The sequence below is a fragment of the Schistocerca serialis genome, chromosome 2 (assembly GCF_023864345.2).
Source record: "Schistocerca serialis cubense isolate TAMUIC-IGC-003099 chromosome 2, iqSchSeri2.2, whole genome shotgun sequence".
Lineage (NCBI taxonomy): Eukaryota > Metazoa > Arthropoda > Insecta > Orthoptera > Acrididae > Schistocerca > Schistocerca serialis.
In genome coordinates, this window is record NC_064639.1 from 284,214,476 (window position 1) to 285,367,908 (window position 1,153,433).

At 43.5% G+C, this 1,153,433-nt stretch overlaps 3 protein-coding genes, 1 long non-coding RNA gene and 3 other non-coding genes across 8 annotated transcripts; 4 read left to right on the plus strand and 3 right to left on the minus strand.

The window, feature by feature from the left end:
- Positions 1-603: 603 nt before the first annotated feature.
- On the minus strand, positions 604-51,704 carry LOC126457047 (mitochondrial import inner membrane translocase subunit TIM14). Of its 2 annotated transcripts, none has more exons than XM_050093036.1 (4): positions 8,740-8,874; positions 7,659-7,790; positions 2,607-2,717; positions 604-1,103 (listed from the first exon to the last, which is right to left on the minus strand). In XM_050093036.1, exons 1-4 carry the CDS (start codon positions 8,752-8,754, stop codon positions 993-995), a joined length of 369 nt encoding a protein of 122 aa, XP_049948993.1. In that variant the 5' UTR covers positions 8,755-8,874; the 3' UTR covers positions 604-992. The 2 variants fall into 2 exon arrangements, with proteins under 2 accessions (XP_049948993.1, XP_049948994.1); XM_050093037.1 differs by lacking the exon at positions 8,740-8,874 and adding an exon at positions 51,609-51,704 and having other exon boundaries at positions 616-1,103.
- A 227-nt stretch (positions 51,705-51,931) lies between these two features.
- On the plus strand, positions 51,932-114,988 carry LOC126457048 (DNA replication licensing factor Mcm7). The gene is made up of 14 exons (XM_050093038.1): positions 51,932-52,079; positions 52,157-52,260; positions 52,339-52,479; positions 62,593-62,717; positions 65,990-66,170; positions 67,705-67,842; positions 81,514-81,696; positions 86,805-87,018; positions 87,193-87,488; positions 93,376-93,557; positions 94,251-94,402; positions 97,126-97,226; positions 106,295-106,404; positions 114,507-114,988. Exons 1-14 carry the CDS (start codon positions 52,049-52,051, stop codon positions 114,706-114,708), a joined length of 2,160 nt encoding a protein of 719 aa, XP_049948995.1. The 5' UTR covers positions 51,932-52,048; the 3' UTR covers positions 114,709-114,988.
- A 61,256-nt stretch (positions 114,989-176,244) lies between these two features.
- LOC126457049 (division abnormally delayed protein-like) lies at positions 176,245-808,901 on the plus strand. The gene is made up of 9 exons (XM_050093039.1): positions 176,245-176,769; positions 516,663-516,821; positions 649,807-650,268; positions 666,857-667,164; positions 696,966-697,119; positions 701,660-701,822; positions 784,510-784,636; positions 802,268-802,430; positions 806,949-808,901. The coding sequence occupies exons 1-9, from the start codon at positions 176,727-176,729 to the stop codon at positions 807,119-807,121; spliced, it is 1,752 nt and encodes a 583-aa protein (XP_049948996.1). The 5' UTR covers positions 176,245-176,726; the 3' UTR covers positions 807,122-808,901.
- On the plus strand, positions 369,250-369,324 carry Trnap-cgg (transfer RNA proline (anticodon CGG)). Its single transcript has one exon. It is a non-coding gene; the product is annotated as a tRNA-Pro (tRNA).
- Trnat-ugu (transfer RNA threonine (anticodon UGU)) lies at positions 404,694-404,767 on the minus strand. The gene has a single exon. It is a non-coding gene; the product is annotated as a tRNA-Thr (tRNA).
- Positions 460,943-461,808, plus strand: LOC126457051 (uncharacterized). The gene is made up of 3 exons (XR_007585428.1): positions 460,943-461,040; positions 461,350-461,460; positions 461,639-461,808. It is a non-coding gene; the product is annotated as an uncharacterized LOC126457051 (long non-coding RNA).
- Trnat-ugu (transfer RNA threonine (anticodon UGU)) lies at positions 704,002-704,076 on the minus strand. Its single transcript has one exon. It is a non-coding gene; the product is annotated as a tRNA-Thr (tRNA).
- Positions 808,902-1,153,433: the final 344,532 nt, after the last annotated feature.

Sequence of the window (1,153,433 nt, forward strand, 5' to 3'; positions counted from 1 at the left end):
GCAGGCAGCCATGAATACTTTAAAGAAGCTTTATTTTACTGCCAATGTCAGTTATGGAGTATCATGCCCACCTTAAAATCTCTACATTTGTTTTACTGGCAGCATTAGAATGACCAGCAGGATGGCATTTGGTATTGTTCTCCATTACAATACTTGATCAGTTAGTGGCACTTTACACACTGTGTGGATACCTTGTAGAATATATCAAAATATACTTATGTGATTAGAACTGAAAACACACAAAGTTAAGATGGCATGATAGCCCAAAAAAGTCATAACAGTAAAATAAAACTCCTTAACAGCATCTGTGAGTAGCTGCATTCTCCGTCAACACTACTTAATTGAATATAACTACAATGTTCAATAAGATCAAGCACTGATACATTATTTTACAATTAATTGTCTGTCACTGCCGACAAGTTTCCTGGGAATGGCATGTTGTTAGTTGAAAAATAACACTATAACTACAAAAGCTACTAATGATTACATGTTTTTACTGCAATCTTAAGAACAATATGACATCTGGAAATAATAGCACAAAATAAAATTCCTGTTTTTAAGAATTCACACTTTATTTATACTATTAAAACATGTAAGGAGCTGTGTCTGTAAAGGACATCAAGTATCATCAAAGAAAGACAAATTTCAATACTTTGATAATTCATGATTTGGTACTAGCACAAGTTCTCTTCATGAAGATTTTTGACTATTAATCTTTGATAACGTGTGTTGCAGACAAATAAAAAATTCCAAATTATGTCTATTATCTTAGAAAGGTATTATACAAAATTGCACTGTGATATGGTTATAAAAATGTAAAATTAGATCTCTTTCTATTTATATATACATCAATATCACACACCATAATTTATCTACATATATACAAGAAAGCATTTATATAAATAAAATAGAAATATTAAAGAAGTTGTGGGGCAGGATTTCACAGTTACTTAGGCAACTATAACATGTCCAAGAACAAAGACTAATCTTTTTTATGACTTTCCACTCTCTAGTAAATCTTTGGCTTCATTTATTTTAGCTGCTATAAGCGGAGAACCACCACGATCTGGATGATTTAAAGCCATAATTCTCTTGTGAGCTTCCTGAAAATAATACGTCCAGAATTTTATTTTACACATCAATGAAGAGTGACAAAAGGAGTATTACATATGTGGTACACACACTTTATATGCAAGTACATAAAATACATATCAGTCCCAGTACTCAGTGTTCATAGCTTCAGGATCTTCTCATAATGTTGGGCAATATGGTAAACAATAATCCACTGTTACAAGAAGTGTTATCCTCACACTACTACAGTGGCCTGGTTGTAGTCTGATGACTCTCTCAACCATTACAGATCAATATATTAATGAAAAGTCCTTGATGGACTATAAATACACTACCTACAAACATTATGAAGTATCCAGAACACATGCTGGGATGCCAACGTAACATCGTACACATAAACACTTCATTATCGAGCATGTAAATTATTAGAGTTGTGATTCTCTGTGATAGTAGAATGGCCACCAGAGTTTATTACAGTTGCTCATGTTTAGTGTTGTTACCATATCTGGCAGTGCGTAAAAAAGGGGGGGGGGTGAAAAGTGTCTGATGTTGAGTGATCACAGGAAGGGCAATGAGATGTCTCATACGTGGACGAGAATGCCACCTGTCAGTGTTTGAAAGGGGCCTCATGATGGGGCACCATATAGCTGGCTGGTCAAATCATACAATATCCAGAGCTGTGGGGGATTCAGATGAGACAGTTGTCCAATGTTGGACTGTACGTAATGTGAGGACAGGCACACTCGTAATCAAGGTTCTGGTTGACTATGTCTGATCACTACCTATTGCCATATTCTGCACCCATGTTTCCTTCTATTGTTCGCATGGTACCCCACTTGTTTAAATTTTATTAGTTTCTCTTTTTCTTTACACTGAAAGAATTGTTTATCGAGTTCCACAAGTTCAAAACTGAATCTTTCTTTCTTCAATCATAAACTGCCAGACCTACCACAGTCACCCCTCAACAATTCCTAGGTAGGTGCTATTTTTGCATTTTAAATTTACATATTTTAAAAAAAATATTTACACAGAAGATCAAGCATCTAGAGACTCATTAAGAGAGGTAGAAAACAACTTGAACAGTGATAATGTTTGCATTTTGTGATGTAAAACAGTAGAATAACAAAAAAAGTAAGAAACCTACAACGATTCCCTCAAAAGAGGAGAAGCATGGTTACTGCAGCATATCTCTGTAACATCAAGATTGTTTAAGGTGGAATACCAACTGAGTTGCAAACAAAAAATCGAGAGTACCAACATCAGTCATCTGCCAATAACCTGAAGCTCTAGACTGTTACAATCTCCATGTGAAAATTCAGATGTATGCAGACAAAGAACATGTGTTAGCATACATAACAATCAAAACTACTATATCTGGCAATGCCTTGCTGCTAAAATTCAACATTCTAGTGAGAGCATTCACATGCAAATATTTTAGTACTGTTCAGACTATATTATAATATTATTAGTGCAGATGTGTGTAAATACCATACTACTACTGCTTCACTAAAATTCTCTGATACTGTCCTACCAACCTTTATCTTTAGCTTGCTTGCATTTGGTGATACTCCTAGAATGAGAGCAGCTTCTCTTCTTGTCATTTTTGGATCAAAGCCACCTTTATAATATTTACTGTTAGCAAAGGTCTGAAAAAGAAAGTTGAAGGTTGATTACACATACAGACAGTACAGTTACTTTCTAAAAACACATTCATATACAAAACCTAAATGTTAAACATAAAAATAAAAGGTGCAAATGTGAATGTAAACTGCTCCTGCATACAGTGTTGTTGAAAAGCTATCAGGTTTCCAGCCAGGATGTACTGCTGAAGCTTTACCAGAAAAAAAAGAGTAAGAAAAACATTGAAATAACATGAAATTTCAATGCTGTCACAAATTGGAAACTTGAAAGTCGATATTAACTAAAAGTTACATGTTCTGGGAGATATTTCAAAAGCCACTGTGAAGGCTTGAAACAGTGTTGGCCCACAAGGCACAGCAGAGATTTTAGTGCACTCAAAAGCATGGTTCGGTTGTTTTTGTTTAAATTTATAGCCATGATACAGGCAAAACAATATTTTATAGTGCTTAACTGTTTTATATGAACCCCTACGCCAACCTATTTATGGGTCGCTTAGAGGAAGCCTTCTTGGTTACCCAGGCCTGCCAACCCACAGTTTTGTACAGATTTATTGATGACATCTTCATGATCTGGACTCACAGTGAAGAAGAACTCCAGAATTTCCTCTCCAGCCTCAACTCCTTTGGTTCCATCAGATTCACCTGGTCCTACTCCAAATCTCATGCCACTTTTCTCGATGTTGACCTCCATCTGTCCAATGGCCAGCTTCACACATCCGTCCACATCAAACCCACCAACAAGCAACAGTACCTCCATGATAACAGCTGCCAACCCTTCCATATAAAATGGTCCCTTCCCTACAGCTTAGGTCTTCGTGGCAAACGAATCTGCTCCAGTCCTGAATCCCTGAACCATTACACCAATAACCTGAAAACAGCTTTCGCATCCCGCAACTACCCTCCCCATTTGGTACAGAAGCAAATAACCAGAGCCACTTCCTCATCTCCTCAAACCCAAAACCTCCCACAGAAGAACCCCAAAAGTGCCCCACTTGTGACAGGATACTTTCCGAGACTGGATCAGACTCTGAATGTGGCTCTCCAGCAGGGATACGACTTCCTCAAATCCTGCCCTGAAATGAGATCCATCCTTCATGAAATCCTCCCCACTCCACCAAGAGTGTCTTTCCACGATCCACCTAACCTTCGTAACCTCTTGGTTCATCCCTATGAAATCCCCAAACCACCTCCCTTTCCTCTGGCTCCTACCCTTGTAACCGCCCCTGGGGGAAAAAAATGTCCCATGCACCCTCCCACCACCACCTACTCCAGTCCTGTAACCCGGAACGTGTACACGATCAAAGGCAGAACCACGTGTGAAAGCACCCACGTGATATACCAATTGACATGCCTACACTGTGAAGCGTCCTAAGTGCAAATGACCAGCAACAAACTGTCCATTCGCATGAACGGACACAGGCAGACAGTGTTTGTTGGTAATGAGGATCACCCTGTGGCTAAACATGCCTTGGTGCACGGCCAGCACATCTTGGCACAGTGTTACACCGTCCGGGTTATCTGGATACTTCCCACTGACACCAACCTATAAGAACTCCAGAGATGGGAACTTGCCCTTCAATATATTGTCTCTTCCCGTTACCCACCAGGCCTCAACCTCCGCTAAGTTAAAGTTGCCACCCCTAGTACATCACTTGTCATTCAACAACATCTTTGCCTCTGTACTTCCGCTTCGACTGACATCTCTGCCCAACCTCTTTACCTTTACATATGTCTGCCTTTGTGTGTGTGTGTGTGTGTGTGTGTGTGTGTGTGTGTGTGTGTGTGTGTGTGTGTGTGTGTGTGCGTGCGTGCGTGCGTGCGTGCGTACGTGCACGCGTGGAACGACTCCTGACCCTGTCCCTTAAAACCCACATCCTTTCGTCTTCCCCTCCCCTTCCCTCTTTCCTGATGAAGCAACTTTGGGTTGCGAAAGCTTGAAATTAGTGTATGTGTTTGTGTGTTTTTTATTGTGTCTATCTACCAGCGCTTTCTCGTTTGGTGTGTGTGTGTGTGTGTGTGTGTGTGTGTGTGTGTGTGTGTGTGTGTAGCCGCGCATGCCTCCGAAAGTTCCGTGAAATTCACCATCTTCAATAATTGTCTAACTATATTATAGCAAATAAAAAGCAAGTCCTAAGACTGGCTTGATGCAGCTCTCCACACTAGGCTATAATGTGCAAGCTTGTTTCTCTCTGCATAGCTATTGCAGCCTGCTTACTGTACTTGAATGTTGGTCTCGTTCTACAGTCTTTAACCATCATACTGCTCTCTATTTCCAAACTGATGATTCCTTAATGCATCAGGGTGTATCTTATCAATCGGACCCTTGCTATTCTAAAGTGTGCTCAGTCGACTGCCAGGTCTTTCCTGGCCCACAGTGAGTGCACTGGGGTGAGGTGGGGGTGTGGTGGGGTGGGGTGGGGTAAGGTGGGGAGAGGGATGGATAGAGGTGGCACGCAGGCAGGGGGTTGGGGGGAAGTATCTAGCAGCTTGTGGGAGAGTCAGGAGCCGTCTGTGGGCTAGCTGGGAGTGTAGGTAGAGGGGCAAGTGGCAGACGGCTGGGCACGCCATACTGTGGTTTCTGTACTAGTTGTATATAACTTTTTGCTATCTGTATTTTATCCCTGGCACCTTCAGAATTTCAGAGTGTATTCCAGTCAACACTGTCAAAAGTTTTCTTTAAATCTACAAACTCTATAAATGCCTGTTTGCTTTTCCTCAATCTATCTTCTAAGATAAGATGTAGTGTCAGTGTTCAAATCCAAGCACCTGCTAGCAGAATAATGTGTTCTTTAAACATACTATATGTGAAAAAAGTTTTGGTGTTTTTCAAGATGCTCAAAAGGGCAACTTAGGACGACTTGAAATAGACATTTAATTGTGAAATGACAGCTTGCAGAGCTAAGCCTTCACCATAGATTAGGAGATGAAGTGTTTCCATAAAGAAGATTGTGACGAGTCAGCACTGCCTCACTTGTTCCTACATTTTTGCAAAACCCAAACTGATCTTTACTGAGATTGGCTTCTACTAGTCTTTCCATTTTTCTGTAAATAATCCCAGTAAGTATTCACATGTGTTGGTACCTGCTTTCTTTGAAATAGTAATTATTATATTCTTCTTTAAGTCTGAGAGTATTTTACTTGTTTCGTGTATCTTGCATACCAGGTGGAATAGTTCCGTCATGGTTGGCTCTCCCAACGATCTCAATGGTTCTGAGGTAATGTCATCTACTACAAGTGTTGTCTGCGTCTTCATACACAATTGTAAGAAGAGGTGCGCTACAGAGTGGTGTGGCAACTGTTGTCGAAGGAAAGCTGGACACGTGCAGAAATCATCATCAAACAAACAGAAGATTTATTTAACTTTTTTTTCTCCAAAGAATGAAGACTCATTACAAATGATCCAACGAGAAATAGGGTCCACCTATCGGTGTCAACTAGGATGAGGATTTCTACACTACAGCACGAGCTATGGTGTCGAGAGAGAGGCTCCAAGTGCATGTGAGCTGAGCCACTGCTGCCGGCCCTCCTATATTGCAGCGACAGAAGGCACTCAAGGCATATTCTTTCCAGCATTACTTTCTTTGCTTAGTACAGGCTTGCCATATAAGCTGTTAATATTTGTACAGTTGCCCTTTAAATTTCCCTTTAGCAGCATCCAATGGAAACTTGAAAATTCCGTTGTTATGAAGCCCTTGGGGTGGTATCAATACATGATACCACAACATGGGCCTTATTTCGACTTAGGATACTGCAAGAATAACTTAATAAAGCATAAAAGACCTATCTCCCATCTCATCATCATGTACTTCCTCTTCTCTTTCTATGATATTGTCTTCTAGATTGCTTCCCTTATATAGAACCTCTACATATTCTTTCCAGCATTACTTTCTTTGCTTAGTACAGGCTTGCCATATGAGTAGTCAATATTTGTACAGTTGCCCATTAAATTTCCCTTTGGCAGCATCTATCTTTCCAAAGGTCAAAGAATGCTTTTACAGCCTTGGATTTCTTGTCTAGCAATTCCTGATTTGCCATTTTCCATTTCATTTTCTAGAAGTATGTATTTTGCCTACATAATCTGCTACATACCTGACATGTACAGAGAATCTGTGATGTTTAATACATTCAAATTAAAATGTGATCCAAAGTTAAAAGAAGAACGTTACTTTTACTATTCCTTGTCATGGGTAAAGAATTTATATTCAACTCTAATGCCTTTATGAAAAAAATCTAAAGTTAAATACTGGAGAATACAGTGAATGACAACCTACTTAATTTCATGAACTTAACAAGAGATCAAGCCCAACTCTGAATCAGTGTATGGACTCTGGGAATTTTAATGACATATGAAAACCGTTACCATATTCCATATCTGGAATAAATGTGCGAAATAGCGAATGTAGTAATCTGTTGTGTATAGTTTACCTTGAATTTCAAGATAAGAAGAAGCAGTAGTCTTGCACCACACTTAATGTGTGCATGACACGTGGTCCTGAATTTTCTATACGATCAAATGTTTATTTTGTCTTCTTCTTTCTGACTTCAGGTCCTTGGAAACAATTTCTCTTTTTTACAATAAATGATGATCACCCTTTTTTCAGGTTACCTGTCACAGAATATCCTAACATTTCTAACAAGTCCAAAACTTGATTGAAAAATTTTCATGACAGAGAATAACTATGGGGCACATTAGACCTTTTACTTTCAAGGCACCATTCAATCAACTAAACATTTCAAGCACATCCCGATACTCAACACAAATTTTTACATAGGTAGTACATTCAAACTTCATATGATCCCTCCAGAAGGCAATCTCATACTCACATGCTACACCTGAACAAACACAGCACTCACAGCCTTATGAAACTACCACAGTATCTGAAGAAGCTGAACATCCGTCTTACAAACGAAGATAATGTAGATGGCAATTAAAATAGTATGACTTACAGATTCCATTGTTGGAAATGACTTCAGTGCTTCATTAACTTTCTTTGTCATTCCTGGCATAGTCCTCAGCAAGTGACGTCCAAGAAAACCTACAGCAGCTGCTCCAAGGCCCACAACAATAACGGTGGAAGCCTGTAAAATAGATGCTTTGAGCTGCTAGTTTATTTTACTTAAAAGAGTTTAACAACATCGCCATTTGACATTGCACACTTATGTCTAAATGAGTGTAACTTTCTGGATAAGTACAAGCAACAAATCCCAAGGTCCAGATTCAATACTCAGTTGATCTTAGTCTATTTTGTAAGCCGAATACAAAGTTTCCAACCAAAATCTGTTAACAGATCTACCCTCCTGCAGAATGGAAATAATATCCAACTGTCCAGAAATTATACTCCTGTACTATGACAGAAGAGCGACTAGTAAATTCAGAGCACAAAGGGGATAATGAAAATGGGGTTTGAATTACTATAGGTTCAGTGACAGTGAATATGCAACAAAACACGAATATTTTTACAGTGAAAAGAACAGTATATTTTTTTGACATTTTAAGTCAGCCAAGACATAGCCAGACTACCCCACTGCTATCATATTGACACATGTGGCGCAACCCACTTATCACCTTCTTCACAGAGCATTTAAATTTTTGTGAAACCCTTAACAACAAACTACAAAACAGCGTAGTCTGTGTGTGAACAGTGGCGGCGGCGGCAGCAGCAGCAGCAGCAGCAGCAGCAGGACTAGTTGTAACTTATTCAACTAAGGATCATTTTACAATGACACAGGATCTGTTAACTAAATACAAGGAAAACTTAAGTCACATATACAGACATATGATTACACACATGTGTTTAATGATGGGAGGACAGGTGGCTGGATGTGGCCTTGTTGGAAGTACCATCCTGTCATGAGGCTGATGTCATATGTTTTGGCAAAGACTCTATTTTTTTTTTTTTTCACCATCAATTATGTGCTTGAAGTATCTATTGTAACACTAGCACTCACAGGTTTTTTTTATGGGTTATAGAAGAGCAAACTGGTACACTCCAATCTACTCTACATGTAAGAACAGTGTCATACTCACCAGCTTTTCAATCATTGTTGTTTTCAGTTGCTATTCTTAAGCAAAACTGAAGTGAAGTTCACCAGAACACAACATAACCTGCTTGTTGTGTGCAGGTTTGTGGCCATCTCTTAGGCAGCTATTTGGTGGGGGCAGTTAATATGAGATTTTTAGCACTCAAATTAGCAGACTGCATGCATGATTCCCCTTCCCCCTTTTCTTCTGAAAGAGGCACTTGCTAATGGGTGATGTGGAAAGTAGGCAGTGAAGTGTTAAATTTCTCACAGCTACAGCTACCACTAAACAACTGACATCAAGCATGTCACATATAGTAACTTGACCCTCATCCACAAATGAATAGAAAAACAGCAACTAAAAAATAAAAATTATAAAAACTGAAATCCCCTGGTGATAGCTGAAGCAACCACACGATATAAATATGAGAAAATTAAACAGAAAATCAACTATAAAAATGATAGTTACATCTATTAGGAACAACATGCTAATGTTTTTATTTTAAGTACTGGTGCTGGTGATTATGCAATAGTGATATGGAAAAATAATTATAGTAAACCACCTTGAAGTTAAAGTATTAGTGGTTTTTTCCATCATGGTGCTCTTCAGTAACAGGGAAAAATATCACTTCATGTATGGAAAAGCAGGAAAAAAAGATTATGTGGATCGCCTAAAATGGTTAGAATGCAGCAAATTTTGCTCAGCAGTTACCAGTATACAAAACTGCAAAAGATCTCATTCTTACTGGGTTTAGGTTTGTAACAGTTTTCTCAAATATTTATCATCCCATACTTTGTAAAACAATGGAGCTACAAGGAGGAGTGTAAGCTGTTTTTAAGTCCATATTCCCAGGCAAAGTCCAATCCATACCATATCAGATTTCCATCTATTCCAAATGGAGTCCACCAGAATAACACCATAGGCAATATAACAACACTTAAAGAGTGTGCACTCCACTGCTTCCATCAGTGCTGGCTTAACCAGCCATGGGCCAGCTTATATGCCAGAGTCCGGCACGATTCAATCTGAGGTTCTAGATCATCTGAGCAGTGGCACCAGCTACTCTGCTTCCATGATAACTTCGGGCGGAGGCACTACACAGTATAACACTTTCTTTGTTTCCTTGACTTTTTTTGTTTTTTTTTTTGTTTTTTTAAATTTCTCTCAACGAGTCTCTACTATTCTCCCTGACATTTTCTTTTCTCTTCTGCTATCATAGTTTTTAATTCCTTTTTTAGGGGTCTATATTCTTCGGAAACTCCCAGAAAGTTTTGTTTTTCTTTCCCATCATTTTCTTTGTTTCCACAATGGTATCTTCTTCCAAGTCTTCTTATTTACCACTGCACACATCGAAATGTGGTGCTACAGAAGAATGCTGAGGATAAGGTGGGTAGATCACGTAACTAATGAGGAGGTATTGAATAGGATTGGGGAGAAGAGAAGTTTGTGGCACAACTTGATTAGAAGAAGGGATCGGTTGGTAGGACATGTTTTGAGCCATCAAGGGATCACAAATTTAGCATTGGAGGGCAGCGTGGAGGGTAAAAATCGTAGAGGGAGACCAAGAGATGAATACACTAAGCAGATTCAGAAGGATGTAGGTTGCGTAGGTACTGGGAGATGAAGAAGCTTGCACAGGATAGAATAGCATGGAGAGCTGCATCAAACCAGTCTCAGGACTGAAGACCACAACAACAACAACATTTATCTTCTGCTTCTATCATTACACTTCTGAATTGGTGTCATTCCTTTCCCCTTGTCAAGATAGCTATCAATATTTCCTGCTATTCATTTCTGCTCCTCTATCTTTCAGCTACCGTACTTTTATTTTAATTTTGTATTTTCTTCATTCTCTGCTCTCACCAGGAGCCAGTGCAGCCTCTGACATCATTCACTTGATATCTCGAACACTCCCCTTTAATCTACACTGGTGAGCAAAAGTTAAGGACAAAAGGAACTATCAGACAGTATGTCAGTGTCAAGTAACAAAGCTTGATAAAACTTGGACCATACATAGAAAGAACTGCCACAGCACAACACCAAAGGTACCTGAAAGAAATACACAGCAAGACAAACAGAAATGACATATTCAAAGACAAAAATTACACTGCAGTCACTTATACATTACAACATGTGCCGCAGGGTTCTTAATAGAGTGTGTGATCCCAATGGACAGCAACGCATGCTCTGCAACATGCTCATATGCTCATATTATTATTATTATTATTATTATTATTAAGCATTACAATCCATGAAGGCTTTTTGCTGCAGAATGGACAATGTTGAACCACTTTGCTCTGTCTTTACAAGTAATTTGCCACTGTCTGTCATGTCCTAGTTTTCTGAGATCGTCTTGAATATTGTCCAAGTATCTCATGCGTGGGCGTCCAAGAGGTCGTCTTCCGGTGGGAATCTCTTCAGTCACTTTCTTGATGGTCCTGTTTGGTGGTGCTCTGATGACATGCCCTATCCATTTCAGTCTTTTGGCTTTAATTTTGGCCACTATATCGGAGTCTTTATATAATTTGTAAATTTCATTGTTATTTAGCAATCTCCATTCATCACTGATCCTATCTCTTATGGGTCCAAATATTTTTCTCAAAATTTTTCGTTCAAATACTCTTAATCTGTTTTCCTCTTTTTTTGTGAGAGTCCAGGTTTCAGATCCATAGGTGAGTACTGGTATGATCAATGATTTGTATACTTGTAGTTTGGTGTTCCTAGAAATTAACTTGCTTTTGAAAACTGTCAAGAGACTATAGTAGCATTTGTTAGCCTTCTGAATTCGTGATTCTATTTCAATTTTTATGGAGTTGTCAGAGGTTACTATTGTACCAAGGTAATTAAATTCATTTGTCTTTGTGAAAGCTGTGTTATTAATTTGCAGTACATTATTATTTGATGGATAGCGGGATAAGATAAAGTACATTGTTTTGTCTGTATTCAGCTGGAGGCCTGTGCCATTTGTGGCTTTAATTAATTGTGCAGTAAGAAGCTTCAAATCATTCTCACTGTCAGATAATAATGCAATGTCATCAGCGTATGCTACAATGTTAATTTTGCTTTCCAGTTGTGCTCCAATTTGTAGTAGCTTTACTTTTTGGATTATTCTATTGATTACTATGTTAAAAAGAACTGGTGAGAGTGAATCCCCTTGTTTGACTCCAGTTTTAACCTCAAAGTCTTCAGAAAGTTTGCTAGCTACTTTTATTTTGTATTTTGAGTTTAAAGTGCAAGATTTTATTAAATTTATCAATTTGTTAGGGATGCCAATCTGCCTCATGCACTTCCATAAATATTCCCTGTTGATACTGTCAAAAGCTTTTTTAAAATCAATGAAAAGCATATGTACATTTTGATTGAATTCATATTTCTTTTCACCCAACATCCTTAGGACATATATATTGTCAATAGTCGATCTGTTAGGTCTAAATCCACATTGGGCATCATCTAGGGAGTCTTCAACGTAAGGGCTTATCCTTGCTAACAGTATATTTGTCAGAATTTTATATGTTGTGTTTAGTAACGCAATTCCTCTGTAGTTTGAACAATTTGTTGGGTCCCCCTTCTTGTATATAGGGCACACAACTACTTCTTTCCAATCATGTGGGACCTGTTCCTGCTTCCAGATGTTGGTGATGATTTTGTGTAAGCAGTTTACAAAAGGAAATTTACTGAGCTTCCATATATCTGTGTCTATACCATCACTTCCAGGAGCTTTATGTCTCTTCAGCTTCTTGATGCTTTCTTTAATTTCTGCTAAGCTGGGCTCTTCGTCCGATGGGTCAGCAGTAAGATATTCATTGTCATCTTCCTGAGAGACGCTTATAGTTGGAGCATTTAGTAACTCATTAAAATATTCCTTCCATCTGTTAGCAATGTCACTTCTTTCTGTTAGCAAGGAGCCATCTGGGTCTGTTATGAACTGACCATAATTTTTTATATTCCCACTTTTAAACATATTTATGCTCTTGAAAAATCCTCTGGAGTCTGTGGTACGGTCATTCTCAGCTCTTTTTAATTTGTAATTCATAAAATCCCTTTTCTTTTTCCTAATGAGTTTCCTGGCAAGTTTCTGTTTCTCTTCAAAAATAAGTTTGTTTTGTGTTATTGGTTTTTGTAGGAATTTTTCCCTTGCTAATTTTCTATCTTCGATAGCGTTCGAGCACTCGGCATCAAACCAGGGGTTCTTAGTTGTAGTAAAATGTCCCAAAACTGAGGTAGTTGCTCGTGTGATACTTTCTTTCAGAGCGTTCCAGGCTTGATTAGTATCATCATTGTTAATTTTACTTTCCACTTCAGGTTTGTGTGTTTCTAATTCTCTAATGTACTGGTTGAGAATGTTTGGGTTTTTCAGTTTCATTGTATTAAACCTAGGAACACCATTTAATTTAGACCATTTATGTCTTGAGAGTGAGATCTTGAACTTGGCTTTTACAAGAAAGTGATCCGAATCACAGTCTGCTCCCCTTTGACTTCTGATATCATGTATGCATTTATGATGTTGTTTTTCGATTAATACATGATCAATTTGATTTTTTGTGATGCCATCTCTTGAAGCCCATGTTTGTTTATGTATATCTTTATGTGCAAAATATGTACTTTTGATCAACATGTTTTTGGAAGTGGCAAAGCTAATAAGTTTTGTTCCGTTTTCATTACTCTGCTGATGTAGACTATGAGGTCCAATTGTAGGTTTATAATGATTTTCATGTCCTAACTTGGCATTGAAATCTCCTAGAATTATTTTAATTGAATTTTTCGAGAATGTATCATATACCTGTTCCAATTTGTTGTAAAATTCTTCTTTAATATTGTCCTCTTTATCCTCTGTTGGAGCATGGCAATTTATAACATTTAAAGTCTTATATTTGCATTGAATCGTAATGTGAGATATCCTTTCATTCACTGCCTCAAATTTCCTAATAAAAGGTAACAATTTGTTGTTTATTATAAATCCTGTCCCTAGTGCATGTATTTGTGTATATGCTCATATGCTGGCCACAAAAGGAGGTCTTGGGATAGTGCATTTCAATTCCTCCACCAGCACAGTTGGCAACTACCAGATAGTCATGCATGTGAACGTGCTGCAATATTTCTCCTCCACACAACCCACATGTGCTTAATGGGATTTACTTTGGCGAATGAGCAGGCCAGTTCATTTAACAAATATCCTCTAGTTCCAAGAACTCTTCCACATGTGCTGTTCAGTGGGGTCACACATAGTCATCCATAAAACTGAGTTTGGGCCAAATACACCTCTGGTAAGATGCACGTGAGGAATAAGTATAGTGTCACAATAATGTTGACCAGTTGAGTGCACTTTGTTAAAACATTTGGAGGTCAATATGCCCTTGCATCATTATGCCTCCCCACAACATAATACCTGGACCACCAAAACAATCTTGTTCAAAAATGCTGGATGTGGTGAAAGGGCAGAACACATAATGCACCCAGGAACATTGATGAACATGATGGTTTTGGTGGTTCAGATGTTATAGTGTAGGGAGGCATAATGTTGCACAGGTGTGCTGACCACCAAGTCTTTGAACACACTGCACTCACCATTCCATATCATTGTGACACTGTACCCCTTCCTCATGTGTATTGTGTTTCAGTGGTACATTCGGCCCTGACTTCATTTTTATTCATGGCAATGCACGACTGCAGCAAACTGCACAGATGAAGTAGCCCCTGGAATGAGACGATATTCAAGGACTGGACTGGCCTGCCCATTCACGCAACTAAATCCCATTTAGCATGTGTGGGATGCATTGGGGAGACACATACACATGTACCAATGACCACCCAGCAGTTATCAATCACGCTTGTTAAAGTATGGAATGCCTTACCACAAGAGTTTCTTACCAACCTCAAGGGCAGCATGGGAACATATTGCTGAGTACGCATTGCCATCAGTGGTAATCATACTCCCAATTAAGAAACATATACTGTCATTTGTAATGTGCAGGAGACCATCACGGTGAGTTCAGTCTAATTATTATCTCTGAATAAGTGTCACTTCTATTCATACATTGTTTATTTCTTTCAACTACCATTTGTACCACACTGCATGAACTCTGTATATGTACGGTCCAAATTTCATCGAGCTATGTTACCTGGCACCCGTGTGGAGTTGCTAGTCTCCCATCGGGCGTCTCCCCAGGTGGCGGATAGGGGAATGCCCACCAGATATGGAGGGTACCGGGGAAATAAAATACCCGGGGTGGACCAAAACTAGCAACTACTGCCTTGTAGTTTAGGTATTGGATTACCAAAGGCTAAAGGAAGAAAACCTTGAGCAAAAATTACCTGGTCCTCCAGGTTGGGGGTTAATGCGATGGGCCAACTCCCCATTCATTGGAAAAACCTCACTGGTTAAAAAGCCTATAAGATTACAGCAGGACGGATATAATAGGAGACGAAAAAGGCTAAGAAAATGGACTGTCTTAATTGGTGTATGGAATATACAAGGATTACAAAATAAAGTAGAAGAAGTGATTAAAGAAATGGAGGCTAGAAATCAAGATATTATTATACTCCCAGAAACTAAGAAAAAAGGACGAGGTATTGAAAGAATAGGATCATATACACATTTCTATAGTGGTGTCCCAAAAAATCAAAGAGCAAAACGGGGGATATCGATATTGATGAAAAACAAATTCAAAAGAATGGTCACAAACTGGGAACCTATTGATGAAAATCTGATTAAAATTAATATTGATATTCATGGATACAAAATTACTATTATAGGAGTATATGGAATAAGTGAAGATGAACCAATTTGTAAAAAGGATGATTTCTATAATAATTTAAATGGAATCATAGAGGATATCGGGAAAACCAGGGAGATTATTATTGCAGGGGATTTTAACAGTAGAACTGGAAATAAAATTGGAAATAAAATTATAGGACCATTTGGAGAAAATGTTATAAATGATAATGGTAATAGACTTATTGATATCTGTGAACAAAATTCATTGAAAATATTAAATGGCTTTTATCAACATAAAGAAATACATAAATACACATGGCATAAAGATACATTGAATCAAAAATCAATAATAGACTATATTATAATTAGACAGCAAACGAGGATAAAAATACATGACATAAGAGTATATAGAGGGATAACTCTTAGCGATCATTATTTGGTAAATTCCAAATTTTTATTCCCCTTCAGAGGAAAAAGCACTGAAGAAAATCGAAATTGTCCTATAGAAAATATACAAACAGAAATCAAAATTCCTAAATATAATTTGAATAGTTTTGAGAATGAAAGCACAATATTTTTATATCAAAAGAGATTAGATGAAAAACTGGTAGAAACAGAGTTTGATAATACAGAAGATCAATATCATTATATTGTAAATAAACTACATGAAGCCGCCAAGGAAGCTTTAGGAGAAACAGAAGAAACACGTACAAACCATCCATTATACTACTGGAATGAAGAAATTAAAAAGGAAGTGAAATTAAAGAAAGAAAAATATTTAAAATGGTTAAATACCAGAAATCTTCAAGATAAAATAGAGCTTAATGCACAACAAGCGAAAATCCGGAAAAAGGTTGCAGAAGCAAAAAACAAAGTTTGGGAACAGTCATGTCAAAAAATTGAATCCTATATTGGTAGTAAAAGAAACACAGAAGCATGGAAAACTATAAAAAATTTAAGAAGGAATTCCAAAGAAACAACAAATATTAAATATATTACTCATGACTCTTGGGAAAAATATTTTAAAAGTTTATTAACAGAAAACAGGGAAGAATACTTGGGAAACCCTGAATATAATGAAATGATAGATCTACAAGCAGAGAATTACATCCGTTTGGAAATAGAGACAGTAAAAACTGCAATAAAATCTTTAAAGAATGGAAGGGTTACAGGCATTGGAGGTATTCCTGCACAATTATTAAAATTAGGAACAAAGAAATTAATGGAATTGTTAAGAAACCTTTTCGAAAGATGTTTAAATGGGGAAGATGTCCCAAATGATTTGAAAGTAGGATATATTTCAGTGATACATAAAAAAGGAGCGAAAGATGAGTGTAAAAATTACAGGGGAATAACAGTGACCAATACCTTCAGTAGATTATATGGAAGAATTATTAAATATTTGTTAGAACAAGAATACAAAGAAAAGGAGGCTGAAGAACAAGCAGGTTTTAGAGCTGGAAGATCAACAATTGATCATATCTTTTGCCTACAACAAATTATTGAAAAAAAATGGTTCGGGCACAACCTATACATTTAGTATTCATAGATATAGAAAAAGCCTATGATAGTGTGCCTTTATCCAGTTTATGGAAAGCTTTAATATCAATAGGAATAAATCCAAGAATAATTAAAGCAATTCAAAATTTATATAAAAATTCTATTTCAAAAATAAAAATTGGTAAATATCTATCACATGGATTCCAAGTCACAAAAGGATTACGTTAAGGATGTAGCATCTCACCTACATTGTATAAAATATATACAAAAGTAACTTTACAGAATTGGAAGAAAAAATGTCACGCTATGGGAATACCAATAAATGATAGAACAATATACTCGTTACAATTTGCAGATGACCAACTGATTGTAGCCCACGACTATGAGGACATAGAGTATATGACCAGGAAATTGATTCAAGAATATAAAAAATCAGGTCTAAATGTAAACATGAATAAAACAAAGTACATGGTAATTGGTGGAGTGAATGGAGACTTAATATTAGAAGAAGGGATGGGAACAAGAACAGCTACTGAGGAATATAAATATTTAGGTGTGAAAATTACAAATGATGGGAAACAGGACAAAGAAATTAGATCAAGAATAAATTCTGGAAAGACGACAATCTCTTTATTGAATGGAATTCTCTGGGACAAACACATAACAACTGATAACAAAATAAGGATTTTTAAAACAATAGTTAGGAGCATTATTACATATGGTTCAGAAGTGTGGACAACAAAATGGCAACTGAAATCAAAATTATTAGCCACAGAAATGGATTTCTGGAGACGTTCAGCAAGAATATCAAGACGAGAAAGAATAAGAAATGAAGTAATCAGAGACAAGATGAAATGTAAAAATTCAATTATTGATTTCATCGAGCACAAACAACTTAAATGGTATGGACACATAAGACGAATGGAACAGGAAAGACTACCAAAATGCATAATCGACTGGGTACCAATTGGAAGAAGAAAAAGGGGACGACCACCTGATACATGGATACAGGGAGTTCAGTCAGCAATGAGGAAGAAGAACATTCCTGAAGATTTATGGACAAATAGAGAAGAGTGGAGAACAATAATTAGTGACTTACTGTAATCTAGAATAGGTGCTGGAAAAATGTACTCACATTGTAAATCCAGAATAATAATAATAATATGTTACCTGGCAACACTGACATACCATGCAAAAGTCAATTTTGTCTTTAAGTTTCAGACACAAGTGTGCTACTGATGAGCACATAGCCTGCCACAGATCTACTTATCCACTCACCATCATCTTATGGGTGTCCTTTAACCACAAGCTGACAAATCAGGTACCTATTTCATTACGTTATTTTATTAACTCCTTTCTCTCCTCATTTTTACTTCCAAACCATGGGTCCCCAATGCCTTGTCATACATCTGCCTCCTTGTGCCAGTATGTGCATTTACATTTTTCATAATTATTATTTTGTCAGCCTAGGTGTTTTCCTATTTCTTCCACTATTCTTTTTCTTACTATTCTTTTTCTTCTAAGAAACATCTGGCCTGTGGGGGCTTATACATGCATTACATCTAAGTTTCTTATTTTTGTTGTGCCCATTACTCACAAAATCCCCTTTTCTTCACCACTTAGTCAATTTATGAAACCCCTTCAACATTACTTCATTCTCTGATAATGGCTGTGAAGATTGCAACAATCTGTGATGTGAAAGGGACCACGAGATCAGCAATACACCTCACAGTGCGGATCAACAGACCTCTCTATTCATGTTTGTTCACCATGCAGAAATACAGCAGTTCTCCAGTATTCACATTTGGCAGAAATCAAGGAGACTGGTACAGCAACTGAGATGCTATCTGCAGGTACTGTCATGACAACATTAAGGCTGTACAACTGTGGTGTGAAAGGCAATGTGAAACCACCACAATTCTTTACCTAGTACATGCTGTTCTCTTCTAAAATGTCTTGATAGCCATCTCCTCCAGGGCTAAAACTGTGCTTCATTCAGATCACCAAGCAAGGGCAACTGGGGAGAAGCTATCACATAAAATAATAATCATAGTTATGATAGGCACAAGGAATGTAAAATGCTGAGGCAGTGTGAGAAACTAGAAAACCAAAAGCTACAGTTGGAAATGATACAGACAGAAACTTTACAACTCTGTGAGATGCAATGGGGAGAAAAGGGAAATTTTTTTTCAGAGTAATTTGCAGCTGTTAGGTAAGGGACAGAAAATAATGAAAGAGTTTCACTCTGGGCAAGCACAATGGGAGTGCAAACTATTGGAATTCTGTGTTGGGAATGAATTAAGTCACTGCAAATGCACTTTTCAAGAACCCTTTGAGAAAGAAGTATATCTGGCAGATGCCAGGGGATCCCAGATGTCAGATTGGCTATTTTTGGTAAAGCAAAGATTCATGTATAACGTTAAGAACAGCAAGAGCTATTCACTGAAGAAACAAAAAACTCAAAATAACCCCTTAAAGCTTGTGACAGAAGAAAAAAATTACACTTCAAGGCACTACTGGTGTGGAAAACTGAGGAAATAGTCTGAAAGATATATGGTAAGTAGGGTAAAAAGGTATGTGATTGAAAAAGGCAGCCATCGATAACATATGAGATACCAGCACTACTGAGGAAATGAAAAAAATTGTAAAAGTTTTGAAAGTGAACAGCAACAGTGCAGATCATCACCAATCATTATCATCATGCAGGCTACCTATTGGTAGGTTCTTGACACTATTACTGTCTTTATTTAATTCTGTTCTCAGCCAATTGCTTTGCAGTCTGCTATCTTCTTCTTTTCACTTCATCCAATATTTATATTCTTCTCCTTCCTATTTTCTTCTGTCCTTCCACTGTACCTTTGGTACCTGTCATAAGAATTACTTTTCTGTGCTCTATATGTTCCGTTCAGTCCACTTTCCTTCTCTAAACCAGGTCTAAGGGAGTAACTGTTCCTTTATTCTTTCCAGCAACTACTCCATAACTCTTAACTTTATCCACCCATTTAATATGGTTCAAATGGCTCTGAGCACTATTGGACTTAACATCTGAGGTCATCAGTCCCCTAGAACTTAGAACTACTTAAACCTAACCAACCTAAGGACACCACACACGTCCATACCCGAGGCAGGATTCGAACCTGCGACCGTAGCGGTCTTGCGGTTCCAGACTGACGCGGCTAGAACCGCTTGGCCACTCCGGCCGGCTCCCATTTAATACTCCCCATTCTCAATCACAAACTAATTCAACTTTATGAACTTTCAGCAAGCTGGAATAGCTGCGGGTCAGCAACTTCTGTTAATCAGTAGAACGAAAAACCAGTCCAAAGTTGCAAATTATACCTTTTTTATTTACTGGATGACTAGTTTCGGGCTGAGACCCATTTTCAAACCATCATAACACAATCAAAATAGTATTTCCAAAGATGTGAAAACTATGTCAAAATGTGCAATGAACAGTTACAGTGCATATAGTTATCTATTTGGTATCAGTTATCTGTTTGGTATCTCGCCTGCTCTCACTATTCATCACATTTTCAAGTCCATGAGACAAAACAGTCCACTGTAATGATGGTAATGTATTCTTACCACTTTTTATAATCAATGTACAGTATGACAACTGCCAAGATGACAGAGAGGACAAACATTTCAATGACCGGATGGACAGTTCATAATTTTGTGAAAAAAATAAATTAAAAAATAAATGACACGGATGAGTTTTGAACACAGGTAATCCCAATAGCAGCCTAACAATGTGACCACTTGACCACAACATCACAACTTGTAGGTTGCACTCGTTCTTGCACATTTTGACCTTTGACCGTTCATTATTACTATTTTGCTTTTTTTTTTCACACTTCACCACAACTTCTTCCTGTTTTCAAGCTAGATCTGTGTTCAGTTTTTGACAGGCTACCCACTGGGCAATCTTATCACTAAATCTGAGGAGGGTGTGATGGGGAGTTTCCCTTGTTAGACATACTATAACGTAGTAGCAGTATTTTTCTGTGAAAGGTGAATTCCTCCACCAAGAGTGCTGCTAGCTTTTCAGTTTACAGACAGACTAAATCTCCCAGCACATCCATCCAGTTCTCTTATCTAACTAGTCACAATAATTTCATTATTGTCAGTTTATTAAGGGAGTACTTATCTGCAGTTGTAAAGTCATCTTTAATGGAAAATAAGTATCTATAAATAATGGCTGAGAAGTGCTTAATTTGTAAGTTTAATGTTGTAAGTGACCTATTGGGAATTGTAAACAGGTAAGGGATTGGATTGGTAAATGTGACATACTGTTACTGTCTGTCATTGACAGCATATTGTAAAGCCATGTAACCATGTTGTAATCACCTGCTGGTGAATTAACAGATTTATTTATTGTGTCAAAAGTACAGAAACAATACTTCTGGTGTGAAAGGATCAGCTGCCAGGTCATTCTGAGTTGGACTCTGATGTTGTCTAGGGTATGCCTGACTGCAATTAATTAACAGATGACCAGAAAGTTGCTGCACTTGCATCACTTACTGGTGATAAGCCTCAGGGCCTCCTCAGATGTTGGGAAAGCTGAAGCTGGAGTGATGCATTTGATACCTTCAAGCCTGAAAAAGTATTCCAGCCACTGATAATGGAGACCGACATTGTCACATACATATTGACAGCACGTTACACTTGGGTAAGCTCTTCACTGTGGTCAGCAGTACACAGCTGCAGCTGCTGAGCTTTTTTACATAATATCTCACTTAACAAATGCATATGAATATTACTTAATAAACTGAAAATAACTTCACTATTTAAACACAAGTTCACTGAAGTAATTTTCTCTACTTACATAAGAGAACTGGACAGAAAATGCTGGAGGGGTATCATCTGTCTGCAAAATGAAAAGTGAGCAGCACTCGTGGCGGAAGTTACTTTTCCAGAAGAATGCTATAGTGGCTGTATGGGAAGACAAGAATTAATTTCCCTTCTAGAAGTGTAAAGGTTCACGTAAATTCTGCCCAGATGTGTTTCTTGTGTTAGTATTAATAGTAACTCAAATCTGTATTCCATTTAGTGTTAAAACACTGTGGAAAATGAACACCCCCTAGGCATTTCTGCGCAGTCACCAGTGATTCATAAGGTGTGCAGCGGATGGTTGGTCTAACTTTGTTTAACACCCTGTAGTTGCTTCTTTTGACAAAATGGGGTAAGTACAGAAGGGAATTGCCTGCTCACTCTTCATTTTGCAGATCTATGAAGGAGGGAAGTGCATGACCACAATCTAGTGACCTACTTTTCCTTGTACTTCTAACCTCCATTGCTCCTTTTCACCCAGTAAAACCCCAGAGTACAATTTATCCCTTAATATGGTTCCACTGCTCTCACATGTGGTACAAAGGTCTAATGTTTGTTCTCAACCCAAAATATCTAACAACATACATAGAATTTATAACATTAAAACACTGTTTTTAATATCCTAAAATTTTTCACCCCATCATGAGGAACTATGACTCCTAGTGAAGAAATTAACAGTGCCTTTTTTGTGGAAATTTAATGCAGGTTTATTTTGTACTAGAAAATATTTTCATTATAAGATGCGGTTTTCGATACAATGAAAAAAAAATTAAAAACTGACCTTTAAATGACCCCTCCCCCCCCTTCCCCATGCTTACACCTCACTGGTCAAGATTTTAATTATGTTATTCATTACACTCTACCCTACCATTGTACAAAAATTTGTGAGTACACAATTTTTCCCCTAATTTTCCTTTGTTGACTGGAATACTAAACAAATATCCTATTAGATCTCCTCAACATTTCAATTTTGTGCAGTACACTAGTCAGATTTTCACATTACAGGATGTCGATCACTTAAATTCAGATCAAAACAAAAAACAGTGTACAACACAAAAATAATCAATGAGTCTCTCATGGTGTTTCGAGAAAACTTAATTAAAACACTAGGAACACATTCATAAAGCAGATCAGAAATAATTTTTTGCACGGAGGGTTGTGAGTTCAAAACTCACCTGGACTGTAAAATTTTAATTTCTATATTCAGTTCGGGTACATTCTAGAAGTATCCACAAATGTCAATAATCATTGTACTGGAATGTTCTGTAGCTGTATATATACTGTATCCCATGTGTTCTGGCTGGAAGCAGTTCGTTCCGTACGTGTGAAACAAGATTTTCGCCAATATGAACAAATATTAATGAGCATTGAGCATTTATCATTACAGGGTGCCCCAGAGAGCATCCCAGGGTGCCCCAGAGAGCTAAAACACCAAGAATAATTGCTTCTCGGCTTTTGACAAGATCAATGTGTAGTTTTTTTAATAGATAAGGATTAGGGATAAAGAAGGGAACTTTATTTAATTTCTATAATAATGAGTCAGTCACTAACATGTGCAATCTTTTTACAGTTGTCAACACCTTTCACTCACACGGAGACAGATTCTGATTCATTTATTTTACGATAACAAGGCGGCTGCGGAGCTAAATTCAAAACTTCCAGTCAACGCCCTTCTGCTTCCGCTGCCACTGCGTCACAGCCCTGAAGTTGTGGTTTGAAAACTAGCAGCTATATAAGTAATGAATCTGGAAAGACTACATCAGTCATCGAGCAGCCGCACGTGCAGCAACATCGAGATAGATTAGTTATGCCGTGTTATTTTAGGAGTAGTAGGCGTTAGCATCTTACAGTTTTTAAAGTAATAGACAACATTTCTATTACTACCAATAATTATGTAGGCACCCAAGTCATCTTGCATGGGCCATCGGTGTTTTGCAGTGCAGTTTTGAACTTCACTCTCGCTAACAAGGATACGAAGGAACATGGTAACGGCTGGGTCGCCGTTGTCCTTGTACGTGGACCAAAAGTCGATAAAGTAAAAGGGCCAGATAATTTCAACGCACGTGATGTCATCACTTATCAGGCATTTCATATTTGTGAAGTTTACAACAGAGATACGGGTTCAACGCACGTGATGTCATCGCTTATCTGACATTTCAGATTTGTGAAGTTTACAACAGAGATAAGGGTTCATCGTATTACATGTCGACTATGCCTTTGGTTCTCAGGACCAGGAATCATCGTAAAATAAATGAATCAGAATCTGTCTCAGTGTGGGTGAAAGGTGTTGACAATTGTAAAAACATCGCACTTGTTGGTGATCTGAATCATTATTACAAAAATTAAATAAAGTTCCCTTCCTTATCCTTAATCCTTGTCTATTAAAAAAACTACACATTGATCTTGCCGAAAGCTGAGAAGCAATTCTTCTTGGTGTTTTAGCTCTTTGGGGCACCCTGGGATGCTAAATGCTCATTAATATTTGTTCATATGGGCGAAAATCTTGTCTCGAAAGTGTTGTAGCTGTTTGCCTATCTGCTGCGCCAGGCCGCCTCTAGTTATAACAACGTGGCCGCGGGGATAAATTCAAAACTTCCGGTCAATGCCCTTCCGCTTCTGCTGCCACTGCGCCGCAGCCCGGAAGTTGTGGTTTGATAACTGGCAGCTATGTAAGTAATGAATCTGGAAAGACAGGGTCAGTCGTCGAGCAGCCACACATGCAGCAGCATCAAGATAGATTAGTTATGCAGCGTTATTTTAGAAGGAGTAGGCATTCACGTCTTGTATGTGCAAGTGCTGAATAAACCTTCGTTAAGTGAAGTTCGTGTTTGTCATTCAGGTAAGTACACCTTCTTCTTCATGACATTATTCTGGTGGAGGCACCGGGTATTGGAACTTGTGATAGCGCACATTATCAACGACACAGTGGCTCCCATCAGGCCACGACAGAGCCACCGTTTACGTGGCGAGAACGCAGAGTTCGAGCCATATTCAACAGATTGCAATCTAGAAGAAGAAGAGGACGTTACGGTGACAGCAACTGTGTGCCACCACATGAGGCATCCTTCCAGGTTCTCTGGTGATGTTGGCCAAGATCCAAACAAGTGGCTGAAAGTATATGAGCGTATGGCCAAATTTAACAAATGGGATGACAGCGTGACTTTGGCTAACGTATTTTTCTACTTGGAGGGCACTGCCAAGCAATGGTATGAGAACAACAAGGAGAAGTTCACAAGCTGGGGAGTATTCTAGGCAGAACTGCGCAAGTATTTCGGCAACACACGACAGAAGTGCAAGGCTGAAGATTAATTAAAGTACAGGGCACAGCATCCAGCAGAAACTACAGCAGCCTACATTCAAGACATCTTGGAGCTGTGTAAAATAGTGGATCCTAAAATGAAGGAGAGAGATAAGGTTGCACATCTCATGAAGGGTGTTGCTGAGGATATGTATCAAGCCCTACTCCTGAAGGAGGTTTCGACAGCAGACGCCTTCATAAAATAGAGCCAGTTTATCGAGACAATGCATCAAAAAAGAATTACATGCAAGAAGTTTGAATGACTTGCAAACGTCGAATCGATGTCTGTGATGAAGGAAGCAACTGATTTCACAAGTGTTCGTCAGATAGTGAAAGAGGACGGCACTTGGATTGCACAGTGAGCAAAAAACCGAGATGCTTCAAGAGGTCATAATGGAGGAAATGGAACAGACATTCAACCCAATCTCTCGTCCTTCATTTTCCTCTAAATGATGAACAAGTCCAGACCCAGGTGGAGTTACGTTCCTACAAGGAACCTGTTTGGGCACCACGGAAGACTGACGTCTGGAGGACCCAGGATAACCAACCAGTATTTTTCCACTGCAGATGAGTGGGACATGTGGTGCACTATTGTCGAGAAAGGCGGCGGATATTTGATGACGCCCGCGCCAGAAGGCAGCAGACTGATCTTAGTCGACGCCAACTCCGGGACGACGAAGATGAACAAGAAGATGTGGGTGCAGGATGACGTAGGTCACCATCGCCGCAAGCTAGCCACTGAAGAGGATGCTCCCCAACATGCAGATCAAGGTCTCCATTGCGGTTTAGAAGCTCCAGCCGATCACCTAGACACCGCAACCTGGAAAACTAAAGGGTGCGACCTTCCTTGGAGGTGAGGCCACCGAAGAGAAAAATCCTCCACAGTCCGTCACTACAAAAATACGTTGATATTCTCATGGATGGCCGATCAGCCCAAGCTCTTGTGGACTCTGGAGCATCATATTTAGTCAATTCGGAGAAGTACCATCGCCAGTTGCAGAAAACTGTATTCGTCAACAACAAAACATTTCTGCTGAAGGTGGCTAATGGGAAATATGTAAAACCTACAGGAAGATGTACCATTCATGTGGGTATAAGTGGCCATACACAGCCCTTAGAATTCATCATCTTACAAGAGTGTAGTCATGACGTCCTTCTCAGATGGGACTTTTTGAAAGCTTCTCAGGCAATTATAGATTGTGGCCACTCAAAGATTATGATAGATGAGATGAGATGAGATACTGTGGACAAGAAGATGCACATCCGAGTGTGTGGAGACTACGTAAGCTGGATGAAGTGATCATTCCTGCGGTCAGCACTAGAAAGGTAACTATCATGTGCCATGCCATGCATCAACCCATGGACCTTGTAGGGAAATGTAAGAGAAGCATACCAATGGAGAATAACTTGGTCATCCAAGCCTCTGTCGTCTCATTTAAGAACAGATTCGGTTAATTGTTTATAGTTAACTGTTGCCGAGAACCGCAGATCCTTCCAAGATGCATGTGAATAGCAAACGCTGAGCTGTTAAATGCAGAACAGCTGAGCGCCATAGAAACCTCCGATGTCGAGTGTGTGGGCGAAATTAGCGCTACCACTACGAGACAAGATCTTCTAGCTCAAATATCACCAAATCTCACTAAGGAACAACAGAAGGAGCTACTTGCCATTCTTCAAGAGTTCTCTGAATGCTTCGATCCATAGGTGAAGACCAAATTAGGCAAATCAATGGTGAAGCACCAGATTAGCATGGGAGACCATCAACCAATAAGCCAGAGAGCATACCATGTGTCAGCAACGGAACGTCAAATAATTCGAGACGAGGTAGAGAAAATGATGAAGAATGACATCATTCAGACTTCGCAGAGCCCATGGTCATCACCAGTGGTCCTAGTCAAGAAGAAGGATGGCAGGTGGCGCTTTTGTGTTGATTACAGTAAGCTTAATAAGATAACTAAAAAGGACGTTTACCCTCTTCCACGAATTGATGATACACTAGATTGTCTGAAGGGGGCTAAGATTTTCTCAACCATGGACATGTACTCGGGATACTAGCAAATCGAAGTAGGTGAGGCTGATCGTGAGAGAACTGCATTCATCACCCTGAGGGCCTGTATGGGTTTAAGGTAATGCTGTTTGGTTTGCGTAATGCACCAGCAACTTTTGAACGTATGATGAACAATCTTCAACATCACCTGAAGTGGACAATGTGTCTTTGTTATTTAGACAACATTATAGTGTTCTCAGAGACATTTGATGAACATATAAAAAGACTGAAGGCCATTCTTAAGTGTCTCCAACAAGGCGGACTGAAACTTAATCCAAGAATACTTGGACACATTGTGTCAAACGAAGGGGTTTGGCCAGACCCAGAAAAGGTGACAGCTATAACAGAATTTCCTATTCCTAAAAGTATTAGAGATGTGAGAAGCTTCCTCAGATTATGTACTTACTACCATCGTTTTATCAAAGACTTTTGCATCAAAGCCTGGCCACTCCAAAAGTTATTAAAAGCTGATGCTTAATTTATCTGGGGTGGTGCTCAACAAGATGCTTTTGATGTGCTGTGAAAAGCTCTGATGACTGACCCTGTACTTGGTCTGTATGATGAGAGAGCACCTACAGAACTACACACAAATGGCAATGGGTATGCAATCAGTGCTGTTCCGGTGCAAATTTCGGATGGAAAAGAGAAGGTTATAACTTATGCTTCTAGGACACTTACAAAAGCAGAGAGAAACTACTCAACTACAGAAAGAGAATGTCTTGCTGTGATCTGGACCATGTGCAGATTTCGACAGTATCTCTATGGAAGGCCATTCACAGTTGTTACAGACCATCACTCACTTTGTTGGTTGACAGGTCTTAAGGATCCAACAGGACAACTTGTCAGGTGGGCACTATGTCTTCAAGAGTATGACATTACAATAGTGTACAAAAGTGGAAGAAAACACCAAGATGTCGACTGTCTCTCAAAAAACCCTGTGCAAGACCATCATGACTTTGATGAAGATAGTGACTGTCTCGCTGCACTCCGGATCTCTCTGCTGAGCAGAAGAAGGACGCCAAGATATCTCAAATTATGCTTGCCTTAAATCGGTCAGAGGCTGTGAAAGGACAATTTAGGGTAGTTAATGGATTACTTTGCAAGAAAAACTCTGATCCGTTTGGAAAGAGGTGGCTGCCAGTGATTCCTAAACACATGCGCTTATATGTTCTACAGAAATCCCATGACACACCTGAGGCCGGACATTTAGCAATTATTAAGACATATGATAGGATCCGCAATAGATTTTTCTGGCCAGATTTATTTAGGAGTGTCCGTCACTATGTGTCGCACTGTCGAGAGTGCCAGAGGAGAAAGGCAGTTCCTCAGAAACCACCTGGCTGACTCATACCAATTCCACCAGCCGAAACGCCTTTCCAGCATGTTGGGATTGACCACCTCAGACGATTTCCAACGTCTGCTAGTGGCAATATATGGATTATTGTTTGCACTAATTATCTGAGACGCTGTTGTTGTTGTGGTCTTCAGTTCAGAGACTGGTTTGATGCAGCTCTCTATGCTAATCTATCCTGTGTAAGCTTCTTCATCTCCCAGTACCTACTGCAACCTACATCGTTCTGAATCTGTTTAGCATATTCATCTCTTGGTCTCCCTCTACGATTTTTACCCTCCACGCTGCCCTCCAATGCTAAATTTGTGATCTCTTGATGCCTCAGAACATGTCCTACCAACTAGTCCCTTCTTCTTCGAAAGCTTCTATTCTCTTTTCGTCTAAACTGTTTATCGTCCACTTTTCACTTCCATCCATGGCTACATTCCATACAAATACTTTCAGAAACGACTTTCTGACTCTTATATCTATACTCGATGTTAACAAATTTCTCTTCTTCAGAAACGCTTTCCTTGCCGTTGCCAGTCTACATTTTATATCCTCTCTGACACACTATGCCATTACAAAAGCCGTGAAAACAGCCGAAGCATCTGAGGTAGCCAAATTCATCGAGGAAGACATTGTATTAAAACACAGTGCCCCAAGGTCGTCAATTACGGATCGAGTGAAAGTTTTTCAATTGAATCTTGTAACAGTGATTAACTGTCGGTGCAACATTACTCATCACATGACGACTGCCTACCATCCACAAACTAAAGGGGTTACTGAATGCCTTAATAAGACCTTGGCCGACATGCTATTAATGTTCGTCAATGTTGAGCAGAGCAACTGGGATGAGGTGCTACCTTCTGTGACATTTGCCTACAACACTGCCACACAAGACACTACAAGATTTACGCCAATTTTCCTGGTGCATGGGCGTGAGACGACTACGACGATGGATACTGTGTTTCCGTTACATCCTGATGACGCAGACAACGACTACATCGGCCAGGTGTCAACCAGAGCTGAGGCAGCTCAGCAGTTAGCTCGACTCTGCACGCTGCAGGCTCAAGAAAACAACCGCCGAAGGTATGATGCGAGCACTGCCCTGTTGTCTACCAGCCAGGCGACCTCGTCTGGATCTTCACTCCTGTTTGGAAGGTTGGTGTCTCTGAGAAGCTCCTCAGGTGCTACTTTGGACCTTATAAGGTTGTAAGATAGTTGTCTGATGTTACTTAATAAGTTGAAGATTTCGACCCCGACACAAGACGAAGAAAGATCAGAGATACGGTCCACGTCCTTCGAATGAAGCCCTACAAGGATCCTGCAACCCAGGGTAAATTCAAAGTTCCAGCAACAGACAACAAGCAGAAAGGCGAGGAAGAGTGTAGCAGCAAAAGAAGTTCTAAGAAGATCACTGCCAGGGCGAGAATCAGTCATCGAGAGTCGGAGTATGCAGGACCGATTACTCGTTCCCAGACTTGGATGATGTAACACTGAGATGCTGTTCCCTTAAGGAGGGAGCAATGTCACAGAAGAAGCTGAGTAGCACCGTGGTGTAGTGGTTATGATACTAAACTGTTGCATGGAGGGTTGCGAGTTCAAAACTCACCTGGACCGTACAATTTTAATTTCTACATTCGGTTCAAGTACATTACAGAAGTATCCACAAATATCAAGAATCATTGTACTGGAATGTTCTGTAGCTGTATATACACTGTATGTGTTCTGGCCAGAGGCTGTTCACTCTGCACTCTTATATGTGCAAGTGCTGAATAAACCTCCATTAATTGAAGTTAGTGTTCATCATTCAGCTAATTACACCTTCTTCTACATGACAATATAACTGCAGGCGCATTTAAATCCTCACTAGCTGATAAAGTGTCCTACAACAGAAATACTGGATTATTTTTCACTGTAGAACACATTAACCTCATCTCAGTTTGGATTTTGTACGAAATTATCTACAGAAAGCTGCCAGAAATGGCAGCAATGTTTACATGAGGTGTGTGTGTGTGTGTGTGTGTGTGTGTGTGTGTGTGTGTGTGTGTGTGTGCGTGTGTGTGTGCGTGTGCGTGTGCGCGCGCGGGCGCGCGCGCGCGCGCGTGTGCGTGTGCATGAGTGCACATGCACACATTTTCTTTTCTGAAGAAGGCGTTTGCCAAAAGCTAAATGTGCCTGTCTGTAAATCCACATGTCATCTTTACGCTGGGTGGCAATCTATCCTTTTCCTAATATTCTCGAAATCTAAACAGAAAGTCATATAATATCTCACAAATCAATTCCTATGAAAGCTATGCAAGAGAAAACTATTCCTTTTGTTATATTCTGTAAACTAACCAAGGCCTCTGATCATTTCAACTGTAAAATTATGCTTGTAAAATTAGAATTTGTATCACCTTTCTTATACGGACGGGGTCTTACTGTCATCACTGTAATGGGAGAATAAAACTAAACTGAGCAACTTCACAAGGTTCAAAATGGCTACAATCCTGTTCCTTGCCATGTAAATAGAGTTCCAATGGCATGAAGAATTGCTCAAAAACTTTAATCTTAATTGATGACATTAGCACACTAATCAATGATCCAAACTCAACAATACCAGACATGGCCACGTCCCAGTCCAACACATTTTTAATCTGCTAGGAAGCTTCAAATCAGCATACATTATGCTTCAGAGTGAGAATACATTCTGGAAATGGCCCAGCTGATAATTAAAAGGACCTACAATTAGTTCACAGCAAACAGTTTAACTCTTAATCTGGCTGCAACACATATAATACAATTATAAATAAGTAAAAAGGCCAGCCAAAGACATTAATTTTTTTTTTGCTTATTCTTTAGTTTACAACTTGAACGTACTGTTCCTGGCAGATTAACATTAAGGTACGAGTCTTCTCAGAAGCTGCTATATTGCTTCGCCATTTCTCCTGTGATTGCATTCAATAAATTTTGTCACTGGATGCACAAGTGAGTTTTCTGTGTAGTCCAGATCCATCGTGCTGACATATAAACAAGATTAAATTGTCGAACAACAGCTGCTCAGATAGTAAGGACAAATTGGTGTCCCCCAATGTAGTCACCTGCCTAATATCACCAAATTAATGAATGCCCATGGAGGAGATTTATGAAATGATTGATGTACCAACTGTGACTAATCCCAACACGCCACGACTGGCTGTACAGCTACCACTTTCTGGCCACACAATCCAACTCCGTAGTTTGTGCAGGAGGTGGGCAGTTTTTCCTATTCTGGAATTTTGGCAGGTGCTACCAAGTTTGCACTGGTAGTAAATCAATTACATCACTAGTAAACCGCAGAGCTACAAAATGTGATTATCTCACCGCCAGAGTTTAACTCCTATGATTGGCTTAAAGCAGAATTGATCCAGTGAGTGTCAGCATAACAGGAAGAGCGAATTCTAGAGGTTCTCACCCAAGAAGATATCAGAGACAGAAAGCCTTTGCGGTACTTGCAGCATCTGCATATCAAAATGAACATGGGAACAGTACCAGACAACTTACTGTGGACAATATGTAGCAGTCATTTACTACCACCCGTCAAAGCAATTATAGTGTCCAAGACTGACAATACTGGACGTGGTAGTGGATTTGGCAGACAAAATCTGGAACATGATGATGCTGGCTCCTGTCAGCAAAATCACCATGCGATGCCAACTGTTTCATGCACAGATTACTACACCTCAGCAGCCAAGATAGATATAGTGATGCAGCAAACACGCAAACAATTATCTCGCTGCAATTCTAGTGATGACAGAGGCCGGGATTGATACCGCCAATGCTCACACAGCAGATCATTAATGACCTCTTCTACAACTGGGTTGAGCAGCAAGCTATCTGTTGGTATTAGCGAAAATTTGGCAACCAAGCATACAGATGCACAAATTCCTATGTTTATCCAACTGTCGGCAGTAGTTGGAAGTAGGTGCCTCCTCCAATTTTTGGTCAGTGTCTCTGCACTTGTTTATTAGTGATCAGCGATCTGGCTGGAAATATTTAATAGACACCAGATCCAATTTACGTATTTATCCATTGACCACGTTGCACAGAAGACAACCACCCATATCATTCTGTCTGATCACAGTAAACAACTTGGTCATAACGATGTATGGCACTTTGTGGTTAGATCTGGGTTTGCATCGAGCTTTCATGTGAGATTTCACCATCGTGGACATTGACGTACCCATTATCGGAGCAGACTTTCCGCCTATTATAAGATACTGCCGAAAATGAAGAACACGCACCTGGTTGATAACACAACCGGCCTCACAGCATTTGGGTTTTGACAAGACGCAGCCATACACACTGCCAAACTCATTCAAGTAGTGGACAGAGAGTACACCGAACTGTTGTGCGGATTTCCAGCCTTGACATAACCACTGGCACACCTAAAAATGTGATGCACAACATTGATCATTGTATCCTGACAACCAAAGAGCCTCTCACATCCTACAGACCACAATGTTTGGCTCCGGAACTGCTGGCGACCACAAAGGCAGAATTTGATGGTACAATCCGTGAGGCAGTTATGCACCTGTCCAACAGTCCATGGTATCTGCCATTACTTCTAGTTCAGAAGAAATGTGCTGCATGGCATCCACATGGTGACTATACAGCTGTTAATGTCAGAACAATACCAGACAGATACCCTGCGCCATTGTTGCGTGATTATAATTATGCACTGAATGGTGCCAATACCTTCAGTGTACTAGGCTGCGCCAAATCACACACACAAACACCTGTGGCAAATACAATATCCTGAACACAGATATAATAACTTCTTCTGGACTGTTTGAAAGTATGTTTACAACATTTGGTCTCCTGAATGCTACACAAACCTGGCAGGGATTTACTGGCTTGGTGTTAAAAGGTCTGTCTTTTTTCTTTAGTGGATTTCCTGAGACACACAATATCATTAGTAGGATTGCTACCGCTACCTGAGAGGATGGAAGCTATGTTACAAACTGCACAGCCAAAACCACCAAGAAATTGTGCTGGTTTCTAGGCACATTAAATTTCTACTGCCACTGCCTGTCATTCTCAACTGAGTGACAAGAGCCATTATCTGCAGCACTCTCAGGCCCAATAAATAAGGGCAACTTGCCCATAATGTAGACTGATAGTCTGACCTTGGCATTTGGAGCAGCCAGAAAGAGCATCATGGACATTGCAGTGCTTGCACACCCCTACCGAAATGTGCCCTTGGCACTGGTAGTTGATGCTGGTCAGTCAGTGATTAGTGCAGTGCTACAGCAATGGTGTGACAATGCATGGCAACCACTAGCGTCCTTATGTAAGATGTTGATTGGTTGGTTTAAAAAAAGGGGGGGGGGGGAGGGGGGGAAGGACCAAACTGCTAAGTCATCGGTCCCTTGCTCCAAACAAAACAATGCCACAAGAGTGAGAAGAAAACAACCAAGACTGACAACACAACACAGAGAGAAAGGAAAAAACCACAACAAGAATGGGAAGGCAACAAACATTTAAATGGACAAAATAGGAGAAGAAAACCACAGAAACACACGAAACAAGTAGAAGAGATTAAAATGACAAAACAGATAACAGATTACCATGGCTGGCTGACCATGAGAATAAAGAGGAGAAGCCAGCCACTCTGCAACACATTAAAACCTCCTCCCTAAAAGCACATGGAGGACACAGAGGGACAAAGGACACACACTAAAACTAAGATCAAACAATAAAACCCACCCTCGTGAATAAAACAAAAGAACTAAATCAGCCAATGAGGCACTGTCAGATAAAATTAGCAGCAACGAGTCCGGTAACCGAGGATTTCATCGCAGGGCAATCAAAGTGGGACAGTGCACCAGAATGTGGGCCACTGACAACCGGGCGCCGCATTGACACTGAGGCAGGTCTTCACGGTGCAGGAGGTAGCCGTGGGTTGCCCCAGCATGGCAAATGCGGAGCCGACAGAGAACCAAAGAGTCCTTGCAAGAGGCCTGCATGGAGGACTGCCACACATTTGTAGTCTCCTTAATGGCATGCAGTTTGTTGTACATACTGAGACTGTGCCATTCCATCTCCCAAAGCCTTACCTGGCGGCGTTAAAACAAACGCAGGTCAGTTAGTGGAATGCCGATCTCCATAAGCGGTTTCCGTGTAGCCTGTCGGCAAGTTCGTTACCTGGGATTCAGATGTGACCTGGGGTCCAGACAAACACCACTGAACGACTGGACAATTCCAGGATACAGATGGACTCCTGGATGGTCGCAACCAAAGGATGACGAGGGTAGCACTGGTCGATAGCTTGTAGGCTGCTCAAGGAGTCAGTACGCAGAAGAAATGACTTCCCAGGGCATGAACAAATGTGCTCAAGAGCATGAGATGTAGCCACCAGCTCAGCAGTGAAAACACTGCAGCCATTCGGCAAGGCCTGCTGTTCAATATGTCCTCCATGAACATATGCAAAGCCGATGCGATCATCAGCCATCGAGCCATCTGTGTAAACCTCTTCATGACCTCAGTACATGTCAAGAATCAAGAGGAAGTGGCAGCGGAGAGCCAGGGGTTAACTGAGTCCTTAGGGCCATGTGAAACGTCCATGGTGAAGCCGCGGCCTAGGTGTACACCATGACGGTGTACATGAATGGACCTCAAGGATATGTGGTAAAGACAAGGACTCCAGTTCGGAAAGAAGGGATCAGACACGAACTGCAATTGGAAGCCCTGATCTGGGCCACCGATGTGGGAGATGAACTGTCGTGGGTGGGAAAAGGAGACAGTAATTCGGATGCGCAGGAGATCTACGAATGTGTGCAACGTAATTGGCCAGGAGTTGTGCACGCCTAACCTGCAATGGAGGGGCTTTGGCCTCCACCAGGACGCTGGTCACCGGACTCGTCCTAGAAGGACGAGTCGTTAGGCGAACGCCACAATGGAGCACTGGGTCAAGTAAACGCAACGCTGAGGGTGATGCCGAACCATAAACCAGACTCCCATAGTCAAGGCAGGATTGAACAAGGGCTCTGTAGAGATGCAGCAGCGTAGAGCGATCTGTACCCCTGTTGGTGTTATTCAGGCAACGGAGGGCATTGAGGTGCTGCCAGCACTTCCGCTTAAGCTGACGAAGATGCGGAAGCCAAGTCAATCGCGTGTCGAAAACCAGTCCTAAGAATCGATATGTCTCCACTACAGTGAGTGGATCGTCATTAAGGTAAAGTTCTGGTTCCAGGTGAACGGTATGACACTGACAGAGGTGCATAACACATGACTTTGTGGCTGAAAACTGCAAACCGTGGGCTAGAGCCCATGACTGCACCTTGAGGCTGGTTCCCTGTACATGCTGCTCAGCAATACCAGTACTGGTGGAGCAGTATGAAATGCAGACGTCGTCTGCATACAGAGAAGGTGAGACGGATGGCTCTGCAGCTGCTGCTAGACCATTAATGGCCAATAAAAATAGAGATACACTCAATACAGAGCCCTGCAGGACCCCATTCTCATGGATAGGGGGGGGAGGGGGGGGGGCTATGGGAGGTACCAACTTGTACACAGAAAGTAAGAAGTGACAGGAAATTCTCGATAAAAATCAGGAGTGGGCCTTGGAGACCTCATTCGTATAATGTGGCAAGGTATTATGTCGCCAGGTTGTGTCATACGCTTTTCATAAATCAAAAAAGATGCTAACCAGATGTTGGTGTCTGGAAAAGGCCATTCGGATGGCAGACTCGAGAGACACAAGATTATCAGTGGTAGAGCGCCCTGGCAGAAGCCGCCCTGACACTGAGACAGTAGGCCGCATGACTCCAGGACCCAACCCAACTGCCAACACACCATACGTCCCAACAGCTTACAAGGAACGTTGGTAAGGCTGATGGGCCAACAGCTATCCACATTAAGCGGTTTCTTACAGGGGTTTAGCACCGGAATGATGGTGCTCAGGTTTAGGGAGTTGATCAATCAGTGCAGCTAATACATTCAGGGATACTGCACCATCTGGAGGAAGATATACATTGCAGACGTTATTTCCTGCGTCGTCCTTATTCTGACAGCCACAGTTTCAAGAGGGGTTTGAAGGGGCACAGTTTCACTACAGACTGAGTTTAGAACATAACCGCAAACTCCACCCGACACTCGATTATAGTCGCTACAGTTCCTGTAATATCCCTTATAGCCACAGAGGGCAGGGGTCTGATTTGCTGGAAACCAGGTCCCCTGGAGGGCACTGCAGAAAGCAGGTGTGAAGGTTAACATCTACCGTAGCTCAGCCAGGCAGTGGAAAAAACCACCGCAATTCCACTGGAGGATGACATCGTGAGACTGGGAAGGCATGGAACATTCAATGAGGCAGTTTACACCTCAGAGTCACCTGCTGCCACAGACTTATTGCCTGAGCAGTCTATATCCATTGTATCTGAGGGTCTGGCAAGATTTAAGTCCTCAGCGGGTGCCTGAATCTCCAACTCATCCACAGATGCAGAGCTTGTAGGGAGCGGTGGTGCGGGTGCCACAGCAACTCCCTTGGTCTTGGGAATCTTCTTATTGGATTTCTCTCGCTGCCCCTTGGGTTTCCCTGGCTGGGAGGACTTCACTGATTCAGTCTCCGGGATGGAGGATGAGTGTGAAGCCCTGTGACCATCTGCTTTTGGGCCCTTCAGCCACTGGCGGGTGTCATCTTTCCCGCTAGCAGAAACCTGGGAATGTAGTGACCCAAGGGACCCTTTCCTAGTGAGAGGAGCCGAAGAAGAATTACGCTTCTCCGGCCAGAAGTGGGGACTGATATCCCTGATGGTTGGGGGGCTGTTGCTCCCGAAGTAGGTGGTGCAGGAGCAACAGGGAGGGAGGAGCCCCACCCCCCCCCCCCCCCACCACCAAGAGGGAAGGTGTAGTCTTCTGGCTCTGAGAGGTGACTGGGGTTGGCGGAGCTGATGGGGCTAGAACTACTGTAGCAGCGGCGTAAGACAATGTCATACGTACAGGATGTAGGCGTTCAAATTTCCTCTTAGGCTCAGGGTAGGTCAGTCTGTCCAGGGTCTTGTACTTCATGATTTTCCTTTCTTTCTGGAGAATCCTGCAGTCACGTGAGCAATGCGAATGATGCTCTCTGCAGTTGGCACAGATATGCGATGGGCGTTCACAATCTCTAGATGTGATGCTGGAAGTACAACGAGAAGACATATTGCCAAACTTCCAGCATTTAAAGCACCACATTGGGGGAGGGATACAGGACTTTACATCACAGTGGTAGACCATCACCTTGACATTCTCGGGTAATGTATCACTCTCGAAGGATAAAATGAAGGCACCTGTTGTAACCGCGACAGGAAAGTTCGTGGGGTTGCCGCAAACGAAAATGCGGCGGGACCGAATGGGAGCGGCCTGCGAACAAACAAGACGGACGAACAGGAATGGAAGGTCGAAGGACAAGCACGATGACTGACAAGACACCAAGATCAACAACAAAGTATTAAGCAATGGGGTCACAAGAGATAACCTAATGAAATCAAAACAACATCCACTCGTAAACAGGAAGTAAGTACACACAATGTAAACATGACGTCTATAAGCGAGATATCAACAGACTCAACACGACTACCAGACTGCCTCGCTGAGTGAGAGGCAGCCATCTAAATATACGACAGGGTATGTCGCTATTGGCCACTGAGACCACGTGCTCCACAGTGGCGCCCTCACGTTAGACTCGGGGCCAGGAGCCCGTGCAGCCACGGCGTACAGCACGACTGCTGCAGAGACCTCTAGTGGTCGCAGAGTCAAAACTCGTAGCGCTTGGTACCAGAGCACCAGTGGCAACCTGATTATCCTTCAGACCCTGGTGGACACAGCAAACAACATGTACACCTGGCCGCTCTAAACTGGCACGCAGCTCATTATCAGACTGCAAAAGAAGGTCTTATGGGGTGTGATGGTTACAGAAACATCCCCCAGCTTGTCACAAGCAAGTAACGCCTGTGACTGGGCAGAGGATGCTGTTTTGATCAAGACTGACCCAGATCTCATTTTCGACAAGCCCTTCACCTCCCCAAACTTGTCCTCTAAATGCTCAACAAAAAACTGAGGCTTCATCATCATGAAAGATTCCCCATCAGGTATCTAACACACAAGGTACTGGAGCATATAAGACCCGCTGCCATCCTTAGCCTGACATTCCTCCCATGGTGTGGCCAGGGAGGTGAATGATTTGGTGTTGTACTTCTGTGCATTGAATTGAGCCTGTGTGAACACTTAGAGACTGCTGGTGTTTGACCACCACCAAGAGATGATGTACTACGCTTCATCGCGTGTCATCCGCCCTGATGCCACCCACTCTGACCAGAGGCCCTCCCCATGGGCGCCACCCACCCGCAGCAAAGGCCACCTGGCACAATGGCAATCGCGCCCCATGGTGACAGGCATCTACTCCTCAGCATACATGGGAAGTTAACGGCGCAGGCATCAGCGGAGCTGTGTGGTCAGGAAGCTACAACCAACAGGGTACATGGCGGCCCCACCACAACAGACTGGCTACCGTGCTGGATATCAGGTGCAACCAAGCAAACAAGTCCATTATCATCATCAGCGTAGAAAACAGTGCTGCACAGCTGATAGAAAAATACACACCCAAGAGGGCGACCTCACCCAACAGTTGGAGAATGAGCAGAAGTGCAGAGCCACGTCGATGAAGGATGCGATGGGTCTCAGTGCATGATGGACATGATACACCATGTAAGGTGCCCTTTCCCAATTGGCTCACTCTTTGGGAAAATTTTGAAAAATGGAGGTCAAACCCTACAGGGGACCATCACATAAAGGCCAAAATGTGTGAGACTCCTTTTAGTCACCTCCTATGACATGCAGGAATACCTCAGGCCTACTCTAACCCCCGGACCCGCAGGGGGAAAACTGCTGATGTATGCCATTTGTCAGAACAACATGAACTGTTCACCAAGGCAGCACAACCAGGTTGTGTTCATCTCATAGTTTAGCACCAATGTTCAACACATTTCTGGTATCAACAATATGGTAGCCAATTGCCTCTCTTGTGCCATCAGGATCTCCAGCACAATCGCTTACAGTAAGCTTGCCGAAGCACAAAGTATAGCCCAGGAACTACTACAGCAGCACGATCAACATTAGACCTCGAGCTAATCGAGATTTCCAGAACTGATGTTAAACTGTATTGTGACATGTCCACCTCAAAACCTCATCCTTTCTTACCAGTCACATTCAGAAAGGGCACGTTCATGACTTCACATGAATTGAGTCACCTTGTTGTATGATCAATGACCCATCTGGGGACAAATTGTTATGTAAGGCCAGAGATGCAAAAAGACTGCTATGAATGGGTGAGGTGTTGCATTAAATGTCAGTGCGGCAAGATTTACATACTCTTGCATGCACCTATAGGGAACTTTCGGAGTACAACCGCCTGCTTTGCCGTTGCCTACATCGACACTGTTCGGCCACACCACTGTCCAGTGGCTAACATTATCTACTCATAATGATAGACTGTTTTGCAAGCTGGGCAGAAGCTGCACTGGTAAACAATATGCCAGTGGAAACCTTAGCCTCTGCTTTTGTGTTGCACTGTGTACTGCTATTCGGCTGTCAGCAGCACATCGCAATAATATGAGTCTGAGCTATTTGCCAACTCGCTAAATTTTGTGGCACGGTCTACCACAAAATGACAAGCTATCATCTGGCTCAGCTATCACTGAGGGATTGCACCAATCACTTGCAGCAACACTGATGCGACATGACACTGAGTGGACTAAGGCCCTTCTCGTGGTGCTACTGGGCCTAGAAACACATACAAACAAGACGTAGATGCATCATCGGCAAAGCCAGTATACAGCAAGATGTGTCTACCTGGTGAATTTAAGGACTCTTAAAACTCTTACCACCACCGGATCAAGATCAGACCGACTTTGTAAATCAACTCAGAGAGCATGTAACCTGGATCTGCCCCAAGAGCCTTTCAGGCACAGAACAGCCTCTACCTCTGTGCATCAGGAGCTTAATACCTGTTCCTAATTCATGCTATGCACAGAGGGCTGCAGCTGTCTCTATGGCATCCATACAAAGGCCCATATCATGTACTTACAAGGGGAGACAAAAACACCAGACATTTTGATTCGATTAACAGGAAATCGACCACAGTTTCCACTGACAGAGTCAAGTGGCACACACACTTCAAGGAGCACTCTCATCAGAAGTGCCAAGTCTCCACCCTTGTTCAACGGCTGCAACATCCTCAACACCACCATCACCAGCACCGACTCAGCAACAGTGAACCCGCCACCAGAACGCACCCCAAGATCTGGACAACACATCCATTTTCTGCTTCCACCAAGGGGGCTGATGTAGCAACTATATACCATTACGTGGTGTTGTGTTGCAAATGCTCTGTGTGTGTGGCTGTCTCCCCCCCCCCCCCACCCCCCCTCCCCCTGTCAAACATTGCGTGCCAGACACCAGAGGCACTGTGCTTTAAATATGTGTTTTGGTCTTGTTTATTCTTTGATTTACACTTTTTATGTGTTTCTATCTTCTGTGCCTTGTTATTAGCGCATAAGTTACAGGATAACTTGAATGTACTGCTCCTGGTGGACTAACTTTAACTTGTGAGTTGTATTCTCAGAAGCTCTTATATTTCTGAGCTGTTTCTCCTGTGACCACATTCAATAAAGATGCACAAGTGACTTTTTTGTGTAGTACAGATCTTCCATGCTCAGATACATTCAGGAGTTTATCGTCAAACAACAGCCTGCCCAGTTTGTACCAACACTACATATTAATTTCCTTGGGGTCCAGTTGAACAACAAGCTAAAATAGAGGTAACACATATACGTGAATTCATTAAAAAGGGAGAAGAACAGAGAAAGAAAGAAACTGTGAAGAGAAAAGTACATGTGTAAGCTAATGGGGTGAAGCAGGGTGTCTGGGGACATAGGCTAGCACAGATTGAGGCCAGAAGGATTGCAGAACTGAAGGATGAATTATAAGAGTAATTCAAGCATAAGTAATTCAGAGCAGCTGATATCTGATGTGGTAGGGGAGATCTCGTAACAGGTTGCAAAGCAGACACTGAAGTCAAATATCTTGTGCCCAGCAATGTGTTCTCCCGTGAGTGGTCAACTTTTTAAGTGGCCACAGTTTAGCATTTGCCACACATTCAGCTGTACGCCTGGGCAGAGGTCACACCAACATTGAAGGCTACGCAGAAATTTCAGCAGATCTGGTAAGTGATTGTACTCCTTTCATAGGTAGCTTACTGAGTAGGATATGCCTGTGATGGGATTGGGTTCTTCATTTCTAAGCACAGTGGTAGGTAGTTGAAGCCCTGACAAAGCACATGGTTTAGTTGCTCAAATCCAAGTTGATAATGGGTAGTGAGGAAGATGTTCCTTTGTGGCTGAATTGTGGAAGTGGTTGTACAATTAGAGGTAACAGAGATATTTGCAGACTAGGTTTGGTGGGTTGTGCTGGCCTGTTAAGGCTTTAGGAAGACTTTGGGATACTGGATAAAGAAGAGCTGTCATTGAAAATGCACCAACCACATGTGGCCAGGCTGTATAGATGAGACTTTTAGCATGTAAGAGGTGGCAGCTATCAAAATGGAAGTGCATACTACTGACGGGTGATGGACCTGATATTAACACATGTCTTTGTGGAGTCATTGGAGAGGTCAAGGCCAATGCCTGGAAATGCCACACGCAGAGTTGAGGACCAGGAGAAGTAGATAAGTGAAATGTTGAGACAGTAGGGGAATGAAGACAGTGTCCTGGTTCTGGAGCCTTTGCTGGAAGATATCGTCAGTGTACCTCAACCAGTCAAGACATTAGGATCTTGAGTAATTAGGAAGATTTCCCCTCAACAATCCATGAACATGTTGGGTCATACTGAACCAAATGTTGGGTTTCATCCAATGACATAATAGTGTTGTGGCATATGACTTTATAAACGTACAAGCAAAAAGCAAACACTGACAGTATTTGTTTTTGCACCAATATGATTTTTTGGAATGTAGGTTGTAGTCATTGGCTGATCTGTTGCATACCCTGAAACAAAGGATACATTCAAATGTGACAATTTGATTGTAGTTGGTGAACCCAACAACTGTGACTTTAGTCGCAGTGACATACTGATTTGTAGTGTTGTACAAAGTATAGGTTAGGCTGACAGATGACAGTTTGGCTGAGAGTTTGTGAAGCAGTATTGAAGGCAACAGGACGACATACATGGGTGCTGATGGCCATGTTGCTTATTTGTTTATATACTGGTCCATGTAAGCAAAAGTAGTCATGAGTCAGCATATAGTTGGTCAAATGTACGAGGAATTAGGTGGTAGGTGTAAATTCAGTGAACATTGAGAGGGATAGTGTTCAATAACAGTAAGGCTGTGATCAATTAAGGAAATGATTCATGTCCTTCAGATGGGAATCTAGGCTGCTGGGTTGGAGGTGATAGCTAACATAAGCCAAAATTCTTTTTGTGGGGCCACAGCAATAATGGGCAATATGAGAATGGAGAACCACGAACTTCTCGATTCCACCAACTTTTTGATGTTCACAAGTTTTAAGTTCTTTTCAGTTCCTACTTCCCAAATGTGTATTAATTGCCACTGACTGAAATGAAACAAAATTTCTCAATTCTTGGATTTGCATTCTTTACTGTTTCATACCTGTCGTCTCTTACTATAGGAAGTTAAGCAACATCAATGATTTTTTCACTTGTTATTAATGTAGAATGTTGCATTGAAAGATTTATTTTAAATATATAATATTTTCAACAACTGGAACATAAGGAATGTGCTCCATTAACTTTCAAAAAGGATTATGAAAAATGCAAGAGGGTGGACCTACAATATTTAATAAGTTCTGGTGAAAATGAAAAAGTTGTTTAAAGACTAGTAATATGGGACGCAGCAAGCTTTTTGAGTGCTCCAAAAAGACAGATAAATGTCACTGGAGAATGTCACGATGGTTGGCATGGTTCACTGTTAGGGCAGCTAGTCTACATGGATTTTGGATATAGTGCATGACAAGTATTGTACTCGATCATGGGCTGGAGTCCTGCATGGATTGAATTTCAATATATGCCATTGCTGAGTACATCATTTATGTAAATTAGAATGATATTGTCAACCAATGCCTGGTTTCAATTTGATGTGTTGTTCATACACTAAATCAAGTTCTGACAAAAATAATGCCTAATACAGTGGTGCTTCACAATGATTAACAGATTGAAATTAAAGTCTCCATGTATATTTCAAGATCTGAGCAATACCAATCAGTGTTGTTACACATAGTACTTACTATCTGGAACGCTTATGAGCGGGGGTAGTAGCAGAAAGAGGGTTGCATGTATAAGAAATGGCCTATAATAGGGTAGAACCACAGTTTTTGGTGTCTCTAGGCCAATGCACAACCTGTCCAATTACATTTATTTGAGGTATAGTTGAACAGAATTCTGTACAACATTACTGAAGTTTTTTGAAGTGAACAGAACTCTTTACAATCTTTTATAGAAATTGAACTACACAATATTTTTTGACCCTGTTATGATGTGAAAAATCATTCATCTTCCTACACAAAATCATTTATGCATGTTGGTTGGAGGTGCCAAAAACTTCAAAGGACGCAAGTGGATTCTTGTTACAAAATTAAATGAAAAAAGAAGGAGGAGGCCTCTGTACAATAAGTTCTTGATTCTCAGATACATGTTTAATTGCTTTCAGTTCTCAAGAACTGAGTTCTCAATTCCATTAGATTAGATTAGATTCCGTTTCATTCCATACATCCAAAAATGAGATGATTCTGTGAGTGTGGAACACATCATAAAGTATAATATAAAAAACATAAAACATCTAAATATAATACTTTACTTCCCTGATCACTTGTGAGGAGTGTGTCAAAGTGTGTGAATACATTACAAGTAAACTGGAACTGCTAATGTTTACGGAATACACTGTCAGAATCAAACATAGATGTGCACTTTTAATAAATTTATCACACACAAAATACCAAATCTTGACTACTGTGAACAAGTGCTGCTGAAACGAAATCTAACAGACATTTTTATTTAAGCGTGTCTAACAGTCACTGTTAAAATATTCATCAATAGAGTAGGAGTTGCCTATGAAAAAGTCTTTCAAACTCTCTTTAAACTGTGCTTTATCTGAAACCAAGTTTTTAATGGTTGCTGGCAGTTTATTGAAAATGTGTATTCCTGAATAATGGACCCCTTTTTTCCCCCCATGAACCATGGACCTTGCCGTTGGTGGGGAGGCTTGCGTGCCTCAGCGATACAGATAGCCGTACCGTAGGTGCAACCACAACGGAGGGGTATCTGTTGAGAGGCCAGACAAACTTGTGGTTCCTGAAGAGGAGCAGCAGCCTTTTCAGTAGTTGCAAGGGCAACAGTCTGGATGATTGACTGATCTGGCCTTGTAACAATAACCAAAACGGCCTTGCTGTGCTGGTACTGCGAACGGCTGAAAGCAAGGGGAAACTACAGCCGTAATTTTTCCCGAGGGCATGCAGCTTTACTGTATGATTACATGATGATGGCGTCCTCTTGGGTAAAATATTCCGGAGGTAAAATAGTCCCCCATTCGGATCTCCGGGCGGGGACTACTCAAGAGGATGTCGTTATCAGTCTCTTGAGAAAAAAAACTGGCGTTCTACGGATCGGAGCGTGGAATGTCAGATCCCTTAATCGGGCAGGTAGGTTAGAAAATTTAAAAAGGGAAATGGATAGGTTGAAGTTAGATATAGTGGGAATTAGTGAAGTTCGGTGGCAGGAGGAACAAGACTTCTGGTCAGGTGACTACAGGGTTATAAACACAAAATCAAATAGGGGTAATGCAGGAGTAGGTTTAATAATGAATAGGAATGCGGGTAAGCTACTACAAACAGCAGAGTGAACGCATTATTGTGGCCAAGATAGATACGAAGCCCACGCCTACTACAGTAGTACAAGTTTATATGCCAACTAGCTCTGCAGATGACGAAGAAATTGAAGAAATGTATGATGAAATAAAAGAAATTATTCAGACTGTGAAGGGAGACGAAAATTTAATAGTCATGGGTGACTGGAATTCGAGTGTAGGAAAAGGGAGAGAAGGAAACATAGTAGGTGAATACGGATTGGGGGACAGAAATGAAAGAGGAAGCCGCCTGGTCGAATTTTGCACAGAGCACAACATAATCATAACTAACACTTGGTTTAAGAATCATGAAAGAAGGTTGTATACATGGAAGAACCCTGGAGATACTAAAAGGTATCAGATAGATTATATAATGGTAAGACAGAGATTTAGGAACCAGGTTTTAAATTGTAAGACATTTCCAGGGGCAGATGTGGACTCTGATCACAATCTATTGGTTATGACCTGTAGATTAAAACTGAAGAAACTGCAAAAAGGTGGGAATTTAAGGAGATGGGACCTGGATAAACTAAAAGAACCAGAGGTTGTACAGAGATTCAGGGAGAGCATAAGGGAGCAATTGACAGGAATGGGGGAAATAAATACAGTAGAAGAAGAATGGGTAGCTTTGAGGGATGAAATAGTGAAGGCAGCAGAGGATCAAGTAGGTAAAAAGACGAGGGCTAGTAGAAATCCTTGGGTAACAGAAGAAATATTGAATTTAATTGATGAAAGGAGAAAATATAAAAATGCAGTAAGTGAAACAGGCAAAAAGGAATACAAACGTCTCAAAAATGAGATCGACAGGAAGTGCAAAATGGCTAAGCAGGTATGGCTAGGGGACAAATGTAAGGATGTAGAGGCCTATCTCACTAGGGGTAAGATAGATACCGCCTACAGGAAAATTAAAGAGACCTTTGGAGATAAGAGAACGACTTGTATGAATATCAAGAGCTCAGATGGAAACCCAGTTCTAAGCAAAGAAGGGAAAGCAGAAAGGTGGAAGGAGTATATAGAGGGTCTATACAAGGGCGATGTACTTGAGGACAATATTATGGAAATGGAAGAGGATGTAGATGAAGATGAAATGGGAGATATGATACTGCGTGAAGAGTTTGACAGAGCACTGAAAGACCTGAGTCGAAACAAGGCCCCCGGAGTAGACAATATTCCATTGGAACTACTGACGGCCGTGGGAGAGCCAGTCCTGACAAAACTCTACCATCTGGTGAGCAAGATGTATGAAACAGGCGAAATACCCTCAGACTTCAAGAAGAATATAATAATTCTAATCCCAAAGAAAGCAGGTGTTGACAGATGTGAAAATTACCGAACTATCAGCTTAATAAGTCACAGCTGCAAAATACTAACACGAATTCTTTACAGACGAATGGAAAAACTAGTAGAAGCCAACCTCGGGGAAGATCAGTTTGGATTCCGTAAAAACACTGGAACACGTGAGGCAATACTGACCTTACGACTTATCTTAGAAGAAAGATTAAGGAAAGGCAAACCTACGTTTCTAGCATTTGTAGACTTAGAGAAAGCTTTTGACAATGTTGACTGGAATACTCTCTTTCAAATTCTAAAGGTGGCAGGGGTAAAATACAGGGAGCAAAAGGCTATTTACAATTTGTACAGAAACCAGATGGCAGTTATAAGAGTCGAGGGACATGAAAGGGAAGCAGTGGTTGGGAAGGGAGTAAGACAGGGTTGTAGCCTCTCTCCGATGTTGTTCAATCTGTATATTGAGCAAGCAGTAAAGGAAACAAAAGAAAAATTCGGAGTAGGTATTAAAATTTATGGAGAAGAAATAAAAACTTTGAGGTTCGCCGATGACATTGTAATTCTGTCAGAGACAGCAAAGGACTTGGAAGAGCAGTTGAATGGAATGGACAGTGTCTTGAAAGGAGGATATAAGATGAACATCAACAAAAGCAAAACAAGGATAATGGAATGTAGTCTAATTAAGTCGGGTGATGCTGAGGGAATTAGATTAGGAAATGAGGCACTTAAAGTAGTAAAGGAGTTTTACTATTTGGGGAGCAAAATAACTGATGATGGTCGAAGTAGAGAGGATATAAAATGTAGGCTGGCAATGGCAAGGAAAGCGTTTCTGAAGAAGAGAAATTTGTTAACATCCAGTATTGATTTAAGTGTCAGGAAGTCATTTCTGAAAGTATTCGTATGGAGTGTAGCCATGTATGGAAGTGAAACATGGACGGTAAATAGTTTGGACAAGAAGAGAATAGAAGCTTTCGAAATGTGGTGCTACAGAAGAATGCTGAAGATTAGATGGGTAGATCACATAACTAATGAGGAAGTATTGAATAGGATTGGGGAGAAGAGAAGTTTGTGGCACAACTTGACCAGAAGAAGGGATCGGTTGGTGGGACATGTTCTGAGGCATCAAGGGATCACCAATTTAGTATTGGAGGGCAGCGTGGAGGGTAAAAATCGTAGAGGGAGACCAAGAGATGAATACACTAAGCAGATTCAGAAGGATGTAGGTTGCAGTAGGTACTGGGAGATGAAAAAGCTTGCACAGGATAGAGTAGCATGGAGAGCTGCATCAAACTAGTCTCAGGACTGAAGACCACAACAACAACAACAACAACAACAACAACGGACCCCTTTTTAGACCAAGGTACGAGATTTTAGGTCTCTATGTGGATTCTTCTTATTCCTAGCATTGATACTCTGTATTGAGCTATTGGATGGAAATAGACACATATCATTTGCAAAAAATTTCATTAAGAAACAAATTTACTGAGAAGCATTGGTTAGAATACCCATTTCCTTGAACATGTTTCTGTGTGATGTTGTTGAATTTACACCACAAATGAGTCTTATTACATACGTTTGCACTCTAAAAATTTTTGCTCAGTTTGACGAGTTACCCCAGAATATGGTCCCGTATGACAAAATAGAATGAAAGTGAGCGAAGTATGCAAATTTTTTTTATATTTATATATTCTGTATCTGACAGCATTTTGCACTGCAAATACAGACTTGTTTAGGCACTTCAGCAATTCTGTGGTAAGCACTTCCCAACTGAATTTATTATCGAGTAGTAATCCCAGAAATTTAACACTTTCAACCTCTTTGATCTGCACGTCTTCGTGTGTTATACCCCATATGCTGGAAGAAAATCTCTTACAGGTCCTGAACAGCATAAAGTGGGTGTTTTCAAAGTTTAATGACAGTGAATTAGCTTTAAACCATTTATAATTTCTAAATCTGTACTTGACCTGCTATTTATTGCAATGTTTGTATCATCTGCAAACAAACCTAGCATCTGGCACTGTAACAGATGAGAGGTCATTAATGTACACAAGAAAAAGCAATGGCCCAAGATGAACGTTGAGGAACACCACATGTAGTTAATTCCCAGTCAGATAAAGACAGATTGCTTACTCCACAGGTATTTCGTAATGACATCCTTTGTTTCCTGTTAGTGAGGTATTACTCAAACCATTTCAAAGCACTGCCAGGGACACCAGAACATTTAAACTTACTTAAAAGAATGCTGTGATTCAGGCAGTCAAAGACTTTTGACAGGTCACAGAATATGCCAGTAGCCCATCTAATGAATTAAGTATGTTCTCAAACATCTCTATATCAGAACCCTTAAAGAACCCAAACTGTGACTTGGAAAGAACATCATTTAAAGTCATCAGCTTAAGAAGGTGCTTGAACACAATCTTTTCAAATAGTTTTGAAGAAGACTGCAAAAGTGAAATTGGTCAATAGTTCAACGGTGTCTCTTTATCTCTATTCTTGTAAAAAGAGACTTAACTTCAGCACAATTTAGTCTGCCTGGAAATTTTCTGCTGATAAGAAATTGATTACAGAAAAAACTTGAGACAGAACTCGGCTCACATGAGCACTCTAACTTCATTGATATATCTCAACCACTAGAATACTTTGATTTTAAGGATTTTATGATAGACTTGACTTCTTTGGGAGATGAGTCATTTCCATTTTACTGAAGTTATTTGTAAGGACTGCTATCAGATATTCCATTATGTTGTTCACTAAACCTGATAACTGTAAGCTGTCAATAATAGAAACAAAGTACTTGTTTAAGAGGTTTGCAACACAACATGCACTTGTTCTCATTGTCTTATTTATTTTTAGAACTATCTGTTCTTCTTCCTTTTTGTCCTCACCTGTCTCTGGCTTCACTATATCCCACAGAGTTTTTATTTTGTTGCTGGGCGTAATTATCTTTTTCTCATAATAAAGCTGCTTAGGTATTGCTTCAATATTTTGCAGTATTCTCTGTAATTCATTGCAATGCTAACATCAGTGTTGTTCCTAGATAGTACATACAATCTCTTTTTGTCCCACATGATATCTTTATTCTCTGTGTAATACATGGTTTATTTTTAAACTTCCGTTTGATTTGCATTACCTTTAGGGAAAAATAATTTTCAAATGAGGAAGCAACTTTATTAATGAATGCTTTGTATTTTTCATTTGAGTCAGAAATATAGTAAACATCTGATCAGTTCATGTTTTTGAGTAATCTCCTAAAATTCTCAATTTTTGACCAATTTATTACCCTCCTGTACTTAGATTTAATAGATTTCAGATTCTCATCTTTGTCTATTGCTAAAGCACAACACTCAGCTACAATGTGACAGCCACAGTGGTTGGTGTTATAGGTTTATGGAAGCATTAGAGAATAGATGTGTAATGTGGCATGTTGGGGGAGGGGGGGGGGGATACTTGGGGTGAGAAAAGAGATGGAATTGACCTAGAGACTTGAGTAGGGATTGTGGTTAAGGCTGAAATCTGGGATGGGATTATTATAGCAGGACTTACAAATGGATGGGTTAGAAAGGTGAGTGACAGGCCTACATTCTATCAGGCAGCCGCTGTGGTTCATCACAACAATGGTGGAACCTCTGTCTGTATGGAAGATGTTAAATTCATGCATGTTTTGGGGTAATAGATGGCTCTTCATTCAAGTGTCGAAAGATTTGTGTTCTTGTACGGGACTTGGGAAAGTATCACATCTGGTTAGAGGAAAGAAATTCTTGAAAGATAACCAGGGGTGGTTGGGAGGATGGGTCAGGCATGAATACAGGTATGAGCTGGGACTGGGAAAGTTCTGTGGTGACGTATGGACGGCTTTGGACACAAGGACTGTTTGCAGAAAAAAGTGTTTTTACCATAGAAGGCAGGTGAAGAGTAATAGGTGTTTGATCAGTTTGCAGCGCTACTGAACTTGACTGACCTTTTATAATAACAAACTAGATTTTGGGCGGAGGTCAGTTGACAATATGATAGATATTGTTAAAATTGTGTCACAAGTAAGACAACAGTAAACTGGAAAACATTTTAAGGTGATGTTTAGATTGCTCTTCCAGTTGGTGGAGAGAAAGAACTTCAGTTTGCACTTTGGGGTGTAGGAAAGTGGAAATGCCCAATACAAATGTCTTATGGAGGGGACAGAGGTGGTTCAGAGATGTCTGTGCAATGGAGATTTTTTTTTTCCCCTACAACCGAGCAAGACACTAAGAATCCTTTTAAGTACAAATGAAAATAGAAAATGTTCATTACTTTCAATTTCTTCTAAAAATTGGTGGCATCCCTGGTGGTCCTTCATGATGGGCTTTACTGAACATGATGATAGAGTGTAGCTGTATTTTATTTTTGGCTAAGATAATACAAATTCCGTAAGGTTTGTTCAACTTATCCAAGAGAATCGTGAAATCTGAAGCAGTGAATTTTCATATCCGTCCATTACCATAGAAAAATTACGAGGGTGATGCATATTCGCCGGCCTCACACTCCCGGTGTGATTAAAGAAATTATCTAAACGGCTTTACTCGCAAACCATTCCTCATGAGCGACAAGATTCAAGGGAAACAATAAGAAATGATGCTCTGTCATGTACTTATTCTAACCAGAAGAGCGCACACGTGAATGATGAAAGCTACGCCGGCGATATCTTCATCCTTGCACAACCCTAGCAAGACAACACTTTAGCTTTCAAATATTTGGAAACCACCACCTACAAGGAGTAAATAAAGTGCTACAAGTGTAACAGCCTTATGTCATAGCAAAAATCACGCAGAAAACACGCCTAGCATTATCATTGCATAAAAACACGCACTTCTGCTGTAGGCTCTCAGAAATCACTCACACCTTACATATGAAACCACGCCTGTCACAAAATAACATTAACTCAATAAATTAATTTTGTACTTAGTTCGCAAGAAAACATACCATAACAGACAAATAATTCCTTCAAACCGTGATTTCACTTAATACTTCTTGATTTACGAAACACCATCATGCACGGATAGCGAAAGTCACTTGTCCCTTGTCACGCAACACTAAATTTACCAAAATGTGTAGTCAAACTTCAATTTTTCAATCGAGTTACATAGCTGACTGATAATTAAGTATCACATTCAGATGAAATTACGAACATTTTTAGCTATGTAAATGGTAGATGTACAACATGTTACACAGTTCATGTAATCTTCGGGAATTTTTAAATGCAGATGTTGCTGTGCTTGTTAGGTTTACCGCCAAAATTTGCGTGTTGTCGAAAGGCGGGATAAGCTCGAACTTGTCGTGTTGAAGATTTATCTGTTATTGTTTCCTTTAATAAGGTTTCTAAGTGTGCAATAATTATAAAATAAGGACAAATAGCCTTCAGCATGGCAGGGAAGGATTATGCCAGTGATAAAGGTATAAATAATGGAAATATGTGTGTTCTGCTTTACGTATTCCTCATTGCTTTCTTCTATTGGCATATTTATTTTTAGAAAAGGCAAGGCAGTTTCTCGTCGAATTTGCATCAGTTGACGAGGATGGAATGAAAGATTTTAAGTACGCCCAACAATTGACAAAATTAGCTCACCGAGATCAGGTGAGAATGTGCTGTTGCAGCTTTTTATATGCTATAGTATATCTCAGTTTGTACATAATGTTTGACCGTCTGTTGTAGGTTGCAATGTTCATAGAACTGGACGATTTGTACGAGTTCGACTCAACATTTATGGAATCAGTTATAATGAATACTCGAAGATATGTGAACATATTCTCTGAAGTAGTGGAAGAATTATTACCGGACTATAAAGAGCATGAGGTGGGTTCAAAACATACGTTTAATAAGGATGCTACAGCTTTGCAGCTCGTAAATTACACCAATTTCCCTCGAATTGGTTAAGCTACTAAGTTATGTGCTGATCGATTAGTAAGAGATGTTACATTGGAAATTAATAAGTGATTTGATGAGTTAGAGTAACCAATTCTCAAAAAATCTTGTCAAGTGGTACTGGGACTTTTTTCTTGTCCGATATTCACTTTGTGAATTCTCCTACATTGTAGCAGTATTCAAAATAAATGTAGGTGATGGTAAATAAAGAGAGATAAATATGGAAGTGGCAAATAACACACTGAGATTGGCGAATTTTCAGTATTGCATGTATGTTTATAGAAGAGACTACCACTGTGAAGTTGCCATTTAAGATTAAATGGCTTTCAGAATACAGCTTTGTTAGCCATTCCAATTTCACTAGAAGCAGTTACAAAATTATCCAAGTATAATAGTAAAGATCTCTTTGCTAAGGTAGAGCTGCCATCAACCAAAGGCTGGTTTGAAGACTACAATGCCCTACAGGCCTAGTCATATTGATGGTGGTAACGAGATTGTTGAAATTTGCAATATTGCTGTTCTGTTGTGCACTTATTTTTATGACAGTTGTGTTGACGTTAATATGTAGTGTAGCTTGAGCCTTGGAAGGTGACTGTTTGGTTGTGAAATAGTGAGACCAACCAATTTGTCATAACAGTATTTTTTTATTCCTTGAATATTCCTAGTTACAATTATGTGCCTGGTAACAAGCTCTTCTATTTCATTGTTATTTAATGTTTTTACTATGTTTCAAGAACATCCTTTTCTAAAATGCCTTATTCCTATGGAGGTTCTCATAGTTTCTATTGTTGCCTTATTAGCGTTTTCTCATTGTTAGTGACCTCATCCATTGCCCATTTACTGAAACTCATACCTGTCATGTTGGTGTCATCAGTCTGTTGGTGATGTATTGTGCCTTTAGCTAATCTTATTGTTCTGAGGCATGACATATGTCTGCTACTGTAGGTATACTGCAAATATGGTGTTTCGAATCAGTTTTTGTGACCAAGGTTTTGAAAAAATGTTTATCAGTATCAGTCACAAACTGAGGGATATAACTGGCAAGTCGCTCTGGTTTCTGAGACTATCAAGGTGTTATATTTTATTATTATCATTTTTGGATTGACTGTCGTAGATCCTAGCATAAGAGCCCCAGCACAACCCTACAGGTCCTTCTTCATAGCATTACATTGTGTATGCCCTTCCTACTAAATTTGCATTTTGCTGATGGGAGTGACAAACTCATTGTTCAGTTCCATCATTTTGTTTGTGAAAGACTGCACATGCATCAGAGATAAATGATAGCACTCTCCCAGTGGTGAGCTCCAGCCCAGCAGGGGCTGAAGTTTATTTTGATACTCAGACCTGTGGTAGACGTTGTATTGCTGTTTGAAAATCCCACCGAGGATGATAAAAGGGCAGAACTGATTCCATACAATCCCCAGTATATTCATCAACTGAATAAAAACAATTTTTATGTTTTTGAATGGCCACTCCATTTTGTTATGAAGTATGCTGCCCTAATGTCTAACACTGACATGCCGTTTATTCATTTCCTAGCTTGTTAGGTAACCTTACCACTAGTACGGTAGTACTGTGTATGTATTCAGGGCTGTTTAAGGTACCGCTCTTTGCTCCAGCTCCATTGAAGCTCTGTGAGTGGCACTGTGGAGCACTTGACTGTTCGCTTCACAGTGACGGCCAAGTGGCGCTGTGCAAAGGTGGCTTATTCTCTTTTTGTTTAAGACTGTGGTGTTGTAAATAGAAGACAGGGTTTGAAATTGTTCAGTCACAAGTAAATCAATACTCGGGTTGGCAATTAGGGATATGCATACCAAAGGAACCACAATTCTAATTAAACATCTTGTACATTTAATGAAGATTCTTATTACAATAGTCTTACTGCCAAACAGATTTTTAAATTCAAGAAAAACCATGCCAGTAAACAAAAGGACTAAACGAATGTAAATACATACTATATACAAAAATTAATAGATGATGGCAAACTGGTAGGCAAAAACTAGGAGTGTGAAAAACAAGGAAAATGTGCAAAATTAAGCCATCTCATTTTTCTATTACTGCTTTCTACATTTATTTACTTTTCTTTGCGTAAGAGCTTCTATGTTGGGGATGATTGATTCAGCACAGCCCTATCTCAAAACGTAGTTGAGACAATAATCTGGTATGGAGCATTTTGGTTGTGTTTTACACAGTTTCATTAGGGAAAAGATTTGCTCACAATTATACATTGCTCCGAACAGGCTCAGCATCCGTGCTGCAGGTCTATGAAGTTCTGGGTAATGCTTCTGTGATAGATGTTTGTAAGAGTCACTTAGCCTTTCTGCTATGGTAGCTATCTTTCAACTCTGAATTGCACTGAAGATCTATGATTTCCATTTGGAGTGGGTGGCTTACAGAATTGCCGTTCACAAAGTATGGAGCACCAAAAATTCTTAATCTGTTTCCAAGTGTGTAAAATCAGTGAATCCTGTTTCAAATTCAGTATGTAGTAATGACTGTACCAGATTAGTATATTTATGCTATTTTCAGTCCATTGCATCCTACAGGATAGTATTCTGGGGAAAAACAAATTGTCGTCTAAATGAGATTTTCAAATTACAAAAACGTGCTATTCGGATAATGACCAACAGCCCACCTCAAACACATTGTAGGCCAATTCCATCATTATGCATTCTGAAATGTCTGTTGGTGATCAAAAGAAATCAGGACAAAATGAAAGCCAATACAGACTTCCACAATTACAATACACGGCAATGTAAAGATCTCCGCATACAAGCTGTAACAAGGACCCGAAGCCAGAAACATGCATGTAATCAAGGCATCAAACTTTTTAATGCACTACCAAAACATATCAAAGAGCTGGAAAATGAGGATAAATTTAAAACTGTTCTAAAGAAACACATGCTTGACAAATGCTATTACAGCATAAGCGAATATCTCTGCGCAACTGTATAAAATATATGTTTAAGTTAATGTGACAAATGAAATTACATCAGTGCATAATAAATTATGTTATAAAAACACTTGTTAGTTGTATATTGTACTAAACATAAGATAAATTAATATGAATTCAGCACAGATACAAATTTTGTAAAGATATTATATAGTTGTTAAAATGTACCCTGACAAATCCTATATCACAAATGTGATCATTGGGATGATAATAAATAAATAAAGTATGCGGTTTTCTTAAAAAATTTGTATACTCTTCAAAATGTGCAGCAGTGACAACATTTGCTTGATTTTTCTCTGGACACAACCTATTAATCCACTGATTTTGCCAGTCAGAGCTGGTGTATCGTCTGTAGCTATGGAAGTTGTAATTCGCACAGCAGACATAACTTTTCCATAACCGTTTCAAGTGCATCAAACATGTCTTTTCGACGTGTTGTTGTGTCCTTCAGTGGGATGAGACCTGATGTGTCCTTGTGAACTTCTAGCATTTTCTTTACTGTCGTAGTGAAAATATGCGCGACACTGTGTCTGAAAAGTCAAGAGTCATCTAAAGACAAAGAAAATGCAATGCTATCTATAATATTCATTGTCAGCTGAACCTCCAAATCTTCTAGTTCTTCAGTTCCGCACATTGCACTCAGCCGAGAAAATGACATGTACTGTAGCTGCGGACAAAGGTGGGCACAGCTCTTCTCCCGTGGCTTCAAGGCATTCTTTAATAAATTCACCTTCATAATTGTGTCTTAAATTGAATTTCTTTATATGGGTTAATACCCTGTGACAAACTAATTTTCTTACACAAGCATCATGTTCAGTGAGAAGGTATAGGTCTTCCCATACAGCATTAAAACAAGGTGGTGCTGGGGGCCTGCTATTAGAGCTGCTTGCTGCTTCTGTCATGTCTAAATGTGCTGATGGCTGGGACTCGCTGACATCGCCCGCATTCTTTCACTTGCTTTCACCTGTCTCTGTTTACTTTTCACTGTTCTGCGCTCCCGATCAGCTATGCTGAACGGCACTGGTTGTAGATATCATCATTTATTTCATAAAGATGGAGGTTCTGCTTCATAAATGAAAGATCTCTAAAGCCCCTGTTCCGTGACTGGCTTTCTTGTTCCAGTTTTACTACTTGAGAAAAGTTAGTCTACTGTTCTGCCACTGGTTTTTTCCTCCTGTACTGAGTCTTTGTCTGCCTCAAGTTTTCATTTTCACAACAATGACAGGGTTGTATGTGTTGTGAAAGCTGTCTACTGTGCAGTTTTGCGCCTGAACAAAGGAAAATTAAGTTATGAGGAGCTTTTGTTGTTAAGCAAAAACTGAAATATGGTAACAAAATGTAGGAACAAGTTATAATAGTTTATTAATGGCCAAAGAAAAATTTGTAGCAGATGTTCTTGTCAAATGTCATATGGCAAAATCCCTATTTTCCTGATGAGAACTGAAAGAATAGGAAAAGTGTCATCTAAGCGTGGGAAAAATATATCTAAAAACAAAGATGATGTGACTTACCAAACGAAAGCACTGACAGGTTGATGGACACACAAACATACACACAAAATTCAAGCGTTCGCAACCAACGGTTGCTTCATCAGGAAAGAGGGAAGGAGAGGGAAAGACGAAAGGATGTGGGTTTTAAGGGAGAGGGTAAGGAGTCATTCCAATCCCGGGAGCAGAAAGACTTACCTTAGGAGGAAAAAAGGACAGGTATACACCCGCACGCGCACACACATACACACACGCACACATCCGCAGACACAAGCAGACATTTGTAAAGGCAAAGAGTTTGGGCAGAGATCCTTTACAAATGTCTGCTTGTGTCTGTGTATGTGCAGATGGATATGTGTGTGTGTGTGCGCGCGAGTGTATACCTGTCCTTTTTACCCCTAAGGTAAGTCTTTCTGCTCCCGGGATTGGAATGACTCCTTACCCTCTCCCTTAAAACCCACATCCTTTCGTCTTTTCCCTCTCCTTCCCTCTTTCCTGATGAGGCAACAGTTTGTTGCGAAAGCTTGAATTTTGTGTGTATGTTTGTGTGTCTGTCGACCTGCCAGCACTTTCATTTGGTAAGTCACATCATCTTTGTTTATATATATATAGACACACACACACACACACACACACACACACACACACACACACACACACACACTTTCTGTAACTTACCAAATGAGAGCGTTGGTACGTTGATAGAAACAATAACAAAATAAAACCCACACCCTTTTGTCTTTCCCTCTCCTTCACTCTTTCCTGATGAAGCAACCATGGGTTGCGATAGCTTGAACTTCTCTCTCTCTCTCTCTCTCTCTCTCTCTCTCTCTCTCTCTGTGTGTGTGTGTGTGTGTGTGTGTGTGTGTGTGTGTGTGTGTGTGTGTGTGTGTGTACTCGAGAAAACATTACTTGCAAATACACCATACGATATCTAAATATGCCAAATAACTTCGAAAAATATTTTTCTTGTCAGATAATTCTGACACTTTTCACCCTTGAAATAATTTTTGTTCAGACAATTTTATCTATTGACTTTCTTATTTATGTGTAGTATGGCCTTTCCTCCATAAAGCATAAAAACATTTTGTGCTTTCAGATATTTTGTCTTTCTTGTAGTAAAATGCTATTATGAAAAATATCGGGATGTCAAGAACATTTTCATTGTCATGAAAACAAAACAAGCAACACAATAAAGATAAACGAGACTTGAAAGCACAGTGTCCACTTCTGTAATAGGAGTGAGCTCGGCCAGTGTTAGCAGGTGCTGTGACAGTCACCTATTTCTGTACTTTTGCAGTGCGCAGCATATTTGGAAATTTAGAATTCCGCCCTCTTCACAGTCCGTAGATCATTAACATCACACACACTCGTTGGGTGGTGATTTACTTGGAGGCACAAAAGACACTCATGGATTTTTAATAGAAAGTTGCTTTCTCTAATGCTTGTAAGAGCGATAAGCAGTAACATCATGGAGATATTGTATCATGATCTTCACTATTCATATTTACATGTGAAATATTGTTTTGTGTGTTAACCTCCAGAAAGTGGTACTTTCTTTGATTCAGAATTTATCTTAAATTGTAGGTGCCATAGAATTTTCAAGGTTATTAGTTTCCAACTTAGAGGAAGGCAAAGACATAGGATGAAACAAGTTCTGAGTCTACATCTACACTCCATAGTCCACTATAAGGCTTGCGGTGGAAGGTACATCTGAGACCATTATCATTTTTCTCCTTTTTAGCTCTTTTTTGCAAATGATGCATGTGAACTTCCATATACACTCTAACTTCTCTGGTTATCATCTCCCCCTCCACCCCCCACCATTCCATGATCATTTTGCGAGACATGACCGGAGGGGGGTACACTCATGCAGTCTTGGAATTTCAACAGTAACCTCTATGACATGCAACACCTATCTTGCAGGAACATCCACTGGAGTGTGTTGAGCATCTGTATAACGCTACTGCGCTTGCTAAACGATTGTGAAATGAAATGTTCTTTGTTGCATCTTCTCTCTCTCTCTCTCTCTCTCTCTCTCTCTCTCTCTCTCTCTCTCTCTCCTGTTAATCCTACTTGCTAAGGGTCGTAGATCGATTAACAGTATTGAATAATCATATTTCCTCAAGCATTTTCCAATGAATCTCAGCCAGGCATCTGCTTTTCCTTCAGTCTTGCTTTATGTGGTTATTTCACTTTCATTTGCTCCAGATAGTTAATTGTAAGCGTTTTACAGTTATGTTTCCAGTGATTTTACACCAACAGCATAATTGAATAGTAATGGATCTCTTTGGCCATTTTAGCACATTTTTACAGTCATTTACGTTCAGTGCCAATTGCCAGTCCCTGCACCAACCATTGATGCTGTGCAGGCCTTTCTGCATTTTGCCAGTCTTCTGGCTTTGCAATTGTCCTGTGGACACCAGCATTGCCTACCCAAAAAAAAAAAAAAAAAAAAAAAAAGGGCCTCATAGAGCTTCTGATGTTATCCACTAGACCATTTGTATACTGGGTACTTCAAAAATAGTTTACAAACTTTGGGGATGGGTCCCATACACCAAAACAAGAAAAAAGTCCATGTAAACGTATGTCCAAAAATCCTTCATTTTTCTGATTATTATGGAAAGTTGAGTTGAATGGCTTTGCAGTACAACCCAACTACTTCATTTACCTACGCTTCCATTTGAATTTTATACCTAGATGGTGTTGTGCTACCAGGGAGACTTGTTTACATTCATAGTTTGCCTATCTCCAGTGTGTCCATTGTGTCCAAGTACTACAGGTAGTCTTACCTGGAAGAGCTCCCTTCAAACATGGCAGGACATACATTTTGTAAGTACGCATCCATGATTTTTAGTTACAACCAAGTTAGTGGCCCTTGTATGAGGCACCTATCCAAGTTCAATATGGAGGATACTTCATGAACAACTCATGTATCCATACCATCTTCAACATGTGAAGTACCTTACGCCTACCAATGGCATACCATTGGAGAACTTTTGCCAATCTGTTGTTTGTTTCTTTAGTTTTGTTTGTAGAAGAGGCAGAGTTTGGAAGTGATGGTGTAATAAATTTCCACAACCAACACATATGGGCTGATAGAGATCTTTATGGTGCAGCACAGGCTAGACATCGGCATCAGTTTAAATGTTCATGATTCGATGAGTATATGCATGTTTAGAAGGTAGACAAGTGCATTTTGAGCATTTGTTATGAGTTCTCGTGTTGATGAACTCTAGTTACCTGAATTGTGGACTTTCATCAACAACTAAAAAATGAAGGGTTTTTGGACATGTTTATATTAACTTTTTTGTTGTTTTGGTGTAAGGAACCTGTCCCCAAAGTTTGTAAAAGTATTTTTGAGGTGCCCGTATATTGTAATCAGTAATAGTCCTATAATACACCTTGGGGTATTCCAGAAATTTCCTTTACACCTGTCTATTTCATCCCGTTAACAATAACATGTTGAGTTCTGTTTCTTAGGAACTCTTGAATCAAATCATAAATCTGTCCGATACTCAGTGAGCTAGTATTTTGTTCACTGAAAAACAGTGCAGACCTGTCAGAAACCCTTCCAGAAGGCAAGGAACTCGTTATCAACCAGTGCTTCATAGAGGAGCAGATGAAGCTGTGTTTCCCAACATCTCCATTTATAGAATCCATAATGGCTTTTACAGAGGAGATTTTTTAATTTTCCATAAACATCATAAAGCGTGGTCACAGAACATGTTCCATAATTCCACAACAAATTGACATCAGCAATAAAAAGTAAAGCAGTCACCAAGCCGAAGATTGTTTTGGACACCACACTGCTTTACAGTTAGAGGGGGTTTGTCGTTGACTTACTTCCAACCTTTGTACTTGCTTACCCAGCCAATTGTAGGAGGACCGACAGTTTAACATGGATTCCGAACCACAGAGCAACTCGGCATTTTTCAAATCAACAGACATTGCCTGAGGTGGTAAGTGAGAGATAAAAATCCTAGGATTGACACGGAATCAAACCCAAGACCTTTGGATTCGTAGCCTGACACTGAGTCACACAACGTCAGCAATACAGGCCTATAATTATGGGAATGAGTTCAATGGCCCTTCTAAAAAGTGGGAATGGTGTGCTTTTTTCCTAATTGCTTGCCTTTCTTCCAGCGACCCATGATATACTACTGCTAGCAAATTCTCAACCTCATGGGTCTCTCATGTAGTCCAGATTAACAAGCATTTTCAGTTGATTTTCTATTCCACAGTCATGTATCTGAATATCCGCCGTTTTGGCATTGGCACAATGATTGAAAGGAGAAACTACATCATACTCTTCCAGTGTGAAACAATTTCAGAGTACTGAATCCAGTATTTTGGAGTTCTCTCTACAGTCTTCTGTTCTTGTGTCATTAAGGTGCCTGAGCAACCACATAGATGATTTTGATCTGCTTACTGATTTTATGTAAGTCCAAAGCTTCTTAGATTTTTAGTAGAACAGTTTGCAACATTTTTACTTTCTAATTCATTGAATGCTTCTCACATTGCTTTTCTGGTTCTCATTTTGGCTTCAGTCAGCTTTTGCTTGTGAACTTGACTTTGACTTCACTTCAATCTATGGTGAAGCTATCCTTGCTGCCATGGCAACTTTGTCACAGCTATTGTACCGCAGTTGGTTATAGCCTCTCTCATAAACTTGCCCTGCAAATACTTGTGAAAGGCATATTATACATTGCTTGTGAATTTTGTTCAGTTTTTCTTCACATCTTAGTCCTTCACAGCTGAATATTTTATAGATTTTAGTTTGTCATCATATAAAGTAATTTTGTGATAAGGAATTCAAAACAATCTCAGATGAATGCGTGTCCCTGGCACCAGTTATAATTGCATTTCACTCTCATTGTATAGCTGACAAATTGAAATTTCCCCTTATCACAATAGCATATTTGAAAACTTAACAATATTCTCCAAGATCTCTCTAGAGCACTCTGCCACTACAACTCGTGAGGCATTTTGCCTATAAAAGCATCAGATCATCCAGTTTGACCCAACTTTGATTCCCCCATATATCGTGATCTGTAAATGCCTTCAAGAACAACTTAAGGAATATGGAACAAATCAAGGTTTACGTTGACACAAGACTAAGAAGTAATAATAACGTAATCTTCATAATGAATTAATTCATGCTTTTGCTAAATTAGAGTTAATCAATAACAAAGCTGATATTTTCAGAAATGCTGCTGCTTCCTATTTTTTGCTGTATAACTGTTGTTTTTCTAATAGTAGTACCCGTGGGTGTCAGTGATTTTTATTAACAAGCTTTGTCTGTGTACCACATTTTGGCAGTCATTTTTTGTTCCTCATATTATAATGTAATTGTGTTGATAAGAGATTTAAAAATTTTACAGTGCTTTTTTTGTATAAATAAGACATTTCCACAGTGGAGCAGCAGTAAAAATAGAAGTAAGAGTAACATTGCCTGTAGATATTTTTTTTATAACTTGTTCAATCATTTGTCTTTGCGTGTTACTATTTAGTGGAGCACTAATATTTCCTTCCTACAGATTTGTTTCTCCTCCTGTGTGTAAAACTTGTATAGAATTTTGTTTTCTCTCTTGGTTTTTAAAGGTAACAGCCAAAGACTCATTAGATGTTTACATTGAGCATCGGCAAATGTTAGAACAACGCTTACGACAAACAGGTGAACAACGGAATCCACAAAACAAGTATCCTCCTGAACTAATGAGGAGATTGTAAGTATTGGGAATTTGACCAGCTATATACCCTTTCATTGTCGTCATATGTGAAAGTTATATTCGAGTATCAAACAGTGCCGCTCTTATTCATTCTTATTGAAACAGATAAATGCCATAAGTCATGTAAGTTACAATAGTAGTATTGTTACATTACATTTGGTGTTACAGTCTGTGTAAGAGGAAACTGATTCCAACAATTTTGGCACATTGTTCTTATTTCTAAACTTCTTCCTATTGTTAGAGTACGTATGGTTTGATTTTAAGCTTGTAGGATAGTACTTAAGCCCGTACCAAATCAACTACTCATCCAGCAGGGGCCAAAGTTAGGTGCTGACCTTATGCTGCACTCAATGCAACAGAGGATAGATGTCGCCATTTTGTCATACTTTCATATTGGAGATAACCAATGGCAGGATGACAAGGGGTATCAAATGATAAGCTTTTAATCAGGTGTTTGTCTGCCAGAAAATGAATTATTCGTGTTCTGTTGATGGCACTCCCTTTGCTCCAAGAATTTCTCGTATTCCTTTTTCCGTGCCCACCGTTGCCCATGCCTGCCACTTCATTTCATTAACACTTTGAGGACTGGACAGCTAGAGAGTAGTCCAGCTGGCAGGTAATGTTTTTATACCACACAGAACTGATGTCAGTTTATTGCATTTAAAAGGGGCTCATTTTTGTGTGAAATACTGCAAAGAAATTTACAGTTACATTAATGAACATGTTGTGTATTGAAATGAATGTGGATTGTTTCCACAATGGCAATGAATTAATTTTCATCCATTGTTTCCTAAATGGTGATGAATTTAGAAGTTGTTGGTACTAAAAATAAAACTACTTGAAAATTGTGTAGTTACATTTACCTTAGTATGAAAGGTCAGCTAGATCTTTAGCTAGCATTTTTCTATTTTTCATTACTATGTTGTAATGCCATCTTGAAAATAAATGTGAAGCATGTAGCAAATGACAATCGATGCTCTCTGCACAGTGAGTGGCACTTGCCAGTAAGGGAAATGTGAACACTGCAAAGCAAGTAACATACAATGTTGTCTGTATTCCTTTTCCACCAATTCAAGTGACAAGTGTTGCTGTCTGTGTTTCCTCATGGTAGTAAGAACATCATAAAGTATCTTTGTACAGGTGACAGACAGAATACGAACTTTAAAAAACATTACAGAACTGAGAAATGGCCGATGTCGTTCCTATATTGCTTGTTGTTTTGGAGTGTAATCCATGCAATGCAGGAACTATGCCGCTCCTTTCCAAAAGTGTTAAACAACACCCAGACTGTCCTCTCTGCAGTTTCTTCTCCTATCCTGTTTTTGTACTGCTAAACCACTCTGTGTGACACTTGCAGTTTCCCGTGCCTTTGACCGTGTAAGCTAACCATCCTGTTTCTCTCACCCACCTGACCCAACAATCAGACTGCAGCACCAGAACACTGTGTGTGTGTGTGTGTGTGTGTGTGTGTGTGTGTGTGTGTGTGTGTTTGGGGGAGGGGGGTTGGTGCGCATTCTTGTTGCTATCTGATTTAAATTAGTTTCCATCTGTCATTAGAGTCTGAAATTGTTATGTTGCTTCAACAAGTGCTATCTTCAGGCAGGCACGCACTGCACCACTGTCTCCGGTGATAGAAAAGCTCTTTAAAGTCTTTGTCTCCTACAAAAGTTAAGTGCCACGCGGGATTAGCCGAGCAGTCTAAGGCACTGCAGTCATGGACTGTGCGGCTGGTCCCGGCGGAGGTTCAAGTCCTCCCTCATGTGTGTGTGTGTGTGTGTGTGTGTGTGTGTGTGTGTGTCCGTGTCCTTAGGATAAGTTAGGTTCATACATACAATTGCATCTGGGCAGAGGGCACGTTTCCTAGATGCTGGTAGGAAGTAGCTGTCATACCCGTACCTAAGCCCGGCTGGGGCAAAAACCTTCCTTCTAGTTATCACCCCATTTCTCTCACCAGCTGTGTTTGCAAGGTGATGAAACGTATGATTCATGCCTGGCTGGTATGAGGGCTCGAGTCTCACAATTTACTAACCACTGCAGTGTGGATTTCGAGCGCGGCATTCTGCAGTTGACGATCTCATCACTGTCAACCCAAGTCATGAAAGGTTTCCTGCAGAAATACAAAACTGTGGCCGCTTTTTTTTTTTTTTTTTTTTTTTTTTTTTTTTTTTTTTTTTTTTTTTTTTTTTTTCTCAATTTGGAGGAAGCCTACAACATCTGCTGGAGTAGTGCTATCCTCCACACACTCTACATACGGGTCTTCTGTGGTCACATGCCCCGTTTCCTTCTGGAATTCTTAAAAGGTCAACTTTTCAAGGTACGTATGAGTTCTGCCTTGTCAGACACCTTTACCTGGAAAAACAGTGTGTCTCAAGGTTACATCCTGAGTGTTGTCCTCTTTGCTGTCGCCATTACCCTACTATGGCATGTCTCACACCAGGCACCTCTGGCTCCCTTTTCATTGACGATTTTGCCATCTATTGCAGTTCTCCATGGACTTGTCTCGTTGGAAGGTGTCTTCAGCGATGTCTCGATTGTCTTTACTCTTGGAGCACCGACAGCCAAATTTACTCATACCTTGATTCCAAATCAATTCAACACGGTTTCTAACTGCCCTCGCACTACATATGCATATCCTTATCATTCATGGTATAAAATAAGGTGGGCATTGCCATTCTGTTCCTGTACAGCCACCTTTACAGTATTAAATGTTTCATAATCCTAAAATTGATATTTTTAACACAGTGTCTGCGCTGGCTTCCTCGTGATGGCTGAGTGCGACTGACTCACTGCCTCCCGTCAACCGATCTCTAGGCACTAATTTGCACCGTTCACAACTATGGGGGATCACCGTAGTGATGCTGCTGTGCCTTAGCAAAGAGACACACAGTGCTACAGTAAAAAGCATAAGAGAAAGATTCGATCCATCGAATGCCAGATCAACATCTGTACTCTTACAGCTTCTGTAGTTATCTGGATAGCAAAAGTTTCTTGTAAAATGGAGACAGTTTGACTGATGAAGAAATTCTGGAGCTGCTCCAAAATTGACGATGATGGTTTTGAAATTGATGATAGCACACCTGAAAAGGCGGACTCTGCTTTTCTCCTTCGTCTTATGAGCAGGAGCTACAGAAAGAAGTCAAAAAAGTTTTAAGATTTCTAGGGTTTGCAGCATTCACTGTGGCCCGACTGGAATGGGTTAACATTGCATATATACAATACAAAATTTGGAAACTGTAATGCTTGTTATTTTAGAAAACATTTATTTTCAGTGAAATATATTTCAAGGACCTATCTGCAACCAAGCCCACTCCAATAAGAGATGTAAAGGCAGATCACATAGGAAAACTTGTAACAGTTCGTGGAATTGTTACAAGGAGTACGGAAGTGAAGCCAGTTATGACAGTTGCTACTTACAGTTGTGATCAATGTGGTGCTGAAACTTACCAACCTGTAAGTATATATATGCCTTCTCTTTCTAATGTTTATTTGTATAATGTAATTGATATAAAGCTCTCTTCATTAAAATTAAAAAAAGAAACGTTCTTAGTAGATGCTAGCATAAAAAATGTGTAAATTTCAATGATATAATAAATTTCAGAGAGGTAAAAAGTTATTAGGAACAAGTAGAAGTAGTAAAGGATACAGCAGTACTTTACTCCTCAAAATTAATATAGTCATTAAGCACTTCTGCTTCCATATGAAATCAGATCAGACAAATAGAAATAATCGAACGTACCCATGTACAGCACAAGGTTGACTAATCATCTGTGCTTTCTGATGATCAATTAGTTTTACATCTAAAGCATTGATGGGAATTCATTAATGGAAAAATATGTAAAATAAGGGAAAATTAACCATTCACCTACAGTAGACTGATGTGTGCCACATAGACAAATGTGACAAAAGCTGTTTTCGTTAAAGTGTTCACTCTTTTCTGTTATACGTCTGTATGTGCAACATGTCAGTCTGCTACAATATTAGAGAAGAAAATTTGCCACTCACCATGTAGTGGAGATGTGAGTCGCAGATAGGCACGACAAAAAGATTCTCACAATTACAGCTTTCGGCCATTAAGACCTTTGTCAACAATAGACACTCAAACGCAACTTGCACACACGACTTCAGTCTTGGGCAACTGAAACCACACTGCGAGCAGCAGCACCAGTGCTTGATGGTAGTGACGATTGGGTGGGGGTAAGGAGGAGGCTGGGGTGGGGAGGGGGAGGGATAGTATGGTGGGGGTGGCAGACAGTGAAGTGCTGCAGTTTAGTTGGAGGGCAGGGGTGGGGGAGTAGTGGAAAGGAGATAAATAAAAAGACTGGGTGAGTTGGTGAAATGACGGCTGGTTAGTTCTGGAATGGGAACAGGGAGGAGGCTGGATGAGTGAGGACAGTGACAGTCTGCTATGTATAAGTGTTTTGCCTCTCCCATAGTTTATATATAGTTTTACACAAAGGATATTTTAATTAAAATTTGTTGTGTATGGAGTAAAATTAAAATTAAAAAGGCACTAGTTTGCTTTTGTTCTACAGAACCAAGAACTGACAGAAGATTCAGGTAACAAGTAAAATTAGAGTTTGGGAACTGTCAAAGTATTGCTATTAACTGTAAAGAACCAATTAACTTTACAGAATAAATACCTTTTTAGGATGTATTGTACCTCTGCAAAATATTTGCAGCCCATATAGAAGTGCTATTGGTATAATTGCAATTACTTGTTTTTGGCAGGGTCAGATTTTTCAGGCATAAGAAAGGTATCTAAAAATGAATATAGAAACTATTCAGAAGTTATGGATTCATTGCCTTATATAAAAGTAACAGTAACTGGAGAGTCAAATACATCTCAGGGTTTTACTGCCAGTGGTTTCTTTTTTTCATAAACAGAGAAAGAATGTAAGAAGGACAAAATTTAATTAAGCTGTGAAAGTCTTTTTCTTGTTCTATCAAAATATCATGTGATTAATAACATGTTTTTAATTTACAGGTGGCAGGAATGAGCTTCATGCCAGCTAGTTTGTGCCCCAGTGATGACTGCCGTGTCAATAAGTCTGGTGGGAGGTTGTACCTACAAACCAGAGGATCAAAATTTGTGAAGTTTCAGGAACTAAAGATTCAAGAGCAGGTAAATTCTTTAATTTCATACTGTGCACTCTCCAAAGCTGCCTGTTTGGAAATAGTTTCTATTTTTACCATATTTTCTGTCTTATTCTTTCACATCCTTGCTTTCACAATCTCTATAATCAGCCATTGATTGGTGATAAATCTACAGTGAGCATCAACAGAGGCTAAGGAGTGCAAAGAAAATAACTTGCAGTGCAATGTAATTGGATAGATAAAAAATCTACTCACCAAGCAACAGCAGTGGAACACACACACAAAAAAAGGTTTTACTTTGCAAGCTTTCGGAGCTCTGTCTTCGAGCAGAAGGGTTGAAGGGGAAGGAAGAAAGGTAAAGCAAAAGAACTGGAGACGTTTAGGAATAGGGAAAGAGTTTGGAAAAGTCACCCAGAACCTAGGTCACGGGAGGCATATCAGACAGGATGAGAAGGAAGGAGCCTTTCCTTCTCATCCCATCTGGTGAGTCTCCCCAGACCCAGGTTGTGACTGTTTCCAAACTCTATCCCTTTTCCTAAACCTCTCTAATGTTTTTCCTTCACCCCTCTTCCTTCTCTTTCAACCTTTTTGCCAGAAGGTGGAGCATCTTGCTCTGAAAGCTTGCAAAGAAAAACTTTTTTTTTATGTGTGTGTTCTGCTGCCTTCGCTGGGTGAGTAGGTTTTTTTATCTGTCGAGTTACATTATACTGCCACAGATAATAAAATTGTTTTAACATTAGCAACCTATTGAAGGTCAGTCAGAAATAATTAGGTGTGAGAGAGTCTGGGTATAGGAGGAGGGGAATGATGGAGGGATTACCTTTTAAAAATACTGGCAACAGGTGATGAACAGTTGGCTGAAGCATTCCTTTAACCATTTGACTGCTACAAAAGTACTTGCGCCATTCTGTGGTGAGTGCGACTTTGCTATTGCCCTACGCAGTTATCTCAGTTATCTGTGTACGTGTCCTGCCACACAGTGTGACTCCACTGTCATGAATACTCATGGAGTGCTGGACTTGACAACTTTGTCTGCTGCTCTGGGTTTCACCATCCCCCAATAAAGAATAAATGCAATTACTCTAAAAACAACAGTTTTTGACTTTAAAACTCCTCTAGAAGCCTGTGACGAAAAATGTTTCACTTTGGATTCATCTCAGTAACTGAGTGTTCTTTCATAGTAGTAATCTTCCATAAATCTGCTGTCCTGCATGTATTCGTAACTGTAATAACTCGAGGAAAGGATGAATATATAGGTGACACACTCCAATACATTAGCGGTCTTTGGGAACTGCAGTAATAACTTTTTGGCTCCACATTTGTTCATTGCGTTTGTGAATTGTCACCACCGTGGCTGAGCAGTCATTTGGGCTCTGATTTTTAGGAAAACTACCTGTCAAAAGAATATGATTATTTCACATCGTACAGTTTGGTATCTTCACTCGATAAAGGACTGCATTCCCCCCCTCCCTAGTTACTGTGCTACATCCAATTAAATAAAACATTGAACAAAATTTTAAGATTTTGCTGAGGTAAAAACACATTGCTCAGATTTTGTGTAAAGTTCGTTTCACATAATTTATTGCTGTGTAAGAGATATAACTAACATATCGAAATTGTATTTAAAGTTGAGAGCTGAACAATGTGTGCAACCATTGTCAAGATATTGGCTTTTATATTTAAGGTCGTTTGTGCAGATTGCACAAACAGGTGCATAAATTGCTGCATGATTAATACTAAAAACTTCGTATATATCAAGATACAGATGCAACGATAACTTTTAATATCCCATGAAAAAAGAATATTGTGGCATTGCACACATTAATATTTACAATATTGCGTATGGGATATTAAGATTTAATTGAAAGCTCTTTGTTGTTATCTTACAAGATGTAATTGCTAAATAACTGAAAATTTCATTTATTTAACTTTCGATCTAGATCTTTTGTCTGTTTACAACCTTTAGAATGCAATATAACCTACATGTAATGATATCACCTTGGCAACTAGTCTCTCTAGCAACACTATTTCAATGGTTTTTATATTGATGTGTCTAATGCTCTGCTGTAGTTACTTTTATCCTGTGATGCCAAGCTCCAGGTGTGATTGCCTGCCACCAGCCTCATGATTTCTTTCTCTGTACAATAACACAAATAAGATCACAGCACCAGGTGCACACAGGCCAAACAATGGAAATCTGCTGAACACTCAGGGTGGAAAAGCGGCTAGTTGGCTATTCTAACTGACTGCTGTAGATGTTAATGTCTGTGGAGCACACAGAGACCCGAGTCGCAGGCCAATGTTATAACATCGGGAGCACAAAGACAGCAGCAAGGGAACATGTATACACACGTCTAGTCTAGAGCACCTGATGGAAGGATCAAAGGCACATGTAAAGGCATCGAGAGCACCCGAGGACAGTAGCTGTGGCGTGCATTAACACAGTCAGAGCAGTCAAAGGTTTAAGGTGCTTCCACACAGTACCTTCTTTCTGCTCACCTTTGCGCATGTCTGTTGACTCCAAAGAAAGAAGGCTGAAATATATAGATCAGAAAGAGAAGTAACATAGAATGCTACTTCTAAAGATTATTTGAATAAATATTTGAGATGTGGTGCCCTAAACATTAGGTCTTAGATAAAACATCGCTGATCATTAGTACAGTAAAAAATAAGATAATATATGTCTCCAAGTAGGAAAAAGTGAAGAAGTTGCAGCCTACAAATTCATGAAAACTGTGGACAGATATTCATTCTGTGATTTGTTTTTTTAATAGCACAACATCTGAGGAGCTTGACATCTGAACAAGAGATATTGTGGGGTAACTTTTGTGTAGCTCCTCAAAAAATTACTAAAATTTTAAGTTAAGAACTGTGATAATGCAAAAAAAAAAATACAAAATTGGAAAACACAACCTTCGTTCTAGTGGATTCTGGCATCTGTGACGTTCCCAAATTTGTCATGTCCGAGGATGTTAATCTAAATCATCATTAAAGTTGTGTAAACTTCCTTATAAAATAAAATTCAAATGACATATTGAAAGTTAATTAACTGCCACATAATGACTAAGAACATCCCTCAGGTATTTCTGTTGTAGGAGTAATTACTGAAATGTTCTGTTTTGAAATTCTTAATAAATAGTTCAGACTGATATGTAAGTCGCCAATTACCAGCTAACAAAATGTTATTGCCAACATTATCATTGCAGTTTCCCAAGCAGAAAATCTTAAAATCTAGCTGTTACCTTCTCCTGAAATTTGCAAACAAAAAGTCGTCACATTGTTTTTCTTGTTCCTTTGTTGTTTAGATAATGTTTTACATTGTTTTTCTTGTTCCTTTGTTGTTTAGATAATGTTTTACTCATTGTCCCTGAGAGAGAGAGAGAGACTGACTGTGTGTGTGTGTGTGTGTGTGTGTGTGTGTGTGTGTGTGTGTGTCACCACAGTAAACACAAACTCCCAAGCAAAGATGAAGATCCACAGCAGACTGCTTATGCATTGAGGCAATATGTGGACATGAGAATGCCTATATATATAGTTGCATTCTTTCCACAAATTTTTGTGCATGCACTTTCATTTCTGTGCATCTGCAATTGCACGCAAGGAAAGGGGCATCATATGAACACTCCATTATGGATGGTTGAATATGGAGCATCAAATGAAGTAATTGAAAAGAAATCTTGGGCAGCGTGTGCGTAGTATTTTGTTCCTTGAGAGTGATTTACGAATGGTAATGAAAAACCACAAAATAAAACCTTTAATAGGCACAACTTCCACTACTGCTGATAGGAACATTATAAACACCACGGCACCATTAGTTTCCTTAACAATAGGTTACTTCAGCAGAGAGGAAATAGCAATTGATTGTGGCAGGTTGGAAGGAGGAGGGAGGGGGCCAGATCACTCAACCCTTAGAACAGCTTTAAAACAGTCAGGAAGCATAATACAAATACTTTGTTACAAATTTAGAACAACAAAGGGGAAAATATTGTAAAGGTTATGTTGTAATGGGAGTGGCAGACTAATACAAGTTTACTCTAGGAAGGTGACAAGATCTGTATTTCATATTCATTCAGCAACCACTGGTCATATAGAAAGTATAGGTTTTGACAACTGCTCCCTTGTAGACGTACAATAACAAGATTTTATATTAAAAATTACATGTCCGGTTTAGGATATACCACACTATTATAGCATTCTTCTTCCTTAGAACTACTTCTGAAAATTAGTCTCTGACTGCTTTTTTTCCCATATAGAAGACACAGGCCTTAACTCTGTGACTTATGTAGATGAATTAATTTATTCTGCTCCACTACTTCTCAGATGCTGAGGATGTGTTTAAACACGGCCTATGGGCTTTCCTTAAGCGGTGTTGAAGTGTTTACATGTCACTTCTGTGGACGAGTTACTTCCATATCTTAGTGAATAAGAAAGTTTTGAGTATTTATCATATAACAGGAGTGCATTTTTGGATGCTATCATTTTCAGAAAATCCCCGTTACAGAATTAGGAATGCAGCTTGTGACCATATGCTAGGTATAAAAGCTGGTAACAGAATAACACCCCCAAATGAGATATCACTCTGCTCTACATTTTAAATAAAAATTCAACATCTCATCTACATTTCATATGCAGCAACATATGAACTAAAATCAACCATATGCAAATTTTATGCAATGTGTTTTTACCTCTGCAAGCTCCTTAAAATTTCATGCAATGCTTTACTTAATTTGATGCAGCACAGTAACTTTGATGCATAACGAACAGAAATTCAGACCTTTATTGAGTGAAGATGTCTGATTGTAAGATGTACAAACATAAATTTTTTTCATTGAATGGTTTTCTTAAAATCAGCTAGTATGTACCCCCTAGAGGCTGGAACACCCTCTCTCAGCTCAGGCAGCAGCATTAGGCAAGCAGTACTGCGACAACAAAGCCACACTTAGCACGGAATGCAGAGAGCATGTCTGTAGCAGTCAAAGGTTTAATATAGAGGGAATGTACATTTAGTATTTTTAGTCCTTGAAACTATGGGCGGTATGAGGATATGTTGAAAAGCATGAGTCCATTTCTGGTGTTTATGGGAACTAGTGCTGGACAGAAGGATGCAAATGTCCATCTTGTACAACAAGCTCTTAGGTTTTGTGAGCATACATATATACATCTATACTCTGCAAACCATAGTGAAGTACGTGTCAGAGAGTACATCCCGTTGTACTAGTTATTATTATTATTATTATTATTATTATTATTATTATTACTATTCCCTTTCAATTCTGGTATGGTGCACGGGGAGAGTGATTGTTTGAATGCCTCTGTGTGTGCAGTAGTTATTCTAATCTTATCCTCACTATCTCTATGAGATAGTGTGGGGTCTTGAAACTGTTCTTGGGAATGTGACCATTTGTGCTGCCCTTCTCTGTATACATTCAATACACCACGTTAGTCCCAGTTGATACAGGTCCCACACACTTAAGCAATAATCTGGAACTGGTCACACACATTTTATGTAAGCAATTTCCTTTGTAGATTGATTGCAATTCCCCAGTGTTCTACCAATAAACTGAAGTCTACCACCTGCTTTATCGACAACTGGGCCTATGTGATCATTCTATTTCATATCACTACAAAGTGTTACATCCAGGTATTTGTATGAGTTGGTCGATTCCAACAGTGACTCACTGATATGGTAGTCATAGGATACTATCTTGGTGTTTTTTGTGAAGTGCACAATTTTAAATTTATGAACATTTAAAGCATGTAGGCAATCTTTGAACTGCTTTGAAATCTTATCAAGATCTGACTGAATATTTATGCAGCTTCTTTCAGACTGTACTTCATCATAGATAACTGCAAAATGTCTGAAGTTACAGTTAATATTGTCTGCAAGGTCATTGATACACAACATGAACAGCAAGGGTCCCAACACATTTTCGTGGGGCACACCTGAACTTACTTGTACATCAGACAATGAGTCCTCGGTCCAATTACAAATTTCACTTGTTATCCGACATGTTCATACTTTTGACAATAAGCATAGGTATGGTACTGAGTCTAATGCTTTTTGGAAATCGAGAAGTAATGCATCTAGATGATTGACTTGATCCAAAGCTTTCAGTATGTCTTGTGAGAGAAGTGTGTTGAGTTTCACATGATCGATATTTTTGGAAACCACGCTGGTTGGCATTGAGGAGGTTATATTGTACAAAAGACGTCATTTTTGAGCTCAGAATATGTTCTAAGATTCTACAACAAACCAATATCAAGGATATTCAATGTTTGTGGATCACTTCTACTACCCTTCTCGTAGGTGGGTGTGACCTGTGCTTTTTCCAAGGAATGGGAATGATTTTTTGTTCAAGGGATCTACCATACATGATAGTTACTAGAGGGGCTAAATCAGCCACAAATTCAGTACACAATCTGATAAGGATTGCATCGGGTCCTGGAGCTTTGTTCAAATTTAACAATTTCAGCTGCTTCTCAACATCACTGTCACAAATACTTCTTTTCAGTGGTACAAGGACTAAATTGGGGCATTTCTCCTGCATTTTCTTTTGTAAGGGAACATTTGAATATGGAGTTAAGCATTACAGGTTTTGCTTTGCTACCCTAAGTTTCACTTGCTGTTTTATTCACGAGGGACTGGACACTAACTTTGGTGCTGCTAACAGCCTTTACATATGACCAGAATTTCTTTGGGTTCTGTGAATTATAATTTGACAGTATTCTGCTATGGTAGTCACAGAAGGCATCACGCATTTCTCTCTTGACAGCCAAATGCGTTTCATTCAGCATGTCTCTATCTATAGCCCCGCACTTGATTTTACGTCTATTATGCAATAATCTCCCATTCTTCAGAAGTTTCTTTACTGTAACTGTATACCCTGGATGGTCCTTCCAATTACGGACTATTAGTCTGGGTACATATCTATCCAGTATGTGGTAAACTATTCTTTAAAACTTGAGTCGTAGTTCCCCTACATTCTCTTGTCCTGTGCTGAAAGTTTCAAGTTCCTCATCTGAGGTATGACCCAACTGACTTTCCATTTAGTTTGCTGAACATATATATCTTTATGCTTGTTTTAGTTGTTCTTTGTGCTTTGATAATCACTGTTGCCACAACCGCATCATGGTCACTGATACCAGTTTCGATGTGGACATCCTCAAAGAGCTCAAGTCGTGCCATTAGATCCAATATATTTTCATGTGTGAGGTTCCTAACTGTCTGTTCTAGGTGGTCTCCAGAGAAGGCATTTAGTAAAGCTTCACCAGATATCTTATCACCCCCACCACCAACAAAACTGCAAGTTTCCCAATTAATTGTTAGATGATTAAAGTCTTCACCGATGATTACAGTATGATCGCAGAACTTAATAATGAACTTAGGTTTTCTCTAAAGTTTTCGGTTACATCAGAGGATGAGTCTGGTGGGCGATAACAAAGATCCCATTATTTTATACCTACCCCTGATACTGAGTCTTGCCCAAACAATCTCACACGCAGCTTCAATTTCTATCTTGGTGATTTGAGTTTCTTGTCTACTGTGCCAAATACGCCATCTCCATTTCACATTTGCCTGTTCTTTCCGTATACACTCATTTATGACATTCCCAGTGACTGGATATTGGATGTCTCAAAGCTGGTAGTTTGTATATGTTCTCCCAGTTTCATAGTGAAAACTCCCCTGGAGAAAACATGGCTGCTTTTGCATCAACCATCTATTGGGTACTGTACAATTTGCTATGCAGCATGATTCAAGACCTGAGTATCTGCTGTATGGCAAGAACCATTTCGATTCTACCAACCACTACCATTTCCTCCAAATTCCAGAGGTGGGCACTTGATCACTAAAATACTCTCTCAGCCCACTGTCGCCCCCCTTACAATGGCACCACCTGAGTAGGCGTAGCTGATTTTGAGGTATCTTCTGGTTTTACAATTTATTGATCGGGTCCCAGTTGAATAAAGGATGTGCTGTGTGTGGCTTTGTGACACCATTGTTGTGAGGCTAATGTATGGAGCTATTCGTATGAGTCTTGCTCACAATTATATGGCTGTGGTTTATAGTGTCCCATCACTAAGCCTGAAAACAGTTATTCGTAAACTACACAGTAACACTCGCTTAGATGCCAAGCCAACCGTGTCACAAATTTCTTTCTTAAAACAGAACAATATAAACCATTTATGAACTAGCCCAGGGTCAGCAGACTGGCTTAGTTGGGGGATATTAAAAATGACCTTCCAACTTCTTCTTCAGCTGTACTCTGCATGCTCCCTCTCTGTTGTCTCCATGGCATGTAGGTCACGTCCACACATTTCAAGGGCCAAATGGGAATACAGATCCAACAGTTTGCTGACAACTTTTCTCGCCCCACCCACCCACCCACCCACCCAGAAGCACTGAAGATTGAAAAATATCTGTATTGGTGGCTCCTGGACCAACAACTTAATTGGCTTTGCATTGTAACAATGAACTCTACTGAATTTATTTAGCATGTTCTTTGCAGAGCTTTGGACCATTGCCAAGGTCCAGTACCACATTAGAACTCAGAACAGTAAGAACTTCCTATTGTTTTACAATGCATTGAACAGCCTCCTTACAATTGGCCATTGTTACCCACAGGATGCACTGCCATTTAACATCAAAGATCTGTTGACAGAGATTCATGGCGCTGACATCTCCATCAAGTTTGTTTGAAATCCAGGCCATTTGGACATCCTAGGAAAGGAGCCTGTTTTTCAGTAGGCCAAGATAGTTGCAACACAAGAACCACTTGACCTCAGAACACCAGTTACCAATGACCAATTTTCAATAAATTATTTATTCATGAGGGTCTGCAGCGTCAAATAGATAACAAAAATGCTAACAAATTCAAACTGATCAGTGAAACCCCTGATGATGCATGGAAAAAGTCCCTACAAGCCTCTCAAAGAATCTGTCAAACTATGCAGACTGCACATTAGTCACACCAGGCCCACCCAAGGTTTTATCTTGAAGTTCTAAGTTGGTATTGGAAATGGAAGTTCTTGTAGTTTCAGTCCAAAGCTGCTGTCATAGAGCTCCTTTCCCTGCACTGACGCGCTCAACAAAGTCAGGTAACCCTCTGTAGTGTTCATCACTTGCTCTTTCTCCACCCTTCTTTATTTTAAGTGTCACTACAAATAGGTGGACAATTTTCTCTGATGCTTGGATTAGCAATGCCTGTGCCTCTCCGCATAGACTCAGCCTAGATGTGCATCCAGCCGTGACTTCCCCATACTTCCAAACAGAATGACGTCACTCTTAGTAGCGGAGAGCATAAAAATGTTGTCCTACTTCTCACCTTACTCACTGAAACTCTTTAATATTGTCCCATTGGAATGGTTATTTGGAAACGAGAGACTATTCTGCCTTCACTTGATTGACATTAGTAGCAGCTAAACTTCAACACTTTGAACATTACTGTCTGGTCTTTTATAACCTCACCACCATTCTCGATTTGTGCTAGTTTAAGCCCCTCACTTTTCTTTGTCCATAGGTCTTTGGTAGAATTTTTATTAACCTGTTTATCTCTCCCTATGGAGCCACTCTGTTGCTCTTTTTATTACAAATCATTTTTATTATTCTTTTCGCTTGCTGTTTTCCTTATGTCTTTTATTTCATATTTAAGATCTCACTTTATCTGTCCATTCTGTAATCTTTGAACTGAAACTGGAATAGTGCTTAGGCCCTTATTACACTGTAAAAGATCTTTGTCAAAAATTTTGTCATACATCTTTGGCCAATCTACTTCACTTGGGGTTTATACAGGGTGGCGCAGGGAAACAGGAAATTTCGAAATAACGTTATTTCCGTGAATAAATTCATAAAACTAGTAATTTATTAACGAAAGTGAATGTATTCAGTATGCCATTATTAAGTATGTCTTTACAATCAAAATGTCTAAAAGTGTCTCTTTACTTTTTAAAGATGACATCGGAAAGATGTGCTCCCATTCGCCGTTCACACTCTAACAGCCTGTTATGAAAACTCTGGAATACGCGGTGTAGCAAATCTTGGGGAATGGCAGTGATTTCGTTTTCAATGTTCTCCTTCAGTTCATGGATTGTTGCAGGACGTGTACGGTACACCTTGCCTTTAAGATATCCCCTCAGGAAGTCGCACACACTAAGATCAGGGGATCTCGCAGGCCATGCAATGTCACCGTTACGTGAAATAATGCGTCTTCCAAACAATTGACGAACTGCTGCCATTGATTGTCGAGCAGTGTGTGACGTGGCTCCGTCTTGCTGAAACCACATGTTTTCGATGTTAAGACTAATCTCGTACAGTCTCGGTGTAAAGAATGTTTGAAGCATTTCAACATATCGAGCGGATGTTACTGTCACTGCACTACCATCCTCACGTTCAAAAAAATAAGGGCCGATAACACCATGACATGATACAGCACACTATATTGTGGCCTTGGCGCTATGTAGTGGTCGCTGGTGAAACTCACAAGGATTATCCTGTGCCCAATAATGAAAATTCTGTTTGTTCACGAATCCGTTCAGGTGGAAATGGGCTTCGTCTGATATCCATAAGTTACCAAGGAAATTCACGTCCTCATTGATTTTAGCCAATATCTGGCTACTAAACTCCATATGTGACGCTGGGTCTCGTTCATGTAAGTGTTGCACAATCTGCAACTTATAGGGATGGAAGTCTAATTCATGCAGTATTCTTTGTAAGCTTCGTCGCTTAATCCCTAGCGAAGATGCATGCTGTCGAACGGAGCGGCGAGGACTTCTCTCAATTGCAGCTCTAGCAGCTGCAATGTTCTCTGGGGTACGTACCGTTGGAATGCCACCTGGAGGTTTCTTTTTCGAGGCAGATCCTGTTTCTTCAAAATTACGCCCCCACGTTGTAATCGCATGCGCAGATGGGACACGTCCATGACCTCCAAGCTGGTCGTGCTGTCGAAATGTTCTCTGCGCGGCAGTCGCACTATCACCATTTTTGTAAAACGCTCTCACAGCTACTGCACGTTCCGAACCAGTCCAATTCTCCATGATTACTAAATGGCAATGCGTTCACATCAATTGTGCAAAGTTTCGAACATCTGCCGGCGCTACAGTGCTGCCAACTGCAATGTTCAAAATTTCCCATTCCCTTGCGCCACCCTGTACTATTGTAAAAGTTTTCCTCATAGTGGGTCAGGAATGGATGCTGTACAGTTAATTGCCTGTACAGCAGCATTCGTTGATAGCAAGCGCATTGCTTGAAAAGAAAAATGAAAACGATTGTGTGTGATATCGGGGGTAGCAGGAAGAGAAGCTCAAGGTGTTCAGCAGAATTTGCTCCGTACTCGAAGTGGAGGACATAAAGAACGACAAAAATTGTTTGAGAATGGACGAACAAACATTTCACTTTGTCCTCGTGAAAGTAGTCCCTCATATTTGCAGATATGATACTCATTCTTAATTTAATTCATCATCATCAATGTTTTTGGAAAGCCTGCATCTGTGTCATTCATGATTTAAATAATGAAACATTACACCAGTTATGTACATTCTCATGCTTAATGTGTTGCATTTTGAGAATTTATTCTCATTATCAAGAGGAAATATTACATAGGTAATTTATGTGGTGACTGTATGTGTGTTGTACTTTCTTGTCCTGCAGTTATGTTTTTGTGGCTTATTGCAGTCAGGCAGATATTACCTTTTGTTAATTTAATTATTTGTCCGATTTTCCAAAACATCACATATAATACCTTTGTACATATTTACACTTGATAATGAGAATAAAGTCTTGCAAAAAATATGTAACTGGTGCAGTCTTGCATTATTTAAACCATGCATTCCACTTCTGCTCGAGATTGTCTCATGGTGAGGTTAAGATTTGTAGCAACAGATGAAAGCTGTTCCTGCTTGCAATATAGTACTCATATCCCACAATGTACCATTTTACGTATTATTCCAGGAATGTAAACAAATACATAAATCACTTAAGTATTACTTTATGAAGGTTAGTTTACTGTACAGATAAATACATTTATTTTACTTATGTACATTTAGACGACACTTGGATTCCACATATCGTCTTGTTCCAAATCCTTTCTTTCTATATGTCAGCTTAACATCATCCACAGTGCAGCCACTTTGTATGCAACTGATTTCTGTAGCTATTTTTTAAAAGATTCTAATCACACATTGCAGTTTTTCTAGACAGAATGCTTTGTGTTATTAAGAATTTCCTATTCTTCCTACTTTGTAAAGATCACTGTGCCGGTAGCCACACACCAGATGTACTTCGACATCATTTTGTAGGTTAAAGGCACTGAAACAAGTGAAGCAACATGCATACAATGACAAACTTTGATCAAAGCTATGTCCTCGCTATAACTTTTAAAGATCTTTGATAAATGCTTGCCTAGTTCTCTATCAAGTATTTGACCAAAGGACTTTGATAAAAGATCTGGTCAGTGATCTTTTAAAGTCTAATGTGGGCGTTAGTGATATTCTATATTTTACTACCTGCTCCTTCATCTAAGCTTCTCTTCGCCCTTATTCAGGGTGGGGTCCCTCAGAACTGCTGGAGTTTGAGTTCCCTGTAATGCCTGTGCCATTTCCCCAACTGTGTCATCTTTTCTTCCCTGAACAAGGAGCCTGTTGTTCTGAATGTTTGGAGTGCTTCGTTTTATCTTATGTATTTTTGCTTGCGGGGCTGGAAGTTGCACCTTGTGTAGTTATGTGCTGCCAGCCTTTTCATCTCTTTATTATTTCAACAATTTTCTTAAATGAATTTTCGTTCTTGCACTAAGCAAGGTAGTTATTAATAGTACATACTTCCGCTGTGTGAAATATTCGGGAGAATGGTATTTATCATACACGTGCTTCTAAAATGTGTGAAGTCTTCAGGTTATTAATACTTCCGTTGTTTATAGGACAATAACCATATGCTATTACTTCATTGTTAATAGGAAAGTAATTTATTAACTGTGAATGACCAGTTACAGTTGCCAAGAGATATTGTGCTTATATTTATTTGTATTCCCTGTTTAGCCAGTCAGATTTCAGTTTCCATAATTCACATAAATTCCAGTACTTGGTAGTGGCCAATTTCCTTCCTTGTACTTAAAACAATTGAACGGCAGCTCAGTCTCCTATGACTATGAGATACACAGACGTTAAACTGTAACGTTCCTCCTTTGTGTAAAAACAAACTGCTGTTCTAATTTCTACTCTAGTTATTTATATACCAGTGCAAGCTGCCACATAAGCATGTAACGATCAGTATTTATAAAAGAAAATTATTCTATTTTGTAAATGGTAATATGATGATGCTAACATCATATAACTTAAGCAAAATAATCCTACGAAGTATACCTGGAAAGAGGTCCAGACATATAGGGAACACAGTAGAAAGAAAAATAAGGTAGATCAAGGAAAACTAGTAGGACGCAAAGTTGAGAGGAGTGGGTGTGTGCTCTCCAAGTGGAAGAGAGAGAGAGAGAGAGAGAGAATGTTAGCCAAGTGACAGTCTTCAACTTAGATACATGTCTGTACACTGCTCTGCACTTACTATCATACAGTGTGCTTGTCTGCTCATCAAATTCTTTAATGCAAATGAATTGACTCAGGTGATGGATACCGTTGAAGGTGGTGATTAGTGCAGTGCTTGTGTTGCTGCTCTACGAGATGACTATATCAAGTACTGAAAATCCTTCTGTTTCAGAGTGACCAAGTTCCAGTGGGCAATATTCCTCGCAGTTTAACTGTTTTCTGTAGAGGAGAAATTACACGACAAGCCATGCCTGGTGATCATGTCACTGTGACAGGCATATTCCTTCCACTCCATCGCACAGGCTTTAAGCAAATCGTACAAGGGTTGTTGTCGGAGACATACTTGGATGCACATGTAAGTAATAAATTATTCATAATGTATTTTAAAATTTTTGTTAATGATTCAGTGGTATTCACACTTAGTTTTGGTGGCTCCATTGGAAAGATACCTCGTACACAACCTCTTAGCTTATATTGCTTTAATACTGTGAAATACTGTTGTACAGATTCAGGCTTGTCCTGATTTTACTATAAAGTGTATTTCAATCAATCTTACATAAGTTGCTAAACAATTTTTGTGTGTGCAGTGACCAAAATAAAGTTTATAGTTTAATGTAATGTGCTCCCTAATACTTTCTGCCCGTAACAAGGAAAATATGAAAAGGGATCTTCCCAGCTTCATTTCAAAGGGCTGTGTTTATTCTCTAGCTTGTAATTATATTGTCATTTTATAATGACACTCAAATCCTAACCGAAAGTAGTGTCTTTAGTGAGATACAAGACTTAGTATTGAGAACATTTTTATCATGAACACCAGTGTACAGCCAGAGCAGAATTGCTGCTGTTTATACAAACGTTGCAGTTCCAGAATATATAAACTTTAGAAATTTTGAGTAACTTCCAGAAATTATAAATACTAAATAACAGAATAATTTCTGACAGGTGGGTTTGAACTGGCGACCTACAGGACACTAGCTAGTGACACTAACCACTACATCACACTGCACGCTCAACAGTTAACAATATCAGTATATTATCATCACCCTTGTTCAGCCATACGACATTCCTATACCATTATGCCAAGGTTTCCACTGTTGTAATCGCTCCTGTTTCACAATCTGCCCCGTGCATCCACATAGTGCCATTTATTCCATCCATGCACAGGTAAACTGTGCAGCATAAAAGACAGAGTGACATGTGAAACCACATGTTGTTTACCAACTCGTGTGTTCACTGCTCGTTGTTTTTTGTAAGAATGACCACTGTCAAACTGGCTGAGAGCATGAGTGGACATACAATAATGGTCTATATTTGGCACACTTAATACGCGGTTGGTAATTATTTTCTGCAGTATGACTCAAGGAACCAAACTGCCTGCTACTCCACGTAGGATATTTGGATTCTCCCACCTGATAATTATTTCTCTGACCTCCAGACATAGGAACTCTTAAGCATATGGTCGCATCCTGCCACCCTCCTGGACTTAACTTATGTTAATATACAATTCTTCACTCATTTTTCTAATTATATATTGTATTTATTCCTTGTTATCAACATTACACCTTCCCTCCCTCCCTCCTTCCTTTCTTCCTTCCTTCCTTCCCTCCCTTCCTCTATCCCTTCTCCCCTTTACCAAAGTAACACCTTCGATTTCCTAGTTTCTCTGACACCTCCTTCTTCATCTTGTTTTTCCTTGCCCTCGTAGCAAGTGGGTCACACTCATCTTTGGGCTTGGATCATTAACTACTCCTTTCTAGCCTTCCCAAACCTACCCCTCTTTATTCCCTCAGAAAGAAACTAGTAACTCTGAAAGCCATTGATATTTTTTCTCTTTGAAATGTGCTTATTGGCAATAATGGAATTTCACTTCTTGAAGATAAGTACTGGCCAACCATTCTGTGGCTTTGTAATTTTATAGTCTTTTTTTATTTATTTATTTATTTATTTTTAAGTGAATTTTCCTTTTGATACAGCCGATTGCATTGATCACTTTTTTGTCTTTTCTGTATATCTGTAATTCTTGCCTATCAGCGTTTTTTCATTATCCCCCTCCCCGGCGTTCTTCCATCGGTGCTGAGCAGTCTATTGTTATTGTTGGGCGAACTAAAAACTTTGTTTGATGATTTACTTTCATCATTGAACAATGTTCTCTCTCTGTTCAACAATCATTTTCCAGTGTTGGGTATCAACAGTTTTGTCTTGTTTGGCCACTTTTTTTCTCTATTTCCGTGCTGTTATTTGCTTTCACTAGTCTAATGACTGTTTTGTGTGTCTTATTTTCTGCACAGACTTTTCAGTGTCCAATTTGCCTGACATAGAGACTTCATCTTGTCTTTTTTCCTCTTTCAAGTGGTCCTTCACTAGTCTGTCATCTCATATTTTTCACCAATCTTTTAATCTTCCCATACCCAAATTCAGTGGTAAATGCCCTAGTCAGAATGTCTCCTTATTCACCCTTAACCTTAATTGTAAATATCACATCACCATTCAATCACGACTTACAACCAACAGAGTGAACACCAAACCCTGCGTAGAACAGTTCTAACTCAAATCCCAAAGGTATCCTTCTCCTCTTCCCAAAAAATCATCTGCTTAAGGTAATCCATCCCTATCTCCCAATCTTTCCTGAAAAATATCACCGAAACCTCAAATCAGACCTGTCCAAGAACTGAAGGAAGACCAGTCCGTCGTCATACTCTCTGCAGGCAAAATCTCCACTTCACCACAATGAGTATATGGTCCAGGGGCTTCAGAGCTCTTGAACACCTCAACATACAAAAACTGCTCTTCATGACCACATTGCTTCCATACAGACAGAGCTGCAGTAAATCCTTACAATCCTAGGCTACTCACAAGGGTTCACAGTCACACATGTAGAAGTCGTTCCCTCTCGTAACCCTCACACCTTGACCTTCTGCCTTCTTCCCAAATTACACTAAAAAACCATACCACTGTAGCTGGCATCAAAGCCCGTATTCAATGTGTCTCAGGCCTTGTAGACCAACATCTGTAACCAATCTCCCTCAGCCTCTCATCCTACAGAGAAAACCACAATCACATCAAATATTGTCTTAAATCCATTTCCTTCCACCTGGAACCCTCCTTGTCACTTCTGATGTGATCCTATTCTACACAAACATCCCACATGCATACAGCCACTTAGCCATAGAATGCTCTCTCTTCCAAAAAGCATCTGAGAGTCTCCCTAAAACCTCATTTATTGTAATTCTAGCTAAATTCATCCTTATCCTAAAGTACTTCCCATTTTCAAGGGCCAAAGCTACAAACAACAAGGGGCCAAAATAGGAGTCAAGACGACCAAGTCCTGCACTAACCTTTTAATAGTTCGCATGGAAGAGGCATTCCTCGAAACACGGTAGCTGGGTTCCTGGCTTTGTGTAGACTTGTGGAGGACATCTTTGTGATCAGTTTGCAGAATAAGAGAACTTTCAGTGAAGAAAAACTGGTTTGCTTTTGTTCTACAATATTACTTTCATTGTGTTAACCAGTTTTCGGCTTACAAGGCCATCTTCAGACATTTACTGAGTATTGTCACCAAAGAAGTTATGTAACTTCTTTGGTGACAATACGCAGTAAATGTCTGAAGAGGGCCTTGTAAGCCAAAAACTGGTTAACACAATAAAAGTAATATTGTAGAACGAAAGCAAACTGGTGCTTTTCATTTAATATAATGTTGTTCTACCAAGAACAGACGGAAGATTCTATTAACATTAAGAAAAAACCCCCAGTTCCTTGACTCATTTTTACCAACTCAAATTTACCTGGTCCTTTTTAGGATTCTGAACCTCAATCAGTGAAAACGGAACCCTTATGGTATCACTTTCATTGTTCATCTGTCTTGTCTGTCTGTCTGAATGTTAAAAACCCTTTTTCTAAGGAATGAGTGGACAAGGTATGTTGAAATTTCTCAGTTACTAAGATCTGTGTCTTCTTGGTGAAGTAAAAGTTGCTCAAAAGATATGGCCATGTAGGTCCCATATTTTGGTACTCGCAAACTCACTCATCAAACCTGTAGGGTACTTCCTGTTGATCTAGAATTATATCACACACAAAAAATTTTGCTATCCAATGTCAAATTTTAGATTATAACATTCTCGAAAGCCTTGGAATTCCAGGGACCGATATCATGCCAGTATCAGTTTCAATAACAGGCATAAATTGTCGATTTTCAATTGCCAGAATGGATTCACTGTCTATATACATACTTGAGTTTATACGGAACTCTCAGTTAGTGAGGCCTACTAGCATTTGGCTAATTTTTTAAAATATAAAGCCACCTTCCTGAATGGGACCTTCATCACATTGAAGCCTACATCCAAACCTCAGTCACTCTAAAACCTACAAATAAGCAAAAATATCTGCACTTTTAACAGCTACCATACTTTCCACATCAAACGCTCACCTCCCCACAAGCTAGGTGTCTGGCAGATGTATCTGCTTCACTGTTAAGTCCCCCAGTACTTAAACCAACAACTACTCTCAGGCTTTCCTCACTCACAACCACCACACAGATCGTATCCACAAACAAATCTCCTGAGCAGTATCCTCCACTCACCCTCTTCAACTTTTATATTAAACTTAGTGTTTTTTTATTGTTAAATCATGTGCTGTGAATAAGGATGGAGAACATGAATAGTTGCTCCAGTGCCCAATTTTCTGAGGCATTTTCATCTTTCGTGGCCTTATTAATAGCCGTAATTCAATTTGGGGTTCAGATATCCATCCATGTTGTCATTTCACTCTCTTCTTCATTCTAGCTTACAATCGTGTAATTGGGACCTTATTTATTATTAGGATATGCGCACATCACATAATCCATTGGGTATATTTGAACTGTATTCTATGCTACAAGTAATGTACTCATTACTCATATGCAGTTTTCCAACTGAGTGCCCTGCTATGGTATTGAAGGTTATCCTACTGAACTTTACATAAAAAGGACATTGTGTAACCTGTTCACACCAGCATGCGCAGTCAGTGGCTCACACTTGACTCTATCAATTATGTTACTGGCAATACTTCAACATATGCTGTATTAAAACTTTTACGCAGCATGGATGTGGAATACTTTGGCTGTGATGACAAAATGTGTCATGGTGTATTTCCTATCAGCCAGGTGCAATGAATAGTTGAGAATACAATTTTGTATAACCCTTCAATAAGAGAGCTTTCTGAGCAAATGGTACATCACATAATAAGTGCTTTAGTGAAAAATTATTTTGTGAGACCCTAGTATTCATGGTGAGTAACTTCTAGCTGTTTCTTTGACTATGAAGATCCTGTTTTGTAGACGTAGTTGTGCTACTCGCACTCACCATTTTTACAGTTTTAATTGTTGAATGTGGTTGTATGTGACCTTCATAGATTCATAATGCTTTCTAAGTTTTCTGATATTTTAACAAATAATACTGTTCATATGGGTGATTAATTTTCCTTTTCTAGAGAGTTGTTTGTGTGAATAAAGCTGAGGACAATGAAGTACCAGATGGTGATCTGACTGAAGAAGAAATTCAGCAACTGACGGAAGAGGAATTCTATAGCAAGTTAGCAGGAAGCATTGCACCTGAGATTTACGGCCATGAGGATGTTAAGAAGGCTTTGTTATTGCTTCTTGTTGGTGGTGTAGACCGCTGTCCAAATGGCATGAAGATTAGAGGTTAGTTTTATGCGAGTTCTGTTGCTTTGTGTCACTGCACATTACTCTTGTCTCTGTGCAGGGAAAGTTTACAGGAAATCTCAAATTAGTGTTCGTAATTTTACTTAAAATTAAATGTTGATATCCAAAATTTGTCTTCATTTTGATTAGTAAACAAGCATTTGTTTTTCTCAGGCAATATCAATATATGCTTAATGGGAGATCCTGGTGTGGCCAAATCACAGCTACTATCATACATAGATCGATTAGCTCCAAGAAGTCAGTATACAACTGGCCGTGGATCATCAGGTGTTGGTCTCACTGCCTCTGTCACCAAAGACCCTTTGACTGGCGAAATGATGTTAGAAGGTGGAGCCCTTGTGTTGGCAGACCAGGGAATATGCTGTATAGATGAATTTGATAAGATGGCTGAATATGATCGTACTGCCATTCATGAAGTCATGGAACAGCAGACAATTTCTATCGCAAAGGTGAGTGTAAAGAAGAATGGACTTAACATTTCTTTTTGTGTGTTCCTGAAGGTTTCAAAACTTAAATTTTGCTCAAAACAACTTGTTCCCTGGATGAATAGGGCAGAATTAATATCAGCAAAAACCTCTACATGAAAAGATTAGGCTTACTTCTGGGATCATAAAATGGAGATGTTTAAAATGAAATGGGCTCAGGTGTAAGGTAACTGGTAAGTTGAAGATGGGCCTCAGAAAGATATCAAAGAAACATCAGTCTAGTTAATAGTGTTTGCTAACAGAATAAAGTACTGAAGCAGGAGTCACTTCATTCTTAATTGATGAAGGAAACAAAAAGGGTTACTGGGTTGTGGTCTTTGCCCCAAAAACAGGTATTTAATAAAAGGATGATTACAGTTTCTACATGTGGAGCAATAAACAAGTTGCTGAAATTAAATATGTTCATTTGCATGATCCTCAGCAGCAGAAGCTGTTATCATAAATTATCATTGGTTTCTCTCTCTTAAGCTTACTGCAATTAGAGATAATTTTATACCAGACGCTTTTTGATTTTATTTACAACTCATCTTCTGTGCCCATTCTGGAAATATGAATATACAGGGCTATTACAAATGATTGAAGCGATTTCATAAATTCACTGTAGCTCCATTCATTGACATATGGTCACGACACACTACAGATATGTAGAAAAACTCATAAAGTTTTGTTCGGCTGAAGCCGCACTTCAGGTTTCTACCGCCAGAGCGCTCGAGAGCGCAGTGAGACAAAATGGCGACAGGAGCCGAGAAAGCGTATGTCGTGCTTGAAATGCACTCACATCAGTCAGTCATAACAGTGAAACGACACTTCAGGACGAAGTTCAACAAAGATCCACCAACTGCTAACACCATTCGACGATGGTATGCGTAGTTTAAAGCTTCTGGATGCCTCTGTAAGAGGAAATCAACGGGTCGGCCTGCAGTGAGTGAAGAAACGGTTGAACGCGTGCGGGCAAGTTTCACGCGTAGCCCGCGGAAGTCGACGAATAGATCAAGCAGGGAGCTAAACGTACCACAGCCGACGGTTTGGAAAACCTTACAGAAAAGGCTAAAGCTGAAGCCTTACCGTTTAAATTGCTACAAGCCCTGACACCCGATGACAAAGTCAAACGCTTTGAATTTTCGGCGCGGTTGCAACAGCTCATGGAAGAGGATGCGTTCAGTGCGAAACTTGTTTTCAGTGATAAAGCAACATTTTTTCTTAATGGTGAAGTGAACAGACACAGTGTGCGAATCTGGGCGGTAGAGAATCCTCACGCATTCGTGCAGCAAATTCGCAATTCACCGAAAGTTAACACGTTTTGTGCAATCTCACGGTTTAAAGTTTACGGCCCCTTTTTCTTCTGCGAAAAAAACGTTACAGGACACGTGTATCTGGACATGCTGGAAAATTGGCTCATGCCACAACTGGAGACCGACAGCGCCGACTTCATCTTTCAACAGGATGGTGCTCCACCGCACTTCCATCATGATGTTCGGCATTTCTTAAACAGGAGATTGGAAAACCAATGGATCGGTCGTGGTGGAGATCATGATCAGCAATTCATGTCATGGCCTCCACACTCTCCCGACTTAACCCCATGCGATTTCTTTCTGTGGGGTTATGTGAAAGATTCAGTGTTTAAACCACCTCTACCAAGAAACGCGCCAGAACTGCGAGCTCGCATCAACGATGCTTTCGAACTCATTGATGGGGACATGCTGCGCCGAGTGTGGGAGGAACTTGATTATCGGCTTGATGTCTGCCGAATCACTAAAGGGGCACATATCGAACATTTGCGAATGCCTAAAAAAACTTTTTGAGTTTTTGTATGTGTGTGCAAAGCATTGTGAAAATATCTCAAATAATAAAGTTATTGTAGAGCTGTGAAATCGCTTCAATCATTTGTAATAACCCTGTATAATATGTTGGTATATTTTGGTTTGTATAGATTAAAAACCGCATTTCTTTATAAATCCATCGTGCATCTTACAGTGTTTAGATAGTTCACATATTCTGCAAACCACTCCCTTTCTTCGTTGCACACTCGGCACATTATTATTACATTTTATGCCTTTTCATTAGTTTTTCCTGTAGGTTGTGAGTGTTGCCAACCTTCGAAATTATTATTATTAGATTGGTGGGGAGCAGAGACAAAAGTTTGTGTGCATGTGTGTAAATTAGCATTTATGTATTACATGCTCTGCAGAGATAAGAATAGGAGAGAGGGGGTTGATTATAGAGAAAGTAACGCGGAGGAGATCTTAAGTGTGACTTGTTCAACATGGTTCCACCAGTGGGATTCCTAGTAGTATGTGGAACCATAGCAAACATATTTATGGGCCATGCAAAACAAGTCATTTTTAACAAAATATTGTCAGATAGGTTTAACATCATATACTGGATCAGGTATATGGGTAATATCTTGTGCCTGATATGAGGCAGTCAAAAAGTTTCTGTTTGAAGAATATTTATACCTATCAGGCAAAATCACCGTGGGCTGAGCCAATCAGTCCACCGACACTTCAGGTTGAAGATACTGATTGCGTAAAACACCGTGTCCTTCTGTGTGAAGAGGTCCATAACTGCATGCTGCCCATCCTACAGGAATTGTCGGCCCATCAAAGTGTGATAATCATATGGGGAGAGATCAGGACTATGGGGCAGGTGCTAGAGTATCTCCCGCTTGTCCATAATGGATGTGGCTAGCCTCCCAGATTGACCAACTTCTTGTGTTGAATTGCAACCAACACAGAATTTGATGCACCATTTCACAATGGTGGTTTTCAACAGGCATGCAGCCCCCAACACATTCTTCAGTGGATGTCTAGTGCCGTTTGTCTGTTTGGATACATTTAGTAATGAAGTAGCCTTAGTTCAAATTTCCGCATTTGCTGCACACGTTGGAAAGACACAAATGCCACACTAATCCCGTGCGTACATGTCAGTGTTTATATATCAGCAGCACATTCACACTGTTGCATATACGCTGCAACAGTGCTCTGAAACTGAAACTTTCATGATCATCCCTTATGGGTAAAACAAACACTAAAATTGACCAGTAACATACAGAAATAAATTCTGTTCATGGTGGATACATTTTGCAATAGAAAAAGAGCGACTTAGGCAGTTAAATTTCTTGGACATTACCACAAAGGATCAGAAAAGCCTACACACATTTGAGACAAATGCATTAATACACCAGGCATCAAATTGCCCAAACTCTCACAAACAAGGAGCACTCACATGCACCACTGAGCAAACATAGTACCATTAGACACAGGCAGCTATAAAAAATTAATACCATAGTACATATAACCACAAGCAAGGGGTGAAAAGAACATTTAGTAAAAAGCTGAATAATAAAATCAAGAACAGGAAAGTGCAAACATCCAGCCATCACCAATGCAAGTACAGAATTCCACACGAACATACATACGAGACACAAGAACAGGAATGACACAAAAGGAGAAAGAAAGAGAAAACAAAAGATGGTGTACAGTGATGTACAACCACAAATACAGAATATCCAGTATTTTCAAAAAACAAGGCAAAAAATACCCCACCAAACTAACAATTCAATTCAAAGGTACGTCCAAAAAAAAGATGGGGGAAAAGATATCTATATCAGAAATCAGGAGTATACCAACTGAAATGTAATACATGTGGTGGAAGATACATAGTCAAATCAAGAGAACATTTGACACCAGATATAAAGAGTATGGAAGCTTAGGACAAATCATTCAACTTTTGCAGAACACTTGCACCGCCATAAAATTACCATCAAAGTCATGCACGGAACACCTTCCTACACTACAACAAAACAACCGCATTTTGAAAACCGTAACAGAAAAAAAAAAAAATCATAAATAATAACATCGTCAGTGGAAGCAGGAGGCCATCTTATATCTTTGAGAGCCTAGTATTCTTTCAGAACCCTTCATTGCTGAACTGGCTGAAATTGGTTATCTGTGAAACGAACTTACGATCTAGGCAGTACAGTGTTCTAAAAGGATACTTGACTTTCGGCACTCAACATGACATTAAATATAGATGTTCACCACCCCCTACACAATGTCACCCACTCACTGCGTCCCACCCACACCACCTTCCACACACACATTCAAATACATAAAAAAAACTTTCATGCATTGGCAAAGCTCACAACCTACATGAAAAACAACATGAACATTTTAATATGGTGCTGAGTGTGGAACACATGCAACTGCAGTTCTATTCACAAAGTGAGTTGAAGTGGAAGTAATGAAAATGCAATGTAAGAAAAAGTGCCTTCAAAAAAAGCAAACTTTGCCACCAAGTGTGAATGCACAAGCAAGTTTCTTTCAACCTCAAACACCCCCCCCCCACACACACACACACACACACACACACACACACACACACACACACACAGTGAAGGAAGAATCATGGGTTTGCAGAATATGTAAACAAGAGGCAGGAACATCGTAAGCTTAAGACAGAGAAACCAGTGATACTTGCTGAAGTTTATTTGTGTTTCCTAATATTTTGTTTTTTGTCCTACTTCAGTATGTGCCAAACATTTTCTACAGGACGATTGCTCTTCTTCAGTTGCATATGTCTAAATAAACCCTTTGAGGCAGACAAGTGGTTGCTTTCTTCTTTAAGTGTAAGTAAGGATAGTACCGCCGGTGAACACATAGCAATTTGTGTGCGCATGGGGGGGGGGGGGGGGGCAGATAAAAAGCCTAAAGGATTCATATACTATACAAGCACAAGCACTTTCACATTTCCAGTTTGCTTTTCATGAATCCAACTCTCTTCTTTTTCTCAACAGAAAAAATTTTCTTTGGATAGAAATTTAATTTTGATTCTTAACCCCTTAACAGCTGAAGACAAGTAAACTTTACATACTCTGCCCTTCCACAGGTGCTGAAGGAGTGTTTAAATGCAGTACCTGTGTTTTCGTGAAGTGCCATTGACGTGTTTACTGGTCGTGTTCCATTGACCCCTCACTGCTGCGGACAAGTTACTTCCGTATCTCGGCAAATAAAAACATTTTGAGTATTTTTCATACAATATACATGCCTCATTGCATGCTGTCAAGTGCAGAAAATCTTGTTTCACTATTATGAACCATTTATGAAACATGTTATGACAACATGATTTGCAATGCACAAGGACAGAAATTGGCACAATAAATGGGACTGGCCTCCTGATGTAAAACTCGATAACTTACAGAACGAAATAAGATACTGTTCTGCTCTCAGTTTTAAATAAAATTTCATTATCTTATCTACATTTGATACACTGTAATATATGAGCTAAAATCAGTGCGTTTCTAATTCTGCAAACTCATTACAAATTTTTTGAGTGAGTGATAAGTGTCTCACAGTAGTGGCAACCCCAGATTGCAGCAGTCGACGATCCTACTGCCATAACAAACCCACTTCCAGCATGGAATGCAGAGATCATGTTGGTAGCAGAAAAAGGGTTAACTTAAATGAGTGTCAGGGGAACTTTGCTTTTGAATGTAAGAAATGATTATGTAATCACATTGACAAATGTGTTGAGGTTAAATATCTGCTGTGTCTGTTGGACATTTAATTATATATGTATTATAATTACTGTCTCAATTTTTTTTAATTAACATGTAGCATGTTTGCCTTTTTGCCGGCCGCGGTGGCCATGCTGTTCTAGGCGCCTCAGTCCGGAACCGCGTGACTGCTATGGTCGCAGGTTCGAATCCTGCCTCGGGCATGGATGTGTGTGATGTGCTTACGTTACTTAGGTTTAAGTAGTTCTAAGTTTTAGGGGACTGATCACTTAAGATGTTAAGTCCCATAGTGCTCAGAGCCATTTGAACCATTTTTGCCTTTTTTTCCTTTTTCAGGCTGGTATAATGACAAGTCTGAATGCACGTGTGAGTATTCTTGCTGCAGCAAATCCAGCATATGGTCGTTACAATCCTAAACGCTCTGTGGAACAAAATATCCAGCTACCTGCAGCCCTTTTGTCACGATTTGACCTACTCTGGTTAATTCAGGACAAGCCGGACAGGGATAATGATCTCAGGTACATGTAGAAACAAAATATTAATTGCTTAAAAGTATCATTTTTAGGTCCTTACATATCTGGATAGATTTTCTTGGTTAAGAAATAATTAAAATGTAATTACTGACAATCAATATGCAATTAATTTTAAGGTTTTGCACAATAACCAGACAAGTGACATTTTTTTGGGAAGCTCGTTCATGGCCTGAGGTTGTACTATCTGATGCCAACGTATCATTCTGTGCAAGATGCAGCCAAAATAGTTTATTATTTCTCTGGTACGGCAAACTGGAAGTTAGCTGTTACCTCATTGATACATTTGTTTTGGAATTTCCTTAATAGATTAGTTCAGCATGTGTCCAGATAATAAAGGCAATAATAATGTATCTGAACAACTGTGGAATTCCTGGTTTAGGACCAAAAGATAGGTTGTACTGAGATGACAAGTTACATAGTATTCATCTTAGTGCAGCCAACACTGTAGATTTAGTTAGAAAATTATGTGGAGAAGAAAGTTTGACCAGTTGTATGTCTGTCACATGTTGGTAGTTACAGACTTGATCAGATGAAAGCTATGGGAAGCTTCTCTAGTGTTGTGTTTGTGTGTGTGGGTGCGTGGGGAGTGGGAGATTTTCATTTCTTATAGGCAAAAAGTAATAAAGATGTCAACATGGCAAGTAATATAAAGTTTCCTTTGTTTTGTTTCTTACACAGGCTGGCTCATCACATTGCTTATGTTCACCAACATTGCAAACAACCACCGATGACATTCAAATCAATGGACATGCAGTTAATGCGGCGTTACATTGCATTATGCAAGAAAAAGAATCCTGTTATTCCTGAAGAACTGTCAGATTACATTGTTGGTAAGTTGGACTGTTACTGCTAATTCTATTTCTAGTTACAAGTATAATGAAGAAATGTCTTTTGCTTCTTCTGGAGCTTATCTGTAATTGTGGTTGTTGGCGCCCTCTTTTTCCACGAGCTCTCTCTGATGTAAATATACATATACTTATATAACGCGATTATGATTACTTGTATACGACGATGTCAAGTAAATGGGTTGGTTGTTGTTCATTAAGTGCAGTGTAGTAAACCAGAATTTCACCAAAAATTTTCCCTTGTGTATAATGTGACTTCCACTTCTGATAAAATGAATATGTATGAAAAATATACAGATGTCACTGTTTTGAATTCAATAGCACATTGTAGATTCTCCTGCAGCTGGCTAGGATAAGTCAGGGGGAGGGGAAGGACCATGTCAGGCATAACATTCCATAGCAAGCTGCAGGTTAATTATTTTCTTATTTTGCTCTGGTTTGAAGAAGCAATTTAAGTGAAGGTTTCCAATTTCATTTAGTTGCCTGTACTCTATTTAGTATATAATTCGGAGACTGTTGTTCAGAATTGTTGGAATAGGTCATGTTGAAATAATTTTAAAAAATTAATGCTTGACAAAATGTTTATTAATGAAGTTTTGCAGGTCTACCTAGTTTCACCAGTCAAAAGTTCTGGATGGAATACAAAGAATGGAAGGTGTAAAAAAAATGCCTCTCACCATTCAATTGAGCAGTCAAAAGGAATGAAAACAAAATTAAATTGTCAGTAAACGTTTGGACAATTTCCTCCTCTCAAGCTAACAGACAGACAAAACAAATACACACTGCTACATTGTCCTGGTGTGGTAGCTGTACTGGGTAGAGAAGTGGGCAAGAGGAGCAAGGAGAACGCTCCTAGTGATGTTACTTTTACCCAATTATTTTCAGGAAGCTTTTGCCATCAATGAGTTACTTCTATAATGTATTACAATATTGTCAGTGATGTGTTTCATAATGCAGCATGTAGTTTGATTTATTTTGCTTGACTGTCAGGCCCACAACACGTAGTTTCACTTGCTTTGGTTGTTTGCAAGGCCCGTAAACCCTGCCTTATTTTCTGCAGTTGCAAACGAATGAGGAGTGTGGAATACAAAGATTTATCATTAACAAGAAAACAGAGCCTCAAAGGGAAAAATAATTAAGATTAAACTCCTCATACATAACATGTTAAGAAAGAAAAAGTCTCTGAAATCTGGTGGAGCTAAGCTATGCTGAATAATGTCACTAGTCATTTTTTCATGCCACAGCTGACCTCTCCATCTGACTGGTTTCTACTTGTCATAGAGGGTTTTAAACACTCGAATCTACCTGGATAATGCTACACAGGTTTAGCTGGGATACAGTGTTTCGGACATCTTGAAGGAAGTTCGAAGTTCTTGGGTGAGCAGTAGGTTGTTGAAATATAGTCTGCTTCACTGCATTAAGGATGCTAACAGAACAGTTGTCACTTTGAAGTACTATTCTGTGAGGAAGACACACAGTTTTCGTAAACTAAAATTGCCCTGGAATACACAATCATGTGATGAGGTGGACATTATTGGTATTAAACTGCTGTTCTACCTGCTGTATGTTCTGAGTACAGTGCCAAGTATTACTTAACCTGGAAAATAAATCAGACAAATGTTTATATTGGTAAGAGAAATATGGCAAAACACCTGGTATTGCCCGCAACATATTGTGGAGAGCTGCTTGCTGCTGCTATTACTGCGATAGGAGCATCACAGTGATGACCCATCCAGATAACCAAGCACTTTGAAACATCTGCTTCTGGGACACAGGGAGGCAGACTGGTCTAATATCGAAATCTGCCTCACAGATAAAACGGTTGCTGGTATGCCATCCATCATGTCTGTTGTTTAGACAGTTTTCCACATCCACTTAGGTAAATACCAGGATGGTTCCCGCATCCCACTTCACATTCACAATGTGCAAACACATCTAGACACAGACAGAAGGGATAAATGGATTTAACTTTTTAACATGTCACATGTCTGTAGGAAACAGTGATTTCTCGACTTAATTCTTTGAAGTAGTTGCCACAGGTGAAACTTGTTATAGGAGGACACTCCCAATAGGTCCTGTGTATTGGAGTTCCGTGAATCCTTGGCTGGATCCTGCCTTTGCTACTGCTGTGTGATTAAAAAGATCTGTGAGCCTGAGTTACCAGAACATGCTAATCATTGTCAATCCTGAGATAAGGTTGATGACATGGACTAGGAAGTGGGGGGGGGGGGGGGGGGCATTTCTGGCCAGAGTGCAGAGACTTTCCTTCTGTAGGCAGTGTCTCATGATGCAGCTTTTGCACTAATTACATGTAACACCACTTTATGCTTCAGTTACTAGTCATGACTTAAGCAAATGGGCCATTTGCAGTCAGAGCAAAGGAGCAACTGTAAAACTTTGTGTGTAGTGACCTGTACTGCTAAATATTACATGTTGTAATCATTTAAAATAGAATACTATGAGTTACCCTCATCTGAACAGGGGTATCACTATTATAGCAGTTGTTTTTCTTTATTTTGAATTTTTAATTAACATCCAAATTGAAATTGTAATCTTTGGTTTAAGAATGTATGTGATCCTGAGTATCTTGCTGCTGAGATTGTTTGAGTGACATACAGATCATAACACAACAGAATGTGTGTCAACCATAGTTGGTAATATTGCCATATCTGGAACTGCCTAATATGTAATAATCATTTTTCTTTCAGGTTCATACGTGGAAATGAGAAGAGAAGCACGCAACAGCAAGGATGTCACGTTTACATCTGCAAGAAATCTGTTGGCGATTCTTCGCTTGTCAACAGCTTTGGTAAGCTGAACATAAGACATTGCACTATTACCACTATTGTCCCACAGCAAACTGAACTTGTCATGAGGTTGTTTCCTGCGCAATTGTTCTGATTTATGCTGTCATTAAATCAGTAATGCTGACTGTGTGCTTAAACTTAAAATTATGTTTAAATAGATTTTTCTCTTTGGTCATCAGAACAAAGAACTACAATAGAATTATTCAATCTTGTGCCGCAAGACAACTTTTTACTAGGACAATGCAGTAATTTCAGTTTATATGTGGGTTGGTTTCTTACAAAAAACTAGGTTATTGAAAGCAAATTGTTGGCAAATAGAATAAATTTCAACTTGCATGTGAGTTTTTGAACAATTAAGTGCTGTGTGTGGATTGTGCTGTTTTGCAATCAAATATTTCTGTGTGGATACAAATGAGTAGGAACCTTAAAATATTGCCTCTGTTTTTGGCGAAATCGGTATGTGCCTGCTTGAGCAGCTACTGGTGGTACAAATTTGAAAGGTTGCCATGCTGTGTGCCCAATAACAAAGTATTGGTGCTTTGAAATTGTCATAAAAAGAGAGTGGTGGTGGTGGTGGTGGTGGTGGTGGTGGTGGTGGTGGTGATAACAATGATGATGTAACAAGAGCTTCTTGACTGGAGTGTTGCTTGTGCAAAAACTTCAACAGTTTTTTCCTTCCTGAAATAGTCTATGCTTGTTTTCTTCTTTTGACTTTATTTGAGCTTTAAACAAAGGAGTTTCTGTGCTGTGGAAGAGTTACTCGAAGCCTCTGATGGACCGTGATTGGTCTTTTCACTCATTCAAAAATAAGAAAATAAAATAATGAGCTATGCACAATGCAAAAGAAAGTGGAGTACATAAAGCATATGGAAACAGCTACTGCTCAGTTGAGTGCCGAGACTTATCACCCAGCCATAATACAAAATGGCTCCCCACTTCAAACTGCCATATTAAAATGCCCATGTAACACCGACTTCAGCTACAGACAGATGAACGTGTTTCTTCGTCCTAAGATGCTAGGTCCCATGGCAAAGTCGTACATTGCAATAAATGGTGTGTATACTATACAAGGTGGGTAATGCAACCAATTTCTTTCTTATGCAGTAATACACTGCAGCACATGCTAAGCTGCTGGATTAGGTGGAGGGAGGTGTTAGATTTAAAACATGGCTGTGTTGTTACATAAAATGGCACAATGGGTTGTTCTGTGAAGCAACAGTATGCTATCAAATTTTGTGTTAAATTTAGGAAGTCCACAACCGTAATATTTCCGTTAATTCAGCAAGCCTTTTTGGGAGCGATTGCTTGTCCACATCTCAAGTTCTCTCGTGGCACAAGTCGTTCAAGGAGGGCCAAGAGGTGGCCACCAATGAACCTCACAACGGACATCCATCAACCTGCTGAACTGATGAAAATGTCAGAGACATTGTCCACTAAGAATTTGTGCCTACCGGGACCACAGTACCTACCGGGACCACTGTGAATGCAGCTTTCTGTTTGGGAGTGCTAAAAAAAACTGAAAAGGACAATTGCACCTTGCCTAAGCAATATTAAGGACTAATGGAACCTGCCTTGTGACAACCCTCCCAAGCCACAGTGTCTTCATTGACAACGAATTCCTGGAGAGGACCCACACTCCATTGCTTCTGTATTCTCCATGCAGTCCTGACCTGGCTCCCCCAGACTTGTTTTGTTTCCTTGCTTAAAAGGAAGTCTGAAGGGGAAACATTGAGATATGATTGAAAACATCCAGGCTCATGTTACATCAGCTCTGAGGACATCAAGGATAAGGCTTTCCAGATCTGGAAACACTGCCTCTAGAATTGTGTTGAAACAGGTGAGTGCTATTTCAATAAAATTTGACTAATCGTACGATTTTTATTGTCAACAACTGAGTTGCCTTACAAATGCAGTCCAAGAAAGAGACCAGGAATGCTGCGTGAAATGGTGCCAATCCATGGTAACGCCTGCCCACATTCTGATAGACTGACAAAAAACGCTATTCAGGAGTTGGGTTCAGAAATCGTTCCGCAACCACCTTATTCACCTATCTTGCACCCTCAGATTTTCACGTTTTCTGCTCTCTGTCGAACATATTTCAAGGAACTTGCTTTCCAGATGATAATGTGCTCCAAATATGGTTCAGTGAGTGCTTTGCCTCAAAACCACGTGATTTCTACAGTCATGAAATCGAAAAATTACCGCAGCATTGGCAGAATGTTGTAAATAGTGAAGGAGAATATATTACTGATGATTAAAGTCTCTGTTATTTGTACCTGTTGTGTTTATTAAACTTGTGGAAAAACACTACGAACTTAGGCATCAACATAACGGTAAGGATTGTACTGACAAATTCACCCATGGGAGTGTGTAGTGAATTGTGTGGTAGGAAATGGTGTCAGTATCGTGAGTATGTAATTTAGATTATTTTTTATATTTTCCAATACATTAGGACCCAGGGAGATGTCTGATTATGTAAGACTCTAGAGAAATCAAAGGTAACGACAATTGATAAACCTGCCTAGGTAACTCACAAGATGTACTGTAGAATTGTTCAACCTGTGTGCTTCACATCACTATCATACAGAAGACCCCTTTGTTGTTTAGAAACAAGGAGGACAGACATGACAAAAGTCTGAAAAAAAAAAAAAAAAAAACTTTAAAAGAGCCAGCTACAAAGATATGTGTGGCAAACTGAATCTCTGAACAGAATAATTTCTTGTCCAGCATATGGAGCAGTTTTCTGCAACTGTATTATTGATTTTGAATAAAATGCCAGCACCACCAGCACTTTTTATTTTAAAAAACCACAACCAGTTTTGGCCCTCAAGGCCATTATCCAGTGGTGTCTACATGGTCCTGAACAACGAAGTACAACAGAATTACTCAAATGGAGCAGTAGGTACCATCAACAAAAAGATGTAGTACGTAAATGTTCAAAACCACTTGTCCACACACTTCATAGAAGCAGCAAATTAAAAAGTAGTGTGATGTGTACTCGTATTAAAATATATGTGATGTAAAAAAAAATGGAATGCCTACAAACATCTTAAAATATCATAACAACATAAATATTGTATGAAATTGTTATGTTATAGAAAATTGATATGTTACATGTACTTCACAGAGGTGTGTAAAAAAAGTAATGAGACTGACAACACTGCAACTGATGAGGCAACAGCCCCCCGTGATTTTTGAGAGCTCTATCAGTGAAGTTGTGTTTTTATTGTGTGTTATGAACATGTAAAAGTGGAATGTAAAGCAGTGTTGTGTCATCAAGTTTTATGTTAAACTTGGAGGATATGCGAGTGTGACCTTTGAAAAGTTGGAACAGGCCTATGGGAATCATTCCTGACCAAGAGCACAAGTTTTTCTGTGGCACAAATCATTTTTGGAAGGCCGAGAACACACTGGAGATGTAGCTCGCTCAGGGAGACCTTCAACTTCAAAAATCAATGAAAATGTTGAATGTTTGCTTGCTCTTGTGAGATCAGATCGACATTTAACAATATGGATTATGGATGACCTGTTAAACACTTTGACCATAAATCAAATTTTGACTTAAATTTAGCACATGCAGAAGGTTTGTGCCAAAAAAACTCTACTGAGCAGAAGGACAATTGAAGAAACGTGCATTGATCTTCTTTAGAGGATTGTCAATTACCACAAATGTCTCACTCATGTGAACACAGGTGATGAATCCTGGTTTTTTGACTATGATCCTGAGACAAAGTGGTAAAGTGAGAAGAGATACCTCCTCGAATGAGCAAATCAAAGATCAAAATATGCTGATTTGCTTTTTTACAGTAAGAGTATTGTGCATAAAGACTTTGTTCCTTCAGAACAAACTGTCAACCAAGTGTTTTACAAAGATATCTTTGAAATGCTCAGGAAAAAGTGAATGGAGTGAGATGGGTCATTGCAGACAAGTGGATGTTGCATCATGACAATGACCCATGTCACACAGCCACTTCCATCACAAATTTTTTTACCTGGTAACATATTCCCGTTGTTCCACAGCCCCACTATTCACCTGATCCGAGTCCTTGTGACTTTTTTCTTTTCCCGCCATTGAAAAATGTCTTGAAAGGAAATCGTTTTGGGACTCTGGAGAACAATCAAAAGAATGTGACTACCATATTAAAGGCCCAACCAGTTGAAGCTTTTCAGCGCTGCCACCTTGATAGGGAACGACAACTCCACCAGTGTATACCTGTTGAAGCGAAATACATACTTTGAAGGATATGGTACTGTTGTTTGAAACAAATAAAAGCTTTGGTAGATGAAAAAATCAATCTCGTTACTATTCTTGCACGCATCACACATCTAAATCATTCTGAGAGATACAAAACAACTGCTGATACATGCCAGGACGTGGCACTTAAACAGGGAGGTCCTGCAGGTGGCCAGGTATGTAAGCACGTGACTAGATAAGAGTTGATGAACTTCTTTAAAAGTAAAACAAAGTAAAGTACAGAATGATATCCAAACATAGGTTAACATGGAGCCATTAAAAAAGATAGTAAAGAGTATTATTACAAAAAGAGAAAGGATAACGCCTGACACTCAGAGACCATACAATGAGCGAAAAGTCCAACTACAAAACCAACAAAATGTTAATATGACAGATAGCCATGAGTATTTGGGCGTGATCTGTTGTTCATAATAAATGGTCCTACCATACTACATAATGAAATACATGCTGAAATTACATTACATCCCAGATCACACAAGAAACAGATTGGCCAAGCACTTGCTCTGACAGGCAACCCTCATCAGGAAACAGCTACCAGGCAGTGGAAGCGTCACACCCTTACTTGCAGCATCAACCATTAGGTGACACTCCCTTCGGCAACATTTATGGCAACCTTGCCTGACTGCTAAGCAGTCACAAGCCACTTTCCACCAGCTGGCAGCTGTGAAGTACAGTTGTTTCTGAGATATTGTTGCTAGAGGACCGAGTCATCTTGACGAGTGCGTGTGAGTACATTAACTGTGGAAGGAGCAGACAGACAATTCCTGAACAAACAATGTTCAGATTTCCCATCAAAGATGAAGAAAGGCAGTGGATTTTGAATTCAGATGAATGAATTAATAGTTACAAGTACGAACTAATGAGAGTCCCAAGCACTTGATACTGTCCAAATTTTAAAATTTACGTGTTTACATAATGCGGCAACTGAGCCTCCCACACAGAAGCCATATGGTACTTTTAAATGAAATCATTATCACTATTTGGCATGTATTTATTTATTTCACTATCGTGATTTCGGCTGTAGAGCCATTTTCAACTGCAAGGTAATTGAAGCCTGTAAAACACATGGATAAAAAAGTGCAAGGCATAATGTGATATTATTTCATAAGCAACGCAACTTGAGAATCAGTACTTAGTTGTGGCCTCGCACTTGAAAATAAGTCCACATCTGAAACTGCGATAATGAAATAAACGAATAATAGAATCTGACAGTCTAATGACAGCAGTGATTTCATTTGAAAAGCATATTATGACTAGAAACCAGATTATACGTATTTGCATGTTGCATATGCATTTTCATATTTGGCTCCTTTTCACCGGTTATTGCACACTTTAACAAAAAACTAGTGATGTTGCATATTTTCACCCTATGTTTACAGTATTTTAAAAATTTAGATGGGCGGTCTCTAACTCGATCTAGTTTTGATGTCTCGTAGATTAACCATGACCTAGAACCAGAACACTAACCGAGAGGCCACTGCTAGTGAAATCATTACAGAAGAGGAAAAGGAACAGGAACAGGCAGGCAGAGTCAATGCTCCTGTGCCCGTGATCCCTGTTAATCCTCTCTGCTGTCATTCCGTACGCGTTGGCAACAATTAAATTAAACTACACAAGCTTTTAGTTACACGTCCATTGTTTCAGTTTAGCTTTCTATTTACTTGTTCACAGTTGAACATGTTTACGACGTGTAATGTGTAACATGTTGCGCGCCATACCGCACGAAAAAAGAAATGTCGTTTTGTGGATAGCTGACCATCCTGGAGCATTTACATATGATGCAATTGTTTTATATTTTTGAGCATGTGAGAAAAACATTTCATGCAAAAAAAAAAAAATGTTTCAAATAGACCAGTGTGTCAAGAGAAATCTTCATATTGCAGGAATGCAGAAGAAAGGATCTTGACGACAACTTTTGACAACAGCAAGTTGCAGTAGCAGGGATTTGTCAAAAAAATTGGTTTAACATGGACCTATGTGAAGCATTCATTGCAAGCAATATTCCTCTTCACAAACTTACAAACCCTTTCCTCAGAGTCTTCCTGAGCAAATATTACTTAAATCAAAATACACCAGATGAATCAACATTGCGTAAAAACTACATACCGACAATTTACGTAAATGTTCTGAAAGAAATACACAATGAACTCAAGGACAGCGTTATCTGGATTTCAGTTGACAAAACTACAGACACTTGTGGCCGTTACATTGCAAATTTAATTGTTAGTGCTTTAAAAGAAGAGCCATCTTCTTCATATTTAGTGGGACGCAAAGAAGTTGAAAATCATTCTACGATTGCCAGATTTGTGAATGAGGGTATTGAAATATTTCCAGAATCTTCTGCTGATGAAAGATTGTTTGTGTTTATTTGAGATGCTGCTCCCTATATGTCAAAGCAGGAAAAGCCCTCCGAGTGTTTTATCCCAATTAGATTCATGTGACGTGCTTTGCTCGTGGAGTACATTGCCTTGCTGAAGAAGTATGTTCCTTATTGTTGATTATAAATAAACTGATTTCATTCACAGAGATAGTGTTTCTAAAGGCTCCTGCTCGCATCAAGACCCATAAAGAAAAACTACAAATGTGCCTTTACCTACAAATGTGCAGTGGTAACTCATTGGGGTATGTGTGTCGAAGCTGTGTTGTTTTACAATGTGTTCAAGCTATGTTATTTTACAATGAACATTTCGAGGCCATTAGAGGGGTAGTAAATGACTTTGATAGTGCAGAGATTTTGGCAGTTTGCCAATGCAAGGAAGCTTTTAATGATTCCAGTATTAAAAAAGACATTGCTATGATCAGCACTCATTTTTCCCATATACCTGCAAGTACTAAAAAGTTTGAAACTCGAGGTTTGGCGTTGAATGAATCTATTCAGTTAATGAATAAAATTATTCTAGTGAATTCCTGATTGCTGGAGGTATTACCAAGAAAACTTAAAGAAAAGTTTGAAAACATTTTAAACAATAACTCAAGCTTTGAACCCTTGTGCCAAATTCATAGTTTTATTAATGGGATGGGTGAAGTTTTACCAGAAACAATAAGTGGCAACATAGCACCCAAATTCAATTACTGCCCAGTTATGTCAGCTGAAGAAGAATGGTCCTTTTCTGCTTATAAAAATGTTTTGAATGATCGAAGACACTCAACTTACTACCAAACATTTGGAACCGTACTTGGTCATTTATGTTTACAACAGTAGAAAAATGTGAAATAAATTGTAAATGATGCTTTGGTCCAATAGTGTTAATTAAAAGTTAATGCTGTTCAAAAAATTCAGGATTGTATGCTTTTCTAAATATTACGGAGCTTTTGAGCGTGCCCCTCTGCATGCGATATTTCTTGAAGTTGATCCTGTACATATTGATTATTTCGCTGTGACTCACTCGCTATCCACTTGTTACCAACAACAGCAGCAAAGAAGGAACAATTCTTGAAATAGGATATGTGTCCCCATTTTGCAAATTTTTAGAAAATAATCCCAGAAAGGACCCCTTCCTAACCTCTACCTGCAAGTATTCAGGAAATGATATCAGCATTCTAAATGTACCAATTTTTCACGTGGCCAGCACTCATCCTCATAACTGATATGCACAGGTTTGACTTCCAGATACAATTCACGCAATAGCTACAACGTTTTTTTATTATTTCATCTTACATATTTCGACACTTTTGATGCATTTTTAAACATTTTTCGTGCATATTTTAATATTTTTATAATGGATATAATCCCGTCTCTAATTATGACTATAGACCCCAACCAAGTAAAAATAATCGTACAATATCATTTCCATGTTCTAAAGCCTTGTACACACTGCATCGAACTTGAGTGAACTAGTGTAACGCCTTGTATACACCACAGCAAATTGAAGTGAACACAAGCGAAAAAGCATTCAAAATATTTACCAGTGATCACTACAGTTTGTTTGTACCTGTCAACAAACGGTTGGAGAGAACACGAAAGAACGAGCATAGTGAGCCAGCTCTGCTAACACTATATGATCTTAGGGTTCCATACCACATTCAGTAAAAACGAAACCCTTTTAAGATCAGTTTGTTGTCTGTCTGCCTGCCTGTTTGTCTGTTTAAAACTGTTTTTCTCATAAATGTATTGTCGTATCTAGTTGAAATTTATGTCACATACTGAAATCTATGGTCCTTGGCGGTGTAAAACATTAAAGTTTCTACATCAATGCAATCAAAAGTTACAGCCAATTAGGTCACATATTTTGATAGTCGCAGACTCACACATCTAAACTTATAGGGTACTTCCAGTAGGCCTAGAATCATGAAAGTTAGCAAGAAGAAAGGTTTCACAGTACAAGTACAGAAAAAAACTAAAACCACTAATTTATAATAATATCACATGAAAAAAATTGTTCTTTTTTCTGCATTCAGGCTGTCTGGGTCACAATGGTTTGTCAGACATCAAGCTAGGGATGATTTTAATGCTCATATGACACATTTCAGAATTTATCAATCGTCAGATAAGTTTGGACAAGATAACAACCACTGTGGATGAGGTAAATTTTATGATTCCTAATGCTGGAAAATCTTCTTTAAGTGCTGAGACAGAGGTTAGTTGTTAATGATGATGATGATGATGATATGGAAAGCATGATGTTTGATGCTTCCAGATGCTGAGACTAAGAAGTAGGTTACGATTTTGCTCATTTTGAAATTGTACCTGTCAGTTTGTGGAGGGGAGAGGGGATTTTTAGTTTTGCTGTTTAGTACATTCCTCTGAATAATAAAACTGAATTAACTTTTATTACTGAATGAACTTCACTTTTATGTTTTCTCTTTATGTTGTAGGCTCGTCTGAGACTGGCTGATGTTGTTGTTAAGGAAGATGTTGCTGAAGCTATGAGGCTTATGGAAATGTCAAAGGATTCTCTAAATCACACAGAGGAGAGACTAGGGAGGTTAGTTTTCTATAGAAGTAATATGTATTATTATTATTATTATTATTATGCTGGGCATGTGAGGAAGGAAGCAACAGAGGAACACCAGTAGAGGTCTACAAATTATACTTCAGTTAGTTACATCAACAGTGCAGTTTATCCTTGTAAGAGTTACCTGAAGAAATTCATTATCAGTGTGTAACATCTTGAGCAAACATCATTTCTGCACATAGTTCAAGTAACGCTGTTTATCTTCTTGCCCTGATTTTAACTGTTAAAACTGTGGTTGACCACACGTGTTACCAAGGTCATGTCAACTTTACTGCAGAAGTTTTGCTGGGAAGCCCTTACACATCCTCCATGAAATCCCACTCTCCTCCCATGCAATTTCCAAATTTTTCGACTCCTGAAGAAAGATGTGTTCATGGCCATTGATTTGCTTTGCACCAAGAGGTGCATGCCCAGGTACAATCACAACTTCATAGGTAACCATAGACATTTTTCTATGAAGGAATTGACTGTCATGTATTACAGTGAAGTAAATATATTAACATTTACGATGATTACTTTTGAAATAATAAACAGTTTACTTACTTTGATCTGTCTGACTTGTGTACATTTGACTGCTCACTATAGATAAAAAATAAAGACGAACTCAATATAGGTAAAAATCAAGTACTGCATCAAAGGAGGAGAAGCGGTTTCCTGTTCCATCTCATAGATGTGACCTGTTGAGCAATAGCAATGAATATAAGAATTTGAGTTGCTACCACAATGTCAGCAAATAAACAACCACATAATGATATAGATACGAGCATAACAAAGCACATGGTTTCATTACTAGAGCAAAAAAATACATAAAATAAAACATTTGACGATATCCAATATCGCAAAAACAATATAGCACATAGTTTACAAAATAAACAGTAACTGACATTGTAACTTCTCACGCCACATTTTATAATGACAATGATCATGACAGTGATGCAATAAATAACAGATATTTGTAGCCTTGTACTCACCAGTTTACTGGACAACAGCGCAATTCCATTCAGCTCCCCTTCGTCACTGTTAGAATCAGCACCAAAAGCATCTTTGTCATCACCAAGACAAATCGTTAGTTATTCATGTTATACCTTCCATTTTCTGTGCTGCTCAGACAAGTTTTTTGACATGCTCGGCCGTTCTCCTCCACAAGGCTGCGTCCAAAATCGCAAAAGCTTCATGCAACAGCCTTTCCAATTCTGTTATTGTTCCTTATGTGTGTCTTCACATTACTCCATACGAAACCAATAGGGTCGAAAAGGCAGTGATACGGTGGCAGCCTTATTCCAGTATTATGCTGCTCCTCAGCAACTTAGTCTGCTACATATGTAGCCGTCATAGGCTTATTTTCTTTAACAAGTGAGTATAACAGGAGCTCCATGATACTCATATCAGCAGTAATATTTTGCGACTGTAAACATTGCACCTTAATTTCTTTATGATTGTTTGTGGTTGAGCTTTACTCAGTATCACTGAATGATATGGAGCATTGTCCCTCAACAAATCATGTATGGTACATGTCTTCATGGTAATCAACTGTCTTTTTGGATTGAAAAACTAAAAGTGCATCAGAAGCAGAACCACTGGAAGAGCCTACAAGGACCGCAATTAATCTAGCTCTTCTAGCTGTCTACTGATGACTGCTGCTGCTTAGAGTGTCATGCATCCAACATTCACTCATGCATCCAACATTCACTGACACCTTACTCAGCATTAACCCGTGTTTTTTCTAGCCATATTAGTGAATGTATGTCTTTGCCAACCCAATTTTTTGCAAGAACTGGCTTTCCCCCATGACAATAGATACTTTTTCTAACAGGCTTTTGCATCCATCTAGCACTTTGTAACGGAAACGCATACTTTTCAGCACAATTTTTAGTGGCTTTTTCCCATCTTCAAAAGTTCAGTTTCTTTTAGCGCACTAGTAACTTTGCTAAGATAGGATACTCTTTCTTGCTTTAGTAAGCATAAATTTGCCTGCAAATTGCACCAGTTTGGGAACAATTTAAGTCAGTGACAAGGTAAAGCTGCCTTTTCCAATTTCCTGAGGTTGCTATAAATATTTTACTTGATCCATGTGGATCAGAATTGTTACAGTTCACATCTACTTTTTTCAACTTTTGCAATAATGCTCTCCTTCGTATTACTGTTCTCGCATTAATTCCAAGAGTTTTTGATGTTCATTCCACAACTTTATCAGCAAGAATTTTTGGCTGACCAATGAATACTTACATATACTTTCTTCTTCTCATAAAGCCCACGAGTTCTCTGTAGTAACTCGTACCTGGAGTTTAGCAGCACACCTCATTGCAAAGGATTGTCACTAGGTGAACAGTGTCTTTCATTGGCTTTTTCCAAGTATTAGTGAAACAAAGCCCAGTACAATGCAAACACACGGTAGTAACCACACACAACACACACTGTTTATATCCATTCAGACAAAACTGGCAATGAGGGAGCTTCGACATCATGATCGGCATTGATTACTATGCTGGGATTGGTTTGCGTGCCACATGTAGTTTATTTACACGGCAGGTTCTGTAGGACCAAATTGAGGAGCAAATCTCAAAGGTTGTGGAACGTGTCAGCACATGAAATTACAACATAAAAGTAATAACAGATAAAAATAAAATGTTTATGAACCCAGAAAAAGTCAAGCCAATCACAGTGTAACTTAAGAATAAGCTTAGTATTTCAAGGAACTCCTTAACAGTATAGAAGGAGTGACCCATGATGGCCGGCCAGAGTGGCCGAACGGTTCTAGGCGCTTCAGTCTGGAACCGCGCGACCGCTACGGTCCCAGGTTCAAATCCTGCCTTGGGCATGGATGTGTGCAATGTCCTTAGGTTAGTTAGGTTTAAGTAGTTCTGAGTTCTAGGGGACTGATGACTTCAGATGTTAAGTCCCATAGTGCTCAGAGCCATTTGAACCAGTTTTTGACCCATGATGAAACTCCGATTTCGATTTGAAAGCGCATGGATTACTGCTAAGATTTTTTAATTCCTGTAGTAGCTTACTGAAAATGGATGCAGCAGTATACTGTACACCTTTCTGCACAAGAGTTAAGGAAGTCCGATCCAAATGCAGGTTGGATTTCTGCCGAGTATTAACTGAGTGAAAGCTGCTTGTTCTTGTAAATAAGCTGGTATGACAGTAAAGAATATATATATTGAGAGGCCAATGTCAAAATACCCAGGCTCGCGAACAGGGGTTGACTAGAGGTTCATGAACATTCACCAATTATTGCTTTAACTGCCTGTTTCTGAGTCAAAACTATCATTTTAGAATTGGAAGAGTTACCCCAAAATATAATACCATACAACATAAGCAAATGAAAATAAGCAAACTTCTGATACCATTCGAATAGTAAAAATCACAGCATTAAGTCTTTAAACAAGATCCTGAATGTGGGCTTTCCACAACAGTTTACTGTCTGTCTGAACATCTAGAAATTTGAATTGTTCAGTTGCAATAATCATTTGCCCATTCTGTGAAAATGAAAAGTCGGGTTTTGTCGAATTGTGTGTTACAAAATGTAAACACTTAGATCATGAACTATTTGAAACCAAACCAGTGTTGCACACCACATCCTTTATTACCAAGCTAGTGTCATCAGCAAACAGAAATATTTTAGAGTTACCCCTAATACTAGAGGGGGTATCATTTGTATAAATAAGGAACAGGAGTGGCCCCAACACTGATCCCTGGGGCAACCCCATTTGACCGTACCTCCCACATAACAGTCATTCTCAACACTGTGAATAAAGACCTTTTGCTGTCTTTTGTTAAAGTAAGAGGTGAACCAATTGTGAGCTACTCCTCATATTTCGTAATAGTCCAACTTCTGGAGCAATATTTTGTGATCAACATTATCAAACGCCTTAGTTAAATTAAAAAATGTGCCTAACACTCAAAGCCTTATGTTTAACCCATCCAGTACCTCACAGAGAAAAGAAAATGTTGCATTTTTAGTTGTTAAATGACTTCTAAAGCCGAACTGTACATGTGATAGCAAATTATGTGATATAATATGATCAATTTTCCTTACAAACACAGCCTTTTCAATAACTTTAGCAAACATTGATGGCATAGAAATAGGTTTAAAATTGTCTAAATTAGCTCTTCCTCCCATTTTATAAAGTGTCTTCACTACTGAGTGAGAGCCTCGCACTTCTCATTCTTCACATGTTAAAATGTTAGGCTACCAACCTGAAACACACATGTCAAGTGCAAAGTTTAAGCAGCCTGGATACAGGTGTGGTTGATATCTTTCTGCAGCTTTATCGCACTGGCGCCATCATAGAAGTAGCCGCTTGGTGGCTTGTTTTTGTGTGGCTCATGTAATAGAAAATTCTTTAAAGCCTCTTACGTCATGTTTACTGAACACATCTTTGTCGAAATGTAGAACACAAAATAAGAGCTTATGGCAACTGTGTTGTCGTAGAGAATCTTTCCAGAGTAAGCTGTTCCACCCGGCACACATGCCTGAAAGCTGCCAGCCAGGTGCACAGCCTGTTTTGTAGCTGTAGTGTGCATGATCATAGTCCACTTTCCGAGCTGAGGTGACCAAGCAGGCAGCGTGTGCACAGAAACACAAGCAATCAGACTGTCCGTCTGGTTGCCCACACCAGCTGTGACTACCTCCGTGTGAGCTGAATGGTGCTTGCGGGTGCCATGCCCAATGGGACATCCTGCCCTAGAATATCTGGAAACAGGCTGCATACGTAGCAAAAATTGTCAACTTCTTATTTGCCCAACAGTGCAGAAAGTCCAAGTTGCTGTATCATTAGGGAGAGAGTAACAAGGCAGTATGTTGTTGTGGTCTTCAGTCCTGAGACTGGTTTGATGCAGCTCTCCATGCTACTCTATCCTGTGCAAGCTTCTTCATCTCCCAATACCTACTGCAACCTACATCCTTCTGAATCAGCTTAGTGTATTCATCTCTTGGTCTCCCTCTACGATTTTAACCCTACACGCTGCCCTCCAATACTAAATTGGTGATCCCGTGATGCCTCAGAACATGTCCTACCAACCGATCCCTTCTTCTAGTCAAGTTGTGCCACAGACTTCTCTTCTCCCCAATCCTATTCAACACCTCCTCATTAGTTATGTGATCTAACCGTCTAATCTTCAGCATTTTTCTGTTGCACCACATTTCGAAAGCTTATATTCTCTTCTTGTCCAAACTATTTATCGACCATGTTTCACTTCCATACATGGCTACAGTCCATACAAATATTTTCAGAAACAACTTCCTAACACTTAAATCAATACTCCATGTTAACAAATTTCTCTTCTTCAGAAACGCTTTACTTGCCATTGCCAGTCTACATTTTATATCCTCTCTACTTCAACCATCATCAGTTATTTTGCTACCCAAATAGCAAAACTCCTTTACTACTTTAAGTGTCTCATTTCCTAATCTAATACCCTCAACATCACCCGACTTAATTCGACTACATTCCATGATCCTCGTTTTGCTTTTGTTGATGTTCATCTTATATCCTCCCTTCAAGACACCATCCATTCCGTTCAACTGTGTCTCCAAGTCCTTTGCTGTCTCTGACAGAATTACAATATCATCGGCAAACCTCAAAGTTTCCATGGATTTTAATACCTACACCGAATTTTTCTTTTGTTTCCTTCACTGCTTGCTCAATATACAGATTGAACAACATCGGGGAGAGGCTACAACCTAGTCTCACTCCCTTCCCAACCACTGCTTCCCTTACATGCCCCTCAACTCTTATAACTGCCATTTGGTTTCTATACAAATTGTAAATAGCCTTTCGCTCCCTATATTTTACCCCTGCCACCTTCAGAATTTGAAAGAGAGTATTCCAGTCAACATTGTCAAAAGCTTTCTCTAAGTCTACAAATGCTAGAAATGTAGGTTTGCCTTTTCTTAATCTAGCTTCTAAAATAAGCCGTAGGGTCAGTATTGCCTCACGTGTTCCAATATTTCTACGGAATCCAAACTGATCTTCCCCAAGGTCGGCTTCTACTAGTTTTTCCATTCGTCTGTAAAGAATTCGCGTTAGTATTTTGCAGACGTGACTTATTAAACTGATAGTTTGGTAATTTTCACATCTGTCAACAGCTGCTTTCTATGGGATTGGGATTATTATATTCTTCTTGAAGTCTGAGGTATTTCGCCTGTCTCATACATTTTGCTCACCAGATGGTAGAGTTTTGTCAGGACTGGCTCTTCCAAGGCCATCAGTAGTTCTAATGGAATGTTGTCTACTCCGGGGGCCTTGTTTCGACTCAGCTCTTTCAGTGCTCTGTCGAACTCTTCATGCAGTATCATATCTCCCATTTCATCTTCATCTATATCCTCTTCCGTTTCCATAATGTTGCTCTCAAGTACATCGCCCTTGTATAGACCCTCTATATACTCCTTCCACCTTTCTGCTTTCCCTTCTTTGCTTGGAACTGGGTTTCCATCTGAACTCTAAAGGCAGTATACAGTCTTTAAATTGATGGCCACAATAAGAAGTGTGGCTAATGACTGTCCTAATTCTACAAGATTGGCTCTGATTATGAGTGTGGTACAGTGATGCTCTCTAAAGGGTAGTATCCATTGATTCTGTAGTCCTGTCTTCATCAGTATCCAGAGCTACTGCATATTTTGTCCAGAGGATGGCAGTTTTTTGTGTAGAGATAAGTTACGTTGATTGAGGAAGATGAAAAAGTATATCATCTTGTTCATCCAGTTCTCTTGTGGGTATTCAGAAAACAGTAGAGGTTTATGTGTGGGATTAATTTAAAAATAAAAATGTTCTGTTATTCATGGTGCCTAGAAGTTGTGCGTAAATTTATTTATTACTAATTTTTCTTGTAGTGTGATGGGGTTGTTTCACCAATGAAATGGGTACTTCAGTTTTGTCACTGTTTAAATCAGTTGCCGGTTACAAAAAAAATGTTAAATTCAACATTTTCAGCTACTGAAAGTAATTTTTTCTGTAATATATTAGTGAACGCTGTGATTAGATTGTAAATTGCGGAGGAAGGGTTTCCAGCAAATCGTCGCCGTTGTGGTTATGAAATAAGTTTATTTCCCTTTATCAGTTTTGGGAGTTTTCACACCCATCTATAGAAGGTGCACAACTAGTTTTATTACATAAAACAAATAGCAGGTCTGATATTTGTTCTGAACACACATTATTCTTTCATTTCGTAAATGTTACTACTTAAATATTTTAACACAGTGAACTGTAAATACAGTTTGAAGGTCTCTCTCACACACATGTTTATGACATAACAACATACAAGTTATCTGACAGGGATTGGAGATTACAATCAATTTTCTTAGGGCTTCAATGTGCACAGTTTATAAATAGATCCTGTTTCTTTAAGTACAGTACTATGTCTCACATTCACTAACATTACAGATTATCTAAAATTAATATCCACATTTATATTGCACATTAATCAGGTAATGGCAAATACTAATTTTGAAGATCTATTATGCCGGCCGCTGTGGCCGAGTGGTTATAGGCGCTTCAGTCTATAACCGCGCGACTGCTACGGTCACAGGTTCGAATCCTGTGTCAGGCATGGATGTGTGTGATGTCCTTAGGTTAGTTAGGTTTAACTAGTTCTAAGTTCTAGGGGACTGATGACCACAGATGTTAAGTCCCATAGTGCTCAGAGCCATTTGAACCATTTTAAAATCTATTATGACATTATTGACATGCACATTATGGATCCACAATTTTTTTCTGCAGACAGCAGCAAATATTATATTTTATATCAGGTATTATGAAATCAATTCAACATTTACTTATTTTGTATCCTGTTTTGAGGCAGGAGTAATAGTTGTATTTATTTGCAATGGTCATTTTATGAGCCAGTCTGGGCATTCTTTCTTGCAGGTGTTGAAAGAAAGGTGTAGTAGATATCTCTTCATTATTATAAATTGTAATTATTTTGATCACAATAAAATACAATTATAACTAGATGATAATCAGTTTGCTGTTGACTAGTAACAGTCCTCAGGTCATGTTTTCTTTATCAACAATAGATATCAGTACATATAATAGTGCTAAAGTCTAAAACAAATTGTTCCTTTTCAGGGCACAAACTGTTGTTGACAGAATATTTTCAGTTATTCGTGAACTTGCTGGTGACTCTAAAACGGTAAAATTATCTGAAATAAGAGAGCATTGTACTGGCAAGGGCTTCAAGCCAGACCAAATAGATGAATGCATTGAAGAGTATGAAGAATTAAACGTTTGGCACGTAAATCAGGCACGAACAAAGATAACATTTGTGTGAAGTTGGACTTCATTACAATTACATGTTGGTAGATATACTTTTTAAAATATTCTGCAGTAAAAACTGATAGAATTTAATTTCACAATAAACAACACTGTTTTTGTTGTTGGTTTTTGTAAATATATTGCTAAGCACGTGAAACTAAATCTCTTAATTGTGTATGTGTGTGAAATCTCTTAACGATGTTTATCACTGCTGGGATACTATATTTTTATACAGATTTTAATGTATGAAGATGATAAATAAAGTTGAGAGCATAAATAGCTCTCTTGTACTAAAATGTGCTGGCTATTATTTTCAGCCCCTTCCACAACCTAGTTTTACCTGTCCTGTGCGTCATTATCACCACAGTACTTAGATATGTTTTTTCTCTATAAAAAACACTTCCTCATGGGTCATAGCTTCACTGCTATAACACAACACTCATTACCAATTTCACAAACACCATATATCCAAAAATTAGTAACTCTGACATAATAAATATATGTAATTAATATTATGTTGTATATAGTTCTCCAACATGAACTCTTTCACTGCTGTGAGCGTGTATACACATCCTGCTATACCATTCCCCGAGTGATGTGGATGTCTATATATGCGCCACTGACCTCTCACTGCTGTGGACAAGTTACTTCCATATGTTGGTGAATAAAAAAGTTCTAGAGTATTTATGGTACACTGTACACACCTCATTGCATGCTATCATCTGTAAAAAAAAAAGAAAAGGGCGTGTCGCATGCAATCATCCTTCAAATATAAAACCCATATTTATATTAAATTTTGATGTCTTATCTACATTTCTTTCGCTGCAAAGCATCAGCTTAGATCAACCTTACGCAATGTATTTTTGCCTCTGCCAAATTATTAAAATTGCTGCAACCCAGTAAGTATGACGGATATTGAAAAGAAATTCAGTTAACTCTAGCTACCCAAACACACACGTCAGCATGGTGTGTGCTTAGTCAATAACAGCACAGGACACACGACTGAAGGCAAACAGCACTGTCATCACATATGAGAGACAAAAGAATTTAAATCATGCTGCATAAGTAGAATGATAGATTCTTATTTAATTGGTTCATCCAATCCATTATCTTTTAACCTAACTTACAACTCTGACTACGCAAACTTTATTCACAATTTAAGGTGTGCAAAAATAAAATTTTTTAACCTAATAGTTTTTCAAAAATCTGATAAGTATTTCATATCGACCAGAATGCTGTCTCAGCACAGGCATCAGCATTTGGCAAGCAGTTCAGCCGTAACAAAAACCACCTCAACACAGAATGCAGAGAGCACATCCGTAACAGCAAATGAGTTAAGGTACAGTAACAATATACCAGTCATACAACCATTACAATATATTTGAAAATAATTTAAATAAAATCTCAATGAATCTACCATATTTGTTTAGTATGGATAGGAAAAATGGTTTTATTTTTTGGCCATTTTCGATATTAGATTCTTGAGGGCTTATTTTTTAAATACTGTGGTTTTTTTGCCTTATTTCATTGTTTTACAGTGTTACATTGAAAACCGAAATATGTCTTATCAGTAACATTATATTTATTGACATTAACAATACATTTACTTACATTATAAAAAATTATTAAATCTAATAATATTATGAAAAGGAAAGTTGCTACTTACCATATAGTGGAGATGCTGAGGCACTGATAGGCACTACAAAAGACTGTCACACAAAAAGCTTTCGGCCAGTAAGGCTTTCGTCAAAATTAGATCACACACACACTCATGCAAATGCAACTCACACACTCGACTCAAGTGTCGTGTATGTGAGTTGCGTTTGCATGAGAGTGAGTCCTCCACCCATACTTTGCTCTTCCTGCCCCATCTCCTCCTTTTTCACACGATCCAGATTGCTTCTCCCATTATTCACAGTTGCTCACAGTCTGGCCTAGGTAGCCAGAGACAGTGGCTGTGGGTGTATTCATTTGAATGTGTGTGTGTATGTTGTCAATTTCAGAAGGTCTTCTGGCCAAAAGCTTACGTGTTTAGTAGTCTTTGTGTTGTGCCTGTCTCAGCAAATATGTTATATTGTGAGTAGCAATCTATCCTTTTCATAATATTGTCATAAACTGAATATATTAGTTTTACGTACATAAATTGAACTAATGGTATTTAAATTTTATAATTAATTGCTTAGCAATGGAATGTAACAATTTTCACCTAAGAGATTACAATGCAATCACTCTTGACAGTTAATCATTTGTGGCGTGCATTGTGAAATGCAGGTTTTAGTATACATTTCATACCCAATGAAATAAATTTTTTAAAAATTATAGTAGCAGCAGGAAGTGAAAATGAGCTGACAAATTACCAGTTGGTGCATTTGACCAATTGGCTATTGTGCCAATTTGTGAAGTGCTACTCAAAAATCCCTCATCTCTATGCATAAATCTTAAGTGTGTGTTCTACCTTTCCTACGGCCTACTCAGGTGAAAAATTCTAGAAACAAAGGGGCATCTACCTGGTTCCAATCACATAGTTTGAGCCTCATCCCATGCCCTTCTGTTATCAATTTGCATTTTGGAGTAGATTATCTAATTTTTATAAATCTCACTTTCTTCTCCAGACATCTGCTGGAAAAGGACCTCATTAGCAGGTCACCTACAGAAACACTTTCACACTAAATTTCTTTGTATACGCACCTTTCTTACCACCATATCTAGTCTTTAGACTTTTTGTTGGTATCCAGCAGGACTTCCTCAAACATTCTGATTTTTCTTTCTCTTTCATATTTATAATTTTCAGTTTCAAAGTAACATTATTGGAGTACGACTAAATTATTTTTGTGAATATTTTCAATCTGTATTTCATTTTTGTCGTATACCCTGGATTTAATCATGTGAGCATATAATTTCTGAATGTTGAATCAAAAAGATGGCAACCATATTCATATTAATACGTAAAAGGATGTGCCTTACATGTCTTTGAAATATGCTTACTGGTAAGGTACGAAAGTAATCAGCCTAAAAAATACAGAGTAGGTAAGTATCAATCTTTTGACAAATAGTAAGTGTTGTGTACTTCTTGTCAAATTTAGTTACTGGGGCATGGCAGGTTTTCAAACTCACCAAATCAGTTGTAATAAAACTAGCAAGTTTTGAATCTTTAACCTCTTAGGAAAATTCCTGTGAACATCCATTATTCATTCTACTCGCTTAATTTTTCAGGTCCTTGCTGGCTGTGACAGAATTAATGTCATCAGCAAACCTTAAAAGTTGTTATTTCTTCTCCCTGACTTAATTCACTTTCCAAATTGCTCCTTGGCTGCCTTCAGAGCTTGCTCAATGAACGTATAAAATATCATCGGGAATAGGAGACAACCCTGACTCATTCACTTGTCAGTTACTGCTTCTCTGTCATCTCCTTCAACTCTTATAATTATAGTCCTGTTTCGTCAAGTTAAAGATAGCCTTTCTCTCCACGCATTTTATCTCTGCTATTTTCTTTAAGTTCAGAGACTGTAGTCTAGACAACAGTTTCAACCTCTCAGGATACTCGTAAAGTTAGTCTTGCCTCAAGTGCTCTTTTTTTTTTTTCCCCTCAATGTTGTTCTTCACCAGCTTTTCCGTTGTTCTGAAAATATTTGTGTCAGTATTTTGCAACCATGACATTAAAACTGAATGTGATATTCACTCTTATCAACATCTGCCTTTTTTTTTAAATTTGAGTTGTTATAGTCTTCTTGAAGTTTGATGGTATTTCACCTGTCTGATATGTTAGTATCTTCTTCACCAGGTGGAATAATTCTGTCAAAGATGGTCGTAACAAAAACCTCAGTAATCCGACAATGTCATCTATGCCAGGAGCCTTGTTTTGACTTAGGTCTTCAGTTCTGCGTCAAATTAATCACATGGTATCATATCTCCCATCTTATCTTCATTTACTTCTGTTTCTATCTTTGTCTTCTTTCAAAAGGCAAATCCTTGCCTCTACAGCCACAGCTTCCTCTCTTCAGCAGCCCTGATCTTTGCCGTGTATGAAGAACATCCCATCTCACTCTATCATTTAGTTTGAATAGAATGTTCTCAGTGATCCCTTTGTTTTCTTCCCTATGATCTTTCCTTTTAAAAATTTTTGTAAAAGTATTTTTAAGGCTTCAATGAGTTCCGCTTTGTTGGCCTTTCGCTTTCCGTAGTTCTCTCTTCTCTCCTATTTTTTTTAGAACCACATCATTAGTTTTTCTAACAGTCCAGCTGCTACTTGTAATTCTCCTGCAGAATCACATTCTGATAGCTTCGAGGTGAGCTTCCTCCTGCTGTGCAAACATTCAGGTTCCAACTCCGTGTGTTAGGACACTCTATACAAAGGTACTTACAAATCTTTTTCTTACTACAGAAGCTGATGTGCTTGTGCAACAGACGGTTCTTCTTATTTTTCTAAAACACTTTCGGCCAGATCTATCTGTCTCTTGATTTCCTTGAGAAATGTATTGTTTCTTCCATGTTGCTACCAAGATAGCAAAGTTCAGTTACTTTCTCTCACTATAATGTTGTCTTAAAGTTCTTTTCTACACATTCCTTCCACCTTTCAGCCTTCCTTCCTTTAATACTGGCTTGACATCTGAGATCTTGATATTCAAATAGCTGCTTCTCTTTGATGTTCCTGCAGGCACTATTTATCTTCCCCTACTCATTAATGTTGCTGTAACTTTTCATTTGTTCTATAACCATAACTTCTTAGCCATTTTGCCCTTTGTCTCAATTAAATTTTTTGCCCTCTGTATACCATTTTGCCTGTTTCATTTTCTGCATTTTTGTATTTTCTCCTTTACCCAACTAAATTCTGTAGCTCATGTGTTATCAAAGACTTTCTACAGGGTTTTGTCTTTCTCCCTGTTTTATCCTCCGGTGGTCTTACCATTTCGTCTGTCAGAGCTACTCATTCTTCTTCAGTTGCATTTATTACTTCTTTTTCTATCAATCAGTGCCTAACACTACCTGGGAATTTCCCAATGGCTTCTGGTTCCTTGAGTTTATCCAGGTCCTATGTCCTTAATTTCCTACCATAAGTCGGTGGTTCATTACTGGTAAATTATGGTCAGAGTTCGCATCTACATATGGAAATGTTTTGCAGTTTTAAATCTGATTTTGAAATCTCCAACTTAACATTACACAATGTATTATTACATTATATTATTATATCTGAAACCTTCTTATGCCTCCAACTCTCTTCCACGTAAATAACGATCCTTCATCATTCTTGAACCACATGTTAGCAATGACTAAATTAGGCTCTGTGCAAAATTCTACCAGCTGGAATGTCAGATCCCTTAAGCGGGCAGGTAGGTTAGAAAATGTAAAAAGGGAAATGGATAGGTTAAAGTTGGATATAGTGGGAATTAGTGAAGTTCGGTGGCAGGAGGAGCAAGACTTTTGGTCAGGTGAATACAGGGTTACAAATACAAAATCAAATAGGGGTAATGCAGGAGTAGGTTTAATAATGAATAAAACAATAGGAATGCGGGTAAGCTACTACAAACAGCACAGCGAACGCATTGTTGTGGCCAAGATAGACACGAAGCCTACACCTTTCATTCCTTTAACTCAGTCCCATGTTCTCGTACTATTTTTGTTTTTTGTCCTGTTCCTACTGTCTAGTTCCAGGCTCACAAGCCAAATTTTCATTTCCCTTAATTATCTGAGGAATTTCTTTTACCCCAACTTACATTGTTTCAGTCTCTTCATCTGTGAAGGTAGTAGACATGTGAACTTCTACTACTGTAGTCAGTGTTGATGTAATGTCTACCTTGGCTACCATAATGTGTTCACTATGCTATTCATGTTAGTTTAGCCGTATTCCTGTTTTCTTATTCATTATTAAGACCTGCTCCTGCAATACCCCTCTATGTTTTTGTATTTATAACCCTGTCGTTATCAGGAGAAAGAAAACTGGCGTTCTACGGATCGGAGCGTGGAATGTCAGATCCCTTAAGCGGGCAGGTAGGTTAGAAAATGTAAAAAGGGAAATGGATAGGTTAAAGTTGGATATAGTGGGAATTAGTGAAGTTCGGTGGCAGGAGGAGCAAGACTTTTGGTCAGGTGAATACAGGGTTACAAATACAAAATCAAATAGGGGTAATGCAGGAGTAGGTTTAATAATGAATAAAACAATAGGAATGCGGGTAAGCTACTACAAACAGCACAGCGAACGCATTGTTGTGGCCAAGATAGACACGAAGCCTACACCTACAACAGTAGTACAAGTCAATATGCCAACTAGCTCTGCAGATGACGAAGAAATTGAAGAAATGTATGATGAAATAAAAGAAATTACTCATAGTGAAGAGAGACGAAAATTTAAGTCATGGGTGACTGGAATTCGGTAGTAGGAAAAGGGAGAGAAGGAAATGTAGTAGGTGAATATGGCTTGGGGGTAAGAAATGAAACAGGAAGCCGCCTGGTGGAATTTTGCACGGAGCACAAATTAATCATAGCTAGCACTTGGTTCAAGAATCATAAAAGAAGGTTGTATACATGGAAGAAGCCTGGAGATACTGACAGGTTTCAGATAGATTATATAATGGTAAGACAGAGATTTAGGAACCAGGTTTTAAATTGTAAGACATTTCCAGAGGCAGATGTGGACTCTGACCACAATCTATTGGTTATGAACTGTAGATTAAAACTGAATAAACTGCAAAAAGGTGGGAATTTACGGAGATGGGACCTGGATAAACTGACTAAACCAGAGGTTGTACAGAGTTTCAGGGAGAGCATAAGGGAACAATTGACAAGAATGGGGGAAAGAAATACAGTAGAAGAAGAATGGGTAGCTTTGAGGGATGAAGTAGTGAAGGCAGCAGAGGATCAAGTAGGTAAAAATACGAGGGCTAGTAGAAATCCTTGGGTGACAGAAGAAATATTGAATTTAATTGATGAAAGGAGAAAATATAATAATGCAGTAAATGAAGCAGGCAAAAAGGAATACAAACGTCTCAAAAATGAGATCGACAGGAAGTGCAAAATGGCTAAGCAGGCATGGCTAGAGGACAAATGTAAGGATGTAGAAGCTTATCTCACTAGAGGTAAGATAGATACTGCCTACAGGAAAATTAAAGAGACCTTTGGAGAAAAGAGAACGACTTGTATGAATATCAAGAGCTCAGATGGAAACCCAGTTCTAAGCAAAGAAGGAAAAGCAGAAAGGTGGAAGGAGTATATAGAGGGTCTATACAAGGGCGATGTACTTGAGGACAATATTATGGAAATGGAAGAGGATGCAGATGAAGAGAAAATGGGAGATATGATACTGCGTGAAGAGTTTGACGGAGCACTGAAAGACCTGAGTCTGGGAGTAGACAACATACCATTAGAACTACTGACAGCCTTGGGAGAGCTAGTCCCGACAAAACTCTACCATCTGGTGAGCAAAATGTATGATACAGGCGAAATACCCTCAGACTTCAAGAAGAATATAATAATTCCAATCCCAAAGAAAGCAGGCGTTGACAGATGTGAAAATTACCGAACTATCAGTTTAATAAGTCACAGCTGCAAAATACTAACACGAATTCTTTACAGACGAATGGAAAAACTGGTAGAAGCCGGCCTTGGGGAAGATCAGTTTGGATTCCGTAGAAATATGGGAACACGTGAGGCAATACTGGCCTTACGACTTATTTTAGGAGCTAGATTAAGAAAAGGCAAACCTACGTTTCTAGCTTTTGTAGACTTAGAGAAAGCTTTTGACAATGTTGACTGGAATACTCTCTTTCAAATTCTGTAGGTGGCAGGGGTAAAATACAGGGAGCAAAAGGCTATTTACAATTTGTACAGAAACCAGATGGCAGTTACAAGAGCCGAGGGACATGATAGGGAAGCTGTGGTTGGGAAGGGAGTGAGTCAGGGTTGTAGCCTCTCCCCGATGTTGTTCAATCTGTATATTGAGCAAGCAGTGAAGGAAACAAAAGAAAAATTCGATGTAGGTATTAAAATCTATGGAGAAGAAATAAAAATTTTGAGGTTCGCCGATGACATTGTAATTCTGTCAGAGACAGCAAAGGATTTGGAAAAACAGTTGAACGGAATGGGTGGTGTCTTGAAGGGAGGATATAAGATGAACATCAACAAAAGCAAAACGAGGATCATGGAATGTAGTCGAATTAAGTTGGGTGACGTTGAGGGTATTAGATTAGGAAATGAGACACTTAAAGTAGTAAAGGAGTTTTGCTATTTGGGGAGCAAAATAACTGATGATGGTTGAAGTAGAGAGGATATAAAATGTAGACTGGCAATGGCAAGGAAAGCGTTTCTGAAGAAGAGAAATTTCTTAACATCGAGTATTGATTTAAGTGTTAGGAAGTCGTTTCTGAAAGTATTTGTATGGAAGTGAAACATGGACGATAAATAGTTTAGGCAAGAAGAGAATAGAAGCTTTCGAAATGTGGTGCTACAGAAGAATGCTGAAGATTAGATGGGTAGATCACATAACTAATGAGGAGATATTGGATAGAATTAGGGAGAAGAGGAGATTGTGGCCCAACCTGACTAGAAGAAGGGATCGGTTGGTAGGACATGTTCTGAGGCATCAAAGGATCACCAATTTAGTATTGGAGGAAAGCGTGGAGGGTAAAAATCGTAGAGGAAGACCAAGAGATGAATACACTAAGCTGATACAGAAGGATATAGGTTGCAGTAGGTACTGGGAGATGAAGAAGCTTGCACTGGATAGAGTAGTGTGGAGAGCTGCATCAAACCAGTCTCAGGACTGAAGACCACAACAACCACCACCACTACATTTAACTTCAACCGACTCCATTTCCCTTTTTGAATTCTCTAACCTACTGCTCATTAGAAATGTAACAATCCGAACCATAGAATACTAGTTATTCTATAATGATAATTTCCTGAGTGTTTCCTGCCTGGAGATCTGAGTAGAAGTCAATTTTCATCCAGAGGATGCCATCATCATTAAGCCATGACCGTAGTGCTGCATGTCCTTATGAAGAATAACGGCTTTTGTTTCCACTTTCTTTCAGCCATTTACAACTTAACAGATAGGGTATCGATTAAAAGGGACCCTAAACAGGGGAACACATTGAAAAGTTTGGGACCTAAAACAACCTTTTGGAGCATTCTGGATGTCTCGGACCACATATTTCATTGCTACTTGAAAAAACTCCTAAAGCGTGCCAATTTAAGCATGGACTAAAACATATTTTGTGATTATCATTGTATAAATTTATCAGCAGTGAAGTATGATTATTATGTATTATATCATAACCTTTTTGTAGGGAAGAATCAGGGAAAAATAATATGTATAGAACATAAGAAGTTATATACTATATTTATACTATATTTAGATCAGTTTAAAAACAGTTGATAAATTCCAGTAACTGACATTGCAATAGTAAAATTGAGTAAATTGGAATACATTTTGTAATAAACATTTACTTACTATTGCCTTGAACTCTCTTCATAGTAAATCTTCTTGACTCATGCACTGACTACAAGTTTATTATTATACCAACACCAGACTAAGTGATTGTTGTGTGATATTCAGTTGTTAGCCATCTATCTCCTGGCCACTCCTCCTACGAACTTATAGCAAAACCAAGCAGATTTTGGCTCCCTTCATCACTCTTACTTGTAGCAACACACTTCATTAAAACTTGGAATATTGTCTTTTTAGTGAAAATGTAAGTGGTTTGATTTACTGGGACATTAATCAAACCACCAATTCTCACTGCACAATAGCTTTTAGTATGTGTAATTAGTTGAGATTGGATATGTTCTTTCAGTGCTGTCATTTTTTGTCAACTAAGACCCAAAAACTTGAAATTACTTTTCAAAATATATTGGGGGAGGGGGGTCATATACCTCCCTGCCCATGCTCCCCTAGCAGTGACACCCATGCACTGTACCAACATAGCTAAGTGTTACAAGGCCAGATCAGTAAATCATCCAGGCTGCTGCTCCTGCAACTACTGAAAAGTTGCGGCATCTCTACAGAAACAACTGTTTTTCCTGGCCTCTTCACAGATAGCCCTCTGCTGAGATTGCACCTGCAGTTACAGCACTAAGGCACACAAGCCACCCTACCTCTGTCAGGTCCATTGTTTAAAAAGCTCAGATACTTGTGAACAGAGTTGACCAACAGTTTTCATTAGTCTGCACATTTGTGTGATTGTTTCAATGTTTTTAAAACTATTAATGGATAATGATCCAGACGTGCTAAAAGGATTATTTATTCTTACCTTTGATTGTAACAGTGAAATATAATTACTGGTTTTAGTCAGTCATTATCTGTAGACTTGTACTCATGGTAGCAAAATGCAGAAGCAGCAATCAGTGCCATTGTATATGATAAACAGTCACATAGGACCAATACATACATTGTTACTTGCACTCAGAAACTAGAATTAAGACGACTGTGCAGCATGAAAAGGTTGGAGATAAAAATTAGAGCCAGTTCAGTAACCGAAATTCAGCTGTGCATAAGTGAAACAATGTTTATATCCATCCTCCCCATTTGCAGTAATTTTTGAAGGAACAAAAGTTGACAATTCTAGGAGCACATTGAAAGTGATAATCAGAATTTATTATATCACCAGTTAAGATTTTTCTAGGAACAATTATAAGGAAGTACTCGGACTCATAAAACATTCATTGAAATTATTTGTTACTTTATTCATGTAAGTAGTGTGCATTATACACGCACAACTACTAAACTCCTAGTTACTTCAACAATTTGTTCCTTCCTCAAGCAGGAAAGAAGGATAACTTGGGGAAGGTTAGAAAGGATGAAGAGAAACTCTCCTATTGTAAGCACCTGGGGAGAAAAGGAGAGACCAATTGACTGACATGACAACATCCAGCATAAACCACTGTTCCTAGAAACACGAAATTTGATGGGGGCATTATTATTTAGTTTCAGGTGATGACAGCTGGTACAATCTAAGAACCAATTCTTAACGTGAACCATTGGTTCTAGAGACCTGACATTTGCTTGGGCTGTTCCTTGTATGAAATAGAAAGGATTTGCCAAACTTCAGAACCCAGGAGAGGCATATTAATGATTATTTTAAACTATTGTACTAAAATATGAAATTGCTAAGAAACATCCTTTTTGTAATGTAGGCACCCAGTAAGAAAGGGAGGTTATTGCCAAGTTTAGCATCAAGGGAAAGAAAATGGTATGAATTTTTTTGCAGTTGGACAGCCAGTCTAAACCATTCTTTCTAGATGTTTATTATTTGTAGGTAACTTATATTGTACGCTTAGAACTTTTTTTTTTTTTCAAAATTCAGCTTTTAAGAAGAAAATTGGATATGAAATGCATACTAAAACTTCATGCCACAAATCATTAACTGACAATAACAGTTGCATTGTAGTCTCTTAGATGAAAATTGGTTACATCCAGTGAATGCGAACAGTGGTGGTCAGTTAACATGTGCTACAGCACACAGTAAACATCAGGCTAAAAATTTTGCAACTTCTCATCGAATGTGAGCCGGAAATCACTAAAATTACACCGTTTCTCTTTGCACGTGGGCTGGTATGCAAATAAAACAAACAAAAACATGCATTATAGCATTTTTTCCACAAAAACTAGAAATTAGTGTTGAGTGCTGGAAGGATGGTCAGCCATGCTACAATCAACTCACAGAAGGGATGCAGGTGCCTATTTTTGACTGCGCATGCTCTGATGTGACGTCATTCCTTCCAGCACTGTGAGTGTTATGTTGCTCACAGCATGAGGTCAACATTTTTCTTTGAAAGTGCGTGTAACATGTGTAGGTGTTGAGTATGAGGGATTTTTGTGGAGCCATTGCAGTAAAAGTGTAATGGCGGAGTGATCAGATGCACTGACTGTCATTTTATTGGCTTAGGTTCAGTTTCCATTGCTACCATCCTTTTTTTTCATTCTGTACAATGTTAAACTGTTAATTATTAAATTTAAATGGTTCAGTTTATATATATAAAATTAATATGTAAAACACTGTAAAACCCGAGGATGGGATGTAACAATATTATGAAAAGGATTGTTGTACTCACCATATAGTGGAAACGATGAGTCACAGGTAGCAAAAAGGCTATCAGAAAGTGAGCTTTCGGCCAACAAGGTGTTTGTTGAAAATTGACAACAGACACACTCACTCAAATGCAACTCTCACACACATGACTGCAGTCTCTGGCAGTCGCAGTAAGACTAACTGAAGTAGTCAATTTAGTTACATTTACTACAGCTTGTAAGTTGAAAGACTAGAAATGGTGGTAAAAAAGGTGTGTATACTAAGAAATTTAGTGTGAAAGTGTTTCTGTAGATGATTTGCTAATGAGGTCCTTTTCCAGCAGATGTTTGGAGGAGAAAGTGAGATTTATAAAAATTAGATAATCTACTCCAAAATGCAAATCTGATAACAGAAAAGCATGGGATGAGGCTCAATGATTTGGCTCAAACTACGTGAATGGAACCAGGTAGATGGCCCCCTTTGTTCCTATAATATTTCACCTGAGTGCGCTGTGGGAAAGGTAGACACACACGAAAGATTTATGCATAGAGGGTGATGTATTTTTGAGCAGCACTTCACACATCGGCACAATAGCCAAGTGGTCAAGTGCACCAACTGGCAATTCGTCAGCTCATTTTCACTTCCCACTGCTACTATAATTTTATTTTATTTATTTATTTTATTTCATTGGGTATGAAATGCATACTAAAACTTGCATTCCACAACACAACAAATGATTAACTGACAACAGTTGTTGTAGTCTCTTAGATGAAAATTAGTTACAGTGCTAAACAATTAATTTAAATTGAACTTTGAAAAGGCATTTCCAAAAGACTGCATGTCTGTATAAGCATCTCTCAAAAACAGCAGGTATTAAGAAGTCCTCCCAAACACTTAAACACCTCAGTTCCATGAAAAAAATTTGCAATGATCCAGAATTCTTAAATTTCTATCTTCTATAGGAAGATGCTGCAAAAAAGTCATTTAATGACAAAAACATTTATAATGCAGAGAATAAAGGCAAAGCAGTCTGGGATGTTATAAAAAAGGAAACGGGAAGAGGCAAACAAACACAGAATAACATACTGCTAAGGGAGGAGGATAAGGTAATAATTGATCCACAACACTTATCAAACTGTGTAAACGAGCATTTTTCAAGTATTGCAGAGAAGTTACAGCAAAAATTCCCCGAAACAAATATAACACCTGTAAATAATGTTGCACTAAATACAATGATGTTACTTCCAACCACAGAGAATGAAGTCAATAAAACTGGTCAAAAACTAAAAAATAAAAAGTCGATAGGCTTAAATGAAGTACCAGTGTGTGTACTGAAACAATGCAGAGGGATTATACAAGGTCCCTTAACAAATATAATAAATGAATCCTTCACATCAGAGACATTTCCAGAGCAGCTAAAACAGGCAAGAGTTGTACCTTTTCTTAAGAAAGGTAACGTAGAAGACATAGGAAATTACTGGCCCATTTCCCTGCTGTCAGCATTCTCAAAAATAACAGAAGTAATTATGAAAGACAGATTAATGAATTGCCTGAGTAAATACAATATTTTAAGCGAATCACAGTTTGGTTTCCGAAGTGGCAAACATACGAAGTCAGTCATAGTTGAATTCACAAAAGTTGTACTTGATGCTCTTGATAAAGATGAGTGTGTCACAGACATATTTTTGGATCTTTCTAAGTCGTTTGATACAATCGACCACAAGATTCTATAAAATAAATTAGAAGCATTAGGAATAAGCGGGGTAGCTAATGACTGATTTCGATCATACCTAGCAGATAGGGTACAAAGAGTAGAGATAACAAACACTTCCAATAGATTCAAACATTTGGTAAAACACTTATCTGAACCAAAATACTTTAATATAGGGGTTCCGCAAGGTAGGATATTAGGACCAATACTATTCCTGATATACATCAATGACTTTTCCAGTAGTGTTATTCATGGTGGAAAAATTCTCTTTGCTGATGACAGCAATATTATAGTCAATGAGAAAACAAGAGAACTCCTTGCCGAGAAAGCAAATGAAACTCTCAAGGAAGTTTACGATTGGTCAATAAACAATAAGGTGACATCGAACATTAAGAAAACTAATGCCATGAATTTCAGTTTGAAGAGGAAAAATGGCAATGTTAAATTAAATGTAGATGGCATCTCTATAGACTGTGTAACAAGTGCAAAATTTCCAGGAATGAAAATTGATTCTCAGTTGAAGTGGTGTGAACACACAAAGGTACTTGCAAACAGAATGTCATCAGCATGTTATGCCCTTAGAAACCTATCATCAATGTGTAACATTCAGTGTCTTTCAGTTACATATTATTCATACATACACTCAATTCTTAGCTATGGCATTCTTTTTTGGGGAATAAACACACAAAACATGAACACAATTTTTAAGCTCCAGAAAAGAGCCATAAGAATAATAACCAAAAATATTAGTTGAGCTCGTTGTAAAGATCTGTTCAAAACACGGGATTTTAACTGCTCTGTGTGAATACATTTACCAGTCAGTTGTACACATCAAAAATAACATTGGTTACTGCACAAACAGCTTTGCCCATGACCATGCAACAAGAGATTGACTCAACTTACACTTACCAAGAAAAAATAAGTATAAAACTCAAAACAGCATTTTTTACCAAGGAATAAAACTGTACAATAAATTACCAAAAGAAATTGCAAAAATACACTTATTTAAAAAGACAGCTAAAAAGTATCTGTTACACAACACATTTTATACATTGAAGGATTACTTAGATAAAATAGAGTAGGGGTTTGGTTTAAAAAAATGTTATACAAATAAATAAATACTAATAATGATTACAAAACACCCAACATTCCGCGTAACACCTTCACTTTATATTTTTTTCCTTTCTAGAAACACTCTCCCCTCAAGCAATGCATAACACAATACTAACACCTCTTTGTCTTTCTGAGCTCAACATCTCACTCATTATGGAGGGATACTGACTCAGTTTTTCAGGATAGCAAATGGGAAGTTGCGGTACAGAAAATGACTCACTGACAGTGAGTTACTTGTAAAAAAAGTATTGTATACCAGGAGTGAAATCTAATGATTGTCTCTAACTAGAAGTCTGTAAACATTTGTGTGTACGAATTATCTTATTTTAAATTGGTCCAAATTTGTAAATACTTCGACATGTCCTATACCCTTGTAAAAAGATATCTATGGATGAATAAAGCTACTACTACTACTACTACTACTACTACTAATTATAAAATTTAAATAGCAGTAGTTCAATTTATGTACGTAAAACTAATACATTCAGTTTATGACAATATTATGAAAAGGATAGATTGCTACTCACAATATAACAGATATGCCGAGACAGGCACAACAAAAAGACTACTAAACATTTAAGCTTTTGGCCAGAAGGCCTTCTTCTAAATAGACAACATACACTCACACATTCACATGAATACACACACACAGCCACTGTCTCTGGCTGCCTAGGCCAGAATGTGAGCAACTGTGAATAATGGGAGAAGCAATCTGGATGGCGGGGATAAGGAGGAAACAGGGGCAGGGAGAGCAAGGTACGGGTGGAGGACGGTAAAGTGCTGTTTGTGGAAGCATACAGGGACGAGCTCGAAAGAGGGTAGGGCAGCTAGCTGCAGTCAGGAGGTTAGACAGAGGGTGGGGGGTATTGTTATTATTACACCAGGATTTTCCATTGTTTGGTATATTCAGTTTAGTTGTGATTACTAGCCAAAAGGTTGTAGGCCATCACAGTGTAACACGTCAGAAAAATTTATACAAACTACAAGAAATAACAGAATAAAGAGAAAAAACTCTTTCAAAAAGTAAGGAACATTTTCACAATGAAATATTGCAAAAAGTCTAACATATGAAGTAGTACTTAGATATGCTAATGTGTGTGTGTTGTAGTTTGATTTACATTCAGCACCTTCTGCTTTATCTCCCTTCTGATAAGAAAACTTTAGCCCTCTGATGCAGGTAGGACTAATTAGAGGAGATAGAGAAGATCCAACAAAGAGCGGTGCATTTTGTCACGGGATCGTTTAGATGGCGAGAGAGTGTTACGGAGATGCTAAACAAACTCCACTGGCAGACATTACAAGAAAAACGTTTTATATCACGGAGAGATTTACTATTGAAATTTCAGGACAGCACTTTTCAGGAGGAGTCAGACAACATATTATTAAACTTCCTGGCAGATTAAAACTGTGTGCCCGACCGAGACTCGAACTCGGGACCTTTGCCTTTCACGGGCAAGTGCTCTACCATCTGAGCTACCGAAGCACAAGTCATGCCCGGTACTCACAGCTTTACTTCTGCCAGTACCTCGTCTCCTACCTTCCAAACTTATCCTTTTTTTCAGGAGTGCTAGTTCTGCAAGGTTCGCAGGTGAGCTTCTGTAGGATTCGATCTACCACACAAGACCTAGACTACCCTCAACAGAATCCGTACTGGCCATGCCAATGCAGGGATTCTCTCTTTAAGTGGAATAAGCTGCCTAATCCAGCCTGTGACTGGGGGGCTCCATACCAGACTGTTTACCACATTGTCAGTGAATGCAAGATTCAAGCCTATCATGGTGCTGAAGAGGACTTCCTGTTAGCAATTGTGTCATTATCACAGCACTGGGGCACTGCCGTTTTGGGCAGAGGAACAAGATTCATAACGAAACAAAGGCAAATCCTAGTAAAGATAAGAAGAATGCAAAGTTCAACATTAAGCTCCTCAGACAGATAACCATGCTAGAGTTAGAGTTAATAGACCATCACTGACAGACTGGGCAGAGGCTTCTCCTGCAAGCAAGTAAGTGACAAATGAAGGGAGAAGACTTATGCAAAGCTCTTGGAGGAGAAGATCAAGGGGCAAGGAAGAGAGGCGAGATGAGCATAAGGAAAGTAACTTGGAGGATCCAGAGCCACATCCAGCTGTAGAGGCACCATCTGTACAATCAGTTACAGACTGTGAAAAGTTCTTCTATTGACACTCAAGCACTCCCCAAGAGCCTCAACCAGAAGGCTCCCCCTTAAATGTATATATAACTTTCCTTAATCCTCTTTTAATGAGCCACTAGAGTTGTAACACTGCTGTACGCTTTGGCAGACTATCACAAGTAAGTGTCGACCACTGCAGTTTTCCTAACGGCTTTGGTCAGTCAAGATCGCAACTGCATTACCTGTACATGAAGTGTGTTGCATACCTATCGGGTATTACTTTATTTTGATGACTTTGTGTGTGTGTGCAATCAGTGTCTTACTAGATTCCCCTGGAAACGAGAAGTGGTGAATGATCTAGAAACAGAATAATTGTATATAAAGGGCCACATATCCTTTGGAACATCTACGTTGTTATCCTCCTGTGTGTTGTTTATAAATAAACAGTATTTATAGCAAAATTGAAATTGTCAATATTTAATTCCGGTTTTATTCATAAATTGTTCATTTGTAATGTGAAATAGAGGGATGTTGTAGCAAAAATAAAAAAAACTATACAGATTTAGCATACAGCGCTGTAAAATGAAATTTGCTCAAAAAGAAAGTAGTATTAAAAAAACACAAAACAAAAGCATGTCAAAACTGCTTCAGTACTTCATCAAGCTTATACAGGACATGTTTCTGTTCTTCATAAACAACTTCCACACTTATCAATAATAACAAGAGACTTTTGACTTTGATCGTGGTGAAGAATATACTGTTGAGTAAAAATTAATAACAATAATTACAAGGGAGAATAAAATAAATTAGTTATGCTTCCAAGTAATGGCCATTTATTAAACAACATACACATAGGCAACACAGCTCTGACAATGTACAATTTAAATTCACGTTTCCACATAGCCTCCAAGAGACTGTAAACATTTCTTGGAACGGGTAAGCAGCTTTTTGTTTATGGATGCATAGAAATCACCTGCAGCACTGTGCAACCACCTGGATAAAGCTGCTTTCACCTCCTCATTGTTTCAGAATTGTCATTCACTTGCAACCACCTGGATAAAGCTGCTTTCACCACCTCATTGTTTCAGAATTGTCATTCACTGAAATCCTCTTTCATCTTGTCGAACACATGATAATCGCGTGATGTTAGGTCTGGACTGTATGGAGGGTGTTGCCATACTTCCCACTTGAATCACTGCAGCAGTTCTGATGTTTGATGGGACAAATGCAGTGTTGCATTATTATGCAACAAAATCACACCGGCACTCTATTGTCCCTGACTCTTTTCTGTAACGGACTTATGCAACCAGTGCAACATTGGACAATATGAAGCAGAGTTGACTGTCGTGCCTTTTGGCATAAATTCCATATGCATCATACCCTCCTTGTCAAAAAACACGGTCACCATCACCTTTCATGCTGAAAGTTGAACCTGGGCCTTCTTTCATAGTGGTGATGTGGTGTGCACCATTTCATCGATGTTCTCTTTGTTTTAGGGATGAAGCAGGTGGACTCACATTTCATCATCTGTGATGATTCACTGCAGTAACTTGTTGTCCTCCACAGAATACCGTTCCAAAAATGCCAGTGACGATTGGATACATTGCCCTATTGAACATTGATGAGCAGCCATGGGACCCATGTGGCACACAGTTTATGATATCTGAGGTGCCGGTAAACAGTGGATAACACACTGCCATACAAAAAGTTCAGCATTGTGGCACTTTCCTCTCTAATCTTCACATCCACAGGGTCAACATTTGCAGTTGTACTGAACATTTGCCCTCATACATGAACTTTTTGCATGTAAACTGTACTTGCATCAGAAGTAATTGCATTGGTTACATAACAATGCAGAAGTTTCATGGATAACTTTTTTACAAAATGGATTTTATATTTTGTAAGAATATAAAACACACGAAGGACTAATAGTGAATGATGTCCAGTGTGCAAAACAAACAAAGAGAAAACATTGGCTCCCAGTTTTTTCCCACAGATTTATTTATGTTCCTTTCCCTACCAATGCCACCAATACTACCAGTAATTCTACCATTTACTGTTTCATTTATGTACTGTACCAAAAATACGAAACATAGCTGTGGCAGACTACAATGTACAAGCCACAGATGGCAAAGATATTAAAAATATTGACAATACAATATTATTAATATATTAAAATGTTTTATATAATTTTTTACAATCATGCTTTGCACTTCACTTCAACATAATTTCTAAGAAATTGCAATTGAGCACTCCAGTTGCAAAATGCATAATTTTCAAAAATATGAAAAATGAGATTGTGGTAACCATTTCTTCAGTTCTCTATTGGCTACAGAAGGAACAACACTTCCTTTTCCAAAACCAGCTCTAACACTTTTGAAATTAAAGCAGAAATTTGTAGACTGTTGCAAAACTTGCTAGATGTTAGATGGTCAAGGATACAAGACTTTGTAAGTGCACAAAGCCATTTTTACTTTTGCAATACCTGCTAAAACCATTAAGGCAATATGGTCCACCTTACAGTTATAGATGCAAAAGCTGCTATTTCAAGCTCCATAAGGAATACTTTCGGCATACAAAAAAAAATTATGTAAATGGATAGATAAAAAATCAACTCACCAAGCAGTGGCAGGGGAACATACACACAGAAGCATTTAACTTTTACAAGCTTTTCAAGTCAGTGGCTCCTTCTTCTGGCAGAAGAGTTGAATGGGAAGGTCAGAAGGGTGAAGGAAAAGGACTGGAGAGGTTTAGGGAAAGGGGTACAGTTCATGAAAGTCATCCAGAGCCCCGAGTCAGGGGAGACTTACCAGACAGGATGAGAAGGAAAGACTGATTGTTGGGGACTGCACTGGATGGGATTCGAAAACCTGAGAGCTTAAAGATGGAAGACAGGGTAATATGCAAGGCAGGGATTACTACTAAAACGTCATGCATGAGTTAATAAGTGCGCAGAGTTAAGTGCATTTTGTGTAATAGGGGTGGGAGGAACAACGGCAAAAAATAGACAGGTCAGAAAATGAAAAACATAGAAAACTAAAACTGAGTGAAGAAAGGAGTACTTACTGTGAATAATGCTGAGTCAGAAGGAATTAACATAAATTAAGACTAAGTGGATGGCAAGGACCAAGGACATGTTGTAGTGCTAGTTCCCACCTGCGGAGTTCTGAGAAACTGGTGTCTTGGGGGAAGAATCCAGATGGCACATGTGGTGAAACAGGCACCAAGATCATGACTGTCATGTTGTGCAGCATGCTCTGCAACAGAATATTGTATGTTGCCTGTATATACCCTCTACCTATGCCCATTCATCCTGACTGATAACTGATTAGTAGTCATACCAATGTAAAAGGCCAAGCAGTGTTTACATAACAGCTGGTATATGACATGTCATTTCACAGGTAGCTCTCCCTTTGATGATAGTATATGTTTTGCCAGAGACAGGGCTGGAATAGGTGGTGGCAGGAGGGTGCATAGGGCAAGTCTTGCAGCAGGAACAGTCACAGTAGTAGGAGCCATGGAGTAGGGAGATGGGTGCAGAAGGTGCATAGGGTCTGACAAGGATATTGCGGAGATCAGGAAGGTGATGAAATGCTGTTCTAGGTGTGGTCAGCAAAATCTCAGACAGAATGGATCTCATTTCAGGGCATGATTTTAGAAAGTCATGGCCTTGTCAGAGTAGCCGACTTCCTAAAATCATGCCCTGAAATGAGATACATTCTGTCTGCACCCTCCTACCACCACCTATTCCAGCCCTGTAACTACTACTTTCTTCACTCGGTTTTAGTTTTCTACAGTTTTCAATTTTCTAACCTGTCTATTTTTTGCCATCCCCACTCCCACCTCTGTTACACACAAAGCACTTAGCTTTTCACACTTATTAACTCATGCACGATGTTGTAGTAGTAATCTCTGTCTCGCGTATTACCATATCTTCCACCTTTAAGCTCTCAACTGGTGCAGCCCACAACAGTCTTTCCTTCTCATCCCATCAGGTAAGTCTCCCCTGACCGGGGGTTCTGGGCGATTTTTCTGAACTTTATCCCTTTCCCTAAACCTCTCCAGTCCTCTTCTTTCACCCCTCTTCCTTCCCCTTCAACTCCTCTGCCAAAAGGAGGAGCCACTGACTCCAGAAGCTTGTACAAGTTAAAGCTTTTTGTATGTGTGTGTGTCCCCCTGCCGCCACCTGGTGAGTAGAGTTTTTATCTACTTGTTTACGTTAGATAGTCAATAATTGATTCTTTTCATTGTTATGTAAAAACAATACATGGTACATTACTGCATGTGGTATTTACTCATGGACTTGAGTTAGTCACACTGCTTCCTTTGGGAAATAAGTGGATCAATTTTTCCTGCTATTTATCAAGGAATTCTATCCTTTTAGTTGGGAATGTTGCCATCTGGAAGTGGTTACTATGTGTCTCCTTCAGTTTTTGTGAATTCCACTGAAATGTATGAAAATGAATATGGTGAATCCAGTGGGCATAACAAAAGTGTTGTGAGGGAAGGTACAATTAATCAAGAGAGTGGCCTCAGAAAAAAAAGAAGTTATTCTTGATAGGGTTGTTGATAAAATATTGATGTATCAATATTTTTTGGAAAATAAAGTGTGATATTTTTTTCTGCACTGTATTGATAAATCGATATTGAAATGGCATTATTGAGTGCCAATATTTTTATTTTACACAATATTTTTTTGGAATTTTAGGTAAATATTTGAAATTGTTTCTCTGAAATTGCAGTAGAAGATAATTTTACTTTCACTGTGTGAAGGAGTTGTACTGCTTTTTGAACTATCATCACATCCAGTCCTACTCTTTGACTGTGTGAAGCATAGATCTGTACAGTGGCAATATTCCAAAATTCTAACGTATGTTAATGGGGAGCACTGCAGCGACATTTTAAACAGATGAATATTGAATAAAGAATGCAGCTTCTTGAATTTGTATAGCCTTCTCTCCTGTCAACAATATTCCTTAACAAAGAGTTGGCCAACTCGAACAATGGGATTTTAGTCTTGTAGACGAGGGCATTGCCACAGCTAGAATTACACTTGCTTGTATTTTTCTTAATTCAGTGGTATATGTGCTCCTAACTCAATAAATTTTGCCCTGCAGTTCAGATACTGTCAAACCATCTATGTTATGATCGCTCATGAAGGTCTCAACGGCAGCATTATGTTGCTTACTTTTGTAATCAGCATCACTGAAATCCCACAAACACCTATGCAAAGCTTAGATATCCAAAAAGCGAACACTACTCTCCGTTCCCCACTTCATATTTCAGTTTGTCTACACTCTGCGAACACACATAAAGAGCCTACTAGCCAAGTTTACCTGACGACACTAGATTGCTGGCAACTGCGCTACCGGCCACTGCGCATGCACAACTCATCGGTGAAACTAAACGCTTTCAGCGTGTCCCAACTTAGGCGACACTAGTTGCATGAGTTTTGAGGTTATATGTGTTCGCAGAGTGTAGACAAACTGAAATATGAAGTGGGGAACGGAGAATAAGGTTCACTTTTTGGATATCTATACTTTGCATAGGTATTTGTGGGATTTCAGTGATGCTGATTACAAAAATAAGCAACATATTGCTGCTCCTGAGACCATCATGTGCAATCAGAACACAGATAGTTTGACAATATCTGAGCTGCAGGGCAAAATTTACTGAATTAGGAGCACATATACAACTGAATTAAGAAAAATACAGGCAAGTGTAATTATAGATGTGGAAATGCTCTCATCTACAAGACTAAAATCCAATCATTCAAACCATGAACCATGGACCTTGCCGTTGGTGGGGAGGCTTGCGTGCCTCAGCGATACAGATGGCCGTACCGTAGGTGCAACCACAACGGAGGGGTATCTGTTGAGAGGCCAGACAAATGTGTGGTTTCTGAAGAGGGGTAGCAGCCTTTTCAGTAGTTGCAGGGGCAACAGTCTGGATGATTGACTGACCTGGCCTTGCAAAATTAACCAAAACAGCCTTGCTGTGCTGCTACTGCAAACGGCTGAAAGCAAGGGGAAACTACGGCCGTAATTTTTCCCTAGGGCATTCAGCTTTATTGTATGGATAAATGATGATGGCGTCCTCTTGGGTAAAATATTCCGGAGGTATAATAGTCCCCCATTCAGATCTCCGGGCGGGGACTACTCAAGAGGACATCATTATCAGGAAAAAGAAAACTGGCATTCTACAGATCGGAGCGTGGAATGTCAGATCTCTTAACCGGGCAGGTAAGTTAGAAAATTTAAAAAGGGAAATGGATAGGTCAAAGTTAGATATAGTGGGAATTAGTGAAGTTCGGTGGCAGAAGGAACAAGACTTTTGGTCAGGTGAATACAGGGTTATAAACACAAAATCAAATAGGGGTAATGCAGGAGTAGGTTTAATAATGAATAAAAAAATAGGAGTGTGGGTAAGCTACTACAAACAGCATAGTGAACGCATTATTGTGGCCAAGATAGACATGAAGCCCATGCCTACTGCAGTAGCACAAGTTTATATGCCAACTAGCTCTGCAGATGATGAAGAAATTGAAAAAATGTATGATGAGATAAAAGAAATTATTCAGATAGTGAAGGGCGACGAAAATTTAATAGTCACGGGTGACTGGAATTCGAGAGTAGGAAAAGGGAGAGAAGGAAACATAGTAGGTGAATATGGATTGGGGCTAAGAAATGAAAGAGGAAGCCGCCTGGTAGAGTTTTGCACAGAGCATAACTTAATCATAGCTAACACTTGGTTCAAGAATCATTAAAGGAGGTTGTATACATGGAAGAATCCTGGAGATACTAGAAGGTATCAGATAGATTATATAATGGTAAGACAGAGATTTAGGAACCAGGTTTTAAATTGTAAGACATTTCCAGGGGCAGATGTGGACTCTGACCACAATCTATTGGTTATGAACTGTAGATTAAAACTGAAGAAACTGGAAAAAGGTGGGAATTTAAGGAGATGGGACCTGGATAAACTGAAAGAACCAGAGGTTGTACAGAGTTTCAGGGAAAGCATAAGGGAACAATTGACAGGAATGGGGGAAAGAAGTACACTAGAAGAAGAATGGGTAGCTCTGAGGGATGAAGTAGTGAAGGCGGCAGAGGATCAAGTAGGTAAAAAGACGAGGGCTAGTAGAACTCCTTGGGTAACAGAAGAAATATTTAACTTAATTGACGAAAGGAGAAAATATAAAAATGCAGTAAATGATGCAGGCAAAAAGGAATACAGACGTCTCAAAAATTAGATCGACAGGAAGTGCAAAATGACTAAGCAGGGATGGCTAGAGGATAAATGTAAGCATGTAGAGGCTAATCTCACTAGGGGTAAGATAGATACTGCCTACAGGAAAATTAAAGAGACCTTTGGAGAAAAGAGAACCACTTGTATGAATATCAAGAGCTCAGATGGAAACCCAGTTCTAAGCAAAGAAGGGAAAGCAGAAAGGTGGAAGGAGTATATAGAGGGTCTATACAAGGGTGATGTACTTGAGGACAATATTATGGAAGAGGATGTAGATGAAGATGAAATGGGAGATACGATACTGCGTGAAGAGTTTGACAGAGCACTGAAAGACCTGAGTCGAAACAAGGCCCCGGGAGTAGACAACATTCCATTAGAACTACTGTTGGCCTTGGGAGAGCCAGTCCCGACAAAACTCTACCATCTGGTGAGCAAGATGTATGAGACAGGCGAAATACCCTCGACTTCAAGAAGAATATAATAATTCCAATCCCAAAGAAAGCAAGCGTTGACAGATGTGAAAATTACCGAACTCTCAGTTTAATAAGTCACAGCTGCAAAATACTAATGCGAATTCTTTACAGACGAATGGAAAAACTAGTAGAAGACGACCTCGGGGAAGATCAGTTTGGATTCCGAAGAAATATTGGAACATGTGAGGCAGTACTGACCTTATGACTTATCTTAGAAGAAAGATTAAGGAAAGGCAAACCTACGTTTCTAGCAATTGTAGACTTAGAGAAAGCTTTTGACAGTGTTGACTGGAATACTCTCTTTCAAATTCTGAAGGTGGCAGGGGTAAAATACAGGGAGCAAAAGGCTATTTACAATTTGTACAGAAACCAGATGGCAATTATAAGAGTCAAGGGGCATGAAAGGGAAGCAGTGGTTGGGAAGGGAGTGAGACTAGGTTGTAGCCTCTCCCCGATGTTGTTCAATTTGTATATTGAGCAAGCAGTGAAGGAAACAAAAGAAAAATTCGGAGTAGGTATTAAAATCCATGGAGAAGAAATAAAATCTTTAAGGTTCACCGATGACATTGTAATTGTGTCAGAGACAGCAAAGGACTTGGAAGAGCAGTTGAATGGAATGGACAGTGTCTTGAAAGGGGGATATAAGATGAACATCAACAAAAGCAAAACGAGGGTAATGGAATGTAGTTGAATTAAGTTGGGTGATGCTGAAGGAATTAGATTAGGAAATGAGACACTTAAAGTAGTAAAGGAGTTTTGCTATTTGGGTAGCAAAATAACTGATGATGGTCGAAGTAGAGAGGATATAAAATGTAGACTGGCAATGGGAAGGAAAGCGTTACTAAAGAAGAGAAATTTATTAACATCGAGAATACATTTAAGTGTCAGGAGGTTGTTTCTGAAAGTATTTGTATGGAGTGTACATGTGACTCGCTGTATCATAATACGATACGTCGGCAATCGTTTCTTTCTGAGTACTATGCATATAACGCCACACGGTGGTTTTCGATTTGTATCGTAATGTCTTAGCTTACGAAAGTTCATGTTTGTTTTGATTGCATCTCTTGTTTATTTCAGCATGTCAGAAAAGAGAATTTTCTTATTAATAGGAACCTTGAGCTCACAGAAATAATTTGAATGTATGATGTTCCAGTATATCATACAGTCGCACTTGAGTTGCGCGCGGTACAACGAACGACTTTACAAGACATCAGAGAGTTCTATTTTCTTTTAGCGCGTATCGTCTGCTGCTACGCATGCGCGCTAGGTATCTCCCGCGTGGATGGTGTAATAGGTGGGAAGTGAACCAGTCAGTAGTTACAGGTATGCACGTTAGGGGCGCTGGTGCATAGGTGTTCGGGTTAGGCGCATCGTGTAATAAGTGGTTTAATATGTGAGTGAACTCCACAGATGGCATGCGCAACATGCTTACATACTGGCCACAAGGTTGGTAGAGAGTTCTTATAGTTAGGCGTTCCATACTTCCACCAGCGCGGCTGAAAACAGCTAGATTGTCGTTGGTGCATGTGAACTTGCTGTAATACGTCTCCCCAGTGCATGCTACAAGTGCTCTATGAGATTTAAATCGGAAGAATGGGGAAGGCCAGTCCGTTGGTCGAATATTTTCTCTATACCTACTTGTGTATTAGTAACGAAGAATCTCGTTCTTACAGGTGAAACAACAGAAGGTGAAAGGCAGTTGGTTGATGGTAGTCTTTAGATTTGAACGGCCTCCCTTCTTTTTCGGACAAATAATCGTTCTAAGAAGTAATTTCAGTGTCCTGTATGTCATTTACAACTTTATCTAGGAAAAAGTCTGAAGGGGGATATGTCTCCATAAACTTGTGATCTTATATGTCCTCCAGGATTACAGTACCAGTTTCATAAATTGAGATACATTCCTCTTTGTTGGTCTTTGCTTCTGGCCACTTACCATGTATCAGATAAGATGGAATAGCTTGTATTTTGAAAGCTTATCATGGTTTTCTTGTACTGCTTTATTTTTCCAACGAATTACAAATCTTCATTGCACTTGTAGAACAGCCGTTTTGGTTTCGTCTCGGCCTTTGTTAAATACTCATTATAGTTTCCAGAATGAGATTTTCACTCTGCAGCGGAGTGTGCGCTGATATGACACTTCCTGGCAGATTAAAACTGTGGCCAGATCGAGACTCGCACTCGGGACCTTTGCCTTGGTGCTTGGGTAGCTCAGATGGTAGAGCACATGCCCGCAAAAGGCAGAGGTCCCGAGTTCGAGTCTCGGTCCAGCACACAGTTTAAATCTGCCAGGAAGTTTCATATCAGCACACACTCCGCTGCAGAGTGAAAATCTCATTCTGGAAACATCCCCCAGGCCTCGGCTAAGCCATGTCTCCGGAATATCCTTCCTTCCAGGAGCACTAGTTCTGGAAGGTCCGCAGAAGAGCTTCTGTGAAGTTTGGAAGGTAGGAGACGAGGTACTGGCAGAAGTAAAGCTGTGAGGACGGGGCATGAGTCGTGCTTGGGTAGCTTAGATGGTAGAGCACTTGCCCGCAAAAGGCAAAGGCCCCGAGGTCGAGTCTCGGTCCGGCACACAGTTTTGATCTGCCAGGAAGTTTCACTCATTATAGTTCTTCAGAGTGTTTCAGGGTGTGAAATGTCATCATCTCCATTTGCTTTCAAATGCCCTTCAATGAAATTCACCCTTGCAGATACCTCATCATAATTTGGTCATTCAGTGCTACTGTGAATTGCAACATCAGATTTGAAAAACATTTCGCTCAGTTACCATGGTACCTACCTTCAGTAACAAGAACATCATCATTGTGCCCTACTCGAAATTTTACTTGAGTACCCCAATAATTATTCCATTTTGTCACCATTCCCATTATACATTTTGAAAATGTCTTGGTAACGTCACAACCAACATGAAACAATATCGGTTTCTGCACTTAGTTTCCCGTGTAATTCTGTGATACTTCTTTACCACAAAAAAAACTTGTAACACCACACCCACCACTTAGCTGGTTTTGGCGTGTGTTCACCCCACATAATTGACTAACAGATCAACAGAGAGTGCAAAACTGCCGCATTGTCAGATAACGCAAAGAAAGTAATAAGGCCCTGTGACTCCTGATTGAACTGCGGTGGCAGTGTTGACATTGATTGATTCAGAATTGATCCCTTTTAACTAAAAAGGGGTGGACATTGATGTTATATTCAGCTATTGAACACCAGATGCAAATGTTGAACATAAAATTAATTAAGAAAGTGACTTGGGATTTCAACTACTTGATTGAAAACAGATGCAGTCGATTAGCACAGATTTATTTTAACTCACGACCTTCAATCATCACATTACATGACTCTCCTAACAGACAGTGGTAATAAATTGCGTTTGCGTGGAGTAAAGCACGATAAATCAAAAGTAATTCCTATCGACTGACCCAGGCGTAATGCGAAGTGCGAGAAGAATTCTATAATACACGGCCCATGAAACCCTCGTGGAAACTTTGCCGATGTGATCCAACAAATTAATCAGTGGCCGGAGCGGGCGCAATATCACCGAATTCAGCGTGGCGGAGCGGCGTTGTTGTGTGGACGTCGGCGGACCTCATGGTGCTGCAAGGCTGTGGTCGTCTTTTCACTCCTAGCTATCTTGCTCAGCACATAGCTGAACCAAAACTTCCTACCTCCAAGCTCAATCGTTCCCTTTGCTAAGTCCTAAACTGCAGAGATGCTCACTCTTTCTCAGGCAAGCTGAGTCAAGAACGCCACGTCTGCACTCTAGGCAAGCTGGGAACAGAAGACTGCTACAGAGACTTCTCACAGTCGGCTCTTCGCCTCGGTTTCCCCTCCAGCAAAATCACTTATGCCAATTGCAGCGCAAGTCCCGTTAATTATGCGTCGCTTCCCAGTGCTGACCAATGCCTGCTCTGGGAAGTGAACAAATTCCCACAAAATTTCCCTTCCTCTCAACTTCTATTTTGCTCCTCCCAGGCCACCCATCAAGGTTAGCATCTGCACAAACACCAAGTTTTCCGGAATTCTGACTCCCAGGAGAGTACTTCAAATTTCTTGGTCCTACGTTCCCATCAGAGGCCAGCGTATTTCATTCTGTCGCTCTTCACCTGATTTTCTTCAGACTCTGCGGACCGTGAATTCAGCGTGAAGTTGCTATAGTCACGAACATGCATATTTTGACCTCTGTTGACCGCTCCACCGCAGCTTTGTGCAGCTTTCTCGTTCTCTGTCTGTTTCCCAGTACACCAGCATGGAGTCGGGGTCAACCACCCACTCACTGTCACTCATCTTAAGGCGGCTGGAGGCCGCGCCACATTACCGCTTTCTCAGAGCTTGAGCCGCCATAAGCTGCCTATTGTCGCTTGCCTTTGCTGTTCCCCAGCCGGCCACGGTCAACTCTAAATGCTTCCCAGGGGTAAACTAGCGTCCAGTAAATCGACTCATTTCCACAAAGTTTTCATGTCGTGTGAATTACTTTAAAACCATCACCCGACATTATTAATTCCAATACGTCCATACTATACCCTCTACAAGATGCAGTGTGCCTTGTCAATCATTTTGTTCAGCCCTACTGTTCACTCAATGTGAGTTAGGTGATCTTTAATGACTTCATGTAAGGGGCATAGTTCTTGCCATCTTACAAACTGTTTCTTTTAAGATAAAATTTTTGAACTGATGGTCAATAAATGTGGGACTCATTTTCCACTGTACCCGTTCTAGCACAACAATGCTTTTAATAAAGTTTCCTGCACTTTTCATGAACAGCACCGCTGTAGTTCACTGTAATAACATGTTTACCTCCTTTCTTCTCTTAATCCCTTAATATATTTTTGTATGCCTTTTTCCTTCACTATCAGATCCACCCCGTCCACCACAAATAAAATTTTGAGACCTTGTGCCGACTTTCACTGACATACGTAATCAAACAATGTCAGTTGACAACTGATGCCTCCTCCAGAGCCAAAATTCAGCAGTGGTTAATAAAATACTTGGCAGATAGCATATGTTTTCGTCAGCAGAGCAATAAATAAAGAGAATAACTGTACCGATAAACAAAAGAAAAAACAAAAGTGAACATTGCAAAAAGCCACTGAATACACAGGAAAAAATTGACGGTCATTAACCACGCTATTTCCATAAAACTAATAAATGGCGATATTTATTAACCAATGAAGTTTTTCGAAGCTTTCTTTGACTTTTTGGAAAGATATTTTAATGCTCTACAACTTTTCTCCTAGAAATGTTTTCGTCAAATTGACCATTTCTCAGATATTGCACGTTTTATGGCTACGAAACAGGTGCTCATCGAAAGGTGAAGAACCATTGCGCCACCTCGCTCGGCCTCACATTCGGAAGACCCGAGTTCAATCCCAGAGCTGCCATCAAGATTTGGGTTTTCCTTGGCTTCGCTGTTCACTCTATGCGAATGCCGGGATGATACCTTGAAATGACCACGTCGTTTCCTTCACCACCAGTATTTGAAAATCGGAGTAATGCTCCAGTGACCATAGCTGCTGACGAGACCTAAAACACTGATCTTACTTTCTTATTTCATCCATAGCAGACGAAGAGGAAATCGTGCGTGTGTTGTCAGCACTGAGCAAGATGGAAATTCTTTTCCACATACTTCTCCTCTCTTCGTGGCGGTATGCTGCTACCCCTACTCACTAAGTCGTTATTGTTTGAAACCGTACCACTCGTTGAAAAGACGTGGAATGCCGATATGTACGCGCAAATGTTCACCGCCATCTCTAAACATTTACTGCCATACAGAAACACATCTCCATGGAGATACCATCGACAAAAGAATTTTACTGACTGATTTCCGCTTGATAACAAATTTTATAATTTGCTAGCTAAATGACCCACAATCACTTAAATTTTGTACATACATTATATTGTACCGTTTGTTTTCTTTTACAGTTCTACTTTATAACGATGACCATTTGTTGAAAACCTTCCATGGAAATCAAACCCCGGCTACGCCTACATGCCACACAATATAATAAGCTTTTTTCGGGAAAGGAATAAATTCAGAAAACGGAACACTGTAGAATATCTATAAAGGTTTAGTATCTTACAGAACCTCTACTTGGAAAATATGATTGACCAATGCTCATTAGATGACAAAGGCGTAGAAATTGGAGGAAGAAGAGTAGGGTGTTTGAGGTTTGCTGATGACATGGTCCTTCTAGCCACAAGGGAAAAAGAATTACAGGATTTGGTGGACACCATTGAAACTAACGGAAAAAATATGAAATGAAAATTAACACAAATAAAACAAAAGTATTGGCACTAGGAGGAAATAAGGAAATAAAAATTATGCTGAATGGAGAAATACTAGAACAGGTGCAAAATTTTAAGTATCTTGGAAGCAGGATAGACACCGACTGGATGTGCACCACAGAAATTGAAACAAGGACAGCAATGGCAAAAGAGCCGTTTTATAAGAAAAGGAGAATTTTCTGCAGCGGTCTGGACAGAGAATTCAGGAAGAGACTCATAAAATGTCTTGTATGGAGTGTTCTTCTATATGGCGCTGAAGCATGGACTATGAGGAAGAAAGACAGAGAGAGGCTGGAGGCTTTTGGGATCTGGACATGGCGGAGGATGGAAAGAATAAGTTGGATGGACAGAGTAAAAAATGAAGAGGTACTGAGAAGAGTGGGAGAGAAAAGACAGTTACTAGATGTAATAAAGAGAATAAAAAGAAATTGGGTTGGGCATATATTAAGAAAGAATGACGGACTAATAAAAACAGTTTTAGAAGGTTATATAGAAGGGAAAAGGAAGCGAAGAAGGAAGAGATTCCAGATACTGGATGACATGATGGACGGTACAACATACAGCAGCCTTAAGAAGGAAGCAATGGATCGCAGAAAATGGAGAGGCAAAGGACCTGCTAATATAGCAGGTCCATCATGATGATGATGATCTTACAGAACACCATCACATGATATGTGTACAAATGCAGAAAAATACCTATAAAGTGTAATGAGAGATAAAGCATACGAAATTATTCGTAAATTTTAGTTCAACACAAGGACTGATTATCTGTGCTATGAAATAAGAAACGACATCTATTGCTGGTTGTCTATGAAGTAGCCAACGGATGGAAGATATATTTTCAGCAACTGTTCAGAGAAAAAGGCGTATTATAGAGGGAGAATCATCAAAGAAGCAGAAGAAATGTAACCAAATGAAATAGTTCCTGCAATCATGAAAACGAAATTTGCACCAGCACTCAAAGAACTGAGACCAAAGAAAGCCCCAGAAGCTGATGAGCAGACAGCTGATACGAGAACTACTTTTCTTTTCAACCCCCGATCGGCCTGAAAAATTAAAATCACAATGAAAAAATTCCGTGAAGCTTTGCGCAAATGTGTCGCGTTGTGTCTCTAGTATGCCCGTGTCACGCCACACACAGCGCAAGTGAGCGCGTAAAGATGCCTAGAAAAGAATATCTCCCGCCAAGTGTGACGTGTCTTCTCACAGATTTCACCTAATTTCATGCAGCTCACATAACTGTCACAAGTCTTCCATGACAATTCTCGGTCGCACACTGCAAACGGCCCGGAATTGGCTCCCTCTGACTTTCATCTCTTCGATCACACGAACCACTGGCCATGACAGCATTTTGGCACAGACAACGGATTAGAGACCAGCATAGGGAATTGGCGTTAATCATTAGCCTCCTATGAAGAGGATATTGGAAAACTGGTACCACTTTACAAAAAATGTCTAAGTCAGAGCAATGACTGCGTCGAGAAGTACACTTATGCTCATAAATTAAGAATAATTGCAGAATGTGGTGCCACACAACGTGGCACTACACAAAACTGGCGCTAATAGCATAGGCACATAGGGAACACACATGACACAGATCTGTAAGTCCACGGTATTGGTCATAAGTTGAAAAAACCGTCTCGAAACACAGGTGCTACAAAAGACAGTTTCCTGCGCATGTACCCCGACATCAACATGGGATATGATCACCATGCACACGTACACAGGCCGCACAACGGGTTGGCATACCCTGGATCAGGTGGCCTAGCAGCTGCTGGGGTGTAGCCTCCCATTCTTGCACCAGTGCCTGTCGGATCTCTTGAAGTGTCGTAGGGGTTTGAAGACGTGCAGCGATACGTTGACCTAGAGCATCCCAGACGTGCTCGATGGGGTTTAGGTCTGGAGAATAGGCAGGCCACTCCATTCGCCTGGTATCTTCTGTTTCAAGGTACTCCTCCGCGGACGCAGCTCGGTGGGGCCGTGAGTTATCGTCCATCAGGAGGAAGGTGGGACCCACTGCACCCCTGAAAAGGCGGACATAGTGGTTCAAAATGACGTCCTGATACGCCTGACCTGTTACAGTTCCTCTGCCAAAGACATGGACCAATCATAATCCCACCCCACACCATCAAACCACGACCTCCATACAGGTCCCTTTCAAGGACATTAAGGGTTTGGTTTCTGGTTCCTGGTTCACACCAGATGAAAACCCGGCGAGAATCACTGTTCAGACTATACCTGGACTATTCTGTGAACATAACCTGGAACCACAGTTCCAATGACCATGTATCGTGTTCTTGACACCAGGCTTTACAGGTTATCCTGTGACCAGGGGTCAGTGGAATGCACCTTGCAGGTCTCCAGGAGAATAAACCATGTCTGTTCAGTCTTCTGTAGACTGTGTGTCTGGAGACAACTGTTCCAGTGGCTGCGGTAAGGTCCTAAGCAAGGCTACATGCAGTACTCCTTGGCCCGTCTGCGGGCACGGATGGTGAGATATTGGTCTTCTTGTGGTGTTGTACACTGTGGACGTCCCGTACTGTAGCGCTTGGACACATTTTCTGTCTGCTAGAATCGTTGTCATAATCGTGAAATCACACTTTGTGGCACACGGAGGGCCCGTGCTACGACCTGATGTGTTTGACTAGCCTCCAGTCGCCCTAGTGTTCTACCCCTCATAACGTCATCAATATGTGTTCTTTGAGTCATTTTGAACACACAGTCACCTTTAGCACGTCTGAAAACGTCTGCACACTTACTCGCTGCACCGTACTCTGACATGCACCGACACATCTCTGCGTATGTGGACTGCTGCCGGGGCCACCGTGCGACGACCGCAGGTCAGATGCACCGCATGTTCATGCACCGAGGTGATTTAAACCCGCAATCCGCCCACCAGTGCGTCGTTTCACCATGTATCAGCACTATCCTTAATTTATGAGCATGAGTGTAGATAGAAGGTGTATACGTAACCCACACGGGAAGAGGTCAGGACTGTGTGGAGGATGTATAAGGGCTTCTCAGAGAAACTTCTGCAGCGTAGTCGAAACAACCTTGGCAACAGGCAGGCCCGCCCACTAATTAGACTCCATAATTTGATATCATTCAGGTTTTTTTGCCAATTACAATCAAGAATCCACATCCTGTTATCTGCACTGTAAGCACCCAGCTGATGACAAGAATACAGCCGTGTCTTTCTTCTGTGCCATTTCCCCTCTTCTTTGTTTCAATCAGCCCCACACTTTCCATATCAACCTTTTCTATTCCCTTGCACCCTTCCTCAACTTTTGTGATGGTTCGTTGGATGGCCCATTGCAAGCGGTCTGCTAAAGTGCCGAAATGCTATCTAACTGAGAATATTGTTCTGAAATACACTTACGTCAAGTCTTGGTATCTGTTGCGCCGCCTATGCTGGTTGATGCCTGTTGAGATAATTACATGAAGCTGATTTCACTGACATACGTAACGTTCACAATTTCCAAAGAAAGCACCGCGAAACTCGGGCATTTCTATACGGCCAATCACCTAAAACACACACCCCTTTTATTTCGTGATTAATGCAAGATATCTAAACGAAACGAACTCTTGTTAAGCAATGATTTTAGGCAGAGGACCCAAATTTTTGTTGACTGTGTATACTATTAACCATTGTATCAACGAAGATACTGAGGCAAATATGCTCACGGTGAGCCTACACCATGGGGTCAACTGTGTTTGTTTACCACAGCTTTATTGAATATTTACGTCTTTTGTCGACGCCTGTCTTGGTTGAAAGTTTTTTTTATGTTTCATATACTACTTCAAAGTGACAGACTTATCTGACTATGGTCATGTAGATCGAAACTGGCCATAAAATAAAGGAAAAAAATACGCGACCAAAGGCTGTTTTCTATTTGCTTCTATATCTCGGTTGGTACAAGAATTACGAGGATTACCCATGTAACAAAATTATCTGCCCCTCTGTCTACTACCATCTATCAAAAATGTGATTTCGTTATCTTGAACCGTTGACGAGATAAAAGGGATGCATGTTTCAGGTATGCGCTCTGGCTTTATTTAAGCATCCGCGCCATAGATTGAAACGTGACACTGTATAAATGAATAATAGTTGTTGCATCATCTCCAGCATTCCCTAGCGCGTCAATGCGTAAAAAAAAAAGAAAAAATGCATTCCCACCAGATAGTGTCTCGACCCACAGGCATTTCCACGCTCAAACCCACGCTGGCCAAGAGCTTCCATACTTCGACGCAGGGATGCGTTCCCGAGTCTTTGGCGCCAGAGATCGTGTACAAAATTCCTCTTCATTCTATGGAGTAATGGTTCCATGATCAGGCGATGAAAGGTGACAAACACTGTAAAAATACAAAAAAAAAAGCCGTCCAGCATGCCAAAATAGACAGCTTTTACGCTGTACCAATATGCATTGTAATTTTCCCATACCATTTTCTGGTTACCACATGATCCGTCTCGTTCCGAGGCTGCTACGGGAAATTTTGTAGTGGGTGAGCTTTTCATGGTGACTGAGTGTAGGCCGGAAGCTCCAACCCCTAACTTGGAGAACCAAGAAAATTTTACATCATGATTGTCTTGTGTTAGACAGATTGCGTTATCGGGATGTGGAATTCTGTCGAATGTTTAAGCTTGGACTGGAACAAGAATGGGAATCGGAGAATGAGGGTCACTACGAGACATACTTTGTCTGGCCTTACCGCCAAGGACTAACCACTAGGTGTGGCTCTGATTCTGATGGTGGCTACACTACCGCTGCCGTAGCCCTTGGCTTCACTGAAGCACAAAGCTCCTTGCATATGAGAGGTACAATGAAGTTTGCACGATCAAGACTGAGTGTGTAAACATGGAGTTAAATAATTATCAGCTGGTCCACTAAAAAGAGATTTAAATGCACTGATAACACACGTTGAGCATGAAGTCTGTCCCTTATTATAGAATTTTATTTCTAAGGACCTATACTAGATACAGCAATGCGATTTGTTTCAAATGGTACCTTAACGCATCACGTTTTTCATGGATACCCTTCCACATGTTCTCCGTTCGTCACCAACACTCCCACATTCTAATCCTTTCATCGGCAATGGGAAGATTCCTTCCCACATACTTTAACGTTCTCCATGGATCAAGGTAGTCAACATTGCCACGTTTAGATGGTATTGCCACCTGTACATTAGAATTTCTTTTTGTATATCTGCCTATAGAGGCATTTGTAATTAACTCTATGATACTTATTTGATACTTAATGCAATGTTCTTGATATTAAAGCAGGAAAGAAAAATTTTAATCCATCCTAACACATCAAAAACAATTACAAATATGTGGAAATATTTACTCACACTGTCCAAGTTGGCCATGCGTCTAGCACTCTTCCCCACTTCTAGTGCAGACAACAAGCCTGTTTATAGAGGTGTTATTAGGCATATTCACTTAATTTAGGTATTTCACACTACAGAATTACTTTCCCACAGAGGAAGACGTGCTAGAGTATCTCTTCTCACTTACTGAGGATGAGGCAGTTTCCGACGTTGATGTTTCAACAGATGAGGAACATAATATTCTGAACATCCACCCACTTTCTTCTGCTTCTTTTCAACAAAAATTGCGCTCAGTAGTAGACAATATTACAGCCCGTGGAACAAGTTCAGTCTCTGCAGATTCTCCCACAGAGTCGACAAGAATTCTAGTCTCGAATGATAATGATGAGGTCTCTGAAATTGATTGGGGTGAAACATTGCCTCACTGTTTAGACATATATTCTGTTACAGGTAGTTGAGCATTGTCAAAGAAAGCATTCTCTAAAATGAACCGTTCGTACGAGTACTTTCTAGATAATTTCAATGAAAAGATCATTCGGAATAGTGTTGAACAAACAAACTTTTATGCCTTTCAAGAGCAACAAAATTTTCAATCTAGCCTTGAAACTCCTGTGGCAACGAAGAAGTGGGTGGACACAAAAATGAAATCAAAGGATTTATTGGTTTGCTCATCGTTAAGGGCATCCACAAATTGTCACATTTATCAAATTACTGGACTTCAGACGCTTTTTTGCATTTCATTCACTTTTTTGCATGTTAAATCAGTGTCGAAAGTGACGACGCTAAAAAGTGTCAAAGAAATTTAGAAAGCATTCATCGCAACGATAATGCAAAAGCTGTGGGAAACGGTGTTCTTGGATATGATAAATTAGCTTAACGCCCGCTCCTTCGCCCGCGTAGTCCACACAGATACTCTTTTTTTTTCTTTTCTTTAATCGAATTTTTGTGTTGTGCACTTCTTGCAATACCTTCTAAATTTTTCACGCTAATTAAGACATTATAAGCATGGTCTTTTCCAAATGTACTTCTGACCAAAAAATGTGATTCTAGTAGCTAGAGTCCAAGGTTTTTGCTAATCATGCCTTTTTGCGTTCTTGTGGTGATATTTTCATAGAAAATTCCTTCCCCTAACACATGTATGATATGTAACTGTGAAGTGAAATCCAATTTTCGTAGAATTAGTTTTAAATTTTTTATTGAAACGAAATATTTTCTTAACAATTATCATCCTCTATTTCACCCCTTTGGTGTCTAATTTTAAAAAATCGTGAAACTAGTATTTTTTATATCTAACCGAAATGTCAATTTTCATTTGTATAGCTATAAAAAGGCTTTAGTAGGTCTTTGATAATGACTTAATTTTTTAAAAAGTTCACCCAGTATTTTACCCCTTTAGTGGCTGAATTTCCAGAAATGATGAAACACATATTTTTGCCTTTCTAAAGAGAAACGAAATACCAATTTTCATGGTTCTAGCTTCAAAATACTGACCCTACAGCTTCTCATAGAAGATAGGTTAAGGAAAGGAAATCTACGTTTATAGCATTTGTAGGCTTAGAGAAAGCTTTTGACAATGTTGACCGGAGTACTGTCTTTCAAATTCTAATGTAGCAGGAGTAAAATACAGGGAGCAAAAGGCTATCTACAATTTGTACAGAAAACAGATGTCAGCTATAAGAGTCGAAAGGCAAGAAAGGGAAGCAGTGATTGAGAAAGGAATGAGAGAGGATTGTAGCCTATCCCCGATGTTATCCAATCTGTATATTCACCAAGCAGTGTAGGTAGGAAACAAAAGAAAAATTTAGAATAGGAATTAAAATCTATGGACAAGAAATAAAAACTTTGAGATTTGCTGATGACATTGCAGTTCTGTCAGACACACCAAAGGACTTGGAAGAGCGGTTGAACCGAATGGACAGTGCCTTGAAAAGAGGATACAAGATGAACATCAATAAAAGCAAAACGAGGATGATGTTGCTGAGGGAATTAGATAAGGAAATGAGACACCTAAAGTAGTAAATGAGTTTTTCTATTTGGGCAGCAAAATAGCTGACGATGGTCGAAGAAGGGAGGATATAAAATGTGAACTGGCAATGACAAGAAAAACTTTTCTGAAGAAGATAAATTTGCTAACGTCGAGTATAGATCTAACTGTCAGGAAGTCCTTTCTGAAAGTATTTGTATGCAGTGTAGCCATTTACGGAAGTGAAACATGGACGATAAACAGTTTAGACAAGAAGTGATGAGGAGCTTTCGAAATGTGGTGCTACATAAGAATTCTGAAGATTAGATGAGTAGATCATGTAACTATTGAGGATGTACTGAATAGAATTGGGGAGAAGACGAAAGCAGTTTCTCGGATATGAAGAGGCTTGCACAGGACAAAGTAGCAGGGAGAGCTGGATCAAACCAGTCTTTGGACTGAAGACCACAACAACAAAAGCTTCAAAATTGTCTTAATGGCGACATATTTCCAAAGCCTTTCATTCCCTTCGAACAGTCTCTTAAGGACGCCTGCAGTAGAAGATCAATACCCTCTGCAACTTTGAAGTTTTTATTCTTGGCGGTTGGGCTGAGCGATGATGACTCAGTGAATCAGTGTGGCCCTATTTCACCCCCTTAAGGGTTGAATTTCCAGAAACAGTGAAATGCGAATTTTTTTTTTAATTTGTGACAGGGAAGCCAAATATGAATTTACGTTGATTTAACTTAAAAAATGCTTGCATAATGAAATATTTCCATATAAAGTTTAATCCCCTATTTCGCCCCCATAGGGGTTGAATTTCCAAAAACAGTGAAATACTATTTCTTTTATTACTAGCCGAGAAGCCAGATACAAATATTCATAGATTTAGCTTTAAAAATGCTTTCATTAGCAAATATTTTCCTAAAATATTTCATCCCCTGTTTCACTCTACTTAAAAAAATGGTTCAAATGGCTCTGAGCACTATGGGACTTAACATCTGTGGTCATCAGTCCCCTAGAACTTAGAACTACTTAAACCTAACTAACCTAAGGACATCACACACATCCATGCCCGAGGCAGGATTCGAACCTGCGACCGTAGCAGTCGCGCGGCTCCGGACTGAGCGCCTAGAACCGCGAGACCACCGCGGCCGGCCACCCTACTTAGAGGTTGAATTTCAAAAACATTAAAAGCATGTATTTTTTATTTCTAACCGTGAAGTCAAGTGCCAATTTTCATAGATGTAGCTTTAAAATTACCTTGGTAGTTTTTTAATAAAGATTTATTTAAGAAAAAAGTTTGCACCCACTATTGCAGCCCAGTTAGGTTAATTTCCAAAAATTGTGATACACTTATTTCTTAATTTGTGATCAAGAAACTAAATACCAATTTTCGTAGGTCTAGCTTCAAGATTACCTTAATAATGACCTATTTTCACAAAGCCATTCATCCCCTGTTTCAGCCCCTTACGTATGGGCTATCGGAAAATCCCGTCTTAAATGACGTCTACATTATAAGGGCGACGCCCTGTGCAATTTTAGGTGTATATCCTTAGTGTTTTGGGCTGGGCGATGATGAGTCAGTGAGAGAGTCAGTCGGTTGGGACATTGCCTTTATATAAAGAGGTTATAAAAAGTGAGGCCACTAACTGACATCCTAAATGCTAATTTCTTAGATGCGTGTAATACTATCCATTCACGAAGCTGTGGCGCCTTTCAAGGAAAGATCGAGAAAAAAGCACTACATGTCCATGAGGCCCATAAAAAGAGCAAACGAATAGAAGGTCTGGTGTCTGGCTGATGCTAAGACCTGCTATTTACTGAAGTTCCAGATCTGTTGTGGATAGTGGGAAAACAATAATGCTAATACTCTCTTGTCGAAAGGATTGTGAATGAATCGTGTTCACCTCTGAAAAACTATTACATTTGGAAAAATGACGTTTTGCCATTCGTGCACCCAGGTTCGTCGTCCAGTACACCATCGCAGGCGCTCCTGTCTGTGATGCAGCGTCAAGGGTAACCGCAGCCATGGTCTCCGAGCCGATAGTCCATGCTGCTGCAAACGTCGTCGAACTGTTCGTGCAGATGGTTGTTGTCTTGCAAACGTCCCCATCTGTTGACTCAGGGATCGAGATGTAGCTGCACGATCCGTTACAGCCATGCGGATAAGATGACTGTCATCTCAACTGCTAGTGATACGAGGCCGTTGGGATCCAGCACTGCGTTCCGTATTACCCTCCTGAACCCACCGATTCCATATTCTGCTGAAGTCATTGGATCACGACCAACGCGAACAGCAATGTAGCGATACGATAAACCGCAATCCGATAGGCTACAATCTGACCTTTATCAAAGTCGGAAACGTGATGGTACGCATTTCTCCTCCTCACACGAGGCATCACAACAACGTTTCACCAGGCAACGTCGGTCAACTGCTGTTTGTGTATGAGAAATCGGTTGGAAACTTTCCCAATGCCAGCACTTTGTAGGTGTCGTCACCGGCGCCAATCTTGTGTGAATGCTCTGAAAAGCTAATGATTTACATATCACAGCATCTTCTTCCTGTCGGTTAAATTTCGCCTCTGTAGCACGTCATCTTCGTGGTGTAGCAATTTTAATGGCCAGTAGTGTATTTCACTTCGTACACTCTAATGAAAACGCTTCTTGATAATGGAATATATCCTTTGTAGGTACTATCTGAGCCAACATAAAAAGTCTTTTGGAATGATGAAAAAAACGACAAATTTTCGCTGGCGAGTTCAAGGCGCAGATAAGAGATTCAGTCGCTGCGATAAAGAGCCAAGACACACGGACAGTAACACTTCTGTTTCAAGCAACACCTTCTAAAGACGTAATATTTGTTTCCAGAAAAGGAAGAGATGGTGGTATGTGCAGCAAAGCTTGACCAAGTGCCAAAAGTTTATACAGTAGTGCAATAGTTGGAGTAGAACTCTGATGAGGAGTGGAACGGTATGTAATTGGAGGGCGATCTACAAAAAGGCAGCACCGAATTTTTTGTTTTTCACTAATAGTTGATACTGAGACGGAGAATGTATTTATAACGGACGCGTCAGCCACAGGACGTGGGGAGAGCAGCTAACTTTACGTTTAAGCTCAGAAAGATTCTCATCGTTCATTAAGGGAATGACGTAGTCATCCACAAGTATCCATTTCAGTAAAATACAGTAGACAGCTTTGGCGTTCCCGGTGAACTCAGACTATCAAATGTGTCTGAACACCTACCAAAGACAACTGAAATACAAACGTTGTCATGCGTTCAGCACAAGAAAAGATAAAAAAGAACAAGAAAAATTTGCTCAGATTGCAATGGCGCTTTGTGTGTAGACACATGTTTCAGACTGTTCCATAAAATCCAGTAATTAAATTATTGTTAAGATTTTGTGACTGAAAGATCATCTACCAATCACTTACATTTCTTAATTCGTTTTGCGGTGTCAGTTTTTGTAAGAATAAACTCCTAAAAAGTTTTGTTACAATCATCTCCCATTGCGTAGAAGCCATCTTCTCACATAAATTTTTCAAACAAATGGGTATTCAATAATTTTTTCTTTCTGCATAGTATGGCGTAGACGGTTCTTAGCAAGTTGTTGAATCCCCAACTGCTACTTGTAATTAAACTATGAAAAATGTTGCCTCGAATCAAACTTTTCGTAAAATCCTTTTATGTACTTCACACCTGGCGCGTCTCGACCATTGGCAGTTCGGAAATGTCGCTGAACTGTTAACAGGCGACCGCATTCACGAAACCACAAGACACATTGCGCTTTCTCCTGCTTAGAGACCATTGGGAGACAGCATTCCTGTAACAAGAGGGAGTGAGAAAGGAAATCAATTACTGTCAGAGCACATGTAGACATGTATCCATAAAAACTTTAAAAGTTGAGCTAAAATTTTCAAAAAACAGCATAGACAAATAGAAGTGTATCCATAACAAACTGTATGATGTAAGCTATCATTTGCAACAAACCACATGGTTGTATATAGTATAATTCCTTAGAAATAAATTTTTGTAGTCAGGGGAAGGATACATGCCCCACATGGTCACCTTGTATGTCTATTAAGGGGTTATGCGCTGGCTGAAGAACACTATACTGCAAACAAACTGCACTTATCCTGTTCCTTCTTTTTCAACTATAAGACGGCGTTAGTTGAGTAATTCCCTCCGACCAGTCAGTTTTGCCGGAGCAAAATTTGAAAGCCTTGCGTAATTACGTAATGAGAACGGCAGATGGAAGCCCATACTTGTTAAAAAAAAAAAAAAAAGGAAAAAAACTGCTTAAAATGTAAGCTCCTGCACTGCTAATGTTGTTATCTGAAGATTACAAATAGCCACATTTACTTCAGTGAATAAAGTAATATTTATATATACATAAAAATATTAGCCTCTTGCCGTGACCAGGACTCGAACCTGGGTTCTTGTGGCCACAACACAATGTCCTAACCACTTTCTTTTTTTTTCTTTTTTTTTATCTCATTTTGTTCGCTTTTGTACGTTGCATGTGCTCGGGGCGGACGTCGTAAGACGTCCATTGAGGTTCGTTGTTGATCGATTAACTCAGTTTTTTTATTGCAGAGGGCACCTAACCCTCTGACCGAACACGCTGAGCTACCGTGCCGGCTGATAACGGTCTGAACTTAAATGTGTGAACAAACAATGAATCGAAACTTCCTGGCAGATTAAAACTGTGTGCCCGACCGGGACTCGAACTCGGGACCTGATCAGGACAACACAACACCCAGTCCCTGAGCGGAGAAAATCTCCGACCCAGCCGGGAATCGAACCCGTGCCCTTTGGAACCACTAGACTATCACGGCTGGTTGCTAAGCAGCCGCCAAGCTGTAATCTGTTGTTCGCGGCCCAGAAACCGCTGACGTGCTGCCTACGTCACACAGTACCGCTGAGGCGTCGCTCCAGCTTTCTCTATCGCCACGTCGGAGACGAAAGTAAGTTCTCATCGCTAGACAACGTCGTTACAAGGTTTTATATTGCAGCCTGTGTTATTGATGTTGTCTTCTGTCAAGAGGCTGGTTCGATGCACCTCTACATCCCAGCCTATCCTGTGGTAATGTGTTAATCTCCGCATAAACACTGCAGCCTCCATCCATCTGAACATACTTGCCGTAGCCGAGACTTAGTCTATCTCTACAACTTTTAACCCCGCACACCTCTCTTGATAACCAAACAAGACTTCCTTGTCGCCTCGCGAAGTATCCTGTTAATCTACCCCTTCTTTTCATTAAATCATCCCATAAAGATATTTTCTCCCTGACTCTATTCAGTATCTCTTCATTCGTCATCTGATCTCTTATCTAATTTTCAACGTTCTTCTCTAACACCAAATTTTAACTAGTTTCTTACTCTTCGTGTCTGCACTACTTAAAATCCACGTATTACTTCCAAATAAGCTCCCACTACAAAGAAATAATTTCAGAAAAGGCTTCCCAATACTTAAAATTTATATTCGATGTTAGTAAATTCCCATTTTTCCAGAAGAGCATATCCTGTTATTACTAGTTTACATTTTACATTCTTTTTATTCTACAGCAACAGTTATTTTGATGCCCAAATCGCAAAATCTTCGCCTACTTTTAGCGTCTCATTTTCTAATCTAATTTTCTCATCATTGTCCCATACCTACATGAAGGAAAGACGAAGTTTGGTGCAGACATAGCAATTTTTCATTTTCTGTACAATGTAATTTCATTATTCATGTTTTCTCATTTCACCATAAACAGATTTCATGAGTTGGGTTGATTTGGGGGAGGAGACCAAACCGCTAGGTCATCGGTCTCATCGGGTTAGGGAAGGATGGGGAAGGAAGTCGGCCGTGCCCTTTCGAAGGAACCATCCCGGCATTTGCCTGAAGCGATTTAGGGAAATCACGGAAAACCTAAACTAGGATGGTTGGACGCGGGATTGAACCGTCGTCATCCCGAATGCGAGTACAGTGTGCTAACCACTGCGTCCCCTCGCTCGGTAGATTTCATGACCACCGTTCATAATTGTTCACCATCTCCTAACACACTGAAACAATATACGGTAAAAGAGATTATTCAGATAGTTTAAGCGAGACAAAAATTTAATATGCGATACGGTAGCAGGTACAGGAAAACAGTAAGAACACAAAGGCTTGGGGGAAGGGATGAAAGTGGAAGCCACCTGATAGAATTTCGCACAGAGCATGATGTAATCATCGCCAACACCTTGCTTAAGAATCATGAAAGAATAATACATATTTGGAACAGAGGTTTCGAAACCAGATTTTAAATTGTAAGACATTTCCCGGTGCAAACGCAAACCGACAATAATTTATTGGTTACGAGCTGCAGTTTACAACTAAAGAGACAGTAAACGGTAGCAAATTAAGGAGATGGAACTTGAATAAGTCAAGACCCACAGTTTTTCGATAATCTTAAAGTTACCGTAATGCAACGACTGACGGAAACAGAGGAAGTAATCCGCTACAATAGGAATAGATATCTTTGAGAGAAGAAATGGTGAATTCAGCAGAATATGTGAACGGCAAAAAGGTACAGTAGAAATCGTTGGATAAAACGTTATATATTAAATTTAATTGACAAGAGAGAAAAATATAAAAATTCAGCAAATAAAGTAGGCCTTGGAAAACAGAAATGTCTAAACATGACGTTGAGAGGGAGTCCAAAAACTCGTTGGAGAATGAAAATGAGAAAGAAGAAAGAAATCTTTGCTCAAAGGAGAAGCAACTGTCAAGAACTCCTTTGGCAAGCCAGAATTAAGCAAATAGGATAAGGCTAGAAAGTGGAACGAATATGTAGAGAGGAGAGGGGAAGGGTTTATACAAACTAACATAAGTACAATGTTAGATTCCTGTGAAATGTCTGAACACGCAAAGCAATACTGATCCTACCACTTAGCTAAGTAGACAGACTGAAGAACTGCAAAACTGTGTTTAGAGCATTTGTATGTTTAGAGAAACGTTTTGACAATCTTAATTGCAAACCACCTTTGAACCTCTGGAGATGTCATCCGTAAAACACAGGGACACGATATTATCTACAACTTGAACAGAAACCAAACTGCATTTCTAAGACTTCAATGACTCGAAAGGGAAGCAATAATTGAGAAGGCAGAAGTGGAGAGGATATAAAATGAAGACTGTCAATAGCAAGAAAAGCGTTCTGAAAAAGAAAATTTGTTCACATCGAATATAAATTTTAATGGTTGGGTACTATTTTACAAAGGTATTTGTGTAGAATGTAGCGTTGTATGCACGAGTGAAACGTGGACGATGAACAGTTCTGTCAAAAAGACAATGGACGCTTTCAAAACGTGGTGATAGATAAAAATGCTGAAGATTAGATACGAAGATCGTGTAACTAAAGAAGAGGTACTAAATTAAATAGAGGAGGAAGAGGAAATTATGGCACAACTTGACTACAAGAGGAGTTAATTGACAGCACGTATTATGAGGCATCAAAGAATCGTCAGTTTGGTATTGAAGGCTAAATGGTAGAGTGAGATCAAGGCTTACCAACGGTAAGCAGATTAGAATGGATGTAGGATGCAGTAGTTAGGTAGATATGAAGAGGCCTGCAGAGGATAGACTACTGTGGAACACTGTATCAACATACAGACGAATTGTATTTCTTGTTAATGCAACCCAAAAGCAAATAACATCACTTTTCATTAGGTAGGTCAGTTGCGAATTTGTTGCCAGAATATTTGTTTAATGTAGCTTCTAGCCCATATATTTGTGAAGTATTTGTATATACATCTCTATTAGTCTCTGCAAACAGCCTTATGTTAGGGAAAAGTTACAACTTGAATGCAGTTTTCTTATGGCGAATGTCAGCAAATGATGAAGTTTAATTACTGTTATGGCCGCTCTGCCATTTGTAGCATTTTCCATAAGACATTTATTCCTTCATGAAACAACAACCAATGACAGGTTACGTGTTATCCATGACTTTCGAATGCAATGGCAGTTCTCAAACTGTGTAGAAGTCATCAGTGGCAAATGTATCGTAGTGCACTTTTACATATGCTGCCACACGTTTTTTGTGCAGTGGAGGCTTTTCCGCTGACTTCAGATATCATGTGACCATTCTCAGGCATATTAAAGAAAGCATGAACGTCATATGAAATTATTTTGAATTGCCGTTTTCGTCGGGGAAAGCAGGTTAATCAAAAAATAAATACGGTATTTTGGTCACCAAATATGGTTCGGCAATTGGATTATAAAGTGGTAACTGTGAAAGCAATTATTATGACTGGTCCTTCGTAACTACTTGCAACACTGTGATCAGTGAGACTTAATGGATATTGAAAACGATTCACATACACTCCTGGAAATTGAAATAAGAACACCGTGAATTCATTGTCCCAGGAAGGGGAAACTTTATTGACACATTCCTGGGGTCAGATACATCACATGATCACACTGACAGAACCACAGGCACATAGACACAGGCAACAGAGCATGCACAATGTCGGCACTAGTACAGTGTGTATCCACCTTTCGCAGCAATGCAGGCTGCTATTCTCCCATGGAGACGATCGTAGAGATGCTGGATGTAGTCCTGTGGAACGGCTTGCCATGCCATTTCCACCTGGTTGGACCAGCGTTCGTGCTGGACGTGCAGACCGCGTGAGACGACGCTTCATCCAGTCCCAAACATGCTCAATGGGGGACAGATCCGGAGATCTTGCTGGCCAGGGTAGTTGACTTACACCTTCTAGAGCACGGTGAGTGGCACGTGATACATGCGGACGTGCATTGTCCTGTTGGAAAAGCAAGTTCCCTTGCCGGTCTAGGAATGGTAGAACGATGGGTTCGATGACGGTTTGGATGTACCGTGCACTATTCAGTGTCCCCTCGACGATCACCAGTGGTGTACGGCCAGTGTAGGAGATCGCTCCCCACACCATGATTCCGGGTGTTGGCCCTGTGTGCCTCGGTCGTATGCAGTCCTGATTGTGGCGCTCACCTGCACGGCGCCAAACACGCATACGACCATCATTGGCACCAAGGCAGAAGCGACTCTCATCGCTGAAGACGACACGTCTCAATTCGTCCCTCCATTCACGCCTGTCGCGACACCACTGGAGGCGGGCTGCACGATGTTGGGGCGTGAGCGGAAGACGGCCTAACGGTGTGCGGGACCGTAGCCCAGCTTCATGGAGACGGTTGCGAATGGTCCTCGCCGATACCCCAGGAGCAACAGTGTCCCTAATTTGCTGGGAAGTGGCGGTGCGGTCCCCTACGGCACTGCGTAGGATCCTACGGTCTTGGCGTGCATCCGTGCGTCGCTGCGGTCCGGTCCCAGGTCGACGGGCACGTGCACCTTCCGCCGACCACTGGCGACAACATCGATGAACTGTGGAGACCTCACGCCCCACGTGTTGAGCAATTCGGCGGTACGTCCACCCGGCCTCCCGCATGCCCACTATACGCCCTCGCTCAAAGTCCGTCAACTGCACATACGGTTCACGTCCACGCTGTCGCGGCATGCTACCAGTGTTAGAGACTGCGATGGTGCTCCGTATGCCACGGCAAACTGGCTGACACTGACGGCGGCGGTGCACAAATGCTGCACAGCTAGCGCCATTCGACGGCCAACACCGCGGTTCCTGGTGTGTCCGCTGTGCCGTGCGTGTGATCATTGCTTGTACAGCCCTCTCGCAGTGTCCGGATCAAGTATGGTGGGTCTGACACACCGGTGTCAATGTGTTCTTTTTTCCATTTCCAGGAGTGTATTATATTAAATTGGTACTTTATGCCAAGGTGTTTGACACAAAGATTCTATCAGGGACGTAAAATCTTTCGGTAAAAGAAATCTACTTATCAAAGACTATACATTTGATTGTAAAGACTGTTTTAGCGATGCTGGAAAGAGTAATTGGCAATCAGGTGTTATTGCATGTAATTATAAAGTATTCTAAACGTTGTAAATAAACAAAATGTCTTAAGGCAAAATGAAATAAGAAATCTGTCTACGTGGCCATCACCTGCAGCAAGCACAGAAATATACGTTTTGTAAGTAACAAACGCCATTTTCTTCCTGTGATGTATTTTATTTGTTCTATACGCTTTTCGCCTTTTACTTTAAGGCACTTCCAGTGGAACCTTTGTGTTATTTGTAGATTATGAAACACTTCAGATCTTTTTTTACGTGAATAAGTGGTTACTGACAGTTAATCGAATTTTTGGCTGGTGTCTGCGTTTTACTCTCATTTGGTCGCAGGCTGTAGATCACACTATAAAATCACTTACGAGATGTAAGCACATTAATTTCACGTTGCAGAATTTTTCCTTCACAATTTTATGTTGTTTGGGGTAATTGGTGTGGAGCACAATTATTTTTCTGTCACTAGCTGCGAATATTTTATCAAAAACTGATTTAGAGTCGTAACTACAGTGTGTTCAATTTCTGTCTCTTCTTATTTGGTTTATGTACACGTTGCCAACCTAACGAAGCATATGCTGAAAACTAAAGTATGGTCATTTTGTTTTCTTTATGTCTGTTTATGTGTGCGTGTAGTTAGGCTGAGCTGAAGATTTGAATGTGAATGTAATATATGACAGAACGTAGTTGAAAGTTTTCGTGTTCAGCTGATTCGAGTGTTGATTTAATTATCTTGTGGAGGAGTTCATGTAAGAGAGGACAAAGGGGTTGGGTGCTAGTATCCTGACAATAATCATCTGTTGAAATGCTATTCTACTATTTTATCTATTAATGTAAGCAGTGAATTTACTCTTACATGAACTCCTCCACAAAACATTTAAACCAAAACTGAAATCAGCTGAACACCAAACCTTTGAATCACTGTCTGACAAATACTGCATTCACTCTCAACTTTCTATAACTGTCACTGGCTAGCCACACACACACATGCAGATGTAATGAGAACAGAAATAAACAAACGTTAGCTTTCAGCATATAATTCTTTAGGTTGGCAACATGTACATAAACAAACCAAACAGGGAGGGACATTAGGTGAACATACTGTAGTTACGACTTGAAATCAGACTTTCCGGTAAAATTTGTACAGCTAGTGACAGAAGAAAAAAGAGCGAACATGAAACTGTGCTTATGTTCCATAAGCTAAGTTTTAGTCCAAACTCCAGCATGTGACTACGTGAGGCGAACCGCAGATGTCCGCCAAAAACTCGATTAACTGTAAGTAATCATTTATTCACGCAAAAAAAGATGTGAACTGTTTTATAATCTGCAACTATCACATATCAAAACAGAACTGAAACATTCTAGATTCCACCGAAGATGCCTTAAAGCAAAAGGCGAAAAGCATATAGAACAAATAAAATACGTCACAGGAAGGAAATGGCTTTTGTTACTTACAAAACGTTTATTTCTCTTTCTTGAACAAATAAAGTACACTGGAGCAAGAAAAAAAAAAGTTTGTTACTTACCAAAGAAAATAATCAATAGCTGTAGATACTTAGCAAATTACATTTTATATATACCAGCAAATTAGTTACGGTTTAATTTCAGAGGACAAATGTAAGGATGTAGAGGCTTATCTCACTAGGGGTAAGATAGATACTGCCTACAGGAAAATTAAAGAGACCTTTGGAGAAAGGAGAAACACTTGCATGAATATCAAGAGCTTTGATGGAAACCCAGTTCTAAGCACAGAAGAGAAAGCAGAAAGGTGGAAGGAGTATAAAGAGGGGCTATACAAGGGCGATGTACTTGAGGACAATATTATGGAAATGGTAGAGGATGTAGATGAAGATGAAATGGGAGATATGATACTGCGTGAAGAGTTTGACAGAGCACTGAAAGACCTGAGTCGAAAAAAGGCTCCCGGAGTAGACAACATTCCATTAGAACTACTGACAGCCTTGGGAGAGCCAGCTCTGACAAAACTCTACCATCTGGTGAGCAAGATGTATGAGACAGGCGAAATACCCTCAGACTTCAAGAAGAATATAATAATTCCAATCCCAAAGAAAGCAGGTGTTGACAGATGTGAAAATTACCGAACTATCAGTTAAATAAGTCACAGCTGCAAAATACTAATGCGAATTCTTTACAGAAGAATGGAAAAACTGATAGAAGCCGACCTCGGGGAAGAACAGTTTGGTTCCGTAGAAATGTTGGAACACGTGAGGCGGTACTGACCCTACGACTTATCTTAGAAGAAAGGTTAAGGAAAGGCAAATCTACGTTTCTAGCATTTGTAGACATAGAGAGAGCTTTTGACGACTTTGAGTGGAATACTCTCTTTCAAATTCTGAAGGTGGCAGGTGTAAAATACGGGGAGCGAAACGCTATTTGCAATTTGTACAGAAAGCAGATGGCAGTTATAATAGTCGATGGGTATGAAAGGGAGGCAGTGGTTGGGAAGGGAGTGAGACAGGGTTGTAGCCTCTCCCCGATGTTACTCAATCTGCATATTGAGCAAGCAATAAAGGAAACAAAAGAAAAGTTCGGAGTAGGTATTAAAATCCATGGAGAAGAAATAAAAACTTTGAGGTTCGCCGATGACATTGTAATTCTGTCAGAGACAGCAAAGGACCTGGAAGAGCAGCTGAACGGAATGGACAGTGTCTTGAAACTAGGGTATAAGATGAACATCAACAAAAGCAAAACGAGGATAATGGAATGTAGTCGAATTAAGTCGGGTGATGCTGAGGGAATTAGATTAAGAAATGAGACACTTAAAGTAGTAAAGGAGTTTTGCTATTTGGGTAGCAAAATAACTGATGATGGTCGAAGTAGAGAGGATATAAAATGTAGACTGGCAATGGCAAGGTAAGCGTTACTGAAGAAGAAAAATTTGTTAACATCGAGTATAGATGTAAATGTTAGGAAGTCGTTTCTGAAAGTATTTGTATGGATTCGGTGTAGCCAGGTATGGAAGTGAAACGTGGACAATAAATAGTTTAGACAAGAAGAGAATAGAAGCTTTCGAAATGTGGTGCTACAGAAGAATGCTGAAGATTAGATGGGTAGATCACGTATCTAATGAGGAGGTATTGAATAGAATTGGGGAGAAGAGGAGCTTGTGGCACAACTTGACTAGAAGAAGGGATCGGTTGGTAGGACATGTTCTGAGACATCGAGGGATCACCAATTTAGGTTCAAATGGCTCTGTGCACTATGGGACTCAACTGCTGTGGTCATAAGTCCCCTAGAACTTAGAACTACTTAAATCTAACTTAAAGACATCACACACATCCATGCCCGAGGCAGGATTCGAACCTGCCAACGTAGCGACCAATTTAGTATTGGAGGGCAGCGTGGAGGGTAAAAATCGTAGAGGGAGACCAAGAGATGAATACACTAAGCAGATTCAGAAGGATGTAGGCTGCAGTAGGTACTGGGAGATGAAGAAGCTTGCACAGGATAGAGTAGCATGGAGAGCTGCATCAAACCAGTCTCAGGACTGAAGACCACAACAACAACAACAACAAGCCTATATAGAATATTGTAAATATTAAGGTGGTCCATGTCACTGTAATTCTCATTCCACTTGCTATTAAATACCGTTTCAAAAAAATTCATCGATCAATTCTGAAAAACTGTAATTACTTTCATATCTCGGTAGTTATATAGATTTTGGTTATTTATCATAAGACGAAATACAAGTTATCATTTGCAAAAAAAAACACGTTTCGATTTCTTGAACCGTTTACGAATTTTGCGGCTGATACAACCACATGGTTTACGACGAGCAGGACGAAGCATCGGTCGCATCGCGAGCGACCCGCGCCCGACCAACGCACAGCTCGTCCGCCAACATATCATTCAATATTTTGAGAACGGTGATACCTATCGTTCTGCTCTCAGCTTTAAAAACTATTTCGATATATTGACTAAATTTCATACGCGATAATGTATTACCTAAAATGAACTGTACGCAAATTCCACGCAATGCGTTTTTACTTCTGCACACTCATTAAAATTTCGTGTAATGGTTTACGTAAATGCGATACAGCAAGTAACCACGACGAATAACGAAAATAAATTTGGTCCTTTATCGAGAGAAGATATCAGGCTGTAACATGCACAAGAATCAAATTTTTATATCGAATAGTTTCCTTGAAATCGGATGATAAGTATTTCATAACTGCCGCCGGGTCCGTTCCAGCGGTACGGCCAGAGTTCGTGTGGCTCTGGTTTCAGTACCTGACGTCACGCTCAGCGCGTTCTGTGATTGGCGGCGCGGACCTGCAGCGCGGCGCGCGGCAGCGGCTGCGGTTCGACATGGGCAAACGGCGACGGAGAGGCCGCTATGCCGCGCCGCTGACGGCGTTTCCATGGCAACGGGCCTTTATGCACACGACAGCAGCCTCTGAACGACCGCTTTCTCGGACGCACAATCTTTAATAACAAAGTTATGAATTAATTTAGAATCTGCATAATTTTTGCCTGCATTCTGGTAATTATTTGAAATCACAGAAAAAGTTTCAGCTCGCTTGAATAAAAACTTTACTTTCTAGAATTTTTAAAGTGGAACTAACGGCAGATTGTTACCACTGAACTATAACTTTAATAGATCTTATATTGTTTGTTATTAACACTACAATTCTAAAATTTGTTATGGATCTATTATTTAGTAGATTTTATCATAAACTGAAACCAACATTTTCTATCATTAAAATTACAGGTACTTAATTTACTACAAATGGGTATATTTTAGTTACAAATTTATTTTTTACTAAATTGATCAAAAACTATAAGAGGTAGCCTAACTTGGTCTCTTAGTTATTATTTTTAGGTTGACCTGAAGCATAATAGAAATTTTTACGTTTTTATGTCTAATATTTAGTGTCTCTAATTTTTCTTTAAAATGTGGATTCTGGCTGTAATTTTAAATCTATAATTTTGAAACTTGCATCACTTATTTATTACCTCCATAGGCCCATTCTGACCAAATTCTGGCTTTCTAGCTTTATTACTTAGCACTACTTATTTTTTTCTTAAAATGTGGTTTTACGTAAACTATTGATTTAATTACTTTTAAGACTTGACTTTTAAAACGTTATTACATTAAAGCATATGTTAACAAAGTTTGAATATAAAATTTTGACTTTTAATTTTATACTTAATTATGGTGCAATACTTGTGCACTACATGCAGGCGCGTCAACGCGACACGGCGCTACTAACATTGAACTGGGGTAAGTCCCAGCACACTTGCTCGCCTCTGTAACTCACACACAAAACAGCGCTTGTTTCACTTCACGATGAGCTTCACTTCTCTTTGTTTCCTTTTTGAAGTCCTTCTCAAGGTGGTTCCACTGCTGTTGTTCTTCATGTACGCGTACATCCCAAACCTCTTTTATCTTGCGCCATTTGGTTAATAGGAATATTGTCCCATACTTGGGCATCGATATCCCTACGTTTTCTATTGTAAAAATGATAATTCAGTGCCCCTGACAATCTACTGGCAGCAGAGTTAAGTGAAATGTGTGTATGGCAATGTTGGCTGTGACTCACCTAGTGGGGACTTCGGCAGCCTGGAGAAAGTCTCTTTTTTTTAAAATATGATGCGGCTTTGGCTATTTGTGTGTCCATGATTGTGAAACAATGAGGACAACACACACACACACACACAGTCCCGAGCGGAGAAAATTCCCGAGCCTGCTGGGAATCGAAACCTGGCCCCGTCATCAACTCAGCATCGCTAACCACAAGACCATGAACTGCAGACAGAGTTGAATGACTTTCATCCTTCGGTATCTTTTCCAGCTCTGCCCTGTTCAAGTTATGCAGCCCTTCCCTTTCTGTTCGGTTAACTTGCAATGAAGCACTGCAGTCACAGATAGCATGTCTCCCTGTTCAGTAGGAGGAGTAATGACCATTCCCTTAACCTGTCTGCTCACGGGACATGAAAACGCAAGTGTGGGAGGAGCTGGTGACGTCATAGCGTGGAATTCCACGTTGCACTACACTGCAGAGCGTTAAATAAAGGATCCGAGCCTCGTGTAGAGGAACGTGGCCAATAGGATGTGACAGTCTTTTACGCCACAAGCGGAACACACGAGCCACCATATTGTATGGCTTTAAGCATCATATTTGGTAGGTTTTGTTTCTAATATTGAATGCAATATGAATATAAAATGTCCCAGAGTATCAGTAGATTGAGGATCTCTCGAAAACGCGTCCTTCTAGCAACTATTTGTTACAACCAACGACAGGAAACTACAGGGTTATTACAAATGATTGAAGCGATTTCACAGCTCTACAATAACTTTATTATTTGAGATATTTTCAGAATGCTTTGCACACACGTACAAAAACTCAAAAAGTTTTTTAGGCATTCACAAATGTGATTCGGCAGACATCAAGCCGATAATCAAGTTCCTGCCACACTCGGCGCAGCATGTCCCCATCAATGAGTTCGAAAGCATCGTTGATGCGAGCTCGCAGTTCTGGCACGTTTCTTGGTAGAGGAGGTTTAAACACTGAATCTTTCACATAACCCCGCGGAAAGAAATCGCATGGCGTTAACTCGGGAGAGCGTGGAGGCCATAACATGAATTGCTGATCATGATCTCCACCACGACCGTCCATCGGTTTTCCAATCTCTTTGTCATCGGGTGTCAGGGCTTGTAGCAATTGTAAACGGTAAGGCTTCTGCTTTAGCCTTTTCCGTAAGATTTTCCAAACCGTCGGCTGTGGTACATTTAGCTCCCTGCTTGCTTTATTTGTCGACTTCCGCGGGCTACGCGTGAAACTTGCCCGCACGCGTTCAACCGTTTCTTCACTCACTGCAGGCCGACCCGTTGATTTCCCCTTACAGAGGCATTCAGAAGCTTTAAACTGCGCATACCATCGCCGAATGGAGTTAGCAGTTGGTGGATCTTTGTTAAACTTCGTCCTGAAGTGTCGTTGCACTATTATGACCAACGAGTTAAAATTTCATAGAGTAGCTGAGATACTAGTTACAGCGCTCCTAGCGGCAACCAACGCTAACTCGGCCGCCATGTTCTCCTTAGTCAAAACATTAGGAAAGCGTTACTGTTGTTTGTGTTGGAAGTGTGTCAGCTGTTGTGATATTACTGCAATATTTAACTTTTCTAGTTGACTTTTTTGTTACGAAATATGAAGTCAACATGCCTGCAGTGTGTTCAGCGTTCAACTGCACAAATCGCAGCGATAAAACAACAAATATTTCTTATTACAAGTAAGTATATTAGTACCGAAATACGACACACGTTTTTTAATGTTTATTACAGAGTCATTTGCATTGGAACTGTAATTATGCTTAAGACAAATGCAGGAAGTAATTTATTTATCGTTGATTACAGATTTCCTTTAAAAGATAAGGAAATTACGAAAAGATGGGTTATAAATATGAAGCGAGAAAACTGGTTTCCTACTACAGCCAGTTACCTCTGTTCAGCTCATTTTGAAGAGAAATATATGTACCACACAAATGTCCAGAGGCGCCTTTTGTCAAAACCAGTACCTACTATCTTTAACTTTCCACCACATTTACAAATGCAAGATAAAGTATTACGACCACAAACCAGAAAGCGATCTTTCGACAATTTGCAAGATAGTGCTATTACAGTGACATCATTAGCACAAAGTAAGTCAATAATTTAATTTTACTCCGTGTTCTTATTACTTTGAATTACATACTTTAAATTATAATCTTATGGTGTAACTCTGTTACAAACTTATGATGTAACTACATTCTTTCAGTGCCTGTATGACCCACATCTGTTTCTGCTGACCACAATTACTGTCTACCAAGCCCTAAGAAGTTGAAAACACAATATAACAGAGTACAAGCAGAGAATGTGCGACTAAAGAAGCGGATAAAGCAAATGAAGCAACTTAGTGTACAACACAAAAGAAGAATAGTGCAGTTACAGACTTTAGTTGCTGGTTTGAGAAGAAGGCTATGTAGTTCAGTTTCTGATATGTTAAACAGTGAACATGTAGTTGGTTTGTTGAAGGAGCTATTGGAACTTCAGTGCAGTGCTAAAGTATGCCATTATTCTCAGCAAATAAGGAAATTTGCCCTGACCCTACACTTTTATTCTGCCAAGGCATAGCGACAGAAATATCGCATTTCTGCGCCCGTTACTGTTTCTAATAGTTAACCACAGCATGTTTAGAAGTTTCACCGTAATATTCTGGTGGTACCTGCTCTAATTGCATTAATTTATGGGCAACAAGTAACGTTATAGTGGATGGACAGACTTATTTGAGTTGTCTTGTAGTGTTATCTACATCGAAAAGTTTAGCCATATTTCGACAAAAACATCCCTTTTTGCTGTCAGTGTACACTGAAATCACTGCTGTCTATTGCTTTTTTTAGAAAAAATAAAGCTAGTATGGGCTATTTCAAGTAAGTCAAACGCAGTTACAAGGGGGCGGGACACAGCAGACGAATGCCTTGACTAAAGAAAACATGGCGGCCAGAACTTCAATTTGCTTCAAACATGGCGGACCTATAGCCACTCTATGAAATTTTAACTCGTTGATTATGACAGACTGATGTGAGTGCATTTCAAACCCAACATACGCTTTCTCGGCTCCTGTCGCCATTTTGTCTCACTGCGCTCTCAGAGCGCTCTGGCGGCAGAAACCTGAAGTGCGGCTTCAGCCGAACAAAACTTTTATGAGTTTTTCTACGTATCTGTAGTGTGTCGTAACCATATGTCAATGAATGGAGCTACAGTGAATTTATGAAATCGCTTCAATCATTTGTAATAGCCCTGTACATATCGGTAAGTACAGACTTCCTGTAGTTAAATGATTTTACTGTTATAACTTGTATGGTGCGAAAGTATACCGTTTCAATGCTATGGCGCATCGTTGATCTGTAAAAAGCGCATGTTTTGGGTAGTGCTCTCATTTAAATACCAAATAATGGCATTTGTGGGTACTCTTTACATAGTGTATGTCGTATAAAGAAAGTTGGATGCTATGTTGTAACAGGGGTATAGTTAGCCAGCCGGAGTGGCCGTGCGGTTCTAGGCGCTACAGTCTGGAGCCGGGCGACCGCTACGGTCGCAGGTTCGAATCCTGCTTCGGGCATGGATGTGTCTGATGTCCTTAGGTTCGTTGGGTTTAATTAGTTTTAAGTTCTAGGTGACTGATGACCTGAGAAGTTAAGTCATATAGTGCTCAGAGCCATTTGAGCCATTTTTTTTGGGTACAGTTGATAGTGTTGTAGACTGTGTTGTAGAGTAATAGATAGCAAGATAATATTTTTTCACCTTTTGTTTTCTAAAATATTCTGAGTCTTTATTATTCATTTAATAGAAGTATTACGTGAAAAGTCGATGTTATTTATTATACATAATGTATTTGCAGCAATTCTCGTTGCGAAGGCCAACGACTCGAATATCTTCCCAGTGGCCAGAAAGCTTGACAGCCAGTCTATGTTTGAAGTCTGAAAATAAACACAAGTTATACTCTGGGAATTTAGGGACCGATGACCGTAGCAGCCTGGTCCCTTTAATCCCACAAACCAACCAACAAACTCTGAGAATTTATGCTATTACGGAAACTTTGTGTAAAATATGTTTATGGACTGGCTCATGTTTGCATATTGCCGCTAAATACCAGTATCTTTTATAACAATTGCGAGCAGTTTGAAAACAAACTCCTCTTCCATTCGAATGAGTTTACGAAACAAATCTCGATCTTGAAGTCTTTTTGATGAAGTACATTATTTTAGGTGGTTGGTAGGCCATGCCGCATCGAGAACATGGTTTACGCACGCACAGACTGATGTTAGATACTATACCCAATTTAAAATTAAAAATGAGATGAAAATTTAATTGAGTTAACGAATAACTCCTGCCAGTGTGTATCTCAGATCGTTGTACAGCGTTATACACTGGTCCTCTACCAGAAATTCGCTGTTCAAGCCATCGTCGTGTCCAGAATCTTCTTCGCAATTTTCTCCGTTCTTGTCCAACAATCGCAGAGTGGACGCATCCATTTTCGTAAAGAAACTGCGTGGTTTTCAAGGCGAATAAAGCCGACAACGGCTGCTGGAGAGCGCGAAGAGCGCAAATCACCTTAACCAACTGTGCCGTATGCCGGCGGCACTGTGCCTCGTCGCAGGTCGAGGTCGAATGTCCCGCCCGCGTCCACGTTAAAGTTAGATGATTCGTCGCATATGGGAACAGCTTTAAGATGGGTCATCCAGGGGCGATCCCAGTCTCTCTTTGGCTCCCCGCAGATGCCGGCACCGTAGCTCAGCGTGTTCGGGCAGAGGGTTAGCTACTCTCTATAACAAAAAACTGAGTGAACGGATCAACAAAGAACCTAAACGGGTGTCATCGGACGTCCGTCCCGAAAAAATTCCACGAATAATATTGAACAAAATGAGATCAACCAAAAAAAAAAAAAAGAGAGAGAGTGGTCAACGCGGCGGAATGCCACGCCAAGGAGCCCGGGTTCGATTCCCGGCTGGGGCAGAAGATTTTCTACGCTCAGGGACTGGGTGTTGTGTTGTACTCATCATTATTTCATCTCCATCTCCGACGTGCAAGTCACCCAGTGTGGCGTCGAATGCAGTAAGTACTTGCCCTCGGCGTCTGAACTTCCCCGAATGGGGGACTCCCGGCCCACAATGCCGCACGGTCATTTCCGCTACCAGTCATCTATTCTCCGAGTCCCGGGATCGAATGCTGTTACTGATATTTAACAATGTAATCACTTGCGATCAGTCGAGTGTACTTCAAAATGGTTCAAATGGCTCTGAGCACTATGGGACTTAACATCTAAGGTCATCAGTCCCCTAGAACTTAGAACTACTTAAACCTAACTAACATAAGGACATCACACACATCCATGCCCGAGGTATCCGACCGTAGCAGTCACGCAGTTCCAGACCGTAGCGCCTAGAAACGCTCGGCCACTCCGGCCGGCCGAGTCTACTTCGATTTAACCACTAGCCCCCTACTCTATATGGGCCTGATCCGCAGTATTTCTAGTATAACCTCTGCAGGTGTTGTACCGAAGACGCCAGTAAGCCTGAGGAGTACGCTCCTCTGCGCTCGTCCAAAGAAGGACCTGCAGTTCTCGAACCGCAGCCGATGCTGCGATATGCTACGGCGAGAAACTTAACATAAGGATTGATGGGCAGGAAGTAGATGAAGTTAAGGAATTTTGCTACCTCGACTGTAAAATAACCAATGATGGACGGAGCATCTCTGCGCTCGTCCAAAGAAGGACCTGCAGTTCTCGAACCGCAGCCGATGCTGCGATATGCTACGGCGAGAAACTTAACATAAGGATTGATGGGCAGGAAGTAGATGAAGTTAAGGAATTTTGCTACCTCGACTGTAAAATAACCAATGATGGACGGAGCATCAAAAGCAGATTAGCATTGGCAAAAAGGGCATTCCTAGCCAAGAGAAGTTTATGAGTGTCAAACATAGACCGCCTGAGGAATAACTTCCTGAGAAAATACGTCTGGAGCACAGCATTGTATGGTAGTGAAACATGGACTGTGGGGAAACCGGAACAGAAGAGAATCGAAGCATTTGAGATGTGCTGCTACAGACAAATGTTGAAAATTAGGTGGACTGTTAAGGTAAGGAATGAGGAGGTTCCACGCAGAATCGGAGAGGAGAGGAATATGTGGAAAACACTTGATGATAGGTCATCTGTTAAGACATCAGGGACTGACTTCAAGAGGGAGCTGCACAGGGCAAAAACTGAGAGGAAGGTAGAGATTGCAATACATCCAGCGTTTGAAAAGTCCGTGCGAAGTCCGAGAGATGGCACCACCGGCGTGTATCGAAATCATGTTTAGTTAGTAGCATCTTTGGAAAGAACGCACACCAAGTTTCATCCATATTGGTCTATTTCTTCGTGTTTGGCGTTCGTGTGAATCAAGGAAGTCGAGCGATTGTCAAAAAACGGACGAACAAGAATTTCGTGTGGTGATTAAACATTACTTTATGAAAGGCAAAACGCCTCAGAAGACTAAAGAGAAGCTTGATAAACATTACGGTGACTCTGCACGTTCGATTAGAACAATTTATAAGCGGTGTCAAAATTTTCGGAGTGGCAATATGGGCACAAGTGATGCTGAACGTTCTGGACTACCTGTAGAGGTTATGACTCCAGAAATCATTGATAAAATCCATGATATAGTGATGGATGACAGAAGAGTTAAGGTGCGTGAGATTGCTAGTGCTGTGGACATTTCGAATTAACTGGTTCATAATATTTTGCATAAACATTTGGACATGGTTCAAATGGCTCTGAGCACTATGGGACTTAACATCTGAGGTCATCAGTTCCCTAGAATTTAGAACTACTTCAACCTAACTAACCTAAGGACATCACACACACTCTTGCCGGAGGCAGGATTCGAACCTGCGACCATAGTGGTCTCGCGGTTCCAGACTTAAGCGCCTACAACCGCTCGGCCACACCGAGCATCCGGGAAATATCATTGTTATTGACCGTCTAGAGTCCGCTTCAGATAATTGGCCTTTGAGTAGCGTGTAAGTAGTTCTGTATGTTGCTATGGCTAATTTACTGCTCGAACATCGCTGTCGCATGTGTTGGAGGTCATCACTAACGCTTTCCTCCAGCTTTGTTCAAGAGCCCGCAGATTTAATACCAGTGCAGAAAAACCACGAAACAGGCACACCTTTTATGATTTATTTCACCGTAACACATCAGACGGCAGTAAAGATGTTCCGTGCAAATTTCACGTTTTTGTCTTGACACATTACAGCACAGATGTCTGCTTCGTTGATATGTCACATATTGAAACCTGTGGTAGATTTATTCTGTTGTTGTTGTCCCTCGACTCTTATAACTGCCATGTGCTTTCTGTACAAATTGTAAATAGCCTTTCGCTCCCTGTATTTTACTTCTGCCACCTTTATTCTATGGTTATGAAATATTGAAATTTACGAAAACAGTCGCGACTTTCTCGAATCATCATGGATAAAATAATGTGATCGTGTAAAAACTGGCTCACTGGGGGGAGTACGATGATATGCAAGTCCGTGACGAATAAAATTCAATATTGAGATGTTTCTGTGGGTGGCGGTGATCGGATGACATTCAGAAACGTTATAGCCTTCCTTTATTCTCCACGGCGTCGCATTCCACTCGCGGCTCGGAAGTAACCGAATTCTATTTTGATGCAAATGATGGAACTCGTGCCGCAAGTAGTTGAAATTCGTGCCGCCAGGTGGCCGCAGCAGCGCGCGGCTCGAATGCCGCGCAGCAGATGCCAATGTTGGTCGGTAGATGTCGCTCGCGACGCGGCCAGCGTCCCATGAATGTGTGTATCGGCGTAGTGGGGGTGGGTAGGCGGGCAGAGAGCGTGCTTGGGAGACGTGCAAGCATGCGGTAGGTCGCATCAGCTGAGTAGTTTGCCAGCGTCCGTGCCGGCATCAGCTAGTAACTTACTGTGTGGCAGTGTGCTAGTGCGCGCTGCGAGCTGAACGGAGCGTGTGGCGCGGAATAAAGCGCATGTCCGCGCACGTGTGAATACCGCCAGATTCGTATTTAGTTCCAGCCTTCGCGCGTAGCTGTGAATGCGCATTCCAGCTACCGGTCGTCTCCAGTGAATGCTCCGTTTTCTCCCGCCGGCATTGTCGTGTAGTGTTTCTTCCCGAGTTTTTATTTCGGTAGACACCGGCCGGAGAAAATGGCGAAAAGAGAGTTGTGTTCCGTGACAGTGTTGTCATTTCTGTGCATGTGTACCTATGTCGTGTTTGGGAACGCACTCGCGGGTACTGGACAAACGCCCGAAAATGTGGTGACGTCTTGCGCGGCTGTGAAACCGCTCTTCGAAATGAAGAATATATCGGTTGACATACCGGACAAGCCCATAAATGGTAAGTTTCTGCACTGCATTCTTTTGCCTTTTTCGCAACAAGCGCTGACAGTAACGGACAAATTAGCGAAATGCGTCTCATTCCTGACCAGCTGTAGTTCGCAAAGCCGTTAGCATCCCAACAATGAACTAAAGGTGGAGGATTGTTCAAGTACCGGATTTGTATATCCCACTTAGTTCATATATTTTTAATTACATCTTTTTCTGTCAGAGATTATGAAAGAATTCTAACGTCTGTGTATGGACCATTATGTCTTCCATTTCGCCTAAAAGCCACCGTTACCGGCGTTTTGAAGTACGTATATGATGGACGCTTCACGTTGTCTGGAAAACGAAGTGTGTCAGCTTTATTAATATTTATACTGTTGAAATATTTTTGTAAACTCACAGTCATAGCGAAACTACGCAGTCAAGAGACATAGCTGGCTAAAGTTTTAGCAGCGTCTGTCGAAGATTTTTCGTATAAATTACAGTAGTTCAAAGGAAAATGCCCTTTGCATGCTGCTCCTTAAGTTTTTTTTTTTTTATTTTTCTCGTGCAGCCAATTGCGTACAACCATAGTTACTAGGCATCTTCAGTGGATCAGGCGAAACGTGTCTGGGTGCACCAAAAAAAAAAAAAACACTGAATGTGCAACATGCAAAATGCGTTTTCTTTCGCTCTGGTGTAATTTACATACAGCTGCTGCGAAATTGGCCAACGCTTGTTATTTTTCGTTTTTTGTAGACGACGACAGCTTTGCACACATTTTGACAGGTTGTCAAGAAATGCGCTACAAGCTTTGTACGGTTGTTCGCTCTGTAGGAAATGCCATTTGTAGCCTTATTTTTTTGTCCAGTTGCGCACGAGTTGTATCTGATTTTACCAAAGTTTTGTAATCTGGCAAAAATTGCCTTTAACAGAGTGAAACAAGGTTTTAAGCGCCCTTCAAGGTGAGATGTCAGATTTAGTGCTGTATTTAGCATTTTTGTGGTTTATGTCACTGCGATGTTACCAGGAGGTAAACAGAATCTGCTGTTTTGCTGAGAAAATTGCAAAGGACATATGAATTTCATCAGCCTTTCGCGCCTAATGTTCACCGTAAATCGTTCTACACTACGGTTTCCTTTGCAATCTCTTGCAGGTGTCCCCGTGCATTAAGCAGCAGACGGCGTGTCTTCTGTAGCAGGCACACCTGCTCATTCATACAGCAGCAGCTGTCGATGCAACGCACGCAGCGGCTGTGCGAATGCCGCTCTCAGAGCATACCGGCGACCGCACGAGTTAAGCAAGCGGCCATCTGCTAACTCTGAACTGAACTGCTAACCTCGGCTATTTCTTGACCTCGCCCAGCCCGCCGGCCTTCGGCGTTGATTAGCGGAACTTTGGTCTCGCTCGTTTGACCGATATGGATGAAAGACCACCGTCGCCTCGGTTAACGGAAAATGCTTCGACGGGCCGTGCTTCAAACGCGCTATTCAGTTACTGCCTGCACAGGGCACGAACGTTCGTTAACTGTTTGGCAACACGACACCGGCAATTTTGAATGATGCTGTAAAATGTCATTGGAATTGTACAACAACACCATAAAAACTACAAGTTTTTCTGGCTGCCATGACCTACTTCTATGAGTTTGAAAATTAAAAGCAGGTAGAATATTTTATGGCATACGATCTTTTTGATGTAATGGCACGAACTTCAATGCTTGCACCTCGCGTAAACCTTTTCACCTCTTTTAGCGAACTTGTTTGCTTGATCATGGTGCCTTAAACAGTAGAGATAAATTGCTATTCTAGACCAGTCGCCCGGTTTCAAATATTTTATACTCGTCTTCACCGACACATTATTTTCAAGCTCGTAAAAATCTTCTCACTATTCTCAGTCATTTTTTAGGCCGCATAGTAATTTTAATGTAACTGCTAAGTGAAATTAGTTTTAAATGCTTTTGCCGCCTGTAAGCAACAAACGAAATCAGCAGTCTTTTGCGGGGCAAGGCTACATAAAACAAGCGTGTTTCGCAACATTTAGCATCCAATGCGCAGATATTTACGTTAATGTACGTGGAAGGTGAAAGACTAACCTACAACATGCAATGATAAAGGAACTACAAGGCAGAGTTGCAACTGTTCGTGAAAGGGACTTTTCTATTTTACATATCTCCAGTTTTAATTTTTTCTCCCTTTTTTTTGTGTGCTTACGTGCGAAATCGAAAATCCTGTAAGCTATTTTCGATATATTTACCGATAGGAAACTTTTATCATTCATTCAGTGTCTCTTCGTTTTCTCTGAGCAGTATCTACAAGAAGGGTCCACACGATCGAAGATAGCTCGCAGTTACTGTAGCATTACAAAGAAGCGGACGTAGCAGCTGTGACAATTTTTTTTTTTTAATATAAGAGCCTGTTATGGCGAGCAAATTCCGTAAGTATAAGATTAAAGTTAGTGATAAATGAAGTTCTTGTGTTTATTTTTCATCTGAAAAAACATACACCCAGGATCGTGTCAATTTTCATAGAGGGAAAAGAAAAAGTTGAAGAAATTAGTTTTGCCGTTCAGGGTGTAATAACACCTTACACTTGTTACAGTTATCTCAAACCGAGACACCCGCGTATTGCATGGTCCTTCGGTACACCTTACACTTCTTAGTACATCTCAAACCGAGACACCCGAGTGTCGAATGGTCCTACGGTATATTCGTTTTGGATAACCATGAAAAGTAAGTTTCCCACTTAAATAGAGCTAAATTATTGTATCTTCCTCATGTTTCGCAGAGATTAATTGTAAGGAAAACATTTCTAGCATGCCCTTAAGAGCCGCTCATGGACGGCTGGAACAAAGTTAGGTGCACACTTTCAATCAGGCACTGCCAGCCACTATCGACAGTGACACCTTTAGATTAAATTTTTTCAGTTTTCTTGTGGCGATGGTTAAGTGAGAACGGCGTCGAAAACTTTAAGTTCGCAGTGAAGCACGTCAGGACAAGAAAATGGAGAAAATTTTATCCAAGTATGCTGTCGCCAGAAACTGCTTTTCCATTGACAGCCACAGCACTGTTGACAAAATAAACTTTACGCTGAATATGACGCGGAGTTAGCCCCGTTTCCTTGCTCTCTTGCGTGACTAACTGGCCCTATGTGACTATAAGACAAAAAAATGGCTCTGAGCACAATGGGACTTAACTTCTGAGGTCATCAGTCCCCTAGAACTTAGAACTACTTAAACCTAACTAACCTCAGGACATCACACACATCCATGCCCGAGGCAGGATTCGAACCTGCGACCGTAGCGGTCGCGCGGTTCCAGACTGTAGCGCGTAGAACCGCTCGGCCACACCGGTCGGTGCTATCCCACGCACCCTGACCGCAATTTTGTACGTCAATCTGGTGATTCAACCTGCTGTGCTGCCATTCATGAGCAGCATTCCAGGAATGTTTTCCAACAGGATAACGCTCGTCCACATGCCGTTGATGTAACGCAACATGCACACATAGTGTTGACATTGAGCCTTGGCTTGCTCGATCAGCATATCTGCCGTCAGTCGAGCACGCATGGGACAGCGTTAACCGTCCCTGTATTGACAAAGTGCAACAGGCATAGAATTCCATCCCACAAACTGACATCCAACACCTGCATTACACAAAGCATACATATTTACATGCGTGCGTTCATCATTCTGGCGGTTATACCACTCATTAATGTACAAGCATTTCACGTTTGCAATGCCTTATGTTGCGCTTACATTAAACTGTGATCTTGCAATATTAATCACTTCAGAATATTACCTAGACAAATGTATTCCCGAAATTTCTTCACTCTACTTTAATTTTTTTGGTGTTGCGATTTTTTCTCGCCAGTGTATATAGAAAACTGGGAGCATGGAACAGGCAACCTGCGGTGCGAACAGAACAACTGAACGTATACCGTTCCGTACCAACCGTATACCACACATTTTCGCATTAAAAAAAAGGAAAAGGAAAGAAAAAAAATGGCGAAGAGCAAGTAGGACTCGCCCTCTGAGGGTTGCATACAGACTTGATTATATATACTGATAGTTCCTCAGTCCTGGTAATCGAAAAGCTCGACAATTTTTGCCTGCTATCACTATCGATACTGGCAACATACCGGTCCCCGGAACTCCAACACTATATGAAAATCTCTACAGTAGTTCCTGAGACTAGCCAGGAAATACCAAAAGAAGCTAGTGGGGTCTTAAGTTTATACATATGAACAGACAAGACCTAATGACTTATATTTATTTACATTCTAAAACGTGACTACAACTTATATTTTATGTTTGCATGCAGTAATAATTTGCTATTATGTTTTTGACGGAAGATGAATAAAATGTAAGTTCTAAAGGCAAAAATACACTCCTGGAAATGGAAAAAAGAACACATTGACACCGGTGTGTCAGACCCACCATACTTGCTCTGGACACTGCGAGAGGGCTGTACAAGCAATGATCACACGCACGGCACAGCGGACACACCAGGAACCGCGGTGTTGGCCGTCGAATGGCGCTAGCTGCGCAGCATTTGTGCACCGCCGCCGTCGGTGTCAGCCAGTTTGCCGTGGCATACGGAGCTCCATCGCAGTCTTTAACACTGGTAGCATGCCGCGACAGCGTGGACGTGAACCGTATGTGCAGTTGACGGACTTTGAGCGAGGGCGTATAGTGGGCATGCGGGAGGCCGGGTGGACGTACCGCCGAACTGCTCAACACGTGGGGCGTGAGGTCACCACAGTACATCGATGTTGTCGCCAGTGGTCGGCGGAAGGTGCACGTGCCCGTCGACCTGGGACCGGACCGCAGCGACGCACGGATGCACGCCAAGACCGTAGGATCCTACGCAGTGCCGTAGGGGACCGCACCGCCACTTCCCAGCAAATTAGGGACACTGTTGCTCCTGGGGTATCGGCGAGGACCATTCGCAACCGTCTCCATGAAGCTGGGCTTCGGTCCCGCACACCGTTAGGCCGTCTTCCTCTCACGCCCCAACATCGTGCAGCCCGCCTCCAGTGGTGTCGCGACAGGCGTGAATGGAGGGACGAATGGAGACGTGTTGTCTTCAGCGATGAGAGTCGCTTCTGCCTTGGTGCCAATGATGGTCGTATGCGTGTTTGGCGCCGTGCAGATGAGCGCCACAATCAGGACTGCATACGACCGAGGCACACAGGGCCAACACCCGGCATCATGGTGTGGGGAGCGATCTCCTACACTGGCCGTACACCACTGGTGATCGTCGAGGGGACACTGAATAGTGCACGGTACATCCAAACCGTCATCGAACCCATCGTTCTACCATTCCTAGACCGGCAAGGGAACTTGCTGTTCCAACAGGACAATGCACGTCCGCATGTATCCCGTGCCACCCAACGTGCTTTAGAAGGTGTAAGTCAACTACCCTGGCCAGCAAGATCTCCGGATCTGTCCCCCATTGAGCATGTTTGGGACTGGATGAAGCGTCGTCTCACGCGGTCTGCACGTCCAGCACGAACGCTGGTCCAACTGAGGCGCCAGGTGGAAATGGCATGGCAAGCCGTTCCACAGGACTACATCCGGCATCTCTACGATCGTCTCCATGGGAGAATAGCAGCTTGCATTGCTGCGAAAGGTGGATATACACTGTACTAGTGCCGACATTGTGCATGCTCTGTTGCCTGTGTCTATGTGCCTATGTGCCTGTGGTTCTGTCAGTGTGATCATGTGATGTATCTGACCCCAGGAATGTGTCAATAAAGTTTCCCCTTCCTGGGACAATGAATTCACGGTGTTCTTATTTCAATTTCCAGGAGTGTATATTTTTATGTGAAATAATTAACAATTTTTCCCTTACTTTTTCCCCTACTTGCACTGAGCTTCTTACCAAATTTCATGATTTTACGTGAGCGGGACATACGTAAAGGTTTTAATGAGTGAGTTGGCGAGTATCGATATATGTGACGTAAATGGCTCGTATGTTTTACACCGCCAAGGGACCGTGACATAAATTTGAACTTGATACGCATACCCGTTCTCGAGAAAAAAGAGCTCTTAATAGAGGGACAGACAGACAGGCGGATGAGAAACGACAAAAAATAATTTTCGGATTTCTTCGTGTACGTATGCTGTGAAACCTTGCTTCTTACCAAATTTCATGTGTCGAGTTCAACGGGAAGTACCCTATAGGTTTTGATGAGTGAGTTTGCGAGTGTCAAAAGATATCTTTTGATTGCATTGACTTAGAAGCTACCGTTTCTTATACCGCCAAGGGATCATAGGCCTTAGTTTGTGACGTAAATTTCAACTTGATACATCTACCCGTTTGTGAGACAAAGGGTTTTAACAGTCGGACAGACAGATAGACAACAACAAAGCAATCCTAAAGGGTCCCATTTTTATCGATTGAGGTACGGAACCCTAAAATTGAAATCTGAGTTAATGAGGGCCGGACAAAGGAGGTCCTGGTATATCTTCGCTTTGACAGTATTCACTTCCAGTTGCCTGTCGTTATGATTCTCACAAGCAAAAACTTACCCACCAGAAGGGACAAGTTTAGCAGTATCGGCAGACGCTAACATTCGGTAGCTGTGCCCAGACAGAGGATTTCGAGTTGTAAACAACACATTCACAGAACAGTAGTGGAAGCTGACACATCTGTTTGCTGAAGAAAGATACAGGCGATTTGACGCATCAGGATGCTGAGTGTCTGCAGATAAGATGCTGCGGATGCCGCGACACTGAGCTCACATCCTGATGGACTGCGGCGGCGAGTTTTGAAGTGCGATGAGCCAGCCACGAACGGTTGGCACCGCTGAGCAACCAGCAACCTTCAGGCAGACACCGTCTCCATTCAGTAATCTTCTAGCAACGTAGCGAATGCTTGCTGTTTCGCCAAGAAAATTGTTACACAGATACAATAGTACGGTAGTACACAATAGTTAAAAGTTTCTTCCACTTCATCTACATCCACATCTGTGCTCTACAAAATACCTTACGGTGTGTGGTTGAGGATGCTTACAGTACAATTTCCATTTCGCCCATACCTTGTTACATTCGAGTATGGTGCGTGGGAAGAATTATGGCTAGCAAGATTCCACGTGCGCTCTACTTTCTCTGATTTTCTCGCCGCTGTTCGTTCGCGAGACATATGTGGACTTCCTGGAACGTGCGCTCTGGCAATTTTAACAGTAGTGCTCTCCGTGATTGCAAAGCGCCTCTCTTGTAATGTCTGCCACCGTGATGAACATCTCCGCCAGACTGTCGCGCCTACTAAACGTGTTGCTCTTCGGGCATTTCTCTGTTTCATCTGTTAAAGGTCCTTTGGTGATGAGCAGTCGTGACATTGCGCTTGATAGTGGAGGCAAGACAAGAAAAATCAAGAAACGCTCAAAGGGTTTGTCAACCTAGAAGAAGCGTTCGACAATGTAAAATACTGTAAGATGTTCAAAATCCTGAGAAAAATAGGAGTAAGCTATAGGGAAAGACGGGTAATATGCTATATGTACAAGAACCAAGAGAGAACAAGAAGAAAGTATTCGGATTAAAAACGGTTTAAGACAGGTATGCAGTATTTCACAGCTATTGTTTAATGTACACATCGAAGAACCCGTGATGGAAATAAAATTCAAGGTGGAAGGATGACATTGCTATCCTCAGTGAAAGTGGAGAAGAATTACGGAATGTATTGAGTGGAATGAACAGTCTAATGAGTACAAAGTATGGATTGAGAGTAAACCGGAAGAAAACAAAAGTAACGAGAACAGCAAAAAATTGATCATCAAAATTGCTGATCACTATGTAGACAAGTTCATTCTTCTACCTCAAAGCAAAATAACCCATGACGAACGAAGCAAGGAGGACATAAAAAGCAGACCAACAGAGACAAAGAGATTATTAAAGACCAAGAGAAATCTACCGGTGACAAACATAGGCCTCTATTTGAGGAATAAATTTTTCAGAAAGTATGTTTAGAACACAGCATTTTATGGTACTGGATTATGGACTGTGATAAAATCAGAACATAAGAAAAAGGAAGCGTTTGAGACTGGGTGCTGCAGAAGAATATTGAAAACTAAGTGGGATGATAAGGTAAGAGTAGGTATGTAGGAAGTATTCAGGCACACAAAGTGTGTCATCGATGACATAGTAGGATTTCCTCACCCACCATCCCCTCCTCTGTCTGACAAAGGCCAATTACTCGGTGCATAAAATGGCGTGAAATTCAGATTTCGGTGGCAAATTAAAAATAGCTCAGCTGTGCTAATGATGTTCCTATGGAAGCAGGACTGATGTCCTAGGTATGAATTGGTGGAAATGCAAGATGGTGCATTGTCGTGCTGGCTGACTTGGAGAACTGGATCTGGCTCTATGATGTCAAATCCAAGGCTTGTAGTACTGGCACAGTCCTAGTATGACATCAGATCCAAGGTGGTGGACCTGGAATACAAGACGGTGATCGAATTTCGCAACCAGGGCGTAATGACACTGCTTTATGATGTCAGAATCCAAGACTTGGAATATTGGCACTACCTCTATGACGTCACTATCCAGCTCAGACCTACAGAGGTATTTATGACAATGTAAGATTCTGGCATTCTGGCCCAGTCTTGACATAATGGGACAGGTTCTCTGACACCAGAATCTAAGTTCTGAAATCCTGGCACTATGCCATCAGAGACAAGGAATGTCTTTGCTGGTCCACTTGAGGTAATTTGCAAAGCTATTATTCAGTGAGAGGTGTATCATCACTGCTTCTCCTGTCTCTAAGTTCAGATCTCTCCACTTTAAGCAAACATCTGTGAAGGTACCCTACGGACACGTTGTCGCCCGAGGTAGCTGACCGTGTCCGAGCTAACACTTAACTGGACGCCGACGGACCGTGGCGGCAATGAGCTAACCCCATTTTCGTGATGGCGAAGTTCTTGACCGCCATACCGTTTGAGAATTCCGCTATACCCACTTTTTGTAGAGGAAGGCAATGTAATAGTTCTGACATTGCATAGCTGGAACAGTCTTGATGGTGCCGCACCGCATGACCTAAGTTAAAGTGACAGGAAACGTGAAACCTGCACGTATGTTCCGCTTAGAAATTGAAAATCAAGAGATATGCATTACTTATTTAATGTATCCGTTGCAGACAGATGTGTCTACCTATTGTAAAAAAAAAATCGAACGCTTTATGTAGATGTGTGTGTCTGCACGAATGTGTCCATAGTGTGACCTGAGGTAAAATGGAAGGGAAATTTCAAATGCAAACACCGCACGTAATTAGACGCTTTACATGCAAAATTCATCACAAAAAACGAGTGTTCGGGATGGATGACTCGCTGTTAAAACAAGCAGTAAGATATATTGCTCACGGCAAAGCTCCAGTTTTGGCATGGAATCCTCATTCTTCCGTTTGAGAAGTCTGCTGTAGCACGCTAAAATAACCTATAACCCACGTGTGACTGACTTCCATAGTTGGAGCAGCCCTGAAGGCTGCAGCACACGACTTAATTTAAAATGATGGGAACCACGAAACCTGCCACATACGGAAATAGAAATATCAAGAGGTGTGCAGTACTCATCCTAGCGTTGGACACTTGTGAGGTGGTTCAGAGGCCATAAAGTTAGGTTCAGGTACTATGCTTGTAAAATTCATTACAAAAAAATTTGTGGAATGGGTAGCGGCTATTTCATCGGCAGGAAAATAGTCATCCGCCACAGAACCATGAATTACAAGAACTTGTACTTACCAGACATGTAGAAATAAAATTTGAGAGCTAATCACGTTTATATGAAGTAACAATCAAAATTGCAAAATCGCGGTAAATACATAAGACAGAGAAGAATGGTACTTTTTACGAGAGTATCGGTCTCTAACCATTTTGCGCGACATATTTCATGACGAAAAAACTCAACTACCTTTAGAACAGACTCCACCGCCAACTGACGGTAGATGACTGTAGCTATCGACGACGACACAGCACAGACCACCACCACCATCAGGTAGAGGGAATATGAGAAACAGGATAGGAACAGTTCCACCTTTATTTAAACAAACGTCACTGCAACCGCAGCTGTAGCTGTCGTCAGTTGATCGACGTGTCGCCCGACGCTGGGATGACGCCGCCACCCCCAGAGGCCATACCGCACTATCACACCATCTCCATCATCAAAATGTTGACAAACACCTTCATTTGAATGTCGTGGGGCGCCGCTTTCTCCTGCGAGAGACTGTTCTGCAGCATCCAGCGCCACTTCGCAGAACTAAGAATGCAGACTGGTGTTTGCCAGTGTCTTGTTGCCTGTACGGACTGGTACCTTGACACATCACGCTACATTATTTGTCACTTAAGAACTGTACGACGTCCAATTTCGCTTCACGGTCTTTACGACCTGCAGGCTACCACCTTGAGTGCCTTCAATGCTCTGCGGTCCCGTCTCGGCACGCTTTCACCATCAACATTACCACACAGTGCATCTATGTGAGATTCTTGAGCGTTTGAGGCATCCACTGTTTACCGTTGCCCGCAGTCCAGATGTGTGTGGCTAGTGTAAAAATTAATCATTTTATGCAGATGTCGATCTGCGTCATACTGCTGGAGATGGCAGTTCACCTCCCGCGTCCCCTCCTCCAGGTGACGTTTCATCAGTTCAGTGAAGTGTAATTGCGTCCATTCTTGTAGAGAGAACATGTCAATGCACAAGTCTCAGCCTATTGTAAAAAATGAACACTTTATGCGGATGTACGCGCTTCTGTAGAGTAAAACTGAAGTGAGAAAGCCTCTCACCGATTTGTGCAATCCAGATATACATGGCTTCTGTAAAAACTGATGACTTTATGCAGATATGTGTCTACGTTGTATAGGGCTGAAGATGAACGTTCACACCTCATAAAGCCTACAAGAGATGCACAACCTGACGTCATCCTTACAGCAAACACGTATTTAAATAGCATCACCCATTCACCTTTACTTTAAAAGACTTTGTAACGCACATACGCTACTTAAACATGTAAGCTATAATGGTAGTATAGTATTGCAACAGTTAATATGTTATCACAATGTATGGTGTACAAAACATAACCCTACAACGACGTAAAACATGAAGAGCCGCTAACATTAATCATACAATAGAAAAAAAGTTAATCTTCGATGTAAATGTGGTGATATCATTATAGAGATTGAATACGGAAACTAAGTACAACAGATGTAAAAATAACATAGATTTATTGTTAAATAGTTTACAGTTACATTCCAAATCTTACTACATCTTTTGCAGTCCGCAGCTCGTGGTCTCGCGGTCGCTTTCTCGCTCCCCAAGCACGGGTTCCCGGGCCGGAGATTTTCACCTGCCTCAGGATGACTGGGTGTTTGTGTTGTCCTCATCATTTCATCATTCATGAAAGTGGCGAGATTGGGCGGAGCAAAGGTTGGGAATTTGTTCGGGCGTTGATAACCCCGCAGGTGAGCGTCCCACAAACCAAACATCATCATCATCATCATCATACAACTTTTGCATCTAAAACTGATGTATCGTCTTCATCATTAGAATGTGCAACAACATGTGAAATGATTAGATCAAACCTAGAGCCAACTAGTTACTCAGATAATAACATTGCACGAAAACATCTACAAATCGGCAGCAGTGCGCATAATGACGTGCTTAACAAACCAGGGTGTGAATGCTTACACAGCACTTAAAAATACACACCTCTGGCAGAATATTTCACTCTATACTCACAGTGTCGTGCTGCATCATCCTCATCGGACGATATGGTGGTGATGTTTCCATCATCATAACGGTTCTCATCAGATGATCTCTAGATGAGGTGTCCATCATCGTAATCGTCTGCAGCTGTGTTCAAAATGGTTCAAATGGCTCTGAGAACTATGGGACTTAACTGCTGAGGTCATCAGTCCCCTAGAACTTAGAACTACTTAAACCTAACTAACCTAAGGACATCACACACATCCATGCCCGAGGCAGGATTCGAACCTGCTATCGAAGCGGTGGCGCGGTTCCAGACCGTAGCGCCTAGAACCGCTCGGCCACCCCGGCCGGCCTGCAACTGTGTGGATACATTTAAAAAATGAACAGTAACACCCACTTCGTCACCAATTGCACATATAAATAAATACACACTTTAACAACTGCGATATCAAATGTATATATACACACTGCTCACTAAAAACATACTTACCTTGTGGTGGTGGCATGTAAGCTTATCATTTCAGCATCCTCTAATGTTGCACTCTCCGCTCACCGTCACTCTTCAAATGATATCCCGCTCACAAATGCACTTACATCAGTTATGGAGATAACGAAACGATATCTCATCAAAAATTCACATGTAACTTCATCATAATTAACAGCAACGACGTAGGTAAATAAATAATAAACATAAACACTCCTGATATCAAGCAAACTCAACACTCACGATGCATTTCCTGATCATAGTCTGACATGTCAAAAAAATGATCCAAGTCCCCAAGTACCTCAGCCGCGCGGGCTTTGCAACGCCTGCCTCCAGCGGCCGCGCTGTTGGGTCTCAGCATTGTCTTCATTTTTCAAAGACGACTGAATGAACAGAGCTTGAGCTCGAGACTTATATACATGCACAACTAAGGGGTGAGACGTAATCTTACGATCCATAACACTCAGCTCAGGTCATGCTGTCCGATACACTCCCAAAACCTTTTTGACATAATATTTCTAACCAACGGACACAATACTTCCACATCGCACTAGGCCCACTTTACCATACTTTGGCACAACGCTACACTCTTACACAATGATAAAATCAGAAAGCTCTCCACGACAGGTGATGTCGAACAAATCTTCCAAACCCCGTACACTAACGTAAGCAACAAAAGGATACCTAAACATTCTTCAGGCACTGGTTACTAGGTTCACGTAAGCTTCACACCCCATTGGGAGCCACTGACCCTCTTAACACGGTGATAAATTCACAAAGCCACACGTTCAACACGCCAGGTAATGCTGCAGAAACTTTCCAAACAACGTTACGCTATCGTACAGAGCATAATCAGATATCCCTCTTAGAACAGAGGTTTCCTGAGAACCCTCCAATACTATCGTAGTAACGCTACGTAGAGAAATTCCGAAACAGACTTTTATCAATAAGTATATGAAACCAAACGTCTAAGTGATAGATTTCTGGTACAACTTCATCCAACACCTCACTCATAAATGCTAGAAAGGCTACAATATTTCTGCATGAAGCTTACGATGGCAGGCAGGAAGGTCACATGTGTAGGCGAATCAATTTTGCAGCGCCTCCTTCTGATTTATCTGGCATGGTATTAGCGGTTCTTGTAGCAGTACACTGATTGCATAGATTCAAATAGCAGGTCCCATCGCGAATCCGGAGAGCAGATTCTTACTAGAGGTTGCAATAGGTTTCCAAAAAGCTGTTGCAGAAGAACATTCATAACCATGGATACTGAGCTACACTATCACACCCTCTTTTGACGGGTGTGAGTATTGTTCTTTAACTAATACTGATTTTCACTGTAGGTGATCTAGGGTGTCTTTGACTAGTAATCAAAACGTCCTCGGGCCCAGGTTCGACCCTCGCAATGCTTAAATTTTGAATAAAAATTATTAGTAACGGCGGCCGAAGACTTCTGGCATAAGAAATCACCCTCATTCTGCCAACGGTCTTGTCAAAGAGGGGAGGAGCGGACAGAGGTTGGGGGCACTCTCTTGCCATTAGTGGGGGAAACTGCCTCTAAAGGCGGAAGAATCTACAATGATCAACGGCATGGGGATACAGCAGGCAATGGAAGCAATGCGTTAAAAACACATCGTGTGTATGCACAGGACTCGTGGCCTGTATTTGAAAAAGTGTGAAGATGATTTCTCTACAGGCAAAAGATTCCGAAATAATCCCTCATTCGAATCTCTTCGGAGGGGACTGCCAAGAGGGAGATGACCATGAGAAAAAGACTGAATAACCAACGAAAGTATAACATTCTGCAAGTCGGGGCGTGGAATTTCAGAATGTGGCAGGGAAGGTAGAAAATACGAAAAGGAAATGCAAAGGCTCAATTTGAAGACGAAAAGGTAAAAAAGTATATAAGGATACTGAACGGGGAATTCAGCACGTAAAGGGAAATGTAAATCTAGTAGCTATGGGGGCTGGAATGCGGTTGTAGGGGAAGGAGTAAAAGAAACGGTTACGAGAGAATATGGGCTTATGACTAGGAATGAGAGAGGAGAGAGACTGATTGAGTTATGCAATAAATTTCAGCTAGTAATAGCGAATACCCTGTTCAAGAATCACAAGAGGAAGAGAGATATTTGTAAAAGGAGAAGTTGGAAAGGAAAATTTAGGTACAAAGAAGGCAACTGCGAAGAAACCACGAGTAACAGAAGAAATATTTCAGCTGATCGATGAAAGAAGGAAGTACAAAAATGTTCAGTGAAACTGAGAATGCAGAAATACAAGTAGCTTAATAATGAAATGAATAGGAAATACATGGAAGCCGGCCGGAGTGGCCGAGCGGTTCTGGGCGCTACAGTCTGGAGCCGAGCGACCGCTACGGTCGCAGATTCGAATCCTGCCTCGGGCATGGATGTGTGTGATGTCCTTAGGTTAGTTAGGTTTAAGTAGCTCTAAGTTCTAGGCGACTGATGACCTTAGAAGTTAAGTCGCATAGTGCTCAGAGCCAGCCAAATACATGGAAGCTAAGGTGAAATGGCCTCATAAAAAATGTGAAGAAATCGAAAAAGAAATGATTGTTGGAAGGACTTACTCATCATATAGGTAAGGCAAAACAGTCTTCAGTGAAATTAAAAGCAAAGATGGTAATATTAAGAGTGCAATGGGAATTCCACTGTCAAATGCAGAGGAGAGAGCGGGAAGTGGGAAGAGTACACTGAAGGCCTCCATGATGGGAAAGATTTGTTTGATGTGGTATAAGAAATGGAGTCGACTCAGAAGAGATAGGAGATCCAGTATTAGAATCAGAATTTAGAGAGCTTTGGAAGACTTAAGATGGAATAGGGCAGAAGGGGTAGATAACATTCCATCTGAATTTCTAAAATCATTGGGGGAAATGGCAACGAAACGACTATTCACTTGGTGTGTAGAACGTATAAGTCTGGCGATGTACCATCTGACTTTCGGAAAAGTATCATCCAAACAATTCCTAAGACTGCAAGAACTGACAAGTGCGAGAATGATCTCACAATCTTCTTAACAGCTCTACATCCAAGTTGTTGGCAAGAATAATATGCAGAAGAATGGGGAAAAAATGAGGATGTGTTAGTTGACGATCAGTTTGACGTTAGGAAAGGTAAAGGCAGCAGAGAGGCAGTTCTGACGTTGCGGTTGATAATGGAAGCAAGACTAAAGATCTGACGACGTGGGAAAAGCGTTCGACAGTATCAAATGATGCGAGATGTTCGAAATTATGGGAAAATAGAGGTAAGCAATAGGGAAAGACGGGTAATACACAACATGTATAAGAACCAAGAGGGAATAATAAGAGTGGAAGACCGAGAACGAAATGCTCGTATTAAAAAGGGTATAATCATCTGTTCGCCGCGCGGTTTGAGGCGCCGTGTAACGGACTGCGCGGCCCCTCCCGTCGGAGGTTCGAGTGCTCCCTCGGGCATGAGTGTGTGTGTTATTCTTAGCATAAGTTAGTTTAAGTAGTGTGTAAGTCTAGGGACCGATGACCTCAGCAGTTAGGTCCCTTAAAAAGATAAAATAATCTGTTGAATGTAAACACCGAAAAAGCAGTGATGGAAATAAAAGGAAGAGAGGCTCAAAAATGAAACTAAAATTCAAGGTGAATGAATGTCAATGATAAGATTCGCTTATGACATTGCTATCCTCAATGAAAGTGAAGAAGTCCTTATTTTGAAGAAGAAATTTCTGAGAGTGTACCTTTGGAGCATAGCATTGTATGGTAATGAAGCAACGACAGTTGGAAAACTGGAACAGAAGAGAATCGAAGCATTTGAGATGTGGTGCTACAGAAGAATGTTGAAAAGTAGGTGGACTGATAAGGTAAGGAATGAGGAGATTTTGCACAGAATCAGAGAGGAAAGGAATATATGGAAAACACTTGCAAGATGAAGGAATATGATGATACGATGTCTGTTAAGACATCCGGGAATAACTTTGATGGTACTAGATACTGTTATAGACGGTAAAAACTGTAGAGGAAGACAGATTGGAATACATCCAGCAAATAACTGAAGACATAGATTGCAAGTGGTACTATGAAATGAAGAGGCTGCTCAGGAGAGGAATATATGACAGGCTGCATCAAACCACTCAAAAGGCTGGTGACTCAAAATAAAAATAATAACATACGTATCGTGTATTCGTAAGTGTTGTGTAAACATTCATGCTCTGGTATGTTAATACGTCGTTATCTACACTGCTGCCGCGCGGTATTAGCCGAGCGGTCTCAGGGCGCTGCAGCCATGGACTGTGCGACTGGTCTCGGCGGAGGTTCGAGTCCTGCCTCGAGCATGGGTGTGTGTGTTTCTCCTTAGGATAATTTAGGTTAAGTAGTGTGTAAGCTTAGGGACTGATGACCTTCGCAGTTCAGTCCCATAAGATTTCACACATATTTTTCTACGCTGCTGCTGGTGTTTTTGATGTGTCCCTGCTGTGTTATTGTGAATGAATGGTTGGATATAGGTTCGATGTAATCATTTTACACGTTGCAGGTTACAGTGATAATGATGACGATGACGATATATCAGCTTTAGATGCATAAGCTGTAGTAAGCTATGAAATTTAAATTTATTTAACAATAAAAGTGTGCTATATTTTACATCTCTTGTATTTAGTTTCCATATCCATTTACTATGCAGATACTACGTTTACATCGAAGCTTAACTTTTTTTTATTAGGATATGTGTGAGTATGATTGACGTTAGGGGCTTCTCAGGTGACGTTTGGTGGCCTTGCACCATTCATTGTGGTGCGATGTTATACCGCCGTTATAGCGTAAATGTTTAAACAGCGCATGTGAGTTACAGAATTTGTAAAGTAAAGGTGTCTGGATGATACTATTTGAACGTGTGTTGGCTTGTGAGGTTGAGGTCATACTTAGTGTCTCTTGTAGATTTGTGACGGGTAATTGTCATCTCCAGCCCTATACAATATAGACACACATCTGCAAAAAATGATCGATTTTGACAGTAGCTAGACACACCTGGAATGCACGCAGCGGTGAGTACCGCTTGCCTCAACGTCTCGAGAGCCAGAAATAGACGCGTTGTTATGGTACTGCTTACGGTGAAAGCGTGCCGAGATGGGAGCGCAGAGCACTGAATGAACTTGCGGTGGTAGTCTGCAGCTTGTAACGGTCGTGAAACGAAACTGAACGTCGTGCAGTTCTTAAGTGGGAAATAATTGAGCATGCAGTGGCAATGAGAGACTGGCAAACATCAGTGTGCATTCTTAACTCTGTCACATGGCTCTGGCTACTGCAGACATGTCTCCCACCGGAGAAAGCAGTGCGGACGAGCAAGATTTAAGAACTGCTCTAATAAGTGCTTTGTAAGCCACTTGTTTCGTGAATGAATTGCGTTTCCTCAAGACTGTTCTAATGACTCTCCGCCTGGCATCTGCTTTTCCTACTGATTCTTTTATACGGTCATTCCATTTTAGATCGCCCCAGACGACTCCTAGGGATTACACGGCTGCCACTGTTCCCAGTGATTTATCAGCAACTGCAGTTATAATAGTCGAAGGACATAAAAGGAAAGCAGCAAATGTGAGTGGGAGCGAGACTGTGTTTGTTGGCTCTCCCTCATATTTTTGAAGCTGTACAGTCAGCAGGAGAAAATATAAAAATGCAGTAAATGAAGCAGGCAAAAAGGAATACAAACGTCTCAAAAATGAGATCGACAGGAAGTGCAAAATGACTAAGCAGGCATGGCTAGAGGACAAATTTAAGGATGTAGAGGCCTCTCTCACAAGGCGTAAGATAGATACTGCCTACAGGAAAATTGAAGAGACGTTTGGAGAAAAGACAACCACTTGTATGAATATCAAATCTCAGATGGAAACCCAGTTCTAAGCAAAGAAGAGAAAGCAGAAAGGTGGAAGGAGTATATAGAGGGTCTATACAAGGGCGATGTACTTGAGAACAATATTATGGAAATGGAAGAGGATGTAGATCAAGATGAAATGGTAGATACGATACTGCGTGAAGAGTTTGACAGAGCACTGAAAGACCTGAATCGAAACGAGGCCCTGGGAATAGACAGCATTCCATTAGAACTACTGACGGCCTTGGGAGAGCCATTCCTGACAAAACTCTACCATCTGATGAGCAAGATGTATGAGACAGGCGAAATACCCTCAGACTTCAAGAAGAATATAATAATTTCAATCCCAAAGAAAGCAGGTGTTGACAGATGTGAAAATTACCGAACTATCAGTTTAATAAGTCACAGCTGCAAAATACTAAGGCTAATCCTTTACAGACGAATGGAAAAACTGGTAGAAGCCGACCTCGGGGAAGATCAGTTTGGATTCCGTAGAAATACTGGAACACGTGAGGCAATACTGACCTTACGACTTATCTTAGAAGAAAGATTAAGGAAGGCAAACCTACGTTTCTAGCATTTGTAGACTTAGAGAAAACTTTTGACAATGTTGACTGGAATACTCTCTTTCAAATTCTAAAGGTGGCAGGGGTGAAATACAGGGAGCGAAAGGCTATTTACAATTTGTACAGAAACCAGATGTCAGTTATAAGAGTCGAGGGGCATGAAAGGGAAGCAGTGGTTGGGAAGGGAGTGAGACATGGTTGTAGCCTCTCCCGAATTCTATTCAATCTGTATATTGAGCAAGCAGTAAAGGAAACAAAAGAAAAATTCGGAGCAGGAATTAAAATCCATGGAAAAGAAATAAAAACTTTGAGGTTCGCCGATGACATTGCAATTCTGTCAGAGACAGCAAAGGACCTGGAAGAGCAGCTGAACGGAATGGACAGTGTCTTGAAAGGAGGATATAAGATGAACATTAACAAAAGCAAAACAAGGATAATGGAATGTAGTCGAATTAAGTCGGGTGATGCTGAGGGAATTAGATTAGGAAATGAGACACTTTAAGAAGTAAAGGAGTTTTGCTATTTGGGGAGCAAAATAACTGATGATGGTCGAAGTAGAGAGGATATAAAATGTAGACTGGCAATGGCAAGGAAAGCGTTTCTGAAGAAGAGAAATTCGTTAACATCGAGTATAGATTTAAGTATCAGGAAGTCGTTTCTGAAAGTATTTGTAAGGAGTGTAGCCATGTATGGAAGTGAAACGTGGACGATAAACAGTTTGGACAAGAAGAGAATAGAAGCTTTCGTAATGTGGTGCTACAGAAAAATGCTGAACATTAGATGGGTAGATCACATAACTAATGAGGGGGTATTGAATAGAATTGGGGAGAAGAGGAGTTTGTGGCACAACTTGACAAGAAGAAAGGACCGGTTGGTAGGACATGTTCTGAAGCATCAAGGGATTACTAATTTAGCATTGGAGGGCAGCGTGGAGGGTAAAAATCGTAGAGGGAGACCAAGAGATGAATACACTAAGCAGATTCAGAAGGATGTAGGTTGTAGTAAGTACTGGGAGATGAAGTTTGCACAGGATATGGTAGCATGGAGAGCTGCATCAAACCAGTGTCAGGACTGAAGACCACAACAACAACAACAGTGAGCAAGCTGAGAAGCAAACCAATGATAAATTTGGGGAGGGTTTAAAGATCATGGAGAAGAAATGAAAATTTGGAGGTTTGATGATGACATTGTATAAAGGGCTAACAGAAATATTCCGTTTGAGGGCGTTGCCGCAGAATATATGCCACCCAGCGCGATTCCGAAACTGGTGTACAAAAATAGACATATAGGCAGGGGGTTAGTGTGGCCTTGGAAAATTCTCGTTCGCCACCCTTATAATTGTGTCAGTGACGGAGAAGGACTTGAAAGGGCAGATGAATTGTATGGGTAGTACCTTGAAAAGTGCTTAGAAGGTGAACGTCAACAAAAGCAAAACAAGATTAATGGAACGTAGTCGAATTAATTCAAAGTATGCCGAGGGAACTAAATTAAAAAATGGGACACTAAGACCAGCAGATGAGTTGTGCTATTTCACCAACAAAATAAGTGACGGTGGCCGAGGAAGAGAATGTTGAAGATTAGATGGGTATATCGAATTCTTACGAGGAAGTACTGAAACGAATCGAGGAGAAAATAAATTTGAGAGTACAAGTAAACCAAGAGAAGGGATCAGTTGATAGGACACAGTCCGCCCCAATAGCTGACCGGTCAGCGCGTTGGAATCCCACGCACGGGGCCCCGGGATCGATTCCCGGCTGGGGTGGGAGATTTTCTCCCATCAGGGACTGGGTGTTGTGCTGTCCTCATCATCATATTATCCCCGCTGTCGATAGGCAAGTCGCCCAGTGTGGCGTCGCACTCAATAAGTCTTGGCGGCCGAACTTCCCGCCTGGGAACTCCCAGCCACTGACGCCATACGATCATTTCCATTTTTTCCGATAGGACACACCGTGAGGCATCATGGACCACCTTGAGTGATGTATCATCGATGCATTCCTGGCTCGGTTGAATACATATTTTTTCTGATAAAATTCACTCGAGTTTCCAGCCGAGTCAAGTGGTTTAAGATCCACGATCTTTCGGCCAAGAACTCCCCGGCCATTGTCAAGTGATCTTTTGATTGCTGCTACGCCGCGCGGGATTAGCCGAGCGGTCTATGGCGCTGCAGTAATGGATTGTGCAGTTGGTCCCGGCGGAGGTTCGAGTCCTCCCTTGGGCATGGGTGTGTGTGTTTGTCCTTAGGATAATTTAGGTTAAGTAGTGTGTAAGCTTAGGGACTGATGGCCTTAGCAGTTAAGTCCCATAAGATTTCATACACATTTGAACATTTTTTTGACTGCTGCTACCGTCCTTATATAGCCGCACTGCCTTTTGTGACATTACTGGTGTTCGCTCCAGCGCAATATAAGGCAATGTTTTCCTTGTGCCCCCGATGGCCGGGTCGCAAGCTATGCTTAGCTGCAGGCCACCGTTTTTATTGAGGGTGTAGCCACATTTTTAAAAATCTTGATCGCTTCTTTAATTATGCTGCCCCACAAACTATTAGTCCGTGTAATAGCATATGTTTCTTCGAATGCAGTACGATGTCCGTTTTGTAGAGCTACCGCCCAACGAGTGAGCACCAGTGACGTCACAGAAGACGTGGCTATATAAGGACGACAGCAACAACCAAAAGACAGTCACCGCTTGAAAATAGCCGAGGAGTACTCGGCCGAAATATCGTGGATTTTAAGCCATTTGACACGGCTGGAAGCTCGAGAGAATTTTATCAGTACATTTCGTATATATTTTTTCTGTCTGATAAAATTACGAAAAAAAAGTCAGATTTCGTTTCTGGTTGTATCGCATGAGTGCCACTATATACTGATGAGCCAAAACGTTACGGCGACTGCTCACCCCGCGAGGGGCCTCCCGGCCAATGACGCCAAACGCTCATTTCCATTACCGCGAGACACAAGGGAAGTAAGAAAACTGCTGATATAAGCGACTTTTGGTAAATGCCGGACAGTGTTCGATTTGTGCTTTTACCAGTGGGGGGGATGTCTTAGGGGGTTAGTATAATTATATATGTTACTAGCTTGGACCGTTGCATTATCCATGGTTAAACAGTTATTTATAAATAGATGTTAATGCCGAAACTCACTATTCAGGCGTAAGCACTATCAGAAAAGCCATCCCTTGTTATATCTTTAAAAGTACATTATAGGTAAAGCTTATTTACAAAATGATCTACATACAGGTATACGAGGAGAATTCAAAAAGTAAAGGCACATTTGTGAAAAGCTGTACTTATTCTGATGATAGAAAACTGAAACATGCGTTATTTTTCTACGTAACCTCCCTGGGCTTCAATGCAGTTTTCCCGACATTTTACGAGTTTTTTTTTTATTTCATCAGAAAATACGTTTATCGGTGCATCTGTAAACAATTTTGCGCCGCAGCAATGACGTCATCATCACTTTCAAATCTTCTTCCCTGTACTGCTTCCGTTAAGGGGCCAAACATGTGAAAATCGCTTGGAGCCAGGTCTGGACTGTATGGTGGATGTTCCAGCACCTCGAATCTCAACTCCTTTATTGCGTCGGCTGTCCGTTTGGCAGAATGTGGGCGAGTGTTATCTTGCTGCAGGATGACACCTCTTCACAGTTTTCCACGACGTTTGGATCTGATTGCAGGTTTTAGTTTCGTACGCAACACATCACATCCACCATACAATACAGACCTGGCTCTAAAGCCTCGTTTACGCTGGGGCGACGTCTTGCAACATTGTGGCATGCTATGGAAATGTGGCGTGCGTCGTCTTGTCGTTTAGTTCTAAATGTTTTGAAATGCTTACCTACTACATAACACTTTTTCAAAATTAATAAGCAAACATATTAATAGTATTAATAGTAAGACTGTATTAACAACTTTCAGTGTTCGGCTCCACAAATTTAAATTATATGTAAAGTTTTACTCCAGTGCGTGGGAAATAAACATCCCAGGTTGGGATGCATAAACTAAAACCAGAGGAGGGGATGGTCTGATACAGAGGGGGGGAAATCCCCCCCCCCATCCCCCCATGCAAATCGCGCACTGATGTCAGAATGTTATGTTCGGTGCCTGGGAACGTTAATCTCGCAAATGACGAAGCTGGTCGGCTGTTTTGCTACTGTCATGAGCATCTATGGAAGTGAATGAAAGGCAGTGAAATCACGAAAGGGTGAGAAGGAGTTTGAACGTCCACTTCTCACTACACAGTATGGAAGTTGGACGTTTTCCTACTCTGCAAAGCGAAATGGGTGCTGGTGCGGGCAGAATAAGTTCTGAGCACTCCGCTAAGCGCACACTGTTGAATATGGGATTCCGCAGCAGACCGCTGCTACGTGTTCCCATGGTGACCTAAGGACATCGCCACTTACCACTGCAATGAGCACGGGGTCATCGAAATTGGAGAATAGATCAATGGGAACTTGTCACATGGTTGGTTTCTTGTTCCACTCGTCTTCATGTGAAGGAATAATTTTGCCCTATAGATGTAAAAGTTAAAATGCCGTACACGGCGGTGACGTTCTGTGGTGGCGTGTAGCAAACAAAAGCGTTTCCAGAATGAGATTTTCACTCTGCAGCGGAATGTGCGCTGATATGAAACTTCCTGGCAGATTAAAACTGTGTGCCCGACCGAGACTCGAACTCGGGACCTTTGCCTTTCGCGGGCGAGTGCTCTACCATCCATTTTTTTTTTTTTTTTTTTTTTTAAATGAACCGCTGCAGGAGCAGGACGACGGGTAGGGCAGGGGTCGACACCCGAAGCCTGGCCATCCCGCCGCCACGCCCAAGCAACGTGTTCGAGGTCGAGGATCGAAGGATCAGGAAGAGGATGTAGTGGGTTTGTCGATGTTGTTTTATTTATTTATTTCTTTAAATTTTAGAATATTTTTAATTTTTTTTTAAATTTTCATTTTGTATTGTATTTATAGATTTATTTTTGTTTCATTACAAAGAAAGATCCTACAACTGCCGTAGGCGAGCGTCCGAGTCGTCTTCTCGTCTGTTGGGAGGGGTTCCCTCCTATTCCGTCCGTAGAGGATCAATATGCTCCAGGATTCTTCTTCATTTTCAGCGTCTCATATCCGGAACGCCCCAGTGAGCAGGAGGATCCGCAAATAATGAACCTAAATTATTTGCGAAACGAGTTCCATACTTCGGGTGGCGGCTGAAAGCTGCATGTGTCGTCATCAATAGGGACCAAAAGTCGAGTGTGCCTTTGGGAGCATCGCAAAATATGTAGTAAACGGCCATGCCTTTTAGCCAGTTTACGGCGTTCGTTCTGGTTGATGGAAAGTATACGCCGTCGGGGCGCAATACCTCATCAGGGGAGATAGACTCCGGCAATCGCCGCAAGAGTAACGCCAGCATGCGCTGCGTCAGTAGCCAGCACTCGCTTGTCGCGGCACAAGTCAGACGGTGTGCATCCGAGTCAACGACTGAGCATGTCGGACACAAGGGGGTCGTCCGTCAGATGTATGGAATGTAGCCTCTGACGAGTAGCGAACTTCCCATTCACAACCACGTACCACAATGAACGCAACGTCGTAGGTAGAAAAGGCGTGTGTACCGCTCGCCACACCGTGTTCCAGGCAACTTCAGAATGTCTGTGGGCGACCGTATTTACAGGTTGCCGCTGTTGATAGAGGCGATAATAGTCTTTTGTGCTGGGTTTCCGTGTCGTCGGAAGTTCTGACCGTAAGTAGCTGAAGTCAATCAAGAACTCTCTGATGTGGGTGAGTGCCGGTGAAATGTGTCCTACAGAAACCGGGGGATGCAGAGAGTGTAGTGCCACTTCCGCTATCAGGGTGCCCGTCAGAATGACGTGGGCAGAGGTCCATGTGTGACGCATAGTGTTGAGATAAAGCGATCGCGCACGGTTATATACATGAATTAAACCGATACCGCCCGCCCGCTGCGGCAGTGTCAGGGGGGCGTATCGGACTTTAAAAACCAGACCGGTGCTTACGAAATGTCCATATGCTGCTTGAAATCTGTCGGCCATCGTAGCCGTCAAGGGAAGGATATGCGCAAAATAGTTCAGTTTTGAGACAAGATAGGTGTTGACATAACGTGTTCTGAGGAGCATATCCAAGCGACGCAGTTTGTTGTCCTGCAGCAGAGCACGTGTCTGGTGTAGGGGTCGGCGGTACGTAGCCGCCGCCGTGCGGCGGACATTGCTATAGAATTGCACTCCTAAACACTTGAGTACGGGCACCTTGTCAAAGGGCACCGCCGTTGTGTGGGAAAGTCCCCCCTCCGACATCCATGTATTTTGTCTTCTTCACGTTGATGACGCTCCCAGCGACCGCCCCGTACTGGCGTAGCCACTGTAGCGCCATATGCATTTCATCCTCTGACCTGGCCAGGAACACCACGTCATCGGCGAATGCACCACAACGAAAGGTCACGTCCCGCAAGGAGATACCAGTTAATCGCTGTCGTAGACCATGTAAAGCTGGTTCAAGCGCTGCAGCAAATAATATACCCGACAGGGGGCACCCTTGTCGCACTGACCGTCCAACAACAATGTGACCAGACTGATAGCCGTTGACCATCATGCGGGAGCGCGCTCCGTGGACCAGTCGAAGGACCACCTGTACAGACTCCGGAGAGAGGCCCATGTGTTGCAAAACTGCCCGTAAGAAGCCGTGGTCGACGCGGTCGAATGCGTGGTCAAAATCTACGGCGACAAGGGCGCCTCGTATTTTGCAGGTCGTCGTCAAAGCAATTACGTCGCGGTATGCTCCTAACGCCGTATGAATGTTGCTGACACCACCTAAACATGTCTGATCGGTGTGGATGGCTTTCCCGATATCGGTGTGGAGACGCGCGCGGAGGATACGGGCGAAGATCTTGTAGTCGTTGTTGAGGAGTGAGAGTGGGCGAAAGTCCTACCACCTACAACCACCATTCGGTTTCGGTACTGGGATCAAGATGCCTTCTGTGAATTCTGTGGGGACAGTGAAATCAGGTCTTGAAACATTAGGAGCCACTTGTCGCCCATAAGGTCGTAAAAAGTGCGGTAGAATTCCAGGGGTAAACCGTCCGGTCCAGGCGACTTGTTCGGTGCTCCACGTGCCAAGGCCGATGTCAGCTCGTTTTCTGGGCCACCAAATTTAGGAGAGTGTTCCTTGTCTTCAGGCACCTTCTGGTGAATGATGCCACTGGGGTCCGTTGCAATTGTGGACGAGTCAACGAAGTCGATGTCTTCCGCCGGCTTCACATCCCTGTCCTGTTCTTCAACTGACAATCGCCTCTTCTTGTGTCGCTTGGATGATTTTTGCTTTCGGGTCCGAGATTCGACATCCACTGGAGGGCGGGGCTCGACACAGTCTCGGTCGCTAGGAATCCCTGTGTCCAATCCCGACAGTGACGGTGGCTGGGTGCCCACGACGCTGCGGTGGGCAGGGGCTGTAGGAACCTCTGCACCTTTGGGCTGCGGCGTCGTCGACGGCGCTGACTCTCCAATGGAGCTGGCAGCGGCTTGAGGAGGTAGCAGGTTTTGATCATCCATCACATCATGTCGTGCCGCCTCCACATATGTTAGTGGGAGAGAGGTCATATTGGATCGTTGGGGAAATTCATTGCGGGGCACCTGAACGAGGCGGCGCTGCAGACACTCTGTTCTAACGTGGCCCTCCTGGCCGCAGCCCGAGCAGGTCCTCGGTTGTCCATCATATATAACAATTGCGCGGCAGCCACCAACGAAAATATATGATGGAACGTGCTTCTTAAGTTCTATGCGCACTTGTCGTACCCCGTTAAGGACAGGGTACGTTTCGAATGTGTTCCATTTCTCCTCTGTGTGGCTCAGAACTGTGCCGTATGGCCGCAGCGCATCAACGACTAGGTTGGCAGGAACTTCGAACGGTAGTTCAAAGATGCGCACGGTACGCACCCCCAGACCAGCATGGTCAACTCCTACCACGCTCACATTACCGTCTGCGTGACAGAAGCGAAAGCCGTTTGCAGATCGTTGGAGTAATCTGTCGCAGGCCGCTTCGTCAATCAGTTTGAGGTACACTGTGCTGGTTACAGTAGACAGATGAATGCCTATCAGTTCTTGTGGTTCTATGTGCATGATGTCTCGTAGAAACCGTTCAATTTCATGGGCCTTCGGTCTCGTGTAAGATGCGTTGAACGTTAGTTTGATTGTAGCTCTTCGATCCCTGGCGGGTCAGTACAGGTACTACAAGGCAATACAACGACGCGACCGCGCGCTAGCGGGTAAACCACACCTGCGGAGCACTGCCCGGCGCGCCGAGCCCGTCCGCACGGTATCACGGCTGAGAGCCGGCTGTCCTCACAGCTTTACTTCTGCCAGTATCTCGTCTCCTACCTTCCAAACTTTACTACAGAAGCTCTCCTGCGAACCTTGCAGAACTAGCACTCCTGACGAGATACTGGCAGAAGTAAAGCTGTGGGGACCGGGCGTGAGTCGTGCTTCGGTAGCTCAGATGGACAGCCGGCACGGTAACTCAGCGTGTTCGGTCAGAGGGTTAGCTGCCCTCTGTAATAAAAAAACTGAGTTAATGGACCAAAGACGAACTAAAACGAACAAAATGAGATTACAAAAAAAAAGATGGTAGAGCACTTGCCCGCGAAAGGCAAAGGTCCCGAGTTCGAGTCTCGGTCGGGCATACAGTTTAAATCTGCCAGGAAGTTTCATATCAGCGCACACTCCGCTGCAGAGTGAAAATCTCATCCTGGAAACATCCCCCAGGCTGTGGCTAAGCCATGTCTCCGCAATATCCTTTCTTTCAGGAGTGCTAGTTCTGCAAGGTTCGCAGGAGAGCTTCTGTAAAATTCGGAAGGTAGGAGACGAGATACTGGCAGAAGTGAAGCTGTGAGGACCGGGCGTGAGTCGTGCTTCGGTAGCTCAGATGGTAGAGCACTTCGCCGCGAAAGGCAAAGGTCCCGAGTTCGAGTCTCGGTCGGGCACACAGTTTTAATCTGCCAGGAAGTTTCAAACAAAAGCGTGTTTCACATACCGACCGAAAATTTTCCAGTACACAGGCAGTGACCGGCGTATCAAATTAATGCCAGAACCACTACAGGTACTGGCTTCTGTGGTCACTTTGTGGCTAACTTTTTTTTTTACTGGTCATTAGTATGGATGTTTACTATTGGGAGAGGTTTCCCGAATTTTTCCCTTTATTTTTATTGGAAAAGGGAAGGGGGGAAGCGTTCATATCGATTTCGTAATTGGGGAAGAGGTGGAGCAGTTAAGCATGATTTGTTACAAAATATTTGTTTTTATTTCCGTCTTTATACTCAATGTCTGGCTTTATTTGGTACATTATATTAATTATCGAACGCCTCTCGTTTGTGTATCTATACATAGGATAGAGTGCATCACAAATTCGCTTCATTTTCTAACGTTCACCGTAAATCTCGCGTTTGGTTGACCCTTCCCTGTTTATGCAATACATTTCATTGACAAGATTATCTTATTACGTGACTATTACAATATTTCGTTATACTTCCCTCGGAACGGCGTGTAGGGCACGTTAGGCCCTCTGGCTGTTTAAATTCCTCCGACGTCTCGCCTGTGCTGCATTCTTCTAGCCGTGCCACTAGATGTCGCTGATTACTTACTATTGTTTTCATACTTCTCGTTTATTTCTGTAATTATTCTATCAACAGTATATTAATTTATTTGCTCCACGTGCTTGTTCTTTTGTATATTATTATTTTTATCTAAAGTGACCACAAAATCTTCTAAGAATCATATTATCACTTAACCATTTCCTTTGAACAATTTAAAACTCGTTATAGTAACTTATACGTTTGGCAAGCGCACTGTAGACTTTACCTGTTCTACTCTTCATATATTCTCTACAATTTTATTATTTACGAATGTGTGTAGATTTGCAGTAGCAACATCAAACGAACTTAACGTCACAAACACACATTGTTGTTACTGTACTGCAGTTTGTTATGAACGGTAGTGCTATTGATAGTACGACTCCATCGGCAGGGTGGCCTACGTTACCCCATATTTTAAATATGTGGGGTGATGCTTAGCTGATTTGTGTGTATTTTGTGATGATGACACCATGGCTTCATTATATTAGGACGTGTTATGCCTCGTCACATTTTAAGCCCATGTTTCCTCATCCATGAAAGTAATAATTTTTCGTTATGACATATTTTACTGTTTTATGATGTAACCTTTCCAGTAGTTGTATTTAATTTCCCATGTTTTCCTGCATATCTGAAGATGATTGTTGCTGGCCGAAACTGGTAGCCTTAAAGAACAAACGTTTTGTGTTCATTGACGGAAATTAAAGAAATATTTCTGCACTTTCTGGATTACTGTTTTAATCTGATACAATGTCGCAGCTTACAAAAAAAAAATAAAAATGTAAAAAAATATGTTTATTAAGTACCAAACATACTAGTGCTGCCGTTTTATAATAGGTACCTATTATTTATAATGTTCTTAACTGGGAGAGTATATTCAGAACGAATTTTCTACGCAGCTCATCTTCTACCTTCAGAACTACATAGAAGTTCTCCTGCATAACTTGCGGGACTAGCACCATGGGAGGTAGGACATTGCGGAAGTTTTGAGGGTGGGAGAAAAGAAACTAGGAATGAAGCTATGAGGACGGATGGTGACTCATGCTTGGAGAGCTTAGTCGGAAGAGCATTAGCCCGCGAAAGGCAAAGGTCACAGGTTCGAGTCCCTGTCCGACACCCAGTTTTAAACTGTGAGTGTATGATTTGTGTGAGATTCGTAGATGTCATTTTAATGCCAGATAGGTGATGCTCAGATATTAGGTTGATTTATAAGTTCGTAGCGTTTGCATGTTGGTGTTCCACTTGCTATGGGTTTATTTATCGATTGTCATTTTTTATTTGTAGTTCACTGCTGCTATTTGAGTGTACATATTGTCATTTTGTCATTTGGAGATTACGAGTGGAGCTGTGGACGCTAGAAAATGGAGTGTCAAGTGGAGAAATCGGAATATTTCCGACATATACTTCTATTTGAGTACAATAGAGGGGTGACAGCAGGGGCAGAAACATTTACACCATATATGGGGCTTATGCCACTGGACAGAGCACGGCAAAAAAATGGTTTTCTCGTTTTAAGGAGGATCGTTCAGACATTAGTGAGGCTCAAAGCTCAGGAAGATCTTTGGGATTTGATAGATCGTGTAATTGCATTAATCCACAACGATTCACCCAGTGGACTCGAAACTGGCAAAGGTGATGAACTGTTATCATTCCACCATCCCGCGACATTTGCAAGCAATGGAAAACGTTCAAAAATGTGTGCTCTAAGCCAAAATCACAAAAATCAGCGAGTGGCCATATGTGCGTCTCCCCTCGCTTGTTATCAGTTGGCTCGTGAACAACACCGACCATTCCTAACTGGCGACGAGAAGCGGTATCTTTATTCTAACATAAGGAAAGCGAAACAATGGTTGACCCCCAATCAAAGTAGTAACTCCCTGTACAAAAACCTGCGCGCATCGAGAAAAGATAATGTTCTGCATCAGATGGAACAGCGACGGTATGGTATACTACGAATTGCTGCTCACATTTATGGTCAACACCTGAGACATCTTGCAGAAGCAATCCAAGAACAACGACCAGGAATACTGAATGAAGTGATGCTACTCCACGATAAAGCCCGCTCGCATTCTGCTATGTAGGAGATGGGTTAGAAAGCCAGTTCGCACCCACTTTATTCAGCTGATCTTGCACCCTCAGATTTTCACCTTTTCCGCTCTTTATCGAACAACCTTGAAGAAACTTCCTTTCCGGATGAAAATGCATTCCGAACATGGCTCGATGCGTTCTTCGCTTCAAAAACCACGTGATTTCTACAGTTGCGGAATCGAAAAGTTAACCCAGCGTTGGCAGCCTGGTAATAGTGAAGGAGAATATGTTATTGACGGCTAAAGTATCTGTTATGTTTATCTGTTGTGTTTATTAATCGTATGGAAAAATGCTAGGAATTTATGGTTCAAATGATTCAAATGGCTCTGAGCACTATGGGACTTGACAGCTGTGGTCATCAGTCCCCTAGAACTTAGAACTACTTAAACCTAACTAACCTAAGGACATCACACACATCCATGCCCGAGGCAGGATTCGAACCTGCGACCGTAGCAGCCGCGCGGTTCCGGACTGCGCGCCTAGAACCGCGAGACCACCGCGGCCGGCTAGGAATTTATGCACCAATCTAATACATACCAATACTTTCTATAATTACATGTTAGCGGGTTTTGACATTGGCTGGTGGTTGTTGTTGTTGTTGTGGAAATCAGTCCGAAAACTGCTATGATTTATCTCTCCACGGTAATCCATCCCCTACAAGCGCCTTCATCTCCGAATCACTACTGCAACCTGAGACATCCATTTGAAACTGTTTACTATAGTCAAGTATTGTCTCCCCCTTTACTCTGTGCCTCCCATGCCCTTGCTCGGTATTCCCTTTGGGAGATCCCCGTTTCCCGAGTGCTGGTCGCCATTTCCCTTTCGACTGGAAAAGCCATTGTTCCTATCGGTCTACAGATGCTGTTGACAACCTGAAGATGGAATGAATATGTATCATTTTTTCCCCATGCATCGCACGGAACTCTTAAGGGACTATACTGCTACGTATATAATGTGTTTTACCGGTATATTGTAAGACAGTTCTGAGTAGTGTCAAATCCACTCTGAAAACGTCTCAGTCTAGAAGTGGACTCGCGGACGTTATCCGAGCGGGTATTTGCTGATAGCCTGTGTTGGTAAATGCGGCGTCCATCACAGTTCGTTATCTTGACAACAGTGTACTTTCCTCCTACTCCCCCGCGGTCTATATCTCGAAGCATTTGCCTCAAATAGATTGCTGCAATCGAGTTCTGAAGGGCCAACGACCTTTATTTCTCTCCAACGCTCCGATCCCCATCCCTCCCGCCCCTTCGTTTCTTTCACACTCACCGAGCTATATACCACGTATCATTACACACGTATCGACAGACAAGAAACGCAAATGTAGATAATATATCTATTTTCTGTAGGCGAAGAAAGAAAAAAGAATTATTTTACGCACTGCGGTAGTATGGACGGGTTTGTAGCTAGTGTCCACTTGGAAGCTTCCATTTTTTAAAATCATGGCTGTCATGTCATTGAAACCTATGATAAAACACTGGTCATGAAAAGAACTAACTGTCGTCCCAGAAGCGTAGTCTGTGTTTTTTACAGTTTTAGAAGAATATTGTTAAAGCGAGACAGTCGGATTCTTGGCGCAGCTCAACCCATTGAGCAGGCTGGATTCTGTAGGAGCTTCAGCACACTAGACCATCTTTTTGTCCTCTCGGAAGTGACAAGCACAGCAAACGAATACCATATGCCTCTATGTATAGCTTTTGTAGATTTTGAAAAGGCCTTTGACTCAATTAGCCATCCTGCTGTCGTGCAACCCTTAGCTGACCAAGGGACAGAGATAGCCTACATTAAAATCTTTGCCACATATACGAAACTGGATCCAGCTCATGAGTTTTTAATTCACAGAGGAGTGAAACAAGGGGATCCCATCTCTCCCAAGCTGTTCCCTGTCCTCCCGGAAATTGAAATGTTAGAACTGAACGGCGAACAAAAAGGAATTACAATCAGTCAGAAGATAGTTAACAACTTGAGAGATTTGTCGGCGGCATTTTGCTATTGGTAAACGAATTTGAAGGACATTGGTATCGGACCTCTCTTCGGGTTGTCAGGCAATGGCACTGAACATAAACTTTTCCAAGAATTGATTTATGCCTACTATATGGGGTACGGTGGTAAATTTGCAACTCAAAAATACACTAATGGACTCTATCAGAGAATGCATTTGTCCTGGACAACTTGTAAGTATGTCTGCAGACACAAGATCGGAGATTTTTCTACGCACCAAGATAGGCTAGCAAGCATTTTGAAGAATTCAACTATCTCCAGAAGAAACATGACAGTGAAACTGGAAGAAAATTATTTTTGGTCATTTAATACTTCTGATGTTGACAACATATTACTACCGCCCACATATATCTCGCGTAATGATCACAACGAAAAGATCCGAGAAATTAGAGCAAATGCGGAGACTTACAAGCAGTCGTTCTTTCCACGCACAATTCGTGAATGGAACAGGGAAGGGGGGATCAGATAGTGGTACAATAAGTACCCTCCGCCACACACCGTAAGGTGGCTCGCGGAGTATAGATGTAGATGTAGATGTAGACCTACGATTGTGAAACCTGAACACTTCGTGCATGTGCAAGTCGGACACTTGGAACTGCACAGCATGGCTTGAAAAGGTATGTTGGGCAGAAGACACCAGATCAGTTACCGATGTCAGAGACGACTGAAAAAAGGCACTGTGAAATGGCAATAGGCCGGCTGTGTTGGCAGAAGAAATGATGGTCCGATGAGCAAAGGCGGTACTGGAAACGGAGGCCAAGAGAAAGACCGCCAGACCGATGGGACAAAGACCTGCGGCAGATCGCCAGACTTAAATGGTTCAGTACCGCCCAAGACCGTCGCTCAATCGCACTGCTCGTGTAAACATGTAACTTCCATGTGCCCCATCTCTAGATGAGCCTAAAAAGAATCAAAAATTACTCTATCGTAATACACAAATATTTCAAAAAGTGACTGGTTACAGTTTTGTCGTTTATATTTTGTTATATCCTAGCCAGTAATGCCACCCGAGGTTTCTTAAGCGCTGGAGTCGCGAGCGCTAGGACAGTTCTGTATTCGCCGCTCAGTTGTATACTCGCCACCGAATTGTGTACTTGCTAGTCAGTTGTGTGTTCATCGCAGCAGAGTTGTTGTTTGTCGTCAGCCGACGCTGACCTAGCCGCTCCGACTCGAACTAGACAGATTTCTGTAGACACGGAGTTCACTACTGTGTTTCTGTATCTTCGTTAATAAAGATAAGTACCGACTTTTATTTAATCAGAGTGTTTGGGTTTTCATCTTTCTGTTCACTGTTCCAGCGGACCGGTCGGCCCGCTATTAAAAGTGTGGCGGTGACTTCGAAGCCGTTTCTACAGCGAATTGCTTGTCGCTACGAACGCCGCCACAAAATATTTAATACACAGTCACAAGTTATAGAACATCCATAATGCATAAGCTTAATGTGTTACGCTCAATGTTCTGGAATTCTACCACCTTCACTTCAGAATAGGAACGACAAAACAGTGAGCACAGCGTTGCTTTGCAACTGCGCAGTCCGCCAGATATTTGTATACAACAGCACAAACTGATATGATAAAGCCGTTATCAGGGTATAGGTAAGTGAACAGGAGACATCAAAAACTTATCGGAACAGCACAATTGTGCAAATTTAGCGCATCAGGTCTCGGTTGACGCAGTATCAACTGTCAGTTTTATGAGGCCATCGAATGTGATGTGTCGAACCTCGAAGTCGTGGCGCACACTCACTGCACCAATGTGGTTCAAAAGAGGTACAACATTAACTTTCGTATGCAAAAAGAACCTGATACTTGATAACGTGTCACGAAAAATGAGAGTTTCCTTCTTCAGAAAAAAGTGTTTATGTACGCCTCCCCTAATATTGTTCGCCTCCCCTAATATTGATATAGTAGGCTTTGGTAATGTGAAATTTCGTAAAATGCTTTATGTTTTTATCCGGAATTGAGTCAGTTACAGACGAAAAAAAGAGTGATCCATTCTCATATGCGAAGCTGACTGGAATAGTCAGCAATGCCTGAACCATAACACATGCTAAAACCTGGAGAGATGCAGGGCAGGGTTTCTGATTGTTGCAATTGATTTTTCATGTGTGAAGTAAAGGATTACTCAAGTGTGTATGTTGTTTATTGTGGACAGAACATCTCCATTATTGTCATGTCAATTCATCTAAATACCTCGGAATTATTTAGCTCAAACAGTCCACGGGTGTACTGCAGGTCCATAGTGTCCAACGGGCACAATATTTCGGCGATCAGACATGTCGCCATCGTCGCTGACGAACTGAGCTCCTGAGGGCGGGCGTCAGTCTTAAATAGCCTCCCTCTGCGAGGCGTTCTCTCCGCGGTCCGCGCCCGCGGCCGCGCGTCGGCGGTCGCTGAGAGGCTGGCGTCGGTGTAGTTGCCTCGTCCGCCCTGGTCGCTCGTTCGTTTTCTTTGCTGAGCCTCTTTTTAATTAGACTCAGTGCTGGTTCCCATGCCTTGCTGAGGTTATAAGACGGCCGCCTGCCAGCGGGAGCTCAGTTCGTCAGCGCACCTGACGATGGCGACATGCCTGATCGGCGAAATATTGTGCCCGTTGGACACTATGGACCGGCAGTACACCCGTGGACTTTTCGAGCAAGAAATACGCTGGGAGAAACTGAAGAATAACCTAGTAATTATAGTTAAAAAACTTAAGCTGGAACCATCATATAAGGTTATGGGGGAAGGCAAACCAAAGACTGTGTTTTACTGACCAAACTCTTAGAAGATGCAACAGGTGTATGAAAGAGTCTACCTACAATACACTGGTCCTCTGCTAGAGTACTGCTATGCAGTATGGGATCCTTACCAGCTAGGATTGGTGGAAGACATCGAAAAAGTTCAAAGAATAGCAGCTCATTTTGTATCATCGCTAAATAGGGAAGAGACAGCATCGGTGGCAATCATTAAAACAAAGGCGTTTTTCGTTGCGGCGAAATCTTTCACGAAATTTCAGTACCCAACGTTCTCCTCCGAACGAGAGAATATTTTGTTGTCACCCACCTACATAGGAGGAAATGATTATCTTTGTAAAAAATGAGAGAAATCGGAGTTGGCATGGAAAGATGCCGGGCACTTAAATGTGAATTACCGAGTAGTCATGTGATGTCGATGTAGATATAGATATAGTTTGCTGAAAACGTAGCAATACTCCCAAAAGAAGAACATAGATGGAGTCACATACTTAATAGGGAAGGAGCGCCTGGTCCCCGGCACGAATCCGCCCGGCGGATTTGTGTCGATGTCCGGTGAACCGACCAGTCTGTGGATGGTTTTTAGGCGGTTTTCCATCTGCCTCGGCGAATGCAGGCTGGTTCCCCTTACTCCGCCTCAGCAACACTATGTTTGCGCAAACAAGTTCTCCACGTACGTGTACACCACCATTACTCTACCACGCAAACATAGGGGTTACACTCGTCTGGTGTGTGCCGTTCCCTGGGGGGTACACCGGGAGCCGAACCGCACAATAACCCTGGGTTCGGTGTGGGGCGGCGGAGGGGTGAAGTGGACTACGGTAGTCGTCATGGGGTTGTGGACCACTGCGGCTGCGGCGGGGACAGAGCCTCTCCGTCGTTTCTAGGTCCTCGGTCAACATACAATGCAATACAATAGAATGCACAAACTTAATGAAAAGAAATATTTGCTAGCTGACGGCTATAATATACATGTACACAACAAAGGTGTACAGCTTCGCTGAGCAACTTTGTTGGGTCGCGTTGTGTGAATAGTTACTAGTATTCTCGTGTGCTGGTGCAAGTGTGGACACAAAATACACTCCTGGAAATTGAAATAAGAACACCGTGAATTCATTGTCCCAGGGAGGGGAAACTTTATTGACACATTCCTGGGGTCAGATACATCACATGATCACACTGACAGAACCACAGGCACATAGACACAGGCAACAGAGCATGCACAATGTCGGCACTAGTACAGTGAATATCCACCTTTCGCAGCAATGCAGGCTGCTATTCTCCCATGGAGACGATCGTAGAGATGCTGGATGTAGTCCTGTGGAACGGCTTGCCATGCCATTTCCACCTGGCGCCTCAGTTGGACCAGCGTTCGTGCTGGACCTGCAGACCGCGTGAGACGACGCTTCATCCAGTCCCAAACATGCTCAATGGGGGACAGATCCGGAGATCTTGCTGGCCAGGGTAGTTGACTTACACCTTCTAGAGTACGTTGGGTGGCACGGGATACATGCGGACGTGCATTGTCCTGTTGGAACAGCAAGTTCCCTTGCCGGTCTAGGAATGGTAGAACGATGGGTTCGATGACGGTTTGGATGTACCGTGCACTATTCAGTGTCCCCTCGACGATCACCAGTGGTGTACGGCCAGTGTAGGAGAACGCCCCCCACACCATGATGCCGGGTGTTGGCCCTGTGTGCCTCGGTCGTATGCAGTCCTGATTGTGGCGCTCACCTGCACGGCGCCAAACACGCATACGACCATCATTGGCACCAAGGCAGAAGCGACTCTCATCGCTGAAGACGACACGTCTCCATTCGTCCCTCCATTCACGCCTGTCGCGACACCACTGGAGGCGGGCTGCACGATGTTGGGGCGTGAGCGGAAGACGGCCTAACGGTGTGCGGGACCGTATCCCAGCTTCATGGAGACGGTTGCGAATGGTCCTCTCCGATACCCCAGGAGCAACAGTGTCCCTAATTTGCTGGGAAGTGGCGGTGCGGTCTCCTACGGCACTGCGTAGGATCCTGCGGTCTTGGCGTGCATCCGTGCGTCGCTGCGGTCCGGTCCCAGGTCGACGGGCACGTGCACCTTCCGCCGACCACTGGCGACAACATCGATGTACTGTGGAGACCTCACGCCCCACGTGTTGAGCAATTCGGCGGTACGTCCACCCGGCCTCCCGCATGCCCACTATACGCCCTCGCTCAAAGTCCGTCAACTGCACATACGGTTCACGTCCACGCTGTCGCGGCATGCTACCAGTGTTAAAGACTGCGATGGAGCTCCGTATGCCACGGCAAACTGGCTGACACTGACGGCGGCGGTGCACAAATGCTGCGCAGCTAGCGCCATTCGACGGCCACACACCGCGGTTCCTGGTGTGTCCGCTGTGCCGTGCGTGTGATCATTGCTTGTACAGCCCTCTCGCAGTGTCCAGAGCAAGTATGGTGGGTCTGACACACCGGTGTCAATGTGTTCTTTTTTCCATTTCCAGGAGTGTATCTTGGCCCCTACCTGCGCAGATGACGTGGTAGCAGAGGGGTCAGCGGAAGTGTTGGGCGGCTCCATTGTGAACGGCTATCGCGCACTAGGAGAGATGCAGTTCCACAGCTGAAGTGTATACTCAAACGTAAATCTTGCATAATTTATAAGCTGCAGCTAACTAGTGCGCGACCGGCCGGGGTGGCCGAGCGGTTCTAGACGCTACAGTCTGGAACCGCGCTACCGCTACGGTCGCAGGATCGAATCCTGCCTCAGGCATGGATGTGTGTGATGTCCTTAGGTTAGTTAGGTTTAAGTAGTTCTAAATTCTAGGGGGCTGATGACCTCAGAAGTTAAGTCCCATAGTGCTCAGAGCCATTTTTAACTAGTGCGCAAACAGTTGTTTTTCCAGGTTATGTCAGTGAAACTAATAATTCGATATACACTCGTAACACAAAAAATACATGGCGCGTCATGAAGAAATTATCCGAATGGGACAGAAGTCGGATGTGATTTGCATGTACAAACAGATGATTTCAGAAAAACTGGATAATTTACTCAAGAGAAAGAGCTTCTCAAATCGAGCAAGTCAATAGCGTGTCTGGCCGTTCGCAAGCATTTATTTGGCTTGGCACTCATTTATAGAGTTGTTGGATGTCGTTCTGAGGAATTGTGCCCCATTGGCGTGTTAGATCGTCAAAATCAAATGGCTCTGAGCACTATCCGACTTAACTTCTGAGGTCATCAATCGCCTAGCACTTAGAACTAATTAAACCTAACTAACCTAAGGACATCACACATATCCATGCCCGAGGCAGGATTCGAACTTTTGGCTCCCGACTGTAGCGCCTAGAACCGCACGGCCACTTCGGCCGGCTCGTCAAAATCCCAAGCTGCTTGGAGGGTATTGTCTGTAATACTACAAACGTTCCCAGTTGGGGAGACATTCGGCGACCTTACTGGCCAAGGTGGGGCTTAGAAACCACGAAGCAAGGAGCAGAAACTGTCGCCGTGCGCGGGCGGGCAGTATCTTGCTGAAATGTAAGTCCAGCGTGGTTTGCCATGAAGGGCAACAAAACGGGGCGTAGAATATCGCCGACGTCTCGCAGTGCTGTATGGGTACCACAGATGACTACCAAAGAAATGGTTTACCAGACCATCACGCCCGGTTGTTGGACTGTATGGCGGGCGACAGTTAGCTTGGTATCCTACCGCTGTCCGGGGCATTTCCAGACATGTCTTCACCCTGGACTCTCATTACTGGAGTAGAATTGTCTTCAGTGATGAGTTTCGCTTAGAACTGAATCGCAATGACTTGCTCAGTTTGTAAAACTCTGTCTCTTGAATCAGTCATCAATTTTTTTCTGTAATCGTAATCATTAACCGAGCGAGGTGGCGCAGTGGTTAGCACACTCGACTCGCATTCGGAAGGATGGCACTTCAAACCCGTCTCCGGCCATCCTGATTTAGGTGTTCCATGATTTCCCTAAATCGTTTCAGGCAGATGCCGGGATGGTTCCTTTGAAAGGACACGGCCGGTTTCCTTCGCCATCCTTTCCTAATCCGAGCTTGTGTTCCGTCTCTAATGACGTCGTTGTCGACGGGACGTTAAACGCTAATCTCCTCCTGCAATCATTAATTTGTCTGCACATGTACACCACATCTACCGATTTCCATCCCATTTGATAATTCCTTGGCAATTGCTTGTTGGGACCCTACGTCCTTCCACGAAGGCTTACTGGTCAGAATTACACAGATTTCTTGCGTACCGCATTGCCTGAGTACTTAGAAGACATGCCACTTGCATCCCGTCGATATCTGCATTTCATGCACGCATATTTCAGTCTCTCTGCCCGGAGGTACCTGGATGCGCATTTTGCTGAGTACTGCTTGCTCGGCCACCCCGTTCGTCTGACTTAAATCCTGTGGACTTTCACCTGTCAGGACACAGAAAGTCTGTCCTGTATTCAGTTACTGTTGTGGATGAACCTACTCTCCATGCGCACGGTGTGACAGCCTTTCTGACAGTACAAACTACTCGTAAATAAGGCATTTTGATTGTGTGCAAAATCAATGGGGAGATGAACAGAGGCAGAGGCCTGTGTTAAGGCAGTAGGAGATTAGTTTGAACATTTCCTCTGATACATAAGCAGAGTGTATCAGCTGGCAATACAAAGGTACAGTGCAGTTTGCAGGAGCTGAAGGTCGAATAGGTGGTGTATTTCCAGACCCATGTTGACATAACCTCATTATCTTCTTGTTTATGAGAAATCCATTCTTGAAGTCTTGTCGTATTTTGAAACACCCTGTAGAGTACTAGAAACGTAATAGTGACATAAAAAATAGATACAGCTGCTGCTACGGTATGGGGTTGTTTTACGTGATTAATGTGGCGTCCTGTTTTCGTGGTTAAGAAACCGCCAAACGTAGAAGAATATGAACAGATTCTACAACGGAGAAACAGACAGGAGACGGTGGTATGTTTGAGCATGGCAGGGCACCCTGCCTGTGAGGCAGTGGTTTGTGGACAATAACAGTCTTGAAATTGACCGGCCTGCGCAGAGTCCCGACTTGAACCGGATGGAATACCTTAGGGATGAGCTAGATCATCGGCTTCGCTCCACCCCCAAGCGTCCAACATCACTGCCTTCTCTGATTTTTGCTCTTGAGGACGAATGGGATGCCATTTCTCTACAGACAGTCAGATATCTCATTGAAAGTGTCTGCAGCAGATTTCAAGCCGTCATCAAAGCGAAGGATGTACTCCACCAGTAGTCCACCAGTAGGTGCGTTGGTACTATTGACTAGATCGTGCGTTACCACTTAAAACTGCGTATAAGATTTGTATTATATTGCTCATGCCAGAAGGCACTGCAAGTATATACGCAATCTGCAGGTGGTTTCCATCACACGTGGGAGCGATGAGACGCGAAAACTGCCCGGTTTCCGTGGACACAGGTGCAGCCAGCCTACGGCGAGGGGCGAGCAGGTTTCTGCCGGGGCGGTGCAAAACAAGACAAACAAGGATTTCCGGTGCGGCGTGGGCGCAGGTCCCAGCCTGCGGAAAGGTGGAAAGGTGGGCGCGCATTCCGCGGCGGGGCGACAAAGGCGGCCGGACCGCGCTCTGCGACAATGGATCTGCCTGCCCCTGTGCTGCGCTGAGCTGCCAGCTTCCTGCGCGAACTGCCACCTCAACGCGACGCACTGCTTCCCCATCACTGATAGCGCACTGGCGGTTCGTCAGTCGATTAACACTAACACGGGGAGGCCACAACGTTTGGAACGCGAATTTACTGCAAACTTCGTACACGAGTAGTACTCCATGAGGACAACAAAATGTGTAAGCAGTAGCGCGTACTTCTCAAGCGTTATTGAGAAAAATCGCAAGATAATTCGGTCGTCAAATATATACATGTCCGTGGCCATTTCTGCCAGGAAGCGGCGGCAGCCGAGTGATTAGCGTTCAAGCCCCGTAATCGTTGGATCTCTGGATCGAGTCCTGTTCGTCAGTTTTTTTTTTTGTTTGTTTTGTTTCTAACACGGTCATTTTCTTAACTGTTTATATTACAATTGATCTAATGGGAAAAATACGTGTAATCGGATGAACTTTTATTAAATTATCAATGCTATTTGGCAGTCTACAAATTTTTATTATCACAAATAATATAATTTCATAACTATCGACTAGTATGTAACTGACTAAACCGGTATCCTCGCCGTATCCCTCTCCGTCGCGCCTGGTTTAATTCGAGTACATTCCATTACGTTTGTTGATGTTCATCTTATAAATTCTGCCCATCCCGTTCAACTACTTTTTCAAGGCCTTTGTCGTCTCTTCAGAATTGGAATGTCGTAAGCAAACAATAAACTTTTTATTTCGTTTCCCTAAAAGTAGAGATATGTTGTCCGAACACGTCGTGAGGTTGATGTATTTAATTTGATATCGAAGAAAAATTACAAAAAGGTACGGCCAAACTTTCAGGAAACATTCCTCACACACAAAGAAAGAAAATATGTTATGTCTACATGTGTCCGGAAACGCTTACTTTCCATGTTAGAGCTCATTTTATTACTTCTCTTCAAATCACATTAATCATAAAATGGAAACACACAACAACAGAACGTACCAGCGTGACTTCAAACACTTTGTTACAGGAAATGTTCAAAATGTCCTCCGTTAGCGAGGATACATGCATCCACCCTCCGTCGCATGGAATCCCTGATGCGCTGATGCAGCCCTGGAGAATGGCGTATTGTATCACAGCCGTCCACAATACGAGCACGAAGAGTCTCTACATTTGGTACCGGGGTTCCGTAGACACGAGCTTTCAAATGCCCCCATAAATGAAAGTCAAGAGGGTTGAGATCAGGAGAGCGTAGAGGCCATGGAATTGGTCCGCCTCTACCAATCCATCGGTCACCGAATCTGTTGTTGAGAAGCGTACGAATACCTCGACTGAAATGTGCAGGAGCTCCATCGTGCATGAACCACATGTTGTGTCGTACTTGTAAAGGCACATGTTCTAGCAGCACAGGTAGAGTATCCCGTATGAAATCATGATAACGTGCTCCATTGAGCGTAGGTGGAAGAACAAGGGGGCCCAATCAAGACATCACCAACAATGCCTGCCCAAACGTTCACAGAAAATCTGTGTTGATGACGTGATTGCACAACTGCGTGTGGATTCTCGTCAGCCCACACATGTTTATTGTGAAAATTTACAATTTGATCACGTTGGAATGAAGCCTCATCCGTAAAGAGAACATTTGCACTGAAATGAGGATTGACACATTGTCGGATGAACCATTCGCACAAGTGTACCCATGGAGGCCAATCAGCTGCTGATAGTGCCTGCAAACGCTGTACATGGTACGGAAACAACTGATTCTCCCGTAGCACTCTCCATACAGTGACGTGGTCAACGTTACCTTGTACAGCACAACTTCTCTGACGCTGACATTAGGGTTATCGTCAACTGCACGAAGAATTACCTCGTCCATTGCAGGTGTCCTCGTCGTTCTAGGTCTTCCCCAGTCGCGAGTCATAGGCTGGAATGTTCCGTGCTCCCTAAGACGCCGATCAATTGCTTCGAACGTCTTCCTGTCCGGACACCTTCGTTCTGGAAATCTGTCTCGATACAAACGTACCTCGCCACAGCTATTGCCCCGTGCTAATCCACACATCAAATGGGCATCTGCCAACTCCGCATTTGTAAACATTGCACTGACTGCAAAACCACGTTCGTGATGAACACTAACCTGTTGATGCTACGTACTGATGTGCTTGATGCTAGTACTGTAGAGCAATGAGTCGCATGTCAACACAAGCACCGAAGTCAACATTACCTTCCTTCAATTGGGCCAACTGGCGGGGAATCGAGGTAGTACAGTACATACTGACGAAACTAAAATGAGCTCTAACATGGAAATTAAGCGTTTCCGGACACGTGTCCACATAACATCTTTTCTTTATTTGTGTGTGAGGAATATTTCCCGAAAGTTTGGCCGTACCTTTTTGTAACACCCTGTATATCTGTTGCCATGTGTCGGTTTGTTTACGGTTCGAAGTGACGAACCAATGTTTCATCGCCTGTGAGGATACTTGACAAGGAAGCGGCACGATCAGCCTCGTAACGCACAACCAGTCCCGCACCAATGGTCCTTCGTTGATCGTTACGAGGAACTTAGTGGGCACACTCCTGGTGGACGAGTGTGTCAGGACTACCAACAGTTGTGCAGCGAGGTGTTTGGTTGTGATCCGTCGACCGCCTTGAGAGTGTCCGCACGTTCCAACATTGCAGGAGTCACAGCCGTGTGCGGCCAGTCGGCACGCGGGGATCGAGCGGGTTTGCGCGACCTTGTTGCGATGACGACATACGTCTCGTGATGACTGGGTGTTGTGTGATATCCTTCGGTTAGTTAGGTTTAAGTAGTTCTAAGGTCTAGGGGACTGATGACCATAGATGTTAAGTACCATAGTGCTCAGAGCCATTTGAACCATTTTTGAACGACATACGTCTCGCCGTGCTTTTGTTCACTGCCACGTCTCCGTAGACATTCTGCAAGCGCCTATGAATATTGACGATGGTCTGGATTTCCGCATGGTTCGCGCGGTTCCCCCCGTCGGACGTTCGAGTCCTCCCTCGGACATAGGTGTGTGTGTTGTCCTTAGTGTAAGTTAGATTAAGTAATGTGTAAGCCCAGGACCGATGACCTCAGCAGTTTAGTCCCATAGGAACTACCCACACACATTTCCGTTACAGACGCCATTTTAAAGGCTTTGTATAGTGCCGCCACCTATTGGTACTTTGTGAAACTATAGCGGCTGAAACGGAAATATTCCACGACGTCTCACTGCAAATTCCGCATTTTTTTCAACCGAAACTGGGCGAGAAAATAATGTGTTGTATTACTTAATGAACGGCCCTCGTAGTTTCAGCGTGACCCGTTTAGCCCGATGTGATGTGTAACATCACCAACCGTAACTTTCCGAGAACTGTCGGAGGATATCTTGCAAGTCCTCGGCTTTCAAATTGCATCGGAAGACGACACAGTTGCCGCAGTATCGAAACAGAGTTAACTGCGCGTTCGAGGCAGAATTAGGTGATTCGGCCAGCTGGAACGCACCCCGACAAGCGCCCCTGTGCAGTTTGTTACTGCGACTGGCTTTTATTTATAGCGGGAATTAATGCCTGTTCGCTGTTAGCTTCGACAATCGATTTGAACGGCAGCCCGTGTGCTTGCTGGGCACAGGCGGTGTCGGTCCAGTGTCTGATTCGGTGTTATCAGGCCCGCATCGTCGACTGCAACCTGCACGCTCTACTTTATTTCCCGACATCGTCTAGCAACGCATTAATAAAGTCGATAAGTTGGGAACGATAGATTAACAATATCGAATATTCTGTACAAAATTAGCCCTTGGACAATGCTACACCTTACTGATAATGAAACTACAAGTATCATCTGTTAATCCTTGGTCCTCTTTATTTTTATTTAATTATTGCTATTATATTATGATCTGCTTTCTAGCATTTTTGTTCTAGGTCGTTTGATAAGCACGTGGCAGGCACTAAATGGTTCAAATGGCTCTTAGCACTATGCGGCTCAACATCTGAGGTCATCAGTCACCTAGAACTTAGACCAACTAAAACCTAACTAACCTAAGAACATCACACACATCCATGCCCGAGGCAGGTCGAACCTGCGACCATAGCAGCCGCGTGATTGCTGACTGAAGCAGGCAGGCACTATGCGACAATGTATTATTGTTCAAGGTACGAGCATATAGTTGTTTTTAGAGGCACAAAATGTTTAACGAACATATGAGTTCTTTAAAATGGCGTGAAATTGGCTGCTAGAAGTGGTACATTAATCTGAAAAACGACGCCATTTGCACCAGGCTGTCAGTTTAAACACGTGTACATACTGTCTAAAGTATTATTGCCAAGTTTCCATTCTGTGTTAATACTAAAGTACACAAATGGAGGTGGACATATCATACGTCTATGTATCTTTCTCGCAGGTATATAAGAAAAGTTACCTGGCATGGACAATTACGCATGACATAATCGCCGCTCGACACGACCTCAGAATAACTATTCACAAACAACACATATACGATATGTGAAAATAACCGGACTATTGCTGCGGAACTTTTTTTTCCAAAAACATACATATTTATTGTCAGTCTCAGTTTACTCCTCTCATCTGTATCTACAACGCTCCATGCTAATTTGCCATTGAGGGAAAGAATGGTCCGAGCGGTTCTAGACGCGGCGGTCCGTAAGCGCGCTGCTGCTACGGTCGCAGGTTCGAATCTTGTCTCGGACTTGGATGTGTTAGTCGCCGCAGTTAGGTTTAAGTAGTTCTAAGTCTAGGGGACCGATGACCTCGGATGTTAAGTCCCATAGTACTTAGAGCCATTTGAACCATTTTTGAAAGAATGGTGGAAGTCTTCCTCTGTGAACTTCTTGATGATGCATACATCTTTTTGTTTCACTACTTCCACGGACTGAAACCTTGTTGCTTTCAATGCAGATATGACCTTGGGGAATAAAGTCACATGGCGCTAGGTCAGGCGAATAAGGTGGGTCTCTAACACTGGGATACTGTACTTTGCTAGAAACGTCTTGACAGAAAATGTGGTATGAGTTGCTGGGTGCGCTGTGTTGATACAGAACCCATGGCTTGTTCTTCCACAATTCGGCTCGTTTTTTTCTCATTTTCCTACGGATTTGAGCATCAACCTTAGGAAAGTAATGTTGATTCAATAGTTTGACATTGAGGAACCGAGTAAAAGTGCACAATTCCATGAATACCGGAAAATCAAACAATCGTCATCGCTTTGAATCTTGATTTGCTGATTCGTGCTTTCTTCGCTCTCGGTAACGGCCCTTCCAGTGCGTGAATTGGGGCTTAGTTTCTCGATCATATGTGAAATACCAAGATTCGTTTCATGTTATCATTTTTTCTAAGCAATTAGTATTATTTTTGATGGTATTCAAACTGTAAGTACAAACATTTTCACGAGCTTCTTTTTGTTCGATCGCGAGAATTTTCGGCACCAATTTCGCGCGCAGGTTTTTCATGTTAAATAGGTCATGTAAAATTTGCCTTACGCATCTTTGTCAATTCCTACAGTTTCAGCAATCGATCGAATACTCAACCGACGGTCAGACTAGTATTTTTTCAATATTTGCATCCGTTTTTGATGTTGAAGGACGTCCCGGGCATCAGTCATCTTCAACGTCTTCTCGGCCATCTTGGAAACGCTTGAATCGCTCGGAAACTGGCATACATAATAAACAGTCTTCTCCGTACATTTCTTTTAATAAAAGATTTCAGTAGCAGTTTCCACAAGTTTTATGTGAAACATCACGACAGTTCCTTACTCTATATATTTGCACTTACAATTTTTCAAGCAAAACAAAACAGCAATTGTTATACAAACGAAGGCCACGGCCACACTCATTTCTCTACAGGTACTAGAGATGTCTCATTCAACTGAGAAAGCTTCGCGGCTGTAGGTCGATCTTAGGCGCATGTGTACTTACGTTAATACAGCATCGGTCACGTCACTGTATTGCCACACCTCGTGCAAAAGCTCCCGTGCATTGCTACTGCATGCAGTGCGACTAATTACCATAGGAAAACAATGAATCGTTTAAAACGGCCTATACCTAGGCAGCAAAATAATCAGTGACGGACAAAGCAAAGAGACAACAAAAGTAGAACAGAACTGGCAGAAGGACAACCCTGGCTAAGAGAAGTCTACTAGTATCAGACATAGGCCATAATTTCAGGAAGAAATTCTTGAGAACGTACGTCAGAGGTACAGCATTGTATGGTAGTGAAACATGGACATTGGGGAAACCGGAACAGAAGAGAATTGAAGCATTTGAGATGTGGTGCTGTAGACGAATGTTGAAAATTAGGTCGACTGATAAGGTAAGGAACTAGGAGGTTCTGCGCAGAATAGGAGGTGAAAGAAATATAGGGAAAACACTGACAAGGAGAAGGGACAGGATGATAGGACATCTGTTAAGACGACAAGGTACGTCTTCTATGGTACTAGAGGGAGCTCTAGAGGGCAAAAACTGTAGAGGAAGACAGAGCCTGGAATACATCCAGCAGATAATTGAGGACGTAGGTTGCCAGTGCTACTCTGAGATGAAGAGGTTGGCGCAGGAGAGGAATTCGTCGCGGGCCGTATCAAACCAGTCAGAAGGCAAATGACTCAAAAAAACAGTGAGAGACGCAGTTCCACCAAGTCAGCGCCCACGGTATCCATTTCGTTACGATACCTTGCTACTGGTAGTTCTTTCGAAGACCTGAAATTTCGAAGAAGTGATGGAAACTTGTCATGCAGAGGTAAATATCTATATACAGGGTGAGTCACGTAAGATGTAACATCCCTTTTATTTCCTGAACAATTCCAGATTTTCTGCAGTTGATTGCACGTTGAGGGCACGTAATGTCTCGTGTAAATAATGTTCTGCGCTCTGGTGTCAGCCGATATAATGAAACAAGTATATTTTTACGGAACCCTATACTATTCATAACTTCATTCAGTAGCTCTTGGAAAGACAATTACGGTAATATAACGCTTGTTAGTAGTCTACGAGAAATGCGTTAAAATTGGAAAGCAATGTGGCCAGACTCTGGAATACATCCAACAAATAATTGAGGACGTAGGTTGCAAGTGTTAATCTGAGATGAAGAGGTTGGTACAGGAGAGGAATTCATGGCGGGTCGCATCAAACGAGTCAGGAGACTGATGACTAAAAAAAAAGAAAAAAAGAAAAAGTGCAGAAATTGCAATAGTATACTAAAGGAAGTAAAAGAAGAGTCACACGGCGGCACGGCGAAAGGTTTTCATTTATTCATTTATGCCTGGCAGAGCCTCTCTTACATCTAAACAGACATCTTTATTGAGTAAACTTTACAATATGCATAGTACGTGATTAGTAGATAATGATACGCTACTGGCCATTGAAATTGCTACACCACGAAGATGACGTGCTACAGACGTGAAATTTAACCGACAGGAAGAAGATACTGTGATATGCAAATTACTAGCTTTTCAGAGCATTCACACAAGGTTGGCGCCGGTGGCGACACCTACAACGTGCTGACATGAGGAAAGTTTCCAACCGATTTCTCATACACAAACAGTAGTTGACTGGCGTTGCCTGGTGAAACGTTGTTGTAATGCCTCGTGTAAGGAAGGGAAATGCGTACCATCACGTTTCCGACTTTGATAAAGGTCGAATTGTAGCCTATTGCGATTGCGGTGTATCGTATAGCGACATTGCTGATCGCGTTGATCGAGATCCAGTGACTGTTAGCAGAATATGCAAACGGTGGGTTCAGGAGGGTAATACGGAACTTCGTGCTGGATCCCAACGGCCTCGTATCACAAACAGTCGAGAAGACAAGCATCTTATCCGCATGGCTGCAACGGATCCTGAAGCCACGTCACGATCCCTGAGTAAACAGATGGGGACGTTTGCAAGACAACAACCATCTGCACGAATAGTTCGACGACGTTTGCAGCAGCATGGACTATCAGCTCGGAGACCATGGCTGCGGTTACCCTTGACGCTGCATCACTGACAGGAGCGCCTACGATGGTGTACTCAACGACGAACCTGGGTGCACGAATGGCAAAACGTCATTTTTTCGGATGATTCCAGGTTCTGTTTACAGCATCATGACTGTCGCATCCGTGTTAGGCGACATCGCGGTGAACGCACATTGGAAGCGTGTATTCGTCATCGCCATACTGACATATCACCCGGCGTGATGGCATGGGGTGCCATTGGTTACACGTCTCTGTCACCTCTTGTTCGCAATGACGGCACTTTGAACAGTGGACGTTACATTTCAGATGTTTCATTCGATCCCTGCGAAACCCTACATTTCAGCAGGATAATGCACGACCGCATGTTGCAGGTCCTGTACGGGCCTTTCTGAATGCAGAAAATGTTCGACTGCTGCCCTGGCTAGCACATTCTTCAGATCTCTCACCAATTGAAAACGCCTGGTCAATGGTGGTCGACCAACTGGCTCGTCACAATACGCCAGTCACTACTCTTGGTGAACTGTGGTATCGCCATCCAAGCTCTGTTTGACTCAATGCCCAGGCGTATCAAGGCCGTTATTACGGCCAGAGCCCGCATCTCGTGGTCGTGCGGTAGCGTTCTCGCTTCCCACGCCCGGGTTCCCGGGTTCGATTCCCGGCGGGGTCAGGGATTTTCTCTGCCTCGTGATGGCTGGGTGTTGTGTGCTGTCCTTAGGTTAGTTAGGTTTAAGTAGTTCTAAGTTCTAGGGGACTGATGACCATAGATGTTAAGTCCCATAGTGCTCAGAGCCATTTGAACCATTACGGCCAGAGTTGGTTGTTCTGGGTACTGGTTTCTCAGGATCTAACCACCCAAATTGCGTGAAAATATAATCACATGTCAGTTCTAGTATAATATATTTGTCCAATGAATACCCGTTTATCATCTGCATTTCCTCTTGGTGTAGTAATTTTAATGGCCAATAGTGTAATACCAACAGTTATAAAAATAAATATGTGAAACTTACGAAAAGTGAGTTTATTGACTTTACGTTAAGCAATTTCCTCTACCTTGTCGAATGGGTGGTACAACATCTAATAGATATGTACGCCAGAAGTTTAGAGGGACTCAAATGTAGAGAAGTAATTGACCTGTCAGAGGAAGAGCGAGAAACAATAGGGTAAGGTTAACAGATGCGATGGGAGGAAGGAAACAGGGAACAGATACGGATGTGAAAAGCTCGGATGTTGTTGACAGTGTGACAGAGATATGGGTTCTGTGTTAGACAGGAGGAAAGCTGCTGGGGTATCCTAAATAGGAGGAGGAGGAGGAGGAGATTAGTGCCTAACGTCCCGTCGACATCGATTTCATTACAAACGAAGCGTAAGCTCGGATTAGGGAAGGATGGGGAAGGAAATCGGCCCTGCCTTTTCAAAGGAACTATCCCGTCATTTACTTGAAGCGATTCAGGGAAATCACGGAAAACCTAAATCAGGATGGCCGGACGCGGGTTTTAACTGTCGTCCTCCCGAATGCGAGTCCAGTGTGCTAACCACTGCGCCATCTCGCTCGGTATATGCCAATAGGCAAGCTACGAATGTGGTAACAGACAAAACTTTTTCCTCCTTGTTTTCATGGTTAGACTTACTTGTAGAATGACCGAATCAGCGGATAGAAATTGGATACCGATCAGAAAAGTGCAAAAGGTTTCAAAAATGTGTAGTAAGTTAAAATTATTTACTAAACGAGATAACATGAGAGTGAATAGAGAGTTCCAAATTTGTTAGTATAAATAAATAAATAATGACATGGGTGGAAAAAGGGCGTAAATTAAGAAATGGCGTTTTGAGATAATCTAATTTCAAATATTAGAGGATGAAAAACCTGTCATATTTCAGCAATATGATCTGCCACGAGGACTTGATTTGTCATTAGAATTCTCTTTAAATAGTTTTATAAATCTGGTAGTTGAGCTAACTAAACGCTGCCCGTACAGGCCTCGGAAGGCCCTACGGTACCGACCGACCGCCGTGACCTTAGTCGATAGGCGAGACTGGCATGCGGGTATGCTGGGGCGTGTGGTCATCATACCGCTGTCCCGGCCGTTGTCAGTTTTCGTAGCCGGAGCCGTACTTCTAAATCATGTAGCTCCTTCACCGGTCTCGCAAGGGCTGAGTGCAACCCTCTTGACAACAGCGCTCGGCAGACCTGGACGGCCACCTATCGAAGTGCTAGCCAAGCCCGACAGCGCTTAACTTCAGTGATGTGACGGGAACCGGTGTTACCACTGCGATAATGCCACTGGCATAAATTTGATAATTGTCAGCTGCTTTATGAGTTTTATTACACGTTTCTATGGGCGCATTTTGTACCAGTTTCCAAAGATGGAGCACCGCTGGAAAAAGTTCGTATAGTGCGTTAACTTTAAATTGACCGGCGAGCTCCCTAGTCGTGAATTGTGCAGTCGGAAGGCTTCGGCTGGTAGTTTTTTTGTGTTTGCTTGCTGCCGACGTCACCCAGCTGACATTACTGTGTAGCTACGATGGCTACTTGAGCCATTTTTGTCTACTATGTTACTGTTTTGTACTTCACTCTATTTCGTGAGTTCATTTCCTTTATTAAATTGTCAGTACATATGACGATATCTGTTTTAGGTTACTAATAACATTTAAAGAATTTTTACCTTCGTGCGTGACTCCTACTTTCGTGGAAGCTTGAAGCACTCATTAAAGTGGCTACACTTCTGGAGGCAAATAGTCATACTCGCCCCACACACCTCTCACCCTGAGGCTATGTGGGTAGGGGGGCTCGCTTCCTCCGCTCCCCACAACCCCCTTTGACGGTCACCAACTTCCAGTTATCACGCCGTGTGACTATTGAATCTTTTGACTGGTTTGATACAGCCCGCCACTAATTCCTCTCCTGTGTTAACCTTTTCATCTCAGAGCAGCTAGTGCAACCTACGTCCTCAATTATTTGCTGAATTATTCCAGTCTCCCTCTTCGGTTGTTACTCTCTACAGCTCACTCTACAGCTCCTAAAATATCGACATGATCCAAATGATTTCTCTCTCTCTCTCTCTCTCTCTCTCTCTCTCTCTCTCTCTCTCTTTCTCTCCCTCTCTCTCCCTCTCTCTTTCTCTCACTCCCTCCCTCCCTCTCTCTCGCTCCCTCCCTCTCTCTCCCCCCCCCCCCTCTCTCTCTCTATCTCTCTCTCTCTCTCCCACTTTTTTTAAGATATTGCCGCCGAAGGACAGCTCATCGTTGCAATTTCCGTTTTCTGCTACTTCAAGGTATCGATATTTTTGTTGCTCCGCGGAATAATATATTAGTGCAGCCGATTAATAATTAAGACGCCTTCCTTGCTTTCTCAAAAAGCATTGAAATAGAGGAGTGTTGAACAAACAAAATGGTTCAAATGGCTCTGAGCACTATGGGACTTAACATCTGACGTCATCAGTCCCCCAGAACTTAGAACTACTTAAACCTAACTAACCTAAGGAGCCGGCCGGGGTGGCCGAGCGGTTCTCGGCGCTACAGTCTGGAACCGCACGACCGCTACGGTCGCAGGTTCGAATCCTGCCTCGGGCATGGATGTGTGTGATGTCTTTAGGTTAGTTAGGTTTAAGTAGTTGAAGGCTCTGAGCACTATGGGACTTAACATCTGTGGTCATCAGTCCCCTAGAACTTAGAACTACTTAAACCTAACTAACCTAAGGACAGCACACAACACCCAGCCATCACGAGGCAGAGAAAATCCCTGACCCCGCCGGGAATCGAACCCGGGAACCCGGGCATGGGAAGCGAGAACGCTACCGCACGACCACGAGATGCGGGCGTTTAAGTAGTTCTAAGTTCTAGGGGACTGATGACCTTAGAAGATAAGTCCCATAGTGCTCAGAGCCATTTGAACCATAACCTAAGGACATCACACACATCGATGCCCGAGGCAGGGTTCAGTGTTGAACAACGCCTGTGTCTAGGGCACTGAACCATCTGATGCTAATACAGCGAAAAGGCTTCGTACGAATAATATTTCCTTCATTTTGACGATCATGCACGACTGAGCAAGAATGCCGTAGGATGGGTGCAAGAGTAGCTATCCGGTACACAGGATACACCAGCCAGAGCGCCTGAAACGTAAAGTTGGGACATCAAGTGGCATTAAGGGACGATGATCTGATGGGAAAAGAAGGCCAAGTGATGTCATTGTTGCCTTACGGTAGCATGACCAACGCAGGCGAATACCACATAAACGTTGCTCATTTCCAGTCTTTCAGTCTGCAGCCGACCAGCCTGGAGGAGGGACCTATGTCACTCTGCCGTCTGCTGGTGTAGCTGTGTACGCGCTTCTATGGAACAGAAAGTCCCATCCTGGGGAATTCGACGCTGTTAGCCTCAGCGCCGTCATGCGTGCTGAGTCCGTTGGGAAGAACTTGGGCGACTTCGACCAGTGGGCAGACTTCGGTGCCGGTAACCGACTTACCTGTGTGCAATCTGCAGCGTGATAACGTGCGCTGGTCACCTACTTCCCCAAGCTGGTAGCCGTCTTAGCGCGGACACCGCCCACGCTGTGTGGAGCCGACGGCCTTGTGTCTTCGCTGAAGCCTACACCGCCGCTGCGGATGCGACTCACATCTTGATCAGCATATACCGGACGGGCGCCTTCTGCTGGGGCATTCACCAACGCTAGCTGCCTGGAATGTCGATACTGCATTTTTTTATGAACAGTAAACGGGCGTATCCAGGAGCATATATAAACGCAGGAATACAATTTAGTGATGATGAACAGTAGCCTAAAATTTGAGACTAATAAGAAAGAATCAGTGCACAAAGACGTGGATACGGAAGTACTAAGGAATGAAGAGGCGCGCTTTAAGTTCTCGGAGCCTATAGAAACTGCGATAATGAATAGCTCACTAGGCAGTTCAGTCGAACAGGAATTATATATTTTTGACATTGTGTCACCTGCTGGAGGATCAGACTACACGAGAGAGTTAAGTGAACGAGTTCGCTAGGACATCAACACATGACCTATGTTTTATATTTGTGGAATTTTGTCTTTGACATGCTAAGGTTCTTTGCTACCTTTTATTGTAAAACGACACATCATCATTATGTCACTTGCAAGTTTGTAAAGATCATGAACTTCTGTTAATGTTTTGCAAGATCCGATGACGACAGCACGGATCTGTGTAAACCGATAATCACTAAAAAAGATTTACAATTTATCTTAAAAAAGTGTACCTGATATTTTAGAATAATATGAAGAGGAATTGACATCTCTGAAAAGGACAATCATAGAAGTCGGAAAGAAAAACATAGGTACAAATAACGTAACTGCAAAGAAACCATGGGTAACACAAGAAATACTTTAGTTGATCGACAAAAGAACGAAGTAAAAATATGTTCCGGGGAATTCAGGAATACAGAAATAGACAGGAAGTGCAAGGAGGCTGAGGCGAAGTGGCTACATGAAAAATGTGAACAGATAGAAAAAGAAGTGATCGTCCGAAAGACGGAGTCAGCATGTAGAAAAGTCATAAGAATATCTGGTGAAATTAAGAGCAAGGGTGGTAACACTATGAGCGCAATGGGAATTCCACTGATAAATGCAGAGGAGAGAGCTGATAGGTGGAAAGAATACACTGAAGGCCACTATGAGGTGGAAGACGTGTCTGATGACGTGATAGTCGAAGAAACACGAGTCGACAGGGAAGAGATAGGGGAGTCAGTATTAGTCAGAATTTAAAAGAGCTTTGCACTACTTAAGACGGAATAAGGCAGAAGGGATGGAAAATATTTCATCAGAATTACCAAATTTGTTGCCGGCCGGGGTGGCCGAGCGGTTCTAGGCGCTACAGTCTGGAACCGAGCGACCGCTACGGTCGCAGATTCGAATCCTGCCTCGGGCATGGGTGAGTTATGTTCTTAGGTTAGTTAGGTTTAAGTAGTTCTAAGTTCTAGGGGACTGATGACCTCAGCAGTTAAGTCCCATGGTGCTCAGAGCCAACCAAAATTGTTGGCGCAAGAGGCAACAGTACGACTATTCAAGTTAGTCCATAAAATGTATGAGACGGCGATATACCATGACTGTCGGAAAAGATCATCCACACTGTTCCGAAGATAGCAAGAGCCGACAAGTGCGAGAATTATTCCACAATTAGCTTGAGGCTTGTGCATCCAAGTTGCTGACAAGGATGGACAATAAAATAGAGGATCTGTTAGATGAGGATAAGTTTGGCTTTAGGAAAGGCAAAAGCACCAGAGAGGCAACTGCGACGCTGCAGTTGATAACGGAAGCAGACATGAAGAAAAATCAAGACACGTTTATAAGACTGTTGATCTGGAAAAAGCGTTCGACAATGTCAAATTGTGCATAATGTTCGAAATTCTGAGAAAAACACAGGTAAGCTATGGAGAACATGTATTAGAACCAGCCGGTCGCTGTGACCGAGCTGTTCTAGGCGCTTCAGTCCGGAACCGCGCTGCTGCTACGGTCGCAGGTTCGAATCCTGCCTCGGGCATGGATGTGTGTGATGTCCTTAGGTTAGTTAGGTTTAGGTAGTTCTAAGTGTAGAGTACTGATGACCGCAGATGTTAAGTCCAATGGTGCTTAGAGCCATTTGAACTATTTTATTAGAACCGAAAGGGATCAATAAGACTGGAAGACCAATGATATGAGACCGGGATATAGCCTTTTAGCCCCAACTGTTCAATGTGTACATCGAAGAAAAAATGGGTGTGAAATCTTACGGGACTCAACTGCTAAGGTCATCAGTCCATAAGCTTACACACTACTTAACCTAAATTATCCTAAGGACAAACACGCACACCCATGTCCGAGGGAGGACTCGAACCTCCGCCAGGACCAGCTGAACAGGCCATGACTGCAGCGCCCTTACACCGCTCGGCTAATCCCGCGCGGCTGTACATCGAAGAAGGAGTGATAGAAATTAAAGAAAGGTTTAAGAGTGGGATTGAAATTCATTGTGAAAGAATATCAGTGATAAGATTCGGTGATGACTTTGGTATCCTCAGTGAAAGAGAAGGAGAGTTACAAGATCCGTTGAATCGAATGAACAGCCGAATGAGTACAGAATATGGACTGAGGGTAAATCGAAGAAATACGAAAGTAATGAGTAGTAACAGAAATGTGAAATACGAGAAGCTTAACATCAAAATTGATGATGACGAAGTAGATGAAGCTAGGGAATTCTGCTGCTACGTAAGGCAATAAAATAGCTCGTGATGAGTGGAGCAAGGAGGACATAAACACTAGAATCCGCAAAAAGGGCGTCCATTGCCGAGAGAAGTCTACTAGTATCAAAGATCAGGCCTTATTTTGAGGAAGAAATTTCTGAGAATGTACCTTTGGAGCACGGCATTATATGGCAGTGAAACATGGTGCGTGGGAAAACTGGAGTAGAAGAGAATCGAAGCCTCCGAGATGTGCTACTACAGATGAATGTTGAAAATTAGGTGGGCTTTAAGATAAGGAATGAGGAGGTGTTTCAAATGGTTCAAATGGCTCTGAGCACTATGGGACTTAACATCTGATGTCATCAGTCTCCTAGAACTCAGAACTATTTAAACCTAACTAACCTAAGAACATCACACACATCCATGCCCGAGGCAGGATTCGAACCTGCGACTGTAGCGGTCGCGCGGTTCCAGACTGTAGCGCTTAGAACCGCTCGGCCACTCCGGCCGGCGGAGGTTTTTCCACAGAATCGCTGAGGAACGGAATATATAGATAACAGTGTCAAGAAGAATGAACTGGGTGACAGGACATCTATTAAGACATGTGGGAATCACTTCCATGTTTTTTGTTTTTTTTTCATTGGGGACGACAGAGGCTGGAGCGAATTCAGCAAATAACTGAGGTTGTAGGTTGCTGTTGTTACTCTGAGGAGAAAAGTTTGTGCACAGAAGAGGAACTCGTGGCTGGCCGCATAAAACCACTGACAAGGCTGATGACGTAAAAAACAGAAATTGAGGTCTTATTTGATGTTTTAATAGTGTTTTACTAGCACCTTGCACTGGGTATTCAACAGGCGTCAACCCATTCCACACTGCAGCAGTGCAGCCCGCAACAGTAGATGTCACAAACCCGGCCTCTACTCTTTAATGAGTACAATACTTTCATTGTCATACTGCGTATAAGTATCGATATCTCTCGTTCCATACAGCGAGTCTCGGTATAGTTATGAATAAGCAGGCGCGCTGTACTAGACTCACGAACACGAGCAGTCGATTGAGACAAGAAAGTCGCTCGCGCCAAAGGGCCCTACGACACGCCAGCCAGTGACACCGAAGCAGAGAATAGCGAGGACAGAGTTGAGAGGGACAGACGCAGTGGCAGATCGACCAGCAACTCCGGCGCCAGACGATGTCGCGTCAAAGCTGGCAGGCCGCCAGGTCCCTGCTGGCAGCGAGGGCCGTGGCCCAGCGCGCGAATCCCGCTTCCACCCTCTGTCGTGTTTGGCGCGTCTCCTGTCTGAATCCATTGGCTGTAGGACAGGCGTTGATCAGAAAATACACACTGATGAGTCAAAACATTATAACTACTGCCACTGCGATATTAAGTGCTGGTTTTTGGGGTTGCGGGCGCAAGACGCGGTAAGGAAACCGGACATGTAAAACCTAAATCTGTGGTGCACTTGTGAACTGCAGTGGACAACTGTTAATGGTTGCTTCTTTGGCGTTTTCAGTCAGTCCTGAGGCTGCAAATGCAGTGCATTTGAGCTTCACAACTGACTGAAAACGCCAAAGAAGCTATCATTAACAAAAAATGGTTCAAATGGCTCTGAGCACTATGGGACTCAACTGCTGAGGTCACAAGTCCCCTAGAACTTAGAACTACTTAAACCTAACTAACCTAAGGACATCACACACATCCATGCCCGAGGCAGGATTCGAACCTGCGACCGTAGCGGTCGCGCGGTTCCAGAATGTAGCGCCCAGAACCGCTCGGCCACTCCGGCCGGCTAACATTAACAGTTGTCCACTGGTGTGGACAAGTCTACCAAAGGGTTGAGAGTGTAATAACTTTCGCATGATCTGTCACTGCCCAGTAACATAGTTCGAAGAAACTTGGACAGTACATAGAAAGAACTGCTATAGTATGGAACACAAGTTAACTGAAAGAAATATGCAATGAGATGAACAGAAATGACATTTTTATTCAAATACAATAATTACACTGAAGTTAGTGCGATATATGATGGTCACCTGTACATTACAAGAGGCAGGACATGGTTCTTAATAGGGTGTGTGAGCCGCGCGGGATTAGCCGAGCGGTCTAAGGTGCTGCAGTCATGGACTGTGCGGCTAGTCCCGGCGGAGGTTCGAGTCCTCCCTCGGGCATGGATGTGTGTGTTTATCCTTAGGATAATTTAGGTTAAGTAGTGTGTAAGCTCGGGGACTGATGACCTTAGCAGTTAAGTCCCATAAGATTACAACAGGGTGTGTGATCACAGACAGCAATGCATGCTGAAACTTCCTGGCAGACTCGAACTCGGGACGTTTGCCTTTCGCGAGCAAGTGCTCTACCAGCTGAGCTACCCAAGCACGATTTTCGCCCCGTCCTCACAGCTTTACTTCTGCCAATATCTCGTCTCCTACCTTCCAGACGTCATTGCAGCTCTCCTGCTAACCTTGCAGAACTAGCACTCCTGGAAGAAAGGATATTGCGGAGACATGGCTTAGCCACAGCCTGGAGGATGTTCCCAGTGTGAAATTTTCATTCTGCAGCGGAGTGTGCGCTGATATGAAACTTCCTGGCAGATTATAACTGTGTGCTGGACCGAGATTCGAACCCGGGACCTTTGCGAAAGGCTTCTTGGAGGAAACAACACCCACGTGTGTTGCCCTAGTGTATCCGTTAACATTTGTCCTTTACTGGGGTGCGAATGTTGTTGGCGTTAAGGTACAGGGTGTTTAAAAAAGTGCCGGTATATTTGAAACGGCAGTAAAAACTAAACGAGCAGCGATAGAAATACACCGTTTGTTGCAATATGCTTGGGACAACAGTACATTTTCAGGCAGACAAACTTTCGAAATTACAGTAGTTACAATTTTCAACAACAGATGGCGCTGCGGTCTGGGAAACTCTATTGTACTATATTTTCCACATATCTACCATGCGTAGCAATAATATGGCGTAGTCTCTGAATGAAATTACCCGAAACCTTTGACAACGTGTCTGGCGGAATGGCTTCACATGCAGATGAGATGTACTGCTTCAGCTGTTCAATTGTTTTTGGATTCTGGCGGTACACCTAGTCTTTCAAGTGTCCCCACAGAAAGAAGTCACAGGGGTTCATGTCTGGCGAATAGGGAGGCCAATCCACGCCGCCTCCTGTATGTTTCGGATAGCCCAAAGCAATCACACGATCATCGAAATATTCATTCAGGAAATTAAAGACGTCGGCCGTGCGATGTGGCCGGGCACCATCTTGCATAAACCACGAGGTGTTCGCAGTGTCGTCTAAGGCAGTTTGTACCGCCACAAATTCACGAAGAATGTCCAGATAGCGTGATGCAGTAATCGTTTCGGATCTGAAAAATGGGCCAATGATTCCTTTGGAAGAAATGGCGGCCCAGACCAGTACTTTTTGAGGATGCAGGGACGATGGGACTGCAACATGGGGCTTTTCGGTTCCCCATATGCGCCAGTTCTGTTTATTGACGAAGCTGTCCAGGTAAAAATAAGCTACCAAATGCTGCCCACATGCATATCGCCGTCATCAATCCTGTGCACTATATCGTTAGCGAATGTCTCTCGTGCAGCAATGGTAGCAGCGCTGAGGGGTTGCCGCGTTTGAATTTTGTATGGATAGAGGTGTAAACTCTGGCGCATGAGACGATACGTGGACGTTGGCGTCATTTGGACCGCAGCTGCAACACGGCGAACGGAAACCCGAGGCCGCTGTTGGACCACCTGCTGCACTAGCTGCGCGTTGCCCTCTGTGGTTGCCGTACGCGGTCGCCCTACCTTTCCAGCACGTTCATCCGTCACGTTCCCAGTCCGTTGAAATTTTTCAAACAGATCCTTTATTGTATCGCTTTTCGGTCCTTTGGTTACATTAAACCTCCGTTGAAAACTTCGTCCTGTTGCAACAACACTGTGTTCTAGGCGGTGGAATTCCAACACCAGAAAAATCCTCTGTTCTAAGGAATAAACCATGTTGTCTACAGCACACTTGCACGTTGTGAACAGCACACGCTTACAGCAGAAAGACGACGTACAGAATGGCGCACCCACAGACTGCGTTGTCTTCTATATCTTTCACATCACTTGCAGCGCCATCTGTTGTTGAAAATTGTAACTACTGTAATTTCGAAAGTTTGTCCGCCTGAAAATGTACTGTTGTCCCAAGCATATTGCAACAAACGGTGTATTTCTATCGCTGCTCGTTTAGTTTTTATTGCCGTTTCAAATATACCGGTCAGTTTTGAAACACCCTGTACCTGTGCAGTCCACTTGTGACATCGCAGTTCACTAGGTGTGCTAGGAATGGCCACGGCATCACTGTGACAGTGGACTGATTGCCGTCCAGTCACCGGGGCGGCGACACGCAAGATCACCTAGCGATCTGGGCCCGTCCGCCGCAGTGTCAGCGAGGGGCATCGGTTGGTCCTGCAACTCTCGCAACGAGTATTGTGGGACAGGTAACGCCGGTTGGCGTGCGGTAGTCCCCGCGAACGTGGGTTCATCCTGCTGCATATAGTAGCCTCTGTCTCACCTCCATGCGTTTTGTGCTTCAAGTCGACCAGTGGCAGCAGCGTGACAGGATTGGTTGCATCTAATATAGCTGAGAGTGGCTTGTTGGGGCCGACCTAGTCTTCCGGCTGCACACCTCTCTTGTGCAGCCCCAACACAGCAAAGCAGGAGGAGATGAGTGGTGGTGTGCAAACGTGTGGTGAGAATTGCCCAAACATTGGACATACCCGTGAGCACGGTGCTTAAAATAGTACTTCTTTGTTATCCATTCAAAATTAGCCATGTGCACAAGATGCTTCCTGCTGATCTGGCAGCAAGAGAGCTTTGCTTTAGAATTTCTCGCTCACGTGGAAGTGGCCACTGATAGGCCATGGAAAATTTTGTGAACAGAGAAAGCCCACTTTCATCTGACAGGATATGTCAAGGCACAGAATTGTCGAATATGGGCAATGGAAAATTCACACGCAAATCAACCATTATCACTTCATCCCGAAAAGGTCACTGTGTGGTACGGGTTTATGGCAGCATTTATCATAGGGCAGCCCTTCTTCTGTGGACAGCCACGCCTTCTTACACCATTTCGGGGACTTGTGTTTGCCTTAGCACGTCTCCGCTCGGGTCGGTATTATCCTCTTGAAGCCTCGCTTTCACGTCAAAAGAATGAATCGTCATTTTTCCTAACTCCGTTGTAATTGTGGCGTGACGGAACGGAGATGTGCTAGATCAAATATGACTGCTGTAATATAGGATCTGGGTCAGAACTTAGGCTCACCTGAGATGAGGGCCGGTTGTGGTTCAAATGGCTCTCAGCACTATGGGACTTAACTACTGTGGTCATCAGTCCCGTAGAACTTAGAACTACTTAAACCTAAGTAACGTAAGGACATCACACACATCCATGCCCGAGGCAGGATTCGAACCTGCGACCGTAGCGGTCACGCGGTTCCAGACTGTAGCGCCTATAACCGCACGGCCACTCCGGCCGGCGGCCGGTTGTGGTCAACATCTACATCATTCCTCAGCGCCTTCACATATGTGAGAGGGATACAGTCCGGGCGAGCATATGCTTCTTGTCCACAACTGGAGCAGGTCCTCGTTTGTCTGTCATAAATAACGATTGAGCGACATCCATCGTTGGACAAATATAAAGGTATATGAAGTCAAAATCTTCTGGGTTATTAGGCCGCATCATGTTTCTTCTAAAATGTTTGACGTTTCGACCCCTCTGTTGGGATCTTCCTCACGATCTTTTGGTGTCCACTACTGCTAGAACACAGATCCTGAGGATGATCCCAGCAGAGGGGTCGAAACGTCGAACATTTTAGAAGAAACATGACGCGGCCTAATAACCCGACGGATACGTCTCAAAAGTTATCTATTTTTCCTCCACATGGCTAAGAACTGTGCCATGCAGCCGTAAAGCGTTCATGACCAGAGCGGCGTTGACTTAAAGGGGAGTTCGAAAACGCGCACCATTCGAATTCACAGACCAGCATGATCAACCGCTGTCACACTCACGTTCCCATCAGAATGGAAAAAGCGTAATCCGTCGGCGGATCTGCGAAGCAACGTGTCACAAGCCGCTTCGTATATGTGCTTGAGGTAAACCGTTTTGAAGACAATGGACAGATGAGTTCCTGGCAGACCTTGTGGTTACAAATGCATCATGTCACGCAAAAAATGTTCAGTTTCATGAACTTTGGGTCGGGTGTATTGTGCGTTGAACATAAGCTTGATCATCGCCATCATGCTTCGAGTCGATCTATATAACGCTACTACATAACACCGTGCACAAGTAAACAAACAATTGCTAGCGGAGTGCGGCTCAGGGTGCTGAACGCGTCCGCCCCGCCACGCAGCCGAAGGCCTACTTCGGCGACTTGCGCGTCGATGATGATGATGATGGTGAAATTATGATGAGAACACACATCCAGTCCCCGAGCGGATAAAATCTCCACTCCAGCCGGAAGTCGAACCTGGCTCCCTGCATAGTAGTCAGCCGCGCTGACCACTCGGCTACAGAGGCGGACTAATATATTGGTTGTCTTTATTTTCTGAAATGCTTGCTACTCAATCACCTGTGACATGGAATGCTGAACTTTGTTTTTCGTCTACTTGCCCAGAGCTTTTGTTCTGACTAGAGATGGGCAAACTCGTTCATCCTTGGGAACTGGTTCCCTGGGGATCGCTCCTTTTTGGGAATCCTTCATTTTTACTCTTTCACCGTTCATAAGGGCATGGTATATGGTTCTTACGCAAAACTGAAAATTAGTAGTATAGGTGACTGAAGGTGGAGGGTGCCAAGAGGGGGCACTTGCCTCCCCTCTCGAGTACAGAGTTTTTTTTCATTACAGAATTCTCACGCACTTGTAGAAGTAATTTTCTTGATTCTGCAAAACCTCTCGTTTAGCCAACTGTAGCGTTATGTTGTTGATCGCAGTGAAGTGATATAAGGTGGCGCACGAAAAACCGGCCTCGAGTCCAGACTGCTCGCCAATTACGTACGATTTGTTGACCGCTCCGAGCAGAATAGATAAATATGTAACAATTACGCAGTAAAGAAATAACAGATAAGCTAATGCAAACAACTACTTCGAAACAATAGATGATGATTGCTAGGCAACAATGAGCAGCCTAGTACTCGGGGCAGATTTTTCGTGCGCCACCCTCTACCACTGAAATAATATTGTAGAAGTTATATTATTCTCATTACAAAATGTGACACCCGACAGTCGATTATGGAGCGCGGGCTTCATCCGGTTGTATGTCGGTATGCCTTCTATAACAATGGACATGCTGTTTTATCTTGGATCAAAAAAAGACGGAGAATGGCCATTCGTATGTGCCGTGCCGACTTCCTTTGCATGTGTAATAACAAAAAAAACTTGCTTTTTATAAGTATGTCTTCTGCTGTTTATCTAAATAGTGAAGTAAGCTGATTTGCCCTTTTGTTACCTAAAAAGATGTATGTATTACATACCACGTAATTTTTATGTAATTTACTTAATTATAAAATACATTTTAATTACCGGTCGTGGACGCTGAATAGATTACGAAAAGAACCAGAAGCCCAGAGTTTTAAAGAAAGGTTTGGAACAGGTCTAGAATTGGCGTGCGCAGCGAACGAAACGAAAACTCGATACTGAACTAGCTAGGAGCAGCGACGAGTGGTCTCGCGAAGGACGAGTCTGGCCGAGGGAGACCGAGACCGAGACAGGCGGGAACGGGTTCAAATGGCTCTGAGCACTATGGGACTTCACATCTATGGTCATCAGTCCCCTAGAACTTAGAACTACTTAAACCTAACTAACCTAACGACATCATACAACACCCAGTCATCACGAGGCAGAGAAAATCCCTGACCCCGCCGGGAATCGAACCCGGGAACCCGGGTGGGAACGGGACTGAGGCTGGAACGAGACCGGCCGACGTGCCGTTGGGGAACGAGACCGACTATTACCCGTTCCCGGGAACTAAAAGTAGAAAGCCGCGACCGAAGTGAACTATGAAAGACCGTTCCTTAGAACTCGTTCCTCGATCCTTCTTTTCATCTCGGTGAACCGTTCCTTTGGACCCGTTAGTTCGCGAACGACCCATCTCTAGTTCTGACAAGTATTGTGCAGAAATATGACGCCGCCCATGCTTCTCATTTTGTCAGTTATCCAGCCCGCTATGATAAAGGTTTGGTAAACTCTCGTCTAGGTGTACTCTGTCTATCCTGAAAAGTTGCAACCGCTGTGCTGAAACACCGTGTATATGAGGAAAAAAGTGGACCCAACTTCGATCCCTGTGGGACACCGTACAAGGTTTCTCCCCGTAGAGAACAATGCAGTGGTTGAATTACATGGGAAGGCATCAGAGTGGATAGGCTTCCGAAACCCGATTTTCGTCTTTTGCAAGGTGTACCCCATGTAATCGTGGTGTTAAGACACCAAAAATATTTGTGCCGTAAGCCTGATTTCCGTATCTGGTGACTCCACACTAGCGATCTCGGCTGCGGAAGTGGGTTCCATTCAGAGGTAGCAGCTTGGAAGTAAGTATCCAGCCAGCAGAAAGTTGCTTTCATAGACGGCAGGGCGCACCCAGGCGGTCACGGCCGTCGTTTCAAGTGACGGGCGTAGGGGTACAGGTAGGGATAAACGTCTGGCGAAGCGCCGGTGCGTTATCAATGGGCCGGGAGGTGCGCGTTAATCCTCTCGCAGGGCTGAAGAACGCCCGCAGCGCCGCGCCGCTTCCTTTTGTCGGTCCTGGCTCTTTGGCCGTTTGCCGTGGAACGCGCGTCTTGCGACAGGCGCAGACCTGCTCGCTGCCCGGCCCGAACCAAAATCCTCGGCCTCTTATTTTGTGTTCCCACCAATGATGTGCAATATTTGGCAGGTCAATGCCTGTAGCGATTCAAGTTTTGATGGCTACCTAAACATCGAGGCTATCGAATACATGCAGTGGCCAACTCTTGCTAATTCTTGCATCTACATACTCCGCTAACCACTGTGAAATGCATGGCGTAGGGTACTCCCATTGAAGCAATTATTGCGGCGTCTTTCCACTACGATCACGCATTGAGCGGGAGAAGAATGACTACTTAAGCGCCTCTGTGCACCCTGTAATTAGCCTCGTCTCGTTCTCGCGATATTTACGGGAGCAATACGGAGGGACTTGTACTATATTCTGGACCTGCAACATGCGGTCGTGCTTTATCCTGCTGAAATGTAGGCTTTCGCAGGGATCGAATGAAGGGTAGAGCCACGGGTCGTAACACATCTGAAATGTAACGTCCACTGTTCACAGTGTCGTCAATTCGAACAAGAGGTGACCAAGACGTGTAACCAATGACATCCCACACCATCACGCCGGGTGATACGCCAGTATGGCGATGACGAATACACGCTTCCAATGTGCGTTCACCGCGATGTCGCCAAACACGGACGCGACCATCCTGATGCTGTAAACAGAACCTGGATTCATCCGAAAAAATGACGTTTAGCTATTCGTGCACCCAGGGTCGTCGTTGAGCAGACCATCGCAGGCGCTCCTGTCTGTGATGCAGCCTCAAGGGTAACCGCAGCCATGGTCTCGGAGCTGATAGTCCATGCTGCTGCAAACGTCGTCGAACTGTTCGTGCTGATGTTGTTGTCTTGTAAACGTTCCCATCTGTTGACTCAGGGATCGAGATGAAATGAAATGCCGTGTGACTAGGGCCTCCCGTCGGGTAGACCGTTCGCCTGGTGCAAGTCTTTCGAGTTGACGCCACTTCGGCTACTTGCGTGTCGATGGGGATGAAATGATGATGAAAGACACACAACACCCAGTCATCACGAGGCAGAGAAAATCCCTGGCCCCGCCGGGAATCGAACCAGGGACCCCGAGCGCGGGAAGCGAGAACGCTACCGCAAGACCACGAGCTGCGGACTAGGGATCGAGATGTGGCTGCACGATCCGTTACAGCCATGCGGATAAGATGCCTGTCAGCTCGACTGCTAGTGATTCGAGGCCGTTGGGATCCAGCACGGCGTTCCGTATTACCCTCCTGAACCCACCGATTCCATATTCTGCTAACAGTCATTGGATCTCTACCAACGCGAGCAGCAATGTCGCGATACGATAAACCGCAATCGCGATAGGCTACAATCCGACCTTTATCAAAGTCGGAAACGTGATGGTACGCATTTCTCCTCCTTACACGAGGCATCACAACAACGTTTCACGAGGCAACGCCGGTCAACTGCTGTTTGTGTATGACAAATCTGTTGGAAACTTTCCTCATGTCAGTACGTTGTAGGTGTCGCCACCGGCGCCAACCTTTTGTGAATGGTCTGAAAAGCTAATCATTTGCAAATCACAGCATCTTCTTCCTGTCGGTTAAATTTCGCGTCTGTAGCACGTCATCTTCGTGGTGTAGCGCTTTTAATAACCAGTAGTGTACTTAAAATGAACACTTTTCATAACAAGCTGATTTTTTAGGACCTCAAGATGTCAGCGAAGTCTGTTGAAACTGGTTGTTTTTAATAAAGAAATGTTTTAAAATGATTTGAGGACTGTTTAGGAAGTGATGTTGGATTAGGTAGTGACAACGAAACTGAAAGTGAACATAATTGAGAGGAGGAACAGTGTGAAAGTGCAAAAGAATTTGTTTTGAGACCCGTTAATTCCTTGAAAGAAGCAGGTGACCAAGCTGATGAAGATAGAAGCGTAGAGACTAAATCTTTTGCTAAAGATTCTACCATAAAGATGTTTACTTCAAACAAATATGGCTGGTCGTCAAAGCCTCTTCCAACGATCGCCAATGGTATTATTTCTCCGCATGTTGGACATAAGTGGGGTGAATGTCTTTGTCCTTCCAGTTCCTGCGAAGACGATACTCAGGCGAACCGTTTTAATTTTTTGTAGACGCTTGCAAACTCGTTAGTGTCACCACAGATAAAAAGCGAGTAAACAAATATCGCATCCGCTGTGAACTTCGTGCAATCATTCAACGTGTTTTGGGTGTAGCACAACCAAGAGTAAAAGACGTAGAAAAATTGGAAAAACGCAAAACAGCGAAGCATGCTCCACTTGTGACCTAAAAGAGAAGAGAAAGATGCCTTATATTTCCTTTGTTGCAAGAAGCCAATCTAACTTGGTTACTCTGCAAAAATTTCCAGTGTGTGCAAAGAAAACTTCTGGGAAGGAAACTAAAAACCTGAGAAACGTTTTTTGAAGTTTTATGGGAGGTTTTTTATGTTCTTGTTATTGCATGTACATTAAACAATAAAAATAAAGCAAGAAGTACAATGTAGAGTGCAGGGTATTTGAGTTTGCATTGCATTAACGTTATCATGTAATATTACGTTCATTATGTGCAATTTTTTGTTTAAATACATTTTTTCGTAAAAATAAAGTTTAAAATTTATTTGGATATATCATTTGTGTGGTATTAATGTACCCAACCTTTCTCATAAAAACTCAACTGTTTCACTGTAATTGCTCAATGCAGTTTTTATGGCTATTTAAATATAGCGATGTGTGAGACAGCACCTGGGACAGTGTTTGACGAAGAAACGACTAGGAACCCGGTTAAGTTTTTTTTTTATTACTGTTATCATAATTTCCTACCTCCATTATTATATCATACAAATGGCAGACAAATATCTAATATTTTAAAGCAAACGAAGCATTTACTTCATTGGTATGTCACTTTGTAAAAAATATTTGCAGACGGGTTGGTGCCATTCCGCAATAGAACGAATGTCCTGCGACGACAGCGAGAACCTACCGTATAGACCGGATGGCGACAAGTCTCGCACACTGCACGTACACTCGTACACCAAGCCGCGACAGATGTAAACGAGGACATTGTTGTCTCAGCAATGCTGTATACCATGTGTTTGTTGCTCGTTTCTGCCGACATTGTTATTAAGACAGCATTGATCGGCTTTCCTACACACATAAAAAAAGTTTTACATCATTCCGGTTCCCAGAACTCCTGAAGATAGACGTTGGCTGTGGATATTGTATCAGAGACACAGTCGCTTTGACCGTTTCGAGATGTCACTAAAGCCGCCCAAAAATGTAAACAACCATGCATGAGCAGCGTCTTTTAGACGGAGGAGGTCCGACAGCCGATCAGTTCCAGTCATTCCACCAGGAAGGAGGTACACGGCTCGTGTTGTCCGTAGTTCAACCATGCCTAGACCGTCAATACTGCGGTTCGATAGCGTCCGAATTGTTACTTTGTGCCAAGAAGGGCTCTCAACAAGGGAAGTGTCCAGGCGTCTCGGAGTGAACCAAAGCGCTGTTGTTCGGACATGGAGGAGATACAGAGAGAGACAGGAACTGTCGATGACATGCCTCGCTCAGACGGCCCAAGGGCTACCACTGCAGTGGATGACCGCTACCTGCGGATTATGGCTCGAAGGAACCCTGACAGCAACGCCACCATGTTGAATAATGCTTTTCGCGCAGCCACAGGACGTCTGTTACGACTCAAACTGTGCGCAATAGGCTGCATGATGCGCAACTCCACTCCCGACGCCGGCTGGAATGGCCGAGCGGTTCTAAGCGCTACAGTCTGAAACCGAGCGACAGCTACGGTCGCGGGTTCGAATCCTGCCTCGGGCTTGGATGTGTGTGATATCCTTAGGTTAGTTAGGTTTAAGTAGTTCTAAGTTCTAGGGGACTGATGACCTCAGAAGTTAAGTCCCATAGTGCTCAGAGCCATTTGAACTACTCCCGACGTCCATGACGAGGTCTATCTCTGCAACCACGACACCATGCAGCGGAGTACAGATGGGCCCAACAACATGCCGAATGCACCGTTCCGGGTTGGCATCACGTTTTCTTCACCGATGAGTGTCTCATATGCTCTTCAACCAGGCAATCGTCGGACACGTGTTTGGAGGTAAGCGGTCAGGCTGAGCGAACGCCTTAGACACATTGTCCAGCGAGTGCAACAAGGTGAAGGTTCCCTGCTGTTTTGGGGTGGCATTACGTGAGGCCGACGTACGCCGCTGGTGGACATGGAAGGCGCCGTAACGGCTGTACGATACGTGAATACCATTCTCCGACCGATGGTGCAACCATATCGGCAGCATATTGGCGAAGCGATCGTCTTCATAGACGACAATTCGCGCCCCCATCGTGCACGTCTTGTGAATAACTTCCTTCTGAGTAACTATATCGCTCGACTATAATGGCCAGCATGTTATATAGACATGAACCCTATCAAACATGCCTGGGATAGACTGAAAAGGGCTGTTTATGAACGACGTGACCCACCAACCTCTCTGAGGGATCTACGCCGAATCGCCGTTGAGGAGTGGGACAATCTGGACCAAGAGTGCCTTGATGAACTTGTAGACAGTATGCCATGACGAATACAGGCATGCATCAATGCAAGAAGATGCGCTACTGGGTATTAGAAGTACCGGTGTGAACAGCAATCTGGACCACCACCTCTGAAGGGCTTGCTGTATGGTGGTACAACATATGATGTGTGGTTTTTGTGAGCAATAAAAGGGCGGAAATCATGTTTATGTTGCTCTCTATTCCAGTTTTCTGTATAGGTTCGGGAACTCTCGGAACCGAGGTAATGCAAAACTTTTTTTGGTGTGTAATTTTGTATAACAACGCGTTTCAAACTAATACAAATTTTACTCACTGGTCATATCGGACTCGTGAGTCCATTACCGCAGCGTATTTTCGCCATCTGTCCCTGTCTTGGGCTATTTCCTTCGATTCACCTTCAATACCTAGGCTCCTCAAATCAGCCTTCACATTGTCCTCCCATCTACGCCCCGGTCTCCCCACAGGACGTTTTCCCTCTAGGTGCCCTACCAGTACTCTGCCCGCTGCCCTGCCCTCATCCATTCGAGCTACGTGACCCGCCCATCGCAACCTACGTGATTTAATAATACTGATTATGTCAGGGCTTGAATAGAGTTCGTGAATCTCTTCGTTATGCAGTTTTCGCCACTCTCTGCTATCCCTTTTTGCTCCGAAAATTTTCCTCAAAATTTTGTTTTCTAATACTCGAAACGGCTTTTCATTTTGCACAGTGCAGTGCTAGTCTCACACCCATACAGCATAACTGGTAGAATAATAGTTTTGTATATTCTAATCTTTAAATTCTTAGACAATATCCGTAATGAAAGTAATCTATTCAGTGAGAAGTAGCACGCATTTCCCGCCCGTAATCTCTTCTTCAGTTCGGATTCAATCTCATTTCTCGAAGTGATGTCCACGCCTAGATACTTAAATGTGTTCAATTTGTGCAAATTTTACGAATAAAAATTACTCCTTTCTTATTAAAGTTTTATTTGCAAAAAAAAAAAATGTAGCTATGCTAATCGGTATTGCAGTTTATTACTCGCTTATTAGTAAAAATTATAAAGTAGCTGTTATAAGCGTGATCAAACAAATACCGAAAAATACCGGTTATTCAGAACTAAAATACCGGTTTCCTTTTTAACCGGTCGGTTTTTCCCGTCTTTGCTGCTGGATAAGAGAGTAATTCCGTTCATTGTGATACGTCACGATCCCACTTGCTAGGTCTCGTGAGTCACCTGGGGGAAGTGCAGTGGGCGGTAAACAGGCGGCGCTCAGAGTGTCGGAGGCGGAGGAGCCCTTTGTGTGGGGCAGGGCGGGGCGTGGCGGGGCCGGCAGGTAGACGGGTTAGCCGAGGAATGCAGCGCCGCCGCTGATGAAGGCCGAGTCTGCGAGCCGGTCCGCCGCCACAGGTCGCTGCCTGTCGCGGCATTCCTGCCGGTCCCGCCCCCACCCCCACCCCCGCCGGACACTGGCGCAGCCCGCAGCAGCCGCGCACGCGCCGGCAGGTCGCTGCTGTAATGTGTCCACACGTGCACGATGGCCTCCGGCGAGTGCGAGCAGTAATGACCAGCCACCTGTCTTCTTCTGACAAAGGGACCTAATCGACCGGTCCTCAGCTTTCTTCAGCCTATTTTTGCTCGATTCAGAGCCCGTGCAAAAGTACATCACATACCTGTTCATTATTACGGGATAGTGCTAAAAAAAAACCCGTACACTTAATTACAATTTCGGGAAAAATGCAACGTCCGCAATATGGGGACCTACAAGGTTCCATTTTAGGGCCCTTATTTTTTCTCGTGTATAGACTTTTGGAGAAAACCACTTGTATGAATATCAAGAGCTCAGATGGAAACCCAGTTCTGAACAAACAAGGGAAGGTAGAAAGGTGGAAGGAGTATATGGAGGCTCTATACAAGGGCGATGTACTTGAGGACAATATTATGGAAATGGTAGAGGATGTAGATGAAATGGGAGATATGATACTGTGTGAAGAGTTTCACAGAGCACTGAAAGACCTGAGTCGAAACAAGGCCCTGGCAATAGACAGCATTCCATTAGAACTACAGACGGCCTTGGGAGAGCCATTCCTGACAAAACTCTACCATCTGATGAGCAAGATGTATGAGACAGGCGAAATACCCTCAGACTTCAAGAAGAATATAATAAATCCAATCCCAAGGAAAGCAGGTGTTGACAGATGTGAAAATTACCGAACTATCAGTTTAATAAGTCACAGCTGCAAAATACTGACGCGAATTGTTTACAGACGAATGGGGAAACTGGTAGAAGCCGACCTCGGGGAAGATCAGTGTGGATTCCGTAGAAACGTTGGAACACGTGGGGCAATACTGACCTTACGACTTATCTTAGAAGAAAGATTAAGACAAGGCAAACGTACGTTTCTAGCATTTGTAGACTTAGAGAAAGCTTTTGACAATGTTGACTGGAATACTCTCTTTAAAATTCTGAAGGTGGCAGGGGTAAAATACAGGGAGCGTAAGGCTATTTACAATTTGTACAGAAACCAGATGCCAGTTATAAGAGTCGAGGGGCATGAAAGGGAAACAGTGGTTGGGAAGGGAGTGAGACAGGGGTGTAGCCTCTCCCCCATGTTATTCAATCTGTATATTGAGCAAGCAGTAAAGGAAACAAAAGAAAAGTTCGGAGTAGGTATTAATATCCATGGAGAAGAAATAAAAACTTTGAAGTTCGCCGTTGACATTGTAATTGTGTCAGAGACAGCAAAGGACTTGGAAGAGCAGTTGAACGGAATGGACAGTGTCGTGAAAGGAGGGTATAAGATGAACATCAACAAAAGCAAAACGAGGATAATGGAATGTAGTCGAATTATGTTGGGTGATGCTGCGGGAATTAGATTAGGAAATGAGGCACTTAAAGTAGTAAAGGAGTTTTGCTATTTGGGGAGCAAAATAACTGATGATGGTCGAAGTAGAGAGGATATAAAATGTAGACTGGCAATGGCAAGGGAAGCGTTTCTGAAGAAGAGAAATTTGTTAACATCGAGCATTGATTTAATTGTCAGGAAGTCGTTTCTGAAAGTATTTGTATGGAGTGTAGCCATGTATGGAAGTGGAACATGGACGATAAATAGTTTAGACAAGAAGAGAATAGAAGCTTTCGAGATGTGGTGCTACAGAAGAATGCTGAAGATTCTGGGTAAATCACATAACTAATGAGGAGGTATTGAATAAAATTGGGTAGAAGAGGAGTTTGTGGCACAACTTGACTAGAAGAAGGGATCGGTTGGTAGGACATGTTCTGAGGCATTAAGGGATCACAAATTTAGTATTGGACGGCAGCGTGGAGGGTAAAAATCGTAGAGGGAGACCAAGAGATGAATACACTAAGCAGATTCAGAAGAATGTAGGCTGCAGTACGTACTGGGAGATGAAGAGGCTTGCACAGGATGGAGTAGGATGGAGAGCTGCATCAAACCGGCCTCAGGACTGAAGACCACGACAACAACTGCTAAAAAACAGTATACGTAATTATACTTTCGGGAAAAATGCGAAGTCAGCAATGTGGGATCCAACAAGGTTCCATTTTAGGGCCCTTACTTTTTCTTGTGTATAACAATGACCTTTCATCAGCAACATTACCAGAAGCCAAATTCGTTTTGTTTGCCGACGATACAAACATTGCAATAAATAGAAAATCAAGTGTAGTCTTACAAAGGTCAGCTAATAAAATATTTGTGCACATTAATCACTGGTTCCTAGCCAATTCTTTGTCACTAGACTTGTCACTAAAAACACACTACATGCAGTTCAGAACTTGTAAGGGGTGTCCCACGAGTATATGCCTAACATACGATGACTAGCAGATAAAAGAAGTGGACAGTGTTAAATTCTTGGGATTACAGCTTGATAATAAATTAAACTGGGAGGAGCACACCACAGAACTGCTGAAGCGTCTTAACTAATCTCTATTTGCAGTACGAATTGAGTCAGACACAGGGGATATAAAAATGCTTACTTTCATTCCATAATGCTTACTTTCATTCCATAATGTCATATGGGATTATTTTTTGGGGCAATTCATCAAGCCAAGCTAAAGTTTTCCGGGCACAAAAACGTGCAGTAAGAGTTATTATATGTGGTGTGAACTCAAGAACATCCTGGAGAAGCCTGTTTAGGAAACTAGGGATACTAACTACTGCTTCCCAATATATTTATCACTTAATGAAATTTGTCATTAAAAATATATAATTTTTTTCAAACCAATAGCTCAATTCATGAAATTAACACTAGAAATAAGAATAATCTTCATAAGGATTTAAAGTCACTTAGTCCTGTACAAAAAGGTATGCATTATTCAGGAACACACATTTTCAATAACTTGCCAGTAGCCATAAAAAGCTTAACAACCAATGAAATTCAGTTTAAGAGAAGCCTAAAAGATTTATTGGTGGACAACTCTTTCTACTCCATTGATGAATTTCTCAGTAGAACCAACTGATTTGTGTATATAAGTACAATATAACTTCTGCACAATTTCAGTGCAGTAATGTGTTCATTGTAAATACGAGGTGTGGCTAGAAAAAAACCGGACTAGTACTGGTGAAACAATAAAACGAATGCAATAAGGCTGAAAGTCGCGTGGCCTGTCACGTGACTCTCGCTCCGCCTACTGCTCGAGTTTCATCTGCCTCCTACACTCAGTCTGCCCGTGGCGTCTGTTTTAAGTAGTTGACGTTTTGTCTGTGCGTCGGAAAATGTTGAGTGTACAGAAAGAAAAGCGTGTTAACATCAAATTTTGTTTCAAACTAGGAAAATCTGCAAGTGAAACGTTTGTAATGATACAACAAGTGTACGGGGATGATTGTTTATCGCGAACACAAGTGTTTGAGTGGTTTAAACGATTTAAAGATGGCCGCGAAGACACCAGTGATGACACTCGCACTGGCAGACCATTGTCAGCAAAAACTGATGCAAACATTGAAAAAATCGGTAAACTTTTTCGACAAGATCGCCGTTTAACAATCAGAGCAGTGTCTGAGTTAACAGGAGTTGACAAGGAAAGTGTTAGGCAGATTCTTCATGAAAGTTTCAACATGAACAAAGTGTGTTCAGAAATGGTTCCAAAGTGGCTCACAATTGAACAGAAGGAACGCCGAAGAATGATTTGTTCTGACATCCTGGAAAACATTGAAAGTGATCCCACCTTCTTACAAAATGTTATTACTTGCGATGAATCGTGGTGTTTTACTTACGATCCCGAAACTAAACGCCAATCGATGCATTGGAAAACTCCTGGTTCTCCACGACAAAAAAAAAGCACGAATGTCAAAATCGAAATTCAAGGCAATGATGATTGTTTTTTTTGACATGAAAGGGATTGTGCACATTGATTGGGTACCAGAGGGACAAACAGTGAATCAGCATTACTACATTAGCGTCCTGGCTACCCTACGTGAGCGAGTACGGAGAAAACGGAACGATTTGTGGAGAAAAAAGTCATGGATCCTTCACCAAGACAATGCCCCAGCTCACAGTGCGTTGTCAGTGAAGACGTTTTTGGCAAAACACAACATTCCCATCTTAGATCATCCACCCTACTCACCTGATTTGGCCCCCTGTGACTTTTTTCTTTTCCCTAAAGTCAAGTCAGCTTTGAAAGGAACTAGATTTGAGACTGTTGAAGCAGTAAAAGAAAAAGCGACGGAAGTAATGTATGGACTTACCGAAAATGATCTGCAGCATTGCTATGAACAGTGTAAAATTCGTATGGAGCGGTGTAGAGACCGAGGAGGAGAGTACATTGAAGGAGATAACATGAAATTGTAAATAATTGTAAATAAATGTTTTTTCCAGCATCAGTCCGGTTTTTTTCTAGCCGCACCTCGTAAGTGTGTGTGAGAGAGTACAATCTAGCTTCTGCACCAGTTCAGTGCAGTTATGTTTTCATTGTAAATAAGTATTTAGTAGTTTTATTACACGTTTATTACCTTATAAATAAATTTAAAAAAATTATTTTACATTGAGTGCATTTGTATTTGTAAAATGATTCTTTCAGATAGCGTTCATTTAAAAATGACGACCATGCCACTTGGGACCTGTGGAATGGTACATTAGCTTATTTGTTTAAGTTGTAAATATTTGTCATGTATTGTTGTTTTTCTGACATGTTCTACATCCTGGAGGACCTCCCCACTACGGATGAATTGGAATGAAAGTAAATCTAATCTAATCTAATCAACGACCGTGTTCAGTGGCACCAGGGTGTGATACTCCGAGATGACAGCGGTCACGGGATACCTCATAATACCGTGCCGGACCTTCTTTTGCACGGCGTAGTCCAACGACTCGACGCGGCGTCGGCTCCACAAAGTGTTGGAAGTCCCCTGCGGAAATGTTGAACCAAGCTGCCTCTATAGCCGTCCATAATTGCGAAAGTGTTGCCGGTGCAGATTTCATGAACGAATTGACCTCTCGATTATGTCCCATAAATGTTCGTTGGGATTCAGGTCAGGCGATCTGGGTGGCCAAACCATTCGTTCGAATTGTGGAGAATGTTCTTCAAACCAATCGCGAAAAATTGTGGCCCAGTGACATGGGACATTTTCATCCATAAAAATTCCATCGTTGTTTGGGAACATGAAGTGCGTGAATGGCTGCAAATGGCCTCCAAGTAACCGAACATAACAACTTTCAGTCAATGATCGGCTCAGTTTGACCACAGGACCCAGTCAATTCCATGTAAACACAGGGCACACCGTTATGGAGCCACCCCATCTTGCTCAGTGCCTTGTCGGAAACCTGCGTGCACGGCTTCATGGGGTCTGCGCCACACTCGAACCCTATCATCAGCTTTTATCAACTGAATTCGGGGCTCATCCGTACAGCTTACGGTTTTTCAGTCATCTTGGGCCCAACCTATTTGGTCACGATCGCAGAAGAGGTTCAAAAAGTGTTCAAATGTGTGTGAAATCTTATGGGACTTAACTGCTAAGGTCATCAGTCCCTAAGCTTACACACTACTTAATCTAAATTATGCTAAGGACAAACACACACACCCATGCCCGAGGGAGGACTCGAACCTCCGCCGGGACCAGCCGCACAGTCCATGACTGCAGCGCCTTGGACCGTTCAGCTAATCCCGCGCGGCGCAGAAGAGGTGCTGCAGCCGATGTCGTGCACAAAGGCACTCGCATCGGTCGTCTGCTGCCATAGCCCATTAACGCCCGATTTAACCGCATTGTCCCAACGGATACGTTCATCATACGTCCCAAATTCATTTTTCCAGTAGTTTACGTAGTTTTGCATGTCTGTTAGCAGTGACAACTCATCGCAAACACCTCTGCTCTCGGACGTTAAGTGAAAGCCATCGGTCACTGTGTTGTCCGTGTGAGAGATAATGCCTGATGGTATTCTCGGCACACTCTTGACACTGTGTATTTCGGAATAATGACTGTGCTCCAACTACCGTCCCACGTTCAAAGTTTGGTAATTCCCGTCGTGCAGCCATCATGACGTCAGATACCTTTTCATGTGATCTACCTGAGTACAAATGATAGCTCTGCCAATGCCCTGCCCTTTTATACCTTGTGTACGCGATAGTACCACCATCTGTATATGTGCATTTCCTTATCCCATGTTTTTTTGTCACCTCAGTTCTGAGGAGCTGTAGTGTTAGTGATTCGTCGCGGTTATCGGGGTCAGATGGCTCTAAGGAAACCTGTCTGTGCACTCTGTGTTTTGACTCTGCAGGCAGTAACTGTACTGAGATTAGAGTTGAACACTGTTCTTAACATTCATTCGTGGGTGCAACCATCCCCCACCGGGGAGTACGTACTCCAGTTGGATAGCTTCAGCCATTTGTACGGATTCACGTTTTGGGCCTGCGGGGAATTGGGTGGACGTATCGACGGACTGCTGCAGATAGGGACATATTGGGCACAATGTATCGGTGGTTTTTTGCTGCTTTCAACGGCGGTCGGTGGAACGTTCTCACACCTGTAGACCAGGTTGTGGCCGTCCACATACTAAAGACGCACGTCATGACCGACGAGGAGCGGTGGCCGATCGAACGTCATCCAGGGACAAAATCCGATCAATGTTGCACCTGCTGTGTCATCAGGGGCTACGAGGAACCGTCTGCTTGCAGCAAGATTAAGATTACGTGTGCCTCTGACCAGGCTATGACGGACACCAGGACACCGCCAAGCACGGTTACTCCGACGTCGTGAAAGGGTTGACAGCAGACTAGATGGCGCTCTGTTGGCTTCAGTGATGAGAGTAGGTTCTGTCGGTATACGAGTAATAGATGTATACAGGGTGGTCCATTGATAGTGACCGGGCCAAATATCTCACGAAATAAGCATCAAACGAAAAAACTACAAAGAACGAAACTCGTCTTGCTTGAAGGGGGAAACCAGATGGCGCTGCCATAGGCCAAATGGATATCAACTGCGTTTTTTTTAATAGGAGCCCCCATTTTTTATTACATATTCGTGTAGTACGTAAAGAAATATGAATGTTTTAGTTGGACCACTTTTTTCGCTTTGTGATAGATGGCGCTGCAATAGTCACAAACGTATAAGTACATGGTATCACGTAACATCCCGCCAGTGCGGACGGTATTTGCTTCGTGATACATTACCTGTGTTAAAATGGACCGTTTACCAATTGCAGGAAAGGTCGATATCGTGTTATGTATGGCTACTGTGATCAAAATTCCCAACGGGCGTGTGCTATGTGTGCTGCTCGGTATCCTGGACGACATCATCCAAGTGTCCGGACCGTTCGCCGGATAGTTACGTTATTTAAGGAAACAGCAAGTGTTCAGCCACATGTGAAACGTCAGCCACGACCTGCAACAAATGATGATGCCCAAGTAGGTGTTTTAGCTGCTGTCGCGGCTAATCCGCACATCAGCAGCAGACAAATTGCGCGAGAATCGGGAATCTCAAAAACGTCGGAGTTGAGAATGCTACATCAACATCGATTGCACCCGTACCATATTTCTATGCACCAGGAATTGCATGGCGACGACTTTGAACGTCGTGTACAGTTCTGCCATTGGGCACAAGAGAAATTACGGGACGATGACAGGTTTTTTGCACGCGTTCTATTTACCGACGAAGCGTCATTCACCAACAGCGGTAACGTAAAGCGGCATAATATGCACTATTGGGCAACGGAAAATCCACGATGGCTGCAAGTGGAACATCAGCGACCTTGGTGGGTTAATGTATGATGCGGCATTATGGGAGGAAGGATAATTGGCCCTCATTTTATCGATGGCAATCTGAATGGTGCAATGTATGCTGATTTCCTACGTAATATTCTACTGATGTTACTACAAGATGTTTCACTGCATGACAGAATGGTGATGTACTTCCAACATGATGGATGTCCGGCACATATATCGCGTGCGGTTGAAGCGGTATTGAATAGCATATTTCATGACAGGTGGATTGGTCATCGAAGCACGTTCACCGGATCTGACGTCCTCGGATTTCTTTCTGTGGGAAAGTTGAAGGATATTTGCCATCGTGATCCACCGACAACGCCTGACAACATGCGTCAGCGTATTGTCAATGCATGTACGAACATTACGGAAGGCGAACTACTCGCTGTTGAGAGGAATGTCGTTATACGTATTGCCAAATGCATTGAGGTTGACGGACATAATTTTGAGCATTTATTGCATTAATGTGCTTTTTCCAGGTAATCACGTTGTAACAGCATGCGTTGTCAGAAATGATAAGTTCACAAAGGTACATGTATCACATTGGAACAACCGAAATAAAATGTTCAAACGTACCTACGTTCTGTATTTTAATTTAAAAAACCTACCTGTTACCAAGTGTTCGTCTAAAATTGTGAGCCATATGATTGTTTCTTTACGTACTACACGAATATGTAATAAAAATGGGGGTTCCTATTTAAAAAAAAAACGCAGTTGATATCTGTTTGACCTATGGCAGCGTCATCTAGCGGACCAACCATAGCTCCATCTGGTTTCCGCCTTCAAGCTAGACAATTTTCGTTCTTTGTAGTTTTTTGTTTGACGCTTATTTCGTGAGATATTTGGCCCGCTCACGATCTATGGACCACCCCGTATACGTGTATGTTGTCGAACTGGTGAGCTGCCTATTCCAAAGTGCATTCGTTCACGACACACAGGTTCCATCGCAGGCTTCATGGTGTGGGTTTCAGCTCGCGGTCGCATCAGGTGTTTCTCCAGGATAAAATAACCATTACCCGCTACAGTGCACAGGCTGTGATCCCCGAGCTACTGTCATTTCCTCGACACGAGGGTGATGTGCTTTTACAGAGGGACAGTGACCGTCCACACAACGGCTGCTGCGACTCAACATGCTTTCCGTGATGTACAACAACCGCCTTGGCCAGCGAGAGCACCAAATCTCTCACCAGCTGAACATGGAACCCGTTCTCCAGGGCCGGCAAGAACCATTGCCGAATTGCATGTGCCATTCAGCACCTTTATGATAGTTTTCATGCGACGATAGACGCCTGTGTTGTCGCGGGAGGGGGGGGGGGGGTGGCTGTACACCGAGTACTGATGCGACTGTTATACACCCTTTACTGGGACATGTATTCTTCATTTGGTCTGAATTTTTTTTTATCAAATGGTTCAAATGGCTCTGAGCACTATGGGACTTAACATCTTAGGTCATCAGTCCCCTAGAACTTAGAACTGCTTAAACCTAACTAACCTAAGGACATCACATACATCCATGCCCGGGGCAGGATTCGAACCTGCGACCGTAGCAGTCCCGCGGTTCCGGACTGCAGCGCCTAGAACCGCACGGCCACCGCGGCCGGCATTTTTTTTTTTATCATGTAGTCCCACTATGAAGGACTGTCTGCCATCTCACTTGTGAATAAGATGCCGTTTCCCTTGAGGGTGTTGCAATTTTTTTGTCTGGCAGTGTAAAAAAGACTACTTAAATTTCTTATAATTAAATTTTCCCATAGACATTTAAGTCACATCTTTATCTACGATGAAGCAATGAATTAAAATTTGTGCCACAGCCGGAACTCGAACCCGGCCGGGTTTTCTTGATTATTTTTTATTTTTATTTTATTTATTTTATTTTTTCTTATTTTTTTATACAAATGGATAAAGGAAAGCTGTTCCTCTTCGGCTACATAAACAGAATAATAGAAAGTCGTCCCGTTACAACATAAGAATGCTCTATACTATAGCCCGCTGCGAACTTTTCGATGACTGTCGTCTCGTTGCTGTGTTGTTTCCGTTGTTTGTTCAATCTCATAAAAAAAAGAAAAGAAACTGGAAAGAGGTGCGATGGTTATCTTCTCATGTCATCGATAATCCAGCAGCGAGGCGATTTTTGGGATGACCTCCAAAGAAAATTAGAAAAATATTGCCTGTATTCAGGGTTCTTGACTATAGCACAATGTCGTTCGTTGAGGTAATACCAAAAATCGGGTACTGTCTATTCGCCAGTCCGAATAAGTAGTGAACAGCGTGGCCGCTAATCCACGTCACAGAGTTTGTTTTCGCTCTTGGGAAATACATCTCATCGGAGAAAAGAAGTGATCGGGCAGTTATCCTGTCGGGAGTCTTGCGTGTGAGAAAAGCCAATATCTGACGCACCAAATACCAAACGTCCTTAGTCGACCCGCATTCGAAACGATGTTCATCCGTGTCAATCACTTGGCATATGGCACACAAGGGTGAATCGGCGAGGTGGATGTGATGTAGGTGGGATTGGCACAACTGTTTCCCATTAACAGTTACGTACCATGGCAGATTGCACGTCAGTTTAAAGGGTGGTGGAATTCACTGCCTGCCACACAGCACGCCACTTTGTAGTGTGGTGTTTGCTTTCAATCACATTCGGAACTCTATCCACTGCACCAACTGTACAGCATTATTACTAGGCAGTAATGTTGACCATTACACCATCGTAGCACTACGGTCAACGTTGCAGAACGAATTATCCAAGTGGATTGCCCTCCCCCAATGTTGATCATTGTGGTGCGGTGGTATAATGGTTAGCACTTCTGCCTAGTAAGCAAGAAGAACCGGGTCCGAGTCCCGCCGGCACGGTAGCTCAGCGTGTTCGGTCAGAGAGCTGTTTGGTCCCTGTAGTAAAAACAGAGTCGAAGGATCAACAAACGAACTTGTACGGATGTCATGTGACGTCCGCAACGACCAAATACATCGATCAACAACGAACAAAATGAAAGAAAAAAAAAAGTCCCGACTGTGCCGTAAATTTTAATTTAGTTCTTCAGCTTCCACCATTATAGTAGACTATTTACATAGTATATGTAATTGAACAAAACAGGAGAAAACTAAATGATTTTCGAGCAGAATTGGGCAGCAGCAGTAGTTGGATAGTGTTTTCTTTCGCGCTCCAGTGTTATTTCGTGTCAGCCATGGCCTACATAGGCCACAAACGAAGTGCCTCAGGCATCTACAGTTCGGCATGCACGTAAACTGTAAGTTGTACGATAGGCCCCCTAGTCCTGAAACAGTAAGAGTTGGGAGGCCTCACCCTGCCGTCATTTGTTTCTGGTTGCAGCCAACATTACCTGGCCGATAGTAATGGGTCAGATGGCCATTGCTGTGTTAAAGCTTTGTGTTTCGGTCTATTTTGCGTTGTTTCCTTTTTTCTGTGTATTGTGGATCTTTTGAAACGCGTTAATTAATAATATGATTTCCGTTTCGCTTTAAAATGATGTTATCTCCTTGCATGACATCTGCTTTCGTGAAAGAGTGAAACACATGTTAAGAACCCGCGGTGCGGGAAGCAGTTGGAGCTTGTTCTTCGAGCACCGCTGCTCACCCCGTGGGAGTCTGTGTGGGGGTTGGGGTTTGTTTTCTCCTCTCCTCACAACCCTCTCTCTCAATCGGCCATCGTACAGTTAAGATATCAATGCACCTCAGGCAGTATCCTATGCAAATATGATGTTTCCACATCAGCCGACGGCTAGTAAGAATGGAGTGATTTCCGTGGAAAAATTAATGATTTTTGGGTCAGAGATCTCGTCATTTGCCTTCTCCACTCACTTGGTTTTTGGTCCAGAAAGTATAATGATGCACAAAAATTTTAGATGGAAAGCGGAGACATTGCACAAGAAAGAACGAAGTTTTGTGTAAATTGCACTTACTGCGTGCTGAGGACAGTAGTCTTGTAGTATTCCTTGATAAAATCTGGGTGCGACAAAACAACATGCAAAAATATCTTTTTGATCGACTTCAACGCTAATGTTGACCTGAAAGTACCTACAGATGACCTGAAAGTAAGTACAGGTACTTTTGTGCAGCGTAAATCGGCGATTTGGGGAATGGGTGCTGTGAAGAAGGATCAGTAAGAGATGCAAATAAATTTTCGAGACTTACGGAATATTCTCGATCCTATCAAGCTGACACACAAGTACTCAAACGCTGTCGTGTACGAAGTCTCTTGAAATATGATGTTTCCACATCACATTTCTGCAATTGCTTTTTTTCTGTTAGTGTAGTAGTTAGTCGTTCTCTGAATGTGTGTGTGTTTTGTGTTCCAGGTGAGTGCCGCCTCTGTGATAAGCAGCATGGTAGCAGACACGAAATACCTTTAAGGGTCTGCCCTAGGTGACCGCGTTAAATACAAAGAAGGGAAGTCTGAAAAAAAAATTATATTTCGAAGTGGATCAAGGCAAGTCTGAAAAAAAATTTATATTTCGAAGTGGATCAAGGCAAGTCTGAAAAAAATATTATATTTCGAAGTGGATAATACATACGTAGTTGTGTGACTATTAGTAAATAACTATTGATGGTATTTCAAGTGTTGTATATATTGTTGCCTTAAGTTACGAAAAAGCATCGAGACTTGTTTTAGCATAAATGAAAACTCACAGTTAACGAAGCAAAATACTCTCAAATCTTTTCCTATCTACCCCCGTATTACAAAGCAGGCTAGTGGTTTAATAGGAAACGTTCTGGTGACTGAAGCGAACTGTTGGACTGTCGTGTTACGTTTGATGAAATCCAGGTCAGATGCCCAAAATACTGTCTTTTTAATCCAAGCCACATTCTGTAATCCCATATCTCGCCTCCTGCGTAGATTGGTGTATACTCACTTAAGCAATTACTTACAACAGCGGTGTAACAAAATGTTCAGGAGGAATCAGAATGTCAGAAATGTTGCCATAATATCCAGAAACCACATCAGTGGCGCAAAAATGTCTAGTGCAAATCTGGAATCTCTAAGGTCGTGGCAAATATTATTAAACGTTTCTGTAATGAGAAAAAAATCGTGCGTTATGAGAGAAAAAATGTTGCGAGCCACTTGAAAGATAAAGCTGTAGTTATTGAAGAGTGAAGTGTGTTTGCTATTAATGAGTCTGGTATAATAAACCTGCTGGTTGTTGCGTAGTTTTGTAGGAACCGTACATATTTCAATATCGCGTTTTGAAATATAAATACCAAACTACCTGAAATTTCTTCATACGTATTTCGTTCAAACCACAATCTTTGTATAGATCACACACATATTTTAAGTCATTTTGACTGAAAGAAAACCTTACTGTAATTTTAGTTTACTGCTTGTTTCACGTCCGCGAATCTCTGTATATACGCTTTTCGTTCTTCGAACAGGAATTACACCTATCTGATTCTATTGATTTAGATGTCGTCAGGGTTTTCAATTAAACCTCCCTTCGAACGTCTGTTTGTTAGGTTATGCACGAATCAGGGCGCCTGTATGAAGGTTACAACAGTTATTTGTATGTGTATCTTGGTTCCATTCTACTTGTAAGAAATTTAGCGGAGACAGTAATTTCTTCTTCTCCCAACAGTTTACAAGAGCAAGCAAGCAAGCAGGGACTCAAAATATGAAATGTATTTCAGATCCAAAACAACGGGCGATTTTCATTACTGCAATATTTGTATATGGTCATTTTTTTCATCGGTTTACGTTTAACACATAACATGCTACGTACAGTGTATTCTGTTCTTACTAAGGAACGCAAATGTCTGTGGCTTTCGCTGTAGGGTATGAATGTCTACGGAGTGAGCATTGTGTACTCCGGATGTCGCAAACATTAAACCGTGCTTGCTGCGTGGCTTTTTTGTAATTCTGTTTTGGTTACGTTTTATGCTAAGAGCTAAACTGTAATGTTACACATATTTGCCCAATTTTTACACATTTATTTATTAGTAACAGTAGGGCGAAAAATGGTTACTGCTATTGAAGTAAATCTAATATGTCAAAGGAGGGAAACTTACTGTCTGTAACCTCCCCACCGCAATTATTATAAGAAAATATAGCAATACTTAATAGAAATGGCAACCAAGTGTAACCTCCCTACAAAAATTTTAAAAGAAAAAGGACGATACTAATTAGAAATGCTAATGGACATTGCTCTATGCGTAACCTGCCCACAATGAAATGTACTGACAATGGCAACAAATGTGAAATTCGCAATCTGACTCAATTATAAATCCTTCAAAAAATTAAAGTCCATTCAGTGACAAGAAAATTCAATTAAACCGAAATATCGGTCTTTGGCCCTGTGTAAAAACAATCAGAATTAAAGTCTTACCTCAGAATAAATGGATGTCACATATCTGCTCTTGTTGTTGCGCACCACTTGGAGGAACTGCATTGCAAATAATAATATTCTCCTTTTTTTTTTGTAATTCTAGTGAAATTTTTTTTCAAAAAGAAGTGGAATGAAATGGGAAGTGCAACGAGATCTTTAGTTCAAAAAAAATTAAACTTTTGAGAAAATGCTTTTGAAATAAAAAATTATTATTGAGAGACTTGTTGGAGAATAATTACAATAAATAAAATTTTTCATTATCTAATGATTATATTAATTAACAGTATACCTTATTCCTCATCTTGACCATTGTTGCCGACCGCGTACATCACACAACCGCACTGGGCTGCTACTACTGACCGACCGCTCTGCATGACGACTACAGACTGAGTACTGCTCTCAACTAGACAGAGCTACAGACTCGCAACGACTGACTGACTGCTACTCTGCATAGCGACAACTAACTCGCAAAGACTACTACTGACTGAGAACCGCTCGCAACACTCGCGCGGTCAAGCGCATACTCTCTGGTCACAGATGCTACAATGCCTCGCCATCGCTGCTGCGTTACATACGTGTTTCATAACCCTCCACTCGGGGGGCAAAAATTTGGCAGCGATGGTGAGTCATTTGGACTTGCCAAGCGCGGCAAAATTTTTCTTTAATTAACAAAATCCTACAACTTACAGAATATTTAAATGTTGTGCACACGCACTAAGTACAAAATATATCAGACAAGGACAAAAATGTGAATACTAAACATAGTAGCAAATCAGAAAAAAGTATATACAAACTTTTTGACAGATAAAGTGCACAGGCACTGAAAAAATTCTTTAGCATATGCAGAACAAATAAACAGACTGGCAAGAATAATTAGATGTAGTACATAAAGTAAATGTTGTGCACACGCACTAAGTACAAAATATATCAGACAAAGACAAAATGTGAGTACAAAACATAGTAGCAAATCAGAAAAGTATATACAAATTATTTGACAGATAACAAAGTGCACAGGCACTGAAAAAATTCTTTAGCATATTCAGAACAAATAAACAGACTGGCAAAAAATATTATGTTGACAAGTGTACATGCACTGAAAAATGTCTTTAGCATTTTCACAACAAATAGACATAATGGCAAAAAAAAATTCATGTCCAAAGTGCACATGCACTGAAAAATGTCTTTAGTATTTTCACAACAAATAAACATAATGGCAAAAAAAAAATTCATGTCCAAAGTGCACATGCACTGAAAAATGTCTTTAGTATTTTCACAACAAATAAACATAATGGCAAACATCATGTCGACCAGTGACATAAGTGTACTCACACTGGAGTTTAGCGAATCGAAAAATGTATAACCTATGAACATAAATGATGTTACCAAAAAAATTTTTTCTTTATGTGACAAGAATCAGGATAGGAAAGGGAAGGATTGCATCATGGTTGTAGCACTTTAGATTGCACACAGCTGCTCTGAAAGTCCATATCTTTCCACAGTAGTACAACACCAAGTGACACAACTTGAAGTTCTTTTCCCATCAGAATTTATCAGTGTAGCCAAGACACTGAACTGTCGTAGTAATGTTCCATGTTTTCATTTTGGCAGTACATTAGGTACACCAAACAGTGGGACCATAATAATGTCTTCTTCGCTCATGGTGGTGGACAGCATGTCGTGTCAACACCACACTCTTACAAGGCACACCAACGTAGAATTAGTGCAAAACCAAATATAGTGCTCCATGATCACTGGGATAAACAGGACAAATGGACATTGCAGTAATTCAGGGTAGTCAGCTTATGAGGTGAAGGACATCAAGTCACATAATATTGACAATTACAGTCTTCATTGATAGTTCGTGGCATTCATAGCCCAGTTATTGAACATTTCTGTACCAAGTATGTAGTATTACAGAAAAATGTTCATTAATTGTTTTACATAGAATCAGTAGCCTTCTTTTCCTGGTTACAAAATATTATGAAATAATCGCATTCTTTTCAGTTACAGAGTATAATTAAGAATCATTAACCTTTTCCTAATTACAGTTAATTAATCATTTGTCTTTAATTAATCATTTGTCTAATTACAGTTAATTAATCATTTGTATAATTACAGTTAATTAATCATTTGTCGTTAATTAATCATTTGTCTAATTACAGTTAATTAATTAATCATTTGTAGCCTTAATTAATTACAAAGCATTATTAAACAGTACCATAGTTAATTAATTATGTATCATTCCAATCTATTAAGAATCATTAGTCTTTTCCTAATTACAAAGCATTATGAAACAGTCACATTCATTTCCAACAACAAAGTATGAACATTGGAAACAAGAGTTAATTAATGGCATAATTAATAACAATTTCGTTGATTGACATTAATTATTGGCACTCAGTGGCCATCAAGTATTGAATAGAATAAAACATAGTTCATCATTCAGTATTATTCAGATCATTACAAAGTCATTATTAAAAATCAGTTAATTACAGTCAAATCATTAGTAATCACAGGCATTACAATAAACAGTGGCAGTTATTAGCTAGTGACAAAGCATTATTTTGAATATAGTCTCATTAAGAGGTCATTACTCGAGTGACATGCTATTCAGAGTTGATCAGTATTATTCAGAATTATCATAAACTAGTGACATTATGTGGGACTGGTAATACATTTTTTTGGTAGCAATGCATTGCGTTGGGATCGATAATTAATTGCTGAGGCATAATACTTTTTGCTTTTGACCTATTGCTGCAAATGAGGATAGGTAACGTCATTCGTCATGAGTCAGCTGTAGCAAGATTATGTAACAAGGCAGTACATGTGATCACATTTATAAATGATAAACACAAATGGGTAAAAAATATAAAAATGCAAGTACTAGAACAGGTATAATAAGTAACAGGTTTAGTAAGTGTCATGAAAAACTTCTCCTGGAAAAAATACAAAAACGGATTATTGACCTGAAAGAAGAAACGCACACTATGCTGAAAAGTAGTGAACTTCGAATTAACAAGTAGTGAAATGTGTATAAAATGTGTTCCATAGCTGTCCTTTCCAAAACTTTCCGTCATCCTACTATGCAATGTAACACCTGCTGTCAAAGCAAACCGCAACAAATACTTAAATAACTACGTAGCATAAAGAAAAAAAACTTCATTATCCATATCATCATAACTTCACTATTATCATCACCTGTAAAGAAAAACTTCATTATTCATAACATCATATCCTTCATCATTATTCATCAGTATTCATTATCATCTGCAAAAAATCACTTCATTACTTATTACACAACTATTCCTTATCACTAGCATATTTCATCACTAAAACTAAGATGTGTAGTTCAGTCTGACAGCCTGCATCAATCACCTTGTATTCTGAAAGAAAAAATTAGTTAAGACTGCTATTCTGTGATGAGTATAGTATAGTCTTGTTAATGCTTGTTAATCCTGATCCCTTTACTCTTCCTCATAAAGTTATTGCATCTCCTTTCGTTTATTCCGTAGGTGAAATTCCCATTTATGTTAAATTTATTTCTTAGAATCATCATTCCTTTCTGAAATTGATGAACAAAGATTAATGTCTTGCATTTAAATCCTATACCCACTAAATAATGACTGGTTTATGGTGACACAATTAACCATACAGCATAACATGACAGAAAACGTAATATGTCCAAGACATTGACAGTGTTCGGATGCGAAAAAATGTACACAGAATAATACAATGCAGTAGCAAAAAAAAAATGTGAAACAGTCACGATGTTGAGATGTCATAAGGCAAAAAAAAATGTCAAAGTCGACTGGTGTGTGTTATATCTTAACTATTTCACAGTCTATACAAACAAAACTGGAGCACAGTCATATACACAAAAAAATGGAAAATGTGCACGGTCTGATGTGTAACGACAAGAAAAGCGACCTGCTAACCTTACCTTGCCGGGCACTTGCCAAGAAAAAATACGATAATCATCAATAAGTAGTCACATAAATATAATTGCTGAAATAGTCGTAAATGTGTAAATTCATCTGGAAAATTATGCACGGTCTGATGTGTAACGACAAGAAAAGCGACCTGCTAACCTTACCTTGCCGGGCACTTGCCAAGAAAAAAAATACGATAATCATCAATAATTAGTCAGGTGAATTAATTGCATTAGTAAATGGCATCATAGTGTGTTGAATCATACAGTGGTTTCACTCAATAAACGGTTTAATGTTTGAGATATGGTGATTGCCTTTCGATTTTCTGGTTCTCAAAGTTTCGACGTGTACAACATTGGGGTGAGGGATGCTGCGAATCCGATACGGACCTGCGTATAGAAGTTCAAATTTACTGCACTTACCTTTTAATTTGCTGGATAAATAGTGTGTACGTACTAATATCTTCTGTCCAACGTGAAAGTCGCGGCGTGTACAAACCTGTTTTTGCTGTCTTCTCCGGCGCTCTGCGGCACGTTTGATGTTGTTCAGCGCAATGTCAATTATTTCGTGGTGTCGTAGGCGACGATTTTTGGGGAATTCTATTAATTCTTTAATTTTGTTCGGTGGTTCAACGTTTTTCAGTATAACAGTCGGAGATAGCATAGTGGATTCATTTGGAATGGAATTAATTACATCTTGGAATGAGAGTATGTGTGTATCCCAATCAATATGTCTTTTGTGGCAGTATATTCTGCACAGCTTACCAATTTCCTTCATTAATCTTTCACAAGGGTTCGAAGAAGCGTGGTACTTGGATATATAGATCGGAGAAATGTTTCTAGCTCGTAACATGCGTGTCCATACACTACTACGAAATTGAGATCCATTATCAGAAATTACTTTCATTACATGCCCTACATGAAATAGAAAATGTTTTACAAATGCTTTCGAAACAGTTTTAGCAGTAGCTTTGCGTAACGGAGTGAAAGTAACAAATTTTGAAGTGAGCTCAACAGCGACAAAAATGTAGCAAAAACCTCTGTTAGTTCTCGGAATCGGACCAAAAATATCTACTGCGGCCATGTGTCTTAATTTCACAGGTATAATGGGATATAAAGGAGGAATATGTGAAGTGGTGTCTGATTTAGCTTTCTGGCAAATTTTACAAGACGCTAAAACTCGTCGTATACGTTTTTCCATGTTGGTAAAATAACAGTTCTGTCTCAGTATAAGAAAACATTTTCGTGCTCCGTAATGTGCGTAACTTAAATGAGTGTACCAAATTAGTTTGTTAACCAGTTCGTCAGGAATGCATAATAACCAAATGTTGCTGTCAGGATGAGAGCGGCGAAACAGAATGTCATTGCGTACAGTGTAGTGGTTCCTAATCGTAACATTTTTCCTATCTTGCCAAAGGTGTTTAATTTCTTTCCACACATTGTCCTTATTTTGTTCTTGTGCTATGTCCTGTAGTGACGATGAAATAAAATTTTCAAAAGCAACTTGCTGAATGTACATGACACTGAAATTTGTTTTGCAAAAGTTGGTTGCTACGTCTTGCTGATTGTTGCTGAGAGAACGCGATAGTGCGTCTGCTATAACATTTTGCGTGCCGGGAATGTGAACTATTGTAAAATTAAATTCCTGCAAATACAGTTTCCATCTACTTAATCTATCGTGAGTGAATTTGGCCGAAAGTAAAAATTGTATGGCTCTATGGTCTGTGTAGACGGTGGTATGTCTGCCGTAAAGAAAGTGCCTAAATCTCGTGAAAGCCCATACAACACATAATGTTTCAAGTTCTGTGACGGAATAATTTCGTTCAGCAGGTGACAAAATGCGACTTGCAAATGCGATGTTTTTAATTACTGTAGAACCATCTTCTTCTATTTCCTGAAAAATATGTACACCTAAAGCGGTGTTAGAGCTGTCAGTGGCAATGGAAAAATTTCTGGTGAGATCTGGGTGCGATAAAAGTAGAGCATTCAATAAAGCATGTTTCAAATAACATTCTCGTGAACAAAATTCTGCGTGTCAAAAGTAATGTTTGCGTTACTGTAGTATGCAATCTGTGCTGTATCTGGTTAAATTCTATCGTACGTGTTATTATTTACGGGAGAATGTTGTGGCATATCCACTGTATGAACTGTTCTGTTATTTCATACTGACGTGTTACGCTATGGATGACACCTATTGTCTGGATCATTCATGATAATGTGTTGTTGCTAATGTTCTTGCTGCTGAAAAGATCGACTGTTATTAAATGTACGCTGAAAATTGTGCTCATCATTTTTACGTCTGTCATGATAGTAATTTCTATACGGCGCATAGCGATGCGAGTTGAAATAGAGTGTTGTCTGTACGTAGTTATTTCTTTGCTGCTGTGCGTTACTATTTGTTGGATCTGTGACTATACATGCACGCGGCGAAACATTAAAGTTTGGTTGACCTTGTAGACTGCATTGTTGGTTAGGTATGCTAAGCGGCTGACTTTCATGCTATTGTGGTGAAAAACATCTATTGTTACAAAAATATGGTTCCGACTGCTCAAAATTTTATACATACTGATGATTACGATTTTATCTGTAATTAAAATTACGGCGGTACTGGAGTGCCTACTGAAAATTGTCACATTCGGTAAAAGATTTGTCGTATCCGGTTTTCATTACATATTCTTAATCCTACGTAGAGCAATAGTTAAAGAGCAGTTTTGATAGATATAAAGGATAGTAGAAGAGAAGGCAGCAGTGCAGAAAACTAAAGATGAAACAGCACTACTACAGCTCGGGGCCCTATGCTCGCTACGGCACATATTCATTAAAGCGTAATGAATCCCCTGAGGTCTATTACGCACTGCAAATAAATTTTAGCTTTTGTGTTACAGGCAATAGCGGTAAAATTTCAAAGGCAAATTGTTGTATTCGTGCTAATTCAAATTTCTTCATTACAGGCAATGCTGTTGTAAATACAAAAATAAATTGTCGCATCTGGTTCAAAGCTAGTTTCTCCATTACCGATAATAGCGGTGAATGTACAAAGATAAATTGTCGTATACAGTGCAAATCGTGTATCTGTGTTCTGTCATTATTAAATTCTTTACATTTGCTTACAAATGCAAATTGCTCGAAATCTACGTTCTCGTCACTCAGTTTGATAGCACGTTCAGGTTTGTGTGTGAATCTGTTCGTCTGTGTCATTTCGGATTTCAAGTTGCGTAGCTTTTCAGATTTTAAGTCGCGTGGCTTTTCGGATTTTAAGTCGCGTAGTTGCTGTAAATTGCTCACATTATACACGCTGCGTGAGTCTGACACATGTTCATAAAGTGGCGTCTGTTGTGGTATGTTATTAACTGACATGTTTTTCATCTCTGTTACTTCTTGTTGTAAATTTGATAACTTCCGACGTAACGTGTTGTTAGATGAATCGATTTCATTAATTGTCAGCTGTAAATTTTGAAATTCAGGCGTTTGGATAAATGAAACCGGTGCAGTATCGTCTGATTTATTGTCATTAGTATTTTCGATGACATCAATACGGCTGGCCAATTCATCACATTTTTCAGACAGCATTTTAACCTGATCATCGGTTTTAGAATCAGACGCATTAATCTGTTTTTGCAACTTGCGCGTAGTTTCGCTCAGTTTTTTAACATCACCTTTGATAACATCACAATCCTGTGTTAGATCTAATTGTTCGAATCTATCTGTCACTGTTTGAATATTTACTGTGTGTGTATCTGTTTTTGATTTCAGGTCAGAAATTTCATCCCGTAATTCCGCGTTCAATTGTTCTATGGTATTAATTTTGTCGGACACTGTAGTAATATTATTGTCTACATACGTCTTCGCTTTCGCGAATATTTTACGTTTGTCCTCTTGTCTTTGTGCAGTGATTGTTTCCATAACCTGACGTTTGACTTTATTTTGATCTTGAATAAATTTGCGGAAACGCGTATCACTGTTCTGTATGTGCTGACTAAAGCGCTCGTTAATCTGAGTGTTCTGCTGTTCGAATTTCGCGTCTATCTTTGCGTCCATAGTGCGCGAGAGTTCTACCGTCATTGCTTTAAACTCGTCCCGTAATTGTGCAGCTTTTTCAGAGCATTGTTTAGCGACTCCGCTAATTTCGTCTCTGAGTGTTTCTGTTGCGACTGTTTGCATTTCTCTTAATTCTTGCGCAACAGATTTAATTTCTTCGCTATTTTTTTGTGAACACGCCTCAATTTCCGCGCGCAACTGTTCCTTAGTGTCATGACACTGCGCGGCAACAGCTTTAATTTGTTCACTAAGCTGCCTCGAATTGTCGTCAAATTTTTCTTTTTGTTGTCTGACCTGTTCACTAAGTTGCTTGAGGTTTTCATTCTGTTGTTTGTTATCTTCCCTAAGTTGTTTGACCTCTTCATTAAGTTTGTCTTGTTTTTCGTCATTTTTATCAAATCTTTCATTAAACTGTTTGAAATTTTGCCGCAAAAATGCCATAATTGTATCCGATTCAAAATTAGCATTTCTATTCTCAGTGCTGTTTAATGGTGGATCTGGAATTGTTTCGCTTTCTGTAACCATTTGGTTATTTTTTAGTTTACAAAAAGGTTTGCCAGTTAAACATACACTGTCAGACCCTATTTCGGAATTAAATAAATCCGTCGTACTTTCACTACACTGACCATTTTCATTCGAAAAATTTGTTTGTATGTTACTTGAATTTTCCAAATCGGGTGTGTTAAGCTGGGAAGCGCTCATTACAATAGAGTGTCCCGCGTCATCAATTGTCATCAAGTTAACAGACGAGACAATTGAGTTCGTTTGTTCATCATTAAGGTGAAAGTCATCATTAGTGGTTGGAATGCACTGATTGTTAGTGAACGCAGGATTGTCATCATTACGTTGCGTATCACAGTTACTATCGGTCACGTTGTTTAAGTCGGTAATTTCATTCACAATACTTCGCGATACACTATTCATAGTCTTTCGCGGCATTTTTACAATAGTCAAAATTTTTCACAAAACAAATCAACACAATGCAAAAGCAACACACAAATACAACAAAGCAACAAATTGCCGTTGACCTGTAGAGAGAAAGTCACAATATTATTAAAAGCGTTGCGCTAAATCCTAATTATATCTAAGCAAACAAGAGCAGATATCTGACTGTTGCTCAAAAGACTCTCAACGAAATACGATCCTGGACTGGGTGTCGCCAAGTGTAACCTCCCCACCGAAATTTTAGTAGAAATTGACAATACTTAATAGAAATGGGGGCCAAGTGTAACCTCCCTACAAAAATTTTAAAAGAAAAAGGACGATACTAATTAGAAATGCTAATGGACATTGCTCTATGCGTAACCTGCCCACAATGAAATGTACTGACAATGGCAACAAATGTGAAATTCGCAATCTGACTCAATTATAAATCCTTCAAAAAATTAAAGTCCATTCAGTGACAAGAAAATTCAATTAAACCGAAATATCGGTCTTTGGCCCTGTGTAAAAACAATCAGAATTAAAGTCTTACCTCAGAATAAATGGATGTCACATATCTGCTCTTGTTGTTGCGCACCACTTGGAGGAACTGCATTGCAAATAATAATATTCTCCTTTTTTTTTTTGTAATTCTAGTGAAATTTTTTTTCAAAAAGAAGTGGAATGAAATGGGAAGTGCAACGAGATCTTTAGTTCAAAAAAAATTAAACTTTTGAGAAAATGCTTTTGAAATAAAAAATTATTATTGAGAGACTTGTTGGAGAATAATTACAATAAATAAAATTTTTCATTATCTAATGATTATATTAATTAACAGTATACCTTATTCCTCATCTTGACCATTGTTGCCGACCGCGTACATCACACAACCGCACTGGGCTGCTACTACTGACCGACCGCTCTGCATGACGACTACAGACTGAGTACTGCTCTCAACTAGACAGAGCTACAGACTCGCAACGACTGACTGACTGCTACTCTGCATAGCGACAACTAACTCGCAAAGACTACTACTGACTGAGAACCGCTCGCAACACTCGCGCGGTCAAGCGCATACTCTCTGGTCACAGATGCTACAATGCCTCGCCATCGCTGCTGCGTTACATACGTGTTTCATGTCGTAGATACCTTCTGAGGAAATATACATCGGCGACAAAAATTCCTTTACTATGCACCTCAATGCTCACCCCATCAATATTTATACTCTGTGCCACTTGACAAATTCTAATGGAAAATTTCGCTGGGATAATATTGAAATCTCACAAAACATTAACTGTCTATTTTTGTTGCATTGTTACTGGGACAATAAGTTGAAAGGAGCAACTTTTCCATTACTTGATGGGTCCGTAAAACGAGAAGTTCTGTTAGGTACGACGACTACAGAATGAAGGTGGTCGATAACAAAGCCTTGTCGACAAGAGTGGCGGTCACGAAATTAGACGCCTCAAGGTCACAACCGCTCCTTTGAGTCCTCTGGCGCAAAGCGCTGTGATTTGCCCATCTCATAGCTTTGTTGCTGCGTGTACGATGTTAACAGCGCATTGTCACTTTCAGCTGAATGTTCTGAGCTCCGTGCGATATCGTGTGTTCACGTATGGTTTCCGTCTTCCGTGGAACTGTGCACTGTCGTGTGTTTCGTAGTGAGCGAAATGCAGGAGGATGGACCCACGAGTAGCGTTAAAAAAATGAACTTAATCTAAAACTGTCGTATCGAGTATATTGGAGATTTTTTTTTTGTTACTGATGTGGCCAGCAGCGAAGAAACCAGGAATAATATAAATTTCCTACAAGTTCATAAAATGACAACAAAACCTTGTGGTATTTTCGTATGAACAGTGTAGTAACATCAGAATCTCGAGATGTGATTCTCTAAGATGGGGATATAAATGAAAACGGAAATTGCGGAATCTGACGATTTGACAAAAAGTTCGTGCATAGAACTGTACTCCAATATCATGGCAGAGGACAATAGCCGACGGCTAGTAAGAATGGAGTGATTTCCGTGGAAAAATTAATGATTTTTGGGTCAGAGATCTCGTCATTTGCCTTCTCCACTCACCTGGTTTTTGGTCCAGAAAGTATAATGATGCACAAAAATTTTAGATGGAAAGCGGAGACATTGCACAAGAAAGAACGAAGTTTTGTGTAAATTGCACTTACTGCGTGCTGAGGACAATAGTCTTGTAGTATTCCTTGATAAAATCTGGGTGCGACAAAACAACATGCAAAAATATCTTTTTGATCGACTTCAACGCTAATGTTGACCTGAAAGTACCTACAGATGACCTGAAAGTAAGTACAGGTACTTTTGTGCAGCGTAAATCGGCGATTTGGGGAATGGGTGCTGTGAAGAAGGATCAGTAAGAGATGCAAATAAATTTTCGAGACTTACGGAATATTCTCGATCCTATCAAGCTGACACACAAGTACTCAAACGCTGTCGTGTACGAAGTCTCTTTTTTTAAAAGGAATTTCACAGGTGAAAATATACACTATGTGATCAAAAGTATCCGGACACCGCCATAAACATACGTTTTTCATATTTGGTGCACTGTGCTGCCACCTGCTGCCAGGTACTCCGTATCAGCGACCTCAGTAGTCATTAGACATCGTGAGAGAGCAGAATGGGGCGCTCCGCGAAACTCACGGGCTTCGAACGTGGTCAGGTGATTGGGTGTCACTTGTGTCATACGTCTGTACGCGAGATTTCCACGCTCCTAAACATCCCTAGGTCCACTGTTTCCGATGTGATAGTGAAGTGGAATCGTGAAGGGACACGTCCAGCACATAAGCGTACAGGCCGACCTCGTCTGTTGACAGACAGACCGCCGACATTTGAAGAGGGTCGTACTGTGTAATAGGCAGGCATCTAGCCAGACCATAACACAGGAATTCCCAACTGCATCAGGACCACTGCAAGTACTATGACACTTCGGCGGGAGATGAGAAAACTTGGATTTCATGGTCAAGTGGCTGCTCATAAGCCACACATCACGTCCGTAAATTTCCAAACGACGCCTCGCTTGGCGTAAGAAGCGTAAACATTGGACGATTGGACAGTGGAAAAACGTTGTGTGGAGTGACGAATCACGGTACACAATGTGGCGATCGGATGGCGGGGTGTGGGTATGGCGATGCCCGGTGAACGTCTTCTGCCAGCGTGTGTAGTGCCAACAGTAAAATTCGGAGGTGGTATTGTTACGGTATATCGTGTTTTTAATGGAGGGGGCTTGCACCCCTTGTTGTTTTGCGTGGCACTATCACAGCACAGGCCTACATTGATGTTTTAAGCACCTTCTTGCTTCCCGCGGTTGAAGAGCAATTCGGGGATGGCGTTTGCGTCTTTCATCACGTTCGAGCACCTGTTCACAATGCACAGCCTGTGGCGGAGTGGTTACACGACAATAACATCCCTTTAATGGACTGACCTGCACAGAGTCCTGACTTGAATCCTATAGTACTCCTCTGGGATGTTTTCGATTGTCGAATTCGTTCCAGGCCTCATCGACCGACATCGATACCTCACCTCAGTGCAGCACTGCGGGGAGAATGGGCTGCTATTCCCTAAGAAACCTTCCAGCACTTGATTGAACGTATGCTTTCGAGAGTGGAAGCTGTTATCAAGGCTAAAGGTGGGCCAACACCATAATGAATTACAGCTTTACCAATGGAGGGTGCCACCAACTTGTAAGTAATTTTCAACCAGGTGTCCGCATGGTCAATCTTTATGACGTCTCAGATGTTAGCTAAATTAATCTTACAGCCTACTTAAAATCTCTCTCACTGGAAGTTTATACAAGACTCAATAGAGCGCAAATTCATCAGTGTCAACCTTTTTCGTTACACAGACGGAACAATTTCGCTCTTGTTATGGTATTTAATTTTTTACGTTGAAATGTTTTTATGCTTTCACAATGAAATATGTGTCACATGCTTTTATAAACTTTGAGAATATTCATATATTATTTTCAGTCCAAATACTTCACTGGTTCTGTTATTGCCCACAGATTGAATAAAAAAATATTTTTCTCAAAATTTTTTATAACGTTGGTCAGCATTTTTTGTTTTTCATAGTAGCAGACAAGAATTTCCTCCATCATGTTCCAGACTAAAAATGTATATCACTAATATTTTTTTTCGTAATTTGTACTAGCATTTGAAATTATCACTAGCTGGCAGTGATGTAGGACGGTGAGATGACCTTGAGGTGCTTATTTCCCTGACGGCCGGTGCAGCGATTTCTGTTGCATCAGAAGAGACTCTCTTTGCTTAGCATGATCTTTGCGTCTGCTGCGCCGCGCCACGGCGGAACTGCTGCTTCACTTCTCGTTTTTCTCCCCTCTCTGCCGCTCCCCCTCCCACCCTCTCCCGCGGTCGAGCGTCTTCGCCGAGTTAACTTCTGCGGAATGTGCGGGTGTAGCTAATGGCCGCCCATTCACGAGGATGGCACGCCAATAAAATTCGCGTCTGGGGAAGCAGTCCTTTACGGTGCGTGCTTTCATATTCACGGTTTTGGCAACGGACAATTATACGGCGAAGAGCGTCTGGCACTAGTGTCTGGTCCGCAGATGCGTGGTAAATTATTACACACGACCGCTGCTGCGTGCTGTTGCTGCTTTCCTTTATCCACCACTTACTATTGTTGTCTTTTCTCTAAACTCTGCCGCCAACATCTGTTTATTCATTCCGTAGGTTCTACCAAGGAGGTCGACTTTCAAGGATGCTGAATGAGCCAAGGTATACATTAACAAAAGGGAAAAGTTCTGCTTGCCTATGATTGGACTCGCGGAGCGTTATCTTCCTTCCGTACAACTTGAATACTGAATGCCTATGTTGTGTTGGCAGAAGTACCAACACCGTGTTACTAGAGGAGGCCGAAATGCACGCGTTTTAGCTCACGCAGGCTGGCGTGAGGAGAGAAGGACTATAGTGACGTGAGGTCTGAAACATGACAAGGAATTAGAATTCAGAAAGCGGACGTAATTAGTTTGATACTTAACTTTAATCCATTAATGATGAACGTCGCTCTTGACCGTTCATGAGTCACAATATTACCTGTACTTATAGTAACTGAATATGGCGCCTTGCTAGGTCGAAGCAAATGACGTAGCTAAAGGCTATGCGAAACTATCGTCTCTGCAAATGAGAGCGTATGTAGTCAGTGAACCATCGCTAGCAAAGTCGGCTGTACAACTGGGGCGAGTGCTAGGGAGTCTACACTAGACCTGTCGTGTGGCGGCGCTCGGTCTGCTATCACTGATAGTGGCGACACGCGGGTCCGACGTATACTAACGAACCGCGGCCGATTTAAAGGCTACCACCTAGCAAGTGTGGTGTATGGCGGTGACACCACAGCCTACGCACACAACACGGAGTCACAACCACTATGTCAGGATTTACAGATGACATTTTTTCAAATATACCATTATACTAGGTGCAAATTATTTATTAACTGACTGGTGTTCGTGGCTATCCCATTGTCAGGAATCTTACACTGGTACTAACCACATCCAAGTTGGGAACACACAAGTATGGAGAGGGTGAACCAAACTTCTTTCACTTGGACACCATAGTGCTATTTCCTTGTATACATATATACAGTGTGTTAGCGATATAAATGCACATATTTTTATTGGTAACTGAGGACAGCGTACTGAACAGCATTATGCCAGTATTACTATGTTTGCAGACTAATAATTATAGCCATTAGGAGTAGTATGTTTTTAGATAGTTTAGTGCCCAAGCACATGTGGCGACAGCAAGCCATTAATGCTTATTTTCCGCTGAACAGTATATCACCTGTTAAAGTGTGGATCCAAATGATTAGTCTATACTGATAGGCGTAGTTCAGTTAATGGTGCAATTACGATCGTGCAGAAAACATTAGGTAGTAAATTATATTGTGTGTTTGTGGGAAGCCCGTTAGACGCAGAGAAAAAAAAAACTAACACATTTAAGTGGGCACGTAGTTTTGTATGAGTCCTGTTGTAATTGCTATTTAATGTTTAAGAAACCAGATCACGCAGTCTGAGAATATAAGAAATACACCTACACGTCTCAGACGCCAGTACTCTAATGCAAACTCTGTCCACTTTTTTTTAAATAAATCTTTTACTGAACTGAAATAAAAAGGATTGCAAGGTCCTACAAATGTTGATGCACAGCTTAACCAACACCGTGTATCCTTCAAATTATTTTCATTAAACAAGGAGTTACGCATAATAATATGTCGACGACAGTGAGAAAAGTGCTGAGTACAGCAGTGAGTATTTTGTAGCCACAGGAAAATATTTTTTAAACAAACTAAATTGTTTTTAGTTCTGTTTACAGAACATTTTCTGTATAATATATATTGTGTCATTTCGTTTACATGTGAATTAGAGAAAGTAAACGGCATGATTGTAACAATTGCTGCCGGCCGGAGTGGCCGTGCGGTTCTAGGCGCTACATGGATGTGTGTGATGTTCTGAGGTTAGTTAGTTTTAAGTAGTTCTAAGTTCTAGGGGACTGATGACCTCAGAAGTTGAGTCCCATAGTGCTCAGAGCCATTTGAACCATTTTGAACCAACAATTGCTGCAGGATGTACGTTGTTCCTAAAAGAATTCCAAAGGTATTGCAAGGAAACGCATAAGCGATATTTATGTTAACGATATGAATTGTTCGTTAAAATAATTCTGTGAATTAAAGCCATTCATTCAATTTTTGTTAGTGAAACTGACGCACTGATCGGAGATAGGAACAGACATGTTCTAAAACAATAAAGAATGGTAACACAATATTAAGAAAAATATATTCATTATCTATTACAATGAACTTGCAAGGAGGGTGCGGCCAATGAGTGGCTCGTTACATCTATAGACTGTACAAAGGATATAACGTTGAGGTCTACATCTACATCTACATCCATACTCCACAAGCCACCTGACGGTGTGTGGCGGAGGGTACCTTGAGTACTCTATCGGTTCTCCCTTCTATTCCAGTCTCGTATTGTTCGTGGAAAGAAGGATTGTCGGTATGCCTCTGTGTGGGCTCTAATCTCTCTGATTTTATCCTCATGGTCTCTTCGCGAGATATACGTAGGAGGGAGCAATATACTGCTTGACTCTTCGGTGAAGGTATGTTCTCGAAACTTTGACAAAAGCCCGTACCGAGTTACTGAGCGTCTCTCCTGCAGAGTCTTCCACTGGAGTTTATCTATCATCTCCGTAACGCTTTCGCGATTACTAAATGATCGTGTAACGAAGCGCGCTGCTCTCCGTTGGATCTTCTCTATATCTTCTATCAACCCTATCTGGTACGGATCCCACACTGCTGAGCAGTATTCAAGCAGTGGGCGAACAAGCGTACTGTAACCTACTTCCTTTGTTTTCGGATTGCATTTCCTTAGGATTCTTCCAATGAATCTCAGTCTGGCATCTGCTTTACCGACGATCAATATTATATGATCATTCCATTTTAAATCACTCCTAATGCGTACTCCCAGATAATTTATGGTATTAACTGCTTCCAGTTGCTGACCTGCTATTTTGTAGCTAAATGATAAAGGATCTATCTTTCTGTGTATTCGCAGCACATTGTATTCGCAGCACATTACACTTGTCTACATTGAGATTCAATTGCCATTCCCTGCACCATGCGTCAATTCGCTGCAGATCCTCCTGCATTTCAGTACAATTTTCCATTGTTACAACCTCTCGATACACCACAGCATCATCTGCAAAAAGCCTCAGTGAACTTCCGATGTCATCCACAAGGTCATTTATGTATATTGTGAATAGCAACGGTCCTATGACACTCCCCTGCGGCACACCTGAAATCACTCTTACTTCGGAAGACTTCTCTCCATTGAGAATGACATGCTGCGTCCTGTTATCTAGGAACTCCTCAATCCAATCACACAATTGGTCTGATAGTCCATATGCTCTTACTTTGTTCATTAAACGACTGTGGGGAACTGTATCGAACGCCTTGCGGAAGTCAAGAAACACGGCATCTACCTGGGAACCCGTGTCTATGGCCCTCTGAATCTCGTGGACGAATAGCGCGAGCTGGGTTTCACATGACTGTCTTTTTCGAAACCCATGCTGATTCCTACAGAGTAGATTTCTAGTCTCCAGAAAAGTCATTATACTTGAACACAATCCGTGTTCCAAAATTCTACAACTGATCGACGTTAGAGATATAGTTCTGCACATCTGCTCGACGTCCCTTCTTGAAAACGGGGATGACCTGTGCCCTTTTCCAATCCTTTGGAACGCTACGCTCTTCTAGAGACCTACGGTACACCGCTGCAAGATGGGGGGCAAGTTCCTTCACGTACTCTGTGTAAAATTGAACTGGTATCCCATCAGGTCCAGAGGCCTTTCCTCTTTTGAGCGATTTTAATTGTTTCTCTATACGCAGAGTTCCCTATACGCAGAGTTCTCCTGCGTGGAACACATGACAGTACTGAGTCCACTGGCCGGCCGAAGTGGCCGTGCGGTTAAAGGCGCTGCAGTCTGGAACCGCAAGACCGCTACGGTCGCAGGTTCGAATCCTGCCTCGGGCATGGATGTTTGTGATGTCCTTAGGTTAGTTAGGTTTAACTAGTTCTAAGTTCTAGGGGACTAATGACCTCAGCAGTTGAGTCCCATAGTGCTCAGAGCCATTTGAACCATTTGAACTGAGTCCACTGCAGCCTGTTGACATCTCCGTAGCGGAGAAGATAAGCTCCACAGCAATCAGACTCTCGGCTGAAGACACGGTGGCCATTCAGCTCTACGTGCGGAAGGAAACACTCGCCGGCAGCGGTGGCGCACAGATTGCTCGAAGGTGTGGTCGTGAGCGTGTCATGGTATGTCGCTCCGGCAGGCAGAGACCTTCCTCTTAGTGGTGTTGGTGGTGGCCCTTTGATATCGATGACACCACACACATGAAATTAGACGTTAGATGCAAAGCGTATCATTTCCTCTCTTACACTTAAAATAAAATTGATACTAATAATAAAACAAGCATCAAAAAAACCTATACAAATACAAAAAGTAACTCTAAACAATGATTTGTCTTGGTTGCAATGTGAATGTTATCTCGAAATAGTCTGCATTTTAAGACTGTTTTCTTTGTAAGTTAATATGATTTTTCCATCTGTCTTGTTCCATCAGTACACTTCTGACTAACGTCTAACTCTCATTGTCATTTTTGTTTCTTAACTATCTCGAGAATCATTTTCAGATAATTGTGTACCGTCAGTCCATATGTGTCTTCTGGGTGAGATTTAAGACTCCAATGTTGCAAATGACAAATTGTCGATATACTCCAACACATCAGTGTCCAACAAACCAGGCAAATGCATTGTGTTTAGCGTCAGGGAAAATTATTTTCCAATCTCATCGCAAAACTTCGTATGGGCATCACAGCCACATAGTACTGAATGAAGGTACACTATGTGATCGAAAGTATTCGGACACCTCCGTTTTTCATATTAGGTGCACTGTGCTGCCACCTACTACCAGGTACTCCATATCAGCGACCTCAGTAGTCATTAGACATCGTGGGAGAGCAGAACGGGGCGCTCCTCGGAACTCACGGACTTCGAACGTGGTCAGGTGATTGGGTTGGGTGTCACTTGTGTCACACATCTGTAAGCGAGATTTCCACACTAATAAACACCCCTATGTCCACTGTTTCCGATGTGATAGTGAAGTGGAAACGCGAAGGTTCAGATACAGCAGAAAAGCGTACAGGCCGATCTCGTCTGTTGACTGACAGAGACCGCCGGCATTTGAAGAGAGTCGTTATGTGTAATAGGCAGACATCTGTCCAGACCATCATACAGGAATTCCAAACTGCATCAGGATCCAATGCAAGTACTATGACTGGCGGGAGATGAGAAAACTTGGATTTCATGGTCGAGTGGCTGCTCATAGGCCACACAACACGCCGGTAAATGACAAACGACGCCTCGCTTGGTTAAGGAGCGTAAACATTGGTCGGTTGAACAGTGGTAAAATGCTGTATAGAGTGCTGAATCACGGTATACAATGTGACGATCCGATGGCAGGGTGTGGGTATGGCGAATGCCCGGTGAACATCATCTACCAGCGTGTGTAGTGCCAACAGTAAAATTCGGAGGCGGTGGTGTTATGGTGTAGTCATGTCTTTCATGGAGGGGGCTTGTACCCCTTGTTGTTTTGCGTGGCACTATTACAGCACAGGCTTACACTGATGTTTTAAGCACCTTGGAGCAAGGAGGACATCAAAAGCGGACTAGCACTGGAAAAAAGGGCATTCGAGGCCAAGAGAAGTCTACTAGTATCAAACGTAGGCCTTAATTTGAGGAAGAAATTTCTGAGAATGTACGTTTTGAGCACAGCATTGCATGGTAGTGAAATAGGGACTGTGGGAAAACCGCAACAGAAGAGAATCGAAGCATGTGAGATGTGGTGCTACAGACGAATGTTGAAAATTAGGTAGACTGATAGGGTAAGGAATGGGGAGGTTCTGCGCAGAATCGGAGAACATGGGGAAAACACTAACAAGGGGAAGGGACAGGATGATAGGACATCTGTTAACGCATCAAGGAATAACTTCCATGGTGCTAGAGGAAGCTGTAGGGGGCAAAAACTGTAGAGGAAGACAAAGCTTGGAATACATTCAGCAAATAATTGAGGACGAAGGTCGCAAGTGCTACTCTGAGATGAAGAGGTTAGCACAGGAGAGGAATTCGTGGCGGGCCGCTTCAAAAGTTCCTGTATTTCTAAACGACTGCAGTCGCTATAGCGCCTGTTCCTTCAGGCATGCATTGCATCTTACTTCTTAGTAACACAAGCACTGCTATTTCGCATGTTGAGAGACTGAAGTCTACACAAGCTGCCTTGGGCCGTTCGTGACTGGAGACACTCACTGCTGCTTGTCTGAGAATGCAGGTTGACTTTCACCTTCATGACACAGCAGACTGTACGTAGCATTTTCCTGTGGTCAGACGAGTATTGAGAAACAGGTTCAAAAGACTGTAAGTGAAAAAAGGAACGGACGATTATTCGACAAAGCCAACCGTAGACCAGGCCGTAACGGCAAGTAACTTGCTCACGTGGCTAGATTCAGCCATGTCCCAGTAGAAATTAGTCCGCATTGCTGAGTCACAGTACAAGCATTGAATATGGTCACGGAAGATGGCTTCACTGGCAGCGCCGCCGGTGGCATGCTGTTAACATCGCTAAATTTATGGACGATGAGAAATGGAGACCAGTGACACTGCTGAAGGAGGAGGTGACGGAACGTGCAAGATAATTGTTGAATGAGTAAACCGAAGGTGTGGAAATTACAAATTACGGCAGGAGGGACACGGTGCTAAGTGGAATGGGATTGAAGTAACTACACCGAAGAAGAAACGAAGGGCATGCAATAAATATGCCATTGATGATATGAACAGTGTATTCTTAGGCAGCAGTTTCTCAGTTATTGTGAACAATACAAGGAAATATCAACTCTGCGATAATTCGAAAGGTTACGTCGCATACCCAGCAGTCCAGAAAGTTTCGAGACGGTTGTTAAAAAACAGAGAAGTTAAGATGGTGTTTTTAATGCTTTATGGCTTCTAGACAATCTCCCCTCCTCCCCTCTTCCCCCCGTGCACGAGTATAAGGCACGGAACTGTCAACAAAGTTCATCTTCGGCGTCGCCTTCGCACCGTCAGAGACCCGTTCTGTACTGTGTAGTTTTGTGGTAGGTTCGTATTGGCAATACCAAGTCTCGTCACCCGTAATAATTTTTTCCAGAAAAGAACTGTCTGCGTTTTTCATTGCAATCATGTCGTGACTGACGTCCACGCGGCGCGTCGTTGTATTTTGTTCGGGAACGAGGTGTGCGCGGCAAACTCCGCATACGTTTTTCTTGTCTTCAGAACATTCTGGAGAATGTCTTGAACGCTTGATTCAGAAATGTTCAGTTCATTGCCCCATTGCGGTTTGTGAGCAACAACACTGACACACCATAGTTGCACGTCCTCTACCTAAAACTGCCTGCTCGGAACTGCCTGGTCTAATACACGTCTGTTGTTTGCAGTTGTTAGTAGAAGCTGCCACTCTAATTACTGCGCCGACGTCGCTTGTACGCCAGGAATAAAGTCAGCCTCTGATCTTCTTGGACGGACGGTATTTCAAAGCTAGCAAATAAACTCTGACAACAATTTGTCTGTCAACGGGCTAGATTTTAAAATGTGCCAGGACAAACCAGTCACCACATGCGGACGAATTGGCGTGGTTAAAAAAAATGATCGTTACGAAGGGTGAAGACTCAGAATTAAACCGAGCAATATTTTTTTCACGCGAAACGTGAATTCATGCTGTTCACACCGAATGAATGTTTTCAAAGGGACGTTGTGTGACTGTTGTGAATCTAACGTCCTGGTCAATTTAATTGTTGTGTTGTACAGGGTAGTGGGATGTATCTGGAAAGAAATTTCCACTCTGTAGAGGAGTGTGCGCTGAAATGAAACTTCCTGGCAATCAAAACTGTGTGCCGGACTGAGACTCGAACTCGGGACCTTTGCCTTTCGTGTGCAAGTGCTTTATCGACTAAACTACGCAAGCAGGACCCACGACCCGTTCTCACAGCTTTACTTCTGCCAATGCTTCATCTTCTACCTTCCAAACTTCACAGAAGCCGTCAAATGGTTCAAATGGCTCTGAGCACTATGCGACTTAACTTCTGAGGTCATCAGTCGCCTAGAACTTAGAACTAATTAAACCTAACTAACCTAAGGACATCACACACATCCATGCCCGAGGCAGGATTCGAACCTGCGACCGTAGCGGTCGCTCGGTTCCTGACTGCAGCGCCTAGAACCTCACGACCACTGTGGCCGGCCAGAAGCACTCCTGCGGAACTTGGAATACTAGCGCTTCTTGAAGAAGGGATAGTGCAGATATATGGCTTAGCCACAGCTTGCGGGATGTTTCCAGAATAAAATTTTCACCCTCCAGCGGAGTCTCGGTCCGGTACAAAGTTTTAATCTGCCGGGAAGTTCACACCCCGCTGCAGGATGAAAAATTCATCCTGGAAACATCCCCCAGGCTGTGGCTAAGCCATGTCTCCGCCATGTCCTTTCTTCCAGGAGTGTTGTTAGTATGCGAGTTTCGCAGGAGCATTGTTCAAATGGCTCTGAGCACTATGGGACTCAACATCTGAGGTCATCAGTCCCCTAGAACTTAGAACTACTTAAACCTAACTAACCTAAGGACATCATTCCAGACGGAAGCGCCTAGAACCGCTCGACCACTCCGGCCGGCCGTTTCGTTTCGCAGGAGAGCTTCTGTGAAGTTTGGAAGATAGCAGACGAAGTACTGACGGGAAGTAAAACTGTGAGGACGGTCGTGAGTCGTACTGGAGTAGCGTAGCCGATACAGCACTTACCTGCAAAAGGCAAAGGTCCCGAGTTCGAGTCTCGGTCCGGCACATTTTTAATGTGCCAGGAAGTTTCAGTGCGATATAGTTCATATGTACTTGTAAGAACAGTGGGAGTGTGCGCCTATAGTGCCTCCCTCCATGTTTACTGGGCGTAAACACGACGAGGCTGCTATCCACAGACTCAAAGTTTTAACGTATCCATAGTTGGAAGATCATGCCACAGAGCTGACAGATTTAAATCACCAACTTCTCACAATAGTTCACGCTCGCCAAGGAGCAGGCCAAATTCTATAAGGCAGTCGTCAAACTGGGAATTCCCCTAGCCGCAAGTTTCACGAACGGTGCCAGACATTCAGAAATCTGTGTCCATATCACAAGATATTTTCAAGCGACGGACATTCCTCTGTGAATTCCAAGTTGTGAAGGTTCACCACAGGTGCACACATCAGTCAACTGATTCCATAACATGAAACCACCTGCACTTATTTATTCATTAACGTGTTATTTGTTCAGAGTTTGTTATGCCTTAGATATGTGGTTTTTTATCTCCAGTCATGAACTCCATATAAGTATGAGCGAAAATAATCGTGAATTATAACATCCTCAGCACAAAACATATCTCACGATAAGGAAAATATAAGAATAAGAAAGTCTGTATGTTTATATGTTATTCGAAATTATTATATGTAACTAAAAAAGAGTGACATTATTCTAAACTCGACTGTAAACTTAACAAAAGAATCTGTAATTTCTAAACATATTAATCAACAATATAATTGCCTAAATAGCTGTGCTGCTATAATTCGAGTCACGGACGATGGCGGGCGAGTTCAGGATTGTTCTGCGCACCTACGTCACGTATTCTCCGACAAGCAATGAGCGTTGAGTAGCGTCGTGAGAGCTCTGCAGTAATTGTCGTAACCAGTGAGAGAATTAAACGTGATCATAGAAAGTTATTTAGTGAATTTTTATTCCACTTGTCGCCAGCTGTCATTGCTGATAGTGGTGGTAAGCCACAGATTCTACATAAGCAAACGAGAGACATAATTTTCAGGATATACGCTGTGCAAAGCGTATGAATGCTCGTACAGCAAATGTCGCTTGCAATGCCCGTCCGCGCCCCGAACTGCGCGAACCGCCATTGTTCATCACTCGGAGTTTAGTGACCAAGTAGGAGCACAAGTTATTAATTTTCCGAACAAGACTCAATGACAGCTCTCTGCTTGGAACGCACTTCCGTTATAGACGCCATTTTGTAGGCTACGACAGCGTCCACCACTTATCGGAACTCCAAGAAACTATAAGGGCTGAAGCGAGAATATTCCGTGATGTCCTACACATTTTTTCAGCGGAAATTGGCCGAGAAAAAAATCTGTTGTGTTAGTTATTGAACCCCCTCGCAATATGCAAGGCAGGAAGGTGGATCGAAACTGCTTCTGAACAGTTTAAGTACCGCACCCACAGTTTGTGCGCCCTGGGAATCATGATAGGAAAGATTATAGGCGGTTTCTCCACTTGTTGCGCAGCACGCAGCGTCGTATGCGTACCGAAAAATCCAGCTCCTCGTTAGTATTTGAGCGATGCGGTAGCAGCGTTTCCTGGCGAATGGAACATGTGTGAACGGAGGAGTGGGTTACGTGCGGCAGCTGTGCCTGGCTGTGGCATTGTGTGTGTGCTAATGAGCCAAACAAGGCCGGTAGCGGCTGCGGCGCCAGGCACGCACGTCTGTGCCATTTCTGCCAGCCAGGGCAGGCCCGGGGCAGAGTGTTCTGTTCCGGCTCAATACACAGTCCAGTAGCGGTAGGCTGCGTCCACGGTGGCACGGGCAACTGTTGCCATAGGTCGCCCGATCTCCTCCGTCAGTTTTTGGCGGGATCAAATAGGTTAGAATCTTATTTTAACCTTCACGGCCGAGATCAATGCCACGACACCTCTGTGTTTGGACACGAGTGCTGCAGTGCGGCTTTTGCTGTTAAAACGACACCGAATGCTTGTGAATAAGCAGCATCTCACGCAAAGCACGCACTGAGTACTGCACAATCATGTCTTAGTTTTTGGAATGACCAGAAAAGTCATATGAATACCTCAGACGAGCTGAGTACTCGGCGTTGCCTGGGTATGTGCACATAAGTGCCAGAGAAACTGATAGAAGCATGCGTTTTGAAATACAGAGATATGTAGACAGGCAGAATACGACGCTGCGGTCGGCAACTACTATACAGGGTGAGTCACCTAACGTTACCGCTGGATATATTTCGTAAACCACATCAAATACTGACGAACCGATTCCACAGACCGAACGTGAGGAGAGGGGCTAGTGTATTTGTTTAATACAAACCATAAAAAAACGCACGGAAGTATGTTTTTTAACACAAACCTACGTTTTTTTAAATGGAACCCCGTTAGTTTTGTTAGCACATCTGAACATATAAACAAATACGTAATCAGTGCCGTTTGTTGCATTGTAAAATGTTAATTATATCCGGAGATATTGTAACCTAAAGTTGACGCTTGAGCACCACTCCTCCGCTGTTCGATCGTGTGTATCGGAGAACACCGAATTACGTAGGGATCCAAAGGGAACGGTGATGGACCTTAGGCACAGAAGAGACTGGAACAGCACATTACGTCCTCATGCTAACACCTTTTTATTGGTCTTTTTCACTGACGCACATGTACATTACCATGAGGGGTGAGGTACATGTACACACGTGGTTTCCGTTTTCAATTACGGAGTGGAATAGAGTGTGTCCCGACATGTCAGGCCAATAGATGTTCAATGTGGTGGCCATCACTTGCTGCAGACAATTGCAATCTCTGGCGTAATGAATGTCGTACACGCCGCAGTACATCTGGTGTAATGTCGCCGCAGGCTGCCACAATACGTCGTTTCATATCCTCTGGGGTTGTAGGCACATCACGGTACACATTCTCCTTTAACGTACCCCACAGAAAGAAGTCCAGAGGTGTAAGATAAGGAGAACGGGCTGGCCAATTTATGCGTCCTCCACGTCCTATGAAACGCCCGTCGAACATCCTGTCAAGGGCCAGCCTAGTGTTAATTGCGGTATGTGCAGGTGCACCATCATGCTGATACCACATACGTCGACGCGTTTCCAGTGGGACATTTTCGAGCAACGTCGGCAGATCATTCTGTAGAAACGCGATGTGTGTTGCAGTGCTCTCCGATACACACGATCGAACAGCGGAGGAGTGGTGCTCAAGCGTCAACTTTAGGTTACAATATCTCCGGATGTAATTAACATTTTACAATGCAATAAACGGCACTGATTACGTATTTGTTTATATGTTCAGATGTGCTAACAAAACTAACGGGGTTCCATTTAAAAAAAAAGTAGGTTTGTATTAAAAAACATACTTCCGTGCATTTTTGTATGGTTTGTATTAAACAATTACACTAGCCCCTCTCCTCACGTTGGGTCTGTGGAATCGGTTCGTCAGTATTTGGTGTGGTTTACGAAATATATCCAGCGGTAACGTTAGCTGACTCACCCTGTATAAGACAACAAGTATCGGGCGCAGTTGTTAGGTCGGTTACTGCTGCTACAATTGTAGGTTATCAAGATTTAAGTGAGTTTAAACGTGGTGTTTGCGCACAAGCGATGAGACAGAGCATCTCCAAGGTAGCGACAAAGTGGGACTTACCAAGTACGACTATTTCACGAGTGTACCGTGAGTATCAGGAATGTGGTAAAGCATCAAGTCTCAGACATCACTGCGGCCGGAGAAAGATCCTGCAAGAACGGGACCAATGACGACTGAAGAGAATCGTTCAACGTGATAGAATTTCAAGACTTCCGCAAATTGCTGCAGATTTCAGTGCTGGGCCATCAAAAAGTGTCAGCGTGCGAACCATTCAACGAAATATCATCGGTATGGGCTTTCGGAGCCGAAGGTTCACTCGTGTACCCTTGATGACTGCACGACACAAAGCTTTACGCCGCGCCTGGGCCCGTCAACACCGACATTGGACTGTTGATGACTGGAAACATGTTGCCTGGTCGGACGAGTCTCGTTTCGAATTGTATCGCGCGGATGGACGTGTACGGGAATGGAGACAACCTCATGAAAGCACGAACGCTGCTTGTCAGCATGGAACTGTTCAAGCTGGTGGATGCTCTGTAATAGTGCGGGGAGCGTGCCGTTGGAGTGATATGAGACCCTTGATACGTCTAGAAACGACTCTGACAGTTGGCACGTACGTAAGCATCCTGACTGATCACCTGCATCCATTCATGTCCATTGTACATTCCGACTGACTTGGGCAGTTACAGCAGGACAATGTGACAACCCACACGTCCAGAATTGCTACAGACTGGCTCCAGGAACACTCTCCTGAACCGAAGTGGCCGCGCGGTTCTTGCGCTGCAGTCTGGAACCGCGAGACCGCTACGGTCGCAGGTTCGAATCCTGCCTCGGGCATGGATGTGTGTGATGTCCTTAGGTTAGTTAGGTTTAACTAGTTCTAAGTTCTAGGGGACTAATGACCTCTGCAGTTGAGTTCCATAGTGCTCAGAGCCATTTGAACTCTCCTGAATTTAAATACTTCCACTGGCCATCAAACTCTCCAGACATTATTGGGCATATCTGGAATGCCCTGCAACATGCTGTTCAGAAGAGATCTCCACCCCCTCGTACTCTTGCGCATTTATGACAGCCCTGCAGGATTCATGGTGTCAAATCGCTCCAGCACTACTTTAGACATTAGTCGAGTCCATATCACGTCGTGTTGCTGCACTTCTGCGTGCTGGCGGGGCCCCTGCACGATATTAGGCATGTGTGCCACTTTCTTTGGCTCTTCAGTGTATTTATTTCAGTTCTGGTAGCGTGCTCCTCCTCCCCCTCCCTGTCCACCTCACCTGTCCCCCTTTGTGTCCATCTCTTCCAACCCAAATATCTATGGTTCCGACAAGATTCAGTAACAGGTCTCTGCTTGGAACGCACCCCCTCCCCCTCTCTGTCCATCTTCCCTTTCTCTGTTCATATGGCCCTCCTTCTCTCCGTGCCCTACAATGACATAATTTTGTAGGTACATTCAGCGGCATACGTGCATACTGTCTGCTAAATGTGTTGCTCATAGAGTTGGTATCAAGGAAGTAATAAATTCAAATGATGCGGCAGTTTTTCACGCATCTCGGTGATTATGACATCATATATGCTGCTCAGCAAAAGTTTGGAATACTGTCGTAAAATATAATCTAAGATACTGCGAACCTGCGACCGTAGCAATCGCGCGGTTCCAGACTGAAGCGCCTAGAACCGCTCGGCCACCACGGCCGGCCGGACCCACTCAAAACACATGTTATTAATAACACTGACAAATTGCAGGGACTGTTTCCTGACTGGTAATGGAGGGGAGAAAAGGTCCTGTGAACATATGTCCGGAAATGGACAGTGTGTGTGTAAAGACAACAAATCGTGCAGGAGCACAGTGCAGAGCTGCATCGCATTCACTGCACATCATATGTTCGAAGTGACCTCCTTGGTTTCAAATGGCTCTGAGCACTATGGGACTTAACATCTGATGTCATCAGTCTCCTAGAACTCAGAACTACTTAAACCTAACTAACCTAAGGACATCACACACATCCATACCCGGGGCAGGATTCGAACCTGCGACCGTAGGGGTCGCGCGGTTCCAGACTTAAGCGCCTAGAAACGCTCGGCACCTCTTTGGGATGCAGTACACGCGGTCACACTAACGCACTCTTTTGCACTTTCCGGCCTCTCTCCGAATACCTCACAGGCGCCGTGAACACGCTGTTGGAGGGCCTGCACATCGGGAACTGGTTCGGCACACACAATACTTTTCAGATGCAACCAGAGGTAAAAATCCGGGGGTTAAATCCAGTGATCTAGGAGAGCCTGTCTGGGGAAGATCTTGTTTAGGTGTCGGCGAAATGTAACGCGGAAGTGGGGTGATGCCCCGACACTCAGAGACCACATAACCTGTCGTATTACCAAAGGCATATTTTCATGCAGCCCTGGCAGATTATTTCGCAGGAAGTCCAGTTACTTTCCTCTGCTGAGACGTTGTGGAATAATGGCCGGTCGAAGTGTATGGTCGCCAAGAATCCCTGCCCAATGCCGCGCGGGGTAGCCGTGCGATCTTAGGCGCGGCTGCCCCCGTCGGAGGTTCGAGTCCTCCCTTGGGCATGGGTGTGTGTGTTGTCCTTAGCGTAAATTAGTTTAAGTTAGATTAAGTAGTGTGTAAGCCTAGGGACCGATGACCTCAGCAGTTTGGTCCCATAGAACTTACCACAAATTTCCAAATTTTTCAAAATCCCTGCCCACACATTGGTGCTGAACCGATGCTGATGAGGTGCCTCAATCAATCTGCGAGGATTTCTGTAGCTCACATATGACGATTATACGTATTAATGATCCAATTCTGGTGAAGGTTGCTTCGTTGCTAAAGAGGGCTGATGTCAGAAATCCCGTAATTGTGATAGTCTGAGCAGAAACCATCTACGAAATCCTTCGCGTAAAGAGAAATCTGCTGATGATGATCTTTGCACTTATTGCAGGTGCAGGATACACATAGTCGTACTGTGGCTTACACAATGTTGGAGGGCCACTTGCCTGGAGCTTATACACTAGGGTTCGTCTCAATATCCTGCAGAAACTGGTCCTCCAAACCTGGTGTACGCACAGTCTGTCGCCTCCCTACGCGTTCGTCTCTCTGAAAGGACCCACGATCACACAAACGCCCAAAAAGTGCTTGAAATTTCTGCTAATGCGCTTGGTCTCTCTTGAGGGTATTTGTTTTCTTATAGCCATCTTGCCTTTCGACCTTTGTATCCATCTGCTTGGGTGTACACAGCCACCACCTCTCCTTGTTCCTGAATTGAGTACCAGACCAATTTGGTGTTTACAATACGCTGTGTCAATCACACAACTTGCAACACACATGGAATACACGGCACGTGGTCAGAGGAACTAACATTCGTTAGCGCCATCTACTATGGCAACGACGCGTTCCCGGAAACATGTTCATAGGACCTTTTTTCCTCCATTTCCAATCAGGAATCCGTTGCTGCAGTTTGTCGGTTTTATTAATGTTCACCCTGTATACATTTCTGCGAGAGCGCGACGGTTCCTTGACGTCTGTTGGGGGGGGGGGGGGGGGGGAGGCGGATACAGTGGTGTTCCCCGAACTCTACGGGAATCAATAATTGGAGAGTATGGGGTTAATGGACTAGGTAAGCTGTATTGCAGCGTGCGGTAAGTTGAGAATTTGGGTCAGATGGCAAGCGGGTTCGGATGGCCGAGGCGGCGGTTAAAGCAACCGTTCTAGAAAAGCGGAGGATCCGTGTCAGAGTCCCGGTCCAGAAACAATTTTTAACTTTAGCCATTACATTACCGCAATGCCCTGTCCGGCTGGAAGTCATGATTTCCCACCCATCGTTTCCCTTTATTTTCCCATTCTCTATTTCATATACCTACCAAAGTGTGTAAGATAAAATGAGACTGCGAGAGCTAATTTGCTGTAGCATGAGCAGTCACACTTTTATCATTTTTTTTAAAAGGTCTTAAGTCAACCGACACAAATTTGTGGGTAACTGAGAAAAACTGTTCAAATTGCACGATAACAGGCATCTTTATTGTCATTTATTAGCATTGCTATCCTATATGATGCAAATGTGATTGCCAGACATGAGACTAAAGCTATATTATTATATTTTGGTAGTGTAATTAATCATTAAAAGCTGGAAACTGACGAATTTAAAAAAAAATATGCGTAAAAGATGCTGAAGTCGCACACTTCTTTTTATTAACATTGACATTATCTTGATTGTATACAAAGCAGTATGTACATAAGTCCCTCAGTGCTTAGAGCCATTTGAGCCAATACGTACAGTTCTTCGTTTCTCAATAATAATGAATCATTCTACAACAATAGTTAAGTGTTTGACAGTCTATTCAGGCATCGTCTTGGCTGTCGTTCTTTACAGGCCATTTCAGAATTCCTTCATAGAAAGGTAGGTGTTCGTCAGGTACGTAGCGTTGGAGTCTTCTCAAGTGCTAGATACCACAGGGCTTAACTGGAACCTTCCCAGATGGATAAGATAGTTTTTCTTGCGCAGTCAGTGAATCACGTCGGAGGCCCAGACAAGTGTGAGTAATCACTCCATTGATCGTTGTATAAGCTGTAATACCACCCTTTCTTTTGTTATCAGAAACGAAACGTGAAAAAAGTCTGTGTTTTTTCAAAAATTCTGGTCCTGCTGTAGTACGGCTGCCACCATAACATGAAGTGTAGTATTTAATTAGCAGCAGTCTCTTTAACAAGACATTTACTTTATATGAAGATGTCCGAAAGAACAGATACCATCGGTGACGATGCAGCTCTCTTAGAATGAAATGATAATTAACTCAAGGTCTTAAGCTGTCGACAGGGATTGATATACATCAACGGGGAGAGTTCAAAATGTGTGCCCCGACCGGGACTCGAACCCAGGATCTCATCCTTGCATGGCAGACGCTCTATCCATCCTTTTTTTTCCGCTTTTAGTTCGCTGCATCTGCTCGGGGCGGACGCCGTAAGACATCCATTTAAGTTCGTTGTTGATCTGTTAACTCAGTTTTTTTTTTATTACAGAGGGCACATTACCCTCTGACCGAACACGCTGAGCTACCGTGCCGGCTGATCCATCTGAGCCACCGAGGGCACAGAGGATAGTGCTGTCCGAAAAAACAGATGCCATCTTCATATATACACTCCTGGAAATGGAAAAAAGAACACATTGACACTGGTGTGTCAGACCCACCATACTTGCTCCGTACACTGCGAGAGGGCTGTACAAGCAATGATCACACGCACGGCACAGCGGACACACCAGGAACCGCGGTGTTGGCCGTCGAATGGCGCTAGCTGCGCAGCATTTCTGTACCGCCGCCGTCAGTGTCAGCCAGTTTGCCGTGGCATACGGAGCTCCATCGCAGTCTTTAACACTGGTAGCATGCCGCGACAGCGTGGACGTGAACCGTATGTGCAGTTGACGGACTTTGAGCGAGGGCGTATAGTGGGCATGCGGAAGGCCGGGTGGACGTACCGCCGAATTGCTCAACACGTGGGGCGTGAGGTCTCCACAGTACATCGATGTTGTCGCCAGTGGTCGGCGGAAGGTGCACGTGCCCGTCGACCTGGGACCGGACCGCAGCGACGCACGGATGCACGCCAAGACCGTAGGATCCTACGCAGTGCCGTAGGGGACCGCACCGCCACTTCCCAGCAAATTAGGGACACTGTTGCTCCTGGGGTATCGGCGAGGACCATTCGCAACCGTCTCCATGAAGCTGGGCTACGGTCCCGCACACCGTTAGGCCGTCTTCCGCTCACGCCCCAACTTCGTGCAGCCCGCCTCCAGTGGTGTCGCGACAGGCGTGAATGGAGGGACGAATGGAGACGTGTCGTCTTCAGCGATGAGAGTCGCTTCTGCCTTGGTGCCAATGATGGTCGTATGCGTGTTTGGCGCCGTGCAGGTGAGCGCCACAATCAGGACTGCATACGACCGAGGCACACAGGGCCAATACCTGGCATCATGGTGTGGGGAGCGATCTCCTACACTGGCCGTACACCACTGGTGATCGTCGAGGGGACACTGAATAGTGCACGGTACATCCAAACCGTCATCGAACCCATCGTTCTACCATTCCTAGACCGGCAAGGGAACTTGCTGTTCCAACAGGACAATGCACGTCCGCATGTATCCCGTGCCACCCAACGTGCTCTAGAAGGTGTAAGTCAACTACCCTGGCCAGCAAGATCTCCGGATCTGTCCCCCATTGAGCATGTTTGGGACTGGATGAAGCGTCGTCTCACGCGGTCTGCACGTCCAGCGCGAACGCTGGACCAACTGAGGCGCCAGGTGGAAATGGCATGGCAAGCCGTTCCACGGGACTACATCCAGCATCTCTACGATCGTCTCCATGGGAGAATAGCAGCCTGCATTGCTGCGAAAGGTGGATATACACTGTACTAGTGCCGACATTGTGCATGCTCTGTTGCCTGTGTCTATGTGCCTGTGGTTCTGTCAGTGTGATCATGTGATGTATCTGACCCCAGGAATGTGTCAATAAAGTTTCCCCTTCCTGGGACAATGAATTCACGGTGTTCTTATTTCAATTTCCAGGAGTGTAGTTAAGGCTAACAGGCCATTAACCTTCTTCTTCTGTTCTGGATGCACACGTATTGCCCGAACTCTTACGGGGCTCGGTAAGATTGTCTGCCGCGGGTGAGTCTAATGGGCAGGGGCACTACGAATGTAGTGTGTGGACATTAAGTTGGGAATGTGGGTCTCACGGGGAGCGTGCAATGGATAAATCCCTGCAGTCGCACTGTCCTCTGTGCCCTCCGTGGCTCAGATGGTTAGACGGTCTGCCATGTTAAGCAGGAGATCCCGGGTTCGAGTGCCGGAAGGGGTACACATTTTCAACTGTCCCCGTTTGTGTATATCAACGCCTCTCGACAGCTTAAGGTCTTGATTTAATTATCATTTCAGACATTTACTTGGCTTCTAACCCTTAAGAATCACCTCTGTGACATCGTGCAGAGTAAAAAATTGTCCTGTTTACTTAGTTTTCTTTTTTGCAATGCCGAAATCCCTATCACAGAGCAGAAAACTGTGTCCTATTACTGGAAAATAACGCTGAAGATTGTTAAATCTTCCGGAATCGGTTCGTCACAACAAAAATCTGCTAGGAGTGTGATTCTTATCCTGAACGTAGCGAACTTAGCAGCTGTCTGAAAATAGGTGATAGTCGGTGTATTCCTGCGGTGTATCTTTGATATAATCGTATATAAATGAGCGCACTTCGTTTGGACTCCAGTGGTCTGGTGGGTGAAGGCTGTGCAGGAGGGCGCATGCAGTGATGTCTTTCAGACGGCAGCGCCGCCATGCCGCAGCCGATGACGGCGAATCTTTCCCAAGGAGGAGACATCGGCGTGCGACCTCGAGACACGCTGTCATTGTTAGGCACCGGGTCCCGCCGGAAGACGAGCGTCTGCATGCATAAACACGCTGCTTACCGGCCGTGGCGGCGCGCGCCCCGGGTCTCTAATCGTGGCCGACTAATTAGTATTGCCAGTTTTTCGCTGTGTTTGTCCGCCCTCTTGATATACTACAGCAACAACCTGTTCTCTGGGTAGATGTAGCGAGTCGTGAGGTATCTACGGTGGTGAGTGACTACTGAGTCTACACCGATGAGCCAAAACTTTATGACCCACCTGTTCAGTGGCATATTGGCCCTCTAACGCAATATGGCAGCGACCATGGCATGGTTTCGACGTGCCCTTGGTAGCTTTCCGGAAGTATGCGCTACCAGTGGACGAATTTCCCATAAGTTACACGCCGATGGTTTGTGGGTGTTGTGTACATACAGAGTGTTTCAAAAATGACCGGTATATTTGAAACGGCAATAACAACTAAACGAGCAGCGATAGAAATACACCGTTTGTTGCAATATGCTTGGGACAACAGTACATTTTCAGGCAGACAAACTTTCGAAATTACAGTAGTTACAATTTTCAACAACAGATGGCGCTGCGGTCTGGGAAACTCTATAGTACGATATTTTCCACATATCCACCATGCGTAGCAATAATATGGCGTAGTCTCTGAATGAAATTACCCGAAACCTTTGACAACGTGTCTGGCGGAATGGCTTCACATGCAGATGAGATGTACTGCTTCAGCTGTTCAATTGTTTCTGGATTCTGGCGGTACACCTGATCTTTCAAGTGTCCCCACAGAAAGAAGTCACAGGGGTTCATGTCTAGCGAATAGGGAGGCCAATCCACGCCGCCTCCTGTATGTTTCGGATAGCCCAAAGCAATCACACGATCATCGAAATATTCATTCAGGAAATTAAAGACGTCGGCCGTGCGATGTGGCCGGGCACCATCTTGCATAAACCACGAGGTGTTCGCAGTGTCGTCTAAGGCAGTTTGTACCGCCACAAATTCACGAAGAATGTCCAGATAGCGTGATGCAGTAATCGTTTCGGATCTGAAAAATGGGCCAATGATTCCTTTGGAAGAAATGGCGGCCCAGATCAGTACTTTTTGAGGATGCAGGGACGATGGGACTGCAACATGGGGCTTTTCGGTTCCCCATATGCGCCAGTTCTGTTTATTGACGAATCCGTCCAGGTAAAAATAAGCTACCAAATGCTGCCCACATGCATATCGCCCTCATCAATCCTGTGCACTATATCGTTAGCGAATGTCTCTCGTGCAGCAATGGTAGCGGCGCTGAGGGGTTGCCGCGTTTGAATTTTGTATGGATAGAGGTGTAAACTCTGGCGCATGAGACGATACGTGGACGTTGGCGTCATTTGGACCGCAGCTGCAACACGGCGAACGGAAACCCGAGGCCGCTGTTGGATCACCTGCTGCACTAGCTGCGCGTTGCCCTCTGTGGTTGCCGTACGCGGTCGCCCTACCTTTCCAGCACGTTCATCCGTCACGTTCCCAGTCCGTTGAAATTTTTCAAACAGATGCTTTATTGTATCGCTTTTCGGTCCTTTGGTTACATTAAACCTCCGTTGAAAACTTTGTCATGTTGCAACAACACTGTGTTCTAGGCGGTGGAATTCCAACACCAGAAAAATCCTCTGTTCTAAGGAATAAACCATGTTGTCTACAGCACACTTGCACGTTGTGAACAGCACACGCTTACAGCAGAAAGACGACGTACAGAATGGCGCACCCACAGACTGCGTTGTCTTCTATATCTTTCACATCACTTGCAGCGAGCGCCATCTGTTGTTGAAAATTGTAACTACTGTAATTTCGAAAGTTTGTCCGCCTGAAAATGTACTGTTGTCCCAAGCATATTGCAACAAACGGTGTATTTCTATCGCTGCTCGTTTAGTTTTTATTGCCGTTTCAAATATACCGGTCATTTTTGAAACACCCTGTAGTTCCGCGTAGTCAGCGCGTACACAACTTTCCCACTAGAGCGCGCCCCACTAAGCACAACAGCGCAGGCGCAGCGCTCGTCCGTCTCCGCACAGCGAGATGGCGCTGTCTTAGAAACGGACCAAATTCTGCTTCCGCCGATCCGCGTATTAATATGTCACGCAGCCAATGAGATTGCTGCTAACGTAGAACCTTTTCTCCTCGCGGATCACACTGGCGCAGTGATACCTGAACGCTCGAGATATTATAACGAGTGTACAGACCTCCGATTAACCAGTCTGCATTTGTCTGCACCAGTATGCATTAGTCTGTACCAGTCTATAGTCAAGTTTCAGTCTGCGGCTAATAAGATTACCATATTCCTGTACATAGCCATGAAGATAAATGTATAGACACTTTTGTCAAGTATCAGAGATATGTGAGAATAAGATTAACGTACCAATACCAAAGAAACTTCACATTGTCAATTGTAAATAGCATCCAGAATCAAGTTAAGTAATTTTATGTTGTTATTATTGTATTAAATGTGTGTGAAAATTAATCAAGTTGTGTTTAAAGTTGGTCACCGTCAATCTGCCACTCTAAGCGTGCAAGTGGCATTTCTATCGACTGACCTAACGGCAGAAGATAAACACGCCACGATAAGACCACGAGACATATTGCTGACACTCGCCTACTTCGTTAGAGCCACAAGTCAAATAATCTGATGGTGTGTGTACCGAAGGTCTTATAGTACGCACACCACAGTGGGCGTGTGTGAGTTTATCGGATCCAGACCAGGCGAATTTGGTGTTAAAACATCAACGTGAGTTGACTACCTTGCTCATGAGAACCACTGCAGCAGGTTTCTGTCGTTGTGACACACACACCCCTGGTGGGCGGTACCAGCGCCGTCGGGGTAGACGTCATTCATGAAGGGATGTAAGTGATCTGCAATAACGTTCACAGATGGCGTGATGCATTAGATTAATGGTACAGGTCCCATGCAAGACCAGCTGAACGTTCCCCGTAGCGTAAAATTGCCCCCATCGGCCTGTGTCCGTGGCGCGGTTTCGAGCAGCCGTATCCGGACGTGACTATCGACCTGGAGAAGAAATAAATCGCGCTGCTGCTACGGTCGCAGGTTCCAATCCTGGCTCCGGCATGGATGTGTGTGATGACCTTTGGTTAGTTAGATTTAAGTAGTTCTAAGTCTAGGGGACTGATGACCTCAGATGTTAAGTCCCATAGTGCTCAGAGCACCTGATGTAGCCTAGCAAGCAACACGTTTGATAGATGCACGGGCCAAACTCAATGATTCCGTGCCCACTGCAATCGTATGACGTTATCGTAGGTGGAAATGAAAAATTTTGGTCCGAGGAAGCCATGGGTATAATAAGTTGTATTTTATCTTGTTAAAATTTTGTCGTCATTACTTTTCATTTTATTTTAAGATTGGTCTCTAGTATTTTCTAAAATTAATTCACAGGTCTGAAGATGGTTATATAAATATAACCGAAACCAGTGGTTGGTAGAGGTAGCACCTTTGCTTGGGGTTGACTCAGTACTGGTCCGCACCACCCCAGGGATGAGCTGAGGAGGTATGCAAGACCTTTGCCTCTGAGGAAGCTACGTCCAAGACCGTCCGTGCGTGGTGAAGAGCCACATCCTACACGAGGTGACCCTGTTAACGCAGAACACGGCGGATCTATAGGAGAAAACCTTGAAAAAAAATCTCACATTCCAAATCCTCAATGCGTTTGTACTCGAGTCGAGCGGCAGCGAGGTCAGCGTCTGTCCATCTAGTAGGTGCGGCTGTATTATATGCTCCAGGAACTGACAATCCCTGGTTCTAAACACCCAGTGGAAACACTGGACCAAAACTTACAAGCTATCATGATTCGTGAGAGTAATGACAGAATTACCCCAGGTGGTAACCAATCCACTCGTCGACAGACGACAACTGGGTTTTCGGATTCTGGGGAACCCGGGCCATCACGATCAGAGTTCTCAAGCAAACTTCGTCCCAAGGTTCCCATGTACATTGCTACCTTTAACATTCAGACCCTAATTCAACCTGGAAAATTACACAACTTAGTAACAGAGCTAGACCAACAAAAAATTAAGATCTTAGCGTTACAAGAAACTAGATTCACGGATGAAAATACAATAGACTATGGAAACTATCGCATCTTCAAGAGCAAGACTGACAAACGAATTGCCAATGGTACGCCACTCCTGGGCATGGCATTTGCGGTGCACAGAAATATATTAGGCTCAATTAGAGAGGTCTCTTCCATAAATAATCGCCTCATGACCATGCGTATCCAGTGCGCCAACAAGAAATACACATTGATAAATGTTCATGCACCCACAAACATAGACAACAAAAAACGCCAACTACAAACTGAAAAATTCTGGACTAAACTTGAAGATGTCATGGCCAAAATTCCCCGGGATGATATCAAAATCTTAATGGGAGATTTCAATGCACAAATTGGCAGAGAGAAAGAACACCAAAAAACTGTAGGAAAATATCCAGCACACAGATTCATCAACAGAAACGGACTGAGATTTATTGAACTATGCCAACAAAATAATCTAAAAATAATGTCTATATCTTTGAGAAAAAAACCTAGAAAACAAAAGACCTGGAGGTCCCCCATACAAGAGATCGGCGAATATCAGATTGACCACATTGCCATCTCCTATTTCGTACAGAAAGAGATCCATGATGTCCAAGTCCGCAGAGGGGCGAACATTGACTCAGACCACTACTTAACACGCATTAAAGTGAAATTCACCCCAAAAAAATTCTATCCGAAGAAAACACATGATGAAATTTGACACACGAACAATCAAAGAAACCAATCTGAAGGAGGAGTGGGAAAAGGAACCAGCTGACTCTTGGGAAAAATTTCGAACAAAAATTACAAAGAAGGCAAAAGAACTGATCCCATTGAAAAAGAACACAAAACACCCCTGGTGGGACTCTGGATGTGAAAAAGCGCTGGAAGAAAGAAAGAAAGCCTTTCTGAAGTATAACAGTAAAAAATCCCCAGAAAATCTAGATCACTTCCACAACACCAGAAGACAAGTGGCAAAAAGAATCAGACAAGTCAAGAGGAAGTACCTCAAGGAACAGTGTGAGTCTATTGAAGAAAATTTCCGTAACTATAATGTACGAGACTTCTATAAGACCTTTGCTGGGAGAATCAATGGATACGGCTCACGAAATCTATGTTTCAGAAAACCAGATGGAAAACTAGCGCTCACAAATCGGGAAAATTGTGAGAAGCTGGCAAGATACTTTTCCGGACTCCTCAATTGCCCTGAACCTTCTTCAAGATTCCCTCAAGAAACTGCTATCTACACAAATCCAGAATCCCCACCACCTACACTAGAGGAGATCCAAAGACATATTCATAGACTGAAAAACAACAAGGCATCCGGAGAAGATAATATCACTGCAGAACTACTTAAAAATCTTGGACCAAATTCCCTCAAAGAACTCACTCAAATCATCACAGACATTTGGCAGACAGAAAAACTACCAGAAGATTGGAAATGCGCCCTAATTCATCCACTGCATAAAAAGGGAGACATGGCAGATATAAACAACTATCGAGGAATCTCCCTTCTCCAAGTCACTTATAAAATCCTCTCAGCTTGTCTTCTTCAACGAACACAAGAACAACTCGAACACAGTATTGGTGAATACCAAGCTGGCTTTCGCCCTCACCGATCCTGTGCAGAACAAATTTTCAATTTGAAGACAACACTAAAATACAAAGCAGTCAGAAACAGTCCGATCATTTGTTCCTTTGTTGATTTCGCAAAGGCTTATGATTCAATCGATAGGCAATCTCTCTTTATTATCCTTGAGGAGCTAGGACTCGATCCGAAAACCCTAAACCTTATCAAAGAAACGCTCACAAACACAACTTCTAAGATAAAATTCCTGGGTGAAATATCAGAGCCCTTCCTGATCAAAACCGGCGTCAGACAAGGTGACGGCTTGTCTCCACTCCTCTTCAACCTTGTCTTAGACAAAGTCATCCGAGAATGGGTAAAAGAACTGAAGAATCAAAATTACTGGAAGCCTATATAACTAGGAAGATCTAAAGATGGTATTAAAATTTCATGCTTGGCATTTGCAGATGACGTGGCCATTCTAGCAGAAAACGAGACCACAGCAATTAAACAGATAGACATTCTCAAAGAATGCGCCGAAAAAGTTGGGCTACAAATTTCCTTCCAAAAAACCAAATTCATCTGCTCAAAATTTGAAACTCAAAAACTGACTACAAAATATGGACAAATTGAGAGAGTTCCATTCTTTAAATACTTAGGCGAGGTCCTAGAACCCACAGGGGGAGAGAAAACGGCACAAAAAGTTCGACTGCAAAAACTGAAAAGAGCATACTGGAAAACCCACAACATCTACAATAAAAAGTGTCTCTCCATTCACTCAAAAATACGACACTACAATACAGTAATCAAGCCCGAAGCACTATATGCCAGCGAAACACTCACACTCCATAGAAAAGGCGACCTGGAAGGCATCCTGAAAGAGGAACGCAAAATTATCAGAAAGATTCTTGGCCCAAAAAGAACGGAAGATGGATACAGGTTACAGTCTCGGAAAACTACAGAAAAATTATCTAACCTCGCCGCAGACATCCGGAAAAGAAGACTAAAATTTTACGGTCATATCCACAGACTCCCAACACCCAGACTCTCCCACAAAATTTTAATATACATTGAAAAATTGAAAACCATACCCTGGATACAAGAAACCAAAACAGATCTAGCAAATGCACAAATAAATTCTTCAGAAGTTATAAACAGAAATGTATACAGGCAAAAAATCAATAGTTGGAAAGTACAACCCGAGAATGAAGTTTGCAGGAGACAGGGGACAAAATGGACAGAGGAAAGAAAGAGAATTCATGGGGAAAGAATGAGAGAAGTTTGGAGAATTAAAAAATTGAATCGGAAAAGCTTTGCGTGATCCGTATGGGTCCAATCGCACATAATAATAATAAATAACTGAAACCAGTCACCTATGTTATTGAGACATAAGTGTTGTGATCAAGACTGAACTTTAGTTGAAATATAGGAAATGGAGAAGGTTCCGAGCTGATTTTATTCCTTGCGTCATGTCCGACAGAACAGACATCACTCAGATATATAAATTTCTGAAAAAGAAGGTGACCGCTCCTCTACGTTTGTTTCAGTGCGGAAGCACAAATATCGTCCGAACTCCTAAGGGAATCAGTATTTGCAAGCAGAGAGTTTACTGGACAAGGGACGCTGCATTGCACTCAAGCGACAGTTTGGAAATTTGAGTCAGTCAAGGACTGTGTCAGCATGGCCGGAGCAGTTAAGGCAACCGTTCATGAGAAGCGCTAAAATCTGGGTTCATGTACCGGACCGGCGCAAAGTTTCAACTCTGCATTTTCACAATACCTTGTGCGGCTAGCTGTCACTATTTCTCACCCATCCTTTCCCTTTCCTTCCCCTTCCTACATTTCGTGTTTACATACAGGCAATTCTGTTTTGGAAAAAATCATCACAGGTATCGAGACTTGGTGTTATCAATACGGAACTATCACAAAACGACAGAGTGCAGAAACACAGATGTTGATCAACGCTTTCGTGACATAACCGTCGTTCAAGACCATGTGACGCGTCAAATGAACAACATTCCAATGAAAGATTGACCTTCTGTGCGTTGTACTCAATGGGGCGGGGGCGGGGGGAGGGGGGGGGGGGGGAAGAAGAAGACTACACACAACTTATTTTAACGCTTCTATCTCATTTTTATTAATCCGGTCTCGAAACTTTTTGGACTGACGGAGTACTTACGGTTCGTCTGCTGCGAAGCAACAATTGATGCCGAAGAGAGTGCTCAGAAACTTTTGTACATGCACCATCATTGTACAGGGTGTTTCAAAAATGACCGGTATATTTGAAACGGCAATAAAAACTAAACGAGCAGCGATAGAAATACACCGTTTGTTGCAATATGCTTGGGACAACAGTACATTTTCAGGCAGACAAACTTTCGAAATTACAGTAGTTACAATTTTCAACAACAGATGGTGCTGCGGTCTGGGAAACTCTATAGTACGATATTTTCCACATATCCACCATGCGTAGCAATAATATGGCGTAGTCTCTGAATGAAATTACCCGAAACCTTTGACAACGTGTCTGGCGGAATGGCTTCACATGCAGATGAGATGTACTGCTTCAGCTGTTCAATTGTTTCTGGATTCTGGCGGTACACCTGGTCTTTCAAGTGTCCCCACAGAAGGAAGTCACAGGGGTTCATGTCTGGCGAATAGGGAGGCCAATCCACGCCGCCTCCTGTATGTTTCGGATAGCCCAAAGCAATCACACGATCATCGAAATATTCATTCAGGAAATTAAAGACGTCGGCCGTGCGATGTGGCCGGGCACCATCTTGCATAAACCACGAGGTGTTCGCAGTGTCGTCTAAGGCAGTTTGTACCGCCACAAATTCACGAAGAATGTCCAGATAGCGTGATGCAGTAATCGTTTCGGTTCTGAAAAATGGGCCAATGATTCCTTTGGAAGAAATGGCGGCCCAGACCAGTACTTTTTGAGGATGCAGGGGCGATGGGACTGCAACATGGGGCTTTTCGGTTCCCCATATGCGCCAGTTCTGTTTATTGACGAAGCCGTCCAGGTACAAATAAGCTTCGTCAGTAAACCAAATGCTGCCCACATGCATATCGCCGCCAGCAATCCTGTGCACTATATCGTTAGCGAATGTCTCGTGCAGCAATGGTAGTGGCGCCGAGGGGTTGCCGCGTTTGACTTTTGTATGGATAGAGGTGTAAACTCTGGCGCATGAGACGATACGTGGACGTTGGCGTCATTTGGACCGCAGCTGCAACACGGCGAACGGAAACCCGAGGCCGCTGTTGGATCACCTGCTGCACTAGCTGTGCGTTGCCCTCTGTGGTTGCCGTACGCGGTCGCCCTACCTTTCCAGCACGTTCATCCGTCACGTTCCCAGTCCGTTGAAATTTTTCAAACAGATCCTTTATTGTATCGCTTTTCGGTCCTTTGGTTACATTAAACCTCCGTTGAAAACTTCGTCTTTTTGCAACAACACTGTGTTCTAGGCGGTGGAATTCCAACACCAGAAAAATCCTCTGTTGTAAGGAATAAACCATGTTGTCTACAGCACACTTGCATGTTGTGAACAGCACGCGCTTACAGCAGAAAGACGACGTACAGAATGGCGCACCAACAGACTGCGTTGTCTTCTATATCTTTCACATCACTTGCAGCGCCATCTGTTGTTGAAAATTGTAACTACTGTAATTTCGAAAGTTTGTCTGCCTGAAAATGTACTGTTGTCCCAAGCATATTGCAACAAACGGTGTATTTCTATCGCTGCTCGTTTAGTTTTTATTGCCATTTCAAATATACCGGTCCTTTTTTAAACACCCTGTACTTTGTCGTCATATCTGCCGCAGACTGCCATCTACCCTGGCTTACAGAGTGGGCAAGCTTCCAACCTCCGCGTTCTATCGTAGGCGTAAAGTCCGGCGTCTTTTCCCCCACTCATGGTTTCCCCGTACTTCAACCAGTTTCCATGGATGCCCACGACAGTAGCAAGCGAACCGCCGATCAGCTTCGCCGTTTGCGAGGTACTCGTTCCCAGGCGCCGGGATGTAACAACCTGTCCTTGATCAACGCCGCTTACGTCATTACATTAGTCGTTTGCAGCCTGTGTCGTCAATATTATCATCTCCCATTCGTCTATACTCCGCTTATATACTGGATGGTTATAATTAAACTGACGGTGTTCCGAGCACTGCAGTGCGGTCTGTATACATTGCTAGACGCTGAAACATCACAGATATGTTCATTAATCGGTATACCCGGGAAGCAAGCTGAAAAAAATATAGTTCCATTCGTGCCGCCAGGTGAAAATAGGCGCTATAGGCGGTCAGAGCGTGGTGTGGGTGCAGGAAAAGGAGAGGAACAATCAAAAACATGATAACGGCGATTCTGTCACAAGTCACAAGTTACATCATGTGTTCGATTTGGTCTCCCGAGTCAGCAACATGCTGCATCCGGAACACGGCATGGTCGATAGTTGCTCGCAGTGTATCCGGTGTAATCAGCGAGATATGTTGTCGTATGCTGTCCTTCATAGCAGGAAGACTCCGGATACATCTCTGATAGACACAATCTTTCAGATATCCCCACAACCAGAAGACACATGGATTTAAGTCTGGAGATCGGAAGGACAGACGTCATTAAATCGCCTAGAGATGATGCGGTCGTTAACGAAGGTTCTCATGGCAATTCTTTCACCTGGCAAATGTTGTAGCTCTATTTAGCATGAAAACAGTGGTGTGGATACAGATGCGTTCTTGTAAAGCTAGGATCACGTGTTACACAAGGAGTTCCTTATATGGTGCAGATATCACTGTAGTACACCTAAGAGGTCAGCGAGGTGACACCTCCTCGAAGAAAAACAGATCGAGGATGAAGGAGCTTGTGAAACTACACCACACAGTCCATCAGCTGAGTGCAGTGGATGTTCCTGCACAGCATGTGGCGGAATAGGACCCCATATGAGACAGTTCTGTGTATTCACGGCACCGTGCAAAGTAAGATATGCTTCCTCAGTCCAAAGAATACTACGCAGCCATATGTCATCCATTTCCGTGCGTGCCAAAAAGCGGAAGGCAAAGTGACGGCATGGTGGTCTATCTTGGGGCTTTATCTGCCGCACATTCTGAATCTTATAGGGATACCAGTGTAAAACGCGCTGCAACATCAGGGGAGAGACAATTCCGCGACACATCTCGACCACTGGCTGCAGAGTTTGAGGCACGTGCTGCACAGTAGGCTATAGCTACAGCAACTTCATCAACAACTGTCTTGGGAGTGGACCTCCTCCCTCTCTCTGCTGCACCATGTAATTCACATGTTTCTTCAGATTTATTCTTCGTGTTCTTAAGCCCATTTATCGACAAGGGGCCTCTTCGCAGCTGTTTATGTTGGAGAAATTCCCGCAGTGCAGCGCTTCTGTTGCTGCCGTACTGATAATAAAACAATATTACGAGCAGTGCATGGTCTTTCTTCTCAATAGCCATTGTGCTTCTTACGGAAAACTTCAACCTTATTGAACACTTTACATCAACAGTCACTTCATAAAAGAAAGCAACTCGCATCGCCAAGCGACAAATAAAACAGGAAGCATTTCACGTTCTGACGGCTTACAGCGCCATATTTTCGTCTGGTGGCAAGAAATGGAGCTATTACTTTTTCGGTATACACAGCGAGCGCGCCGATTAAGGGGAGGTTTACTATCTTAGGCCCGAAAAAAGCATGTTTTTTGCGAATTTTTTTCTCGGGATGTGTTATAGTTATCAGTGTCAAATTTGGTCAAAATGTTTATTGACATTTTTTCTACAAACTGGAATTTTTTCGACCGGAAATGTCGAAGAGCAAAGGCAGAAGTGCCGTCGGAACGAAACAAAATGTCGATGTAGACCTCCACGCGCGGTATGTCACAGGTCAGCCGGCTCATCTGCAATCAAAATTGAGTTGACGTTAGCGAAGTATATAAGATTCTTTAGGAGTTGCACCTCGCTTAAGTTATTTGGACTATAGGAAACAAAATGACGGCCATTTGAAAAAAATAGGGTTTTTTCATCGATATTTCGACTTCGTCGGCCAAGTAAAAATATTTATAGTTGTTAGATCGGAATAAAAGTGATACAACTCCTAGATAATTTAGTCAGCTTTGTCGGAAACAAAGAATCATGCCAATCGGTTCAGTAGATTTGAAGTTACCATACCGCGCGATAAAAAAAAGTCATTTAGAGAAAAACGCGTTTGAAGTTTTGACTACATATAAATGCAATATTAAGCAACGTACGGTCAGTCTGCTATTTCGGGTCCATAAACTAGTCCTTCCTCTTCCTCATAGAGGGCGTTCTGCTCGATCTGGGCCATCCTGCGCTGCTCCAGAGCCGCTAGTACGGCCGGTGACAAGCGGTTTTCGGCCGCTTGAATCCGGTGTTCGTCCGAATGCTTGGCGAACTGCGTAGAATAGAGTCCCAGGGTGACGTCCATCGTTGTCATGGTCTTCATAACTGCTGAATTCCCTTCGTTGCAGCTGCTCACTGCCAGGAAAGTCGCAATCTTCACAGTCTTCGCACCAGAATGCAAATGCTTGGGGGCTAACTTCCAAACACATGCGTTCAAACTTTCATTTGAATTTTGTGTGTTCCTCCCAAGCGCCGGTACAATAACTCGTCCTCCGAAAGAAAAAAACTGGTGCGTGAAAAAGGCCAATTTCAGGCAGATGCATTTTTTTGTTCAACCGCGAATAACAAACAGTTCCGTTCCGTATTCGGAAAAACAGTTTCAGGGGTGGATTCTAAACACTTTTATGGATCCAAAAGTTCAGTTTTAAAAAAATCGATTGTTTTGAACCAAAAGATAGTAAACCTCCCCTTAATGAAGTGACCTACGAAGTTTCGGCGTCCTGAGACGTATACAGCCTGCACTGCAGCAGTCGGAACACGGTCAGTTTAATTATAACCACCCGGTACTTAACCGCGCCACTTGCCTGCATCGCCAACAGGCGACTGTCAGTCTTAGGGCGGCCAGTGGTCACGGTGTTTTGACTCATCATTATACAGCCATTCCGTGCGGATCACTGTCAGATCCATTGCAGTGAGTATTTATTCTTGAACCTTGTACACTGCTGGTCGTTAACATTGGTTTCACGAGGAGGATGGTGTGCACAAAAGTGATGATTGGTTGGTTGAGGGAGCGGGCCAAACAGCGAAGTCATCGTCCCATCTGTTTAGGAAAGGATGGTGAAGGAAGTCGGCCGTACCTTTCCAAAGGAACCATCCCAGCATTTTCCTGAAGCGATTTAGGGAAATCACAGGAAACATAAATCAGGATGGCCGCACGCGGTTTGAACCGTCGTCCACCCTAATGCGAATCCGGCGTGCTAATCGCTGCGCCGTCTCGCTCGGTGCACACACATTCTCAGAGGAACCTGACCATGTAGGCAGGAGTAACGCGATCTGCAGTTTGCATATAAGAAAAGGCAGCGTGAGATGCACTCGGACTTCGTACACCTGTGGTCTATCACATTCTGTACGAATGTGGAAGGTCCTGAATCGGACAAACGTAGCACCGTGTCTCCCTACGTTGCACTGAACGTAGATGCAACGTAAGATTCGAGCGGGAAAATAATCTCCACTGGCGGAGCACAGCGTAAAGGAAAAGCGTGTTCGATTTCGAAAAGACGTCAGCAAATTGTTTGTGGGACAGCATGAGGAAATCAAGATACGAGCGTTGACGTACGTTGTTAATCGAGGTAAGGGTTTCGCACTCTGCGCGCCTTGGCAACAAGCCTTCGTAGCATTAAGCGGCCTGCGTCGCGTAGCGCACAGGTGGACGACCGACACCAGTTGCCGGCTACGTAAACAACCGGCCGGACCGCTGTTATAACTGTAGTGGAGCGACCTATGCCAGATAAGTATATACCGCTGATGCAGACCGGGTGCTTATAAAGTGCAGCTCCTCACAGAGGTCCAGTGCGGGCTGCAATTATCGTATGGCAGCGAACTTGGGAGATAGTCTAATGCGTTAATGCGGAACTGATTTACAATGGGGAAATTTGGTGCAAAATTGGCGCTGTGAAGGCAAGAAGGATGTACAAAAATGGTTCCATATGTAATGACATAGGAACAGGACATGGGCAGAAAAGGTCAAACAATTGATAAGGGCATAATTTTGATTGTATTCTTAAACGCCGCGTACTCAATTTGTTCAATACTCCACTGGAGACGTCGATGAGAGGCTGTACAGCGCCAGATTTGCAACTGGCAGCCAGAATTGGAACTAATTTTTATCCAGCTTAATTGGTTCTCATTAACACATTAGCGTATCCACCAAGTTTCGCTGCCATACGATAATTACGGCGCACAGTGAACCTCTGTAAGTAGCTGCACTTTAATTATAAGCCCCCGAAATACAAGGGGATGGACTGTGATACACCGGCACTTCGCCAGAAGATGGAATAAGAGAGTAGCCTGTCAGGAACGTCGCGCTCACACTGCGATCTTACGCCACAAGAAACCCTTGAAGATTTTATTCCGTGGCTTAACAAGTCTGCGGGAACACCAGTGACGAAATATGGCAGTAATACAGTTTCAGTGCATCAAATGAGATATCATTTTTGTCACATCAGTGCAGAACTGACAAGCCTACGGAAATCAGACAGGCTGCAACTAGAAATGAAATGTCAGAATAACAGCCACGCTATTAAAAGTAAACATAACTTTAAGTACAACGTCAATCAAAATTTTAAAAAAAAATGTATCATCCCGATGCGTAAAAACATTTTACTCCCGTTCTACGAACATAAAAGTAAACAATATCGTTACAGCAGAATGCAAAACACAACACGCCACAGAAATAACATACTACAATATTTTGGGCGCGAGTTGTTCGATATGCTTTGATATTACAGAGGATGTAACATTAGCGTGACTCAGCCGACGGTTGCTTGCTTGATCATGTAGATCGAGACGTAAAGAAAGGGTCGTGTAAGGCGAACCTTGGTGGAACAAAATCGTACGTCGGCCAAAGCCACCTAAATCTGGTAGAATGATATCGTATGCAGCAAGATTAAAGTGCTCTTCGTGTTTCAACCATGTTTCGGATATTGCTGCTATAGGTATACGACGCTCTTGCGGTTTTCCCCCACTGTATAAACTGTTTCGATGTACTGACGCTAGTACAAGCCTTTGTATAGTGTTGCTATCGTGTAACTAAGCTATCAGGCCGAGTGTGTTCATAATCATCATCACTGCTTTTTGAAGTAGCGCTCACTAACTAGGGAATGGACGGCAATTGGATTTTTTTTTTTTTTAACGTGAAGTTGAGAACTCAAATATACCTCTCGCGAAGCATTTCGATGAAGATCTCAAAAATTCTTAAGAAAATCGACTTTAAAGTTTTCCGAACGCGTTTAACTTACTAAAATCAGGCAGATTTATTTTTTCGGCGAGCAGTGTGGCTCTGTTTTAGTGTTCTTTCTCGCTGTGTTCGATTCGAGGTGGAATCAAATTTTTAAACAAAGGTGCATGTATTATTTAAATAATGAAAACTCCACCAATTACTTATTTTTTTATGCTTAGCGCAACGCATTTCGATAATTTATTTTCATTTTCAAATGCATTTGTGCCATGAATTTTTTTGCGATGTTCGCATGTGCTTTCTGCCCCTCTTGCGTCATTTTGAGGTTCAATTGTGTGATTTTCTGTCTCTTATAACCTCAAAAAGTCGTAAAAGACCCAGAAAATCACCTGTTATAACCTGAAAAAGACATAAGAGAGGCAGAAAATCACACATGCAAACCTCAAAAAGATGCAAGAGTGGCAGAAAAATCGTACTTGCGAACATCACCAAAAACATTCATGTAAACATATGCACTTGAAAATGAGAATAAATTCTCGAAACGCGTTGTGCCAAGCATAAAAAAAATGAGTAAGTGGTGCAGTTTTCATTATTTAAATCATGAATGACAGAACTGCAGGCTCTCTTGAAACATTGAGTATGATGAACGAAATAAAGTTAATAAAGGTGCATGTCGTACGAGCATTTCCATGAAACGTCGGATGGATAAGGCGCATGAGACTGGTAATCGTTGGATCGAGTCTCGTTGCGGTCATTATTTCCTTTCGTCTTTTTCCGTTCAGTTTGAATTTCTACGTCATTTAAATATATAACTTGTCGAATGTGTGCTAACTAACACATGTAGTTGTCAGTTATATGAAAAATGCGTGTCTTCTTATTTCTGATTATAAGTTACACACAAAAATCCAGTTTTCATTGCAAACGACGCCTCACGTAAATACTCATAGACCATGCACCTTTGCTTAAAAAATTGATTCCACTTGGAATTCACCTGCGACGGTGCATTCCTATGTCGCCTTTTCTTTGTGTTGTGGTGACGTAAGCACTGCAGTTGTTAATTAACGCATAGTGTTAGCGGTTACCTATCGTTGTTGGTGTGATAGTAAACCGTTCACACTTTATCAAAGTCACACACTTTTGCGTTGATTCACGATTTAGTTCAGAGATTCCCAAATTTTTACCCTGATTTTGGTTACAATCGTCCTTGGAATTTTTTTTTTTTTTTGCACTTACTTAATGTAAAATCGACGTTTGTATAAATTTTAGTACAGAATATTGTGAGCTTTTAACAACATGAAATTAACAAATCGTTTTGTTTCCGTGGCCGTCTTGCAACCAAACTATTGTGCTTGTAAGCGTTAAGTTAAAAAAAAATGGCTCTGAGCACTAGGGGACTTAACATCTGTGGTCATCAGTCCCCTGGAACTTAGAACTACTTAAACCTAACTAACCTAAGGATATCACAGACATCCATGCCCGGGTCAGGATTCGAACCTGCGACCGTGGCGGTCGCGCGGTTCTAGACTGTAGCGCCCAGAACCGCTCGGCCACTCCAGACGACCCCTCGTTCGCACTTGTGCGTTCCACACCATTAGGAGTGACTTTCTAGCGAGGCAGGTTGGCCTCTGCTTAGGACACAAACATAAGAATAGCATTGGTTGGTTTATCTATGGTACTATTCCTTATACTTAGTCTTCTTGCATATGTCACTAAGTTGGAACGGAGTTTTCGTTGCGCGTTTTCTATTTGTCGTTGAAATGGTTCAAATGGCTCTAAGCACTATGGGACTTAACATCTGAAGTCATCAGTCCCCTAGATTTAGAACTATTTAAACCTAACTAACCTAAGGACATCACACACCCATGCCCGAGGCAGGATTCGAACCTGCGACCGCCGGCCGGTGTGGCCACGCGGTTAAAGGCGCTTCAGTCTGGAACCGCGCGACCGCTACGGTCGCAGGTTCGAATCCTGCCTCGGGCATGGATGTGTGTGATGTCCTTAGGTTTAAGTAGTTCTAAGTCTAGGGGACTGATGGCCTAAGATGTTAAGTCCCATAGTGCTCAGAGCCATTTGAACCATTTTTGAACCTGCGACCGTAGCAGTCACGCGGTTTCGGACTGAAGCGCCTAGCCGCTTTTCCACAGCGGCCGGCTATTTCGTCGTTAAAAAGCCTAACAGAAGTTGGAGAAGCCGGCCTTCGTCTGTACTTTTGGTCGGACGCGACGGTAAAAGACCTGACACCTGGTAACTCTACGGGCGGCGTACATGCGCTTTTGTACGCAGTTTAAGGTCATTTTCCGGCTTGATAGACCACAAGTGTTCCATGTCAAATGTTCGTCTCGACTTCCTCCACGTTATAAAAAGTTATCGTTTACACCCTGTATAGGATGCTTTACTAGTGGCCAGAGCAGACAGTTATTGGAGTTACAAGCATATATTCTCTGCAGTCGTTATACAAGTATCAGTTTTTATTATCGAATCATATTGTCACTAATTGAGTGCCAACGTGGATTCAATAGGTTTGTCTGATTATATTAAGAGAATATTCGAGACTTGGTTGCCCTGTCTGCATCTCATGAGTGTGTGCATTTTCCTATCGTCAGTGATTTAACTCTTCACAAAATTTTATTGAGCCCGCTTTTCGAAATGAAGACCCATGATTATATCAACGCCATGGTGCTTTTATACTGCCGCCGCCCATCGGTACGAAGTACACTGATGAGCCGAAACATTGTGATCACTACGCAATGCGAGACTGAAGGCCGTCTGGTGGCGCTTTAGGCACTTGGCGCGCTGAGGAAAGTATGTTTATTTCATTTAATCGTATGGCTAGGGCCCCCCGTCGGGCAGGCCGTTCGCCGGGTGCCGGTCTTTCAATTTGACGCCACTTCGGCGACCTGCAGTCGATGAGAATGATAGGATGATGATGAGACAGCACAACACCCAGTTCCTGGGCGAAGAAAATTCCCCGACCCAGCCGGGAATCGAACCCGGGCCCAGAGGATTGACAATCCGTCACGCTGACCATTCAGCTATCGGCGGCGGACAGGAAAGAATGTAAGCAGAGCAGAGACGAGTGGAGAATGATTCTAGCGACGATACGGGCCGCGAATGGGGAAATCCACTGCCATAAGCCGCTCTGACAAAGGGCATATTGTTATTTCCTGGGGTCTGGGAACGAGCACCTCGGAAACGGAGAAGCTGGTCGGCTGTTCGCATGCTGCTGTCGTAGCATCTGTGGTTGAAGGATGGTGAAACTACGAGCAGGCGAAAAGGTGTTGGATGTCCTTTTCTCACCACTGAACATGGAGGGCATAGGCTTTTCCTCTCTACAAGCAGGACAGACGGCGATCGGTGGTAGATCCGACGACAGAGTACAACGCTGGTGCAGGCACCATGTGCACTCTAAGGGAAAAAAGAGACACCGCGAAGGAATTATCCGACTGGGACGGAAATCGGTTGATGGGATGCACACAAACAAGTGATTACAATTTCAGAAAAATTGGATGCTTTATTCAAGAGAAAGAGCTTCACAAACTCAGCTAGTCACCAAGCGATCGGTCCACCTCTGGCTCGCATGCAAGTAGTTATTCGGCTGGACATTGACTGATAAAAGTTTTTGGTTGTCCTCCTAACGGATATCGTGCCAAATTATGTCCAATTGGCGTATTAGATCGTCAGAATCCTCAGCTAGTTGAAAGGCCCTGCTCATAATGCTGCGAACTTTCTCAGTTGGGGAGAGATGCGGCGATCTAGCTGGCCAACGTAGGGTTTGGCAAGCGCGAAAACAAGCAGTAGAAACTCTCGCCGTGTGTGGACGGAGCTGAAATGTAAGCCAAGGATGGCTTGTCATGAAGGACAATAAGACGGGGCGTAGAATATCGTCGACGTACCGCTCTGCTGTGATAGTGCCGCAGATGACAACTAAAGAGGTTCTGTTATGAAAAGAAATGGCACCCCAGACTATCACTCAAGGCTGTCGGGCCGTATGGCCGGCGACTGTCAGGTTTCTATCTCACCGCTCTCCGGGGCGGCTCCAGACACGTCACTGGGGCTCAGTTCGAAGCGGGTCGCGTCACTGAAGACAATTCTACTCCAATCAATGAGATTCCAGCCCGAAAGTGTACATGGGCTTGTTGGGGTCGGCGCAAGGGGCGTCGTGAGTTCATTTCCTTTCTGTAAGCCGCCTATTAATGATCCTCGTGGTCACTGAAGCATCAGTTGGAGGTCGGATCGATGATAATGATGAATCCGGGACTCGAAGTACCTCTCTGACGTTTGCTCGGTCCTCGCGTTCTGTCGTCTCTCAAGGTCGACCGCTTCTTTCTTGGCGCTGTGTTCGGCCATGATACACCCACTCCTGCCAATATCGTCCAACTGGGCATCGCTTCTATTCAAATGTCGAGCGATTCGCCGGTTACTCCAATCGGTGTCTTTGTGGTCAACTGAACGTCCTGTCTAAAATGCTATCATCTGCGTGTGTTGTTCACGCTCGTGTTTGCGAGGTATAGTTACTGTCTAGGTTACTGCACGGAATGAAATTCGGTGAGACTTCAAGCACTGGTATCGAAGCGTCCCTTGTTTACTATCCTTGCCCGCTGCGCGGTGAAGCTGCGCTGCAGCGTGACACATTCATCCATGGTTGCCAAAATTTACAGTTTTGCATTTTCCGTCGATACCTCCATGAATATAAATTTGTTCAAATGTGTGTGAAATCCTATGGGACTTAACTACTAAGGTCATCAGTCCCGAAGCTTACACACTAGTTAACCTAAATTATCCTAAGGACAAACACACACACACCCATGGCCGAGGGAGGACTCGAACCTCCGCCGGGACCAGCTGCTATAAATCTGTAACCAAGCTCCATCGTGGTGCGTTTTTTTTTTCTTTCTTAGATTGTATTTTGGAGTACAGCGTTCAGCTTACATGTAGAACATGGGTTCAGCAGCAGTCGACCCCCACGTTTTCCCACATTGATTCAACGACATCGTCAGCTACGATTGCAGTGGGCGAGTGATCGTCGAGAGTGGACCGTGGATCAGTGAAACGTGTCGCCTGATGGGATGAATCACGTATCATGTGCCACCAGGCCGACGACTATGTCCGGAAACGCCGACATCCCGGCGAACAGCTACTCGAAACATGCATCGCGCCATTTAAATTTTTATGGAAATTCATAAGTGAGGCTAGTAAGACTGAAAAGTTATCCCCTTTTTATTACACCTTTTATTACAAATGTGTTAATGGAAATTAAATAATTCGCAAGGATGGTTCTACACCCAGAAAGGGTACTTTATCTACATACCGATTTTAAAGAAATAAGAAGAAAGAAATGTCAATAACGTTGTTGTTATACAGGATGCCAGATTTAAATGTTATTTCCATGCTAGTACAACATCTTGTGTTCTATCTTCCCTACAGTTTTCTTATCTTCTGTCTTATGATGACACATAGGGCTAGATCTTTAATATAAAAGTTGTTGTTGTGGTTTTCAGTCTAGAGACTGGTTTGATGCAGCTCTTCATGCTATTATATCCTGTGCAAGCTTCTTCATCTCCCAGTACCTATTGCAACCTACATCCTTCTGAATCTGTTTAGTGTATTCCTCTCTTGGTCTCTCTCTACGATTTTTACCCTCCACGCTGCCCTCCAGTACTAAATTGATGATCCCTTGATGCCTCAGAATATGCCCTACCAACCGATCCCTTCTTCTAGTCAAGTGCTACGGTCGCAGGTTCGAATCCTGCCTCGGGCATGGATGTTTGTGATGTCCTTAGGTTAGTTAGGTTTAACTAGTTCTAAGTTCTAGGGGACTAATGACCTCAGCAGTTGAGTCCCATAGTGCTCAGAGCCATTTGAACCATTTTTCTAGTCAAGTTGTGCCACAAATTTCTCTTCTCTCCAATTCTATTCAATACCTCCTCATTAGTTAAGTGATCTACCCATCTAATCTTCAGCATTCTTCTGTAGCACCACATTTCGAAAGCTTCTATTCTCTTCTTGTCTAAACTATTTATCGTCCGTGTTTCACTTCCATACATGGCTACACTCCATACAAATACTTTTAGAAACGACTTCCTGACACTTAAATGTATACTCGATGTTAACAAATTTCTCTTCTTCAGAAACTCTTTCCTTGCCGTTGCCAGTCTACATTTTATATCCTCTCTTCTTTGACCATCATCAGTTATTTTGCTCCCCAACGTCCTAGATAGACTACTGATGTTAGCTGTGTCAGCAATCTTCCTATTTTACATCCAGAAGATTACAATTTGTACTTCTAACTTACCATATTGTGCATATTAGCTACAATAGTTATATCTATGTCACACATTTGGTATATTATTATAACAATTGTTGTTTGTTTTATAGTCCATTTTCTTGTCTTACTTAACACTTTACCCTGCAGTGGCGTAACAGCTGTACCCTAATTTACTGTATGTTCATATGACATTCGTTGTTAATTCTAAGTTGTATTGTCCAGACCACACCCTCACACGCACCTCTCTCCGTTTGTATACTGCTAAAAGAACCTGACTTCCATTTTAATCTTTTACGTATTTCACATAAGATGCATTATAGTATTTTGTCTTGTAGGTACATGTGTTTTACATTTTGACCTTGTAATCTTTGATGTATTCAAGTGTGTTCAATGGTTGTGTTATCTTTGTACTCCATGTTGCTTGGCCATGATATTGTGCTCATATTTGATTATGTTGATAACTACCCTGAGCTAGTTTATTGTCTTCACTGGTAGTGATTCTGCCTGAATTTCACACGGTTATTGTGTTCAGAATTGTTCTGCTTGACTTTAATTATGTGTCCTGGATTTAGAAAAATGTGTGGTATGTAACGATGGTTCTGCAATTACATATTTGACGTACCTTCTTGTGAATGTTTTTATCGTAATTTTCGAACTGGCAGATAGTGTTGGCCACTGCATTTTACTGCAACTTTTGTTTTGTTTTTGTACAGTACCGTGGACGTGGTCCTGGACAGAAACCGATTCGTAAATAAAATACATTAATGTTAACGTTCGTGTTACGGATTTCCTGCATCCTGATATCTACCTGGACAATATGTTTTTATAATGTAACCATCACATACATGTCAAAGAAGCAAGAATAATATGACATGCTGAAAAGTAATTTCTCTAAATTTTTTTATGTAGAATCTCTTAAAGCTTTTTAATTAAAACAAACTTTATTAACACTCTACATATTTATTCTTCATATCTACTTTTTTTTCTCGACATACTTACCCTGGGAATGAACACATTTCTCCCAATGAGAGACCGGTTTGTTGATACCGTCACTATAAAATGTTTGACTTTGTTGAGTGTCACAGTCTCACCTCTGCATGCGCCATTTCATCACCATCAAAGTGAAGTCCTCGAAGGTGTTCTTTAGGTTTTGGAAACATATGAACATAGGATGAAGCCAAGTCGGTACTGTGTATGATCGATAACAGTGAACCCAAGGCGTCATATTGTTGCAATTTTTTTAATGAACACACCGCCATTTGACAGTATTATTATTTATTTAATTACGATGCAGGTTTCGGCCTTTTATGCAGTTTTCAAATGATTGAGTTTATGTCATTAAAATACAGGGCTATTACAAATGATTGAAGCGATTTCATAAATTCACTGTAGCTCCATTCATTGACATATGTTCACGACACTCTACAGATACGTAGAAAAACTTATAAAGTTTTGTTCGGCTGAAGCCGCACTTCAGGTTTCTGCCGCCAGAGCGCTCGAGAGCGCAGTGAGACAAAATGGCGACAGGAGCCGAGAAAGCGTATGTCGTGCTTGAAATGCACTCACGTCAGTCAGTCATAACAGTGCAACGACACTTCAGGACGAAGTTCAAAAAAGAACCACCAACTGCTAACTCCATTCGGCGATGGTATGCGCAGTTTAAAGCTTCTGGATGCCTCTGTAAGGGGAAATCAACGGGTCGGCCTGCAGTGAGCGAAGAAACGGTTGAAAGCGTGCGGGCAAGTTTCACGCGTAGCCCGCGGAAGTCGACGAATAAAGCAAGCAGGGAGCTAAATGTACCACAGCCGACGGTTTGGAAAATCTTACGGAAAAGGCTAAAGCAGAAGCCTTACCGTTTACAATTGCTACAAGCCCTGAAACCCGATGACAAAGTCAAACGCTTTGAATTTTCGGCGCGGTTGCAACAGCTCATGGAAGAGGATGCGTTCAGTGTGAAACTTGTTTTCAGTGATAAAGCAACATTTTTTTCTTAATGGTGAAGTGAACAGACACAATGTGCGAATCTGGGCGGTAGAGAATTCTCACGTATTCGTGCAGCAAATTCGCAATCCACCAAAAGTTAACGTGTTTTGTGCAATCTCACGGTTTAAATTTTACGGCCCCTTTTTCTTCTGCGAAAAAAACGTTACAGGACACGTGTGTCTGGACATGCTGGAAAATTGCCTCATGCCACAACTGGAGACCGACAGCGCCGACTTCATCTTTCAACAGGATGGTGCTCCACCGCACTTCCATCATGATGTTCGGCATTTCTTAAACAGGAGATTGGAAAACCGATGGATCGGTCGTAGTGGAGATCATGATCAGCAATTCATGTCATGGCCTCCACACTCTCCCGACTTAACCCCATGCGATTTCTTTCTGTGGGGTTATGTGAAAGATTCAGTGTTTAAACCTCCTCTACCAAGAAACGCGCCAGAACTGCGAGCTCGCATCAACGATGCTTTCGAACTCATTGATGGGGACATGCTGCGCCGAGTGTGGGAGGAACTTGATTATCGGCTTGATGTCTGCCGAATCACTAAAGGGGCACATATCGAACATTTGTGAATGCCTAAAAAAACTTTGAGTTTTTGTATGTGTGTGCAAAGCATTGTGAAAATATCTCAAATAATAAAGTTATTGTAGAGCTGTGAAATCGCTTCAATCATTTGTAATAACCCTGTATATTGCAGGACATCAATCTCAAAATTGGCCAATATTTTTCTTAATTTATGGCCAATTTTGAGTTTGATGTCCTGCAATATATGTTAATGACGTAAACTCAATGACTTGAAAATGGCATAAAGGCTGAAACCTGGGTCGCAATTAAACAACCAATAATACAATCAAATGGCGGTGTGTTCATTTCAAAATTAATGTGAGACTGTTGCTCAGCACCATAAACAACTGTTTGTTGCACATGTCTCGGCCCTCGTGTGTGGTCTGGTATCGTCAAGCTGTAGGAGGGGGGGCTCGGTGTGTGGATCAACTCTTCGAATTCGAAATTCGATTACAGCTTGCTCTTTCTCACCCACCGACATCGTTACGTTAGACACCGACATGTTATCGCTACAGTTTGGATCCGTCTGGAAAATTTGGAAATTTGTGGTTAGGTCCTATGCTGAGGTCATCGGTCCCTAGGCTTATGCACTACTACTTAATCTAACTTAAACTAACTTACGCTAAGGACAACCCAACATCCATGCCCGAGGGAGGACTCGAACCTCCGACGGGGAGAGCCATGATGCGTCTGGGGGTAGAAGTCTGCAAATATGTAGAATGTTAATAACCTTTGTTTTATTTAAAACCCGTTAAGAGTTTTAATATTAAAAATTCGAAGGTGTTAGGTTTCAGGATGGCCTCATACATTCATGTGACTGAAGACGATTCAAAAATTAAAGAAATGAAACGCATAGGGTAATCAAACAATCAACGTACACTGAAGCACCAAGGAAAGTGGTATAGGCATGCGTATTCAAATATGTGTAAACAGGCAGAATATGGCGGTGCGGTCTGCAACGCTAATATAAGGTAACAAGTGTCTGACGGTTACTGCTGCTACAATGGCAGGTTTCAAGAGTTTGAACGTGGTGTTATAATCGGCCAACGAGCGGTGGGACACAGCCTCTCCGAGATATCGATGAAGTGGGGATTTTCCTGGACGACCATTTCACGAGTGTACCGTGCATATCAGGAGACGGTTAAACATAAGATCTCCGACATCGCTGCGGCCGGAAAAATCTCCGTCATCGCTGTGGCCGGCAAAAGATCCTGCAAGAACGGGACCAACGACAACTGAAGAGAATCGTTCAACGTGACAGAAGTGCAACCCTTCCGCAAACTGTTGCAGATTTCAATGCTGGATCATCAACAAGTGTCAGAGTGCGAACCACATTCAACGAAACATCATCAATATCGGCTTGCGGAGCCAAAGGCCCACTCGTGTACCCAGGAAGACTGCACGCCTCGCCTGAGCCCTTGAACGCCGATTTTGGACTGTTGCTGACTGGAAACATGTTGCCTGATCGGACGAGTCTCTTTTCAAATTGCATCGAGCGGACGGACGTGTGCTGCTATGGAGACGACGTCATGAATCCATGGACCCTGCATGTCAGCATGGACTTTTCAAGCTATTGGAGGCGCTGTAATGTTGAGGGGCGTTGCAGTTGGAGTGATATGGGACCTCTGATACGTCTAGATACGACTTTGACAAATGACGCATAGGTAAACATCATGTCTGATCGCCTGCATCCATTCATGTCCATTGTGCATTCCCTCGGACTCGGACAATTCCAGCAGGACAATGTGACACCCCACTCGTCCAGAATTGCGATATAGTGGCTCCAGGAACACTCTTCTGAGTTTAAACACTTCAGCTGGCCGCCAAAGTCTCCAGACGTGAACATTATTGAGCATATCTGGGATGCCCTGCAACGTGCTGTTCAGAAGAGATCTCCACCTCCTCGTACTCTAATGGATTTAGGGGCAACCTTGCAGGATTCACGGTGTCTGTTCCCCCCAGCACTACTTCAGACATCAGTCGAGGCCATGCCAGGTCGTGTTGCTGCACTTCTCGCGGGGGCCCTACACGGTATTAGACAGGTGTACCAGTTGCTTTGGCTCTTCTGTGTGTCATGTGATCACATCGATAGACCTTATGTTCTAAGATGACGGACTGGACTCCGCAGCACATTGAGCCCTATGCAGTGTGAGACGATGATGTACTTCTCAACATAACAAGAAATGTTTCAATAATTTATTTCTTTGACGAGCACACCACTTATGTGTTTTCACGTCAAGGTCACAAACGCCCATAACATTACTTGACTGACAGTGCGTGGCCTGATGTTTTCTGGTAATCCCGCCTGCTCTGTTTGTCCTTCAGCAGGTGTTATCTGTCCAGATAAGCGGTACACGTGCAGCGGCCAGCGTTTGCTGGCGTCAATCGGAGCCTGAAGAGCTGGCCGAGTTGGTTCCAGATTTGTCCAAAGAAGTCTTTTGGCAGTGTAAAGTGCAGCAAGCTGTTAGCAGTACTACATAGCGTGCCACAGCAAAGAAGTCATGGGCCATAAGAAACCTTTTGGCAAAGTAAAACACAACAAGCTGCTAACAGTACTCTACAAGATTGCGTGTCACAGTAAAGAATTCACTAGGTTTGCAATATGGACAGGTAGGCGGCAATTGCAGCTAGAACTGAGGAGAAATTATCGAGCTGGAAACAGATTTTTACAGAAGACGGACGAAGTTGCGGACTACCTTCCTTCCTCTATGACATGTATATTAATTCAGTAAAAAGATATTTCAGGTGTTTTTAACAACAGCTACTGCAAATCATAATTAAGGCTTCCTCTGAAGACTCAAAAAAAGTCCTGTGCAAAATACCGCAAATCGAACAAATTTATTATAAATAAGAGAATCTTAGAAAACGTTTACATATCTTGGGTTTAAACCATTAGTCCTGGCAAATAACGATATCTGAATGAAAAAATATAAAATATTGTGAAAATATAAGAATTACAAACAAGATAAAATGTACTCGCTCCCGCCTGTACAAAATCTTAATATGACCTGTTATTTGTTATGGTAGAGAGACATGTATTTCATGCACAATGGATTGAGTGCAGTATAAAGAGATGCTCATTGAGCTCAGCTACGGGCTATTCAGAAAGGGAACAGAAAAAGAAAAGGAGAGCTCCTATATGAACGTACATCAGTACCAATAAAGACGGCTACGAAATGTCAACCGGATACCCATTACAAGAAACACAAATCAGTCCTAAGCTACTGACCTGACGATTGGGAAGGAAGACTAATTTTACTTCGTACCAGTCCTCCTAGAACTTAAATGTGAAGATAATCTTTTGCTATACTGATAAAAAAAAAAAGAACTGTTCTGTATGTTGGACTGATCTGTCAACACGCAAGTCGTGTCGTTCACAGGCAGTTAACAATAAATGCATGTCTCTTGATTTCGTCGTGTTTCGGAAGGAAATGTAAACCAAGTTTCTAGTACAGCTGAGGGCGTACGATGAACTTTCATTTGCGTTTTTGCGAACCCCTCTTCATTCAGAAAGTTCCTGTAAACCCACCCAATAAAGAAAAGAAGACTGATTAACTTGATATGAAGTACAGACCAGTATAACGCCTTTTGATCGGTTTACGATCTTTCACGAACACAAGATGTGTACGTGACTACTATCAACAGTAAGTCGCACATTCGTGATAAGAGAATGTAGAAATGCTTGACATTTCTAGGAAACTTTGAGCGAGGTTTTGTTTTTGATAGGTACGCCTCACGTACCGGTTAATCACCTCTAGTAGAATCGCTTGTAAAGTGGCAACGAATGTTCAAATGTGTGTGAATTCCTAAGGGACCAAACTGCTGACGTCGTCGGTCCCTAGAGTTACACACTACTTAAACTAAATTATGCTAAGAACAACACACGCACCCATGCCCGAGGGAGGACTCGAACCTTCGGCGGGAGGGGCCGCGTAATTCATGACGCCGCGCCTCAAACCGCGCGGCCAATCCGCGCGGCTGGCAACACTGTTTCGAAAGTTGGCTACAATGCATTTTATCGGAAAGCTGAGTGCATCTGAGTGTTCGTGCGTCGTTTGTTGTGGGAAACTCGTATTGTGGAGATGTTACAGAAATAGAGCAGTTTGCATTAGAACAGCGTATTGATATTGTGGAGTGTTACGTAAAGACAGGCTCCATCAAGGAATTTAAAAAAAGTTTCGGGCGAAGTATCCTGGTAGGAAACTCACCACGACCAGCACTATTCAAGATCTGTACAAGAAATGGGCGGCTATATGATCCGTTCAGAACGTGCAGAGGAATAGGAGACCGACAGTAAGGACCCCGGAAACTTTAGACAGAATTGGCATGAACATTATAAGTCACCGAAATTCGAAAACGAGGTTATCGCCGCAGGTTGATGTGTCTTATACGTCGTATCGTCGTGTACTAAAAGATATGAAATTAAAACTCTATCGTGTGAGTGTGGTGCAGGAGTAGAAATACATGTATTAGGAAAAAAGTGGCTGTTAACATCAACTGCTGACGGTTACTTGGATCCTTTGCTTTACTTCGTCAGAAGAGGCCTGGTCTCATTTGTTTGGTTATGTAAACTCCCAGAATTACAGATACTAGTGTCGCAGGTTCAAATGGCTCTGAGCACTATGGGACTTAACATCTGAGGTCATCAGTCCCCTAGAACTTAGAACTACTTAAACCTAACTAACCTAAGGACATCACACACATCCATGCCCGAGGCAGGATTCGAACCTGCGACCGTAGTGGTCGCGCGGTTCCAGACTGTAGCGCCTAGAACCGCTCGGCCACTCCGGCCGGCTGTCGCAGGACAACCCACATATTCAGCATGAAGAGCCTCTCCACTCAGAGAAGATGTGCATTGTCCGGCATGTGCATCACAAGCCTCATATTTTTCAATTACACCTTGAACGGGCCAGATAGCTAGAGATCTTTGGTTCTTACTGTGCACTTAACAGACGAAGAGAAGCTGTATGTAGTATTTCTGCAAAATGTCGGACATGTCCGAAAGAACAGACACCATATGCATATAAGTATATACACTACTGGCCATTAAAATTGCTACACCAAGAAGAAATGCAGGTGCTAAATGGGTATTCATTGGACAAATATATTATACTGGAACTGATATGTGATTACATTTTCACGCAATTTGGGCGCATAGATCCTGAGAAATCAGTACCCAGAACAACCACATCTGGCCGTAATAACGGCGTTGATTCGCCTGGGCATTGAGTCAAACAGAGCTTGGATAGCGTGTACAGGTACAGCTGCTCATGCAGCTTCAACACGATACCACAGTTCATCAAGAGTAGTGACTGGCGTATAGTGACGAGCCAGTTGCTCGGCCACCATTGACCAGACGTTTTCAATTCGTGAGAGATCTGGAGAATGTGCTGGCCAAGGCAGCAGTCGTACATTTTCTGTAATGTTCGTCAGGATAGAGGTCAGGAGCGGAGGGCGTTGTAAAATGAAAAGTAATGTAGTGGAATGGACACAGTTTATTCCTGTAACGATGATCATTGGTGCCTACATAGGGCTGAGCAGCCCCAAGAGGGGTTGCCGTCTGCTCATCGGAGAGGCAGAGGCTAGAGGAGCGACTACTCGGGGCCGAGGTCTGAAGCTAAGAGAGCGCGGAGCTGTTTCCAAGCCGCCCTCGCCGCTCCCGGCCGCGTCCCCACGTGATCACACGATTAGTCTCTGATGGAGGATTGATTCCGCCAACGCGCCTTGCTAGTAGCGTACCCCCGTCAGCGCAACCAACCCGTGGGACTTGAGTCTCACCGAGGAGCACGTGGCAGGAATGTGCCGACCATGGTCTTCCGGCCAGCACCTTCCATCACAGTATGCCCAAGCCGGCTACGGCCGAACATTATGCATGGAAAATTTACTTAATAAAATTTTGTCGGCAATGATCCCTCTTGGGGGGTCTCCTCCCTGCACAGTAACCAGAAAGGCCCGTACAGGGCCTGCACCATGCGGTCGTGCACTATCCTGCTGAAATGTAGGGTTTCGCAGGGATCGAATGAGGGGTAGAGACACGGGTCGTTACACGTGTGAAATGTAACGTCCACTGTTCAAAGTGCCGTCAATGCGAACAAGAGTGACCGAGACGTGTAACCAATGGCACCCCATACCATCACGCCGAGTGATACGCGAGTATGGCGATGACGAATACACGTTTCCACTGTGCGTTCACGCGATGTCGCCTAACACGGACCTTCATGATGCTGTAGACAGAACCTGGATTCATCCGAAAAAATGACGTTTCGCCATTCGTGCACCCAGGTTCGTCGTTGAGTAAACCATCGCAGGCGCTCATGTCTGTGATGCAGCCTCAAGGGTAACCGCAGCCAAGGTCTCCGAGCTGATAGTCCATGCTGCTGCAAACGTCGTCGAACTGTTCGTCCAGATGGTTGTTGTCTTGCAAACGTCCCCATCTATTGACTCAGGGTTCGAGACGTGGCTGCACAATCCGTTACAGCCATGCTGATAAGATGCCTGTCTTCTCGACTGCTAGTGATACGAGGTCGTTGGGATCCAGCACGGCGTTCCGTATTACCCTCCTGAACCCACAGATTCCATATTCTGCTAACAGTCGTTGGATCTCGACCAACGCGAGCAGCAGTGTCGCGATACGATAAACCGCAATCAAGATAGGCTACACTCTGACCTTTATCAAAGTCGGAAACGCGATGGTACACATTTCTTCTCCTTACATGAGGCATCACAACAACGTTTCACTAGGCAACGCCGGTCAACTGCTGTTTCTGTATGAGAAATCGGTGAGAAACTTTCCTCTTGTCAGCACCTTGTAGGTGTCGCCACCGGCGCCAACCTTTTGTGAATGGTCTGAAAAGCTAATCATTTGCATTCACAGCATCTTCTTCCTGTCGGATAAGTTTCGCGTCTGTAGCGCGCCATCTTCGTGGTGTAGCAATTTTAATGGGCGGTAGTGTAGTTCTGGCAATACCGGGCATGGCCTTCTTCATCTGTGCGGATGTACACTTCTTCCCCGAACTCTTACTGGACTTGGTAAGAAAGTCTTCCACGAGTATTGAGTGCGTTGGGGTGGGGCACTAGGAATGTAGTGAGTAGGCGTACGAGGTGAGAATGTAGGTCTAGCGGGAGGCGTGCGCGAGATACCTGTAGACCCTGCAGTCGCGCTATCCTCGGTGACTCAGATGGATAGAGCGTCTGCCATGTAAGCAGGAGGTCCCGGTCGGGGCACACATTTTCACCTGTCTCCGTTAACAGCTGAAGGTATTAATATAATTCTAATTTCGTTCTAGATGGCTGCAGGTCATCAGTGGTGTCTGTTCTTTCGGACATGACCGAAAGAACATACGTCATATCCATATAAGTATATTTTCTTTATTTCGCCCTCGCCCCTCGCTCTCTTTTCCTCAATTCACTACGACGCTAGAAATGAACCACGAGGAAAACTCGTTGTAGCGCATGTTATCACTGTGGATATCTGTTGACTTCTGTGCCGTCGCTTCCTAGATGTGCTGCTGAAAACAGGCGCAGCATGAAAATTGGCACAAACATGGGAAACGCCTGCTGAAATCGTTTACTTATATAAGCATCAGCGAGTATATTTATAAGAAGCGATTGTTTTCTCCACGGTTTTAACGTTCTATTGACGGCGAAATCGTCAGAGATGGAGCACAAGCAGGAAACCTTTCCTGATGCGAAAGTTTCGCCTGCTTCAAGAAAAACATAACTCCACCACTAATTAAAATTAAGAACAGATTTTTGACTTTTTTGGAGACGTTATGGAGAATAACATCTACATGATTACTGTGCAGTTCACAGTTGAGTGCCTAGTAGAGCCTTCATCGAACCAACTTTAAGCTGCTTCCTTACCGTTTCACTCTAGAAAATCGCGCGGAAAAAACGAACCTTTAATCATTCCGTGCGAGTTGTTCTCCTGTTTTATTGTGATGATCATTTCTCTCTGTGGGCGCCAACAAAATATTTTCACACTCATGACGAGAAAGTTGGTGATTGAAATTTCATGAGGACGACTTGTTGCAGAGAAAAACGCCTTTGTTTTAATGATTGCCACCCCATTCAGTGTATCACACATGTGCCACCCTCTCCAATATTTCGCGATAATACAAAATGAGCTGCCCTTCTTCGAACTTTTTTTGATTTCCTCCATCAATCCTATCTGATGCAGACCCCAAACCGCACAGCAATACTCCAGAAGAGGGCGAACAAGCGTAGTGTAATCAGTCTATGTCCTAGACGTTTTACATTTTCTAAGTGTTCTGCCAATAAATTGCACTCTTTGGTTTGCTTTCCCCACAACATTATCTCTGTGATCGTTCCAATTTAAGTTATTCGTAATTGTAATCACTAAGTATTTTGTTGAGTGTACAGCCTTGTGATTTGTAGTGTAACCGAAATTTAGTGGTTTCCTTTTAGTTCTCATGTTGATGACTTCACACTTTTCATTATTTAAAACCAGTTGCCACTCTTAGCACCATACAGAGATATCTTACTTTGCAATTCGTTTTGGTCATCTGATGGCTTTCCAAGACAGCAAATGATAGCATCTGCGAACAATCTAAGAGGGCTGCTCAGATTGTCTCCTAAATCGTTTGTGTAGATGAAGAAAAGAAGAGGGCCTATAACATTGCCTGCGGAAACGCCAGTTATTATTTGTTTTGCTCGATGACTTTCCGTCAGTTGCTACGAAATGTGACCTTTCTGACAGCAAATCACGAATCCAGTCACGCAACTGAGACGATACTCCATAGTCACGCAGTTTGATTAGAAGCCGCTTGTGATGAACGGTGTCAAAAGCTTTCTGGTATCAATTTGAGGTCTTCTATCGGTAGCACTTATTACTTCGTGAGATCTATATCGTAAGGGAATTAACATTTAAAGCGATTTTCTGTTCCTAAAGAGAACTGATAAACTGTCGTGGCTACCTACGGATTCTGCGCACTGCTGGGTTTAAAGGCTTAAATGCTGATCTAGCTGTTTGAATCGACGCAACTCGCTGGCGACACAGTAGTGTTGGTTCTCTGTGCTGCGGTCAGCGATGTGTGAATCCATTGTCCGCGTGTGATGTCATTCTGTTGTAGATACAACAGCCAGCCGCCTTGTCACAAACAAATTTACGAGTTGATTGTTGTCTGCTGGCAGAGTATACGCACCGTGGCTGTAGGCCTATGCTTAAACTCTCTCGGGATTGCAGTCGGCTGGTAATGCATACTCACCTCCTGGTGAGTATGACACTATTCGAAATGTCGCAATTTTTTAATATTCCCACCCTCCTTCAAAACCTAGAGTTTTTCATAAGGATCATACGCCGAGAAAGTCAGCATTCACCACAATGGCTATATCCTTTTTTTATTTTTTACACGTTTCTACCGTGGCCACCGATAAATACAGGCCTGAGCGCATGTATGTGTGACGTCCGCAACGTATTGTTCGTGGCCAACGATAAATGCTTATCAAAGCCCTTTTGTAATCTTTGACAGTGTAGTAGGGAAGCTTTCAAAAGTTAGTGAGAGGGCTATTGTTCACATGTCACTTCGTTTGCTTTAGTGTATTTAGGCTGCAAAATGATGAAGCGTATTTGGTGTGTGGCTACGACCGCAGTGATCATTACTAAGTACGAAGAATACGAAATTCTTCAAACACAAAATACATTGACTACACCGAGCGAGGTGGCGCAGTGGCACACTGGACTCGCATTCGGGCGGACGACGGTTCAATCCCGCGTTCGGCCATCCTGAGTTAGGTTTTCCACGATTTCCCTAAATCGCTCCAGGAAAATGCTGGCATGGTTCCTTTGAAAGGGCACGGCCGGCTTCCTTCCCCGTCCTTCCCTAATCCGATGAGACCGATGACCTCGCAGTTTGGTCTCTTGCCCCAAACAACCCAACCCACATTGACTACAAAAACTGTGATACGCGGTTTCTTACAAAGAAACATCTGCATTCGAAGTTCTTGCGCCGTGGATGACGTTAAGCTTACATATAAAAAGAAAAGATGTGGAAGCAGATGGAGGTGTGGAAAGTCAAATGTGTTCATAGTGTACGTAAGTGAAATAAATGTATTTATTTATGTTCTAAATAAACTAACTTAACCTTCATAAACTTCTTATTAGGTGCTTTATATATTGCTCACGTTTCTGTAATAATACGTAAAATAGTACACTGTGGGATTTGAGTACTATATTGAAAGCTGGAATAGCTTTTGCCTGTTGCTAAAAATCTTAACTTAGCCGTAAGACGATATTTAGTAGAAATAACGTTCATGATTTAAATAATGAAACACTGCACCAGTTAGTATTTTTCACGATTTGCACAACGCTTTGCGAGAATTCTTTTTATAACCAAGAACAAATATCTATATAGGTATTTTATGTGATGTTTCAGAAAATAGGATAAAAGAAATTTCTCCGAGTGCAGTAAACCGTAAAAATACAACTCAGGGCAACCGAGATTGAACAATAGACATACAGAAAAAATGGCTCTGAGCACTATGGGACTTAACTTCTAAGGTCATCAGTCCCCTAGAACTTAGAAATACTTAAACCTAACTAACCTAAGGACGTCACACACATCCATGCCCGAAGCAGGATTCGAACCTGCGACCGTAGCGGTTGCGCGGCTCCAGATCGTAGTGCCTAGAACCGCTCGGCCACCCCGGCCGGCAGACATACAGACACCACATTAAATACCTGTATGAATAATAATGATAAATTCTCGAAAAGCATTCCATTAAACATGAAAAAATACGCGTAACTACTGCAATGTTTCATTATTTAAATCGTGAATGACACAGTTTTAGGCTTTCCAAAAGCATAGATTATGAGGAATGAAGGTAAGAAAGACATTTCTTCAATGAGCATCGTGTATACAAATATGAGGGGCCACTTACATGTGGGAAAACTGAAATATCTGTTCGCCCATTCTTAAACAATTTTCGTTGTTGTTTTGTGTCCTTGCCCTGTAGCTCACGAAGCCAATTCTGATGAACACACTTCGAGCTCCTCCTCTTGCTATCAGCACTGCCACCCACAATCGTTTCCATGTCTCTTTCTTTTCAAGCAGTGTGCTCGTCGCCACCCATATTCTGTTCTTCATTGTTTGGCATCCAGTCCTGAACAACTACGACGAAAAATTTTACGATCGTGTAATAGCTCCAGTGAAGTACTTTTCTCAAGGGCGTTTGACGAAATCTTTGACACAGTATGCATTTGTGTCGGCTGGCTATTGACACTACATTGATGACGTCACACAGACGTGCTCTGAGGCTTGTATTTATCGTAGGCCACGGTTTGTACCCTCTGAGCAGGCTCCGCTAAAGATCGGTAATTGCCGACCGGCCTGTGAATAGTATAGTCGTATTCTCTGGGTACTGTCACTTTAACCGTTGGTGCAAGGCAGGAAGGTGATATATGTCTAGACAAGTGTGGAAAACCGCGTAAAAACACACTCTTGGGTCGGCCGGCATACCGACCCAAGGTCATTAGTTAAGCGCGTAGGATACATTTGTTTCTCGGTCACCTCACTGTCTCGTAAAGTATCGCATTACTCTTTCAGCTGCACTAGCAAATCGGGAAATGGTTCGAGAGTATACGAGGTGAATTTAGATTTAGTCCTTTGGAGTTCACAAGTCCGCGCAACGACTGAGTCGAAATTCTATAAGTAAAGTCACAGTGGAGCGTTCCGTCATACAAAGAAACGCTGACCATTCAGAACATTATGTCCACCTGTGGCTCCGTATTATGACCACCTACGTAATAGCCATGTCCGCCTTTGGTATAGGTAACAGCGGCGACGCGTCGTGGCATGGAAGCAGTGAGGCCGTGGTATGTTTCGGGGGTGGCACCACGTCTGCACATACAAGTCACCTGACTGCCGTAATTTCCGGGGAAGGGGTCGATGATCTCTAACGCCACGTTCGATCACATCCCAGATGTGTTCGATCGGGTTGAGATGTGGCGAGTGGGGGCGGGGGAGGGGGCAGCACACCAATCTGAACTCGCCACTGTGTTCCTTGAAACGCTCCATCACACCCATGGCCTTGTGACATGGCGCGTTATCTTGTTGAAAAATGTCACTGCCGTCGGGATACGTGATCGTCATGAAGGAGTGTGCATGGTTTGCAACCATTATACAATACTTCTTGGCTGTCACAGCGCCTTGCACGAGGATCCGTGGATGCCCACGTGAATGTTCCCCAGAGCATAATGCAGTCGCCGCCAGTTTGTCGCCGTACCGTACTACACGTGTCAAGGAGCTGTTCCCCTGGAAGATGACAGATTCGCACCCTACCATCGGCATGATGAAGAAGATATCGGGATTCATCATTCCATGCAACGGTCTCCCAGTCCAGTGCCAATGTTCACGTGCCCATTTCAGTCGTAGTTGCCGATGTCGTGGTGGTAACATTGGCACATGCATGGATTCCATCTTTAGGAGTGTTCAGTGCACTTTGTATTCAGACACACTTGTGCTCTGCCCAGCATTAAAGTTGCCGCTTGTCCTGCTTTACCAATCTGCCCAGCCTACGAAGTCCGACATTTTTAATGAGCCGGGGCCACCCAACATTACGACATCTCTACGTGATTTCACCTTGGTTCCGCCACGTGATGAAGACACTCACCACAGCACTCCTCGAACATCCGACGAGTCGTGCAGTTTCCAAAATGCTCGTGCCGAGCCTCTGGGCAATCACAATCTTCCCTCGATCAAACTAAGATAGGTCGTGCGTTTTCCCCATTCGACTCACGGACAGCACGCTCACTGATAAGTTCATGCACCGTGCGTGTGTCTGACTAGCAGTCATTCCTAGCCAGGTGAGGCTGCTATCGCCTGGACGGGTTTACATCGATATTACATCGGTGGTCATGATGTTCTGGCTGATCAGTGTATCTCCCGTTAATACTGTGAAGTCGTCGACTATTGCGGCGTTGAGAAATAAACGTAGCTTTTGACATTAACAGTGTTGTAACGTTGGCATGACTGTACTTGGGCCTACGTCGTACCAGAGAAAACATTAGTTTCCGTACCCAGGTTCGTTAATATTATTTGGATGTTCCATTGCCCTTTATTCACCCCTTTCGCCAGTACCTAGTCACAGTCAAACACCCTGTATATAAACAAGCCTTCTCACGTACCCGCACATAGTCACTTTAAAAACTAAAGCTATACCTCGATAACAGTTTCAGTAGTTCTGCCTCACAACTCAGAGTCACCCAATGATTCATCTTGGCAATCGTCATAATCTTCATCATCAGCAAAGTGTTTATCAGCAAGACGTGCCTCCAGGTTTAGTACAGATGGAATCTGTGTAAACGTCACCCAGACGCCGGTCAACTGCTTTTTGTGTATGAGAAATCGGTTGGAAACGTTCCTCATGTCAGCACGTTGTAGGTGTCGCCACCGGCGCCAACCTTGTGTTAATGCTCTGTGAAGCTGTTCATTTGCATATCACAGCATCTTCCTGTCGGTTAGATTTCGCGTCTGTAGCACGTCATCTTCGTGGTGTAGCAAATTTAATGGCCAGTAGTGTATAACACGCAGCGTCAGTGTTGAGGAATCTTGGAATACGTGAGATGATTGGTGGCACCGGGAAAAATGAAATACTGAAGCAAGAAATGTGTCGCATGTTTGTGTATGTACAAAAGGAAACTTCAGAAACTGAGTACTGCAAACGATTGGCGAACACAGTCTGTCAAAACAAACATCTGTGCCAACTTGTTATTGATAAGGTTCTACAAACCGTTGAGATAGCGCCGCCGCCCTATCTCTCAAGCGCGCCTCGTTGCCAAGCAGTCTGTGCTCTCGCAGATATTTGGTGCCGTATCGGCAGTGCTGGAATAAAACTAAGATAGAGCGGCACAGATTAAGAAAACGAGCTCGTGTGCATGCGCACGTTTCACATTGTTGTCGTGCTAACTCTTTTAAATTCTAGGTTCACTTCGAAACTTTTGAGAACGTTATCAGAAATTCCTGCTTATCAAAAGCACGTATCGTTTCAGGAAGTACACCCACAGAACGTATAAGAGCACAGTAAACGGAATGTCTTTAGATGGATTAACAACTGCGTGTTTTCGTTTCTTAGAGGAAACTTAACGTCTGGTTCAACATAGTCTTTCTTTCGTAACACGTATTTCAGATATTTAGTGAGGACACACGAAAAATTTATCTTATTTTATGACTAGCTTAGAAGATTACTATATGCTACACCAGATAGAAGACAGTGTGGCTTCGTGGAATTTACAACATTCCTTGTGTGTCCGGCAGCTAGCCCACACGTACAGTGTACGGTTTGAACTTGCCGTATTGTAGCACCTAGTGGCCAATACCTGGGTTACGAGAGGATGAACGTTTCCGCTGTGAAGAACAGACGTGCAAGTGTAGTAAATCGGGGCACTCCGAGCAAGCATAGTGCACGGGCAACGTGACCCGCATTCACAGCGGTCGAACTGAGTCACGAACCAGGCTTCGGCGCGTCTGTGAAATGTTGCGGCAACGCCAGATATGGGCGGCGTTGGCGCAGAGCCCATCAGTCTGGTCTAGTCCAAACACAGGCACACTTTATTGTGGACTGCACCATCTGCGCTAGAGGGATCACATGTACTGTACATACACTGAAGCGCCAAAGGAACTGGTATAGGCATGAGCATTCAAATACTGAGATAAGTAAACGGGCAGAATATGGCGCTTTGGTCGACAATGCCTGTATAAGACAACAAGTGTCTGGCGCAGTTGTTAGATCGGTTACAGCAGCTACAATTGCAGGTTATCAAGATTTAAGTAAGTTTGAACGTGGCATTATAGTCAGCGCATCTCCGAGGAAGCGATGAAGTGGGGATTTTCCCTACGAGCATTTCACGAGTGTACCATGAATATCAGGAACATCAAATCTCCGACATCGCTGCGGCTGGAAAAAGATCCTGCAAAAACGGGACCAACGACGACTGAAGAGAATCGTTGAACGTCACACAACTGCAAGCTTCCCGCAAATTGCTGCAGATTTCAAAGCTATACCATCAACAAGTGTCAGCGTGCGAACCATTCAACGAAACATCATCGAAATGGGCTTTCGGAGCTACCGGAGGCCCACTCGTGTACCCCAGATGACTGCACGACACAACACCGTCATTGGACTGTTGATGACTGGAAACATGTTGCCTAGTCAGACGAGTTACGTTTCAAATTGTGTCGAGCGGATGGACGTGTAAGGGTATGGAGACAACCTCATGAATCCATGGACCCTGCATGTCAAAAGGGGACTATTCAACATCGTGGAGGCTCTGTAATGATGTGGAGCGTCTGCAGTTGGAGTAATATGGGCCCCCTGATACGTCTAGATGCGACTCTGACAAAGGACGCGTACGTAAGCAACCTGTCTGATCACCTGCATCCATTTATGTACATAATGCATTCCGACGGACTTTGGCAATTGCAGCAGGACACTGCGATACCCCATACGACCAGAATTGCTACAGAGTGGCTCCAGAAACACTGTTACGAGTTTAAACACTTCCGCTGGCCACCATACCCCCAGACATGAACATTATTGGGAATATCTGGGATGCCTTCCAACATGCTGCTCAGAAGAGATCTCCACCCCCTCGTACTCTTATGGATTTATGGACAGACCTGCAGGATTCATGGTGTGAATTCCCTCCAGCACTACTTCAGACATCAGTCGAGTCCATGCCATTGCGGCACTTCCGCGTGCTTGTGGGATCCTTATACGATATTAGGCAGGTGTACAAGTTTCTTTGGCTCTTCGGTGTATTACTATGCACATAATGAAAGTGAGTCACGTTTCGTTCTCGTGTGGACCTTTCTAATTGTTGTCCTCCATGAACAGAGGCGTATCTTCCGCTCTCTTTGTGTAGCAGCTGAATTTAAAAACTAAAGCGCCTAGAAGGAGAGGAGGAAACTAAGTGAAACTTCACGCGTGGAGAGGGCGTCTGACGTTATTTCAGTGATTACAAAAAGGAGTTAAATTAAAAAAAAAAAAGAGGAAGCATGAGCCCACTTATCGATATGACCTTACACCCACTCTGGCCTTAATGCTTACACTGATTCGGTTGTGAACGGTGTCATATTGTAAAACTGACTCACAACTGTTGTAATTGGCTGTTTATTTCGTGGAGACTGGCACTGAGAGGTATTCGATGTCCGAGCTGGTCTCACACATTTGCTATCGGGGATAGTGCTGGGGCCGTGCTGGTTACAGGAGTGCCAACACGAGCATTGTCCTGTTGAAAAATGGCATCACGATACTGTCGCGTGAGAGGAAAAACGTGGAATCGCGGGATGCCCGTGATATACCGTTGTACCTTCAAAGTTCCCTCAGCCGCAACAGACGTTACCTGAAGTCATAGCCAGCGGCCCCCAAACCATGACGCCAGCACTAACGCCACTGTGTTATAAAAACATATTCTTTAAGAGAAAATAGTGAACTGAGTTTTTAAATGTTGCGTCAGCATACGTGCTTCCATCAAATTCACCCATTATTCATCAAAATTAAGTCTTTTATCACTATCTAACGGAAGAATACATGTTACTAACGTGTTACAAGTTAAACATTTCTGAACTCATGATATAATCTGCCTTACTCGCATATGATCGAGCTTTGCCGCTTGCTTCCTGACGCCTTGCCGTTTGACTTAGCACTGGCTATTAAAAAAAAATTGACTTGAGTTACTTTGCTGGTCGGTCATTCGTTGCAGCGGCGATGATGCACGAATTGATTTGTGTTCCTTAGTATATCAATTGTTTCACCAAAATTAAGCATAAAATTATGTTCCAATTATGTCATGGTAGTAGAGTACTGTGATGGGTCTCCCATGCTATTTTGAACTACCGTAGTGGAAATCACTTAAAAACAGTGTGCGATTTGCAGGGGGGCGATGGGGGGGATTTCCCCCCCCCCCCCTGCATCAGACTATCCCCTCCTCTGGTTTTAGTTTATGCATCCCAACCTGGGATGTTTATTTCTCACGCACTGGAGTAAAACTTCACATATAATTTAAATTTGTGGAGCCGAACACTGAAAGTTTACTATTAATACTATTAATATGTTTGCTTATTAATTTTGAAAAAGTGTTATGTAGTAGTTAAGCATTTCAAAACATTTAGAACTAAATAAAAGACGACGGACGCCACATTTCCGTAGCATGCCACAATGTTGCAAGACGTCGCCCCAGCGTAAACGAGGCTTCAGAGCCGGGTCTGTATTGTATGGTGGATGTGATGTGTTGCGTACGAAACTAAAACCTGCAATCAGATCCAAATGTCGTGGAAAACTGTGAAGAGGTGTCATCCTGCAGCAAGATAACGCTCGCCCACATTCTGCCAAACGGACAGCCGACGGAATAAAGGAGTTGAGATTCGAGGTGCTGGAACATCCACTATACAGTCCAGACCTGGCTCCAAGCGATTTTCACATGTTTGGCCCCTTAACGGAAGCACTACAGGGAAGAAGATTTCAAAGTGAAGAAGACGTCATTGCTGCGGTACAAAATTGGTTACAGGTGCAACCGATAAACGTATTTTCTGATGAAATAAAAAAAAAACCGTAAAACGTCGGGAAAACTGCATTGAAGTCCAGGGTGGTTACGTAGAAAAATAACGCATGTTTCAGTTTCCTATCATCAGAATAAGTACAGCTTTTCACAAATGTGCCTTTACTTTTTAAATACCCCTCGTATACCTGTATGTAGATGATTTTGTAAATAAGCTTTACCTATAATGTACTTTTAAAGATATAATAAGGAATGGCTTTTCTGATAGTGCATACGCGTGAATAGTGAGTTTCGGCATTAACATCTATTTATAAATAACTAACCATGGGTAGCACCATGGTCCAAGCTAGTAACATATATAATTATACTAACCCCCTAAGACATCCCCCCTACTGGTAAAAGCACAAATCGCACACTAGTTAAAAATAGCAGGGTTCCTACAAGAAAACAAAAATGTTCAAATGTGTGTGAAATCTTATGGGACTTAACTGTTAAGGTCATAAGTCCCTAAGCTTATACGCTACTTAACCTACAGTATCCCAAGGACAAACACACACAACCATGCTCGAGGGAGGACTCGAACCTCCCCCGGGACCAGCCGCACAGTCCACGACTGCAGCGCCTTAGACCGCTAGACTAATCCTGCGCGGCGATTCCTACAAGAGTAATTGTATAATGTCTGTAGCATACTGCATCAAATTTATAACGAAAGTAATAGATACGTATGAGACATGAGTAGTCATGACAGAATTTCTTTCGGACGACGAATAACAAAATAAGGCGTTTGCATTTCCTGGGTGAAAACTTGTCTAAAGGCACTCACTTCACTGATGTGTTATTGCATTGGTAGTACATCCTAAATACCTCAAGAATTCTTTTCGGCATTGATTTTGTTAGGGTTTGTATTTCTTCCAGCGAAACTGTCGCCCACGCTTCTAGTATCGCACTTTACAGATCACATACGGCCTCAAATTGTCGTCCATTACCTTTAGCTTCAAACTACTGTTGGTTGTAGCGGAAACATGTACAGAAGCATTATCTTGTCGAAATATTAGACTTTAGTTCCCTAAGTCCTCATCCATTTATATTTAGACCACTTTTTGACCTGTCAAGCATGTCAGTGTACAAGTTAGACCTCACTGTAGTAATTATTCAAGCAACGCATTATTTACATTTAGCGCAGGAGGATACCCAAATCAGAACATTTCTACCATCAAAATTTCTGCTCATTCTTACCTGCTGCTCTATCCTCAGATCATGCCAATATTATTGAAATCTATCTGCCCTATCGTAAGCCTCTTCTCATCACTGAAGGTCACTTTATCCCGTTCTTAACTCCATATGTTTTTCAGCAAATTCCCATTCAGTCTGGTTATGTTTGGATTTTACAGCAGATTTCTGCAGTCCTCTACCGAATGCTGTCATTTGACAAAATTTGTCGTACACCTGTGACAGTTACTGGCAATTGTAAATCAGCAACAAGTTGAGAAGTATGTCGTTTGTGGCCCTTGCTTTGCGCAAAAGGAACCGTTTCGATGCCTCAGATAATTTTCTACCTTCGCCATATTTTAAGTTCAGTCCGTATCGTGCACCCAATCGAACGAAATCATCGCCGGACACGGTGGCCGAGCGGTTCTAGGCGCTTCAGTCCGGAATTGCGCGACTGCTACGGTCGCAGGTTCGAATCCTGCCTCGGGCATGGGTGTGTGTGATGTCCTTAGGTTAGTTAGGTTTAAGTAGTTCGAAGTTCTAGGGGACTGATGACCTCAGCAGTTAAGTCCCATAGTGCTCAGAGCCACTTGACCCATTTTAACGAAATCATCAATCACTGTGCTTGAACATTTCATCTTGTTGACGATGTGACGATTAGTGTGTCCCGTTTTCATGTAAGCACGGATTTTTGCTTTTTGATCACGTGATAACTTTTTTTCGTGTGGCTGTGTCACAGTCGTGGTTTATGCACACAATACGCAGTGTCGCCTATGTTTTCTGTTGCCTATTTGCTGTAGGGCAGGGACACACACACTAACACCACAAAGAGCCGAGTGTCTTTGTAATGAGTTCCACCCTCTACCACCTGAATCGTTTATGTCTTGTTATATATTGTGTTACTGACATCAAATGCGATAACATTTGACTACATTTATCAGATACTGGATCTCATACTATTGCATATACACTGTGCACAACTATTCCAGCCGACAATGATAATTTTCGTACAAATATCAGTACCTTTATACTGATTTCCTCTCCTGTATACACAAAGAGTAATTTAGTTACTATAATTAAATGAAAATAGCGGTTTTGTGCAAAGAGAAGAGGATAGTCAGTTCTAACTTTCGTTGCAGCAGCCTGTAAGAACGCAAGTAGTCTCTGTTGGCGGGATTTCTCACGAGCGCTACTTCAAGGTAGCAGCATTTATCGGAGTCGCTTCATCGCACCTTGTGACGCCTTACGTCTACTGTTATTGCCTCTCTCATGTCAGGTGTAATCTGTAGGAATAAAATAAGGATCCAAGAGCTAGAAATGCTACACAACGTAAGCATATTTGCGCTCTGATTGGGAAAACTGGTGGAATATTCGCCCTTCATTGCGACACATTTTTCCCTGGGATGGATATGTCTCAACATTTTGGTTACTCAGGAAGCGTCACTGGAAATTCCTTCCACACAACAGTTTCTTCGGCCAGAAAGAGGAGGAAGTCACTGACTGCCTTGTCAGATAAATACGGACGCAATGGGGGAGCAAAGTTTGACAGCCCAAAGAAACCGCATGTGTGACTGTGTCCTACATAGAACAAGCTGTGGCCTTCTCATGGAATCTCATGACAGTCTCCCATAACTTCGTCAGGAGATTTCGGTAGTGAACGCACATGTACACACATAAAAAAAAGTTTTGCATCACGCCGGTTCACAGAACTCCTGAAGATAGACGCTGACTGTGGATATTGTATCACAGACACAGTCCCTTTGAATGTTCAGAGATGTCACTAAACCCGCCCAAAGATCTAAACAACCATACATGAGCAGCGCCTATTAGACGGAGGGGGTCTGACAGCCGATCAGTTCCAGTTATTCCACCAGGAAGGAGGTAGACGGCTCGTGTTGTCTGTAGTTCAACCATGCCTAGACGGTCAATACCGCGGTTCGATCGCGTCCGAATTGTTACTTTGTGCCAGGAAGGGCTTTCAACAAGGGGGCCGTCAGGAGTCTCGGAGGGAACCAAAGCGATGTAGCTCGGACCTGAAGGAGATACAGAGAGACCGGAACTGTCGATGACATGCCTCGCACAGCCCGCCCAAGCGCTACTACTGCAGTAGATGATAGTTACCTAGGAATTATGGCTCGGAGGAACCCTAACAGCAACGCCACCATGTTGAATAATGCTTTTCGTGCAGCCACAGGACGTCGTGTTATGCCTCAAACTGTGCGCAATAGGATGCATGATGCGCAACTTCACTCCCATCGTCCATGGCGAGGTCCATCTTTCCAATGACAACACCATGCAGCGCAGTACAGATGGGCCCAACAACATGCCGAATGTACCGCTCAGCATTGGCATCACATTCTCTTCACCGATGAGTGTCGCATGTGCCTTCAACCAGACAATCGTGAGAGACGTGCTTGGAGGCTTCCCGGTCAGGCTGAACGCCTTAGACACACTGTCCAGCGAGTGCAGCAAGGTGGAGATTCCCTGCTGTTTTCTGGTGCCATTATGTGGGGCTCATGTACGCCGCCGGTGGTCATGGAAGGCGCCGTAACGGCTGTACGATACGTGAATGCCATCCTCGGACCGACAGTGCAACCATATCGGCAGCATATTGGCGAGGCAATCGTTTTCATGGACGACAGTTCGCGCCTCCATAATGAATGACTTCCTTCAGGATAACGACATCGCTCGACTAGAGTAGCCAGCATGTTTTCCAGACATGAACCCTACCGAACATGCCTGGGATGGATTGAAAAGGGCTGTTTATGGACAACGTGACCCACCAACCAGTCTGAGGGATCTACACCGAATCGCCGTTGAGGATTTGGTTCAAATGGCTCTGAGCACTACGGGACTTATCTGAGGTCATCAGTCCCCTAGAACTTAGAACTACTTAAACCTAACTAACCTAAGGACATCACACACATCCATGCCCGAGGCAGGATTCGAACCTGCGACCGTAGCGGTCGCGCGGTTCCAGACTGAAGCGCCTAGAACCGCTCGGCCACATCGGCCGGCTCGTTGAGGAGTGAGACTATCTGGACCAACAGTGCCTTGATGAACGTGTGGAAAATATGCCACAACGAATACAGGTATTCATTGATGCGAGAGGACGTGCTACTAGGTATTAGCGTCACCGGTGTGTATAGCAATCTGGACCACCACCTCTGAAGGTCTCGCTGTATGGTGGTACAACATGCAATGTGTGGTTTTCATAAGCAATAAAAAGGGCAGAAATGATATTTATGTTGATCTCTCAGTTTTCTGTACAGGTTCCGGAAATCTCGGAATCGAGGTGATGCAGAACTTTTTGATTCGTGTATTTACTGCTTGATTTGTTCCTTTGCCTCGTATCAAAGCGACACAGTTGTGAAATTTCCGCTGCTGCCTCTGACCGCCGGTTGTGTGTCTAAAATGTTTTCCTCGGCCACGTGTAAGAAAACCGCATAATTTCAACTTGGGCGTCACGGTTCTGACCTCCGCCGTATAGGCGTCAAAAGAAGGGGTGAAACGTGGGTAAGAGCGACTGTGACTTCCATCCCATCGTGTGACGCGTCCACGATGGCGCAGGCCAGAATTGTTGTGAAATTTGGTGCCCCCTTATATCTCACATGAAATTCTGAGCTGTGGCCTTTTTGTCGTTTGTGTCGACACCTTCCTGTTTGAAGTGTCGCAGAGCCCGAGGGTGACGTTGCAGGGTGCCACGCTTACGCACCATTACAGGAGAAGGTTATAGACACCTTTGAGCCAAATTTTCAATGGAAGGCAACACCGGGGCTTCGACAAAGTGACCCTTTTTTCCGCAGCGTATTTCATTTGACTTTGATAGGCATTTTCGCGTCGCAGGTTATACGAGTATATCCTGCCGCACTACACGTCTGCAATCAGCTACTGTCTATTCTCCGAGTTGTTTGATTCACTGAAGGAGTGCAGCGGTATGTGTCGCCGTGAGAGCAATGGCGTTTTGCGAGTTGGCTGAGTGAAATTTGGTGCCCCCTTATACCTCACATGAAATTCTGAGCTGTGCTTTTTTTTCGTTTGTGTCGACACCGTGCGTAGTTGCATTCGTAATGTTCGCTCGATAATTCGATGACATGGTCTTGCACACACCAACAGCAGAGCAGTTCCTATCGGGTTTGAAATCGAATATCATTGACAAGGCATGACGCTGGTCTTCGGTCGCTGTCGGTTTGGATCTCGTTCATAGGCGAACAAATCGGACAAATTAATTCACGGTGTGGCCATCGGCACGTCTAAACGCCATAGCTCCTTTCTGTCGCGTCTCCACGTGAATCCAATCTTACTGCGGTGATTCCTTTCAACCAAATGGTAGAGACACTCCACTTCACCGCCCTGAGTTAGGTCAGCAGTTGATTGCCATTCAGTTGTATGACATTCGGAGCGCTCCAAAGCGGCCAGCGTGCTGTTTTTAGGGGGTGACTAGTGATTTCTCCATGAGCTTGTGTTTCAGCTTAGTATTTGCGCAGAATGAGTGTTGAATCTTTTATCAGCATAGATTTACAGCGACTCCTGATAACGAGCGAAGCTCCACCTTGAAAGACGTCGCGGTTGTGGTAGTTCAAAGGATTCTCGCGGTGGTCGCCTAAATTAACCGCTGCGTACTGTTGCCCGCACACCGTACGCTGTTTGTGAACGTCACCTCAGAGGTTTTTCCGCCTCTTTCTCACAGATGTTAGAAGTTCTTTGAAAGCGGACAGAAATATTATGTCCAGCGTTGCGGGGCGCGCCACTACGCTTTGAGGCAGCACGGAAGATAAATGCGCCAGGGTATAAATAAAGGCAACTATAATCTGTTGTTCGTAAGCTCTTCTCAAACAGTTCAACGTGGCAGCTGCGAGAGCCTAGAGTGAGCGGTGACAGCAAAGTACCGCAGTAAACTTGATTTATTGCAAGAAATAAAGGATAGCTTAAAGAGACAAAGGGACATAACTAAAGCATGCAAACGTCAACGTTAGCTGCATAAAAACCGTACGAAACGAGACACAAAAATGTTATGGCTGTGCACCGCCGACTTTCGTTGACTTACCTCTTCAACTGTTCCATGTATTACAGTATACTTCGTTAAGTAATTATGTTATCCACTTATGTAATGGGCGGAGATATTGGAATAAGCGTCATTTTTTGTAGGATGTCTGAACCATCACTGACCTCAGTAGAGGAGTCGTAGGAAAATCAGATGCCAGATTTAGAGTCATTGGCAAAATCTTGAGGAAACGCAATTCGCCCACGGAAAAAGTGGCCTCCAAAACACCCGTTCGATTGATTCTTGAATACTACTCATGAGTGTGGGGCCCTTATCACGTAGGATTAATAGAAGAGGTAGAGAAGACGGAACGAAGAGCTGCAGGTTTCGTCACGGAGCGTCTACTCGGCGCAAGAGCGTTACAGATATGCTCAACAAACTCCAGTAGCAAACGCTACAGCTGTGGCGTTGTGCATCATGTAGACGTTTACTGTTGAAATTTCGAGAGCGTAAGTTGCAGGGAGTAATCACGACCGGAGAATCTGAGAAATCGGATGTCATACGGAGCTTTACTAGTACTCATTCTTCCAACGCGCCATTCGTGGATGGAACAGTAAAAGGGGTAAACTTAGGTATCAGAAACACCTCGGCCACATACCCGTAGATGTACACTATCTGATCAAAAGTATCTGGACACCTATCACTGTCCGCCCTTCGCCTTATTACGGCTTGAATTCTGCTTAGGACACTTTCGTGAGCTTCCTCAATATCTGTGGAGGACTTGTAGCACATTCTTCCTCTCAAGAACCGAAATTAGACATTCTAACTGATCCCAAAGGTCTTTCATTGTATTCAGGTTGCGACTCTGGGCAGGCCAGTCCATTTCAGGAATTGTATTCTCCACTAATCGAGGCCTCACAGGGGGAGGCTGCCAATTGCGAAATTCAGATTCGATTCATACTGCGCATAATAAAAGCTCATGGCCAGAGGTGTAATGTGGCAAAGCACCAAGATGCACTTCTCAGCCGTTGTCGAGAAAATCGGCAGTTAAAAGAAACCGTTGCGGTGAAATACTCTCTACGATTAATAATTCTCTACAGCGTCGTGGCGCAGTGGTAAGCGCTCTGGTTCGTAATCCGAAGGTCGCCGGATCGAATCTCGCGCTATGCAACCTTCTTTTTTTTTTAGTATTTGTTTTTTATAATTCATATATATATATATATATATATATATATATATATATATATATATATATATATATATATAATTCTCGGCAATCAGTTGCAACAATTATGCATATAATAAGTTGTTGAAAGTCGTTTATCGTGGAAAAACTGGCGACTTCGAACATCACTATGTTTTCCGCAAACAAAGTTGTATTTTACAAATGTTATTAATTGTCTTCACAATGTTGACCACGCATAGTTAACGGAAGACGTAGAAACGATATTCCGAAACGAATACGTATAGCGTAAGTCAAACGTTCGAATTAGAATAGAGGCCCCACGAACACAAATTTGCTGTGGCAGGTATGAAATATAAACTCCGTTACTCGCTCGTTACACTTGAATGACAGATGTTGAATGGGCCGAAACGAGCCGCCGCATAACAGCGTAGTTGCCTGCTAACTTCGAAAGAAGGTAGATGCGGTCCCTAGCGCAACTTATAACATTGTCGAAAATCAGTGCGGACGTCCCTGTTAAAAAAAAAAAAAAAAGAAAACGGAAAAATGGAGGCGGTACAATTGGAGAGCGATCCGCCTTCACCAACATGCATAAGCAATTCAATTTGAATTACAAAAAACTAATAATTAAAAAAATATTGCATGGCGCGAGATTCGATCCGGCGACCTTCGGATTACGAACCCGAGCGCTTACCGCTGCGCCACGACGCTGTAGAATATCACTAATCGTCGAGAGTATTTCACCGCAACGGTTTCTTTTAACTGTCGATTTTCTCGACAACGGCTGAGAAGTGCATCTTGGTGCTTTGCTACATTACACCTCTGGCCATGAGCTTTTATTATGCGCAGTATGAATCGAATCTGAATTTCACAATTGGCGGCCTCCCCTTGTCAGATCATGCCATTCGACGGGGTCCATTGTCGTGCAGATGCAAACAGTCAGCAACTACGAATTGTTCGCCTACTGTACGCTGCACAAAAGCTGCACAAAATGCGTTAATATCCTTCCGTTTGACACGTCGCACAGATATCTGGCTTGTGTACCCCATTCTTTTTAATTCCCCCCGTATAGTCACTGTGCTAGCTGGATTGCTGGTAGAACTTCTTAACCCACGAATGATCCCTTCCACTGATTGCATGAGGGATTTTTTTTTTTTTCTCCAACCAACCTCTTCAACTCTCGGCGGACACTGTCCGTCAGCACATTAGGTGCCCCTGGTCTTGGTGTAGTTTTGGTTGTTCCTTGGCGTTTGCACTTTATTTTAAGATCACCAACAGTCGACATGGGCAGCTTTAGAAGGACTGAAACGTCCCTGATGGATTTATTACTCAAGGGACATCCAATGACCAGACCACGTTCGATGTCACTTATCTCTGCTGACAGCCCCATTCTGCTGTTATTGCATCTCTACTGACCACGAATTAACGTTGGCGGGTCTGTCTGTTGTGAAATCTAGTGGTCAGTTCCGCATTACATAAGGATGTCCTGATATTTTGATCAGATGTTGTTGAGGTCTTCAGTCCAAATACTCGTTTCATGCAGCTCTCCATGCTACTCTATCCTGTGCAAGCCTCTTCATCTCCCAGTAACTACTTCTATCTACATCCTTCTGAATCTGCTTAGTGTATTCATCTCTTGGTCTCCCTCTACGATTCTTAACCGTTTCATGCAGCTCTCCATGCTACTCTATCCTGTGCAAGCCTCTTCATCTCCCAGTAACTACTTCTATCTACATCCTTCTGAATCTGCTTAGTGTATTCATCTCTTGGTCTCCCTCTACGATTCTTAACCTCCGCAATTACCTCCAGTATTAAATTGGTGATCCTTTGGTGCCTAAGAACGTATCCTAGCAACCGCTCCCTTCTTCTAGTCTAGTTGTGCCACAAATTGCTCTTCTCCCCAATTCTGTTTAGTACCTCCTCATTAGTTAGGTGATCTGCTTATCTAATCTTCAGCATTCTTCTGTAACACCACATTTCAAAAGCTTCTATTCTCTTCTTGTCTAACTGTTTATCGCCCATGTTTCACAAATATACAGTGCTACACTCCATGCAAACACTTACAGAAAAGACTTTCTGACACGTTTATACTCGATGTTAACAAACTTCTCTTCTTTAGAAACGCTTTCCCTGTCATCGCCATTATACATTTTATGTCCTCTCTGCTTCGACCATCCCCATTTATTTGCTGCCCAAATAGCAAAACTGATCTACTACTTTAAGTGTCTCATTTCCTAATCTAATTCCCTCAGCATCACCCGATTTAATTCGACTACATTCCATTATCCTCGTTTTGCTTTTGTTGTGGTTCATCTTATATCCTCCTTTCAAGGCACCGTCCATTGCGTTCAACTGTTCTTCCAAGTCCTTTGCTGTCTCTGACAGAATTACAGTCTCATGGGCAAACCTCAAGATTTTTATTTCTTCTCCTTGGATTTTAATTCCTACTTCAAATTCTTCTCAGGTTTCCTTTATTCCTTGTTTAAAGGATAGGCCACAACCCTGTCTCACTCCCTTCTCATCCATTGCTTTCCTATCTCCTACCTTGCCCCTCGACTCTTATGACTGCCACCTGGTTTCTGTACAAATTGTAAATAGCCTTTCGCTCCCTTTATTTTACCCCTGCCACTTTTAGAATTTGGAAGAGAGTATTCTAGTGAATATTGTGAAAAGCTTTCTCTAAGTCCACACGTACTATAAACTTAGGTTTACCTTATATTATCCTATCTTCTATATGAAGTCGTAGGGTCACTATTGCCTCGAATATCATATGATTAGGCTCAGTTAGAGTCCTGAATTCTGAAGAAAAATGTATGTGGTATAGACCGTCCAAGATGTCTTACAGCAAATCGAAAACAAGGAAAAGAGGTGATATTCTGCTGGTTGGTGATACATGTCGCGATACGGGCAAATGACAGCCAGCAAAGCAACCAAAGATGCGTGTAGACGATGTGCTGTTACTGATGCGCCGTCCTCACAGCGAGGCGGGTGGCTCAGGCATCATTGCAAAGGCGGTAAACGACAAACTGCTGTCAATAAAATGGACCACCCAGGCGTGGCGAACTTCATAGCAACCACACCGATTGAAAGCAGTGATGCTCGCCATGTTATAAATAGTTCATTGAGACACCGTTCCCGGTTATGACAGGATGATCCATCAACATGAGGAGCCTGCGGAATAACTCGTTCAGTACGTGATATTTTAACGTGTGTTTCATATCCTGACATTAAGGCAACCCTCAGCTTTGCTTAGAACTATTCACCATCCTAGCCGGCAGCGACAACAGTGTAACGAGCATTTTATAATTTTGTGTAGTGTCGCATCTACTACCTAAAGTGTCAGCGAGAAAGTTAACGTACTCTCGGTGGATGGTTAGGTCCCTGTTTTTTTGTGTAAGTTATTGACAGATATTTCGTCGTGCGCGGTGCGTGCCTGTAAGTTCTAGGTTGGGGATGTATTTTGTTAATGATATTCCGTCTTCAATCACAATTTTTTTACTTTCAAGTTACTGTCCAACGCGTTTCGGTGCTACAGCTCCGTTTACAAGGACTGTGTAGACGTAATAGCGGTTACCCGTGCTTCAGTTTTTCACCTAAAACAGTAACAAGACGGCACTGGCCCCGGATCGAATCCGCCCAGCGGATTAACGACGAGGGCCGGTGTGCCGGCCAGCCTGGATGTGGTTTTTAGGCAGTTTTCCACATCCCGCTGGGTGAATACCGTGCTGGTCCCCACGTTCCGCCGCAGTTACACGCGTCGCAGACATTTGAAACACGTCCGCACTGTTTCACGATTTACACCAGACGCAGACAGTTGGGGTACACTGATTCCGTCCTGGGGGGTACGGGGTGGCGGCAGGAAGGGCATCCGGCCATCCCTAACAGTAACACTGCCAAATCCGCTGTAACCACACCGACACTGCGATCGCTGCGGGACTACGGCGAAAGCGATAGAATAGCAACAGGACGGCACTCTGCCTAGTTTTAACAGTATCTCAGGCGGGATTAATAAGGGAAATGCTAGAGAAATTAGAGAAATGATGTGAAGGGTAAGTAGAGTGAAAGATGACGACCATGTTGAGTGCCCTAAATCGAAAATAATTATCGTCTCCGGAGGTTCCGATTGGAATGGCGCGTAAGCTCGGCCTCTGGTGCCTTGGCCAACATACTCGTCGTACTCTGCGCTGCAGCAGACACCCAGCAAAGGTATGGAATGCCCTGTACAGGGTATACGTACGTTGCTATTACCTGTGTAATTTGAGAATTTCCCGCGGGGATAGTGATGGACGAACAGGCGCAATGGACGCTGAGTGTCGTGTGCATTGCAGCGGGAGACGCGGCGAGCAGACGGCGCGGCCGCGGGCGCTGCTAAATATACTCTCACTCGCCCGTCTGGCCCGGGCTGGCCACCGGCACAGCACACCAGACACCACGGCATAGCTGTAGCGTAGCGTCTGCCGTCCGCCTGCGAGGCGGGCAACTCGCCGTGCTCCGGCGCAGCCTCTGCACATTTTACCGCCAGGCACGCAAGGTCAGCCGGCGACTGCCCTGTGCAGCGACTAAGCAGCAACGACACTCCCACGCGGTTCCCCGGCCCTCATCACGACTGTCTGGAGTGTTGTATCGGTGAAGGAAAGGAAAAGCGGGAAAGCAGAAACTAGGTACCTCTGCAATTATACAGGATGTCCATAAATTACCTTTACAACTGAAGACTTTGATACCTTTAAAACTGTGCTAGATACTAACGAATGGTTTTCAACGCACCGAGAGTACGTTAACTTTCTCACTGACACTTCAGGTAGTAGACACGACACTCCATCAGAAGAATTTGAGATCAAGACTGGTGTTAAACATTGAGATGGATTGTCACCATTGTTGTTCAATATAGCACTGGACGAAGTGATCAGGCAGTGGAGAGCAATAAACGAGGAAATGGGAATACCAAAGACCCATGCGGGGTACAAAAAGGACAACTGGACTCAAGAGGACTACCTAGCCTTTGTAGATGACATAGCAATAGTAAGTGAGACGAAAGACGCAAAGACACAACTCTACAACTTAAGTAAGGTAGCCAGAAAGGTGGGACTGAGGATCGCCTATAACAAGACAAAGACATTAAACACCACTGCAGACTGGGAAACACCGGAAGGCACGGTGCAAATGGTGTACAAATTTAAATACGTGGGAGAATTTATAACAGGAAGTAACAGGGGCAAGGAGGGAATAATAGAGAGGATAAAGAAGATGAGGTCAGCCTTCTGCGTGACGAGAGAGATATACAATAAAAAGAATATATCCACAGAGACAAAGATAAGCCGCTACAAGGCAACAGTGAGGAATGCAGTATTATATGCTGCTGAGACGATGACACTAGGAAGAAATGGGGCAGAACAACTAGAGAAAGAAGAGAGAAAAATACTGAGAAAAATTCTAGGTCCGAAAAGATGTGGGGAGAGGTGGATGCGAAGACCTAGGGAAGAATTGTACCGGAACATGATAACAATATCCGGGGAAATCAGACTCAAAAGGGCAAAGTTTGCTGGGCATGTAGTTAGGATGAGTGTGGACAGAATGACGAAGAGAGTGTGGAAAGCAACAGGGAGGATAAGGGGAAAGACAGGGACCAAGTGGGTTGTTGAACTTCGGAAGGAGTGGTTGGAATTGTGGATCAAGGTCGAAGGAAAGGAAAATTGAATGAACAAATATACACCGACAATTATGCCGGAGATCAATGAGAAGAATACAGGAAAAGATTAGAATGTCACCAGTGGAGCCGCCAGGAGAAACGGAAACTGAAGATCTCGGAAGAAGAGCGGGAGAGAAGAAGAGAAAGAATGAAGAGGTTCTGGGAGAAGAAGAGGAAAATGCAGTCCACGAAGGGGCTACCCGTGGTCCTACAGAGGCCGTAACGCAAGAAGAAGAAGAATGGTTTTCAACATGGGATAATTCATAAAGTTTTGTCTCCTCATTCATATACATCAATGTGTGTACCCTTAATGGCACGGACAATGTCTGGTCGGAATTCCATTTCTCTCGACGTACGATTCAATATCCGCACGGTGACATGTTCAAATGCACTGCGAATGCGTGCTGTAGGTCTCTAACTTTGGTACGCTACATCAGATCTTTTACGGAATCCCACGGTAAGAAAAGTGGTGTGAGATCAGTGGATCGTGGCTGCCATCGATCTGAACAATCTCGTCCAACCACCTGTTCGGAAACTTTTCATTTAGAAATTGGACCAATGGGGTGGTGGTCCATTCTGCTGGAATATGACATCAGATTGCAGGTGTTCCAATTATGGCGCAGCAAAATCTTGTAACATGTCCCCAAAAACCACCTTTGGCGAACCAACAACGCGCCAAGCACTGAGTATCGGAGTGTCTCTTTCCATTCTACGTGTAACATGAGGATGCTGTGAAGGCCGTATACGAACGTTATGACGATTCAGGTTGCCAGATACATAAAATGTTGCCTCATCGGGGAAACAAATCTTTTCGAGTTACCGTTAAGTGTCTAGCATATCCACTGCAAAGTGTTCGCGTTGATGTTTATCCATAGTCTGTAATGCCAGAAGTAGCCGCACCTTGTAGGGATACAGCCGTAAGGTGTTATGCAAGACATTGGCACTGTTGATCGTCTCATTTCCAATTCAAAAAAGGACTCTAAGCACTATGGGACTTAACATCTGAGGTCATCAGTCCCCTCGAACTTAGAACTACTTAAACCTAACTAACCTAAGGACATCACACACATCCATGCCCGAGGCAGGAATAGAATCTGCGACCGTAGCAGCAGCGCGGTTCCGGACTGTAGCGCCTAGAACCGCTCGGCCACACCTGCCGGCGGTGAAGAGATATGAATGATAAGATGCACTGATGACATTGCTATGCTCAGTAAAAGCGAAGAAGAGTTACAGGTTATGTTGAATGGAATAAACATTCTAGTACTGACTGAAGCGCCTAGAACAGCTCGGCCATAGCGGCCGACATTTCCAATTCTCTGGTTGCTGTACGCACCTATTTTGTCGGCCTTGCAAATACATGGGGTACAACGTCCACGTTCGCGTGTGAAACAGATGGATGACACGTCCCCTTTCTTATGGAGAACACTACCTGTTTCCATAAATGACGTATGCAAAGCGCGAATAGTGGGTCGGGACGGTGGTTGCTTTCCATACCTCGTTCGAAAGTTTTTGTTGCAATTGGGTATCGGACATCGTCTGTGTGCCCTAGGACACACACTGAGTTTCTCCTATGGCTTCCACATTTTATTAGGTTTTGAAGTTCAATTTTACGTCAAAATTGCGTCACCTGGAAGGTAAAAAATGCTTTATGAGTTATCGCATCAAACTTTGAAAACCATTTGTTAATATCTAGTATAGTTTTAAAATTAATAAAATTGACGTTGTTAAGATAATTTATGGACACCTTGTTTAACACGCTACAGTGGCGCAATGAGTGGAATCTGGCTCATAATGGCCCCATTTGCACGCACGCTCCGAACTGCTGTTTCTGGAGCGGCACTCACGTGCTTGGAGCCATGCAGAAAAGAGAGAAGCGCACACCGAGCGCCAAAACTGTGCCTGTGGAGTAGTAACAGGTTTCCGTGTGGAGTGTAAAGTTTCCGCCGAGGCGGAAAGTTTTCTTCACGCACAAAGTTAACATACACCGTTCTCACAAGGGAACATCGGCAAATTGGCGTCATATTTTAACGAGAAAAAGGCACACTTCGAAGATATCAGCCTCAGCAATCGACCCTGCGCGAAAAATTTAGCCCAAAATTCTGATAGCACTGTGTTACGATCTTTTGAATGTACTGTTTTTAAACTTCCGCGTGCGCCAGTTGTGTCACTCTCTCCGCCCCACTGCACCTGCCTAATGCCCGATCACCAAGTACTGTACTGCGAAGTGACAACCAGCGCCCTCCAATTCGCAGGATGTTGGAGAGGGAAGATTATGGCGGGGGGGGGGGGGAGGGGGGGAGACACATCTGCGTAATATGTTGTGAAACCTAGTTAGAGAACACATTGTTTCGTTGATTTACGTAATACACTCCTGGAAATTGAAATAAGAACACCGTGAATTCATTGTCCCAGGAAGGGGAAACTTTATTGACACATTCCTGGGGTCAGATACATCACATGATCACACTGACAGAACCACAGGCACATAGACACAGGCAACAGAGCATGCACAATGTCGGCACTAGTACAGTGTATATCCACCTTTCGCAGCAATGCAGGCTGCTATTCTCCCATGGAGACGATCGTAGAGATGCTGGATGTAGTCCCGTGGAACGGCTTGCCATGCCATTTCCACCTGGCGCCTCAGTTGGACCAGCGTTCGCGCTGGACGTGCAGACCGCGTGAGACGACGTTTCATCCAGTCCCAAACATGCTCAATGGGGGACAGATCCGGAGATCTTGCTGGCCAGGGTAGTTGACTTACACCTTCTAGAGCACGTTGGGTGGCACGGGATACATGCGGACGTGCATTGTCCTGTTGGAACAGCAAGTTCCCTTGCCGGTCTAGGAATGGTAGAACGATGGGTTCGATGACGGTTTGGATGTACCGTGCACTATTCAGTGTCCCCTCGACGATCACCAGTGGTGTACGGCCAGTGTAGGAGATCGCTCCCCACACCATGATGCCGGGTGTTGGCCCTGTGTGCCTCGGTCGTATGCAGTCCTGATTGTGGCGCTCACCTGCACGGCGCCAAACACGCATACGACCATCATTGGCACCAAGGCAGAAGCGACTCTCATCGCTGAAGACGACACGTCTCCATTCGTCCCTCCATTCGCGCCTGTCGCGACACCACTGGACGCGGGCTGCACGATGTTGGGGCGTGAGCGGAAGACGGCCTAACGGTGTGCAGGACCGTAGCCCAGCTTCATGGAGACGGTTGCGAATGGTCCTCGCCGATACCCCAGGAGCAACAGTGTCCCTAATTTGCTGGGAAGTGGCGGTGCGGTCCCCTACGGCACTGCGTAGGATCCTACGGTCTTGGCGTGCATCCGTGCGTCGCTGCGGTCCGGTCCCAGGTCGACCGGCACGTGCACCTTCCGCCGACCACTGGCGACAACATCGATGTACTGTGGAGACCTCACGCCCCACGTGTTGAGCAATTCGGCGGTACGTCCACCCGGCCTCCCGCATGCCCACTATACGCCCTCGCTCAAAGTCCGTCAACTGCACATACGGTTCACGTCCAAGCTGTCGCGGCATGCTACCAGTGTTAAAGACTGCGATGGAGCTCCGTATGCCACGGCAAACTGGCTGACACTGACGGCGGCGGTGCACAAATGCTGCGCAGCTAGCGCCATTCGACGGCCAACACCGCGGTTCCTGGTGTGTCCGCTGTGCCGTGCGTGTGATCATTGCTTGTACAGCCCTCTCGCAGTGTCCGGAGCAAGTATGGTGGGTCTGACACACCGGTGTCAATATGTTCTTTTGTCCATTTCCAGGAGTGTATTTCAGTTTGAAAAGTGTACATTCAGAACGTCATAACTGTGTATTATCCGAATCAGGGCCCAAATTTTCGCACGCTGTTGCCGACTTTTCAACTGCGAAGCGCTAACGGCCGCACGTGCCAATATTAGCAGTCTACAGGGCTGTGACAACACTATCCACCAGGGTAGCCGAGAGCGCTAACGCGCCGCTTCCTGGACTCGGGTAGGCGCGCCAGCCCCGGATGGAATCCGCCTGGCGGATTAACGTCGAGGGCCAATGTGCCGGCCAACCTGGATGTGGTTTTTAGGGGTTTTTCCACATTCCGCTAGGTGAATACCGGGCTGGTCCCCATGTTCCGCCTCAGTTACACGGCTCACAGACATCTGTACACTTTCGCACTATTCCGTGTATTACACTCGACGCAGACAGTTGTGATACACTAATTCCGTCCCGGAGGGGTACGGGGTGACAGCAGGAAGGGCATCCGGCCACCCCTTAAACGTTAACATGCCAAATCCGATTAACGATGGCTGACCCTGCGTAACTGTAGGACAAGGCTCAAGCGATAGAATACAAATAGAGCTGTGACAACACTGGGGTGTTGCCATAGCGACGTTTACACAATAGCGTTGCGCTATTGGTTGAGATGGGCTCGCGAAGCTGTGGCGCCCAACCGACTGCAACTGTCTAGGACCAGCTTAGTGTGTTGTTTCGAACATCATGTCGTTAAGAAAGTTAAAAACTCGTGCAGTTGCTTGTTTTGTATCACATTCATTGTATTTCAACACAGAAAAATGTCACTTAAAAGCTGTCTCGAGGACAGATATCGCTCTGGTCATGTAGTTCTATTATGGAACTGTGATGATCCTGATGATTTTAAAAATTGTTTACGGATGGGCTGACACATCCACACTAATGTTATAATTGCAAAAGTGTTTTTGTCTTTTCGGTTTTCACAACTAAAGCGCTCAAACAATTTTGATGAAATTTGGTATGGAGATAGCTTGAAACTCAAGGAACAACATAGACTACTTTAGGAAGTGTGCAGTAAAAGATATTTATTTATTTGAAGAATAGTATGCGAATTAGGGAAAGGCTTTTGTATGTTTCTATGTTCTACGTAATACGACTCTATGTAATGAATACAATGCTTATATAATTCGCAACGTGTTTAATCCATACTGCCATATAAATATTATTTTGATTTCTCAATTCTAAGAATTCTGTGTTCTAGAGAAGTACATTAAACTTATACTGAAGAGCCAAAGAAACTGGTACACCTGCCTAATATCGTGTAAGGGCCCCGCAAGCATGCAGAAGTGCCCCACAACTACGTGGCATGGATTCAACTAACGTCTGAAGTAGTGCTGGAGGGAATTGACACCGTGAATCCTGCAGGGCTGACCGTAAATCCGTAAGAGGCGAAGGGGTGGAGTTCCCTTCTGAACAGCACGTTGCAAGGCATCCCAGATATGCTCAATAATGTTAATGTCTGGGGAATGTGGTAGCCAGCGGAATTGTTTAAACTCAGAAGAGCGTTCTTGGAGGCACTCGGTAGCAATGCTGGACGTTTAGGGTGTCGCATTGTCCTGCTGGAATTGTCCAAGTCCATCGGAATGCACAAGGGACATGAATGGATACAGGTGATCAGACAGGATGCTTACTTTCTTGTCACCTGTCAGAGTCGTATCTAGACGTATCAGGGACACATATCACTCCAATTGCACACTCCCGACACCGTTACGGAGCCTGCATCAGCTTGAACAGTCCCCTGCTGACATGCAGGGTTCGTGGATTCATGAGATTGTCTCCATACCCGTTCATGTCCATCCGCTCGATACAATTTGAAACGAGACTCGTCCGACAAGGCAACATGTTTCCAGTCATCAACAGTCCAGCGGCTGTGTTGACGGGCCCAGGCGAGGCGTAAAGATTTGTGTCGTGCAGTCATAAAGGGTACACGACTGAGCCTTCGGTGACTCCGAAAGCCCATTTCGATGATGTTTCGTTGAATGTTTCGCTCGCTGCCACTTGTTGATGGCCCAGCATTGGAATCTGCAGCAATTTGCGAAAGCTCACATTTCTGTCACGTTGGACGATTCTCTCCCGGTCTTGCAGGATCTTTTTCCGGACGCAGCGATGTCGGAGATTTGATGTTTTACCGGATTCCTGATATTCACGGGCACTCGGGAAATGGTCATACGGGAAGATTCCCACTTCATTATTACCTCGGAGATGCTGTGTCCCATCGCTCGTGCGCCGACTATAACACTACTTCAAACTCACTTAAATAGTGATAATCTGCCATTGTAATAGTAGTAATCAATCTAACAACTGCGCCAGACACTTTTTGTCTTATATAGGCGTTGCAGACCGCAGCGCCGTTTTCTACCTGTGTATATATCTCTGTATTTGAATACGCATACCTATACTAGTTTCTTTGGCGCTTCAGTGTAGATAACTTCGTGATCCTGGAGCAAGTATAATATTAACATTTATCTGTACCGACCATTAAGAGGTCTTTTGAGAAATAAATCTTTGTAGAAATAGTATGACTCGTTGCTATTCGTCTAAAATTATTCTCACACGAATAAAATTTCAAGGATTTATTTTACTCTAAGGAAAATGAATGGTGTTGTGCACTTTAGTTCATAGAAAATTAGGTGTACTTGCAGAAGAACTAATGTTGCTTTCTTTTGTTCCAGGTGAGTGGTCGATCACTGCAACCTTTCCGGTAAGAGATATCCTTACCCATATGCGTTTATTCTCTCAGAAGTTTCACTTACAAAATTTTTGTTCTTTACTTTTTCGCATTCGGATACCTTATCCATCGGGTGTTCTGGCATAGAGATCTGCAGCTGTAAATGCTATACAGCATGAAATATTCTCGAAGCAAGGTTTCAGGCAGTTTGCGACTTATCGTTTCCAGACAAAGTGTCGAGAATGATTTACGTGAAAGAACGGTGATTGCTACATAGCGTAGCAAATGCATACCTCCCGCAGTGATACAATCCTCTTTATTTATGCATAACTACAACCTACATCTGTTTGACCCTGCTTACCGTATTCATACCCCCACACTTTCCTCCATTAACAAATTATTGAATCCGCCATGCCTTAGGCCGTATTCTATCAAATGATCCCTTCTTGTAGTTTAGTTGGATCATGAATTTCTTTTTTTTCCCCTTTTCTGTTCAGCGCATCCACGCTAGTACTTCAACCTACCCATATAATCTCCACCATTCTTCTGTAGCACCAGATTTCAAACGCCTCTGTTCTCTACTTGTCTGAATTTCCTATAATCCAAGTTTCACTTCTGTACAAAATTATAATCAACAAAAATACTTAATAATTAATTTATGTTATATGTTAACAAATTGTTCTTTATTCAGAATGTTGCCGGCCGTGGTTGGCCGATCGGTTCTAGGCGCTACAGTCTGGCACCGCGCGACCACTACGGTCGCAGGCTCGAATCCTGCCTCGGGCGTGGATGTGTGTGATGTCCTTAGGTTAGTTAGGTTTAAGTAGTTCTAAGTTCTAGGGGACTGATGACCTCAGAAGTGAAGTCCCATAGTGCTCAGAGCCACTTGAACTTTTTTTTTTTGCTTTGGTTGATGTTTATCTAACTGCTTTTCAAGATATCAATTCCGATCAACAACACTCCGAAGACCTTTGTGGTTTTACAATCTCATCGGCAAACAGCAAAGTTTTTATTTTTCCTACGTGAATTTCAGTTCTATTTCCATTTCGCGTTGGTTTCCTTTGTTATATGCACAAGGTACTGATGCAAGAAGATTGGGGAGAAGCTACAGTCATGTCTCGCTCTGTTCTCAACTCCTGATCCATTTTTATGCCCTTCGATTATAAAAAGCTGCAGTCCGACTTCCGTGCAAGTTATAGTAACTTTTCGCTGTCTTTTGCCTCGTCTTAAATAATTACTAGTAGAAAAGGAAAGTTTTTAACTAGAAGGAAGGTCAGCGTTGGCCAACGCTCACCTTCCTTCTAATTTCACACACAGCACTCCACGGAGTAGCCAATCAAGAAAGTTTTTAACTTTTTATTCCGGAGACATCTGATTTTTCAGTCTTAAGTTGTGCCGTTTCTGCATCTTCTTTTTCTTACTCCACGTCACGATGTTCATATTCTCGAGTATCCAAGCTCTAATTTTTTGGTCTATAGTAGATGCGCTCCTCACTGATATGTGACAGGAAATGCAGACTATAGAAAAACTGTTATTTTCAATCTCGCTCATATTAATTACTTCAGCCTTTGACATAATCCATTACAAATTTGACTTCTTACTTTATTTTCAACGAAATATTTTTATTTCAAGTCATCAATTTGCTTCCTTCATATGCTCTCTATTATAATAAGTGTGTGAGAAACCTAATGAGACTACCAACAGTGTGAGCGATATGGCAACGCTGTGTTTCTCTGCTTGTGTAGACTGATGTGTTCATCCCTTCCAGATTCTCCGTCAGATGGTCGAAGTAGAGAGGATATAAAATGTAGACTGGCAATGGCAAGCAAAGCGTTCCTGAAGAAGAGAAATTTGTTAACATTGAGTATAGATTTAAATGTCAGGAACTCGTTTCTGAAAGTATTTGTATGGAGTGTAGCCGTGTATGGAAGTGAAACATGGACGATAAATAGTTTGGACAAGAAGAGAATAGAAGCTTTCGAAATGTGGTGCTACAGAAGAATGCTGAAGATTAGATGGGTAGATCACATAACTAATGAGGAGGTATTGAATAGAATTGGGGAGAAGAGAAATTTGTGGCACAACTTGTCTAGAAGAAGGGATCGGTTGGTAGGACATGTTCTGAGGCATCAAGGGATCACCAATTTAGTATTGGAGGGCAGCATGGAGGGTAAAAATCGTACAGGGAGACCAAGAGATGAATACACTAAGCAGATTTAGAAGGATGTAGGCTGCAGTAGCTACTGGGAGATGAAGAAGCTTGCACAGGATAGAGTAGCATGGAGAGCTGCATCAAACCAGTCTCAGAACTGAAGACCAGAACATCATCAACAACAACATATAGCGTTCACGTGATTTCTGAGGGCACCATCAGTGAAACAAAACACATTCGCTGCACATCAAATTTTGAGCGGAGATTTGCACATGTGAAAGGTTCGTGCCAAGTGGATGCTGCATCAGGAGAATGCCCAATGTCATACGGACACTTCCATACCGGAATTTTTGACCTCAAAATCCACTCCTGGTGTTGCACAGCCAATATGAGTCCTTCGTTCTTTCTTTCCCGACATCGAAAAATATCTTAAAAGGGCGTCATTTTGGGACTCTGGAGAACATTCAAAAGAATATGAGCGACATGTTAAAGGCCCTGCCAGCTGAAGCCTTTTAGCGCTGTTGCCAAGACTGGGAACTAGGATTCCGCCAGTGTGTGGCTGCCGAAGGGAAGTACTATACTTCGAAGGGGACAGTACTGTTGTTCGACAAAAAACAAAAAAAAATTTAAAAAATAAAAAAATTTTGGTAAATAAAATATCAGTCTCATTACTTTTCTTACACATCTCGTACACTATTAAGCGACGTATTTCCCGACACCCGAGGGGTTTCCCTCCTAAATAAAAGAAAGCCTCTATTTTGAGGCACACATTGAAGATATTTGAGTATAACTTTGTGGTTAACGTTTCAGCACATTGTGTGGCAGGGGCCAGCCAACTGAAGTTCCTTCTCCAGCGCCACGTCCACGAAGTGTTGCCTGTTCTCCATGTGCATGCAGAACCTTGGCGAGCGTGAATGAGTATACGCCCCAAGCAGTGACCCGCCCACTACAAATCTGTCAATCACAAAGTCATTTCATTCGAGGTATAGGGACGTTGTTTCTGCTGGTAGGAACCGATGCAGTGTAGGCCATCATCCGCGTAAGTCGAGACGGAGGTGGGTAGCTCCCTACACTGCCCCTCCTATATAGCTGTAGCAGTCAGCTAGCTAGCGCAGCGCGCATGTTCCGGGCCGTTTGGCGGCTTAGCGGTCGTAATCCGCTAACCGCCGCTCAGACAATGGACGGCGCGCGCACGCAGCGCTCCTAGCGGCGCCAGCCGGCACTTGGGTCATCGTCGTTGCAACATTATCTGCCCGGCGGACATAGGGCGTGCTTCCGTTAGTACTGTGACGGCGTCAGCAGCAAGGTATTCCTGAATGTGGGACACCTTTTTTTCAGGGGCATTGTCTGTGAAACTGGCGTGCGCTCTGAAGGTACAAATTTTATTTTGCGGAGGATGCAACGGGAAGGAGCAGCTTTAACCAACAATCTCAGCTCACGTTGCTACCCCCGCTTTTAAAAACATCTGCTGCGTGTGTACGAACCTTTCCACCAATTCCCCAAAAAGTTAGGCAATAATCATAGATTAAACCGTACGAGCTTTCCGTCTCAGAGACCGCTACCTCACAGTCCTCAACCGCCAACTCATACTAACCAAAACACTAAAATATCTCGGACTAACACTCGATCATAAGCGGATGTGGGAACTCCACCTACTAACCATCCAGAAGAAAGCCCACAATACACTAAGAGTGCCTAACAGACCGAACATAGGGAATAAAGCTCCGTATCATTCTCAGTGCTATCCTTACCTTCGTCAATGTTCCATGAATTCCTGCCCCTTATAAATTCTTCCACTCCCCCCCCCCCCCCCAAAAGAAAACCTCCCATAGTGTCATGCACTCCATTTTCCATTCTGTATCTGTCTACCCTTCTCCACCCACCATCATTACCATTTAGTCGAATTTCCACATCTCGAACACTCAGAACACCGCCTCTCCTGCGTCTCCCATAAACTTGAGTCCCGACGCCCTACAGTCTCCTCCATCCTTGAGAACGCTCCAGCGCCTCTGTTAACATGTCCAAGCTTCCGTCCATCTCCATGCACTCCATACCTCTTCGCGACGGAATTTCAATCGCCTTCCCCGCCTAATCTGTGAACTCATCCCCGAGAACTGCCCCTCCTTACAACCAAACTTACCCTACCCACCCCATCCCAAATGAATATTCCAACCCAACCTTTCCTCTTCCAGTTGTATCCCACTCCTATGCTAACTACTACATCCCAACTATCAGCTGCTTCCCACAAAGACATCTATCATCCTTTTCCATTCAACATACTCTTCAGTAACTTCCACACCCCAGACCCAAATCACAGTTATAAATGGCGTACGGTAGTGGAAACTATGCAGGCAGGGTTACTACGAAATTAAAAGTGCAATATCTGAAGCATACATGTATCCGATTTATTATGAAAGTAGTAGATACATATAAGACATTAACACTTACGACAGAATTACAAAATTTCTTTCATACTATGAGTAACAAAATAAGGCATTTGGGTTTCCTGGATGGAAACTGGCGTAAAGGTACTCACTGTCGTGTTGTGTTATTGCATTGTTAGTACTTTCTCCAACCTCCGTTCTTCGTAATTATCTCGAAAATTCTCTTCGGCGTCAATTTTTTTTTCAGTGAAGCTGTCGCCCTCTTTACTCTCAGATGGCCTTTCATTGCGATAAACACTGATTGCAAGTGTTCCCCAAAGGTTTTCCGTGGGGTTCAAATCCGAGCTACGCGCACGCCAAGGCAAGTCACCAATATCTTTAAATTCAAGTCATTTTTTGGACGTAGCAGAAACATGCACAAATGCATTATCTTGTTGAAACATTTGACTTTCGTCCCCTACGTACTTGTATAGAGTAATCAATTCTGTCACTAGCAACTCAGTGTAGATGTTAGAGTTCATTCTAGTGTTCGACCAAGCAATGTGTGAATTACATTTACCGCAGAAATTTAGCCCAAATCATAATACTTCCACCACCAAAGCTTCTGCTAATTCTTACCTTCTACTCTGTTCTCAGATCATGCTAGTAATAATGATATTCATCTGGCTCATGTAAATTAAAGTTCTTCTCATCCGTGAAGGTCACCTTATCCCATTCTGAAGTCCATGACATACGTTTTTGAGTAAACTCCAATATATGCTATTTATGTTTGCGTGTTTGAGCAGGTTTCTGCAGTTGTTTCTTCCATGCAATATGTCATTTGTTAAAAATTTTTCGTACACATCTGGCAGTTACTAGCAACTGGAAATCACCAATAATTTGAGAAGAATAAGAGTCTGAGACCCTTGCTTTGCGCAAAAATAACAGCTTTAATGCCTCAGATAATTTTCCACTTAGCCCATTTTTTCCGTTCTGTCCATATCGTGCGGCCAGTCTAGCGAAACTGTCAGTCATTGTACTTGAACGGCCCAACTTCTTGGCGATTAAACTGTCAGAGAGACGTGTTTCCTTGAACAGACCAATTTTTGCTTTTTCATCGCATGATTACTGTTTTCCGTGTGGCTACGCCACAATTGTGGTTTATGTACTCAACACATGGTACCTGTTTCTTACCTGCAGTGAAGGCATGTACGCACACACTATAACACCGCACAGAGCTGACTGCCTTTATACCGAGTTTGACCCTCTACCACCTGAATCGTTGATGTCTTGATGTCTTGTTACACGCTGCATTGCTGACATCAAATGCGATACCATTTGACTGCATTTGTCGGAATACAGGTTCTCTTACTGCTGGATATACACTGTGCACAACTACGTATTCCAAACGACAAAGTTAATTTTCCTACAGATATACGGTATGTGATCAAAAGTATCCGGACACCTGGCAGAAAATGACTTAAAAGTTCGTGGCGCCCTCCATCGGTAATGCTGGAATTCAATATCGTGTTGGCCCACTCTTAGCCTTGATGACAGCTTCCACTCTCGCAGGCATACGTTCAGTCGGGTGCTGGAAGGTTGCTTGGGTAATGGCAGACCATTCTTCACGAAGTTCTGCAGTGAGGAGAGGTATCGATGTCAGTCGGTGAGGCCTGGCACGAAGTCGGCGTTCCAAAACATCACAAAGGTGTTCCATAGTATTCAGGTCAGGACTCTGTGCAGGCCAGTCCATTACAGGGATGTTATTGTCGTGTAACCACTCCGCCACCGGCCGTGCATTATGAACAGGTGCTCGATCGTGTCGATAGATGCAATCGCCATCCCCGAATTTCTATTCTCCAGTGGGAAGCAAGAAGGTGCTTAAAACATCAATGTAGACCTGTACTGTGATAGTGCCATGGCCGGCCGCGGTGGTCTCGCGGTTCTAGGCGCTCAGTCCGGAACCGCACGATTGCTACGGTCACAGGTTCGAATCCTGCCTCGGGCATGGATGTGTGTGATGTCCTTAGGTTAGTTATGTTTAAGTAGTTCTAAGTTCTAGGGGACTGATGACAACAGATGTTAAGTCCCATAGTGCTCAGAGCCATTTGAACCATTTTTTTGATAGTGCCATGCAAAACAACAAGGGGTGCAAGCCCCCTCCATGAGAAACACGACCACACCATAACACTACCGCCTCCGAATTTTACTATTGGTACTACACACGCTGGCAGATGACGTTCACCGGGCATTCGCCATACACACACCCTGTCATCGGATCGCCACGTTGTGTACCGTGATTCGTCACTCCACACAATGTTTTTCCACTGTGGAATCGTCCAATGTTTACGCTCCTTACACCAAGCGAGGCGTCGTTTTGCATTTACCATCGTGATGTGTGGCTTATGAGCGGTCGCTCGACCATGAAATCCAAGTTTTCTCACATCCCGCCTAACTGTCACAGTACTTGTAGTGGATCTTGATGCAGTTTGTAATTCCTGTGTGATGGTCGGGGTAGATGTCTGCGTATTACACACTACGACCCTCTTCAACTGTCGGCGGTCTCGTCAGTCAACAGATGACGTCGGCCTGTACGCTTTTGTGCTGCCGGCCGCTGTGGCCGAGCGGTTCTAGGCGCTTCGGTCCGGAAACGCGCGACTGCTACGGTCGCAGGTTCGAATCCTGCCTCGGGCATTGATGTGTGTGATGTCCTTAGGTTAGTTAGGTTTAAGTAGTTCTAAGCTCTAGGGGACTGATGACCTCAGATGTTAAGTCCCATCGTGCTCAGAGCCATATGAACCAACCATTTGAAGCCTTTGTGCTGTACATGCCCCTTCACGTTTCCACTTCACTATCACATTTGAAACGGTGGACCTAGGGATGTTTAGGAGTGTGGAAATCTCTCGTACAGACGTATGACACAAGTGACACCCAATCTTCTGACCACGTTAAAAGTCCGTGAGTTCCGCGGAGTGCCCCATTCTGCTCTCTCACGATGTCTAATGACTACTGAGGTCGCTGATATGAAGTATCTGGCAGTAGGTAGCAGCACAATGGGCCTAAAATCAAAAACGTATGTTTTTCGGGGTGTCCGGATACTTTTGATTACATAGTGTACATGTCTTTAACTGATTCCACAACTATGAAGACTGCTGTGTGGTGCGTTCTGTGCCGAGTAACAAGGTGAATATCTTGTGGCGTCTGCAGGGCACTCTCCGGACATTGTCTACCCTAGTACTGTCAACGCAGGGCTAAAAGGCATACCGGGCCACTGTTTCTGCTTCTGACTCTCCCTGTAAACATACTCGTACGTATCCTCGGAGAGCTATCGCCATAGCTTCTTATGGTAATACTTTTTTTGTTTGCTTTATGCGACCCATAATGAACACTAACATGGCAGTTTCCTTTACAATCCGTAAACTACTATGAAAATTAACGCTAAATGTTCACCACGCGCTCTGGAGCGCACGCCACAATGGACGGGGTAGAATGGCGCTCGCTGTTGGCTGGACCGTCACGTGGTGCACTGCTTTTTACCATCGCGCATCGCCCCATCACACACCTTCTTATGTGCACGCCACTGTACCACGCGCCCACATTACAGTGTCCTCATTATGATGTAGAACATACATCAAATATCCGTCGTCTTGTCATAGACATCATCTTTATTTTAGGCTCATTAATTGTTTTATTTTAATCCGAACTACTTTAATTACATGGTCGCTACTAGCCCATTCCCCATCTATTCGGAAGAGGGAATGCGAAAAACTCTTAAACAAAAAAGTCTACTGCTTTCCGCATCCGATTGCCCTTCTCTACACAAATCCTTCATCACTGTTCCCTCCCCTTGCCTTGAACACCTAACATCCTTCATTTCCGCAAACTCAATTCCAACAGTTCCATTGTTTCCCCTCTGACTTCCAACGCTATACCAACATATCCCGTCAGTCTTTCACCTACAAACTCTCTAAATGTAAGGTAATGCCTATAACGAAGAGACAGAACACGATGGTATCCGCTTACAAGACTAGTGGTGTATATCTTGAGCACATCACATACATGTTTAGGTGTAACACTAAGAAGCGATATGAAATGGAATAATGTAAAATCAGTATTAGTAAGGCAAATGGACGATATAGATTTTTTAAAGTATCCTGGAAAGTGAACGGCATCCGTAAACGAAATTGCATACAAGACACTAGTTCCAGTTACACTCCTGGAAATGGAAAAAAGAACACATTGACACCGGTGTGTCAGACCCACCATACTTGCTCCGGACACTGCGAGAGGGCTGTACAAGCAATGATCACACGCACGGCACAGCGGACACACCAGGAACCGCGGTGTTGGCCGTCGAATGGCGCTAGCTGCGCAGCATTTGTGCACCGCCGCCGTCAGTGTCAGCCAGTTTGCCGTGGCATACGGAGCTCCATCGCAGTCTTTAACACTGGTAGCATGCCGCGACAGCGTGGACGTGAACCGTATGTGCAGTTGACGGACTTTGAGCGAGGGCGTATAGTGGGCATGCGGGAGGCCGGGTGGACGTACCGCCGAATTGCTCAACACGTGGGGCGTGAGGTCTCCACAGTACATCGATGTTGTCGCCAGTGGTCGGCGGAAGGTGCACGTGCCCGTCGACCTGGGACCGGACCGCAGCGACGCACGGATGCACGCCAAGACCGTAGGATCCTACGCAGTGCCGTAGGGGACCGCACCGCCACTTCCCAGCAAATTAGGGACACTGTTGCTCCTGGGGTATCGGCGAGGACCATTCGCAACCGTCTCCATGAAGCTGGGCTACGGTCCCGCACACCGTTAGGCCGTCTTCCGCTCACGCCCCAACATCGTGCAGCCCGCCTCCAGTGGTGTCGCGACAGGCGTGAATGGAGGGACGAATGGAGACGTGTCGTCTTCAGCGATGAGAGTCGCTTCTGCCTTGGTGCCAATGATGGTCGTATGCGTGTTTGGCGCCGTGCAGGTGAGCGCCACAATCAGGACTGCATACGACCGAGGCACACAGGGCCAACACCCGGCATCATGGTGTGGGGAGCGATCTCCTACACTGGCCGTACACCACTGGTGATCGTCGAGGGGACACTGAATAGTGCACGGTACATCCAAACCGCCATCGAACCCATCGTTCTACCATTCCTAGACCGACAAGGGAACTTGCTGTTCCAACAGGACAATGCACGTCCGCATGTATCCCGTGCCACCCAACGTGCTCTAGAAGGTGTAAGTCAACTACCCTGGCCAGCAAGATCTCCGGATCTGTCCCCCATTGAGCATGTTTGGGACTGGATGAAGCGTCGTCTCACGCGGTCTGCACGTCTAGCACGAACGCTGGTCCAACTGAGGCGCCAGGTGGAAATGGCATGGCAAGCCGTTCCACAGGACTACATCCAGCATCTCTACGATCGTCTCCATGGGAGAATAGCAGCCTGCATTGCTGCGAAAGGTGGATATACACTGTACTAGTGCCGACATTGTGCATGCTCTGTTGCCTGTGTCTATGTGCCTGTGGTTCTGTCAGTGTGATCATGTGATGTATCTGACCCCAGGAATGTGTCAATAAAGTTTCCCCTTCCTGGGACAATGAATTCACGGTGTTCTTATTTCAATTTCCAGGAGTGTAGAAGCGTGGGATATGGGACAGGCGCTGTCGCGGCATGCTACCAGTGTTAAAGACTGCGATGGAGCTCCGTATGCCACGGCAAACTGGCTGACACTGACGGCGGCGGTGCACAAATGCTGCGCAGCTAGCGCCATTCGACGGCCAACACCGCGCTTCCTGGTGTGTCCGCTGTGCCGTGCGTGTGATCATTGCTTGTACAGCCCTCTCGCAGTGTCCGGAGCAAGTATGGTGGGTCTGACACACCGGTGTCAATGTGTTCTTTTTTCCATTTCCAGGAGTGTATATCGTCCATCGTCCCATATTACAACCGTACCCAAACACCAGCCCTGTTGCTCCATTAAAGCCTCGCACTTTATACCACCAGACCCACTCACCCTGTTCGCTCCCAAATTACTCACCCACGGTGCAAATACTATCAGTTTAAGTGCAGCGAAGTGCTTCGTAAGGCTTTTTGTTGTCCTTTCGAACAAACTGTCTTTTTTTTTTTACTGTTTGTTTTTATTTCGAAGTAAGGTTTTTTTTGTTACATTAGGGTTATTCTTTCACTTCGAACTTCCATTGGCTATGCTCATACATTCGTAGGTATATGTTGTTGTTGTGGTGTGTAGTCCAAGGACTGGTTTGATGCTGCCCGGAATGCTACTCTATCCTGTTCACTCTTTTTCATTTTCGAATAACTACTGCAACCTAAATCCTTCTGAACCTGCTTAGTGTATTCAGCTCTTGGTCCCCTCCTTATGATATCCCCTCCCCCCCAAACACACACACACGCACTTCCCTCCAGAACTAAACTGGCGATCCCTTGATGTCTCAGAATATCTCCTGTCAACCGATCCCATCTTTCAGTCAAATTGTATTACGTATGTCTGGTCTCCCCAGTTCTGTTCAGTACCTCCACATTAGTTATGTGATCCACCCATCGTGTGTTTATCAGTCTTCTGTAGTGCCCCATTTTAAAATCTTCTATTTTCTTCTTGTCCAACCTGTTTATCGTATATGTTTCACTTCCATACGTAGCTACACTCCAGACAAATATCTTCAGAAAAGAGTTCCTAACAATTACGTGTGTATTCGATTTCAAGAAATTTCTGTTCTTAGGAAACGCTTGTCTTGGCATTGCCAGTGTGCATTTCATATCCTCTCTGTTTCGACCGTCATCAGTTGTTTTGCTGCCTAAATAGCAAAACACATCTACTACTTTAAGTGTCTCATTTCCTAATTGAAATCTCTCAGTATCACCTGGTTTAATTCGAGTATATTCCATTGTCCTTGTTTCGCTTTTGTTGATGTTCATCTTATATCCTCCTTTCAAGACGCTGCCCATTCCGTTCAACTGCTATTCCAAGTGCTTTACTGTCTCTAACAGAACTACAATGCCGTCAAATCACCGCGAAGTTTTTATCTCTTCTTCTTGAACTTCAATTCCTACTCCAAATCTCTCTCTGGTTTCCTTTACTGCTTACTCAATATACAAATTGAATAACATCTGGGATAGGCTACAAACCTGTCTCACTCTCTTCTCAACCACTGCTTCTCTTTCATGTCTCCCGGCTCTTAAATATGCCGTCTGGTTTCTGTGCAAGTTGTAAATAGCCTTTCGCTCCCTGCATATTAACCCTGCTACCTTCAGAATTTGAAAGGGAGTGTTCTAATCAGGATTGTCAAAAGCTTTCTGTAACTCTACATTTGCTATAAACATAGGTTTGCTTTTCCTTAACGTATCTTCTATGATGAGGCGTAGGGTTAGTATTGACTTGCGTCTTCGTACATTTCGATCTTCCCCAAGGCAGCTTCTACCAGCTTTTCCACTCTTCTGTAAAGAACTTGTGTTAGTATTTTGCAACAATGAATTATTAAACGTAGTTCGGTTGTATTCACGTATATCAGCAAAAACTTGCTTTACAATTGGATTGATTATATTCTTCTTTAAGTATAAGAGTATGTCGCTAGTCTCTTAGATCTCGCACACCAGGGGAAGAGTTTTGTCATGGCTAGCTCCCCCAAGACTATCAGCAGTTCTTACGGAATGTCGTCTACTCCAAGGCCTTGTTTCGACTTAGATCTTTCAGTGCTCTGTCAAATTCTTCTCGCATTATCATTTCACCCATCTCACGTTCATGTACGTCCTCTTCCTTTTTGTAATATTGCCTTCAAGTTCAACTCCCTTGTAGAGACCCTCAGTATACTCCCAACTTCCAGCTTTCCCTTCTTTGTTTAGAATTGGTTTTCCATGTGCGCCCAACAGCAGTGGCATTTGTGAACGAGATAACGCGCCACGTCACAAGGCCAGGAGTGTGATGACGTGGTTTGAGGGACACAGTGGAGAATTCCAATCGATGTGCTGCCCCTCAACTCGCCAGATTTGAAGCCGATCGAACACGTCTGGGATATTATTGAACGCGGCGCCAGAGCTCATCGTCCACCTCCCCGGAATTTACGGGAGTTGGGTGACTTGTGTGCGCAGATGTGGAGCGAACTCCCTCCAGCGACCTACCAAGCCTCACTGCTTCCATGTGACGACACGTCGCCGCTGTCACCCTACCGAAGGTGGACATGCCGGCTATTACGTAGGTGGTCGTAATGTTCTGGCTGATCAGTGTATAAAGTATTAGGTGTTATAGTGGTACTAGTTCTAGCCTGCTGCTATTACACCTTTTATGTGTCTAAGTGTGGCTAGCACAAACAGAATTTTTACGCTCTCCATCAGCAGTGTATACGTTACTCCCCTTATGTTGTCGCGTAATTCTGACAGTGAAACGACTTCTGCAGCATCACGCACTGTCAGCACAGCGATCATTGTTGTGGCTCCTCTTGGCGCTGCAGGAGAGAGAGGCGCTGCAGTAGCAGCAGGTCATCTTATCAGGCGAGCCTCTGTTCAGTGTACAGTGTCGTGGTGGACTTAAGCCAAGTATGGAGGCTCCAAGCAGAACGAACGCTGCCATTTACCATCGTCGTAAGGACCGAGCACCGAGCGTGATAGCATGGGGCGCCATTGAGTACAGAACATGATGTAAATCACATCGTATTTCAGTCCAAGCTCTTTGAGAAAAACAGAATCAAATTTTTAAACGAGCTCTCCAGACTTGACCATCGCTTGCCGCTTACCCCTATTCCACTGGTGGGAGATAGCGGATGGTTGTAATTATACTAACGGTGTTCTGAGTTCCGCAGTGCAAGGACTATGCTGAAAAAGTAATAGTTCCACTTTTTGCCACCGGGTGAAAATATGGCGGTGTAAGCAGTCAGAATGCGATGTGGGTGCAGTAAAAGGGGAAGAACGATCAAAAACATGACAACGGTAGCCAGAATGAGATTTTCGCTCTGCAGCGGAGTGTGCGCTGATATGAAACTTCCTGGCAGATTAAAACTGTGTGCCCGACCGAGACTCGAACTCGGGACCTTTGCCTTTCGCGAGCAAGTGCTCTACCAACTGAGCTACCGAAGCACGACTCACGCCCGGTACTCACAGCTTTACTTCCGACAGTACCTCGTCTCCTACCTTCCAAACTTTACAGAAGCTCTCCTGCGAACCTTGCAGAACTAGCACTCCTGAAAGAAAGAGACGAGGTACTGGCAGAAGTAAAGCTGTGAGTACCGGGCGTGAGTCGTGCTTCGGTAGCTCAGTTGGTAGAGCACTTGCCCGCGGAAGGCAAAGGTCCCGAGTTCGAGTCTCGGTCGGGCACACAGTTTTAATCTGCCAGGAAGTTTCATATCAGCGCACACTCCGCTGCAGAGTGAAAATCTCATTCTGGAAACATCCCCCAGGCTCTGGCTAAGCCATGTCTCCGCAATATCCTTTCTTTCAGGAGTGCTAGTTCTGCAAGGTTCGCAGGAGAGCTTCTGTAAAGTTTGGAAGGTAGGAGACGAGGTACTGGCAGAAGTAAAGCTGTGAGTACTGGGCGTGAGTCGTGCTTCGGTAGCTCAGTTGGTAGAGCACTTGCCCGCGAAAGGCAAAGGTCCCGAGTTCGAGTCTCGGTCGGGCACACAGTTTTAATCTGCCAGGAAGTTTCATATCAGCGCACACTCCGCTGCAGAGTGAAAATCTCATTCTGGAAACATCCTCCAGGCTGTGGCCTAGCCATGTCTCCGCAATATCCTTTCTTTCAGGAGTGCTAGTTCTGCAAGGTTCGCAGGAGAGCTTCTGTAAAGTTTGGAAGGTAGGAGACGAGGTACTGGCAGAAGTAAAGCTGTGAGTACCGGGCGTGAGTCGTGCTTCGGAAGCTCAGTTGGTAGAGCACTTGCCCGCGGAAGGCAAAGGTCCCGAGTTCGAGTCTCGGTCGGGCACACAGTTTTAATCTGCCAGGAAGTTTCATATCAGCGCACACTCCGCTGCAGAGTGAAAATCTCATTCTGGAAACATCCCCCAGGGTGTGGCCAAGCCAAGTCTCCGCAATATCCTTTCTTTCAGGAGTGCTAGTTCTGCAAGGTTCGCAGGGGAGCTTCTGTAAAGTTTGGAAGGTAGGAGACGAGGTACTGGCAGAAGTAAAGCTGTGAGTACCGGGCTTGAGTCGTGCTTCGGTAGCTCAGTTGGTAGAGCACTTGCCCGCGAAAGGCAAAGGTCCCGATTTCGATTCTCGGTCGGGCACACAGTTTTAATCTGCCGGGAAGTTTCATATCAGCGCACACTCCGCTGCAGAGTGAAAATCTCATTCTGGAAACATCCCCCAGGCTGTGGCTAAGCCATGTCTCCGCAATATCCTTTCTTTCAGGAGTGCTAGTTCTGCAAGGTTCGCAGGAGAGCTTCTGTAAAGTTTGGAAGGTAGGAGACGAGGTACTGGCAGAAGTAAAGCTGTGAGTACTGGGCGTGTGTCGTGCTTCGGTAGCTCAGTTGGGGGCGCGTCCGACAAGAAGTGCGTTTCACATCGCCGCCAGAGTTCTTCGGTTACGAGGCACATTATTCAGTGCACGATGAAAGTGGATGCGGTGTGGCGATTCTCACCAGGGAAGGAATAGGAGTGGAGGACGTCAGGTCTCTCCCTTCGGCACGCGGCATAGCGATCACTGTCGACGGCATTCGTTTCATCAATTTATACGCACCATCTGGCTCCACAAAACGAAGAGAAAGGGCGGCTTTTTACACCGAAGAGATAGCACCGTTGTTCGCAAGACGCTTTGATAACTATATAGTGGGCGGCGACTTTAATTGTGTCGTCGACAAAAAGGACCAAGTACCTCATTATGTGCCATGCATGGAACTGCGTGCGTTGATTACCGAAATGGCGCTTCTGGATACCTGGGAACTGCAGCATGGTGACAGACCGGGTTATACGTTTGTCACGGGACACTCGGCGAGTAGACTTGATAGAGTGTACGTGACACGAGCTCTACGGACGACGATACTGGATGCCGAAATCTGGCCAGCGGCTTTTACGGATCATATGGCGTACGTCTGTACGATTTCACTAACGCGTCAGAAGATATGGCGGAGTAAAGGTCACTGGAAAATGAATTGTGCACTTTTACGTGACACTGAATGTCACCGGTCGATAGAGGCGGCCTGGGAGACCTGCGTTCGCCGCCAACGAGCATACACCTCGGTTCTCCATTGGTGGGTTAAATGCGCAAAGCCAGCGTTACGACGAACGTTGATACGATAAGGGCAGGACAAATCGCAGTGGAACCGCACAACGGCTGATTTTTATTTTACAGCCCTGAGGGAGCTGATGACCCAACAACCATCGCCGGAAAGGCACACGGCCATGCGCAGGATAAAAGCCAAGTTATTACAGCTGACGAGACTAAGAATGGAAGGTATAATGGTCCGGGCGAGATTGGCGGACACAGTTGCTGCCGAAACCCCCTCCATGCACCACGTGGTACGTGAACGCCAACGACGACGCAGGACATTGATCAGGGAACTAATCTCTGAAACTGGCCAGCAAGTTGTGCACCAGCGTGATATTGCGCATGTGTTTACCGACTATTTCCGCCAGTTATATCGACCTGTACATGTGAACCACGAGACACTACATGATGTCATCTCGGAAATGCCAGACAGAGGACCACCACTGGATGCGGAGACTTTCATCACAGCGATAACAGAGGACGAGCTGACAGACGCAATTGCCAGGGGGGCTCCGAACAAGTCCCCAGGACAGGACGGCTTCCCAATTGAATTTTACCGCGCCTTTGCATACCTCATGGGACGGACCTGGATTCAGATGTACAACGAACTCCTGTTACCGCAGACTGAGATACCTGCCGAATTCATGGAGCGTATCATCATCCCAATACCCAAACCACGCGGTGGCAGAAATCCAGGAGATTATAGACCACTCACTCTCTTGAACTGCGACTATAAGATTTTCGCGCGCATCCTTGGGGCTCGCCTGCGGTCTTCACTTTCTGATAGACTCCTCATAGATCAAACTTGCCTCGGCGGTAAGAGCACCGTACATACGGCGCTCAGTGACTACCGAGATATCATCGCATTAGCAGCGGCATGCCGAGTGCGTGGGGCACTCGTCGCTATTGACTTCGATCATGCGTTCGACAGAGTGGATCATACCTTTTTGCATGCGGTGATGGGCAGATTGGGAATCCCACAGGCCTTCATCCTAGTGATCATGCGACTGTTACACGGCGTACGATCAAAGGTCTCGGTGAATGGGCGGGGCACTGACTACATTGTTATTTCAAGGTCAGTTCGCCAAGGTTGCCCCCTTTCGATATTTTTGTATGCAATGGCTTTGGAACCCTGTCTATATGGTCTCCGAAGACGGTTGGAGGGAGTGCCGTTGCCACAACTGACCTTTCATTGCCGCGCTTATGCTGACGATGTGATGCTGGTGGCACGGACCGGCGAAGAAGTACGTACGGCGTTGGCATGGATACAGCGATACGGGATGGCGGCAGGAAGCGTGCTTAATCTACAAAAATCACGTTGCATGAATGTCGGTCGAGGATTACAACCGGGGGAGGAAGGCCCGCCATCTTAGTTAAGGCCATAAAATGCCTAGGTATTACGTTCCACACGGATGTGCAGCGGACAGCAGCGGATAACTACCGACGCATATTGAAGCTGATGTGGACAATGGAGCTGTTACAGAAATTACGAGCGTTGGATATGATTCAGAGGGTGACCTATGTTAACGTATACCTAACACCGAGACTCACTCACGTAGCGCATGTCCTGCCTGTAACGCGCACAATGGCATCACGGATACAAGCAACTTTCGGAACCTACGTGAGTGTGGGACACCTGTTTAAGATCCGATACACAACGCTTACGCTACCACCTGGAGAGGGTGGACTTGGTCTAGTTAACGTATATGAAAAGGCACGGGCGTTATTCGTCAGTACGATGTTCCGACAGTGGCGCGGTCAATTTCGCAATATCTCGGGTGCGTTGGCCGATGTACTAGCGCCCACTTCAATGCTGCCCCCAGTCGATGTGGGCCATATTTCACCGAAGCTGTCACATTTCAAGTCTTTTTTTTTGGAGCTTAGCTATGTCAGAGATTCCTTCCCAACAACACGACTACCGACGACGCGAGACGTATACCAACTCTTACTGCGCCGGTGCCCCAGGAATACCCTGGAAAAGAAGTACCCAGACAAGAACTGGCGACAGATATGGCGCGTTATACGGAACGTTTTCCTCCCAACGTCGGTACGCTCAACATGGTATGTGGTGATAAATAGGAAGTTCGCAACGAATCAACGGCGGCACGCGATTCATTTGGCAGACACTCCACTATGTTTAGGCTGCGCAACAGTGGACACTGATGAACATCGTTTAGCATGTAGTGGGACGGCTCCAGTGTGGCACTTGACACAACAGATATTGGCGTTCCTGTTACGCTCCGCCCCTCACACAATTTCATCAGACACACTTTTTTTCCCCCAAAAATCTTATTTCCCGGTCCAACATGACATGGGTGCGGGGAATGGTGGTGGGCTACGTGTATAACGAATCGGAAAAGGACAAAATTGATTTTTGGCATTTGCTCCTAGATGGACACACGAAGCTGCAACAGCATAAGAAATATAGGCAAGACTTCGCTAATTACTTGCGACTTACATTTACCGACCCGCCGGCCAGATGGGGTGTGACGGGTGAGAGATGAGATAGACGAAGAAGCCGAGATAGACATCGATCACACTTACGGACCCTTAGTTAATTTCTAGAAGACGACCCAGTCTTACACCAACGTCTGGAGAACGAGTCGATAGATGGCTCTCTTGCTCTATCGAACGTCGGGTCGTGAGCAGGTGTCGGCCCCGACACGAATTTCATTTCATTGCTACAGGAGAATGTTTCTTTTGTATTTGTACTATCCGCAATGTCTTCATGTCTTTCATTTGGGCATTTTCAGTTTTATTCATTTCCTTAATTAATTCATTTTCTAATTAGCCACTATTTGTCAACATATGGACTTTGTAGACACTCTTTATGCGATAGTACAACAACATGTATGTCAGCAAAGGTGGTAAGCCTGACATTGGATAAAAAAAAAAAAAGTAGCGGAACGGATAAGATGTTGGGCTGTAAAAAAAAAAGGGTAGCGTCTTAAAAAAAAAAGTTGGTAGAACACTTGCCCGCGAAAGGCAAAGGTCCCGAGTTCTAGTCTCGGTCGGGCACACAGTTTTAATCTGCCAGGAAGTTTCATGACAACGGTAGTTTTGGCACTTTCATTAGGATATGGTCACAAGTTATGAAATGTGTTCGGGGAGTTTGCTCTCCCAACTCAGCATCATTCTGCATCCGTAACACGGCATGGTCGATATTTGTTCGCAGGATATCCTGTGTAACCAGAGCCATATATCTTCGTATGCTGTCTTTCAGATCAGAAAGAGTATGGATAAATCCCTGACTGACACGATCTTTCAGATAACCCAACAACCAGAAGTTACACGCATTTAGGCCAGGGGATCTGGAGGACCATACATCTTGAAATTGACTAGAGATGATACAGTTGCTACCGAAGGTTTCTTGAAGGAAATGTTTTACCTCGTAAGCGACATGTTGTGTTGCCCCACCTTGCTTGAAAACAGTGGTGTGGGCACAGTTGCTGGAATCACATGCAGATGTCACTGTACACCCTGCACACCTAACAGGCTCGTTAGGTTTCCTCTCCTTGGAAAAAAAACCGGACTGAGAATGAAGGAGCTTATGAAACCCCACCAGACAGTCACATACGCTGAGTGCAATCCATGTTACTGCATAACGTGTGGCGGAGTAGAACCGCATGTGCGACAGTTCTGTGCGTTCACAGCACTGTGAAAATATGCCACGTCCATCCATTTCCAGGCGTGCCAAATAACGAAGGGCAAAGTCACAGTTTTGTAGGTTATCTTAGGGCTTCATCTGGTGTACATCCTAAATCTTCTAGGAATACTAGTGTAAAACGCCTTGTAAAAACTCTTGAACTATTGACATGCGAAGAAGCATGTGCTGCACGGTTGGCTATAGCTACATCAACTTCATAAACAACTGCAATGGGAATGGTCTGCCTCTCTCTGCCTACTGCACCACCGAACTCACCTGTTTCTTTAAATTTTTTAAATATTTTTCAGCCCGTTTATCGACATGGAACGTCCTCGCAACTGTGACTATCGGCGCTATTCCCGCAATGCACTCTGATAATGCTGTCGTTTTAATAAAACAATTTTATCAGCAGTGCACAGCCTTTCTTCTCAATGGCAATTGCTTTTCGTGTGGAAAACTAAAACGTTCTTAACCTTTACACCAACAGTTACGTCACAAAAGAAATCATCATGCATCATAGGGCGACATAGACCAGACTGACGTCAAAACAGGAAACATTTCACAGTTTCAGCGACATATTTTCACCTTGTGGCACAAAGTTCTGCGATGTATACAGCCCACACTGCAGCTCTCGTAGCACGATCAAGATATTATAACGTTCCGGTGCAACTAGGAATGCTCATTTCACAAGAAGACATAAAAATCTGCAAGAAATGGCGAGCCTTGAAATTAATTAATGAGCTGAATTAAATCTTTTGATACAGATAAGTGGTTAGGAGTCAACTTGTATCTAGTGGCATCATGGAATATGTGTAACAATTTCAATCTCAACGCGGATTTAAGAATATTTTCTCTGAATTGTGTGTAAGAAGGGCAAGTGCTACTGTGATGTATTTGCAACTATTTTAATTCCTGATGGCAAAGAAGTATGTGTGCTTGAAACCAAAAGTAATAAATTAAATCCGATCGCCACTGGTTCGCACAGCGGGTAAATTTGTGCAGCAACCGTTGCATTTTGGACTTGTTATGTCTGGTGACTGTACAATGGCTTCGAAGTACCCGTGATGTAATCTTTTAGTAAGGTAACACAAGGCCGCCTGGTTAGCCGTGCGGTGTAACATACGGCTTTCCGGATTGGGAAGGAGCGCCTGGTCCCCGGCACGAATCCGCCCGGCGGACTTGTGTCGAGGTCCGGCGAGCCGGCCAGTCTGTGGATGGTTTTTAGGCGGTTTTCCATCTGCCTCGGAGAATGCGGGCTGGTTCCTCTTATTCTGCCTCAGCTACACTATGTCAGCGATTGCTGCACAAACAAGTTCTCCACTCACGCGTTCACCACCACTATTCTACCACCCAAACATAGGGGTTACACTCGTCTGCTGTGAGAGGTTCCCGGGAGGGGGGAGGGGGGGGGGGTCCACCGGAAGCCGAACCGCACAATAACCCTGAAAGAGTGGTTCGGTGTGGGGCAGCGGAGGGGTGAAGTGGACTGCGGTAGTCGTCGTGGCGGGGACGGAGCCTGGCCGGCGTTTCTAGGCCCCCGATTTACATACAATACAATACAATAGAAGGTAACACAAGGTCACATGTTCCCCATGCTACCTGGCCTACCTGGATATAGAGGGTTTTTGGATTAACCGGAAAATTCGACATCGTTACATCAACTCACAATCAATGTTTGTACGGTGCCTGTTTTCTGTAAGTAGTATAGAAGCACGTATTATGCATCTTTAAAAACAGTTAATGAAAATGTGTTCCTGATGACAGTTCGGAAGCAGAAAAATGGGCACACCTTCACAATGATTTCTTTTTTAATGACATGCCTTTCCAAATCACTTCAGAAACCGCTAGACGTCATGATCCAAAGTGGAAATATTTCATTGATTTTTCGGTAACGACTACCACAGAAAGATCTTTTCCGTTACGATTTTAAGTCTGAGTTTTTACCAAGAATACAGACACATTATATTAACGATTTTGCAAGCGTCGTTTAGTGGTACAGAGGCGCACCCTGCTAATGGAAATGGAGAGTTCGCGATTGATGTCTCTGGATTTCTCATCGCTAGATTGCATGGGAAGTTCCATCAGTAAAAGCGACTCATTCCTGAATTGTAATTAGTCGTACCTGCGTATTTTGCCCTGTAGAATTTTCGGGACGTAATATGAGGCTGCCTCGGTTGATGGTTGGACTGTGGAAGCTACTAAGTAGAAGAAGCATTTTTATTTATCCCGACGGTACTAAGCACTCTTCTGGTGACAAATATTCACAGATGGTGCCTCGATGTAATCCAGGATTGCTGATGTCATTCCTGGCAACGCTACAGACAAATTCACTCAACCTGCCTGTCGTTCGATCCTCGAGTAGCCTCTCAGCACCAGGACGCACTCTCATTGCTGAACCACCATGAAATGCGGGAGCAGTGACGTCACCTAACGTCCCAGGTACGGCACACTGTACAAGTATTTGCAAACACTGAGAGTGCACTTCAGAACTAACCATCTGTAACTGCCTGACTCCTTTCGGCGAAAGCGAGAACCGTTCCGTCCGCTTTGATGAGAATTTTCTTAAGTCGAATGTGATTGATATTTCTGGTTGACGCACCCATTTGTGAAACTGTCTACTCTGCTTCTCTAGCGATATGCACATATACAGATGGCGGTAGTCTCGCGTACACAAGGTATAATTGGGCAAGGCATAGGCGGAGCTGTCAAATCGTTCAAATGGCTCTAAGCACTATTGGACTTAACATCTGAGGTCATCAGTCCCATAGACTAAGAACTACTTAAACCTAAATATCCTAAGGACATCACACACAGCCATGTCCGAGGCAGGATTCGAACCTGCGACCGTAGCAGCCGCGTGGTTCCGGACTGAAGCGCCTAGAACCGCTCGATCATAGCGGCGGGCGACGGAACTGTCATCTCTGCTTAGGTGATACATGTGAAAAGATTTCTGAGGTTCACGATTGGAAGTAACAGATTTTGGACTTAGAATGGTAGCTGTACGTATTTGTGTGGGACAGTCGATTACGGAATTCGTTAGGGAATTCAGTATTTCGAGATGCACAGTGTCAAAATTTTGCCGAGAACACCAAATTTCAGGCATGGCCTGTCACGACGGACAACGCAGAGGCCTACGGCCTTCAGTTAACAACCGAAAGCAGCGGTATTGTGTAGAGTTGCCCTTGCTAACAGACTACAAATCATTGTGAGATGTACGACGGACGTATCTGTTAGGATAGTGCAACGAAATTTGGCATTAATGGGCTATGGCAGCAGACGACCGATGCGAGTGCGTACGCTAACAGCACAGCATCGCTTGCAGCGCCCATCCTGGACTCGTGATCATATCAGTTGGGCCCTAAACGACTGGAAAACTGAGACTGGCCAGATGACTCCGGATTTAAGTTGGGAAGAGCTGATGGTATGGTTTCAGTGTGGCGCAGACCCCACGAAACCGTGCATCCAAGTTGTCAGCAAGGCAGTGTTCAAGCTGGTGGGGGCTACATAATGGTGTGGGCTGTGTTTACTTGGAATGGACTAGGTCCTCTGGCAAAAGTGGAACGAACGTTGACTGAAAATGGATATGTCCGGCTACTTGGAGACCATTTACAGCTAGTCGTGGACTTCGGATTTTCAAACAACGATGGAATTTTTGTGGGTGAGAATGCGCCACGTCACGGTTCACTGTTCGCAGTTGGTTTGAGGAACATTCTGGACAATTCGAGTGAATGTTATTGCCACGCAGACCGTCCGACATGAATCCCATCGAATATTTGTTGGACACAATCGAGAGGTCAATGGGTGCACAAACTCCTGCACCGACAACACTTTCGCAATTATGGACGGCTATAGAGGCAGAGTCGGTAAGTATTTCTACAGGGGTCTTCCAGCGATCTGTTGAGGTAATGCCACGTCGAGTTGCTGTACTACTCTGGTCAAAAGGAGGTTCCACAAGATACTAAGAGGTATCCTGCGACATATGTCAGCTAAGTATATACCACCAGTTCGATTACAGTGAGATGCTGCTATCAGCTATGAAGGCATCTAATTCGACCATACTAGCAGGACTGATTTAGCGGACACCTCTAAAGAAAATGTGTCATTCTTGGACGTGATGCGCACAGACAGGAACTATTCTTAACAGTAACAAGCAGTGAATATGTACCAAATTGAAAGCCAGAAGCTTCGCTTTTGCGTGCCTGGTCCCGCACATACGCCGGGTCGACATGGTTAGTATTGGATTTGTCATGGTTTATCAAGGGGTGGCCAGGTGCCTTTCTTGTCGCCACTCAGTATTACCCAGGTGAAAGGGTGCGAACGTTTTCTAAATGTTTGCGAATTATTTAGCTGATACGGGACGTGGGTAGCAGCCTAATATTCACCTAGTCGGCTGTGGGAAGCCGCCCGTCCCCAAAGCGCCGCCTAAGCACACACAGCTACACGGCTGGATGAAATTTAAAATAAAAATGGCACGTATAAAAGTAATGAATAATACCGAAACTGTGACGAAGAATAAAAATAGAATGGCGGAGTATAAATGTAATAAACCGTCTTCCTCTTCTTCTTCAGTAGCTCTACAGCCCTTGGTGAGCCTTGGCTTCTTCAACAATCTTCCTCCACACTTCTCGGTTATTTGCTGCTCTTTTCCACCCCCGGACTCCCATATTGCTGATATCCATTATTACCTCATCGATCCATCTTCTTCTAGGTCTCCCTTTTCGCCTAACTGAATGGATCATACCTTTCATCATTTTCTTTGGAATTCTATCCTCTGCCATTCTCTCCAAGTGTCCTAGCCATCGTATTCGCTGTGATTTAACAAATTTTGCTATGTCCCTGCCTTGTATTAACTCTTGTAATTCAGCATTGTAGCGTATTCTCCAGCCTTCTTCCTCCCTTATTGCCCCATAGATTTTGCGTAGTATTTTCCGCTCAATGCTTCTTAGAGCATTTTTATCGTGTTCTGTCAACGTCCATACCTCTGAGCCGTATGTGATAACTGGGCGGACTAGGGAATTATATATTAGCAATTTAGTTTTTCTTGTAACAAGGCTACTTTTGAAAAGCTGCATATTTGCAAAGTAAGCTCTGTTTCCAGCTTGTATTCTTTCCCTTAAACCGTCTCATCATCAATTATTTCTTTGAAAAAGTCGCAGGGAGGCGTAAGCAAAAAGAAATTGTGATTTTTTTTTGTTATTTAATTGCTTTGTCCTATGTCGATTTGGACGATGACTCCATGTCAGTCCTTGTATTTTTTCCCCCATGTGTAGTTTTGTTGCTACGTCATTTCCTTCTAAAGTAGAAAGTTGTCAAAACACTTGTAACTGGGATTGAAATGTTATTTTTTAATGTGGAAAAAGATTGAAGTACAAACATGAAAAAATCTGATTATTACATGAGAATTGTGTGTGTTAGCTGATATTTCTCTCTTATCTTTATGGTGGTTTAATGTTTATTATTTTGAATGAGAAACCTTTCTCCCTGCAAGTGTTACCATGGTGTCTGTTTCTCCCTGCAAGTGTTACCATGGTGTCCACGGTACTGACCTCATCTGCATTGAGACTGCAGTCCGTAAGGGGATCGCAGTTGGATCTTAACTGAACGGAAAAGCTCGCAGAACTCAGTAAGTTATGTTGACCTGGCGTCTTTTCTCCAAACAGTTTTTCGAGTGCAGTGATAAGCGAGGCGTCGCTTGTTTGATAAGCTACTTCTGTCTGAAATGGGTAGCTACTATATGTGATACAGAGACTCAAGCTTAGGAAGACCGGTAAGTGAAGTAGTCGAAATTTCACAAGGGATGCCAGTTATTTTATTCACAACGTTGACGTGGCTTAAAACAATAAAACCGTGGAAAATGATATTCGGGTCCTGCAGAAAATGTCATCACTTCTGTCTCTAGGCTGGTCGTAGGTTGTGTGCCAAAAATGACAGCATAGAGAAAGATGTGATGACACTTTCTGCAGGACCCGACCATCATTTTGCAGGACAATGCTCAAGCACGTACAGTGCAAGCTGTTACTGATTTGTTTGACTGATGGAGCTGCTAAGTGCTATACCACCTAGTGTACCCCTTTGACTTAAGCCGTCGTGAGTTCAACTCGATTTCTGAACTGAAAGAAACACTTCACGGCATTCGCCTCAGAACTGCTACAGATTCTTCGGGCAATAGACCGCGCCGCTCGAACTGTCAACACAACTGGCACTGCTAAGAGTATCCTACGACTTCCACATCGCTGTCAACGGGTTATACACAATGCTGGTGACTACTTTGACGGTCAGTAAAACTTTGAAACACGTATCTATTTTGTACGAGCTGTAAATAAATAGTTGTCACTATTAAAGTTCCAACCCTCGTAGATAGTAGCTTTTTCCCCTCGCTCCATTTGCGATTGGAGCAGGAAAGGTAGTGACGAGCAGTAGTACGAAGTACCCCCGCCCCCAAACGTGGTGACTTGCGGAGTTCGTATGTACGAGGGCAGTTCAATAAGTAATGCAACACATTTTTTTTCTGAAACAGGGTTGTTTTATTCAGCATTGAAATACACCAGGTTATTCCCCAATCTTTTAGCTACACAACACTATTTTTCAACGTAGTCTCCATTCAATGCTACGGCCTTACGCCACCTTGAAATGAGGGCCTGTATGCCTGCACGGTACCATTCCACTGGTCGATGTCGGAGCCAACGTCGTACTGCATCAATAACTTCTTCATCATCCGCGTAGTGCCTCCCACGGATTGCGTTCTTCATTGGGCCAAACATATGGAAATCCGACGGTGCGAGATCGGGGCTGTAGGGTGCATGAGGAAGAACAGTCCACTGAAGTTTTGTGAGCTCCTCTCGGGTGCGAAGACTTGTGTGAGGTCTTGCGTTGTCATGAAGAAGGAGAAGTTCGTTCAGATTTTTGTGCCTACGAACACGCTGAAGTCGTTTCTTCAATTTCTGAAGAGTAGCACAATACACTTCAGAGTTGATCGTTTGACCATGGGGAAGGACATCGAACAGAATAACCCCTTCAGCGTCCCAGAAGACTGTAACCATGACTTTACCGGCTGAGGGTATGGCTTTAAACTTTTTCTTGGTAGGGGAGTGGGTGTGGCGCCACTCCATTGATTGCCGTTTTGTTTCAGGTTCGAAGTGATGAACCCATGTTTCATCGCCTGTAACAATCTTTGACAAGAAATTGTCACCCTCAGCCACATGACGAGCAAGCAATTCCGCACAGATGGTTCTCCTTTGCTCTTTATGGTGTTCGGTTGGACAACGAGGGACCCAGCGGGAACAAACCTTTGAATATCCCAACTGGTGAACAATTGTAACAGCACTACCAACAGAGATGTTAAGTTGAGCACTGAGTTGTTTGATGGTGATCCGTCGATCATCTCGAACGAGTGTGTTCGCACGCTCCGCCATTGCAGGAGTCACAGCTGTGCACGGCCGGCCCGCACGCGGGAGATCAGACAGTCTTGCTTGACCTTGCGGCGATGATGACACACGCTTTGCCCAACGACTCACCGTGCTTTTGTCCACTGCCAGATCACCGTAGACATTCTGCAAGCGCCTATGAATATCTGAGATGCCCTGGTTTTCCGCCAAAAGAAACTCGATCACTGCCCGTTGTTTGCAACGCACATCCGTTACAGACGCCATTTTAACAGCTCCGTACAGCGCTGCCACCTGTCGGAAGTCAATGAAACTATACGAGACGAAGCGGGAATGTTTGAAAATATTCCACAAGAAATTTCCGGTGTTTTCAACCAAAATTGGCCGAGAAAAAAAAGTGTTGCATTACTTATTGAACTGTCCTCGTAGCTGTAGATTGACCTCACGCTTTGCGCACTTCAAGCAGAGTTGGTACTTTTTGAAGATGACAAAAGTGCTAAAAATAATGTGAGTAGAGAGGTATTAAAAGAAGTAATTGTTGATAATATTTTTCAAAAAGGAAATAGCTGTGTTTTAGTGGCCAGTACTGATAGGAGATGACGCGGCTGACTGCACAGTTGATTCGCTCTGTGTCGCTCGGCCCCGGCTGGCTGGAGGCACTTTTCCGGCCAGCCGGCGCTGCAGAGTGCTGTTTGCCCGCTGCTCTCTTCACGGAAGCGACCGGACAAGTCAATATTTGCTGTCGGCACTCGAGACCTTGACCGAGACAGACGCAGGTTGACAGCCAAGGGCAACAGTCGCCCGCTTCACGCACGTGTGCGCTTCTTTAAGACCATTACGTGCCCTCGCACCCTTATTCTTCCCTTGAGATGCGTAATTCTTCGGCCGGCCGGAGTGGCCGCGCGGTTCTAGGCGCTACAGTTTGGAACCGCGCGACCGCAACGGTCGCAGGTTCGAATCCTGCCTCGGGCATGAATGTGTGTAATGTCCATTTTTTGGATCCGGTTCACAGATGTTCCTTGCTCTATCCACCAACGTTTTTATGCTGCCTCGTTGGAAAAAAGCAGGATGTGGGGAGGCGTACCTGAGTACTACAAACAGAACGGTCAGAAAAAAAAGACTGGAAGAGCACAACTGTAGAAGGAGAGATATTGACAGATCAGCTGTTGCGGAACATGCTTTGCAGCCAGGAGACAACCACATTCGCTTTGATGGGACTCAAATATTAGCAGCCACAAGCGGATAGCATTTGACGTCACGCCACGGCACGGCAGCACACGTAAATGGAACACTGCTGTAGTCAGTAGCAAGCCAGGGTGTGAATGGGACACTCAAAGGAGCTACGATCCCCGCTGAGAACGTCCTCTGCAGATAGGAACGAAACGTTAGGTTTTAATGTGAAAACCACTCGAGTGGATAAAACCGCGGAATATTTTGGTGACAGTGACATTTCCGGCCTGTCATCAGATCTATAATTAAGGTTAAGGCAGCATAAGAAGTTTTTTTATACAATTTCAGGCGACAAAATATTTAAATAAAATTGAAAATTTAATAAGAAATATGAAAAAAAGTCAAATGTTTCGTGAACGATTTGTAGGAAATAAATTAGATTAGAGAAATATTTGACGCACCTCATTTACTCCACATGATTTCGAACATCATTCAAAGGTGTATCAGATGCTCCTATATCGTGTTGCATTTCTTTTTTTAAACAAAACATTTGACCGATATTGATTTCAAACTTTCGTTTATTTTCAAGTAGTGTCCAGAAAGCATGAACTCATTGACCCCTCATTTGTCTTCCTAGTGTATGCTGCTCTCTAAATGTCCTAAATTTAATACTTGATTCCAGAGAAGCCGTTTTTAAAATAAAATAACACACCAATGCAACTTCTTTTTACGCAAAACAGCTACGTGTTGAAGAGATAAATCTTTTTCTCTCCTCATTTTCCTTCCTGCCGTCCTCTGTTCTCTAAATATAAATTTAGCACTTGATTCGAAGGAAACCTTTTTGATAGTTAAATATTTCAATACAGATTTTTATGCACAAAGTTGCTATGCCTTGAACAGATGAAATGTTTGACACTTCTTTTGGATACCTAGCAGCAGCTGTTCGTGGAATTTTCACTTTTCCCTGAAATCAATAATTTATTACTTGACGATAAAGATGAAATAAGTCATACTACAATGTAAGAATTTACTTATGTTCCAGTTCATGTAATTAAATTTGAAGTGGTTTACTTCCATTGAGGTGTATATGTAGTTCACATAGATGGCGCCATATAACCAACCGATGTGTTCTCCACACAGCCCGCCTTCCGCAAAAATTAATATTCCATGAACTGTGTACAAAGCCAGACCAACAGGCATTATATGCATTGACCAAAAAAGAATATTGGTATGTAATATACAAACCATATGTGTTATGCCATTAATTGCAACTTTTTTATGACATCATCTAACTATGTACCTGTTGTATTCTTAGCACTGAGAATGGCTAGTTGCTAGCTGTAATCTAGATCTGCCAATAAAAATGACAAAGGACGACTGATAGCTGAAATCTATTATTTACAAATCAAAATAACGGGCGCTGCGTGCAACAGCCTCTGAATGGAGGGTAACCTGATCAGTAATTAAGTTTCTTAATTACGTTGATTATTTTCAAGCAATTAATTTTTTTTTTGAATCTAGACCTCAATCTGGTCAGTTAGGTACCCTGTGGGACGAAAATCGGTAGATGCTATGTACATGTACAGACAAATGATAAGTTGTATGATTTATTCAAGAGAACAGCTTCACAAATTGAGCAAGTCAGTAAGCGTTGGTCAACCTCTGGTCACCATGCAAAAAGTTATGCTTTGATTGATACAGTTGTTGAATGATCTCCTGAGGGATATCGTGTCAAATTCTCTCTAATTGACCCGTTAGGTCGTCTAAATCCGGAGCTGGTTAGTGGGCCCTATCCATAGTGGTCCAAGCGTTCTCAGTTGGAGAGAGATCCGGCGATCTTGCTGGCCAAAGAGGGGTTTGGCAAGCGCGAAAACAAGCAGTAGAAACTCTCGCTGTGTGCAGGAGGGAATTATTTTGCTGGAATGTAAGCCCAGGATGGCTTGCCATTAAGGGCAACAAAGCGGGGCTTAGAATATCGTCGACTTTCCGCTGTGCAGTAAGGGTGCTGCAGACGACAACCAAAGGGATCCTGCTGTAAAATGATGTGGCACCCCAGTCTGTCTCTCCAGTATCACTCCCGTATGGCGGGCAACACTCACATTGGTATCCCAGCGCTCTCCTGGGAGTCTCCAGAACCGCCGTCGGGGCTCAGCTGGAAGCGGGACTCATCACTGAAGACAATTAGACTCCGGTCAATGAGGTTCCAGGCTAGATGTGCCGGACACCACTTTAAACGGACTTGTTGGTGTACAGAGATGGATGGTATCAGCGGAAGGGTCGCCGTGAGCTCGCCCCCCTTCTGTGGGCCACTTCTTAATGGTCTTTGTGATCGCTGAAGCATCAGTTGCACGTCGGACCGATGATAAAGATGAATCCGGGGCTCTGAGTGCCTCTGTAACTATTGCTCGGTCCTCACGTGCTGTTATCTTTCTAGTTACACCGCTTCCTTCTTGGTGCTGTGTTCGCCCATGGTACACCCATTCCTGCCAACATTATGGAACAGTAGCATCGCCGCTGTTAAAATATCAAGTGTTTTGGCGATTACTCCAACCGGTTTCTTTGAGCGCAACTTGCGTACTCTCTCAAATGTTGGGATATCCACGTTTGGTTCACGTGCATGTTGCGAGGCAAAGGTACTGTCCAACTGTGTACACGGAATGAAATTCGCAAAGACTTTATGCCCTGCTATCGACATGGCCCCACTTTATTATCCTCGCCATGTGCGCGATGAAGTTGCGCTGCAGCGTCATTCATTCATCTTTCGGCCGTCAAAGTTTATAATTTTGTATTCTCCATAGATACCTGTATGAATATTTTTTCTAACCAATTTTCATGTCTCCTTCGTGGTGCGTCGTGCTTTTTTTGTTTTTATTTTTTTTCAGTATATCAGAACGAATCTATAAAGCAATGGCTAACTCAATTGGAGTTATGAAATCGTGTGAATGCGAAAGTTGTGTGTGGATGACAGACAACGTAAGGATATTTTCCATGATCCTGAAGTATGATAAATTCAGTGTATCATAAAAATTGTTTCTTGTTTCAAGAGACCTTACTCATCGATTTAATCAGTTTAGCGACTTAATTATGTGTACGGCACATGTCACTTAGGCACACGGTTAGAAACTTTATTACTGTGTTAGATGTACCTTGGAAGTAAACCCACTCGTCTAAATCAATAGGCCGATGCCAAACGAATACGACAGCAATCTACAAAGTAAATACTGTAAAACCAAAATTTAATCCAAATAATAGGGTGGCGCCATACATCTGTCATACAATTTGCAAGCATTTCTTGTCGCTTTGTGTAAAGCGAACTTTGGACTTATAATGCAGTAAGACAGAGCGCCGCGAAAATGTTTTTGGTTGAAGAATCTCGTGTGGACTCTTTTGTGTGCCGGTGCATTATTGGAGAACACTGCCAACACTCCCACGCACCAGATATTTGGACCATCTCTTCCAAACGGTGGCTCACAAGCAATTCAAAACCAAAACTACTACCTAGCATTCATTCAGCTTTTGAAATACAAGAGAACTGTTCCTTTTGTGCCCAAAGAGACTGCAAGACGGCTATCGACTCTAATTTGTGCGTGTGTACATATTTTTAATCCTTCTTTTTCCGAAGTCTCTGCAGTTTTATCCATACCACGCGCTGGCCCGTCATGAATGCTAACATCACTCCATTCATCTTCCGTCGCAATGTTTGTTGACATATAGTCTGTATTCATATCCGCCCTCTTTTGTGTTCCTGCGTACAACAAAGAAGCCTAACACAAATGTTTGCCGACATTTGTCGTTACTATGAGGTGACAGCCGTAGTAGGAGGGATTCCAGCGATCTCCCTCAATGAGACTGGTAGTCGCACAATGGTCACTGCACTGAAATTAAGGCGCTTTCAGAACCTTACGTTCAGTTCCGACTTTTCGTGGGTTATATACGAATTTTTGTCTACCTTGAAGAAAACTCCGGCATTATACCACGTGTTCTTTCAGACGGTTAGGGAGCCTTCGGTCCGCAAAGTAATATCACAATATTTAAAGATTGTGTCCCTTTTGAATAAGTATTTGAGTTAACGTTCTCAATGAGTAAGTGTTTGAGTTGACGTTCTCAATAGTCGTCATCGTTCAACTGTAACTCACTTCCCTCAATACAGTTTTCCGCCGCGCGGGATTAGCCGAGAGGTCTAGGGCGCTGCAGTCATGGACTGTGCGGCTGGTCCCGGCGTAGGTTTGAGTCCTCCCTCGGGCATCGGCGAGTGTGTTTATGTTTAGGATGGTTTAGGTTAAGTAGTGTGTAAGCTTAGGGATTGATGACCTTAGCAGTTAAGTCCCATAAGATTTGACACACATGTGGCATTTTTGAGCACAGTTTTCGAGTGCTCTGGAGGATGCTGTTTTGTGGGCGTATGTTTAGAGGTATTTATTTAAAAATATTGGTGTCTTAATGTTACAGCTGTATGAAACATGAGCGCGTTTTAGCGCGTGCCATCAGCACGTCCGCCTTCGGGCAACCAGAGCACAGCAGCATTTGTTCACATTTTGGATATTCTTTCTGAATCCATCCTCTACGACTTTTCAGTTAATGCACAGGCTGGGCTAGAAGTCCCCGTACCCCTGAAACCCCTGTTTAGTATCAAATGTGCAGGTTGATGGCTATGTTACTTCTTATCAATTGTTGGAATTCATGTTTACATGTTTCCGCAGTGGCAGACGAGTTTTTAATTTGTAACCATGGCAGATGTGAGCGGTCATAGTTACACTGTTGAGGAAGGCTTAATGGCAAGTGTGTGGGTGCACGAACGACAACACACAGGGCAGACAATGATTATACAGAGTGAGTTCCGTAAGTAATGCGAGCAATTTTTTTCTGATGCAACGGTACACCACAGCGTGTTGTAACCGGCTGGGCTAAGTGGAGGGGGGTGTTAGCTTCCAAACACTCTTTGTCTTAATCGGCTCGGAGCTGCCGGAGAGTCAGGACGTGCGTTTCCGTCAACCCCGTTTTGAGTTTATGTAACACGGCACAATGGATCATTCTGTAGAGCAACGGTACGCTATCAAATTTTGCGTTAAACTTGGGAAGTCCGCCACCGAAACGTTTCCATTACTTCAGCATGCCTTTGGGACTGATTGCTTGTCCAAATCACAAGTTTTCCGATGGCACAAGTCGTTCATGGAGAGCCGAGAGGAGATCACCGACGAAGGCCATCAACCGTACGAGTCGACTAAAATGTGACGCGTGTGCGCGAATGTTTGAATTCTGACAGACGGCTGAGCCTGCAATTGATAGCACAAACTCTAAACATGTCAAAAACAACCGTTTTCCGCATTGTGACCGAAGATTTGAACATGAAAAAGGTGTGTGGCAAACTCGTCCCAAAAGTGTTGACCGACGAACACAAGCACATGCAAGTGCTTCGGTGCCGAGAAATGTTGGAAATGTGTGAAAACGATCCTCATTTTTTAAACTCAGTTATCACTGGTGATTAGTCGTGGATTTTTGAGTACTACCCTCAGACAAAAAGGCAAAGTTCAGGCACGCATGAGCAAGTCCAGGATCGAAACCCTGCTCATTGTCTTCTTTGACGTCAAAGGCATTGTCCACCACGAATTCGTACCTCCCGGGACTACAGTGAACTCAGCTTTCTACTTGGAAGTGCTCAAAAGTCTGGAAAGGAGGTTCTCGCGCTGCCGAAGCGACATCAAGGACACGTGAAAAGCTCACCACGACAACGCGCCGACTCACAGCGCCTTCAATGTCAACGACTTCCTGGTCAGGACCAAGAACCCATTGGTTCCCCAGCCTCCCTACTGTCCTGACCTGGCTCCCGCTGACTTTTTTTTGTTTCCTCGGTTAAAAGGAGTCATGAAAGGAAAACATTGGGACAATCCAGGCGCTTGTTACATCAGCTCTAAAGGACATTCCGGAGAAGGCATTCCAGGAAGCCTTCCAGGGATGGAAACACCGCCTCCAGAAGTGTATCGACGCAAGAGGGTGCTATTTTGAAAATTTTTGATTATTGATACGAATATATTCAATAAATGATTTTTTTATGAATTTGGTCGCATTACTTATGGAACGCACCTTGTAGGAGCTTTCCAGAAAATATTTAATAAGATACAACCGCGAAAAACAACACTTTTGGATTGGGAAAGGCGTGATTTTGCTTTTGGCAGTGTTAAAGATAGGCCGCGAATTGGAAGCGAGAAGACACGAGAAGAAACATATGCCGGAGTCTCTCCTACGAAATCGACACGCACACGTGCTTCAGGACTGCGTATGCTGAGGACAACAATGCGAGATCACTTGAAATAAAGACCTTCAGGTCAGACCTTTTGGGCGGACGCTCGTAAACGAGTTATGGGATGCAGGCTGGCACGAACGCGTTTTAGCATGCCGTGCATTAACAGAATTTCCAAGTACAGTGAACTGTGCCAAGGTTATGTTTTACAGATGAACATGCCACTTATCGCAGCTTACGTGCTACAAATATTGTCATTTGGGCCAAAGAGAATCCTCACTACATAGTCGAGCTAGAAAGGAACCCACCTCACGTAATGATATGGGCAGCGACGAGATCACGACATCTGCTCTAACCGTACTTTTTTGAAGGGACTGTGAATGGCACAAATTATTTACACACGTTACAAACATGGCTAATACCTCAGCTTGAGGAAAGGCGCATATGGTTGAGGCAAGACTGAGCGCCTCCTCCGTCGTGGATAGGTCGTGGTTCATCAGCAACACCAGCCCCTTTTAAATGGCCACCAGGAACTCCTGACCTCACCGTACCTAACGACTCGTTATGGAGAATCATTAAGGCACATTTATCTGCACCTTGTTATGCTGTAAACGAAGAACTGCGCTATGCTTTGGAGGATGCATTTCGCACTATAACACTGGACATGCAAAAGAAAGTCATGTCAAGAAAAACATGGAGGCGTATGGAAATGTGTTAATAGCATGATAGGGAACATACCGAAGTTTTAAATGCGAACATTTTAGGTTAGGCTTTACCGTGACTGTTACTGATATCGAATGAAACAAAAAGTTTACAGATACCAGTTACCTGTTATTGTGGAATTTGAAATAGTTGTGTGAGAGTGTGAATTCCAGCAGGTCCATTAGCTCTGTAATGTCAGTGGAAGGGATTTTTTTGTGCTTTTGCAGGTTGCCATCAATTTTTTATAGTGTCTGATCTATTGATACTGAAGAATAAAGATGTTGTATGTCAAATGAGACAAGTGTGGCTGCATCAGGAACTGTCATGTTTCTGGCATGTTGTGTAAAATCTGCCGTGTTTTTAAGTGTTCTATTATTACGGAGTTTGTTGAGAATGTTGAAGAGCTTTGTATTGAGTCAGAATGTTGGGCTGTCCCTACAGTTCTGTATAGGCCTGATGGGGGTCTCATTTTTGGGCACCTTCTGTTGAGTCTAAGACAAGATGCATGTGGGCAGCTTAGTGGGAGCTTCTTGGATCATAAGTAGGAAGTTTACGTTGTTTGAGATGTGTTTGATCTCTTATTTATATGTTTTTGCTGTTGGGTATTTAGATACTTGTGTTATGCTATTGACTCGAAAGAAATCTAAAGTTTTTTCTACGTGTGCTGCTCTGTTCATCACAATAGCTATATTGCCCTTGTCAGCTATTACAATATTGCACTATTCGTATCTAATTTAGTCTTAATGGTACGTGCGAGGGCTTCATATCTTTTCTTGTTTGCTGGGAATGGTTTAAGTACTTTATATCCGTTACTGATAGAATGAGATTGTCAGGATCAGTAAATAATGCCCTTGAATATCTGAAACTAGCCTTTACAAATAGCTTCAGGTACATGAATATGTCACTCACTTCACCAAAAGAAATAACTTCCATTATAAAATCTTTAAAAACAAAGCATTCTAGTGGTTACGATGAAATATCAACAAAGTTAATTAAGGCATGTTCTCGTGAGTTTAGTACAATTCTAAGTTACTTGTGTAACCAGTCAATTGTACCTGGGACATTTCCTGAGTGGCTGAAATATACAGATGTCAAGCCTCTATTCAAGAAAGGGGATAAAGAGATGCTATCAAACTACAGACCGATTTCACTTTTGCCAGCATTCTCAAAAATTTTAGAAAAAGTAATTTACAGGCAGCTTCTCAACCATCTGACCACAAATAACATATTATCAAGAACACAGTTTGGATTTCTGAAGGGTTCTGATATCGAAAAGGCTATTTATACCTACAGTGAAAATGTACTTAATTCATTAAATAACAAGTTACAAGCAGCAGGTATTTTCTGTGATTTGTTAAAGGCATTCGATTGTGTAATCCACAACATCCTTTTAAATAAATTAGAATTCTATGGTGTCACGGGCAGTGCTGCAAAATGGTTCAAGTCATACCTCGCTAACAGGAAACAAAGGGTGTCAGTGCAAGGGACTAGTGAATTAAATCATCAGTCATCATGAGAATGGGAAGAAATTACATGTGGTGTCCCACAAGGATCCATCTTAGGGCCATTGCTTTTTCTTCTGTACATTAATGATCTCTCATTAGTTACACTGCCAGAAGCAGAGTTCGTTTTGTTTGCAGATGACACAAGTATTGCAATAAATAGTATGTCGAGTGTAGTTCTAGAAAGATCTGCTAATGATATTTTCATGGATATTAATAAATGGTTTAAAGCCAACTCACTGACATTAAACTTCGAAAAGACTCACTATATGCAATTCAGAACCTGTAAGAGGTTTCCACCCAGCATATGCATAAAGTACGAAGAAGAGCAGATAGACGAGGTTGACAGTCTTAAATTCCTGGGATTACAACTTGATAATAAATTCAGTTGGGAGGAGCACACCACAGAACTGCAGAAACGCCTTAACAAATCTGTATTTGCAATTCGAGTGTTAGCAGACATAGGCGACATAAAAGTGAAAAAGCTTGCATACTTTGCCTATCTTCATTCCATACTGTCATATGGTATAATATTTTGGGGTAACTCTTCAAGTCAAACAAAAGTTTTCAGAGTCCAAAAGCGTGTAATACGTATTATTTGTGGAGTAAACTCACGGACGTCTTGTAGAAACCTCTTCAATGAACTGGGTATACTAACTACTGCCTCTCAGTATATTTACTCCTTAATGAAATTTGTCCTAAATAATATATCTCTTTTTCCAACAAACAGCTCAGTTCATACATACAATACCAGGAACAAAAATGATCTGCACAAGGACTTAAAAGCACTTACTTTAGTTCACAAAGGGTACCACTACTCAGGTACACTCATCTTCAATAATTTGCTAGCAAACATAAAAAATTTAGTTACAAATAAAGATCAGTTAAAAAGGAGCCTGAAAGATTTACTAGTGGCCAACTCCTTCTACTCCATTGACGAATTTTTTAATAGAAACAAATGATGTGTTGTATATATTCATAGTATTAGTATTGTTATTTCAGCTTAATAAAAAAGTTACATGTTCCACATCCACGAGGATCTCCTCAACACGGATCTATGGAACGAAAAACTGATCTAATCTAATCTAAGTCACCTTCTCAATAATTTCGTTGATTTCATGGCAGGCTGATATCTGTCATTTCGCTTCTTAAAGGCTGTGGTTGAAATCTGTGTGACACATTGATGGGCTTACCTCTGTTCTTTCGGTCCAGTGGAGCTTGAACGTTATCTTTTAATGTTTGCTGAGTACTGCCTCTTCTTATGCAGTGAATGTTATGTCGGTGTCGTTGAGGAAAGATGTGTAGAATGTGTTCCTTTCGGCTCATTTGGTTCAATTTGGGAGGGGGGGGGGGGGGGGTAACTGCTGTTTCTTCGTTTTCTGTACAATGAATTCGATGTATTTTCTGAGCCTTTAAGTTATGGAAACATAGTCTATGAAGCAACTTTCCCAACTGTAACTCTGCACTATTTTTTTCTTTTCTTTTGCTGTCCGGGTCAAGGAATTCTGAAGCAACTACTCTAATAGTGATGGGTTAGGTTTCCCAATTTTAAAAACGATTGTCTTGTTTTTGGTACTTTAAAAATTTTTTACACTGTGAAACTTACGATAAGTGTAAATTAGGGGTGACTTGATTGCATTACAAAGGTCGTGTAAAGGGTCAGATGGAGTGAATAGTATTATTCATTTGGCACAGTGCTCTGCGCTTGTATTACTGCTCGACGCTGTAAGGGACGTACACTTGAGAAGTTAAGCGCATGATGCATTCTTTACAGCAGAGTATTTTTCAGTTTTAAATGTGCATAGCAGAGCCTAAATGGAGATTTTTTTAAAAAAAGAGTAAGCTGTTGGGAATCATTGGCGCGTACGAAAGCTGCATTTATCACAAGTGCTGTGCACAGGTTTTTTAACGCGAGGTGGCGCACCTCCGAGGGGGCGAAATCGTCGCTGCGATGGAACAACACTCAGTTAGCGAACACGAAATAAAAGCAAAGCGCGCGCTGTTTTTTTTTTTTTTTTTTCCTATCAGGCGGCCGTGGGTAGTATTGCTGGCACCGCGCCGCTCCACCCGGGCCGTGAGCGCAGAGGGGCTGTGTGTGTGTGTGTGTGTGTGTGTGTGTGTGTGTAGGGATAGCGGTCGAAACAGCGAGGGTGGAATGAGCCAGCATTGTGACTCGCCAGGTTATTTCATTTGTACGTGGAGAGACAGTGCGAATGTGTGTGTGTGTGTCCGCCCATTTTTAGCGCCTCGTTGATGCCGTTGTTTATCTGGCGACTTTACAGTTAAAAAACTTTTGCCTCAAGCGCAGATTTGCGTGGCACTCCCTCAGGGCCAGCAAACGTGCGTGAAAATGTAATGTTGATCATTTTCAGGTTAGGTCCATGTAAGCGCAGCTAGATAAAATCGATTTTATCGTGCCATACTCGTTTCGCCTTTATCCGTTGAAAGGTGTCATCATTTAAGGTCTTCCGTTCCTCTGCTTCATTAGAATTGACACTAGCACAGCACGACCGTCCAATTTATTCTGCCACTGTTGTAATACGTGGCGAAATGAATGGAGCACTTAAGGCGCAGGCAGCAAAGTATGTATACACTGATGGAAAAAGAACCGCAACACCGATTAGGAGTTGTGTAACATAAACGAAAGTTGGTAGGCGTGTTTCTACATCTGAAAGATGATGTCTATTCAAATTTCACGCCAGTCACATAGGAGTGGCGCTCGTAGTGCGACTATGAGAATGCAAATTATCTTTGCATTAAATAAACGCTGTAACGATTGTGATTGTTAGTTACACTACTGGCCATTAAAATTGCTACACCAAGAAGATATGCAGATGATAAACGGGTATTCATTGGACAAACATATTATACTAGAACTGACATGTGGTTACATTTTAACGCAATTTGAGTGCATCGATCCTGAGAAATCAGTACCCAGAACAACCACCTCTGGCCGTAATAACAGCCTTGATACGCCTGGGCATTGAGTCAAACAGAGCTTGGATGGCGTGTACAGGTACAGCTGCCCATGCAGCTTCAACACGATACCACATTTCATCAAGAGTAGTGACTGGCGAATTGCGACGAGCCAGTTGCTCGGCCACCATTGACCAGACGTTTTCAATTGGTGAGAGGTCTGGAGAATGTGCTTGCCAGGGCAGCAGATGAACATTTTTTGTATCCAGAAAGGCCCGTACAGGACCTGCAACATGCGGTCGTGCATTATCCTGCTGAAATGTAGGGTTTCGCAAGGATCGAATGAAGGGTAGAGCCACGGATCGTAACACATCTGAAATGTAACGTCCACTGTTGGAAGTACCGTCAATGCGAACAAGAGGTGACCGAGACGTGTAACCAATGGCACCCCATGCCTTCACGCCGGGTAATACGCCAGTATGGCGATGACAAATACACGCTTCCAATGTGCGATCACCGCGATGTCGCCAAACACGGATGCGACCATCATGATGCTGTAAACAGGACCTGGATTCATCCGAAAAAATGACGTTTTTTCATTCGTGCACCCAGATTCGTCGTTGAGTGTTCGGCGTATGGCGGTGGGTCATCGCAGCAGGAATTTGAGCGGCAGTTGGCACCACAGTGTCACAACGAACTGTTACGAATCGATTACTTCAAGGACAGCTGCGAGACAGACACTCTGTAGCGTGCATTCGACTGACCCCAGACCACCGATATTTGCGACTTCAGTGGTGTCGCACGAGTGCTCTTTGGGGGGGGGGGGGGCAGGTGGAGGTCTGTTGTAGTTTCTGATGATATGTGGTTCTGCTGCAGTGCCAGTGATGGTCTTATATTGGTTAGGAGGAGGCCAGTTGACAGCCTGCGACCGACCTGTCTGCATGCTAGACACACTGGACCTACACCAGGAGTTATGGTCGGTGGTGCGATTTCTTACGACAGTAGGAGCTCTCTCGTGGTTATCCCACGCCACGCACGCTGACTGCAAATTTGTACGTCAGTCTGGTGATTCGATCTCTTGTGCTGCCATTCATGAACAGCATTCCTGCCCAATAGACGTGGAACGCCATCCCACAAACTGAAACCCAGTACCTGTACAACATATTGCATGCAAGTCGGCATGCTTGCGTTCAACATTCTGACGGTTACTCCGGTTATTAATGTACTAGGGTAATTCCAAAAGTAAGGTCTCCTATTTCTTATAGGTACATAGACCTGTTTTTTTCTACAATGGTTTACATCAGTTTACAGCTTGAACATTTAGCTATTTTTCGACATAATCACCTTTTCTGTCGATGCATTTTTGTAGATGCTGTGGCAGTTTCTGTATGCCCATGCCGCCATACTGTTCAGAAAGTTATGAACCTCTTCTTTCGCCTCGTCGTCGGGGCTGAATCGCTTTCTCTCCAAATGTTCTTTTAACTTAGGGAGCAGGTTATAGTTACTGGACGCCAAGTCAGGACTATAGGGTGGGTGGGTGATTATGTTGCACTGTAACTGTTGCGGAAGAGCAACGGTTTGCCGAGCGATGTGTGGGCGAGTGTTGTCATTGAGAATATGTACGCCCTTGCTCAACATTCTTCTTCTCCGGTTCTCAATCGCCCGTTTGAGTTTTGTCAGTCTCACAGTACCTGTCAGCGTTAATTGTGGTACCGGAGGCCATAAAGTCGACCAACAATACCCCTTACCGATTCCAAAAAACGGTTGGCGTGACATTACCGGCAGACTGTGTTTGTCTGAATTTACGCGGCTTTGGCGAAGAAGGATGCCTCCACTGGAATGACTGTTGCTTGGTCTCAGGTGTAGCGTGGTATGCCCAGGTTTAGTCACCCGTGCCAATTGAGTCCAGAAAGTTGTCCCGTTCGGCTGCAAGGCGGTGAAGAAATGCGCGGGAAGCATCAACTCGTTACCGTATGTGGTCCTCAGTCAGCATGCGTGGCACCCATCTTGCGCACACCTTCCGGTAGTTCAATGTTTCTGTTAAAATTCTGTGAGCGGTGCTTCGGGAAACCTCAGGAACCAACGTGCAGAGATCATCCAGGGTGATCCGCCGATCTTCACGCATGCTTTGCTCAACCTTCAACCCTGTCTCCTCAGAAATTGACGGTCTCCCGCTGCTTTGTTCGTCGTGAATTTCGGTCCGACCAGCTGCAAACTCTCTACACCACTTACGAACATTTTTGACATCCGTGCACGACTCACCACACACTTCCGTCAATTGGCGATGGATTTCGATCAGCGGCGTGCCCTTTGCGTTCAAAAACCGAGTAACTGCGCGCAATTCGCACTTGACGGTAACATCCAACGGGAGCTCCATTCTCAACGGCTGCCAAGCCAAGACAGCGCCTCAGCGCGGCGTGCGGATGTTTACACAGAGCGCGTGAAGCACTCTTCATAACCTGTGGTCTTGTAATATTAATCACTTAAATATCTTACCCAGTCAAATGTATTCCCGAAATTTCATTACTCGACATGAATTATTTTTGTTACTGCGACTTTTTCTCGTCAGTGATTGTTTTCCTAACATCAGGGAGAGTGTAAAAACGATATGTTTTCATTCGCCGAGTGGACCGGTACATTGCTTGACTGGCTATAGGCCCTATGCTACGTATCTGTTCAAAGTCAAAAGTTCCGCTGGGCAGAGCACACATTGTGGGGCTATGCACTCAACGGATATGCAGCGGGTAGTGGTCGTCAGGCATTAAGCCGGGTTTCCACAGGCATGAATTTCTCACATGTACATCCCCCACAACTACCCTTACATGCTGATTAGCGTTTCCAGATGCCGAAGAAGTTGGAAACGTTAATTGCGCGATTTTCAAGATGGCGACAAGTGAAATTATTCGTACGGGATTTGCGCAGCTTTTAGCCGAAGAGCTTCTAGTGACGTTAAAGAAGAAAAAACGCACCGACAAATGTTGGGTATGCAAATGGGCATCTTGTAGGAATCGTTTGGGAACATCAAATACGCTAACAGGCCAGTTATCTACCGAAGACGACGTATCGTTAAAAATTATTGACGAAAGAGTGAAATAATTTTCAGTCATGTTTCTGACTCTGTATGAAAGTTTGCGAGGTGCCATGCCGGTTCACATTAAATTACAAGTAACGTGAAATGTCTGATAACTGGAGTCATTGCAGTGTGTGTATTTAATTCCGATGGGCAATGTTTCTCAAATTTTGTATCTACAAATACTCAGAAGGTACATCAGAAAGTAAGGTTTCTGATCGCCGATTGCGTAGAAAGTAAGGTTTTTGATCGCCGATTGCGCACGCCGTAATGGTGTGGCTCCAGGTGTTCTGCCGAGTTTTGTTTCCCTTCTATACACGATATTTCGACGATCCGTCTTCTTCAGGTGTTACGAGCTGTGTGCTGTTACGTGACTCGGTGCCTAGACTCCAACCAGACTGTCAACTGTTGTTGTTCAGGAGCCGTATTTTACAGCCGAGTTCGACTCCCGATGTCCACTATGCCGTTTGATGCTCTTTTGTGTTTCAGAACCTACACTGATATTCCGTGAAACGCATAATCTCTCCGCGTTTACATCTCTGATCCATGGTGAATGTGATGTCCTGAGTGCCAGACCGCTAGCCGTTTTTAAATTGAAACCTGCGCCCCTGTTTATTAGGTTTTCCGACATCTTTATTTTGATATACACCCTAATTATGCTATCTGAGACACTTGCCGTTTACACCGCTATACTGATCTTCTCTTATTTCAATTTCATCATAATATTCGAAACAGCTGATTTGCTTGGCTGTTTTAGTCGGGAGTTTGACCGATGTTCCTTGCATCTCTCCTCGACTGTTCTGATAGTCTGTTCAACGTAAGACAAACCACAGTCCCATGAAATGCGGTTACACATCCGGCTTCCAGAGACCTAGGTCATCTTTAACATTTCGGAGACAAAATGAGATTTTCACTCTGCAGCGGAGTGTGCGCTGATATGAAACTTCCTGGCAGATTAAAACTGTGTGCCGGACGGAGACCCGAACTCGGGACCTGACCTTTGCCTTTCGCGGGCAAGTGCTCAGTTGGTAGAGCACTAGCAAAGGTCCCGAGTTCGAGTCTCGGTCCGGCACACAGTTTTAATCTGCCAGGAAGTTTCATATCAGCGCACACTCTGCTGCAGAGTGAAAATCTCATTCTGGGAACATCCCCCAGGCTGTGGCTAAGCCATGTCTCCGCAATATCCTTTCTTTCAGGAGTGCTAGTTCTGTAAGGTTCGCAAGAGAGCTTCTGTAAAGTTTGGAAGGTAGGAGGCGAGGTACTGGCGGAAGTAAAGCTGTGAGGACGGGGCGTGAGTCGTGCTTGGGTAGCTCAGTTGGTAGAGCACTTGCCCGCGAAAGGCAAAGGTCCCGAGTTCGAGTCTCGGTCCGGCACACAGTTTTAATCTGCCAGGAAGTTTCATTTCGGAGACAACTTTTTATTTTTGTGGTCGTGAGCGAAATACACGGGAAGCCACGTTCCCGTACGAGTATTCTGATCCTTTCGTATACTGGATCAGCATAAAGCAGTTAAGCTCCTTTTCCTTGGTCTCTGTCTCAACCTCTTTCTTAGGCGTTTTTGATTCTCACTGCATCGCCCGTGCAGCTTGATGATGTGAGTCCCATTCCTTCGGAACACTATTCGTAGGTGGTGTAATTTTTCGGCTGCGCTCTTTTCTCTGACGTCAAAGAAGAACAAACAGGAGTCGATAGGGAAGATATAGGTGATCCAGTATTAGAATCAGACTAAAGGAGCTTTAGAAGACTTAATATCAAATAAGGCAGGAGCTTAACTGCTAGATAACATGCCACCAGAATTTTTAAAATCACTGGGGGAAGTGGCACAAAACGACTATTCACGTTGGTGTGTAGAATATATGAGCCTGGCGATAACCATCTGATGTCCGAAAAAATATCATCCACATAATTCCTAAGACTGCAACAACTGACAAGTGCGAGAATTATCGCACAATCAGCTTAACGAATCATGCATCGGAGGTGCTGACAAGTGTAATATACGGAAGAACGGAAAAGGAAACTGAGATCAGTTAGGTGACCATAAGTTTGACTTTAGGAAAGGCAAAGGCAGAAGAGAGGCAATTCTGACGCAGTTGATAATGGAAACAAGACTGAAGAAAAATCAATACACTCCTGGAAATTGAAATAAGAACACCGTGAATTCATTGTCCCAGGAAGGGGAAACTTTATTGACACATTCCTGGGGTCAGATACATCACATGATCACACTGACAGAACCACAGGCACATAGACACAGGCAACAGAGCATGCACAATGTCGGCACTAGTACAGTGTATATCCACCTTTCGCAGCAATGCAGGCTGCTGTTCTCCCATGGAGACGATCGTAGAGATGCTGGATGTAGTCCTGTGGAACGGCTTGCCATGCCATTTCCACCTGGCGCCTCAGTTGGACCAGCGTTCGTGCTGGACGTGCAGACCGCGTGAGACGACGCTTCATCCAGTCCCAAACATGCTCAATGGGGGACAGATCCGGAGATCTTGCTGGCCAGGGTAGTTGACTTACACCTTCTAGAGCACGTTGGGTGGCACGGGATACATGCGGACGTGCATTGTCCTGTTGGAACAGCAAGTTCCCTTGCCGGTCTAGGAATGGTAGAACGATGGGTTCGATGACGGTTTGGATGTACCGTGCACTATTCAGTGTCCCCTCGACGATCACCAGTGGCGTACGGCCAGTGTAGGAGATCGCTCCCCACACCATGATGCCGGGTGTTGGCCCTGTGTGCCTCGGTCGTATGCAGTCCTGATTGTGGCGCTCACCTGCACGGCGCCAAACACGCATACGACCATCATTGGCACCAAGGCAGAAGCGACTCTCATCGCTGAAGACGACACGTCTCCATTCGTCCCTCCATTCACGCCTGTCGCGACACCACTGGAGGCGGGCTGCACGATGTTGGGGCGTGAGCGGAAGACGGCCTAACGGTGTGCGGGACCGTAGCCCAGCTTCATGGAGACGGTTGCGAATGGTCCTCGCCGATACCCCAGGAGCAACAGTGTCCCTAATTTGCTGGGAAGTGGCGGTGCGGTCCCCTACGGCACTGCGTAGGATCCTACGGTCTTGGCGTGCATCCGTGCGTCGCTGCGGTCCGGTCCCAGGTCGACGGGCACGTGCACCTTCCGCCGACCACTGGCGACAAAATCGATGTACTGTGGAGACCTCACGCCCCACGTGTTGAGCAATTCGGCGGTACGTCCACCCGGCCTCCCGCATGCCCACTATACGCCCTCGCTCAAAGTCCGTCAACTGCACATACGGTTCACGTCCACGCTGTCGCGGCATGCTACCAGTGTTAAAGACTGCGATGGCGCTCCGTATGCCACGGCAAACTGGCTGACACTGACGGCGGCGGTGCACAAATGCTGCGCAGCTAGCGCCATTCGACGGCCAACACCGCGGTTCCTGGTGTGTCCGCTGTGCCGTGCGTGTGATCATTGCTTGTACAGCCCTCTCGCAGTGTCCGGAGCAAGTATGGTGGGTCTGACACACCGGTGTCAATGTGTTCTTTTTTCCATTTCCAGGAGTGTATTTCCCGTAGGATTTGTCAACTTGGAAAATGCGTTCGATAGTGTAAAACGGTGCAAGATGTTCGAAATTCTGAGAGAAATAGCGTAAGGTATGGAGAGAGACAGGCAATATATGACATTTGCAAGAGTCAAGAGGGAATAAAAGTAGTGGAAGACCAAGAAAGAAATGCTCGGATTTAAAAAGGGTTTAAGAGCGGGATGTAATCTTTTGCCCTTACTGTTCAATCTGTACATCGAAGACGCAAAGATGGAAATAAAAGAAAGGTTCTAGAGTGGAATTAAAATTCAAGGTAAAGAGATATCAATGATAAGATTCGCTGATGACATTGCTATGCTAAGGAAAAAGAGAAGAAGAATTACAGGTTCTGTTGAATGGAATAAACACTCTAATTAGTACAGAATATGGATTGAGAGTAAATCGGAGAAAGATGAAAGTAATGAGAAGTAGTAAAAATGAGAACAGCTAGAAACTTAACATCAAGTTTCTTGCTCACGAATTAAGGAATTCTGCTAACTAGGCAGCAAAATAACGTGTCACGGACGAAGCAAGGATGATATCAAAAGTGGACTAGCACTGACCAAGAGAAGTCTACTAGTATCAAATATAGCCCTTAATTTGAGGTAGAAATTTCTGAAAATGTACGTTTAGAGCACAGCATGGTATCATGTAGCTACAATATAGCAGGTCAGCAACTGGAAGCAGTTAATTCCATAAATTATCTGGGAGTAGGCATTAGGAGTGATTTAAAATGGAATGATCATATAAAGTTGATCGTCGGTAAAGCAGACGCTGTTTTTAAAAACGTGCTGTCCTTTTTATTCGTAATACATTACATTTGTTTATACTGAGGGTCTGCTGCCAATCCTTGCAACGAGCGGTGATCGTATGCCGGTCTCCCGCATTTGTGTGTAATTGTTTAGTTTTGCGGCCGGGAACCAAGGGAAGCTATAAAGGCACTAGCAATGATCTTAGAATTACTGATATATGAGAATTTGTGCCGGACAGGGATCCGAACCCTGATATTACGCTTCCCGACCCAAACATCCGTACGTTACACTGGCTACATTTCTATGCCCTAGTCCCCTGTTTTCATCACTTAACACTCGCAGATTTACTCCCTGTATTCCCGCACCAGTGGTAATGAGACTATGGGTACTCGAGTCCCGTGATATTATAGTCTTATGCCCGCTTAATCATGTGAGCCTGACTTGCATGTCTGAGTGAACAGACATTAGTGACGACTGACAGCCGTCCGAAATTCCTTCGACATTCGCAGTGAGTGGATTTATTTTGAAATAAGAAGAGGCGTCCGCCGAGGCTATCCTCTCTCTCTCTCTCTCCATGTTTATTTATTTTATTTATAGATAATAATATAATGGAAGTTTGCAGAAAACGAGCATCAAAGGATCAAAATTAATTGTAAACAAATACACTGAATTGGATTTGCTGATGAAATTCTGAAATGAACGTGGGTTACGTGTAAAGATTTTTCTATTAAACACAAAATAAAACACAAATAAATGGTTCAAATGGCTCTAAGCACTATGGGACTTAACATCTGAGGTCAGCAGTGCCCTAGACTTAGAACTACTTAAAGCTAACTAACCTAAGGACATCACACACATCCATGGCCGAGGAAAGATTCGAACCTGCGACCGTAGCAGTAGCGCGGCTCCGTACTAAAGCGCCTAGAGCCGCTCGGCCACAGCGGCCGGCCACACCTAAACCTAAAATAATAGTGATTGATAAACTGAACAGGTAAAGGGAAACATTAAGACAGGAAATAAAATACTAAAATACGTAAATGAAGTTTGCTACTTGGGAAGTACGATAGCAGATAACAACAGAACTGTATAATCGATGCTGAAAGAAGGATTACAATGACTTTGCAAGCCTTCAGAAATAAGTGTAATGTAGCAGCAAAAAAGACCTTAATATAGGAACGAGAAAGAAATTTATCAACACATTTATTTTGAGTATTTTCAGGCACGGTGAGAAGGGCGGACACTGCGTAAATAAGAAAACAAACGATGAACAAGTACTAAAAGAAATTAAACAGAAACGTGCGTTGAATAACATGATACAGAAAAGTAAAACTAAGTTAACTGGGCACTCAATTCGACATAACAATTCCATAAAAAAAGTCGCGGTAGATGTGTGTATGGAGAAGAGCCACAAAACCCTCCTGGCCTGAAAGAAAATCTAATGTAAAAATGCTAAAAGAAATTAAACAGGAAAGTGCGTTGAGTAACATGGTACAGAGAAAAAAATTAATTGATTGGACACGCAAGTCGACGTGACGGCTCCATAAAAACGTCTTAGAGGGAAACAACCTGAGCAAAAAGTCGAGAGGCAGTGTCAGGACGTCCGTATTCCAACGTATTAACCAGTGAAATGAGCTGCAGCGACTATAAGCATATGGTAGGGATGGCGAGGGACGGAGCGGGATGGCTACATCAACAAGGCGTTGTTTTTAGTGTTTGACGATGATGACGACTTCTGTATATTGGATGGCATCATCCGCGTACAACCTCATGGAGCTTCCGACGTTACGCACTACTTCATTCATGTAGTAATAGTTTCTTGGGGTTCTCCCGTAGATACGACGTGATTATAATTGAAGTGAAGCTACTCACTTTAACTATCGTAGGCCAGCGAAACTTGGTAGATATTGTAATGCGTTAATGCAGAACTGAGTTTCTGTGGAAACCAAGGTAGTTACAGTTCTGGCTACCAGGTGCAAATCTGGTGCTGTGCGCTGTTTGTATCCACAACGTGAGGGAAAAGTATGGCTGTCGAGAAGAGAGACTGTGCGCTTTTAATGACACTGTTCTACGTGAGCGGCAGCAGTTACAGAGGCGCATTAGGAAAGTATCGGCGACTGAAATGTCTAAGGAGGGGCCCGCTCTCATTACATGGTTTAATCAAGATGATAAGGAAATTTAAAACGCGGGTGAACTTAATGTGGTACTTAGATGAGAAAGGAGTCCTATCCCGGCGGGAAGTTATTGACGATTTGCTGCTCTGTAATTGACCATGCGGCACATGCCCGAGTAGTTGTACTATCCATCTCATGGTGAATAGTAAGGGAAGTTTTGCTGTCTATTTTCACTGGTACCCGTACAAGATCCAGACGGTGCAGCAACTGATACCTCAAGAGCCTCAGCAATGTTCTGAATTTGCTCTTCGGTTTCTGGCATGGATCGAAGTTGATGAATGTGGCCGGGCAATATTCTATGGAATTACAATGAAATGAATTCCCCCAGATGCATACAGGCGTTGATATAAGTCAACGGGTACAGTTGAAAATGTGTGCCCCGGCCGGGACTCGAACCCGGGATCTCCTGCTTACATGGCAGACGCTCTATCCATCTGAGCCACCGAGGATAGTGCGACTGCGCGTACTTATCTCTGGCACGCCCCCCATGAGACCCAAATTCCCAACTTATTGTCCCGCACAATAGATTCATCGTGTCCCTGCCCATTATACTCATTACTCGCGGCTTTTTGCCGATTCCGGTAAGAGTTTGGGCACTGTTTGTGCATCCGCAGAGAAGAAGATGGTCAAATGGCCGGCCGGTGAGCCTTAAGACGGCATCTGTTCTTTCGGACATGTCCAGAAGAACAGATACCATCTTCATACATATAAATATTCTATGGAGTGACGAGACACATTTTACGCTACAGGCTGCAGTGAATACACGGAACTTCCGAACTTGGGGTATGGTTAGACCGCGAGTTGCGCGCGAAGAGCCATTGCTTCCGTCGTATGTGGCTATGTGGTGTGGTTTCACAAGCACCTATCGTCGCCCCTTATAGGTGAGTAGTCAGCGCGACATCATGTCAATCCTAAGGGTTCGATTCCCGGCTGGGTCGTAGATTTTCTCCGCTCAGGGACTGGGTGTTGTGTTGTCCTAATCATCATCATTTTATCCCCATCGACGCGCAAGTCGCCGAAGTGGCGTCACATCGAAAGACTTGCACCTGGCGAACGGTCTACCTGATGGGAGGCCCTAGTCATACGACATTTACATTTTACAAGCACCTATACTCTCGGTCCGTTCTTCTCTGAAGAGAATACACCCAGAGGGACTGTCAGGTGTATCGTGACGTCAGCACGTTGTCGAAACCTCCTTGTACAGCATATGATTCCTGCGCTGGAAGAGCGCAACTGTGTGGAAACTCCTGTTTTCATGCTAGATGCGGGAACACCTCATGCCGCTCGCCCAATGAAAGATCTGCTTGATGCAACCTTCTACGAAATCGTTATCTCCAGAGATTTCCCAGATGTATGGCCTGCAACATCACCTGATCTGAATCCGTGTAACTGTTGTCTCTGGGGATATCTAAAACAACGTGTTTACCAGGGAAACATTCGGCCTCTGCCTGATCTAAAGGGCAGTATACAGGCACACGTTGTTCAGATTCCACCGAAACTGCTGCGAGAAACTGTTGATCACGTCGTTTTACGGATGCAGCATCTCGTCAATGTCTCTGGTGCTCTCACAAATTGTGTAAGCGGAGGTTAATAATAAAATCAACATTATACCTTTCTCACTTGTTTGACATTTCCTGCCCACGTCCTCTTCCTAGTCCATTACATGTAGCAACATTTCTATAAGTCTGTCTCGGATTCACAGCTTTAGATTCGCTCCTGGTGACCAAATATTGGAACTAATTGTTTTTTCAGCATAAATCGGTTCTGCATAACGCATTAGAATATTTCCCAGCTTCCGCTGCCATACGATAACTGCAGCCAAGATTGGGCCTCTGTGATTAGCTGCAGTTTAATTACACTACTGGCCATTAAAATTGCTTCACCAAGAAGAAATGCAGATGATCAACGGGTGTTCATTGGACAAATATATTATACTAGAACTGACATGTGATTACATTTTCACGCAATTTGGGTGCATAGATCCTGAGAAATCAGTACCCAGAACAACCACCTCTACCCGTAATAACGGCCTTGATACGCCTGGGCATTGAGTCAAACAGAACTTGGATGGCGTTTACAGGTACAGCTACCCATGCAGCTTCAACACGATACCACAGTTCACCCAGAATAATGACTGGCGTATTGTGACGAGCCAGTTGCTCGACTACCATTGACCAGACGTTTTCAATTGGTGGGAGATCTGGAGAATGTGATGGCCAGGGCAGCAGTAAAACATATTGTGTATCCAGAAAGGCCCGTACAGGACCTGCAACATGCGGTCGTGCATTATCCTGCTGAAATGTAGGGTTTCGCAGGGATCGAATGAAGGGTAGACCCACAGGTCATAAAACATCTGAAATGTAACGTCCACTGTTCAAAGTGCCGTCATTGCGAACAAGAGGTGACCGAGCCGTGTAACCAATGGCACCCCGTACCATCACGCCGGGTGATACGCCAATATGGCGATGACGAATACACGCTTCCGATGTGCGTTCACCGCGATGTCGCCAAACACGGATGCGACCATCATGATGCTGTACACAGAACCTGGATTTATCGAAAAAAAATGACGTTTTGCCATTCGTGCACCTAGGCTCGTCGTTGAGTACACCATCGCAGGCGCTCCTGTCTGTCATGCAGCGACGAGGGTAACCGCAGCCACGGTCTCCGACCTGATAGTCAGTGCTGCTGCAAACGTCGTCGAAGTATTCATGCAGATGGTTGTTGTCTAGAAAACGTCCCCATCTGTTGAGTCAGGAGTCGAGACGTGGGCTGTACGATCCATTACAGCCTTGAGGATAAGATGGCTGTCATCTCGACTGCTAGTGATACGAGGCCGTTGGGATCAAGCACGGCGTTCCGTATTACCCTCCTTAACCCACCGATTCCATATTCTGCTAACAGTAATTGGATCTCGACCAACGCGAGTAGCAATGTCGCGATACGATAAACTGCAATCGCGATAGGCTACAATCCGACCTTCATCAAAGTCGGAAAGGTGATAGTACGCATTTCTCCTCCTTACACGAGGCATCACAACAACGTTTCACCAGGCAACGCCGCTCAACTGCTGTTTGTGCATGAGAAATCGGTCGGAAACTTTCCTCATGTCAGCACGTTTAGGTGTCGCTACCGGCGCCAACCTTGTGTGAAAGCTCTGAAAAGCTAATCATTTGCATATCACAGCATCTTCTTCCTGTCGGTTAAATATCGCGTCTGTTGCACGTCATCTTCGCGGTGTAGCAATTTTAATGGCTAGTAGTGTATAACCACCCGGTACCTGTACGTCCGAAGATTTTCTCTTTCAGTAATGACATGGTGTGTTCCACTTGCTAGGAACTGTTCAGCGTAATAAAAAAATCTGGCTTGATATTCCGTAAGCTTGTATTTTGCTCATTGTGTGTGACAGTGCGGATAGCGAGTATACAGTAATTGTCAGACCGTTTTGGGAGGACGCGTGGTGTAGCGGCTCGGCTGGACAGACCGGCTGCAAGCGGCTCCGCCGTCCCACCGTGCGCGGTGCGCGCCGCCTACGCAGCCTGGGCGCCTCTCGGGGGCCGGACAGGTTTCCGTGGCCCCCATTGCGTCACCTCGCCGTCTCCGCGTCACGTACACGCGCCGTGCCCTGCCGCCTGGACACCGGCCTCGCCGAAATAACCCGCGCCGAAACTAGCTGGGGACGCAAACGAGGAAATTACGTTGAGCCAAATTTGTGCAGAACGGCTTCGATATTGCACTTTTCGCCGAAGACACTGCGACTTACACTAGCTGTCGCAACCTCCTTTTTATTCGCAGATTTTAATTATACGCGGGTCACTCCAAAAGAAATGCAGACTATTTTTTGTAAAATCCATCTTTTATTCTACAAGTTTGAAAGTTTTGCACTGTGTACATACAGGGTGTTTAAAAAAGACCGGTATATTTGAAACGGCAATAAAAACTAAACGAGCAGCGATAGAAATACACCGTTTGTTGCAATATGCTTGGGACAACACTACATTTTCAGGCGGACAAACTTTCGAAATTACAGTAGTTACAATTTTCAACAACAGATGGCGCTGCAAGTGATGTGAAAGATATAGAAGACAACGCAGTCTGTGGGTGCGCCATTCTGTACGTCGTCTTTCTGCTGTAAGCGTGTGCTGTTCACAACGTGCAAGTGTGCTGTAGACAATATGGTTTATTCCTTAGAACAGAGGATTTTTCTGGTGTTGGAATTCCACCGCCTAGAACACAGTGTTGTTGCAACAAGACGAAGTTTTCAACGGAGGTTTAATGTAACCAAAGGACCGAAAAGCGATACAATAAAGGATCTGTTTGAAAAATTTCAACGGACTGGGAATGTGACGGATGAACGTGCCGGAAAGGTAGGGCGACCGCGTACGGCAACCACAGAGGGCAACGCGCAGCTAGTGCAGCAGGTGATCCAACAGCGGCCTCGGGTTTTCGTTCGCCGTGTTGCAGCTGCGGTCCAAATGACGCCAACGTCCACGTATCGTCTCATGCGCCAGAGTTTACACCTCTATCCATACAAAATTCAAATGCGGCAACCCCTCAGCGCCGTTACCATTGCTGCACGAGAGACATTCGCTAACGATATAGTGCACAGGATTGATGACGGCGATATGCATGTGGGCAGCATTTGGTTTACTGACGAAGCTTATTTTTACCTGGACGGCTTCGTCAATAAACAGAACTGGCGCATATGGGGAACCGAAAAGCCCCATGTTGCAGTCCCATCGTCCCTGCATCCTCAAAAAGTACTGGTCTGGGCCGCCATTTCTTCCAAAGGAATCATTGGCCCATTTTTCAGATCCGAAACGATTACTGCATCACGCTATCTGGACATTCTTCGTGAATTTGTGGCGGTACAAACTGCCTTAGACGACACTGCGAACACCTCGTGGTTTATGCAAGATGGTGCCCGGCCACATCGCCCGGCCGACGTCTTTAATTTCCTGAATGAATATTTCGATGATCGTGTGATTGCTTTGGGCTATCCGAAACATACAGGAGGCGGCGTGGATTGGCCTCCCTATTCGCCAGACATGAACCCCTGTGACTTCTTTCTGTGGGGACACTTGAAAGACCAGGTGTACCGCCAGAATCCAGAAACAATTGAACAGCTGAAGCAGTACATCTCATCTGCATGTGAAGCCATTCCGCCAGACACGTTGTCAAAGGTTTCGGGTAATTTCATTCAGAGACTACGCCATATTATTGCGACGCATGGTGGATATGTGGAAAATATCGTACTATAGAGTTTCCCAGACCGCAGCGCCATCTGTTGTTGAAAATTGTAACTAATGTAATTTCGAAAGTTTGTCTGCCTGAAAATGTACTGTTGTCCCAAGCATATTGCAACAAACGGTGTATTTCTATCGCTGCTCGTTTAGTTTTTATTGCCGTTTCAAATATACCGGTCATTTTTGAAACACCCTGTACATCCTTTAGGAACAATATTTTCATTTCTCTACATAATTTCCATCCCTCTCAACTGCATTACGCCATCTTGGAACCAGCGTTTGTATACCCGCACAAAAATTTCTGGACCAACCTGTTGGAGCCACTGTTTGGCAGCGTGCACAAGGGAGTCATCATCTTCAAACCTTGTTCCACGAAGAGAGTCTTTCAGTTTCCCAAAGAGATGGTAGTCACATGGAGTCAGGTCAGGACTGCAAGGCGGGTCTTTCAGTGTTGTCCATCCGAGTTTTGTGATCGCTTCCATGGTTTTTTGACTGACATGTCGCCGTGCATTGTCGTGCAACAGCAAAACAGCTTTTGCCGATGTGATCGAACGCGACTCAGTCGAGCTTGAAGGTTCTTCAGTGTCGTCACATATGCAATATGCATCAGAATTTATGGTGGTTCCACTTGCATCTCCACCATTCTCGTACTGTTCCAAAAGATCTCTGCATACCGTTGTTCTTGTTTCTTTGTGAGCCACTGTCAACATCCTGGGAACCCACCTGGCACAAACCTTTTTTAACGCCAACACATTCAGTATTCTGCAAACACTTCCTTCCCCTATCTCAACGTAGCGTGACAATTCGTTCACTGTGATGCGTCTGTCAGCAGTCACCAATTCGTTAACTCTCTGCTCACTGTCTGGAGTGTGTGCAGTACGAGGCCTGCCGCTGCGAGGACAATCCTCAATATTGCTGTGCCTGCTTTCATCACGTAACCTGCTTGCCCACCGACTAACTGTATTGCGATCGACAGCAGCATCTCCATACACCTTTTTCAACCTCTTGTGCATGTTTTCCACTGTCTCGTTTTCACAGCACAGGAATTCTATGACAGCACGTTGCTTCTGACGAACGTCAAGTGTAGCAGCTATCTTGAAGACATGCTGTGACGCCGCCACTCTGGGAACAGGTTGAACTAAGTTGGAAAACATGCGGGAAGGATGTATCTACACACTGTAAAACTTTCACACGTGTAGAATGAAAACTGTATTTTTACAAAAATAGTGTGCATTTCTTTTCGAGTGACCCTCGTATTTACACTGTGTATCGTAATTAATAATGAAATCTGAAACGAGTGAATCCTGTCACAAAGGATACAGAGTGCTGCAAAGCGAAACTCAGGAATATTGGGTCATACTGGGTCCGTTCTTGTTCTTAGTATACATAAACTAGCTTAGCGCCTCCTGCTTCACTCGCGTAGATTTTATGGTCAGCACAGATTTTGTTTGTTTTTGTTTTTCTTTAATCAAATTTTTATATTGTTCACAAATTATAGATTTTTCACACTGAGTAAGGCCAATAAAAGCATGGTCTTTTCCGATGGTACTTCTGATCGAGAAGCGGTTCTGGTAGCTGCAGTCCAAGGTTTTTGTTAATCATGATTTGTGCGTTATTGTGGTGATTTTTCCGTAGAAACATCCAGCCCCTAAAACATATTTCTTTCTACCTAACCCAGAAGTGAAATGCCAGTTATCACAGATTTAGCCTTAAATTCTTATAATATAACGACATAATTTCTTAAAAACTTTCATCCCCTATTTCATCCTCTTAGCGGCTGAATTTCCTAAAACAGCGAAACACTTATTTTTTTTGCTTCCAACCGAGAAGCCAAATTCTAAATTCATAGATTTAGCTTCAGAAATGGTTTCATAATGAAATATTTTCTCTAAACCCCTCATTTCCTTTATCATCCCATTAGGAGCGGAATTTCGAACAATCCCTTCTCAGATGATGCCTACAGTAGAAGATCCACAACCTGTCAAAATTTTAAGTTTGTATCCTTAGCGGTTTGGCCTGCGCGTTAATGAGTCTGTACATCAGTTTGACCCTGTTTCACCACCTCGGGGGTTGAATTTCCAAAAACTCTGAAACACACATTTTTTTTTAAACTTCCTGACAGATTAAAACTGTGTGCCGGACCGAGACTCGAAGCCGGCCGCGGTGGTCTAGCGGTTCTGGCGCTGCGGTCCGGAACCGCGGGGCTGCTACTGTCGCAGGTTCGAATCCTGCCTCGGGCATGGGTGTGTGTGATGTCCTTAGGTTAGTTAGGTTTAAGTAGTTCTAAGTTCTAGGGGACTTACGACCTAAGATGTTGAGTCCCATAGTGCTCAGAGCCATTTTTGAACCGAGACTCGAACTCGGGACCTTTTCATTTCGCGGGCGAATGCTCTACCATCTGATCAACCCAAGCACAACTCGCGACCCGTCCTCACAGATTCAATTCTGCCAGTACCTCGTCTCCTACCTTCCAATCTTCACAGAAGCTCTTCTGCGAACCTTGCAGAACTAGCACTCCTGGAAGAACGGATACTGCGGAGACAGAGATGGTAGAGCACTTGCCCGCGAAAGGCAAAGGTCTCGAGTTCGAGTCTCGGTCCGGCACACAGTTTTAATCTGTTAGGAAGTTTCATATCAGCGCACACTCCGTTGCAGAGTGAAGATCTCATTGTGGAAACATCCCCTAGACTGTGACTAAGCCATGTTTCCGCAATATCCTTTCTTCCAGGAGTGCTAGTTCTGCAAGGTTCGCAGAAGAGCTTCTGTGAAATTTGGAAGGTAGGAGACGAGGTACTGGCAGAATTGAATTTGTGAGGACAGGTCGTGAGTCGTGCTTGGGTAGCTCAGATGGTAGAGCACTTGCCCGCGAAAGGCAAAGCTCCCGAGTTCGAGTCTCTGTCCGGCACACAGTTTTAATTTGTCAGGAAGTTTCATATCTGCGCACACTCCGCTGCAGAGTGAAAATCTTATTCTGAGACATATTGTTTTATTTGTAACCGAGAAGTCGAATACCAATTTTCATACACTACTGGCCATTCAAATTGCTACACCACGAAGATGACGTGCTACAGACGCGATATTTAACCGACAGGAAGAAGATGCTGTGATATGCAAATGATTAGCTTTTCAGAGCATTCACACAAGGTTGGCGCCGGTGGCGACACCTACAACGTGCTGACATGAGGAAAGTTTCCAATCGATTTCTCATACACAAACAGCAGTTGACCGGCGTTGCCTGGTGAAACGTTGTTGTGATGTAAGGAGGAGAAATGCGTACCATCACGTTTCCAACTTTGATAAAGGTCGGATTGTAGCCTATCGCGATTGCGGTTTACCGTATCACGACATTGCTGCTCGCGTTGGTCGAGATCCAATGACTGTTAGCAGGATCTGGAATCGCTGGGTTGAGGAGGGTAATACGGAACACCGTGCTGGATCCCAACGGCGTCAAATCACTAGCAGTCGACATGACAGCCATCTTACCCGCATGGCTGTAACGGATCGTGCAACCACGTCTCGATCCCTGAGTCAACAGATGGGGACGTTTGCAAGACAACAACCATCTGCACGAACAGTTCGACGATGTTTGCAGCAGCGTGGACTATCAGCTCGGAGACCATGGCTGCGGTTACCCTTGACCTTGCGTCACAGACAGGAGCGCCTGTGATGGTGTATCCAACGACGAACCTGCGTGCACGAATGGCAAAACGTCATTTTTTTCGGATGAATTTAGGTTTTGTGTACAGCATCATGATGGTCACATCCGTATTTGGCGATATCGCGGTGAACGCACATTGGAAGCGTGTATTCGTCAGCGCCGTACTGGCGTATCACCCGGCGTGATGGGATCGGGTGCCATTGATTACATGTTTCGGTCACCTCTTGTTCGCATTGCCGGCACTTTTAACAGTGGACGTTACATTTCAGATGTATTACGACCCTTGGCTCTACCCTTCATTCGATCCCTGCGAAACCCTACATTTCAGGAGGATAATGCACGGCTGCATGTTGCAGGTCCTGTACGGGCCTTTCTGGATACAGAAAATGTTCAACTGCTGCCCTGGCCAGCACATTCTCTAGATCTCTCGCCAATTGAAAACGTCTGGTCAATGGTGGCCGCGCAACTGGCTCGTCACAATACGGCAGTCATTACTCTTGATGATCTGTGGTATCTTGTTGTAGCTGCATGGGCAGCTGTACCTGTACACGCCATCCAAGCTCTGTTTGACTCAATGCCCAGGCGTATCAAGGCCGTTATTACGGCTAGAGGTGGTTGTTCTGGGTACTGATTTCTCAGGATCTATGCACCCAAATTGCGTGAAAATGTAATCACATGTCAGTTCTAGTATAATATATTTGTCCAATGAATAACCGTTTATCATCTGCATTTCTTCTTGGTGTAGCAATTTTAATGGCCAGTAGTGTAGATATAGTAGTGTAGATAGATATAGCTTAAAAATAGCTTAAAAATATTTTATTGGCTCTTTTGATTCATTTTTTAGAAAAACTTCAACCACTTTTTTCACCATCATAGGGATTAAATTTCTAAAAAATTCTGAAACACGTATTTGGTCATTTCTGTCCGTGAAACGAAATACAAATTTTCGTAGGTCTTCAGAATTGTCCTAATAGCGACATGTTCAAAAACCCTCTCATTCCCTGTTTTACCCTCTTAGGGGTGGAATTTCGAAAACTCCCTTCTTAAACGACGCCTGTAGTGTAAGATCTACACATTCTGCGAATTTCAAGTTTGTATCGCTAGTGGTTTGGACTGGGCGATAACGAGTCAGTGAGGGAATCAGTCAGTTGGGACATTGCCTTTTATGTATACAGATGATCTTCTATCATATGTCCAAAAAGCTCTTTGCAAATGATAAGTCATAATTCAGCAGTTGAATATGTACGGTAATAATTTTTTGAAAATTACTAATTGGTTTTGTGCAAATGGACTGACACTGAATCTAGATAAAATTCAGCGATGTACTTTAGTACAATCTTGGCGTGAAATACGACACCACTGTTATTTGCTTGCCTTCTTATGGCAAAACATGTCTCTGTACGTTTTTGTGTGAGCAGTGTAACCAACTTAACTGCTAGTTTCGGTGGTCTAAAAATGTTCTATCCATCTGTGATTTGTCATACGTGCATTAGATCGTGTTAATGATGTCAATATTTATGAAATTAAGTAGTAGTGTAGGCGTTGAAGATCCAAGTGGAGCGTGGGGAAGGGCCAAATATGAGCAAAGGTAACGAACAGTGAATGTGTAATGAGTGAATGTATAATGAGAATGAGTTAGTAATGAGATAGAGAAAAAAGCGGGAGAGAGACAATGGAGGTGAAATGGAGGGGTTTATTTTTTATGTAATTTCTTCATCGAAATTGTATAGTGTCTGGAGTCTTGAGAAATGAGAGATGTCCGTTTTTACTAATTTTTTTAATACTAATATCTTATTCTATTGTCCTTGGCTTGTGATATTCCAGTTTCAGATGATCTACAAATGTTGAATGGTTTGCACTGAATAAGTTTGTAGCCGCGCGGAATTAGCCGAGCGGTCTGGGCGCTGCAGTCATGGGCTGTGCGGCTGGTCCCGGCGGAGGTGCGAGTCCTTCCTCGGGAATGGGTGTGTGCGTTTGTCCTTAGGATAATTTAGGTTAAGTAGTGTGTACGCTTAGGGACTGATGACCTTAGCAGTTAAGTCCCATAGATATCACACACATTTAAATAAATAATTACTCTTTGTAGGTGAACAGACTGATTAAAATATCATTAGTAACGGACACTATGCCACACAAATGAAGAAATTAATTGCTCAACTTTTGCAGTATGGTTGCAATCCAGAAGTAAACGGGTCGTAACTGTGCTAAGACATACAATATCATACCGTCCACCGCGCAACCTCTTGTCCTCCGTAATCTCTCGTGCCTATGCGTTTTCGCCACTTCGATTACAAACCGTCGTACAGTAATTTTCGTGTGTCGCGTCCCGCTGTGAATGACTGTTGTAAAGAACAGCACGTCTCGCCCGGTCCCATTTGTAACAAGAGGGACATTTCGTAAGCGATAATTCCGCCATCGGTAGGCAGCGGACACCTGAGACAACAAGGCGCTGTTACGTCAGTGGCGGTGCGTGCGAAATGCGCGGTTTGTCGGCCACACAGGCAGACAATGCAGTCCGCTCGATCGCCATGTGCAGCACGTCGCGACGACAACGTGACCGCCCAGCCGCGGGGCCGAGAACAGGTGGATACACAAGCGTTAGAGGTTGTACACGGCATCTCTCTCAGTTTCACTACATGAAACACGCGAGACGAACCAGTGATAGCGCATCAAGTAGTTGGGTGATTGCCGCTTCTGACAGTGTTTATGCTGGACAGATTGTCCTAAACTGTCGTCGTCGTCATCGTTGTTGTTGTTGTCGTCGTCGTCAATTAGAAGATTCTTTTGATGCAGCACTTTACGCTAGTCTATCCTGTGCAAGCCTCTTTATCTCTACATCCATTTCCACCTCCTTAGCCGGCCGGTGTGGCCGAGCGGTTGTAGGCGCTTCAGTCTGGAACCGCGCGACCGCTACGGTCGAGATTCGAATCCTGCCTCGGGCAGGGATGCGTGTGATGTCCTTAGGTTAGTTAGGTTTAAGTAGTTCTAAGTTATAGGGGACTGATGACCTCAGATGTTAAGTCCCACAGTGCTCAGAGCGATTTTTGAACCACCTTCCTACTGTATTCAAGCCGTCCGCCCCGATATCGCCGACACGGTAGCTCAGCGTGTTCGGTCAGAGGGTTAGCAGCCCTCTGTAATAAAAAAAACTGAGTTAAACGTTCAAAGACGAACTTAAACGGATGTCTTACGACGTCCGCCCAGAGCACATACAACGAACGAAAACAAACAAAATGAGAATTAAGACTAAAAAAATAAAATAAAAAAGTGCTCTGAGTGTCGGATTGCCGTCCTACGGGCCCGGGTTCGATTCCCGGCTAGGTTGTAGATTTTCTCCGATCAGGGACTGTGTGTTGTGTTGTCTTCATCATCATTTCATCCCCATCCGGCGCGCACGTCGCCCAATGTGACGTTGAATGCAATAAGACCTGCACCAAGGCGGCCAGACCTGACCTGCAAGGGGCCTCCCGGCCAATGACGCCAAACGCTCATTTCCATTTAAAACAAAAACTGTATTCAAGCCATAGTTCTCTCTACAATTTGTACCCTCTCGACTTCACAATACTGCCAAATTCATGACTTCTTCACGTCTCAGATTACTTCTTATCAAATGATTCTCCCTTTCAGTCAAGTTGTGCCATAAACTTCTTTTCTCCTCAATTCGATTCAGTGGCCCCACATTATTTATTCCATCTGGCAGTTGAATCTTCAGCATTCTCCTGTAGCATTCCTGTGTAAGAAGCCGGGGGAATCATTGTAATTTGTTTCAAGAAAACGATACGGATAATTCTACTGACATACGGACAGATGCTATCGCTTTCCTAGCCTAAAGCTTGTTCCAGGTCTATCAGTTTTAAGTGTTTACAGAGCACAGTACTGATATGAACAGGGCAATTACCAAAAATTTTTGTCGTTCTTCCTCGAATCTGAACTACAGTAACACTCTCTGCTGTTGGAAACTCGGTGACGGCGCTTGTTTTCGTTCGCAGTGGTGAGTTCATTTCACACAGTTCCATTTTGGCCACAATAATTAGGCAATAAACCACAGTAACAGCTTGTGGCTAACAGAGGCTCTAGCGACAAACCAGTTACGAGCCAGTGCTGCCGGTCGTTGAGAATGCGCTTGGTGGAGGCAGTTCTTATCATTCAACTCACGGAGTGCCATAGTGCGCGTTTACAAGCTCGTTTTACCGCACAGCAATAGTCCTCAGAATGCGCAGACTGCCTAAACTCATGCTGCGTAACGAATGTGCAAGGGCTAGTAAGCTACGATTTCGTAAGGTTTCTACCTACATAACGCGTTGTGGAAGTTGTTCTTGTAAGCTGATTGGTATGTGCAAGACCGTATCTGTAACATTCGACATGTGCATTTGTGGGGACGTTTCTGTCACCACATAATGCGAAACAAACATTTTTACCTGTGATACACACATCACCAATACCATACATTTGATAAGGCCTAAGGGCGAAACTGGCCAATAATGTAATTTATGTGCGTGGTCCATTAAAGGAACAAAACTGACGGTTTGCGGCGGTTAAAATGGTTCCATCGTGTAGACGACGCATTGACGTTGTGGATCCGTACACGAAAAAATTATAGGGACAATTGTGCTACAGAATCAAGCTAAATAAACTGTACTTACATTAAAAGACAACAGTGAAGGAAATTGTCGGCCGTTGTGGCCGAGCGGTTCCAGGCACTTCAGTCTGGAACCGCGCGACCGCTACGGTCGCAGGTTCGAATCCTGCCTCGGGCATGGATGTGTGTGATGTCCTTAGGTTAGGTAGGTTTAAGTAGTTCTAAGTTCTAGGGGACTGATGACCTCAGCAGTTAAGTCCCATAGTGCTCACAGTCATTTGAACCATTTTTTTTGTCTCTGAACTGTAGTAGAGGATTTGGATTCATGAAATCACAAAAACACTGCACTCATCCTGCACCATTATGCAATCCATGATGAATATTGAAATAGTTCTTTCGCGCGTGCTATCTAGCGGGAACGTCGGAAACTAAGTGTTAGGCAGGAGTAGAACTTGAAGCTTACTTCTTTCAATGATGTGAGAAACGTTTCTGTTAAGTTATTTGGCCTTTCTCAGTTAAAGATGAACTTTTGTATAACTAATTTATAAACATCCCGCGGTTGCTATCCCGCCACAGCGTCCTGCTTCGTTAATTTCTTCTGCACAAAGTCTAGTATAAGTAACTTATTCTACTCGCTCATCCTCAATTAGTAAACTAGTATTCGTTCTCGGAAAGACGTTATTTTTGAAGAAATGGCAAGCTTCCCCTCTCATATCGTGTGCTCGTTCATTTTGTCACCCATAAAGACTGTTTTCTTCTTTTCTTGTTGTTACTGCCACAGAATATAATACAGCTGCCACAGAGAAAGCAAGAACGACTTATTTCCTTTTGGCACTCGAAGCCACTATAGCTCTCTCTGCCTGCAGTAATGATGTGCGCTTTGTGGGGCGTCTAAGCGCACGCGACTTCCCCATTCGCTTGGTCTCACTTTGTTACGTCCTTTAAGGATCGTCTGAATGGTCACTTAGTCTTCTCGAATTTCACAAAGAGCTTTGATCGTTGACTGGTGACGTGCTGCATGCAGATGGTGCTAGGGTCACAGTGACAGAATGCGCGGACGCTGTGAATGGAATAGGGGGTGAGGATGGGAAATTGTGGAGGTACGTTCCGGTAATTATATTAGGCGCTCTCTGCCACCGTTATGCAGGGCAGTTCAAAATGAATATAGATGTTAGAAACAGCTTCAGCTTTTTGCCTCATGTTACACAGAACGTACGTGTAAAAGAGAGAGCTCGATTTTTCTTATTTTACTTTTTTAATTTTTATTTTTCATTTCATTTCATTTATTTATTTATTTATTTATTTATTTTTACTTTATATCTGTTCTGCATGACTCCCCTTGGTCATGCGGGGACAACATCTAAGCAGCAATCCATTAACGGCATACATTCTGAAGCATATGTGGAGCCACTGTCGTGAGGAGGATGCTAAGTTCACCGGACTTGGATACGATGTGACGTCATTATGACGTATACACGCTACATCGAAAACGATAGAAACCGTATATCGACTATTCGACTTTTGTGAACTTTCGAGAGGTTGTGACAGGGTAGCGCTGTGCTCTGCACCATTCGTTGAAATGTGTTTTGCGTTCCTTGCGTTTAAATCGTGTATTGTACTGTGTTTATGTCCTGTGCGTTGTTTTTCGTTTGCTCGTCTCTAATTATGTGTTCAGCATTCGAGAGACTAACGAGAGAAAATCTGAAAGAGTTCAGCATCGATGACGACAGGCAATTGCGTGGTTATTGTGAATCTCAAGCAGAAATTGATGTACTTCTGACCCAGCTGAAGTGCGTCGGTTATTTGTACTCGGAGAGAAGAAGCACTCAGCAGCCAAAATCTTTAGATAAGTCAAGACACTAACCTTTCGTTAAGATTACATTGAGAAATCCACTTCCCCTCGTATTTCATCTCCGGTCGACGATTTTTCTTCAACAATGCCTCATATTTTTCTTTTTAAGTTCGAAATTCAATCATTCTACACACCAGTCATTACTGGACACTAAGGTACCTGTCTCTGCGGTCCGAGTGTAAAATTACTTGGAATTATGGTTGATAAAAGACTATCTTGAGATGGACGTATAAATTACTTAGCTAACAAACTTGCACGAGTTCTCTTTCAGCTATATAAATTAAGAAAAAAAAGTCAGCAAGAGTATGCTGCTACAATCTAATATGTACTGACAAGACCAATTGTATGAAACCATACTAAAATATTGATAATAAATAAATATTATTTTCGGCGTAAGCGTTCAATACAACAATCACACAATCTAATATGGTCAGGACACAAGAAGACTTCACTTTTTTGCGAAACATGTTGTCCGGGGTGTTTTCAAGGCCACGGTCAGGAATATTTCTATTAATATCCAGCTCTTTTACTTTTATTTTTGCGAAATACATATACGCTGCCACACTGAGCTGTTATCAGAATCGCACGTGTCAAAACAAACCACTAGCTGACGACAGTTTAGAATCTCGAACGTTCGTAAAAGTCGATAGGTGTGTTAATCGACTAAATCGTGTTACGTCATAATGACGTCACATCATATCCAGGTTGGGTGAACTTAGCATCCTCCCTGTCGTGAGCGCTTTTTGACTTCTGGAATTGTTTGCAGCAAACGAGGTACTTACACAAGGTCTTTCACATAACCCCATAGAATGTAGTCCATAGGTCGCATTGTCTAGGTTTCTTCCACCATTGTCGAAGTACAATTTGGACGTTTGGGGTAGTCTTCCTGTTTAAGTTGCAACAAAATTTGAGTTATGTACTGTTTCACTGTTACCTTCGTTTTAAAAACGCGTCAAATCGTTGTTTGATTGCTACTGACTTTGTACGTTGATTTCCGTGGACTACGTCCGAACAAAAGGCCAATTCTTTCAACGTCTGGTGCTAATTCGCGTTGCCGGCCGGTACTATTTTCATTTGCACAGACATCGTGTTGCTTCAAACTGCCGAACCACCTGCAAATTTTTTGGCACTTGGAGGCGCTTAATTGTATCACTGACGAAATCTTCTCCGCACTGTGAATACAGAACGACAAGTGTTAAATTCTAACCTGCTGCACAGGATCTGGCATTTTCATTTATGAGTCAGAACTTCTCACTTACACGTAACCTTGCACGCGCCAGCTTCAGATACTCAGCGCTTGCTCAATGATCGAAATTTTGGAATTTCTTTTATATCATCATCATCATCATCATCATCTTACAGAGTTTGCAGCTCCCGCCTGGGTCTGTTTGGAACATGCGCTCTCTGCTTTTCCCTGTCCCCCCCCCCCCCCTCGACTCTTCTTCACACATTCCTTCCCTCCAACGATCCATCTGGGTCTCTTGCCTTCCATTATTTCGTGGGCCTGTCTCGGTATACTGCCAACTTCCATTAATAAGGACATGCCGTCCTAATCTTGTCTTTTATATGGTCTTCTGCGTGGGTTTCTCTTTCATTATTTCTCCCAGCGTCTCATTCCTTACTTTCTCCTTCTAATTAGTCGTATCCTGCTTATTAGAAAGTTCATATCGCAAGCCTACCTTTTCTTTATTACCCACGTTTCCGATACGTGAGTATTGAAGGATGATATGCTCTGATAATTATTTGTTTTTTGGATGTACGTCCTCGCTATAGACCAGACTTCTTACACTATGCACGAATCCATATGTGTAGCTTCCCTTTTCACTGATCTTCTCACTCCTCCTCCTGTCTTCTATTACGTTCGCCAGTTACTTATAACTTTCCGTAATTTGTAGTACATGCCTCTTTTTCTCCACGTCCCCTCACAATTAACTTAGCAGAAAACAGAGACGCTAGCTGACTAGCCAGTGCGCTCTCTAGCTTAAGTTCATTTTTCTATTCTAACCAGTTTGTTTTCTCCGACTTCTACATTCATCGCACTTCCTTAGTACATTTCCTTCTTCCTTTTCATAGTCAGCCTTACAATTCCCCTTATCTGAAAAGTTTTCCAGGACCTGCTCTCTTTTCGCACTGTCAGACACTTTGTTAGTGTCCGCTGACAACCATGCCGTTTAGCACCCGCCAAGTCAAAACATCCACACAAAACTTGTCAGTGTCCAGGAATACCATTACTAAATCTTTACTATATTCGCAGTGTCTGTCTTGAGGCTGCCTTACGCAAAAATTAGATCCACTTTCGATCTTCCTTGTCTGAGTCCATATTGTTTCTCATCTCAGTCTCCAAACTAATGTCTTCCGTACTCTGTTTTCGACAATCTTCTCAGATACCTTGGCACCGTGACACAACAGAGTAACTCCTCTGTACTTATGATATAGATTCCTGGAAGATTCTGTAAAATTCTTTTACGCTCTTTATAATTCCTATCGTTGCGCTGCTATTCGTTAGTTAGCTACAGCTGTTTCTAATCTCTATATTCATTTTGATGTGGCGTGTACGGTACCTCTTGAAGAAGAAACAAAGCTGCATATATAAATACATTGCCTCACAATAAAAATTCACCCAGAAGAAGAAGAGGAATGAACTAAAATTTCATGGGTTGAGAGTGTATATGTCATGATATAACAAAATCGAGTCAAATTTACAAAGAAATTGGCAGTATCAGCACATGTTATCAGTATGACGTTGCACCCCGTCTGACCTGAATGTGAATGCACGGACTCTCTTGGGAAAGAAGTCGTAAGACCGTCATATGAAGGGCTTATTTGAATAGTGGTGCAAGTCCATTACCTCCACTTCTCTGTCTATAATGCATCTGAAATTAATGAGTCAAAAGACAGAAAGAAAGGTTCATCTCTAGCAAGAAGCCAAATGCTTGAATATTTCTGGTATCTCAACTGCAGATTTTTCAGCGCTCATTTAACTTTAGGACTCTGTATCTCAATATGGACAAAAGTGGACTTGTACCACTATTGAAATAAGCCCTTCATATCCTCTCCTGGCAGGTTGGCCCACAACTATCGTAACTGGTCCATGATATCGTGGGTACTGTCACTGGGCCGGATTTTATGTCCGTGTTCGTGCCACTTATGTTCAGTCGGCGTCAGATCTGGGGATCTTGTTGACCAGGAGAGTACCTCAGCATCACGCAGACAGTTTATAGATACGCGTACCATACGTGGAAGAGCACTGTCCTGTTCAAGAATAGCACAACGATGCTGTAACATGAAACACATGAGGACGCAGGATGTCCGTGACGTACGAGGGGCATTTGAAAAGTCTGTGCAAAAATAAAAACTACTGACGTGTTTAGGGTAAACATTTTTTATTTTTCGACATAGTCTCCTTTTAGACTTTTACACTTCGTCCAACGCTGTTCTAATTTGTTGATCCCGCCCGAATAATAGGAATTGTCCTAGTCTGCAAAATAGCTATTAGTTGCTGCAATCACCTCCTCGTTTCAATAAAATCTTTCTCCCACCAGCCATTTCTTCAAATTGGGAAACAAATAGTAGTCCGAGGGAGCCAAGTCTGGAGAACAGGGGGGGGAGGGGGGGAGGGGTAAACTAGTTGGAATCCTATTTCCATTAATTTTGCGACCACAAATGCTGAGGTGTGTGCTGGTCCAATCGCCGGCGTTTTTCTTGCAGCTCGGTTTTCAAACGGTCCAATAACGATTAATATACACCTGTAATAGTTTTCCCCTTTTCCAGATAGTCGATGAGGATTATCCCTCACGAATCCAAAAAGACAGTCGCCATAACCTTTCCGGCCGAAGTAATGGTCTTCGCCTTTTCTGGTGCAGATTCTCCCGTGGTAACACATTTTCTGGCCTCAGGACTATTGTAATGTATCCATGTTTCATCCACAGTGACGAAACGACGCTTAAAGTCCTGCGGATTCTTCCTGAACAGCTGCAAACCATCCTTGCAACACTTCACACGATTCCGTTTTTGGTCAAGCGTGAGCAATGAAGGAACCCATCTTGCGGATAGCTTTATCACGTCCAAATGTTTACGCAAAATATTATGCACCCGTTCATTGGATATGCCCACAGCACTAGCAAACTGACTCACCTTAACTCTTCTGTCATCCATCACCATATCTTGGATATTATCAATGATTTCAGGAGTTGTAACCTCCACAGGACGTCCAGAACGTTTAGCAGCACTTGTGTCCATATGGCCTCTCCGAAAATTTTGAAATCACTTATAAACTCATAGCGTGTAGGCTTTCACGGCCGGCGTCTTCAGTAATTAAAACTTCCGGGCTAAGAGGCCGTGGTCCAATAGTAGAAATACTTCTCCCTGACGTTTCGTTGCCAGCTGCGGGCAACATCATCTGAGGTGCCCGCAGCTGGCAACGAAACGTCAGGGAGAAGTATTTCTACTATTGGACCACGGCCTCTTAGCCCGGAAGTTTTAATCATTTATAAACTGTTCTAATCGAAGGTGCAGAGTCACCGTAATGTTTATCAAGCTTCTCTTTAGTCTCCTGAGACGTTTTGCCTATCATAAAGTAATGTTTAATCACAACACGAAATTCTTTTTCGTCAATTTTTTGACAATCACTCGACTTCCTTGATTCACGCGAATGCCAAACACAACGAAATAGACCAATATGGCTGAAACTTGGTGTGCATTCTTTCCAAAGATGCTACTAACTAAACATGACCTCGATACGCGCCAGTGGTGGCATCTCTCGGACGTTGCACGGACTTTTCAAACGCCCCTTGTACAGTTGTGCCGTCGGAGTTCCCTCAGTCATTACCAGCGGTGACGTGAAGGCATACCCGATAGCTCCTTACACCATGACCAGATGTGACATCGCTGTGCCTCTCCAAAATATTGGGTGTGTGGGACCTACCCTCAGGTCGCCGCCATACTCGTCCACGATGGTCATACGGGGCGGTGAAGAAACGCCATTTATCCCTGAACACCATGTAACGCCATTCCTCAGCAGTCCATGCTTCCCGGTCACGGCACCCCTCAAAAGGCATCCGTGATTTTGACAGCAGTCTCGCATGGGATGGTAATCCACCAGCCTGCCTGTTGCTAGTCCCCAAACAATCGTGCGGGGTGGTATAGATAGTTGGAAGTAGTTAGTTAGTTGTTCTCAGATGGCAGGCGCTTGGTACACGGCGGTTCTCCCTTTTAGTTGTCAGACATGGTCAGTCGGAGCGTTGACGACGAGTATGCCTGCCCTCATGTTCCCTTACAGTCCGACATCGGGCCACTGTCACATCTGAATGCCCCACAAATCTGGATACTGCACAATGTGACCACACAGTCAAGTGGAGATCCACGTTGAGGCCTCGTTCTGACTCTGTCAGTTGCTGATAACGCTGTCTCACACGAGAACGTGGCATGTTCCATTCCTGCATGGTGATCACTCGGCATCTGACGCTGTTCACGTCTGTTACGTATCCAGGCCTCATACCAGCCTGACGTCTCGCCAGAAGTGCGTCATATTCGGCATCATAAAGTCACAGTGGAAGCAGATAGTATCAGTGCTCCCCCATGGTTCGGTATCACATCCAAACTACTTTGTAGTCTTCTCCTATTGCAAATACCACACGACCTCCAGTTGTATCTAAGTGCGAAACATATAAACATAAAGACTGTTACCGAGAATCTCGATACTGACCTATATGCACTGTCAAAATAGGCGAAGGATACAGGGTTATCGATTAACCCTCCCACAACCCAAGTGGTACTGGGTGGTCACTCGAGGCTCATTAGTCCGAAATATCGGGAATGTCTATTATCTAAATGGGACAAATATCAACTTCTCTCCTTCAGTGAAGAGCCTAGGAGTAATAAAGGGTGAAATTCTAAATTGGAGTGAACACGTAACTGCAATGTTCGAGAGGCATCAACATCTCTCCAAGCCCTATAATAATATAAAAAGGTCTGCCCTGTTGTCCTGTAAAGGAAACTTGTACGAACACTCACAGTTAGTCATTACACTGTAGTTATCCTGCAAGGCATTTCTCAGAAAAACTCACTGCAGCTGGAAATGGTTACGAATGCCTGTATTCATTATATCTGTATGTTCGACTCTTCGATCACATTTTACCACCATATGCACAGCTGCCCTGGCTGCGTGCAAACAAGCGCAGATATTTTCACACCCTCTACCTTCTTCACTGTCTTATCAATGAACACTGTCCCTCAGTTCTCTCCTCGATCTTAGCGCCCGTGTCTGAACAACACGGCTGAAACATCCGTTCCCATCAGAACAAAATCCTTTCTGTCCCATTTCATCCTTCAGCCACTTTCTCGTAGTCCTAAATAGCAGGAAGTCGACTCTGCAACAACCTCCCGCTTTATATGAGAGAACTAAATAACATCTCCAGCTTCAGAACACAGTTAATTACGTATACTAAAACAACAATTAGGTTACCATTGTTCCCCTACGCGTTCGTTATCCTTGAACATCCCTCTTTCCAAATTGGTCTTCCTCGCTTCTCACTATTATTAGCCGACGCAGTCTCGTTAAATTTCCTTTTCCCAGAACTCACTGTATCAGAAAACATCTATTTTGTAGAGCTATAAGTATCTGCCACTATCGTTATTAAAATCACATTTATTGTCAATATTATTTTAGTATTATTATCCCTATTAGTGGCTGGAGCTGCAATAGTAAAAGTAATGCCAGTAATAATTTTATTAGTTCATAGTCAGTAAAATTTACTCACGTGCCACTTCAGAGACACACATAATTTTAACACTAGTTATCATATTAAGACTGTTATTTGTTAGGTAACTACGATGTAATACATACTGTATTTCTGAAATCCTGGGTTCGATGTTAGAAAGGGCCTGCTGGCCGTAATCAGATCAGGTTAAATAAATAAACATTAAACACTAACAATATTAATGCATTCTCGCGGTGATTCTATATCTCACACGGAACGAAATCTTTTATCATTTATACTTGCTCATGGTGTGCACGTATGCGAAGTCACATGGACATCCGACCGTGTCTTCATTTTTATTTATTCATTTTTGTCGCACAGTGTATTTACTGTCATCATATTTTTGGGGAGTGAATCTTGGAGCAAAGCGTCACGTGCGTACTTCAGCTCAGCCAGGGCGGATGGGATAAGTCGATAGAGCAAATAAAATCCCCGCGAGGGCAAACAGCCGACGGCTCTCGAGAAGACGCGATTCGCTGACGCCGTGTCGCAATTAAAGCAGCGCGCCAGAGCGACTCATCCGGATCGCAAACAGCACGTCGCCAATGCAGCGCCTCGCGCCGCCATGGAAATGAGGAATCCAGTCTAAGCTGCTCCCACCGTCCCACCTGGGCGATCACATTGAACGTCACAAATAGCAGCAGAAACGTCACAGCCTTCATATCCGACAAGAGAAACAGAGTAGTAGAGTGATATACTTCATCGTCTGAACAGCAGAATCAACATAAAACGAACAACAAGAGAACGGTGACTGTACCTGGTGGGACACCTATGTGATTCCTTATAGGTTTATGCGAAGACCTCCTTCCCCGTCTATTAGCAATTTCACGGTAGTATGGTGGAACAATGGAGCGTTTAAAGTGTTTGGAAAAAGCCCACAGATCATTTCAGTTTTCGATATTTATCGTTTTTGGACCTATTTCCTTGACGTTGATCGCTTACAAAATTATGGGAGAGGCTAACAATTAACTAAATTTCACTTATTGTGCTTACACAGTGTAAGGGGTCAACCGCCCCTTACGTATTGAGTACGATATATCTTTGCCTCATGCAGCTCGCAGTAGGTGCTATCGATGGTCGAACGCCGAGTGCACCAGAGAGTAATCAGTGTTGATACTCCGAGCAAGCAAGTTGTTGACTGCTAAACATGCAGGGGGTGGTGATGGTGGAAGGGGGGGGGGGGTGTTCGGCAGGACTGCCGACCGCATTTACAAGTGTTTAACGGCTGTGCATGCCCCCCAACGGTGTGGGCCTGACCTCCAGCAAATACGGAAATTTCATTAATTGAGTGATTTGTTTAAATGTTCGTTGGTGCACCGTGATTACGCGACAACGGTGCCGGGCACCCACGATTTGGATTGCAGTGAGAATTGTGCTTTCAGTACCACGTGGAGAATATTGGCGTGTGACGAGATTAATAGGTGACCTGTGTGATGAGTTAACCGTTATTACTTGTCAGACGAAGGGAGTAACTGCCTCATTCATGCTGTTTAGACAATATGTACAGAACCTTAACAACAAAGTATGTACCTATTATTGCTATCTGAAATCCTGATTAGCTTTGTTGAATTTGATATGAAACAACTCCTGCGCAAATATTAACCGATCAGCCTTTATCAGTTGCACACGGTCGAACAATTCTAAACTGTTAGGCTGTAATCCACTAGACAATTACGGTGGATAGCTAAGGGAGTGTTTCAACAGTGTATAAAATTAATGGAAGAAAGTCTAAAACGCGATGGTTAATTTATTTAAAATGTCCGGTTTCGGCCTTATTCTAGCCCATCCACAGAATAGCACCATCATCTGAAGTTTGTGATATCCAGAATAGTCAGTAGATCTCAGTCGCTGAAACTGCGAGCAGTTCTATTTGAACAGGAGCACTGTCGTCTTGAAACACAGTGAACAGGTCGACTAACTGTTATGGACATCGTCAACTACAGCTGATGGTGCTATTCTGATGACGGCCTAGGACTAGGCCGAAACTGGTCATTTTAAATAAAGTAACCACCGCGATCTAGATATTTTTCTTTAATTTTATATTGCTTACAAGGTCGCTGTTCCTCAAAAATGCTACGAATTTTTTTGACGTTATAGTTGGAAGAATATGTGATTAAATTTGTAGGGGTACGAAATTTAGTACGCTTGTGGCAGCAACAGTGGTTCTAAGCCAACTGGGCATCGAGTCGAACTGAACTCAGGAGTTCGCATTACCATGCTGCTCTAGCGGTATGTCGGAGTTAATCAGTCGTAGTGGCAAGTCAGTCTCTCTGGAAGCCACGACCAGACATTTTCAGTGAGTGAGAGAACTGGAGAAACGTACTGGCGACGGCAACAGTCGAACACCCTCTGCTTCGATGTGCGCCAGGAAAGCATGGACAACATGCGATCCTGAATCATCTTTTTGAAATACAGTGTCCCAGAGATCGCGAACATTATGCACACCGGCCTTAATTCTGTAGTTACCGCTGGGTCGTGCAGGGGTTGGATAAAAGTATGGAAACGCCAAAAACACAACACATTACTGTATCTAATACGGTTTAGGAAACCCATTGGCACTCAAAGCGGATTCCAGCTGTATCGGAATGAGTAAATACTGGTTATGTATTGTTTTCACTGCAGTCTTATACCATTTTTCCTGCAAAATAATAGCAAATACAGGCAACGATGATGGAGGTGGATAGCGGTCGCACACCGTTCTCTTCAAAGTAGTACACAAAGGATCAGAATTATTGCCATCAGGGAAAATGCGACAGTTCACCCTCGTGCTCACAAAACCGGTCCCGGGCGATGCGAGCTTTCTGAACAGGAATCCTGTCGCCTTAAAATACAGTATCACCCCTGGGGAACAAATACTGTACCATGGGATGGACCTGATCAGCCAAAATGGTCACGTAATCCTTGGCAGTAATTCGATCTCGCAGAGTAACCATGGAGTCCACGGAATACTAACATATACCTGCCCAAATCATCACCGAACCTCCGCCGTGGTTCACTCTTGCGACGTAAATTCGATAGGGGTTGGAAATAGTGTGAAACAAGACTCATCCAACCAAATGACTTTCTTCGATTGTTCACTACTTCAGATTTTATGACCTCGGCACCGTGTTTTCCTGTTACGGGCAGTTGCGTAACTGATGAGTGCTTTCAGAATTTCAGGTCGCCCTGAAATTCCCTACTTTGGCGCACCGTTCGTGTTGTTTTGGTGCTGGAAGGGTTCGCGAGTGGGACATTCAAATTTTTCGGTGATCTTCCTCTTATTTTCGTCACAATCGTCTTCAATGACCATCCGTTACGATTATTCAACATACACTTTCGTCTGCTTTACAGCTAACGGGTAATGTTTTCCCCTCTTTCCCTGAATGCGGTATAAATCTTTGGCATGCTTCCTCTTCGGCTCCCTTGGTCACAGAAGCACCCACCACACAAGTGCCAACAATATGCACACGTTCGAATTCGCTTGGCTCCGACACCTGTCCTCTCAACTACGCGGAACACTGTTCTGACCGTGAGTGACACTTGAAGCTTATTGAGTACTTTGCAGAGGTGCCGTTCGTGGTCAAGTACAACAGCTCAGGCCGCCCGGAGTGGCCGTGCGGTTCTAGGCGCTACAGTTTGGAACCGCGAGACCGCTACGGTCGCAGGTTCGAATCCTGCCTCGGGCATGGATGTGTGTGATGTCCTTAGGTTAGTTATGTTTAAATAGTTCTAAGTTCTAGGGGACTGATGGCCTCGGAAGTTGAGTCCCATTGTGCTCAGAGCCATTTGAACCATTTTACAACAGCCCAACCTGCACACTTGGCTAGCATCTGCATTTATGTTCGTGCAAGCATTTCTCTTGGTCTTTCCATAATTTTGTCGAACCCCTGTACGTGTTCCACGAGAGACTGTTAGGGCACCAGCAGAATTTGCTGCATCGTGCTACGTATCGGTGTCTCATGGGTAAATAGAAACTTGATAATGGTTTGCAGAATTGTTATAATTACAGCTATAGGTTGTGCTGTCTCCAGCCTCTGCTCCACTCTGCTCAGTATTGTCGCATCAAATTAGGCCACGCGCGGAAATAGGAAACCCAATGAACAGATTTGCATAGCGGGTTGGTGTCACGGCTTCCCGGACGTTTGGTGCGAATGAACTGCACAAAGTTAACGCCGTTTGCCGCGTCACAAAAAGTGCGCATAATAAACGCCTATAATTTGAGTGAAGAACTTGGAGAGGTCTTCTGACTGGTTTGATGCGGCCCGCCACGAATTCCTCTTCTATGCCAAGAATAGCACATGCAACCTACAACCTACGTCCTCAATTATTTTCTGGATGTATTCCAATCACTGTCTTCCTCTACAGTTTTTTCCCTCTACAACTCCCTCCCAGGAACGTCATACATAAACACAATGCACAACCTTAACATAATGAAGTGGACAACTAAACTTTACAAGATGGCTTTCACAGTTTTTAGGCGGAACTCCACAGCCGAAGACATACCCTCATACTCTTCAAAGATCTTAAAAACAAACTTCTAAAAACATTCCTTCAAAACAGTCACATGAGTTGTATTGTTGCAAGTACATTAACGCCTTAAAATCGAATTTAATGGTTGATAGTAACAGTCCCACACTACAAGAAATATACACTGCCCAGTCGCAATGTGACGACCGCCTATGTTCCACGTCAACGTAGTGTTATCACCCACAGACGGTAGGTGGCAGCAATAGCAACGGAGGTTATAGAACGCGGAAAACAGTGCAGTCGTTGTCATAATGCGGAAAGGGAGCGATTTACCTGACGCCCTAAAGGGGATGATCATTGTCTTTAGGGCCGGAGTAAATTTCCGAAAATGCTAATTTTATTAGCTGTTCGCGTGCCGCCTTGGTTAAAGTACAGGGTGATTCAAAAAGAATACCACAACTTTAAAAATGTGTATTTAATGAAAGAAACATAATATAACCTTCTGTTATACATCATTACAAAGAGTATTTAAAAAGGTTTTTTTTTCACTCAAAAACAAGTTCAGAGATGTTCAATATGGCCCCCTCCAGACACTCGAGCAATATCAACCCGATACTCCAACTCGTTCCACACTCTCTGTAGCATATCAGGCGTAACAGTTTGGATAGCTGCTGTTATTTCCCGTTTCAAATCATCAATGGTGGCTGGGAGAGGTGGCCGAAACACCATATCCTTAACATACCCCCATAAGAAAAAATCGCAGGGGGTAAGATCAGGGCTTCTTGGAGGCCAGTGATGAAGTGCTCTGTCACGGGCTGCCTGGCGGCCGATCCATCGCCTCGGGTAGTTGACGTTCAGGTAGTTACAGACAGATAAGTGCCAATCTGGTGGCGCTCCATCCTGCTGAAATATGAATTGTTGTGCTTCTTGTTCTAGCTGAGGGAACAGCCAATTCCTGGGCTGCGAACGAATGCTTGCTGGATGCGTGCTACATTTTCATCACTCGTTCTCGGCCGTCCAGAACCTTTCCCTTTGCACAAACACCCATTCTCTGTAAACTGTTTGTACCAACGTTTAATACACCACCTATCAGGAGGTTTAACACCATATTTCGTTCGAAATGCACGCTGAACAACTGTCGTCGATTCACTTCTGCCGTACTCAATAACACAAAAAGCTTTCTGTTGAGCGGTCGCCATCGTAGCATCAACTGACGCTGACGCCTAGTCAACAGCGCCTCAAGCGAACAAATGTACAACTAAATGAAACTTTATAGCTCCCTTAATTCGCCGACAGATAGTGCTTAGCTCTGCCTTTTGTCGTTGCAGAGTTTTAAATTCCTAAAGTTGTGGTATTCTTTTTGAATCACCCTGTATATCGTGCATGGCAAAATGGCGCAGTCCAGTTTAATTTGTGGTAAGGTCTTATGGGACCAAACTGCTGAGGTCGTCGGTCCCTAAACCTACACACTACTTAATCTAACTTACAATAAGGACAACATGCACACCCATGCCGGAGGGAGGATTCGAAGCTCCGACGGGAGCAGCCATGCGGACCGTGACAAGACGCCCTAGACCGCGCGGCTACCCCGGGCGGCTGTGCAATCCAAATCTGTCTTCGAGGCAACTGTGGTGCACCACGGGCCACAGATGAGTGGGGTGAACGACGGCTGCGGAAATGTGTACGGGAGAACAGACGTGCAACTGTTGAACAACTGACCACCCAAATGAACCAAGAGGCTGCCAACAGTGTCTGCTCAACGACCGTTCAGAGAGCGTTGCCTAGTTTGGGCATTCCCAGGAGGCTCCAGGTTCATGCACCCATGCTGACTGCTTCTCGTCGGCGGCGAAGGCTGCAATTTCTTGCCATTACTGGAATTGGACGTCCACTGAGTGGCCTTTTTAGATGGATCGTGGTTAATGCTCCATCGGACAGATGGCCGTTGGTGCGTATGGCGTGAAACGGGCGAAAGGAAACACCATACAACAATCGTCGAAACGTTCAAAAATGCTTCAAATGACTCTAAGCAGTATGGGACTTAACATCTGAGGTCATCAGTCCCCTACGCTTAGAACTACTTAAACCTAACTAACCTATGGACATCACACACATCCATGCCCGAGGCAGGATTCGAACCTGCGACCGTAGCAGCAGCGAGGTTCCGGACTGAAGCGCCTAGAACCGCTCGGCCACAGCGGCCAGCCTCGTCGAAAGGTCCACGCTGGAAGCATTACGGTCTGCGGAATGTTTTCGTGGCATTCCTTGGGTGTTTCCGTCATTCTGGAAGGCACAGTGGACTAGTATCCATCTATCTTTGAACATATCCACCCCTAGATGCAATTTGTTTTTCTTCGGCACGATGGCATCTACCAGCAGGACACTGCAACGTGTCACATAGCTTGCAGTGTACGTGCGTGGTTCGAAGGGCACCAGAGTGAGTTTACCGTACTCTCCTGGCTACCAGACTCCGCGGATTTAAATCCTATCAATATTCTGTAGGGCCACCTCGATCGGGCTGTTCTCACTGTGGATCCTCAACCGCGAAACCTAGCGCAGCTGGCCTTGACACTGGAGTCATCATGGCCCCACATCCCTGTGTGCACCTTCCAGAACCTCACTGATTCTCTTTCTGCACTTCTCGCGGCGTCGGTTCTCGCTGCAAAAGGTGGTTTTTCGGGCTTTTGGCAGGTGGTCATGTTAATGTTACTGGACAGTGTAGTTTAGATGAAGTACAGGGTAACCAACACAGATCTTAAAACAAAATTTATACAAATAAAAAAATACAACTACATTTATCTTGATTGCAAGAAACAATCCCGCCCAGTAATAATGGTAACCCTGCAAAAACTTTTTAAAGCATGAAGTGAATCCAAAATATACAATAAACATCTGAAGACAATCACCACTGAATTTAACTTAGTAAGAATAATCTCTTGGCATTCTCAACAAGTCTCTATGGCGCCAAAACATACAGGAACTCTTTTATTCTATAAGTGCTTCCTTCACACAAACCAAGGAAGATGGGACCGACCAGTCCAACTCATGGGGCCCAGTCCAGCGGCCGATCGAGGCAACATCGCGTATCGCCATGATGATCACAGTTGATGTTTTCTCGTACCTAGATCGAGAGGAAGGAATTCTCAAAAATGGTTCAAATGGATCTGAGCACTATGGGACTTAACATCTGAGGTCATCAGTCCCCTAGACTTAGAACTACTTAAACCTAACTAACCTAAGGACATCACACACATGCATGCCAGAGGCAGGATTCGAACCTGCGACCGTAGCGGTCGCGCGGTTCCAGACTGAAGCGCCTAGAACCACTCGGCCACTCCGACCGGCGAAGGAATTCTTCACCGGTCGTGCCGGCCGAATCTAGGAAGGTGGAATCCCCCCTCTCCCGCCCCCCTGCCACAAACCCCTGTTTCCCCCACACCCCCAGTAGTTGCGGCCATCAAGTACTTCTGACAGCGCTTGCCGGGAAGTTGAAACGATTGCACAGTGTGATGGAATTGAACCGTAACATTCTTATTTTCGTACTAAGCAGTATACTATAATCCACTGCCTTTAACTTAACTGATTAGCAGTTCAATTAAACATTGAATTATTTCACGCGATCAACTTTCGTATCATCTGTAGGCGAACCACGTCAGAGTCTGGCGACCGACCCATGCAATCATATACTGTGACCTCTCGCCGAGCGAGGTGGCGCAGTGGTTAGACACTGGACTCGCATTCGGGAGGACGACGGTTCAATCCCGCGTCCGGCCATCCTGATTTAGGTTTTCCGTGATTTCCCTAAATCGCTCCAGGCAAATGCCGGGATGGTTCCTTTAAAAGGGCACGGCCGACTTCCTTCCCCGTCCTTCCCTAATCCGTTGAGACCGATGACCTCGCTGTCTGGTCTCCTTCCCCAAAACAACCCAACCCAACCACTCGCCAACGACTGTGCCGACCGACTGGCAGTGCTCATGGCACTAAACACGGGGCAAAACCCACCCACTCTAGAGATCGTAGGTTCAGTTTTACTTATTCTTTCAACACGCCGACGCTATTGCCTGCTAGGTTCATATGCGCACACATATATTCCGTCCGGTCGTGAGAACAATACCGTTAGAAATTTTAAGGGCACGTAGTTTGTTTTTATGTGCTCGCTGAAGGTACGGGGTAGACAAAGTGCAACTGGTCCAGAAAAAAACTTCATGCATCTTAAGACAGACAACCCAACTTCTACATGCCTAGGTCATAGATGTAAGTTGGATTGCCTATTTGAAGGCGCATGAATTCTTTTTCCGGGCTAGTTGCACTTTGCCCACCCTGTATGAAAGGCTATTTCGGAAGGAGAACCCTTTTGCAATCCAAAGCATAACCGGATTTGTGTCACACCATCTGAAGGAAAGTGGGCATTTTAAATACGAGGTCTAATCAAAAAATTCGTTCGTAATTTCGCGCCAATGATGAAATGCAGTTGGCATCCCTGCACGGGCCTGTGTTTAATGTGTAACTGCCATAAGTTTCATTGTTGTGTGTCTGTTAGTTCCCGTTCAGCGCTGTAGTGAGTAGAACATTTTGTCGCACAATTTGCGAATTTCGAGATGGCAGAGTTAGAGGAGCAACACATCTACATTAAATTTTACGTGAAATTCGAGGAATCCTTTACACAGATACACCAAATGATGCAGGAAGCCTACGGTGATGAGTGCTTAAGCCGTACTCCATGTTGCGAAGGTTCGCACGATGTAAAAATGGCTGGGCAGAAGTTAAACATGACCCTCGTTCAGGACGCTCAAATGGTTCAAATGGCTCTGAGCACTAAGGGACTTAACATGTGAGGTCATCAGTCCCCTACAACTTAGAACTACTGAAATCTAACTAACCTAAGGACATCACACACATCCATGCCCGAGGCAGGATTCGAACCTGCGACCGTAGCGGTCGCGCGGTTCCTCGTTCAGGACGCCCTTCGACGTTTACCGAAGACGCTCGTGTCACAAACATCAACGAAACTGTGCGTGCCAATCGAAGTCTGACTGTCCGAGAGATTGCAGAAGAATGTAACATTTCATTTGGATCATGTCATGAAATTCTGACAGAGCATCTTGGAATGTATCGTGTCGCCGCCAAGTTCTACATCTACATCTACATCTACATTGATACTCCGCAAGCCACCCAACGGTGTGTGGCGGAGGGCACTTTACGTGCCACTGTCATTACCTCCCTTTCCTGTTCCAGTCGCGTATGGTTCGCGGGAAGAACGACTGTCTGAAAGCCTCCGTGCGCGCTCTGATCTCTCTAATTTTACATTCGTGATCTCCTCGGGAGGTATAAGTAGGGGGAAGCAATACATTCGATACCTCATCCAGAAACGTACCCTCTCGAAACCTGGCGAGCAAGCTACACCGCGATGCAGAGCGCCTCTCTTGCAGAGTCTGCCACTTGAGTTTATTAAACATCTCCGTAACGCTATCACGGTTACCAAATAACCCTGTGACGAAACGCGCCGCTCTTCTTTGGATCTTCTCTATCTCCTCCGTCAGACCGATCTGGTACGGATCCCACACTGATGAGCAATACTCAAGTATAGGTCGAACGAGTGTTTTGTAAGCCACCTCCTTTGTTGATGGACTACATTTTCTAAGCACTCTCCCAATGAATCTCAACCTGGTACCCGCCTTACCAACAATTAATTTTATATGATCATTCCACTTCAAATCGTTCCGCACGCATACTCCCAGATATTTTACAGAAGTAACTGCTACCAGTGTTTGTTCCGCTACCATATAATCATACAATAAAGGATCCTTCTTTCTATGTATTCGCAATACATTACATTTGTCTATGTTAAGGGTCAGTTGCCACTCCCTGCACCAAGTGCCTATCCGCTGCAGATCTTCCTGCATTTCGCTACAATTTTCTAATGCTGCAACTTCTCTGTATACTACAGCATCATCCGCGAAAAGCCGCATGGAACTTCCGACACTATCTACTAGGTCATTTATATATATTGTGAAAAGCAATGGTCCCATAACACTCCCCTGTGGCACGCCAGAGGTTACTTTAACGTCTATAGACGTCTCTCCATTGATAACAACATGCTGTGTTCTGTTTGCTAAAAACTCTTCAATCCAGCCACACAGCTGGTCTGATATTCCGTAGGCTCTTACTTTGTTTATCAGCCGACAGTGCGGAACTGTATCGAACGCCTTCCGGAAGTCAAGAAAAATAGCATCTACCTGGGAGCCTGTATCTAATATTTTCTGGGTCTCTTGAACAAATAAAGCGAGTTGGGTCTCACACGATCGCTGTTTCCGGAATCCATGTTGATTCCTACATAGTAGATTCTGGGTTTCCAGAAATGACATGATACGCGAGCAAAAAACATGTTCTAAAATTCTACAAGAGATCGACGTCAGAGATATAGGTCTATAGTTTTGCGCATCTGCTCGACGACCCTTCTTGAAGACTGGGACTATCTGTGCTCTTTTCCAATCATTTGGAACCCTCCGTTCCTCTAGAGACTTGCGGTACACGGCTGTTAGAAGGGGGGCAAGTTCTTTCGCGTACTCTGTTCGTCGCACGCTCATGAGTGAAGACCAGAAAGATCTAGATCAAATGTCAAAGCCATGCTGATAGTTTTCTTTGACTTTCAAGGGTTAGTTCATCATGAATTCGTGCCTCAGGAACCAACTGTTAATCGATGGTAGTATCGGGACATAATGCGACGCCTGCAACAAAATGTGAGACGGAAACGGCGAGACAATTCATGGCTCTTGCACCACGACAACGCACCCGGACATTCATCCCTTTTGGTGCGTGACTATTGCACAAAAAACGAAATGGCTGTTCTGCCTCGTCCTTCATGCTCTCCAGACGTGGCCCCTGCGGACTTTTTTTTTTATTTCCAAAGTTGAAAACCCCACTGAAAGGACGAAGATTTGCAACGATAGCAGAGATAAAAGAAAATTCGAAGACGGCTCTTCGCTCGATGCAGCAATAGGCGTTCCAAGACTGCTTTCGGAAGCGGAAACGGTGTTGGAAGGGGTGTATCAATTGTGGAGTAGAGTATTTCCAAGGAGACCATGCACAATAAGTAAAAGGTAAGCGTAGAAAAATTTTGTGGACAAAGTTCCGGAATTTTTTAAACTGGTCTCGTATGTAAACGTTTGGGATATGCCGAGAGAAGTTATGTGCAAATGCGTGGGAGGCTGTACTAGCTTCCCGTGCACGTGGTAGCGATGCGTGGCGTCAGGGGGCGCTCGTTGGTGGCGGTAAGCGGGGTCGCAGGTGGGAAACGGCGAGCAAACGGCTGCAGGGGCGGCTGCGACACGTCAGCACATGGCGCCCCGCCTGCTCCCCAGGGGCGGATTCCGGCCCGGGGGCGCCGTCGCCTTCGCCAGGTACCAGCCGCCACGTCGCTTCTCTACCCACCGTCTTTGTACTACTGTTATAAGGCCTCAGGAGGCCAAAGGACCTCCTGGCTTTACGGACTCTAATGACGCTAATATTTTACACACACTCCCGTTAGAGCTCGAAGTCTCGTCTGGGTTCGCACGATGAGCCACAGCAAGAGCGAAAAAAGAAGGAATTTATTTAGCAAGCGTAGTTTTGAAACACACTCATCATCTACACAAATATAGGACGTAGTCCATAGGTGTGGAAACACCGCTCAGAACCAGATCTTGTGAGATGGGAGAGGGAGGCAAACCCATTAGGTTATGTTACCGAAATGGCGACCATTTTGGGTGCCTCCGTCTTGTATGCAACTCGTAGTTTTTAAAGGGAAACGCTGTCATGTGTCGTATCATACGCACGGGGACTTACACGAGAAAAAACAATAGTTCCTCTCATTTGAGCGTAGCTTTATTCACTCTTGATTTGCATCGCATTTTGTACGGCATGTGATAAAACACTGGTGATATCACAGAAAGGGCGCAGCACATGTTAGACATGTTTTCGCGCTTGTTGTACGGTTGTTGTAGTTATCCCTTCATCCATTACCCATGGACTTCAACCACGTACCGTGATGCGAGCAAAAGCATCAACTCCCTCCCTGCGGTGTGCAAGTTTTCAGATCTTGTGTCCTCACAGCGAGAAATCTACCAAAAATTGTCATGTCTTGTGACCCGTTTCTGCTACCTTTGCTTCAGGTTACTAATTTTAGTGTATTTTTCGTAATATTTGAAAGAAATGTGATTGCAATTATTAATGCAGTTTACCAGGTCTGTGATTACATTTGAAAATGACTACTCAGTGGGTCCAAACCAGTTATGTAACCTTTTAAAAATTTCATTGTTTTTGTGACTGTGGCTTGACCTCCGTTTGTGGTGTCAAACATTGTAGAAATCTAATGGACTTAAATCCGGGAGAAATGCCGACCACTCCATCTGACCTCTAACACCTATCCAACTCCAGGGAAGTTGTATATACACTATGCCAGAAAAGCTGGTAATGAGCTGGGGGGCCGGCCGCTGTGGCCGAGCGGTTCTAGGCGCTTCAGTGCGGAATCGCGCTGCTATTACGGTCGCAGGTTCGAATCCTGCCTCGGGCATGGATGTGTGTGATGTCCATAGGTTAGTTAGGTTTAAGTAGTTCTAAGTCTAGGGCACTGATGACCTGATGTTAAGTCCCATAATGCCTAGAGCCATTTGTACCATTTTTGAGCTGGGGCAGCACCGTCGTGAAAGTAAGCTGGAAAAATTCCGTCTTTAGACAGCAGCGACGGAAGCGCGTGCTCGTCCATCAATTGCAGATAACGGGCTGGAAAATTCATTACTCCACACCACAATCACTTTTGATGCGCCAGGTACTTTCGATGCATCAATCCAGTGAGGTTGACTCCTAGCCAGTATCTCTGATTCTGTTTACTTCACCATTTCGCGACCGTTTTGTGTGTCTGGATAACGGTGGACACGTGTACTACCCTCTCCTGGTATCAGAACGACCTCAATGCGCTCGTTTTGTGTTGACGCCATCAGTTTGCAAGTCAGCTGTAAGAAAAAAAAAGGACAGTTACCGTTGTTTTCCTCATGTTATTCTCTATCTGTGTGATACTTCGTATGACTATCTTCCCATTTGAGAATTAAAAGTTGTATCATGAAAAAGCTTCCAAAATAGCCGCCATATTGGTGACACAGCCTCCTTGGTTTTTCCCCGTCTCCCAGTTCATACTACTTGACTTTAAATTTGTGTTTATCGACATCTTTTTGTTTCAAAAGTTTGTTTCCGCATCTAATGAGCACACTTCCACATTACATATTTAAAAAACCGGAAGAACAAAAGACCACCTTCCCAAGCACCCATTGTTCAGCTAGTTTTTTAAATACTGACCGCACTTGGACACTCACAGTATATGCAGGACGTCCGCAGGTGCTCAAGGTCATGATGAGTGAAAACTCCGCTGACAGCTGGTAAGACATGGTTTTAATTAACCACACTACTGATTTCATGGCTTACAGCTGCATCTTCAGGTGCAACAAAAATTATTACACTAATCCATCATAGGTGAACCCAACGTTCTTAGTCAAGGTAATGCCATTCAGAGAATACTGTCATTATTAAAGAAACTGGGCGAATAAACGACCACCTTCCAGAAGCTTTCGTTCGATCGAGTTTTTTAAATACTTACAATATTCTTTGAATGGCAGTACCCTGACTAAGAATGTCGGGTTCACGTGTAATAGATTAACGCAATAATTTCAGTTGCGCCTGAACATGCGGCTGTTAAGTCGTGAAACCGGTTGTGTGGTCAATTAAAACCAAGTTTTACCGGCTGTCTGCGGTGTTTTCATCCATCATTTTTGAAATATGTTCAAAACGAGTTCTAACCACGAAATGATAAACTGTCGTACTAATGGGTCGTGTGGTACTTTCGTAGGTAGTGCCGATACTAGGCTGATTTACAGAAATGCTGCGGAACTTCTGAGTTATGTTTCATGCGCAATACTAATCGCGTTCATTTCTCAAGCCGACGCTAGGCTTGCACCGGTGGTTCCCCTTCTTATGCCCCGATAAGCGTCAGATAACACAGGGAGTCACCAACTTGACACGTGACACCTGATAGAATAGGATATCAGTACCGCTAAGTGGCTGAACAAGATATCGTCGTACAGAAGCTCAGAATGCTGCCTGCCTATGGGGGAAGTCTGACCGCTATCGAATAACGCGCCGCTGGAGTACTTGCCCGCGACATTGATATTTGTACGAGTGGAATTAAGAAATCGCAAGTCACACAGGAAACGGGATGCAGGCCTAGTCCCGTGTGTAGACAGCATTGCTTGCCGGTGCTACTCTGCGAACAGTGGCTAAGCTGACTTGTATGAACAACGAAATGTTTCCTAACTTACTGTTAGAGCTCTGTAAAAATGAAATGATCGGGTGGCATCGTTGGGCGGGAGGCCCCGTCCGGGGAAGTTCGGCAGCCTGGTGCAAGTCTTATTTCATGTGACGCCATATTGAGCGAGTTGCGTGTCGGTAACGATGAAATAATGATAACACAACACCAAGTTCACGAGCAGAGCAAATCGCGAACCCGGACGGGAATCGGCCCCGGTCCCGCTACATGGTAGAAAAACACGTTACCACTCAGCTAAGTAGGCGGACTAGAGCTCTGTTTTACTCTATGACAAAAGACGGCATACGCACTTTAACAGCCAACTGGTTGTTTTGAGACGCAGACAGCTAATCTGGAAAAGAGTACAGGAACTGGAATAAGCACGACTAAAACTCCGACGACAAACGTTGCAGCTAGCAATGAAAAATAACTACGAATTACGATATAAGTCGCGGAGACCTGGGAACCATTCCTAAACGACACATAACAAGGAAAGCAAGGGATGCAATTGGATTAATACCAACGACATATGATTATACACCTATTTGATTAATATGACGGAAAAACTAGGCACGCGGGAAATCGCAAGTCCAAATGGAAAAAAAAAGTTCGTAGCACTCCTACTATGAGGGTTGAATGAAAAGTAATGCCTCCACCTTCGTTAATTGGGTTTGGATGTGAATATCTTAATAAATCAAACGCAGAAATAATCCTTAGAAAGTGATCTTCTATTACCAATAGTCACTTTTCCATATAATCACCAGCCATTGCGATACATTTCTGCCAACGATGAACAAGTTTTCTGAAGCCGTCACGGAAGAAGTCGACACTCTGTTTCCGCAACCACAGTCCCACAGTTCTCTCAATGTCTTCACCAGAAGCATAATCATGTCCCCAAAGATCGTCTTTCATTATCGAGAACAGATGGAAGGCAGACGGCCCAAAAAAATGGTTCAAATGGCTCTGAGCACTATGGGACTTAACATCTGAGGTCAAGAGTCCCCTAGAACTTAGAACTACTTAAACCTAACTAACCTAAGGACATCACACACATCCATGCCCAAGGCAGGTTTCGAACCTGCGACCGTAGCGGTTATCTTAATCTAGACTGTATATGGATGCCGTACGGTGGTGAGCGTCAGTCTCTGAAGTTCTTCTGTGGTGGCACTTGAAGTGTGTGGTTTGGCATTGTCATGATGCAGGAAAACATTTCCCTTTTCCTTTCGGACCCTTGTTAGCCGTCGTTTCAGAGTTCGCGGCATTGTGATGTAACGCTCTGAATTTATTGTTGTTCCACGATCAAGGAAATCAACATGGATAACACCATCTGCGTCCCAAAACACTTTGGCCATGATTTTTCCAGTTGAGGGCTGCGTCTTGAATTTCTTTTTCCGGGGCGAGTCTTTTTGTCGATATTCCATAGACTGACGTTTCGTCTCCGGGTCCTAATGGTGTACCCACGTTTCGTCTCCTGTCACAATTCAGTATAGAAAGGCGTCACCTTCATTCTCGTAACGCGAGAGGAGTTCCTGACAAATTTCAAGTCTGTGCGCTTTCATTCCAGGAGTCAGCATCCGGGGTACTCATCGTGCACGTATCAAATGGTTCAAATGGCTCTGAGCACTATGGGACTTAACATCTTAGGTCATTAGTCCCCTAGAACTTAGAACTACTTAAACCTAACTAACCTAAAGACATCACACACATCCATGCCCGAGGCAGGATTCGAACCTGCGACCGTAGCAGTTCCGCCGTTCCGGACTGCAGCGCCTAGAACCGCAAGACCACCGCGGCCGGCGAGCACATATCTTCTGGTAGCCAAGCAAAGCAATAATGTGACCCACACGTTCTTGTGAAATGCCGATTGTGCTTGCAGTTTCTCTCTGAGTGATACAACAATCGTCCTGAATCAATCTGTCAACATTTTGCTTGTGAAACTCGGTCTTTGCTGTCACAGGGCGTCCTGTGAACGTGTACGCGTTATGCAGGTCTTGAAGTCACTCATATCCATCTAGAAAGTATTTACTGAGGTTAACGAAGGCGATGTTGGCCTGACGCACTCGACGATGCCCTTTAGCTACACTGTCTGAAGGATCGCCTTAAGAATTACCAAAATAATATCAACCTGGAGATGCCTAAATAAGGTGAAACGCGTAGTTGATAAATAAATAAAAAAAAATAAAATTGCAATCAAGACTGTTTTTAACTAATCAGTCAAGACTGATGTTAGAAGGAACTTTATGATACAGCATTACACACATAATGACAACTTCCTACAATCTGAAAATCAATTATCTCACCAATGGTCCCTGTTAAGATATGTATCCGCTGTGTGAAGGGAGTTGCCTATTGGAGGGAGGGGGGGGGGGGGGGGAGAGCTCTGTTTGGACTATGCCTTGTCTGAGGCCAGGTTTTTGATGGTTGCTGGCGGTTTGTTGAAGGTGTATATTCCTGAAGGTTGGGCCCCTTTTGAACCAGGGTAAGTGATTTTAGCTCTTTAAGAAGAACAATCTACATAAAGACCTAAAATCACTTACCTTGATAAAACTGGGGCTCCAGTGTTCAGAGCGCGCATTTTCAATGTGTTGCCAGCAACCATTGGGCACTTGGTTTCAGATGGAGCACAGTTTGGGCAGAGTTTGGGAGACTTTTTGATAGGCAACTCCTCCTATTCTGTGGATGAGTATCTTAACAAGGACTGTCACCCTGGCTTAAGTAAAAATGTCATATTTAAATTTTTAGAGCGCTCGTTTACAACAGTCAAGATTAGGTATTTTGTGTATGATAAAAAAAGTGCATAACTGTGTTTCATTCTGACAGTGTATTACTTCTGTGAATATTAATAGTTCCAGTTTACTGTAAAGTATTGACATATTTTGACAATCTCCTGACAGATGGACGGGGTAGTATTGTATTCAAACATTTTCTGTTTTTAATGTTATACTTTCTGACCTGTTCCACACCCATGAGAATCATCTCATTTTTGGGTCCATGGAACGAAAACTGAATCTAAACTAGTCTAATCAAACGTGAAGGGAAGCAGATGGCCCGCAATGATATCCACGTAGTACCACGTGTAATGGTTTCTTCGATTACTGCGACAGGTTCCATGGAAGCCCAACTGAACGTTCCACATAGCATAATATTGCCCTCTCCGACCTGTGTCCTTGGCGCGATGCACGTTTCGAGAAGCCGTTCTCCTGGATGATTGCGTATCTGGGTAGGTCCTCGACCTGATCTAACAAGGAATCAGATTCTACCTAACAGGCGACACGTTTCCAACTACCCACGGTCCATTCTCGATGATCCTTTGTCCACTGCAATCGTAATTGACGATTTCATTGGGTCAACAAGGGAACACATAAGGATCGTGTTCTGAGGAGCGCCGTTTTCAAGAATGTGCACCCAAGAGTGTCCTCCGAAACGTACCAGCATTGTAATCTGTCGTGAGATCTGTCATAGATGGCCACCTATCCTGCTTTAGAGAGTGGGCGAGCCTCCGACCGGCACGTTCTATGATGAGGTGTGGACGTCCAACACGTTATCGCCTTCTCGTGGTTTCATCGTCTTCCGACGACTTTCCACAGAGGTCGACCAATTTCTCTGTTCCCGCGATGCTCGTTCCCAGGCGCCGGGCAACAACGATCTATCGTTTGTCAAAGTGAATTGTGGCACTGGATTTCCCCATTGCGGCCCGTATAGTTGCTAGAATGATTCTCCATTCGTCTCAGCTACGCTTATGCTCTTTTCCCTACCGCGTCTCGTGCCCGCATCGGAACTAGCCGGCTTTCAGTCTCGCTGTGAGCAATAGAGAGGGACGGAAAAAACCGACTGGTTAAAACCGATACCGGTATATTAGTTCTGCATAACCGAAATTTTTCGTTATTTATTTGGTCTCGGTTATAATAGCTGTTTATTATCTGCTGATAATCGCGTAAAAACCGAAACATCGACTAGCCACAGTAGCACAGCAAAATTTTTTCATTTTTCAATAACACTTTTTATAAAACGAGTAATTTTTATTCGTAAAATTTGCTTTGCTTTGATTTGTATTTTTAAAGAAAATGGGAAAAACAACAGTGGTATTTTAATAAAAATGCTGACAGAAAGGAGCAACAAGCACATGACATAAGAACTGGTACAGCATGGTTGAGACAATAATGTACTTGTTACCGTGTGGCGTGGCCTATTAGATGGTATGCGTGTATATGCAGAGTGGAAGACTTGCCCCCTTATGGTCTATACGGTAGTTTCTCAATGTCGTCGCTGGACATCCATCGTATATCAGATGGGATATCGAATGAGAATATTTTACGAATGAAATACAAAGAAAGAAAGGAAGGAAATAATGGCAACAGCAATAAATTAAAAACTTAACAGCAATTCGTTCATAGTTTACAGTAAAAACAGAAAACAGCTGATCTGTCGCTTGTCTACATAATATGCTTATAAATGTTCGTCGCCCTGGAAAACGGACAAATTAACACGAAAAACAGGATTCTTAAACACCAGTTTTCACCGTTTAGCACTGACTATTCGTAATGCTCAGGTAGTAACACCATCACCGATAACAACATGATTTTTGAGCAGAGTTTCAAAAAATCAATATCAATAGGAGAATACTGGTGTTTTCAACCACCTCTCACTGTTCGAGAAAAGCAGAGAACGGACGACGGACTAAGTTTTCTCTTATGTCCTTATAGAATTCAATATTTTGGTTCTATGCATTTTGAAACTGAGGGAGTCAAAAGTTTTGAGTCTTTGTTCGATTTCAAAGATTTTTTACAGGAAATAATAGGGATAAAATGCCGAAAATAGGTTATTTGACGAACCGGTTATTTTGAGCAGTTTTAACAGTCAGGTTAAACTGGCGTGGCAAAACAGTCAGGTTAAACTGGCGTGGCAAAAATGGATATAGCCGAAAACCGGTTGTTTCAGCGACAACGACACTGCTTCCCGGCCATGTGTTCCATTTATCAAATGGTTCTGATCACTATGGGACTCAACATCGGAGGTCCTCAGTCCCCTAGAACTTAGAACTACTTAAACCTAACTAACCTAAGGACTTCACACACATCCATGCGCGCGGCAGGATTCGAACCTGCGACCGTAGCGGTCGCGCGGTTCCAGTCTGAAGCGCCTGGAACCGATCGGTCACAGCGGCCGGCGTTCCATTTATCAGTGTCGCCAATATCCACATTAGCTGCGTACTTCTCGCAGCTATCGAGCGTCCAGTGTGTCCTAGGTTACTTGAGCCGCTAGCGTCCACTCACAAGCCAGTAGGGTTCTGCTGTAAAGCCCACTGCTCTGACTGTCGATGGAGCGCGTGTCGCACTTCCTTTTAGCAGGCGGCCATTAGCGTAGCGGCTTCCTTTCAGAGAGGCCTGCTGCTTAAGCCCCTCTGCAGCGTACAGCGTTCCTCTCAGCAGCCGCTTTCCTCAGCGGGCACCCGCCGCATTTGTCAGTAGTAGGGCCACTGCCCTACTACTCTGCTCAGCCTTTGTCGCCCTATAACGTCCATCTCTACAGGTTTTTCTGTTACGGTGCACTCAACCCTTTGTTCACACTTCTTTGTCACTGACGCCAGCCGACAGGGGTAGAAGTATTTCTCTGAGATTAACATTCTTTGAGTGCATGGAAATGTGATTATGAGGCAGCATGTAATAAGAAGATTGTGTCGCACTTCCAGAACGTCAGTGATGTTTAAGAGACAGCGAAGTCCGTTTTTAATGATTTTGAGTGAAACGAAATACATTTAAGTGACATTAATTAAGTTCTCCATCGATGCTTGGCGGAACTTGATAACCACATCAAAAAAGACACCTTGCAGATGGGGTTAATTTATGCGATTGCGACTGTAAACTGTACCAGGTATACTGCATTTTCCTACACTCATGCTCATAAATTAGGGATAATTGCAGAATGTGGTGCCACACAACGTGGCACTACACAAAACTGACGCTAATAGCATAGGCACATAGGCAACACACACGACACTGATCTGTAAGTCCACGGTATTGGTGATAAGTTGAGAAGACCGTCCCTAAACACATATGCTACAAAACGCCACTGTTTCCTGTGCATGTACCACGACATCAATATGGGATATGATCGCCATACACACGGGTAGTGGTTAGCACCCTGGACTCACATTCGGGAGGATGACGGTTCAATCCTGTGCCCGGTTTTCCGTGATTTCGCTAAATCGCTTCAAGCAGATACCGGGATGCTTCCTTTGAAAGGGCACGGCCGATTTCCTTCCCCATCCTTCCGTAACCCGAGCTTGTGCTCCGTCTCTAATGACGGCGGGATGTTAAACACTGCACCACCATCAAACTGCATGTGCCGCCCGCGGTGGCCGAGCGGTTCTAGGCGCTTGAGTCCGGAACCGTGCTGCTGCTACAGTCACAGGTTCGAAACCTGCTTGGGGCATGGATGTGTGTGATGTCCATAGGTTGGTTAGGCTTCAGTAGTTCTAAGTCTAGGGGACTTATGACCTCAGATGTTAAGTCCCATAGTGCTTAGAGCCATTTGAACCATTTTTTGAAACTGCAGGTAGTGGTGGACCCCAAGGATGGATGCATAGTTGTGTTGAATCATGATGAGACCACCCAGGGAACGTCCTCTGACCTGGACGACGATTGTGACACGGCGTTTGCTTTCAGGCGTTCCGCGCCCTGACCGTCTGTCCGATGGAGTATAAAACGCGATTGATCAGATAAGACCACCTGTCGCCACTCTGTGGACGTCCAGTTGGTGTACTGACGTGCAAATTCCAGCCTGAACAGCAGTCAGATGGGTCCATGAGGAGGCCTATACGCTGAATGGTCGTTGAGGAGACGTTGTTGGTAGCCCCATGGTTCATGTGGGTGGTCAGTTGCCCAACAGCTGGACGTGTATTCGCCGTACACATCTCTACAGCCGTCGTTCACCCTTGCCATCTAGGGCTCGAGGTGTACCACAGTTGCCGCGCCACCGGTTTTGGAAAGCACCAGTTTGCCATACATCGGTATACTTCAAGCACGGCGGCAGGCCAACAGTTTACAAAAACTGCCATTTTGCAAATGCTTCCACGCTTGCCTCGAAAGTGAATGTAACGACCTTCTGGACGTCAGATAAATCACTCGCTTTGCGCATTAGACAACGACTGCACTGGTTTCCGCGTCCCCCCCAACACGCTTCATATACCCTCCTAGTGCTGCCACCTGCCGTCTGTGGGTGGTTATTGCGCGTTGACGTCGAAACTTGGTGGTGGTCACATTAATGTGACTTTACCGTACAGAACTGTGATTTCTCTCTCTCTCTCTCTCTCTCCGTCTGTCTCTCTCTTCCCCTCCTTTAAACACGCACCACTTCAATGTTATATCGTAAATGTAATGTAATAATAATGAACGGCATGAATCAGATTAGCTAGACATGTTGGGAAATTCTGCGAAAGTTGCATTAAAACTAAAATTGAAACTATAAAATGGACCTGTGCACTAAAAGAAGTCCTGAAGGAAGCAGGGGAGCAACACAACTTGATACGCCAGACAAATTTAGGCGGATTATTCACCACTGGACACCTGGCCTGGCAGAAAAACCCAAAAAAGATTGGGAGACCTTTGTTTGACTAACGGAAAAGAGCTCGTACTGACAGAATGAAAGTAAAATGGTCACATAGGAAAACTAAAAGAAAACTCTGAAAATGGCCGTTGTATATGTAGGTACAGTTGGACGTAAACGTGAACAACAGTAATGAAGCTGTTGTATAAATTTGTCACCTTCGGCAATATTTTTTTTTCTGAACTTAGTATCTTCTAATACACCATCTTTGTTCCCTTTTATGCACACAAAGTGTATGTGATGTAATCAAGAGAAGAAAAGTAGCCTGTGATCACTGGAGGTATTTACATTTTTATTTCCATTGATCTTTGCAATCACAGACCCTCACAAAACATAGAGCCTTGTAGTAAAGTAGTGTTTTGTTTTTGGCTTCTGCAAGAAGACAGTGCCACATGTTACTCAGCTCCTGATGGAGGTTTAAACCTGTGAAACCCGTAGTGGGAACAGAGTTAGTAACTGGTAATAGTAAAACTAGCAGTTGCAGTTGACCTCCTCATATCCACTCGTACGGAGCTGGAGCACCGCGGGAGTCAAGATTTCACTCGACCGGCTACGCTGCAGAGAGGCGTCTCCGAACCACCGAAGCGTTTGCAGCCAGTGCAGCCTCGCGACCTCCCACTGGCGCAAGGTATTTGCGGAGGAGCGGCGTGGGCGGCAGCCGTGACGTCATCAAAGAATACCGCCGCCATGGCGAGACACCGGCCAGACAAGAAGAGGGAGAAGGAAAGCGCCGGTGTTGGCGGGAGCGCTTGGGAGGGGGAGTGGGGGGGGGGGGGGGGGGAGAGGCTGTGTGAGGGCTCCGTGTATTCGCCTCGCCACCTGCTGAATACCACTGCTCAATAGCACTGTGAAGGTGCCATCCTACATAGCGGGCATGGGTGGTAGTGGTGATTGTGACGACGACGACAACGACGATGATGGTGTATATTACAGACATTCCGATCAGGGCAGATTGTATCAGTTGAAGAAGTACTGCTGAGCTAAGATTCCATGTAAATTTTTATTTTGAGTTGATAACCGGTTTCAACTGTACTTTGCTGTCATCTTCGGATCTCATTTTCTTTTCAAAATTATGGTATATTTTTTGATACAAATGATGATGGTGACTTCAGTATTTTCCAGTCCTAGTTTTCCACCACCCTTTCCGTAGCTGCATATGACAAATTTATCTTGATGTCGTCTTTTAGCTGGTATAATTTTCTTCCTTTGGCCCTTTTCCCATTCACTATTCCTTCTAGTGCGTCATATATTTTGTAGTCTCTTCTCATCCTGCGTCTTAGCCAATTTCTCTTTCTATTCTTGTTTCCAGTATTCTTCTTTTCTCATTCACACTGCGTAACGTAAGCTCATTTCTTTACTTTATCTCCGGCCGGAGTGGCCTAGCGGTTCTAGGCGGTTCAGTCTGGAATCGCGCGACCACTACGGCCGCAGGTTCGAATCCTGCCTCGGGCATGGATGTGTGTGATGTCCTTAGGTTAGTTAGGTTTAAGTAGTTCCAAGTTCTAGGGGACTGATGACCTCAGATGTTAAGTCCCATAGTGCTCAAAGCCATTTGAACCATTTTGAAATCAGAACCGGAGTCGCCTTGGTTGTGGCTGAACTGGTAAAATCACTCTTACAGGCAAAAAAACAAGCTCTCTTACAGGCAAAATTGAGGCTCTCTCACGGTTTCTAGTTTTGAGACGTTATTATCATAAAGAAAAGTCATAAAACTACGTTGTCCTTTCAATATGCCGCACTGCTTATTTGAAAGCATATTGGCCCAAGATAATTTATTGTGTCTACGACTACGTGAGTATGAATGTTGCGTGTCTTTTAGCTGCTTACTGAAGAAGATGGGCCTCAGCGCCATCAGCTCTGTGACTTTTCTTGGGATGTGGTTCGTCTAATGCAACTAAATGAATTACTGTTTCGATTGTGCAAAACGCTTTTGGCTTCTTTTTACTTAAGAAGCATCGTCAGTGATGTGTAATACATGTTTGTTTTTTATTATTATTTTCGATCATTCCCTTTTAAAAGAGCGATTGAACTTCAATAGTCATGATTTCTTCTTCTTTCTTCGTTCTTCCCAAATTCTCTTCACAGGTTCACTGTGTTCTCTCTCGCATTCTTCTGACCATCTTTTTCCCGTTCTGTTCTCTGTGTGTTCTTGTTTAAATTGTATTTCTTTATGATCTTTCTAAAACTGTTCTATATTGTTTATGTTGTCTTGTGTGATCCCTAGTTCTTTAATATATTGTTCTGGTTCAGTGATCCACTTTGTCTTGTTTTTGCCCTTGTTTACTATCTCAAAGATTTGCCTTGTGAGCCTGCTTTTATTCATCCTGCTGATATGTCCATAAAATTTCATCCTTCTCCTTCTAATGGTGTTTGTTAATGTTTCTATGTCTTTGTAGATCTCTCTAGTTGGTTTTTATATACAGGGTGTTACAAAAAGGTACTGCCAAACTTTCGGGAAACATTCCTCACACACAAAGAAAGAAAATATGTTATGTGGACATGTGTCCGGAAACGCTTACTTTCCATGTTAGAGCTCATTTTATTACTTCTCTTCAAATCACATTAATCATGGAATGGAAACACACAGCAACAGAACGTACCAGCGTGACTTCAAACACTTTGTTACAGGAAATGTTCAAAATGTCCTCCGTTAGCGAGGATACATGCATCCACCCTCAATCGCATGGAATCTCTGATGCGCTGATGCAGCTCTGGAGAAAGCGTATTGTATCACAGCCGTCCACAATACGAGCACGAAGAGTCTCTACATTTGGTACCGGGGTTGCGTAGACAAGAGCTTTCAAATGCCCCCATAAATGAAAGTCAAGAGGGTTGAGGTCAGGAGAGCGTGGAGGCCATGGAATGGGTCCGCCTCTACCAATCCATCGGTCACCGAATCTGTTGTTGAGAAGCGTACGAACACTTCGACTGAAATGTGCAGGAGCTCCATCGTGCATGAACCACATGTTGTGTCGTACTTGTAAAGGCACATGTTCTAGCAGCATGAAATCATGATGACGTGCTCCATTGAGCGTAGGTGGAAGAACAAGGGGCCCAATCAAGACATCACCAACAACGCCTGCCCAAACGTTCACAGAAAATCTGTGTTGATGACGTGATTGCACAATTGCGTGCGGATTTTCGTCAGCCCACACGTGTTCATTGCGAAAATTTACGATCACGTTGGAATGAAGCCTCATGCGTAACTAAAATGAGCTCTAACACGGAAATTAAGCGTTTCCAGACACATGTCCACATAACATCTTTTCTTTATTTGTGTGTGAGGAATGTTTCCTGAAAGTTTGACCGTACCTTTTTTGTAACACCCTGTATAGTATTTGTGTTATATAATAATTACAGATTTGTAAGTACATTAAAGTTTTTCGTTATTCTTTTGTTGATAGGTGGGAAACATCTGTTTTGCAGCACAAGTTTCGTGAGGTTAAATTAATGTTTGTTTCCTCTTAGGATTTGTTGTTTGTTTGTGCATATGTGACGGCCTGGATATGTACTTAGATCGTTTGCGTACCCAGGCTCTCCGATTTTTGGCGTTTTACGAAGACGATTCGACATAGCACGTCATTTCCGCTGTTCACTGTGTGTTGGTTTTCTTTGTTTATGTTTGTAATGGTGCTAACTGTCGCTCTGCATTCTTCGGTCGTCTATTGTTTGTGTTGTGTTGTGTGTGTATGTAGTTCAGCAGTGTTTTCCGTGTGTGTGTGTGTGTGTGTGTGTGTGTGTATGTGTGTGGCTTATTTATTTGTTAGTTAGCCGGGATATGTTCTACATCTACATGGATACTCTGCAAATCACCTTTAAGTGCCTGGCAGAGGGTTCATCGAACCACCTTCACAATTCTCTATTATTCTTCTACATCTGTGTTATTGTAATAATGGTTAACGTGACCGATTAGTTGTTCCTTATACTGATTTGGTCATTTTATTACTTTCTTGTTCATTTAAGAGCTCTTTGTGTATGAAAGTTTTCCTACAATGTTAGGAATTTTTTTTTCTGATTGCTTTTGCCACAGTTGTATTTGTCGTGGCTATACAACGCTCAGTGATCGAAATCGGTGCCTCTTTTCAAATTTATGGAAACATAATGGGTTAAAGAAATGACAGAGAGAGCTAAGGTCTGTGTCGTTTATCATTCTAATCTGTAACATGGTAGGGAAGTCTAGAAATAATAATTATATATATATGACTCATAAGCGTGTCTACAAAGAAAATCCTAAATTTAAAAAACGGCGCAATGAAGGGTTAAATACGAAGAAACACGCACAGTAAAGAGCTGTATGCTTTGCGCTTCTTAAGAAAAATATTGAAATTTTAAAAGTAAGACAGTTTGATGTTTAAGCTTGTTAGCTGCTTCCCCGCTTAGGTACGTGAACGGTACCGACACGGTAACTCAGCGTCTCTCTATAATATATCTATATAGTGGCTCTAAGCACTATGGGACTTAACATCTGAGGTCATCGGTCCCCTAGACTTAGAACTACTTAAACCAAACTAACCTAAGAACATCACACACATCCATGCCCGAAGCAGGATTCAAACGTGCGACCGTAGCAGAAACGCATGTCCTTAGGTTAGTTTGGTTTAATTGTGTATATATATATATATATATATATATATATATATATATATATATATATATATATATATATATGCGCCTCAGCGCATGCCCGAACTGTACGTTTCGTAAACGCTCAGCATTGTGGCTTCCATTATTGTACGAGGGTAATCGCAAAAGCAAAGTCTCCAATTTTTTTTATAAGTACAGAACTCTGTTTGTATGACAGTTGGTGACATTTTATGAAGAGTGCTTCACGCGCTGTGTAGAACATGCGCACGCCGCGCTGAGGCGCTCAGTCTTGTCTTGCAGCCGTTAAGAAAGGAGCTCCCGTTCGATGTTAGCGCGAAGTGCGAATTGCGCGCAGTTATTCGGTTTTTGAGCGCAAAGGGCACTGCGCCGATTGAAATCTATCGCCAATAGACGGAAGTGTATGGTGAGTCGTGCACGGATGTCCAAATTGTTCGTAAGTGGTGTAGAGAGTTTGCAGCCGGTCGGACCAAAATTCACGACGAACAAAGGAGCGGGAGACCGTCAATTTCTGAGGAGACAGTGCTGAAGGTTGAGCAAAGCATGCGTGAAGATCGGCGGATCGCACGTTGGTTCCTGAGGTTCCCCGAAGCACCGATCACAGAATTTTAACGGAAACATTGAACTACCGGAAGATGTGCTCAAGATGGGTGCCACGCATGCTGACTGAGGACCAAATGCGGCAACGAGTTGATGCTTCCCGCGGATTTCTTCACCGCCTTGCAGCCGAACAGGACAACTAGACTCAATTGTCACGGGTGATGAAACCTGGGCATACCACTTTACACCTGAGACCAAGCAACAATCACGCCAGTGGAAATTAAAACAAACACAGTCTGCCGGTAAAGTCATGTCAACTGTTTTTTGGGATCGGAAAGGGGTATTGTTGCTCGACTTTATGCCCACTGGGACCACAATTAATTCTGGCAGGTACTGTGAGACTCTGAAAAAACGCAAACGGGCAACTCAGAACCGGAGAAGAGGAATGTTGAGCAAGGTCGTACACCTTCTCCATGACAACGCTAGCCCACACATCGCTCGGGAAACCGTTGCTCTCCTGCAACAGTTTCAGTGGGACATAATCACCCACCCACCCTATGGTCCTGACTTGGTGCCCAGTGACTGTCACCTGTTCCCTAGGTTAAAAGAACATTTGGCCGGAAAGCGATTCAGCTCCGACGATGAAGTGAAAGAAGAGGCTTATAACTTTCTGAACAGCAAGGCGGCGAGCTGGTATGACATGGGCATACAAAAACTGCCACAGCGTCTACAAAAATCCGTCGTCAGAAATGGTGATGATGTCGAAAATAGCTAAATGTTCAAGCTGTAAACTGATGTAAACCATTGTACAAATAAATAGGTCTATGGACTCATAAAAAAAATAGGAAACCTCACTTTTGGGATTACCCTCGTATTTACCCCTAAGCCACATTGTTTCACCATCTCTCCCATTCCCCCTCCATTCCGCCACTTGTATATATATATATATATATATATATATATATATATATATATATATATATAAAGGGAAAACTGAGTGGAGTTTCTCATGGATGGAATCTGAAAGACGTCAGTATCCGCGCAGAACCGCTGACGAAAAACGACAAAGAAGCAGACCGAAAGACAGAAGACAAAAGCATGTGGTCAGCGGATCTGACTCCCACGCGGGCGATCTTGCTTCAATTCCTGGTACTGCCAGGGTCTTTTTTTTTTTTTTGTGCGCTCAGCCTCAAACATGGTGCCAGCTGAAGAGCTACTTGGATGAATAGGGCCGGCTGCAACGTTTCGAAAGTCGACAACGCCCGGCGGAGCGGTATGCTGACACAACGCCTCTTCATACAGCATCCGTATTAGGCCACAAGGCACAGGATGACACGGCAGTCGGTGGATATTGCCCTGTGTTCAGGGCCTGACTGGTAAGTTTAGTTTTTTCATGTAGTTACTTAATAATATGTGCCATTCAAATTGTTTTTCTAAACACGTATATCTTACATTCTATAAATTACCAGTCGTATTTCCAGTGATTGGATCAACAGAGAGTGTCTACGGGCGCTGTGCACACACCTTAAACTCACCTGGTTCCTGCAGTTTACTTTGCATTACGAACGAAATTACGAAACGAACAAGTGAGAGGGCACGAGGTGCGGACGCCGCCATGGAGTGGAAGTACAGTATCTCAAGATTTTAAACATGGCTGAAGCAGCAACTGTTGAAATTCTTCAGGGTAAATGATGAGAGCTAAAACAGTTGCATGATAAAGATTTATTAAAATTCTTGACCACCGTTTCGGTATATCTAAATATACCTTCATCAGAAATAAAATACACTAAAATTACATCTTGCAGTGGAGATTCATAAAACAATTGTGCCAAAAGCGTCGTCAGTAGTTAAAAAATGGAGATGACGTTTTAACTACTGACGACCCCTTTGGCACAATTGTTTTATGAATCTCCATCGTAAGATGTAATTTTAGTTTATTTTACTTCTGATGAAGGTATATTTAGATATACCGAAACCGTGATCCAGAATTTTAATAAATCTTTATCCTGCAGCTCTTTTGGCTGTCATCATTTACCGTGAAGGAAGTACAGTACAACGGCCGAAGTGGCCGTGCGGATAAAGGCGCTGCAGTCTGGAACCGCAAGACCGCTACGGTCGCAGGTTCGAATCCTGCCTCGGGCATGGATGTTTTTGATGTCCTTAGGTTAGTTAGGTTTAACTAGTTCTAAGTTCTAGGGGACTAATAACCTCAGCAGTTGAGTCCCATTGTGCTCAGAGCCATTTGAACCATTTTTGAAGTACAGTTCTAATTGGAGCGCCAAGTGGAGTGGCGGAATGGAGAGAGACGGGGGGAGGGATGGTGAAACACTGTGGCTTAGGTGTAAATACAATAATGGAAGCCACGCTGCTGAGCGTTTACGAAGCGTACATTTCGGGCGTGATCCGAGGCGTCTCTTCAGTTGATCGGCTGACCGTGTTACGACGCCCCAAAAATTAGGGAGACCCCGCAAAAATCGGGACACCTGGTAACGCTAGCAGGTAAAAAGAAGGAAGCCACGAGGCGCAGCGGCGAAGGGTAACGGGTGTGGACCCTTTGTGGGCCAACAGCAGAGTCCGCGAAAAGCAAGGTCGCGACAAAGCGCGGTCTGCACACACAACAGGACGCGGACGAGCCGCCATTGTGCCGACTGGGAGATTTATGACGGGCGGCATTCTGCGAGGCCCGCCAGGAAGGGGGTAGGGCAAGGGCTGCGAAGGGTCGTGAAGGGTGCGGAAGGGAAGGGAAAGGGTCAGGGGGAGGAGTGGAGGGCCGCGTCATCACGGCGGCACGGTGCGAATAACGAAGCGAGGCGGCAGCCGCCGCACCGCCACAGCAAACCGCCCCTGTCTGAGGGGCAGACCACAGCCACAGCCACGAGGGGCAGGGGGCAGGCCAGCTGTCTGTCTCCGGAAGTGCAACACTGCCGCTCCCCGACGCTGTTACTTTTCAGGCAGAGAGTATGGGAATTCGGATCCGCCTATTATGCAAACAACTATTCCTTCTAATGGCCAAACGTGTTCCAGCACATCTATGCCATCGTAGTATCCTACGCTTTTAATTTGCCGGAATGTACTGGAAATGCTTGCAAACCGTCGAGGCGTATTTATTTCACTGGTCCCAAAGTGGTCATTATGTAGAGAAATTCCTTTCTGTTGCCGTCCATCACAATTATATTTGTGACCTGTTGTCTCCATCCATCATTAACATTCCTATCAGGCTGTCATGTAATTAAGCTGATGGGGAGAGACAAGGTCTTGTCATTAGTTTCATCATATTCCGTTTACTGTGTGTATTCCGTTTCCTGTGTGTGTGCTACTCTCTGACTTCACTGCTCCAGATGGTTCAAATGGGACTTAACATGGGACTTAACATCTGAGGTCATCAGTCCCCTAGAACTTAGAACTACTTAAACCTAACTAACCTAAAGACATCACATACATCCATGTCCGAGGTAGGATTCGAACCTGCGACCGTAGTGGTCGCGCGGCTCCAGACTGTAGCGCCTAGAACCACTCGGCCACCCCGGCCGGCTCTGCTCCAGAGATATCCCATATATCATCCGACACTTTATTAAGATGTGGCCTGTAAATGCGATCTTGGGTTGGAGCACCACCACCTGGATGGGAAGGCCGTACAATCGCGAGAACTGCAAGTTGTGACGTCAACAAGAAGCGGCGAAAGTCAATAGATATCTTGTGTTGAATCAGTTGTGCACTGGGTATATATTATGTGTTACAGGTATTAAGTTTTGTTTTTGTGAGTTTAATACTATACAGGGTGGTCCATTGATAGTGACCGGGCCAAATATCTCACGAAATAAGCATCAAACGAAAAAACTATAAAGAACGAAACTCGTCTAGCTTGAAGGGGGAAACCAGATGGCGCTATGGTTGGCCCGCTAGATGACGCTGCCATAGGTCAAACGGATATCAACTGCGTTTTTTTAATAGGAACACCCATTTTTTTATTACATATTCGTGTAGTACGTAAAGAAATATGAATGTTTTAATTGGACCACTTTTGTCGCTTTGTGATAGATGGCGCTGTAATAGTCACAAACATATGGCCCACAATTTTAGACGAACAGTTGGTAACAGGTGGGTTTTTAAATTAAAATACAGAACGTACATACGTTTGAACATTTTATTTCTGTTGTTCCAATGTGATACATGTACCTTTACATGCGTTACAGCGTGATTACCTGTAAATACCACATTAATGCAATAAATGCTCAAAATGATGTCCGTCAACCTCTTTATAATAATAATCAACGTATAATATACGTTTATTCAGTTTCGTCTTCATTATTGCTATGAAGCACTGCGTACTGAAAGGTAACAGAAATTGCATAGCAGGAAACAGGGTTCATGTATTCAAGTTTCCTAAATATGGGATAATGAGACTAATGGCTCCATTCAGTTCCAAGGCAGGATTTCACTGTTATCAATTATTCAGTGGTAATGTACTAATGTATGTTTTAAATTATGGTATACTGTTCGGATCACGTGACTTTAATGTATTATTACTGTACTTCACTGCTCCTTTTTCAGATGCGTCACACACATTTCAAAGCTAATGACGTTATCTAGGAAGTATCTGTCGCAGATAGATATACCATAACTGCTCCACTTTCAAAACCACGGTTTGTTTCAAATGCCGTGCCATGCGTTTTTTCGATCTGTCCAGCGCACCTGTCTTCAGCTGCTGGACTATCCAGAGAGAGAGACCAGAAGAAAAAAATGAGGACGTTGGGGGCAGCAGCATCGCAGGAAACCATCAAGATTAGTGTAGCGGGCCGTAATGAATATTCTAATAAACAGCCTTCAGTAACTGCATCTTTACAGAAAAATTGGGTGAAATAATGAAAGAAGAGTGTACTATTTTTATATCGATGTATCTGTGTAGTTCCAATACTGAGTGTGATGTATATTGTGACAGATAATCATCTGAAAGTGTAGGTCTTTTGAAAGAAGTTTCATTAAACAATATTCTAGTCACTCAGATTTTTCATTGTACTCTTACAGAAAATGGTATGAATACAAACGACTGTAATGCACATGCCTCACTGTTTTTGTATAAAAATCTTATTTGAAAATATGTGACAGCTTTACTAAATGACTATTGCTCAATTAAAAATGCTGCAGATATTCCTAACAGTTCATACCCTCAAAATAATGCATTTTTTTCAAAGACGTGAGCAGCTTTTTTTTTTACAAATGTGTTATGTTGTACATGCTACGTGCCAAATGAAACGTGTTCTTCATTGTTTTCGTCTTTTTACCACTTCAGGAACTATATGTGACTTCTCTATTAATTACTCATTTAAGTAACAACTCAGAAATTGCTAATTTTACGAGCCACACAATTCTTTTGGCGTTGTCTGCCTAACATTACGTTCGCTCATGGGTGTGGCGTTACAACACTATCGTTTGGCCTTGGTGGTGTTGGTAAGAGAGGTTTAATCAGTTTAGCCTTGGTCACAGCTGTGGGTTCTTATAGTTCTACTTGCTGTACATTTCTGCAGTACTTTGAACTAATTTGTATTTCTTGGTTGAGTTGACGCCGGTGTACAGGAAATCGGGTGCAGTGTCTTGTTCGACGTTCTGTACGATCCAACAAAGATTACCACATCTCATGGTCCAATAAGAGGAAATACAAAAGGCTTTGCCCGATAGCTACACAAGATAAAGATAACAGCGGCAGGAAAGTGTGAAAGTGATGCCAGGAGTGTTGCTTGAAGATTTATGAAACTCATGGAAGGACTGAAACCTTAAAATGAGTCAAGGGGGTAGTCACACTCCGTGACACCTCTTGCCACCTGGTTTTTACCGACGCACTGATTGCTATGTACCTGCACCCTCAGTTCTGCAGGCCTACGCTATAAATTTTACATTGCATAGTGATCGTTTCCTTTCTTTGTGTTTATCTTGTACGTATTGTATACAACTCGTTTTTGTTTCTAATTCTCATTACGAGATAACCAAGCCATAGCTGTCAGCACTGAGCTCACACGTCGCACTGAGACGTGACGTATCTGCAGGTATCCTTGATTTTTCTTTTTTTTCAGAATTTTGTCCTATAAAGGACGCGTGTAAATAAGGGCGAACTAAAATAATTTTATTTGATTTCCAAATTCTTTGTTAACGTGAAGTGGTGCTGGTCTGGCAGTGTGGGCGCCAGCAAGCACATTGCGTTCCCCGTCGTTTCTCTGCAAGTAGCGTCTGGAAAACACGTCCTACCGAAGCTTGACGTTGATTGGTAGCTGGCTGCCAGTTGCCAGCAAGCCGTGCAACCTACAAATAGCATGCCACACAGCCCCTTCTCCTCTCCTAACATCGACCAGTGGCGTTATAGGGCATATGAAATTCTAAGATACGTGACGATGGTCTTTACAATGCATTGAAGCATCCAATCCCAACCTGATTATTCTATATCCAGATGAACGCCGGTTGTTTTAGTATTTTAGCAATTCAAGAATTTTATAAAATAACGTCGCAGCGCACCCAGACGGTTATTTTCTTCGGGAATACTCTAGGTAATCAGTTAGAAGATGTGCCTTTATCAGTACGGAACATTTACTTGATACATGGTGGAGCTCATCCTCATGTGTCGCCTACCTGTAAACTGGACAACTGGCAACGCTTGTGGGAGGAGGGGGAGGGGGGGTGGCATTTCCCGGCAGAACGCTACAGCTGATCAAGAATCAGTTTCCCGTAGTGATGGGCTAAACTGCGATTTTCCGGTATCAGTGATTTCTGTGAATGCTACTTTTCAGTATCTGTTATTCTTAACTGTGATTTGTCGCAGTTAAGAGTCGCAGTTAAGGTACCTAGGTCGTGTATCCCTCCGCCACTGCTATTTCTGCGATTTCTGCTACTTCCGCGATTTCTGCGACTTCTGCTACTTCTGCGACTTCTGTGATTTCTGCTACTTCCGCGATTTCTGCGGCTTCTGCTACTTCTGCGACTTCTGTGATTTCTGCTACTTCTGCGATTTCTGCGACTTCTGCGATTTCTGTGACTCCTGCGATTTCTGCGACTTACCACCGTATGAAAAAGTTACATCTGTCCACACAGAAAATTGCATCTCAACAAACCTGTCATTGGTAAGTATGTTTTACGTTTGTTCTTCCGTTGGCTTTACTTTGTATTGAAGAAACAACTGTGAAAATATTAATAGTGTAATTAATATGTAAGTAGCCATACAGTAGCGTAATAGTTCGTGCCGGTGGGGTCAGGGATTTTCTCTGCCTCGTGATGGCTGGGTGTTGTGTGATGTCCTTAGGTTAGTTAGGTTTAAGTAGTTCTAAATTCTAGGGGACTGATGACCATAGATGTTAAGTCCCATAGTGCTCAGAGCCATTTGAATAGTTCGTGTTTATAAAATGAATTCTAACATATTGTTATGTTCACAGGTACGCGAACTACATTTTAGTCACTCAGTAAAGTGATAACTCAAAATATCATTGTCAACAGATCTGGAGCAATTGCCACTGCGTCTTTAGACCGTTTTCGTCAGACGAGAGGTTAGTTTCTAAGTGTTTCGATGGACTTAATTACTTCAGTGAGATCGTTCTTGCAAATGTGAAATATACCCCATTGAGTGGCTTTCATTAGAGCAAATTTTAGCAATCTACTCTGTCAATTATATTACTTGTAATTAGTGACAGCAAAAATTGTTTAATAATCCTTGTGATTTTGCAGACACAGTTCTGACTCTGATTACTGGTTGCTGTACGTATCTATCCACATCAAGGCTGTTGAGAGAGACTCGTGAAGATTCAAGACAGCTCTTAGAAGATTTTGCAGTTTAAAAGTGACATAATTGTGAAATAAGTGTGCAGATGAGTGATTAAACTGTGTTTTATTGAAGTTGTACGATTTTAAAGGAATAATAAATGTTAAATACAGTGAGTGAATAATGAAAATCTCATTTTCCACATGTTTAAGCCGTCCTATACCCGTAATTTTCCGCCACTTATTTACTGGTAAACACTAGTTGGAGAGTGACACCCCCCCCCCCCCCCCCCCCCCCAGTTAGACTCGATATCGTATCGCAGAGATGGACGTAGTACGAACTTTGGCCAACAGATGGCACTGTTAACTGCGCTTTTTAGTTGCTACTTGCGACTCTTAGTCGCGACTTGTCACGGAAATCGCAAGTGGACTCGACTGCGAATCGCAGAGACGAGCGTAGTACAAACTTTGGCCAACAGATGCCACTGTTAACCGCGCTTTTTAGTTGCTACTTGCGACTCTTAGTTGCGACTTGTCACTGAAATCACAGAAAGCAGTGCTAAATTAGACCAATAGATGGCTCACGTCTTTGAATGTGAAATACTACTTGCGACTGCTAACTGTGACTGAAATCGCAGTTAGATTCTGTAAAGTTGTTATTGTGATATCTGCGACTTCTCAGTCACTGTGATTTCTAACAGATACGCGATTTCCTGCCCATCACTAGTTTCCCGTGTAGCTGTGCAGTGCAGCGTGTTGTTAATGTTGTGATTTCGTATAGTATTGACACATTTAGTGGAAATAAACACTCGCTGATCGTGTCTGCGCCCCGCGTCGCCACTGATTCAAAAGTCGCACTGCGGAAGGACTTGCTCCCTCGCCCTTCAGACGTTTTATAATACCCGTCTTCTGGGCAACAAACCCCCACGGCACTTTGATAGGAAGAGGTTCACAAATTGCCTAACTTCCACTTTCTCACACCTAAATACACTAAACCTTTATGTGGTGAAGTTCTTCTCTGTCAAACGGCAGTACAAGAAACAGAGACCTTGTTTTGTGGAAGGCTGCAATATCGTAAGCAGTATTCGAGGGGCTTACTTCATGTGGGATCAGTGCGATGGTGGGTGGATGGATGTGCTGTACCGGATGGTTACAATGAAACTGACGGTGTTGTGGGTGCTGCAGTGTGGGCTGTATGCATCGCAGGGTGCTGAAACATTGTAGGTATTAATCACTGCACTCACGGAGTATGCTGAAAAAACTGATAGTTCCACTTTCTGCCACGAGGTAAAAATATGGCGCTGTAAGCAGTCAGAATGTGGTGTGGGTGCAGGAAAAGGAGAGGAACGATCAAACACATGATAACGGTGGTTCTGGCACATTCATTAGGATACGATAGTAAGTTACAACATGTGTTCAGTATGGTCTCAAAAACATGCTGCATCTGTACCACGGTATGGTCGGCAATTTCTCACAGTATATTCGGTGCAATCGGAACGATATGTCGTCATATTCTATATTTCATAACAGGAGCAGTGAGGACACATCTCCGACAGACACGATCTTTCAGAAGTCCCCACAACTAGAAGTCACATGGCTCTAGGTCAGGGGATCTGGAAGGCCACACATCTTCAAACTGCCTAGAGATGGAAACGTCGTTACTGAAGGTTTCTCGAAGCAAGTCTTTCACCTGTCAAGCAACATGCATTGTCGTCCCGTCTTGGATTAGAAATAGTAGTGTGGACATAGTTGCGTTCTTGCAAAGCTGGATTCACGTATACACAAGGAGGTCCTTATGCAGATGTAACTATGCACCTAACAGGGCCGCGAGGTGTCATGTCCTGGAAGAAAAACGGACCGAGATTGGAGCTTGTGAAACCACACTATACAGTCACATAAGCCGAGTGCAGCGGATATTCCTGTACAACAGGTGGAGCAGTTCTGTGCATTCACGGCACCGTGCCGTGCAGAATGTGCAACGTCCGTCCAAAGACTATTCTCAGGCCACACGCATCCATTTACATGCGTGCCAAAAAACGAATGGCAAAGTCACTGCCTTGTAGCCTGCCTTGGGGCTTCATTTGGAGCATATTCCGAATCTTGTTGGGATACCAGTCAGTGGGTCAGTGGAACATTTTTCTGATCATAGCGTGTATAAATATAGGATGGTTCATAGCTATATCTACGTTATCAACCATAATAATATTCCTCGATATGTATATCCTAATTTCTTCCACATACGGAGGGGAAACAGCGCTTCAGAACAGCTTCGTGTTTGATTGGGAGGTGTCACTGTACTTTGTGCCCTAACGTCGTACGCACTTGTCGAAAATGCTTTAATGTCTTACTTCATGGAAATGTCCTACTTTATGGAGTTAACGCCGTCCTGTAAGGCCCAATGCTGAAATATGTCTCAGAGAAATGTATCTTCCCCTGACTACTTCGTTCTCTTTTTACGTTTCGTTGTACTGTAGTCGCCGCCGATTCCAAGTGAATATCCAAAAAATGAACCACTTCCCATTCTTACTATAAATCTTAGTTATGGATTGTGTACAACAAATTGTAATAATAAATTATCTGTTCTGTTACAGGTAAGCCATCCTCTGTGCACTCTACAATGCAACGGCAGTGCAGCCATTCGAGACGGTTACTCTGATGCCGCCGACAGTCAGCGCGGGATGCAGGCACGCTGAGTTCAATTTTCACTACAAAGTATTCTTATAACAAGAAGCGTGCAGTGTCCTGTTATTATAAATAGAATGACAAGTCAGTAATTAAAGTTTGAAATTATTTTGACAGAAACTGTAGCCCATTTTGGGTTGATAGCTTCCCTATACCCGGATTCACTTTTCACCCTGCATTACGATATCTGTACGCATTACTCGTGAATACTACTCTCGGGAACTGTATACCCCACTGTCAAAATAATTGTCAGTATTGTAATGAGTGAAATTAATGTTTTATTGCTGTGAAATCATCGTTAACAGTGCAGCGAATAGTGAAATTATTTTTCGCTTGATAATTTACATTCAGCCAAGGAATAAAGACACCGCGTGTGCTGCAATCTGCTACATTCTTCACATTTAACGGTTGTTATTCTGTTGTTCTTCCCGCCACAAACGCAATAGCGTCCTGTTTTAGCATTATTTTCTTTTGTGCTTGTTTGTACATGTGTAACTTGAGGTTCTTATCCAGTTCACCATCGACTATCACTTTCTCTTGAACATGATCATGGTTGCATTCGTGTTCGTCTATTTCACTGCGTCCTATTAGTCTCCTCCTTCAACATGACTTTCATCTTGACAGTAAAGTATCCTGAGAATCTACTCGTCTGTCAATTTTTTCGTGCCATTTCCAGCAAATGTGACTGATAAAACAAAAAGACACTCTTACCACTTGGACCTGTAAAATGTACGATTATAAGGCCTGTTATTAGTATTTTTGTTGTTGTTGTTGTTGTTGTTGTTTTTGTTGCAATACTATGACAGTTTTGTATCGGTATTTAAAACTTCATAAAAACGCTATTGGGGAAAGATGTACTTACAGTAACAACATACTGGTGTCCCAACAATACTGTTCATGAAAAACACAATCACTTCGAATACGTTTGAACCTGCTATTCGACATATCTCTACTTGCTTAAAGATTAACTGGAATCTCAAATAACGAAGTGCTGCCATATCTGAGAAATATTTAAAAGAATAATAAATGAGGAGTACAGTATCTCACCATAGTTCCCAAGATTAAAGACGTTTTAGTACCTGACAGTACAGCAATAAACGGTGGAGGTAGACCCATCAGACTTCCTTTTGTGATAACATTAGAAAGGTATTCTTTATCGAAAAGTTCGAGCGAAATGCGTTCGCGAAAGGACATCATGGTGTGCGCACGCCAACGAGATACAAACCCAGGTGAAATATGTCATAATATCTCAAGAAATCGTATGTAGAACCAATCAGTGATTTAACCCTAGGAAAGTTGCGTCCGAAAACGTTGTTACTTATCTAACAGTAAGAGAAGAAGGAAAAAAACTGTAATATAGTAACGGATCTGGAAACATTATGCAACATGCATTACGGGAGGCAGAGGAGTTAAGCGCTCATAGCATAAAACAAGCAGCATTTTATATAGTTGCATAGGCGCTTAACGTCTCCAAGAAGATAGTAATAATCACCGCCTTGTCCGCTCCTAGTAGCTGAGTGGTCAGCGCAACGGAATGTCATACCTAACGGCCCGGGTTCGATGCCCGGCTAGGTCGGAGATTTTCTCCGCTCAGGGACTGCGTGTTGTGTAGTCCTTATCATTTCATCCCCATCGACACGCAAGTCACCAAAGTGGCGTCAACTCGAAAGACTTGCATCAGGCGAACGGTCTACCCGACTGGAGGCCCTAGCCACACTGCATTTCCATTTACCACCACCTTTTTGCTGGCTGTATGGTAACACCGGTTCCCATCAGGTCACTGAAGTTAAGCGCTGTCGGGCTGGGCTAGCACTTGGATGGGTGCCCATCCCGTTTGCCGAGCGCCGTTGGCGAGTGAGGTGCACTCAGCCATTGTACGGCAAACTGAGGAGCTACTTGATTGAGAAGTAGCGGCTACAGTCTCGGAAACTGGTATATGGCCGGGAGAGCGGTATGCTGACCACATGCCCCTCCATATCCGCATCCATTGACGCCTATGAGGTGATGATGACACGGCGGCCGGTCGGTACCGTTGGGCCTTCATGCCCTGTTCGGGAGGAATTTTTTTGCTGGCGGTAACCCGTGGATTCAGATGGTCGGCATGTTATTCTGGATACGGCATTGTTAGTGGTACAAGGTGGCTATATGGCCTTCATGTTACTGAGGCCCCCCCCTCTCCCGCGCACACACCCACACCCAAACCCACGCAAGGAGACGGAATTCGCCTACCCCGTCTGTCTGCGTCTAATTTTATGCGTGTGGAAGTGTGAGAACGTTTTCGAAATGTCTGCTAATCGTGTAAATGAGACAGGAATTGGGAACCAGCCCATTATTTTCCTAGTCGGATGTGGGAAACCACCTAAAAAAACCACATCCAGCCTGACTGGCACACTGGGCGTCGACATTAATCCCGCGGGTGGGTTCGATAAGAGGCCAGCACGCCTCACCGATCCCGAAAGCAACGTGCTAACGCTCGCTGCCATCCGGGTGTGTGAGAATATTATGATGATGATAATTATTATTATTATTTCTCCTTTAGTGTGTGAGCAATGTGACCTGAACGTAGCTGTTTCTTACACCCTTTTTTCCGTTCGTGTATGTAGGTTAAAATGCAAGTACAGGGTGAAAATTACTTAAACAGACAAACTCTGGGAGGTTGTAGGGGACATCAAAACAAATATTTTTCCCTAATGTCATTTTTTCCCATGAGGTGTATTTAAACCGGTAGAGGAAGATTTCTCTGGGGCAAATTAATTAAACCAACAAACACTTTTTTATTTTTTTATGACCAAGAGACAACACATTAACACAACCCAATTTCAATTACAGTAGAGTTTCAAAAATGCCTCCATTAACACGTAATCATAGGTTACACCGTCAGATCATGTTCTGTCTGACATGGGAAAAAACCCCAGGAGTATCCTGAATTGTTCCTGTTGCTGCTACTATCCGGGCAACCAGATCCTCTTCTGATGCAACAGGAGTTGCGCAAACAAGGTTGCGCATCTCTCCCCACACAAAAAAGTCCAGAGGAGACATACCTGGGGATCGAGCGGGCTATGGTACAGGACCACCTCTGCCAAGCCACGTTTCTGGGAACCGTCGGTCCAGGAATCGATGTACACGACTACTGAAATGTGCCGGCGCCCCGTCATGTTGGAACCTCATGCGTTGTCTTGTAGCGAGCCGGACGTCTTCCAGCAATTCTGGCAGCGCTCTGGTGAGAAAATTGTAATAGTGCCTGTCATTTAATGGCTTAGGTAGCAGATGCGTCCCAATTAAACTGTCCCCAACAACACCGACCCACACATTAACGAAGAACCGCACTGGATGAGCGCTAGTAACTGTGGCATTTGGGTTATCCTCACTCCAAACATGCGAATTGTGCATGTTGAAGACTCCATCACGCCCGAACGTTGTTTCATCGGTAAAGAACACAGAGGATGGAAATGTAGGATGCATTTCACACTGTTCCAGGTACCACTGCGAAAGCTGTGCTCTGGGTGGATAATCAACTGGTTCCAGGTCGTGGACACGCTGTAAGTGAAATGGACGTAACAATTGCTCTAGAAGGGCTGTTCTTACATTCGTCTGATTCGTCCCCATGTTACGTGCAACTGCACGAGTTCTGATTGAAGGATCCCGCTCCACATGCTGCAAGACAGCTTCTTCAAATTGCAGCGTTCTTACCGTGCGAAGGCGTCCCTGTCCAGGTAATCTGCTAAATGACGCGGTTCTAGGCGCTCAATCCGGAACCGCGCGACTGCTACGGTCGCAGGTTCGAATCTTGCCTCGGGCATGGATGTGTGTGGTGTCCTTAGGTTAGTTAGGTTTAAGTAGTTCTAAGTTCTAGGGGACGGATGACCATAGATGTTAAGCCCCATAGTGCTCAGAGCCATTTGAACCATTTGCTAAATGACCCGGTCTCACGCAGACATTGGTACACAGCAGCAAAGGTCGTATGATGCGGGACACGAAGATTAGGATATTGTTGCTGATAAACCCGCTGTGCAGGTCGTCCGTTGTGGTGCGCTACGTAGTTACGCACCGACCATATCAGTGTGCTCACTCCAGGTGTATCGCTCCGCCGGCCGGAGTGGCCGTGCGGTTCTAGGCGCTACAGTCTGGACCCGAGCGACCGCTACGGTCGAAGGTTCGAATCCTGCCTCGGGCATGGATGAGTGTGATGTCCTTAGGTTAGTTAGGTTTAATTAGTTCTAAGTTGTAGGCGACTGGTGACCTCAGAAGTTAAGTCGCATAGTGCTCAGAGGCATTTTTGTATCGCTGCATTAGTAAACAGAGACAATGCACTACTACCCTGGTGGACAGCAGTAGCCTACAACTGAAGAGCGTAATAAGCCCTCTAACAACTGAAGATCGTAATATGGCCTCTAACAACTGAAGAGCGTAATACAGCCTCCAGTGGTTTAAATAATCCTCATAGGAAAAAATGACATTAGGGAAAAATATTTGTTTTGATGCCCCCTACAACCTCCCAGAGTTTGTCGGTTTAAATACTTTTCACGCTGTATAGCTGCTTTCTACTGTTGAGAAGCACGTACCTTCTTGGCAAACCGCCAGTGGGCGCGGAGCTGAATGTATCATTGTGTACGCTGGCAGGCTTCAACCGTGCGAGGTAAGTGGTTCAGTCGTCAGAAGGCGGGCGCATTAGCGAGCGAGGCGCCGCTAAAAATAGCGCGCGCACTTCATTAGCGGAATGGATGCGGCGGTGCATCGCTGCTGCTGCTCTATCGCGTGGAGGAGCGGCCGTAATTTTAGCCCGCCGTCTTCATTAGCTGACGTCATCGACGCGTGCACACCAGCACTCGCTGCGCTGTCTCCAGTATAAGTGCAGTCGCGAACGCGCTAGACGAGCACTAGTTCATCCCGTGTGTAATGGGACACAAGTGAGTGATGCGGCGTGGCTTGCTATGAAGGCGCAGCTGACGGATAAGCAGCGCACTTTCGTACAGCACTTTCGGCTCTATGCACAGTGCGAGTAACAGGCGCTTGTGTTCGCAGCGAGCTAGCAGCGTCAAAAATAGTCTCAGTAGCCTACACACACTACGGCATCGCGGCGCTAATCACGCAGCGGTACTAGATCGGAAGGCAAACAGTATGGACGTACGCAGATGAAAGCGGACAATGTGGCTGCTTTACAATAAAGCAGTGATTGTTGAACGCCGGAATAACAGAGCATACACTGAAGTGACAAAATCATGGAATACCTCCTAATATCGTGTCGGACCTCCTCTTGCCCTGCGTAATGCAGCAACTCGATGTGATATGCACTCAAGAACTCGATGGATTTGAAATTTTAAATCTGTCTTTTGGAATCAAACTGCTGAGGTCATCGGTCCCTAGGCGTACACACCAATTAATTTAACTTAAACTATGCAATTTTGTCATATGATGACATGATGGAGACCGTGGCTGTTATTTGAAGACAAATGTTGATGGTGTTAGGACAGCAACCAGCCACAAATTTACTTTTAGTTCCTTTATTCAAAGGGTACCGTTACCGGTTTCGAATCGTTGTGATTCATCTTCAGACGGTTTACACACTTTCCTTATGACATGTGGTGTGTTTTTTACAGATTAATTGTCGTGAAATGTCGGTTTGGAGTGTTTGTTTTCATAACATCTACATCTACATCCATACTCCGCAAGCCACCTGACGGTGTGTGGCGGAGGGTACCTTGAGTACCTCTATCGGTTCTCCCTTCTATTCCAGTCTCGTATTGTTTGTGGAAAGAAGGATTGTCGGTATGCCTCTGTGTGGGCTCCAATATCTCTGATTTTATCCTCATGGTCTCTTCGCGAGATATACGTAGGAGGGAGGAATATACTGCTTGACTCTTCGGTGAAAGTATGTTGTCGAAACTTCAACAAAAGCCCGTACTGAGCTACTGAGCGTCTCTCCTGCAGAGTCTTCCACTGGAGTTTATCTATCAACTCCGTAACGCTTTCGCGATTACTAAATGATCCTGTAACGAAGCGCGCTGCTCTCCGTTGGATCTTCTCTATCTCTTCTATCAACCCTATCTGGTACGGATCCCACACTGCTGAGCAGTATTCAAGCAGTGGGCGAACAAGCGTACTGTAACCTACTTCCTTTGTTTTCGGATTGCATTTCCTTAGGATTCTTCCAATGAATCTCAGTCTGGTATCTGCTTTACCGACGATCAACATTATATGATCATTCCATTTTAAATCACTCCTTAAGCGTACTCCGAGGTAATTTATGGCATTAACTGCTTCCAGTTGGTGACCTGCTGTATTGTAGCTAAATGAAAAGGGATCTTTCTTTCTATGTATTCGCAGCACATTACACTTGTCTACATTGAGATTCAATTGCCATTCCCTGCACCATGCGTCAATTCGCTGCAAATCCTCCTGCATTTCAGTACAATTTCCCATTGTTACAACCTCTCGATATACCACAGAATCATCCGCAAAAAGCCTCAGTGAACTTCCGATGTCATCCACAAGGTCATTTATGTATATTGTGAATAACAACGGTCCTACGACACTCCCCTTCGGCACACCTGAAATCACTCTTACTTCGGAAGACTTCTCTCCATTGAGAATGACATGCTGCGTTCTAACAGACATTCGTCCAACAGATGTGAATACATTCCCATTGCATTCTTATTGTTGCACACGTAAATGTTTCTGTCATTGAACACTTCAGATTTGTCACCGATAAAATTTCTACCACGCACCACATGTTTTGATACATACAATGAGCTCTTTGTATGTATCATAGGTGGTTCTGCTTTGTACCTGAAGTTAATTAAAATGTGTCCCGTATTTCAGGGTATTTCTTCGCCTCTATAATAAACGGTTTCACGTCCAAATCGACTGCATCCATTGAAGACTGATGGCAGGTGTTGCTCCAGCTACAAACACGTGTGCAATTCTGGAATAACGACTGCTGTACCGCGCCGACCGTCCTGATCCCTGATAGGTAGCAGTAGTGATCAGCGAGCACAATTATTTCGCCGTGTCTTCACAGGGAATCGGCAGCTTCACAGCCATACTGTAAATTGGTCCACTGTTTCACATGTGTTGCTCAAACGCGCGAGATAACGCCATTAGTTCGTGTGCATCAAGTCTTAGCCCCAGATCATTGTGCTGCGCCGGTATAGTGCAGAGCAGTGTCGACAAGCCGTCAGATAAGTTCTTGCCCCGAAAACAACAACCGAGCCTGAGAAGTAGAGCTATAAATGTAACGACTAAATTTTGCACTATATGTATTCAGTATAGTCGGGACTCTGGTTACAAACTGTTCATTATCCATTGTATGGTATCGTCCAGAGATTGCGATGCCACACCAAAATCGTTAATGAGAATGGACACTACAGACATTAGCGAGGGCTCGCTACGGTCCTCAGCAACCAATGGGAGGCGCTCCAGAAGACCATGTCTCCCTCTCAGCATAGCAGCGCCCTCACGCTGAGGTCAATACAGTGTCAAGCATGCAAGAGCACAGCTCCAGTTCGATACCTCATCTGGAGTTAGCATCATAGTGGAGGATGTGAACATGTATTTTGGGAACGACTGAAAGTTATATCTCAGGAGAACAGCTTGTTAATAAGTGATGCTTTTCTAGTCAATGGCAGTTCTAAACTATCCAGTACTACCGTGGCAAAGAAGTGTGTCAATTTAAGTAAACTTTTATTCATTAATGTATTAAAGTGAACTAATATTTCATGAGTTAGTTCGTATGTACCACCTCACTGAGCAGTCAAGGAACCCACAGTTATGGCCTGGCAAAAGTAGTTTTGTCTGGTCACAACACGTTGCTTTCATTATTGAACGTCATTGCTTGTGAAGCCTGTATAACATGTCCTTAACGCTCAGCAATGAGCGCGCTACAAGGAGCGAGAACAGCATTTAGTTACAGGCCAAATGGTTATTTTGAGATACAAGAAATTATTTTTCCATGTCGAATTTGATTTCATTGTTCTGAAGGCTACTAAATGATGCTCCTCGGGTGACACTTCTAGTTTTGCATCACATAATCCGGACGCACCGACAACAATAGTTCAGGTATACATGCCGATGAAGCAATCAGAAGATGAAGATGTAGTGTGAAGTATATGAGGATATTGAGCGAGTAATTCACAACGTCAAGGACAGAAAATGGTTCAAATGGCTCTGAGCACTATGGCACTTAACATCTTAGGTCATCAGTACCCTAGAACTTAGAACTACTTAAACCTAACTAACCTAAGGACATCACACACATCCATACCCGAGTCAGGATTAGAACCTGCGACTGTAGTAGTCCCGCGGTTCCGGACTGCAGCGCCTAGAACCGCACGGCCACCGAGGCCGGCCGTCAGGGACATGAAAACTTAATAGTCATGGAATACGGTAATAGGGGAAGGAGTACAAGAAGGGGTTAGGCAGAATATGGATTTGGTATTAGGTATGAGAGAGAAGGGAAAGACTAATTGAGTTCTGCGATAAATTTCAGCTAGCAATAGCGAATACTTGTTCACGAATCGCAAGAGGAGGAGGCATACTTTGAAAAGGCCTGGAGATCTGGGAAGATTTCAATTAGAGTACATCATAGTCAGGAAGAGATTCCGAAGTTAGATACTGGATTGTAAGACGTACCGAGGAGTAGATATAGACTCAGATCACAATTTAGTAGCGATGAAGAGTAGCCTGAAGTTTCAGACTGGTCAGGAAGAAACAATGCGCAAAGAAGTGGGATACAGAAGTACTAAGGAATGAAGAGATGTACTTGAAGTTCTCCGAGGCAATAGGTACTGCGATAATGAATAGCTCAGCATGCAGCTCAGTTGAAGAGGAATGGACGTTTCTAAAACGGGCAATCGCAGAAGTTGGAATGGGAACTATATGTATAAGGAAGGTAGCTGCGAAGAAACCATGGGTAACAGGTTCAAAATGGTTCAAATGGCTCTGAGCACTATGGGACTCAACTGCTGAGGTCATTAGTCCCCTAGAACTTAGAACTAGTTAAACCTAATTAACCTAAGTACATCACAAACATCCATGCCCGAGGCAGGATTCGAACCTGCGACCGTAGTGGTCTTGCGGTTCCAGACTGTAGCGCCTTTAACCGCACGGCCACTTCGGCCGGCTGGGTAACAGGAAAAATACTTCAGTTGTAGTACAAAACTTTTCAGGGAAATATAGGAATACAGAGATACTAGTCACTTAGGAATGAAATAAAAAGGGAGTGTAGCGGAGGTTATGTGTAATGGCTACACGAAAAATGTGAAGATCGAAAAAGAATAGATTGTCGGAAGCACTGACTCAGCATATGGGAAAGTCTAAACAACCTTCGGTGAAATTAAAAGCAAAGACAGGATAATTAAGAATGAAATGTAAATTCCACTGTTATGTGCAAATGAAAGAGCGGATAGGTGGAAAGAGAGCAATGAATACCTCTGTGAGGAGGAGAACTTGTCTGATGACGTGATAGAAGAAAAAACAGGAATCGATAGGGAAGAGACAGGGATCCAATATTAGAGTCAGATGTTAAAAGAGCTTTGGAGGACTTAAGATAAAATAAGGGCGGAGGGACAGATAACATTCCATCGGAATTTATGAAATAATTGGGGAGGTTTACAACAGAACGACTATTCGTCTGATTAGCAGTGTTGGGGTTCAGGCGTTGTCCTGAAACAGGATGATTCCATCAAACAACATTCCTTACCGTTTTGGCTTTATGACGTGTCGCATTTTCAATAAAGTATGTTCTTAGTGCCGAGCATTGATTGTGGTCCCACGGTCGAGGACATTACGTGGTGCCATAATATCGAACTCAAGGGGAAACGGCGGAGTCAACAGAAGAAATACCAAGCTGTTCATACAAGGTCCAGTAACGTCATGATGGCCGCCTTAGACTGCAGGGGCCCACTGTTTGTCGAGTTCCGCGAATGTGGAACCAAAATAAATGTGCAGCACTGTGAAGACACTGCAGAAACTGTGAGTGCGTCATAAAATCAAAACGTCCTGGAATGCTATCAGACGGGATCATTCGGTTGCACGATAAATCCCGTCCCCCTCACTGCAAATGGTACGAAGGAAATGCTTCAGCAGTTTGGTTGGGAAACACTGTAACGTCCTCTGTTCAGCCTGGTACATTCACCGTGTGACTTTCACGGCTTTAGCGATCCCAAGAAAGACATGCCTAGACGCCGGTTTCAGTTGGACGAGGAAGTGCAAGAGTGGGTGCGGTTGTGGATCCATCAGCAACCGACCGCGTTCTACGGAACAGAAATTGATCGTCTTGTTTTCCACTGGGATAAATCTCTTAAGGGTGTGGTGATTACTTTTGAATGGAACCTTTCCATGCTCCCATTGTGGCGGGGGTTCGATTTTCATTTTAACTGCCTCTTATTCATACTACTTCGTTGGCATGACGTCGGCCGTGGATGGTCTGTGACTACCTTTCACCAGAGCTAGACAATGTACAGGGCTCCAATGCGATCAGTGCGATCTACATCCACATCTACATACATACTCCGCAATGCACCATACGGTGCGTGGCGGAGGGTACCTCGTACCACAACTAGCATCTTCTCTCCCTGTTCCACTCCCAAACAGAACGAGAGAAAAATGACTGCCTATATGCCTCTGTACGAGCCCTAATCTCTCTTATCTTATCTTTGTGGTCTTTCCGCGAAATGTAAGTTGGCGGCAGTAAAATTGTACTGCAGTCAGCCTCAAATGCTGGTTCTCTAAATTTCCTCAATAGCGATTCACGAAAAGAACGCCTCCCACCCGAGTTCCTGAAGCATTTCCGTAACACTCGCGTGATGCTCAAACCTACCAGTAACAAATCTAGCAGCCCGCCTCTGAATTGGTTCTATGTCCTCCCTCAATCCGACCTGATAGGGATCCCAAACGCTCGTATTAGTGTTTTATAAGCGGTCTCCATTACAGACGAACCACATCTTCCCAAAATTCTACCAATGAACCGAAGACGACTATCTGCCTTCCCCACAACTGCCATTACATGCTTGTCCCACTTCATTACGCTCTGCAATGTTACGCCCAAATATTTAATCGACGCGACTGTGTCAAGCGCTACACTACTAATGGAGTATTCAAACATTACAGGATTCTTTTTCGTATTCATCTGCATTAATTTACATTTATCTATATTTAGAGTTAGCTGCCATTATTTACACCAGTCACAAATCGTGTCCAAGTCATCTTGTACCCTCCTACAGTCACTCAACGACGACACCTTCCCGTAGACCACAGCATCATCAGCAGGCAGCCGCACATTGCTATCCTCCCTATCCAAAAGATCATTTATGTAGATAGAAAACAACAGCGGTCCTACCACACTTCCCTGGGGCACTCCAGATGATACCCTCACCTCCGATGATCACTCACCATGGAGGATAACGCACTGGGTTCTATTACTTAAGAAGTGACTAATATTTTGTCCAGAGCCCTCATCTTGTTAGATCTTCACTTATCACTAAAATTTTATTTCGGTAGGGGAAGTTCAAGGACGCGTTGTGGATGTCGAACAAAAGCAACGGAGCTCCTAACGTCGTCACACCACAGAGGGCAGCACCACTTCACACGGTCCGAAACAAGCTGGTAGGCTAGGTGAAGAGCTTCGTGTGTTCCACGAAGTTGGCAACTCGGCCGGCTAACTTCAGGACAAGGCCCGCGCGAAAAGAAAGGACGAGGCGTAAAAGAGAGGCGGAAAGTTTGTCCTGAGATACGACTGGACTCCCTGGCTGGAATGGCAATGGTGGGGGAGAGGAGGAGGGGGGAGAACTTACGCATCTGCCTAACGAATGCCACGGAGGCGGCTGCGTCCTCTTGGCCGAGTTCGACTTCCGAACGCCAAGGCGCGACATTCGGCCGCGTGTTCGCTCGTGGGAATATCGCTAATTTGACTTCTTCGAGGGATGAAGTTAGACGGTTGGCTGTTTCCTTGCCCTTTGAAGTTTCGCCGCTCGTAGAAAGTTCCTTGCAAGTTTTAATGAAAGTGAATTTTTCATCTCTGCCTGAGAACGAAGGTGCGAAACTTCAGACGCGTGTCAGAATTCTGTATCGGCAATACGAGCGACGTGAATATTTCAGTCGTGTTCTCGTATTTGGTAGCGAATCTTTCTCGGCACGTGTGTGCACGGAGAAAGGAATGTGGGTGAACGAGAAGTAAGCAGTTAATTTCATTGCTACTGAACGCGTGATCACAGTCCACACAAGAAAAAGGTAAGGTAGTAATTGCAGCCGGCCGATGTGGCCGAGCGGTTCTCGGCGCTTCAGTCTGGAACCGCGCGACCGCTACGGTTGCAGGTTCGAATCCTGCCTCGGGCATGGATGTGTGTGATGTCCTTAGGTTAGTTAGGTTTAAGTAGTTCTAAGTTCTAGGGGACTGATGATCTCAGCTGTTAAGTCCCATAGTGCTCAGAGCCATTTGAACCATTTTTTTTAGTAATTGCAGGTTATAGTATGTATTCTGAAACTCTTCAAAGGAAAGAAGAGAAATGGCCAAGCGCGGGCAGTCATGCGATTTTGGATCATTATAACAACATGCATGCGTGAACAATCTGCTCACAGTTGTATATTGTGGGAACTTCGCCAGGCGTTTTGGCGGTATGAATGGGGCTGCCATACGCCCAGGTCTCCCCAGGTTTTTTCATAGTTTAAGAGGACGAACGGAGGTATTCTGGTTTCTTTTTTTATGCAGCTGTCCGGGGTAACCCCAACATTTTTTGCGTATGGAGAATTTCGGTTGATTGGAAGTAAATAAATTTTAATATAATCTCTCAGGTTTTCTCGGCGCGATTGATAAATAATATGCTTCCGTGTGTGCTGCCGAGTTGTTGTTCCATTTTAAGCCCAATATATCTTGGAGCGACCCAGCCGTCTATTTGAGGCGCTGCGAGGTTTGCTCTTAATGTGTACTATCTGCCTGGACTCCACCCAGGCAGCGAGTACACGTAACTCGCAGCACCGCAAGATAACGGATGTATTGTTCGTTGATATATTCTGCTTAAAATGGTAACAACTACCTGGCAGAACACCGGGACGCACACTATTTAGATTTTAATAGACCTTGTATTATATTGTGTGTTAACCGGGGGCCTAGAAATGACGGAGAGGTTCCGTCCCCGCCGCAGCCGCAGTGGTCCACAACCCCATGACGACTACCGCAGCCCACTTCACCCCTCCGCTTCCCACAAGGAACCACTCTTTCAGGGTTATTGTGCGGTTCGGTCCCCGGTAATTTTTTTGAAAGACAAAATTTATGTTATGTGACTTGGGTTAGTAAATTGTTTATTTCATTTACGCTTGTATGAAATTGCATTGCGATGTCAATTAAGTCGACGACGTGTATTGCACGTAGCCGTTAACAGGCGCTTCACTTAAGCGTGAAACGATGTTTTGTTAAGAAGAATACCTGCATTTATTTTGCGGTGTACAGGTGGTCACAAATATATTTTTAATAAAATGTTTAGTTCAACCTGAATATAATCGCCTACGTACATGTGTACAATGACTAATTAAACAGTAACTCAATTTCTTGTTTTAGGCTCTTAGCCCATTTGATAATCCAGGGTTTCGGTTACGCACAACTTCTTGCCCGGGCCACGTGTAAAAGATTTATTCTATTTATCCAAAGCGATGTTACTGCGACAGCATTACAGCGATGGAACTCTAGATGTGTCAGGTTATTAGTAGGGCTCTGAGTCTCAGGAACAGGTCGCATTTCTAAAAAAACGTGCTGAGATATACATCTCTAAGGCGGAACTGACTGCACCAGACGTCATGTATTTCGCAAAGCAGGAGGGTAATGCTGTGATGTGACACTATACGACCATTTTGTTACTTATGCGATCTTTAACGAAGGCTTAGACTCAATCGAGGATTAGAAATGTGGTATCGTATCCGATTTCTATAAAGAATATACTAGACGTGGTCACAATAGAAACTTTGGCAATTTGTTAAAATTTGTATTTTATAAGTAGTGGTACTAGGAGGAGCCGTAGAGAGTAAAAACTGTTAGGTATAATATAGAATAGAATATTTCCAACAAATAATTGTGGACATTTGGTGTAAGTGCTACTCTGAGATGAGGAGTTTGGATCACGAAAGGAATTAGTGGCGGGCCGCATCAAACCAGTCACAAAAAGTATTTTTTTTAAGAAATTGGTATAAATTTTAATAAAATTCAAACGGGACAACAATCTGTCACCGGAACTACAGTATTGACCACTGATGAAAATCACATGGTCACTAAATTGATGTATATTCTGTTCGGCTTACGGCAGTCATGTAAGTGAATTTCACCAAAATCCATAAATAACGTTATATCTAAAAATATTGTAATAAACGTCGGTAAAGCATGAGACCCTTAATCTCAGTCTCATGGGTCCGGGCTCCACGTTGGACGAATATTTTTAGTTTTGTGGTCCCAGCGCAGGTTCGAGTCCTCCCTCGGGCATGGGTGTGTGTGTTTGCCCTTAGGATAATTTAGGTTAAGTAGTGTGTAAGCTTAGGTACTGATGACCTTATCAGTTAAGGCCCATAAGATTTCACACTTTTTTTTGACATTTTTTTGTTTTGTCTTTCCCTTAGTGCATCCTCAACATCAACGCCAAATATCCCATGTCAACGAAAAGCTAACCACAAAGAAAGAAGATACATTACTTTTACTAGAAAACCAATTCTTTCTTTCTTTCGCTTACGCCATAGTTCTGCAGCGATCGCAGGGTCGGTGTGGTTACAGCAGATTTGGCAGTGTTAGTGTTAGGGATGGCCGGATGCCCTTCCTGCCGCCACCCCGTACCCCCCAGGACGGAATCAGTGTACCCCAACTGTTTGCGTCTAGTGTAAATCGTGAAAAAGTGCGTACGTGTTGCAAATATCTGTGACGCATGTAACTGGGGCGGAACGTGGGGACCAGCCCGGTATTCACCTAGCGGGATGTGGAAAACCGCCTAAAAACCACATCTGGGCTGGCCAGCACACCGGCCCTCGTCGTTAATCCACCGGGCGGATTCGATCTGGGACCGGAACGCCTACCCGAGTGCAGGAAGCAGCGCGTTAGGGCGCTCGGCTACCCTGGCGGGTTTTACTAGGAAACCAATGTCGAAACAAAAAGAAACATAAATAAAGAATTCTGTTGAAAAGAAGACAGCAAACCGGACTCGTACATGTACCGGCGAGATGACGATACGGGCTGAAGCAAATCAAAAAAAGAGAAAAGAAAATTGTTTTTCAAACTTTTTCTGCAGTCAGCATCTACTCCGGAACGTCACGGGGAAACGTCTCCGTAACTAGAGATTGTTAAATGAAGGCTAGGATACTCATAAAGAGGAATCTCAGGATGCGCAAGAAAACAGATGTGCTACCACTTTTAAGACTGAATGTGAAGATGATTCCCAGTCTTTACGCTATGAATGCTGCAGTTGCCAATTGCAGCTAGGAATTTACTTACACATGCATTCTCACAGTAAGGGAAACATTCTTTTTCAGTTTTTTGTATAATGTAAAAAACACTTTATCAATTTTAATTCTGATACTCTTTATACAGTCACTCATACATACTGAATCGTATGAAATGAAACTGTTGCGCAAAAAAATAATTAACTTGCTCTTTGACTTTTGTTTTCGGCAAAGATAAGACAGATACTGCATTAAAAGTACTCTCTTGTGAATTTTTTTTTGCCTGGATGCATGGATTATAAAATTTTTACCTGCCTAATACAAACAATTTGTGAAAAAAATTGTTTATAGATTAATGTTTTTCTTCGTGGCTGCTGTAAAGAGAGAACTGGTTAGATACAGGATGAGTTGGCGGTCGGAGGTTTCTGCTTCTCTGGTTCTCAGAGAACGTCAGGCAAAGTCGGAAAAAACTGCTCCAACTCGCAATGAAGACGCCGTCTCCCTTAGCAGCTACAATATTCATAGTCGCCGTAAGATTTTCTTTGCCGGAAACACTTTCAGAATGATAAAATTCAACAACAGTGGCAGTATGATACTTTCTGACTAACAAACTGATCGCTTAGGGAACGTCTTGAACACACAAGCTGACGGCGAAATATCGCGCGTCGTTCGGACCGTGATAGCAGCAGATTCGCCCAGTATCGCTAATTCGCGAAAAAATCACTATGCACTATATTGCTAAACACACTTATAGTTTTTATGAAGGTCCGAGGGTCTAACATCGAATAAAGGTTCGTAAAGATATTTACCTTCCTTTTTTCCACAAATTCAGTTGTTATTCTTGATAATCGCGATTACATGTTGATCTCTGCACTTCAAATTACTTCTATATGCAAACTTATCTGACCTCAAAAAGGCACAATGTCCAATCGGCATTTCTTATCTCCAACAATTCCAGAGAAACACAGTTGCTCCTCTTTTTTTTTTCAGCAAAGAGCGTTGTCGTCGGAGCAAAGAGTGTTGTCGTATCAAATTACGATAGCGCATCATCGCTGGTACAGCCGGAATATTACAATCTTATTACATTACGTTGGGACATTACACCTATTAGAATTGGAATTCCGTGTTCAAATACAAGAACAAGAGCTAATTAAATGGTATATTAAAAAGTGCATCCATACTTGGTTTTAAATACAAAGATCTGAGGTTCGACCCTCACATTGTTTTGTGTCAGTTGCTGCTGTTTTATTTCTGGCAAAGATTTGTTAACGCGAAAAAGATGCTAGATTGCACCATGATTCGGGATCCAGTTCAGACAGTAGGAAGGGAATTCCGACTACTGTTGAAAGTAGTGGTAATCTTCAGACGGATTACTCTAAAGGTAACAAACTGTAAGTACAGCACGGACTTTTTAAGGAGTGAACATTAGTAATGGTGAATAACTGCGTGACTGGAAATCAATAGGAGCGTGTCGTGTTAACCGTCAATAAAAGCAGTGTAGTCAGTAGTCATGTTCACATTTAAATACCCTCACCAATTAGATTAAAACCGAGTTGTAGTTTATCACAGGTGCGTTCCTGTTTAAGTGAAGCGCACGGTGAATCTTTATTGAATTAAGTACTTCGCCTGATAGTAAACTGCTCCTTTTGTGTTAATGCTACCGATGCCTTTCCTGCATAAGTAGCCACAAAGTGTGTGTGTGAGAAGTCCCTTGGGACCAAACTGCTGAGGTCATCGGTCGCTAGACTTACACACTACTTAAACTAACTTACGCTAAGGACAACACTCACACCCATGCCCGAGGGAGGACTCGAAACTCCGGCGGGAGGGGCCGCACGATTAGTGACATGGCGCCTCTAACCGCGCGGCCACTCCGCGCGGAATGAGCCACAGTACAGCAGATAAAAGAGGGTGAAGATTATAGCTTTATATATGCAACCAATATAAATCGCAAGAAATAATCTCCACCAGACCTTAAACATTTATTAATTTCAGCACGTGTGTATCTCTGCATTTACGACGTTCAGAAATGTACTCTCCGTCGTCGAATAACTTGGTACAAACATGATAACGTGACTTTAAAACATCGGTAAGGTATATGTGACTAATGTAGTCTTGACACTGAGCAATTATGTCCACCAACGTCGTCATTATTGATAACAATATTGTACATTCATCCTCTGAAACCCGATACTGTGTTAACGTACAACCCTCGAAAGCTGCAACAAACTACGATATTAATTCTTTCCATGGAACACCCTAACCAAGTGTTAGGATATAAGAGAGAAGTTCTGTGAATTTGTAGGCTTCGGTTGAAGTACGAGGGCAGTTCAATAAGTAATGCAACACATTTTTTTTCTCGGCCAATTTTGGTTGAAAAAACCGGAAATTTCTTGTGGAATATTTTCAAACATTCCCGCTTCGTCTCGTATAGTTTCATTGACTTCCGACAGGTGACAGCGCTGTACGGAGCTGTTAAAATGGCGTCTGTAACGGATGTGCGTTGCAAACAATGGGCAGTGATCGAGTTTCTTTTGGCGGAAAACCAGGGCATCTCAGATATTCATAGGCGCTTGCAGAATGTCTACGGTGATCTGGCAGTGGACAAAAGCACGGTGAGTCGTTGGGCAAAGCGTGTGTCATCATCGCCGCAAGGTCAAGCAAGACTGTCTGATCGCCCGCGTGCGGGCCGGCCGTGCACAGCTGTGACTCCTGCAATGGCGGAGCGTGCGAACACACTCGTTCGAGATGATCGACGGATCACCATCAAACAACTCAGTGCTCAACTTGACATCTCTGTTGGTAGTGCTGTCACAATTGTTCACCAGTTGGGATATTCAAAGGTTTGTTCCCGCTGCGTCCCTCGTTGTCTAACCGAACACCATAAAGAGCAAAGGAGAACCATCTGTGCGAGGGTAACAATTTCTTGTCAAAGATTGTTACAGGCGATGAAACATGGGTTCATCACTTCGAACCTGAAACAAAAAGGCAATCAATGGAGTGGGGCCACACCCACTCCCCTACCAAGAAAAAGTTTAAAGCCATACCCTCAGCCGGTAAAGTCATGGTTACAGTCTTCTGGGACGCTGAAGGGGTTATTCTGTTCTATGTCCTTCCCCATGGTCAAACGATCAACTCTGAAGTGTATTGTGCTACTCTTCAGAAATTGAAGAAACGACTTCAGCGTGTTCGTAGGCACAAAAATCTGAACGAACTTCTCCTTCTTCATGACAACGCAAGACCTCACACAAGTCTTCGCACCCGAGAGGAGCTCACAAAACTTCAGTGGACTGTTCTTCCTCATGCACCCTACAGCCCCGATCTCGCACCGTCGGATTTCCATATGTTTGGCCCAATGAAGGACGCAATCCGTGGGACGCACTACGCGGATGATGAAGAAGTTATTGATGCAGTACGACGTTGGCTCCGACATCGACCAGTGGAATGGTACCGTGCAGGCATACAGGCCCTCATTTCAAGGTGGCGTAAGGCCGTAGCATTGAATGGAGATTACGGTGAAAAATAGTGTTGTGTAGCTAAAAGATTGGGGAATAACCTGGTGTATTTCAATGCTGAATAAAACAACCCCTGTTTCAGAAAAAAAAATGTGTTGCATTACTTATTGAACTGCCCTCGTATAGTAAATATCCAGTCCTTCCAAAATGTATCTTTCGATTTAAATCAGAAGGTGCGAGATATACAATTATATTATAGTGTAATCGTGTTTTTCATGCACAGCGAGAAGAACAAGACAGACAGATTGTAATAGTACCAGATGTAGATGAGTTCTTGGCAGTACGCACGTTTCTCTGCTCTACCTGATGAATTAAGGTCGGATTTAAAATCATGCATTTCTAGGAACCGTTGCGCACTCCACGAGCAAACATCAAAGTTACACGTTTCTTTACTGTGTAGAAAGGCACGAGACTTATATTTGAGAGAATCTGCCGAAACCGAGAAACTTTGCTGGACGTGTTTGCGCTTCATACGGCTTAACGTTTTTAGAAGGTAGTGCTTTCTGATGTTGAAGGAACTTATGAGAAGTAGAAGGAATATCTGTAGCATATGAGCGGAAAGTTTACGTAAAGAGGAAGTCGCCCACATAGTGCGAGGAAAGGAAAAGCAAAGAATGTCTCACAAGAGGAGAGGGAAAGGGAAAAGAAAGATGGCGTAAAAACGTGCTGCCTCGCCGTGTGCTCTTACGAGGCATAACGCGTTTAGACGCGAATTAAATATTGGCGTAAAATGGGCTGCGCAGAAAAGCCGTAAATATCTGGGAAGGCAGGAAGATTAGGTCTTAGTTTATCGCGGCAACGAGGCCATTACAGGCTGCGGCGGTTTGGAACGGGACGTCTAAGGAACTGGGACACGTCCTTTTCAAAGAAACCACAGTGGCATTTGACTGAAGCCATTTCGGGAAACGGCGAGAAGCCGCACCGATACGAAGGCGCATAGAGTGTGACAGACAGACAGTAGAGTGAAGTATGCACACACGAAAAAAGCAGCTGAAAGCTGTTAACCCACTGTAGCTTCCAGCTTGCTAACGGGCCTCATCATGTCTTAGTTTAGTGCGGACGAGGCAGCAGAAGAGTTTGTAAATATTCCGCTGATTTTACTACTGTCTATTAAAGGCTGCTTATTTTTATTTTGATTAATTGTGGGATGTACCTCACGCGCCCAATGAAATACTCTTTCATAAGCGACAAATTAGACCATGTTATTTATCGCCTCTATAAGTGATCTCTGTATCATTTCTGTTAATTAACATGAAAAGGCAATCAATCGCACTCAACAGTGTTTAACTAATTATGTGTTTTTTATATAAAATTAATTTTAAATGTTCTCGATAATGTTTCCTTTCTTAGCAAAGCCAGCTCGCATTCCACATTCGTCTTACCGCGTTTTTCTCATATTACGTTTGACATGTTTCAGAAACGATCGTCGTTATATTCTTCAGTCCGGAAACTGTATTTCTGGAGCTCTCCACACGAGTCCGCCATGTGCAACCCTCTTGATTTATGTATAACTAATTCAACCAACATCCGTTTGAAAATGCCTACTTTATTCTAGCCTTGCTCATTCGATTTTTTTTCTTTGTTGTAATTTCATTCCTCTGCCCCATGGGTAGGGGAGGGCTGGCAATGGCACAGTCCACCACTCTTCAGCCAAACGTTTGTACGAGGGGCGTTTGGAAAGTCCGTGCAAAGTCCGAGAGATGGCACCACTGGCACTTATCGAGATCATGTTTAGTTAGTAGCATCTTTGGAAAGAACGCACACCAAGTTTCAGTCATATTGGTCCATTTCTTTGTGTTTGGCATTCGTGTGAATCGAGGAAGTCGAGAGACTGTCAAAAAATGGACGAAAAAGCATTTCGAGTGGTGATTAAACATTACTTCATGAAATGCAAAACGCCTCAGGAGACTAAAAACGAACCTTGATAAACATTATGGTGACTCTGCACCGTCCATTAGAACAGTTTGTAATTGGTTTCAAAATTTTCGGAGTGGCCGTATGGGCACAAGTGATGCTGAACGTTCTGGACGCCCTGTAGAGGTTACAACCCCAGAAATCATTGATAAAACACATGATATGGTGATGGATGACAAAAGAGTTAAGGCATAAACATTTGGGCATCCGCAAGATGTGTTCCGCTATTGCTCACCCTTGACCAAAAACGGAATCGTGTGAAGAGTTGCAAGGATGTTTGCAGCTGTTCAGGAAGAACCCACAGGACTTATAGCGTTGTTTCGTCACTGTGGATGAAACATGGATACATTACTATACTCCTGAGACCAAACAACAGTCTAAACAATGGGTTACCAAGGGAGAATCTGCACCAAAAAAGGCGAAGACCATTCCTTCGGCCAGAAAGGTTATGGCGACTGTCTTTTGGGATTCACAAGGGATAATCGTCATCGACTATCTGGAAAAGGGTAAAACTATTACAAGTGCATATTATTCATCGTTATTGGATCGTTTGAAAACCGATCCGCAAGAAAAACGCCGGCACTTTGACTGCAAAAAAGTCCTTTTCCATAACGACAACGCACCAGCACACACCTCAGCAGTTGTGGTCGCAAAATTAATGGAAATAGAATTCCATCTCGTTTCACATCCCCCCTATTCTCCAGACTTGGCTCCCTCGCACTGCTATTTGTTCCTCAATTTGAAGAAATGGCTGGCAGGATGGAGATTTTATTCAAACAAGGAGGTGAGTGCAGCAACTAACAGCTATTATACAGACTTGGACAATTCCTATAATTCGGAAGGAACAAAAAATTAGAACGGCGTTGGACGAAGTGTATAAGTGTAAAAAGAGACTATGTCGAAAAATAAAAAAGGTTTACCCCAAACATGTAAGTAGTTTTTATTTTTGCATGGGCTTTTCAAACGCCCCTCGTACAACATACACGAAGGGGGAAACGCCTACAAAAAAAGGGGTGACAGAAGGGGGACATAAAAAAACACAACAAATGGAGATGATGGGGGTTAAAATATGAACTAATACGGTGACATGCACAGGGGGGACAGGCAAAATGTCGACATAAAGTTAAAAGAACACCACTGGCAATTCGTTGCGGATTTAAAATCACAAAAGTAAAACACAAGTTAAAAGTCGGCCACAGTATAAGAACCACACAGAGTGAGACACTTAAAAAACAAAAGCACTGAAAACGACAGAACACTCACAAAGAATAAAAACTGCTTGTAGGGACCTGCTGAGGGACTGGAGGTTGGAGGGGAGGGAAAAAGAGGGGAAGGGGATGGGGGTGGGAGGAAGATGAAAAAGGGGGGGGCAGGGGACGCACCAAGAGGAAGAAGACGGGCAGGGCGGGAGATGGAGAGGGAAGACAAGGCAGGAGGGAATGCAGAGACACAGAAGGGGAATGCAGGAGAGGGAGGGGGTGTAGGAGGGGGAAAGCCGCTCAAGGCAAGGGAGGGGGGTACGGAGCCCTGAGGAGGAGGGAAGAGAAAGGTGGGGTTGGAGTATGTACGAGGGGTATAACTCAAGGCGAAGCTCATTCATCCGGGAAGGGTAGGTGCTGGAAGTTGCATTGGGAAAGGAGGTGGAGGATGTGGAATGGAGAGAGAGCAGGGCACAATGGCAAAAGCACAGCAACAGGCTGGGCGTGGAGAGAAAGGGGGACACCGGGGGGTGGGGGTGGGGGTGGGGGATCGAGTCAGCAGACAATATACAGGATGCAGATGTGGTCAAGGAAAAGGAGAAGGTGGGGGAAGGGGATGAGGTCATAGAAGATGTGCATGGGGGACTGAAGGCAGATAGAGAAGGTGAGGTGGAGTGCATGACGTTCGAGGATTTGGAGGGCTTTATAGAACATAGGAGGGGCAGAAATCCAAGCAACGCTGCATAACTAAGTATGGGGCAGGTCAAAGATTTGTAGGGATGAAGGATGGTGGAAGAATGCAGTCCCCATGTCCGGCCAGATAGGAGTTTCAGGAGGCAGAGTCTGTTGTGGGCTTTGTGTTGGATTGTGAGGAGATGGAGAGTCCAGGTGAGGTGGCGGTCGAGTGTGAGGCCAAGGTATTTGGGGGTAGGAGTGAGGTGGATAGGACGGCCGTTAATGGTTAGGTAGAAATCATGGGGACAGAAGGAGAGGGTGGTGCGGCCTATGATGATCGCCTGGGTCTTGGAGGGGTTGATAATAAGAAGTCACTGGTTGCACCAATTGGTGAATTGGTAAAGGTGGGTTTGGAGGGTACGTTGGGACCGTTGAAGGGGAGGATGCTCTTTCGACTGCACCGGCTGTTTTAAAAGCCTGCTTGGTGTGCACAATTTACGACCTAGACTCCTAGCTTACCTCGTTTCAGTTTACTAAAGAACTGGCCCTTGGACCACAGCAGTAGGGGAGCTCAATAAGTAATACAGCATTTTTTTTTTCTCGGTCAATCGCGGATGAAAAATGCGGAATTTGATGCGGGACATCGTGGAAAATTCTCGCTTCAGCCCCTGTAGTTACACAAAGTTCCGATAGGTGGCGGCGCTATACGTAGCGTTCAGAATGGCGTCTGCAACGGAGATGAGTTCCAAGCAGAGAGCTGTCATTGAGTTTCTTTGGATCGACGGATCACAATCGAAACACCTCGCTGGTCAACTGGACGTTTCTTTTGGTAGTGCTGACACACTCATCCACCAGTTGGGATACTCGAAAGAAGTGTGAGCACTGGGTTCCTCATCGCCTAACAGGAAACTATAAAGAGGAACCAAGTAGCACATGTGCAAAATTGTTTGCACGTTACGGGGCTGATTGCGACAATTTTTTGTCGAGCATCGTCACAGGCACGACTTCAGCGTGTTCGTCACCACAAAAATGCAAACGAACTTCTCCTTCTCCATGGCAAAGCAAGGTCTCACCCAAGTTTGCGCAGTCGGGAGGGCCTCACAAAATTCATTAGAGTGTTCTACCTCACCTCGTACCTTCCGACTTCCAGCTGTTAAAAATGGCCCAATGAAGGCTGCACTCCGCGGGAAGCAGAGGCCACTGATGCAGCAAAAGGCTGATTCCGACGTTGGCCAGTAGAGTGGTACCATGCGGGCATACAGGTCCTGCCAGTAAGGTGATGTGAGGCCGTCGAATTGAACGGAAATTATATTGAAAAATAGGGCTCTGTAGTCGTACTGGAATCCTGAATAAAACCAAGCTGCTTACAGAAAAATGTGTTGCATTTCTTACTGTACGCTCCTCGTAATTTAGTATGCAGTTTCATTAATGAATTTAAACTGCTTAGCTAAATCCCATGGGGTTAATAAACTTGTCGAAACAGGTTAATTATCGTTTAAATCAAATAAATGTTTACTGATAAAAATCTGAATATTTGCGAATGGTGGCCTTACACATTTGCGGATTCAGATGAAAACAAAGATGGTTGGTTGGTTGTTTTGGGGAAGGAGACCAGACAGCGTGGTCATCGGTCTCATCGGATTAGGGAAGGATGGGGAAGGAAGTCGGCCGTGCCCTTTCAGAGGAACCATCCCGGCATTTGCCTGGAGTGATTTAGGGAAATCACGGAAAACCTAAATCAGGATGGCCGGACGCGGGATTGAACCGTCGTCTTTCCGAATGCGAGTCCAGTGTCTAACCACTGCGCAACATCGCTCGGTGAAAACAAAGACAAATAATAATTATCGGAGTGCAACAGAGCAACGTAAACATAACATATGCGTGGAAAGTTCGTTCACCAGCCCATTAGTTACGAAATTAGAAAAAAAAAAATTCAAAGTTCGATAGCTCAGTTTCTCATTAGTAATCATGCTACAAAACTGTCATTCGTTATTCTTAATAATCACTACAAAAACAAGCAAACAAGTTCGTCACACGCGAGTCTCAGTATTAAGTGCAGCAGCCTGTTAGAGTTCTCATATATGTAAAGTCCCACAAATAAAATTGAAGCTCTTATAGGTGTTACACTCAATTATCAAAATCAGTTTATTCACCTAAGCTCAGTGAAAACTTAAACAGTGAGCCTGTGCTATGTAAGTTACTAGCAAAATTCATAAACATACTTACATCCAGTACTATAACACGAAACAATTACGTTAAAACTACAAAGAACATTTGACCCGCTTCAAGAAAGTGAGTCCTGCCATCCGGATACCTTTCCTATTATTATTGTTTTACTTTTTATTGTTCGCACTTCCATGGTGGTATACTATAGTTTTTATTAATGGCCACATACATAAATAATCATTCAAAGTATATCTAATAATTAACTGTAGTTAGTCTATATCTGGGATGAAAACTGAGGAACTACGTAACTCATGTCGTCTCCAAATGACATGTAACTTGTGAAGTAGTAATGGCTGTGGCACATTTACATATTAATATTTTATAACGTCGTCTGTAACTTTTGATATACACGCATATTTGAAATGTAGCCTATTTGGGTGTTTTCTGATGCTGTCAATTTTCACTTGATATGACGTGATCGCTCCGGTGGTTTATTATTATTAATTTTTTAATGTGCAGTGTAATATATATAATTAAACGAAGTTGTAGCTTTCTTAATACTTATCGTAGAATCATGTTTAAAGTTGCCGTAAGTTTGTCTCATCACCGCGATTTTTATGGTGTATTTCATTTTATTGTCTCGTGTTCATAAGATCTGTTTTACGTTTTAGTATCTCATTTCGTAACATAATACTCTCGACATAAAGTAATTTACTTCGGCTATACTCCACTACACGTGTGCGGTTTTTGTGGCGCCTTCCGTGCTCTACCCTTCCAACCAACACAAGTGTCCCACCGCACTATTTGCCCCGTTGTCCAGTTTTGTTTATTTTGACGACTTCCCCTCCTCAAGGGTTTGATTTTTTACTACAAACGTTGGGGGCGTCTTGGTGCGCTAATGTGACACTGTTTTCACCTGAGGATGCTCTTTTAATGCAGCGAAACTGTTTGTGACAATAAGGAAATCACCAATTACAGCTATTCTTGCGGTTCATTTTATTTCCATTCAGTAATGGATGAAATCTTTAATCTCATTTTAATTTTGTGTTGGAGAGAAGAGTTGTAGTTCTCAGTGAACTAGTCATATTATCCGTTCATTAACTGGGGGCAGTTTGCTAATGTCGCAAACGTTTCTGTAGTTTAAAAAAAATTAAACATAATGCTACAGTACTAAAAAACATTATTTATTTATGTACTGTTTTCAAGCTTACCAGAAATGCGTGTTTTTAAGGACCCGCCATAGGACCCGTGTTTTGTTCACATGTACGTAACGATTATTGGTTTCGTTTTTGGCGCAATGTTTAGGGAAGTTCCCTTCAAAAATGGTTCAAATGGCTCTGAGCACTATGGGACTTAACATCTGAGGTCATCAGTCCCCTAGAACTTAGAACCACTTAAGCCTAACTAACCTAAGGACATCACACACATCCATGCACGAGGCAGGATTCGAACCTGCGACCGTAGCGGTCGCGTGGTTCCAGACTGAAGCGCCTAGGGAAGTTCCGTAACAATCGTCTAAGTTATTTATAGGGGAGGATATTACGATGGCTATCTAGTTATTTTGTTTTTCAGTAATTACAAGCTACGAGCTTCGACGTGCACTCTGGTTAGAGACCTGAAAACCCAAGGAGGAGTGAGTTTGCTACAAAATCGGTGTTATTCGTGCGCAGAGGCACTTTTTCTTGCGAAGTGTGAGCGTTCTGTCTCAGAAGCAATTCTCAACCTGAAATATAATCCAGAATAACTCTGTTATTGGATACTATTTTAAGAACATTGCGTGTGAACGGAAGTTAAGGAACTAACTAACGTTGCCACACTTTGAGTACAGAACTTAACGACATAGTGTGTCTAGGAATATACACTGGCGCGCCAAAGAAACTGGTGTAGGCATGCGTGTTCAAATACAGAGACATATAAACAGGCAGAATACAGCACTGCGGTCGGCAAAGCCTATATAAGACAAGTGACTGTCGCAGTAGTTAGATCGGTTACTGCTGCTACAATGGCAGGTTACCAAGATTTAAGTGAGTTTGAACGTGGTGTTACAGTCGGCACACGAGCGATGGGGCACAGCATCTCTGAGGTAGCGATGAAGTGGGCATTTTCCCGTACGATAATTTCACGAGAGTCCCTTGAATATTAGCAATACGGTAAAACATCAAATCTCCGACGAAGCTGCGGTCGGAAATAGATACTGCAAGAACGGGACCAACGACGACTGAAGAAAATCGTTCAACGTGACAGTAGTGCAACCCTTCCGCAAATTGCTGCAGAATTCAGTGCTGGGCCATCAACAAGTGTCAGCGCGCGAGGCCGCACGGGGTAGTCGCGCGGTCTCAACCGCCTTGTCACTGTCCGTGCGGCTCCCCCCCCCCCCCCTCCCCCCTCGGAGGTTCGAGTCCTCCCTTGGGCATAGGTGTGTGTATTGTCCTTAGCGTAAGTTAGACTAAGTAGTGTGCAAGAATAGGGACCGATGACCTCAGCAGTTTGGTCCCATAAGACCTTACCACAAATTTCCAATTCAGCTTGCGAACCATTCAACGGAACATCATGGATACGGGCTTTGGGAGGCGAAGGCCTACTCGTGTAACCTTGATTACTGCACGACACAAAGCTTTACGCCCCGCCTGGGTCCCTCAACACCGACATTGGACTGTTGATGACTGGAAACATGTTGCCAGGGCGGACGAGTCTCGTTTTAAATTGTATCGAGCGGATGGACGTGTTCGGGTATGGAGACAACCTCATCAATCCATGGATACTCATGTCAGCAGGGGACTTCTCAAGCTGGTGGAGGCTCTCTAATGGTGTGGGGCGTGTGCAGTTGGAGTGATATGGGACCCGTGATACACGTACGAGTATATACGACTCTGACAGGTGACGCCTACGTCAGCGTACTGTCTGATCACTTGCATCCATTCATGTCCATTCTCCGTTCCGACGGACTTGGGCAATTTCAGCATGACAATGCGACACCCCACACGTCTAGAATTGCTACAGAGTGGCTGCAGAAACACTCTTCTGAGTTTAAACACTTCCGCTGGCCGCCAAACTCCTCAGACATGAACATCACTGAGCGTATCTGGGATGCATTGAAACGTGCTGTTCAGATGAAATCTCCACTCCATCGTACTCTTACGGATTTATGGACAGTCCTGCAGGATTCATGGTGTCAGTTCCCTCCAGCACTACTTCAGACATTAATCGAGTCCATGCCGCGTTGTGTTGCGGCAGTTCTGCGTGCTCGAGGGAGCCCTACACGATATTAAGCAGGTATACCAGTTTTTTTTTCAGCTTATGTTAGCCGAATAACTTCAGATTTGATTTTGATGTCTCATAGACATCAGGATCATTGGACATGGAAAGTAGGCCCAGTTAGACACGGATGAAGAAGGTCTGTGACGTTGCGGAATATTTTGTCGCGTTGTTCGCAGGTTGGTGAATTTTTTTTACTAGTATCTGACCAGAAACTCTTACAACCATCTCTACATCCGATTAGTATGTAATTGAAAATACTTTTGTTTTCCGTGTGTCGATCATCGCTGTTTTATTATCTCAAACTGGCCGGTTTCGGGCACTATCGTCTATCTTCACACCATTTGACATAGTGACCGTGTTACGAGTCGTAATTTTGTACCCTATATGCTTCACTGTCCCACACTCAAACTGAAGTGTCCCATTACGACTGGTTAAAGTACGACACATGATCCGAAAATGGGCGACACTGCACGAAACCGATCAGTTTGAAGCAATAAAAAATGCAATCGGCAAGCAGAAAACGAGTGTATTTCCTACAAATAAGGATCGCGGGTAACTCCCCGTCGACAAGCATGACCAGTTCTGAATATTTCTTTTTCTTCTCGCCGGTCTTGTTTTCTCCCGCGATAGAAAAAGCGGATCCTCGCTGTATACTGGCGCCACTGACAGCATCCTCCTCCCACATGTGTCTCGTGCAGCTGGCTGCGTCTTCTCTGTTAACAAGACTGCCGTCACGGGAGACCTCTCGCCACCAGGCCGTCCCGCTCTAGTAAACAGCGGCAGATTCACAGGACGGCGCCTCAGGCTCCAAGCGCCATCTCGCCTCGTCCTCGTCCTGCACTCCAGCCTCTCTGTCTCTACTTACGCGCCCTCGGACTGCCACCAACATTAAACATGCTCGATCTTTGACGAGTACAGCCCTGGGCGGAACAGTGGTTAGCGGACTTGAGTGGGGCTCGGACACCCGTCAAGCATCGTGGCTTACAAGGGGACTGCGCCTACTCGTCTTCACAGATTTCGTCCAGATTAGTGGTATATGCAGGGTTTGCCCAGATATGAAAGTGACAGAGGGGGGGGAGCACCAAAAAGTCAAACGAGCTTTTTTTATTTAAAAAAAAATTGTGTCGCTTGGTCGAGACATGATACATTTATTGCGTAGTTTGCAGGCAGCGGTTGGCGCAGTTGAAAAGGTTACAGAACCGTAATAGGAATGTCGTGGGTCGAGTCCCCTTTTTTTATTTTCATGTTTTGTGTTATTTAAACTGTAAATGAATCAAAATACTTTTCCAGAATGAGATTTTTACTCTGCAGCGGAGTGTGAACTGATATGAAACTTCCTGGTAGATTAAAACTGTGTGCCGGACCGAGACTCGAACTCGGGACCTTTGCCTTTCGCGGGCAAGCGCTCTACCAACTGAGCTTCCCAGACACGACTCACGCCCCGTCCTTACAGCTTTACTTCTGCCAGTACCCCGTCTCCTACCTTCCAAACTTTGCAGAAGCTTAGTTGGTGGAGCACTTGCCTGCGAAAGGCAAAGGTCTCGAGTTCGAGTCTCGGTCCGGCACACAGTTTTAATCTGGCAGGAAGTTACAAAATACTTTTCAATTTGTCGATTTTAATAATATCTTCATAAAAGACGTGGAAAGGTACAACGAAAGAAAATTTGGGATTGCAAATAGCCGGCCGTAGTGACCGAGCAATTCTAGGCGCTTCAGTCTGGAGCCGTGCGAACGCTACGGTCGCAGGTTAGAATCCTGCCTTGGGCATGGATGTGTGTGATGTCCTTAGGTTAGTTGGGTTTAAGTAATTCTATGTTCTAGGGGACGGATGATCTCAGATGTTAACTCTCATAGTGCTCAGAGCCATTTGAACCATTTTTTGATTGCAAATAATATCCAAGAGAAGACTACTTACACTGCCCAACCCTCCAGGGTGGCCGAGAGCGCTAACGCACTGCTTCCTGGATTCGGGTAGGTGCGCCGGCCCCGGATCGAAACCACCCTGCGGATTAGCGACGAGGGCCGGTTTGCCGGCCAGCCTAAATGTGGTTTTCAGGCGGTTTTCCACATCCTACTAGGTGAATACCGGGCTGGCGTTCCGCTTCAGTTCCACGACTCGCAGAAATTTGAAACACGTTCACACTATTCCATGGCTTACACTATACACAGACAGGTGGGGTACACTAATTCCATCCTTGGGGGTTCGGGGTGGCGGCAGGAAGGCCATCCGGCCATTCTCTGCAACTGACACTGCCAAATCGATAGTAACAAGGCCGACCCCGCATTGCAGCGGGAATACGGCCTCAAATCAATGATGATGATGATGATGACTTTATGTACACTGCCCACAAGGACTCTGCAAATAACATTCCAAGAACAGATAGTAATTAAGGTGAACAGGACTTCTGTTTGCTTTCATTTAGGCGTTCATTCAGGCCTCAGTTGCTCGATGCGAACTACAGGCTCCCTCTGTTTTTACCATGAATACCCCAGCACCTGTAAATCATTATCTGTAAAATAATTTAAAAAAATGTAAATGTATATACGAATTTCTCGTGTATACCGTACAATCCCTTCCTGGGAATTTATTTGCAGTTCCATTCCTTCTCTTTCCTTGTGTGAAGATATTAAGAAATACAATAAAATGGTTCAAATGGCTCTGAGCACTATGGGACTCAACTGCTGAGGTCATTAGTCCCCTAGAACTTAGAACTAGTTAAACGTAACTAACCTAAGGACATCACAAACATCCATGCCCGAGGCAGGATTCGAACCTGCGACCGTAGCGGTCTTGCGGTTCCAGACTGCAGCGCCTTTAACCGCACGGCCACTTCGGCCGGCAAGAAATACAATATATTTAGCATTATTTCCAGTTTATTTGCAATGGTAACAATGTAAAAGTTGAAAATAAAACAATGTTTCCGCATTGGGGCTCGACCCCACAATCCTCGGATTAGTGTTATGCACTCTTTCAATTGCGCCAACCGCTTCCTAGGAATTACGCTAACATAAATGGCTCACCTCTCGCCCGAACCGCGCCGAAAATGCAATTTTTCTCTAGACGCTTGGTCATCTGGAGTTCCTACTTCAGTCACTTTCTTTTCTGACCACGCTCTGCATATACCATAAATCTGGACGAAATCGGTGATTACGACTGCAAGTGATCTGGTGGTATACATTTCTTACTACCGACCGGAAGATGTTAGGCTCGATTCCTGCCGACAAAACAGACGTGTTTTGTGCTGAATTGTTGTAGAACGGAGACTACTCATCAAGGCGCAGCCGAACGAGAAATTGCCCGAGTTTAATCATTATAGCTGAAGGGACATCTGCTCGAAAACTTGGCAGATCCGTAGCAATGAAATGGCAAATAAGTTGGCGAAAGAGGTAGTTCGTGATGGAACAAGTGCTAACGGAGGTATTCCAGTTGCAGTTACCTCTCAAATGGCTCTGAGCACTATGGGACTTAACATCTTAGGTCATCAGTCCCCTAGAACTTAGAACTACTTAAACCTAACTAACCTAAGGACATCACACACATCCATGCCCGAGGCAGGATTCGAACCTGCGACCGTAGCAGTCCCGCGGTTCCGGACTGCAGCGCCTAGAACCGCACGGCCACGCGACCGGCAGTTACCTCTCAATTTTGGGATGTATAGAGAGGCTTGAGAAAAGCGTTCGGCAATGTAAAATGGTGCAAAAGGATCGAAATTCTGAGAAAAATAGGGGTAAGCTATAAGGAAAGACGGTAATATACGATAGGTACAAGAGCTAAGAGGGAATAATAAGACTGGAAGACCAAGAACGAAGTGCGCGGATTAAAAGGGGTGTAAGACGGGGATGTAGTCTTTCGCACTCACTGTTCGATCTTTACATCGAAGAAGCAGTGATAGAAATAAAAGAAAAGTTCAAGGGTGAATTAAAATTGAAGGTGAAAGGATATCAGCGATAAGATTCGCTGATGACATTGCTATCCTCAGTGAAAGTGAGGATCGGCTGAAGGGAATGAACAGTCTAGTGGGTACAAAATATGGATTGAGAGTAAATCGAAGAAAGAAGAAAGTAATGAGGAGTAGCAAAATGAGAACAGTGAGAAACTAAACAAGGATTGGTGATCACAAAGTAGATGAAGTTATGGAATTCTTCTACCTAGGTAGCTACGCAACCGACGACGAACAGAGCAAGGAGGACATAAAAAGCAGACTAACACTGGCAAAAAGGGCATTCCTAGCCAAGAGAAATGTGCTAGTATATCATAGACTATAATTTGAGGAAGAAATTTCTGGGAATGTACGTTTGGAGCACAGCGTTGCAGTTGCATGGTAGTGAAACATGGACTGGGAAATCCGGAAAAGAAGAGATTCGAAGCATTTGAGATGTAACGCCACAGACGGATGTTGAAAATTAGGTGGACTGATAAAGTAAGGAATGAGAAGGTTCTCTGCAGAATCGTTGGGGAAAGGAATATATGGAAAACACTGACAAGAAGAAGGGATGGTATGGTAGTACCATCAGTTAAGACATCAGGGAATAACTTCCGTGGTACTAGAGGGAGCTGTAGAGGGTAAAAGTTGAAGAGGGAGACAGAGATTGGAATACATCCAGCACATAATTGATGCCGTAGGTTGCAAATCTTACTTCGAGATGAAGAGGTTCCACAGGAAACGAATTCGTGGCTGGCCGAATCAAACCACTCAGAAGACTGATGACAGAGAGAGAGACAGAGAGACACTTGGCTCAAGGAGTGACAAATATCATCCCGGACTTGAGAACAAGCTCAAAATAGTTCAAGTGCTTCTAAGCACTATTGGACTTAACATTTGTCGTCATCAGTTCCCTAGACTTAGAACTACTTAAACCTAACTAACCTAAGAACATCACATACATCCGTGCCCGAGGCAGGATTCGAACTAGCGACCGTAGCAGTAGCGCGGTGCCGGACTGAAGCGCCTAGAAACGCTCGGTCACAGGGGCCGGCTGAGAACATGCTTATGTAGCAATATACCCGTCGATTGCCTGACGCTTACGACATTTTTAGCAATAATAGGAAATATCGGCTTATCTACATCAAAACGGTCTTACGGTGTGTGGCATTGGTTACATCTGGAACGATGATTTTTTTCCCCCTTCTCCGTTCCATCCGCGAATGAAGTGTGAGAAGAACGACTGTATGTAAACTTCCATAATAGCAACAAGTTCTCCGATTTTTCTGGTCGTGATCATTTGGAGAGACATATATGGAAGGAACCTGCTCAAGTCGTCTTCGAAAGTACGCTCTCGGAATTTGAAGAGTAACCCTCTTCGTGATACAAAACGCCTCTCTTGTTGCGACTGCCACAGTTTGTTGATCATCTCCATAACGCTCTCGCGCTGGCTAAACGATCCCGTGACGAACCGTGCCACACTTCATTGGATCCTCTGCACCGCTTTTGTTGATCCTTCTTGGTAAGGGTCCCAGTTCGATGGAGAATAGGGGAGCCCGCCCGTTTGGAGCAAATTTTTGTCGTCTCAGCGATAAAAAGCTTTTAAAAACTTTGGAACCATTTATTTAGACATTTTTGTAATACGATTTCCAAATGAAGATAACAGAATATAACATATTTCGTTTGTTATATCGGTAAACTAAGAAAGTGTCTTCAAGTCCGTTCCTGTATGCGGGACTGAATGGGCGCCCATTCCTTTTTTAATTTTTTCAGTGACTCATCGTTTTCACCATCTATGCCAGTACATGAATTACGAGCACACTGCGTGTACGAGGGCAGTTCAATAAGTAATGCAACACATTTTTTTTTCTGAAACAGGGGTTGTTTTATTCAGCATTGAAATACACCAGGTTATTCCTCAATCCTTTAGCTACACAACACTATTTTTCAACGTAATCTCCATTCAATGCTACGGCCTTACGCCACCTTGAAATAAGGGCCTGTATGCCTGCACGGTACCATTCCACTGGTCGATGTCGGAGCCAACGTCGTACTGCATCAATAACTTCTTCATCATCCGCGTAGTGCCTCCCACGGATTGCGTCCTTCATTGGGCCAAACATATGGAAATCCAATGGTGCGAGATCGGGGTGCATGAGGAAGAACAGTCCACTGAAGTTTTGTGAGCTCCTCTCGGGTGCGAAGACTTGTGTGAGGTCTTGCGTTGTCATGAAGAAGGAGAAGTTCGTTCAGATTTTTGTGCCTACGAACACGCTGAAGTCGTTTCTTCAATTTCTGAAGAATAGCACAATACACTTCAGAGTTGATCGTTTGACCATGGGGAAGGACATCAAACAGAATAACCCCTTCAGCGTCCCAGAAGACTGTAACCATGACTTTACCGGCTGAGGGTAGGGGAGTGGGTGTGGCGCCACTCCATTGATTGCCGTTTTGTTTCAGGTTCGAAGTGATGAACCCATGTTTCATCGCCTGTAACAATCTTTGACAAGAAATTGTCACCCTCAGCCACATGACGAGCAAGCAATTCCGCACAGATGGTTCTCCTTTGCTCTTTATGGTGTTCGGTTAGACAACGAGGGACCCAGCGGGAACAAACCTTTGAATATCCCAACTGGTGAACAATTGTGACAGCACTACCAACAGAGATGTCAAGTCGAGCACTGAGTTGTTTGATGGTGATCCGTCGATCATCTCGAACGAGTGTGTTCGCACGCTCCGCCATTGCAGGAGTCACAGCTGTGCACGGCCGGCCCGCACGCGGGAGATCAGACAGTCTTGCTTGACCTTGCGGCGATGATGACACACGCTTTGCCCAACGACTCACCGTGCTTTTGTCCACTGCCAGATCACCGTAGACATTCTGCAAGCGCCTATGAATATCTGAGATGCCCTGGTTTTCCGCCAAAAGAAACTCGATCACTGCCCGTTGTTTACAACGCACATCCGTTACAGACGCCATTTTAGCAGCTCCGTACAGCGCTGCCACCTGTCGGAAGTCAATGAAACTATACGAGACGAAGCGGGAATGTTTGAAAATATTCCGCAAGAAATTTCCGGTTTTTTCAACCAAAATTGGCCGAGAAAAAAAATGTGTTGCATTACTTATTGAACTGCCCTCGTACTTGGGACATGCAATCCAATCCTCAGCTGAAGTGGAATATAATTTCTTGCGATATATACATGCCGCATCTTTGTAGTTTTCTTTTCCGCAAAGTCAGTTACTTTTTCTTTTGTTTTTCTATTCTTTCACTGAATACCTATTCCTTTCACTTTCGTCGTTTCTTATCGAGTTAGCAGTGTGACATTCTTTTGCGTCCAGGGAATTTTTGACCGCTTCTTGTATCTGATTTTCCTATGTGAGAAAAGCGGTTCCACCTTTCTTGCCACTCATTTCAGCCCTGGTGTAGCTGTGGGTATTGGTGTAACACTTTCCGAGCTAAAGGTAATGAAGCTTGACCCAGTGGAGTCACTGATGGATGCATATTTTTCGTGGACCACTTTTGTCTCTCCGTTTTCCGTACATAATGACGTACAATCTGCAAACATGAAAGACAAAACGTGCCGTAGAATCCGTCAAATGAAGAGCAAAAAAGCGACTGGGCGGGAACGCACTATATCAGTAGACCAAACACATATCTGTTGTGAAAATAATCTGTGTCTGCCATAAATAAAGTTTTGCCAACTGAACTGTATAGAAAAACAGCTAAGAGCAAGCTGATTTAAGTGGACTAAACGTTGATTGTGAAGGAAGAAGCATAACAGACCTAGTTGGAAACATTCCAGTAAGTTATAACTGAACAGCGAACTGGCTCGCTTTTATAGGCAGACTATGTAACGGGCGCCCGATAACAGTAGCAACCTCAGTAAACTATAACAGACATTGGTTTGGTAAACTCTTGTCAGTCTGAGCGCACTCTAGCTCCTCTAGACGAAATTAGACTACCGAGACTGTTTTACCCCGGTAGTCCTTTGGATGAATCCCATTTTCTGAAGATTATCCATACGAATGTGAGCCTGGCAACGGCTGTGCTCGTGATAAGCCCACGTGTTAGGAGACCGGCATAGCCGATGCGAGATTAGAGAGACTCGTCCACAAGTCGCTGCAGCGTAACTCAGAATCAGAGTTCATCCTTTAAAGCATTCGGTATACAACACTGCGAAAGTTTCATTATTTACCATAACCGTTAATGGTTCTGGTAGCGAATGGCTCCGTTTCGTGAACATTGATGCAAGTCTGTCCAACATAATGACTGCCTTTTTTTTGTCACCGATTAATAACTATTACCTCTTGGAGGATATGACAGATAGAGTAGGCTTCTCTTACCCAGACAAACACGTGCTATAGTTGCGGATTTTGAGGGTTACGTGGGGTTAGCACGAACCTCTAGTGGCCTGCTTACGGGACAGCTGTTTCGAAGTCGCGTCGTTAAGGGGCGCCGCGTCCTCTCTCTCCCCCTCCCCCCCCCCTCTCTCTCTCTCTCTGTGTGTGTGTGTGTGTGTGTGTGTGTGTGTGTGTGTGTGCGGCCGGCTCCGTAATGAGCGTCGGCCGCCCACGCACGCACATACGCAGCAAGTTCTGCGTCGCGGACGAACTCTGCCTACCGCGTGCGCGGGCGGCGTTTGTTTGGGGGCTCCTGTAGGCTACGCCAACTGCCGTGCCCGCAGATACGAGCCGACCACAAAGCCCCCAACAGCTCCGTCTCGTTAATGCGTCCTAAGCTGGCGCTCTTGGCGGCTGTAGGATTCAAATTTAATTCTTCTTACAGAGAATAAAGGCTCTTTTCTTGCTGTTTTTCCTCTAGTCAGCTGTGTTTTTCGTTTTTATCTCAATCGGTAAAAACGGAAACATTATAGTATCACTTCGTTGTCCTTCTGTCTGTCTGTCCGACAGACTGTTAAAACTTTTTTTCCTCGGGAAAGGATATCCATTTCAATTTGGAACTTATATCACATGACGAATTCTAATGTATGTTATGATATAAAACAGGAAGCTTCCAAGTCAATGGATCAAAAGATACTGCCACTAATGTCACAGATTTTGATACTGGCAAACTCACTTGTCAAAACCTGAATGGTACTTCCCTTTGGCCTAAAATCATAAAATTTGGCTTGGAGCAAGGGTTGACTGTACAAATGAAGGAAAATATTCCTAGAAGTGTTAATTTATAATTATAATAGAAGATTTTCTTTTGTCATTTCACGTACCTTTGAACTTAAAATTAAATCATTCTCGAAAGTCTTGGAATTTTCGTGTCCGTTATCTTGTCAGTATCGATGTCGATAACAGGCAACAATTGTCGAGATTCTCGATTCCGGGGTTTGATGAACTGTCTATTTACATTACTAATTGTTAAAATTCATGGTGAGACCTTCAGCCGTCATTTATTTTGTACAATTCGCTACTAGTTTCGGTCAATGACCATTATCATTTTTAGCTAGCATAAACGACAGGAATATTATACCATAATTAGTTCAAATTATTGTATAACGGCTGTCTAACCCCCTCCGTCTAATAGGCGCTGCTCATGCATGGTTGTTTATATCTTTGGGCGGGCTTGGTGACATCTCTGAACTGTTAAAGGGGCTGCGTCTGTGGTACAGTATCCACAGTCAACGTCTGTCGTCAGGAGTTCTGGGAACCGGGATGATGCAAAACTTCTTTTGATGTGTGTACATTATTAAGTTTGTACGGACCCTCTGGCACGGGCCCTACTCGCAGCTGGCCAATTTTTTTGTACAGTCCACGAGGCCAAAAAGTTTGGAGACGGGATCAATAAAAGAGAGAGAAAAATTAAGATGGCGGTTTTAATGCTTCATGTCTTCTACTTAGTCTCCCCCCCTCTTGAGTCAATGCACAGAACTTTCATACACCCATCTGGAACTGACAGAAAAGTCCTCCTTTCGCACTGTGTTCAACTTGCTTGCCATATTTAGTTGAATGTCGGTTATGACGTGAAAGCGTTGACTCATCACGTAAATTTTTGCACATATTTATTGTGTGGTACGTACATACTGATAATAACAAGTCACCCATAACGATTTTTTTCCCACGAAAGAATTGTCCACGTTTGGCATTTCAGTCAACCCGTGTCACGAGTCGTCGTTTTTGTTCGGGGGTCAACGTGTGCGGGTCAAATTTTGCACACACTTTCCTCTTCTTGAAAACATTTTGGAAAAGGCTTGTGCATTTGGTTTAGAGATGTTCCTCCATTTCGATTTGTGACACAACAACGCTGACTCTCTGCGGCAGCACGTCCGCTGCGTAACAAAATGGCTCTGAGCACTATGCGACTTAACGTCTGAGGTCATCAATCGCCTAGAACTTAGAACTAATTAAACCTAACTAACCTAAGGACATCACACACATCCATGCCCGAGGCGGGATTCGAACCGGCGACCATAGCGGTCGCTCGGTTCCAGACTGTAGCGCCTAGAATCGCACGGCCACTCCGACCGGCGCTACGTAACACTACCTGGACACAACAGTTAGTTCGAATGCACATGTGTTATTTACAATTGTCGATTCGAGCTGCCACCGTAGTTAGAGACGTCGCTTATACCTCAGGAATAAAATCGATCTGTAAACTTTTTGTATGGACGGTGTACAGGTATTAACACGCAAGTTCCATCGCAGAGAAAGACTGGAAAATCATGTACAGGTTTAGCGGGTAGCAGTGACATAATTTCAAGGAGTGACAGCTACGACGCGGAGAAATTTTTATATCGAGGCTAACTAGCTCGTTAAGGAATCATTCCGTATCGAACATATAAGGAGTTGCTTTAATGTAGCTCACATTACATAAAAAGCTTACAAAATCGGAAAGAGGTTTAGGGCCGCATCTCGTTGAGACGAGCGATTACTCACGAATAAAACCCTCTCTGTCATGTAACTTGAAACATGGCTCTCAACTGTCCAAGAGGACATGAAAAAAAGAATTCGACTTTTCCAACAAGATGTATGGCAGCGACGTAAAACCACTTTAAAATAATGAAAACTGATATAAACGAGGATAGGCAATTTAATAAACTTCATCACATTTCCAGCCTCGTCTCACTGTCAGGTAACCAACGTACAGTCACTCTGTATTAAATTTGAAAGCTGTGTTAGAATTACGTGTCAACGGCCGTGCCGCGGTGGATACACCGGTTCCCGACAGATCACCGAAGTGATTGGCACATGAATGGATGACGATCAGAACCGCCGTGCGTTGTTGACCTACTGGGATGCACTACACTAGGATCAGAAGAACAAAGTGATTGACGTCTAGCTGTTTAGAGGACTGCTATAATAGCAACAGCCAACCAGAGAACGCGCGAAGCCGCACCACCTGTTCTGTTGATCGTTGCCAACTCACTCTGCTCCTGCAGGTATAGCCAGTTGCAGACGACGCTCGTACCAGGTAACGTAAACAGTTGTGGCCCGTATTGTTATCTGCTTTGTTTCTCTGTGCGGCGAGTTTATTTTGCGGTACAGAATGTCTGAAGCTTGCGCTGGAAGTGTGCAAAAAAGTGTGGCGGCTAAACGGAAAGTTCAGTGATGTGCTCATGTTTTGCGTGGTCAAACACGTGAGTTTGTGTGCTCGATGGGGGAATATTTGGAGAAGGGGAGAGACATTGATGCAACAGTATTGCTTGTAACAAAGGTAGTCGAAAGAACTGCAGACGCTGTAAGGATTTTACTATATACTGTCATAAAAATTTCGGAGGAGAAATACTGTGCAGAAGGGGAAGAACCTGGTTCATCCCAACTGGGAACACGCAGCAAAGAGAGAAGAACAGAAACGCGAGGAAAAAACGTGGACTCTTATTAACAAGATGCTGTTCATCGCTACATGTATGGTTATTGCGAGAAAAAAGAACATCCAACTATAAAAAGGCTGTGCGTTACTTTTCGCGAGGCAGAGTTATTCAGAGGCAGCAAGATGACCTTCTTAACGGTTGCCAGAGCCCTCGGTTCCAGTACACGAAAGTTAACGTACAGAAAATTACAATGGAGAGAGGTGACATAGTAGCGTGGCGTTGTCCATTTTTAAGAAATATCGTTAAAGTGCCGTTTGAAGACGTTTTGTGGCTCGACGAAACATTGATACAAGCCGGTCATTCCGTCAGAAAAGACTGGACAGATGATAGCACATGTAGAAGTTCTGCTGGTCGCGTGGGAAAGCGCGCGAGAATTGTTGAGTTTCTTGCCGCGCGGGATTAGCCGAGCGGTCAGGGGCGCTGCAATCACGGACTCTGCGCTGGTCCCGGCGGGGGTTCGAGTCCTCCCTCGGGCATGGGTGTGTGTGTTTGTCCTTAGGATCATTTAGGTTAAGTAGTGTGTAAGCTTAGGGACTGATGACCTTAGCAGTTAAGTCCCATAAGATTTCACACACATTTGATGAACAATTGTTGACTTGCGTATTGGAACTGCATCTGGTTTCGTGCCTAACCGTCTTCTCGTTTACAAATCGAGGAAAAGAAGTGACTGCTGCGAGGAGATGAACCACGACAGTTTTGTGAGGTTGTTAAAAGCGCCACAATGTTAAAATTCAGGACGATTTATGTAAGTTGGAGCTTACGGAAATAGCGTGTATGTTATGGACGAGGTAGCTAAAAGACGTGGCCACAGGGGCTCAGACTTCCACCATGCCGCTGGTACTTCAACGCCATCGAAATGATTTGGGCGCATATTAAGCATCACGCGGCAACAAACGACAAAGGCCAGAGCTCAGATAATAGCAGTGTCAAGGAAGAAAGAGGAAATGGCTCTGAGCACTATCGACTGAACATCTGAGGTCATCAGTCCCCTAGAACTTAGAACTGCTTAAACCTAACTTACCTAAGGACGAAACACACATCCACGCCCGAGGCAGGATTCGAACCTGCGATCGTAGCGGTCGCGCGGTTCCAGACTGAAGCGCCTAGAGCTGATCGGCCACTCTGGCCGGCGAAGAAAGTGATTCTGAACTAACAAGGGGAGGCCGCCAATTGTGAAATTCAGATTCGATTCATACTGCGCATAATAAAAGCTCATGGCCAGAGGTGTAATGTGGCAAAGCACCAAGATGCACTTCTCAGCCGTTGTCGAGAAAATCGACAGTTAAAAGAAACCGTTGCGGTGAAATACTCTCGACGATTAATAATTCTCTACAGCGTCGTGGCGCAGCGGTAAGCGCTCGAGTTCGTAATCCGAAGGTCGCCGGATCGAATCTCGCGCTATGCAACCTTTTTTTTTTTTTTTTTTAGTATTTGTTTTTCATAATTCAAATATATTGGCGGCCTCCCCTTGTAAGTGGAATCTACCCTTTACCTTAATTCGCCTTTATTTTCGCGTTTGTGTCGTATTTTTGACTGAACGATGTATACTGCATTTGTAGAACAAGTCTCACGTCATTTTTAAGGAATACTCCTCTGCACAAATATGACACTATACATACATACATACTACAGTAATTCGTGAGTACTCATGCAGTTTATATTACTTTAATGTTGTTAGTTAATGTATTTACATGAACGATTCAGATCCGTTTTAACAGCCCTGTCGTATGGAATATGATAACTAAGCGTGATTCATTCTGATTACTGTAAAAATGTGCTTCCTGTTGATTTTGTTGCGATATGTAAATAATAGAAACATGATACTATTTTATACACGGGAGTGTGTCTGTTAAGCCACAACGGTATTGCGATATTGTAAAGCGAACTTAGTACCGCACATTAAAAGGCAGCGTGAGAAGGCAGTAAGGGACTGCACAGCTGCTGCTGCTATAATCATGCTACGCATGCACGCACCGGCGAACCGACAACATGGCCCCCTTCCATGTTCAGCTGTGTTTCGCTATCAATCACTTAATATTTTGATCCGGGTATCGGCCTCGTGTTACCCGCTGAGGAGCTAGCTGATGGTAGACGAGTAGTAGTGGCCTGACGTCACGATAACTGCCAACGCCCGGTAGTGCGGTGTGCTGATTCCGCGCCACTCATATTCTCATCCGATGACTCTTAGCCACCTGAAGATGATGATGGTGATGATGATGATTGATTTGTGGGGCGCTCAACTGCGCGGTCGTCAACGCCCGTACAAATTCCCAATATGTACACAGTCCAATCTAGCCGGTGTGACCGAGCGGTTCTTGGCGCTTCAGTTTGGATCCGCGCGACCGCTACGGTCGCAGGTTCGAATCCTGTCTCGGGCGTGGATGTGTGTGATCTCCTTAGGTTAGTTACGTTTAAGTAGTTCTAAGTTCTAGGGGACTGATGACCTCAGATGTTAAGTCCCATAGTGCTCAGAGCCATTTCAATGATGGGGACAACACAAACACCCATCCCCGGGCAGAGAAATCATCGAACCCGGGATCCCATGATCCAGAGCTAGCCACTAGACCACGAACTGCCGACTCATCTGACGATGACACGACGGTAGGTCGGTACCGTTGGGCCTCTTCGCTTGGAGTTAGAATAGGCGTTGTTCTAAATACACATAAACGATTTATAATGTACGTTCTGCACCGCCATCATATTGTTCGCAAACAAGCGGATGTCTCTAGAGAAAAGTGTCGTTACTGAACGATAGTAAGGAACAGCTGAGACTTTGACAAAATTCCCGCTTGTTGGCAGCTCTTTTTAAATGTGGATAAACGCGACACAACGTTCATAACGAAGAGAGAGTAACCAATAACGCCCGATTACATGATATATATAACGCGTTACATAGTACAAATTTTTAGTACTATTGTAAGAAAGGAGACTGGAATGTTTAGATTTGTTGGACAGTTTCTGAGTTTGGACCTGGAAAGGCACTCCCTTACAAGACGTTAGTGCGACTGATTCTGGTTGCTACAGTATTTAGAGTCGTTATCCTGTAGATGTGAAGGGAGAAGTAGAGCGAATACAGAGAGCAGGAACGTAGCGGCTCTTCTGAAAGTATAACAGCAATGCTATAGCGGAATAAAAGGGGCATGGAAGCCGTAGTGTTGGGCTAGGAGGCGAGCAACGCTCACATTCGTGAGGGTAGCAATTCAAATCCGCAACCGGCCAGACGGATTTAAATTCTCCGTGCTTCCCCTAAATCGCCCAAGGCAAATGATGGGATAATTCCGTTCAAAAATATACTTCAGCCTTCTTTCCGCAACCTTCCCCTAACCGACCTGATATCAATCTTCAGTGGCGTTGTGAACGATGCTTGACTACTAATCTTCTTTCATTGGTTACATGGCAATCTTAAGAAGTGAGCTGTAGTCATCGAATAACCTAGTTTCGTGAAATTTGATCCCGGTATTGGTGGAAGGTAGTGCGACAGTTACGCTGCCAGCACTGTAAATATCGTACAGGGAACATAAAAAGATTTGGGCGCGTACAGAGATATTAAGGGTGCCCCAGGAGGAAGGATCAGTATTCTGGTACACGACAGGAACGCTCATTTGAGCCAAAATTTCATTTTTATATATGCCCTATTCCGAGTGGTATCCGAGAGAGAACGTATTTAATGTCACCTTTGTGCGTTTTTCTGGGAATAATTCGAAAACCGCGGCCACTAGTCAAAACATGACGCAGTACAAAATTAAACTACATTAAATTTCCCACAAAAAGGTTCCATTCATTTTATTTTGTAGGAGTAATAGCTTGTGCGAAGTGGGCGAAAGGATAATAAAAAACTCTTCGCGCCATCCGCTTGCGCTGTAGTTTGGATTCTGTGGGCCAGTTTGAAGTAGTTTCCCGACGTTATAGCCACAACTGTTCGTCTCGACGTCCTCTACACTGCTGCGGTACGTTGTAAACAATAACGATGTGCTGAATAATACGGGAAATAAATAACAATGTACATCAAATATATTGTGTCTCGGAAACCATTCGGAATAGGACATATGTCCGTATGAAGTTTTCTTTGCTTCAAATGATCTTTCTTATCCCTGAATATTGACAATTTAACCTGGAACACCATGTTTAATATTTTTTCTCCGTGTCTTCTGACAGGTTTGATATCCCCCATCACGATTTATTCTCCATTGCCAACATCTCAGCGTAGCACGTTAACACCCAATGTCGTCAGTTATTTGTTGGCACCTATTCCAGTCTCTGTCTTCCCACACTGCTTTTACCCTCTTGTACATTGGAAGTTACTCCACGATGTCTTAACACATATCGTATCACCGTGTCCGTGCCTGTAATCAGTTTTACGTAAATTTTCCTTTCCTCGCCGATTCTGCAGAGAACTTCTTCATTTCTTATATTATCCGTCCACGTTTTCAGCTCTTCATTAGTTATCCGTTCAGCTCGTCTGATCGTCAGCGGCATCATAATTCAAACGGTTCTCTTCTCTCTTTTATGTACTCGTTTTTCCGTGCACGTTTCAGTTCCGTACAAGGGCAAACGCCAGACAACAACCTCCAGAAAAGACTTCGTATCACTTCAATTTATATTCATTGTTAGTAAGTTTCTCTTGTTCAAAAATTTCTTTTATGCTATCGCCAGCCAGCACTTTACATACTCTGCCCTTCGGCCGTCGTCAGGTACCTCTTCAAACAGCAAACCCTTTTAACAAATCCAGTTCCCTCAGCCTTAGTTGATTTAATTCGGCTACTTTCCATTACCCTTGTTTTACTATTGTTGATGTTCATCTTGTAACCTCTTTTTAGGAGACTATTTCCTTCAAGTGGTCTACCAAGTGCTTTAGCACCTCTGATAGAACCATCGCCAGACATCAAAATTTTCATTTATTCCCCCTGAACAGTAACTCTCTTTCCAAATTTTCCCTCAGTTTCCCTTACTGCTAGCTCAGTGAACAGATTGAATAACACGGAGGACAGGCAACAACCCTCTATTAGCCATTTTTCAACTATTGCCTCTTTATTGTCTTTCAATCTAATTGTTGCCTGGGTTATTAAATGAACGTTCGTTCCCCGTATTTTATCTCTCCTACCTTCGAAGTTTCAAAGAGTGCAGTGCAGTCAACATTGTCCAGCTTTCTGTAAACCTACAAATGCTATATACGTGGACATATAGGAAGTTATTTTTCTCTCGCACGCCGGTGGAACAGGACAGAAAATCGGTCATAATGGTACGAAGCACCAGTTGTACGAGATCTCCTCGCAAGCAGGAAAGTAGTTAGCTGACACAGAGTGGCTATGTTCGACTGCAGCGCCAGGCAGATTGGTACGCAGCTCTCACTGCAGAGGACTGCAGCAAAATTATCTACAGGTTTGTCGGGAGGCTGTGACATAATTCAGTTTTGGAGCGACTGCGGCAACGCGGAATACGTTTTTGCGGCGAGACAAGTTGGCTGGTTTCTCCTTTTGCGGCCAGTGCTGCAGCTGACTAGGAGACTGATGGCTGCGTATCGGCAGAGAAGGCGTGTAGTGCATGTACCGGTCTAGTTAATTGGTTTCCCCCCGACACCGCCTGTCACCGACTTGACGTTCTCATTTCCACGTCAGCGATGTAGCGCACAGCCTACATCGTTATTCATCCCGTTCTAGCGCAGTTTTTTTATTGCTTCGTGAGAGCTGACCTCCGCGCAGTTCATCGAGCTGCCGAGAGAAGTGTATTTACTCTATCGCTTAACCGGTCTTCCGTGTGTGTGGAGTGACCGCGAGTGCTGTCACCGACCTCCGGGTACCAGCTCATTCGCCGCCAACCACTGTAGAGTCAGAGCCCTATTTAGCATCTTCAGACGGCTGGGCCGAACCCGTAGTGCCGGCCCCACAGGGGGAAATTTTGTGATAACTGAGCATTTTAGACCAATTTTCGATTTAATAGCCTATATAGAGGGTCTATACAAGGGCGATGTTCTTGAGGACAATATTATGGAAATGGAAGGGAATGTAGATCAAGATGAAATAGGAGATATTATACTGCGTGAAGAGTTTGACAGATCACTGAAAGACCTAAGTCGAAACAAGGCCCTGGGTGTAGACAACATTCCATTAGAAGTACTGACAGCCTTGGGAGAGCCAGGCCTAACAAAGCTCTACCATCTAGTGAGCAAGATGTATGAGACAGGCGAAATACCCTCCGACTTCAAGAAGAACATGATAATTCCAATCCCAAAGAAAGCAGGTGCTGACAGATGTGAAAATTACCGACCTATCAGTTTAATAAGCCACGGCTGAAAAATACTAATGCGAATTTTTACAGACGAATGGAAAAACTGGTAGAAGCCGACCTCGGGGAAGATCAGTTTGGATTCCGTAGAAATATTGGAACACGTGAGGCAATACTGACCTTACGACTTATCTTAGAAGAAAGAGCAAGGAAAGGCAAACCTACGTTTCTAGCATTAGTAGACTCAGAGAAAGATTTTGACAATGTTGATTGGAATACTCTCTTTCAAATTCTGAAGGTGGCAGGTGTAAAATACAGGGAGCGAAAGGCTATTTACAATTTGTACAGAAACCAGATGGCAGTTATAAGAGTCGTGGGGCATGAAAGGGAAGCACTGGTTGGGAAGGGAGTGAGACATGTTATTCAATCTGTATATTGAGCAAGCAGTAAAGGAAACAAAAGAAAAATTCGGAGTAGGTCTTAAAATCCATGGAGAAGAAATAAGAACTTTGAGGTTCGCCGATGACATTGTAATTCTGCCAGAGACAGCAAAGGACTTGGAAGAGTAGTTGAACGGAATGGACAGTGTCTTGAAAGGAGGATATAAGATGAACATCAACAAAATCAAATCGAGGATAATGGAATTTAGTCGAATTAAATCGGGTGATGCTGCGGGAATTAGATTAGGAAATGAGACACTTAATATGTAAATGAGTTTTGCTATTTAGAGAGCAAAATAACTGATGATGGTCGAAGCAGAGACGATACAAAATGTAGACTGGCAATGGCAAAGAAAGCGTTTCTGAGGAAGAGAAATTTGTTAACATCGAGTATAGATTTAAGTGTCAGGAAGTCGTTTCTGAAAATATTTGTATGGAGTGCAGCCACGTATAGAAGTGAAACATGGACAATAAATAGTTTAGACAAGAAGAGAATAGAAGCTTTCGAGATGTGGTGCTACAGAAGAATGCTGAAGATTAGATGGGTAGATCACATAACTAATGAGGAGGTATTGAATAGAATTGGAGAGAACAGAAATTTGTGGCATATTCTGAGGCATCAAGGGATCATCAATTTAGTATTGGAGGGCAGCGTGGTCGGTAAAAATCGTAGAGGGAGACCAAGAGATGAATACACTAAACAGATTCAGAAGGTTGTAGGTTGCAGTAGGTACTGGGAGATGAAGAACCTTGCACAAGATAGAATAGCATGGAGAGCTGCATCAAACCAGTCTCTGAACTGAAGACCACAACAAAAACAGCCTAAAACGCAGCATTTAAGGTTTATCATTCAGTTCTATAAAATTTTGCTATAAAATTATTTGAATTCATGAGCTTATAAAACCAAATTGTATTCGTTTTGCACCTCCATATTTATAGTTTTCTTTCTTTTCATCGTCATTAGTTAGTTCTAATCATGGTTGTTATGATTAAATATCCTCTACTGGCCGTGAAAACGACTGATCGTAGGACAATGAAATTTGGTTGAAATATTAGTAAGGGCATGGAGAAGAATAAGTCATTGAAGAAATGTGTGTGAATTCCTAAAGGACCAAACTGGTGAGGTCATCGGTCCCTAGACTTATACACCACTTAAACTAAGTTATGCTAAGAACAAGGGAGGACTCGAACCTCCTATGATGTGTCACTTCTTGATAGAAATCTGCCAATGATAGTACTTCTGCTTATGGCATGAAACGGTTAGAAAAATGCACCGACGATGAATAATATCAGTCGACATCGATTTGCAACAAGATAAATAAATTATGTTTTCGCGACTGGTTGCTACATTCTTTATAATTTTACACTCCTGGAAATGGAAAAAAGAACACATTGACACCGGTGTGTCAGACCCACCATACTTGCTCCGGACACTGCGAGAGGGCTGTACAAGCAATGATCACACGCACGGCACAGCGGACACACCAGGAACCGCGGTGTTGGCTTTCGAATGGCGCTAGCTGCGCAGCATTTGTGCACCGCCGCCGTCAGTGTCAGCCAGTTTGCCGTGGCATACGGAGCTCCATCGCAGTCTTTAACACTGGTAGCATGCCGCGACAGCGTGGACGTGAACCGTATGTGCAGTTGACGGACTTTGAGCGAGGGCGTATAGTGGGCATGCGGGAGGCCGGGTGGACGTACCGCCGAATTGCTCAACACGTGGGCCGTGAGGTCTCCACAGTACATCGATGTTGTCGCCAGTGGTCGGCGGAAGGTGCACGTGCCCGTCGACCTGGGACCGGACCGCAGCGACGCACGGATGCACGCCAAGACCGTAGGATCCTACGCAGTGCCGTAGGGGACCGCACCGCCACTTCCCAGCAAATTAGGGACACTGTTACTCCTGGGGTATCGGCGAGGACCATTCGCAACCGTCTCCATGAAGCTGGGCTACGGTCCCGCACACCGTTAGGCCGTCTTCCGCTCACGCCCCAACATCGTGCAGCCCGCCTCCAGTGGTGTCGCGACAGGCGTGAATGGAGGGACGAATGGAGACGTGTCGTCTTCAGCGATGAGAGTCGCTTCTGCCTTGGTGCCAATGATGGTCGTATGCGTGTTTGGCGTCGTGCAGGTGAGCGCCACAATCAGGACTGCATACGACCGAGGCACACAGGGCCAACACCTGGCATCATGGTGTGGGGAGCGATCTCCTACACTGGCCGTACACCACTGGTGATCGTCGAGGGGACACTGAATAGTGCACGGTACATCCAAACCGTCATCGAACCCATCGTTCTACCATTCCTAGACCGGCAAGGGAACTTGCTGTTCCAACAGGACAATGCACGTCCGCATGTATCCCGTGCCACCCAACGTGCTCTAGAAGGTGTAAGTCAACTACCCTGGCCAGCAAGATCTCCGGATCTGTCCCCCATTGAGCATGTTTGGGACTGGATGAAGCGTCGTCTCACGCGGTCTGCACGTCCAGCACGAACGCTGGTCCAACTGAGGCGCCAGGTGGAAATGGCATGGCAAGCCGTTCCACAGGACTACATCCAGCATCTCTACGATCGTCTCCATGGGAGAATAGCAGCCTGCATTGCTGCGAAAGGTGGATATACACTGTACTAGTGCCGACATTGTGCATGCTCTGTTGCCTGTGTCTATGTGCCTGTGGTTCTGTCAGTGTGATCATGTGATGTATCTGACCCCAGGAATGTGTCAATAAAGTTTCCCCTTCCTGGGACAATGAATTCACGGTGTTCTTATTTCAATTTCCAGGAGTGTATATTCCACGGTCACTGCACAGAAAGGAAACCTTATGGAGCCCAACATTCATATAGGATTAACGGAATACACCAATAAAGTTCAAAGAAGACCAGCACGTTTTATGTTATCGAGAAATAGGGGAGTGAGTGTCACGGACATGATGCAGATATGGGATGGACATCATTAAGAAAATGGTGTATCTCGTTGCAGCGGGATCTTCTAACAGAATTTCAATTACCACATTTCTCCTCCGAATGCGAATATATTTTGCTAACGCCGATCTACATAGGGAGAAACGATATCATAATAAAATATTGGAAATCAGAGCTCACACGGAAAAATGTAGGCGTTCAGTTTGGCTGCAGTACATTAGGACTTTGTTCTTATGAAACAGATCTGATGATGGTCATTAAAGACCGAAACCGGTAATCTGTTAACAAAACATTTGTGACCATAGACGTAAATTAAAGGAAACTTACTGGGGAATTATTGTGAAGGTGGTTCGATGAACCTTCTGCCAGGCACTGAAGTGTGATCTGCAGAGTATACATGTAGATGTAGATGACATTGGACGTTTTCAAATTATTGTCTGATTTTCTTGCGGCGGTGGAAGTGGAACTCCGAGAGTATGTAGCTCTTCCATAGCAAAGGAACAAGGCCTTATCAAGGTGCCCTTTCGCAGACGGCAAGGGACTTTGTAGAGAAGTTGAACGGAATAGATAGTGTCTACAAAGAATATTACAGGAGGGGCACCAACTTTTCCGAGAAAGAAAAATCTGTTAACATCTAACATAAATTTAAATGTTAGGAGGTCTTTTATGAAGGTAGTTGTCTGGAGTGTACTGTTATACTGTCCTAAACTGTGGATGATGAACAGTTCGGATAAGAAGAGAATATAGGCTTTCGAAATTTTGGCTACTGAAGGATGCTGACGATTAGATGAGTAGATCGGATAACTAATTAGCAGGTACTGAGTCGAATTAGGGAGAAAAGAAATTTATGCCCAACTGGAATAAAAGAAGCGATCTGTTGATATAACACATCTTGACGCACCAACGACTCGTCAGCTTGGTAGTTGGAGCGGTATGGAAGGGGGAGGAGTAAAATTGTAGGAGAAGACAACAACAATATGGTGTTGTTTGTGTATATGATTTTGAATATTTTTAACTCTGTATGTTTTATGATGACTGTGCGACATGATCAGGAACTTAGCCTATGTTCCTGAAGTATGTCACGGCAAACTAACGGTGCGAATTTGTGAAAGGAATGATGGGCGCAAGTCGAACATGTGATATAGCGTTTGTGTCAGTGATTAAGAGTGCAGTTGGATACACCCTTTGTTTTACTTTATCGGGAAAATACGCACACAAAAGCACAGTCTAAAAGTGTGATTGCAGTTTTTCCAAAACGAATTGTCGCCTATAGCCCATTCCGTCTGCTCAGCGACTGTCTTGCGAATTTGCCATGTAACTTCCTGTTGATGATTCTGGAAAGTGGATGTCTAGCCAGGTCCCTATGGAGCGACTGAAAAAAAGTGGTATCCGGTGGGAAAATTCCCCAGGAACTCCAAAACCACGGGTATCGCTGCGCCTCACAAGGAAGCCGCAATTCTTTAAGTGCTGCCAATATGCGAAGAACAGAAAAGAAAAACAAGAAAAATGTTTCTTTTGCGTGTTAAAAAAAATACTGCGTTTTGGGAGCTTGGAGAGCCAAGAGTTTAATGAATAACTGCACCCAATGACCGAATTAACTCTTACAGCAAAATATTTTCCTGCCATAAATATTCATAGCAAGCTAATGAATATTTGGGAAAACTGGCGGTTCCTAGTAATTTAGCGGAGCGGTTGATGTCACTCGCTAGGAGGTGCGGCAAACTTTTTTAATTTTCCTTGCTTAACTCTTCCATTACTCGGCGTGACATCGGGAGCCAGAGTTCTCATGAATGCGCGCGGCACCTCCATAATTAATTTTTAGCTCCTAAAGCCTTACTAGAAAAATATAGTCGGGATGCCGCTCATAAAGGGCATAGCATTCTCGATCCCATATACGTTCTGTGAATGTGCAGTGGGTACTTCTTCCCTTGGACGTCTTGCCATGTACTCTGTGATCCTTGGTTAGCTCACATATAGGTTTGGGTGCGGTCTAATATCGACATTTTATTTATTAACGACTATGTTGTGGAGGACAGCGCTTTCTAATGTGAATGAAAATATTACAATACCTGGGTCATTTACAAGGATTCTACGTAACTCATACGCGTTTCTACGCTTACATGTCATCAGGTGGAACGCCACTTTTAAGTTTTATTTTATTTGATTTCTCATTTATCTGACTTATGTGCGGCGGTCAGCCCCGATTTCCTTTTCAGTGCCATGCTATTCATCTCAGAGAAGCACCTAATTCTCACGTCCTCGGTCGTTTGTTGAACATATTCCAATCTCTGGCTTTTGCAGCAAATTTTGCCCTCTACGGTTCCCTGTAGTAACTCGGGAAGTTGCTGTGTGCTGCAGACATATGTCCTCGGAAAATTCTTCCTGAAATTAAGGCGGTGTGGAACAGTCAGAAATCCATACATATTATAAGAATATGTGGAAATATCTCTGTGTGTGTGTGTGTGTGTATTTCTGTACATATTTTTACATTTGTACGTAAACTAATTATACATTAACACTTGTTTGGTTGTAACCGAAAATAAAAAATTAATGTTGTGCGAAAAATGTTACTGGGTCGGGATATGAATTTATTTATATGTATCGTGTTGTATACTAGAATGTGCCGCTGACCAATTCCAGCATAAGCTGCAGAACGGCAGTCATCAAAGACAGTTTCGGGTAAGGTTACGTGTCCGATACTACCGGACCTTATCGTCCGGAAGTCAGGCCCGCTAACATTAGTGCAGTACAAGTGTTTAAGGTGTGAGAGCTGGCTTATGCAGTGTGCTTTGTGAGAAGAGACGGTGAGTGGGAGGGGTCCTAACCCCGCTTGTGCATTGTCGGTTGCAGGTATGGCGCTGAACGTGTGCACCGCCGAACGGTCGTGCTGCTCGGCGCAGATGGAGCAGGAACTGCTGCGGCTCGTGCGCAAGGACTTCGAGGCGCTGCTGCACCACAACTCCAGGTCGCTGCAGGGGCTGCTCGTCTCCGCCGCCGACACCATCAGAGGTACTGTATGGGTCTCCACCAACACTGCCACTAATCTCAGGCTTGTCTCACTCGCTCCAGTTTGCGCCGTGCGTCAAATCGCCGGCTTCTCGATAGCCCACAGCGTTAAACGGGCGTATCCACACGTTACGGCAATGGGCTCGGACGCACCAACTGCACTGGTGAATTTTGTTTCGTAGGCATTAGGCCGTGGCCGATATCGTGCTTCTGCGCCTCACATTTCGTTTAATACAGCTGGAGCCATTATGAGAGGCTGGTAAGTCTCTCATGGGGTGGACAGAAACATGCAAACACCACAAACACTACACCATAGGATGCCTAACACTCAAAACAGCTTCCAGCCATCTCGAAGTGGATAAATACAGATCCAGCATATTTCTCAAGGGAAATGACAAAGTCTGCTTGATGTCATTACAGTTATTTGATTCCACATCACATTGAACGTACGTAATGTTCGCCGGTGATGTTATTTACACAACATTCCTCACACTTTGCCTCAGGCAACAACTATCCTTTATGGGATATAAACAGAACAAAAAGTGTGACTCAAGCTACTGTTCAAAGAATTTGCGTTCGAGCAGAGGTTTTCTTTGTCATCCCTCGTATTTTGCGGAAGTTCTAATTGATCTTGAATGATACTAAGTACGACAAAATTAACAAACCTTTTGAACAAAGCGTTCAAAATGGCATTTTTTCTTCATTTCCGGTTATTGATATTATTTTTTTCGGTCATCAGTCTACTGACTGGTTTGATGCGGCCCGCCACGAATTCCTTTCCTGTGCTAACCTACATACATCAAAAAAAGTTTTGCATCACCCCGGTTCTCAGAATTTCTGAAGATAGACATTGACTGTGGGTATTGTATCACAAAGACAGTCCTTTGGACTGTTCAGAAATGTCACTAAACCCGCCCAAAGATGTAAATAACCAGGCGTGAGCAGCGCCTATTAGACGGAGGGGACCGACAGCCGATCAGTTCCAGTCATTCCACCAGGAAGGGGGTACACTGCTCGTGTTGTCTGTAGTTGAACCATGCATAGACGTTCAATACCGCGGTTAGATCGCGTCCGCATTGTTACTTTGTGCCAGGAAGGGCTCTCAACAAGGGAAGAGTGCAGGCGTCTCGGAATGAACCAAAACGATGTTGTACGGACATGGAGCAGATAGAGAGAGACAGGAACTGTCGATGACATGCCTCGCTCAGGCCGCTCAAGGGCTACTACTGCAGTGAATGAACCCTGACAGCAAAGCCACCATGTTGAATAATGCTTTCCGTGCAGCCACAGGACGTCGTGTTATGACTCAAACTGTGCGCAATAGGCTGCACGATGCATAACGTCACTCTCGACGTCCATGGCGAGGTCCATCTTTGCGACCACGACACCGTGCAGCGCGGTATATATGGGCCCTAACAACATGCCGAATGGACCGCTCAGCATTGGCATCACGTTCTTTTCACCAATGAGTGTCGCATGTGCCTTCAACCAGACAATCGTCGGAGACGTGTTTGGAGGCAACCCGGTCAGGCTGAACGCCTTAGACACAGTAAATTCGCGCCCCTATCGTGCACATCGCTCGACTAACGTGGCCAGCATGTTCTCCAGATATGAACGCTATCGATCATGCTTGGAATGGATTGAAAAGGGCTGTTTCTGGACGACGTGACTCACCAACCACTCTGAGGGAGGAGCGGGACAGTCTGGACCAACAGTGCCTCGATGAACTTGCGGATAGTATGGCACGACGAATACAGGCATGCATCAATGCAAGAGGACGTGCTGCTGGGTATTAAGAAGTACCGGTGTGTACAGCAGTCTGGACCACCGCCTCTGAAGGTCCCGCTGTATGGTGGTACAAAATGCAATGTGTGGTTTTCGGGAGCAATAAAAAGGGCAGAAATGATGTTTTTGTTGATATCCATTCCAATATTCTGTACAGGTTCCGGAACTTTTTTTATTGTTTGTATTTAGCAGGTTTATTCTTGTTTATTCCGCATTGGTTATGAACTACGAAGACATGTGAGCTTAGCATGTTGGTGGCAACATGAATATGTCAAGTTACCTGCACGTTTGGGAAGGAGGTGTTGGAGGATTTGTGTGAGAGAAAGAGAGATGATAATTGAGCGGGCGATGGGGTTGGGTTGGGTTGCTTTGGGAGTGGAGACCAAACAGCGAGATTATCGGTGTCATCGGATTAGGGAAGGATGGGGAAGGAAGTCGGCCGTGCTCTTTCAAAGGAACCATCCCAGAATTTGGCTGAAGCGATTTAGGGAAATCACGGAAAAACTAAATCAGGATGGCCGGACGCGGGATTGAATTGGCGCCCTCCCGAATGCGAGTCCAGTGTGGTAACCACTGCGCCACCTGTCTCGATATGAGCGGGCGTGTGAGGGGCGCTCGTGCGTGTATGTGTCTGTTATACAGAAGATGCGTATTTTGCAAGATTAAAGATTGTTTAAAATTCCGAAAAAAATGGTTTGTTTTATTAAGTCAGTTTCTTCATTTAAGATGGTGTAGCTTGAGTTATGGTTATTGGTGAAAATCTCTAACTGTTCCAGAAGGCCTATCTTTATCCGGTTGCCTAAATGTGTAGAACATGGAGGTGGTTTTTTATATCCGTATCGGAATGATTAATTCGTGCTAGGTGGCCAGCACTACAGGTTAATGTGGCTGACTGATCACTTGATAAAAAAATGGACGAGCTAATTGCTCTGTTACACATGAAGTCATCAATCTGACAACCTAGGGACGAGGTCCGATTCAGTACAAGATTTTTAAATTTTTATAACATTTGTGCTGGCGTCAGATGTACTGAAGTTAAAATCCAAGGGCCACTGTCTCAGCTGCATAAACTGGTTCCATACGTGCATTTTATTTCAAGTCAAGTAGCAACGTGCACAAAAGCGCTCTCTGTTGGGAAATTCGTGTTGGAAGTATAAGCAAAGCCAGTCGACCTTACTTAATCGTAATAAGTTGCGCCCGCCGTGTCCATTACTGAACTAGGATGTGCCTGCTGGTAACCTGTTTTTAGCGAACTGCAGTAAAGAGTCACAACAACAGCAAAAACAAGACAACTGGTTCCGTACAGGTAGCCTGCGTTATTTAGATAATATCGCGTGTAATGAGTTCCCTAAACAGACGAGAGACGAGCGATGCGATGAAGGCACGTTCCGCCCGTGTCACGAAGCGGTTCAACGCTGGGAAGCCCGCCCATCGAAAGCAAACGACTGTCTGGTCCGTGGGCACGTCCACGAGTCCCTACTAAATACTCGCTGCCGGTTAATATTTTCAACGGCTGTATTATTTAGTGGTCGCCACGACCGGTTTCGTGTGTGAAGCGCTCGCGAGGAGGCGGCACCCAGCCCACTAATCGCAGAATGCGAGGAACAGGATGTCAGCAGCTGGCGCGTAGAAACGTCACTTTAAACTGATGACTGTCTAGCGTTCACGCAATGCACAACACGACCGGCTACGACTGGAATCTACTGTGTACCGTGGAATTCTGGACAGGTCGTGACGGGTAGCACACACGAAGCTCAGTCGTCCACTTGTTAGGATTAGAAGTGGTGACGTACAAAATTCTCTTATGGGGAAAAACAGAAGTATCAGTGGTCACAGATGATGACAAATCTAATTATCTACAGTACACATCGTTATTTTTTTAGTATAAACTAATACGTAAAAGGAGCGTATTGTGGTAATCAACAACAGCTGCCAGCGTGAGTAGCTTAGAAGTAGGTATCTTTGCTGTAGCGAAGCAACTAAAAGCACTTAATAAAGGCAAGTCTTCCGGTCCAGAAAGCACGGCATTTAGGTTCTTTTCAGAGTATGCTATTAAATAGCTCCAAATTTAGCAGTAATAGTAGTGTTCTGCTGTTGTTTTCTATCTACGTAAACGATCTTTTGGATAGGGTGGATAGCAATGTGCGGCTGTTTGCTGATGATGCTGTGGTCTACGGGAAGGTGTCGTCGTTGAGTGACTGTAGGAAGATACAAGATGACTTGGACACGATTTGTGATTGGTGTAAAGAGTGGCAGCTAACTCTAAATAGAGATAAATGTAAATTAATGCAGATTAATAGGAAAAAGAATCCTGTAATGTTAGTAGTGTAGCGCTTGACACAGTCACGTCGATTAAATATTTGGGCGTAACATTGCAGAGCGATATGAAGTGGGACAAGCATGTATTGGCAGTTGTGGGGAAGGCGGATAGTCGTCTTCGGTTCATTGGTAGAATTTTGGGAAGATGTGGTTCATCTGTAATGGAGACCGCTTATAAAACACTAATACGACCTATTCTTGAGTACTGCTCGAGCGTTTGGGATCCCTATCAGGTCGGATTGAGGGAGGACATAGAAGCAATTCAGAGGCAGGCTGCTAGATTTGCAACTGGTAGGTTTGATCATCACGCGAGTGTTACGGAAATGCTTCAGGAAGTCGGTTGGGAGTCTCTAGAGAAAAGGAGGCGTTCTTTTCGTGAATCGCTACAGAGGAAATTTAGAGAACCAGCATTTGAGGCTGACTGCAGTAAAATTTTACTGCCGCCAACTTACATTTCGCGGAGAAAAGATAAGAGAGATTAGGGCTCGTACAGAGGTATATAGGCGGTCATTTTTCCCTCGTTCTGTTTGGGAGTGGAACAGGGAGAGAAGATGCTAGTTGTGGTACGAGGTACCCTCCGCCACGCACCGTATGGTGGATTTCGGGGTATGTATGTAGATGTAGAATATACAATCGCTCCCTCGACAGAAGATCCGTACGTAAAGACGGAAAAGTTGCTCCGGCCACAAGGGAGGAAATAGTGTTCCGCTGAATTACAGACGCATGTCACTGATGTCGTTATGGAGTAGAATTGTGGAACATTTACTGTTTTCGAACATTATGAAATACCTCGAAGGAAACGATCTATTGACGCAAAGCACGGATTCAGAAAATATTGCACGTGTGCAACAAAACTAGCTCTTTACTCTCGTGAAGTAATGAGTGCTATCGACAGGGAATCTCGAATTGATTCCATATTTCTAGATTCCTGAAACACTCTTGATATCGTTCCTCAGAAGTAAATTGCGTGCCTATGGAGTATCGTCTCAGCTGTGCAACTGGATTCATGATTTTCTGTTAGAAAGGTCACAGTTCGTAGTCATTGAAGGGAAGTCATCGAGTAAAACTGAAGTGACATCTGGGGTTCCCTAAGGAAGTGTTACAGCCCCTCTGATAGTCCTTATCATTGTTGGCAGATGATGCTGTCATTTACCGTCTCGTAAGGTCATCAGAAGACCAAAACGGATTGGAAAATGATTTAGGTAAGGTACTGTACGAAAATTGACAGTTGACTCTAAATAACCAAATACGTAAACTCATCCGCATGAATACCAAAATAAATCCGTTAAATTTCGGGTACACGATAAATCACATAAGTATAAAGACTGTCAGTTAATCTAAATACCTAGGAATTACAATTACGAAAACCAAAGAAGCACTTAAAAGACGCAACAGATCATCTAAAGCGACTATCAACACAATGCTTGTTCGACCTGTGCTAGAGTATTGCTGTGAGGTGTACTATCCTTACCGGATATGAATGATGGAGGATATCGAAAACGTTTAAACAGGAGCAGTTCATTTTGTTCTGTCGCGAAGGAGGGGAGGGAGTGTCACGGATACGATACGGGAGCTGGGGTGGCAATCATTAAAACAAAAGCATTTTTGGTTGCGGCGAGATCTTTTCACAGAATGTCAATCTCCAACATTCTCCGCCGAATCGAAAATATCATGTTGACGCCCTTCTACGTAGGGAGAATTCATTATCGTAATAAAATAAGAGAAATGAGAACTCGCGCAGAAAGGTTTTAAGACATCGTTTTATCCGCGCGCTCTTGGGTATTGGGGCGGTGGAAAAATAGTGTGAATGTAGCTGGATATGGTCTCGCGGTTCTAGGCGCGCAGCCCGGAACCGTGCGACTGCTACGGTCGCAGGTTCGAATCCTGCCTCGGGCATGGATGTGTGTGATGTCCTTAGGTTAGTTAGGTTTAAGTAGTTCTAAGTTCTAGGGGACTGATAACCACAGCAGTTGAGTCCCATAGTGCTCAGAGCCATTTGAACCATTTGTAGCTGGATAAAACCTCTGCCAGACTCTGTAACGGGCTTTACCTCATATCGAACGCTTATTTACGTGTGCGATCAGTGCCTTGCTAGATTCCCCTAGAAACCGGTGAACCGTCCAGAAACAGAGTGAGGATATATAACGGGCCGCGTAACCTACGGAACATTTATGTTCTGCATAGTTATTCACCTGTCTGTTGTTTAAAAATAAACAGTATTTATAGCAAAACTGAAAATGTCAATGTTGTTTAATTCAAGTTTTATTCGAAAATTGTTGATTTGTAATGTGAAACAGAGGGCTGTTGCAGTAAAAATAAAAAATACAGGTTGTCATATAGCGCTAGAAAACGCTATTTCATTAAAATAATTAAAAATAAAATAAAATTATAGCAAAACAAAAATATATCAAACATCACTTCAATACTTCGTGGTGCTTATACAAAACGTGTTTCTGTTATTCATAAACATCTTTCTCGTTTATCAGTAATAGCAGGATACTCTTTCCTTTGATCATGATGAAGAACGTTCTTTTTATACAAAATATCAACAATAGTTACATAGATTGTTTTATGCTTGGCATGTAAACTCAACTCGCATCAAAAGTAATTCCTTTCGTTGCACGAAAACGCAGTAGTTACGAAATCAACTAATTTTTATTACTTATAAAATTAAATTTTTACTCTGTGAGGATATAAAATACCCAGTGAACTAAAATTTAACAATGACTGTTCTAATTATATGCACAATTGGGAGTCGTCACCTCGAAGTTCCTCTCTTATAAATTCATTTGTCTCTTTCCCTTCCAATGCTACCAGTACTACCTGTAAACCTACCGTTTACTACATCATTTATGTCGAGTAACAAAACTAACGAACCGAAGTTTCTCAACGATTTAAGTTTGCGCAATTGAATGGTACTTACAGATCGCCAAAAACATAAGAAGTACGTACTAACTATGTTGGTACACCATATTTCCTCAACCTGTGTATACTTACCATATGTTTTGGATAATATATTAGTGGACTGAAGAATTTACATTTCTGACCAAATTTTGATATATTTAAAATATTTCCGTTTTCGGCTTTAGAACTCTTTAAAAACAAATCTAGAATTAGTGAAATAAAATACTCGGATCTATGACATACACACGAAACTACGTACAGTAATTGCCTTACATAGAGCAGCACGCCAATGACGTATAGTGTTAAACAGATCTGATTAACATGGTGCGTGATTTTTAAGTAACTGGTGAAATGCTACAAACTAAGCTCTAGTGCAGCTCGTGAAAGGAACGACGACACACATTTAATAAGCAAATATTTACTAAGGGGGAGTAAATGTCAGAAAGTGCAGTCGAAGACAAGGTTCAAACATCTGCCAGTTACATATGACAATCATGTGGCTGGGCAATATTATATGCAATGAGGAGGCACATTCTGCACTACAGAGTGCAATGAATACACAGAACTGCCGACTCTGGGGTACTGCTAAAGTACTGCTAAACCACTTGTTGTGCACGAAGAGCCATTGCACTCACCGTATGAGACTGTGTGGTGTCCATTCACAAGCTCCTTTACTATCGGTCCGTTCTTCTTTGAAAAGAATACACCGAGAGAGCCTGTCAGGTTTACCGAGACTTCCATATACAGCATGTGATTACTGCTTTGGAAGAGCGCAACTGTGTGGAAACCACTGTTCTCATGCAAGATGGGGCAACCTCTCATGTCGCTCGCTCAGTGAAAGATTGTCCCCCACCCCCCACCCCCCCGGAACTGAGTGGTCAGCGCGACAGACTGTCAATCCTGAGGGCCCGGGTTCGATTCCCGGCTGGGTCGGAGATTTTTCTCTGCTCAGGGACTGGGTGTTGTGTTGTCCTAATGATCATCAATTCATCCCCATCGACGCGCAAGTCGCCGAAGTGGCGTCACATCGAAAGACTTGCACCAGGCGAGCGGTCTACCCGACGGGAGGCCCTCGTCACACGCCATTATTATTAGTGAAAGATCTGCTCAATGCTACCTTCTACGAACATGTTAAGTCCAGACGTTTCCCATATGCATGGCCTGCAAGATCATCTGATCTGAATCCATGCGACTTTTGGCTCTAGCGGTGACTAAAAGAACGCGTTTACCAAGGACGCGCTCGGTTTCTACCTGATCTGAAGGCAAGTATGCAGGAACACATTACTCAGATTCCACCGGAAATGTTGATCAACTGCTCACGACTGGTTCGTAATCCGTTACTTATGGAAACGTTTCATTACGTCTTTCTTGCATTCACAGCGCCAGATTTGCATCCGGTGGCCAAAATTGGAACTAATTTTTTCTCGTCGTATAACGGTTCCGCTACCAACGCACTACAGTATCTACCAGTTTTTAGTGTCATATGATAATTACAGCCCACAATGGAACTCTGTGAACAGCTGAACTTTTAATTACAACCACTCGTTAGGTTGCAGTAGTTATGTAGAGATGAAGCGGCTTGCACATGATAGACTAGCGTGGACAGCTACTCCAAGCCAGTCTTCGGACGGAAGATCACAACTACAGTTTGCAATTAAATAAGACAACGTGTTCTGTGAAGGTTCAGCTGAGTAGCTGCTAGTCGCTGCGATCAGACAGCCGACATCGGTCAGCCGAGCGCCTTCTGGGCGAACCGGCTGTCAGCTGGTTTTTGCGTCAGTTGCCATCCGGTGTGCATAATTGGCCATTGGAACGCCTCCTGGCGTTGTGGCGTGTAATTAATTCACCAGCTACCGTTCGCCTACTCCTTGCTGCGCCCTCGACATGTTAATGAGGCAGAACAGAGCCACCTCCTACGAGTACTACTGCTTTTTGCTGGAACTCCACACACCGTGCTGGAAATATTTACTGCCGCGCGTACACGCGTTGTGCGCTGGTGATTTATTTTCTTTCATTCAGCGGAGCGGAGGGAGAGGAAAATGCAGCTACTGGATAGCGTCTTGCGTGCACATCAACATCTACACGATTTTGAAGCCATTTTAAGTATTTTCTGACCGTGACTGTCTCAAGAAATATGTAAAGTTTTTTTCTTAAAATTACCGCTACCAGTCACAAACTTTGTCAATTGTATTACTTATTTATTTTCACAAACTGCGACATCGTCGCGAAAAAAAAACAGTGACCCGTGTATGTAATAAGTTTCGTTTAATTTACGTCTACTGTCACAAACTGTTTGATAACAGATTACCGGTGTCGGTCTTTAATGACCATCATCAGATCTGTTTCAAAAAACTAAAACATTAGGACTTAGTTTTTTTGAAACAGATCTGATGATGGTCATTAAAGACCGAAACCGGTAATCTGTTATCAAACAGTTTGTGACCATAGACGTAAATTAAAGGAACTTATTTATTTGGCGACATGTTTCGAGGTAAACCCCATCTTCAGGCTAAATGACATTACAAAAACAACTTTAAAATAAGGCCCTATTGATGTTACATAGTCTTTTCGTAAATGCATCTACGAAAAGATGACCCCAGCATATACGAAAAGAGTATGTAACATCAGTATGGCCTTATTTTAAAGTTGGTTTTGTAATGCCATTTACCCTGAAGATGAGGTTTACCTCGAAACATGTCGCTAAATAAATAAGTAAAACAATAGTTGACAAAGTTGGTGACTGGTAGCGCTAATTTTAAAAAACCTTTACATATACACACGATTACTATGCAGTTGAAGTTTGTTTGGCAGAGAGTGCAAGACAACATTTTCAATCTTACCTCGCTGGACAAAATAGTCGTCAATGTTGTGGTCTTGAGTCCTGAGACTGGTTTGATAGCTCTCCGTGCTACCCTATCCTGTGCAAGCTTCTTCATCTCCCAGTACTTACTACATACTACATCCTTCTGAGTCTGCTTAGTGTATTCATCCCTTGATCTCCCTCTACGGTTTTTACCCTCCACGCTGCCCTCTAATGCTAAATTTGTGATCCCTTGATGTCTCAGAACATGTCCTACCAACCGGTCCCTTCTTCTTGTCAAGTTGTGCCACAAACTCCTCCCCAATTCTGTTCAATACTTCCTCATTAGTTGTGTGATCTACCCATCTAATCTTCAGCATTCTTCTGTAGCACCATATTTCGAAAGCTTCCATTCTCTTCTTGTCCAAACTATTTATCGTCCATGTTTCACTTCCATACATGGCTACACTCCATACAAATACTTTCAGAAACTACTTCCTGATACTTAAATCTATACTAGGTGTTAATAAATTTCTCTTCTTCAGAAACGTTTTCCTTGCCATTGCAAGTCTACATTTTATATCTTATCTACTTTGACCATCATCAGTTATTCTGCTCCCCAAATAGCAAAACTCCTTTACTACTTTAAGTGTCTCATTTCCTAATCTAATTCCCTCAGCATCACCCGACTTAATTCGACTACATTCCATGATCCTCGTTTTGCTTTTGTTGATGTTCATCTTATATCCTCCTTTCAAGACACTGTCCATTGCGTTCAACTGCTCTTCCAAGTCCTTTGCTGTCTCTGGCAGAATTACAACGTCATCGACGAACCTCAAAGTTTTTATTTCTTCTCCATGGATTTTAATACCTACACCGAATTTTTCTTTTGTTTCCTTTACTGCTTGCTCAATATACAGATTGAATAACATCGAGGAGGGGCTACAACCCTGTCTCACTCTCTTCCCAATCACTGCTTCCCTTTCATGTCCCTCGACTCTTATAACTGCCATCTGGTTTCTCTCCCTTAAAAGAGGAAACTATTCGCTTTGGGCCGCTGTGTATCATTGTAAAACATGTACCAAGCGGTCCTGTTGCCTTCCACCAAACGTTTAAAAAATAACTGCCATAATTCAGACCTGTATGTCTAACCTCAGGAACAATCAAGCAGCTTAAACGCATCATAACGTCTGGGAAGGAATTGCTCTTGGTTACTGTCCGACTCTGAAGTATCTGGGAGTGACTCTGGACCATACGCTTACGTACAGGAAACACTGCCTAAACATGAAACAGAAAGCGTCTGCCAGAAATAACGTATTGCGGGAACTGACAGGTGCCAGATGGGGAGCTCACCCATGCGGCGTGAGACCTAGCGCATTAGTGCTGAGTTATTTCGGTGCTGAATATGCATGTCCAGCGTGGTACAAGTCCAGCCGTGCCAGAAACGTAGATATGGCGCTTAATGAGACCTGTCGTATTATCACGAGTTGTTTAAGACCTTCACCCGTAATAAACTCCACTGCCTTATTGGCATAGCCCCTCCTGAAATTAGATAGCTGCTAGACACGATAAAAGCAAGGTTATAACTACAGAAGCCAGCCTTTATATGGCCTGCAGCCAGCACATCTTCGGATGAAATCAAGAAACAGCTTCTTGGCAAGCTGTTACAGGTACACCACTGTAAGAAGAATCTCAAAGTGGCGGAGAAAAAGTCAACAGTTTGAGAAACGCGTTTTTCCTAAGGAAGAGCTCCCTCCTGGTCATTCCGAGAGTGGACAACATGGAAGGCTCTCAACAGAGTGTGCTGTAGTACTCTGCGGAGTCCGTTTTTTTGCATGTGTGATGCTGTGCAGTCTATCAGCCACCTGCTACAGTGTTCTTCAGCTCCAACCACACACACCATGTGAGGCCTGATGAGGTCGACACGTGGCCAGTTTCTGGTCAGCCAAAATCACCACGAGAGGTCAGCGCTAGCGCAACGAGTTGGTCACGTGATATTCATTGGACTGTTGCCTGTATACACGTGCCACGTCAGTGATCTTGGAAGAGAGCTGTGGCGGTGACGCGGCTCTGTTGTTGTCCCCGCGTAGTGATTTCCGAAGATGAAGAAAAAATCGAGATTCGACCAGGGATTAAGTACTTCGTAAAGAAAGGTATGAAATAAAGGACATTAATGCCGTTTTGTAGAATATACTGGGGGACTCTGCTCCTTCATATTCAACTGTTGCCAAGTGGACAAATGAATTTAAATTTGGTCGGGAGAGCTTAGACGATGATTCGCGCAGTAGTCGGCCAAGATGTGTCACTATTCCAGAAATCATTACAAAAGTGCACAAAATGGTCATGGAAGATCGCCGATTGAAAGTGCGTGAAATTGCTCATGATTGCCAGATGTCGTCTGAAAGGGTATATCCCATTTCAACTGAAGAATTAGAAATGAAAAAATTATCTGCAAGATGGGTGCCGCGACTCTTGACGCCGGGTAAAGAACATGTGCCGTCACCACGGCAAAATTACACGAACTAAGGTATGAATTGTTGCCACACCCGCCTTATTCACCTGATATGGCTCCGTCAGATTTTCATCTCTTCTCAAAACTGAAAAGTTTTCTTGGTGGACGAAGATTCACTTCAAACGAAGAACTGATAGCCAGAGTTGACAACTATTTTGCAGGACTGGAGGAAACTCATTTTCGAGATGGGATCAAAGGACTGGAACATCGTTGGACCAAGTGCATTAATCTACAAGGAGAGTGCATTGAAAAATAAAAAAGTTTCAGTGACGTAAGCACTTTTTCTTCTATTCCGTTCCGAGAACTTTTCAAACCATCCTCGTACAAACTGGTGTCAAAATGCTTTGTACCTCAAGACACGATAGTAAATAAATACTAACAGGGAGATCTTTACCGAATAACAGAGTGCAAACTCGACGGAAGGATGAGAAATTGCTGTAGTGGAAGTGTGATAAATAAATAAACAAAAAGAACACCTACAGAAAGAAAAAAATCATGAGTGTTACTTTTTCCAGGTTAAATCCAATACTTCTTACACATGTTCTTACATTAATAGAAATCGCTTAAAATTTACTATTTCTAAATTATAAAATTAAGAACTGCGACAGAAATTGCTAACGGATAAAGCTGAAGAATTTAGTAGCGGAACTGCCTAGATAAGCAAGGAAACTGTAAACTTTGAGGGGGAACGCCACTGGAGTGGCAGAGAATGTACTAGGAAAAAGAAAGCTCCAGCTAAGGATATCGTAGACAACACTAGACATACTAGATCTAGCAACGTAACGGAACAGATTAAAAAAGACTGATTCTTCTCGATACAGGGGACTCCAAACTCAAATAACCATTAGTGACGAAAAGAAAAATAAAGGCAAACAAGCTAATAGTGGACAGGATTCGGATCAAGAACTGTTATGTTCGACTTCGCCCACAATTGTAACGAGAGGTGGGTTACAAAGTGGCGCAGCAGCTGTCGTAGAAAACCAGGACAGTAGTAATATGATTATTGTACAAGATAAAAGAGTAAGCGAAAGATTTACTTGACTTGTATTTTTCCAAGCACACAAACACTCATTACAAGTAATGCAGCAAGAAACAGAATCCAGCAGTCACAATATCAGCAAGGATGGTGCCGGAGTCGCGACTAGGCGGCGTCTGATTAGTCAAGTGGCTCCTAGAGCGAGTAAGCCGTCAAGCTTCCGCCGGCCCGATGGCAGAGGGCGCTCGCAACGAGAGCCCTTGTGGGTGTGACTCAGCGGGTGCGCACCATTGGCTCCGACAGATCCCGCGCGACCACTATCAGCGGAAACTTGAAGTTCCATTGCCAACTCGAAGACGCTGGTAGGGTGATATCGATAAGTGGTAACACAAGAAGAATATGCGGCTATAAATTGTTGGAAGACTTCATGAAGCTACGTTTTCATCGACTGTGAACATAAATGCAAGATCTTATCACCACCTCAAAGAGACAAGTTTGGTGTGTTGACCATAACTGAATGTGCAATTCAGCGTGAATCATGTAGGATGTTGTTGTTGGGAAAGTGACACATTTAATCTCCCTTCGGTGGTAGCTGGTGTGTGGTACAGTATCAGTCTGTTACAGCAATGTTCTCAAACTGCCGCACGACGTGTGGTAACTAGTAGCTTTTATGAGAGTTTGTGAGAAACGTCTGTCAAACCTTCCTCTTGAGTGTTCATGAAATAGGGATTGGAAAAGTTACATGTACACATCGAAGAAACAAAATTAGCCGTGGGCGGCAGCCATTTTGCAACTTACTGCACTTTGTTTGTCAGCAGCTCGTGGTCTTGTGGTTAATCTTGTTGACTCTCGATCATGGGGTTCAAATGGCTCTGAGCACTATGCGACTTAACTTCTGAGGTCATCAATCGCCTAGAACTTAGAAGTAATTAAACCTAACTAACCTAAGGACATCACACACATCCATGCCTGAGGCAGGATTCGAACCTGCGACCGCAGCGGTCGCTCGGCTCCAGACTGTAGCGCCTAGAACCGCACGGCCAATCAGGCCGGCCGATCAGGGGGTCTCGGGCTCGGTTCCCAGCCTAGTAGAGGATTTTCTACAGTCTGGGCCGGGTGTGTGTGTTGTCTTCATCATTATTTCTTTAGTACTGACGCGCAAGCCGCTGAAGTGGCGTCAAATGAAAAACTTGCACCAGGAGGATGAACGCGCCTGAAAAGGATTCCCGGCGAAATATGCAATATTAAATTTATTGTACTTTCTTTGCTTTCAGGCGAAGAAATTTTGTCAGAGACGTGTTGAAAGTAAGGCATTTAGAGAGAGGATATTGTAAGACGGTTGTTAAAGAACGAAAGTAATCTGCTCTCTGCGACAAAACGTTTTTTAGGAAGTCAAAGATACACCAAAAGTTACTGAGGCATGCGCACCTACGAGTATTATTTGCCCAAATAGTCACCAAGGCCGTCTAAGCATTTGTTCCATCGGCATACCGTTCAGTCGAAACCAGCATTAAAAAAAATCTGGATCCAACGAGTTGTGCACGATATCCCCTACTCTGTCGATGGAGACGTTGAGTCCTTATGCGGTCTACCTCGCATGAATGCGACGATAGGTTTGAATCAAATCAACCTTTCGACACGGCACACGTTCGCATCTGAGGTGGAAGTTCTTGGCCGCCCTACGCTTCGACCGTCTCGCACATCTGCTCTATTTTTGTATAATTCCTGACACCAAGAGCTGATCTTTTTTCCGTGACACTGCACTTGCTCCGTAAACTGCCACTAGTTGGCGATCAATATCAGCTGGAGACGTTGTATTTAAAAGGGGAAACCTTATTACTTACCGCACTATCATCGCCGACCATGTATCCCCCAACGATACTGTCTTAACTGCATTTCGAAGAACAGCAGCACTCCTACCTGTAACTGGCGGCGGCATTTGAAAGCTTTGATTGTCTCTTATATCTAGGTTTGGATTTTAATTCACACGGGTTATTTATACATCTGTGAGAGCTCTTGTTGCCGGCCGGAGTGGCCGAGCGGTTCTAGGCGCTACAGTCTGGAGCCGCGCTACCGCAACGGTCGCAGGTTCGAATCCTGCCTCGGACATGGATGTGCGTGATGTCCTTAGGTTAGTTAGGTTTCATTAGTTCTAAGTTCTAGGGGACTGATGACCTCAGAAGTTAAGTCCCATAGTGCTCAGAGCCATTTGAACCATTTTTAGAGCTCTTGTTGTCTAACCTACTGACTCTCACTTGTTTTTCGAACCATACCCTCATGATCATAATTTTATTTTTTGTATTCTGAGAGTACTGTTATTAATTGAGTCATTTGAAATTTCTGTGTAATTTATTCGCTGTTTGTTCGCTAGTTTCAGTTGACATAACAATTTTGTGTAATGCAAGCTGTATTAAAAATGTGCTGTTAACAATCTAATTTCATTATTTTGTAATTAATCGTGATTGAATGTTGTGGCTGCTTTTAACTGAGCAACGGTCACCCTCAAGCCACAAGGGCATCACGTTCGTACAGCTGAGAGAAGCATTGTGACAGAATGACAGCTGGAGACGTTACATATTTCTCACTCGCAGCTCGTAATATTTTACAGAAGAATAAAATAATGATAAATATGCAGTACAATTGTCGCCAGTAATTGACAACGAAGTTGAGTAAGTGTGACATTTGAAATATCTGGTCTACGGCACGAGTCACTATTATGATAGTGTAACTGCTAAGAAGGTGCACAAATTTCAAGCAATATGTGGAACTATAAACAGAACTCTACAAATCCCAGGAAGATGCAAACATAAAATTTTATAAAAATGTGGCAATACCATTACCCATGTTTGGAAACAAGGGTTGGATAAATAAAAAGACAGATGTCAAAAAATACAAGCAGCAGGGATGAGAATCTTGAGGAGAGTGAAGAGCCGCACAGGATGAGATTTAAGTAAAAATGAATCGCCCATTATGAGTTGAGTAAATGAATGAGGAAATTCGCCACAATATTTGCTATGTGATGGTTCCAACTTAAGTTGTTCGTTATTGTCATCCTTAGATATTTAACTGAATCGACAACCTTTAAGTGTGTGTGATTTATCCTGTAACAGAAATCTAACGAAATTTTCTTTTTGGTACTGATGTGGACGATCTCAAAACTTTTTATTGTTTTTGGTCAATTGCCAATTTTCCCTCCAAACATCTATCTCGCCTAATCATTTTGCAATTCGTTTTAATCATCTTGCCATCTCCATCCGGTTCTTATCAGTCGCTATCTGTTAATCAGTCTACGTTACTAAACGGATAACCCGGTGCACGGTGCACTGTTCTAGCTGCAGGATGCGTATCTAACTTTGCGTCCACGGGCAACAAAAATGTGATTTTCAATATTTCAGTTAATTGTTAATCGAATTTAAAAGTTTAAAATGCTGTCAGTCTACTGATGAAGAGGTGTTATATTAGAGTAAATATGTATAATAGTTAGTACTTTGTAGGCCTGTATCTCTTCGGGCAGCGCAAACTCAATGCGCGCAAATTACCCAGACTACATTTATCCAATATTTGAGAATGAGACTACTTAGCGATTTCCAATGAACTTTACACTTAATTTAAAATTTTTCGAAACTTGTTCTCGCTGACACCCCCCACAACGTGATGAAAGGTAAATGATATTTTCTTGCTCTTGTTGTTAGTCAAAGACAACTGTAATGATTTTTAACTCATTTTATCTCGGAATTAAGCCAACGGAGATGATTATGCTTTGTCCTTATTTAACAAGAAAGTATTCGTTGGTTTTATTACTTCGCCGATTCTCGGTTAAGCGTCTATCGACTGTAGGCGTATATGAAGTATCATTCTTCTATCCGAAGCTGTTTTCGAGGTAACTGTTTTTTTTCCGGGGTCCAAACTCTTCATTTAATACTGAAGGACAAATTACGTCATAAGGATTAGCAATTCTTTGTAGTTTAGAAGCGATGTAATTTCGTTGCTGTGACAGTCATAGATAATGGTCTGTATACCTGCATGTTATCTTGGAGGCATAATAAGGAGAGTTCTCATGACGTCACAAACTTGAAGCCTACGTCCGCTATGTCAGTTACCCCAAACGATAGCTTCTGGTGAAAGTGTTTTATCAAAAAATGACACTTTGCATCATTTACGGGTGTATTAGTCGTTCTGATAATAGTCTTAAGTGTACATTTTATTCGTATGTGGACTTGTTCCAGCGATATTTCTTTGACGTACATGAATTTTGGTTGCACTATTTACATTCACTATAGTGTTTTTGTCTCTGTCATTTGATTTTATATTTCCTAGTAGTCCAACTTGAAAAACTCTTTAGACGAACGCTGTGAGAAGGAAGATTGAAAACTGAGCATACATATGGTCTCGCATTATCTGGAACAGAATATAGACCGAAGATCAGTTTTAATAGTCCATATTCAGGGACATGTTGGATTACACGCGTCTTTCTCTTCATGGTTTTTCGAAACGTACAATAAAAAGAAGTCACATTAACGAGATGAAACACGCATGTAAGGCAAGAAAAGTGTCTGAAAATGCATACCTAACACTGCCTTATGCACGAAAGCACTGTAATATTTATTGTTTAATGCGACTGTTACGTGCACACGAATCAAGAACAAGAAGCAGTCGTAAATGTTTTGGGGCATCTAACATGGAGACGCGGGCTTCAAAGCAAGTTCAGCGTAGGTCTGCAGCATCAGCTCTCGTTATTTATACCTCCAGGCATATTGTAGAACGTAAACGTCTGTCGTTATATCTTTGGTTCAGATAGAAACTGACTTCGTACATTACGTAGCCTACTGAAAATATTTATGACTCAGACTATGTTACTTTCAGTATAAGGTTATCTATAGTATAAAAATTCAGTTATCGCAGTTTATAGGCGGTCAGAAATATAATGCTTCATAATTTTCCAAAAATGGTTCAAATGGCTCTGAGCGCTATGGGACTCAACTTCTGAGGTCATCAGTCCCCTAGAACTTAGAACTACTTAAACCTAACTAACCTAAGAACATCACACACAACCATGCCCGAGGCAGGATTCGAACCTGCGACCGTAGCGGTCGTGCGGTTCCGGACTGTAGCGCCTAGAACCGCTCGGCCACTCCGGCCGGGCATAATTTTCCGTCTCTTGTAATTATCAAAGAAGTATTGTGTATAATATTCTTGATAGCACTAAGAAAAGCAACTTTCTCTCATAACAGGTACCTCTTAAGTAAATACTCACAACACAGCTACAGTGTGTTCGTTGTAAATCAAGATCCCTTGACACTGGTTTATTATCTCCAGTGAACGCACATAACAGTCTGCTACGTACAGAAAGTACACAGCGTCGTATGAATTCAAGTAATTGTAGATAATAAGTGAACTGAATCTTATTACAAGACGTTGTTTCTTCATTTCAACAAATTATGATATAAGCGAATAGTGAGCGCAGGAAACACCCATAATGACGGCGGTTTATTCTTCCGAGGCGTGGCTTCGGTCGAGCGGCAATGTTGTCTTGATCTATCGAAAGCAACACTGGGTGTGAAATCGGCATCATCCTTATGTCTCCTCCCGATCGCACACGAAACAATCAAAGGAAAACAAAACAGACTGTAATATTTCACATTATATAGCAAAAGTTCAACTTCATTAACATGTATAGAATGAATATTGTTTTATCATATATCTTAATCACGTCTCTGATGTAAGACGTGCTGTAATCTCAAGATTTCAGTAAAAACAAGAACTTTTTCGATTACTACATTTTTGCTATTCACGCAGTCAAATTTCTGGTTCAGGCACGACGTTTTAACTTATTACTTCTTAAGGATTAGCTCTATTTGGAACACATTTTACAAACAGTGTCCACATATATCGTTGAAATTATATCCTTCAATAACACGTAGTCGAGGAGTACGGCGTCATAAACATTGAAATGCGTGGAAAACTAGCTTTCCTTAACCCTGTATGTGGCACCGTAGCTCTCAAGCAACATCAAAATTGTACACTGTTTTCTACAACGTGTTTCAGCCTCATCCTTGGATGTGTGATGATTCTTGCAAGCAACATTTAAGCTCTCGTATACTGAGCTGTTCTGTTGTTTCTAGTGAAAAGTTTTTGTAGTTTACATCTTTAGCAGACATCTTGCAATGTTATATGAGCTTCAGTTACCGATGTAGCAGTTTCATTCAATTTTGTAGCGCTGTTTTTTTTTTTATTCGGCAATGAAAACTGCTTATAAACGGATAGAGGAGATCTTGAAGGTGAGTTGGTATACATATGTGTTAGCGAATTCTTATCTGGGATATTGCAAACGGGCTTACCGTTTCTGAGAAGAGAGAGCCTGGCTTTGCGTATTGGATGGACAACGAATCCAGAAGAAGAAGAAAACAGCAGTGAGTGATATACGGTAATTTTGGTCAATGGCCAGAGTATGGGCCAAAAGCGATTATGTTAACTTTGCCCTCAGGGATAGTCGACTATAAACTGCGAAAAATGTCGAATTGTTCTGAGCTTTGTAGCAAAAAGCAGTTCTTTTGACACTTCACGTGCAATAGTCCAAAATGCAACCAGTTATTTCAGCCAGAGGAACAACATTCTAGTACGTATATTGAAGCACCCATGCACTACCTTTCGTGGCAGTGATACAGTTAACGTTGAAACAAAGCGTTTAAAATTATTCACAATCTATATACATCTGATTTCAGTAACTTACTACGTTTTCTCCGCAATATTTCTGTGTGTGCCAAATAACGATTAAAACGTATTGCCATTTTTTAATGATTCGTGGGTGGGTGGGGATGTTAGAGATGTATACAGAAAATGCACCACCAGTGTGGCTAGATTTCTTTCGCTTTCCACCTGTCCATATCCTGGAGCCTTGCTACTTATGGTTTGCAACCATCGCCCGCTCGACGTTCCCCCCTCCCTCCCCCTCCACCACCACCGCCATCTCACTGACGCCAGACTGTGTTCACACGAGATTTCGAGCAAAAGCGAAAACTTCTCGTCAGCCTTCCGCACACATCCATCGCGCGTTGTTGGAACTATGCGAAGGCAATCTTCATCTCCGACGACGGAATGGATTCCTTCGAGGCTGAGCTACGAAACTGATGGAGCCGATATATGCACGAGGCAGAATGGGAGTGGCGTTCAGCCGTCGCCGTGTATCAACGCGGAGTCATCTTTCCTGCTTGCCTGCACGCCAGCGCCTCTTATACTCAGAGCCGGCATTGTCCTCGAGATAAAACGCGCCCGCCGAGATGGAAATGTACCGTCACGTGTCGCTTCTCTCATCTGCGTGCGGCATAAAGCGATCTCCAAAGGAACGGCGAGACAATGGCGCGCGGGCCGCGTCCGACGCGAAATACCACTGAGGGCGCAAGTGCGGCGCTGCACACGACAGTGGCGCGCTCTTCAAAGCCGCAACACGGGACAGCCCGCTCCTCTGCTTCCTTCCTCCTCGCTGGCGCAAGTCCCGCTCTCTCTCTCTCTCCCACCCCCCCCCCCCCTCTCCCCCCTCTCACTCCGATCTTTTTTCGACGCTACTACTCGGATGACTACAGCTTTGATGACAGAAGGTAAGGCTGTTGGGCGAAACAGTACAGTAAATGTGCGCCGTATCTGAAATCAGCGTCCATTGTGGACACCTTGCATTTTCGCGAATACGGATATCTGCTATGTTACTACTTTTTGATCAATGGTTAAAGGAAGGTGTAAACATTGCCATTTTTGTCAGTGTACACAGCATGCGATCTCATGATAACAACAGGAGTAATCATTTTAAGTCACTATTATTACCCATTCGGGACGTAGATCCGGGGGATCCTGCAGCTGTCGCCGCACGCATCTCTGTCGCCAAACGCCTCGATCTCGCCATTTTTCCACATCCTCTTGTATTCATCTTCTTTCCATCCTTTCTTGGAACCTCCTTAGCCACCCTTTTCGTGGTCTTCGTCTTCTTCTCATTCCAGTAGGTTGCCGTGAAACTACTTGGGACATCTATCTTCTTCCTTTCTTGAGACATGTCCTTGTAAGGTAACGGGGGATAATATGGAGCCCTTTCAAGTAGTTCGTAATTTAAATTTAAAGCACAGCAGCAGGAATAATACACTACTGGCTACACCACGAAGTTGACGTGCTACAGACGCGAAATTTAACCGACAGGAAGAAGTTGTTGTGATATGCAAATGATTAGCTTTTCAGACCATTCACACAAGGATGGCGCCGGTGGCGACACCTACAACGCGCTGACATGTGGAAAGTTTCCAACCGATTTCTCATACACAAACAGTAGCTGCCCGATGTTGCCTGGTGAAACGTTGTTGTGATGCCTCATGTAAGGAGGAGAAATGCATACCATCACGTTTCCGACTTTGATAAAGGTCGGATTGTAGCCTATCGCGATTGCGGTTTATCGTATCGCAACATTGCTGCTCGCGTTGGTCGAGATCCAATGACTGGTAGCAGAATATGGAATCGGTGGGTCCAGCAGACTCGCTATGGCAAAAAAGGCGTTTCTGGCCAAGAGAAGTCTACTAATTTCAAATAACGGCCTTAATTTGAGGAAGAAACTTCTGAGGATGTACGTCTGGAGTACAGCATTGTATGGTAGTAAAACATGGACTGTGGGAAAACCGGAACAGAAGAGAATCGAAGTATTTGAGATGTGGTGCTATAGACGAATGTTGAAAATTAGGTAAGGAATGAGGAGGTTCTACGCAGAATCGGAGAGGAAAGGAATATGTGGAAAACACTGATAAGGAGAAGGGACAGGATGATAGGACATCTGCTAAGACATGAGGGAATGACGTCCATGGTACTAGAGGGAGCTGTAGAGGGCAAAAACTGTAGAGGAAGATAGAGATTGGAATACGTCAAGCAAATAATTGAGGACGTAGGTTGCAAGTGCTACTCTGTAACGGATCGTGCAGCCACGTCTCGATCCCTAACAGATGGGGACGTTTGCAAGACAACAACCATCTGCACGAATAGTTCGACGACGTTTGCAGCAGCATGGACTATAAGCGCGGAGACCACGGCTTCGGTTACCCTTGACGCTGCATCACAGACAGGAGCGTCTGCGATGGTGTACGCAAAGACGAACCTGGGTGCACGAATGGCTGTAACCTTCATTCGCTCCCTGCGAAACCCTACATTTCAGCAGGATAATGCACGGCCGCATGTTGCAGGTCCTGTACGGGCCTTTCTGGATACAGAAAATGCCAGCACATTCTCCAGATCTCTCACCAACTGAAAAAGTCTGGTCAATGGTGGCCGAGCAACTGGATCGCCACAATACGCCAGTCACTACTCTTGATGAGCTGTGGTATCGTGTTGAAGCTGCATCGGCATCTGTACCTCTACACGCCATCCAAGCTCTGTTTGACTCAATGCCCAGGCATATCAAGGCCGATATTTCGGCCAGAGGTGGTTTTTCTGGGTACTGATTTCTCAGCATCTATGCAGCCAAATTGCGTGAAAATGTAATCACATGACAGTTCTAGTATAATATATTTGTCCTATGAATACCCGTTTATCATCTGCATTTCTTCTTGGTGTAGCAATTTTAATGGCCAGTATTGTTTGTTGGGCAAAATAGACCGGAAAACACCTGTTTTGTGTTTATATGAGCGTTGTAGTTCCGTTGCATAGTGTTTTGTTTTTCTTTTAGTTGCAACGAATTATAAAATTGTGGTGATAAATGTATTAGTTAAATCTTATAAAAATTGTAACCGAGTTGTGGCCATGTTTGGAGATTATTTTGACTTATGTAGTGTCCCGTGAACCGACTCAGGACTGTGGATATAAGCGGGAAAATCGGGTCTTTAGTCGTTGTCCGTTGTGGTGGTAAGTTGGGAGCCATTATTATTTGTACAGATCGGATTTATTTGTGAACTTAAAAATGCATGGCCACGAAGTGAAAGTGTTTCTTTGAATAGATAAGTTTCAGTCTGAACGTGTATAGTGTACCTCATTTTCGCTAGGTTGTGGTATAGACAATTTGTGTATTCAATTCACTGCTGTTCAAAAGCTAGCTAATATATGACTCAGTAGTATGGGCGCAAATGCAACCGTTCACCACCATGCCCCTTTGCAGATGAGCCACGTGAAAAATAGGCAGTGAACGTGCCCAAGTACAGTTGCACCCTAGCCATCCTAGCTGCATTTCTTCTATTTGTAATGCTGTTAGGGTCTGTATCTTCTCTCGTATTTCCTCGTTTCTTACGTTCTCACGTCGGGAAATTCAACAAGCCATTCCCGAGTCAAAGGTCTGAGTCTCTTTCCTTCCTTTCTGTGAGTTCCCAGCACTCACTTCCGTAGGTTGTTATTGGTTCCGCAGTGGATTTGTATAAACGCATTTTAACCTTTAAACTTTTCTTAGGTTAAAAGTACAGGATTTAATGTTTGGATAGCCGCCCTTCCCTATCTGATTTTTTGTTGGATATCTCTGCCCCATCTTCCATCACGTGACAGGATACTTAAACGCTTTACATACTCTAATACGATGTACGCTAATATCCAAGTTACTTCCCTCTTCTCTACAACACAGATACTGTGTCTTGCCAAAATTAATTTTCAGAGCCTATGTTCTATATTCTTCCAAGAGCTTCCTAAGCGTCTAAAATATGTCCTCTTCATTGTTTGCTGCAACGACCTGATCATCAGCATAGAAAAGTGTGTACAATAAGCACTGTCCGGGAGAGAAAAAATGCATTATTGGCATCTGCACGGGGTAAAGATGTCAACATGGCGTTCTTCCTCGTTTTTCACGTGTAATTACACGTACGTCCTGTTTCCGTCGCACCAGCAGCTCCCTTAAATCTGTATAATTCGGCTGCCAGAAAGCGACGTGATGGTTAAGTTATTGTATTCATGCTTGATGTTGAACTCCAGATTTGTTATTCAACTAAAGATTGTAGAGGGAGACTGCAACCAGCCACAGAATGTTTTATTACCACGATCAATTTTCGGCTATTATCCACATCTTGGGATGGCTAAACAGGAGCAGAAGACATACTACTAATGATACGGACATTGTACTAAAACAGGAGTAGCAATTTGAAGATGTGCTCGATGGCTCGAAACCGGTCGTGCCAATAAAACCACGCTTTTTCAGAAGTATTTGTCGCTTGTCCGATATGAAGGCTATTCTAGGACATTCTATCCATTGAAATCTCGTCAGAGCTTCGACAATCCGAACAGGTTGCAGTAGCTATCTCACAGAGGTGAACTTCTAACCCAAGATCACTTTTGATCAACCTTTATTGTCGATTACCGGTTTCGGTAAGCATGATTACCATCTTCAGATACCGATAAAAGGTTATTACACATCTCCTATACCAGCTGTACAAGTGCAGCTAGTACAGGTATTGATGGTATAGGTACAGCTACACCAGCTGTATTTTCTACAAGTACTGCTGGTACAGGAGACTTGTAATAACCTTTTATCGGGATCTGAAGATGGTAAGCACGATTCCCGAAACCGGTAATGTATAGTAAAGGTTGTTTACAAGCGAACTTGCCTAAGAAGTTCATCTTCTCTGAAGTAATTGTTACCACTCAAGATGAGGGAACTCGAGGTTAATGTGGTTCACAATGTTTTAATATCCGCGGATATAAATAAGACTGGCGGATGCGGACGAAGACTCACGCTTGTGGATAGTGCTGTTATCTGCACTGACCTCTAGCTAAGGAAACATTATGTCCATTGAGTGACAACGTACTAGTTGTTTATTTTATCTGTAGCTTTTGGCTACCTAGGTCTTATTCTGTATGGAACGGTGTTCATTTGAGTTAGACTCACAACTGTGCAAATGGATGACCGTTATCTATTACTGCAATTTTTGTATTTTCTCCTTTTGTGAGTTAAATTAAGTATCTCGTGTGTTATCCTATGAATTCTGTTGGGCCTTGTCTTTTTGCCTAGTGAAATTACTATTACCTTCGTAATTGCATCCACCTTCAACACTATTTCTTTTATCTATTTGCACAGAAGTTCAAATGGCTCTGAGCATTATGGGACTTAACATGTGAGGTCATCAGTCCTGTAGAACTAAGAACTACTTAAACCTAACCAACCTAAGGACATCACACACATCCATGCCAGAGGAAGATTCGAACCTGCGACCGTAGCAGTCGCGCGGTCCCGGACTGAAGCGCCTAGAACCGCTCGGCCACCACGGCCGGCAAGTGTGGTCACACTCAGAAGTGTGATGTAGCTAAAGGTGATAGCTTTGGAGGCCAGTAAAGTTATCTTATTTGTAACTCCGGTTTCCTTTATTATCTGAGACCATTCACCGAACTTTTCAGTTGCATCTTCGAGGATTTCGCAATTACCGGGTAACCACTGGAAGTAATCACATAAATTAAATGTATGGGAATATGCAGACGCAGCGATTTAACGTGGAATGATCCCATACAGCGTTGGGGTACTTCTTATAGTTATCTTTAGTATCAAATTTTTCATTTATGTCTGACAAATGACCAATGTGACTTCCACCGGAGATACTACAAACATGCAGACTAATCCCATGCTTCTGCGAGCTTGTCCGGAGTTCGTGCCGTTGTTATGCGATGTCGTAGTTCACTCACACCTGTACATGCCTCCGCAGCCGTAGTTCATTCTCGTCATTATGGTCCTCGGTGCACAACAATTGTCTCGGCGCCGGTTTTGAATAAGACCATTTTGTTATTCACAGTATGCTTTAACCACGGCGGCGCGGAACACTTTACAAACTTAGCCTTCTCAGAGATGCTTCACCCTTGACCTGAAAGCCACTGATCTTGCACTTTTGGACGTCAGGTAAGTCGCTCCATTTGTGCATTACGACAACGACTGCACTGTTTTCCACGTCCCGCTGAGGCAGTTTTAATACCCTCCACTGCTAGTGCTGCCACCTGTCGTCTCTGAGTGGTTATTGCACGTTGACACTGAACTTAGGCAGTGATCACATTACTGTGACTGGACCGTGTAGTATCCAGTGATTACAGCTGGATGCGGTCAAGTGCTTGATATGAGGGGATTTGAAACCGAACTATCGCATAAGGTCAGTCATACCTAAAGCAGATGGTAGATTTCGATTTATTGATAGAAGACTAGGGAACTGCAGTCAGTCAGACGACCGACCGAACGACCAACCAAAGTCGTCCCGAGTCAAGTTATGAGTGTTGGCAACGGTCGGGCGAGTCGTGGCTGTCCGGAGCTGACTGCGGCTCCAGCCCGACTCAACTCGATGTCCGTTCGGAACTCGGAGACACGGCGACCCGGGCACCCTGGTTCGGACCCATCCACGCAGAGGTAACTCTTGCCCATTGGCCACGACATTTCTGTACAAGGAAGGAACCGACCCACGTCCGGTAAGATGACGAACCGACGAGGCCCAGAAACGGTCAAAAGACCAAATAAACGTCGCCCGGTGAGACGACCAGCCAACGGTCGTCTCGCTCCAATCTCCTTCCGTCGGACAGTTCATGTGTGTCGCCAGCGGTCGGCGAGCACTGGCTGTCCGCACCTCACTGGCGCTCCGTCCCCGACTCCACTGCTGGTCCGTCCGCGACTTCACTGCTGCTGCGTCCGCCCTGAACTCCCAACAGAACTGATGACAGATGACGACCCGGAAATACTAGCGGTCGCTCCAGAGATGGTACGACAGTGCACTCATCGATAAGCGCTGCTGCTGCCACTGACGGGCAAGCAAACTAGCAACCTAGTGACGCCAGTAAATCGAATTAAAGAAAAAACGTGGCGACAGAACCACAAAAACAAGATGACGAGCAATAAACGGCATGAGCGTGAGCCGCGCACGGCTCAGTCAATCTAGAAAGGATCTATCCTAGAATATTGCTCAAGTGTGTGGCACTGGTACCAAATAGAACTAAACGGGGTTATCGAACGTATACAGTGAAGGGTAGCATGAATGATCAGAGGTGTGTTTGGCCTGTTTGAGTTTGTCATAGAGATGAACTGGCAGACACTTGTAGGCAGACGCAAATTATCCCAAACAAGCCCACTTACAGTTTCAAGAACCAACTTTAACTGAAGAAGCTAGGAATATGCTGCAACCCCTTACATAATGCTCCCCTGCAGATCGTGAATACGAGAATAATTACAGCGGGCGCAGTGGCTTGTGAATCTCACGCTCTATACTTGAATGCAACGGGAGGAAGCCCTAGTAACTGGCGCATTGGTAGGCACCCTCACCATACCTTCCACAATGGTTTTGCGGAGTACAGATGTAGGTATTCATGACTTTTGGGGCATAACGAAGACTGAACTGACCGCTATCCGCATAGGCATCAGTCGTTTAGTTTCTTGGTTTCAGTGACAGTGTTAGAGCCGAGTTGATGACAGCCCCCCCCCCCCCCCAGACAGCGCCGCTAGAGTGGCTGGGTCTTGCGGCGGAGCCTGTGCAGTGTAATATTAGCCCAGGCCGGCACCGCCCCTGCTGTGGATACGTCGTGTCCGGCCGCCGCTGTTTACTCTCGCGGTAAACACGACGCGTGCGGCTCCACGGCTGGCCGTCACGTGTTCCCCCAGGTCGCTCTCGTGGGCTCCCGCGCCAGGCCTGTGTGATATCTCTGAAAATCATCAGCCGCCGTGAGGCCGTACTCGACAGTTCAAGCGTTACGGAAATACCGATGTGCGTCTTGATAAATGTTGTGACCAGACGAATGTACAATCGTCCGACCATAACTGATGATTCTTTGACTGCTCTGATAGAAGGTTCATTTTTAACCACAACAGATGAAATATTACTTCACTTTATTACATAAATAAATAAATACTTCGACATTTTTCTTTGCACAGGATTACTGGATAATTTACAACTGTCATTGACTGTCAAAGCATTACTTAACTATTATTATTTTGAAGTACAGCGTTCGACATTAACGCAACTGCATGTTCCACCGAGACTTCGACTAACACTGTCCTACTAGATGGTGCTGACTGCTGCAGCTGAGGCCTCTCAGCTCTTGCATTCTCGACACTATATAGACCTCAGTATGAGCGCTGAGGGAGGAGGTTTGGTCTTCGTTAGCGCCTCCGATTCGTCGTGGTCGTTTGCAGCGCTACCTCACCAGTGTCTGTGGTATCGATATGCGTTGCCAACTTTGGTGTGTCACCACAATCACTAAACGATACCGCAACAACTAACTTGCATATATACGAAAAAGTGGAAAGAGTGGTACACGATTAACTTTGGGGAGTATCAGTTTCGAGTCTGGAGAAATGTAGGAACACGCAGGGCGATACTGATCCTACGACTTACCTTAGAAGATAGGTTATTGAAAAGCAAACTTACGTTTGTACACTACTAGCCATTAAAATTGCTACACCAAGAAGAAATGCAGATGATAAACGGGTATTCTTTGGACAAATATATTATACTAGAACTGACATGTGATTATATTTTCACGCAATTTGAGTGCATACATCCTGAGAAATCAGTACCCAGAACAACCACCTCTGGCCGTAATAACGGCCTTGATACGCCTCGGCATTGAGTCAAACAGAGCTTGGATGCTGTGTGCAGGTACAGTTACCCATGCAGCTTCAATACGATACCACAGTTCATCAAGAGTAGTGACTGGCGTATTGTGACGAGCAAGTTGCTCGGCCACCATTGACCAGACGTTTTCAATTGGTGAGAGATCTGGAGAATGTGTTGGCCAGGGCAGCAGTAGAACATTTTCTGTATCCATAAAGGCCCGTACAGCACCTTCAACATGCGGTCGTGCATTATACTGCTGAAATGTAGAGTTTCGCAGGGATCGAATGAAGGGTAGAACCGCCGGCCGGAGTGGCCGAGCGGTTCTAGGCGCTACGGTGTGGAACCGCGCGACCGCTACGGTCGCAGGTTCGAATCCTGCCTCGGGCATGTGTGTGTGTGGTGTCCTTAGCTTAGTTAGGTTTAAGTAGTTCTAAGTTCTAGGGGATTGATGACCTCAGCAGTTAAGTCCCATAGTGCTCAGAGCCATTTGAACCATTGAAGGGTAGAACCATGTGTCGTAACACATCTGAAATGTAACGTCCTGTGTTCAAAGTGCCGTCAATGCGAACAAGACGTGACCGAGCCGTGTAACCAATGGCACCCCATAGCATCACACAGGGTGACACGCCAGTATGGCGATGACGAATACACGCTTCCAATGTGCGTTCACAGTGATGTCGCCAAACACGGATGCGACCATCATGATGCTGTAAACAGAACCTGGATTCATCCGAAAAAATGATGATTTGCCATTCGTGCACCCAGCTTCGTCGTTGAGTACACGATCGCAGGCGCTCCTGTCTGTGATGCAGCGTCAAGGGTAACCGCACCCATGGTCTCCGAGCTGATGGTCCATGCTGCTGCAAACGTCGGCGAACTGTTCGTGCAGATGGTTGTTGTCTTGCAAACGTCCCCATCTGTTGACTCAGGGATCGAGACGTGGCTGCACGATCCGTTACAGCCATGCGATTAAGATGCCTGTCATTTCGACTGCTAGTGATACGAGGCCGTTGGGATCCAGCACTGCGTTCCGTATTACCCTCCTGAACCCACCGATTCCATATTCTTCTAACGGTCATTGGATCTCGACCAACGCGAGCAGCAATGTCGAGATACGATAAACCGTAATCGCGATAGGCTACAATCCGACCTTTATCAAAGTCGGAAACGTGATGGTACGCATTTCCCTTCCTTACACGAGGCATCACAACAACGTTTCACCAGGCAACGCGGGTCAACTGCTGTTTGCGAATGAGAAATCAGTTGGAAACTTTCCACATGTCAACACGTTATAGGTGTCGCCACTGGCGCCAACCTTGTATGAATGCTCTGGAAAGCTGATCATTTGCATATCACAGCATCTTCTACCTGTCGGTTAAATTTCGCATCTGTAGCACGTCATTTTCGTGATGCAGCAGTTTTAATGGCCAGTAGTGTAGTTTTTGTAGATTTAGATAAAGCTTTTGACATTTTTGATTGGAATACAGACATTGCTATTATGAAGGTAGCAGGTGTAAAATGGAGGGAGCGAAAGGCTATTTACAGCTTGTACAACAGCCAAGGACATGAAAGGGAGGAAGCAGTTCTATCCACTTGTTATTCTCTTTGAGCGCCAAGTAGGCAGTGAAGCAAACCAGCAAACCGCAGAGGATTTGGAAACGAGAACAACATTCAGGAAGAAGAAATTATAACTATAGGGTTTACCTGTGACAGTGAAATTTCTTGGAAGATGGCAAACGATATATTTAAGGTGAGTAACGGAGTGGGCCTGTCTTGAAAAGAGGTTACAAGATGAAAATCAACAAAAGTAAAAACAAAAAAGAGTATAGTATAACTAAACGATCTGAAGGGAGACAGATTAGAAAATGAAACAATAATAGTAGAAGCCAAGTTTTGTAATTTGAGCAGCAAGGTACGTGACGATGGTCGAAGTGGAGAGAATATAAAATGCAGACTTGCGAGAGCAACAATAGCCTTTCTGAAAAAACGGGTAACATTTTAGCATCTAACGTAAATTGAAAAATAGCTAGAGAAGCGTGTCAGGATTGGAGAATGTTTCGTATTCACGGTGCCCTGAAGCCTTCGTGGAGTTGACAAACGCTTTTATTTGTATATACAGACAAGGGCAAGGCTGCTTATTTCATGTTTTTATTTTTCCAAACCGGTATGGAGCTTCACGCTCATCGTCAGCGGTCCTACTGAAGATACATAAGAATAGAAAATGTCCCTAATTCTGAACACTTACTGCATAGGATATAATATATCATGTATTCTATTATAACGTATCTTGTATAGGACCGCTGACGAAGAGCGTGTAACTCGATACCGGTGTGGGAAAATAAAAATATAAATATACAAACTGTAACAATAATGTTTACAGAATGAATTTTCACTCTGCAGCTAAGTGTGCACTGATATGAAACTTCCTGGCACACCAGGCGTTTTTAATGTAATTTTGTTTATCATGAAAGGACAAATATTTTACCATTTAACGTAAATTGGTATGCTAAGGAAGTATTTTCCGAATATTTATGTTTGCAGTGTAGTCTTTGTATGGAAGTAAATCGGGAACAATGAGCAATACATACAAGAAGAAAATAGAAGTTTTTGCTGTGTGGTGCTACAGAAGTATTTCGAGTCAGTGTTGAAGGGCTAATGAATGGAATAGGGGAAGATAGAAACTTATGGTACAAGTTGACCAAAAGAAGTGATTGGTTGATAGGACACGTCCTAGGCCGGCTGTTGTGACCGAGCGGTTCTAGGCGCTACAGTCTGGAACCGCGAGACCGCGAAGGTCGCAGGTTCGAATCCTGGATGAATGTGTGTGACCGGCCGGAGTGGCCGAGCGGTTCTAGGCGCTACAGTCTGGAACCGCGCGACCGCTACGGTCGCAGGTTCGAATTCTGTGTGATGTCCGTAGGTTAGTTAGGTTTAAGTAGTTCTAAGTTCTACGGGACTGATGACTTCAGAAGTTAAGCCCCATAGTGCTCAGAGCCATTGGAATTGGATGTGTGTGATGTTCTTAGGTTAGTTAGGTTTAAGTAGTTCTAAGTTCTAGGGGCCTGATGACCACAGCAGTTAAGTCCCATAGTGCTCAGAGCCATTTGAACCATTTTTTGAGGGAAGTGTTTGTGTTTGTGTGTGTGCGTGTGTGTGCGCGGGGGGGGGGGGGGGGGAGGGGGGGTGCAAAAATTGTGGAGGGAGATCCAGGCTTGAGTACAATAAGCACTTTGAAACAGATGTAGGTTGCAGCAGTTCTGCATAGGCTTGCTTATGATAGGCTAGCATGATGTGCTACATGAAACCAATCTTCCGACCAAAGATACAACAGATGCAGTACTATAATACGTTCTCATAACAGTACGAATGTGGGTAGATAAACCTAACGGTTGAAGTAAATACTTATATCTACTGAATAATTCTCCAGTACGACGCTGTTCTCAATGCTTTTCGAGATGTCGAGGTTCACATGTTTGGTAGCTCGTTGAATACAATGATGGAACGTCAGCCGTCGAACAGTGGCCTTTGCGTGACTGGCTAATGCTGTGAAGTCATATCGGGCTATACCTGCTTCAAATCATGTAAACTGAATGCAGGCTGATTCCGTAATGACGTTACAAACTTCTAGGGGCACTCGAGAAGCGTAATGCATCAATTTGAGGTTCTTTACTCTGGTCCGGAAACGACAGAGTAGAAAGTTATAAGTGAAAATTTGCTGTGATACCCCTGACACTGGAATACATGTAGCGGTTCTGTTGCTGTAGGGTAGGCGATCCCGTCGAGCACTTAGGTTCCAAGGCTATGGAGCCTCTCCTCACTTTGGACTGAGGGCCTTGAGGCATTCCCTGGAAAGTGGATAGACAAAGAACGTCCTGTTTCGTGGCCAGCGCGTTCACCTGATCTCTCCCCCCTCCCCCGTTTTTCTTGTTGTATGACCATGTGAAAAATAAAGTGCACGAGACGCCTGTAGGGACTGAAGAGGATGCCCTAGCAAGAATTCTCGCAGCCTGCGACACTGCTCAAACGACACTGGGGTTATTAGAACGTGGACGACAGAACTTTGTGCAACGATGCCCTGCCGGCAATGTCGCTAGGGGACGCCATTTTGAACAAGTGTTGCGCCGGCCAGAGTGGCCGAGCGGTTCTAGGCGGTACGGTCTGGAACCGCGCGACCGCTACGGTCGCAGGTTCGAATCCTGCCTCGGGCATGGATATGTGTGATGTCCTTAGGTTAGTTAGGTTTAAGTAGTTCTAAGTTCTAGGGGACTGATGAGCTCATAAGTTGAGTCCCATAGTGCTCAGAGCCATTTGAACAAGTGTTGTAAATGTAACAGCTTGTGAAGGCTGTGCAGGTAAATGGAATTCATTATTACTGTACCGTACAGTTAGGATTTTCGGCCTCTGTGACACCAAGTTAGATGCGCCGTTGCGAGTCCATCAACAGGGGAAATTATCTGAGGTTAGTGGGGAGCATTCAGCGAGAATTCTGTACGTCATGACCAGGGTTCGGAAGTTGTGACGTTTAGTCTGAGCGCTGCGAGATGCTAAGCCGTAACTTGAACAGTTATTCGCTTATATCTTTCGAGTCGCCCGTTTCTGGACTACGGTTCCTGACTTCAAATTGATACATTTAACCTTCTCCATCACCCCTAAAAGTCTGTAACATCATCACGGAATTACCCTGTCTCTGCTGCTTTTGGAGCAAAAACAGAAAGCAGTTGTGTTCACTATTCGTGAAATGAACCGGAGTAGCCAGCTTCTCTACCTACTGTGTTGTAGATCGATACCAGAAGTGGCTGATCATTTAGTCAACAGTCCTTACTCGCACAGGACACTCTTTCGTTAGTGTGCATGATATGTTTACTGTGCTTTCTGAATGGAGCCGTTGTTAGGACCTTCAAAGGCAATGTTAAGAAACATCATACGAATTGATAATAATCACTTTCAGTCCATCTAATTATAACTGAACAAAACGAATTAATCGCACCATATGCGTTTCGTCTTTGTTACTTTAAAGGCGTCATCAGTGACCTGAATACATACATATTTGTGTTTAAACGGTTTTGATTTGCGTATTGGACATTCTACACTGATGAGCAAAACCATTATGACCACTGGCCACCACGAGATTGAATGCCTCCTGGTGGTGTTGCGGGCACTTGACACAGTAAGGACAGAATGTAATCGGATGAGAGACGAACGGGGAGTCATTATAGCGAAGATATGGGTCGCAAATGCGCAAATCCACTGATATAATCGGTTATGACAAAGAGCACATTGTTGAGGCGCTGCGGGTGGAAACGAGAATGTCTGAAACGGCGAACCTGGTCGCCTGTTGGCGTACTGCTGTCTTGAGTACCTATGGGAGGGATGGTGAAATAGCCGGCCGCTGTGGCCGCATGGTTGTAGGCGCTTCAGTCGGGAACCGCGCTGCTGTTGCGGCCGCAGGTTCGAATCCTGCCTCGGTCATGGATTTGTGTGATGTCCTTAGGTTAGTTACGTTTAAGTAGTTCTAAGTCTAGGGGACTGGTGACCTCAGATGTTAAGTCCCATAGTGCTCAGAGCCATGGTGAGATAACGAGTATGCCATATGGTATTGGACGCTCAAGTCTCATCACAAATCGTGGAGGTCGGAGGAGCCCCCACTGTGTAACCCAGTATAGGCAGCGATCTGTGGCAGATCTGACAACAGAGTACAGTGCTGGTGCAGGCAGAAGTGTTTTCGGAGCGCACCGTTCAAAGGCCACTGTTGAACATGGAGCTCCACATCACACGACTCCTGTGTGTTCCTGTGTTGACCCAGCGACATCGTCAATTATGTCTGCAGTGGCCACAGCATCACTGGGCTTTCACCGTGGATCAGTATAAACGTCTCGCCTGTCGATTGAGTCGCATTTCTTGTTACACCAGCTCGATGGCTGAGTCCTTACACGTCGTCATCCAGTTGAATGGCTACACGAAACGTGCATCGCCCCACAGATGCAGGCCAGTGAGGGCAGAATTATGCTGTGGTGGCCATTGAGTTGGGCTTCCATGAGATCTGTGCTGGTAATCGAAGGCATCATGATATCAGCGAACTTCTTGAACATTATTGCGGACCATCTGCATCGCTTTATGGTTGAAGTCTCCCCCTACGGTGATGACGTCTTCCAGCAGGATAACTGTCCGTGTTGCAAGGTTAGAATCGTGCTACAGTGGTTTGAGGAACGTTATAGTGAACTGAAATTGATGTTTTGGCCAGCAAATGTGCCTGATCTGTACGTATTGGAATACATATCGGACGCCAGCTGCGTACACGTAAACCATCATTTGCGGGACTTGCTTGACCTGTGCGTCGGCGTCTGCGGCCACATAGTTGTGGAATCCTGTCAAGGACTTGTAGAATCTCTGTGTGTGGCAAATGGAACAACACGCTGTTAAACAATGGTCATAACCAGAATGAGATTTTCACTCTGCAGCGGAGTGTGCGCTGATATGAAACTTCCTGGCAGAATAAAACTGTGTGCCCGACCGAGACTCGAACTGGGGACCTTTGCCTTTCGCGGGCAAGTGCTCAGTTGATAGAGCACTTGCCCGCGAAAGGCAAAGGTCCCGAATTCGAGTCTCGGTCGGGCACACAGTTTTAATCTGCCAGGAAGTTTTAATGGTCATAACGTTTTGGCTCAACGGTGAAACAGTCTGGCACTTTCTGATCCTCTATGACCAAATAATAGTGCACATGAAACTGAACGAACATTTGAAAATAGGCAGTAGTGTGGAACGAAACACTTCGCTTCAAATAAATTGACTGTCTTCGCGGAAAATGTTGATAAAAGCCACGTTTTTTAGCAAACCGACAAAAATAACTTCATTGTTCTGCAAGAAGCTTTCTTGCTGATATCCTATAACTAAAATAAAATCAGAAAACTGAAACTAATATTTCAATCTTCCGTGATTATGTAAATGTATTTTAATTTACTTGATGGCTCCAAGCCACAGATAGCCGTTATGTTTTCATTTGAGGCGAGAGCTGCAAACGAAAACAGCAAAATCACGAAACGTTGAAACTGCTCACGTGGTGATTCCCCCCCCCTCCCCACCCCCCCACCATATTAACTTAGACTGCTCTGCGCTAATGTGGCAGCTTCGGCGTGCCAGAAAAATTTTTCCGAGTAGCGATTGGCTACGTGCTGCTACTGTTCATATAGCGAACAGCGAATGGTCACATTTCAGGTAACCGGAAGGGGGAGAAGGCGCTGCTCATATGCGGCTTCAGCTTTGCGCGTGCGCATGAACCCGCTGGCAACTGCTCATCGCACCTCTTGTAGGTGGAACGGAGCAAAATCTGTGTGCTCGAGAGCGTTGAGGTAGTGGTGCTTTGGGAGCAGGACGTGTTAACGGTTCGCGTCTGGTGATCTTTTAGGAGAGTGCCCGCTCTGGGTTTTCCGCGCGGCCAATTGTGTCCGGTAGGCTCCTGAATGGAGCAGCGAGCAGGTAGAAGAAGAAAGGCGCTAATGGCGAGGGACAAAACCCGCGCCCGGGGGCGGTCTGCTGCGTCTGCAGAAGCCCACCAGGGAGCCAGAGGCCTGTCCTCTGCCGCCCATTCAGGGCGGGCTCTGCTGTCCCACCGGCGTCCGTCTGTAACGGGAAACGTGTGTCCCCAGTCTGCAACCACTCCGCGTCTCATTATACGAGGGTCACTCCAAAAGAAATGCACACTATTTTTGTAAAAATACAGTTTTCATTCTACATGTGTGAAAGTTTTACAGTGTGTAGATACATCCTTCCCGCTTGTTTCCAAACTTAGTTCAACCTGTTCCCGTGAGTGGCGCCGTCACAGCATGTCTTCAAGGTGGCTGCTACACTTGACGTTCGTCAGAACCAACATGCTGTCATAGAACGCCTGTGCTGTGAAAACGAGACAGTCGGAAACATCCACAAGAGGTTGAAAAAGGTGTATGGAGATGCTGCTGTCGAACGCAGTACAGTTAGTCGGTGGGCAAGCAGGTTACGTGATGAAAGCGGGCGCGCCAATATTGAAGATTGTCTTCGCAGCGGCCTCGTACTGCACACACTCCAGACAATGTGCAGAGAGTTAACAAAATGGTGACTACTGACAGACGCATCACAGTGGACGAACTGTCACGCTAAGTTGGGATAGGGGATGGAAATGTTTGCAGAATACTGAAAGTGTTGGCGTTAAAAAAGGTTAGGTTAGGTGGGTGTCAGGTGGGTTCCCAGGATGTTCACGGTGGCTCACAAAGAAACAAGAAAAACGGTATGCAGCGAACTTTTGGAACAGTACGAGAATGGTGGACATGAATTTCTTGGAAGAATTGTGACAGGTGATGAAACATGGCTCCATCATTTTTCACCAGAGACGAAGAGGCAATCAATGAAGCGGCATCATGCAAATTCACCCAATAAAAAAAATTCAAAACCACACCTTCTGCTGGAAAAGTTATGATTACGGTGTTTTTCGATTCCGAAGGACTCTTGCTTGTGGACATCGTGCCAAGTGGAACCACCATAAATTCTGATGCATATGTGACGACACTGAAAAAACTTCAAGCTCGACTGAGTCGTGTTCGACCGCATCGGCAGAAGCAGGATGTTTTGCTGTTGCATGACAATGCACGACCACATGTCAGTCAAAAAACCATGGAAGCGACCACAAAACTCGGATGGACAACACCGAAACACCCACCTTACAGTCCTGACCTGGCTCCATGTGACCATCATCTCTTTGGGAAACCGAAAGACTCTATTTTGGAACAAGGTTTGAAGATGATGACTCCCTTGTGCACGCTGCCAAACAATGGCTCCAACAGGTTGGTCCAGAATTTTACCGTGCTGGTATACAGGCGCTGGTTCCAAGATGGCGTAAGCCAGTTGAAAGGGATGGAAATTATGTTGAGAAATGAAAATATTGCTCCTAAAGGATGTATCTGCACACTGTAAAACTTTCAAACATGTAGAATAAAAGATGGATTTAAAAAAAATAGTGGGCATTTCTTTTGGAGTGACCCTCGTACTATGTACAAAGGGCACTGAAAAAGTTTTGCACAGTCGTCTCTAATTCTTTAATTTTTTTCAAGAGGAGAATGAATTTTTTTTAACATACTTCGAACATTTAGCTATACATTGAGCCTACTCAATGTCGCCTCCGTCGGCTGTGACGCATCTGGCCCAACGTTCTTTCCATGATGTAAATGCACTTTGGTAAAATTCTGGGGATTGACTTTTACACCATCGCTTGACACAGGAAATAAGGTCTTTCTCATCATCAAATGTTTTACCGCGCAGGTGGGCCCTCAGACCACCAAAGAGGTAAAAATCAGACGGAGCCAAGTCCGGACTGTAGGGAGGATGAGGAACAATTTTCCAACCCATTTTCCTGATTTTTTTCCTGCATCATAAGGGCTGTATGGGGTTTGGCATTGTCATGGTGTAGTCTGATGAGCTGACCCTGAAGCTGTGGTCTGCGGGCCTTGATGGCACGTCGCAGCTTGTCTAATGACCGACAGCAACAGTCCCGGTTAATTGTGGAGGCAGGATCCAAAAAGTCGATGAAAAGGACACCACACTGATCCCAGAAGAAGGAGACCATTACCTATCGGCCTGCTGTTCGTGAGAGTCTTGGTTTCTTCTTCCGAGGGGCACTTGGATGACGCCACTCCATGGATTGGGTTTTGCTCTCAGGTTCGGACAAAAAGAACCATGTTTCATTCTGGATAATGACACCTTCAAAGCAGTGTTTCCACTCTTCAGTAAAGGTATTCATGAGACCCTCACACACATTCTTTCTCTTGTCAATAATCTAGGCACCCAACGTGCACAGATTTTTCTGTACCCTACTGACTGCACCAGTGATACCACACTACCCAATGACAAACGCGTCATTTCAGCAAGCTCTCATGTCGTCCCACATCTGTCCTTATTCGCATCACTCACTGCCGTCGATGGTCTACCGCATCGTGGATTATCCAGTAGAGAGAAATCACGTTCTTTAAACCTCTACAACCACCGCTGGATACTGCTGCGACCCACTGTGTACTCCCCATAAACAGGGAGCAACTTCCTGTGAATTGATGTGGTAGAGTCATCGCCGGTCTTGAAGAGGAACTCCATCACCGACCGTTGTCGCAACCTGACATCTACTTCACCGTCCATTATCGCTCACCTGTAAATAAAAGAAAATACTTTTATATACCAACTTATAGCTAAATATTCCAAGTACGTTCACAAAAATATCAATCTCCTCCTGCAAAAAATAAAAAGAATTAGAGACGACTGTGCAAAACTTTTTGAACGCCATTTGTGCCTATGCGCGTCACCTGTTACCTCACAAAACCACTGAGGATTCTCTGTAATCATCAGTCATTTTGTCAGATTCGTTCTGGATGAATGTGTTATAGTAAAGGCAAAGGATTATTGATCTTATGACATCAACTGAGCCGGCTATGTGACCGAGCGGTTCTAGGCGCTACAATCTGGATCCGCGCGACCTCTACGGTCGCAGGTTCGAATCCTGCTTCGGGCATGGATGTGTGTGATGTCCTTAGGTTAGTTACGTTTAAGTAGTTCTAAGTTCTGGGGGACTGATGACCTCAGAAGTTAAGTTCCATAGTGCTCAGAGCCATTTGAACATCAACTGACTGGCGAAGCGTTTTGGCCTGCCGTGGTGGCCGAGCGGTTCTAGGCACTTCAGTCCGGAACCGCGCGACTGCTACGGTCGCAGGTTCGAATCCTGCCTCGGGCATGGATGTGTGTGATGTCCTTGGGTTAGTTAGGTTTAAGTAGTTCTAAGTTCTAGGGGACTGATGACCTCAGCTGTTGTCCCACAGTGCTCAGAGCAATTTGAACCATTTTTGAAGCGTTTCGGGCCACTGGTGCTAATCGTCAGGCATCAAACCATGCATACATTCTGAGACAAAGAAATTATCCGAGTGGGGCGGAAATCAGTAGGTGTGATGTACATGTATAGACACACAAGTGATTACATTTTCAGAAAAAACTGAATGATTTACTCAAAAGAAAGAGCTTCACCAACTGAGCAAGTCAATAACGCGTTGGTCCACCTTTGGCTGGATGTCCTCCTGAGGAATATGTTGCCAAATTCTGTCCACTTGGCGCGTTAGATCGTCAAAATCCCAAGATGGTTCGAGGGCTCTTCCCATAATGCTCCAAACGTTCTTAATTGGGGACAAATCCGACAGCCTTTCTTGCCTAGGTAGGGTTTGGGAAGTACGAAGACAAGCGGTAGAAACTCCGACCGTCTGCGGGCGGGCATTGTCTTTCTGAAATGTAAGCTCAGTATGGCTTACCATTAAGGAAAACAAAACGTACCGCTGTGTTGTAAGTGTGCCGCGGACTACTGCCAAAGTGGTGCTACTGTGAAAAGAAATGACACTCCAAACCATCAGTCTTATTTGTGGCGGGCGACAGTCTGGTTATCGTTCCACAGCCGCCATGGGCGTCTTCAGACACGTCTTCGGCCTAGAATCGTATTAACTGGAGTTGAACTGTCGTCATTGAGGGGTATTGCTTTGAACTGCGCCTGGATAAACGGCGAAGATGTGTCTGGAGACGTCCCAGACAGCGATGGGATACTGTCATCTGTCCTACGACTCGACAACCAGGAGTGAAGGTCTATGATGTCATTTCTTTTCCTAGCAGGACTCCATTGGTTGTCATCCGCGGCACCCTTACAGCACAGCGGTTTGTCGACCATGTTCTACGCCCTGTTTTGTTGTCCTTTTTATAGCGAGCCACTCTGGGCTTACATGTCAGCACTGCAGTTTCTGCCCGCGCACGGCGAGAGGTCTACTGCTTGTCTTCTTGCTTACCAAACCCTGCTTTGCCAACTAGGTCGCCGGATTTCTCCCCAGTTGGGAACGTTCTGAGCATTATGAACCGGTTGCTCCAACCACTACGGGATTTTGGGAATCTAGCGCGTCACTTGGGCAGAATATGGCATGGTACCATGAGGAGGACACACAAAAACTCTGTCAATTAATGCCAAGGCGAATAACTGCTTGTTTAAAGGCCAGAGGTGGACCAACGCGTTACTGATTAGCTCAATTTGCGAAGCTCTTTCTGAGCCGTGCTCTCTCCCAATATGCGTTTTCGTGAACTTCGCTGTCTATCTGTGTTTGGTTTCCCGCCCTTGTGACGGTTACGTCGTGGTTCTTCTTCCTTCTACGTGTGGCAACAGTGATTTGTATCAATATTTGCGCCGTGTACCATCTTTGGTTTGGTGCATATAGTTTCCAGCAAGGGGGTGTGGAGTCAGTCGGTCAGTTGTTGCGGACGAGGGAAGCTATCACCGCGCAGTGCAGTGGGGCCGCTGGCAGCCCCTGCGCAGTGTCGGAGCTTTTGTGGAGCTGTCCGATTACTACAAGCTTCGTGGTTCACCGACCTAGGACGCCAAAGTTGAGTAGTGGTTTCAACTACCCAAGCCACGTCTATTCATGTTGTGGTGGTTCGCTTCGGTGGTTTGCTGTTGGGAAAGTTTTCCAGTGAGCAACACCGAGTGGTTCTACTGCTGAGTTTTAGCCGCCATGCGGTGCAGTTAACTATTTTAGTCGACTACGATTTGAGTACACCAGTGGAATTTTCTGTCTTGTGGCCGTTAGTGTTCCGGTTACCTGCCCTGGCCACTAACGTAATTTCAGGCAGTGTCCTTTCCTCACCTGTTGTCGCTGTCCAGCATGGTGTGTAATTTTGACAGCTAATACATACTCCATTGTGGATTATCACGTTTGTAACATTGCTGGTTTGCGTTCTCATGTACTGATTGACGGGAAGCAAGTCGTTGTGTCGGTCGGTCCGTGGCTGTCGCCTGGTTGGGTTCCGACGGATCAAGCATAGTTGGGCTCACCACCTGTCTCACCTAAGTGAACAAGGGCAGACCGACCTTCGTGGAGGCTTCTGAGTGCCACTGGTATTTAATTATGTGTTGTCAGCTATTTTAAATTTTAGGCGTATGGTTATTTGTTTCGTTTTCCTAAAATTTGCAAAATTATTTTTTAAATTTATCTTTCAAGCTTAAACACTGCAGCCTTCTGCCTTTGAAGATTATGGTAATATATTTTAAAATTTTGAAGTTTAATTGTGGCCCTGAGTCATTGGTATTGCACCTTGTATATGTTGCTTCTTTAAATTATTTTATTGCTATCTTAATTGGACTTTTATCTTGTTGATTTTTAAGATTTCGTGTTGTTAAACATGCTGGCCTTCTGCCTTTAAAGGTCTATGGTAATATAGTCTAAAATTTTGGAATTTAATTGTGACCCTCAGCCATTTGTATTGCACTTTGCGTATGCTGTCTTTTTGAATTATGTTATTGCTATCTTAATTGGATTGTTATCTTGTTAAGATTTCTTGTTGGAGACCTTCAGCCGTGAAAGAGTTGTATTAGGTAAAGATTCGGCTATGTGCCGCTTTGGTTGTTATTAAATTACAGTAAATGACAATTAGAAGCAGAAAGTGACCTCAACCCTTGGCCTTTTCCACAATCCTATTACCTCTTCTGCTCAACGGGTTTAGCGGGCGTATCACTTTCTCTTTAATAAAGATGCAATTTTGCTGGAACTGTAATCATTTCTTTGTATATGTACAACGCATCTATCGATTTCCGTCCCATTCGTATAATTTCTTCGTGGTGCGTCGTTCTTTTTTGTCTTGGAGCGTATATCAAACAAATATTATCCACTTTGCTGATACTATTAACAAGACCATCGCGAGTTTCTGAGTCGCCTGGGTGTACATTAGGTCCAGTACACGTGCCGCCCTACACAGAAATGAAGGTACCTGCATGTAGCTAACATTAGATAAGGTACTCACCCCACTAGCTTTTTAACTGTCCTGAAACAAGTAGTTCCTGACATAACAGCTTTTCACTGGCACAGTAACTACAGCGATAACAGGAGTTGCAGGACTGTTACTGTAGTTCTTCCTCACTCTTTTAACTCTCTCTTTACGTTTTCTCCCCCCCCCCCCCCCCTCTCTCTCTCTCTCTCTCTCTCTCTCTCTCTCACACACACACACACACACACACACACACACCGAGTAGTGCAGTACCATCTTTCCTGGCGGTACACCCAGATATCTCCTAGTCAGTATATTGCCACGTCCACTGCATGACCTTACCACGTGTCTCTCAAAATTCCCTATAAAAATGTTCCTGATTGGTTGCAGTGAAGTTGATAGCTGCACTCGGCTGGGATTAGCGGTCTCTCCTTACTTCTCTGCGTCGTCATGTCTCACGTGCGTTGGAGCACCTAACTGCAAGTTATTTTTGTTTCGGCCGTGATAAATCGTTCCCAGCGTTCGCCTGCAGACTCGCGTTCCTAGCAAAGCCGAGAGTCACCTGCCACGGTGTACCTGAATTTCTTGGACTTCTTTCAATGCCTCATAATGCCGACCAGAGCACCACCTTGCTCTAGCATTAGCTTAACTACCTGTCCATCGGGCCACACGCACGTCTTCGTTTGCAGCATTCAGGACTTTGCCGACTATCCTAAGCAGCTTAGTTTTCCTGTGGCGCCCTCTATTACATGACAGCCACTTAAGCATCTACATTTGTAAATATATATATATATATATATATATATATATATATATATATATATATTATTGACGACTAAAGTCTCTGTTATGTGTATCTGTTGTAGAATGAGATTTTCACTCTGCAGCGGAGTGTGCACTGATATGAAACTTCCTGGCGGATTAAAGCTGTGTGCCGAACACACGAGTCACTGGCAGAAGTGAAGCTGTGAGGACGGGGCGTGAGTCGTGCTTGGGTAGCTCAGATGGAAGCCGGCACGATAACTCAGCGTGTTCGGTCAGAGAGCTGATTGGCCTCTGTAATAAAAAAAACTGAGTGGAAGGATCAACAACCGAACTTTAACGGATGTCATGTGACGTCCGCAACGACCAAATACAACGATCAACAACGAACAAAATGCAAATAATAATAATACTAATAATAATAATAATAATATGGTAGAGCACTTGCCCGCGAAAGGCAAAGGTGCCGACTTCGAGTCTCGATCCGGCACACAGTTTTAATCCGCCAGGAAGTTTTGTATCTGTTGTGTTTATTAAACTTTTGGAAAAACTCTACGAACTTATGCAGCAGCCTAGTATTTTCTACTTTGATGTTTGACGAATGTGTCTTGAAACCGCTGGCCGGAGTGGCCGAGCGGTTCTAGGCGCTACAGTCTGGAACCGCGTGACCGCTACGGTTGCAGGTTCGAATCCTGCCTCGGGCATGGATGTGTATGATGTCCTTAAGTTAGTTAGGTCTAATTAGTTCTGAGTTCTAGGGGACTGATGACCTCAGAAGTTAAATCCCATAGTGCTCAGAGCCATTTGAACCATTTTTGTCTTGAAATCTCTACCTCCGTTGTGGTAGAAACCGTACCCTATGTCCAAGCGCTTTGCATATCATTGGGTAAAAGGAGGGGAACTATGTGTACCATTACTGAGAGGGATTGGAAATAAAGCGTAATGCTCTAGTTTGGAGATTTATTGTGGACCCGGACACGGCGTTGGTCTTGCTTCGGACGTGAAGTATTTCCTGGGCGAGTAGATTAATCGCTAGCCGCAGTTTGCCGTTAGGAAGGAACACACAGCGCGATGACACGGCACTTTATTGCTTCATTATTGGCTGCCAGACTTTAATTGCTGCTAATGGCCGCAGTGCGACCGACATACGAGATAATTACCCCGCGCCGCGGCGGTCGCGCCACCAATTACCAGCTCACAGATAAGCTCCCACGCACGTAATCCTCTCCACTGGGTCATAAAAACCAAAGCAATCGTCACCACTCTCTCGTCTTGTCAACCTCACAGCTCCCTGTTTTTAAGAAAGTTTCTTGACAATTATTATAAATATCTCTGAAATAGAATGAGGTACTCTGAGTGACCGTTGCGATCTATCCCATGCAGTAACGTCTTGCTCCATTCCTCTACGGCTGACCCTACTTTTAATTCTCCTTAGTTCCGCAGACTTCCGAGCAAACAACTCAGGAACGGTAGATAACATTGCTTGTATATCATCCGTACCGGGGGTAGTCAACCTTTTTCTGCCTGCCGCCACTTTTGTGTGTCTCTTAGTAGTAAAGTCACCCAGCGGCTTCACAATAACGAGGGTTTATAAAGTAGAGAAGTAAATTTACTTTATAAAATTTGTAAATCGGAGTTACAGCAAGTTAAAGCAAACATTAACAATTACTTATCGAATATTTTATGTCAAAGTTTTATGAAAACCTAATGAAACCTCTTTAAAACCCCCACTGTCTACCCCTTACCACTAGTGGGCGCTAGAGTCCAGAGTGGCTACCACTGATCCACACAATCCGGAAGATGGACAGATAATTGTAAGATCATATAATATGACCAACAGCTCATACATCCAAGTTATTGAATAATGTACAAAAGATGGAAATGAGAACTGTGGGTGTATTCAATGATAACCAATTTGGTGTCAGGAAAGGTAAAGTCACCAGAGAGGAAGACCGGTCGTTATGTTTCATTATGGATGCAATACTTAAAATCAACACTTTCACTGATTTTATTGACCTAGCAAAAGTGTTCGACAATGCAAAATGGTATAAGGTGTTTGAAATCCTCAGAGAAATAGGTACATGCTGCGCTGAAAAATGGTGCAAATGGCTCTGAGCACTAAGGGACTTACAGTCTGAGGTCATCAGTCCCATAGACTTAGAACTACTTAAACCTACCTGACCTAAGGACAGCACACACTTCCATGCCCGAGGCAGGATTCGAACCTGCGACCGTAGCAGCCGCGTGGTTCTGGACTGAAGCGCTTACAACCGCTCGGACACAGCAGCCAGCATGCTGCGCAAAAAGACGTATAATATACAATGGTGTTAGGGGGGGAGGAACAGATGTTTTGATCATTAGTACCTTAATTGTACCCACTTCAGTGTGTCAGTCGTTTTTTCTCTGCATTTGACAGTCTTCCTGCAAACACATCAGATAATTTACTACTTGATGTTTTATGCATTGTCTTAACTGCACCGACAAATGGACTACGCCTGTCTGTGTAGACTAACCGTTTAGCGTCCGTTTATCCACACTCCAACACCTGACCACTCAGGGGAAAAATAAATATTAATGCTTTGCATGTAAAACTGCTGTAGGCTACTATAGTCTATCGTATGTAAGCGTATACTACGGTATTTTTCCGAGTAGCTTTGGTCAGTTAACTGCGTCACCTGTACGGTAGGTGTGTTGCATACCTAGCGGGCGTGACCTCATTTCGATCGCTTTGGCTTTGTCGGCGTGTGCGTTCAGTCACTACTAGGTTCCCCTAGAAACCGCAAGTGGTGAACCGTGTAGAAATTGAGGATGTGTAAAGGATCACATAACCTACAGAACATTTTTATTCTACATAGTCATCCTTCTGTCACTTAAAGAATAAACAGCACTTATAGCAAAATTAACGCAGTCACTATTTAGTTCTGGTTTTATCCGAAAATTGGTTATTTGTAACGTGAACTGAGGGATGTTGTAGAAGTAAAAACAAAGAAAATACAGCTTTATCAATAGCGCTGGAAACTGCCACTTCCTAAAAGAAGTGTAAGACTGGAAAAAACTACAACAAACATATGTCAAACATCGCTTCAGTACTTCGTCGGGCTTATATAAAATTTACGTGTGTCATTCATAAACAATTTTCGGACTTGTCAATTATAACAGGAAACTCATGCCTTTGATCATGATCAAGAACGTTCTATTAGTTACAAAATAACAATAGTTGCGTTTGTGCATGTAAACTGTACTTGCATCAAGAATAATTTCTTTGGTTACTTAAAAGCGCAGAAATTACGTGATCAACAAATTTTTATTACTTATAAAATGCAGTTTTTATTTTTATGGATATAAAATATTCAATGGACTAACACTGAACGATATTCGGCTCTGATTATGTGCAAAACAAACAAAGAACGAAGAGGAGTTGTCGGCTCCCAGTTTCTCTCTCAAAGATTCTTTTATGTTTCTTTCTCTACCAGAGCTGCCAATACTACTGGTAATCCTACCACTGCTGACAATACTGCGGGTAATCCTACTCTTTACGACGTCATTTATGTACTGTACTAAAACTACCAAACCGTAATACCGATGTAATGTTCTGTTCACTGTCCTCAGTAATAGATAGAAATATCTCCACTTATACCCCTAAAACTCTGTACGTAAAGCAGCCAAGAGAGAACAATAAGAATGGAAAACCATGAGATGAGAGCTCGTATTAAAACGAGCATAAGGCACGGTTGCGGTCTTCCTCTTGTACTATCCAACATGTTTATCAATGAAGTAACAAAAAAAAAGAAGAAACAGTTGAGAAGTGGGATTAAAATTCAGGTTGAGAGCATATGGACAGGGAGTAAACGGAAGAAAGATGAAAGTATTGAGGAATAGCAGAAGTGAGGTTGGCGATAAACGTAACATAAAAATTGGGAGCCATGTTGTAGATGAAATGTAGCAATTCTGGTATTTGTTGGACGAATCAAGGATAATATAAAAAGCAAACTAGCACAGGCAAAGAGGACAATCCTCTCCAAAATTACGAGGGTTGGACCTTTAATAGAGGCAGCTATCTATGTGTAACTTATACAGAATAGATACACGTTTCAGAGTTCTGTAGTGTCATTGAAAGCACTCCCAGAATTGTGTCTGCTTCGTTGTCAGCGATGAGGAAGTCGTAGGTTACCTCTAGCAGCGCCAGTTGTGTTCATACACTCCTGGAAATGGAAAAAAGAACACATTGACACCGGTGTGTCAGACCCACCATACTTGCTCCGGACACTGCGAGAGGGCTGTACAAGCAATGATCACACGCACGGCACAGCGGACACACCAGGAACCGTGGTGTTGGCCGTCGAATGGCGCTAGCTGCGCAGCATTTGTGCACCGCCGCCGTCAGTGTCAGCCAGTTTGCCGTGGCATACGGAGCTCCATCGCAGTCTTTAACACTGGTAGCATGCCGCGACAGCGTGGACGTGAACCGTATGTGCAGTTGACGGACTTTGAGCGAGGGCGTATAGTGGGCATGCGGGAGGCCGGGTGGACGTACCGCCGAATTGCTCAACACGTGGGGCGTGAGGTCTCCACAGTACATCGATGTTGTCGCCAGTGGTCGGCGGAAGGTGCACGTGCCCGTCGACCTGGGACCGGACCGCAGCGACGCACGGATGCACGCCAAGACCGTAGGATCCTACGCAGTGCCGTAGGGGACCGCACCGCCACTTCCCAGCAAATTAGGGACACTGTTGCTCCTGGGGTATCGGCGAGGACCATTCGCAACCGTCTCCATGAAGCTGGGCTACGGTCCCGCACACCGTTAGGCCGTCTTCCGCTCACGCCCCAACATCGTGCAGCCCGCCTCCAGTGGTGTCGCGACAGGCGTGAATGGAGGGACGAATGGAGACGTGTCGTCTTCAGCGATGAGAGTCGCTTCTGCCTTGGTGCCAATGATGGTCGTATGCGTGTTTGGCGCCGTGCAGGTGAGCGCCACAATCAGGACTGCATACGACCGAGGCACACAGGGCCAACACCCGGCATCATGGTGTGGGGAGCGATCTCCTACACTGGCCGTACACCACTGGTGATCGTCGAGGGGACACTGAATAGTGCACGGTACATCCAAACCGTCATCGAACCCATCGTTCTACCATTCCTAGACCGGCAAGGGAACTTGCTGTTCCAACAGGACAATGCACGTCCGCATGTATCCCGTGCCACCCAACGTGCTCTAGAAGGTGTAAGTCAACTACCCTGGCCAGCAAGATCTCCGGATCTGTCCCCCATTGAGCATGTTTGGGACTGGATGAAGCGTCGTCTCACGCGGTCTGCACGTCCAGCACGAACGCTGGTCCAACTGAGGCGCCAGGTGGAAATGGCATGGCAAGCCGTTCCACAGGACTACATCCAGCATCTCTACGATCGTCTCCATGGGAGAATAGCAGCCTGCATTGCTGCGAAAGGTGGATATACACTGTACTAGTGCCGACATTGTGCATGCTCTGTTGCCTGTGTCTATGTGCCTGTGGTTCTGTCAGTGTTATTTCAATTTCCAGGAGTGTAGTTTGAGTGAACCGGTCTTCAAATGGTTCAAATGGCTCTGAGCACTATGGGACTTAACATTTGAGGTCATCAGTCCCCTAGAACTTAGAACTACTTAAACCTAACTAACCTAAGGACATCACACACATCCATGCCCGAGGCACGATTCGAGCCTGCGACCGTAGCGGTCGCGCGGTTCCAATCTAAAGTGCCTAGAACCGCTCGGCCACAACGGCCGGCAGAACCGTTCTCTTTCCCGACAAACTCTGTAACAGCTCTGGAACGAATGCCATGAAGGGCTCCTTCAAGTTGAAATCACAAAGGTTTAAATCTGGAAGTGTGGTGGATGGTACAGCACTTCCCATCGCCGTCTGTCGAACAAACCAGTCACAACTCGCACCATATGAGCTCGAGCATTGTCCTGCTGAATGTTGGGTGGGTCGTGCGAGAAGTTCCGCCACTTCTTCCTCTAAGTTGTTCATTTTATGAACACAGCATGCGACGACCGGAGAGCAAGAAGCGGCGTCACTTTCTCCTGCATGGTGCACGTTGTGACTGATCTGTCCGACGGTGAGGATAGGAAGTGCTATACCACCCACCACATTCCCGGACTTAGGCCCTTGTGACTTCATCTTCGTTCCTAAACTGAAGTAAGCAATTCATGGCATTGGCTTGAGGCTGTTACAGAGACTGTTGGGAAAGAGACCGCTCCACTCGACCTATCAACACAACTGGCGCTGCTACAGGTATCGTACGACTTCCATATCGTTGCCAACGGATTACGAACACAATGCTGGTGACTACTTCGAAGAACAGTGAAACTCTGAGACACGTATCTACTGTATTTTGTGTAAGTTACAAATAAATAGTTTCCACTGTTAAAGTTCCAACCCTAGTAGTATACTAGTATCAAATATAGGGCTTTAACCGAGGAAGACACTGCTGAGAATGTTCGTTATGACATGAGGAATTCGTCTGCAATATCGAAAAAGAAAGAAATGCGCGGAAAACAGTAACCAGAAGAATGAACAAGATGGAATATGTGTTAATGAGAGTAACTTCCATGGTACTAGAGGGTGCCGTAAAAGGCGAGAAAGAGTTTCAAACATCTTGCTCCACCTCACGTTGACGAATACTGTTTCTAAATCGAATAAGACCTCAACACTGTCTTGATTTCTGTTTTAAAGTTTTGCATCTGTTATTAACCGCGACGTCAGTGCCTTTAACTTTATTGAAATCAAACTCATCGTTTGCTAACATAGCCTTTATATTCTTTTCCTTGAATGTTATTTAGGAAACTTGTACTCATCAACCGTGAAGATGATTCTGCGGTAAATCTCTGGTTAATCTGCGCCTGTCTGGCCGCAGTGGCCGAGCGGTTCTAGGCGCTTCAGTCCGGACCCCGCGATTGCTACGGTCGCAGGTTGGAATCCTGTCTCGGGCATGGATGTGTGTAATGTCCTTAGGTGAGTTAGGTTTAAGTAGTTCTAAGTTCTAGGGGACTGATGGCCTCAGATGTTAAATCCCATAGTGCTCAGAGCCATTTGAGCCATTTCTGCGCTTGCTCTGTTTGGGATCGTGTCTAAACGTTTGGGTGTGTGTCTTCGGTTGCATAGTTTCGGCACACTTGAATAATCGTTTGGTTGCCACATAGGCCTACTCCTATGATTTTAGAAATTAGGAAGGAATGTTATTTATCCCTTTTCAATTGTTTAATCGCAAATCTTCGAAAGTTCTGTCAATCTGCGACTTTAACACTATGTGCCCAACGTTTTCAAAAACAAAACACATTTCTTCTTCTACCACGATAACACACAATCACTCACTCTCATACATGTGCCCAATGTACCCTTTTCGACGATCTGCATCACAACTATCAGCTGTTCCAATTATTCTTTATGCTTTACCGGTCTCGGTCGTAGCGACCATCGCCACAGGAACATAAAGCAGTACACCAGATGGAAAGCAATTCATCTTTCCTTTAGACAGTCCTCGAAGTTACAATATGAATACTCCACGACTATAAGTAGCACAAAATTGGCCTCACAACCGAGTATGAAAGAAATACCGCGACGACTGATCACAATTAAACAAAAAGATTTAACGAATAAAAGTATTTTAAAAAGCTCCACTGAGGTCTCACAAGTCAACTGACTAGTTTTCTGACAAACACGAACAAACGGCGATTATTTCCTCCATCAGAAATCATATCGTAGCCAGCGTCATTGTCCTTTCGCGGCCATTCATTTGAGTCTATAAGACCTATGTCTGAGCATTCTGCAATGTTTGTGAAGTCTCCAACACCAAATTCAGAAGCTTTGTTCAGTCAGTTTTCAATTTTCCATTCTATGCAGTGCATTTAACTTTTTCCCATGGGCACAAGTATCTTCTTTCTCTCTGATGTCATTATACACTCGCAACATACGGGTTACTACAGTAAATCTTTCCGGATAGAATCCGTGTATGGTGACTGGCTGAATACACATTATAATTCATCTTCACAGATGAAATTATACGAGTAGTATGGCATTCATGGCCGGGAGTCCCACCCTGGAGAAGTTCGGCCTCCGAGTTGAAGTCCTTTCAGTTGATGCCAAAATGGGTGATGTGCATCTCAATGGCGATGAAATGATGATGAAGACAACACAATATCCAGTCCCTCGGCGGAGAAAATCTCTGACCTGGCAGGAAAGCGAGTCCAGGCCCGCTGAATGGCAGCCGAAGACGCGAAAGGGGCGGTCATTCTTGTCACACTTTGTTGCCAATATTAGATCCAGAGTATATACTGTGACGAGATAATATATACATACACTGAAGAGCCAAGGAAACTGGTACACGTGCCTAATATCGTGTAGGGCCACCGCGAGCACCCAAAAGTGCCACAAAACGACTAATGTCTGAAGTAGTGCTGGAGAGCATTGACACCATGAATCCTGCAGGGCTGTCAATAAATCCTTAAGAGTACGAGGGGGCGGAGATCTCTTCTGAACAGCACGTTGCAACGCATCCCAGATATGCTAAGTAATGTTCATGTCTTCGAGTCTGGTGACCAGCGGAAGTAAATTCTGGACGTATGGGGTGTCGCATGGTCCTGCTGGAATTGCCAAAGTCCCATGGACAAGAATGGATGCAGGGGATGAGACAGGATGCTTACGTACGTGTCACCTGTGAGAGTCCTATGTAGATGTATCAGGGGTCCCATATCACTCCACCTGCACACGCGGCACCCCATTACATAGCCTCCACCAGCTTGGACAGCCCCTGCTGACATGTAGGTTCGATGGATTCGTGAGTTTTTGTACCCGTCCATCCGTTCGATACAATTTTAAACGACACTCGTCCCATGAGGCAAAACGTTTCCAGTCATCAACAGTCCAATGTCGGTGTTGACGGGCCCAGGCGCGGCGTAAAGCTTTGTGCCGTACCGTAATCAAGGGCACACGAGTTGGGGGGGGGGGGGGGGGAGTTCTTTGGCGGAGGAGACCAGACAGCGAGGTCATCGGATTATGGAAGGACGGGGAAGGAAGTCGGCCGTGCCCTTTCAAAGGAACCATCCCAGCATTTGCCTGGAGCGATTTAGGGAAATCACGGAAAACCTAAATCAGGATGGCCGGACGCGGGATTGAACCGTCGTCCTCCCGAATGCGAGTCCAGTGTGCTAGCCACTGCGCCACCTCGCTCGGTCACACGAGTGGGCCCCCGGCTCCGAAAGCCCATATTAATGATGTTTCGTTGAATGATTCGCACACTGAAACTTGTTGATGGCCCAGCATTGAAATCTGCAGCAATTTGCGGACGGGTTGCACTTCTGTCACGTTGAACGCTTCTCTTCAGTCGTCGTTGGTCCCGTTCTTGCAGGATATTTTTCCGGCCGCAGCGATGTCGGAGATTTGATGTTTTACCGAATTCCTGATATTCACGGCACACTCGTGAAATGGTCGTACGGGAAAATCCCCACTTCATCGCTACCTCGGAGATGCTGTGTCCCGCTCTTTCAGACACACTTAAATCTTGATAACTTGCCATTGTAGCAGCAGTAAACGATCTAACAACTGCGCCATACACTTGTCTCCTTTTATAGACGTGGCCGACCGTAGCGCCGTATTCTGCCTGTTTACAAATCTCTGTATTTGAATACGCATGCCTATAGCAGTTCCTTTGGGCGTCTGTGTGTGTGTGTGTGTGTGTGTGTGTGTGTGTGTGTGTGTGTGAATCACAAGCAATCACTGACTGGATAAATCCGTTCTTACGGAGCTGTGGCAGGCGTAGTGAGGGCAGACGCTCCTTGGGCCTGTTGTCGGACGGGAGGCGGATACCGTTTGCCTAAAGCAGGCACCCTTGTTTGTGTTGGGCCGAAGGTAAGCTGTTAGCCGCAGCTGCCTTTCCCACGGTGTGGCGCGCTCTCTGTCCAGACCACAGACCATTACTTCTATGCATTGTGGTGCGGGCAGGCAGCAGTGCACACTTTACATCAGTTTTCTAAGCCGAGGATGTGATTCCCCTAATGCGCTTCCATCCCACTATTCCTGAACCACTTGCGCTTGCAAGCAAAATGCAGCGATACGATTAATCATTGATTCGTTTTCAGAAGCGGTCGGCAAGTACTTTTCCGTTTACAGAGACACCCATGTCCCCAAACTGTCGATCATGATGCACAATGCGCTGTTTACATGGCGTTCTTCTCCATATTTCCGTGTTAATGCTCGCTCACTGTTGTAACGGATACGGACAAACATCTGGCATAGTGGAAACACACAAAAACTCTTTTTTTCTTTGTAACCATTTTGTTAAGGTAGTGCACTCGTAACACCAAATGGTTACGCAATGCAGACTCTGTGAGTTTATGGTTGTATTCATGCATCAGTCAAATTTGTACATATAATGCTTTGGAAAATATAGAACTGCAGCACCACGATAGCAGCATGCAACAAATGCCAAATTGTTGGATGTGAGGTCTGACAGTTATGCAAAACACCCTTTTTTCTCAGTACCCAAATATGTTTCGGCACCACTGTGCCTTCATCAGTGGGTTTTCGTTTTTATTTATTCTTTACATTTGAGTGCATAAATAAATAATAAAAACGAAAACCCACTGATGATGGGACAGTGGTGCCGAAATATGTACACAGCCAACACAAGGAGCTTCAAATCAAAATGATGAAATGCCAAATTGGCGAAAGGTGACTAAGAGCTTGGATATGCAGATGGTTGGCATTTCACCATGAAAGCACGAAGTAGTTAAGAGTAACGCCATGTACATCTCTACTGCAATATAAAGACAAGTTGTAGTTTAACACCGATTTACTTCAGACTTTTACACGACAGTCTAATAAACGTTCGGACGGCCATAGGATATATGAAAGGTTTTAGTAAAAATCTTGGGAAGTTCTCAACTGATTTATTTCATAGTTTTACACAATACTGTAATAAACATTGAGACAGATATAAGCTACATATATTTTAATATTTACAGTGTACAAATCTGTACTACTGTATAACCACAAGTCGTTGCTTAACGCTGTTACCAGAAGTTCTCGATCGATTTACTTCAATTTATTACACGCTGCTCTATAAAAATGTATAGCCTATGTCCGTCCGAATTTTATAGAGCAGCGTGTAATAAATTGAAGTAAATCGATCGAGAACTTCTGGTAACAGCGTTAAGCAACGACTTGTGGTTATACAGTAGTACAGATTTGTACACCGTAAATATTAATACATTATATATAATACATAATACATTATATATATATAAAATGTATTATGGGGAAACATTGTTACAGTAAGTCCCGATTTACGTAATTGTTCACACGATACACACCGGGTACGGCACGTGAAATCGGGCCCGTAAAGTCAACACACGAGTATAAAATTAAATGTAATCTATTGCATATGATGAGCCTTAGAGGGTCCAAGACACCACTGGCAACTTTGTTCATTGGCCATGAACAGAAGTGCATTGTGGTGCGGGCAGGCAGCAGTGCACACTTTACATCAGTTTTCTAAGCCGAGGATGTGATTCCCCTAATGCGCTTCCATCCCACTATTCCTGAACCACTTGTGCTGCAGGTGAGGCTCCTTCAGTTTTTGCACAACACATATCCGGTACGGTTTTAACTTCATTCCCCTTAAAACGCGTCTGAAACTTCCGTCACTCGCATGAACCTGTTGACTAAATCTTCTGGTTGACTTACGGAGACTTGTTGCCATTATCTCCTGCACCAGCCTCTTTAATTCAGGTGTGTTGGCAGGTGGTGGTCTGTTCCTGGGAGAATTTTGAACCGATCCTATACGTCGCCATTTTTCAATCAGTTCCTGTATGGTGCCATTTGCTGCCACAGAACGTCCTGGAAATTTCTCTTGAACCAAATTCTTTGTTTTCACAAAAGATCCAGTGTGAATGAACGCTTCGACAGTGGCAACACGCTCAGCTAACGAATACGGCACTATCACACACTCACACTAACCCAGCTTCACACAACGAGGCCTTTTTCTCAACTGGTGTCGGCGAGTTTCACTGGCTGCGGCTGCAGCTGCCTTACGCAACAACATAGTTCCGCGCAGTGTCGGTACATCAGAGTGAATAGTTAGTTCGTGCGCGACTGTTTAGACGGCGTTTCTCGTTTTCCATTATAATTGACACGCGAGCACGCACTGGAACATTAAGGTTGCGTGCGACGGGCCGGTTTTACGTGCCGCACTCTGTATGTATATTCTTACTGTATAAAGACAAGCCGTTAATTAAAGTTGTTACCAAGAATCGTGAAAGACGATTTACGTCAATTGTTTCACTATGCTCTAACAAACTTTCAGACGGACATAGAGTGATATATTTTAAATATATATACCAAATCAGTATATGTCTAATACACAAAGCGGAAACGTTGTTATTAAAGTTTTCTTGTAATAGCAGGTAGTTCCCACAATGGACCAGCACAACGCAACAGTATTGACTATTACACTGTGTCATTATTGTCGTTATTATTATTATTATTATTATTATTATTATTATTATTAGTGGTACTTGTCAGACTCAACGTATTGGCAGCCTAAACTCTTCCAGTTTCTGTCAGTTCAGAAATAATGACCACTTTACAAAAAACAGGTATAATGCGCACATTTTAACTTTCTAGATGGGGATACTGGGTATGGATGAAGCAAGTGTCGTTGTGGAGAGGAGTGCCACAGAGGAATCATGTTTTCTGACAAGTGCCTACCATGAGTGTGGATAGTTAGTTTTCTTCAATGAAAAGGAGCTTAGGTGGCATTCGTAATGCACTGATAAGTGCTTCATCATTCTATAAAAGAAAGGTTATTAGGAGTAAGCTGTCTCGTTAGTTGGTGTGGTTTAATGAAATATCTTAAAAAACTAAATAACATTTATCTTTCGTCATTTTAAAATGTGTTCGAAGAGAATTCTTTTTCATTGTAAACTTTAGTTAAGCACTAATGTTGATGATGGTGGCCAGGTAGGTACTAGCTAACACCTCATTTTGTTACAGGATGTATACTTAGCCACATCAGTTTCCGTGCAATTGATGTGGCTATATATACATCCTGTAACAAAATAACGTACAGTTGCTAGATCTCAGCCAATTAAAAATATCTCATTTTACTCAGCGGTAATGGTCTCAAAAAGATTGGGAAACACTGATCTACTGTGTTCCAAACCGACTAGTTTGCTCCTTTAACCGCCGATCAGTGTTTTATCGGTGAGCTTTCAATTACAAGGGGTTTCAAAAAGCACTTTACAACTTTGGAAATTCATATTAATTAATTCATAGTACCTAAAGAGTTGATTGTAGTGTCAATTTGTAGGGAAATACGTCAAGTTTTCTCTCGCGTTGTTCGCTAGTGCCGAATCGCACCGTAAGGAGCGCTAGCGGCAGTTGCGTTGAAGATGGCTGCCTTCACTGGACCTGAGTGTGCTAGCTGTGTGTTTTGGTTTGAAGAATCGAAGACGGCGACAACAGTTAAGTGTAATTACCGTACCAAGTACGCTAAAGGTCCTCTTAGTAGGCCTACAATTTAGGAGTGACATAAAAGTTTTGTACTCGGTAAGACATGGAAAGTCATCAGGTCGTCCAAGCACATCTGACGACGTCGTTAAGCGAGTGGGACAACGTTTTGTCAACAGCCCTACGAAATCGACTGGGGACAGTGAAAATCCACATCAAACATTGAAACATGTTTGTGATAGCCCTAGGCGCTTCAGTCTGGAACCGCGCGACCGCTACGGTCGCAGGTTCGAATCCTGCCTCGGGCATGGATGTGTGTGATGTCCTTAGGTTAGTTAGGTTTAAGTAGTTCTAAGTTCTAGGGGACTGATGACCTCAGAAGTTAAGTCCCATAGTCCTCAGAGCCATTTGAACCATTTGATAGCCCTAAACTGAACGTTTTTTGTGCACTGAGCAAGGACAAAGTGTACAGCCCCTCTTTTATCCGTGAGACAACCATCAACAGGATAGTGTACCTGGATATGTTACAACAATTTTTGATACCACAGATCGATTTGGATGACCAGGAGCGAAATGGTTCAAATGGCTCTGAGCACTATGGGACTTAACATCTATGGTCATCAGTCCCCTAGAACTTAGAACTACTTAAACCTAACTAACCTAAGGACACCACACAACACCCAGCCATCACGAGCCAGAGAAAATCCCTGACCCCACCGGGAATCGAACCCGGGAACCTGGGCGTGGGAAGCGAGAACGCTACCGCACGACCACGAGATGCGGGCAGAACGAAATGTTTACTTCTTGTAAGATGGTGCACCAGCCCACTACCTGGCTGACTTTCTCAGTTCAATGGATTGGTCGTGAGGCGCCAGTTGTATGACACCCCCTCCCCCACGTTTCCCAGACCTGACACCACTCGATTATTTTGTGGGGATTCATGAAGGATATCGTGTTTGTACCTGCTGTGCTGGCTTCTCTACCTGAACCTAGAGGAAGAATTTACGGCGCCACTGAGCAAGTTTCACTTGCAATGCTACAGCAAGTTTGGAAAGAAATTGAATTCCGATGGGATGTGTGCAGGATAAACACCGGAAGCTGCATACATCTCTAGTGTAAGGTAAAAAAAAGTTGATGTGTTTCCGTACAAAATAACACTAAACCCAGCTCTATATCTTCTTTCAATAAATTTGTATGGATTTTTAAAGTTGTGAAGTCCTTTTTGAAACACCCTGTATAATTGATGAAATTTGATGCCATGTTCGGCCAGTTAATAGTTTTAGTAATTAGTTTCCGAATTACACGTGTGGTACCTTTTTCTTTCCTGTAGTCAAACTGATCTGCATCGAGTACGCCCTCATTTTTTCTTTCTGGTCTTCGGTATGTTAATCTGCTAAGCAGTTACCGAGTGTGATCTGTCATCCACTAGTTTCCATGTTTAACAGCATGCGCCGCTACGTTATAGTGCTTTGTTCTCAGTGCCGAGTGACTTGACGCCTCCTGTTTGCGTGTTCCAGGTGAGTGCGCGCCGTTTGCTGGAGTCGGTGTCAGGTGGCGCTGGAAGCGGCTGCAGCAGCGTGGGCGGTGAGAAGCGAGCCGCGCGCTTTTGGCGGGCACACCGCCTACTCGAGGTCACCTGCCGCTCTGCAACTCCTACCAGGATCTGCGCGCACCTTGCCGAGCACTGTCTGCGCGTCGGCAGGAGTTTTACTAGACGGGTAGCCGAACAGACGCAGACAAATGAAGACCTGCCGTGCTGATGTCAGTCTGTTGTTGAATGTTAGAGCGCGTTTTATGCTCACATATTACTACATTTCTGGAGTCAACATGGGTGCCGAAAGAAACTATCGCGTGAATTCTAGCTCACTCTCTTCGTCCACGAGACCCTGAAGGCACTAGATAGCAGTGCCCAGGTTGATGCCGTGTTTCGTGATTTCCGGAAGCGTTATATACAGTTCCACACTAATCCCTAATGAACGAAATGCGACTTTATGGAATACCAGACCATCTTTGTAATTTGTTTGAAGAATTCCTAACAGAAGAAGTTCTTCAGTAGTGCTACAGCCCTTGGTGAGCCATGGCTTCTTCAACGATCTTCCTCACATTTCTCGGTTATTTACTGCTTTTTTCCATCCCCGGACTCCCATAATAGTGAGATTCACTACTATGTCGTCAAACCGTCTTCTTCTACGTCTCCCTTTTCACCTAGCCGAATGGATCACACCTTTCACCATTTTCTTTGGAATTACATCCTCTGCCATTCTCTCCACGTGTCATAGCCATCGTATTCGCTGTGATTTCACAAATATTACTATGTCCCTACGTTGTATTAACGCTTGTAATTCGGCGTTGTAGCGTATTCTCCAGCCTTCTTCCTCCCTTATTTGAACACAGGTTTTGCGTAGTATTTTCCGCTCAAGGATTCTCAGTGCATTTTTATCACGTTCTGTAAACGTCCATACCACTGACCTGTATATGATAACTGGGCGGAATGGGGAGTTAAGATATTAGGAGTTTTGTTTTTCTTGTAACAAGATGGTTCAAATGGCTCTGAGCACTATGGGACTTAACATCTATGGTCATCAGTCCCCTATAACTTAGAACTACTTAAACCTAACTAACCTAAGGACATCACACAACACCCAGTCATCACGAGGCTTGTAACAAGACTATTTCTGAAAAGTTGCATATTCCTAGGGAATACTACAAAGAATATCATTGTTAACGGACAGAAATCTTCAGACGTAACAGTAACTTGAAAGTGTACGCCAATAGAATGTCACAGAAGTATTAAGCAAAGTACAGATCTAACACGTGTTGACGCACGCTAAAGCACGATCGAATTTCAAATGAATTCAGATAACAAAGCGGTAGAGCATGAAGTCACTCTCTCGCAGTCTGTTCGGTTTCAGATTATCTTGCAAGTGGATGCTTAAAGGGGAACTCCTACATATAGTGGATTATCGAGTTTTATATGAATAGTAAAATAATTCGTCAAGTATGCAAAATTATCTCGATGAAGATGTCCAATACCAGGTGAATAAAAATAGATTGAAATTTCTCAAGGGTTTAAACAGTACGCAAACCATCCTCATTGTGTCGGAGCTCTGTATGGTAATCATATCAGAATACAAAATCCACAACACTCAAGTTTCTTGTACTTCACTTACAAACACTTTTTCCTCTAGTTCAAATGGTTCAAATGGCTCTGAGCACTATGGGACTTAACATCTATGGTCATCAGTCCCCTAGAACTTAGAACTACTTAAACCTAACTAACCTAAAGACATCACACAACACCCAGCCATCACGAGGCAGAGAAAATCCCTGACCCCCCGGGAATCGAACCCGGGAACCCGGGCGTGGGAAGCGAGAACGCTACCGCACGACCACGAGATGCGGGCTTTTCGTCTAGTACTGTCGGCGCTGTATCACTCTATCGGTTTATGTCGGTAGACATTAGCGCTTATGAAAAAGACAGCAACTGAGATTCTGTTCGATACGAAAAAATCACTGAAAAATATTTGAATATACTGACACCAAGACGTTTAACAAAAAGAAAAAAGAAACTACATGGCACTTCCTTACATGACAGTACTCGTGGATGAAGAAGGGTTAAGGCTGATGAAAAATTTGATGAGACATTACGACGGAAAGCAGCTGGCTAGTGAAAAAAAAGATATTTAATTAATTACCAACTTCAGCACTCAGATATCTTGAAAGAATTCTGGTATAGCGTGAACGTCGGGTATAGAGTGTAATAAATGGAAATTATTACATCGTCCATTAGATATCAGCCTGGGTTGTGCCGAGGACATTGGAAAAGCGATTGCTTCCCAGCTATATTCAGATGAGAGATGCATTTAAGAACTAAGACACCTTAGACGAAAATTTCGACAATATAAATGCTACCCACAATGACGACGCACTCCATCAATGGATAGCGTTCAGGCTTAATGTAACAACTGTTTTGTTGGTGGAGGTAGACTTGAACACGCAAACTATATGGTTTCCGTCATCTGAACTTAACCTCACCGTTCACAGTATATACATGGACTTCAACAATTCCTATTACAGGCTTTTAGGGATTATATTGTAGGTAGGAGTTATTAGTTTTGATACGGAACCGATGTCCGTAAATGTTCCGCGTGGATCTAAAATAAGTTTGAAGTTCGGATCACTTTCCAAGCTGCCGCTTTACGGCAAGAACACGAGCTGGAAAGAAGGCACTGCCGTCACCCCCTGTTGTAATTGTAACGCCACACACCCTTTTCGGCTGACTGCAATCACAGTTGCGACAGACTGGTTACGTTCGCAACTAGGATTGTTGACTGTAAAGTTCCACGGACGCGCCTCACCCTCGATTTTGAACAAGACTTCCTCAGTTATGTAGAAGACAACCCTACGACGAGTGCTCCAAACATTGGCTATGCCATAGGCTTCTTTAGAGTATACATATCAGAGTTCATTATTTCCGCCGCGTGCGTATCATCAAGCGGGAGATTTGAAAGTGATCCGATCTTCTAACATCCAAACTGCACATTTCCGGACGTGGGTTCCTTATTAAAACTTAATCTACTAAGTCCCTCTACAACGACTAAAAGCTTGCAATAGAAATTGTAAAACACCATGTGTAAAAGACCTAGTAGATAATGTGGGAAAGACGGAGGCTTTCGAGGATGATGTCGAATAAACAACAGTCATAACGACCGAAAATTGCAGCGAAATGTCTGGAAAGCTGCAAAGGATCGACACTTGTTGCAGGGGGCGGCAGTTTACCCTCAACATGAACGATTGTAACGTTTTGCCCATAAATAAGTCGAAAGAGCCATTACTGTTTTATTACACGAATATAGAAAAAATATGGAAACAGCTACATCCATTAAGTAGTGGGAGCATACGTAGGGAGCTATTTAAAGTGGGAACGACGATATAAAACTAATCGTAGGAAATGAAGATGCCAAACTGAGATTCAATGGATAGGTCTTCAGGATAATTAGCCCACGCCCGAAGGAAGTAGCGTACGAAACTCTCGTTCGACCAATACTTGAAGACTGTTCGTCAGTCAGAGACTTGTATCGAGTAGAATTGATAGATGAAATAGAGAAGATCTAAAGAAGAGCAGCAGTTTTTCGTTACGTGTTCATTCACTAACCGCGAACGCGTCACGGGTATGATCATCCAACTGCAGTGGCAGACGTTACAAGTGAGGCATTTTGCGTCATGGTGTGGTTTGCTAATAAAATTTCGAGACCATACGTTCCAAGAAAAGGACTCGGATAGCTGAGTCGGTAGAGCACTTGCCCGCGAAAAGCAAAGGTCCCGAGTTCGAGTCTCGGTCCAGCACACAGTCTTAATCTACCAGGAAGTTTCACCTCATTGTACACTCCGCTGCAGAGTGAAAATTTCATTTTGATAAATGCACGTGTTAGCGACCTCGAATACAGATCAGGTAAATTCCGCATATACTTCTGTATCTCCCTATTAACACAAAATTCAGCAATACCAGTGCATATTCGGTACAGAGAAAAAGTATTCTCTCTGTCTTCTCTTCATCTTATCGTCGTGACAGTCACGGCGAAAAACCAAACGCTTTCATTTTAAGCGCTAGAATGGAATATTCTGCCGCCCGCTGTGGCCGATCGGTTCTAGGCGCTTCAGTCCGGAACCTCGCTGCTGCTACGGTCGCAGGTTCGAATCCTGCCTCGGGCATGGATGTGTGTGATGTCCTTAGGTTAGTTAGGTTTCAGTAGTTCTAAGTCTAGGGGACTGATGACCTCAGGTGTTAAGTCCCATAGTGCTTAGAGCCATTTCCCATTTTTGGAATATTTTAATAACAAAATAGGCAAGGGCCGCAGGTATGAAGCTATGGAGACATCTTAATAATTCCCTGTATTAATTCGGCGTGTAATTACATTTAAAGTAAAAGTTTTATAAAATAATTGTTGGCGTGTTGCCGCGCGGGGTAGCCGTGCGGTCTAAGGTGTCTTGTCACAGTCCGCGTGGCTCCCCCCGTCGGAGGTTCGAGTCCTCCCTCGGGCATGGGTGTATGTGTCGTCTTTAGCGTAAGTTAGTTTGAGTCAGATTAAGTAGCGTGTAATGTTAGGCACCGATGACCTGAGTGGTTTGGTCCCATAAGAACAAATTTCCAAATTTTTGTTGGCTTGTTATCGAGCCAGAAACAGCTGAAGATGTCACGAATGTTGCCGAAAATCTAATACTCAAATTCAGTGCTCTAAGAAGTCAGCAGTTTTGACTCGGGTATCCGCTGGGACACATTACGAATCGTAATAAATCATGATTGCCTGGGGGTTTAGTGCTATTACGAGTATGTTCAGAAAAAACAACGAAGTTTACTTTTTTAAAACTTTAAACTCCTCCCCCCCCCCTCCCAATTCACACAATTTTCCCATGCTATCTTTTTATTTCGCGAAGCAGTCAGGATAGCTTAATTTCAGATGGCATTTAAGGCTGTGACGAATTTCGTTTGATGTTATTAATGCTCTGAAAACGTTGTTCTTTCAGCATTGATTTTAATTTCGAAAATAAGAAGAAAGCGCAAGGAGACAAGTATGGCGGGTAAGGGGACAGTGGAAGAACGGGCATCTGATGTCTGCCACAAAACTGACGAATCGAGAGACCCGAGCGTGCAGGCGTTCTGTGGTGCTGCGAGAAACGAGCAGTTGTTTCGTCATCTCTGGTCTCTTTCCGTTGCAAAACGGTCAGTCGGCGATCTGCACGCACCAGTTCTTTGATTTATTGACCGTGTGACTCGCCAATCGAAGTGGGAGGCCCTCATAGTCGATGATACTCTTCAGTCGACATGCGACCACTTTTCAGTTGTGGAATCCATTTGAAACATTGCATACAATTCAGAACATCATCTAAATAAGCTTGTTTCAGAAGCTGAAACGTTTGTTTAAAAGTTTTCGCCAGTTTCACGCAAAATTTTACTCTGCCTCATTGCTTGTCAAAATCGCATATTTCAGAAATCACCATTACCAAAATCACCACTAGCACTTCAACACACGTAGCACACAAATAACAACATCACAAAAAGTAAACGAGCTGTCAACACTCCGGGAACACGTGATTACAAAGAGGTAATGCGCGTGGCAGTGCTGCCAACCGCATGCGAATAATATCTCCGTTGGCTAGTACGTAACAAAAGGTCGGTTTATTTACTAAACTGTCCTGCTAAATAGTTTATACAAATAGCTGCTACCTACGAGATGTGTCACCTGAGTAATTTTATGGTGGCTACAGTACACCCAATGGGTAAAATGGTAGGGCGGATTCATGATCGACCACGGAGGTTGCTCGCAGTCTCTACACTTTATGGTGAATGACGGACGGTACTACAGGTACCATCTTTTTCCCCCTCTCCAGCTTGAACTCTGAACCTTTGCCTTTCTGGGGAAAGTGCTCTACCGACAGAGTTATCAGAGTCCTTTTCTTGGAACGTATGCTCTCGGAATTTTATTAGTACTACTCACGATCCGTCCTCACAGCTGTACTTCCGGCATTACGTCGCCTAATACCTCCAAAATTCACAGAAGTTCTCCTGCGAAAAGGGATACAAAAATAAATAAATAAAATAAAAAAATAAAAAATAATTTAAAAGAAAGATGTTTTTACTTATTTCAAGCAACACGAGTTAGCTAGTCAGAATTCTAGTGTTAGAAGAAATTTTCCTCTCCAGTGTTAGGCAGACCAAACCTCTGCTCAGCGTCTCCACCGGATTTAGACATTAAGCTAGGCGGCCACCATCTTTTTCTTCTGTAGGTGTGGGCGATGTGACAGTACGAGCACATCGCTATATACGCAGCATGAGAAAAGTGGTCAAATGTTTTGTGAAATGATTTGTCCAAAAGTAAGAAACGAAACTGGATAGAGAAACATTTGATGCACCTTTGAATGTTGCTCGAAATCATGTTCAGCAAATTAGGCGCGCCAGGTGTTTGTCTAATTTATTTTACTTCTTGCTTTTAGATAAATCATTGCACAAAACATTGTACCATCTTTCGATTTTATTGAGGGGTGTTCAGTAAGCAATCGAACATTTTTTCTGGAAGCAGGTTGGTTTTGTTGAGTATTTCAATACACCAAATTATTTCGCACCCTTTTGGCTACAAAATGCTATTTTGCAACATAACCTCCATTCCGTGCGTCGCTCTTACGCCACCTTACTGCGAGAGCCTGTATGCCCACGTGGTACCACTCTACTGGCCGACGTCGGATCACGCCTTGTTGCATCAGAACCTTCCCTGTAACGCGCAAGCAATTGCCACACAGAAGGGCCTTCGTTGCTCGTTATGAGCGACGAAGAATCTAGCGGGCACACATCTTTGACTACCTCAACTGGTGGACGAGTGCGCCAGCACTACCAGCAGAGACGTCCAGTTGTGCAGAGAGGTGTCTGATAGTGATCTGTCAATTCCCTCGAATGAGAGTGTCCGCACGTTCCAAGATTGCAGGGGTCACAGCTCTGTGCGGGCGACCGGCACACGGAAGATCGGACAGGTCTGCGCGGCCTTGTTGGTGTGGTGACAGACGCCTCGCCCAAAATCTCACCGTGCTTTTGTTCACAGCCAGCTCTCCGTAGACATTCAGCAAGCTCTGGTTTTCCGCCAAAAGAAGCTCAATAATAGCTCTCTGCTTGGAAAGCACCTTTGCTACAGATGCCATTATGGAGGCTACGTATAGTGCCGTTACCTATCGGAGCTACATGAAACTGTAGGGTCTGAGGCGGGAATATTGCACAATGTCCGCATTTATTCATCCGAAATTGGCCCAGAAAAAATGTGTTGCATTAATTATTGGACGCTCCTCGCATAAATAAATCTCGATCGGTATTCTGTTATTGTTAAGAATGTGTAAATGAAGCGAAAGCAGAGAAGTTTAAATTTATGCAGTAATTTGAATTTTTTTAACATGAAATAATTTCAAAATTTCTGCACCAATCCAACTTTTTATGCGCAAAATAGATAGGCCTTTAAAATATCAACTTTTTGGCAGTTTACTTACATCTAGCAGCTACGAAATATTTCAGGTTTCCCTCAGATTACTAATTAAGTTTTTTAATTATCCTGATTCCATTGAAGTCGGTTTTTTTAAACTGGGTTCCACGCTGGTTGTTTCATACCCCATTCGTTCATTTTCTACTTTGTCTATGAAAATTCGGCCAAAAATCTTTTGTGTAATTTCTTGAGAGCTTTGTTTTCGCTCTACTCAAGCAATTGGCGAAAAAACATGGCACAGCACTATACATAGTTTCATTACAGTCGTTTACACTCAGTAGGTATGACGAATATCTCACGCAACGGGACCATTAGTTACGACTGAAGTGTATGCTATTGTTATATAAAACAATTCAATTCTGCTATTATGCTTCGACTGAATTTGTACAGTTACTGATTTAATTTTTAACAGAGTTATAATTCATGAATGAGGCGTCCAACGTTACTTGTAATGATATAATTATGGACGCTGCCATTAAGCCACAGATTTATTTATATATGATTTACTGTTAAAATACTGAAAACCCCGAGCACATTGCTCCGCTTACATTAAAAATGTTACTGGCAATACGTCGTGGTGTGTTGTTCGACAACAGAAGCACTCTTTGTAGTACTTAGAGGTAAATGTTTCCAGTGAGCGATGGTCCTTGCCGCGAGAAAAAAATCTTCGTACTCCGCAGCTGAATGTGGTCTGTGTAAATTGCTTACGTTTGAAAATGTTTATTTACCTCTGGCAAGCATAAACTTAGCTCTGCGAAGCCGACGAAGTCTACACACGGCAGGCGGGGCCAGCAGGCGGAAAGAGGCCTTGAGCTACAGAATATTACCCTTTCACCTTCTTACGAAAAATAGTAGTTATGTACGGCGATGAGTTTATTTTTTGTTCTCCTCAACGAATGATAACCTTCCACAGAAGAATCATACGATGTATAAGGATATATGTTTTCAGTGCACGGGAAAACAGTTGGTAGAGCGCTTGCCCGCAAAAGGCAAAGGTCCCGAGTTCGAGTCTCGGTCCGGCACACAGTTTTAATCTGTCAGGAAGTTTCATATCAGCGCACACTATACTGCAGAGTGAAAATCTCATTCTGCAAACATCCCCCAGGCTTTGGCTTAGCAATGTCTCCACAATATCCTTTCTTGCAGGAGTGCTAGTTCTGCGAGGTTCGCAGAAGAGCTTCTGTGAAGTTTGGAAGGTAGGAGACGAAGTACTGGCAGAACTGAAGCTGTGAGGACGGGGCGTGAGTCGTGCTTGGGTAGCTCAGATGGTAGAGCAGCTGCCCGCGAAAGGCACAGGTCCCGAGTTCGAGTCTCGGTCCGGCACACAGTTTTAATCTGTCAGGAAGTTTCATATCAGCGCACACTATACTGCAGAGTGAAAATCTCATTCTGCAAACAACCCCCGGCCCTTGGGTAAGCCATGTCTCCGCAATATTCTTTCTTCCAGGACTGCTAGTTCTGCAAGGTTCGCAGGAGAGCTTCTGTGAAGTATGGAAGGTAGGAGTCGAGGTACTGGCAGAATTGAAGTTGTGGGGACGGGTCGTGAGTCGTGCTTGGGTAGCTCAGATGGTAGAGCAGCTGCCCGCGAAAGGCACAGGTCCCGAGTTCGAGTCTCGGTCCGGCACACAGTTCTGATCTGTCAAGAAGTTTCATATCAGCGCACACTACGCTGCAGAGTGAAAATATCATTCTGTAAACATCCCCCAGGCTTTGGCTTAGCAATGTCTCCACAATATCCTTTCTTGCAGGAGTGCTAGTTCTGCGAGGTTCGCAGAAGAGCTTCTGTGAAGTTTGGAAGGTAGGAGACGAAGTACTGGCAGAACTGAAGCTGTGAGGACGGGGCGTGAGTCGTGCTTGGGTAGCTCAGATGGTAGAGCAGCTGCCCGCGAAAGGCACAGGTCCCGAGTTCGAGTCTCGGTCCGGCACACAGTTCTGAACTGTCAAGAAGTTTCATATCAGCGCACACTACGCTGCAGAGTGAAAATATCATTCTGTAAACATCCCCCAGGCTTTGGCTTAGCAATGTCTCCACAATATCCTTTCTTGCAGGAGTGCTAGTTCTGCGAGGTTCGCAGAAGAGCTTCTGTGAAGTTTGGAAGGTAGGAGACGAAGTACTGGCAGAACTGAAGCTGTGAGGACGGGTCGTGAGTCTTGCTTGGGTAGCTCAGATGGTAGAGCGCTTGCCCACGAAAGGCAAAGGTCCCGAGTTCGAGTCTCGGTCCGGCACACAGTTTTAATCTGTCAGGAAGTTTCATATCAGCGCACACTATACTGCAGAGTGAAAATCTCATTCTGCAAACAACCCCCAGCCCTTGGGTAAGCCATGTCTCCGCAATATTCTTTCTTCCAGGACTGCCAGTTCTGCAAGGTTCGCAGGAGAGCTTCTGTGAAGTATGGAAGGTAGGAGTCGAGGTACTGGCAGAATTGAAGTTGTGGGGACGGGTCGTGAGTCGTGCTTGGGTAGCTCAGATGGTAGAGCAGCTGCCCGCGAAAGGCACAGGTCCCGAGTTCGAGTCTCGGTCCGGCACACAGTTCTGAACTGTCAAGAAGTTTCATATCAGCGCACACTACGCTGCAGAGTGAAAATATCATTCTGTAAACATCCCCCAGGCTTTGGCTTAGCAATGTCTCCACAATATCCTTTCTTGCAGGAGTGCTAGTTCTGCGAGGTTCGCAGAAGAGCTTCTGTGAAGTTTGGAAGGTAGGAGACGAAGTACTGGCAGAACTGAAGCTGTGAGGACGGGGCGTGAGTCGTGCTTGGGTAGCTCAGATGGTAGAGCAGCTGCCCGCGAAAGGCACAGGTCCCGAGTTCGAGTCTCGGTCCGGCACACAGTTCTGATCTGTCAAGAAGTTTCATATCAGCGCACACTACGCTGCAGAGTGAAAATATCATTCTGTAAACATCCCCCAGGCTTTGGCTTAGCAATGTCTCCACAATATCCTTTCTTGCAGGAGTGCTAGTTCTGCGAGGTTCGCAGAAGAGCTTCTGTGAAGTTTGGAAGGTAGGAGACGAAGTACTGGCAGAACTGAAGCTGTGAGGACGGGTCGTGAGTCTTGCTTGGGTAGCTCAGATGGTAGAGCGCTTGCCCACGAAAGGCAAAGGTCCCGAGTTCGAGTCTCGGTCCGGCACACAGTTTTAATCTGTCAGGAAGTTTCATATCAGCGCACACTATACTGCAGAGTGAAAATCTCATTCTGCAAACAACCCCCGGCCCTTGGGTAAGCCATGTCTCCGCAATATTCTTTCTTCCAGGACTGCTAGTTCTGCAAGGTTCGCAGGAGAGCTTCTGTGAAGTATGGAAGGTAGGAGTCGAGGTACTGGCAGAATTGAAGTTGTGGGGACGGGTCGTGAGTCGTGCTTGGGTAGCTCAGATGGTAGAGCAGCTGCCCGCGAAAGGCACAGGTCCCGAGTTCGAGTCTCGGTCCGGCACACAGTTCTGATCTGTCAAGAAGTTTCATATCAGCGCACACTACGCTGCAGAGTGAAAATATCATTCTGTAAACATCCCCCAGGCTTTGGCTTAGCAATGTCTCCACAATATCCTTTCTTGCAGGAGTGCTAGTTCTGCGAGGTTCGCAGAAGAGCTTCTGTGAAGTTTGGAAGGTAGGAGACGAAGTACTGGCAGAACTGAAGCTGTGAGGACGGGGCGTGAGTCGTGCTTGGGTAGCTCAGATGGTAGAGCAGCTGCCCGCGAAAGGCACAGGTCCCGAGTTCGAGTCTCGGTCCGGCACACAGTTCTGATCTGTCAAGAAGTTTCATATCAGCGCACACTACGCTGCAGAGTGAAAATATCATTCTGTAAACATCCCCCAGGCTTTGGCTTAGCAATGTCTCCACAATATCCTTTCTTGCAGGAGTGCTAGTTCTGCGAGGTTCGCAGAAGAGCTTCTGTGAAGTTTGGAAGGTAGGAGACGAAGTACTGGCAGAACTGAAGCTGTGAGGACGGGGCGTGAGTCGTGCTTGGGTAGCTCAGATGGTAGAGCAGCTGCCCGCGAAAGGCACAGGTCCCGAGTTCGAGTCTCGGTCCGGCACACAGTTTTAATCTGTCAGGAAGTTTCATATCAGCGCACATTCTGCTGCAGAGTGAAAATCTCATCCTGCAAACAGAGTGTTGTCAGATTAATCTTGTGTGGTAGCATATTAAACCGATTGCAATGAGATATAGCTTCTAAAGGTTTGGGAGTAGGCGCCGAACTGACCGACGTACAGGGTAAGGCTCAGTTAATTTCTGTCTTGTGCCAAAGGTTAACTAACCCATCACTAGTCACTTCCGTGTCATGCTGTGTAGGGGGCGCTGTGCTTGCTGGTACTATGCTCGAGTTCAGTTACTTATTTATTTACAGTATCACTGAGTTCATTTCTGTCCGGAACCCTCCCCAAAGTAAACGCTTTTGTTCCAGTCCCATGGTTTTTTTTGTCGCGTGTCTGGTATGACTGACTGGCCCGACCGCCAGACTTTCATGTTTTCATAATTACGTGAGTGCACCATTTTCTATAACTGTAGTCTTCCTTTTTGGTATGCCAGCTCCACAGTACTTGTACGTTAGTACCCCCTTGTCTTGTTTGCAGTTGGTGTCAGCTGAAGATGAAGCTTTAAGCTTCGAAACCGGTCGTGGAATAAATTAAGAAAATTACTAGCCACTGAAGCGGATCGTTATTCTGCAAACATCTCGTTTTTTTAAAAAAAAGGAATATGCATAATACTACGGAAATACCGCACGTTATTGGCCTATCATTTGCTGATCTATGCGAGAAGCGCGTGAGAAGCTGCGGAATTCTTTAGCATATTATAAGTTCGAATATAATAAATCTCCTTTAGAGAAAAAAACGTCTATTCAAGTCAACAGGGATGTAGGAAACAGCTATTGCGAAACACAGCTTGCACTTCTGTCGCACGGTATCTTGCGAAACATAGATGAACGGCAACAGTCAAATTCGATATTGCTCTTGAAAGCTCCTTGAGACTGTCTGCAGTCGATATTGTTGCCTATAACCAAGTTGCACATAAATAAGCGCCGGCCTCGGTGGCCGAGCCGTTCTAGGCGCTTCAGTCCGGAACCGCGCGACTGCTACGGTCGCAGGTTCGAATCCTGTCTCGGGCGTGGATATGTGTGATGCCCTTAGGTTAGTTAGGTTTTAGTAGTTCTAGGTTCTAGGGTACCGATGACCTCAGATGTTAAAAATGGTTCAAATGGCTCTGAGCACTATGGGACTTAACATCTATGGTCATCAGTGCCCTAGAACTTAGAACTACTTAAACCTAACTAACCTAAGGACATCACACAACACCCAGTCATCGCGAGGCAGAGAAAAACCCTGACCCGGCAGAGAAAATCCCTGACCCCGCCGGGAATCGAACCCGGGAACCCGGGCGCGGGATCAGATGTTAAGTCCCATACTGCTCAGAGCCATTTGAACCATAAATAGGCGAAGAGAACCACTTCTGTTCGTTTACGCCATTGGAGATAAAACACTGTAAACAGTGACAACCGAAAGAAACCTGGGAATTATCACATAAAACGAACTGTAAGAAAAGCAGACGCCAGCCTGAGATGCATTGGAAGAATCTTGAGGAAATGTAATTCATCTATGTAGGAAGCGGCTTACAAAACACACGTTCGTTCGATTGTTGAGTAATGTGCATCAGTCTGTGACCCTCACTAGTAGGACTAGCGGAAGAGACAGAGATGATACAACGAAGAACGGCCCGTTTCGTCACGGTATCGTTTAGTAAGAGCGAGAATGTTGCGGAGATGTTCAACAGACTCCCGTGGCAGTCGATAAAAGAGGGACGTTTTGTATCACAGATTACGTTGCTTTTGAAACGCCGAGATCGTACGGTCCAAGAAGAGTAGGGAAACATAGCTGCTACTTCCTTCTACAAATATCTCGTGAAACGACCACGTCGAAGAAATTTGAGGTCACGCAGTGTTTTATCGACTGTCGCTCTCCCCACGCACCACTCCCCAACGGAGCAGACAACAGGTAATCAGATAGTGGTACCAGAGTACCCTCCTCCATACACGGCAAGGTGACTTCCTCAGCATGGATACACCCGCGGAAAAACGCTCCTATCCGAGTACAAAAAATGCGAATATGCCCTTGTGCATTTAAAAGACTGTGACGGATAAGGTGAGGTACCAGCTACCTCTTCAAAAATTGCCCTAAATTTTTGGCATGCGAATATATTCGCGCTTTTTCTAAAATATACTTCAAACTACTAAAAGTTCCTGTTAGGGGAACTCTCATACCCACTTGTCCATCGCTGTAAGTCTCTCATAACCATCTAGTCCCAGTTGCCCCTTCTGTCTCACTTATTCAACCCAACCTCAATGTCATTCTGTCTTTGTATCTCTCTGTCATTGTCTCCTTTGTCACAGCCACAGCTCCCTTCGCGCTGTCCTACTACTATAGTCTTCTCTCCCTGTCACTGTCTCCCTCTCGCTCCTTCTTACGGCTGATATTCCCTCCTTCCCACCTGCTGTCTCTTTTCCCTGTCACTACCTCTCTCCTCCTCGTTGACATTGTCTTAAACTCTTGTCTCTCATGATCACTGGCTCTCGTCCACTTCCATTTTCTCTTTATTCCTGTCCCCCTCCCCCTGGCACTTCCTCCTACACTATCTCCTAGCACTGCTGTATTACTGTCAGCTATGTTCCACTGACACTGTGTCCCTCTCTTTCTCTCGTACTGCCACTGTTCGCTTCTGTTTTCCTATAACACAACCACTGTTTACTATATTCGAGTATTTATTTCTTTTCCGTCTCCTTCCCACTGCCACTGTCTTCCTCCCTCTGAGCATAGAAAACGGCGAATATGTTAGCATGCCAAAATTTTTGGGAACATTTCTAAAGGTGCCGAGTACGTAGAATGAGGCAGTTGGTACCCCACTTCTCAGTCGGAGTGTTATACACTACTGGCCATTAAAATTGCTACACCAAGAAGAAATGCAGATGATAAACGGGTATTCATTAGACAAATATATTACACTAGAACTGACATGTGATTACATTTTCAAGCAATTTTGGTACATAGACCCTGAGAAATCAGTACGCGGAACAACAACCTCTGGCCGTAATAACGGCCTTGATACGCCTGGGCATTGAGTCAAACAGAGCTTGGATGGCGTGTATAGTTACAGCTGCCCATGCAGCTTCAACACGATAACACAGTTCATCAAGAGTAGTGACTGGCATATTGTGACGAGCCAGTTGCTCGGCCACCATTGACCAGACGTTTTCAGTTGGTGAGAGATCTGGAGAATGTGCTGGCCAGGGCAGCGGTCGAACGTTTTCTGTATCCAGAATGGCCTGTACAGGACCTGCAACATGCGGGCGTGCATTACCCTGCTGAAATGTAGGATTTCGCAGGAATCAAATGAAGGGTAGAGCCACGGGTCGTAACACATCTGAAATGTAACGTCCACCGTTCACAGTGTCGTCAATTCGAACAAGAGGTGACCAAGACTTGTAACCAATGGCACCCCATACCATCACGCCGGGTGATACGCCAGTATGGCTATGACGAATACACGCTTCCAATGTGCATTCACCGCGATGTCGCCAAACACGGATGCGGCCATCATGATGCTGTAAACAGAACCTGGATTCATCCGAAAAAATGACATTTTGCCATTCGTGCACCCAAGTTCGTCGTTGAGTACGCCGTCGCTCCTGTCTGTGATGCAGCGTCAAGGGTAACCGCAGCCATGGTCTCCGAGCTGATAGTCCATGCTGCTGCAAACGTCGTCGAACTGTTCTTGCAGATGGTTGTTGTCTTGCAAACGTCCCCATCTGCTGACTCAGGGATCGAGACGTGGCTGCATGATCCGTTACAGCCATGCGGATAAGATGCCTGTCATCTCGACTGCTAGTGATACGAGGCCGTTGGGATCCAGCACGGCATTCCGTATTACCCTCCTGAACCCACCGATTCCATATTCTGCAAACAGTCATTGGATCTCGACCAACGCGAGCAGCAATGTCGCGATACGATAAACCGGAATCGCTATAGGCTACAATCCGACCTTTAGCAAAGTCAGAAACGTGATGGTACGCATTGCTCCTCCTTGCACGAGGCATCACAACAGCGTTTCACCAGGCAACGCCGGTCAACTGCTGTTTGTGTATGAGAAATCGGTTGGAAACTTTCCTCATGTCAATACGTCGTAGGTGTCTCCACCGGCGCCAACCTTGTGTGAATGGTCTGAAAAGCTAATCATTTGCATATCACAGCATCATCTTCCTGTCGGTTAAATTTCGCTTCTGTAGCACGTCATCTTCGTAGTGTAGCAATTTTAATGGTCAGTAGTGTAAATAAACAGGAAAAAATTCGCATTTTCTGTGCTCCGATAGGAGAACATTGCCCCAAACCCTTTTTGTGGGGTTTTCGGTGGAATTGCCATGAACGAATGGTGCCCCCGTAAGTCCGATCACCGTAGACTACATGAAATGCTAAAAGAACCAACAAATTTGCTCCAGTTGCCTAAGCAGGTGGAAGTGTGTAATACTCATGCTAAGACGACCCTTATGTTGAGTATACAAATGAAATGGTCTCTAGCCCAAGGGCTATCCAAAATACTTGCCGTACCTCTTTATCATTAACAGAACCCAAGGTCTAGGCGCTTCAGTCTGGAACCGCGCCACCGCTACGGTCGCAGGTTCGAATCCTGCCTCGGGCATGGATGTGTGTGATGTCCTTCGGTTAGTTAGGTTTAAGTAGTTCTAAGTTCTAGGGGACTGATGACGTCAGATGTTAAGTGCCATAGTGCTCAGACCCATTTGAACCATTTTTTTGAAGACGTTTTGGAACATTGTAGGTACGCATGCTATCTCTTGCATACAGATTATAGGGAATAGTTCATGATGTAACAACTGTGCAGTCGGAAAAAACAGGTTCTAGTTTCTTTGATCTACTGACCACGCATCGTCCATAGATCACTGCTGATGTACCAGATTAAGTCGAGTTGAATGTGGTCAACTTGTTTCAATTATAAAAATAAAGAATGCTCACAGACAACTGAAGCACGCAATGTAAAGTTCTGACTTCTGAAGGCATTATGTTACTACTAAATACTTGAATAACTTGGCAGAAAAGGAGCTTTCTGAAATTGCCTCAGAGGGTAAGTAGCGCTTATTTTACAGGGACTGGAAGGGTAAAATTAAAAAAAAATTAAAATAAAGTGGATTGTTAATTTACGGGGGAAGGCAAGCGCATACTTTTGGGGAGAAAACAGTTAACTTTAGAGATGTCTATTGCTTAGAAAAAGGTTACCACTAAAGACGAATGCGGGCGCTGCAGCGCACAAACAATTGAGTGGTTGCCGCACTGATAAACTGCTGGGCATCGTTCACCTCCGGCTGAGAGGGGCGAGGTGCTGCTTGGAAAGTCTAGCGCTGCTGCCAACCACAGCACCGCAAAAACAGCGCCGCTCTTCAAGATAAAGCTCAGTTCCACATTTCATTCGAGCTAGATAAACCAGAGGTGCTTGTACATTTATTTACTGTTTATGACCAACCCTTGTTGTATAGCCTAGGTACTTTCTCTTGAACCAAATCATTATGGAATAAAACATCGAACTTCTCATCCCTCTCTCTCTCTCGTTACTTCCATTTCCATATTCTTCAGGAGTGAAGTTGTACTGTGTTGTTGTGGTCTTCAGTCCAAAGACTGGTTTGATGCAGATCTCCATTCTCCTCTATCCTGTGCAAGCCTCTTCGTCTCCGAATAACTACTGTAACCTACATCCTTCTGAATCTGCTTACTGTGTTCATCTCTTGTTCTCCCTCTGTGATTTTTATCCCTCACACTTCCCTCCAATACTAAATTGTTGAGCCATTCATGTCTCAGAATGTGTCCTACCAGCCAATCCCTTCTTCTAGCCAGAATGTACCACAAATTTCCTTTCTCCCCAATTCTGTTCAGTAGGCCTATCTCGTCATTAGTTTCGTAATCTACCCATCTAATCTTCAGCAATGTTCTGTAGCACCACATATCAAGAGCTTCTAGTCTCTTCTTGCCTAGCCTGTTTATTGTCCACGTTTTACTTCCACACAAAAATACTTTCAGAAAATTTTTCCGAATTCGTAAATCCGTATTTCATGTTAACAAATTTCTCTTTTTCAGAAACGCTTTTCTTTTCATTGCCAGTATGCATTTTATATCCTTTCTACTTCGGCCAGTTATTTTACTGGTCAAATAACGACACTCAGCTACTTCAAGTGCCTCGTTTCCTTATCTATTCCTTCAGCATCCTTTGATTTAATTCGACCACTATCCTTGTTTTGTTTTAGTTGATCTTACATCGTCCTTTCAAGGCACTCCCCATTCCGTTCAACTGCTCTTCCAAGTCCTTTACTGTCTCTGACAGAATCACAATATCATTGAAAACCTCAACAGCATTTATTTCTTTCCCATAAACTCTACTCTCTACCTCAAATTTTTCTTTGGTTTTATTTACTGCTTGCTCAATTACCGATAGAATAACATCGGGATAGGCTACAGCTCTGTATGAGTCCCTTCTCAGTCACTGCTTCTCTTTCATACCCCTCGACTCGTATACTGCCGTCTGGTTTTTGTAAAAGTCTTAAATAGCCTTTCTATTCCTGTTTTTTACCTCTGCTACCTTCAGAATTTCAAAGAAAGCATTCCAGTCAACACTGTCATAGTACTGTCAGTGGCTAAGAACTCTGCGCTTCAGACTAAACACGCTCAGAAGTAATTTCAGTTCAGTTTTATCCCTTACGGTTTATGTCACCGTGAAATATGTATGTATTTATGTAGCAGTAGTGGGAACTACCATGTACAATCAGTGACAACGTAATCATACTAAGCCATGATGGTGAGCATACAGAAATCGAAATCCGTAGTGTATTTTAATAGAAGCATTTCTGACTGATGGTGAAAGTTTTATCTTCTATTATTCAAGTATCAGTTACTATAAAAGAGATAAATATTTGCATTTTTAAAACGTATTACGATGAAATTAAGCGTGTAATGTGTTAAAACTTGATGCATGTTGACTGTCTTGTTGCTCTTGAAGAATCGTGATAGAGGACTAAAGTGAAGATGGAAGCGGAGCTCGTTAATGATTGGAAGGAAACGTAATGGGAAAAATAAGTAGGTTTATAGGGGGTTGCACAATTTTTTTAAGTGTTGGATGTGGGGCAGCAGTGAAAGGGAGAAGGGATGTTGTGATATGGATCAGGACTAATAGTCTGTGAAGCCTAGGATTCATTGCTAAGAAAACATTGGATTTGGGAGCTTGGAAGTCAGGCCACGGTTATGGAGAGGATAAAGGGAAAGTAGAATAGGATATGAGGGAGAAAACGACAATACATAAGGAAGGAAAGGACAGCGTGTAGCGAGGCAAAGGAAAGGACGGAGAAAGCGTGAAAAGTGTGTGGAGAAAGAGAGGAAGGGGTATGAAAGAAGGAAAAGTAAGATTACTGTTTATCGTCCCGTCGACTACGTGTGGTCATGGAGCCACAGTAAAAGCTCCGACTGGGAGAAGGAAATCGGCTATGCCCTTCTCAAACGATGCCTCGTGAAGTTTGTCTTTAGCAATTTGAAGAGGATACGGAAAAACAGTATTCATATTGCCGAACGGGGTTTGGACCGCTGTCCGGCCCGATCCGAGTTCAGTGTGTTACTGTTATGTCATATCGCTCGGTGAACGGGTGTGGGGAAGGAAATGACTCTGAGGATGCACGTTAAGGGTGGGATGTAGTTTTTGTTGTCCGAGAGCACGATTCAGTAAAAGTTGCGTTGAGAAATGGATTGGAGTGAGAGGGGGGGATTAATTTATGGTGTGTATGGTAAAAGTGTATATTGAGCAAGTTGTAAAGGAAACAAAAGAAAAATTCGGAGTAGGTATTAAAATCCATGGAGAAGAAATAAAAACTTTGAGGTTCGCCGATGACATTTTAATTCTGTCAGAGACAGCAAAGGACTTGGAAGAGCAGTTGAACGGAATGGACTTGTCTTGAATGGAGGGTATAAGATGAACATCAACAAAAGAAAAACGAGGATGATGGAATGTAGTCGAATTAAATCGGGTGATGCTGAGGGAATTAGATTAGGAAATGAGACGCTTAAAGTAGTAAATGCGTTTTGCTATTTGGGGAGCTAAATAACTGATGATGGTCGAAATAGAGAGGATATAAAATGTAGACTGACAATGGCAAGGAAAGCGATTCTGAAGAAGAGAAATTTGTTAACATCGAGTATAGATTTAAGTGTCAGGAAGTCGTTTCTGAAAGTATTTGTATGGAGTGTAGCCATGTTGGTAGGACATATTCTGAGGCATCAAGGAATCACTAATTTAGTAGTGATAGCCATGGAGGAGCCAGTCACGACAAAACTCTTCCCTTCCGTCTGCTGTGCAAGATTCGTGAGACAGGCGAAATACCCTCAAACTTCAAGAAGAATGTAATAATTCCAATAAAAAAAAAACATGCTGTCAGGTGTGAATATTACCATACTAACAGTTTAATAAGTCATGGTTGCAAAATAACAACATTAATTCTTTACAGAAGAGTGAAAAAAGCGGCGGAAGTCGATCTCAAGGAAGATCAGTTTGGATTCCAGAGAAATGTAGGAACACGTGAGGGAATAGTGACTCTGTGACTTCTCAGATGATAGAGAAGGAAAGGCAAACCCACGTTTACAGCATTTGTAGACTTATAGAAAGCTTTTAACAATGTTGTCTGGAATTCTCTGTTTGAAATTCTGCAGGTAGCGGGGATAAAACACAGGAAGCGAAAAGCTATTTACAACTTGTACAGAAAGCAGGCGGCAATTATAAAAGTCGAAGGGCATGAAGGGGAAGCGGTGGTTGACAATGGACTGAGGCACAGTTGTAGCCTGTTGCCGATGTTATTCACTCCGTACATTGACCAAGTTACAAAGGAAACAAAAGAAAAATTTGGAGAAGGTATTTAAGTTCACGGAGAAGAAATGAAAATTTTGTGGTTTGCCGATGGCATTGTAATTCTGTCAGAGACAGCAAAGCATTTGGAAGAGCAGTTGAAGGGAAAGGAGGATGTAAGATGAACATCAACAAAAGCAAAACAAGGATAACTGAGTGTAGTTGAATTAAGTCGGTGATGTTGAGAGAACTAGTTTAGAAAACGAGAGACCTAAAGCAGTACCCAAGTTTTGTTATTTGGGCAGCAAAATAACTGATTAGGGCCGAAGTAGAGATGATATAAAATGTAGGCTAGTAATGGCAAGGAAAGCGTTTCAGAAGAACAGAAATTTGTTAACATCGGATATCGATTTAAATGTTTGAAATCTTTTCTGAAAGTATTTGTATGAAGTTTACCCATCTATGGAAGTGAAACATAGACAAGAAGAGAATGGAAACTTTTGAAATGTGGTGCTGCAGAAGATTGCTGAAGAATAGATGGGTAGATAACTAATGAAGATTTACTGAACAGAATTGGGAGAAAAACAAATTTGTGGCACAATCCGGCTAGAAGAAGGGATCGTGTTATAGGACACATTCTGAGACGTCAAGGAATCAACGATTTAGTATTGGAGGGAAGTATGTGTGTGAGGAGGGGGAGGGGGGAGGTAAAAATAGAAAAGGGAGACTAAGAGATGAATTTAGCAAGCAGATTCAGAAGGATATAAGTTACAGTAGTTACTCGGAGATGAAGCATCTTGCACAGGGGAGAGTAATATGGAAACCAGGGTACTAGCACAAACAGGCAGCCTGGGTGGCTGACTAGAGGGATAAGAATATCTTGTAGAACAAAGTGGCAATTATATCAAAACGTTAGAAACAGTCAAAATCTAAATGCAGCAGCCCATTACAAACAGTATTGTAAGGTGCTTAAAAATGTTATTAAGTAGGCAAAAAGTATGTGGTATGCAGGTAGAATAGCTAAGTCTCAGGATAAAATTAAAACCATGTGGTCAGTCGTAAAGGAAGTGGCTGGTCTGCAGAGACAGGTCGAGGATATAGAATCAGTGCGTAATGGGAATGTCCGTGTTACTGATAAGTCGCATATATGTACAGTATTTAATGATCACTTTCTGAATATAGCAGGTGAACTAAATAGAAACCTAGTCCCAACAGGGAATCATATAGCGCTCTTAGAAAAAAGTGTTCCGAGACTGGTACCTGAAATGCTCCTCCATGATACTGACAAGAGGGAGATCGAGTTAATAATTAAATCACTAAAGACCAAGAACTCTCATGGATATGAAGGGTTATCTAGCAGAATACTGAAGTATTGTTCTATGTATGTTAGCCCAGTACTTAGCCATATCTGTAACTTTTCCTTTAGGAGGGGTCGGTTTCCTGACCGATTAAAGTACTCGGTAGTGAAGCCACTTTATAAAAAGGGAGACATTGATAATGTTGACAATTTTAGACCTATTTCTATGCCATCGGTGTTTGCTAAAGTTATCGAGAAGGTTGTATATACAAGGATACTGGAGCATTTAAATTCACATAATTTGATGTCAAATGTTCAGTTTGGTTTTAGAAATGGTTTAACAACTGAAAATGCTATAGTCTCTTTTCTCTGTGAGGTTTTGGACGGATCAAATAAAAGATTGCGAACGCTAGGTGTTTTCTTTGATTTAACAAAGGCTTTTGACTGTGTTGACCACAAAATATTACTGCAGAAGTTGGACCATTATGGAGTAAGGGGAGTAGCTTACAATTGGTTCGCCTCTTACTTTAAGAACAGAAAGCAGAAGGTAATTCTCCGCAATATTGAGAGTGGTAGTGAGGTTCAGTCCCAATGGGGCACTGTTAAGTGGGGCGTTCCCCAAGGGTCGGTGCTGGGGCCACTGCTGTTTCTTATTTATATAAATGATATGCCTTCTAGTATTACAGGTGATTCAAAAATATTTCTGTATGCTGATGACACCAGCTTGATAGTGAAGGATCTTGTGTGTAATATTGAAACAGTATCAAATAATGTAGTTCATGAAATAAGTTCGTGGCTTGTGGAAAATAATTTGATGCTAAATCACAGTGAGACTCAGTTTTTACAGTTTCCAACTCACAATTTAACAAGAACCGATATTTTGATCAGACAGACTGGGCATATTATAAGCGAGACGGAACAGTTCAAGTTCCTAGGCGTTCGGATAGATAGTAAGCTGTTGTGGAAAGCCCATGTCCAGGATCTTGTTCAGAAACTAAATGCTGCTTTATTTACCATTAGAACAGTATCTGAAATAAGTGACAGTTCAACACGAAAAGTAGTCTACTTAGCATATTTTCATACGCTTATGTCGTATGGTATTATTTTTTGGGGTAATTCTTCTGATTCAAAAAGGGTATTTTTGGTTCGAGCTATATGTGGTGTAAATTCGAGAACCTCTTGTCGACCCCTATTCAATAGTCTGGGAATTCTGACATTGCCCTCACAGTATATATTTTCTTTAATGTCGTTTGTTGTTAGCAATATTAGCCTATTCCCAAGAGTTAGCAGCTTTCACTCAGTTAATACTAGGCAGAAATCCAATCTGCATGTGGAATGCACTTCCTTGACTCTTGTGCAGAAAGGAGTGCAGTATTCTGCTGCATCCATTTTCAATAAGCTACCACAAGAACTCAAAAATCTTAGCAGTAGCCCAAACTCTTTTAAGTCCAAACTGAAGAGTTTCCTCATGGCTTACTCCTTCTATTCTGTCGAGGAGCTCCTGGAAGAGCTAAAAAATTAAGCAAATTCCAGTGTTATATTGTTGATTTTTTTAATTTAAACTTACGACTTGTCACCTGAATATGTTTTTTTTTTTTTTTGTATTTCATTTTATCTGTTTCTAATATCGTGTTATAATTTCATGTATTGACTCGTTCCATGACCATGGAGACTTCTCCTTAATTTGGTCCCACGAACAATAAATAAATAAATAAATAAAAAATCTTTGGATTGAAGACCACATGAGCAACAGTTATCGGACGAGTCTAGCCATCCCATTTTAAATAGTTCTTCGTACGCCCATGCTGGGCATCTATACCCTAACGATAAGTGGACAAAACACACTAATTCAGTTTTTTGCGACAGAGCCGGTTCAACAACTGACGTAGCTCATGAACATGAGTCCGAGTAGAATGCTCTAAATTTTTGGGTGTACGTATCCCTGAAAGGAGCATGTTAGTGAACTGCTGAAACAGGTAAGTTCAGCTAAATTTGGTCTTCGTATAATTCCTAGTCTTGGAGACAAACGAATCAACTTTCTAACATATTTATTGTATTTTCGAGGCCTAATTGCTTACAGAACAATTTTAACGGGGAATACACAACTTAGGAAGAAAGTAGTGACTGCAGAAAAGTGAGCAGTAAGAAAAACAGGTTGTGTTCACCTGCACGGAAGCTTCGTGATGCAGCCTCTTTAGTACATTTGTTGCATCTTCAAAGTGTTCAGCCAATAAAACGCAGTCTGTGATTCACCTTCCCCATAACATTTTCTACGTTATGATTCCAGTTTGATGAGAAACTGCTTGTGCAAAAATATCTCTTAATGCCTTCCGTAGGTTAGTAATATGGAATTAACTTGATTCTCTGTTGATAGATCTCATTGCTTCGTGTGAATAAAGAGCCACTAGTGTACTACATGAACGCTGTTTTCTGAATCTGTGCTGATTGTGTGTCAGTATATCGTCGTCTTCGAGGTATATCATAATGTTTGAACACAGTGCATGTTTCAAAATCCTGCTGTAGATCGATGTCGATGATACGGGTCTATTGGGTGTCCCAGCTGCCCCTACCGCTTTGGTTTTATGCAATCTGCAATATAGATTTTCATCGTAGGAAACTTAATGTAGTTAATTTTGTACTAAGGTATGCTTTCGCCAAGGTCTGTAGTTTTCGAGTTATTCGCGAAAAACATACTCGTACAAAGGTAACCTTCGAACGCGCTTCCACTACCACACTCATACCCAACCGATCAGGATTTCTAGTATGTTGTTCATGTCACTCCCTCTCATCACTGTACAAATATTTGCAACTGCACGAATTATTTCCCACAGGCGACCTTGCTTGGCCTTCACTGACTCGCTCTATTACGCCACCGGCTTCGTTGAGCGCTTACAAATTGTAAAACTGAAGTTCCTGAAAATTGTTCCCAACTATTTTGTAAATTTTAACAGCAAAAATAAAGTAGTTGTATTCTTCAGACATTCTGACTACGAAACTACTGTGCTTGTAAGGGTTAAGTTTGGATCGAACTGTTAATGTAAATAATTTTAGTGTACCGCTTACAAAAGTCATTTTTCATTCATTACCCTCACGGATACGTTTAAATTAATAACGTTAACGAAGTAACCTACTACATTGGTGGAGTAATAGCCCAATCAAAAAAGAATAAATAATAGTCGAATATCGGGATAGTTCGTGTAGTCGGTAATCTTTGTACACTGGAGAAGGAAGTGCGGCGAAGAACGAACTAGAAATCCTGAGGTGACTGTGGAGGTGAGTTTGAAGGTCAGTTTTCTACTTCTTCCCGAAAACTGCGGCGACCATTTCGTCGTTGCAGAATGATTGTTTCACATCAGAGTACAATGATTTTTATAAAGTTCTGAATGATTGTTCTATTCGCAAGCAGCCGTATCTGTTGTAAGACGATACTGTTGTCGTAAGCGATGATTACGAATGGTCACTGATGACGGTGTGTGGCGGAGGGTACCTTGAGTACATCTATCGGTTCTCCCTTCTATTCCAGTCTCGTATTGTTCGTGGAAAGAAGGATTGTCGGTATGCCTCTGTGTGGGCTCGAATCTCTCTGATTTTATCCTCATGGTCTCTTCGCGAGATATACATAGAGAGTGGACTGAACGGCACTGTGCTCGGACGTAAATAACTTTCGGCGGCTGCGGCGATGTAAGGAAACACTTGGGCCGTGTCGACGCCGACTTCTCCAATTCGTTGGTGCGAGTGGTAGCGTTTCTTTACTTTTGGTACCTTTATAAGAGACCTCATTCTGCGGACGGCACCACACCTAGCATTCTGGCTGTGTCAGTAGGAATAAAAAATAGTTTAGGAGTTGACAGTATAGACTAATTCAGGTGAACCATTCCATATAACATTTTTTTATTTGTTACAAAGGCACAGCTGTTAGAATGTAGTCCAAACAATAGGAGACGTGAAGAAAAGCAAATGATTAAATTCAGAGTAGCTCAGATGGTAGAGCACTTGCCCGCGAAAGGCAAAGGTCCCGAGTTCGAGTCTCGGTCGGGCACACAGTTTTAATCTGCCAGGAAGTTTCATATCAGCGCACACTCCGCTGCAGAGTGAAAATCTCATTCTGGAAACATCCCCCAGGGTGTGGCTAAGCCATGTCTCCGTAATATCCTTTCTTTCAGGAGTGCTAGTTCTGCAAGGTTCGCAGGAGAGCTTCTGTAAAGTTTGGAAGGTAGGAGACGAGGTACTGGCAGAAGTAAAGCTGTGAGTACCGGGCGTGGGTCGTTGTTCGGTAGCTCAGATGGTAGAGCACTTGCCCGCGAAAGGCAAAGGTCTCGAGTTCGAGTCTCGGTCGGGCACACAGTTTTAATCTGCCAGGAAGTTTCAAATTCAGAGTTAATTTTCATGAATTCTAGCTCCGACTTCTATACAGTTTCCAGTGCTGTTGACAGCACAACGTGTTTCTCTCCTGAGGTTGCATGGAGCAGGTGGCGCAGTGGTTAGCACACCGTACTCGCATTCGGGAGGACGACATTCATTCGCCCCAGGAAAATGCCTTTGAAAGGGCACGGCCATGTTCCTTCCCCATCCTTGACACATCCCGGGCCTGTGCTCCGTCACTATTGACCTTGACGTCGACGGGACGTTAAACCCAGTCTTCCTTCCTTTCCTTCTTCCGAGGTCGCCTTGGCATTCACTTATAAGGGTACTACCATCCGTAATCCGAACACTCACTTATTCATCTATAAACACTTCGGACATGGGGGCGATCTGTAGTGCTGTGAACACTAAATATATCTTCAACTGTCTAGATCCCTAACATCATTTACTCATATAGATAGCCAGTTTCGGCAATTCTCTGTTGCTATCTTCGGATTAATGTTTACATCAGTGCACGATCTTCTTCTTCAGTACAGTAAGTGGTGCTATACAATTTATGACCATGTTGATAGCCTGAGGTATACACATAGTATTGCGTCAACTACAAGTGCTGACTTTCACCACCACTTTACAACCGACTGATCCCAGCGTAAACATTCTTAGTGATACATAGACCTAAGTACATCAGATGGCGCAGCAGTAGTACAAATCAATACTATTATGTTACATTAGATTAAGGTACGCACCTGTTATTCCATACAATCACGTATCATAACATATAAGCCAACTCAGGAGCCTACATTTTAAAAAAAAGGGCTGCAAAATCATGTACAACATTCATAAAATATAATTTACACATAAAGATTTTATATCATTTTAAAAAATTTAAATAAAAAAATTAACAAACGTTCTTAATGGTTATTTACCAAATTATTCAGTATACGTAATCACAAACAATACTACAACATATTACTACTTAAAAGCTCTCTATGTACAGCTAATGGTATCATTGATTTTAATACACCCAGGAATAGCTCGACATCTACAAGCACAGATATGATATTTCATGAAGAATACGTATATGTACCAACAACGGAGCTATTTAATGTTTGTGATTAGATTCCACATTGAGGTCAGATGACGAGATTCCACCTAGACCTCGAGTGACGTGTTGTCTTGGATAAGATCGTGTACACATCGTAATTGAAAACAGAAGCACGTACGTTAAATAGCTCCATTGTTAGAACACAGACCTTGAATGTATGCTTGATGAAATGTCATATCTGTGTCTGTAGATACTGAGCTCTTCCTGGGTGCGTTGAAACGAACCTACATTTACACCATTAGCTTTACATAGAGAGCTTTTAAGTGGTTATATCTTTTCGTATTGGTTGTAATTTTGTGTATTGTAAAATTTGGTAGAGGATTATTAAGAATGTTTATAATTTTTTGTCATTTTCTGAAATGACACAAAAAGGTTTATGTATAAATTACGTTTTATGGATGTTGCACATGATTTTGCAGACAAGTTTTTTAAATGTAGAATACTGACTTGGCTTATATGTTATGATAAAAAGTTAGGCGTATATGGTTATATGGAATAATAGATCCATGCGTTAATTTAATGTAAGATGATGGTATTGATTTGTACTACTACTGCACCATCTGATGTACTTAGGTGTATGCATCACGAGGAATGTGTCAGTTGTAAAGCAGTGACGAGTGTGAGCACTTGTAGCTGACGCAATAATATGTGTGTTCATAGCTATTGTTTTAAAACTGATATTCCGACTTCTAATATAGCTCCCGATACCAACATGGACATACATTACATAGCACCACTTCCTGTACTGATGGAGAAGATTGTGTAATGATGTAAACGTGGATCCCAAGATGGCAACAGAGAATTGTCGAAACCGATCATCTATACGAATAAATGATTTTAGCAATCTTGGCAGGTGAAAATTTGTTCATTGTTCAATTAATCATCTCTCGTGTTCACTTTTTCTTTGTAGACTTCGCCTTTCAACCACATCAACAGGCAAAAATATAAAGGGGCAAGGTCAGGGTCCTTGGTGGCCAGGAAACGAGACCATTACTGTTGATCCATCTATCGGAAAATGCCAGGTTTCGATGATGTGTCACCTGACGAGTTGAATGTGCAGGGGTCTCGTCATGCTGGATGAACATACCCTTCCTTGTAGCCAAAGGAACGTCTTCCTGTAATGCTGGAAGCTCGTTTTCGAAAAAGCCTAGATAACGGGATACCGCAAGACGATGTAATAACACAACATGCCTAGTCAATCGATTGTCTGTCTTACCACATCACACATTTAGGGCTTTAGAGAAGCGTTCCTGAAAGTGTCTCTACAGAGGCATGTGGGTTCTCGTCAGACCATTGACGTGAGTTACGAATGTTATTGATAACGTCACGAATGAAAGTGACTTCATGAAGAAAATATATTAATGGGATTAATTAGCCACCGACAAATTACAATCGTCTAACTTTGAAGGTGTTGAATGAACATGATAAGGATAGAGGCCCTGGATGCGTTATGTCCGCCATTTTGTTGTATGTGGAGCATCGGTACATGTACAAATTCTCTGCGTGCTTATTGGAAGACTACGCTTTACCAACCAAATAATTGCTTCGGCTTCATCCACTCCGTTCGTCTGGAATGTCTAATAAGATATAACTGCTGGGCACGGGAGAATTCTCACGCAGTTTAACGAGAGCATGAGTAAAGCACTCTTGAATCTGATACTCTGCAGTTAGGAAACCGTGTGCCGTATTTTGCACAGGTATCAGTAGCATTTCCTTTACAAAATCCGTACACATGTACCATATCAGCATATGCGGCATGCGTACAGGATTCAGTACAATCAAACCACAGTAGAAAAATTCAGTTACTCAAACTCAAACACAACTGCACGCCTAGAAGTTAAAAAGTTTCTGTGTGTGCAATTTGGGCACGAGCAGTAGATTTTTGTGGACACGTCGGGATAAAATCATAACAATTGTTTCGTACATATATGTAATTTGTCACTCTCTTTAATACGAGGGTTACGCAGAGTTGCATGATTGTTACAGAACACATAAATCACAGGTTTGGACTGTCACTGACCGCTATGTGCCCGTTGGGCCAGCTACATAATCTCTTTGCGTCGTGATTTCATTTCCTTTTCGATGCTTCCCGTAGCTCTCCCATTTCCTTTGCACTGGACTTTCCAGGTATTTTTTGGATTCTTTTCGACTCGAGCCTTCCTCTGACTTTTGTTTTCTATTATTTCGAGCACAATACGAATCATGTGCGACGACACCTTTCATTATCTTGTAGCTTCAAATTTAATACCGATTTTCACTTATATTCTGGCGGATATTTTTATTATCTCACTTTGGGTACTGGTAGTGCTCCGCACGCTCTTCGTGATGGCGCCGAATTTAGTGTCCAAACAAAACGCATTTCGACGGTGCTCTGATTTATAACTTTACACAAAATTAACTCGTAATAGTCACGCTCATGTGCCTACCCTGGTACGATGGCCTCACATGCAAAACACATACTACGCGAGAAACACGTGCAGACCTGATCTATCCTTTGTGAGATCACCAACTGTTTGCGCGTTATTAGTCTCGCAGTTATTTGTGATTCAAATCTGGCGGTAATATGTCGCACAAGAAAGTTCGACGGGCGAACGGGTAGATGCTTTCATGTCGAAAAATGACTATCAGAGATATAGGGTGTCTCTCTCAAAGTCGTCAGGTGAATTTTATATGGCGCTTGAGCAGATATTTGGAATTTCATTTATGCATCATGTAATTGTAGCCAGTGCTCTTGTCTTTCATTACATTATATTACCTTTCATTAATACTTGTTCCACAGAATGTGAATGCGACACTTCGTAATAATGTGGAATGCGGTCATGCGATGCCAGTCTTGACGGAAAGCGTCAGTTTGCTCCCATTGCAAACAAAATGACTTTCATAGCGGAATTTTACGTGCCCTTTCGATAGCTAGGTCCCAGATTGGTTCAAAATGGTTCTGAGCACTATGCGACTTAACGTCTGAGGTCAACACTCGCCTAGAACTAATTAAACCTAACTAACCTAAGGACATCACACACATCCATGCCCGAGGCAGGATTCGAACCTGCGACCGTAGCGGTCGCTCGGCTCCACGCTGCAGCGCCTAGAACCGCACGGCCACTCCGGCCGGCCCCAGATTGGTCTAGTGCGATATTTGTTTTATCGATATGTATTAACAGAGACAGTAAAATACGAAATATAAACAGCATTCCAACAGAGAGTACCGAGGAGAAGGCCTCAGACACGGCCAACCGATCCGGCTCAAATTTGGCAGTTCGCCTGTGTACAACCTAAAACGAAGGACTCTTAAGATATTTTGGCTCAACACCCTCCCGTTTTTGAGAAAAGCACCCCTAAAGGTTATGATGAACCATCGACTCAAAATTGGCGGGATCGATAGATAATTATAAATAGAGCATTTTTCATCATCAGATGTGGGGTCCGCAAACTCGTACTTTTCCAGAAATCGTGGAAAGAATCTTTTACAAGTGCCTCTTATGCACCCACATAGTAAACGCTTTTTCGCCAAGCTCGCCGATAGCGCAACGGCCAAGGTAACAAGCTGGGAAGCGGAGAACCCGTGATCGAACCTCGAGGAAGCCTAGCGGATGTAGTTCTCCTCGTTTGTATTTTTCCGTATCTCAATTTATAGGGATAGGAGAGTTAATAAGGTAAGTATATCAACAAAGAATGATAAAAAGGTAGCCAAATAAATTTCTCAAACCTCTTGGGATAGTAAACAACTAAAATGTTACTCCTGGTCACTTTACAATGGCTCTTCCAATCACTGTTATGTGTCCTCACTTCTTCGAACAACTAGATGGATGATTCTCGTCATATGAACATTCGAAACAAATATACTCGCGACACCAAGAACATCTAATGAATGCAATCTTTCGACAGCTACACTGTTGCTTCCAAAGAGTCGTCGTAAAAGGAACTTGGTTTACATTGAAAATATGTCTTTTCTGGGAATTAATTCTGACGCGTACCAGGGATACGATATAATTGCCTGAAAAATCGGTGCTGAAAGTTGCTTATGAATTATGCTGTGAATAGTTGTTGCATCCGTGGGGTTGTGCAGTTCCCCCTGGGTTTCAGAAGCACATAGCAATTGTGAAGCCCCGAAATAAGTTTTTAACCTGGTGATAGAAATAAACATCTCACACTGGCACACAGGTGTGCAGTTTGGTGGTATTACTTTTACCGTGCTCGTCGGTTGACCCTCGTCGCCTGCAAACACGGTATCATACATTAGAGTATTAGTTTGTTTACCCCAGGAATCCAATATTAGACAAAACTTGTTACCAGCAACGTATGGTTTTAATACATTCTCAAGAAATGTTCTGTAAGTCGCATTAGTCAGTTTCCCGGATTTGGAGCAAGTAATGTAAACATTTTTCAACGAGTCGGTTAAGCGATTGACCTATTATATAACCCGAGGACCAAATGTAAGGTTCGTCTCTTGTAAACACAAGAAAACCTCAGACAACACTTTTCCAGAGGCTGTGACGGCATATTGTGTCTTGTACGAATGGATTGTTTTTTTTTACTACCAAATGCGACAAGGGTTCGTTTTTCTCCCTTATGAGCTAACATGCGTCGAATGTTCACCCGATACTCGCATTCTGTTTGATCGGTGTTGATCACTTAATCACGATTACAGCCGGTCATAAGTGACGCCGTTTGCGTGCTGAAAAGAGCTGCCACTTTCTGCCTCCTTGTGGGAGACGTATTTAGTGACGTGTCGTTGACGAATTTTATATTCAGATTTGAAATTCCTTGCCCAAGAAAATGATGCAGCAAACGTAAAGTCCTTGTTGGTCGTATATTGAAGCGCTGCACCTGCAGCCCACTACTGGAGTATTCTCGTTGTTACATTCTCGTCACGATGACGAGATCGACAAATCTCTCGCATGTCCACTTATTTACGGCCTGGTATTTGTCGTATCTTGCCCCTCATTTAACGATATCATTTTCCCACAATTTTAGGTCCTCCTTCCTTTTCAGAGCTGTTGCTGCTCCATTCTTTTGCAGTGTTTGTAGGTTGCAATTTGGATGATTCCTGGCTAATGCTACAGCCTTTACTTTTACTTCCAAGGATATAGCACCGTAGTTCAGTCGTTTAGTAACTGGTTCAGATTGCCTGCGACCTGGACATTTCCAGAGTATTATGACCGTTGTGCGATTGACTAGTCGTGATATCTTCCACTCAATCACCTGCTACGCCTTCATGGTATAGGTTTTCGTATCAACAAAAGTAATTTCGTTCGTCAGCTCCAAAAATCGCTCGAAGATAACCGCTCCTATGAATCTGGAACGCCGATAAACAGAACTGCCTGCTTCCGGTAGTGCATTGATAATACATCTGTCTTGCAACACTTTTACAAACCAAAACACAGTGTCGGTAACTTCCCGCTTGCCGTCGTCTCCTAACAGGTTCCTGACTACGAGATAATTACTTCAAACTACATACAGTACAAGTCATATGTTACTTACGGAAGATCACTGTATTCTTTCACAAAACACATTTTATTCGGCGAATTAACGACGAAAAATCGTTACGCGTATCCTCGAGGTTCGCGCAGCTTAATGATGGAAAACAACTCTTTCCGACTGCCTTCTTTAAGGTTCGTGCTGGACACCCCCAGTCTTCGAGGTTCACGACTATGATATGACGAAGAGGCAACCGGGGCAACATAACTCTCCCCGCGTGCGTTCTGTTCCGCGCCTCGCTGTAAACAAGCGTCGCGCGGTTCGCTATCTGTGGTCCCTCGTGCGGAATTCGCAACACTCTTACTCGGAGTTGTTTTCATGTGAAAAGGTTTAAAACTTTAATTCTTTACTAATTCACGTCGTTTGGGAAATTAGTTGCCTACCTTATTACTATTATTATTCCGTGTTGAGTTGCGCACCTTATTAACCCTCCGATCCCTACGAATTCTGATAGGAAAAACTACAATGTAAAAAAAAATGAAAATCGTACAGTTTCCTGGAGATTCGAACCCGGATCTTTTTGTTGTTGTTGGTCTCGTTTTGTTCGTTATCGGTCGTTGTATTTGTTCGGGACAGACATCGCATGATGCTTGTTCAAGTTCATCGTGGATCCATTCACTCTTATATATATAGAGGGCAGCTAATCCTCTGATCGAACACGCTGAGCCACCATGCCGGCTGCTATTGGCGCTCTCACCGAAAAGCGTTTACCATGTGGGTACGTAAGCGACAGTTGTAAAAGGTTCTTTTCTCGAATTCTGGAAAAGTATGTGTTTGGAGATCCCACACCTGTTGATGGAAAATGCTCTATTTCCAAGTATCTATAGATACCGCCAGTTTTGAGTCGATTGTTCATCATAACCTTTAGGGGTGATTTTCTCAAAAACGGGAGGATGTTGAGCCAAAATATCTTGGAGTCCTTCGTTTTAGGTTGTACACAAGCGACCTGCCAAATTTGAGCCGAATCGGTTGTCCGTGTCTGAGGCCTCCCCCCTTGTCAGTAGCGCTGCATGCTTGACTAATCTGGGACCGCTTTATCCACTGGGTATGTAAAATTCCGCTATTAAAATCTTTTTGTTTTTAACGGGGAACAAAACCGACGCTAACCCGGGAACACTGGGCGCCACTTGAGAGACATGGTGAGCACTGTTTGTTTGAGCTGACTCCAGCTACACGTTGCAAAAACGAAATTGCAAATTTTCGCTGAAGCGCTATAGAAAATGCACCTGACGACTCTTACAAGGGAACCTCCCCATCGCACCCCCCTCAGATTAAGTTATGAGTTGGTACAGTGGATAGGCCTTGAAAAACTGAACACAGATCAATCGAGAAAACAGGAAGAAGTTGTGTGGAACTATGAAAAAAATAAGCAAAATATACAGACTGAGTAGTCCATGTGGAAGATAGGCAACATCAAGGAGAGAATGAGCTCAGGAGCGCCGTGGTGCCGTGGTTAGCGTGAGCAGCTGTGGAATGAGAGGTCCTTGGTTCACGTCTTCCCTCGAGTGAAAAGTTTTACTTTCTTTATTTTCTCGAGCTATATTTGCGGGATTCATATTGCCCACGGAATACATCTCACCTATTTAATGCACTCCCGTCCAAAGTAGCGAACAGTCACCTGCCAGCCAGGGAGCCTCGTTAGCAGGAATACTCTCTCTTCCGTGCGCTGTAGTGGACTGACGTCGTGTGTTTCGATGTTTGTTTAGGTGTAGCGTCTCCATACTACGGCGCAGTTACCTCGCATCGGACGAACGGACAGATAATAATTGTTTGAAAACAAAAAATTAAACTTTTCACTCGAGGGAAGACTTGAACCAAGGACCTCTTGTTCGACAGCTGCTCACGCTAACCACGGGACCACTGCGCTTCTGAGCTCACACTATCCTTGATGTTGCCTATCTTGCACATGGACTACTAAGTTTGTATATTTTGCTTATTTTTTCATAGTTCCACACAACTTCTTCCTGTTTTCTCGATTGATCTGTGTTCAGTTTTTCAAGGCCTATCCACTGTGCCAACTTATAACTAAATCTGAAGGGGAGTGCGATGGGGAGGTTCCCTTGTTAGGAGAGACACCCTGAATAAACCTAAAGGAAATGGAGTAGCGACACGGGGAATGAAAACTTATCTCCGTAACCAGTAAAAACTGAACACACGTTGTACGGAATGTGTTATTCGAAGTAGTCTATATGTTCACCTCCTACAGTGTTAACTATTCCTCGTGAGACAGTCAACACAGTGAACGCAGCTGGCAGGGGGCCACTGCCGTACCTGTCCGCTGCGGTCGGCCGGTAATTAGTTGTGCTGGGCAGGCAGCGATAAGCCGGCCGGCGGCTCAGTCCTCAGTGTCTTATCTGGCGCGCTGAGTGCTGCCCTCTGTCCGCTCCGCCCCTCCCCCCCCCCCCCCCCCCACCTCGCGGGGATTCCCCTCTCCAGACCCGAGCGCTGCTGCTGCTGCAGCGCCGCCGCCGCCTCTGCTTGTCCCCCCGGCTACCGGCAGCTTTCGTTTGTTTATGGCTTGCGGCCCCAAGTAAACTCTCTGCCCTGTGACAAGGCTGTACGTATTTTTACACCGCAACACCCTGCCACAAGTTGAAGACGTGCCTTGAGGGCGTCACAGAGCTGAGTTACAAGCTGAGGATTTGGAACGGGGTTTCCCCCCAACTGTAAGAAGAATGCCGGGGTTGCGTACATCGTCCCATCAAAAAGCAAAATAACATTAAACAAAGAAAGCAAAAGAATATGTTTACACTATAATTGAAGGAAAAAGTAGGATATGTACCCCCTTTCCTTAAAAACAAAACAAAAAAGAATCGTAAGGCAAGAGAAGATCCAGACAATTAAAAATGGGCTTGGCGTTGCTTGTTTCGCGTGTATGTCACGAATAATCGCGAAACGCGGTTTTGTTTACATTTCTACGGCAAGACCTCACAAGGGATGAAATCGCCAGTATGAATGTTCTTTTTCATTTTACATGTCAAGTTCAGGAGGACCAAATTGAGGAGCAAATCTCCAAGGTCATAGAAATTACGACCTAAAAGCAATAACATATAAAAAATGATTATGAACCCAAAAAGACAGGCCATAAGCCGGCCGGGGTGGCCGAGCGGTTCTAGGCGCTACAGTCTCGAACCGCGCGACCGCTAGGGTCGCAGGTTCGAATCCTGCCTCGGGCATGGATGTGTGTGATGTCCTTAGGTTAGTTAGGTTTAAGTAGTTCTAAGTTCTAGGGGACTGATGACCTATGAAGTCCCATAGTGCTCAGAGCCATTTTTAGACAGGCCATAAGTTTATGTAAACGCAATAAACAATATTACATGGGAATCGGCTTAATTTTTCAAGGAACTCCTCGACAGAACAGAAGGAGCGACCCATGAGGAAACTCTTCAGTTTCCATTTGAAAGCGCGTGGATTACTGCTAAGGGTTTTGAATTCTTGTGGTAGCTTATTGTAAATTGATGTAGCGCTATACTGCACATCTTTTTGCATAAGAGTCAAGAAAGTGCGATCCAAATGCAGTTTGGATTTCTGCCTAGCATTATCTGAGTAAAAGCTGCAAATTCTTCGGAATAAGCTGATATTGTTAACAAAAAACGACAGTAAAGAATGTATATATTGAGAGGCCAATGTCAAAATATCCACACGACTGAACAGGGTCGACAAGAGGTTCGAGAACTTCCATCCCTTATTGCCCAAACTGCCCTTTTCTGAGCCAAAAATATTCATTGAGACTGGGAAGAGTTACCCCAAAATATAATACCATACTACAAATGCGAATGAAAATAAGCAAAGTGGACTACTTTTCGTGTCGAACTATCACTCACTTCAGATACCGTTCCAATAGTAAAATGGCAGCATTAAGGGGTTCCGGAACGCCCTATACTTGCAATGTTAAAATAACGCTTATAAATTACATCTTTCCTCACAAAGTATTTGAGGTAGGAAGTTGAACTTTTTACAGATTATTTATTGGAATATGGGCTACAACTTAACACAGGGATTTTACAAAATTTTAGTTCAGTTATTAAAGATGATTTTTTTTCAATTGTAATGAAAATTCACAACATTTTTTTGCAATTTTTTATTTATATATTCAAAAATATACAGGTTTTTGGAAAAAGGCTGTGTTAAATTATGCAGAAGGTACTGTGTAACATTTACTGAAAGTTTGAAACAAATATGTTTGGAACATCCTTAGAAAACATGTAATTAGTATGAGAAAATAAAAGTTTTGGGAATCGAGCGACAAAGATTGGATTAACTTTTTAGTGCATTCCAGGTCCATAGGATGGATTATCTTCATCCTCTGCAAACTCCTCCTCCAACATCCTCTTGTTCCTCCTCCTGTTTACTCTTGCTTGTATTTCTAGACTCTGTACAGCCCTGTCTGCAGCCCGAAGGCGTTCCTTGTCTAAAGCAAGCATCGCTCGTTGTTGTGTTCGTAGATTTTGCTACCATTTTCTTCAGTTGCAGTTCCTGCAACACTGTTCCAAAAGATGGTCATGTATGAACACTTATCACATTTCAGTTGTATTTCACTAGCAAGTCTTACGTGCTTTATTATGGAGAGTTCCAGACCAACTTCACTACAATGAATACATCTTACACAGTTTGAAAAAATTCCTTTGAGAACCGACATATCAAATATTTCATTCACATCCGATTCGTCCATAAAACATTGATAGTTTTCACTCATTGAACCAAGCTTCTTCTGTGAAGTATTTTCTTTCCCACTTGGACTGCTATGGGCAGGTGTACTTGAGAGGTTAGGTTCACTCACTTGGTTATCGTCTTTATTGTTTACAGTAATAACACATACCTTTGGCTTTCCAACATTTCTCCTTTTCTTAAAAGCCTTCAGAGGATTTCTAATAACTTTACTTTTACTCATTATTATACTTCAACAAAACAGAGACTCAAGAAACATAATTAATTACGAATATTTTCGAGATAACGACAGAGTAAATAAACATGAAACAATCGACAATATATTGAACCATCACAGGTTAGCCACAACACATACTTTATCTCACATCACCAAAATGTACCTGATGAACACGGACGTTAATAATAACACCATTTGACAGCAGTTTAACAGCGCCACAGTGGGTCACGTCCATGTAGAACACATTTCAAAAAAAATTTAAAAATAGTTGTAGTCTTCGGAATTGAATATATTATATATCTATTAAAAGGTAATAGTCTGCAGATTCAGAAAACGCAAAAAAGTAAAAATTGAACTTTTCATGATTTTGAGCCTTTCCGGAGCCCCTTAAGTCTTTGAACAAGATCCTGAACGTGTGCTTTCCACGACTATGTATCTGAATTCCTAGAAGTTTGAACTGTTCAGTTTCACTAATCATATGCCCATTGTGTGAAATTAAAACGTAGGGTTTTGTTGAACTGTGTATTAGAAACTTTAAAAACAGAGCCTTACTGTGGTTTAGCGTTAGTTTATTTTCTACAAGCCATGAACTTATGTCATGATCTGCACCATTTGAAACAGAGCCAATGTTGCACACAACATCCTTTACTACCAAATCATGTATTAACCTGTAAGGAGTGTTCTAATGAAAAGGTACGAAGCATAGTAACAATAAAACCGGTTGCATTTTGCATATCCTGCTTTGCGATGGCGCAGTGAGACATCTAGGCAATGGACGGAAGCGGCGTCGCCTGCCTCCAAAATATTTAAAGCTGTCCGCACAGGTCCGCAGCTCGTGGTCGTGCGGTAGCGTTCTCGCTTCCCGCGCCCGGGTTCCCGGGTTCGATTCCCGGCGGGGTCAGGGATTTTCTCTGCCTCGTGATGACTGGGTGTTGTGTGCTGTCCTTAGGTTAGTTAGGTTTAACTAGTTCTAAGTTCTAGGGGACTGATGACCATAGCTGTTAAGTCCCATAGTGCTCAGAGCCATTTGAACCATTTTTTTGTCCGCACAGCAGGCGAGTTGATGCTGACCGTGCTTTTCCATGTCCGAGTACGGTACTCATTGAATTCGTCGAGCACCGAAAAACCATTAACAGAGACGCGTACTTCAAGATACCCCGTAGCCTGCGCAAGTCCTTCAAGGGCAAACAGGCTGGGCCGCTCACGGAGGAAGTGTTTCTGGTCCACGATAATGCGCGTACACACGTGTCCCACATCACACAAACAGTAATGGCCAACTTCAGGTGTGAGCTGCTTGAGAATCCGGCCCACATCGCAGGCATGTCGCTATGCGACTTTTCTATGTTTCGTCCGCGGAAAAAAAAAGGAAGTCTCAAAGGGAAACGCTTCAACTCGGACGACGAATTGAAAGACACAATGGAGGACTGGCTCCTGCCTGTCACGGGAATTCTGGGAGCAGGGAATCCTTCAACTAGTGAAACAGTGCGATAGCTTTGCTCGGCAGTGGATTACTTTTGAATAAAGAGTTCAATTTTACCCACAGGGTTGTTTCCTAATTTGTCATCTGAACACTTCTCGAATTAGTCGTGAAGTCGGTAGTTCGATTCTCGCTAGTAGCAACGTTTCTTTTAATTATATTCATTTTTTATTTATTATCGAAAGGAAATATTAATTAGCAGATATGGAATCATAATTTTTAGTAATACTAAGCTCCTTGATACAAGCGTAAGAATGGCCTAGTGTTAACTGAAAAAAGTGTATGTCCAGAGTATACAGGGTGATCCATTGATCGTAACCGGGCCAAATATCTCACGAAATAACCGTCAAACCAAAAAACTACAAAGAACGAAACTTGTTTAGCTTGAAGGGGGAAAGCAGATGGCGCTATGGTTGGCCCGCTAGATGGCGCTTCCATAGGTCTAACGGATATCAACTGCGTTTTTTTAAAAATAGGAACGCCCATTTTTTATTACATATTCGTGTAGTACGTAAACAAATATGAATGTTTTAGTTGGAGCACTTATTTCGCTCTGTGATAGATGGCGATGTAATAGTCACCAACATATGGCTCACAATTTTAGACGAACGGTTGGTAACAGGTAGGTTTTTTAAATTGAAATACAGAACGTAGGTACGTTTGAACATTTTATTTCTGTTGTTCCAATGTGATACATGTACCTTTGTGAACTTATCATTTCTGACAAAGCATGCTGTTACAGCGTGATTACCTGTAAATACCACATTAATGCAATAAATGCTTAAAATGATGTCCGTCAACCTCAATGCATTTGGCAATACGTGTAACGACATTCCTCTCAACAGCGAGTAGTTCGCCTTCCGTAATGTTCGCAAATGCATTGACAATGCGCTGACGCATGTTGTCAGGCGTTGTCGGTGTATCACGATAGCAAATATCCTTCAACTTTCCGCACAGAAATAAATCCGGAGACGTCAGATCCGGTGAACGTGCGGGCCATGGTATGGTGCTTCGATGACCAATCCACCTGTCATGAAATATGCTATTCAATACCACTTCAACCGCACGCGATCTATGTGCCGGACATCCATCATGTTGGAAGTACATCACCATTCTGTCATGCAGTGAAACATCTTGTAGTAACTTCGGTAGAACATTACGTAGGAAATCAGCATGCATTGCACCATTTAGATTGCCATCGATAAAATGGGAGCCAATTATCCTTCCTCCCATAATGCCGCACCATACATTAACCCGCCAAGGTCGCTGATGTTCCACTTGTCGCAGCCATCGTGGATTTTCCGTTGCCCAATAGTGCATATTATGCCGGTTTACGTTACCGCTGTTGGTGAATGACGCTTCGTCGGTAAATAGAACGCGTGCAAAAAACCTGTCATCGTCCCGTAGTTTCTCTTGTGCCCAGTGGCGGAACTGTACACGACGTTCAAAGTCGTCGCCATGCAATTCCTGGTGCATAGAAATAAGGCACGGGTGCAATCGATGTTGATGTAGCATTCTCAACACCGACGTTTCTGAGATTCCCGATACTCACGCAATTTGTCTGCTACTGACGTGCGGATTAGCTGTGACAGCAGCTAAAACACCTACTTGGTCATCATCATTTGTTGCAGGTCGTGGTTGACTTTTCACATGTGACTGAACATTTCCTGTTTCCTTAAATAACGTAACTATCCGGCGAACAGTCCGGACATCTGGATGGTGTCGTCCAGGATACCGAGCAGCACACATAGCACACGTCCGTTGGGCATTTGGATCACAATAGCCATACATCAACACGATATCGACCTTTTCTGCTATTGGTAAACGGTCCATTTTAACACGGGTAATGTATCACGAAGCAAATACCGTCCGCACTGGCGGAATGTTACGTGATACCACGTACTTATACGTTTGTGACTACTACAGCGCCGTCTATCACAAAGCGAAAAAAGTGGTCCAACTAAAACGTTCATATTTCTTTGCGTACTATACGAATATGTAATAAAAATGGGGGTTCCTATTTTAAAAAAAAAAAAAAAAAAAGAAACGCAGTTGATGTCCGTTTGACGTATGGCAGCGCCATCTAGCTGGCCAACCATAGCGCCATCTGGTTTCCCCCTTCAAGCTAGACGAGTTTCTTTCTTTGTAGTTTTTTCGTTTGATGCTTATTCCGTGAGAGATTTCGCCCGGTCCCTATCAATGTACCACCCTGTACATGCCGTCTCGCTGGCAATCATTCATTGCATACTTAACTCTTCGCGCTAGGACCATGTATGCAGAAAAATGATATGTCGTTTAAGGGTCCGTATTGATACAGACACTTCGTTTGGTCTTATCCAAAGACGTCGATGTTAATCCCGAAAACACAAGAAATGTGCAGTATATTTTCAGTTTAAACAGTATATTTTCAGTATTAGTAGCAAAGATGGTTCTAACCCACCGAACAGTCGCTTTAGGAAGCAAAGAAAAGGGTTAGCGATACGTAAACACAAGTTGTACAGCACATACGGCAACGCTGGCGGCTTTCTGATGGTCTGTTTATTTACTTTTTATCGTCTGTCGTGTGAGAACTTTGATGCGGGCCTCCACGTCTTCCTCTCCTGTTCCAACCACTTCATCCCACACATCACAAGACGATCTCAATTGTTTCTCGAGTATTCCAGTCTCCGTCTTTCCCTACAGGTCCCATTTCTGCTGGTTCCTCTAGTTCTATGGAAATTGTATCCTGATGCTTTATACATGTCCTATCATCTTGTCTTTCTTGTCAGCGTTTTCCATATTTTCCTATTCCTCGTCAGTTCTGCGGAGAACGTTCTCCTTTCAACATTCATCTCTAGCACCACGTCTCAAACTCTTCGACTCTCTTCATTTGTGATTTTTCCACAGTCCATGATCCACTTCCATACAATCCTCTGCTTCAAACGTACATTCTCCATAATTTCATCCTGGAATTGAGACATACGCTTGATACCACTGCAGTCCTTTTGCCTGCAATGCCCATTTTACCTGTATAAGTCTGCATTTAGTCTTCCTTGCCAGGTGTGCACTTCCTGTCTTATATCCTTTTCAAACCGAGCACTTCGTTCCTGGCCTCCCATTCTTATTGCTCCCGTTTCCTTCTTGCACGCTGCATATTACTCGTCTACCTTGTAGCTTATGGCTGTTTCACCGAGAATTTCAATCATGTATTACCATTTTACGTCGTTGTCAAGTCCTGTAAAAGTGTCTTGGTATATCTTAACTCTTGCCTCCATTATCAAACGCCACGTCAGAACTGCCACTCACTTGTCTTTACCTTTCCTAAAGCGAAACTGATCGCGTCCATCAAATCCTCATACTTACTAGAATCTGCTATCGTAGAAAGTCATACGGGTCGTTGAAACACTGCGATATTTCAGTATTGCTACCGGGCTGAAAATTCGAGAGCTTTTCAACACAAGTGTCTACCTTGAGCGTGTATATTCACACGTGCTCTACCATGTGTTCTGTGAAAATGACAACGGTATGTGGTTTTCCTTTCTTGCCCACTAATATTCTTAGTGATATGACGGCGCTAATTTACAATCACAGGGCATAAAGAAATCTACGCACTACGGAAAATACGTCTTTCATTGGTTACTTTTGTAGATCAGTGTCCGACAAACAGACCTGCGCACAAAGAATAAATGTCCTGTTAGTGCGCATTCACACGCTGCTCGGCGGTAATATTACTGCGTCTCCGTTCTGAGGAAAGTGTTGGCTTTTTAGTTTGTGTTATATTGATCAGTATCCGGTCTGTGTCGCGCACGTCACGTTCGGAATATTGCATCAGTGGTACGAGCACGTCAGAAGACTGTTTGTATTACGACTAAGTATGGTTGTTACTAGGGCGTAGCTACCTCCATGAAGCTCATGTCAATCACGTTGTCATTTGCGGATGGGTGGAGCAGGAAAACTTAGATCGTATCTGAAAGCGGCGAATGTCATCTCCCTAAACACATTATAATGTTTTTAAATTTCGGTATTTGCGTAAGTGTCTTGTAAAGGCTGAAGACAGGCGGAGACATTGGGCGACAAACTCGTTAGCACCGACAAACGTTTACTTGCTTTCTCACAACCATCTTCTTGGGATTCCATCAGAATATATGGAGGGCTTTCACTGAACGAAAATTCGGAGAGCATTTTGTCAGACTGACAGTGTAAGAAGACACCTTGCACAAGAGATATGTTTCTGAAAATAAACTAGGGGGTATAGAAGTCATCGGAAGAAACTGGATGTTATGTTGGTAGGGAGCAGTTCCTCCACGAGTCCTCTAAACTGCAGTAACATGTAGAGGCTTGGAATCGACGAGGTTCTGTTTAGTCGTTTCACAAGCATGTCGATAGTATACAGAGTGACAAGTATTGAACTATATGATATAAAATCGTCATAACTTCTGAACGTTTTGCGTTAGGACGTTCAAACTGCACGGTTGGCCGCGTGGCATGATGGGAATTAGTATGGTTTGCTTTAGCGACGAAGACCACTTCCATTTTAATGAGATCGTCAATAAGCAAAATTAGCGCATTTGGGGGACGGAGAATCCGCATTTCGCGATCGAGAAGTCTTCACCCTCAGCATTTGACTGTGTGGCGCGCAATGCACGGTGATTACCGAACGGCACGTCAAGGTTTTGAAAGACGAGATGAAATATCGTGTGGTGAGGGCCTCCCGGCGGATAGACCTGACCGCCTGGTGCAAGTCTTTTGAAGTGACGCCACTTCGGCGACATGCGCGTAAAGGCTGCGAAAGCAAAGAGAGCTTCACTCCAAGTTTAAACGCAGCCAAAACCTCTCAGACAAACAGAAGCTAAACGATGTCAAAGTTAGCGTAAGGAGGGCTATTCGTGAAGCGTTCAGTGAATTCGAAAGTAAAATTCTATGTACCGACTTGATAGAAAATCCTAGGAAGTTCTGGTCTTACGTTAAATCAGTAAGTGGCTCGAAACAGCATATCCAGACACTCCGGGATGATGATGGCATTGAAACAGAGGATGACACGCGTAAAGCTGAAATACTAAACACCTTTTTCCAAAGCTGTTTCCCAGAGCAAGACCGCACTGCAGTTCCTTCTCTGAATCCTCGCACAAACGAAAAAATGGCTGACATCGAAATAAGTGTCCAAGGAATAGAAAAGCAACTGAAATCACTCAACAGAGGAAAGTCCACTGGACCTGACGGGATACCAATTCGATTCTACACAGAGTACGCGAAAGAACTTGCCCCCCTTCTAACAGCCGTGTACCGCAAGTCTCTAGAGGAACGGAAGGTTCCAAATGATTGGAAAAGAGCACAGGTAGTCCCAGTCTTCAAGAAGGGTCGTCGAGCAGATGCGCAAAACTATAGACCTATATCTCTGACGTCGATCTGTTGTAGAATTTTAGAACATGTTTTTTGCTCGAGTATCATGTCGTTTTTGGAAACCCAGAATCTACTATGTAGGAATCAACATGGATTCCGGAAACAGCGATCGTTTGAGACCCAACTCGCTTTATTTGTTCATGAGACCCAGAAAATATTAGATACAGGCTCCCAGGTTGATGCTATTTTTCTTGACTTCCGGAAGGCGTTCGATACAGTTCCGCACTGTCGCCTGATAAACAAAGTAAGAGCCTACGGAATATCAGACCAGCTGTGCGGCTGGATTGAAGAGTTTTTAGCAAACAGAACACAGCATGTTGTTATCAATGGAGAGACGTCTACAGACGTTAAAGTAACCTCTGGCGTGCCACAGGGGAGCGTTATGGGATCATTGCTTTTCACAATATGTATAAATGACCAAGTAGATAGAGTCAGAAGTCCCATGCGGCTTTTCGCGGATGATGCTGTAGTATACAGAGAAGTTGCAGCATTAGAAAATTGCAGCGAAATGCAGGAGGATCTGCAGAGGATAGGTACTTGGTGCAGGGAGTGGCAACTGACCCTTAACATAGACAAATGTAATGTATTGCGAATACATAGAAAGAAGGATCCTCTATTGTATGATTGTATGATAGCGGAACAAACACTGGTAGCAGTTACTTCTGTAAAATATCTGGGAGTATGCGTGCGGAACGATTTGAAGTGGAATGATCATATAAAATTAATTGTTGGTAAGGCGGGTACCAGGTTGAGATTCATTGGGAGAGTGCTTAGAAAAATGTAGTCCATCAACAAAGGAGGTGGCTTACAAAACACTCGTTCGACCTATACTTGAGTATTGCTCATCAGTGTGGGATCCGTACCAGATCGGGTTGGCGGAGGAGATAGAGAAGATCCAAAGAAGAGCGGAGCGTTTCGTCACAGGGTTATTTGGTAACCGTGATAGCGTTACGGAGATGTTTAACAAACTCAAGTGGCAGACTCTGCAAGAGAGGCGCTTTGCATCGCGGTGTAGCTTGCTGTCCAGGTTTCGAGAGGGTGCGTTTCTGGATGAGGTATCGAATATATTGCTTCCCCCTACTTATACCTCCCGAGGAGATCACGAATGTAAAATTAGAGAGATTAGAGCGCGCACGGAGGCTTTCAGACAGTCGTTCTTCCTGCGAACCATACGCGACTGGAACAGGAAAGGGAGGTAATGACAGTGGCACCTAAAGTGCCCTCCGCCACACACCGTTGGGTGGCTTGCGGAGTATAAATGTAGATGTAGATGATGAGGATGAAATGATGATAATCATGAAGACGACACAAACACCCAGTCCCTGAGCGGAGAAAACCAACCCAGCCGGGAATCGAACCCGGGCTCCCCGGCATGACAAGCCGGTGTGCTGTCCACTCAGCTACGGTGGAAGATGATTTCATCCCTATTATCCAAAGTGACCCTGATTTCGGCAAGACTTGGTTCATACTAGTCAGAGCTCGAACCTATCGAAGCAGGAGAGTGTTTGATGTCCTGGAGGAGCACTTCGGGGGCCACATTCTGGCTCTAGAATATGCAGGCGTGGTCCTCGATTGGCCGCCATATTCTCCTGATCTGAACACATGAGACTCCTTTTTTAGAGCTATATTAAAGACAAGGTGTACAGCAGTGGCCCCAAAACCATTGCTGAGCTGAAAACAGCCGTTCAGGTCACCGACAACATCGATGTTCCGGCACTTCAGCGGGTCATTCTTAATTTCGCTATTCTTCTGCGCCATATCATCACCAATGACGTCTGGCATATCGCACATGTATAACATAAATCCAAATATCTGTAGTGACGTTTACATGTTGGATAAAGTCTGTGCACGCCGCAGTTCCTAAGTAATTTACGTTTTTTTCATATAGTTCGATAATTGTCACCCTGTATGACACCTCGGCTGTTTAATGTTTAGTGCTCCCGTAATATTCAGTCAAGCGCGATATTTAGGGCGTCACGACCATTTTCAAACACATTTGACGGCCCAGGATGAACTATGTAACGTGGTGATTAGAAGAGCAACTTCATGCACAGATGTGCCGTATGTGAAGACCTGGGTAACTGCCTTATTACATCTGCACTACATGATCATTGTGCAGCTCACACATAAGTCTTTGGTAGAGGGTTCATAGAACCACTTTCAACTTCTCAACCGTTCCACTGTCGGATAGCTACTGGGAAAACCAACGCCTGAATCTTTCCGAGCTACCTCTGATTTCTGTTGTATTATTACGATGGACATTTCTTCCTGTGTAGGCGTGTGTCAACAAAGTATTTCCTCATTTGGGGGAGAAAGTCGGAGATTGAAATTTCATGGAAGATCTGACTGCATCGTAAAACGCCTTTGTTTTAATGATTGCCAGCCAAAAACGCGTATCATAGCCGTGACGCTGTCTCTCCTATTTGACGATAGTCTAAAACGGGCTGCCGGCCGCTGTGGCCGAGTGGTTCTAGGCGCTTTAATCTGGAACCGCACCTGTTACCAAGTGCAACGTCTGAATTTCCTCTCTGGTGTCTTTATCTTTCCTAAAGCCAAACTGGTCGACATCTAACAGATACTCACTTTTATTTTTGTCAGCAACTTGGATGCATTAGCTAAGCTGATTGTGCGATAATTCTCGCGCTTTTGTTCTCTTGACATCTTTGAATGTGTTGTGAGGATGAAGTTTTTTCGAAAGTACGATAATCGCCAGTCTCATTCATACTACACATCAACATGAACAGCCTTTTTGTTGCCACTCCCCGTTTGTTTTTATTCAGTAACAATCAGTTTGGCGGTTAGTTTTGTCGAATGCAGATCGTTTTTAATCGTTCTTGGCGTTTTGCGATTTGTATATCTGTCAGCATGGACAATTTTTTAAACATAAGTATCGAACTTGATATTTTAAATGTATATGCAGTTGTAATGACGTGAGAAACGAAAATGCAGGAAGTATGACGACAGTTACTTGACTTTTGGATTACGTGTACTCTTACTACTGTTGTAAATGAAGAACGACCAAATGTGTCATTTGTTTCAAAGTCCTAGGTGCTGAAAGCATGCTTCCTAATAAAATTAAACGACTTTCTGATAAACGAGAATACCTTAACTCACAAGTTAAAGGAAAAATAGAAGACTTCACCCAAACAAGCTACGATACCCAGAAAGGCTCTTCTTTCATTCCACAAAGTTGGCTAACGTGTATCAAAGAACAAGTCCTTACTTTACTATCTATCTCTTTGTGGACGGAACGTTAAACAGTAGTTGTCCTTCATTTCTTTACCAGCTGGTTTGAACATGGTATCCATTGTGATAGGTGCGGTAGCTGCCAAGCAAATGGCAAGAGTGCCTTTGTCAGATAGCACTATTAGTCGTGTAATACACGTTACGGCTGACTACATTAATGATCATATGGTTGATAACCTCAAAGAGAATGGTGATTTCGATATTCAATTGAAGCTACATATAACCACAGCTACGCGCATCTAATTGTAACGTACGGTTTTTATATGATAACATATTTCATGAAAATCTTTTCTGCAGGAAGATGACTGTTGGAACACAAAGAAAAAAACAGATATCCACGAAATACCACACTTTTTTATGGAAGAAATCATTATGTAGGAAAACTGTCTAGGCGTGTTTGTAGATAGAAGTTTCAGTACACCGGATTGCAATCTCTGATCCGGAAAGAGGCTCCTCGTGCTATTTTGATACAATGTTTATTCACCGAAACACTGCCATGAAAGATCACGAGCCTTGTCCTTCGTGAGGATTTTCAATCAGTGATCGAAATGATACACTTCGTCAAAAGTCTGTCACTGAAGTCGAGATGTTTTCAACAGATGTGCGTTCAAAAAATGATTCAAATGGCTCTGAGAACTATGGGAATTAACATCTGAGGTCATCAGTCCCCTTGACTTAGAACTACTTAAACCTAAGAAACCTAAGGACATCACACACATCCATGCCCGAGGCAGGATTGGAACTGCGAGCGTGGCAGCAGCGCGGTTCCGGACTGAAGCGCCTAGAACCACTCGGCCACAACGGCCGGCTACATGTGCGTTGATAAGAGAAATGGGCACATTAGAGTAACTCTCGTTGTCTGTTACACTGAATATTTTGAAAAGAATGTTGTTCAAGAGAAGTGTTCGAGTTCCGAGAGGATAGTAGACATCAACTTCGACTCGAAACGGACGTATCTTTGTGACATCATTGAATGGCTCAATTCATCCAATGTATCCATTCGTGGTAATGAGACTAACGCCTGGCAACTGTCAGATAAAATTTCACCCTTCAGAAAGAAACTTACTATTATTGAAGAAAAAAAGTGCATGATGAAGATATATACTCTAAGACGTTGGCCTCCATCTGGCCCTAATGGGAGCTGTTATTCGGCTTGGCATTGATCAGTAGGGTTGATGGATGTCCTCCTGAGGGATATCGTGCCAAATACTTTCTAATTCGCACGTTAGATGGGCAGAATGATGAGATGGTTGGAAGGCTCTCCGCGTAGTGCTCCAAACGAACTCAGTTGGGGAGTGATCCGGCAAACTTGCTGCGAAGGCAGCATTTGGCAAACACGAAGACAAGTAGTAGAAACTCGCGCCGTGTGTGGGCAGGCATTAGCTTGCTGAAATGTAAGCCCAGGACGACTTGTCATGAAAGGCAACAAAATGGGTAATCGGGGCTCATTTCGAAGCGGGACTGAATTCTATTCCAGTCAATGAGATTCCAGGCCGAAGACGTGTCTGGAGATGCCCCGGACAGCAGTGGGATGCCAACCCGTTTGTCGCCAGCCTTAAGATCCGACAACGAGGAGTGATGGTCAGGGGTGCCATTTGTTTTTGTAGCAGGACGCCTGTCGTTGTCATACGCGGCACCCTTACAACACAGCGGCATATCGACGACATTCTACGACCCGTTTTCTTGCCCTTCGTGGCAAGCCACATTGACATTACATTTCAGCAAGTTAATCCCCGCCCAAAGACGGCGAGAATTTCTACTGCTTGTCTTCGTGCTTACCAAACCTACCTTCCAGAATGAGATTTTCACTCTGCAGCGGAGAGTGCGCTGATAGTTTGGAAGGTAGGAGACGAGGTACTGGCAGAAGTAAAGCTGTGAGTACCGGGAGAGAGTCGTGCTTCGGTAGCTCAGTTGCTCGAGCACTTGTCCGCGAAAGGCAAAGGTCCCGAGTTCGAGTCTCGGTCGGGCACACAGTTTTAATCTGCCAGGAAGTTTCAAACCTACCTTGGTCAGCAAGGTAGCCGGATCTCACCCGATCCTCCAACCGAGATTTTGACGATCTAACGTGCCAGTTCGACAGTTCGGCACAATATCCACAGGAGAACATCCAACAACTTCATCAATCAATGGCAAGCTGAATATCTCCTTGCATAAGGGCCAGAGCTGGACCAACACGATATAAATCATCCAATTTTTCTGAAATTGTAATCATTTGTTTGTCTGTACATCACATCTACTGATTTACGTCTCATTCGGGTATATTTTTTTTCTTTTTTTTGTTTCTTTTTTTCTTTGAGTGTACAATACGTTTTCACACGGTTTGAGAATAGGGCGACTCGCAATGGAGTAAAAGTTGAACTATACGCTGTGAATGTTTAACTGATCAGCTTAGCTGGATCAGAGATCTTTCAGTACACAACTTCCGTCAACACTTACCGCTGAAGAACAAGAGCCATTTTTTGCTATTTTTTCAGACTCCACACTGAAATAGACGTTAGTTCCCTCTCACTGTTTGAGTTTTGGATCTTAACGAAGCAAGAGTATCCGCCTTTAGGTAACAAGGCCCTAAGTGTTTTGATACCATATTTTTGATGCCACATCAACATTCTTCTTATGTGGTGTAGGTTTTCCACCATTGTCAATCACCAGCAGGAAGTATAGATCGCGAATGAGTATGGAGAAAGAGATGCGAGTCGCATATCTAATCTTATGCCGAGATTTGAAGAGCTAATGATGAACAAGTTTATCCTTCCTACTCATTTCGTCGTAAGAATAAGTTGTAATAAGATTAAAAGTTGATTGAACTCGAGTCTCCTGGCCAATAATACCATAGGATCATTTCATTTATTTAATAAAGAAATAACTACTCTTACTCATTTTTTTCGAAACTTTGGATTATTTACGCCACACGTCGCGTCGGAAGTCTTGTGCGAAAGGAGTTTATGTTCGGGTCAAGGGAGCCTTGGGCCCAAAAAGCTTGTAAACCGATTGGAGTACCGTGGCTGCACGTAAGCATGCAATGCCATCTTCCACTGGTTACATGCAACAAGGAATTGTTAGATCGACGCCACGACAACTATCTTGCGATTAGAAGATCCATGGTCGTAGGTCTGACATACCTGTGTAGAACTGAAGCGAGGAGCCTTTCGTGTTTCAGGTTTTAAGTAAACCGAAAGAAACTGTTGCACACACATCAAAAAAAGTTTTGCATCACCCCAGTTCCCAGAACTCCTGAAGATGGACGTTGACTGTGGGTATTGCATCACAGACACAGTCCCTTTGACTGTTCAGAGGTGTCACTAAACCCGCCCAAAGATGTGAACAACCATGCATGAGCAGCGCCTATTAGACAGAGGGGGTCCGACAGCCGATCAGTTCCAGTCATTCCACAGGGAAGGAGGTCCACGGCTCGTGTTGTCTGTAGTTCAATCGTGCCAATACCGCGTTCGAACGCGTCCGCATTGTTACTTTGTGCCAGGAAGGGCTCTCAATAAAAGAAGTGTCCAGGCGTCTCGGAGTGAACCAAAGCGGTGTTGTTCGGACGTGGAGGAGATACAGAGAGACAGGAACTGTGGATGGCATGCCTCACCACTGGGGCTACTACTGCAGTGGACTGCAATTCGACGGAACTAGGAGTTGACGTCTTTCTTGTAACAAGCTAACAGATTGGAACTCTTGTCTGTCTGTCTGTCTCTCTCTCTTTTTTTCTCTTGAACGGAAAGATAGAGCTTTTTCTTAAATACAAGATAAGTTTAACGAATAACACATATAAAGATCAAATTCTGTTTAGAAAGGGTCGTTCATGCATAGACGACATATTTTCCTTGACAATACTAATTTCACCGTGAGACATACCTTGCATTCATGGATCATGCAAAGGCTTTTAATAGACTCAAAGGATCACGCTTATGGAACATGATGATTAAACGAGGATATGCTCCCATGTTATGAATGTATGGCTTTCAGAGCTCTGTACATTAACTTCAGCAGCTCTGCTTGGTGTACAACACGGGAATCCCTGCGCAAAATACTAAGGCAGCTTTTAGAAGCAAATATCCAGTCCGATCAAAAATAGCCCCAGATACTTGACTTCTTCAGCAAGTACACGAAATGTATTCGCAATTGCGAATATGAACCACGTATGCTGTATGTTGGAATGACGACAGTGAAAATTTGTGCCGGACCGGGACTCGAACCTCTATTTGACGATTTTCGCGAGTGGGCGCCTTAACCGCTTTGGCTATCCGTGCACGAATCACGCCTAGACCCAAACTTCATGTGCCGTCGACCATGTGTCACAACCTCTACGCGTACCTTACTTATATCCCTGTCCAGGAAAGACACAATTATTCGAAGTCGAGGCCCTTGTATCGGCGAATACATCGAAATAGCAGAGCCTGTCTTATTTGGATGCACGTCAGAAGGAAGAGCGCATCGTACTTCTGAGTAAAGCAGGCAGTGCCGTTTTGTACTCTTCAGCAAGTGCCTCTCTTCCAAAATCTTGGTTGTGATTTAACTTACGACACTAATCTTGATAACGATCGCCAGCTGAATAACTGCCGAGCCATATGCGCAACAATCAGAAAAAAAAACGTTGTCTATGGAAGCGAGAAAAAGACGACTGAAATTATATAAAGTGATGGCTGTGTCAGTTTTGCTTTACAGCTAAGAAACACGGTAGAGCGGTCAGAAATGAGGCAGCCGTGGTCCGTGGATGGCTGGACAGAACTGGACAGATTTAAAAATGACTATGTGGGAGGAGAACCGTATGTTTTTAAAATAGAGGGTAGCATCAGTGACAATAAAGAAAGATGGCTCTCACACCTAAACAGAATGCAAGAACGAAGAACACTAAAAAATAAGGAATAATACGAAAAAACGTTTTATCATGTAAACCTAATGATAGAAGAGACATTGCAAGACTAAGCACGGTTTGGGAAGAAGTTCCTGTGTGACTGAACAGGCGAATCGCCCGCTGCTTGGAACAAGAAGAATTAGTGCATATACTCTTAGGATGAAGCTACCTACCTTTTCCAGCCAACTTTCAGTTGGCAGTGAGCATTAAAACTTTCACTAAAAGCTGTATGACGTTAATAGCAACGACTGTTAACGAAAAATTGCTCGTTTCAGATTATGGCTCTCAATCTTACATGTCCCCCACCCCCCTTTTTTTCGTCAAACGTCTCTCCAGCATTGTATCGCGTGCTCGTTCCTGTCCCCTCTTGTACCTACTCTCACCGTCGGTGAAATCAGAGGGGCCACGAACTCTCGCTGCGTCGTTTAGCTGTTATCACTTCCGGAAAAATATGTTACCGTATGTTAGGGACAAATGGAGCCGTGAACATTTAGCATTTAGTTCTACGGGCTGTGATTGGATACCATCCCTCCCTGCAATGTCTGGATCGCGTGAGTTTCCTTCCCCCCCTGTGTTTGCTGTCCGATGCTTTGTAGTATTGCGGTTACGGCAGACAATGTGCGTCTAACGACTGCTTTATGTATGCGTAATAGGGGATGCGGGTCTGGCCCGTCAAACTGCTTTAGTCACGGAACGATTGGTGCATATGATTTCTTTTTTTCCTGATGCTAATTCAGTCTTTGTTGCTCTGGAAGTAAAATGTTCTCCAGAGGGGTGCGCTGTGCGTTGCTGATAACGCGTTATTCTGCGCCGTTCTTGTCTTCTTTATTACAAGACCACAAGAAATTACTCAACCACGGAACCATCAAGCTAATACCACAGTCTAACACAAAACAGTCACGAGACTCCTGCTAATTTTTGTTGTGCGCTACGACAGGGGCGCCCCAAGCGGACAGAAAGCTACACTTTAGGATACGATATCGGATGAGTGGGAATAGTATGGTTTATATTGATTTGTAACCTAGTGTTTACAATAGGGGGCGTATGTAGAGCCGTAAAAATCAGCTCTGACAAAAATGTTCGCATATTTATCTTTATTTAGCTTCCGAAGGATCATGGGAGATATGAAACCGTACAGTACAGGGCAGTTTATGTACCATTCTCTTGTAACATACAAACATTTAATGAAAAATGTCATTTCCATCTAAGAACAAAAAACGGCCAGTAAACAGCAGAAGACACGAGGGTTTGCAGAAAGAGGTTGTGCATCTACTCAACAACGAGAAGTTTTCTTCACTACTCTGCCGGCCGAAGTGGCCGTGCGGTTAAAGGCGTTGCAGTCTGGAACCGCAGGACCGCTACGGTCGCAGGTTCGAATCCTGCCTCGGGCATGGATGTTTGTGATGTCCTTAGGTTAGTTAGGTTTAACTAGTTCTGAGTTCTAGGGGACTAATGACCTCAGCAGTTGAGTCCCATAGTGCTCAGAGCCATTTGAACCATTTTCACTACTCTTCTGCTCAAACCAGTGAAACGAAATACACCACCATAACTGTAGCTGGAGGGAAAACCATACAGTCGTGGTAATAAAACAACAAAACCAATAAAACTGTTTCCTTGCACAGAAGACACCAATTCGTCAGTTGTTGCTACATCTGAGCCATACACATCAAGAATCTCCAACACATTCGCTTTTGAAGCGAAAGTAATTACGTCTACAAAAATGTTCGTCTTTTGAAGGGCGAGTGAAGTCCAAGAATGTGGGAATCATTAGATTCCATACAAAGTTGTTACTTGTCAAGGAAAGTGCGTTTCGTAATTAAGGACGGCAACAACATACAGTGTGGTGACAAAATTCATGGGATACCCCCTAACATCGTGTCAGATCTCCTTTTACCCTTGTGTAGTGCAGCAACTCGACGTCGCATGAACTCCCTTGCAGGAATTATGTGGCACGCTGCCTCAGCACCCGTCCATCATTGCGAAAGTGTTGCCGGTGCTGGATTTTGTGCACGAGCTGACCTGTCGATTATGTCCCATAAATTCGATGGGATTTATGCCTGGCGATCTTGCTGGCGAAATCATTCGCTCGAATTTCCCAGAATGTTCTTCAAACGAATCGCGAACAACTGAGGCCCGGTAACATGACGCATTGTCATCCATAACAGTTCCGTTATACTTTGGTAACGTGAAATCGATAAAAGACTGCAAATGGTCTCCAAGTAGCTGAACATAACCATTTTCAATCGCACTAGTGAACCCAGTACATTCCATGTAAACACAGCCCACACTATTATGGAGCCACCGACAACTTGCACAGTGCCTAGTTGACAACTTGGGACCATGGCTTCGTGTGGTTTACGCCACAATGGAACCCTAGCATCAGCTTTTACCCACTGAAATCGTGTTTGACATGGCCACGGTTTTCCAGTCGTCTCGGTTCCAACTGATATGGTCACGAGCTCAGGAGATGCGTTGCAGGCGGTGTCCTGCTGTTAGCAAAGGCAGTCGGGTCGGTCGGCTGCTGCCATAGCCAATTAATGTCAAATTTCTCCATGCTGTCGGAAAGGATACCTTCGTCGTACGTCCCAAATTCATTTCTGCGGTTATTTCAAGCAGTATTACTTGTCTAACAGCACTGACAGCCCTGCGCAATCGCCGCTGCGCTTTTAGTGAAGGCCGTCAGTCACTGCCTTGTCCATGGTGAGAAGTAGTCTTGGTACTGTGGATCTTGGAACATTGAATTCGCTAAAGATTTCCGAGATGGAATGTCCCATGCGTCTGGCTCCCCCTACCATTCAGCGTTCAAAGTGTGTTAATTCCTGTCGTGTATCCCTAGTAGCCGGCCCCGGTGGTCTAGCGGTTCTAGGCGCTCAGTCTGGAACCGCGGGACTGCTACGGTCGCAGGTTCGAATCCTGCCTCGGGCATGGATGTGTGTGATGTCCTTAGGTTAGATAGGTTTAAGTAGTTCTACGTTCTAGGGGACTGATGACCACAGATGTTAAGTCCCATAGTGCTCGGAGCCATTTTTTTATCCCTAATAACGTCGCAAAACTTTTCACGTGAATCACCTAAGTACAAATGACAGCTCCGCCAATGCAATGCCCTTTTGTTTATACCTTGTGTATGCGATACTAGTGCCATTTGTGTATGTGCGTATCGCTACCCCATGACTTTCGTCACCTCAGTGTAAACATATGCTACTCACGCGTGAAATACACTCCTGGAAATTGAAATAAGAACACCGTGAATTCATTGTCCCAGGAAGGGGAAACTTTATTGACACATTCCTGGGGTCAGGTACATCACATGATCACACTGACAGAACCACAGGCACATAGACACAGGCAACAGAGCATGCACAATGTCGGCACTAGTACAGTGTATATCCACCTTTCGCAGCAATGCAGGCTGCTATTCTCCCATGGAGACGATCGTAGAGATGCTGGATGTAGTCCTGTGGAACGGCTTGCCATGCCATTTCCACCTGGCGCCTCAGTTGGACCAGCGTTCGTGCTGGACGTGCAGACCGCGTGAGACGACGCTTCATCCAGTCCCAAACATGCTCAATGGGGGACAGATCCGGAGATCTTGCTGGCCAGGGTAGTTGACTTACACCTTCTAGAGCACGTTGGGTGGCACGGGATACATGCGGACGTGCATTGTCCTGTTGGAACAGCAAGTTCCCTTGCCGGTCTAGGAATGGTAGAACGATGGGTTCGATGACGGTTTGGATGTACCGTGCACTATTCAGTGTCCCCTCGACGATCACCAGTGGTGTACGGCCAGTGTAGGAGATCGCTTCCTACACCATGATGCCAGGTGTTGGCCTTGTGTGCCTCGGTCGTATGCAGTCCTGATTGTGGCGCTCACCTGCACGGCGCCAAACACGCATACGACCATCATTGGCACCAAGGCAGAAGCGACTCTCATCGCTGAAGACGACACGTCTCCATTCGTCCCTCCATTCACGCCTGTCGCGACACCACTGGAGGCGGGCTGCACGATGTTGGGGCGTGAGCGGAAGACGGCCTAACGGTGTGCGGGACCGTAGCCCAGCTTCATGGAGACGGTTGCGAATGGTCCTCGCCGATACCCCAGGAGCAACAGTGTCCCTAATTTGCTGGGAAGTGGCGGTGCGGTCCCCTACGGCACTGCGAAGGATCCTACGGTCTTGGCGTGCATCCGTGCGTCGCTGCGGTCCGGTCCCAGGTCGACGGGCACGTGCACCTTCCGCCGACCACTGGCGACAACATCGATGTACTGTGGAGACCTCACGCCCCACGTGTTGAGCAATTCGGCGGTACGTCCACCCGGCCTCCCGCATGCCCACTATACGCCCTCGCTCAAAGTCCGTCAACTGCACATACGGTTCACGTCCACGCTGTCGCGGCATGCTACCAGTGTTAAAGACTGCGATGGAGCTCCGTATGCCACGGCAAACTGGCTGACACTGACGGCGGCGGTGCACAAATGCTGCGCAGCTAGCGCCATTCGACGGCCAACACCGCGGTTCCTGGTGTGTCCGCTGTGCCGTGCGTGTGATCATTGCTTGTACAGCCCTCTCGCAGTGTCCGGAGCAAGTATGGTGGGTCTGACACACCGGTGTCAATGTGTTCTTTTTTCCATTTCCAGGAGTGTATGTATTTATATTTTTTTTTTCAGCTGCAGCTATAAACATATACAAAAGTATTTCTTCATGGATAGTTGTAACTTACGTAACTGAATCAGTTAGATTCCTCTGTTTTTAGATGTACTTTACGGTTATTCATGCTTCTTGAAGCATGGAACGCTTGGAACGCAAAAATGTAGCAACTGCTTCGTTAATTAAATAGAAAAATAATAAAAAATAAACATTAATCTTACGACCTGGTTTCGCGTCGCTAGGGGTTCTAGTGTCATTCCAAATGCCAGACGGTAACAGTTTTCAGAGTAGTGAGTGTCGCGACTGCATATTTTAGGGCACCTTGCGGCTGTGCTCGCCAAGAAGCAAGTAGAGAGGCACGTGTCTCCCCCTCTGGTATGGGGAGACTTCTGTGCCTGTGTACGGTGGTCTGTGCGCGCAACGCAGAGGCACGCGTGGCTTCGCACTGGTGCACCCGCTTCCTTGCCTCTTCGTGCAACGGCTGCATGCGCCTAGTACGCACAGAAAGTCGCAGAGTTGTAAATGCGCCTTTAGGCTGTGCTAATACTGTTTAACACCATGTGCAGCCTTTACAATCGCCACAGTACGGCGAGGAAGAGAGTCCGTATGTACTTTAAGATGTGCCATATCCAGCTGAAGCTATTCGTTGATCATTAGATCACCTGGAGTTACTGTGCGGATGTTGATTTCTATGTATCATCCGCTGTTCTAAATAGTTCCACATATTTTCTGTGGGATTAAGGCAGGGTGCTTTAGCTGGCTAGAAGAGGTGCCTGACCGTCAAAGCAGATCGTATACGTGTATCACTGCAAATACGGCCGTTATCGTTTTGGAAGATCCGTAGCATACTCATCATTAAGTTGTAAAAGGGAGGTTACCGAGAATGTCGAAATAAATAGCTTGGTCATGTACATGGCAACCTGAATGGGTGAGCACAAGTCATGATGTAAAAAACACCTCCACTCGTCACAGAACTACCTCCGTCCTGAACTACACCCTCTGCACACTGTGGGTGGAACACTTGAACGGGCCATCGTAGGATCCGATGCACAGCATCATTTCAAAGGTAAAACAGTCACTCATCGTATCACGCTACAAGCCTCCAGTCGGGTAATGTCCTGTTTCTGTCTTGTTTAACCACCTGAAGACGTGCAGCTTTATGTGAAAGTGGTCCAGATTTCGGCTAGGGTCTGAATGTAAAATGCAAAACAGCGCTTCAAGCCACTTCAGATCATCAGTAATCCACTACGGCGCTTCTTGTCACATACGATTGTAGTCAACCTAAACTCACTTTCGACCATCTTAAAACTTGAGCAGGTACGCATTCATTATTTTTTCATACACGAATAATTGCCTCTCTAGCATATCGGGTTAAGCGTAATCTTGGCGTTTAGATTGTCTTTAGTTTCGATAACTACTATTTTTCGTTATTTTGTAAATATGCTAGAAATTATGCAGTAATAATGGCCTAATTTCGGTCTATTACAAATGGTCTAAATTTTGGCTAGAGCCAGCTTGTGAACTATTTTATCTGTGTGACTATCTTGAGCGGTTTTCGTTCTAGAACTCCGAGAATAAAGCCGAAATATATCCCGCAGGGAAAGAGGAAGAAATGCAACGAAACAGATTTGACCAAGGCGATTCGTTCAGGGTGGGATAAAACTGTTTGGATGACCTTTTCAAGACCTCCCATCCACTTCGGATAGCCCTATTCTGGGAGCAGCTGATCTGTCAGCCCCTTTAATTCACCAGCCTCAGCCGAACAAATTTACCTCTTCAGCTGTTGGTCCTTATGACGCTGCTCCTGTTTTTACGACAAAGAAAGTAAAAAGCAACAAAGGACGTAAAGTCCTAGGATCCGTCCTGACAACTGGCACCCCTAACGAAACAATGTTAAAAGATGTTACTATCCTCACAAACGCCGCGAAAAGCAAACTGCAGCTTGAAAACGGCTGTGGAATCTTATCCAAAGAGATAAAGGTTGAGAATTCTAAAAAAAAAAAAACCGAAGTGTACAAGAAAAGAAGAAAAGTTCTCGATTCCCGGGGTGAATGAACTGTCTGTATACGTAATTAAGTTCTTGCGGAACCCTCGGTGCGTGAGTCATACTTGTACTTATCTGATATTTTTTCAAGTTTGGTCCAGCCAGATTTTTCTTCGATATCTAGCTGGTCTTTGTCCAGCATTCGCTTAGTCTGCACCAAACCGCTTCAGGCTTGCTACAATCAGCCGTTACGCTATGGTCACTGTCATTTGCAGGTATCCCCTTATGTGCCCTTTCTGAACTTCTTGTCTTCTGTGGGGTGGGGGGGGGGGGGGGGGAGGGGATCAAAGTTATTCATTTTATGTACAGACAATTGACTTATGTGCTCTCCAGGCTACAGGACATGACAGGCAGAAGAAAATTTTTGAACATGGTGTGTTTAGCTCTCGGAGGAACTTCCTTATCTCAGAAAGTCTTCGTACTAGATTGTAGATGGATCTTTCGGTTACCCTGTTAGAGCCCCAAGACCCTAATCACTTGCCACAGTACTTCCAATGTTCGTAAAATTATTCTCATTTCCAATCCTCTTCCCCTCCAAAAACAAGTTACATGGAACGGGCGTTGTACATATTCACATTGCCGCTGTCTTGTTGCTCACCGTTCACGCGCACATCCAATTTTTTTTGTACTTCCATTTCCGTTAGATTTATGATGTTAACGGTAAATACATGAGCATTTTGGTCCTATTTTTCGGCGTCTTTGATGTGATGAGAGTCATGCAGCATTGAAACTGCCCAGTTAAACACTCTCCCGATACTGTTATTCTCGTGAAATATTTAAGCCAGTCTTAGCCATTGTACGCTTTCCAAATATGTGTAAGGGATCTTAATTATGTGGTAAGATAAGATGACCGGCAGACGAACAGCGGAAGTTCACACGCCTGTGGCTGCGCTGACGACTGATTTCAGTCACGTAGGCACTTTGGATTTAGTTCGACGGAGGACGATAAAGGATATCTACTAACGGTTTCTTGCGGGGACAGAGATCGTTCTACATGACGTCGTATGTTAGCTGCGACTTGATACGGAACAACTCGTTGAAAACAGCATCGATGAGGCTGTTCAAGTGATGAAGGATGTTATATTCAGACAGTGCCCCAGAGCCTCCTAATATTTTTTAAAAAATCATACGAAGATCCGTAATGGACGAAAACGATATTCCTGTAAACGCACCTGATTCGAACAGACATGTCATAATCAGGATCCTACAATGTCAGTACAACTTACTTAACCTAAATAATACTATTTCGTTAATAATAAATATAATCTGTGTTGTTTCGTCATAGCTACCATAATCGACACCTATAAGTTGTGCGGAATGGAAATGATATTCTTTAAGAATTCTTCCGAAAATACTACCCTGTAACAAATGCAAGATGTAAAACTACGCCACCCAACCTACAATCAAGAAGCTGTCAAACTTCACGCCTCACTGGACAGTGGCTGCGAGCCGAGGAAATGTACACTGCCATTACATATCCTAAACCCAGGGCAGGTAACTGGGGCGTTAGCGGCCACAAGACAGAAATATACCGCTGGTTGAACTTAACAATGTAAGAAGCTGAAAATAGTAAATAGTAATTAGAAGCTTGGGAATGCTAATCAGATCCGCCCTCCCCAGGTATTCCACTCGATGCTTTTAGCCTTGGCGACACTACGAGCAGCAACAAGAACCCAAATCTCTGGAGAAATGCGAGATTTCATAATGGCGGAGGTTTCTTTACGCGGATTTCACTCAACTTAAAATACAGGGTCCGGTTTCGGCGTGCTCGTGCACCCTCGTGACCACTGCCCTTCGATCCGGCAGTCCATTCACGCCTCCAGCGGTCCCGGCTCTGCGCGGACCTCGCTGCTCCTCGTCCCCAACCTAACTCCACTCTCGCACTATACGGAAGAAGCACGAGGCATCCACAAAGACAGGGCAGCAGAGCTACATATCGATAAGCGCCGCTGCTGCCACTAGCGGACCGGCAACGCTTACGAAACCGAGTGGCGCCAGTGAAGAAGAAAAGAAGACAAACAACGCAACCATACCAACTAAACGATACGGTCTGGCAGAAACCTACACACGGCATCAACGTGAACCGCAGCACGGCTCAAATATATAATCATACAGTAATGGATGTTTCTGCCTATTTATGCGCAATGGGTTATTTTCTTTTTGTTTAGTGTCAACTGCCAATTCCTGCAGCACGCGTCGATCCTTTGCATCTATTTTTATAGTTTCGCTACAGTTTTCTACCGTTGCAGCTCTTTCTGACATTATCCAGCCATATACAATATGGTGATAATCCTATAACACTCGTCTGAGTAAGCCCTAAGTTACTTTCACGTTTGCAAATTCCTTCCGTTAAGAATGATATGCTGAGCACTGTTTTCTAGGAACCCTTCAGTGCAATCACAAGCTGGCCTGATATTCCGTATACTCATGTTTTATTCATTAGGCGACAGCGCCAAACTGCATCGAACGCCTTCCGGAGGTCATATAGGACGGTGCAAAGCTGGGCGTCATTTCCGCCAGGTTCTCGTGGACGAACAGAGGGCACGTACCATTGTTGTTTTCGGAATCCATGTTGATTCCTACAGACGACACACACCTTTTAACCAAAAAATTACTATTGCGGATATCCACACGCATATAGGCCGATATTCATGATCACGGAGGTGATATCAGCTGTCTGTAGCTGGTGGTCTAGTGTTTGCTTGCACGTTAGTTCTGATGACTGGGCACCCGCCCCTCCCCCCCCCCCCCTCGACTCCCCCCCCTCCCCGCCCCCCCCCCAAAAGCTACCTCCGCACAGAAGAAAAACGACGAGGAAATAGATAGAAAGGAAAACGGTTGGTACTTCTAGATTGTGGGTCCCGGGTTCGATTCCTGGCCTGGTTGGAATTTTTCGTCGGTCGGGAACTGGGTTGGCATTATTTCATCTCATCTTCATCGGCGTGCAAGTCGTCCAAGTGGCGTCAGAAAGAGAGTTTCGCCAGGCGGCCGAACAACCCCAGTGGGGGTGGTGTGTTCCAGCCAATAATGTCATATGATTTTATGTATTTATTTATTTTTCAGCTGTGTAATCACTACCGCGAATAACCATAGCCGCGCTTATATTATCTAGCTGTGATTGTGGGTAGCGTCGATCACATCTTGTGAATAGAGGGGCTCAATGCGCACCGTACCCATCGGCCCTTGCTGCCGGGAGACCCAATATATTCCGGCGCGGTTCTGACGCGACAGCTAGAAGCGCCGCCTTATCGCTGGTGACGTCACGGAGCGAGACGAGTTGGCAAGTTGCGCGGAGCGGCGCAGCTGGTGCTAGAGCAGATAAGATAGCCGAGGGCAGGAGGCTGCACTGAGCGGCGCCACGCCAGACGTGCTGTCTGCCTGGGGCCCGGACCGGGAGATAGCGGCTCACGCAGGTGGCGGGCAGACCGGCCGGCGCCCCGTGTGTTTTGTTTAGTAGGTGACGGTGCAGCCTGCAGCGAACCCGCCAGGATAGCTGAGAGCGCTGCTTCCTGGACTCGGGTAGGCGCGCCGGTCCCGGATCGAATCCGCCCGGCGGATTAACGACGGCGGCCGGTGTGCCGGCCAGCCTGGATGTGGTTTTTAGGAGGTTTTCCACATGCCACTAGGTGAATACCGGGCTGGTCCCCACTTCCCGCCTCAGTTACACGACTCACAGACATTTGAATCAGATTCACACTATTTCACGATCTACATTCGACGCAGACTGCTGGGGTACACTAATTCCGTCCTGGGGGGACGGGGTGGCGGCAAGAAGGGCATCTGGCCACCCCTTAAAATTAACATACCAAATCCGGTTAACCATGTCCGACCCTGCGCAACAGTGGGACAAGGCGCAAGCGATAGATAGAATAGATAGGCGCAGAGTGCAGTGAAGGCTTTCTGGAAGTCAGCCTGTGCTCCGTTGTCTGCTGCCTTTGAAACGTCCCCTTAGAAAAATTAATGAATTTCTGTGCTGGTAACTGTGGTGTCACCGCCAGACACCACACTTGCTAGGTGGTAGCTTAAATCGGCCGCGGTCCATTTAGTACATGTCGGACCCGCGTGTCGTCACTGTGTGATCGCAGACCGAGCGCCACCACAAGACAGGTCTCGAGATACGGACTAGCACTCGCCCCAGTTGTACGGACGACATTGCTAGCGACTACACGGACGAAGCATCGCTCATTAGCCGAGCAGTTAGTTAGAATGCATCGCTCATTAGCCGAGCAGACAGTTAGAATAGCCTTCAGCTAAGTCAATGGCTACGACCTAGCAAGGCGCCATTAACCATTTTAAGATAGAGTCTCACTTGTATCATCAAGGAATGCTGTATTCACATGAAGGATTAAAAGTTAAGTATTAACGCAGCTACGTACTTTTCTTGCTACCATTCATTACGTATCCTATTTCAGACCTCTATCTAGCCTACGTGAGATTACGCGTGCCTTTCGGCTACTTCAGTGTGGCGTAGCTGTCTTGTTACGCCACAACAGTAACCCCCTGACGTTATTTGATTTTCAAACAGCTGAGCAAAACTGAACGTACTCAGACATTTCTCTCTTTACTTATTCTAACCATCACTAAACTGACATACAATATTTTTAGCGCAACGCACTCTGACTTTCAGTAATCCCTACAAAAGAATGGGCTTGACTAACAATACCCTATACCTTTCATGAATCACTTACCTCACAAAAATCTTCGTTACTCGTACTACTGCAATACAGCGAGCGCCAATGCTGCCATCTAAATAAAAGATTCAAACTACTGAAGGCACTAACTACTGATAGGCATAGATAGCAAATGAAAGATTTTGATATAGAACAATGTATTTACCTTAATAGTGTTCAAAAGTCATATATATATATATATATATATATATATATATATATATATATATATATATATCAGTTCATGACATCCAGTCTTACAAATTTACTCTCTCTGATGGACACACGTCCAGATCATCTGCACTCAAAACTCCGCCATCTCACTCCCCACATCCACCACTGCTGGCGGCTCACCTCCAACTGCGCAACGCTACGCGCTGTTCACATCGAACTGCCCAACACTACAATAGCAAATTCCAACAGTATAAACCAGCCACAGACTGCACACAGCACAGTCACTGATTTTCATATAGAGCGCTACGTGGCGTTACCAACATAAAAAACCTAAACAGCCTACTTACACCTTGTAGGCTTTGTGAACGAGCAGAGCGCACGGCATTCCACACGATCGGTGTTTGCAGAAAGCACATGAGTAGGTAGGAGTTGCTCGGTTTCTAGAAACGTCATCATGCTCGACGACAATGTTTGTTTCGTAGTTACCTGCTGGTCCATTGACGAAAGGATAAAATATGAAAGTACAACAAATGAAGCAGAGTATACAGAACTGGAAGATCGATTGATCGGAATAAATAGTGTCTTGTACTTTCTTGAAGTTGCCATAGGTGGTGGCACTGTACGTAGCCTTCAAAATGGCGTCTGTAACTGAGGTGCGTTTCATGGTGAGTTACTTTTGGCGGAAAACCAGAACATTGCAGATATTCGTAGGAGCTTGCAGAATTTCTGCGGAGACCTGGTAGCCAACAAAAGCACGGTGACTCGTTGGGCGAGGCGTATGTCATCATCGCAACAAGCTCGCGCAAACGTGTACGAACTCCTTCGTGCCGGCCGGCCGCACATAGCAGCCCTCAGGAAACTGAAGAAACCACTTCTGCATCTTGTTCGGCATAAAAATGCAGACGAACGTCTGCTTCTCCGTAACAACACGAAGCTTCAAGCAAGTCTGCGCACCTGAGAAGAGCTCACAAAACTTCATTCGACTGTTCTTCCTCTTTCGTCCTACGCCCCGGATCTCGGACCTTCCGACTTCCATCTGTTTTGCCCAATGAAGGATGCACCCTGCTGGAAGCAGTACGTCGACGATGGGGGTTAGTGATGCAGCGAGGCGTTGGATCCGACGTCGACCAAGAAGTGGTACAGGGTCTCCCTAGGTGGCGTAACGTCGTCTCATTGAACGGAGATTATGTTGAGAAATATGGTTTTGTAGCAGAAAAAGTGAGAAATAATGTGGTGTATTGGAAAGCTGAATAAAACCAACCTGCTCCCAGAAAACAAATGGTTGCTTCACTTATTGAACGCCCCTCGTAATATGAATATCAAGAAAACTTAAACGAGGCTGGTGGAATGTGTTCCAGTTAAGTCAGACGATAGAGAGAGAATATGTTTAGGAAAAGTAACGAATGGGTAGCAAAATAACTTATGATTCCAGAATGAGATTTTCACTCTGCAGCGGAGTGTGCGCTGATATGAAACTTCCTGGCAGATTAAAACTGTGTGCCCGACCTAGACTCGAACTCGGGACCTTTGCCTTTCGCGGGCAAGTGCTCTACCATCTGAGCTACCGAAACACGACTCACGCCCGGTACTCACAGCTTTACTTCTGCCAGTATCTCGTCTCCTACCTTCGCAGGAGAGCTTCTGTAAAGTAAAGCACTTGCCCGCGAAAGGCAAAGGTCCCGAGTTCGAGTCTCGGTCGGGCACACAGTTTTAATCTGCCAGGAATTTTCATAACTGATGATTGCCGATGAAGGGAGGATATAAAATGCAAACTGACAATAGGAACATTACCGGAAAAAAGGAATTTGTTACTATATAAAATGAAGTGTCAGGAAGCCTTTCCTGAAGGTTTTTGGACTGTAGTCTTGTACGGAAGTGAAACGTGGACTGTAAGCAGTTGAGGCAAGAAGAGAACTAAGAGTTTTTAAAACGTGATACTACAGAAGAATGCTGAAGTGCATAGCTAATGAGGAGATACTGAATCGAACTGCGGAGAACAGAAATTTGTGGCACAACTCGACTGAAGGAAACCATCGGTTGACAGGACACATTCTGAATCATGAAGGAATCATCAGTTTGGTAATGGAGGGAAGCTGAAGGTTCAAAACTATAGAGGGAGGCAAAGGGGCGAATACAGTAAGCATGTTCAAATGCATGTAGATTGCAATAGTTACGCACATATGAGGAGGTCTGCATGAGACTAGCATGGAGAACTGCATCAAACCAGGTCTTCGGACGGAAATCCACAAGAACAGTGGAGTGTTGATAAATAACGCGGTAGTGTTGATTGTGCGTAGTGGTGGTCGCTGTCTGTAATTGCACCAAGTGTACCAGTGAATAGACTGCACGCAGTGTAGTTGCTTGTCCTTATGGTATGCTGTGGCGCTGTGGGAAGCTGTCATGCAAGCCATCGTCGCACAGTAGCCGCAGAGACATACAACCGTTACGCAGTTACTTGTTACTCGGGCTGCGGGGTGCGGCAAACCAACGTGATTTCCGACTCAGCTCATCCGAAGCAGCCTCTGTAATGCGGATGGCGATGTTGGTAGTGTGGTGTCACCGCCAGACACCACACTTGCTAGGTGGTAGCCTTTAAATCGGCCGCGTCGGACCCGCATGTCGCCACTATCAGTGATTGCAGACCGAGCGCCGCCACACGGCAGGTCTAGAGAGACGTCCTAGCACTCGCCCCAGTTGTTCAGCCGACTTTGCTAGCGATGGTTCACTGACAAATTACGATCTCATTTGCCGAGACGATAGTTAGCATAGCCTTCAGCTACGTCATTTGCTACGACCTAGCAAGGCGCCATTATCATTTGCTATTTATCTTGTGATGCATGTACCGTCCGACCGATGTTCACCAATTATGGATTAAAGTTAAGTATTCCAGAAGCTCCGTACTTTTTTTACTAGACTCAACTCCTTCAACTGTTCTAGACCTCACGCCAGCCTGCGTGAGCTTAGACGCGTGCCTTTCGGCTATCTCATAGTGGCTTGGCTGTCTTGCCAAGTCACAACAGGTAGGACGGCCAGAAGAGCTATGTGTTATTCCAGCAACATAATTGTGAAATAATTTCTTTTTTGTGGCAAATAGATTATATTTTTCGTCACGCTCCCTTATAGATAGCGTTACCTTAGGCCAAAGGTTCAATAACTTTGGTGCCACCCCTTTTCTCTTGCTCCGGGATATTAAAAATTACCTTAATGATCATAACAGAAGTTTTTGTACGGTAGAGGCATTAATTTGTTGCGGCGTTGTGATGAGTATGGTTGATTCCTTAAAAGTACTACGATATAGTGGTGTCTGAACAGCACAGTCGGAGCAGAATCCTGTCGGTCCTACTCAGTTATAGCCGTCTTCTCTAACTCCTTTTCGGTACGAGGATGATACCTCTCCCTGTATCAGACACGTGAGTTACATGTGCAGCCTCTGAACACAGCTAATACCCCATCTCCTAAATGACTGTTAGTGCATGCTATTGTTCTTGAACCATTTTATACCCCTTTACAATTAGGTGCCCTTCCTTCCTACCGGAACTTTCTCATTTTCGTAAGGCGATAGCAGGAACAGTGAACTGAATTGCTCTCTTACATCGCGCTGTACCATAATTTCTAGCTTTTGCATATCCAGGAACGCAATTTGTGTCCTCTTCTGTCACTTTTACTGATGTTAGTAATAGTAGCAGAAGTAGTGACAATAATATTACTGTTACTGCTATTATTTCTGTTAATTAGTAGTACTGTTATTCAAAATAGGCTTACATGTATGTGAATGCTGTGTTTTCCGGGTTTCAGCTGAATCGTTGGTCGTGTTGTGGCAATGTTCCATACACGTGATCTCCAGGCGCAGTGTCGAATTTAAGTCCACTTCGTTCCTTTATGGTATCAGTCACCGTCTTTTTCTGTTCTTTTGCTTTGGACTACTTAAAATAGCCGTGAAGACAGAATTATGCCTCACGACCTGGTAATAATGTTTGCCCTCTGCTGCTTTTATATGAGGGGAGAACAAAACATTTTCGTTTGAGGTCGTTGCTGGAGTGTTAATGTAATGTAGCGCGGCTCCGATGCTGGAGTAGAAGCACCGATACGAATGCAAGGGATTTGTGTGGCATTTCCGACGTGCGTGCGATAAATGGCGGAAACGTGAAGTATGGCGACCAAATGCGTCCAAACAGGAACAATGTGTTGCTGTTCTTTTCTTGGTTCGAAAATGGTTCAAATGGCTCTGAGCACTATGGGACTTAACATCTGTGGTCATCAGTCCCCTCGAACTTAGAACTACTTAAACCTAACTAACCTAAGGACATCACACACATCCATAGCTGAGGCAGGATTTGAACCTGCGACCGTAGCAGTCGCGAGGTGCCGGACTGAGCGCCTAGAACCGCGAGACCACCGCGGCCGGCTCTTTCCTTGGTTCTCAAAGGAATAACACCGGTAGACACCGGACAAAGAATGAAGAATGTATATGGGGCAGTACGTCCGTCTGAAACTACCGTTGTGGAATGGTGCGCCAAGAGGTGCTGCCACTTCTTGATAACGCACGTTCTCACACCTCAAATGTCGTAGCCAGAAGCACCCGCCTATAGTCTGCGACTATCACCCCTTCGGTTCCTGGAGAAAAAAAAAAAAAAAAAAAAAAAAAAGTGTTCAACGGCCGTCGATTCCTGCCGGATGAGGATGTGCGACGGACAGTTACTGACTCCTTCACGAAGCAGGGCACGGTGTTTTGGCGAAGGTATGTCTTCAAGGTGGTGCGTCGGTGGGATGACTACTTCAGTGCTCACGGCGAATTGGCCTGGCTGGCATACTGACGCTAGACTGTATGGCCTTCGAACGGAAACTTTTTGATCGTTTCTCATACATCGGTATCTGATGCGCTGTAGGAATAATTACAACTGTAGCCGGATCAATATAACTTTTTGAAAACAACTTCTTCACATATTGATAGTTTTATGGTGCTATAGATTTCTCTTGCGAGCTGCGCCACATGCACTGCGTTCTCATTAACACATTTGATGGTGATGAGACCCCATACTCCGAGAGTGGGGGATGAATGATGATGATGATGATGATGATGAAGAAGACTACACAACACCACCCAGTCACCTCGAGGCAAGAAAAATCCCTGACCCCACCGGGAATCGAACCCGGGACCCCAAGCTGCGGACATTAACACGTTGGGCAACTATTACTTTATAAAAAGAAACCGCTACTTTTCCTCCATACAAATTAGGAAACGCGAATACCTTTATTCGGTCCACAGCCATTGACCGATTGGCATGGTGTTGGGTGAATATCATCTTAACTGTCCCACAACTTCTTTACTATCGACCCCCTAAGCTTGATGCTCAAAAAAACGTTATGTTGTCCTACTGGGCACCGCCACTTTCCATAGTTAAAATAAAGAGCTTTTCCTCTTCAGGCGTTGCAGACTAACTATAACATCTAATATGATACTATCCAAGATTCTGTTAATCATACACACACACACACCAGGTCTTAGGTGAGAATTAAAATACACTTCGTTTAATATCTTCTCCCGTATTTACATGGAAGGATGTAATCTTGTGCTGTATTGAATTCACAAGTCTGGCTCCGACTTCATACACAAGACAAAAGTTCGCATACATAATTTTTCTAGACCGCTGCCTCATCTTCCACGTCTCAAACATCACGGAAGTTCTCCAGCAAAACTTGCGCTACTAGTACTTTTGGAAGAAAGGAATGTGAGATTCGGCCCGCCGCACAGTTTTAATCTGGCAGGAAATTTCTTATCAGCGTACACTCCGCTGCAAAGTGAAAACTCATCATATAAATTCATTCTTTTCTTAAGGCTTCCGAAAAAGAAAGTATTTAGCTGTTCGACATTCTGAGTGGTGGAAATGTACTGAGATCAGCCTTACAAAGTGGTATTTTACAATAGCCGCTGGACCGCAGACTCCTCTGCGAGTGGGGCAGTCGATTGCTTCCAGAAATATCGGCGACGGCTGTGGGACTCCCCGGCGGGTAGACCGGGGGGGGGGGGGGGGGGGGGGTCCGGGCCCCGTGTCATGGCTCTGCCTGTGTCTCGGCCGCTGCCTCCCCCGCTTTCACATCAGAGCGTTCCTGATGAATTTTTGCTAACGCCACATCCCACGTGGAGCTCAGTTGGATACCGTGGTCCCAAGCGACAAGATCGTCATGTACTTGTATTTCCACTGCCTCTTTGTGGTGACCGAATCCCAGAAACATTGACGCGGCAAAGCATTTCTGTGTGTCCAAAAATGAAGGTGCCCTTAGTTGATGCTGTGTTCATAGATTTGTAGGTGTGGCCCAGCGAACGCTTCTCACACGTTATGAACATTGTCCGCACTAATGGTCTTGGCGCTAGCGTTGTTGCCTCTGGATCAGGGGATCCCGGGTTCGAATCCCTGCCGGGTGGGGATTTTCTCTGCCTGGGGACTGGGTTTTTGTGTTGTCCTCATCATTTCATCATCATCATTCGTGACAGTGGCAGTATTGGACTGAGTCAAGAAGTGGACTGTGTGAACATTGGGACTTCGTATGGGCGCTGATGACAGCGCAGTTGAGCACCCTACAAACCAAACCAAACATCATGTTCTGAACAGCACTGTGAGATGCATCGTTGCGTGTGCCTGATATTCTGCTTGCCACACTGGCAACTGGTATAGTTGGAGCCAGGTGCCCGTAGTCCCAGTTGGACTGACGCCAGAGTATTCTTGAACTTAACCGTAGAGCGGAAAATGGTTTTTACGTTGTGCGTCTCCATTGTCATTGCAGTCTTGGCTGCGGGTGGCCCTGTGTGTGGAAGCAACGCGAGGTGTTTCTTTTATTCTTTTGGATTGTTTTACTTCCTTCTTCTCGTTCGGATGGACAGCGCGTCTTATTTGTGTCTTCGAGTAGCCATTTTTTGCGAAAGGTTTCGCTCAGTAGCAGACTTTTTTCCCGTATGGCTCGTGCCGCTTGTACCGAGGTGGCGAGCACAGATCTGCGTTGCGCTGAATAGATGGACTGTCCCGGCCTCTCATCAGGGTTCTTCTTTATGAGAATGTCTAGGAGTGGTATGCATTACATTTCGTTCCATCTCCGGAGTGAAACTGACGCTGTCGTGTATGCTGTTAAGGTGGCAGAGAATTCTTGTAGGTGTTCCTGAACACACGGAGAAACCACGAATGTGTCGTCCACATGAGTGTAGAACGTCTTTAGTTTCGGACGCGCGGATCCGCTCGAAGTGTTCCAGGAAGTTGCCGTAGTGAATCCGTCTATCTGAACATAGAACTTTCCACCACATTGGAAATTGGTGGTGGTGAGAGCGTGTAAAGACAGTTTCACTATGTCGCCGTTGAAGTGACACTTTGCCTGAAGATGACGAGTAGAAAACGCGTCGAAGCGTCTCTACAACACGCCCATACGAATAGAATAGGCTGATAACCTGAGATTTCATGTATGCAAAATCTTTTGAAATATTGTTCTAGGAAAAACAGCATTATTTATAATACAGGGTGTATCAAAAAGAATCATTCGATTTAAATAAAATCATAACTATTATGTTATTTGAGATACACTATGTGATAAAAAGTATCCGGACACCAGGCTGAAAATGACTTTCAAGTTCGAGGCGCCCTCCATCGGTAATGCTGGAATTCAACGTGGTATTGGCCCACCCTTAGCCTTGATGACAGCTTCCACTCTCGCAGGCATACGTTGAATCAGGTGCTGGAAGGTTTCTTGGGGAATGGCAGCCCATTCTTCACGGAGTGCTGCACTGAGGAGAGGTATCGATGTTGACAAGTGAGGCCTGGTACGAAGATGGAGCTCCAAAACATCCCAAAGGTGTTCTATAGGATTCAGGTCAGGACTGTGCAGACTAGTCCATTACAGAGATGTTATTGTCGTGTAACCACTCCGCCACAGGTCGTGCATTACGAACAGGTGCTCGACCGTGTTGAAAGATGCAATGGCCATCAGCGAATTGCTCTTCAACAGTGGGAAGCGAGAAGGTGCTTAAAACATCAGTGTAGGCCTGTACTGTGATAGTGCCACGCAAAACAAGAACGGTTGCAAGACCCCTCCATGAAAAACACGACCACACCATAACACCACCGCCTCCGAATTTTACTGTTGGCACTACACACGCTAGCAGACGACGTTCACCGGGCATTCGCCATACCCACATGTTGCCATAGGATCGCCAAATTGTGAACCGTGATTCGTCACTTCTCACAACCATTTTCCACTGTTCAGTCGTCCAATGCTTACTCTCCTTACACCAAGCGAGACGTAGGTTTGGCATCTATATGCGTGATGTGTGGCTTATGAATAGCCGCTCGATCATGAAATCCTAAGTTTCCTCACCTTCCACCTAAATGTCATAGTACTTGCAATGGACCCTGACGCAGTCTGGAATTCCCGTGTGATGGTCTGGATAGACGTCTGCGTATTACACATTACGACCCTCTTGAACTGTCGCCAGTCTCTGTCAGTCAACAGACGAGGTCGGCCTGTACGCTTTTGTGCTGTACGTGTCTCTTCACGTTTCCACTTCACTATCACATCGGAAACAGTGGACCTAGGGATGTTTAGCAGTGTGAAAATCTCGTGTACAGATGTATGACACAGGTGACACCCAATCACTTGTCCACGTTCGAAGTCCGTGAATTCCGCGGAGCGCCCCATTTTGCTTTCTCACGATGTCTAATAACTACTAATGTCGCTGAATGGAGTACCTCGTAGTAGGTGGCAACGCAATGCACTTAATATGAAAAACGTGTGTTTTAGGGGGTGTCCGATACTTTTGATCACATAGTGTATGTGCGTGGGCAATGTTTTTCATGGATCCCGCTAGATAGCAGCAGTGTGCGTCCACTTCAGTTACAGTAAAAATGATGTCAGGACAACAGAAAGCGTTTTGTGTTCTGCGTTTTACGCAGTACGGGTCAGTAATAGCTGTTTAGCGTGACTTTCGTACTAGGTATGGCGTGGATCCTCCTACAGCACAGAGCATTTGACGATGGCATGAACAATTCCGAGAAACAGGTTGTTTGTGTAAAGGCAAATGCCGGCCAGAGTGGCCGAGCGGTTTAGGCGCTAAAGTCTGGAACCGCGCGACCGCTACGGTCGCAGGTTCGAATCCTGCTTCGGGCATGGATGTGTGTGATGTCCTCAGGTTAGTTAGGTTCAAGTAGTTCTAAGTTCTATGGGACTGATGACCACAGCAGTTAAGTCCCATAGTGCTCAGAGCCATTTGAACCATTTGTAAAGGCAAATCGCTGCGCAACTCGACAGGTCAACATGCCCCTAATGTCTGTCTGGCGTGTGTTGCGTTGACGTTTGCATAAGAAACCATATAAAATTTTTAAATTAAAGGATTACTGAATGATGGATCGGTCGCACTGGACCAGATGATTCAGCATTACATTACTGGCCTCCAAGGTTACCGTATCTGACTATAACTTATTGTTTCTTGTGGGGGTTTATAAAAGACTCAGTTTAAGTCCAGTGTGGGAACAATTTGAATACCGCATTGACATATGCTGTGCGTCTCAAGGGGCGTAGTGAACACCTTTGAAAAGGTATGAAAAAAAAAGTTTTGAGTTCCCCGTTCATCAAAAAACAAAATTCATTGTATACGTTTATTAGTTTCAGAAATATAGACGTACCAAATCGGCTGATTCCTTTTGATACGCCCTGTATTATAACTTATTTCAGTACATACAGTCGTGACCTCATTCAATTTTTTTTAAAATTTCAGATGACCAGTTTCGATCTTCTAAGAGATCATCTTCAAATCTTACATTCCTTGATGACAACAGGAACAGTTGGCGTGGGACAGGCCAATCAGTGCAGGCGTGGAATACGGTAATCAAGGAATGTAAGACCTGATGATGACCTCTTAGAAGATCGAAACCAGCCATCTGAAAATAAAAGTAAACAACTTAAATGTGAACATGATGTGTGTATTGAAATAGGTTATACAAATGTTGTTACAGAACATCCCGTCACTCCTAATACTGCCGCGTTATTACTGTTATATTATCTTTATTTTGAAAGTGGTGGCGTAAGCATTTAGGTCCACGGTTAAATGTAAGAGTCATGCTGAAGCCCTTAATCGTATCAGCTTAAACAAGTATGTAAAAATCAGAAAATTGACTGCTCTCAACCATTTCGCTAAACTAGTCCTTTAAGATTCAATGCACACAGTTTTGGTTGCCGCTGTTTTTAATACGTTGGATGCATGTGTTCCTGTGACATGTGGACGACAGCCGGCCGCGGTGGCCGTGCGGTTCTAGGCGCTCCAGTCCGGAGCCGCGCTGCTGTTACGGTCGCAGGTTCGAATCCTGCCTCGGGCATGGGTGTGTGTGATGTCCTTAGGTTAGTTAGGTTTAAGTAGTTCTAAGTTCTAGGGGACTAATGACCACAGCAGTTGAGTCCCATAGTGCTCAGAGCCATTTGAACCATTTTGAACATGTGGACGATACATTCGCGGTCTTGCAGTGTGTTCTAGAAAAGTTTGAAGAATCCTCTGCCACCTGAACAGCATACACAATAATGTCAGCTTCACTACGGAGGTGGAAGGAAATGAATGCCTACATGTAGCTGACGCAGGCGGTGACGAAGCACGGTGCGGCGGTGTGTGTTGCAGAGCACGTGTCGGAGCTGCTGCGGCAGTCGGAGAACCGGACGCTGTCCCTGCTGGCGGTGGTGCTGCCGCGGTCGCCGTCCGCCGCCCGTGAGCCGGTGTCTCGGCTGTACGCGCGCCTCGCCGCGCAGCTGGAGCAGCCGCTGCTGCCCCCGGGGGCGGCGGCGGCGGGGCAGGACGAGCCGGAGGACCTGGAGGACGTGGTGGGCGACGCCTTCTGGCGGCTCTTCCCGCTCGTCTACCGCCAGACGCTGTCGGGGCGCAAGGCGCAGCGCGACTTGTCGGCCGACTACGCGGCGTGCCTGAGCGCCTCGGCGCCCGAGCTGGAGCCGTTCGGCGGCGCGCCGCGCCGGCTGGCCAGGGCTCTGCGCGGCGCGCTGGGGGCCGCCCGGCTGCTGCGCCAGGCGCTGCTGCTCGGCGCCGCCGTGCTCGCGGACGCCGACCGCCTGCTCACCGCCAACCCAGGTAAGTACTCCCCTCCCCTCCCCTGCTCTGGCTGCCTGCCTGCTTCTGGTCTCTCCACGGGTACTGGAATACCGTGGGGTGTCTGACAACCCAACAAACAGATCGTCCTATTTGCGATCGGACTGACAAATAGTCATCTTTCTAGAGTCACTGTGTTTTCAGTCTCCTAGCAATCAACCGAAGTTTACAACTTGACTGAACCTTCGTGAAAGATTTCTTAAATTCCACGTTTAAGATATCGTTCGCGCATGGGAATCGTACCAGTATTAACGTACCAACGTTTGACCATCGCTCAGAGTCCCGTATGGATGACATAGTAATAAGCATCCCTGACATAGCGAAACAACTGAAAGAGCTCAAAACAAGTAAATCACCAGGTCCGGATGGAATCCCAGTTCGGGTTTATGAAGAGTACTCTGCGGCATTTATTGCGAATCTCTCGCCCAGCGCAAAGTCCCAAGTGAGTTGAAAGAAAACCGCAGCTGACTCCTGTACAGTGCTTGCTCCTGTATAAGAGCACAAGTGCATGTGAACACTCTGACTCTCGACACGTCGCAGATTTATAGGTTATTTTCCTTTTAATGTTGTTAAACGTAAGATAATTGCTGCAGACTGAAGGATACGGCACGTAACTCTACTGCGCTACTTCTTCTCCAGACTCCGCGAAACTTGGCAACAGGTCCGCGAGCACACCTTCAGTTGTGCACGTTTTAAGGAGGTTTTGCGCATGCGAAACTCGCGAAACATCATTGCCTTACGGGTCAAATATATACAGATTCGATAAACAACGTGCACTGTTCACGATGAGCACAGCTAGCCCTTGCCACTCAACTAGAAGTTTACGTCAGTGCGACCAGGTGATAGCACATTATGGCAGACTTTTATTCCCTTTCGCTCAACATAAATCCTGCTAGATGATAGCACACTTCTCAGATACGCTAATTCACTCACTGTATACTACAGTAAAATTAGATCGGACGTCAGTACATGTTATAGGTGTACTGACAGTAAACGTACTTTGGGGAATTGTGAATGAGATACAATATATTAAGTTTTGTTGACAGTGAACCTATTTTGGGGGAATGTGAATGAGACACAATATAATAAGTTTTGTATTTTATCATACAGTAACACATTTGAGGCGCTGACAATCATAAGGATATAAAGCACATCAGCCTCGACTATGAGATTGTAGCATTTATTCACGCTTCTGAAATCTGTTGATCTTATGATGATTCAGGTGCACTGTAGACCCGCAATGTACAGGGTGATCAAAAAGTCAGTATAAATTTGAAAACTGAATAAATCACGAAATAGTGTAGATAGAGAGGTACAAATCGACACACATGCTTGGAATGACATGGGGTTTTATTACAACCAAAAAAATACAAAAGTTAAAAAGATGTCCGACAGATGGCGCTTCATCCGATCAGAATAGCAATAATTAGCATAACAAAGTAAGAAAAAGCAAAGATGATGTTCTTTACAGGAAATCCTCAATATGGCCACCATCATTCGTCAACAATAGCTGTAGTCGAGGAATAATGTTGTGAACAGCACTGTAAAGCACGTCCGGAGTTATGGTGAGGCATTTGCGTCGGATGTTGTCTTTCAGCATCCCTAGAGATGTCGGTCGATCACGATACACTTGCGACTTCAGGTAACGCCAAAGCCAATAATCGCATGGACTGTGGGGGAGACCTGGGAGGCCAAGCATGACGAAAGTGGCGTCTGAGCACACGATCATCACGAAACGACGCGCGCAAGGGATCTTTCACGCATCTAGCAATATGGGGTGGTTCTAATAAAACCCCATGTCATTCCAAGCATGTGTGTCAATTTTTACCCCTCTATCTACATTATTCGTGGTTTATTCAGTTTTCAAATTTATACTGGCGTTTTGATCACCCGGTATATATGAAAATTTACAAAAAGCTGTATCACTGTTTACTCTGATATACACTTAAAAGTGGGATCTACGGCGGTGTGCTTTAGGCCCTTATGGAACTCAGCGCCTCATTTGTATATTGGTCAAATGACCATGTTGGTAAACATTAATACTTTAATCATTTCCACCAACGGCATTTTGTGTTCGGAGTTGATTATTTACTGTGCGGGAATCGGCTTTCGTGTGATGTGTAAACATGAACTATGCTGAATCTGTTTTAAATGCTAACAGAAATGTTAGCTGTGAGGACGGGTCGGCCGGCCGGAGTGGCTGAGCGGTTCTAGGCGCTACAGTCTGGAACCGCGCGACCGCTACGGTCGCAGGTTCGAATCCTGCCTCGGGCATGGATGTGTGTGATGTCCTTAGGTTAGTTAGGTGTAAGTAGTTCTATGTTCTAGGGGACTGATGACCACAGCAGTTAAGTCCCATGGTGCTGAGAGCCATTTGAACCATTTTGAACCATTATTACTGTTGCTATTGTTATTGGCAGTGGCTGTAGTTGTATAAACTTATTGATTAGTATAACTGTTAAACAGCAGACACCATTAATTTCACTCTCTCAAATTTGTTCGAATCTAAAAATATGTGAAAACCCAGAATGCTTACTCACGATCCGCCACTGCTCCTGTATACTGGAACGATAAAAGAACGGCTCAAAATGGCTCTGAGTACTATGGGACTCAACTGCTGAGGTCATTAGTCCCCTAGAACTTAGAACTAGTTAAACCTAAGGACATCACAAACATCCATGCCCGAGGCAGGATTCGAACCTGCGACCGTAGCGGTCTTGCGGTTCCAGACTGCAGCGCCTTTAACCGCACGGCCACTTCGGCCGGCTTAAAAGAACGGACTCGCAGAATTACAGACCAATATCCTTAAAATTGGTTTGTTGCAGAATTCTAGAACATATTCTGAATTCCATTATAATATATTTTCTAGAGACCTAAAAGCTTATAGACCGAAAAGCTTATGTAAACGAATTAGCACGGTTTCACAAAGCATCGCTCGTGTGATACTTAGCTTTCCCTTTTCTCACATGATATACTGCGAACATTAGATGAAGCCAACAGGCATATTCCACATTCCTGAATTTCGGAAAAGCATTTCACACGGTGCCCCACTGCAGACTGTTAACGAAGGAACGACCATATGAAACAGGTTCCCAGAGAAGTGACACGAAGACTTCTTAAAGAATACAATTCAGTATGATGTCCTCGGCGGCGTGTGTTCATTAGTGACGAGAGTATCTTCAGGACTGCCCCAAGGAATTGTGACAGCACCGCTATTATTTTCTTTATGTATAAATGATCTGACGGACAGTGTGGGCAGCAACCTGCGCTTGTTTACTGATGATGCTTTGGTGTACGGTAAGAGGTCGAAGATGACTGGCTGTAAGATGTTACAAGATGAAGCACACAAAATTTCTAGCTGGTGTGATGAATTATTAGTGTTCTGCTTGACACAGCCACGTCGTTTAAATACCTGGGCTTAAGATTGCAGAGCGATATGAAATGGAAGGAACAGTCGAAGACTGTGCTAGAGAAGACGAATAGTTGACTTCGGTTTATCGGAAGAATCTTTAGGAAGGTCTGGCTCGTCTGTAAAGGAAACCACAAGCGGGACGCGATTGCGACGTACTGTATTCTTGAGTACTGTTCGAGTGCTTGGAATCCACACCAGGTCGGATAAAAGGTAGGCACAGAAGGAATTCAGAGGCAGGCTGCCACATTTGTTAGCGGTAGGTGCGAAACGTACGCGAGTCTGACTGAGATGCTTCGGAAACTCAAATGGGAATCCCTGGAGAGAACACTACGTTCTTTTCGGGGAACACTGTTGATAAAATTTAGAGAATCGACATTTAGAGCTGACTGAAAAACGATCGTACTGCCCCCCCCCCCCCCACCCCCATACATTTCGTATAAGGGCCACCTAGATAACATACGAGAAATCAGTGCTCATACAGCGGGATACAGATGGCCGTTTTTCCCTCGCTGTGCTTGCAAATTGAACGGGAAAGGAAATGACTAGTAGTGGTACCATACAGTGTCTTGAAGAATGCACGTAGATGTAGATATGTGATAATGCAATTTCATATCCTTACTATTAGTTATAATAGCTATCTGTACGATTTGATTAATTTTAGTTGTGCGTCATTGACGCTAAATGTATATGTCGTGTGACTAGGGCCTCCCATCGGGTACACCGTTCGCCGGGCGCAAGTCTTTCGATTTGACGCCACTTCCGCGACTTGCGCGTCGATGGGGATGAGATGATGATGATGATCAGAACAAAACACAACACCCAGTCCCTGAGCGGAGAAATTCTGCGACCCAGCCGGGAATCGAAACCGGGCCCTTAGGATTGACATTCTGTCGCGCTGACCACTCAACTACCGTGGGCGGACGTCATTGACACTGTAGTCGTGGGGCACTACGTTTTTGCCTCTCGGGAAGTGCAAAAGTTTACTTTTCTGAAACTTTAAAGCAAGTTGCCGATCTTTGCACAACTTCCAAATTTTAACAGGATCGGGCTACACATTTTTGCAGACAGTAATTCGTTACAGATAACTGTTTGAATTGCAAACATTCTGAGATTATCATTAATATTGTGTGCCAGGTCGTTAATGTACGGCATGACTTGCAAGGATGCCAACACAGTTTCCTGGGCTCGCCTGAAGTCACTTCATCTGTCGACGACTCTACATCCAAGGTAACACTCTGCGTTCTTTCCATCACGAAATCGTCAGTCTAGACACAAATTTCGCTTCATACACCATACGAATGTACGTTAAACATTGGTGTTGTACAGAGTCATATATTTTGCGGGAGTCAAGAAATGCGGTAGCCACCTGTGTGGCTTGATCCTTGGCCTTGAATGTGAATGCAGAGAGAGCTGTGATAGTGCGTCAGCGGTTCATTTGTGTCGTGTAGTCCCTCGCCGTCTTCATGGCGAGAGAGGAATTCCGCACTGGCGTGTAATAGATATGAAATACAAGGTGCGAATGTAAAGTTCGATGAATAGTCACAGATAATAATGGAAGCAGGAGTTACAGACAAAAAACTGTTATTAGTGTTCCAAGTGAGCACCACTAGCTACAATGTACTTCTGACATCGGTTGTAAAACTGTTGCACACTGTCAGCAAACGTTTCTTGTGGAATCGTTAGAAGCACCGCGGTCACGCTTGCTTGATAGCCGCACCATTACGGGAGACGAGACCGGGTGCTGCGAATACAAGGCAGAGACCAAGCGACAGTCATTGGCATGTTGTTAATCGTCTTCCCCGCATCCCTGCGGTAAACAAGCCTTTGCTGTCGAAAAAGGCGATGAACCATGGATTTTGTGAGCTGACTTTTTTTGGGAGGCGACGCAGACGATGGTCACTATGCCATTGGCTGTTACTTGGTCTCCGGGTCGTATTGCTAGCACCACGCCTGACCTCTCGTAATGATGCGATGTCCATCAACAATGACCGCAGTGCTTCAAGAGATTCCAGAAGAAACCTTTGCCAAAGCTGTTTTGTTTGCAGCTCTTGTTTCCATTGTTTTCTGAGACCATTCAACGAACTTTTCAGGCGCACCTTGCATTTAAGCACTAGAGCCTGGGGACTAATGTCGAGCGTCCTCGTTCCAAAAACAATAACAACAACAACAATGTACACCTGCTAATAGGCCGGCCGGAGTGGCCGAGCGGTTAAAGGCGCTACAGTCTGGAACCGCACGACCGCTGCGGTCGCAGGTTCGAATCCTGCCTCGGGCATGGATATGTGTGACGTCCTTAGGTTAGTTAGGTTTAAGTAGTTCTAAGTTCTGGGGGACTTATGACCACAGCAGTTGAGTCCCATAGTGCTCAGAGCCATTGAACCATTTGAACCTGCTAATAGGCACGCATGTTGTGTAAATTGAAGGTGTAGAGCGGAAGGAAGGAAAGGTATGGGGGAACACTTCTGTCAGCTGTATCTGGACATTACGCGGGATCAGCGGCAACGAGTGAAAATGCGTACCCGGACCGGGCTTCGAACCCGGGATTTCTTAGTTAGTAGGCAGGTGCGTTAACCACTGCGCCATCCGGAACACAGCGTTACCACACCTGCGCGGACTATCTCGGCACACGTGACGACCTATTTACATACACATCGAGCGCTATCTATACGCAGGCACGCATATTATGGTTAGAGTTTGCGTGCCTGTTATCCAGTCTTTTGAAAATGACTTGATACGATCTTGGGTAGGAACATTGGGAGGCACGGGGGAGAAATTTCATGTCTCGCTCAGAACACACACTTAAGCGTGCATTTAATCCAACTTACTGAAATTCGCAAAATACAAGACGAACAGAAATGGAACTGGCGTCAGTGTCTTCTGGAAGAACTGCACTATGTCCACACTTTAGTTTTATTTGCCATATAATATTTGTAAGATGATATATTGAAAGTTTACGAAAATGCATTTCCTAACGGTTTTAGCGAACTTTCGACACGCGGGAAACATTTTTGTTATTGAATGAAGGAGAACTTATTTTGTGGACAAAATCTTAAGATACATCGAATTTTTAATTTTTATTTGCTTGCTACGGAACAGAACTCTGTCGTAGATCTTCAACACGAGATAATTTATCTTAAACTGACGCACAATAATTCGCTTGTGCCTCAAAAGATGAGCAGTCACCTGTTCGGTCTGATTTGGAAAACAGACCAATTTTTATAATTAACCCGTTATTATGTTTTGTGAAATAAATTCATCCTTATTTGTAACATAAAAAATAAGATAGTGGTTGTTAATCGAAGTCAGGAAGCTTATAGGTTTGAAAGAAAAGACAGTAGTGATACACAATATATTTGACCAGTATTTAAACTGTTGTTGTATAAATAGTGAGAGAGATCTCTTTTGCGGAATTATGATTGTGTTCCTGAAATAAACTTCATTCGGACTCAGTTGTCGATAGCAGCCTTCTTAGTAAGAACTTAACAAAATATTCTTTTGGTGTGCAGGTACTTAAAACTACACACACCAAAAAATGCAGTTCAATCCACCTATGCATCGTTTCTCTGATGACAATGGAAAATCTATGCTGAAATTACTCTTGTAGCTATTACACATACTAGAAATGATACTGTTACCACGGTTATTTAATGACTTGATCATTTTCGTTACCGAATTTTCAACAATAACATTATCCTCCCATGCTTTTCCCAGGAAGCGGTGCGGATGACTGAAGGCTTCCTTCCACTCTTTATTAGAGATTAATTTCCTGACAGCTTCGTTGCTGAGAGCCTCGACTGCAGAGTACGTTTTTGATTATTGCAAACAACGTAACCTTTAGTTTGGGTCCATTTCAATTCTGTTGGGTTGAAGTGACAGTGATAAGGTGACATTCTAATGTCCTCATGCTCTCGTCAGCTCATCGATTCCGTATATGGAGAGCTGTTGTTTATGGAGAAATATTGCACCATAATCTTCGGCCTTAGCTTTATCACTTAATTCGACGCTGAAGCGAATCACCTCCCCGTTTCGATTTGCCACGTTAGGCGTTTTGTCAAGGACCTTGGAATCAAGAGTAATCGATGACAGTGTAGATGCGTAAGCCCAAACTGACACAGTTACCCAATACCCTGGGCGAGAGAGCGATGTCGAGCTTTTCTGCTCAACAAAATCTCCGCGCAACGATCGGTTCCGCAGGACGAGGCTTCCTGAAGCTTGTTGTAGGCGGTAAGTGTTTCAGTGGTGGGTAAAAGCGTGGTAGCTTCTGTCGTGTGAGAATAGCCGGATGCGTGCCATGTCTTTCTCAGAGCCTCTCCCCACTACTTTCTTCATACATGTCAATCTTAAAGTAACCTTGAACATAGTGGATTGTTCACGAGTTCTTTCGTAGTATAACATGTCCTGAAAGTGTATCAGTATGGACGTCTTTTGCAGGGAAATCGGAGATGATGCGGACAGTTGAGCGCCACGTATCGTCGCGCTTGTTTTCAGGTGTTTCCCGTACAGTGTGTAAACTTTTAGATGGCAGACCTCTCCCTAGTCCTGAATCGGTAGGAGTCGGTAAACGTCGGGAGGCTTCGGTAGGCACGCAGTTTCGACTGCTGCCAACATTACGTAGCTGACTGTGTTGTACAAGGTAGCCATTGTCGTCTGCTTCGTTATTGTTTTGCGCTGCACTGTTCTGCGTGTTTTTATTGTGCAGTCGTGCTAAACATTATCAAAATGAGTGAAGAGGCAGTTGCTGGCCCATCTCAGGAGTCGCCAACAACACCTACCGGTAGGCCTACGGTTAGAAGGAAACCAGTATTACGTAGCGATGCTCGCAAAATTATCGGATGAATGGTTTGTGAGCGCATAGTAGACAAACATGCATACATTCATTCATATACACTCCTGGAAATTGAAATAAGAACACCGTGAATTCATTGTCCCAGGAAGGGGAAACTTTATTGACACATTCCTGGGGTCAGATACATCACATGATCACACTGACAGAACCACAGGCACATAGACACAGGCAACAGTGCATGCACAATGTCGGCACTAGTACAGTGTATATCCACCTTTCGCAGCAATGCAGGCTGCTATTCTCCCATGGAGACGATCGTAGAGATGCTGGATGTAGTCCTGTGGAACGGCTTGCCATGCCATTTCCACCTGGCGCCTCAGTTGGACCAGCGTTCGTGCTGGACGTGCAGACCGCGTGAGACAACGCTTCATCCAGTCCCAAACATGCTCAATGGGGGACAGATCCGGAGATCTTGCTGGCCAGGGTAGTTGACTTACATCTTCTAGAGCACGTTGGGTGGCACGGGATACATGCGGACGTGCATTGTCCTGTTGGAACAGCAAGTTCCCTTGCCGGTCTAGGAATGGTTGAACGATGGGTTCGATGACGGTTTGGATGTACCGTGCACTATTCAGTGTCCCCTCGACGATCACCAGTGGTGTACGGCCAGTGTAGGAGATCGCTCCCCACACCATGATGCCGGGTGTTGGCCCTGTGTGCCTCGGTCGTATGCAGTCCTGATTGTGGCGCTCACCTGCACGGCGCCAAACACGCATACGACCATCATTGGCACCAAGGCAGAAGCGACTCTCATCGCTGAAGACGACACGTCTCCATTCGTCCCTCCATTCACGCCTGTCGCGACACCACTGGAGGCGGGCTGCACGATGTTGGGGCGTGAACGGAAGACGGCCTAACGGTGTGCGGGACCGTAGCCCAGCTTCATGGAGACGGTTGCGAATGGTCCTCGCCGATACCCCAGGAGCAACAGTGTCCCTAATTTGCTGGGAAGTGGCGGTGCGGTCCCCTACGGCACTGCGTAGGATCCTACGGTCTTGGCGTGCATCCGTGCGTCGCTGCGGTCCGGTCCCAGGTCGACGGGCACGTGCACCTTCCGCCGACCACTGGCGACAACATCGATGTACTGTGGAGACCTCACGCCCCACGTGTTGAGCAATTCGGCGGTACGTCCACCCGGCCTCCCGCATGCCCACTACACGCCCTCGCTCAAAGTCCGTCAGCTGCACATACGGTTCACGTCCACGCTGTCGCGGCATGCTACCAGTGTTAAAGACTGCGATGGAGCTCCGTATGCCACGGCAAACTGGCTGACACTGACGGCGGCGGTGCACAAATGCTGCGCAGCTAGCGCCATTCGACGGCCAACACCGCGGTTCCTGGTGTGTCCGCTGTGCCGTGCGTGTGATCATTGCTTGTACAGCCCTCTCGCAGTGTCCGGAGCAAGTATGGTGGGTCTGACACACCGGTGTCAATGTGTTCTTTTTTCCATTTCCAGGAGTGTATATATATAGATTTTAATGTACATGACGATTTCAGTTTCGTTTACGAACAACATTTAAAGCGAGTTTTACTTCCAAGCCATTCGTCTGCTTTCGTGTAAGCATGACGCGCGATTTGCAATTTGTAGTGCCAGCACTGCAACTGGTAGGCGTGCCTTGTCCCCCCCCCCCTCCCCGGCGGGGTTAGGGATTTTCTCTGCCTCGTGATGGCTGGGTGTTGTGTGATGTCCTTAGGTTAGTTAGCTTTATGTAGTTCTAAGTTCTAGGGGACTGATGAACATAGATGTTAAGTCCCATAGTGCTCATATCCATTTGAACCATTTGTCCCCCCTCCCCCCCCCCCCCCCCCCCCAACGGCTCCACTCCCCTCGCCAGCCGATGCTTACTTTTTCCTCTCCCCGCACTCCCCTCACAACTTTGCCGTCTTACATTTAACACACTGTACGTTGAATCTCATGACACGGGAAAGAGGTTTCCACTACACGCTGCCTGCTGCGGGACGGGCAGCGCCGTATTTGTAGGCTGCCCGCAACACAAACCCGATGTCCGGGAAGTCGGCTTTAGCTGCGCGTGCCTGCAACTGATCCTACAAGTGAATGGCATTCCATCATTCCATTCTGGTGCAAGACCTCACTGTCTATAGAAAGGGCAGTGCAGACAAGACATATGCTATCGCCATTGGAAAGTCTTTTATCCACAAATTCGTATTTACTTTCCGTCCATTAAGAACGTTCAGACCGATAGTAAAGCACATCTTAATAAGACTGGCGTGTACTGCATCTACCAACTTCAAATGATGTTACATGGTGAGTGCAGCTTTGAAATACAGGTATAGAAATTGGCAGTCACCTACAGTATGTAACATATATCGGCAGACGCGTCATTACACCTTGAGAATAAGTTCCTTGAAATGTACCCTATCTGACTGGTTGCACAGCTGAAGGCTTCGCCCAAGCTTTCACAACACGCCTTAACATATCCTGCGGAATGGCGCTCATTTCACGGCGAATGACAGTCTAAAATTCGTCAGCTGCAGTAAACGATTGGCAGAAAGCCTTTCCTTCACGTAACTCTCAAGAAACTAATCCGAAGCTGGTCACCCACGGGAACGGGATGACTGCATTATATTGTTAAACCGAAATATCGCACGATTTGGAAACGTTTGTCAAAGTGTGGCTGTACCTTGGCGTGTCCGCCTGGTCAGCTGAGTGGTAACGTGCTCGCTTCCCCTGCAAGCGGGCCCGAGTTCGATTGCCGGCCTGGTAGGAGATTTTCTCCGCTAGGAGACTGGGTGTTGTGTTGTCCTCATCATCGTTTCATCCTCATCACCGACGCGCAAGTCGCCCAATGTGGCGTCGAATGAAATAAGACTTGCACTTCGCGGCCGAAATTCGCCGAGTAGGAGCCTCCCGGCTAACGATGCCATACGCTCATTTCTATTTTTTGTGCCTAGGCGTGCTATGTGAGGCGTTGTATCATCCTGCTAAAAGCAAGTCGCTTATTCAAGAGCCCTCCTCTTACAAAACAAAAATAAGAAAATTATGCAACTTTTGCTGTAGCGGTTTGCATTCACTGTTGCTACAAGTCTGGCGTTATCGTCACAAAAGAATTAACATATCCATTTACGAGAAAATTTTGGTTCATCGGAGATGATCAGTGGTTAGACAACAGTGATTCTCGGTTAACCATTGTAAGAATGTGAGTGCATTGGAGAGTCTGTTTTTACTGTCAGTGTTCCCAGCTCTTGAATCAGCTGCAATTTATATGGATGAAACTTTGTAAGGTAATGACGAGTCGTGGATATTCAAAACATCTAATAAACGCGATAAGAAGTATGTATCGAACACGATTATCGTTGTAGATGTCAACTGAAAAATGATTAAGATACTACTAACAAAGGAGTACGAGAAGGCTGCTGTATATCCCCAAGTACGTTTAACATTCACATACATAAAATAATGCACATATGGAAAACAGGACTTCAAAAAGGTTTATACCTAGGCAGGACGATTCTTTTAAGTAACTTACTATATGCTGACGACGCAGTGATCCCAACACATTAAGAAGAGTATGTTCAGAAACGAATTTACATTCTGAAACAAATAAGTGGGAAATTTGACATGGAGATATCGACAGAAAAGACTTATACAGTGGCCATCATGGGGAAAGAACGCATTAGACCCAAAATGATGGTAGGTCAACAGATTTTAGAGCAAGTAAACCACTTCACTACCTAGGACGTGAGTTGACATATGGCTACAGCAAAGATATACAAATTAAGCTTAATAAATTTAGGCAGGTTTGCGGAACAGTTAACAGAAACCTTAAAAACAAAACTAGGGAAGATACTCAAATTAAATTCTACAAAACAACTGCAGTCCCCACACTGCCCTCTGGCAGCGAGAGCTGGGTGGTTAGCAAAAAGCAAGAAAGCCATATTCAGGCACAAGAAACGAAATTCATGAGTTAAAGGCTGCACAGTAGAAGACAGACTAAAGAATCAAGATAGTAGAGAAAAACTAAAAATTAAAAAAAATGTTCAAATGGCTCTGAGCACTATGAGACTTAACATCTGAGGTCATCAGTCCCCTAGAACTTCAGAACTACGTAAATATAACTACCCTAAGGACATCACACACATCCATGCCCGAGGCAGGATTCGAACCTGCGACCGTAGCGGTCGTGCGGTTCCAGACTGTAGCGCCTAGAACCGCTCGGCCACTCCGGCCGGCTAAAAATTTTTAGTCTACATGATAAAATTGTAGAGTATAGGAGAAAATAGAACGAACACCTGGAACGAATGGAGAGTGACAGATTCCCCTTAAAGGCTAGAAAATAGAGGTGCCAAGGAAGAAGCGATAGAGGAAGATCCCGGCAACGAACGTCGAATTGGCTTTCTGGATTAAAGGAAGACTTAGCCTCCGTGACAAACATGCGGAGTCAGGGTAACAGCAGACCAATAAACCCAGCAGTTCAACTCGTCCCTATATTTTAATTTGAGCGTTTCTTCCAGTATGTATAATTATTTTAGCTGTGGGTGCCCCATTTGTAAGACTGTTTGACATTTCTGCTTTTAAACCTTTCGGGATGCGAGATCGTGGTCCAAGAAACTCTTCTGTTCCTGAAGTTTCGTCCAGGACTACGCTGGACATCCTCAGAGGCGCTCCTCCGCTGAGTCTTGCCGACTGACCGGTCGGACGTCCGAGAGCGACATAAATAAAAGTAGTGTAGGAAAGGGGGCGTGGTCAAAGTAACATGTGATGAGCAGAGATAATGGGAAGGTTTACCAGCAGCTATGTCATCCGATCGTGAAAGCCTTCATTCTATGTTTGCCGTTTATTTAACATAAAATAGGACATATAAATAGGACTTACCTGCAATTTTGTCTAGACGCGTAGGATTTGCGCTGGCCGAGAGATTCACGATAAATGCAAGTAAATAAGGAGCCAATGCCGAAGAGTTAACTTAAACTCTGTCCACAGATTCTAAAGGGCCCATTGGTACCGACCGACCGCCGTGTCATTATCTACCTATGGCATTAAGGGGCGCGGAGCTAGCACACCGCTCTCTCAGCCGTTGTCGGTTTTCGTGACCTGGAACCGCTATTATTTGGTCAAGTAGTTCCTCAGTTGGCTTCACGAGGCTGACGAGAACAACACGGGAAGTGCCGCAAATCGATTTCCCAGAAACTTGGCTCAGTGGAAAAAAAGAGTCCAAATAAGGGACACGTGTCTCGGGTTATCTGTATACAGGGTGGTCCATTGATAATCACCGGGCCAAATATCTCACGGAATAAGCATCAAACGAAAAAAGCTACAAAGGACGAAAATCGTATAGCTTGAAGGGGGAAACCAGATGGCGCTATGGTTGGCCCGCTAGATGGCGCTGCCATACGTCAAACGGACACCAACTACGTTTTTTAAAATAGGAACCCCCATTTTTTATTACATATTCATATGGTACGTAAAGAAATGTGAATGTTTTAGTTGGACCAATTTTTTCGATTTGTGATAGATGGCGCTGTAATAGTCACAAACGTATAAGAACGTGGTATCACGTAACATTCCGCCAGTGCGGATGGTATTTGCTTCGTGAGACATTAGCCGTGTTGAAATCGACCGTTTACCAATTGCGGAAAAGGTCGATATCGTGTTGATGTATGGCTGTTGTGATCAAAATGCCCAACGGGCGTGTGCTATGTATGCTGCCCGGTATCCTGGACGACATCATCCAAGTGTCCGGACCGTTCGCCGCATAGTTACGTTATTTAAGGAAATAGGAAGTGTTGAGCCACATGTGAATCGTCAACCACGATCTGCAACAAATGATGATATCCAAGTAGGTGTTCTAGCTGCTGTCGCGGCTAATCCGCACATCAGTAGCAGACAAATTGCGCGAGAATCGGGAATCTCAAAAACGTCGGTGTTGAGAATGCTACATCAACATCGATTGTACCCGTACCATATTTATATGCACCAAGACTTGCTTGGCGACGACTTTGAACGTCGTGTACAGTTCTGCCACTGGGCACGAGAGAAATTACGGTATGATGACAGATTTTTTTGCAGCGCCATGTATCGGACCAAACATAGCGCCATCTGGTTTCCCCCTTCAGGGTAGGCAAGTTTCGTTCTTTGTAGTTTTTTCGTTTGACGCTTATTTGTTGAGACATTTGGCTCTGTCACGGTCAGTGCACCAGCCTGTATACTTGGCCGTTTCTGAGAAAACGACCATAAACGTTTTCGAAGTGTCTTAGAAGCCTTTTAAGGAGCGGTAATGTCGGCCCAACTGCTTGTGGCTAGCGTCACGACCTCGCACTTTTGCATCCGGTGTTCCAAATCCGATTATTGCTTTCATTTATTTTATTTTATTCAATAATCGAGCAATGTCTGTAGTAGGTTACTACACGATTGTTTCGTATCATATAAGGGATACAAGGGCGTCATGTTAATTGTAAAATTACAATTGGGTTTTAAAATCTCATACATTTATTATATAATATGTGTAACGGTGTTTTTAAATCCTCATATTCTTATATTTCATTCTGATATCAGTTCTTAATTCCTATATATTTTCTTCATGAAGATTTGGTTCAGTCCCGTGGATGATACCGATCGTAGAAACATTTGGAACATAGAAATTCCAAACACGAAGATCACACGAAGGCCGGTTTTGTGTGGCCGAGCGGTTCTAGGCGCTTCAGTCTGGAACCGCGCGACCGCTACGGTCGCAGGTTCGAATCCTGCCTCGGGCATGGATGTGTGTGATCTCCTTAAGTTAGTTAGGTTTAAGTGGTTCTAAGTTCTAGCGGACTGATGACCTCAGATGTTAAGTCCCATAGTGCTCAGAGCCATTTGAAACATTTTGAAGGCCGGTTTTGCACAGCAACATTTCTTCGTATGTATCTCACTCGGTAAATAAACGTCGATAATAGTGCTGGAGATTTCACTCTTTGGCAATAATTTCGCTGTAAACAACGGATTACTTTTCGGAAACTGGCGCTTGCAACTGAATCTGGATCATTCACCTTTTTTTCCAGTCACCAGATATAAAATTAGTGCACGAATAAGGGCAACGTCTTTTCGATTTACATTGTAAAAATTCGTGTAGTGATTTTCTATGGGCAAGGGCAAATAAATGAAAAAAATAAAAAAAGTAATCGGGTTTCGTACACGGGGCGCAAACGTGTGACGCTGTGTCACTGGCCACTGTGGCACCGCTTCGGTTGAACTGCTTACTCGCTGAAAGGCACATGAAGTACCTCGAAAACTTTGACCGTCGTTTTCTCAGAAACGGTCGAGTGTTTACGGATAACCCGAGACTAGTTTTCGCTTGCAACTTCCTGGCAGATTAAAACTGCGTGCCCGACTGAGACTCGAACTCGGGACCTTTGCCTTTTGCGGGCAAGTGCTCTACCAACTGAGCTACCCAAGCACGACTTACGCCCCGTCCTCACAGCTTTACTTCTGCCAGTACCTCGTCTCCTACCTTCCAAAGTTTACAGAAGCTCTCCTGCGAACCTTGCAGAACTAGCACTCTTGAAAGAAAGGATATTGCGGAGACATGGCTTAGCCACAGCCTGGGGGATGTTGCCAGAATGTGATTTTCAGTCTGCAGCGGAGTGTGCGCTGATATGAAACTTCCTGGCAGATTAAAACTGTGTACCGGACCGAAACTCTAACTGGGGACCTTTGCCTTTCGCGGGTAAGTGCTCAGTTGATAGAACACTTGCCCGCGAAAGGCAAAGGTCCCGAGTTCGAGTCTCGGTCCGGCACACAGTTTTATTCTGCCAGGAAGTTTCTTATCAGCGCACACTCCGCTACGAAGTGAAAAATCTCATTCTAGTTTTCGGTTATTTTGGCCCCTCTTTCCCCTGAGTGAAGATTCTGGGAAATCGAGCTATGGCACCTGCTGTGTTCTCCTGGTGAGTGCAGCCCGTTTCAGTCCTCCATGGCTGTAACCGGAATTGCCGGCCGCGGTGGTCTCGCGGTTCTAGGCGCTCAGTCCGGAACCACGCGACTGCTACGGTCGCAGGTTCGAATCCTGCCTCGGGCATGGATGTGTGTGATGTCCTTAGGTTAGTTAGGTTTAAGTAGTTCTAAGTTCTAGGGGACTGATGACCAGAGATGTTAAGTCCCATAGTGCTCAGAGCCATTTGAACCATTTTTTTGTAACCAGGGTTGTCCACATGAATGCCAAAGAGTAATCTCTGTAGAACCGAACTGGGATTCCATCCGCACCTGGCGACTTATTTCTTTCCAACTCTTTCGGCTGCCATTCAACGTCAGTGATGCTTGTTTTAACCAGCCTGTAGCGCTGTACTACAGAGCGGTGTGTGTCGGTGCTCGGCAGGCGGGGCGGAGTCGTGGTCGCGGTGCCAGTCGGCGCTGCTGCGGATGTCGTACTGCTCGCGCTGCAGCGGGCTGTCGGCGCAGGCGAAGCCGTGCTCGGGCCTCTGCCTGAACGTGGTGCGCGGCTGCCTGACGCAGCACGCCGCCGAGCTGGACCTGCCGTGGAACGGATACGTGGAGGCCGCGGAGCGCCTCGCGGCCGCCGTGCAGGGACACGCCGCCCTGGAGGACGCGCTGCGCTCCATAGACGCGCACGTCGCCGAGGCCATCATCATCGCCATGGAGACCCGCCCGGGGCTCGACAGAAAGGTGAGCTCCACCACACCCCGTCCCGTCTCTACGTACACTCTCTAGCTCGTTTTCGTGTTGGTCTTCGTTGCTCACTTCTCATTCCCAGTGCTTGACTCTTTACTTGCTCTTATTCTTGCCGCTGTCAGATGTAACACTTCCTGATCTCCTCCGTTCGTTTTGGCGGTTTTAAAATCAATAATGACAGAAAGTCATTTGCAGATATTCAGTGTCGGGCATTGCAGTAAACTACGTATGACAAAGAACAAACGGGGAGGCGATTCCATTAACTTTCGGGCATGCGGCCGCGGAAATAAAATTTCCTCCACTGATATTTCGGCCGCTTATCTTCCGGCCATCCTCAGAGTGCGTCACAAGACTGACGACAAAATGCCAAGCTCTGCCTTATATGCTCCACCGCGGCGGTATTGCGCATGCGGGTCACAGATGCTGGTCGGCGGCAGAGACATACGCTTACACATGTGCCGCCTGTGGCGAAGGCGTACAGACATTCGATTCGCTTATCGATGTATGATCGGCGGCGGTGACACGATGACGACTTCTATGCAGTTGTATTGCTCCAAGAGCCGGAGTCCATGCTTTGTTCAAATAAAATAAAATAAAATAAAATAAAATGAATAAAATAAAATAAAAAAAATTGCAAGGTTGGTTCACTTTGTTACATCCACCTTTCTGGGAATCTGTCTTCAAGGAAGCTATAGAAATTATATTAGCTAACAATTTAATAAATAGAGATAATGGTTTTAATTTGGACAAAGCATGGAATGCGGCTCTTGGAGTAATTAAACTGCAGAGAAGTCGTCATCGTGTCACCGCCGCCGATCATACATCGATAAGCGAATCGAATGTCTGTACGACTTCGCCACAGGCGGCGCATGTGTAAGCGTATGTCTCTGCCGCCGACCACCATCTGTGACCCGCATGCGCAGTACCGCCGCCGAGGAGCATGTAAGGCCGCGCTTGGCATCTTGTCGTACCCCACCATAACGTCCACACTTCGCCCTACCTCCTTCATCGCTCCGATAATCCCCTCCCGATTGCTCGTGGTGGAGTTGCCATTGGTCACCACCGCCAGATCCCAGTTCGGCTCCAACCTCTTCTTCCGGACCCCACCGAACACCTGATCCTTAGTCTCTTCTTCCCCGGCCTTACCGTCACCTGCGCCACCATCTATGTCCGCCCTAACGCCCCTCTTCCCTTCGACTTCCTCTCCCACATGACCGTACCTTCTCCTCCTACGTGATCGCCGCAGACCTCAATATCCATACTCGTTCCGCCGCCCAGTTATGGCGGTGGCATCGGTTCCTCTCCTCCCTTCAAGGCGACCTCATTCCCATTCCCCAGCACACCCGTCTCGAATCCAACTCCACTACCGATGTTCTCCTTTCCTCCCCTAACCTCCTTGGCCGCATAACGGTGGATGTCCTGGAGCCTGTTGGTAGCGACCATCTCCCTGTCCTCCTCACCGTTTCAGACGGTCGTCGCCCCCTCCCCGACTCTTGTAATGACCCTCCCCCAAAGTACGTCCATGACTATTCCCGTGCCAACTGGAATGCCTACCGGGACACCCTCTCCTCCCAGGTCGATAGCCACCCCTTCACCTACCACCACCCTGACGGTGTAACCCATGCCGCCTCCTTTCTCCAGCAGACCTTGTCTGCGGCCGTGGAGGCCCACGTCCCTACTGTCGCCATCCACCCCCACCGTCCTACCTTACCCCCACAGGCCGTCCTCCTCCTCCGTGAATCCCGCCGTCTCTACCGTGCATTCCTCCACACGCGTGACCCGGACACACTACGACGCCACCGGCAACTCCAGCGACACATTCGTAATTTGCTCGCGGCTAAGAAACGCCGGGACTGGCGACAGACATGCACCCGTTTAAATGCTACCCTACCTATCAACTCGCCCAAGTTCTGGTCAGCCTTCCGTCGCCTTACCGGAACTAAACCCTCCCCCTACTATCCTCCTCTCCATGATGATCACCCCTTCCCTGACACCCTTAGTAAGGCCAATCACTTTACCTCCTACCTCTCCGATGTTTTTCCATCCCCGACGATCCCCAGTTCGATTACTCCCTCTTCCCAGATGTCCGCGATCAAACTGACATCTCTGTCCCTCCCCTCGCACCTGGTTTCCAGTACTTGGACAACATTGGACACACAGAACTCAATGCCCCTATCACTACACAGGATCTCATTGCTACACTCCGCACAAAACGCAACACTGCTCCTGGTCACGATCGTGTCACCTACCGTCACCTTCGTGAAGCTCCTGTCTCTTTCCTCTCCACCCTGGCCAGGCTCTACAATGTAGTCCTGTCCACCGGTTACTACTCCGACCTGTGGAAAACCTCCCGTATCCTGATGTTCCTTAAACCTGGTAAACCGCCGTCCGCCTTCTCCTCCTACCGTCCCATCAGCCTTACCTCGGTCTTCAGCAAGGTCAGCACCGCCTCCTTCCCGTTACCCAGTGTGGCTTTCGGCCGTCCTTTTCTTCCGACGACCTTCTCCTTCACCTCACACATCTCCTTTCCGAACAGCTTAATTCCCGTCGCTCTGCCGGCCGGTGTGGCCGTGCGGTTCTAGGCCCTTCAGTCTGGAACCACGTGACCGCTACGGTCGCAGGTTCGAATCCTGCCTTGGGCATGGATGTGTGTGATGTCCTTAGGTTAGTTAGGTTTAAGTAGTTCTAAGTTCTAGGGGACTGATGACCATAGATGTTAAGTCCCATAGTTCTGAGAGCCATTTGAACCCGTCGCTCCGCAATCTTCCTCTCCCTGGACCTCGAACGTGCTTATGACTGCGTATGGCATTCCGGTCTCCTCTTCAAGCTCCAAACCTTCGCCCTTCCCATTACCTACGTCCATCTGATCGGCTCCTTTCTCTCCCACCGTCCTTCCTATGTCACCATCCATAACACGGATTCCTGCACCTTTTTTCTCTCCGTCGGTGTGCCCCAAGGCTCCGTCCTCTCCCCCCTTCTGTACCTTTTGTATACAGCGGACGTGCCGCCGCCGTCACCACCCGTCCACCTTCTCCAGTTTGCCGATGACACCGCCTTCCTTGCCCTTGCCCCCACCCTGCAGCGCTCCCAACACCTTCTCTAGTCCCATCTTGACCGGTTTACCGCTTGGTGTAACCAGTGGTTGCTCAAGGTCAATCCCTCCAAAACCCAGGCGATCATCGTAGGCAAAACCACCCCTTCCTTCCGCCTCCTTGATTTCTATCACACCATCTATGGCCGTCCTATCGCCCTCACCCCCACCCTGAAGTACCTTGGCGTCACCCTCGACCGTCGCCTCTCCTGGACCCCCCATCTATGGACAATCCAAGCCAAGGCACGCTCCCAACTCCGTCTCCTCAAGCTCCTTTCCAGCCATACGTGGGATCTGGACCCCTCCACCATCCTCCACACCTATAAATCCCTCATCCGCCCTATCCTTTGTTACACCCATCCGGCCTGGATCTCCGCCCCCCCCCCCCTACCTTTTATAAATCCCTTCAAATCCTTGAACGCCATGCTCTCCGCCTCGCGTATCGCATCCGTCTCCCCTCCTCCACACGGATCCTGTACGATCTCATTCCGTTCCCCCAGCTCCTCTTTTTCCTTGAAAGGATACGGATCCTGTACACTTCCCGTAAACTCGATCCTCCTCACCCGCTTGTCTCGCCCATTCTCTCCCACCCCCGCCCGCTGCCCCGCCCTTATTCCCATGCCCCACCTGGTCTCCATCTCTCCACCCTCCTTACCCTCTCCCAAGGTGGCTTTCGCCAGCTCCTCCTCCCTGATGATGTCCTCCTCCCCTCTATCTACCCCTCCTATCAACTTTAATCCTCCCCCTCCCACTTCCTGTGTCTTTTCCTTTAGGCACCGTTACTCCCATCTCTCTCCTTTTGCCCCCATCCCCCTTCCTCCACTCCTCTTCCCCGGGCTTCCCCTCCCCCTTCCTCCCTTCCCCCTATCTCCCCTGCCCGTGGCATCTCTGCTCTCCCCTCTCCCTCTCCCCCGCCCCCCCTCCTCCTCTCTTGGCAGGTCCCCGGACTCGCACACGCTCAGTGAACATTCGCGCGCCGGAGATCATCGCCATCAGTGTCTCGTGTGTGTGCCTTCGTTTTTGTGTTTAGTGTTCTTTCGCCGTCACGCCACCATTGTTCACGTGTGCCGTTGCCGTCATCCATGTTATGTGCGCCGTGACAACTAGTGTAAGTGATTTTTCTCGTCCAGCGTGAACGGCTCCATGTTTGTTGTTTTTCGTGTCTACAGTTTTTGCCCGCCGTTTTTATTGTATTATCTTTGCCACCTATATGTAATACTTACTGTACCACTCAAGGCTGAAGAGCGGCGTACTATGCTGCTGACAGCCCGCCTTTGTATAAGGTGATCAAAATAACAATAAAGGGAAAAAAAAATCTTGTCGTCAGTCTTGTGACTCACTCTGAGGATGGCCGCACGATACGCGGCCGAAATATCAGTGGAGGAAATTTTATTTGCGCGGCTGCATGCCCGAAATTTAATGGATCATGCATTACGCCGCGAGAAGTTGAAAATGCATGGGGAGGCGAATTTTTATAAAGTTGCAAACATCATTATAACTGATAAATAATTTTGCTTAGCTTGTCTCTGCTATGCAGTCCTCTTGAAGATTCTTTTCTTTGGCCGTTCACAGCCCATTTGTGTAAGTTCCCGTTTTGTAAGAACAAATCTATTTTTTAAAGTTTTGGAATTAAGTTTTGTAATAAAACGTTGTGGAAATTTTGTTGTCTTCCGTATTTATTGCTTCTGCCAGCAAATATCAACACGTTGCTCTTAAATATAATAAAAAAGAACATCACTTTTCTACACGATAGCATTTGCACACGCCAAAAAAGACAAAGACTGACCAAAGATGCAAGTGTCGCAGTACAATGATATTCATGTTTAGCAATTCTCAACACACTACGCTTCAACATATAATAAAACAGGACTGATCTTACAAAATGTCACTTCTCTCCAAAACAACACCATTAACACGCGCTAAACGTTAGATAACGAGTGACAAATATGCCAATCTCGCAGTAGAAAGATATTCATTTTTAAGTATCGATTTTACATTCAAAGGTCAAAGCTACGTATGATTAATATTTTTTAAGATTTACATTACAAATGTTTTCAAATTATTCTCCAAAAGCTATAAAAATAAGATTAATAATAATAATTTCATGTTTCTTTCCAAACTTTGGGAAAATATAATTATAACATCCTTGTAGTATTTTCTTTTTCAGTTTGAAATAATTCCTCATCACATGTTTTTATAACTGAACAGGTCTGAAATCATACTTTACTGTTCTTTTACTCAAAAATATAAAAAAGAATTTGTCTTGTGTGATCGGAGGTTTGAGTCCTCCCTCGGGCATCGGTGTGTGTGTTGTCTTTAGCGTAGGTTAGTTTAAGTTAGGTTAAGTAGTGTGTAGGCTTAGGTACCAATGGCCTCCGCAGTTTGGTCCCATAGTCCTTACTAAAAATTTTGTAATGCATTTCTTTGACTATATCGAGTTATCCTATTATCTGAGTATATGGACAGTACACTATGTAGCGAAACTAAGCCATTGGTCTGTTCCTTACAACTTTCAACTCTCCCATGCATCGGCCGGCCTTAGTGGCCGAGCGGTTCTAGGCGGTACAGTCTGGAACCGCGCGACCGCTACGGTCGCAGGTTCGAATCCTGCTTCGGGCTTGGATGTGTGTGATGTCCTTAGGTTAGTTAGGTTTAAGCAGTTCTACGTTCTAGGGGACTGATGACCTCAGATGTTAAGTCCCATAGTGCTCAGAGCCATTTGAGCCGTTTCTCCCATACATCAGTCATTTCGAAGTTACTGTTTTGAACCTAACGTAACCTCACCTAACGTGGGGCTGTCATCAGGCCCTGGGACGTGTTAGAGAGAGGTGTTGTTCTGTAACAACTATCATGTTTTATTGTATGTTTAAGAGCAGTTGTACAGTTTCTTCCCGTACTTGGAGACGTAATTAACTTTCGCCTGCTGCTGCTTAATCATGTTTATGATCTAGCTACTAATGGAAATTAATGTCGGATGGGGAGTTCACAACGCTGTGCAAGTAAGAGTCGTCGGCAGACTCAGATAAACGGGTGCGGTGAATAGAGTCCTATGTTACAGATGTAAGAATCTCACTTATTCATTTGGTGTGATAGCGCAGAAATGAATGGCGAAGTGTGCGTAAACTGTTCAACTGTTACAGCTTATTGGACCGGCTATCACTACTCAGTAAACAGGAAAAATTAAAAGACAAGAAATATTGAAATACACGATAAGAAAACTAAGGCGAGCGAGATAGAGATTCCGTGAAATGATGACGCTACGGCAGCATAACATTGAGCGTCAGTTGAATGGCAGAATGGATGGCTTCGTGCTTTGGTTTTAGTGTATTTTCGATGTGTCATTGTACACTACTAGCCATTAAAATTGCTACACCAACAAGAAATGCAGATGATAAACGGGTATTCATTGGACAAATATATTATACTAGAACTAACATGTGATTACATTTTCACGCGATTTGGGTGCATAGATCCTGAGAAATCAGTACCCAGAAAAATCACCTCTGGCCGTAATAACGCCCTTGATACGCCTGGGCATTGAGTCAAACACAGCTTGGCTCGCTTGTACAGGTACAGATGCCCTTGCAGCTTCAACACGATACCACATTTCATCAAGAGTAGTGACTGGCGTATTGTGACGAGCCAGTTGCTCGGCCACCATTGACCAGCTGTTTTCAGTTGGTGAGAGATCTGGAGGATGTGCTGGTCAGGGCAGCAGTCGAACATTTTCTGTATCCAGAAAGGCACGTACAGGAGCTACAACATGCGGTCGTGCATTATCCTGCTGAAATGTAGGGTTTCGCAGGGATCGAATGGAGGGAAGAGCCACGGGTCGTGACCGAGATGTGTAACCAATGGCACCCCATACAATCACGACGGGTGATACGCCAGTATGGCGATGACGAATACACGCTTCCAATGTGCGTTCACCGCGATGTCGCTAAACACGGATGCGACCATCGTGATGCAGTTAACCTGGATTCATCCGAAAAAATGACTTTTTGCCATTCGTCCACCCAGGTTTGTAGTCGAGTACACCATCGCAGGCGCTCTTATCTGTGATGCAGCTTCAAGGGTAACCGCAGCCATGGTCTCCGAGCTGATTGTTCATGCTGCTGCAAACGTTGTCGAATTGTTCGTGCAGATGGTTGTCGTCTTGCAAATATCCGCATCTGTTGACTCAGGGATCGAACCGTGCCTTCACGATCCGTTACAGCCATGCGGATAACACTTCTAGTGATACGAGTCCGTTGGGATCCAGCACGCCGTTCCGTATTCCGTATTACCACCGATTCCATATTCTGCTAACAGTCATTGGATTTCGGTCAACGCGAGCAGCAATGTCGCGATACGATAAACTGCAATCGGGATAGGCTACATTCCGACCTTTATCAAAGTCGGAAACGTGATGATACGCATTCCTCCTCCTTACACGAGGCATCACAACAACGTTTCACCAGGCAACGCCGGTCAACTGCTGTTTGTGTATGAGAAATTGGTTGGAAACGTTCCTCATGTCAGCACGTTGTAGGTGTCGCCACCGGCGCCAACCTTGTGTTAATGCTCTGTGAAGATGTTCACGTGCATATCACAGCATCTTCTTCCTGTCGGTTAAATTTCGCGTCTGTAGCACGTCATCTTCGTGGTGTAGCAATTTCAATGGCCATTAGTGTATTACCTATTACTCGAATTGTCACCACTAGTGAGCAACAAGATGGTTGAATGGTTTGCCGGAAGGGATCCGGCAGCCTTTCTAAACCAGAAGCGTCAGTACTCAGGAACGTTGCTGCAACGTTCCAATGTAGTTCCAAGTCGTCTAAAGACAGAACGTGCGTATCGTGGGGTCATGTGCTGAACTGTCTAGCACGCTTTAAAAAGAGAGAGCCACTGCTAGCCTTTGGTGCTGTTTAAACCTCCTGCTGTAAAGGGAACCAGTCGACAGACCAATTTGGCACCACTTCTTGGGTTTAAAGTAACTGTGTCTTTTGTTCAGATGGTTCAAATGTCTCTGATCACTATGGGACTTAACATCGGAGGTCATCAGTCTCCTAGACTTAGAACTACTTAAACCTAACCAAACTAAGGACATCACACACATCCATGCCCGAGGCAGGATTCGAACTTGCGACCGTAGCGGTCGCGCGGTTCCAGACTGAAGCGCCAAGAACCGCTCGGCTAGAAAGGCCGGTGTGTCTTTTGTAGCAGTTCAAGATCGACCACTCTGGAATGTTAAGTAGCCAGGAACTGGCGTCTTCAAATGGCCAACTTCACATTTCAGGTATATTCCTGGGCGTGAAACATTTAAGTTCGTACAAAGACTCAGTTTTAAGAGAAATCCGAATCTTTGCGAAAATTAGTAGCTTTTTAATGTCACTACATAGGTATCGATTTGCAACACTCATCCAAAAATCGCTCTAAGCCTATATTTCATCATTATCTATCTATGGTCTCAAGGCCGCACTCGCAACGTACGTAAAGTGGATATGCAAATTATAATATTCATTAATTAAAATAGTTTCTGAATTAATTTTCAGCTCCAGGCGCTACAATTTCTTTAAGTATGTAATTATAACGTCAGGCGCAGCAGTTGAGTCGTACGTGAAACAGCCTGTAGTTTAAGACTCTACCACAAAGCTATTTGGAATACTTGGAAGGAGAGACAGCATTGGTCGTATTTTTTGTTTTATTAACCGCAAAATCGATTTTCGGTCACTTAGTGACCATCTTCAGTGCTGTAATATATAATTTAAATTGATAGGCACTGGTGTCAACAAGCTTACAGCGATCACAGTTTATGGGGAAGCTTGTTGACACCAGTGCCTACCAATTTAAATTATATATTACAACACTGAAGATGGTCACTAAGTGACCGAAAATCGATTTTGCGGTTATTAAAACAAAAAAATACGACAAATGCTGTCTCTCCTTCCAAGTATACCCATTATCTTGTCGTGGTGCACAGGACACTCCATGGAGTCGCCAATCAATATAAACCTATTTCCCTTGCACGACGACAGTAACGCACGTTACTGGGCTTATATTGCGTCATATAATACGCTTACATATTAAACAGAATGCAAATATTCTACTCCTCTCGAATGTGTTTCAGATCCATTACCAGAGAATAACCAACTGTCACGCGCAGTGTTTCGGTTACACCGCGTTAAAACTGTGTTACGTACGCGACGCTGTTGGCATGCTCACGCGAGATTAGCGTGCCAACTTTTCCATCTGGGCGGAGCTCTGTTTTTGTAGCCGGGACTCGCAGCCACCGTGTACGAGCTTATTCCGGAGGCGGCGCCTCTGAGTGGAAGTTGGAGAAACTGGAATTACAGAGACGGGCACGATGGTTGGTGGCGAGTGCGACAGAATGAAGTAGCAGGTAGCTACTTAAGAGAACACTCATGATTCATTTGTGATCGATTTCTGTCTGTTAGTATCCAAAACTCTTACGTTGGGTGTTTTAGTTATCGTCATCATAAGCAGCAGCTGCTTGACACCCACTGCTAGATGATGTTCTTTTAACACTACCGCTGATATTCAGTCCTTGTTCATTGGACGCGGTATTTGAAGTTTCTGCTAACTAGCGAGATTACTAGTTGCTTCTATCATGACCTAATACATTGTCCCTCGATGACATTGACTTATTTCATCTCCACCGACCGATGTACGAGGGTAAGTCACTTATTGTCCGCAAAGTAGTTATAAAATTTTATTGTGATCAAATAGGAAACTTACAAGAACATCACTTTTCGACATAATCTCCTTGCGTTTCAACGCATTTGGCCCATCGTTGTACAAGCTTCCTGATGCACTCGTAAAAGAACGTTATCGGTTGAGCTGCGAGCCAGGAATGCACCGCTTCTTACACTGCTTCATCAGAGGCAAATCGACGGCCCCTTAATGCCTGTTTGAGTGGACCAAACAAGTGATAGTCAGAAGGGGCAAGATCGGGACTATATGGAGGATGATCCAGTGCTACAAAAATGAGTTTCTGGAGCGTTTCAGCAGTGTGTGCAGCACTATGCGGACAAGCATTGTCGTGCTACAACTGAACACCTTTTGACAACAATCCCCCATGTTTGCTTCGAATTGCAGGTTTTAATCTGGCAGTAAACATCTCACTGTAACGTACACTGTTTATTTTTGTGCCCCTTTTCCCATAATGTTCCAGTACTGGACCTTGTGCGTCCCAAAAAAACCGAAGGAACTGTTTCCATGCGGTTGGTCTTGCCCTCGTATGAAACAATATGGCAGTCTATATTTTACGTATCTCAAATCCTGCAGCGTTGCACTGTTTCTTGGTACTCACGGTGCAATGCCCCTGTCTCGGGATTCTGTGACCTGCTGCGACTGTGAATGAGAATGAGTTTGGTACAGCCTTATCTCAAGTGCGGAAGTAAGTTTATTACTGACGAACAATCACAGCATACACGGTATCGGGAGCGTCATACCACGCAAATAACATACATATTTCTTCGCCTGACATTACTGCTACGTATATTACACTCTGATTTGGCTGAAGTTTAATAATTAATATCGTTATAAGGTTGGCCTGAACTAGGAGATCTTCGGAAACTCCTTTGGGTGATCGGTTTCACAATACAATCATCATTTATTATTACTAAACTGCGTTTATAATGCATTTGGATATCTTTGTGGAAACTTTTTATGTTTACTTGTTACTTTCCCTGAGTTTTGGGCTTCTGAATTGGTAACGTGTTTAAATATGATAATATTCGCATCATTAGCTATTCGGAGGTAGTCCTTGCTTCTCTCAGCAAGCTTTCCCACGCGGGGGATGTCTGTTTTCCCTGGTGTCGCCACTTTTCTTTAGCAAAAAAAGTATATTGATTTTCAAAGCTGGGAAATAAAAGTACGCTGTATCAAAATAAAGTATCATTTATTTTACTTAATTATTTCGTTTAAAATGTATTTTTTGTTGCTTTTAGCAATAACAAATAAGAGTCACTGCTAAATCGCTTCACAGTACATTTGCGTATTACATTTAAGTTAAATAAATAATTCATTTTTATCGAATTCGGTGATGCTGTGTTTCTTTCGTCCCATCACAGAAAAAATCCCTCTGTGAATGATGAAGTAATGGGAATTGACAATAGAAATGAAACTGATTTTTACATATTTGTAAAATCATCAGTTGTCTCATTAAATATGTTGCCATTTATGAGAAAAACCTCCAGAAATTATACTTGATCATATAATTTATTTAATAATGCAATTTCTCCATATAGATCATCCATATTTAAAATGAGTTTTTGCTGTTGTAAAGTTTGCTGCTCGTTTACTGCCATTGATTGGCTATCATACAACGAATGGCGCGCAGATTGTTAGTCTGTTACCGTGTAGTATCAGAGAATCTGTGTGAATAATTCCCACGTAATATGTCAGGTAGAGGTAGTAAACTTCATTTTCGGCTCCAGGGAGGTCATTCTTCACCAGAAGTGAGTCTCACTGATTTATAGCCAAACTTCATCGTATCTTGTGTGGGAAATTAGTTGCGTATCCTCGAAATGTGCTTCATATAATAGAATGGAGGGCTCCTTAAACAGCAAATTGTAAAGCCAGAAGAATGTCTCTCTTTTGTTGGAACAAGGGAAAAATGCAAAACAAAAATTCACATGGATTCGAAAGTGAGGCACCTTACATATAAAGCCCACACGTTGTTTATTCAGCAACAGTGACCGTTTACGAACTCATATCTATTCAGTTAGCATGTACTATATATAACATATAGCTAATAATAGAGTATTGTATGTGAAAATTTGTGCTTTCTTGGAACAGATATGGAATTCGCACCTCATGATGGGCAGAATGCTGCCGAAAAGCGTCGTACTAATAAAATATTAGCAACAAGTGACTGTTGCAGTATACATTATTTCATTAAAATCTTGCAGTACAGCCGCAGCCCTGAAATAACATCCGTACACCAGGGATAAATGAAAGTTTAATATTAATTGCAATGTAAAAGTGACTGTGAATGCACCTGATGGTGACAGCATGCTGCCGTAACGCCTCGTGCTAATAAAAATACTGACAAGATCAGTTTCCTGTAATTTTTGAAGTGCTATTTCCTTGGCTGCACGGTTTGATGCGTTATGTCACGGACTGCGCGGCCCCTCCCGCCGGAGGTTTGAGTCCTCCCTCGGGCATGGCTGTCTGTGTTGTTCTTAGCATAAGTTAGTTTAAGTAGTGTGTAAGTCTAGGGACCGATGACGTAAGCAGTTTGGTCCTTTAGGAATTTACACATATTTGAACATTTTTTTTCTATTTCCTTGTCTGCACATTCCCAAGGTAAACAGAAAAGTATACGATGTTGCATGCCATTCATGTCAGTGTCGTACCGCACTGAAACTCCGGCTGCCATTTCCGCCGGCCAGTTTTTTTGCTGTCAAATGTACAATAATAGTCATAGGAAGACACTGGGTAAGTTACTGAGTCATTTCTTCTTGAGGCCACAAAATTACAGTGCAACATTTCGAGGCAATGATTTTACAAGGTTTTGAATCGTTCTGGAAGGACATTAATCTAAACGTCGTGCCGTGCTTCTCCACAATGTTGTTTTATACAGTTGTGTCGAGTTCATTGAGCGTATATGAGTGTCGTCAGCATCCCAAAATACTGGATTGGCTGAAGAGTGTATCGTGAATGCACTGGAGTATTCATCATGCTACCAATGTGCTACTAAAGAGCTGTGACGTGACTCTGTGTCCCTTTCCATCAGGGTATTCTGGTGCCAGAACGGTATGCAGATGGTTTCTCCACATAACGCGGATTGGTCATTGATCACTGCCGGACAGTGGGATCCATTTGCGATTCTTTGAATACAGCCCAGACGATAACTGAACCACTTCCTCTCTTGACGTGACCCCTTTGACCTGTAGCATTCGTAGCGCCATCGGGCATACGAGACATTCTCGCGCTTCCAACAACACCATACAGCTGAAATGGAGATTCGTCGTGCTATGCTGCATAACGCCACTGGTCCATGGTCCAGAAGCCCATGCAGCGCATTTCGCTCCGCACAGCCACTGTAGAAATGGCCTTCTGAAGCTCCACTTTCAAGTTGGCGGCGATATGGCAGAGCAGACATTCGATCACCCCGCATGGATCTGCGGAGGCGACGTGACGTCCGTTTATCAACGCCTGTGGTCATCTTCTGCGGTTGTTTACGCGTGTAGAAATACTGCGATATTCACAAGTTCCAATCTAGATCCCATTGACCCCGTAACCCAATCTTTTATAATCTCCGATGTGCTATGACCCATGCATCTTGCACCGATTATCATCCCCTTTGAAACTGACAAGCGATGAGAGCTGCGTCAAACCAGTCCTCGGACTGAAGACAACAACAACGACCATGAGTCACGGTTAACTAGTACCAATGCGACAATACAGGGTGATCTTTGCCGCCGTGCACAAACTCTAGGAGTTGATACGGAACACAGAAGGTCTAATTAAGTCAAGTCGGGAAATGCATGGTTTCCACGCTAGAGACCATTTATTCAATCATACATTGTTACAGAGGCTGAGTTCTAATATGCGCTGTACCATGCAGCCACAGTTAAAATATGTGTTGAAAATGGTTTCCATGTGCCTCAACGTATGCGTATGTGCGCAGTAGCATGTTCTGTCTCACACATTCACATCGGTCAGGCTGCATCCGAACGCTGTCTGAGGCAACATGAATACGCTGGTCCAGTGTCTCCACGTCTGGAGTGAGCTCTACATACACGATACTTTCGAGATGGCACCATAATCAGAAATCGCACGGGTTAAGATTCGGCGAACAGCAGGTCATCCAACTGGACCCCCTCGTCCAATTCATTGACGAGGGAAGACATGACTGAGATGCGTCCAGACTTAACGTTGAAGTGGGCTTGAGCACCATCAGGTAGCCGCCACATAACCCTTCGAATCATCAATGGCACTTCTTCCAGCAGGGGAGGCAAAGTCACACGCAAGAAACGCCAATAGTTCCGGCCTGTTCTGTATCCTCCCATCGATCAATCTCAGGAGTTTGAACACGGTGGAAAAAATCACCCTGTATATTGCATTATGTTCCAAAACACCGCACGTGGAAACGGGAGTTTTCCGTCGCTCATAGCTCGGGTTCTGTTGGTGACAGAAAGATAGGGTCAAATGTCTTGCATAGTCCTTTGGCTAAGGACCATTTATATACCAACAGAAGGGTAGTCTTTAGTGACGATCGTACAGTATAGGTTCAAAGTTTGAATATTACATACTTCCTCCAGCTTAGGTAAATGGAGCAATTGATTCTTTTTGCGTTAGATATGGTGTACGGTGCACCTTAAGGGGCTTATAGAGGCACCATTTAGTTCATGGGCGGTTCATGAGAAAACGGGAAAAAAGTTTTCTTCACCACGTTTCACCTTCATCAGCGCTAAATAACTAACGAGAGCAAATTGCTCAAGTTTCAACTGTATATTCTCTAGCCATTTATCTAGAAGTTCCGTGCAACTATTTTCAGAAATCTTTACCCATGATCGAGAAACACCCCAAAACATGGTTTTTGGATACAAAATCAGAGCCACAGATTCGAAGACGGCTGTGCACAGCAAATGGTTATAATCCTAAGATCCCGATCTGGAACAACCCTGAAAATTGTCTTGATCTCTATACCCATTCCGAGATACAGAAGTTCCAAGTTACCGTACTTGTACATGTAAAATACGTATGTAAAATCCAGTGTGAGGCGAAAACTTAATTTATAAAGCGACGCAGCAAGGAGAAATATGCTACAAAGTGTCTGCATTGTCATCAGTTGTAGTACAGAAGTACTTTTTTTTGCACATAAAATACGGTCTAATGTGTAAAATTAGTCTTTCATGATTTCTAGTTAACAAAAGTAAACAAACGAAATGTTACTGACACGTAAAGTTCTTTTCATATTAGTGACATTTCCTGCTGTAGGGAACTACCGGGAAAATGCTCCTATCAGAGCACAAAAAGGCGAATCTTCTCCTGTTTAAAAGGGTGATTGAAAAGTGGGGTACCAGCTGTCTCATTCTACCTTCCGTAGCACATTCACAATTATTCCCAGTAGTTTTGGCATACGAACATACTCGACCTTGGCAGTGGCAAAGAGATGGAAAAGTAACAAATACGGAAAGATGGTGGACAGTGGTTGTGTTATGCGAGAGTTGGAACTTAAATAGTGGCAACTATTTATTCACAACGGATACGAACGAATTACATGTTTGCACCTGTTACTGTTCTTCAAAGTAGTCTCCAGCGTTGTGTACAACCCGTTGCCAGAGATGTGGAAGGCATAGAATACCGTAAGCAGAGCCTGTTCTGTTGATGGTGCGAATGGAGCGGTCTACTGCCTGTCGAATCTCTGGAACAGTTCTGAAGGGAATGCGAAGAGGTGGTTCCTTCATCTTCGGAATCAAATCAAAGTCACAAGGACATAAGTTTGGGGAGTATGGTGAATGGTACAGTACTTCCCAGTCCCATCGACCGAACATAGCAGCCACAGCTTGCGCTGTATACGCCCGCCAATTTTCGTGCAAAATGATGGATGGGTTGCGCAGAAAGTGTCACCGCTTTTTTCGCAAAGCTGGTCACAGGTGATGCTCCAAAAACGAACAGTAATACTGTGCACTGACGGTCTGCGGTGGAGGAACGTAATGCCTTAGGATAACACCATCACAGTCGTACACGAGAATCATCATAACTTTCACTATACTGGGGCTCTGACGCACTTTCGACTTTCGCGGCGACTCCTAATTACGCCATTCGTTGGATTGGCGTTTCAGTTGTGGCTTCGTGGCATTCGCTTCAGAACTGTTCTAGAGATTAGACAGGCAATAGACCGCTTCATTCGCACCATCAACAGAACAGGCTCTGCTAACGGTATACTACGCCTTCCACATCGCTGGCAACGGGTTCTATACAATGCTGGTGACTACTTTGAAGGACAGTAACAGGTGCAAACATGTAACTCTTTTGTATCGGTTGTGAATAAATAGTTGCCACTATTTAAGTTCCAACTCTCGTAAAAAGAGCGAAGGAAACAATGGTAGTGTGAGAGAAAGAGATGGACATAGTGGTAGTGGAACGTAGTTGACAATGATAGAACATTGCTGGGAAAAGAGTGAAGGAGACTGCGCCACTGGGAGAGGAATAAAGAGACGGAAAAATTGAGTGTGGAAGAGAGACGGTGATAATGGGAGACAGTCTGTATGGCAGTGACAACGAGGAAGAGAGAGATAGCCGCACTGAGAAGAGACAGCAGCAGTGGGAAGAAAGTAATGAGATATTAGCAGTAAGAGAAAGCAAGAGAGGAGGCATTATTAGTTGGACAGAACGAAGGAGACTGTGGCTGTGAGACAGGACACTGTGACAGAGAGACGGAAAGAGATATGACAGTTTGTTGGGCTGAATGAGTGAATGAGAATGGGCAAGTGGGAGCGGATGGGTTACATTTATGGGGGTTGTAGGAGAGAGAGGTGAGTTGCTTGTTTAAAAGAACGAATGTGTTCGCGTGTCAAAATTTTTGGGGAAAAGTTCTTAAAGGTGCTGAGGAAGGTAAAATGAGGCAGCTGGTACGCCACTTTACAGCCAGAGATTTTTAAGGAGGAGTATGCCTTTTTGTGCATCGATAGGAGCATTTTTCCGCTGGTAACTTTTTCCCTGATTTCAGGGGATTGTGTCGTGCTGGAGTCCCGGAAGCTAATGGTCGGTGTCAACACCTCGTTTGCTGGAAATTCATGGAGAGTCTTCTAATTTTCGTCTGTAACAGCACTGCGATGTAAGAACTTGTTCCTTCATCTGTTTATTTATTTTGATTCCACCCGTCCGTTACTGTACGAAATGAAAAGCCATCCCGGCCGGCGCTCGTTAGGGGCTTATCTTTTGAGGGGGCGGCGGAATTCTCGTGTCTCGCCGGGCTGTCGGCATTTTCGCAGACGCGGAAGCTGGAAGCAGCCGCTGGGCGGGTAATGGAGCTCATCTGTGCCGGCTCAGTGGAGCGCTACTCTGAAATCTGTAGCAGGCGCTTTAAGGAGGGCCGAGCGGGAAATGAGTTTTATCGGCTTCTGTTGGGAGTACAATTGGAACGTCGGGACCAGATTACTCGCAGTCGGCGAGACATCGGATGTTAATAGGGGGAGTATGAAAATAGCACGGCGATTCCTCCGTCCGTGTGCTTTGATTACAGCGGTAGTGGAGATCACTTCCAACGTCGCGCGGTAGCAGACTGTATGCGCTGTAAAACTACTTAAATACAGGGTGTACATAAAGTCCGTTAACACTTTCAATTATTTGTTGCACAAGAACCAAAAATTGCACAGATATCATACGTCTGTCATTTTGAAGAGAAACCCTGAATTTTTTTTCCATGTATACCGCCACAGCGTAGTTTGGTAATTTGCCGATAGTCAGCGCTATTTGCAAACTTGGCGAGTTCATGTGCGCAGCGAGCTTTCTGTGTGTTGGAGTTCTACAAAGCAAGTGTGCTACAGCTGTTCAAAAGATGTTTAGAACCAAGTACGGTAAGAAGCCACCAACAAGGAAGTCCATTTACCACTGGCACAACAATTCGTTACTTGCTTGTGTCCGGCAAAGAGAAGCGGACGTCGCAGTGTGAGTGAAGTGAATGTGGAGCGCACACGAGAGATATTCATGAGTCCAAAGAAATCGTTGCGTCGTGCCTCCCGTGAACTCGAAATGGCTACAATGACAGTGTAGAAAGACCTGCGACAGAAGCTGTGTATGAAATCATTCAAATTGGAGCTAGTGCAGAAGTTCAATGCCGACGACAAAGACAAGCGTTTTGAGATTCGTTCGCAGTTGCAACAATTGAATGAGGATGGCATTGTTGATCGCTTAATTTTTAGCGACGAAGCCACTTTTTGCACTAATGGGAAAGTGAGCAGGCATAATTTTCAAATCTGGGGTACAAAGCATTCACACGAATGTACTGAATTGGAGTGTGATTTGCCAAAGGTAAACGTTTTTTAACGTCGAAAACTGTATGGGCCATTCTCCTTCGCCGAGAGCACTATCACTTGATATTCCTACTTGGACATGTTGCAGCAATGGCTGATGCTTCAAATGCAATCGGACTCTCCGTTCGTCTTTCAGCAGGATGGGGCTGCATCCCATATTCATCGTGAAGTTCATGGGTACCCGAACACGGAGCTGCCGCATCGATGGATCAGCCGTGCTACAGAAGCGGACAGCTGTTTCACGAAATGTCCTCCCCGATCACCAGATCTCACTCCGTGCGACATTTTTCTGTGGGGACACAGAGATCCGGTGTATGTACCGCGTCTACCACGTGATGTAGCAGAGCCCTGGGAGAGAAAACGGGAAGCGACTGCCACAGTCGACCATACCATGCTCGGACGGGTATGGCAAGAGTTCGATTACCGTATTGACCTCTGCCGGGTCACTCATGGTTCGCATATCGAAAACCAACTTTCAGAGTTTCACTTCAAAATGTTTAGTTCTTGTGCGATAAATAATTGAAAGTGTCCGCGGACTTGTTGTACACACTCTATATAGGTGTCCATCTGGGAACACGCTGTCGAACTTAAAGTACCAATACATGAGTAGTATAGCAAGGAAAATATCGTACTCATCAAGCTATCGATACTTGTCTAATGTAAAGAGATTAGAGTAGATATAAAAATTTCCCCCTATTCTACCTGCACATTCTCCCTGATTAAGTAGACTCGCCGCTGGAACTCGGGGGAGGGGATTCTTGCAAATCATTGGCAGCGGCGTAAGCGTTCGTGGCAGCGCCCGGATGCCGCGGTGGCGACTGCAGAGAACTCGGCGGCGCGTGACTGGCGGCGAGTGTACACTTCTGGCCATTAAAATTGCTACACCACGAAGATGAAGTGCTACAGACGCGAAATTTAACCCACAGGAAGAAGGTGCTGTGATATGCAAATGATTAGCTTTTTAGAGCATTCACACAAGGTTGGCGACGGTAGCGACACCTACTACGTGCAGACACGAGGAAAGTTTCCAACCGATTTCTCATACACAAACAGCATTTAACTGGCGTTGCATGGTGAAACGTTGTTGTGATGCCTCGTGTAAGGAGGAGAAATGCGTACCATCACGTTTCCGACTTTGATAAAGGTCGGATTGTAGCCTATCCCGATTGCGGTTTATCGTATCGCGACATTGCTGCTCGCGTTGGTCGAGATCCAATGACTGTTAGCAGAATATGGAATCGGTGGGTTCAGGAGGATAATACGGAACGCGTGCTGGATCCCAACGACCTAGTATCACTAGCAGTCGAGATGACAGGCACCTCATCCGCATGGCTCTAACGGATCGTGCAGCCACGTCTCGATCCCTGAGTCAACAGATGGGGACGTTTGCAAGATAACAACCGCCCGCACGAACAATTCGACGACGTTTGCAGCAGCATGGACTATCAGCTTGGAGACCATGGCTGCGGTTACCCTTGACGCTGCATCACAAACAGGAGCGCCTGCGATGGTGTACTCAACGACGAACCTGGGTGCAGGAATGGCAAAACGTATTTTTCTCGGATGAATCCAGGTTCTGTTTACAGCATCATGATGATCGCATCCGTGTTTGGCGACATCGCGGTGAACGCACATTGGAAGCGTGTATTCGTCATTGCCATAATGGCGTATCAGCTGGCGTGATGGTATGGGGTGCTATTGGTTACACGTCTCGGTCACCTCTTGTTCGCATTGACGGCACTTTGAACAGTGGACGTTACATTTCAGATGTGTTAGGACCCGTGGCTCTACCCTTCATGCGATCCCTGCGAAACCCACATTTCAGCAGGATAATACACGACCGCATGTTGCAGGTCCTGTACGGGCGTTTGTGGATACAGAAAATGTTCGACTGCTGCCCTGGCCAGCACATTCTCAAGATCTCTCCCCAATTGAAAACGTCTGGTCAATAGGGGCCGAGCAACTGGCTCGTCACAACACGCCAGTCACTACTCTTGATGAAATGTGGTATCGTGTTGAAGCTACATGGGCAGCTGTACCTGTACACACCATCCAAGCTCTGTTTGACTCAGTGCCCTGGCGTATCAAGGCCGTTATTACGGCCAGATGTGGTTGTTCTGGGTACTGATTTCTCAGGATCTATACACCCAAACGGCGTGCAAATGTAACCACATGTCAGTTATAGTATAATATATTTGTCCAATGAATACCCGTTTATCATCTGCATTTCTTCTTGGTGTAGCAATTTTAATGGCCACTAGTGTATTTTAAACTGCGGCCGATGGGATTCCGGCCGATACCGCAAAAGATGTTTACCTCTTTCTTTGAACGGAAGTCTGGATTCAGCACAATAGTCTTTTACGAAGGCTTCCTTACTACTCCTGAGCATATTCATTCGCCATATACGTTATATAAGTTACAATCAGAAATAATTCAGAACTGCATGATAAACGTCTAACACTGATAACAGACACCAGAAGAACGAATAAACTATAAGAGTTACCGCTAGACAAAATAGGCATTAAACTGTTTCAGCGAGTCCCGCTCACTAATTACATTTCAGAAAATTACATCTCAATCTCCCGAAAATCTCAATGTTAGTTACATAAAATGCTATTTGAGTTTTGAAGCGCCGGTAACTCAATCCGGGACCTCCGTATGGGAGTCAGCCACGCTAACCGCTCAGCCTGGGAGGGGGACGGAGTACGCTACCATTTCGTTTTCCGTCCTTCCTGCTGTGTTCACGCTTGGTACGAGAGAAGAAATTTTGTCGACCCTGCGTGGTTCGAATTTAGGGATGAGAAAAGTCCTGAAAAAAAAAAAGACTGAGCACTATGGGACTTAACATCTGTGGTCATCAGTTCCCTAGAACTTAGAACTACTTAAACCTAACTAACCTAAGGACTTCACACACATCCATGCCCGAGGGAGGATTCGAACCTGCGACCGTAGCGGTCACGCAGTTCCAGACTGAAGCGCCTAGAACCGCACGGCCACACCGGCCGGCAAATTCCTGAAAATATCAATGTGTACTCTATGTGATCAAAAGTATTCGGACACCCCTAAAATATACGTTTGCGAGGTACTCCATACCAGCGACCTCAGCAGTCATAGTCATCGTGAGAGAGCAGAATGGGGCGCTCGGCGTAACTCACGGACTTCGAACGTGGTCAGGTGATTGGGTGTCACTTGTGTCATACAGTGCAGCACTCCGTGAAGAATGGGCTGCAATTCACCAAGAAACCTTCTAGCACCTGATTGAACGTATGCCTGCGAGAGTGGAAGCTGTCATCAAGGCTAGAGTGGGCCAACACTATACATTTTCAGCAAGGTGTCCGGATACTTTTGATCACGTTGTGTATTATATCGACATTTATCAAAGATAAAGATGTATTATCAAAATTACCGATACTTTGATCGATATTTTCAATACATACAGAAATTTTAAAAAAATGATCTTAGCCGCAGAAATAATTAACAAACATTTAAAAATTGAGGAATATTTTATTTTATTCAAGATTAACCACAAAAAGACACACGGTGTACTATACAAACACTTATTTACAAAAAAAAAAACTAATTAATGAATCATAAATAACCGCTGATAGATACTAATGGAACTCTTTGTTTAATATGTTCCCCTGTCAACCTGCTTCGGTTATCTAGCACAAGGAAGTTTACTAAGGAAGCTACTCTTTTGGACGAAACAGAAGAGACTTGGCGCATTAAGTATTTATGAGCAATTTGTGACAAAACAGGTGTGAAATTACGACTAAACATTTCAGACAACAGAATTCGTTTTCCATTAAATATCAGTGCAGTAATGTGTGTGATTTTTGCGCCGATTGTACGTTACTTCTACAGTGTGCATATCTTTTCTTGATTCAGGCAATCGGGGAGTAAGAGATGCACACATTATGTCGCGTAGTTGCTAATTTTCACTTTTCTCATACAGTGCTGCCAACAAGTGTGTGCATTTTACACCTTGTACCTCGCATTTGCAGAGGTGGAAGTGACACACAGAAGTAACAAGCTTTCATGATTATGCAGTTGTAGATGCACTGATATTCAAGTCTGGTGCTCATTTGTAGTACCGAGTAAGAAATAAAGTTAAGGCCTTGTAAGATATTTACTGTCAAATTGGAATGATTGGTAGTTGCTGGAATGGGCAAAATATCTGCTGATGAGAGAAAACAGGCAATAAAAATATCGCTTCCGATATTTAATACCAAATACCGATTGAACGATAGTAATGATTTAAAGATCGCCCTATATATCGATGTTATTTTGAAGTTATGCCGATATTTTGATACATCGATATCCCTTGCCCATCCCTAATCGAATTCAAAGAAATAACGTTGATGGTAGTTGCGAGTTTTATTCAAATGGTTCAAATGGCTCTGAGCTCTATGTAACTCAATCCGGGACCTCCGTATGGGAGTCAGCCACGCTAACCGCTCAGCCTGGGAGGGGGACGGAGTACGCTACCATTTCGTTTTCCGTCCTTCCTGCTGTGTTCACGCTTGGTACGAGATAAGAAATTTTGTCGACCCTACGTGGTTCGAATTTAGGGATGAGAAAAGTCCTGAAAAAAAAAATGGCTCTGAGCACTATGGGACTTAACATCTGTGGTCATCAGTTCCCTAGAACTTAGAACTACTTAAACCTAACTAACCTAAGGACATCACACACATCCATGCCCGAGGCAGGATTCGAGCCTGCGACCGTAGCAGTTGCGGTTCCGGACTGAGCGCCTAGAACCGCGAGACCACCGCGGCCGGCGAGTTTTAGTCCCCTTAAATTAATGAGAGACCGAGCAGTTACCACGTGGTACATGAAACAGGCCTGAGCACAGTTGCAGAAGCAACTAAAAAAGCATACCAGATTAACAAGATCGCAAATCTCCAAGATTGGCGAATCTTACTGCGGACTGCAGTGCGGGTTGTTTTTAATAGTTTTCGAAACAAAACACTATCTCGGAACAGACTAGAAAATCGAAAGAGCTTCTGGTCGTATGTAAAGTACACCAGTGGCAAAATACAATAAATACCTTCACTAAGTGATGGCAGTGGCAATGTTACCGAGGACAGCGACACAACATCGGAGCTATTAAACACGGTTTTCCGTAAGTCTTACACAATAGTAATTGCACTAAATACTGCAGAATTAGCTTCAAGAACAGCTGCCAACATGATTAATTTAGAAATAGATACCCTCGTTTTAGCAAAGCGTCTCAAGTCGCTTAGCAAAAACAAGCCTTACCGTCCAGACTGTATATACCAGTTCGGTTCCTTTCAGAATATGCTGTTATAACAGGACGGGCCCACATGTTGGCAATGTTGTTTCGACTACGCTGCAGAAGTTTCTCTGAGAGGCCCTTACACGTCCTCCGTACAATCCCGATCTCTCCCTATGCGGTTTTCATATTTTTGTAGTCCGAAGAAAGATATTCGTGGCCGTCGATTTGCTTCGTACTAAGACGTGTATGTCTGCGTACAATCACGGTCGCGTAGACAACCACAAAGCCATTGATTGTCTTACCTCACGGTCTAGAAAATGTATTAACAGTTGTGGCGATTACTTTAGAAGTAATAAAAAGTTTAGTCACTGTTTTCATGGGACTAACCCTTATATTATCATTCCATCCCTTCTTCTAGTCAGTGTTTTCCACATATTCCTGTTCTCGCTCCTCGTTAATTATGTTATTAGTCCACTTAATTTTAAGCAGTCGTCGGTATCACCACATTTCATATGTTTCGATTCTCTTCTTCTCTCATTTTTCCACAGTCCTTGTTTCCGTTCCATAGACCGTTGTGGGTCAAATGTGCATTCTCAGAAATTTTTTCTTCAAATTAAGATATGTGTTTGATACAAGTAGACTTGTCTTGGCCAGAAAAACGCCCTCTTTGCCTGTGCGACTCTGCTTTTTATGTCCCCATTGTTTTGTCCGTCTTCTGTTATTTTGCCGCTAATGTGGCAGAGTTCCTTCATTTCGTCAAATTCCTGATCTCCAGTTGTGATGTTACCATTTAACATCCTTAACACAATTCGCTTTAAATCAGTGTTCAACACACTATTTACGTGTGAACTTAACAGTTCACGTAATTGATATAATTTAACGATCTACAGAACTTCGCGCACGTTTGGTGTTACTGTACTCCTACTGTGAAAACGCTTAGTTCTGTCGATGACATGTCTGCATGTCGGAGGAGTTTCAAATCTGACATGTGCTGAAGCAAAATCTTTTTGCAGTACCACTTGGTCATGGCCTAAATGCTGAAACTGCAGTTAACTGTAAACATAATATGATTTAAAAAATTCTGCATGAGTCGGAATCCCGACCATTAGAAGTTAATGCGATGAATGGGTTGTTAAGCTGATTATGATAGTTCTCGCACTTATCTGTGATTGCTGTCTTTCGGGACTGTGTGGAGTGTTTTCCGAAAGTCCGATGGCATGTCTCCAGTCTGATAGACTTTGCACTCCAACGTGTATTCGTCTGATTGCCATTTCTCACAATGAACTGAGAAATTTGGAAGGAATTTTATTATGCGTAGCGCCTTATTGATCCAAGGGAGGTCCCATGTTTCACACCCTGCAACCATTCATCCTATTGGGCTCTTGTTTGCGAGTAATCGACGAAAAAAACTTCGGAATTTCGCTTGATGCTCTTCAGCTTTGAAAAAAGGGGCGTTTAACAGACAGGTTAGGCAGTGTAACGGTTAAGTTCGAAAGTCGTCAGGTTGTTAGAACTGTTTTATTTTTAAATGTTTACTAAATTACTTTGATTGTTATTTTTATTCAAAGACTAGAGTTGAATTTATTTATTTATTGGTTTCTATTTCTTCGTCACATGATTTTAATCAACTTATTAACTTTTTCAAATTGGTCTGATTTTTTCGCCCTATCATTCTTTTTCCACTTGGAATCTTTGTCCATTTGATTTTAATTACTTTTTATGTATTAACTCCGATTTAATTTTTCCTTTTGTATCATCCTAAATTTTTATCCATGTTACTGCATTCGTTATTTCCAATCTTTATTTTGCGTGAGTTTCATGTTATTTATTATTCATTCTTTCGCTTAAATCTGCATATGCGCTAATTTGTCCACAGTGTAGTAAGAGTTCCTGTTTTAAACGTTTTTTCATGATCTTAACCATCCAAAAGAATGTACATATTGTAACAAAAAATACATTTTTGACACAATTGCAAAGTCAACGTTAAATAGATTATTTCACCTTTTGTTTTTTAACCGATACATCGGCAGTTTCAGGTGTTTAAATACTTTGATAGATAAATACAAATAAATTTACATACACAAAGACCCCATGTGAAAAAAGAAAGGAAGGAAAACATGAGAGCAAAGTTAATATGTTGATTAAAATGTGACAAAGGAATAGAGATAAAAATTACATTTAATCTAGTTTACTGAATAAAAATAATGATCGAAGTAATTTCGATAAAGATATAAAAATAAAAAATTCAAAGCAACCGACAAAATCCGAACCCACGACTTCATGCACGTGAGGCCTGTGGTATAACGGTCACGCTGTGTAAACAGTCTGTTAAACGTCCTTTTTTTAGAGTTGAAGAGCATCACGCGAAATTCCGATTTTTTTCTTCGTCGATTACTGGCAAATGATGGCCCAGCAGGGTGAACGTCAGTAGGGTATCAAATCTGGGTCCTTAACCTATATCATAGTATAGATGATTTAAAAAAGTCGATATCACTGCTGGGAACCTCTCTTTGTGAGTGATTCTCACGTCGTGGGTTACGTACGCAGAATTTCTAATTATACTACTTGTCTTACTGTTGTGAACCTTTAACTTAAGGTACAGTTGTCTGCGAGAAGATTATGACAACATTTTAAATTTTTAAATTCGCTCAGTGGTTCTATGAACTACTGAGAATCAAATTTTTGCCATCCCTGGCAGCTGTAAGACAGGCACCACTATGATCGCGACTCCTGTTAGCCTTTAGTAATATTCACTGTGCAAAAGTATTAAAGGACCACATTTTCCAAACGCAGTTATTGTCTCCGATTGCAACACAGAAGCTTGAAATTTGACTCAAACGTGCCTACAACCCTCCTCTGTAATTATGTAAAAGCGTGGCACCCTGCGACGTCACTCTCGGGCTCTGCGACGCTTGAGGTAGCACATTGACACATGCGGAAAAGAAGCCCGGAGCTCAGATGTTTATGTTAGGTCGTTGATGCCACATTGGCACAAAATTTCACCACAGTTCTACATCTACATCTACATTTATACTCCGCAAGCCACCCAACGGTGTGTGGCGGAGGGCACTTTACGTGCCACTGTCATTACCTCCCTTTCCTGTTCCAGTCGCGTATGGTTCGCGGGAAGAACGACTGTCTGAAAGCCTCCGTGCGCGCTCTAATCTCTCTAATTTTACATTCGTGATCTCCTCGGGAGGTATAAGTTGGGGGAAGCAATATATTCGATACCTCATCCAGAAACGCACTCTCTCGAAACCTGGCGAGCAAGCTACTCCGCGATGCAGAGCGCCTCCTTTGCAGAGTCTGCCACTTGAGTTTATTAAACATCTCCGTAACGCTATCACGGTTACCAAATAACCCTGTGACGAAACGCGCCGCTCTTCTTTGGATCTTCTCTATCTCCTCCGTCAGACGGATCTGGTACGGATCCCATACTGATGAGCAATACTCAAGTATAGGTCGAACGAGTGTTTTGTAAGCCACCTCCTTTGTTGATGGACTACATTTTCTAAGCACTCTCCCAATGAATCTCAACCTGGTACCCGCCTTACCAACAACTAATTTTATATGATCATTCCACTTCAAATCGCTCCGCACGCATACTCCCAGATATTATACAGAAGTAACTGCTACCAGTGTTTGTTCCGCTATCATATAATCATACAATAAAGGATCCTTCTTTCTATGTATTCGCAATACATTACATTTGTCTATGTTAAGGGTCGGTTGCCACGCCCTGCACCAAATGCCTATCCGCTGCAGATCTTCCTGGACTTCGCTACAATTTTCTAATGCTGCAACTTCTCTGTATACTACAGCATCATCCGCGAAAAGCCGCATGGAACTTCCGACACTATCTACTAGGTGATTTATATATATTGTGAAAAGCAATGGTCCCATAACACTCCCCTGTGGCACGCCTGATGTTACTTTAACGTCTGTAGACGTCTCTCCATTGATAACAACATGCTGTGTTCTGTTTGCTAAAAACTCTTCAATCCAGCCACACAGCTGGTCTGATATTCCGTAGGCTCTTACTTTGTTTATCAGGCGACAGTGCGGAACTGTATCGAACGCCTTCCGGAAGTCAAGAAAAATAGCATCTACCTGGGAGCCTGTATCTAATATTTTCTGGGTCTCATGAACAAATAAATCGAATTGGGTCTCACACGATCGCCGTTTCCGGAATCCATGTTGATTCCTACATAGTAGATTCTGGGTTTCCAATGTCACCGTATACGTGTCACACGATGAGAGGGTCGTCACATCCCCTCTTATCCATATTCCAGCCTTTCTTTTGACGCCTCTGCGATTGACATGAGCAACGTGACGCCTAGCTTTGAAATCATGCAATTTTCTTTTGAGTGTCCAGGAAACCATTTCAGACACACTACCGCTCAGAATCTGCACGAAAAGATCTCAGGGGCTGGTACAAGGGTGCCAATGAAACCATCTCTTTCCTTGGGGCATTTATTCCCACACATTTCAGTAGAAAACTACAGTTGACAGTATGGCGAGCAACAGGATGACGTTCTTTGACACTGTTGAAACCCCCTGGACGATTGGACCCTTTTCTGAGATCTTTGTGCACAGCAACCCCAATGGACGTTATAGCACACCTTTGCAGTGCAGTTTTTGCTGTGGTGTATAGGGTAGAACCACTGGGGACCGTTCAAAACCATGCAACGAAATTTGGACGCGGTCTACAGCAGCAAACAGTGTTAACGTTTTTTAGTGATTACGGGGAACTGCGACACTGACACATCTTAGATGGCCAAGTTCGGCAACACCCTCGCTGCCATTCTCCGACCTATGTTGAGCACTTTAGAAACGTACCTGTATAGAGACAAACTGTGACTGAGTCCTAGGCGCGTGCAGACAGTCAATATATTGACGGCTCTCTGTTTTCGCATGACTACTGGCAGTCGCAAGAGGAGCAGCGTAGCCTGCCTGCAGGAGCCTAGGACTCCCGTCACAGTTAAGCCGTTGGCACATGGACCGTGCATCCGAACGTTGAGCGTTGAGCGTGCCGACTTTCTGACATCATAGCGTGGAAAAGCACGTTTCGAGAGTCTTTCCGGACGTGCAGAGCAATATCTGGCATGTCAGATATTCTGAGCGTGCGTCTGAGCGTTGACCAGTGAGATGGTATAACGACTCTACGTCACAAGCACGCCGTCTCCCTTCAGTACAGAGTTGTGAGTCGCCATATTGGCATTCATTTCAAGCCTATATGTTTATATGCCGTTTCTGAGCAGCAGCAAATTCAGAATCACTGGAAAACCCGTTGTTAACTGTGTGACTCGTTCCAATAAAATAATGAGAAACATGATATTCGTGGCAAAAGAATTATTGTATCATGCGTATTATGAGAGTAGGCTATTTGAAGGCAGCGACACACTGAAGATCCACCCAAAACGCATTGTTCTTGGTATAATTTGTTATGATTAAATTTCAATTAATAACATAATTATGTACGATTTACGTTTTTAGCAGTGGTTAACATAATATTATATTAGACATCAAGAGTCTATTGTTGGTTTAGCGTAACGAGTAGTGTCGCTGTCAATTGATTAATTTTTAATTGGGGCGGTGTTTCGCATCCATACACTACCAATTTGTTTCCCCTAACATTCGCGTTTTGTTAGGTTCTGATACTTTATTATTAGTTTAATATAAGTATATGCTGTAATATTTGATGTTATGTAAAAATAAGTTCACCTTTTTTGAGGGGTGACTGTTTGATTGGCTTAATTTACAGGACAGCTTGCGCTATTTGTATAAAGATATTTTGCTCCTTTTTCTTTTACGCTTCGTAATTCACATGTTGCAAAGATTCTGTTACTGGGTAGAAACAGTGATCACGTAAGACTGACCTTGGGGTTTTACTAAATTGTGGGAATGATGAAATAATGTTTATCTTATGCGGAGAAGTAACCCAGATTTGTACCGCACTGTTTGTAATGGATCTTTTATAAGCCTGTGTCCTTATTGATTGGACATGGTACTTTCCTTTTCGTGGACGGTGGAGGAAATGTGCGTTTTAATAGAGCTAACATGGGAATTTTACGCGCGCCCGTTGAGTAAACAGTGTGATTTAAGACTAGAAACATCCCTCAACTGCCGCTGGAGTGCGTTGCGATCGCGTATACCACGTTGGGGCCCACGTACCGCATGCACAAGTGGCATCGTTCCTGAGCGTTCAGCAGCACGTTGAACTTGGCACGCTCAACGTTAACGTTCGACACCACGGCCCGTGTGCCGACAGCTTTAGTTGTGTTGAGTTGTTCTTCTGTCACATCAGCAGAAACTTTCTTGCTCTCGAGGTCCTCAGTGTACCCTTTCCACCTATCCGTTCGATCATTTATTCTGCACTTTTAATGTTGACAGCTGTACTGTGCAGCTGGTGCCTGTCAGAGCATTTTTTGCGGCGGCCTAACATTTTTGTGTATGGCGTACACTTGTGCAGGTGAAGCTGTCGTGTGGGCCGTACCGGTGGGCGGCTGTCCCAGAGGAGCTCCAGGTGGGTGGCGGTGGTGGCGGCAGCGCGGAGGAGGCGGCCGCCGGCAGCGGGGGCGGCGGGGGCGGAGACGCGCCGCAGCGGGAGCAGGGCGCGGCCCACGGTGAGCACGCAGCCTCCGCCTACACCTGATTGTCGCGACTACTCTCCTTCCTCTGTGGGGGTTGCCGAGGCACTCCCACACGCAGGGCTACTGCTAGGCGGTACCTACTCGAATAATGATGGTGGAAGAAATTTTCACCGGCAGTATTCGACCGATGAGGTGGAGAGGTCGTGGCATTAAATTCCTTATCACCAGAGATTGCTATAGTGTGCAACGGCCAATTCTGAACCTCTCTGTAGTGTGTAATGTATGAAGTAAATAAGGTAAATTGTCATGATGACCTCTCCATTGGCAAAAGAGTAGTCCCCATTCGGATATCCGTGAGGGGACTGCCAACGGGAAGGTGCCCATGAGAAAAAAACTGAATAATCAACGAAAGGATAATGTTTACGAGTCTGGGAATGGAAATGGAAGACCCAATCTAGATAGAGTGGGGTCAGTGAAGTGCAGTGGAAAGAAGACAAAGATTTCTGGTCAGATCAGTATAGATATCAACAGCAGCAGAAAATATTACGGGAGTACAATTCGTTATGAACAGCAAGATAGGACAGAGAGTGAGTTACTGTGAATAGCTCAGTGATAGTTAAGGTATACATGTCCACGCCGCAAGCCAAAGATGAAGAAAGAGAGAAAGTATGTAAGGATATTTATCGGGTAATTCAGTACTTAACGGGAGATCAAAATCTAATAGCCATTGGGGACTGTAGTGCGATTGTAGGGGAAGAGTACAAGAAAGAGTTAGAGACGTTATGGACTTGGTATTAGTAATGAGAGAGGATAAGTCTTGTATAGTTCCGCAATAAATCTCAGACGGTTATAGCGAATACTCTGTGCAAGAATCACAAGAGGAGGGAGCTATATTTGGTTCAAATGGCTCTGAGAACTATGGGACTTAACTTCTGAGTTCATCAGTCTGTTAGAACTTAAAACTACTGAAACCTAACTAACCTAAGGACATCACACACATCCATGCCCGAGGCAGGATTCGAACCTGCGACCGTAGTGGTCGCGCGGTTCCAGAGTGTAGCGCCTAGAACCGCTCGGCCACCCCGGCCGGCAGCTATACTTGTAAAAGGCCGGCAGATACGGGAGGATTCCAGTAAAATTACATTGCGAAATCAGATACTGGATTGTAAGGCGTACCCAGGAGCAAGTATAGACCCAGGTCACACTTTAGAAATCATGATGAGTGGCCTGAAGTTTAAGAGACTAGTCAAGAAGAATCAATACGCAAAGAAACGGGGTACGGAAGGGCGAAGGAATGAAGATATACGTTTGAAGTTATCCAAGACTATAGATACTAGACAATGAATAGCATAGTAGACAGTTCAGTTGAAGAGGAATAGACATCACTAAAATGGCCAATCACAGAAGTTCGAAAGAAAAACGTAGGGTCAAAGAAAGTAACTGCGAAGAAGCCACAGGTAACAGATGAAATACTTCAGTTGATCGATGAAAAATGGTCAGGGAAATTTAGAAATACAAGTCTCTTAGGAATGAAATGAACAGGAATTGCAGGAAAGCTGAAGCGAAATGGATACATGAAAAATGTGAAGAAATCGAAAAAGAAATAATGATCAGATGGACTGACTCAGCATATAGAAAAGTCAAAACAAACCTTCCGTGAATTTAAAAGCATGGGTGGTAACATTAAGAGTGTAGTGCGAATTCCACTGTTAAAAACAGAGGAGAGACTTGAGCAATGCAAAGAGTACAATGAAGGCTAAAGAAAAATCAAGGCGCGTTCACAGGGTTTGTCGATCTGGGAATAGCGTTCGACAATGTCAAATGGTGCAAGATGTTCGAAATTCTGAGAAAAATAGGGGTAAGCTGTAGGGAAAGACGGGGAATATATAATTTGTACAAGAACCAAGAGGGAGCAATTAAAGTGGAAAACCAAGAACCAAGTGCTCGGATTAAAAAGTGTGTAAGAGAGGGATGTAGCCTTTCGCCCCTACTGTTCAACCTATACATCGAATAAGCAATAGCCGAAATAAAAGAGAGGTTCAAGAGTGGAATTAAAATTCAGAGTGAAAGGATGTCGATGATACGATTCGCTGAAGACATTGTTATCCTCAGTGGAAGTGAAAAAGAATTACATGATATGTTGAATGAATGAACAGAACGTTATTTTCTAATGCCTTAACAGATGTCTTACTATCCTGTCCCTTCTGCTTGTCAGTGTTTTCCATATATTCCTTTCCTCGACGATTCTCCGGGAAACCTCCTCATTCCTTGCCTTATCAGAACGTGGATTGACACTAAACGAAAAAACACGAAAGAGATGAGAAGTAGCAGAAATGAGAACAGCGAGAAAACATCAGGGTTGGTGATGACGAAGTAAAAAAATGGTTCAAATGGCTCTGAGTACTATGGGACTTAACTGCTGAGGTCATCAGTCCCCTAGAATTTAGAACTACTTAAACCTTACCAACCTAAGGACATCACACACATCCATGCCCGAGGCAGTATTCGAACCTGCGACCGTAGCGGTCGCGCGGTTACAGACTGTAGCGCCTAGAACCGCTCGGCCACTACGGTCGGCGATGACGAAGTAGATGAAGTTAAAGAAATCTGGTACCTAGGCAGCAAAATAACTCATGTGTTTCTGAGAATGTACGTATGGACCACAGCATTGTATGGTAGTGAGACGCGGACTTTTGGAAAACCGTAACAGAAGAGAATCGAAGCATTTGAAATATGGTGTCATAGAAGAATGTTGAAAATTAGGTGGACTGATAAGGCAAAGAATGAGGAGGTTTTCCGGAAAACCGGCGAGGAAAGGAATATATGAAAAACATTGATAAGGAGAAGGGACAGGATGGTAGGACTAATGTTAAGACGTTAGGAAATAACTTCCGTAGTACTAGAGGGAGCTGTAGAGGGTAAAAACTGTAGAGAAAGACAGCAAATAGATATAAGAGTCTTGAGATTGTTGCCGCTTCCACTTCGGGCATGATCAGACGTCTATAAGCTAAGTCATCTCTTAAATATATTAAACTTGATTATATAATGGATTTGTCCTGTATCCAAGTCTAATATTTTCTCTAGTGTAAGTATGTAGACAATTGCTTTGCAATATATTGTTACATTATAGTGTCGAATGTTTGTATAGTAAACATTGATAGGCTCTTTCATAGAACGTTCCTATAATATCCATTGGTCCTCTTCATAATACACTGACAGATGGTTACATAATTTGCTTTAGAACTGACATGTGATTTACTAGGGTAAGCTTATATTTCATGTTGTATAAGATGTGTAACAGTCCCCTACTGCCACTGTTAAATTTTCTGGCATACGTGTTTACATTACGTATTTACAACGTAGAACGACCGTCCAAAGATATATGAGAGTTTTGAGTTTATGTAACTCTAGTTTAAGAACCTTCAACATCGCAGCGCGTGAGCAATCGTTGGTTAATATATTAAAAAACTAGAAACCCGCCTCGATTGCGAAAAAAGCACCTAGTGTTAACCTAGGTTTCGGCGTAGATAACTACACCTTCTTCAGAACAATAAAACCCACAAGTGCCTAAGAAAACCTTTGTCATGATTAAAAGAACACCATAGCTATACATTTATAAACGAAAAAAGGAAAACACAAACAGTACATATGTACAAAGTCAAAACCACTACTAAACTTAATGGTGTACGCTCCACCTCACATCGGCCTATGTTCGATGGGCCATGACTCGCCATAAACTGCAGCTACAAATGGTCGCTCACTTACAAGCTCGACCCGCTACCTTTGCACATGCGCAAGACAAGGGAAGTTACTTGAATGCGCATGCGCATACGAATACGAGAAAGTTTATACGTGGGTCGGGGCTAAATAGCCCATATATTCCCAACCGTGGATCAACGTATATCAAAAAATGGAATGGATAGAATAAGTGACGAGCTAAATAGGAGATGAAACCTAAATTAACCGCACACGGTTGCTTATGCTAGGAAAGAAACATATATGAAGCCACCTATGACAACGGGAGGAACTCTTAAAAACTATTCCTAAAGCCAATAGTTAGCCTGGGGGGGGGGGGGGGGGCGAGGGGGACGTAATCTAAAGACGTCGTGGGTTTCATTTTTCTGAAGAAGGTGTAGTTATCTACGCCGAAACCTAGGTTAACACTAGGTGCTTTTTTCGCAATCGATGCGGGTTTCTAGTTTTTTAACTCTAGTTTAGTTCCTTCATCACTTCTCTGGAGTCAGCCACAGAATACGCCAAAGAGACTGATAGCCTACAATGTTCATCTTTGTTCGTTCACATTAGTAAATTCGACAGTGTGCTTTGAGATAACAGTGCCTGCAAATTTAACGACTGTTTTTGGTGACCATTTATTACACAGTAATTCAGTGTATGTCCCACATGTTTGTTTTATTTTTGCTAGACACTTTGTGAATATGTTCTCGTTTTTATGCTGTGACACCTGCTTTACAAAACCATCAAAACAGTTGTAAGATCGCAAGCGTCCATTTGACAATATGTCGATTGTTTAAAAGAAGCACGGATAGAATTGAGTGGCGGCCTGTGTTTTCAGCCCCTGCGACGGACACCCTGTCGTCCAGGCTGCAGCCGTTCCTGGCCAGCCTGAGCAAGAGCCGCGGCTTCTACGCCAACCTGGCAGAATCGCTCTGCTCCGACGAGAGCTTCGCCGAGACCCGCGACACGGCCGACTGCTGGAACGGCCAGCGCATCGGAGAGTGAGTACACCTCTCACTATACTCTTCAACAGCATCGGTGCATCGCAGGCGTGTGCGAGGTCTTTGTCTTCCTTAGGCAGAGCTCTCTGCCTTTTCAATCGCCCTATTGCATCTCATCTGCCGAAGTGTATCTCTTTGTCACTTCTCCAGACTCCGACTTCGACATGTCGAAACCTACCCTGAAATTTTTTATAGAGGAGGAATACACCGAAAGAAACACAGTGTCAGAATATTATCTGCTCGCACCCCAAGTATTTAAAAAAATGTTGCGAATTGCCAAATTCGTTGCTCGCCAATTGTACACCACTACCGTGACTGTAGCAGACAGCGCACCCGCAACACGGCAGGCGCCCAGCTCTTGTTTACAGCGCATCTGTAAACAGGTAACATGGCGCTACGCGATCACAGTTTGTAAAGCGAATTTCAGTTTCTGTCGATAGTTTCTCTGACATAATTGTTAACAGTTGCTGTTCGCTCGAATCTGCAACTCATTAAATATCCATAATAATTTACAGTCGCGTTTGGAACTCATTCTTTCATGTACGCTTGTTAATACACTACTGGCCCTTAAAATTGCTACACCAAGAAGAAATGCAGATGATAAACAGGTATTCATTGGAAAAAAATATATTATACTAGAACTAACATGTGATTACATTTTCACGCAATTTGGGCGCATAGATCCTGAGAAATCAGTACCCAGAACAACCACTTCTGGCCGTAATAACAGCCTTGATACGCCTGGGCATTGAGTCAAACAGAGCTTGGATGGCTTGTACAGGTACAGCTGCCCATGCAGCTTCAACACGATACCACAGTTCACCTAGAGTAGTGACTGCCGTATTGTGACAAGCCAGTTGCTAGGCCGCCACTGACCAGACGTTTTCAATTGGTGAGAGACCTGGAGAATGCGCTGGCCAGGGCAGCAGTCGAACATTTTCTGTATCCAGAAAGGCCCGTACAGTACCTGCAACATGCGGTCGTGCATTATCGTGTTGAAATGTAGGGTTTCGCAGGGATCGAATGAAGGGTAGAGCTACGGGTCGTAACACATCTGAAATGTAACGTCCTCTGTTCAAAGTGCCGTCAATGCGAACAGGAGGTGACCGAGACGTGTAACCAATGGCACCCCATACCATCATGCCGGGTGATACGCCATTATGGCGATAACGAATACACGCTTCCAATGTGCGCTCACCGAGATGTCGCCAAACACGGATGCGACCATCGTGATGCTGTAAACAGAACCTGGATTCATCCGAAAAAATGACGTTTTGCCATTCGTGCACCCAGGTTAGTCGTTGAGTACACCATCCCAGGCGCTCCTGTCTGTGATGCAGCGTCAAGGGTAACCGCAACCATGGTCTCCGAGCTAAGAGTCCATGCTGCTGCAAACGTCGTCGAACTGTTGGTGCAGATGGTTGTTGTCTTGCAAACGTCCCCATCTGTTGACTCAGAGATCGAGACGTGGCTGCACGATCCGTTACAGCCCTGCGGATAAGATACCTGTCATCTCGACTGCTAGTGATACGAGTCCGTTTGGATCCAGCATGGCGTTCCGTATTACGCACCTGAACACACCGATTCCAAATTCTGCTAAACAGTCATTGGATCTCGACCAACGCGAGCAGCATTGTCGCGATACGATAAACCGCAATCGCGATAGGCTACAATCCGACCTTTATCAAAGTCGGACACGTGATGGTACGCATTTCTCCTCCTTACAAGAGGCATCACAACAACGTTTCACCAGACAACGCCGGTCAACTGCTGTTTGTGTATGAGAAATCGGTTGGAAACTTTCCTCATGTCAGCACGTTGTAGGTGTCGCCATCGGCGCCAGCCTTGTGTGGATGCTCTGAAAAGCTAATCATTTACATATCACAGCATCTTCTTCCTGTCGATTGAATTTCGCGTCTGTAGCACGTCAACTACGTGGTGTAGCAATTTCAATGGCCAGTAGTGTAGTATCTGTCTTAGTGCAGGTTCCAGAGTCTCACAGTAATGTGGAATCCAGTTAATGATTTTAACCTTGTAAAGATGGAATACGAAGAATGTGGTATGCAGTCGAAATCACCTACTTCTCCTGAAGATCTACATATGTGAAATGATAATTAAATGCACACCCTAGCTGCAAACAGGCGTTGATGTACTTCATTGGGGACATGTTGAAAATGTGTGCCCCGACCGGGACTCGAACCCGGGATCTCCTGCTTACATGGCAGACGCCCTATCCATCTGAGCCACCGCGGGCACAGAGGATAGTGCGTCTGCAGGGACTTATCCCTTGCACGCTTCCCGTGAGATGCACATTCCCGACATGTCCACACCACTACATTCGTAGTGCGCCTAATACACTCCTGGAAATGGAAAAAAGAACACATTGACACCGGTGTGTCAGACCCACCATACTTGCTCCGGACACTGCGAGAGGGCTGTACAAGCAATGATCACACGCACGGCACAGCGGACACACCAGGAACCGCGGTGTTGGCCGTCGAATGGCGCTAGCTGCGCAGCATTTGTGCACCGCCGCCGTCAGTGTCAGCCAGTTTGCCGTGGCATACGGAGCTCCATCGCAGTCTTTAACACTGGTAGCATGCCGCGACAGCATGGACGTGAACCGTATGTGCAGTTGACGGACTTTGAGCGAGGGCGTATAGTGGGCATGCGGGAGGCCGGGTGGACGCACCGCCGAATTGCTCAACACGTGGGGCGTGAGGTCTCCACAGTACATCGATGTTGTCGCCAGTGGTCGGCGGAAGGTGCACGTGCCCGTCGACCTGGGACCGGACCGCAGCGACGCACGGATGCACGCCAAGACCGTAGGATCCTACGCAGTGCCGTAGGGGACCGCACCGCCACTTCCCAGCAAATTAGGGACACTGTTGCTCCTGGGGTATCGGCGAGAACCATTCGCAACCGTCTCCATGAAGCTGGGCTACGGTCCCGCACACCGTTAGGCCGTCTTCCGCTCACGCCCCAACGTCGTGCAGCCCGCCTCCAGTGGTGTCGCGACAGGCGTGAATGGAGGGACGAATGGAGACGTGTCGTCTTCAGCGATGAGAGTCGCTTCTGCCTTGGTGCCAATGATGGTCGTATGCGTGTTTGGCGCCGTGCAGGTGAGCGCCACAATCAGGACTGCATACGACCGAGGCACACAGGGCCACCACCCGGCATCATGGTGCGGGGAGCGATCTCCTACACTGGCCGTACACCACTGGTGATCGTCGAGGGGACACTGAATAGTGCACGGTACATCCAAACCGTCATCGAACCCATCGTTCTACCATTCCTAGACCGGCAAGGGAACATGCTGTTCCAACAGGACAATGCACGTCCGCATGTATCCCGTGCCACCCAACGTGCTCTAGAAGGTGTAAGTCAACTACCCTGGCCAGCAAGATCTCCGGATCTGTCCCCCATTGAGCATGTTTGGGACTGGATGAAGCGTCGTCTCACGCGGTCTGCACGTCCAGCACGAACGCTGGTCCAACTGAGGCGCCAGGTGGAAATGGCATGGCAAGCCGTTCCACAGGACTACATCCAGCATCTCTACGATCCTCTCCATGGGAGAATATCAGCCTGCATTGCTGCGAAAGGTGGATATACACTGTACTAGTGCCGACATTGTGCATGCTCTGTTGCCTGTGTCTATGTGCCTGTGGTTCTGTCAGTGTGATCATGTGATGTATGTGACCCCAGGAATGTGTCAATAAAGTTTCCCCTTCCTGGGACAATGAATTCACGGTGTTCTTATTTCAATTTCCAGGGGTGTAGATGTTTGCCCATCATACTCTTACTCATTTAATTATCATTTCATTTCTAGCGAAGCTGCATGGTCATCCACGGTAACTGTTCTTTCGGGAACAGATACTACCGTCATATATAGCTACATATGTGTTATTTGTTTGTTAATTTCTTTGACATTCATTCGAATGATGTCGACATTTTGTTACAAATTGTGGGAGAATAATTAGAAGAACCAGAAAATGCCTCTGAAAATGTCGTGAATTGTGGTTTGAATGACGATACTTGTGCTAGCTAATTACAGTCCAGAACAAAACTGTAGTACCTTCCCAGCCGCCGGCCGCTGTGACCGGGCGGTTCTAGGCGCTTCAGTCGGGAACCGTGCTGCCTCTACGGTCGTAGGTTCGAATCCTGCCTCGGGCATGGATGTGTGAGTTGTAGTTCTAAGTCTAGGGGACTGATGACCTCCGATGTTAAGTCTCATAGTGCCTAGAGCCGTTTGTAACCTTCCCAGCCCAAACAAAACATGTACAATATTAGCTTTAAGTGGCAAAGAAAAGGCTGCAGTTGTTTTGGTTAAACGAAGCAGAGAGAGAAAACTTAAAGTTTAGCAGTGTGCAAAGCCAGTTTAGTTCCGTAAAATCTGAATGTAAATTGCATAAATGGAACAAAGATATACACAAAGTATGAAATATGCGCCAAAATGTAGATCGCAAAAGTGTGAATCAGAAACTATTCTGAACTACTTGTGAGTGTCAGTGCAGCATTACTGTGGGAGATCTACGAGACTGGGACCTCTGAATTGTGAATGAGATGAATGCTGCTGATTTCCATGTTTCTTCAACCTGGTTAAACGGATTCAGGAAATTACACGAAAGGAAGACATAGAATTACGAAGGTTGCTTCAAGTAATCTTGTACAGCACAGAACGTGTGACTAATAGGTAATATTATAGAGAAATTTGTAGCTAATGTGAAGACAAAGGTTCTTGCTATCCTCTAAAATGTCGTTCACCAAGTCAGTCAGGCAGGTTTTGTGCAAGAACTACGTGCGAGCCGCACTTTATCATTTCGAGTGAAGTTTGTTGCGCACTTTTGAAGCATTAGCGAGCTTTAATCTGTTTTCGGGGACCTCTAGGCAAAATAGGAAAAAAATTGAAAAAAAAACTGTTTAGTTACATAAATCTTATAATCAATGTAGCAAAACCTGGAAAAAATAGGAGAGAATAATTTTCAATACTACATCCGGAACGTCTTTTTACCAGTTGAAGAAATAATTAATTGCTTTTGTTGGACTCTTGTTGTGGACATAACGACGCCTCTGTCTTTAGGAGAGCGACGAATGACTGTTAATATATTTCGGGTACCATCCGGAACTAATAGTGTGATTCAGCCTCTCGAGGAAATTTTTCATCAGCGCAAAGTATTTTTCAGAAAATTGGAAAATATAAGTTCTGATAGCTGTTTGTCATTTCAGGTTTATCAGCGCAACAGTATCGTTAAACTAAAGTCATTTGTGCATTGTCAATTCGCATCAACACTTTTTTTGAATTTGATCAAATATGCCTAGTATGCAGCTCAATATGTAGAACAACGGCCACAACCATTTCTTATACCATCTCAATTCTGTCTAAATAGAACTAGTAATTACTGTGAAATGCCTGAATGGAGTAATATTTCTTTTAATAGGTGTGAATGGTGTAAGGAAGATGTTCTTTTTAGTCATCTAGTAGTTACTTTCCATTTTTGTGACGATCACGGAATAAAGAAGTTCGCAAAATCTACTTTACCTAAAATTATCATAAGAACCGTGTTACAGGAGTTGTTATAAAATAATTACTGTCAACAATTTAAAAACCCGATTGACGGAAGTCGTCTGTAATGTAATATCATACACTGCCTACATTTCCTTTCCTCTGGTAGTCGCTTTTGTAACAATTACACATAAAAGTGCTTAAAATTCGCGTGTGTGAACTGCGGATTTCGCGCTAAGCAGCACTGCGTTCTCTTGTCACGGCTGCATCTGCTTATTCGCCGGTTCCGCACAAGGCAGGAAAGGCTGTACAAACCCCTGCTCTAAGTGGTTCTTCGTGCGGCAAAGAGTAACTTCAACGTTTTTTAAAAAATATATTTACAGTGCGCCTTTGCACCTTTTGGTGTGTTCTTCGCACGTGAAAAATTTCTGGATAGATTTCGACATATCGGACTGGACCATAGGCTTGTGAGCTTTAAGCAAAGAGTAGCAATGATCATTTCACTCTACAGCAAAGTGCGCGCGTTTTGAAACTTTCTAACTTTATTAATCAGAAGACCAGGAACGAAGACCTGGGGTTAGAAAGGTGGGGGAGGATTAAAATTCTGAATGAAAGGGTATTGGTATCTTTGATTCATTGATGACATTACTACCCTCAGTGAAAGTGAGAAAGAATTACAGGAGATGCTGAATGGAATGAACAGTCTAATGAGCACACACTGTGACTCGAGAGTAAACTGAAGAAAGACGAAAGTAGAGAGTAGCAAAAATCAGATCAGCGATAAAATTAAGTTCGAAGTTGGTGACCACGAAGTACAGTGGAGGAATTATACTATATTTGAGCAAATGAAGGACGAATTCGGGCGGACTGCATCAAACCAGACAAGAAAACCATGTTTGGACAAGAATTGGAACCCGGACCTTGTCTTACTCTGGCAATACCTCTACAAAACTGACCTAGCCGAGTGCGACTCACAACTTACCCTCACAGTTTTAATCTGCTTAGCAAGTTTCTAAACGGCGCACACTCCGGCACAGAACGAAAGATTCATTTTAAATGCAGTTTCATAGGGCCTAGGCCGTGTCCAAGCCTTTCACTGCAATATCCTCTAATCCAGGAGCGCCAGTCCTGTAACCTGTGTGAGAGAAACTTCTGTGTATCTTGTAAAGAACGAGAGGTACTGACAGAAGTCAAAGTTCCAAGGGTGGGTCGCGAGTCGCCCCGGGGTAGCACAGCCAGTAAAGAGCATAGACTGTGAAAGGGAAGGTTTCTGGCTCGGGTCCCTGTACGATACCATCTTCTAATGTTCTGAGAAATTTTAAAGAGTAATGTATTCTCCATTACACGTGTGTAAATTGCTTTTTCATGTATATGAATCAACAACATTACGAGACAACTGTTGGCGGTATAATATCAATATTCCCGAACGGTTCTAGGCTCTTCAGTCTGGAACCGCGCTGCCGCTACGGTCACAGGTTCGAATAATGATTCGGCCATGGATGTGTGTGATGTCCGTAGGTTAGTTAGGTTTAAGTAGTTCTAATTCTAGGGGACTGATGACCTCAGATGTTAAGTCCCATACTGCTTAGAGCCATTTGAACCGTTTGAATGTCAAGGTTCTAACAACCCTACCACAACAAAGGTCAAAATTTTAATAACGATTGTGGTGTTGCTCACGCTGCTAAATACTGCATTATCGGGCAACAACAGTCATATTATGTGGCAGGTGTCATTAGAGCACAGTTAATAGTCATTTCATGTAATAATGAAAAAACTAGGCACTCATCTGTTTGTGTTTCCCACGCTAGTCTCGTCGTAAAATCATGGCTCAAACGTTGAAAATCTAGGTGGTTATGATTCCAAGCTCGGATGCAAAGAGGCCCAGTTTTTATCCTGCTTTATTCAAAAGTTTTGTAGATACGCTTCACAAACCATTCTTGAAGCTTATACTTTTACTGGACAATGGTGATGTAAAAAAATAATCAGCACTCCAAATTTAAATTGCACTTTTTTTTACTTGCATTTTATTGCAATATCACGTAAACACAAAACATCACTTCACATTACAAAACATACTTAAAAACATCTCTCTCACAGTCACTGTTAAAGTTCACATTTTATAAGCGGACTACGTTATGCGTCTTTCCAACATGACGTCCAACACTTGACCTTTTCAAGGTCCGACTCTCTAACAAGTTAACAACTAACTAATATTCGCTTACGCGACCAAAAATCAGAGTTACAAGTACATCAAAGATCATAGTGACAAAAGAAAGAATACACATAAGAATAATATCATTGCAATATAAACATATCGATGTATCACAAATGAAATCAAATCTGAATGTTGTCTCAGAAATATGTCAACTACTTTACAGAAACACAGTAGAATATTACTGGTATCGAGAGGTTCAGGTGAGGTGCCGTAATGGTTACGTAATTCAAGTACCATTACAAGGTCCAACACTGAGAAAAAAATATGTTTAATGAAAATTGCTCCGTTTTGTGGTTTTTAGTGTTCTGAATCCTAATATGAAAACGAAGAGCTGTATCATCCACAGCTGTTTCACATTCAACGCTGAATAATTAAGAAAACGCAAATTTTGTAATTTTTAATGGTATACGGAACAGTGGCGGATAGAGAAAAACCTCAAGGAGGGGGCACTAAAGATATTTTGAGCTACCTTTACTTTTACCGTAATAAAAAAATAATCAAGCCACATGCAAAGCTGAAGGAAGTTCTGTGGTGTCACCGCCAGACACCACACTTGCTAGATGGTAGCCTTTAAATCGGCCGCGGTCCGTTAGTATACGTCGGACCCACGTGTCGCCACTATCAGTGATTGCAGACCGAGCGCCGCCACACGGCAGGTCTAGAGAGACTTCCTAGCACTCGCCCCAGTTGTACAGCCGACTTTGCTAGCGATGGTTCACTGACAAATTACGCTCTCATTTGCCGAGACGATAGTTAGCATAGCCTTCAGCTACGTCATTTGCTACGACCTAGCAAGGCGCCATTACCAGTTACTATTGATGCTGTAAAACATGTACCGTCACGAGCGATGTTCACCAATTGTGGATTAAAGTTAAGTATTCCAGCAGCTACGTACGTTATTGGCTATATTAATTACCTTGTCCTGTTCCAGACCTCACGCCAGCCTGCGTGAGCTTAAACGCGTGCCTTTCGGCTTCCTCATAGTGGCTTGGCTGTCTTGCCAAGCCACAACAGTTCTATTTAAACTGCTTATACACATATACAAGACAATGCCATCTTACGATATAAAAAAGTTGCAACTGTGGTTCCTTAAATGTGCGCCTATTCTTTCTGGCAAATTGCTTAAATACATCGTCAATAGGAAAATCAATGTCGGGGTGAGTGTTCAACAGAGCTAAGCCATTAAGTCGGCGGCGACCGAGGGGTTCTAGGCGCTACAGTCTGGAACCGCACGACCGCTACAGTCGCAGGTTCGAATCCTGACTCGGCAATGGATGTGTGTGATGTCCTTAGGTTAGTTAGGTTTAAGTAGTTTTAAGTTCTAGGGGACTGATGATCTCAGAAGTTGAAGTCCCATAGTGCTGAGAGCCGTTTGAACCATTAAGTCAAACCTCCTTTACTGTCAACCTCAGCCATGTCTTTGTACGCCGCAATGTTGAAAAACTTCTTTGTACTGTTGCAATAGATGCAGGTAGAAAAGCAAATATTTTGTACAGCGTGTGCAAAGTAGGATAGTCAGATCTAGGACAAACAGACAACGCTTGCATAACAGATTGAAGATCATTAAGGGCGGTTATGCTCGTTTGCTTGTACTGAAGAATCTCTCCCATTAAAATACGATGACGCGGACTCCCGCGCTACATAGGAAAGTCGACTGACGAAAAAAACGAACGAATAGCGTGCGGGCTGGCTGGCGCGGGTGGTGGCCCCGAAGAATCTCTAGTATGCCCGTAGATCACGTCACGTTGCACTTCTCAGTTCTGAGTGCACAGTAATCACGTAGAGATGCCTAGAGCGATAGAAACTCCCGTCAAAGGCTGTGATTCGATTTCTTCATGCCAGAGGGCTACGCCTGATTTCATTCAACCCACATAATATAACTGTCAAGCGTCTCTGTCATGGCAATGCTCGATCGCACACTGCATGTACAACAAAGACGCTCCTACAGTGTTTTCGATGGGAAGTGTTTGATCACCCACCTCACATCCCGGAGTTGGCTCTCTTTGATTTCCATCTCCTCGCTCACATGAACCGCTGTCTGTGAGACGGCGGAAAGCATTGGTGGCTGCTTTGTATGACGAAGGTATGGAAAGCTGGTACCACGCTACGACAAATGTCTAAGTCGGAGTGACGATTATATGGAGAAGTAGCTGGAATGCGTAGGTAAATGTTACGAATAAAATATTTCACTGTGGTTTCCATTTAGCGACCGATCAGAAGTTGAAAAAAAAGTAGCCTTTGTAAGTCTCATATGCTAATTCAGTTATTCATCATCATCATCATCATTTAAGACTGATAATGCCTTTCAGCGTTCAGTCTGGAGCATAGCCCCCCTTATAAAATTCCTCCATGATCCCCTATTCAGTGCTAACATTGGTGCCTCTTCTGATGTTAAACCTATTACTTCAAAATCATTCTTAACCGAATCCAGGTACCTTCTCCTTGGTCTGCCCCGACTCCTCCTACCCTCTACTGCTGAACCCATGAGTCTCTTGGGTAACCTTGCTTCTCCCATGCGTGTAACATGACCCCAACATCTAAGCCTGTTCGCCCTGACTGCTACATCTATAGAGTTCATTCCCAGTTTTTCTTTGATTTCCTCATTGTGGACACCCTCCTGCCATTGTTCTCATCTACTAGTACCTGCAATCATCCTAGCTACTTTCGTATCCGTAACCTCAACCTTATTGATAAGGTAACCTGAATCCACCCAGCTTTCGCTCCCATATAACAAAGTTGGTCGAAAGATTGAACGGTGCACAGATAACTTAGTCTTGGTACCGACTTCCTTCTTGCAGAGGAGAGTAGATCGTAGCTGAGCGCTCACTGCATTAGCCTTGCTACACCTCGCTTCCAGTTCTTTCACTATGTTGCCATCCCGTGAGAATATGCATCCTAAGTACTTGAAACAGTCCACCTGTTCTAACTTTGTTCCTCCTATTTGGCACTCAATCAGTTTATATTTCTTTCCCACTGACATTACTTTCGTTTCGGAGATGCTAATCTTCATACCATAGTCCTTACATTTCTGATATAGCTCTGAAATATTACTCTGCAAACATTCAATTGAATCTGCCATCACAACTAAGTCATCCGCATATGCAAGACTGCTTATTTTGTGTTCACATATCTTAATCTCACCCAGCCAGTCTATTGTTTTCAACATATGATCCATAAATAATATGAACAACAGTGGAGACAGGTTTCAGCCTTGTCTTACCCCTGAAACTACTCTGAACCATGAACTCAGTTTACCGTCAACTCTAACTGCTGCCTGACTATCCATGTAAAGACCTTTAATTGCTTGCAAAAGTTTGCCTCCTATTCCATAACCTCGTAGAACAGACAATAACTTCCTCCTAGGAACCCGGTCATATGCCTTTTCTAGATCTATAAAGCATAGATACAATTCCCTGTTCCACTCATAACAATTCTCCATTATTTGTCGTAAGCTAAAGATCTGGTCCTGACAACCTCTAAGAGGCCTAAACCCACACTGATTTTCATCCAATTGCTCCTCAACTAATACTCGTACTTTCCTTTCAACAATACCTGAGAAGACTTTACCCACATCGCTGATTAAAGAGATACCTCTGTAGTTGTTACAATCTTTTCTGTTTGCATGTTTAAAGATTGGTGTGATTACTGCTTTGGTCCAGTCTGATGGAACCTGTCCCGACTCCCAGGCCATTTCAGTTATCCTGTGTAGCCATTTAAGACCTGACATTCCACTGTACTTGATGAGTTCCGACTTACTTTCATCCACCCCAGCCGCTTTATTGCACTGCAATATATTGACCATTTTCTCCACTTCCTCAAACGTGATCCTATTTCCATCATCATTCCTATCCCATTCTACCTCGAAATCTGAAACATTACTGATCGTATTTTCACCTACATTGAGCAACTCTTCAAAATATTCCCTCCATCTGCCCAAGGCATCCACAGGATTCACCAGCAGTTTTCCTGACCTGTCCAAAATACTTGTCATTTCCTTCTTACCTCCCTTTCGAAGACTGCTAATTACACTCCAGAATGGTTTTCCAGCAGCTTGACCCAATGTCTCCAACCTGTTTCCAAAGTCTTCCCAAGATTTCTTCTTGGATGCTGCAATTATCTGTTTGGCTTTGTTTCTTTCTTCAACATAACTTTCTCTGTCTACCTGAGTTCTAGTATGTAGCCATTTTTTATACGCCTTCTTTTTCCTTTTACAGGCTGCCTTGACTGTGTCATTCCACCAAGCTGTTTGCTTCCTCCTACTTTTACACACTACTGTTCCAAGACATTCTTTAGCCACTTCTAGTACTGTGTCCCTGTACCTTGTCCATTCCTTTTCCAATTATTAATATGTTGAAATTTAAGTGGAACTGGGTGCACTGGTTAATATATCGTACCCACTACGATAAGCTCTTTGATTCTTCTTCCTTTTGGACAAGAACCTAGTCGATACAAAAACATTCTATTGTCACCTCTACACATTAAGTTGAGCGTTGTGAGATCTTTTAATCGGTTAGGTAGGTTAGAGTATTTGAAAACAAAACTGTATATGTTCAAGTTAGATATGAGAATTAATGAAATGTGGTGACAGGAAGGACGTGTGATCAGCTCAGTACAGGGTTATCAGCGCAGAATCTGATAGGGGTAATGCAGGAGTAGGACTAATAATAAATAAGAAAATAGGAGTGCGGGTCAGCTAGAATCACGAGCATTGTGAACGCATTACTACAGCCAAGATAGACACAAAGCCAGTGCAGTAGTACAAGTTTAAGTGCCAACTAGCTTCACAGGCGATGAAGAGATTGGAAGAATGTGTGATGAAAAGGAAAGGTAAAGTTCTGCGTTCTGGCCCTGACGTTCCACTCGGAACCGACCGACCGCCATGTCATGCTATGCGAATGGCGTCACTGGCTGCGGTACGGAAGAGCATGGCGTCAGCACACCGCTTTTTGGGTCGTTGTCGTGTTACTTCACCCTGGAACCGCAACTAATCTGTCGCGTAGCTTCTCAGTTGGCCTGAAGAAGCTAAGTGAACCCAATACCAGACCTCCCACCAAAGAAAAACACCTGGCAGTATCGGGTATAGAACCCGGGTCTCCCGTCTAGCAGTCAGCCGGACTGATTGCTGAGCTGCCGAGGCGGACACACAAGTTATTGTGAGCTAAAGTAAATTATTCAGATATTTAAAAACAGATCAATGTAAAGTTTTTTTTAAATTACCGCTACCAGTTACAAACTTTGTCAACTATTGTATTACTTATTTATTTAGCGACATGTTTCGAGGGTTAAACCTCATCTTCAGGCTAAATGGCATTACAAAAACAACTTTACAATAAGGTCAGATTGATACTAAATAGTCTTTCCGTAAATACTGTGGTCATCCTGTGGGAGAGGAGTAAACTTAGTAAGAGGCGATGTCACTTAGGAAGCTGGACTGATGTTTGCACGAAAATGGTGTGTAACGTCACTCGCTTTGTTCTTCTGGCGTGGCAGTCTCGTTGTTCAAAAATGGTTCAAATGGCTCTGAGCACTATGGGACTCAACTGCTGTGGTCATAAGTCCCCTAGAACTTAGAACTACTTAAACCTAACTAACCTAAGGACAGCACACAACACCCAGCCATCACGAGGCAGAGAAAATCCCTGACCCGCCGGGAATCGAACCCGGGAACCCGGGCGTGGGAAGCGAGAACGCTACCGCACGACCACGAGATGCGGGCGCAGTCTCGTTGTGATGTGTTGCGGTGTATCCATTTCCGTCTCTCACTTGGTCACTGTTCACAAATTTTCAGCAATATAACAGTAACTGGTAAACACTATCACAAACAGTTCTGTAGTGCAGTGAACAAGAACAGTTTGTGATCGTGTTCACAAGTTACTGCTATATTAGTCCTGCTTGTTTACATGTCTCTGTATTTGAATACGCATGCCTATACCAGCTTGTTTGGCGCTTCAGTATATATTAGGCGCTTGAAGGAAGAGAAATAGAGGGGGGGGGGGGGGGGAGGGAGAGAGAGAGAGAGAGAGAGAGGGAGAGAGAGAGAGAGAGAGAGGAAATGTATGCCAATAGATGTAATCCATATGTGGTAGAGAGGTATGTACGCGTTTATTTCTCAATAACACCGTTTTTATTATTAAAAAGTTAAATCACTTTCATTACAAATACATGCGTTTTGCCAGTTATTTAGTTGTAAAAAAGTTACGTAATACCAGAATCATCATAGGATTTATGCGTATAGTGTTTCCAAAAACATGAAATGAACCAAAATCCACAAAAAGTAATAAAAATATTTTTTCGCTAGGCTGTCTATTCAGTTTAGTATTCTATTCCAGGTATTTCTCTGCCACGATTTTCAAGTGGTTTTCAAGAGCATTGACGCACCGCACAGACTAAAACGGAGTAAGCGAGGTGCGAAATATTTGAGCTCATCAACAATCATGGCTGATAATGTAGTGGTAATCAGGCCGCCATTTAAAATTGCTTGTGACACGTGATTCGGATAAAAGTGTGAATCTCTTAATTTCTCACGTAATTTGAAATAAATATATAAATGTTTTAGAAACATAAATAAATTAGAAATTTCTTTAATGCAAACGCACATTGATCGAAACAGTCACCTGACTTAAAGAAAAACTTGTGAAAGTTCACTCATTACTCTGAAGTCACTGCCACATGAGAAGTTCCGAAAGTAAACTGTCTTCACAGTCTGACAAGCTGTCAGATCCAACTTTTTATATCTTCTGCCAGTAGGAGACAACCAAATGCTTCCGCGCACTAGTTGATTGAAGGCTAGCTACGTTAATGGCGTAAGTACAGTTGCTGGTGTTTCGAAATAATGTAATATTATAGCACATAAAATACAGATACATTTACCAAAAACATACTTTCGCACGCAGGAAGCTACCTTCAAAAGCACTGGAAAGAGACATTGTGTGATTGTCTTGGTATAGTGAGAAGACAATGAATAATATGAAGAAAGAATTTGGCACACCACAATAAATATGAAATGAGCGTGTGGCATCGGTGGCCGGGGGGCCCCTAATCGGGGAAGTTCGGCCGCCAAGTGCAAGTCATATTTCATTCGACGCCACGTTGGGCGGTTTGTGCGCCGGTGATGAGGACGAACTGATGACGAGGACAACAGAACACCCAGTCCCTGAGCGGAGAAAATCTCCAACCCAGCCGGGAACCGAACCCGGGCCCCGCTTGCATGGGAGGCGAGCACGTTACCACTCAGCTAAACACAATATATGACATATGAAAAAAGAAACGAATATAGATTTTGTTTGCTGTGAACTTAAGGCCACTTCCTAGTGAATCTGCTTGAAAAATTCGAATTTCCTTTTTCCATCTTAAATCAATACTCAGCGTTTTGTGAACAAAATGGTAGTTAAATGAATCGATTCGGTCATCGGGAACATCTTCAAAAACAAATTTAAATGTGTGTCGGTATGCGGCAACGATCGTGTTTCCGCTGCTGTCGGATGTCAAATGGCGTCATTAGTCAAATGGCGTCATTATTATTTGCGTTCACCTAGAAGCGTGAGACGCGGAAAGAAACAAGGTTTCACAATATAGTTGAAGGAAAGTAACGGAAAGTGTTCGATTTGCAATTATATAAGACGAAAAAACAGTTGTTCTCTGGGTTCCTTTAATCCGTTTTTCGGTTTGTATTTACGTCTTTGAGAGCGTTTTTCCCAGGGAAAGTAAGCGTGTATCAAGTTGAAATTGATATCAAGTACTAAGGTCGGTGGTCGCTTGGCGGTGTCATAAGTTTGAAGCGTGTAGGTGAAGGCAGCGAGGAGTTAGGGTAATTTATGCGTTCGCGATGTGTCTAATTTATGCGATTCTCTCACCGTCACTTGTTTGGACTTGTCCCGTTGTAACGGGACAGCTAGCAAGCGGAGCGCAGCGGAGTCGCATGCAATGAAAAGTCACTGGCCAAGTTGGAAAGTAAACAGGGAAGACGTGAAACGAAAAATTCCGCACGAAAAATGGGCCCCTGGGGCAACCAAAGAGGGCAGAATAGCACAGAGGAGCCAGAAAAGGAAGAGAGAAGATGAGGAACACACAAACCACGAATATTATGTAACTGGAGGGCTTTAAGAACAACAGAGGTGAGTAACAACTGACTTTCCCAAGAGTCAAAATGGAAAGTCACTCACCAAGTCGGGAAGCAAACAGGGAAGCAGTGAAACGAAAAATTCCGCACGAAAAATGGGCCCTTGAGGCAACCAAAGAGGGCAGAATAGCACAGAGAAGCAAGAAAAGGAAGAGAGAAGAGATGTGGAACACACAAACCACGAATATTATGTAACTGGTGGGCTTTAAGAACAAGAGACGTGTACCATTAAACTGAATTTCCCAAGAATAAAATTTTATGACAAGCTTATTTTATGAAAAAAAAAAACCTGTTTGAGCTAGAGATCTGAAATTTTTTTGTGATCTTTCAGTCTACCATTTGGAGAAAAGTAGACTACAGACACCAGCCTACTATCACCAGGAGGAAAAATATACCCGTATTAATTATAAAAAATTATCTTAATTTTGAGTGTCTAATTTATGTGTTTATAGTATAAAAACTATTGATTTAAATCCGTTGGTTGTAGTGTACTTTTTAGATAACCATGTCATAAATGTGTGCACAAAGTTTTAAGCATCTAGGAAAAGTAGTTAATAAGTGTATAGACTTCAAACGTAGACTGGCAGGAAAAATTATAAATTACTCACCGCCGGCCGAAGTGGCCGTGCGGTTAAAGGCGCTGCAGTCTGGAACCGCAAGACCGCTACGGTCGCAGGTTCGAATCCTGCCTCGGGCATGGATGTTTGTGATGTCTTTAGGTTAGTAAGGTTTAACTAGTTCTAAGTTCTAGGGGACTAATGACCACAGCAGTTGAGTCCCATAGTGCTCAGAGCCATTTGAACTTTGAAATTACTTGGATTGGATTGTTTTGGGGAAGAGACCAAACAGCGAGGTCATCGGTCTCATCAGATTAGGGAAGGACGGGGAAGGAAGTCGGCCGTGCCCTTTCAAAGGAACCATCCCAGCATTTGCCTGGACCGATTTAGGGAAATCACGGAAAACCTAAATCTGGATGGCCGGAGACGGGATTGAACCGTCGTCCTCCCAAATGCGAGTCCAGTGTGCTAACCACTGCGCTACCTCGCTCGGTTTGAAATTACTCACCGACATAAATGTTTATGTAATAAAGTATACATGGAAGCTATACTGAATATTATTACACCAAAATCTTCATCCTCAAAACACTTTCATTCTCGTAAAATTTCTTTGTATTCAAAGTTCACATTATGTTGTTAGACCCTCATAAACTTCATGAAAGTTATTACTGTTTTTACAGCCACTCACTGGCAAGTAACCTTAATGCATCAGTTACAGCTTTTAATACTTAAATGCTTGGGCCTGTAGAAAAGTAATGCCTCCAAAATTTTATGTGCGAACTCTTAAAGCTTTTAAATAAAATAAACGTCATTAACAATATACATCCTTATTCTTCATGTTTACATATTCACAGCTGTCTGCCGCTTCAGGGCTCAAAACTATCGCGTGTTGCATGGCGGCGTATAACATACACTACTGGCCATTAAAATTGCTACACCACGGAGATGACGTGCTACAGACGTGAAATTTAACCGACAGGAAGAAGATGCTGTGATATGAAAATGATTAGCTTTTCAGAGCATTCACACAAGGTTGGCGCCGGTGGCGAACCCTACAACGTGCTGACATGATGAAAGTTTCCAACCAATTTCTCATACACAAACAGCAGTTGACCGGCGTTGCCTGGTGAAACGTTGTTGTGATGCCTCGTGTAACGAGGAGAAATGCGTACCATCACGTTTCCGACTTTGATAAAGGTCGGATTGTAGCCTATCGCGATTACTTCCGCAGCTCGTGGTCGTGCGGTAGCGTTCTCGCTTCCCGCACCCGGGTTCCCGGGTTCGATTCCCGGCGGGGTCAGGGATTTTCTCTGCCTCGTGATGACTGGGTGTTGTGTGATGTCCTTAGGTTAGTTAGGTTTAAGTAGTTCTAAGTGCTAGGGGACTGATGACCATAGCTGTTAAGTCCCATAGTGCTCAGAGCCATTTGAACCTATCGCGATTACGGTTTATCGTATCGCGACGTTGCTGCTCGAGTTGGCCGAGATCCAATGACTGTTAGCAGAATATGGAATCGGTGAGTTCAGGAGGGTAATACGGAACGCCGTGCTGGATCCCAACGGCCTCTTATCACTAGCAGTCGAGATGACAGGCATCTTATCCGCATGGCTGTAACGGATCGTGCAGCCACGTCTCGATCCCTGAGTCAACAGATGGGAACGTTTGTAAGACAACAACCACCTGCACGAACAGTTCGACGACGTTTGCAGCAGCATGGACTATCAGCTCGGAGACCATGGCTGTGGTTACCCTTGACGCTGCATCACAGACAGGAGCGCCTGCAATGGTGTACTCAACGACGAACCTGGGTGCACGAATGGCAAAACGTCATTTTTTCGGATGAATCCAGGTTCTGTTTACAGCATCACGATGGTCGCATCCGTGTTTGGCGACATCGCGGTGAACGCACATTGGAAGCGTGTATTCGTCATCGCCATACTGGTGTATCACCCGGCGTTATGGTATGGGGTGGCATTGGTTACACGTCTCGGTCACCTCTTGTTCGCATTGATGGCACTTTGAACAGTGGACGTTACGTTTCAGATGTGTTACGACCCGTGGCTCTACCCTTCATTCGATCCCTGCGAAATCCTACGTTTCAACAGGATAATACACGACCGCATGTTGCAGGTCCTGTACGGGCCTTTCTGGATACAGAAAATGTTCTCCAGATCTCTCACCAATTGAAAACGTCTGATCAATGGTGGCCGAGCAACTGGCTCGTCACAATACGCCAGTCACTACTCTTGATGAACTGTGGTATCGTGTTGAAGCTGCATGGGCAGCTGTACCTGCACACGCCATCCAAGCTCTGTTTGACTCAGTGCCCAGGCGTATCAGAGGTGGTTGTTCTGGGTACTGATTTCTCAGGATCTATGCACCTAAATTGCGTGGAAATGTAATCACATGTCAGTTCCAGTACAATATATTTGTCCAATGGATACCCGTTTATCATTTGCATTTCTTCTTGGTGTAGCAATTTTAATTGTCAGTAGTGTAACTACACAGGTGTTCAAAATTAAACAACAAACCACGATTTCTTTGTTTTGTGTCTAATTCACGATATATTCATAGAAACTGCTAACAGATGTCCGTACGAACGTGTTCTGCACGGAAGATTGCATTCCTGTCAGTGGACAACGGACAACCACGGCAGGCCACCAGTCAAACGGGGTAGTGTTCGCCTGGTAGTCCCACGTTTACAATCGCTGTGTACACACTCACAGACGGTGCATTATGGCACAGAAAAGACGCTTCCAGACACTCTGCGGTGGAGGGCAATAGGAAGAATGGAAGCAGGATAGTCACAAACTTACGTGGCCCTATTGTTTAATGTGAATCGTTCTGTTGTTTCTCCGATATGGCGACAGTTTAGAGAGACCGAAACTGCATCCGGACACCAAGGCAGGGCCGATCACGTGTGACATCAGGAAGAGATGACCGTTATTTGACTTGGTATTGTACAGCAACTGGCATCTGACTTGTATCGAGGCAAACGATGTACAGAAGGCTTCAGCAGAGTGGCCTTTATTGTTGGAGACATGCTGTGTTTGTACCTCTGATGCGTCTTCCAGAAGGGAACTCTAGCGTGGAGTCGTCAACGTGCCAACGTGGTGCAGAGTCAAGGGTAACCACAGCCATGGTCTCCGAGCTGATAGTCCATGCTGCTGCAAACGTCGTCGAACTGTTCGTGCAGGTGGTTGTTGTCTTGCAAACGTCCCCATCTGTTGACTCAGAGATGGAGACGTGACTGCACGATCCGTTACAGCCATGCGGATAAGATGCCTGTCATCTCGACTGCTAGTGATACGAGGCAGTTGGGATCCAGCACGGCGTTCCGTATTACCCCCCTGAACCCACCGATTCCGTATTCTGCTAACAGTCATTGGATCTCGACTAACGCGCGCAGCAGTGTCGCGATACGATAAATCACAACCTCCTTACACGAGGCATCACAACAACGTTTCACCAGGGAACGCCGGTCAACTGCTGTTTTTGTATGAGAAATCAGTTGGAAACTTTCCTCATTTCAGCATGTTGTAGGTTGCATGGGGGCTTAATTAAATAAAATGCAAATTTTTTTTTTTAGTAGCTGTATGTCCGGTTACGAAGTCTCGTAACCGGTTGGCCCTTAGTAGTATTAGTACGCAATCTGACTGCATAGAATAACAACAAGGAATGAAAGGAAATTTACGTTAACACAATTAATTCATTAAGTCCCCAGCAACTATAAAAGCTACGAAACAACAAAGCACAAGTGTAATTGTTCTGTATGTGGAAGTGTGATTCAACGTACACATCTGGCACGGTTCCTCCTCAATACGACAAGATATTTTAAACACCATTTACAATGAAGTAATTTAGAAAAAAAAACCAGAAATACTATAATTGCCCATAGAAACCAGAATTACAGTCTAATACATGAACACAAGCCAGATGCTTTGTTGACTGAATCTGTGACCAAGAGGCATTGTTATTCAGGAAATCTGAAATAAAATTTTTTTTTGTTACCTTCATATATACTGACGAAAAATACACGAAAAATACACTGTGATCATTGCAACATCCCCAATCGAACGACATCTGCTGTCTCACCCAACAGAACAACTGCACATGACATACCTGCAGCTAGTACTGCTAGCGACATCCTCTCAACAAGCACTGCCCACGGCAACCTCTGAACTACAACTGCCCAGTGGAGGCGGCGGAATAATAGTCTTTGGCGCAATCTCTGGCGCTGTGACTCAGTGTAGCCACCTTTCAAGGTGTCGCCACCGGCGCCAACCTTGTGTGAATTCTCTGAAAAGCTAATCATTTGCATATCACAGCATCTTCTTCCTGTCGGTTAAATTTCGCGTCTGTAGCACGTCATCTTCGTGGTGTAGCAATTTTAATGGCCATTAGTGTATTTTTTGGCAAAATAAACGCAACCTCGCAAAGTTTCAGATTGTTGCTTTGCTTTTTGGCACCAATGTATGTCGATGCATGAGAAACAGCATGTTGTAATCGAGTTTCGTACTCCAAGAGTTCGTCCGCCCATTGAGGCCCCCCCCCCCCACCTCTTTTAGCTTGACAATGCCAGAGTACACACGAGCGCTGCGACGTATGCAGAAATCCACGCCTTTGATTCACTGTCACCGATCATTCTACATTAATTTCCGACTTGGCACCATCCACCTCAGAGAGCTTCACTTTGGTGGTAATGAAGCGGTGGAAGCAGAGGTGAGGATGTGGCCCGGTCATCAAAATCAAACATACTACCGTGACGGTATCAACCAACTCGTTGGCAGCAGCGTCCTCGTCGCCAGGGTGACTATGTTGAGAAAGAAATGGGTATAGACATGAAGAATAAAGATGAAAAAACTTAATAACGTTGGTATTATTTAAAAAGCGTTAAGTGTTTTCACATAAAAATTTCGGAGGGGTTACCTCTCAGTACGCCCTCATATAGTAATGGCTTTGTACACCGATGTCGCACTTCACTAAAGGACAACAAACCGTACTTTCAACATACTTAATACGCAAGTGCAAATACGAAAGCTGCAAACTGCGGCAGCACTGAAATCAAGATGGCGGCAGCTTGATTTGCTTTTATACGTCAGCACAGGTCACGTGATCTCGTCAGCAAACTACAGCACAGGATCACCTCACAAGAGATGTTATCTAGTCAGCCAGTCACATCACGTTTTCGTCGCGTGAACACACAAACGCCGGGAAACGCTATATGCATGCAGCTGGAATAGAATAGGTGTGATGTATCAAATTAATATAGAAACAATATAATGACAAGCAAACGCATGCCTTCACGTATAATATTGATAGTTATAAATATTTGGCCATTATCTTTTCGAATATATTGCGATTTCCGAGCGACTAATTAGCCGTGAACCTGATAACAATTTCATGATTGCGCCTGCGATTTGTCAGGAACCAGAAACATAGTTTCCATTTGACGCTTGTTCTTTACCATCATCGTTAATATTATAGGAAGCAACGTTGAGCACAGAGCTGTCTCGTGCTGGCCATTTTCGCAGCAGCTGTATATAAATTAAAGTAGTTCAAAAGAAAAACGACTTCTGCAAGCTGCAAAGTAAGTGTTTTGTTTCATCTGATACACCCAGACGCGTTTCACCGTAATTACAAGGCATCTTCAGCGGGTGTCTTGAAATATTACACGATTTTTTCGTTTGCAAAAATAGGATGTCGCTTGCACGTATAGGTTATGGATTCCAAACAGTATACTGAGTTTTTATCATAAAATAGAGAAGCACTTACAGATCAGCGTTAATTCATTATTTGTATTCCAGTCATTTTTCTCTCATGTGCCAAATTGGTTGAAAGTCTGCAGTTTTCTTTGTGATCACTGTTTTCGAAATATAGCAATTTAACTGCCGTATTCAGAATGAGATTTTCACTCTGCAGCGGAGTGTGCGCTGATATGAAACTTCCTGGAAGGTTAAAACTGTGTGCGGGAAGGAGACTCGAACTCGGGACCTTTGCCTTTCGCGGGCAAGTGCTCTACCGACTGAGCTTCCCAAGCACGACTCACGCCCCGTCCTCACAGCTACTGGCAGAACACAGGTACAGCACACAGGTACTGGCAGAAGTAAAGTTGTGAGGACGGGGCGTCAGTCGTGCTTGGGTAGCTCAGTCGGTAGAGCACTTGCCCGCGAAAGGCAAAGGTCCCGAGTTCGAGTCCCGGTCCGGCACACAGTTTTAATCTGCCAGGGAGTTTCATAACTGCCGTATTCTTTGTCTAGAAAGCCATTCGTTTCTGTATTTGCTGCCAGCTTTCTCAGGTTTTGCTTTCAGTTTTTTTTTCCCCCTGTGACTATGTGTGCTGGTGTCAGTTCTGTCTGCCTGTGTGTTTGTGCGGATATATGCATGCAGAAGTGGAAATTGTATTCGTGTAATGGGCTCACTGTCTTTTTTTCCCTTTTTTTATTCTATGAGATTTCCTTGAGGCACCCGGGTTCCCGGGTTCGATTCCCGGCGGGGTCAGGGATTTTCTCTGCCTCGTGATGACTGGGTGTTGTGTGCTGTCCTTAGGTTAGTTAGGTTTAAGTAGTTCTAAGTTCTAGGGGACTGATGACCATAGATGTTAAGTCCCATAGTGCTCAGAGCCATTACACTTCTGTCTTCTGTCCTTGAGGCAGTTCGCAATCGATCTTGTTTTGCCATGATTGAATCTTTGTTTATATAACTTTAGTGAGAAAGTATTAACTTCGAAAGCGTGTATGTGTGGAATTATTTGGCTAGCGTCATAACCTGCTAATACAATCATTTGCGGACTCACTAGCAGTAGCTTACAAATTATGAAAGATAAACACTGATGCACAGACTTCAGCTGTCCGGATGGTCCGTGTTTATAGAAGTATTCGTTTTCCTGATGCATGTTTGCAGTACCTTGTTTAATTTCGAGCATTTCAGTCTCCTGTAAGAAGAAGGGACATTGTGTCATTGCGTAGTCTGCAAACGATGTCCACGGTGCTTACATGCAGTATGTTCCACGAGGGAATACAGCAGTTCGCTTTCTGCGCAGGAAGGCGTTGAAAGTAGCCTCACAATCAGACGAGAGGAGAGGACAATTAGGCTGAAAGCACTCATCACGCAGCTTTGTCGCAGCCCAGACCTCAGGATGCAAATTAATTAAGACGCTCGTCGCTGATGCGTTGTTGCCGCCCGCTGTTCCAAACACTCGCGCGAATTACGACGAGCTTTCGTCCTTTATTCGAAGCGTGCTCTACAGAGAGCCACTATCGCGGGCAGGCAGTGGCTCCATTTTAATTAAAACGCGCCGCTCTTCTCATCTTCATTTCGGCGATCATACCTGTGATCGACGACCTGTGCTGCGAAGTTGCTTTTGCCTCCCGAAGAGTAGTGCTTGAAAAAGTTTTTCGCTGCATAGTCAGGGGAGGCAGAAAGGAGATATTTAATTGCAGCAGATTGCGATAACTGACCTTCTGTACGCACATAAATTCGTTTCGTGACGGAGTGATTTTTGCTAAATGCGGTTTCTTAGGACTAGATAATTTCTGTTGAAGACGTTCGGCTTTCAGTAAGAAGAAAGTTACTAAAGAAGCAGTTCTGACCCTGTGCTTGTTAATAGACTACAAAATGGACATCACATCACGGCTGAAGAAACTATGTCCTCAAATTATTTAACATTTTTGGCTTTTATAAAAGCTTATTCCTTAGCTTGGAATTGAGTACCGGTAGTCATGCAATATCCAGCAGTAAAATAATCTTTGCATGTTGACAATATTTTTTTAAATTATCGTTCTTGCGTTGTGCGTGATGGGCGCAGTGTGTGAATCAGTCCCAGTTGGTCGGCAACGCTCTTGAAATGCAGGTGCGTAGAAGTGTGTGTGTTTCAATACAACCGGGATGAAACTGCACGGTCAGTTTTAGCATTCGTGCCGCGGATACATCACATCCGAAGTTTCAGTGCGAAGAAATCCATTATGTCTTGTCATACGGGAGTTTTCTAAATGAAGGTGTAGCTTGAATTTGCTTTTGAAGAAGCAACAATTCCAACAACCAAAAGTATACTTCGTGATCCGTCATTTAAACTGTATATTTAATCTTTTATTTCTCGCACTGCAATTTGCTACCGCAGGGACTTGAATAATTGGCCGGTAAGAGAGACGGATGTGGACAAGAGAAATGTGGCATTGTCGCTAATATCCTTAAAGAAACTGTTACACTAGCACTCACGGACGTAGAGAAAGCTTTCTTTTCTCAAAAAATAGTGGGAGACATGAATATAACAGTAATACCACAATCAGCCTCTACACAGACTTGAAAGAGTTAACATTTGTGCAGACAGTAGTCAATGGTTTGGTGCAAAAGCTGTCAGAGCGCATTGAATGTCATGTAGATAGCGTTCTGGAGTTTACGACAGTTAATGAACTTTCGGTTTGGCAGTTCCTTGTATGGGCAACGTCTTCCCTTCTGTTCCATCTCTTCCCCCTCACCCCCTCCAACTCTTCCTTCCTCCTAATTCTGTCCATCTCCTCCTACCCCTCTCTCTATACATCTCCTATCTCCTCCTCCCGCGTCTCTGTCCCTCCTCCTCTTTCCTTTGCCGTCTCCTCGTCTTTCCTTGGCCGTCGCGTCCTCTTTCCTTTCTCTATCCATTTCCTCCTCCCCTATCTATGTCCATCTCCTCTCCTCCCTCTCTGTCCGTCTCTTTCTCCGCCCTGTCCCTGTCCTTCTCCTTCATTTCCTTTCTCTGTTTATCTGCTCCTGACCCATCTGTCCATCTGCTCCCTCTCCATGTAGTTGTTGTCCTCCTCCCTAATCTGTTACTACTTCTTCCCCATATTTGTCCATTTCCCCATCCTCCACCCTCCTCTCTACACTTCCTTCTGTTTCCTTTCTCTGTCCATCCATCCCTTATCCCTTCCTATCCCCCCCCCCCCTCTATCTCTCTCTCCCATTGATAGTGACCGGGCCAAATATCTCACGAAATAAGCGTCAAACGAAAAAACTACAAAGAACGAAACTCGTCTAGCTTGAAGGAGGAAACCAGATGGAGCTATGGTTGGCTCGCTAGATGGCGCTGCCATAGGTCAAACGGATATCAACTGCGTGTTTTTAAACAGGAACCTCCATTTTTTATTACATATTCGTGTAGTACGTAAAGAAATACGAATGTTTTAGTTGGACCACTTTTTTCGCTTTGTGATAGATGGCACTGTAATAGTCACAAACGTATAAGTGCGTGGTATCACATATCATTCCGCCAGTGCGGACGGTATTTGCATCGTGAGACATTACCCGTGTTAAAATCGACCGTTTACCAATTGCGGAAAAGGTCGATATCGTGTTGATGTATGGCTATTGTGATCAAAATGCCCAACGGGCGTGTGCTATGTATGCTGCTCGGTATCCTGGACGACATTATCCAGGTGTCCGGACCGTTCGCCGGATCGTTACGTTATTAAGGAAACAGGAAGTGTTCAGCCACGTGTGAAACGTCAACCACGACCTGCAACAAATGATGATGTCCAAGTAGGTGTTTTAGCTGCTGTCGCGGCTAATCCGCACATCAGTAGCAGACAAATTGCGCGAGAATCGGGAATCTCAAAAACGTCGGTGTTGAGAATGCTACATCAACATCGATTGCACCCGTACCATATTTCTGTGCATCGGGAATTGCATGGCGACGACTTTGAACGTCGTGTACAGTTCTACCACTGGGCACAAGAGGAATTAAGGGTCGATGGCAGAGTTTTTGCACGCGTTATATTTAGCGACGAAGCGTCATTCACCAACAGCGGTAAGGTAAACCGGCATAATATGAACTATTGGGCAACGGAATATCCACGGTGGCTGCGACTTTATGGGAGGAAGGATAATTGGCCCCCATTTTATTGATGGCAATCTAAATGGTGCAATGTATGCTGATTTCCTGCGTAATGTTCTACCGATGTTACTACAAGATGTTTCACTGCATGACAGAATGGCGATGTACTTTCAACATGATGGATGTCCGGCACATAGCTCGCGTGCGGTTGAAGCAGTACTGAATACCATATTTCATGACAGGTGGATTGCTCGTCGAAGCACCATACCATGGCCCGCACGTTCACCGGATGTGACGACCCCGGATTTCTTTCTGTGGGGAAAGTTGAAGGATATTTGCTATCGTGATCCACCGACAACGCCTGACGATGTGCGTCAGCGCATTGTCAATGAATGTGCCAACATTACGGAAGGCGAACTACTCGCTGTTGAGAGGAATGTCGTTACACGTATTGCCAAATGCAATGAGGTTGACGACATCATTTTGAGCATTTATTGCATTAATATATATATATATATATATATATATATATATATATATATATATATATATAATTGGTGTTTTGCCCTTAAAGAGCTGTTGAGAGGAATGTCGTTACACGTATTGCCAAATGCAATGAGGTTGACGACATCATTTTGAGCATAATTAATACATTTATATATATATATATATATATATATATATATATATATATATATATAATTGGTGTTTTGCCCTTAAAGAGCGCATTTGGACTAAATTACATGGCCAGTTCCTTTTGCTGCCTTCCTTGCTGTCCAAACTTCCCTCATTCGCTCGCTTTGTTTCTGTTTCCGGTCCCCTGTCCATGCTTTTTGTGGGCTTTGTGTCTTCGGCTTCATCTTGATTGCCTTTTTGGTTGCCCGTATTTCTTTCATCTTCTGGCTGTGATCTTGCTTGCGTTCTTCGGTCCATTTTATGCCTGTTCGTTTGTCACATTGTATCTCATGTAGTTTACTTTTCTTAATGATGTTTCTGAATTTTATTCTGTCGTTTATTGTGTCTGCTGTTATGTTGAGTTGGTTCAGGTCGTTTTCTACCTCTGCCACCCATTTGTTGTTTCTAGTGGTTACCCAGTCAAAGATCTGTTTGGTCAGCCTGTGTGATGGCATTCTGGATAGGTGTCCATAGAATTGTAGTCTGCGTTTTCTAATCTTTTCTGTGATTGTCTCCGTATGTTTGTACAGTTCGTCTGTAGGTTTCTTGATCCATATTCCATTGTTGTTAGTTGCGCCAAATATTTTCCTAAGTATTTTCAGTTCTACTTTTTCTAATTGTCTGATACGTGTATGCCATAGGATTAGTGTGATCTCTGCTGCATATAGTGCCTCGGGGAGCACCACCGTGTCGTAATGGCGTAATTTGGTTTTTAGTGAGATAGACTTCTTGTTGTAATGATTCCACACTACTTTGTATGCCTTGTCCAGTTTAGTCTTTCTTTCTTCGTTTGAGTCTCTGTTATGTCCACTCATTTGTAGTGTTTCACCGAGGTATTTGAAGTTTGCCGTTTTGTAAATCGTGCCATACTTTGTGTTCAGAGATGAGAGTTTCTTTGTGCTCATAAACTGTGTCTTTTCGTAAGAGATCTGTAGTCCAGTTTTGGAAGCGATTTCGTGCAGTTTTTCAATAGCGTCTTTTGTTTCCTTTATACCTTTCGTAACAATAGCCAAATCGTCTGCAAAAGCCATGCATTTAATCTGTAGGTTTCCTAAGGTTATCCCTGTTGTGATGTTTCCCATTCTTTTATGACCTTATCTAACGCCAGGTTGAAAAGGAGAGGTGAGAGGCCATCGCCTTGTCGGACACCTGTGCGAATTTCAAAGGGCTCTGATAGTTCCCCAAAGAACTTTACTTTGGAGGTTGTTTTGGTTAAAGTTTGCTCTATGATAGCCCGTGTTCTGTTGTCTACTTTGTATTCTGCTAGAATTTTGAAGAGAGTTTTCCGGTCGATAGAGTCGTACGCCTTTTTGAAGTCAACAAAGGTAATGATCGGGTTCTGTTTGTGTTGCAAAATCATTTTCAGGTTCCAAATTTGTTCCGCACAAGACCGCCCTTTACGGAAGCCTGCTTGGTATTCCCCAATCAAGTGGTCGGTGTGGCATTCTAGTCTGTTCAGTAAAGCTTTAGAGAGGATCTTGTATGTGACCGTTAGTAGGGATATTCCTCTGTAGTCGTTCGAGTCAGTCTTGTCACCTTTTTTGTGTAGTGGGTGTATCAGAGCAGTTTTCCAGTCGTCAGGAATTGTCATGGTTTTCCAGATGTCTTCCAAGATCCTGTGGATGTCTTTGGTGAGTTCTGGGTCTTGTAACTTCCAGATTTCCGCGATGATGCCATCTTCTCCTGGTGCTCTACGATTCTTGAGTGACTTGATTATTTCTTTAACTTCTTCTAGAGTTGGAGGTTCACTATCTGGATTGTATGTGCTCGTTTCTGTCATCATTTCTTCCATAGGGGGGTCCGTGTTGAGCAGTTTTTCGAAGTACTTTGCCAGAATGTCACAATTGTTTTTGGTATTGCTTTCTAGGGTTCCATCCGGTCTTCTGAAGCACAAGTTGGGTGGCTGATATCCAGTCATATTTTCTCTGAACGTTCTGTAGAAGTTTCTTGTATTGTTCTTCAAGAAGTCCGATTCGATCTCTGTCAGTCGCCGTTTGTCATACTGTCGTTTTTCACTGCGAATGATTTTGCTTGATTGCTTCTGTGTTTTCAAGAAGTTCATCCAATTCTCTTGGGATTTATGGCTACTAAATTTTTTCCATTCACTGATTCATTGGTCAATAGCTTGGTCACATGTGTGGTTCCACCAACGGTGTTTCCGTGTGCGTGGTGCTTGTGATAGTTTCATGGCCTCTCGGGTTCTTCGTGAAAGTTGTGTCCAGTCTGTCGTTTCCTCCATTTTAATTTTGTGTAATATTTGTGTCTGGTTTAAAGTAACGTATTCTGGATCTGGTCTAACAATTTTGTTCTTCTGGAGCTTTTTCTTGGGCAAAAGACGAATCCTGATCTGCAGTAGGTGGTGGTCTGAGTCGAAGTAGCCTTTACGGGTGTCTATGTTCAAAATTTCTTTTTGTGAGTCTTTCTGGATTATTACGTGGTCGATTTGTAGTTCTTGCTTTCCGATGGGGAATTTCCATGTGGTAAGTTTTCGTGTTGGTTTCTTGAATTTTGTTGACATAATGGCGAGGTCGTGGCTTTTGCAAAAGTCTATCAGATGTTTTCCGTTTTTGCTGGTATCCTTGTGTGGAGAATGTTTTCCTGTGATATGTCTGTATATCTTTTCTTTTCCGAGTTTAGCGTTGAAGTCTCCCAATATTATTTTGACTCTATGTGCAGGAATTTTTCTGATAGTTTCTTCCATTGTCGTCCAGAAGTCATCAATTTCGTCCGGGTTTTTCCTGTTGTAGTCATTAGTCGGTGCCTGTGCGTTGATTATTGTGTAGGATTTATTGGCTGATTTCACTGTGATGGTGCTGATTCTTTCGTTTGGCGACGAAAAGTCGATTATGCTGTCCGTGATGGACCTGTGTACTGCAAATCCTGTGCCAAAAAGCCTTAGGTTTTTCAGTTGTCTCTATGGTTTTCCTTTGTATATTCTGAAATTCTCCGTGTTGAAATGGTCTTCGTCTGTGAATCGTGTTTCTTTCAGTGCACATGTTTTGATTTGAAATTTTTCGAGAGTGTCCGTCAGTTGTTTCATCTTTCCTGTCTTCATCAGTGTGCCGATGTAGTGGTTGCGTTTGGTCTTGAGGGAGTTTGAGAAGCTCCGATTCTTCTCATGATGTCCGTGAGCCCCCGGAATCCGATGCTCACGACGATCCCAGTCTATTGACTGGGGCCCGGGGTAATGAGATTTTTCTCGTTGTACCATTATGATGTTTAGTGGTTGGATGTATGGCATGCTGCCGACTACAACCTGACTTTCCAGACCAGGAGGTTGGTTGAGGCCGCCACTGACATGTGGAGCAGACGCCTTTTGTAGCCGCCCACTGTGGGAACAGACGCTACTAGTAGTTTTGGTCCGCCCCGAGTATTTCATTTCCTCGGTACCACCTATATCTTGGAGGCATTCCCCTATCCGCCACCTGGGGAGGCGCTCGGTTGCGGGTCTACCAACCGCCCCGATATATATATATATATATATATATATATATATATATATATATATTCCTACTCCTTTTTGTACATTGCTCCCTACCCCTCTGTCTTTCCATCTCCTCATTCCTCATATCTGTGTGCATGTCCACTTTCCTCCTCTGGATCTGTTCATCTCTTCGATCTTCCATTTCTCTCCACGTTATCTCTTCCACCACGACAGTAGGTTGCCGGTTCATAGCTGCAAAGTGTATCTTCCCAGATACTAAGTGTACCAAGTTTGGTTGAAATCGATCCAGGACCGTAGGCGGATATTTTTTGCTCACTGCTTTGCCCACATAGACACATGTGTCATGTATTTCACAGATAATTAATATATTTCTCACATATTTGGACACTTATTTCCCCTGTATATCTAGCTAATTTCGCGCTGCAGTTTCGTTTTTACGGAGCTCAATCTTCATGAGGTCATATATCCTGAACTGTACAGGGTGAATCACGAAGATATGCAAATATTTTGTTACGGAGTTACGGCTAATAAAAGATTTTGCCTGAAATTTAGCAACTTCACTGAAATGAAGCCATCGCAAAACTGTATGAGGTTAAAGAAAGCACGATTTCCATTTATTGGTCGGTGAATGTGATAAAACATGTCCCAGACGTGTATCTGCAGTAGTTTTCCAGAACATCCAGAGAAGCAAAGACGTAATTTCGTAAAATTTTTAATTTATTAACTACTTGGCCCAATTTGTTTCTTAAATTCCAGACAATTGCACAAAGTTTTCAACAGATTGTAGAGAATTTAATTTGGGAAAATGAATAACGTTAACTGAAACTGTATGAATGTCTGAGATAATCTGGTTCAAATGGCTCTGAGCACTATGGGACTTGACTGCTCAGGTCATCAGTCCCCTAGAACTTAGAACTACTTAAACCTAACTAACCTAAGGACATCACACATATTCATGCCCGAGGCAGGATTCGAACCTGTGATCGTAACGGTCGCGCGGTTCCAGTCTGTAGTGCCTAGAACCGCTCGGCCACTCCGACCGGCTCAGATAATCTGCTTTTTTAATAAAAGCACACGTGAATTCATGTTAAACCGGAAAAACCAAAGCTCAGTGTTAAGGAAGTTGTACAGTGTGCATACAATTTCACAATACGTTCACAATAAATGTTCAAAAATGTCTCCACCAAAACTCTTGGTTGAAAAGCGGAATGTTGTACCGCTGACATACCACTACCCACTCATAGGGGACGATGAGAATGAAATACAAGAAAAAAGTAATGTAATCTACATCTACATCCATACTCCACAAGCCACCTGAAGGTGTGTGGCGGAGGGTACCTTGAGTACCTCTATCGGTTCTCCCTTCTATTCCAGTCTCGTATTGTTCGTGGAAAGAAGGAATGTCGGTATGCTTCTGTGTGGGCTCTAATCTCTCTGATTTTATCCTCATGGTCTCTTCGCGAGATATACGTAAGAGGGAGCAATATACTGCTTGACTCTTCGGTGAAGGTATGTTCTCGAAACTTCAACAAAAGCCCGTACCGAGCTACTGAGCGTCTCTCCTGCAGAGTCTTCCACTGCAGTTTATCTATCATGGTTCAAGGTCTAGAAACATAGGTTAGCGATTAGAAGTGCATAAGACAGGATACCAGTTTATCGTGATTATTGTTCGACGTTTACGTCGAAGAAGCAATGAAAGAAGTGAAGGAAAATTTCAGATCAGGAACAAAAGTGCAGGGACAGCAGATACTAGCGTACTGATCCGACGTAAGGGAGACTTAGAAAAACTGTTGAAAGTCATGGAGAGCATACTTAGCCACAGAGTCTGATGTAAGGATAAACAAAGCAAAGGTGTGGTTGCTGAAGGGCCGGAGAAAGGAGAATAACTACTTACCTAAGAAGTAAGATTACGCAGGATGGCTAAACATGGAAAACATCAAAAGCACACTGGACCAAGAGAAGAGTACCGTCAATAAAAGAGCTTTGCTGAGTCAGCTATATAAGTGGAACTACGGAAAAAGTACCTGAAACTAATTTGGAAGATATTCCGTGTTTTGCGTCAGTATGACGTCTTATGTAGACTAGACGCTTTTAGCTTTTTTAAAAGTATCTTCAGTGGTCAGTGTTTTGTCTCCTGCATTATTTTTCTGCGTTCTTTCATACACAACCGTCCGACTTTTAGCACACTGCACTGCACTGACACACAATATTTTGTCGTTTGAATGGATTTATACAGGGTGGTCAGAAACAGTCTAACAAGTTTGTAAGGGTGTTGCAGGGTGGGTTGTGCTGAGAAATGATTTTTAAGAAAAATAATTCGATAAGTTGCGCCGCGTCCGAGTTAATTAGCATTAAAGTTAGGCATTCAGCCCGTGGCGCGCGCCAGTTCATGCGGCCCACCAGAGACTATCGCAAAACGTGTTCTTCGTTTGGTATCCTAAAACCGAACAAGAGAGCGATAATAAAATTGGACATGGGGCTGTACTAAGGATGGAATCGGAGCTAAAGGCTGAGCAGTCTCATGCACTATCGTCTACGCTGTAAGAACAACTAACATTACCAAGAGAGGTGGCACTGTGGTTAGCTCACTGGACTCGCATTCGGGAGGACGACAGTTCAATCCCGCGTTCGGCCATCCTGATTTAGGTTTTCTGTGATTTCCCTAAATCTCCTCAGGCAAATGCCGGGATGATTTCTTTGAAAGGGCACGGCCGACTTCCTTCCCAATCCTTCCCTAATCCGATGGGACTAAATGTATCTGGCGGGCTGTTTAAATTTGCGACAGCAACTGCCTGATTGGCTAACTTCAATGCTAATTAACTCGGGAACGGCGCAATTTTTTCTCTGCAGTTATTTCCAGGCACAATCTACCTTGCTGGACCCTTACAAGCTTTTCAGACTGGTCACCCCAAACCTCCGCATTCACGTAGTGTGCTTTATTTTGGTCATACAGAATCCTGATTAAATCCAATAGAAAATGTAGCAAAGACGTAGAATATACTTTATATCAGTATAGTTAATTAAATCAAGTTCTGTGGTATCGTTATTGAATGGACGCCCCGTTAAATCCTAGATTGCAAGCTGTCTTTTTATTCGTACCTTCTTGCGCCAGAACTTCTGAAAAGCCATGTATTAGGGCTTGGGGTTTCATCCCCTGTATAAGGAGTGGAACTACTCTTAAAAGTTTATTATCACTAACACTTTGCGAATTCATTAAGAAGGAGGAAACTTTTTCGTGTGGTAAGTACGCCCGGCGGCGTGATCACCAGGGATTTTCTTTTCCTACTTTCTTTTTTTTTTTTTTTTTTAAAAAAAAAGAAGCAAATTTAATTTTCTGGGGAACTCAGCAGTGGGATTACCGAGTAAGGAGACTCTGATACGGGTGTTCCAAAAGGCGGATTAGATCTCCGGCACGCAAACGAAATTTGCATGATTACTGTCGCCTTTAGAGCGTTTGCGCCCTCTTTCTCTCCATTATCTCTTTCTCTCCCTTACCTCTTTCTCTCCTTGTCGCTCTCTCCACACAAGCTGACAGCAAGCGACGCGATTAAGTGTTCTGAATGCGTCAAGATACCAACTCTGTTAGCAACGAATAACGCTGAATTAGGACGCCGTTGGCGACGATAGTGCCCACACTTACGTCTCTTTACCCTTTTAGAACTAGCGTCCCCTTTAACTACAGCGAAATGGGCAATATGCAGGGCAACAAGAGTTGTGCAGTAACCGTATGGAAATTTGATGATACGAAGAAGACATTTCTTGCTTTTATCTTTTAATACCTTGGATGGGCTGGACGACGAAACCTCTTGTACAACTTTCAAAGCGTCCAATTTTGCTGAAGTTCAGAGACGCATTTGTGCAAGGCATGGTAGTTCATCAGAAGATGATCCGTTCTCTTTCGTTCTGACTTGTTGAATAAGTCTTCGATATATTTTTGAGGTACATCTGATGGTTTTTTCCTCGTTTTCGAAAAGAACAGAGAAATGTGCCTTAATCGTCTCCATTCGGTGGCGCTTGCTACTTGGCGCTCAGTAGCGTTGATATAATCTGCCTCATATTGTCCGGCACGCTAGTTAAACGTCCACTCTTTTCTGTCAAGGAGTTTTCCGATTTATTTGGTAGGAGGATTATCATCAAAATGAATAACTCTTTCATTGTAACATCGACATTGAAGCCAGATGAAACTGAAATTAAAATTAATGTGTAGTGTTTATTCCATATTGTGTTACTTTCATAAATATTATGTTAAGTTTTGATCTTTCTTTTTCTCATTATTTTCTCACTCTTTAGTTTATTAGGCAGGGTGTTCGGAAATTCCCGTTACAATTTTCTATGACTTTTAGCGGGAGTGAGTACATAATATTTTGAATAGGAACCCATGTCCGTAAACGTACCGTTTCCGGGCTGCAGCCGTTTGAAAACATGTTTGAAGGAAGGTATGCAACAAATCAGTAATGGTGGTGAGTGGTTACGTGGAATCTGCTGATGTCATTTGACGTCTGTCCTACTTCTCTGACCTGGTTCGAGCCTCACTCATGTGCCTGAGAGTGTTAGAACAATACGGCTGAGTACACGTTGACCAATACACCGACATTATCCTTATGAATGGTGAAGCTCACGGTAATGGAAAAGCTGCTCGCCGCCTTTGTCAAGATCGTTCTCCACAACGTCCGACTCCGTCGCGAATCTTTTTCACCATTGTTATGCAACGGCTTTGAGAAAGGGTACCTTCAACGTTAACAGACGTGACTGTGGTGCTCCAAGGAAACGCCGCACAGTCGAACTGGAAGAGGCCGTACTGCATCACTTTGAGGAGAGCCCGTCTGCAAGGACACGAGCAATTTGTTTGGCTGTTAATGAGCGCTGTAATGGGTCACGCTTGATCAATTAATAGTAAAAGTGGTCGCGTTAGCAAATGTTTTCAAATGGCTGTAGCATGGAAACAGTACGTTTTGGGACATGGGTTCCAAGCCAGAGCCGCGCGGGATTAGCCGATCGGACTAGGGCGCTGCAGTCATGGACTGTGCGGCTGGTCCCGGAGGAGGTTCGAGTCCTCCCTCGGACATGGCTGTGTGTGTGTGTTTGTCCTTAGGATAATTTAGGTTAAGTAGTGTGTAAGCTTAGGGACTGATGACCTTAGCAGTTAAGTTCCATAAGATTTCACACACAATCCAAGCCAAAATATTATCTACTCACTCCCCCCCCCCCCCCCACCCCCCCCACCCCCCAAGTCCTAAAAGTTTCTAACGGGAATTTCTGAACACCCTTTATTGACATAACAAAATACAAGACATTCGTGTTGACATAATTATGCTATAGTTCTTGATTAATGCTCTATATGTATTGATTTGGGCTACGTGTTACACTGTTTAATCGACTTTCGGAAAAATGTTCAAATGACGGCGTACTGCGATTACCATTTCAAATTAGGCTTATTACTGGGACTAGTAACTTTTAGTTCAATTTTACACGAAGTTCACGAAGAAAATATTTTACCGGACCATTCAAAACATGACACGTACTATTTGAAATGCGGCTTATTGCTGGAATAATAACTTGAAAGATATATTGCGGGATGTCATGGAATATCTGTATCGTTTTTCATTATTCTTTATCAGTCTTTCATTCATTTTTCAGCACGAACGTTAATTTAAAGAACAATGTTTAATATACGATTAAAGAATTAAATAGGGGCTGGTATGCAGCAACCTCGATTTCATTATTTCGTGACCCGGGCACACGAAACGAAGGCATCTGACTTGAAAGACGCGCTACTTTGTTCGCTGTCGACGGGACGTTAAATCCTGTCTCCCTTCTGTTTTTTTTTTTTCTCCGCCCTGTTAGCCAGACTCATTGCGCGCGATAGAGCATTTAAGAGTAAAGGACCCCACAAGCGAAAGACGGACGCAGCAGTTCGTCGCGTGGGCGACCGATCGCTTTGTGGATCATACGTGTGCGGCCAAAACGCAGCGATCGGTTGCTGATACCATGAAAATCCCAGGTGGTCTAACAGATCGCTTTCGATTTGTGCATGCAATACTCGTGCTACTTGGTTCTCTAGTATATTTTTGTTTCGTTTCTCTTTGACCACGTTGAATAAAACTTTGTGAAAGAAATCGGTTCGGTTCGGTTGTTTTAGGGAGGAGACCAGACAGCGAGGTCATCGCTGTCATCGGATTAGGGAAGGAAGTCGGCCGTGCCCTTTCAAAGGAACCATCCCGGCATTTGCCTGGAGCGATTTAGGGAAATCACGGAAAACCTAAATCAAGATGGCTGGACGCTGGATTGAACCGTCGTCCTTCCGAGTGCGAGTCCAGTGTGTAAAAGAAATGAAAGGATTTATAGTTATCTAGGAATCTGGCTAACTACTGTGATAAGTAATGAGTTTGTTTATAAATAACTTTTATGCCACCAGTCACCATTTTCCTTTGTTTAAATTATACACTACGCGCTTCGGGAAATGATTCCTATTTTCAAGTGCGTTTATCTCTGCTTACTATTCCTTTTTTACGTAATGATGCAGATGAAAATATGGAATAGGACACGGAGAAAAAACGCACTTGAAAATGGAAATCGTTAGCCGTCACGTAAAGTACAAACAAAAGAACATCGTGACTGGTAGCCCGAAAGGTATTTATTAACCTTGCCTATTGTTTTCACAGTCGCAGACTTTCACAAACCATATCTAATGGCTCAAACCAGACACTCTGAGAAGCGAATCGAAGGCCGGAGCTGATATTAAAAAATAATAGAAAATCCACTCTTGGATTTTGTGGTGATTATAATTTTCAAGCCTGTGCTGTAGAAGTAGAATTGTTGGGAAGTTTATAGTAATAGTCACGATACACTGGGTTCCATCTAATGGTTTTGAATTAGTTATGAAACATTTACATCCATTACCAAAGTTTTTAACGCCTAAACAGAATGGTGCAGTACCATAATATTAAGTGGACTTTTTAATTTAAATGCTCAGGGCAAATCAGTTATTCAGCTGTACAGTCCCTTGTTGCTGCATATAAACTAGCGCTCCCTCATGCACTTCGTAACAACACTTATGGTAATCAGTAGTGCTGCTATTGACAACATCTCTACAGTCACATCGTAATTGAAAAACAAATATATACATACTTGGAGTTAAACCGTAAGACTAAAGAATGAAAAAAGAATTGAGAACCAATAAAAGAAAAACGAATGGTGTTAGCCCACTGGAAAGATCTACACAATGCACTTGGCGTCAGTGAAAAACGTAAAAATATCCTGTAAAATAACCTCCAGTTGCCAAGAAAAGCATCTCAATTCTCGTTTCTTTAAATTTATTTTTTGAAAATATGCTTGTGGAAACGGAGATCAACTGCGACTATGCTAAACATGCAGTTCATATTTCATAGCAGATCTGATTGACGCAGTGGTATTGGCAATACTGGTTGAAATTGCTTGGCGGATCGCTCCTGTGTGACGGGCTCGAGGCGAGCGACCGACTGCAGCATTACCGCTTGCGACAGAACGGTGCTATCCCTCGCCCGTATGTGGGGCCAAGTGGTTCAACCTGAAATACAACAATGTAAGTAAGCTGCCCACTGTCAGCGGGTTACCGGACTCCACACACGAGCGTCAATTCACTGAAAATATCCGAAGCGATATTGCCCACAGCCAATGTCCAGCCTCGAACCTGCTACACAAGATTGCTTTACCAGGATATTACTGTGTAGTCAGTGCTACTACTATATTTATCAGCGGTGGCAAGTGATTTTTTTTTCTTAATTGATCAGTCTTCTGACTGGTTTGATGCGACCCACCACGAATTCCTGTAGAGCTTCTGTAAAGTTTGGAAGGTAGGATGTACTGGCAGAAGTAAAACTGTGGGGATGGGGCGTGAGTCGTGCTTGGGTAGCTCAGTTGGTAGAGCACTTGCCCGCGAAAGGCAAAGATCCCGAGTTCGTGTCTCGGTCCGGCACACAGTTTTAATCTGCTAGGAAGTTTCATGTCAGCACACACTCCGCTGCAGAGTGAAAATCTCATTCTCAATCAATCAAGTACTTCGCATGGCAACAGGGACATGTACGAGGGTTGGAACTTAAATAGTGGCAACTATTTATTCACTACCGGTACAAAAGAGTTAGATGTTTGCACCTGTTACTGTCCTTCAAAGTAGTCACCAGCGTTGTGTAGAACCCGTTGCCAGCGATGTGGAAGGCGTAGTGTACCGTTAGCAGAGCCTGTTCTGTTGATGATGCGAATGGAGCAGTCTAAAGTTATGGTGACCCTCGTTTACGACTGTGTTGGTGTTATCCTAACGCATTACGTTCCTCCACCGCAGATCATCAGTGCACAGTATTACTGTTCGTTTTTGGAGGATCACCTGTGGCCAGCTTTGCGAAATAAGCGCGACACTTTCTGCGCAACCCATCCATCATTTTGCACGACAATGCACGGGCGCATACCGCGCAAGCTGTGGCTGTTCTGTTCGGCCGATGGGACTGGGAAGTACTGTACCATCCACCATACTCCCCGGACTTAAGTACTTGCGACTTTGATTTGATTCCGAAGATGGAGGAACCACTTCGTGGCATTCGCTTCAGAACTGTTCCAGAGATTCGAGAGGCAGTAGACCGCTCCAAACGCACCATCAACAGAACAGGTTCTGCTAACGGTGTACTACGCCTTCCACATCACTGGCAACGGGTTCTGCACAAGGCTGGTGACTACTTTGAAGGACAGTAACAGGTGAAAACATGTAACACTTTTGTGTTGCCAGAATGAGATTTTCACTCTGCAGCGGAGTGTGCGCTGATATGAAACTTCCTGGCAGATTGAAACTGTGTGCCCGACCGAGACTCGAACTCGGGACCTTTGCCTTTCGCTGGCAGATGTAAAGCTGTGAGTACCGGGCGTGAGTCGTGCTTCGGTAGCTCTGATGGTAGAGCACTTGCCCGCGAAAGGCAAAGGTCCCGAGTTCGAGTCTCGGTCGGGCACACAGTTTTAATCTGCCAGGAAGTTTCACTTTTGTGTTGGTTGTGAATAAATAGTTGCCACTATTTAAATTCCAACCCACGTAAAATAAAACACTGGCGGCGCACAACTTAGCCAGACATCACCAAGAGTGCATGTTCCCCATGATTGTGACACTCTACTCTTTCGTGTTCCCCATGATTAATGAGTTCGGGAAAATGAGTTGTAACATGGAGACAAAGCGTTTCCACACCCATTTTCATATAACATAATTTCTTCGTGTACGTGTGAGGAATGTCTCCAGCAATATGTGCCGTACAGTTTTGTTAAGCCCCGTGTTACCTATCTGTCTTGTCAGCGACTTCGATGCGTGATAGTAATGTGTAAAAGAGCTATTTTTGTCACAAAGAAGTTTTAATTGTACCGTTAATAGATATAAACTGTATACTAAAGTAAGTACAAGTTATACATCTTAGTAATTAGTTCCGATAGTAAAGTTGTTAAGTTAAAGCTTTGTACAGAATGGGCCTAAATCAAAAGGTTTGTTGAACCTCTAGCGACACATTTATCACACGTATAGTAAATACTGCTCAGCACTACTCGCCAGCAAATCTCAATGGCCCAACGTTTACAAACGTTTCATTGAACCCACTCTCGTCTTCGAAGGTTTCATTGAACGGACAGTATTTCCTGTTTATCACTGAATGTTTTCGGAAAATTTAATGTCTAAAGCAAGTTTCAGAGCCATCACTTCGTTTTTCCGTAAAGTCGTAAACCCATCACTCAAGGTACTTCTTCTAACTGAATATTTTTCACTCTTCCTTGATTGACATTTCAAGAAGTCTGACTTTTTCTCCGTCTTACTTCGTGGTTTTTTTTTTCATCCTGATCATGTCGTGAGTTCGACATATTTGCTTATTAAAGAAAAAACTGTAAAATTTCAAGTTTTTACTGTATCTTTTCTGTCCGAAATTACTGTCTGAATTTTGCCACGACCAATAACACTGAGAATACGATCAGTTGCATCCAAAGATGCAATAAAATGTATTATTACTTAGTTGCAAACAAAACACAACATTCCAATTTTTAATTCGTGCACTGAAAAACCCACTAGAACAGTTAATTTCTTGCCAGTGCCAAACGCACTGTTGTTTTGATTGAGAATAGTATGAGCTGTCTTTTTCCTGCATAGCTCGCACTGCAATGGCGCGACAGGTACCCTTCCTAGCCCTAGAGCTGGGTTTCCCAAGTGTTCCGCGGTAAGTGATTAAGTGCTCCGCATAAAACCAATAAAAACATAGCGCTGTTTTTCAACATTTTTCTTAAGTTTCAAAATTTCATTATGATATCCTTAATTAGTTATGATTAAAAATGGAAGTAATGAGTGAGTACAAAAAGTTATTTTCATTTCTGTAAATTTTATTAACCTTCAAAATAAAAAAAAATCTGATACATCAGAATACCTGGAGTCTCAAAGTGTCTCGTCAGAGCAAAAGTTTGAGAACTCCTGCGCTAGCGAAACTAAACAAACTCACACAACCGCGCTTAACACATAGCCCAGTGGTTCCAAACCTGAGGGTAATTACTCCTTGAGGGGTAGAATGTAATTTTCTGAGGGGTAAAAACTAAAACACCCGTTTCTGTTTCAGTGACGAAAATTAATTGTTTCAAAAGTTTATTACTATTATCACAATTTTGTAAGACTCGAATACTGATTACATGAATCATGAATAATTACTATTTCACAATTAATTGTATTAATGCGGCGGAGGTTACAGGTTCCTCACATAATCCACCCTCTACTCGCACCGTTTATTATTATTATTATTAATGTGGTTAGACACAAAGCATTAACAGCCAGAAGTCATCTATTTTCTGCCACATCTGAAGTAAGGAGTGCAGCAATGAAATGATTTACGAAAAGTAAGTATAGTGAACACGTCTGAACTTGTTTCATTTTAAATGGGGCCGCAGTGTGCAGGTCAATCAAGTGCTGCATTGGGGGAGGGGAATTGCAGGGGAAGCATGTTTTATAACAACTGTGTGCCCTGACTGTGGATAGATAGCCTTCTTTTCTGAGAAGGAGTTGTGAGTAACACTTGCGATGCGCTACGAATTCCTTCGTCATTCATTCTAACACACACACACACACACACACACACACACACACACAAAACACACGCAAACTGAATGCCATTCATCTTTCATCATTTTTAAAATAAAAGTGTTCAAGGAAAGGCTTTTATTCTGCAGTTTAGTTAGGTGCTGAAGTTGGTAATAATGTGGGGAGGGGGTGGGGCAACAGATGGCAGGGGCGAAAGGCGCGGATACCAACTAATGTCCGATTGCACTCATGGTAGAGGTCTAAGAAAGGTTGGGAACCAATGAGCTAGACAAACGACAGCCATATTGCCACACATGAGCGATTCATCGCTTGCCGTTCATCAGATTGGTTCGGAATTACGAGCGATCAGCGATCGGTTGCGGCGAACTGCGGTTGCACGTGGGATCTACAGACAGATCGCGCAACGTGGTCACCGATTGCTGCGATCCGTTGCTCGTGTGTTTGTGGGTCATAACATTGCAAACTAACAATAGTACAGCCAACCTAGCAGCCCAAATTTTCTAGCTGTGGCTTTTTGGATTTGCTGTATTTTGATTATACCTTCGCGACTGAGCGTGGTTGCCTTGCACTGCGTACTGTATAGTCAGTACGGGGGTCTGGCGGATCTGTCGAGCGGCGGACCAGCAGCTTGTGAAGTATCACGTGACTTGTCGCCCCTTCATGTTTCAGGGACACTTGCCGCTGCGTGGCGGAAGAAAAGGGGGGTGCGGGATGGCGGCGTCCTTTGAGGGGCCGCGAAGGCATACTTGGAGAGTAAATTGGAATTCCTACGGTGTGTGTGTGAAGCGCCCACGCACCTTGACTCTGCAGCTCAGCCTGCGGAAGTCCACGCCTTGGTCCTCTTGCAAAAAAAAAAAAAAATAAAAAATAAAAAAATGTCGGCAACTCTTCAAAACTATAGTTCAGGGGTGGGGTGGGGGGATTGCATTGATGACCTCTGCGCAGAATCGTAGGTTCTTGTCGACATTTAGACACCGTCGTTCTAGATTTCCCAGAGTAGTTCGTCACAGTAACGGCTATTTACTTTTACTTCTTTACTAATGTTCTCCCGGTACATACTTCGATGGCAAAATCGCATTCACAACGCTCATTTAAGTGTACGCAATACTACATGAAATATGATAGCTAAAATTATAATATTGCGTTCCGTTAGTTTTTTTATTTTAATTTTTTTATCTGGGGCTTTCCCTGCGTATATCCTTCTTCGTAGGTTTTCGTATGTACTGCCGGATCCAATCGTCGAATGGCCACGACGTTTGACGAATAACCTTTCTGACATCTTCAGATGGATGACGAAATGATGTAGTGATGTGTCTGCTGCGTTATTTGTGCCCGCCGATCCAGAGTGCGGACCTGGTCGGCCCCGCGCCGTGCTCGGTGATGGGTGGGGCGTGTGTTTGCAGTAGTGGTTACAGAATAGTCCCAGTCAATCTTCCGCCCGCCGTCCCTGTCGCATCTCGCGTCCGGATGTTGCATTCTGCTTCAATGGAGATTAATGAATTTGTCACTGGTTCCAAAATATTTTGTCGTTTGACATACTGATAGGAAGGTATCGTGCAAGTTATGAATTCTGATAGTCACTTTTTTGTCGTAGAACTTCATTGATTTCATCCAAATATCCCAGACGGCTGGTAGTGACGAAAAGGAATCCCAATTGATCATATCTGGGAAGGTATTTGTAGTTCTATCATGATGAGCAAGGGAAGCTTCAGAATGTTTTGGTCGGAATGGAGAGTGTGTGTGTTGTTTGGGGAAGGAGACCAGACAGCGAGGTCATCGGTCTCATCGGATTAGGGAAGGACGGGGAAGGAAGTCGGCCGTGCCCTTTTAAAGGAACCATCCCAGCATTTGCCTGGAGCGATTTAGGGAAATCACAGAAAACCTAAATCAGGATGGCCGGACGCGGGAGTGAACCGTCGTCCACCCGAATGGGAGTCCAGTGTCTAACCGCTGCGCTTCCTCGCTCGGTGGTCGGAATGGAAAATTTGAACTATTTTGGTCAGTATGTGGAACAATGTTGTCCATTATCCCAGAAAAAAATTAACATTTCGTGTATGTATGTTGTGGGTGTGAGTCTGGTATGTGTACCTGTTCTCCAGGAAAGCCAGACAAATATGCGAGTGTTTGTGCGTGTGGACGCGCGCGCGCGTGCGTGTGTGTGTGTGTGTGTGTTTGTGTTTGTGTGTGTGTGTGTGTGTGTGTGTGTGTGTGTGTGTGTGTGCATAAGGAGGGAAGGAAGTCTTTGAACTATATGTAAGTTCATGTTACCTATATGTAAAACCAGTTTTATCTTTCGAGGTTTGCTTAAAGTTTTCGCTGCCAAAAGATACCGCGTGATCAAAAAGTCAGTATAAATTTGAAAACTGAATAAATCACGGAATAATTTAGATAGAGGTACAAATTGACACACATGCTTGGAATGACATGGGGTTGTATTAGAACCAAAAAACACAAAAGTTAAAAAAAAGTCTGACAGATGGCACTTCATCTGATCAGAATAGCAATAATTAACATAACAAAGTAAGGCAAAGCAAAGATGATGTTATGTCCACCATAATTCCTCAACAATAGCTGTAGTCGAGGAATAATGTTGTGAACAGCACTGTAAAGCAAGTCCGGAGTTATGGTGAGGCATTGGCGTCGAATGTTGTCTTTCAACATCCCTAGAGATGTCGGGCGATCACGATACACTTGCGACTTCAGGTAACCCCAAAGCTAATAACCACACGGACTGAGGTCTGGGGACCTGGGAGGCCAAGCATGACGAAAGTGGCGGCTGAGCACACGATCATCACCAAACGACGCGCGCAAGAGATCTTTCACGCGTCTAGCAATATGGGGTGGAGCGCCATCCTGCATTTTGGTTCTAATAAAACCCCATGTCATTCCAAGCATGTGTGTCAACTTTTACCTCTCTATCTACAGTATTCCGTGGTTTATTAAGTTTCAATTTTATACTGACTTTTTGATCACCCGGTACATGCCGAGAAACCTCTCTTAAATTGTAATGTATCAAGATTGCGAGTGATTCTGGAATCTCTACCTCGTTTGATTTTGCTAACCAGATGACTATAGACCTTTCTTGGTTTTACAAAAATATACGCTACGAATATGATTGATGCCGTGAGTGACAAATTGGCTTTAATCAAACAGGCTTTGTGAATAGTACGAATATGAACGAATATCCAGGTGGCACTAATATTTTCAAGTAACAATTTCAGATATCTCATCGCAGCGTCCGATGTAAGAGCGCCATCTATCAGATGTAACGTGCCTTCACAGACATACTCTCCATCAATTCATATTTCTTCACTGTAACTCAGTTCAAAACCACATTCTTCCGTCATTTACAACTCAAGTATCAACTTCTCTATGCTGATAGATCGCTTCAGAAACTCATTAACTTTCATCATTTGGAATCAACGTTCTTTACTTCGCCTTAATACAGCTGTGTCACTAACTGTTAGCCCTTGAGTCGTTTAAATCTTCCTTTTCGTACATTCGAGACCCCGAAAATATCAGCCAGCTCTCTTTTCGTTTCACTCTTTCCACATTCCTTCGACTGATCATTCTTCTGATTTTACACAGATGTTACTCTCTCCGGCGTAGCATTCATACAACAAAAATATACAAATTTACGTGTAAGACAGTTGGCATAAATGAAAAACAGTTGCCGGCCGGAGTGGCCGAGCGGTTCTAGCGCTTCAGTCCGGAACCGCGCTGCTGCTACGATCGCAGGTTCGAATCCTGCCTCGGACATGGATGTGTGTGATGTCCTCAAGTTAGTTAGGTTTAAGTAGTTCTAAGTCTAGGGGACTGATGACTTCAGATGTTAAGTCCCATAGTGCTTAGAGCCATTTGAACCATTTTTTGACGAGTGTCAGACACATACTGACTGTTACATTAGCGTGTAGGACACCTGCTGCAGCGGTGCTCTTTGACTTTATTCACGGCTGTTGTTGGGACTTTTAGGGTCGTAATGCCGCAGCTCGTCCTAAGAAAGCCTTACAGATTGGAATTTCACACAAGCAGATCTAGCGGAACTGGGACACATCGCGTATTCATTCTCCTTCAATTGCTCTAACCACAAAAAACGCAGCTTATGATCCTCTGCTTTTTGGCAACGTTGACGCTAAAGGTTTGTAACACCCTTTATAGTGTACAAATTGAACATCATTTTCTGTAGGCTTATCATGCCATACGAAATATACTGAAGAACCAAATACATTGGTACACGTGCGTAATATCGTGTAGAGCCCCCGTGAGCACGCAGAAGTGCCGCAACACGACGTGGCATGGACGCGAATAATGGAGGGAATTGACACCATGAATCTGGCATGGCTGGCCATAAATCCGTAAGAGTACGAGGAGGTGGTGATCTCTTCTGAACAGCACGTTGTAAGGCATCCCAGATATGTTCAGTGATGTGCATGTCTGGGGAGTTGGGTGGCCAGCGGAAGTGTTTAAACTTAGAAGCGTCTTTCTGGAACGACTCTGTAGCAATTCTGGACATGTGGGGTGTCGCATTGTCCTGCTGGAATTGTCGAAGTCGATCGGAAGTGCACAATGGACATAAACGGACGCAAGTGATCAGACAGGATGCTTACGTGCGTTTCACTTGTCAGAGTCGTATCTAGACGTGTCAGGGGTCCCATATATCACTGCAACTGGACGCGCCCCACACCATTATAGAGCCTCCATCAGCCTGGACTGTCTCCTGCTGACATGCACGGTCCATGGATTCGTGAGATTGTCTCCATCCGCTCGCTACAATTTGAAACGAGATTCGTCCGACCAGGCAACATCAACAATCCAAATGTCGGTGTTGACGGGCCCGGGTGAGGCGTAAAGCTTTGTGTCGTGCAGTTATCAAGGGTACACGAGTGGACCTTCGGCACCGAAAGCCCATGTCGATTATGTTTCGTTGAATGGTTCGCACGCTGACACTTGTTGGTGGTCCAGCATTGAAATCTGCAGCAATTTGCGGAAATGTTGCACGTTTTTGTCACGCTGATCGATTCTCTTCTGTCGTCGTTGGTCCCGATCCTGCAGGGTCTTTTTGCGACCGCAGCGATGTCGGAGATTTGTTGTTTTACCGGATTCCTGATGTTCATGGTACAATCGTGAAATGGTCGTAGGGGAAAATCCTCATTTCATCGCTACCTCGAAGATCCTGGTCTCATCGCTCTAGGGCCGATTATGACAGCACGTTCAAACACACTTAAATCTTGATATCCTGCCATTGTAGCAGCAGTAACCGATCTAACAACTGCGTTAGACACTCACCGTCTTACATAGGTGTTGCCGACCGCAGCACCGTACTCTGCCTGTTTACATATCTCTGTATTTGAATACGCGTGCCTATACCAGTTTCTTTTGCGCTTCAGTGTAATAATAATGATGTTGTGTACATAGTTCCGCGTAGTCAGCGCGTACACAACTTTCCCAATAGAGCGCGCCCCGCTAAGCACAGCAGCGCAGGCGCAGTTCTCGTCCGTCTCCGCACTACGAGATGGCGCTGTCTTAGAGACGGACCAAATTCTGCTTCCGCCGATCCACGTATTAATATGTAACGCAGCCAATGAGATTGTTGCTAACGCAGAACCTTTTCTCCTCGCGGATCACACTCGTGCAGTGATACATGAACGCGCGAGGTATTATGACGAGTGTGCAGACCTCCGATTAGTCTGCATTAGTCTGTACCAGTCTGCGTTTGTCTGCATTAGTCTGCATTTGTCTGTACCAGTCTATAGTCAAGTTTAAGTCTGTGCCTAATAAGATTATCATATTCCTGTACATAGCCATGAAGAGAAATGTATAGACACTTTGTCAAGTATCAGAGATATGTGAGAATAAGATTAATGTACCAAGACCAAAGGAACTTCAGATTGGCAATTGTAAACAGCATCCAGAATCAAGTTACGTAATGTCTGTTATTTATTATTTTAATAAATGTGTGTGAAAATTAATCAAGTTCTGTTTAAAGTAGGTCACCGTCAATCTGCTACTCTAAGAGCGCAAGTGGCATTTCTATCGTCTGACCTAACGGCAGAAGATAAACCCACCACGATAAGACCACGAGACATATTGCTGACACTCGCCTACTTCGTTAGAGCAAGTCAAATAATCTGTAGGTGTGTGTACCGAAGGTCTTACAGTAGGCGCACCACGAATTAAAAATTTATACGGATTACATTGGTTGCCTACAGGTTGTCCAGAGCTGAGAAAATGTGAAACTCTGGCTTAGGCCAAAGTTACAGCGCGACGTGTGTCAGTTCCCTCTACGCGAGCAGCTGTGGAGGGCAGGCTTTCCGTGTAGGCTCACCGCCACAGCCTGACCCTGGCGCAGACCATTCCCAATTAAAAGTTGTCCACTGCGGGCGGGTCTTGACACCGCTTCGCAATCGGCGCCGCGCGAGTGAAACTTTAACGTGACGCGGCCGGGGCGACCACGGAGGCTGCTACCGCCTGCTGGCCATTAATAACCCATGAGACAACTCTGGCACTCCCCACAGGTCCGCGGTTGGCTTTGTCCGCAACGCGGAGGGCCTACTGTGACATCCTCAAAGTGTGTGTCGCGTCGCCGTGGCGACCGCACACTTTACATACCGCGTCCCAGGTTGAAACAATGTGAGAATACTGTTGACATGCCACGTTCCAGAGTCAACTATGTCAGAATATACACTACTGGCCATTAAAATTACTACACCACGAAGATGATGTGCTACAGACACGAAATTTAACCCGACAGGAAGAAGATGCTGTGATATGCGAATGATTAGCTTTTCAGAGCATTTACACAAGGTTGGCGCCGGTGGCGACACCTACAACGTGCTGACACGAGTAACGTTTCCAACCTATTTCTCATACACAAACAGCAGTTGACCGGCGTTGCCTGGTGAAACGTTGTTGTGATGCCTCGTGTAAGGAGGAGAAATGCGTACCATCACGTTTCCGACTTTGATAAAGGTCGGATTGTAGCCTGTCGCGATTGCGGTTTATCGTATCGCGCCATTGCTGCTCGCGTTGTTCGAGATCCAATGACGGTTAGCAGAATATGGAATCGGTGGGTTCAGGAGGGTAATACGGAACGCCGTGCTGGATCCCACTTCCCGACACCACCGAACACCTGATCCTCAGTCTCTTCTTCCCCGGTTTTACCGTCACCTGCGCCACCATCTATGCCTGCCCTAACGCCCCTATTCCCTTCGACTTCCTCTCCCACATTGACCGTACCTTCTCCTCCTACGTGATCGCCGCCGACCTCAACATCCATAGTCGTTCCGCCGCACAGTTACGGCGGTGGCATCGGTTCCTCTCCTCCCTTCAAGGCGACCTCCTCCCCATTCCCCAGCACACCCGTCCCGAATCCAACTCCACTCCCGATGTTATCCTTTCCTCCCCCAACCTCCTTGGCCCCATAACGGTGGATGTCCTGGAGCCCGTTGGTAGCGACTATCTCCCTGTCCTCCTCACCGTTTCAGACGGTCGTCGCCCCCGCCCCGACCCTCGCAATGACCCTCCCCCTAAGTACGTCCATGACTATTCCCATGCCAACTGGAATGCCTACCGGGATACCCTCTCCACCCAGGTCGATAGCCACCCCTCCGCCTACCACCACCCTGACGATGTAACCCATGCCGCCTCCTTTCTCCAGCAGGCCTTGTCTGAAGCCGTGGAGGCCCACGTCCCTACTGTCGCCATCCACCCCCACCGTAATCCCTTACCCCCACAGGCCGTCCTCCTCCTCCTCCGTGAATCCCGCCGTCTCTACCGTGCCTTGCTCCGCACGCATGACCCGGATACACTGCGACGCCACCGGCAACTCCAGCGACACATTCGTAACATGCTCGCGGCTAAGAAACGCCGGGACTGGCGACAGACATGCACCCGTTTAAATGCTACCCTACCTATCAACTCGCCCAAGTTCTGGTCAGCCTTCCGTCGCCTTACCGGAACTAAACCCTCCCCCTACTATTCTCCTCTCCATGATGATCACCCCTTCCCTGACACCCTTGGTAAGGCCAATCACTTTGCCTCCTACCTCTCCGATGTATATTCCATCCCCGATTACCCCCAGTTCGATTACTCCCTCTTCCCAGATGTCCGCAATCGAACTGACATCTCTGTCCCTCCCCTCGCACCTGGTTTCCAGTACTTGGACAACATTGCACACACAGAACTCAATGCCCCTATCACTACACAGGATCTCATTGCTCCACTCCGCACAAAACGCAACACTGCTCCTGGTCACGATTGTGTAACCTACCATCACCTTCGTGAAGCTCCTGTCTCTTTCCTCTCCACCCTGGCCAGGCTCTACAATGTAGTCCTGTCCACCAGTTACTACCCCGACCTGTGGAAAACGTCTCGTATCCTAATGTTCCTCAAACCTGGCAAACCGCCGTCCGCCGTCTCCTCCTACCGTCCCATCAGCCTTACCTCGGTCTTCAGCAAGGTCCTGGAATCTATCCTCACCCGCCGCATCCACCAGCATCTCCACCAGCACCGCCTCCTTCCCAATACCCAGTGTGGCTTTCGGCCGTCCTTCTCTTCCGACGATCTTCTCCTTCACCTCACTCATCTCCTTTCCGACCAGCTTAATTCCCGTCGCTCCGCAATCTTCCTCTCCCTGGACCTCGAACGAGCTTATGACCGCGTATGGAATTCTGGTCTCCTCTTCAAGCTCCAAACCTTCGCCCTTCCCATTAACTACGTCTGTCTGATTGGCTCCTTTCTCTCCCACCGTCCTTCCTACGTCACCATCCATAACATGGATTCCTACACTTTTTTCCCTCCATCGGTGTGCCCCAAGGCTCCATCCTCTCCCCCCTTCTGTACCTTTTGTATACGGCGAACATGCCGCCGCCTTCACCCCCCCCCCCCCCCCGTCCACCTTCTCCAGTTTGCCAATGACACCGCCTTCCTTGCCCCCAACCTGCAGCGCTCCCAACACCTTCTCCAATCCCATCTTGACTAGTTCACCGCTTGGTGCAACCAGTGGTAGCTCAAGATCAATCCCTCCAAAACCCAGATGATCATTGTAGGCAAAACCACCCCTTCCTTCCGCCTCCTTGATTTCTATCTCACCATCTATGGCCGTCCTATCGCCCTCACCCCCACCCTTAAGTACCTTGGCGTCACCCACGACCGTCCCTCTCCTGGACCCTCCATCTCCGGACAATCCAAGCCAAGGCACGCTCCCGACTCCGTCTCCTCAAGCTCCGTTCCGGCCGTACGTGGGGTCTGGACCCCTCCACCATCCTCCATACCTATAAATCCCTCATCCGCCCTATCCTTTGTTACACCCATCCAGCCAGGATCTCCGCACCCTCCCCCCTACCTTTTATAAATCCCTTCAAATCCTTGAACGCCATGCTCTCCGCCTCGCCTATCGCACCCGTCTCCCCTCCCCCACGCGTATCCTGTACGATCTCATTCCGTTCCCCCACCTCCTCCTTTTCCTTGAAAGGATACGCATCCTGTACACCTCCCGCAAACTCGATCCTCCTCACCCGCTTGTCTCGCCCATCCTCTCCCAACCCCGCCCCCTGCCGCGCCTGTATTCCCATGTCCCACCCGGTCTCCATCTCCCCACCCTCCTTACCCTCTCCCAAGGTGACTTCCGCCAGCTCCCCCTCCCTGATGATGTCCTCCTCTCCTCCATCTACCCCTCCTATCAACTTTGATCCTCCCCCCCTTTCCTGTGTCCTTTCCTTTCGGCACCCTCCCTCCCGTATCTTTCCTTTTCCCCCATCCCCTTCCTCCACCCCTCTTCCCCCGGGCTTCCCCTCCCCCTTCCCCCTATCTCCCCTGCCCATGGCATCTGCTCTCCCCTCTCCCTCTTGCACCCCCCTCCTCCTCTCTTGGCAGGTCGCCGGACTCGTACACGGTTAGTGAACTTTCGCATGCCTGAGATCAACGCCTCGTGTTTCTGTGTGTGCCGTCGTTTTGTGCTTAAGTGGTTCAGTGTTATTCGTTTTGTGCTCCTACGTTTACGTGTGACAATTTTCGTCTATGTATGTGTCCAAGTGTCTGAACAAATTTTATCTTGGACTCTATGCCTGTGAACGGCTCCATGTATTTTAAAAAGTGTTTGTCTCCGTTTATATGTCCACCATATTTTTATCTCACATTGTCTTCATTTGTCTCTTTTGTGTTTTCTGAGGCCAAAGAGCGGCGTAGTATGCTGCTGCTGGCCTGCCTGTAATCAGTTTTAAAAATAACAATAAAGAAAAAAAACTGGATCCCAACGGCCTCGTATCACTAGCAATCGAGATGACAGGTATCTTATCCACATGGCTGTAACGGATCGTGCAGCCACGTCTCGATCCCTGAGTCAACAGATGGGGACGTTTGCAAGACATCAACTGTCTGCACGAACAGTTCGACGACGTTTGCAGTAGTATGGACTATCAGCTCGGAGACCATGGCCGCGGTTACCCTTGACGCTGCATCACAGACAGGAGCGCCTGCGATGGTGTACTCAACGACGAACGTGGGTGCACGAATGGCAAAAGTCATATTTTCCGGATGAATCCAGGTTCTGCTTACAGCATCACGATGGTCGCATCCGTGTTTGGCGACATCGCGGTGAACGCACATTAGAAGCGTGTATTCGTCATCGCCACACTGACGTATCACCCGGCGTGATGGTATGGGGTGCCACTGATTACACGTCTCGGTCACCTCTTGTTCGCATTGATGGCACTTTGAACAGTGGACGTTGCATTTCAGATGTGTTACGACCCGTGGCTCTACCCTTCATTCGATCCCTGCGAAACCCTGCGTTTCAGCAGGATAATACACGACCGCATGTTGCAGGTCCTGTACGGGCCTTTCTGGATACAGAAAATATTCCACTGCTGCCGTGGCCATCACATTCTCCAGATCTCTCACGAATTGAAAACGTCTGGTCAATGGCGACCGAGCAACTGGCTCGTCAAAATACGCCAGTCACTACTCTTGATGAACTGTGGTATCGTGTTGAAGCTGCATGGGCAGCTATACCTGTAGACGCCATCCAAGCTCTTGATGAACTGTGGTATCGTGTTGAAGCTGCATGGGCGGCTATACATGTAGACGCCATCCAAGCTCTGTTTGACTCAATGCCCAGGCGTATCAAGGCCGTTATTACGACCAGTGGTGGTTGTTCTGGGTACTGATTTCTCAGGATCTATGCGCCCAAACTGCGTGAAAATGTAAGCACATGTCAGTTCTAGTATAATATATCTGTCCAATGAATACCCGTTTATCATCTGCATTTCTTCTTGGAGTACCAATTTTAATGGCCAGTAGTGTAGCTTTCGTCTTCCAATCTTTTACGTTATTCCTGAGCCAAATGGATTGCGTTAGAAGGAAGAATGAATCCAGTTGCTATTGTAGGCGTATTTTTAGCCATCTTCAGCGCTAGATTTCGTTGGTCAGTGTTTAAAGAAATCTCTGTCTACTTCTGTAGCTATACTTCTGTGCAATGCGTGGTGGAGATTCTTTCCATTGTACCACGTATTAAAATTTCTCCCGTTTTATGCCGCATATGGAGCCCGCGAAGAATGACTGCCTAAATGTCTCTGTGAGCACTGTAGCTGTATCTAGACTAATGTTTTGGTTATGTTGGTCTCCAGCATTTTGTTGGATGTTAAGTAGTTGACTTTCACGCAGATCGCAATGATATGAAAAAAGATTGTTCGTTATTTTAACACCCTTTTCGTGTTGCAGTCTGCTACTGCAGATTTTGTTGGCTGTTTAAGTTTGCGTGTCTCCTGTGATGAGGACCCCTGTAGCCATACAATGTTCTGCAGCCTCGTTGGAGAACTTTCCATGGCTACAAGGCGAGTCAATGAAATATGAACAAACTTAACTGCTTAGACAAACCTCGGCATTTTAGGACTGTTTTCTGAAGGAGGCTGTTGAGATACGAGGGGGTAATGGGTTGATCGAGAAAGACAATGGTTTCACTCCTAATAAACGGTGAGGTCCAGCCAGTGCTAGCCAGTGACGTCACAACGCCGGTATAGAGCGGTTTCCACTTCCGACGGGGATGGCAGAAGTAGGGAACCTTAACCCCTGCGCAGTTCACTTATGCAGCTACCTCCACTCTTCCTCCTACTAAAGCGGCCATCATGAAAATAGATACTAATTTACTTATTTAAGCTACAATATTGCCTTAATAAATTGTTTTTCCACGAGTAAACACCTATATTTACGAACGCACTGAGTAAACACACACGCCTGCTCCAAAGACTTAGAAACGCTTAATATAAAATCGCACGACACGGTACTACGCCAGGAGTGTAACGCCAGTAGTGTAACGTCTTCACGTTTGTGTCGTCCTTGAAGACACCCCGTTCACGCAGACAAGGACATTGATGGCGCCCCGTCGCCCTATTGCAACTCGTCCACTTTCGACGTCGTTGCCGTAACACTGAAAATTCCTCGGTAGCCACGATTTTCTTTAGCTCGCGTCCAATTACGGTCTATTGTAAAGTCAGTGAGCGAATGAACAACATTTGTCCTGTCACTCATTGATCACACTACCACTGAGGTAGATGGCAGAGGATAAAATTGTGCGCTCTGTGACTACTGAATGAAAATGTGATGCGTAGAAGGATTGGTTGTAAGTCGGCAACTGTTCGTATTTCGAGGAAAAAAGGACTCGTTGTGCAGAGACTGATAAACAAAAACTTTACACAGTGTTTGCGGTTTTCTTTACTGTATGAAAATTTCTAACAAGGTAAGGCCACGGATTTACTTCACACTTTGGCCGGCCGTGGTAGCCGAGCGGTTCTAGGCGCTGCAGTCCGGAACCGCGCGACTGCTACGGTCGCAGGTTCGAATCCTGCCTCGGGCATGGATGTATGTGATGTCCTTAGATTAGTTAGGTTTAAGTAGTTCTAAGTTCTAGGGGACTGACGACCTCAGATGTTAAGTTCAAATGGTTCAAATGGCTCTGAGCACTATGGGACTCAACTTCTGAGGTCATTAGTCCCCTAGAACTTAGAACTAGGTAAACCTAACTAACCTAAGGACAGCACACACATCCATGCCCGAGGCAGGATTCGAACCTGCGACCGTAGCGGTCTCGCGGTTCCAGACTGCATCAGATGTTAAGTCCCATAGTGCTCAGAGCCATTTTTGAACTTCACACTTTGTACAATTTTAATAGTCCATTAGGAAGTGGCTAGGCGTATTACTTAGGCGATTTCGAGAAAATCGCAAGAGATGTTTTACGTGTCAGTGACGCACTGGTGCGTTGCATCTCTGAGCACCAGATAGCCGCGGTCATGTGGCTAGCATTCAGGCTACGTGATCGGGGGGTCGCTGGATCGAGTCCCGCTCACAAATTTTTTAACTTATATTTTTGCGACACTAGTCGTATTATTTCATACACATTATATTTGAAAAGTATTGCGATGAAAAGGCACGTGTATATGCACGAACAATCATTGAATTTCCATTGTAATTTGATCATTTGCTAATTTTTACTATCATCGACAAATAAACGACCTAAAGCATGAAGTTTTCCTGAGAATGTATACCTGTCGTGATGTCCCCATTATACATGCAATCAGACAAGGAACCGAGAAGTTTTTTGCAACTGGACGCTTCGATCCGCAGACACGTTTCGGGAACGAGGGTTAGGCGTGGAAAGTCCGTGTATAAATGACTTCCTTCAGTAACACAGTGAGCTACGATATGCCAGAATATGAGTGTAATGTACAATTAGTCGTTGGATGTGCCTTCGACATTGCAGGTTGCAGGGTGATATTTTGCGTATACACACGGAAAACATAAATTAAAACGGCGTATACTACATTAAATGAACGCAATTTTCCCACTTGTGCAATGAATCTTCAGAGTTTCTAAGGAAAAACAAAGCTCGTTGACATTTTTAACAAATTCTCTTTCTTCTTACAACTGGGATGCAAACCATGCGTAACGCAACGTGTTCGTAAATATCGCTGCCGAAAGTTGGCGATGTACGATTGAACAGTTTTTAATAGCATCTGCACGAGAAGCAATTTCCCATTCGTTGTCAGTCAAAAGCGAACAAGTCTGAAGGCGCTTGATAAAGTTTTTGACTTGCCTGTAAAAATAAATGTCGCAAAATATGTGTTGCAACAATAAATATTAGTAAACAGCGAAATAACATTGGAAATTCAATAAATGTTCATGTAAATACGTGAGTCCTTTCATCATATTACCTTTCAAATCTAGTATGTGCGAAATAATATGACTAGTCGATATCCACGAATACCACTAGTGTCGAAAAAAATTCAAATGAAAATAAGAAAATAATGGGCAGCACTTGATCCAGCAATCCACCGAATACGGAGCTTGAACGCTAACCACTTGATCGCCGCCATCTCGTGCTCAGAATCGCAAGGCACCGGTACATCACTAAGGCGTAAAATCTCTCTTGCGATTTTCTCAAAATCGTCTAAGAAATACGCCTTGCTACTTCCACGTTATGTTGTCCTAGTGGACCACTAAAAGTGTACAAGGTATGAAGTAAATCCGTGATCCGGACGTGGTGGCATCCCCTTGTCTGTTTCGTGGGAATTTTTTGTTTAAATTGTACTGTCTGTTAACTATAGTTCAATTCTTTTATCTTGGCGGCTCGCGCGTGCCGCGGGAGATTGCTGCGTTGCCAGTTGCACACGACGCACGCGCCAATAGAAGCAGCGCCATAGTATAGCATAGTTCGCAAGCTTACGTGTAGCGGGGAGCGAGCAGTTCATGAAGTAAAGCCACCACGGCCGCATTAACCCTTTCGCTGCTACAAAGACGTGCTCCCTGCATTCCGCGCTGTGCGCGATTTTGTCACTACACTGCTCGCCTGTGCAGACACATCGTGTTCCGACTGCTTTGACTCTCTTTTATCAATCGATTCCACAAAAACTATTTGGCCCAAAAATTAGATTTTTACACATTTTCTTGACTGATACCTTCCCCCCATAAATGACTTCATTTTGTTTCGATGTTCAACGCACTTATTATGCAGCATTAAATATAGTAAACCACTGCACGAAATTTTGAAGAGTTTGCAGAGGTAAAAGTCCATAGAGTATACTTTCCGTATGGTCGATTTTAGTTTCCACAATGTTGAGAAAGAAATGTGGACAAGATACCTAAATTTCATATAAAATTTACTGTATAACAATAGCTCATTTAAGTACCACATAGGTGTCGTATGTAATATTGAGAAATATTCCGTCTTTCGCGACTGTAACAAAAGTTTTATTTACACTGAGCACGTTTGGCTTTATTTTAAAGCACTTCAATCAATCAAAAGGAAGTGGACAAAATACATTAAACAAAACTGTGGACTTACAAAAACATTAGGACTTGAATATACCGTCTATCAGTGAAGTGCTCTGAGCTATGTCAAATATAATTTTTGTGTGTGGCACACACAAACATCATTTATTTGCTAAAACACTGATCTGCCAACACAAACGTTGAATATTGTGTTACCGCAGCACAAAACTACGAAAGGTGACTTGGCAATGGAGGAGACAAAATACTGTCAACTGAGACAAAATACTGTCCACTGAAGATGCTTCAAAAGAGTGAAACGCGTCTGGTCTAAATAAGTCCCTTATTACAGTTGCAGAAGAGGAATGTATTTCAGTACCACTGGTAAAACTGCGACTGTGAAACAAAAACGAGGAAGAGAACATGAGTACCATTGTGTGTGTGTGTGTGTGTGTGTGTGTGTGTGTGTGTGTGTGTGTGTGTGTGTGTGCCATACCTTTCCTTGGTTGAGTGCTTTAAAATAAAGCCAAACGCGTCCGGTGTAAATAATACTTCTATTACAGTCGCGAAAGACGGAATATTTCTCAATATTACACACGACACCTACGTCGTACTTAAATTAAATGAGATATTTTTATACAGTAAATTTTATATGAGATTTAGGTATCTTGTCCACATTTCATTCTCATCATTGTGGCAACTAAAATCGACCATACGGAAAGTATACGCTATGGACTTCTACCTCTGCAAACTCTTCAAAATTTCGTGCGATGGTTTACTACATTTAATGCTGCATAATAACTGCGTTAACATCGAAACAAAATTAAGTCATTTATGGGGGGAAGGTATCAGTCAAGAAGACGTGTAAATATCAAATTTTTGGGCCAAATAGTTTTTTTGAAATCGAATGATAAGTGTGTCAAAGCAGTGGCAACACCATGTGTCTGCACAGGCGAGCAGTGCAGTGATGACAAAATCGCGCACAGCGCGGAATGCGGGGAGCACGTGTCTGCAGCAGCGAAAGGGTTACTGAAGAGACAAAGCACTAGAAATTTCAAAAAATTGCATTCAAACGAATATAATTCGTGAAGTAAGGCACTTCGATATTGTTTTTAAATAATGAAAATATTAAGCACCACATAACGTTTGAACTCAAACCTTTCGCGTAGCAGCCCAACACCCTAACCGTTACGCTAACGCACCTCGTCTTACTACATTACGCCATGAGGACTATAACACGTAACGCAAAATACTGACAAACACTGTTGGTATGACTATGACTTACTCACGCTTCGTCGAAGTACAATAGAAAATAAACAATTACCGCTGTTCTTTATTGCGAAAAAGCGGTTCGTGAGAGTGATACAAACACCTTTCCTTGCTATCGCCTGAATTAGGAGTCTTATTGCTTGTTTGGTTTAATTAATTAATAGAATGTGAAGCAATTGGCATAAAGAATGCTTTTTCCAAACTTTCTATAAAAGAATGTCTGCTATCAAGACATTGCTTTTGTTCTATTACCTTATTTATGACAGAACGTTTCTAAAACTGAAGACACTCTTCCATGCTCTGCACTGCAGTCAAGATGTGGCAACGTCGTTCTCTGTTCATTGGCTGACTGTGTTTTGTGACGTCAGATGCGCAGAACGAACCTAAACTCGGCCGCCAACATAAATGACGCGCACTTTAGTCCTATTAATAAAGCCTGGATGATGGCTAGATGGAGGCCAAGAGCGTAGTTTTGTCCATGGCCTACAATGTAAATGGAAGCATGGGAATGGGGCTGCGCGGGATTAGCCGAGCGGTCTCAGGCGCTGCAGTCATGGACTGTGCGGCTAGTCCCGGCGGAGGAACGAGTCCTTCCTCGGGCGTGGGTGGGTGTGTTTGTCCTTAGGATAATTTAGGTTACGTAGTGTGTAAGCTTAGGGATTGATGACCTTAGCAGTTAAGATCACACATTGGAACATTTTTTGAAGGGAATGGGAAGAAGGAAATAAGGAAAGAAAATACGGCGTTGTCTTCCGGAAAGAAATTGCACACACGTAATAGGTAGTTCGTATTTAGAGTCGTAACAGCTGAAGTAGTACACGAAAGTCGAACGGTCCTCTAAATTTTACGTCGGAGCGCAGGAGGTAGGCAGAAACGCTAGCAGGTGTCGCGCGAGATCGCTTCTTTATGCTAGAGGGAGGCGGAATATTCGGCAGGAGCGTGGTGCGCTATCGTTAAGCCTCCGCGTCGTCCCAGGGGCACCGGCAAACAGGACTGCCGGCTTAACGCTGCGGTCTTTTTAATCGACTTTTCCTCCGCTTCTGCAGATCAGATGATGCTGTCTGTGTGTCGGGAGAGGCAGCGTGGTATTCTGCCTAGAGCCCAGAGACTCGCTACCGTGGTGCGCACCTCAAAATTAGCGGAACCCCATGTGTCAAACGACGAAAAGAGAGGACGACAAAATGTACCGACTCGACAGTATAACCGGTAATTTGCGTAGTTCGCTGGATGTATGTGATGTCTGTTTTTTCGGAAATGTGCCAAAGAACAGACACCATTGTGATCCTGCAGCCACCATTAATTAAGACACAAAGGATTTAAACACGTTAGCGCCAGTGGGCATTAATTTAATAAGTGAGACACATAATGTCTTTAATTCCTTTGTGTCTTGATTTATAGTGGCTGCAGGATTAATATAATTAAGGCAAGCAGATGCATACCAAGCTCGAAGTCGTACGGGAACCGACGAGATGCCGCGAGTAATGAGGCTAATTGGCAGGTGCGCCGCGCGGAGTGGCTGCGTGGTTTGAGGCGCCATGTCACGGATTACGCGGATCCTCCCGCCGGAGGGTCGAGTCCTCCCTCGGGCATGGGTATGTGTGTTGTTCTTAGCATAAGTTAGTTTAAGTAATGTGTAAGTCTAGGGACCGATGACCTCAGCAGTTTGGTCGCTTAGGAATTGACACACATATGAACATTTGGTATAAGGTTGAGAATTTGGGCCTGATGGGAGGCGTGCTAAAGTAGTCCGTGCGGTTGTGCCGATCACTGTGTCAGGATGGCGTAATGGGCAGCGAATCAGCGGCACATGCAGCAAGAGACCCGGTTCGAATCCCAGTCGGGCACAAATTTTCAACTTCCTCCATTGTTATAAATCAGTGCCTGCTGGCAGCTAACGTGTTTAATTCCTTTGTGTATTACTTCTTCGGATGTTACGCACATTACTTTCACCGCACATCCCAATGATTTGAAGTAACGTTATTCGTTTTATAGACTGAAACGTTTTTTTGTAGCAGCAGTCTGTATTAATTTATGCTGCACACGCATTTCCCTTTTTATATTAAGCCATCTTCAATGGATTTATTGTGGAATTATACTGTTTTGCTTTTGTATCCTATAACTTTAGATTGGAGAGCAGTACATTCCATAATTTTTTGCGTTAGTAAATTATTGCATACAGTTATTCGTTTTTCGAGCCAAAATTGAGTTTCCTCTCATGTGGTCATTCACAACTGTGGCATTCACTTATAAATCATTTAACACGTTTTCACGTCACGATCCTTTTGCTTTGTAGTTTTCGTTTTCATATTTCGTAAGTCGCGTGCTGGGGTATGACACTATTTGTCTGACAAAAACTGCAGATTTTTCTTTAAGAACGGTTAGTGTTGTGTACGACTTTGTACACACAGTAACCGTTCTTACAAGAAAAATCTGCAGTGCCATGCAAATCGTTGGTATATTACTTTTCAATTTTATCTACTGATGTGAATAGTGAATTATTTATCTTGTGTGCTTGGTCATTCAAAAGGATTTTCTTTTCCGATTTGGTTTTTTATATATGATAATTTTGTTGCAAGACTGAAGTGTTTTTTGTGTTTATTTTGATTATTTTCATGTCTTCTACTCTAGAAGTGGCTTGCGCTTACGTTGCCGGAAATGCTCTGTAAATGTGGAATGATTTCTCCCATACTTCCAGATTAATACGTTGTATATGTTACCGGCCATTCTACCAGTTTGACATATATAGCTCCCATCAGAAGCACACGTGATGTGAAATGATATGATTCATGTTGTGATTCACGGCAGCAATTATTAAACGAAGTAAATAAAATTACACCTCTTTATGATGGCTTTTATTTGTAATGTTACCAGTTTCGTAGGATTACTCCTACTGAGATGATAGCATTAGAAATAAAAGTATTGTGGTAGAGATGAATTTTCTTTACTGCGATTTGGGACGACTGAGTTTGTCCAAAATAACACTGCCATGTATGAATCAGTACACGTAGTATAATACTCATAAATATTATCATTAACAATACCAGCACGTATACACGCCTTCCATGCGTAAACGATAGAGGTTCCGAAGCAAAGATTCGTTTATGGAACACTCCCTTTTTAAGAGAATTTGAAGGAGACAACTCGCATACATTTACCAACCCAATTCCATATCTCGCCTAGGCGTCTTTTCTTAATACTCTTTACTAGCCTGTAGTCTGTTTCGTAACAGGTTGCGCGGTGCTTGGTCATTCAGGTTTCATTCGGACGTTCACAAGATTTCTGTGCATCCCTTAAAGGGCGGGGGTAACATGGATTCATAAGAATGTTGTTCAGTCACAAACAAATTGTCATCGAAAAGAAATTACCGTAGAAGGTTTAATAAAAAATTCACACCTTTGCAAGGAAATTTTTACGTTTCATACAAAATGCAAAGCTATACGGGGTTTGTTATTAAGTTTTCTTATAACCTCGAAAAAAATAAAATTGCACTAAAATGCTCGCGCCCGAGTAGCCTAACACAATGCAAACAAAATGGCAGAGCCCATTGGTAAAGTTGAGTGTCGTGCAGTAATTCGTTTTCGGCAACAACGGAAGTGTTTCAGCTGCGTCAAGAGAATCCGAGGCCTACTCAGAGTACTGGAAAAATAGTTATGTGGTTTTGTGATGTTTGGAGTAAAAAAACTGCATTCGGCTTATGATGTGAAGATCGCCAATGGCGTCGGAGACCGCTAATTTCTTACTTAAATTGTGTATGCTTAAGTACAAATGACAGTAATACTTATGTAACATTATTGTTAGCGGTGACAATTAAATCTTTATGACTACCATTCGTTCTCATTAGGGATCATCGCTGTCTATTTCGGTATCATTATCGACCTTTAGAGATCGATGGCCGGTAATAGTTTGCGGCAAAACATCGAATTTTTTAGCATCGATGTTGAATTTACGATAATAGCGTAGTAAGCAGCATACAAACACATCTAATAGCATATTTATTAAGTAATAAATACAATAATTAACTTGATGCATCCCACTGCTTTTTGTCTACACATTAAAAATATTCGAGAAAAGTTTTCCCCTCACTCTAGTGCATTGTTGAGAGAGGGTATATCCTGCTTTCGGGAACAGTCTCTCAGATGCTTAGGATGTGGTTATACAGCAAAAATATTTAAGTTCAGTTTTTTGTTAAAAAAAATGGTTCAAATGGCTCTGAGCACTATGGGACTTAACATCTGAGGTCATGAGTCCCCTAGAACTTAGAACTACTTAAACCTAACTAACCTAAGGACATCACGCACATCCATGCCCGAGGCAGGATTCGAACCTGCGACCGTAGCAGTGTCGCGGTTCCGGACTGAAACGCCTAGAATCGCTCGGCCACCGCGGCCGGCTCAGTTTTTTGTGCCTTTGGTTACGTAGTACTGATGATGTTATTACATACACTGATAAGCCAAAACATTATGACCACAGCCCACGGCGACATTGGATGCCGCCTGGTGGCGTTGCGGGCAACTGACGCGGTAACGAAACTATGTAAGCGGAGCAGACGCGGACCCGGGACCACCCTAGCGAAGATGTGGGCTGCAAATGGGGAAGTCCATTGAGATATGCGACTGCGACAAAGGGATTATTATTATTGCGCAGAGCCTAAAAACGTGTGTCTCGAAAAAGGCGAAGCTGGTCGAATGTTCACGTGCTACTGTCGTGAGCACCTATGGAAAGAAGTAGGAGAACAGTGAAACTGCCACTAGGCGCCAGAGGGTTGGACGTCCACGATTCTGCCCAGAACGTGGGGTTCGGTGGCTGATCTGCTCACTAAAATAGGGTAGGTGGTGATCTGTGGCATCTCTGTGAATGAGCACAATGGTGGTGCACGCACAAGTATTTCGAAGCACACCGTTAATCGTACCTCAAACATGGAGCTCCGCAGCAGACCACCCGTACGTGTTTACATGTTGAGTCAACGACATCGTCAGTTACGATTGCAGTGGAACGCGACCACCGGGATTCTACCGTCGATCAGTGGAAACGTGTCGGTGCTGCGGGCGAATCACATTTTTGGTGTACTAGGTCAATGGTGCTAAGCCGGCCGCTGAGGCCGACCGTTTCTAGGCGCTTCTGTCCGGAACAGCGCGCCTGCTACGGTCAAAGGTTCGAATCCTGCCTCAGGCATGGATGTGTGTAATGTCCTTAGGTTAATTAGATTTAAGTAGTTCTAAGTCTAGGGGACTGATGACCTCAGATGTCAAGTCCCATAGTGCTTAGAGCCATTTGAGCCATATGATCAATGTCGATCTCCACAAACGCTGTGATTGAGGTGAGCAGCGGATCGAAACACGCAGCTCGCCACGGACGCAGGCTGGTGGAAGCATTACTATGCTATGGGAGACATTCTCCTGCACTTGTATGGCGCCTGTTGTAGTAATCGAAGACACGCTGACAGCTGCGGGCCACCTACATCCCTTCATGCTTGACTTCTTCCCCTGCAGCGATGTTATCTTTCAGCAGTATACTTGTCCTTGTCTCGGTGCCAGAACCGTGGTTTGAGTAGCATTCAAGTGAACTTACATTGATGTCTCGTCGGCCAAATTCCCCTGATGGAAATCCTGTGGAACCTATCTGGGTAACTATGGGGCGCCATCACCGCATACGGGAAACGGCAGCCCGTTGTTTACGCGAACTGCATAATCTGTGCGTACACATCTAATGCCACATACCTCCACAAACCTACCAACAAACTGTCAGGTCCCTGATACGCAGAATCAGTGATGCATTTCGTTCCAAAGAAGAACAAACCAGCTATTAAGTAGGTGGTCATAATGTTCTGGCTCGTCAGTGTACTTCTAATGCCGGCCGGGGTGGCCGAGCGGTTCTAGGCGCTACAGTCTGGAACCGCGCCACCGCTACTGTCGCAGGTTCAAATCCTGCCTCGGGTAATGATGTATGTGATGTCCTTAGGTTAGTTAGGTTTAAGTAGTTCTAAGTTCTAGGTGACTGATGACCTTAGATGTTAAGTCTCATAGTGGTCAAAGCCATTTGAACTTTTTTTTTTTTTTTTTTTTAATGGACCTTGTTCAGGGTCTGGAAGTCCATCTTTCAAATAATAACTGTGCTGTGATGGTACGTCCGGCTCTGTTCCAGTTTGCAAATTATGATGTTCTTGTGCTGTTTGCTAATGGTGACTCCATTAGTCAAATTTGTTCTCTTCGTTTCCCATAATGCACAACGTGTTGCCTGCACTGTACACACTAACGGTGAAAGGAATTAGTCCACGCAGAGATAGAACAACAGCCGATCTACCTACCTTTGTTCGTTTTAAAATATTTCTTCGGCCATCCCCCTCCTCATCCCGTCTGACGAGTCGCAAATGTGTCGTTATGCGTATTCAGCAAAAGATTCGTTTTAATGACAGAAAAATTATTGACAGCTGTAGCAAGTACCCAGCCTTTCTTTTTTTCGAACAGCGTCCATTTCGTCTTTAGCAGTGATCTTAGAATTTTTCAGTCACTGCAGTATCAACATTAAAATTTCGAAGTTTAAACTATTTCAACTCGAAATTTCCTAATATTAATGGTCGTCGAATCGAACATCCGTTGTAGTCATGCATATGAAAGTTATGTGATACCCATTACAAACATTAAGACCTATTCCAGTCGGTTGTCCCGTCCCATATTATTAGTCATTCATTAGAACGCGAATACTCTGATTATGTCGCGGACCAAGTGCTGCTGTGCGCTTTGGCGAAGTATATAGCATCACGTCATTAGAAAGCCCCTGCCGTCCCTCGATGTTTTGTGGTGTCTGTTTACATCTTTGATCTGAAATGTGTTGTAGACTTGCTGTCCTTACGTCTGAGGAGTGAGGAGGACAACATGCTACACGCGCGTTCAAGCTCGTTATTTCAGGAAGAACAGCAAGGCGATCTTCTTTTTTTATGTTTTATTTTCTCTTGCTGCGAGGTGCTTCGATCCGCGACAAAGCGAGAACCCTGTGTGTGTGTGTGTTTGTGTGTGTGGTGGGGGGGGGGGGAGGGGGGGCGCATGCCGATGCCGCATCTGTCCTTGTGGTGTCGGGCACAGCGAAATGTGTGGCCGGCCGCCGTGTGCTGTGCTGGCCAGCCTATCTGCTGTCAGCGGCGCAGTAAATAGCCGGCGGCCTACCGCTAGGAGGCGGCACAAGCGCACGCACCAGCAAATATACGTCCGTGTCCACGAGGTTACGAGCACACGGCTGCCTAGTACTACGGTTTTCGGTCGTCTTTTGCTGTTTAATTGCTACCGTACAGTCTTCCACATACAGTTGGTGATACTTCGTTCCAAAAATTTAACAGATTTACTTACTCCTGTAAACAGGAAGGATAAGCCCTCTTTTGATTAACAGTGTCGACAGATATAATGAGTTAAAAAAAAAATTCGAATCGGATTTTATGCAGGGACGCGTTAGAGCAATTTAAAAAGGGAAAGCGAGTGTGAACAACAGTAGAGAGAGAGAGAGAGAGAGAGAGAGAGAGAGAGAGAGAGAGAGAGATAGAGATAGTGAGAGAGAGAGTAATGCAAACAGAAATTTGAATATGATTGGACCCCCAGACTTCGTGAAATTTTTAATTGAAAACATTCCGCTTTAGGCTGTTAAAACATCATTTATCGAATCGTAATGTCGGCACGTGCTCATTTTCAACTATTCTGTTAGCAGTTTGTCCTCATATATTATACATGTAGTTACGAAACTTACAACCTTTGAAAGTGAAAGTTCCAAAACTGCTTACGTGGAATGTTTTAACCCAGTAAACAAGAAAAGCTGTAACACGCAGTTGCATGTGGTAGTGTGAATTTATCTACTGTTTAAAATACAATTTCCCACGTATAATAGTACAATTAATAGCCAACTTCATTGGGGTGTGCCGGCCGGTGTAGCCGTGCGGTTCTAGGCGCTTCAGTCTGGAACCGCGTGACCGCTACGGTCGCAGGTTCGAATCCTGCCTCGGGTATGGATGTGTGTGTTGTCCTTAGGTTAGTTAGGTTAAGTAGTTCTAAGTTCTAGGGACTGATGACCACAGATGTTAAGTCCCATAATGCTCAGAGCCATTTCAACCATTTCATTGGGGTGCCCTTCAAGGTGCCGCTATGCCCCCATTGTTATATACAGCTTGCGTCCCAAGACCCAGGTGGTGGAATGAAGACATACCCATATTACATACACGCTAGAAAGCTGGTGAGATAATGTTAGCCGACCGCAGTGGCCGAGCGGTTCTTGGCGCTTCAGTCTGGAACCGCGTGACCGCTACGGTCGCAGGTTCGAATCCTGCTTCGGGTATGGATGTGTGTCATGTCCTTAGGTTAGTTAGGTTTAAGTAGTTCTAAGTTCTAGGGGACTGATGACCTCAGATGTTAAGTTCCATAGTGCTCAGAGCCATTTGAGATAATGTTAAAAACACTTAACTTTAAACTTCGTGTGGCAGGCGTGATAAATGGATCACAAGAGCGGCAAGATGTAAACAGACCAAGAGGGCTAGGGAGTGCAAAGATACTAATATATGAGGTCTATATCATATGAAATGTGTGCACAGAAAGAAGAAAAGTGACACAAATGTCTGTTAAATAAAAACGGAATCCACAAACGACACAGAGACTATAGATTAAAAATAGGTAAAATGGGGAAGTGAGTTTCAAGTCACAATAAAACTCTTTCACCTTTTCCTCTTTTTTTATTATTTTAACTAACTGAGTGCAGCCGGCCGGTGTGGCCGTGCGGTTAAAGGTGCTTCAGTCTGGAACCACGTGACCGCTACGGTCGCAGGTTCGAATCCTGCCTCGGGCATGGGTGTGTGTGACGTCCTTAGGTTAGTTAGGTTTAATTAGTTCTAAGTTCTAGGCGACTGATGACCTCAGAAGTTAAGTCGCATAGTGCTCAGAGCCATTTGAACCATTTTTGAACTGAGTGCATAGCGTTGCTCAGGTATGTATTTAGTTAAGTCTTCTATTAGACCATCTCCTCCTTACTCCTGTCTCTATCTTCTTCTTCTTCTTCTTCAGCTTGTGCCGTTTTTCCTGCGGATACACAGGGTCAGTATGGGTAATCGGAGGTGGCATTGTTAGTTGAAGGGGTGGCCAGATGCCCTTCCTGCCGCCACCCCGTACCCCTCGGGAAGGAATTAGTGTATCCCAACTGTCTGCATCTAGTGTAATCCATGGAATAGTGCGAAAGTGTTTAGATGTCTGCGAGCAGTTTAACTGAGGCGGGACATGTGGACCAGCCCAGTTTTCACCTACGGGGATGTGGAAAACCGCCTAAAAACCACATCCAGGCTGGCCGGCACACCGGCCCTCGTCGTTAATCCGCCGGGCGGATTCGATCCGGGGCCGGCGCACCTACCTGAGTCCAGGAAGGATCGCGTTAGCGCACTCGGCTAACCTGGCGGGTTTACTCCTCTCTCTATCTATCCATCCAAATATCTGTCCACATCCTCCACCTCGAAACTATGTTCATCTCCTCCTGCCACTCCTTCTTCATATCGCTCTATCTGCTCTTACCCTCCCCCTGTGCGTCTGCTGCTTACCCCTCTGTCCATTTCCTCCTTCCCCACCTAATTCCGTCTCCCCCCTCTCTCTGACCATCTGATCCTCCCTATCCCTCGGCGCCTGTTTCGAATAGCAAAAACATGTTCGAATGTGTGTGACCAAACTGCTTAGGTCATCGGTCCCTAGACTTACACACTACTTAAACTAACTTGTGCTAAGAACAACACACACACACACACACACACACACACACACACACACACACACACACACGCACACACCCATGCCCGAGGGATTTTGAATAGTGTCATTTTGCCATGCAGAGTATACTTTGACCAAGGCTGCTCGCGAACAGTTTAAAAACTTAGCTGTTTCGGACATGCTTCCACCGTTGACCCGAATGCCAATGACTATGCCCTTTGGATAAATCGCTCCGTTTCCGCATTACAGTGCACTAATTCCCGCGTTCCCCCCGACACGCTTTACACACTGAGGTGACAAATGTCATGGAGTACCTCCTAATATCGTGTCGGACTTCCTTTCGCCCGGTGTAGCGCGGCAGCTCGACTTGTCATGGTCTCAACAGGTCGTTGGAAGTCGCCTGCAGAAGTAATGAGCCGTACTGCCTCTATATCAGTCCATTACTGCGAATGTATTGCCGGTGCGGGATTTTTTACACGAACTGACCTCTCGATTATGTCCCATAAATCTTCGATGGTATTTGTCGGGCGATCCGGGTGGCTTAATCATTCACGTATTGTCCAGAATGTTCTTCAAACCAACATCGAACAGTTGTGGCCTGATGAAGTGGCGGACTGTGATCCATAAAAATTACATCGTTGTTTGGGAATGAATGGCAGGAAGTGAAGTAGTCGAACATAACCAGTTACAGTCAGCGACCGGTTCAGTTGGACCAGAGAACCCAGTACATTCCATGTAAACAGAGTCTACAACATTATGGAGCCACCGCCAGTTTGCACAGGCCCTTCTTGAAAGCTTGGGTACATGACTTCAAGGCCCCTGTGCCACACTCGAATTTTACTATCAGCTCTTACCAACTGAAATCGCGACTCATCTGACCAGGCCACCGTTTTCCTGTTGTCTACGGTCCAACCGATATGGTCACGTGCCCAGGAGAGGCGCTGAAGGCGATGTTGTGCTGTTAACAAAGGCACTCGCGTTGGTCATCTGCTGCCTCAGCCATTTAATGCCAAATTGCGCCGCACTTTAGTAACGGATACGTACGTTCCACATTGATTTCTACGGTTATTTCACGCAGTGTTGCCTGTCTGTTAGCACTTACAGCTCTTCCTAAACGCCGCTCCTCTGTCATTAAGCCACTGCGTTGTCCCTTGGTGAGAGATGATGGGTGAAATTTGGTACTATCGGTACAGTCTTGATCTCGTAACCAGCTACATACAACTGGAGTCATGTAAAGTAGCTTTAGTAGCTATCGCGATTATAATTTATATCGACCCACACATGGTGAAATTCTTGAAGCTGTTTCCTTCTTTTATATGGCACGTTTACGTATTACTTATGAATGCATAGTGGCCGTGGTGAACTAGCGGGGAGAGCACTAGCCTCTGTCTTGAAAGTCTCCTCGGGTTTGCTGCCGGATTCTAAAATCAACTTGATTCGATATTTCGGCGATCCAACTGTCCGTCATCTTCAGGAGAATGCTGTTGCTGCAGCTGCTGAGTCGCGCTGAAAACTGATGCCGAGGCTTCAGATCGTCGCCTTACAGAGTCCTCTGCACCATACAGGGCGCATGCGCCGTCCATCACAGTTGCTGTCCTCCAGTACGGGGCGGGTCACGCTGCCCGTAGTAGAACACCGACGGCAACGATACACCGCACTCAAAGACTGTTTTCAAAACTTCGGACTGGCCACACCGAAGAACGTTCTGTTTCGACGCGGAATAGCACAGGGTCCACGTCCTGCTAAGAGGAAAGGCATTGTCTCTGTTAATCAAATTGTTTACCAACCTAATTTCAATTGCCTCTTTATAAGCACTGTTCCAAAAATCGGAAGTGTTGGCAGCTATCACAGTCTCTTCAAGTTTCAACCCGTGCCCCTATTTTAAGCAATGTTCAGCTACCGCAGATTTTACCGGCCGTTGTAACCTCGTATGACGGCGATGTTCCATACACCTGTCCTGAACTGTGCTGATCGAATGGCCGGTGCAAGCCTTCTCACGCTGACATAGAATTTTCTATATGCCAGGCCAGGCTTCGTGAGCTCCAAATCATCTGTCACAGAGCCGAGTAGTGCCTTAATCTTTCCGGCTGACGAAACGCACTCTCAGTGTTAAAACTCTTTATAATTCTTCCAATCTTAAGCGATCTGTCCCCAGAATAAGGAATAAAAGCCACAGATCTATGCTCCTCTTCATGTACCACTGGGGTGGGTCCAGACTCCATAGTCTGACGAATCTGCTTCTCAGAGTAACCTTTTCCTTAGAAACAGCCATAAAATGTGTAAGTTCTTTGGCTAAATTGTCCGTGTCGGAAATGGAACATGCTTTGCTTCAAAAATGTTCGAATGTGTGTGAAATCTCTTGGGACTTAACTGCTAAGGTCATCAATCCCTAAGCTTACACACTACTTAACCTAAATTATCCCAAGGACAAACTCACACACCCATGCCCCAGGGAGGACTCGAACCTCCGCCGGGACCAGTGCTTTGCTTACCAGAGTCCTAACTACACCACTGCGTTCATATGATGGATTGCAATTCAGCGGGACTCAAGAGGAGCAGAAGCGTTCTGCTGAAGATGGCGGGTAGTTGGATCGTTTAAATATGGAATCAAGTTGATTTGAGACTGGCAATAAAACCGAAGGAGGGTTTCAAGACTTAACACGTCAGGAAGTCACCCCAGACTCCGTGTTCGGTCCCAGATAGGGGCGGGGGGATTATTCCTCGAACCAAACTCTGCGGGACGGCCCCAGGTCCACTTCGTCTGCTATCAGAGTGAGTACCCAGAATTTCTCCCAAGAGTAAAAGGCGGCCGGGCCTAGGGATCTGCCGCTCCTCCTCTTACTAGTGCCGCGGCGGATAGAAGGGCTGCAGTGAGGTCGATAGTCCATCCACAGACTAGCGCCACAGAGTGCACCTTTACCCTTACACATATAAACATATAGTGACAACTGAATATTTATATCAGTCCGGCAGTTGCACCTGGACTTATAATTTATCTGTTGCACGAAATGAAATGATCGTGTGGCACTACTGGCCGGGAGGCCCCACGCGAAGACGTTCGACCGCAGAGTTGCAAGTCAGATGATGCCACATTGGGCGACTTGCGTGTCGGTGATGATGAAATGATGGTGAGAACAAAACAACACCCAGTCCACGATAGGAGGAAATCTTCAACCCGGCCGGGAATCGAAGACGGACCCACTGCGTGGTAGGTAAACACGTTACCACTCAGCGAAGCAGGCGGAAATCTGTTGTACTTGTATCGTTCCATGTCACTTCATCCCAGTTAAGTACTTCGTCAATAATAGGCGTATTTCGAAAATCAGTTTTTCTGTATTGTATGAGCGTGTATAAGAATTTAGTTATACACTGAGGTGACCAAAGCTATGGTATAGCGATGCGCGCGTATACAGGTGGCGGTAGTATCGCGTACACAAGGTATAAAAGGGCAGTGCACCGGCGGAGCTCTCATTTATACACAGCTGATTCTTGTAGAAAAAGTGTACCGCGCGATTTTCGCTGCACGACGGGAATTAACACTCTTTAAATGTAGAATGGTATTTGGAGCTAGACGCGTGAGACACTCCATTTCGGAAATCGTTAGGAAATCCAATCTTCTGCGATCCACTGTGTCAAGAGTGTGGCGAGAATACCAAATTTCAGGCATTACCTCTCACGACAGATAACGCCGTGGCCGACGGCCTTCACTTAACGACCGAGAGCAGGGGCCTGTGCGTAGAGTTTTTCGCGCTAACAGACAAGCAGCATTGCGTTAAATAATTGCAGAAATCATTGTGGGATGTACGATGAACGTATCCGTTCGGACAGTGTGACTAAATTGGCGGCCGGCCGGGGTGGCCGAGCGCTTCTAGGCGCTACAGTCTGGAACCGCGCGACAACTAAGTTCTAGGGGACTGATGACCTCAGAAGTTAAGTCCCATAGTGCTCAGAGCCACTGGAACCATTTTTTTTTAAATTTGGCGTCATGGGCTGTGGCAGCAGATGACCGACGCGAATACCATTGCTAACATTACGACATCGGCTGCAGCGCCTCTCCTGGGCTCGTGACCATATCCGTTGGACCCTAGACGACTGGAAAACCGTGGCTTGGTCAGATGAGTCCCGATTTCAGTTGGTAACAGCTGATGGTAGGGTTCGTGTGTGGCGCAGACCACACCGAATCCATGGACACCAGTTGTCAACGAGACAGTGTGCAAGCTGGTTGTGGCTCCATAATGGTTCGGTCTGGGTCCTCTGGTCCAACTGAACCGATCATTGGCGGGAAATGGTTATATTCCGCTACTTGGAGAGCATTTGCAACAAATCATGGACTTCATGCTCCCAAACAAATGGCTCTGAGTACTATGGGACTTAACATCTCAGCCGGCCGAAGTGGCCGTGCGGTTAAAGGCGCTGCAGTCTGGAACCGCAAGACCGCTACGGTCGCAGGTTCGAATCCTGCCTCGGGCATGGATGTTTGTGATGTCCTTAGGTTAGTTAGGTTTAACTAGTTCTAAGTTCTAGGGGACTAATGACCTCAGCAGTTGAGTCCCATAGTGCTCAGAGCCATTTGAACTTAACATTTCAGGTCATCAGTCCCCTAGCACTTAGAACTACTTAAACCTAACTAACCTAAGGACATCCATGCCCGAGGCAGGATTCGAACCTGCGACCGTTGCGGTCGCGCGGTTCCAGACTGAAGCGCCTAGACCCGCTCGGCCACCACTGGCCGGCTCTCCCAAACAACGATTGAATTTTTATGTATGACAATGCGCCGTGTTACCGAGCCACAATTGTTCGCAGCTGGTTTAAAGAACATTCTGGACAATTGGAGCGAATGGTTTGGCCACGCAGATCGCCCGACATGAATCGCCTCCAACATTTATGGGACGTCACCGGCAACACTTTCACAATTATGGACGGCTGTAGTGGCAGCATGGCTGAATATTTCTGCAGGGGACGTCCAACGGCTTGTTGACTCCATGTCACATCGACTTGCTGTAATACGCCGGGCAAAGTCCGACGTGGTGTTCGAAGGTATCCCATGACTTTTGTCCCTTCAGTGTATGATCGTGCTATAGATCACTAGCGTGGTTTTTAACCTGTCAGCAGCACAGATAATTTATCGAAACATAATTCATTGGTGAGGAACAGGACCCGTATCTTTGATGAAGGTGGCTTTCAAGATGTAACTGTTTCCTAATGTCTTTAAATATTTTCCTTTGTCGCTTAAAGCGCGTTCCGAGGTGGCTTCTATGAAAGGGCGTAGTCGATATTCTTTCACATGCACCATAATCCCAGTGCTCTGTCACCAGTGATCTCGCCATCGACGTGACGTTAAACTTCTAATCTTGCTTCCTTCCATTTCGTTACACAATAGAGAGTAGAATCCTTATTATTACGTCTTGTCGATTTGAGAACAAATAATTCTTCTTTTCAAATAAGAGGCACCGCAGTTTATGTTAATGATGGAGGTATGGTTTTTCGAAAGCTGCTCATCTCCTCCAACGTCGGATCCACTATTGTCAAAATGTAAACAAATATTTCACAAGTCATCTTAATCAGACACTAGTACTTATCACGACAGTTAGTTAGATCATCCCACATTAAGCGAACTTCATAAAGTTGATCCCTCCCTTTAAACAGCATATTCACCCCTTTCTTCCACATTTTCCGTCGCTTCAGCCCCCTCGTAATGAAAAAGTGAATAGCTATACATTCACAGGCCCATTACGTGGCCTGTAAACATGTGACAGTCTGACGCAGGAGCGAACAGTGTGCGAGCTCAAGTCGAACGACTGGGTCGTTTGTACCGTACAGAGAGTGCACAGTTTGTGTTACTGTATCTTCGAGTCGCACGATGAATCAATGCGTCATGGCGAAAGGGTGCGAATTAACTGTGGCGCGACGTCGCAGATACTCGTGGTATACGTATATCCCAAACAAATGTTGACGTTTTGATGTATCTGACGACACTTTTTACCTATTCCTTAACTCGTCAGCAGTGCTGAAAATTTGCGATGCTTTGTTGCCTTGGTGGATGGCGTTTCTGGACATGGTTTCCATCTGCACTTTATTTTTCTCCTGTATATCCAAAGGCATTGGAGATTTTAGAGGGTTCCAGGAAAGAAATAAGCTGCGGGTGGAAACCTGAGCCCGAAACCATCATCAACCGAGGCAATAGTGCATCACATTCATAGGAGAGAAGGCCTTTCTGTGCGGTAACTGGCCCCTTCTTCTCCACTGTCGATCGTGGCAATCAGTCACCATCACTGGATAAGAAACAACATTGCGAGCCGTTCCGCAAACGGTCCGTCAGCGTACAAGTTCACGTTTTCTGCCAAAGGGGTAACCCAGTGGCAGGCACTGGCGCCAACAACTTCGGCTTTCTGGAGCGTGGTTGGATGACGTTTCCCGGCACAGATTCCTATCCTTCATTTGTTCCTCAAGGAACCCTCTACAACTTATCGAAATCTGTCGCAAAAAAATGGTTGAAATGGCTCTGAGCTCTATGGGACTTAACTTCTGAGGTCATCAGTCCCCTAGAACTTAGAACTACTTAAACCTAACTAACCTAAGGACATCACACACATCCATGTCCGAGGCAGGATTCGAACCTACGACCGTAGCGATCGCGCGGTTCCAGACTGAAGCGCCTAGAACCGCTCGGCCACACCGGCCGGCTTTGTCGCAACATTTATGAGACATCTATATAAACGATTTAGGAGACAATCTGAGCCGCCCTCACTCATTGTTGTAAGATGTTGTTGACGTTTAGCCTCTAGTAAAGTCGTGAGAAGATAAAAAACCATTGCAAAATTGCTTAGACAGAAGATCTGTATGGTACGAAAAGTGACTATTGACCCTAAAGAACGAAAAGTGTGAGATCCTCCACATGAGTACTAAAAAGAGTCCGTTAAATTTCGATTACACAATAGGTCGTTGGTTAAACTAAATACATAGAGATCAAAATTACGACAACTGCTTTTGGGAAAGCGAACTGAAGACTGCCACTTAGAAGATGCAACAAATCCTCTAAATAGACTGCGTACACTACACTTATCCGTCCTGTTCTGGAGTATTGCTTTGCGGTGTGAGGGTCCGCATCCGATAGAATTGATGGAGGACACGGAAAGAGTGCCAAGAAGGGCAACTCGTTTTGTTTTATTTCGAAATATGAGAGAGAGCACAGCACTATATGATACGTAAGTTGGGGTGGCAATTATTAAAACAGGGGTTTTTAATAGTGGCGAGGTATTTTCTCGTGATTTCAATCACTTGCTTTGTCCTCCAAATGCAAAATATTTTGTTGACTCCCACCTGCATAGGGAGAAACGACCGTCCTAATAAATTAAGATTAATCGGATTTCGCACGGAAAGATTTGTGTGTTGGTTTTTGCAACGTGCTATTTGAGAATGGAGCGGTCGAGAAAGGGTCTGAAAATGTACCCTCTGCTAATCACTTAAGTGTGAATTAGATCATATAGATTCAAAAGTAAATATAGATGTACGGAGCTCTTTCGTGATATGAGAGCACTTGCAGTGAAACGTCAGCTGCCACCCAATAAAGTTTTCTGCAGCGGGAAGCCTGCGTGCAAGCGGTAGGCGGAAATACGGCACAGAAATCGCGCTGGAGTGCACGTCTTGCCGGAGGAAGAGGATTACTCTGCAGCGGTGTACTTTCGTTAAGCCCTCCAGATTCAGCGCAGACGTCGTCTCGGCTTTTCAGCGCGGACCCTCTAATCCACTCTCACAGCAGCGAACATTTCTATAAATTACCTGCCTTCGCCCTTAACGCAAAGCGATGCCCAGTGGCATTGCGTAGTTCGTCTGAAGACGTACGATGCCGAGATTGTTTCACCAAACAGAAAAGGAGAATATTAGTGCATCAACCTGCTCAGGTGGAGCGGAATCTGAAAATAACAGCAGCAACACCTGCCTTTTTCACGTCAGTGCTCGTTTTGTAATATTTTTATGTTTATAAGCTTGTTAATTAGGGGTTAACATTGCTTTTGCATCTGCGCACCGCTAATCTGTTGTGAGACAGGTCAAAATCTTTAATATAAAAAAACCATGAAATTACTCTGTTCCCTACGATGGAATTATTATTATTATTCCTTCATTAACAGTTATCCGCTTTATTCGCACTTTGTTATATACCTAGCTGACATACCCGGAATTGTCCCTTGTATTGCTTTTTTCGATTTGCTATTATAAACGAAAACAAAAAATGAACTTAAGTCCCATAGTGCTCAGAGCCAAAAAATGAACTGTGTTTGTAGTGCAATATATAAAAAATTTCATTTCTTTGTATTCGTGAAAAGACCTTTGAAATTATGAAGCTGTCGTACAAAGAAATACGCTTCATATACAAATGTGTAAGTATAAGATCCCAGACGGTTTCTGTACTCCGGGCGCAGTTGCTTCGCGTGTCTTTAACACGATTTTGCGATTTTGTAAACGTCACTATGGCAACGTCTCTTCATAGCTCTGTAGAGGCCACTTGTTTTCGCCTAAAACCGTTTGCACGTCAGAGTTGAATGCTATCAAAAGCGCTGCTAAGTGTCAGGGATTTCTTTAAGGTAACTAGACTGAAGGAGTGTCTTTGCAGTAAAGAATAAATGTATTAAAACGTCATGGAGGATGCGGTATTTTTTCACGTATCTCAGTGCTTATGACATCATATCTCCTGATATCTGTGTCATACAATGATATAATGTTATAGGTACATTCAGCTGCGTATATGGATACTGCCTGTAAAATAATCATCTTGTGGTCCAGTTCTTCTTGTTGTATCCGTGCCTGCTAAGAAAATGGGATGACAAGTTCCGCCTTATGCAAGACAACTTTTTTGTTTTGTTTCACCCATACATGTTTCAGCACTTTTGGCTATCGTCAGTGGGTTCAATTTTTATTTTTAACTGTTAAATTTTTGTTACATATTAACATTTGTGTTGTTTACAACATGATGTAAAAGTTGCATTTGTAACTTAATTGGCGAAAAGTTGGTGTAAGCATTAGTTAACATGGACAATAACATCATGTAAGGTATGTTAATTAATGCTTACACCCACTTTTCGGCAATTAAGTTATAAATGCAACTTTTACATAAAAGTGGCTCTGAGCACTATGCGACTTAACTTCTGAGGTCATCAGTCGCCTAGAACTTAGAACTAATTAAACCTAACTAACCTAAGGACATCACACACATCCATGCCCGAGGCAGGATTCGAACCTGCGACCGTAGCGGTCGCTAGGCTCCAGACTGTAGCGCCTAGAACCGCACGGCCACTCCGGCCGGCCTTTAAATAATGTTGTAAACAACACAAATGTTAATATGTAACAACAATTTTACCGTTAAAAATAAAAATAAAAATTGAACCCACTAACGATAGCACAAAAGTCCTGAAACATGTATGGGTGAAACAAAACAAAAAAAGGTGTCTTGCATAAGGCGGAACTTCTCATCCCATTGTCTGTAAAATGTTTTGCGAATGGAGTTAGTAGAAGAGAAACAACAAATCTAAACATTATGCACAGTGCAGCAGTTTTCACACGTCTTAGTGTTTATGACGTCATGTCTCCTGTATTACTCGTCTGTGGGGTACCATGACAAACTTTTGTAGGTGGATTTAACGCATATGTAAATAATGCCAGCGAAATTTATTTCAAATACAGTTAGTAACACAGTAGTCACACACTTAAATTTCAAGCATGATGCGGCAGTTTTTCACGCATCCCATTGTTTATGTCTTCCTACCTACTGAACCATGATAGGTAGGTGATTCTTAGCCCCACAACTACTGTTGCCTGACAACGAGGGATATGTGTACCAAGTCTGGTTGAAATCGGTCCTGTGGTTTAGTAGGAGTGTGGAACATACAGACACATACGTACATTTGTGTTTATAGTATGTGTGGATGGATATGTGTTCACAGTATTAACGGCTTTAGCTTTCTGACATCATCAGATCTGTTAAAACAAAATGCAAAAACACTAATGTAAAAGTAGCAGGTACATTATACGGAAAAGACTGCTTTTTGAACACGTGCTAGCGATGGTTGATGACAATAATACCATATACATACTTGAAATAAGAATAAAATGCGTAAGAGTGGTATACAACCTGCTTATAGAAAACCTTTTAGCATCACGAAGTAAATAAAAAAGACGTGGTGTGAAGAAGAGTCTCAGTCGATGGCGCATTCAGAGGATAATCTAGACGGCGCCACCTCGTGGCCTCTAAATGGAAAGTTGTACTTTCCTGCCGGCCGGGGTGGCCGAGCGGTTCTAGGCGCTACAGTCTGGAACCGCGCGACCGCTACGGTCGCCTCGGGCGTGGATGTGTGTGATGTCCTTAGGTTAGTTAGGTTTAAGTAGTTCTAAGTTCTAGGGGCCTGATGACCTCAGATGTTAAGTCCCATAGCGCTCAGAGCCATTTGAACCATTTGTACTTCCCTGTGAGGGTGCTTGCGGTAGGAGGCCCACTCTCGATGCCGCCGTTGGCGTAAGCATAAGACGCCCTCAGGCAATCGCTAACACTAGTTCGTGTACATGCGTGTACTAAGCATTTGACGCTGATACTCGTTTCACACTATTAATAATAGTATGTTATGGTCGTCAGCTAGGTTATCCTTATTATGTACCGTTAAATTTTTTTCTCTAGTCTTGCCCTGCAGCCCAAATTGAACATACTGTTGTTTCATTAACATTTTTCCGTTTTGTTTTAACAAACCTGATGATGGCGGAAAGCCGAAACCGACAAGATTGTAGCGTATACAGGGGGTTTGTTTATTATTTTTTCAAACGAAAGGGGTAAGTAGAAGGCAACGAAACAAGCAAATAATCCTAATAAACCGTGGGTCCGGAAACTAGTGGTTTCCGTAGTACGACTAATTATGACTACGTACATGAGCACCTTATACGTAATAAAGACACTGAGGATCCAAACTACGGCACTTGAAGGACGAACACATTACAACGGGTGTCACCCTTCACGTGAAGGTAGGATTCAGCACGTCTCCTCATTGATTCATCTTTAACCTTTCTGCTGCTACTGACGTGCTCTCTGCTTTCCGTGCTGAGGCGTCTTTTTTTTTTTTAATGCTGTACTGTTCGTGGAAAGCTGGTGTCACTGCTGAAGGACGGTGTTCCGGCCGATATGAAATCATTCGATTTTTCAAAAACTACAACGTGAAAAAATTTGATTTTTGTGCGTCTTAAAGTCTGATAATTCCACACGATAAAGTGCTGATTTTTTTTCTTTTAGTTATCCGTCATAATTACTGCTTAACGTCAAATTAAGTAAAATATTGTACGATATTTTATAGTTTGCAGAGTTTACCTATGCGTATGGTTGATTGTAGCTCGTATATTGCAGTGAATGAAATGTACGAGGGTAATCCCAAAAGTAACGTCTCCTATTTTTTTTATAAGTACATAGACCTGTTTATTTCTACAATGGTTTACATCAGTTTACAGCTTGAACATTTAACTATTTTTCGACATAATCACAATTTCTGTCGATGCATTTTTGTAGACGCTGTGGCAGTTTTTGTGTGCCCATATCATACCAGTTCGCCGCCATGCTGTTCAGAAAGTTATGAACCTCTTCTTTCACCTCGTTGTCGGAGCTGAATCGCTTTCCGGCCAAATGTCCTTTTAACCTAGGGAACAGGTGACAGTCATTGGGCGCCAAGTCAGGACTATAGGGTGGGTGGGTGATTATGTTCCACTGAAACTGTTGCAGGAGAGCAATGGTTTGCCGAGCGATGTGTGGGCGAGCGTTGTCATGGGGGATGTGTACGCCCTTGCTCAACATTCCTCTTCTCCGGTTCTGAATTGTCCGTTTGAGTTTTTTCAGACTCTCACAGTACGTGTCAGCGTTAACTGTGGTCCCAGCGATTCAGCTCTGACGACGAGATGAAAGAAGAGGTTCGTAACTTTCTGAACAGCATGGCGGGGAGCTGGTATGACATGGGCATACAAAAACTGCCACAGCGTCTACAAAAATGCATCGACAGAAATGGTGATTATGTCGAAAAATAACTAAATGTTCAAGCTGTAAACTGATGTAAACCATTGTAGAAATAAACAGGTCTATGTAGTTACAAAAAAAAAAAAAAATTGGGAGACCTTACTTTTGGGATTACCCTCGTAAATTAGATATAGGAATATCATTTAAAATTCAGAGAGGAACGATATCTCATTTAGTCTTCAAGTTATTGGGTATTCCCATTCACGACCTTGCGTATCGGAATCATACGCTCATATTCGCCATATCTCATAAATGATTCAAGAGATCGAAATGATTTTTTTTTTTTACAATGATAGCATGCAGTGAGGCATATTGTATGGTAAATACTCGAATTTTTTTTGTTCACCGAGGTATGGAAGTAACTCATCTGCAGCAGTGAGAGTTCGACAGTTAAGGACGCATACAGACGTCAATAGCACTTTAGGAAATCTCAAGTGGCGCGCGCATACGCGTCCACTGCACCTGGGGAACGGCGTAGCAGTACGTGTATACACGCCCACAGCAGCGAAACGGTTAAATATCCGCAAACAAAAAATCCAACGTGTTTACATCAGGGGACCTGGCAGGCCTCGACTGATACACTTGTTGTCGAAACACTATTTATCAGTACTTAGGTATCCGTAATGATGATACGATCAAAAGAGGGCAGTTCATCACTTTGTAATTTTCGCCTCGCTTGTGCCATTGCATAGACGCTAACAGTGTTGTGACATCGGCATGAGTGCACCGTAGATATGTAATATTGGGGAAACCATTGGTTTCCGGACCTATGTTTGTTAGGATTATTTGCTTATTTTCACTGTCCTCTACTCGTCCTTTTCATTTGTACCTGTACTAGTTAAACAACCTGTATAATAATGTGCGATCGAGACGGATATTTATTAATAAATTGCTAAATATCATCGCTTGCTCGTATGCAGACTTTATGCCTTCAATAAATACGTTGTTGTTGTTGCTAACGTGCATTCATACGTTACTTACTAGTTACTACTCGATAAAACGAACTGTTGATCTTCCCATAGTGGAACTAACTTGCTGACGAGACTGAGTGCAGCCACGTTTCAGGTCAAACCAATGCAGTCACGAAACGTGATGGTGTAAGATGTCCTCACGATGCTGAATAATGTGGGATTGAAGTATCTACCTCAGAGGATAAGAATAAATGTGTTACAGGTCAGCCGGCCGGGGCGGCCGAGCGGTTCTAGGCGCTACAGTTTGGAACCGCGAGACAGCTACGGTCGCAGGTTCGAATCCTGCCCCGGTCATGGATGTGTGTGATATCCTTAGGTTAGTTAGGTTTAAGTAGTTCTAAGTTCTAGGGGACTGATGACCTCAGAAGTTAAGTCCCATAGTGCTCAGAGCCATTAGAACCACTTTTTTGTTACAGGTCAACAATTTCTGCGACAACATGAACAATACGTAGAAATAACAACACTACGAAAACTTCTTAGTTCCGTTGCACATGATTGGGCTTCGGGACTATCAAGGGAACCCTAAGGAATTTTTTCCTTTTGTGGTATTTGGTTTTGAAAAAAAAATGTTCAAATGTGTGTGAAATCTTATGGGACTTAACTGCTAAGGTCATCAGTCCCTAAGCTTACACTCTACTTAACCTAAATTATCCTACAGACAAACACACACACCCATGCCCGAGGGAGGATTCGAACTTCTGCCGGGATGGTTTTGAAAGACGCTAAAGTAAAATAGTGATCATATGCAAAGCAATGGATTCATATACATTGCAGTGCGAGTAAATGTTATCACAGTGATGGTATGTCAGGAGTATTGTCAAATAAAACTGGTGCTCATGTTATGCATAGCATTTGCAAGTAGAAGTGTAGCGTAAACGCGACAGTTCTGCCACCATAGTCAGGTGTTCAGTTCACTTTGTGGGGTAATACTTACGTGACTAACTTGTCATTTGGAAAGAAAGTACTGATTGTCAAAAGCGAGCTTGTATGTGGTGTTCACACATGCACGTCATGTAGGTACCTCTTCAAGGTGCAAGGCATTTTAACTGCGCCGTCACGGTACATACATTCACTAATGAAATTCGTCACAAATAATCCATCATAATTTGAGCACAGTGTTGTCAGTACCATCAACACTAGATGGGAAAAAGTGACCTTTGTTATACATTTCTGGCCGCGCGGTGTAGCCGTGCCGTCAGTGGCGTCTTGTCACGGTTCGGCCCCCCCCCCCCCCCTCCCGTCGGAGGTTGAAGTCCTCCCTCGGGGATATGTGTGTGTGTGTTGTCATTAGTTTAAGTTAGTTTACTTAGTGTGTAAGCCTAGGGACAGATGACCTTAGCAGTTTGGTCCCATAGTCGTTACCACAAATTTACAATTTTTTTACTCATTTCTGACACCTTAGACAGCAACAAAAATTGATCATTTGCCCAGTAACATAAAATGTGAGACAGGTAGCGAAACAAGTTTTAAATCTAACTTAAAATCATTTCTCTTGGACAACTCCTATTCTTTTGACGAATTTCTACTTAAAAACTGGTAGCCATTAACAATAATAATGTATTCAGTAATGTGAACACTGATCATGTCTATATATCTTGTAAACTGGATCGTTTCACATCATTTTGATGAAAGAATCGTTCAGATTGTGTATGGAGCATGTTACTGACTAACTAATTAGAGCGAACTGATGTTCTCCAATGAGATGCATGCCGGTGTGTCTCCTATGAAAAGCACACGGCTGATATCCTTCCTCTATCATATCCGAATTTGTGCTACGTTTCGCAGTGGGAACGTTGCTGCTTCCAGGAGAACTCGAGCTCCACTCTTAAACCCCCACATTGTGTCTAAAACTCTAGGGACATGTGTTGGCCTTCGCTTGGTTGTGCGGACCTCAGGAAATTAAAAATCCAGCTCTCGAAGAGAGTTGCGGTGTAGATTACTCATTGATATTGCAAAAGGTTTGCATGTAGATGAATGACGCACGCACATCACAGTTATTTTTTTCATTGTCAAGATATTTGTTTGTGTCGGCAGGTACACGAAGACCGTGGTGGCGTCCAGTATTACGGCGCAGAAGTACAACCCTGAGATCACGTGGACGCCCCACCAGCCGGACATGCGCATTGCAGAGCTCAGCGACCAACTCAGGCATATAAAGCAGGTAAAGTGTCGACTCGCCGCATGTTAACGCGGTCAACAGTGTGCATTTATTACACGAACCAAGTTGATTTTATCCTTGGAATTTTTGTACTGCTCGTTGCTCAGTAGCCTGTCTCTAGCTACAAGCCACCGTCTTCTCGTTTCACATCTTTTGTTCATATTTTCCAGTACTCTTAAATTTATTTTTTGTTTGAATTGAAACCAGTCGCGGCTATTTGTAATGGCAAGTATAGGCTGTTTTTGCAGCACTAGCATGCTTGGTGGCCAACAGATTACGTTGTGACTTGCGAGTACAAGAAGAACTGTACGTGCCCTGCATCTGACGTGGAAATGAGAATGAATTATATCCATTGAACAGCTTACGCGATTTTTACGGTTCAGAATGCAGCACACACACACACACACACACACACACACACACACACACACACACACACACACACACACACACACTTGATCTTAAGTTCGCCAGTCGCAACCTGATCCCTTGGCCATCTCACTTACCGCGGCAAGTATGCTGTAGTATACAGAGAAGTTGCAGCATTAGAAAATTGCAGCGAAATGCAGGAAGATCTGCAGCGGATAAGCACTTGGTGCAGGGAGTGGCAACTGACCCTTAACATAGAGAAATGTAATGTATTGTGAATACATAGAAAGAAGGATCCTTTATTGTATGATTATATGATAGCAGAACAAACACTGGTAGCAGTTACTTCTGTAAAATATCTGGGAGTATGCGTGCGGAATGATTTGAAGTGGAATGATCATATAAAATTATTTATTTTTAAGGCGGGTGCCAGATTGAGATTTATTGGGAGAGTCCTTAGAAAAGTAGTCCATCAACAAAGGAGGTGGGTTACAAACCACTCGTTCTACCTATACAAAATTGATCATTTGCCCAGTAACATAAAATGTGAGACAGGTATTGCTCATCAGTGTGGGATCCGTACCAGATCGGGTTGACAGAGGAGATAGAGAAGATCCAAAGAAGAGCGGCGCGTTTCGTCACACGGTTATTTGGTAAGCGTGATAGCGTTACGGAGATGTTTAGCAAACTCAAGTGGCAGACTCTGCAAGAGAGGCGCTCTGCATCACGGTGTAGCTTGCTGTCCAGGTTTCGAGAGGGTGCGTTTCTGGATGAGGTATCGAATATGTTGCTTCCCGCTACTTATACCTCCCGAGGAGATCACGAATGTAAAATGAGAGAGATTCGAGCGCGCACGGAGGCTTTTCGGCAGTCGTTCTTCCCGCGAACCATGCGCGACTGGAACAGGAAACGGAGGTAATAACAGTGGCACGTAAAGTACCCTCCGCCACACACGGTTGGGTGGCTTGCGGAGTATAAATGTAGATGTAGATGAAGAAATCGCCCATTTTGTCAGTATGGAAACAACGTAAAAGATGCCATCCATCTGGTGATGAAAGTGTAACCAACGAAACGGGTAGTGTATGAAGTAATGACATTGTGACTGTCACAGAATTACGTATTTTTCATCCCTCCCCCGTTCTGTTCAGATCTCAATTCTCGCAACAGTGCAGCAATAGAGACAGGGCGGATTTTCAAGTCGCGCGGTGGCCATACCACTAACAAGCTGCGGGTCCCCTACTCAGAAATATGTACACGTATTTTGGAAAGCTGTTATTTTACTTCTTTATAATATATGAAGGTAGGTGGTTTCCCACATCCACCTAGGTAATAACCGGGCTGGTACCAAAGTCCCGCCTCAGATATGCGGTGCGCAAACATTTCGAAAACGTTCTCGCACTTGAACACGAAAATAAATGCAGATAGATTCCATCCCGGAAGTTGAGCGGTGCCGTCAGAAAGAGCATCCGATCACCAGCTGTCAATAACATTCCCAAAACCTGTATAATAAATGACGACCCCCTAGAGCACAGCTTTCCAAACTGTGTGTCCAGACATCCCGGTTGTCGAGTAGCAGCATCAGGGGTGTCGCAAGACTAGTAAATTCAAATGTAAAACAAATGGAAAAACATGTGGTAAAATAACACAAAACATCCTTTTCTTCGCTTATTGTAAACATAGATAACGTATAGAAAGAGTGATCGGTATGTTGTATCCAACTATTTTGTGCATGTAACTTCCAATTATGGCAACTACACAGTGATCAGCCAGAACATCATGACCACTGCCCATCGCGACGTAGGATGCCGCCTGCTGGCGTTGCAGGCACATGACGCGGTGACAGAAGTATGAAAGCGTAGCAGACACGGACGCAGGATCTCCATAGCGAAGATGCGGGTTGCAAATGGGGAAATACATTGAGGTAAGCGACTTTGACAAAGGGGGGATCATTATTACGCAGAGCCTCAAAAACGGTATGTGAAGTATGTTAGCGGCAAGAAGCAATCAATGCCTTCTCTGCGCGATAGCAATGGAGAGACTATCGAAGACAATGCTGCCAAAGCAGAGTTACTAAACACAGCCTTCCGAAATGCCTTCACAAAAGAAGACGAAGTAAATATTCCTGAATTCGAATCGAGAACAGCTGCCAACATGAGTAACGTAGAAGTAAACATCCTCAGAAGAGTGAAGCAAATTAAATCACTTAATAAAAGCAAATCTTCTGGTCCAGACTGTATGCCAATAAGGTTCCACCGGCGCGCGTGGCCGAGCGGTTCTAGGCGCTTCAGTCTGGAACCGCGCAACCGCTACGGTCGCAGGTTCGAATCCTGCCTCGGGCATGGATGCGTGTGATGTCCTTAGGTTAGTTAGGTTTAAGTAGTTCTAAGTTCTAGGGGACTGATGACTTCAGATGTTAAGTCCCATAGTGCTCAGGAATAGATGACCGTTGCAGTCTGGTCCCTTTAATCCCATAAACCAACTAACCCATAGTGCTCAGAGCGATTTGAACCATTTTGAATTAGGTTCCTTTCGGAGTTTGCTGATGCATTACCTCCATACTTAACAATCATATACAACCGTTCGCTCGACGAAAGACCCGTACCCACAGACTGGAAAGTTGCACAGGTCACACCAATATTCAAGAAAGGTAGTAGGAGTAATCAAATGGTTCAAATGGCTCTGAGCACTATGCAACTTAATTTCTGAGGTCATCAGACGCCTAGAACTCAGAACTAATTAAAACTAACTAACCTAAGGACATCACACACATTCATGCCCGAGGCAGGATTCGAACCTGCGACCGTAGCGGTCGCTCGGCTCCAGACTGTAGCGCCTAGAACCGCACGGCCACTCCCGCCGGCTAGGAGTAATCCACTAAATTACAGACCCATATCCATAACGTCGATATGCAGCAGGATTTTAGAACATATATTGTGTTCGAACATTATGAATTACCTCGAAGGAAACGATCTATTGACATACAGTCAACATGGGTTTAGAAAACATCGTTCCTGCGAAACACAACTAGCTCTTTATTCGCATGAATGTTGAGTGCTATTGACAAGGGATTTCAGATCGATTCCGTATTTCTGGATTTCCGGAAGGCTTTTGACACTGTACCACACAAGCGGCTCGCGTTGAAATTGCGTGCTTATGGAATATCATCTCAGTTATGTGACTGGATTTGTGATTTCCTGTCAGACAGGTCACAGTTCGTAGTAATTGACGGAAAGTCATAGAGTAAAACAGAAGTGATTTCTGGCGTTCCCCAAGGTAATGTTATAGGCCCTTTGCTGTTCCTTATCTATATAAACGATTTTGGAGACAATCTGAGCAGCCGTCTTCGATTGTTTGCAGATGATGCTGTCGTTTATCGACTAATAAAGTCATCAGAAGATGAAAACAGACTGCAAAACGATTTAGAAAAGATATCTGAATGGTGCAAAAAGTGCCAGTTGACCCTAAATAACGAAAAGTGTGATGGTGTCCACATGAGTGCTAAAAGGAACTCGTTTGGTTACATGATAAATTAGTCAAATCTAAAAGCCGTAAATTCAACTAAATACCTAGGTATTAAAATTAAGAACAACTTAAATTGGAAGGAACACACAGAAAATGTTGTGTGGAAGGCTAACCAAAGACTGCGTTTTATTGGCAGGACACTTAGAAAATGTAACAGACCTACTAAGGAGACTGCCTACACTACGCTTGTCCGTCCTCTTTTATGATACTGCTGCGCGGTGTGGGATCCTTACCAGATAGGACTGACGAAGTACATCGAAAAAGTTCAAAGAAAGGCAGCTCGTTTCATATTATCGCGAAATATGGGAGAGAGTGTCACAGAACTGATACAGGTTTTGGGCTGGAAATCATTAAAAGAAAGGCGTTTTTCGTTGCGACGGAATCTTCTCACGAAATTCCAATCACCAACTTTCTCCTCCGAATGTGAAAATATTTTGTGGACACCGGCCTACATAGGGAGGAACGATCACCACGATAAAATAAGGGAAATCAGAGGTCGTACGGAAAGATATAGGTGTTCATTTTTTCCGTGTGCTATATGAGATTGGAATAATAGAGAATTGTGAAGGTGGTTCGATGAACCATCTGCCAGGTACTTGAATGTGATTTGCAGAGTATCCATTAGATGTAGAAGCTGGTCAAATGTTGACGTGGTACTGTCGTGAACATCTGCGGAAAGAGGTAGAAGGACAGTGAAACTACCACTAAATGGTTGGACGTTAACGACTCTTCATCGTACGTCGGGTTCGGAGGCTTGTCTGCTCTGTAAAGTAGGATAAATGGTGATCCGTAGCATCTCTGTCGAAAGAGCACAATGGTGGTGCACGCACAACTGTTTCGGAGCACACCGTTCATCGTACTTTGTTGAACGTGGAGCTGCTCAGCAGACCACTCATACGTGTTCACATGTTGACCCAACGACATCGTCAATTACGATTGCAGCGGCCACGGGACTATCGGGGTTCGACCCGTCGATCAATGGAAACTTGATGACTCTTCGGGTGAGTCACGTTTTTGCTACACTAGGTCGATAGTCCTCTCCACAATCGCCTTCATCGGAGTGAACGACGATTTGAAACGTACAGCGCGCATTGGACGCAGGCTGATAGCAGTATTACGCTATGGGAGACATTCTTCTGCGATTGCATGGGACCTGTTATAGTAATCGAAGACACGCTGATAGCTACGAACCACCTGCAACTCTTCATACTTGATGCCTTCGCCGGCGGCGATGTCATCTTTCAGCGGATTTGAAATGGCTCTGAGCACTATGGGACTTAACACCTGAGGTCATCAGTCCCCTAGAACTTAGAACTACTTAAACATAACTAACCTAAGGACATCACACACATCCATGCCCGAGGCGGGATTCGAACCTGCGACCGTAGTGATCGTGCGGTTCCAGACTGTATCGCCTAGAACCGCTCGGCTACTCTGGCAGGCTTTTCAGCGGATTTGTCCGCGTCTCGGAGACAGAAATGGGGTAAGCGGTTTGAGGAGCATTATAGTGAACTCACGTTGATGTCGCGGCGATCAGATTCGCCTGATGCGAGTCCTGTGGAACCGATCTGTGTCGATATCGGGTGCCGTTACCGCGTAAGCAAATCAGTAACTCGCTGTTTACGCGAATTACATGAGCTGTGCGTAGACATGTAATCTCACATACCTCGAGAAACCAACCAACAAACTGTTCGTCTTCTGATACGCAGAATCAGTGATGTATTTCGCTCCAAATATGGCCAAACAGGCTGTTAAGCTGGTGCTCATAATGTTTCGGCTCATCAATGTATGTACTGCTGCTGCTGTACGTTGGCGCTCTCTATCGGTCCGGCGATAGTGGCAGATAGTACACTTTTTCTTCAGTATTTTTTTCTGTTCGTTCCTGGCATGTCATTATTTTACCTCTTTCAAAGTGATATAATTTGCAGAAGTCATCAGAAGTAGATAAATTTACTGCCAGAAAGAGACTGTTGACGGTTTATGAAACATCAGATCTAGGGCAACAGTCATGCAATGAGACCGGAACTTCAGTAGATGCACTAGCTGCAGAACAACAGTGCCTCCGAAATTCTGTTTGTTCCGTGCCATCATGCAGTAGCAAGAACACAAAATGAGGCTGTCTAATGACGAATACTTAAAAATGGCGTTCACGTGGTGTGAAAATGACAGATATCCTGCACCGGAGTGTATGATATGTGGTATAAAACTTTTCAGTGCAAGAGTGGTACGAATAAATTGCTGCGCCATATTTCTACAAAACACCTCCCATCCTGATACAGATTTTCCGTGATTTCCCTAAATCGCTTCAGGGCACGGCTGACTTCCTTCCCCCTCCTTCCGTAATCCAATGTGACCTATGACAGCGATGTTTGGTCCCCTCTCCCAAATCAACTAACCAACCACAGACGTTTACAAGTTAAAAGTGTTGCCTATTTCAAAGAAATCCTAAAACAGGAGTATCAGCAGAGTCAAATGCGTACTAAAAAATTCAAGGTCTCTCAGAAAAGTCTTGTAGCTGAGATAATTGCTTTCTGTGTTATACTGTAAACAGTGTTGGGGCCTGAGTATGAACGAGATGTTAAAAAAAGCCTTGGCTGATAATATAGTTGGAAGACGTATTCAGTATATGCATTAAAACATTGAACATTCTGTTAGAACTAGGGTCCGTGAAACAAATTTAATGTTTGCAGTTCAGCGAGGTGAGTCTGATGATGTAAGTGACCTAGCTCAGATCGTTTCTTTTATTCGTTTCGTTACTGAAGGACACATAGCTTTACAGTACCTCTGTTGCGAGGGAATTCCGTGAACTACCAAAGGCAAAGACGTTTTTAAAGTAATAAGTGAGTACACAGAGAAAATGAATTTTGTATCTGTTCTAAGTAAGGGTTCTCAAGATTTACCACAGAATAAAATATACGCAGTATTTAACTCTCTTCTGAAGAGCACCGACGTCAGATACAGTGTTCGGCTAGTAATAACGTTGTAGCGGGTCCTAGTCAGGTTAAGTGACACTTCCAAGAAGCCCATTCTCTGAGCGATGAGTGTGGTGGGCGAGCGTCCCTCGTTGTACTAGCTGGCAGGATATCGGTTCCGGAAATACTAGACTTGCTGAGTCTCCAGTTGATCTCCGATTGACTCTCCACTCCTCTCTTCAGGGACATGTAGCTGCCTGAATGCGCGGCGGGACGAAGGGTAGTGAGCAGATCTCTAACTTCCATGTCACTGGTGCAGAAAAATAGTGCAGCAAAGACTTTGCCCTTTGTACGCCGGGTCGAAACTATGTGTCATCTCGGCGCGTATGCCTACTTCGCAGGCAGCCTACCTAGCTGACTCTGCTGTACCGCGTGAAGCCTACGGTCACCGCGGGTACAGCACTACACTCTTCGAATTTTGAACCATTATCTCATCAACATATGAACATTAGTCTTAACATTAAAACAGCCTGCCACCGTTAATTTTTATTAATTCAGTTCGCTTATCAAGAAGAAACCACTGTTGTAACAAGTAATTAGTTAAATACGAGAGTGAGTCAAATGAAAACCTTAAATTTGTAATAACAACTCGAAATTTCGCGCCGTTATCCTGTAAGTTGATAAGCGTGCTACAAACAACGTGCAGAATGGCCTGTAGGTGGCATCATAGTGCAGATGGACACATACCGTCGCAGTATCAGTATAAAAATGGCCGCCCCACTTGAGACTTGCACCAGGGAAGAACAGCGTTCTGTTATTCTGTTTTTGCGCAGTGAAGGTGTGAAACCTATTGAAATTCATCGACGATTGAAGCTTCAGTACGATGATGCATGTTTGTCACAGCAGCAAGTCTACGAATCGAGTAGGAAGTTCGCGACAGGTGTGACTTTAGTGGAAGATGCTCCTCGTCTAGGTCAGGCACAACGAGTTGTGACTCCACAGAACATTGCAGCAGTTGAAGCCATAGTGAAGGAAAACCGCCGAGTGACACTGAATGACATTGCAGCATGTTTACAGATTAGTCATGGGACAGCACACCCCATTGTGCATGATGTGCTCCAGTTTCACAAAGTGTCTGCAAGATGGGTGCCACGGCAGCTGACTCCTGAAATGAGAGAGCGACGTGTTGATGCTTGTGAAGAAGTTCTTCGGCACTTTGAACGAGAAGGTGATGGCTTCCTTGCAAGAATCGTTACTGGGGACGAAACCTGAGCCCACTTTCACCAACTGGAAACGAAGAGAGCGAGAAAGGAATGGCGCCATTCCTCATCACCAAAACCAAAGAAGTTTCGAACAGAACTTTCGGCAGGGAAGGTTATGCTGACTCTCTTTTGGGACAAAAAAGGCGTCATTTTGGAGCATTGCATGCCTAGAGGGACCACTGTCACCAGTTCATCATACACAGATCTCCTAAAATATCATCTGCGGCCTGCAATCAAATCAAAGCGACGTGAATTGCTGTCAGCAGGTTTCCTTTTGTAACATGACAATGCAAGGACCCACAGTGCCCGTGCAACAGTTGCAACAATCACAGACCTGCATTTTGAGTGTCTTCCTCATCCACCATACTCACCAGACCTTGCCCCAAATGATTTCCATATGTTTGGACCACTCAAAGACGCAATGGGAGGAAAGAAGTTCCGTTCTGACGAAGAGGTACGCCACGCGGTGCATGAGTGGTTGCGCGAACTATCAAAAGAATATTTTTGTGAAGGAATTATGCACTTTGTAAGCGCTGGAGGACGTGCATTGAGCGTGGGGGAGATTATGTTGAAAAGTGATACAGCTTTGTACCACTTCTGCACAGTAAATAATATTTAAAAAAATATTTAAGGCTTTCATTTGACTCACCCTCGTATAATCTCTTGTCTTTTATGCACACTGATGCTACTACACTCATGTTCGGAAAAAAAGAACAGATCAGCTTGAAGACTAGAGAGAGGACGTTCATATTCACAAGACATGTACGTTAGTATGTTCTACAGAAATAATTAGCATTTCAGTCACCTCGATTCAGCACGTGTCCTGTTGCCTAGTAGGCATGGGCCCTGATAACTTGTTCCATGCGTGATGGCATCGGCGCGTGTAAGGCGCGAATGGCGTCCTGTGGTAAGCAAAAAAAATGGTTCAAATGGCTTTGAGCACTATGGGACTCAACTGCTGAGGTCATTAGTCCCCTAGAACTTAGAACTAGTTAAACCTAACTAACCTAAGGACATCACAAACATCCATGCCCGAGGCAGGATTCGAACCTGCGACCGTAGCGGTGTTGCGGTTCCAGACTGCAGCGCCTTTAACCGCACGGCCACTTCGGCCGGCCTGTGGTAAGCCATCCATGCTGCATTCCCCAAGTTCATATGTGGTGGTTGTCAATGGGTCACAGCGCTGCACCTGTCATTTCACCATACCCCACACATTTTTGATTGGGACAAGTCTGGTGATCTGGCGGGCCAGGGCAAAAGGCTTATATCCTGTGTCACCAAGAAGGCACATGTTTGGCAGCAACACGTGGTCGTGCATTGTCTTCCTAAAAAATGGTGTCGGGGGTGTTGTGCAGAAAGAGTATGGCTACAGGTCGCAGCATGTGATTCACGCAGGTTACACTGGCCACAGTGCCCTGGACATGCACCAACTGTTATTTGTGGTTGCACCCAATATTATAGCACCCCACACCATAAGGCCTTGAGCTGGTACTGTGTGTCTCGTGTGAATGCAATCACTGCGATGCCGCTCCCCCTGTCTGTGGCGAACCAGAATGCGGCCATCATTTTCAGACAGAACCTGGATTCGTCTGAAAACACTATCTGATGCCCTTTTGTCCCCAGTGATGTCTTCCACACACCATTGCCGTCGTGCATGTTTCTGCACATTCGTCAAAGATAGGTGGAGAAGTAAACGAAGCGCACGTAACCAATGCCGTAATAAACGGCGACGGACTGTCAACCCTGATAATGTACGATGTGTTACACTGTTCTGTTGTTGCGCCTGATCCGAGGAGGACGCAGATCTGTCCTGCAATGGTCTGGGTGGTGCGACCTGACCCACGTCGAAGTGTTGTACGGCCTTCCGTGAATCATTCTGCACACACCGGTTGCACTGCCGAAACACGAACAGGTATTTCCCGGATGGAAGCATCACTCTCCTCATGCCAATAACGCGCCCTCTTTCAAACTCACTGATCCGGCGGTACGGTTCGCGCATACGTCTGCGAGGCGTCCTGCACGTCTGCTCAAGTCATGGTGGTCCGTTACCTTCGGTTTATTGCCGCAGGTAGGTTTTACCGGTGGGTGGTGTTAAGCCGCGATATCTATGTTGATATTGAACCCGCGAACCGACAAGGTTCAAATGTTAACCATTTCTGCAGAACATTCTAATGAACATGAACTGTGAATATGATCGTCCTATGCCTAGCCGTACAAGGTCTTCTGTTTTTTTTTTTTTTTTTTTTTTTCTGAACGTGGGCGTATGAAGCGACGTGTTAAAACTGTCTGATCGTGTATCTACGGTACGAATACATTAATGTACAGATGAGTTTCAAAACTTATTCTTCCATCTCAAATTTAACCTTTGGTAAACCCGCTTACAAAGAACACACACAGAAGGACCTTTATACAAACTACTGTGACCCTGTAATCATGTTACTTGCTCTCATAAATGCCGAAGAGTACTACAGTTTTCATATATTCGCATTGTTCGCAGAGTTTACTGAGTGTGCTTTTTACAAATAATAAGGCTATCATAAAACTGAAGTACTTTTGGACCTGTACTAACTTAGGCTGTATGCTCGAGATGTGTTCCAAAAATAACGAGAATTCTGTAATTTAGCGATTTATATTAGTCAATTTAGTTTGACGTTTTCGTTGTTGTGTAGGTAAACATATGTGGAATGTATGTGTACAGTGTTAACCATGCGCGAGTATGGCTGTAGATGTAGATATTTAGTCTCTTCTCAGCTGTCAAAAAGATTGTTTGTGTTTTTATAGTATTGGTGATTATTATTATTATTATTATTATTTATTATTATTATTATCATCAGAACGGAAGAAGTATGCCATATCTGCAGAAAAACGAGCAGCCAGATCACAGCGAATGAAGAAGTTTTGGGAAACGAAGAAATTGCTGACTGCTAAGACTTAAACTTAATTATTGTAGACTCTGTTGTATTATGTTTGATTTTAGTGCTCCAATGTGGACTATGTAAATAAATTAATTATTGTTATTATTATTATTTGCGTCGAGACCCTGTAGGATAACGCAAAGAAATCTGCCTCATTTGAGCATTATTTCTCCTCGTCCACGATTCTCACATTTTTTCTCCATGCAGACTCTTTCAATCCTCAGCCCACTTTGTCCCTGGTTTCCTTGGGGGCTTCATTTTCTGACCTAACGTTCCAGTTGCATTTCTTGTCTTTGTATACGTTTCTGTCTTCAGTTTCCATTGGATCGATTTGTGCTTTCTCTAGGTCAAGTTTAACTTATGTGATCCATGTTACTTTTGACTTGACACCTTGTACGTATCTCAGAACTCTGTTGGTGAGTCTTCTTGGTGGTCGCCTGCTGATGTGCCTGAAGAATTTTAACTTTCTTTTTCCGACATTTGCTGCTAGGTTTGACATCTCCTCTGTTGTTTCCCTAGTGTGTAATCTGTATCCCTCTTTTGTCAGCTTTGTGCCGAGAATTTGTCTCATGATTTTGACTTTTTCCTTCAGTATGCTTTCCATGTCGTTTTTCCTATGAAGTGTTAGTGTCTCACTTAGTATTTCACGGTTGATTGCTGTGTTGTAGTGTCTGATCTTTGCTTGAATGGACATGCATTTCTTATTATATATATTTATATATATGTCTTGTGTTCTGCCGTAAGCTCTCTTCATATTTTGTAGTCGAGTCTTCTGTGAGATCTTTTCTCCTCCTGCAGCTTCGAGGATTTCATCCAGATATTTGAAATGTGTAACTGTCTTTATCTTGCCTTTTTTTTGCACATTCTTTTAGTATTTCTACTTGCTTAGTTGTTATTGTTTCGCCATCCGAGAGTGTGGCAAAGTCGTTTGCTAAAGCGAGCTTTGATACTTCTATTTTGTTCAGTCGCGTTGGTTCCCAATGTTCTCGGATTTTCAGTTCTTTTTCCGATTCCCTCATTACATTGTCCAGCAGTAGGTTGAACAATATTGGCGATAATTCGTCGCCTTAGCGTACTCCAGTTTTGATCAAGATGGGGTTAAAATATTTCACCCATGAAATTTCGATGTTGTACCGAGCAAGAGAAAATTGACTGTGTGCCTCTGTCCGTTAACTAATCTCTCTCAGCTTCTTCTGAGGATCTCTACGCGATACATGCGATGGTGGCAGTATAATGGTCGCACAGACCTCTTCTTTTAGATGCTCTCTAAATTTACGCAACAGGCTTTCGCGAGATATACGTAGTCTTTTTTCCAGTGATTTCCATGTAATATCCCGGAGAATTTCCGTTGCACGATCCTAGACAGCGTGTCTTTGAGTTCGTTCGATATCTGTCACAGGGAAAGCCTGATCTTGCCGTGCTTAACAGTGCAAACTGGGAACCAAACACTGCCGTATTCGTCGGGAGAGAATGAGCACACTGTCGTATCTTAGTGGGTCAAACATTAAAGCAGGCACGTGAACTTTGTAGACACAGTTTGTTGAAATATGATACACAAATGTGTTGTAAAAGCACACTGACGCTAAACTGATAATTACGGAAAGGAATGTAAAACAGGATCGTAAAACCAGCATTAAATGAAGTGAGGTAGAGTGTATCTGACTTTATTCGCTTAAGGCCCCTGTAAGCGATCAAACTTGTTTGTCAAATTCGCTGTTTTCTACCCACGGGTTTGTCAAACAAGCGTGCAGACGTACCAAAACAGTTTATCAAATTAAACCTCACTTTTAAAGTGACTGTCGCAAACTATTGTGATACTAGCGAGAATGGCTATCAATGCAGTCAAAGCGTTTCTTGCATTGACATTAGCACTGTGTGTCAGGAAGAAACGGAAAACAAGACGCTGATAGGAATGGTTGAAATTGAGAGATAAATGTACCCCTGAAAATCTAATTGAACTTCATTGAAGTACTACAACATGGGAACATACACTTCGTCTGTGGAAGAACTGAAGAGCTTCGACCTTTCTTACGTTATTACACTCCCGCTTGTATGTGCGTAGAATACTGATTTTCTTTCTAAGGTCTTCGTGTGCAATTTGTAGCTGGGAGAAACGCAACCGCCCTACCCTGTGTTATCTGCCAGTCTCTTTTGTTTTTATCCGTATAGTCTTTTATCGTAGTTTGCTCGACTGTGGAAACTCACGATATAGCGAGGAAAACACCTTCTCACTAACATGTGCGGCGAAACATCAACACAAACAACGTCCGACGTGTTGTTAAATCGGCCGTCAACCAAAATTTCTCTGAACACGCCAGACTCCATCTATGTTTGAAAAACACGTCAAACAAAACCGCACACAGCCAAATAATTTGATAGACTAGTGAAGTCTGACAAATTGTTCGATCGTTTACAGGGGCATTAAGCGGGCTTCGTCGTTTGGTGCATTGGTATATAGATAGAATTAATGACTTTTAGGCGAGTTTTGTTAACAATATAAAGGAAACAGTCTCTGCCGAGAATTCTTAATAATGCGCAGTGGAACATATACAAAAAACTCATTTGCCAGTTTGAAATATGTTAACCTAACCTAACACAACCTGGAATTATGGGAAATATATTCTTCAAATATAAACTATATTCAGTTTTATGTTAATGATTGACTATAACGAGTGGTTTAAAAATAATGCACAATCATGAACTACATTATCCTAAACCGTATTGCTAATTGCCGTTCAAAACTGCTGACATTTCATTGTTCTCTTGAAAAACTGATCACTGCAGTTGCGGCTTTGCTTTTAGTTTTCAAGGTTTTTTTCTTTTTTTTCATGCTACCCTCAGTTTGTTTCTGTTGCGCCAAAAAAAGAATTTTGTGAGGATTGGTCTGTTATAAGAAAAGGAGAAAGGGTACACCTAGGCCGTTACAATTGAAAATAAAAACGAAAATTTGCACAAGGAATACTCAGATACAAGCTGAAGCACATGCTGCTTCCGTTTCTTGTTTACTATAAATAATTTATTGCAGACTTTCGTACGTTTTTCGCCTTTTTTAAGTGGATAATTTACGACTTTCAGTGTATTAACTAGATGTAGAGACGATGGGCCTTCTAACATCCATAACGAAGGTGTGTTTCAAATATCTATGTTCAAGAACTTTCGGTCTTTACTCAAACCTATTGTAGGCAAGTGTCCTCATCATATAAAATATTCTAGCTAATTTATCCCAAGGCGTAAGTCACTTGCGCCACTTCAGATGGAAAGAACGATTTACTGCTCAGTTCGGATGTCGTTTCCCTTTTTATAAAAAAGCTTTTGGTGGACTCGCTATATCTCATCGGCAGAAGGTTTGCTGCTGAAATTACGGCGTTGTTGGAACACATTCTCTCCTCGATGTAATTTTTGCCTACAGATGGCGGCACAAGAACAGGAATGAACTTTTAGCTTACCTGCGATATGTTCGAAATGTTTCCACGAAAACAGGCAGAGTATGAAGACAAAATAAATTGACCGAGCGAGTTGGCGCAGTGGTTAGCCACTAGACTCGCATTCAGGAGGACAACGGTTCAATCCCGCGTCCGGCTATCCTGATTTAGGTTTTCCGTGATTTTCCTAAATGGCTCCAGGCAAATGCCGGGATGGTTCCTCTGGAAGGGCACGGCCGACTTCCTTCCCCGTTCTTCCCTAATCCGATGAGACCGATGACCTCGCTGTCTGGTCTCCTCCCCCACAACAACAACCCCAACAAAATAAATTGATATTTAGTCCTCCAAACGTCTCGGCGCTTAGGGGACATGTCAAAGATGACGTAGAGCAGAGCGTCAGGTGTTCACGGATGCTTAGCGCGTGACGCAAATTTACGTATTACGAACGACACACGTTGTTCTGTAGACCATTGGTGAACACCAACAGTATACTCGCCTCCTCCAGGCCAGCAAGTTCACTATCCCGAATGCTGTTTTTCTACTTGTCATTAGATGAAACACAATGAAACGAAAATTGTGAGCCATACGTCAAACTTTTGAAACTTCATAAGCAATGAAGCCATGGAAATACGACTGCCTGACGCATAACAGTTGTGACGGCAGTTTCTAGTGTTACTGCGTGGAATTCTGTGAACCGATCTTCATGCTATGCATGTGATTTTACCAAATGAAGATGTTAGATAGTTTTCATTGCGGAGGGTGCTGGACGCAGCGCAATGACTTGAAGCAGAAGCGCGTGAGCTCAGGCAGCTCATGCGCAGTGATGACCGTTTGCGCCACGCTTGTGCTGGCAAGGTGTGAAATAGGGGAGTTCAATGTATTCTCTACGGTAAAGTCCTGAAGATGACTCTGCGCCGAAACATCGTGGCAGCAAGTTACGTACGTCGGGCAGTTCGTCCGACATTTCGTGGAACGTGTAGTGAGTTGAGGAAATCTAGATTTTAATCCCACATTGACGAATACGACTTATAGAAATCGTCACTCAAATCGATGCTGGTAAAAGTTTATGTTGGTTTATTACAAAGTTCCTGTTTTTTTTATGGTTTCTGTGATTTGTTGATCGGTTTCTACTTGTATCCTTTTATTATTTTAGTCTGAAGGTCCTGTCTAACAATTCAGTAAAGTGACCGCTTTTATTTTAGATGCAGACAATCACTAGAGTCAAAGAATGGCAAGGCTACAGATTCAGTGCGTAGATACTGTAAGTGATTTTTCGATTTTTGCGAGAACACGCGAGCGATATGTCGAAAATCGGACTTTACAAAAGTTTTGAAATAATCTTGAAATCTAAATAGGTGCTTTGGCTGCCGAAGGGACACACGACCACCCTTCGACATACTGACAAAGAAAATACAAATTATAATCTCTTCATGTGCTAATAGTTCGAATTCATAAAGGAGGATAAATATTTCAAAGCAATAAAAAGATTTCATCATTCCTCTTGCATGACGAATAACACCTGGAGCACGAGATGGTGCTTCATCAAGGAGAGCGCTTTGACACAGTTAATTTACGAGCGCAGAGACAGAAGTTTGCTTCCGGTTACTTCATGCGACTAATACTCGATCAAATGAATATTCACTCATAAACAAACTGAACACGAATTCATTGTTCTTGCTACAACAGTTGCTTCCCCTCACAAGTGAAAGACGACTGATGTAGGTTGGGTCATAGGAAGAAACGTGGCTCAGTTGGTCTGCCCTCTACAGCACCGCCCCTCTCTCTCTCTCTCTTCCTCTCTCTCTCTCTCTCTCTCTCTCTCTCTCTCTCTCTCTGGCCGGCCGGTGTGGCCGAGCGGTTCTAGGCGCTACAGTCTGGAACCGCGCGACCGCTTCGGTCGCAGGCTCGAATCCTGCCTTAGGCATGGATGTGTGTGATGTCCTTAGGTTGGTTAGGTTTAAGTAGTTCTAAGTTCTAGGGGACTGATGACCACAGCAGTTAAGTCCCATAGTGCTCAGAGCCATTTGAACCAGTCTCTCTCTCTCTCCCCGTATCTGGTTGTGGGCACAATGGGATTTAACATCTGAGGTCATCAGTCCCCTAGAACTTAGAACTACTTAAACCTAACTAACCTAAGGACATCACACACATCCATGCCCGAGGCAGGATTCGAAGCTGCGGCTGTAGCAGTCGCGCAGTTCCGGACTGAAGCGTCTAGAAGCGCTCGACCACCGCGGCCGGCTGTGGTGTAGCTGACCCATCATGTCACCTGACCAATGCGATCTGTGAAATGAGAAGGCATTCATTTATAAAGGAAGTTAATAACTCGATTACATCAACGGAGTACTTGCATTTTTCACGTTAAACGTAATCTTTTGAGAAACTTATGGTGCCGGCCGGAGTGGCCGAGCGGTTCTAGGCGCTACAGTCTGGAACCACGCGACCGCTACGGTCTCAGGTTCGAATCCTGCCTCGGGCATGGATGTGTGTGATGTCCTTAAGTTAGTGAGGTTTAACTAGTTCTAAGTTCTAGGGGACTGATGACCTCAGAAGTTAAGTTCAGTTAAAAAATAAAATAAAAACTTATGGTTTTTTCGCGGTTTTATGGTTTTCCATTTTTTTCTATATATCGTAATGTGTCAAGACTTCGCACAGTTTATTTTTACATTCAGTGGAACCAAATTGCAGGACGGGGAATGGCCTGTATGACCTTTTCGCCTTCTTCGAGTGAGGTGGATCGCGTCATAAAACTAGTTAATAGGGTCAGTACAAAAATACCTTTATCTCATAAAAAATTAACATGTTTTTCCACAAGTAAATGCCGTCTCCATCACTGCACTAACACATTAGTCGTGGTACCATTCCCTGCCGTTGCCTTCACACTGAATCTACTCACCTAATTCTGCCAGCTTTGGATTGTCGTATTTAATCATGCAGAGCTCACAGGGCGGTGCCATTACCTTCATCTGTGTCTCCGGAGAATTCTGATGAACCTGTACGTGTGGTCAGTTCTCAAAATGGCTCACTCGGAATTGTCTGGCTGAGAAGGCATTTTTCTTTTCTTGCACAATATTTCTCGTGATGTAAGAAAGTGCTTTTTCTTTCCAGCTGGGCCTGAACCGAGGTGCTGCTTTGTATAAGATTTTCTTTGTGTGTCTTGCCTTGTTTTGTGCGGTAGCGTCCTGTTTGCGTACCTGTGTTCTTGAGACGGCGCTGGTGGCGGTGTTTCCAGGTGGTGGTTAGCCAGGTGGCGGAGGCGCCGTCCGCGCTGGCGCTCACCCGCTACGAGGGAGGCAGCGGCAGCGGCCAGCAGCCGGGGGACTCGTGGGACGACGAGGCCGACTCCGCGGAGGCCTGGCCCGACGAAGGCTCCGGCTCTGGGGACGCACCCATAGGTGAGCGCCACTCTCTTTCTCTGTTCCTTTCTACACTACTGCCCATTAAAATTGCTGCACCAGACGTGCTACAGACGCGAAATTTAACCGACAGGATGAAGATGCTGTGATATGCAATTGATTACTTTTTCAGAGCATTCACACAAGGTTGGCGCCGGTGGCGACACCTACAACGTGCTGACATGAGGAAAGTTTCCAACCGATTTCTCGTTCACAAACAGCAGTTGACCGGCGTTGCCTGGTGAAACGTTGTTGTGATGCCTCGTGTAAGGAGGAGAAATGCGTACCATCACGTTTCCGACTTTGATAAAGGTCGGATTGTAGCCTATCGCGATTGCGGTTTATAATATCGCGACATTGCTGCTCGCGTTGGCCGAGATCCAATGACACTTAGCAGAATATGGAATCGGTGGGTTCAGGAGGATAATACGGAACGCTGTGCTGGAACCCAACGGCCTCGTATCACTAGCAGTCGAGATGACAGGCATTTTATCCGCATGGCTGTAACGGATCGTGCAGCCACGTCTCGATCCCTGAGTCAACAGATTGGGACGTTTCCAAGACAACAGCCATCTGCACGAATAGTTCGACGAAGTTTGCAGCAGCATGGACTATCAGCTTGGAGACCGTGGCTGCGGTTACCCTTGACGCTGCATCACAGACAGGAGCGCATGCGATGGTGTACTCAACGACGAACCTGGGTGCACGAATGGCAAAACGTCATTTTTTGGATGAATCCAGGTTCTGTTTACAGTATCATGATGGTCGCATCCGTGTTTGGCTACATCGCGGTGAACGCACATTGGAAGCGTGTATTCGTCATCGCCATAATGGTGTATCACCCGGGGTGACGGTATGGGATGCCATTGGTTACACGTCTCGGTCACCTACTGTTCGCATTGACGGCACTTGGAACAGTGGACGTTACATTTCAGATGTGTTACGACCCGCGGCTCTACCCTTCATTCGATCCCTGCGAAACCCTACATTTCAGCACGATAATGCACGACCTCATGTTGCAGGTCCTATAAGGGCCTTTCTGGATACAGAAAATGTTCGACTGCTGCCCTGGCCAGCACATTCTCCAGATCTCTCTCCAATTGAAAACGTCTGGTCAATGGTAGCCGAGTAACTGGCTCATCACAATACGCCAGTCACTACTCTTGGTGAACTGTGGTATCGTGTTGAAGCTGCATGGGCCGCTGTACCTGTACACGCCATCCAATCTCTGTTTGACTCAATGCCCAGGCGTGTCAAGGCCGTTATTACGGCCAGAGGTGGTTGTTCTGGGTACTGATTTCTCAGGATCTATGCACCCAAATTGCGTGTAAATGTAATCACATGTCAGTTCTAGTATAATATATTTGTCCAGTGAATACCCGTTTATCATGTGCATTTCTTCTTGGTGTAGCTATTTTAATGGCCAGTAGTGTAAAATGTAAGTCAACGAGACAAAAAGAGCGCACCGGTCTCTTTGAAGCATTGCAGCTGGTGCAGTACTGGTACCACCACCGCCGTAAGTCATCCAAATCTGTTGTCTGTGTGGAGTCCACACAGGATACAGTGGCCAGTGCACAGTAATCAGTTTCCCCAACGTGCAGGGCGAGTTCATTCTTTTCGTTTGCTCCTAAGGGGAGGCCGACCACATTTACATGCCGTTGAGCCAGTTGGCAATGACGAAATCGAGGTGCATACCCTGCAATCTTTCTCAAACGATTTTACAGAAACTATTCGGTAAAAATGTTTCACTTGTGCGTTACGTATAGCTCTATATGTCAGCTTCATGATGACATGCGCGTCATTTCGTTAATAGCCTTAGTTATTGTGATATTTGCATTTAAGGAAGACCACTCCACTCCGTCTACAGGCCACAAGTGGCCCATTGGGACCATCCGACCACCGCGTTATCCCCAGTGGAGGACGCGGATAGGAGGGGCGTGTGGTTAGCACACCGCATTCGCGGTCGTTATGATGGTATTCTTGACCAAAGCTGCTTCTATTCCGTCGAGTAGCTCCTCAATTGACATCACGAGGCTGAGTACACCCCGAAAATGGCAACAGCACGTAGCAGCCTGGATGGTGATCCATCCAAGTACCGGCCACGACCGACAGCGCTTAACTTCGGTGATCTCACGGTAACCGGTGTAGCCACTGCGGCAAGGCCGTTGCCTTTTAAGAAAGACGCTGTGCGAAATTCGAAAAAGCGCACAATGAAAAATGAGGGTTGCTATGATTTTGCGTTTGTTGAAATGAGATTTTGCCAAATGGTAGCATGCAAATAGGGGAGTATTTTCATTTTCACATATGGTTATTATGCAGAAGTTCATTATTTACCTTGTTATTCCAGAAACTACAGACTTTTTTTCGATGAAGGAACGTAATTTTAAAGGGCCATCGATAGCTGGTCAAATGAGAAATGCTGTGGGTTTTATACCACAAGTGAATATGTTGCAAGTTTATTTTTGTACTGAGGATGCGCTTTATCGCAAGATATTTACCTTACTTTTCCTCAATTCGTCACTTAATAAATCACTGTTTCATAATTCTTTCACAATTGCATGTCCACAACTTAGTGAGGTGACACTGAGTAAACTCCGCCGCGTGTTGGCAAAAAAAGCAAATTTTAACGTGGCAATAGGAGAAATGTAGATTTTACTCACAATTTCCGACTCATAACGCTTCTCTGAAAGCTACGAACTGTTAACAAGCCAGGCGAAAATAAATCACTGCTTTCGTTGCATTTGCAGTGGAGTAGCTTGAATCGTCAACATGCAAGTGTGGGCGTGGAGCGGCTCCACTTAATATTTACAAAATATGTGAGGTTAGGGCTCCGTTTCGAATGGCACTTCCCTCCAGTGCTCAGCATTTTTCCTAAAGCACCTGCCTGCAGCCCCTTCCTCTACCATTCTCCCCACACGTGCTCTGTCAACTGCGCATCTAAAGGCCACATTATTCTCCGCACAGTCAGGTGGGTTGACTTGGAGATGTGAGAGAATGGTAGAAAAGAGCTATTGTGTTGGACAGATGTGCCCTTGACCATGCAGTGAACGAAGCTGCCTGCATTGATAGTTTATGAACACGGAGTGCCATTTTGGAAACACCACTTCCCTGCAATGTTAGACTCAGTTCTTGGATGGGTCACCATCTAGCTACACGAGCACCACTGGCTCAGATGGTTCAAATGCCTCTGAGCACTGTGGGACTTAACATCTGAGGTCATCAGTCCCCTAGACTTAGAACTACTTAAACCTAACTAACCTAAGGACATCACACACATCCATGTCCGAGGCAGGATTCGAACCTGTGACCATAGCAGCAGCGCGGTTCCGGACTGAAGTGCCTAGAACCGCTCGGCCACAGCAGCCGGCCCACTGGCTCAGGGACAAGCAAGTAGCCAAAGTGGCGTTCATTGAAACACTGGCACCAGGTCTGTAGGTCATTTGGGATTATTGTAACGCTGTGTATTCAAAGTGTCTACAAGGAATGATGTGTCTCTCGTGGCCCTGTAAGACACCATAGGAACAGTTGTCGTAAAAATTTCCTAATGCAGCTGGATAGGAGTGTTAGGCCTTGTCAGTTATACTTTCAAACCCCAGAGGAATTGCTGCTGTCAGTGATTACAGGTCCATCTCAGCCACTTTCAGAGTGAACACTGCCAAGAGAGCAGCATGCAATGGATATTTGCAGTAGGGTGCCTAGAAAAAGGCTGTTGCTCACATTGGTACAAAAAGTTGCATGTCTTCAGTGGACCAAAAAATACAGAAACTGGACAGTGGCAGTGTAGCAATTTTAATGGCCAGTAGTGTATGTGTAATACATTTGGAATTTATAGACTCCCAAGAAGTCTAAGTGAATGAAAAAATAGTTAAGTAGTTACTATATACACAAGCTGTGGATTCATATGAATGCAATTCTGAATCTTGGTTTTAATAAGTTTATTTGCCACATACTGGCTGGAATAGTGCTGCTATGTCACAGCAGACATGAAATATACAGAAGCGTGCCACATCTCAAATCATGTACTCTATGACAACTTACCATTTCAAACCCAGAAAGAGCACTGCTAGAGAAATCACTACGATCACTCAAATCAGATTTGGAGTAGGAAGAATCAAAGTCAGTTTAGTAATACCTTCCAATATGATAGGAGCAATGCGTGTGATTGCGGTGAAATCCAGACTACAGCACATCCCACAATGTTATCATAGGCTCTTCATGCTCAACTAGTTGCCTGATAAAGGCACCTGCAAATGCTCTTAGCCTGTCGCAGGGTGGACATAGTCTAGGTTTCTGTGTTTTATAAACTTGTTGTAGTGGGGTGTTAGCTCTAGGTATTACAGCAAGCTCACAATTATGTGGGTTCCAATTATATAAATGTATGAATATTGTCGATAAATCAGCAGCATAATATCAATGTATGAATATTTTGTGGGACATTGATATTATTTCTACAAAATTTCCATATTTGATATACACTATAGCGATGTCTAACTACATGTCAACCATTTCATTTTGCAGTGCCAGAAGGAGGAGACCGAAGTGCAACAGAGAATGTGCAGGTGTCACCAGGAGTCGGCGCCGACAAACCTCCAGCAGAGTCTTCCGCCGGCCGCAGGGCGCCCATGTCATGGAGTCTTCTGCTCATCGCATATGGCGCAATTGTTACAGTGCTGTGTCACAGAGACGGCTAGAGACGAACTCACCCTGGCCAACAAGCAGTCTGCATTTTGGTGGATAACAACAGGCGGAAAAAAAGCAGTGCTACAAATTCCATTTTTGCTGCATGAGTGGTGCAGAAGAGCCATTAGAGATTGTCGCTGCAAGTTCTGAGAGGAGTTTAACTTTACACACACCATGTTGATGAAGCACGGCCACCCTATTACACTCACAGATAAATAGATTTCCTTCATAAGTGCATAGGTTTCCAGGGTCAGAGTCAGTTCGAATAAGATCTATTTGGGTATTATATTTGACTGCATCATTTTGTTGCACTAAAGAAAATCCACAAAACTGTACTGACAGCTCAGCCATCTTTGGAGCAGTTCTCCACAGTGTGACGATAGTAATATTTCGTTGCCCTGAAGACGACCATTGTAAAGACAGTTGAAATATTGTCTTTCTTTGTAAATGGCTGGAAGGCAGCAAGATGACACAACCTGATACCCAAAATGATTTCACCCAAAATGTTCCAACAACAATAAAAACAATTAGGTTGTAGAAAATAGTTTTATAGGCAAAATTTAGTGAGTTCTGTAAAATATGCTATGAGGAAAATGTGTTATTTTCCAAAAGACGCAGAGTACCTGACCTTAAATTATTTAACTGTTTCTTTGTGGCACTTTCAGATCTTATGTTCTCAGGAAGTAATCCATCAGAACGGCCTAAAATATGTATACCACCAGCAGACTGCAATGGCAGAACAAATCTTCAGTTTCTATTCATTCTGTGAATGAAAACAAATTCGGGTGATAAGGAATTTGTCATTGACCGTGCATAGAACGCACAGTCTTTAGTGTACCCCAATATTTATGGGAATACTTCCTAAATTTGACAGATAAGAGAACATAACCATAATTAAGATGTATTAATCAATTATGGCAAAAATAGCAGCTGTCTGTATCCACAATTTAAGTAGCATGACTATTTATTTATGTTTTTCATTCTTTTAATCACTATAGCAAGGCCAAACCTGTTTTGGCATCCTGACTAACTATCGCAACAAAAGGCAGCATTGATTTGTTAGTTTAGTTTCGCTTCCTAATCATACCTCTACATAAATAACAATTCAGCAAAATTGTTTCAGTGCTGAATATACTCGCACAGTCAACATCATGATAGAGTATCTACTAATGTAATATTGTTAGTTCATGGATTTTGAAAGTTTATGTCTGTTTTGTGTTGTATGATGAATCAGTTCAGCTTAATGAAAGTTGCCTAATTTAACACTTTTTAGCTGAACAGTGACATACGTAGCGAACAAAAGAATCTCACCTTCTGGTACTTATTTAGTGGAGCATTGAGTTGGCTCTATTGGCTATATGACAATCGCCAGACTGCAAGCAAACAAGATATAGCAGACGAATGGACGAATAGATATTTAGTTTATTAGTAATATGAATGGACGATAATTTTTCTTTAAAAATGTAATATATGTTGATGGTTCGTGATTTTATTGCTCAACATTTGCATGTTGAGTTTGTTGTGAGAAGCAAAAAAAAAAAAAAACTGTGATAAACGTTTCGAAGATTAGTGGTTGTACATGTGTGGTGGTTGTAAATTATGGCGAATGATGTCCTTAGGAACTGTTGGTCCCATAGTGCAAACAGTGGATGAGGTGTGTTACATCATAGTATGAAATTGACTACCATTTGTTTGAATTTTGATCATGACAACATATTAGTAATTATTTTGTGCATATGATATTCTACACTGGTTGTATTTAATGAAAAAAATAATAAATTGTTGACATAATATGGTGTACTTTTCTAAAATAATTATGTAGGAAATTATGGTTTCATGGGATGGCATATTGGCCAGAAGTTGTAGAAACTAAACATGTTTACTATAAGCTGATGGATACATGGAATTCTACATTTTCTCATCTTCTCATAGTGGTAAAACAGTGCTAATAATTGATTGAGTATGGTGAAGATGTCAATTGCCATTACTTTGTACTGAGAACCATGTGCTGTTGTGCACAGCAAGTCAAGAACCTTCCTGTTTCTTTCCCTCCTGGGCATAATGTTCACAAAATTAAGTTAACCATGTAATGAGACATTGAATAACTTTAAAAAATCACGACATTTCATTCTCACATTGGATGAACAGCTGACAAACTGAGGCCCTGTTTCTATCAGTCAGTAGTGTTTGGAAAATGGTGGAAAGAACAACGTCATTTTAGACTACAAGCAATTTAATAAGAATTTTAAAACAAATGTTGCTGTCACTGACACTTTTTATGGACTTATTCCATGTTAACAGAAGGAACAGCTGATGGCCCAAACACGGCTATTGTTGACAGAGTGGCGAGTTGTACAGACTTGCAGCTCTTTCCTCCGTGTTACTGCAAGAACAAACGAACATTCAAATGTAAGCTTAATTTTATGAGTTTCAGTTGCACAGAACTACGGAAAATCTATTTTATGGTCGTAGGTCAATGTGTGAAGATGAAATATTTTTCTCAGTTATGACCGATCATTTATGTATGTATGTATGTACAGGGTGACAGTTATTGAACTATATAAAGAAAACATTAATTAGTTACAAATTACGGCATGCACACACTTTATTCTACATGTAAACATTGCTACAGATATTTGAATTTAGGTTGTGACATTCAATATGCCTGCCATCACTGACGAAGATGTGGCGCAAATGAATACTAAAATTCTGCATGACCCGCTGAAGTGTTGGAACATCAAGGCTGTCAGTGACCTCCTAAGTGGCTATAATCAGTTCAGCAATGGTTTTGGGGTTATTGCTGTACACCTTGTCTTTAATAGCCCACAAAAAGGAGTTGCATTTGTTTAGATTCAGAGAATATGGCGGCCAATTGAGGCTCATGCCAGTGGTTTCTGGGTACCCTACAGCCAGAATGTGGTCCCCAAAGTGCTCCTTCAGGACATAAAAACTCTTCTGCTTCGGTGGGGTCGAGCTCCATCTTGCATGAACCACACCTTGTCAAAATCACGGTCACTTTGGATAATGGGGATGAAATCTTCTTCCAAAACCTTTACATACCACTCAGTAGTCACTGTGCCATCAAGGAATATTGCACCACTTATTCCATGAGTGGATGTTGCACTCCACAATGTTAGCCGTTGAGGGTCAAGAGACTTCTGGGTTGTGAAATGTGGATTTTCAGTCCCCCAAATGTGCCACATACTAATTCCCATCATGCGCTGTGTCCAACCAGGCAGTTTGAATGTGCTAACCCAAACTCTTCAGAAGTTATGATGATTTTAATTTCATATAGTTCAATAGTTGTCATCCTGTATGTTCTAGTACAGATCGAAAACTGAAAAGCCCATTATATTCAACTGAACATCTGTGAATTTATGCAGGGGAACAATAATAATGTCATAGACGCTACTTGTCCCTAGCAAACTAGGAACTGGTAAAGTGATGGCAACTATGGTTAAAATGTTCCAGGCATTCCAATCTGGAATACAGGTATGACGTAACTGCCTAGAATTAAATTCTGTGGGTGTAGCACACAATGGCAATTGCATGAGGTTGTGGAGAAGACAAAAAGTCTGTGAAGCTAGAACTATTTCAATCAAACTTCATGCACTTACAACTTATGGGTTAAAAGTATTGTGTGCCATGTAAGACACATCTACCACACTTAGATATGAGGGGCGGGGGGCAATAAGTCTGCAATGGTTTGAGAAATTTCAACTAAACTTGGTACATGAGTGGGACTTACTATCTGGAAAGATCTCTCTCTCTCTCTCTCTCTCTCTCTCTCTCTCTCTCTATATATATATATATATATATATATATATATATATATATATATATATATATAAACTAAACATTAGTAATTTTGATTCCTACTGGTATCAGCTATTTAGGGTTAAAATTTCATGACACAGGTTTGCTCCATCCTATACATGAGAGAGAGAGAGAGAGAGAGAACTATATACAATACTTTACACCACTACCAAAAGAAAAGAAGTAACACAAGTCTGGGACATAAGGACCAATTTAAATCAGACTTCATAAACTTATGCATTCCTCCAGTCTTGGTACACATATGGCTTCATATGTGGGGAAACAGTACTGTTTTGATAAGATAACTATAGCACCTTTAGGTAGGGAGGGGGTGACATATAGAAATAATCAAAGATGACCAAAATTAATGGAGAACACATAGTCTTTCAGATTTTTACAGTGATCGGTAGCTGTCTCGATGTGGCTATTCATACACAGAACTAACCAGAAGGAACAGAGGGTAGCCTATGTAAACAGCTGACTGGGTACCGACTAAATCTAAATGCAGCTGCACACATGGTGCTAGCCTGAGGGAACAGAAACTGCAATTGAGATGTGTGAGCCTGGAGGATTAGAGGGTACTGCTTGTTACTATGCTCAAGCTTCTTTTTCTTATACTTCATAAGTCTAGAGGAGATTGAAGATCAGGGAAAGGTATGATACTCTGTCATTATTATAGGTGTGAAAAGGAGTAAGATTTTCAGTTCATCTATATATCCATAAACATGTATACTGCTGGCTCTTTATAGCAGTGGAGGTGGTACATCAGATGGATGTGAAACTAATAACCTTCTGTTAAGTGGCCACACAATGCTAAAGTGATGTAGTAAACCATTTTCTGAACAAGACTTGCTGCAGTAAGTCACAGTTATGGCTGGAGAACCCATAACTGTGACTTACTGTAGCAAGTCTTGTTCAGAAAATGGTTTAACAAATACAACACGCACACAAATTACACTGAAGTGCCGAAGAATCTGGTACAGGCATGTGCATTCAAATACAGAGATATGTAAAGGGGCAGAATACAGCACTATGGGCAGCAATGCCTATGTAAAACAACAAGTGTCTGGTGCATTTGCTAGATCAATTACTGCTGCTACACTGCCAGCAATGCCTATGTAAAACAACAAGTGTCTGGTGCATTTGCTAGATCAATTACTGCTGTTACACCGCCAGGTTATCAAGATGTGAGTGAGTTTGAACATGGTATTATAGTCGGTGCATGAGCTATGGGTCACAGCATCTCCAGGGTAGTGATAAGGTGGAGATTTTCCCGTATGACCATTTCACAACTGTACGTACCATGAATATCAGGAATCCAGTAAAACATCAAATCTCAGACATTGCTGCAGCTAGAAAAAGATCCTGCAAGAACAGCACCATCAGCAACTGAAGAGACGTGTTCAGTGTGACAGAAGTGCGACTCTTCTGCACATTGCTGCAAATTTCAGTGCTGGTCAATCAATAAGCGTAAGCGTGCAAACCATTCAACGAAACATCATCGATATGGGCTTTTGGAGCCCAAGGCCCACTCATGTACATGTGATGAGTGCATGACACAAAGGTTTACACCTCACCTGAGCCCATCAACACCACTGTTGGGTTGTTGATGACTGGAAACATGTCTGGTCGGATGAGTCTTGTTTCAAATTCTGTGAAGTGAATGGATGTATATGGGTATGGAGACAACCCCACGAATCCATGGAACCTGCATGTAAGCAGGGGACTGTTCAAGCTGGTGGAGGCTCTGTAATTGTGTGAGCCGTTTACAGTTGGAGTGATATGGGACCCCTGATAGGCCTAGAGATGACTTTGACAGATGACACATTTTTTACCAACCGTCCGATCACATGCATCCATTCATGTCCATTGTGCATTCTGACGAATTTGGGCAATTCCAGCAGGACAATGTGACACCCCAAACGTCCAGAATTGCTACAGAGTGGCTCCAAGAACACTCTTCTGAATTTAAACACTTCTGCTGGCCACCAAACTCCCCAGGCATGATCATTATTGGGCATATCTGGGATGTCTTGTTGTGTGCTGTCCAGAAGAGGTCTCCGCCACATTGTACTCTAATGGATTTGTGGACAGCCCTGTAGGATTCATGATGTCCGTTCCCTTCAGCACTACTTCAAACATTAGTAGAGTTGTGCTACATCGTGATGTGACACATTTGTGTGCTCACATCTGTACCAGAGTCTTTGAATCTTTAGTGTATAAGTAATTTATTGAAAGTTGAGCATGGTAAATATTTAACCCTGGAACAACTATGTGTGTTCACACAGATAATATGAAACTGTTGCAGTCACTGCCAGCTACAGCATTAGCATTTCAATACAGAATGACAGTGTCACCTCAGATATAATTGTCTTTAACATGAAAATGTTCAGTGCAACTGTCTAGTCCCACACAGCTATATCTGTGCAACATTGTATTGTTAGTCTTAATGTTGGATACTATTATTTTGTAAAGCATTGCTGGAGATAGCCAGCAATCGAAATAGAATATCTTAAGTTAATTATACAACAGTCAAGACTGCAAAGGTGCATTTATTACAAGGTGACTGGTTTCAATCATTTTCAAAGCCATATTGATAGATAATGGCTGTATGTGCACCAGGAACTGCTGATAGTCAACTGCTGACTACTCGACTATTGCCAGTCAGCAATTCCTGCTCTTGAGTACAGTCATTGTCCATCTGTATGATTCTGAAGGTCTCAAGATGAACATGTGATGATTGAAACCAGTCACTTTGTAAGAAACATGTCTTTGCAATCCAGACAGTTTCAGAAGTTTAGATTAAATTTGATTATTATGGCTGATCACTAATTACACAGAGTGTGGGCTGAGCAGCCCTGTACTTGGATACAAATAACTCCTCAGCTGCAGTGGTGTAAGGAAACACTAGGGGTCACATCTATCTCTGATTCATTACAGTGTTTCCTTGCAACTTTCTTTACTTGTGATGCTGTCTTGGTGTACCATCTTTCACATGGTACCTCATTCTGTGGACAACATGACAATATAAACATAATCACCATAATATAAAGAAAAGAGTATGTTGCTGCAATGTAACTGGCAGTAATCACTCTGAAATGAGAAAACCTTCATTTAATTTTACACACAGTAAATAAGTGAAAGTTTCATGTTTCAAATAAATACAATGTTTGTGGAAGTCATCTACATCTATGGAAAGTGATTGAAAGACAGTGAAACCATGAGTGTGTAACAAGGTGTTGGACATCTATACTTCATTGCCTTTCCCACTCTGTAAACCAGAATAGGCAGCTATCTGTGGCAGATCTGATAATAGAGTATAATGCTGGTGAAGGTAAAAGTATTTGATACCTCACTGTCCAGTGCACATTTTTTAATATGGAGCTCTGCAGCAGATGGTGCATTTGTCTTCCATTGCTGATCCAATGACATTGACAATTATGATTACAGTGGGCATGGGAACATCAAGATTATTTATTTAACCTGGCAAGATTAGGTCCATTAGGTCTTCTCTTACACCTAACCAGGCTTTCTACATATTTTACATTGCATTTATCACAGTGAGCATGTTATACTAAATTTAGAAAAACAAAAGTTAAAATCTTACAGATAAGAAAAATATGTACCCAGTTTATATTCATATTTGGTAAATACAACAATAATTAAAGAGTACAATAAGGTAAGTTTTTAGTTATGAGTGCTATTAGAATTGGGCATGGAGAAAGAGATGGATGAGGAGTGAAAGATGAATGTGATAACGTACAATTGAAGAATATAAGTGAGGAGGAGGTGGAGTGATTGGTAGAGAAAGGAAAAGAAAAGAGAAGCATAACTGGGAGGGAAATAGGTAACTTTGAGAAGACCCACTATATGCAGTTCAGAACCTGTAAGAGATTTCCTTCCAGCAAGTGTACAAAATATGAAGACATGCAGATCGAAGAGGTTGACATTTTTAAATTTCTGGGATTACAACCTGATAATAAATTCATTTGGGAAGGGCATACCACAGAATTGCTGAAGCACCTAAATAAGTCTGTATTTGCAATGAAAAAGATGTCAGATGTATGAGATATAAATATAAAAAAAACTTGCATACTTCACTTGCTTTTATTTTATTATGTCATATGGGATCATGTTCTGGGGCAACTCATCAAACCAAGCAAAGGTTTTTAGGGTGCAAAAGCATGTGACAAGAATCATTTGTGGTGTAAATTCAAGAATGTCATGTAGGAACCTGTTCAAGCAACTTTGTATTCTAACCACTGATTCTCAGTATATTTATTCCTTAATGAAATTTGTTGCAAGTAATGCATCTCTATTTCCAACCAATAGCTCAATACATAGTATCAATGCTAAGAATAAGAACAATCTACATAAAGACCTAAAATCACTTAGCTTGGTCCAAAAAGGGGTCTAATATTCAGGAACACACATTTTCAATAAATTTCCAGCAACCATTAAAAACTTGGTTTCAGATAAAGCATGTCTTAACAGAGTTTGAAAGACTTTTTGATAGGCAACTCCTTCTACTCTATAGATGAATATCTTAACAGGGACTGTTAAGCTAGCTTAAGTAAAAATGGCTGCTAGATTTCTGTTTTGACAGCATTTATTCACAACAGTCAAGATTAGGTATTTTCTGTATGATAATAGTGCATAACAATGTTTCATTCTGACAGTGTGTTAATTCTGTAAATATTAGCTATTCCAGTTTACTGCATTGTATTCATCTATATCGACAATCTCTTGACAAATTATCAGGTTTGTAAGTATTATATTCAAATGTTTTATGTTATACTTTCTGACATGTTCCACACCCACGAGAACCATCTCATTTTTTGGGTCTATGGAACGAAAACTGAATCTAATCTAATCTAATCTGAAGAAACTGTTTGAAAAACTTGTCCTAAAGATTTTGAACAATGACTACAAGTTCAACCAAGCACCCGTTTGTGGAGAACTTCTGGACGGTGTTATAACTGACGATAAGTCATGGATTTTCGAACACAACTCTGAGATGCAGAAAGAGAGCTGCGAGTGGCACACCTCACAGTCACCACGCCGTAAGAAGACATGTATGAGAAGATCCAGAGTAAAGGCAATGTACGTTGCCTTTTTCGATGAAAGCAGTGTTGTCCCCCATGAGCTTGTACCCATCATATAGACTACCAATGATGCCTTTTACGGGGAAGTGCTAGAAAGCGGAAAAAAGTGTCTCGTGCAACATACGATACATCACTAGTTCCTGAAAGCTCCACCAAGGCAATGCGCCCAACCACAACGCCTTCTTGGTGATGCACTGTCTGGTTAAAACATCATGGACACACTGTCCCAGTGCTCTAAAGTCCAAAACTTGTTCTGCAGACTTTTTTTTTTTTACCAGCTCCAGACACCCTTTGAATGGGCCCTGTTTCGAGATCATGGAGAGCATAAAAGCTCTAACAGACATCCAACCCAGCCCTTCCAGTATTGCCTACAACACACCGAAATCTCGCTGTCAAAAATGTATTGACACATGAGTGTCCTATTTTGAAAAGTGTTGATGCGATGTATCTTTCTGATCAATAAATTTGTTTTTATGGGCTTACTGGCTTTACTTTCCAGACAAACCTTGTATAGGCAACCACATCACTTGACATGTTTCCCAAAGTCATATAACAACTCTCCATTTCAGTTGCAGTTGTGTTTTATTCAGAATATAGAAAAACACTCCCATATCTTTGAATTGAGGAAAAAACTACTTTCATGCAGCTATCATCCTTTCAAATGGTTACATTCCTGTCCGAATCTATTTTCACTATAGTCATAACTACACTTTGCACTATGGTGCTTTCGCTTATCCATTTGTTTATTGTCATGTACAACCCAATATTCATCTCTCCTTCGCTCACTGAGAAATCCTCAGTATTTCAATGGTTATTGCATTAAAAGCCCATGTCTCAATGTTGTAAGTGAAAACTGGTAGTGCACGCTGACTGTAACCTGTTTTTCAGACATAACAGGACTAGTTTAAGGTCCTGTAGTGTCCATAGTACTTAAGTATGAGAGGGACTCTACTGGGCAATGTCTACTGGCGATGGGCGAAGTTTACAACCCCTCTGATGAATCGTTTCCCTGACTGAGATCTGTGGCACTTAGCTGCAGTGACAGCATTTTACTGTTTCCTGTCAAACTAAACAAATTCCTCATACAAGTCTGGCAACTGTGCACAAGCACTTTTGCTACAGAGTTTTGCAGAAAGAAAGAGAGAAATAGTCGAGAAAGATTTATCAACCTATAAGCTGGTCTTGCAAGAAGATGGGCAGTCAGATCAACACTTGTCTGCCAGCCCCACTGACACCACAGTGAATGACACCTTGCATGGCAATGGCCATCATTGTCTTCAGATCACAATTTCCAGCAGCTACAAGGTGTGATGGGGCACAGCAGGCCATAGTGGCGCCATCACTGGTGTGGCACCTGCAGCTGCAGCTGAGGATGTTGCCACTGCCAGCAGCATTGCCACCACCTGTGACGTCATTGACTTCACCGCTACTGGAACCGCCTCCACCATTGTCATCAAAAAGCCTATCACTGCTTCTCCCATACAAGCAAGTTAAATTGGTTCATCACTTTTGGTGCCACCAATAGCGGTTAATGTTGCACAGAGATTGACCACTGCAAAGATACTGCACATCCAAGCAGCATCACCACAGGTGCCAATTCGACGAGGCGAGAGTCACACCTCCCGGAGGTGCCAGAAGCACCTGTTATGAAACCAGGACCAGGAGAGACAGTTCAGTATGAGTTCCAACCTGGGCCACATCAGTGAATTCCTTAGAAACCAGACTGTAGTGTTTATTAGTGAAACAACTGTATTTTAATGTGTGAAACTAAGAGAAGTTGTTTGTATAAAAGTTATAAATTCTAAAATAGCCAATATTTGGAGCCAAGCTAATGAGCCCTCAAGTTGCACGTGAGGTGGCCATCCTTTAATCTCCTATTGTTTAGTTGACTATAGGTGCTACTGTGTTGGCGTAGGAGCAGCGCCTTAACGCGGCGGCCAGATGGTGGAAAGGCGAGTGTTGCGGACCATCTGGACCGTTCTCCTGATGGTGAGTATTATGATGGTAAATTTCCCTTTTTTCCCAGCAGGATAAAACCAGTTGTATGGCATCGTCAGTTTTTGGATTGTATTGCGCTTTTATGTCGTCCTTGTGTTGCGCTACGCATAAGTTGTGTAATTAGGCCCAATCTTTGTGATTAATTACGTAATTAGGGCCGATCTGTACTTCATTTTCTAGGCCAAAATAAATAAAGTATACTAACCTAACCTTCCTCACCCGAATCTGGACAGTTTACTTTTGTTGGGGGGTGCACTAGGTCTTTCCATCCAGTAGAATCACGGTTAGAGTCCCAGAAACGGCACCGCCAAATTTAATTTCCTGTCAATTCCAAGCGCCTCTGCCGGTTTAATGGGCTTTCCACTAGGAGGACCAGTATTCGAGTCCCAGAAAAGGTATCGCCAGTTTTAATTTCCCGCCAATTTCTCGGTGGGTGGGTGTGTGTGTGTGGGGGGGGGGGGGGGGGTTGGATGTCAGAACAGCCCTGGGACAAAGAAATACCCAGCAGAATTCGTAATTCCCGCCAAAATTTGAAATTCCTGCCAACAGGGTAAGTTGGGGGTGGGTGAGGGTGGGGTGGGGAGGAGGGGCTGGGGCACACGTGTAGGCTGAGGAAAATACATGACGACATGCGGGGGTGGGGGTGTGCGTGGTTGTGGGCGGCGTGGGTGGCGGTGGTGAAGGGCGGGGATGGGCTGATTAATTGATCAATTTAATTAATTTGCATATTAATTTGATATCAAAATTGCACCGAGGCCGCCATCTCCGCCATTGTCTGTAACGAGTTGATGTGCATGGAAGAGATTAAAGAAAGACATAGTCATTTCCGATTTGAGAAATGACAGCTACCGTCTTTGAACAAACGGATTTGGCTGACTGTTGAGTTTACCCTACCACCATTCCAGGGCTGAAGGTAGGTTTGTACCCTGCCACGTAGACAATCAGCTAGTTCGACACTACAGAGATGGTAGAAGCTGCAGAGGTGACCATATAGTTCAGTGACTGCGTCACAAAAAAGGCCCTTTGCGTGCAAAAAGTGACGTAGAAGGTTTTATTTTCTTATCTTGTGTATATAGTTGAGAGTATGTTGAATCCATGTTTATCGACCTCCAAAACCCTAGGAATAACTTTTTATCTTTTTTTGTCACTTTTTTCAGGTTTTCACCTGTTACTCGGAAACTATGCATTGTACTGAAAATTTTACCCGTTGCAAAATGAAAGAGCATTAAATTTTTCATCGAGTGACCTACTTCAACGTTAAAATTGATGCAACTGTTTGTTGCCTTAATGAGTTGTCAAGTTCGTCAATTTTTACCAACTTGGATGAAAAGTCTGTTCCAACGCCTGTAACTGAAAAACGGCTTCTCCAAATGAAAAATGTCAAGTTATCAAAGTTGTAGAGCATAAAATTTCATTCCACAAAATCATCTAATTTTACAGTTTTAGTCACTATAAAGCATTCATACACTTGAAAGTCAAATTATTACCATTTTGTTGTTTTTTGTAAGTCAAAGTTATTCAATGAAATGAAATGTCCAGTAGGATATCCCTCGATTGACATGGACACAGCAGAGGCTGCCACCCCATGCCAAGTGTATGAAAGCTTAACAGTGGCTTAAACTGAAAAACTAGATGATTTTGTAACATAAAACTTCATGCTCTTAAACTTTGATAACTTGACTTTTTCATTTCTAGTAGCCGTTTTTGAGTAACAAGCGTTGGAGCCAGCTTTTTAGCCAAGTTGGAAAAATTAACGAATTTTGACAGCTCATTATGGCCAAATGGGTGCACCAATTTTAACATTGAAGTATGTTCAAAAATGGTTCAAATAGCTCTGAGCACTATGGGACTTCACTTCTAAGGTCATCAGTCCCCTAGAACTTAGAACTACTTAAATCTAACTAATCTAAGGACGTCACACACATCCATGCCCGAGGCAGGATTCGAACCTGCGACCGTAGCGGTCGCGCGGTTCCAGACTGTAGCGCCTAAAACCGCTTTTGCAGTATGTCAATCGATGCAAAATTTAATGGTCCTTCTTTCTGCTATGGATTAAATTTTCAGTAGGGTGCATTTCCAAGCACTTCGTCTTCAGGCCACAAGTGGCCCATCGGGACCATCCGACCGCCGTGCCATCCTCTTTGAGGATGCGAATAGGTGAGGCGTGTGGTCAGCACACCGCTCTCCCGGTCGTTATGATGGTTTTCTTTGTCTAGAGCCGCTACTATTAAAAAAAATGGTTCAAATGGCTCTGAGCACTATGGGACTTAACTGCTGAAGTCATCAGTCGCCTAGAACTTAGAACTACTTAAACCTAACTAACCTAGGGACATCCCACACACCCATGCCCGAGGCAAGATTCGAACCTGCGACCGTAGTGGTCACGCGGTTCCAGACTGCAGCGCCTAGATACGCACGGCCACGCCGGCCGGCGCCGCTACTATTCGGTCGAGGAGTTCCTCAATTGGGATAACGAGGCTGAGTGCACAGTTGGGTGCATAGTTCCCGAGCAATACGCGAAAACCTGAAAAAAGTGCCAAAAATTCTTGTTGTTTGGCCGCAAAAAGCTGGCGCGAGGGTTTTGGAGGTCGAAAACTTGGATTCAACATTCTCTCAACTACACTCCTGGAAATGGAGAAAAGAACACATTGACACCGGTGTGTCAGACCCACCATACTTGCTCCGGACACTGCGAGAGGGCTGTACAAGCAATGATCACACGCACGGCACAGCGGACACACCAGGAACCGCGGTGTTGGCCGTCGAATGGCGCTAGCTGCGCAGCATTTGTGCACCGCCGCCGTCAGTGTCAGCCAGTTTGCCGTGGCATACGGAGCTCCATCGCAGTCTTTAACACTGGTAGCATGCCGCGACAGCGTGGACGTGAACCGTATGTGCAGTTGACGGACTTTGAGCGAGGGCGTATAGTGGGCATGCGGGAGGCCGGGTGGACGTACCGCCGAATTGCTCAACACGTGGGGCGTGAGGTCTCCACAGTACATCGATGTTGTCGCCAGTGGTCGGCGGAAGGTGCACGTGCCCGTCGACCTGGGACCGGACCGCAGCGACGCACGGATGCACGCCAAGACCGTAGGATCCTACGCAGTGCCGTAGGGGACCGCACCGCCACTTCCCAGCAAATTAGGGACACTGTTGCTCCTGGGGTATCGGCGAGGACCATTCGCAACCGTCTCCATGAAGCTGGGCTACGGTCCCGCACACCGTTAGGCCGTCTTCCGCTCACGCCCCAACATCGTGCAGCCCGCCTCCAGTGGTGTCGCGACAGGCGTGAATGGAGGGACGAATGGAGACGTGTCGTCTTCAGCGATGAGAGTCGCTTCTGCCTTGGTGCCAATGATGGTCGTATGCGTGTTTGGCGCCGTGCAGGTGAGCGCCACAATCAGGACTGCATACGACCGAGGCACACAGGGCCAACACCCGGCATCATGGTGTGGGGAGCGATCTCCTACACCGGCCGTACACCACTGGTGATCGTCGAGGGGACACTGAATAGTGCACGGTACATCCAAACCGTCATCGAACCCATCGTTCTACCATTCCTAGACCGGCAAGGGAACTTGCTGTTCCAACAGGAGAATGCACGTCCGCATGTATCCCGTGCCACCCAACGTGCTCTAGAAGGTGTAAGTCAACTACCCTGGCCAGCAAGATCTCCGGATCTGTCCCCCATTGAGCATGTTTGGGACTGGATGAAGCGTCGTCTCACGCGGTCTGCACGTCCAGCACGAACGCTGGTCCAACTGAGGCGCCAGGTGGAAATGGCATGGCAAGCCGTTCCACAGGACTACATCCAGCATCTCTACGATCGTCTCCATGGGAGAATAGCAGCCTGCATTGCTGCGAAAGGTGGATATACACTGTACTAGTGCCGACATTGTGCATGCTCTGTTGCCTGTGTCTATGTGCCTGTGGATCTGTCAGTGTGATCATGTGATGTATCTGACCCCAGGAATGTGTCAATAAAGTTTCCCCTTCCTGGGACAATGAATTCACGGTGTTCTTATTTCAATTTCCAGGAGTGTATATACACAAGAATAAAGTCTTCTTCCTCCTTTTTTGCAAAGTAAAAGTACCCCGTTACTGGACATGGAGACGGAGACGCCTGCTCCTGCTACCCCCTCCCTGGATGTGCCAGCGGTCACTCAGCAGGCTGAAGCAACACAAGTGATAGAGACGCCTGCACTAGTCGTCCTCTCTACAGAGGGGCCAGTGACCCTGCAGCACGCTGCTCCCAACACGGTCCGCACCTGGGGTCTGGCTGCCTCACAGGCCGCCACTCCCAGAACTGCCCAGTCATCGTCGCTCCCCAGAGCGCTTGTCGTACCACCACCACCCGCCTGCCTCCCTCTCCCACGCGAGGAGACTATGGCAACAGTGCTGAAGATGACTGCCACATTCTTCCTGGATAGCACCTATTCCCACTAGCTGAACCCTTACCTGTTCACTTCTCCTGACCATCAAGACCTCCTTTCCCTCATCAGCACTATCCGTTCTGCGTTGAACAGCTAGGGATGCTGCTCAACATCCTCCGACTGCAAATAGTGAAGCTCATCAACTTCCGTATAGTTTTCACTCCTAATGAGTGAGAGCACCTCACCAAAAATGCGGACGAGGTCACCCGTGATGCACAAGAGGCGAACTGTAATGTGGAAAAGGGCAACCATGACGAGGAAAAGGCCACCCAGGGCAAACTTTCGAGTTCGAGAAGCCTTCAAAGAAGAAGAAGGAGGAGAAGGACATAGGCTAGGTGCTGAACCACCCTGCCAAGACCTCACTAGCGTTCGCTTCCGACAATTATGACATCACCCATTCATCGTCATCGTCGTCATCACCAATACCATTCGCCAGCCAAAGAACTGGTAGCAATGTCTCAAAGAAAATTCTTGATTTTTCATCATCAGAAACGAATTCAAGAGAAACTACAAGTCCATCACACCTGGAGAGTTGCTTAACATCCACCCACTGCAAACAGTGAAAATCATCAACTTCCATATAGTTTTCACTCCTAATGAGTGAGAGCACCTCTTCAAAAATGCGGACGAGATCACCCGATTCTACACAGAGTACGCGAAAGAACTTTCCCCCCTTCTAACAGTCGTCCACCGCAAGTCTCTAGAGGAACGGAAGGTTCCAAATAATCGGAAAAGAGCACATGTTGTTCCAGTTTTCAAGAAGTGTCGTCGAGCAGATGCGCAAAACTATAGGCCTATATCTCTGACATCGATCTGTTTTAGAATTTTAGAACATGTTTTTTGCTCCCGTATCATGTCATTTCTGGAAACCCAGAATCTACTGTGTAGCAATCAACATGGATTCCGGAAACAGCGATCGTGTGAGACCCAACTCGCTTTATTTGTTCATAAGTCCCAGAAAATATTAGATACAGGCTCCCACGAAGATGCCATTTTCCTTGACTTCCGGAAGGCGTTCGATACAGTTCCACACTGTCGCCTGATAAACAAAGTAAGAGGCTACGGAATATCAGACCAGCTGTGTGGCTGGATTGAAGAGTTTTTAGCAAGCAGAACATAGCATGTTGTTCTCAATGGAGAGACGTCTACAGACGTTAAAGTAACCTCTGGCGTGCCACATGGGAGTGTTATGGGACCATTGCTTTTCACAATATATATAAATGACCTAGTAGATAGTGTCGGAAGTTCCATGCGGCTTTTCGCGGATGACGCTGTTGTATACAGCGAAGTTGCAGCATTAGAAAATTGCAGCGAAATGCAGGAAGATCTGCAGCGGATAGGCACTTGGTGCAGGGAGTGGCAACTGAGCATAGACAAATGTAACGTATTGCGAATACATAGAAAGAAGGACCCTTTATTGTATGATTATATGACAGCGGAACAAACACTGGTAACAGTTACTTCTGTAAAATATCTGGGAGTATGCGTACGGAACGATTTGAAGTGGAATGATCATATAAAAGTAATTGTTGGTAAGGCGGGTGCCAGGTTGAGATTCATTGGGAGAGCTCTTAGAAAATGTAGTCGATCAACAAAGAAGGTGGCTTACAAAACACTCGTTCGACATATACTTGAGTATTACTCATCAGTGTGGGATCCGTACCAGGTCGGGCTGACAGAGGAGATAGAGAAGATCCAAAGAAGAGCGGCGCGTTTCGTCACAGGGTTATTTGGTAAGCGTGATAGCGTAACGGAGATGTTTAGCAAACTCAGGTGGCAGACTCTGCAAGAGAGGTGCTCTGCATCGCGGTGTCGCTTGCTGTCCAGGTTTCGAGAGGGTGCGTTTCTGGATGAGGCATGGAATATATTGCTTCCCCCTACTTATAGCTCCCGAGGAGATCACGAATGTAAAATTTAGAGAGATTCGAGCGCGCACGGAGACTTTCCGGCAGTCGTTCTTCCCGCGAACCATACGTGACTGGAACAGGAAAGGGAGGTAATGACAGTGGCACGTAAAGTGCCCTCCGTCACGCACCGTTGAGTGGCTTGCGGAGTATAAATGTAGATGTAGATGTAGAGGACTAGCATGAATAGCAACACAATGCTTAAAGTGCGCCAGCCCTGAGACAAGGATGGGCACACGGATGCCAGCGTCAGGGAGCGCTGTGACGGGTACTGCGCCGACTTACACCAGTCGCTGCTTACTGCCGCCACACCCGTTTCCATCTGTCACTACAGTGTTGCGCCAAGCGCATCTGCAGACTAACACATTCTGCTTCCAAGAGGACTTGGAAGGATCACTAGTTGCCGTTTTGCCCGCAGTCTTGGCTATGAGCATGCATCATCACGCCAAGGTAGAGTCTAACTATTAATTACTTTGAACATACAGGGCGTTTCAAAAATGACCGGTATATTTGAAACGGCAATAAAAACTAAACGAGCAGCGATAGAAATACACCGTTTGTTGCAAGATGCTTGGGACAACACTACATTTTCAGGCGGACAAACTTTCGAAATTACAGTAGTTACAAGTTTCAACAACAGATGGCGCTGCAAGTGATGTGAAAGATATAGAAGACAACGCAGTCTGTGGGTGCGCCATTCTGTACGTCGTCTTTCTGCTGTAAGCGTGTGCTGTTCACAACGTGCAAGTGTGCTGTAGACAACATGGTTTATTCCTTAGAACAGAGGATTTTTCTGGTGTTGGAATTCCACCGCCTAGAACACAGTGTTGTTGCAACAAGACGAAGTTTTCAACGGAGGTTTAATGTAACCAAAGGACCGAAAAGCGATACAATAAAGGATCTGTTTGAAAAATTTCAACGGACTGGGAACGTGACGGATGAATGTGCTGGAAAGGTAGAGCGACCGCGTACGGCAACCACAGAGGGCAACGCGCAGCTAGTGCAGCAGGTGATCCATCAGCGGCCTCGGGTTTCCGTTCGCCGTGTTGCAGCTGCGGTCCAAATGACGCCAACGTCCACGTATCGTCTCATGCGCCAGAGTTTACACCTCTATCCATACAAAATTCAAACGCGGCAACCCCTCAGCGCCGCTACCATTGCTGCACGAGAGACATTCGCTAACGATATAGTGCACAGGATTGATGACGGCGATATGCATGTGGGCAGCATTTGGTTTACTGACGAAGCTTATTTTTACCTGGACGGCTTCGTCAATAAACAGAACTGGCGCATATGGGGAACCGAAAAGTCCCATGTTGCAGTCCCATCGTCCCTGCATCCTCAAAAAGTACTGGTCTGGGCCGCCATTTCTTCCAAAGGAATCATTGGCCCATTTTTCAGATCCGAAACGATTACTGCATCACGCTATCTGGACATTCTTCGTGAATTTGTGGCGGTACAAACTGCCTTAGACGACACTGCGAACACCTCGTGGTTTATGCAAGATGGTGCCCGGCCACATCGCACGGCCGACGTCTTTAATTTCCTGAATGAATATTTCGATGATCGTGTGATTGCTTTGGGCTATCCGAAACATACAGGAGGCGGCGTGGATTGGCCTCCCTATTCGCCAGACATGAACCCCTGTGACTTCTTTCCGTGGGTACACTTGAAAGACCAGGTGTACCGCCAGAATCCAGAAACAATTGAACAGCTGAAGCAGTACATCTCATCTGCATGTGAAGCCATTCCGCCAGACACGTTGTCAAAGGTTTCGGGTAATTTCATTCAGAGACTACGCCATATTATTGCTACGCATGGTGGATATGTGGAAAATATCGTACTATAGAGTTTCCCAGACCGCAGCGCCATCGGTTGTTGAAAATTATAACTACTGTAATTTCGAAAGTTTGTCTGCCTGAAAATGTACTGTTGTCCCAAGCATATTGCAACAAACGGTGTATTTCTATCGCTGCTCGTTTAGTTTTTATTGCTGTTTCAAATATACCGGTCATTTTTGAAACACCCTGTAATTTAGTAATGAAGCTTGGCTTCGATCGTTGTTTTGGACTTTTGGCGATTGCGAGCATTTCGCGATACAACGACAGAGCAGCAGCGCTAGCCATACGGTAAGGTTCATCGAGGTCTGCCATCCTCCACCCCCTTAGTTGCCTAAATCTATTTATCATGCTTCAGTCTTCTCTGTCCGATGTGTTCTCTGTTAAGCTTGTGTAGTAACCGCAGCCATGTTCTCCGAGCTGATAGTCCATGCTGCTGCAAACGTTGTCGAACTGTTCGTGCAGATGTTTGTTGTCTTGCAAACGTCCCCATCTGTTGACTCAGGGATCGAGACGTGGCTGCACGATCCGTTACAGCCATGCGGATAAGATGCCTGTCATCTCGACTGCTAGTGATACGAGGCCGTTGGAATCCAGCACGGCGTTCCGTATTACCCTCCTGAAGCCACCGATTCGATATTCTGCTAACAGTCATTGGATCTCGACCAACGCGAGCAGCAATGTCGCGATACGATAAACCGCAATCGCGATAGGCTACAATCTGACATTTATGAAAGTCGGAAACGTGATGGTACGTATTTCTCCTCCTTACACGAGGCATCACAACGTTTCACCAGGCAACACCGGTCAACTGCTGTTTGCGTATGAGAAATCGGTTGGAAACTTTCCTCATGTCAGCACGTTGTAGGTGTCACCACCGGCGCCAAGCTTGTGTGAATGTTCTGAAAAGCTAATCATTTGCATATCACAGCATCTTCTTCCTGTCGATTAAATTTCGGGTCTGTAGCACATCATCTTCTTGGTGTACCAATTTTAATGGCCAGTAGTGTATGTGTCATTTTGTGAATGTGTTTATGTCAGCGAAGGCTGTCCTCAGTCAACAGTACCGTGTTCTGTTCTGATTTCGGAATACCTTTGCTGTATTTTCTTTATATTTTATTTATTAAGGTTCCAATTTCTAACAATGTCCGTACAAATATGTGGACGCCGTGCAATTAGGGACGTAGTCACTGCATTTCCTCAGTATGATACTGGGTAGGATATTAATTTGATTAATATTTATCTCGCCCGCTAACAATGGCACGCTCTTTTCACTTACGCCGCCTGGGATACAAACACTGTGCAAGTCGGTTCAGGTGGGGTGGCGTTCACTGAGGCAGCTTTTCAGTAACGTGCCGAGCTTGTCAAATCGTAAAGATGAGTGGTGTCTCAATTCGATCCCAGGTCGTTCCGAGTCGGTTCTGATGGTCAGACTCAGTGGGCTTTTCTGACAGTTGCAGTAGGTTTGTCTTCATTGCCATGGAACATATTTTGGAAATGCTGCGTTTGCAACATGTAGTTCCACTTACTATAGCAATTGATAGCCTCTTATTTGGAGAACGAGTCTCTAAAATATAATATCAAGAAATGAAGGAAATAATCTTGAAGAACGATAGTAATTTAATGAATATTAGATTCTTCGAGCATATTTGTTCATTGACAGGATGCAACATGACAATGTGCTTTCAGGATATAAAATCAGCAGGCTTGAGCGTCACAGTGCCAACGTGATGAAATTCTGATGCGACGAAACCGGATTTCAGTCATACTCCATGTGTACACAAGAAGTTAATTGCATGAGAGTTTATTTCCAGCTTTTATTTCAGTCGCAGTCCTGTATATGTTGACCGCAGCGCAATTAATTTTCATAAAATTGATGAGTAGATTAATAACAGCATCTCGTCAAAGGCAAAAAAAAAAAAAAATAAAAAAATGAATCTGTAACGCAGCGGAACAAATAGACTTATGCCTTAGCGGCATACTACGCAGTACGGGTACATTATATTAAAAAGTAAATGTCTTGACATTTGTTTCGAAAACTAGCTTGAATTGGTGAGACAGTGCGTTATTTTAATGTGGTTGGTAATGAACCTTTTTCTTGAATAATGGAGAGTTATCAGCAGAGAATCTGCAAATTACTCTAAAAAAAATGGTTCAAATGGCTCTGAGCACTATGGGACTCAACCGCTGAGGTCATTAGTCCCCTAGAACTTAGAACTAGTTAAACCTAACTAACCTAAGGACATCACAAACATCCATGCCCGAGGCAGGATTCGAACCTGCGACCGTAGCGGTCTTGCGGTTCCAGACTGCAGCGCCTTTAACCGCACGGCCACTTCGGCCGGCAAATTACTCTAACAACTACACCAAAGTCACGATTTCGTTTCCTCCAGACAGACATCCTCTGAGCTTTTTGCAAACACAATAATCAGTGCCATACACGTGTGATGAATTACTGGTTTACGCAAGAAATGGATTTAGTATGCAAGCATGATTTAGAAGTGTTACAGTTTGGAAACTATCTGCTTTTCTGCTACTTACTTACTGGCCGTCAGCAATGTGCGTGTGAACCGTTAGTCATGAATACTGGTTCACCGTGCCTATCTACTAAGATCAATTCACTTCTACTCAAGCGAGTACCCATTGGTGACTTAAGGCTGAAATCCAAACTAAATGGCAAAAATAAAACGGAGTGATTGGATCTAGAACCTCCCTATTAGCAGGGCCAATATTTACACAAGCCTGAAAGCCAATTCAGGGCCTCTCTGACCCTAGGGAGAATCTGCTCTGCCTCAGGCCCTGTTAGGAAAATTTGTGTGAACGAAATTTTGCTTCGACTGATTTGTACCAAACAGTTGCACAACGGACCCAACGGCGATTCTGTTCTACGTCAGGTTTCACCATTACCTGTTTGGTGAAATACATGGCTACATACAATGATGCACCAAAACGTTGGGAGCACTTGCTTAATACCGTGTTGGCCCACCTATCGGACGCAATACAGCAGCGCTTCTGTGTGGCTTCGATTCGCAAGTCGTCCATAAAATTCTGGGGATATGTGGCATCAGATGTCTGTGCAAGGCTCTGGCAATTCCTTTAAATTACAAACTGGTGATTTGTGAAGGCGGAGCTGGTCCTCGATAGCATCCCAGATGTGTCCTATTGGGTTCAGGTCAGGCGATTTTTGTGTCAGGCAATTTTGGTGGCCAAGACATCAACATGAGTTCACTCCTCAAACCATTGTAGCATGATTCTGGCTTTGTCACACGGAAACCTATCCTGCTATAACATGCGATTGTCGTCGTGGGAGATATCAGGCATGAAGAGATGCAGGTGGTCCGCAATTCACATGGTCTGTCAGTTGTGGCTTTAATTACTACCGTAGGTCCGGTGGCAGTCCAGATGAATTTTTCCCATCGTGTAAAACGCCTGTGTGGAGTGGGGTTCGAACAGAGGGTTGTGTGAGAATGGGCTTTATTTAAAATATCCTTTGTTGACAACCATTTATTATAAAATAAGAGCTTAACGGGTTGAACAGGAATCCTTGGTAGTTATTATCAAACCAAGTAAACAACATTCTGCAGAGGAATAATTCGTTAAAATTGGTTACAGTTCAATATAGGAACAAAAAACTTATTCTAAGTTGATACTACAACCTTAAACCATAATCTCGTTCGGACCTGGTGAAATATGAGTGGTGTACCAACCAAGAACACATACCACAATATCAGTCCGAGTAACTTAATAACGGGGCACCCACAATAACACTGTACGCTAAAAATGAACAGCTGCCACAACACGAGATACGCTCTACCAGCATCAATCGCCATCAACTAACCAACAAGTACGCTGGATGACACAACTACACTGAGCTACGTAATACGCTGGCAAAGGAAAGCAGCACGACACAGAAAAACTTCTGGATATATGAATGATTTAGTCATGCCTGCCGTGTGAGTAAAAAGTCAATCGCAGTAAAAGCACTCACTTACGCACCGCAGTCACGCCGTGTAGTATAGACTTCACAAGCTGTAATGGCCGCACCGCGTCAGAAAACACAACAAACACCGGGGCCAACGAGAAATACGGGCCCTGCAACGAACTTATGACGTTACACTTTGCAAACGTTCAGCTCCTTGCAGGGCCGACGGGAAATCAATATTTATTGGAAAAAGTGCCCATTAAAGGTTATAATTTCGTCGTGTACTACCGAGAACATGCAAGTGTTTAAACACGCAGTCAAGAATTATCAAACTCCTCTGAAATAGTTACTCGCTCCCCGTCGGAGACTGCTGTTTGCACTCGTGAGACCCAAAGTACTTCGACAAGTTCCTTGTTGACCGATATGAAAAAAGGAAGATTAAAGTTAACATCATGTCGACAAGGTAGTTATTGGAGATGTGGCATAAGCTCGGATTACGAAAGGATGGTGAAGGAATTCGGCCGTGCCCTTTTCAAAGGAACCACCCCGCGTCCAGCAGAAGCGATTTAGGAAAATCACAGAATACATAAATTTTTTTCCGCGTTTAAAAAAAGAGTATATTGTTCTGTTACGTGTGCTAGGTATCTGAAATGGGATGTCAATGTTGTGTATCGGTCTGCACTACAGATTACGAAATTTGTCCAGAGGTGCCTAAAATCAACCATCTGATATAATACAGTATTCCGAATTGTTTCAAACATGTGTGTCTGAAGACTTCGAAAGTTGGTTCGTAAACAGTGTAAATTATAGAGAAATGTTTAAACGACTTCTGGGAAGGAATAATGGTCCTACTTGAAACGTGTATGTGTGGCAAAAATGTAAAAAAAAAATCACTTCAGAAACTTGTAATATTTGGAGGAAATATTTTCATAGACTCTTACTCTAAAATGAAGACCAGCCGTCTTTTAAACTACAGTCGGCGGAAGTTAGTTACATTTTCAGAATAAATGCATACCTGTGTGTAATGTCTTCTCCATATTCGTTTTCCCTCCTGAATGTTCTTTTTCTCCTGCAGTACGAGCAATTAAAGCTGTGTTTTTGACATTACATCAAGCTCCAAGGCTGAAAATTTCACGAAAGATCGAAAATGAAGCATTTAATCGCCTTGAAGATAAGTTGTGTTTAAAGTAATATCCCTAAAGAGTGCTTATAATTTTTATTCTCTCTTCTCAATTTCTCTACAACAGCGGTAATCACCTCCTGAGGGGTAAATGAAATTTCCTGGGGAGTAGAAACAAATAGGTACAACTGTGTTCCACACAGAAAACTACGTTATTTTCAGAAGATGATTATTTTGTAAGCCTAACACTAATTACATAAGTTAATAGTAATTAATTTTTTTTTCAAATACTGTTAACGCATGAGACAATGTGGTGGAGGCTACAACTTGTGAAACGAATGTATGAACATCTTCCCCATGTAGTCCATCAATGATATTCATGTTTTGTACCATATATTTAAGATAGTAAAACTGATACATATACATACATCAATATGCTTTAATACTCATGAAAATACTTTCTCCAATCTGTAGGTAGTTCTTACAATAGACCAGAAATTGCTTCGTAATTCGCTTCGCAACAATAAACAACCTAACTGACATCACAACGCATCGCTAACTATGCTGTGGCTACTACACTACCATAGGGCCTATGCATTATTATTATTATTATTGTTATTATTATTACTGGCTGTAGTCAGACACAAAGTATTGGTAGTCTGAAGTCACTAGTTTCTGCTATTTCAGAAGTAAGGAGTCCAACAATCAAATGATTTACAAAGAATAAGCATAATGCATACACATTTTAGCTTGGCTGATTTTAAATGTGGGCGCAGGGTGTGTGAGTGAAGCAACTGTAGTGGGGAAGAGGAGTGGTGCCGGGGAAACATATTTTGAGAAGTGTTTACCCCCACTGTGGGTGTTAGCTTCCTTTTCTAAGGAGTTGTAGTTAGCACTCGCAACGTAATGACTCATTTTTTCGTGATTTAATACAACACTTACAATCCGTTCATCATAAGAATAAACCTGATATAAACACTGCACTATGTATTCTTCCGCATTTGCTGGAACCTCATTGGATTTCCGTTTCCTGGTGGAATGAGTGGAACTGATAGGCTGTCGAACCCCCTCCGTCTAATAGGCGCTGCTCATGCAAGGTTGTTTACATCTTTGGGTGGGTTTAGTGACGTCTCTGAACAGTCAAAGGGACTGTGTCTGTGATACAATATCCACAGTCAACGTCTATCTTCAGGAGTTCTGGGAACCGGGGTGATGCAAAACTTTTTTCTGATGTGTGTATTACCTCTGCGAAGGGACACGGTACGTCGAGCAAGCGGTAAAGAATGCACACGTATCTACCGTTAAGTTCTGAACGACCTAGCTGCCGTTCTTACGACGTCACGAACGTTGCCCACTCAGTAAACCCGATGCCGGTCTGCCCCTAAGGGCAGGTTCGGCTGCATCAGCTGCTGCGGCGCCCACTGAGAGGCGTGGCGGGTTGCGCCGGCGGACGGCGCGTGTTTTCCACTTTAACCGCGGCCTGCCGCTCTGGAGAGCGCGCGTCTCGAGCCGCCACAGCATCAGCTTAGGCTTCGCCACGCCACGCCACGCCACGCCACGGGTCGATAATCTGCGCACGGCCCCCCTCACATCCCGCATCGCGAACAGCCCGCAGACACAAGCAGGGGCACAAGCACTTACCGCGCCGCCGTGCCTCCCAGTCGCGTCTCGACTCTGTGACGCTAAATCGGCGCCACAAACACCGGAAACGCAGCATTTCTAACAAGGCGCTCCGTCACTTTTCTAAACGGTGCGATGAGTTAAAAGCACGGCCCTGCGCTAGAAGTACCATCACCTCGAAGAAATACACTGGTGTCTAAAATTAAAGCAAGAAATGGAAATTCTGCAAGATTGCGTTTATTTTGCCACAAAATAGTATAAACGGTTGATAGTAAAGTAGAAACAATGTAAAGAATACAGAATGTAGTCAATTGCGACATGCATAACGGTAGACAAAAATGTTCTTCGTTTCTTTCCAACTTAACGGATTTGCACACACATTCCGACAGCTGGTTAGTGTGCTCAATATGGGGTGTGACTACCTCTGGCACCAATACGAGAGCCGGCGACGGTGGCCGAGCGCTTCTATGCGCTACAGTCTGGAACCGCGCGACCGCTACGGTCGCAGGTTCGAATCCTGCGTCGGGCATGGATGTGTGTGCTGTCCTTAGGTTAGTTAGGTTTAAGCAGTTCTAAGTTCTAGGGGACTGATGACCTCAGAAGTTAAATCCCACAGTGCTCACAGCCATTTGAACCATTTGAACCAATACGAGACTGACAACGGTGGGACATGCTGTGAATGACGTCATCAATCTCATGTTGAGGCAATAGCGCCCATTCTTCCTCCAGTGATCACAGCCATTTGAACCATTTGAACCAATACGAGACTGACAACGGTGGGACATGCTGTGAATGATGTCATCAACCCCTCGTTGAGGCAATAACGCCCATTCTTCCTCCAGTGCTCACAGCCATTTGAACCATTTGAACCAAAACGAGACTGATCAACGGTGGGACATGCTGTGAATGATGTCATTAATCTGATGTTGAGGCAGTAACGCCCATTCTTCCTCCAGTGATCACAGCCATTTGAACCATTTGAACCAAAACGAGACTGACAACGGTGGGACATGCTGTGAATGATGTCATTAATCTGATGTTGAGGCAGTAACGCCCATTCTTCCTCCAGTGATCACAGCCATTTGAACCATTTGAACCAAAACGAGACTGACAACGGTGGGACATGCTGTGAATGATGTCATTAATCTGATGTTGAGGCAGTAACGCCCATTCTTCCTCCAGTTCAAATGGTTCAAATGGCTCTGAGCACTATGGGACTTAACATCTGTGGTCATCAGTCCCCTAGAACTTAGAACTACTTAAACCTAACTAACCTAAAGACATCACACACATCCATGCTCGAGGCAGGATTCGAACCTGGGACCGTAGCAGTCGCGCGGTTCCGAACTGAGCGCCTAGAACCGCGAGACCACCGCGGCCGGCCTTCCTCCAGTGATCACAGCCATTTGAACCAATACGAGACTGACAGCGGTGGGACATACTGTGAATGATGTCATCAATTTCATGTTGAGGCAATAACGCCCATTCTTCCTGCAGAGCTGCTCCCAAGTCATGGACAGTGATTGGTGGATGCTAAGTGATGCAACCCGTCTCCCTAATGCATCCCAGACATGCTCTGTGGGATTCAAATCGGAGAAACTAGCAGTCCACGTTATGTGTGCAATATCTTTCGTTTCGAAGAAAACATCAACCACCTGTGCTCTATGAGGTCGAGCATTTTCGTTCATCAGTACGAACTCCGGGCGCAAAGCAGCTCCGGGAGGACGACGGTTCAATCCCGTCTCCGGCCATCCTGATTTAGGTTTTCCGTGATTTCCCTAAATCGTTTCAGGCAAATGCCGGGATGGTTCCTTTGAAAGGGCACGGCCGATTTCCTTCCCAATCCTTCCCTAACCCGAGCTTGCGCTCCGTCTCTAATGACCTCGTTGTCGACGGAACGTTAAACACTAACCACCACCACCACCGCAAAGCAGCTCGCAGCAACCGCGCATGAGATCCCAAGATCTACTCGCGGTACCTGATAGCAATTAAATCTTGCTGATTCACCAGTACAATTTCGTGAACAGGTGTTCGAGTGGTCAACATAATCCCTGCTCACACCATTAGGGAACCTCCTCGATATCGGTCTCTATCCACAACGCCTGGGTCCTGAAATCGTGTTTCACATTCCCTCCAGATGCGAATGGGTCGAGAATCATTCTCCAGACCAAATCCAGACTCATCTGTGAAAAGAACATTGGCCCACCGTTCGACAGTCCAGGTGGCATGTTGACGGCTCCACTCTAGACGTTCCCTTCTGTAAAGACACGCTAGAGGTAAACAGACAGCAGGTGTCCAATAATAAGGGCCACTCTGCTGAAGCCTTCTGTACACCGTTTGCCTCGATACAACACTGCCAGGGGATCCTGCGAGGTCAGATGCCAGTTGCAGTGCAGTACCAAGATGGTACCGTCGTGCCCTTACAGCCAAATAACGGTTCACTCTTTCCGATGTCAAACGTCGGTCTCTGTAAACTGTCGCCTCATCCGAGAAACAACAGGACAGTTCACATTAAACTATCGGGCCACATCAGTTTGCGACTCTCCTGCTTCCATTCTTCCCATGGCCCGCCACAGTAGAGAGTCTGTATGCGTCTTCTCTGTGCCATACTGCACCGTCTGTCACTGTGTACACAGCGATTGTGCATGTGGAACTGCCCTGCAAACACTACCACGCTTGTTAGGTGCCTTGACGTCATTACTAGCGTGGATACCTGTTGACCGGAATACCATCTTCCGTGCAGAACACGATCGTAGCAATATCTATTGACAGTTCGTATGATTACATCGTGAATTAGACATAGGTCGGGGAAATAGGAGTTTGTTGCTTTAATTTTAGACACCAGTGTAGTTATGGAACAAGAGGAGGGCCTAACATCTGGCTCACCGATTTTGAGCCACCTTTTTTGCAAGGACGTTCTATATTTAAAATAAAGAGTGTTTCGGGTTTTTGCTAGATGGTCCTTAGTTTTTGAAAATCAAGAGCAAAGTTGATGCTGTACATCGAAAGATCGTCTAAAAAAACATTTTTGTTAGTATAATATGGGGTCCAAAGTCAGTTATGTTATTAACGTCTTTGTTTTCACGCTGTAGCTTGGGTACCCGTAATTCAATGAGTGTTACAGAGCGAGATCGGCGGTCGAGCGATCAAGGCATTAGACGACTAAACAGCAAGTTCGTATTCAGTTATTGATCCTGACATTTTTTTAAATTCTATATTCTTGTCGGTTTATCTGACAAGTTTCTGATAATCGGAAAACCTTTCTCTGCTTTTTTGAAGTAAATCGTCGGAGGGTGTAATTAATAATCAAATAGTAAGTAATATATTATAATGTAGTGACAGCAAGTTTCATCTGATAAGTAGTGCAAAAATTCACCTAAAGTATATTATCTACCAAATGATCGTCTATTGGTGAGCTTTCTCGCAATCAGTGGAGTGAAACTTATCATATAAACAGGGAAAAAAAGTATTTCTCGCTTCGCGCCGCATTGACATGTTTTCAGGTGCATTGTTGATGGAAAACATCTGATTCATTTAGCTAGAACCAGACCTATCAATTATCAATTTGGATGCGTATCAAGCGTATAAAAGCTTGTCTTGAAATACAGGTGAGGACAACTGCTTGTGGACCAACGCATGAATTTTGATAGGATCTGCTCTGTCTTGTAATTATCTGTTCTGATGCGATGTCACATGATTTTGAAGTCGTGCATTGAAATAGATTTGAATGGTATCTCTTCCTCGGCGCAAGTCGGTTGAGCATAATCATCTACGAAAGCCCTATTTAACGTATCATGAATGACGATGAAAATAACTGCCAGTACATTATATATAGGCTACTTATTTGATTATTAATCACAGCTCCCGAAGGTTTTACTTCAAAAAACGGAAAGGTAGGTATTCTCATGGCTCTGAACACTATGGGACTTAACTTCTGAGGTCATCAGTCCCCTAGAACTTAGAACTACTTAAACCTAACCAACCTAAGGACATCACACACATCTATGCCCGAGGCAGGATTCGAACCTGCGGCCATAGCCGTCGCGCGGTTCCTGACTGTAGCGCCTAGAACCGACCGGCCACCACGGCCGGCGTAGGTATTCGCATGAAATGTCTTTCTATTAACAGTGCATTATCAGATACACCGAAAAAAATATCGAATCGAAAAAATTCCACCATCAAGAATCGAACACGGACCAGCAGTTTCGTAGTATACCATAGTGTCTTGACCGCTTAAACGCTGAACTCGCTCCGGTCGGCATACTGAATGAAGGTGACACAAGCTACAGCATGAAAACACAAAAACGTGAATAACTCGAGCATTATTAGCGTTGGACCCCATATTAGATTAACAAAAAGCGTTTATTTTTAGACGATAATTCGATGTATAGTGTTGAAAATATGATTTTCCGTCATCAACTTTGACCCCGATTTTTTTTCAGAAACTAGAGACTGTCTAGCAAAAGGCTGAAGCACTGGTCTCTATTTTCAGTGTAGAACGTCACTGCAAAACTTGACCAAAATCGGTGGCCCACACGTAAACCTTCCTTGTAAGCTATAAGATTCGAATAACATAAATTGTGAGCAGTAGTTGAAAAAGAGTCTAACAAGGACTTGACCTCGCATTTCAAGGAGATAAAATTATGCTTGCAAGGTATCAGCACAGAAACCACTCCCGCGCCGAAATTTTGGCCGTAATCCTGATAGTACCCAGGTACGAACTGCTGAATGCTTTTGGACGTTTCGGGCGCACCTGTTCCTTGTCACTCGCTCCGCGCCACTGCAGCCACCCAATGCCAACAGGTCCGGAATGTTGATGGCGAGGAAAAAGAGGCGACCAATTGTTAATATGTGACAGTTGGTCATACATATCTGGAAAATCTTGTACGTGAGAAAGAGGAAAGTAATATGAGTACGTAAGATGTCAACCTCGTGCAAATAAACGATCAATATTATTTTAACGATATTCTCGTACTGATTTTCTGTAGGGATTAAAATGATGATGAATAAATCGAAGCAGCTGAGTAGTTATTATCGAATGAAGTTAATGCTTTTCGATTTACAGTTTAATCATGCCCAGTCACGTTGCAGAATAGCGCATCTTCTGCAAATGTACTTCACTTAAAAAGTGTCAGCTTTAAAATACAGAACAGCGACGATAATAATTAAATAGCGCTAAGCTACTTTCATGACACACGCATTCATATCATCATCTTACGCTGCATTTGTGAATCAACACAAAAGTGTTCAAGGCAAAGAGATACAGAGGTTGGACAAAAATATGGAAAAACAGCGAGAAATACGAAGCGTGTTTTTCAAGTAAGTACCGTTTTGAAATTAAAAAAAGACGTGCTAAGATATCTCAAAAATTTTACTTTTACATGAAAGCCTGTACATTAATCTACTTTTCTACATAATTTCTGTCAATATTGAGGCACTTGTCATAACGTTGTACCAGTTTTGGAATACCCTCCTCATAGAAGTTTGTCGCCTGACTTGTTAACCACTGCATCACCATTGTTTTGACTTCGTCATCGTCTTGAAGACGCTGACCGCCCAGGTGTTTCTTCAAGATGAAACATGGGTGGCCTACGTCACACCAGAACCAAAGCAACAGTCCATGGAATGGCGGCATTCAGATTCACCCAGTAAAGTGAAGTTTAAGCAAACAATTTCTGCCCGGAAAATCATGTGCCCAGTTTTTTGCGACAGGAAAGGAGTATTGCTTGTGGAATTTCAACCTCGTAATGAGACAATCAATGCAAGACATTGCACAATCTGCGCCGTTCAATTCAGAACAAAAGACGTGGCAAGTTGAGCAAGGGCATCGTTTTACTGCAAGACAATGCCGGTCCGCATGTGGCGAATCAGAGCAAAGATCTCATCACATGTTTTCGATGGGAAACTCTAGATCATCCTCCGTACAGCCCTGATCTTGTGCCCAGTGACTACCATCTGTTCCTGCACTTGAAGAAACACCTGGGCGGTCAGCGTCTTCATGACGAAGTCAAAACAGTGGTGATGCAGTTGTTAACAAGTCAGGCGGCAGACTTCTATGAGGAGGGTACTCAAAAACTGATACAATGTTATGACAAGTGCCTCAATATTGACGGAAATTATGTAGAAAAGTAAATTAAGGTACAGACTTTCACGTAAAAATAAAATTATTGAGATATCTTAGCACGTCTTTTTTAAATTTCAAAACGGTACTTACTTAAAAAACATGCTTCGTACTTGCTTGAAAATAAATGCTGTTGTATTTGATCACGGGCTCCTGTGCGATATTCTCAAGTGTCAGTCGTGGTCAGAGCAGGGTTCTGTATATTTGGGAGTGCATTATGTCAGAGTTAAGTTGAAACGGTACAGTAGTTTCCGCTCAATAAGCAGCAGGTTTCGCCGCTCGCTCGCACCGGGAAATACAAACAGAGGCGGCTCCGCTGCCAATTTTATTACACGACGCGGCCGGTCGCGGGTGCAACAGAACCCATGTGGACGGATGGAAAGAAATGTGTCAGGCTTCATAATACGTATTTATATGTGTCGTGTATTATGCATTTCTTGTACGTGAATGTGAATCTGCACATGAACTTTCCTTATCCTCCTCACACCTTTCTGTAAAGCGTGGCCAAATCTTAGTTGGGAAGTAGTTCTGTAGTATAGTAGTGCCAACCTTACTCCTGGGTAGGGGATCAGAGAGACAGCACAGGCAGGTAAAAGTCAAAGACTTTCCAGTGTCACAAGATTTGGGGTGGAGAGGTTGGTCACGGCCATGTGGTTCGACCACCCTCTCCACCGGGGCCCAGGAAGACCTCTGGAGTGTTACAGAAGACGGGTAAGTGAGCAGACGTGCCCTCAGTGCGTCTGTCTCAATGTTCACGCATGGAAGAGAGGTATTTGAATATTTTTACTAATTCTTTTATTTCCAGCTTCGGACTGTGTAAGAAAATGAATGTTCTCGTTTAATTTCGAAAATTTGGCCCCCTGTGTTAATATATCTGGTCCCCAGTTTGCCCGTTATCCTCCTTACATAGTGGATGTCCTATGTAAAATATTGGAAGACTTAGGTGGTATACATCTGGCCAACGCAATTCCGTCTTGCCCATAGAAATGTGCGTACAGATTAGTATATAATATACCCGAGCTATAAGTTGTAGAATTGTAATATCTGTAAACTGGAACAATTGTTGCAATCGCTGTAAAGTCGAGTGATAATGTTTAAAATAAATAGGTAATCAATTGTCATCAATCTTTAACATACCTTAAATATCACAAAGAAGTCAAGTTAAAGGAATTCATTTAAAATAAAAGATACAGAATGCAGGGTGCCACACATAAGCGTGTGAGCCCTCCAGCCCCTTGCCTAGTATCCGTTGCGCAATTTTCATTCAGGGCTTGACGACATCAACTTTCATCTGATGTCCCTAGGTAAGGAGGTTGCAGTACATCCCATTATCCTCGTTTTGCTTTTGTTGATGTTCACTTTATATCCTCCTTTCAAGACACTCTCCATTCCGGATCAAGTGATGCTCAAGGAGTGATATTAAGAAATCAAATGCTAAAAGTAGTAGACGAGTTTTTCTACTTGAGCGGCAAAATATCTTACGACGGCCAAAATAGAGAGAATACAAAATGCAGACTCTGATTGGTTAGAAAAACATTTCTCATAAAGCAAAATTTCTCAACAACTAAAACACTCTAAGACAAAAAAAAAAAACAATGAATTATCCATTTATTACAATTTCAGAAGACAATGGATAATTTGTTGAAGAGAACAGGTTCACAAATTGAGCAGGTCAATAACGCGTTGGTCCATCTCTGGCCGCTTTGCAAGCATTTCTTAATCTAATTCCCTCAGCGTCACCTGACTTAATTCGACTACATTCCATTATCCTCGTTTTGCTTTTGGTGATGTTTACTTTATATCCTCCTTTCAAGACACTCTCCATTCCTTATCAGTAAACTCTTCCGGGCTAAGTTGCCGTGGTCGATCTGTAGAACTTCTTCTCCCTGACGTTTCGTTCTCAACTGCGGAGAACATCTTCCGAGGTGAGTCGTCGACTCACCTCGGAAGATGTTCTCCGCAGTTGAGAACGAAACGTCAGGGAGAAGAAGTTCTACAGATCGACCACGGCAACTTAGCCCGGAAGAGTTTACTGATAAGGACGCCGGCCGTGAAAGCCTACATGGAATGACTCTCCATTCCGTTCAACTGCTCTCCCAGGTCCTTGGCTGTCTCTAACAGAATTACAATGTCATCGGCGAACCTCAAAGTTTTTATTTCTTCTCCATGGATTTTAATTCCTACTCCATATTTTTCTTTTGTTTCCTTTACTGCTTGCTCAATATACATATTGAATAGCATCGGGGATAGGCTACAACCACTGCTTCCCTTTGATGGCCCTCGACTCTTATAACTGCCATCTGTATTTTACCCCTGCCACCTTCAGAATTTGAAAGAGAGTATTCCAGTCAACATTGTCAAAAGCTTTCCCTAAGTCTACAAATGCTAGAAACGTAGGTTAACCTTTCCTTAATCTATCTTCTAACATAAGTCGTGGGATCAGTATTGCCTCGCGTGTTCCAACATTTCTACGGAATCCAAACTGATCTTCCCCGAGTTCGGCTTCTACCAGTTTTGCCATTGGAGTATACTCTTCCATATTAGTTCGAGTCTAACCAAAGGTTGAATCAGTCTCATCGACGAGATATTCAGAGCGAATGTTCTGTTGATATCTATTACCAGTTCACTAGTTAAATATAACGCTCCAAATAAGTTTGCCCCTAACGCAGTGGTCGAAGGAAGCGAACCCCTTACCACAGAACGTAGTTGGATACATTGAGATGGCGTGCTTGAGTACAGCAACTAACGGATCATAGTCCACTAGCAGACAAAAGCACAAATAATGTCGGATACACCATGAGAAAAAATTAGCAATCGTTTGTAGAAAATTGTACATAAAAAATACTGAACTTCTGCTTGAAGAGAAAGCGTGACAGTGGAGTAAAGTCCTGAACACTGATCGAACCTCGCTCACTGAATGATAATTATTTAATCTAATTGTTGTTCAGTCTGGACTGCTGTCGGTGACAGTTTTTTAGAAGGCTTAGTCAGGAGATAAGCACTTAGACAAAAAAAATATAAAAGTGCGTGTGAATTCCTAAGTGACCAAACGGCTTAGGTCATCGGTCCCTAGACTTACACACTACTCAAGGGGGGTAGGACGTCAAACTGGCCGACTTGGAGCAGGAGAGGCACCACAGGACATTTTAATTTCCACTGTCTATACTTTTACAAATAAATTTATAAAACTTAGTCAGCATGACCAGGAAGGGTTCAGGATTCACGCTCATAGCAGTGGAAGTTCGAAAATATAACAAAATATATTTTCTTTACATGTGAAATGTTATCATTTTTTAACTTACTATTGGCTGCATTTGTTGCTATAGGTACACTTTTCTTCATAAGTAAGGGAGATTCTTCGATGAATTTTGCACAGCATACAAACCATACTTACAGGTGTATGAAACTCTAGAATTTTCTAAATCTATTAAAAACTGTGCTAAAAATTGAGATAATTAACCATAAAATTTGAGTTTTTTCTAAACATGAAGTTTAAAATGTAACAGCTCGTTCATTTTTTCATTAATTAATTAAATTCTAGAGTTTCATACACCTGTAAGTATGGTTTGTATGCTGTGCAAAATTCATCGAAGAATCTCTCTTACTTGTGAAGAAAAGTGAACCTATAGCAACAAATGCAGCCAATAGTAACTGAAAAAATGATGAAATTTCACACATAAAAAATTTATTTTGTTATACTTTTGAACTTACATTGCTATTAGTTTGAATCCTGAATCCTTCCTGGTCGTGTTGGCAAAGTTTTATGAATTTATTTGTAAAAGTATAGACAGTGGAAATTAAAATGTCCTGTGGTGCCTCTCCCGGTGCAAGTCGGCCCGTTTGACGTCCTACCCCCCTTATACTAAGTTATGCTAAGATCAACACACGCACCCATGCTCGAGGGAGGACTCGAACCTCCGGCGGGAGGGGCCGCGCAGTCCGTGACATGACGCCTCAAACCTCGCGGCCACTCCGCGCGGCAGCAGTTAGACAACAGACGATAATAACGGAGCACTACGATCATTGCTGGGTGTGCGACAACTGACCGAGTGAAGCGGTGCCGCAGCTTAAATCTGTGGTCGGCAGAAGAATGTCCACATGCGAACTACTCTTTGTGCGGATGAAGGATGTAGTCCTTTGGTATCAGCGGCTTCCGTGACGGCATATATACACTCCTGGAAATGGAAAAAAGAACACATTGACACCGGTGTGTCAGACCCACCATACTTGCTCCGGACACTGCGAGAGGGCTGTACAAGCAATGATCACACGCACGGCACAGCGGACACACCAGGAACCGCGGTGTTGGCCGTCGAATGGCGCTAGCTGCGCAGCATTTGTGCACCGCCGCCGTCAGTGTCAGCCAGTTTGCCGTGGCATACGGAGCTCCATCGCAGTCTTTAACACTGGTAGCATGCCGCGACAGCGTGGACGTGAACCGTATGTGCAGTTGACGGACTTTGAGCGAGGGCGTATAGTGGGCATGCGGGAGGCCGGGTGGACGTACCGCCGAATTGCTCAACACGTGGGGCGTGAGGTCTCCACAGTACATCGATGTTGTCGCCAGTGGTCGGCGGAAGGTGCACGTGCCCGTCGACCTGGGACCGGACCGCAGCGACGCACGGATGCACGCCAAGACCGTAGGATCCTACGCAGTGCCGTGGGGGACCGCACCGCCACTTCCCAGCAAATTAGGGACACTGTTGCTCCTGGGGTATCGGCGAGGACCATTCGCAACCGTCTCCATGAAGCTGGGCTACGGTCCCGCACACCGTTAGGCCGTCTTCCGCTCACGCCCCAACATCGTGCAGCCCGCCTCCAGTGGTGTCGCGACAGGCGTGAATGGAGGGACGAATGGAGACGTGTCGTCTTCAGCGATGAGAGTCGCTTCTGCCTTGGTGCCAATGATGGTCGTATGCGTGTTTGGCGCCGTGCAGGTGAGCGCCACAATCAGGACTGCATACGACCGAGGCACACAGGGCCAACATCCGGCATCATGGTGTGGGGAGCGATCTCCTACACTGGCCGTACACCACTGGTGATCGTCGAGGGGACACTGAATAGTGCACGCACGGTACATCCAAACCGTCATCGAACCCATCGTTCTACCATTCCTAGACCGGCAAGGGAACTTGCTGTTCCAACAGGACAATGCACGTCCGCATGTATCCCGTGCCACCCAACGTGCTCTAGAAGGTGTAAGTCAACTACCCTGGCCAGCAAGATCTCCGGATCTGTCCCCCATTGAGCATATTTGGGACTGGATGAAGCCTCGTCTCACGCGGTCTGCACGTCCAGCACGAACCCTGGTCCAACTGAGGCGCCAGGTGGAAATGGCATGGCAAGCCGTTCCACAGGACTACATCCAGCATCTCTACGATCGTCTCCATGGGAGAATAGCAGCCTGCATTGCTGCGAAAGGTGGATATACACTGTACTAGTGCCGACATTGTGCATGCTCTGTTGCCTGTGTCTATGTGCCTGTGGTTCTGTCAGTGTGATCATGTGATGTATCTGACCCCAGGAATGTGTCAATAAAGTTTCCCCTTCCTGGGACAATGAATTCACGGTGTTCTTATTTCAATTTCCAGGAGTGTAACTATCGGCGGATGGATAGGACTATTTGTATGTCGTGTGCCGGAAGCATAATGAGGTTCCAGGTACGTGCGCCACCTATGTGACGTCGATCATAAAAATATGGCGCAGCGCTGGAGAATGCCTGCATGCGACACACACTGTATCTCGGGAAGAACGGTGAAGTTTCGGGGGTATGACAGGAACGGCCATTTGCAGCGGAAAGCTTCATATGGACGCGTTCCCTATTCCGAAAGGTTTCCGAGATAGAACAAATTTTTGTACATTTGGTTTTGGGCTAGTGGCGCGCAAGTATGTGTCTTACCGACCCAAACTCTTTGACGTTTTATTGTAACTCTACTGTGCTCTCTGCTCGGTATGTCTTTTGTGCTCTGTTGCACGCCCTTTGTGACTTCTCCCTAGCGAGTAGTTTCCTATCTTTTCAACATTGTTTGACTTATTGAGCGATTCCCGGCGGGGTCAGGGATTTTCTCTGCCTCGTGATGACTGGATGTTGTGTGATGTCCTTAGGTTAGTTAGGTTTAAGTAGTTCTAAGTTCTAGGGGACTGATGACCATAGATGTTAAGTCCCATAGTGCTCAGACCCAATTTTGATTTATTGGGCAGAAATTCTTGCACGCTGTTTGTTAAATACGATTCAATCGAGTTCTGTGTAAAGCCATCAATTCCATAAATAACAATGTGTTTTAAATGTCCTCCATCTAAGAAACCATTCGAAATACGACATTAATCCATATGAAGTTTTTTGCTTCAAATGAGCGTTCCTGCCATATCCCTGAATACTAACCATTCCTTCTCGGTCTCCTGGTATAACTTCGTACTCGGATGGTTGACTCAGCACCTACAATTTCTCTTTTGATTGTGGTATATTTCCCGTCGTGGATTCCAAAAGTATAAGAGCTACATCTACTTCCATTAGCTGCCTTTCCCCCACCTTTGTGGTGCTGCTGTGTCTCCTGCATATGCGTCTCTCTCGGAAATATATCGCTTCAGCTATTACTCAGCGATATTGTCAAACACGTGGTCACTACTCGCGTCAGAAATATAGCCAGATAGTGTGCCTCGAAAAATTCACGGCATTATGCAGTTTGTATTGTCGATGTAATTTTATATTAAGGGAAGTCCCATCAGCCAGATCACCGGGCGAGGTGGCGCAGTGGCTAGCACACTGGACTCGCATTCGGGAGGACGACGGTTCAATCCCACGTCCGGCCATCCTGATTAGGTTTTCCGTGATTTCCCTAAATCGCTTCAGGTAAACGCTGGGATGGTTCCTTTCAAAGGGCACGGCCGACTTCCTTCCCCAGCCTTTCCTAATCCGATGAGACCGATGACTTCGCTGTTTGGTCTCTTCCCCCAAATCAACCCAACCCATCAGCCACTCTGCAGTGAGCACTTGACAATTGCCAAGACATAACCAGTCGAAAGACAGCGTAGGTTAAATTGTTTGAAGCGCCTAGAAGACCGAGTACTATTGTTGATAATACTAGATAGACTTTCACGTAAATTAGAAGCAAAAGCGTAAACATTAAGAGTGCAAAACGAATTCCACCATTAAACGCAAAAAAGAAACGTGACAGGTTAAAATAGTATGACGACGGCTACTACGAGAGGGGGAACTGTGTTGATGTGATAGAGTGTGGATTTGGAAGACATACGAGGTTCAGTATGAGAGTAGATGACAGAGAGCTTTGGAAAATATATCTATACTAATAATAAAATTGTAAAACTGACGCGTCTGTATATCGAAAATAATTGCCGAAAACTTATTTTCAGTGATGTAGGAGGTATAACAGAATGTGACAAGACTATTTTTAAAAACTGTCTCTGTCTCTTTGACCACACTGATCTCCGAAACTACTTAACGAATCTTCATGGGGTTTTTATAGGTAACTTGGGACAACGTATAAGATTTATCTCTTCAAAGTCGGATGACGGATCACTGAAAAGAAAATGAAGTAAGATAAGCAGCAGATCAGATGCTAAAAACTCTCCAGTTAATAAAGTCCCCTCTCACCTTCCGTATACCAGACGTAAATCCGCTCTTGCCATTTGTAAGAATGCTGGAGCTCTAATTGAACACTGCTGGAAAAGGTCTGGAAGATGGGTTTGAACCAGCAATACACATACAGGCACGCACCTATATACAGAAAAATCTGAAGCCACCTAAACCGCTTTGACCTGCGAATGCAAGATCCGAAGCATTCGTTTATAAATGGGGGATTTTTAAGTCAAAGCAGCCTGTGGGAGCAAGCGAATCAAAACAATCGATTCACTCTGTTATAATTTTACGTTTAGTTGAACTGTTCACTCATTCTTTTGAGTTAAAGCAGTCTGTGCGGGCAACCAATTGAAAATGTTCCATCATTATCGCATTGTTAAATCATTATTGTTGTTTGCACACCGTTATTTTCTCTCATCACTGTTATTAACGTTCCGATATTTGCTTTTTACTGGGTGCCAATAAGAAACTTTGAGTTCAGTTTTTATTCAAGTTTATGATTAGGAGTTTTCTTAGTAGTTAATCTTGTGTTTCAATCAAAATACAGAAACGTTCAGTGGCGTGGGAATAGAAGAAATCATTTGACTCATAAAAAGTGACTCAGAAGATAAATTCAATGGGATATATGCTATCTGCATGGATGATTCATATTTGATATTATATAAATTAAGGAGATTCAACGAAAATTAAAGGAAGATCGGAAACAATTCTCACGAAAACATACTTCCGACAGTGACGTGTGGTGTAATTGTGTGTGTGTTGTGTCGCACAAGTTCAGCAAGATTACAATAAAATTAGTTCCTTATTATTAATATAACATGAGGTTTTATTTAATCACTGCTTTTCCCGGCTAATGAACGTTATTTTGTTAAAGGAATCTCCACCTGGGAACGTGTAGCAATGTTGAACGTCGGGCAGTGTAAAATTCACTAAGTTCATTCACAAAACTAATCGTTTATAACCAACAAACAAGCTATATATATGACAAGTAATCTGAACTAGACAAGATTAATGATTTTTAGTAATTTCAATGCTGTTATTTAAGATACTCTTCGCTAGCTACAGATCGTTTATCAGAATTAACGCTGCTGTTACCTCAAGGTGGCAACACTTTTCTTTGAGCAAAACGAACAGTTTTGTCACACAATACCACACGTACACAACACTAATGTATTTTCTGTCAAAATATTTCATAAAAGTTGTTTCGAAATTACCAGGCTTCATATATCAGAAGATAAGAATTTATATCGCATAAGATGGTGTTTGCATTCATAAAAGTTAGATGTATTCACAGTCTAACTGGAATTTGTTACCTTGGAGTGGGTACTCGGTAACTAATACACAAATATTATTGCAATTATAACCATCAACATTTAAGTCTGTATAGAAAATCAGTTTCAAACTGCCGCTGCAATATTTCATTAAGGTGGTGACTAACATAAGACAATCACTTACCGATTCTGCCACAGGCTGTGTTTACGGGTAATAAGTAATATATATTAAATCTTTTCTCACTTTCAATATATGCACTAACATTTGAAAATATTTCTCAATGTCACAAGACATATTAATATTCACCATTTACCAATAAACTGCGCTGTAGATCAATAGCGCTAATAGCTGCGCTCTTTGGTAGCTGAGCAGAAAATGCAACATTTATACAGGACGAGAATAAAACTCCAAACATAGAAGATTCATGCCAGTAATCGATAAACTCTGTTTTCAAATATCGGTTAGCAACATAACAATATTTTAGTGCAGTTTTTTTTGCAAACTTCTGTGTTACCAGACACCAACCACATCCTATGAGTACAATAGTTCGAACAAGAAGAAGAAGAATTTTTCTACAAAATCATAGATAACAAAAGATTAAGATTTTCATTATCTTTTGACATGGGTATTGCTGAGATACAATTTTTTACAAAATATTAAATTATGTCGTTGACAACAATTATTTGTTATTTTGCTAACGATGAAGTCCTTTTTATTAGTATTACGAGAATAGAATTAGTCACATTCCACATACAATGCTGTTGCGAATATTATTTTGAATCAAATATAGGCGTGAATATTACATCGCCCCTTGGGCTGAGAAAAAAAGAAATAGTTTATGGATTTTTTTTCCAGATCACCATATCTACGTCTCTTATTGTTCACTTTCACTTCATTAACACACTGTTCTCGTTATGCAACTGTTCAGACATAACATTGAGTAACACATGACACAATTAGTGTTGATAAGATTGTGTAAATGACTCCAGTAACTATAAAATCTTGGAAAATGCGGCCGAGACTTCCCGGATTAACTCATCCCCCCCCCCCCCCCTTCTGGAATCACTGTATCCGAAAAACCGGGATCAAAACCGTCCAAGAGGCTTCAAGATAATATAGTTACCTACTCTTATGTGTCAGGCTTGACATGATTATAAAAGAAAATATTTTGAACACAATTATTTATGTCTGTGTTTAGCTGTATCAGAGGTCAAAAGGTTCTTTCAACGAGGTTTAACATGAAAATTACGAGTTGATGTTGTTCAAAATAACAAAAGTTCATATGACGATTCCCCGACGACGTCGTGTAGCCGCCCCCGCGTCGAGCCTCTTGATCGAAGGCAGATGGAGACCGCTGCTGGAACGCCCTCGACTGCGTGGATGGAGCGTCGGCTGCCGTCGGCCGCGTCCTGGACTGGATCTGTTGCTCTCTGGAAGTATTACTGCAACAGTCCCTGATTCCCTCGTTCCACGTCCCTCTCGTACAAGATGGGTAAATGAAATGTTGAAATGGGGTGTCAGTAACAAGGTAATTACTAAATTCATCCTGTATTGTCCTCAAGTACATCGCCCTTGTATAGACCCGCTATATACTCCTTCCACCTTTCTGCTTTCCCTTCTTTGCTTAGAACTGGGTTTCCATCCGAGCTCTTGATATTCATACAAGTGGCTCTCTTTTCTCCAAAGCTTTCTATAATTTTCCTGTAGGCAGTATCTATGTTACCCCCAGTGAGATAAGCCTCTACATCCTTAAATTTGTCCTCTAGCCATCCCTGCTTAGCCGTTTTGCACTTCCTGTTGATCTCATTTTTGAGACGTTTGTATTCCCTTTTGCCTGCTTCATTTACTGCGTTTTTATATTTTCTTCATTCATCAATTAAATTCAATATTTCTTCTGTTACCCAAGGATTTCTACTAGCCCTCGTCTTTTTACCTACTTGATCCTCTGCTGCCTTCACTACTTCATCCCTCAGAGCTACCCATTCTTCTTCTACTGTATTTATTTCTCCCATTCCTGTCAATTGTTCCCTTATCCTCTCCCTGAAATTCTGTACAACCTCTGGTTTAGTCAGTTTATCCAGGTCCAATCTCCTTAAATTCCCACCTTTTAGCAGTTTCTTCAGTTTTAATCCACAGTTCATAACCAATAGATTGTGGTCAGAGTCCACATTTGCCCCTGGAAATGTCTTACAATTTAAAACCTGGTTCCTAAATCTCTGTCTTACCATTATATAATCTATCTGATACCTTCTAGTATCTCCAGCGTTCTTCCATGTATACAACCTTCTTTTATGATTCTTGAACCAAGTGTTAGCTATGATTAAGTTATGCTCTGTGCAAAATTCTACCAGACTGCTTCCTCTTTCATTTCTCTCCCCTGATCCATATTCACCCATTATGTTTCCTTCTCTCCCTTTTCCTACTCTCGAATTCCAGTCACCCATGACTAGTAAATTTTCGTTGCCCTTCACTACCTGAATAATTTCTTTTATCTCATCATACATTTCATCAATTTCTTCATCATCTGCAGAGCTAGTGGCATACAGTTTGTTTTCGGACGATGTTCTGCATCTTAACACTGTTCATTTGAATGTAGTGATTCATTGTCAGCTTTAATTAGCTATTCATATGTACGAAACTGTACGGTTTTCAGTCTGGTCTCCATCATGTCCTTTGTTTATTTTGTGCAGTATGCAAACATTCGCTCGAGGCGATGCGGAGCGAGCGTTGTATTATATTGTTGCCACGCGGCTGTCAGTACAGTCTGTCTCATAACATTTGACAAGCGAAGATGACTCGTAACAGCTTTATTTGAGGTCTGGAATTTTGTATCAGTTTTGATTCTGTTAACAGTTTTCCAACGTCCATGTCGTTGCTGCTAACATTAACACTCTATGAGCGTTCATATGTTCACTGATCACAGCTATAATCACTGTTCATCACTTTCCTTAAAAGAAGACAGTTTTTCACGTGTCCACTAGACTTTCAAAGAACTTGTGAGAAACGCTTCACTGTCCTGATAACTGCTAGTGTTTCATAAACCACACAAAAGACGATCTTCTATACAATTAACACTTTAGGAAGTAATGATTTTTGTTCATGTTCACATTGTTCCATAATGTAATAACATGATAACAAAGGTCATATACTGTCAAGTCAACAAAAAAAAAAAAAAAAAAAAAATGACAAGATGACTGTTGGAATCCTCTACGTTATTCTGACCTTAGGATTCACTGAACTGTGTAGATACCAGTACATTTCCATATTTGATGGCATACATTTTACCTATGCTCAATTACACTCATTCAGTCATATTCTTGCTAGAATTTTTACCAGATTATGGGACAGATGTCCATGTTCGGACCACCTAACAAGACAAAAGCTCACGAGAGCAAACGGCAAAGACAACCGCGTAAAGAAAACGTACCCAAAAGAAAAAGAAAACGCTCCAAGAAAGTGTTTTTTGCCAGACCTACTCAGGGGTCGATTACTGGTGCACCGTCTGTGACTGGCCCTTGTGTTTTATTATTGTATTTGCTGTTTTACTGTATGTTTCTTAAATTTTTGTATAATTGCCATTCTTGGCGTTACAGCAGGTTTAAATGGTTGTGATACCAAGTTTACCATCACTTTGTCTCACCCATTTGGTGATCAGTTGCCTGTCTTTTTAAATTAACCTTGCTATTGCATTGCTGTCTTACAGCATATTTGTTAAATTTTCTATAAGTGCTGTTCTTGGCGTTAAAGACCTTCAGCCGTGACTGTGGTTACTTGCCTTAAAATTCTAATTGGGATCACATTGGCTTGTTTTTAAAACATTATTTGCTGTGTCTGTATTTTACTCTCACTTGTTAAATTGTAACGCACTGAAAGCGGTATTAATTACACAGTTGTTCCTTTCTTCATTAATAACGTTTGATATCTTTATTTATTGCTGAGTCTGGAATTACCGTTTTAAAATAAATGTGTGTAATTGCAAAAGGGAACTAACAGTAACTAATTACGGCCCGTCCACAATCGTAACCGAATCCTGCCTTCCTTTATTACCAGGTTTCAATGTCTTTAAGCTGGCCTGATGGAATACATACTTGCCAACTACTTTTAGCATTGTCTGATTTCTAAAACAGAATATCATTGGTTAACTGATCATACTGATGGAAAGCACTGTCATTCTGCTGACGCAATATGTCTTTGATGTTCTTCCAAGTCAGATCACTTTCTTGGCATTGCTTGTTTTTTCTACAACGCAGGCTGCAAACTCTGGTAAACGCGGTGGCTCGGATAACGCGTCGGAAACTGCATTATCAGGTCCATGGACGTGCCTGATTTCAAAGTCATATTTTGTAGAGCTAAAATCCATCGAGCTAAACGTCCATGCAGTAACTTGAAGGTTAACATAAAGTTCAAAGCCTAATAATCACACAAGACGTTAACATGCTTCCCGTATACGCAGAAACGGAATTTTTTAAAAGCAAGTACTACAGCGAGTGCCTCAAGTTCGGTCATTGTGTAGGAGCGTTCATATTTGGTTAATATCCTACTGGCAAATCCGATCATTTCGCCTTCCAGTTTATCATCTAACTGTTCTGTTTGAAACAGCCATGCCCCGATTCCATAATTTGAGGTGTCCGATGCAATGAAGAGATCCTTTGACATATCCGGCTGATGGAGAACCGGTGCATTAATGAGTGCCTCCTTGATATTGTCAAAGCCTTCCCTGCACTGCAATGTCCAGCACCATTGTGCATTTTCCTTTAACAGGCTCAGTAGCGCTTCCTGTTAAGCTGCTGAGTCGTCAGAAATCTTCGAAAAAAGGATGCTAACCCAGTGAAACTTTTGATTTGTTTTTCGTCCATGGGTACGGAAAATTCGCAGTTGCCTCCATTTTGCTTGGGTATGGTCTTATCCCTAGAGGCGATATAATGTGACCCAAGAATATTATTTCTTGTTGTGTAAACTTGGATTTTTTTTTTTATTTACAGTTACTCCTCTTGCTAGAAACTTGTGCAGCACATTCTGTATAATTCAAGGGGTTCTTCTCAAGTGTCTATCTCTAGCAAAAGGTCATCCACATATGCTGTGACCTGATCTAATAGCTGGAGTCCTAGTGCATTATCTGGGGCTGCTATGAACACACTAGCACTAATATTCAAGCCAAAGGGAAGAACACAGAATTGGTAGCTTCGACCTCCAAAAACACAAAAGCTGTATATTGTCTAGATTCCTTAGGTAATACGATCCGCCAAAACGAGGAACGCAGACCAAGTGAAGTCAAATATTTCTTACCAAAGAACTTCTGAATTTCCTCTTCGAGATTCTCAGGCCTCGCCCGCACTGGCACAATGGTCTTGTTGATGTCTCGTGCGTCGAGAACTAAACGTGTACATTCATTTGCTTTGGTTACGGCCAGCAAGGGGTTGCTATATGGTGAATTTGATGTTTCAATAATTCCCATGTCCTGCATTTTTCGGATTTCCTCTATTACTTCATTTTTCTTTGTCGAGGGACCGAGTATGAAGCTCCACAATAGGTCTTATGGGGATAGACTTTCATATCATAAACATATCCTTTTATAATACCTGGTCGATCTATAAATACTTCATGCTATCTGTTGTTGTTGTTGTCTTCAGTCCTGAGACTGGTTTATTGCAGCTCTCCATGCTACTCCATCCTGTGCAAGCTTCTTCAACTCCCAGTACTTACTGCAACCTACATCCTTCTCAATCTGCTTAGTGTATTCATCTCTTGGTCTCCCTCTACGATTTTTTCCCTCCACGATGCCCTCCAATGCTAAATTTATGATCCCTTGATGTCTCAGAACATGTCCTACCAACCGGTCCCTTTTTCTTGTCAAGCTGTGCCACAAACTCCTCTTCTCCCCAATTCTATTCAATACTACCTCATTAGTTATGTGATCTATCCACCTAATCTTCAGCATTCTTCTGTAGCACCACATCTCGAAAGCTTCTATTCTCTTCTTGTCCAGACTACTTACCGTCCATGTTTCACATCCATTCATGGCTACACTGCATACAAATACTTTCAGAAACGACTTCCTGACACTTAAATCTTTACTCGATGTTAACAAATTTCTCTTCTTCAGAAACGCTTTCCTTGTCATTGCTAGTCTACATTTTATGTCCTCTCTACTTCAACCATCATCGGTTATTTTGCTCCCCACATAGGAAAACTCCTTTACTACTTTAAGTGTCTCATTTCCTAATCTAATTCCCTCAGCATCACCCGACTTAATTCGACTACATTCCATTATCTTCGTTTTGCTTTTGTTGATGTTCATCTTATATCCTTCTTTCGAGACACTGTCCATTCCGTTCAACTGCTCTTCCAAGTCCTTTGCTGTCTCTAACAGAATTACAATGTTATCGGCAACCTGAAAATTTTTATCTCTTCTCCATGGATTTTAATACCTATTCCGAATTTTTCTTTTGTTTCCTTTACTGTTTGCTCAATATACAGATTGAATAACATCGGGGATAGGCTACAACCCTGTCTGACGCCCTTCCCAACCGCTGCTTCGCTTTCAAGCCCTCGACTCTTATAATTGCCGTCTGGTTTCTGTACAAATTGTAAATAACCTTCCGCTCCATGTATTTTACGCTTGCCACCTTCAGAATTTGAAAGAGCGTATTCCAGTCAACATTGTCAAAAACTTTCTCCAAATCTACAAATGCTAGAAGCGTTGGTTAGCCTTTCCTTAATCTATCTTCTAAGATAAGTCGTAGGGTCAGTATTGCCTCACGTTTCCAATATTTCTATGGAATCCAAACTGATCCTCCCCGAGGTCGTCTTCTACCATTTTTTCCATTCGTCTGTAAAGAATTCTTGTTTTATTTTGCAGCTGTGACTTATTAAACTGATAGTTCAGTAATTTTCACATCTGTCAACACCTGCTTTCTTTGGGATTGGAATTATTATATTCTTCTTGAAGTCTCAGGGCATTTGCCTGTCTCATACACCTTGCTTACGAGATGGTAGAGTTTTGTCAGGGCTGGCTCTCCCAAGGTTGTCAGTAGTTCTAATGTAATGTTGTCTACTCCCGGGGCCTTGTTTCGAATTAGGTCTTTCAGTGCTCTGTCAAATTCTTCACACATTATCATATCTCCCATTTCATCTTCATCTACATCCTCTTCCATTTCCATAAAATTGTCCTCAAGTACATGGCCCTTGTATAAACCTTCTATATACTCCTTCCACCTTTCTGCTTTCCATTCTTTGCTTAGAACTGGGTTTCCATCTGAGCTCTTGATATTCATACAAATGGTTCTCTTTTCTCCAAAGGTCTCTTTAATTTTCCTGTAGGCAGTAACTATCTTACCCCTAGTGATATATGCCTCTACATCCTTACATCCTTTGTCCTCTAGCCATCCCTGCTTAGCCATTTTGCACTTCCTGTTGATCTCATTCCTGAGACGTTTGTATTCCTTTTTGCCTGCTTCATTTACTACATTTTTATATTTTCTCCTTTCATCAATTAAATTCAATATTTCCTCTGTTACGCAAAGATTTCTACTAGCCCTTGTCTTTTTACCTTCTTGATCCTCTGATGACTTCACTATTTCATCCCTCAAAGTTACCCATTCTTCTTCTATTGTATTTCTTTATTTCTTTCCCCCATTCCTGTCAATCGTTCCCTTATGTTCTCCCTGAAACTCTCTACAACCTCTGGTTGTTTCAGTTTATCCATACCCCATCTACTTAAATTGTCACTTTTTTGCAGTTTCTCCAGTTTTAATCCACAGTTCATGGCCAATATATTGTGGTCAGAGTCCACACCTGCCCTAGGAAATGTCTTACAATTTAAAACCTTCGTCCTAAATCTCTGTCTTACCATTATACAATCTGTCTGAAACCTTCAAGTACCTGCAGGCTTCTTCAATCCATACAACCTTCTTTCATGATTCTTAAACCATGACTTAGCTATGATTAAGTTATGCTCTGCGCAGAATTCTACCAGGCGGCTTCCTCTTTCATTTCTTACCCCCATTCCATATTAACCTACTACGTTTCCTTCTCTTCCTACTGTCGAATTCCAGTAACCCATGACTATTAAATTTTCGTCTCCCTTCACTATCTGAATAATTTCTTTTATCTCATCACACATTGCATCAATCTCTTCGTCATCTGCAGAGCTACTTGGCATATAAACTTGTACTACTGTGGTAGGCGTGAGCTTCGTGTCTATATTGACCACAATAATGAGTTCACTATGCTTTTTGTAATATCTTACCCGCACTCCTTTTTTTTCATTCGTTATTAAACCTACTCCTACGTTTGTATGTATAACCCTGTATTCACCGGACCAGAAGTCTTGTTCTTCCCGCCATCAAACTTAACTAATTCCCACAATATCTAACTTTAACCTATAAATTTCCCTTTTTAAATTTTCTAACCTACCTGCCCTATTAAGCGATTTGACATTCGACACTCCGATACGTAGAACGCCAGTTTTCTTTTTCCTGATAACGACATCCTGCTGAGTAGTCCCCCCCCCCCCCCCGCCCCCCCCGCCCACCCGGAGATACGAATGGGGGACTATTTTACCTCCGGATTGTTTTACCCAAGAGGACGCCATCATCATTTAACCATACAGTAAGTCTGCATGCTCTAGGGTAAAATTACGGCTGTAGTTTCCCCTTGCTTTCAGCCGTTCGCAGTACCAGCACAGCAAGGCCGTTTTGGTTAGCGTTACAAGGCCAGATCAGTCAAACATCAAGACTGTTGCCCTTGCAACAAATGAAAAGGCTGCTGCCCTTCTTCAGGAACCACAAGTTTGTCTGGCCTCTTAACAGATACCCCTTCGTTGTGGTTGCACCAACGGTACGGCTGTCTGAATCGCTGAGGCACGCAAACCTGTCCACCAACGGCGAGGTCCATGGTTCATGGGGGGGCACCCTGTATATATTGGAATTATTGGCGTTTGAAGTGTTGCAAGCAGTAACTGAGGACGCTCGTGTCAGATTCACACATGAAAAGAGAATGACGTACATATTAATATTTTATTATGGTACACTACATCTATAAACAACAATTACAATAAATGTTGAGTATTGTGGCACCAGGTTGTTTGGTGCCAAGTTGACGTGCTCAGATGAGTTTACTTCCGGGCTCTGACATGGCCACTCAAAAAGTTTAAATTTTTGTTTGTAAAGAAAATTTTTAAGTGGCCAAAGGTATGTTTTTGAATCATGCTGCTGTGAAACATCTATCACATTTCATATTCTTTCTCCCATGTCGAACCATGTCTTTTCTGAAGTGTCACTGTATAGGAAACGTTCCATTTGTCTTCCATCTGGACTAGAGGACCAGTTCCACGTCTAGTAAAATTTCCCCACACAATAACGCTGCCACCGCCGTGCTTAATGGCCGGTACCTGGTACTTTTTCTTGTCCCTTTGATTTTTTGGTCTACTTGTATAGGCCCACACCCTCCCCCCACAACCTACCATCAGAAAAATGAGTTTGATGTTACTTTGCAAACTTTATCCTGGCCTTAGTATTTTTTGAATTTATGGGTGATTTATGTGAGAGTCGTCTACCATTTAAATCATCTGCTACTAGGCGACGTTTTGTAGTAGCGACGTAAAGGTTCAGTGCATGATGAGTGCCTCACATCATCCCTAATTTGTCGAACCGATTCCCTTGGGTTAGCAGACCACTGAATACTAATCATTCTGTCTTTTCTGGCTGTTGTTTATCGGAGACGGCCTTGCCTGGTCTTATTGCCCACTATTCCTTCCTGTTTTTGCCGTCGACTCCGCCATAGTCCCTAGCACCGCTAGATTGCGACTTCCCGTTCTCCAAGCAATGTAAAACAGCTTTAGACACATCAGTCGAGTATCCTTTCTGTTTCGGCATGGTGTTAGTTGTCTCTACAAATAAAGAAACACTGTTTGAAGCTTAAGTAACAATATTTAATGAATACCGTACCACTGAAGCAAATTACAAAATACTTTTGAGCTAAAAGAACATACACCGTTACTGAACGACCTTCCTTGCTAGCTAGATACGCTCTTGTGATCAAAAGTAAACGCACACCTGGCTGAAAATGACATATAAGTTTGTGGCGCATTCCGTCGGTAATGCTGGAATTCAGTATGGTGTTGGCCCACTCTTAGCCTTGATGAGAGCTTCCACTCTCGCAGGCATACGTTCAGTTAGATGCTGGAAGGTTTCTTGGGGAATGGCAGCCCATTCTTATCGGGGTGCTGCACTGATAAAAGGTATCGATATCGGTCGGTGAAGCCTGGCACGAAGTCGGCGTTTCAAAACATCCCAAATGTGTTCTATAGGATTCAGGTCAGGACTCTGTGCAGGACAGTCCATTACAGTGATGTTATTGTTGTGTGACCACTCCGCCACAGACCGTGCATTATGAACAGGTGCTCGATCGTGTTGAAAGATGCAGTCGCCATCCCCGAACTGCTCTTCAACAGTGGGAAGCAAGACGGTGCTTAAAACATCAATGTAGGCCTCTGCTGCAATAGTGCCACGCAGAACAACGCAGAACAACAAGGGGTGCAAGCCCCCTCCACGGAGAACACAACCACACCATAACACCACCACTCCGCCACAGACCGTGCATTATGAACAGGTGCTCGATCGTGCTGAAAGATGCAGTCGCCATCCCCGAACTTCTCTTCAACAGTGGGAAGCAAGACGGTGCTTAAAACATCAATGTAGGCCTCTGCTGCAATAGTGCCACGCAGAACAACAAGGGGTGCAAGCCCCCTCCACGGAGAACACAACCACACCATAACACCACCGCCTCCGAAATTTACTGTTGCCACTACACACGCTGGCAGATGACATTCACCGGGCATTCGCCGTACCCACACACTCCCATCGGATCGCCACATTGTGTACAGTGATTCGTCACTCCACACAACGTTTTTCCACTGTTCAACCGTCCAATGATTACACTCCTTACACCAAACGAGGCGTCGTTTGGCATTTATCGGAGTGATGTGTGGCTTATGAGCAGCCGCTTGATCATGAAATTCAAGTTTTCTTACCCCCCACCTAACTGTCATAATACTTGCAGTGGATCCTGTTGCAGAATGGAATTCCTGTGTGATGGTCTGGATAGATGTCTGCCCATTACACATTAGGGCCATCTTCTATTGTCGGCGGCCTGTCAGTCAACAGACGAGGTCGGCTTCGCTTTTGTGCTGTGCGTGTCCCTTCACGTTTCCACTTCAGGAAACAGTGGATATAAGGATGTTTAGGAATGTGGAAATCTTGTGTACAAACATATGACACAAGTAACACCCAATCACCTGACCACGGCCGAAGTCCGTGAGTTATAATGACTACTGAGGTCGCTGATACGAATAACCTGGCAGTAGGTGGCAGCACAATGCACGTAATATGAAAAACGTATGTTTTTGGAGGCGTCCGGATAGTTTTGATCACATAGTGTACGTAACGACAGCGGAGTGAAGCTCTTGACGGAGTGACATAGTTATACGCGTAGCTCTGTTGTGACTGTATGCAAACAGTACTGATAACGTAACAACGCAACTACAAAATACTCTAGAGCGCTCCTATACTTTTTATTCTCCTCTTCTTGGAATAAACCACGTTATTTGTCTTTGTGAACCTTGGCATCCCTAGTCATGGTCCATGTGCAAACGAAAAGACTGAACAAATATGTGACTTCAGTCATTCAAACCTGGAGACTGAGTGGAAACATTTAAATAACTGCTATAACCATCACAGACTTGTGTCAGTCGGTTGCCTCAAAATACGTGAAACCACTGAAACCCGGTGAGAGAGTAAAAAACATTCATAAAGTTGACGGGCCGCAGGACTACTTTCATTCGATTGTTTCATTCGAGTGAAGAAACAGACTGAACTAAAATACAATCAACTTGGTAGCCGGTTGTTAAAGCCAGACGAATGTCCCGTTATTAGATGGTCCGTCACGAAATTAGACACCTCAAGATCACACCCATTGCGTGTAGTCCACAGGCGCTAAGTGCTGTGATACGCCCGCCATACACACGCATCAAAAAAAGTTCCGCATCACCTCGGTTCCGAGAGTTCCAGAACCTGTACAGAAAATTGGAATAGAGATCAACATAAACATAATTTCCACCCTTTTTATTGTTCATGAAAACCACACATTGCATGTTGTACCGCCATACAGCGAGACCTTCAGATGTGGTGGTCCAGACTGCTGTACACACCGGTACCTCTAATACCCAGTAGCACGCCCTTTTGCATTGATGCATGCCTGTATTCGTCGTGGTATACTATCCACAAGTTCATCAAGGTCCAGACTGTCCCACTCATCAACGGGGGTTCGGCGTAGATCCCTCAGAGTGGTTGGTGAGTCACGTCGTCCATAAACAGCCCTTTTCAATCTATCCCACGCATGTTTGACAGGGTCTGAAGAACATGCTGGTCACTCTAGTCGAGCGATGTCGTTATCCTGAAGGAAGTCATTCACAAGCTGTACACGATGGAGGCGCGAATCTTCGCCCATGAAGACGAATGCCTCGCCAATACGCTGCCGATATGGTTGCACTATCGGTCGGAGGATGGCATTCACGTATCGTACAGCCGTTACCGCGCCTTCCATGACCGCCAGCGGCGTACGTCGACCCCACATAATGCCACCCCAAAACAGTGTCTAAGGCGTTCAGCGTGACCAGGTTGCCTCCAAACACGTCTCCGACGATTGTCTGGTTGAAGACATACGCGACATTCATCGGTGAAGGAACTTGATGCCAATCCTGAGTGGTCCATTCGGCATGTTGTTCGGCCCATTTGTACCGCGCTGCATGGAGTCGTGGTTGCAAAGATGGACCCCGCCATGTATGACGGGAGTGATGTTTGCATCATGCAGCCTATTGCGCTTAGTTTGAGTCGTAACACGACGTCCTGTGGCTGCACGAAAAGCATTATTCAACATGGAGTTGCTGTCAGGATTCCTCCGAGCCATAATCCGTAGCTAGCTGTCATCCACTGTAGTAGTAACCCTTGGGCGGCCTGAGCGAGGCCTATCATCGACAGTTCCTGTCTCTCTATATGTACTCCATGTCCGAACAACAGCACTTTGGTTCACTCTGAGACGCCTGGACACTTCCCTTGCTGAGAGCCCTTCCTGACACAAAGTAACAATGAGGATGCGATTGAACCGCGGTATTGACCGTCTAGACGTGGTTGAACTACGATCCGTGTACTTCCCTCCTGGTGGAATGATTGGAAGTGATCGGCTGTCGGACCCCCTCCGTCTAATAGGCGCTGCTCGTGCATGGTTGTTTATATCTTTGGGCGGGTTTAGTGACGTCTCTGGACAGTCAAAGGGACTGTGTCTGTGATACAATATCCACAGTCAACATCTATCTTCAGGAGTTCTGCGAACTGGGGTGATGCAAAACTTTTTTTGACGTGTGTAGCTTTGTTCATAGCTATGTTGCCACACCGTTCGCAGCGCAGTAAACCAGCGCCAGCTGAATGCTCAGTATTTCCTGCCGATATCGTGTGTTCAGGAGTGTTTTCAGTCTTCTGTGGAACGGTGCATTGACACGTGTTTGGTAGTGAGCGAAATGGAGACGCTAAGGCCTGTGTAGAGCACGTAAAGGCATTCGAAAACAATCTAAAATTGTCATATCGAATGGACTGAAGTTTTTTGCTGATCTGGCTAACAGTGAAGAAACCAGGAATAATATTTGTGCGCGAGTTCATATAATGACAAGAATACCTTTTATTTCGGAATCGACTGTGTTCCATGTTAGCAGTCGGCAGAATCTCTAGATGTGAGCCTTTTATTTCGGAATCGACTGTGTTCCATGTTAGCAGTCGGCAGAATCTCTAGATGTGAGCGTGGGGCCGGCCATTGTGGCCGAGCGGTTCTAGGCGCTTCAGTCTGGAGCCGCGCTACCGCTACAGTAGCAGGTTCGAATCCTGCTTCAGGCATGGATGTGTGTGATGTCCTTAGTTTAGTTAGCTTTAAGTAGTTCTAAGTTCTAGGGGACTGATGACCTTGTAAGTAGGCTGTTTAGGTTTTTATGTTGGTAACGCCACGTAGCGCTCTGTATGAAAATCACTGATTGTGCTGTGTGCAGTTTGTGGCTGGTTTGCATTGTTGGAATATTTTGCTATTGTAATGTTGGGCAGTTGGATGTGAACAGCGCGTAGCGTTGCGCAGTTGGAGGTGAGCCACCAGCAGTGATGGATGTGGGGAGAGAGATGGCAGAATTTTGAGAGCGGACGATCTGGACGTGTGTCCATCAGAAATAGGAAATTTGTAAGACTGGATGTCATGAACTGATATATATATTATGACTTTTGAACACTATTAAGGTAAATACATTGTTTGTTCTCCATCAAAATCTTTCATTTGCTAACTTTGCCTTTCAGTAGTTAGTGCCTTCAGTAGTTAGAATCTTTTATTTAGCTGGCAGTATTGGCGCTCGCTGTATTGCAGTAGTTCGAGTAACGAAGATTTTTGTGAGGTAAGTGATTCATGAAAGGTATAGATTATTGTTAGTTGGTTGGTTGGTTGGTTTGGGGAAGGAGACCATCTCATCGGATTAGGGAAGGATGGGGAAGGAAGTCGGCCGTGCCCTTTCAGAGGAACCATCCCGGCATTTGCCTGGAGCGATTTAGGGAAATCACGGAAAACCTAAATCAGGATGGCCGGACGCGGGATTGAACCGTCGTCCTCCCGAATGCAAGTCCAGTGTCTAACCACTGCGCCACCCCGCTCGGTCTATTGTTAGTCAGGGCCATTCTTTTGTGGGGATTATTGAAAGTCAGATTGCGTTGCGCTAAAAATATTGTGTCAGTTTAGTGATGATCAGAATAAATAAAGAGAGAAATGTCTGAGTACGTTCAGTTTTGCTCAGCTGTTTGAAAATCAAATAACGTAAGAGGTTTACCAGCAGTGTCATAAAATTGTCAAAAGGGGACGTTTCAACCTCAGATTTTAAGTCCCATAGTGCTCATAGCCATTTGAACCATTTGTGAGCATGGGTTTTGATTCTCCAAGAAAGGACGAAAATAGAAATTTACGGGATTAGACGACTTTGAAACAAAGGTTAGAGCGTAGAATTGTACTTAAATACCACGACGGGTGGAGTACCCGACTGCAATAAAATTACAGGGTGATCACGGTGACAAAAACCGTTCTAGCTCACAGACCTCTGTTGTTAGCCTTCGTACTTGCCTGGTTTTAGATTCAGAAAGTGGGGTGGACGATAATTTTAATGGAATGCATAGCGATTGTAGCTGCAGGAAAGAGGTTTTGTGTGCAACGCGCTTATTGCTTGATGAGGACAGTAGTCTTGTAAAGTACTTCGATTAAACTTGGCTTTCACAGAACCGTACTCAGAAATGTTTTCTGTTCGACTTCAATGAAGATAGTGGTCTACAGTTACTTTTGTTAACGTGTATGGGCCATATGAATGGTGGTTGCGGTGATGAAGGGTCAGTAAGAGCTGCAAATAAAAAAAAATTTTCTGGAGGCAGGAAATATTTTCGGCCGTATTAAGGCGACCCTTCAGACAAACCACGGCGGCGACATACCAGTACTTGCGCGCTGCCGCGCACTTAGTCTATCGCGAATAAAATGCGTTCACACGTGATACGGCACAATAAAGATGTCTAGGATGTTATCAATATTAATTCTATAGTTTTCGTACCAACTATCTCGCTGGAAATTTCTACAAGGTCCAACAAAATGCAAATTCATCAGCGACGACATTGTTTGGTACAGACGGAACAGTTTCACATCTCTTACGGTATTTTATTTTTTATCTCTGAATACTTACATGTTTTGAAGATAAAATATATGTCACAGGCATCTATAAACTTTCAGAATGTTCATATATTTTTTCAGTCCAAACGTATCAGTGGCACTGTTTTATCAACTGGTCGAAGTAAGAAATTATTTTCCTTCAAAATTTCTTGTAACGTTAGTTTTTATTTTTTTCGTAGGCATCATATTCTAGACTAAAAAAGGACGTCCAGTATTTTTTTCGGAATTTTTACACCATTTTAAATGATCACCAATTGGCAATGCTAAAAGACGGCGAGATGACCTTGAGGTGCCTATTTTCGCGATGGCCGCTTTAGCTACTACATAGTTAAGACTCGTGGACACGGAGCTATGAAGGAACTGTGAAATTATAAAGTCTCTAAGTTCAAATGGCTCTGAGCACTATGGGACTTAACTTCTGAGGTCATCAGTCCCCCAATCTCTAAGTGTTCACTTGCTGTACCTTGTATCGTATTGTATGTGAATCGGTGACCTACAAACGACGGAGAGGTTCCGTCCCCGCCGCAGCCGCAGTGGTCCACAACCGCACGACGACTACCGCAGTCCACTTCACCCCTCCGCCGTCCCACACCAAACCCAGCGTTATTGTGCTGTTCGGCCCCCAGTGGACCACCCAGGGAACGTCTCACACCAGACGAGTGTAACCGCTGTGTTTACGTGGTAGAGTAATGGTGGTGTACGCGTACGTGGAGAACTTATTTGCGCAGCAATCGCCGACATAGTGTAGCTGAGGCGGAATAAGGGGAACCAGCCCGCATTCGCCGAGGCAGCTGGAAAACCGCCTAAAAACCATCCACAGACTGGCCGGTTCACCAGACCTCGACACAAATCCGCCGGGCGGATTCGTGCCGGGGACCAGGCGCTCCTTCCCGCCCGAAATGCTGTACCTTTACACTGCTTTGTTAATATTTTCGTGTATTTACCTTCGCTGGTTTAAGATGCGTCACATCTTTCTGTAGTGCTGCTTAACGTTACAAAAGTAATAAAACAAATGAATGGATGGCCGCTCCATTCCTAAACTGTTCAAGTATTCCGAACCGCGTTCCGGAGTACTGTGCGGCCGTAACAGAGTGAGGCAGAGTCCGTGCCTGCCGCGCCGTTAAATGAGTGCGCGGCCGGCCTGCAGCTGGGCTCATCTGCGTGCCGGTGATGGATCCCTTCATCAGGCGGCCCATTGTACGGCCGGATTGCCGCGCTGCGGAGCGCACACAGCGCCGCCGATACTTCCGGACCGATGGGCCGCGCCGAGCCCACAAATCGCCGGGGCGCTCTCACTGCGGCTGCGGCTGCGACCGGCGTGTGCGGGCAACTAGCGGCCGCTACGTCATCAGTAGAGCCCCGATTTTTATCCAGCATCAACACGCAAATCGTGTACAAATTTATGTAATGAAAGTGGGTCAAATGTGTAAGAAAAATGTAATATGACGACAATATTATACCACAAGGAAAAATGCTATCATAGAACAATATATGATGTCATTCCCTCCAGGAAAATATACACCCCCCCCCCCCCCCCCATAAATTTTATCCCCTCATACACTGTTGTTGTTGTTGTGGTCTTCAGTCCTGAGACTGGTTTGATGCAGCTCTCCATGCTACTCTATCCTGTGCAAGCTTCTTCATCTCCCAGTACCTACTGCAATCTACATCCTTCTGAATCTGCTTAGTGTATTCATCTCTTGGTCTCCCTCTACGATTTTTACCCTCCACGCTGCCTTCCAATACTAAATTGGCGATCCCTTGATGCCTCAGAACATGTCCTACCAACCGATCCCGTCTTCTGGTCAAGTTGTGCCACAAACTTCTCTTCTCCCCAATCCTATTCAATACTTCCTCATTAGTTATGTGATCTACCCATCTAATCTTCAGCATTCTTCTGTAGCACCGCATTTCGAATGCTTCTATTCTCTTCTTCTCCATACTATTTATCGTCCATGTTTCACTTCCATACATGGCTACACTCCATACAAATACTTTCAGAAATGACTTCCTGACACTTAAGTCTATACTCCATGTTAACAAAGTTCTCTTCTTCAGAAAAGCTTTCCTTGCCATTGCCAGTCTACATTTTATATCCTCTCTACTTCGACCATCATCAGTTATTTTGCTCCCCAAATAGCAAAACTCCTTTACTACTTTAAGTGTCTCATTTTCTAATCTAATTCCCTCAGCATCACCCGACTTAATTCGACTACATTCCATTGTCTTCGTTTTGGTTTTGTTGATGTTCATCTTATACCCTCCTTTCAAGACACTGTCCATTCCATTCAACTGCTCTTCCAAGTCCTTTGCTGTCTCTGACAGAATTACAATGTCATCGGCGAACCTCAAAGTTTTTATTTCTTCTCCATGGATTTTAATACCTACTCCGAATATTTCTTTTGTTTCCTTTACTGCTTGCTCAATATACAGATTGAACAACATCGGGGAGAGGCTACAACCCTGTCTTACTCCCTTCCCAACCACTGCTTCCCTTTCATCTCCCTCGACTCTTATAACTGCCATCTGGTTTCTGTACAAATTGTAAATAGCCTTTCGCTCCCTGTATTTTACCCCTGCCACCTTTAGAATTTGAAAGAGAGTGTTCCAGTCAACATTGTCAAAAGCTTTCTCTAAGTCTACAAATGCCAGAAACGTAGGTTTAACTTTCCTTAATCTTTCTTCTAAGATAAGTCGTAAGGTTAGTATTGCCTCACGTGTTCCAGTGTTTCTACGGAATCCAAACTGATCTTCCCCGAGGGCGGCTTCTACTAGTTTTTCCATTCGTCTCCAAAGAATTCGTGTTAGTATTTTGCAGCTGTGACTTATTAAACTGATAGTTCGGTAATTTTCACCTCTGTCAACACCTGCTTTCTTTGGGATTGGAATTATTATATTCTTCTTGAAGTCTGAGGGTATTTCGCCTGTTTCATACATCTTGCTCACCAGATGGTAGAGTTTTGTCAGGACTGGCTCTCCCAAGGCCGTCAGTAGTTCCAATGGAATGTTGTCTACTCCGGGGGCCTTGTTTCGACTCAGGTCTTTCAGTGCTCTGTCAAACTCTTCACGCAGTATCGTATCTCCCATTTCATCTTCATCTACATCCTCTTCCATTTCCATAATATTGTCCTCAAGCACATCGCCCTTGTATAGACCATCTATATACTCCTTCCACCTTTCTGCTTTCCCTTCTTTGCTTAGAACTGGGTTTCCATCTGAGCTCTTGATATTCATACAAGTCGTTCTCTTATCTCCAAAGGTCTCTTTAATTTTCCTGTAGGCAGTATCTATCTTACCCCTAGTGAGATAAGCCTCTACATCCTTTAATTTGTCCTCTAGCCATCCGTGCTTAGCCATTTTGCACTTCCTGTCGATCTCATTTTTGAGACGTTTGTATTCCTTTTTGCCTGCTTCATTTACTGCATTTTTATATTTTCTCCTTTCATCAATTAAATTCAATATTTCTTCTGTTACCCAAGGATTTCTACTAGCCCTCGTCTTTTTACCTACTTGACCCTCTGCTGCCTTCACTACTTCATTCCCCAAAGCTACCCATTCTTCTTCTACTGTATTTCTTTCCCCCATTCCTGTCAATTGCTCCCTTATGCTCTCCCTGAAACTCTGCACAACCTCTGGTTCTTTCAGTTTTTCCAGGTCCCATCTCCTTAAGTTCCCACCTTTTTGCAGTTTCTTCAGTTTTAATCTACAGGTCATAACCAATAGATTGTGGCAAGAGTCCACATCTGCCCCTGGAAATGCCTTACAATTTAAAACCTTGTTCCTAAATCTCTGTCTTACCATTATATAATCTATCTGATACCTTTTAGTATCTCCAGGATTCTTCCATGTATACAACCTTCTTTCATGATTCTTAAACCAAGTGTTAGCTATGATTATGTTGTGCTCTGTGCAAAATTCTACCAGGCGGCTTCCTCTTTCATTTCTTAGCCCCAATCCATATTTACCTACTATGTTTCCTTCTCTCCCTTTTCCTACACTCGAATTCCAATCACCCATGACTATTAAATTTTCGTCCCCCTTCACTATCTGAATAATTTCTTTTATTTCATCATACATTTCTTCAATTTCTTCGTCATCTGCAGAGCTAGTTGGCATATAAACTTGTACTACTGTAGTAGGGGTGGGCTTCGTATCTATCTTGGCCACAATAATGCGTTCACTGTGCTGTTTGTAGTAGCTTATCCGCATTCATATTTTCCTATTCATTATTAATCCTACTCCTGCATTACCCCTATTTGATTTTGTGTTTATAACCCTGTAGTCACCTGACCAGAAGTCTTGTTCCTCCTGCCACCGAACTTCACTAATTCCCACTATATATAACTTCAACCTATCCATTTCCCTTTTTAAATTTTCTAACCTACCTGCCCGATTAAGGGATCTGACATTCCACGCTCCGATCCTTAGAACGCCAGTTTTCTTTCTCCTGATAACGACATCCTCCTGAGTAGTCCCCGCCTGGAGATCCGAATGGGGGACTATTTTACCTCCGGAATATTTTACCCAAGAGGACGCCATCATCATTTAATCATACAGTAAAGCTGCATGCCCTCGGGAAAAATTACGGCTGTAGTTTCCCCTTGCTTTCAGCCGTTCGCAGTACCAGCACAGCAAGGCCGTTTTGGTTATTGTTACTAGGCCAGATCAGTCAATCATCCAGACTGTTGCCCTTGCAACTACTGTAAAGGCTGCTGCCCCTCTTCAGGAACCACACGTTTGTCTGGCCTCTCAACAAATACCCCTCCGTTGTGGTTGCACCTACGGTACGGCTATCTGTATCGCTGAGGCACGCAAGCCTCCCCACCAACGGCAAGGTCCATGGTTCATGGGGGGGCCTCATACACTACTGGCCTCATACACTACTAGCCATTAATATTGCTACACCACGAAGATGACGTGCTACAGACGGGAAATTTAGCCGGCAGGAAAAAGATGCTGTGATATGCAAATGATTAGCTTTGCAGGGCATTCACATAAGGTCGGCGCCGGTGGCGACACCTACAACGTGCTGACACGAGGAAAGTTCCCAACCCATTTCTCACACACAAACAGCAGTTGACCGGCGTTGCCTGGTCAAACGTTGTTTTGATGCCTCGTGTAAGGAAGAGAAATGCGTACCATCACGTTTCAGACTTTGATAAAGGTCGGATTGTAGCCTGTCGCGATTGCGGTTTATCGTATCGCGACATTGCTGCCCACGTTGGTCGAGATCCAATGACTGTTAGAAGAATATGGAATCGGTGGGTTCAAGTGGGTAATACGGAACGCCGTGCTGGATCCCAACGTCCTCGTATCACTAGCAGTCGAGATGACAGGCATCTTATCCGCATAGCTGTAACGGATCGTGCAGTCACGTCTCGAGCCCTGAGTCAGCTGATGGGGACGTTTGTAAGACAACAATCATCTGCACGAACAGTTCGACGACGTTTGCAGCAGCATGGACTATCAGCTCGGAGACCATGGCTGCGGTTACCCTTGACGCTGTATCACAGACAGGAGCGTCTGCGATGGTGTACTCACCTTCGAACCTGGGTGCGCGAATGGCAAAACGTCATTTTTTGGATGAATCCAGGTTCTGTTTACAGCATCATGATGGTCGCATCCGTGTTTGGCGACATCGCGGCGAACGCACATTAGAAGCGTGTATTCGTCATCGCCATACTGGCGTCTCACCCTGCATGATGGTATGGGGTGCCATTGGTTACACATCTCGGTCACCTCTTGTTCGCATTGACGGCACTTTGAGCAGTGGACGTTACATTTCAGATGTGTTAGGACCCGTGGCTCTACCATTCATTCGATCCCTGCGAAACTCTACATTTCAGCAGGATATTGCACGACGGCATGTTGCAGGTCCTGTACGGACCTTTCTGGATACAGAAAATGTTCGACTGCTGTCCTGGCCAGCACATTCTCCAGATCTCTCACCAATTGAAAACGTCTGGTCAATCGTGACCGAGCGACTGGTTCGTCACAATACGCCAGTCACTACTCTTGATGAACTGTGGTATCGTGTTGAAGGTGCATGGACAGCTGTGCCTGTACACGTCATCCAAGCTCTGTTTGACTCAAAGCCCAGGCGTATCAAGGCCGTTATTATGGCCAGAGGTGGTTGTTCTGGGTACTGATTTCTCAGGATCTATGCACCCAAATTGCGTGAAAATGTAATCACATGTCACTTCTGGTATAATATATTTGTCCAATGACTACCCGTTTATCATCTGTATTTCTTCTTGGTGTAGCAATTTTAATGGCCAGTAGTGTAGAAACTTCTTAGCTATTATATGTTCACTTTTCCGCCGTATCATACACTGATGGGAATAAAATCGCAACGCCAAAAAATAATTAATGTACAGCAAGAAAACTGCGGGAATGCATTTGTCTAGGTAACATATTTAATTGATTAACATTGCAAGATCACAGGTTAATGTAAGCGCGAGATAAGCCACTGCAAATTTGAAATACCGATACATCAATAACCGGTGTAGCCGCCAGAGTGAACGCAGTCATGCAAACGTACGTGTATTGTGTTGCACAGATGCCGGGTGTCCGTTTGTGGGATGAAATTCTATCTATGTTGCACTTTCTCGGTCAATACAGTAACAGCTAATGCTGTTTATGGATGACGCTGGGGTTGTCCGATTATGTTCCATATGTACTCGATTGCAGACAGCTATGGTGATCTAGCACTCCAAGGGACATGTCAACACTCTGTAGAGCATGTTGGGTTACAACATCGGTACGTGGGCGAGCGTTATCCTATTGGAAAACACAACTGGGATGCTGTTCACGAATGGCAGCACAACAGGTCAGATTACCAGAATGACGGACAAATTTGCAGTCAGGGTGCGTGGGACGAGTACGAGAGTGCTCCTCCTGTCATATGAAATTGCGCCCCAGAACCAAACTCGAGGTGTAGGTCCAATGTCTCTAGCACGCACACAAGTTGGTTCCAGGACTCGAACTGGCCTCTTTCTAACCAACACACGACCGTCACTGTCACCGAGGCAGAACCAACTTTCATCAGAAAACACAACACTGCCCTCCACCAAGCTCTGGCTTGACACCGCTGTAGTCAGAAATGGCGGTGGTTTGGGGTCAGTCGCGCTTCAGTCCGGACCACGCGGCTGCTACGGTCACAGGGTCGAATCCTGCCTCGGGTGTGGATGTGTGTCATGTCCTTAGGTTAGTTAGGCTTAAGCAGTTCTAAGTTCAGGGAACTGATGACCTCAGATGTCCAAAATGTGTCCAAAAGTGCTTAGAGCCATTTGAACCATTTGGGGCCAGTGGAATGCACGATAGAGGCCTCTGTGTCGGAGCTGTCGTTGAAGTAACCGATTTGTAACAGTTCGTCGTGTCACTATCGCGCTAACAGCTGCTCGTATTGCTGTTGCAGATGCAGTACGATGCACCAGAGCCATACGCCGAAATCTATGGTCTTCCCACCAGTAGTGCCATGTGGCCGTCCGATGCCCGGTCCTGCCAGCAATCCTGTACAGTGGCTGCATTTCTGTCAGCTCTTCCTGCATTATCACAGAAGGAACATCCAGCTTCTCGTAGCCCTATTACACGATCCCGTTCAAACTCCGTGAGGTGTTGACAATGGCGTCTTTGTCACCTTAACCCTCCGCTACTCGCGCGGTAATTCCTGCCATGTTTACTATCACGGATGGCAGGTGTCAGAGACAACACGACACGTTGAACGGTATACATGAAAGATCCTAGAAGTGTTTTATTTAAATCTAAATATAATATATTTAATATGCAAGTTCAGCAATATTTACACTATGTGATAAAATTTTTCTCAATTTTTCGTAAATGGTTCCAGTACCTCTAGATAGCAGCCAATTTTTCATTATCTTTGCGAACACGGCTATCAAGGGTACTGTCAAACCTGGGACATTTCAAATTAGGATGATACAAGTCTTGTTACCGTTTGAATCATCCCACAACTCTGATGAACTCTTTCTAGAATGTCTCTGAGATCCACACGGATATTACAAACCAATAAAGCTCTGATCACTATAACATCAGTTCCTTTAGCACCCCTTTCGCTAGAGAAAGATGAGCTGAGACCAGGGAAGCGATCGTGCGGTAGCGTTCTCGCTTCCCACGCCCGGGTTCCCGGGTTCGATTCCCGGCGGGTTCAGGGACTTTCTCTGCCTCGTGATGACTGGGTGTTGTGTGATGTCCTTAGGTTAGTTAGGTTTAAGTAGTTCTAAGTTCTAGGGGACTGATGAGCATAGATGTCAAGTCCCATAGTGCTCAGAGCCGTTTGAACAATTTTTTTTTAACCAGGGAAGCGACTCTGTCAGTGAGAGACCGGCACTTTCTCATGGTCTGCAAAGTGCCTTTACGATGTAGCAGTCTTACGTTTGCCTAAAGAAACATGACAAGCTGAAAAATAAGAGCTTAACATTGAGCAAGGTTCTTTTACTTTCGAAGGATGTCTGATGTGAGGCTAGCTGCTGGGCATGAAAACGTGTGATTTATAATGATGTTTGTGACGTTCCAAGGACGGAGCAGAAGCAGTAGCAGTAGCTTGTTGGAAGATGGGAGAATCGAAAAGTCACTGGCGTTCTATCGCAGCGCGAAATTTTTGTGCATGAAGGAATATCGCCATCGACCAGCTGGGTGTTCATATTATGCGACTGGTGGGCGTATCCTATTTTCGGCGAAAGGGAGAGTAAGCTGTGTGGTTCAGCTAAGATGGAGTTCGCTTGGAGGCGACGAGGTGTGCGCACCTTGTGTAGAGCAGAGAGCAGTGTTCGTTCTGAGGGAGCCACGCTCATCTGGCGTGCATCTTAGCAGACGTTTAAGGTCTAGCGTTAAGTATCGACGGAAATTCGACCCTCGCGTTGTCCCACAGCGCCATACGCATGGTGACGGCATTCTGCACGTCTCATGCTGATCAATTATGGTGAACATACTGTATATTCGAAATGGTCCCTAATAATTTAAATTCTGTAGTACATTGTCGAAAAATACAGAATTAGCAGAAAGTCCTTTCCTGACTACAGAAGTTTACACCTAAGATGCAGTTACGAGGTTTGTTGCTAACGATAGCTTACCTCATAAAGTTTTTTATACACTTCCTCAATTCTAACTTTTTTTTTTTTTTACAAATTGTGGCATAACTGACGACGTTTTTATGAATAATCTACTACATATACACTGGCTGCGTATGAGTTTGAACCGTGGCTACTGTTCCAGTGAGATTATGCACGACCACACTGGTGTTATTTGTTCACCAGTTCTTGGATGAAACCTTTACGAACAGATGGATTAGCAGAGACGGTGCAACGAGCCGGCCGGGGTGGCCGAGCTGTTCTAGGCGCTACAGTCTGGAACCACGCGACCGCTACGGTCGCAAGTTCGAATCCTGCCTCGGTCATGGATGTGTGTGATGCCCATAGGTTAGTTAGGTTTAAGTAGTTCTAAGTTCTAGGGGACTTATGACCTCAGAAGTTGAGTCCCATAGTGCTCAGAGCCATTTCAACCATTTGAACGGTGCAGCGTCACGGCCACTACGTTAATTCTTCACATTTTTGTGGAGTTACTTTAAGGATAAAGTCTCCAGTTCACCCTTTGCCTGGTGTGCGAACTGTTACGACACAAATACGAGATGCCTTAGAGGCAGTGACAGAAAAGATGTTAGCAAAGGCAAAAAGAGAAATTGAGTATCGCCAAGACGATCCGTGGGCAACATACGGAGCACGTGTTGAAGTGTATCCATCAAAAGCTTTATGAATTAAGCTGCCGTTTGCCACAGATCGCATAGCAGCGTCTAGCTAGTTTCTTAGAAAGAGATTTCTTTAAGTAGGGAAAGACTTTACGTGCACCCTGTCCTTTTTTTAAATATATCTTTAGGGTGGATTCACCTCAGAGCCTTTGACTGACTTAATATTTTAATAAGATAACGTACATTATCATGATTCAGAACTGATTCTCTGGTTCCATCTTCCGAACTGATCTTCGTCCAGTGCACCTTCTGCCTTTCCTTCTTTTAGTCAAGTCAGCACTTGACAAGCATTGTTCGTCAGACTAGTCGTATGTTCGTTTTCATTTTTGAATGATAATGCAGATTTTAAGACACTGGTCCATGTTTAAAAAAATTGACGAGGTGCGTGTAGAAGTTGTGCACTGAGGGTTCCGTACAAACTTAATCATATATAGACAGGTCATCTGTCCTGGGAATCGAGAATCACGACAGTTTTTGCTTTCTATCATCATTGATACTGGAAAGATGGCGATTCCAAGACTTTCGAGAATGTTTCACTTAACGTTTGAAGTCGGGTAACAAATAACAAAAGAAATATTTCCGTGTTATATAATTACAAATTAACAATTTTTCTGATTTTTTTCTTTTACTTGTATTGTGCAATCCTTCCTCTTGCCTAGTTTCATGATTCTATGTCAAAGGGAAGGACCCTACAGGTTTTAATGATTGAGTCTGCGAATGTCAAAATACGTGACATAAATTGCCGTATTCTTTGGTTGCATTGACTTAGAAGCTTCGCTTTTTTACAGCGCCAAGGGACCGTAGAGCTTAAACTCTCACAGAAATTTCGTCTTGATACATCGACCAGTTCCTGAGAAAAAGGGTTCTTAACAGTCGGACAGACAGACAGACAGACAGACAGATGGACGGCAAAGTTATCTCAAAGGGTTTCGTTTTTACCGCTTGAGATACGGAACCCTAAAAAGGATTAGGAAACCTAGTGTTTGAACTGAAAATAATCTAGAAGAGTTGGGGGCGGACTTGGAAATAAGTCCGAGAAAATCGTTGCGCACGTCGGACCTGCGTGTCAGTAGCGTAGGTTCACAGCGCTGAGCACAAACGCAAACGTTAGAGTAACGGCAGTGCATCGACTGACAATTCGTGTACCGTTTCCCGACATCATTACTTCAACTGGCTGTCACAATCCGTACATTATTTAGAGGTTGATCCTGAAATACTCTCTTTTTCTGAAGAAGAACGGCTATACCCATCACGTTACGTGAAGTCGCGGTATAGGAGGCTTTTTTGGTAAATGAGTGGGGCATAATGTTGTTAAATTGATACATAATATAATTTATTCATTAAATGCATTCAAGAACTAAATGCGTATAATATTACTATCAAAGTGTTTAGGTATGGGTGGAATAATGGTCAAGGCACATGATACGCAATCTTACCTTAAATTAGGGTTAATGGCACCTGATATGCAATCTGGCATTGAAAGGTTAAAGATTCTCAAATTGTAATGTGACTTCAAAGTAAATCAAACACTCAAAAACGCTATCTGATTATAAAGTTAAGTGAGTACCTGTGACTGACTATGAAAACAGTGAGAACAGCTAACTGGATGTATGCGCAACTCAGAGATGAATCTGATGAAAATGCACCGAAGCTGTAATCAAGTCATTAGAAAATTCAAGTCTGCATCTGGATTTTAAAGCGGAATAACTGAAGCTTATTGACCAGTGCTCGTCCAGTAAAATTTTCTACGCCCTCACTGCTGCTGGGTCGGTCTCACCATGCAATCTGTTGATATGCCGAAGCGTGAGGTGGCTGCAAGTTGTGAAGTATTACGCCGCCTGGGGTGAGCTCATTATCTCGCGAGAGCTGCTCTGGACCGCGGCGGTAGACAGCTAAGGCAGGTGTCGCGGAGCGACGCTTCTCGGGTGAGGTCAGCAACGACAGTCTGAGTCGACAGCACCAACAGGAGACGTTTGTGAAGTTATGAGATTTACCTTTTTCGGTTCGGCTTATGGGGAGAGCTGTCTCTCAAGTTACGTGGGGTGGCGAATCAGCGTTGTTGCTACATATATAAACTTCCCCCTCCTATCCTTTATTGTGGTTAGCCACTAGTTTTCCAGAGGGCGGAAATGTCCACTCGACTCAGACTTTGTTGTCTCCAGTCAATGGCGGGTTCGTTTCAAGTTCTAACATTACATTCCGCCCTACGACCAGTCCTCTTGCTTACAGCTATTTTTCGTCTCTCTTTGACTTTCTATTCGACAGTTTGTTGCTGTTAACCACTGGGCAGCCAGTTTTTCAAGTGGAAGAAATCCATGAATTGTGGTTTCCTTTTCACCTGGCTAAAAGTGGAAAAATCCCATGTTCTGGGGGCACCCTGCTCTCTCGGGAGGTGTCAGTTGTTCACACCCGACAGTCTTCCGGCTTGGGCATTTCCATAAAGCAACCTGAGGACCCGAACTTTACTTCGGAACAGAGCGGTACCGCTGGTCTTTCGGGCGCGCATTGTGTCCGACGGTTCCAGACCAGACCCCAGGGAATGTAAGGTACCATGACTGCACACCCAAGCTGGGGTTCCCAACTTCAAGTGAAATAAACGAATCGTAATACTCTGTACTGTATCTCTGACATCCTATTAAGCAAGACTGCGTACCATTCATCTCAATTTGGTAAAATTTCATAGCAATGGTGCAGAGTAAAGTTCTCTGACACATTCTGAGGATTTATACGCGAAATTACCATTAGCAATAATCGTGACTGTGGAAAGTGCGATTTTTAAAATGAGGCATGGGGGATACCTACTATTAATTTCTATCACAGAATTTACTTCGGCACAGAACAACTACCTCCAAACAATGACCTATAATCTGTGCACAAGGGAATTAAATGCAAATTGTTATGTGGCCAGACTCTCTGACTGCTGTACTTCACATCTGTCTCTCTCTAATTAATTAAATTATTTCCACCAGTAACATGACATCTCAGAAACAATGATATCAAGATACCACCTACTTTAAGTATAGACCGTGCTAAGAATCACTAAAATGTTTGTTTCCAATCAAAGACGAGTTTGGATTGTGATAAGTACATTGATTGATAAACTTAACTAGCATACACCGAGTAAAATTGATAAGGATTGGCGAAGTGGAGAGAGTGGAGGAAGCATTTTCGCTACTGTCCCCTTGATGAAATGAACGGATAACGGTATCTAACAAAATAATATAAAAGTGAAAGTAGTTGAACTTCACAGGTTGGTGACCCCTAATTGCAAGTACAGTGGCTCTCGCTGTTATAAACGGCTCAGCTTGACGCGTGAACAAACTTGTGAGTGAAATTACTCTGATTAAGCTGCGAGGATCTCACCTGCACCCAACACAAGGGGAAAGATGCTCTGCGTTGTCTCGGAAGACATCTCGAACGGACAGCTGCCTACTTTAGAACTCTGCCCAAGTAGGCTTCCGTAGACGGCGTCTTTACTCGAAGGCTCTACGGGCCGAAGTCTCCTTTTCTTGCGATGCACACGGGGAGAAGTCCTTACTCTCCCATTCCCACGGCCGTAGTGTCTTTACTGCACGTCGACCAAGGGCGAAGTGTTTTCTGTATGTTCGATTCATGAAATTTCGACATTACTCCACGTGGATCAGTCAGAAAAAAGTGTTAGAACACCAATGCGACCATTGTTCCGCATCTCTGCGCCAATCACACACGTTCTAGCATCAGAAAATCCCCGTCCATACAAGTCTGAAGCGTCGCTTCTAACATGGCATAGCGCGTACCCAATCGCAGGCTGTCCCGTCTGCATTTTCTCAGAGGAACGCTGGCGTAAGCCGACGCTAGCCTAACAATTCTAGCAGACAGTCCCCACGGCGGACGCCACAGAGCTTCCCCCACCACTCTAACCTGCATTCACTTCTCTTTTAAGTTTTTTTTTTTTTTTTTTTTTTTCTCGTGAGCAGTCGCCCAGCAAAGGGGGCGGTACGTGGCGTCGCCGTTTCGTTTCAGGAATGTTCGCCCTGTGTTCAGGCCATAAAGTTTCTCTGGCGACGCTCTGCCAGTATCTCACGCCCCGTTTGCCAAAATCCGCCCAACACAACAGAATAGCTTCGCAATGTACCCTGCTGCGTGAAAGGTGCCATGCTAATGCAGACCTCATACCGGGCCAGAGGCAATGTCTCCTCGCACCCATCCATCCAGCGAGCCTCCAGTTGCTTTTAGAATGTGCTAACGACAGCGTTTCAATACCTGGAGGTCATAAATGCTTTCCTCTCCCTGGCTAGGCAAAATACCTCTGTTCGTCCCTCGTCTCTTCCCAGCAAGAGATATCATGCTCACGAAAATGCCTTCGCCCACAAACGAAATCCAGAAACGAACCATTGTCAATAACGTTAAAGATATGCACTTGATCGTGCACCACAATTAATTACCGAATTGACTGGTCCCATAATAGTGGCTGATAACCCAATTCTGATCTTAGAGTGGAACAAACGCAAGTGAAAAGGACGTACTACATTTCAGCTGCTCAATGGAACGATCTATGTCCGAGTTCTGAATATGCACATCAGTCCTTACCTGAAATGAAAACACAAGTGTGGTGTAACATCCACGTGATAAATTTTTGGCTACAGTGCGACGAGAGGAAATTATGCCTCTAACAATTATAAACATTATGTATTCGACGTATGGAAAAAACAGTGAATACGATGATAAATATTAATTATTTATATAATATTCTATGATGTAATTGGACATATCGATGTGTGTCATACAAAGACAATGATAATTGTAAACTCCTTTTATGATCTGCGTTTGTCTTCCTTTGTTTTTACCTTTTGTTGGTTGACTGTTGTAGGTTGCGGGCGCACATCAAACTGAGGTCTGTTAAGAAATTGTAATTATTTGTTAATTATTACTTGAGAATAGAGTTTATTATTATTATAAATATGAGTGAATAATTATTTGTAACTTTAATTCCTCTCTCAGTAAGCATTATCTGTGTTAATTATTTCTTTACGCTGCAAGGAGCGCAGCCATTGATGATAGCGATTTGTATCGCGTTTTTGTCTGTGTTTTCCTTAGAAACAAATCAAATGTTTGCTTGATGAAGTCTAAATAGTGCACAATACGAAAGTAGATTTTATAGCGTTTAATAAGCATTTTAAATATTTACTTATTCGGTCTAACAATAGAAAGTCTCTATCAATTGTCTGCCGCCATCTTAACAATTATCTCAGCAGCAAATTCAAATTTAAATTACGCAACTCTGCAGAATAAATGCCGAAGGTAATACAAATGTGTAAAAATAAATGTGCACCGGTGGTCCCGAACTCATTTTAATGAAAATGATTTGAATCAGATTGGTTCTTTAAAAACAGTGCTCATAGCACGATCCTTATAACAAACTTTTCTAGCTGATGTATGGAGCCGAAATTAATTACGCACGAGTTGCGAAGAATATTGTTTCAGGTAGCATACGTCAGTGTTGTGCGCGGCTGATATTCGGTGGTTTTAATGATCATTTTCTGAAGATAACTGCTTCCATCTTAATCAATAGTTGTAAGGAATCTGTTGTATGAACTGTGATTTAGTGACACTTACACAACTTACAGACAACACTTTAACACGACGTTAACTTGGAGTTCTTTAGCAACTTGATCAAATCTTTAACCGGGAGAAAAATGATTTAGTAATTACTCAATGTAATAAAATAAGATTTTCATTTCCATTTACAAATAAGTTAAATACCAAACCACTGAATAACACAGGAAACGCCACAGTGGTTTACAACAAGAATTACTGGATTGAACCAATCTTTCTGCACCAAATATAACTTCAGATAGATATGCGAATAATATACTGCAGTTTTTCTTCCGAGGACTAGCAGCTCATGAAAAGACCTATGGCTATCTCATACAGCACAATGCAAGAGTGCCAATACATCTATGGCAATGTAGAGCCCGAGGTGGGTGACCTCTACACTGTGTGGGGGTACGACCTCTTCTGTATCGGCGCAAGCTCTAGTGTGACGCATTGCAGTACTCTTCCGACAGCAGTACACACCGACGCAAGGTCGCTGCCCGTTTGCTCTACGTAAACATATATCTATATTATACAGATTCAGTGGTTTTGCAGTTTCTATGTGGGCAGGTATAGAGATGAATGTACCAGATTAGTAGGGCGATGTTAATTTGAGTCGCATACACAGAATTTTCACCTTTGTATCTCCAGTTGCTATGGCTACCTCCAAACCTATATACAGGGTGTCCCATTTATCTTGACCACCCTAAATAACTGTTTGTCCAGATGCAAATTACAAAATGTTTCAAGTAAATGTTCTTTAGCCGTCAGGGGGTCATCAATCAGCATGATTGCCTTCGTTGTAGCTTTGTTTTTTACAAAGATGTGAACAGCGGTATGATTTTTTTAAATGGCACCCTGTATTTTTTATTCGGTAATTCATTTCCTCTCCTAAAGACCTATTCAAAAATGTATCACAGTGTACCATCCACTAACACATAACATTATTAATCTGGTACATAACACAACATTGCCGCTGACTCTCCCAGCGCTTAGTGCAAGTACTGAGTGTAAAGGAACACATCCACGTGCTGACGTTGACAGAGGACAAACGTAAACATAAGTAGAATCCACACTCGTCATTGTGTCAGCCATCGTCAGTTGAAGAGCTGTGTGAGTAGAATGTATACCAACGAAGAGAAGGTAGAAATGCTACTCGTCTGTGGGGAATGTCAGTTAGCAGAACAGTAATTGCAACACTGTTTTCTTATGTACGGGTACATTTAGCACAGTAGTTTAGTCCTTTTAAATCCTGTTGTGTAGAGTAAGCATACAGTAAAGGCTGTCCTTCCTACAAACTGCACTGTTGTTGAAGGTAGGCGAAATGCTACACAGGCAGCGGATCTGTACACAGAGCGATATCCTGACGAGAACCTACCTTCCCGATGTACCGGGTGATCAAAAAGTCAGTATAAATTTGAAAACTGAATAAATCACAGAATAATGTAGATAGAGAGGTACAAATTGACACACATGCTTGGAATGACATGGAGTTTTATTAGAACCAAAAAAATACAAAAATTCAAAAAATGTCCGACGGATGGCGCTTCATCTGATCAGAATAGCAATAATCAGCATAACAAAGAAAGACAAAGCAAAGATGATGTTCTTCACAGGAAATGCTCAATATGTCCACCATCATTCCTCAACAATAGCTGTAGTAGAGGAATAATGTTGTGAACAACACTGTAAAGCATGTCCGGAGTTATGGTGAGGCATTGGCGTCGGATGTTGTCTTTCAGCATCCCTAGATATGTCGGTCGACCATGATACACTTGCGACTTCAGGTAACCCCAAAGCCAATAATCACACGGACTGAGCTCTGGGAACCTGGGAGGCCAAACATGACGAAAGTGGCGGCTGAGCACACGATCATCACCAACGACGAGTGCAAGAGATCTTTCATGCGTCTAGCAATATGGGGTGGAGCTCCATCCTGCATAAACTACATACGTTTCAGCAGGTGTTTATCAGCCAGGCTGGGGATGATGCGATTCTGTAACATATCGGCGAACCTCTCACCCGTCACGGTAGCAGTTACAAAACTAGAATCACGCATTTCCTCAAAGAAAAAAGGCCCGATAACGGTAGATGTGGTAAATCCAACCCATACCGTGACTTTCTCGTCGTGCAATGGACTTTCCACGACGGTTCTAGGATTTTCGGTAGCCCAAATTCTGCAGTTGTGGGCGTTGAAAGACCCTCGGAGCGTGAAATGAACTTCGTCGGTCCACAACACTTTACTCAAACAATCGTCATCTTCCGCCATTTTTTGAAACGCCCACACCGCAAATGCCCTCCGCTTCACTAAATCGCCATGTAACAGTTCATGATGGCGATGGATTTTGTACAGATAGCATCGGACGGTACGCCTCAGTGCCAACCAAACAGTAGTGTATGGAATGCCGGTGCGACTGCACGAGCGCTGACTTCCCCGTGCATAGACGAACCCGCTACAGTCTCCATTCCTTCCTGAACTGTCTTAGCAGCATTACACCTTGTGCTCAGTTGCCCACTACGGGTTCTATCGTCTAAACAACCCGTGGCTTCGAACTTCGAAATCATTCTCGCCACAGCTGCATTTGTCAACGGACCTTTACCCGTTCGAATCCCCTTCCTATGGCGATAGGATCGTAATGCTGAACTAGCACATTCCCCATCCTGATAATACAGCTTCACTAAAAGCACCTTTTCAGGTAACGTCAACATGCTGCGACTGCTGGCGCATCTGGTTCTCTCTCTCATTACACGATTGCCATGCGCAGTCACTGACGTTTTGCTGTCCAGCGCCATCTGCTGGACATTTTGTGAACTTTTTTTTTTTTTGTTCTAATAAAACAAACCCCATGTCATTCCAAGCGTGTGTGTCAATTTTTACCTCTCTATCTACAGTATTCTGTGGTTTATTAAGTTTTCAAATTTATACTGACTTTTTGATCACCCGGTATGTTTCCTCGTCTTGTTGCGACCCTTCAGGAAACTGGAAGTTCCAACCCACGACAACGCAATCATCGTAGCACTCGCACAGACGAAGCTGCCGAAGTTACTGTTCTCGCTTCCGTTGCTATGAATCCACATGTGAGTACACGACAGCTTGAACACGATATTAGCATTCCTAAAACCAGCGTACATCGTATTCTTACACGTCACCGGTTCCATCCTCACCCTGTACACCTACATAAAGAATTGCATGGGAATGATTTCCAGAGTCGTGTACAGTTCTGTCAGTGGGCACAACAGCAAATCCTCGCCAACCCGAACTTCTTCTCCACTGTTCTATTCACCGATGAATGTTCCTTCTCAAACAAAGGACAGGTAAATATAAGGAACATGCATTATTGGTCCAGAGACAACCACGATGGTTTAGACAGGTGGAACATCAGCGTCAATGCAGAGTTAACGTCTGGTGTGGGATGCTTGGTACTACAATTATTGGCCCTTATTTCATCAATGGTAGTCTAAACGGCACAGCGTATGCCAACTTCCTCAGACGAATTCTTCCTCCTCTTCTGGATGAAGTGCCGCTAAGAACCAGAATGCTTATGTGGTATCAACACGATGGATGTCCAGCACATAATGCCTTGCGTCGAAGTCGTGTTCGGAACCGAAGGTATCCTGCCAGATGGAAGGTTCGAGTAGGAACAGTTACTTAACCTGCTATGTCTCCTGATTTAAATCCTCTGGACTTTTTTCTTTGGGGATGCATTAAAGACGTTGTCTATCGCGATTTTCCAACAACTCCAGAGGACATGCAGGAACGTATCGTGCTTGCTTGTAATTCTCTTCAGCAGGCAACACTGGAAGCAGTAAACAATTTTTTCATTCAACGAGTGCACCAGTGTAGCGGTGTCCAGGGTCACCACTTTGAGCACCTTTGTAAGTTATACGCCCGGGCAATGGTACAGGAAAGTCAAAGTCAACTTTGCGTTATGTATTTACTTGGCTTTCATTTGTTTTCTGACAACTGGAGCAAGTGGACGAGTTTACGATCCCGGGCTCAAAGTCGGTGTTGTGTTATGCAATTAATAATGTGTTTCAGTGAATGGTACACTGTGATACATTTTTGAATAGGTCTTTAGGAGAGGAAATGAATTACCAAATATAAAATACAGGGTGCCTTTTAAAAAAGTCATAGCCGCTGTTCATATCTTTGTAAAAAACAAAGCTACAATGAAGGCAATCACGCTGAGTGATGTCCCCCTGGCGGCTAAAGAACATTTGCTTGAAACGGTTTGTAATTTGCAACTGGACAAACTTATTTCGGGTGGTCATTTTCAGTACAACAGCCGAGAGCTAGAGCCAGGACTCCGACTACAAAAAAATGGCTCTGAGCACTATGGGACTTAACTTCAGAGGTCATCAGTCCCCTAGAACTTAGAACTACTTTTACTTAACTAACCTAAGGCCAAAACACACATCAGTGCCCGAGGCAGGATTCGAACCTGCGACCGTAGCGGTCGCGCGGTTCCAGACTGTAGCGCCTAGAACCGCTCGGCCACACATGCCGACCGGGTGGTCAAGATAAATGGGACACCCTGTATATCTTCGACAGCGAGTTATCAACACTATTAGCGAAATCAAAACGCGTACATAATTAAGCGTACCTGAGGTTATTCTGGCACACCAGTATATGTGGGTTTCTTCTCTTTACTTCTAGTTTGCTGTATATGTTGTCGAAGTTCATTTGAGTTAGTTAATATCTTATTTTCACAAACATTTGCGTAAGCTCGCTTCACCAGACTCCTTTCCTGTCTGATTCAGCGGGTTGCGCTGCCTCTGGATCTCACGTCACTAGTGTTTTCAGAAAGTGTCAAAATAAACACACATAAAAATGGTTCAAATGGCTCTGAGCACTATGGGACTTAACTTCTAAGGTCATCAGTCCCCTAGAACTTAGAACTACTTAAACCTAACTAACCTAAGGACATCACACACATCCATGCCCGAGGCAGGATTCGAACCTGCGACCGTAGCGGCCACGTGGTTCCAGACTGTAGCGCCTTTAACCGCTTGGCCACACCGGCCGGCAAACACACATAAATAATCTCTCCACACACCAATTACATGTCACTTCCAACTTAAAATGTCAGTCAAACAGATATTCAGAAGTAATCTGTTTTCAGAAACTGCTATAATTAGGGCTGATTTCGCTTTAAATGAACTGTCACAAATATCAGAGATGCTGATCGTTGCCAACTATATGGCGAACGAACTGCATTACTTGTCTATAAATTCATCACAGTTGGAAAAAAATCTTGTTACCTCTTAATAGATTCAAATATTGCAGACGACATCAAACTTTTTCCCTTTAAAAGTAAGTCAAAACTCTGCATAGAAATTTTACACATCTTGATAATTTTGTTTCATTCTCCTCACACAAAATGAACCACGTAACATAAGTTATGACTACTCGTGGCATACAATACATTATATCATAACTGTCTTGTCTAACAGCATAACCCAGACTAACTCTATACCATACAAAATTACATGACATCTCTTTTATTTTTCAAAAATCGTATCCGTCGAGAGTCGATGTGCGAGGAGACTTCTTCCCTGTAGCCATTGACTGGATGGCGAGGTCGACCAGATACTCTTACGGCTTACTGGGTGGTTGAAGACTGCCATTGCCGTCGATTGTTTCCAGCGTCGTTCATCTAACTTTGTTTGTAGACGCCAGATAAACAAATACCTTTAGCGTCCCCAATGAAATAATAAGATTAAAAAAAAACATTATTTTTAAAGAAGAGACATTTAAAATTTGAATAATAAGTGGACACTAGCCGCGCAGGCGAATATACATTTTTCTCCGTATTATAATAATTTCTCTGTGTAAGTTTCGAGGGCAAAGAAATATAAAGAAAATGATCTAAAGAGACGACAAGATAAGTTCTTTTGTTAATTTTTTAGTCGTCTTCACTTCTTCTCTTGTCTTGGTTGCGTGTAGACGGACATCTTGCGAGTGCTGGCAAATGTAAGCATATTTGTACTAATTAAGAAGAAAATATATTGATTTAATATTATTGTTCACTTGTAATTTGTAAGAGGTGATCCCGATTTCATGTCCGCCTTCCTTGAATTAACCTGCATTCGAGTAATTTATAATGCAACAATCGCAGCGGCCAATGCAGCCAACGACGCCATTACTTGGCGATATTAACTTACAAAAATTAGCGGAAGCGAAAAACTCGCCCGCTATCAACATAATATACATTTTTCTCCACAGCCGCCCGACGTTGCAGACAATACGTAGCTTTAAGATTCTTATTTTCAGTACAACAGCCGAGAGCCAGACCCAGGACTCCGACTACAATGCAATGGTTAACGGAGGTAAGAAGAAATATTCTCGCGCGTGTGTGGGCCGCAGCTAAATAAAAGATTCTAGCTACGAAGGCACTAACTACCGATAGGCATAGTTAGCAAATGAAAGATTTTGATAGAGAACAAACAATGTACACTCCTGGAAATTGAAATAAGAACACCGTGAATTCATTGTCCCAGGAAGGGGAAACTTTATTGACACAATCCTGGGGTCAGATACATCACATGATCACACTGACAGAACCACAGGCACATAGACACAGGCAACAGAGCATGCACAATGTCGGCACTAGTACAGTGTATATCCACCTTTCGCAGCAATGCAGGCTGCTATTCTCCCATGGAGACGATCGTAGAGATGCTGGATGTAGTCCTGTGGAACGGCTTGCCATGCCATTTCCACCTGGCGCCTCAGTTGGACCAGCGTTCGTGCTGGACGTGCAGACCGCGTGAGACGACGCTTCATCCAGTCCCAAACATGCTCAATGGGAGACAGATCCGGAGATCTTGCTGGCCAGGGTAGTTGACTTACACCTTCTAGAGCACGTTGGGTGGCACGGGATACATGCGGACGTGCATTGTCCTGTTGGAACAGCAAGTTCCCTTGCCGGTCTAGGAATGGTAGAACGATGGGTTCGATGACGGTTTGGATGTACCGTGCACTATTCAGTGTCCCCTCGACGATCACCAGTGGTGTACGGCCAGTGTAGGAGATCGCTCCCCACACCATGATGCCGGGTGTTGGCTCTGTGTGCCTCGGTCGTATGCAGTCCTGATTGTGGCGCTCACCTGCACGGCGCCAAACACGCATACGACCATCATTGGCACCAAGGCAGAAGCGACTCTCATCGCTGAAGACGACACGTCTCCATTCGTCCCTCCATTCACGCCTGTCGCGACACCACTGGAGGCGGGCTGCACGATGTTGGGGCGTGAGCGGAAGACGGCCTAACGGTGTGCGGGACCGTAGCCCAGCTTCATGGAGACGGTTGCGAATGGTCCTCGCCGATACCCCAGGAGCAACAGTGTCCCTAATTTGCTGGGAAGTGGCGGTGCGGTCCCCTACGGCACTGCGTAGGATCCTACGGTCTTGGCGTGCATCCGTGCGTCGCTGCGGTCCGGTCCCAGGTCGACGGGCACGTGCACCTTCCGCCGACCACTGGCGACAACATCGATGTACTGTGGAGACCTCACGCCCCACGTGTTGAGCAATTCGGCGGTACGTCCACCCGGCCTCCCGCATGCCCACTATACGCCCTCGCTCAAAGTCCGTCAACTGCACATACGGTTCACGTCCACGCTGTCGCGGCATGCTACCAGTGTTAAAGACTGCGATGGAGCTCCGTATGCCACGGCAAACTGGCTGACACTGACGGCGGCGGTGCACAAATGCTGCGCAGCTAGCGCCATTCGACGGCCAACACCGCGGTTCCTGCTGTGTCCGCTGTGCCGTGCGTGTGATCATTGCTTGTACAGCCCTCTCGCAGTGTCCGGAGCAAGTATGGTGGGTCTGACACACCGGTGTCAATGTGTTCTTTTTTCCATTTCCAGGAGTGTATTTACCTTAACAATATTCAAAAGTAATCATATATATATATATATATATATATATATATATATATATATATATATCAGTTTATGATATACAGTATTACAAATTTACTCTTTCTGATGGACGCACGTCCTGATCGTCCGCTCTCAAAATTGTGCCATCTCTCTTCCCGCATCCATCACTGCTGGCGGCTCACCTCCAACTGCGCAACGCTACGCGCTGTTCACATCCAACTGCCCAACACTACAATAGCAAAATATTCCAACAATGCAAACCAGCCACAGACTGCACACAGCACAGTCAGTGATTTTCATATAGAGCGCTATTTGGCGTTACCAACATAAAAACCTAAACAGCCTACTAAACACTCGTAGCATCGTTCCATAGTGGCAATGCCCCTTGGGGTGTGCTGACAGCAGCGAGTGTGGCAGAGCTGATGCAGCAGGTGGCTAGCGGTCTGCTGACGGCTGCGACAGAATGCTGCCGCGCGACTACCGTGGCAGCACAAGCAGCGTCTTGGTGCGACTCTCCAACTCAGGACAGAGAGTGTCTGCAGATGCAGAAATGCAATGTCAATTTTGAAGCGGAAGGCAGACTCCTGGGGTAGTGTCCGCCTTGCGAGCAGAACCACACAGCGTCAGTTTGCTTTCGCGGGTGCAAGCAGCGGAGAAGCTGCACTGCACTGGTGATGGACGACTGCTCTCCAGGGCAGAAGCCAGGCTCCAGTTGAATTGAGCTGGGAGGTGGCCCACCAACGGGAAGGTGCCAAGTACAAGGGAGGAGTCAGAACTCACTGTAGTCTCTTGGTCCTCCCCTCACAGATGATGCTGCCACACTGAGATGGCTCTGGCTAAAAATGATGGGTATTTTTAAAGGTTCCACTCGTAAATATTGTGCCGAATCACTGCTTCCGAGTATGTACACCAAAAGAAGGCAGCCGGCAGAAGGTGTAGCAAAAAATGGTTCAAATGGCTCTGAGCACTATGGGACTTAACTTCTAAGTTCATCAGTCCCCTAGAAAAAAAAAAAAAATGGTTCAAATGGCTCTGAGCACTATGGGACTCAACATCTTAGGTCATCAGTCCCCTAGAACTTAGAACTACTTAAACCTAACTAACCTAAGGACATCACGCACATCCATGCCCGAGGCAGGATTCGAACCTGCGACCCTAGTGGTCGCGCCGTTCCAGACTGTAGCGCCTAGAACCGCTTGGCCACGCCGGCCGGCGAAGGTGCGGCAACTGGCCTGCCATAGCTACGATCACCCTACCGTCCTGGCTGTACAGCTGCGTCTGACTTAATTGTTTTCTATGTAAGTTCATCTTTGTACAAGATGGCTGAGGAATCTCGGCTTTTAATACATAAAGTGCAAAATTAAAAACGCCTTCAGCCGACTGTATTCTGAATGTAATTTATTTATGGGACCAGTTTCTGCGTTTCACTGTGCCATTTTCGGGCCACCTGACTGACATGTAGGAGGAATCTAACTTCATGTGAAGTCGAAACAGGGGCCGGCAACGAAGGGATCGTGTTGTTGAACCTAGAGATTAGACACAAGTGCTGTATCAGCAGTCATGTATTGCAATGAATAGTAAAATTTCTGCTCTGGTATTTCTCAAGAGCTGATGTTGGATGTCATAACACGTCATGCAAGCGCACTGACCTGGCATCAGTGTTTTCATTGTGCTGCTGTCTTTTTTCTTTCTTTTTTGTCTCAATGTGTGACGCGTCACTAGTATTCGTACGGTGGTGTTGCGTAGAAGTATCTTCTTAAGCTAAGTCATTAGTCATCTTGCCCTAATCGTTAACTTGTTGCGCTCTTCTCCACATGACGTTAATCACTACTTTATTTACATTGGGAAGTATCCTAAATTTTTAAGCCTATGAACTACGTCAGATCGCAAAGAATGTGAGTGGCAGTTTTCTTCTCTGTGCGAGTTCTGCGCCGGAGGGAAATTTCTGATGGTAAACTCATTTCATGTTTTAGTGTCACTTATAACCCTGTTTTCATCACTGTCGTAATTTTCTTAAGAAATAATTTAATAAGACTAGAAGACCTACTTATCGTATAGAGTCTTAACGTCTCAGAGATTCTCAGGCACCATTGCTGCTTCCTTCTCGACGTACCTCGCCCAATCCCACAGGTCTAAGGCTGCAATCTGCATACCCGATGAGAACGGCCCGGGCAATTAAGCCCATCTTGCCTCCTCTGTGTCCTGTGAAAGCCCTTCGTACCCACAATGTAAACAGATTGGCTCTTCTTACCTGTCCTCTCTTTCTCTCTCTCTCTCTTTTTCTCTTTGCCATTCACACACACACACACACACACACACACACACACACACATACACATACACACATACAGACATGCACGCGCGCTCGTGTGTCAAATAAATCTTGTTTACTAAACCGGTTTGTTCAACTAAAGCGACACGATTTCTTTGTCGCTCATTGCTCACATACCTCACAGAGTTCCACAAATCCGCTGCCTCGTCCAGGGCTGTGAACAATATGATTCTTTCATGAAAAACTGTAAAAGCTCAACGTAGTGTGTCGCTAAGTCTTTGTTAGTAACTTATGGTTTGTTAATAGAGCTGGTTCGGCAGTGTCGGAGGACAGACATGTTGTCCGCCGCGGTCGGAGTTAGTTAAGACTTTATTAGCTACGTGTGGTTATTTGGAACGTACAGTTGAGACCAGTGTGACAGTAATTACAGAAATACGCTGTTCATTAATTTGTTGAAGAACAGAAATTATTTGTAACTCTTAAAGTGGAATGGAAGTGTGCAGTTTCTAGTGTTCTGCTAATAAAAAGCGAGTGGCATCCCATATAAAGAAACTGATAGGAAATTTAATTATTTCTAAAATAACAGTTCCTCACTAAGAGTTTCTTACAGCTTCAAGATAACGGATTCACGAGCTACGTGCTGTTTTCTGTGCAGGGGAAAAAATTGTAGAAGACTGCAGGTTGGTGAACACTTATTAGAACTTATGCATTCCACTCTGGGCGGTGGAAGCAAATAGTACAAATAAGATCAGCGACACGTCATCTGTGGTAACACAGATGAGGTATAAAGGAGAGACATGTTTTTGAGGGAAGGGGTTTATCATACATTCATATATATCACTTCTCTCTAACTCTCTGTTTTTCAGCTTTCCGCGCAACGTTCATTATATTTCATCATGAGTCCCCTATTGAGCACCACACTGCGTCACAATTTTAAAATCGATGATATTTTGGTCTCTAGTGGCGTAAGAAATGGGGACATGCTGTTGTCTAATGCCCATTACAATATGTACCACGATTCGTAAACAGCAACGAATGGAGTGTGGATTCTTGCAAGATATCCACTGCAGTTTGAGAGCAACACAGGTGTTCAGAAGTACAATTCTAGAATATACATGATCTGCACTTCCTTCTAGTGCAGTGCAATAAAATGACTTACAGACAGCGAAAAGTGGACGCTAAGGTTCATACAACTCGACTTGGGTGAACCAGCCCATTAAGGGGCCTAAATAAAAAAATCTCTTGGGAAAATTAATTTACCGGTATAAAAATTATGTATGGAGCTCTAGCACTCGCATTTGGCTGCATTCAATATAGTTCCACCGCTCTGGGCGCTACTAACAAACCAAAGTGTATCAAGCCGAAAGTCAAAGAGAAAAAGTTTTTCTCAGCTTCACTTAGTGATTTCAATAAAACTACACATGGTACCAAATTACTGGGAATAAAATGAAATTTTTTTCATATGAGCTCATTATGCAGAATATGGAGTATCTGTGCTAGCAGAATAGAAATGCGGATAACACAAGTCCGAAAACAATTTACTGGACTCACCAAAAAGAAACAATAGCACAATCTCCAAAAGAACAACAGTCTCGATCCCAACTGCAGATCATCACAAATACAAAATAACAAATAATAATAGAAAAGACCCAACTCTTCACGGGTAGAGATCATAATCAAACAATTCTACAATGTCGAGGTGTTCATCGACTATACCAAGTCCATGTACATGAGAGCGGTCAGCTAGAAGAGGCTCTGACCGAGGCTGCTGGGGTGGCAGCTTTGTATACTTCCAAGCGGTGCTTCTAAGTGCCCTTTGCCGGCAGTGTGCCGCCCTATAAAGACCGTTTGGCGGATGTATCTGTGGGAACTATATGCGATCACGTGTCTGGCGTATCAAAGTGGTTCCTGGGCTATCTGTGACCTCTGGTGAAGTTGTTCTGCAGGCTCCGCGAACGGGTAGCGGTCCCTGGCGGCCGTTGGTGGAGACCTGATGTTGTGCTGTGTTGTGTTGTGGCCGCCGGAAAATATTTGTGTTGACAACACAGACTACATAGGTTTTCCTAGTACAAATCCAGGCACCCTCCCTCCCTTCTCTCTCCTTTTCCCTCCATCTCCCCTTCCTCCACCCCTCTTCCCCCAGGCTTCCCATACCCCCCTCCTCGCTTCTTTCCTCCCCCCTAACTCCCCTGCCTTTGGCATCTCTGCTCTCCCCTCTCCCTCTCCCTCTCCCTCTCCCACCCCCCTCCTCCTCTCTTGGCAGGACCCCGGACTCGTACACGCTCAGTGGACATTAGCGCGCCGGAGATCATCGCCATCAGTGTCTCGTGTGTGTGCCTTCGTGTCTGTGTTTAGTGTTCTTTCGCCGTCACGCCACCACCATTCACCTGTGCCGTCACAGTCGTCTGTGTTTTGTGCGCCGTGTCAACAGGTTTTAGTGTTTTTTTCTTGTCCAGCGTGAATGGCTTCGTGTATATTGTTTTCCGTGTCTACAGTTTTTGCCTGCCATTTTTATTGTATTATCTGTACCTCCTTTATGTCATATATTGTACCACTCGCGGCTGAAGAGCAGCGTACTATGCTGCTGACAGCCCACCTTAGTACAAGGTGTTTAAAATAACAATAAAGAAAAAAAATACAAATCCAGGTGTTGGTCCGGTGTGTCTAGCATGCAGACAGGTTGGGTGCGAGCCCTCAGCTGCCCTCCTCCTAAACAACATACGGTCGCCACTGGCACTGAGGTAGAACCAGCTTTCATGAGAAAACACAATAGACCTCCACCTTGCCCTCCAGTGAGCTGTCGCACGATATTACTGAAGTCATACCTGTAGGAAGTTTAGGATCAGTGGAACGCACGCTATAGGGCGTCTGGCTTGGAGCTGTCATTGAAGTAACTAATTTGTAACAGTTCGTTGTGTCACTGTGGTGCCCACTGCTGCTCATATTGCTGCTTACGATGCGTCACAGCCATACGCCGAACATTATGGTCTACCCTCTAGTTAGTGGCACGTCGCTGTATGGAGCCCGATCTTCTTCCTACCATACGTTCTCATGACCTGCCAGCAATCATGGACACTGGCTTCGTTCCTGCCAATTCTTTCTGCAGAAGTAACAGCCAGCCTTTCGTAGCCCTATTACATGACCCCGTTCACACTCGGTGAGGTGTTGATAATGGCGGCTTTGTCACCTTAAAGGCATTCTTGAGTGACATCAACAAACAACATCCGTTCTCAAAGGTAACTAAGACTTACGACCTGACTGTTACACCGTGTATTTGAAGCAAACCTAATTCGCTTCCTCGTATTAGCGCTACTAACGCCACTCTTATGCGACTGGAGCGAAATTTGAATAGACATCATATTTGAGACGTAGAAACACACCTACCAACTATCGTTTATGCCGTACAACACCATCGTGATGCTGATATTTTTCCGTCAGGGTGCTCCAACTGGAGAGTGTCCCTCTATATATCCGGAAAATTTAACTAACCTTATCAACGTGACCCTTGTCTGGAGCTGAGTCGAGTAGTATGGAGTAGTATTTTCGTTGCATGATTCAACAGATAACCTGACTGAAAACCCTTTAATCTGTTAGCTGCACAACTCCCCTCGCGAATCGTCGATGGACAGCAGTTGGTGTCAACATTTGCGTGCTTTGTATAGTTTGTTATGTGATTGCTTAAAAATTCATAGTACTATTCTGTGAGCTCTAATAGTCCGACAGCTTACCGTTTCTCGGCGACCAAAGCGTCTGCTTTTCACCCTAAACGATAGACCTCTTTCGCCGATAAAAACTAATCACACTTATCAATCTTCTGAGAATTCTCGCCAATATTTTATGGCTCCTGGTGGGTATAAAATGAGGTATGGTAGAAATCGGCTTTGTGTGCAATCGAATGCACAGTCAAAATTACGTTAAGCGCTCTTTTAAAAGTACTGGGTGCAACGATATTCGGGACTTAAGAAGTGAATGCGGACTTAGTGACATTAGCTGCCCACTGAAACATTAAGCGGAATAAGCAAACTAATGAAGTATACGAGTTTCTGGTGTGGCTTGGTAGCTCAGTGGAAACGGCTGGCTTACGGCCGTGGACGCATGCGGACCCGCTCCGCACGCCGGGCAGAGCTTCGTTGATGTAGTTGTTTACTTTCTCGTCGTGGTATTTGCGTTGTATAGCGTCCATCAATGTTGTACCCCATGTGACACTCTTGCTGCCGAATGACACTTAAAGTTACATTCCATGCCGAACATGAAGGACCACCCGCTCATGAAATAGCACAATTCATTTACTAGGACCTACGCCTGGACCAACAAGAAGTGATACTTTTTACTTCTCTATCAGTGGCAGCATCGTCTACATTAAAATGACGACAGAAGAAACACGCGCTGATGTAGTTCGACAGCATGCATACGGACAAAAATTCAGACATTCTGATTAGAATATTGGGGAGGTGACTGTAGACTACGCAGGTTTCGGTCTTCGAACAAATCGAGTGTTTGAGCTCGCTTTTGAGGTGCCCCAAGACGCGGTCGTTGAGCTCTCCAGCCCCATGGCAACGTTGTGGGCCACTTCGCGGCGAAATGGCAGATCGTCACGACATATCACAGGTTAAATAGTGTAAGACAGATCAAGCTCGAACTGTCCAAAGCTATCATCCTATCTGCTGACAGCTGGTGTGCGAGGCATTATCATGTATGGTGACATGGAGATGAGCATGATGTGAAATGGAGGGCCATGTTTGGGCCGATTATCTCTGTCGCCGTTTGCTCCAGTTTCCGACTCGTGACACAGCTCCCAAAGCGATGGTCACTTTTTAACCAGACACCTATGCCTCAGATGTGGGCAACTTGGGTGCATTACTTCAGGATGCACTTCCCCTCAGGAACGATGGTGTGGACGAGACCTCACTGACACCATCTTCTCTGACGGCGACGAGACCCACAACTCTCCAGAGCTCAATGAACCACCCACCCAACGTGATGGACATTGAACCGAGTGTGGTGCCTACCTCTGACTTCCTTCAGATGGGCACGACGTCAGAACAGCACCTCTGAAAGCAACAGTCACCACGAAAACAGAAGAAGCGCAGTCGAGCACCCTCTGGTGACATACTCCTCCATATGGCATCACAGGGAGTGGACCATTTACCAGACAGTGATCTCCTTTTGAGCTTCCCAACGACAGGAGTGGCTGGTCACAATGTCCCATCTTGGGAGCGTCCTTTCCACTGCCTGTGATCCCGGATGACCATGCTGTTTAGCGCCCGAAAACCTCAGACCACACACACACACACACACACACACACACACACACACACACACCGACCGACAATGACGGATCCCATTGAGGAAGGTTCCCCAGATCCCACTGTGGCAGCACCACCACCCTTATCCCCATTGCTCAACAGTCGCCAGCCACCTATTTCGATTTCCTGGGCTGACGACATCGATGATGGAGCAGGTGAGAATTTGGTCCCACCCATTGGGGAGTGCCCCATGGTGGCTCCCGACCTAGTTTTCACCCAGTGATGGTGGCCACAGTGGCTGCACTGGATTTTTCTTGCCAGCTGGATATCTCCACAGAACCCTCCCTGCCGATAGGGGGTGCATGTCCACAACAATACCGCATCGCTGTGATGAATATGGCTACCATTCGGTCCCCATATAAACTCGCAATGTTCAGAGACACCATTTATGCTGCTGGTGTCGACATTGTCCACCTCCAAGGAGCGGTCATAGCTGATTTCTACTTTCCCACCGGCTACAAGTCCCACATCTCCCATGCCTCTGACAACAGTAGCAGAGTGGCCTTCCTCCTTCAAGCAGAACTCTCTGCTGAAGACATAATGTACTTTGGTAATGATAGGGGTACGGTACTCATGCTGTTCGTCAACTGGACCTAAAAAATATGGCACCATTCGATGTTGCAGGTGACGCACTTTCTTTACTGAAGAGGTAACGCTGCTTTTTGAGGATCCCCTGAATGATCTGCTCCTCAGTGGGGCTTCAGCACCACACAAGGGCCTACTGATCAACTTTCATGACATTCCCCATGTGTGGCCCTCTCTGTCATCATTGACCAACTTCAACTTATCAACACATGGACAGAGATTCACGACACGTGCGTGAATTTCACATATTATACAGTGCACTTGTCCAATCGCCTTGAACATATCTACCTCACATGTTACATTGCTGGTAACAACATGCCAAAGTGTGGCCTATGGCTTACTCTGACTACAAGGCCTACATCTGTGATATCACCCTTGCCTGCCAACTGGTGTGGCTCAGTCAAGGCCTGTGGAAATTAAACGTTGCCCATATAACTACCGCTGACTGCCGACGGATCGTTGAGGCTGTATGGGGTCCTCTGTTGTCGACGTCGCCCCCACCTTAACATCCACCCTACCCTGGTGGTAATCCAGTGTGGAACCGGCTCTATGCAGGGCATTGATTGGGGTATGAGAAAGACATCAAGACTTGGCATGTGAGCACCATGTGATCCTGTGTCACTGTACTTTGATGGAATTCTCTCTCGTCTGTCAGGTGACAGTGCATCATGCTAAAGTGTGGATCATTTCACTCATATGACGATGCTTGGAAGGGACACTTGTCTGGTTCCACATCCGTGACCATGTGCCTGACGAAACATCGACGACGTACCATCTCCTCACAGAACACCAGCATTGTCATCCAGCTCTCAAACACAACCTCACCAATGCAGAAAAATGGTTCAAATGGCCCTGAGCACTATGGGACTTAACATCTGAGGTCATCAGTCCCCTAGAACTTAGAACTACTTAAACCTAACTAACCTAGGGACATCACACACTTCCATGCCCGAGGCAGGATTCGAACCTGCGACCGTAGCGGTCGTGCGGTTCCAGACTGAAGCGCCTAGAACCACTCGGCCACACCGGCCGGCTACCAATGCAGAAGAACAACAAAATACCACACAATGCGCCATTGGTCACGCTTTCTATTCCCATTTCACCCTTTGTACACTGCCATACTGCATCACCCAAGCGTAATTTAGGAGGTGGTGGCACTCACTGTGAACACCATACTGGAGGATATGGCTCAAGAACTTCAGGACTATGTGACCATGGATGAAGTCCTAGATGCTATCAAGGTGGGAGCTGCCAGTAAGTCTCCCAGACCTGACAGCTTCCCCCACGAATTTTACAAGAGTTTTAGCTATCTGTTGGTACCTACTTGGACTTCCATCTGTCGTGAACTGATGTCCCCGACAATGATGTTCCCAGCCACCGTCCTAGATGGGGTCATTATCCTCATCCCTAAACCAGAAGGGCGATCACAGATATGTGATTAGCGGTCCATCAATCTAGTCAACAGAGAGATGAAAATTTTCACCTTTTTGTTGGCATCACAACTGAAGAAGGCAGCATGATACGTGATGTCCTTTGATCATACTTCCTGGGTAGTGACAATAATATGCGTAAGAGATAGGACATGATCAAATTCGTCAGGTCTGACATCTACCAGTTGCATTGCTATCGCTCGACTTTAGTCAAGCATTCAGACATGTTGATCACACCTTTCTTTTATGGTCCTGTAGCACAGGTAACAGTGGTCATGTGCCTCTTGAGCCGCGTGATTTCAAGGTTATATGAAGGACGCCTCACTGCGACTCTAGCGGTTGAGCGCTCTATACGATTGGGTGGCCCACTTTCCACGATACTGTACGATTTGGCGTTAGAACCCCTACTCCAGGGACTACCCCAATGCCTGGTGGGTCTGTCATTGCATGGACATGCTTCTGTTGTATGAAGTATGCTAACGATCTCGTCCTCTTAACTACACAGTGAAGATGATGTCCGTGCGGCACTGACATGGGTGGCGACGTATGGTGAGGCCTCGAGAAGTTCTCTTAACGTTTCCAAATTGCAGGTCCTGCTCATTGGTGAGGGTGTACCTGAGAGATGTACCACTCCTGTAATTGTGGCCACCACCGTCCACTGGCTGGGCACTAGTTTTACGAATGATCTTCGTTGTTCGGCGGCAACAAACAGCAGACGTCTCCTCCAAATGATCAGGACTGGCCTCGCTGATTACTGGCTTAGATCCCTCGAAATTATACAGCGTGCGTGGTATATGAATGTATACCATACCTCTCACGTCCCTCACACTGCATCAGTGTTTCCGGTCCTGATAATCCCGCCCATCATATGTTGATGGCAATTGGACCGCTTGTTTGAACAGCGATATTATTCAAAGTTAAGTACGCCTCCATTGCCCTTACATGGGATAATGGTGGGGTTGGCTTATTCCATGTGCCGGACAGGGTTACGGCACTTTTTGTTAGCTGCCAAACGAAAGTCCAGTGCCTCTGGCTGTGAGCCTCACTGGACTGCTTTTTCATGAATATAAGCCAGTCTCCATGTCAGCCTCAGTCTTGTTATCAGGCATTCCACCCCTCTTTTATTAATTTCGGCATTTATTTCTAGAATTAAATATGTCCTCCACTCCTTACCACTTCCATGAATAGCCGGCTGCTGTGGCCGATCGGTTCTAGGCGCTTCAGACCGGAACCACGCTGCTGCTACAATCGCAGGTTCGAATCCTGCCTTGGGCATGGATGTGTGTGATGTCCTTAGGTTAGTTAGATTTAAGTAGTTTTATGTCTATGGGACTGATGACTTCAGATGTTAAGTCCCATAGTGCTTAGAGCCACTTCCACAAATACTCCAGACAAAGACTGTACATGATGAATTACAAATACAAAGGTCCCCCAATCCCATCGAATGCAAGTTTTCCCAGGTCACATGGCATCGTGTATGGAAAACGATTAATGCAGCTTCTAATCCACCTGACATATCACCATCAATGGCAAACAGGTCAACCAGTCTCGTTTGTACCACATCCGACTCGCTGACACGCCCCTGTGTGTTCACTGCAGTGTGGACTACACAGATGCCCACCAATTCTCATGTGGCCCGTCGTATGACGTCTGGAGGCCCGCATAGTGTATCTCGGCTTTCTTTACCCGACAGACAACTGCTCAGATCGCTTTCCAGAAGCTTTTATTCCCATACGTGATTCATTATCCCGCAACGAAAACTTACGCTGTGAACTGGATACGCGGCCATACGGTTCGCTGCCGTTTTGGCCCCAACGAAAAATCGGATCTGGGTTATTGGACGTATCTTAATGATCGACACTGTGCCAGTGTTCGCAAAATTTTCTATGGAGCGCCTTTCATGGCCTGCCTTAGAGCTGTAACGTTCAAGCCATGAGATGCCGATGCTTATTTTGCTGACATTATTCTCTGAACGAACTACTCCGTAAAAATTTCGAGAAGACACATTTGGACGTTTAGCCAACCGAAGGCGCGAGCGACTACTGGGACATTGGTACATAATAAAATACAAAAGTAAATGCATAAAAATAATAAAAAATATAAAAATAAAAAACCCATACACAAATCCTTTCTCGCTCCTCGGTGTGTCCTCTCCCCCCATTTTCTTGGTTCCTACCCTCTTTAGTGATAGGTCCAGGAGAGACAAAACAAAAGTAGTAAAGTGCCAATCTCCAAATCCGAAAGTCTCGAGCTCTATACCCAGTAATTCCTCGGATTTTTAACTGTTACTTGTCATTTCTTCCTCTCTGGCAATGTTTGTTTTAGCTTCATTACATAGCAGCCTAAGAAAAACATTAATAATGGGTGAAGACAACAGGTCACAAATACACTGAGGCGTCAAAGAAACTGGTGAAGGCATGCATATCCAAATACAGAGATGTGTAAACAGGCAGAATAAGGTACTGCGGTCGGCGTCATCAACAGTTGAAATTATGTTTACAGTTTGTTGCAAGTCAGTAATCGCTCTAATCCTCAAACATTGGATGAATAAAACCTGGCTATTTGCGCCCCGTAGACTACACTTCCTTTGCCCCTTCCATCAGTCTCAAAGGACTGCCAGACCAGTTGACATCACAGCAGCTGAGAAGAGTGCTCCACCTACCATCTTCGAAGGTTGCCATGGGTCTGATGATGGTCGTGTGATATGACCGAAATCGGTCACCTATGGTCTTGAAGCAAACGTAGAGTGATCAAGACTGAATTTTTGAAAGAAAAATTTTCATAATTTTTCACTTTTACAGCAAATGGATTTACTGTCAAAGAAAACAATGCTAAAGTAGACAATCGATTCGCAACTGTAATACTGCATAGCTCTCAGGGAACACACGTTGTGAGCAATATCATAAGGCAGGCTGTGTGCGGGCTGTTCCATGCTACACAGGAACTTTGAAGTACAACGTGCCCCTCAAGTTTGTAACAACGATAAAAAATACATAGCGACTACAGAAAGTAAGTTATGAGCATTCAGAATCAGAAGTGGCACATTGCCAAAACAGAATCATGTACCGGGATTCCTGCACACACATATCTGCTGCGATGCAGACAGGTCCAGCCAAAGTGAAACGGGCCAACAATTTGACTAAGGCTGATCGGGAAGTCCAGTATTGAACCACACGGTTTCCATCAGTTTTGGCAAGCTGAAACAACAATGTGGAGTAAAGAGGTTTTCCAATGATTAGGACTTTCACGCAATGGTTCTAAAATGGCTGTGTCACCAAGGGGTGGATTCTGCGAAGAATAGAATGACTTCTGATACGTTCCAACCATCGTCTACAGCTTTTTGATGACTATGTTGAAAAACAGTGTCATATATCTATGCCACTTTGGAATGTAGTGCAGCATTCAGTAAACGTTACTTGCCCTTCCACAGTAATGTGCAACTTATTTTTTGTACTCCCCTCATATTTCTATGCTCGCTGTGGTAAAATTAAGTAGTATGCCTTTTCCTCACAAGTGATGCCACGTATGACTAGTCAAAGGCATGTGATTGCACAATCAGTGCACTGTTCCCTTCTTTGTGTTACCACAGATAGGAAGTTACTGTCGCAGTTTTTACTGGAGTAGCAGGGCGTGAGAGGTGCCTACTTGTATCTTGCATCAGAACAGGAAACCAAAGTGCTGTCAACTGAACATCTTCCTTAGGCGATCTACAAATTAAAAAAAATGCATTACACTGCGCTGTCTGTAATAATGTTATTTTATTTTGCTACCAGGTTCGGCTCTGGATTGTCAAAAACGTCAGGAAAATTACCACAGCATGTATGAAACGTGATACATCTGTGATAATTTTCCTGCCGTTGATGACATTTCAGAGCCGAACCCGGTAGCAAAATAAAATAATATTATTACAGACAACGCACTGCATTCCATTTTTTAAAAGCAGCACCTGTGATTTCATTCCTGCAGTGCAGAGGTAACACATGTAGCTAGCGCATACGTCTTGAGTCCATTGCTTGACTTAAAAATTTTATGGAATTAACAGGAAACTGGCCTAGTTCTTTATTTCATCTAAACAATGCAGTCATAAGTTTGTGGAGAAGCCAGCTACAATTTATTGTAAACATATTCCATCAGAGAAAATACTAAATTGAGTTCCACACCATTGTTCAACACGCGTAAGTTCACACAATTAGTGACTGATCATTCTCACTAGTCAAAATTCAGTATTTTACCACTTTGCATCTGAAGAATGAATATTATTGCCCTATCAACAGACAAATTAAATATTCCTGAACTCATAATATAGCCTGCTTTGCTCACAGATGACCGAGCTTAACCACACACATCCTAACTTCATGTCGTCAGACTTAACGCTGGCTGTTTGGTGTGAACCACTTCGCTGGATGGTCATTCATTACAATTATGATGACGCATGAAGCGATTCGTGACTTCTGAGGGAGTCAATTGTTTATTCAGAATTAGCTGTGGAATCATGTTTTAGTTACGGCATAATACTATTGTATGAGAGGGTCACCCATGCCACTTCGGACTTTATCTGAAGATTAACCATGGACCTTGCCGATGGTGGGGAGACCTGCGTGCCTCGGCGATACAGATAGCCGTATTGTAGGTGCAACCACAACGGAGAGGTACCTTTTGAGAGGCCGGACAAACGTGTGGTTCCTGAAGAGGGCAGCAGCCTTTTCAGTAGTTGCGAGGGCAACAGTCTGGACGATTGACTGATCTGGCCTTGTAACACCAACCAAAACGGCCTTGCTGTCGTGCTACTGCGAACGGCTGAAAGCAAAGCGAAACTACAGCCGTAATTTTTGCCGAGGGTATGCAGCTTTACTGCATGGTTAAATGATGATGGCGTCCATTTGGGTAAAATATTCCTGAGGTAGAATAGTCCCCCATTCGGTTCTCGGGCGGGGACTACTCAGGAGGACGCCGTTATCAGGAGAAAGAAAAGTGGCGTTCTACGGATCAGAGCGTGGAATGTCAGATCCCTTAATCGGGCAGGTAGGTTAGAAAATTTAAAATGGGAAATGGATACATGAAAGTTAGATATAATGGGGATTAGTGAAGATCAGTGGCAGGAGGAACAAGACTTCTGGTCAGGTGAATACAGGGTTATAAATACAACATCAAATATGGGTAATGCAGAAGTAGATTTAATATAGAATAAAAAAACAGGAACGCGGATAAGCCACTACGAACAGCATAGTGGACGCTTTATTGTGGACGCCTACCACAGTAGTACAAGTTTATATGCCAACTAGCTCCGCAGATGATGAAGAGATCGAAGAAATTTATGATGCAATTAAAGAAATTATTCGGATAGTTAAGAAAGACGAAAATTTAATAGTCATGGGGCACTGAAATCTGATAGTAGGAAAAGGAAGAGAAGGAAAACTAGTAGGTGAATATGGACCGGGGGCAAGGAATGAAAGAGGAAGCCATCTAGTAGAATTTTGCACAGAGCATAACTCAATCATAGCCAACACTTGGTTTAAGAATCAGGAAAGAAGGCTGAATACGTGGGAGAGGCCTGGAGACTCTGGAAGGTTTCAGACAGATTATGTAATGGTAAGACAGAGATTTAGGAACCAGGTTTTAAATTGTAAGACATTTCCAGGGGCAGATGTGGACCCTGACCACAATTTATTGATTATAAACTCTAGATTAAAACCGAAGAAACTGCGAAAAGGTGGGAATTTAAGGAGAAATGGACCTGGATAAACTGAAAGAACCAGAGATTTTAGAAAGTTTCAGAAAGAGCATCAGGGAGCGATTGACAAGAGCAGAGGAAAGAAATACAGCAGAAGAAGAATGGATACATTGGAGAAATGAAATAGTGAAGGCTGCAGAGGATCAAGTGGGTAAAATGACGAGGGCTAGAAGAAATCCTTGGGTAACAGAAGAGATATTGAATTTAACTGAACAAAGGAGAAAACATAAAATTGAGTAAATGAAGCAGGCGAAAAGGAATACAAACGTCTGAAAAGTGTGATCGACAGTAAGTGCAAAATGGCTAAGCAGGAATGGCTAGAGGACAAATGTAAGGATGTAGAGGCATATATCACGAGGGGTAAGGAAAATTAAAGAGACCTTTGGTGAAAAGAGAACCACCTGTATGAATATCAAGAGCTCAGATGGAAAACCAGTCCTAAGCAAAGAACGGAAAGCATCAAGGTGGAAGGAGTATGTAGAGGATCTATAGAAGGGTGATGTACATGAGGGCAATGTTATGGAAATGAAAGAGGACGTAGGTGAAATGAGAGATATGATATTGCATGAAGAATTTGACCGAGCACTTAAAGACCTAAGTCGAAACAAGGCCCCGGGACCAGACAACAGCCCCTTAGAACTACTGATAGCCTTGGGAGAGCCCACCATGACAAAACTCTATCATCTCGTGAGCAAGATGTATGAGACAGGTGAAATACCCTCAGACTTCGAGAAGGATATAATAATTCCAATCCCAAAGAAAGAAGGTGGTGACAGGCGCGAAATTACCGAACTATCAGTGTAATAAGTCACGGTTGCAGGATACTAACAGGAATTATTTACAGACGAATGGAGAAACTGATAGAAGCCGTTCTCGGGGAAGATTCTGTAGTAATGTAGGTACATGCGAGACAATACTGACCCTACGGCTTATGTTAGAAGGTAGGTTAAGGAAAGGCAAACCTACGTTTTTAGCATTTGTAGACTTAGAGAAAGTTTTTGACAATGATGACTTCAAATTCTGAAGGTGGCGGGGGTAATATATAGGGAGCGAAAGGCTACTTACAATTTGTACAGAAATCAGATGGCAGTTATGAGTCGAGGGGTATGAAAGGGAAGCAGTGATTGAGAAGGAAGTGAGACAGGGTTGTAGCCTATCCTCGATGTTATTCAATCTGTATACTGAGCAAGCAGTAAAGGAAAGAAAAGAAAAATTTGAAGTAGGAATTAAAATCCACGGAGAAGAGACAAAAACTTTGAGGTTTGCCAAAGACACTGTAATTCTGACTGAGACAGCAGAGGACCTGGAGAACAGTTGAACGGAATGGACAGTGTTTTGAAAGGAGGATATAAGATGAAAATCAACAAAAGCAAAATGAGGATAATGGAATGTAGTCGAATTAAATCAGCTGAGACTGAAGAAATTACATTAGGAAATGAGACACTTAAAGTAGTAGAAGAGTTTTGCTATTTGAGAAGCGAAGTAACTGATGGTGATCGAAGTAGAGAGGATATAAAATGTAGACTGGCAATGGCAAGGAAAGCGTTTCTGAAGAAGAGAAATTTGTTAAGACCGTGTATAGATTTAAATGTCAGAAGTCCTTTCTTAAAGTATTTGTATGAAGCGTAGCCATGTTTGGAAGTGAAACATGGGCGATAAATATTTTAGACAAGAAGAGAATGCAAGCTTTTGACATGTAGTGCTATAGAAGAATGATGAAGATTACGTGGGTAGATCATGTAACTAATGAGGAGGTACTGAATAGAATTGGGGAGAAGAGAAATTTGCAGTACAACTTGACTGGAAGAAAGGTTCTGTTGGTAGGACACATTCTGAGACACCAAGGGATCACGAATTTAGTACTGGAGAGAAGCGGGGAGGGTAAAAAACGTAGAAAGAGACGAAGAGGCGAATACAGTAAGCAAATTCAGAAGGATGTAGGTTGCAGTAGGTACTCGGAGGTGAAGAGACTTGCACAGGATAGAGTGGCATGCAGTGCTGCATCAGACCAGTCTCTGGACTGAAGAGCACAACAACAACGACGACATTGTTAATAAATAAAAATAAGCGGATTGACCCAGAGACAATAGGATAATCCCCTCTAGTGTTCACCACAGCACGCAGTCAGAACGCAAGTAGCTCCTGTTGTTGCCGTTTCCCACGAGAGCCACACCAAGTTGCGGCACTTGTCGCGGCTGCCTTATTAACTTTTTGACGTCACATGTCTGCTGTTACCGTCTCACTCAGCCCAAGTGTAATCCGTAGGAATAAAGTAATGGCTTCAAGAACCAGAAATGCTACTCCATTAACACAATGTTTGCATGTTGCTTTAGAGGGAATATCTGAAACATTTAGCAAATATACGTCTTAAAGAACTTTAAGAATTTTAAGACACTGATGTGGAAAGGGAAGAGAAAGTAAATAAAATTGTCGTGGCAGACCTGATACTGCGAGAACAGTCAGAGCACAGAAAGGCCTCCGTGGGAGTGCTGAAAGGTAATAGCTCAACATTTCTTTAAAATGAAAACTCTTGAAGATTTTTAATAAAACAAACTTACAAACTTTATTAACATTCTACATATTTATTCTTCATGTCTGCATATTTATTTCTCAACATAGTCACCCTCGCAACGAACGCATTTCTCTCAGTGAGAGATGAATTTTTGACTTGTTGACAGGCCCATAACCTCAACTTTTTTGAAATAGGTAAAAAGTAGATGGGGCCAAGTCGATGATCGATGACAGTGAACCTAATACATCGAATTGTCTCAAATATCGAAGTACTGGTGTGATCTGTCGTTGTCATACTAAAGGAGAGGGTGCTCCTTGCATGAATCAACTCTTCGAATTCACGTTTTCAGTTTTCTCAGGATCTCGCAGTACGCCGACATGGTTAGTTACACACGTTACAGTTCAGAGCCCTGTAGTGGCAGAAAGTTGCAACTTCCGTGAGCGAAGCGGGAAAGTCGTAATATGCATGATATGTAATACATCAATTGATCTTGAGCACAGAATAAAAGATTCGGAGACATTACGTTTCAGCACACCTTCCTATGTCACAACAAGACACTTGGCATAGATGGCAAATCCTCAGAATTATTGAGATTGATGCAAGACATATGAGACAGGCAAAATACCCTCAGACTTCAAGAACAATGTAATAGTTCCAACTGCGAAGAAGGTAGACGCTTATAGGCGTGAATATTACCGAACCGTCGGTTTAATGTCACGGTTTGCAAAATACTAACATGAATTATTTACAGGTGAAATGGAAGACTGACAGAAGATAGTTTGGGTTTTGGAAGAATGTTGGAACAAGTGAGAATACACTGACTTAGAAGACAGACTGAAGAAAGGTGAACTATTTCTTTACAGCATTTGTTGCTGTAGAGAAATTTTTTGATAATATTAATTCGAATAAATTTTTTGAAATTCTGAAGATAGAAGCGATAAAATACAGGGACCGAAAGGGTATTTAAAACTTGTACAGAAACCAGACTGCCGCAATAAGAGTCGAAGGGCACGAAAGGGAAGCAGTGGTTGAGAAGAGAGTAAGACAGGGTTGTTATCTATTCCCGATGTTATTCCATATGCGCAGTGAGCAAGCCGTGAAAGAAAGCAGAGATAAGTTCAAAAGGTTCACTGAAGTTCGGTGAGAAGGTATAAAAACTTTGAGTTTGGCCAATGACATTGTAGCTCTGTCAGTAATGACAAAGGAGTTGGAAGATCAGTTGAACGGAATGGATAGTGTCTTAGAAAGATGTTGTAAAATGAATGTCAACAAAAGTAAAACGAGAGTAATGGAATCTGGCCGAATTAAATGAGGCTATGTCAAGGGAATTAGATTAGGGAGTAAGACAATAAAAGTAATAGATGAATTTTGCTGTTTGCACAGCAAAATAACTGACGGTAGCCGAAGTAGCGAGGACATAAAATGCGAACTACTAGTAACAAAAAGGCGTTTCTGAAAAGGAGGTATTTTTTGAGGCCGAATGTATATTTAAGTATCAGAGAGTCTTCTCTCAAGGTGTTTGCATGGAGTGTAGCCTTGTAAGGAATTGAAATGTGGACGATGAGCAATTCAGATAAGACAATAGAAACTTGTGCTATGAGAGTACGCTGAAGATTAAATGGGTAGACTACATAACTAATGAAGAAGTACTGAATCAAACTGGGGAAAAACAAAATTGTGGCACAGCTTGACTGAAAGGAGGAATCGGTTGACAGGATGCGTCCTGTGGCATCAAAGGATCGTCGATATGGTAGTGTTTGTGTTGGAAGGGTACACACTATAATGCGAAACGAAGGCTTAATTACAGTAAACTAATTCAAACGAATGTAGTTTGCAGTAGTTATGCAGGAATAAGTAGACTTAAACAGGAAACGCTAGCGCAGAGGACTGAATCAAACCACTTTTTAGACCGAAGACCGTAACAATAACAAGAAATGTACGTCAGTACGGATGTGTAGGAAAGTTATTCTTGTATTGTTCGAATCAGTTACGTCAATTAAATACATAGGTGTACATTGCTAAGCGTTATGAAATGGAACGAGCACGTAAGGTCATTTGTAGGGAAGGCAATGGTCTTCTGCATTTTGTGAGGAACCTTCTATTGTGGGAAGGTGTAGCGTACCTGTGAAAGAGATCAGCTGTAAAACGGTTATGCGTCCAGTTATTGAATAGGAGCGAGTATTGTACCTTGGAGCAGTTTTCGGAATTTCGCCTCTAGCCATCCCTGTAACGGAAGTTTAATATATTTTCTTAATCCATTCTGAAATGATAGCATTCACTTTCTGTGGGCATTACAAATATTTCTCCAGAAATGCAAGGTTCTTTTCAGTTGTCAAAAGCTTTTAAAGGCATCTAAGAACAAATATTCTATTGATATTTAACGATGCTGCAAACGAGAAAATCTTGTCAATACTATAATTAATAGTCTGTGTCTTGTAAAATTATTTTGCTACACACAAATAATAAATAAGTGAAATAAAATTAAGAAAAATTACTGTATTAAAACCAGTTACAAGGAAAAACAGCTTGAAATAAAAGCTGTTGGCAGCTTACACCAATTTCTATTTTCAGGATAAGGAAAATTGTTAAGACATTAAGAAACTCTGTTAATCCGCAAATATCACGTGTTCCATGGTAGAAAACCTTTCGTTTCAAGGTCCAACATGGTGCCCTATCGACGAGGTATGACTTAACCACCCACACGTCATGCTACTTATTTTAAAAATATACATAACTGTACTTACTACAAAAATCTGTAAGCGATGAATCAACAATATCCTTCAAGTAGCTTTGATACGTTATACAGCATGCAAAACTCGTAACATTTAGAAACACTGTACGAAGCACAACCTCATAACTCACAACAAAAAACGCAGTAAAAGATGGCGGGAACTCCTTATGCCGGTTTCTAGTGCGTCTTGCTTCATGTGACTCTAAAATCAGTCATAGACGGAAACACCGACAAGGAAACATCGTGTGTTCCTAGGTACACTGTCCTCCATGTGTAACACCGAGCCCTACTTGTAGGGTGTTTGGGATCCCCACCGGGTCGGATTAAAGGACGACACCGAAGCAACTCAGGGGCAGCTGGTAGGGTGCCAGCCGATTCGATCACTATAACTATGTTACAGAAACGCCCCGTCACTTCATATAGGAATATTTTGAGAAAAGAAGACGATACTTTTGCGAAAACCTGTTGAGAAATCTTGGAGATCCAGTATTTGCAGTAGGTACGCAAAGACGACTCTACTGTCTTCGATGTCGATCTCGCTTAAGGATCCTAAGTACAAAACCCTGCGAGGTGGTGTGGTGGCTAAAGCACTGACTCCCATTCCGGAGAGCATATTTTCAAATCCCTGATCAGTCATTCAGTTTTAGGTTCAAATGGTTCAAATGGCTCTGAGCACTATGGGACTTAACATCTGTGGTCATCAGTCCCCTAGAACTTAGAACTACTTAAACCTAACTAACCTAAGGACATCACACACATCCATGCCCGAGGCAGGATTCGAACCTGCGACCGTAGCAGTCGCGCGGTTCCGGACTAAGCGCCTAGAACCGCTAGACCACCGCGGCCGGCTTCAGTTTTAGGTTTTTCTTGGTCTCCTTAGGTCTATTAAAGAAAGCATGGTTCCTTTGAAAAGGATGTGGCCCATTTCCTTCCCCATTCATTCCCAATCCAAACTTGTGGTCCTTCTCCGATGATTTGTTCCACTACAGAACTTTAGACCACAATAATCATACCGTTTTCCTTCGAAAGGGCAAATTAAGAGACTGGGGTTGTGCCACACCAGCTTTCTTTAAACCGTGTTCCCCAAAACCTTAGCATTCCGTGCAGCTCACTGAAGAGTTCTGCGAAACTTACATGACTTTTCTCATAACATTCTAGGACGAAGCCTAAAAATAGAAAACAAGCACAACCAGCACCTCTTTGAAGTTAAAAAACAATATAACAACGAAACCTCACTTCCGCTCACTAATTGGTGTAGTCTGTACGAAAACGGCACCAACAGTGAGTAAGACTGTATTTATCAGAGAGACAAACAACTTTGCAGACAGCAAATTCAACAACGAAGGAATACCTGTTCAAGGCGTTACTGTTGCAGGCTATTCAAGTCACAACCACAGTCTGTCTCATAGTGCACCCACATCCACTGCACTCCGTATCACTCCACTTCCATCAGTATTTTACAAGAGAAGAGCAGATTAAATATCAAAATGAATTATGAATTAAAAATCTCTTTGCTGTAATTGCACTCGACCAGGCAAACAAAAGAAAGTGAAACTTTTACTGAACTGACATCAAAATCATTGTTGGAAGAAAAAATTTAAACTAATTCCGTCAGCGAAACTCCGGTGCTCTCTAAAAGGTGAATATCCTCAGTTCTCACAATAGGCCCTTTTGTACTTCTACCATTTGAGAACTACACACACTGCCCGTCCAGAAGCTTCCAGACTGATTTTATTATTGGTTTATAAGCGACGTCAGCGCAGTGAGTGACTACGGTGGTAGCTTGAACTAACAACTGTAAACAACAGATGTTCGCAGGTAGTGTTATATAGTGGGCGCGCGGCCGAAGCGTGGCAACGTTTGTTTATTTTGTTTTGTTTTAGGACGCAAAACAGCTAGGGTCATACGCGCCCAATTCAAAACTGTGGAACACGAAGACAAAGAGAGGAGTTAAAAACGACTACTTGTCAATCCCAGTCGACGGAAGAGAAGACAGCTAAGAACAAGGATATGAAGAAAGGTCGTTGCGTCAAAAATTGCGAAGGAGCTACATCTCCAAATCAGGTGTTCAAGATATCCTCCAGAATGTTTTGAGGAAGAGAAAAGTGTGCGCAGAGTCTGCTCCGCACACATTGACTCCCAAACAAAAGCAATGACGCATGGCAAAGTGCAGAAATTCACATGAACTTTCAACACCTTGACGATATATCTAGCATTCTAGCCAATGTGACATATAACTGACATTCTAGTCAATATGAGGCGCAAGTTGAAGAACATATGAATGAAGGACTTTTCTGACAGTTCACATAGTTGTATGGACGTTCTGTGCATTGAACTCAAGTAGTGGAGACTATGTAGAACAAGGGAAGCATTAAAACCATCATCTTAACTGTCCTCTATTTTTTGTTAGTCCAGGCTTAAAACTTTTTGGACTGACGAGGTATATGCGTGAAACAGGTTCTCAACTTATTTACGGAAATAAAAATAAGAAATACCGCAACAGACAACTTCGAACATACCATGAAAATGCAACTTTCACCCGTAAAGTCCAATACTAAGGGTACCTGCAAAAATTAGATCAATATCATACATCTTATTAAAATTTAATTTTACAAGTCCATTAACAGAATGTTACATTGTAACATGCTAAAGAAAGAAACCGGGGGGGGGGGGGGGGGGGGCAGGGGCACAATAAATGTGCACGTTATAAAAGGTTCCACTTCTAAAAAATAGAGGGATCTAAGCAATCATTTTTCCCTCGTCCCATTTGTTTGTGGAACAGGGAAGTGCCGCACGCCATGCACTGTCCAGTGTCTTGTAGAGGTGGAAGTACGTATTTCTAACTGCGAAATAATAGTTCCACGTGGATACTAACCAGCACTGCGGAACCATTTCTAAATGTACAGACACAAAGGAGGAGCAGGTGAATAGTGACGCAGGTAGCGATAGCGGTCCCGCCTGCGTAGCGGGGTGCCTAGCGCTACGGAGCAGGTGGGTAGAGGCAGGAGCAGCATACCGGATACGGCATCGCGCCAGATAAGCCCAGAGTTACGGCGCCCGTCCGGCGGGGAGGTCTGCCTCCCAGGGGCTAGCCGCGCCGCGAGCCACAGCAGGGGCACTGCACATTTAGCTGCGACGCTGCAGGAGTTATGCAGGTTGTTTCAGCGGGACTAGTAAATATTTTAGGAGGCTGCGGTACACACTAATTCAAATAAAACATTCCATGTAACATATGTCCAACTTCTATTGCTGACAGAAACACGGATGTTAGAATGTAATCCTAACAAATACAGAATGTCCCTTTCAAATCTCTCACGTTTCAAAATCCCAGATAAAAAGCTGCAGTAAATATGATAATGAAATTGCACCATATGCTCATGTGTTAGAGCTTCTCAATCAATTTATTTAATAATCATCTACAGCTCTCAACACGTGAACTATTTGTAGCACGAAGAATATCGATTCTGTATTCAGTTTCTTGCCATGTTCTTCATAACATGCCCTGAGACTGCTCGAATCGAATCACGTTAACTTTCGTCCATACATGCTTTCCTTTACGAATCCCTACAAGAAGTAATCCAGAGGGGTGATATCGGAAGAGCGTGGTGACCAGGCAATAGGTCCTTCGCGATCGTTCCAGTGACTGGAAAATTTGGTACCCAGGAAGTTGCGAGAAGCCTTTGACCAATGCAGCGGAGCTCCATATTGTTGAAAAATGATAATGTGCGGCAAGTCTTGTATCTAAGGGTATACAAACTGATCCAAAATGCTTAGAGACATTGTGATTTTTGCGAAGAGGAACGGTCCTGTCATGCACTTGCCCACACTAGCCGTTTAGAATGATTACGAACATGTTCAATGATAGCGTGCGGATCTTGCGGGCCTCAAATCCGAACATTATGCCAAATAGCCGTTCCTGATACGTGAAAGGCTGCCTCATCTGAGAATAAACATCCTTCTAGGAAGCTGGTATTCAAGTCGCTTCACTGCAGTATATTTTTGCAAAATGTTGTCGGGATCGATTGTCGTTCAGCATCAAATGTTGCAGAATATGCACTTTTTAAGCATACATACGAAGAAGCGGGCGCACTACACGATGCAGTGTTGCTCGGGGTACATTAAGTTACCTACATACCTGGCGAAACGACCTAAATGGGCTTCTGAGAAACGCCCATTGGAAGTCCATTTCTGAAGCGCAATGACGTGCCTGGCAGAATCTTTCAGAATACTTCGTTTCCAGAAACTTTCGATACCATTCCTTACTTTTTTCACATCAGATTAATTATATCCAAACAACATACGATAATTTCTTTGTACAGTAATTGTGGTCGCCATTTTCAGTTCATGCCATCGTGCTGCACTCTGGCGACAACAGTTGGCACGTCTGATCCGGGAATATAAATTCTTTGAGACGCTCTAGCATGTGGTGCAATTTCATTATTATATCTACTGTAGTTTTTTTCCTCGGCCTTTGAAATGTGGGAGGTCTGGAAGGTCGTCACAGAAGGTGTTGAGCAAGGGCATGCTACTAAATGCAAAGTTGATTTTCGTAAATTTTTATTTTGATAAATTTTTCATAATTCCATTTACAAGTTCAGTTCACCTTCGAATTCCCTTGACAACGCCACATGTAGATCTTCTGAGGTTGTCTTGACGTTCTTTTATTATGGCAGTACTATTCATAATCCGAACGATCAGTTCCTCTCTTTTGTTTACCTTTTCTTTGCAAACCACGCCTTTCAACAATTCCTACAGACAGAAGTCTAGAGGGCTATGTTGCGGGGACTTTGGTGACTAAGAATCGTGACCTTTTCTGCCGATCCATCTACTGGGCAATATTAGATTTAGGTCATGTGCCACCTGGGACTAGAATATGCAGGTGTGCCATCATGCTAAAAAAAAAAAAAAAAGAAAAAAAAGGAACCTCTTCCAATAATGTTGAAGCTTACTTTTAAGGAAGTCCAGATAAGCACGCGGTAACATAACAGGACCAATCAACCTACTGTCATCATATCACAACACACATTTATAGAGAAACATTCTTCAAAATGTACATTCAAAAAGGCATGTGGGTTTTCGTTGGACCACTGACGAGAGTTACGAGTGCCACTGATACTGTCATGAGTGAAAATGGTTTCATCAACAAAGAAATTAATCGTATTACGCCGAGATTTGCGATAGGCGACGACAAAATTTCTATTGTCTACCTTCATCTCCTATGTGGTGTCACCGCCAGACACCACACTTGCTAGGTGGTAGCTTAAATCGGCCGCGGTCCATTTAGTACATGTCGGACCCGCGTGTCGCCACTGTGTGATCGCAGACCGAGCGCCACCACAAGGCAGGTCTCGAGATACGGACGAGCACTCGCCCCAGTTGTACGACGACATTGCTAGCGACTACACTCACGAAGCCTTTCTCTCATTTGCCGAGAGACCGTTAGAATAGCCTTCTGCTGAGTCCATGGCTACGACCTAGCAAGGCGCCATTAGCCTTACCTAGTTTGAGAGTTATCGAATAAATGTCTCAAGAAGAACGTTGTAAACCAACAAAGATTAAAAGTTAAGTATAAAGCAGCTACGTACTTTTCTTGCTACCATTCAATAGTTATCCTGTTCCAGACTTTACGCCAGTCGGCGTGTGTGTACGCGTGCCTTTCTTTCGGCTACCCGTCACTGTGGACTGGCTGCCTTAGCAGTCCACATCATCCTAGATGTTGTTGAATCCACTGTAAGTGACAAGGATAGATGCCTTGTCCACGTAACGTCCACCTTATTCTTGTGTACGGACCACTGATGCCTGTAAAAGTTATATATGTGCCTGTGTAAGATCAATATTATTCCAAGTGAATTATGTCTTCTTTTTCATTCACATTCGGTACATTTTCACGTTGTCAAGAAACATTACTGCTTGGCATTGCACGATTCTCACGCTGTTCACTAAAAACACGTGTAAACACTCTTGGGTCTGGTAATCTGCGGTTATGAAATAGGCTGCCGTCTTGTCATGGCGTTACGGAAGTACCATATGGGCATTCTCGGCATTTGTAACACGTGCGGCACACTTAAACAATACAGTTCCATATACTCAAGTTCAAGATGTGAACTTCAAAACGAAGATGAAAATCGATACATAAATCCACAGCAACTGGGATATCAACACAGCAAATGAAAACTTTTCTTTGGAATCAACTGTATTCCTGCAACAATAAAAATCGAACGTACATTATGTGCGATGTTTAATTTGAATTAGTCTACGCTACTACCTTCTAAAATAGTATTGCTCTTGAAACACCGTTTGTACATAAAGTAACGGGAATTTTATAATTTTGCATGTTGTATTAGTTTGATTCTCGATTTTTTTGTTTTTTGTTGGTAAGCTTGTCTGAGAAGTATCTGTACAGTTATTTACGGATTCTTCCATTACTTTTTGGTAGAACAATTCTATATTTAAGGATGAATAACAAGTACGTTATTTTTGTTCCACTGATTTTTGTTTATTTCAAACTAATTTTCGGCTTATTGAGTCATCTTCAGGAAACAACTGACTAGCATCTCGAAGGGACGCTACTTTTCAGGCAACCAAATATTATAGGCAAAGATACAATACAGTTGCATAAAGTGTTGTGCATCAAACTCATTTCTTAACGTTGAAATTACACTTTACCCAATGGACAATATTAAGCAATAAATAATTTAACTACACAATATTGCAGGTTAAATGGTACAAAGCTTAAATCTGTGAGGTCTTGACACTGGGAGAGAAACTGTTAAACAATTCATGGCTTTTTCATCAAGATTCTGCATCTGCTCAGATTTTGTTATTTGTTCATATCTCTTTGGCGACAAACAATACTATAATAACGCCGCAGCCTCCATATTCACCAGACATGGCTCCATGTGACCTTTTTCTGTTTCCAGAAATAAAGAAATACCACAGTTTTATAAGAGTAGATGAGATTAAAGCCGAATATCTGACAGAGGTATGGTCGGTAAGGAGACTGGGGAAGGTATTGAAGCCACAATGCAAGAAATGGATAGAGGGGCTACGATACAGCTGATAGGATGGATTAACTGAAGCGTTAGATACCGGTTTTACAACTCTCAACTACATTGTCACCTTTCAAGATAACCTAGACCTCTTCACTACAGATCAGTTTCCGTCACAGCCTACATTTCGTATCCCCGTTCGGTGTTTTCGCCAGCAGCCAACTCATAACAAAACTGTCAACTTCCAACCTAACCTAGACTTCAGGCTACAATACAGATCAGTCTGTCACTACAAAGATTGGGTAGGACTAAAGACAGGGATAAAATTTAATTTAATTTGAGGTGGAAGACTTTTTCTAAATTTTTGAACTGCGCGAAGGCAGCTGAAAGATTTCCCGCATGCTGCAACAATTTGTTATTCCCAGAATAGATGTTCATTCAAGGTTATGCCGAGAAATATGATTGTTTTTCGACACGCTAATTGTCGCCAGTTTGATACCATTAAGAAGTAAATGTCCGTTAATCGACTTTCGGTTTTATAAGACAATGATCCGTCACACCTTAGGGTTAGTTTAAGACTAAGGTGTTGTGTCATTCGTGATACTGAACAAAGTTCGTCATTCATAGCTGATCGGCAGCACCATGTTCTTAGGACTGGCGCTTCGAAGCAAGTGGATGTCGTCAGCCTGTAAGTGGTAGTTCAAAAACCAAGCACAGATGACATGTCGTTCATGTATTGTGAGAAAAGCAATGGACCGCGGACGGAACCGCAGTGAACTCTAGCTAGCAAGATGTTCCCTGATGGATTCTCCGATTCACAGACTATCGCTGACATCAGTTTCTTACATTGGGGTCAAATCGCAGTACAAGCATGTTTGAGAAATTCAGCTGTTTCAGTTTCGTGAATGCTGTTGTTATTGTGGTCTTCAGTTCGAAGACCATGCTAGTGTATGCTATGCAAGCCACTTAATCCCTGTATGACTACCGCAACCTAAGATACTTTCAACCTGGTTTCCATACCTAAGCCTTGGTTTCCCTCGGCGGTATTTACCCCCACATTTCCTTCAATTATCAAATTGACAATTCATTGATGTCTCAGGACGTGTCCTACCAACTGATCCTTTCTTTCAGTCAAGAAGTGCAGTAACGCACATTTTCTTCCCAGTTAGATTCGGTACCCACTCAGTTGTTATTCGATCTTGCTGTCTGATTCACAGAAAACGTCTGTAGCACCACATTTCAAACTCAACTTCTTGTCTGAACTGCTTATCGTCCACGTTTCACTTCCATGCAAGGCTACACTCCACACAAACCCCTTCAGAAGAAAAACTTCTAAACACTTAAATTGATGTTAGATGTAAGCAAATTCCTCGTTTTCAGAAATGTTTTGTTTGGTATTGCCAGTCTACATTTTATATCCTCTCTACTTTAGCTATCATCATTTATTTTTCTCTCAAAATAGCAAAACGCATCAACTATATTTAGTGTCTCATATTCTAATCTAATTTTCGCAGCATTGCCTGATTTAATTTGACTGCATTCCATTACCGTTGTCTTATTTTTGTTAATGTTCATCTCATAATCGCTTTTCAAGAGATTGTCCATTCCGTTCAATTGTTCTTACAAGCCCTTTGCCGCTTCTGACAGAAATAGAGTGCCATCGGTAAACCTTAAAGTTTTTATTTCTTTACTGTGAATTTTAATTCCCTTTACTAATTTCTGCTTAGTTTCCTTCTCAGCTTCCTCAGTGTACAGAATGAGTAACATTTGGGTTAGGCTGTAACCCCGTCTCGCTCCCTTTTCAAGTATGGTTCACCTTTCATGTCCTCTGACTATTATAACAGCAGTCTTGTTTCTGTACAAGATGTAAATAACCTTTCACTCAAAGTATTTATCCACGCTGCCTTCAAAATTTCGAAGCATGTAGTGCAGACACTACTGCAAAGGTGTTTATACAAATCTACAAATTCTGCGAATGTAAGTTTGCCTTTCTCCAGTCTATTTTGTAGGATAAGTCGTAGTGTTAATATAGCCTTAGCGTGTTCTTACATTTTTACGGGAACCAAACTGATCTTCCTCAAGGTCAGCTTATACGTTTTTTCATTCATCTATAAATAATCCTTGTCATTATTTTGTAACAATGTTTTATAGTTCGGTAATCTTCACACTTCTTTGGAATTGGACATTCATGAAGTTTGGAGGTATTTCACATGTTTTATTTTGCACACTAGCTGAAATAATTTTGTCACTGCTCGTTCTCACAAAGTTCTCAATAATTCAGAAGAAATGTCATGTACTCTAGGGGGTCTTATTTCCACTTACGTCTTCCAGTGTTCTGTCAAATGCACTACTGGCCATTAAAATAGCTACACCAAGAAGAAATGCAGATGATAAACGGGTATTCATTGGACAAATATATTATACTAGAATTGACATGTGAGTACATTTTCACGCAATTTGGGTACATAGATCCTGAGAAATCAGTACCCAGAACAACCACCTCTGGCCATAATAACGGCCTTGATACACCTGGGCATTGAGTCAAACAAAGCTTGGATGGCGTGTACAGGTACAGCTGCCCATGCCCCTTCAACAACCACAGTTCATCAAGAGTAGTGACTGGCGTATTTTGACGACCCAGTTGAACGGCCACCATTGACCAGACGTTTTCAGTTCGTGAGAGATCTGGAGAATGTGCTGACCAGGGCAGCAGTCGAACATTTTCTGTATTCAGAAAGGCCCGTACAGGACCTGCATCATGCGGTCGTGCATTATCCTGCTGAAATGTAGGGTTTCGCAGGGATCGAATGAAGGGTAGAGCCACGGGTCGTAACACATCTGAAATGTAAAGTCCGCTGTTCCAAGCGCCGTCGATGTGAACAAGAGGTGACCGAGACGTGTAACCAATGGCACCCCATACCATCACGCAGGGTGAGACGCCATTATGGCGATGACGAATACACGCTTCCAATGTGCGATCACCGCGATGTCTCCAAACACGGATGCGACCATCATGATGCTGTAAACAGAACCTGGATTCATCCGAAAAAATGACGTTTTGCAATTCGTGCAACTAGGTTCGTCGTTGAGTACACCATCGCAGGCGCTCCTGTCTGTGATGCAGCGTCTAGGGTAACCGCAGCCATGGTCTCCGTGCTTATAGTCCATATTGCTGCAAACGTCGTCGAACTGTTGGTGCAGATGGTTGTTGTCTTGCAAACGTCCCCATCTGTTGACTCGGGGATCTAAACGTGGCTGCACGATCCGTTACAACCATGCGGATAAGATGCTCGTCATCTCGACTGCCAGTGATAAGAGGCCGTTGGGATCCAGCACGGAGTTCGGTATTACCCTCCTGAACACACCGATTCCATATTCTGCTAACAGTCATTGGATCTCGACCAACGCGAGCACCAATGTCGCGTTACGATAAACCGCAATCGCGATAGGGTACAATCTGACCTTAATCAAAGTCGGAAACGTGATGGTACGCATTTCTCCTCCTTACACGAGGCATCTCAACAACGTTCCACTACGCAACGCCGGCCAACTGCTGTTTGTGTGTGATAAATCAGTTGCAAACTTTCCTCATGTCAGCACGTTGTAGGTGTCGCCACCGGCTCCAACCTTGTTTGAATGCCCTAAAAAGCTAATCATTTGCATATCACAGCATCTTCTTCCTGACGGTTAAATTTCGCGTCTGCAGCACGTCATCTTCGCAGTGTAACAATTTTTATGGCCAGCAGTGTAGTTACCGCAGTACCATATCTCCTACGTCATGCTCACCTTCTTCCTCTGCTCTTTCTATAATATTTTCCTCTATTTTGTTTCCCTCGTATACACATTCGTAATTTGCTCGCGGCTAAGAAACGCCGGGACTGGCGACAGACATGCACCCGTTTAACTGCTACCCTACCTATCAACTCGTCCAAGTTCTGGTCAGCTTTCCGTCGCCTTACCGGAACTAAACCCTCCCCCTACTATCCTCTTCTCCATGATGATCACCCTTTCCCTGACACCCTTAGTCAGGCCAATCACTTTGCCTCCTATCTCTCCGATGTATTTTCCATCCCCGATGATCCCCAGTTCGATTAATCCCTCTTCCCGGATATCCGCGATCGAACTGACACCTCTGTCCCTCCCCTCGCTCCTGGTTTTCAGTACTTGGACAACATTGCACACACGGAACTCAATGCCCCTATCACTACACAGGATCTCATTGCTACACTCCGCACAAAACGCAACACCGCTCCTGTTCACGATCGTGTCACCTACCGTCACCTTCGTGAAGCTCCTGTCTCTTTCCTCTCCACCCTGGCCAGGCTCTACAATGTAGTCCTGTCCACCGGTTACTACCCCGACCTGTGGAAAACCTCCCGTATCCTCATGTTCCTTAAGCCTGACAAACCGCCGTCCACCGTCTCCTCCTACCGTCCCATCAGCCTTACCTCGGTCTTCAGCAAGGTCCTGGAATCTATCCTCACCCGACGCATCCACCAGCATCTCCGCCAGCACCGCCTCCTTCCCGTTACCCAGTGAGGCTTTCGGCCGTCCTTCTCTTCCGACGACCTTCTCCTTCACCTCACTCACCTCCTTTCCGAACAGCTTAATTCCCGTCGCTCCGCAATCTTCCTCTCCCTGGACCTCGAACGTGCATATGACCGCGTATGGCATTCCGGTCTCCTCTTCAAGCTCCAAACCTTCGCCCTTCCCATTAACTACGTCCGTCTGATCGGCTCCTTTCTCTCCCGCCGTCCTTCCTATGTCACCATCCATAACACAGATTCCTACACCTTTCTCCCCTCTGCCGGTGTGCCCCAAGGCTCCGTCCTCTCCCCCCTTCTGTACCTTTTGTACACGGCGGACATGCCGCCGCCGTCACCCCCCGTCCACCTTCTCCAGTTCGCCGATGACACCGCCTTCCTTGCCCTTGCCCCCACCCTACAGCGCTCCCAACACCTTCTCCAATCCTATCTTGACCGGTTCACCGCTTGGTGCAACCAGTGGTTGCTCAAGGTCAATCCCTCCAAAACCACGCGATCATTGTAGGCAAAACCACCCCTTCCTTCCGCCTCCTTGATTTCTACATCACCATCTATGGCCGTCCTATCGCCCTCACTCCCACCCTTAAGTACCTTGGCGTCACCCTCGACCGTCGCCTCTCCTGGACACCTCACCTCCTGACAATCCAAGCCAAGGCACGCTCCCGACTCAGTCTCCTCAAGCTCCTCTCCAGCCGTACGTGGGGTCTGGACCCCTCCACCATCCTCCACACCTATAAATCCCTCATCCGCCCTATCCTTTGTTATGCCCATCTGGCTTGGATCTCCGCCCCCTCCCACCTTTTATAAATCCCTCCAAATCCTTGAACGCAGTGCTCTCCACCTCGCCTATCGCATCCGTCTCCCCTCCCCTACGCGGATCCTGTACGATCTCATCCCCTTCCCCCACCTCCTCCTTTTCCTTGAAAGGATCCGGATCCTGTACACCTCCCGTAAATTCGATCCTCCTCACCCGCTCATCTCCCCGATCCTCTCTCACCCCCGCCCACTGCCGCGCCTGTATTCCCACGTCCCACCCGGTCTCCATCTCTCCACCCTCCTTACCCTCTCCCAAGGTGGCTTCCGCCAGCTCCCCCTCCCTGATGATGTCCTACTCCCCTCCATCTACCCCTCCTATCAACTTTGACCCAGCCCCACCCCCCCACTTCCGGTGTCCTTTCCTTTAGGCACCCTCCCACCCTTCTCTTCCCTTCCGTTCTCTTTCCTTTTCCCCCGTCCCCTCCCTCCACCCCTCTTCCCCCGGGATTCCCCTCCCCCTTCCTCCCTCCCCCCTATCTCCCCTGCCCGTGGCATCTCTGCTCTCCCCTCTCGCTCTCCCACTCTCCTTCCTCCTCCTCCTCTCTTGGCAGGTCCCCGGACTCGCACACGCATAGTGAACATTCGCGCGCTGGAGGTCATCGCCATTAGTGTCTCGTGTGTGTGCCTTCGTTTGTGTTTAGTGTTTGTTCGCCGAAACGCCGCCACTGTTCACGTGTACCATCGCCATCATCCCTGTTTTGTGCGCCGTGTCGACTAGTGTCAGTGTTGTTTTCTCGTCAGGCGTGAACGGCTCCGTGTTTTTTGTTTTTTGGTGTCTACATTGTTTTGCCCGCCATTTTTGATTGTATTCTCTGTGTCCCCTCTATTTATTACTTATTGTAAATTTCAAGGCTGAAGAGCGGCGTACTCAGCTGCTGACGGCCCGCCTTGTGTAAGGTGATAAAAATTACAATAAAGGAAAAAAAAAAATTTCCCTCGTATAAACGCATTATACATTCCTTCCTCTTTTAAGCTTTTCCTTATTTGCTTAGCACTGGTTTGTCATCTGAACTCTTCCCACAGCTGGTTCTCTTGACACCAAAGGTCTCATTAGTTTTCCTGTAGGCAGCGTCTATCTTTCCCTTAGTTGCGAATGCTTCTACAGCCTCTAGCCACTCCTGCTTAGCCATTTTGTACTCTCTGTTAATATCATTGTCATATCTTGTTTAACGAGATGATAGCCCCGACGAAAAACGCCTGGGATGAATGAGGTGCACAGAAACACGTGGCGAAGACACCGGGTGTCATTCAGACTGGCGAGGAGAGACCGATAAAAGCACGACAAGGCGAATTCACATGTCTTATACAAGCCGAGTAAGTAAGATTCACGTTTGAACTAGCAAGCGATTGAATTCAGAGTCCGCGTGGTCAAGCCAGGGTGCTACAACATTGCCTAAGTAGGCGACGCGCACGTCCTATAGAGACCTTGTGACGTTTTTATCATTCTTGTGTACTGGATGAAATAAGCTTTGCTTCCCCTAACAAGAAAAAGATTGAAGATGTCTCTGACAGCCGGTCGCGGTTGCCGAGAGGTTCTAGGCTCTTCAATCTGGAACCACGCGACTGCTACGGTCGCAGGTTCAAATCCTGCCTCGGGCATGGATGTGTGTGATGTCCTTAGCTTAGTTACGTTTAAGTAGATCTAAGTTCTAGGGGACTGATGACCTCAGATGTTAGGTCCCATAGTGCTCAGAGCCATTTGTCTCTGACAACTGGAATGATAGTATGGACAACGTTTCCAATCACACATGTACTCACTCCATCATTACCCACTGCTTCGGAAGAGACTTTCATGGTTCGTTTGTGTACTGTGTGTGCAGAAACAAGTTTACGAAAAATTCTGTCGAGAAGGCCCCATCTTGTGGCTGGCAATTTATTGCAATTTGAGAACTGACTGCTGTTGCCAAAAGTCGTTTAATTCGTACTCAAATGCTTGAAAACCAGCGTCAGATTTTGCCTTTCCTATGCGTGTTGTTCAAATTTTTCCATAATGCTGCAGGACTCGACACACTGCAGACAACACTGTGAGCGGATGCAAGCTTTAGGTTCAAAATGGCTCTGAGCATTATGGGACTTAACATCTGAGGTCATCAGTCCCCTAGACTTAGAACTACTTAAACTTAACTAACCTAAGGACATCACACACATCCATGCCCGAGGCAGGATTCGAACCTGCGGCCGTAGCAGTCGTGCGGTTCCAGACTGAAGCGCCTAGAACCCCTCGGCCACCGCGGCCGGCCTGGCTCTAGGCTCTGCCTTTAGTTTCTCAGCTTCCTGTATATTTCATATACTTCAAGTGTTGCATTTCGGTTGAATCTTCTGTGTGCATAGACTCATTTATTTATAATCTGGCATAGTTCTGCAGTCAGCCATGGAGCAGTTTTATTTTAATAGAATGTTTAGGGGCGTGTTTGTCATTCAAAGCAGTAAGCCCGCGACTGAATTTCCGGACTATACCAACCAGTGTCGGCTAGTTGCTTATATTTCGCTGCGGAATATTTGAAGCCCCTCTGTATAGCTTCATGGTTAACCTATTTTACTTTTCTGTGGGATGTTAGGTGACCTCCGTGGAGTACATTAAGAATATTACATCAAGGTCAGACTCGCTTGGAGCAGAAGTCCGATTGGTGCAAATTGCTTTATCCGTCCTCTTCGTTGCTACTGTTAAGTAAGGGAGCTCCTGTCTAGTGTGTGATGTTCGTCTGATCTTCCAAGTCTTTTGCGTCTCTGACAGAACAGCAATCTAATTGGCAAACCCTGAAGCTTTAATTTTCTCAAGACACGAAGGAATTAAAGACATGAGCTGCCAGTGGGCACTGATTTATATCAATAAGACAAGTTGAAAATCGGCGTCGGACTGGGATTCGAATCTAGGGCTCCTGCTTACCAGGTAGATGCGATGGCCACTACGCCATCCGAACACAGTGGTCAGCACACCCGCACGGACTACCCTAAGACGCTTCCCATCAGACCCATATTCTCAACTTATACCGCAAACTACTCATGTAGTCCCCCTGTTCATTAGCCTCGTTACTCGCGGCTCCAGTAAGAGTTTGATCTTGGAATGTATCTGCACTGAAGGAATCATAGGCTGTCTTGGCCTTAATTGTGTATATCTGGTGTGTCTCCTTTCGGACATGGTGTGCATCTGCAGGGAGGAGATAACTGGTCGTCATCGCCTTAATTATATATATGTAGTGTCTGTCCTTTTTTCTATGTTACCAAACTTTTCGTCCTCTTATTCTCTAGTGTTTCATTTCCGTACGATTTCTCGTATCGAGTAAACGTCGCCTGCATGCCATACACTGCACGCCTACTGCCGCCACGAATAAATAAAAGCAGCCGGATACTTTTTTCGCCCTAACGACTTTTCGGTGGCCGGCAGCTGATAAGTCTGCCTTCTGCAGGTCATTTAACATCTGCATTGTGTCCGGTATTTATCTTTTACTGCTCTACCGTACTACGAAATCTCCTCTGTTGACATTTTTTCCCTGAGATTTATAGCTAATTACCGTGAAAGTGAACGGTGAAACCGAGTTCGCAGTTCACAAAAAAAGTAGTTGGGCACTGGTTTCTTTCTCTGATTTTTTATTTACGAGAGCTTTAATCATACGATAAAAAAACGAGTGAAACCGCAGCGACAAATCAGTTCTACGATTTGCAATTTCAAATTATTCTTCTGTAAACGTTTAAGATTTTCACATTCATCCTCTGGTTGACTACAGAACGCAAGAATAATCACTAAGAAGACACAATTTAGTCTGCAGCTGCCGCATGTAACAAAATATTTACACCATATTCTAATTTAGTGCAACTTTGTTGCAATAAACTACTAAATTTTTAGTGGAGCCACCCACTTTGAAATAATATAGGAAGAAGAGGAAACACAAGAGGCAAGATTTCAAGAACTTATAATTCAGCAGAAGATGATGATGATAATGTAGAAGAAGAAGAGACGAATATAATGAGGAACATGTTGCCGATGATGAAGGAGCATAGGATACTGACTATTACCTTCATGATTCGAAGATAATCTAAAATGAATTGCCAACAGTTATCGGCTATGTACACTGGAATAACTTGTATGAATTAATGGAGTGATTAGTTTTCTTGGTGGTTTTGACAGTGGTAGGCTATAATTTACGTGATAGTAGCATACATACGTTGAAGAGGATTTTTGACAAACATCAATTATTGACTGAAATTTACAATGGCTACAGAAAATAAAGTGAAAGATTCAGTTGCAGAATGGGAGGCAGCATATAAGAACATTAAGTCTTTCCTAGAGATATGTAGTGATTAGATAAATAAGGATGAATTTGCTCCATTGTGCCAAATCCTTGCCAAGTTATCGACTGAACCAAGACGTGATGGGAAGATGATACTTGGGGAACTACGTCCCACATTCCCAGAGATTTTCGTTGGGCAACCGCTGTTCGACGTATCAACAAAAAGAACTGCTTGTTGTACACATTCTGATCATATCACTATCGCAATTGCACTGCCAGCATGGGAAGATGTGCGGATGAATGATGAACGAGCTGAAACGGCTTTTTGCAAGCTTAACATGTTGTCAGTGCTAACATTGTGGAGATAAAATTGTTTACTTTGATAATTCTCGCCGATAAGTGCAATTTAAGCTGTAAGCTAGATCTGTAGTAGTTCCCATGTATTTGTTTCAATATTATAGAAGCAATTTTTATGTATTTAGATGACTTTAGTCATGACACGGAAGTCGAACAACACTCGTATATAAACTATCATTTCAGTAGTGCTAATAAGCGAACAGTGTAAACTTTAGTAAGCGATATAGACGGTACAGATGTTGAAATGTTTAACTTGAAGGTCCATTGTGCTTGCAATGTGTGGTACAACAATCGAACTTCGATCATAAACGAATTCTGCTTAACCTGTAAATTTTTATCATAGAACTTCGATCATTAACGAATTCTGCTTAACCTGTAAATTTCTATCAGTAATGCCGATATCCAGGCCACTAAAACTGTAGCACCATATGTCTTTGTGCTAGAAGTCTTCTACGTTATGAAAAACAAACGTAATGTCATTTTGCTGCAAAAGTTTGTATTTTCGTTTGGATATTATGATAAGTAACGTATGCATGCGCGCGTGTGTGTTTTAGATAAATGATAAACAATTTTGTATTGATACCAAACGTTATATTTTCGAGTTATCGGCCTCCCATCTCTGTCTTGTTGAACCGTCGTTTTCTAATATCTTTCTTCTCAGTCTTATTCCAGCACTGTCTTTGATCGTGTTCTGATGAATGTAAACGTATCAGAAGTTCTCCTTGTATAATAAAGATAATTTCGTCAAAACGATTTCTTCTTTTCTTCCTAAAATCCAGTTTCTTTGTCTTTTGGCTTTGTTGTGTGTGTGCTTTTTTTTTTTACTTTGCGTAGTTTGGTTAAATTTTTGTTTTATTTACTAAATAGTAGCTGATTGTGGGGAATAGATACCTTTTGCACAACAATTCTAGTAAATATTGCAGCCATCCTCGAAAGCTGTTGCTGTTCATAAGCTCTACTAGACCCGATCATTTATAATAAAAAGCAGTAATTACCAATCAAGATCATCGATTATATTTTGTTCTGAAGAATATGATGCATTGCATTTCACCACTGCGCCCTGAAATGGTTTGCCTAGATGAAACATTACTGAAAGTCTTTTCAAAACTACGGGTGATAACAGTTTGTTCTATGAATCTAAGACTGGAATGACAACAATGTTTACACATTTTAGATGTGGAGATACCACTGTAACGCCTGACAACCATCATGCAACAATTTAGATGGGGATATATTTGATTTTATCCGACAAGTGTTTCCTGCAGTCATAAGCTCAGTCATGTCAGCTTTGCCATGAACCGGATTTAGGCGTAACTTAAAATGCCAAATTTCTTTACAGTGTGTTATTTTTTAGCCAAACATATTTGGGCATGACAACAGCATTAAGGTGCTTACTTTGGGAGTTCACAGTGATATTTTAGACATCAGTTTGAAGATTACATCTGTATATCCGCGCCGTCCGCTGTGACCAAGCGGTTCTAGGCGCTTCAGTCTGGAACCACGCGACCGCTACGGACGCAGGTTCTAATCGTGCATCGGGCTTGGATGTGTGTGATGTCCTTAGGTTGGTTAGGTTTAAGTAGTTCTGAGATCTAGATGTTAAGTCCCATAGTGCTCAGGGCCATTTGAACCATTTTGTATACTCGCGCTTGCGTGCGTGCGCGAGCGCTTGTGTGTGTGTGTGTGTGTGTGTGTGTGTGTGTGTGTGTGTGTCTGTGTGTGTTTCTGTTGCATCGCTGACGTACTTTAGGTTTGTGAATATCACAAAATATACCCCCCATCTAATTTTTTGGATACACGTTTTTAAGTATTGTGGAATAATCAAAATCATTGAGATACTTTCGAGCACGGGCAAGCCTCCTGCTCAGCGGCTGCACTGAGATTTCATTTTAATGCCCACTAAAAGTATACGCCGCGGTTGACTGTTTCATTTTTATACTACACTGATAAATGTTAGAGAGGGGTGGGGAGAGGTTATTGAACAATGAAACAAGCTCTTATTAATCCTCTGTTATTAACCAGTGGATTATAGCCTAACGGTTTAGAATAGTTTGACCGTGTGCAATTGATAAAGGCTGATCGGTTACTATTTGCACGGAGTTGTATCGTATCAAATCCAACAAAGCTAATTAGGATGTCAGGTAGCAATAATCGATACATACTTTGTTGTCAAGGTTCTATATATATTGTCTAAACAGTACGGATGAGGCAGTTACTCCCTTCGTCTGACAAAATAATAACGGTTAACTCAGCACAGGTCGCCTGTTAATCTCGTCACACGCCAATTTTCTCCACGTGGCACTGAAAGCACAATCCTCACTGCAATCCAAATCGTGGGTGACCGGCGCCGTTGTCGCGTAATAACGGTGCACCAGTGAACACTTAAACACATCAACAAATCACTCAATTAATGCCATTTCTGTATATGCTGGCGGTCAGGCCCGTGGCGTTGGGTGATGCCCACAGCCGTAAAACACTCGTAAGTGTGGTCGGCCGTCCCGCCGAAATCCTCTCTGCTCGTTTACCAGTCAACAACTTACTTGCTCGGAGTCTAGGCGCTTCAGTCCGGAACCGCGCTGCTGCTACGGTCGCAGGTTCGAATCCTGCCTCGGGCATGGATGTGTGTGATGTCCTTAGCTTAGTTAGGTTTAAGTAGTTCTAAGTCTAGGGGACTGATGACCTCAGATGTTAAGTCCCATAGTGCTCAGAGCCATTTGAATAATTTTTTTGCTCGGAGTCTCAACACTGAATACTTGGCGCACTGGGCGCTTGACTATCGGTAGTACTACTGCGACCTGCGTGAGGCAAAGATATACCGTACTCAATACTTAAGGGACGGTTGACCCCTTACAACTAGTGCAGCCATATTTCACTTTCTAAGTTTCTCACCAACGCCTTGTTGTGCTTTCAAATTCCTCACCACCGTCAACTTGTATTTTTCTTTCCCTGCCACCTCCAGTTTTCCATTTTCCGCGGCTCCAGCGCCCAGTAGTGACGAAAACTTGAACAATTGCTGGGATTCGGAATAGATGTCCTTTTTCCTATGGACAGCAAAATCGCCTTGTATGTCCCAATAGAACATGTGTGGGCCAGCACCCTTCCACGGCCAGTGTCTGGTAAATCAAGGAGCAGTTACAACAGCTGTGGGCTATCTTGCCTCAGGTGATGATTCAACGGCTTCATGACACGCTCTACAACGTAGTCAGTGCATAATCCAGGCCACAGGGGGTATAAAGTTATGCTAATAAGTAGTATCATACCTAAAAGTTCTTTGCAAATTAGTCTCCATTTTGTAATCACAGGAATAATGTCACATACTCTTCAAGCCCGTGAAGTTTCGTTTTGTTTTCTCCTCCCTTTCTTAGTGCTTCACTTTTCTGTCAGGCAGTGTTACTGACGAATTTTATTAAAGATGGTCGAAGGAGAGAGGATATAAAATGTTGACTAGTAATAGCAAGAAAAGCATTTATGAAAAAGAGGAAATTGTTAACATATATAAATTTAAGTATTAGGAAGTTTCTTCCGCAGGTATTTGTCTATAGTGCAGCCTTGTACGGAAGTGCAACATGGACGATAAGTAGGTGAGTCAATAAGAGAATAATAACTTTTGAAGTGTGGTGCAACAGAAGAGGGTTTAAAATTAAATCTTTAGCTCGAATAACTAATGAGGAAGTACTGAATCGAATCGGGGAAAAATTGTAGAGTAACGTAACTAAAAAAAATTGTAGACGACGAACAAAGCTCGAATGCAGTACGTAGGCTCAAATGGATGTGGGCTGCGTCGGTTACGTGCAGATGAAAGGGATACACTAGGGCGGAGAGCTGCGTTAAATCAGTCTAGGATTGGAACAACAACAAGAGCTTCTTTATAGAGTGACGTTCGCGTTCATTAGCAGTGTCCACTCGGTATGAGGACTCCTTTACATTTCAATGATATCGGAAGCCTTGTCAAATAACACTAGTCTAAAAGCGAGCTTTTCCAGTTTCAATAACAAAAACATTGCGCCTTGTATAAATCAAGACGTGGGAGACTCATATAAAGGAGTGAACCACAGATCGAAAATAACACGATTTCCATTTCTTTGCGTCGCATAATCATCAGGCGCCTTGCAAGACTGCCTATAGATCATACTTTTTTAAATTCGTTAGATGTGCATTTTGTGTCTCTTTTCTTGTATTTTCAAATGTTCTTTCTTCCGCTTTGGGTTCTGGCGCTACAGTCTGGAACCGCGCGACTTCTATGGTCGCAAGTGCGAATCCTGCCTCGGGCATGGATGTGTGTGTTGTCCTTAGGTTAGTTAGGTTTAAGTAGTTCTAAGTTCTAGGGGACTTATGACCTCAGCAGTTGAGTCCCATAGTGCTCAGAGAGTCTTCCGCTTTGGTTCATATGACTTCTGATATTCGGTAGAAAAGTCATGAAAACCCTGATCATTCGAAATATTGGATTCCGACCATCTGTCTGAATAATTTAGACTCAAAATTTGGTTCACCTACACAAAGGTCTTAGACTAATTTAATGCGAACGTAGAATTATGTTATCTCTTTTAACCCATGCAAGTAGAATTACAGTTGCTATGAAGACTGTGTGTTTGTGTTTGTGCCTTTGTCTGTGTGTCAGGATGAGGGGAGGAAGGTCGGATGGATTGGAGGGTGAGTGGTGCTTGGATGCGTTGGGAGATGATTCCACTCCAAAACTAAGTAGTTTACTTGAGTTTTGCATCGCAGTACTTTCTGTAAAGTGTCAAGAGGCACTAGACAACTCGTATATTTATTATGTGTGATTTCCGATGCTGTCCATAATTCTTACCACAGGTACACAATGCCTCTTATCGAATCTGATCATCAACCAGCACACATACCAATTATAGAAATGTGTAAACGGTGCCATATTTCAACAGTATCATACTTCTGCGATAAATTTGCATAATTAATTAAATCAATTTCACTAATCTAGAGTATTTTTTCACGTTTGTTTCGATACGAAATAAAGTTATCTTGCATAACTCGTAAATTTTCTTGTGAATCGTTCTATCTATACCTGCACGTGGTTCGTGACACATTTCAAAGTCACCGAAAGTTAGCTTATAAATGACACTGCTTTCTGACTCTGAACTGATAGTGCTTAATTAATTCCTAAATTTGCATTTGTGGGAGTGTAGGATAAAAAACTATATAACGGTTTCTGTCTGTGAATAAATTCTCAGCCATTGCCAACTCAAAAAATATTCAATAGCAGCACATTTTCATAAATGAGAGGTAGTATCGATCTCTATAAATGTCTTTACAGAGTCCAAGAACAAATTCAATGAAATGCTTGTGGGATACTTTATTGAGTACTAAGCAGGGGTTTATTAATACTGTAGTGGTATACGTTGCTATAAGCACGGAAAGACATCTTACTTTTCTTTTACTAGACCGATGAAAGATGTGTGTGCGTAAAACGTGATTTTAATTATCAGTAGAGTAAAGAGCATCTACTGTGTTCGGGTTTGTTGGAATTTACGTGCAGATATGAAAAGAAAAATGCGGGCACAGCGCAGAAAGCGACAACGGATGTGTACTTTGGACTGCCCAGTGAGGTTTCACTTGCACTTTGCAGTCGTGCTTTGGGGGTGCTGTGGACTCTAAAGAGGAAAGGGATCTGACGACAATGGTCAAGCACTGAAGAAAAACGAATGTTATTACTTAGACTACATGCAGGTCATTTAGAGTTACGTAAGAACTTAAGGTTTTATTGAAGCTTTGAAACATCATGTATGAAGTTGTTGTCTAAAATGCTTTGTTAATTCAGTTGTCATGACTTGATAACTTATTTGAATATAGAAGGATTATGGAAACAGTGGTCTGTGATTTCGTAGAGAGTTATTTAAATGTAGTAGCTCACTTATAACCCTCGCCCCTCTGCAATCGGAAACGAAGTCAGCGGTTAAATACGTGGCACAGACTAGCAGAACCACAACATCAAGACAAAACAAGACGGCGACCAGGAGATTAGGAAAAGAAGGTAACTGTTATTATATGAAAACGATTAAAGGATTGGTATCTCGCAATATATTAATGTCAACCCATAATAAGAAAAGACACCTCATGTGGCCTCCTAAGTGATACATTTATCACTTAAGATGGTCGGCATATTTAATGTGAATATGGCAACGTTAGTGATACAGGATGTGTCTGGATGCCTTTCATGTTGTCAACCCTTCCTCTCCCCCCCCTCCCCCCTATCCATCTGCTTCTATTGTTATCTCAGGTGCAAGTGTGAGAATGTTTTCGAAACTTTTTCCAATCATGTAACTCAGACGACACTAGGGTAGCAGTCCGGTATTCACCTATACGGATGCGGGAAAAGCTCAAAAATTGCATTAATTATTTCATTTAGAAAATGAACCATAGTAGTGCCGCATGGAGTAAGTGGTCCATGTGTAGCGTCCATCTCCGTGCCACTATGTTGGATTTCCGTTTTCTCTCTATATTAGTGAGCTCATTGTCGTACTACTACCATTTAAACATATTTTTGTACTACACGAGTGATAACGTGCCAGGAAATATGCCTGTGAGAGTATTACCATTTGAGAAACAATCGCATTTGAAAAATAGCACAGAATAGACTTCTACTTACGTTGACTAACAGTTCTTATCACTGTGAAAGCTGAGATCACTGTACAGCGGTACAACAACGATGCCGTCTAGTAGCTGTGCAACGCATTATGAACTGATTTATTTTTTTGTCGTGGTAGGCTATTAAATTTTATGCTGTCAGTAACACGAAAATAGATTTTTTACGATATTGATTGTGTCCTCATTTCTAGTTTCTGTGATGAAAGTACTGGGAAAGAAAGGATGATCAATAGCCCCATTGATGTGTCTTTCCATTATAAATGAGTTTTTCTCGGCATGGTTGATTAATGGTGTACTTCCGGGTGTACATTCGAGTTGTTGTTTCCGTTTTATGCATTAAATGGAAAGAACTCGGGTGAACACTCAGTAGTAAGCCATTAATGAATGAATTTGGTCATCGCAACGTCTGTTAAATAATACGAGCATTTCTAACTGATATTAAAGTTCACCTCATATTCGTCAATGGCTAAACGTCAAGCGCACTCGGGAAATATGAGAACAGCAAGAGAAGAAGTCAGGAATCACAGTTAATGACTATCCTTCATTTCTTATAGAGATAAACGTAAGAATCTTCTTTGTAAAAAGTACTCCGGTTTGAAAGACAAGGGTGTGAAAAGGTGTTGCACTAGACCCGTATTGTAGCGGACAATAGATGACATGACAGCATTGAATTCAGCACAAATAAACATTAAACCGCTCAGTAAGTGACGGACATCTACAAAAGCAAGCAACAGATTCTGTTTGCTGCCTGCCGTATGAAAACGGTGTGTCATATTCTAACAGAGCTTTTTCCCTTTTGGTGACGACGGTGAGTAAACGTCTACTTGGAAAAAGCACAGGAACAAATATAAAATTTTCTTTCTGTGACGATATGTTGGAGCGACGAATGATGAAACTGAAGTTTAAGTTTAGCCAGGATAGCTCAGCTGGTAACAGTGTCGCTGGCGGACGATACAGCTCTTGTTTCGAGTCAGTGCCTTGCACACTGATTCAGCTTGACTGGGAGTTCTGTTACAGCCAGCACATCACTGCAGAGTGACAGATTCATTCATGAAAGAGAATGAAAAGGTTACACTCTGTTTAATCTCTGCTGCGTAAGATATTCAAATTTCTGCTTGTTTTAATCACATAGTTTATACAACCATGTGTTAGATGCAGAGCCAGTTACCAGTTATGCAAATTATGCACGTATCACTGCAGTAGATAAGAGAAGTAACACAAAATATAAAAAACCTACATTTTTATAAATTGAGAAGTAATGGGTATATGTAGAAATTTCGAAATTTGTGGTAAGATCCTGTGACACCAAACTGCTGAGATCATGGGACCATAAGCTTACACACTACTTAATCTAACTTAAAGTAACTTACGCTAAGGACAACACACACACCCATGCCCGAGGAAGGACTCGAACCTCCGACGAGGGGAGCCGCGCGAACCGCGACAGTGCGCCCTAGACCACGCGGCTAATATGTAGAACGGAATCTGATACAGTTTTACAATAACACGAGTACCACCATGTATACTTGACAAGAAAAAAGTCGATCTGAATGTACAGAACGCTAAGAAACATGAAGCTTGCTGAAGTTAAAATGATTACACACAATACATATCGTAGCCATTAATGAAGTACGAAGTCAGACGATTTAATAAAACTATTTTGCAGCTTGGACTTCAATTTGGATCATTAGAAAGAAGCGGTTTAATGAGTTAAATGGAGCTGAAAAGACTAAAAAGAAAAGGCAAATGATAATTTGAACAACTGACTACGCAGGGTTCCACAGTAATTAGTGCACTCGCTCATCAGAACATCATTGTGCAGATATGCACAGACAGAATAGATTGTGGCTGCTCACTTACTTGTTCCTCAACAGAACCCCGTCTGATACTGGCTTTCTGTCTTCTTGTTAGAACTCGACAGTGTTCAGGACCGCCCGGAAGCAAATATCTCTATACGGTGTTATTTAAACAGCACGTAACACTTAATACAGCACAAGCTGCCACGCACAACGAGTTTACTCGTAGCGAATGAGATCTCAATGTTGCCAGGCAACTGCTCGTGACGTATCGCGCGACATTTCATTGTTGAGAACGGCGTCTCGGACCGATGATAAAAAGTGACAGTCGTTTCGACGTAATACAGCTTTTAATCGGTAGCACTGATTTACCACCATCGTCATTATTCAGAATATTCATAATGGAAGTTTACCGTTAAAACAGAGGGGACAGCAGAACAGTGCCAGCGGTCGGCCTCTGTGGCCGAGTGGTTCTAGGCGCTTCAGTCCGGAACTGCGCTGCTGCTACGGTCGCAGGTTCGAATCCTGCGTCAGGCATGGATGTGTGTGATGTCCTTAGGTTAGTTAGGTTTAAGTAGTTCGAAGTCTAGGGGACTGATGACCTCAGGTGTTAAGTCCCATAGTGCTCAGAGCCATTTGAACCATTTTGTGATTGAGCGGCAGCGGACAAGGCAGTACTGACCGCTCTGCAGTGCTTGGTACAATTCTGCTATCCCCTTCATTTTAACTATGGGCTACCGCTTTTATCGCGTTATTTGTTTATTATTTGACGTGAATGAGGGGGAGTCCCTCCAACGCAGCTATTTTTCCGCTACGACTTGTTAAAAAGGAATCTGTATCACCTGAGGATGCGTCTTCAATTGACGCCAAACTAGTCGTGACTTTCAATAAAAAGTCTTTTACAGACAGTGAGGATCACTTAATTCAAAATGTTGAAGTCTGGCTGCGGTCGCCCTCAATTTAAAAAAAAAAAAAAACTCTTTAAAACTCCAGCACAACGATGTAATTGAAACCTGCCGCATTAACTATGTTTTTCAGAGACTAAGACACGTCGTTTTCTCTAAAAATGTACTGTCATGCTCAGTTGTATCCGAGCGACCTAAATTGCGTTCCGCCTGATTCATGTGCAACACATATAATGTCATTTTCTTGCAGTTCTCATTTTTTTCGGTACATTCGCTGACTCACATAATGGTTACTACAAGGGACCATTAGGTAGCGTTCCTCTGTGTGGCTGTGAGTCGCGATGCAAATAATTCGGTAATGCAAATACTTGGAAACGAGTTAGAAGACGCAGTCACTGAAGCTTGTAAAATAAAATTCAGTGTAATAAATGACATTTTGTAAAGCAAGTTTGAACTTTAAATGTCGAAAACTTTTGTACGGTACTGGTTCCTGGATTCGTATCCAGCAACTATTGTACCTGTTAAAAAGATCTTAAATATGGTCTCATTCACAAGAAGCAAATGCTCACATGTTTAAACCTGAAATGACATAGCGTAAACTTTGATGCTGGAATGGGTTTCGAATTACGTATTGTTAACTAAGCACAGTTACATGCTGGATATCGAAATTTTCACTAGTGCCGAGATGAACGAAAATGAAATGGCGAGGAAAAAAATGTTTTGCGTTAGCAGAATTTGATCGCAGCGCCTGTCGCAGTTGTTTTCTATCCACGAATAGTCGTTAAATATCGATTTATTTAACAAGTAGCCTGATGTGCGTTTGTTGAAATTTATTATATTACGAAAAGTTCAATGCTGACTCAGAGTTGCACCTGCACATGTCATACACATGGATAGACGTTAAATATCGAATTCTTTTTCACCAATTGTTATGAGTGTCAAGTTTAAAACTAAAATGACAGCAAGTTTCTGAATGGGAGTCGAAACCGGCATTAGTCGTTGTAGTTGGCAACGCACGGATGAATGTTAAAGATCATAATAATTTTCTACCTTTAGTTTGGTATGCATATTTTACAGCTTGAAATGACATTATAAAAATGTTTGTGGTAGACAAGGATTCGAGCCTAGACACGAACCTTTCGTGGAGGCATTGAGAAGTTTGGAATCTTGAAGAAACAACGAAAGGATGAATGTGTATCTTGCTGAAGGGATGAGTTCCAGCTAAGAGGAGATCACAGTTTGAATCTCAGTGCAGTACCAATATTTTCAGCATCTGAAGTTGAAATACAAACAGAAATAAGTGCCATTTGACCTTACATGGTGATTGCTTTGTTAATAAAACAAAATTTCTGGTCTAAGAAAACATACCATTGACAGAGCTTCAACTTGCTGCGACATTGTCATGACCGATCCTACACCGACTCACGTCCAGTCGGTACAAAAGTGATCTGCGGATTTGGAACCCAGGTGCAGCACTACGTTGTTCAGTTGGCGTAACCAGAAGTGAAGAGCGTCTCCTTGTGTTCGTTAAAAATGGTTGCCTGAAGCGTGAATTGAACCTAGACTAAGATGTAGCATGGGATTTAGGTGGAGTGTGTTTCGGGCTGGGGTGCTTACTATTTCTATTGACGTTTTGTTTACCATGCAACAGACCTATTTTACAAGATGGAAAATGCTATTGTAAAACCAAAGATTTTCTATGGTTCAAATAAATTTCATCAGGGCTATAATAATACAAAACATCTTCTTAAAATAATAACGACAATTAATACAAATAATTAAATCTTGCCCCACACAGGCAAGCTCATACGGCGTAGCACTTTAAAACATGCGGCCTTCTGCCTTCAAATTAAGGCGAGACGGCAAATGATCTCTTCACTGCAGATAAACATCACGCTCGATATCTTACGGGAATCGGCGAAGTGCTGCGAGTAATGAGAATAAAAGGCAAGGGGCGTTACATTAGTAGTGTGTGGGTAAGCTGAGAATTTGGGTCTGACGGGAGGCGTGCTCGGGTAGTCCGTGCAGTTGCAATGAGCATTGTGTCCGGAGGACTTAGTGGACGCCGGCACGGTAGCTCAGCGTGTTCGGTCAGGGTCAGAGGGTTAGTTGCCCTCTGTAATAAATAAACTGAGTTAATGGTTCAACGATGAACTTGAACAAGCGCCATGGGACGTCCACCCCGAAGAAATGCAACGAAAAAAAGAAAAGTGGACAGAGCATCTGCCTAGTATACAGGAGACCCGGGTTCGAAGCCCGGTCCACCACAAATTTTCACCTTTCCCCAGTCATTTCAATCAACTGCCCGCTCGCGGCCAATATCTGTAATTCCTTTGCTTCAATAATTATGACAACTGTCACTTATCCTAATAGAAAATATTCACTTACTTATAACAGAAAACTCAGTAATGTCGCTACTACCTATTATTTATCTGGCTACTACTAAGTTTCACCAATCAACTAGACATCAACTGCTAGTACACTATTCAACTACCTAAGCTTACCTAAGTGATCAGTACACGAACTACATTCCCGACCATGGGTTTTTATTCAAAATACTATGTACTCACTTCACTCTACAAGTCGTAGAAGTTTCTAACGGGTATTTCCGAACGCCATGTATACAAGGTGCGTCTGTAAAGTTCAGTGAATTGTCTCAAAAAAGAAAGGAAACTAGAGTCACAAACAAAATACCTTTACTGGCCTTCAAAGCAATCATCATTAGTTAAATCTACTTCTGATATCTGTAGCAAAGGTGTTGGAAACTTTCACCGAATGCTTCTTGTGGAATCCCACGAGGCACTGTGGTTACGCGCTGTTGGACGTACGCATCATTACAGGAGATGACACTTGGTGGTAACAACATCATCAGGAGAGCAAGCGACAGTTAGTGGCGAGGTGTTCATCGTCTCCCCTCTCCCTCGGATAGAAATTCGTGATGGATCAAGCCCTTGCAGTCGAAAATGGCGATCAACTTAGTCTTAATCCTGGATTTTGTCAGCTGACTTTTCTGGGAGGCGAGTAAGACGATGAACACTATGCCACTGACTGTAGCTTAGTTTCAGGATCGTACTGGTGGCATCTGGTGTCATTTTCTTTCAGATGCAGATATAGACCAGTGCATGACTACGCTGCTTCGAGTGATACCACAAGAAACGTTTGTTTACAATTTCCAACAGCTTTACAGCCAAATGTCAGAAGTGTTTTGTAGCTAATGATGATTACGTTTCAAAGAACTCATGACACTGAACTGCATTAACTGGATTTTATTACTATTATCGGTTTCGGCCGTAAGCCATCATCTGGTACGAAAGTCACTTAAAACATTTTATTTGTCATGAACACTGAAACACAAAGCACTGAATTTTTTAATTCACATGAAACACGTATTGCAAAAGTCATCGTAGCATTTACAAGTGAGATGACAAGAACAAGGACCAGTATTTGTTGGCCACGCGGTTAGAGGCACCATGTCACTGACTGCGCGGCCCCTCCAGCCGGAGGTTCGAGACCTCCCTCAGGCATGGCATAGGTTAGTTTAAGTTAGTTTAAGTAGTGTGTAAGTCTAGGGTTCGATGACCTCTGCAGTTTGGTCCCTCAAGAGCTCACACACATTTGAACATTTTGAGTATTTGTTGTTGTCATCTACATCTACATATACATCTACATCCATACTCCGCAAGCCACCTGACGGTGTGTGGCGGAGGGTACCTTGAGTACCTCTATCGGTTCTCCCTTCTATTCCGGTATCGTATTGTTCGTGGAAAGAAGGATTGTCGGTATGCCTCTGTGTGGGCTCTAATCTCTCTGATTTTATCCTCATGGTCTCTTCGCGAGATATACGTAGGAGGAAGCAATATACTGCTTGACTCTTCGGTGAAGGTATGTTCTCGAAACTTTAACAAAAGCCCCTACCGAGCTATTGAGCGTCTCTCCTGCAGAGTCTTCCACTGGAGTTTATCTATCATCTCCGTAACGCTTTCGCGATTACTAAATGATCCTGTAACGAAGCGCGCTGCTCTCCGTTGGATCTTCTCTATCTCTTCTATCAACCCTATCTGGTGCGGATCCCACACTGCTGAGCAGTATTCAAGCAGTGGGCGAACAAGCGTACTGTAACCTACTTCCTTTGCTTTCGGATTGCATTTCCTTAGCATTTTTCCAATGAATCTCAGTCTGGCATCTGCTTTACCAACGATCGACTATACATGATCATTCCATTTTAAATCACTCCTAATGCGTATTCCCAGATAATTTATGGAATTATCTGCTTCCAGTTGCTCCAGTAGCTAAATGATAAGGGATCTATCTTTCTATGTATTCGCAGCACATTACACTTGTCTACATTGAGATTCAATTGGATAGGACGATTGCTGCACTTGTAAATGCTATAATGAGTTTTGTATTATGTGTTTCGCGAGGATTGAAATGTTCAATGGTTTGTGTGTCAATGTTCATGATAAATAAAATGTTTAAGTGATTTTCGTACGAGATGATGGCTTACGGCCGAAACCGGTAGTAGTAATAAAACCCAGTTATGCAGTTCAGTGTCATGAGTTTTTGAAACATATATCGACTGCTGAAAATTGCCTCGGAAAAACCTATAATGGTGATTACTTTGAAGATCAGTAAAGGTATTTTGTTTGTGATTCTTGTTTCTTTACTTTCTGAGACCATTCACCGAACTTTTCAAATATATCTCACGTAAAGAATTCATGCATATAAGTGAATATAGCAGTTCAAAATACAGATAAATGAACCACAGTTTCAATAACTAGATCCATATTTAATCAACATTAAGAACCCAGAATACGAAGCAATCACAACTGGAACAAGATTTTTAAATACATTTAATTTTTGACAATCTTGCACATGGCGCGTACTGCTTACAATCCGTCTTGTTTTAAGACACATTATTCACATTAGCGCGATCTGCGTACAGTACACAATATTCACTTTGCGCGTCCCCACATACAACAGCCACAACAAACAATAACTCAACGCTTACAACTCCCGTGAGCTACAGTTGGTTTCACATAACGAGTCCTGTGATTAAAACCCAACGCCAGACCACCAGGATACCAACTTCAAAAGCCGTTGCTCTCCCTCGTGCAATGCTGTGTCTGCGACTGGTGGAAACGGCACCCACACTTAGGCCATCCGAGTTGACTGTGTCCTTCCTGTGTCGATGCGCATGCCAATTCGGAGAGAATCTCGGACTTTTTCAAAAATTTACTGGCTTTCGGGACATTTCTTTTTAACCTGTCTCAATAGTGGAATATCAGTTATGACGATACGAAGGTGATGATAAGACAACACCCATTCCCCGAGCGGAGAAAATCTCCGACCCGGCCAGCAATCGAACCCGGCCCTCCTCGATTGACAATCCGTCCCGCTGACTACGCAGCTACCGAGGCGGACATGGTCTTGATCTTGGCTTCCGGCTGAACAAATTCCCTTAGTGTCTGTCCAGCATACCCGTTACTGACCGTCCATTTCTAAGCACATGCGAGTCCCCAGCCTCGGCTGCCACCACAATGTTCCTCGCCCGTGCCGAGCGTCCCCGGAGCGCCGCCGACTCGACAGCATATACTTGCTTCTAGGAGATGAGTCTGTTCTACTTGACACCAGCTGAATGTCTGCCGCTGGCTGCGCCTCACACCATCAAGCCCATGGCGGCGCTCCCGTTGTCCACATGTCTCGCAGCGTCCGTCCTCTGATGATTCCAGTACTACATAGCCAAGAGCAAGATTGCTGGCACTAGGGAACATAGCAGTGCCATTATTTCAGCACACACCTGAACTACACGTATGACTGGCTCATGATTTTACCGTTACGCTGGATGAGAGTTATGACTCCCTGCAGGTGCACTACTACGACGCACTCACATTGCGTCTGCCATGTAAGCAGGAGATCCCGGGTTCGAGTCCCGGTCGGGGCACACATTTTGAACTGTCCCCGTTGATATTTATCAACACCTGTAAGCAGCTAAAGGTCTTAATTTCACTGTACGAGGGTTGGAACTTTAATAGTGGCAACTATTTATTTACAGCTCGTACAATATAGATACGTGTTTCAAAGTTTTACTGACGTCCAAAATATTCCCTAGCATTGTGTATAACCCGTTGCCAGCGATGTGGAAGTCGTAGGATACTCTTAGCAGTGCCAGTTGTGTTGACAGTTAGAGCAGCGCTGTCTATTTCCCGACGAATTTCTAGCAGTTCTGAAGCGAATGCCGTGAAGTGTTTCCTTCACTTTAGAAATCTAGTTGAACTCACTACGGCTTAAGTCAGGGGAGTGCACTAGGTGGTATAGCACTTAGCAGCCGCATCAGTCAAACAAATCAGTAACAGCTTGCACTGTGCGTGCTTGAGCATTGTCCTGCGAAATGATGGTCAGGTCCTGCAGACAGTGTCATCACTTCTGTCTCTATGCTGTTCATTTTTGGAACACAACTTACGACCAGCTTAGACACAGAAGTGCTAACACTTTCTGCAGGATCTAACTATCATTTTGCAGGACAATGGCCGACCAGTTTGGCCGAGCAATTGTAGGCGCTTCAGTCTGGAACCGCGCGACCGCTACGGTCGCAGGTTCGAATCCTGCCTGAGGCATGGATTGTGTTATGTCCTTAGGTTAGTTAGGTTTAAGTAGTTCTAAGTTCTAGGGGACTGATGACCTCAGATGTTAAGTCCCATAGTGCTCAGAGCCATTTGCAAGACAATACTCAACCACGTGCAGTGCAAGCTGTTACTCATTTGTTTGGCTGACGAGGTTGCTAAGTGCTATACCACCTGCTACACTCCCCTGAATTAAGCCCTCATGAGTTCAACTCGATTTCTAAACTGAGGGAAGTACTTCACGACATTCGCTTCAGAACTGCTACAAATTCGTCGGGCAATAGACCGTGTCGCTCGATCTGTCAACAGAACTGGCACTCCTAAGAGTATCCTACGAATTCCACACCGCTGGAAACTGGTTATACACAATGCTGGTGACTACTTTGAAGGTCAGTAAAATTTTGAAACACGTATCTATTTTGTACGAGCTGCAAATAAATTGTTGCCACTATTAAAGTTCCAACCTTCGTAATTTCATTCTTCGAGAGCTGCAATATCACCAATGGTATCTGTTCTTTCGGACATGTCCGTAAGAACAGATACCATCTTCATACATCTAATCGATGTTGAGTATTGATTCCCAAGACCACAGTAGGCTCTCAGTTTTTGAAGTATAGAATGTCATTGCAATTTGTTTAAATAATGCACTGTTGTAACATTTCAACATTTAAAGTTTTTATTTATAGATATCTTCTCGAAGCGTGGTTATTTTGGAATACTGGGAGAAATCAGAAAAATTGGAACAAATAATACGTAGTAGTGGAAGAGGGCAGTAATACGTTTGAGTGCTTGCATTGGGCACAATGTTCTTGTGGTCTTCAGTCCTGAGACTGGTTTGATGCAGCTCTCCATGCTACCCTATCCTGTGCAAGCGTCTTCATCTCCCAGTACTTACTGCAACCCACATCCTTCTGAATCTGCTAAGTGTATTCATCTCTTGGTCTGCCTCTACGATTTTTACCCTCCAAGCTGCCCTCCAATGCTAAATTTGTGATCGCTTGATGCCTCAGAACATGTCCTACTAACCGGTCTCTTCTTTTTGTCAAGTTGTGCCACATACTCCTCCCCAATTCTATTCAATACTTCATCATTAGTTATGTGATCTACCCATCTAATCTTCAGCATTCTTCTGTAGCACCACATTTCGAAAGCTTCTATTCTCTTCTTGTCCAAACTACTTATCGTCCGTGTTTCACTTCCATACATGGCTGCACTCCATAAAAATACTTTCAGAAACGACTTCCTGACACTTAAATCTATACTCGATATAAACAAATTTCTCTTCTTCAGAAACGCTGTCCTTGCGATTGCTAGTCTACTTTTTATATCTTCTCTACTTCGACCATCATCAGTTATTTTGCTCCCCAAATAGCAAAACTCCTTTACTACTTTAAGTGCCTCATTTCCTAATCTAATTCCCTCAGCATCACCCGACTTAATTCGACTACATTCCATTATCCTCGTTTTGCTTTTGTTGATGTTCATCTTATATCCTCCTTTCAAGACACTGTCCATTCCGTTCAACTGCTGTTCCAAGTCCTTTGTTGTCTGTGATAGAATTACAATGTCATCGGCGAACCTCTAAGTTTTTATTTCTTCTCCATGGATTTAATACCTACTCCCAATTTTTCTTTTGTTTCCTTTACTGCTTGCTCAATATACAGATTGAATAACATCGGGGAGAGGCTACAACCCTGTCTCACTCCCTTCCCAACCACTGCTTCCCTTTCATGCCCATCGACTCTTATAACTGCCATCTGGTTTCTTTACAAATTGTAAATAGCCTTTCGCTCCCTGTATTTTACCCCTGCCACCTTTAAAATTTGAAAGAGAGTATTCCAGTCAACATTGTCAAAAACTTTCTCTAAGTCTACAAATGCTAGAAACGTAGGTTTGCCTTTCCTTAATCATTCTTCTAAGATAAGTCGTAAGGTCAGTATTGCCTCACGTGTTCCAATATTTCTACGGAATCCAAACTGATCTTCCCCGAGGTCGGCTTCTACTAGTTTTTCCATTCGTCTGTAAAGAATTCGCGTTAGTATTTTGCAGCTGTGACTTATTAAACTGATAGCTCGGTAATTTTCACATCTGTCAACACCTGCTTTCTTTAGGATTGGAATTATTATATTCTTCTTGAAGTCTGTGGGTATTTCGCCTGTCTCATACATCTTGCTCAGCAGATGGTAGAGTTTTGTCAGGACTGGCTCTCCCAAGGCCATCAGTAGTTCTATTGGAATGTTGCCTACTCCCGGGGCACAATACTCCATTGCAAATTGCTAAAACCAAATTGTGTAAGAGTTAGAGGCACATATCAGGTGTGTATGTATAGGGCGAGAGTGCAGATAGGATGAAAGACATGTTACAAGTGACGATTTCATCTGATGGTTGGTCACGATGTTGAACCTTCCTCTCTGGTAAACAGAACGCAAGTGATGAGAGTCACACGATTGGCCTAGGGGCGGGAGGGGAGGGCTATGGAAGGGGGGAGGGGAAGGGAAGGACATAGGCCTTTGACGTTGTCTGATAATGAGAACAACAGGCATATTGCGTTAGTTCAAATGGTTCAAATGGCGCTGAGCACTATGGGACTTAACTACTGTGGTCATCAGTCCCCTAGAACTTAGAATTACTTAAACCTAACTAACCTAAGGACATCACGCGCATCCATGCCCGAGGCAGGATTCGAACCTGCGACCGTAGCAGTCGCGCGGTTCCAGACTGCGCGCCTAGAACCGCTAGACCACCGCGGCCGGCTATTGCGTTAGTATGCCCATTGATCGATTATTCTAGTATAGCGCTGTGGTGTTTATGTTGATGAATGCTTAACCTTTTTTAACCTCATGGTACAAAAAAATTTGTGAAAAATGAAGTTTATTCTAAAACATGACCGTTTAGCACTATTTTGGAATGTACAGGGTATTTTTCTTTTAAAGCCATATCCTGAAGACTGCAATAATCCCAGAATAAGTAATGGACATCATGCATCATTCTGTTACTTTGCACCATTGGTAGGAGAAAGGCAGCAGCCGGATACGAGAAATACCTTTTAATGCATAGGGTGCCGTTAAGGCCACAACACAAACGACGCTTTTTTGGAGAGGTACAGTGACAGAGAGTTATGGACTGCTGATGAATGGTGCTGCATTCCGTTCAGCGATGAATCGCGGTTCAGGAGTTTGGGGCAGTTGGCTGCTACAAATAAAAAAAAAAAAAAACTTAGTTATTTTGAGACAATACCCGCGCTTCAGGCAGATGCCCATCCAAGTAAGGACTTTATTAGAGACAATGAGTGCTGTTTCCGTGAGAGATGACAAGAAGGATCATAGTGGATCGTGTGTTGCAACAATCACACCCACAACAGATAAAGTCTACACTCGCGTCAGCACAGCCATGGAGATTTATTGCAATATGCGGAGGCAACTAGTAATAGTTAGACATAGAAAATGTAAACAACAAGAAATCATAGTGAGAGTAAAAAGTTAGCGATTTCACACAGACAGAAGGAAGGATACACACTAATTGATAGTGGTATTCACATTTTCAAATACCCATCACTTTCTCGTTTCCACTTTTTTAAATGGAGCGTTTGGTCTTACCTGTGTAAAAATATAGATCTACTTTCTTCGGCTAATTATGGGCTACTTTCACTAGCAACGTAGTCATGTCGCTAAACAAAATAAAACCTGAACACATCATGAAACGCTTCGGCTGTTAGTGTGCCGACACTTTCCATAACTCGATCCAGATCAAGCGCCGCACACTCGATAAAGACGAAAGAGATCTACATAACTAGTAATTTGCGGAATTGAATGTATTTATCAACGTAGAAGTAGTGGCTGTGATTCTGTGGGAGCCATCTTCAAAAGTCTCGTCAGCAGTTTCAAAATACACTGCCTGACATAAGAAGTGATGCATCCAGAAGGGAAAAAGGACACGAAATGAAACTTTCGAACTGAGAGGGTGTGTCATGACATTTCAGTGGTACAAAATCGGATCAAATTTCCAAAGAAAATAAAAAAGTTTTGAGAGTTTGTGCCTGGATCTTCGTTCTGACTCAGTTGAGCAGGGTATCATAAAACCGTTAAATCCTCTCCTGAGTCAAGCTAGGCTACAGCTGTTGTAAATGGTCCTTGATATCTTGGATACAGATGCTAGAAAGGTATTGATGTCCGGGCTGGCCCGACTCATGTTCTCTCACCCACAGATCTGAGGATCTTGCTGGCCACGGTAGCACCTCACATCATGCAGACATTTCTTAGGGATGCGTGGCATGTGTCGACGAGCATTATATTGTTGAAAAATGGCACCAAAATATTGTCATATGGGAGGGAACAATGTGGATGTCTGTGATCTATCACTGTGTCGTCGGTTTCCTTAATCACTACCAGTCGCGAGCTGAAGTCCTATGTGATGTCTCCCCACAGCATGACTCCAGGAGTAACATCGCTGCACTACTCCAAAACATTGAAGGAATAGAGCGTCTCCAGATCTCTGCCATATTCGCCGAATATGGTCATCTGGGACAATGCAGGATCGCGATTCATCGCTGAACACAGTGCAGTCTCATTCGTCAGCAGTCCATGACTCTCAGTCACGGTACCACTCCAATAGTTAAGGCTAACCGGCCATTGACCTTCTATGCGGATGCACACATAATGCCCGAACTCTTACGGGACTCGGTGAGATTGTCTGCCGCAAGTAATGGGTGTAGTGGGCAGGGGCATTACGAATGTAGTCTGTGGACTTTAAGTTGGGAATGTGGGTCTCACGGGGAGCATGCAAGGGACAAGTCCCTGCAGTCGCTCTATCCCCTGTGCCCTCGGTGGCTCAGATGGATAGAGTGTCTGCTACGTAAGCAGGAGGTCCTGTGTTCGAGTCCCCGTCGGGGCACACATTTTCAACTGTCCCCGTTGATGTATATCAACGCCTGTCGGCAGCGTAGGGTCTTGATGTAATTATCATTTCAAATATGAAGGGGTGACGATGTGCTTGGTGCGCAATACGACGATACTCCCTTGTAGTGGTCTAACGCTGTCGATCAGAACCTTGACGACGAGTATGCCTACCCCTGCGTTCCCATGCTGTTTGACGTTCAACAAGGCCCTTTTCAAAGTATGTCAGTTCATACAAGTAGTCAGCACCTACGTATGTCTTTCGCAAAGATCGCTCAGCACCTGATGCTTTTCAAGCCCCTTACACAGGATGTTTCCGTAAGAACGTGCAAACATTTAACAGAACGAAGACGATGCTCCACTGAACAATTTGAGGCAGGGAACCTGGCGTTGGAGAAACCAGCCTAAGGAGATATTAGGAATAAAAACACATTACTGTGTACTTTTTTATTTACATTACTTACAGTTAAGTGCAAATACCATCATTGACACAATGATCATACCGTCTGTACTGTATGCTGAAACTGACGGCCATCAACCTCAATGCAAGCATGACATCGGCAAATAAGATTCGGAAGCACCCTAAGAAATATCCCTGGTGTGTTTCGAATCACATCACAGGCAGCTACTATTCTGGTAACCAATTCCTTCTCATACACAAGTGCCTTTAGATAGCCCCATAGGAAATAATCAAGGGGATTCAGGTCAGGTGACCTCACAGGACATGGAATAGGACTTCTCAATCCAGCGACCAGGAAGTACAGCATTGAGATGGTTGCGGATATCCACACTAAAGTGAGGCGGTGCACCTTCATGTTGTATCCACATCCTCTCACGAACAGACAAGGATTCGTTCTCCAACAACTCAGGTAGAACTCTTTGGATAAACCTCAAGTACAGGTAACCATTAACACAGTCAGACAGAAGATATGTCCCAAAGAGATTGTCGCCTACGATGCCGGCCCAGATATTCACAGCAAAACGTACTTCATGTTATGACGCTACTACAGCATGATCTCGTGGTCTAGTAGTTAGCCTTGCTGCCTCTGGATCACAGGGTCCCGGGTTCGATCCCGGCCAGATTGGAGATTTTCTCAGTCCGGGGACTAGGTAGTTGTCCTCATCATGTCCATTATAATTATCCGGGCTGTTATGCCGTGGTCGGTTGATGAATTCTGTGTCAATTCCCAACGTTTCGTCCCCGTCTGCTGAGGACATCTTCAAGGGGGTCTGCAGCTTGATGGACAGTCAGTAGCGAGCCAGTGGGTGTGTTGGACCTTCCATCGAGCTACAGACCCCCTTGAAGATGTCCTCCGGAGACGGGTACGAAACGTTGGGAATTGACACAGAATTCATCAACCGACCACGGCATAACAGCCCGGATAATTATAATGGACATGACATTTCCGGCCGTGAAAGTCTACATTTTAGTGTCCTCATCATTTCATCATCATCATCACCACCATCATTCGTGCCAGTGGCAAAATTGGACTGTGAAAAAATTGGGACTTTGTAGGGGCGCTGATGACCACGCAGTTGAACGCCCCACAAACCAAACATGATCATCATTAGCTACTACAGCGTGAGGGTTTTCCTCATCCCACACATGGCCATTCCTGCTGCTCGAAATACTATCACGATCAAATGAGGCCTTGTCAGTAAACAGCACGGCTTGGAGGAAATCTGGTCGATCAATCCATTGCTAGAGCAACGATAACAGAATGAGACCCTTGGTGTAAAGTAAGTCACAAGCATTGCAAGGACTCGCTGTGGGTGATACGAGTGTAATTGTTGTTCGTGTTGCACTCGCCACACCCTAGTTTGTGCAGCGCCCATTTCACGCGCAATACGACGAGTGCTTGTAGAGGAAATCGTTCGTTGTACAGGCTTTCAGCAGCGAGAGCTTTGCAACATACTTCCCAATACACAAGGTGGATGTCAGTGAATTCTGCCAAAATGTACCGCTACTGCTCCATCGTATGTCTCTGAATAACACTGAGAAATGAATGGGTCTGTCGTTGCTTCATAGCACGTCCTGTAATGGGAAGATGTAAATACAATAGAACAGAGCCACCTTATGGACAAGTAAAGTAAACAAAACCTGGATCATGACTTCCTAGTAATCGGGCTCGCCATCCTTGTTTCCTTACAGGAAATGAAGAATGTACATGTAAATAAACAACACAGTACGTGTAAGCTGGTAAGCATGTTAGTTGTAAATAAACTGGAAAACAGTCATGCTACACAAAGCGGTAGGCAAGTTTACTTCCATATCTCCTTAAGCTGGCTGCTCCGACCCCTGGTTCCCTACCTCAGATTGTTCAGAGGAGCGTTCTCTGTGTCCCGTTACATTTTTGTATGCTCTTAACGGAACACTCTGCATCCCCTACCAGCCCTGGTAATACCCTTTTCTACCCCTGTATTACTACAACAAGCAGTTTCCCCGATTAAGGCCGTGTAGCTACGAACCACCTCCTATTCCTTTACATTTAATTTCCCCTGAGCGTCTGGAGCGTGTTTGTCTTTCTTAAAGATATAATGTGTCACAACATTGATTAAAAATTGTAAGGGGCTATTGTTTACAAGTGTGACCTGAGGTTTGAATTTATGTTCCTGTTTCTATGTATTTACGTATTCACATTTTGACGAAGATATTATTTTGCAATTGATTTCAGGTAAAAAGGAAGGGCAACAAAAACCCACAGAAGCAGGAATGATACGCTAAAATGAGGATAGCACAACTGACCGTTTATCGTATTAAATGAAATGAACCTGGTTACGCGTTCTGTGAGGGCTGTGTGATCACAACACTGGCGAGTAAATGGTGTACTCTGAAACGTTAATGTGATTTTGCTTTATAGATAACTGAGCAGCATTCAAAACTCACCATTTCAGCGCTTTAACAAGACCTATATGCCGTAATTTCCATTACATAATCCAGTCCTGCGGAACAGATCACGAGCCCCTGATGTTTGTCAGATTAGTGTGCGCTGGAGAACAAAATTGCTGTCAAAAGCCGTTAATGTCGTTCGAAATGTGGCTGCGAGTATCTATACCTCTTTGCATTTAAATGATAGTAGGACCCTAATACGATTATACAATATTTAAAAAAAATAGTTAGACCTATTAAAACCTAGCAACCAAATGCACGGTATGTCTGCTTTATATAGGTAAAGTAAATCTGTTAAATCTATTATACGTATTGTGGCAGCAACTGGTACATGCATTCTGGCTCAATGGCGGCCCGGAAGACTATGTAGATACAAGGAAAACATAGATTTATACTCAACAGTGATGCTGAGGGAATTAGATTAGGAAGTGAGACACTTAAAGTAGTAAGGGAGTTTTGCTATTTGAGGAGCAAAATAACTGATGATGGTCGAAGTAGAGAGGATATAAAATGTAGCCTGGCAATGTCAAGGAAAGCGTTTCTGAAAAGGAGAAATTTGTTAACATCGAGTATAGATTTAAGTGTCAGGAAGTCGTTTCTGAAAGTATTTGTATGGAATGTAACCATGTATGGAAGTGAAACATGGACGGTAAGTAGTTTGGACAAGAAGAGAATAGAAGCTTTCGAAATGTGGTGCTACTGAAAAATGCTGAAGATTAGATAGGTAGATCACATAACTAATGAGGAGGTATTGGCTCAAATGGCTCTGAGCACTATGGGACTTAACTTCTGAGGTCATCAGTCCCCTAGAACTTAGAACTACTTAAACCTGACTAGCTTAAGGACATCACACACATCCATGACCGAGGCGGGATTCGAACCTGTGTGCGGTCGCGCGGTTTCAGACTGTAGCGCCAAGAACCGCTCGGCCACCCCGGCCGGCGAGGAGGTATTGAATAGAATTCGCGACAAGAGGAGTTTGTAGCACAACTTGACTAGAAGAAAGGATCGGTTGGTAGGACATGTTCTGAGGCATCAAGGGATCACCAATTTAGTATTGCATGGCAGCGTGGAGTGTAAAAATCATAGAGGGAGACCATGAGATGAATACACTAAGCAGATTCAGAAGGATATAGGTTACAGTACGTACTGGGAGATGAAGCAGCTTGCACAGGATAGAGTAGCATGGAGAGCTGCATCAAAGCAGTCTCAGGACAGAAGGCCACAACAACAACATACTGAACAGGAATAGGAATCTGTTTAAACCACCTATCCTTTGTAGCATTTTTCAAGCTGTTCTACATATATGTGTATTACATACTTCTGGGTATGCAAAAATGTCATTGATATACCGTGAAAAAAACAATGGATCAAGCACGGAACCCTCAGGGACTCAAAAGAACGCGTCTTTCCAATGTGACTTCGGCCCACAGACGACTCGTTGACTTTTCGAGCTAGTGAGGTAGCTCTTGATCCACAGTTTTGCACCGTTTCAGAAGTTCAGCTCCTCTCTCTGTCTCTTTAAGTCTCCCTGGCTACAGCCTGGTAACATCAAGTACAAAAGACATTCATTCGGTAATGCAATACATTTTTTCTGAAAGCAGGTTAGTTTTATTGGGGACTACAGTACACTATATTATTTCCCACTCTATTGTGTCAAAACCCTGGTTTCCAACATGAAATTCGTTCAATGCGACGGCTTAACGCCACTTTATTGGCAGGTACTGTGTGCCCGCATGGCACGACTCTACTGAGCGGTGTCAGAGCTAACGTCTTGCTGCATCAATAACCTTCCCATCATCCACGTGCTGATTTCCGTGCAGTGCATCCATCACTGGGCCAAAGACATGGAAACTCTTTATTGTCTTTTACTAGGTGGCGAGGAATGCAGTGTGCGCACGCCTTTGAATACCCCAACTGAGGAACGAGTGTGTCAGCACTGCCAACAACGACGTCCAATTGAGCAGCGAGGAGTTTGTGATCTGTCGATCACTTGGAATGAGAGTGTCTACAGGTTCCAACATTGCAGGAGTCACAAATGTGTGTGGCTGGCCGGCACTCTGTTGATCGGACGGGTTTCCGCAACTTTGTTGCAATGATAACAGATTTCTCGTCCAACGACTCACTGTGCTTTTGTTCATTGCCTATGAATATATGCCATGCTCTGGTTTTGCACTAAAAGAAACTCAATGACAGCTCTCTGCTTGCAGCACCCCTCCACTTTAGTCGCCATTTTGAGGGCTATGTATACCGCCGCCTCCCATTGGAACTTCAAGAAACCATAGGGGCTGACGTGGCAATATTCCACGATATCCCACAACAAATTCCGGATTTTTTTCAACCGAAAATGGCCAAGAAAAAAAAAGTTGCATTACTTATTTAACGTCCCTCGTAATTGCGGCCGTACGACTTATTCAGTGTAGCAATAAAAAATTACATGCAGCAACAGCGCATACTGCGGGCTAAAATAATAAAGTATGGAGCTAACAGTAATAGTACAGTGCATGGCGGAGGGTATATCGTACAAATATCAAAGATTTTCTGTGGTATTATATTTGTCTACTGATCGAGGGAAAATTAATGCGGCTTTGTAGGAATGTTGGCTGCAGCAGAATGTTCAAACAATATTTTTCGACCCAAAAAATTAGGGGCGTACAGCCGCATAAATTCGACTTCTTCTTCTAATGTTTCGGCTGAATACCGTCCAGCCATCTTCAGACTGAGCTGAGATGACTGACGCTTCAGTTTTTTTTTCTTTATTGTATTTCGATTCACCCCCCCCCCCCCCCACCCTCCGCCCAGAGGGGGGCGGATTGGTAGCAGCGTAATACGTCGCTCTGCAGCCTGCAGATAAAGTTAAAAACATAATGAGGCGATATAACTATAAAAATAGGTGATAAAATGGTGACCGTTTAAAACTCGTACATGGCGAAAAAGATATGAAGAAAACGTAAAAAAACAAAGGGGTCATTGATGCTGATTAAAAACACTTAGGAAATAGACAGGCACAATGGCTCTGAGCACTATGCGACTTAACTTCTGAGGTCATCAGTCCCCTAGAACTTAGAACTAATTAAACCTAAGTAACCTAAGGATATCACACACATCCATGCCCGTTGCAGGATTCGAACCTGCGACCGTAGCGGTCGCTCGGTTCCAGACTGCAGCGCCTAGAACTGCTCGGCCACTCCGGCCGGCGACAGTATGGTTTCTGTTCGCAACACTTTAAAATAAGGGGAAGCACAACACTGAACGCTCACGGATAACACTGCACTATAGTGTACTAAGGTATGTGAATATTGGGGGGGTGGGGCAGGAGGACACGGGTCGATGGGGGTGGGGGGGGGGGAGGAGAGTAAAAGCAAAAAAAAGGGGGGAGCCGATGGAGGGAGAGGGCATGGAAAAAAAGGGGGGGGGAGCTGGGAGGACGCGAGAAAGGAGTGGGGAGACGCTCCAGCACTTGCTCTGTCCTTTTAAACCCGCGGACCGCACTACTACTCATGTGGCCACAGATACACAAGTCCCCAAAGACGTTAGTTGGCGGCATAGAGGTATGGCATATGCATGGAAATAGATCTATGGCTGCGCAGTCGATCCACACGGTGATATCGATGCAATACTGCGAGGTGCACCGTCGCGACGTCTTTGTGATTTTATTATAGAAATTGGCGGATTCCATGATTTGTCCAAGCTGAAACCGCTATCTCTGTTAATTAAATTCGTCGCCAACCGAATTCAATTGCTTCCTTCACTACTGAGTCCCAGAAAGATGAAGTCGAGGCACACCGTAGAGAGCCCAGAGTCAATACAGTGCTCGGCCACCGCAGATTTTTTAGGTTATAAGAGCTGGACGTACCTGCGGTGCTCTGTGCATCTCTCCTGGACTGTACGTGCCGTCTGGCCGATGTATGAACGGCCAAACACACAGGGAATCTTGTAAACCCCAGTATTCCGAAGCACCAAATCATCTTTAATGGAACTCAGGAGTGCTGCTGTCTTTGGTGGAGTGCAAAAATCACTTTCACTTTATGCTTACTGAGGATCGGTCCTATTTTTTACGCTAGGCTTCCAACGTATGGCGGAAAAGCCATCGATTTAAAACTTTCCTTGTCTTCTTCTGCTTTTCTTATACCCACAGTTGGTTTCATTTGTAGTGCCTTGCCTATCTGCTGTGGAAAGTACCCGTTGGCTTCAAAAACTCTTCCCAGGTGTAGAAGCTCGTCCCCCAAGCTGCTCTCGTCAGGAATGACGTGTGCTCTGTGCACTAGAGTTCTGAGTACACTCATCGTCTGTGAAAGATGGTGGCAGCTATTTGCGCGTAAATATAAATCCGTATGCGTTGGTTTTCCATTTACTACGTGTCCCAAAGTGCCATCATCTTTGCACCATACCAAAACATCCAAAAATGGAAAGCATCCATCTTTCTCGATTTCCATCGTGAACTGAATTTGACTCTGGATGGAATTCAGATGACCTCAAAATTCTTTTAACTTGTCTTCACCATGGTGCCACAATACAAACATGTCGTCAACATACCTCCAAAACACTGTGGGCTTCAAGCTAGAAGATTCCAGTGTCTTCTCCTTTAAGTCCTCTATAAAAAACTTGGCCACCAAAGTCGACAAAGGACTACCCATGGAGACACCGTCAGTCTGTTCATAAAATTCGTTACTGAATAAAATATATGTCGAGGTCAAAACATGTTCAAACAAAGCTGAAATCTCTTTATCAAAACTTTTTCCAATGAGAACCAATGATTCCAAAAGAGGAACCTTTGTGAACAACAACACTACATCGAACTGACTAACATATCAGAATTTCTCAGTTTGAGTGATTTCAGTTTGTCAATGAAGTCCACAGAGTTACGTAGATGATGAGCACATTTTCCCAGCAGAAGCCTTAATAACGATGCTAAGTCTTTGGCACAATCATAGGATGGAGAGCCGAAGTTACTCACTATCGGACGCAGAGGAACACCATTCTTGTGGATCTATGGAAGTCCATAAAGCCTTGGAGGCACCGCACCACTTAGTTTCAATCTTCGCACAACTTCTGGTGGAAGGGAGGAGGCGTTCAGAAGCGAAGCAGTCTTCCTTACCATTTGGTTGGTGGGGTCTTTGCTGATCTTCCGGCATGTGCTGTCACTCAATAAACTGTTCATTTTATCATGATAATCGTCTCGAGACATTGAAACAGTGGCATTACCTTTATCAGCTGGAAGAACCACCGTCTCGGTATCCCGGCGAAGTTTACGTACTGCAGCCCTCTCGGCCACAGATATGTTACTCCTTTTTGGGCGAACCTTCATATCCGCTCGACAAGTTTCACGTCTTACTTCTTCTGCTGATTCTGTAGAAAAGGACGAACAGCTTCTTCAACGGCACTGATGAAAGCTGGTATTGGTAAAACATTCGGCATGGGTGCAAAGTTCAGTCTTTTAGCTAAAACCATCATCGTAGCGTCGTCCAAATTTTTACAGGTCTTATTAATGACGTAGCGTCGAATAACAGTTTCTTGTTGCGAAAACGTCTCAAGCCGGCTTAACTTTGTCGTAGGTCTCGATGTGGCTGCTTCACGAACCCAGGCTGACTTGGCCCAGTTCCATGAATTGTAGAGTAACTCCACAGATATCCTTAGATGCAGGCGATAGAGTTGTTCAGAAACCAGGTCCAATTTTCGGCGGGTACAACGGCTCCTCTCCTTAACGACAGCAGCACCAGCTTTCCTTAAAATCTTTTTCATGGCAGTCGCCTTTATAAAATGCACTAACCTGGAAAACTTTGGAACTATGTCATGGTCACGGAATCTTAATAAAAAAACTTAAAGAGCTCAGTAACATCGCTCTCAAGTGTCCCGCCTCTTACAACCTAATAAATCTGCGGTGGCAGAGCACTGTATTGACACTGGGCACTCTATGGCGTACGATAACGTCGAAATTTTAGCCTCGACTTCATCTTTCTTCAGTAGTGAAGGAAGCAATTGAAATTCGGTTGGCGACGAATTTAATTAATAGAGATAGCAGTTTCAGCTTGGAGAAATCATGGAATCCGGCAATTTCTGTAATGAAACCACAAAGACGTTGCGACGGTGCACCTCGCAGTATTGCATCGATATCACCGTGTGAATCGAATGCGCAGCCATAGATCTATTTCCATGCATATGCCATACCTCTATGCTGCCGATTAACGTCTTTGGCGCCTTGTGTATCTCTAGCCGCATACGCAGTAGTGCGGTCCACGGGTTTGAAAGGACGGAGCAAGTGCGTTCGCTATGGCGACTTACTTTTTAATGGCCGTTCGGTAATGGCAGCCCAGCTTGCATTCAGGGAACAGTTTAATACCGCACCTGTAGGTCGTGTTACTGATCGAAAATCGATTGTTATGTGGGTGGTTGGTTGTTTTCGAGAAGGAGACCAGACAGCGAGGTCATCGGTCTCATCGGATTAGGGAAGGACGGGGAAGGAAGTCGGCCGTGCCCTTTGAAAGGAACCATCCCGGCATTTGCCTAGAGCGATTTAGGGAAATCACGGAAAACCTAAATCAGGATGGCCGGACGCGGGATTGAACCGTCGTCCTCCCGAATGCGAGTCCAGTGTCTAACCACTGCGCCACCTCGCTCGGTATGTGGGTGGACACGTTTATTCATACTGGTATTGTGCAGAAAAAAACTGGAACTTCAAGAATCTCCAAGAGATCAGAAAATCGAGAAAGTAAGGTTGGCGGTTCCCAATTCCCCCAAGCGATGTGTACGCAACCAAGCGACTGCTCTTACAATTTCTGATTGCACAATGAGATGGATTCTCCATGAAGACTTTGAATGTCATACATACATACTTGAAATGGTGCACCCATGCGATTATGTTTCACGAAAATGGATGTGAATCCCTGATCGAAAACCTGCCCTTGTGTTCTTCAGTGACCAGGCACATTTTAATTTGTCCGCATGCGTGAATAAACAAGACATGGAGTATTAGAGTGGTGCGAATCCCGGAGAGCTTGATAAGCAGCTCATCCATACAGAATGTGTGACTGTTTCTTATGCAATACCGAAAATTGACATTATTGGCCAATGGTGTTTCGAAGAGAACGAGAAGGGCATTTACGGTCACTTCAGAGCGTTATTTCCAGATGACTGAGGAGTTTTTTCTTCCCGAAATTGGAGAAATAGATGAGGAGGATGTCTGGTTCCAACAAGACGGCTTCACGGATCACACGGTACGAACGTCAATGACTTCCCTGCACGAACACTTCCCCGATGGTTTCATCTCCTTGAGGAGCGATTTCAGTGGTCAGCACGCTCGCCAGGTTTAGCACCCCATGAAGACTATTTACAATCGTAAAACTAATTATTGTATCTTAGTATATCGAAATCTTAGGGATTTCAAGGTATCGATCCAGTTTTAGGCATGGTTTTCCATGATGGATGCCCAAATACGGAGACAAAACTTTCGACATTATTCCGTGTACAGTTCCTTGATCCTAAATTCTCATCATGCACTCAAATATTTAAATATATCTGGCAAATATGCATTATATGACAATTTTCAATATTTCGCGGCCCTGTCAGCAACTTTATGAATATTAATTTTAAATTAACAACAGCCTCAGTTGCAATGTTTACCTAGGTTTCAGTTGGGATAACCCAACCTTCTTCAGAATAAAAGGAACTACGATTTGTCCATAATGGACAGCGTCAAAAACTAAAAACTATAATATAGTAATACATCGTCATATTGCAATCCGTTGTTTTTAGTTTTTGACGTTGTCCATTATATGACACCCTAGCGATAAGTAAAAGCCATCTACGTGTTCGAAAGCTCAAAGTTAGTGCTCTTGAGGCCCATAACTTCTAGTATTCAAGGAGGCGGCATAGCATTACGTTTTTTAATCACAACTAAAATATGTGAGAAAATTTTTTGTGCATGGTACTTAAAATCAAACAAAATATAAAACTTTAAACACTGGATGTATGCAGAGTGATGTATTTTACTAAAAAGACGAGTCTGAGAGGCTAGCCATATGCTACGTTATTTTGTCTGTCAAGCTTATTTTTTAGGTTCACTTGTCACTAACGTACTCACTTATCTTTCTCCGCCATATCGTGGTAGAAGAAACATGTAAATTCTGTATACTGTTTGCTTACAGAATAATAAGTTAAAAATTAATTACCTAACTGTGCATCAGATGAAATACTTTATCTGAAAAATCATTTTCTTATTACATGAGCATTTTACACTACTGTCCATTAAAATTGCTACACCACGAAGACGATGTGCTACAGACGCCAAATTTAACCGACAGGTAGAAGATGCTGTGATACGCAAATGATTAGCTTTTCAGAGCATTCACACAAGGTTGGCGCCGTTGGCGACGTCTACAACGTGTTGACATGAGGAACTTTTCTAACCGATTTCTCATACACAAACAACAGTTGACCAACGTTGTCTGGTGAAACGTTGTTGTGATGCCTCGTGTAAGGAGGAGAAATGCGTACCATCACGTTTCCGACTTTGATAAAGGTCGATTTGTAGACTATCGCGATTGCGGTTTATCGTATCGCGACACTGCTGCTCGCGTTGGTCGAGATGCAATGACTGTTAGCAGAATATGGAATCGGTGGGTTCAGGAGGGTAATACGGAATGCCGTGCTGGATCCCAACGGCTTCGTATCACTAGCGGTCGAAATGACAAGCATCTTATCTGCATGGCTGTAACGGATCGTGCAGCTACGTCTCGATCTCTGAGTCAACAGATGGGGACGTTTGCAAGACAACAATCATCTGGACGAACAGTTCGACGACGTTTGCAGCAGCATGGACTCTCAGCTCGGAGACCGTGGCTGCCGTTACCCTTGACGCTGCATCACAGACAGGAGTGCGTGCGACGGTGTACTCAACGACGAACCTGGGTGCACGAATGGCAAAATATCATTTTTTCGGATGAATCCAGGTTCTGTTTACAGCATCATGATGGTCGCATCCGTGTTTGGCGACATCGCGGTGAACGCACGTTGGAAGCGTGTATTTGTCATCGCCATACTGGCGTATCACCCGGTGTGATGGTATGGGGTGCCACTGGTTACACGTCTCGGCCACCTCATGTTCGCATTGACGGCACTTTGAACAATGGACGTTACATTTCAGATGTGTTACGACCCGTGGCTCTACCTTTTATTCGATCCCTACGAAACCCTACATTTCAGCAGGATAATGCACGACTGCGTGTTGCAGGTCCTGTACGGGCCTTTCTGGATACACAAAATGTGCGACTGCTGTCCTGACCAGCACATTCTCCATGTCTCTCACCAATTGAAAACTTCTGGTCAATGGTGGCCGAGTAACTGGCTCGTCACAATACGCCAGTCACTACTCTTGATGAACTGTGGTATCGTGTTGAAGCTGCATGGGCAGCTGTACCTGTAAAAGCCATCCAAGCTCTGTTTGACTCAATGGCCAGGAATATCAAAGCCGTTATTATGGCCAGAGGTGGTTGTTCTGGGCACTGATTTCTCAGGATCTATGCACCCAAATTGCGTGAAAATGTAATCATATGTCAAAAAAATGGCTCCGAGCACTATTGGACTTAACATTGAGGTCATCAGTCCCCTAGAACTCAGAACTACTTAAACCTAACCAACCTAATCACATTACACACATCCATGCCCGAGGCAGGATTCGAACCTGCGACCGAAGCGGTCGCGCGATTCTAGACTGAAGCGCCTAGAGCCGCTCGGCCACACTGGCCGGCTAATCACATGTCAGTTCTAGTATAATATATGTGTCCAATGAATACCCGTTTGTCATCTGCATTTCTTCTTGGTGTAGCAATTTTAATAGCCAGTAGAGTATGATTTTTAGCGGGCGTCTTCGAAGGGTTGGAGCCAGATTGTTCAATGCCCAAACGATTCCAATTTCATTTGTCGTCTTTCGTTAAGAAACTTACATTCGTCAATATCGAAGTCCAATTACATTAATTTCTACGCAGCTTAATGTAAGAATTTCAATAAATTTTCACGGTGGAGGACCACTTAACAATTACGGCCGACAGCTAAAATGCATTGGCCTGAGATATTGTCATTTCTTTTAAAGGAGATGGTAATGAATGTCGCTAGCATTTTTTGAGATCACAAAAGTTTTCTTATAAAAGGTGTTAATGCTGTTTAAAAGAGAAAAAGTACATCCCATTGCCGTTGGAATACGTCTTCTTGACGCAATAAAAGACCTTGGAAAGATTTAAAAATATGTCTGTGATACACTCATCTTTTTCAAGAGCATCAGGTACTACTTTTGTGAATTCTGCTATGACTGATTCCGTAATCCTGCCACTTCGGTAACCGAATTCTGATTCAGTGAAAATGTCATATTTGTTCAAGTAATTAATTAATCTGTCCCGTAATTGATTGTACTATTTTTGAGACGGGTGACAGCAGGGAAATGGGCCGATAGTGTTCTATGCCTTTTGCGTTACCCTCCTTTAGCAGTGGTACGACTGTTGCCTGTTTTAAATACTCCAGAACGTTCCCTGACCCGAAGGATGCTTGTTATGTTTGTTAAGGGAGTTTGCATACTCTGTACGCATTGTTTCAGTAGACACTGGTACCTCATCTAAGACTATTGACTTTTTAATTTTTAGTTTTTATACAGTTTTATTCGCTTTGTGCTCGATGGTTGGTAGTAACATAATTGTACTTAGTGTATAATTACTTACAGGTGTTATATTTGTTTTTCGCAAATCTCTGCTGTAACTTCACAGCGATACTTGAAAAATGCTCATTCAGCTAGTTTTGCTAGATGGTATAGATCATTTATTACTTTATCCCCAGCCCTTATCAGTATGTTATTTTCTCTCCGTGTTTCCTTTCATATGACGTCCCAGACTACTTTGCATTTATTCTCGGCAGTGTATATTATTTTGTCATTAAATGACTTTTTTGCAAAGTAATAAAAAATTGCCTCTGAGCACTATGGGACTTAACTTCAGAGGTCATTAGTCCCCTAGAACTTAAAACTACTTAAACCTAACTTACCTAAGAACATCACATACATCCATGCCCGAGGCAGGATTCGAACCTGCGACCGTAGCGGTCGCGCGGTTCCAGACTGTAGCTTCTAGAACCGCTCGGCCACTCCGGCCGGCTTTTTGCAAAACTCAGCATCTTTCCATAGATGTTTTATACTTATGAATGTGATTTAAGAACCTTGGCCTATTATGGCTCTCTTTAATGAAGCTGTGATACTTGAGGTTTTGGGAGAAATTCTTAATACCTGCTGTTATCCATTTGTTTTTGTGAGACTAACAGTTTTGTGGGTACCTTCAGAAATGCTTTTCAAAGTTCAATGTAAGTAATGTTGAGAATTTAGAGAATTTCAGTTTTACGTTGGTTTTTCTATAAGCTTAATCATAGCTCTGATTTGCTAGTTCTTTAGAAAAACTTTGTATTTTTAATTCTGAATAAATGTCTCTTGAAGGCCTACAGTTAGGGAATTTTTCCTCATCGGATTTTACAGGAATTATTTTGCAATAATGGTCTGTTGTCCAAGATCTATTACAGCTACATCAGATTTATCCCTTTCCATATTTCTGACCACAGGATCAATGACTGATGCAACCATTGTAGTAAACCTTGTTGCACAATTGAGCAACAGATACATGCCAAAACTCTGAAGGATATTTTTGAGGGTGCTACTAGGTTCATTTATGATATTTGCGTTTACGTTTATGTCTCCACACAAAGAATGTAAACTTTTGTACTTCAGACTTTATCTGGAACATCTGCTAATTTATGTGTCCCCGCTACCACTGGGAGATCGATATACACACAAAATGATTTATTTCCTGGTGACATCGAGAGCTTTTAATTCAATAACTGTGATTTCAAAGTGTCTGTCTTCTCTTACTGTACTAAGGTCGTGTCTTGATTTGAATAATGTTCTTTTTCTGATAGAAGTGCATGATCCTCCACCCATCGTAGCAGGCCTACAGTAAGATTTTGCATTTTCATTCAGCGATAATACTACATGTTGGATTTCTGTGTCTAGCACCAATGCTCAACGACAGAAATTATTGTGCAGTTCAAAGATTGGGGCTCAACTTCAAATTGTTCTATTTTATTTTTTACCTATTGCATATTTTGATGAAGGTATGACAGTTAAGTCTGTGGAATGTCCCATGTAGCTTCATACAACGGTTTCTCTTACAATATGATCTATAGAATGTCTAGTGAAAACCGTATTAAAATATTTACAGATAACAGCTTCACGTACAGGCAGAAAAACGTATGGGATACTCTAAATTACGTATACGTGGAAAGATATAGACACATCGAACTTAATAGGTTCAAAAGCCTTTCTGAAATCAAACAAGCTTGCCGATGTCGTGTTTGAGATCTTCAATCAATTTAATTAACGCAATTGCTGCGCTAAGGTTTTACCATAGGTCTGACTGATATACACTCCTGGAAATGGAAAAAAGAACACATCGACACCGGTGTGTCAGACCCACCGTACTTGCTCCGGACACTGCGAGAGGGCTGTACAAGCAATGATCACACGCACGGCACAGCGGACACACCAGGAACCGCGGTGTTGGCCGTCGAATGGCGCTAGCTGCGCAGCATTTGTGCACCGCCGCCGTCAGTGTCAGCCAGTTTGCCGTGGCATACGGAGCTCCATCGCAGTCTTTAACACTGGTAGCATGCCGCGACAGCGTGGACGTGAACCGTATGTGCAGTTGACGGACTTTGAGCGAGGGCGTATAGTGGGCATGCGGGAGGCCGGGTGGACGTACCGCCGAATTGCTCAACACGTGGGGCGTGAGGTCTCCACAGTACATCGATGTTGTCGCCAGTGGTCGGCGGAAGGTGCACGTGCCCGTCGACCTGGGACCGGACCGCAGCGACGCAAGGATGCATGCCAAGACCGTAGGATCCTACGCAGTGCCGTAGGGGACCGCACCGCCACTTCCCAGCAAATTAGGGACACTGTTGCTCCTGGGGTATCGGCGAGGACCATTCGCAACCGTCTCCATGAAGCTGGGCTACGGTCCCGCACACCGTTAGGCCGTCTTCCGCTCACGCCCCAACATCGTGCAGCCCGCCTCCAGTGGTGTCGCGACAGGCGTGAATGGAGGGACGAATGGAGACGTGTCGTCTTCAGCGATGAGAGTCGCTTCTGCCTTGGTGCCAATGGTGGTCGTATGCGTGTTTGGCGCCGTGCAGGTGAGCGCCACAATCAGGACTGCATACGACCGAGGCACACAGGGCCAACACCGGGCATCATGGTGTGGGGAGTGATCTCCTACACTGGCCGTACACCACTGGTGATCGTCGAGGGGACACTGAATAGTGCACGGTACATCCAAACCGTCATCGAACCCATCGTTCTACCATTCCTAGACCGGCAAGGGAACTTGCTGTTCCAACAGGACAATGCACGTCCGCATGTATCCCGTGCCACCCAACGTGCTCTAGAAGGTGTAAGTCAACTACCCTGGCCAGCAAGATCTCCGGATCTGTCCCCCATTGAGCATGTTTGGGACTGGATGAAGCGTCGTCTCACGCGGTCTGCACGTCCAGCACGAACGCTGGTCCAACTGAGGCGCCAGGTGGAAATGGCTTGGCAAGCCGTTCCACAGGACTACATCCAGCATCTCTACGATCGTCTCCATGGGAGAATAGCAGCCTGCATTGCTGCGAAAGGTGGATATACACTGTACTAGTGCCGACATTGTGCATGCTCTGTTGCCTGTGTCTATGTGCCTGTAGTTCTGTCAGTGTGATCATGTGATGTATCTGACCCCAGGAATGTGTCAATAAAGTTTCCCCTTCCTGGGACAATGAATTCACGGTGTTCTTATTTCAATTTCCAGGAGTGTATATCCTAGATAGGATAACTGAGCCATGGTACCTCTATAACCGTGCATAATTACGAAAATGTTGCCAGTGTAAGATTATGGCCACGAACTTGTTCTGATGTACCCACAAGCACCGGAACTAAGACGAACAAAAACCAGAGAAGGAGGTGAGGAAACGTCGGCCAATGGTGGGCGCAAATGGACCGCAGCGCGCCACGAGCGCCCCCTTCGAGAAGAGAATACAAGCACCACTGCGGCCAGTCTCGGCCGCTCAGATCTGGCCCGTCTGCAACGGACATTATTGCTACGCTATCAGATTGTCGTGATCCGTATCAAGTGCTTACTAGGACATTGTGTATAGCAGTAACTATACTGTTTTCATTCCGCCTCCCTCTAGCGATACTTGCTTTAATCAAAGTTAAGTATTGTCAATTTGCTTTCTAGAAATAAAACTACTAACGTCATTTGTTTGAATTGTTGTATAGCATTCCGAGAACGCTGCATCCCTTAGGCACTCTGTTAGCAACGAGTGGGCAAGACCCCACAGAACAGACCTCTCGATTATGTTGTATAATTGTTCAAAGGGATTCATGTTGGGCGATCTGGGTGGTCAAATCTATCGCTCGAATTGTCCGGAACGTTCTTCAAACCAATCGCAAAGAATAGTGGCCCGGTGACATGACATCTTTGCTTGGGAACATGAAGTCCATGAATGGCTGCAGATGGTCTCCAACAAGACAAACGTAACAATTTCCAGTCAGTGGTAATTGAAGTTGGACTAGAGGACTCAGTCCATTCCATGTGAACACAGTCCACACCATTCCAGAGCCATCACTAGCATACACAGTGCCTTGTTGACAACGTGGGTCAATTGTATCGTGGGGTCTTCGTCACACTCGAATCCTACAATTAGCTCTTACCAACTGAAATCGGGACTCATCTGACCAGGCTACGTTTCTTCCAGTGGTCTAGGGTCCAATCGATAAGGTCATGAGCGGAGCAGAGGCGCTGCATGCGATGTCGTGCTGTGAGCAAAGGCACTCGCGTCAGTCGTCTGTTCCTCAGCGCGCGAAAGCCATATTACGCCGCAGTGTCCTAAAGGATACGTCCGGCGCACGTGCCACATTAATCTGAGGTTACTTCACGCAGTGTTGCTTGTCTCATATCATTGACAATTCTACGCAAACGCCGCTGTTCTCGGTCGTTAGGTGAAGGCTGTCTGCCACTACGTTTTCGGTGGTGAGAGATTGAGAGATAACGCCGGAAATTTTGTATTCTCGGCACGTTCTTGAAACTGTGCATCTGATATTACTGAATTCCCTAAAGATTTCCGAAATGGAATGCCCTATACGCCTAGGTACAAGTACCATTCCACGTTCAAAGTCTGTTAATTCCCGTCGTGTGGCAGTAACCAAGTCGGAAGCATTTTCACATGAAATGAAAGCTCAACCATTCCACTGCCCTTTTGTACTTTGTGTACGCGATATTTGCATATCGCTATCCCATAGCTTTTGTGTAGCACAACACGAGCTACAGTCAATGAGCTGAAACCGAACATTGAAGATGAGTGTGCCAAAATACAAATTGAACGATTGGCAACGTGTTGAATTCCGTTGGTGAGAGTTGTCAGCTACGTCTGGACCACAGTGGACAACAGTTTGAATACACTACTGGCAATTAAAATTGCTACGCCAACAAGAAACGCAGATGATAATCGGGTATTCATTGGAAAAATATATTATACTGGAACTGATATGTGATTACATTTTCACGCAATTTGGGTGCACACACCCTGAGAAATCAGTACCCAGAACAACCACCTCTGGCCGTAATAACGGCCTTGATACGCCCGGGCATTGAGTCAAATAGAGCTTGGATGGCGTGTACAGGTACAGCTGTCCATGCAGCTTGAAAACGATACCACAGTTCATCAAGAGTAGTGACTGGCGTATTGTGACGAGCCAGTTGCTTGGCCACCATTGACCAGACGTTTTCAATTTGTGAGAGATCTGGAGAATGTGCTGGCCAGGCCAGCAGTCGAACATTTTCTCTATCCAGAAAGGCCCGTACAGGACCTGAAACATGCGGTCGTGCATTATCCTGCTGAAATGTAGGGTTTCGCAGGGATCGAATGAAGGGTAGAGCGACGGGTCGTAACACATCTGAAATGTAAGGTCCACTGTTCCAAGTGCCGTCAATGCGAACAAGAGGTGGCCGAGACGTGTAACCAATGGCACCCCATACCATCACGCCGGGTGATACGCCAGTATGGCGATGACGAATACACGCTTCCAATGTGCGTTATCCGCGATGTCGCCAAACATGGATGTGACCATCATGATGCTGTAAACAGAACCTGGATTCATCCGAAAAAATGACGTTTTGCCATTCGTGCACCCAGGTTCGTCGTTGAGTACACCATCGCAGGCGCTCCTGTCAGTGATGCAGCGTCAAGGGTAACCGCCACCATGGTCTCCGAGCTGATAGTCCATGCTGCTGCAAACGTCGTCGAACTGTTGGTGCAGATGGTTGTTGTCTTGCAAACGTCCCCATCTGTTGACTCAGAGATCGAGACGTGGTTGCACGATCCGTTACAGCCATCCAGATGAGATACCTGTCACCTCGGCAGCTAGTGATACGAAGCCGTTAGGATCCAGCACGGCGTTCCGTTTTACCCTCCTGAAGCCACCGATTCCATATTCTGCTAACAGTCATTGGATCTCGACCAACGCGAGCAGCAATGTCGCGATACGATAAACCGCAATCGGAACAGGCTACAATCCGACCTTTATCAAAGTCGGAAACGTGATGGTACGCATTTCTCCTCCGTACACGAGGCATCACAACAACGTTTGACCAGGCAACGCAGGTCAACTGCTGTTTGTGTATGAGAAATCGGTTGGAAACTTTCCTCGTGTCAGCACGTTGTAGGTGTCGCCACCGGCGCCAACCTTGTGTGAATGCTCTGAAAAGCTAATCATTTGCATATCACAGCATCTTCTTCCTGTCGGTTAAATTTCGCGTCTGTAGCACGTCGTCTCCATGGTGTAGCAATTTTAATGGCCAGTAGTGTATTTTCGAGGAGTGACTGGTTTCTACATTTGTTCACATTATTTCGAATTTTAACATTTTTCCTTCTCGTAATAAGTATTAGTGTTACAGTCCGTCATAAAAAGAGTATACATATTTTTGGAGCACCCTGTGATCCCTTCCGTAGGTGAAAGGAAGGTCTGTCCCCACCCTGTTTGGTCACCAAAAAATGTGGTTCGCTGGAGAGAAGTAGGACACTTTGGAACCATCCGTGAGCCCGTTGTGCGAGCCACTGGCAACAGCGTCAGCGGCAGGAGCGGCCTGCATTGTGGACCCAGCCACGCCAAGCCGCCCAGCCTTGACTGGATAGCCGGGTTGTGCTGTAAATATCGGTCACCCGTCGCTGGCCCGACGTCGGCGCGCCCGTAAATTCGCAATTAATGCTGTCTGGCCTGGCCGTTCGCCACGGCGCCTCGCGGACGCTTTAATGTACGGCGAAGGCGGCGAAACTTGTGGCACGCGAAAACGATCGCCGTACCTGGCCGAGGACGGCTCGGTGGGGAGCCACATGCGTCACCACGCGTGCTCTGTGTGACGCTTCTCATCGTTGCTGTAGCTTTCAAGCGCATATTAAACATCAAAGAACGAATTACCTTAGTGACCCATATAGTCGCGTCCGCATTGATCTTTTTACCGCAACTGTACAGCCCGAAAATACAGATAAACGTGAACGACTACAACGTAACACAGCAAGTTTGAAAAGAGGACTGAAAATCAGTTACAATAAAACTAAAATGCACTAATTGTCATTTAAATCATAGAACCAGATGATTTCTTATCCTTTTCTGGAGCAGTTGAAAATATGTAATTTATGCATACCTGAAGCAATAAACCGTAGAACAAAAATGTTCTGAAATGCTTATGATAAATTTGTACTTCTTACTTTCCAAAATATGAGCGAGAGACTGCAGCTGTCCTCTTGTCTATTTAAAAAGAGGTAACTTAAATTTCCAATTGAGCAGAAAGTGCCAAATAGCTGAAGTGGCTCTAATCACTATGGGACTTAACATCTGAGGTCATCAGTCCCCTAGAATTAGAACTACTTAAACCTAACTAACCTAAGGACATCACACACATCCATGCCCGAGGCAGGATTCGAACCTGCGACCGTAGCAGCAGTCTGGTTCCGGACTGAAACGTCTAGAACCGTTCGGCCACAGGGGCTGGCGCAGAAAGTGCCACTTCGACGAATGAATGATTGGCATAAGACGAATTATTTCATACGAAAAATTAAATTAAAATGTGTTATCCTTCTACTACCAAAATCAATCGGCCGATTAAACACAAACCAATACAGCTAGTCACTTCACTAAACAGTCCCTCTGCTTCTAGTTTCGTCTCACTGAGTGTGACCGATAATATCTCCTAAAACACCCCTGGTAAGTCCCATTCATTAACAACGAAGTTTTTTTTTTAGTTCTTCTAGGATTCCAAGTCTTCTATTTACTTTCACTTTCCTCCCTGCGATCTTTCCTTCAATGGCTCGTTGTTGAGGGCCTATCTGATCAAAAGTTTCGGACACCCCAAAGTCTACATCTACATCTACATCTACAGCCATATTCCGCAAGCCACGTGACGGTGTGTGGCGGAGGGTACCCTGAGTACCTCTATCGTTTCTCCCTTCTAGTCCAGTCTCGTATTGTTCGTGGAAAGAAGGATTGTCGGTATGCCTCTGTGTGGGCTCTAATCTCTCTGATTTTATCCTCATGCTCTCTTCGCGAGATATACGTAGGAGGGAGCAATATACTGCTTGACTTCTCGGTGAAGGTATGTTCTCGAAACTTCAACAAATGCCCGTACCGAGCTACTGAGCGTCTCTCCTGCAGAGTCTTCCACTGGAGTTTATCTATCATCTCCGTAACGCTTTCGCGGTTACTAAATGATCCTGTATCGAAGCGCAATGCTCTCCGTTGGATCTTCTCTATCTCTTCTATCAACCCCATCTGGTACGGATCCCACACTGAGGAGCAGTATTCAAGCAGTGGGCGAACAAGTTCCTTCGCGTACTCTGTGTAAAATCGAACTGGTATCCCATCAGGTCCAGCGGCCTTTCCTCTTTTGGGCGATTTTAATTGTTTCTCTATCCCTCTGTCGTGTATTTCGATGTCTACCATTTTGTCATCTGTGCGACAATCTAGAGAAGGAACTACAGTGCAGTCTTCCTCTGTGAAACAGCTTTGGAAAAAGACATTTAGTATTTCGGCCTTTAGTCTGTCATCCTCTGTTTCAGTACCATTTTGGTCACAGAGTGTCTGGACATTTTGTTTTGATTCACCTACCGCTTTGACACAAGTCCAAAATTTCTTAGGATTTTCTGCCAAGTCAGTCATAGAACTTTACTTTCGAATTCACTGAACGCCTCTCGTGTAGCCCTCCTCACACTACATTTCCCTTCGCGGAATTTTTGTTTGTCTGCAAGGCTTTGGCTATGTTTATGTTTGCTGTGAAGTTCCCTTTGCTTCCGCAGTAGTTTTCTTACTCGGTTGTTGTACCACGGTAGCTCTTTTCCGTCTCTTACGATCTTGCTTGGCACATACTCATCTAACGCATATTGTACGATGGTTTTGAACTTTGTCCACTGATCCTCAACACTATCTGCACTTGAGCCGCCAGGTACTCTGAAATCTGCTTTTTGCCACTTTTGCTAAACAGAAAAATCTTCCTACCTTTTTTAATATTTCTATTTACGGCTGAAATCATCGATGCAGTAACCGCTTTATGATCGCTGATTCCCTGTTCTGCGTTAACTGCTTCAAATAGTTCGAGTCTATTTGTCATTAGATGGTCTAATACGTTATCGCCACGAGTCGGTTATCTGTTTAACTGCTCAAGGTAGTTTTCAGATAAAGCACTTAAAAAAAATTCACTGGATTCTTTGTCCCTGCCACCCGTTATGAACGTTTGAGTCTCCCAGTCTATATCCGGCAAATTAAAATCTCCACCCAGAACTATAACATGGTGGGGAAATCTACTCGAAATATTTTCCAAATTATCCTTCAGGTGCTCAGCCACAACAGCTGCAGAGCCAGAGGGCCTATAGAGACATCCAATTACCATGTCTGAGCCTGCTTTAACCGTGACCTTCACCCAAATTATTTCACATTTCGGATCTCCGTCAATTTCCTGGAATATGTGGAACTGACCACTAGATGACACCAAAGGCGGACCCACAGTATAAAACGGAGAGGAGAAAGAAGGAAGAAGGTGAGAGTTTAATGTCCCGTTGACAGCGAACACATGAGGGGCTTATTTCAATAGTGGTACAAGATCACTTTTCAAAAAAATGGAGTTATCCTCATGTACGTACTCACAAAGTTGTTTTTAATGTATTTGTAATGTGGGACAGCTCCAGCTTCGTCCTGCTGCCAGCAGAGAGCACCTCAATGCTGACACATTAGAGAAAGCAAGCAGGAATTTATTTCAGTAGTGGTACAAGTCCGTGTGCTTTTATACATTTCTAACATTCTGCGTGGTGTCTGTTTGTTCCATATCGTGTCTCCCTACCACTTTCGCGCAACGACGCCCTGAGCGTGTTTTTTAGGGAATTGACTAGTTTGAACCTGGGACCTGCTGCCAGACCATACAAGACATGTAGAATTCAGAAGAGTTCAGTGAGGCTAGCGATGATATAACCAAATACTTAATGATTTCAGCGTCAGCTCCACTGCACTCCCTGTAAAAAAATCTTAATACTAACTAAATTTAGTTGAAGGGGTTCAAGGCTTTCCTATTTTTAGTTAGCTGGTAAAATAACGTCGAAAAAGCAGTTAAGTTTGCCATTGGAAATTTTATTCTACTCACAAAACATTGTTTATAAATTGCACTATTGATAAAAGGAAATGTTTTAATACAGGATGGTAAAAACCAACTGCGTTCAACAAAAATGTGAACGAATATTCCCTGAATGGGTTTCCAAGTTCTACAATGGATCGAAGGATGACCTATGCCGTATCACATCTATAATCTAGGTTTAAATTAAGTTTCACAGAAGAGAAAAGTATCAGAATGGTCTACAGTGACCCTCAATTATCTTTAATTACTTATCTAACTTGTCGTAAATTACATTGGCTGATGTGGCTTCTCAATAACTATATAACAGAAAAATCATCGCGTTTCAGATTTTTACTTCAAGTGGCAAATGTGAACACCATGAGCTTTAATTGACGATCGACACTAGTATTATGCAAAAAGGGGGTGTAACAGATGAGACTTCTGCAGTTCTTCGTGAAGCTTTATGCGCTGTTATGCGGCATCGCGTGCGTTCATTACCTTGTCGGTGATCGTCAGGGGCGGCGGGCAGCACAGCTCCGTTCACCTCGCCGTCTCGGAAGCAACTCTCTCCTAACTTCTCCTTCCTACAATTTACCGAAGTTGGTTAAAAAAACTATCTGGCTGTGTTTTCATCTGACCAATCAGGGTCTCAATGTTAACCTTAAGCTCCGTCTACAAAAATTCTGTCCATCCAATGAGAAACGTTATACTTTTCGTGGTGGGGCAATGTTTTTAAAGTTTGCAACGTAACAGAGACGCGAAAAAGTCTCACGCTAAAACTTGCAGCTGGTGTGATCCTTTTAGTGTTAACGTAAGGTCTATACTGTTCTTCTGGAGGGCTCTAACTTTTAACATGGGCTGGGGGGTGGTCCTGACGTAACAGAGACGCGAAAAAGTCTCACGCTAAAACTTGGGGCTGGGGTAGCCCTTTTTGTGTTATCGTAAGATCTATATTGTTCTTCTGGAGGGCTCTAGCTTTTAACATGGGCTGGGGGGGGGGGGGGTCCTAGCGGTTAGCTGGAGACGTGGGTGTCCGTCCCTTATCGTAGGGCCTTCTACCTTAACACGGTTCTGCTCTCGGCTTCTGTTCTCGTTTCTCCCCTTGTGTGCTCCCTGCCGCCGTTGGATAAGCAGCTGCAGCAGCAAGTCGTATACTCCTAGCTCACTCATTTGTTACATAGTTTAATTCTTAATTTCTTTGGGTGTTTTTGGTACTTGCATTGTTTAATTCAAAAATTTTGGGCGTATTATAGTATTTGAGAGTTGTAGCATCGCGTTTTAGTACCTGAATAGTGTAAATTCGCGTAGTCTCCTTCCGCCGCCGAGCAGTGTGTCAGCAGTGCGCAAGTAGCAGCATTGCTGCATTTACTAGGCAATCTTGTATTTTAATAACAGTTTAAATTTTGTGTTTTTTTTTGCGCTCTCTGTAGATTAGTCCAGACGTTCTTTGCACAACAGTTTTTAGCATGGATAGGGACTGCAACTGCTGTGTTCGGATGCAGGCTGAGTTGGCATCCCTTCGCGCCCAGCTTCAGGCAGTGTTGGCTTCGGTCACACAGCTTGAGGCTGTTGTCAATGGGCATCACTGTGGGGGTCCGGATGGGGGTTTGTCGGGGACGGCCAGCTCGTCCCACGCATTCCCCGATCGGACTACGATTGCCCGGGATACTGCCCGCATTGAGGCTGATCCCTCACCTATGGTAGAGTGGGAGATCGTCTCAAGGTGTGGCAGGGGGTGAAAGACATTCCAGAGGGCTCAACGGAAGGCCTCTCCAGTTTGTCTGACGAACCGGTTTCAGGCTCTGTCTCAGGCTGATACTGATCTTTGGCCTGACATGGCTGCTTGTCCTGTTCCAGAGGTTGCCCCTCAGTCTGCAAGACCCGGCGGTCGCAGAGGGTGGGCTTACTGGTAGTTGGGAGCTCCAACGTCAGGCGTGTAATGGGACCCCTTAGGGATATGGCAGCAAGAGAGGGGAAGAAAACCAATGTGCACTCCGTGTGCATACTGGGGGGAGTCATTCCAGTTGTGGAAAGGGTCCTTCCGGATGCCATGAAGGGTACAGGGTGCACCCATCTGCAGGTGGTCGCTCATGTCGGCACCAATGATGTGTGTCGCTATGGATCGGAAGAAATCCTCTCTGGCTTCCGGCGGCTATCTGATTTGGTGAAGACTGACAGCGGGATGAAAGCAGAGCTCACCATCTGCAGCATCGTCGACAGAACTGACTGCGGACCTTTGGTACAGAGCCGAGTGGAGGGTCTGAATCAGAGGATGAGACGGTTCTGCGACCGTGTGGGCTGCAGATTCCTCGACTTGCGCCACAGGGTGGTGGGGTTTCGGGTTCCGCTGTATAGGTCATGAGTCCACTACGCGCAACAAGCGGCTAAACGGGTGGCGTGGGCTTGGCGGTTTTTTAGGTTAGATGGCCTTGGGCAAGTACAGAAAGGGCAACAGCCTCAACGGGTGCGGGGCAAAGTCAGGACATGCGGGGACCAAGCAGCAATCGGTATTGTAATTGTAAACTGTCGAAGCTGCGTTGGTAAAGTACCGGAACTTCAAGCGCTGATAGAAAGCACCGAAGCTGAAATCGTTATAGGTACAGAAAGCTGGCTGAAGCCAGAGATAAATTCTGCCGAATTTTTTACAAACGTACAGACGGTGTTTAGAAAGGATAGATTGCATGCAACCGGTGGTGGAGTGTTTGTCGCTGTTAGTAGCAGTTTATCCTGTAGTGAAGTAGAAGTGGATAGTTCCTGTGAATTATTATGGGTGGAGGTTACACTCAACAACCGAGCTAGGTTAATAATTGGCTCCTTTTACCGACCTCCCGACTCAGCAGCATTAGTGGCAGAACAACTGAGAGAAAATTTGGAATACATTTCACATAAATTTTCTCAGCATGTTATAGTCTTAGGTGGAGATTTAAATTTACCAGATATAGACTGGGACACTCAGATGTTTAGGACGGGTGGTAGGGACAGAGCATTGAGTGACATTATACTGAGTGCACTATCCGAAAATTACCTCGAGCAATTAAACAGAGAACCGACTCGTGGAGATAACATCTTGGACCTACTGATAACAAACAGACACAAACTTTTCGACTCTGTATGTGCAGAACAGGGAATCAGTGATCATAAGGCCGTTGCAGCATCCCTGAATATGGAAGTTAATAGGAATATAAAAAAAGGGAGGAAGGTTTATCTGTTTAACAAGAGTAATAGAAGGCAGATTTCAGACTACCTAACAGATCAAAACGAAAATTTCTGTTCCGACACTGACAATGTTGAGTGTTTATGGAAAAAGTTCAAGGCAATCGTAAAATGCGTTTTAGACAGGTACGTGCCGAGTAAAACTGTGAGGGACGGGAAAAACCCACCGTGGTACAACAACAAAGTTAGGAAACTACTGCGAAAGCAAAGAGAGCTTCACTCCAAGTTTAAACGCAGCCAAAACCTCTCAGACAAACAGAAGCTAAACGATGGCAAAGTTAGCGTAAGGAGGGCTATGCGTGAAGCGTTCAGTGAATTCGAAAGTAAAATTCTATGTACCGACTTGACAGAAAATCCTCGGAAGTTCTGGTCTTACGTTAAATCAGTAAGTGGCTCGAAACAGCATATCCAGACACTCCGGGATGATGATGGCATTGAAACAGAGGATGACACGCGTAAAGCTGAAATACTAAACACCTTTTTCCAAAGCTGTTTCACAGAGGAAGACCGCACTGCAGTTCCTTCTCTAAATCCTCGCACAAACGAAAGAATGGCTGACATCGAAATAAGTGTCCAAGGAATAGAAAAGCAACTGGAATCGCTCAACAGAGGAAAGTCCACTGGACCTGACGGGATACCATTCCGATTCTACACAGAGTACGCGAAAGAACTTGCCACCCTTCTAACAGCCGTGTACCGCAAGTCTCTAGAGGAACGGAAGGTTCCAACTGATTGGAAAAGAGCACAGGTAGTCCAGTCTTCAAGAAGGGTCGTCGAGCAGATGCACAAAACTATAGACCTATATCTCTGACGTCGATCTGTTGTAGAATTTTAGAACATGTTTTTTGCTCGAGTATCATGTCGTTTTTGGAAACCCAGAATCTACTATGTAGGAATCAACATGGATTCCGGAAACAGCGATCGTGTGAGACCCAACTCGCTTTATTTGTTCATGAGACCCAGAAAATATTAGATACAGGCTCCCAGGTAGATGCTATTTTTCTTGACTTCCGGAAGGCGTTCGGTACAGGTCCGCACTGTCGCCTGATAAACAAAGTAAGAGCCTACGGAATATCAGACCAGCTGTGTGGCTGGATTGAAGAGTTTTTAGCAAACAGAACACAGCATGTTGTTATCAATGGAGAGACGTCTACAGACGTTAAAGTAACCTCTGGCGTGCCACAGGGGAGTGTTATGGGACCGTTGCATATCACAATATATATAAATGACCTAGTAGATAGTGTCGGAAGTTCCATGCGGCTTTTCGCGGATGATGCTGTAGTATACAGAGAAGTTGCAGCATCAGAAAATTGTAGCGAAATGCAGGAAGATCTGCAGCGGATAGGCACTTGGTGCAGGGAGTGGCAACTGACCCTTAACATAGACAAATGTAATGTATTGCGAATACATAGAAAGAAGGATCCTTTATTGTATGATTATATGATAGCGGAACAAACACTGGTAGCAGTTACTTCTGTAAAATATCTGGTAGTATGCGTGCGGAACGATTTGAAGTGGAATAATCATATAAAATTAATTGTTGGTAAGGCGGGTACCAGGTTAAGATTCATTGGGAGAGTCCTTAGAAAATGTAGTCCATCAACAAAGGAGGTGGCTTACAAAACACTTGTTCGACCTATACTTGAGTATTGCTCATCAGTGTGGGATCCGTACCAGATCGGGTTGACGGAGGAGATAGAGAAGATCCAAAGAAGAGCGTCGCGTTTCGTCACAGGGTTATTTGGTAACCGTGATAGCGTTACGGAGATGTTTAACAAACTCAAGTGGCAGACTCTGCAAGAGAGGCGCTCTGCATCGCGGTGTAGCTTGCTGTCCAGGTTTCGAGAGGGTGCGTTTCTGGATGAGGTATCGAATATATTGCTTCCCCCTACTTATACCTCTCGAGGAGATCACGAATGTAAAATTAGAGAGATTAGAGCGCGCGCGGAGGCTTTCAGACAGTCGTTCTTCCCGCGAACCATACGCGACTGGAACAGGAAAGGGAGGTAATGACAGTGGCACGTAAAGTGCCCTCCGCCACACACCGTTGGGTGGCTAGCGGAGTATAAATGTAGATGTAGATGTAGATGTAGAACTGCGTCTGCCTCACGGTGGGAAGTTATGACATGCATTTAGGCATTCTTGTGTTAGTCTGCGGTATTCCATTTGCTCACTCGTTACTCGTATTACTTTGGTTAATTTAATGTCACGATTTATTCGGAGCTATGTGACATACTACTGGATTTGCTTATCATGTCAGGGTTTTCATGGAAGGTGTTGGATTTGCCTGACACCATACACATTGCAGCATGTTACTATTTCTTGCGAAGATGATGGATTCAGGAGCATTGTCAAGTGACTGTGATACAATTGATGATCCAGATTTTCAAACGATTGTAGGTAAAAAGAATTTACTTACTTTTATCTCAGCATTATAGATATATTGTTCCAAAAAAGGAATATGCGAGAATGAAGGTCATGTTGACCATAACAATGGAAAATAAGGGTGTCCATCTTAATGTATTTCACATATACATATGTTTTCAGTCATCTGGTGCTGTATAAATCATAACTTGTGTTACTTTTTATCTAGATACCAATACCGATGACGATGAAACTTCCAATGAAAGAGCAAAAAATGACGAAACAGGAGACACTGTTGCTGATGCCTATGCGAACGGTGCAGCCGCAAATATGCAGACAAAAAGGAAGCGTACTCGAAGCGAGAAGGGTGCAAGGAAAATGGACACATATGAAAAGCATATCCGAAAGAAAAAAAGGAACACTGGGGAGTTAAACGCCACAGCAACTGGTAAAATAATTCCTCCAAAATCATTTCCCAGTGTGGACTGCAGGTGTGCGCGTAAATGTTTCAATATAATTTCAGAGGACGAGGACGACGTTATTTGACAATTTCTGGGCTATGGGTGACATTAATCGGTAAAATAGTTATCTGAATGGTTTATGCACGTATCATTCAGTTAACCGCCGACAGCCAAGAGATGGTCGAGGTTCTCAGAAAAGCTGTATTTATGAATATCGATTACATGTGAACGGAAACTGTACAATAGTATGCAAGAAGTTTTTCTTGAATACTTTTGACATTTCTAATGGAAGACTCTCTAGGCTTTTAACAAAAAACAACGAAGAAACTACACCTCACCTTGATGGACGGGGAAAACATCAGAACAAATTATCTGAACCGGAAGGTCTGATCAATGATGTAAAGCAACACATCAAAGGGTTTCCAGTTTCCGAGAGCCATTATTCAAGGAAGGATAAGCCCCACGAAAGGTTTTTAAAACATGAGCTCTGTGTGGCCAAAATGTATGATTTGTACAAAGGTAAATGCATATCTCAGAATAAAGAAATTGTGGGGGAGCACATCTACCGAAAAATCTTTAACAAAAACTTAAACCTGTTATTTCGACCACCCAGTAAAGACACTTGCTCTTTTTGTGAGAAATTGACCTTTGAAATGGACGCTGCTACCAATGCAGAAGAAAAAAGGAAGCTTCAAAATGAAAAGGAGTTTCATCTCAGGAGGGCTGAAGGTGCAAGAACAGCAATGGCTACAGACACAGCATGTAGTGAAGAGGCAGATTCCAAGGTGTTCGTGTTTACCTTTGACCTGCAAAAAGCACTTGCATTTCCTAAACTGTCAACATCGATATCGTATTACAAAAGAAACATTTACGTGTATAATTTTTGGTTGCCACAATTCAACTGAAAGCAAATCCATTTGTATTTTTGGGATGAAACATCTGGATCAAGGGATTCACAGGAAATTGGTACCTGTTTATTGAAACATATTGAAAAGTGTGTCAATTCTCAAAAATAGGTAGTTGCGTACAGTGACATGAGTGGTGGGCAAAACAGCAACATAAACATTGCCCTAACACTAATGAAAGGGACACATTAACAGGTTTATATACAATGTTCAATTTATTTTATTTCAATAGTGGCACAGCTCCATTACCTCCACTTTTCTGGCTATAATGCTGCTGAAACTAATGATCCAAATAAATAGAAAGAAAGGTTAATATTTTGCAACAAGCCAGTACTTGAATATTTGTGGTATCTCAACTGTAGATTTTTCAGCGCTCATTTAACTTTAGGACTCTTTATCTCAGAATGAACAAAAATGGACTTGTACCACTATTGAAATAAGCCCTTCATATTAGACACAGAGGACAAGCACGGATGACGAAAGGATGGGGAAGGAAATGGGGCGTGCCCTTTCAAACAAACCATTCCATCATTTGACTACAGTGATTTAGGATACAACGGGAAACCTAAATCAGCGTGGCCGGACGTACATTTCAGGCGACGTCCTCCTCTCTCGGTAGGAGGTAGGGGGTGCTCGGTGTCAGTAGAGAAGCAATAAGAGCAGAAGGGGCTCGTTGAATTCGAACGTGGACTCGTCGCTGGATTTCACCTGAGTAACATATCCATCAGGTACGTCTTAATCCTTCTGATGCGGTTATTCTGAAGAGATCTTATTTGTTAATGGACAGAATCCGTTGAACACTGTGAAGAGTTCTGGCAAAAAACTCGCACGAAAACAGAGGAATGAATCACTCGTGAGTTATAAAGTGCTACCAACAGTCCAGCTAGCGCAATGACTGTCCATAGGGAGTTAAAAAGAATGGGGTACAAGGGTACAATGGTCGAACTGCTGTTTGTAAGCCACAACTTCCTGTAATAAGTGCTAAGCGACCCTTAGAAGTGGTGTAAACGTCGATACCACCAGACTGTGGATGACTGCAAACAAATGATTTGGAGTGATGAATCACGCTACACCTGTGGCAATCCAAAGGAAGGATTTGAGTATGGCGAATGCCCGGAGAACGTTACCTTCCGTCACATGCAGTGCTAACGATGAAGTACGAGAGAGGTGGTGTGGCCGTACAGGTGTGTTTGCCGTAGTTAGAATGTAGTCACCTTGTTGAGCTCAAGAAAACGGTAAATGTGGAATGATATGAACACATTTCACAGAACTGGGCACTGCATACAGTAGAGGAACAATTTGGGAAGGATGACTGCATCAGCAGGACAATGCAGAAAGTGCTAAAGTAGCCTCTATGAGGCGAGCTCTGTGGACAGTAACATTCCTGAAATGCACTGGTCCGCCCAGAGCACCGACCTGAACCCACTGGAACAGCTTTGGGATGACTCAGAACGCTGACTTCGCCCCAGACACCGGCATCACTACCTTCTCTGGTTTCGGCTCTCAAGCTGCCGCTCCCCCACTGACTTTCAGACACTTACTCAAAGGGTCCCCAGAGAGTTCACGCCATCATAAAGGTGAAGGGTGGACACAGTTTGTATAAATGTCCACAAATAGGTGTCTGGATACTTTTGATTGGGTAGTGCATCGCAGCCGTCTTCCTCAATCGTATAATTTGCATCAGTTTTCTTCCCCCCCCCCCCCCCCCCCATCCCACTAAGTACTTCCGCTTTTCTCGTTCTATCAATGCATTTCTCTTTTAGCATTTTTCTTCTCAACCACATTTCAAAACCAAAGTGTCCGGTACACCAGTCCAGTCTATCGCTTGCCTTTTTCCAACCGGCAAAACATATCAAAAAATATCCCTGTTAAGTTTTGGCATTCTGTGTCCTATCATCTTCACGCGTCCAGTAGCTTCTTGACTTCCTTGTTTCAATTTTTGTTTCCAGTCTTCTGAGTAAGAGGCTACACATGCTTTTCGTAATGTGACGCACGAAGTTAATCGACCTGTAATCTCCGATTTTGTACCGTATCGACCGTACTTAGTCAAAAAATATGTCTGAGCGGAAGTCAGTTGCAACGGAGCCACCCACAGGTGGGTGAGAATTTTATGGATTCCAATGCAAAACATGGCTGACTGGCAATGTGAAGCGGAACCAGCTGGGTGCGGTAGACCAGCAGTCAACGCTGCAGTGTGGTAGCAGAAGCATGGAAGGTTTTCCCCATTTGCCACCATGGTGGTGGTGGTAAGTTCCTATGGCACCAAACTGCTGAGGCCATCGGTCCCTAGGCTTACACACTACTTAATATAACTTAAACTAACAACACACACATCCATGCCAGAGGGAGAACTCGAACCTCCGACGGTGGGAACCGCTCGAGGCGTGGCAAGACGCCCTAGACCGCGCGGCTACACTGTGCGGTCGAAGTGTTTAGAGTACACGCATTTAAGCCCTAAATGAACATAGTCTGAGTGTATAAGCACTCAGCCATTCGTGTACTAAATGATTCTTGTATCAGTATGACAGCCTACACCACGAGCCCTTGACACCTGAAATGACATGCCGAAATGCAGTACGGGATCCGCTGTTCGACTATGAGACAGGGCAGCCCGCCCTGTGTCACAAGGGAGCCACCCCCTCACTGGAGGAAGTTCATGGCCTTCATCAGCTGTGCCGCAGCACTGTCATCAAGGTCGCAGCCATATAAGTCGCTGACAGTGCCATATGAGTGACGTCACACTGCGTCCCACACACTGCGCTTTTAGTAGTGCCAGACGTCTATTGCTTCACATGAGAGGCAACTGGATGCCTCCACCAAGCTGTTTCTGATATACTATCGCCGAGGGCCAGAATAAAGAAATTAACTGAAGAAATCTATTGTCGTCCTGAGGCGTCATTTCACTCTCCACAGGTCATTCAACACTTTACTTTCTTGGGCACTGAATTTCTTTGGTAAAGAGACAAAAAAAGTTTCAGCTAGATCTTCAGGCCGAAAGGTCCCATCAAGTATCCTACTGATGAGGTTGGTTCATCTACATACATACTCCACAATCCACCATACGGTGCGTGGCGGAGGGTACCTCGAACCACAACTATCATCTTCTCTCCCTGTTCCACTCCCAAACAGAACGAGGGAAAAATGACTGCCTATATGCCTCTGTGCGAGCCCTAATCTCTCTTATCTTATCTTTGTGGTGTTTCCGCGATATGTAAGTTGGCGGCAGTAAAATTGTACTGCAGTCAGCCTCAAATGCTGGTTCTCTAAATTTCTTCAGTAGCCATTCACGAAAAGAACGCCTCCTTTCCTCTAGAGACTCCCACCCGAGTTCCTGAAGCATTTCCGTAACACTCGCTTGATGATCAAACCTACTAGTAACAAATCTAATAGCCCGCCTCTGAATTGCTTCTATGTCCTCCCTCAATCCGACCTGATAGGGATCCCAAACACTATAGCAGTACTCAAGAATAGGCCGTATTAGTGTTTTATAAGCGGTCTCCTTCACAGATAAACCACATCTTCCCAAAATTCCACCAACGAACCGAAGACGACTATCCGCCTTCCCCACAACTGCCATTACATGCTCGTCACACTTCATATCGCTCTGCAATGTTACATCTAAATATTTAATCGACGTGACTGTCAAGCGCTACACTACTAATGGAATATTCAAACGTTATAGGATTCTTTTTCCTATTCATCTGCATTAATTTACATTTATCTATATTTAGAGTTAGCTGCCATTCTTTACACCAATCAGAAATCCTGTCCAAGTCATCCTGTATCCTCCTACAGTCACTCAACGACGACACCTTCCCGTACACCACAGTTAGTCTAGATGCTGTTTTATTTCCCAAAGGCTTTAGAGATTCAGTTCGTGTTTTATCACAGCCCGTTGCTTTCCACCCTTATCAGATCCTTATCTGCCTTCTCCATTTCACATTCCAATATCTTTTCTCCACAATACATATCGTCAGATTAAAATTCATGCTCTAGTCTCGTTTCTGTATAATCTCCTCGGGTTACACATAATCCTTCAAAATACTCCTTCAATACATGTTTTTAGGCCTGTGTACTTAGCCGGCCGCTGTGGACGAGCGGCTCTAGGCGCTTCAGTCCGGAACCACGCTGCTGCTACGGTCGCAGGTTGGAATCCTGCCTCGGGCATGGATGTGTGTGATGTCCTTAAGTTAGTTAGGTTTAAGTAGTTCTAAGTCTAGGGAACTGATGATCTCAGATGTTAAGTCCCATAGTGCTTAGAGCCATTTGAATTCTTGAACCTTTGTACTTATCGGTAAAAAGGGAACCCTTATTGTATCACTTTGTTGTCCGTCTGTCGTCTATCCGACTGTTAATACCTCTTCTTCTCAGAAGTCGGTAGCGGTATTAAATAGAAATGTATGTCACACATACTAAGGGTCACCACTCCCGTAATGATATGAATAATTTGAGCTTCTAAGGTAATACAGTCAAAAGACAAGGCCACATATGTCACAAATTTTGATATTCGCCAATTCACTCAAGAAATCCTATAGATAAACTATCCATATGGTGGTCTAGCATTGAAATGCTTGCCTGGAAACCGAAATGTCGTAAGATGAAATCTCGGACATACCATGGATTTTTCGGTCTTTAATTAAACCTAGACTTCACTTCTCGACCAGGAATCGTCAGAAACAACGCTTTTTTCGAAATCCACGTTAAACTGCAGATCCCCTTTCCCTGGTTGAATAGTTGGGTTAGGTTATGTACATTTAAGCCACCTGTGTGGCGTCCCTTCAGTCTGGAACCGCGCGACCGCTACGGTCGCAGGTTCGAATCCTGCCTCGGGCATGGATGTGTGTGATGTCGTTAGGTTAGTTAGGTTTAAGTAGTTCTAAGTTCTAGGGGACTGATGACCTCAGATGTTAAGTCCCATAGTGCTCAGAGCCATTTTGTGGCGTCCAATAGAAAGACTTGCAGCAGGCCTGTGAGCTATACGAAATTATTATTAACATCGTCTAAAATATAAGTTTGTACGAAAATCTCGGAGCGCGAGTCCTATTCGAGCCTGTCTAGTTTTTTCACTTCCCTCTGACTTGTCTAGGATCTACGAGCTCGAGAAAAGGATTTCCATGCTGGAGAGGGACAGACTGCCAAGAGAACCGTTCCAGCAGCCTTCGCCAAGTGGTAGCAACAGATTTCCTGAACGGTCGTGGTCTTAGAGACGCCGCTGTAGACACCTAAGGGAGCAAAACGATTTAGGCGTATTTGGTAAACTTCCTAGACATGTTGGTTGCCGGTGAAATAAAGTGGAAGCGAAAAGAAGAATGGATAAATCAAATACTGGCATCTTAAAAGCTGATTTTACGCTCCAGGGAAGAAAAGACATGCAGACACTGAGATTCCCCCCACCCCCCCTCCCTCCCTCCCATAGAATCGTCCACTGGAAACACGAGGGCATTCTCGGACCTTCTTCTGGACAATTCTGTACTATTGGCAATGAATACGAGCTGACAACTCTGCAGACACATGTCATACGGTGAATTAGAGCCGCTCATTCCAGTGACTGAATCGTTCTTGGGTTAGGCCCTGCATAGACACAGTTAGGTTCTTTCTTCCGCGGCAACAACAAATACAAAAAGTGCGGATGTGCGATTTAAATTTTGCGAGAAGCTTCCTTATACTCAAAACTGTGTGTTTTAGCGTAATATTTTCTATTATTGTTTGATTACATCACCACTGTTACTAAAATCAGAGAAATTTTTTTTCCTATGTCAGTTTCTTATCCAGTTTTCTTCTCTTTCGAAACATCCAGCAAATGCTAATGCTATTGCAAACCAAACTTTGGCTTTTTATAGCTGTGGTGGGTACGAGTGCATAGTGCAGGATTTGTTTGTGCTTCGGAGTTTCTGTTTCACAGCTTGAGCTTCGGGTTAGAGCAGAGCTGTCCAGCATTTTAGTGTATATGGGCTACAGTGATACAAGACGAGTATTTTTGGGCTGCAGACATGTACTTAACATTAAAAATTACGGATGAAAACCAGAATGGATCAGGAAAAGAATAGCATTGTGTGGCGATAGTTTGAAATAACAAATTTTCAATTTATCATAACTTTGCATACTTGATTTGGGCAGCACGCGGCTCGCATGATGTGGGTTCGACACCCCTAAGCTAGGGGGTTTGCAGCTTGTGAGTGGTTGGTTTTACCACGAATGACTTGCTCTCTGCTGGTTATGTTGACTGCTGCTCCACGCTGCTATATCAGTGGTACTAAAAGCGTATTTCCTTTCCTTTTTACCGGATTGTCTTGACAATTGACGAGGTGCGACAATAAAGTAATGAGACTGATGTGAAAAAAAATATTGTTTACCATCTTAGTCGAGTTTACTGTTGTCTCCTTCAAAGTAGTTCCCTTCTGATTGCACACGTTTGATGGTAACATTTCTGGGACTCGTCTTCTGTAATATCCTCCAAGACACTAGTCACAGCTTTTTGGACATCTCGTGTTGTTTGAAAATGGTGTCCCTTGACCGCCGTTTTGACTCTTGGAAATAGAACAAAGTCGCACGGAGCGATATCTGGTGAATAAGGTGGCTGTGGTGGTACTGAAATTTGTTTTGAGGTTAAAAATTGCTGTACTGACAAAGCAGTATGGGATGGCGCATTATCGTGATGCAGAATCCAATTATCAGCTATGTTATTACTAGACGAACCGTTTCTCGATTGATGTTCAGTTCTTCTGCAATCATTTTCACGGATAATCTTCGATCAGATCATACGAGTTCACGCGCCCTGGCCAAGTTGACATCCGTCCTTGAGGTTGATGGTCGTCCACTGCAGTCTTCAACATTCGTTCTGCTTTCCCTAAACATTTTATGCCAATGAAAAACTTGAGCTCTTGGCATAACCTTCTCTCCAAAAGCCTTCTGAAGCTTACTGTAAGTTGTCGTCGCGTTTTCACCCAATTTAACGCAAAAATAAATGGTATACTGTTGTGCAATATCACGCGGTTCCATTTCCGTGACGGGAGACACAAACACGTGTTAACTTATTACAGCACAACTCACGACTGAGCAGTTGCAGCGATGTGCCGCTTGGACTAGAAGTAGCTTATAGACCAAGGTCAAAGATATTGTGCCTACGCAAGCCTGCAGGGTTGCCACATCTTGCAAAGAAAATCAGTGTCATTACTTTATTGTCGTACCTCGTATGTTTTGCACCAGAAACACTTCAGCTAAAGTGTTCTTCATATTTCTCTATTTGTTCTACACTTAACTGAAAGAAGATGAAGTACTATATCGCAATGTTTTTACATATTTGTGCAATTAGTACATAATTATGTGGTTTTCAGGCATATCGCTTCTTGGCAAGAGTTTCTAGTTGTTGCCTTTAGAATGGTTGTTGACTCATAGAACAAAACATCACCTGTGATACTTCCAAGTATCTTCCGGTCTGGTTGCAGCTAAATTACACAGGGTGTGCCAGGAGGGAAGGTCAATGTCCAGGCATATGGCAGGAACGATCATTTGAACCGAAAAGGGCTGGTATGAGCTTTAAAATGTGTGCCTTAAGAGCTAAGAGCACTTCTTCGCCTTTCATACTTTGAAACAAATATATTCTACTGCACTCTCTTTGCTTTCCATATTTTGAGAGGAGGTGGTATGGACCAAAACAACAAAAAAAGTCTAATAAACATGGGCTCTAAAATGGATACCTTAAGACAATGAGCATTTGTTTAGTAAAATAGATGTGTTTCACAGCACTAAAGATGAACAAGTGCACACAGCTCCCAAGGTATGCACTTTAGAGTTCATGTTCACTGGTAATTTTTTATTGTTGTGGTCGATACTACCACCTCTCAAAATGTGGAAAGCAAACACCTTACTGTAGAAGAGATGTGTTTCACTACATCCACAACGAAACAGGTCCTAAGGTAGACACTTTTGAGCCCATGTTTACTAACCTTCTTTTTCGGTTGAGCATTCCTGCAATATCCCTGAGTATTGAGTATTCCTCCTGGGACACTCGGTATATCATCTATAGGAAACGAGGAAGAGGAAAACAGAAGAAATCGGTTTTATATAAATAAGTTTCCTATTTGAGAGGGTACAACAAATGGGAAATAAATACGAATGAGAAATATGGGAAAATCTGGTAGTAATGAACGCATAAACTTTCTCGGAATGATATTGTTTTTTGAAGGTTGCTTCGGACCATTCTTGACACTAAACTATACTAGACGGCTTACTTAAAAGAATTCTAAATCTTGATGGCATAAGAATATTCGTTTGTTGGTGTTTTTAAATATTCCTTTCCACTCTTTGCATATTGGTCTCTAAATTTTTAAAGGGTTGGAGCGGACAAGGAATTTTAATGTGTAAAACAGTTCTAATTCGGTCGTAAACGGCAATAAACTTGAATCTTCCCATTAGCTCACCTAGTCTGTCAAAGAATCTGTCATCTTGTTCTCTCCTGAAACCTGTTGCTCGCTGCAAACTCGTAAATTCAAATGTCCTCGGCCATAAGTCTACATCTTTTTTCATAAAACCGTATTAAAACTCTTTACTTGCTTTTACTTTTGTATTGTTGAACCAATGTTTTATTTTCAGTTGCTGTGCGTATTTGTACACTCGGCTTAAGAGCTTATTTTTACTAAAAGGCATAAGCTGGCTATCTAAAATTTTAACATTATCACACAAATTATTTCGTGTTAGTCACCGAATTTCCTCGAAAAAATACCTATTTTTCCCTCAAACGAGTTTCTTTGCTTCCCTGCAATATTTTATTTCTGTCGCCTCATCCACTTCTGGGAACTGAATATTTCTGGATCGTTTCCTGATTGTCGTTTCGAGGAGGTGATGGGACACCCAACTGGTTATAACAACTGACTATGGTAGCGTCTGACAACCAACTAACACAAATAACGTACCGTATATCAAAGATATATAAACGAAGCTTCTCAAAATTTGTGTATATATTTACCTAAATACTGTTTTTTTGCGTTTCTGGTATTAAATATGGTATCTGTTGGTTTTAAATTGTTAATAATTGGTGCTATATTATTAATTTCTGTTTAAGTACCTTTCTGCTTAAATGCCTTTTTACATAAATTTTTTGTAGTTCTGTCTCTGTCGTCTCATTGGTTTGGACCGAGAATTTTCATTCAGTAAATACTGAGGTGAATAGAAGGCATATAAGATACAATTCTTTTGACTGTTTGATTACTTAATCACTTGCTTTTTTCCAAGTATATGGCCTACTTTCACATGTCGGAAGTATTTTTTTGCGATATACATTTGTCATCATTCGTTACTTTTCTTGGAATTTCTTTAATTAATATATTTTCATAATATCAATCATCCTTGCGGATACAGTATATCGGACTGAATTTATTTTGAGGATCTCTTGTTACCTTTCCATATAATTTCTTCCATTCCCACCGCCACTGAGAGTTTCGGTCTTCTGATAAAAGCACAAATTTTACTTTTCAGAAAACGGCTTTTCACTAACGTGGTCGAAAACCGGAACTAAAAGCTACTTACTGGTACTCAATCAAAAGCAAATATCGGAACGGCAACAACAGTAGCGACAGGTGATAACAGAATGCAGTGAACAACAATGATTTAACAATGACAAAACGGTCGAATGTTTCCACTCAGAGCTGAATGCGGCGTACAGCGCCGTCTACTGTTTTCATGCGGTTGCTCCCGCAGATACGTAAAGCTGCAAGCGAATGAGTCAATTGCTTCCGAACAACCGACAGAATACGTTCTTTCCATTCGATGGTTCCCACCACTAATTTTAATAAGTCTACCTTTTTCTTCCGCTGTCTTTATATTATATTCATCCCATTTATTTCCTGACCTCTCCGTCTTTGCCTATTAAAGAAAAAAATTGTAAAATCTCGAATGTATCGCTGTGGCAGTTCAAGATTCTCATTATTCCTACTTCAGCTAGACATTACCACAGCTCACAATTTATATAACAATATCAGTTGTGGCTAAAGATACAACGAAAATGTAATGTTACTTACTTATAATAAAAAAAGAACACACTAAACTTTAAATGCGAACATTTTAAGTTAGGCTTTACTGTGACTATTACTGACATTAAATGAAACAACACGTTTACTGTTACCAGCCACTGTTTATTTATCTCCACGACGCGTTTCAAAGGTTTAAACCTCCATCATCAGGTGGATTTACATTTGATAATATGACATTTATGTGTGTGTGTTGTGTTACGATTTTTTGGAGGAATTTGTGGCACCGTCTAGTGGAGAATAAAACACTATTTCAGAACATGGTTTTGGGTTTCTTTTGTCAAAACATTAAACGTGTATCTAATGGTAAATATAAAAAAAGTAAAATAAAGTTCCTCCAGTGGTCACAGGTTCCTTTCACTGTCGTAACGCATCACATGTATACTGTCATATTTTGTACACAAATATGGAGTCGGAAACTATTGGGTGCATGGATCGTATAGCAAAAGAGAAAAAATTGTCACAAAGTACAAAGAATATACGTCCTAACAACATCATTACAGAATAAATTTTTTAAAGGATTTGTAGGTGTTGTTTGAGGTATTGGATACATTCGTTGGAATAAATACTTCAGGTGGTATATAAATCCGATTTTGACAAGTAAAAATAGCTTAAACATTCATACTCATTTATGCAATCATTTGAAGTGTTACAGACTTTAAGTACAATAATCATATTGGCTACAGCGGTAAAATTATACACAAATTTTACCACTGTAGCCACCATGTTGAATAATGTTTTTCGTGCGCCACAGGACATCGTATTACGACTCAAACTGTCGCAGTAGGCTGCATGATACGCAACTTCACTCCCGACTTCAATGGTGAGGTCCATATTTGCAACAACAACTCCATGCGGTGCAGTACGGATGGGCCCGACAACATGTCGAATGGATCGCTCAGGATTCGCATCACGTTCTCTTCGCCAATGAGTGTCGCATGTGCATTCAACCAGACAATCGTCGGAGACTTGGTTGGGGACAATCCGGTCAGGTTGATTGCCTTAGACACACTGTCCAACGAGTGCAGCAAGGTGGAGGTTCTCTGCTGTTTTGGAGTGGCATTATGTGGGGCCGACGCACGCCTCTGGTGGTCGTGAAAGGCGCCGTAACGCCTGTACGATACGTGAATGCCATCCTCTGACCGATAGTACAACCATATCGGCAGCATATTGGCGAGGCATTAGTCTTCATGGAAGACAATTCGTGCACATCTTGTGGATGACTTCCTTCAGGATAACGACATCGCTCGACTAGAGTGGCCAGCATGTTCTCCAGACATGAAAGCTATCGAACATTCCCGGGAGAGATTAAAAAGGGCTGTTTATGGACGACGTGACCCATGAACCACTCTGAGGGATCTACACCGAATCGCCGTTTAGGAGTGGGACAATCTGGACCAACAGTGCCTTGATGAACTTCTGGATAGTACGCCAGGACGAATACAGGCATGCATCAATGCAAGAGGACGTGCTACTGGGTATTAGAGGTACCGGGGTGCACAGCAATCTGGACCACCACCTCTGAAGGTCTCGCTGTATGGTGGTACAACATGCAATGGTTTTCATGAGCAGATGTTTATGTTGATATCTGTTCCAATTTTCTGTATAGGTTCCGGGACTCTCGGAACCGAGGTGATGCAAAACTTTTCTTGATGTGTGTACATGAACTGCTCTGCAATCTTTCTCAAGGAATTTTGAAGGAACTGTTCAGTAAAAAACTATGCATCTCGCCCGTAAGTCGCTTATAAGGCACACTGAGTTGTGCATTCAAGAAAGCGGGGCACTCTGTGTTGTCGAAAGCAGGTATCATGAGTACTGTGGTTGTTGTAGAATTACTTGGTTTATGGTATGTTGGTTGATTTGGATGAAGGGACCAGAGAGCGAGGTCGTCGGTCCCATCGGGGTAGGGAAGGATGGGGAACGAAGTCAGCTGTGCCCTTTCAAAAGAACCATCCTGGTATTTGTCTGAAGCGATTTAAGGAAATTACGGAAAATCTAAATCAGGATAGGTTCATGCAGGTTTGTACTCTCATCCTGCCGAATGCGAGTCCAGTGTGCTAACCACTGTGCCACTTCCCTAGATATAATGTTTCTAATTTAATACATCACCCAGTTACAAGTATGGTTTAAGAAAGTTTATATAAAACAAATACTTTATCAAAGCCATCTTCACATGACTCTGAACAGATTTTCTTGCTTACCTGCTGGAGCCCTGTTTTGTAGTCATTAGAGATTTTGTGCACAAAGATAAAAAGTTTTTCAAATTCGATAAACTTTATCCCTTTTTATCTTCACAGATATGTACATGAAATGATTTTAGAGTTAATGAAACATTAAATGCGGCGAGTACTTACGTGGCGTAGATTTCTGTGCTATGACTTCCTCGCAATTTTTATCATACACTTTAAAGTTTCCAAATTTTGACATGTGTACTACGTAAGTGCTGTTAAATTCTCGAGAAACAGCTCATGAGGTGGGGGAAGGGGGGGGGGATGAGGAGATATTCCTTGCCCTCGCTCTCTTCTGTCCTACGGCTGCCTGTGATTCAGTAATACTTCATTGTCAGACATGTTTTGTTTCATTATTCGTCCTTTACGGCATTGTATTCTCTTTTATTTTGTTATGCAACACCAGTGCCAAAGAGGAAAATTCTAGTGAAAAGAACGAGGAGGCACCGCATCCCTATTGTGAGTGAATGGTGATCGAGAAAAGCCTAGCATTACCGATGTTTTAACAAAATAAAACCAAACTATGTCGTGTTCAAAGAACTTCTTTCAGCAGTGGCGTACGCAGTACTGTGCTCATACATAACTGATACAGCAGCTACTGATGCCATGTATACACAATTAGAGAATTTTAACCAATATCATTCAGAAGATATCAGTCCACGGAGAAGTTGAGACGATTTAATATCTTAAGCATCCCTCAGACGCTTGATATTATTGACGCGAGTAGTGCGAGGCCAAGAACGACACAATATTACTGCCCAATACTCATGGGAAAGACTTGTGAATCTGAACTCTTTCTTCACAGCTAACATGTCGCCGCTGGACGATATGAAACACGCATGTATTGCGATTTGGTTATTTGTCTTGCAAAACGCAAGCAGAAGTTACGTAGAGCAGGCGGAACAGATCAGAACAGGTTCCTGTGAATATTTCAATGGACCAGGGTGTCCGCATGACAGCGTAGATCCGTAAACCACAAAAACAACTCGTTACAAGTTAAACAAGTTAACTCTGCAAACACATTAAAACGGTTATACTGATTGGAAGCTTACAAAAATTTGTGGGTGTACTGTGACAACTGCTTGCAAGTAAATTAAACACATATGTTCATTACAGGTGATCTAATCTTTTTTGTCAACTTTGAGAACCGCTACGAGGAAAATGAACACACACGCTTACGTCGTGACGCAATGGTCTCCAGTCTGCTTTGCTGATGTGAACAACGAGACATCTAGCGTTTCCAGATCAAGCAGGAACGTCATCTCTTTTAAGTACCCCATGGTACATTCTTCCAAATCTTTGCGGAAATTGGTTCGCAGTGAACTGCATTACTTTCGGTCTCGACAGGAATTGACGTATGTTGCACAACACCATCCTTACACGGCACAATATATAACACAATATATTGAGAGAGCGTCAATATTTTTAAAGCTGTGCGGTCTTCGTTTTATTGCGCAAACCGACAATACCTGTCTGAGGTGGCCCTACCTACTGTCGGCATTCATCAAGTCAGTCACAGCTATAATGCTGAAGTTGACATCTGTTGCTTGTTGTTGTGGTCTTCAGTCCAGAGACTGGTTTGGTGGAGCTCTCCATGCTACTCTATCCTGTGCAAGCTTCTTCATCTCCCAATACTTACTGCAACCTACATCCTTCTCAATCTGCTTAGTGTATTGGCTCTGAGCACTATGGGACTTAACTTCTGTGGTCATCAGTCCCCTAGAACGTAGAACTACTTAAACCTAACCAACCTAAAGACAGCACACACATCCATGCCCGAGGCAGGATTCGAACCTGCGACCGTAGCTGTCGCGCGGTTCCGGAGTGAGCGCCTTAACCGCGAGACCACCGCGGCACGGCGCTTAGTGTATTCATCTCTTGGTCTTCCTCTACGATTTTTACCCTCCACGCTGCCCTCCAATACTAAATTGGTGTTCCCTTGATGCTTCAGAACATGTCCTACCAACCGATTCCTTCTTCTAGTCAAATTGTGCCACAAATTTCTATTCTTCCCAATTCTATTCAATACCTTCTCATTAGTTATATGATCTATCCATCTAATCTTCAGCATTCTTCTGTAGCACCACATTTCGAAAGCTTCTATTTTCTTCTCGTCCAAACTATTTATTGTCCATGTTTCACTTCCATACATGGCTACACTCCATACAAATATTTTAGAAAGGACTTCCTGACACTTAAATCTATACCCAATGTTGACAAATTTTTCTTCTCCAGAAACGCTTTCCTTGCCATTGCCAGTCTACATTTTATATCCTCTCTACTGCGACCATTATCAGTTATTTTGCTCCCCAAATAGCAAAACTTATCTACTGCTTTAAGTGTCTCATTTCCTAACCTAATTCCCTCAGCATCACCCGATTTAATTCGACTACATTCCATTATCCTCGTCTTGCTTTTGTTGATGTTCATCTTATATCCTCGTTTCAAGACACTATACATTCCGTTCAGCTGCTCTTCCAGGTTCATTGCTGTCTCTGACAGAATTACAATGTCATCGGCCAACCTCAAAGTTTTTATTTCTACTTCATGGATTTTAATTCCTACTCCGAATTTTTCTTTTGTTTCCTTTACTGCTTGCTCAATATACAGATGAATAACATCGGGGATAGGCTACAACCCTGTCTCACTCCCTTCCCAACCACTGCTTACCTTTCATGCCCCTCAATTCTTTTAATTGGCATCTGGTTTCTGTACAAATTGTAAATAGCCCTTCGTTCCCTGTATTTTATCCCCGTCACCCTCAGAATTTGAAAGAGGGTATTCCAGTCAACATTGTCAAAAGCTTTCTCTAAGTCTCTAAGTCTCCAAATGCTAGAAACGTAGGTTTGCCTTTCCTTAATTTACCTTCTAAAATAAGTCGTAGTGTCAGTATTGCCTCACGTGTTCCAACATTTCTAATGAACCAAGCTGATCTTCCCCGAGGTCGGCTTCTACCAGTTTTTCCATTCGCCTGTGAAGAATTCGCGTTAGTATTTTGCAGCTGTGACTTATTAAACTGATAGTTCGGTAATTTTCACATCTGTCAACACCTGCTTTCTTTGGGATTGGAATTATTATATTCTTCTTGAAGTCTGAGGGTATGTCGCCTGTCTCATACATCTTGCTCACCAGGTGGTAGAGTTTTGTTAGGACTGGCTCTCGCAAGGCTATCAGTAGTTCTAATCAAATGTTGTCTGCTCCGGGTGCCATGTTTCGACTTAGGTCTTTCAGTGTTCTGTCAAACTCTTCACGCAGTATCGTATCTCCCATTTCATCTTCATCTACATGCTCTTCCATTCCCATAATATTGACCTCAAGTACATCGCCCTTGTATAGACCCTGTATATACTCCTTCCATCTTTCTGCTTTCCCTTCTTTGCTTAGAACTGGGTTTCCATCTGAGCTCTTGATATTCATACAAGTGGTTCTCTTTTCTCCAAAGATCTCGTTAATTATCCTGTAGGCAGTATCTATCTTACCTCTAGAGAGATATGCCTCTACATACTTACATTCGTCCTCTAGTCATCCCTGCTTAGCCATTTTGTACTTCCTGTAGATCTCATTTTTGAGAAGTTTGTATTCCTTTTTGCCCAGTTTATTTTTTAATATAGTTTATAAAAGGCATGCGGTATCAACGCGTTATCGGGCCCACAACTGTTGCGGACTTAAGTGTCTCGTGGTCATTGGTTATCCAGGATTGCAGGTCCATTCTTTCATTATATTCTTGACGTGCTCTTAAATTTATAAATAAGAAAAAATTTAAGTGATGTTTGTTTATTGTTGTTAAGCACAAAAACATAAGTGAGATGAACTGGCATATCTCGCTGCAAATCCAAAACATTAGAGTGCCATCTTGGAACATATGTACACCTGAAACTGTCAAAGTGTCTGCCTGCTACACTGATAGACACTGTGTCAAGACTGATCCGACTGCTGCCCAGGTGCCCCACTTCAGATGAAGCTGCTGCTGACATTCTGGTGGCTTGTAACGTCGTTCCCATGGGATCACACAAGTCCTTCATCAGAATTGCGACGGATTTTATGCATAAAATTAAGTTTCATGTACATTTAAGTTATGCTGAGTAATTATAAAGACAGTTCAATGAATCCAAATGACATTGAAAGTCCCTCGCAAATTACGAGTTCTGTTCTCTTGCAAATGATATTTATAGTTTACTTAAGTGGAGTGGAATGTCTAAAACCATTAAAAAAATCAAAATCACTAGAAAAATGTCAAAATAAAAATCGGACAACGTTACGCCAGAACCGACTTTTATTACTTAGAGTTTAGGATGCCGAGTTTTGTCACTCACTTTTGGCTCTCCAAGCGGTATCTAGTGCCGAATCTAGCAAAGTGGACTGTTCAGTCCACCCAGTATAAACTGCTCCTTGTCGGAAACTTTGCAGCTGTACTTGTAGCTGTCTACGTGTCCTTTTGTTCGGAGCAGGTAGATACTGCTCTGGGGTCGCATCGGGCGGTCGCGGCAGTTGCCTGGGAGAATCGGCAGCGAGCCCGTGTGTCTCAGATAGGCCAGCACTGCAGCGAGCGGACTCTCGAAGTAGTGTGGAGACGCTGCAGCTAGCAGACGTACATCTCGAACAGCCAAGAGTCGAAGCTCGCAGGCACCTTGCGCGCTTTGCATAGAATTACGGAATAAAGTATTTTTGTGTAACAAGTAGCGTCCCGTCTAGTCACTGGAGTGGACATAAGGGGGCCTTTGTGAGTCCTCTCACACTATAGGCTCAATTCTTAAACGTACCAGTGCAGGACCAGAGGCCAGCAAGTGAGTTATGCAGTTTTCTGTAAGACTTGATATCGTCTGGTGAAGAAGATTCAGAGATCTGGATATTGGACGACGTTGGAGATAACACCGTCATTACTAACAAGTGAATGGTGCAATCCGACAAGTCGAAACCGCCTCTCAAATTTTTTATACGGGGAGGAAACAGCGAAAGAAATGCAAAGTCAAAATTTTAGCTACTAAGGCGCACTGCAATGTCTTTTTTTTTCAGAATTTGTACATCTCTGGAGTGACGCAAGCGAGTTTGAAGCATCTAAACCATACAAAAATGTTACATATCGTTAATATTTTGAATAAGTGGCAGTCTGAATCGACAGCTACTCTGTTGCATATGTGATATGTGCACACCTAACGGTTATCGATCCCGTCTAGCGTAAAGTTTGCCTACACAGCGCGCGCCTGAGGCGAGGCAGGTGAAGAGAGAGTGAACACGAAGCCGCTAGGAGGTGTGAGTCGCGCATGCACTGTGTTTGGAAGCAGGCTGGGCTGCAGTATAAGCTAGCAACGAGTAGAATGAGACAGTTGGTACTGGCGTTGGTGATTCTCACGGTCATTGATTGACGGGACTCTGAGTGGACAGCCTTGTTTCTGCTCACGTCGGCATTGGAACCATGGATAGATTTCCTTTTGGGTGCGCAAAATTTCAGCCCATGAACTGTGGTAACAACGTGATTTAATGTATTGTTGCCTCTTGTTGCCTCATTCGAAATTCTCGTCGGCTACTTCAATCTTTGCTATGGGTATTGTCAACTGCAAAATACAAAAAAAGAAAGAAAAAATGGTTTAAATTTAAATGGCTCTAAGCACTATTGGACTTAACATCCAAGGTCATCAGTCCCCTAGACGTAGAACTACTTAAACCTGACCAACCTAAGGACATCACACACATCCATGCCGGAGGCAGGATTCGAACCTGCGACCGCAGCAGCAGCGCGGTTCCGGTTCAAAAAATGGTTCAAATGGCTCTGAGCACTATGGGACTTAACATCTGTGGTCATCAGTCCCCTAGAACTTAGAACTACTTAAACCTAACTAACCTAAGGACATCACACACATCCATGCCCGAGGCAGGATTCGAACCTGCGACCTTAGCAGTCGCGCGGCTCCGGACTGAGCGCCTAGAACCGCGAGACCACCGCGGCCGGCGCGCGGTTCCGGACTGAAGCGCCTAGAACCTCTCGGCCACAACGGCCGGCGCCTACTGCCAGTCCTGAATGATTTCCTTAGTAGTGAAATGCCCGTGTTTTCATGGTTTATCAAGTGCGGTATTTTATTATACTGGACCAATTCGTTGCTCGAAGTTTTCCAGGTCATAGTTTCAATTGTCAATAATGTCTGGCATGTATTCCCTGAAGCACATGTTTTTGAGGCTTGTTGATTTAACACCATCTGATTGTGTGTTTTAGAAGCTTGTCTTGTTACTTTGTGTTCTCTGCCGTGTGTACAACGATCTGCCTGAGGAGATGGGCGAGCTGGGCCTGTTGAGTGTTGGAGAGTAAAAGGGCTCGTACCAAGAGCGGCAGTTCATGTGTGATGAAAGGAAAGCTGTGTAATCCTGCTTTGAGTACACCTCTCCAATTATAACCATTATCTCTAGATGAATTTGTAGTTGCATGAGTGGTGGCTTAATTTAAAAACCACGAGTTTGTTTAATGTTGTTTAATGACCCTGTTTTGAACTATTGCAGAAGTTAACTTTAAAGTCATTTACTTGTCAGCTTGAATTTGTTTTAGAGATTTCTATATTCAGTTAGAGTAATGTTTTTATGAGAAACTTTGTCTTAAAATTTTATGCTTTTTTTTGTGAGCTCATTGACAGATGCCGTCTCAGAGTAAGATCAAAGGTTATATTCTGGCCTAGTTATTTTTCTAGTTGAAGAACCAGGCTTACTGGGTTCTGATTGTTTTGACAGTGGTTGTTAAAATATTATTGCTTGGTAAAACATATTTTAGTCTTTTATTATTTTAATAGCTTGCCAAAAAGTTTAATGCCAAATGAGCTGATGTTTGTCTACCCTTGCGTAAGATCAAGTGTGGGAGCGCAGTGTTAATTTTTTAAAGTAACTACGAAGGAATGAAACTTGTTCAGTTAATTCTAATAAAGTCAGTCATGTTTGAGAATTGTCGCCTAGTCCTTTCATTAAATGAACCTTTCCTGTGCTAGCGTAAAGTTGCGCTACAATATGTAATTCTTACGTAGATAATTAGCAGAGGATAATAAATCAAAGAAGCTTTTGATGTTACATCAATCAAGACTTTAATTTATTGAAATGAAATATTTCTTACACATAAATCATTTTATAATAATTCCTCTAGCGCAGTTCTTATGATAATGCTTGAATAATGTGTATTTTAGTAACAATGGAACAGCCCCTTGTTTATACCTCATAGTCGTGATAATAAAGCAAAGTCTCATTTGAATGACTGAAACACTTTATTTGCGCCAGGCACATTTGCCGAAAGAAAAATTTATGCTTTCAGGCACGTCACAGTAATTACTATTTCTATTTAGACAGAACTGCGATGGAATAAGAAGTCCTGGCCGCTGCTCTGCTTGTTGTGAGACATACCGAACATACTTAAAGCAATTCGTAAAACGTGCCGATGCAAATTGATGATGCTGAAGCGACAACTTCAAGAATACTGTACTCCTGATAAACTTCAAATGACACGGAGTTATCGGAAATTATATTGTCCAACAATTTCCTTAGAGAACTTTCCAGAGTAGAAAAAATTCTGTATCAGGAATCACACTGGTTGTCCAGAATGGAATCTGAATGATATAAACAGCCGTTCCGTCGTCCTCCAGCAAGACAGAGGTATCGTTACGTGCTGGTGAAGAACTCAACAAAAGCAATGGTTTAATTTTTGCAACTGGTTAGAAACCATTTCGAATGAAATGTTAAAATTTATTCTTTGCTATTTTTCCAGATTTTGATAGGTCGATTATAAGATTTTTGCCACTGAACGGTCCTTTTTTATTCTTGATTCTAATATACCCTGAGGTCCCTGAAGACACATATAAAGCTGCGGCAACCGTAATCCACTCATACTTATCGCTGTCGTTGTTGTGTATGAATGTGACACAGCATTAATCAATTGCTCAACAGACTCTCTTTTTTACCGCGGAGTGATAAAGTGCTGTTTGCTGGCAAATATTTCACGAAATCTGACTGACAGGTGTCAGGTAGAGCAAAGGTGGGGATACCAGCTAGCTTCAGATTAATGGCATCTCCTCTACACTTTTACTTGAAGCAAACTTCGTTGTTTTGCGACTTCCTGCACTGTCTCATTTCTTGAATCAGCTGAACCAAGTCGAAGAAGACATGAAATCAGCAATGTCCATCTCAACTGCAATTCGGATGGTCCCAGTCTTGTAGATTTCCACTGGTAACGGTGCACTGCACCTCACAAGCAGCTCTACAAGGTTCATATCTCAAGAAAACATATCTGAAGAACTCTTGTTCAAGTTATTTATTCGAGTTTAGAGGGTTATGTTGGTTATTAACGGGGGTAACGGGACTTTGTGGCCTGCCCGTACAGTACGTCGTTAGGATGTTTTTCTTACCCAGATTTGCGAGTTACATTTTTTGCACATATTTATTAACTCGTGTAAGTCTGTCTTCCATTTATACAGTTCACGGTCAGATTTTACGAAGCAAAACCGGGTATGCACACTGATTAACATTAAGCATAGAACACAATGAATATTAGTTCAGTTTTGTATCCGTTGTTAACACTTACGGTACCACAAAAGCAACTCATTGTTATTATGGGTGTTAAATGAGTTGCAAATCTCTGTGAACAGGACAATTATTTCAGAGAAACTATCAACAGAAACTGAAATTCGCTTTACAAATTACGACAGTGTCGAGTCGTGTTATCTGCTTACAGATGCGCAGTCGACCAAGGCTATGGGCCTGCCATGTTGTGCATGAGCAGTCTGCTACAGCTCTGTTAGGGGTGTAAAGTTCTCCAACCGCCTGGTGAGTTACGAATTTGGCAGTTTTCAACGTTTAAAAAAATACTTGCAGTGCGTCTTATCAGCTATAATTCTGATACGATCTTTCGTTCGGTGTATTCTTCCTTTACAACAAATTACAGGGCATGTTTCGACATGTCTGATTGGGCCATGCCCTTGTAAGTATAGGCCATATCATACTTACTAAGGAATTTGTACTTAAGTACAATGTTGGCCACATCGTCGTTACTATGTGTAATACGTTAATAGCAAAAATATTGGCTAAAGCATGACAGTCAACGTTAAAACATCTCATGAAACTGGTAATAAGCAAATTGTAATTGTATTTGTTACTGCAATCAAAAGTATTACAAATTTTAACCGAGGGGTATTCATGTGAAGCAATCGATTTGGAACAAACGATCTCGGACTTGTGAAAAGAACGGCGAGTTGACTAGAGCTATAATTGTTCAGAACTGGACCGCTTTCCGACGTGTGTGTGCGTTATTAGTATAACATGCTCCACACCGCAGCGCACTGCTCCGTACTGGTCTGAAGTTCGAGATTTGTGCAGCGCGCTCGATTTTAATCCTTTGAGAGTACCAATCATTTATACCTGTAATCACCATTTAATAAATTTTGTCTTGAAGTACCAGTGTCTTTAGCATGAAACCACCGATGCAGTTGCAAGGCAGACACCTAGTGGTATACTGAGGTACATCTACGAGTATAGTGCATTGTAGCGGTCACTTACAGCGTTCAAAGCAACAGTCGGAGTGAAGAATGTGCTACATGGTTGTAGGATAAAGTGACGTGCGAGTTTTTTATAGTGGCAATTGACACTGAAAATAAGTATATCTAAAGTTATTGTAACATAAGTTTGAGTTTGTACTACTGTCTTTATACTTGGTTTCGAAATGAGATCACTGGGGCAGTACGTAGTTTTGATAAAAAAATTATGCCTATTCTTGCTTGTTACCTAGGACTATAATTTGTTTTAAGACTTATGAATTCATGGGAGTTTCGATATGTGAGAGTATGTGTAGGAAGAATCCGAATTATGTCCTAGTGGTTTCAAAGTGAACTCACTTCCTTGAAACATTTGATTGTTTACTTTTCGCCAATTTCTAACTATAGTCGTTGATTGCTATGATAATAAATTTTTGACTCGAAGCTCACGTGGTTACCTCATCTTAAAGACCTGAAACGGCGGTCGCTTCAGGCTTTAAGTATTTTAAAATGTCTTAGCCACAGTACATGGGGAGCTGACAGGACTTGTCTGCTCCAGTTTTACAGGGCGTTTGTGCGATCTCGGCTCGATTATGGGTGCACGGTGTATGGGTCCGCGAGGCCTTCTTACTTAAAGATTTTACTTAAAGGGCTTCGGTTGGCCACTGGGGCATTCCGAACTAGCCCCATACCAAGCCTCTGTGCAGAGGCAGGTGAACCGCCACTTCATATGCGGCGACGGCTACTTACGGTACGCCAGGCGTATAAAACTTTGTCCACACCATACACACCTGCATACCATACCGTTGCTCAGCCTCCTCTGGCACGGTTATTTCATAACCGGCAACGTGCGACGCAGTCCTATGGGATTCGAGCACAGGATTGCCTCGCTGCGATGTCTATGGCTGGTCTTCGTGTTTTACGTCGCGGTTGGAGCAGATCTCCACCTTGACTCCTCCGGAGACCCAAACTTATTTTAGATTTGACTCGTTTTAAGATGGATGGCACGCCAGATTTTAAATTCCAGTCACTGTTTTTTAACATTTTAGATGTGCTTCACGGTTTCACTGTCGTTTACGCTGATGGCTCCAAACAGGAGAATTTCCTTGGCTGTTCTGTGGTGTTCCCTGATCATGTTACCCGGATTCGCCTCCCTGCTGAATATACCGTTTTCGCAGCGGAGCTCCACGCGATCCTGAAGGCACTGGAGCTGATGCATCGTGTTCGGGGCTATCGATTTCTTCTCTGCTCCGATTCTCTTAGTGCCTTACAATCACTGCAGAACCTATACCCGACTGAGGAGATGGTCCAGCTGATATATGACCAACTGTGCTTGCTCCAACGGCGGGGTAAAGAGGTATCCTTCTGCTGGGTGCCTGGTCATGTCGGCATATGGGGCAATGAACAGGCCGATCGGGCTGCCAAGGAGGCCTGCAGAGAGCAGGATGTGGTGCAGTGTCCTATCCCCTTGCAGTCGGTCATTGCTGCACTCCACAGGAAGTGCATGGAGTTGTGGGAGGACGAATGGCTGGCGGTGACGGCCAATAAACTGCGGTTGGTAAAGTCAACCACTCGGCCGTGGCGTTCCTCCTGCCGGTTGCTCAGGCGGGAAGAGGGGGCCCTCACACGTCTTCGGATCGGGCACTGTCCTCTCACACATAGCTTTTTATTACGGCGGGAGGATCCTCCGTTTTGTGATGCTTGTGGTGTGCACATCTCTGTCCGGCACATTTTAACAGACTGCATTTTATACCGTGATGCACGGGCAGAAGCACAAGTTGATGGGGACCTGCCTTCTGTTTTAGCTAATGATGAGTCGTGTGTGTCTAGGGTTTTTAAGTTTTGTGACGTGTCTGGACTCTGGCCTCAACTTTTAGGCTGGAGGTTTTAGTGTATTGCAGAGTGGCTGCTCCTCCCCTTTTTTCTTTGTGGTCAGCCAGCCACTTCCATCTGCTACATTGTTTTAGCTCCCTCTATCATTTTCTTCCTGTGTTGTCCATGTTTTACTGTTGACACCCTGCTTCATCCCACGCTTTGGTGTGGATGAGCACATATTTTTCAACGATTGTTACCCGTGTTTTATGTTCCGTTTTATATTCCTGTTCTGGGATTTTTCTTGACACCCGTCTCCCTATGTTACTGAACGGGCGCTGAAGACCTTATTGTCGTGCGCCCAAAAACCCCTCTACTGCTAAGCCCCCCCCCCCCCCCCTGCTATGATAATAATTCGCTGCTTAGTATGATAATATTCGTTCATTTTGTGAAAAAAATTTAGAATTATATTCGAAAGTGAAACCACCTATTTGAAACAACTGAGTCGCCATATTCTTCTATAGTGTGATCAAAATTACTTGATAGTTAACATTTCACTCACAAGAATTATCTTCCACCAATTAGAGCGCTCAATGTCACGCCCAAACTGTTCGCCGTTGCCAAACTGCCACATCTGATGGTCAGTTCATTTCCAATTCTTTGTCTGGCATTCATTCTTGATTTGTTTGGATCGTGAGTGTTGAGTCTGGCCGTTTTATATCGAATGTCATCACACATGTCAACCACCCGTAAAACAAAACACACCAAAACGATGGTAACGAAATACGCACATTTCGTACATAGCACTAGCCAAACACTGTTGTATCTTTTTGCAAAAGATGCGATTCGGCGTCACATATTTAGTTATTGTCATTACAGAGATTGGCTTATAGTACGAGATAAGATAAGCTTCATGTGACATTGCACGTGACGAGGCTTTGCTTAGATTACGACACGAGTGTAAATCCAGGGTTACAAACGCGGCGTCTGCCGCAGTTCTGTCATTGGTCAGATAGAATCAGCCGTGGGGCAGAGTTTATCGCTTTTCTGCCGTACCTGACGTCAGCCGCTTCCGACATTACTGCGCGTTACGTGAGCCATTGTGAACTGACCCCACGCGTTCGCATGTCGCCTTTAACGGAGCGGCAGCTGATGTGGAAACACTGTAACAGTAAGTGACAGATGTCAACTGTCAAGTATTTGTTGCTTGCTATGATAACAAAGCTTTCTCTTGTGAAAAATTTTAAAATTATTTTTTTAAATATTTTTTTTATATAAAAGGTTAATGTGAAAACACAAAAACGTCAGGGGTGTGAGCGGTGCATGCGCTTAACCACGCAAGACTGGCCAGGCGGTATGCCACGGGTAATTGGCTTATGGCATGTCGCATCGGGGCAGGAGGCTGCGCTGCGCCTCACACTGCCGGCACATTGCTCCACTGAGCAGGAGGGGGGCGGGTAGGGAGCGGGGTGGGGGGGGGGGGGTAGGGAGGTGGCCAGGGTGAGAGGGGAGGCAGGAGGTGACGCGGAAAATTGAGTCTGGTAGAATTTGTTGCGACGCGGCAGCGCCCGGGAAATGGACCGAGTCCCGGTGGGACAGACTGGCTGCAGCAACTTAGACAGGGTCAGTGTTAGGAACGGGATCAACTTTTAACTACGAGTGAAGGTCCAGTTACACTTGACGCGTCCGAACGGAACGGAATGGAACGATTCCACAGTGCTTGGCAAACTGCAGCATCCATTCAGACAGTCAGCGAAACGGGACGTCAAAGTCAGCACCGCTCGGGTAGAATATTTTCACGCTGGCATACGGGCGGTGGGCGGGGAGAGGGAGAGGGGAGAGGTGTAACGTCATCTGCTAATATGCTAATACAGAAAGATTAACTGTTTTCTCCACGCTCACTCAGTTTATACGAGGGCATTCTAAAAGTAATGAGCGCTTGTTCTTCCAGACATTTTTATTCAAAGTGATGAAAGAAAAGTTGTTTTACAACAACCAAAAAATCCTTTAGTAACAAACTGAATTCTTTCTCTCAGAATTTCAAAGACATCCTGGCGTCCATACATCTTCGAAAAAGACAATAAGAATTATTCATCCTCCCAAATACCTTATTATTTTCTTATTGATGCAACAACTATTTCACTTTATTATTATTATTATTATTATATTTATAATCGTCTACATTTACATTGTAATGTCCCCACGAAGAAAATCTCTGACACACAAGTTAATAAGTCATTCACTCTCTAGTTGTATAACGAACATTCCAGTTCATTTCTTTTTTTTTTTTTGGGTAACTTTTTGCTTCGTGTTACATGCATATTGTCGAAGTAGGAACACGTCTGCTGCCTATAACGTTTACTTACATTCATTATCTATGCTTGTAAATATACTGCCAGCAAAAATAGTATATCCTTTTAGAAGTTTCCAATTCACTCAAGATGCGTATGTGTTTATGTTTTACATGAAATGATTACATGCACAGTTCAACAGTACAGGGTGTCCCACTCAAACCTCCCTGATTTCAAAGACCCAGGAAAAAAAAACCACAGTAGATACGCCAATGAAAAGCGCACCACATTGTAGAGCATCTCAAAGAATTTATTTATCATCAATACACCTCTAAATGCGAACCCTTTGTAGCACGAAAAATATCGAGTCTATATTCAATTTCTTGCGAAGTTCTTTGTAACGTTTCCTCTGTTATTGTTGCAATCACATTAGTGATACGATGTCGCAACGTAGGAATATCGTCGAATTCGATCGCGTACACGCGGTCCTTCACGAATCCCCACATGAAGAAATCAACCGGCGTAATGTCGGATGAACGTGGTGGCCAGGCAATGGGTCCTCCGTGTCCGATCCAACGATTCGGAAATTTCCTATCCAGGAATTTGAGAATAGCCGTTGACCAATGCGGTGAAGCTCCATCTTGCTGAAAAATAATGTTGAGTTGCAAGTCTTGTATCTGAGGGTACACAAACTGCTCCAACATGTGCAGATACACTGACCCATTCACTGTTTGTTCCGCAAAGAAGAACGATCCAACAATCCTGTCGTGCATTAGCCCGCACAAGACATTTAGTTTCGTGCTATCACGAACATGTTCAATGACAATGTGCGGAGTTTGCGAACCTCAAATCCGAACATTATGCCTATTAACCATTCCTGATCGATGAAAGGTTGTCTCATCTGAGAATAAACATCTTTCCAGGATGCTGGCATCCATACCAATACGATGCAGGTTACCCGCAGCAAATTGTTGTCAGCGTGGTTTGTCGTTCGGCGTCAGATGTTGCAGAGTTAGCACTTTATAAGCACACATACGAAGACACTGGTGAACTACACGATGCAATGTTGATCGAGGTACATGAAGTTGCCTAGATGCTTGACGCATTGACTTACGTGGGCTTCTGAGAAACGTTTGTCTGAGGTCCTCCAATGTCTCTTCTGAAACTCCGTAACGTGCACCACCAGAATGTTTCAGAACACTTCCTGTTGCCAGAAGCTTCCTACACCATTCCTTATTTGTTTTTACTTCAGGTGCATCACATTCATACACACGACGATAATTTCTTTGCTCAGTACTCGGCGATTTTGTTTCTGCAAACCACACTAATGCTTGCGCGCGCTGCTGTGGAGTCGCCATTCCCACTTCATGCGACCATGCTGCACTCTGGCGATGATACTTGGCACGTCTGACGCGGGAATATAAATTCTTTGAGATGCTCTGAAATGTGGTGAATTTTTCGTTGTCGCACTGCTGTGGTTTTTCTCTCCTGGGTTCTTGAAATCAGGGAGTTTTGAGTGGGACACCCTGTATAAGCGGTTCTGTTTGTGTGTAGGATGGGGAAGGTGCGCTGTCTATCTGAGTTTGACCAAGGGCAGAGTGCGATGGTCTGGAGGCTCGGCACGAGCATTTCGGAAAATGCATGACTTGTCCGATATTCGAGGATTGCTGTGGTCAGTCTTCAACATGTGGCGACACCAAGGTGAAACCAGGTCCAGAAGTCGTGGGTTTGGGTGGCCACCCCTCATCACAGATGTCGTTTGTAGCCTGGGAGACTTGTAAAACAGGATAGGTGGCGAAATGTGCGGGACCTAACATCAGACTTTAATGCTGGACGGAGTGCACGTGTTTCTGACCACACAGTGGGCCTTCGCAGCCGATGAACCATGCATGTGCCAATGTTAACATTACGGCATCGGCAACTGCGACTGAAATGGGCACGTGACCATTGGCTCTGGACGTTGGCGTAGTGGCAGAGCGTTACGTGGTCTGTTGAATCCCGATACCTTCTTCATCCTGCCGATGAGAGTGCGTGAATCCGTTGTCTTCCAGAGGAACAGCTCCTTGGCACCTGTACTGTGGGACGGAGACAAACTGGCGGCGCCTGCATTGCGATTTGGGGGATCAATGGGTCCAGTGGAACTCGTGCAAGGCACCATGACGGCCAAGGAGTACCGTTCATTGGTTGCAGATTACGTACATTCCTTCATGACGATCATGTTTCCCGACGGCAGTGCCATTTTTCAGTAAGATAATGCACCATGTCACAAGGTCAGAACTGTGCTGGAGTCGTTCGAGGAACACAATGGCGGGTTCCAATTGGTGTGTTGGCCCTCCAGCTCGCCATATCTGAACCCGATCAAAGACTTCCGATGTGATTGTAGGTGGCGTCAGAGCTCATCGCTCCCTCCCCTCCCCCCTCCCCGCCCCTCTCTGGTATTTACGAGAATTAGGTGACTTGTGTGTGCACATGTGGTGCCAACTGCCTCCAGCGACCTACCGAGGCCTCATTGCTTCCATGCCACGATGCATCGTCGCTGTTCTCCGTGCCAAAGTTGGACACACTGGCTATTAGGTAGCTGGTCACAATGTTCTGGCTGATCAGTATAGAAGGGCTATACGAGGGAAATGAATTTAAAGGCAATATTAAAGAAAAGGAAAAGGAAATGGATGGAGACTAGATGGGGGTGCGAGAAGAATTTGACAGGTCAATGAAACACCGCAATGAAAACAAAGCACATTTCGTAGATGACATTCCCCCAGGTTTATTGAGATCTTCGGAAGAGCTATTCATGACAAAACTATTCCATGTGGTATACATTGTATGTGAGACAGAGGGGATTTTCCGTCTTAAAGAAGAATGTTCCAGTTCCAAAGAAAGCAGGTGCTGACAGGTGTGAACATTGCAAAACCATCAATTTAATAAACCTTTTGTTGCAAAATATTGATACGAATTATTTACAGAAGAATGGAAAAACTGGTAGAATCTGACCTTGGCGAAGTCAGTTTGGATTCCGGAGAAACATAGGAACATGCATGGCAATACCGCCCCCATGACTTATCGTGGAAGGTATTGTACCGATAGGGAGCAGGGCGTGGGGTAGTGGAGTGTGATGGTGGTTTTTCTGGACTAATGTCACTTGATAATTTATTAATAAAAACACTGTTTAAACATTACTCTTCATTGTAAGAGCCAACAATATATCGTAACACAGTTTAATTTCCAGACGTACTTCATCACGTTTGCCAATAAGAAAACAATTCTTTCGTCTTACAAATGATAGTAAAATAAGTATTTTGCTGCAGTCTTTCAAGCACATTATAAAAAAACCACCGCTCAGTCTTATATACACTTGAGCCGTGCCAGCTCTTATCGATAGTGTGCCTAAATTACGAACTTTGGGTGTTACCCAGCAACGGCTTTGTGGGTGAGACCGAAAGGACGTACACGGTGACTTCCGAGAATATTACAGGCGTAGAGACTCGTGGATCAGAGTCTCTGTCTGGCGGTCGAGAAGGAAAGTTTCAACTGGTAACAGGGGTGCAGAGTCCATTCCGAGCAAAAGAGCTGAGTGGGCGCCTCCAGAGCAGCACATGGCCGAATGCACGACGCCGACGCGAGTGCGGGCAGGAAGCAAAGTGGGTGGTTGTACATCGACTTCTGGAGGGATCATTGGCTCATGGGGTACGTCCAAAGTAAGATGGGCGTATCAGTTACCAATTGCAACAGTCCCTGTTCTACCAACATGAAGTGATTTTGGTGAGCTCATTTCAGGACATATCCTGCTACTGTCCGCTTGCGCCGCCGAGCCTACTTTAACATACAGTCCGATGAATTGAGAGCTATTTTCCGGAATTTCGCTCGCTACTGTCTTGCGGTTTCTCACCTCGTGTCTGTTACTGATACCGACAAAATTGAAAAGAGTTGATTATTCATTGTTGGATGGTAAATTGCTTCGGCCTGCTAATTTGTCGCTACGGTCGCAGATTCGAATCCTGCCTCGGGCATGGATGTGTGTGACGCCATTAGGTTAGTTAGGTTTAAGTAGTTCGAAGTTCTAGGGGACTGATGACCGCAGCAGTTAAGTCCCATAGTGCTCAGAGCCATTTGAAACATTTTTTTTTCTAATTTGTTCTTGTTATCGCAGGTCGGAAAACAAATTGGCCCTTTACTCGTTTGAATACCAGATGTACAGGGAGAATATATTTGAGTGATACAACTGTTCTGCATCCAGTTTCTCGGTGGGTGTGTGCGGTTTTAAAATTTTTAGCATGTGAGTATTGTATAATTTTCCACTTTTGTTTAATTCTATTCGATCGGGCTTTCGTCATCATCACAGTTCTTTGCGAGTTTCATACTAATTGTATTATGCTTGTACCACGCTTTGCAGGACTTGTTGTTAATGGTTTATTATTCGAGAGTTAACACTTCTTGGCGGTAGATGCAAGCAACAATATGTTACCTTATTTCATTTGTGGGGTTTTAATCATTTATGAGTGCTCTGAGTACACTGTGAACGAGAGTTTCCTCATGGCTCACTCCTCCTATTCTGTCGAGGAGCTCCTGGAAGAGCTGAAAAATTAAGCAAATTCCAGTGTTACATTGTTGATTTTCTTTATTTAAACTTACGACTTGTCGCCTGAATATGTTTCTTAAATTTCATTTTATCTGTTTCTACTATCGTGTTATAATTTCATGTATTGACTCGTTCCATTACCATGGAGACTTCTCCTTAATTTGATCCCACTGAACAATAAATAAATAAATAAAAAATAAACAAGGGTATCGTCAGGTAAACCCCAGGGAAGTGTGATATGGACGGTGTTATTCTCTGCCTATTTAAATGACTTGGCGGGCAGTGTGGACAGCAATCTGCGCTTGTCTGCTGATGATGCCGTGATGTACGGCAAGGTGTCGAAGCGGAGGGACTGTAGGGACATACAAGACGACTTTGACAAAATTTCCAGTTGGTGTGATGAATGGCAGCTAGCCGTAATTGTGGAAAAATGTAGGTTAATGCGGATGAGAAGAAAGATCAAACCTGTAATGTTCGGCTACACTATTACTAATGTGCTGCTTGACACAGTCAAGTTGTTTAAATATCTGGGCGAAATGCTGCAAAGCGATATGAGGTGGGAAAAGCATGTGGAAGGGAAGGCAAATGGTCGACTTCGGTTTATTGCGAGAATTTTAGGAAAGAGTGGTTCATTTGTGAAGGAGACCGCATATAGGAGCTGGTGCGACCTATTCTTGAGTACTGCTCGAGTGTATGGGATCCATACCAGCTCGGACTGAAGTAAGACATCGAAGCAGTTCAGAGGCGGGCTGCTAGATTTGTTACCGGTAGGTTGGAACAACACGTACGCGTTACGGAGATGCTTCGGGAACTCAGATGGGAATCCCCAGAAGGAAGGCGACGTTCTTTTCTAAAACCCCTATTGAGAAAATTTAGAGAACCGCCATTTGAAACTGACTGCCGAACGATTCTGCTGCCGCTAACATACATCGTGCGTAAGGACCAGGAAGATAAGATACGAAAAATTAGGGCGCACACGGAGGCGTACAGACAGTCATTTTTCCCTCGCTCTATTTTCGAGTGTAATCAAGTGGGGGGTGGGGTGGAGGAGAAAGACAAGTAGTGGTACAGGTTAACCTGTACGGTGGCTTCCGGAGTATGTATGTAGTTGTAGATGTAACGAACCACAATCACGGGAAAAAGAAATGTCGCTCATACACTGATATGCCATAATGTCTGTCAAGCGACTTCACCTAAATACAGATCAACGTTAATGTCTACCAAAGAACATCGCTCAAACACTTTACGTACCCGTCATACCGCTGTAGCATCCTACAGCAGTAAAGAGGAAAACGCAATAGCTTCTACCAAAACCAGAAAGCACCGTGAAGCACTCCAAATAGATAACTTCAACCTCAGCGATCACTGGCGTGGAGGTTATTTATCCATTTGCGAGTGTGGTGTCACCGCCAGACACCACACTTGCTAGGTGGTAGCCTTTAAATCGGCCGCGGTCCGTTAGTATACGTCGAACCCGCGTGTCGCCTCTATCAGTGATTGCAGACCGAGCGCCGCCACACGGCAGGTCTAGAGAGACTCCCTAGCTCTCGCCCCACTTGTACAGCCGACTTTGCTAGCGATGGTTCACTGACAAATTACGCTCTCATTTGCCGAGACGATAGTTAGCATAGCCTTCAGCTACGTCATTTGCTACGACCTAGCAAGGCGCCATATTCAGTTACTACTTCAAGAATGTATTCTGAACAGATAATATTGTGAATCATGTACAGTCAAGAGCGACGCTCATCATTAATGGATTAAAGTTAAGAATCAAACTACTTACGTCCTCTTTCTGAATTCTCATTCCTTGTCATGTTCCAGACCTCACGTCAGTATAGTTCTTCCCTCCTCACGCCAGCCTGCGTGAGCTAAAACGCGTGCATTTCGGCCTCCAGTTGTAACACGATGTTGGCTCTTCTGCCAACACCGCAGCGAGCACAGCTGAGCATAATCCCATCACTTCCGCATTCATGCCTCTCGGAAGGTGACATGTACGGAATCCAACAGGGCCCTGTACTCCATGTGTGGCAGTGAGAAAGGCGAACAGGCAGACGGCATGGACCCGCTGCCTGTAACTCGGTGTTGCCCTTTTCACTCGGCTGTCGCGCCTCTAAGACTGCCGAACACAGACAACAGCAAACAGAGTGTTCATTTACTCGGTCCCCGGCAGATTGCTTGCCGTCTTCTCTGCGCGCCAGCTGACGGTTTGGTTTACTTCCAACAGGCAAACATCGAAAGAGTACTCGCAGCAAGGCTTCTCCAACATTGATAGACTGAGACGTTCCTGAAACAGCTCAGTCATGCTGAAGAAAGGTAAACCTAAGTTTGTAGCATTTGTGGATTTAAAGTTATATGAACACTCATTAAAATTCTTAAGGTGGCAGAGATAAAATACAAAAAGCGAGAAGTTATCTACAGCTTTTACAGAAAGCAGACTAGTTATAATAGTGGAAGGATGTGAAAGGAAAGTGATACATCTACATCTGCGGAATTACTCTGCAATTCACATTTAAGTGCTTGGCAGAGGGTTCATCGAACCACAATCATACTATCTCCCTACCATTCCACTTCCGAACAGCGCGCGGGAAAAACGAACACCTAAACTTTTCTGTTCGAGCTCTGATTTCTCTTATTTTATTTTGATGATCATTCCTACCTATGTAGGTTGGCCTCAACAAAATATTTTCGCATTCGGAAGAGAAAGTTGGTGACTGAAATTTCGTAAATAGATCTCGCCGCGACGAAAAACGTCTTTGCTTTAATGACTTCCATCCCAACTCGCGTATCATATCTGCCACACTCTCTCCCCTATTACGCGATAATACAAAACGAGCTGCCCTTTTTTGCACCCTTTCGATGTCCTCCGTCAATCCCACCTGGTAAGGATCGCACACCGCGCAGCAATATTCTAACAGAGGACGAACGAGAGTAGTGTAAGCTGTCTCTTTAGTGGACTTGTTACATCTTCTAAGTATCCTGCCAATGAAATGCAACCTTTGGCTCGCCTTCCCCACAATATTATCTATGTGGTCTTTCCAACTGAAGTTGTTCGTAACTTTTACACCCAGGTACTTAGTTGAATTGACAGCCTTGAGAATTGTACTATTTATCGAGTAATCGAATTCCAACGGATTTCTTTTGGAACTCATGTGGATGACCTCACACTTATAGTTATTTAGCGTCAACTGCCACCATACAGCAATCTTTTCTAAATCGCTTTGCAACTGATACTGGTCTTCGGGTGACCTTACTAGACGGTAAATTACAGCATCATCTGCGAACAACCTAAGAGAACTGCTCAGATTGTCACCCAGGTCATTTATATAGATCAGGAACAGCAGAGGTCCCAGGACGCTTCCCTGTGGAACACCTGATATCACTTCAGTTTTACTCGATGATTTGCCGTCTATTACTACGAACTGCGACCTTCCTGACAGGAAATCACGAATCCAGTAGCACAACTGAGACGATACTCCATAGGCCCGCAGCTTGATTAGAAGTCGCTTGTGAGGAACGGTGTCAAAAGCTTTCCGGAAATCTAGAAATACGGAATCAACTTGAGATCCCCTGTCGATAGCGGCCATTACTTCGTGCGAATAAAGAGCTAGCTGCGTTGCACAAGAACGATGTTTTCTGAAACCATGCTGATTACGTATCAATAGATCGTTCCCCTCGAGGTGATTCATTATGTTTGAATACAGTATATGCTCCAAAACCCTACTGCAAACCGACGTCAATGATATAGGTCTGTAGTTCGATTGATTACTCCTACTACCCTTCTTAAACACTGGTGCGACCTGCGCAATTTTCCAATATGTAGGTACAGATCTATCGGTGAGCGAGCGGTTGTATATGATTGCTAAGTAGGGAGCTATTGTATCAGCGTAATCTGAAAGGAATCTAATCAGTATACAATCTGGACCAGAAGACTTGCCCGTATCAAGCGATTTGAGTTGCTTCGCAACTCCTAAGGTATCTACTTCTAAGAAACTCATGCTAGCAGCTGTTCGTGTTTCAAATTCTGGAATATTCCATTCGTCTTCCCTGGTGAAGGAATTTAGGAAAACTGCGTTCAATAATTCCGCTTTAGCGGCACAATCGTCGGTAACAGTACCATCGACACTGCGCAGCGATGGTATTGACTGCGTCTTGCCGCTTGTGTACTTTACATACGACCAGAATTTCTTCGGATTTTCTACCAAATTTCGAGACAATGTTTCGTTGTGCAACCTATTAAAGGCATCTCGCATTGAAGTCCGTGCCAAATTTCGCGCGTCTGTAAATTTTAGCCATTCTTCGGGATTTCGCGTTCTTCTGAACTTCGCATGCTTTTTCCGTTGCCTCTGCAACAGCGTTCGGACCTGTTTTGTGTACCATGGGGGATCAGTTCCATCTCTTACCAATTTATGAGGTAAGAATCTCTCAATTGCTGTTGCTACTATATCTCTGAATTTGAGCCACATCTCGTCTACATTTGCATAGTCAGTTCGGAAGGAATGGAGATCCTCTCTTAGGAAAGCTTCTAGTGACACTTTATCCGCTTTTTTAAATAAAATTATTTTGCGTTTGTTTCTGGGGTATTTGGAGGAAACGGTATTGAGACTAGCTACAACGACCTTGTGATCACTAATCCCTGTATCAGTCATGATGCTCTCTATTAGCTCTGGATTGTTTGTGGCTAAGAGGTCAAGTGTGTTTTCGCAAACATTTACAATTCGCGTGGGTTCGTGGACTAACTGCTCGAAATAATTTTCGGAGAAAGCATTTAGGACAATCTCGAAAGATGTTTTCTGCCTACCACCTGTTTTGAACAAGTGTTTTGCCAACATATGGAGGGAAGGTTGAAGTCCCCACCGACTATAACCGTATGAGTGGGGTATTTATTTGTTACGAGACTCAAATTTTCTCTGAACTGTTCAGCAACTATATCATCGGAGTCTGGTCGGTAGAAGGAGCCAATTATTAACTTAGTTCGGCTGTTAAGTATAACTTCCACCCATACCAATTCGCACGGACTATCCACTTCGACTTCACTACAAGATAAACCACTACTGACAGACACAAACACTCCACCACCAATTCTGCCTAATCTATCTTTCCTGAACACCGTCTGAGACTTCGTAAAAATTTCTGCAGAACTTATTTCAGGCTTTAGCCAGCTTTCTGTACCTATAACGATTTCAGCTTCTGTGCTTTCTATTAGCGCTTGAAGCTCAGGGACTTTCCCAGCACAACTACAACAATGTACAACTACAATTCCGACTGTTTCTTGATCCAAGCACGTCCTGTATTTGCCATGCACCCTTTTTAGATTGCAGCCCACCCCGTACTTTCCCGAGGCCTTCTAACCTAAAAAACCGCCCAGTCCACGCCACACAGCCTCCGCTACCGTGTAGCCGCCAGCTGAGTGTAGTGAACTCCTGACCAATTCAGCGGAACCCGAAACCCCACCACCCTAGGCGCAAGTCAAGGAATCTGCAGCCAACACGGTCGCAAAACCGTCTGAGCCTCTGATTCAGACCCTCCACCCGGCTCTGCACCAAAGGTCCACAGTCGGTTCTGTCAACGATGCTGCAGATGGTGAGCTCTGCCTTCATCTCGTAAGCAAGACCGGCAGCCTTCACCAAATCAGATAGCCGCTGGAATCCAGAGAGAATTTCCTCAGATCCAAAGCGACGCACGTCATTAGTGCCGACATGTGCCACCACCTGCAGCTGGCTGCACCCTGTGCTTTTCATGGCATCCGGAAGGACCCTTTCCACATCAGGAATGACTCCACCCGGAATGCACACGGAGTGCACACTGGATTTCTTCCCCTCCTTAGCCACCATATCCCTAAGGGGCCCCATTACGCCCCTAACATTGGAGCTCCCAACTACAAATACGCCCACCCTCTGCGATTGCCCGGATCTTGAAGGCTGAGAATTATCCTCTGAAACAGGGCAGGCAGCTGCATCTGGCTCAGCCAGAGACAGTACCTGAAACCTGTTTGTGAGACGCACCGGGGAGGCTTTCTGATCAGCCTCCGGGGACGTCTTTCGCTGCCTGCCACGCCTTGGAACGACCTCCCAATCAACCACAGGCGAGGGCGCAGCCCCACTGCGGGCAGCAACCGGGGCAACCACAGCGGCAGACCGATCTGGGGACAGACGGGACGAGGTTGACATCCCCGTGATACCCAAGTCCGGCTCCCCACAGTGGTGCCCATTGGCAACAGCCTCAAGCTACGCGATCGAAGTCAGCGCCGCCTGCAACTGTGAGCGAAGGGATGCCAACTCAGCCCTCATCCGAACACAGCAATCACAGTCCCTGTCCATTCTAATCGATGTTGAACAACAGTTACTGAAACACGAGTCCGTGCCTAGGTAACGCAAGGGAAACACGCAAAGAATGTATGAACTGACCTGTACAAATGCCTAACGACTGCGCTACAATCTGCCTGAATTTACGATTACAGTAACTAAAACTCGAAATTACACCCCCTATACGAAGCTATGTAACAAATAAGTGGGCTAGGAGTATACGACTTGCTGCTGGCAGCTGCTTACCGAACGGCGGCATGGAGCACACTGGCTGTGACCAACCGACACTGGGCGTTCAAAACAAAAACAGAAGACAAACGACTACGCGAATTATACTATTCAAGTACTAAAACGCGATGCTACAACTCTCAAATACTATAATACGCCCGAAATTTATGAAGAAAACGATGCAAGTACCCAAAAACACGCAAAGAAATTAAGAATTAAACTATGTAACAAATAAGTGAGCTAAGAGTATACGACTTGTTGCTGGCAGCTGCTGATCCAACGGCGGCAGGGAGCACACTCAGTTGAGAAGGGAGTAAGGAAGGGTAGTAGTCTATCCTAACGTGAGAAATATAGGAGAAATTTGGAAAGGGAATTAAAGTTCATGGAGAAAAATTTAAAACTTTGAGGTTTCAGCAAACGACTTGGCAAATCAGTCATATGGACTGGATAGACTTTTGAAACGAGTTTATAAGGGCGGGCTCCGGGTGGTGATTGTTGGGGTCGAGGAGGCGGAAGAAACACTGTTGACAACAAACAATATATTTGTTAGCTTCGGTACATTTTGTTTTACGGCTCAGTGAGACAAACACGCCTCTTCTCGTTGATTCTGGTCGGGAGTGACGTATGGGCGGCGGCGTCTGCTCGGAATGCTGTGTCGTCTGCCGGTAATGCTGACGAAGTTCCGCTGGACAGCTTGAAACTTACTAGACCACGGCCCTGGCGTCAGTGATGCATTCTCCCGGCGATGATAGCAGCCCATCCAGATGACTCCCTCTGGTCCTTATACATTCACGCCAGCGGAATTGCTTTGCTTGGGTCTCGACCCACTGTCTCTGGGCATTAGTCGGACAATGGCTGGCGCTGTGGCACCGAGGCCCCTTGCAACTCAGTGCTAGTAGCAGCAGGCTGGGGTGCTAAGTCCCACCAGGAACATAAGGCTGAAGGTGGCGGGTGCAGCTCGGACTCGAACCCACGGCTGCTGCTGGCGATGCTCCGTCGTCCAGTGGCTCACCGTGAGCCGGGCGTCGTGGTGGTGCTGTAGATCTCGGCAGCGATACGGAGAAGACGACTATTGATACCTCTCTCTAGCAAATTTGTTTCCCTAAAACTCGCAGCTAGTCACGTCGTTCATAACAGGCTTGGTGTGGTGACAATCCTTCGTCCATCATAATAGATATCCTTGCGCTATGCAGTTTGCTGATGCGGCTGGCTGTCTTTGATGCACAAACAACTTGTCTACGTGTTTATAATCGCCTACAGTCGCCATATGAGCGCCTTTGAGTTTGTGACGCTAATGCGATTCTTCTTGTGCTTTGCTCACTGTCTCTTATTACATTTTTGCCAAAACTTAGGCTTTGGCCTTATAGTAACATGAATATCAGCAAAAGTAAAACGAAGGTAATGGAATGTAGTCTAATTGAATCAGACAATGCTGAGGAAATTAGATTAGGAAATGAGTCACTGAAGCAGAACGTGAGTGTTGTCGTTTGGGTATACAAAGAGGATACAATGGCAGAAATAAAGAGGGTATAAATCACATGCTGGGAAAAGCGATAACATTCCTGAAAAAGAGAAATTTGATGACATCGAATTTTACTTTAAGTGTTAGGATGTTTTTTTGAAGGTGAAGCCTTATACTGAAGTGAAATTTGGGTGAAAAAAGTTTGAACAAGAAGAAAATAGAAACATCCGAGCTATGCAACTACAGACAAAGATTAACATTAGATAGGCAGTTCGAACATCTAGCCTTGTCGCTGTGGTAACAGCGGTTCCCGTCAGATCGGCGAAGTTAGGCGTTGTCGGGCTTGGTTCGCACTTGAGTGCGTCACCGTCGGGTCGGTCTAGTGCTGTTGCCACGCGGGTTGCACTCAGCCCCTGTGAGGCAAATTGAGGAGTTACTTGATTGAGATGTAGCTGCTCTGGTCACGAAAACTGACACCGGCAGGGAGAGCGGTGTGCTGAACACATGCCCCTCCGTATCGGCATCCGGTGGTGTCTAAGGGCTGGTGATGACACAGCGGCCAGTCGGTACTGTTGGGCTTCATGGCCTATTTGGACGGTGTTCCTTTGTTGTATTTCGTATAACTAATGAGGATGTGCTGAATCGAAACGAGACTGATTGAAGGAAGTGATCTGTTGTTAAGAAACGTCCTGATTTAGTGGCCCAGCCTATAGCGAGTATGGATAGCAGTGACGACGCATGGATGCTGCAAGCTGAGTATGACACGGCGGTCGGTCGGTACCGTTGGGCCTTCATGGTCCCTAACACAGATATATGCCGGTCCACTTACAGTTTCGGCAAGTGTTCCGTGCTGTATGAACTAATTAACCTATCATCATATTATTACGCATTCACAGACCTTCTTTTATGTTTGGACTGTCTGGTTTTCGGTATTGGTTTACAATCAGTGTGCAGCTAACGAAGATTCTTGTCCTCTTTACGATTTACGCTTTCATGTCGGGAATGGAAAGCAAAGCAGGGACGAGGACTTAACCTGTTGTGCATTTAGTGACGCAGTTACAGTGAGTGCCGGTGCAATGGAACCTAAGTTTCCCGAACTTTGGCAGAACAGCTGTCACTGCAGTAGCAGCAACAGTACCAGGAATGGCTAAAATTGTGATATGAGTAACATCAACAACAACATAGTGCAACACTTGTGTCAGCAGCAACAATATTACTCGGTAGTTGTAACTAATCCGCCGCCACAGATCACCTACTTAGACGAGGCTTAAGAGAACTGGGATGTATAGTTCCGACATTTTGAGCAGTATTTTCTTGCTTTTAACATTTCAAATAGACAGCAAAGTGCTTTACATTTGGATTCTAGCAGCAGTTTGTACGAACTGGTGGAGAAATATCGACTACTCACAAGCCTCAGTCACCTACCTAGAATGATATTTTCACTCTGCTGCGAAGTGATGTAGCTTTTGATGCTCCGTGTAGGCTACCATGTTAAATCGATTCTGTGGTCAACGGACGCACATTGAAGCAACTAATTAGTGTTAAAACGTCAGGGACAGTCTTACGAAGCATGGAATGCCGATTGCAGGGCATCACACGACAGTGCAGTTTCATTTGTCAGAACTGTTAAGTTCTCTATGCGGAATCATTAATTCGTGATCAGTTGGGTGCCTATCCCCCGCCCGAGAAAGAAGTCATGGCTAATGAATTGTCCACACTTGAGCCTAGACTTAGTGTTCTTAAGATTGCTAAATATTTCGGGATTGCTTGTGAAGCGCAAAGTACCTTCATCCTCGTGAGAGGCTTAAACGTGTCCACCATAATGGGCCCCTCTCAGTGTTGAGTAAACTCTTTCTGAAAACTAAAACGCCCTCCCACCTTGATACTGAAATGTGTACCATGAATGTCAGTGAAGCTTCAGTCATATAAGTAAAAGCTGTCAGCAAAGCGACGCTCGGTGTTGGGCGTGGGCCTAACGTGTACGCCTGGTAGCTGTGTGTCAACAAACTGCACGCCGACGTCACATAACGGGCCCAGAGAAGGCGCACCTCTCCACACAGCCACGTCAGCTGGACACACAGCATCCACTACGGAATCTGACTGTGGCTCTCACTATTTATAGAGATGTACATCGACACCAGAGCTGCACAGCTGTGTCATTAATCAATGAAGACACGTCCAACGACTTCGCTCCCCTTCTCTATACAGGTCTCAGTGAAGGGCCATATCTTACCATCAAGCATATGTTGATCACATGCAAACATTCTTGCTTATAGATTTACCTGGCACTGATAATTTTCTCTCTGTGCTACAAGGAGCTTTTTGAAGCATCACTACATTGCACAAACTATTTTGCTGCTGACATATTTCTAAAACCAATCACAGCGCAGAACTTTTACAAAGTTCATTCTCTATTGTTGGCTGTTCAGGCTACCTCATACAGCTACAGGAAGTAGGCATCATTTCCCTGGTATAATAAAGTCAATGGGCGACCACAAGGGTTGTTATTAAAAACTGGCCCATACACATTTCTGGTGACTTTAAATCAACTATCTCTATCCTATACGACATCCAGAAGATTTGTTAATAAAACTAGCTGGAGGACAATACTATTCAACAATTTATTTTAATGAAGCAACTCCAGTTACATAGCGAGTCAACACAATTGCTGGTCTTAAATACGTCATTTGACATGTTCCAGTATAATCACAGTTTGGGGATGCTAGCACCACAGCCATATTTCAGAAATACTTAGAGGATGATTAACGGTATTTCACAGTGCACTACTTAGAAGATATTACTGTAACTGGGGATATGCATTCAGAACACTTTCGGAACCTTGAATCCCTTTTCAAATGGCTCAAATGGCTCTGAGCACTATGGGACTTAACATATGTGGTTATCAGTCCCCTAGAACTTAGAACTACTTAAACCTAACTAACCTAAGGACACCACACACATCCATGCCCGAGGCAGGATTCGAACCTGCGACCGTAGCGGTCACGCGGTTCCAGACTGAAGCGCCTAGAACCGCACGGGCACACCGGCCGGCTGAATCCCTTTTCAAGTAGCTTTTAAGCAATGGCTGACATTGGGTGCAGCTTCGTTGACCCCCAACGGGATCCACCTGGGTCATATTCTCAGCAGCAAAGGAATCATGACCAAGCACGATCATATCGACGTGATATCTGAGATCTAATTGGTAGGTAGCCAAAGAGCGCACAAGATAAGTTTAAGGTTGTGGATGGGGCCGTAAACAGTTACTGTGGGTTGCACAATCAAACATACAACTTTCTTTTCTAAGAACTACTTATTTACACGTTGGCTTAAAAGATCACAATAAAACAATGCGGCAGAAGGCCTAGTTAAAGTAAAACTTGAGATGCTTTCTGGGCTGAAGACCCCAAAACCACAGCAAACACAAGAACGGCTGAAGGCCTGACTAAGAAATCAAAAGCGATTAAAAATAGAAGGTAAATTAAAAAAAATGCAATGAAAACAATTAACGGCTGAAAGCCTACACTACACGCCTGAAGGACAACTATAATTAGGGCACATTAATAAACAATTTTTTTTAGCAAGAAAATTTCCTTTTATACTTACAACAGAACGGCCGAAACCTGATTAACTTATTGCTCAAAATTTTGATTTAACACGGTTGAAGGCCTTTATGTAAAAAAAAATAAATAAATAAACTGAATTAATACACAGCATAAGCCTTCACACAATACTTCAATCAAAATGGAAATCACATTTTAAAACAAACAGAACAAGTGGTGCTCAGAAGTGTTCTAAGGGTCGGCCTGGGAACGTAGCTCAAACGTAAGGTGAGGTGAGACAGGCAGCCAAGAGTTAAAGTTAGGCAATTGGATGGCAACCCAAAGTAGGGACGGCCAAAGAACCGACCAACAATTTAACCAATTCCCTTCCCTCCGACCAACGGCACAACGATGGATAATATCGGCTGAGGACGAGAATACGAACAGCACTACGCTTCCAGAAATTGGCGTCTAAAAGCAGCCAGGGGAACAATAACCACTCTAAGCAAATATGAACCAAACTTACTTAAAAGGCTGTCGAACTACACGCCGTGCTGGACAGCAACAACACGACGAGGAAAAGGCACACTGCCTACAAACTACGCTAACGACCAGGGCAGGTAACTGGAGCGTTAACGGCCACAGGGCAGAAAATACCGCTGGTGCACTTCACTGATAAGTAACAGTCAGTTTAATAACTAATCACAACATAGGAAGACGAATGCAAGATTTTGCCAATCACAAGTCGACACACACGGACAACCCAGAAAAATCACTCTTAAGGGCACCAAGTTCACGGCGCATTGATCTGGTATGCTTGGGTCTCTGCATTTAGCCTGTATGTGAGCTGCAATCCTATTTGCAGATGTATGTGTCGAGTTAAGATGTAATTTGTTAGTTCCACCTGGTTTTCGGAGGAAAGACCAGGCTTTTCTACTAGATGTTTTGAAATCAAGTGACTCTACAGTTTCGACCCATTTCTCTCGCCGAGCATCGTCTAGGCTATGCAGCAGGTCGTCTGCAATCTCAGTGTCTCCACTATCAAGGAATCTTTGGAATTTGATTTCACACTTTTTGTCCGAACCTGGTGTATACTGTTTGCGGTACTGCCTTGGGACAGCGGCTTTTGCTGCACTTTTTACGGCGCCTATGAAACTGTCATAGTAACTGATCGTTGGGGGGATCCATCCCAAGCATTTATCCAGTTTCTCGGCGTATATATTCCACTTTGCTTTTCTGAAATTCCACCTTGGTCATTGTGTGGTTTTTATTAGCGGTATGTTAATTCCAATTTCGCTCAGGACTGGACGGTGTTGTCTATGAGGGAAGTCTGCTAATACACGTCTTGTAGAACTTAGTGCTGTTTGATTTTTGTCAGTCGTCGCAAAGCAGATATTTGGGTTGTACTCCTTTCTCCAAGCTGCCGACCTGTATGTTCCCTCGGTACTTCGAGTCGAAAATGAAGAAATGGTTCAAATGGCTCTGAGCACTATGGGACTTAACATCTGCGGTCATCAGTCCCCTAGAACTTAGAACTACTTAAACCTAACTAACCTAAGGACATCACACATATCCATGCCCGAAGCAGGATTCGAACCTGCGACCATAGCAGTCCCGCGGTTCCGAACTGCAGCGCCTAGAACCGCACATTGACCGCGGCCGGCCGAAAATGAAGAACAGGTTGTTATTGTCTGCCCAATTGATAAGAGACTTGCCATTCCCATCAGTTGTTCTGTATTTCATTATAATTGTAGAGAGAGAACAAGACTATGAACATGCTTGCACTGTTTAGACTAGCGTAGTGAGCTATACCAAAGCACTCTTCGTACTGAAGTTCACAACAACAGTAAGATAACAATTTTCGGACCATTGAATGAGTGATTGATTTTACTTATTCTGCTGTCCCCCCACCTTTTTCTCTCCCACTCTAGAAGAAATGATGTGGCCGTTGATGCTTTCTGGCAAAGAGAAGTGTAATACCAATGCTGATAGCACAATTCAGTTAACACGCTGATCACCATGTCGTCCTTCTTCAGGAGGTATAACTACACCCCAGGATTGTTGCCCACGTATGGCATAACACACCACTGATCCGCGCTGTCCGTGTAGCTTCCAGTTTCCGTCTGCTTGCGACACGGCTGTGGACGCTCCACCTGTCTGCGGTCTGGTGTGTGCACGTGTGTGCGCCATCGCTTCCATGTCGCGGTCGCGGCAGCTCGCTCGGGCGGTCGCGATACGGGGCTGACGTTAAAATACCGGTTTGCAGGTTCACGCGCCACCTGCCTTAATGCGATGTGACGTGCTAGATTCGGCCGCGCGTGAGACCGCCGGCCTGACATGCCGTGATAGCCCGCGACACCACAACAGTTGCTATTCTTTTCAGCCGCGTCGCCTCTGGATCATCCGACGCTGATTTTCGGCCGTTCACGTACTTGTATTTACGCTGATCCTGAGCTGCGTCCCCACGTACTCGTGGTGCACAAGCCATAAATCTCGAATACAGCACAGAAAGAGCAGGCCTCTCCATCGAGACCGATATTACCTCTACCGGACACGAAATGCGATCACGTTTTAAGTTCCTGTGGCACCTTTATTATCGGTCTGTACTGAAATATCATATTCACGTTATGATGGGTTTCAGCCAGGTATATCCTCAGACTTGCAATTCCCTAAGTTATTTCAGTAAATGGTTATTAACTGCATTAGACACATTTAGATACTGTTGTTATTATTAAAGCTATGTACCACGTTGTTGTGGTCTTCAGTCCGAAGACTACATGCTACTCTATCCTACGAAACTCTCTTCATCTCCGAATAATTATTTCAAGTACGTTCTTCTGAGTAAGTTATGCTTACTGTATTCATCTCTTCGTCTCTCTCTACGGTTTTTTCTTCGCACACTTCCCACGAACACTAAACTGATGATCCCTTGATGCCTCAGAATGTGTCCTACTAACCCAAACCTTCTTTTATTCAAGATGTGCCACAAATTTCTTGTCTCTCCAGTTCTATTCAGTACCTCCTCATTAGTTACGCGGTGCACCCATCTAATCTGCAGCAGTCTTGTGTGACACATCTCAAATGCCTGTGTTTCCTTCTTTTCTGAACTGTTTGCCGTTCACGTTTCACTTCCATACACCAGATGAATACCTTCAGGAAAGACTTCCTAACACTTAACTCTATATTTGATGTCAACAGATTTCTCTTCTTCAGTATACATTTTATATCCTCCTCCTTCGATAATCATTAGTTATTTTACTGCTCAAATAGCAAAGCTCATTTACTACTTTTAGTGTGGTTTAATTCGACTACATTCCATTATCGGTGTTTATTTTTTGTGAATTTTCGTCTTATATCCTATTTTAAAGACGCTGTCTGTTCCGTTGAACTGCTTTTCCAAGTCCTTTGCTGTCTCTGACAGAGTTACAGTGTCATCGGCAAACCTCAAAGTTCTTATTTATTCTTCCTGAAGTTTAATCCCTACTCAAAATTTTCCTTTGCTTTCTTTTACTCCTTGTACAGTGCACAGGCTGAACAGCACAGGGGATAGGCTATAACTCTGTCATACTCCCTTCTCAACCACTGCTTGCCTTTCATGCCCTTTGACTCGTATTACTGCCGTCTGGTATTTGTACAAGTTGTAAACAGCCTTTCGGTCCCTCTATTTTACCCCAGCCACCTTAAAAATTTCAAAGAGAGTATTCCAGTCAACGCTGTCGAAAGCTACCTCTAAGTATACGAATGCTATAAACGTAGTTTTGCGTTAACTTCTTCTATACTCTAAGACAAATCGCAGAATCAGTATTTCCTCGCGTGTTCCAACATTTCCTCGGAATCCAAACCCATCCTCTCCGAGGTAAGCTTCTACCAATTTTTCCACTCTTTTGTAAATAATTCTTGTTAGTATTTCGCAACCATGACTTATTAAACTGATATTTCGGTAATATTCACAACTGCCAGCAACTGCTTTCTTTGGAATTGGACCATAAAAATACATGTTTTTTAAATTAATTCATCCTTCAAGAATGCGATCATCAGATCCTTTCTTACATTTACACATTTTATATTATATTCATTACTGCACATATCTTACTAGAAGTGATACTTAATCTAACATTTACAAATAAGTATAACCCGAACAGGGAAACAGCAGTTCTAGTTGTAGCAGAAAACCGCATTTTATAGTCGTTAATGAAAGAAAGAGGGCTAAAGGACAAATTAGAGGCAATGAGATTTAAATTCTGAGCACTGGCAGTAGTGGGCATAAAGAAGGGCTGAGGGAATGAAAGAAAGAGAGGAACATGAAATGAAGAGAGAAGTACGAGACGGAGGAAGAGCAACATGATAAATCACAAGTAATGAAAACAAGGGAAAGTAAAATGGCTTGACACAAATGAGAAGTGGAATAAATGTAAGCCCTTACTGCTTGACAAAGCGAAGCTTACTCTGTATGTTAATGTTGTACGAGAATAGTTACGAGATCGGCAGAAGGAAGTGCCTCAGCCTTTCCTCAACTTCAAAGTTCCTCTGAACAGTGCGCAGGGGTGCAGTATAGCTTTCCAGAGACGGACAGCATTTTGACTCGTTGCACACGCGACTTATTCCTTGACTTTCGAAAGAATTTCACTCAGTATCACTCCAAAGTTAATTAATATCATTTCCGTTCATGTTGTTTATTAATTCCCTTGTAGACAATATTGACTGCAACCTCGGACTTTTCTCAGGTGATGCGATTCCTGTAAAGAAGAAATGTCTGAAAAAAGCTCCACTAATATTGACTTTGACCCTGATAAAATTTCAAAGTGGTGGAATATTGGTAAATTGCTTTAAATGTTCAGGGATGTAAAACTGTGCACAAAAAAACAGAAACGTAGAATACTGTCTAGACTTTTAATGTGGCCACCTGTCAAACGTCTGAATGTGGTCCCCAAGGATAGATATATATTTGTGTTGATCCGCTGTGTCTTCCACAATGGCTGGCCGGAGTGGCCGAGCGGTTCTAGGTGCTACAGTCTGGAACCGCGCGACAGCTGCGGTCGCAGGTTCGAATCCTGCCTCGGGGATGGATGTGTGTGATGTCCCTAGGTTAGTTAGGTTTAAGTAGTTCTAAGTCCTAGGGGACTGATGACCTCAGAAGTTAAGTCCCATAGTGCTCAGAGCCATTTGAACCATTTTTTTCTTCCACAATGACGAGATCACCAAGGAAATGGCAAGAAAACATTCCCCATACCATAATGCTCCCTCCTCCAGCCTGAATCCTTTCGACGACTGTTGCTGAGTGTTTGCTTTCAGACGTTCCACGCCGTACATGCCAGCAGCCATTGCCTCGGGCATGGGTGAGTGTATTTCCTTAGCGTAAGTTAGTCAGAGTTAGATGAAGTAGTGTGTAATCCTAGGGACCGATGACCTCAGCAGTTTGGTTCGATAAGAACATACCACCAACAGTCATCTTTCTGGTGCAGCTCCGTGGACGTCCAGTTGTGGTTCAAATGGCTCTGAGCACTATGGGACTTAACATCTGAGGTCATCAGTCCCCTAGAACTTAGAACAACTTAAACCTAACTAACCTAAAGACATCGCACACATCCATGCCCGAGGCAGGATTCGAACCTGCGGCCGTAGCGGTCTCGCGGTTCCAGACTGCAGCGCCTAGAACAGCTCGGTCACAGCGGCCGGCCGTCCAGTTGTGGTACTGACCTTCGTCGCCGATCAACAGCTGTCACCATGGACGCACGAACCAGGTGCCTGCTGAGGAGGTCCATTAGCAACAACTTTCGCCGAACAGCGGTTGACGACCGAGCGAGGTCGCGCAGTGGTTAGCACACTGGACTCGCATTCGGGAGGACGACGGTTCAATCCCGTCTCCGGCCATCCTGATTTAGGTTTTCCGTGATTTCCCTAGATCGTTTCAGGCAAATGCCGGGATGGTTCCTTTGAAAGGGCACGGCCGATTCCCTTCCCAATCCTTCCCTAACCCGAGCTTGCGCTCCGTCTCTAATGACCTCGTTGTCGACGGGACGTTAAACACTAACCACCACCACCAGCCGTTGAGGAGACACTGTTGGGAGCCCCTCGGCTCATCTGGGCGATCAGTTGCTCAACAACTGCACGTCTGTTCGCCCGTACACCGTACACATTTCCAAAACCGTAGTTCACCCATCTGTGGCCTGTGGTTCACCAGAGTTGCCTCCGTGCTCCTTTAGGATAGCGCCATTTTACCACACACAGTATACTTTAAACCACGGCGGCACACGAACTGATTACAAACTTGGCCCGAAAGCTAATGATCCTGTACTTTTGTCGTCAGCTAAATCGTTCCATTTCCTTGTTACGACATCGATTGCATTGTTTCTGCGCTCCCCCCCCCCCCCCCCCCCCACACCCCGGAGACGCTTTTTTATATCCTCCATTGCTAGTGCTGAAACCTGTCGTCTGTGAGTGGTTATTGCACGTTGACGTAGACGGTGGCCACATTAAAATGAATGAGTCACAGTTGTAATCAGTCAACTAATTCAAATACAGGGATGCAACAATTTGTGTAGATTGGAAATGGAATTATCTCATTGACTCCGTCGTAGGTAAAGCAGATGGCAGGCGTCGGCTCATTGTCAGGATATTATAAAATGTAGTTTTTCTTCTAAGGAGTCTTCTTACAAAACGGTCATGCGTTCCATCGTGGAGTGCAATGTGCTGCACCTGTACCAAATAGGAGTAACAGAGGATACAGAAGATATACAGAGTGAACTAGGACTCCATCGAAAAAATTTCAGAGGTGGTAGTGTGGACAAACGGAAGCAAAAGCTCTCTAAAATGCGTACTGTATGAGCTATGAGCATTTCATCATCTTCAATACTGTGAAACTCATCTCTTCTATTGCAAGTTGTTTGAGTTCCATATTTTGGGAGGAGGTAGAGTATGGACCAAAATGAGAAAAAATGTCCAGCAAACATGGGCTCTCAAGTGTATAACCTAAAAGCTACGAGCACTTGTTCAATAGATGGGATGTCCTAAAGTAGCGAAGATGATGAAGTACTTTTAGCTCTTAGAAGCAGGAAAATACTTTGGAAACAAATGGACCCATGCTCGGTTTCAATGGTTTCTTTTCGGTTAATCATAGTAGCTTGTAATAAGAGAAGCTTAATAAGTGATTGCTGAAGAGGACAATAAATGCAAACACCGCCGTGTTTGGTGTCGGTGGATGTGACTTTGGGATGGGGGCACTGTGGTGCCAATAGTTGGTTTTAATATGTACTTTTTATCTTAACTGTCCTGCATTTGACTACTGAAAGTAATGGATTTTGAGACAGAGTGGAGACGCGGGTACACGATCTGTAAACGTTAAATGTTTACAACGTATCACAATGGTGTAGCGAAATTCAAAGCGAACAGTTTGATATAGGACACTTGCAATCTAACGAGCCCGAAAACAACTTCAAACTAGCATAGAGAAACCACCATAGTGTCAGTCGAGCGCGCAGAAAACAACTTCAAACTAGCATAGAGAAACCACCATAGCGTCAGTCGAGCGCGCGATGCATACGAGAGTGGACCACAATGGGTGCGCGGCCGAGGTAGCCGCTTCGGTCGCACAGGAGTCGACCGCTCCACTTTCGACGGATCAGGTTTTGACTCGATGACCAACGCTGTTGACGACACAGGCTTCGGACACTGTACATTCTAGCAGAACAAGAACGGGGAACGACGGAGGGCCTGGGAATCGGCAATGGCCGGCGAGGCCGCGTCCTTCAAGACAACAGTGAAGAACAGGAACCAGACATAGCTCCACAGGTAGGCCAGTTACTCTGAAGGAATACGATCCACCATTGACATCGCACCGAAAGTTGATGACAGCCATCAAAGAGTCGCCAACGACCAACAGGTCACTAATGAAGACCGACGACGACGAGACCAACTTGCCAGAAATAGAGCCGCTAGACGCGGCAAACTGACTTCCGATCATGAAAATGATACGTCTTTTGGGGAGGAAGCTGTACAGGATTTTGCCTCCGACACGTCCCACAGCCCGGGAATCGACACGATCCTGATGAAAACGACGATGACAAGCAACGTTTCCAATCGTGCGCCGTAGGCGGGGAGGCAGTGAACAAAGGATTCACACCCGACAGAATACATCGATAGCCGACAGACGCCTGTCCCAAAGTCGAACCCATATGAGCCATTTTAGAACGAGGCTGAACAAATGGAAGTTACCACTCCACCTGACGTGGATGGGAACACTCAAACCTCTGCCCCAGGACCTTCGAAAACTTGAAACCCTTCAACTGCGAAAATATAGCCTACCACGATCCAGTACACCGGACGTTAAATGCTGAACTCAAGAAGATGCCAATCAAAGTGATGTATAAAGGTGATAACATAACGTATCACTTTCAGTCACTTTGTGTCCAGCATAACGGCCTCTGGTACTTCCAGGAGGCGAAAATAACTTCTTTTACACATCGGCCACCTACAGAGAAGATCTTGAAAGTAGTCAGCAAATACCAACCAGCTGAGATATCGGCAAAAGAGGTCGAACTGGAGCTCGAAGCACTAGGATTTCATCAAGCCTCTGTTCATTAATTCAAGTCGAGGGATGAAAACACTGACAAATTAACGGCCAAACCGGTATACTTCGTGCAGGACCAAGTAGTGACTCAGTCTCCGACATTCGTCACTTGTTAGGCACTAAGATGTTAATTTAAACTTACCGCCCAAAAGAGGGATCACTGCAGTGCAAACGCTACCAGCGGTTTCTTTCACACTGCAGACTATTGAAGCCTACCGCCACGCTGTATAAAATGCACCGGTCAGCACTTGTCGAAGAACTGCACCAAGCCATAGACGAAAAAACCAAAGTGTGTGAACTGTGAAGGAGAGCATCCAGCAATTCGAAAGGGTTCAAATGGTTCAAATGGCTCTGAGCACTGTGGGACTTAACTGCTCAGGCCATCTGTCCCCTAGAACTTAGAACTATTTAAACCTACCTAACCTAAGGACATCACACACATCCATGCCCGAGGCAGGATTCGAACCTGCGATCGTAGCGGTCGCGCGGTTCCAGACTGTAGTGCCTAGAACGACTCGGCCACTCCAGCCGGCCTTCGAAAGGGTGCCCAACGTTTCAACAACCCCTGAAGACATACACGGCCCAAGTCCAGGTTACAATGGAACGACACCAACAATCCGCCGTCGCCGCTGCACCACTAAAGTTGAAAACCAGAAAGTCTTCCCTCCACTACAGAAGAGGACAACTCCTACACAACCTGTCGCAGCTGCCACCACACGAAACTGACAACACCTGCTGGACATGAGACTTCTGACTTCATGGAACTTGCACAGATGTTTTCCATTATTTCTGAATTTGTTGCCGCTCTCTGCCAAATAAACATTTTCGCCATTCTCAAGGAAACATTCCAAAAACTTAAAAGCGCATCACTAATGATCTCCAGACTTCTCACCTGGTAGCCATGAAGATATACGTCACCAGTAATGGCCTGTAGATCTACATAGAAGAAAAATCCTTCATTTTGTAGATACAATGCCAGTGCAGTCATCAACAAGAAACTGGGGTATCGGACAGATCGACCCAATGCCCGGGGGCCGGGGGGGGGGGGGGGATGGAGGGGGGGAGGGGGGTAAAGGTACGCCCATTTTCATGAAAAAAGCAATGCACCTTCATCACTCTCACACCCCTTATTTCCCTTGAGGCAGCGGCGGTAAATACCTCGACTTCTTATGGCATCATCACACTGATTGCAGCTTACTTAAGTCCAAACCTATCGTCGGAGGTTCGAGTCTTCCTCGGGTATGGATGTGTGTATTGTTCTTAGCATAAGTTAGTTTAAATAGTGTGTAAGTCTTGGGACCGATGACCTCAGCAACTTGGTCCCCTAGAAATTCACACACATTTGAACATTTAAGTCCAAACAGACAGTTCGAAAAACAGGACTTTAGATCCGTATTCAACGCCTTCGGTAAGGTCCTCCTGTGTGGGGGGACACTGTGACTCGAATTCCCGACGTAACAACCTTTGAGGCGAGAGGCTGCGTGACTTAGAAGAATCCCCAGAGGCAATCAATCTTGAACCTGAAGATCCAACCCACATTCCAGCAAACCATAACGCCAGGCCCGGTGTCCTCGACATAGTCATGCTCAAGAATATCCGTATTTATCTCCAGCTCGCCACCATTGAGGACTTATAATCCGATCACAATCCTGTCGTTGGCTACATTAACGAGGCACTAGGCCACTTCTGTCACCCAGAAACCATCATTACCGACTGGCATCAGTTCAGTTCCTGGCTGAATAACAATCTTCGTCCCACAGAAGATGTATCAGCCCCAGTATCCATCGATGATGCCATTTCAACCCTGGCTGGAAAGTTCAAGAGAACATTTCGGCAAGCGTCGTTCAGAACGACACGTACTTTAAATCGTTACAAAACCCTTTCCCCGCTGTCTCAGGACCTCAAGTCTCTCAAAAATAGAGCTTTCAGGCAGTGGCCAATATTCTGTAGCCACAGAGAAATCAAGAGATTGGCACTCGAACTCCACTTTCGAGCTGTTGAAAATAGGCAGGAAGTGTGAGGAGACAGAACGGAGACCCTCATACTTCAGTTTCGCAATGAGTGGCTCCTTGTCCGAACATGACACCAACCTCAGCTACCAAAACTAGCCATCCGAGGCCTGAGCGGTCAATGCTACAATCCTCTGGCAAAGGCAGAAGTTTTTGCAGCAACATATACGGCTCAAAACACCTTAGAAATGTATGATGGTGTCGATTTTGTGGCTCAGACTAAACTTCAAGCACATGTCCTCTGAGAGGAAGTTCGATGGCTAGGACCAGACCTTACTAACCTGCCAGAAGCATGACAAATCATCACTCACCCTGGGAATCGCTCAGCCCCAGGTCCATGGAATTACCAGTCAACAACTTAAACATCTTCCGAGGAAGCCAACTGTGTTCTTAGCGCGCTTCTATAATAACTGTAAGCTGCAAGGATATTTCTCGACTGCATGGAAGACTGCCCAGGTGCTTCCAATACCAAAGCCAAGGACTTAACATACTCAGAAAACTACCGTCCGGTTAGTTTACTCTCTCCAAGATCCTCCAAAAGCTACTATTGTAGAGAATTCCGCCCAACCTCGACAACGATATTATACGCCCAGACCAATTTGCCTTTTAACCTTCATTGTCTGCAGAACTGCAGCTCATACGTGTCTTTGAATTTATCTCTTACAACCTTAATGTTTCCAGTTATAAGTGGCAATATTTTTGTATGTCGAAAAGGTGTACGTTCAAGTCTGGCGGGACAAATCACTACTCAGACTGGCGAACTTGCAGCTACTCCACGACTACAGCCCCAAGATCTTCAACAGTTTTTTGTACAATAGGCATATACTAGTGAATATCGACGGACAGCACTCTAGCCTCAGACTGCACATAGACGGCGTCCCTCAAGGTTCTCTGTTGCCTCCATTACTCTTTGCCATCTATGTCAATGCCATACCGCTATTGCCACACGTGATGCTTGTTCAATTGCTGACCAGTAGCTGGAGAGTCAATGTTGTCACCGCTCGCCTGCAGCGTAAACTCACGATGGTAGAAAATTTGGCCAAACAAAATACAATTACTATCAGTGCATAAACGACGAGAGCAGTGAGGTTTACCCTTTGTCACCCGAATTTGAGAGACAGGCCGATTCTTCAACACCAGGAAATTCCATGACGCAATCACATCAAGTACCTTGGGGTCCCATTCGAAACAAGTTACTTTTCAGACCGTGTGTACAGGATAAGAGGATCAAGATTTCACAGCTTATTTTCCAACTGTGCCAGCTCGCAGGTGAACGTCAATACAAAACGTCGAATTTAGAAGACATCGGTGCTTCCAGCTATTTTATATGGTTGTTCTACGTGGCGGACAACCAGCCTCTCTAATTTGAAAACCATCCAAACTGGGGCGCCCAGGTGGACAAGAATTCGTGACCTACACGAAGAGCTGATACAATCAATCGTCCAGGAAACCATCATCTAACGCACACGCAAGCTGATGGACAAAATAGAAACCCTGTGACCCACGTCACATAGAATATACTGGATCAGTAGCTCCTGAGCGATGACATGGGTCCAGGTGTCTCGGGCGACTATTGATGTCCCGTAGGAATTATCCACCTCAGCTTTAAACACTGATGTAGTCCAGTGAACGATGGCTGACATCACTAGTACACTGCACAGTAACATTAATATGACCACCGCCTACGTTCGATATCAACATGCAAAAGTGACAGGTTGCAGCGCTAGCAGTGAGGGGCGTATGTAAAGCGTGTCTTGGGGACGTAGAAAACACTGCAGTCGTTCTCGCGATGTGGAAACAGTGCGATTTATCTGACGTCCAAAAGGGCATGATCATTGGTTTTCAGGCTAGGGGTGGAATCATTTTCGAAACAGTTAAGTTCGTAAATTTTTTTTTCATGCCGCCATGGTTGAAGTATATCGTGCATGACGAAATAGCGCTATCCATGACTGGTAGCGAGGCAGCCGTGGTGCACCACGGTCCGCAGATAAACGACGGCTACGGAGATGTCTGGGCGAATAGACGTGCAACTGTTGAGCAACTGACCGGCCAGATGAGCCAAGGAGCTACCAACAGTCCCCTCGACAACCGTTTGGCAAATGTTGCTGCGTTTGGACCTCTGGAGCAGGCGCCTGGTACATGCACCCATGGTGGCTGCTATTCATCAACTAGGGAGGCTGGCATTTACACGCACTACCCCAACTGGACTTCTGCTGAGTGGCGACAGCTGGCCTCTTGAGGTGAATCGCGTTTTATGCGCCATCGGACTGATGAATGTTGACGTGCACGGCGTGGGACACCTGAAAGGCCGGAGTGGTGAGCATTACGGCCTATTTTCGTGGCATTCCCTCAGTGATCTCGTCATTATGGAAGGCGCAATGCATCGACAAGAGGGTGGATCTATCCTGGTGAACAATGTGCGCCACTACTTGCAGTTTGTTTTTCTTCGGCACGATGCATCTACCATCAGGAGAACGCAACGTGTCATACAGCTCGCATTGCACCTGGCCACAAAATTCCTCGGATTTAAACCCACTCGACAGCGTGTGGGAGCACCTCGGTCAGTCTGTTCGCGTCGTGGATTCTCAGCCAAGAAACCTAGCGCACCAGCTCACGACACTGGAGTCGGTATGGCTCCACCTTCCTGGCGGTACCTTCCAGAACTTCACTGACTCCCTTCCTGCACATCTCTTAGCGATCCGTTCTGCAAAAGGTGGTTATTCAGGCTTCTTACAGGTGGTCACAATAATGTGAATAGACGGTGTATGATGTCCAGTTTGGCTCTTCTTGGCGGTGATTGTAGATAGATGCGCCTGAGCTAGCAGGACAGAGCGGATTACGTTGTGGAAAGGGGTCAAAATAAGTTCCTGTCAGTTTCATTCAACATACAAACTTTATTCGTCAACACACACTATTACAAGGATGTTAAATACTCAAAACATTAGTCGACCTCCTTTGATTAACTTTAGATCAGCTGAAGACCACACTCAAAATCCAAGACACAGGGCTTAAGCAAGAAATTGAAATACAGAGTTCTTCTGTAAGTTTGACCCAAGAATATTTTTAAATCTTCAATCTAATCAGGCCCTAGCAATTTAATTTTAATGGAAGTTCGCTGGAGGCCGCATATTAGGCAATAAGAAGAGTTTTAATCAAAAGACAGAAGGCCTTATCTTAAAACAAAAGCATAAAAATCTTGTGCCTTAAGGGCAAGACAAAGACATTAATTTAAGAGACATTAAAACTCATTGATACTCGGCTGAAGGCCACACATCAACCAAATAACTAAAACCCAAACAGGGAAATTACTATTTAACACACAAGGAACGGTGCTCAGAAGTTTCCAAGGGTCGGCCTGGGATTGTAACACTAACGCACGTTTAGGTGAGACAGGCAGCCTGTCCAACGACTTCTTAATCTGAAGGCAACCCAACCGACAGACAGCCAACCGACCAATGAACAAGATCAGCTCCACTCCACGCAACCAGCAAAACGACCACAAGATATCAATACAACGACACACAGAATATTGGCGCCCACAAGGACCAAAAACACCTCAGCTATCGAACTACACGCCATGCTGGACAGCAACAACATGACGAGAAAAATACACTGCCTAAATTACATCAACGACCAGGGCAGGTAACCGGAACGTCAACGGCGACAAGGCAGAATATACCGCTGGTGAACTTGAATAACAGGGAATAAATTAAGTCAAGTTAAACTCCACAGAAAGATGGCTGGAATCTTAGCCAACTTAAATGCACACATGTTGTTGCTCACTGGAATGTCCCAAAGCGACAAGCAGGATCAAACGAAGAAATGTAAACAACTGAGGCTCGATAGTAGGTTAAGTGAGGACTCAACTTTCATGTCCAACATCGGTGGGCGACGAACTTCGTAGCACTCGCTAGCAGCTCCTCACACTCCAACCGCGCGTGCACGCCGCCAGCGGTTCCGGCCCGTCCCCGCGCGACGGGGATTTCCTTGCTGCCCCACGCCGACCGACCAACTACCCAAGCCCTCAAACGGAGGAAAGACCAAATATACGTCGGCCTATGAGACGACCAACCAACAGTCGTCCCGCTCCAATCTCCCTCCGTTGGACAGTTCGTGTGTGTCGCCAGCTGTCGGCGAGCACTGGCTGTCGGCGCCTCACCGGCGCTCCGTCCGCAACTTCACTGCTGCTGCGTCCCGACTGCACTGCTGGTCCGTTAATTGACTGACTTTCTTCGGACCGACGTAGTTCTGAAGACACTGGCTCGGACCCAACCGTGCAGAGGGAACACAACCGACATCTCTGCACAGGAAGCAACCGACCCAAATACACGTCGTCGACGAGGTGGCCGACTGAACGACCATCCAACGGTCGTCCCCACTGGTACTGGTTGTGCGGACCTCCCTGGGGCTCCGTCTCCAACTGCATTGCTGCTGTGTCCCGACCGCCCTCCTGGTCTCCAACTGACTGCCAGACACACGATGAACCGGAAATACTATCAGTCGCTCCAGAGATGGTACTACAGTGCCCATATCGATACGTGTTGCTGCTGGCGCTCACGGGCAAGTAAGGCAGGAAGTTAGTGAGGCCAGTAAATTGAATAAGAAAACGAGGCGGCAGTACCGTAACAGAAGATGCAAACAATAAATGGCATGATCATGAGCCGTGCACGGCTCATAGATGAATTCTGCAATACTCGCTAAGACACTGACCTGATATTCTCTGGCGATTGTCCACTGATTGTCTTCAGATACTATCTGCTGACTGGATCTGTGCATCTTCTTATATTCATCTGTGGCAGATGGTTGTCCACTTTGTAACTATTTGTGTGTCGTATGGTGGTTGCATAACATAGTCCTTGTCACATGCACCCTGTCTGGGGTCTAACCTTAACTACGTCGCACCTGAATGGTAGGCAGCTCAGCGCTCTTCTATGTAGGCTCTTTCCCATATCTTATGAAGGACATGGTATATTTGACAACCGAGCGTAAAAGATTAAGACTCTTCTGCACACAAGGGCAAACGCGGGCGTGACATTTGAATCACCAGCTGCAGTAAAATCATTTGTTCCACCAATCCAATAGGGACAGATCGTATCAACATGTCTTCCTCTTCTTCTTCTTTCTTGGCTCTACAGCTCATGATGGGCCTTGGCCTCTTCTACAGTTTCCTTCCATTTCTCTCGGTCCTTTGCCAATACTCTCCAGTTTCTATAGCCCATCTTTCTAAGATCTTCGATTACTCCATCTTCCCATCTGGCTCTTGGTCGACCACTTCCTCTCTGCCCTCCTGGCTTTTCTTTTAATATTCTTTTTGATACTTCTGTATCATTCATGCGAGCCACATGCCCCGCCCACCTCAGTCTGGATGATTTCACTATCCTTCTGATGGGTTGGTATTTGTATATGATATACAACTCATGGTTGTATCTCCTCCTCCATCTTCCTCCTTCACAGACTGGGCCGATAATTCGTCAAAGTACCTTTCTTTCAAGTGCATCCAGTGTTTCAATATCTTTAGTTGTTAATGTCCAGGGTTCAGAGGCATATGTAAGCACTGGTCGTATAAGTTATTTATAGATAGTTAATTTAGTGGTACGAGTCAGGAGCCTTGAGGATAGAAGTCTTGTTAGGGAAAAATAGGCTCTATTGGCTAGTATTCATAGGAGGTATCATTTAGATGTGTAGCTGTCGAGCCAAGGTACTTGAAATGTTCAACTCTCTCAAACATACCAACTGTAAAAATACGTGGAAAGGATCAGAGAATACATAAATATTATTAGCTATGTTGACCCAGTAGTTTATGGTCCCTCTTGAGGGATGAGACAGTTAACGTGTCCCTCAGGTCACAGTGCATGTAGACGACGCGGTTGCCTTCGGACGGATGCTGAGGGCTCACTGCCCCCCCGCTGCCTCCATCACGCGATTGATCGCGCAACTGGCGGGGCTCTGAAGTGGCGGCTGGCTTTCAGCGCAGACAATAGCCAAGCCGTTATCATCTGACGTCGGAAAACGGCGCCAGACCTACAACCTGCTCACGTTCGTGGAAACCTGGCGTCATGGAGCAGAGCTGTGTGTCACCTCGACGACAGTCGATTAACGTGGCGCCTGCGCGTACAGGAAACGTGCTGGAAGGCCAGAGCTGCTTCAAGCGCCTCTATCCACTGCTTACACTTAAACCCTTACTGCCATGTGTCGCGAATTGGCATCATACCGAAGCAATGCTGATAACTATTTTTTGAGGGCCATTGATGGAAGCTGCAGATCCTGCACCAAGTTACCAACGCCTCTGAAGTGTGCTACCATTTTCTGAGAGTTTCAGGTACTTTTAGAGCGACTTGCTGTTTGGACCTTTCTTCACGGCACACGTACGGGAAGTTATCGTTATTGTTTCGAGAATTAAAGCTAGATGCAGAGGTAAGTTCAGTTCTGAACATTATTTATTTGTTGTACAGTACCTGTGACGTAACCTAAGTCACATTTTGATGTAATAAACTACTTGCAAGCGCAATGCCTCATTACGCATCTGTGTACCTTTGCGGATGCATGCCTGACCCGAAATCAAGTGAAGTGGAGGCAAATATTTCTTTTGATTTACAGCACCAGAATACTTCAGTGACTAGCTGCATTCATAATTTACGTATATTCATTACAGGTTTCCAGTTCTTCATATGAACATCCTACGTCAACACTGGTTTGACTGATTGATTGCATTTCACTTTTGCAGCGATGTGTAAATTCTAATAGCTTGCTAATAGTCTGCAGCTTTAACTTTTTTAGTGATGTATCCCCGAACTTCTGTACTTACCGAAATGCAAACGGATATCTCGAAGTACCACCTGCGAAGAGGGACTGTGACAGTTTCAAAATCCCGTAGGAAACCAAATGATCTACTAGAATTCAAATCCAGAATAGCAGAGGCACTCTGAAGCCAGGGAAAACAGCTGACAAAATAAAGAGGGGTAGCCCTTCAGCCAGTATAAGTGCAGAACTACTATCCAAGAACCAGTGGGGTTCAGTAACATCAGATCATATAAGTCTACCAGTAGAGATGGAGCAGGTCACTGGCCCAGGTTAAAAACAGAAGGCAAAGATGTAAATTACTAAACCGTAACGAAATGGCTCTGAGCACTATGAGACTTGACGTCTGAGGTCATCAGTCCCCTAGAACTTAGAACTACTTAAACCTAACTAACCTAAGGACATCACACACATCCATGCCCGAGGCAGGATTCGAACCTGCGACCGTAGCCCCCAAACCGTAACGGCCAGACAGCATTCATGTGTAGTAAGTGTGATGTTCATCTGTGTCTCAACAATAGAATGAACTGTTTCTGAGAAATTCACGAATAAGCCTATATTTTGTTATACCGGGTGATAAAGAAACAGCCTGAGAGCTTTGTAAGTGCGTTGTACGGCAGGTTGTGTTGAGAAATAACCGTTCAGAAAAAATTGGATACGTTTGCACCGTTTCTGAGTTAATTAGCCTGAAATTAGCCAATTAGGCAATTGCGAGCGAAAATTCAAGTGGTCCGCCAGAGACGGTGGCAGCCAATCGTATTCGAGCCGTGGTAACTTCATTTCGCCTTTCTTCCCCCTTAATTTACTGGCGGCAGGAATTACCATTAGTTTAGTGTGTGTTATCGCTGGCGCGGAGTCTTGAAAACACTCCGGAGCGTGTCGAGAGGCGAGTGTCTGGGTATGTGGCGAGAGGAGAACGCGGAGATCGGTCGGTCTTTGTCTCTGTTTGTGCGGAGACCGGTTGATTGCGAGTGCACCGTTAGTGGCTTCACCGAAGTCTTCGCCACGCCTTTCAGTGTGCTTCAGCTGAATTGTCCTCCCTATGGGAGTGAGAGAGGGCTGCAGCCTCTCCCCGATGTTATTCAATCTGTATATTGAGCAAGCAGTAAAGGAAACAAAAGAAAAGTTCGGAGTAGGTATTAAAATCCAGGGAGAAGCAATAAAAACTTTGATGTTCGCCGATGACATTGTAAGGACTTGGGAGAGCAGTTGAATGGAATGGACAGTGTGAAAATCAATAAAAGCAAAACGAGAATAATGGAATGTAGTCGAATTAAGTCGGATGATGCAGAGGGAATTAGATTAGGAAATGAGACACTTAAAGTAGTAAAGGAGTTTTCCTATTTGGGGAGCAAAATAACTGATGATGGTCGAAGCAGAGAGGATATAAATGTAGACTGGCAATGGCAAGGAAAGCATTTCTGAAGAAGATAAATTTGTTAACATCGAGTATAGATTCAAGTATCAGGAAATCGTTTCTGAAAGTATTTGTATGGAGTGTAGCCATGTATGAAAGTGAAACATGGACGATAAATAGTTTGGAGAAGAAGAGAATAGAAGCTTTCAAAATGTGGTGCTACAGAAGAATGTTAAAGATTAGATGGGTACATCACATAACTATTGAGGAGGTATTGCACAGAATTGGGGAGGAGAGGAGTTTGTGGCACAACTTGACTAGAAGAAGGGATCAGTTGGTAGGACATCTTCTGAGGCATCAAGGGATCAACAATTTAGTATTGGAGGGCAGCGTGGAGGGTAAAAATCGTAGAGGGAGACCTAGAGATGAATACACTAAGCATATTCAGAAGGATGTAGGTTGCAGTAGATACTGGGAGATGAAGAAGCTTGCACAGAATAGAGTAGCATGGAGAGCTGCATAAACCAGTTTCAGGACTGAAGACCACAACAACAACAACAATGTCCACGCTGTGCGCTTTTGGGTTCTGGCATTTTCCACTGGGATGAAACGATGGAGTGACGACGTCTTGGTGTAGCAATGGTTGGTATCGCTCTCACTGAGATATACCCTCCTCCGTCACTCTCGCTGTATGAACCTCGAAAAAATTTTTCAGTCGTTGTAATTACTGCTAACCACAACTAGTCTGCTTCAGTTTCATCCATTTAATGGTTAGTGCTTGTGACGCATGCGTAACAGTGGCTGCTTGCCATTAAAAGGCTGCATGAAGGATTGCCTTAGTGTAACTTGTTTACGCCAGAAGCTATCTAGTACCTTAAATGTAAGTTTTTTAAAATCGCTGTCCGCTGTGGCCGAGCGGTTCTAGGCGCTTCAGTCCGAAACCGCGCTGCTACTATGGTCGCAGGTTCGAATCTTGCCTCGGGCGTGGATGTGTGTGACGTCCTTAGGTTAGTTACGTTTAAGTAGTTCTAAGTCTATGGAACTGTTGACCTCAGATGTTAAGTCCCGTAGTGCTTAGAGCCATTTGAACCATTTTTTTGCTTTCAAATCTGTTATTTTCCTGTGAGCCGAGAGGGCATTTGTCGTTACCCTGCTATTTAATGAAACTGGGTATTTGGTGCTGTTAAATTCTTCATAACCTCTACGGTAAATCTGGTCTATTAAGTGGCTTTTTTTTCATGCCTTGGGAAATTTTCTTGGCTTTATTGTTTAATCCTTTAGTTATTTTAAGGAAGTTTTCCGAACTAATATAACATGTTCAGGTTGTACTTTAGATCGTTCTGAAGTATAAGTACCATAGAAGAGAGCCTTACTTGTAAATGCTAACAATTAAGTAGCACCTTCTAGAGGTAAGCTCCCGTTTCTCATAGAAATTTCAGCTTGGTGCAAACAAGTCTCTGGCTGTGTAGCCTAGGTGACTTATTCACTGTTTTTCTAAGTAACATTCTGAGATTAATGATTTCATCCTATTCAGCGAAGTTGTTTTGGGGGAGACGTTTATTACGCGATCATTTTACCGCTTCCTTTTACGAAGTGGTGTTTACTCTGTGCAGTTTTGAGTAACGTTACTGATTGATTATTATGGCAGACATGAAGGTTTTATACCATTAAGTTATTATGGCATGGGCGAATACATTTTCTTAATTTGTATCTTTTAACGCCGGCCGAAGTGGCCGTGCGGTTAAAGGCGCTGCAGCCCGGAACCGCAAGACCGCTACGGTCGCAGGTTCGAATCCTGCCTCGGGCATGGATGTTTGTGATGTCCTTAGGTTAGCTAGGTTTAACTAGTTCTAAGTTCTAGGGGACTAATGACCTCAGCAGTTGAGTCCCATAGTGCTCAGAACCATTTTTGTATCTCTTAACTCATGTTTCCCCTGACTCACGTTCGCTAACAGCTCTCAGTTTTAAAAGTTCGCTGTTTGGAGCGGCGCTTGGTCGAGGGGACCTGCAACTGTAACGCACCGGCATGGCGTTTTTTGGGAGGGTTTGTCGTTTCCTGACAGCACTTTAGTGTGCCGTTCGCACTAGCAGTGCGCTTCTTAAGTTTGTTTATCCTACGCTTTTATTTACAAGCTCTTATGTTACTATTTTCCGCCAAATATTTTACGTCTCTCCTGAAATGGATAATATTATACATTTTATGATTAACCATCCGATTTTCTAAATCTGATTATTTCAGTCTGTATAATATCTGGAAACTTTGAGATTACTTCCTCTAGTGGTTATAAAATAAATAAAATAAAATAAAATAAAACATTAATTATTAATTATTCATGATAGTGATTGGATGTAATTAATATTTGCTTATCTGGAACGTGGACGTTTAATTATTCGGTATCAGACGCTTGACAATGGCTTTTTCGTAAATGTAATGTTATTCGTAGTTGACCGTGAAATAAGACTCAAATAATCGGACTTCGTATTTAAATCGTTTCCAAAGACTGCTGCGGTAGGTGCGGACTCAAATCTAAATCTCAATATTAGAATAATTTGCCAGCCATGTCAATACGTCGTACAGAGGTGACTGTCTATTTCATAAATATAAATTCTTTACAGAATCGAGTGCCTAGTAAGATTGCAACTCGCAGTGTTCTTATATAACATCAAATATGGCGGTGTACCAGTCAATGAAATATACGTGCTTCCCACACCACTTGTCCAAGACCTCCCCTTCTTAAAGAAACGTAAGAGTATCGTAATTGTGTTTTTGTTTTATCAGCGACACAGCGCTGCAGTTCTATACCATAGGCTTTATTTATTTGTCACAGATTAATTATTTAATTAAGATTTCGTGTTTCCGAGGAAACTCACGCACGGCATGCAAATGTGCCTTTATATTGCCCCCTGAATTGCGAGGCGAAAGGACACACCTGCAGGCGAGCAATTCACCTAAAGGCACAAGAAAATCTAAGTTATCTACAACTATTTACATGACTTACATTATACTGTATATTATATACAAAATTTGAATGACGCGCGTGCGCCGTAAAAGTTCTTATATTGGCAAAATAGAGTGCGCGCATGCGCAGAAGCGTCTGTGTGACTCCGGCACTACCGTTATATCGTAAATTTAGATCACGCGGCACAGCATTGCAGTTCATATTGTTCGTGTGCGCACGCATTTCTCAGTCGTTGCACAAAGAAAATATCCCACGAAGATTACATATAAAGACTACATTCTATGACAGGTAACTTAGTTTTAAAATTACAATATTTGTTATAATACAATACAACTTTAGATTGTTGAATGTTCTTAGTTACATAGTATTGCACTGAAATGCTTCAAAGAAAAATGTCTTTTTGTTTCAGGTGCGTTGACCTATACACATCGTGTCGTTATTACAGTTTATATTCATCTGCTGCACAATAATTTTTCACAGGTTAGTGTCGTCGTGGTAAAGTTTTTTTTGATCACAGTAACATCGCTGTATAACAACGTGATTGATACATAAGCATGTCCATTTCCTATTTCAATTATAGACTTTGTGATGCAGTTCGTTGTGACAAAAAGCATTGTTTATAACAGATCAGACGTGACCCGTCGAGTAATTGGTCCATATGCAGTTCGTTTTCGATATTCCGTGGAAGCTTGGTTGCAGAACCTCGGACGGCACATAGCTGGCGTCGATCCTTGGACAGTCCAGGTAAGTGTGTCCGTCACATTTCGAGAACATTCCATTCCCTGAAGTTCCAACCAAAATTCTTCCACTCGTCGTGTTGTTTCCTGGACAGGCACGTTGTGACCATTTAATCCAGTTAACATCTTGAAATTAGATACTGTAGTAATGTCACTAGACGATGCACAAATTACGCACTTCACATTTTCAGTTTTTTGCTAAATATAGCTCACCTAAATGTTCGTAGTTACTTATCAAAGAAATCGTTCATCGCGTTTACAAAGGTACGATGCATGATGAATGTCATTAACAGTTTCTTTCACATAGGTTTCTGCGCAGTTGCAGACTTAGTAATGTACGTTAATGTCCGTGAACAGTCGTTCACTATGCAATTTTTTTTTAAGTTTTCAGGTTTTGGCACTCGTTATGGTTCAAATTTTCACATAGTAACAGTTACATTATACATCATTTTTTAAAAAAAAACATAAGTAATCATACATATACACGTCACATATTTTCTTAGCATAAACATAAAACAGTTACACATAAACATGTTTACATCATCATTACATAGCCATAAATTATTACATTATGTCACATTTGATTACATGAATTGCAGATATTTACGTTCTCTTTAACGGTTTTGCTGGGATTTTATCGATGTTTTTTGTGATGTCATCTGAAATTAAGATAGGTTAGACACAACATTCATTACATCAGTAGGCAAGACCAGGCGTTTTCACTACTCAATAAATATTCAAAATAATAAGGGACGGAAAACTGTTCGATTCCTCGCGTTTTGTGCGTGTGTGTATAGTGTCTGTGTGGCCTTGGCTACTGGTAGATGCTTTTCTTGCTGAGAGATGTGCGTCTAAGCTATTTCTCGAAGTAAAAGATCGCTTCACAGATGACGTCTGTCGGTTCGTCAGGTGTCATACTAAGTCAGTGGTACCTACAGTCACAAATGTTCCATGAAAAATTAATATATCATTCACTGCTACGTAATCATAAATTTTACTTTAATATTCAGTCTTCTCGGTGGTGCCGCGGCGTTGAAAGAAAAGTTCTTCTGTCTTCAACTGCGTCACTGGAACCGCTGAAATGAAAATTTCTATACTACTTATTATCTGTGTTGTAGCAAAGAGAGTTTTACGAGTTGCTTAGCAATGTTTTCATGTCCATTAGCTCTGTGTCAGATGAGTGTGTTTGCATGTCTTGAATGTCATTGTCAAGTACTAACTGAACCTTGTATTCTGTACAGTGTTTGTCATGCTTTAGAGTTCTCCTGTCCAAATCAATAATAATTACACTGCCTTTATCATTTAAAATACATTTACCTTTGGAGAAGTCTATAATGCAGTCCTTCTCGCTCATAATATCTATTCCTAATATGCAATTTGTCACAAGGTTTTGTACAACCAGGAATGGCCATTGTACGGTTCCATTACCTATTTTAATGTTTACAAAAACTTGCTTCGTAACCCTACATGACTTATTACCTAGAGCAGTAGTTATTTTACAGTTTTGGGCGGGAAACTCAGGCACAGGCTCCAATTCACACATCTTTCTATAGAAATTAAAAGACAAAACGCTCACAGCTGCACCTGTATCTAAGATAATAGTAGTTGGAATCCCACCTACTACACCAGTAATAGATGCTAAAACAATTTCATTTGTGTTTGAACGACATTGTGTACTGTCTTGCAAAAGTTCATCTGATATATTGTCATTGTGGTTGTATCTTATGAATAAAACAGGTAGTTTTTGTTTAGAATTATTAGGCATATCAATATTTTGTTGTTCAATTGTGGTGTCAAATAACTGATTAACATTGAAGTCGCCGCCCAAGAATTCTTCAGCCACGACCCGGGGCATAGAAGTGACTGTTTCTAGTTTGTTGGATTAGCATTTGTATTTGGTACTGACACAGATTGAGGTTGTGTATCAGGTGTCATTTCTATTATATTCACATTCGGATATTGCCTGTTGTGATCTCCAAACTTTTGCGGTTGTTGTTGCTGTTGCGCATTATAACTTACCTGTCGGTCGTAAGGTATGCTCCAATTTTGTCCTGGTGGCTGCTGTGGTAAAGCAGTGTTTGAATGAAAGTATTGATCGCTACGAGTCCAGCCTTGATGCTGTCTTGGCTCGTAGTTATTATTATTTCTATTTCTGTTTGTGTTTTTGTTGTTACATTTGTATCCGTTGTTACCGTTGTTGTTATTACCGCGGTACATTTTGTATGGATTGCCGCATGGAGTCTTATTACTGTTGTAACTGTTGTTTGTATTGGAATACGCGTGTTGATTTTGATTTCCGTATTGAGACGGCATGTGAGTTTGCTGTTTTTGCTGCACCGCGTATCCAACTGTGGGCGCGCCAGAATTGAGTTGGCAAGCCTGCATGTTTTGCATACCACTAATATAAACATTGTGGCTGCTGTTTTGCCGCGCGAAGCGCTGATCTTCTAGTAACATGTCAACCGAATCTAAAGCTGTTAAAAAATAATCTGGATCGTCATCCGGAATATGTAAGAGTTTTTCTTTAATGTTGAAAGGCAATTTGGCCTTCAACGCACGGAGTATATCACGTGTTGCGACTGGTTCGTCCAAAAAATGTCCCATGTTCAAGTATTTTTCAAAATATCTGCGTAAGTTACCATTTTTACTGTTAAAAGTTTCAGGTTCTAAAATTTGTCTTCTGAGTCGCTCCTGGACGGATTGCGACCAGAATTTGTTCAGAAAGGCACGCTCAAACTCACTGTACGTGGTACATACGTCAGCTTGACTGTATGCCCAGACAGCTGCATCGCCTTGGATGTAACCGACAATATATGAAATCTTTTTCCGGTCACTCCAAGTGCGTGGAAATGCGTTACTAAAAGATTTAAGAAAAATCACCGGATGAATGGTTCGTTTTTCTGGGTAAAAGCCTGAAATTGCCTGTGTTTTATTAAGCTTTCTTCTTCCTTTGCATTATGATATGGATTTGTTCCACTGTAATTACTGCAATGTTCAGCTGGCGAGTAATTACGATAATGTTGCTGTGGTTTACCATGATAATAGCTTGTGTTTGTGGTTGCACGTCGTGGTATGTGTTGTAGTCGTGGTGTGTTTTGTTCTTGTGTGTTTGTCGTGTGCGGTATGTGTGCGTCATACTCGAATGTATATTGGTTTCTGGACTGTACATTTTGGCTGATATTTTCGTTACATTCAGACTGTGGTTGATCGGTGAATTGTCTCATGGGTGCAGTGACGGATTGTACTGCGTCACTAATCAGCTGTTTGTTATTAGTGATGTATTCCGCTACGGAGTCGTGCACAATTGTTGGTAAATTTTCACGTATGCATCTATCAAAATGCTTGTCTTTGTTCTCTACCCAATCATGAAATTCTTTATTAATATTTTGAAAGTGAGCTGTGGCATCAGATTGTAAGATGTCAGTCAGGTGTTGTTCAACATCGTCAAATTTATTCTGCACGTCAGTAATTCGTTTTTCAAGGTTGTCGTGTACTGAAGGATATGTTTGAATTTGTTCAGTAAGAGCTTCACACGTGACATTAAGGTTTTTTGTGTCTGTAAAAGTGCTACGTCATTTGTAGTCTTTTCTTGTATCGTATTAAGCTTGGAAAATTTCCTACTGAGTTCAGTCATCTGTTTGGTCAGTGTGGCGTCTATAAGTTCCACACGTTTACACAAAGTGTCACTACCTGTCTTGATTGCTATGAGATCAGATTTAATTTCGTCATTTTGTGTCTTTAACTGTTCATTTTGTGTCTTTAAGGTTGCCATGTTTTCCGCGTTCTGCATCCTTAAGGTTGCCATGTTTTCCGCGTTCTGCATCCTTAAGGTTGCCATATTTTCTGCGTTTTGTTTCATTAGCATTTGTAACATGTTGGCAATGTTTACTGTTTGCAAGGTCTCTGCCCCCGCCGCGTCATTAGACGTGACGTCATGTATTAACATGGGCTCTGACTGAGACTTTGAAATTTTTGTGGTGGACGGCCTATTGTCAAAATTTCCGTTAACACTTACGTCAATATTTGATGAATCGTCACTACCGGTTGCTGTCGTAAAGTCATTTTCTAACATTTGTCTCTCGTCCGCGTCGGATTGCGTCTGAATAGTATGTCTTTGCTGTTCCATCTTTGCGTATTGTTTTCTAGTTATGACCATGCCACACGTGATATATGTTTCAAGAAAATAATGTTTGACACTGGTTTTAAAATAAAATACAGTTGAGCATGAATCGCTCGTAGCAACAATGGCTGTTTGTTAATTTAAAAATGTAAACTGAACATGGGATTATTGTTAATGGCTGCTGTCCATGTTACAACGTATCGTACAGAAGTCGGCCATATTGTACACTCGTGTATTGGCATTGTTGCAGAAGTTATTGTTTAAGGAAAAGTACTGAGAATGAAATTTATCACTGAAAACTGCTACACGCGAAAGAAATACTACAGAATCTACTAATACACTGAATTATGCATCTGGTCAAGCCTGCCAATGCAAAGATGCTGCGTCTTACCTTATTTTGCTGGAAGCTTCATTGCGTCTTCCCGCAAAATTTTATAATTGGCAAATATCTTCAGATTTTTGTTATTTCTCATATAGTCAAGTCCAGGTCCAGAAAGTTGATTTTTCACATGAAACAAAGAGAACAGTGTAACAAATGACAAAATAACAAGTCCGACACGCAGTCGCCAATATAAAATATATAAAATAAATAAAATGAAACATTAATTATTAATTATGTATGATAGTGATTGGATGTAATTAATATTTGCTTATCTGGAACGTGGACGTTTAATTATTCGGTATCAGACGCTTGACAATGGCTTTTTCGTAAATATAATGTTATTCGTAGTTGACCGTGAAATAAGACTCAAATAATCGGACTTCGTATTTAAATCGTTTCCAAAGACTGCTGCGGTAGGTGCGGACTCAAATCTAAATCTCAATATTAGAATAATTTGCCAGCCATGTCAATACGTCGTACAGAGGTGACTGTCTATTTCATAAATATAAATTCTTTACAGAATCGAGTGCCTAGTAAGATTGTAACTCGCAGTGTTCTTATATAACATCAAATATGGCGGTGTACCAGTCAATGAAATATACGTGCTTCCCACACCACTTGTCCAAGACCTCCCCTTCTTAAAGAAACATAAGAGTATCGTAATTGTGTTTTTGTTTTATCAGCGACACAGCGCTGCAATTCTGTGCCATAGGCTTTATTTATTTGTCACAAATTAATTATTTAATTAAGATTTCGTGTTTCCGAGGAAACTCACGCACGGCATGCAAATGTACCTTTATATGGTCAATGTTTGAGATATTTCTGAAATTATTTTGCCATCACTTCCGTACTGCATTCGTTCCACACATGTAAAATAAAATGTTGCTGGATCGTAACTTAACGTTCATGGCTGGTATGTTCTGAAGACTGAATGTTTGGACTTGTGATTTACTAATTGCAGCATACTCCTTTGAAAGGCTAGTCTGTCTAAGACTGAAATTAATTTAAATTTCCTTTCTCCCTTTGAAGAGCCGTAAGTGGAGATTTATTCTTAAGGTTTTGGGAGAGTAATTTTAATCATTCCAAGACCAAACTGCTTTAATTAACAAACGTCTTGCCTTATTATTATTGATTTCTTGCTTGTGAAAAAATGGCTCTGAGCACTATGGGACTTAACATCTACGGTCATCAGTCCCCTAGAACTCAGAACTAGTTAAACCTAACCAATCTAAGGACGTCACACAACAGCCAGTCATCACGAGGCAGAGAAAATCCCTGATGCCGCCGGGAATCGAACGAGGCAGAGAAAATCCCTGACGCCGCCGGGAATCGAACCCGGGAACCCGGGCGTGGGAAGCGAGAACGCTACCGCACGACCACGAGGTGCGGCCTCTTGCTTGTGACTTGGAGCCTTTGATCAGTGGCTTAAACCGATTATTTGAAGAAAAAAAGCCCAGTTCTCGTTCTTTGACATGCTTAATATTATATTCCGTTTATCAGTGTATTGTGTTCTGTAAATAAATGTGAAATATCAAAGGGAAACAGATGCGATTATCGTGGGTCTGCCCTTCCATGTGTTCTTTTCCTTTTCCCTGTTATCTTTGTAAGGAGATTTCAGTATTCTTCGCATGGTTTCCTAAAACGCAACAAGTAAACTGGACATGGGACGGTAGAAGGATCGAAACCGAGCCAAAGACGGAACAGTCTCGTGTGCTATCATCTACGCTATGAGAACAACTGACACTAACTGTATCTTATGTTACAGACTTGTCTCCGCAGTTTCCTTTATAACAGGAGTGCTAGTTTTGGAAGTTTCGCAGGAGAACTTTTGTGGAGTTTGGAAGGTAGGAGGTGAGATACTGGCCGAAGTACAGCTGTGTGGAGGGCTCGTGAGTTGTGCTTGAGCAGCTCAGTCAGTAGAGGAATATCCTGTAAAAGGCAGAAGTCCTGAGTTCGAGTCCTGGTGTGACACACAGTTTTAATCTGGCAGGAAGTTACATATCAGCGCACACTCCGCTGCAAAGTGAAAGTCTCATTCTGAGGGTACTACTGTACTTGGTGGCCGTTCTGCCTGTCAGAAGAATTGCAACTCTAATCATATTATTACCCGGCGATGGTTGTGTATGTGTATGCACTTGCACTGACATCCGATCATGTCTTCTGGGTGCTTCTTTTTTTTGTCAGGTAGTCTCTTAACTATTTTTATCTTTGCGTTTTAGCCTGTCCATTTTAATTTAAAAAATAAAGATAATCAGCGATTTAAAATTACGTAAATACCATCGAAAATTCATCTTATTACAGGTTTTAGAAACATTGTAAAATGTATCAGATTTTAATTATCTTTATTTCTCCTTTAAGCATATTTTAAAGGATATTCGCTGAAGAGCGAGGTGTTCTTCGGCTGGCAGCCCACACTTTAGAGTCCCCATGCCAATATGTAATAATAATATTTTTTGCAAGTGAAGTCAGACATACAAAAACCACAGAAAAGTCTTGTGAGTATGAAATACGTAAAGACAGCGTTTTATGCGAACAATTACAAAAATTAATAGTTTTAAAAAGCAGACAATAATGATGTATTTGAAAAATAAACATAATTGTACTGATAAGTGTTCATCTGCGGTCTTCAACCGTTTTGTATATATAAAGGTTCTCTCTCTCTCTCTCTCTCTCTCTCTCTCTCTCTCTCACACACACACACACACACACACACACACACACACACACTCTCTCTCTCTCGTTGTCTTCCGATGAGTTATTACGTATACGGCTTATCCAGGTCTGTAATGTACTGCAATGTGGTTTACTAAGCTGATGTCACACGCATACTAAGTTTGAGTTGACTTTTGTTTATAGAAGTGTTGAACCCATGTCAAATGATCCCAGTTTTCAGAATTATAACATTATCTGCAATGGAGCGAAAACACCACCGCTGCAGCTCTGCAATCTGCCGCCATTACGCGGTTCAAATGATTCTGAGCACTATGGGGCTTAACATTTGAGGTCATCAGTCCCACAGACTTAGAACTACTTGAACCTAACTAACCTAAGGACATCACACACATCCATGCCCGAGGTAGGATTCGAACCTGCGACCGTAGCGGTTGCGCGGTTCCAGGCTGAAGCGCCTAGAACCGCTAGGCCACACTGGCCGGCTACTGGTTTATTAGTTGTAGCAATATTATTCCATATATAGACAATTTCACTGAAATAATAATAGCTAAATTTAATTATCACACTAATAACATTTTCAAAGAATATATAAAAGATAATTAAGTAAGAGTACAGGCACATTGACAAGCAACTGACAGTCGAAAAAGTAATGGAATGACACAGAACCGAAAACATTTAATACAACAAATCCGTTGCGAGGGAGCTCGCGGTTACGTAAGATAAAACAAATGTTTCGAATGTTGCACTTATGCGGTGAGCGCAGTGTGGGTACGTTTGTTTGTGCGGCAGGGCTTTGCCTTGCCGGTGGGCAGTGTGCAGCTGCGGGCTTTTGTCGGACTCTGGGTGTCAGGTGTTGACAAGCAGATAAGCGCTGAATGGAGCCGCGACCGCCGCCGGCGGCGCATCTCTTCATTAAAGCCGCGCCGTGTGACGGCCGCTCCTCACCCCGCGTGTCAGGCGAGCCGATAGATAACTCGCGCAAAAGGGAAAAGTCGTCAACGCGTCGCAGCCAGAGCTTAATAGAAACGAAGAGAGAGCTTAGAGCACTCGCAGCGTAAAAATAACTACCTAAATGTAAATAATACAGCAAGTTCTCCATTATCTGTGTGCAGATTATCCATACATAGATAAACGATTTTTTTTAAAGAAGAGAAAAAAAGAAAAATATATTTTCTCCATTTTACTCAAAGTTTCTCGCCGACGCACTCGCAAATCCATACCTTGGTTTGTTTTTCCTTTATTGTGATTTCATTCCCCTGCGCCATATGGGCAGGGGAGGGCTGTCAGCGGCACAATCCGCCGCTCTTCAGCCAGGTAACATGACAGCTAATACAAGAAGAAAATGTAACTTATAAAGGCAATAGAAAAGCGGGACATAAAAAACAGTAAGGGGAGATAATGGAGGTAAAAATACACTGACATGGAGACGTTTATGGGTGGCAATTAAAAAAGTCGACACAAAGTTAAAAAACACAGTTGGCGATTCGTAGAGCACAAAAATGACACTAAAGTCACATGCACAGGTTAAAAGTTGGCCACAGTATTAAAAACACTCCAGAACAATACACTTTAAGCCCACTTGGAGCACACACGATGTAGAATAAAACCGACAGGTGGGGTAGGAGATGAAGAGGGCGGACAAGGCAGGAGGGAGTGCAGAGACACTGAAGGGGAGCACAGGAGAGGGGGCGTAGGAGGGGAAAGCCGCTCAGGAGAACAGAGGGGGAGGAGAGGGAGCCCTGAGGAGGAGGCAGGAGGAAGGTGGGGTTAGAGTTGGTAGGAAGGGTAGATGTCAAAGCGAAGCTTATCATCTGGGAGGGGTAGATGGCGGAAGTTGTGTTGGGAAAGGAGGCAGAAGGTGTGGGATGGAGAGAGGGTGCGACGCAATGGTAAAGGCGTGGCAGTGGGCTGGGGGTGGAGAGGAAGGGAGACACCAGGGGATGAGGGGGATCAAGGCATTGGACAATATATAGGGTGCACATGTGTTTAAGGAAAAGGAGAAGGTGAGGGAAGGAGATGAGGTCATAGAGGATGCGCGTGGGGGACAGAAGGTGGATGCAGAAGGCGGAACTGGAAGGTGAGGCGGAGTGCATGGCGTTCGAGGATTTGGGGGGCTTTATAAAGCCTGGGAGGGGCGGAAATCCAAGCAATGCTGGCATAACAAAGGATGGGGCGGATCAAGGATTTGTAGGTGTGAAGGATGGTGGAAGGATGCAGACCCCATGTCCAGCCAGACAGGAATTTCAGGAGGCAGAGCCTGTTGTGAGCTTTGTGTTGGATGGTAAGGAGATGGGAAGTCCAGATGAGGTGGCGGTCGAGGGTAAGGTCAAGGTATTCGAGGGTAGGAGTGAGGTGGACAGGATGGCCAGGTAGAAATCATGGAGACGGAAAGAGCGGGTGGTGTGACCTATTATGATCGCCTGGGTCTTGGAGGGGTTGATACGGAGGAACTGCTGGTTGCACTAAACAGTGAATTGCTCAAGCTGGGTTTGGAAGGTACGTTGGGACTATTGAGGGGTAGGATAAAGGGCTAGGAAGGCGGTGTCATCAGAAAATTGGAGGAGATGAACAGGTGGGGGAGGTTTGGGCATATCAGTAGTGTACAGGAGATAGAGGAGAGGGGCGCGCCGGCAGAGGGATAGAAAGTATGGGAGTTGGAATTGTGGATAGTCACATAGGATGGACGACGGGAGAGGAAGGAAGCAACGAGACGGACGAAGTTGATAGGGAGAGCCTATCACAGTCGTAGGCATTCTGGAGGTCAAGGGAAAAAAAGATTGCGGAGCGATGGGAGTTAAGTTGGAGGGAAAGAAGATTGGTAAGGTTAAGGAGCTGGTCGTCGGCTGAGAAGGAAGGCCGGAAGCCACACTGGGCAAGGGGAAGGTGGTGGTGCTGGTTAAGGTGGCGGTGAATAAGGCGAGAGAGGATGGTCTCGAAGACCTTACTGAACTCGGAGGTGAGGCAGATGGGACGATAGGAAGAGGTATCAGAGGGGGGTTTGTTGGGTTTAGGGAACAGCAGGACACGGGAACTCTTCCACACATCGGGGTGAAATCCAGTGGAGAGGAGGAGGAAGTTTGGTAAATATGCGCTTGTAAATGACTAGCTGAGTGCCTGGCGCTACCCAGGATGTTTAACATCTGCTACACGAAGTGATTTCGCCCTGCATATTGTTGACGCTCATAGCGAATGCAAGTAGCTTGGGAATATTTATATATATTATTATATTTGAATCACTGAGTGTCAAGCGAATGCAATGAATGAATAAGTCTTCACCTGTGTGAAAAGATGATTAGTTGCGCCGTGTGTTGTTACATTTGTCAGTATGTTTTTGGAAAATTCGTCTTCTATTGTTTCAGTTCGGTTTTCACCGTTACTAGTAGGGTTGTGCTTCAGCACGACTGCAACAATTCGGACATTTTACGTCACAGTTCGGAAAATCTCGGGGTTTGTTCAATCTTTTCATTGACCCACTACCTCGACTTTTGCTGGTACTATATCCACGACCCACCTTACCGTCTGTGTGGCAATGCGGATTTTAATGAAAACTACTGTTAAACACGAACTAAAATATTTTCTAGGATATGTGTCGTATGCAATAACGGCAACTAATCAATAAAAAAATTTGCAATCTCATTTCTGTCAAATTCTCAAGCTTTCGTTCGTACCACTATATAGCGACCTCTGATAGTGCAATATCCAAGACGAGTATTTCCGCTATAGTTTATTCTCGCGATATGAATTACACTCTGTTTACCACGATCTATTTCGTTGTTAGGCATTTAATTTTTCAGTAAATTTCTTCATTGTCTGATCTCTATGTAGAAATTGGAAGTAACACGCCCAATATCTTTGAAGTAAATCGGTCAAGTGCTTTAATAGATGTTTAGTAGCAATGTTTCCTACTTGTTTATTAAAAAATATATAGCATATGTCTACCCAAATGTTGTTCATAAGGGGATCGTGTAGAAATCTGAAGTAAACTGGCCAAGAAATTTTAGAGAGTTTTGGGAACAACCTTTCCCTTTTTATGTATTACATACACGTATGTTTCAAATCGGAATACATCTTATGTAAACACTGATATTTCTTTTGCCTTCAAGGTAAGATGTCAAATATTTCATCAAGATCGGAATAAAACTGTTGATTTGTATGAATTACAAACAGACAAACAAACGGTCACTCTTCTATATGTATAACAAAAAGGCCTTCATGGCAGGATGTCTTCTGAATACTTTTGTTTGTAGCACTGTAACACAGGAGCGATAAATTTATTAAATATTTTTAAACGTTATCTACTTTTATAGGAGCAAAAATATTTCTTTTTCTGTAACTTCGAAAGTTCACTTGAGAGTGAAACAAAATACCGTAAAAAGGAGAACTTTGTGACTGAGGTTCTACTTTGTGGCAACAGCAAGCTCCAGATTTTCAGTCTTAAATACTGTAACTAGGGTCAACAATCAACATACTTAGCTCTACAGCAGTGTGTTCTTGCACAGTACTGTCGTTAATCATGGAACCTACAGACACATGCATTACTTCTGAATTGGTCACAAAGCCATTTTGTTGTGAGGTGGAATAACATGTTTGTAGATGTCTTTAAAACTTTCCACTACTGCCGATAACTCTGCAGAGCTCACTAACGGAAGGTAAGTTAATATAAGTAAGTTATATGTGCGAGGAGCCTAAAGAAAAATTACACTTCACCAAAATAGTACCAAACCCAGACTGAAAACCACCTACAGTAACAGAGTTACAGCAGATTATAAAACAACTAAAAAACAACAGAACCCCAGGAGAAAAAGGCATTATCTCAGACATCTGGAAACTCGAAGACCAAAGCATCACAAAGAAAATCCGTAAAATTCCCACAGTAATATGGAATACAAAGAAAATTGTACAGGAATGGAAATGCTCCACAAAAAGAGCGGGAAGACGGATCCTAGTAACCACAGAAGTAACTTATTACCGGTCACCTATAAAATTCCGCCCAAGGCGTTAATAAACAAGCTATAACCACAAACTGATACAAAGGTAGCTGAATTCCAAGCAGGCTTCAGAAAAAGGGAGGTCCTGTGTTGAATAGATTTGGAACCTGCGAATGCTCCTGTAGGTCAGACAGATGAACAACACTGTAGTCACATTCGTGGACTTTAAGAAGGCCTACGACTCCATAGGTAGACTTCCTTTGACACATTACAAGAATATAGAATAGACAGAAAAACTAGCACTCTCATAGAACAGATACTTACCGACACCACCTCCAAAATAAAATTTCTGTGAGAAACCTCAAACCTATTGCCAGGCTAAGGCAAGGAGATGGCCTCTCACCGTTTTCATTCAACTTGGACTTGGACAAAATTCTAAAACAGTGGGAAGAAAAAGTAAAAGGAATTCATTTAGGAAGAACATGTGGAAACGAGACGATCACAAAATGCCTTCATTTGGAAATTACCTGACAATGCACAACAGAAACAGACAAGAAGCCCTGCAATAGTTGCATGAAACTCTACCAAAACATGTCTACAAATATCATATGAGAATACACAATACATGGAAAGAAACAACAACAACAACCAAGCTATGTGTACAAAATATGGAAAGGTTAACAGAGTGAAAAAATTCAAATGTCTAGGGAATTTATACAAATAGGAGTATTAAACAAAGCATCCAACATAGACAGAACAGGAATACTTCAGAAATCACACAAACTAACATGGACGCACTACAATAAAAGAAATGTTTAAAGACAGGCTAAACTCAGGCCTGCAATAAGGTTGTACTACTAGAGCACTCTAAGCATCAGAAACGACCACAATCGGAGCTTCAGGCATAACAAGGACAGGGAAAATAGAACGTAAAATCCTCATAAAAGTTTTTGGAACAGTAAACAGAGATGATATTTGGATGAGGAGACCAACCAAAGAATTATGTGACCGCACAGTCAGGATCACAGACATGATCAGGAAATGCCGACTAACATTCCATGGACACATAGAATGGACAACAGGCTCACAAAAGGACTTTTCATGTAGTGAACATTTCAATAAAAAAATTGGTTCCAAGAAGTAGAAGAAGATCTAAAACAAGCAAGGATCAGTACTGAATTGGTAAATGAGAGAGACAAATTCAGAAACAAAATTATGAACACAATAGTCGAAGTGAAAGAAAGCAAGAAAACAGGCAAAGAGTGGACAGAGCAAGGGAAACAGAAGCACAGCCAACGAATGAAGAGGTTCTGGGAAGAGAAAAAGTACAAGGAAAGAATGAATAATCATACAACATTTAAGTTAAGCGCTGTCCTTGAGGCAAAAATGTGGAATAATAATAACAATAATAAGTTGTACATAGTGAACATTCTGTATAAGAGTTAAATATTGAAAAAAATCTTTAATCACTGAAAATCGTTAGAAGTTATTTCTGCATATTATATGAGTAACCTTCTGATAGCACACATATCTGCAGAAACAATTGAGTCAATTAAGATCCCTGAAAATAAGTCTCATTAACGAAATTAGGGACATTTGTCATTGGGTCAGTAGAAAAGATGTTTACTTCACATCACAACCTTATTTCTAAATATAACATATAGTTTCTGAGAATGTTATATTCAGTTTGCCCTTACATAGCTTTTTTATCATATCACTAACCTTGTAAATAAATGTCTAACAATTGGAGCTAATTACCTTACTTAGAGGATTTTGTGCTAAATGAGAGTGTTGTGACCTCTTTCTTTTCTGATACAGCTTCACCGAACAAATGAATAAATAATTGTATCAAAACTTTATTATACTGTCTTGAATAATGCAGTTTACTTTGTTTTCTCTGTTGTTTTGTTTTAGTTAGGACCGGTTTACAATTACTTGGATTGTAAAGGAATTTAGAGAAATAAACCTCACCAAGTTGGGAAACCTTGCAACGAATGCTTTTCTGTGTCATAAAACATGGCAAATTTGTAACACAGCTATATATGTATGTCATCTTCATAAGATCAGCCCATCGTTGTGACAGATGAATTTAACTCTAATTTCCCTGTCTTAGACTTCATGTCACAACGTTGTCCAGAGCTGGGAGTAAGTTTGTGACAATTAATATTTTATATTCCGAATATTTCATGGCACATAAGAACTTTATTTCTGTCAAAATTGAAGGATAAAGATTATAAAATGCGATATATGTGGCAATTAAATTCCGCAGTTCATATTTGTATGAGTTATGTCACCAAAATAGACGTATTTTCTATTTTCTGTGCAGTTTGTAAAACGATCTTTAACAACCTTTGTAATTTTATGGTAATTATTGTTGCATTGTCTCATGTCAGTAGCGAAATGTTTCTGTATTTCCACAGTGTAAACTGTGATGGTAGTACCTACGACTCTGGGCGTTGTTGCGCTACATCAAAGTACGCGCCATCGGCACTCGCCTACCAACCACGATATAATATCTATGTATATATCTCGCACAAGACGAGAAACTGATCATTAAAACTGGGCACATGAATTAATCTCCAGATAACATCAAGAGCCAACACGTAAGACTGCTCTTATGGGTTTAGCTTAGAACTTTTCTGGCTTACCTAGTAAATTTCATTGAGAAAATAATATCGCTAGTCCTGTAAAAATTCTAATCCCTCGATCTTATCACTAACCTCACTCTTTGTTGCCTCGGCTAGGTTGCTGCACCTTTGCATACATTTACTACTGTAATAGAAATAATGTCGTTGATGGATATCTAATCTGTCAGTTAATGAAAGAAATATAAGTATATTTAAAAACAGTATGCCAATTTTGTTTTGTTGGAAGGATACCGAAACTGTTCATTTATAACGTCTGAATCAGTCAGCCAGTTTGTTGAAGTTTAGAAGCAGTGACAGTTAAAGTCATTATAAATTGAATGAAAACGCTATTAAAGTAATAGAAAAATAATTTATATGGAACAATGCTGACAAACGTTTCATTTAAGCGTTAATTTTGTGAAAGTGATTTTAGTGCTTGCCTAATGATTCGTACTTCAGCGTCGCGGCTCCATTGATTTTTTAATATTTTTTTATTTCGTGCATAGAGTTCCAAATCATCTTCATTTAAAACAGTGGAATCCTACAATCTTTGTTTTTGAAGTTGATGACTTTTGCCTGCACAGGTAAATGTTATTGCGAGGTGACGCAATTTTAATTATAACAGAGGGAGCTCACCATTGAGCTATTTTCGTAACGATTATTTACATCTGTTTTCAAATTATTGCATTTGATTTTCTTTAGTAATTTAAAACAATACTTAATATTTCGCTTTGTCATTTAGTTAAATGATTCTGATGTTTTCATGTGCGAACTATTTTATTTTCACACGTTTAGTGGATAAATTTCGCAATTGATGTTGCGGTAATCTACTAGTTAACGAACAGAATTTGTCCAAGCGAACATGTGAGGGAATTTAGAAATAATTTATTTGATTTGGTGTAGGGTATTCAGAATTTCGTGGTACCTTTCTTTGTCTTCGTTGTGTGATTTCCCACTATTTAGAAAGATAATTCAAAATTTACTTAAGGGGAATGTGGTGTACTTGTTGTTGAAGTAACTTCTTGTAAACTTTTCTCGCTAAGCAGCTGCTATTTCGAAAACGACTAGCTTAATTTTCTGATTCGACTAGGCTAACGCGATCACTGTCACTTACACGATCGATTACTCGGTATGTAAATACTACAAATAAAAAAAGTTTCCTTGGGAAATTGAAAAAAAAAAAAACACGGAATATCCTTCCTGGGTGTTTTGGTTATGAGACAAACTGGCGGAAGTTTGGAAGATAATGTTTTTCAGAAAGTTACACATACATAAAGACATTTGCGTAGGAACTCCAACCAACATCCACAGCAGAGGAGGCTCTTATTAAATACCGTCAACAGAGCCAAAATAATTTGCACACTGGAATACTAACGCGCCGAATTAAGGTATCTGAAACAGGCCCTCAAGAAAAATGTCTGTTCAGGAAAAGAAGTATATATAATATCTGTTATCAAAAATAGTAGGTAGAAGGACAAGAATGAAAGTCAACGATGAAAGAACACAGTATCTCTCCCTTTTACTGAAAAACAAATGTTCAGATCGAGAAGATTTTGAAGGAACTTAACATCAGAGCGGTTTTTAGACCAAGAAAGGAATAACGCCGTCCACTGTCAGCATAAAATTTCATGTACTTGTGGTAACTGGAACTACAAAGAGAAGCGTTTGAAATAACACAAGTCTTTGCTGGTTTGGGAAAGTGCGAATATCTTCTATATCAGAGCATGCTCTTCAGCCGTGAAACCAATAAACGAAGTTTTCGAAACCAAAATTTTATCTACAATGACGAACTATAACCCACAACTGTGTGAAGAAGCCATCGATATATATACTCGTAAATATGGGTATAATTTTAACAGAAAAGAATAAGCCATGTCATTAGGGATATATAGACAATAGCTCTACAGAATCTATGGTTACGTTTTGTCTTTGACAAAGATTCTCTTGACGATCACATGTGAAATATGTTTCACGTGCCACGACCATATAAGCCGAGAGATTGACCAGCAATCTACTATATTCCCCGGTAGAGGATGAAACTGATGACCAGCTGATTGAGGAACCCATTATCAAAGCACGCCGAGCCAATGAAATGCATTAGTCTGTTACAGGAGTATGAAGCGGAAATCTCTTGTGACTGTACCTTTGTCTTAAAGCTCCGGAATATGAGAGCAATCGAACAGAAAAAAAATGGAACAAGTATTTCCCAAAACTGAATCGTAAGCAGATTATATGACATACAGTGTAATTTGGTAGGCAAGTCGGTAGATTTTGGCAGTAACGTGTAACTAAATGCAGTGCGCTTTCAAGACGTGACATATAGCATGTTTTCTAAATATAGTAATTCACAATTTCTGGTATGAACGTGTGTCTTTAATTACCCAAGTCTTCGGTTATCTGTGGATTCTAGGGTCTGCATTAGCTCCGATAGTCGGGATTTTTCTGTCCTGCGTGTGCATTGCCCAGTGGTGATGTAATAATTAGCGAAACCACTTGTGTGTTTGAGTGGTTCTGCGTACTTCTTGGAAATTTCATCAATTTTCGTCCACTTTGTAACGATACGTACGTTAACTTATGTATTGTTGACATAATCGGCCTCTCTGGATCAATTACTGAGTCTAACTGCTTGCGGCGTATACAACTATCGCCGTTTTGCATGTTTTCTTTGCTAAATTCGTATATTTTGAGCAGAAGAAGCTAGCGTCAGTTCATGAATGTCGGATATATACATTTGGATGTCTTATCGCAACACGAATACGCGATGTGACCTGTAGCGTTCTGAGCGATGTTCAGTCACACTAATACCTTTCTGAATTGCCATTCGCTCTTCTTGGCGAGACTACAGCGTAGTAGTGTTACGAAGCTGTTCGAAGATGGCAAGAGCGGATTGTCAACGCGAAAGTAGAAAACTTATTTATGAATTGTGATAGAGAAGATAAAGTTGATGTTACTTCGTCTTCGTAGGCCCTTCAGGATTTCGATACCGAGAAAATCATTCTTCACTTTTCCAGTGCTTGCCTTCCAGGAACGTAACTATTGGTCGGTGCATCACAGGAAAGTTCAAACCTGCTCTCGCTCCTCTACAAAACGGGATAGGTTGAAAGAGTTTTTGAACACAAGCGACTTATCATTTGGCGCTCCACCTCCTCTCTTCTCCACTTACACATTTTTCCTCCCACAGTTTCACCGGTGTCAGTTTTCGTTCTAATTGTAATACATACGGTACACAAATAATCATCTTGAGGTTGAAGATTTTGTGTCCGTGGTTGGTTGAAGTTAAGGTAATGGGTAAACCAGCAAGAAGGACAAACTGTGAAACAAAACAACAGCAAAAATTACATAAAATTCAGGGAATCCACAGCGTTTGGTAACAAGAAGATAACAAAAAACCCACTGATGATAATGAAACTCCAGCGAAACAGGTCTGATGGAATAAAAAGAAAAATATGAATTAAGTTTTGTTCAAGGTAGACCCTCTCCAAAACAAAACCTTACTGTACACAAACTTCGCAGTTTGGCACAACGCACGCTGCTTTCAACTTGGCGCACCAAGCAGCAGCTACTAACAGTGATATTGTCTGAAAAGAGATTTCACAACTGTGTCGCCTCTGGCGCCCCACCCAGCTTGCAGCTCCAATCAGCCGCAAGCAATAGTGACACGATCTGAAGAAAATCTCACAACTGTGACGTCTCTGGCGTGTAACTCAGCTTGGCGCTCCAAGTGGTAGCTACCGGTAGCGATATGTCCTGTAAAGAAATCTCATAAATGTTGCGCCCTCGGAGCACCACCCAGTTTGGAGCTCTAAGCGGCCAACAGTGATCTGTTCTGCAAAGGAACATCACAACTGCCTCTGGTGCTTCTCTTTGCTTAGAACTCCTGGCATCTGCTATCAGAAGTGATGTATGTCATAAAAAGAAGTCTCACAGTTGTGAGCCTTTGGAACTCTTCTCAGCTTGGGGCTCCAAAGGATTGCTACCGATAGTGATATGACCTGGAAAGAAGTTTCACAATTGTGGTGTCTCTGGCACCCCTCTCAGCTTGGTGCTCCAAGTAGCCACCACCATCAGTGGTATGGCCAGCAAAGAAATTTCACAGCTGTGGCGCCTCTGGAGCCCCTTCAGCTTGCCACAACTAGCGGCCACTACCAATAATAATATGTCCTGCAAAGAAATCTCACAGTTGTGGCGCCTCTGGTGCCCCACTCATCTTGGCAGTCCAAATGGCCACTACCAATTGTGATACGTCCCGCGAGGAAAACACGCAATTGCGGCACATCTAACACCCCTCTCAGCTTGGCAAAACAGGTGGTCACTACCAATACTGGTATGTTTCACAGTTGTGATGCCTCTGGCGCCCTTCTTAGCTTGGTACTCCAAGTAGTCACTATCGACCGTGACGTGGTATGCAAAGGAATCTCACAATTGTGATCCCTCTGGCGCCTCACTCAAATTGGAGCTCCAGGTGGCCACTACTAATACTGATATGTCCCGCAAAGGAATCTCTTAAATGTCACGTCTTTGGAGCCCGTCCCAGCTTTGAGATCCAAGTGGCCAATGTCAAATTGATGTGTTCTGCTAAGGACTATCACAATTGTGTCGTCTCTGGCGCTTGTCATTGCTTAGATTTTCAAGCGTCTGCGACCGGTAGCAATATCTCCTGAAGAGGAAGCTCACAGTTGTGGCGCCTTTGGTGCTCTTCCCAGTTTAGAGCTCTACAGAGTTGCTACCAGTAGTGATATGTCCTGCAAAAAAAATTCAAAACTGTGTCGCCCTTGGCACACTTGCGAACTTCATGCTCCAAGTGACCACTACCAATAATAATAGTACGTCGTGCCAAGAAAGCTTGTAACTCTAGCGCCTTTGCCACACCTGCCAACTTGGTTGCTCCAAGTGACCACTACCAATAGTGGTATGTCCAGCAAAGAAATCTCACAACTGTGGCGCCTATGGCGCCATATATGCAGCCACTACTAATAATGATATGTTCTGCAAAGTAATCTATCTGGTGCCTATCTCAGCTTAGTAAACCAAGTGTCATCTAATAGTAGTAATATGCCCAAAAGGAAATATCACAGTTGGAGTGCCATTGAAGTCCCTCCAAGCTTGGTGTACAAAACAGCTGCTACCAATAGTGAAATATCCTGAAAAGGGTACGTCAAGTATTCACTACTAACAGTGATGTGATCCAGAAAGGATTCTCACAATAGTGGCGCCTCTGACACCACTTTCAACTTCATGTACCAGGTGGCAACTACTAATAGTGACATTTCCTGCCGAAGAAATCTAATAAATGGCTGCTACCAATAGTGATATGTCCGCAAAGAAATTTTACAACTGTGGTGTATTCGCAGCCCCTCCCAGTTCTGAGATGCAAGCAGTCATTGCCAAGTGACCATTGATGGGCCCCTGGCGCTTCTCATTGCTTTGATCCCCAAGCATCTGCTGCCAGCAGTAATATGTCCTAAAAAGAAATGTGACAGTTTGGCAGCTATGAGGTCTCCCCAGCTCGGAGCCCCACAGAGTTGCTACCGATAGTGATGTGTACTGCAAGGAAATCTCAAAACTTTGGCAGCAATGGTGCCACTGTGAACATCGTGCCCCAAGTTTCCACAAAGAATAGTGATATGTCCTCCAAAGAAATTACAAACTTGTTGCACCTCTGCGCCCCTCTCAGCTTGGGACACCAGACTTCCGCTACCAATACTGATGTCTCCTGCAAAGAAACCTCACAATTGTGACGCCTTTGGAGCAGCTCCCAGCTTGGAGTTCGAAGCAGCTCTGCCAATTGTGATATGTCCTGCAAAGAAATGTCACAATTGTAGTCCCTCTCTCTGCTGCCAGTGTGGTGTTCCAAGTGGCCACTACCATCGGTGATGTGTCCTTCAAAGAAATTTCACAGTTGTTCACCTCTTTCCGTGGTGCTCCAATTGGCTACTACCAAAAGTAATATATCCTGCAAACAAACCTCACAGTTGTAGCACTTCTGCTGCCCCTCTCAGCTCGGGGCTCCAGGCGGCCATTGCTAATAGGGATATGCCCTGCAAACATATGCCACAGTTGTGGAGACTTTGGCGCCCCTCACAGCTTGGCATGCCTAACGCCCACTACCAATAATAATATGTTCTGCAAGGAAATCACACTACTGTTACGCCCATGGCACCATTGCCAGCTTGGTGCTCAAAGTGACAATAAAAACAGCGATATGTCCTGCAAAGAAATCACACAGTTGTCGCGCCTCTGGTACCGTTACCAACTTAGGCTCCAAGTTGCCATTACCAACACTGACATGTCCTGCAAAGAAATCTCAATTGTGCGCCTCTGGCGCCCATCCTAACTTGGTGCTCCATGCGTCCACTACCAATAGTGACTTGTATTGCAAAAAGATGTCACAATTGTGAAGTCTTTGTTGCAGCTTGGTACCAATCGTACCAATGGTAATATGTCCTGCAAAGAAATCGCCCTATTGTGTGCGTGGCACCCTTTCCAGATTGGTTCCCAAGTGGCCACTACCAATAGTGGTATGTCCTGCAAAAAAAGTCACAATTGTTGCGCCTCTGACGCCAGTCTCAGCTTAGCGCTTTGCGTGTCTGCTACCAATAGTGATATCCCCTAAACAGAAATCTCACAGCTGTGGCGCCTTTGGAACCCCTCCAAGCTTGGAGCTTCAAGCGGCCTTACTGATGTGTCCTGGAAAGGAATCACACAATTGAGACGTCTCTGGCGCCCATCTCGGCTAAGTACTCCAAGCGGAGTTGCATGTTGCTCAGGCCTTAAATTGGCCTTTTTCAACACATGGGTGATGACCAAAGATGTCTCCTGTTCAAATGGTGCCAGGCTTGCAGGATATGTCTTTCGTCGGAAATAAGTCGTTTCATTTGAGACCGGGTTCCCGGGTTCGCTTGCCGGCGGGGTCAGGGATTTTCTCTGCCTCGTGATGACTAGGTGTTGTGTGATGTCCTTAGGATAGTTAGGTTTAAGTAGTTCTAAGTTCTAGGGGACTGATGACCATAGATGTTAAGTCGCATAGTGTTCAGAGCCATTTGAACCATTTCATTTGAGAAATGTTTCACCTGTGTGACAGACTGGATTTGTACATAATATTTTAGACTACATGGGTGCAACGAATGATGTAATAGCTACTGACGGTTATTTAGATTAATCAGACAATATAGAAAGGGTATTCACCACGAAAAATTGACGTCAAAAAATGGTTCAAATGGCTCTGAGCACCATGGGACTTAACAGCTATGGTCATCAGTCCCCTAGAACTTAGAACTACTTAAACCTAACTAAGGACAGCACACAACACCCAGCCATCACGAGGCAGAGAAAATCCCTGACCCCGCCGGGAATCGAACCCGGGAACCCGGGCGTGGGAAGCGAGAACGCTACCGCACGAATTGACGTCAACTAATTAATTTTTGACATAATAGTTTTCTGAGCATTGTGCCGTGTCTTAACGTAAAAGAAACTGTAATGGGGAGAGCAGCATTTCAGCGATGGTAACAGTAGCCTTCTTCTGTGTCTACTGATGTGCTTTAGCTTTGTGGAGTCATTCATGTTTTGTCATTAATTCACAATGAGCATGATGTTACCTCACACAATTTTAAAAAATAGTTGTTATACTTGGTCTCTTGATCTCTTGAGGCTATGGGCCTACTGGTCTCACCGATGTATATTTCCACATTGGTTTTCCACCTTGTATTGTGTTGTAATAGCTTGCTTGCTATGGTGAACGGAATGGGGATCTGCTGTTGTCGATTGCTTCTTCCTTTGTTTGCTATTATTTGTGGTCATCGACTAATGAGATGTGGGCTGCAGTTTTTCTCCTGCTGGACAGAGGGCCTCGCGGTGACAGTCATTCGCCCGTGGCGCTCGCGTTACGTGTTGTTGATGCAGCCTGTTGGACTCTGAGGGCTGCCAGCCAGGATGGGACAAACTTGAATCCATCCTCTCTGTTCTTGTTGTTATCGTGTTTCATTATTTCTACGCTTCTCCGATCTTGCGTTTCGTCATGCCCCGTTGCTTGGCCAGTACAAAGGTTTCGTTAAATTTCATTTCCTTGCCCTAATCTTGCTGGTGTTCAGCCACTGTAGATTTTCTGTGTTGCCCTACAGGTGTTGCTACGGGAGTGCCAGTCTCGTCGAAGTATACTTCCCCACACCGACATTCCACCTTGTACACATCTGCTTTGTGTAAAGCATCTGCCTCGTCCTTGATGGAATTTCGCACATCCTGGATCTTGCGATTCCCGTGATAGACAGGCTCGACGCCATGCCGGTGCATGTTTATTCGTGTCAGTGACATTTTTCACAGATGGTTAGCTCGCTGTGGCTGCAGTCTGCCGATTTTCCGCCTATCTCGATTTCTTGTTATAAGTAGGCTGTTTAGGTTTTTATGTTGGTAACGCCACGTAGCGCTCTGTATAAAAATCACTAACTGTGCTGTGTGCAATCTGTGGCTGGTTGGCATTGTTGGTATATTCGCTATTGTAGTGTTGGGCAGTCGGACGTGAGCATCGCGCAGCGTTGTGTAGTTGGAAGTAAGCCGCCAGCAGTGGTGGATGTAGGGAGAGAGATGGCAGAGTTTTGAGAGTGGATGATCCAGACGTGGGTCCGTCAGAAAAAGGAAATTTGTAAGACTGGATGTCATGAGCTGATATATATATATATATATATATATTCATTCATTTCATTGTTGCCCTTATGGACAGTGTTTGAACTCGAAAATCACATGATGACACAATTTTCACTTCTTTCCTTTCTTCCTCTTCTCTTCCCAAAATCTCTTCATCCTTTGGCTGTGCTCCTGTTTCCTTTGCTCTGTCCATAATGTTCCTTTCTTCTTTCTCTCCTTTACAATAAATTTTGCACTCCTAACTTTGTTTCTGAAGTATTTCCTGTCTCCTATCATTTGCCTGTTGATCCCTATCTGCCTTAAGTCTTCGTCTATTTCATGATACCAATTTGTTTTCTTGCTTGAGCTGTTTACTACATCAAAAATTTTCTTTGTAAGTCGGTTGTTGTCCATTCTCTGTATGTGCCCATAGAAAGTTAATCTGCGTTTTCTGATCGCGTCTGTTAGTCTGTCAGTGTGCTGGTACAGCTCTTTGGTAGGTCGCTTCATCCATATGCCATCTCTGTGAATTGGTCCAAATATTTTTCTGAGAATTTTGCGTTCTATTTTTTCTGTGTCTATGATGCCTGATGCTCCAATTGTGGTTGTTTCTGATGCGTACAATGCTTCTGGTAATACAACTGTTTTGTAGTGCCTAAGTTTGGCCTGCCTCGATATGCTTTTCTTATTATAATGTGACCATGTGAGTTTGTATGCCTTCTGGAGTTTCTTCGTTCGTTCCATGTTAGCCGCCTTGTTTGATCCTCCCATTTGTATGTACTCCCCTAAATACTTAAATTTTTCGACTCTTTCTACGGATCCATATACCGTATGCATGGTGTGTACATTGTTGGTCTGTCGTTCCATATATTGTGTCTTCTCGTAAGATACCTGCAGACCTGTTTTGGCAGCTATTTCATGCAAGCATTCCAGTACTTCCTTTGCCTCCTGTGTATTATTGCTGAGTATGGCTATATCATCTGCAAATGCCAGACATTTTATGATTGTTTTGGTTTCACGTGTTCTTCCCAGCTGTATTCTTTTAACTTGTTCCTCCCACTGCTTGATAATTTTGTCTAACACCATGTTGAACAGGATTGGTGAGAACCCGTCTCCTTGTCGGACACCTGTGTGTATGTGGAAGGGTTCCGAAATTTCTCCCATGAACTTAATCTTGGAGGTAGTGTCTGTAAGCGTCTGTTGTATAAGTGCCCTGGTTTTTCTGTCGATACCATATTCTTCCAGTACGTCAAAGAGTGTCTGTCTGTCTATGGAATCATATGCTTTTTTAAAGTCCACAAAGGTCACTACAGTGTTTCTTGCCTGTCTGACTTTCAAAAGTGTTCTCAAGTTCCAGATCTGTTCGATGCATGATCTCCCTTTTCTGAAGCCTGCCTGGTATTCCCCAATTTGCAGATCTGCTTGTGGTTCTAGTCTGTTTAATAGCACCTTAGAGAAAATTTTGTATGTAACTGGTACTAGCGAAATGCCTCTGTAATTGTTTGGATCTGACTTATCACCCTTTTTATGTAACGGATGGATCAATGCACATTTCCATTCCTCTGGCACTTTCTCTGTGATCCAAATTTCGGAGATAATCTTATGGATTTTTTTGGTGATGTTTTCATCTTGGAGTTTCCAGATCTCGGCGATAATACCATCTTCTCCGGCAGCTCTGCTATTTTTCATTTGTTTTATGATTTCCTCTATCTCTTCTATTGTGGGTGGATCAGAATCGGCATTAGATGTGGTCTTTTGGAATGTTAATTTTCCTGTAGGTTTTTTGCAATTAAGAAGTTTATCAAAGTAATGTTTGAGAATTTTACAGTTTTCTTTTGTGTTTGTTTCCAGGGATCCATCTGTTCTTCGGAAGCAGAGGCTAGGGGGTTGATAGCCCTTAATATTTTCTTTGAAAGTTCTGTAAAAATTTCTTGTGTTATTTCTTTTGAAATCTTCCTCAATTTCTTTTAGTCTGTTATTGTCATATGCTCGTTTTTCCCTTCTGATTTCCTTCGATGCTAGTTTCTGAACTTCGTGAAATTCTTTCCATGTTTCTGAATTTCTGTAGCTACTGAACTTGTCCCATGCTTGCTTTCTTCTCTCAATGGCTTCATCACACTTTGCGTTCCACCACCTATGTTTGCGTTTTCTAGGTGGTTGTCCCCAGCACATAGTCTTCTGAACTGCCTTCGCCAGATCTGTCCATGTGTCTATTGAGTGCCTATTAATTTCTTCAATGATTTTATCCCTGTTTATCTTCAAGTATTCCGGATCAGGTTTGACTATTTTGTTTTGCGCTGTCTGTTTCAGTCTTGGGATTGGCCTAATCTTAACTTGTAGCAAATAATGATCAGACTCGAAGACTCCTTTACGTATTCTGACATTTAGAATTTCCCGCGAATTTTTCTTGGATATGACCACATGATCAATCTGAAATTCTCCCCACACTGTGTTGGGTGCTTTCCATGTTGTAAGTTTTCGTCTTGGTTTTTGACATTGTGTTGACATGATTTTGAGGTTAAAGTTTTGACAATATTTTATGAGGTGTTCCCCATTTCTGTTCGTGCGAATATGTGCTGAGTATGGGCCTGTTATTTCTCTGAATTTTCTCTCCTTACCAAGCTGCGCATTGAAATCACCCATTACAATTTTCACATGTCTTTCTGGTACGTTGTTAGTTACTTCCTCCATGTCTTCCCAGAAGTCTTCAATTTCTTGTGGCTTCTTTCTGTTATGGTCATTTGTAGGTGCATGTGCGTTGATAATTGTGTATGCTTTATTACCTGATTTGAAGGACAGTGTCGAGATACGTTCTGATATTGAATTAAATTCTATGATGTTATCCATGACTGATTTGTGTACTGCAAACCCTGTACCAAACAATAATGGTGTTCCTCTTCTGACAGCAGGTTTACCTTTGTAAATCCTGTAATGTTCTGTGTCGAAATGGTTTTCATCTACGAAGTGCGTCTCTTGGATGGCAAGAATTTTGATGTGAAATTTATCTAGCATGTCTGTCAGTTGTTTTAGTTTTCCAAGTTTGAACAGAGTGTTTGCATTGAGAGTGCCAAGGTAGTGCTTGCAAAGAGGTTTTGAGAAGCTCCGACTCTTCTCCTCATGATGTTCCTGGTCCCCCAGAATCCGATGACCAGGAAAGTCCAGTCCGTTGACTGGGGCCTGGGGTAGCGGATTTCTTTCCATTTGTTCCATCATGATTACTTCAAGTTGAAGTTGGTTGTGGTGACCTTCAACAAGATCACGGTAATTGCAGACTTGATTGTTGAGATCAAGCCATATTTCACTGCCGCACCAACTAGGTAAACAGACGCAGACCACTAGTCGCTGGATACCAGAACAGACACTAATGGATTTCTTGATGTTGTGTGTTTGGTCCGCGAGAGCTATTTTATTTCGCTCAAGTTCGCCGGCAAGCCGGTGAGGACCCCCCTATCCGCCACCTAGGATGCGCCACGTCGGAGTATCACCTCTCCGCCTGCTACGACACCGTAGTAGGTTCGTGGATATATATATATATATATATATATATATATATATATTATGACGTTTGAACACTATTAAGGTAAATACATTGTTTGTTCTCTATCAAAATCTTTCATTTGCTAACTATGCCTATCAGTAGTTAATGACTTCAGCAGTTAGAATCTTTTATTTAGCTGACAGTATTGGCACTCGCTGTACTGCAGTAGTTTGAGTAACGAAGATTTTTGTGAAGTAAGTGATTCATGAAAGGTATAGGTTATTGTTAGTCAGGGCGATTCTTTTGTAGGTATTATTGAAAGTCAGATTGCGTTGCACTAATATATATATATATATATATATATATAGTGTGTCAGTTTACTGTTGATCAGAGTAACTAAAGAGAGAAATGTCTGAGTACATTCAGTTTTGCTCAGCTGTTTGAAAATCAAATAACATAAGAGGTTTATCAGCACATAATTCATAATTTTCCAAAGGGGACATTTCATATGGCGACCCTGCCAGGATACCTCACTGGAATCTTCTGAATTTTTCTTGTAGTTTGTGTAATTTGTGTAGCTATTGTTTATTGCTAGTGCATAATTGTAGAGAGAATTTCCTTTGCAGTTGTAGTTTTTCATTGTTGCACTGTAAAACAGTCATAACATGCATGTAGATTGGCACCAAAAATTTCACAGCTGTGCTTGCAATTAATTAGATATTATTTTTAGTGCTATGTTAATGTGTTTTCTTGTTTTTGCTTTTCAAATTGTACTTTTCTTGTTATCATGTAAATTACTTGATAATTATGGCATGTGAAAAACTTAACACTAGGCTCCAAAGTAAACTGAGAAATGACAGTGAAGACAAAAGATGTGTGTTAGCGCCACCGTATAATGAATTAACTAATATTCAACATAGTAATTTGGTAATTGTGCATAGGGAAATTGACCAGGCAGCAAATAATGGTGTAGACAGTGAAACAATTAGTGAACAGGGAAGCATTATCGATTGATCAGTCGGCAACAGCTCGTCAGGACCCCGAAATGACAGGACACAATATTGCAAATACTGTAGATTCAAGTTTTGCGTCCTCACCTCTTCTCAGTTAAGTCAATACACATTTTCTGCTTTTCAAAATGCGAATGTTGCCGGTGCAAATGCACTGCTGAAAAGCATAGAGGAACAGATTCCAGACACTAATACATTATTATTGCAATTAATGCAACAAATGAAACAAAATCAAAAACAAATGGAACAAAATCAGAAACAAATTAAAGAAACACTTCAACAAACACGTGAAGATTTAACTACTGAGTTACATAACATCGAATCAAAATGTCAATACCAATTTCATGTTCGTGAACATACTAAATTTTGTGTTAGACCAAACATAATTCCGGTACATTATAGGGACAGTGTCAGAACAGAAATACAATCTATACTTGACGAAGGCATTATTGAGCATGCAGTAAGCTCATACAACAATCCATTACATGTTGTTGAGAAAAAAATGGATCGATCAGGCTTGTCTTGGATTCGAGAGAAATCAATACTATCATCATTCCTGAAACAGACAGGCCACAGACGTTGGAAGAACTACTTCAAAATTTTAATGATGTAAAAGTGTTGTCTTCTATTGATCTCAGATCCAACTTTTATCAGATCGAACTTCATCCAGAATGTAGAAAATACACAGCTTTTCTTTGTTTCGGCGTTTGTTATCAATTTCGGAAACTTCCTTTTGGTTTGAACATTTCTTCGGCAACATTCATTCGTGGGCTAAATTCCATATTACCTGAGTTCTTAAAACGTCACATCACCTTATATATGGACGATATTCTAATAGCAGAAGCCTCATGGGAACAACAGAATCGTATCCTCAACAGTGTGTAACGTATTTTTGCAGAATTGGGAATTACAGTTAGCTTGGAAACGTCTGAATTTGGTAGGTCGAAGGTGAAGTTTTTAGGACACATTATTTCTTCTGAAGGCATTCCGCCAGATCCTGAAAAGTTAGAAGAAATCAGAGCCATTCCAGTTCCATCCACAAAAAAAAAAAAAAAAACAAGTTGGCAGTTTTCTAGGTCTCGTAAATTTTTTTCCTCGTTTTCTGAATATGCAAATTCTTGTAACACCAAAAATTTGTTCTCTCACTGGAAAAAATACTATTTGGAATTGGGAGAAACAGGCACTGTTGGAACAATTCTTTGAAAGAAGCGCTACTTAACGCGCAATACTAGCTCATCAAGATCTGTCACAAGATTTCTGCCTTAGCACGGGTTCTTCTAAAGTATGTCTTGGTACACATTTATTTCAAGAAGCCATAGAAATGACACTACTGTTCCGAAAACCATTGCTTTTGCTAGCCTCGTGCTAACAAACTCTGAAAAGAATTATTCTGTCACTGAATTAGAGCTTTAGCTATCGTTTGGGCATTCGACAAATTCCGTTCTTTTCTTTCTGGTTAACACGTAAATGTATACAGTGATCATCGTGCATTACAATTTCTTATGTTTTCAAAATTACATCATGACAGGTTGAAACGTTGCGCATTGTTTCTGCAAGAATTCCACTTCACAATAGTCTGCATTCCTAGCAAGGAGAACATTGTTCGGACACATTGTCACGGGCACCGGTTGGGTGTAAGAAAAGTAATGCAGAAGCCAACCACGAGAAAAATTCAGAAAGTCGTCTTTGAAAACTTCATCACCACTTCCGTAAAGGACATTGCTCATGAACAAGATAAGGATCCAATTTGGAAAAACATCAAAAGGAAATGGCATGAAAGGGCAAACACACAGATTCGGCATTATTATCTGGTTAGAATCAACATATCTCTTCAAATGCTGCACTGTTGATGACAAGCTATGGGTACTTTGCATTCCTGATGTTTTTGTTAATAAGCTCATTTGGTACATTAATTTCAGCTACCCACATTTTGATCCACGAAAATGTTATCATATTCTTCGGACGAATTGTTATTTCAACAATATGAAAAGAGAATTCGAAGAGTCTTGTCTATTTGTAAACGTTGTCAAAAGGCTAACCCATCAATTATCTCATATCTCACATCGTGCTCTGTTGTTTCCTATCATTCCTTCTAAACTAAAAGAATTTACTTCTGTTGATCTCTTGGGACCCCTTGTCAGAACATTGAATGGATTTTCGTACGTTTTAGTCGCTGTTGAACTTACTTCAAAATTTGTGTCTTTCACACCGTTACGTAAAGCCACTGGACGGTCTGTATCCAACGCCATTGTTAAAAATTTCTTGTATGAAGTTGGCCACGTTGCTAAGGTAATTGCAGATAACGGACCACAATTCAGATCTGTCGTTTGGTCACGCATGCTTCGGAATCATAAAATCAAACCTGTTTTTATTTCATTGTACTCACCATATTGTAAGCCGTCTGAATGGGCTATGAAAGAAATCAATAAGCTTTGCAGACTTTATTGTCACAGAAGGCATCAGTATTGGGACAGAGATTTACACTTATTTCAAAACATGCTGAATGAAATGCCTTATGACTCCACTGCTTTACCACCTATTCTTGTACTGAAGAATAAAGAACCACCGAACAGAATCAGAGAGCTTGTACCTTTTCCTTGTACATCTAAACTTCGACACAAAGACACAACTGATTTGGCTATTAAAAATATAAGTTCTCCTGCAGACAAAAGGAGAAAACTACATGGTAAAGTAAATGCAAAGGAACTATATATAGCTCAGAAAGTTCTCATTAAAGCTCATTCATTGTCACATAAGAAGAAACGCTTGAGTCACAAATTCTTTCTGATTTACAATGGACCTTACAGTATCCGACGTATACCACATGATAATTGCGTTGATGTTGAAACTCTGCATACTAGGAAGAGTAAGGGATTGCACCACATTTCACATGTAAAACCATATATTGAGAGATAATCTGTTTTTAACTTAGTCTTTGCCACAAAATTTTTCACTTCACGTTGTTAGTACGCTTTGACACAGTTAGGAACGGTTAACATGCGACAATATTTTGAAGTCAACTTTATAGGCAAGAACCTAGGGAAATTATTTAGACAGTAATTACAAATGCATTGTTATAGTGAACATCGACACAGTGTTATTGTGTGTACATTCTTCCTTTTTCGTTGCACGATTACGTAATGCCTATACGGCCTACATACTTAGAACATATACCAGTACGGCTAATGAGATTTTAATGCAACATTTTGGTTTACTTGAAAAAACGTTCTGGATTAAAAAAACTTTGAGAGATACCAGATAACATAGTGGTTAGTTTATTTGACAGCTACACGATAATATCACGATGCTACTAATGAGTGACGCAATTTAAATTATTGCTTTTGCGCTGTATCTGTTTCATATCGGTACAGATTTTCTGAATTCTTCTGGAAAGTAAAACATGCTTTGGTACTAACTTTGTGGTATAGCTACAATGAGACAGCCTTTTCCATAGCAAGACAATATGTTACAGTATAGTACTTTCTTGATCACGGTAATGTATGTAATAACTATGATATCTATTATGAAACGTCCCCTTTAAACAATTATACAAGACTGTGCTTAAACTGACACACAATATTTTGTTAGCGCAACGCAATATGACTTTCAAAATTCCCTACAAAAGAATGGCCCTGACTAACATTAAACTATACCTTTCACAAATCACGTACCTCACAAAAATCTTCGCTGCTCAAGCTACTGCAATACAGCGAGCGCCACTACTGCCAGCTAAATAAAAGATTCAAACTATGGAAGGCACTAACTACTGATAGGGATAGTTAGCAAATGAAAGATATTAATAGAGAACAAACAATGTATTTACCTTGATATCATCATATATAAATATAGCAGTTCATGACAAATTTCAAAACTCCGCCATCTCTCTCCCCACATCCACCACTGCTGGCGGCTCACCCCCAACTGCGCAACGCTACGCGCTGTTCACATCCAGCTGCCGCTGCCCAACACTACAATGGCAGATAACAATGCAAACTAGCCACAGACTGCACACAGCACAGCCAGTGATTCTCACACAGAGCGCTATGTGGCGTTACCAATATAAGAACCTAAACAGCCTACTTACACTATACGCAAAGCATTTCACTTTTGTTTATGACGAGGTAAGTACATTGACTTCTGCAGAACGAAAAGCCCGATCGAAGTGATTCCACAGATTCTCGACTGGGTTTTAATCCGGGGAGTTTGGTGGCCAGGGGTCTACAGCACATCCTGGTGCTCTTCAAACCACGCACGTACTTACCTAGAGGTGTGACACGTTGCATTGTCCTTCTGGTTGTTGGCGTAGTGTTGAGGAAAAGCAAATCACCGGTCCGGGTGGACAATAATATCAGAAATTGAGTCCACCTTGATGCAAAACACTTTCTTATTCGTTTATTTCTTTATTCTCCCAAATTGGTTTCGGTGATAAATATACCATCATCAGAAGTTTTTTTAATCTAAAACATGCAGAAAATAGCATGGTTATACAAACACAGTAGCACATTATTACATATTTACTATTCGTTTTTTGAAATATACACTCCTGGAAATTGAAATAAGAACACCGTGAATTCATTGTCCCAGGAAGGGGAAACTTTATTGACACATTCCTGGGGTCAGATACATCACATGATCACACTGACAGAACCACAGGCACATAGACACAGGCAACAGAGCATGCACAATGTCGGCACTAGTACAGTGCATATCCACCTTTCGCAGCAATGCAGGCTGCTATTCTCCCATGGAGACGATCGTAGAGATGCTGGATGTAGTCCTGTGGAACGGCTTGCCATGCCATTTCCACCTGGCGCCTCAGTTGGACCAGCGTTCGTGCTGGACGTGCAGACCGCGTGAGACGACGCTTCATCCAGTCCCAAACATGCTCAATGGGGGACAGATCCGGAGATCTTGCTGGCCAGGGTAGTTGACTTACACCTTCTAGAGCACGTTGGGTGGCACGGGATACATGCGGACGTGCATTGTCCTGTTGGAACAGCAAGTTCCCTTGCCGGTCTAGGAATGGTAGAACGATGGGTTCGATGACGGTTTGGATGTACCGTGCACTATTCAGTGTCCCCTCGACGATCACCAGTGGTGTACGGCCAGTGTAGGAGATCGCTCCCCACACCATGATGCCGGGTGTTGGCCCTGTGTGCCTCGGTCGTATGCAGTCCTGATTGTGGCGCTCACCTGTACGGCGCCAAACACGCATACTACCATCATTGGCACCAAGGCAGAAGCGACTCTCATCGCTGAAGACGACACGTCTCCATTCGTCCCTCCATTCACGCCTGTCGCGACACCACTGGAGGCGGGCTGCACGATGTTGGGGCGTGAGCGGAAGACGGCCTAACGGTGTGCGGGACCGTAGCCCAGCTTCATGGAGACGGTTGCGAATGGTCCTCGCCGATACCCCAGGAGCAACAGTGTCCCTAATTTGCTGGGAAGTGGCGGTGCGGTCCCCTACGGCACTGCGTAGGATCCTACGGTCTTGGCGTGCATCCGTGCGTCGCTGCGGTCCGGTCCCAGGTCGACGGGCACGTGCACCTTCCGCCGACCACTGGCGACAACATCGATGTACTGTGGAGACCTCACGGCCCACGTGTTGAGCAATTCGGCGGTACGTCCACCCGGCCTCCCGCATGTCCACTATACGCCCTCGCTCAAAGTCCGTCAACTGCACATACGGTTCACATCCACGCTGTCGCGGCATGCTACCAGTGTTAAAGACTGCGATGGAGCTCCGTATGCCACGGCAAACTGGCTGACACTGACGGCGGCGGTGCACAAATGCTGCGCAGCTAGCGCCATTCGACGGCCAACACCACGGTTCCTGGTGTGTCCGCTGTGCCGTGCGTGTGATCATTGCTTGTACAGCCCTCTCACAGTGTCCGGAGCAAGTATGGTGGGTCTGACACACCGGTGTCAATGTGTTCTTTTTTCCATTTCCAGGAGTGTAGTTTTCTAGGGATACTTTAATACTACCTTATTTATTGTATGTTACAGCATGTTTTAAGGATTATTGTCGCTGTTTGCGACATATTTTCTGTGCACTTCTTTTTCTTTTGGCGTTTTTTTTACTAAACAAACATCATGTCATGTGCAGCCGTGTGAGCGGCTGTTAGTAAACAAAATACTAAAAGGTGAACTTCGTATGTCACCAATATATATTTGGGGTTATGGTAGTGTTGTGGAATCCAGTTATTTGGTGTGTCCTGAGCTCTTACTTAGCTGTTCGTGTACTCACGTTCGTTGAATGGTATGTAGCTGCTTTTATACACAGAAAAACAAAACTTTCGCACTTTGTTTCTGATCCAGAATATTACGCCATCTTGCTGTTCGTGTGTGTCGCGAGAGGCGTATCGCATGTGGTGAGAAAAGCTTTGACAACTGAAGCGCGAATTAGGACGACTTCCGTTCATTATTTATGTCTCTGGGTGTGATGGGGAAGAGATTCTTTTGTCACCGAAACTAGTTTGGGAGAATAAAGAGATAAACGAATAGCAAGGTGTTTTGCATCAGGGCGGACTCCATTTGTAATATTAGTTGTTCTATGCAAAGACGGACCAAATGGAAGAGTTCCAAGATAAAATTATTGTTTACGGGTGGAAATGATGCCGAGGACAGATGTATACTTGTGTTGATCTACTATGGCTTCCAGAACGACGAGATCATCCAGGGAATACCACGAAAACATTCACTAGACCGTAACACTCTCTCCTCTGGCCTAGGTGTTTACTTTCAGACATTTCACTCCCTGCACGCTAACGACAGTTCTTCTTAAAATAACACCTGTCACCAATCACTGCATGTCCAGTTCCGGCACTAGCGTGCATATTCCAGCCTTCATCGCTAATGAAGAGCGGTCAGCATGAATGCATCAACCAGACACCTGCGGCAGAGGCCTGTACGCAGTAACATTTTCTTAACGGTCGTTGAGGAAACACAGCTGGTAGCCCCTTCGATCGTTTGGGCGCTCAGTTGATCAACATTGTATTCGCCCGTGCATCCTCGGCAGTCTTCTTTTTTTTCCTTTATTGAGTTTCGATTCCCCCCGAAATAGGCGGGCTGGCAGAAGCTTAATATGCCTCTCTTGAGCCTACAGAATTTTTAAAACATAAAAAGAAGATAATAAACAAAAAAAATCAGGCGATAAAAACGGTGACTTAAATTGTTCAAATAGCTCTGAGCACTATGGGACTTAACATCTGAGGTCATCAGTCCCCTAGAACTTACAACTACTTAAACCTAACTAACCTAAGGGCATCACACACATCCATGCCCGAGGCAGGATTCGAACCTGCGACCGTAGCGGTCGCGCGGTTCCAGACTGAAGCGCCGGTGACTTAAATTGTAAAATGGCGGAAAATTATGGAAGTTAAAACATAAAACAAAGGGTTGGCGATGCTACTGAAATAAACAGGAAACAGACAGGTAAAATAGTAGACAGACAATTAAAAACAAGATGGCGGCAGTCCGGTTCCTGTTCGCATGAGATATAAAATGACACCCAGCGACAGTATGATTTCCATTAGTAACACTTCGGAAAAGATGCACAACACTTAAAACACTGCACTAAAAAGTTGGCACAAAGATGATACACCACAGCCAAGGGCAGATGGGGGGGGGGGGGGGACGACCTGGACAGATGAGGGGAAAGAAGGGGGGAGGAGAGGAAAAACTAAGTGGGGGGGGGGGGGGGGGACCGACGGAGGAAGAGGACTCATAAGGGGGGCGGGGGCAGCGGCAGCCTTCGTTCAGCCATGTCATTTATCGACCATGATGCACCACAGTTGGTTCAAAATGGTTCAAATGGCTCAGAGCACTATGGGACTTCACATCTGAGGTCATCAGTCCCCTAGAGCTTAGAACTACTTAAACCTAACTAACCTAAGGACATCACACACATCCATTGCCGAGGCAGGATTCGAGCCTGCGACCGTAGCGGTCGCGTGGTTCCAGACTGAAGCGCCTAGAACCGCTCGGCCACTTCAGCCGGCACAGTTGGTTCGGCTGCTTTTGGATAGTCCCTTTTTCCACGCACGCTATACTTTACCACGGCGGCACGGGAACAGTTTACATAGCCGTTTCAGAAGTGCTTCCGCTATTGACCGAAAGCCAATCATGCACTTTTGGACTTCAGATAAATTGTTCCGTTCCCGCATTACGACGACAGCACTGTTTTCCGCATTCTGCCGACGCTCTTTGTATACGCTCCACTGCCAGTGCTGACGCCAGCCGTCTGCGAGGGCTTATTGGACGTGGATGTTGATCACGTGTAGAACTAGTTTTCCGCAAAACCGTGTTCTTCCGTGATGCTTACTGAAAATGTCTGCGTCCTTTTTTCAGGTTAAGGTGTGCAGTGCTCTCTTCACTTTAAGCGGCATGTGAGCTTGCGAACATTCGCAGTTTAAGCGACATAAAGACGCGAAAGGCTAAACTTTTTCGGTGGAAGAAGAACTCGAACTGCACGGATCCTTGGGTCTCATTTCATATTCGCGGAGGGCTCGTGATCAGGAGAACGCTTCTCTCCCTTTCGGTGTCTTCTGTAGCAAGAAGTGTTCCCGTGTTAGCGGAGCACATAGCAGACCTCTTGCTGTCGAGACGCTTTCGCGGTGTCCGTATTACCAGGGCAGTGGAGAAGAACAACCGCGAAAGGCTGAAACGGAAATTAAAATCACTGCCGGAGAGTTAAAACAAACTCTCAGCATTACCGCCTTTAACAGTACGCGAAACGCTGTTTCTCTCAAACAAACGTTGCGTCGTTCGCGAGACTGTCACGGTTCAGGAGACATCGAGAGAATTTTAATTACACATCTGTGAAAAGAAAACCGTGCAGCTGTAAATAGACGGTGACAACAAACCCGAAATTAAAAATTTCGCTGGGACCAAGCTGTTCATATCACAAACAATCTGAAGTACGATTCTTGTAAAGAAAATAATTACGTTTCCGCTCCTTCTCTTTAGCATAAAAAACAAGAATTTTTGCAGAAATAAACAATTTCTTTTCCATACAGTTTGGTTTTCTTAAAATTAATGCATCTTTCCATCCCACATACATCTTTTTACGTTAACGACATCGGCATCATTTTTACTTCTGTAAGTGGAGATAAGCGAGCCAGCCTTAGCGGATTTTGCAGACTTATCACAGTGGATAAAGACGTAAAACGAGATAAACCTATCGCATTTGCTTTGTTGTATGCTTTTTTCTCGTAAAAGCAGTATTCCGTGAGACAAAACTATGTAATATATTTTTTCAGAGACCTGAGAGAAAGTTAGTAAATAATAATATGTTTAAAACCGTCGACTTTGTCACCCAGTTAAGCCATACAAAACCTGACATTTATGCTGCTCTTAACATATATACACTACTGGCCATTCAAATTGCTACACCAAGAAGAAATGCAGATGATAAACGGGTATTCATTGGACAAATATATACTACAACTGCCATGTGATTACATTTTCACGCAATTTGGGTGCATAGATCCTGAGAAATCAGTTCCCAGAACAACCACCTCTTGCCATAATAACGGCCTTGATACGCCTGGGCATTGAATCAAACAGAGCTTGGATGGCGTGTACAGGTACAGCTGCCCATGCAGCTTTAACACGATACCACAGTTCATCAAGAGTAGTGACTGGCGTATTGTGACGAGCCAGTAGCTCGTCCACCATTGACCAGACGTTTTCAATTGGTGAGAGATCTGGAGAATGTGCCGGCCAGGGCAGTAGTCGAGCATTTACTGTATCCAGAAAGGCCCGTACAGGACCTGCAACATGCGGTCGTGCATTATCCTGCTGAAATGTAGGTTCTCGCAGGGATCGAATGAAGGGTAGAGCCACGGGTCGTAACACATCTGAAATGTAGCGTCCGCTGTTCAAAGTGCCGTCAATGCGAACAAGAGGTGACCGAGACGTGTAACCAATGGCACCCTATACCATCACGCGTGGTGATATGCCAGTATGGCGATGACGAATACACGCTTCCAATGTGCGTTCACCGCGATGTCGCCAAACACGGAAGCGACCATCATGATGCTTTAAACAGAACCTAGATTCATCCGAAAAAATGACGTTTTGCCATTCGTGCACCCAGGTTCGTCGTTGAGTACACCATTGCAGGCGCTCCTGTCTGTGATGCAGCGTTAAGGGTAACCGCAGCCATGGTCTCCGAGCTGATAGCCCATGCTGCTGCAAACGTTGTCGAACTGTTCGTGCAGACGGTTGTTGTCTTGCAAACGTCCCCATCTGTTGACTCAGAGATCGAGACGTGGCTGCACGATCCGTTACAGCCATGCGGATAAGATGCCTGTCATCTCGAATGCTAGTGATACGAGGCCGTTGGGATCCAGCACGGGTTTCCTTATTACCCTCCTGAAGCCACCGATTGCATATTCTGCTAACAGTCACTGGATCTCGACCAACACGAACAGCAATGTCGTGATACGATAAACCGCAATCGCGATAGGCTAGAATCCGATCTTTATCAAAGTCGGAAACGTGATGGTACGCATTTCTCCTCCTTGCACGGGGCACCACAACAACGTTTCACCAGGCAACGCCGGTCAACTGCTGTTTGTGTATGAGAAATCGGTTGAAAACTTTCCTCATGTCAGCACGTTGTAGGTGTCGCCACCGGCGCCAACCCTGTGTGAATGCTCTGAAAAGCTAATCATTTGCATATCACAGCATCTTCTTCCTGTCGGTTAAATTTCGGGTCTGTAGCACGTCATCCTCGTGGTGTAGCAGTTTTAATGGCTAGTAGTGTACATCGATGAGACAAAACATTATGACCACTGCCACGTGATCGTAGACTTTGCCTGTGAATTAACTGTTCATATTGCTACCCGGTGTTCACCGGGTCCGGTCGGTTACGTAACACGATATTTCGACAACTTACTTTGCATAATCTTCCGGTGATACCTGTAAAACGAGTTTAATGGCTTCGTTGTGCGTCCTCTTAACGCTCCCTAACAGATTCACAGATGTTGGACAGTCAGACACAGGTATAAGGAATAGAGATCCCCTGCTATACGCCCAGGACAGGACAGATAGTTTAATTTGTGGAAAGGGGCCAAAATGAGTGGCTGTTAATAGCACTCAAACATACTACTTTATTCATTTGACAAACATTACAAGAGTAAAGAAAACATTAAAAACAGAGCAAGCCAAACATTAATTTTAGAACTGAATTCCCGGCTAAATGCGCCATTCAATGTCACGTCGCCGGCCGGTGTGGCCGTGCGGTTAAAGGCGCTTCAGTCTGGAACCGCGTGACCGCTCCGGTCGCAGGTTCGAATCCTGCCTCGGGCATGGATGTGTGTGATATCCTTAGGTTAATTAGGTTTAAGTTGTTCTAAGTTCTAGGAGACTGATGACCGCAGATGTTAAGTCCCATAGTGCTCAGAGCCATTTGAACCATTTGAATGTCACGTCTCAAGGGCAAAACAACTTTAATTTAAAACCAGCTGAAGGCCACACTTAAGACTCAAAAACAAGAATTTGAATTTTAAAAGGCAGAAGGCTTCATCTTAAAACATTTCTCTAAATTAGTCTGAAGGCCCAAACAATCTCACACCTTAAGGGCAATACATCTTTATTTTAAAATCAGCCGAAGGCCAATAACTTAAGGCTCAAAACAGGAATTTTAATTTTAAAAGGCAGAAGGCCTTATCCTACATCAGGCTGAAAGCCCCAAACAATCTCACGCCTTAAGGGAAAACAACTTTAATTTAAAATCGGCTAGAAGCCATACATAAACAAACAACAAGGACAAATAAGAAAAGGCAGCACATCAATCGGCGCTCGGAAGTTTCCAAGGGTCGGCCTGGAATTCAAACACTAACGCTCGCTTAGTTGAGACAGGCAGTCGGCCCAACAATTCTCAATCCGACAGCAACCCAACCGACAAACAGTAAACGGACCAAGAGACAGGATAACTTTCGCTCCAACCGACCAGCACACAACAAGCGGGTTCAATGGAACAACGCTGAAGGTATCGGCGCCCACAACGAATTACACATTCGGCTGTCAAACTTCACACCGTGCTGGACAGCCACAACACGACGAGGAAAATACACTGCCTGAATTTACGTCAATGGCCAGGGCAGGTAACCGGAACGTTAACGGCCACAAGGCAGAAGATTCCGCTGGTTCACTTCAATTCAAAATAATCAAGTTAAGTTAAACTCCACAGGAGGGGGCTAGAATTTCGGCAACCTGAAAACACACGTTGTTGCTTGTGGGAATGTCCCAACAGCCCACAACGAAATTCAAACGACTCAGTGTGAACAGTTAGGGCTGGCTGATAGATTAAGTAAAGTCTCAACTTTCGTGTCCGGGATCGGTGAGCCACAGACCTCGTAGCAGTGGGAACAGCCCCTCACACTCCTACTGCGCGTGGACGTCGCCAGCAGCCCACGGCCAAACACGCGCCACTGGGCTCGCTGCTAAACGCCAACCGACCAACTGCCCAGGCCCAGAAACGGTGAAAGGACCAAATATACGTCAGCCGATGAGACGACCAACCGAACGACCAACCAACGGTCGTCCCGCTCCAATCTCCCTCCGTCGGACAGTTCGTGTGTGTCGCCAGCGGTCGGCGAGCACTGGCTGTCTGCGCCTCACCGGCGCTCCGTCCCCGACTTCACAGCTGATGCGTCCCGACTGCACTGCTGGTCCAACTGATTGCCAGACACACGACCCGGAAATACTATCGGTCGCTCCAGAGATGGTACGACAGTGCACTTATCGATACGCGCTGTAGGGACTGATGACCTTAGCAGTTAAGTCCCATAAGATTTCACACACACTGAAAATGTTTTGATAAGCGCTGCTACTGCCGCTCATGGGCAATTAACGCAGGAAGTTAGTGACGCCAGTAAATGGAATAAGAAACGAGGCGGCAGTACCGTAATAGGAGATGACAAACAATAAATTGCATGAACATGAGCCATGCACGGCTCTAGAATGTAACACCGAAAAAAATCTTGGTAACAGAAAAAAATACATCAGTTGAGCTTAAGAATGCAATAAACAGGAAGTGCAGGGCAGCCAAGGTGAAACGGCTACAGAAAGAAATCGAAAAAGAAATTATCGGCCGATGGACTGGCTCAGAATATAGGTAAGTCAAAACAACCTTCTGTGATATTAAAAGCAAAGGTGGTAACACTAAGAGGTGGAACGGGAATTCCACTGTCAAACACAGAGGAAAGATCGGACTCGTGGAAAGAGTACAATGAAGGCCTCTGTGAGAGACAGACTTGCCCGATGGTGTGATAGAAGAAAGAGAAGAAGACATAAACTGAAGCAACAGAGAAACTGCTGTATTTATGCGTTTTCACATACAGAGATATGAAAACAGGCAGAGTACGGCGCTGCGGTCGCCAGCTCCTATTTAAGACAACAAGAGTCTGGCGCATTTGTGATCAGTTACTGCTGCTACAGTGGCAGATTATCAAGATTTAACTGAATGAACGTGGTGTTATAGCCGGCGCACTAGCGATGGGACACAGCATCTCCGAGGTAGCGTTGACGTGGGGATTTTCCTGTACGACCATTTCACCAATGAACCGTGAATATCAGGAGTCTGATACAACATCATATCTCCGACATCACTGCGCCCAGAAAAAGATCCTACAAGAGCGGGACTAACGACGAATGAAGAGAATAGTTCGACGTGACAGAAATGCAACCCTTCCGCAGATTTCAATGCTGGTCCATCAACATGAGTCACCGTGCGAACCATTCAACGAAACATCGTCGATATGGGCTTTCGGAGCCGAAGACCCAATCGTGTACCCTTGACAACTGTACAACACAGAGCTTTACGCCTAGCCTAGGCCCGTCAACACCGACATTGAACTGTTGATGACTGGAAACATGTTGCCTGGTCGGACGAATCTCGTTTCAAATTTATCTAGCCGATGGACGAGTACGAGCGTTTCAAATTGTATCGAGCCTATGGACGAGTACGAGTATGGAGACAACCTCATAAATCCACGGACCCTGCTTGTCAGCAGGGAACTGTTCGAGCAGGTGGAGGCTCTGTAATGAGGTGGGGCGTTGGTAGTTGGAGTGATATGGGATCCCTGATACTCCTAGATACGACTCTGACATGTTACACGTACGTAAGCATCCTGTCTCATCATCTGCATCCATTCATGTCCATTGTGCATTCCGGCGGAATTGCACAATTCCAGCAGGATGTTTTGGCACCCCAGAATTACTACAGAGTGACGCTAGGAACCCTCTCCTGAGCGTAAACACTTCCGCTGGCCATCAAACTTCCCAGACATGTACATTATTGAGCGTATCTGGGATGCCTTGCAACGTTCTGTGCTCCACCCCCTCGTACTCTTACGGATTTATCGACAGCCCTGCAGGATTCATGGTGTCAGTTCCCTCCAGCACTACTTCAGACATCAGTCGAGCCCATGCCACTTCGTGTTGCTGCGCTTCTGCGTTCTCGCGGTAGCCCTCCACGATATTAGGCAGGTGTACCAGTTTCTTTGGTTCTTAAGTGTAAAAGAGTTAGAGGACCCAGTATTAGGATCAAAATTTAAAAGGGCTTTGGAAGAGTTTAAATAAAATAAGGCAGATGGGGTAGATAACATGCCCTGACAATTTCTAAAATCATTGGGGAAAGTGGTAAGAAAGCGACTTTTCACGTTGGTCTGTAGAATCTATGAGACTGGCGACGTGCCGTCAGACTTTCGGAAAAAATCTCCAAAATTTCGAAGACAGAAAGAACAGGTAAGTGCGAAAATTATCGCACAATCAGCTTAACAATTCATGAATCACGAAGTAGATGAAGTTAGAGATTTTGCTACCTCGGAAGCAAAATAACCCATGACGAGCGAAGCAAGGAGGACATAAAAAGCAGAGTAGCACAGCAAAAGAAGGTATCATGGTAAGAGTAGTCTACTGTTTTCAGACATAGGCCTTAATTTGAGAAACAATTTTCTGAGAATGTACTATTATACACTAAAGTATACGAACGATCTGAATGACGTTTCGGCTGATTTGCATGCAGACGACATAACGTAACTGTGCTCCAGGTACTCAAATCTCTTTGCATTACAGTTACTTGACTATGCAAAATGGATACCACAAGAGGTCACTAACGAAAACTGTTTTTTAAGGTAATCAGTCCAGATGTAAATCAAAACCAAGATGTTACAAATGCTAGGAAACGTGTCATTAGAGATGAGACAGTCCTTGGCACTTGTAAAGTGAATCTTATTACAGTAAGTGACATTTCAAGACGAGTGCCATACTTTAGAATTTAAGTTAACTAACTTCCTCACATAAGTCAATCCCAGAATCTTTAGGCAAAACTAAATATTTTTATGAACAAGATATTTTGAGACAATATCTGGACTCTTAAAGTTTTCTGACAGTTCGAAGTATTTTTACTCTTTAAAAGGTTTTCCCACACCTGTGAAACGTCATTTCTGATGCAAATTGTTTGTTATAAACTTGGTGTTGAAGTAACCAGATGAAAGCGACGCGATTAAACGCGGCAAGCACTATGGAAACCTCAAAATTAACATCGTATCACCAGTAATTTCTCTGAACTCAAGACAGAGCAATTATTTGTCCACATGTCTGAACTTTGAATGACATGAAGAACTGTTTTCTTCAGGATCTGGATTGAAACCATTCATCTGCAGCGATTGTAACTGAGCAAAGCTTTCGTGCCTGAGCGAGGTCCATCATAGAAACGTTCGCCATTAGTCAGTAGGAATAAAGAGTCGTGCAATATCGAATTTTTCACCAGTATCAGTTAGCAAATCTGAACTTGAACATTTTTGTGTACTGCCTGGAAACCTGTCAAGATCCTTAACGTTTTATATAATTTCAAGTAACAAAGTTTGCACTTGTTTAAAACGAAGTGCTATGATGTAAAGTTTTGTGACGGGAACTCGAAACCAATATGTAATGTGAGTGTTAACTATGTAAAATCAGATGTTAGATATAGAATTTTTTCGTCAGCAGCGACATGTTTGAATTTGAAATGTGGATACTTTTTTTTTTTTTTTTTTTTTTTTTGCCTGACCGGGTGTCGAATCTAGCACCTATCGCCGTTTTTATATCGACATATTGTTTTTCTCACTAGTAGTGATACGTGTGCGTATTTGACTAGAAATAACGGCATCTTTTTGTTTGTCATAAACTTGGTGTTGAACTAATCATTTAAAAGCGGCAAGTGCTATTGTTGATTACACACTAAGAGATTTTAAAAATGAAAATTATTTATCACTAGTAGTTCGGTGTGCATGAGCTAGGGCTTCAAATGAAAGCATAAATATTTTTGTGCTGGACCCGGACTAGAACCCCCTATGTGTCTTTCATGGAGACCTCGAAGAGTTTGAAATATTGGGGGAAAACAACGAAATGATCGAAATGTATTGTTCCATGTGGGTCAGATATGACGAAAGAGGATATCCGTAGACGAATCCGAGTCCAGCACAAAATTTTTCAGCGTTTCATGTTCGAATTAAGTTAGAGCCCTTGACATGGAGTGACCATGACTCATTCAATAAAATAAATTTCTATTGTGAGGAGGCTTACTGGTGACGGAGTTTCTGTTTGCCGCGACTTCCGCCTTTGTTCTGGCCCAACGTAAACCTGCTCTCTCTCAGTTGGTAGCGCAGGGATATGATGTTTATAATGCCGATTCTGAAGTACTGTGCAACCTGACTTTCTTCGCTTGGCATTACAAGACGAGAAAGAGATCGGTTTGTGGTTTTTAAAATGCATGACAGAAGTGGGAATCGAACCTAACCCTCATAACAAAGTAACTACAATCAATCCACGAGAACAATGAAGCTTCCATTGCCTGCAGTCCTAATTATGTCGCAATGTATGATGCGCTCAGCTTACACATTAGACAGGGCGACAAAAATTAGGTTCCCTATTATCTGGTTAATTATAAGCAGGTTTCTGAGATGAAAATTATGCTAGTCTCATGTTAGCGGGATTTTTTCAGCCATCATAGCCTCGATTCGAAGCCATCTTGAAAATTTCAATATTTCAAAAAAAAAAAAAATCCTAGATCGAAAAATATCATTGCAAAGTATGAAGTAACCAAAAAATAATTCGATCAAAACTGTCATTATCGCTATTAACTTCCTCGTTCTACTGCTGCTGCTACACGCGTGCTTGAAGGAAGCATTTAATGCTTCTTAGTCATTTTTAGAAGCAGTTGCCCAAAAAGGGTAAATATTTAGTTTGCAGCAAATGATTTCGGCGTTATGTGGCAAGTTGGCCGTAAGAAACAGTTATTTGTGGTTGGTGACTAAGTGTAAGCCTCTGAGTCGGACGTCAGTTTTTGCAACGTTGAAATATTTTTCTTCATTGCTGAAGTGGATACTGCAGTTAGAGTAACACCCGTGGAACACCAGCTTCAGTAAACTGACTATTTAACACTGCTCTTTCTACCGGGAAATACGCAGGTGACTTATTGAGCGTTATAACTATACTGCAACAGTAATTCCGTGTGCAAGCAATGCATACGAAATGCAGGATTTCGAAGTGCATTGGGTTCCAGTTGTATACATTGCTGACCTGAACTGAATCTGCATCATTTCAGAACCCTGGTACTGCAATCTCATAATGCCACCAACAGTGTGCTTGTACTGCTATCTTCATTGTCCTTTGCAATTGATTTTATAATCACTAAAATAAAGTCACACGATCTCCCAACATGAGGGATTTCATTTCGTTCCTAGTTTCCTTCTGGGAGATTAGTTTTCTGGTCAGTAAGCTTTTTCACTTCTAACCAGCGAAATGTCGGAAAATGTTGCCAGCATTCGCATCACAAACCACTATTTATTACTGTTAAGGAGATTTCTATTAAGATAGTCGTAGGTGAAAAATTTATTTTAATCTTAAGTAGCAACGTTCACAAATTTACCGAATAAGAAAGGCTTATTGTCCAGGTAAGAAAAGGTTTAAAAACATAGTCTGCCCTGTCAGGGTAGGTCGATCTTTTCATCTGATACAATTGCATTATAATTTGCCTAAGAGGCATCAAACGTTGTGTTCCAGTAGCTGTGGAAAAAGAGACCTTTGGAGGAAAAAGAAACATCTGCATGAATATCAAGAGCTCAGATGGAAAACCAGTTCTAAGCAAAGAGGGGAAAGCAGAAAGGTGGAAGGAGTACACAGACGGTCTATGCAAAGGCAATGTACTGGAGGGAAACATTATGGGAATGGAAGAGGACGTAGATGAAGATGAGATGGGAGATATGATACTGCATGAAGAATTTGACAGAGCACTGAAAGACCTAAGTTGAAACAAGGCCGCGGGAGTAGACAACATTCCATTAGAACTACTGATAGTCTTGGGAGAACCAGCCATGACAAAACTCTACCATCTGGTGAGCAAGAAGTATGAGACGGGAGAAATACCCTCAGAGTTCAATAAGAGTGTAATAATTCCAATTCCAAAGAAATTAGGTGCTGAAAAATGTGAAAATTATCGAGCTATCAGTTTAATAAGTCACGGTTTCAAAACACTAACACGAATTCTTTACAAACGAGTGGAAAAAGTGGTAGAAGCCGACCTCGTGGAAGATGAGTTTGGATTCCGTAGAAATGTTGGAAAGCGTGAGGCATACTGTCCCTATGACTTACCTTAGAAGATAGATTACGGAAAGGCAAACTTACGTTTCTAGTGTTTTACAATGTTGACTGGAATACTCTCGTTCAAATTCTGAAGGTGGCAGGGGTAAGATACAGGGAGCGAAAGGCTATTTAAAATTTGTACAGAAACCAGATGGTAATTATAAGAGTCGAGCGGCTTGAGAGGGAAGCAGTGGTTGGGAATGGAGTGAGACAGGGTTGTGGCCTATCCCCGATGTTATTTAATCTGTGTATTGAGCAAGCAGCAAAGGAACCAGAAGAAAAATTTGGAGTAGGAATTAAAATCCATGGAGAAGAAATAAAAACTTTGAGGTTCGCCGATGATATTGTAATTCTGTCAGAGACAGCAAAGGACCTGGAAGAGCAGTTGAACGGAGTGGACAGTGCCTTAATAGGAGGGTATAAGATGAACAACAAAAAAGTAAAACGAGGATAATGGAATGTAATCGAATTAAATCAGGTAATGCTGAGGGAATTAGATTAGGATGTGAGACACTTAAAGTAATAGATGTGTTTGGTGTCTGGGAAGCAAAATAACTGATGATGGCCGAAATAGTGAGAATATAAAATGTTGACTGGCAATGGCACGGAAAGCGTTTCTGAAGAAGAGAAATTTGTTAACATCAAGTATAGATTTAAGTGTCAGAAACTATTTTCTGAAAGTATTGGAGTGTAGCTATGTATGGAAGTGAAACATTGACGATAAATAGTTTAAACAGGAAGAGTATAGAAGTTTTCGAAATGTGGTGCTACAGAAAATGCTGAAGATTAGATGGGTAGATCACGTAACTAATGAGGACGTACTGCATGGAATTGGGGAATAGAGGAATCTGTGGTACAACTTGACTGGAAGAAGAGATCGGTTGGTATGACATGTTCTAAGGCATCAAGGGATCACCAATTTAGTATTGGAAGGTAGCGTGTAGGGTAAAAATCGTAGATGGAGACCAAGAGATGAATACACTAAGGAGATTCAAAAGGTTGCAGTAGTTACTTGGAGATGAAGAAGCTTGCACAGGATAGAGTAGCATGGAGAGCTTCATCAAACTAGTCTCTGGAATGAACACCACACAACAACAATAAAATCCATACGGTGCTGAATCACAACGCCAAACTATTACTACATAAGATGATAGGCCATACTCATTCTATGCCTGTGAAAGAATTGCTCAACGGTGGGTAAATAGCACAACCTCACTAATCTCTCACCCAACACACAACACAGTCGCAGTGCAGTAGCCAAAGTGAAACACTATTCGCATACCCGACGGAGCAAGTGGAACCAGTATCACGTCATTAGTGATATGACTGAAATGACAACCACTGCACAAATTCTACATGTCAGTTAATTAATCAGCTTGCTACATTGTTACTTCTGCTGTTCTGAAATATGCTAACCATTACTTATTTGAATAAATAAGCACTACACTCTGGGTCAAATGTTTTTGTCGTGTTTAAGCACCATCACAAAACAATGACTAAGGAAAGGATGCCGTTAAAGCCCCGTTACACAGATAACAAAACAAATATTCGAAAATCACTTGTATTTCTTCAGAAAACAGTTGAATATAAAATGCCATCCGAAAAATGTTTGACCATTCAGTGACAGCCGGTCGACTTCAAGGACTGTATCTAAGTTGTCTAACTCATTTCACTAGGTATTTACTTGTAATTTTGATGAAACTTTCTGAACAAATCGTTCGTAATACATAACATGGGTCGAAAACATTCAGCTCTGGAATGCGAGAAGGTTATTTAACAGAAAAAAATCCAATGTATCTCGTCAATTGCCTTGTGAGAAAGCTGCTTCATTCTTCATTAATTGTTGCCACGATTGCTTAGTTTAGAAACGAGAATACTGTGGAACCATTACATCCAAATTAGTGTCACAATAAGCAGAGCAACATGTAATGTTACAATACAGCTCCTCAAGACTACAAAAGAAGCAAATGAAGTTTGAGAAGCCTGAATTCTAAGTGAACAATTGACATGCACTATGCGATCAAAAGTATCCGGACAACCCCAAAAACATACGTCTCCACGCCAGCAGAGGACACCACTCGACGCTGATTTCTGGCCACCCACTGACACAACCTCCCGCAAACATTCCAATAGACAATCCAGCATCGAACAGTAAACAGAACAGTTCTGTGTTATGTTTTATAGATAGATAGTTACACGACGACGTGCAGGAAGAGGTCCATAACTTTCTTAACAGCATGGTGGCAAACTTCTATGACATGGGCATACAAGAACTGTCACAGCGTCTACAAAAATGCATCGACAGAAATGCTGATTATGTCGAAAAATAGCTAAATGTTCAAGCTCTGAATCGATGTAAACCACTGTAGAAATAAACAGGTCTATGTACTTATAAAAAATAGGAGGCCTTACTTTTGGGATTACCCTCGTACTTCTCTCCACCTTAGTCTGTACTACACTAACGAGAGATTGTTCACATTCTTGATTCCTCGGTAGCTGAGTGCTACTAGGAATGTAGCCATAGGCTCGCATTCCACTGGAATAGTGTATTTAAATTCAAACTTTTTCTTCCTCTTCTCTCTCAACTCATAAAGACTGCAACGAATGTAACAAAAGAGTCCTATGGAACCCTAAAGTCTGTACTGCAGTTCTGCGTAGGTCAAAAAACAGTTTTTTGTATTCGTCAGATGATTGACGGAGTGTGGCAAATTTCACAGATTATTATTTATTAATTCTTAGGCACTTCTCTGTCACTTATTTTCACAATCTGTCGAATAATGGACCTGGAAGAATGGATACATTGTATGCTCGTCCTACAGAATATTCATATTTACCTTTAATATTTTTCTTTAGACCAACGACAGAATACCATCAGAAAAGCGGATTAGAAACTACTTAATTTAGGTAAAAATCTACGTTTAGTGTCATAATTTATGAGACATCCACAGTGGGCGTCGAGCGGGCGGAAGTGTGTGTGAACGACTGTGTGGTATACAAAAAAAAAAAATGGTTCAAATCGCTCTGAGCACTATGGGACTTAACTTCTAAGGTCCTCAGTCCTGTAGAACTTAGAACTACTTAAACCTAACTAACCTAAGGACATCACACACAACCATGCCCGAGGCAGGATTCGAACCCGCGATCGTAGCGGTCGCGTGGTTCTAGACTGAAGCGCCTAAAACCGCTCGGCCACCCCGGCCGGCTGTGTGGTATACCATAACACTTGTTTAGCCTTGATAATGGGCTAACAGTCCTACGATAAAAGTTAAATCGTTGGCAGGAAGATACGAGAATAGTATATTTTGCAGCCAGTAACTTTTAACTCACAAATAATGCGACTGTATTGTGTGTAGGATGAGGGGTTAGTGGTGTTAATACTATTCATCCACTGTTGAGCGATTCTTTCACAGCAGATATTGAGTATGGCCTATAGACTCCGCAAATTCTAGAACCGTCTGCCCATCTGTGTAGCCGCAATAGAACTAAATAATTCTGATATTACTATTGTGGTAGCCTAGAAACGTCGTTGGTATTAAAACGTTAGGGGCTAAATTAATAACACTCTGCTTAAGCGACGCGTAGGGTCTCAGCACCACACTCAGCTTGGTGAACCTGATGTTATTTCTGGTTCTCTTTGTCTTAAGCATATTGTACGTTGAAAATTCTTCAACATTGGCGCTTTTAGCTTTTATTGACAAAGTGTAGTAGCCGATACATTTTAATCATAACGAATAGTATTTGTTGACAATGATAATTTCATTCAACACATTACTGTCGGCGTTTTGTGTACATTGTTACACTTTCCGATATCAGCTGCTTCTCCTTCCACGACACATGAAGATGGAATCGAAGTTGCTCTGCAAATATTCTCTAGTTTAATTTTCAGCGGAATTTGGAGCCTGCAGTTTTTGTCATTTCTTATGGTTTTCTGTACACAGTAGCCTTTCTTGATTTGGAAGTTCATGTTATTCGTGACTTACGAAGTCTCGTTGTCGATGTTACGTTTTGCAGTCGATGCTATGTTGTTGTCTCTTAATTTGTTGGACTGTCTTTCATGGATAGTGCCATTGACATCGATCTCAAGCAAAATATTTTTCAAATCTATTATTATAAAAAAGATATGTTGCCTGCTCCTAACGTTTACACTATAACTACAGGAGATTTTCCAAAAATGCGAAGCATGCCTGACGCTGAGGTTTTTAGTTTCATTATGCTGGTGACAGAAAACACAAATAATTGTGACAGTTAATGATTTCCGTTGTTCAGTATGCAGTCGGCGCATCTATGTATTATCAGTGACGACACTGTAGTCCCTAAACCAGTTACAGAAATGCAGATGAGATTCATTGACATATACCGTGGATATTTCGGCGCTCGGCGGCCATGACTATGAGACACGAACCGTAGTCGATTCCTAGGTCTCTGACGACCTGCTAGAACTATAACTGGTACTGGGAAACAATGCAGCATATATTTGGCAATCCTGTGCTCAGCGAGTTACTTCCTGGATGACAGAGAATTAGCCTACAAAATTCACTTGATATATTCTTGTCTTTTCCATTAAATAATCTGAGTTATTTTCACGAAAGGTGTGAAATAAAGTTTATTTTGAGTCCAGGAAAGTCATTCGGCGTTAAAATTGCACTTAATCTCGTCCATTATGTTGCGATTTTATCTATCATAGCCAGCACTGGTGCAATAATGGAGGACACTGCAATGCAGTGTTGCTTGTATAGTCGTAGCAACTTCGGTCCCCAGTTTGTCTCATTGAGGTGTACACCTTTAGAATTTCGTGACAGAGCTTCAAGCACGAGGAGGAGAAGGAGGTTATTGTTCAACGTCTCAGCGACAACGAGATCATTACAGACGAAGCACAAGCTCAGATCAGTGAAGGAAAGCAGTTGTGACCTTTTAAAGTAACCAGTCAGGAGACGACTTAAAAAAAGTTCGCCTCATTTAAACCTAAAAAAAAAACAGAATAAAGGAAGTTTGCTTAGTTTCTTTAAGCCCAAGAGCACTACGTTCTGAATGTGAAGCGATCACTATGAGAAAAAAAAAAACCAGGTAAACTAGAGCTCAGATGAGGGGGGGGGGGGGGGGGGGCTCTGAGCACTATGGGACTTAACAGCTATGGTCATCAGTCCCCTAGAACTTAGAACTACTTAAACCTAACTAACCTAAGGACAGCACACAACACCCAGCCATCACGAGGCAGAGAAAATCCCTGACCCCGCCGGGAATCGAACCCGGGAACCCGGGCGTGGGAAGCGAGAACGCTACCGCACGACCACGAGATGCGGCCAACTCAGATGAGGGACTGACTGCTTTTCCACAAACCATTCGCGTGTGCACCGGCAAAGGGGGAATCGATAGTTGCACGTGAAGTGTTCTCCGTACAGCTGCTGCGACATATACCCTCGGCAAGCCACTGAGCAGTGCATCGAGGAGGGTACATTGCAGTAATTTTGTCGACTTTCTTTCCTATTCCATTCTCAGAACAAGGGGAAAAATAACTATACTTCTATTCAGCCCCTAATCTTTCTTTTCTTATTCTCGTGATCTCTAGATGAGGTATCAGTGGTGACAGCATAATGGTCGCATGGTCTTCCTCGAACACAAGTTCTCCAAATTTACCCAGTAGAGATTCAAAGGAATTATGTTGCTTTTCTTCCAAGGATTTTTATTTCAGCTCTGCGAGCATTTCTGTTATGCTTGCGTATGGGCTATACTGACCTGTTTTGAACCTGTCTGTCCTTTGGCATGCCACGTTTGTCCTCATGGTTAACCTGTCTTCTCTCTGCCGCTGTAGCGGGACAATTGTTCCTACCCTGCCTGCTAACTAAAGAGCCTGACTACCGACAGTACAGCCCGGCAAGCGCCATTAAATAAGACTCTCCTGAGGTGCTGCATGCTATTTATTCCAACGCATAATTAAATAAAGGAGCTGCTAGAGAAAGTGAGGCATCTGAAACGTTGAATACTTGGAGTGCGTAGAGTATGTGCAATATTACATGGCTCCTAGCTGCGCGGAACGCGTGGTATGGGACGATAGTGGTTTTGGCTCCCTTGCTGACGGGAGAGTGAGGAGGGAGAAGGAGCCTGGGACAAAACTTCTGTTTCATCAAACAGTATTTTGTTTTTGTTCGTGAGGCCGTGCTCAGTAACTGTGGATTTCTCCAGCTCACGATTCTTGATGTTCTGCATACTGGTCGGAAACCGTGCGGATGCACTAACCGATGTAATTGCTTCCGCAATCACATGTTGTAAATTACAGGAATCCTGAGGCGTAGCATCTGCTTTATCTTCTTAGGAGGTCGGAAAACAGATCTGATACCTCGTCTTCCCAAGATTCTGCTATTTTTGCTGGATGTAGCGTCGCATAAGGCAACTTTTCTCCCAGGCTCTCACATAATTAAGGAGGCTGTGGAATCAAGAATGTGTGAGGTGAGGAAACCTCCAACCGTAAGAGCAGATATAATCTTAGCGGTGCATGGAAGCGAGCTCTCGATGCAGAGAAGAGCCAGAGATATTTGTCGCAATGTTTACGTTACGGCGAGAGCGGTGGCGCCACCAGCGTAGACGTAACTAACGACCAATCAGAAACAATCTTTGAGCTATATAAGGCCACCGCAGCAGCAATTTTGACAGTCAGTTGCTCCTGACGATGACGATGATGGAAATCGTCGAAAACTAGAGGTTCTACCTTGAACTGACGCGGCAAGAAGTCCGAGAATCTTTTATACAATAGTGTCGTCGCGAAAGAATTCGTTCTCAGCAACAGGTTATGCTAGTAAGAACAATAATTCGACAAGTCAATCATTTATCGGTAAAAACACGGTGGGTACAGGATTACAATGAAATTGCCATTTACTTCCCTTGTCTTGTACAAATTTTCCCCTGTTTCCTATTAAAATTAGCTTCTTTTCTCCCAAAACACACAGGGCTTTACGCATTTTCAGCTCACTAATATGTTAATGAAGTTGCAACTGCGACAGAATCTTGAAATAGTCTACTATTACTCAAGCAACTGACGACAAGAGAGGTAGCTCATGAAAATCTCATATGTAGTATAAAAGTGTGATTGCTTCATTTATGTTGTTAGGAAACCATACAAAGTTTCATTTCGATTATTTTGTTCATGTTGAGCACCACATGAACATACTTGTTGAAGGTCATTTTGAAATTTTCCTCCTTGGTTGTTTCTCACAAGTATTCAATTTATTATATCTTGTAAGATTGGCTGATTTCGGCCTTACAGACCTTAATTATCATTTCACCAGTTAACAATGCTCCTTAAAAGAATTATATTATTTCATTGAAAAAATCTGTAGACATACATCGCACTAGATATCAAAATTTCGCATATTATCATCTGTCAAAATTCGTATCGGTATCTCGAACCATTTACGAGATACCGGCACGAGAAATGTTATAAATATTTCACTTTCACTCGATCGTTTGCACACACGATCAGAAGTGAGTGCCTTACAAACAACCAGTTTTTTCGAAACTGGAGATATAGATCTTTTCTCACGTTCACTATGTTAGCATACGTGATCTAACTTGCATCAAATGCAGGCTCATAGCAACCCCTATTTTTCATCACGAACATTGTACAGAACCTTACTAACATAAATTTGTCATAATAACTACGGCCGTTAACGAAATGATAGTTTATCGTAAAGCTGACGAAAGAGGTTGTGGGATGCGTGAGAAACCTTTTTTTTTTTTTTTTTTTTTTTTTTTTTTTTTTTTACACGGTCCATTCCCACAGAGCAACTAAGTTGACAAAGAATCTTTAGCTCATAACGGGCAAAGTGCACAGCTCAGAAGGGGACAGGCAACAGAGGTGGCGGCCCTTTGGAGCAGGGGCTTAAGTCCCCCAACGCTGAGAACGAGAATGCGATTCTGCTCATGGGGCAAGCAGTTTTGTCCGAGGGCGCCTTACGATCTCTCACCCCCAGACGAGAATAACGATGAACCATACCCCATGCGATCCCGCTTTTCTGTAAGCATCTGACCCGCTCTCCACTACACACCTAAGCAACTAAAGAAAGGAAAATTTGTTCTCTGTGTCTGTCTACCTCTGTATCATTAGAGACGGAGCACTAACTCAGATTGGGGTATGATGTTGGAAGGAACTCGGCTGGATTCTTTGAAGTGGACGATCTCAGCATTCGCCTTAACTGATTTAGGGACATCATGGAAAACCTAAATCTAGATGTCCAGAGAGAGATTTGAACTCACATCCTTCTGAATATGATTTCAGCACCTCTAACCCTGCGCACCATCGCTCGGTAGCTAAGAAGCTGATTTATATATGAAACAGCCAGCTAGTGTTTTGCAGAGTTAATCTCTCATTTTCTTGTGAAAAATTCAGAATGAATCGTAAGTATCTTCGTTCTTTCAAAGAACTGCGCAAAAACTACGAGGTATAAAGAAAATAGACGCGTATTAATGAATAGAGCAGTTATAGAAGTTTTTAACTCACATTATAAGTGCTCAGTATGGGCACCATCTGTGACACGGCAAAAGTCGATACAGGCACGCATATTCAATGAAATCGCCGACACATATTGCGTGGGACAGCGCGATAGCAGCCCGCCTTGCAAAGCTGTTAATTGGGTTGCCAACCAGCAGGAGCGACTGATACGATGCGACAGTGTGGAGTGGATGATTCATTTGTCCACATATTCTGACATGCTTGCCTCCCACTGCATCTCCGACTCCGCGCTTATTGAAGATCTAAATTTGTAGAGATGCTCTGTTCTCTGACATGTGTTATTTTTCTGATGTATTGTAGCTTTCCTGTAGAAGTCTTCTGAAACCCCGGGTGCACTTACGAATAACCCGGTAAATACCTCAGCAACAGTAAACGTCGTTCGCTAAAACAGGAATGGATCGGAACCAATATTCAGTCTAGGTATGTAAATATAAAGTTACACATATACTTCGCAAATCACCGAACAGTTCATGACGAATGGTACTTCATACCGATGTTATTAACATTTTGTCATGTTATATTCGCGTGTTGACTGTTGGAGACATGATGGTCTCCCTGCACTCCCTAATCTGTCATACCTTATTCTCCAGATCGTTACAAGAGATATATAACATACTAGTAGCACAATGATTACACACTTCTTCGGATGCATGTTCTCTAAATTTAACTGCTATGGTATACTTAGGGCTATGTTGTCTTTTTTGGAAGGATTCGCATTTAAGTTCCCCAGACATTTCTGCTACATATTTATGCGGTATACACTGTTCTTTTATTATGGTAGCAGCGAAGTTCTGAACTCGTTCGATGTATGTTGTCGTACCTACCCGATAAGGTTTCGAAAAGCTGAAACACAGCTCTAGAATTTGTTGCACTAGGCTTTGTATGCGATTGCTTTTACAGATGCACTGCAGGCCCCTAGAATCTTTCAGTAAGTCTAACTCTTCATTCGCCTTTCCTATCGCTAGTTTATCTGCTAGATACTTAAACGAGATGACGTGTTCAAGATGTTCACCAGTAACCTTGTGATGGAGTACTGTCAGCTTAGTTCTCTTTCTAATTCGCATTAACTTGCATTTATCGAGATAAAGGAAAACTGCCTTTCATTACACCAACGGGACATTTAGTTCAAGTTTTTCTGCATTGCCATACTATCATCGATAGGCGATACTTTCCTGTACAAAACAGCATTGTAAGCGTGGAAGGCGGCTGTGTTATTTGGCATAACGATTTTCAGGACGTTTTGACCGTAAATGTGAAGGAAGTTGCGAATTTGATACATATACTTAAGCTCTTTAGTATCGATCTAAGACTGTGTTGAGACCAAAGATGTTGGCCTTAGTAAGTTAGAGCGTCTTGTAGAATTGTGTGTTGGACAGTTTGGCAATGTGCTTGGTTTGGAAAGGATGGAAGCTGGCCTGCCGTGTAGTGCAGTGAGCGTATTAAAAAAAGATTTTGTAATAATATGTTTCAAGGAAAGATATTGATGAGATTACTCAAACGGAAGAATGATGAAAGCGTGCTTTTAAAGTAATCACTTTTTTTTGTATTTGTGTAGTTTCTTATTGTTAGAACATTGTATATGGTTACAGTTCGCTGTAGAAAATTTTATAGTGAAGCACATGTACTTGTGTTGCAGTTGAAGTAGGTGTCAAGGAAGGCGATTGTACACAAGAGAGTTATTAAGAAATATTTGACTAACTTGTCTAAGTGTGAGGACATTATGAAAGGGCGTATTGCTGTCATGGATTAATGAAGTATAATTAAACTTGAAGTCTTCGTTCTCATTTATCAGTCGTTAAGATTAGTTCTCCATTTTCTTATTTCACTTTCATGGCTTTATTTGTACGCTCGCACTGCACATCGCGAGTTGTGTATTGAGAAGTATTTTATGAAAAGTGGTGAGATACCGTATGATATTGCATATCGCAAGTACGGCAAATTAGATTTGATTTTTGACAGTCGTATCATTATCCTCAATGGCGAAAGGTTGTAGAACAGATGAGCGTTCCGTGCAAACAGGTAGGTAAATAAATTTAATTACCATCAAATTTCATGTCCACTGCAAGGTAGAGTGATTGTCAGAGTTCATTTCTGAAACTAATATCATATCAGTTCAGAGGCTTAATACCACTAGAAGATTTTGGTAAACTACTGACTTTGGAATTTTCAAGCAGTTTTATCAGAAAGTCAGATGCATCGGCTTTTATGATTATTTGTTCTGTCATTACAATAACAGTTATCCTACAGTGATTGTTTGCAAGACTAAAGATAAAGGTTAGCAATACTCAGAGCCAACATTTTAATCTGAGTGATTTTGTTATGCAGTCAGATGGCATGTGTAAATTTCACTGAAAACGGATTCATTTCTTGCAGACGAATTATTTGATGTACCGGCTAGTCTGGATTTCGCATCGTTCAGCGCGAGTCCCACGTATTTCCGTTCAAAATTAAATTTCACATTGTTATGTTGCCCTGCACGTAGGTTTACATATTTCGATATCAAAATATGTTTTACACGGTTCTTAGATTACAACTTGACACTTACCAACACGACATGATACGTGAATTGGAGTGGCAATCATTAAAAGAAAGGTGTTTTTCGTTGCGATGGGATCTTCTCATGAAATTTCAATCACCAATTTTCTCCTCCGATTGCGAAAACATTCTGTTGGCACCCACATACATAGGGAGAAATGATCATCACAATAAAATAAGAGAAATCAGGGCTCGCACAGAAAAATTTAAGTTGTGGTTTTCCCCCGTGCCGTTCGAGAGTGGAACGGTAGAGAGACAACTTGAAGGTGGTCTATTGAACCCTCTGCCAGGCACTTTATTGTGAATAGCAGTGTAATCACGTAGATGTAAACGTAGATTTCCAACTTGACTCTTACCAGCACGAGTTTAAAATAGTATGACAAACTTTCAAGCGGAAAATCTGTTAGTTCCACTGTTTTATAAATCATTTATTTATGCTGAGAACAACGCATTATGTTGGTTCATAAAAATGGTTCAAATGGCTCTGAGCACTATGGGACTCAACTGCTGAGGTCATTAGTCCCCTAGAACTTAGAACTAGTTAAACCTAACTAACCTAAGGACATCACAAACATCCATGCCCGAGGCAGGATTCGAACCTGCGACCGTAGCGGTCTTGCGGTTCCAGACTGCAGCGCCTTTAACCGCACGGCCACTTCGGCCGGCTGTTGGTTCATAAGTTCGTGGCATTTTCGTTATGCATGTTGGTAGTCCGGTTGCTATGGATTTATTTATCGAATGTCGTTTTTTATTTGCAGTTCATTGATGCTATTTGAGCTTACATATTGTCAAAAATAAAGTTCAAACGTGTGTGAAATCTTATGGGACTTAACTGCTAAGGTCATCAGTCCCTAAGTTTACACACTACTTAACCTAAATTATCCTAAGGACAAACACACACACCCATGCCCGAGGGAGGACTCGAACCTCCACCGGGACCAGCCGTACATATAGTGAGTGCAGCCGTGACTACTAGACAGTGGAGTGCCAAGTAGACAAATCAGAATATTTGCGACATATTCTTCTGGAATAAATGATGACTAACTGACAGCCTCCGCTGCCGACAGGTGTTGTTGTTATACCTCGATGTGGACAGCTGAAAATGTGTGCCCCGACCGGGACTCGAACCCAGGATCTCCTACTTACATGGCAGACGCTCTATCCGTCTGAGCCACCGAGGACACAGATGAGTAGCGCGACTGCAGGGACTTATCCCTTGCACGCTTCCCGTGAGACTCACATTCCCAGTTATCCACAATTCTACATATGTATTGTATCTTATAGACATTTGCCCACTTTCCAGAACAAGTTACTGTCTTCGTATATATAGTTGAAGGCTACCCAGCCATTGACCTTCGTCTGTGCGAATGCGCACAGGTTGCCCAAACTCTTACGGGAATCGCCAAAGCGTGCGCGAGTAATGAGAGGGTGGACAAATGTCTATAAGGTACAATACACATGTAGAATTGTGGACAGCTGGGAATGTGAGTCTTACGGGAAGCGTGCAAGGGATAAGTTCCTGCAGTCGCGCTATTCATCTGTGTACTCGGTGGCTCGGATGGATAGAGCGTCTGCCATGTAAGCAGGAGATCCCGGGTTCGAGTCCCGATCGGGGCACACATTTTCAACTGTCCACCTCGAAGTATAACAACAACACCTGTCGGCAGCGGAGGTTGTCAGTTAGTCATCATTTATTCCAGGGAAAAGCTGCACGGTCATCAACAGTAACAGTTCTTTCGAGAACAAGTTACTGTCTTCGTATATATAGTTAAAGGCTACCCAGCCATTGACCTTCGTCTGTGCGAATGCGCACAGGAATATAGGTTAGTAATTTTTCGGGACCGTTCTGTTACCCTTCTTATACGGGGGCTGAAACTTTAATAGTGTAACTATTTATTTACAGTTCGTACAAAATAGACACGTGTTTCAAAGTTTTACTCACCTTCTAAATAGTCACGAGCATTGAGTATAACCCGTTGCCAGCGATGTGGAAGTCGTAGGATACCCTTAGCAGTGCCCGACGAATTTGTAGCAGTTCTGGCGCGAATGCCGTGAAGTGTTTCCTTCAGCTTAGAAATCGAGTTGAACTCACGAGGGGAAGGGGAGTGCAGTAGGTGGTATAGCATTTAGCAGCCCCATGAGTCAAACAAATCAGTTACAGCTTGCACTGTACGTGCTTGAGCATTGACCTACTAAATGATAGTCAGATCCTGCATCACTTTTGTCTCCAAGCTGGTCGTATTGTGTGTTCCAAAAATGAACAGCATAGAGACAGAAGTGATGACACTTTCTGCATGACCTGACCATCAGTTTGCAGGACAATGGTCAATCACGTACGGTGCAAGCGGTTACTAATTTGTCTGACTCATGGGGCTGCTAAGTGCTATACCACCTACTGTACTCCCCTGAATTAAGCCCTCGTAAGTTCAATTCGATTAACAAACTGAAGGAAACACTTCACGGTATTCGCTTTAGAATTGCTACAAATTCGTCGGGCAATAGACCGCGCCGCTCGAACTGTCAACACAATTGGCACTACTAAGAGTATCCCATGACCTCCACATCGCTTGCAGCGGGTTATACACAATGCTGGTGACTACTTTGAAGGCCAGTAAAACTTTGAAACACGCATCTATTTTGTAAGAGCTGTAAATAAATAGTTGCCACTATTAAAGTTCCAACCCTCGTATATTGGAGTCACCTGTGCTTTTTTTCCGGTTGCTTGGGACTTTGTGCTGGGCGAGAGATTCACGATAAGTGCAATTTAGGTAAGGGGCCAGTGCAGTAGCGTACTCTTTATAAAATCGAATTGGGGTTCTATCCGGATATGGTGATTTATTTGCTGTCAAATCTTTCAGTTGTTTCTCTGCGCCAGGGATGCATATTCCACTACTGGCCATTAAAATTGCTACACCACGAAGATGACGTGCTACAGACGCGAAATTTAATCGACAGGATGAAGATGCTGTGATATGAAAATGATTAGGTTTTCAGAGTATTCCCACAAGGTTGGCGCCGGTGGCGACACCTACAACGTGCTGACATGAGGAACGTTTCGAACCGATTTTTCATACACAAACAGCAGTTGACCGGCGTTGCCTGGTGAAACGTTGTTGCGATGCCTCGTGTAAGGAGGAGAAATGCGTACCATCACGTTTCCGACTTTGGTAAAGGTCGGATTGTAGCCTATCGCGATTGCGGTATATCGTATCGCGACATTGCTGCTCGCGTTGGTCGAGATCCAATGACTGTTAGCAGAATATGGAATCGGCGTGATGGTATGGGGTGCCATTGGTTACACGTCTCGGTCACCTCTTGTCCGCATTGACAGCTCTTTGAACAGTGAAGGTTACAGTTCAGATGTATTACGACCCGTGGCTCTACCCTTCATTCGATCCCTGCGAAACCCTACATTTCGGCAGGATAATGCACGACCGCATGTTGCAGGTCCTGTACGGGCCTTTCTGGATACAGAAAATGTTCGAATGCTGCCCTGGCCAGCACATTCTCGAGATCTCTCACCAATTGAAAACGTCTGGTCAATGGGGGCCGAGCAACTGGCTCATCACAATACGCCAGTCACTACTCTTGATGAACTGTGGTATCGTGTTAAAGCTGCATGGGCAGCTGTACCTGTACACGTCATCCAAGCTCTGTTTGACTCAATGCCCAGGCGTAACAAGGCCGTTATTTGCGCCAGAGGTGGTTGTTCTGGGTACTGATTTCTCAGAATCTATGCACCCAAATTGCGTGAAAATATATTTGTCCAATGAAAACCCGTTTATCATCTGCATTTCTTCTTGGTGTAGAAATTTTAATGGCCAGTAGTGTACTATTTCGTCCTTACGGGAGCCTGTCAAACGACGGTCTGTCTGCGCGATTCTCCTGAGTGAACGATTTGTTGAACGTGAAATTTGAAAGTTCAGCTTACGTTTTGCTATCTTCAACAGCCACACCACAGTGGTCAATGAGGGACTGAATTGAAGCCTTAGACGCACTTTGCGATTTTAAATATGACTAGAATTTCTCGGGTTCTCCGCCAGACCTCTTGCTAAAGTGTGACGTCGGTAGCTGTTGTACGCATGGCGCATAGACATATTCACAAACGCAAGAGCCTCTACTAACGTTTCCGTGCAGTCATTTGTGCGCTTTGTTTTAAACTTGAACATAAATTCCTGGTCCTCTGGTGATACGTAGAAAACAGACATTTAAGTCTAGGGGCTCGTACACATTAGCGTCAGGAAATATGGATGAGCGCAGAAAATTATTCCTCGAGCGTACGGTGGTGAGGAACTTTGTTCGAGGTGAGTGCTGCATCAGGGAGTTGACCCTGCAGTCTTGGTAGCCACTAGATAGGCGGTACGTCTGCCGGCTGCAGGCGTGGTGACGTGTCGCTCGGCCGTGCGGATGATTCACCCGCCAGCCAGGTAGCCAGTAGAAGCTGGCGGGAAGCGAGGTGCCAGCCGCGGCAAGTGAGTCAGGGCGGCTAACTCGCCTCGCGTGTCTGCGACCCTCCCTCGCCTGCAGCAGGCAGGCCGTGGCCTGCGATTACTGCCTTCTCACAGCACAGGTGTGCTTGCTTCCCTCACACACCTTCTGGCGGCTTGGCAGAGCCGGCGAGGCGAAAGCGACCGACACGCGGTTCGCCGAAACCAAACAGAATCCGTGACATTAGGATCCGACGGAAAATTTTTGTTTTTGCTTTTGCTTTTGTTCCTGTCCTGAAGGCCGTTTCTGCTTTTGTTTTTGTTCCTTCCCTGAAGGCCATGCGCTCACCTGTCGGAGTTTTAAGAATTTTCTAGTATTTTACAGAAAGCAAGGATAAGGATTGGAAATGAAATGTCAGAAGGAATCACCATTGGACGAGGTGTTTGACAAGGTTGTTGCCTTTCCCCACTGTTGTTTAACGTATACCTTGAAGAGATTGTTGCGAAAAGCTTAGACGGGAAAAGAGGAATATGTATTGGTGGAAAGAGAATAGAATGTATAAGATTTGTTAATGGCATGGTATTAGTGGCAGAAAGTGAGCGGATAGTGAATAACATGCTCAAAGATCTGAATGATGCTTGTGTGGAATATGGGATGCAAATAAACACAGCAAAAACAAAAAGTACGGTCATCAGTACAAGACGCAGACTGTCCAATATTAAAATAGGACAATCTACCATTAGCCAAGTAAGTGAATTTAAATATCTCGGAAGCACAATAACTGAAGACTTGAGATGTCACCAGGAGGTGAAAACTCGAATTGCCATAGCGAAGGAGGCATTCAACAGAAAGAGGAGACTCTTATGTGGCAAATTAGATAAAGGACTAAGGAAAAGGCATGGCAAATGTTTTGTCTGGAGTGTGGCACTATATGGGGTAGAAACATGGACACTGACACGAGAGGATGAAAAAAGGTTAGAAGCATTTGAGATGTGGATGTGGAGGAGAATGGAGAGAATAAGCTGGATGGAAAGAGTGAGTAATGAAAGAGTATTGGAAAGGGTTGGTGTGAGAAGATGTCTGCTGAAGGTTGTAAAAGAAAGGAAAAAGAACTGGTTAGGACATTAATTGAGAAGGGAGTGCTTGCTTGTAGATGTTTTGGAAGGATTGGTTTGTGGGAGAAGACTGAGAGGAAGAAGGAGATACAAGATGATAGACGACATAAAGGGAAGAGAAATTATGCAGACCTGAAGAGGATGGCAGAAGACCGGACAGCCTGGAGAACTACCATGTGAAAACCTGCCTTTAGGCAGAACACTGATGCTTACAGAGTAAAATTACATTTATTTAAAAATCTGATGATAAGCTTCAAATTTAAAATGAAAATGAAGAAGAGCTACAACATTAGTAATGGTTCATGAGAGCCGATTGATCTCTTTTGTGTCCTCTATCTTCTGATGTGACGCGCATCTCTCCTGTGGCAACCTTTTTACCTCAGAGTAACACTTACAACCTAGGTCCTCAATTATTTGCTGGATGGATTCCAAACTCTATTTTACTCTACATGTTTTACCCTCTACAGCTCCCTCTAGTACCATGGAAGTTATTCCCTGATGTCTGAACACATGTGCTACCTTCCTGTCCCTTCTTTTTGTCAATGTTTCCCATATATTCCTTTCCTTGCCGATTCTCCGTCATTCTTTACCTTATCTCTTCTGTTCTTGTTTTCCCGCATTGCATCATACAATGCTCTGCTCCAAACGTACATTCACAGAAATTTCTTCTTCAAATTAATATGAAGATGGTATCTGTTCTTTTGGACCAAGAACAGAGATACCATCGGTGACCGTGCAGCTCTCTTAGTATGAAATGATAATTAAATCAAGACCCTAAGCAGTCGGCAGGTGTTGATATACATCAACGGGGACAGATGAAAATGTGTGCCCCGACCGCGACTCGAACCCGGGATCTCCTGCTTACATGGCAGACGCTCTATCCATCTGAGACACCGAGGGCACGGAGGATAGTGCGACTGCAGGGATTTATCCATTGCACGCTCCCCGTGAGAGCCACATTCCCAGCTTAATGTCTACACACTACATTCGTAATGCCCCTGCCCATTACAAGCATTACTCGCGGCACACAATCTTACCGAGTCCCGCAAGAGTTCGGGCAATGCGTGTGCATCCAGCTCAGAAGAAGGAGGTCAATGACCGATTAGCCTTAACTATATGAAGATGGTTCAAATGGCTCTAAGCACTATGGGACTTAACATCTGAGGTCATCAGTCCCCTAGACTTAGAAATACTTAGAACTACTTAAACCTATCTAACCTAAAGATATCACACACCTCCATGCCAGAGGCAGGATTCGAACCTGCGACCGTAGCAGCCGCGTGGTACCGGACTGAAGCGCCTAGAACCGCTTGGCCACAGCGGCCGGCATATGAAGGTGGTATCTGTTCTTTCATATATGTCCGAAAAAACAGATACCACTTTCACGTAGTTACGGCTAACCGGCCATTGACCCTATTCTTCTGTCCTGGATGCACACGCATTGCCCGAACTCGTACGGGACTCGTTAAGATTGTCTGCCGCGAGTAATGAGTGTAATGGGCAGGGGCACTACGAATGTAGTGTGTGGACATTAAGTTGGGAATGTCAGTCTCAAGGGGAGCGTGCAAGGGATAAATGCCTGCAGTTGCTCTATCCTCTGTGCCCTCGGTGGCTCAGATTGATGCCGGCACGGTAGCTCAGCGTGTTCGGTCAGAGAGCCACTGGCACTCTGTAATAAAAAAAAAAAAAAACTGAGAAAAGGAATGAACGACCAAATTGAACGGATATCAGGTGGCATCCGCCAAGACCAAATGCAACGAACAATATCGAACAAAATGAAAAAAAAAGAAAGATGGATAGAGCGTCTGCCATGTAAGCAGGAGATCTCGGGTTCGAGCCCCAGTCAGGGCACACATTTTTAGCTGTCCCCTTTGATGTATATCAACGCCTGTCGACAGGTTAGGCTCTTGATTTAATTATCATTTCTTCAAATTAAGGCCTATGTTTGATATTAGTAGACTTCTCCCGATCAGGAATGCCCTTTTTTCCAGTGCTACTGAGCTATTCATGTCCTTCTTGCTACGTCCGTCACGGGTTATTTTGCTGCCTAGATAGCAGAATTCCTTGACTTGGTCTACTTCGTGACCCCAGTTCTGATGTTAAGTTCTTGCTGTTTTCACTACTGTTACTTTTCATTACTTCCGTCTTTTTTCGATTTACTCTCAATCCATATTCTGTACCCATTAGACATTCAGCAAATCCTATAATTCATCTTCACTTTAACTGAGGATAGCGATGTCATCGGCGAGTCTTATCATTCATATGCTTTCAATGGTTCAAATGGCTCTGAGCACTATGGGTCTTAACATCTGAGGTCATCAGTCCCCTAGAACTTTGAACTACTTAAACCTAACTAACCTAAGGACATCACACACATCCATGCCCGAGGCAGGATTCGAAACTGCGACCGTAGCAGTCGCGCGGTTCCAGACTGAAGCGCCTAGAACCACTCGGCCAGATATGTTTTCACCCTGAAATTTAATCCAGCATCTGAACTTTTCTAATTGCCGTACGAAATTAATTTGCAGATTTGTATACAGCATACATTCGAAAAAAAAGAAAAATAATTGATGTCTCCTACTGTTACTCCATCATATTTACAATAAGGATTGTCCCGAACGTGTATTCGGTGAGTATGGCGGTCAGTCATTAATCTCCGTCTTAAGGTATTGGGCATTTCTGCAGCTTCCACTAACAATACGTTTGTTGACGTAGAACGATAGTTCCCAGACAAGTACTGATGTGTAAACAGGGGTTTTTCTTTAAGAGGGCGTCAGATGAAAACGAGACAGATCTCCACGTGGACATTTTGTTAAAACTAAAGTCTATGATTAAGTGTCATTTGCGCTATGAAACATTTAAAACTTTTATTCACCTTAATTATGTGGAAGCAGGGCGTCGAAGCAATGCTTGTATTTTGTCCATGATTATTTCTTTTACTGCCTGCCCATAATTGATATTCGCCTTCCCAAAAAAACGGCTCTGAGCACTATGGGACGTAACTTCTGATGTCATCAGTCCCCTAGAACTTAGAACTACTTAAACCTAACTAACCTAAGGAAATCACACACATCCATGCCCGAGGCAGGATTCGAACCTGCGACCGTAGCGGTCGCGCGGTTCCAGACTGAAGCGCCTAGAACCGCTCGGCCACCACAGCCGGCTTCGCCTTCCCACTAGCGCCTTGTCCCTCCATATAATATATGGTGGCGGTAACAATACAGTTTTAAAAATGCCGTTTTGAGCGGCGTTCTTCGCTAAGTCATAGACTATTTCTTAGTATTTAATGTTAGTGTGTCTCTTGATCCACATAAATTTTGCCTTCTTCCCAAGATTTTCGTTTCCCTTGGTGACTTTTACAATGTGCTTTACCTGTAGATTAGTTTCCTTGAGAAGGTCTGGTGTCTCCATAGCTTGTACAGAGCTTTTAAATGAAAATGTTTTTACTGTGAGGCTCTGCACAGAACGCAAAGCTGCGATTATCGCTGTACCTTCTAAAATCAGTTCCTGGCACACAGAAACGCGCAACTCACTCTTTCATTACCTGAGGTTTTGGAGTCGTCAGTACATATTTTAAAAAACTTTGGGAAATTTTTACTAATTGATCTACTCCAGCAAATGTTTTTGTTCGAAAGTAGAAAACGTAAGCTGCTGAAGTGTTTTCGTTATACTGGTTTCCGGAATTAACGTACATATGTATGTGTTCTTTGGAATTATGCAAAATTTCCAAAGGTAGTTGAGAATAATTCCGATTTTTGGGCACTGTTTATTCCCTGCTCACTCACCTCTCTTTGAGGCAATCTGTCGAATTTCTGCATCTGTGGGGCGGGGGGGGGGGGGGGGGGGTGAATCGCAGAAAGCAGGAATAGGTCAGTCCTTAATCCCTGTTTTAAGGTATTGCGCATTTCTGCAGCTCCCAGTAACAATACGTTTGTTGACGTGGAACGATAGTTCCAGGCAAGTCCTGATGCATAAACAGGACTTTTTCTTTAAGAGGCCGTCAGTCGAAAACGAGACTGATCTCCATGTGGGCATTTTGCTAAAACTGAAGCACGGCGTGAAGTCCCAACGACCAGGAACGTTGACGGACGGTATCTTTCTGTTGCAGGGTAATTCCTGACCACATGTCGCCAAGGTCGTTTCTGATATGCTGTAGAAGTTTCGCTGGGAAGCATTCACAAATCCTCCATATAGCCCCATCTCTCCCGAAGCGATTTTTGGAGCTCTGAAGAAAGACCTTCATGGCGATCGATGTGCATCGAACGAACAGGTGCACGCCCGCGTACAATCATGGTTCCATAGGCAGCCACAAATATTTTTCTATGGAGGCATTAACCGTCTTGTCTCAAAGAGGAAGAAATACACTAACAGTTATGGCGACTACTTTTGTAATAATAAATGGTTTGTTAACTTTTTTTCCATTTCTCGTTTCCATTTTACTACCCCTTATAGTTTGGAAATAGATTTCTTGTTGCCTCTGCAGAACAACATGTCGATTTTAGATCATTTTAGACTCCTGTATGATAACAGTAGAATACACTACTGGCCATTAAAATTGCTACACCACGAAGATAACGTGCTGCAGCCACGAAATTTAACCGACAGGAAAAAGATACTGTGATATGCAACCTATCGCGATTGCGGGTTATCGTATCGCGACGTTGCTGCTCGCGTTGGTCGAGATCCAATGACTGTTAGCAGAGTATGGAATCGGTGGGTTCAGGAGGGTAATATGGAACGCCGTGCTGGATCCCAACGGCCTCGTATCACTAGCAGTCGAGATGAGAGGTATCTTATCCGCATGGCTGTAACGGATCGTGCAGCCACGTCTCGATCCCTGAGTCAACAGATAGGGACGTTTGCAAGACAACAACCATCTGCACGAACAGTTCGACGACGCTTGCAGTAGCATGGACTATCAGCTCGGAGATTATGGCTGCGGTTACCCTTGACGCTGCATCACAGACAGGAGCGACTGCGATGGTGTACTCAACGAGGAACCTGGGTTCACGAATGGCAAAACGTCATTTTTTCGGATGAATCCAGGTTCTGTTTAAAGCATCATGATGGTCGCATCCGTGTTTGGCGACATCGCGGTGAACGCACATTGCAAGCGTGTATTCGCCATCGCCATAGTGGAGTATCACCCGGCGTCATGGTATGGGGTGCCATTGGTTCAACGTCTCGGTCACCTCTTGTTCGCACTGACGGCTCTTTGAACAGCGCACGTTACATTTCAGATGTGTTACGACCCGTGGCTCTACCCTTCATTCGAGCCCTGCGAGAACCTACATTTCAGCAGGATAATGCACGACCGCATGTTGCAGGTCCTGTACGGGCCTTTCTGAATACAGAAAATGTTCGACTGCTGCCCTGGCCAGCACATTCTCCAGATCTCTCACCAATTGAAAACGTCTGGTCAATGGTGGCCGAGGAACTGGCTCGTCACAATACGCCAGTCACTACTCTTGATTAACTGTGGTATCGTGTTGAAGCTGCATGGGCAGCTGTACCTGTACACGCCATCCATGCTGTGTTTGACTCAATGTCCAGGCGTATCAAGGCCGTTGTTACGGTCAAAGGTGGTTGTTCTGGGTACTGATTTCTCAGGATCTACGCACCCAAATTGCGTGAAAATGTAATCACATGTTAGTTCTAGCATTATATATTTGTCCAATGAATACTCGTTTCTCATTTACATTTCTTCTTGGTGCAGCAGATTTAATGGCCAGTGGTGTATTATGGTTCAAATGGCTCTGAGCACTATGGGACTCAACTGCTGAGGTCATCAGTCCCCTAGAACTTAGAACTAATTAAACCTAACTAACCTAAGGACATCACAAACATCCATGCCCGAGGCAGGATTCGAACCTGCAACCGTAGCGGTCTTGCGGTTCTAGACTGCAGCGCCTTTAACCGCACGGCCACTTCGGCCGGCTGTAGTGTATTATGTTCCACTCCCCAAAATTCTCTTGTAATCGAGTGCAACATACCGAGACAGGGCTGGATCTTGTCTGTGAGATAAGCAGTGTGTCCGTCCATGAGAGGCGTGACATCATTATCATTCCTAGACTTTTGTTTTACTCTTCACCGGGAAACGTTGAATATTTAATCTCATGCACCCGTCGGATCCTTCACCTGCCGAAGTTAACAAGAGTCGCCTTGAGAATTGAAAGTTGTAAGCCTTCAGATGCCAACCATGATTCTAATTGGGCTTTGCTCAATTCCTGACTCTCCTCGTTCCTGCAGTGGTGGTAGAGAACTATATACACTTACATCGTCAGCGTATTGAAGTATCTCATGGCATCTTGGTCCCACTTTAACGTCGCCCTTCCTAATCGGCCTACTGGTTTGCGATGTAACTGATCGCCATCGCATATGCATAGTGAAATTTTACAGTGAACAAGGCTATCGTTACCGAACGAATATGACACCGGTTAGTCTGGGGAAAGTGTACAACAGACCCTCCTGAAAGAAGAATCTGTTCTAAATTTAAACTAAATTTAGATGATAATTTTGAAATGGGTGGTGTATAGTGCAATCGATCACGAACCCAACATGTGGGAAAAAGGGTACCACGTAACATTTACTACCAAAATCACTGCTAACACAATGAAAACACCGATTAGCTAAAAAAAAAGGGATAATTAAACGGTCGCCAGCCCGCCAGCCAACGTATCTCCAGAGTCTTGAGAAAGATAATGGAAAAGAAATGTAAGCAAATAATCACTTACGTCCCCCCCCCCCCCCCCCCCATGAACCATGGACCTTGCCATTGGTGGGGAGGCTTCCGTGCCTCAGCGATACAGATAGCCGTACCGTAGGTGCAACCGCAACGGAGGGGTATCTGTTGAGAGGCCAGACAAACGTGTGGTTCCTGAAGAGGGGCAGCAGCCTTTTCAGTAGTTGCAAGGGCACAGTCTGGATGATTGACTGATCTGGCATTGTAACAATAACCAAAACGGCCTTGCTGTGCTGGTACTGCGAACGGCTGAAAGCAAGGGGAAACTACAGCCGTAATTTTTCCCGAGGGCATGCAGCTTTACTGTATGATTAAATGATGATGGCGTCCTCTTGGGTAAAATATTCCGGAGGTAAAATAGCCCCCCATTCGGATCTCCGGGCGGGGACTACTCAAGAGGATGTCGTTATCAGGAGAAAGAACACTGGCGTTCTACGGATCGGAGCGTGGAATGTCAGATCCCTTAATCGGGCAGGTAGGTTAGTTAATTTAAAAAGTGAAATGGATAGGTTGAAGTTAGATATAGTGGGAATTAATGATGTTCGGTTTCAGGAGGAACAAGACTTCTAGTCAGGTGACTACAGGGCTATAAACACAAAATCAAATAGGGGTAATGCAGGAGTAGGTTTAATAATGAATAGGGAAATAGGAATGCGGGTAAGCTACTACAAACAGCATAGTGAACGCATTATTGTGGCCAAGATAGATACGAAGCCCGCACCTATTACAGTAGTACAAGTTTATATGCCAACTAGCTCTGCAGATGACGAAGAAATTGAAGAAATGTATGATGAAATAAAAGAAATTATTCAGATTGTGAAGGGAGACGAAAATTTAATAGTCATGTGTGACTGGAATTCGAGTGTAGGAAAAGGAAGAGAAGGAAACATAGTAGGTGAATATGGATTGGGGCTAAGAAATGAAAGAGGAAGCCGCCTGGATGGAAGAACTCTACCATCTGGTGAGCAAGATGTATGAAACAGGCGAAATACCCTCAGACTTCAAGAAGAATATAATAATACCATTCCCAAAGAAAGCAGGTGTTGACAGATGTGAAAATTACCGAACTATCAGTTTAATAAGTCACAGCTGCAAAATACTAACACGAATTCTTTACAGACGAATGGAAAAACTAGTAGAAGCCAACCTCGGGGAAGATCAGTTTGGATTCCGTAGAAACACTAGAACACGTGAGGCAACACTGACCTTACGACTTATCTTAGAAGAAAGATTAAGGAAAGGCAAACCTACGTTTCTAGCATTTGCAGACTTAGAGAAAGCTTTTGACAATGTTGACTGCCATACTCTCTTTCAAGTTCTAAAGGTGGCAGGGGTAAAATACAGGGAGCGAAAGGCTATTTACAATTTGTACAGAAACCAGATGGCAGTTATAAGAGTCGAGGGACATGAAAGGGAAGCAGTGGTTGGGAAGGGAGTAAGACAGGGTTGTAGCATCTCCCCGATGTTGTTCAATCTGTATATTGAGCAAGCAGTAAAGGAAACAAAAGAAAAATTCGGAGTGGGTATTAAAATTCATGGAGAAGAAATAAAAACTTTGAGGTTCGCCGATGATATTGTAATTCTGTCAGAGACAGCAAAGGACTTGGAAGAGCAGTTGAATGGAATGGACAGTGTCTTGAAAGGAGGATATAAGATGAACATCAACAAAAGCAAAACAAGGATAATGGAATGTAGTCGAATTAAGTCGGGTGATGCTGAGGGAATTAGTTTAGGAAATGAGGCACTTAAAGTAGTAAAGGAGTTTTGCTATTTGGGGAGCAAAATAACTGATGATGGTCGAAGTAGAGAGGATATAAAATGTAGGCTGGCAATGGCAAGGAAAGCGTTTCTGAAGAAGAGAAATTTGTTAACATCCAGTATTGATTTAAGTGTCAGGAAGTCATTTCTGAAAGTATTTGTATGGAGTGTAGCCATGTATGGAAGTGAAACATGGACGATAAATAGTTTGGACAAGAAGAGAATAGAAGCTTTCGGAATGTGGTGCTACAGAAGAATGCTGAAGATTAGATGGGTAGATCACATAACTAATGAGGAAGTATTGAATAGGATTGGGGATAAGAGAAGTTTGTGGCACAACTTGACCAGAAGAAGGGATCGGTTGGTAGGACATGTTCTGAGGTATCAAGGGATCACCAAGTTAGTATCGGAGGGCAGCGTGGGGGGTAAAAATAGTAGAGGGAGACCAAGAGATGAATACACTAAGCAGATTCAGAAGGATGTAGGTTGCAGTAGGTATTGGGAGATGAAAATGCTTGCACAGGACTGAAGACCACAACAACAACAACAATCACTTACGTGGCAGTAGAAAGTTGTCGCGCTTTTCCATGGCACAGCAGTTCACGAGAAAATAAATGAATGAGAACTGAGTTTGCAGTTAGTTGTTCTGAAATACTAAATTTTGTAACTAACGTTCAATGAAAGTACGGGTTAAACAAATAACTGCCTTAACTTGATGTTTGTGTTGTAAAAAAATAACTTTCAGTAACCTCAGTGTCATGTTATGCAAAATTTAGGAAAAGGAAAGCAATTTACTTTTGATTATTGAAATACTAAACTAAATTCACTTGAAGCAAGTGAACAATTCATTTTAGTTTTAAAATAACATCATTAAAATACATACCATGTCAGCAGAAGTTACTCGCTAAACTAAATACAGAATAAATAAAATTGCGTACTCTAATTTGTGCTGCATCTTTAGTTATCAGTTTTGCCAGTGAAATTTTACTTTACATTAAGTAGCCTCTGTTATGCAATACTGAGGCTTTCTGCCTGAAACTAGTCAGTACTAAAAACAACAAACTGGCAGTAAATATTTAATCAATTTTCATATTACTACGACACTCGGTAATTGCATGGAAAGGAAAAGGACCCTGGTTGGTAATAATGTCTGAGGACAATGACAATACAGGTGCCCTACAAGTCTTAACCATTGCAAGTTATTACTCGCCTTATTCATATTTTGTGAAAGAAATGTTGCTGGATAAAGCCTCTACATTACTATGTTTGTCAGTTAACAGTATTACGATGTTGTAGCTGTTCTGAAGACGAAGAATGTAGCCAACGGCAATGCTGAGCTGCCGTTGTTGTTGTTGTTGTTGTTGTTATTGCTGCTGCTGCTCGATGAGAAGAACCCCGAGTCGTCTCCAGAGCCACGTGTAATTATGGGACAGGCAATAGTTAGAATTGCAGCTTCCTCCGCTGTCCACTCCTACCGTCCTCTCAATACCCGCAGGTTAACGAATCAGACGCTTCTGCACTGACGCGAGCATAGCTGCACACCGCACTGGCGGGAGCGCCTAACAAACACTTCCGCACTCTTTCATAACTCAAGCTGCTCTGCCTCCTCTCTGCTCGCAACGCGACAGAGACTCTGCACACGCAAAGATAAACAACAGCACAGCTATTACTATTTCGTCGTTGCTATAGAAACATTTCAGTAGAGTTCCTTTGGCTATTACCCAGCAATTTACAATATTTTCATTGTAATTACAATCAGTTCGCCGCTTGGGATTAGCCGAGCGGTCTAGGGCGCTGCAGTCATGGACTGTGCGGCTGGTCCCGGCGGAGGTTCGAGTCCTCCCTCGCGCATGGGTGTGTGTGTGTGTGTGTCCTTAGAATAATTTAGTTTAAGTAGTGTGTAAGCTTAGGGACTGATGACCTTAGCAGTTAAGTCCCATACGATTTCACACACACACAATCAGTTATAAACAGTCAAAATTAAATATAATGGTACATCGAATACGTATTAAATATAGTTCCTGTAATATAGCTTACGGCTTCAGAATCCACGAATATTAAACGCCGAAAATTTTGTATGGTGCAGAAGGCATTTCATCTGCATTTTCGGTGTTACTCCATGTCCGCCATGTAAAAATTAAACAATAGTAGGCTTAATATAGATTCCTGTGGAAGGTGAACAATGGTAGGCCTTTATTTTCTACGCATATTGGGACAGTTCTTTTAACCAAAAATTTGCTTGTACTTAAAGTTGCGTCTGGTGTGTTCCAGATGTGACAGGAGGAGCGAAAGCGCAATACTGGTTACAAAACAAATCTTTGATCGTACATGATGAGGGAGTGCAATGCTCATTCTTTTCTCTTAGGTCTTGACATAACTGATCGTTGACTTTTGGCCACTGTACTCGACGAAAACACCGCCACAGTGAGTACAACAAATTGGATACACAATAGTTTATATTTGTTGTTTGAGGGTCGCCTAACCGTGGAAAGTCGTAGGACAGTGAGGGGCCTTGAAATCTAAGTTAAAACTGAGATTAACAGTTACTATTTGCTCTAATGATTGATGTACATCACAGTAAAATTAACAGGGAACAACTCTAAAACACAAATCAAATTATAGAATGATTATAATATTATCGGAACGTATCAAAAAGTGTGGAGAAATCTCAATAAGATCTGATCATTGGGCAGCTGGTAAAATCAAAGTTAAAGATGCAAGAAGATGCCACAAATTAAGCAATTATAGTTGCGTGGCAAAGTAGGCAAGTCGTGACATTCCCTATTTTTTCGAGGTGATAATTAAAACTTTATAACCATCTCTCGCGTACGAAATACATTTTTGTTTTTATGCCATGACGTATCCAATATCCTCTCCCATGAGGCACCGCCTTATCGTAGCACTGTCCGTGTGGGCGGGAGAGTTTGTGTGCTCCAAGGAAGCTGAGAGCTATATCGGCGGTAGCGTAGCTACTGGCAGGTCCAACCTAGCCGGGCAGGTCTCAGCAGAGGAGGCAGACAAAGTGTGCCTCACAACGACCCGTCTTATATCCTATATATACTATTCCCTACCCTCTCCTCAGTTACCATTCCTTCTCTTTCTCTAATTACCTTAACACAACACTGCCTTGTGGTTGGTCTCGGAGGGATGAAGGCTAAGGGAGAAAACCCTGAAAGAAAATCTGGAGTGGGGCCCCAAAGGCGGTTGGAAGGCGTACTACGTCCCCTTTCGGCAGCTCCTGCAACCGAAGTGATACCAGACGTATTGGCTTGCCTTTCCTCTGGATAGTATCATTTAGGTCGAGAGGGAGACCGTGATGATTGGGCAACTCACGTGTCTTCATATTTATTGCTCAGGCTTGTAGCATCCTGGAGAGGACACTTCAGCGGCGTCCAAGGACTTCGGCACAACACGGGAAGAGGCAGTTACCGGTTATAAGCTCTGTCTGATTGGCGTAAGACTCGAGTGCCAGGGGCCACTTCCGACGGTGGGAGAGATCATTGCATCTCATTGGACAGCTACCGCCCGCCTCAAGCTGGGCAGCCCCCAGCCAATAAGGTGCTGTCCCGCTACTATCCGCCTGCTTCAAGGGGTGTGTGAAGCTTAGAAGTAATCTTCGACAAGCGCGTTGATATAGTACACCTACCAACAACAAAAATGAAATAATAAAGAAATTACTATTTCGTATTGCCACCTGGAATGTTAGGACCATGTGTCCAAGGTACATTGACGATGCCCAAGAGGTTGATTTCATCCGTAAGATTGCCGTAATTGACAGAGAGCTCCATCGTTTGAATGCTGACATCGCGGGACTGCAGGAGACGCGGCTTCCAGATGCGGTCTCTATCAGGGAGGATAATTACACATTCTTCTGGCAGGGGAAGTCTCAAGACGAGCCAAGACTTCATGGCGTAGGATTTGCTGTTAAAAACGCCCTCCTGGACTGTACTGTGCCACCATCCGGTGGAACAGAGCGAATTATTGATTTGAAAATATGCTCCTCAAGTGGCACTGTCAACATCCTAAATGTGTACGCTCCTACCTTATCATCCAGCATGGAAGAGAAGGATCTGTTTTATGATTTACTCGGTGACAGAATAGCCAAGGTACCTAGCACCGAGACACTGTATATTCTAGGGGACTTTAATGCTAGAGTTGGATCAGATAACGACATATGGCCGAATTGCCTGGGACATCATGGGGTGGGAAAAATGAATGAAAATGGCCAGAGACTGCTTGAAGTTTGCTGCTTTTATGGACTCTGTATCACAAACACATATTTCCAGCTTAAGGATCAGCACAAGGTGTCTTGGAGACACCCGCGCTCTCATCACTGGCATCAACTTGACTTAGTCATAGCTAGGCGTACTGGTCTCAAAAATGTGCTACTGACACGAAGTTATCATAGTGCTGATTGCAACACAGACCACGCCCTAGTGGCGTGCACATTGAGGCTCACTCCTAAGAAATGTCACCACGCTAAACCGAGAGGTCATCCCCGTATCAACACAGATCATGTTCATGACACACAAAGAAAGCAGGATTTTGCCAGTAATTTTGAAAGTGCTTTCCCAGGAAACGTGTAAGCAGAAAGGAATGTTGATAAGAAATGGGCAAAACTCTCGGGTGCAATCTACAACTCAGCAGTATTGGCCTATGGAATAAAAGGAAAAAGAAATAAGGACTGGTACGAGCAAAATTTGGAAGAAATGGAACCAGTCACTGAGGCTAAACGGAAAGCCCTGCTTGCTTACAAAAGAAACCCAAATGAAAGAACTCGAGATGACCTACGAAAAGCAAAGAACAGGGCACAGCAAACATCAAGGAGATGCGCAAATAACTACTGGCTGAATTTATGTGTAGGTATACAGAAAGCGGCCGACTCTGGGAATGCTAAGGCAATGTACGATGGTATTAAGAAAGCAATTGGACCAACTGTCAGGAAAACAGCTCCTCTGAAGTCCAAGACGGGTGAAGTCATTACTGATGAAGGCAAACAAATGGAACGCTGGGTTGAACACTACCTCGAGTTGTATGCAGTCGAGAATGAAGTTAGCAAGGATGCATGTGACGCCATCAAACAAATGCCAGTTATGGAAGAACTAGATGCAATGCCTACTATGGAAGAACTTAGTAGAGAAATAGATTCTCTTGCTAACGGAAAGGCCCCAGGTGAAGATGGGATCTCTGCAGAGGTTATTAAGTATAACAAGTCTGTTCTTCTCAAACATTTATATTCACTTATCACAACCAGCTGGGAAGAAGGTTATGTCCCGATGAGTATGCGGAATTCGAGGATAGTTACTCTATATAAACAGAAAGGGAACAGAAGTGACTGTAACAATTACCGAGGCATTTCATTACTAAGTGTAGCCGGGAAAGCTTATGCAAGAGTCATCCTAATGCGATTACAGATCTTAGCTTCCAGAATCTACCCAGAATCTCAGTGTGGCTTCAGGCCCGGCCGATCAACCGTAGATACGATCTTCTCCTTAAGACAGCTACAAGAGAAATGTCGTGAGCAGCAGAGGCCACTTTATATTGCTTTCATTGACCTTGTTAAAGCATTTGATTTAGTGAGCAGAAATGGGCTTTTCAAACAGTTGGAAGATTGGATGCCCACCTAAACTACTGCAGATAATTGTCTCTTTCCATGAGAAAACACAAGCAACAATTTGCTTCAACGGTAAAACATCAGAAGCATTCCCTGTTAATAGCGGTGTGAAACAGGGTTTTGTGTTAGCTCCTACATTGTTTGGGATTTTCTTTTCCCTTCTGCTCAGATTTGCCTTTGAAGACTGTGAGGAGGGAGTGTATATACATACGAGGTCTGATGGAAATCTTTTCAATATTGCCAAGACCAAAGTAAATACAGTCGTTATCCGTGAGTTGTTACATGCGGACGATGCAGCTCTAGTAGCGAACACAGAAGATGAGCTGCAGTATATAATCAACAAATTATCAAATGCCTGTGAAAAGTTTGGTCTACTCGTCAGCCTTCAAAAGACTAAGATCATGGCGCAGAGCACTACCAACCTTCCATCCATTAGCACTGATGGCAATCCTCTCCAGATAGTTGATGACTTTACCTACTTGGGATCCACAATATGTAGCAACTTGTCCGTGGACACTGAACTTACTAACAGAATCGCAAAGGCATCATCTGTCATGGCTAGATTGAAAAACAGAGTATGGAACAACGGACTGCTTACCACAAAAACTAAATTAAAAGTCTACAACGCTTGTGTTATGAGCACCCTTCTCTATAGCTGTGAGACATGGAGAACTCTTTCTAGGCATGAATCTCGACTCAACAGCTTCCATCTCCGCTGTCTCCGGAAGATCCTTCAGATCTCTTGGAAGATAGAGTACCCAACACCGAAGTCTTTCATCGTGCAAGCAGAACCAGCATCTTTGCACTTCTGAGTCATCGACGTCTAAGATGGTTGGGACATGTCAGGCGCATGGATCCTGAGCGGATACCGAAACAACTGCTGTACGGCGAACTTCAGGAAGGTGTGAGGCCAGTGGGACGACCGCATCTTCGTTTCAAGGATGTCTGCAAGAGAGACCTGACCAAGACCAGAATCAATCCAAGTCGCTGGGAAAGCATTGCAGATGACCGTGTCAAGTGGCGAGTAACTGTGCGCAACGGCGTCAAGCTCTCAGAGGACGAACGCACACAGGAACAAATCAGGAAGAGGACAAAGCGAAGAGACAGAGCGGCTTCTGTTCCAAGTCCCTCAAATTTCACATGTCCAAACTGCAGTAGGGACTGCCACTCTCGAGTGGGACTTTTTAGCCACAGCAGACGCTGCAGACTCTGAACCAAGCATGCTACACCATCATCCCTCAAGGATGGACGGATGCCATTATATTATCCAATATCCTTGCAAAAGAGCTCCACAGCTGTATTCAACTACTATTATTACTACTGCTACAACTGCTACTAATACAGTAATGGAAATCGATATAAAGACAGGATTATTACGGAACTTACAGTACAATATCTGAAGCATACATATATCGAATTCATTACGAAAGCAGTAGATATATGTAAGGCACAAACAGACATGCCGGAATTAAAAAGTTTCTTTCCTAACACGAGTAACAAAATAAGGGATTTGCATTTCCTGGACGTAAACTGGTATAAAAGTACTAACTGTCCCGTTGCATTATTGTTACTTTGTTCTTCCTCATCACCTCAAAAATTCTCTTTGCAGTAATGTTGTGAGGGTTTTAGTTCTTGCAATGAAGTTTCCATTCACTCTTCTCGCATCCCTCTTTTCAGCTCACATATGGCATCAAATTGCCATCCATTGTGAGAAATACGCCTCGCAAGTATTCCCCAAAAGTTAGGTACATGTTTAAAATGCGGACTACGCACAAGCCGTGGCAAAGATCGATATCATTATTTTTTTTTTTTTTTTTGTTATAGCAGAAACGTGCGTAGACGCATTATGTTGTTCCAACATTATCTTTCGTCGCCTAGATCCTCATACATTCGAATCATTTCTGTCTCTAGCAGCTCAGCGTACATGTTAGAGTTCATGCTAGTATTAGCTGCCTAAATCGTAACACTTCTATCACCAAAATGTTTGCTCACTCTTTGCTGCTTCTCTGTTCTCAGTTCATGCCAATAATATTGAAATCCATCCTTGCCATCTAAATTAAATTTGTCCTCATCAGTCGAGAACAGTTCATCCCATTCTTAAGCCATGACATACGTTTTTCAGCAAACTACAATCTAGCCTTTTTATTTTTTTTGGCGTTAGAGCAGATTTTTGCAGCTATTTCCTGAATGCAAGATGTTTATCACCTGGAAAAATTGACGTATACGTCTGGGTGTTACTGGCAATTGGAAATTAACAACACTTTAGAAGAATAACAGTTTATGCAGTTGCTTTGCGCAAAAGTAACCGTTTCGATGTCTCTGATAATTTTCTGCTTTGCCTATATTTTCCGTCCTATCCATATCGTATGCCCAACATAACGAAATTTACAAGCACTGTAGCTGAACAACTTAACTTCTCGGTGGTTTTACGATTAGGGAATCTCATTTTCTTTCAGCCACAGACTTTTACCATTTCATCGCGTCATAAGTTTTTTTCACGTAGTATTGTCACACTCGTGGTTTATGTACACAACACGCACAGTCATGGACGGTGTTTGTTTCCTATCTGCAGTGAAGGCAAGGAAACACACACTAACACCGCACAGAGCCGACTGTCTTTATACCGAGTTCCACCCTGAATCGTTGATGTCCTGTTCGCCGGCCGGAGTGGCCCAGCGATTCTAGGCGCTACAGTGTGGAACCACTCGACCGCTACGGTCGCAGGTTCGAATCCTGCCTCGGGCATGGATGTGTTTGCTGTCCTTAGGTTAGCTAGGTTTAAGTAGTTCTAAGCACTAGGGGACTGATGACCTCAGAAGTTAAGTCCCATAGTGCTCAGAGCCATTTTTTTGTCGTCCTGTTATGTTCTAATGGCATCAAATGCGATACCATTTCACTGTATTTGTAGGTATACTCGAACTTAGACACCTATTTTAATCAATAACGTTAATTTTACCGTAAATATCCATGCCTTTGAACTGATTTCTACCGCCACATTGCGAGACTGTCATAAAAACAGTTACCGCTTTGTACATTTTTTTGTGGTGTATTACGATATGTCAGACTTGAATCAGTCTCTATAATATAATAAAGTCTGTACCCGAAGCAGAACGTTGACGCAGGTAGAATGATTGCCACCACATTAATTTTTTTAGCTGTTTTTGAGTTGCATGACGGGTCTATCATTTGCGCCGCAAACAGAAGCGGATGTGCTGTCTGTCACCCCTGTGACGTGACAGGCGGCGCCCCCTATGGCAAAGCAGAACGGGGCGCAATGAGTGGGCGAGTGAGTGGCGTAATTACGGGGCGTCGCGCCGGGCTTTGAACTCGCCGCCCGCCCCCTACAGGCGCGGCGCGTAACGAGCGGATGAAACGTGCGCGCCAGCTCGTGTGCGGGTGTGTTCGCGATGGCGGCGGCCTCCCTTTCTCCCTGCCGGGTCACCCTTTGAGGTGATCGCGGAGTGTGGTCCGCTCTGCTGGCCGTTAAGGTCTGCCGTTCAACCACGTCTGTTTTTAATCGTTGTGCTGCGGGTAGCTGCTTTGCGTTACCACTGTAGCGCGATTGGTTCGAAGGATCGACATGCAAAATTACGACCAATCACTGCGCAGATTTGTGGCTCCGGGTAGCGGTCGCTTAATTCCCTTTCACACGGGAGGTCGTGCGTCTGGATGCAGTGAGCAGCTTCCCGTAGTCGGTCTTGGGCATGCAGAGCCAATGCTAGTTGAATTGTTGTCTATCTTTGAAGTAGTCAGAATGTTTTTCATAGAGGATTTATACTGAGGAGACAAAAAAGTCATGGTGTAGCGATGTGCACATACAGGGAGGTCCATTGATGGTGACAGGGGCAAATATCTCAAGAAATAAGCATCAAACGAAAAAACTACAAAGAACGAAACTCGTCTAGCTTGAAGGGGGAAACCAGATGTCGCTATGGTTGGCCAGCTAGATGGCGCTGCCATAGGTAAAACGGATATCAACAGCGTTTTTTAAAATAGGAACCCCATTTTTTATTACATGTTCGTATAGTACGTAAAGAAATATGAAGTTGGACCACTTTTTTTCGCTTTGCGACAGATGGCGCTGTAATAGTCACAAACGTATAAGAACGTGCTATCGCATAAGATTCCTCCAGTGCGGACGGTATTTGCTTCGTGATACTTTGCCCGTGTTAAAATGAACCGTTTACCGATTGCGGAAACGGTCGATATCGTGTTGATGTATGGCTATTGTGAACAAAATACCCATCGGGCGTGTGCTATATATGCTGCTCGGTATCCTGGACGACATCATCGAAGTGTCCGGACCGTTCGCCGGATAGTTATGTTATTTAAGGAAACAGAAAGTGTTCAGCCTCATGTGAAACGTCAATCACGACCTGCAACAAATGATTATGCCCAAGTAGGTGTTTTAGCTGTTGTCGCGGCTAATCTACACAACAGTAGCTGACAAATTGCGCGCGAATCGGGAATCTCAGAAACGTCGGTGTTGAGAATGCTACATCAACATCGATTGCACCCATACCATATTTCCATGCACCAGGAATTGCATGGCGACGACTTTGAACGTCGTGTATAGTTCTGCCACTGGGTACAAGAGAAATTACGGGACGATGACATTTTTTGCACGCGTTCTATTTAGCGACTAAGCGTCATCCACCAACAGCGATAACGGAAACCGGCATAATATGCACTTTTGGGCAACGGAAAATCCACGATGGCTGCGACAAGTGGAACGTCAGCGACCTTGGCGGGTTAATGCATGGTGCGGCATTATGGGAGGAAGGATAATTGGCCCCCATTTTATCGATGCCAACCTAAATGGTGCAATGTAAATGGTGCAATGTATGCTGATTTCCTACGTTATGTTCTACCGATGTTGCTACAAGATGTTTCACTGCATGAGAGAATGGCGATGTACTTCCAACATGATGGATGTCCGGCACATAGCACGCGTGCGGTTGAAGCGGTGTTGAATAGCATATTTCATGACAGGTGGATTGGTCGTCGAAGCACCATACCATGGCTCGCACGGTCACCGGATCTGACGCGCCCGGATTTCTTTTTGTGGGGAAAGTTGAATGATATTTGCTATCGTGATCCACCGACAACGCCTAACAGCATGGGTCAGTGCATTGTCAATGCATTTGCGAACATTACGGAAGGCGAACTACTCGCTGTTGAGAGGAATGTCGTTACACGTTTTGCCAAATACATTGAGGTTGACGGACATAATTTTGAGCATTCATTGTATTAATGTGGTATTTACAGGTAACCACGCTGTAACAGCATGCGTTCTCAGAAATGACAAGTTCACAAACGTGCATGTATCACATCGGAACAACCGAAATAAAATGTTCAAACGAACCTACGTTCTGAATTTTTATTTAAAAAACCTACGTATTACCAACTGTTCGTTTAAAATTGTGAGCCATATGTTTGTGACTGTTACAGCGCCATCTATGACAAAGCGAAAAAAGTGGTCCAACTAAAACATTCATATTTCTTTACGTACTACACGAATATGTAATAAAAAAGGGGGGTTCCTATTTTAAAAAACGCAGTTGATATCCGTTTGACCTATGGCAGCGCCTTCTAACGGGCCAACCATAGCGCTATCTGGTTTCCCCCTTCAAGCTAGACGAGTTTCGTTCTTTGTAGTTTTTTCGTTTGACACTTATTTCGTAAGATATTTGGCCGGGTCACTATCAATGAACCACCCTGTATACAGATGGCGGTAGTATCGCCTACACAAGGTATAAGGGGGCCCTGCACTGAACGAAACTATCATTTGTACTCTGGTGATCCATGTCTAAATGTTTCCGACGTGATTATAGCCGCACAACGGGAAGTAACAGACTTTGAATGTGGAATGGTAGCTGGAGCTAGACACATGGGGCATTCCATTTAGGAAATCGTTAGGAAACTCAATAATCAGAGATCCACAGTGTCAAGAGTGTGCCGAGAATACCACATTTCAGGCATTACCTCTCACCATGAACAACGCCGTGGCCGACGGCCTTCACTTAACGGTCGAGAGCTGTAGCGTTTGTTTGGAGATGTCAGTTCTAATATTAAAGCAACTTTGCGTGAAAAAACCAGGTAAATCAATGTGGGACATACGATCCACGTACCCGTTAGGAACGGGGGCGAAATTTGACGTTAATGGGCTATGGCAGCAGACAACCGACCCTAGTTCTTTCGCTAACGGCCCCGTCGCCTGCAGCGCCTCTCCTGGGATCGTGACCACATCGGCTGGACCCTAGAAGTCTGGGAAATCGAGTTCCGATTTCAGTTGGTAAGAATGCGGCACGGACTGCACGAAGCGATTGACCCAGGTTGTCAACAAGGCACAGTGCAACCTGGTGGTGGCTCCGTAATGGTGTGGCTGTGTTTACACGGAATGGACTGAGTTCTCTGGATGTTCGGCAACTTGGAGACCATTTGAATATGTCCCCATACAACGATCGATATTTTTTTAAGGATAAAAACACACCATGTCAACTGGCCATAATTGTTCACAATTGGTCTGAAGAACATTCTAGACAATTCATGCGAAAGATTTGGCCAATCAAATCATCCGATGTCAATTCAATCGAGCATTTATGGAACATAATCGAGACGTCAGTTAGTACACAACATCCTGCACCGGTAACACTTTCGCAATTATGTGCAGCTCTGTATTTCTGCAGGGGACTTCCAAAGAATTCATGCCATGTTGAGTTGCTGCACTACCCCAGGCGAAAGGAGGTCAACTTGTAAGATGTCAGGCAAATCCAACACCTTCCATGAAATCCTGACATGATAAGCAAATCCAGTAGTATGTCACATAGCTCCGAATAAATCGTGACATTAAATTAACCAAAGTAATACGAGGAACGAGTGAGCAAATGGAATACCACAGACTAACACAAGAATGCCTAAATGGATGTCATACCTTCCCACCGTGAGACAGACGCAGTTCTAAGGGGAGAAACGAGAACAGAAGCCGAGAGCAGAACCACGTTAAGCTAGAAGGCCCTACGATATGGGACGGACACTCACGTCGCCAGCTAACCACCAGGACCACCCCCAGCCCATGTTACAAGCTAGAGCCCTCCAGAAGAACAGTATAGATCTTATGATAACACTAAAAGGGCCACACCAGCCGCAAGTTTTAGCGTGAGACTTTTTCGCGTCTCTGTTACGTTGCAAACTTTAAAAACATTGCCCCACCACGACAAGTAACCGCCAGGACCACCCCCCAGCCCATGTTAAAAGATGGAGCCCTCCAGAAAAACAGTATAGATCTTACGATAACACTAAAAGGGCCACACCAGCTGCAAGTTTTAGCGTGAGACTTTTTCGTGTCTCTGTTACGTTGCAAACTTTAAAAAAATTGCCCCACCACGAAAAAGTATAACGTTTCTCATTGGATAGACAGAATTTTTGTAGGCGGAGCTTAAGGTTAACATTGAGACCCTGATTGGTCAGATGAAAACAGCCAGATAGTTTTTTTTTAAACCAACTTCGGTAAATGGTAGTAAGGAAAAGTTAGGACAGAGTTGCTTCCGAGACGGCGAGCCGTATGCAGCTGCGTCGCCCGCCGCCCTCTGACGCTGCATAACCAACGACAAGGTAATGAACGCACGCGATGCCGAATTTTTGAGCGCATAAGGCTTCACTCAGAACTGCAGAAGTCTCATCTGTTACATCCCTGTTTTGCGTTATACTAGTGTCGATCGTCAATTAAAGCTCATGGTATTCACATTTGCTACGTGAAGTAAAAATCTGAAACGCGATGATTTTTCTGTTATATAATTATTGAGAAGCCATATCAGCCACTGTACTTTACGAAAAGTTAAATAAGTAATTAAAGATAATTGAGGGTCATTGTAGACCATTTTGATAGTTTTCTCTTTTATGAAACTTAACTTAAATCTAGATTATAGATGTGATATGGCATAGGTCATCCTTCGATCCATTGTAGAACTTGGAAACCCATTCAGGGAATATTCGTTCACATTTTTGTGGAACGCAGTTGGTTTTTATCATCCAGTATTAAAATATCTCCTTTTATCAATGGCGCAATTTATAAACAATGTTTTGTGAGATACAATAAAAATTCCAATGGTAAACTTAACTGCTTTTTCGACGTTATTTTACCGGCTAACTAAAAATAGGAAAGCCTTGAACTCCTTCCACTAAATTTAGTTAGTATTAAGATTCTTTTACAGGGAGTGCAGTGGAGCTGACGCTGAAATCATTAAGGATTTGATTATATCATCGCTAGTCTCACTGAACTCTTCTGAACTCTACATGTCATGTGTGGTCTGGCGTCTCCTTACCAGCAACAGGTCCCAGGTTCAAACTAGTCAATTCCCTAAAAAAAACGCTCAGAGCGTCGTTGCGCGAAAGTGGTAGGGAGACACGATTTAGAACAAACAGAAACCACGCAGAATGTTAGATAATGGTGACCCTGCCAGGATGGTAAAATACCATGATTGAAGGGCGACCACATGCCTAACTAGGTCAGAAAAATATCCCGTTTAAAAATTTTCGTAGTAAAAAATTTTTCCTAAAGTTATAAATAGTCGAAAACAGTAGCTGCAGCGATAGATAGTAAGAAAGTATTCAATAGAATGTGAGACATTCTAGCAGAGACAATAGCATAATTAAGTTACGAATTTTAATATTGTTAGAATTAAGTTTTCTCTCCATTGCAAGCGCACAGGTGGCGGATAGATCATTGACAAGTTGGTTCTGACCCAACAAGTAAGTGAATGGATTGTCAAGTCGTGTGTGCAAAAAGTTTATGAAACGCGTGAGATCGTATGAGCGCATGTTGACGCGAAGTAGGGCGCGTGAATTGCTTTTAAAACAGAAAATAAGGGATTCGGAAAGATTAGCAATGGCAGATCGAGACCTTGACCGAATTGAGGTAGAGACCCAACATGAAGATGGACAGAGAATAGAGGACAGTACAACAGACGATGCAGTATCGCGAGAAATAGGACAGATAACGCACCATAACGAGGATAATGTACGCCAAGGCAAAGAAAACCTAGGTCAGCATACGACAGAGGAGCAGGAAAGTAGAGAGACAGCCGATGAGGATTCTAACTTGCGTCTTGAATACTTAGAACCCATAGTACAAGTAATCAGAGCTCCCTCACCACAGAGTACAAGGAATTCGAGCAGAAACGTGTCACCGCACAGTTCAATGCAAGCGGTTGCAAACCAACACTTGGGCGAAAACACAGAGCGTAGAACGTCGGATGAAAACGCAATAGGACCCACCAATCTGGCAGAATTATTACAATTAATGACGGAAACCATGACAAGACAAAATAAAGAAATTGCGAACCAAATTAAAATTCAGAATGCAGAAACGACGAAACAAATTGCAGAAATCAGGAGACAAATGCGTGAGATTAAAGAACAAAACAAAAAAATTCAGTTACACCTAAGTCATATTGAAGATGAGGCAAAAGAATCTCGAGAAGTGATAGGAAACTTAATAACAGGTCACAATCAATTGAGAACAGACATTGACAAGGTACAAGCGGACGTACAAACATTGCGTAATGACACCTAGGACGAGATCAAAACATTACGTAACAACACCCAGGGAGAAGTCAAGAAACTAGAGAAATAGATAAACGAAATTACTAGACAAGCAGCAGGTACAGCGCGTGAAATTGGTGAAAACAGTGTGCTACACAAACGTATCACAAAAGCAGCGTTGAAAAGATATGATAACCGCATAGTCCAAATAGAAGCGCAAACGAAGCGACAATTTCAGAAATTGCGAACAGAGTTGTTGCAAACCATTGAAGAGCGTAGTGAACAGGAGCGAAAAAGCACTGAGTCTGCAATCACATCCGTATCTGTAACAGCACCGGAAAAACAAGCAATTAACGAAGATATTACGCATTTGCGATTCCAATCACAGGCGGAAAGTAACATACGTGAAATCAGACAGCCTGCACCGCAACAAACACGTTTCGAAATTCTTGATGAACAAACGGCACCACAAACACATGCAGAACCACAAATGTATGTTTCAAGACAGTTTGGATCGTGCAATGAAGCGGCAAGGTTAGCCAGACAAGATACCGAACCAATACCTGATAATGGAAAGCCAGGTCGCGAAGAGTACAGTGCAATGCATTCAGCTACACGTTCACAACCGATGGAAGAAAATTACTGCGTACCACTCCAACCATAATACGCAAGGGTAAGCGAAAGTTACAGTGGACAATATCCAAAGAATCTACCACAACCGGAAAGAACGACGGGAGAAATGATCAGAAACAAAAGTGGCGAAGAACCGCGAATTTCATATGGAACTATGACGAAGTACGACAACGATCATTTCCTCACAGTCAGAAAATTTCAACACTTTCGAGAAGGAAACTCACTACATCCACGAACTTTTATTGATCAATTCCGAGTAGGATTACCAGAACAGTGGACGCTAGCACACAAGTTAGACTTTATATGTTCACATATGTCAGGAACAGTCGCAGAAAGCACGCAAAATGTTGCAGCGACATACCGATCGTACGAAGATTTCAAAGAGAAGTTTCTCTCACGATATTGGTCCAGCGAAGCACAGAACAGAGTGAAGTAAGAATTATTACAGAACCCATATTTTGAAAATTCAGGAGAGAAGAGTCCCGTGAAATTTTTCGAATTAATGGCAAAGAAAAATCAATGCTTAGATGTACCATACAGTGACGGAGAGTTGATTAAATTATGCGCGATGAAGTTACCATTGAAATACCAGCAATCATTAGTAGGTCGCGGAGGCAATGACATCGAAGCATTTAAAGGTATTCTAAGGGAACTAGAGTTCATATTTTCGGAAGACGACGCAAGAAAATGACGAAATGCACGTAAAAACGAAAGCAAAACGCAGTGGAATCCACAAGACACAGTACGAAGAAACAATAATTACGAACCACGTGATAACTTCGCACCAAGAAACGACAATAGATTTCAACAAAGAACCGGTTATGGATTTAGAAGAGAATATGGCAATAACTATAATTCACCCAGGAATGGCAACAGCTATTACAGAGGAAATAACGACAACCGGAACGGGTATTGGAGCGCCAATAGACCGACAAATTATCAACAAAGAAACCAATATCAACAAGCGGAGCAAGAAAAGAGAATACAGATAGAAGAGGTGGAGGTAAGACCACAAAACCCCGAAAAACGTTCGAATTGACAACTAAGCGCCCATGCCAAAGGGAATGACGCACCGACCCAGGACAATTGCAGCACCTTGAACAGAAAAGTAAATACCTTATCACGAGAAGAGAAGAAGGAAGAAACAAATCCGCAGGGACCAGTTGAAAACGAAGACAGGAAAATAACGATATTTTGTTGGGGCGAAATTAATTGAGAGAATACTGACGAGGAAGATGAATTACCAGAGGCATGCACAACGAATGTAGGAGGAAAGGACGAAGTACTGCAGAGCTATTTGAGATGGAAACCAGAGAAAGCGAATTCAATGAGGATAATGCGCAGTCGACGGAAGTTGAAAATAAGTTACTAGTGGGCACACAACCCAACGTATATAATGAAGAAAGTTATGAAGCGATAATTAGAGCATTTAGATGCGATTATGTGAAAGTAGCGACGAAGAAGGAGAAGATAGACGAGGATGAGGAAAAAGTAGAGGATGTTGAAGAAAGCGTAAATGAAGGAAGAAATAGAGAAGATGAAATGAAAGTGAGAGAAGTAGCAGTCGAAGCTTATCCTACAGAAAGTTCGAATTCACAAGGGAAATTCCTGAAAAGACTCATGTATGATTCAGTGGAGGATTCGTTGACGCAAGAAGAAGAAGAACAGAACCAACCCTTTCAAATTCAACCAATTGTGAAAGCCATGGTAAAGCATATCCCAGTCAGTATTGTAATTGATAGCAGAAGTGAACTGACTGCGATCTCAGAAAATTTATTCATGCAGTATAATGCCATTGAGGAATTGCCAGTTCTGAAAACACGTAAGATTAAAGTAAGAGATCCTATTAGAAACAATGCTGCGGAAGTTACGAGACAAACAAGGTTAACTCTTTCGTATCAAGGTCAAAAGATCGAAGCCAATTGCGTGATTATACCTAAGCTAACTGTAGATTTGATTATAGGTGCAGATTTTTTAAATGAGAGACGAGCGATAATACTCGTAGATATGGGGAAAGGTAGCGTAACATTCGGGAATGTCACACTTCTCTTTGAGCAAAAGCTAAAATTAGAAGAAATACCAGTTATAAACAAACAATTAAGAATGACGCGAGATAAAGAGGATGAAGAGTTAGAATGGTATGCACAAAAGGGGGAATCGCCTCAACTCATGTTAGAAGTCCATAAAGAAATCGACGAAACATTGCAAGAAGTTCAAGGTATTTCGGAACACAGTAAAAGAGAATTAGAGGGTATTTTACGAGATAAAGCAGAGGTATTTTTACTTAAGACTGCAGTATTAAACACTTTCAGTAAAAGTTTGAAGTAAAACAGCACAAACCATTTAGACTGCCACCCTGTACAATCCCATTAAGCTACAGGAATAAAGATATCTAAAATGTTAGATGATGATATTATTGAACCAGCTACCTCCACATATAACAGCCCGCTCCATATTTTACAAAAACGAGATGGGAGCATCAGGTTAGTGCTTGTTTTCAGACAGATCAACACAATCATAACCACTGAGACAGATCGCCCAGAAAAATTAGAGGAATTGACACAAAACTTCCACGGTGCTAAGATATTTTCATCAATTGATTTATGGAGTAGTTTCTGGCAAATAGAATTGGCCCCAGAATGTAGAAAATTTACAGCATTTATCGTATTCGGTAGATGTTACCAGTTTAAACGACCGCCATTTGGTTTAAACATATCATCAGCAGCGTTTATTAGGGGATTTAATACTATACTCAGTATTGAAATTTTACAAAAAATTACTTGTTATATTGATGATGTGATTATAGCAGAACCCTCTTGGGAACATCACAACGACACATTAAATCAGTTTTTACAGATCATGAAAGAGCATGGGGTCACAGTAAATATAACAAAATCCAAATTTGGAAGGCGAGAGGTTAAATTTCTAGGACACATAATTTCAGAGAAAGGGGTAATTCCCAACCCCGAAAAACTAACGGCAATCAAAGAATTCTGTACTCCATATAATAAGAAAACTCTCAGAGGATTTCTAGTTCTCACCGGATTCTATAAAAAAATTATTTGGATCGACTCTCTCGTAACACCACGCCTATGTGCATTGACTGAAAAAAAAATACACGCCATGGGTATGGGATCAAAAAGCCAATGAAGAATTTTTAAAAGCGAAAAACGCACTAACAACAGCATTGATTTTAGCACATCCTGATCTAACACAAAATTTTTGTATGGCCACTGATAGCGCGAAAACAGATTTAGGAGTTGTTTTATTCCAAGAATACGAACAGGCAGGGCTAAGATCATATAGAACAGTTGCATTTGCCAGTCGGGTACTCACAAAAAGCGAGAAAAACTATTCAGTCACGGAGCTGGAAGCATTGGCCATTGTATGGGGCTTCCAACGTTTTCGATACTTCCTATTCGGAAGAAAAACAAAAGTATACACTGACCACAAATCATTAGAATTTCTGTTATCCGCCAAACTAACTCATGGGAGGTTAGCCAGATGGATGTTAATACTACAAGAATTTGACTTCACTATTACACACATACCAGGACCAGCGAATGTATTAGCAGATGCTTTATCACAATGTCCACAGGGTGCATCCAATAACATAGGTTTGGAAGCAGCAGCAGACCAGTTTACAATGTACTATACAAAACAAGTACCTTTCGAAAACTGCATTACGACAGCATTGAAAAACATAGGCAAAGAACAGGACAAGGATCCTGAAATACTAGGAATCAAACACAAGTGGAGAAGTAAGGATTTTCCAGACATTTGACAGCACTATCACGTAAAAAACAATGTTTTATTTTTTAGCCGAAATGTTGCAACGAATGAATGGTTAATTTATATCCCAGATGAACTAATTAATTAGTACATGTGGTATACACATTTAAGTAATGGCCACTTTGGACCAAAGAAATGCTTTTTAAAAATAAAACAAACAATCCATTTTCCTAATATGGAAAGACGAATTAGAACAGTATTAGTCAAATGCAAAAAATGTATGAGGACTAAACACGTCACTTTCCAAACCAAACCACATATATTTCCAATAATCCCTAAAAAATCAAAACAAATAGCTGCAACAGATTTGATGGGGCCCCTCCCACGCACAAAAATGGATATATTTTCATATTTGTCGTTTTGGAACTTACTTCTAAATGTGTTACCTTGACACCATTAAAACGGGCAACAGGTCTTTCTAAAAGTGAAGCATTTAGACAAGATTTTCTCAGACAAGTAGGTCGAGTGGAACGAATAATTTCGGATAATGGCCCACAATACAAATCAGTACAATGGCAGAACACGTTAAAACAACACAAAATAAAACCCATCTACATATCTAATTACAAACCTAGCGTAAATCCAGCAGAACGATCTATGAAGGACATAGGCACTTTATGACGATTATATGCAGGCAAAAGACACAACACTTGGGATATATACCTTAAAGATTTTCAAGAAGTAATAAATGAAATGCCACATAGCACTACACTACTACCTCCAATTACTGTACTTAAAAATATTGAACCCCTAAACATAACCAGAGAAAATGTTAGATTTCCTATTGTACCATGTAGACAACACAAACAAGTCATAGCAACAGCACTCTCCAACATCAGAAAGGCAGCCATTAAAAGAAAAGAAAGAGGAGATAGAACTGCAATTAAAAGAACATTCTCAGTAGGCCAGAAAGTATTTGTAAAAACACACCATCTCTCCAGCAAACAGAAACACAAAATACATAAGTTTTACGCTGCATACAAAGGACCTGTCATAATTAGCCGAATTGCTCATGATAATGCTGTGGAATGGAACTAATGAACCCAAAAACAGGCAAAACCTTAGGACTTCACCATGTGAGCCATATCAAAAAGTTTGAAGATTAATTTCATTACTGGTAAATAATCACCACAATATTTCAAGATTATGTTGCAGAAAAGATCGTCAGGAGAAAGAAGAACGAAGAGAGAGGAAGGTGGGAAAAAGAAAGTAGTTTCAATAAAAACAAAAATAACACCAATGGTACCATAGATTAAGGTGAAGGGATAAAATGTAGATAGTCTAACAGCATGAAATACTAAAATACTATACACCACGACACAAAAATAAAAAACGAATTTGAGGATTCTTGTAGAAGTTAAGACTCAAAATATCTTAGAATTGTAACATGGAAAGGGCGCCGAAATTTGTAAAGCTTTTTAAGAAGGCGTAAGATGATGTAGGTACTAGACATACGTTAGATGATTATAAGTAAAACTTTTTGTAAGAACCATTGTAAAAACTCCAGCAAAGACCCACAAGTTGCAATGTGAGAAGTATCAAGAAAGAAAAGGATGTAATCAGCAAGACACGATTCCTACAAGGCAGAAGCATCGAGAGAAGGGAAAGGACAGCGAGACCGACAGAGGGCTCTTGTAGCCGAAGTGGGCAGTAAATCTGCTGCCAAGCGGAACCACAGAGTGGTGGAACCCTGCTGGGACAGAACACGGAACCACAGAGTGGCGGAACCCTGCTGGGATGGAACACGGAAGGCCAAGAGGGTCTTGGAACCCCCCCACTCAGTGGAGCGAGCAAAAAACGGCCCGACGAGAAGACCGCTTGGTCAAGCCACCACTGGCAAAAAAAATATGTGTAAAAGTCACACAACTGCTATTAAACAGCACGCTGATGCAGAAAACTGAAGAAAACTTCCACAAAGTAGAAATGACACACTCAAACAATTTATCAAACTGTTACTAAGAAGAGAACTTCAAAGTGACTAGTTATCAATAAATATTTCCATATCCTGCCCAGATAAGAACCAAGAAGCAAGTAAGAAGCAGAGAAAAAGCAGGAAGAACAGAAGTTGAAAATTTGAAAGATTGAGACCAAGAAAGAAGATGGGTGAAGAATAGACGACATACCTTCCCAAATCCCTATCCTATTGTAAACTAGTCGTCTGCGAAGTATTACAATGAAAAACGACCGCTTTCAATGACACATAACGATGACTTTCATGCATAAAAAGCCAGTAAACCACGAGATTCTGCACTCACAGCTCCATTCCATTATGGGACCTCCACAACAGCAACACACACTTGCAAAGCCAACAAGGAGTGACGAACGAAGCTGTACATCAAATACTTGCCCACATCCGTCTCGCTCAAGTCCAACACCTTTGTGCAAAAACATTCGCCAACCTCATGCTTAAACACTCATAGGATTGTGTGAATGTGTGAAATCAAATTATGTGTTGTAGGAATTGTGCAAAAGAAACATGTGAAAAACTAAATAAGTTAAGCACACCAGACAGCTTGTAACTAACCTGTTACTACAGGTTATTCCTTATAATTGGGAATGGAAATACTTATTGCTTATGAAATTAACATGAGAAGAGTAGGGTCGCCACTGACTCTAACCATACAATTAATCAAAGATTTGGTCGAGTCGGAAAATAAATTAATTTGATCACAGACCAAAAACTCACAAAAATGCATACGTTGTGATGTCGCTCATAGGGGATATGATGTAATTAATAGTGTTCCCCATGCACTGTTCACGACAATCAAACATTTAAAATAAAATAGCACATGCAAGAACACTGTGCAGAAAATCAGCTCCCAGCAACACACCTGAAAATAAGACTTAATCTAATGCATTTGTTATAAAATACAAGGGGAGACTAATCACTGGACCTGTGCATAAGGAAACGCATTGGATGTGCTAACACGAAAGCTACGAGGTGAGTGGCCTAGGTGCAAAAACGTAATCTCAGAACACAAGAGAAAATTGTAGATAAAATCATTTATTCGTAAGATAAGGATGTGAGGCATGTACACGATTCCTGATAACACGTGGTTTGTGGAGACACAATTTCTAGGTATAGTGCCAAATTCCAACAATATCACATCACACAATCATGTTAACATTATCTAAAACAAACATGCGATCGGACAGTTAGTGATGCCGGTAGCCCAACAACTATAATGTTCTACCACGTGGTTGGCTCCCCACGGATGAAAGACACATAAAGCAAGGAAAATTTACGAGAAGGCAAAGCTCTAAATATTTAGAAAGGTGAAAGCTTATGCAGGCACAGCTGAAGGCAAACAGACATTCGTACAGAAGCGAGTGCTCACTTCTTATCGACAAAATTGTGTGGTGCTCTTCCGGCGGATCCAAGTCTGCTACAGAAATTTGCTAAAAGAAAAATCTGCCAAAGTTTTGCATTCCTTGCTGTGACAAGGCTAAGCAATCTTCCAGATTTAAAAAGCGAGGCCAAAAGCTAACAGCTCTCCCCTCGCCAAGTAACAACGTGCCACACGGTCAGTCTAACTCAGCCTTCTTCGACTGGAGCACAGCTGTGGACGCTTCTCGTACCCGCGGCAGACTGCCTCCCGCTTCTCCAGCCTTTTCCACACTCTGCGTGGCCGAGAAACCCAAAGATGCCATTTCCGCCACCAACCTAACGCAGGTGGATTTCTCACAAGTAGCGAAAACCTCTTTGCCGACTTGACCACTACGAGAGTTGGCTATTCTGTACAACTCCTGCTGAATCTGTACGACTATCACAGACTTTCTGCTGCAGACTACGCCACCGTCTAGCAACGTAACACACAACCACATTCATTCAATCACACTACTATGAGAGTAAAGATAAAAGAGAAACAAGGAAAAGAAAGAGAAATGGTAATGAAAATGGGCTACCAGACTACTAAACCCTTTCAAGCTAATAAACTACAAAATAGCAGTCATTGACTATGGACTTAAGTAAAAAAATAGACTATCGATAAAAATAAGTCATTAGTTCTGAAATGGACAGTATATAAAGAACAAAAGTAAGGCATAATAAACACTAAAACTATATGCCACTTATTTTCTCCTCATAAAAATAAAAGAATAACTATATTTTACTTATTTTCTCCTTATAAAAACAAAGAATAAAAAAATTATCTTGTTGGATGTTTTCCCTTTTTTAACATTTGTACCATTTGTTAGGATAATATCTCAATACTTCTGTATGTATATTTCTTTGTCAAAGCAATTCTTGGAAATAATTCTTATTTGTTAGTGTAACAATGTTGATATGAGTGTCTAGAAACAAAAACATTTTACTTGTACATGATATTTAGAAAATGTGTTAGGAATAGATTTTACTTAATTACTACATTTATAAAAAAGATATTTCTAAGAAAATCGATGTGAAAGACTCCTCACTTTCGACAACAAACTTCTTAAAAAACAAACTTCACACTTAAATAAAGAAAGAAAATAATTAGAAATTAATAATAATAATAATAATAGCATAAAAATATTCTTCTCTTGTCAATATAAACATATTTTTGAGAATAATGTGGAAGGATGTAAAAATATAAATTAGTAATACAAACTAGCATAGAACCAGAATAATGTAGCTGAACAGTAGGGAACAAAATTTAGACAAAGGAATAATTTTTGACTGACTTAGAGGACGATTCAATCATTGCCTTACTTCAGTGCAAAAATTAAGTTCGAAGGGTGGTGATATGTAAGGTGTCAGGCAAATCCAACACCTTCCATGAAAACTCTGACATGATAAGCAAATCCAGTAGTATGTCACATAGCTCCGAATAAATCGTGACATTAAATTAACCAAAGTAATACGAGGAACGAGTGAGCAAATGGAATACCACAGACTAACACAAGAATGCCTAAATGCATGTCATACCTTCCCACCGTGAGACAGACGCAGTTCCGAGGGGAAAAACTAGAACAGAAGCCGAGAGGATAACCATGTTAAGCTAGAAGGCCCTACGATAAGGATGGATACACACGTCGCCAGTTAACCACCAGGACCATCCCCCAGCCCATGTTAAAAATGGTTCAAATGGCTCTGAGCACTAAGGGACTTAACATATGTGGTCATCAGTACCCTAGAACTTAGAACTACTTAAACCTAACTAACCTAAGGACATCACACACATCCATGCCCGAGGCAGGATTCGAACCTGCGACCGTAGCAGTCGCGCGGTTCCGGACTGCGCGCCTAGAACCGCGAGACCACCGCGGCCGGCCCATGTTAAAAGCTAGAGCCCTCCAGAAGAACAGTATAGATCATACGATAACACTAAAAGGGCCACACCTGCCGCAAGTTTTAATGTGAGACTTTTTTCGCGTCTCTGTTACGTTGCAAACGTTAAAAACATTGCCCCACCACGACAAGTAACCGCCAGGACCACCCCCAGCCAATGTTAAAAGATGGAGCCCTCCAGAGCACAGTATAGATCTTACGATAACACTAAAAGGGCCACACCAGCTGGAAGTTTTAGCGTGAGACTTTTTCGTGTCTCTGTTACGTTGAAAACTTTAAAAACATTGCCCCACCACGAAAAGTATAACGTTTCTCATTGGATAGACAGAATTTTTGTAGGCGGAGCTTAAGGTTAACTTTGAGACCCTGATTGGTCAGATGAAAACAGCCAGATAGTTTTTTTAAACCAACTCCGGTAAATGGTAGTAAGGAGAAGTTAGGAGAGAGCAGCTTCCGGGACAGCGAGCTGTATGGAGCTGAGTCGCCCGCCGCTCTCTGACGCTGCATAACCAACGACAAGGTAATGAACGCACGCGATGCCGAATTTTTGAGCGCATAAGGCTTCACTCAGAACTGCAGAAGTCTCATCTGTTACATCCCCGTTTTGCGTAATACTAGTGTCGATCGTCAATTAAAGCTCATTGTATTCACGTTTGCTACGTGAAGTAAAAATCTGAAACGCGATGATTTTTCTGTTATATAATTATTGAGAAGCTACATCAGCCACTGTACTTTACAAAAAATTAAATAAGTAATTAAAGATAGTTGAGGGTCACTGTAGACCATTTTGATAGTTTTCTCTTTTATGAAACTTAACTTAAATCTAGATTATACACTCCTGGAAATGGAAAAAAGAACACATTGACACCGGTGTGTCAGACCCACCATACTTGCTCCGGACACTGCGAGAGGGCTGTACAAGCAGTGATCACGCGCACGGCACAGCGGACACACCAGGAACCGCGGTGTTGGCCGTCGAATGGCGCTAGCTGCGCAGCATTTGTGCACCGCCGCCGTCAGTGTCAGCCAGTTTGCCGTGGCATACGGAGCGCCATCGCAGTCTTTAACACTGGTAGCATGCCGCGACAGCGTGGACGTGAACCGTATGTTGCAGTTGACGGACTGTGAGCGAGGGCGTATAGTGGGCATGCGGGAGGCCGGGTGGACGTACCGCCGAATTGCTCGGCGGAAGGTGCACGTGCCCGTCGACCTGGGACCGGACCGCAGCGACGCACGGATGCACGCCAAGACCGTAGGATCCTACGCAGTGCCGTAGGGGACCGCACCGCCACTTCCCAGCAAATTAGGGACACTGTTGCTCCTGGGGTATCGGCGAGGACCATTCGCAACCATCTCCATGAAGCTGGGCTATGGTCCCGCACACCGTTAGGCCGTCTTCCGCTCACGCCCCAACATCGTGCAGCCCGCCTCCAGTGGTGTCGCGACAGGCGTGAATGGAGGGACGAATGGAGACGTGTCGTCTTCAGCGATGAGAGTCGCTTCTGCCTTGGTGCCAATGATGGTCGTATGCATGTTTGGCGCCGTGCAGGTGAGCGCCACAATCAGGACTGCATACGACCGAGGCACACAGGGCCAACACCCGGCATCATGGTGTGGGGAGCGATCTCCTACACTGGCCGTACACCACTGGTGATCGTCGAGGGGACACTGAATAGTGCACGGTACATCCAAACCGTCATCGAACCCATCGTTCTACCATTCCTAGACCGGCAAGGGAACTTGCTGTTCCAACAGAACAATGCACGTCCGCATGTATCCCGTGCCACCCAACGTGCTCTACAAGGTGTAAGTCAACTACCCTGGCCAGCATGATCTCCGGATCTGTCCCCCATTGAGCATGTTTGGGACTGGATGAAGCGTCGTCTCACGCGGTCTGCACGTCCAGCACGAACGCTGGTCCAGCTGAGGCGCCAGGTGGAAATGGCATGGCAAGCCGTTCCACAGGACTACATCCAGCATCTCTACGATCGTCTCCATGGGAGAATAGCAGCCTGCATTGCTGCGAAAGGTGGATATACACTGTACTAGTGCCGACATTGTGCATGCTCTGTTGCCTGTGTCTATGTGCCTGTGGTTCTGTCAGTGTGATCATGTGATGTATCTGACCCCAGGAATGTGTCAATAAAGTTTCCCCTTCCTGGGACAATGAATTCACGGTGTTCTTATTTCAATTTCCAGGAGTGTAGATGTGATATGGCATAGGTCATCCTTCGATCCATTGTAGAACTTGGAAACCCATTCAGGGAATATTCGTTCACATTTTTGTTGAACGCAGTTGGTTTTTATCATCCTGTATTAAAATATTTCCTTTTATCAATAGTGCAATTTATAAACAATGTTTTGTGAGTACAATAAAAATTCCAATGGTAAACTTAACTGCTTTTTCGACGTTATTTTACCAGCTAACTAAAAATAGGAAAGCCTTGAACCCCTTCCACTAAATTTAGTTAGTATTAAGATTCTTTTACAGGGAGTGCAGTGGAGCCGACGCTGAAATCATTAAGGATTTGATTACATCATCGCTAGTCTCACTGAACTCTTCTGAACTCTACATGTCATGTGTGGTCTGACGTCTCCTTACCAGCAACAGGTCCCAGGTTCAAACTAGTCAATTCCCTAAAAAACACGCTCAGAGCGTCGTTGCGCGAAAGTGGCAGGGAGACACGACTTAGAACAAACAGAAACCACGCAGAATGTTAGAAACTCACAGTGTATAGTCTGATTTAAATTAGGGGGCATGTGACGTTTAAATGTCCATTTTGTCGTTCCTTAAAATGTGCAACAAACAGCGAATTTCACGTCCACTGATATTCGCATGAAATGCACAGTGGATTCGCTAGTACGCACTACCATTGACTTGTACCTGCGAATGAACACTTCCACTGGAGCGAACGAAAGACAATGCGAGGAAACGAATGTGTCGAAGCATCCGATGCGTATTGTTGTTTGGCGCTAATTGTCTCGGTAAAGTATCTTCATTTACACTCCGTGCAGCGCACTATAGTCGCGATGGCGAACGGAAACGGGCAACTTCTTGTAGAAAAGGATGGAAGGCTAACACTTACGCTCTGATTATTAGCAATCGGAGACACTAGCGCCGTCCGATGTGGCCGAGAGATTCTAGGCGGTACAGTCTGGAACCGCGGGACCGCTACAGTCGCAAGTTCGAATCCTGCCTCGGGCATGGATGTGTGTGATGTCCTTAGATTAGTTAGGTTTAAGTAGTTCTAAGTTCTAGGGGACTGATGACCTCACATTTCCCCTACTGCTCAGAGCCATTTGAACCACTTTTTTGGAGACATTAGCCCTCTAGCGGGCGCTCTGGTGTATAAAGTACGTGAAATACAAACTAAGTTTAATTTTTGCGAGCTTAGGCCCTTTGTTGGGCCTGGGAAAACATCTTCTTCCTTCATTATTGTTTCGTCTCCATGCTGATAAGTTTTATCCAGTTTCGAACGACTGTAATGCATCTGTGAGTAGTTTAAAAGTGGGTGTGCCACGTTTGACGTACTAAATACATCGCGCATCTGGACATGTAACATGTAAGAAAAATTTCTCCGGTTAGGTTTTCCTGTTTCCACTAATACAGCTATTGTTTTGCGTCTGATTTTGTATGCAAATGGTCTACAAAGTACAAAAGACTTTTTTTGTACGGGTTGCGTAAAAACTTCGCAACTGTTAAACATTATATGAATTCCTATGTCGAAATGCAACATTCAAATGGGGTTGATGACAGTTCTGAGCCGGCCGGTGTGGCCTAGCGGTTCTAGGCGCTGCAGTCTGGAACCGCACAACCGCTACGGTTGCGGGTTCGAATCCTGCCTCGGGCATGGATGTGTGTGATGTCCTTAGGTTAGTTAGCTTTAAGTAGTTCTAAGTTGCAGGGGACTGATGACCTCAGAAGTTAAGTCCCATAGTGCTCAGGGCCATTTAAACCATTTGACAGTTGTGATGAAGAAGATTGAAATATTGCCTATAGCGAGCATGAGTCACAAAGTGAGCAGAAATACGATCCTGAAGATGACTGTAGTAAAGGTAATAGCAGACTTGCAAATGATACGTATTTCATTGGAAGAGATAAACAGAGTAAATGGAAGAATATCTGCATCGTGTGCTTCACTATAATGAAGTTAGAAATGTAAAACTTATCCAAAGGAACCATTTAATTTAAATAATGAAACAAAAATGACTTAGAAAGTTTGCAGACTTTTATGCACTGGTACACCCACCTAATATCATGTAGGGACTCCGAGAGCACGCAGAAGTGTCGCAACACGACGTGGAATGGACTCGACTAATGCCTGAAGTAGTGCTGCAGGAAACCGACACCATGAATCCTGCAGGACTGTGCATAAGTCCGTAAGAGTACGGGAGGGTGGAGATCTCTTCTGAACAGCACGTTGCAAGGCATCCCAGATATGCTCAATAATGTTCATGTCTGCGAAGTTTGGTGGCAAGCGGAAGTATTTAAACTCAGAAGAGTGTTCCTGAAGCCATTGAGGACGTGTGGGGTGTTGCGAATTTTATGGTGGAATTGCCCAAGTTCGTCGGAATACACAAAGGACATGAATGGATGCAGCTCAGATAGGATGCTTACTTATGTGTTACCTGTCAGAGGCGTATCTAGACGTATCAGGCGTCCCATATCATTCCAAATGCACACGACCCACCCTATTACGAAGTCTCCACCAGCTTGAACAGTCCCCTGCTGACCTGCAGGGACCATGGATTCTTGAGGTTGTCTACATACCGGTGCATGTCCATCCGCTAGATACAATTTGAAACGAGACTCGTCCGACCAGGCAACATATTTCCAGTCACCAACGGTCGAATGTCGGTGTTGACGGGCCCAGGCGAGGCATAAGGCTTTGTGTCGTGCAGTCATCAAGGGTACACGAGTGGGCCTTCTGCTCCGAAAACCCATATCGATGATGTTTCATTCAATGGTTCGCACCCTGACACATGTTGATGGCCCAGCACTTGATGTTCTACCTAATTCCTGATGTTCACAGTACACTCGTAAAATGATCGTAAGGAAAAATTCCCACTTTATCGCTACCTCGGAGACGCTGTGTCCTATCGCTCGGGCGCCGATTATAACACCACGTTCAAACTCACTTAAATCTTGATAACCTGCCGTTGTAGCAGCAGTATCCGATCTAACAACTGCACCAGACCCTTGGTGCCTTATATAGGCGTTGCCGACGGCAGCGCCGTTTTTTGCCTCTTTACATATCATTGAATTCGAATGCGCATCCCTATGCCAGTTTCTTTGGCGCTTCGGTGTATATTACGGACCCCTACACATAATTCTGCTAGAAACATGCAATCTGTAGCAAAAATTGTCAATCAAACATCTTGAAATAATAATAAAATACTAATAAACGAAGTATTCCATAAATTTGGCTCCGTTGAAGTGATGGGTATATAATAGACTGGCATGAAATAAAAAGTATGCCGCACATCGGCTAACGTACTAAGAATACACGCGCCTGCTCGAGGCTTAACGATAGTGATTGTTTCGCATTTCAGTAGCTGCTTTAATCACGTAGTTTCCGATGTCTACAGTGACATATGCAGTGCACATCAAAGGATTTTGTTAAAGCGCATATCAGGTAGATAATGTCAATAAAATATGATTAATGAAATATGGAATATACATACGACCTGCCACGTGGGCTCCTATATACTTTGTGAGAGAACAGATAGCATGACACCAGGTAAACCGTGTTAACTTGTATCATCGTCCAGTGATCGGAAACGCGAATGGGTGCCACAGACATTAGCGAGGGCTCTCTGCAATCCGGGACAGCCAATGGGAGACACTGTAGAAGATGCGTCCTCCCTCTCAGTACGGCAGCGCTGATGTCAATATTGTGTAGAGCATGCAGGGGCTCACACCAGTTCGTGACCTCATCTGCAGAAGTCAGCATCATAGTGTAGGGCCAACGAGCTGTTAAAGTTTCTGATGAACTTGTACCGTTGTAAAGGTTGAACGTTGTACCTTAAGAGAACAGTTTTTTAATTAGTGCATCAAGTGACGCTTTGCTAGTCAGTGACAATTGTAAATTATCCAGTACTCATGTAGCATAGAAGTGTGTCAAAGTTAAGTAAACCTTTTATTCATTTATATAATAAAGGCAACTAATACATCACAAGTTAAAGTTTGGTGAGCCTTCCCTCAGAGCAATCAAAAAACCCACAGTTATGATCGGACGATAGTAGTTTCGTCTTGTCACAACGTAACTCATCATATCATACCACGAACTTCTGTGACGAGAATGATCTGATCTTCCGTGTACTTTTAATTTTTAATAAATACATGTTCTCGCTTGTTTACTTTTAAGGAAGTTTATTGTGCTTCTCCTTTTGAACAAATAGAACTGCAAAGCTTGTAGTTATTCACTCTGCTCCAGCATCTAATTAATTTATCGCCTTTTTCGCGTCTCTCGTTGGACTTTGGAGTGCCTCGGTAATTTTCTACCAATCATATTTTGTTTTCTTTGGCATTATTCTGCAAGTATCATTACATTCTCTTCGTACCAATCGACCGCACACGCAGCTCGTGACATCAACTGTGGTGTCACCGCCAGACACCACACTTGCTAGGTGGTTGCTTAAATCGGCCGCGGTCCATTTAGTACATGTCGGACCCGCGTGTCGCCACTGTGTGATCGCAGACCGAGCGCCACCACAAGGCAGGTCTCGATATACGATATAGCACTCGCCCCAGTTGTACGGACGACATTGCTAGCGACAATACGGACGAAGTCTTCCTCTCATTTGCCGAGAGACAGTTAGAATAGCCTTCTGCTGAGTCCATGGCTACGACCTAGCAAGGCGCCATTAGCCTTACCTAGTTTGAGAGTTATAGTATAAATGTCTAAAGAAGAACGTAGTAAACCAACAAAGAATAAAGTTAAGTATATTCCAAAGCTACGTATTTTCTTGATAGCAGTCATAACATATCCTGTTCCAGACTTGACGCCAGTCGGCGTGTGTGTACGCGTGCCTTTCGGCTCCCTTCTTAGAGTGGCGTAACTAGCTTGTTACGCCACAACATCAACAACAAAAGTAGACAAAATAGCAGACGAATGCTTTCTATACTGCTAGCGCCGAAGCGGAGACGACGCGAACTTCCTTTGATGGTTCACTGAGAAACGGACAACCAGTGGAACACGAGTAAATAACCGCGAAAGCAAACCGTGCACGGCCAGATGTCGTTTGTGCAAGCGCGCCTAATGCTTACACCAGACAGAAATCTCATTCGCTGTTGGACGTTCACTCATGTTTGTTTCGGTGTAAAGGACGCTTAGAGCGAACGGGGTAAGTCGCGTGTGGTTACAAGCTCCCAAAAGCCCGTAGCAGTACTGCACGCGGAGAGCGCAAGCTCTCAGGGAGTCGAATGCTACAAGAAAATAAGAAAACCTTGCTTGCTTCCGTTGTATGCCGTAGCACTGAACAACAACAGAAGGAAACAGAGAGCCTAACATTTCCTCGAAATAATTTCTCTTAGATGACGAATGCTCGTTTCGAAATTAATCGACAATGAGCGAGGTAAGTTACCGTTTCCTACTGGACCTGTGCCGCAAAAGTGTAAACATCCTCTCTGTCAGCACCCTTTATCTGCGAGGTCTGACTGGCGTGTTTTCTCGGCAATAATGGGAGCGCAGAGTATTTCTCTTTAATTTCCTCCACTGTCGTCTGTGGCCTACATTATTTTAACGGATAGCGTATTTCGTTTAATCCACTATCGATATTTTCCTGCTACGATAATGTTTATTTTCGATGTGTAATGACACGACTTCAGTTGGTATTGTTCAATTAAAACTCTTACATGTTCTTAGCAGCAAGCTGCCGAACTCAGCGTTTGTTCTTCTCAAAAGCCCTTTGCGAGCGCGTCTTGGAGAACTGTGAAATGCCACACCTGCTTACGTCTTCAGCACATTGACAGCGTGCTTGTGGGTGAACTCTATCGCCTTCTATCAGCAGAAGAGGTGCGATCTAATAAAACTATTGTTCGGTAAAGCTGGTAGGAAAAGAAACATAAGTGAATGTGTAAGACAGAAAACGGAAGACGACGACTTCACTTCATTTGTTTGTTTGTTTTGCACGTAATTAGAATTGCACATCACTGCGAGTTCAAGAAGTACTGAAGCTATTTTTGATATATTTTTGATTTGTGGTTTTTATTTACCCTTTTTGTTGAGGAAATTGTGTTTTCCAGCACTATATAGTAAATCTGTATTGTTTTCTTTATTTTTACTACAACATCCTTCTGTTTCGTGCACAGATCAACAACTTTCGAATAGCCGGCCGGTGTGGCAGTGCGGTTAAAGGCGCTTCAGTCTGGAACCGCGTGACCGCTACGGTCGCAGGTTCGAATCCTGCCTCGGGCATGGATGTGTGTGATGTCCTTAGGTTAGTTACGTTTAATTAGTTCTAAGTTCTAGGCGACTGATGACCTCAGAAGTTTAGTCGCATAGTGCTCAGAGACATTTGAACCATTTTGAACCAACTTTCGAATTAAACATGTATTAAACAATGACTGTTTCAGTTTTGCTACAAATACTGTTTATTCTTAAGTAACAGACAGGAGGATACCAATGCTGAACAAAAATGCTCTGTAGGTTACCTGGTCCCTTACATGTCTTCACTCTGTTCCCAGATAGGTCACCACTTCTGGTTCCTAAGGGAATCTAGTAAGACAATGATCGCACACTTAAAAAGCGATTATTGTGAAGTATCCCCTGATAGGTATGCAACACACCTAACACACGGGTAATGTGGTTACGATCTTATCTGCACAAAGCTACTAGGAAAACTTCCATAGTCTGTCCTTACTCACGGTAGGGTACAGTTGGCAGCATTCATGTAACGTCATATTTACTTGCACCTGTGGAAATAAATATTCCTTCTGTGTAACATTCAGAAATGTTAAAAGGGACATGTACTTGGGCACTAAGATGCGGAGTTGCGAAGTTGTCGCAACAAATACACTATTGTTTGTAAGTATTTCCAGGGTTCCACACAGAAATTATACAATATCAGTGGATAGTGTGTCAGCCAAGTATTCAAATGGCGTTGAAAGTGCTCAATATGGGCACCATTGTGACATGAAAATACGTGCATGCAATTCACTGCAGTTGCTAATGAGTACTGCCAAATAAGTTGCAACAATAGCATTCTCTGTAAGTCTGTTCATTGGCTTGCCTATTTCCAGGTGCACATTACTTAGATGCAACAGTACTACAGTTGTATAACTGCCATAAGCTAACGTAGTCTATCATAGGTGAGGGTGGATTACCATAGTTTTCCTAGTACTTTGGTTAATTAAGACAGTAAACCCATTATGTATATTGCATACCTCTTCCTCTTTTGCTACTGTTTCGGTCAATTAAGACTGTAACCACGTTACATGTATTGCATACCTCTTCTTCTTCTTCTACTGCCTTTGTCCCACATTATTTACAGGGTCGGCACAGTTGCAAGTGGATTTGGCATCGTTAATTTGTAGGGGTGGCCAGATGCCCTTCTTGCCGCCACCATGTACCAACAGGACAGAATGTCTGCATCTAGTGTAAATTATGAAATAGTGCAAACGTGTTTCTAATGTCTGAAAGTCGTGTAACTGATGCCGATCATGGGGACCAGCCCAGTATTCACCTAGTGGGATGTGGAAAACCGCCTAAAAACCACATCCAGGCTGACCAGCACACCGACCCTTCGTCGTTAATCCGCCAGGCGGAGTCGCTCTGGGGCCGGTGTGCCTAGAAAGCAGCGCATTAGCACTCTCGCCTAACCTGGTGGGTTACATGTATTGTGTACCTATCGAGCATTAAGTCATTTCGATTTATTTGTTTGCATATACATTCAGCCTCTTACTACTTATAGAGTCCCCTAGAAACCTGTAGCGGTGAACCATCTAGAATCTGAGTGAAGATATCCACTGAAGCGCCAAGGAAACTGGTATAGGCATGCGTATTCAAATACAGAGATATGTAAACAGGCAGAACACGGCACTGCGGTCGGCAACCCCTACATAAGACAAGTGTCTGGCCCAACTGTTAGATCGGTTACTGCTGCAACTATGGCAGGTTATCAAGATTTAAATGAGTTTGATCTTGGTGCTACAGGCTGCACACGAGAGGTGGGACACTGCATCTCCGAGGTAGCGATGAAGTGGGGATTTTCCCATACGACCATTTCACGAGTGTACCGTGAACATCAGGAATCCGATAAAACATCAAATCTCTAACATCGCTGCGGCCGGGGAAAGATCCTGCAAGAACGGAACCAACTACGACTGAGAATCGTTTGACGTGACGGAAGTGCAATCCTTCTTCAAATTGTTGCGGATTTCAGTGCTGGGCCAACAGCTAGTGTCAGCGTGCGACCATTCAAAGAAATATCATCGATATGGGCTTTCGGAGCCGAAGACTCACTCGTGTACCTCTGATGACTGCAAAACAAAAAAGCTTTACATCGCCCCTGGGCCCGTGAACACCGATATTGGACCGTTGATGACAGGAAACATGTTGCCTGGTAGGACGAGTCACGTTTCAAATTGTATCGAGCGGATGGACGTGTACGGGTATGAAGACAGCCTCATGAATCCATAGACCCTTCATGTCAGCAGGTGACTGTTCAAGCTGGTTGAGGCTCTGTAATAGCGGAGCGTGTGCAGTTGGAGTGATTTGGGACGTCTGATACGTCTAGATATGACTCTGACAGGTGACACGCACGTAAGCATTCCGACGGACTGGGACAGTTCCAGCAAGACAATGAGACATCCCACACGTCCAGAACAGCTACAGAGGGGCTCCAGGAACACTCTTCTCAGTTTAAACACTTCCGCTGGCCACCATTCCCCAGACATGAACGTTATTGAGCATGTCTAGGATGCCTTGAAACCTGCTGTTCAGAAGACATCTCCACCCCCTCGTACTCTTACGGATTTATGAACGACCCTGCAGGATTCATAGTGTCATCTCCCTCCAGCACTACTTCAGACATCAGTCGAGTCCATGCCAGATCGTGTTGTGGCACTTCTGCGTGGTAGCGGGGGTCCTGAATGATGTTAGGCAGGTGTACCAGTTTTTTGGGTCTTTGGTGTGTAAAGGGCTGTGTAAGCTACAGAACATTTTTGTTCTACACAGCTATCCTCCTATATATACACTCCTGGAAATTGAAATAAGAATACCGTGAATTCATTGTCCCAGGAAGGGGAAACTTTATTGACACATTCCTGGGGTCAGATACATCACATGATCACACTGACAGAACCACAGGCACATAGACACAGGCAACAGAGCATGCACAATATCGGCACTAGTACAGTGTATATCCACCTTTCGCAGCAATGCAGGCTGCTATTCTCCCATGGAGACGATCGTAGAGATGCTGGATGTAGTCCTGTGGAACGGCTTGCCATGCCATTTCCACCTGGCGCCTCAGTTGGACCAGCGTTCGTGCTGGACGTGCAGACCGCGTGAGACGACGCTTCATCCAGTCCCAAACATGCTCAATGGGGGACAGATCCGGAGATCTTGCTGGCCAGGGTAGTTGACTTACACCTTCTAGAGCACGTTGGGTGGCACGCTATACATGCGGACGTGCATTGTCCTGTTGGAACAGCAAGTTCCCTTGCCGGTCTAGGAATGGTAGAACGATGGGTTCGATGACGGTTTGGATGTACCGTGCACTATTCAGTGTCCCCTCGACGATCACCAGTGGTGTACGGCCAGTGTAGGAGATCGCTCCCCACACCATGATGCCGGGTGTTGGCCCTGTGTGCCTCGGTCGTATGCAGTCCTGATTGTGGCGCTCACCTGCACGGCGCCAAACACGCATACGACCTACATTGGCACCAAGACAGAAGCGACTCTCATCGCTGAAGACGACACGTCTCCATTCGTCCCTCCATTCACGCCTGTCGCGACACCACTGGAGGCGGGCTGCACGATGTTGGGGCGTGAGCGGAAGACGGCCTAACGGTGTGCGGGACCGTAGCCCAGCTTCATGGAGACGGTTGCGAATGGTCCTCGCCGATACCCCAGGAGCAACAGTGTCCCTAATTTGCTGGGAAGTGGTGGTGCGGTCCCCTACGGCACTGCGTAGGATCCTACGGTCTTGGCGTGCATCCGTGCGTCGCTGCGGTCCGGTCCCAGGTCGACGGGCACGTGCGCCTTCCGCCGACCACTGGCGACAACATCGATGTACTGTGGAGACCTCACGCCCCACGTGTTGAGCAATTCGGCGGTACGTCCACCCGGCCTCCCGCATGCCCACTATACGCCCTCGCTCAAAGTCCGTCAACTGCACATACGGTTCACGTCCACGCTGTCGCGGCATGCTACCAGTGTTAAAGACTGCGATGGAGCTCCGTATGCCACGGCAAACTGGCTGACACTGACGGCGGCGGTGCACAAATGCTGCGCAGCTAGCGCCATTCGACGGCCAACACCGCGGTTCCTGGTGTGTCCGCTGTGCCGTGCGTGTGATCATTGCTTGTACAGCCCTCTCGCAGTGTCCGGAGCAAGTATGGTGGGTCTGACACACCGGTGTCAATGTGTTCTTTTTTCCATTTCCAGGAGTGTGTGTATATATATATATATATATATATATATATATATATATATATATATATATATATATATATTGTCACATAGCCCCATAAAACTCAATTTCCCACAAAAATGGTAAAATTAAAAGAAACGCAAAATGAACACATATCAAACATTGCTTCAGCACTTCGTCGAGCTTACATAAAACTTGTTTCGGATTATCCATAAACAATTTTCACACTTATCAGTAATAACATGAAATTCTAGCCTTAGTTCATGATTGAGAATGTTCTATTAAGTATAAAATAACAATTATTATATAGATTTTTTTATGTTTTTGCATGAAAACTGTGCTTACATAAAAAGTAAGTGCCTTGGTTACATAAATGTGCAGAAGTTACCGAGCAGCTAATTTTCATTACTTATAAAGTGCTATTCATATTTTGAAAGGATATAAAATACACTGCGGACTAACACTGAATGATATGCGGTTCTCGTTATGTGCAAAATAAACAAACAGAAAACAAGAAATGTCATCGGCTGTCAGCATCCCTTTCACACTGTCATTTATGTTTCTTTCCCTACCAATGTTATCAGTACCACCCGTGGTCCTACCGTTTACTACGTGATTTATGTTCTGCACAAAAACTTCTGAGCCATAGTTTTGGTAGAGCGCAACTCTAGACAATACGAAGTTGATGATTTGTCTACAAGTTGACACAGTGCAACAAGATTATGATGCGTATCGTATTACGAATCGAAACTCGTAGAGATGCTCCATCCATTAGTATTTGTCATTTTTCTGCACGTCTTTAAGATTCAATGAGTCGTATCCTTAAACCCTGAAGGTATTTATGAAAAAATCCGTAGCGTGTGCCCGCAATGACACAGCACTCCGAACGGGGCTGCGATAGAAAAACGCTTTAAAGTTTTTGTCTGCTACAAAAATCACGTAAAAGAATCTGAAATTCTTTTATGGTACTGATCTCTGTAGTGTCTCTAAAAACGTCAGAAATCTGTTCTCAATTTAATTGGGACCAGAATTACGCTATTTTTCTTTAAAAAGACGGAATTTTTGTCTTTTGGGAGACAGCTTCCAAAATATTGCTTCACACCTAATGATTTCACTAAAATACCATTTGTCCCCTTGAATACGAAAATATCTCGTTTGGCAACAGATCTCTTCAAAGTCGCTTATCACGTTGAGAGTGCTATGTTTGAGAAGAGAGCGTTTTATTTTTTGTTATTATTCAATATGTAGTTGTAACAAGTAGAAAGTTTTCCTTTCCTACAAAAAGCACGTGAAAGTTCTGAAATTCACAGGTAGTGTAACCCTCTACTACATCTCAAAGCATGTCAAAAATCTGTTCATAAATTTAATGAGGGCCGAAATTCACTATTTTCTTCAAATAGCGGACATGTTCGCGTCTAGAAATATTTGGTAGTTGAGATTATGTGCATAATATTCGTTAATTCATTCATACACAACGTTTCGTAAATCACAAACGAACGAGAGCTTTTAGGACATCAGAACGGACAGAAACATCAAATGCAGACAACGTCTATAAGGCATACTCTCAGTAAATTATAACTAACGCATATCTACTAAAACTGATAATTATTGCATTTACTTATAGCTAAATATGTATGACTGTGTTAGGAGAAAAACAGATACTTTGAGAAACGATCCCCCTCGAAACTACTGAGCTGATGTTATTGTCTACTAGTTCATACTAAGCTTTAATGTAACGTTGATGATTTTAGAAACAGCTATCACGTATATACACATCGGAAAAGTAAAAAAAAATCTGTTTAACATGAGCAATGAGCACATCTTGAGTTAACAGTCCCGACTCAAAGTATTCAAATGATTTCCATTTCCCAGCCTGATCTCTACTGGAAACCAATCATAGCTCATTAACTCTAGTTGCAAATGAAATTAATTTTTCAGTATATCGTATAGCAGTGCATAACAGGAATTGCGACTTCCAGGTTATTTAATTATCCCACAGCAATTTCAGATATGTTTCAGCAAGGTGTGCTCTCACTTCCATACCCACCTGTTGAAATTTCATGTAATTGCTAAACAGCAAGAAAGTAGTATCACCTTTACTCATAATTTTTTTAAAGTGGAAGTTGGCATTTCAGTCATCTCCTCTTTGGCTAGCTAAGTGAGGAGATCATATTGACGTTTTCTGCTCACTAATGTGGTTGCAGAGAAATGGGTGTTTCAGACGCACTGCTTCTTGGTGTGGCAGCCAGGAGATGTCTCATCTCTGTATAAATGCCGAATGGCTGACCCTGCTACGATACTGGCTTTTGCCAGAGACATTGACGACGTACGCAGCGATGAGAGTGTGACGGCATTGTCACCTGTTGTTGCGCACCTGAGACGCTTCCGTCGTTGTCTCTCTCCCTCTTCGCTTTTGTTTCTTGTCCCGCAAGTGTCAATGAGTCATTCCCGTGAAAGGAACCATCACTGAACAAGTTCTTATGAACGTGGAAAGAAAAAACCAGCTATGTTCGCTTCTGGCTACAAAGTTTTTCGCGTCGGAATTCTTAGATGAAAAGTTTTCAGTTTACCTCTTCACAGTTGATGGGACACACATGTCTCACTGAAATAATGTGCAGTTTTGAGCGTAGGGCCATCTATATTGCATATCTGTCTAGTGATACAATGTAGCGAGAAGTTTCAGAACTTGGAGAGCAATACTGCGGACCATGGGCTGGTGGAAAAGAAGGCTGTGGAGGGTACCTATAGCTGTCAGAACGCATCTGTTTCACAAATATCAAATGTATGTAGTGAGTAATGGTATTTCCTTATACATTACAGACATTGTTTTCAACGTTACTACATGCCTCAGTAATTGGACTGGTTTGTAATATGTAGTTAGTGGGATGTGTACACCTCAGCAAATACCATAGACTGTAAAAAATATTGGTATTTGATGTACCGATGCTGTCTTCAAATTTTGGCGAAAATTTTTATGTGATATTTCAAATTTTTCATTGTCTTTAGAATAAATGTGTTTTGGTATGTATTTATTATACTCGTACATTTACCACTCTTACCAAGTCCTAGTTGGGTTCATGAGACACGTGTGTCAGACCACACTGATTTTTGAAATTGGTCAGATTAAAAGATGATCCTTAGTTAAAATGTAATAAAGATCATGATGGATGACAGTTTTTTTTTATTTCCAAAATATGTGTAATTGAGTTTTATTTCACTTTTTTAATGTTAAGATTTTTGTGACTAGATTCACAATCACATTACCTACACTAACTGAGTGATTATGAGTTGTAGTTAGAGAAGATACATATCTATGATTATATACAGGATTTCTTTCAGCTGGATTGTGGTGGGGAATAATGTTATGTACTGTATCTGAAATTTTGTTCTTCATATCTCTTTTTTAGCTTTCATTAGAAGAAGTCTAACTTCAGCTATCTGACTGGGAATACTGCAACCATCAATAGAAATTAGGATTTCAACCTTTTAATCCTATAACAATTCTATTAATTAATACATCTATTCCTCTAGCATCAGGAGTAAGTGTAACATGAATACATAGTAGACTTACAGAATCTAATCATACACAAGTATTACAAAGTTTATTTTTCTTAGTGTTACTGGTACTATATTTCACTGTAGTACAAGCATACAAAATTTGAGAAAGATCTTTCACTATTGCTGATGCAGCTTATTGACACTTAATAAATCAATTCTCATCAAGACTGGATTTGAAGCTGCTGCTTGATATTGACACTTTGTAGATGTAGTATGATTATTCCTAAGCATTTCAGTTTCTGATGATATACACAATTGTGTTTCTAGTATAAATTGTACGTTAGACATCCAATCGAAAAGTATGATTATCAAAAAAATAATTTAAGTTTTACCTTCAAGAATTTTCGCTGGATTTGTTATACTATTTGCAACATTCTAAGAGCTCTGTAATGAATAGAATAAAGGGTTGTAGTTAACTATAACTTTTGGGTTACATTGAAAAAGTATTGATATTAATCAACCAGTGTTATAAAGAATAAGGAACAGTTTATTCTAATCAGATTTGACCAGGATGTTCAGTAAATATCCCATTACCATTAACTAACTGGATATAAATGAGGAAATAAGTAAAATAGATTATTTTTGGCATTTCTGTTGTTATAATATAGGGTTCTTATACTGGTCATTTTCCAATTAATGTTCATAAACATATAACAACTACTATAAATCAAATAAGTTTAATTGATATGAAAAAACGAATACCTTGGAATGATATTTTAATATATAACAGCAAAATTTTTACAGTT

Excerpts from the sequence above, each read along its gene's own strand:
- LOC126457047 (XM_050093036.1), bottom strand. Across the intron at positions 2,718-7,658 it reads CATTTCCAACAATGGAATCT|ACCTTTGCTAACAGTAAATA; the intron begins GTAAGTCATACT and ends TTTCTTTTTCAG. Across the intron at positions 1,104-2,606 it reads CAAGCAAGCTAAAGATAAAG|GAAGCTCACAAGAGAATTAT; the intron begins GTTGGTAGGACA and ends TATTATTTTCAG.
- LOC126457049 (XM_050093039.1), top strand. The coding sequence starts at position 176,727 with ATGAAGAATATATCGGTTGACATACCGGACAAGCCCATAAATG. Across the intron at positions 516,822-649,806 it reads CGCCGCCGACACCATCAGAG|AGCACGTGTCGGAGCTGCTG; the intron begins GTACTGTATGGG and ends TGTGTGTTGCAG. Across the intron at positions 650,269-666,856 it reads CCTGCTCACCGCCAACCCAG|GCGGGGCGGAGTCGTGGTCG; the intron begins GTAAGTACTCCC and ends GGTGCTCGGCAG.
- LOC126457048 (XM_050093038.1), top strand. The coding sequence starts at position 52,049 with ATGGCAGGGAAGGATTATGCCAGTGATAAAG. Across the intron at positions 52,080-52,156 it reads GGATTATGCCAGTGATAAAG|AAAAGGCAAGGCAGTTTCTC; the intron begins GTATAAATAATG and ends ATTTATTTTTAG. Across the intron at positions 93,558-94,250 it reads GACAGGGATAATGATCTCAG|GCTGGCTCATCACATTGCTT; the intron begins GTACATGTAGAA and ends TTTCTTACACAG.